The sequence below is a fragment of the Cyanistes caeruleus genome, chromosome 2 (genome assembly GCF_971803275.1).
Source record: "Cyanistes caeruleus chromosome 2, bCyaCae1.hap1.1, whole genome shotgun sequence".
Lineage (NCBI taxonomy): Eukaryota > Metazoa > Chordata > Aves > Passeriformes > Paridae > Cyanistes > Cyanistes caeruleus.
In genome coordinates this window covers 7,484,133-8,637,565 of record NC_141702.1, presented here as the reverse complement: position 1 = coordinate 8,637,565, position 1,153,433 = coordinate 7,484,133, and the positions used below count along the sequence as shown (strand labels likewise).

The window sequence follows — 1,153,433 nt, the reverse complement described above, 5'->3', positions numbered from 1 at the left end:
GAAAATTAAAGTTGCATGCACAAATCTTTCCTCCCTTAAGTGTTCTTCAGGCCTCTGAATTGCCTACAAGCAATTGCATGTGAAAAGATAATAAATCACTGCCTGTCTTTGGTGCCTTAGGAAAAAAAACTAGTACCCTTTAATAAGATGATCAAACCTGAAGGTTTGAAATTTGCGCTTGAGGTTATATATGCACGAGCTGTCTCACCACATAGACAACACAGTAAAGAGCTCTAGAATTATGTTAAGACTTGATGAATCCTTTTGACAGAACAACATTTCTTCATCCTGGCTGCTCCACATTAGAGATCACTTTCCAGATTGTGCAGCTTTTAAAACAGGCATAATAAGAAGTGAGAGAGACACAGTTAACTGAAGCAACTTAATGGAAAAAAAAAAAGCAAAACTTGAACTTATGCTCTTGTCATTATCAGCCCAATCTCCCTTCCGTATGAACCCACAATATTGTTTAAAAGAGGAAAGAGCAGCTGGAAAGGAACCAGTTTTTCATGATCCCATCTGGAGCTTCATCCTTGTGGCATACTTAAACAAGATGCTAGGTTGGTGCAGGGGCAGGACTGATAGGATGCTGACGGATTTTTGCAGACAGCCTCTAGCAAGCTCTAGTGAGGAAGGCACAGATGGAGAATAGTGATTTTTGGCAGCTAACAATTGAGCCAAACCTGAATGGATAGGAGATATGAAGTGAGTAAAAGGCATCTTCCTGACCCCAAGACTATATTCACACCAAAATTCAAATTCATTTTACAGAACAGAGAAACATTCAACTATCTGAAAACACCAAATACAAACAATTGTGTTTATTTTAAAAGTTGGAAAACATCATCCAGATTTTATGCATACTATGCATAAAGTCAGAGATAGATATGACTTTCCAACCAAAAAGCATGTGAAACCTTACTTTTCCTGTCAAATACCACGTATTTCCATAAGCAGCTCAATGGTATTTCAAGAACTTGATGCTTTCCCAGAAATAACAAACAATTCAAAAGCTAGACCTCATATGGGGGAACCAATCTATCCTCACAATAGCTTGCAATGAGTCTTTATGAATCTCCTTTTGCAGTGCAAGGGCAGTGATTGCCAGTGCAAGAGCTCATGTAAAAATGCAAGAGTAAGTGGTCAGAGAGAACAAGCATAGCTGCATACACTCTTGAAATGAGAATCCAGAGATTCTTTAGGACAACCTCTGATGTGAATACCAATTAAGCAAGTGAAAAGATCCTCCAGAGAGCATATTTTTACTTATTAATATTTTTTTAGAACCATATGAGAAATTAGAGGTCATAAATGAGACTGACCTTACCCTAAAAAGATTAATACCCAAATAGACAGGAGGATAAAAAGGAAGTATTATTAACTCTGTACTACAGAAGTGAAAAATGTCTGATTCTAAGAGATCCTGACAGCTACAGCTCTGGTTTAAATAGACATAACTTTTTAGATATTCAGCACTTCCAGACCAGTTCTTAAGTGATTTTTTTTCTCTGATATCTAAAGTCAAATACTTGAAACTAGTTTCCTGAATCCCTTATAAATACTTTAATCATGACACCATACATTTCCTCTTTAACATTTTGCTTTTGGGCTTTTTGAGATAACAGAAATCACTTTTACTTTAAAAACAAAATGCAGAAAGTAAAATCCATTTGTATAATTACAACTCTGATCTTCCCCCTTCTCCCAGACAATTCCCGCTAGAAAACTCTCTCTTAATGGGCCATTCCAGTAAACCCTTATAGCTTAAAGATTGCTATTTTTAATAGAAGCCTGTAAGTGTTGAAATAGCAAAACTTGCAGCAAAATTCCCCAAAAGCTCTGCAAACTAACAAGCTTAATGGAATATTTAATGGTCCCTTTACAGACTTAAGTAAGGGCAACAGAGGCAGTGGTGGTGGGATGTTATGCTTGTGAAAAATATTAAAAATATTTTGAGTACTCCACAGCAGCATCAATATCCAGTAGGACTATAATCTCATGGAAAGTTACATTAAGGAGTTTTTAACTGAGTACAGCAGGTGTTACATACCTTTACTATGAATGCAACCAATGCAACCTCAGGACAAGGTGGTGCTCTTGTTGCATTGAGCATCCCCACATGATAAGTAGATTAAAGCACAAAACAATTGAGGGCACCACACCTGTGTCCAACCAGACAAGAACTCCAAATCACAGATTTGTGTGCAAATACAGTTTTGAAAGCTGTTGTGAGCTTAGAAAGAAACTATAGAGTGAAAAGTTCTGGGTTCAGAAAACCAGCAGTGACTCTAAAGGACAAGAAACTAAAACAAAGAATTGAGATCAGCTGGAATTTGGAATGTTGTCTTTAAGAGAAAAAGACTGGAAGAAAATTATGGGAGATCAATAGCAGTTTAAAAGACCTTTATTATGGAGAAGACAGAAAATTTATTTCATATATTACTTCAATATATCATTATCTTGTTTTAAACCCCTATTCTATTGCTAAAAAAATGGGCTAAATTTTATTCTTGTGGAAATTATGTAAATAAGTGTGCAATTATTTACTTGATTCACTAGCTACACAGAGGTACCTGGTGGCCAAATGTGGTCCCCTATGATAATAAGGCCATCTAGACTTAGGCACATTATCACATTGTGAGGCAAATAGAAAAAAATCTTTCCCTGGTTTGCAGTTCTAGTTTGGTGACTGTTCTAAGCAAAAGGTCTCAATCTGAACACCCACAGAATACACAGCGTTAGTTTTCTTTTGCAAATGAACCACCACTAATCTAATACTCCTCATTTTACACAGTGTTCAAATAATTTTGACTCATCAAGTTTAAATCCAGTTTTAAAAAATGCATTATTTTGTGTTTGGACACTCCTTTTTTCAGACTAGGTGCCCCATAATCAAATCTAACATCATTCCACTTTTATTTTCCCAAAAAGATGCCTGCTATTACCTGAAAATATTTTCTACTTTGATTTGGACTTTGATTTGCATAAAATAGGTAATATTAACTATATCTTCCTACCCATACATAGGTGAAATTTGCATTTTGGCTATTTCCTAAGGAAGAGGGCCTTGGGGAATGTGTTGCTCTGTAGACCTGAACGTGCTGCTCCACAGTGCTGCAGACGATGAAAAGCAAATGCTGCGTTCACTGTCTCCATTCAGTCTGATCGACCATATATAAAGTAAGGTTCTGCCAAACAGTGTAGTCAAATCCATCTGTCTGCTGGGAGAAAAATCCTTAACAGTGGAATTTCACACATTTTTCAGACAGCTGCCGCTTAGTCTTTGTATCCCTGAACGTCAGGAAGGGAAACAATCACTAGGCCCCTGTTTCCAACATACCAAGTGCTTTTCATCAACACTAACATTATCCCCCTAAAGTTACAGGCATAACAAAGCCAAAGTTCCCTTCTTTGTTCAAGTGGCCTTGATTTCTTTTATCATTACCCCTCCTTCCTTCCTCTCCAAATGTCCTAGCTATTGCAACTCAAGTTACTTCATATCATAGTACCAAATATGAGCTCAAATTCTGTGCTTTCAGAGTGTTAAGAATAACTAGATTCTATTCTTACTGTCAGAACTCTGGGTGTCTGGGAGAGAAGACAGACATCTGTGCAATTATACTTTTTGTTCTCTTGAGCAAAATTGCATTCTCTATTTTTTTAACATCTTTACATAGTCATGCTACCAAGTTATCTCAGTTATGTTAGGCACACATTTCTTTTCAGTTTGCCAGTCTAGGAGGTCTCAAAGTTCAATTGACTGACTGAGTCATCTACAATATAAGTTCCTCTGTCTGAACATATCACTCTCATCTTGCATCAGCTCAGAGCCAGTCAATCTGTCGAACTTGGAGCACATTTTCTCTAAAAACAGACAATGATTTTTGACCAGATGAATCACAGCTCAAGCTCCATACTTTATTGACTAGATCTTCACTGGCTATAGAAAGAATAAAATGCACTCCCCTTCATTCCCCAGCTCAGTGTTCTTTCATTGCATGGTAATGAAACCAAGTTATTATGGTCTCAGTACTATTTTCACCCATCTACAGATATTTAAAAATACAGAGCATCCATTTTGCAGCAGACCAAAATCCAGCCAGCCCAGAACCAGGGATCAGAACTGTATGTCTAAGAAAAAATGATAAAAGCAAGTGCATGTGATGTATCCCCAAAGCAATCTGCTAGAGTTCAGAAATTTCCAACTCAAAACTTTCTAAACTGGGGATGATTTAGTTAGATTGAAGTGTCACAAGGAATTCCTCTGCAATGAATTTGTCCAGCTGTGCCTTGAATGTACATAAACTTTTAGTATCCTGTTATAGGAATTTCCACTACATCTCTACCTCCACTTGAAGACCACCTTGAGTCTGCCACTAATGTCCAAGTCTCTTGTGCTGGAACAGACAGTCACTCACTGATCTGTTCTGTGAGTTTACAACCTTACTGACCTAAGTCCCAGATTTCTATCCATTCCCTCAATTACCTTGAGCTGAAGATCAAACTTAATTATCTTCCAGCTTCCTTAGTCAGCTGTTGATGCTTTTTAACAACTGTGTTACAATTCTGTGAACTGTGTAGAGTCTTGTTTTATGATTCTAGAGGATAAAACCACAAGCCAGATTTATACAGAAACATGGCATTACTTAGACTCAGCATACATTGCCATTACATATTCTTGGTTTGTTCTCTAGTCTATTCTTAATAGTTACTAGTGGGTTTTGCTAATTAAGAGTAGAGATGATATTTCCAAAATAAACCCTGATATAATATGAAGATTTCATTTCTGAGTGGCAATGATGAGCTCAGAGTCTCTCATTCCACATGTAAAGATTAAATTATTTTTCCCACATGCATGACTTTTAAAATTTATATTTACTGGATTGTGTCTGCTATATTAATGCCCAGATACTAAGTCTTGTTACATCTCTGTACCATTTTTTTTTTTTCATTTTGTTCTCAGCCACATTATTTCTGTGCCTCAAGGATTTATAATCTTGGTTGCTTTACACCAGAACAGCACCTCAGTCATTACAGAGACCTCAAGGCCATTATTCATATTTTCTTTGAAACATCATCTATATAGCCACATCATACCATCAAAAACTCATTTCCTCTTTCTGTGAAACACTGCAGGTTCTTAATACAACCCAAACTTCTGTGTGAAGAAGCTGTGAACAAGCCTATGCAATGAGTTGAAGAAGAGAAGGCTTTAGAGAATGCTCAAACACATCAAGTTCCATAAACCATGACTGAGTTAAAAAACTGTAAACCTCACTTCTTGGAAGAGCAGAGTTGGTGATGGTTGCTCAGAAGCCAGGATACCCTTGGTCCTGCCCTCCCTGTGCCCGATTCAATCTTGCCCTTCACTAATCTGATGGAGGACAGCCTGCCCTTGTGCCAGCTAAGGAGAGCAATCAGGAGCTCCCAAAGAGCTTAATCCTCCCTGATGGCAAATCTACTTTTGAACTGCTCATGTAGTAGGTGAATTCAGGTTTGAGGAAGAGCTACAACTGATGTAATAAAACAACAGGCAGAGCCAGTGTCTCCCGAAGGGAAGGTTAGCTGTGAACTGTGCAAATTCATGTTGTTATATTGAGTGTACACACAGAACATGAAAGGCACTATCGCTTTTTTCCCCCTACTATTAAGTACACACATGTTGTCAGTTCTTAAACTCATTAACTCCAGGACATTTAAGTTCTGCCAATTTTCTTCCTGATCCCACTGAGAGTTTCTTATTTTTTATAAATTAACTCATCCTCAATTGCTTTGATCCCCTGAATTCCCAGACAGTTCATTCCCTGATGAGACCAGAGGCTTAACTTGTTTCCGCTTGAAAATGAGTATATACACACACATATGCACACACAGTGAAAGTGTAACTTGTAACTTTTCCAGTTCATTATTTACCCATATATTTAGTTTTCATCTTCCCTTTGGGGAGTAAGTTCCCTAAAGTGCAAAGTTTTAATCATAAGGCTTGTGGCTTTTTGCTCAGTGCCAAAAGCACTGTTTCTAATAACATTTTGGCTCTGCTTGTGTATCCAGAGGTTTACTGCTTTGGGGAAAGGAAAAATGATTGCCTTCCAATATCACTGCCCAGTGTAACACATATCTTTGTAAACACAGAAGAGGAGAAAGTCTACCCAGAACACAGCTATGCTCAGCTTTACCGTGCACAAGGTGAAAATATGTGCTCCTTGTTCAACATAGAATTAATAATTTTTTAATTTTTTTTTTTTTTTTACTGATAGCTTAGATATTTTCTGCTGCAGTTTAATCCATTCTTGTTTTGAAAAAATACCATCCAAAGGAATAATGCTGCTGGCATCCTCTTTTGTCCATGCTGTGCAAACTCTGCCTTCCACTTGCACTTTCACAATGCAGCATAATCTTTTGCAGGTCTTGCATCTTTTCAAAATCTTAGGTATCTTGCATCTCTGTATGATTTAGTGAGGATTCTTACTTTAAGCTTTGCATGATTTTTCATTATTTTCTATATTTTATTTCATTTTCTTTTTTTTTTTCTGCAGTATTTTGGTTTCCCTTGCAGAGAGTTCACACCGCTAGAGCCTCGTCTGTCCAACATGGAGTCAGTGGTAGCACGTTTTTCTGGGCAAATATGAATTGCTCTGTCAAGAGCCTGCTCTAGAACAGGTTTATCTGTGTGTGTCTACTTTGTCTAAAATGTCTTGTGTCTGATCTCTTTTCAAGCATATTCAATCTATCACTGATAAAATGATGAGGCTGTTTTTTCCAGACTCAGAAAAGACAAAAGATCACCTCAGCCTTTTTGTCCACTCTGACATCATCACTCATATTTCATTTTCACACAAGTGTGTTTTTCAAAATTTTATAATTACTGAAAATTACTTAAAAATGGGACTTCTCCACACTGGGCTATTTTAAGAAATAAAATTACCATATGGACGTCATTTTAAGTGTTTTTGTGGTGTATATTTGTTGTCATATTTGTTGTACATTCACTTGATTTTTTAATCATAGAATTACAGAATGGCCTGAGTTGGATGGGACCTTAAAGACCATCTAATTCTAAGCCCTCTGCTCTGGTCAGGGACACTTTTCACTAGATCAGGTATCTGAGAGTTCCATTAAAAACCTTCAGGGATGTGGCATCCACAGCTCCTCTGATATGAAAATTGGAGTTCTGCAGTAAAAACTATTTTTGCTCTCTTCTCCCTTTTGACTTCCCTATGTTTACTGTTTTGGGCATGAGAAGTTTAGATACATCATTCCTTAATTTTCTCATCTCTATTTTTTTCTTGAGGTAATGCTGAATAGAGAAAGGTAAAGGAAATACTGTGCAACTGTAGCACCCACCCTCTGGATTTCCCTGGGATAAGGCAGCCTGTCAAAAGGGAAAATATTCTGGATTATCCTGTGTTCCAGTTCTGGCAGCTTCTAAAGCTACCAGAAAGGCTGAGCAGGCTGCAGAGATACATCCACTAGAACAGCCCCAAAAGGCTCCTGCTTCTGAGACTTTCTCTTGTGGTTTCCTTGTTTTCCATACTCTTCTTGACATATGTAGCTGTCTGAATCATTTTGTGTGACCACTCCAACTCCATTGCACTCTTCTGTCTTCATCTCTGTCATCCAGGGGCTTGCAGGGGAATGGGTGAAGTGTGGTTAGAGAAACCAACCAGGCAAGGCTCCAAGCACAGGACCACCAGACAAGGCTCCAAGGAGCCACCCCAGGCCTGAAGAGCTTGCAACAACATTGATGCAACATCCCTTGGAGCTAACAAACAAACAACTTTGTCACCTTGGCTTGCCCCTCTTTTCGCCTCAAAGGTCTTTTAAATGCCCAGTTTGTGTGCTGTCCAGACTCCAGTTTCCTTCTGAAGCCAGACAGTTCCAAGAGGAAACCAAGACACACTGACAAGACCACTCTGACACTCACTTCAAACCAGGAACATGGAAGTGAACCACCTCATGGTTGTTTTTCTCTGGCAGTGGTATTGTTCTAACAGCCTCTGAGCCAGCCTTGTTCTCTGCACCCTCATAAGAGCACAAAGCACAAAATATAATGCTGGAAAAGCACTGCTCTGATGAGCTCTGACATAACCTTTTCATTCTTTTTTTTTCCTTTGAACTGAAACAGAGAGATAAGCAGACCCCAGAAAATAATGAGTATGTGTCAGAGACACAAGAAAATCAAAATGCTCAGAAGGGCACCAATATTGATGGTGGTGTCACATACAGATGGTACTGGTTCCTCTGGAGAGTGCTAGGACTGCTCAGGGAGGACAGGGACGAGCCCATATCAGCTGGGGTTTCCCCCATGACAAGGTGGTTTCCAATAGATAATTTTCTATTATTATTCTATTCTATTATTAGAAAATTCCAATTTTCTTCCTCTGAGAAGAAAAGCTCCAGGTTTTCTGCCCAGTGACTGAAGGGAAGACAAAGTCATGCTTCATCACTGCCTGAATTTCAGGTGGCACTGTGTGGTAATAGCTTATCTCTAAAGATCATGCATCTATAACTCTGTATATTGTTTCTGGATATTTGAATTTTCATTTGTCAAGCTGGTAGTGCTGTGATTTCAATGTGCAAAACTTACTGGAAATTTTCTTATTACAGAAAATAGTTATTCGGTTTTCACGCCAATATACATTTCAGAGTAATTCTGGTGCAATGCTTTTGAACAAACTGAGCTTGTTCAGATTGAAACTGAATTAGTATTAAGCTCAACTCTAGAAGCACAACCTATGAAGTTGCCAGCAAAAGAAAAATTACTTTAATATTAGAATTTACTAATATCCAGAATGTTTACCTTCTCATGTTTTCTAGTGTTATACTATTCATATGTATAGTGCAAGGTCGTATTGTCTTTAATATAAAATTCATGTTACCGTGTAGTATTAAAAAAGGGGGGAAATCAGAAAGGCAATATCCAAATAATTAATATAGCCATTGGTTTATTTTCCCTTAAGTATGCACATCTTCTCAAACCCTGAATTATTTTCAACCCATTCAACAAAGAGAAAAGTATTGAAATCTCAAAGTTCTTCTAGGATTGTATAAAGGTTTTTCTGTCCCTCTCTAATGCTAAGTGTGACTTGCCTGATCAAGTGTAGATAACTCTATCCAAATTAGTCATACCAGCTTCTTCTAATAATCAATAGAGACAATTAAGTATTGCCAAGGTAAAATTCATTTCATCCTAAAGGAGATGTCTACATTTGGTCAAATGAATTGCGCCCTAAAAATATTTATGTCTCTCTATTGATCACAGGAGACACAAACAATCTGGCACAGACATAGCCATCTATAATATATCTTAGCTATATAAAGGTAGTTGCAACAAATCGAAATTAAGGCCCTAATTTTTTAGATTGGTCTTCACCCACGGCATAAGTCACTGGATTGGGTGAGATGGACTGAATGACTTTCTTTCAATGCAAGTACAGGAATCGAAGTATGTTGCTAAATAGCTCTGATTCATTATTACAGCTACTTATTTCTCAGAGAGAATGTTCAAAATTACTAATCCATTAAAATGATTTTATATTTTTCATTTTTGCTTTTTGTTTTCAGATCAAATTCTCTATATCAGTAAAATATAGATACTACACTTCAGAAAATAATTCAAAAATTGAGCTCATTACAGGCCAGAGCCTGTTCACCTGAGGCACCAAAAGAGTATTTTCAGTGACAACCTGTGGATCAGGACTGTATGATGCACAACATACATGATAGTAGCAGACTGAGTGATCTAAGTAACACAATTTTTTTCTTATCTGAACCATACAACGCACAGCCAGCAAAATGTTTATGGGGTTTTTATGCTTTTTTTATCATGACAATATCATTAATGGTTCAAAACTAGTCAAAAAGGAATTAAAAGGTGCCCTTACAGCCTTGCTCCACAGACATTCTCTTCAGGCCATTGGAAGAGAATGAATTTGCTATCCTGAATAAATCATTAAGTTTCAGAGGCTGCAATAGAGACTGCTTATTGAGGCCTTCTCCAGCATCCTTAACTCCCTAGTAAGTGCCTTTCCTGCAAATAATTGACTTGCAAAAACACCAAGCAAGGATGTTCTTCAGCTGTGTTGTGGAATTTATACTCCTAATCCCAAAGGTTCCTAGTTGATTCTGGAAATTATTATTATTTCAGTGGAGCAGTGAGGGTGACTTCTGACAAGGCTGATGGTGAAACTGGCTTTTTGCAGTTGAATATTGGTAGCAGCCCAAGTGATTTGCAATTATTATGTAAAAGTGAAGGGTGTTCTGAAATTTGCTGTTTGTGCATGTCTGGAAGACTTCTTGAACAAGCTGAACATCTCATCATGCATGCAAAAAAAATGTTTGCTAGTAGGGTTGTTGCTCTGTGAGGCTCACCAGAAAAATTCCACTCACAACCCAAGCTAGCCTGGATAAAGGCCAGGGAAAAGACAATTGGCAAGAACCTGGGATGAGTTAATTTCCAACACAGAGAAGTCATTAATAACCACTCAGAGAAAAGATATTTTTTTTCTTCCTTTTTTAAATTTTTTTCTTCCTTTTGCATTATCTTTTCAGGCAAAAAATAATCTGGCATAGAATTTATGAAGTAAAAAGCTAAAATTTAATATTTCTGTCCTACATCTTACGCCGGCATTTATCACAAGAAAAATGTGCATGAGATAAAACTTTGGCAAGATATCATAAGTGGGGTATTCATTCCAGTGAATCCATCCAGGAAACCCAGGCAGGAGCAAAAGGAAACCAGGGCTGGGCTGAAATGGAGCCTTTGGACTATCAGGAGGGCTTGGGGATGCCCCAGGTGGGGCTGACTGGGGACCAGTAAAGGCCACTTATGCATCCAACAATCATACACACTTTTTCATTAAATAGTAGTAAGAGCAGATAATTGATAGATCATATGGTTTGGTATTGATGTAAACATTTTTTCTAATTTTAGTTTCCCTATAATTTGGAAATATCCACCTCCCACAACATTTGTGTTTTTTGCACAGGATGCTATCGATCTTTCTTGTAGCAGCATTAGTCAGACTTAAAATGGAAGATGCCTCTTCATGATGAGACAGTGAGTGAAATAAAGCAAGATATGACTGTGTGAGTGCTTACAGCCAGAGGAAACATTGTCTTTGACCTCTCTGAGAGCTGTGGTGGACATCTGAGTGCACAGGCAATGTTTCAGCATGCTCCAGGAGCCAAAAAGGAATACCTGCTAATGAGTAGTCCATTTTCTAAGCAAGTGCTGAATGGATGAAATTAAATATGCACATTAATGCATTCTAAAACTAGAAGTATTTAACAGACCCAGTGATGCAGAAGAACGCTCTACCTCTAGTCAGAACATTTCTGTATAGACTAATCTATGAGCATAAAAGTAATAATATTTGATGTACCCAGGCTATTCATGTGCTCATTTTACCTCCCCCCTTCACTACCTGTTCTCTTTATAGAGAAACTATGCAAATATTCCTAAATTTTTCAAATATGTTATTTAAACTAACTAAAATGAATTGTATTAAGAGCCCAAATTATGAAGCTCTCAATTCAGACATAGCTCTCTCTTTGCTTTCATCCTTGGCAGGAAATAAAAAATCTCAAAGTCCTTGGATTCAAAAATGACCTGATTTTGGCTTTACAGTCTGCAACTCCTCATCTCCCACCTTTGCTGCTGGATTCTTAGAAGGTGATCCCACTTTCATGGAGAACAAGAAAGGTTTCCATTCAAAGCAGATGAGGAAGGCCACAGGTCTTAGCAGTCTAATAATCAAGCTGAATCATAGATATATTTCCATCAGCAATTGGACATTCTAATGCATTTACTCAAATCACTTCCAAATAGAAAAGTGGTTAACTATAGTTTTTATGTATTTATATATATCTCTATAGAAATATATATTTATATATATTTTTATATTATTATAAATATTTATATTTATTTATATTATATATTTACTCTGCTCTGTTCTATTCTATTTTCTATTTCATGTGGATTGAAAACTGGTGTAATGGCTGGGAATTAGATTATCTCCTTTATGAGGACAGACTAAGAGAGCTGGGATTGTTGAACTCAGAAGAAAGAAGGCTTAAAACTATCTTATCAAAACACGTAAATTCCTGAAAGAAAGTGTTAAGACACTGAACCAGGCTCTTTTCAGTGGTGCCCATTGACAGGACAAATTTAAACAGGGAAGGCTCCCTTTGAACAGCAGGAAACATTTTTGTCCTGTAGGGCTGACAAAGAAGTAGCTCAGGTTGCCCAAAGAGATTGTGGAGCTTGTGGTCCTTGGAGGTATCCAAAATCCATGGACATGGTCCTGGCTGTCTCTGGGTGGCCCTTCTTGAGCAGAGAGGTTGGACCTCATGACCTCCACATGTCCCTTCTAACCTCACACCTCCTGTGGTTCTGTCTATCAGTATTGCCATCAATAACTCAGGCAGGTTGCCTCTATATTTTTCAAGTTTTCAAGACTTTCAAAACATTTTCAGTGGGAAAAGGAAAACAGAACTTCAGTAAAAAAAAAAAAAAAGAGTTTTTCTCTTTCCTCTTTACTGAAGGAACAATTATTTGCTCTTTTTCCACAGAGACTGGACAAAGGAAAAGGTAGTAAAATTAATTAAATTATCAAAAACTAAGAAATATTTAAATAAGTAATTTTTAAAAATTAAAATATTAACATTAATAAAAATAATTCCTAGTATCTAATAAGAAGGCAGGGTTTTTGTCTCACTCCCTTAAGAATTAAGGAAATTAGTTTTTGTATCACAAACCCAGTAGACTCTGAGAACAACAGATCACTCCAACCTTTTGCATATTTTCCCACAGCTCCCAAATGCCCTTCTTGCAGACCTCCTCCCTTTTTCTTAACCCCATTCTCTCTCTCTTCTAGAATAAGCAAATCTAATTATTTAGAACATTTCCTCAGAGGTGCTGTTTTCCAGCCTCTAATCATCCTTGTATGCCTCTTTTGGATTCTCTTAAATTTATCTTCATCTTCTTGAAATGGGGATAGTACCCCAGATGCTTCCTCCCCTAGCACAGGATAGTGAGCAATAATTACCTGGTTGTCTTTCCTCAGCATCACTTTCCCTATATTGCCAAAGGTGATTTTCCCTTTTATCAACACCTTCTTGATGCTGTGTTCAGTTTTCTGTCCACTTTAGCTCCACTGCTTTTTACAGTGGTGTTTCCTGGTTGGCTAGTTTTTAATTTCTATGTGTGTAATTGATTTCATTAGATATTGCACATAAGATTTTTGTTGAATCACATTTTGTCAATTTTGAACCAATTTTCCAGTAGATTGAGGTAATTTTAAATATTAATCCTCTGCTCCACCTAGCTTAAACCATTCTTACTTAACATTAAAAAATGTCATAAATATAATGATTTTCATTACATAATTAGTTGATGTTTACCAAAAACATTTAGCATATTTCTTAAAGCAGTGAATATTATATATAGAATATTTCAGCTAGACTTTGATTTTTTTCTGTTGATATCTTATGCCATAGTATTGAAATTTCTACTCCTGCCAAATGGTCCCTTTGATTGTTTGGAATTCAATGATTTCAAGAACATTAAAACATTTTATTGATTTAACCTAGAAGCAATTGAAATAATCTAAAAATCTAAAGATTCAGCATATACTAAGATGAAACACTGACAACATCTTTACCATATGGTCAAAAATTTAACCTGGGACCCAAGTAATATTTTGTACTCAAATAGAAAAGTCCAAATAGAAAAGTCCAAAGATTCATGATTGTATTCTCTATGGCTAGTGGGAGAATGTTATATATTTTATTACTAAAACAGTTACTCTGGCTTCCAATACAGTTAATTGGGAAGATAAGTATCTCTGAAGGCCTCTAAAAACAAATCCAGTCCATCTAGGTTAGCTGCCTATGTTAGACATTTGGCTCCTCTCTTTATATGATTTTCATAAAAGGAAACTAATTGAACATTTCTTCCTTAAGAAAATCATGTCTCCACTTACACTTGTGTTTAGAAAGAGCTAAAGTGATAGATCAAATTACACAATGAACGTGGCTGGTAAGAAATTGATACAATTCAGAAAAAATAAAGTGTTCACAAGCAATATTTTCACGTAGTGTATGTTATGGAGAGAGGATTTAAGACTCTCTGGAAGACCCTATGTCACATCAGCATTGCAACTGGAGCCTGTCCCACAGCAGAAAGCCCAGAGGCAGAACACAGAAACACAGAAAAAGGTTTCACACTAATGCATCTAGATGGTCCTCACTCCCAACCTAACAAATTCCCACCCTTTCATGCAGATTTACCAACTTGAGATCCACCTACCTTAGTTGGCTTTACACCATGCTCAAATCACACTTTACACATGTGCTAATAGTGTAGTAGTGGAAGGATGCATTAATAAATAGTATTTCCTTAACCATGACTTTTATCATTTTGGAGTCAAAATTACCATTTCTGAGGATAACATTCACTTGAGGTGGGTGGGAAGTACCTGTTGTGTTGAAAGACTGTACAAGAAAATTTTGTCTTCTTGCACTTCTTTTTATCTAGAATAGGAGGAAGGAAAAGGGCAGGTTGAAATACTTACTGATATTATTTGGTTTGTATTTTTGTTTCAATTTTTCTAGAAAACTCTATGGAATGACTATTTTGATCCCAGTCATCTACATCACAGGGCTGAAGACCATAATTTTAATATATAGCATGCTTTTTTTTAATTTGTTGTGCTGTGGAAATGAGCAGACTGAGAACAGCCCTGCAGAGAGGGACTTAGAGGTGCTGGTGGAGGAAAAGCTGGACATGACCTGGCAATGTGCAATCAGTCCAGAAAGACAAACTTGTCCTGGGCTGCATCAAAGGAAGTGTGGCTAGCAGGTCAAGTGTCAAGGAATGTAGTTCTCTTCTCTACATTCATGAGACCCCATCTGGAGAACTGCATCCAGCTCTGGCATCCCAAGCACAAGAATAACGTGGACCTGCTGGAGAGAGTCCAGAGCAGGGTCACTAGAATGGTCACAGGGCTGAGGCACTTCTATGGAGTCAGGCTGAGAGAGCTGGGGCTGGAGAAGAGAAGGCTCTGGGGAGACCTTCTTGCAACCCTTCAATACTTAAGAGAGCCTTATAAGAAATATGGGGACAAACTTTTTAGTAGAGCCTGACGCAATAGGAAAAAGCATAATGTTTCTAAACTGAAAAGGGATAAAGTAGATATAAAATTAGATATAAGGAAGATTTTTTCTGTTATTATGTTGGAACAGATTGCTGAGAGATGTGGTGGATGCCCCATCCCTGGAAATACTCAAGGTCAGGCTGGATGGGGCTCTGAGCAGTCTGATCTGCTTGAAGATGTTCCTTCTCATTGCAAGGGGTTTGAACTAAGTGACCTTTAAAGATCCTTTCCAGCCCAAACCATTCTATGATTCCTTTCCATTTAGGTCCTACCAGGGGCATTTTTCACACAGCATGGTTTGAGAAAAATAGAAAAATGTAGTCTTTCATACATTCTTCATACGTGGATATTATCTTGTAAAGCACAGAAAAGAATGGGTCAGGAGCAGAAGTCTGAGCACCATTTAAACCTTTAGTTACAGGCTGAGTCAGATCCATGTCCCTAAAGTATTACTTTCCTGATCAGTCTGAAAGGTGCTGAAAAATGGAACATAGCTGAGGTCATTGCTATCCACTTGCAGAGCAGTGTGATTGACACTGGCATTGTAAGCTTTCTTTAATTACAAGATTGCAGTCTCAGAGAACAAGCCCTTACCCTTAGCAAAAGGGAAATATGATTAGTTAATTCCACAGGAGAAACCAGGCTAGAATGCAAGAGAGCATGAAGAAAAGCTACAGAATTGGTCTACACAGGGAAAATAAGACATACTGAGAATGAGTAAGGTGTCAGATACATGAGAGAGAAGAAACAGACAGAGGTGGGGTTGGAACTTCAGACATCCCTATGTAAAGCTTACTTCATCCCTAAATTTTTGAAACTTGAGGTCCAAATTTACTGTCAATATAAGTCTAATGCCACTGTACTACAACCTACATTAGGACTTTTGGGCCTTATATATATGTTTTATATGAGCAGATAATTCTGTGATTGGAGATTTCCATCTAGCGTTTTCCAGTCATCCAGGAAAAACATCCCCCTTCCCCTGTTGTGGTCACTAAAGCACATTTGATTTGTGTGGTACAGGTTTGTTTTATTGCCCTCCAATGATTAGGAGCAGGGCTGCCCCTCAGGAAGCATTAAACACATTCACCTCAAACCTGATTTTTTCTTTTTCCATTCCTTGACCAACTTTTCCACTTCCCACATGTCTCCTTGTCACCACTCATGTCACTCCCAAAGAGTTTCACTTCTGTACAGCTAGTTTAACATTAAGCTAGGTCAAAGTCAGAAACACAGTCACCTACCTGCAGCCTGAAAACTACATTTCTGTACCATGCTAACAGAAAAACATCAGAAAATCTTTTGAAGACTGTTGGTGCTATTATCCCAAATTCAGCAGAACACATGTGTTCACCTAGTGCAGTGCTGCACCATGTTAAAGACTCCTTGAACATGAATGACTTCATGGCACCAGGCAGCAGCCTACAAAGCTGCCCTTTTGGGTCCTGAAAGCCTCAGTACAATTTTATACTTGTGCTAATTAGTTCAGCTTCACAGAGACCACATAGTTCTCAGCTCCCCACCTAGATCAGTCATCTTTGGGACCATATACTGCATGCACAGAAAGATGTGTTTCTGTTCAAAAAAGATGAAGATGTTGTCATGAAGGACAAACCAGAATTAAACCAGATATTTCCTTAAGAATCTTGGAATAAATGCATCCAGATAGTTATCAGTTTTATATGGCAAAGAAAGAAAAGGAAGAGAAAAAAAGAGGGAAATTACTATTTTATTCAATATCATAAGTCCCAGATCAAAATTCTGCTTGAAAATTTTAACAGATATACCTGAATACATAAACTACTAAGACACTTTAGGAATATGATTATTCACAACAGCATTAGCTCTTTTCATGTTTAAGGTTAAACATATTTAAATGGATATACATTATTTTGTGTCAAAATGAGGACAACCTGTTTCTTATACAAACCAGAATAATTGTATGGATTCAAATGTGGAATCTTCTTTGCATGGGTAAAAGTGCAAAACTGAACCCTAGTATAGATTTGAAAGATATAGGAAAATGGGCAAATGGTTTAAAAATTTGTTGTTGTTAATAAGCAAAAAAAAAAACCCAAACCAACCCTTCTAAGCCTGTGTAAGTATGGCTGAAAGTGATTTATTAGCAAGTAAGCTGTCTCTACAAGATCATTAGTTCCAGATGGCATAATACACATTAACTGCATGTAAATGTGTGTGTAGGAACTTCTCCATTAGTTATAAGGAACCAATCAGAAGGTGTTCAAAAGTAAGTAAATAAATAAAAGTCCACGAGAATGTGACTCTTAATAGCATCCAGAAAGAAATAGTCTGAAAGAATTGAAGACAGAGACATCTGCCCTCTTCAGTGGTGTTCTTGAAAATTAAAATATATATGGTTAAAATTTAAAGAGTTGGAAATAATATCGGAGATCAAATGGTCACTTTTGACCTCAAATTCTGTTTGTGAAAAAAATTTAAAAGTGCATTATTTGTCCAATTTATTGGGACTATCAGTGTTCCAGATGACTGAGGGGAGAGAACATAATTTACCCTTAATCCCAGAAAACAAATGTTTTAGTCATCAGATTTTCACATGCAAAAATACCCTGGTCCTAATTGGGAAGGTCTGATTCATGGTTTCTAATCAATAAACACAAATGAGGTTTGAGAACAAAGGCAAGGCCATAAATATCTGGCACAAACACACAGATTCCTATAAAATAGAGAAATTTACCACTTGAGAAAGCAGAAACAGAGAAGACTGAAGAAATAAGATGGCCAAGTGGGGTTTTTTGAAGCCAACAGGGAGTAAAACTCAGCTGGAAACTCAGCTACTGCCACTGGTTTCAGCAAAGATCTTGGTTTATATGTTCTACTATCCTAATTTTTGCACCAGCTACTAAGTAGGACTGCTGAGTTGCCCAACCTTGGTGTGAAAAATGAATGCACTTTTGTAATTGATGTATTTTGTAATTGATGGGTATGAAAGAAATATCCCAAACTGGCCAAAAATTATCCATTCCTATTCTATAAGGAAAAGCTTTGCAAAAAACAGCCCAACCCACAGCTTTTTAATTTTGCAGGGCTTAAGGGAGGGAGAATTACAGCATCTGGCTCAAGAACTTGTATTCCACCTTTGCTCAGCCCAAAGCACATTAAAACAGCTGAGTTATAAACCCCACAGATGGAAAAGGGGGTTGCAGCAATGATGTTCTTCTAAATGCAGCCAAGTTGCTTGGATACTCCATATAACATAAATTGCTGAAGCACTTGAGTACTTAACTAGTTACAGTATTCGAAATTGGGTTTAATTTGACAATGCTGTAGCTCAGCATTGTTTGCCTTCCAATTATATACATTGATTAGACTTTGAACATAATGAGCTCTTGCCTGAAGGGGGTCTGACAACAAAAGCAATATTTTAGGAACTGAAGGCTGTAAGGTGGTAAAGTGAAAACTTTGCTTGAATACAGTCTCAGAGCAGGCTGTTTTAATAAGTTAATATTCAAAAGTCCTGTGGTTAGGAGGTGCAAGGTTTCCTTATAACTCCTGGTTCCATATAAGTAATGCAAATGTTATTTTTATTCTACATGCACATTAAACATATAATCCCCATTCCTGTTCAAACAACCCAGGTAGTAAACACTCTAAATGTATCTTGGGTTAATATGCACAGGATGGAAATTAGGTTGCACTATAGCATACATTACAATAAAAACTGGTGAAGTGTGTAATTACTGTTACTGTGCTGTATGTTACCCTATATACAGCTCAGTGTAGCCACAGCGGTAACCATCTTAGTGTCACTGTCTTAATTATAGCAGTTTTATTGTTATTATTATTGTCAGTCTTTAAGCTTTTACTAAATCCAAAGCTCATATTCAGCAAAGCACAGAAGCATGTGTTTCTTCTTAAGCAGGTGTGTAGTTCCACAGAAGGTAGTAGAATTACAAAAACTTCAAAAATACATTTTTTTGAATGAATGGGATTAGTTACACCTCTCAGATTAATGATAGGCACACCAGTGATTGGTATTACCTCCAAAAGAAATATTAATACAATGAAGATTTTAAGCCAGAGCTTCTTGTTGACTATAGGTGATTTAATTTCCATTGACCCAGTCCTAACAAGTCATCTATGATCTCCATGTCTCCAGTGTCTTTTGAGCAAGACTGGAAAAGAAATATGCCTAATGCTGACAACTGGATAATCCAAGTCTGAAGCCCTTTAGATGTAGCATGCTTAAAAGTCTGTCTCTACTGTTTATTTTAGCTATTTCTGCTATATTTATTCTGCTAGTGCTGCTGTCCTTCTGCACATTCCTAAATAACAACTTGTATTTGTTGATTCCCAATGTTTTACTCAACTGAAATCAGGTCAATATGTCTCTGCCAAGATATGGGGTCATGGTGGCAGGATTCATATAGGAAAAGAATTAGAACTACAAATGGATATAAGCACCTGAGTCTAAAATTTCAAATACCAGAAACACTTGAGGTGTTGTCTAACACTAGGGGCTCCAAATATCCCCAGGTCTTGAGAATATTGTATTCTGCCTGTAAATAACTGAAAATTAATATGATTCATAGCACATAATACAGCTATGCAGATATCCTGCCCTAAAATTCTATAGTTTAGATAAAATAATTATTGTTTTATTGGTCGGGCAAGATATACAAGATCTCTTGCTGCTGTAAAAATCCTCCTACAATACAGCAGTCTTTTCAATTTTTGTTTAGCCTACACATTGGTGTGATGGCACTCACACCCCAGGGAGCCCCCCTACCTGGATGTTTTGTCTGGATTGGACTAGAAAGCACTTCTTAAACATTAATTTGAGTTATAACTAGGACTGATGATGAGAAAAGCAGCCTCTTGTTTGTCCTTGCCCCTCACTGCCTACAAAAACAACAAATAAGTGTGATGCCCAGAGGAAATAATTGTTTTTCTCAAAGAACAGTGCCTGAGAGAAATGTCTGCATGTTCTCCAAAAGCTGGTTTTTTGAAGGAAGGACAATAATATTGACTCTATCCTGTGAATGAATGAGGTGAAATTTTGCCTTGGACAGACAACACTTCTTTTCAACACTCTTCACTTTTCAACACTCCTTTTTAGCATTTCATAGAATCACAGATTGACTTGGGTTAGAAGGGACCTAAATGATCATTCCAGTCTCACTGCTGTGGGTAGAAATACCTTCCACTATCCCAGATTGCACAGAGCCCCATCCAACCTGGCCTTTAACATTTCCAAGGATGGGGCATCCACAACTTTTCTTGGAAGCTGTTTGGGTGACTCACCATTTTCACAATATAGAATTTCTCCCTAATATCTAGTATAAAGTTGCTCTCTTTCAGGTTGAATCCATTCCCAACTGTCCTGTCACTCCAGGCCCTTGTGAATAGTCTCTCTCCTATAGGCTCCTTCAGGTACTGAAAGGCCAAAATGAGGTCACCCTGAAGCCTTCTGAAAAATCCCAATTCTCTCAATCTTTTCTCATAGTAGATGTACTCCATCCCTCTGATCAGCTTGGTGATCTTCCTCTGGACTCACTCCAACAGGTCCATGTCCTTTCTGTGCTGGCCACCCCAGGGCTGAATGCAGCTCTGCAGGTGGGGTCTCACCAGGGAAGAATCCCCTCCTTCCCCAACTGGCCACAGTGCTTTGGATGCATGGACACATTTGGTTTTCTGGGCTGGGAGTGCTTATGCCAGAGTCATGTCCAGCCCCTCATCCACCAGCATCCCCAAGTCCTGCTGGATCAGGCTGCTCTGATCTGTTCATCCCCAGACTGTGCTGATATGGGGGGTTGCCCCAACCCAGGTACAGCTCCTTGTCCTTGGTCTTGTTGGAACCTCATGAGATTCCTGTGGTCCAACTGATCAAACTTGTCCAGGTCCCTCTGGATGGCATCTTATCCTTCAGGTGTGCCAACAGCACCCCTCAGCTAAATGTCATTGCAAATTTGCTGCATGCTCACTTGGTCCCTTCACCTGTGCCATTAATGAGGATATTAAATAACACTGGTCCCTACACAGACCCCTGAGGGACACCACTTGTCACTGATGTCCATTGGGACCCTGAGCACTTCACCACCACCCTCTGGATGTGACTGTCCAACCACTGCCCTATCCACTGAACAGTCTGCCCATCAAACATGACTTTTCTTAGGAGAGAGAAGAATGCTGTGGGGGATTGTGTCAAAAGGCTTTACAGAATTCCAGATAAATGACATCTGTAACCCTTGCCTTGTCCACTGATGGAATGACTCCATCATAGAGGCCACTAAGTCAGGCAGGACTTGCCCTTGGTAAAGCTGAGCAGATTGTATTGAATCACCATCCATTTCATTGTGTGATTTATCTCATTTTATCCTGATTCCCATTAACTTTCCTTTTATTGATGTTATCATCACACAAATGTAATGATTAAAATGAACTTTATACAGTTTGTTAATATTTAATACAACTACAGTACTATCAGCCACTTTAGAGCTGTGAAACTCCTGACTCTGTTTAATAAACACTGAAACTGCATCACATAACTTCAAAGTAGAACACATTTGTTATTATAAATATAATGGTATTGGTATAGTGTCTGTACCAAAATTTGCTGCGTAGAGAACAAAAGCTGGAAATATCAATCACAACTGCTGTCTTCTTGCAAATGTACCAGAGTAGTCCAGGAAGAGGAGGTGGGTTGTGTAGACAGTCTAGGCAGCTACTTTATTTCATTTTGCAGATATTTACTGCATGAATAATGTATAACATTCACAAAAGGAAAGTAGCAATTCAAAACCTCTACTGACTGCAAACTGGGCCTGTTTTATTGGAGAATCAAAATTATCTGGTGATTTTCTTGCAACTGGATACATAGCCATAGCATCCTCAGATCTACAGCTAAGTTTAAAGTCTCTTACAATATCCCTGGGATAGAGCAAAATTATTTTATTGGGAAAAATGTAATGAATATCCTTTCTAAGAGAAAACCAGGCAGCTGAGAGTGTTTCAAGGATTAGATGGCATGTAGCTAAAAGAAAGAGGCTGTATCTTGCAGCAGACAGTGAAAGAAATAGACCATTTCACCCAAGGAGAGAATGAGTCATTTAAAAATGTGAGTGGCAGCTCATTCCACAAGGAAAAGGAACTGAAAGTTCACTGGAATAATATGTGAATAAAAATCTGTTAGCTATTGAGAAAAACAAAATGTCATCCTCCACATAGAATTCTGCAACACCCAGAAAACTGAAAGAAGAGTGCATTATTCCAAGAAATGCTCTACACAAAACTTTGGCCTCAGCCTTCCAAATGCTGACTGTTAGAAAAGAGGAATATTTGCATATGATTGCCAGTAAAATAGCAACATTTTCATTTTACAGACAACTGTGGGAAGGACATATTTATTTCAGAGTCTGACTTCTCACAGCAGAAATGGTGGGCAAGACTCTCAGTGCTGTAATTTCACATAACTTGAACTTCAGCATTGGCTGAATATTTTTTAACTGCACTGCCTCAATGAGCTGGCAGTGTTCTCCATATTTCCAGAAAAGCCAGCTCTAGAAGAAATGAGGGGGAGTGCTACACCCATTTTTAAGCACAATATTGCCAAGTATTGTATCATCTCTGAGTTAAACATCAACACTCCAGACAGATGGATAACTCAGGCAGATAAGACTGAGATTTGCAGAAAGCACTGAGATAAATGGGGAAACACCAGAACTAGGAAGGATAAACTAGTAGAAAAGAAAGATAAGGCTTACACCTATTCTCTAGGAAGTGTTCTTGCAGAATTGAGTGACAATTTTTTCTGTGAATAGTAATTTCTCTGTATAAAGGATTATCTACTCAAGTGAACAATTTTGCACAAAAAAAGGAGGCAATTTTAAAAGTAAAAATATTATACTTACATCTGTTCTCAATTAAATGTTTCATTTTCATAATGTCATAACATTTCATTTTGACATTTTTAATGAAACTTTGTTAAGTTTTTCTTCTTAAAATGTCATTTTTTCTTGATGAAAGATCAACATTAGAAAAGGTAAAAGGAAAACTGGACAAGATCATGTGAAACCAATTGTACTGTTTGGGGTGTTTTATGTTTGTTAGTTTTTTTAATTTTATTTGCCAAAATATATTTGTATTATTTTAATGTAATTGAAATTTTGAACTCTACATTTTTATTTATGCAGCTTAAAACTTTCCTGGCTGTCTGTGGATGTTTTACTAACAAAGCAATTTGAAAAAACATTAGCTGTGAGTAGACAGTGGGACATGGCAGTCATGCATTCACTTGAAATCAGTAAGTTACAGTGTAAAATACTAAACTAGGAAACAGAAGGCCTGTTTCATGTAGATGTTTTTGCTAAACAGAAAGGCTTTTAAGAAGATACCATCATCTGGCAAAGGGTAACAGTGGGTTCTGATTCAACCATTTCTTCCAAATGAGGAAACAGAAATAAGTTCCCTATCCTACCTCTGAGAACACTAGCCACAAGATTATTTGGTCTAGTAGGCCAAAGCTGTTTCAGAACTATCCTATCTTTATTTGTAGTTTGTGGCCTCCTGATCTTGAGGTCCTAGAGTTTGCACCAGCAAAAGGGCACAGCAGGAGAATGACAGAAAGGAATCAGAGGTGAGGTAAGGCTCTGAAGAATCTACCGGTCCTTGAAATTTGAGGTATACTTTCTGACACCACAGCTGCTGTAACCTCTGTATCTTTGATTAGCACTGATTCCAGAATTTATCCAACTGAGGTGTCAAGGCTGGATTTAAAAAGCTTAAACAGTGGGATTCATCACAATTAATTTCAGACATACACTGGGGAAGTGAATTTCACCAAGTCATTCTCAGACACTTTTACAGTCAGTGTAGAGAAATAGGATCCTCCATAGGATAGTTCATTTTACCTGTTGTAGACATATCTCTTAGCTTCAGCTGACTTGCACATTGGAGCTATTTTTCCCCAGTGATTGCAGGAACAGCATGGGCTGCCTAATCTGAGCATGGGTTCAGATTTAGACCTCTAAGTTTTAGGTATCTAAACTGAAGTTAATCATGCCAAAAATGATAGGCAAGAAATTGAGGGGTGGTAGAAGTTCTGAAATCTCATGGCCTGTTCTAAACACATCTGTGAATGTGTTAATAGCAACATCTGTGAAGTTGTGCCACAGTAAGTGTAATTTTGCTTCATTCTCCTGTTATCAAGATGAGAGACCTGTCAGACAGTGCACAGAAATCAAACTACCAGATAGGAGACACAGGAGATGTTTGAGTTTGTCTGTGTCTTGTCCCATTCTTGTCCCTGAACATTTCAAATGCAGAGTACTTAGATATACATCTTCATGTGCCTGGCCTTGACCAGACAGACAAACCAGACACCCTGCACAATGTTCTTACATTCCTTGTTAAATACAGAGAGAGCATTAAGCCCTAAATACACAATTAGACAATTTGGGGTTTTTCTCACCCATATTATGTTTTTTTTTCCCCTCTGGAAGGTCAAACACAAGGCTTTTCCCAAGTTCAGAAATCCTTGCATCATCTGGTAAGTACTGATATTTAAATCTACTCAAGTTGCACTTTTCTTTTTTTTTCAATTTGCTGATATTTAATGTTACAGCTATTCAGAGGATAACTTTTTCAAGTACAGTCTTAATTTGCCTATGTAGGGATTTGTATGTACTCCAAAGCCTCACTTTAAGTCTCTCAACTTTGTAGGCTTAGTATTCTCTTCTGGAAAATGGAGTTAGCAACAATAGTAATCTTGACATACCACACCTGTAAATGAACATGTGGTATAAATGTTAAATTTCCTTATTACTCCAAGTTCTTAACAGACACCAACCCTGTCTCTGATACCATCAGACTTATTTTCAGCTTCAACAGTTTCCCTGTATTTCCAAGGCAACAGGAACTCCTGCTCAGAATTGTAGGCTTTTCAAGGTCTGTCACTCCGTGGCTCTGAGATATTAGGATTTGAAAAACCTCATACAGTGCTTAGACAGATTTTCCAGCAGGTCTAGTCTAGTAGTCAGCTCATGATTCAAGGAGAATGATTGAGGTGCCACATCTGAAAGGCAAGGTGCCAGAAATCCTTTATACAGAAATCTTTAGCAACTGAGTGCAGAGATGCACATCTGCATCTCTAACCCAACGCACTATGGTGGGTTTGGGACTCAGCGCTACGTACAGCAGCAGTCAAGTGTGACACCTGTAGTAAGAGTTAAGAGCTTCTATCCAAGCCTATCTATAATGGTGCTATGATAACATATCATTTTATACATAGAAAAAAAGCCAGCCACTCACTGAATCATATGCTCAAGAGGCATGTGAGTTACTTGGACCATGTCCTGCCTGCCAGAAGAATGGCAACCCGACACTTTCAGAAAGAGCAACTTATGCAAAACATCTTATTTGAAGGGTTCCTGTAAGGACAATGAAAGACTGGAGATCATTTGGCTTCCATTGTTTATCATTTAGTTACTAATGTGAAGTATGTCAGGGAGTTGTCACCTGGCATTTGATGCAGAAGACCAAATAAAAAGAGTGGTTACAATGGACTAAAGGGCAGTTCAAAACAAACAATTCTACTGTCAATTTACATAATGCTGGAACAGCAGGGATTGTGTATTTAATGTCTTTCTCAGAGTCCTTTAAGGTGTCTGAAGCCCACTGGATAAAATGCAATCTTTTTGGTCTTTTATTTTTGCTATAAGATCATGCTTTGAGTGGAGGAAAAAGGATACATTACACAGTCATAGGAATGTATTGCATACATATCTGGTGAGTCAGTGGATATTGATACTTGAAGAACTACAGCTATTAAACAATAGGGTCAGATTTTGGTATATGTTAGGTGGAGACCCTTACAGTTCACATGGATATAATAAGGTATTCTAGACAAATTGGCTAAAAAGGACCATTTTATGTCTAAGGAAAGCTGGAGCACTGTAGGTGGGATTGACCTCCACTGCTTTGCCATTGGGAGCTGGCAAACTTCACCATCTGATGACCAGTCCAGCTGCTCTTCTTTTCCAGCCAGTGGAGGTAAATAAGCACAACCAGTATCCTGACAGGGTGACCTGTCTCCCATGGCTGAATCCTCTCTTTAAGAACAGATTAGAATGATTGTTTCAGGTGTGAAAATCAATTATAAAAATGGAACTTTGTAGCTATGCACAAGTGCCTAATACCACAAATTTCCACACCCAAAACAAATATATACATGTAAAGATTATCTTTACTAATAAACTTCAGCATTCTTCTTTAAAATCTGAGATTCTTTTTCTAGGTGATTTCAAATTCAAATTCCAGGCATAGATTCCTTACTTAATGTTTCATTATATGAGGATGTGTTTTACACAACATTTCTCATGGAAAGAATCGCTGGAGGAGGCAATTTTACTTCTTTTCAACCTCAGGCATCATGTTATGATGCCTACAGGCAAACCATATGGACTTTGCAGATGCAATTTCAGGGTGAAATTCCAAAAATAGCCAAATAAATTAACAGCCTCATCTGAAGTGGTTGTAGATACCCAAAACTACTATTGGTATTAATTGTTATTACAGGTGCTCTATATGTTTATCTATCTCACTTTTTTATCACTGATGATCTTCAACAGACATCATCAAAATAATTAATGATTTGGGGTGTGTTGATCTTCAGGTGTGTAGATAATAACTTGAAGACACCACATTTCAAGTGATGGGTAAAAATTTTACTTTTTCCTTGGACTTCAAAAAATATTCAGAGCTGTAAGAGTTTTATTGTGACATTCACAATAACAGCTGAAGGATGTAAGTAGTTGGTTAAATGAGATTTTTTATGACCACATGTGTACAAGGCTTATAGTTTGTACCTCTTATGAGAAGCACAGGTGTGGCAGCAGTAGAATATAGGTACTTTTTAAAAAGCAGCATAATGCGACAGCAGCCATTGCAATCTGAAGTGAAAGCAACAGTAAATTAACATGTCTAGCAGCTGCTTTGTGGAATGCCAGTTATATTATTCCAGGTAAGATGAGTAAAATTTTCACTACAGAAGGTGGGGAAGAGCTTTAATTCTGTGATATATAATGGACTAGTGAAAGAAACATGAGAAAAAGTAATATTTCCTTTCTTCAAGCTGTATACATTTGAAATTCAAGCCCATTGATTATTGCTTCTGACTGTCATTTCATCATCAGTACCAAATTTTACATTCACAATTTTATTTGGGTGAAACATCACATGCAATAATTTTGAATGAATCATTTGAAAACTAAACTTTTAAAAGTATCACTTTTTTAGCCTTCAGCAGAACCAAGTCATGCCCTCCATCTTTAAGCAGAAATCTGCAATCCCTGTAAAAATTATTTTTGCCATTAAATTACCCCCTTTTTCAAGCACTGGACTTCAGTCAATATGAGCTATTTACTCAAGGGGCTATATTTTGATGTCAGATGCAAAATTCTATTTACTACTGAAAATATAGCCATGAGTATTTTACCAGATAGATTTTGCCTTTTCAGCTACAGCTCAGAAACTATAAATGAGACATGTCACTTTTTCCCCCTCCTCTCATTTAATAAAAAGTTTCAGTTTGGTTCAAAAGTGTCATTTTAATATTTCCACCCACTCTTGTTCAGTTTGGCTGCTATGGAAGAAGGAAAAGGTGTTGTGCATTCCTAAATAGGCACTGGTGAGCAGATGGACTCTAGCTAAAAAATTCTGGGTGAGAGAAATCAGAAGTGTTTCATTTCCATGTCTGCTCTTTTGGCAATGCAAACTCTGGTTCTGCTCAGACGTGCAGATTCCAAGAGGCGTGGAATGGGAGAATGGAGATCTCAGAAGTTTTTGTGAAGTTTTAGAAGAGCAGTGAAAATATGATGTGAAAATGGAAAAGTGAGGGGGAAAAAAAAAAAGCAAAATCTATAAAGAATAATTTTACAATTAGAAAATTTGACTGCACATGCAAACTCACTGCCTGCTTACTATCAGTATACTCGTAAATGGCAGAAAACCCCAAAACTATCATGATAATGAAATGCTTCTGTTCTAAAGCTGACATTGTGTTTCATCATATTTAATCAATTCTATTCCCTGTGTGTCATTTCTTCCTCCCTACACAGTGTCTGCCTTACAAGATGTTCTCAGTTGGGTAATTGGCAGCAGAGTAATAAGACTTTAATAATTATTTCTGGTAGATCACTGCCTAAAGACCAGAACAGATTCTGATTGTGCTCAGTATGTAGAAACAAAACAGAGAGGAAACCAATGACTAAACCAACTTGTTGGGTTAAGGGCTGGTGGGGTTTGTATAGAGCAGGAAGTAGATGGCAAAATTGTGCCTTTCCCAGCAAGGAAACACCACCCCAGGCCCCTGGCAAATTAAAGTCAGTCATAAACATTACCCAGAAGCAAAACACAAAGGTACTGAATGTAATTCAGAAAGTAATAAATTTTGCTCTGTCCTTATTACAGTATCTTCATCACTACACACAAAAAAAAAATATTTTTTGTATATTATCAGGTATTTTGTCTCCTGAGCTTGGCTTCATGAGGCCAAATTGCTAGTGAATGAAGAGGAAAGGAGATAACATTTTTCCTCCGCATACTCAATCATCTTTCATGGATCAGAGATGAAGGTGGTCCCCCTGTGACTTAGGCTATGGGGCCTGATTATTTCACACCTTCAGAGCATATCTGTCACATGGAACAGGTTAGAGAGAGCAGAGAAGGATTTTTTCATGATCCATCACTGAATTTGTGGAAGCCACAAGTGCCCGGCTGGGGCCACAGCTGTCTCATCAATGGTGCCCAGTTGGTAGCTCAGATCCAGCAGGACCCATGCAGACCATCCCTGCTCTACCATGAGGCCTGTAGGAATGAGTAAAAAGTATTTGCTAAACTTATGGATCAAAGCAGACAACATTATCAAGCAGTGTTTTTTTTCAGAGAATTTGAGGAGAAAAATACAGACCTAACTTTGATCACAGGAAATTAAAGTCACATGCTAGGCAATACATGTCACCTGCCTTCTCCTAGATGCATGTTCATAACCTGAGATAAACACTTCTTTCCATGCCTCCTTTATTGTTAGATAATATAGATTTCACATCTTAAAAACACTGCTATCAAGTATCTCATAACGCCTGTGCCATAGCAACCTGTTAGTGTGATTTACTTTGACAGGAGACGGGTATTTTATTGTTTGACCCCTTCTGCTCTGGCAATGTAGGTTTAGGGTTGTTGTTTTGGTTTTTTTTATGGCAGCTGTTTTATTTAATCTTACAGCAGTTGATATTGAATCTTCACATCATTTTTTCTCTTGTCAAGGCTTGCTCTTAGAGTAAATGTTATAATGAAAATCCAGGATTTCACAGAAAGGCACCCACTTAAGCAACTTTGCACTCTGATACCTCAGAAAAAATGTCTCTAAAAATTTATGCATTGCAAGAAGTTCAAGAAAATGACTTTTTCTTTAACATGTTAAATAATTATGGATTCCAATAATTAAACCCATTAAGTTTACTGAGACAAATTCATATGGGTTAGATAGGACTTAAAATTCCAGTGTTACAACTACTGAGTGACAGGCATACCAGAGGGCTCAAGACTTTCTGACTATTTGATAATGAGGTTAGCACAGCAAATTTGCAAGGGGGGAAGGAAGGCAATAACCACCATCTTGCTCCTTACCTCATAAGCATGAATTACTTCAGTGAGCTAAAAGTTGACCCATACAGGGTTGAACCAGGCAGTTGTCACCATTAGAGTTTCTAGGAAACAGTCACAGAACTTGAAACACTCATTCATCAGCAGAATTAACAGATATCTCCAGAGGAATGGAGACCAAGCCCAGTGGCAGTGCTTGACTTAAATGTATAACTGATTCTTCTTTTGTAATATTTACTTAAATTTGGTACCAGACCTTTAGGCTTTAGGTAAATCTAGGAATCTTCATTCAAGCTTACTGCTTCTTCCAAACATTGTGAACCCATAGCAAAGGCTTAGAAACTTGGCAACTTATGCAACATCCATATGAGTGCAAAAGCTGGAGTCCTAAAACAATGACTATCTCTGAAAGCATCAAGAACAGCTTATGTATGAAGGAAATCTAAAGGATCATCAGTTACACTTAAATAAGCTTTCAGAAAATGGGTAGTTTCAAAGATTTTCATAAAATATCAAGTAAATGCAGGCTGCATTGCTGAGGCAAATTATTTCCTGTGCCCCAGAGACTGCACTCAGCATCATCACAGCCAACGTGACAAAGGAAAGTTTAAAGATGGGATATGAAGGAGAACAAAGTGTTTTTGTTCATTAAGATCTTTTCCCTAGCTGAAGAGGTAGCCAGGGACTGTTTCTTTGAAATGTAGCAAGTAGATGTGAGCAGCTATCAGAAGAGCTGACCCCTTGGTACAGAACAATAGGTAGCAAGGGAAGAGATAGGCCCAGTAGGCTCCCTACAGTATTGCTTTATTACTTCTCTAAACACTTGCAACTATTTTTGAGTCTATTAGAGAAGAAATGCAAAAAACTGGTAGGATAGATTCAAAATAAGAAATTAAGAGATCTATACTGGGAGTAGAATTCTGACTTCTAATTGTATTCCTACTTTTTTCACTGTAATGGAGAAGGATTTCCTAGTTAATCTTTTTTTTTTTTTTTTTCCCAGGCCAAAACTGATGGGACTGCCACAATCCCAGACTTTTGAAGAAAACTTTATGTACTGGATCATGTTCTTCCTCATAGTGCCATTTCTTTAATGAACATGTGAAGGTGGGAAAAAAACCCAAAGCAATAAACAGCTCAGAATATTCCCCAAGCAGAATTCCCACATTCAGCATCTGCTGCACATGGATCTGTCAAGTGGAGGTTCAGCTGCTGCCTTCTTTCTGCTGGACATCTTGTCACAGTTTTAATCACATCTTGTGGTCAATCTGAATTAATTTAGGATCTCCAGCTTTCAGAGTTTCGGCTCAACAGAAAACATTAATAAATGGAATAATTAATCCCAACTCAGAGTAGATCAATCAAATCCTCAGCTTGGAAGCTATTTAAACACTACTGTGACACTTTGTCTTTTTCTCATGGGTCAGAAAATCAGCAGCCTGCTACTATGGTAATAATCAAGAAAGAAAATTAGTCAAAAAACCCTAGTCAAAGTGACAAGAGAGATGCTGCAATTTTGTTTACAAACAAAAAGTGTTGAGCTCTGCTCTGTAGTGTCTTGTGGTGAGGAAAAGCTTGGTTTTAGCTAATTAATATATTCTCTGGTTGTGAGTCAGTTGATCTTTGAGAAGATAGTTTCATAAAGAAGAAAAACAATGTGTGCCTGTTGATTAAGTCCCTTTATAGAAGGGAACAGATTGCAGGAAGGGAGGACGTGTTGCAGAGCAGAGCAAAGATCCCTGTCCCTGATTCCACACTATCCTCCCATGTCATATACAGGAACCTTCAGATGCAGACAACCAGAACAATTTACATGATCTTGGTCAAAATGTAACATGCCAGTGTTCTCCCTGACTTGTTTCATTTGCAGCTGTAAATATAGTCTGAAAGAGTCTGAATTCTTTGTCACTGGCTGGAAATTTCTCAAAGTGCCAAGGCAGTGATGATGACCTGCATTTGACCTTGCTGCAGTTGCAGCATCCTGCAAAGCTGTCTGCTTGGGCTGTTTGTTGCTTGCCTGGGGCAAAAACCTGCTGTGGTAGAGATGATATAAAGGCTGGACTTCTTCCCTTAACCACCCATTTCCTTTGGCTCTGTTACAACGATATGTCTTTTAGATGTTGGAATAATTTAATACTTTTTGTTGGTTGGTTTTTTTTTTCCCTACACTCACATTTCAGTGTAAGACACCAACTCTTTTCCTGGCAAATTAAAATATGTTAAAATTACAAAATCATTTTAAAAGCCATTTCAGGCCTCCCTGTTGGCCTAACTTGGATATCCGAAGCTAAGTTTGCTAGGTAGGCAATTAGGGATATTCTTACCTCTTTAAAGAATCATGTACACCTAAAGCACAATCAAATTCAAAATATAATACTATAGAAAACAAGATCTGTGACTGATATCATTACTACTATAACTTATTTATATTTACTTCTTAGAACAAGATATTTGACCTTGACAAGTAAATTACTTTTGTATTATTTCCAGGTTTATTATTTATTTGTTCATGGAAGATAAAGTAATAACTTTATTTAAGGATATCCTTAGCACTTGAGAGAATACTGAAGATATATCTTCATTTTAAGGATTCTGTGGCATCCTCACAACCACTGATATTTTATATTCTCTACACAAAAGGTACTTTAACAGAGCAGCTCCGCCTTTACAGCTCAAGAAAGGCAGCTGAAAATAGTTCCCCCTGGATCCCACCAGTGTCACTGCCAGTGTCCCTCAGAGGAAGTTTTTGTGAAAGAGGGGAAAGCATTTAGCCCTCTGGGGCCAGCACACGCTTCCATTGTATTATTTGTTCCTGCTGGCCCAAAGAGTGAAAAAGAAACATTTTAAGTCATAAACATCACAAAATTGGAAACCTGTGTGCCAAACTGCCTTGAAATGTATGTTTGACTGAATTTTATTGGAACCTGTAGAGCACTGGATACCAATGGGAACAGAATTTATCTTCAGATATGATGGGAACAATTTTTCTAAGTCTTCTGGAATTTCTCCTACTCTTCTTCAACTGCCATAAGGCCATTTTTTACTATATAACCATTTTAAGGATGAAAACTGGAATTCATACTGAAGACCTGCACATTTTAAAGACTTTATTTATATTTTTATTTATATTGACAAATTTTCAATCAAAACTGTTAGAATAAATTAATTTTCTCCATGAATTTGTTTAAGATCTATCTAAGAACTGGACAATTTTACAGAAAATTTTTCTGTCTACTTCAGTAATTAACGAATTTTCCTTAATCCTTCTGAAAGATTTTAGGAAACTATGAAAGCTTAACAACATCCTTAACTGATAAAGCGTCATCTAAATTGTTACACAAGCCTGTAACAATGATTACTCTGTGGTCACCATCATCATCATCATCATCATCATCATCATCATCATCATCACCATCATCATCATCATTATCATCATCATATTTTGACTAATTCTAATTAGGGAGCATGGTTTCCATTTTACAGCATGGTGGTTCTGCTGCCATGGAGAATAGGCAAGCACGTTTGCTTTGGAAATGGGGTTCCTGGGAGAGGGGCAGCCTCCTCCCCCATGAGTTTTCACTCATTCTGCAGTCAGGTGCCCTAAGAGCAGATAACCACATCATGGTTCATCACTTTTCCTGTTGAAACGGTGAGTGTCAGTCCTTAGAGGAAAAAAACAACACAGTGGGCTCAGATGGACCTGATTTATGCTTTTATTGTTCATATAGAAACTCCGTAGTCTAAATTGTAAAAATAAGAAAGGGTCTAGATCCCCATATATTAGATTCCTGTATTTATTCTATATGTCTATAAGTAACTCAGTTACTTAATCTGGTGGGTAGAAAGTCAAACTAGAATCAAGACCTTTTACTTCCCAGATGTCTTTTCCTGCTTTTGCTTTGAAAGGCATTGCTCTAACAAGTGTCCATCTTTAGACAGTGATGGAATCTCCACTTGGTTTGGGTAGATTCATCATGTATTTGGTCATTTATTATATAGACTTCACTGCCCATCATAAGAAGAAGACATTTTTAAAGAATGACTTATTGCAAGAAGAGAAGAACTTACCAGTGCTCCAGTTCTGCCTAATAATTTATCATCTTCATAGTTAAAAAAAATATTTACATATTATTTCTGGTTAGAAATGCTCTTTAAATTCTAGTTGGTGGTTTTTTTGCTAGGTTTCCTCTCCATACAGAAAATAGTTCTTTTAAACCAGCTAATGGCATACAGAGGCACAAAGATCAGACAACTTTGATTTCCACCCTTGTTCCTTAACTGCAGAGCTGTGAGAAAATACAAAAATCTGATCATTCATTGAGCAGCCTGGATTAACTTAATATAAACCATGTGTATTCAAAATGGCTGTGGCTAGCTAGATTATGGATGTACTGCCTTATGTCACATCAAAGATTCTGTAAAACCACTCTGTCATCTTGTAAATAACAAAAGATTTCTTTTTCAAAAAACTAAAACATGAACAGAGGAAAGACATTATTTCATACTCTTCCTGTCAATTTAGATAGCCTGCTTAAGTGCTGCCTTTTTAAAATAAAATATAAGGCTGCAAAAATGAGCATTTTATGCATATTATTATCATATTTATTTTTATATTCAGCTAGTCCTACAGTATAACTCAGTGTGGTAAATAGTTCATGCTAATTATTTAAAAATCCATTAAATTTTAAGTCTCATAACAGATGCAAACACCATTTCAAATGTTCTCATTGTGTTGCCTACATAATTCATGAACTCTTATTAGAATTCAGACTCAAAGATGGCATGTGGTATGTGAGCCACGCTCTCCAGATTTTCATGTATTCCTGGAAAAGTGGAATACACACCTACAGAGCCTCAATACCAGCTCCTGTTCAGCACTTATGCTGACCCACATTAAAGAGTGACAGGCCTAGCAGTGATCTGCTGCAGGGGAATTTGGAGTTGTGCTGAGAGTGTGAATAGTTCAAGCAATCCTTCCCAGAGCCAGGGCTGGGATGCCTGGAAAAATGGCCAGGAGGGACCTCAGGTTACAGTCCCCAGTACCAAATTCATTTGGGGCCTCTCTCTCTCTCTTGCTTCTCTTTAATTAGGCCTATAAATAATGGGATTTCACAGTCTTGTGGTAGCCCAGTCTGAGCAGGAAGAGGATTGTCCTGGCCCAGCCCTACTGCTGCCACAGGTGAGCTTAACCCCTTTCCACCTAAAGGTGATGCCCTTGTCCCTGCAGCGTCTGTCAGCTTTGGCTGTGGGCTCCAAATGGCATTCTGTGCTCCTCTGCTGTGTCTGCAAGAGGCTTTGCACACCCTCAGACATTTAAAAATGGTACCAGATACCTCTGCTCAAGAAACTGAATAATTTTCTACATATATGAAACTTAGCCCTTAAAATCACACATGGATATTTAAAGTTATTTTTATAGATTAAGTCACAAGCTGATTCATCCCACCTGTGATACTTACCTGGCTAAGTAAGGCAGGTAAATGTAAATTTACCTTTGTAAATGACTTCTCTCTATTCACTCTAGGACAGGTTTAGAGTAATTAGCTTTAGGCAATCGACCTTTATACTGATAAAAGTAGGCAAAAGGCCTACTGTTCCAAAAAAAGTCAACCCATCATAGGAATTTGATAAAATTCAGTGATCTATAAATAGTATCCTGAGTCCCAAAACAAAAAGTTCTTAGTGTGGTTAAATATTTTCTTTTCCTTTACACCTTTATTTTCTCTGTCTTAATATATAGAAGTTCTCCAGGTTGTTCTGATATTAAAAGTATTAACAATTGTGAAGTATTATTTAACTCCAGAAATGGGAAATTGTAAGTACTTCAGAGAGTCACTTCTCCAAGTACAACTCTACTTAAAGAACAAACCTCTGTACCCCACTCAGCTTTTCTGCAGCAAAACCCTTCATATCTGATGACCCATTGGCTTCACATTCATATTCAAAACTCCGTTTTCTGAGCTTAGTGTCTTGCAGGAGAAAGGATACATGGGGCAAAGTACAGACAGCATATTGCAATGTTCTTTATACATATTTTAAAAGCTTTCATATAATACTTTGGCTATTTCTAACTTTTATTCTATAATTCCCTCTTCAATCCTGTAATATTTTATCTATCTTATTCTCTGATCTTCCACTTTGATAGGAGTAGAAAACCTTTGGGAAAATGATCTAACATTTCTTGCTATTTTTCTTCTTTGTTTTTTTCCTTCAATATACTTGTCTTGCCATCTTATTTAATACCTTTAGTTTACAACAAGTATATCATGATTTTTTCTTTTCTTAGCAAAAAGCCACAAGACCTGATTTGTTTTCAACTTTAACTCTTCACTTTCATGCAGAAGGAGATAAAAACTTTAATAAATATTCTTAATCAAGGTAGAAGAGGAATTGGCTTAACAGAAAATCACTCTTTTTCTTTCTGCAGGTTCCATGGAAGCCCCACTATATAAATACTTTCTCCAGTCCTGTACTGCTTTCATCACATACAGTGCTGTCTTGCACAGTCCTAGTGAGCATGGGAAGCTGAAATCATATATTCATACCTTAGGAATGGAGGTTTTTGCTTAGAAGAACTACCTCTTTGTCAAACCCCAGCCCAGATTACATCCACACTGACAAAGGCATTTATTCCAGTTGTGTTTCTCCTGCATAGTTCTAAGTCCTTGATATGTTCCTGAGTATTTTAGCCACAAAATACAAAAGATATTTTCATCACTTAGGTCTCTAATGCTTGAATCTGAGTGTGAATATATACTTCTCCCCCTGCCTCTGATCCAGTTTTACAGTGCTAGAAATTCAATTATTCTTTTAAAATTAATTTGAAAATTATAATAGTTCTCATTTTCTCATTTCAAATTCTAAAATTTGCCTTATACACAATCACATTTTGTGTTCTGTGTATTTTACCTTTTATTTCATACTTTCTTTTTAACAATCTTGTTTCTAGTCTCCAAACACAAGTGTATTTTGAAGAGCTCATACAGCATATTTCTCTATGCATCATATTGCTGGGAATGATAGACATTTCTAGATAAGTTTCTCAAATAATAATTTGATATATAGTAGATTATTTCTGTTTTGCTGATGATTATGGCCTGAAACAAGTTATTGACAATAAAGTTGTAAGTTTTGAAGTATTTTTATACTTTATAACTTCTTTTCTTAGATAACTATTGAATAATTAGAGAAGTCTAGGTATTACCCATCTCCAAAAGAGGGAATGAACCACTTCAGAAAAAAACATGGTTTGGGATTCAAGACCTTATGATATCTTTTGATCCAAAGTCTTGGTGATTCATAAAGGTGACATCACATTAGTTTATTAAACATTACACAATATTTCAGGCTTATTGCATTTCTCCAAACATAATTTTTCATTTTCTGAAGGACCTAATTTTCTCTCACATGCTTTATAAGTGGGTTGATCATGAATCCTCATTTTTCCAAGGAACAATGTTCTGTCCTGTAATCTCCTCAACTGCCCTTGCCTTCCCTGGTATTAGGTCTGTGCTTCAAGTCTAGCATATAATATTTTCAAAAGTTTAAAATTTAGAATTTTTATAAATAAACTTGTTACAAAACTTCCAGGTCACTTTTTCTAAGACATAGCTGGATAACAGGTTCTTAAATAGATTATGTCTTGTTGAAACTCAAATTTTCAATCTGTGTTTAAATTAAACTCAGAAAGGTTTATATAATCCATCTTTCATATGGATTATTGAAGTACAGTAGAGTTTCTTGACCTTTACTTGTTGAACAAAGATCTGAATAAATTAAAAAGGAACAAAATATGTTTAATGCAATATTTAATAAAATGTTATCTTTTTTGCATTTTCAATGGTTATTTTTCATCTACTAATAAGGTCTTTCCTGAGGACTCAGAAAATAATTTTTCCTTCTGAGATCATATCACATTTATATTCCAGTATAAATATTTTATTATGTTTAATCTATCAAAATAAAATGTATTGCTATCATTCTTATTCATTTTGCATATTGGTTTGTCCTTTCTCTCTTTACACTTTTATTGGACTAAATGATTTACATTGCTTTCTGCTTTATTACACTGTAGAGAAGAGCATCAGTGAGTCAGAACATACACTGCAATGTGATAAAAGTATTCTCCACACATAAAGCCACTTTTGTACTAGTACTGTGATAATCTCTGTGAAGATGACAGATTTTAGTGTCTGCACTACTTGATTTACTAGGATGATTTAAACTATCAGCCAGTTATTCTTTTGGAACTTATAGTCTATGTATTTGATACCATGTCATATTTTTGTAATTAATTATAACACTATTATTGTTCTGTTATAATCACATTTATAGCTGAGTACTAGAAGTAAATATGGTGCTTCCTTATACTCAGAATGATCTGAAAGAGATTTCTCCTGAAATATGAAAAATTGTGCCTTTAACTGCAAGTATAACATCACATCACTGTGTATTTAAATAAGTTATTACTTTAAAAACATACCCAGATTCAGTGATTCTGGGATATTTTAGGGGAAGTACTTATTGATGTTCTAAGACATCATATCAAACATTAATTGCTGAGTTAATTGAAAAAAAAAAGATGACACACTGCACCTCAGCAGTGGTGGGAATGTATAGCTGAAACAAGGAGCATGACAAAGTAAATGTAAAAGATGATAAATGTTTGTAGTTAACCCTTTGCACAATGGTTGAGTTTCATACACAATATATGTGTATATATTTGGATTACTAGTAATGCAGCATACAATTTAAGTAATGTAATAGTATGGCAAACCAAATCTTAAAGATTTCTCCATTTCAGCCACAAAATTGTGAACTTCCTCATCTCTATCCTTACAGAATGGAGATATCTATCATGTCATCTGGGTAAGACTTTTTATTTTACCTATCTTTCATTTTATATTGCCTATTGCTACTGCTGCTACATTATAATCTGTAGCACACTTAGGATATCTAATATATGAAACATTATAATGTGTCATCTTTACTGTGCTACCAGTATTCATTTCTAGCTAATGCAATGTGAAGATTTTATGAAGAAAGAGTTTTATTGCAAAAATAGCAATATAAAATCTTTAGATTTTAACAACTGTTCCAGGACAATGGTCAATAAGGTGACAAGATATTCCCAGCAAACATTCAAAAAATGACTGAAAGAGAAGTGAACGTCTGCATGAACTAAGTAAACCAGTCCAAACCTCAACTTCAGGGGTTTTTCCTGTGTTACATTCCTTTATTTTTGTTTGTTCCTCTATTTTGTTTTATTAGGGTTTTTACATTATATGTCATTCCATAAAAAAAAACAACCCTATTCAATCAGATCAAAGAATATTTAAAAAAAAAAATCATGAATAGTAATATTGAAAATACTTATAGAAACAAAACATTATGATTCTTTAAATATTAAATGTTTAAATATTAATAGTGGAGTAAAGTGGACGAATTTACTGATTGTGCAAAAGTGAGAGGAGTGATTCAAATTCCAGACTCATAATTCCCCTCAGCAACCATCAACACACAGGTTTCCCAACAAGGCTATGGAGTCATGCTCCTTGCAGGCATTCAGAAACTGTCCTGGGCAATGGGCTCTGGTGGAGCAGGAGAGCTGTACCCAGGGGCTCCCCAAGGTCCCACCCAAACTCAAACACTGTCATGCTGTGATCTCTTTCTGAAACTGTTCTCTTCAAATAAAAAAAAAAAAAAAAATTACATAATGGCTACCAGTTAGGCATAAAAATAAAATACTTTTGCCTTGGAGTATATCAGTCTTATGTAGTGACTGCAAAGCTTGTGGAAGCAGATGCAATATCTAAAAAGTCCCCTTAATGCTGATCCTAAGAATGGTTATTCCCCCAGCCAAGTGGAGCTGCTTTGCTTCTGCTCTGCAGTTTCCATCAACCACCAAAATGTAGCACAGTGTCAATTCAGTACCTTCCCCATTTTAAAAGAATAGACCTTCCAAAAGGGCATACTTTGCTTAGAAAGAATTCTAACAGAAAACAAAGAAACAAACAAGAAACAACAAAAAAAAACAAACAAAAAAGTAGACCTGAGAAAATATTCTGCTTAAACTCCACATGAAATGAAACATCTTGGTTTAATATAAACTGTACTTTTCATTATCCAATTTATTTTCAGACTGAAAACATCAAAACAAACACATTTTAGTTTTTATTCAAGAACAACTTAACAGTTCTCCATTTTTATTTATTTGACCACCAAAGTATAAAAGTACATTTGACCACCTTGATTTTAGTATTACTATAATAAAAAGTTGCATATATTTTTAGAGTCAAGTTTTGCTCAGTTATTATTCAGTCATTTATTTATTTATGTGTAAAAATTCTTCACAAAAGTAAAGAAAACATACAAATGTATACACTACTTCTTTCAAATTATCTAAAATAAATTATTTTTTATTTTTATGCCAAATTAACTGTACTGGTCATCCCTCACCTGCAGTGACAGGATTGATTTTCATAAAATTGATCACATTTGATAGTATAGAAGCTGAACTGAGAGCATTACCTTTCTGTTTTGAATCCCTCACTGTTTGCAGTTGGGCTGGGATCTCTCCCTTCAGTCTCAAGGCACAATTCATCCCATCCACCACTGGTTCTCTAGAACAGGACAGACAAGACAGACAAAACACTACAACAGTGCTGATTTTTTCTTCTTTGGCTACACATGGAATCTCCTGTAACTTTTTCAGGTGCAGATATACTGAAGATGTTTAGAGATAGTGGAGATTAATCCCACTGATAAAGGTATGTGGGATGTATTCACCTGTCATGTATAAAAATATGTGGGTTTTATGGCTATAGCAAATACACTGCAGTTTCTTAAAATATCCTTTGAGGATACTAAAAATATTTGTAATCATACCAAGAATGAGTCTGTCACACACAGATAAAATCTAGTAAGAAAAAAAAAGTACCATTCTTCTGGCAGCTTTATACAACGTTATGCTTTTTTGAAAGCATCAGCAGAAGAACCTTTTTCAGCAAGTTTTTAACCCATGATGTATCTACCTATCATTTAATAATGGTTTTATTTATTTTATAAGATTAGATTTAGTTCTAACTGTTTATCCATGCCAGTCAAAGCAATCCTATTGTGGCAAGATGCATGTTATTTGTACAAGATTAGCACCTGCTGTTACATCTTTTTATTTTAAAATGGAAAAACCACATGTGCAATTTTAAAAACAGTCATGTAGCTTTTGTTTTGCCTCTCTTGGTGTAAATTTTTCTGTCTCTATCACCTTTGGAAGAAAAAAGTGTATTTTTCTTCCAAAGGAGGAAAGAAGTGCATCATTCCTGCACTCTTTTCAACTTAAAACCTTTTCTTAAAATATTTCTCTTATCTAGAGGCAAGCAGTAATTTTATAATTTTGTCAGAAGAGGTATAACGAAAAAAAGATGCTGCTGCTGAATGATGGAATACCTATAGATTAATTTCAAGCAGGAAAATTGATAAAGCAAATTTATTGACCTGTATAAACTATCAAAGCATCCATAACTTTGATGGAACTATGTGACCTTAGACCAATACAGAATGCAGCAATAGAGGGGTTTGCTCCAAGTAAGATTGTACAGACATTTTTCTCATTGTGCTTTAGCATGTGCTTGGTGCTGTTTCCTCTAGGTGAGTACCCAAAACACAGTGCTAAAATCACTTAGAACAATGGGTTTCCATCCATGCTGAAAATCAGGTCACTGCAAGGGTTTCTGCAGGTTCATTTCTTTCATGTGCTGGAGTCTAATTCCCCCGGAGAAACTTGCCTTTTCAGATACCTGCCCACCACTCAAACCATGTCCTAAAGACTTAATCTTGTACAACAATTTTAGATTGATAATGCTGAAAATGTTCCTTCAAAATGTTAAAGGACAATCGACATGGCACACTTCCAGCATTAAATTCCATACAGATGCCTTTAATTAATTCATCAATCAATGGTGGGAAAATCTGGTCCTGTTACCTTGATTCTTGGATTCTAATCAAAGGCTAATTAGCATTAAAAAGATCAACAAGCTCTCTAGAATATACACCTAGAGTCATCCTCCTGGGTGTAAGGGGAAGGAGATGCTGATAAAGCTATTTAGTTGACTGGTGCTTTAATATTACTCTCTGCTTAGAAACTTTGTTTATTCAGGTTGGGGAGGACAGGAATAATAGAGAAAATTAAGAAAGGAATAAAGAAGTTTTCTGCAGACTTCACTTATTGGGTTCTAGAAATATAGAGAGTTTTATCTGTTGTAGGGACTGAGTTTGGTTTAGATCTAACATAAAGGTTTGAGCAAATGTGAATTTCATCTGAAACCTCTTTTCTTCACCATAGTTAAAATCTATCCTCCTATTTTCTACATATTTTCCAGAAGATTCCTTTCATATCCACCTCAACAGAATGAAAAAGTTGTTTTTCATGTGGCTGTTTCATGAGTCTGCTCATGCCTGAAAATCTTTTATTGAGGATAGTTTGTATACAGGGGGCTAATTTTATGCACTTATAAACTCTGTGACTCTGTCAAGCATAGATCAGGATGAATTGGCCACTCATCAAGTGGATCTAAGTGCAGAGAGCTGCAAATGCAAAGCTCATAAGGATTTAAATATTCCACTAAAATAACTGGTAGAACTAAATTCCAGATCAACCATCAGAAAGGATCAAGACCGGTAATTAAATACAATGTACTCTTGATTCCATCTTCTAAAATCTGTATTAATTGGGTTAAAAAGAAGATGAGAAAAAGTTGTGTTTAATATATATCATGTGCAAAATACGTGAATCTACAAAATTCTAGGCATAACCTGGTTTGGGTCCCCCTAATGTAAAGCAGGCACTATATTACCGCTAAACATGTTTGCCACCTCTACAAGCAGGAATCGAATCAACCTATCTGCTGATGGCAGATGGGATAGCAAATAAATAGCAGGAGTCATCTCAATTTCCTATATTAAATATTTGGTGCAAATCAGAACATTGCCAATGATTTCAGCTTTATTTCCTACCAAGTTAAGACCTTACCATTCTTTCTCTGCATGTTGCCAAGATACAGTACATATCACAAAATCCTCAAGTAGGGAAAATACGTAAAGAAGAAAGAAAAAAAACTCTGTGAGTAGGAGAGGCTGTGGGATTGATTTACTCTGGAAATAAAATAAGCCTTTTATTTCTGAAAATATACTTTCACTGTAGCAAACATGCAATGCTAATCATATGTCACTTGTCTCTCGACTCCTAAGGAAAATAAAAGCAACAGCAATACAATAAAGGAGTCTCAGAGACAAAGACATATATTAAAAATAGTAAAATAATAATAATAAAGCCTTTCTTAATTCAAAATAAAATTTCAATGCCAAAAGACAAAATTTGTGTTGTCATGATATTGATTACACAGATGCATTTTTTATTAATGTGAAGGCGGCAAAATCCCTCAGGTAAGGTTTCTTTTTATGTTCAACATGAATTTTAAATTACATATTTGTAAAGAAATTAAATTTATCTTTTGTGACTGTTTGCAAGATGAAGTCAGTCCGTGTTTTTAATTAATCATTCATTTAACACCAGAAGGTTTGGAATTTACTTAATGGGACAGTGACTTTCTTCATATTCTCTACTCCCTTGGGCCAGAACAGGTTTAGAAGCCGTATAAGTATTTAGGTGCTTGTAAGTTAATGCCTCATACCACCTTGAGAAGCTGTGTATTTGTCAACACATAACTCTTTGGGGTTTAATACCAACAGCTGCTGCACAGTCAGTCCCTCAGTGCTCCTCCCTCTGTACCTGTATGAGGCCACGGATGAGGAATTGCAATGATTTCCCTAAACAGACCTCACAAGCACCTCCATTACAGATGGATGGCAAGCTTGTTCCTGGCCTGCTGGGAAACTCCCATCAAATTTAGCTCTTTCTCTCCTTCTTTTCCATGTACTGAAGATCTGGTACATCATCTAACTGCTGGATCACTTCAAACAATCCGTAATTCTTCGCTTCAAAGTTCAGTACTAAATAAGAACTTGTATTGTTTGGTGACCTTTTGTACAAGCATTTCAGCAGCAATTAAATGTACCTTTCCTTTTCTGCCATGAGAAGACCCAGACTGTCTGCTTGCTTTTCAAGTGAAGAGAAAAACAGTGCTGTTAAGAGCAGCGACAGCAGCCTCCTTTTTCATTAGCAGCAACAGTAAGAAAAGTCAGAGAAGGCAAAGCAGCTGCTATAGCTGATACCAATGTGCCAATATTCCAGCAGGAGTATAATTTGATTTCCAACTGTGAAGTGTCACACGCAGCACATAGCTGTAATTTTGATATTAGTGCATAAATAACACTGTGCTCAAACTCAACATTCATATTTTCACCTATTGCAAGAACAGGAAGGCAATTTGCTCCTCGCACTTTGCTGTGCCTCGGTTTATAAGTTGTAAAGGCTTTTAACTACTAAATATACCTAATCAATGAGTTTTGTTCCTCCATGTAATCATTCTTATTTGATTAAAAACAGCTAGTGGAAGCTGCAGGACTAACCCTGTTCCCTCATTCATTCTATGCCTGTCATTTTTCACCTTGGCTTGTCCACACAGCTGTGCTAATTGAAAGGCTGAACTAGAAATGATGAAAACCATCATATGCTATTTATTAAAGTACCTTTTCAAGTATTGTACTGCTGAATATTGAGTTGAAATTTGGCACTTTCTTGCAATGAGAGGAGCAAATTGAAAGGATCCATAGCCCCTGCAAGCGGACCAAGAAAAGAAAAATGTCTGATGCCATATGACAGGAGCACTGCAACACAGCAGTTTCTATCCAGCCATCACACAAAACCTGATGCACAAACTTCAAGATGTGTTGAATCACTCATTTCAAGAAAAATAAAATCAACTAAAACAAAATCCTCTCAACAAAGAAATTGAGATTTTGCCATTGACTGGTGAATATCCTCCCAGATTCTGAAGTAACTGCTATGAGAGACTGTCCCTATTCCAGTTGTTTTTCTTTGTCAACACCCTCAGCCACATTAACATAGCAGTTACTTTTATCTCCTTAGAGTTGCTTTGTCACCACTGCCTGAGGTTGTACAGAAAATGAGATGGTGCCATGCAGTGGCAAGTGCAAGGTGAGTAAGAGTAAAACACATAAGAACTCAACAGCTTTAATTTAATGTTCAGGTAAGAATTTACCTAAATATATAAACAGTGTGTCAAGGACTGAGGTGCAGAAAAGAATTCCAAATCCAATTTTAAAAATATATTTTTGAGGTACAATAAGGGAAGAGGATATGTGAATCAGCCATACTCATTTAAATTGTAGTTTTTAAGTAAGGAGCTTATCTGGACTCCATCTACAGATAGTGAAAAGCGGGAGGATTTCTAGTTTAACATCAATTCTTGGAGATGTACCGTTTTATCCCTCAAATGTGTAACCTATGTCAGTATTTAAGCATTTTTATTTAATTCAGATGATATGACAGAAAGAAATAAGTGGCAGAAATGTAAACATTTTGTCAGAGAAAGAAGAAAATGTACATTCAGGTGAGGTGAGCTGAGCTGTCCATAAATACAAGCACCAAGAGAGAAGATATAGCAGGAGGTGGGACCACACAAGTCCCTCATGCTGGGGTAGTGTGATGGATTTTAATTCAGTACTCCCTCACAAGGCTGCTGGCAAGAGAGGGATCACACATAAAAGCACATTGTCCCCAACAAACTCTGAACTTGGGTGATTACCATTCTTATGAAAGAAAAAGTGCGCAGCTGCTGCAGAAGAAATTGTCTGGGTATACAGAACAAGTAGATAATACATACAAAGACAGAACAAAGGCTGAAATGTCGTTTGGAAAGGATGCATTATGACCACAAACCCAATTGAATCACCATCATGCCCTTTACAATCACATTTTCCCCTTGCTTTGCAGCATATTGGTAATTCACAGGATTATTATGCTACAAATAACCTATTCAAAACAAAACACACTGTATCCTGTCCTTAATATAAATGTGATTCTTTTTATAAATGCAGTAGAACAAAAATACACAGGGAGATAAACAAAGATGTGGTGCATGTGGAGTCAGCTGAAGACAATAGATTTTATAATTAGGTCACAGGAAAATTTTGTCCATTCAAGAAGGAGATAAACTAAGAAAATAATAGAAATACATAAATCAAATAGTACACTTCAAAGGAATGTAATTTCAAGAGGTAATATTAGTTCTTATGACAGGTTTTGAGGTAAAGAAAATGGTGGAAAAGAACAATAGCAAGACCTACCTGAAGTAAAGCTTACTGAGATTCAAACCCTATGGGTTTTGAATAGCTCTATTATTTGAAGAAAAGAAGACATTATAAACATACAGAACAAAAAGAAATTTGAAAATTTCCACATGTGACAAAATATAATTATTATTATTTTTTTCTTTCATGCCCCACATGAATTGTTTTGACAGATGATTATTAACACTTAATAGGCAGAAACCCTAAGATTTATACCCTTTTTAGCAAGTTTAAACCTCTAGACAGGGATTCAGTAGTGATTTTTTCTTTCACTCTCCTGGGAAAGAGGAGTTAATATTATGCTATTCTCATTCCAAGTCTTGAGAACAAAATGGAAAAACAAAATTTCTTGTTCTAAGCAGTACTTCAATCAATAGTGCAGCCCAGACTAATATCATCCTCCAGCTAATGTATATAAAATGTCTTAAACACAATAGAATTACCTGGACTGCAAATCCTCTGGGTCAGGCATAATTTTAAAATATGTGTTGGTTCAACATGAAGGATGTTATTGGGTTTTATATGTTTATAATTGGGACTTCTAGATATAATTGCAATACAAATAGTAAATAGAAGAAAAGGAAGACCTTAATCTCAGTTATGATAACAACAGAAGAACAAGAAATAAAAATTGATTCACAAAAATCTTCCAGAAATATTCTTTGGAAACCAAAACAAGCCCTATGAACTCAGTGATGAGGAAAGTATATTTTAAAATGTAGCAAGGAAAGTTAAGGCTTTTGGATACTAAGATATCTTGTCTCACTTCTGCCATGAAGTGTACATTGACATTTTCTATGAGTTGAAGCCTGCCTTATAAATACACATAAATATATATAGAGGGACATGAAATATTCTATTGTTTTTTAAGCATCTGTAGGTATTTTCATCTGTGGTAGTTTTCAAATCATGGATCTAGCTGAGATATATTTCAAACAACTACAAGATGAGTAGAAAATAAATTAAAACTTGAAATTATTCTCCAGTGACTCAGACATATTTTTACTTTGATTTGCCAGTAGGATTGTTTCCTTTAGAATGAGATCTTCTTTCAGAGATATGTTTTGATCTGTTTCTTACATTTATTCTATGCTCTCAAATATAACTCCTATATGACTAGACTATAGAGCTGTTTTGCCCTCTTTTTCTTTTTTTTTAAAATATTTTGTTATTTTTGTTGTTAATCTTTCATAATTCCAATAATTTACTGGTTCAGAGTTTTTTATTTTTGTCCATAAGATGTAATTTTACTTCAGTATTTTGCAATGTGTGTGATACTTGTGTTTGTATCTATGATACCAGATTCATGAAAGGTTTTTGCTGCTATTACTGTCAGAAAAAGGCCAAAGAACATAATTGTCATATTTTCCAGCAGTACAAAGATATAATCTTAGGAAATAATGCTTTCTTCCAATTTCTTACTTTAGGGAAGGTTCAAGGGTGACTGCATATGATAGAATTGATTTGCATCAAGTGTGATAGTTACTAAAACACCGATTTGATGCTTTTGTAAATTTTGTTCTTAGAAAAATGATAAATATGACCTGCAGTTCTTTATGTGGACTGAGAACCTCGAAAACCTTTCTCCACAAAGGCACATAAGGCACATTCCTTTTTTTTTTTTTTTTGCCCTGAAGTCCTGAAAAATACCCTTAAATAATGGGAGTGCCTGTGTGACTGAAGCTAAACAACATTTTCTGGTGTGTAGGATAGGGGTTGAAATAAATCTGAAGAGAACCCAGTAGGACTGATTTTCTTCCAGCCCTGTAAACAAAATCAGTGTGTCATGCACACATCCTTTCATTCTGTGGTTCAGTTTAATTCAATAAACATAGTCAGGTGGAGAGACGAACCCCAACATCCATTGATAGACAGAGTCTTACTTTTGGTTAGGCCATCAGAGGCAGAATTTTGCATTTTTCACTTGTACTTTTTGTTCAGTAACAGCAGAGTTCTTACACAAAGCAGTGCTTGATCCATAAAACTTGGATTGAAGAGGATGCCCATAGGAAATTTTGATGCAATAAGATTGCATATTTAAGAATGTTGTAATTCTTATTAATGATCCTGAAAAGTTCAGCTAGAGAGCTGACATGCAGTCTTGCTATGCTGGAACTTTATTGTTGTTCATTTCAAATCCCATCTGTTTCCAAAATACTGCCTAATTTTGAAGTTATAACATTTATCTTCACTAAAACATAAATCAAAAAAATTCACCACTAAATCAAGTATTTGCACATATCTCTAATCCTAAACAACAAAACAATAACGATTAGTTATTTTCCCACATTAGACACTTCTGTGGGAAATACAGAAATTAATTAACTGCCAGTTCTGTGCTTGTTTTTCTCCTAGTTTGTTGTATTCATTAGTACTGTGTTTGTCTAGACAAGGTCCTTATTCTATTCCCTTATCCATGGGAAAAGGGCTGAGTAGAGTCATTATTCCCATTTTTTCACCAAGCATAGTTTGATGGAAAACCTTTTCCTCTGTATGAGTAGTAAAGCAAGGATTATGTCATCTCTTCATTTGATAAATTAGGGCACTACAAAAACAAGTAACCACAGAAGTGTGTCCTGTCAAGCCTCATCTATGCACCACTTTGAAAGCCCAGAGGCAGGAAGGTTTATGTAGCAGTTTGAGCACTGGTCAAAGACTTGGATTTAATAATATTTTGTTCCCTTTCTCATAATTCTAGCAATGTTTAAAGATTCCCAATGAGCCTGATGGACACCCTTCATGATCCCTGTAACACAAGGCCACTTGCAATGGAGAGCAGCACCAGCAGCAGTCAGAAGCAGCCCTTGAAGGTGGCTTTACCCATTTCTTCTGTCACCAGAAGTAGAAAGGCTGCCACCAGGCAACAATAAACAGTGGCGAAAGAAAATATTTCAAAATCACACACCACCCACTAACTAATATTCAGAAAATCTCTGCTATGAGTTGGAGATGAGTCAACATAATTGCTTCTCTCCCGGTGTGTGGGGAATGGTGCTTCCAAGCGGAATCAGGTCTTTTATTCTCCACAAATAAAAGGTACTAACTTTGGCCCTGGGTACTGGGCTGCTACCAGAGAGTTTTCTGTGAAAGACGATGTTAAGATTCTGATGCCTTTTCCAGGCTTTGAGGCAATGGTATCCATCCTTCTACAATGTCTCTCTGTAGACAGAGAACATCACATCAGAGAGATATCCTGTGATACTGGGATTTTACTTTGTCAACAAGCTAATTTCATTCTGAAGAATTGGTCACAACTCCATGAACTCAAAACATCCTACTTTTTGGTATCTTACCCATGTTGTGTCCAAGCCTGCAAGACTCAATGCCAGTTTTTAAGGTTTTCTTAAGGTTTTTAATGTTCTTGCCATCAATTTCCTAATTAACAACTTTTGCATCACTATTTCAATTCTGTATTTTACCTGGACTAAAAGCTAGAGAGAAAAGTTTTATTTTTAAGATTCTTTTTTTGGAGACACTTTATTGACACTGCTCTACACAAGATCACTAGATCAGATGAGAGAGATGGTTGTCTTTTCACTCCATGGGCCACTGTGAGATTTTATTTCTGTTAACCTGCTGTAGATGTGACATGGTGATCATTACAATGGAAATCATTATCTTCTACTTAGATTTTGTCAAGAAAGTGAGAAAACAGATCAAGGAGAAGTAGAAAAAAAATTTCCATCAAAAAAGTTAATTCCTCTTGCTGGACCAGTTTTTGAGTCTTAAAATTTCTTCAGCTGTCTGATGAGCCTTAAGAGAGTAAAGAGCATTGCTAGCATTTTTAGCAGCTCTGACAATATCTTATTACTGTAAATTAATGACAATTTTTTAAGGTATTTCCATTTATAAAAATCTTAGTCATGCCTCAAATATATTTTCCTTGTAGCATCTTGGAAATTACATAAAAATGCAACTAAACAATATCCTATTCTTTTTCTTGGGAGTTAGTAGAGGTTGAGACTTATTTTTCATATTATGCTTTGCAGTAGAACTAGATTAAACTGGATGCTAATTTTTATTTTATATGAATGGATTAAGATATAATATATCCATCATATATAACTGCATAATGTAGGCTGCTCAGAAGCACTTCAGTCAAATGCTGAAGTCTATGTTAGTAACCATCAAGTTTCAGTCAGGTCCAAATTCAGTTTGTAGCTTGAGATTTGATAGGAAAAAATGTGTATGTGTGGTGTGCTGTGTGTTAAGGAAGTTTTAGTACATGACCTAAAGTCTGACAAAGCTGGATCTCTTTAGTCTGAAGAAGAGAAATGTAATGGGTAATCTAATCACTTTCTACTACCAGATTATGGACTGTAGAGAAAATGGCACAAAGTTCTTCTCAGTGGTACACAGTAGATGGAAAAGAAATGAGAAGAAGATGAAAAAAGGGAAATTTAAATTAGCCACAAAGGAGACAAAAATTCACAACAGTTGTAATTGGTGTAATCAATAGTTCTTTCTAAACTGACAGAGAGCAGGGGTAAATTAGATATCAGGAAGAAATTCTTTCCTGGGGGGTTGATGATGCACAGGTCAGGTACCCAGAGAGGTTGCAGAACACCTCTCTGAGATGTTCAAGACCACACTGGATGGGGCTTTGAGCAACCCTGTCTAGTGGAAGATGTCCCTGCCCATGGCAGGAAGGTTGCTACTTTACCTTTGATGTTCCTTCCAAACCAAAACTATTCTATGATTCTATTAGTCTGTATATTTATGTAACATGCAACATATTTATAATGCCATATATGCCATAGACCACCAACTGGTTAATATAGTCATAAACATAAAATATCATCTCAATCATTTTTACCAAAACTTTAGTATTTTATGGACAACTCCATCTGACTCGACTTCGTTGTGAATAAATTATTTTTTCTCCATATACTAAGGCTTAATAATTATTCCTTTCTTGAGAATTGTGGTATCCTTTTTCAGTAAAGATACATAAATCACTTCTTTCCAGTTTTGGCTGTATTGATGTGAAAAGGTGATGTCAATTTTCTTCTCAGTAGAGTCTCTGGACAACAGAGATTTCATGGTCATTCACAATTGCAGATTTATAAATCAACTCCTTTGGCTCCCCAGATCTTACATTTAGAACAGAATCCTCTGCTGTCTCCCTGGATATTTTTTGTAGCATTCTGCTGCAGAGAAAACATTTTGTTTTGTTTTTACTTTCTGGGAGTCTTTGCATCCTTCCATTGCCTACTGCGACAAGATTAATGATTATCTGAACTTTACCTTTGATCTCTATGTGCACCTTGCTGTGTCAACATCTCTTCAAGGTGGATTTCACATGTTACATTTTCACTGTTTTGTGCTAGTCCAGTAAGTCTGACCCTGTCAGAGCTGACAGGAAACTCTGGTCATGTTCTACTGCTTTTCACCCTCTACTCTGCAAAAAATAATCTGTTCTGCATCATCAGAAAATTACTGCATTTGTGTGCAACATACTGTCTGCAGAAAAAAAACCTATGTGACCTTCTGAAAAACTATCTGGTCAATGGGATATCAAATATGTGCAAATTCAGGAGAAGAAAAATATTGTGTAAGGATCATCCATCTTTGCTTTCTGAACTTGAGTTTAATAAGTTTTAAATTTTAGGGCCAGATAAAGCATGACTAGATTTTCTCTGGTTTAATTCCTGTTCCAGAAATAATCCTAGATGCACTCATCTCTCCCTGGGTCTTTGTATTCTTTTTTTCAGCTCCCAGGCTATGGCTTGGGAGCCAAGCCCTTAACAGTTAAGTCTTGCTAAGAACTGTTATTTGAGTGAGAAGGGTCACAGGTGTGCTGGTCTCATAAATGACATGGAAAATAACTCCACACAGCAGCTGCGACTGACTCTTAGCATGCTGTGTGTGAAATTTGGGACCACTGGGCCAGACTTCTCTTCTGATTTGTACCCAAAATATTTTCTGTAATCTGCTCAGTTCCAGGTTCTTTGAGTGCATCTTGGTTCCAAACGTTGGCCGGTAGCAGTGGACTAGGTGCCAAACACTTCTTTCTTACAATCTCATTCTGAAACTTTAAAAGTAAATATAAATGTGACCAAAAGCGAGGATCCTGAATATACGCTCCAGAAAACTTCTTTGGATAGGAATATTTCATTACATTTTTCCTCTCTTGTTTAATTGTTTTGATCTCCCAAAAAAGTGCACTTTTTGAGTGCAAAATAGGAACTTAACAATTTCTCCTAGTGGAGTCGGTATTTTTGTTCTTGGTGCATTTTCTCAAGTTTGTTATTTACATAAAGCTGTTGTTTGCCTAAAGTGAGATGCTCATCACTTTAAATCCTATGTTTTATATGTTCGGCTCTTATTATTGACATTTGTTGTGTGAGTTTTTTATTGTTATTTATTTTATTTCTTCATTCCTTGGATGCTATTATAATTAAGTGACATATTGGCTTATGAACCTGTGTACCTTAAAGTTAATAAATTTTCTGTTTGTTCTTTGACAACTATTCTACTCATCTTAAGGTCTACCTCATTCTTTGTATAAAGAATTCCTAAGGTACTACTGTCATCTTTTGTCCACACTGTGTGTATTCTACCTTTCCTTGCATATCCTTGTAATTGATAAAAATCAAAATAGAAGGATATATATTTAGGGAATTTTTTTTAAATAGAAATATTCCTTCAATTTCTAAAATGTTTTCAATCCATTTTTCTTTGTAATAAAGGTGTTTAAAAAAATTACACACCCACCAGGGTAAGCTGTTATCATAAATCCTCTCCGTCCTCCTCTTTGTTTTACCATATACTTGGGGATGCAAAGAATACAATGTCTAAATATTCTGCAGTTATCATACACACATATTTCCAAGGTTTCCTGTCTTCATGATATGACAAAATGTGGTTTTGCTCTGTCAGACCTTTGACTCATAATGGCAGGTAAATATGAGCTTCTGCACAGCACTCCACCTTTCTCCAAACAGCTTTGGTGGGCAGTGTTCCCCCCACGGGCAAATCATTTTGGCACAAAGCTCAGGGTACTTGAGCATTGGTCTGCTCACTGTTAAATCTCAGCAATTGTAATTGCCCTGTGTAATCATCCTCCCTGAGAAAGGAGGCCAGGACTGGGGTAATAAAAGTTCCTGCAGAAAAGGTCTTGAGAAGTCAGATAACTGCATCTCCACCTTAAACTAATGAAGAGTGAAAAGACATAAAATAGATGTAGATTGCCATGCTGTGAGATTTACTTGTAAAATTCTCCCTGGGATCAGGAGAACCTCAACCACAATGACACTTAGACGGCTGAAACTGATTCCTTTGCTTCTCAGGCTGTGAACCTGAGCTTTCTACATGAGTAACTCTAACTTCAGGGTTAAAAATCAATCTCAGTCTCTCTTACTAGAGCTCCATGCAATTATTATATGTAAGTTTTGACCATATTCCCTGAGAGAAAAAAACATTAAGCTTCTAGAGCTTGTAGACAATATGGGATGTCATACACAGTGCAATCAGTCCAGAGCCTACTACTGGTATAGATTTCCTGAATTAGGGCAGTCAGGCTTTGATATAAAATACACAGATATGATGTGTAGTGTCCATCTTTGAAGATTTTCAAGATCTAGCTGAGTGAATGCAGATGACCCTGCTTTGAGCTAGGCAATGGACTTCTTGAGGCTCTTTCCAACCTGACTTAGTCTAGCATTGTACGACACAATGGATAACTGATGACAGTGTCCTGGGACACACGACAGTTTAATTTTTCCCCTTCATTTACAATTCCCCACAACTTTTGGGATATGCTTCATTGAAAAATGAAATAAGGATTAGAAATCTAGCTTGCAGCAGTGTTGGGAGGGTAAATATATTAAAGATTAGTAACTGCTCAAACACTGTGTTAATCGGAGCCTTATAAGCACCTCAGAGAGATCCAGAGCCCTAAATCACTAATAAAGAATTGTATTGATTTCCCTTTAATTTGTGAAATAAAGCTATTATAATAAAGCTTGGATTTTATTTGACCTTTATCCAATATGATAATTATAAACACTATTTCACAATTATTTTATTCTACCTCCCAAGGGAAAATAGCACATGTTAAATTAGTCTGGGCAAAAATGTTCCATCTTCTTTTGCTTCTTTTTCTCTGGAGTTTTGTTCTCAGGCAAATCATATCAAATTATTTTACAAAAGAAACTTAAATTGATAGAATGATTAACAGAGTAATAGTTAAATTTGGGACTGGAGCTTTAGCATATTGCATTCATATTTAGTCTAGCTTTGTCTAGGGTCAACAATAATTAAATAATTGAAATGAAAAAGTTTTCCTGATGGGAAAATCTGGGAAATGGTATGAAGAAAATTTGAGTATGATTGTTGATATCTTAGCTTTCCTTTATTACTTTTCTATAATTTACTGACTAACAAGAAAAAAAATCCCACCAAATCTTATTTATGAAGTTGGGTTTGTAAAAATCACCTAAAGTCTTTGCTGATGCTGTAGTTATCAAAAATCTTTTACACCTGTGGGTTTGAAGATGTATCCAAATCCTGGTCATAAGGGGACACTCAAACATTGACAGAAACTGGAACCTCTCTGTCCCCAGAAAAATCAACCCTTCTCCAAACCAAAAGTGCTGTCAAAGAGGGGAAAAAAGGGGAAGGGGAAAGGGAAGGGGAAGGGGAAGGGGAAGGGGAAGGGGAAGGGGAAGGGGAAGGGGAAGGGGAAGGGGAAGGGGAAGGGGAAGGGGAAGGGGAAGGGGAAGGGGAAGGGGAAGGGGAAGGGGAAGGGAAATGTGATGTTTCTCTAATAGCTTCTCTGTGCATTCAAGGATTAAAATAGGCACCAGAGATGGGGCCTCCCTTGTATGAAGAGTTTAAAATTCCTTAATTCTCAGAGAGTGCTCCAGAAATTGAACTATATCTTAAAGGCAGGAAGCAGGAATGAATTTAGCCTCAGTCTCTCTTGAAAGACACTGAAGAATTAGTCATGCAAGGGGTCAAGAAGAGCAAGAAAAATTTCCTGCCTTTGCAAGCTTAATAACATAGATAGGGCATGTATAGCTCTGAGAATGAAGACCTGGATGCAAATCCATTTTCTGAAATGGTAGTTAACTAATTTATTTGTTTAATGTTTTATGTAAAATATGCAAACAACAGCACTGGAAAATTGTTCTCCTCCTTCCCTTATTAATGAAAGAAACTTCTGCTCCTCTTTGGAAAGAGCTCACTTTCACTGCTCTGAAATGAATGCAGAGTTCAGAGATAAAAGGGAACAGCTTCTCAAGGAGGAACAGTTTTACTATTACTTCTGCTTCTTTCTAATTAAGTTATGAGTTATTGTTTGGAACTTTCATTTCAAATGGAATTTGTACCCTGTCAGAGAAAGGTAATTATTGAATGTAGGTCTTCCACATCTTCAGTGCTCCATTAACCTGAAACATTGGATGAATGGAGAGGGACAGTATCTCCACAAGAATGTTGATTGAAGGAATGATTGCTTCTAGCTTTTGAAAGAAAAAGAACAGAAAAGACCAGGAAACCCTTAAGGATGGTAAATCCTCCTTTCAAAATAAACAAATCTGCTTGCTGAGAAGATGATTACATCTCCAAGACCCTCAAAAGATTAGTAAGACTCTTCAGCTGTTTTTTTAGGTGGAGGTGTAGCTAAAAGTTAGGAGTGTACATGAACAGATGAGGATTTCTCTGGAGATCCAGCACTGTCTCAGAAGATCCCTAGCTTTCCCAGACATCTGTTTCTCCTCTGTGGAAGGGAGTGGATGCTGTCTCTGGGTGATGGGCCCTCCTGTCTGGGGGTGTTCTTTCTGCCACCCCAACACACTGATGCACACAGGGCCATGTGGGGGCTCTGCCAGCAGCACAGACCATTGACCAGGGCTCATCTGTAGTCAGCTCCACATCCCGAGGAGTCTCTCTGAACCAGAGTTGTCAGATTAGGATGAGCACAATCCATGCATGTTCACTCACATAAATCCCCATTCCATAACCTGTTATCTTAGCACCACATTGCCAAAAGCTGCCCCAACCCATGGCAGCTATAAACTCCTAAATGTCCCTTTGGACCAGATTAGATAAAATGAAAATGAAATGTGAAAGCACCAGGATAGTCAAGATACATCAGTACCAAATCTGGGAGGCAAAACTTATAGCTCTACAGAGGACCTTCTGTCAGAATTCAACAGCTCTTTGCTGTACTGGCTTTCTGACTGTAGGATAACTGGGATTTACTCATCCACTCTGGTTATCCTGGCACTCAATGAGTTTGTATGTCCCACACTGAATTAGTGACTAATTTGCTGAAAAAGTGTCAAGCAAAGTTTAAGGAACAGCCTACTTTTTACCTTTTCATATTTTTTTTATCTTTATCATTGTCTTTTTTAATGTCTTAAACTGTTCCTTGCTTCAAAGGTTAAATTTTTAAAGGCCCTTTCTCACATGACCAGATGAAATCCAAAATTGTTAATTTTATCTTTACACCAAAGTATCTAGGTCCTTAATTTTAAACACATATTCTTTTTAGGTCTCAGTTCCCTATATCTAAAAATGTAATAAATCAAACTTTCATTAGCTTACCTTCTTGTGATTTATTGCCAGTAGGCAGCTCAGCCCCATGCAGCCACCCTCTGACCCCTTCAGTGAAATGGGGACAGAATCACAAGGCCAAAAATCAGAAAACTCGTGGGTTGAGATAAAGACATTTTAATAGATAAAGGAAAACCTCCATGCACAAGCAGAGTAAAGCAATGAATTCACAGCTTCCTACAAGGCAGATGTCCAGACATTCCTAGAAAAACAGGGTTCCATTGTGCATTAATTGGGAAGACAAATGCTGATAACTCTGGACATCCTCCCTTATGCCTTCTTTCCTTGAGATTTTCTTGCTGAGCACAGTGTCACATGGCTTGGGATATACCTTTGGTCAGCTGGGGTCCTCTGGCCTGCCTGTATCCTCTCCCAAATTCCTGTGCAGTCTCTGTGAGAGCAGCAGGAGAGGCCTTGATGCCATGTAAGCACTGGTCAGCAATTGCTGGAACAGCCCTGCATTGTCAACACTGCCTTCATCACAAATCCAAAACACAGCCTCATACAAGCAGCTGTGAAAAAATTAACTCTATGCCAACCAAAACCAGCACACTTATTTAGTGAAATAAATGTGAAATGTTTATATTTGAGGCTGATTTTTTCCATGCATTTGTGCAGGGGTTTTTATAAGCATACACTCACTTGTATCTATAAGAATTTTGTGAATATATTTGAATTTTGTTACCCAATACTTTCTGTGTTAATTCAAGAAAGTACTAATAATATAGTGATGACATGACTCTACAAATAAGACTTTTTTGGGGATCTTCACCAACATATTTGTTTACCACCAGACCTAAATATCTGAGCTCTTAGTTTGTCTCACTGAGTCCTATATAACATAACATTATGTATGGCACAATTTTTCTCCACAAGTTTGATCTTGAATTTGTGAAATACTGAGTTTAACTGACCTCTTGACTCTAATGACGAAAGTGGGGATTGAAATCATTGAGCCATTTATTGGTTTAGACCTTTTCACTTCTCTAATCTCAGAGGATTACGTTCAGTCACACATGGTCAGCAGGGTACTAGCATTTCTAAGACACTCTTTTAGAGCAGTTTCAAACATCTGACTACTTCCAACCCTCTTATGAGTTTCTTTCTTGGTAGAAATCAAACCACTCAATAGGTCCTACAATAACTTTCTTTCTTTTACAGATTACTGTGTTTGTTTTTCACTGACAGTAAATTCTAATGTTATCATCCACCAGGTGATCCTGCATGATTCTTGTTAATTATACTGTGAGATGATCACAAGCTGAGAGTTGTAAAATAGATGAAGTGAAGCAATGCCTTAAGCCAAGGGTACATTCCCTGGCTTGCTCTTCATATGGATAATAACATTACAAAATTATAAAAAACTCAGCAGGAATCTCTTTGATGCCTGGTACAAAAAAGTCTAACCCGAGTGCTGATGGGGAGGAGAATGCTGATACAAAGTAGACTTGAAAGATTAAAAAAATTGCAGTGGTATGTCCAGCATATTGCCAGTAAAGTTGTTTGACCTCTAACTCAAAATAAAGGAAAAGAAAATAGATGAGCAGAGCAAAACTAAAAAAATGACAATTCAGAGGTAGAACACCTGCAGAAATTATATTTGCTGAAACTAGAAAACCTAGAAAATAAAAAACAAATAATATCAGAAAATCAGGTGTGCTGATACAGAGTAAGAAGGATTTTGTGAAGGTGAAAATACTCTTAATTACTTTTTTTCCACACTGAAAAAGCTTCTTTTTGTTAATGTATATCTACATATATTTTCACCATAAAAAATATAAACTCCAGAAAAAAAACTTCTGAAAATCCTCCACAATAAAAATAAAAATAAATTAAATAGAAGGATAATCAATAATGTGATTCTCAATAAGACAATCCAACACAAAAGTATGAGTTAGCATGGCATTTGTGTATGATCTAATAGAACTGGGAGGAGTTAGAAGGAATTAGAAGAGTTAGTTAAAGCAGTTTTTTTAATGACAAGAAGACATCCTAAACTATTTTCAGGGGGTTAAAAGGAAACCATTACTCAATCTCTTCTCACACTTCTTTAAAAAGCAAAGGAAACATCTCTCCAAAAACATATGTATGAAACATATGTATGAAAGCCACAAAGAAGCTCCTTTCAAATACATCCCAAAAAAGAACTTCAAAAGATCCAGACTAGTATGTTATGAAACACCAGTGACTGTAAAAAATAAAGTCTGTGGGTAATCTGTTCAGATGCACAAAGGACAGGTGATCACCTGTGTGATCCCTAGAGAAAATCAAGTTAAAATTGAAATCTGGTGTCATTTCAGCCCTTCCCAGTGTTAGCACTGGCACTTTGAGCATGGGTATTGATGTCCTTCCAGCACCAGGAGAAACACAGGTAACCACCACAAAACCCTCCTTGGCAAGAGGATCCCAGGTAAACGTGTGTCCCCACAAAGATCAGTGGGCAGGAGTCCCTGGGAGCACACGTTCCTCCTGTCACATCCTCAGGGGTTGCAAGGAGCAGCATGGGCCCATGCACCTGGAGCATCTGCATTTCCCTGGGAAGGGGGGGGATGGATGTAGGAACCTGAGAGAGAGAGAGGGGTGCTGGGCACAGCCCGTGAGGGGTGTCCTGGGGGGGATTCATGGAGCCACATGGATGTTCATGGCTTTGTGTGCATACAGGTGTGATTAGAACTTCTTGGGATGTGTTTCATAAGATTGCTTAGAGGTTTGTAGGTGTCCATTAACATTCTGTATCTTCAATTGTGGTTTGTCGATTGCCTTGCTGATACAGATCCTGAATACATAGTTCACTGATTGCAAGTTAATTACATGCTGTTAATAAATCAATAAACTGCTTCAATCCTATTCTTGCTTTAACTACATGAACTGAGGAGTTTTTCCCTGTGACTGGCATCACAGCATTACTTTTTTTCCTTGCAGGGATTTTTGTTGGCTTTTTTCCTTAGTGGCAAAACTGAATTGGTTTTCACACTGAACCAATTAAAAACTGTGAAAAGAGCTAGAGGGGTGACCAGTCCAGACTGATACTTTGGCTATGGTTTATCAGTTTTGTCTCAAAACTCTGCAAAAAACATCTTCACAGGTCGGGGCTGATCTCAGAGCTCAGTCAGAACAAACCTAAGCCTGTTCAAAGTGCCATCAAAACAAGACCCCCATTTGCTTTATGTTTGCCAAATAAAAAAAAAAATTAAAAATTATGGCAGCTTTCTATTATGTGAATACCAATGCAAAGAAATCAAATCAAATGCAAATCAAAGAAAATGTCTGATCTGTCTCACGTTAAAAAGGAAACCTAGAATATTTTGGGTTTTTTGCCCAGAACTAAACAGGATTAGACACCAATAAAAATTCTGACAGGGCTTATCTGGGTCTGCTGCTGCTCTGTGTTTCCAGTAGTGACTGGGGTGAAATGGACACCTCTGTGTATGTGCACCACCTAACACTGAGGTCTTGTGTTCAGCTTGTGATCTATTGAGTGGACAAAATCTTTTACTACAGAGTGGGTCCTGATTCAGTAACTTTTTTCCCTGCTTTATATACTGGAAAGCCAGACCAGAATTTTCTTGAGAAGTTAGAGGAATGGTCTTAAAAATAAGTTGAAAAAAACGATGTACAACTTACTAAGGCGTGTAAAGAGCAATGTAATTTGTACGATATGAAATAGCTCTTTCATTTTCCTCAGTGCTGCATACTGTGCTCAGTCTCAGCAAGCACACTGTGCTTCATTTTCTGAACTGCATTTCAGAAAAAGCGTGGACCAGTATCGAAAGAAGCTAAAGGAGACCAACCGGGAATTATCAGTGATCTAGAAAGAAAAACTGATGAGAAGAGTTTGAAACAATTGGAGTAGTTTAGTTTGTATAAGAGAAGACTGAGAGCACACGTAATAACATAAAAAGTAGCTGTAGAAAGTAAAAGACTAGACTGTTCAGGTCCCCTGTGGTTACAGCAAGGGTAATGGGTTTAAGTTGGTTCAATAGACATTCAGCTTCAACTGCAAGGAAAGAAAATCTATGAGTCCTGTCACTAAGTTTGGGAAAGCTGTGTTTTAAAGAGTGCAGCTGTGAGGAACAGTTGAGGACAGCTAATCTCATATTGGGGCTGCAGAATAGATGAGATGAGTTCTTTATCTTTTTTCAGTCCCAGGGTTTTTTTTTTTTGATCACACAGTTCTTCTGGATCACATACAATTCAGAAGTAATGGAAACTTTCCTGTGGCTTTCAGTGTTTCCTTTGCCAGGACTGAATCTTCTGTTCCATCTGCAACAATGTAGAGCCATAGTGCTCTACCATAGTGTTAAAAAATCAGCCATAGACATCTTCTTTCACATTCCTACCAAGGAATCCATGCTCAGATGGCCAGAGGGGCCTGTGGACATATGTTTTGCCATAAATGCAATTGTAGATTGGCAAGGCAACTGAACCGTGCCTGATGAAAGACTGAGAAAACCAGATCAGATGAAAGGGAAATTATGTCTTTAAGAGGTGGTGAAGCTCCTCCTGTGGTCTGACAGGGAACTCAAGGAAACCATGTTTAAAAAGAGAGAATTAAAAAAATGTAATGTCACTACACCCTCTTCCCAAGAGCAAAAAAATTTATTGTTGCAGATTAAGAGCACCTTGTGATATGTTGGTATGTTTTCTTCTGCCTCAGTAAATCATGGTGCTGGGATGTCTGCACTGGAGGAAGAAGGATGGAAAGTGAGGTGCACTGTTTTTGTGAACACCAAAGAGACAGGTGTCTTAACAAGGAATGGAAATAATGCTGTAAAGCTAAAGAAAAACTGAAGAAAGTTACATCAGCTAATCTTGCAGTGATTACTTTGGTCAGAGCCTTAATAGTGTTAAGGCATCTAATTGACACTGATTACAATCACAGAATTGAAAGTTTCTGGAGATAAGGTTTTAGATACCTTAAATAACCCTGAGAATATGAATCATTGGTCATCTTTTGCTACATTTCTCTTCATGTTTTTCTTTTTTCCTATGTTCATACTCAGTCAAGACTCATGTCTTCTAATTTATTTTGAGATAATATAGAATCAGCTGAGGCTGTCAGCGACCTCTGGAGATCACTCAGTCAAAGTCCCTGTGATCAGAGCAGGGTCATCTAGACCAGGACTCCCAGGGCTGTGTTCAGACAGATATTAAATATCTCCAAGGATGGAGACCCCACATCATCTCTGGGCAACCTGCTCCAGTCTCTGACCACCTGGCTCACTGCTTCCTGACAGCCTGACCCTTCACCAGCACTGTCAGTGACCCCACTGCCGACAGCCCTCTCCCAAATCACCGCGGTGTTGATGGAGCCGAGGGCTGGTGTGACTCTTATGTGCATTTAAAAGGCATTTTGACTGCCAGATGACCACGATACCAAGTGTCTGCAGCAGCCTTCCACAGCTTTGCTCTGGATCCTGTGTTTGCTATCAGTGATTTGGATGAGCTGCAGTTATGGGCACATTGCTGCTGATCTTTCTCACTGCCTTAATAAAGTCTGGACTTGTCTTTGTTTGGGATACAGCACACTCATGGTGAGCTAGAGGCTGAGGAAGATCCCTGATGACACCATAAAATACTCATCAGTTAGGATATACAACAGAATGGCAAAAGTAAATCTTTTGCTGACAACAAATGTGTTGTCATACTGAAAACAGGACAAGAAAATGACAAGGCTGCTGCATTCATCAAGGGTAAATAAAACCATTGAATAAAATCCAGAAATAAAACCTAGAAATAAAACCATTTATTATTATTTTATTTTCTAATTCATTTCTTGTGACACAGGATGATAAAAATGTTCATGCAAAAACCTTATTAGTACCCTAACAATTAATTAGAACTATGTAGCAGCAAAAAATAATCATTCACAAATAATGAATAAACTTAGTGAGCCAATAAATCAAAATAATATGCCTCTACTAATCTCTACTCTTATACTCTGGGTAGAAGTGAGTGGAAAATATGCATTTAACAACACAATCACTAAATGTAATCTTTCCATTGTAAAGTCTGTATATCTGGATGGTTTTCTGTTCCTACTCTTGGCAAAAACAAGATGAAGAAGGTGCCAAAGCTTCATGGCCATTGTCTTAAAATTAAGAATAAATAAAAATACTTTTCTAAATAAAGGTATTTATCTAAATGTAGTAATAAATTGTGCTGATAAAAATTGTCTTGTAGCTAATGTTCTGTTTCTCCAGTTATGTTAAAACCTTTGGCTAATAGACTCTTATAAAGATAAAATGTAATTCATCAAACATTATCAGAATTCAGCAGAAACATTTCTATGGAATTTCATGAGATTTTGATAGGACCCATCAATATCAGGGGTAGAATTATCTCACCATTGCTCTCAAGTACTTTCTGGCATTTTTCTAGACCAGTTCACCACTAAACTAGCAATATCCACTTCTGACTATGTATAGAATTTCTAAAAATTTCTAGAGCATATTGAGCAGAACATTTTCTTTTGTTTTGCACATCATAGGGAGAGGCCTTCTGTGTATAGGAGTTTTTCTTTTTTATATTCCTTTCTAATAAATATTATGTATTATTTTTCCACAAACAATGGATTCCATTTACAGTTTTATGTATTTTCATAAAAACCCAAGCAAATGTTCTTCATGAAAGTATACATTTTTTCAGGAACACTTTGGTTTAACTGAAACATATTTCATGTTATTAAATGTGGAAAACTTTTCAGCTAGTGCTAGTTTTCAGAGATTTCTAAAAGATTGAAGGATACTTTGCAGAACTCTTCCTGAGAGCCTAAGTGGGAATAACAGAGTTGATCTTTTATCTTCTTCTTGGCATTCTGTTGTAGGTATCATTAAGCATGACAGTTTTTAAAAAGCTTCTGTTTCAAAATGCCCATTTACAGAGTTCTGTTTAAAACCCTGTCTCTCCTGTGAGAGCACAAAGCAGTTTAAAATGCAACCTCATTTAATATAATTGCCATGTTCCAGTGCCTTACCTCTCCACTTAAGAAAACAACAATTTTAATGAGTTTGTTGTTTTTTGCTTTTTAAATACACTTTTCAGATAAAGTGTAGCAGCCAGCAATTTCTTCCTCCCTTGATAAAAACACAGTCAAAGCAAGCTCCTTCTCACACTCATACTTATTAAAGAAGACACAGAAGAGACACCTGTCCTTTCAGGTGAGTCAGATAAAGCTCTGTCATGGGTAACAGAAATAAAATTTGGGTTTCATGAAAACAAACAAGTAATTATCTTCCTTCCATTGTTTATTCAATACAGCTCACTTCACTAAGAGGACTAGTTTTCTCAGATGATGTATTCAAATATGTCATCCCCAGTCTTCCATCTCCAGACCTCTTATGCTTTGTGAGCAAGATACACTGCAGCATGGTCCCCATTCAAACAGATAAAAGCATTTTCTCTCCTCACAAAGTATCAGTGGTAGTAGTTGTAGTAATACCAGTAGCCACAAGAAAGGGGTTCAGAAGAAGTAATAGAAGTGTAGAAGGGTTGGTGGTGTTAGTAAATCACAGCTCCCCAAAATCTAATAGACAACCAATAGAACAGATCATTTTTTTGTGAGGGACAAGGAGGAATAAAAGCAGAAAATGCAGAAATGGTATTATTATATTGTAATAATATATTATTGATATGGATGTGCATTAAAACAACATAATCATAAAATAATTTTGAAATTATGAAAATAGATCATGGATTTGATGTAGAAAGATAAAAAAATATCATGGAAATCTACATTTGAACAGGGATCACAGAGAAGGATGTGGAATCCACACTTAGGTACAGAGTTTGACAAACTTCTATTCTAAACACTATTGACTTCACAAGAAACAGAAGTAGAATTATTTTTGCATAAAAAATTTACATGAAAGGAGTTAATCTATGTGAGATAGCTGACTAGAAAAACTGTAGAAACATTACAAGGTGATACTATAAACTTTTAATAAAACTTCTGATGAAGTAAAAAAGATATATCAAGGCTATTCTGGTTTAAACAAACAGCCAATTTTAGGGAAATGGGGAATTAACCATGAAACGTGTGGTAAAAGCAGTGAAAAAGCATTCTATCACAAATTTATAGAATTTTTGTGGTAGTAGTGCATTGCATAAGTGTTGGTATAACAGATTTGGGCAGAGGAGCCAGCCTAAATTTATAATTTTTTGCAAGGTACAGACCATGAATTTAAGGTGAAAAAGCTCGATGATCATAGAAACAGCACAACAGGCTGGAAGTGAACTAGAACGTCCTGGAGCAGGTTTTTGTTGTAACAGTCTACTCTAAAAACAACAGAAATTTGATCTAATGTATCCTGGATAAAGTTCTAACACTAAAAGAAGAATGAAACACCACTGAGAGTAAGTCACTGTGAAGACACCATCATGAGTTTTCTAGTTAGAAATAAACAGAAAGACGATTAACAGAGGAGGAAGAGATATGTACTGATTTACAAAAGAAGATGTCAAGTTTTAAATGGAATGCAAACCTGAGAAAAGAAATTAAGAACAGATTTAGGTGTGAACCAGTGCATAAGGTGTCTAACATCCCTTTTATACTCAATGGAAAGTATATAATTCAGACAGCAGATGAAAACTGAGATGTCTCTCTCAAGATAAGCTCAAGTTTCCCTGTGTCCAGTGAGAAGGGATGTTCCTCCAGGTATGAATCTCCTGCCGCTTCAAGAGCTCTGCGAGACGCCTTAGCTGCACCTGGGCACCACTGCCCCAGTGTGGACACCCAACATCATTTATGGTGCTCTGAGGAGCTTATCTGACCTTCAGCTGCTGTTCCAGGAAGGCCAGGAGGGATCCAGTCCTGAAGAACTGTTAACTGCCTTGTGTAGCCCAACCTAAGGCACACCTACAGATCATAGATGGTTTTTTGTATGCACTTAAATTAAGCCCCAAAGAATCCTCTAAGTATACACACAGAAATGCATAAACACATGTATCTCAAGCTGGAACTAGCTTTTACCCAGAAAGTTTAATTATGGATGCACATAAACTCACTCACAAAAGATAAGAGAAAAAGACATCGCAGAAAAAATGTAAATCTATAATGACTCTTATGTGGCCAGAACCTAGAAACTACTAATCATATGTAAGAGGATGAACCAGATTCACCAGAGATGAATATAAAATACAGAACTGACAGTCTTAAGTGCTAGAAGCTTTGTAGGAATTATGGACTCAAAATAGAAGAGACGCCATGCTGTCAGAAATGCAAAAAAAATGGTAGATAAGAAAGATTCATAAATGCTACTAGACTACTGTAAATCACTAATTTTCATGAAGCAGATTGAAGAAAAACTAATATGGGGTTTTTTTAAAGGAAGGGAAAAGACTTTGCTGTTTTATCATTTGTTTAATTAAAAATTAAATTTAAAAATGGCAAATAGGATCTGGCAGGAACTGAAGAAACTGTAGGGCATGAAAAAATATAAGCATAAAACCAATTATTTGCAGCGCACCAGAATCTCATGACACATTATCACAGCAGTACTGTGCACACTGAATACAGTCACACTGAATACAGACACGACAGAATGCAACCTTGATGGGAGCACTTGCAGTATTGAAGAAGGTGATAAAACTCTGAATTCACTTACAACAGTCTAAGTTAGAGATCCATTAGTAGTTATGTTCCCACTGAGATCTCAGGTAATGGGAAGAAATAACAATAATATATAGTTTTTATGTGGGATGATCCAAATGCCTTTGACTTCACTAGAGCTAAGCAGCAAATATGGGTTTAACTTTGAAGTCAACAGCTTCATAGGTATCTCAATAGAGGTAAATCTCACCTTCTAGATAATATATGCATTTCACAAGTAATCCATGTATTTGGTTTATGACTTTTCACCAAACTAGATTACATTCTTTAGAATGTCACCAAAAGTGCATGTACATATTCTTTCCTGACGAGATCGAATAATTATTTAGCACTATTGTTTAAATTAAAAACAAGAAAAAGATTGATCAATAGTTATCTAGAAATGTACAGTATCTGCAATAAACCAGTAGATTAAAGTCTTTAGTTTCAGTCAGATATGTTAAGAAGAAAATATCCTCTAAAAGAAATGTGATACTTTCTCACACTAACTCATGTAGAAATGCACTTAGTTCTTAACATATTCACTCTTTAATTTGGTTTGGCTTAAGTATTGGGGTTTTTTGTTGACCTTGTGCAGAGGTCTCATATCTTCTTAAATTCAACAACCTTGAGGAACCTGAGCTCCAATATAAATTGTACATATAGATACTGAGGATTTTTTCTACTATGAAAAAGCCTAAATAAACACTCAGAATCCAAACTATAACCTATCTTTGCTTGAAATTATTTTTATGTGTATACTTAAGATATACAGCATAACCCAAAGCTTGCTCCAGAACATACCATGAGCAAAAATAGAAGCTAGAACTTTCTTTAGTTTAATGTTTTGTTGAAGATAGTGGCAGGTGTGTTTACTTTTCAGTGATAGAATTCATTTTTAATCAAATTAATCTACCTTACACAGAGGTAAAGCCAGACTGACATAAATTTATGAGTTAAATTCAGATGACTATTCATGTGAGGCAAGAATTTATCAAAATGTTGTATGTTCACCAATTACAAAACTTAATTTAGTGTTTAAGCCTAAAAGTAGTTTTTGTTGTTGTTTATCCATAACATAAAGAAACCTCCTGAAGTTACTTCAGCTGATTCTGTTTACAACAGAACCAGTTTGTTCTAGATTAGCAAGTAATTTAATCAGTGTCTCCAAGCTCTTAGTGACTTAAAGGTTTTAAAATCAATATTTAATAAAGATAAGAAAGTGGACCCTGTCTGCTTTTTTGTAAAAACAACAGGCTGCTGTCCTCTATCTCCAGTAGCTGCACTCAGAAATGAACTCACAGAATCAAAGAATCACTGGGTTGGAAGAGACCTTCAAGATCATTGAGTCCAACCCAGCCCTAACACCTCAACTAAACCATGGCACCAAGTGCCATGTCCAATCTTTTTTTAAACACATCCAGGGATGGTGACTCCACCACCTCCCCAGGCACACCATTCCATATATTATCACTCTTTTTGTAAAAAAACTTCTTCCTAATATCCAACCTATATTTCCCTTGGTGCACCTTGAGACTGTGTCCTCTCATTCTGTCAGTTTCTGCCTGGAGAAAGAGCCCAATCCCCACCTGACTACAAACACCTCTCAGGAAGTTGTAGAGAGTGATGAGGTCACCCCTGAGTCTCCTTTTCTCCAGGCTAAACAACCCCAGCTCCCTCAGCCATTCCTCACAGGGCTTGTGTTCCCAGCCCCTCACCAGCCTCGTTGCCTCCTCTGGATGCCCTCAAGGGTCTCAATGTCCTTCCCAAACTGAGGGGCCAGAACTGGACACAGCTCCAGGTGTGGCCTCACCCGTGCTGAGCACAGGGGAAGAACCTCCCTGCTCCTGCTGGCCACACCATTCCTGATACAGGCCAGGGGCCATTGGCCTTCTTGGCCACCAGGGCACACTGCTGGCTCGTGTCCAGCTGCTGTCACCAGCACCCCCAGGTCCCTTTCTGCCTGGGCACTGTCCAGCCACACCATCCCCAGCCTGTAGCACTGCAGGGGGTTGTTGTGGCCAAAACGCAGGACTTGGCAGCTGGGCTTATTAAACTTCATCTTACTGGGCTTTGCCCATCCATCCAATCATTCCAGGTCTCTCTGCAGACCCTCCTAACCTCCAACAGATTGACACATACTCCCAGATTAGTATTGTCTGCAAATTTACTAATGAAAGACTCAATCCCCTCATCCATGTCATCAATAAAATACTGAACAGGACTGGCCCCAGCACAGCCCCCTGAGGGACACCACTGGTCACTGGCCCCCAGCTGGATGCAGAACCATTCACCACCACTCTCTGGGCCATCCAGCCAGTTCCTAACCCAGCACAGAGTGCTCCTGTCCAAGCCTGGGCTGCAGCTTTTCCAGGAGTGTGCTGTGGGAGACAGTGTCAAAGGCTTTGCTGAAGTCCAAACAGACACATCCACAGCCTTTCCTGCATCCACCAGGTGGGTCACCTGGTCATAAAAGGAGACCAGGTTGGTCAAACACAACCTATCCCTCCTAAACCCACGCTGGCTGGGTCTGATACCCTGGCCATCCTGTATGTGCTGTGTGATGACACTCAGTATAAACTGCTTCATTACCTTTTTGGGTACTGAGGTCAGGCTGGCCTATAATTACCAGGATTCTCCTTCCCACCTTTTTTGTGAATGGGTGTCACATTGGCCAGCTACCAGGCAGCTGGAACCTCACCAGTAAGCCAAGACTGTTGGTAAATGATGGAAAGTGGCTTCACAAGCTCCTCTGCCAGCTCCTTCATCACCCTGGGATGGATCCTATAAATTTATGAATATCCAAGTGGTTCAGTTCTCTGACTCATTTAACACTGAAGCATTATGAACTACTCTCACCTGGTTTTGCAAAACTATTTCAAGTGCCAGAAGAGATTTTTCTTCCCTGAAGCATAGCCTTCCCTCTGCCCCACCTTTTCTTCTTGCAGAGAAGAAAATAGTTGTTTTCTCTGTGAAGAAGAGATGTGTTCTTTGAGGAGCTGAAGCACCACACACACAGGCACAGAGGGGGAGAGTACACCTATTGTGCTGTTCAGATAATCCAACAAGTAACATTCTGCTTCCCCTCTTTCAGCTAACCTGGATTTTTTTTTCCCCCTTAACCTAAATCAAGCACTAGAGCAGCTTCTGCTTTGTGTATACACCCAGCAGGATAAAGTGGAAATAGAGGAAAAGAATTTTCAAAATCTGGACTACAGCAGTATTCAAACCATGCATTAGAATTAGGTATTTTTTTTCATTGTAGGGACACACAAGGAAAAGCATGCAAGAAAGTAATTTCCTCTCAAATTAAGTACAAAGAGGTCTACTTTTGAAGGGCAGTGAGTAGGGGGAGAAAAAAGACCATTTTCTTTGGTCTTTTCATCCCCAAAAAAGATGGTTTTGGGATGAATTTTTGGGGATGTTTTAAAAAATTTTTTCAAGAAACCAAAATATTTTGTTTTAATATAGAATTAATTTTAATTTTGTCTGAAATAGTACAGGTCTAAAGGAGTAATTTGCTGAGCATAAATTTAATAATCCCCTTTAATAGAGGTACAGATTATCAATGCTATCTACAATTGACTACTATCCTGTCATTGGCCACGTTCATGTCATATACAATTGAAATTTCTGAATTCACTAGTATTTAAACAGAACAGAGTTCAAATTTTGTAGCATTTTTTTTCTTCATAAGGCTAGTTTTCCATAAAAAATAATTTCATAGGAAAATATCTTCTCAAACTTGTTTAGGAATACAATACACAGGTAGATTTTAAATTGGAGTAAAAGAACTTTGCATTAGACAGAATTTTCAGCTTAATATATACCCAAACCCACTTTCCACAGGGACTAATAATTCTTCACTAATGCCCTCATGTACGTGCAGTGCTGAACCAGGTTTGGCATTTTATTACTTTTTAGGAGTTATAATCATATCTTCTTTCATATTTTTCCTGGAAATAGATTCTTTATACATTTTTTCTGTTATGAGATGAATAAAAATATATTGGCTTTATTATCTATAAAATTCTTAATATCTCTCCAGGTAATTGTAATCTGGTATATCACCATATAGACATTGATAAAAGAAAGCAAACACCTCTGCAAAACCTGCAAGATCAAGTAACTGTTGTGCCAAAGGGTGTTTCAATCTAAATAGTTTTCTGGATTCTTGTCACTTCTATAATTTGGAGGCTAAAAGTCTGGTGATCCCATCACTGTGTTCATAGAGTTGTCAATGGTTGTATGTAAATTACTTATTTATTTCATCAATGGGCAGCCTTTTGAGGACCTCTGGAAATTAGCAAAACATCATCTTAGTTTACTGTGAATTCATTTTCCCCCTTTTATTTTCTCTCTCCCTTCCCTATTCCAAGGCAATTTCACAGTATTATTTTTCCTATGATTTGGTATAATTTTGAATGTTCAATATACTATCTTGAAGTAATTTTTGTCACCTTCATCTTCTACAATTTAATAATTTTCTTTTATGTCATTCATGATATATTTAAAATAAATTTATTTAGGAGAGAGATGGAAGGAAAAGGGCTTGCTTTCTAAGTTTTGGGGACAAGTTACAAGCTGTCTTCTGCCCCCAGGCAGAGGTGATGAATGCTCTTTATCAGGAATTTAACACGATGAGTAAAGGACAGATGGTCCACAGAGTGGACATGAGCATCTTCTCTGCTGTGTTTAGTACAGAAGAAACAGCAGATGAACTGTCCCATTTATGCTTATTTAAACCTCTGCTTTCATGTACTGCTGCTGTTATTGACAAAAGCTTCTTTTCTACTTTTCCAGTTAATGGAAACATCTGCCTTCAAAGATTCAGAGTATAAAACTAAAAGAGATTTAATAGTGTATGCTTCTGCATGATGCAGACCATTATAAAGCCTGTGAATCAGTGTTGTTTTGAAGTAAAGCAGATGTCTTAGGAACACAGTCACTATTGATTTTAAAATTTCTAGTGATGGAAAATCTACAGTAGTCCTTGGTAAGTTCTTCTCATGTTCAGTTCTGTTTGTTAGATACATAGGCTTTACTTCTGATCTGAATTTGTGTTTGGTCTTCCAGGCACTGTAACTTGGTCTATGTGTTCATTGTGTGCTGAGCCAGGGCACCTTATCTCAGAGGCACAGTCTGGGCAGCACATTAAGTGTTTCCACCCTCTCCACAGTAAATAGATGGAATTCTGTGTCTCTGAAGGGAGAGTCCTAAGCAAGTGATTTCCCAGGGCTAACTGAAGTGAATCAAATACGAGGAGTTTCCAATCATCTTTTTACAAAATACTTCCAGATTTACAATGGTCATTCAGAATATGATAAATATAGTCTTTAAGTCCTTTTCTTCATAAAGGTGTTTGAGTATTCTCATTTTACATCTTTTCTGGCTGGACAGACTTTACAGCAATGAGGATGCATGTAAGTAAAGGGCATACTTCCTTTCTTCTGTGGAATTTGTGCCACTTTTTGGGTATAAATACAACAGTTGAAGAAAAGCCATTTTATAGTGTCATTTCTTATTGCATAGTGGGGCCAGAGAGAGCATCTGTCCCATTTTAGCTGAACTGCCAGTATACAGAAGAATGTAATTGTTTTGCTGAGTCTGGAAAAAAATTATATTCTTATTTTACATATTAAAAATTAAATGAGAAGACTAGAAAGTGTTAGATTCCAACACTAATTCATTACTTGGAGTCTTGGCTGCTCTGAAATCTACCTTTAAACCTAAGTAATTACTCTATATTCATAGTGCATGTTCTTACCAAAGGGTCATTGAGGAATCCAACTTCTCTCCCTCGCAAGCTACTTCAGCTAGTGACTAACCTTCAAAATAGAGAAAGGTTAGCAAGAAAAGGTTAGTTCTTCCTTACTGTGGGAACAAAACATTGATTTTTTTTTTTTCATTTTTTTCATTCATGCCATTCTCTGAAACCACATGTAGGCCTTTAATGAGCACTCTGACAGGGAAAAGCTTTTGTGAACCCTCCTTAAGGAGAAAAGGTGCACCAATAAAAAAAAAGAATTCCAAAGAAAGTCCCACCACTAAAATAGCCATCACACCCCACGAAAAATAAAACCACCTTACTTGCAGTGTTGCTTTATCAGTCTGGCAAAAAAAGTACATTTGTTTCCAGGGAAGACTATACATGTTACATATTTAACAAGACAAGAACTTGTTGATATTAGTTATGGGTGAAGAAAGTGCCAGGATTCAGAGATGTGAGGCTGGTAAGAATGAAAGTCAGACATGAGACTGCTTCATGGGTAATATAGCCCAGCTTATTGATATTTTGTCAACCTCAAAGAGATTTTAAGGTCTCCAGAGAATTTTAGTTCTTGGATATTTTGTCTGAAGTCAGATTATGTTAATCATTTTTAAATGTTGTTTTTGCTAACAATTGTGACAACCTTGATTGAAAGTTATTTTCCTACCTGGGAAAACTGGTAACAATTAGCCTGAAATATATCATATATGTTCAGGAGGTGAAAATACCTGCTGGTAAAGAAAAGTTATGAAAAATTCATATGCACAAAGCAAAAGAGAATGAATAAGTTATAGTAATAAGATCATACTTGGTATTCCATCTCTGGTAAATAAACTGCATTCATAGTTAAAGCAGTTTACTCTAAGTCTGTGGCATGCTAGTAAGAAAAAACAAAAAAAGGAGGAACTTTTTCCTCTCTGACCATTATGTCATGGTCACTATTTCATTTCCCAAAGGGGAGTGTACTAAAGTTATCACATTCATTTTTCCATATAATTAGCATGCACCTTTAACATATTTCCTCATCACTAGAAATAATTTGCTTTCTCCTAAGTCATCTTCCTTCTCTTTTTATTCCATCCATTTTTTTCCTCCTTTCACCTTTCATCCTCAGTAAATTTCTAAATACCTTCCAAAATTTTAAAGTTTATACCTTTATAATACCAAGGGACTGTGAAAGAGGGGAAAGAATAGACCTTGAGCTCTTAGAATCTTTAGCTCCTGCTTGGCTCCCAAATCCTAGCCATTTTTCAAGACAAATACTCCAGTACTCAAATACTTCTAAGAGCTTTGTAGAATGTTGTCATTAATCATGATTTCTGAAACCCTGCCTCCCAGTGTTGAAGCTCCATGACAAAGCTGTCCCAAATCCAGTGACACTGGAAGCTTGTTCCCAAGCCAGCCAAGCTTGGTCATGTGAAATGATGAATAACTGACAATTAGAATATTCTAATTCTAGTTAGAATTCAGACCCTTTGTGGTTTAGGAATGGTATTCTCCAATGCAGTGCTCCTACTAAAACCACACCATACACTGCTTGCTCCACTCTCCCTTCTTCCCCTTACCTGCAGCAGGATGGAGAAAAGAATTGAAGGTACAAAGGGCAAAAGTCATAGACTGAGAAGAAAAATTAACTGAAAACACTGAGATGATCTTCAAGGTCCCCCACCAATCCAAACCACTCCATGATTCCATGATTTCATAAATCTAAAGAGAAAAGCACACTAGGTTTTACATCTCTTAATTCCTTATAAGACTAAATAATATTAACATGGGATTGGAATTACCCACTGTAGCCGTTTTCTTTTATTTTTATCCATTTTAATTCCCTAAGCAGATCTATAACAGAGAGGACTTGCTTTTTGACTATTAACCTTTAACTGTTTAACTGGTACCCTTCTTTTTATCCCATTTATCTGATCACATAAAGGAGCAACACAGATGAGCTGCAGAGATGAGTTAGGAGTAAGTTGAACAGAATGGAAATATCCCTGGTGAAACAAAAAACTCACCTGAGAAAATGAACCAGGCTGGGTTCATTCAACCAGAATTTTGGCTGGGTAACTTGTGCATAACATCATAGCAGTAGAGCTATTTTGTCTTAAAATCTTTGCCTGAACTATATTATGTGGACCTATTTCCTTAGGTCAGCATTAGCTCAGGTATCTTTAAATCAAAATGTGTAGCGTAGCAATGCAGTATATTCAAAGTTACAAAGTGAATACAGATTTTTTTTAATAATAGAGTTACCATTGCATTACTCAAATGCTGAGACATTTTATCCCAAGTTCATTCCACATCAAACTTTTCTGGATGAAGTATAATCCCCAGAAAGTACTGGTTTGTAATAGAAATGCTGACAGGCCCTTAGCTATAGGAGCTCTACCAGCTTTGCTATTCTACCATGTCCCTAACTGAATTTTTATTCTCTAATTCAATGAGAGGATTTTGCTTCCAAATCACTTTTAAAATCCTCCAGCTGTGCTATTTCTTAGTTTATGATAGCTACATTACTTTTCAATTAAATTATTCCAATGTTCTTATATTTTCTATATTAAATTGTAGTTATATCTACACATTTCAGATATACTGGGATCTGCCCAACTTTCTTATTTTGCCTTATAAGTACCCAAGTGTAGGAGTTTTGTGACATATTTAAGGGCAGTGGTGACATAAGCTTTAAAGTTTCTGTTTTATTTTATCACTCTGTCCCCAAAAAACTTAGTAGCCCTTGCTGTGTTCTTTCAGGGGTGACAGCAGCAAATAAACTAACATTCACCTTTAAGCATGAGGCAGGAGAGACAGAGGATCTGGGTCACAGCCTGTTGTTCTCATCTTCCTATAATGGCACAAATATATGTGTTAATTTTATACATGCTACCTCTTCTAAGAACTGTGGTCATTTGAGATATAGCTGCCTGAGGAGAGGTGTCTAATGTTCTTATTCAAGTGTGATGAAGTTTTCCAGCTGTTCCCCCAGAGGCTGGTCAAGGATGCAGTCTTGTACTGTAAATTCCAGGGATGTGTGAGTGCCTGGGATCTTCCAGGATCATGTCTAAATGACACTAGATAGCCAATTTGCCTAAGCTGCCACTTATCAATATCCTGGGGCTACCTTTCACGAGTAGATTCACCTCTCTATGGAGCAAGCCCGAAGCAAGCCTGAAGCCAGATCCAGAGCACAGGGCCACACATGCTGTAGAGCCCACTGCTCACTAGCACGCCAGCAGAACTCTTTGGATTTGTTCTCTACAGTCAATCTTCAGGCTGTCCACAGGGCAGACACATGGGCAGAAGGCAAACAATATGTAGATCATGGAGTGCCTGCAGCCAATCTGCAGCAGAGTAAGAAAAAAACATTGACAAAATCCCAAAGCTTTTTTAGGCAGATGGATTTCCAGCTTGTTCACTGTCCTTCTGGCAATGTTTTCTTAAGAGAACGCTCTGATGACAATGTGCTTTGTAGAGGTAGGTTGCCACACTGAAGACTGGGAGCTGCACCACTGTCATTTTAATTTCAAATTAAGCTTGATCGTCTCCTTTGTCTTGTGATATCAGGACAGTTGGATCTCAGACCATGATGGTCATTAGCAGCATATTTTACAGGTGCATGTGGACTCAGATTTCAGGAATCTAAGCAGTTTGAGGAGATTTTTGATATCATCCCTTTAAATTTAGCTACATAATCTACATATTAATTTAATTGGAAGTATATAGGTACTATTTTGGCTTTCAGTTTATATCATAAGCTAAAATTATGGGGAATATCCTGCTTTGTAAGCAAAATATATGCCAGAGTTTAGAATTAAGGTTGTATTCTTAAATTTAATTTTGGTGGTTTAAAGCAAGATTTATCTCCTTAGTTTAAGGAAGGGAGGATTTACTCAGAGATTAAAATTCTGACTTTAAAATGTCTGTATACAGATTTCTATGGGGATGCTAGGGGCAGGATTCAGCTTCTTGAACCTAAGTGTCCATTTTTATACACCATCATGGAATATACTATATGACCTCTAGCTGTCAAAACAGATGGTTGGGGCAGTTTTGTTAACTCATGTGTCAGAGCTGCCAGATTAGTGACCTTGGGGCATCTCAACCAATAAATTACCTCTTACTTATCTACTTATCTTGGTCTAAGATAAATCTCTCTTCTGACTTTACTGATTTCATGGTGTGAAATCATATGTGAGGATGTGATGTGATTCTTGAGGGTGACTTGTGCAGGGCCATGATCCAGACTCGATGATCCTTGTGGTCCTTTCCAAAATCAAGATACTCTACAATTCTGTGATTTACTAGAGTTCAAACTTCTAGTACTTTTTGATGCTGAATTGTGGTGGATACTCAAATGTAGTTATTTCAATGTCAGACAAAATCCTGCCCCAAGGATTCACAGTGCCTTTAATATGAGATCCTTGTGTTGGGACCTAATGATCTAGATCCATTTTTAAAGCAGAGTAGAATCATCATTTCTCAAAGGTAACTCACTGACTTAGTGTAGTGGGTTTGCCTTGGTTGGATGCCAGGTGCCCACCAAGCTGCTCTATCACTCTCTCCTTATCATAATAAGGTGGGGGAAGAAATAAGAAGGGAAAAAATTGTAGGACAATATAAAGGCAGCTTAAGAAAGCATAAACAAGGGCACAATGTGAAAGCAAAGGAAAACAAAAGATTTATTCTCTATCTCCCATCAGCAGGTGATGTCAAACCACTTCTTAGGAAGCTGGGCTTCAGTGCATGGTAGTGGTTACTCAAGAAGGAAAACATCATACTGGCAAATGGCCTCCATTTTCCTCCTTTTCTCTTAGATCTGACTGGGAGCATATTCCTATGGTGTGAAATATCCCTCTGGTCAGTTTGGGTCACCTGTCCTGCCTGTGTCTCCTTCTAAGAACTTGCCCATCCCCAACCCTCTGGTGAGGAGGGACAGCCTTGATTCTGTGCCAGAACTCCTCAGCAGTATCCAGAGCACTGGTGTGCTATCAACACCTTTCTAGCCACCAATACAAACCACAGCACTGTGGGGGCTGCCACGGGGAAAATTAACTCCATCACAGCCAGATCCAGTACATCTAGCAGCCTATTTTAAGAGTGGAATATCCCCACTGAATATATCCTGAATAGCTTAGAAACAGAAGTCTTCAAAGTAGCTAAGATTAAGGTGAGCTGTTTCCTACCCTGCTTTACTTCCAAATCAGTCATTTTAAATCACAAGAAAAGGAAGTCTGTAATGAATGTGGCTCTGAATTTAACTTTATAATTACCAAGGAGTCACAATTCTCACAAATGTTGACTCATTTCAGAGATGTGGCATTACAAAAAGTCAAACCTTGGGACCTTTGAAACAGCCCCTAATCAAAGAAAATGATATATGCAGAGTGTGATGCAATCATGGTGCTGACAAAGTCTTTGGGCTCCTGCCATAATCCTCGCAGTTTCTGAGGCTCAAATCCACACAGAAAGATGATTGCACTAGTGGAAGACATTATATTATGTAGTGTAATGTTGAGCATAGCTGTAAAAAAAAAAAACATCTTAAGCTTTAGAAAATCCACATTAGATGATTTTAGATAAAAATTCATGATATGGGGTAAAGAAGAAAAGAGCTATGTCCTCGACCTGGCTTCCTGTTTTTACTAAGTCTTAGTATCCTGATCTGTTTGCTGCCTTTCTCCTTGCAAACAGACACAGAGATGGCCCCCACCATCTCCAATGTGTTTTTATAGAACTTCCATAGGTGGACTGACAGCTCCTGTACCTGCTCTTGGGCTCCCTGGATTATTCCAGACCTGAGCGATTCAGCAAAACTTTATCATGGGGAGACTTTATGGAACGTGCAGAAAGGGAGAAGATACACCTGTAATTTCACTGTGTCCTCTGTCTGAGAGAAGCATTAGTCCATAATAACAGTGAATTTTCTGATAGCATCAGTGGTCTTTTCCCTGGAGGTCTTGCACAGCTGACTATATTAAACACACTCTCACAAATACAGTAACTTTCTTCCTTCATCCATCTTGTCTTCTCTAGAGGGATTTTTTTTTCACTTTGATGCATTGCTCACCTTGTTACCACTCATCTTGTCGGCTATTTCCTCTGTGGTTTCAGACATTTTATGCATGGCTGCTTATGTCTTGTTTTCAGATTCTTTCTGCCTAGGCCTGGAATAATTTTTGTCTATTCAATACTACACTACATTCCTCATGTTTAAAAGTTTGAATTCATTTTTGCAGTATCTTCCCACCTGCTTTCCAGCATTGCCTAGGCTTAAACATTGGGGGAACAGTACTAGGAGTGAATTGGAGAGGAAGAATAAAGTGAAAATATGATAAGTGATGCAGTCATATTAAAAATACAGTGTGGGGCAGGCTTGCTTCTCCAGTACAATTAATGATGTCTGGAGCAGGCTGTATCAAAGCCCACTGAAAGAATCTGAAAAATGCAGCCTGCCTTTTTGAAATTTTGGACTCTTTGAGACCAGATTTCCAGTACTGAAGAACAATGAAATATTATAAAGTGGATATTAAGATGGTGACATTTCATAAATGGCCTCACAAGGAGGACATGGGGAACTTTAACAACTAACAGTAGTCTCCCACTCTCAGGCCCTCACATCACAAGGGAATTTGAGCTATCTGAACATCTGTGGGAGACACCCTGGAGCTGCGCAGATGGCTTGGGCGGTTCCTAGAGCACACCAGGGATAGTTTCCTTACAGGAATGCTTGAGGGGCTGGGCAGGATAATGCTGAACCTGAACCACTGCTCACAGGTGTGGGGACAACCAAAGGGACAGTGGTCATGGACAAGGACTTCAAACTGACTTGAAATTAAGAGGGAGGTGGGAGGCTGGGAAGCAACTTTGGGGTTCTGGCCTTTAGAAGAGAAAGCTTCAGCCTGGGTAGGGAATTGTTAAGCAGAATGTGCTGGAAAGGCACCATAAGTGGGGAAGATACCAAGCAGAGTCAGTGTGGCTATTTATGAATAAACTTTTCTGTTATGCAGAAGGACCGTGAATTTTACCAGAAGATTAATTTTTTTTCTTTCTTTTAATTTTTTAATTTTTTTGGGTGAACTAGTACACTGAAAGGGAGCATAAAAAAGATGGAAAAAACCCAAGAAAAAAAAGAATACACAGCGCTAAGAGGGACATAAAACCCACTCTAGCAGAGGAGTTGGATTAGTGTCTCCTCTCAGCCTTTTCTTCCACTGCATCTCTATTGGAGAGCACTGTAAGTGGAATCAGGCAGATTAATGTGGAAAGGTATCTCTGAGCAGAAGGCTGACAATCCAAGCAAGTGCAGGTAAGGTGGAAAACAGGGAGCTTTTATCATGCCAGACAAGGACATGCTCTTAGAATCATAATACAACTTTTGTTAGAAAAGACCTCTAAGATCTGAATCCAACCATTAACCCAGCACTGCCAAGTCCACCACTCCTCCTCTTAAATGCTGATATAAGTTCTAATCTATTACATATTTTCATTAATGAGAATCTGCCCATTAGCTTCAGTGGCTTTGATTTCAGATCCCTGTATGTCCAAGGGTTATCCATGCTAAGACAGGAATGAGCAATCAGTCAATGCAATTTTTTGAAATCTCATTATTGCAGCAAGATGCGTTTGCACAGACAGGTTTTGATCTCTATTTCCAGATGTCCTACCTACACCTTTTCAGTTCATTTTTTTCTTCCACATTTTGCACAGTCTTATGATAAAGCTCTTAGGAAGTCTGGAATTAAGGTATGAGTAACAACAAGAGTATCCATTATTCTATTACAAAGTTATTCTAACAGCCAATATTCTATTAGGATAAAAACTCTCTAATTCCTGCAAATTTCAAGGATTAATCAAGTTTTAGCTCATCATCTGCACCATTTGCCTTAAGCACTACAAAAGTCTTGGGTGTAATTTCCTGAACATAGACCCAAGTTAGTTAAAAGGAATTTTTGTTTCTGGTATCACATAATAATATTTAGGAAATTTGAATCTGCAGGTTTAAGATTTTCCACTGCTATGATTCACAAACAGATTGACCAGGATATACCTCTCTTCTGTAATAATTTCTGTCCTCCCATAAAGACTATGCTGCATGAAAGGTTATTGCTTAAAAAATGTTTCTAAGAGACACAGGGAAAAGCTGGAAATGTGTAATCTCTCGTTTTCATGAAGATAAATTGTGTTTTAGAATTCTTCTAATGAAGCAGCATTCATCAGTCCTCCTTTATCTATTTTTTCAGAGTGAGTTCCAGTGCACAGATAAGAAGATTGATGTCTCTGAACTTTCCACCACTTTCTGTGCCATTATAGTTGTACCTCAATGAGATGAATTAAATCAACAGGGTTACTACTGAGTCCAGAAACATTTTTACATGTTATGATATTTGTCCCTTCTGCCTTTCTATTATAGATCAGTAAAGATAAAATAAAGCTATTGTGAATCTCATTTGAACTCTAAATCTCATTTCAATGACTAGGAACTCTTAATAAGCAGAAAGAGTATGCCAAAAATTTATTATTACAATTCTTCCAAGTTCATATGTGGGTGTGATTATGCAAGTGTATATTAATATATGCATCCAACAGACAAGTTTTGTTGGTTTTTTTTTAATGTTTAGGGAATTTGCATGTTTCTTACTTTGAATACTACATTTTTCAAGGGATGTATCTTCAGCATCCTACCACAGAATCCCCAGTCAGCATCACTTGGGTACTCACCACCTCATCACACATCCTCTCTTTCCAGCTCTCTTGTTGTATGATCTCTGAGCACTGAGCTCCCAGGTTGCTGTTCAGACCAGAAAATGTCAGGATTACAGGTTTTACCTGTTAAGAGCTGGAATACACTCCCTTGTTCTGGTTCACTTCTCATTCCACACATGTTCACAAAGCAGAGAACAAAGCTGGTGGAGCAAAAAGTGCTATCCAAAGTTAGTAAAGGTAGAAGAATTTTGCAAAGGTACCTACCAAAAGTAATGTTAATGGAAAGACCTTGCAAAGAATATTGGGTTAAAAGTATTTCCTGACATACAAGAGGTTTCTAATCAGAAACTAAATTATGTGTCATACAGTAAGACATCAAGAAACCAAAAAAGAAACAAACTAATATGATTTGTCAATAAAACCCAAATCAATGTAATTACAATCATGCTTCATAGACAGGATGTTTATATAAGAAACACCTGTAGCAATTTTTTTTTTTTTTTTTCACATTAAAATGTTTTGCAGAATTTGTCAAATAGTTTTAAATAATACATATAGTTTAGAAAATCAAAATCTGGACAATGTGGGTAGGCAACCTGGGATAGACAACCAAAATGCAGGGAACAAAACATAGTGGTGTGTAGGCAAAAGCTGTGGCAAAGTCTCCCCATCACACTTAATGAAACTACTCCAAACACTCTTGGCCATACCATGAGAGTCAATCAGTTTTCCTTTCAGGTGGTGAAAATTCCAGGTGATACCACAGAAAACAGATCATAAAAGTCAGAATCAAGCCCTTGATTTTTAATATACATGTATGTCTTAAATACATACATATCTATCTATTGATCTATATCTATCTGTATACATATACATACATATGTGTCTATGTGTATATGTATATATATATGTATGCATATATATATATGTGTATGTGTGTGTGTGTGTGTGTATGTATATACATACATATGCATGCATACACACACACACACACACACATAAATGAATCTGGGCTCCAGCACAGTGTGCCAAAATCATCAGTGATATATTACAGAATGGCTTTTTATCTATGACTTCTTTTACTGGAAGCAGCAGTTTGACATGCCTATTATTCCATGGAAGCATTCACATTTCACAAAATGCTGACATATCCTTCTCATATTTTTTTAGAAGCACTTTAAATTCATTTATTTTTGCATGACAAACTCATAGTCAGGATTATTTTCCTATTCGTACAACTAAATGAGTAAGGTTATAGTATGAGCTTCTTTCAGGTGAGAGGGACAATCTTTTTTTACATCTTTAAGAATATCAAAAATCCTCTTTTTTAGTACATTTATTTGTACATAAGTCCAAATTCACAGCAAACTATTTTTTCATATTCTTATTGTGTGATAATTCAAGACAGACAGCAAAAAGTAATTGATTATATTTATATTAGCAGAGCTGTTAATGGACCAAAACTTAGCACATGCTGAAAAAATTCAGAGTCTTGTTCAAAAATACATAGATTTTATATATATATATATCTGCCCATTTATAAATCTACCAGTGAATTTGCTTGTGGCATTAATGTAATTCCATTAGGAGTATCTTAATAACTTGATCAAACTTGCTCATAGGCATAGATATTACTAATTATATTTTGGATTATTTGCCTTATAGAGAAACACAAGTCATAAAGAAGAACGTTGTAAAAATTAGAATTGCACTATGATCCTGCTTCAGGCCTTCAGTCAGAAAGAAGTATCTCCTTCATAAAGTTTGGTAAACCCAAGCTAAGCAGATGATCCTTGCCACAGAGAACTTTACATGGGAAACAATGAAGGATGGATAAATATATTTGTAGGTAACAAGATGAGTGGAAAGAAATGTTGTTTACTCTGATGTACAGCAGCTGAAAAGGTTGTAGCAGCCAAATATTTTTGTTTGTTTTTTTGTTTTTTTGTTTGGTGGGTATTCTGATAGCCTGGCTAAAAGAAGGTCTAAATGAAACATATTGTTTGTGGAGTTCTTCCAGCCTTAAAAGGCAATAAGAAGGAAAGCATTTAAGTGTTTGAAGAAAGTCTGGAGTTTTGTGTATAATACATGGCCCAGAGGTTGTCTTTAAAGAAGCAACAGCTAAGGTTACACAGTAACAGTCCCTAATTATCCAGAAATCCAGAGCAATCTTTCCTTCCCACTCCATAAACATGGTAGAAAGCACAAATAGTTGGCTTAAATTACAGGACATAAATATCAGTTTTCTGATATGATGCTATTAAAGGATGAAGAAAATGCTCAGGCAGGCTTTTAGTTCTGCACTCTGGAGGTCCTTCAAACAGGCTCAAACCAGTCTAAGGACTTGAAGTCTGGGGATTGTTTGACAGAAGTGATAGATAGACTGAAAATACAAGAGCCTTGGGAGCAAACATCACTAGCTCGTTTTTAATGCATCTCAGATGGGGGAGTTGGTGAAGGGTTAGAGGGAAAGTTGTAGCATGATCTCACCCACGTGATTGGAAAATGCTTTTGTAGCAGGGTGAGCTGAAAGCAGGGTGAGATTTTTCCCCCTAGGGTGAGGAAAATACTGTTTAAGGAGTTAACACAAATAATCCAACTGTATGTGGTTGTAATGTTTTGTTTTGGGACAAAAATGATGTATCTACTAATCAGCTTCTCATTAAATTTATTTCTAGGTACTGTCATTTGTGCTGTTTATTTTAAAAGTATTGAAACTCAGAGAAATTCTTTGCATAGACTAAGTAGTAGGTCAGACAAAGTGATCAGCATTATCCCTTCTGGCATTAAAATTAATAAATCCTGAAGCATATGAATATATATTCCATTTACAAAATGAGCCAAATATTCTAGTTTATAAGGTGCAAATGCAAATATGTGATGCATAGGGCTAAGTGTCACATATTGCAGTAAAAATTTATATCATATATCATATCCAGTACAATATATGTGAAAAACAATGTTAAAGTACATACATTTGTTGCCTAAATTTCAATTCATCCTCTCCCTGATTGCTACATTTTACCTGCAAAGCTTGTGAGATAAAAGCATGCACCTAACTAGAACAAAAGCTCGTGAAGATTACAAAAAGCAAGAGTAAAGAGTTGGGGTTTTGCCATTTACCAGTGGAAGTGGGATTCATCTCACCTTAATGTTGTGTCTCTAGTGCAAATCTCCAAACACTCAATTAGTTCTGCACACTGTCCTTGTAGTTTGAGAGAATTGGGCACTGCTAGATCATAATTTGTATCCTCCTGCTTCACATACCTAAACTAGGTCAAGACATACTAATACCTAGAAAGGCCCATTTCTCTACATTGATTATAAAATGAATCTGGCCTGGCTGGCTGAAACATAGATGTCTACACTGCAGTCATGGGTGTTCTCTTCAATGACTGAGCTGTTAAGGGAAGAAGAAAGTGAAAAGGATTTGCAGGATCTGACACAGCTTTACTACAGTTTTCTTAGTATTAGAAATCTGTGAAGATAATGAGCTTTTACTTTTCTTGCCACATTCGTTATTGTTATCTTTATAGACCTATTGGGATAATGAGCAGTGAACAGAAAGCATTTGGTAAGTGGATTCATAATCTGCAAGTAATATGCAAACTATCAAAATCTTCCTTACAGAGATAAAAATGGATCTCAGACTGTGTGGGAAAGCTACAAAGTATGTTAATGAGCATTTTTGGTCTGTGTGGATTGACCTATCAAAAGCAAGTATAAAACAAGAAGGTGCATTAGAATGGAGCATTAAAAGCTAAGACAAAAGAGTATCAGGAAGTCTCTAAAAGGAAATCTCTGAATTCACTGAGCTGCTAGTTTTAATCATGATCGTTAAACATACACAAATCTAATACTTGCAATAATTAAATTATCTTGGTATGTTTGATATATCATGGTCATAATACAAATATAACTTTAAAAATTCATCTTTAAAAATGCCAAATAACTGTGTTGTGGAATAATATTTGAAGACCATAAAGAGAAGATACACAGAAAGGCAACATATATGCAAAGAGAGAAGAAATAAAAAGACAAAGTGTAAGTACTAAAACATTATCATAATAATCCCATCATAATATATAACAAAGAATCACGAAGAAGACAGACAAGGCTTGAGAAAGTATGGTGATAAACTACATTTACTAGCAGGTAGGAAAAAAGTAAAAGCAACTACAGAGGAGCAAAAGATAAAGATAAGAGCAACAAAAAGGAAACAAACAGGTTTGAAGTACCTCTAAAATAATTTACTACTTTGCACAGCACAATAATTAGGCATCTATTTGAAATCAGTTATATAATTATAGAATCATTAAAGTTAGAAAGGAAAATAACACAATTGAGTCCAGTCATTAACCTAACTAGAAAATATACCCCTAAACCATGCCCTTAAGTGCACATTTTAAATCTCCAGGGATTTTGACACAACTTCCCAGGGCCATATGTTCCAGTGTTTGACAGCACCTCGCAGGTAAGGAAATTTTTTCTGAAATCCAGACATCGTCTGGCCCACCTTAAAACCACTTCCTCTTGTCCTAGTTGCCTGGAAGGAGAGACCAACACCCATGCTGCCAAAACATCTTTTCAAGCAGTTGTAGAGAGCAAAATCTTTCTCTAAGACTCCTTTTCTCCAGGCTGAACACCCCCAGCTCCCTCAGCTGCTCCTTGTAAGACCCTTCACCAGCTCCATGGCCCTTCACTGGACTCACTCCATCCCCTCAATGTTTTTCTCATTGTGAGAGGCCAAAGTTGGACACAGCACCTACAGTGTGCCTCAGCAGCCCAGGGTTCATCCTCTGGTCCTGCTGGTCACACTGGTTTTGATACAGCCCAGGTGCCACTGGCCTTCTTGGCCATGTGGGCACAGCTGGCTCATGTTCAGATGCTGTCACCAGCACCCCCAGGTCCTTTTCCACTGGGCACTTTCCAGCCACCCTGCCCCAGCCTGTGGCACTGCAGGGGTTGTTGTGACCCAAGGGCAGGACCCAGTATTTGGCTTTGCTGAATCTCAAACAATTGACCTTGGCCCACGGATCCAGCCAGTCCAGATCGCTCTGCAGAGCCTTCCCACCCTCCAGCAGATGAACACTCCAGCCCAACTTGGTGCAGTCTGGGAACCTACTAAGGGTGGGCTCAGTCTCCTCATCCACATCTCTGATAAAGACATTAGACACCACTGGTCCCAATACTGAGTTCAGCAGACCACTAACCACTTCCTCCAGGGTTGCAGGGGGTCTATTCTGCCTGTATTGATTTCAACCCATGAGTTTTAATTTTTTTCCAATCTTCTTTTCCATTACACTCTGTGGGAGGGAACAAGCAGCTGTGAGGTGTTTAGGAACTAATCAAGAATGTAGTCTTTAATAAGGAGCACGACCACTTCTAGCTGGGGAGATGAGACATTATACAGAAAGGGGAAAAAAAGGAAAATTAAAATCAGTTTTAAACAGATAATCATAATGTAGAGTAATAAAAATGCAACGCTTGGCGTCCCATTGTGAAAACTTGAAATGGAGAACAAATAAGCAGAGTAGTCTGCAGTTTCTATTTGATGTTTGGAAAAGTAATCAATACAAAACATTTGTCCTTAAAATGTCATCATAGATATTACTGGGAATACCTATTAGGACAATTCTATATGACCCAATTGAGTCACAGAGTGCTCTCTTATCTCGGTGTGTTCTGCTTCAGGAATATGTCAGGTTCCAAAGCTGATTCTCCACAGAAATTCATAGAAAACATAGATTTAGCACTCTACTTATTTTAAATAATCTCTGTTAATAGAAAATTCATAAATCATGTCTAAAAAGTCAAAATAATAGTGGTTAATATCAAATTCTCAAAGTAACCTAAATATCAGACCTATTCCAACATATAAAAAATATTAGGTCATTCAAGTGTTACATTATCATTGTGAAGACAGCAACCTTATTTCACTATCAGCCATAAAAGTGATTGAATGTTGTCAGTCTCAATTCTGAACAATATATATTTATAGCAGTTCCAGCAAAATGTCTGGATGCATGAGGGTCATATCACTGCCAAGTTTAAACCAATGCCAGATTAGGCAGCCTGCCCAGATTATAGTTCCTCATGTTATGCAGGTCCTGTGTTACACACAGGAAAACATTTTAGCTGATTGCAGGATTCTTCCTGGCTTGAAAATCTACAAATCTAAGATAATACTTCATCTCTTCCCTGCCAGACTAAGGTTTCAATAAAACATCCCTATACAAACATCCCAAGGTGACACAGATTGCTACATTTCAAATTCACATGACAAATTTAGGGGAAAACAACATGAGCTCTCAAGATTAAGCGTACAACTTCCAACCCATGAAATATATGCATGTGTGATCTTTTAGACAGCAAAGTTGTTTACCCAGGGGCTGTTTTAAGTATTTGAGGGACTATCCTGTCAGCACTGTTTTCAGATAAATTGTGTAAGAAATAAAAATTCCCATGCATACTCTGATCACCAATCACTTGTTGCATTAAGGCAAGAATGTTGCTTGAGTGGTTATCCTGTTAAGTGGAGAAACAAGCCAGAAACAATATTCACCAATATGGTTGTTATGACAAGGGGCTATTAATAAGATTTTACTCCAATTTCACTGACTTTTGTTTTTAAGGGGTGAGTTCTCTGGCTTAGGAAGGTTTAGTTTTTGTACAGCAGTCAGATGTTTAATGCTCATGGGTTTTTTGCTGATATCAGTGTTGAAGAGCCACCAGGGAATGCCCTTTCTCAGGTGTGCTGCCACAGCTTGAGGTTTATTGTGTCTGTCAATAAACATTAATATGACATATCAGTAGACATTGTATTCAGACAGCTTAAGGTTCTCCTGTTCTTTCCATTTTGAGTGGCAGAGGTTTAAAAAGAAGCTCTTCTCATGGAGTGTAAGTTCATAGCAATGAGAAAATGGAGTTCTGCTGTCCTTGTGTAAAGATAAAAATTCCCCAGTCCAATAACTAGGGGCTTGGAAATTCCACAAATCCAGACATAAACCCAGTAATTGACCTGGAAGTAGTAAGTACCTAACCACAAGATGATTTTTTTTAAAAAAATAGTAGCAGAAAAATTGAAATAAAATTATTCAGAAAAAATTAGTCAATTTTTTTGAGACGGATGGTTTCTGCTTTGCACTCACTTTAGATTTACTTTTTCATTTGAGTATTTGATATCTCAGGTTTGTGTTTAAAAAGTAAAGCTAAAAACTACCAGAAATTTTGGATTTTAACCAGACAAAAAAATTTATTTTTTTTTCTTCCTAAGAGTTAAAAATTGGATTGACAGCATTTATGTGTGGATTTATCTACCTGATGGTATAAGGTACGTGTTGGAATTCTTATACAATTTTGTGTAAAAAGATTATTGGATTTGGTTCATCTGCCACTTTTAAGTGTGCAAAACAGGAACAAGTCAAATAAACCAAATTTGTACAGGATTTAATATCACAGTGAACTTTAATAGAATTTGTAAGAACCAAAAGAGGACATCCCCATCTAACTTACTGTAAAAATCCAAAGAGATGTTACCAGCTAAACCCATTGTTCTTAAAACTTTAAAATCTTAATTGTTCTATTTAGTAGGGAGGTAAATTCTAAATATGGTTAATTTCTTTTTTATTACTTTTTAATCTGATGAATAACTTTTCAATTTTATAAAGCCTAATAGATGGTTGATCTAATTTAAAGCTTATAAATTATACAGTTGAATATAATGTAATTACAGTATATAAGTCTAATAGACTGGTGATCTTCTTTAGAGATTGAAAAGGGTTGTTCAGTTCAGCACTCTGTGGAAGATTAATTTTCAGTGGTTGTCTGGTCTAAAGTTTTGAATTGTTTAATACAAAGTTGCCATAGGGATCACCAGTCTTAATAGGCAGTAAAGCAGCTGACTTACCAATACCTCTCTAAAGTAGAACAAAAATTATGACATTTTAATAAAAGTTGGATATTTTTTTTAATGGTAAAAACTGCAGCTCCTATTCAAAGAAACAGATAAACAACAATAACAACACATATTCCCACTCCAGCATCCTCCAAAGTGTTCATAATTTTTTCAAAAAGGCAGGGAGAACCTACTCTATTTTCTTTTAATCATTACATTTTAAGATATTTAGAGTTTTCTTGAGTATATCATCACTTGCTATCATCAGGATTCTTGACCCTAGAGAGGAAAAATATGTAAAGTAAAAAAAGGAAACATTTTTCTACAAAGCACTATACTCTGTTGACTTACTAATGACTTCCCTTGGAAGGCAGGAGAACCACCTTTTGCATTTGAAGTAGATTGGTTTCATTACCAACTCTAAATGAAATCCTTCTTGAAATGATGCCATTAGCTACACAGCAATAAGAACTGCATACTTGCCCTTTGACCCATCAACCTGAAACAAATGGTATTCTATGAACATCTAAAATATACAAATATGTGACTGTCATTCAAAAATGTACCTTCCAAGGCTGCTTTGGTCAGATGAATGTAAGCAACTGGAAATGTGTCAAAACAAAAAAGTTAAAACATTCCTTCTTATTAATAGTTCCTCAGAACCCTTGACCAGACAAAATTAAACTAGAGGTTTGTCTTTTTCAGTCATACAAAATAAGATACCTCACCATACATGTTGATTTGCCTATTCTGTAAGAATATTTTGATAATTCTAAGGGGTTTGGGCTGATTTCCAGTTTTGATTTGGTTTGTTTGGGTTTGTTAGGGCTTTGGTTTTTTCCCATAAAATAATAGCTTAAAAAGCTCAATAAGATGGCAATGAAAAAATGCCCAAACTTCTCTGTTGTACAGCAAGAGAGTGTCATCCTTCTTTCTTTTCTAGCAAAGGATCACACATATTTAAAAGAAAAAAAAACCAACACATACTTTTGGAGAGGTTGAAAAGTGCTACTAACAGGTGTCATTATTCCAAAATTGTAAAATCTGGGTTGTAAAACTCAGTAGCTGTAATTGTCCCAGAAGGCAATATTATGAAGGTTTTCTGCCCAGGGCAGGGGGGTTGAAATTAAATGATCTTTGATCATCTCAAACCATTCTGCAATGTTATGATCCCATGGTTGCCATCCATCTGCAGTGACCAAAGCTTGTGCTTCTGACTGTGGGTCTGGATGCTAAGAAGCTGGGCACATGAAGGAGCAGTGCACTTGATACAACCCGTGGAGCAAGCCAAAAATCACTCTGTACCACTAACAGCAACAGGGGGGGAAATTAATTCAACAACAGGCTTGCAAAGGAGCTTCTAGTCTTGGTATAGTGGATAAGTTTTATAATGGTGTCTATTCCCAGCCTTTGAAATTCTTCTTAAGTTGTGAGATTTAGTTTATTCTCCTTACTTTTCCTTATTATGATTAAAAGAAACAAAAGCAGGTATCTCCCACAAAAATATCCAAAGAGAATCTTTGGATATGATTCTTTGTAATAATATTTTATATATATATATATATTATATATATATATGTAAATAATATATTTATATATATTTATATTTTGTAATCACATTTGGATGTTTCTTTTAAGAATCATCTTATATTTATTCAGCACTTTTCCTCGGTTTCCTGGCAAAAAAAATGTTGACTCCAAGGGAATACATATAATGGTGCACAAAGTACTTAAAATCTCCAATTGTCCTGCCAGTCTTGAAAATGCTGAAGTCTTCATAAACTCCCAAAAAAACCCACTTGCTGAGTTTCTGAGAGGAATGTATGGTTCACATGTCACTTACTGAACATCTATAGCACAGCAGAATATTGAAGGCTATCTCCTCAGCCGGAAGCTTACATAATTAACGTTTAAAAAGTGTTCTATAGCTATCCCCCAAATATTAAGGTGTAAAGATGGAGGAAAATCATATTCACTGAGTGCTGCCACTGTGTAGCAGTTTAGAGATTCTCTAAGCAGCTACATCAGAGTTAGTGATTTGAGCTAGTCAGGGACTACTTGGGCTGGGAACCCAATGTCAGTTTAAGTCCCAGGAAACTGACAGAGTTTGAAATACACAATGGGAAAACATGATAAATCACAAGGATTTGGATTACTTTAGATGGCACAGAATTGTATTCTCTTCTGCCCTGATTTATCCAGTGGTCCTCCAGTTTCTTTCACATGTGTGAAAGATCTCTTAGAAGACCAGGATCTCAGCTTGTAGCACCTTTTCCATGTGTCATGGGTATGTTCTGCCTCTTCTTGCTCTTCACTGTAATTATTGCTCCTCCAGTTCTCACATACCTTTTGTCTTCTATCTAAACCTCTGAAATCAATCACCTCTCCTTATAACTTTAAGGTCCCTTTAAATAGTGACCTCCTTATCATCTTCAGCATTATTGAAATCTGTTTCAGCTGGTTACCTTCCCCATGGGCAGAAGAGGTTATATGCTTGAGAGTAATGCTCCATTCAAGGACAATCAGAATCAAACAAAAAAACATATTTTTGAAAATTTGTTTCAGCTAAAAATCAACTGCCACTCAAGAGAATTACTATGCCAAATGATATCTAAAGAATCAACAAATTATTTAAAAACAGGTCACCTAATGACCCATTACAACCTCATCTCTAACTTTTCTTCTTTTCATAACATGAAACTATAGATTAAGGAGCACAAACATAGACAATGTAACATCCATCCTCCTCCTGGATCTAAATATCAGCCCACAATACTGACAGATTTTTTGCTTTACCCAAATATTTATTTTGTGACATGTAGACTTCAAAAATTAACTTTAAAACTGTTTTATCTCTTTAACTTGCTGCTTTAAATATTTATATTACAAGCCCACCACATTCATGACCACTGTAAGTTCACCAAAGGGTGAACAACTGAATTGGTATGAAGGACATTTCCTGAGGAAGTTTCCATGGACAAGTTTGAAATAGGTTCATAGAGTTATTTTATTGTTTGGTACATGTTATCTAAAATCAATTTTGAAAACTGTTTTTCTAGATTAAAAGAATATGCCTAAATATTCAAATTCAATCTGAAATAAAAACTGTTATTATGCTTGTTTCTCAAAGTAATTTTTAAAATGTTATTGAGCTTATCTAGTATTTGAAATTTTTGGCCTTGATGAATTTACAGTACTAAGCCAAAAAGTGTTTTGACTTAGGATGATCTGCCTTTATGAAGAAAAAACATTAAAGAATACCTTGTATGTCTGATAATTAATAAATGCTTTCTTCCCTATTCACACAGGAGTATCCAGTATTCCGATCAATAAAAGACCCTAGACATTTTGCTGGGTAAACAGGTCCTTATAATGAATAAGTAACCAAGTAAAACACATCAAACCTAAAATTTAGGAATACTTTTGACCAGACATACCTGTTTCTGTCTTTGCCTAAGAAAAAATACCTTCAAAATAGCTAGAATGCAGAATAAAAAAAACAGTCCAAAGAACGTCTTCATCTTCTGAACATAAACGTTTACACCAGAATTAAATTTAGCATACTTTTTTTTTTCTGTCACCCTGTATATATGGGTATGGGCATTTTACAGTGATAATGATAATAACTAATTGATTTTGTCTTACTTTCACCAGACCATGGCAGAAGTGGTGATTAGAGGAACAGAACAGTGCTCAGAGGTAAAGTATAGGCAGATATCTTTTTTTAAAAAAAATGTTATGCTGTTGAGGGGATTAATCTGAAAGACACTTTTGTTCCCTGTTTAAAAAATTATATGCAATTACCACCAACTAAATATATCTTGTGTCCTCAGAAAAAAATAAAAAAAGTTACTTTCTTCAGAAAAAAAAAAAGATTCTAAAGTGAACATCTGAGATCTCCACACCACGCAGCTCCTTGGTGGGAAAATCATCCATGAGAAAAAAAGTGGTGATAGTCTATTCATTTTTTAAAGAAGATACACATGCTTCATGCTCATTACCCCTGGGAGATGTGGAGCTGATTAAACAGCAGAGATCTGTGGCAGAATGGAGAACTTTGATCAACAAATGAAGGCAGCTGGTGAGTGCATCCATCCACATCACCACGCTGTGAGAGAAATTTGTAAAGTCAGCTCCAGGAGGAGCATAATCCTGAGCATGCAGGCCTGCTTCCAGGGTCTTTCTCTCTCTCAGAGACCATGTAGGACAAATGAAATAAATCAGGCAATATGAGATTTAACGTCAGTCTTGATTGGGTTTCTCAAGGATCTATCCTAAAGCTTTAGAGTTCCACATCAGATGTAACAATTTGGATCATAATGTCAGCCTACTTACTGATCATGCAGATATAAAAAGTTGAGAGGAACTCTAAGTATGTTTAAAGTAAAACTATAATAAAAAATTACCTTTCCAAACTGAAGAAATAGCCTGGGCTCAAAATAATGGCAGGAGAAAATATGACATTCTATTTTCAGGCAGAAAACAAGGGCAGAGGAAAGTGAATGGCTAATTAGTCAGCTGTTCTTCAAGGAACATCTGAAGGCTGTAAGGAGGAAGGACTCATCATATGACAGCAGACAGCAAATTCTTTATTAACATTTATAAACTGCAGCATATCTCTGATATACAGCAAGAGCCAGGAAGCTTAAACTCAGTGTTTCCACCCCACTTAAGCACTGAAAATGCTTCAGCCTGAGCACGAGTTGATGTCAAGCTCTGCACTTCAGTAAGTTGACCTAATCAAAGAGAAAAGCAAAAAGGAAGATCTAGAAAAAACACATAAACAGTATAACAGAAAAAAAACCCACTACTTTTGTTGCATCTACAAAAAATTCAACTGAGATATATATTAGCAAGCTGTTGAAATAAAGAGCTAACCTGTGCTTAAAGTTTATGAAGCTAAGAATGGAACAAGGAATGGGGAGAAAAATCTTGACTGGACATGAGGAAAAATATTTTAATAATAATATAAATCGCCTTAAAGATTTGTATGGTTTCCATCATTAAATATCTTTCACAGGAAGCTTAAAAGCACTTATCCAAAAGACACAGCAATAGTTTATCTTGCCTTGGGTCTCTTTTCCCTGGATGATCCCTTGAATTCCTTTTTAGCCCTGTTTTTTTAGTGATTCTATGACTTGAGAAAGCTTTCACAAAGATAATGGAATTTTATTGCTACCTGGCTTTTCAGCAGCTAAGTCTCATTAAATTTAATTCTCTTTCTGAATTCATAAAGCAAATTCTGAAGTCCCCATGGGAATTTTGCTATCTCCTAATCTTTTTTTTCTGCAAATACCCTTTTATCAAAGGATTCCTACCAATACATCCAATTTTCTCATGAGATATCTGTAACTGGTAATATTGTAGAAACAAAATATTCTGAGGCAAATTAGAATTAGGAAAGGTCTTTATGGAAGTCAGAATTCAGGTGCTGATACTGTACTGATTTCATTATCTGTCATAATTGTAAAAAGTGCACCTGACTGCAGGTAGTATAAATGATAATGTGTTCCTAAGTAGGCCTTTATTTAATTTTTTTTGGTGGTTTTTGATTGACTGCATGTTTCGTTGTGTACATCAGCATGGGAGAATACTTCTGCAATCTTGTAAAATGTACACTTTGGAGCTCATGTATGAACTGAATGTCTTTTAATGCTTGAAGCTGAAGGCAATGGAAATTATTATGCACCTGTGATGATAAAATCTGATAACAGAAGCAGTTCTTTGCTTCTTAGTTGGTTCATCAAAAGACAATAATTCTTTTTTTTTGTTACTCTTCTCCTCAGCTTTTTACTTCCACTCCAGTTTAGAATGCTAGTTCTGGAGGAAAACACAATTTTGAAATTCATTGCCATAAAGCAGGACCAAAGGGTATTTATGATTAAAAGCTTAGAGCATGCATATGGATATATCAACATTGTGACTGAAAGGCATCAATTTTCATTGTTACTCCAGGCAAGTACTCACTGGGGCAAGTCCTTTATCTCTCAGTTTAATAAATGTAGTCTTTAACCCATCGGTCACATTATGTAGCTGTGTTATAAAGGTATAGGCATTGCTGACAGCACAAGGAAACTAAGGCACACAAGATAAAGCTCTGACAAAAGCTCCTCATATGTTAATAAAGAACTCAGCACTGGGAAGGGATGTGGAAGCTGTCTTGATGGGCTGAGCCAAAGATTTGTTAGGATGAGAGAACCACCACTCATCCAAAGTTGTCAGGGCTGCACCTTCACTGACTTTACTAGCCACTTAAACCCAGCTGATGGTTAAAGCAAAGTCAAAGGTTAAGCAAATTATAATATGAATATCTATCATGTTGTCAGAACATAGTGACCTATAACTGCTATTTAAAGCTAGAATATATTTAAACACCTGAGGATTGCTTTAACTTCTGTAGGGCCTCATCTGTTTATGCAGCATCCTGTTGTGAAGTGACAAATTCTCTGGTCTTATATTTACCATCCTTTCACTGAACTGTATCAGCTGTGCCTTTACCAGCTATTACACTCTTAAGTTCAAGTGACTTGAGGAAGATCATGAATTTAACGCAGTGGAAAGATTTAGGTTTTGCAGGTCCAATAAGATCAACCAGCATTTCATCTGGTAGGTAATTGGGTAGTGGCAAACATCCAGGAGATCACACAAGACTTTTGGAACACATGAATCAGCACAGGATTCAGTTTTAGGGTTGGTCATGTGCAGAGCCAGGAGCTGGACTCGATGATCCTTGAGGTTCCCTTCCAGCTCAGGGTACTCTATGGTTTTGTGATTGTGTGTGTGTGTTTCATATTCCAGGTTGTAAGAAAATATTTATTGCCCACAGTATCTATAAAGCTATCATGTTCAGGACTTTTCTAAATTTGTTTTATATACTCAACAGACTGTAAAATCTGGTTTCAAGTTTGCTGTCTATTGTGCATATGAAGACTCTAGCATTTTATGATAAATTGATAATTGACCCAAGAGAACATCTCAATAGTTCAGTCTGCTTCAGTACATTATTCTAGGAGTACCTAAGGTCTCAGAAAACGACTGATTCATTGACTGCATGTATTCTCAGTTGATTAAGTATGCCTGGTAAATATTCATAGGATATTTTTGTTAATATACTGTATACTATATCATCTTTTCAGTTAATCACATTCAAACAAAAATAAGGCAATTGCTTTTAATTTCCTTTTTTTTCTCTAGTGGTTAATTGCCTAAAAAATTCAGTGTGTGACTAAAATACAATGCATTCATTAATAAAGTCATCTTTCTACAGTGAGACTATGAGCTATCAGATCAGATAATGATTTTCTTCACAGCTATAAAGCCATACAGAGGTCTTTTTTTTTTCCAGAGGTTTGATTAAGATGCCCCACAGGACACTGTACTCCAGAGAGAACTCTGAGGCTGAATCACCCTTTGTTGCTTCGTGACTTTTCTACAGAATATATTTTTTGTTTGTTGCCCACCTCAGTATCTAATTGCATCAATGGCTGTAATTCTCTTCTGGTAGAGAACAGATGTTAACTCTTGGTTAATTTCTCATCAGGTTTCGAAGAGTAAACAGATATCTGGTACAGAAGGAAATATGCAGAGCACAGGAGGAATTATATTCTCACTTCATGCCCTGTATGTCCAAATTTTCTAAATAAGCCAACTGTGAATGTTCAGCAAATGAAATTGCAAGGTCAGAGGGTGGAGGGGGCAATGTCCATAAACCACAGTGAGCAGAGGAGAGTGGCTGATGTGGTCCCACAGAGGTGCAAGGCGCAGAACTCTGGGTTGCCTCTAACCAAAAAATAATGAGTAAAATTGTCCAGTCAGTTTTCCACCCCACTTTGGGTCTTCCTATATTAACCATAAGTCATCATACAATTGTTATGGCACACTGTGTCAAAAGCTGTACTGACTGGTCCCAGCCACCTTTATGCCTTTCATATGCCTGGAAATTTCTTCCATGAGCCATAGATAAATTCAAACTCTATACAGGAACCATCTGAACCATCTATACAGGAACCATGTCTTCTCACAGAACAATGACAAAGGTCTGATCTTCTCACAAAACAAAAAGGAAAGGTTATTTATTGAAACAAACAGATTTAAATATGACATATTTTCCATGTGCATCCTATTTAGCTGGGGGAAAACTTTGTCACAGAATGCCAAATCCTATGTTAGTACTGGAAGGGAGGGTGAATGTTTTATGCCTTGTGCTCAAGGATGCAGAGTTTGGCCTTTTGCAAATACTGCATCAGAACAAGAAATGTGTGCACTGTTCCACTTTGTGTCCTCCTTCCTTTAGGATGGAAATCAACAAAAGAGGAGCTAAATTTTATTCCAGTGGAGCCCTTCAACAGCACTGCTCTGCCCTGAAAGAAGTTGTCCATGATACCTGTTCAGGTTCAGTCTACCATTACACACCTCTGCACTTCAATTTAAATTCAGCATTTGAACCCAGTACTAGATAAGCAATGTGCACCAGCAGGAAAACACTTTCATCCAAGTGTTTCCTTACTCAGTTAAACACGTTCAAATGGGATTTATTTTTCTTAGGATATGGGGTTTTTTTTCTCCCCTTAGAACCTTGATTTAAGATGGTCACAGTCCTCCCAGAAAACAGTTTTAAGTGAAAACTTAGGCTTAGAGAAATAAATGCTTGGGTTTATTGATAAGAAGAGGAGCTAGAACTATTATATTTAATGCTAAAAAAATGCTTTGAGAGCAGTTATAATCCTCGGTCTTGAGAGATCAATGAAATCTTAACAGAATGAAGTCTTTCTGGGGGACAGACTCTAATGCATTTTCCTGTTTCTCAGCTGACTATTGCTAGAGAAAGAATATTGGATTAGGCAAGGTATTCCTGTGTTCTTATTCTTCACTAACTGGCAGGAAGAGTTACTGTTCAGCTAACTGAACAGCAAGAGGGCTACAGCTCCTGGGAGAAGGGACGTACTGCCCTTATTGTGTGCTGATGTTATGGACATACTGATAAATTTCCCTCCCTTGCAGATCTTGAACTCATGTGAAGAATGTCACACTTATCACACTTGTTTGAAGAAAGTTTTTTTTGTGAAAGACATTAGTTAAATGTTTGCATACTTCAAAATTCATGTGCACAAAAACATGAATTCTAAAAGAGAAAATATATGTTCATAATACATATGCCAAAGGTTTTAAATCCAATAAAATGAGGTCTGTCACACCTGTGCATACATTTTCTGATTCTCAAAAGGAGATCAGCAAATTATTTTTTGCAGCGACATAAAGCTTTGATTTCTGTAGATTCTTAATGCTAAAATTATTTGACAAGGAGAAAAATCACTGTATATGTTTCAGGGCCATGTGATGAATTGTAAGAAAGTTCCTGTAGCTCTGTTGAAATCAAATCACAGTGAGAAAAAGAAAAAAGTGCTCAAATTTTTGAACAGGGAAGTGTTGCCTGTGAAATATTGGGTCATCATTTTGATTCTTCCACTAATTTTCAATGTTGCCTTGAGCAACTCACTGAAATCTCTCTGTTCAGTTTTGTCTTTTTAAAATTGAGATACTCAAATTTTGTTTTCTGTTCTATGGAGACATCTTTGATTAATTAGTTACTATCTGTAAAATCCTCTAAAATGTAAAGTGTCATGTAAGTATGATAGCTTGTTTAAAAAGGTATTTTCATGCATAAATTAAAAATTTCTCCAGTCAGTAATCTTGCTAGAGGAATAGATTAAATGCATAAATGAGGATATTCAGAGGGTGAAAAAGCAAGGCTAGATATAACTTCAAGGAGGAAACTGGAGTATAGATGGGAGGGTGGCAGAGCATCACAATATCAGGCATATTTCAATATCAGGCATATTTATGTGCATGCTGTAGATCTATTAAACTGCCTTAGGAGAATGATGTGTCAGTAAAACAATAAAATGTGATTGGACTGAATTAGGTGTCACTATACAAAAAGAAGGACAGCTGTATTATGGAAGCATATTTTGAATCTCCTAAAAAATCAGAAATATAAAGTATTGGAATACAGCATCTTACTATAATGAAAACATAATGAATAGAGGGCCAGAGAGCAAATTAAGAAAATATCGCCTCATGCCAAACCACTCACCATGATATTTTAAAAGCTATGGAAACCAGATTTATTTTTAGTAGGGTCTGTAGCCCTAGAACACAGGTAATGGTTTTAAACTAAAAGAGGTAGAATTAGACTAGAAATTAAAAATAAAAAAATTTTACAATGAGGAAGATGAAACTCTGGGATAGGTTGCCCAGATAAATGTGACAAACGCCTCATCCCTGAAAACGTTCATGGTCAGGTCAGATGGGCCTTTGAACAACCTGATCTGCAGGTGTCCCTGCCCATGGCAATGTTGGACTAGATTGCCTTTAAAGGTCCCCTTATACCCAAACTATTTTATGGTCATACAATACAAACTGCAGAAAAATGAAAGAATCATTAATTGCAGCCAAATAATCCACTAAATCATAATTATTGGATAAATACACAAACACAAGTCAAACAGGAAAGAAGAGAAATCTTGAGACTGAAAAATATAAAAATAAATAATTCACCAAAGGAAACTGGTGTCTAAATTGACAATTTCATGTGATAGAAAAACAAATACAGAAAATTTATGAATTATTGCAAAAGAAAAGGCACTCTAATGGCAGTAGATTGTTTTCTTTCTGCATTCAAGTGTACAAAACAAATTTTTACTAGATATACATTCGTTATTGCCCAATACTGTAAAAAAAACCAACTTAAATTTATTTGGAAAAAAATTTATAATTTTAAAAGTTTGGGTGGAAAGCATGACTGTAAAAATATCTTTTTTTTTCATCTAAATCAATAATTTACTTTCCATAATTTACAAATCAAAAGTTGTAAATTCCATTATGTCAGATGATTTATACCCTTCAATAGTTTAAAACTGAAGAGTAGAACTCAAAACTTTTCTAAATAACTGAAATAAAGCTTTATGGTGGATTACAGCATGTTTTTCCCAAAGCACCCAAGATACATGTATTTTCCATTATAATATTCAATGTATTATATCAATTTAGTAAAGCAACAATAAGCATTTTGTTGTTGAGAGCTTTGTGCAGCTGAGAATGATAATACTGTTTAAGAGATAACAGAGATGCTGAGTAGCTGATTAGATGATATATTTATAATGTTGAATCTCTTTTTAATCATACAATTCACTTAATATAATGATGAATACCACTAAATGACTCTTAGGAACAATGACAACTATGAAGATGCTGAAAGTGGGAACAAATTGTCATTGTTCTTCATTCTGGTACCTCCTTTACTCTCCACAACTTTGATTTCTAATTAGCATTTACCATTGAGGTAATGTTTGCACTGGCAATCTGAACACAACCAGCACACTCAGCTAAACCTTAATAATTATCTCTTCAGCTGGTCTCTCACATTGCAATATTTCTTAAGTGTCTTGTCACCTGAGAATGGATTAAGGCTATCCAGAGATCTCCCCAGATGATGACATGGTCACTCACAAGGATCAAATCCCTCTCTGCTTCAGCAGCAATGTCAGCTCTTCTTGATGAAGATCTTGTGTTTGTCCTAAACTCACTTGTTAAGTTCCCCCAAGGTCTGGAGAGTCTTCTATATGTGAAGGAATCCCATTCCATCAGAACCAGCACCAACATCTACTTCCAAAACTTCCTTGTGAAATCAAGCACTGCCTTCAATCCCTCACAAAACCCATTTTTCTGTAAAAACTATTTTGTTACGCTTGCTAGATCCCAGACAGTTTTGTGCACTTGCCACATTCCAAGACTGGAAACTGTTAAGCCATATCCACTTGAGAACCTGTTCCAATGCTTGCGAGATCCCCAGCACGGAGAGGTGAGTTCTGTGTTTGGAGATGACACAGCTGACAGATATTTGACTGAGTTGTGTTTGTGACTTTGATTTGTTTACCAGATTTTTGAAGACGGGTGATCTTTCAGGAGGACATGGCATGAAATCATTTTCATACGACCGTTATATCTGTAGGAAAATATATGTGGGATGGAAACTCACTCCAAGCAGAAAAATAACAAAAATTGTTTATGGTATCCTAAAAAAACCCAGACACCAAGCATGCAAATTAAAGAAAGCAGCAAACATAAGCCACTGATATTCTATCTCTCCCCATGTAAACAGTTGAGTATATGCCTAGAATAAAGTATGCAGGGCCTCACAGTACTAGAAAAAAATCTTGACACATTGGAGGAAATTCAAGGAAAAGCAACATAAATTATTGAGAGGCTGAAAGGATTGACTTATGGTGAAAGATTAAAAGAAATAAATATGTATAACTTGCTAAGCAATGACTGGAGGGGGAAAGGGGGAAGGGAGATGTTAACTATCTATGTGCATTTGAAGGCTATAAACACCAAGGACAGAAAGAAATTATTTAAGGTGGTCTTAGTATATAGCCAAGTCTAAATAAGATCAACTAGAAATTAATGTTGGTAAAATTAAACCAGAAATGAAAAAAAAAAATCTGAAACTATATATTCTTTTATAAAGTAGAGGAATTCTAAGAGAGATGTATTTGTTCAGAAGTGTTAGCAGTCTTCTTATTTGGTCAAGGTATGAGAAAAATACATTCAAAACCTTCTTTTTCTAGAAATAGAAATTCAAGTTTTCCAAATTCCCAGTGAGTTTTCACACAGGTGGTACTAGCTTTGTACTGGTCTTTCTCTATCCTCTTAGTTGTCTCATGAATTTTGAATGTTCTGATTCAGAACGAAAATAAATTTTAAAATATTTGTAGGGAGGTAGTGATGGTGTTTTATTTTGTTTTGCAGTTTTTAGAAAATTGACTTGTTTTTTGTCTAGGCCTGCACTAGATAATTTACCACAGGAAATGTACTTGCACTTACAAGGTGCATTGGATTTTCATGGTCAGGTTTTGATAGCAGGAGAGTAAGGTGGTGACTCCTGTGAGAAGATGCCAGAAGCAATCCCTTTTTCCAAAAGAGTCAATCCCAGAAGGCAACAAGAGAGATGTGCCACTGGCCAAGGCTGAAGCAAGTATAAATGATGGCAATGCCTCTGTGATAACTTATTTAGGAAGTCTTGCATTGGAAGGAGCCCCTGCTGGAGCAGGGGAAGGATTGCTCTCCCTGTGCGCTGGAGGTGCATGATGAACTTGTAATCCCCACCCCTGTCTCCCTGAGATGCTGGGGGAGGAGGTAGGGGTGGGGGAGAAGGTGTTTTTAAGGTCTTATTTTACTTCTCATTATCCTTCTCTGATTCTGTTAGGAATAAATTCAATTATTATCTCTTATTTCAGTCTGTTTTCCCTGTGAGAGTATTTGCTGAGTGATCTCTCTGTCCTTCACTCATGAACCCTTTGTTATATTTTCTCTGCCCTCTTCACCTGAGTAGAATGAGAGAGGAGCTTTATGGGTGCTTGGCATACAGCCAGGGTCAACCCACTATGGCCTTTTTAAAGGGCTGCAGTTGGTTGACCTTGATGAACACCAGATGCCCACCAAGCCTCTCAACCTTTCCGCTTCCCTTGTAGATAGGGGACAGAAAATAAGATGGAAAGCAGCTTGTAGGTTGAGATAAGCCAGTTTACTGAGACAAAAGAGAAAGTTTGTGTGCGCATGAGCAAACCAAATGAAAAAGTTTTATTCTCTACTTTCTATCAGCGAGAGATGTTCAGCCACTTCTCAGGAAGCAGGGCTTCAACATGTACAGTTGTTGCTTCAGAAGGCAACACTGTGAATAAGAAATGTCCCACTTCCTCCTCCTTTCCTTTTATATCTGGCTGGCATCACATGGTGTGGAATAGCTCTCTGGTTAATTTAGGTCAGCTGGCCTGGTTGTGACCCCTTACCAGAATCTTGCCCACCCCCAGCTCCTTGTTGGGGGAAAATGTTGAGAGACAGCACTGATGCTGTTCCAGCTCTGCTCATCAGCAGCCAAAACACTGGTGTGTTATCAACACCTTTCCAGCTACCAATGCAGAGCACAGCACTGTGAGGGCTGCTGTGGGGAAACAAACTCCATCTCAGCCAGACCCAATACACCAGGAAAGGCATGAAATGATCTAATAAGCTTATTTCATCTGTAATACCTATATTTATATGACAATTTTTTTTCAGGAAAACCAAGGCTTCACACTCAGACAATGATCAAAAATCTCACAAAATATTGTACAGGGATAGAATGCCAAAATAGCCTTACAATATCAAAATTTCAAGCATTTGTTTTTGTGTCTCTTCTTTGAAAAAAGCTCTTAAATCCTTTAAAATGTAGGACTACTTGTAAATCACAAAACCTCAACATGTAGTCATAGATTTGTTTAGGTTGGAAAAGACCTTTAAGATCATTGAGTCTAATGGTAACACAGCACCACTAAGTCTACCACAAATCATGTCCCTAAGCACCATATCTACACATCTTTTACACTCTTCCACTTCCTACACATCTTCTGTGATGATAATTCAACAATTTCCCTGGGCAGTCAGCTCCAACACCTGACAACCTTCTCAATAAAGAAATTTTTCTAAATAACCACAGCTAACAGCTGTGTTACTGATAAAGATTGAGGCAAAGATGGAATTAAGTACCTCAGTCTTTTCCTCAGCCTTGGTCACTACATTTCCTCCCACATCCAATATAGGATGGGGATTCTCTTTGTCCCTCTTTTTCTTGCAAATGCATTTATAAAAATATTTTTTATTGTCATTTAGAGAACTAGCCATATTAAAGTTTCATTGGGCTTTGGCCCTTCTGTCTCCCTCCATAACCTCATGACATCCCTGTAGTCCTGAGTTCCCTGCCCTTTCTTCCACAGGTCATAAACTCTCCTTTTTTCCCTGAGTACCAGCCAAAGCCCAGCCATGTTAAACCAGCCTGGTCTTATTCCCAGTCAGCTCATCTCTTGGCCTGTGGGCACAACCTGCTCCTGCACCTCTAAAAGTTCCTTCTGAAAGCACCTCCAGCCTTCCTGGATGGTTTGTCCTTCAGCGCTGCCTCTCAAGGGACTCTCTCCACCTGAGGAGACCAAAGTCTGCCCTCTGGAAGTCCAAGGTGGTGAGACCCTCTGAGGGGTTCCCCTTATGCTGTTGGAGTGTGTCCCTGAACAATTCAGCCAAATTACAGTAGGACTGCTCAGTGAAGGGGCCCTACAATGGGATGCTTTCAGATGTCCTGAGAGCTGACAGACAAGCCAAACACCAAGGAAATCTCCCTGCACTGAGGGTTGACAAAAATCTCGCCCTTTCACATGCCATACATATTTTTAAAATTCCATTTGTTGGTATGGAAGAATAAATGGAGTCATACATATATTATGAGGTAAACACTGAAGTAAGTCTTTAGGTCACTGAAAGAAAGCTCTGGGTAAAATAGCTTGGAAATTAACTTCAGGTTTTTGTTTTGTTCTGTTTTGTTTTTGGTTTGGTTTTTTGGTAGTTTTTTTGTATACAGGTGGGTTGTCTGCTGGCTTGAAAACCTGAAATAACTATTTCTAGTAATAGTGCATCATTCATCATATAATTTCTTTAGATCAGGGATTTGAGGAACTGCTGATGGAGACTTTACTTTCAAACAGTATTAATGGCCTCTATTATTTTTGCTTACTAAAGTGAATTACTGCAAAATAATAGGTGTGACCTGCCTGGGACTTTAACTGGAAACATTTAAAGGAGTTCTTTCCTGTGTTCTGTTTCCACCAGTTAGTAAATACAAGTTAATGATCCTCCTACTCATGTGCCCCAAACCTCAAAGGTAAATGAAAGGAGTCCCAGTTTTAACCTGTAAACATATACCACAGTTTTACCAGCAAAAAAATTTGTGTTGAACCTGCCAATGTAGTGAATGTCTGTGTAAGCATTAAAAGAGGAGAGAAGATGCAATTTAGCTGATACGTATGAAAGAGCTCTGAATGCCCAGGGCAATCCTGAATTGCTGGTTGCTATGGCTTAATCTAGTAAACCCCAAGCCATATATTAAACTCTGCTGCTGTAGCAGGTGTATCAATTACTACAAAGTTGTCCTTAGCATACCCAGGTGGCAGGCCAGGTGATGTGTCAGAGTGATCAGCTGTTGGTAAGTACTTGAAGCTCTTCTAACATTGGAACAACACTTAAAAAGGCATCTTCTATGAAGAACAGTCAGCTGGGAATGGGAGAATGTTGTGACAACCCTGCCTGGCATTTTGCTCACTCCTCACAAGTGGGATGGGGGAGAGAATCAGAGGTGTACAGGTGGGAAAACTCATGGGTTGAGCCATTGTCACTCAGGTGTTTAGGTATCTCTGGGAAAGCAGGGTTTTGTCATGTGTAAAGCATACTTGGGAAGACAGACATATGCCAAATGCCCAAATGCTCCCTTCCTCCTTCTTTCACAGAGCTTTTATTGCTGAGAATGATGTCATGTTGTGTGGAATATCTCTTGGGTCAGCTGGGGTCAGCTTTGCCAGCTGTGCCCCTCCCAGCTTCTTGTGCACCCCCAGCCTCCTGACTGGCCAGGCAGCATGAGAGGCACTGCTCAGCACCAGCTGAACATCCCTGGGTTATCAACACTTTCCAGCACAAACCCAAAACACAGTCCCATGCCAGCTGCTGTGAAGAAAATGAACACCGCAGAGAGAAAAGAGGGAACACAGCTCTGGTTTGCTATAGGTAAAAACTTCTTCACCACAAGGGTAGACAAGTTTAGGACAAGTTGCCCAGAGACATTATGAAGTTTTCAGGGTAGAAATCCCAGAGTGAGATGGTTTGATCCCATAGCTGACCTTACTTTGAGCAGGAAGTTGGGCTAGAGAACAACTGCAGTCCTTTCCATGCTGAATTATCCTGTGGTTTTGTAGGGGTGGCTGAATTTTGCAGCCCAACAAATGTGAGCCCAAGAGCCTAACAAGGCTCAGCATGTGCTCCCAGTAGACACACAGGGAGAAGTAAACAACACATATATAAATATACCCATGGCCAGCCACACAGATCAACAGACAGAAACACCAACAATATACAATATTCATGCAAACACAAAAAGTACCATCAGTGTCATGCTGTTCTCTTCTCTGTCTGATCAGGATAAAAGTCCATTAGTGGGAAATTTAGTGGCATATATAGACATATATACAGTGTGGATCCCTACAGGACCTGGCTTTGGACAATGTTGGTTTTGTGAATCGGTAGCCTGAAATCTTGAACATTTCCCTAGTGATTTTTGCAACTAAACTACAACATGATCAAAATCCAATAGAAAACTATGTACTTAAGGTTGGATTCAAAAATCTGCATTAGTGAGCTGGGATTTGAACATAAAAAGAGGTAGAATTTCAGCTTAAACTTTCTAGGAGAAAGAAAAAAGAAAAACAAAAACACCACCACAATAAAATAAACCCATTTTCTTATCCTGAATATTGCCTTAGGAGGAGTGAAAGATAGAGCAGGTTCAGGGTGCTTGTATCCTTTATAATTTTCCTCATTTTTAACACTTGAACCTGAATGGTGTTGAACTCTTTTTCTTACCTGAAAGTTTCTCCAGCAGACATTCACATTACTTTGTAGTCACTGCTTCAGAATTCTGATGGATTTATTTAGCTTTCAAAGCAAATTTGGATGTATTCCAGACAGTTACTGAAGAGATTCAATTCATGAAGGTATTTTCCTTTAAAGTGTATCAAGATGCATCTTTCAAAGATTGCTCGATGCAAAAGACTCTGGTGAGTAGATTCCATACTCCTTATGAATCAATGCTGCTAATTATTGTAGTTTACTTACAAGTTTTATAATAGTTGGTAATGACTTTAAAGATATTATTCTGGAGACAAACAACTGCGTGATATAACCGTACATATTTTTCATGAGTGAATTTTGAAACCGCAAAATTGCTTGTGGCTTAGCTTGAAAATGTCATTAGCAGGTAAATTTGGAAGGGATATATATGTGTGAAACATATATCAAAATATATGTGTGTGTATGTTTACATATTAAAATCCATGTTGTATTTCTGAAGGTTATAAGATGAATATTCATGCACAGCATGTTCATGTATATTTAACATATTAGCATTGTTAGGTGGAAGCTGGCCTGTCCTCCCAGGCAACTAGCACAAGAAATGGCCTCACCCTGCTCCAGGGGAGATTCAGGATGGACATCAGGAGAAATTTCATCACTGAAAGGGTTGTTAAACCTTGGAATGGATTGCCCAGGGAGGCGTTTGGGAAATGACTCGCCATGGCACTCAATGTCATGGTCTAGTTGACAAGGCAGTGATCTTACAAAGGTTGGATTCGATAATCTCACAGGTCTTTTCCAGCCTAAATGATTCTGTGATAATACATCTGTGTGTTAAGATGTTAGAATTGATTCATGAGTTTTGAACCTTTTGATTTTTCATACCATAACTGCAGTATACGCTTTCATAAAATACTACATTATCTTACAATTATGAAGTATTATTCATCCCTAAAAATCAACAGAGACCTATTTCTCAGTTTCAGTGTAGCCATTTTACATTTCATGGCAATATAATGGTCCATTTGTTGGACACAACTTCTCTTTATTCTCATTTTCCAATCCCTTTAAAGGGCCACAGATGTATAATCTAGCCTTTGTGTGACCAGGAATCAAAGCCAAGACTGTCATTACAAGAATCACCCTGCTGATCACTATCTGGGACTAAGCTATGTTGCAGGACTCTTAGGACAAAAGGGGAAGAGATATTAGAATGAGAGCTGTAGGGGAAATCTTTAAAAAATGTAATTTTTATTATTGGAATTGACTGGCAAAATTAAAAAAGAAATGTTGTATTTATTTTTATTAAATATTGATATATCACTTAGCAATAATACTGTAACAGGTAAAGGAACTTAGCAGTCAATAAGGAACATCTCATGTCTCTGAAGGCTTCCAGTCTAAAATCATACTTAAGTAAGGCAGAAGGAGTTGTATGTAATTCCCAAGTGGCTGCTGAGAGGAACACTAAAGCAGGATCACCATACTGACTGCTACAGTCGCTAATGCAACAGGAAAAATACCCTAAATTCCCATGGATTTTGAAGGCAGCTGAGAAATTGTAAAGTACCATTCATTCCATACACTGTTGATCAGGCTGAAGTGAATGTAGCAATCGTCCTAAGGCATTGACTAACAAACAAAGTCAAAAGAAATATTTCATTTCAGAGAGGTTGTTTAGGACTAAAGCTGCTTCTCCACCTTCTTTACAGAGACATTGCTAAAAAGAGACATTTCTGCATTCACTGGCATTCTCTGCAGCAGGGTCAGAGGGGAGTCAGTGGTTTGAGAGGTAAGATCCTCTCTCAGAAATAAAACATCCTGTCACTCTTATCATGGGCATGAAATGCAGAGAAAGACACAGCACTGGAAGCACAAGGCAAATATCACAACTGCTTGATCAAAAAACCTGCTTAAATAGGCTACAAAATTTAGCACCTTCCCATAGCAGGGTGTCCTGGGGTGACTTTATGATACTGGTATCCCCAATCATCTGGTTTATGTTATATATTAAGTTCTGCACCTTTAAGACTGGCTTTGAGAGCAAGAGAGGGGGAAGAAGAAGCGCACAGTGTGTAAAGGAAAAACATCACTCCCACACATCCCACTCCTGGATAAACAGATAAATATAAATATAAACAGCTTTTTCCACTTCTCTCCACGGAATTTTTTTTTCCTTTTCCCGGACCCGTTAGTGAGAAGAGGCATTTCCCTGTGGAGATCCCCATTTGGAGTTTTCCTTCCTGATTTGCCCTAAACTAGGACACAGGGAATCCTACATTGACAGAGAACACCACTTATTCTTGGTGATGATTTAAGTAAATTTATATGTATGAAAAACAAAGTCATGACCTGTCTTTTAATCTCTAATTCTAGAAAATCCTGGAAGTTTCTCTGTCATCCTCAGTCACACACTCATGCCAAATGAAACAGAGTACCATCAAAATAATCAGCTCTAAAGTTTATGAGATAGATACATGACTTCCCCCTCCTTCTAAGCATGTCACCTCCCTACCATTAATCATTTTACTTATGAGTTCACTTCTATGAGTGATAGACTGTTGTTAACGCTGAAAACCGCAGCTGATTAAATCTCAGCAGAGGCAACAAACAAATTTTAAATCTCATGGAGCCCAGAATAAGCACCCACAGTCTAAGGGCTGTTTTGGACTCCAGCTGGTAAATGTGAGGTCATGACATGGAGCACCTTAAATTTAAACACCTTCATTTTATGTCTCAGTACTTCATCCTACTTAGTAGTCACATATGACCTTCCAAAGCAACAATATTCCTTACAGATTTTGTTTAAAAGATCCCTGCCTTTGTACAGTCTAGTCTTTTCCTAGTCTAATCACACCAAGTTCACATCAGCTACTGAAACTGAGATGTCTACATCCTTCTGGTACATTTTCCTATTCCAAAATCTTAAATCCATCATTATAATTCTACTATGCTAAGAAAAACCTGTAACAAGAGTTTGTCAGCCTACTGTCAAATTTATATTTTAGGGTGGTATTGAAGAAAACTTTCTTGATTATAGTAAGATAAATTCTCCAGACAATTTATGTAAATTTTTTTAATAGAATGGAAGTTTGGAACACAGTGATTATTAAAACAGGGAAACTCATCCAGCCTCTTATTAGATTAGATAAGGAAGTCATTTTGCTTAGAGCAACAAATTTGAAATCTCTTAATTTTCTTTCCCGTTCATGTGACTCTAGCAGTTTAGATAAAACAAGCAGTTAAAGCAGATGATGAGTATCAGATCTCAAGTTAATACAAAGTAAATTGAATTTTGAAGTATCTCTTCTATTTGCAACTTTGCTGCAGGTGCCAAGGTTCACTTTGTGAACTTTCTTACTTAGCAACATTGCAGAGGCCACAAAGTCACTTAGAGGGAAACAAGTTTAAATAAATATCTTTCAGCTTGACAGATTTTCTGCCCCTAAAATCCTGAAGTATATTTCAGATTCACATATTGCTTGTAATGAAAATTTACGTTATAAGTGACCATTACCACTTTCCTTCCCCAATCTCCTGTTTTTTAAAATTGGCATAGATACTCCAGGAAGCCTCCTGGTAGAGATGCCTTTGGTTGTGCACAAATGTGGATTTGAGATCATGCCTAAGAGTTTGTGCAAAGTCACTTGGTAGGGTAGGGGATAATAAGGCTGGTTTTACATTACCCTGTGAAACCCAGTAGATTAATATATAGTGATAAATTCAAATTAGCACATGAATGTCACTTTTCAGGACTCACCAAAACCACTTTTGGAATGAGAGCAAAAAAACTAATAAAAATGCTCAAGGTACAATATTTATTGGCTAGAGGGTCATTCATGAGTGAGAAAAAGCTCTGAATTTGACTGAGGTGGGATTTGGGCATTCCTATACACACACACACACTCTGGAGATGATACAGTTCCTTTCATCTTTGTTATTCATAATTACATTCATTTTATGAATATATTTGAACTATTCTGTGGGTTTGGACTGTTTGAATCTAGTCATGTTCCGATATTTGGCTATGGGAGCTATATTCAAGCAATGAATAAACCAAAACTGGGATTACAGCAACCTGCAGAGACAGGAAGGAAGAGGGATCTCTGTCACTGTCGGACACTAAATTATTCACATGGACGAAGCTCAAAGTGTGGTGAAATAAAAAGAGAAATTTATTTGTTCTTTCAGTATTTATAGGTTTTTGACAATGACCAGGGATTGAATAGTCAGGTCACCACCTTCATAACCACACTGGCCATGAGAGACATCCATCAAAAGGCATATCTTTAATGGAATGTATAAACACCTATGTCTATAGTTACATTCCTGGGAAAGTGGCTAGAAATTATGGAAACAATATCAAAAGGCCTGATTCTCAGGACAACAGGATCTCCATCTATATTATCTCTCTAGATGTCTTATTCCTCTGCAGGAGATCTCCCTTCCATAATATTCTCTTCTTATCACCATGGTGGCAATCATATCATTACTATTCCCTTAGTAACTGAATGACCAAGTCCTGTGTCTGGGCTCTCCAAGTCATACAGCTTTGTTTATGTTTCTCTCTGGTTTTCTAGAAGAAAAAGGCATCACAATTTGCTGTCTCAAGGAAGAGTGCATCTGAGGGAAAGGCACCAGGAAAGCAGACTAGGTCTATTTTTGAGAATATTAGTAGTGGATTGGCTCTGACCAGGAAAGCCTTCCCTTGGTCTCCCACTTACTCCTCACAAATCTCCATGGGGAAGAGAATGAGAAGAGCAAATGTCAGAAAACTGCTGGGTGAAGATAGACAGTTTAATAAGTGAAATACAGATGAACTTGCAAGCAAAGCAAGATAAGTAGTTCTGTCACTTCTTCCCATCTGCAAGCAGGTGTCAGCCACTTGCTGGAAAGCAGGGCCTCAACACCCTGAACAGTTCCCAGGAAAGATAAACAAAAGCAACCCCAAAAGTTCCCTTTTGGTTATCCTTTCCTCAGCTTCTATTGATCAACATATTATATGATATAGGATATCCTATTGGTCAGTTTGGGTCAGCTGTCCCATCCATGTCCCCCCCACATCCTTTTCCCTGAGGGAAAAAAAAAGAAAACCATTACTCTGTGCAAGCACTGTTCCAGAATGGCCAAAACAAGGTCAAAATTGTTTTAGTCATGAACTCAGGGCTGCACCACCCAGGATGCCATAAAGAAAGTTAACTCCTTCCTAGTCAGATCGATCTCTTCAGTTTACAAAAGAGTTAGAAAATTAAAAATGCTATGTTTCAGCCTTGCATACAGGAGCTTGATTATGTGTGTTGCTAAATTATTCAGCTAGTTACAGTTTTTTTCAGCCAAAACTATTTCTCGAACAGTGCCTGGCTGTAGCTCAGAAGTAAACACAACCAGGGATCTGTCTCAGTAGAGAGTTTGGATGCAGTCACGGTGTTTTGGAGGGAAAGAGGTTGTAGGATTATTCATGTGGCCTTGGGGCCAGATAATGAGTCCAGTTCTGAACAATTTTGTAAAGTAAAGCTTTATTTTAAGACCTGTCCTTCCTTTCACAGTATATAAATATTTAGATACAATTTCTATTTTTAAGAAACAAGAATTTTTAATAATGAAACTAACTGAGGAGGGAGACATAAACCACTTTGACCAAAATTTACTAGCAGTGTACAGAAAGCTGCCCTTAATTACCTTTTGTCACCATTATGCATGGTATTTGCATTTACAATCTTGTTTGAAAAGGGCACTGTCACATATCTTTGCCTATCTTGTTTGATTAATTGCCTCACTGTCAAGATGTTAACCAAGGATTTTGGTTCTCTGTTTTCCTGTCACTGATCTAATACTCCACAGCTCTTTCTGTTAAGTTAGTATAATTTCCCTCCTATGCAGCAAAGCTGCATCATTAGTAAGATCCTTACATCTTTAGATGTAAGGCATATGACATATTTTCTTAGATCAGCTGGGAAAAAAACAGACTATTGTTTGGACACACAGAAGTGTATGAGCTGTAATTCCATCTCACAAGAAAAATTTTCTTCCTTAAACACGAAATTCAGATGATTTCTTTGCATTGGTATCTTTTCCTATTCTTTTGCAGGTGAGAATTAAACATAATTATCCCAGATTAAAAAACAAAACAAAACAAACCACAAAAACAAGAAAAAACAAACCAAAAGCAAACACAAAAAACAATTCCTAACAAAAAAAAAAAACAAACCCCAGCACACATTAAAAGCACCCCTAAACCCCAAACCAAACAAAAAGATTAAAAAAAAATTAAAAAAAGCCTCAAAAGTTATGAACAAACAGAAAAAAACAAGAAAAAAGTGCATCAATCCAAACAAATCAAACAAAAAATTCCCCCTTCCCCAAATATGTCAGATTTGATTTAAAGTATTAAAAGAAAAAAGACAACAAAGATTCAGTCACTGATATCGCATTAGGCTTTCCAATTGTCAATTTTTTATAGTTATTATTTATTTTTCATGTAGTAGTATCCCCATATTTTTTTAAACATTGTGCAAAGGAGAGTAAAAGAAAAAAATTTCTCTATACCAAAATCATTAAAAATCTAAATGTTCCCACAAAATATGGATACACAACTTCCTGTAAAGCTTTATGTGCTGAAAATTTGCAATTTGGTCAGGAGTTTTCTTCTGCATTGTATTCCCAGAAAGACAGAATCAATTACAAATTCTTGGTTAATCCCTTAAGTTATATGTGAAGCATGCTAAAGATCTTTAAGTTGAAACCTTGGGATCAGCAGTGATGAAAACATTACTAGACTAATAACAGTAATGGAAAAATGCCTCAGCATAGATGCTGAGGAGATAATCCTCCCTTTGTTTTTTGGGGTTTTTTTTAATCATTTAACATGGAAGGGAAAATGTGCTGGTCAGAATACAAATACTAAATGTTTGTCCTTCAATGTAGAGGATGAGAGTTTAGTCCAAACTCATTCCCATTTTCCACCTGCCCACTGCTGAAGAATTTGATCTGTTCTGTCATGGGAGATGCCAGGGAGTAAAGAGTGCACATTTGTGCAAAGACAAATCGAAGGCAGATAGATCCACCACACCAGCACAGCAGAAAGTTGCCATGGACAATGCAGGACAACCTGCAGAACTGCACAAAGCAGCACACCTGACTTACAGAGAACAGGGAAAATAACTTAATTTGCTATAGATGACACACAGATAGCAAGAAAAGGAAAAAATAAAACAGCCCACACCACTATATAAATATTCTGGCTAACCCTGGGCATGTCAGAAAACTTGTGCATCTTCTAGTAAATGAAGAGAACTGAACCCAAGATTTGACTCCCCAGCTGACAGCCTTCATAAACTTTGAAGAGTGATGAATCTGAGATGTGGGTGATATCTATGATAACGCCCACAACGAGACTGTCATTAATTTAAGTATTTTGTAATTTTTTTTTCCCTTAAAAAAAAGGACTAAGGTTTCAATCACAGTCCAAATGTTGCTACTATTTTAGTTTGCTTTATACTGCCTAGATAATTCTAAACATCACAAAATCTGCTGTTGTTTGGATCTCCTCAGTACTAAAACTATAGTCATATTTTGAAGTGAGAAATTTTTCAATGTTTCTCTTTAAAGAATTGTATATAGAACTTAATTAATATGTAGGGATAGTTTAACTGAATCAACTTGGTTTTTCAAAGACATTTGTCGAATCAAAGTTCCTGGGGACTCTGTATTCTGTTTATTTAGAAACTTAACAAAAAATATTAATGATTAATAAAATGTGAAAATAAGAGGAGAAAAAGGCAAGTTTCATATCAAAATCCTTATTTTTCTCCCACAGCTTCAACTGTGCAATCTAGTTTATCACTTTTCACATTCCTGTGACTTTTCTGTTATTTTTAGGATTTCAAGAGATGTTTAGTGACTACTTAATTCTGCAGTGATTAGAGACCACTTTACAGAACAGTATCTGTAAACAAGGTTAAATTTAGAAGTAAAATGGAAAACCATGTAAACAAACAGAAGAGCAACAATATTTTTGATAAAACAACTAAATTCTCATGGAGGCAAATAGCAATTTTCCTCAGTTGTGTACATGATACAAAAGTTAATGCATAAATATTCTCCAAAATATTATTCAATATAACATAATCATCAGATTTAGATCAACAAAGACAATTTCTCAAAAGCATATAAGACAATTAAAATCACAATCTCAAAAATATAATCACCAGCTATTTAGAGTTTCTGAATTTGAAATATCATTTGGAATATTTTTATTCTGTGGGAACTTCTTCAGCCTTTGAGTAGATAATTATTTAATCTTCTATTTAGTTAATGAATCCAGTATCACTTGCAGCTGAACTGTAAACAGCTGCCATGTATAAAGATATTACATCACAAAATCCCAAAACAACTGATGTTGGAAGGTTCCTTAGCAGATCCAATGTTAAACAGCAAGTTAAATGGGGACAGGTTAATTGGGACAATGCTCAGTCAGGTTTTGAATATCACCAGGGTTGGAGACTCAGCAACCTTTCTGGGACACCAGTTCCAGTGTCTGTCTGACTTCCCAAGAAAGAAAATGTTTTATTATGTTTACATTGCATCTCTGTATTTAAATTTGTGCCTCTGGTTGTTCAATTGGGCACCACAGATTCACTGTATTCTTTACACTCCCTGAACAGTTTTATGCATTGCTGAGACCCCCCCTGAGCCTTTTCTTTGGGCTGAATAATCACAGATCTGTCCTTGTAGATCAGATGCTCCACTACCTTAATCATCCTCCTGGGCCTCTGGTGGACTCGCTCCAGTGTGCCTATTTCTTTTGTACTGGGGTGCCCAGAACTGCACTTGTGACATCAGATAGCTCCTGCCAGGGCTCATTAGAGGGGAATGATCACCCCCCTTCACCTGCTGGCAATGCTCTTTTCTGCAGCCCAGGAGGATTCTGGTCTTCCCTAAGGCTGAGGCACATTTCTGACACATGGTCAGCTTGTGATTCCAGCAGGATAGCCCAGACCCTTCTCTGCACAGCTGATTCTCAGTCTAGCCCCAGATTTTATGGGTGTCTGGAGTTATTCTACCCAAGCTGCAGGACTTGGCATTGCCTTTCATTCACATTTCTCCTGCCTCTGGAGGTCCCGTGAACAGCAGCACACCCACCTTGTCTGCCAGCCGAGCCTCTCAGATTTGTATCATCCTCAAACTTGCTGAGAGTGCTCTGTGTGCCCCCATCCAGGCCATTTATGAAAAGCTTACACAGCCTTGGCCGTATTATCAACCCCTGAGAAGACCAAGAGTGACCATGCTCCAGTGGGACCCTGTACTGCTGACCACAACACTTAAAGCCTGGAAGTTCAGCTGATTTTCACTCCATCTCACTGTCCATTTACTAACCTTTAGTTCATAAGTTCACACATGAGAATATCATGGGAGATTGTATTCAAAGTAAGATCAAGATAAACAAAACCACTGAACTATCCTTATCCACTGAACTAGCAATTTCATTTTAGAAAGCTAACAGGTGGATCAAACATCATTTCCTTGATAAATCCAGTCTGATTGATCCCAACCACTTTGTCCCTCATGAGTTTTAAAATAATTTTCAGGATTAACTGCTTCATCAGCTTCTCAGGTGTGATGATGACCAGCCTGTAGATTTCTGGACCCTCCATCTTGACATTCATGAAGATAGGAGTGACATTTGCTTTCTCCCAGCCCTTGTGAATCTCTCCTGGTTGCATGATCTATTGAAAACTAGCAAGAATGCCCTCACAATTACATTGGCCAACTTCCCCAGCACTCGTGAGGGCATCACATCAGGTCCCACATCCTTATTTGTGTCCAGATTAAATGTTCCTTGTCCTGATCCTCCTTTACAGAGTTATCATAGTCCTTATTTATTTTTGTGGCATAATTAAATTTAGCAATCTACCATCTACATGTTTTGTGATGCTGCCCTCTCCATCCCCTGCTATCTCCTGTGTTTGCTCCACACACTAGCTAAATGTCACAGGTCAGGTTGTGTCTCTTTAGAGCAAGCATTAATACATTACATTACGTTCCTGGAAAAGCTTTGTGGCCTCAGTTGTGTTGTCTCTTGATCCAATTCCACTGAAAAGATTTAAAATACATAGTGACTATAATAGTCCAATAACATGAGACACACTGACTGGACACTCGTCTACCATTGGAAAGTCTATAAAACAGAAATGTACTGCCAGAAAATGGAGTCAGAAGGCACCATTATTGTTTTTTGATGCAATTGCAGAAGTCCAAAGAGACGCTAATTCGAATATGCTTCTGTTCTTGAATGTATAATTCTCTAAACTGCTGCATATCTGATTTCACTTTGGTAATCCTACTCCATACATAAAATGAAAGGGAAAAAAACAACAATGCAGACCACATTGTTGTCATTATCTCCTTAAAATTGTTCCAGATTTATTTCCTTTGGAGTTTTTCAGTTAAAACATGCTCCACAGGATATGTGAGAAAAGTCAAGTGAGTGGAATGAAAAAATGAAAGTATAGAAAACCTCAAGCTATATAGATCTGGGACATTGAACCATTCCAGCCGCTTCTGATTGTCATCTGTTCTGTTTGTCCATCAGAACTGACTTTAAATTTACTTTTCTGGCTCTATTTGTTTGTAAATATGACCCTCTTTCAAAACAGAGAAATGAAATCTGCACTAAATTGACATCAATACTTTCAAAGTCTGTGCTAAAAGGCATACATTTTGACCTGCAAATAAAAAAGACAAGTATTCCCCTCCAGATGTCCAAACATTGCTCCCTTAACCCCTTGTTTCCATGCTGCCTGTGTGTCTTTTCTTCCAGGCTCATTGAACAAAAGAGGAATTTCTGTTCAGTGCTAGAATAGAATTCAAGTGTATTTTTATTAGACATGTCAAAATATCCATGACATCTAATTTTTTCTTTAAAATATTTGTCTTTTTTATTACAGGCTTGTCACCAAAACTGGCAGAAATAGTCTCCCTTCCAGCACTGATAACAGTTGTGCTGGGAATCCCTTAACACCCTCAGGCAGCACAAGACTCCCAAAGCAATTTTAATACTGGTAAACTTCAGGTGAACATCCAAGCCATTAGGTATAAAGCTGACACAAACACAAACTGAAGAATGTCTAAGATTTATTATTATCATACTGTTCCTGGAATGAGATAACTGAAGGTTTATCTGAAAGGTTCTCTTCCTGCCAGACACTGAAGTGCAGCAAGCTCAACTTCAGCTGAAATCAATACTGTAGCAGAATAGCCATCAATCTGCCCCTTACCTGCTTAATCCAGGCCAAGATTTAGACAGACTACATACATACAAACCCTGCATACTAAAACAAGTGTTGGTGTCTGAAACCTGGAAAACTGGGGAGAACTTCTCTTGTGTCTGAGCACAGGAGTGTCTCTAGCAAAGAACGGTGACTTTACTTTCCCTGTGGATCTGAAGAGAAATCCTGTAATTTGCAGTGGATAATCTGAGAAAGAAGGACCTTTCAGGCATGAGAAATTCACTGTGTGCACCCAACAGGATCTCACTGGAGGCTCAAGCAAAGCGGGGTGCTCTGCCATCTCCTTTGGGTATGACTCATTTATGGTATCTCTCATTTTATGTGATCAGAGATTATAGAACTTCCTCCAGCAAAAAATATTTTTTTCTCTATTTACCTGAAAAAGTTTGAAGCATGTAGGATTGCTTAGGGTCATACCCAAAAGGAATATGTAGAAGAAGAATCAAATTTTGAGGATGGAATGGTGAATAAGAAAATAAAATTAAAAAAAAGAGAATGAGTCAATGCTCTGTGTGTATTCATACGGGTTTACCTTAACAAACCCAACTGTTGATTTCCTTTGTTCACACATCTGCTGTGATGCCTGTGAAGTTTGATTTTTGTTTTAAGAAGTTAATGTTTCATGACTGATGTTTTCAGCAGAATTCATGGCAACTGATACACAAGGATGGCCTGAGGCCTGACATATCTTTATACTGACAATCAATGCCATGCATTGCATGGTGATTAAAAGGAATAAAACTGTTTATTCTAGAGCTTATTTACATCATTAAGAAGTAGTCTTCTAAGGCTACTCATTAACATGAAGATTTGGCCATCTAATAGGTTATGGTTTATCCCCCAGTTTTATTGTTCATCACATGGTCAAAATAGCTGACAACTCACAAGACTATTTTAATAAGTACAGTCACGATTTTTATTTTTGATTCAGGGGAAATATTTTGATTAGCCTGATCAAAACATTGAGCTGTGATAGCTATCATCAGGCTATCATCATCATGCTGATGATTAAGGTTAAAATTTGCAAATTATTTTTAGGAGGATTTCTATTCCCAAGTTTCATGGTGTTTTCAAACTTTGTAGCAGTTAGCATCCTTTTAAGTAATTCTTTTTTTCCTTAAAATACTTGATGCTTCTCTCAAATCAGAATGATGAATAAGAAGAAAATTCATCACAACTAGCAGACTTTAAAGGACAGTGAAACACAGATGACAGTCTGTGTTATGTAGCTCTAATGGTTTGGCTTGAAACAACTCAGTAAGAAAATGAAAATCCATTTTGTTTCAAAATAAAATCATGGCATGTATTGCTGTGGTTCTAATCATAGTAACCATGGAACTTGTATGTGTAATTAAGGCCTGAGTGATTAGTTTTAAATCCCATCCTTGTATCACAGGTCTAAAATTAGCAGTGGATTTTTCTGGTTTATCCATCTTTTTTTTTTCCCTTAGAAAATGGCTTTAACAGTCTCCCAGCACCAGAAACTGGGACTCCCATTTGGGAGGATGCTGCAGTCTCACACCATGGGCCTCTTCTCCAACACACCTTATTTTGGAATCACTGGGGGAATCACTGCCTTTTAGCATCCCAATACCCTCTATCCTTTGCATACACCATACAGAAACCTTAAACCATATATTCAGCAAGTGTAAAATCATTTGATGCTATCATCTTCAAAGGTTTTATTTTAACCAGCCAAGGATGTTCATCCACATATCTTCTTTTTTATTAAATGTAAGAGTATTATTTTCTGTGGTGAATTCTGTCCTTAATTTCTTTATATGATGCTGCCACTCAGTTCTACAGCATTGATAATTAGTATCAGGCATGGATACTTGACAAAACTACAAAGAATCTGAATGTTAATCTTAATGTGAAAAGGATCTAAAGGAGCAACCTGCAAATGCACAACTAAAAAATTAGTAGAATGAGAATTCAAACAAATGAAAAAATGTAAGGCTTTTAACCCTCACGGTTTTAGTAAATTCAGCAACCATGATTAAGGAAATCAGACTTTGGAGAACTTCTTAAAAAAATAAATAAAAGGAGAACAGCTGAGAATGATGCAGGAATATCAATGAAGGAAATGTGTGAAAACTAGATAAGGAAAAGGCAGCATCAACACAAAGTTATTGGCAATAAACTAAATCATTAACAAAGGTTATATTCACCACCCTTCTTTCTCTTCCCCACTCTCCTCCCTCAAAGTGTAACTATTTGGCTGAGACATTGAAGATAGAATTTTTTCAAATCATACATAAATTACTGATATAAGACAGTTCAGATCATAAACAGGATGAATATATCCTCTAGTCTGAGGCCAAATAAGCCCATATCTTTTGGAGTGACACTCCTCTTCCAGTCCTGTTTCACTCATAAGTTCAGAAAGCTGCTAAGATCAAAACAAATAATTTCCACTTTGTTTTTGCATCAGTTCCTGCCTCTTATTTTACAGTAGACCTCAGATGAGAAATATTGCCTCCATGCATACAACTCTATTGATTACTAGAAATTATTTAGCATATTTAGACTTTGCAGTTAAACACCTGAATAATAGTCCTAAAGTTTTATGAGCCTGGCTTTTGGCATGTTGTCTTCAGAACACATTGATTTTGCAATCACAAAATGAAGGACTCTGATATTGGTTTGAAAAAGAACAGGGAACTTCTTAAAAAAGTGAAGAGAATCAAGTGTCAAATTACAGAGATAATCTTTATTCTCTTCAAAGCAGATGAACCAAGTTTAAATGTTTCATTCATTAACACATCAGCTAGTGATCATTAATTGAAAATTACATTTCTATGAACAAATCATTGGAACTCTTCTGGTCTCTGTGTAATGATGGTAATAATATTTACCATTTTTTACAAAGCAAAATGTATTAAATGTATGGTCAAGCCTTTAAGTACAGCATTCTGCTGCTAACACTAACACTGAGAATGCAGATTTTGCTTAAGGCCATCATTGCTTTGCCCGAGTGACAGAGGAGTTTGGTGGTTTGGGTACTTATCTGAAAGCTTGGACGTGTATCTGAAATTCATCCAACAAATTAACTTCTTAAAATGGAAACATATGTCTAGGAGTGTTTCACAAACAAGTTCTCTTGCACTGCATGCAGCATTTGCAGGACTCAGACTGGCTTGAAAGACGTAGAGACCAATGAAAGCCCCACTCATCCCTGCTGCCTTTGGTGCAAGGGCTGTAGCATCACTCCAGACTGGAGAAGACCACACTGCATCCTCCTGTTTCCAGCATTTCTCTGGATTCTAAACACATTTTAGGTCAGCTTCAGACGTCCTCGAAGCAAGCATGATTTCTTATCTTCCTAGAGAAGGAGAGTGTGGTCTTAACTTGTATTCCCTATAAGTAAAGGGTTTATTGAAAGTCTTTTATGGCTCAAGATTTTCCTGTTTGAATAATGAAAAACAACTATTTAGAAGTTAAGACAGTGACAGCAATGAGTGCCTCAGCTCAAGCAGATGACAATTTTGCTGTCAGGGGGCAGGATTTCCCAAGTAATGGTCTTTTTAACATACAAATTAGAGTTCTTAATAACAGTTAATAAACTGATTATTTTCAAAATACATAACAAATTATATTGAAGGCATATCCTTGTATACTGGATCAATGTCATTATAAATTAATTATCATTTTGCTTCCTAATCTTCCCAGATAACAAAAAAAGAATAGATAAAATAAATAAATATTATTGGAAATAATTCTTCATTACATCGGTGCATCTCCACTGGATTAAAGACAAGTATCTTGGCATTAAAATCATGTTGTGAAATACAGAATCAAGTCCTAAAAAAAAAAAAAAAAAAAAAAGAAAAATCCCAGAATTTTAATTATATTGCAGCTTTATCAGTGACCCTTCTGACAACAGACATCCTCTTTAGTTTTTGCTCAGAATTTAGATGTTGAATACCCACATAATCTTCTCAGTGATTTTTCTTTTAAGCAGTGCCATTTGACCTGAAAAAAACCTATTTTCATGTGGTACCAAGAGTAAAACGTAACACTTACTGTGCATTTCCCATTTTCTAACACAGTGCTGTTGTGGATATAATGGCCCAGAGACATGATCAAATCAAGTTTTGTGAGCTGATATAAAGCTTTTATGATAGAAAAAAAATATGGATGTCATGGGTTGGACTTCCCTGTATAATATCTAAGCTCAGGAACACTTCAGGTCTAGGTGTTATCAAAATTGTAATATTTAGAGGCAAAGGCTGTATGTGTATCTCCCATCTTGACTTCCCACAAGCTCATTTGTGGAGTGCACTGGAGAGGCAGTGATTAGCTCAACCCAGCTAACAGATATGGATGCAAGAAGGACGAGGAAATCAGGGCCCAGTGTTGAACAGACCTGCAGACCTGCAGACAGGGTGGGTCCTATGAAACTTCCTGAGCCAAATGGACAGAAAGACAGGTCCTTTCCCCACACCAATATCAGTTGGTCTAAACATAATATTTCACTTTTAAAGCACCTTACAAGCATGAATCAATGTTTTAATGAAGAACATATCAGTCTTTTCTTGGTCCTCTTTCTGTGTTCACAGCTTGGTAGGAAACCCAGTAGTTAGGAGCAGACATCTCATCCCTGCATCACTCCAGACTTAAGCTAAATCCAAATTGTAGTATTCTCTTATGCAGCTTGTAAATTCAGTCCTACAAGTCTTCTTTTATCAATATACCAAGATCAGAATGTATTGTTAGGCTGCATGTGTATTGCCATCCTCATGTCTATAATCCCTAATCAAGAACACTTAAATTTCTTAATCCATTAATACCTGAAATCGTGGTGGGTTTTTTCAAGACAAGAGAGGGGAGGAAAATTCTGTCTCAATCAAGTAATACTTTTGATATTTGCAACTGAAATACCCAAACACATGACCTTGAAAGTTAAGAATGAGGAAGGAGGAAGAGATTTAGAGTTAGAGCACATGGTCCTGCTCTGAAAAAAAAAGAAACAGCTCTGCATACAAGAAGAAAGTTTTGCAAGGGAGTTACAGCTCAACTCATCATCTATTCTCAGTGCAGTATGCAAAGGGAATTAAAGAAGAGGAGAATAGAAAATGAAGAAACAAAATTAGAAGTACCGTGACACCTTAATAACAAATTATTGCAGCTTTTCTAGGGAACAAAAACATCAATATTGTATATGAGAAAAGTTCTGAAAGTTTGATTGAGGAGACACAAACAGTACTTGGAATAACTTAGTGATAAAACTTATCACCTCATTTTGTTTGCCTCAAATCTTCTCTCCAGCAATGAATCTATCTACAGGTTGAGAGTAAAACACAGTTGCAATTACCAGCACCAAACTGTGCTCCATTGAATTTTTGTTGACAGGGCAAATATCTGTATATAGGTACAGTCTTCATGACTGGAAAGGACAAAAACATCCACATCAGTGGGGGAAAAAAAGTGTACTGTTAGAATTTCTGTGCTGAAAGGATATCTGCAGTCATGGGGGTGGTAGGGATTCAGCTTCAAAATCCAAACAGGAGGTGTTTACATGTAAGCTCCCATATTGGACTACATAAACTCAAACTGATTATTTAAACAGAGGCAACTAGTGCTATTTCAGACATTATACACTGTCATTGATACTCCCACACTCTATAGGAACCTTTCTGGATCTCAAATGGCAATAAACAATTATTTTTAGGCAGCTGAACAAGACCTAAGTTTCTCCCATGCATTGCAAATCTCTCCCAGCTTCCATTTTACTGAACAGAGAGCTCGTGCTCACCAGTGCAGCCCGTGGATTCTAGAGAGATGTTCAGCTGGTAAAATTTGTGTCTCTGCTCTAAAGCAGAGATAAAAAGCTCTTTAGCCTCCAAAGACATTACTTTCCTGAAATGGGAGCCTGTGCTCAGATTTTCTCTAGCCTCCAATCCTTGCTTCAGAAGAATAAAGAGCTCTCCTGGATTCTGTGCCATAGTGTAAGTCCTGTGTAGATGCCTCAAGCCCCCAGAGCCCAAGCAGCAGCAGGGACCCTGATCAGGTAACAGAAACCAGAGAACCCCAATAAGAGCACTGGAACCTTAGACAAACAGATTACATCTAAACATCAACATTGTGAACAGCTAAATTATTCTGGAGCTGAATCTTTATGCTTCTGGAGGTTTCTGTGGTAGACTTTCACAAACATCACTTGGGATAAAATCAGTTTCAGAATGTCTTCTCACCCTCCTCTCCAGTAATTCTGTCTTCACATTGAGAGTCAGCTTGGCTTAACCTCAACTGCAGTTAAAAACAAAAATAGACACAAAATAGTAATTGTGATATAAAAGACAATATGCCTGAAAGGTAAATGGAACCTTAAATAAAGGAAATTCATTTGCTAATGTCACTAGTCCAGGTGAATACTGAGGACTCAATCTTTTTCCTAGCATGAAAAATTTGAACTGGGCTGCTCACATGAGAGAAATTTATCTGATATCCTAAATTCAGGTTATCTGGAGAATTGCTCTGTAGGGCAGGATAAATCTTTCTAGAGAGTTGTCTTACATAAGCTGCAAAGTAATTTGCAATTTAGATCTCTTGTTGTTGTTGATAGAACTTTTGACCCATTCCTTTCTTTTTTTCCAGAAACTACCTGCAATATATATGTAGAAACAATTCTTGAATGAAATTTCCCTTTCTTTCTCCCTAGATTAAATATAGTTACTTTTGGTATTTCAAGATTTCTTCCACATATAAAGCTTCTCTAAAAATTTAATTTACTTTGGTCACAGGTTTTCTACTTTCATTTCCTATAGGAGAATATGTTCTTTCTTTTGATTTGGAAGAGGATATGTCAGTTTTAAATATTGACTGAACTTCTTAGACACTGCCATTAAGCAGACTAATACAAGAAATATGTATTCACATCAGTAAATCTCTATTACAGTGAAGACATTTTTTTAAACCAGTACATCTTCAGAATAAGCAAAGCTGTCAGCAGCGTTTTGCCAGATGCTCTGGAAGAATATCCAGCTTCCATCCTATTTCTTTATAAAAACCACAATTTCATGGGATCCAAGTTTGCTACTGGCTAAATGACTTTTTCGGACCTGGAGTATCTCAGTTGTATGCCCAGGGTGGCTGGAGGGTCAAGAATGAAGGAATGCTTCCTAAATCTGAGGAATTAAATAAAACCTCCATATTACTCCATTTTACTCCTGAGGAGAAATAATCTTCTGAGACCAGGGTACCTCAGGGTCAAATAGGTCTAATCTAATTCTTAAGAAGATCCCCACAACAGGTGGGCTCCTTCTCCTATAATCCTATTTTGCCAAGCATTAATAACCGCGCTGCAGTTGGTTTTCATTCCCCCCACACTCAGGTGTCCATTCATCATCCTGTGTGCTCCTGCCAACATCCCAGAGGCAAGAGGGAAACAGAACTGGTCAAACAGCAGAAAGCACTAAACTGTGATAGATTGAGGAGAAGAGAAAGGTGAGAAAGGAGGGACTGGCTCAGTCCTTTAATGTGATTCCAGGATCCCTGCTGCTTACAACACACATATCCTGCTGCATAATGCAAGTGGCCTCATACACCACATTAAGACCATATGAAATATCTGTTTGCAATTCACAGTCATACTTAAATCTTTGCTTAAATTATGACCTCTTAAAAAGTGAGTAATAACTCAGTAGACACCAGGAGAAATATGTCTTAATTATTTTAGCTCATCCATAACCACTCTGGATCTCTCTATGCCAGCTGCAGAGGCAATCATTTGGAAACTGCACTGTTCAATAACCTCTGCATATCGCTTTCCATTAAGATATGAAAAACCAAGCTATCTACTTACGTCAGAGCCTAGGAGTCAATGCAACTTTAAATTGATGCTTAATATTCACAAATTCTTGTATTAGCATGCAAGAACATAAACTGTTGTTTTCTTTTTTTTTTTTTTTTCCCTTCTTTTTATTTATTATTTTAGGTTTCTTCTGAATGCAAACAGTTTCCTCGCACAGGATGTAAATTATTATTACAATGAAAGCAGCCAGAAGGACAGAAGCTTGGAAATGATTTCTCCTCTGAGCAGTAGGAGATTGTTCGGGTCCTGCTGTTTTGAAAACCTTCTTCCCCCCACGCAGGCTACCCTGTGAAGAGAAAGCCGTTTGAATATTTTGGCAATCAGAGAAGGCCCCAACATAAATTATGGATACAGAAACTCAGAAGACACTCTAACAAATAGAATACTATGGAATCCATTTTTCAGCCACCATATGGTGTCAACAGAATGCCACTTTGTTTCTTTTGGGTAGCAGCTCATCATTAAAAAAATAAACAGGCTGGGGATTTTTTGGTGAGCAGGGAATCTACAGTCATTATGTAGAAAAAATAACAAATTATAAACTGGCCTATTGCTTTACCATCTTCTTTCATTAGTGAATATACATAGGTATTTTAGTTGTTTCTCTTTTCAAGCAAGCAGAGGAGAGTCTGTCATTGAAGCTCAGAGGCTTTAATTTTGTGATATATTTGGGAAAAGTTATTTAAAGTATTTTATAACATTAAACTTTTTAATTTATAAGTCGTTTTTTTAAAAGCTAAACCTTGTCTCCTTCTTAGTAACACAGTCCATGTAATTCCCTTTTACCCTGGAAGATTGCAATCAAAGATGAGACCAGTTTTGATTTTTGGTGTTCATTTATGAAAAAAAAAAAAAAAAGAAAAAAGAAAGGTATGTATATAAGACACACCAAAATCTAGCAAAGATTTTGCTTGGTTTAGCAGTTTTTCCTTCTTAATATCATCTGATGTAAACCAAACTGTTTTCTTTCATTAGTGTAAAACCTGAAAAAGAGATCAGTTTTCACCATAGTCCCACTGGACATTTTCTGCACCTTACATCATTTTCCATTCTATCTAAGCTAACCCTAAATTAAATTAGGTCAGTCTTTGTTTTTCCTCTATTGAAATTAAAGCAGCTTCTCTTGAAGGGCTACCCTGAAAAAGCTCCAGAAAAACAATCTGTCCCTCTTTTTCCCAGGTCTTCTGTACTCGCATTTTCTTTTGCCAGCTATCCTGCAGTCAGGACATGGATTGGATCTTTGAGCTTGGATTTTCAGCCTCTTAATGACAATTAGCTCTAACAGAGTGCAAGGTCACAAATAGAACCATATGATTTTGCTGCAGATTCCATTTTCTGAATGAAATAAGTCAATGGTCTGTACATGTACCAGTGTGTTATGATTGGAGTCAGTAATTGTTACACTTAATTTTGTCTTTCCTATGCCAAAGTAAACACACTTTGAGAGATCTCTTGACTCTTTCATTGGCTTTTTCAGGCTCTACTTTTCCTGCAATATTATGACATTTTAAATATTAAAACAAACAAAAACAATACATGCAAAATGGAAAGCTGCATTTACAAGGTATCAAAACAATGACCATGAGTCAATTGACAGTCATAGGATTTGTCTTTGTGCAGAGAAATACTTGTTTGTCAACAGGCCCATGTGTCTTCTTCCTCCCTCATAAATATTGCTCTCTCTCTTTCCCAGGTGAAAGCAACAAATAATAAAGTATGCACAGCACCTTCTCCCCTATTTCAAGTTAGTTTAACATATCAAAAGGTTTGTGTAATGATAAAACATCAGAATCTGTCTCTGTAGCTAAAGATCATACTCATAAAACTGGCAAAACTCAAAAATCAACTACAAGGAATTAAAGATATAAGAATGAAGGCACCAAGTTTTGTGTTAATCCATTATTGTCCTGATTTCAGGTGGGATAGGGTTAATTTTATTCTCAGTAGCTGCTATAGTTCTGTATTTTGGGATGTAGTATGAGAATAATGTTGAAAACACATTGATGTAGATTTTGCTAAACAGTGCTCACCCTTTTCAGGACTTTTCAGTTTCCCACACCCTGCCAGAGAGGAGGTGCACAAGAACCTGTGGGGGAGCAGAGCCAGGACAGCTGTCCCAGACTGGCCACAGGGATATTCCAAACCAAGGAACGTCACGCCTGGTGCGTAAACGGGGGGAGTTGGTTGGGAGCTGCCAATCACCACTCAGGGATGGGCTGGGCATTGGTCAGGGTGTGGGGAGAAACTGGGTTGAGCATCACTTGTTTCCCTTGAGTATATTTCTCTCTCACCTTTTCATTACAATGATGATGATGAAGATGATTATTATTATAATCACCATTATTATTATTATTATTATTACTATTATTATTATTATTATTATCATTATTATCATTATTATTATCATTATTATTATAATATTATATTTAAACTAATAAGCTGTTCTATGAATCCACAAGGTTTTCCTTTCTTTTCCAATCACTCTCCCCATCAGAGGCTGGGAGAGGAGTAAACAAGCAGTAATGTGGCTCTTAGTTTCTAGCTGGCCTAAACCACTACAGGTATTTTACAAGCTAGGACACAATTAAACCATTCTTCCAAGACAAAATTTTCCTGGAATATTTTGTCCAATACATTTTCCAATCCAATTGTAAAAAGCCTTTGACTATGTGTGATTTCAGGTAAGGGATCTATAATTATCCCACAGCCAGGATAATATTTTTTTATTATTTTTCTCAATGAGATATTTTTTAGAAAAATGACCTTCGGTAATTTTTCATTGCTAGAGTAGATATTCCTCTTTTTGTTGCTGTTATTTAATTTTTTTTTAATTATTTATTTAATTATGGTTTTTTCCTTTCTTTATTCTTTCAAATGTGAAAGCAAATAAGTGAAAAACAAAACCAAACATACTAGTTCTAAGCACAAGAGTTTTTTTATTCACTGCCTGAAATTCATACAATTCAGCTCTGCTTGTCTGGTCACGGTTGTCTTTCTTCCATTTATGTCTGACTAGATAAGTATAAATTAGAACTATAAATAGCTGTTGATATTTATTATTTGTATAATACCATCAGTATGAGAGAGATATTTTAAATAAAAAAATGTTATCGTATCTTTGGGTACATCGGCTGACAGCAAAAAGTGACTGAGCCCTGACAGTTTTGTTTGGATTATATGCTGGCATACAGGAAGTACAACAAGATTTCCCCTTGGGAAATTCCTTTCTGTTTGCTAGAGGTAGAGATAATGTAGGGAAATTCTGGAAAACAAGTGTGGCAATGTATGTGTATAAATATATATCCATTAGGGAATTAGAGTTGGCCAAGTTGGGAGTGCTTGGAAGACTGATATATCAGTAAACCAAATCTTTGCTAAATAAATTTATTCCTTAAGAGCACAGATGCTAATGGTTAATCCTTACACACTGTTAATCACTAACATCACACAGAGCTGTTGGCCTTTGGTACCCATATCCCAAATGAGAGATGAGTGCACACCACCACCACTGTGCACCCATGGCCACAGCCACTGACAGGTGTGGGAGCTGAGCTCAGGCTTCAGAGCCACTTGATTAGAGAAGCCAGAATTGAGTCAGACTTATCTTTTCACCCTGTGACATTGTTGCTATTGCCCCCCTCCCAAAAGGAGCAGTCTCATCTGCCTTATCTGCTCCTGACTGCTTATCTTGGCTCTTGGTTTTGCCAGTCATCTTCCCTGTATCCAGTAGGATTATCTGTTTGCTATTATTTGAGCTTTCCTTCTCCTTTGTCTAGCAAATTATCACTGTTTGAATGACTCCTGCCAGCAGCTAGATTCATCTTCCTTTGCCTTGACTGTTTCTCCTTAAATAGTTATGTAAAATGTTTGCATTTTGTACCAGCCTGTCTGTGACATCACACTGCTACAAAATGCTTATAGAATCACAGAATATTTTGGGTTGGAAGTGACCTTAAAGATCATTTAATTCCAATCCCCCTGTGCCATAGGCACAGACACCTTCCACCAGACAAGGCTGCTCATAAACTTGTTCTCATTACAGTATTTTACTGTATTTATGGTCAGGTTCAAAGGAAGTTAATGTTAAATATGTTCTGATCAGACATCTGTTTCAGGAAAAGAGATTTGATCCCTTCTCAAAGAAAGATGGGAATAAGTATTAATTTCATAATCTAACCTAAGATTTCCCTATTCAAGATGTCTGTAAAGGATCCCACCCTAATTTACTTGCTCAGTGAAAGTCCTGACTGAGGATCCTAAGTTCTGTTCTGTAATGAACAAGATTGATCTGGAACCAGTTGCTATCCATTAGCAGCAAAGAAAACCATCATGATCAGGCTTCCTAAAAAGACAACTCAGGGAATAGAATAAAGTGACATGACATGAACTCAAATCTTGTTCTTAATCATGTTCTATTATTTTTTTTTTATAGAACTGAGCAAACTTTGGAGCAGATGCAATTATTTTTCAGCAATAATAACTGTATAACAAAGCTTCAAACAGCTCAAGGCATGTTTTTAGATGATGTACAAAGCTGTAAATATTGCTGTTAGTTTACCATTTCATATCTAATAAAAATCCCTGTGCCTTATCTGGCAATTTATGATGTAAAGAGAGAAAGAAAAGGGTCTTTATGTGGCTACTACACTCTTTAAATTAATTTTTATGGTGCTCTCAGAAAGTTATTGTTATCCATTCCACCAACAGAGAAATGAATCATGGATAATGGGTAAGCACCTTTGTATTGTTTACAGGGTTTCAGACTTTAAAGTTTACATCCTGGTAAGAGTGTATTTCAATTTAATTAGGTGCTTTGAGTAATTTACCCAAGTAAGTTGTTTGGTGATAAGTCCTTAGTCCTCAATCTTCTTCTGATTAAAAGGATGATTAATCTTCAGTTGCTTAAAAAGCCTTCAGCAACAAAGGATCCAACCACAGGTTTTACTGATGTTCCCTTTTACATTTATATTCTGAGCATGGGAAGTAGGTGGAGATGAGCTGCCTGGCACTTTGTTTTGTTGGAATACATTCAGTATTCCATAATTGCAAAATTTCCTCATGTCATGCTTCAAGGGTGAGAAGTTTTATGTTATTCCCAGTTTTGATGATATGCCAGTTGGTACAGCTCAGTGAGTTTTGGAGCACTGTAAAATTGGAGTTCATGGAACAACTGGTTTTCATTTCAGTCTCTCCTTTCTCATAGTCTGTTGCTTTCTCCTTGGTTCTGAAGTTCAATCTTCATGTGAAATTGTAGCTCTTCCTTTTGTAACACCCATGCACACACCATTACATAATCACTCCATTAATTGTGGATTTAAAGCCTCTGATCCCTTTTGCTCTCCTTGGAGGAATAAACACCAGCTACTTTTCAGGCCTTTTTCCACTTTGCTTCTTAATGTTGGAATTTCTTTGGAATTTCAGCAGTTTCCCTGCTGCCCTAGAAGTATGATTTGCAGCTTGAAATAGCCAGGAAAGCTGTTGGGAAAACAGATACCATCACTCTGGACTTGTGAAATACATGGACATCTAAAAGGTTTTTCTGGAGAGTGTCAGGAGAGACACTTTCCCAAAGCTAACTTTGTGTCTGTCCTTACTTGGAACCTCTCTGTGGTGGTGTTGGTGTGTTCTCTCCAGGTTTGCAGGCACCAGTGGTGTGTTTGCACTCCTGCAATCCCACTACAGGTCACAGCAGCTGGTCAGTGCTGTACATGGCACTTTGCAGCACAAGGAATACGCCTGTTCAGTGGGATCTGATGAACTCCCATGTGCTGGCCATGCTCACTGTGTGAATGTAAATGATGCCCAGGGAGGAGGAGAGATACTTCTCCCTATCTCTTCACAATCAGTCAGATAGTAATAGTCAAAAGTTAGAGTATTTGCATTTTAAAAGTGATGGCAGGAAGAATATAGCTAAAGCCTAAGCATCATGCTCATGTCACTTTTCTTAGGGCTTTAAAAATATCTCAGAGATATTCCTTCGCTTCAGTCATAGTCAGGTTGAGTAAGTTGAAGTCATAAAAGTTAATATTTTCATGCACTGACTAGACTGGTTCTTATTTCACACACTACATTTTAGCTGAACCACATTAATTTAACCCATGTTTGTGGCTGGCCATATTTTAGACTGCCTTTGGCATGCTACTTTACCAGATTTAAGTCAGCAGTGAATCACAAGCAAATTTTTGGTCTGACATTACTTAGCTTGCCCTCAGGTTAGTGGCTTAGAGATGTGTCTTAAAGAAAGTTGCCTAAAATGCTAGCCTGAGCAATTTGAACTTCTCTCTTTTGTACACTACTGCCCTAGGCTTACAGCAGTAATTACATCGAGCAGATACACAGAAATACCTGCTGCCAACCTCACTTTCTGCATAGGTGTAAGAGTGGCAGGTCTCTGAATCTGTTCGAGATTTTGTAATTCATTATTTATTTGGGGGCATTTAACCCTGTTGCTCACTGTGTATCTTCTCCTCTCTCTCTTTAGCACGTTTTCCCTATTTCCTTGTCTCACACAAGACCTCCTTTCCCCCCCTCCCCTCCTTTTTCCTTACTTACTGTTTATTTTCCTCCACTGCTAAGCTTTCCCTTTGTGGTTTTCTGATGCCTTCCTTTTCCTTATTTTTGTCCAGGTATCACAGTTAACACACACCCAATATTTTCAGAATGAAAAACAATCCAACAAAATTTCTCTTACCCCAGTTACCTCCATTAACTACAGAAAGAGAAGTGACTATTACCCAGGCCACTAACCTGAAGGCTGTTTCAAAATAGTCTACATTTTCCCTTATCTAATCCAGAAGATAGTGCAGCTCTTGGAGAGAGACAACTGTGATTTTAGAATACAATGAGTGTAATGATGATGTAACATCTATGCTAAGCTTTGCCAAACAATCCCTCATTACATTTTCCTCTCATTTACTGTGTTTATCGTGGCATGCAGAGCATGGCAGAGGATTTGCCTGATTTAACATCAGCAAGTCCAGTGGGATCAAAACACTGTTATCCAATGTTTTGTTAGTTTCAAGCAGGTCAGGGGGAGTTAAACTACCTGAGTAGTCTCTTCCATTGCCTCAGTTTGGATTTTTTCCTGTAAAGGAAACCTACTCAGAATTATTTTTGCTAATTATTTTTGCTAATCAATTTTGCCTTTGATTAGCAAAACTTCTCAGAAAATTTCCTGCTTTCTGTACCTCAGCTGAGCACATATTTACATGGAAGTATAAAGAACCAACTTTGCATTAATCCAATACTTTCTCTCAATAAAGGAAGTAAAAATATAAAAGCCAGAATTAATTCTTCTGTATTAAGGTATACTGCAGTCACAAATTCAAGGAATCACAGGATAATTAGGCTTGGAAGAGACATTCTTGAGATTAACTCTTAGGTCAGAACAGTTTATTCTGGGCTTTATATTGAAAACCCACAAAGGTAAACTCTGTACAGCCTGTCTGGGCAACCTGCCCCACTGCAAGACAGTGATTAAGAAAGGAAAAAAAGGCAGAAAATATAAAAGAGTGATTATTTATATCAAATTTGAACTTCTTAGAGTTTATGTCTATTCTCTCACACAAGCTTGGCTCCATCTTTGTTTTTTTTCCAAACCTGCCCTCCAGCTCCAGAACAGATAGGTTCAAGATCTTCCCTCCCAAATGCAGCTCTTTTGCACTTTTCTCTTACTCGTCTTTTCCCTATTACCATTGTCACAAATATTCTTCTAGTCTTCAGAGTCTTGATTTTAAAATTTTCTTCTCTTTCATGACCAATCAACTCTTCATAGCCAACTCTTCTCATTTCAAAAATCTCTCATATGAAAGGGGAAAGAGTCTTCTAAAAACTTTTTGATTTTATACTTCTTTTTAAAAGTTTATTATGTCAAGTTTACTTTTCTCTTCACCAGTTGTTATAGTTCCTTTCCAATGATAGACAAATGATATGGTGAAAAGTTTCTCTCCTTCAAATCTTTCTCCCAATCTTGTCCTTCTCAAATTGCACAGATGAAGAAATCCAACAAGTTTTCATTTCAAGTGGACTTCTGAAAATGTTGCCACTTGTGGCAAAATTAAATCCTTGTCCTAAAGGGGTGTGTAAATATTCAGACACTTTTCAATTGTGTTAGTCCAACTTCTATGTGCTGACTATGTACTGACTTAACATTCAGTAGAAGCAATAAAAAAATAATTTTCTTCAATAATATTTTTTTCTGATCAGTTTTCTAATTGTCAGTTGTCAAGATAAAGGGTAGGTGCCCTCTTTTTTTTTTCTTTGTATAACACTTTTTTTTTTCTCTTTATAATGTTGCTTTTACAGAATCAATGGGTCTTCTACCTACTCTGGTTTACAGATAAAAAAATTCACCAGTTCTGATGCACTTTCTAGATCTTTCTAGCAGGTCCATGTCTTTATATATCATTGGCACATTCACTTATCCAAACCATATTTGTCACCAGTTTTAATCTCCCTATCTTCAGTGATTTATATTTGGCTCTCATTCAGATTTAGGTTGTGTTTCCTACTCCTCTGATAATGCTATTCAGTTTTAGTTATGCTCATCACTGGCACTGTCAGGTATTAAAAATCTCTTCCTACTATTCTTATCCCTTTATCTAGAGTATCTCTTTTGCACAGGAAACATCTAGAAGATTTCTCTTAAAGTGCTGCTTTCCAAAGGGAGTGCTGAAATACCTGGTTTTAGTCAATCCAGCCTGACAGGATCCAGTATGAAATCAAATATCTTGAATTTGTCTTGCCACTGAGAACTCATATACAACTTCCCAAAATGAGGAGAGCAAATGGATGTCCAAAATATTGTCATCCTCATTGTCAAAGGACAAAAAAACATCCCACCATAATGCAGCTTTTCAGCGTTAACATTTAAAAATAAAAGCTTTTCTGAAGCTCTCCAGGCTTCTTTCCATTCCTACCACTAATATCAGTTGGTCCACTTGTATGGTCCCAGCATCTCTGCAGTGATACACAGAGCTGTAGGCACTGGAAATCAGTTTTCTCTTCTAATAACTATTTGGTTCATTTTTTCCTGACAGTACAGTTTCACACTTAAATGAAATAGACTTTTTTATATCTGACCATCCTGACTGATAAATAAATATTTTTTTAGTCTTAGTATCATGTTTTAGAAATACTTTTATTTTGTTCTGTACTTTATGTACTTATTTATGTACTTCTGATTCTTCCAAGATACACCTCATCAGAGCCTTCTTCTTTTTTGAACATCTCTGGAAGAGTTTAATCTCTCTCCACTGAGTAAGGAAACATTTAAAGAGACCAGCTTCTAATTCTGTGGAAGCTTGGCTAGCATACAAAGCAATAGGTCAATGTCCTGGGAAGAAGCAGATGAGGATTTGAATCAATCTTAAACTGCTTTGATCCTAAGACCAAGATTTACAATGCCTTTTACCATTTGCCCCACCGTCTACAAATTCAGGCTAATTGTTGTGGTTTGGGGCCAACCTATTGCTTTAATATCAGGAAGCAGAGAAGAAGTGGGAAAGAGGATAATACTATAGGGATTTTTTTTTTTTCCCTAAAAAGGTATCCTTAAAATACCCTATAAAAGCCTAAGGCCAGTTCCCATTCTCTAAAGCGTCCCCTGAGGATTTCCCTGCTTATGGTAAATTACATTATTGTGTGGTGAGCCATAAAGGAGTAAAAGGGTGAAGAAAAGTGATTGTTGCTCATTGTTTTGTCTCTTTTCCTTGTACCTCTGGCAAGGGTCAGAAGACAGACTCTGAGATTCAAGAGAATTGTTAAATTATTGTATTGCCCATACAGTTTGTTTACTGTACCAGGTGATCTGTAGAATCAATGCTAATAAATAAAACTCTGTTTCTTGATTACTCTTTCCTATGTAAGGGTTCACTCTCAATTTAAAAGGAAATAAGGATGTGGTCATAGACAAAAGGTCAGTCTAACAATTTTATTTTAAAAAGTGCAACAAGGTTTTGCAATGAGTAGAACTGTTGCAAGAAAGTAAGGGACAATTACTCAGCTAAACAAAACAGAAACAAGAAAGAAAGTCAATTTGTTTACAAAGTAAGGGATGTGACCATCCTGTAATAAAGTCCCTTTCCAGCAATAGCCTAAAGTCATAAAGCTTAGAATTTAGGATAAAGACCTGTGATAAAATTTAGAAGCATTTATAGCAGGAAGAGGACAAATTAAATTCTAGCAATTTTAGCAAAATATTATTACATTTTGTTAAAATAGAAGATATAACTTCCTCTCCCTACAACTTAAAATGGCAAAAGAGAAATGCTAAATAATGAATGCCATTAACTCTTAATTTAAATGGAAATAAAGATGTGGGCCAATAAAGGTATTTAAAAGAAAACCAAAACCAAAATCAAAACCAAAATCAAAACAAAACCAAAAAAACCCCATGAACCCAAAAACAGTACCAAGAGTCAGCTTATTGCCTGTTTCCAGTAGATTTATGGATGTGTCCATCCTTGTTTAAATCTTAGCACAATTTATAGACTTGGATGAGATCCCATAGTGGTTTCCAAAACCACATCCCAAAACTGGACATGGTTTTGATGGACATAATTTTCTTCCATGTGGTGTTGTGCTTTGGAATTGTGACTAAGTCCTTATAACGGGCTATGGTGGAGCAGCACCTGCTGAGAGTCTTTATTTTTTTCCAAATCTGCTCCCCAGTAAGTGTGTTAGCAGCACACAATAAGGTGGGGGGGTTTGGGGAGGGGGGTGGAGGTACACAACGAGGGGAGTTGACTCAAACTGACCAAAAGGATCAGGACCATGCCATATAAAATCATCTTCACCAATAAAAACATAGGGAATAGGGTTTCAAGAGGAAGGTAGACATTTCTCAGAAAATTGGTTGGCCATTAATCTGCATGGGAAAGCCTTTTGCATCACTTGTTCCTTCCCTTCCCTTCCCTTCCCTTCCCTTCCCTTCCCTTCCCTTCCCTTCCCTTCCCTTCCCTTCCCTTCCCTTCCCTTCCCTTCCCTTCCCTTCCCTTCCCTTCCCTTCCCTTCCCTTCCCTTCCCTTCCCTTCCCTTCCCTTCCCTTCCCTTCCCTTCCCTTCCCTTCCCTTCCCTTCCCTTCCCTTCCCCACTGCAGGAGGCAGGGAGTGATCAGGTGGTTGGGTGGTGCTCAGCTGCTGCCTGGGCCACCCCAACATCCACAACACAACTCACAACATCCAGCTGGAGAACAGGCTCTGCTACAGCAGCCCTGCCAGTGGAAGGTCCCAGAGTCATCTTGTTATTCACTAAATTCATTGAACTGTTTTTAATCCTTGGCCATCTCCTGCAGATAATCTTAGAAGGGTTGTTCTGATGATTCATTGCTGAGTTATTCATGCACAAAAATTTTCAGAAAAAGCGTGGGATCAATAGAATCAATTATTACAATTAACTGGAAAAGAATCACAAGTGATCTAACACTGCAGTAGGGCATATTTTAGTTGGCTATTAGGAAAGTTTTTATCTCAGGATGGAGTTTACTGTCAATAACAATAAGGAAATCAGTCTGATTGTCAATATTGATTCAGACTTTAGTGGATGAATTTTAAGGATAAAATTTGATGCATAAAATAACCTATTAGCAGATCCTAGGCATTATTAGACAACTACTGGAATCCCCTCTATCCTGGGACAAGGTTTGTCTCCCAGAGTGGATTATTGTATTGCTGTTTCCCACATCTCTTGCATGACCTTGGATGCACCAGATACCCATTCATAAAATCGCTACTTTATGAATGTTTAATAGCATTTTGGGAAAAGATTGTGAAGTGCACAGATATTATGATGATGGAAGCTGTATAAATTCTAAAGTGATTGTTTTTCTGCTTGACTTTCACTTCTTTTTTTCTCCTGAATAATCTTGGGTTCATTTCTAAGGTATTAAATTGTTGAAGTCACTGGGAGTTTTGCTTGCACAGGGTCTAGATGACTTAGTAGGCTCTGTAAGTGATGAGGGACTGTTTGGCAATTACTTTTGAGCCATGTCATTATGCTGAATATCATCCAGACTCAAGGCTATGTCTGACTCATTAGATTTATGGAACATTTTTTTTTGCCATGGTATAACACAGCATTTACATTCAAGCCACAGCTCTTGCTGTCACTCTATTTTAACCACATTGTATCATGCTATGTTATTTTGAGAAAATGTAGTACAATTGTTGAGATATTCAAGGTCTTGGTAAGCAACTGATTCAGTAATAACCATTAAAATGTGTACTGTATAATGGAGGGACATGACATTGGTGAATTGTTTCCTTTTAAATCATTAACTGTTCATTGGAGAGACAGTTTAACTAAAGCTTTAAAAGGCTAAAGTATTGTTAAGAGCTGGTGAAGAATGACAGTCATATGGAAGAAGATCTAGCAAAATATCTGCAAGACTTAGGAGACCAGAGAATATGCCCATCTGTTCCTTGAGTTTGTCAAACTTTTTGTCCAAAACACTGGGTGCAGAAGTATTTAGAGCACGGGGAATGGTCATTTGTTCAGTTGAAAGAAGTACAAGAAAGAAAATTCTTTTATCAGCCTTTACTGAGGCCTAGGAGCACCCATCTGGAGCTCTGAGTCGAGATCTGGGCACCAGAGTGAAAAAGAGACATGGATGCATTGGAACAAATCCAGCTACTGTCCACAAATTAGTTAAGGGCTTGAAGCATCTGACATAAAAAGGGGAGCTGAAAGAGCCAGGACTCACTCAGTCTGAAGAAGAGAATGTTCAGGGAATAACTATTGACAGTTGTATAAATACCTGATGGGAGAGGAATGAAACTGGAGACAGGCCCAGTGGTGCCAAGTGGAAGGAGGTGAAGTAATAAACACAAGTCAAAGCACAAAGACTTCTGTTTAAACAGAAGAAAAACAGGGTATCTTACTATAAGAGCAGTCAAACACTGGCAACAGAGATGTTGTGGACTCTCCATCATTTAAGATACTCAAACATGACTGGACATTGTCCTGACCAGCCTGCGCTAGCTGATCCTGCTCTGGAGGAGGTGTTGAACTATGTGATCTCCCAAGGTGCCCTCCAGCCCCAGTGGTTCTGTAATTCTTTGATTATTAATGCAAAAGACTTTCTCAATGTCTGTCTTGCAGATTCCCAGCTGCATTGCGAAAGTGCCTTCCCCATCCTCTCCTGTGTATATCTATTTAATCACTACTTATAACATTAATAAAACCTAGCAAGAATCTAGTTGATTGCCAAAAGGGCTGTGAGCTATGAATTCAGTTCCTACTCTTCAAAAGAAGTTATTTGAGCAGATATCAAAAAAATTTAGCACTTTGTTATCAGCAGCATAATATGGATGCGTCCAGTGCCTAAAAGGGAATGTCCGTTTCTGGTAAGGAGAAAGTAATGCTTCTACCCTCGCTCTCCCTGCCACAGAAGAACATCAATTTATGTCAATTGTGCTGGTGCCTTTTGTATTATAGACACCTGTCTACTCTGTGCCAGAGAGACATCAAATCATTTTAATTAAATTTTCTCTAGGGGGAAGTTTAGCAGAGCAGGATGTAATTATCCAGATAGGAATTTTGTAAGAACATTGAACTTAACATCCTCTGCTTTGGTTAAAAGTGTCATTGGATGTTTAATGAAACAAAATGGTCAGGGACCTCTGTTTTACTTTTCATCTAAAACACAGTATTTCATTCTGAGTCATAAGTATAGATTTAGTGAAGAAACTGCTAACTAATGGACCACCACCGCCACTTCATTTAGCTTCTAGTCCCAGTATAGCATCTTCATGTCTCATTTGTGAGAGGTGTTTCAAAGCACCAGGTCAAGCTTCATATTTTAAGGTAGCTGAATAGGAACACAGTCATGAACACTGAAAAATTGCAGGGTATTCTTGTGAGAAAACTATGTTTGTTTTTAAATCATTTTTGCTCCTCACAGGAAATTCTTTCACACAGGGGGATGGTTGTGTCTACTGTTAGAACTTACGAATGAAAAGTAAATCTACTTCTCCTTATAGAAAAATGAGGGGTTTTTCAGAATTCATTTATATGTCTATCTATAGTTAATTTGGGTTGCAGCTTGGGTTGCAAATCAACTTACCTAAGAATATCATTTTGTTTATGCATCTGCAGTTGTCAGGTGATATATGAATTAGGCAAGTACAGGCAAAGTAATTGTGTCTCTCAATGCCAGTACAAGGTGTTCTTAGAAATCAGAAAAGCCATGTTCAGCAAGGAGTTTAGTCTAAAACAGATCAGAAATTCCTGCAAAATACTAGGAAATGTCCAGCTGCTCATGCCTTTCTTCGCATTTTTGGCAAAGTGGTTTTTTTCACTCTGAGACAGTAAATTCAATGTAAGCCTCAAAGGGCACACTCAAATCTAGCAGGCCAAAACCATATTACCAGAGCTGAGATTGCTGCGATAAATTTGTAAACATCACTTTTTGTTTTGTAGTACTGTCTTGCCATGGCAAATTAGTGGCACTACCCTTACAAAGTCAGATCAGACAAGATAGTGTCACAGCTTTGGCAGGTTGGAACCACAGAACTGAAGAAAAAATCTTCCTGTTAGATTGGAACTCAGAGCAAATTGTCAGCTGAAAGTGAATTTATGAGAAAGGAACAATTCCCATGAATTTTGGAGAAAGGAAGCAATATATGATAATCAGGTGTTCTAGCCTACAGAGTTTGGACCATTAAGCTGCATACAGTCCTGAACTGGCTCCATTCAGTCCCCAAACCAGTGCAATTATTAGGGCTTTGGGCTCCCTCTCACATTCCAAAATAAAGTATGTTTCTTTGTCAAGGCTAAAAAAGACAGACAAAACAATAATAAAGTCTACCAGACCTGGAAAGTGAAGAGAATTTGGTATCCTTTTTATTTTCATCTATTTTTTGCTAGACCTGGAAATGAGCAGAACTGAAGTTAAGGTCAGGTCAAATGTTTCACTTACCTGGAGTGGAGCCCCTTGTCAGCACTGCAATATAGAACAAAGAGCAAATCACCCCAGTTCTTTGACACCATTAAAAATATTTTTTTCAGAAAGTCAGGTGTTTGCTTGGGAAAGATGTTCCAGACCATTGATGAATCCCAGATGTAAGACAGGAAGACCTCACCTTATTCTCCTCTTACTGATACAATTTCCACATCCATAGAAATAGATCTTGACCCCTGTTAATTTCATGTTAGCCGATGCACAAAAATACATAAGGGACAGGGGTACTTTTTCTGTTTCTGATCTCTCATAAGAGAACCCGAGATCCTTAATCCTTAGTATGTTCTTTAAGTGCCTGAGTTAGATGCATTAGCAGAGTTCAAATTTTTCAGTGTAATTTGGCCACAGATCATAATAAAATCCTATTAATTCCTATATCAACATTAGAAAGGACAAAAGAAAAAAAAAATGTTTCTAATAATTCTTCTAAAATTAATTAGCTCTACCTGTACATTCAAACATTGAAGATTTAATGAAATTTCTGACAGATTCCTCCAAGCTGCTAAGCAATTTAGAAGAAGAGAAGAGAGAGAGACACATGGAAAATAAGAAACACCTTTCTGAGCAATAGACTTACAAAATATGTCTGGCAAAATGATTATCAATAAACATAAGGTATTTTAATACTGACAAAACCTCCAAAAGATGCAGCTTATATCTGATAAGTAGCAGTACTTCATCTTTTTCTTCCCTTCCCAACTAACTTTTGTGCACACAGGAAATAGCTGAACTCTTCAGTCCTTTATATTCAAATGAATGTTTCCCACCAAAATATTTATTCAAATGGGAATGGTAGTGATTTTCAGATTCTCACAGGCAGAGTGGAAACCGAAAGATAAATGACTTTCTCACATTACTTCAGTGTTATTGTTATCATATATTGTGTGATGTTCCCTCATTATCTGTTGGTACACAAATCCAAGCAATGAATAATTTCTGAACCAAAAGTAAAATAGCAAAACATTTTTCAAGATGTTTTCAGCATTTTTAGATTTAGATGAAGGGAAAAATGTGTCTAACCCTGGTTGATAACAGAGATTAAAATTCTGAGTATATATACACAGTCTTGAGGTACCTGAGCAGACAAGCAGCCAAATTCTTTCTTGAGTTCTGGTCCTTTTGTTCCGCTCAGGTTATTTAATATGGAAAGATCCTGAATTAAAACAGCCATGGATGATAAAAGCTGATAATGCTGATAAAAGGGTGGGATGGTGGGCTCTGCACTAATGATTACCTCCCTTCATACTGAAAAAACATCATTTTGCAAGAGGAGGGACACTGCAGAAAATCAGAATTACACAAACTTCTTTCCAGCTCTCACAGTCTAGGCCACCATGGCACAGATGTGTAACCAACTCTCCAAGAGAGAGAACTCACCTGTTGCAGAAAGATTTATCCCAAAGCAATTCCCAAGCTGAAATTTTCCTCTCCTTTTAGCATAGAAAATGTAGATTCATTCACATGAGGAGGGTGGGTGAAAGGAATCAGAATACCATAAGGCTAGGAGATTTCTGAATTAGTTTATAATTTCAATAATACTTTTAATTACTTACACCGTAAACAAAATGAGATACAAAATCTGAGAAAAATATATATGCAAAACAGAGGCAATGCTTATATCTCACTGTATGTGGTTACTGAAGCACAGGTAGGTTCTTCATCTTCCAGAATTTCAGAAATATACACATAGTTAGATCATTGCTAGGTTATAAATTTCATTTAATTTAGAGTTATACCTAAATTTTAGGCCTCTAGAGAGCTCCTAAAGCTACATTCTTAGAAAGTTAAAGCAGAAAGTAAATGCATTTGAGGATTCCAGAAAAGGAGACTGCCTAAATTTGAATTTAAACAAAAGGTTTACAGCAAACCTACCAATAATCCTCCTGCAGACTTCCATGCCAAGGAGACAAACATTAACCTAACAAAGTATCACACTGGGAAATGAAGCTGAAATTACATGTTTAGGGATTCCAATGTCACAGAAGAATATTGCCGGATCTTATACAGATCAGTGGCTCCTGAACTGACTTCAAAATTAATTCTTGTATTTATCATCTCTCTCCATCCTGGTCTTTAACATGTTTTGTGCTGACTGGGAAAGACACGTTCCCAATGAAATGTTTTCTGTTTGGTTTCAAAAAGAGCTGCATGCATTAAACTTTACGCATTTTTCCGTATTCTTTGGGCTTCTCTAAGCATGTTCTGCTATTTTCCCCACTAAAATATGGAAATATCAGAGATAATAATATTTAATTATTGGTTTTCCTACCTGCCTTTGGAGAAAATGATGTAACATGACATAAGTCTGCTTCTGATGAAAATTAGAGTGTAGCTGTTCTAAAGCAAAGCCATGGGGAAGATCAAACCAATTAGACTGGGAGATTAGCTCTGATGAATAACCTTAACTTCAGCTCATCCCTCAAATCTGGTGCACTGGTGAGGTCTAAGTTAGGAAGCCAATTTTCTGACTTCCTTCAGTAGAAGTTAACAGGTAAGTACTTCTGAACAGCCTTTTCATACATTTAAGATGTGAAATGCCTTCATAATTACCCCCTGTAAAGACAGCCTAAGGGACCAGCTTTCTCTGTCAACTAACAATGCATGATCAATAATGCAGTCCTGGCTGAAATCCTCAGATATCCAGCTGTGACCTGTTTTGGGTTTCTTTGGGGGTTTTTTTGTCCTTTTTTTGCCTTTATTTCACTTTACAGCTTCACCAGTTGTTACTCTGTAGAATTTTAACTTTCATCTGTGACTATTTGGGTATCTAAATATTATATATTGATAGGGGCATAGGCAATCCCCAAAAAACCATATAAAGTACTTATGACTGCAAATGTATCTTAGTCTGTAAAATAATCATTCATCTGTTTTGTCTTCATTTTTTCTCTGAAAAGCTCCAAAAATTATGGTACATCATCAAGTCCAAAATTTTAAGGGAAAAAGAAAAACCTTAAAAAGTGAATTATTTTCTGTCTTTACTGTGTAATGGTTTGCAATTTTCTTTTTAAATTTTAATTTCAGCAACATTTTTGGGACGTAAAATAATTTTAAATTACCTTCATTTTTCCTCGATATCTCTTTTCAAAACTATTGATCCCCCCAAGCCAAAAGTAGTTTGCAAAAAAGTCTTCCACAGTACTTTCAGTGCTTTCTATTGACCACTTTGAAAAGAAAAAAAAATCAGAAACAGCCTCTCCATGTATTCTGCAGTATCTATGACTAGACTGCATAAGCGCATAAAATTTAAAACTGGACCATAAAAATCATTCATTTGAAGAAGAAAAAGGTAAAATTTAGAATAATCAAGATTCTTTTATTTTGTCATGTTTCAGGATATTACGAAGTTTACAATTAAGAGTGATAAGAAGGAAAACTCTTTGTGGGCAGGGTGTTATAAAATTTACATTTCCTGAGGTTTCTGGCCTACAACTGACTTGAGCCTGGCAGGATCCAGATCCTGCTATTGACACAAATTTATATAATATTTTATAAATTTATATAAATTTTATATATTTATATAACTTCTGTTACATTCTGAAATTTCCATTTCTAACTTAAGACATCCGGAAAGGAAGCTATGCTACAAATCCCCCTATGCTGTATGTCTGTGAACAGGAAATCCACTGTATCTGCCAGCAAAGAGTACCCAAACTTCTGTCTCCCAGTGAGAGCAAGTAATAATTCAATTGATAGCAGTTAATTCTTACATCTGACAGTCTTCATGGACTTTCACTTTCCTCACAATCTTACACTTCAGACTTTATACTTCAGACTAATTCAATTTATCTTGTCCATTTTACTCAAACAACTGAAACAGATCTATGGTAAATTAATGTACTATAGATAATTTGGAATGCAGTGTGAGAATTCAATGCACACCAGCAGTACTGTATTACCTAAGGATATAAGATTTTAATTTAAAAAGTTAAAGGTCCATAAATCACACTCTATCTACACTTGTCAACATTTCTGACAACCTATTTTAACATCTAGAATTATTTCTTTCTTTATCACATAAGAGATTTTAGTTTAACTCCACTCTACCCTAGAAAAGGAATCAAGGAGCCTAAAGTGATCAGAAAAAGGAGGAGAATGTTGAAGAAATGTAAAATAATGCACAAGGTACTCACTGAAGACATTCTTAAAATATAGTAGAGGTACTCTTAAGGTGGATGAGAAATGAGCAAATAACCTTTTTGTGGTGTTTTTATTACCTAGCTTATACAGATAAGGCTAAGACATGTGAGATATAGGACTGAGAACGGACGTGTGCTGCATGGCAGAAGATAGCTGGTGACAACACCCCTGACAACCCAAGTTTAAGAAATCCTGCTTAATATTCCAAAGCTTGGGGGCAAAGTGATGACCTCATTCCAACTTGGGTCTGTAAACAGCAATTACAAGTGACTAGCAGCAGGAAAATATACGAAGAGACAAATTAACATCTATTCTGACTCCAATCTGGAAGGTAGTCAAGGTTTATTATGTTGTCCTCCTTTCTATCTCAAGGGCACATTTTAAAGCCTCCAGCACACTTTGTGTTGCCATGGCTCTCTTCCTAACAGCTGTAGAAAGCAGGTAGTTCAAAGCCACCTCACAGATGTCTCCAATGCTTGAGAGTCAAACAGACACAATGAACATAAACACAATCCAATACCCTGCCACAAAGGGTAACAAAAAAAACAGATAAAAAGGCATGGAAATTTCAGATAGAGAAACAATAATTTGTAATTTTTTTTTCTTAACTATTTAGGGCTAGAATCTCAGGAAGTGAAAAGATGAAAGAAAAGCCTTCTCAGTTATACTCTGATAATAACAGGAGTTCCAGCCTTCAGTGTCTTTTACACTTTGATTCATTTGCCACTAAAATAAGCTCATACGCAGAACTAGAAATGTAGGAAGCTTTCATGACACCCAGGAGAAGATTTCACAATAATGTTCGCATCTCATCTGCTTCTCATCCATCCTCTCTCAGCACACCCTCCCTTAGATCCTATGCATTTCCCAGCAGCCCAACATGATGACTTCTCCCATGAGCATGTGCCAGATGTAGTTGACTCAGTGAATTTCTTTTAGTTCAAGCCCCACTTGGGAGGAATGTGTTTATCCCAAGCAAGAGGTAAAAATGCCTTCAGATTATAAACCAATTTCTTTCCCTTTTGTATTAAACACTCCAACTGTGAACTGTTTAGAGTCCTGTGTCTCCCAAAGGCAACTGTTCTTGTGCAGCCCACCTGGGTTTATTTCTTGACACTGTCCCCAGCTTTGGAAAATAAACAAAGCAGCTGTATGCTTCTGTCACTTCACATTCCTGCTCTCCCCCATTTGGTGTCTTCTCTCAGAGGATTTTTCTGTAGGCATGTGCCTCTCATACAGCTCTTTCTGGAATTTTGGAAACTGGAAAGTGGGAGGAAGGACAAAAATGTCAGAAAAGTAGAGTACTACTCTAATGGATGTCTCCAACCATTAATGTCTTCAGTTAAGAAACTGCAATAAATTGGCCAATGACCAGAGATGCAAACTCAATGCAGATAATATATCAACATTTTAACAACACAAACATAAAAATGATCACCGAAGGAAATAACAATAAATTAGCCATGTTTTTAACCTACCATTTATATGAACCACTGCTCATTACAGTTTGAAAATTAAAGTATAATTACAGCAAATGCATGATGGTAAGTGCTTTTTTCACAGAGTATACCCTTTCTCATGGATTATTTTCCACTGAATTCTTTTTATGATGGGATTTATCCCACCTTATTTCAGCACTTTGGAATTGGGAAGCAAATTTTAGGCAGCTGAAGAGGAGGTACTTTCAGCAAGCAATTTTTTCCACCTATTTTTCTTATTATGAATTGGCATTCTTCCATTACACTGCTAAAATATCTTCAAAAGGGCTGAATGGAGGGAAATTAGGGTATTTAATGTGATATATATATATATATATATATAAAATGCTTCAAACTTCTCTTTAAAATTGCTACAACCATTTTTTCTTTCCTTTTGGGCAGAGGATACAAGGTAAGGAAGTTGATATCAGCCCCACTGTGGCTGGTGATCTGAATCCATGCAGTATTGTTGAAGCAGGGGTTTTTCATTAAAGTAGAAAGAAATTTTGTACTTCTTTCCTCAGCACCCAAACTCATATAAAATACAAAATTTTCCTTCATAAATTTAAAATTCTATGCAGTACTGTTTGTTTGGGGTTTTTTTCCTGATCTTCATGATTTAAATTAAAAGCTGTGAAGTTACAGTTTCAAACCATTGACTCCAATGTTAAAAACTCTTCAATATCTGGTATTTTCAGTCTTAGAAAGAACATACACAGTGTGATCAAACCCCATCATTTTTATGGATAGCGAAATAGCCTGAGCAGTTTAGCAGGTCTGTAACTTTGTTTCTACAGCTCGTGAATGTTTTATAGGGTCCTTTTCAGAATTTTCCTTAGTTTTAGTACTGTGTTCAAAACAGACATCACTGCTGACACTATTTTTGAGTTTTGCTGCAATATGTCTTCTGCATAAAGCTATGAAATTCTATATATTCTAGACACAACCTTGGTCAATGGAAAGTCTAGCCTTACATAATTCTTTCTAATGGAGATGATTTTTCTGTTGGATCCTCCCTCCTGCTTTAATTCCATGTTTATCAAGAATACTGTGTATTATTATTCTGTGCATTGTCTTCTGCTTGCACCGTTTTATTTCCATGGTCATTTTTTACTCTGAAGAGCAAAATTTCCATCTTAGTCAGGTCAGGTACTTCATGTGTCTGAAAATATGAGTACTTTGAATTTGGTGAAAATAGAAGTTTTGTGATGTTGAGTGTGTCACCCAATATCCTCTTGTGCAATAATATGGAAAAGTCAGCTGTGACAGTTTCTGTTCTAACAATATATATTTAGGATACTATCCATCATGGGTCTGTTGCAGTCTGGCTTGTCTGCTGTACCCCTGGACATTCCTGACTCCTGGTATTCTGATCTCATTTTACCTCTCTGTGTGAGTGTGTGTGTGTGTGCATTTGTGTTAACTGTTTGATTTTAATATCTGATCCCTGGGTTGAGCACAGGGTTATGGGGTTCTGGGTTTATTTTAGTTTTTGGGGGGATTTTTTTGGTTGGTTGTTTAGTTTGCTCTCAGTTTGGGGTTTTTTGTTTTTTTTTTTTTGTGGTTTTATTTTTTGTTGTTATTTTTGGTTTGTTTTTGTTTTGTGTGGGTTTTTGTTTATTTTTGTGTTTTTAATGGTTTTTGGTTGGTTTGGGGTCTTTTTGGGGGGTTGTTTGTTTCTTATTTTTTTGTTGTTTTTGGTGGTGGTTTTTCTTTGATTTCTTTGGCAGGGGGGGATGTTTTTGGGATTTTTTCCTTCTTCTTTTTGCTTCTATCTCACTTTCTAGAGGACAGAATGAAAAGAATATGAATGCTAGTGGACATTATACCCAGAATATTGTCAAACGTAATGACGTCCACCTGCTCAGATCACTGGAAGTCACTTAATCCTCATCCACCTTTGTGGAATAATGTGTCCTGCAATATGATGCAATAAATGCTACAATAATTCGTGCATCAATGACCCATGTCAGGATGAAAGTCATCTCACTGAAGAGCAGTTGAGTGCTCCCCTTTAGCCATTTATGTTCTTGCTACAGTACTTGAAGACAAAGAGAACAGCATAACAATTGATGTAATTCAGATCACCTTCCTTACATGCCTGCCTCAGAAAGGGAATGAATAATGGTCCAAGACATCTGTCTTGTCTCTAAAAAGAGCCTCACTGATCACCTTGCCCTGGGTACCCAACTTTTAAATTGCTGACTCCAGCCCTGCTAACTGAGATTCAAAGTTGCAGCCTTCAACCAAGATTTCTACTTAGCAAATGATGCACGTATTTCCTTCCTGAAAACATCTTATCTCATTCTGAAACAGACAGAAGTTTTTTGGAAGATTTTTCCTGTTAAGCTAATTAATGCAATTACCTTTTCCATCCTGACTACTGACATGAAGGCCCAGAGTCAAATACTGTGCAGTGCAGTTCTTTGAGATGTAATAACCAGTCTTTTCTCATCTATTCAGCATCAGTGAGCACCTTTACTTTGGGCTGTGCTGTCGGTGGTCAGAAACCATGTCATTAAAAAAAGTGATCTCATTCACAATCCAAAACAAAACTAAGATAAATAAGCATTCTCTTCTCTGAATTGGTCTCAGGTTGTAGTCAACCTAAAGAAATTACAATAAATTATGAGTATGCAAAAGAGTTGTTCATATTCCAAACTCAGTTAACTGTTAATCATCTCAGCAAACCTGTTGGCTTGCTTTGCATTCTGGTACAATTAGATGTGTTAAAATTCCCATAGGCATGCTGTCTTCACAGGCTAATTTATTTTTATGAACATCCCAGGGACACTGAAGACATTTTGCTGAACTTTGTTAACACAACTTGCTGTCAACCTGGCGCATTAATGAAAATAGTTCCACCTTTCCGATATGCTACCGACATTTAATTTTAAAAGCACAATTAATATATGCAATGTTATGGTGTCTCTCTCTCTTTTGTAAGCCAGTAAACACTAACTTGGGATTTATTAACTGCTAAAAGCGGTAGACGTTCAATCAATACAGTATTCTTCTGGCATGTGAATGTGGCAAAAGCATAATCAATCTTTTGGGGGAAATGTAAAACTTAAATCCCAGCCATCTGAGAGGTTTAAAATCTGAGAAAACTGTTTTGTTGTTTGAATTATCTTAGGTTTTGTTATTTCGGTTTTTTGTTGCTGTTGCTGGCTTTTTTGGGGGTTTTTTTGGTTTTTTGTTTGTTTATTTGTTTGGGGTTTTTTGTTGGTTGGTGCTTTTTCTCTTTTTTAGGTTTTCTTGTTTGGATTTGTTTGGGGTTTTTTTGTTTGTTGTCTGGTTGGTTGTGTTTTGGGTTATTTTTCTATTTAATTACGTGATTATTTAATTATTTATTAGTTTGGGGAGGTGTTCATAAAAGAAAGAATCAGCTAAGAAAGCAAATATATTGGTTACATTTGACATGGCAAAATACCATAATCACATCACAATGCCATGACCACTACAAAATACAGTGGCCATAACAAAATACCATGGCCATATTACCCAGAATGTACTCGAATTCACACCCTCCTGTCTTGTGGAAGAGACTTAACTCTGTAGCTGAAGGATGACAGAAATTCATCACAAAGTCATCATATCTAGTGGATTGTTAGCAGACAGCATTTGGGTGGCCCAACACCCTATCCTCCACGAGTCAATAGAACATAAGTACTAGCCAGTAGATTATATTGTGTCAAGCCCAATTTGGAAATCTATTTTCATCCTAAATTCATGCTGTGTTTCCAGCACCAGGATCTCCATGTTTTTCTCTTGGAAATCTAGCCTTGTCCTTGGGCCTTAAATAAGATGAGAATAATTTTTAATAAAATAAGCTAAATAAGTATGACATTTTGGTACAAGTGAAAAACACTTTTTTTCTGTGTTTTGATTACCACAGGCTGCAAATGATATTTCAAGAAAACCATTAATGGTCCATATTAAATAGAAGATGTTAACAGTTCATTTTCTGGGAGACAATATTGATTGTATATGATTATTTTTTAAATGTTTTTATCTGCAGACTGAATGACTCTCCTGAACACTGAACATTTTGTCCATAAAAGCATGAGATTAGATTTCTTCTTTTTCTAAAAATAAAGCTCAAAACACAGGAACTAACCCTAGGTCTTGAAAGTCAATATTAGTCAGTGTCTAATGGAATTTTTGGTGCGTTTTTTTTAAATTTAAACTTAAAATGTAGAACAAGAGATAATATTCCTAAAAGCTGATTAGAACTGAATATGAGAACATCTAACTTTCAAACGAAAAATATGTCCTGTTGGGTTTCCAGTGTCATGATACTTAATATTTGGCAGCATCCACATAATAATGCTGGCCAATAACAGACTCCTGCTCAAATGTCTCACTGGCTTGAAGTTTGTTGTTTACTATGAAAACAAAGCAAAGCTGGGTTTGGTTTTTTGGTTTTTTATTAATGCAAAACCAGGCTTTTGACATAACAGCCTGCTTAATCATTTGTGATAAACATCTACTTCCCTGCAGCACTTAATGATTTCATTGAGAAGTTAAAAGCTTTGGTCTAGACTATCTGATCAGAATAACTGTCCCAGATGCACCTCAGCTGCAGTATTTTATACATCCCACTCTGGGGCCTACAGAATCAACAAGAGCTTCACCCCAGTGAAGAGTTTAACAAGACACAGGCATATCAGTATTTCAGCAGTACCTATGTCTTTCCTGAGTATGTTTTACTGATGAACATTGAGTTTTGGGTGGTTTTTTTTTCCTTTTTTAAAAATAATAATTGCCTTCTAGTCTTTACATAAAATGAGTTTTGCAGGGAAATGCACTGCTGGTCTGCTGGCACAAGCTGTTGAGAACCAGACATGTCTCTTCTTCATCAGCATAATGCCATCTGCCACAGACAGGAAGGAGGAGATTAAAACTAAGGAAGGGGGAAGAAGTCTTTCCAACAGGAAAATCATTAAGTCTCTGGTGATATCCATTCAGTACTCTCTAGTTCTTGTCAGGAAAACAGTCAAACTGTTCAAAACATAATATATTCCTAGAAAAAGAAGTGCATTCATTTTCTTTCCCCTTTGTTTTACAATTGATCCATGTGGACTTTTGAAGACTAAGAAGCTCTGAGGCTAATGAAAAAAAAAGCACTTAATAACACGTTTGAGACAAGGAACACTAAGATGTTTTGTGTTTCAAATATTTGAGGGCATTAAAGAAATGTCACTCAAGGCAAGGAGAATACCAAGAAAAAGTCAAAATAAACTATGTAAAAGTCCTCTCACAGGTCTATTAAGAAAATAATAGACTGACTCTTTATTTCTGGATTGCCTATCTGAATCCAAAAAAATAAACCAACAAGCACAAGATGTGGTTTCTGTTTATATAAGGTAATGGACACCACGAAAATATGAAAATTACTTTGATCTTTTTGCATTAAAGTTACAGACTTTAACTGAAGTGGATTCTCACTGAGCTAAAGTATTGCAGAAACACCCAGACAGAATAGAACCAGTCCCTTAAATTTACATCACACAGAGAGAAATTAGACCATGAGTAAATAAAAATGTTGACTTTTTTTCTTTTCAGACTTTCTGGATTCATGCAGAGAAGCAGAAGGAAGTAAACGGACTTCCAGTCTTTCCTTACAATTTCTCATTTATAAAATCAGTGTATAAATAAGGTGGGCATTCTCACTGCTACTCTAACATGCAAAAAGACTCCTCTTGAGCTCAAGAGCAGGGCTGCTACATCCAGAAATCAGGGCTGTAAACCCAAATGGAGTAAAATATATCTTTTTTTCTAGAAGGAATATGCATCTAGAAAATTAATGCCTAGCCAAACCAGTGTTTCTTTGGGCAGCAGCTTGCTAAAGCATACCACTCTGCTATGTTCACTTCTCCATATGCACTTAACAGGGAGCCAAAGAACCTAACACAGGATGCTGGACTCCCTCTGGGGACCTAGAACATAAATGCTGTGATATACATGGAGATGCATGGCAGTAAAAGTATGGTCCCAGACAACTCTTGCACATGGCCACGTAAGTGAACTACAGCTCATTTAGGCAAAATCATGCCCCATGTCATCTCTGTGAATTAATCCTTCAGTGACCCTGACCATATAATTGATCTCTTTTTAAATACACGCCCTGTCACTACTGAGGAAGCTGCTACCCTCCGTGTGCCATACCTAACAGAACATAAAAATACAAACTGTAACAGGAGCAAGGAGAAAAAGCTAAACTGAAGAGATATCACATCATCGATACTGAGAGTGGAAAGTCATATAGTAATATACCTATCAATACTGGAATGCTCCCAGGAGCATGGTTCCTTGTCCTTTTTCAACACTATCCTATGTTTGAACAGATTTCACTTGCTGAAAGTTTGGCTTAATACTCAGCTTGAAGCTACCTCTCCTTTTCTTCTCACCATTATACTTAATTTCTATTAAGATATTTTAAATGAGACTCTACTAACACTAAACAGAAGAGATTCTACTCAGGCTGTGGTCTGCAAAGAGGCAGGAAAACACTGAGTGCAAAATACTAGATTATATAATTGACTTACTGTCCATTTATCCCATACAGGTTCTCAGACCCACTCTGTAGATTTTGTCATTTTAGTTTTGTCTCCCAGAATACACCTTTCATTCATTCTTCCTATTCTTTACATACTATCTATATGACTTCTGTCTTGTCAGCCTAAACACACTCAAATAAATGAGAAAAAAAACAGAAATTTTCTTTCTTTCTTTCTTTCTTTCTTTCTTTCTTTCTTTCTTTCTTTCTTTCTTTCTTTCTTTCTTTCTTTCTTTCTTTCTTTCTTTCTTTCTTTCTTTCTTTCTTTCTTTCTTTCTTTCTTTCTTTCTTTCCTTCTTTCCTTCTTTCCTTCTTTCCTTCTTTCCTTCTTTCCTTCTTTCCTTCTTTCCTTCTTTCCTTCTTTCTTCCCTTCTTTCTTCCCTTCTTTCTTCCCTTCTTCCCTTCTTTCCTTTTTCCCTTCTTCCCTTCTTTTCTTCTTCCTTTCCTTCTTCTTTTCTTCCTTTCTTCCTTTTCTTCCTTTTCTTCCTTTTCTTCCTTTTCTTCCTTTTCTTCCTTTTCTTCATTCTTCCTTTTTCTTTCTTCCTTTCTTTCTTTTCTTTCCTTTCCTTCCACACTTCCTTCCTTCTCTCTTTCTCTTTCCCTTTTTTCCACTAAGAGAATTTATTATTCTCTTTAAATATATTTGCCATCACATTTTCAGCACTATGACACTCAATATAAAATAGATCATTGTTCCATATTCAGCTCCAAGCGAGTTCTGATACTGACTTTTCTGTAGCCAGGATATCAGCTGTACTCCAAGTCTTTCCGTTTTCTACCCAGCACTAAGAATATGTGAGATGGATTGTTTTTCATCTATGCATAATACAACAATATTCAGTGGACATTTAAGAGCAAGCCTGCAGATTAAACCCAGGTGCATACTTACAGCAGGTTCATTAGTGATTTGTAAGGCCACAGGAAAAATTTTATCCCCTAGCCAAGGTGATATTATTCAGCATAGCTCATCTGGGGCTAATATATCTCAAAAAAAATTTATTCCTATAGCTTGACTCTTTCTCATACTCCTGTGTCACATTTCCCTCCTAAATCATTAACATCATTAACATTTCTTATTTATTGCTGAAAAGTAAGAAAACACACATAATACATAATCTCAATCTTACCTTTAAATGTCTAAATGCCTTTAAAACTGTAGCCCTAACTGATTTATGTGCATTCAAAACAGAGAATGAGCACCTTAAAAGGTTGCTTAATATTCATAGCCATGTACTTGTCAATTGTTTTTAATGAAAAAATCACAGAAAAATGCTGGGAAATGCTCTAGTGCTTATTGTGGGCAGAGTTTTCTAAATGCATGTCTTTACTTCTGAGTTACGTGTCCAGGTTCTATTTAGCATCACTAAAGAAAGACTGGCATTTAGGAACTGTGATTAACTGTTCCTAAAGCTGCCACCTACTAAGATTGAGTGGATCATGTCTTAAAACAACTGACTCTCCATTAATTTTGAGAGAAACTTGCAGCAAGTTCTAAAGTCGAAGCTATCTATGCTGTAGACATCAATATTATAAGACCTGAATCACAATGCCAATGGGGCAGGGGGAGCACTTATGTGTGTGGGGGTTTGTCATCCTATCCTTTCAGTGCAAGTTATTGCCCACATATGGGGTATGGATTCCATTTACTCTTTGAAACATATTTGTATTAACTAACTCCTTAGCCCCCATTTTCCCATGGAAAGTGGGGCAATAATTACTCTTCCAAATCAGATTGTTCTAAGGCAGCTGGTCCATAATCTGTGAAAAAAACTTCTGAGATTTCACATGGACAATTTGGAAAATGTTGCAGTATTAACTTGTATTTTCCCTTTCCTTCTGATTCAAATGTCTTTGCCAAACAGCTTTGCCAAATAGCTTAAAAAACATTTTTTAAAAGGAATCAAACTTTCATTGAAGTGAATTAATCCTGGACTTTGAGTAGCAACAATATCTACAGAATGTGTTGTTTTGGATAATTCTGAGTGTAAAGAAAGATGTATTAATGAAAGAAAACAACTTTTCATGTTTGCTGAACAACAAAATATGCAGTCGACTCTTCTTTGTGTTTGATTATAAACTTTTTGAGAAGATAAAGCCTTCTGGCAATACATCAAACCTTCCTGCTTGGTTTCAGTCTAACAACTCCAAACCGAGTACTTCTTTACAACTTCCCTCCACAGTGCTCTTTAGAATGTCCTTAGGTTTTCCTCCAGGCAATGGCACTACAGTATGTGCTGAAAGGTTTGTCAGTACAGATATTAATACACCATCAAATAGAGAAATTCTTTTTAACTCGGTGTCAAATGCAAAATTATCATCACTAATACAAGAACTTAGCAGTGTTCTGTATTTTTTTTAATCTAATGCATTTTCATTAATGTAGCTTTCTTATCAAACTTGAGGGATACTGTAACAGGCAAACTGTGATGACCTTGGACTGATTCAGCACTGAGCTTTTTAATTTGAATATATAATATTGTCTTGGAATACATATTCCAGAAAGGACAAAATGGACCCCAGCAATAATTTTTCTTTTTGCTTTACTCAACTATCTTGTAATTTGTAACTAGTATACTAATTCCAAAATTAATTCTAGCTCTCTAAATAATGTTTTATCTGCACATATTTGAAGAATGCTTCAGAGGCACAAAATATTAACCAGGGTTGAAATTACAGAATTACAGGCTGTACCAGAATATTACTCCAAAACTACTCTTCTCCCTATTAAGAGTTTTCTCTAAATCTACACAGATGAAACGTTGCTTAAATTAGTATATTTAATTTGCTTTTGCATTAAGATCTTCAAGTATTTCAAAAATAGATTTTAATCATTCCCTTCCTTGTCATGGTGAAAAGAAAATGTTGCTGTATTCATTTCTACATTAGTATTCTAAAAGAAAGAGACTTGAAGGATTTGGTCTTTTCTATATTGTGGACAAATCAGAAACTTACTGGTGACAGTCATGTCTTAGTCCAAACATGGTACAACTTCTGACATAGCTATAGAATATTTTCTTGGGTTTTTACATTACTGTGTTCATATTTATAATTGTTATTATACACAGCATTTGAGTTTAATCTTGCTTCTGATATGCAGTAATGTACCAGGTTTCTGTTGTTTTGGTTTTTTATTACTAAGAAATTATTTGTGCTTCTCTTTCTCAATACTTCATTCTCAAGCAAGCTGGACCAGCCTAGAAAAGAGATTTACAGCTTTAAGCCTGGAAAGTAGGAACAGGACAGGATCAGGCTTTAGGCTCCTTTTCTTACTGTTAGACCTGAAAAAGGTTCCCATCCTTACAGAATGTACAGCCTGTCCACTTCTGATGTTTATAAGCCTCCAAATTTCTGTTCCTGCACTAAGCTGTGTGGTTTGCAGTGGAGAGATGGCCAAGTGCTGTGCAATGCCTGCCAGCACAGCCTGGAAAGTCTCAGATCCAATTCCTTCCAAAGGCTCTGTCCCTTGATTCCAAGGGGATTTTAGGCAAACTACTCTGTCTCATTCTCCATAAGACAGAGATTGATCTTCCTATACAAAGAACTTTGTTACCTATGGTCACAAAGCCTGGCAAAAGAGTTAATAACTTTAATGGAATTATTCAAATTGATTTTATCAGAATTCTTGGTCTGAATTGTCACCACTATCACAGAAAAGTCTCCCCAGATCCACCCCTGACCTTCCCATATGAACAATTGTAAATCACCCTTCAGAGTTTGGGTATTTTGTGATGGACACAAATTGAGGGAAGTGCTGGCTGACCGACATTATTATTCATGGGAACCTGCTATAATTAAGCTTGGCAAAGAAAGTATTAGCAACCCATCTCTTTAGAAACTCAGAAATTCCTCTATTATTTTACTTCTGGTTTGAAATAGACTTTAGTAGTTAATGAGTCTGGAAAGTAAGAGTAAAATCCTCTTAACTTCTGTGGAGTTCTGTGGTAATTTAATGTAATAAATTTTTTTTTCTTTTAAAATAAATTCGAAACTTACCAAAAAAAGCACTTCATGCACAGTTTTGAGGAAAAAAATAATACTTTTAGAATTTTGAAGCTTCTCTTGGATAAGTTCTGTAGATTTCAGGTTTTCACTTGAGACTTGTAAAGTAAAAATATGATCACTGTTGCATAAAAATTTGAGACAACTTCCAGTTTGTTTGTTTGAGGTTTTTTGCCAGGTGTAATGAACCTTCCTGTAGTCAGTCACTACAAAAAGAATTTATATTGCATCTCAATGCTTTCGACTGAAATCTTATAGTGCTCTTGGGTTTAGGTAAAGAACAACTAATACGTTTCAGATACTGAGTGGGTCAGAGAATAAAAATATTCCCTTTAAAAGAGCTTCCAAGTTATTTTCTCATAATATATTTTTAAGGAGCTCCATAATGATTGTGAAAATTTTCTTGTTTAATTTTTCTTTTTTCTCTCTACAAGGATTTTTATTGTAATTCTTCTCAAGTCAAACCCCATTTTTCCAACTGATATTTATGATTTCAAATGAATTAATTTTTACAAATAAAATTAGGAAAATAAAATAATTGTTGAATAACTCTAATTTTATTCATAAGCCTAAATGACAGGACCAGAATATTATTTGTCCATTTAAAAAACTGGATGATTTCTTTGAGTTCTAATAGATTTTGTGCACTTTCAGTTGTTTTTCAACGTCAGCAAATATATCTTCTTTTCCTTTTCCATTAAGTAACAAGTAATCTTAGAAGTACTGCACAGTAGGAAGCAACCTTACAGAAAATGAAATAGGCCTCACAGCAAGTACACAGAATTATTTGGAATAAAATACAGCATGGTTTGATGAACGGAGATTTGACCTAGATTGGGCTTGAAGAACTCTTACTGTGGTAGCTGGCCTTCTAAGTAATCTTAATCAAGCCTTATTACTTCTGCTTTCCTTTTTCAGTTTTTCTTCTATTCTTGTCTTAAGGTCAGGGGCACAGACTGACTCTATGTCTCTACAGTATTTAGCACAGTAAGGCTTTAATCACAAATAGCTTGCAAAAACATCTATATTTATCTTTACAATCAAATGATTTATTCATGTTTGGTCTAGACGAATCATACAGTTACTCCTGCATGATGAACAGATATAAAATATAGGAGTTCTTCAAATTCATTATTCTCAGGATGGTCTGTAATTGTGTACTTATCACTAGCAAGAATGAATATTTTATACTTGCAAGCACTTTAAGTGCACCCCTTCACTTGCTAAAATACTGTGGTTCACGTAAACTCAGCTGATACCAAAACATGGATATTATAATGGGCATGCTGCACCAGGATCCCAATGTCCAGGGAATTTATTTAACTTCTGGTGTTAAATATTCTGCATTTGTAAATCTTACAAGGTATTTCTTCCTAATGTATAAGGAAAGAGATAAAGGATTTTGTACTGATGCAAGGAGATGCCATGGGCAGCAGTTTTAAATCCCACAGTGAGTGCACGGAGTTAGCAGAAATGTCAATAGGAGCTCCATAAAGCAGAATGCCACCAGTGTTCTCATTGAAGGATAGGAAAGGGGAAATGAGTTTTTGAAAATAGTCATAAATAATAAAAAATGGTTGGCCTATAGCATTTTTCTTAAATTAACAAGAAGAACTTGAACCCAGTATAAAGTGCCTCAAAGAAAACCTGTCCAGTCTTGAGGGATGGGGGTTTTGATCAGGATAGATCAAGTGTGTGAACAATTTTCAGATGCGTAATTTATTTCCTGTTTTGAAAGAAATTGCTTAGCTTTGAACAGTTTGTCAGGAACATTATCAAGTTTTTTAAGATTGTTCCGGGAGTTCAGCAGGAAGAAAGCAATACATTCCTAGCAGATCCCTTCCAAACTAAAATACAATTTCATAAAATATTCAGCATCTTTGTGGGCTTATATTTATACTTATAGGAACCCATTCTCCTAGGATAAGGAACTGAATCTGTTGCATATGTAATGAAGCCATAGGTAATCATGGTCATAACTGAGGGCAGAACCCATCCTTCCTTGCATGAAGCTCTTGTGGGGAACAAAAACACAAGGAGCTCTGCAGCATGCTAGAATTATTATTCAAATTTATGAGCCAGTCACCAAATGACAGCTCCCATGTAGGCTAGAAAAACATTCATGGCACCTCTAAAAGCAGGACCTTTCAGTCACAGATGCTTTGGGTTTGCTTTTGAATCCTGCCACAGCTCTTACACCCCATTCCTTTGTGGTGTCTGGGAGCACTGCACTAGTCCCACATCCCTACCCCAGCTGACCCAGGAAGGCTTAAATAGTCTGATCACTCTCTGCCCAAAGAACAGAGGGAGACTTCAAAAGAAGAGGCTAGATCACTGGGAAAACAAATTAAAAAAAAAAAAAAAAAACACAAAGAAAAAAACCAAAACCAAGCCAGAAAACCCAACAAACAAAAAAACAAAACCCCCCCAAGCAAAACAAAATAAAACAAACAAACAGAAACAAAATAAACAACAACAAAAAAAAAAACTTACAAAAAAAGCAGAAAATCTGAGAAATCTGTGAGGGGACAAAAAGGAGAGAATTCATTCCAGTCTGGTGCTTGGTAAATATGAGCAACTGCTCCTCAGACTGGAGGCAAGGAAGTCCAGCCAGATCACACTAGACTATGACCAGATGCACAGTACTGGGTGAATCACTTCCATTCTGTTTCCTTTGCTAGTCTTTTCTTTACTATTTTTCATCAGATCCAGACTTTACAACTGAAATGTCTGAGAAGTGCTATAAAAAATATTTTAATGAAGCTTTCCTCCCCAGCAATGTGCCACCAGCAATTACCTGCTGTGCTTCAGTGTTCAGGTCTTGGGCTTTATCATCTGGGTAGGAGCAGGCATCCAGCATCACCCATCACCCACCTCTGCTGGGGGATCTCCCCTTGGGGGAGCCAGTTTGCATCAAACCAGAGGCAGAGAAGCAAGAGTCATGGAGACTCTGGTGATGCTCTGGGGGGTTAAGCTTTGGTGTGAGGATAAATCCAAATGAAGGTGAGAAGATAAACACTCAGCCTGATATACCTGTAAAGGTGATGGAGGCCCTCAAAGGCTTCCAAGGTGAGCAGAGAGATTCTTGTTTGTAACAATGAATGAACAGCTCAGGTGAGAGGACCTTGAAAGATCATCTGGTCCAACTTCTTGTGGCAAAAGGACCCAATATTATCCAGCACCCCATCCAATCACATCTTCAAAACTTCAGCAATGGGGTCTCTATCCCACCCCTAGGGAGGTTGCTCCAGTTTCCAGTTTTTCACCCCACTGTCTGTGTGAGGTAGTCAGGCTTTTTTTTTTTTTTTTGTTTACTGCTTCACTATATGCTTATAATGCACATCTCTCTGGGGTGTCCAAGTCTGGATCCCACTATTATCAAGTCTTCAGAGTAAATATTTTTTCTCAGCATGGATCTGTGCTAATAAAATAGAGTTCTGGTTTCATCTAGGTCCCATAGCTGTTTCTGTAATACAAATAATCACAAATACAAGATTGAGATTCTCAGAAGGGGTTGGAAAAATAGGTTTAAGGCAGTAAAACTCATGTAAATAATGTAAAATAAGGCAGCCTGGAAATATGTGAGGAAAATGGTGAAGAATGAGGTAAGTAAAGGTGGTAGAATGTTATAAGAAGAAAAAAAAGCCCAAACAGGTATTTTTATAAGAGAATGACATTTGAAGACAGGAAGCTTTACACACGTTTCTCCCTGACAGATCCCTTCTGATGAAGAATGGAAACCAGAAAGATTTGGTATGGCTTTGCCAGTAACTTAACCAGAAAAATATCATTTTAGGAAAACAAAATTATAAACAGGAGGCATAGAATAAACCTAAAGGTATGGTCACATAGAAAAGGAGATTTGTTTTGGAAAGAAATAGTAAACTGGCATATGGAGTAACATGCAGTGAAATATTTAGTTACAGCATCCTATTTTTGAAAACTGTGCTAAATTATAAAGTAAAAACTAGAAAAAATTGACATAATAATTTATTGATAGTGTAAGAAAGTTATTTTCAGTCCACCCATGGTTGTGTGAAGGTGGGTGCATTTGCCAGCTAGTAATGAGAAACGCTAATAATTCAAAGGAAGATAGATGTGAAAGAGAGACATGAGAAGAAAACTAGAAATTCTTTAGGAAAGTTTATAGCTATTATTCATCCACACACTGAAAATTTTATAAATTGTTCTCTGTATAATGTAAACATGACCATCTGCCAGAGATAACCTGCTTTTCCTACAAATCTATGTATCAGCTTGAGATGTGAGAGAACACAACATATTTGTAAGAAAAATCTCTACCATGAGAGAAAATCTATATATGTGTGAGTGTAGGTGCATACACAGATCTAAACACGTGTTGTTGTCATGCTTCTTTTTTTAATATTTACTTTTATACAGGCATTACTCGCACAAAATTGTGTTATTGTCTTCTGAACCTTTAGAAAGTGCATTTCCTGGGAGGGCACAAGGGGATCAAGAGAGATATGTAGGAAGTAAAATTGCAGAAAGGAGACAGACGTCATTAATCCATCGATCTGGCTGCCTGGGTCTGCCTTCTCTGCATTGCTGACTCCCTGGCAGGCTCGAGCCAGGTAGCGTAGGAAGGGCTAATGCAATCTGACTCAAGATCAATACTAACATGGTCTTAGATGCACTGTTTGTGCTTGCCAGGGTACTAGTTTGGAGACGCCACTGGATTATGTTTTACACCTTTTTAGCATCTAACAAGCATTCTGGGCCTCTAACAGAAACCAAACACAATTATCAGAAGGCAGAGAAAGGCTGGAGGGCTTGGTGATGTTGTGATAACAGAGTGAACCTTTGACCTCTCAGTTAATAGTCTAAACCTTGCTTAAATTAAAGAGGGCTAAAGCCTGCACTGACTTTTACCTTTTAGAGTCTCATGGAAACAAACAATCCTGCGGGAATTCACGCATTTCTAAAATATGGTCTTCAAACTGAAAAGCAATTAGAAATGAACTGGGATTCTAAACCCTGTTCCTGTGATCAGTTTAGGCACGCAGGCACACAGCAAGTGGCGTCAGTCATGTTTGCGAGCAAACTCCACAGGGATGCTGCGACTGCAGGCTTCATCTTCCCGTCCTCAAAGAGACCTGCCCAGCTGGTGCCACAAGCTGTTGGAAGGCAGAGTGGGATGGTACTGCTGCCATCCATCCTCTGTGTGAGCTGTGGATAAAGGTCTCCTGCCCCTGAAAGCAAACCCAGGTCTCTCCAAAAGCACTGAATCCATCTGACGAACAGAACAATCTAAACCAACTTAGAATCATTTAGTGGCTCTGATATCTGTTCACTGCAGAGATTCAGAGTTACAGCTCCCATTTCAGCTACAGGATGCCACATAGGCATTATGGCAGGCAATAATTTCATATAGCATATTTATACAGAGCCATTTAAGCTCCCTCAAAGGATTTCATGTGTGAGACATAGGCAAGCATTATTTCATTCACTAGCACAATGAAGTCACCCATTCATCTGAAACGCTCTTCTGCACTTCCAGTATGTTAATCTCTAAGCAAAATTTAAAAAAAAAAAAAAAAAGAAAAATGCCGGGAAACCTTAGGAAAAAAGGACATGAAATGTAGAATCCACAAAAGACAAAGATAACAGACTTGTTTACTTCCAAGTGCTTTCTGATAGTATGGGAAAAATTCATCTCTAAAGGAAAAAAACCTTCAAAATTTATGTTCCCTCTGACAATCTGACAAGATTGTCTGCTTTGCTTATGTGCATTTCCCAGTCCTCTTTCTGATTTTTAAATTATTCAAAGCAGCTTTTATCAGTTCAGACACTTGAGAAAATCTGCCCTGTTCAGGTTTTCTCTTAAGTTTATTTGGAGATCAAATGGCCAAAGTGCATGGACAGAAGCCCTCCTTCAGATTAATCCAGAATGCCTTTATCCCCACAGAGATTCTGGTGAAATTTGCCATCCCCATTGACTCAAACAGACCAGATTTGATGTAGGAAATTAGCTGCTAACATTGTTTTTTGCTGTGGAAGAAGTCTTCATTTGCCATGCTGCTAGAAAAAGAGAACTCGATTCAGCATCAAAGAACCCCTGTCAAGGACACAGAACTATCATACCATGTGCTGTGGCAAAATGCAGGAAGGTTATTACCCAGTCTTCTGGGTTTGCCTTAATTGAATTTTTGGTAAGGAAAAAAAATCAACCACGGAAGTGATCATCTCCATAGAAATACTACAACTTCCTTCGTGCCTGACAGAACCAATTAGAGAAGCTGAACACGCCTCTATAAACCATATTTAAAAGGGGAGAAAAACAGGGAAAGTTCTGGTTTTATTTCCTGTTTTTTTGCAGTGAGGGACCCTGACCCCCCGTCCCCCATCCTCTCGGCGAAGGTCGGGCCGGGCCCAGGCGGCCTGGCTGGGATAGGGGTGAAGGGATGAAGGAATGGAGGGATGAAGGGATGAAGGGATGAAGGGATGAAGACATGAAGGAATGAAGGGAGCCGGGCCGCCTCCGCTGGGCTCTGGGCCGGGCCGGGCGGCTCCGCTAAGCCGGGCCTGGCTGGGCTGCCGTGGAACTGCTGAAAATCCACCCCCTGAGCCCGGTGCAGCCAGCGCCGGGCCGAGCCCCCTGCGGGCACCGCGGGAAACCGTGCGGCTAAACCCAGAGGCGGCTCCGCAGGAAAACAGTCCCGCGGCTGCAATTGAAGGCCACAGGGGCCGGAAAAGCGGCCAGAGCGGGCCCCGCCATCCCGGCCCAGCCCATGAGCGGCAGGAGCCGAAATAACACCGTGGGCAGCTCCACGGCCGCCGCCCGGCACAGACCATGGGCCCAAAAGCGAAAGGCTATTTCCTAATGCAAGGCCCGGGTAAGATTATCTCTTTCAGTGCTGTAAAATTCCATCTGAAAGTAGCTAAACGTGGGGGCACCGCTTCTCCCAAATCAGAGAAAAGGAAAGGTGAAGGCACGTGAAGAGAACACAGAGACACAAATGCCAGTGAAGATAGAAAATTCAAAGCCTAGATGGGAGGAGAATGAGGAGACGCCTTAGTCTTGGGCAGAAAAATCTTTTGTGAAGCTGTGGTGAAGATACAGCCCATACATCAGACTCTTTTTCCCTGTAACTCATGGAATGCATTGAGGGAATGTAGTGTTCTAACTACAGCCATGAGCAGAGGCACCAGTGCTGAAGCAAGCAGATGCTAAGTAGCTGTGATTTGATAAGAAGCTTGAATAGAGAGAGATGAGAGAAATGAGAAACCTTGCCCCAGGGACAGAAGAAAAAAACCTTTGTTCCTGGAGATGGATGAATTTTTGTTAGAACAGCTCATCCTTAAAATTGGACCCCAATAAACTGAGATGACCCAATTTGGCAGTAGTGGGAAGACTACCAAAGGTGGGAGGGACTTAACAATTGTAGATTTCTGGGCAGCTGCTATTCATGAAAATTAAAACCACGAGAGAACTGTTTCATGTGGAAAGGTCTCCATAGCATGGAAAGAGAAATACCTCTCCCTGAGTGAACTGAAGAACATTTTACAGGTGGTAAACTGACTGAAAGTAAGTTTTGTCTCTTTACGTTGTCAGGGGGGAAAGAGTTGAGGGGAGAAGTGTTCTGAATGTTTATTCTGATTTCTTACTACTTTTCTTTTGTTCTGTTGATAAAGCTTTCTTTATACCCTTTAAAGTTTTGAGCCTGTTTTGCCCTCCTCCTAATCCTAATCTCATAGCAGAAAATGAGTAGATAATGTTAGTGGGTACACTGGCATCTGGCCAGCACTCAACCCACCACATTAATTGGTGCCATGACTCAGACTGGTGAACCTAAACCACTACACCCAGGAAAAACAGAATTAGGTTCACCAGAATCACTACATGGATTAAAAAAAAAAAAAAAAATTAAAATGTTTGTCCGAAAGTACACAATTGTTTACACATATTGTTTCTTCCCCTGTTGTGACTGACTTTGAAATCAACATTTCCTAATTCTTTCCTGTCTAAAAAAGTGTTACTAGAGATGCAAAGAAACAAGCATGAAGTACTGATGAGTCTGAGGTAACATGGAGACCTATGCTGCTGATTTTCCTTGTAACAGAAGATGTGCTTGATTTAAAGAATATTAATTTTTAATGAAAATAATAAAATGTTGTACGTATTCTACGCAGTTCTGGCATTCACAGATACCAAGTTTGCCCAGCACAAGCAAGGCAGCTTTGTTTCTCTTTAGAGCTCAGGAAGACGAAGGTCAGATAAATCAGAATATGGAACATTTGGTTCCTCATTGGCCTCCCTGGTGCTTTTTCCTCTCAGTGCATTTCATTTTCTTGGCAAATGTCTGTGACATACCAGTAAGTCATTTTAACTCTTCTTCATGCCCTACTATTTCTGTTTCAAGATCATTAATAAAACAGCAGCTTGGAAGGTGGCACAACAGGCATTCTAGTATGTGAGCAGGTAGGGTGGCTGTCTGATGGGGTATTTTTCTGTACTATTAGCATAGTCAGACTTCAGCCTCATAAATAAGTAGAATATAGTCTATAGAGGGTTTCATATATATATATATATATATATATATATGTATGTATGTATGTATATATTTATATATATATATAAAGAAAAAAGCACAGTATGCTTCTCAATGACTAGCTATGTGCTATTGAATCATCTATTAGAGAAACTTTACCCTGGAAGTTCAGGTCTTATAATTTTAAAGTTTTAAAATTAAACCCCCTCCAGCTAGCCCAGCATAAACAATTAGTTGCTTCCTGTTAAACTCCATATCTGTAACAGTACATTTTGAATGTTTCATAAGGTACACTAAGGGACATCATTAGTATGTGAATTTCTTTCACAAAGATCACAATGAGGGCTTTAGGAAGAGAATGCACATATCCAGGGAAGATTGGCAGACGGAACGTCGCAAGCTGCTCGTGCTGAGTCGATTCAGAATCAAGTGAAAGCATTTGAGCCATTTAACTCTACTTCTTTTGATCCTCAAATCTCTGCCTTCACATAATCTTATGAGTACAGTTTTCTAAACCCAATTTAATATCCTATCTTGATATTCCCTACTGGGTCTTTGGATTATTTCTTTAACTGTTTTTTCTTCTTTTCTATTTTCCTTTTTTAACTTTTATGATTTTTTTTTTTTCTGTGTGTGTATGTGTGTGTGTTATTCTAATATGAAAGCATTTGACTTTTTTGCCTTTTAATCCATTTGCTTCTGCCACAGTTCAGGGGTATCCACCATACAGTTTATTTCCTCATCTATCATTATAGGCAAGTTTAATGCTGCTTCTGATCAGCTTCATTGACTGCTGCATCCAGGAGGCTTTACTTGAAATAGCATGAAATGCACACCTCTTCCTCATTGATTCCTAGCTCAGAACCCAAATCTGAAACTTGATATCTAAGAATATTTACCCCACACACAACCTTTAGTCACACAAAGAGATTCTGGGGGCCTCAACAGAAATCTCTACCTGCAGATAAATCTTGAACTTAGAGTAATCAATATTGGAATTCCAATAATGGATTAAAAATAAGATCTGATGAGGAAAAAATAAATTGAAGCCTTTTAGCAATTAGGTTGAATTAATGCCATAGCAGGACAAATAATTTGCTTTAGCTTTGCTCCTAAGTAGCAAGGATAATATTTGAAACAGCAGAAAAATTCAAATACTAAAGGTTATCCAGGTTCTCTAAATTTGCACACTTAATTGTCATGATGAAAAGCAGCTAGTGTTTCTTCAAAGGACAGAAATGTATGGTTATCATATAACGTTTTCTGTCTTATTCTGCATGGACTCAGGTAATCATGAAATCTATGTGTAATTTTTGAGAGTCACAAATCAGTAACTTCACGTCAGGAATTGTTCTACTCAAATGCTATAGCAAGTTTTTTAACAATTCATTTGCCCCAAAAGAAATAAAGTAGTTATTTATCAGTAACAATTCACACTTTTTCAAATAAATTAATATGTGGTAAAATCTGACCCACTTTATGGTGGAACTTTCCCTCGATAGAAAGTTCCAATGAGGAACGGAGCAATGCAATGCTCCATGAAGCCTCTGTCAGCTGTGTTTTTCTTCTGTGCAATTCATCACTGTTTCCCACTTTTAATGACTTTGGATTTATCTATGACATGAGTGGACCTATAATAACAATCTCAATAGTAAGTCACAGCTTTTCCTGTTTTTGGTAGAAGTTTTCTATGGTCACCCTTATTTCAAAATAAGTTTGCTTTTATATAAATTTAGCTAAATAGGAAGGGAATCAGATTTAAGTTATATCAAAATAGGTCACTTAGGATGAAATAATAGGGTCAGCACACCAACTTTAAACAAAATAATGAAGGATGTGAAAAATAGTTGATATATTAATTGACTTCCATTCAACACACAGTGTTTTATGGCAGAAGTAGCAAGTGAAGGCTATTTTTACAATGCCTGCCTTGATAGTAGGAAATCAAAAGTAGGGAGAAAGGCACTGTAGAAGGAACTGGGAAGGGAAGATTCCTAATGTGCAGCACAAGAGTCACAACACAAATTAGTGTCATTATATACATATAAATATATGGATCTATAGCTATATTCATACTACTGAATCTATCCCAAAGGGTGCAATATTAAGCAAGACTTCAGTTTAGTTACACTCAACAGGATTCCTCTCTTGCTTTTGTAGTTATGTCTAGGTTTATGATTTGCAATATCCAGTAGGAATATCAGCATGTTTTAGTACCAAGTCCTGATTATGCTAATGGAAGAATATCTAAGCTCAGGCAGGCTTGGTTTAGGTATTGATCTTATTGACCTTTATTTTCTTGAAATTTCAATTAATTCTATTTTTTTCTTAATGTTTCAGATTTTTTTTTTTTGAGTTTCTGGTTGCTGAAAGCTCATGCACCTCGAGTCAGCAAGTGCTTTACAGATTTTTTATTAATTATTTTAAATGTATCGGTTTAAAATATAACTTTGTGATACTGGATCACATTATATATATTATGTTGCACACACTATTGTAGAAAATTTTAGAAACAATAAATTGCATATTTTCATTGCTCTGTATGCATAAATAAAAATTGACATTTCCTGGGGGAGTTCTTCAGCCAGGGATCCCACTATGTTAAATGAAGCCACAGATTACCGACATTTTAGTCCATCTTAAAGCAAATACTTCAGCATCCATCATGAATCTGTGACACTAAAACATAAAATTGTCTTTTAGTCAGCAAAGAGAAAGCTTATGAAACCCAGGAATTACTGTTCTGCATTTATTATTGCTTTTTCAAGTTTCATCATTATTTTCTTTCAAAAGTGAATGTTCCTAAATTCTTAAGTTAACAAAAAATACTGATTTCAGTCTCAACTAGTACAGCATTGATAAAGTTAAGTCCCTTGTAAACCAGTTGCATGCTTTATTTTACAAAAATAAAAATTGACGATGGAAGTGTGTCTTCTTTGTTGGTTTTTTTTTGTTGGGGTTTTTAATTATGTGCAATTGTTGGACTCAGTGTGTTCAAAACTCATTATACTTCAGGAAAAAAAAAAAATATTGAGAGAAATTTCTTGTTTCATCAGTGTCCTGATGAGACTTTGGTATAGTAAGAACATTTAAAATGTCTTTTTGGAAACAATCTAATTTAAGATAATTTTATTACTGTAGAGAACAGGTAAAACTAGTTCTGAGTAGCAGAAATTAAGCAGAGAGGTAAAAAACCCAATATTGCTGCTGTCCACTTATATGTAGAAGTCTGGCCAAACCCAGGAAAATAATGACATACAACAGAATGAATGTTCTCAGTGCCAAAACTCAGTCTAAATACCGTGCACAAACTGTAGGTCTGTGTGACTCCAAGTCTTTCCAGCTCTGAAAGTAAAACTCATTTATTTGATAAGAGATTCCCATAGAACTTCTTTTTGATTTTCTGCTAGGTTCAGGAGAAAGAGAAAAGGAAAAGTGGGGGGAAAAAACACCCAATTATTGTTACTTGTCACTTGTAAAATTAATGGCTGCTTTCCCCCCAAAAAAATTTCCTAGAAGCAGAATCTCCTACTACGTAATTTATTACACTACATGCAGGGGCAGTAGCTGCTGAAAAGAAACAAATCACTGGGATATTGATAAGCAGGGTGTGAGAGGAGAAACAATGATACTAAAGAAATGAAATCTGCTTGAAAGCTGATAGCAAGAAATGAAGAACTAAAATACTGCCTTGGAAAACTGAAACATGGGACTGGAAGAAATCACCTAGATCATTGAAACTGGTTCTTTGCAGTTGTGTACATTCATTGCCTCATGCAACTTTGGCCAGCTCATCACTGTAGCTCTAAACCAAGTGATTTGTCTATGGACAGCTAATATAGACAGGGAGAAGGGAAAAGGCAGTGAGGAAGCAGCCTGAAGTAAAAAAGGTCTTGGAGTCCTGAGTTCCAAGAGCCAGAACTCCAAACACATCCTCACCCACTGAAAGAAATCACAGCAACTTACAGATAAATCCAGGCCATAAGGAAGGAAATGAAAGCAGTACAAATGTCAGACAGCCAGTGACATGAAAAGGAGATAGCAAGAGTAGTATTCATATCCATATTCCTGAAATAACCAATAATTTCCCAGGAGAAAACCCCAACAGGCTATAGGAATACAGAATACACTAATATCTTTAGCTACTGCTTAATTCACATGTATCAGTGTTTAGAGCATTTTAATAATGCCTGAAATAAAGGAAAAACTAGTGCTGATTGTCACATATGATACAGTAAACATCTATATGTTTCAATAAATAGAAATGTAAGTACAGTAAATAGATATTTTATAAAGCAAAGCATATGACAGAGTGAATCAAATTATAATTTTTATTCTATTAGCTGTGGGGAAACCTCAGTGTAAAAAGAGGAGGAAGGAGAAGAATAAGGAGAATATTCAACTTCTTTGGCAAGTGGGGTCATTTTTACAAACATAACCAAGTAAAGGGAAAATAAAAATACCTTTCCTGAAGAAATTTCATTGTAACAGTACTTAAGGCTTTTTTTTAATTTTTGCATGGAAGAAAATAATAAGGTGAAAACCAGAAATTCTCAGCAAAACAAAATTTTCCATGTGAAATATTTTATTTTCAGGTGAGATGTTTTCTCTGAGCCAGTTCATCATTAAACATCATCACCCATGACTGCAGAACTTGCTGTGGTTCAGAAAGGCTGTGGTTCAAGAGCCTTTTAGCCGAGATCTTGGCTGTAACCTGTGTCACCCTGCTCTGCTGTGAGTCAGCTGGCAGTGGAGGTTTCCTGTGTGAGATGCCTGCCTGTCTATACTGTTAGCTGTATCTCTATATATTATAGTTTTAAACTATATCATTATGTTCTATCTAAATTAAAATAAGGTATCCACAAGAGACTTACCACAAATGAAAAATTATTTATGTGTTATCAGCCAAACAAGACTATCAGCTTTAGACTGCAATTTAATCTGTTTCATAGTCTCAAGCAAATTTCTCTGAAGATATTTGAAAAAATCCTGAATTGTCTGAGCTATGACATTCTTGGATTCTTGCAACAGCTTATATGGTCTTTCAAATTCTGTAGCTTTTTATTATCCTTAAAGTTGCCATTATATTTAAAATGCCATTAAATCCAGGCAATGTTTCCAAGTTAAGCCTTTTCTCTGTCTCAATTGTCCTCCCTTTAAAAATTAAGTTAGTATCTTTCAAGTTATTAACACTGTCAATATCTTCCTTTCTGCAATAAAAGTATTTAATATTAAAAATTAGTAAAACTGTTATCGAAACTTTCTACCTCTTCACAGCTAGATTCACAATAAAAAGAAATGTGAAAAGCCAAACTGACCCATTAACACTTCAAAAGACTAGGCAGTGCCAACATGCCAATATATGTCACTCAGTCATTTCCCATTTATTAATTACAATGACAAATCCTCAACAGAGGATTAAAAAGAGGAAACTTTTGATAAACTGTTAAACAAAATCTTTTAAACGTTTTTGTTTCTTAATATTTTAATCTCTGGTTTTAATTTGAGCTAATCTAATTTCTCATTTTATTGAAAACAAAAAAATATAATTTTTTCAATGAAGCAACCCGCAGTTATGCTAAGTAAATCAGCTCTTTATGTTCAACTCTGCTGGGTGTGGCTGAGGTCAGTTGTTATTCTTCATAACATCTTGCATAGTTCTGTCTTCTGGATTTTTGACCAAAGGGGATGATGATATAGGGATTTTGACCTATAGGAGATGTGAGAAGATGGTTGCTTTCAGCTGGAGTTAGCCCAATTCATCAATTAATCCAACCCACCAATTCATCTTTCATTATTTTAAGGGGTTTTTTTTAAATTATTTTTTTAGGATTTTTTAATGTACAGCCTTCCATATAAAATATCTACAAAATGCAATCTAAACTAAAGTCCTGCTATATCAGAGAATAGGCAAATGTGAACAAAAGGCAGAAATTCAAACAAACCTAGTTCCTACCATCAGACTCACACATCCCACATTTTGAGTCAGGATGCATTTTCTGCATTACTAAAAAGCTTCCAAAAGTTAGGGTATGTCACAGCAAACCAGATTACAGTAGCAAAGATATGGATACAACTTCATCCAGAAGAGGAAAGATCACAAACCCAGCAACCCACAGATAACAGAACGTTTGTGGTATTAGCAGTAAAAACCTGAGACTTTTTTTAACCTTATTTCTTCATTCTCATTTATTGTTATGCAAATATATTTGAATGTGTGCATGTTGTTAGTTATAATACTTTCTGCAGTTTGAAGTTCTAGCATTTTCTGTTGTACATGCAACTCTCCCAGTTCATGAAAATTTTCCTGCCTTTCCAAACACATACTGACCTAGTTTTAGTGTCTGAAGGTCAGTAGTAGCAAACAGGAATTACACAGCTCAACTTACAATGCTAGGGAATGCTAAAATGTCCTTTCTCTTTCTTTCCATTTGAAGTGCCATTACGAAATGCTATTTTCAATTCTTCCATTTTGTTTTAGCTTACCACAGTGTTCTACTCACACATAGTGTGCGCTGAGACCTCCTTAGATAATGATAGCATTCAGAAAATATACCTTTTATTCAGCAGATCTACTACAGAAATATTTTCAGTATCTGTAACTCTGTGGAGGCATTCTGCATGCAGGCAGCTTTTTGTTCTTATTCATCTCTTGTTCTGCACTCTCATTATCTAAAACAATGTTAGGCAAACAGTTTATTACCTCCACATTTCTGCAGCCTTCCTCAGAGGTCTCCTCATCTCGTAACACTTATCTAACAACCAACAGACAACTTCCACATGTTACTTGAACTATTAGGAGCCAACACATTCCATTTACTTAGTTTAAGAGCTAGAATACAAAATACTTTATTTATTTGCCTGGTTTAAGGCATTTCACACAAATATCAGACTTGGCACTTAGTCAGACTCTGGGGACCGTGCCTACAAATTAAGTAGCCAAGAGAGGCCCTTAACTGGGATTTGGCTTATTGAGATGAAATGTGGCCATTGGCAATAGTCCAGATTCCTCACACTTTGCAATATTTGGTAAAAAACAAACAAACAAACAAACAAAAAACAAACCTGCAAACAAAACCCAACCAAAACACAGTTTAGCTGGCTTTTAGCACATATGGAGAGAGCTCCAAAACAGCAAGAACAAGCCGTTGCTTTGGAATAGATTTTCTGGTTCAACTAGGATTTGACTTTACTGTAAATGTAACTCCAGCAAATGTCCTTAAGGAACCTAGGGGAAAAGAAATGTTTACAGTTAAACTTATATTTCTTTACAGTCATTTTAAAATGCTGCATTTGTCAAACAGTGTATTGCTTCTTCCTCAGTAATTTGGAAGGGGTGGTAATGATTCATAAAACAAGCTGCTACTAATGCTCTGGAGGGCACAGACATGTTTTTGTATTAGTTTTGTAATTTCTTCTAGATGAGGTAGATATGGCCTTAGCTTCTATAGATATAAAATCAGATATTAAATATTAAAATTGTCAGTAATTTTGTAGCCTACTGTGGGCAGTTAAACTGTGGTGCAGGTTTTAATGATTCTCTACCTTGATTTACTTACAGATGATAATTCTGGTAGATGAAAACAAATCTGGAAAAACATTACTCCTTCAAATAAAAAAATAGAACTAGATTTCTATGTTTAACCTTTTGTAAAACTCAGAGACATTTCAAAATGGCATTAAGCTAAATATATTAAAATTTGGAGGGGGAAAGGGGAAGGGAAAGGGGAAGGAAAGGGAAGGAGGAACAAAAAGAGGAGTTTTCTACTCCATGGGATAGAATTCATCCAGCATACCTAGGCCACTCAATGTAGGAAATAAAAACTGTTTTGTTTTTTTCAGCAACACATAACAACCAATTTGTTATTTACTATTTCAAGCAGTACATTAGAATAAAGTCATTCACAAATAATTTTGTATGTTGATTTTGAGCTTTACTCCAGGACAAAAAAAAAATTTCAGTGTAAGAAATCTTTATATCATATATAAAAACATCATTCATATAGTCAAAAGTGTAAGAATATTTAGAATGTAAGTTTCCTTGAGCAAAACAAAAAATTTTCTAAGATTTTCAAAAGTGTCTTATATTTGAGAGGATACCATCTAGCAGGGAACATGATGTAGGTCCAGGTCATCTTTTACATTTTCATATAGTTCTGCCATCTGTTATAACATGAGGCACTTTTGCAATGATATAATGATACCCATAAAGGGAGTTGTTCCCTTGTAACTACATAATTGGGAAAAGTACCACAGCTAGCCAATATCATTATATTAACTCACTGTCAATGAGTGGGCAGGGTCTATTGGAGCATGAGTCTGCATTTAGATGTGATTTTGAACATAGATGAGTCAAGATAAAAGAAAAACGTTGCTATCTTTCCTAGTTCTCAGCTACCCCGTACTTCCTCAACAAGACAGTCACCCATGAAATCTGTTGGAATAAAAACCTCACATCTGGCTACCCCTTATTAAAATGCTGTAAGTGAAAACCCAGAGACACTGTGACTAATATCAACAGTGATGGCTTTTTTGTTATTTTGACATAAGCATAGTTTAGAAGGCAGGTCTAAGGGAGTAGTTATTCCTTACTTAGGGCAGAGTGATGTTCTGATTGTAACACCTTCATCCAGCTCCGGTGCAACCTGTGCAATGTGTCTGGCCTTGGCCTGTGTGCTCATCCTCCAGCTGCTGGTACAGGTGAAACTTCTAAAATAATTAGTTAGCTTCTTTCCAGTAGCTGTGGAACCTTGTTAACTGGGAATTAAAATTGCACCCAAGTATGATATGAGTGGAATTACACTTTTTGAGCGCAACTGTCAAAACAGCCCCCAAAAGAAACTACTTCATACCACCTTCTGCATCTTTTGACTTTGACCTGCAAGACTTTTGAAAAGTAGCTGCTCTAGAAACTGTGTGCTCTTCTGTTTGGACTTTTTATTATTGATCTTTTCTGCATGTTTGTTGGTCTTTTGCTTTATGTATTCTCTTTGACAGACTGTAGTGCTTTTTTTCAGTGCATTTATTTAGTTTGTTTTCTTCTGCCTTTCTGTCTGCTCTTCATCTCCAGTCTCCTGAAGATGCATAAGAGACCGATCACAGGAAAATTTGACTCAAGTTTTCCAACATGCAACAGGTGAGGAGGTTCAAAATCAGGAAAACCTTACCTACCCATTGGTATTTAGAAGAGAAACTGAGACAGTTTAAGCAGACATCTTCAGAAGAAAATCTTAAAGTATCCTCTGCTTAGATTGATAGATATGACAAGCTGATAAAATTAAACTGCATTAGTTTCTTCTGTTCAATAAATCCAATTCACACTCCCTTGACATGGGCAGACTTTAAAAAACCAAAAATACTCTTCACATGTTCTAAACATTCATTACTTCTTAAACCTGGCTTCTCTTTAAATCTTTCTTTTCCTAGTGTTTTCTATGCTTTTGTAAAGATTTCATTAAAAGAAATAAGCGTACACACATTAAAACCCCCAAACCCTTCTATTCATTTCCTTATTATAGCATTCAAGCTCTTTGTGGCACTGTGCCTAGTTTGTATTACCAAGACTAGGCTTTTGCAAATGAAACTCTTTCAATTAGTGTTTCAGGAAGCAATTAAATTGTCTAAAATATATTAATGAATACATTGAAATCTGGATGAGTACCCTTTTTCTAATACTTCCATTATTAATGCACCATCTGTTTTGTTTTGTTCCCTCACTAGTGTACTGTTTCAGTAACCTCATGTCCACAGAAGACAGTATTCTCAAAAAGCAAAGCCAAGAAATTTAAGCTGTTAAGCGGTCTTAATTATATAGTATACATTCCAAATAATTTTACAGATACAATAATCAAGGATGACTTTTTTCCTCTCTCTTTTTTGAATGTTCTGTGCGGCAAGTTCTCTGAATAACTATGGGTTTGATCTCTGTTTTCTTGCAACAATAAAGACAATTAAATATTTGGCTTCGGTATCTGGGGTTATTTCTATAGCAGTCAAAGAAGCTAACTTTTGCACAAGGACACGTACAATAATGAGGAGCAGGGGCATTTGAGCTTTCATTAGAGAAAAAGCTACAGACATCAGATGTATTTTGGGCATTATTTGTGTAGAGTACTTGAAAGAATTTGAGCTAATCGAGGTAGGGCCATGTGTATCACCATCTGTGGAGAGCATCCATAAAATATCCTGAGGTGATGACTTAAAAAGACACATGAAACATATTAATTCATTTAGGCTGCAAGAAGTATTTCTTTCTGTTTTAATGGTAGGAATCATCTCATTTGACCTCAAACCAAGCTAAAGTATCAGACAGTTTTGAATCTGTTCTAAAAGGCACAGATTGCTCCCTTACACACTGGTGGTTCTTCTCTGGGGTGAAATGAAGGGCAGGGTGAGACGATGCCCTGGATGCCCTTACAGTGAGGGGCAGAGCAGTCATCATCCTTTCACTTCAGTACTGAGCAGGTAATTTTTTAAGGATCAAAAGAAACTTTCATGCTTCTAGTCCCACTGCAGCTAATCCTGAGTATGCATTTAGCTGTGGAGATACACCGCTTCATCTTTCCTGGTTGGGTTAGGAATGCAATTTTTTATAAAATGGAAGTTTGCAAAGTCTCTCATGACAAATGTTTGTGGGCCCCTGCAGTTTCTGCAGAGAAGATAAGTCATGTCTGTTGTTCAGGATGAAGGCTCTTTCCATTAAAAGATGAGGGCAGTTAATGTTAGAGGGAATGTGGTAGGATTTCTTTGGAAAGAGCTAGACCTTAGACACGAAAGAGACAAAATTTGTGGAATTTCAGAAGATCAGCCCGAGTGTGCATTTCAAACCCAAGCTTTCAGAAAGGCCAGAGGGGATGTGCATCAGGAAGGACTGGCAGTGAGGGGTATTATTTCAATTGGCACCTCTGGTTTCTCGGGTTTAATGCCAAGTAGGGAGCTTATAATTTGCTAGTTTGTCTGCCAGCTGAAAGTCCCACCCCTTCCCAGGAATAATGAAAGAAACATGTAGATTATGTGTGAGAACATAAAATGTGCCCATTATCAGCATAAGGGTATTTTTTTATCACAGATTTGTGACTGAAACAGCACAGCCAGCTACAGAGTACAGATCTTAAGTTCTCAGGTCCTGCAGGATACACTCTATTTGTTACCATTTTTTCATTTAAAAATTAGTTTGAGTGCATCCATCCGAGCTGAATTTAGGTCCAAGCCCTCTGAGAAACCTTTGCTTTGTTGATTTGTAAGAGCTTGAAGAGAAAAAAAAAAATAAAAATGCAGTTTTGTTCACTTTAAGGAGGCTTTTTATTATCTTCACAATGTGAAGGGACCTAGCACAAAGGAGACTTAGTCCTTAAATTTTAAACATTATATAAAAATTTAAATTAGTCTCTATTCTTCAAATTGTTGTCATTATGGAAAGGTCAGAGATGATGAATTGTTTGTTGCTGCTGCAGATATAATGTACTGTACAGTTCTATTATTTGCTGTTGAAGAAAACATGATTTATTGTATAGTGTCAGAAAATATTTGCTCCAGGCCTGCAGTATATGAAATATATAGCCTGTTTCCAGCCATGTTGCTTAAGGGAACTACTTACAACCCTCTGAGGCTAAAAAGGAGATCTTTCTAGTACTCTAAATGATTATTTAGTGCTTTAGCAGGAACACTATGTCTTCAAAATAGTTTTCACAGCTACACATCAAATGGTCTAATTAATAGGAAAAAAGCAATAAACAAAACATGCAATAAGTGGCATTTCAAAAGCTACTGACCTTTGCAGTTGTTTGAGGAGACATTCTATGTGCGGCAACCAGAGCCACATGATGTGAGCCAGTCAGAAAGTTAATAAAAATCTGTGGCTTCTAATCACAGATAGAAACAAGATGAAACACTAACCTGTATAAAAAATAAATAAATAAATAAATAAATAAATAAAACCCAAAACAAAACAATTATGTAGAAACAGTTTATTCATCTTAATTTCGCTTTTATCTTTTTCCTTTCCCATATCAGAATGAAAAAGCAGGAATAAAAAAAAAATAAATTAAAACCTAAATTGTAATCTTTGATTGAAATTTTTTACTTAGTTCTAATAACTTTAAAAGTACTGCATTTAACTCAAAGTGAAAATCCAGAAGGTGAATTGAAATCATAAACTTGGAGATTTTTTTAAGAATGTGGAAGGTTTTTTTAAAGAAATTAAGTCTATCCACTTTTCCGCAAATGTGCTCAGTTCCAGAAAATCAGCCCTTTCTAGCACTGAAATGTCAAAAATTTTCTAACCTGCTTCAGTTGTTTTATGATCTGTAATACCATAATTTCACTTCATATCATTGGTATTTTAGCAATGAACATTTTGAAAAAGTGTCATAGTCCAGCCTGTGTCACAATACCTATTTTGAGCAACAGGACACAGTCATTTTTAAAATGGATAATTTTTAATGAGGGTCTTTGAAATGGGTTTTAAGTCTTTAGTCTCTACTGCTAAATTCACCTTCGCATATGAAAAACAAGAACAGAGTTATAATTACCTCAAGGCACTTGTTTTCAAAGAGTATCTGGTGCATTGTATCTGCTCAACAGGAGAGTCTCGAGGAGTGTGGGGAGGCAGTGTGAAGAGAAAGGAACACAAGAAGCTGGGAAAACCGGCATGTGCATGAACACACGCCGAGAAAGGCAAAGAGACGTCTTTCCTAGGGTGTCTTTCGAGAATTATGACATCAAATTCTGAAGCACTTTACAAAAATGTGGCAAATTCATCTCAGCTGGTAACTCTGTTAATGTCAGTGGAGTTATAGTGGGAACGAATTTGTTCCAATGAGAGCATTGCAAGGAGTACACTACTGTTAGACTGTTACATTGGTTATTAACTCGCTTTCCTTTCAGTGCTAAAGAGTATAGATGGAGCTTCATGGATCTATTTTTAAACTATGTAAAGTATTTGCTGCACGGATCAAAGAAATATGAAACCAAACTTACCATGGCACAGACTGGTGGAAAAATGGGCTAGACTGAAAGAAATTTCTTTGAAATATTATATGGACCCAGCATGAAGCCTGGTTAAAGTTGCATAGCTTTCCATTTGAAAGGTCATGTTCAGAATTGGCTTATAACTTTGTGAAAGGGTTACTTTTCATGCTGAAATTGTTCATAGTTATTCTCAGTGAGACACTTTTTTTTAAGATAATGAGCAAAAAAGTGGAAGTGATTTTTAAATTTTACTTTTGATTAATTGCCTTCAGTGCATACGAGAACAGAGATTGAGCAGCTGGTGTGTATCTGTATCAAGAGAAATGTGGTTCAAGCAGATGAGAAACCTCTCTCCCTGAGTGCAGAGAATGACTTGGGAAGCTCTAAATGGATTAGGGTCAATACTGGGACTGAAGAAGGGAAGAATGGTGACAAAACCTGTGAACTTCTTTCTAAATTTTTTGGGGTTTTCCCCCCAGGATGCTCTTGGCATCCCATTTTCAGTCCTTACGCAGTGGATTTTCACTCTTGGAAATATCTGAGCAACAGTCTGGTGTGTAGTGAGCAGGAAAAGTGGCCCCAGGCTGAATGGGGCAAAACAAGGCCCATTTACACTCTGTCTGCCCTCAAGACCAGGCTTGCACAAAATAACCCCTCATGTCTATGCACAGAGAAAGATCACCTTTGTTCTGCTTGGGTAGTTCTGTTTATGATATGTCACTGGTAAATTTTGGGCATAGCCCTGGCTGAGAGCGCTGAGCTAATACATGAAGTAGAAACTGCCCTGACATCTGCCTCCCCTGAAGACAGTGTGGGTTTCCAAGGTGGGCTCTAGATCAGGCATGTGGTGGAAAACACACAGCTACTGAGGCTCACACAGCCTGTGCCAGATGCTGAGGTGCCATTCATGCAGGGGTGCCTTTAGCTAGAATGAATTTAGGGAAAGGACCTTTTCTCCTAGGTCCATGAAGGATATCTGGTGGACAGTCTCTGGGAGAGCTGAGGCTGTCCCAGTGGCAGTCAGGATCTCAGCCATGATTTCTGTACTGACATGATGGAGGTGCTTTGTCAGCAGCTTTAGCACAAACTGAGAAAGGATAATGGTGCTCTATCACATACTGTCCTGGCCCTCCAACATTTCAGAGGTTTGTCCTCCCCTCTATGACTTCCCCTTCCCAAACCCTGGAGACACAGCATGCACCTTTGCTATTCCCATGGTTGCCCTCTCGTTCCCCATGCTGCTCCTGAAACAGCTGGAAACACCACTTGCTTGTCTCCCAGCAGAGGAACAGAAGATTATCTCTATTGCTGAGACAGATGCCTCTTTTCATGGCTCTGCTTTGGATCAACCATCCAGTCCACCTGCCAGTGCAGACACAATCTCAGGCTCACCTCTCTCCTTCCTCTCCTCTTCAGCTCTGTCCTGAATTAGCTGAAAAAGGGCCCTGATTTCTGCTCTATCCACCTGAGAGGAGACAGTCCTCCCTAGGTGCCTCCTCAGCACTGCCCATTTCTGGCACCTGGCCCCCCTCTTTGCTGTAGCCTTTTTTTGTGCAATAAGATGAAGCAGTAAACAAAGAATAAGCTTTGTCTGTTCAAACACACTAATGACCAACCCGTCAATACTACCCTATTCATTTATTAGAAACTGAGAAAATGCCTGTTACCTTTTGAGACCCGGCTATGGCAGGTGGTGGATTTGTTTGTTTAGTACATAAGAAGCTATTGATCCGAATATTTAGCCAAAAATTAGAATGCTTATTGTGAAGTGTTGCTGAGATGTGTGGTTTTACTGGGCTAATCTAAAGCAAAAATTATTAAAGTCAGGTCAATAATATGGATTGCTCCCTTCTTTAACATCTTGCTCAAAGAAATACAAATGAATTTATTTATATACATTTGTAATATAGATTTCTGCATCCATCTCCAATATACGAATATTTATTCTTGTGGGAGTTCAGCTGGTAGGTTTTTCTTTATGATATTTATTGTCATTAAAATTGTTGAATGATTTTGATACATAATTTTGTGTGTACACCCTGTAAAATAGCTTAATAAAATCAGTATTTAAGGCTCTTCCAAAGCATTGAAAAAATATTTAGAAGGAAGATATATCATGGGTTTTTGACTCACTAAGCTTAGAAAATATATTTTCATATTTCCCATCAATATTCCCCCTTTCACCATACATCAAAAATGGATTTCCTCCCCGATAGATTTCCAGTTTCCTATGTAAACATGTTTGTCTGAATTAGACCTTCACACTTTGTAAATCAAACCCTACTTTCACACTGTGTTTTTGTTTGTGACTGCAAGCAGGAGGCCTGTGCTTCCTTTCTCCAAGTGAAGTAATCTGTAGTTTGGTAATTTTATTGACTTCAATGTATGCAATTTTTTTCGAATAAGCCTATGGCAACTTGCATTTATATTAGTGCTCAGTTATAAAGCACTACAAATGCATTATGAAAACTTTGAAGGTACAGAAATGAAAGATCATTTGCAAGAAGAACATATACAAAAGGTCACATTTGATACTTAGATAGGATAGATGCTTCCCTGCATCCCAGCTGCTCCTCTTCTGAGCCATGGAGCTCTATTGATAAGACACACTTATCTTTCTTGATGGTAAAAATGTCCTGCTTTCTAGAATCAGTCAAGTACAACAAAAACCAGTGGGGTCTCCCCAGAGGCATGTCCTCATGTCTAGTTGTTCATATTTGTGTTTTTCAGCTGTCTCACACAAGCATAGCATCCTCATTCAGGCACATTCATCACTTCAGCATTAGGAGGCTTATCACTTGCTGTCATAAGGTGATCCACTGACAGATGCTCTGGCATTTTCATCACCCTCAATACTGTTTCCATTATATCTTGTATAGGTTCTCTGAAGGGAGATGACAAGCACATGTGGAGACAAATTCTTTGAAACACCAAGTAAATCCCAGTCTTTCTTTTCAAGGACTATTGAATATTTCTAGTTTATTTGAAAATGGGTTATGCTTTCTGAAGCATTTGAGTTTATTTTGGGAGGGGGTAGATTGTAGTGAAGGCTCTTATCTATATGTATCTATATGTAGCTATATGTATCTATATGTATAAAGTAATTATGGTCCTTTCAGAAAATTTTAATTCATCACGCTATATTTATTTACAGCTCACCAATCTCAAGGCACTCTTAAACATGTGCAGTAAATTTTACACATGCATCCATTTTTTATGTAATTAAAGCACATCAGAGAAAGCTGCAGGACGATGTGTTCAAAGTCCTACCAAAAACTGGAAATCCTCTTTCAGGAGACCAATTGTACTTCATATGATATTGCTAATAAATGTATCCTTTTTTTTCCTCAGAACACTGACAGCCAGTCTAGAGTGGTTTGAAGGGGCAAACTCTGCAAGATATTGCGGTATTAGAAAGGCTACTTCTGCTTATCTTCTTTGTAATAACCTTTCTTGTTCAAAACTAGCTGAAGAAAAAAAATACTTGCACTGTTATTTGCCTTTATTTTATTTTTTTAGTAGCTTGAACTATTTGCAGTGTCTTGGTTATTTTCCTCTTCTGAAAGGAGGGCATAGAAAAGCATGTTTATTGTACTTTCTGTCCTAAGTTAACCACAGGGCTTGAGGTTTAATATCTCAGCACTTCACAAGTCTCATGTTTACAACATCTGCAAGGTAGTGAAGTTGTATTGTATGATTTTTCCAAGGCTGAAAGAGTTTAGCAATTACTTGAAATTCTACAGCATACATTCTAATGTGGTCAAATCCTTCCATCATGTACAAGAGCAACATCAATTATCTCTATGGAAATAGTCACTGAAATAGTCACATATTATCTATATGCTTCTGTAGGAGTGAATCTGCTACCTGATTTGCTCATAAACCACCATAACCATCCCACATCCCCCGTGGTGTTGAAAGGGAGGTTGCTTTTATGCTCGTGCATTTGCTCTTGCCCCTCAGTGTGAGGATGTTTAGTGAACACGATCTTCAGGCAGTGTAGGACAGCAATGTCAACACCTGTGTGCTAAGCCAGCATATGAAAAAGTGCTGAAAGAACAAGGTTCATAAGCTGTGAACAGGAAAGAAGTTATTTGGGTGGTGGTGTAAGTCATGTCTTTTCTAATTAGGTTAGAGTCAAATGGTTTGCAAAAGTCCCAAGACGGCTTTTGCACCTGTAGCTGGTCACTGACATCGTGTATAGGATGTATGACAGTGGTTTTATTCAGGCTGGGTGTATGACAATAGTTTCTGCAGATGTAAGATTTTGTGGATATTGTTTCAGACTTTGAACATGGTAAAAAAAAAGTCCTGGGTTAACACCTTAAAATAATTCTTTGTCTGTTTCCTGTTAAAAAAACTGAGTGTTTTAACATATTCTGTGTATATACAAAGGTATTTTTTATCTAATTTTTTGGGCAGGAGAGGGTTGTCTGCTTTCATCTGGGTTCTGGCTTTATGGGTTTTCATACTGTTGCTGTTCAGTATTTTGAAGAATGGTGGAAATAAACACTTTCAGACAATTCATGGAGATCATAACCAAGGCTTCTGTATATTCCATCCCCATTTCTTTTCTCAGACTCCACAGGATAGGCAAGAACCCAGCTTCTGAAATTTAGATTTATCACCAAGACGCCTGATCAATATATCCTTGATCTCAGCAAGACTCTCTCACTGGGAATTGAACTAGGTGCAGATTTATTTAGAACAAAGCAGCCAGCATGTGGCTGTTCCCAGATGACTTTCTGAGCACTGCACATTTTGTGGGTGTTAGCTTATGGGCTACCCAGATCTCTTTCCCCACTGTTATTTCAGTGTATCAAGGCATAAGATCAAGGCAGTCCAGATATGTCAGATTATATATTCTCTTCTCATTGTATTGTCTTGTTTTTCTACTACCTTTTCTGGGCTAGTTGCATTTGTTCATTTGTTTGGCCTTATGTAGGTTTGGTGTAATGTTTTAATTGACCCAGCAACACACACCTATTCAAAAGACTGTTTTGTGAGTAAGAATGTTGACCTGAATAAAACCCACCAAATATTCCAGGTAAAATTTGCCCTTTTTAATTATAGCCTCTCGGGTAGACCTGTAAGGTGTATATAAATTTTTTATGTTCACAACAATGAGAAGCTTGTTCATGAATTCTATTAGTACTGTTTCTCTATTGTACTTAGGAAGAAAAAATGCAGATTCCAGTCTTTAGCATAACCAAATTATACAAATCTAGTGAGCAGTGATATAAATAACAGCACTGATGTCTTCAAGCATCAACTGATGTCTTCTAGACCTGACAGGTTCTAGTAATTGGAGAACCTGTGATTGACTTAGCAATGCCTGTGCTGCTGCATATTACTGCAGAAAGAAGATTTTTCTGTGTCTGTGGAGAGGGGTAGGAGAGTCTAACAAAAAAGTTCCAAATTTATTTTAATTTATTAATCTCAAATGGCAGAAGCACAGAAACTTTATCATTGTTCTTTTTAAGGTCCATTTATTATTACTGATTTTTCTTTCCATATTTCCCAAAATTCGAAATGAAACAAGAAAAAAGATAATCCGTTTTCTACTGATAGTTGCTTCTCTGCCCATTGTTCAATAACTGATGGGTACTTTTGGAGCTGTAGTGCTCTATGGGACCCGAAAAGTTTACACAGCACATGGATAACTGCTACGATGCTTTTGCATCCCTAGAGAACTTTTTCTGTAAACCCTTAGAATTGCTGTACAGACGTGGTTCAGAGTGTTTGTCACAAAGCAGCATTTAAAGGACTCATTTGACTTTATAATGTCTAATTTGTGCATGTTTTTATTAGAAGGAGAGGGTTTGAAATGAGCACAAGGGCAAAATAAGATATAAATTAGGACAGTGACTACTCATAATACTCCGAAATTCCCCTTACTGTTCCATATTTTTCTGACACATCATCTTTCCCAGATGCTGTGATAGTGAAGCACCAGCTATGTGTGTCAGCAACAGTGTCTTGAAATCCTGTTAAATGTTCTGAGATAGGAAACTTTTTTGTGTTTATAACTGGCAGAGCAGGGGAGGAGAGCTGTGTGACCCCCTTCTGTCTGCTGCTCCTCTGACACTAATTTCAATCTGCTGACTGATTGGCAAGTGGTAAACCTGTTAGCAAGGGCTAGCTGTGGGATCTGAGACAAGGTTGTTTAATAATGGTGAGCTCTAAAAATGTACTTTAACCTTCTGGGAGGGTTTGCCTCGAATATTCATTTCAGTCCTTTATACTGGTGGAGATTTTCAGAAACAAATTACGCACAAATATACTGGGAATGGTAAATCACAGAATGAATCACAGAATTACAGAACTGTTTGGGAAGGGACAGTCATCTAGTTCAACTCCTTTGCCATGCATACAGACAGCTTCAGTCTTACCAGGTTGCTCAAATTCTTCTCTCAAGACTGAACAACTTGTCTTCTTCCCTCAGCCTGTCTTCATAGGAGAGATACTCTGGCCCTGTGATCATCTTCATGGCCTCCTTTGAACTCTCCAACAGGTCTATCTCCTTCTTAGGCTGAGGGCTCCAGAGCTGGATGCAGCACTCCAGGTGGGGTCTCATGAGAGCAGAACAGACAAGCAGAATTACCTCCCTCAACCTGTTTGCCACAGCTTTTGATGCAGCCCAGTTGTCTTTCTGGGCTGCAAGTGGACGTTGCCATTATCATGTTGACCATCAACACCTAAATCCTTCCCCTCAGGGCTGTTCTCAATCCATTCACTGCCCACACTGTTTTTGTGCTCAGGATTGTCCTGGCCCAGATCAGGATTTTTGCTTGGCCTTGCTGAACTTCATGAATTTCCCCATGATCCCACCTTTCAGGCCTGTCCAGGCCCTTCAGGATGGATCCCCTCCATCCAGCGTGTCACCTGCACCTCACACAGCTCAGTGTCACCAGCAACCCTACCTCGGTCCCTCTCTCCATGTCACTGGATATTGACAAGGATATTGAGCAGCCAGTCCCAGTACAGACCCCTGGGGATGACAACCCTCACTGGTCCCCACTTGGACATTGAGCCACTGACCACAACTCTTTGGGTGCCACCATCCAGCCCATTCCTCAATCATCGTGTGGTCTGTAAAATCCAACTTTCTTCAGTTTAGAGAAAAGGATCTTGTGTGGGACAACATCAAATGCTTTGCATAAATTCAGGTACATGGTGTCAAGTTCTTCCCTTGTCCATCAGTGCTGTAATCCCCTCACAGAAGGCCACCATATTAGTCAGGCATGACTTGTCCTCAGTGAGGCCTTGCTGGCTGTCATCAGTCACTGCCTTATTTCACATGTGCCTTAGCAGGGTTACCAGGAGGATGTGTCCCATGACCCTGCTCCATGATCTTGAGATGGTCTGGCCTGTATTTCCAGGGTTTACTCAAGTATAGCAAAGCTTCTTTCTGAGATCAGAGTTGCAATAGGGGATGTCTACATATGCCTCCCACACCTATTTTAGTTTATCATCAAGTTTGTGATGATACACAGAGCTAAACCACAAGATTCTGTAAAAATGCAAAAAGTAATGATGCTTTGGGCTAAAGGGTAGAGAATTAATGAGTTCTTATGGTCCCACCCTATTTTGTAAAACCTGGTTTTGTAAATAATATCCCTACTGATGGATGGAAGCCTTTTATCTGGGCTTGCTGGACCTAGATAAAACATGTAAACATGTTCTTTTTAACTCCTTAATCTATTTAAAAATAAATAAATAAATAATCATGGCCTGTGCTTGCTAATGTCGACATTTCTGGTATCTTTATCTCCTGGTGTGTTCTGAGCAACCAAAAATTTTTTTCTTTTTTACAGATTCACTCCTGAATTAACATTTTCATGACACAGGAGGCTAAAACATTTTGGCCAGGCTCTCTTGCTGCTTTAGCTGATTCTCACACCATAAATTTTGGCTGGAGAAGTTCTTATAGAGACTCTTATAAGACTCAATAACTGTGTCTTCTCCCAGGAAGGGCCACTACAATGGCATGAATATGCCCAGTGCTCAGGTTTTGTATTTGTAGAGCACAATACACTACTATAATTTTTTTCCTTTCTCAGTGTTTTGGGGGAACTTTTTTTGGGTTTTTTGTAATAAACCATGTAATAGGTTAATTAACACATCACTTCATACATCCAATGCTATCTCAACAGTATAAAATTATGAACTGGAGACAAGAAGAGAGAGAAGAGAGAACTCTTCATAGGATTTTGCTGACTTATTTTTAACTTTGTAGAATGACCATCTTCCAAGCCAACAGATGCTTTAGAGAGGAGTATAATAATAAAAATCACTGTTAACATAATTCAGCTATATCTCATTATTATGAGCACTAAAAAGAAAAGGCTACCAAAAAAAGCTGGGTTATATTGATTTATGGTCGTCCTCATTCAACAGAACTCTCCTTTGAGAAAGCACTCAGGCAAAATTAAATTGCTTAAGTATTTATGCAAAAGAAGAAATACCTGAAAGAGATAAAGCAGTTGTTTTCAGTGTGTCTTTTTCTACTACAGTTTTTGAGTGATTACCCTAATTGGAATTGTTAACAGTAGAATGAGATGCCAGCTGTTGGAGAAGGGGATAATGGAAAAGGCTTTGTAAAAGAAGTCTGCAAGATCAAACCTTTTGAGGGAAATATTATAATTTATCTGATGAGTCTCCAGTTTGGCTGAACTAAAAATACAAAGAGATTAATGTTTTGGTTTGGGGTTTTTTAGCTGTTGCTGTTGTTGGGTTTGTTTCTTTCTTCCTATTATTCATTTGTAATACATTTTGACTTGCAGGAAAAACAAACCTGTTTTTTTGTGAAACAGGAGCTCCATGGGGGACACTGCAAGGAGTGACTCACAGAGTGTGATGTGTTTGTCCATCCTGAAGGTGAACATGCAAATACCTGCTCCCACAGCAGCCAGAGGAATAGCAAGGATGCCTGTCTGTGGCCCCTTTCCTGTCAGCATAGGAAAACACTATTTCAGGAAACTCTCATCGGGTGTAAACATTTTTCTCACATTTTCCTTGCCTTCTTGCTGTGAATGAGAATGCTGAATGTCCTCCCCTAAGCTTCCTGAAGGCATCATAAGTGAAGCAGTCCATTTTATTTCCTTGTTCTGTGTTTGCAGTGTGTGATACCACCAAGCCAAATGCAGGGAGAAAGAGTAGGGTGAGGAAAGCCAAGGAATACCAGTAAAAGCAAGAAGCAGTTTATAGAGCAAATAAAAAGCCAAATAAAATCTGTGCAGACACAATTAGTCTTCCTGCAGTATTGCTCATGTTCCAGCATACCCAAGAATGATACAGGGACTGCTGAAGGATGAAGAGAAGTCTGTTGGTTATTCTTTCCATGGTATCTTTCGGGAACAAGTGGCCTGATCCTGTGCCTCTTTCACTCACTTCAGTTGCATCAGCATTCTCTGTCTAACAGCAGAAGACTAAAATGTTACAGATACCACTACTGTGGCTAATGCAGTAACACTGATGACACTGTGAGGTCCAGATACATCTGAAAGTGATGAAGTCCCTTCTCTGGAATATTTTTTTCTGAAATACACTGGGACTCTGACCAGTTCTTTATGGACTACCCTTTGTACAAATATCATCATAAATATATTGAAAAACATAGGATCTTTATAAATCACACTTTGAATTAACACCTTCTTTTGGTAGCCAGTTACTGGTGAAGGTCATGCTAATTCTTGAAGAAGAAAAGAGACAAGGCATATCAAGAGATAACTGAATGCACTTTGTGGTTTATTTTTCTTTAAAATATTTGGCAGGATCATCTAACAGAATTTTAGGGGCCCTCAGGTACCTGAAAGCCATTTGGCATATATACTGCATAGTCTACATGAAAAATGTGCATTCTGGAAACAGCTAGAGACACCACAGAACATTGGACATGGTTGTAGTTGTCCATTGTCCCACACAACATCCTTGTCACTAAAGGGAGAGACAGATTGACAGATGCACCACTCTGGATAAGGAATAGGTTGGATCAACACACCCAAAAGAGTTGAAGCCTTTTTGGAAGTCCTTTTTAGTTTCTATTTATAATAATAAATATATTTTCCATTTTTATTTCTATTATTCTATTATTTCTATTATTATAAATGGAAATATTCAGGTTTAAACTTGATGTGTGCAAAAACTGTGCAATACAGTTGTATATGGAATATTTAGTTTCATTTTATAGATTTTTTTTTTACTAAATTTAGATCTGGTTTTGGCAAAAAAATTTGTAATTTGTATCTTTCACACCCATTGTGAAGGAGATTTCACTTCTAGCTTACCTTAAAGAACAAAACAAATGGCTGCCAAGAACACACATTAAATATGTGACACAGAAATCATCTTCTTACCTAATTGTATGGACTCACAGGAAAAGGTTCCAGGTATCAGAAATGCTGCCTATTCAGCTGAGGGAAAGCAGATGGTGAAATTTGCAGCACACAAAGTGTAAAAGGACTTACCAGTGGTGCCAGGTATATTAGGTTTCTTAACAAAGAATCCATTGTTTTCAAGGGTCTTAAAACATGCTTCTAACAATCCATTCTGCACAGCACAACTCAGCAAGTAGTCTGAAGCAGAGAGCATGTGTATTTTTTATTTCCCTGTATTGTGATCAGAACAAGTCATGTTGATCCATGTCCAATGCAGAGTGAGTAGGGACATGTAATGTTTTCTTATTCTATCACTCACAGATTTATGTTGTTGTTTGGTTTTTTTTCATTTTAAACTATTCAACCTCACCAGTTTGTAGTGTTTCATATATAAAGATCTGTAAAAATATTTCAGTCAGGATATTTCTCACTATGTTAAATGCCAGCTAATGGTCATGGCTGCTCTCTCAGAAGAGCCTTACAGGTTTAGGCACAAGTCATGCAGATTTTCTGTACACACCAAGTTATAGACAGGACTGCTGACAATGACTGTTGGTAAGGTTCCTCAGCAGTTTCCATCTAAAGATTTTGTTTACAGAATCTGGCCAAAAACTTTGCCAAAATTTAACTAGTTTAGATGAAGTGAATGTATTTAGTTGCCAAAACTTCACTAGTTTAAGTGAAATTAATGTATTTAGTTGCTCTGGAATCAAGCCAGAACAAGAGTAGATACAAGATATGCTTTCTCCTTATTTGCAAAGAAAGTCTGTGACCTTTTTAGTTATTAAAAACCCCCAACAAAACACTCTGCTAGTCTAGTGTTTTCAATCCAGTGCTTACTCTCTTTGCAGTGACTGTGAGACTAGAACTGCATCTTCTACCACCACAACAGAAATCCACAAGTCAGCAATCAGCCTGGGGGGAAGAAATGAGTGTTCACCACAGACGTACTGAAGCTTCCTTACAAATAACTCTGATGGCTCTGTGCACATCGAGGGAGTGAAAGATTCACTGAAATTATGGCAATTTTCCCTCTAAAGTCATCCAGAGGAAATGTGTGAAGGGTTATTATGTCTTATGAGTCTTCAATGATTCTTCAGCTGCACAAACTAGGAAACACTAAGGACAGCAGCAAAACAACAGCAAAAGTACAATAAGGAAAAGAGAGTAGACTGAGACAAAGAATCAGTCTGGGGACACTATGATTAGAGGATTCAGCCTTGATAAGAGGAAGACAGATATAGCAACAGTGGAGATAACACACAAGACCAGAGAATGTGATATAAAAGTAAAAGAAAGGATAAAGAGAGATTGAAGTTGAGTTGAGAAAAAAAAATGAAACTGGCCAGGTCAACAAGACATAAAACATGGAATAGGTATGTGGGGAGAGGTCTGGACATTGCTGGGTTGTAGTTTAAAAGCAAATAATCTCCTGAAGAAGGTGATAAATTATCATTGCAGAACTGATCACTCAAAAGTTAGGGATGCTATGATTCATTTTGCTTAACTGAAACAGAAACATACAGTAAAATGCAAAATTTCTTGAAAATAAATCAATTGGGACTATTTTTTAATGGCTTTCAAAAACTTATTCAGCGCTGGATCTCCCTGACTAGCAGTAGAATAGGAATAGCACCATCTCTTCCCCCATAGGAATATCAAGAACAGTTAACATTTTCAGAGTGCTTAAATACTACAGGGACATGTGTAAAAGATAAATGAGGAAATTGTTCATTCTGTCCCCAGAGAGTTGTTCATGTTCCATACTATTTCATTGGATCCAGAACCTTTGATGTTCCTGAAAATCTCACGTGAAGCCTGATGATATCTTTAGAAGCATAAATACCATGGAATTTTCTGGATAGATCCTTGCAGCATCTTCAGTGCAAACAGCTAAACTCATATTTGAGCTTCTTTAAGAAGGCAACCAGCCACTGCACCCCAGCACAAAGCAAAGTGAGCAGTGGGGGACTCATATGAGAATAAATGATGGTACCACAAAGGCAATATGAATTCACCCTCAGTACCACACATAAGGGGGATCTTGAAGTTTCTCATGCTGCTGTGGTGATAAACACAGGCTGAGGCACCAAAATTAAAAATCTTGTAAGATAAACATTTTAGGGGGATGTAACATAATTTCCCACTAGCATCACTGAATAAGAAATTAACAGTCTGAGAACAGAGACAAAGCTGCATATTTCATCTGCTAATGGAGGTTCTTTTTCTGCACTCATTAACACAGCTGAATGACACATAGAGGTTTTCATCATCAATCAATTGTTTGTGAATAATCTTCATACTCACTCTCCAATTTGCTGAAGAATTACTTTGAAAGAAAAGAATTGAATTACTATTATTAATGAAAGTTCAGTTACAAAAAAAAAATTTAAAAAAAAATCAATTCCTCACTGTATTTGATATAAAGAACTAGCATGAAAGCAGTATTTATCCAGAGAGTCACAAGAGTCTGAGAGTTGGATAATGTGCAACAGGTGAATAAACAAAGAAAAAGGTACAGAAGGCAACAAGAAGGGTTTGAAAGAATGTTAACAACAAATACAGATGTGACTGTGTAGTATTCAAATAACTGCAAACAACAAACCCCTTTGAGAATTCTTTGTTTTCCTCATAATTAATGGAAAGAGGGAGGAGGGAAGTGATATAAAGATTATCCAAGTCAATCCTACTTGCCATTTTCTGGTGAGAAAAAAATAATTGATTTGCATCAAGTACGGCTGAATTCATGTCATACTCTTCTTATTTTGGCATAGTTTGTGGTGCCTAGTGCCAGAAGAGATCAGCAGGCCATTGAGTCTAATCTCCAGCCTACCACATGCCAGCTAACTTCCCTCAGTTACCCTTGAACTGAGTTTGCAATCTTCCTTTCAGCAAATTATAACTTCAGGGAAGTATCCTGTCTTAATTTGAAGACATCAAGGAGCATAGACTTCATCAATTCCCCTGGTGATTTTTCTCATTAGTTATTAAGAGAGATCTACCACCTAACATCTAAACTGAAATTGTGAATTCTTTGCTTTCACCTTGTTCATTCTTCTTCCAGTTTTAAAGTTACTTTGAAGTACAAGGTACTTTCTATCTATTGAAAATATTTCTACTCTGTAATTACGTCCATCTTTGGTCATCGTTCTGATAAAATAAATAGATTGGAAAAAAATTATTTTGTATATTCTCTAATTCAAAAATAGATAGTTAGCTATTTCTGCCGTCTTTGCAATTTTTCAATATCCCTTTTAAATTAGAGGACAAGGCAGGATTCATCTCGAGCTAAATATACATGACTTGACCAATTTTTATTAATATCTAGCACTATTTGCAACATCCACAGGCATCTAAGACATAACAAACTGCAGAAAAAGGACTTTCAAAAAAATGTGTGGCCATTCTGACAGGAAATTAGAGTCCAGGTATGTTATCCCAGAGCATCACAAATGGCAATAGGCATTAAAGCTAAGGCAAAGCAATCATCCCACAAGCTCCAGATTTATTCAACTTAATTTCATAATCTCACATGCACATGTAAAACACATTTTACACGTGCACATGTATTTCACATGCATTTTTGAGCTCTTTTTAATATCAATAACAATCTGGTCAAGGTAGTCAGCAGCACTTGGAGAAAAAGTTAATTAAAAACAGGTGACATGAATCACTGCTTAGATTAATGACTATTGAATAGAGTCTCAAATGAATAGCTCAATGATATTTATTGCCACTTTAAACATCCTAGGGTATCTTTCTTGGCCTCCATCTTCCATCCCAGGCAGGCAAGAGACCATTAGCATCCTGCATCAGCTGTGTTTGGATCTCTTGGATATCCTATGGCATCTCAAGTAGTACAAGATAAGCACATTTTATCAATTGATTGAGGCCTTTTCTCAGAGTACAAAACCAGAGCTATACTCCAGTCCTGGTAAGGTTTGTACTAGGTACACCTCTGAGCACATTGCTGAAGGAAGTGCTCCTACTCACACTCTAGAAGTTACTGGAGGTCTTTGTACCACAGCATTCCACTGAGATAAAAATGCTTATTTCCTGTAGTCTTAAAAGCCTTTCAGAACGTGGATGGAAACCACCTCAACTTTCATATGGCCCAGGTTCCCTTTATAGCCAGTGGAGAGAAATTAGCACTTCTACAGCATGAGTCATCTGGGCTGTTTAGAGGTCCACCTTGAGATGAGATGAGATGAGATTAATTTTATTATAGAAGTTCCTACTTCTTCAAAGGGACAAGAAACAGAAACTAGATTATCATTTCAGATCCAAATATCTAAGCTGTAGATATCTAATATTTTATTATTAATATGACCTTTACTGTCAAATATATAGTCTTGCCTTACAGAATTACACACGTATCTGTGAAACTGTTAAGTCTGGCTTATGCTTCTCCACAGCTCTAGTTTGGTATCTAATTTCTTTCATGGCTGTATCATCTTTAAACAATGAACAATGTATTGGATGAAAAGTACCCAAATACTACCCTGGAGAGGAGTTCAGGATGCCAGTTTTCCCAGAGGACCAGGAAGAAGGAAAGAAACCTCTGTTTGTACCATGCAAAAGCAGCTGGTTTTCCTCCGTGCTACAAGCATATATGTCTGACTCTGAAGGGTGAATGTTCTAAAGTCTGACAATCATATCTGCACTCCTGAAAATTCCCAAAGAATTTACAAAAGGGAATCACCTGGAATCTTCATTTTACTTGAAAATTTTACTTTTCACTCCCAGCACTTTGCTGTGGATTGCTTAGGTTAAAAGCAGTGCTGAACAGCAGCACTGCTCTCTGACACTTGAAAGGCTGTTCTGCCTTCATCATACATCTGTAATCCTCATTAATGTCAGTGGAAGTCATGGATGCAAAACTGGACATTTTGGAAGGCACCACTGGGGCCAGTCTTCAAAGGAATGAGATGTGGGAAGACAAGTCACTCAGACAGGCATGAGGACCTTCAGGAGACAAACATTAATTGCCCATTATATGCCTATTTTCATGTTGATCTGCATTTCCTGAGCATAAACCTGTGAAATACAAGGCTGTTTTAATATCAAAGTGCTCAGAGCACTCAGCAGCTTGCAGAATTGAACCATCTGATTTTTCTGTGTCTGCTACATAGCATATGACTGAAAGCATGGTTTTGTTTGGTTTTTAGAAACCATGTGTATGGAAAATAATTGTAAAGTGTTCTTTCTTTCTCTTAAGAATAACTTGCTGTCTAAACCTGGCACACATTATTATTCTGTAGTCCAACATGCAAGCACATATGTAACATTTATAAAAACAATGTTTGAAAATATCCACCCTCACCAGAGGCTTCCCCCCAAACATCTTTAGCACACCCCAAAATGTACATAGACTGGCATCTATACATTGTGTCAGTTGTAAATCAAGCAGGTAAACATACAGTCTCACACTTTCAGGTTTGAAAAACAGCTTTTCTTTCTCTTCTGCTGTCAGTGAGGCTATTCCTGTTGCTGCCCCAGCAGCTGCTGGCATTGCTATTTGTGCTTCTGCTGTTATTGCTTCCACTATGCCCTGTGTTACTGTCCCTGTGCTGCATAAGTCAAACAATCCAAGTTATCCTTTTATTAGATAATCTAATATGCATTTTCTAACTTTTGAGAGGTTAATTTTCTTTTAGTGTTTCAAAATATCTAACACTTTCTAATCAGAGTAACACTATCCCTAGACAGACAAATATGAAAATTACATTTTGTTTTTGAGGGCAGAATTCCCAGCTCATAGTTATTTTAACTGTACCTATGTGATCACATCTGTGGTACTTAATTTTTATTTTTTTTTGAAGAAAGCTGAAGTAGAACATTGTGTAACATCATGCAAACTAAAAGTCAGGTTATCAAAAATTTAATTTTTGGAGTCAAGGTAGTATTAGCAAACCCTCGGTGTTTCCTGTTTCTTTCTCTAAATTTTTATATGACTGGAATTCAAGGAATTTGGATTAAATTTCCTCCAGGATTTCCTGACATCTGTCAGCTTGGTTGCAGCACCAGCTCCAGGAATGTGCAGGCCCTCACAGCCTGTCTTGTTCATGCACACTGCAAATTTAGAGAACAGATGCAGAGAGGGAGCCTTTGGCCTCCCTGCTCCTAAATTCTGCTCTTAAATTCTGCTCCTAAAATTCAGCATATCTGAAGTCTTAAGAACCTGTCAGACTTGCAATGTCTGCAAGATGGTCAGTTCAGTGAGAGCGTAGAGTGCAAGCCCTCTGTTTATTCCAAATGTGCATATTTATGCTTGGTAAATCCCATGCAAAAAAATTATGCCATTTGATCAGGGAATTGATTGTAAAATAATTTTGTGGTCATACCTGAAATCCACCCATTTGTATTGGTCTCTTTTTCATTTCTACCGTAGCAGAGACAATAAAGATAGGACACTGTATTGTCTTGCCCATCCATAAAGGATCTGGAGGAAATCCTAATTCATACAGGACAGAAAAGCAAAGCAGTAGATAGTAATTTTTTCTTTCATAGGAATGCCAGAGTATACTGAGCAATGCCTCTTTTCCAACTCAGAATCAATGAATTGAGCAGTTACTGACAATCTCTAGTTAAATTAACAAGCCCTGTGTGCAGGCAGGATTGCCAGCTCAGATTCAGCACAGCATGAGGGTAGCTCAATCCTACTCTAGACAGAAGTCCAAAGGTTAAAAAAAGTGTGGTTTCATCAGTTCTAGTCATAGACTTTGGAAACAAAAGACACAAAACCCAGCTTTCCCTTCCTTCTGCTGGCTTTCCCCTCTAAAATGCTGTTACCTTTACCCATGGATTTACAGGCAAGAACAGCCTGCACACTGTCAGCCTGAGTTACCGTGGCTGCTCTGTTGTCTGTCACAGTTTGTTGCTCCAGGTGGTCACTCCTGTTGCCTCCAGCTGGGTTTTGCTGTCCAAAGGGGCTGTATAGCACCTTGTGTTCAGAACAATGTTTGACATGTCAACAGCCTTTAGCAATGTCTATGATTATCTGTGGATCTGAGACCCCTGAGCAGGAAGCTCTTAGCACCCTTCAACAGAATGGTTTTTCAATTTACACAGAAGAGGTCACACCAATTTACAGTGATTCCAACACAAAAAGAGGGCTCTACCACAATAGGATGGCCACAAGGGATGAAGCACCTCCCCCATGAAGATGTGCTGAGAAAGCTGGGGTTCTTCAGTCAAGAAAAGAGGGCTCTGGGGAGATTTCATTGCAGCCTTTCAGAACCTTATAGGGGCTTATAAAAAGGAGGGAGAGGGGCTTTTTCTACAGGCAGACAGGACGAGGGTCAATGGTTTTAAATTGAAAGAAAAAAGGTTTAGATTAGATATTGGGAAGAAACTCTTCACTGTGAGGATGGTGAGGCCCTGGCACAGGTTTCCCACAGAAGATGTGGATGCCCCATCCCTGGAAGTGTTCAAGGCCAAGTTGGGTGTAGCTCGGAGCAACCTGGTCCAGTAAATGGCATCCCTGCCCTTGGCAGAGGGATTGGAGGTAAATGATCTTTCAAGCTGCCTTCCAGGCCAAACCTTGCTGATTCTAAAAGCCTTAATTGTTTGCAGATGCTATTTTTGAGGGGGAATAAGAGCATTGGGATAGATGAAGAACATTAGAAACATATTTGGTCACTAGAAGGTTAATTCAGTAGCTCCATTCCAGGAGGGCACAAAGTTTCCCATAAGTGTGTGATACCTGCCAGCCTGACAAAGTCCAGTTTATTGCAATTTACACTGGACTCCTAAGCATGGACAGAAAAGGCTTGAAAATATCTTCAAAACTGTGCACTGATTTTAAAATGTACTTGCAAGAAGTATCTGTTCCTTGCAGATCTAAACACAGAAACCACATGCTATAGTGGTAATGCTAAGATAATATTTCTCAGGCCCTCCTGTCCTGCTTCCTTCTATTCTCAAGGATTTAGTGTTAAGTGTTTGCACTATCTCAAATGCAATAATCACGGTGCTAAAACACCTCCATGAGCTGTCTCAAAGCTCTTTTTTGATAGGATTTAGTTTTCCCAGTCTCAATGGATCAGCTTCCAAATTCTCCACAAGGAATGCCAGCTCCTTGAAGCAGAGAAAAAAAGAGTAGCTGAACAATCTCCTTTTAATCTGCAGTTGGCTGAATCCTCTTTTCCTCTTGTTCTCTTCCAATTGGGCAGGGGCACCTGCTGTCAGAATCCCATAAATCAGCCAAGTCCCTAGAAAACAACCTTTACAATAGGTCTCTGTGCTCGTAAGAACTTCAGCATGGCTGCAGAGGCTATTTATACACTGCGACTCATCTCCCACTGGTTCTCAAATAGACTCTAAAGTGTCCTGCCACGTCACTTTACCACCACAGAAATCACCTCTGCAGCTAACAATAATTAATGAAACCACACAGGGTAAGATTCATCTCAGCTATTTTTGGTCATCTAAAGATTAGACTTCTCTGTTAAGGAAAAAAGCCTGTCCCTGCAGTCCTCATATTCATTTTCTAAAGAAAATTCATGTCACCTAACATCAGTAAAGACTGACATGCCCTCTGGACAAACTTATCTTTCTCCTCTGACTGTCTAAGAGACAAACTTAGATGCTAAACTTTTAAAAAGTGTAAGATAAAAGAAATTAATCATATGTGGTTTGACAATTTTTGAATTTTTGGCCCAGCTGACCAAATTTGTCAATCAACTGAACTTCCAAAAAGAAAGATAGAATTATAATGTGATTTATTTCATCTCACTTTAGATAGCTAATACTCAAAGCAGTTCAGACCCTCTTGCAGTCAGAGATAAAGAAATCCCAAGGGCTGATGGCTGATTTTCTTGTGTGTAGGAGCCAAGGTAGTAATGTTAGAACCAAGTAGTTGTGTGTAGTAACCAAGGAAAGCATTGGGCAACATAGTTACATTTCTCCCTTTTAGTTATATGAAATTGAGCAAACAAGTCCTCCCTCTTGTGACTTCCCTGCAGTGTTATCTTATGTACACTATAAATTTCCACAATGTATGTTTACAGATAAATTAATACCTTGTTAGTACTGTTACAATTTTTTTTCCCCAGTGCATTTCTCTTGATAGGAACAAGTTCACTGTTTGGCAGCAAAAAGTCTACTGCTGATCTGCTGTACTTCCTTTGTTTATACCAACCATCAGCTTGCTTTTAGCAAAAAAATGCCTTAAATACTAGAATCAGTATGTTTGTTCTTGATAGATCATGCCCAAATAGTACAGATATTAATTAGCTGAGTAATTTATGTGTGTTGAATTTATAATTTTAATTCTCCCTAGCAGCTCTATCATATGGTTGAATGTTGGGACATTCTAAGGTATGACATGACCAAAGACTGACCAATCTCCAGCTTCTAAACCTCTTTACATGTTAGAAAGCATAAATCCCAACAGAGAAAAGCAGTAGCTTCCAAATAAACGAGCAAGATGGAAAGTACAGTCATGTCATTTCTAAGTGATACATTGCTCACTGTCACCATTTCAGGAACAACAAGCCTGATTTGAAAGTGAATGTCCTCTATCCCTCCTCAGTGAAAGAAAATCAATTTGTCTGTGTCCGCTCCTAATTAATTGTTCTCAGGAGGATCTGGAACATAATCCACTTTGAGGCTTGGTTTTCTTTCCCTTCCTTCCTTACATTTTCCCAGCTTGTTCTTATTTTCCCCACTTGTTCTTAGTTGTAGGGCTACAGGACTAAGGCAATGTGCAAAACACATCAGTACTGCTATTAACCAGAAATGCCATTGTTTAGGAGTCTTAACAACTTCCAGCACATTAGGAATAAATCTCCAGCCCTTATCATCCCTGGTGTATTTTGTCCATATGTCAACTTCTTTTTGCATTTCAACTCATGGGGGATTTCTTACCATAACCAGCCACTGTTGCCAACACTGAAGCATTTGGGCTCAAATATAATGCACTTGGACTGTAAAGAAATATGCAGGAGACAGATGGCAGGAGATGAGATTTTATTACTGTGATGTTTCTCTTTTTAGATTAAATCCCAGAATACATACTGTTGAAATTACCCTGCCATTTGTGGTTAAAAAGAAAGAACAACCACTAGATGGCACATTGAAGGAGACAGTTTTTACATGGCAAAACACATGGCACTTCCAAATACTGTCCCATGAAATGCATAAAATGGGTTTAAATAAGACAAATCAAGCATTGAAATATCTTAGTGAGAGAAAGACTAGAAGAAGACCAGGCTAACATTCACAAATTATAAAGCAGCATGGAAAGGGAGATGCTGTCGCTAGCTTTGATTTTCATTCTCTCCACAAACCAGGACTACAGAAATGCACACTGCTGTTTATACAGAGTGTGTCAGCAGAGAAAGGAGGGAGAGCACAATGTGGGAACATCTGTTCTGAGAAACAGGTTGAAAATAGCCATGTAATAGCATGACAGAAACATCTGTGCAATATGCACACTACCATGAGCAGAGCATCAGGAGGGACAAGGATGCAAACAAGTCTGTGAGCAGTAGGTCAGGAAGAGGCTCACTGTTGGGCAGGAAATGCTTCACTAATCCTTTTTACTTATTGCAGCCCTATTATTATTTAAAAGGTAAGAGTACAGAAGGAGAAGGAACTTCCTGTGATATGGGCAGATGCTACAAGAAGGGCTGCATTGCATATCCGATGACCCAAGGACTGTTAAGGAAATGTGCTGAACAGTAATCATAATTAGGAGACAAGCAGCAAGCTAAATATAATATTAATCAGAGCTTCTGTGCCATGTGTTAACCAATACTGTATTTTTCTCCTTATGAGAAGAGGAGTAATGGATTATACCATATCTGTTCAAATAGTAATGCACTGCTGAAATTCTGTCTCTGATAACGTGAGGACATGGAATAGATTTGTTCCGTTTTTCCCTCAGACATTCCAAGGTACGTGTAACCCAGCAGGCTGCAAAAAATAAATGGACAAAATAAATGGACAAGTCTTCAAGCAACAAGTTTTCCCAGTACAATCTTCACTTCAGCCATCAGCAAGCAGAAACTTGACCTTCAGGCTTCAGGTATGGTTCTTCTTACCATCACAAAAATCTGATTTGCCTAAAGAAAGAAAGAAGGAAAGAATCTAGTTAACCATACTTTGAAATGGTAATGCAATAAAAAACATCCATACCTGCATTTACATATGGGTGGAGCAGGCAGTGTGAACACATTTCTGATGTGCAGAAGTACTTTTGAATTATTCCTGAATAGCACACACGTCACTCTCCATAGAAATATGCAAATACCATCTATGCAAATTCAGCACTTTTCTGCACACATCTTAAGCACAGCCCACTCATTTCTCAAGTCTTAGACAATATGAGGATCTATGTAAAATTCAGTATCATTCTGGTAGCTTTCCCAAATATGTCAAACCAGGGGGAATTCCAGAATCTGTGCTGTACATGTGAAATGACATTCAACAGGATTCCCTCCTTCACTAGTGATACTTTTCCTAATCATTTGCTATAACTGAAAATAATTCTGTAACGTATAAAGCCAGCACTTAATAATCTTATTGCTGAAAAAAGAAAATGGATCAATAAGAATAGAAAAATAACACTGTCCTGAACTGTTTCATACTGACAATTGGTGTTGGTAGGGCTACATTTGGTGAAGGGAAGATGTTTTGACATGGAAAAAGCATTGCAAACCACAATCATTTAAAGTGGTTGGTGACACTTTTATAAAAACATTATCAGCCACCACTGGAGGTACAATAAAACAATGACTATTTTAAGAATCATTTCTGACTGCATGTTCTCCAAAATTCTGTGACTTTCTCACAAAGTCTCACAAGGTTAGACTGGCCTAAAATGGTGCTGCAGCCAACAGGAAGCATTGCCAGCAATGTGTCAGGGATAGCTAGCAAAGAAGGAAAAATTTCTGTGTGCACTCACATGAGAGTGCTAATCAAAAAAAATGGCTCTGAAAAAGCTGAAAAATCTCTGGGTGTGAAAGAACTGGTGACCAGAAGTTGTGCCACCAAGATTGCTGTCATTTCTTCACACTCCCTTTCATACAGATCACAATCTTCCTCCTTCACCTCCTTCAGGACAGAAACTCTGGGCCTCCGGATTTACCATCAGTGAAAGAAAAAGGACCAAATGTCTGAAGAAATTCTAAATCAACCATTAAGAAAAACTAAAGTTTTCTGCCTAGAGACTTAGCTTTTACAAATGCTTGTCACCAACCACAGAAAATTAAATGACTATGGCTTAATCTGGTTTTGATTGCTGGGGTTTTTTTTCCTCTAATAGTCACAAATCGACCAAATTCTTCATTTAGCAAATAAAACAAACAGATCTAGATAATTCATAGATAAATGATTGGGAAGAAAAGTTGCAAATAAAAAGGTAAGCATAGCAGTAAGGTAGAGAGAAAGGAATAACAGGCAGTAACCCTCTGGTATTTTTGTGCAGCCTTACTTTTATCCATTGTGCATTGTATGCAATGCTAAGAGAAAGAAATTAAGACCTTTACAATACAGCTTGATGGGAATAAAAAAGAAGGTGAGAGAATCAGACCCATCTATGAGATGGATGAATGAAGCAATAGAAATTGTATAAATATGATCTGTTGGAGGATGGAAGCAACTGAAGGACAGACAAACACCTAAAAGGTCCAGAAGAAGGAAACAATTAAGTTAAACACAAACCACTGAAACTATTAAAAAGTGTTGTTGACTGATACTGGGTTGACTAGTTTTGCTTGCTGGAGCAGAAGATGGTTTCAGGCAACAAGGCACACCTGAGGATGAATAACCCAAAAGCCCTGAAGATGGGTAAACAACTGAAGGAAATTAATGTAGCTTTATTGAAGTCAGACAAAATCAGATGGGAAATGTGGCATTAATTTTAAGCATATGGTATAAATGATAAACCACTGGAATAAACTATTGCCTCACCATCTGCTGATACTATCAAAAATAAGATTGTATATCTTTCTGGAAAATAAATATTTTACACAACCACATGTTACTGAGCTCAAAATAGAAGCAGCTGCATGAAATCTAAAGTCTGAAAATATACGTCATCAGAAGAGTTGTACTAATGGTTTCTTTATCCTAGAAATCTGTAAAGCTTTCCCAGGATCATATTTGGATGGTGAAAGGGTGTCAAATGGCACATGAAAAACAAGTCATTGATACCAATATGCACAGCGATACAAAACAGACCATAATATTTAAATTTCCTTTATGTGTGTGTACATGCATGTTTAAATAAGATTTTAAAATTAAAGACATATTTGTGGTTCTCCATAAACTTAAAAAAAAAGAAAAGTCAGTGTTGTCGTGATCTCTGTAGCAAAATGACTGTCATAGTGCCAAATAGTGAGTGATACTGCAAAATATTAGCAGAAGATGAAAATTGAATAGCATAGTATGTCTGAAACATATTACCACATATTCTTCCTTGGACTAGGATTTCACTTCTGCTAGTTTGCATTCTTTGTTAATTAAAATGAAATAGCCACAGATGGAAGTTACTTTACACAATTGACCTGTGTTACATGAGTTGAAATCAAGACTAACCCATGGCAGATACAGAGCTGAAATCTGTTTTCCCTTCACCACCAAATGCTACAACTTCTGTAGCCACCATGACAGCAAACTGTCATCCTTCAAAAATGACACAGGCTCTTCTCACCAGTCACTAAATCTTAGGAAAGGTGTAATTCCAGAAAGCCAAAACAGTTGACAAAACCAACACAGAAACTGGAGTTATTTCCAGTCTTGTTTACTCAGCATTGCTCAAAGCCTCCACAGTCTCACCAAGCAGGAGCAATGTTATCCAAGGCATCTGCACTAGAAATGGTTCTGTCTGTGCTGGTCACCCCACCACACATAGAGAGAGCAGAAATAAACAAACACTTTAAGGATGAGATGCTTCCTGGTCTGTAGTTTTTCTCTATAATAGGGCAGATGAACGTGCCTTTTTCATTTAGGGGAAGACAAGAACAGAAAGTACAGCATGGATTTCTAATATTAGGAAGGATGTATAACCCCTCTTTCTCTGGAACAGCAGAGTTCTAAGTATTTTAGGAGTTTTCTAACCATTGTGTATAAATGGAGATAAGACATACAGCTCTCTTGGATTAAAGCATTTACAAAAATCTTTAGTATTTTAACTCCAGTAAGCAGCCTAGAAACTTTCAGCAGATTAAGTGAAGGACCATTTTAGATACCTTGGGATATCTGAGGCATCTGTAGATGTATGGAAGATCCAAGACAGTGTCTACAGGGGCTTTCCAGCTAAAGGTCAAGAATAACCCATGGAGTCCAAAATGGTTGTGATCTGAATGCTGACTTCTTGTTGCTACCTCATTTTCAATCACTTTGCTTTAAGAAACCCAAATTGACACCGTCATTCCATTTTCTGTATAGACCAAGTTGAGTTATCAATAGCAAGAGAACCAGGAACTGGAAGCAGTGACCTTTGCAGTTCCCTTCCAAATCAGGTTATTCATGGATTCTATGACTCAAGCAGGTTGTCTCTCAGTTTTGGTAGGTAAGGATGATTCCCACAGTCCATTCTGACAAAAATGTTGCATCTCATCCAAAAGTGTTTCACTATCAGCTTTCTCTTTACTTGCAAAGTTAGCTATATAAATATTATTGAATTTTTCATATTTTTTAAAAAAATTAAAATAGATTTTTTAAAAAACATAGGGAGTCCCATCTACTTTCAAAGGATATGAAAAAGCTTTTCAAGGTAAATCCTTATAGTACTCAGACATAATTCTCCATATATTTCAAATATAAAAACTTCTCTGTTTTCCCATTAAAAATTCTGACTTAGACAGAATTGTCTTATTTAATTTGGTCTAATATGCAGATGAGTATTTCACATTATACCGGTCTTTTATTTTCTTTTATCTTAAAATCTTAACATTTACAAACATATTGTATTGAACATTTATTTTATACTCAATTTAATTAATAGAAACTATTCAAAGTCATTTGAAATGCATTCCACGTTGATTGAAATAATTAGTGTAGGGCTACTCAATATTTACTTTAGATATGAATCTAGAGGGATTTGATAAAATTAATTAGCAGGAACTAATTATAGTTAGGATATGAGTTAGGGTTTAATAAATATAATTACAGAGTAAAAATGATGGATTCTTAATTAATAGATACTAGTTGCCAAACATTGAAGAGAGATTATCATATTTCTGTGCAGGACATGCTGTTAGGCACACCTTCAGTTCCTGAGGAAATAGTGACATTTGAAGTGTTTAGGGAGGGGTCTGAGGGGGAGTGAAAAACAGATAAACTAATTTGTTCCTATTTTGCAGTGAAGGTATCAGATCAATTCATGAAAGCTGCCTTCTGTACAGGGATACCTTCCTGCCTGTAGTGTGTTGGCAAGTGACACAGTGGCTACGCAGCAGAATTCTAGAGGTATTTAGGCATTTAATGATGACAGTAGGCTTGTGATGGGATTTTGGTATTACTTAGCTGTTTCTAAACATTCAGCTTAACACCTGATCTCTTCTTATATGTGCCTAACTCTAACTGCTTAGCTCACTTTGTTTTCTCTGTGTCTACCTAAAAAAAGGGGATAATCAAGTTTTCTGTCTTAACATAATGTTTTGGTTATAACTTCTTCTAAGGCAGTTAAGTAATCAACTAGTGGAGTATTAAAGGCTCTATAAATATTATGATAAATTGATGGAAGAATTGCTGTCTATTTTGAGGCAGAAAGCTGGCCATGTTTTAAATTAATTTTCTGCTTTTGGATTCTTCCTTCCTCCAGGGTTCATTGCACTCCACAGCTTTTTAACATGTGTCTACGTAACAGTCCAGACATGCAAGTGCTGTGTCAAAGGCTGGCATTTGACCTGTGTGATAGCACACCAGAGAAGGGATGGGAGTGAGTGGACACATATCTTATTATTTCAAAATGTGAAGGGCAGGTTCATAAATTGCAATTACTGACCAATGGTAGAAGAGGGGAAGAAGCTAATTATTATTTGGAGAGGAAGAAAGCTAGACTGTGATAAGTATGTTCTCTTACCCTGTTCTAAAAACTTATTTAAAAAACACTCCCCAGACTGAATCACAAATCATCCTTACTCACAAGAACTGAATTTTGTCCTTGCATAACTTCAGGACTTTCTGAGTAAGTGTGAAAACTACTCAGAAAGTCATGAAATTAGTAAAGAACATTAAAAAAAAAAAAAGTATATCTTATTATGAACAGCAATTACATCAAGAACTAAAATTTCTGTGCATTTTCTTTTTAAGAATTCATGGGGAAACTAAATTAAAGATGTAAAAATGTTGCCCTGGCACATTTTCTCCATTCATCTCACTCGAAAAATCTTCAAGTTACTCTGAAACAAGTAGACTGAACCAGGTACTTCTAAGGGGCCCTTTCCAATGATGCTGTGACTCTGTGACCAACCACTACCCAGAATGAAGAGCAGCAGCCATCCCTTTCTAGCACAGAGAAGAGCATTACATTTCCAGCAGTATTAGGTAATATTTATTTTCCAGTTTTCCCCTTCCAGGACACAACTAAATGCCCTGATTGTTAGAGACACCAGCTACTTGCTGCTCACACACACTTTGTGCCTGGGTGTTAATCTGGAAAGCCTTATGATTTACCTGCACTGGTAATTTCTTAGCTTCTAGCAAGGCTCCCACCTTCTCTTGCAAATGTTTGGGTAGAAGAGGCCTTGAATACCAGATTTTTGCCACTGTAAAAATTTTCAAGCAGTTTGGTATTATTTTGCTGACATCAGCTGCATATCCAGCTGGTGCAAAGGTACAACTTCTTCACAGCAGCTCACTGAACCAGAAGTTGATCTGTTTGCCAAGTATCCCATAGTGAGAGTCAGATGAGAAAAGCATGAGACCAAGCCAGAAAAGGGAAGTTATTGAATCATAATATCACCCACATTATTTACCAGTCAACTCACCTCAGACCTGCTATTTAATGCTTATTTAGGTAAGACTCTATTAGCTAGATTTAATTTTCTTCTCTACTCTTTTAAGTATGACTGTAAAATATGAGGATTTAAAATCCTTTCACTCCAAAAAACTCAACTTTTCTTCTAAATTTAATGTAAAATAAAAAACAACTACTCAAAACACAATAATCCCTCAACCTTTTTTTACCTGCTATAAGCATTAAACTAAGATTATTAAATTAATTTAAAATTATTTAATTATATTCTATTATTTTGTATGCCATTTGAACAACAAAAAGAATGCAAAATATGTTGTTCCTTTTATCAGTGTCTTAAGAAAATACTACTGAGCTCTAATCCCTTGTGGCCTTCCTGGAGAAGTATGGAGCTGAGGATTGGTAGCCTCTCCTCCAGCAACAGCAGTGGGAAATCCGGGAATCAGAAGAGCCTCGACCAAGGTGTCCCATTTTAAACACCAGAAATTGTCTCTTTCACAGCCACAGAATAGACAGAAACTCATAAGGCAGTAAAAATTATTTTTATGCATAAAGCTTCACTCTTTTGTATGTAGATGTTAATCTCTGAAGGGCTGCAATTTGTAGCTTCACAGGATCTAACTTTAGAAGGAACTCAAAGGGCTGTATTCATTGTTGACAGTGGCAGAAACAGATGAGAGAAAGGCAGGAATAATGAGTAAACAGAAAGGATCAAGTTGTTAACAGGAATATAGTCCAAGTTTATAGACTGATTCCTCCATTTTTCTCTTAAAAAAATAAAAATTTAAAATGTATGTGTGATCACACAGCTTTTTAAATGGATACAGAGCAGAACACATAATTTATTCACTTTTTATTCTTTGCCCCCTTAAAAGAGATGTCACAGTGGCAAGGGAGAGAGAGTGATCCTTCATATGCTTGCAGTAAAATGAATTGATATGTAAAGACAGGATGGGAATAGATGCCAAACTCTGACTGTAAACTGCAGCTCTTCCTTTGCACTCTTTTTCTTCTACAGCCTACCTAGAAAGCAACAGTAATAGACTCTTGTGCAATTTCTTTCTATCTTGCTTCTTCACTGCTAAACAATGCTGACAGACACATCACTGCAAGTTTGTCTCTTTATCCACCAGTAGTACACACCTTAAAGGAGATCTCTAAAGTCTGAAGAGTGAGTCTCCTCCACCCACTCTTCTTTCTCCTGTCATTATCACACCATAGTTTACTGCTTTTCAGAATTGCTTCCCTCCATCTCTTCCTCACAAGGTGATCTCACACAAAAGTGTATAGCAAAAAGGCACTGGCACCATGGAGAAAACTTGTCAAATGCTCCCTCCATGTTTCCTCTTTGTGGGCAAAATCTTGGCAGTGAGCAGACAGTGCTCTGCTCTGTGCATCATATGCATCACCTTGTGCAAAATTCACAGCACATTCAAGACAAATGCTGAAAAACTCAGCAGAACAGAAGGTCAGATAAACATCCAAGTAAGGGAAAATTTGGGTGACCCAATGATTAAATAATAGCCATAGGGACAAAACTTTCCATTTTTTCCTTTTGGTTCACTTATGACATGTTTATAACCACTAGCTAAGTAATTAACTGCTCCTTCCTCCTTTATCTGTAGAAATGAATTTATGTATTATTATATACAGCTGCAGCATCTCCAGAAAAACAGATCTGTCTTCACACTCACCAGAGACAATTGCAGTTTGAACCAGAATTCATTCCACGGTGTAATCTCTGTTCAGTGGTAGAGAAGATGTCCTGCTGGGACAAAGCAAGGGCCATTTGTCACAGCTTCCCTTCCACTGAGAGCCAGCCTGTTCAGCCAGCAAAGATCAGCAAGGATCTGTGAAGTCCTGCAAGTAGGAGATTAAGTCATCACTATAAAGGTTTCAGAGTGACCCCCCTCAGCTACCTCTTTGGAAATATAACTGACACTGCAGCTGGTTAAGGACATTTAAATTGCTGTTTGTTAGTGGTGTTAGTTTTGCTATTTACCAAAGGGGAGTCTTGCAACATTGCATTCCACATTTATTTTTGCTGAGCTAGTTAAAAAAATTAAGAAGTTTCTGAAGGGAGCAGCTGCCTTATCTCATTTCCTATCTGTTCTGATCATACCTCTGTTCTATTAAAACTCTATTAAAAATCTTGTTGGCCTGTTCTTCTAAGCCCATGAGACATTATTTCCCACAATCCTCTCAATATGTTTTCCACCACTAACCCACAATGATCAGCAGTTCCCAGAAATATTATGTGTACTCTTGATTAAGACATCACATCCTCCTGTCTATACCACTGTCACTTCTTTACAATTACACTGCTAAACTGGCCATATCCACATTGAGATTAAGAGCTTAGCAGGAATGGACATTTCATCTAGAAAATAAGAATGGTCAGAGTTACAATCAATAGTCTGTCCCACACTTGTCAGTACAGCAGACTAGGATGTTCAGGGTATACCAGTCCTCACAGGCAAGAAAATGATGTGACAAGGTAGATTCGCTTCCCAGATCTTAATGACTGACTACCTGCTTCTGACTGGATTTATTAAATGTAACTCTTTGTGTCAGCTTGGAGCAAAGCTTGAACTCTTCTACATTGAAGGGCAGAAAAATATGTAACAATTGCTTTCCTACTCTAACTTGAATTTTTCTTATGAGTTATTAAGACCATAAATGCAAATTTTGCTGGTAGTTTAAATCTTAATTTAACTGTTCAGAGTCTTGGACTACCACAAGCTAAGTAGAAATGTGTCCTGAGGAAAACTGATGTTTATCTTTTGTCTGTATCCTGGCTTCTTGGTGAAAATAGTTGGCACTGGATATTGTCAGAGACAGAATTTGCTGAACTTATCTATGTTTTTATTTCATAATTGAAAGGAGAGTAGTTAATCTGAAACACTGTAATGGTCCAAAGCAAGAGGAAGATTATTATAACCTTGCTCATCTGGATGTGTACCTGACTCAGTTTTCTGGTTACCACAGGATCAATCCTAGAGGTATCTAGTAATACTTCTGTTGCCTTTAGGTTTTGTTAAGGAAGAATTTTCATTTTAAAGAGGTTATGACGATATAGACCCCCATTAGGGAAATAGGCTTTGATGTGGAACATTTTCCACTTCTTTATTTTGACTGAAAGGTCAATTTTCAGAATAAAAGAAAGAAAAAATTCCACTTGTCTGCTGTGAGAGCAGCAAACTCTCCCAGCTTTTGCACATTGACAGAATTACTTTTACTTTTCAGGTTCCTAATCCTACATCCTTTCTAAAACTGCTGTTCTTAATGCTTGACTTCTTATCTCAAGGATTAAAGGCCATTGCTGTTTAGAAGATATCTTGGTTTTCCCCCTCCATTCAGTAACAAGGTGGAATAGGAAATACAACCCACCTTCCTAACCATTAACTCTCCCAGCCTTTAGGGGAAATTCTCTGGGCTTAAATGCTCTCAAAAACTTTTGGGATGGCTTTTTCAGACTCTGCTAGGCACTCTCTGAAAAATAAGTACTTTTTTAAATGACAGGAAAAAGCAAAACCATTTCTATTTGTTAGTGCTTCAGTTTCAAGCCTTACAGCCCCACTCAGTAAGAGGGGAGATCTTTGGCTTCATAGGGGAAGTCTTTGTTACTGTCTCTACATTTGTCACTTGAGAAACAAAATATGGGATATGTGGTATGATTAAATATAAAAAGTCCTCAGCTGGACCACTGAAGTCAGCCATAGGGGCTTCAGATGGAATGAACACTCATTTGTATTCCCCAGGACAGAGCTGGGCAACCAGACGTGTCACAAGAGCCTGCAAATTTAATGTAATATTCACAGCAGCTGCCTTTTCTTAACCTAAATCCTCCATTCCTATAGAAACCAGCAGTGTGAAATCTCAGATTCCTTTCTGTTGTGTGTATCTGTGTGTTTTAGTTTCAGTTCTCTGACTACAGAGAATCTTGTAAATGTGGCACAGGTGCACAGTGCAGATGATGCACAATAAGACAAGTAATAAGGTGCTTGATTCTATAGCACAGTTCCAGGGTTCCTGATTCTCATTTCCCAAATAGTGAGATTGCCACTATTGAATTTTCTCTTATATTTGAGTATTGGGCTTGTTGCCAACACAGTGCTTTATGTAGTCTTCTGTTGAAGGATTATATTTAAATTATTATGGTCTTGAATACCTACCAAAATTATTTATTCAAAAGGTTTCTGTGTCCAGTGTTTGGGGAAAATGTAAAAACATTTAGAGAGAAAGTTTGCTTACCCTGCCAGGTAAAACCCCCAGGCAAACATAATACATTAAAAAGGAAACAGTTAAACGGAGCAGCAAATTCATTTGCTAGGTCCTTCTTAGTCTTCATTTTCCAGTTATGTTCATTATCACTTAATTGTCCCATTGTTTAATATTATTCTTTTTTTATGCTTGCGAATACTTTGCTTGTTAAATAAACATGTTTTTTCCACTTTTCTCCAATGAAATATCTTCCTGAACCAGCTGGGGGAGGGGCCACTTGAATCTGCTTTCTAGAGGGACCCCTTTGGAAGTTTCCTCCCTAATTTGCCCTAAACCAGGACAGCTACTATGTCAGAACTGAAGACACTCAAAGAACTGAGAAAAATAAAATCTCAGATTTCATTCAGCATCCAAGAAGGGATGATATATTTTTCATTTTACATTGAGGATTCTACTGAATTGTGAGCAGCAATACCAACCTATAGGCAAAAAATGAGGCTCTCATTATCATACCAAACTCAGGTAACCACCAGGCTCCATTCTACTGCCTCTACACTGCCCTTTTCAAACTCTCCAGTTTATTCAAGAGACCCACAAGTGGGTTCATAGATCTGACAAGGAACCTGCTGGAGGAGATTTGCGTCCTTTTGAAGCAGCAGAAAGCTGCCAGGGGGATACAGTATAGCTTTTCAAAAAGTATTAGGCATCTATGTTTAGGAAACTGAATCAAGATCATTATATAAGCTCCCATTATCATTAATGGAGATGCAATCAATGCAATCTATAAAGACCAGGGAGCTGGAGAGACTCTATTATTTGTATTGACAAGGCCTTCATTGATTGTAAGAGGATCATGGACACCTAGTGTAACAGTAAACATCTGTGCTAGATAACAAAATTTAGATTTCTTAATCTTAAACTGAACCAAACACCCTATCAACTTCATTTAGAGATTAGGAGTAGAAATAAATGTTTCTTGAGAGTTAGAAGCAGTTTCAAATTAGGTAATAAATGAGAAAATGTCACTGTGCAGTGAAAATGTGATTATATTTTTAGAAGAATTTAATGGAAGTAGGGAAGAATATAAGAATAGTTTCACTCGGATAAATCCAAGATCTGTACAGCCCAATATCCCATCTCCCATAGTGGCCATGAGCAGATGTCAAGGGAAATGTAAAAACAGGGTAAACATGGCATTACCAGGATGCTCAGTATTGTTGTGATCAAAACTCCATTTTACGTGTATCTCTAATTAACAATATAAATGCAAGTCATAGGTACACACCTATATCACTTCCCAATAAGAATTTGAAGTTCACAGATTTTTATTATTCCTACCTCTCATTTGACAATTATGAAAGAATTTCAAAATGATATATGTTTTATAGTAGCTGATAATTTTTAGCCTGCTGACTAGACAATTTATGTGAAAAGAACACCATATTATTCACCAAAGTATGTATTTAAAAAATCCATCCCCAAATACTCCTCTATGATTTCCAAAAACTAATTGTGGTTATGGAAGAAATCTCCCTGACTTTCCAGACCTGTGCCAGTCTGCAAAATCAATCTTCCATTTTAAAATGTGCTTTTACCCTCCCTCCTCCTCTACTTCCTTTATTTTGAGAACTTTCAGAAAACAGTCTTGTCACATATTGACAGTGACGAGACGGGGAGCCGACCTGTTCAGCTCAATGGGCTGAGGACTTCAGGGACAAACTGCAATAACTGAAGCCTGATCACTTTATGGGAGGGATTGTGTGTCTGTGCCAGGGGCAGCAGGGGCTGGAATGGATGATCAGAAAGCCTCCAGTGGTGTATTCTTATTTTAGTGAAGCGTGCTCAAACACAGGGCTTTTTCTACATTTTTCCCTTCTTTGTTGGTTTGTTTATTTGGTTTTTTGTTTGTTTTCTTTGGTTTTAATTACCCCTTTTTGAACCAAAAAGCACTGAGAAAACAAAATGTCCTGCCTTGCAAAATGTATAAAGAGGCAAAATTCATACCCAAATGAATAAAAGAATAAAGATGGGAAAGCCAAACTGGCTGGTATTTAGATATTCTACAGCTATTCTAATAAAGCACAATGTTTATGGCGTTGCAGCAACAGGGCATTGAATGACCCACAACCATATTAATGAATTCTTATAACCTAGCAAATATGAGAACCTCTGGAAGGTATCCAGTGAGACTCATCCCTGAGCTTCCCTGACTCTTGCACTGTCAATTGGAAGTGGTTGGGAAAAGGAAGTTTGCACAAATCAAAACATAGCAATCTTTTGATTCTACAGAAAGTCAAATTCCAAGGTTGACCATTGGACACAGTTCTGATACAGCCTATTCATGAAGTCATTGCAAACCACACACAAATGACAGGGATACACCCAGTTGTGTCCCAGTCAATCAAGAAACAACCAAGAAAGACAGGAGTATCAGTGTGGTCCTAGCTGGTGATGCAGCACAGACCAGCTGTGATCTTCCACATGGAGTCTCTGTACTTGCTTCCAGGTATTTTCCCCTTCAGACCCGAGCAACAGGGTTGTTGCAAACTTAAAACAAACTCATAATCTCTGTATGAGTGAAAATTGGGACACTCTGGGTGTAGGCATGAACATATATTGGGTTTTTTCTTATTTATATTCTTGTCTCTTTCTGTTATAAAATGAATGCCAATGAAACAGCAACTGGGGAATGTTAATGTGGGCACTGAAACATTAACTTCTCTGAGATATTTTTGTGATCTTAATTGTAAAGTCTTAAATAACATTGACAAAGCTTTACTTTCTATTGATCCTATTGCTATACTAAACTCTTCATTATGTGAATTTGTGAATGCTCACAAGAGTCAATCATAATTATGCATGGCCCAATATAATTGAAATCAAAACAATGGATTGATTCATGCTGCAAAGTGTTTTACTTCTAGCAATCTCTATGAGGCAATCAACCAAAAATTAGATCTGTATATCAGTGAGTTTTTTTATTTAAATATTAAGCAATAGTTAGCAAACCTCCAGAGGTCCTCTTCACATAGTTTCACATCAGCAGGCTAACTGATTTTAAACTTATATCCCCAAAACTCCTAGGAATTATATTCAAAAGCATAAGGCCAGACAGTCTTTTCATTGAAACTCAAAAAAAAAACCCCAAAACAAACCAGCACATTTTATTCTACTAAACCATGTTCCTGAAAGTCTTAGTTTTAGTTCTACATAAATGGAATAAAAGACAGATTTTGTAAATGGAATGTAATGGAATGATTCTACTTTATCTGAACCACTAATATGCCATTTTGAAATAAGGGGAACAAACTACTATCAACAGTGACATGGATGTTTGAAATAAGATTTTGGTGGTTTTGGTTTATTTTTTGTTTTGGGTGTGAGTTATTTTAGCCAGTCCTGGAAATATTCTTTAAAATTTTGATCCAAAGAATTCTACTGAAAAAAGAAGTTTAAACTTCAAATTTAGCTTTACATTTTTAGCAACAGTAAAAAAAAATAAAAAATCTAGAGATTTGGAAACTTTAGTGCAATTTTTATGAAACTATGATTGCGTAGAGAAGCTGAAATGATCCCTAGTCCTGATGGCAAGTGGTAGGTAAGGTGGAATCACTGTGACCAGCTGCAGAGGTAACCATGTGCCTGATATCACACTATTACAACACCAAAAGAAAAAAGTTATTGTTGCATGTAAGTTAGGGGAGAAAATAAGGAAAGATCCTTAAAAAGTTCTCCAATTTTATTTCATCCTGGAGATGGACCCAGGTGCAGACTCTACTGACTTTCGCCAAGAATACTGAATAATTTAAGAACAAAAATTATGTACAATTCTGCAAAACTCCTGTGCCCATCAGATGGAATAAGGTGTGCTCAGAGGGATGTTTATCCCCTCCCAATGAGATAAGGATTTCTGCCATAGTGTTCCAAAGACTCTTTATACTGAGACACTCTTATTTTGTCTTTCCCAACACTTCTTTAAATTCTTCAACATTCTGATTTCGTGTGGTTCTGATTTATCTGTAGTGATTTAGTCACTACAAGGAGATACCTTGCAACCCCAGGTAGAAGAAAGCCATCAGTACAGTTGTCTTCCATGTTCATTCAGGGTATTGGTGTTCCTGATCAGATTCCACACAGCTGGCAAAGATCACTTCTCACAAACTGGCCTTCAAAGTAGGCATAATACACCTCCTAGGTGTCAAAGAGCACATTATAAGAAGAAATTATATAATGATATAATATCATTATATCATTATATCATTATATATATTATTATATATATATTTTTATATATATATATATAATTAGATAGATAGATAGATAGATAGATAGATAGATAGATAGATAGATAGATAGATAGATAGACAGATAGATAATATATAAGAAGAAAATTGGTAAGCCATGGGAAAACTTCATTTTCTCCTTCCTCTTCATCCCTCCCTATTTGATAGACCAATAAACCAGTATTTCTCCTTTTTTTCTGGTGAAATTCAGCTTGCTTTCCACCCTGGCATTCATAGTCCTGCTCCACTGGGCAAGGACAGAAATGCAGACAGAAATGTGTATCCTCACAAAGCCCTTCTCTGCCACAGGACTCCTCAAGTCCTGCCCAAGGAGATAATTTCAAGAAGGCAAATAAGTTTAATTTAGCCTCTGGGCTTTTTCTCTCCTCATTTCTCTGATGAGATGTTCAATTCACTCCATTTTGTTGTCAGATTTGTGACATAGAGACCTGTCTCTGAGCAATGAGTCTAAAGCCAATATCTCATTTCACATAAGCCACTAAGCAGTCATCACATGGTAATGCTTTCCAGTCACTATGGATGCAAGGCTGTAAGCTTTCATCTATAAATTCTTTTTTAGTTGCTCATTTCTGTCAAGCTGGTCTAATCTACTTACACCTGGCACATTAATTCTTATCTTTTCCCTGCAACATTGTAATTATATGTTATTTCCAGCAATAATTAATTCTCTCTCGGGCGGGCTTTTTATAGCTTATAAGTCAAAGTGGGCTGCACCATACTAAATAATTAATTCAGACTGTGTTTTATGTCATGACATACACACAGCCCCCAGGGGTAACAGTTAGAGAATTCTTTTGAGAAGAAAGTCCTTGGCTCCCAGAGGTTTACAGACCAGAAAACACCAATTGTACCAGTTATTTCTCTCTCACCAGCAGTAGGTGTGTTCAGTTCTTTGTACCAACAATCTATTTGTGGAAGCTATTTCCAGAAGGCCTTGCTGTAGTCTCAGCTCACAAGACCATGCAGCTGCAGAGCACGTGAGTGATTACGAACAGCACATAGAGCCCTTCAGAAAAGCCTGCAACAGTTCACACACTTACCTGCACTTGCCCATATTTCTTGGGCTTCTTAATTATACAGAAAAGGGGCATTCACATGAAAAAAAATGTGATATGAAACTGTAGCTATGAGGTATTGACAAGCCATGCACGTAGAAAACTCAATCATTAAGCAAAAGTCGATAGCTAGATACGGTATCTTACCTAGGGGAAGTGTAATCTCAAATACCTCACCACTCCAGAAATACAGAAAAGAAAAAAATTAAGGGGGGTGGAGAAAAAGGTACTTTAAAACTAGCCAGGAAGACAGATTAGGTAACAGAAGCCTGAAAGTTTCAATATGCCTAAAAGGATTTGCTGGAATCCAATGAGAAAATGTTTGAAAGACGAAAGAACTCTATTAATAGGAAAAGTATAATTACCAATCATGAACTATAAAGAATGCAAATATATTAAACAGAATTATAACACATACCTCCTTATCAGAGGAAGGATAGCAACTGCACAAGGAAGACAAGGATCAGAGGATAACATTGTATAGAAAATATGAATAGTAACAATTTAAATTACTAGTGTATAATGAAGCATCAGAAGAGAACGTGTCTGAGGAATATTTCCAGATAACTTAAAGCAATAGCTTCCAAATTTGCTCTTCCATTGTGTTCTTTTGTTGTTGGTATAAGCAGTGGCAGTAGTAATACAGAGTCCTATCTTCCCTTTTAGCTGTTTCTCAGTCCAGCTACAGTACATTAACCAGCAGCACAACATGTCCCATCATCACAGGATCATTCAATGAGTTAGACCAAGTGAAGTACTGTTAATTTACTCCTTTGGATTAAATAAAGCAAAATATTATATAATTTTACTGATAGGAAAACCCCTCTAGCATAAACTATTATATAAGTAGCAAAATGTTCAAAAACATATATATCCTACTGGAAAACCTAAATAGCTTGTGCAAAATCTTGAATCACACTGGCCATAATTTTTTTTTATTTTAGATAATATTTTGTTCTATTCATCTCTCTTATTTTCTGATTCCAGTTGTGCAGGACTGGATAGTTCAGTAGGAAATTATGATAGCAATGGGACCATAAGTCTATTTTTTTCCTGAGGGGTAATTCTATGGCATGACATATTCCTTTCTTTGTGTAGAAAACAGATATTGTTAAGGACTGAGTTAGTAATTGGCAGATGTGATTCACACAAAGACAATCAATTAAAATACAGTAAGGTCCTTCAGCAGTTGCTACCATGAGCTCTGTGTGTGGTGATTATAAGCATGCAATGATCCAAATCAAGGGTTTTCTTTGCATCTGTTTTGTAAATAGAAGAGGTTCATGTAAGGCCCATCCCAAATCTGTTTTCTTTAGATAACAGCCATGTGGCAGAGCTGGTGGCTGAAATCTGAACAATATATTTGAGAAGGGAACAAGGGTTCCAGTGCTTTTCCTTTATTTCAAAGGGGAGGCAGAGAACAAACTCTATCTTCCAGCACAGTCCAGGACCACAGCACACGAGCTGCTGTCCTCACAGACTAATACAGACTGGAAAGGAGGATAAGAGTATCTCAGACTGCTTTAGATTACCTGCACCAGATTTGGATCTCACTGGAGGAGGAAGGTGCCAGCCACAGGAAGGGAACTGTGTGGAGCCAAGAATGTGTTCTCCAATAATGAGACAAGGGCAGAAACGTTCTGTGAATGCAATCAGGTCATAATGACAGACTGTCTGCGTGCACCCTCACAAGGAAAACACCTTGAGTTTCCAGACTTCATAAGAAAACATGATATCCTGCACTTGTCAAGATATACCTTTACTAGTTCTATTTTAATAGATGAAGTTCCAGCCATCAGACACCTCTGAGCAGCACAAGCATGGTAACAGACTGACAATTAATAACACCCTTCAGCAATATGGCTGCAAGGTGGCCCAGAGCCATCCTGCAGCCCCTCAATATGAAAAGTGCTGGCAATATCTTTCTTTAAAACTGCAATACATGGGTGAGAGATAAACAGTCTGAAAAAAATAATAATTTCTGCAGCATATTGGTAAGAAAAAAAGAGCATGACACATTTTTTTTTCTGCTGTGGCTCTCAATGTTAGCTTGGAGAACAGAGCATACAGTTTTACTAGATGTTGTCTAAAGAAAATTACTGTATGATTTGGTCTTACCTATGTTGATATTTTTCTTTTTTTCCAGCTGAGTTAATAATCAAAGGGTTATGGTCAGCCAAAGAAAAGGAAAGACATTGGAATAGGAAGGAAAAAAACACATACTTTTCACCTTTTAAGTGACAGCATTCCAAAGATCTGGCAAAAAGCCAAAACTTTGTCAACTTCTTGTCTAAATATGAAAAATTCTTGACAGCTCCATTATGCATAATTTTCTACATCCCATGAGAGTCCTGGTGCTTATAAAGAGCCCACTTTCTGTCTCCTTTCCCTCACAGAAGGAAGGTAAGCGCAGTTACTTTAAAAGACTGAATAAGGAGCACGCTGAAATTCCTTTCAATTTGCAAACTGTCTCACAAGGTCATTAGTGCTGTTATAGCTGTTTGTTCGTGCTGTTATTTATACCATGGCATCTGACCACATTGCAAGCATTAAAATAAAATATCTGTCCATAAGGCAACTATAATTGTCATCTTCCTATTAACCACCTCTACTTATCACACAGGGAGAAGAAAGCTGCAGCATTCTGGCTTGGTCCTGCTCGTCTGAGGAACGGGGAGAGACTCATCTCAACTTCTGAGCAGAAATAAGTGTCTGCCATAAACAACAAGCAGAAGTGAAGTCCTTGAAAGTCCATGCTTTTAGTCAAAAATTTAAATCTGAGGACTCTGGCAGATATCAAAATGTGCTTTCTGAACTGGGCTGTGATGATGGCTACACAGTCCCTTGAGATTTGTACAGTGTACCTGGTGTACCTGATGTGAGCTCTGCTGAGAAACATTGGGATGAGCATATGCTGCTACACTGGGATTAAGAAAATTATGGGGTCCTGGACATCAAATCTTTAATTAAAATTTACAGAAAATGTTTTTTCAATTATGAACATATTTACTTAAAATTTCCCAGGCAGATCATTAAAATTAGCAAATTGCAGATTTATCAATATCTTTGAAACACAATATCCATCCTATAAATGCATGAAGGAGAAGGAAAAAGAGCCTGTTAAAAAAAAAATGTAAAAATTATGCTGATAATAATAAAGATGCTATTGTGATGCAGATATATATTGGTCAAACTAAGGTTTGTCTAGAAATGATAGCACAAGTGTTTCCTAATTTTGAGGGCTCACCTCTGAATCCCACTCTTTTTCCTGTCTTAACTCATCAGTTTCTACTATTTAGATGCAAAAGTAACCTTGTTTGAAACACATTTGTAAGATCTTGCCTTCTGATTTAAAAATAAAACTGAGAAATTTCACCTGCACTTTTAAAACAGTGGCACGGAAATGAAATGTAATTTCCTTAAATGTCAAGATTTCCAAATTTGATTGGGAATATGTTGCACATACATTTTATTTCTGTCTTACTGCAACTATCTGATTTGTTAAGCAGTATAGATCAGGAGAGCTGAAGGGTAAAAAATATAGCAATTTCCTTTTATTTTGATATCTCCAAAGCAGAAAAAACTGTGTAACACTGAATATTGCAGGTTCCTCCCATTTCAAGGACCAATTGCCTTGGTCCTTGTGTACTGCCATGCATATGCCTTTCTGAAATTAAATTCTCTCATTTTCTGTCAATGTAAGTAAAAATAATTCTGTATCAGAAAGGATGGAGAAGAGTTAAAATCATACAGACTGTCAGTATGATTCATCTGGCTAAATACGAATGCCTACCGTGCAGACATTTGCATCAGTGATGCCAGAGAATATACCCCTTTCATGCCTGATTGAGAAAAATTACCACATCTAGAGCTCAGCTAATTTTCATGTTTATGTTGGAAAGGAAGCAAAATGACAAGTAAAAAAAAATTAAAAACTCTGGAAGTGTCTATTCCTCTTATTCCTCTTCATCAACTAAAGAAGGAGTCTCGACAGCCATTTAGATGGAGATGTCTTCTTTGTAGGTGTCTAAAGTCAGATGAGATGAATCTTACCCCAAGTAGATGTCAACCTTTCCTGCATTTTCACAGTGTTAATTAAGAGCTGGAATGCAGACTTTATTCATCATACACCAAGTGGTCTGGTTTATCTGTCATCATCTGGATTAGTGGGGACTTTTCAACATGGCTATTTACTCTCAGCAATTTGTCTCCGTCACTTAAATTCTATTGTTTCATTCTGCTTCCAGGACTGGAGAACTGATTGAACAGTTTTATACATAAAGGAATAACACAGAATGTATTTCCTAAATTTTAAGAGTACATTATTATATTGAACACTATTAATTTGAAATACTTAAATCATTGTTTAAATGTTCCTTGAACAAGATATTCTGGGTATTTTTTTCTTCAATAAACTTTTCATGGCTTCAGGAACCCTGTTTTGGCTACAGTGGCACAAAACATGCATCTAGAATTAATGTGCTGTGTGAACTCCATAAGTAAAAGTGAAACCAGCTTAAAGTTTGCCCATTAGAAGGTAGTTGTGACCTCCACAATTTATAGAAACATTTATCTCGTTCCCTTCAGGAGTGGTTCTCATAAGTGGTCCTTACCTACTTTCAAAGCAAATGCTGGTAGTCAGCGTGCAGAAAGAAATGTGCTAGAGAAAAGGGTCATGGTGGATACAGGCAGCTGCACCGATTAGATCAGACTGTTTTTCTGGTGAGGAAGTGTAAATATTTAACCCTCAACACTCAATGAAGGGAAGATTCCACAGGTCTCCACAAGCATGTTTTGGCTTGGGTACTTTTCATAGCTATATTGATGGTTTTAATACTGTCTGCCCAAACCTGACTATTTTAATACATTCATTCCAGGGATTTTACCCAAGAAATCTAGATTAAAGATAGATAAGCTACCTCTATAAAGGCTCTGGTCCTGGAGCCCCTGGTAGAGTGTAGAAATTCCCTTGCTAAAGCCTGATTTTTATAACCCCACCAGCCAAAGGAGCAATACAGAGCCCAAGAGGCAGAGGTGCGCAGGTTATACACAGGGAGAAGAAATGTGTTTGGAATTGCTGCCTCAGTTAGAGGTGCCTTTCCTCAAATTGGCAATGCTGCTGCCAGTCAAACAGTATTATATGGTTGATCTATCCAGATGTGACATGCCATTGTAACAAACTTCAGCCCAGGATACAGATACTGTTTTCTGAAAATTGTAATTATAATAGTTCAAAACAAAAGGAATTTATAGAGTTTTTTCCTTCTTTTTAAAAGTTTTTAAACCCGTTTACCAAGTGTCAGAGCCCATGAAATAGAATGATGTAGGGTGCTCAAGTTAAGATGCTGGAGCAGAAATAGAGGAAAAACCTGGGTAATTTCCCATTACCTGCTAGTATCAAATACTTGAAATCTGGCTGCTCTGCTTGAATCACAATAAAGCCCCTTTCTCCCCTGTGAGAAGCAACAGAATCTTAACCAGCTTCATTATTTCCACTTCTACACTGCTTTATTTTTGATATTATTAACCTGTTCATTACTGGAATATGATATTTCGTACCCATATGTAAGCATAAGGAATAAATCTGCTGGATTTTCATTATTAGGGCTTTGAAAGTATTAATATCTTTGGACTTTGCATCCTACTGGATTTGCTTTATACTTCTCTTTCTCTGACTTTTACTATAGTTGCCTCAGTAGCTGGGAAAATACAGGCATAGAAAAGTTATTCCAAGTTAGTTGGACATTTTTTGGGGTTTTTTTGAGCCTTTTGCTCAGGCTGAAAAACAGTTTAGCACTCTGCTTTCCCACTGCAGATCTTTAGCCTCTAGAGTATCCATTTCCCTTATGGTCAACTGCCCATCTCCCTTTCTGTTATATTTCTGGAAATGCTGAAATGCCTTGAACAGTTACCCCTCTGACCATCTATGTCAATAAGAAGTTTCAGCCTCTCTGCAGGTACATTTCAGCCTCTTGCAGGAATACAGGCTGGAAAAGTGTCTATACCCTTCTTGTTTCTTTTTTAGAAACAAGTCTGCTCTCATAAGGATATGCTGACAGGAAATAATTATCTGTCCCTGAGAGTACAATGGATCTCTTCTCATCTGGCCTGTTTAAGTCTGCAGACAAAAATACAAGAGTTTGGAGTCTGGAAGTGCAGAAAATTAGTCTATTAATTTTGGGGAGACAGTTAAGAGGGACTTACAATTCCTTACACATTCACCTGTAAATGCACAAGGATCTAGACCAATGTCTCACCTAATAAAAGAGAGCCTGAGACACATGACTATAAAACCAGTCTCAGAACTGTCTTGAATTTAATAATTTTGTATAAGCTCCCCCAGTTCCTCATCTGGGATGCAAATAGGGACACATTTTCCAAATTATAATTCAGTAAGGGGACTGAAGGAAATTCCAGCTGACCAGAAGACTTCTTTGTGACTGTAGGTACTTCCAGGGTTAGACAGCTGCTGAATGATGCAAGCTGAATTTGATTCAAGCTGATGGAATATTCAGATATGTGCCAAAGTCTTCCAAAGCTGGAATAGGCATTGCAAGTCTCCCATGAGAATTTTGAATACTAAGAGAGATGATTTTCTACAGGACTAAGTATGGGAGGCAAGAGAAGTGGACTTTTGGTCTGAGAAGAAATTGTCATGATGTGCTTAAAAAACCTTCACTGGGGCTTCAAAACCTAATATATAACATATAGGTGAAGGACCAAAAGTGCTGAGTGCCATGATGTGTGTGGCAGTAGATGTTCTCTTTCCTTTCTGGGCTGGTATGTGTGTGGCCAGTCCTGCTCATATTTTGGGTGTGATGTGTGCATACATGTACCTCTCTACTTACCTCACCTGGGGACACAGAACTGTAGAAACCTTGCAACTACCAGCCCAGGAAGGAGGAATGCCCCTGGGGCCATTATCTATCTGATGAAGCTACCTCTAAGAGCCCCACCTGGGCACCCAGAATCAGCAGAGCAGCCTAAGGGTATCTCTCCATCCAGACAAGCAGTGGGAAAACAGAAAGTATACTCTAGGGCATTTCACATGGCAGCAAATGTCCATACAGGCAGAATGGGACTCAGGTGTTTGAAGGACAGTTTGAATCCCAACAGCAGCATTAGACAAAATTAATCAGAAACCTTGTCATTATGAGTATTGGTTGAGTCCTGTCTTTCAGTTCACCTGCAATATGTGTTTACTGGCCTGGTGGAAATATTCTGATCTCCTTACCAGATCACCATCATTATTCTTCCCCAGATGAATGCTAACTTAATTCTGTATTTCACACAGGAGTGGGTGTTTTTCAGAAAATATACTTCTAACCTACCCTGCACACTGGGAATTCCTTGGGAAAGCAGCAATGGCAAAATGCTTGCTCAGCACTCAGGACAAGCAAAGTTGTGTACAGTTCATTTGCTTTTATAATAATTCATTGTGCTACAACAATCTATTCTGTTTAATATTTTAACTCCTAATTTTTATTTTTTTTTATGAGACTATATGGAAAAAAAATAAATAGCAGTTGTCTTTTAAGAAATGTGACTTTCACATTCTTTCTCCACATGTGACCCAGAAAGGTGCACCAGGCCTTTCTCTGCAAATCTTGACAGTGGGAGCTGCTAATCCTTACACTGAGCACAGGAGACATCATCTGGTTTCCAGGGATTTAGCTACCATTAGCTACCAAAACCCTTTCCCTTTTCCCACCTTTTTGCCCCTGTCCCTGCCCTTGTCCTTCGGGCTCATTATTCAGGCAACTGTAAGGCCCAGGTAACACAATAATAAACACAAAGCAGGTGGTTTGCACTGAGGGCAGTGAACATGTGAAATGACAATGATCCCAGTCATCTGGTGCAGCTTTGTAACAAGGCCAATGGTGATCCACAGGAAGAGAAGATTCGCTCTCCATCATTGGTTGTTAATTTTATTCAGTGTAATGATCCTCCTCTTGCATGTAGAGCGTATGCATTGTTTTTTACTGTTGAAATGCCAACAGAAACAGTTATATATTTACTTTTTTTTTTCTTTTTCTTTCCCACAAATAAAGTAAATAAACATTTTTCTCGCATTTTTAGCCGTGAGTATGCTTTTGATCCATTTTTAGACTTCCCCTGAACCCTGTCTTTCTCAGCACTATCCATTAGCCAAAGTTTAACATTCTGGAACTTCCAGCCTGACTTGAAAGCTGTATGTTAAATTATGCAGCTGAATTCCATCAGTCAATTTCTCCTTTGCTGTCAACACATCAGCTACATTTTTTACTGTCTGAACAAGCTCATCCCATATAACAGACTGCAAAAACATCAGAGGGAAAAAAAAGAACCAACACAGGACAATACTTCCTAACTGTGCCTACATTAAAAAGAGAAAGACACAAGGATTGCTTTGTATTGCTTTTCTCTTTTGCAAAACAAAATTTAAAAAAAAATCTCTTTTGCATATCAGATAAGCCAGAAATTGCCTTATTTAACTTCTGAAAGACTGGGATCATTCAGAGCAAAATTCTGCTGTGAATAAAAAAATATGCAAAGCTGCCTGTAGCGTTGTGGTACAGGTTATCTGACCTATCAGCTTCATAAAATGAAAGCTAATGAAGTCATGGCAGAAAAAGCCAACAGTTACACAACAATTGCAGAGCCTTTGCAGAAAATGATTGTAAATTGCATGTTAGTATGTGGATGATAGTTGTGGATAGCTATGTGTTTTTATAATATGCTAAAACTATTGCTACTGCAAATTTTTTCTAGGCTCGGCCTACATGATCTACTATTCATGTAATCTTAATGGCAGCTAAAGTGGGAATAAAATCTTTATGAAAACCACTATGGTTAGCTCACTTTAAGGCAGGAATTCAATCAGCAGCCCACTGGAATTACTTATGTTTTGACTAAGGTATTTGGCTCCTTTTATTGAACATTCTGCTTTCAATGCATACATCCCATGGATATAAAATGATGGATCTTGCTGGATTTTAAACCAGCAGCACTTTATATCATTAATAAATATTCATTTTCCTGCTATCCCTCCAGTGGTATTTCATCATCAATCATGGCTGAAATCACAGCTGTGAGAGCTGTTTATGCTTTAGTGTTCTCCTCTACATGATTTGGCAGATACTTATGAAATTATTGGAGTGTGGAGGTAAAGGGGGGGTTTGGACAGGAGGGAAGACGGGGATGCTTTAAAAAAAAAAACATAATTTTTGTGTCCCTACTTATTCACAGAGAAGTACTGTTTTGTTTTGCCTTCCAAAGTACACATAAATCACTCCATTGGTCTCAACTGTCCTGTGAAAATAAAAATGATCCCAAACTGTTCAAGAATTACTCAGGGACTATTCAGTGCTCAATATGTCAGAGAAGCAAAGACAGACGCTCAGGAAAAGGAAGATTACAATCAATGAAGAAAAATCAATAGCATGTAGAAGTTATCCTGCTGCCAGCATTGTCAGGAAAAGGTTCCTCCATTCCCCAGTCTCTTTACATGTAGAAGATTATTAGAAACCAAGCGGCCAAAGTGAGTCTGTAATCATCTCCCCTTTGCTTTTATGTTCTTAGTGTAAATCAACATTTCACTTTGACTTAATAAACAAAACAACCTGCTCTCCTACCAATGTAGCATTTCATATATTTGCTTTACCTGCCACTGTAAATGAAAAGGGATGAGATTAAAAATCCTTCTTTAAGGCCTTAAAGTAAAAGTTGGAGAAAACTGAACAATGACTGGAGCTGTTGGCTGCAATATTTTCTGTTTACTTGTTTTTTATATTTTTCCATCTGTGACTTTTTCCATCCCTCTGCCCAAACCAGTGGATCCTGGCAGCTAAGCTCTGCTAGCTAATGAGATGGTCATTTCTTGATTCTTCTCTGAAAATCAATTAACCAGCCAATGAAATCACTGGATTTTATAGAACAATATTTGTGTGATCTTGGGGAAATATGCATTCTTTATTGTATCAACTGATAGAAAGAAATAATTACAGAGCTAGTGACAGTGTCTTTCTGACCCTGAGACAGAAAAAGTTTTCTTGCTTTGGAAAATTATTTAACATACAGCAAGTGAAGTAATTGAAAGCATGATAGATAAATATTTAAATGTGTTCCTAAATTTAGACCTGTACAAATAGAAAATAATATCCATGTTTAAATTATAATAGTTTATGCCTTAATATATTGTACATTTTAATAAAATATACACACACACGCTGACATACAGCAGACAGTCTACAGAAAAAAAATCACCTTCAGAAATACGTGTCAAGATTAATTCCATAACCCTTCGCTTCCCAAGACTCTCTAAATTATGGTGACAACTGTTAGCAAACACAGATGTCCAAACTCATAAACTTTGCATTCTGTGGGCTAGGACTGTTTGTGAGTGCAGGTGTTTGTTTCATCTATGAAAATGCCAACAGTATGTACAAAATAAGGGCATTTTTTTTCAGACAGCATTCAATAAAATTTTCCAAATCCCAACCTTTCACCATCATCCTCATGATCATCATCATCAAGTCTGTTTCTGAACATAGTGCATCACATGTTGGTGGGAGATAACAGATGAGACAAGTCAATCTATAATATTCATGTTTCAGGGAATGCTGCTGTATAGTCAAAAACATGTCAAAATGGACATTTTTAAGAAGTTGAATTGCCAATTTCTTAACTCTGAGGCATTTTTTAAGTGCTTGAATTTGCTTTCCCAAGGTTCAGTATTTAACTTTTTACTTTGTAGACAATATTTATGCTAGAATATTATGTGATTAGCTAAACTAGATGTTTATTATTTTGGTTTCTTGGTTACCACTGTGATTGGTTTTGGAACATCAGCACTATAGGAAGTGCCTGCAAACACCTGAGAGGATCTTGGTATGTTCTGATGAACATGAAGTCAGATTCATTTGCCTTCCTAAATGCCATGGGAATTATACAAAAGAGCCATCTTTTATTTGTCTTATCTCGAACCTAATTCTAGAATGTTTCTAGAATTAAAATTAAATTAAATTATTAAATTAAATAATTAAAATCCTGAACAACAGGATCTTCAAGCTCCAGTGGGACTGTCTGATGCCACTCTTAGAGCAAATAACAAGAGCATATGGTGAATGCTCAACCTGGAACATGAACCTGGTGTTCAGTTCAGCTTCTACAGCAATGAAAAAATCAATTCTTTCCAGGCAAGAAATCTTAAATAGTGCTAAATTTCACTTTCCCACATGATCTTTCAAGTTACATGCTAGGCAATTTGTCACTTTTGAGAGCCAAAAAGTTAATTCTTCAGAAGTGAAACTCTCCAGAAGTTCTTAAAGTAATTGACTGGCATTTGGAAGTGAGTGATCTTTCTTGCCTGCCAAAGGTATCCTTTAAGTTAATAGAGAAAATACCAAAGACAATACTTTAGGCCCAAATACTGGTGTCTGTTTTTATAAAAGAAATCTCTGAAATACAATACCATAGTAAATTCACCTTATTCCTAAATTCTCCTATATTCCTAAAAAAAAAAAATTAATAAACTGAATTCTGCCTTACATTACCAGAAACTTCATTCCAAGGTATTTCTATATAAAAATTACTGAAAGTCAAACAGTCCAATTCAGCTTAATTATGGAAGTGGCACATACCAAGCAGGCCAAGAAATGGTAAAATGAGAGATTCCATGCCATGAGGCATTGCTAACTATGCATGTCAGATTGATTTTAAGGAAATGTAGCCCAGTCCTGTCAGGAGATGCTGTCAGTTATCTTTCCTAACCCTTTTTCTACCCTCATCATATGGATATCCTTTAGTAGTCAGTGGAGAGACATAGAAATATTCTGCAGTCTTTTTTATATGTCCATTCAGGATTAAATTAATTACGTCCTCAGTTCTATTAAGAGATTTTGTCCATATCTCTCAAAAGCAGCATATGGACACTCACTCAAGCACACTTGTCAATAATGTAGGTGTTTGCATGTACTGAGATAAATCCAGTTCTTAATGCTATTTATTTCCAAACTTCACCAAACAGACTCTGGACAGAACTAAAGACTCTGTAACTATTTATAATAAAGTGTTAAGACATTTCAACTAAATTTTCATAGTGTGTGTTAAAACTTATATTTTATTAGATAAAAATAAGTATTTTCCAGTTTATTTTCTGTCTGATCAACTAATAAAGTAATGTACAAAGAAAAACTCAACGCTTCTGCTGAAACCTATGGGTCAAATGTGTATATATTAAATTTCAATGCAAAATGTATTTTTTCATTTAATTAAATGGACTGTATATTAAACTTTTGGGTCCCAGCTGTGAAAATATGAATGTATATATACATATACATATTTATACTTGTGTGTGTGTGTGTGTGTATTACTACTACTAGTACTACTACTATTATGTACTGTATGACCTACACACATAATTTTCTTATTTGAAGAAAAATAATTTTAAACGTTGGCCTGCAATGTGCAGGATTCTCAAAAGAAATTCAGGCATTTGCTCCAACTAAAATCAGCGGGAGTCAAATATTTTAAAATTATATCAGATCTGCCTGAATCCATAAATTCTTCCAAAAGACTCATAGTTTGTAAATTATTCTGCTTTATCTGGAGAAAAGGTGGTGCCTTGTCCCATATTCAAATAGATAACATTCTTCCCTTCAAATCTTATTTTCTACTTCTTTCTTCATGATTGTTCCATTTATACATTTTAGGAATCTCTTAAAATGTCTGTTCAGAAACCAGCATAGGGAAGGTGTTTTCCCTTTGATTTACTTTAGTATCTTCACACTAAAAGTATAAAACTTTTGACATGCTCTGTGTGTAATTGCTCCCTATAATCAAGTGTTGCAGCAGGAAAGTCTTTGCTCATAAGCAGCAAATGTTACACACACACAAATGCTCACACATACCCACACCTTATCTAACTGTATTGGCAGCAAAGTTAAATCAAGGAAATATCTGCAAAACATACAGAATTCAAGCCAAACTGAAGGTGTGTTTCTTTTTCTTGAAATTATGTAGCTTTTAAAACATCTCCTGGGCATTGTTCTCATGAATACAGTTCTGAAGAAATGTCTCTAAGTCACATCTTTCATGAAAACAATTGCTTTTTATTGCTTCTGCCTTAAATATAATAAAGAACTAGAATATATTGAAAAGAAGAAGTCACATAGTAAGAAAAACAATTTGCAGTATTTCTAGACTTGATTTTGTTTTTATTTTCAGAATGGACAATAACAGTTTAAAGAATTTTGCATGACACGTATGAATATCATAAATATTGACAAGTTATTTTAGTTTTAAACTAGCAGAATGATCCATAGAGAAAGTTTAAATTATTTTTGCATGAGCATTATTTAAGAAATTATTTTTAAAATCTGTTGAAACCGAGTCAGCTGTAGCTTCAACATTGTTAGTGTCAAGTTTGTTTTAAATCAGTCCCGGTATAGAAGCGCTACACGCAAGGATTTTCAAATGATGGGCTGTTTAAATTTCAGTCCAAGAATTGCCACATGACCTTCCTCTGCCACATTACAGTCTTGGATATTACTGCTCATTAGTAGTTTAAAAGTTAGGAAAACTTACTTTTTTTTCTACCATTTTTATTTTACAGCGACAAAGAAACTTCCATTCTGACACCTTTGGAGTTGATCTTGATTGAGATTAAGTACAAAGTCACTGGCGAGAACGAAGCCTTTGCTTGACATGCTCTTGTTCTTCTTTGCTCCTTAGCAGTACTGCCACATCTCAATCTAGCTGCAATTCTCAATATCATCACCCTTTGCACAACTAACAGGACTGCAATCCTCTAATAATTAATGTAGCTGAGGCAAAGCTGTTTGGGTGGTTGCTGAATACAGAAAAGACAACAGAAACCAGACACAAAAAAGGATGGCCTGAAGGTTAAGAGTGGTTTTGAGAAAAAAAAAAGAAGACTCCCTATATTGAATGACATTGTAATTTTTTTTAATCCTTTGCAGTATTTTGTCCTTCACACTAATTTCATTTCTGCCTTGCCTCGATTCATCTTTGGGAAGTTGCTTCAAACAGGCTATTACAAGACAGAAATAGTTTCACCAGCACATTACATAAGGAATATCTGTCATTCCATGCATTTAAATTATTTTCTTCTGCAGTGATGATATCTCATGGTTCCTTCTAATAATTTTACAGTTGTAGAAAAAGAAAATAAACTCATCAAGACACTAAGGTAGAATTGCTCATGGTCCTCTTGGTTACTCTACTAAGGAAGATTAGGGCACACTGATTTATGTCAGCACATTTTGTCCAATCCACCAGCTCCTTCAATATGTTAATAATGTCCCAGGTTAAATGTGCTCGAAGGTATCACTGGGTATGCACCTGAGTGAGGACCATTGTCCCAGAGCTCTTCAGGGAACTTCTCTTACTGCAAACAGCTTCACACAAGTATTTATCAACACTTTATTAAGACAGAACAAGATGGAGTCATAATACTCTCAAACTCTTTGTTTAAAAACTCAAGTAGAGTAAAAAATGTTTTTGGCAAAATCATTTGTAGCTGGTGGTGATTTCTGAATCAGAATACTAACTTAATGTAATACAGATGTTCACACACATCTCCTTAAAACTGATGAATGTACCCCCCTCAGAACTTATCTTTTAAAATCTCCTACCACTGATATATAAATGAGACATATGAAAATTAAGCTATTGTAATACTACCATAATTTTAGTCACAGTTCTCTACTTCTAGGATTCAAAGTAACCCACATGATGTCATGAAATTGTTTTATACTTTTGGCTCAAATATTTTCAGAGTGAGCTCTGCTGCAATCTCAACATCAGTGAAGGTAAAACAGCTTAGTGATCTATAGCTTTCTTAATATATTCTACTGAATATAATTTAAAGTTTTCAGGAAGAGTGAAGAACATAATTTTTGGGCCATTTTTGCAATAACTAAATAGGCTGAACATAATTTTTTTACTGCTATTACAATTAATTATCCATATCTGTTCATATTTCCACCAACGCCACCCAGTATTGTTCCCATTATGTTTCTATCACTTTCTATCTGACACTGAAAGCTCACTCTAAGATAATAAGAGGAGTGGTATTTTCCTTCTTTCTTACCATTTTATCCTACCACTGTGGAAAAATATTTATGGGGAAATATATAAAAAAATTCTGTAAAAGTAAAATAATATAGAATTGACCCTTTTCTGGATTTTCAAGAGTTTGTGTTCATTTTCAATTGGAATAACATTTTATGCTTTTTCATATGTGCAAAAAAATCATCATTCAGACATTCTTCAGAACAAAAAAATATGCATACTTGAAAAAGAGATTAGGTGGATATAAATTAAAACAAGAATAGTAAATGAATTAAAATGCATAACTTGATTAGGAATATAAATTCTAAAGAATTGCCTGAATTAATCACAATAAGTACAATAATTAAAGAAAACTAGCAACCAAACCAAACCCCAGAAGGCTGTAGGAAAGGATATAATGTAAATTAAAACTAGGAAAAACCAAAGGGGAAATTTACTCTCTATAACAAAGTTTTTGTTCTCTTCTTGTTGATAGTGACCATGAAAAATCCAGCTTCCCTAGGAAACGGATTGTTATCTCTACAAGAGCAAGAAAATATTTTGGATTGCTACAATTGTTCTTCAGAATTTCACAGACTAGGAAACACTCAAATGCTAATTAGAGATATTGGTGATCTAAACATATTAAAAGGAAAAGCATTTCTTTCATGCCAGTATCCATTTCTAATATCTATGATACCATCAGAGAACTCAAAATCTTCTACTGTACTGCACTTCTTTGTTTCCTTGCAACTGAAAGTTCTGCAGGATGGGGTTTTTATTTAATTACTGTTACTATTTATTTTATTGATTATTTTTCCATTTCTATTTTTCAAGCACCGTCCAAAAACTGGAGGGGGATGAGAGGTGGGGAAGAATTTCAAAGATACTCAACGTAGGTGATGTCAACTGATCTTTCTTTATGCCCCAATACTGTAAACCTGTTGTTCCTGTGCCTTAGCATAAATTACAGGAGGATCTTCTCAATGATCATGTTGGGCAAGATCATGTGGGGAAGACCTGCCTGTATCTCCCCAGGTCTTCCTTTTTTCCCTGTTCAAAAATGAGGATGTTCTCAGAGGGAACACTGCTGTGAGAGAGTCCTTATTTCAAAAACTCAGGTAGTATGACTGGATAAGGTAGAAAATGGAACAACCCAATTGGCAAAAAAAAAAAGAAAAAGAAAAGAAAGAAAAGATTAAACTTCAGAGGAATAAAAACATGATAAAGTTCTTTAGGGAGAAAAGCAGTATTTAGACAAGGAATATGTACTGAATAAAGAAGTGTGGGCAGTTAACAACTGAAGAGATGAAAAAAACTGGGATTTGTAAACAACAGATACAGAAAACTGCTGGATTACAAAGAACAAAGCCTGGAATGTTTGTCTTACTTGTCTGGTTTATTTGCTGCTTCTACTCTCTCTAGCCCATGTGCTTTGCTGTCTCGTAAAATCCTCTCATGCACTTAAATAAACTGTACTTTATTGTCCTGCAACAGACACTTGGGCTGATGCTATTACTCCAAATGAAATCAATGGCAGAGCTACCATCAGCTCAATGGGAAGAGAACTTATCCCACTCCCATAAAGCACAGTGAAAGAATTAGCACTGAGTCTGATCAATGCCTTTCCAAATCATAACTTAGTGCAACACTCAATAAGTCTCCTGACTTGAGCAGGCTGCTAACTGCAGGTTCTTTTTCACTCACAGGAGCAACACCTGGGCATTTTTGTAGCCTCTTACCCACATAAGGACTTACCAGTATACATTTTTATTCTCTTTACTACCTTGGAGAGTAACTGCTCAGCTGAAGAAAGGTATTTTTCACCACTAAAAGTATCCTGAGAAAATACATTGAAAATAGCTTGATCTTCATTATAAAAAGTACTGCTGTATCAACAAGACAAGATTTTTTCAATGAAGATATAATTCCAAATAAACCTTCATGAAACATGCTCAACAGTAGAAGAGAGGCCAGCCTCATGATGAGTAGTCAAAGACAAAAATGATGTTCAGTCTTAAGTAATTCCTAGCATTTTATAGTCATTTTGATTTGCAACTACTCCAAAGGAAAGATAAGGTCAACACTGAGCACGTGATCTCAATAGCAAAATAGACTCTTTTGAACCTTTAAAAAACTGACCTACTCCATAAGCAGAAAACAGTAAAAAAAATTAATATTAACAGGACTTAACTTATTTTCTTATATTTATTTACTGCCTGCATTGCTGTGTACCAAATATAGTGTGTAGACAGCCATTTGTTTGGCTAGAATTCCAAATAAATGAATATTTAATTTTATTTGAAATATTTCTTAAATAACTGAATTCTTAGTGAACCTCATAACAAAAATGCATAGAATAAGCTCTATATGACAACTATGGAGGAAAATGGGTCCCTTTAGTCCTGAAAATATATTTGTTCATCCATCCATTGTTGCACATTGAATTCAAGGGTAGCTCTGTGGTTCAGAAGCGAGTAGTATGTGTTCCCTCCTTTTTCCATTTCTGTGGTTATTTCACAATTTCAAAATGTTAGTAAGTAGCACAGAAATTTGGGAGTAAAGTTGTTTAGAGTATTATTTTTCTTAAATTTCTGAGCTCTCAGAAGTTCCTTCCACTTCCATTTCATCACCCTTCTTTCCAAATATCAAAAAATTAATCTTTGACAAGATATCTAATAACCTGTTTGGAAACAAAGAAATGGCAGACTGAACTTGTTAACATGGCAGGTGATGCTCCACTCGTGAGTTTTTTCCTGCACCTTAATTTACACACCTGTATCTTTTAGCTGTCATCAGTATGGAAACTCACACTCCTGTCTGCATACACACGCATACCAGCATGCAAAAGCATTTAGGAAATAGTATTTCTAGAGTTTCTAACTCCAGAAATCCCATTTGTTTACTGAGATACTTTAAAAAGAGTAATTGGATGTTTTAGTACTCAGTGTTAGTATTCATGTAAGAGTGCTAAGCTGTCATAGGGGCATCATTGTGTTATCTACATTGATCTTCCAACTAGAACAGGATCTTTCCAGCATTATCAAAATGTGTATTCATGAAAATGCTGGAGAACTGTGAGTTTCAGAGACCAATACATTTTTTTCCACCTGCAGATGATATAAAAAAATATAGTATTCCTAAAAGTTTTAGTAACATTCTTCTATTTTCCTTTTGGGACCACGTATAAATTTTTTTAAGTCAAATGTAATACAAATTCAGTCTGGTAAAAAAACTGACTTTTTCACCTGAAGATTTCAAATCAGAAGGTCTTTTAAACTTTCTTTTCATCAATAAATTTTTAACATATTTATTTTTTCAAGTGTGTTCACTATAGTAGCTAATATCAAAAATTTTTACAGAAGTTAATTCCACTGTTCAAGTAGTCCAGAAGAAGTCAGGTTGATAAGCTTATATAAGTTAACAGCTTATGTAAAAGTGAAGTTTAGCTTAAAACTGCAATATCATCTCTTTGCATTAGCATTACCTTGTCAAAAAGTAGTAAATCTGTATATGTATGACTTTGTAAGCACAGCATAGAGTTACAGATTTTATATTTTCTTCCTTTAACCAGTTTTATACTGACTTCAGCGCCTGAAAGCTTAAGTGTTTGGCTTTGCTGGAGTTGCTCTGAATTGCATGCAGCTGAAGTAGAAATAAAAATCAATCTTGTCCTCTCAGAAGAGGTTAAGAATTACTGGGAGCCTAAACTGAGATGTACTGTTTATCATTAGAGCCCTGTGTCCAGACTCACAAAGAAAGAATATCTAAAGTTTACCCACATGCCTTCTCACTCTGTGACGTTCTGCTGGTTAGATTATCCAGCATTATCCCACTTCCACAGCAGCATCACCGAGATCCAAGGACAGCAGAGGTGGACCCAAGATATCAGTCAGATCTCTCCTCACATCCCTTCAGCCCAAAGTGTTGTGCTGGAATCAAACCCTGAGATGCTGCAGAGCAATTCCAGCTGCAGGCTTTGCCCAGAGCACTAACGAGGCAGCTTTCATGAGGAAAAAAGGACACACAGATTGTTCACTTCAGGCAGGTGGGTGTCAGACACAAGGCTGCAGGACTTGTGTCTCTTTAGACCTGGCTCCATCCTGAATAAACTCAGCAGTTTGAAACATACCAGTGTGGGGGTTCTTTTATTTCTTTTTCCTGCTTGGAGAGCTCTTTTTCATGGCAATTCCAATGTTGAGAAGTCCAGAGCAGAGGAAAATATTCAGTGGATTTATTTACTCGTCACTACTCCTCAAAATACCTCTTCAACTCACAGATTTTTCAGAGCAGCAGTGCTGTGTCTGATCTGGAAACAATAAAAAGTTACAGTATTTTTCTCTTTTTACAGGAGATGATTCATCATAGCTGTCCAATTGTTTTTTCAGCTAGAACTGAAATTCATTATGGTTGGCTTTGGGTTTTTTTGGCTCACATCCTTTTTTAAAGGGACATCAATATATTGAATACTTAAACACTGAAGAATATTGATGTATTCAGTCCTTTTTATCTTTGTTCTACCAATACAGGTGGCTGACCAATTCCTTGTAGTCTGAAAAGGCCCCATTGTGCTCTCAGTGTCCAAAAATACCATGAAAGAAAGGATGGAAGTGTTACAATAATAAAAAAAAGATCATTGTGTAAACAGTATTTCCTTTCTGCTCCTAAGGTAAAATAGGAGCCATAACAGGATGGAGAGGAAAGACCTGGACCTTACAGGTTGTGGCTAAGCCAATCCAAGTTAGATCGTCTGTGCCACCAAACAAAAATGAAAATTATTCTCAGAAGTGTTTCTCAGCACTAACACAAAACCTGGGCAAAAAATGGAAGAACAAGTGACTTGGTTTGTATTCTCAAATGGCTCAGCAGATTCAGGCAGACACAGAGAACAATCTGAACAAAATATTCAATTTTTATCAAGAAACCAAAATGCTACTTTTGATTCAATAGCTTCATATTTTTTGCCTTGATCCAGACGCCTGCAAAACTTTTTACTCTGAGCTTCTCATTCTGTTAGAACTCTCTATGTTGTCTTATTTTATTTCAGAAGAGAAACCATGGGAATACTATCATTTTGCACAAATGAAATTCCATGTTTAAAACTACTGTGTAACTACTCTCTTGCAATAGGATAGGGAACAAAACACCAGCTGAGAACTATGGAAGGACCATAGAAAACTAAAATGACAAATTATAATTCGCAAATGTTTGGGGGGTTGGTTTTGGTTTTAATTTTGGTCTTGGGTTTTGTTTTGTTTTTCAACTGGGACACTACTGAGGGGTGTTTCCAAAAACAGTTTTTGAAAAAAAAATCTAAGTGAGTAGATATTATAAAGTATTGTTGTCTTCAGGTGGGTTTAAATATGTCATTGCCTTAGTAACAACAGTATATCCCCAGTGTCTTAGCCAAATTCCAACCTGAGAAATTGTATTCTGCCCACCTAAATTTTCTCAGCAGTTGGAATAGATATGGTATTAAGCAATATCATCCATTGCTAGAGATCTGGTAAATAACTCTTTCCTTTTCAGGTTTGGAAAGCAAAACTCAGTGCTCTTCATAGCACTACCAGCTGACTTTTAGAAATGCTGGAGCTAGAGGGGAATCACAAGCACTGATCTCATCTCAGGAAAGGTTCACATTTGCAGGACTGGGATTTTTTTTTACTTTTTTTGGGTTTGTTTTTTTTTTTTTTTGTGATAGTGACAACTGCAGGTTGTCCTACAGAGAGGAAGTGAAATGATTCTTGTTAACATGGGGCTCCTGTATATAAAACTACAGCAAAAAATACAGAGCACTTTCTGGGTCCTCTGTCCCGAGCTCGTTAAGGCCCAATGGCCAGCAAAAGAAATCAGCAATTTAAATAGCAGTCTCTGCTGGATGATCAGCTGATAGATACACAGCAAATGAGACTTGTATGAACAAAATGTTCTGCCCATGGATGAGTGTGTGCATCAGTAACCCATGATATGGAACAGTGCACTGCGCACTTGGAATTGGTTTCAATCAGATGTCGCCCTAGTGTTGCATACATATTCAATTACTATTCAGTCCTCTGTAGCTACCCACACACACACATATGCACACAAAAACACTCTGTATTTTTCATCCTTATGATCCATATAAAGGAGTTAATTTCTTTCTTTGGAAAAAGCACATTGAAATGGTAAAGATGCAAAATACAGTTCCTTTCTAGTGATTTTCATCTTTAAATGTGGGTGTCTGAAAGATGCTGCTCAGGTGGAGACACTGAAGGACTAGAAGAGGATTTGTCTGACTCCTTTTTGGGTCAAATGAGGGAATGAGTCACCAAATATATTGCATGGACATCTGCTGGATAGAACACTTACCTGGTGTAAAGGGCTGCAGTTGAATCTTCCACATGGATTTCCAGGCTCTGAATTCCCTGCTAATGTCTGTCAGTGTCTGCACTAAGAGTCTAAGACCATGTGATTTAGCACAAGGTCACAAAAACGGATGTACTTTGGTAACTTTTCAGATAATTCTTTGCTGTGGATAAAACACTGCCCTGTAACTTTGCACAGCCCCTTTCTGCCTGTCATTTACTGCCCTGGATCCACCACAATTCCTTTTACCTCTTCCAGATCCTCCCCAAAGTGAATATTTGAAGCAGTGAAGGTGTACATACTTAACCTGTTTTTTCCTTGGAAACTTTCCTCTTCCGCTAATGATGGCGTCTACCCAGAAAAGCTGGGTGGATTCCACATGAAAACCATTAATTCTGTCTAAGAATGAACAGAAATCAAATTCCCTGGCTACATGCTGCTCTGTCATACCACAGGTTTCTTCCTCACCTCCACAGAAGGCAGTAGAAGACTTGACACGTTCCTGCAGGGCTGGGATGAATTTCACCTCACATGATTACAGATACCCAGTAGATGTACGCTTAATATGTGCCAGTCATTCCAGACTACTTGATAGCAGAAAACAGTATGGAAGTAGAAATCCACCAAACACATGGCAATCCTTTAATTACAACACACGAAAAAAAGGAGTGGGATGAAAAATTTGCAGTCTCAATGTACAAAAGTACATTTTAAAGTGGAAAAACTGTCATTTTCATTCAGAATCAAACCAAAAGTTTGAAATTTTACATGACCTGAAACATCAATATGAGGTCAGTCTGGAGAAAACTGAGTAAGTTTATGATAAAATTAAAATGAAAAATACTTACTTTTACGAACATTCCAATTTGAAAGATTAAGTTAAAGAAACTATTTAAGCCGGAGAGAGTAAACCAAACAAAACTGAACATCTTATTTAGAATATTTGAGAAAGGTGAGGGTATAATGGCAAGTATTTAAATGCTGTTTAAAGTGACATTCTCTCCCTTAAAATTGCATTTAAACTTAGTTCAGTGAAGTTTAATATTTAGTTATTTAGTTATGCTTTAGTAGATAGCATTATTTCAATACTATTTAAATTTACTTTCTTCATTTTAGAAATGATTCAATGAATTCTTACACCTAGAGATGGACAAAGCGTAAGGCCTATACAATGACATCATAAGAACAGTTTAGCAGTTTAGACTTGTGTACATCTCTCTGGTATGGTAATATCTCCAATTTATGTAACATTAGTATCTCATTTCTGGTAGAAGGATGGCATATTGAGCATGCATCCAAATAAAAGAGCAATGTAACTTGAATAGTTTTAAAGACACAGAGGAAAGCTCCAGATTTGGGAGCAGAATGAGGAAAGAATATTTTTGACCCAAGATGGTATTTAACATTGAATTGACAACCTTCACCCTTTTGCAGTACACTGTTACAGATGCAATAAAACAGAGCTTCACATATAATCCCAAGGAATCTGGAGAATCAGAAAATTAATGAATAGTTTTAAAAGAAATGAAAAAAGACAGTAACATATAATACTCTGAAGCAGATGCTCTGAGTGCATGGCTTCTACGTATATGAACTGGAGCTTGCTCTCTTCCCTCGCTTTGGGTTTTAGGAAGATGAAATGTGATATCCTACTTTCTATTAGTGAGGGGGAAAGTAATTTGAAATAAAAACACAAATCCTGTGCTAACATACATGGATACATGTGAATGACAGTCACCCACACTAAACCTGACTTTCTGGCATCAGTTAAACATTTCACTGATCCCCTAAGAATATTGCTCAGGTTGAAACCTTTATATAGTCAGTTTTGATAAAAAGTTTTAACCGTGAGTTTCTGATAAACTTTTTTGCACGGCTTTATGAATTCTTGATGTGCATAACTCTTTAGTGGCTGTTCACTGTCTATTCAATCATGAAGATCCTCTCATGCTGTCAAAAGCTGAATACCAAAGTTCATGGCAGAGATTTGTTCAGCATCTGGACCATGAGTATGAGACACTGTAAGTATAAAACTATGTACCAAAAAAGCCAGATTAAAATGAAAATCTCTCTATGGCAAAAGCAGACCCATACATTAGTAATTTCAGTGCAAAAAATGCAGTAAATGAATATCAGAAATAGTAGTAATTAATTTTTAGTTATCTCATGCATATTTGAGACCACTGGAAGTGACAGAGCTCAAAGGACATATCCCAAAAACCATACCAAATAATCCTGGCAGAAACTTCTGAATTTTAGAAATAAAGCTTCAAGTTCAAAACTTCAATTCTATTTTGTAATAATTTCCCCATCCACCATGAACTTGAGTCCTGAAAGTATATGGTATAAAAAAGGATATAAAAAAAATTATTTCATTGACTCCCCTTTCACCTTTTTTATTCCACTCCTGGCTGGAGGGACTAGCTAAGAGAATGGACCAACCCTACCAAAACAAATAAGTTTCAATCATTTAAAACAGCAGCTACGTATCTGCCAGATACGAATGCTTGCAGCATGAGAGATAGAATCAGTCACACATGCTGGAAATTGTGAGGTTAAATAATATAATTGCTATATTATAATATATAGGTCTTCCCTGTGGCATGACAGCCTATGTGAAGTCTCAGCCACACAGCAGGACTAATTAAGAAGGCAGATTAAGAGTAGTGCTAGCAGAAATTGTAATAAAGACTTCGCTTTTTTTCCACTCTTTTCCCATTGCCAGTGGAAAGAAGAAAAAAATCACAGTGTGGTCCACATTAGCCCATACTTGCATGTTAAAAGGAAATTCACTCCCATTACTGCATGGCAGGTGTGCATCCATGGCTACATGTTGGGATTTGAGCACTCACCATTAATTATACAATTCTCATCCCACAGCTCTGTGGAGCTATATAAACAAGATTTCATTCACAAGATGAAACTCACCCCCATAGACAGAGCTGGAACACAGACCATACAACACAAGCATCCTACCTATACCTTCAGAATTTATACTCAATAATTGTATTATTAACCTGTCATTATGTGAATGCTCTGTAGGCATTGTTATCTGAGGTCTTGCATCTGCCTTTTTTCTGTACTGTGCTTAACCAGTGGTAGATGTATGTGCAAATGAAGGAAGGTTCTTCTCTTAAGAGTATATCTAGGATTAATTTCACCTAAGTTTCAAGGTTTCTAAAAGTTAAGGATCTAGGGTGGGATTTATTGCTTCATGTCATCTAGACAATAAAAAGTAGGTAAAACCAATTTCTTCTTAAAAGTGCCCATTTCTCTTTAGAGATGATTTATGGAACCTGGAATGACCAGCCCAAATGAACATGTTGGGTACTGGAGATGGCTGGAGCTGAGGTGGCTATGAGTATAAGGCTGTCACCACCACTAAAGACAAATACCTTCAGATATTAATCCTCCCTATTTTGGACTTCTTTCAGGATGACATGAGAAAATTACCTCACAAGTACACAATTTCTGTCCATTATTCATTGAAAGAACACAACTACAAAGCCCAGGGTAGAGAGCAAGTGTTCAAGCAGAGTTCAATTCACTTGTTTAAATAAGGGCATTGAAAGACATTTGAATCCTTCAGCAGTATCTGAGACATCTACATGGAGCTGGTAGATGGGACTTGAAGGAGACTCATGGAACAGCAACTGGAAATCAGACAGAGGATCTGAGTGTCTCAACTGCCACCAGGTACTTGTGTAAGGATCAGGCTGCTCAAGGAAGTGGAGGCACCAGCCCTGATGGTGTTTAGCAGATGCATACATATGGTATTAGGGAGAAGTTTTTGGGGTGGACTTGGCAGTGTTTGGTTTAGTGCTGGACTTAATGACCTTAAAGTTCTTTTTCAACCTAAATGATTCTATGATTCCAAGTGTATTGAGCACTCAGAGTTAAAAGACATCAGTCTCCCCACACATATACATGATATAAAGTGTCACTGACACTCCATTATTCCCACAAGTTTTATTTTACGGGAATATGCCCATTGATGGCATGTCAGAAGCACTCAGTTGAAAAGACTTTCTTAAGGTAGTACATTCAAAAGTATCATCATAAAGGCCAGAAGACAGCAAATACAGATAGGTAGTGAACTTTATTTTTTAATAGAATCTTCAAAGGCAGGACCTTGTGATTTACTTATGTCCACTCCTATCCAGGAGTTTCTAGGACTGGGAGTCAACATGCAGACAACTCAGTATGGATCACTCAGAAAGGCATGCAAAGCTGTTTGTACTCCACCCTGCATATTCATTTTTCCAGTTCCAAACCTGCAAGCTGATATTGCACAGTGCTAGGATATTTTCACTTCTAACTCCTAGCAGAAGTTTTTGCTACAGGCTCTCTTGGTTTGTTTTTTTTTTTCCAGCTGGTCTTTGGGCAGTGGATAAGTTTTGAAACTACTGCAGCCTCTAAAGGCTCTGTCACATAGCATCCAGCATTAGAATTAAAGACCAGAATAAAATCTAGAAAACATGATAGATAGTGGTAAGACACAAAAGGTATTCTAAGGAGGAGGAATGCATAGGAAAAGGTATCACTGGGTAAGTACAGTTCTACTTAATTGAAAACAACAAGGCTCTATCAGCTATTTTTCACTGAAGACCTTGACACCTGCAATTAATCTCCAGGTGTTCACTAGGTGACTCTGAGATACACGACATAAACTAAGCCACTTACACATATGGGCATAGCAGGACAAACACTCTTCCAAGAGCCTTTTGCTTTCAGCTAGTCACTCTCACCTCCCATTGATTGGTAGCTGAGGGCTTTCAGCAGCCTAAACGAGTTCAAAAGCTTTAAAATGTTTCAGGCCTCTTCCAAGGTAAAATGTCACATCTATTTATCATTAAAAAAGAAAATTTTATCTGTTGGTGAGATCAATCCCCTGACATCAGCAGAAACTCAGGAAACAGAAAAAAAAAGTCCTTGGTAAACAAGAGAGCTAAATTGTAAATACAAGGTACATTAATACGAACAAATAAATGCCAAAATAAATTTATCTCAAAACAACTGAATCACCTTAAGGAAAATATTTGGCCCAATTCTTCTTGTTACATTTCATTAAAAATTAAAATCTTTATAAAAATGTAAAATATCAATGTAAAATGTTACACTTTTATAAAAAGTTAAACAAAAAGTAGTTATATCCAGGTAGGTCAGACTTGACACACAATGCAACTTATTAACACTCTCATAAACACTGCCAGTCTTGTTAGAATCTTTGATTATGTACTTCATTATAATACTATACTAATGGTTAATCTCAGCAACTATTAACCAAATAGATATTGAAAAATGAGAAACCAGCGTATTCTGATTAAATTGGGTTCTGTTCCAGATAAATTTGTTTAAATTAATGAACAGATATACTCATTATACATAACAAAGACATTCTTAATTTAAAGACAGCCTGAATACATTCATACTCAATATTTTTTTTTTTTTTAAGAATCAGAAGATTCTTTTCCTCCAGCTGCCTGTGTCAGGCTGACCCTGGCTGGACACCAGGTGCCCACTAAAGCCACTTCATCCCTGCCCTCCTCAGCTGGGCAGGCAGAGAAAATACAACAAATAGCTCATGAGTTAAGGGCAGGGAGAGACCACACAGTGACTATTATGAGCAAAACTGACGACTTGGAGACATTAATTTAACTTATAAATAGTAGGATAGTGAGAAATACAACCAAATCTTAAAGCACCTCTCCCTTCTTTTGAGGCTCAACTTCACTCCCCATTTTCTCTACCTCCTCCACCTCAGAAGCTCAGAGGGATGGAGAATGGGGACTGTGGCTGGTTCATCACACATTGCGTTTGCTAATCCTTTCTCTTCAGGGGAAGAACTCCTCACATTCTTCCCTGGCTCCAGTCTAGGTCCATCCTGTGGGAGAAAGTCCTCTACAGATTCCTTCAGTCAGTCCAGACAGTCCTTTCCACAGGATGCAGTTCTTCACAAACTTCTCCAGCTTGGGACACTTCCACAGGGTGCAATTCTGCAGGAACAGGCTGCTCCAGAGTGGGTACCCCATAGGGTCACAGGTCCTGACAGCAAACCTGCTCCAGCACATTCTTCCCATGGGGTGACAACCTCCTTCAGGCATCTACCTGCATTGTGGTGTTTTCCAGGGGCTGCAAGTGGATCTCTGCTCCCCTGTGAGCCTCCATGGGCTGCGGGGGCACAGCTGCCTCACCATGGGCAGCACCAGGGGCAGCAGGGGAATCTCAGCTCCTGGAACTGGAGCAGCTCCCAGCCCTCAGCCTCACTCACCGGAGTGTCTGCAGGGCTGTTTCTCACACTCATTCATACTCCTCTCTCTTCTGGCTGCAATAGTTCCTGTACAATACCTGTTTCCTCTTCTTAAATCTGTCATTCCAGAGGCACCATCACTGTTGCTGAAGAGCTTGGCCTTTGCCAGTGGCAGGTCCCTGCTGGAGCCATCTGGGACTGTCTCTGTTGGACATGGGGAAGCTTCATCAGCAGTTCACAGTAGACATCCCTGTACCCCTATGCTATCAAAATTTTGCTAGGCAAAACCAATACATTGCTACATTAATATGCCTCTAACTTCATCGAAACAGAGCAATCATGGACTAATTATAAATTAACATTACTATAAATTTCTATTTATGTATTTCAGAAATATGTTTCTGGAGTGAAGATGAAGATGATAGTCATCCTTATAGAAAACAGCACAACCTATGGGAAACTTCTCTATTAGCAACTGTATTTCCAAAAGCACTGTAATACTCCTTTTCAGCTGATCATTAACAAATTATCATTAACAAATTAACAAATTCTTGCCAATATCCTTTTATCTTTGATCAAACTGCATATTTTTAGTCCTAGGAAAAATTATTTTTTTGAGATTTTCAGCATATTTCTGTGTACATTTTTAACATATAGACTAATAAGATGGTGTGAAGAAGTCAGGTAGATATGAGGACAATTCAGGTCCATTTTTAACTGAACCTGAAGAGATGGCAGACTTGGTGTCCCAGCAATGCTACCACTTTTAAGCCAGGATCAAAATATGTAAGAAAGGTAGAAATTTCAAGGTATTTTAATCTGAAAAAACGCCTTATGCTTGCCAGATTATCTCAGGTTTCTTTGCTGTCAGGTACAGAGGGTCTTAAACCCCTATAAAGTCATGTAAAGTCATTCCGGTTGTATCCATTTTTTAACGCATTCTCACTCCACCCATTTCAAAGTTACTATAAAATTAACTTAATTTTTCTAATGAATTTTCCGGAAAATGATGTGTGATATATAGCATTTTCATGCTTTAACACTGTATAATTATACTCACCAAGACTGTTTTTGTGGGAATGATGATACAATTAGTACTTTGCTTCAGGAAATAGAGAAACTGCAAAAGCTTATGTTCTTTCTTAGCACAGTTTTGCTGAGAGAAATGCAGAAGATGAACTGCTACTGCTCAATCCTGTACCAATTCAAATCCCATAGTAGCAAAGATAAATTAATGGGAAATGCAATGGGACACAGATTTTTTGTACTTCACAGGAGGACAGGAAATCTTCTTTAACAGAATTATTGTATACAACTGTTTTTGTGCCAAAACAGAATCTTGGCCTTGTTTAGCAGTGTAGCTCCAGTGGAGGACTTCCAGAAATCTTTCAAAAATCAGACATAATAAACTCAACACATTCAAGTCAAGACTGTGGCAGCAAGAGTTCCTCAAAAACACTGCAGTGCATCTCTGCCAAATGTCTGAACCTCACATCTAGGGAGGAAGGAGGGGAGAGCAGCAGCAGCAATTACGGTATGATAGTACTACCAACAAATCTTGACATGTTATGCCCAGGCTTGTGGAGGAAAGTTTTGGAAGCATGAGTTGTGGATCAAGAGGAAGGCTGGAAGGTAAACAGCAGTGTTAGTCCTGGCTTGGGCCCTCACAGTTTAAGATGATAATAAACTAGAGAGTCTGAGCAGGGCTGACAAATTACTATTTGTAATAATAGTGTCATAAGGATGTAGATGTCATGAGGATGTCACCTACAAGACGTTGGTAGGATGGGCTTGTTAAGCCTTGTGAGGAGGAGGGAAAGGCTTGGAATTTTGTTGCCCTCTGAATCCATTTCTCATTGCTAAGATCTCAAGCAAGTTACAGAAGAAAGGAAGACTCACAGAACATTAATCAGGTATTACCTTGGGTTCACAGCCTGCCCAGGGTAACTAGCCTAAGCCAAGTTTTAATCTAAATTTTCAAATCAATATTTTTAAGAAGTAGCACTTAAAGTCATATTTTTATAATAAAAAATGTAGCTTTTTATGGGTGCCACTTTTCTTCATCTTTGTCTTCTGATGGACTCCAGTTTGTTTACTTCTGAACACCAGGACCCTATGAATTTATGTATTTTGAGCTTTGAGGAAGATGTACAAAGTTCCTAGAAAATTCACTAAAATAGCTGGTAGGGGGTCACCATCCAAATTAAGTACTTTCTAAAGGTACATTTGTACTCTGCCTCTCATTCTCCTTGCAGATTTTCTATTTGCTTGCTACTAACTAAATAATCATCATCTTTTGTGTTAGGGCATTTTGGTGTTTATCACAGAAAAGGCAGTGTGATAAGCAGAGTAGACATTCTGCTCAAGCATTATGTTGATTCAAGCATCTTCAGAAACCCAGAAAATGACAGTATTCCCAGTATTCCATTTTATTACACAATAAGGAGTCAATATTTGAGACTGACACTCAAAATTTGAAGATGTTACCTGCTAACAGCACTGACAAAGCCTAGCTATTGTCCTCAAGACAAACACAAAAATGTGCCACTATTTTTCTTCAACCAGTTTAAGACCTGTCTTCATTAAATTTTAACATACAGTTGGAGAAACATGTGGCTGGTGAGAAAAGAAGAAATTTGATGTAAGGTCAATTAATCATTTAGAGAATATACATAAGATGACATCTTTTATTGAGGTGAACAAAGGTCAAATCTTCATTTCCCTTATAAGTCTTCTTTTTAGGTATATTATGAACTAACTGAATTGATACAGTGAATCAATGGCATTACCTACTTACTGGTCTATTTCCAGTTAAACATACAGAGATTCTTTCAAGAATATGACTCGTAAAATTACTATGCTTCCTTTCAAACTCCAAAATATTTCCTTGCAATGAAAAGGAAAAAAGATCATCTTTCAATAATGTAGTGGGTTTAGCACTGGCTAAAATAGCCAGTGCACCTACTAGAATTATTTACTCATTTCCTACTGTGAGATATCAATTAGAAGGAGGGTAAAGCCGGCTCAAAACTTAAAAAGTATGAGGAAAACTTTATTAACAGAACTAAAAAAAAAAAATAGTAAGATCAGAATAAAACCTTCAGAACACTTTTCCTCCTCTCCCCACAATGTCTTCTTTCCCACTGGCAACACAGAAACAAAATCTGGGATTTTCAACCAGTTACCACCTCTACAATAGTCTTTGATCAGCTCTTGTAGGGAGAAGAGTTTCTCTTGCCATACCATGGAGACTTCTCCACAGGAAACAGTTCTCTTGTGGCCTTTTTAATTTCCATGGATAGCAGCCCCCACATAAAATCTGCAATCATGAAGTCCCTCCCACCTCAAGCAGCCTTCCCACAGCTGCGGTCATGGGAAACATCAAACTTATGGGTTACTATTTTAAGGATGAGCTGTTCAAAAGCAAAAGTTCTCTATCTCTGAGATCATCTTCATCTCTGGGAATAGAGATCTTCTTTCCCTGGGAACAAAGGGTTGTCATCTCTGTCACCCCTCTCTGTTCAAGCATCTAATGGGATCACAGTTACTTCAATATCTGTTTTGCTTCATTATGGATGCCTCTGCTCACATCCACACTCCATCCCCTCATGCTTTCTCATGAATTAAAGGGGCTATTCTAGTGTATCATAGTCCATCTCTACAGCCTTACCAAAAGAATTTTCAGCCCAAGATTAAGGCATCTCCTCATTCTCCTCCCATCTGGGACTTGACTCCTTCTTTACTGACCTTGGTGTATTTACGTTGTTTCTCTACATGTCTTCACCCTGTCCTTTTCTCTCACTCGAGACAGGATCAATGTTGTGCAAGTTTCATCTGTGCAGTGGAAGAGTTAATATCTCGCCCAGGCCTGCGGGTAGTCATACACTCTCTGCCAGGCCGCGGCCAAAACTGCTTGCGATTAAAGTTCTTCGGGGTGGCACTGGGGGCTGTGCCAAGATCTCAAGGGGCCCAGCCAGAATGGTGCTGGCAGCTCTGGCGCATGGCTGGTCTCTGGCCCCTGCTTCCCTCAATTTCAGCTGTGGGCCGATGGTTTCCCCTCTCTCTCTGCCCGGCAGCTGCTGGCCCAGGCGGGCTGCGGCACAGGACCCTGGCCCGGCCCGGAGCCGCTCCCAGCACGGGTCGGCAGCGAGTCAGGCCTCAGTGTTGGCAAAATGTCAGCAGCCACAGCCCGGCCCAGCCTCGTCCTGGGCCCCGCGGCCTCCTGTCCCCCGCCCGGCACCACCGGGGTCCATCCCGGCCCAGCCTCGTCCGGGGCCCCGCGGCCTCCTGTCCCCCGCCCGGCACCACTGGGGTCCAGCCCGGCCCCGCCAGGCCGCGGCAGACAGGGGCCGCTCCGACTGAAGCCCGGTTACCTTTTGAGGCCGGAAGCAAGAGAGAGATTTGCCGGCCTTACCCGTCTTTAAAATGTGAATCTCACAGAAGAGGATCTGGCTTCTTAAAGGTTTAATCAGTTGTCAGTTCCCAGAGCCAGCCCGCTACTGGTTTTTGCTAGGCACAGAGGAAGCTCTTAGCAGCTTCTCTGAGAAAAATAATTTCCGTGGGTGACTTCTTCCCTTCTCACCGAATGTCAATTAATGCAAAATCAGCACAACCCAATAACAGTAAAAATATTTTCATCCAAATTTGCAAAGTTCTACACTGAATAACAGCAAGGAATACTGGTTTGCCAAGATTCCTCTGCCCAAAGAGTACTATGATTTTAATTAGACTTTGCTCATCCATTACAATACAAAAAAAACCCTAAAAAAACCCAAAAAACAAAAACCAAAAAATCTCACTCCCCATAACAAAGGAGAGTGTTCTTTACTAAAAGATCCATTAAGGCTCTTAAAGAGAAGGCAGCCAGTGGAGGAGGAAAAAAAATGCAGGTGCAATGCTGGTCCTCAGGGGACTGAGCAGATAAACCCACAGAAGTAGCTATTGTGTATTGGATGAAGATAAGTGAAGATAAATGTCTATATATGAACAATGGGTGTGAAAAGCAAAGTGATTTGTAGCAGGGCATCATCATGAGAATTTGATCATTTTAAGTCAAAGGGAGAAGAAAGAGTCTTGCTTAGGGTTTCTTCTTGTTTCTGGCAAGATAAAAACTAGATAAGTGAACAAAACTCACCAGCTACTAAGAGCAGGAATTGCTTTGCCTGAATTTATCTACCTGGAAGTTGAATGACCAACCTAAAGCAGCTATTTACTTCTTTTCCAGGTCAATAGTTCAGGATAGGCAGTACCAGTTACTCTTTTATCCTTGACAAAATGTTAAGGTAGGATAAATCACCTGGAGAATGTATTCACCTTTTAAGCAAACAGTCCAGGAGAGTAGCTTAGACTTCACCATTTCAGATGGTCCATATTAACTTGAGAACACAAGCAGATGGCAGAGCAGCCACAAAACACATGCAGTAACACCTACCCAAAATTCTCCTGGCCTCCAGTAATTTGTATCTCAGGGAATTCATAGAACAGGGACTGCGTTTTTGCATTTAATCGCTCACAATGCATTACTTCCCCATGAAGATGGATATGATAAACACTGCTGTGGGTTCATTCAAGGAAAAGCACCTCTTCCTCCCAGGTATTTCCAGGAAAGATATCTACCAGATTTGTCTTGTTTAGTTCTTCCTGTAATAGTAACTACTTAGAAGCCTGTGTTTAGCCTGACTGCAGCCCACTCTTTTTCACAGATCTAAAGGTATGTCATTCATTAATATAAAAGTACAGGTGTAAGATTTTTATTTTTTTTTTCTGATAAGACAAAACTGTACACCATCTCATTTTTCTCAATTAGAGTATTCTATCTCATCTTTCTGGACTGGATGTCTCAATCTCTGAATGAGCCCTTTACCCTTCTCATGGTTTGTAGGGTTTTTTTTCCTACAAATCACCTGTGTCTCTCTTCATGGCTTCCTATCAAAATAATCATAAATGAATTTTGAGCACGTTAGTTTTAGAGAGCAGTTCTGTTCACTTGTCAGAGACAACCTGGCTGTAGTGGTACTACTCTATATTAGATTATATGTTCCATAAGACATCTAATCTTCAACTCTTTTCCCCAGTTTGAGCTGTACTGGTGCCTATATTGTAATGCAACGAAAATGCACCACCTAATCCCATATAAATTATCCTTATTACTTCTACAAAGCACTGAGTTCAGCTCAAAATCAGCCAAGCAAAGACTCTTCCATGTAATTTTCTGATGATTAAAACATTCAACAATATTCAAGAACTAAACTCTTCTCCCTTCTCATCCTCTGGAGGCTCTACCTCCCAAAAGAATAACTTAATCTCAAACACAGGTTTGCCTTCTTGCTGCAAATGGGTCATGTGAAATAAATGAATGTAAGAAAGAAGAGCAGCAATGGAATCATGATTTTACAAGGCAGTGCACAGGGGGCTCAGCTGAAATAATTTCTGGTACAACAACATTTAAATTAGGCAACTATAGAAGATAGTTTGAATATGATTTATCAATCCCATTTTCTACTTAAAGGATATATGTTATTTATTCAAAGCACAGAGAAATTAAATATTTCTCCAGAACCTCCTAAATTGTCTCCTTTTCTAAGATGTGCCTTATTTACCCTCTGTTACATTGTACATGTGTGTTCATGTGCATGGATATAACACTGCAATAATAATATGCCAAAGATACGAAGCCAAACAACCCAAAACTTTATTTATAAGGTTGCTTGTACAGCTTAATTCTGATTTTTCTGTCTCTGATGTTGATTTATTGATGTTGATTTATTTGTCATAAGCTTGTTTTTAATTTTATTCAGTGTATAATGTGTATGGAAATGGATGAAAGAATGGACAGTGAAAGAAACTACTGTTCAAAGAACATTTCCAGTAGACCTAGTGTATACAGCCAAAAAGGCTTCAATCATCTGATAAAACCATGGCTTTAGATGATAAAGTACCTTGAGTTCTATTACACATCTAGTGCTCTATGTATATCTGACATACCATTAAAAAAATAGATCATATTACATATATTGTCTGGCCAGCGGGCAGACCTGGATTTTATGAATGGAGGGTCTAAAAGTAAAGACATCATTCTCCAAAACATCTTTTTTTCCCATCATGAAGGAAACAATATTGTGTGAAAATAATTTTCAAACATTCTGAGTTCTGTATATAGCTTTGAGATCTTGACACAAATAAAAGTTGCAGGTACCCTAATCTGTAATATCTTAAATAAGACTTATGAACATTCTAGCTTTCCAAGAAAAGTAGTGTGAAAAGTGCAAATTGAGGAGATTTAAATATCAAAAGATATAGGGCATTTCTAGCACTAGCCAACAGGGTTTGACTATATAGAGCATCCTGAAGTGTTATGTAGAGCTTTTTACTTGTGCATTTTCCATAGAGGCTGTCTGTTTATGATGGAAATTCAGCCAATTGCCTATAGTAAGTAATTGATGAAGCACTTGAAGAGTGGTATCTTATTATCACTCAGAGTACATTGTAAGAAACCACTTGAAAATTTTTCTCTATTATTTGTATATTTAGATTCATTGATTTTTAAGTATTTTGATTAATCCTTCTACAATACATTATGTTTTCCTGATTGCCAAGAAGTTCTGTGAAAGAAATCTGTTAAATACTGTACATTCACTAAGTAAGGGAAAGAAGGGTCATCTGTTAGCAACTGGGGAGATGCAGGATTGTTTTTCTTTCCAGCCAGAGGCATTCTGAGTTTGCTTCCTTATTACTTCCTTAATAAATAATTTAATAAATTCTGTATGTATTTAGTTGATAAATGTCTCTATGGAGAGACAGAGATATGGGCAGCTGGAAATATATAGATCCCTCTATGTAAAAGACACTATCAGATGAACTTTCCTCTGGCAGATAGTAATGTGAGCAAAGATGTGTCAAAACTTTTTACCCCAAACCTTGGGGTCTTGGTAGGGAGCTGATATACTGATCATTTCCTAGTCCATCTCCTACAGTTGTCTACAGCTTGCCTTCACCTTCTACTCCACCTTCACATTATACCTGGATTTATTGTCAGAGCAATTATTTCAAGAGTAAGATGTTTCACTGTTGTGTGTGATAGGTGATTTTTTTTCTATTAGATAAACAGTATAAGACTGCTAGGACCTACTAAAATTCAGGAAAATAAAGTCAGTTGTTCTTCTATTTCTTTGGTTTGCATATAAGTTTATGTCCCTTTTCTCACTGGAATACTTAATGTAGTAAGCAACAAGGCTACACATATTCTTTTCTGTCTTTTCATTTTCTTTCAAAGTAGTGGCACAAAGTAGTTGAATTTGCTAAGGGCTGTCTAAAAGTCCTGAAAATACTAATGTTGCCTTACTGTTTCTTTTTGAAGGTACTGATGAGTTTGTGGTCCCTAGTAAGGGAGGAAGGTTTTATTTCCATTTGTGTTTCTTCCTCATTTATTTCCCTCCTGGAATTAGATGGCCAAATACACAAAGTAATCCACTGCACTAGATCATCAGATCTCTTATAGGATGGTTCCTGTTCACAGCTTCAAAGCAGTCCTAAAATACACAGAACCAACCAAAGCTGAGAACTTATACCCCCTTTTAACTTGAGCAGAACTGCACACATGTTTGTGAGGAGGGCTGCCAAAGATGCAGCACTGGTAACTGTGTGAAGTCTTTTAAATGTTGGAGGCTCTGTGTCCAGTTATATCACATTATTATGGTCAAGATGAAAAGTAAATAGAGATGTGAACAGCCGATAACAGGCACCACAGATGAACAGACACAGGAGTTACCTAGCAACTGGAAAGAAGGTTTTGCTTGTGTTAGGCTAGAGCTTCGCCAGAGCACTCAGAGATTATGGGGCAAATTGACAAGTTGATGAATTGCTGATAAGTATCCGCAAACAAAAACCTGGAAGAGGCCAAGGAGCTGAAAAATTTCCTGAATGCTGTCTTCTCTCTAGCAGCATCAGTGCCCTCTTACTTGAGTTTTTAGTATTTATGAATTGCTGATATCTTTTACGCATAAGACTGTTTTGGTGGTAGGAACATTGATACAGTGAGGGACAAATAATTGCATCAACTACATATTAATCAATATCTCTTGACATTCTATTGAACATCTATGTGCTTATGTAATGGCTACTGGGGAGAATAGATCATTATAACACTTCCAGGGTAGTTGGATTAAAATCCAGCCTTGTCAAACTGAGGTTATAAACTGGACCACATTACCTGCAGTGCAGTGTAAGCCACTGCTTTTGATTTCCTCTTTTTTCCCAGGGGAATAGGTCTGGAAGGGATCTAGATAATTGCATCTTGGCAGTTTTATCTTGTAACCTCATCACATAATCCTGTTATCAAGTTCCCTCACAAAATGGTTTCTCGCTTCAACTACTTTTATGAGATGGCTGCTCAGGCATCGCATTTGTGGTTGGGAACACTTTAATATGCAACTTAATTTGCTCATGGCAAGTTTATACAATGTTGTTGTTGTGACAACATCAGTTTATATAGACATTTCACCTCTTAATGTCTACCATAACCCTGTGTTTAACAATCAACGCCTTTATCTTTGTTTTCCATCTGAACATGTCTTCTTTCCAAGCCTCATACATCTTGAGAGTGAACAGAGTTCACTGCCATTGCTCAGTTATTACTCAGTCATTTTTCCTCTCCTTCAAAAGTTCCTTTGTGCCTAAGCCCTTGAGACATTTCCTTGGCTCCTTGGCACAGCCCTTCTCAATTTTCTCAGTGTAGTTTTTCCACCCGGTACCTGCATCACTCAAAAGAGGAGTCACTGCCTTCTGTTGACTGACCTTGACTTACTGTTCTCTCCAAGTCATGCAACAGGGTGTAAGTGCAGGGAAAAGTGTAGTTGTAAGTGAGCAGGACATGGTCCTTACTGGTTTTATTTAGCAAGTCCCCACAGAAGATATCCTTTTGGCAGTCTATCACATAATTCTGTAGGGAGTGATATCTTGGTAAAATTTTACAATTCATTCAGTGAAAGCAACATTTTGAATGCCAATATCCCGAGTTCCATTTAAAAGTTTCTTAGTCAATCACCATAGAACGTTCTGAGATTTTCTGACACTGAAGTAAATCTGCTGATTTCCCAAAAGCCAGCAGGCCTATCTAATTTCCTTGCTGTTGCTGAAAAACAATGTATCTACAGCTAAAATTATCTTTGAATGTTAGAGCAGATTAAGGATTTCTGTTACAATTTGCTCCAATTCATGACAAAAATAAATTCTAGATAAGCTTTTGCTTACACTGATGATAAACCTGAATCTAAAATTTTCTGTGCCCAAAGACTTCACATTGAGGCACAGCAGGTTCAGCACCAGAATATGGCAACACCCAGGACTCCCCCATGTGCACAAGTAGAACAAGGTAATCTTTTCATTAATGGAATACTTGCAATTATCTAAATCTTGTCTTTTTTTTTTACATCAGCAGGTGTCCCTGGCTGTAATATTTTCTGGTGCAGTAGGATACTAAAGCTCTGAATAGAAGAAGTGGGGCAAGCTGCTAACCAGAGCAGCCCCTCAAGGCATCTGCCACCTGCTGCCTCCTCCAAGGAGCTTTTCTGATTAATTTACTAATGCATTTGCCTCCTGCATATGCATTATGACTGAAGCTAATGGGACTACTTTCCACAGACATGACAGGCAAAACTTGGCCCAGAACTACCACATTAGTTCTATTGGGGGTCATATTAGTACCAACTGGCTACCTCGTCTAAACCAATTAGCAAGATTTGGGTTTGTCTGAAGCAAGATTTTTTTAACCTCATTGACCTAAAATTCACTCATGTCATGGTAATAGGTCTGCTAGGCTTGCTCTTACTGCTGCTTTATATAGCTCTTTCCTTGAAAACCCAGAGATATTCCACAGTAATCAGGACTGCACTGTGGATATAAAATTACCTGCTTATTATTCTTACCTATTTATTAAACAAATTAGTTCACCTCTGCATGCTTAGCATGGTAGAAAAATCTTAAATTATAATAGCAGATGCATGTTAGACAACTATTAGTAAGAGTGCATTTTTTAAGGAACATGAAGGAAAAGTTTTACTCTGTAATTTTTTTTCCAGACTATAATGGCCTATTTATAGGCCACTGCTGTAAGCAAAGTATAAATGGGAAGATACGCTGTCAGAATATTTCTCTGTCTAAATAACATTATTGGGACCCAGAGGAGTAATAACACAGGAAATCAATTGGGAAATTTTGTAAAAAGTGATTCTCATAAAAATTCTTCAGAAAATGTATGAGCCTACTGTATTCCTCTCCTTTATAAACATTCAGCCTCAATAGTTATCATAGTCTCAGCTGAGGGAGCTTGGGCAATTTGCTTGGAAAGAAAACGGTCTTTTAAAGAAAGAAAGCAAAATAAGTTGGTACCGACATACCCAACCATGCTCAGAGAGAGAGGTGGCTCTTCCTCTCCCATGCTGGCAGATATTTGTGCCTCATGTCATCCTTAATAGAGAAATAATATGAGAAAGAAAGGAAAGGAAAAGGAGGCACAGAAAGGGAGAGAAAGGGGCAGAGAAAGAGAGAAAGGAGAAGAAAGACTAATATGAGAACTACTGGAACAAAAATCATGATGAAAACAAAATATTATTCTGTGGAACATGGCATAACAATATACTTTATCACCCAGTCTCACTTTGGATTTAAAATAGCATTGGAAAATACAGGAATTTAATTAGTAGTGTTCAGCACTATCTGTAGTCACAATCTCTTAGACATATAGCAGTATTCCTCCCTTTCCTGCACTTGAAGTTATTCAATACCCCTCATCACTCTCACAGTTGGCATTAACTGCACAAGAGTCTTTCTCTCTGACTTGCTCACTCTTTTTGGCATGATAAAAAATGTTAATCTAATAAAAATCAAGGCCTTCCACACCCAAGTAAAAAAAAAAAAAAAAAAAAAAAGAAAGGAAAAGAAAAGGGTTTTCCTAAGGGGAATAGCAGTGAGGCATAGAGCTACAAAAATAAAAGTTGCACAGCTGCCAAGCAAAGTATGCTGACAGGGAGAGAAGTGGAAAGGAAGAAGTGAAGAAAACAGATAAATCTGAAGATGTAAAGTCAAGTGGGTTCACCCTGATGATAGCTGATACCAGATTGCAGCAGCTTTGCCAGCATCCAGCCTATATTGATTTTGCATCAATGTATTTGGCTCCAGCTAGAATATGTTTTAATATGGCACAGCTCCTGTCAGTTGTAAATAAGAGGCAATTTTAAAACTTCTTTTCATTCATAAGTGTAAGAGAAAAAACAATTCAAACATATAGACACGTTCTGCCGTCAACTGCAGTAGACAAACGTGTTGCCAATTCTTCCACAATAATTAGTATTTTTCTACTTTTCTCATGACATTTAGCATCAATATGGGGCAGCATGTGAGAATTTCACCTTTCATTTTCATATTTTGCCAAGTGTTTTAAACCTTAATCCTGACACATAAAGCTAAAAACTCATGAAGCAATGCACACATGGGCTTTGTCATTTTACATTTTCTTCTTTTCTTAATCTTAAAGTTCTTTAAACTCACCTCATACCTACAGAGTCTAGGCTTCTGGTCTGATGTATTTTTTCTGGTGGACAATATTGAAACAATGACATTTCAGACAGAAAGAAAACTTCTCCACAATTTTATTTCTACAGGTTACAAATAAGCAATTAGAGAAATAGATGAGTGGTAGGATGTTTTATTTTTCATCTTCACATAGGGAAATTTTCATCTAAGATTACAAACATGATAATTTAAGCCATCTTTTTAACATGATCATGAGGAATGCAGAAGAATGGGAACAGTGAACACCACATAGAAAGCCTAAGACAAAGTCAAATGATTCAGCCACAGTGGGGAAACATGAAGGAGGAAAAGTAGCCTTTATATTTTCCTCTTTCTCCTAATAACCACCCTGACCCACTGCTTGCATGAGCCATGGCTCTCAGGTGGAGCAGCAGTGCTGAGCTGATGCAGCTGTGTACACCAGGGACGGCTGCTTTGGCTCATCTCCTCTCTGCTTCTTTGCAGCTCTGCAGACACCAGATGTGTTTCTGTCTCCACGGGAGGAGGGTAATCACCAGCAGCTGTTTCAAGCACAAGGAGACAGAGATTTGTTTATTGGTGCTAGTCCATAGGCGTTAGGATAACTTGTTGGATGTATTATTTTCTTCTGCCGAAGCAGAGCTGCCAGAGTGGAGAGTAAACTTAACATTTCTATAATGAGCAACAGAGTTTCTGAAGCAGAAGCCTGCATGCTGTGTGTCACACAATCTCAAGAAGCAAATGCTTTCTTTCAGGCTGTGTCAAGAATAATGTACCTCAGCTGATGGAGTCCCTGCTTGAGTCTCCTACAAAACAAAAAGGAAATAGATCTCAGCAGCAAAATTTGGTCAGTTTGCACCCTGATTTTCAAGCAAGAGCACAGGTGAAAGATGCTCTTTAGTTTGACTTAATTTTTTTTAACCAGTCCTGTTTTCCCTAATTTACCTTCTTAATAGTTGGACTTAATGATCTTGGAGGTCATTTTCAACCTTAATGATTTTATAATTCAGTACATCTGAGAGATGCTTTCACTGTGATTCTCTGACCCATTGTTTTCATTAAGTAATTTTTTTTTGGTCTTAGAGAGATGGTTTCTACCAATTTATTTCAGAAATCTCTCCAACATACTGAATAACTTTTAATTTTCAAGGCTCCATGTTATTTTCAGATATTCCTAGTCAAAAGAAATATGGGACGCAGGGACTTAAGTAGAAATCCAGCTGTCTCAGTCAGAAACCACAGATTCAGTGGGAGAACTGGAGAGATTCCTCTACTCTATCACTTAGGCTCTTTTGAAGAGCATATTCAAATGTAAAATCTGAATCCATTTCTAAATATCCCGTTAGAAAGAAGGAAGTTTTACTGGGGAAATATTTTTTTTATTGTTATCATTATTATTTTGATCTGTTAGAGGAAACAACTGAAGGATAAGATAGGAGAAACTTTGAAATGAGATGAGAAATAAGGTCTTTTAGCCTTTGACCAAAAGCAAGTTTTAAAGTCAGTTCATAATTGCACTGGTACCCAGTGGAGAAGCTTGCATATGTCAATACCAATGAGTGATTGCCAATATCTCTGATCAGCAACATTTTGCATCATTTGTAACTTGTATACTGAGTCTAAAGGGAGACTTCTAAGTAAATCATTACAGTACATTGTAAATGCAGGAACCAGTTTCTCTTAAAACGCTTTAGTAACACTTCATTAGTTATATTGAACCTGCAGACCGAAATTCTACTTGCCTATATTCATCACCTACCACGACCAGTTGTCTATATATTGTCTAAGGCACCACTATATCAAGCCAAATAGGCAAATTATACCCCATGGATCTCAGTAGAGGGATAGAAAGCCAAGCTCCTGCTGGTGTCAGCAGTTCAGACACAGCTGAATGTAGCATCTGACAGAAAGAGAAAGAAAGCAAGGAATGTCAGTAAATACCTTGGCCATTAAAGGTACCCACTCTGTCTTATCAGGCCTTTCCCACAGGCTGACCCAAAATCTCCTGCATTTGCTATTCAAAGTTATTCACTGAGGAGTTCCCTCACTACACCTAATAGCACTGGGTTATTTGTGAGCTGAGTACTTTGTTCAGATGGTGAAGGTAGATCACATGCTCTCTACTTTTGTTTTCTTTGATGAGAATCAAGTTACTGATCTTCTGATACTCAGGGTCACAGTATCCTGTTTTCTTATGCTGGAGATACTTGGAAAGTGCTTAAAATACAGATGAGCCAACTGACAGATTTTAATGTGGAGAAAAATAGCCTCTGAAAAGTCATTGAAAGGATTCTTTGCTTATAGAGAATTATTTTGACAAACATTTGCACAGAAGTTAGACCTACTGTAGGTTTCTGCATCTACTTCACTTTCTTTTCTGCAGACAGCCATGCAAAGTTGATCTCTTTGTGTCAAAAGCCTTGCAAAAGGAAGACAGCGGAAGAGTGTTACAATGTTCTACTGGAATCTGCCCTGATTCCCAGCAGTAACTTTGTGCTGGGCCTTAGAGGTGGTTTCTAGGTAGACCCAGCCCCCCTTCCTCTGTGTTTGAGTATTCCTGCATGGTAAGCCAGTTGGCTCCCTCCAGATCTCCACATATCTGGGAATCATCAGGGAGCCTTACCTGGACTTTGTCATTGTGTCCCATGAGAACATCACAACATCAAAGTCTCCTCAGCCCTGCATCCCTTGCATCTCAAACTAGACAGCAGGAAAGAATTCTGTTCTGAAAATACAGGAAATCATAAAATCACAGAACCATTTAGGTTGGAAAGGACCTTTAATGTCATTGAGTCCAACCATTAACACAGCACTGCTAAGGACACCATTAAGACATAGAATCATAGAACGATTTGGGTTGGAAGGGATCTTAAAGATCACCTTGTTCCAACCCCACTGCCATGGACAAGATTACTCAAAGTCCCATGCATGCTTGAGATACAGCATTCACAGCTTCTCTGGGAACTTGTCCATCACCTCACCATCCTCACAGGAAAGAATTTCTTCCTAATATCTATTCTAAACATACCTGTTGCTGCTGGAGATGAATAGGTCACATGAACACAGCTTGAGATGCGGTGAAAGGAAGAGAAAATTTTATTTCTTCTCCCAGAATTTATAGGTTTCTGACCACAGTCAGTGACTGGATGGCCAGGATAACAGTTTGCCAACCACACTGGCTGTGAAATGTCCATCACAAGACCTGTTATCAGAAAGAATGTACACATATCTATGTTTACCATTACTGTCCTGAGAAAGTCTTTAGAAAACTATGTCAGCAAGCTCAGAAACTGAGTTTTCAGGGTGACACCTACCCTCTTTCTGTTTGAAGCCATTCCTTAAACACCATATCTATACATTGTTTAAATACTTTCAAGGATGGTGATTCCACCACTGTCCTAGGCAGCCTGTTACAAAACTTGACAACACTTTCAGTGACAAAATTTTTCCTGACATCAAATCTAAACATAAAATATGAATGCAGCAGAACTTTAACCAGATACAGTGCTTCAGCCACAAGAAACATCTTCCAGGATCAAAGTCTAATTATCTCAAATGACAGAATGCATTATCATTTTTATAACACCAACATTATGTATTATTCTTCATACAGTAGTATGAGTAGAGCTTTCAAACCACTTTTCTTTTAATCTCCAGTCTTTTCTCTTCATCATCACATTGGCCTGTGTTTTCCTAATGCCTGCACCAACATTAGTCACAACTGGCAGGGGCCCATAGAAAGCTTTAGAGAACATTATTTTTTGCCCTCTGTGCATACATTAGTGTTGCCCTTTAAAGACGCAGCCCATTGTCCTTTTAATGAAGAATAAAACTCATTTCCAAGCATCCCAATAAGATTATCTCAAATAATAGAAATTCAATTAGCTTAGGCAGCTTGAAGTCTCACTTAGGCTCCCGGGTGGTATCATCCATCATTAAAAATACTGCTTTAAAATACTTTCAAATACCTGTGTAGCATCCAGAGACAAAGATGACTGTAAGCATGTGTATAGCATCAACCCTTACTATCAAAAGCATTTGAAGGAGGGCACAGAGATGAGGAATAGCCACACTTGGCACACTTTGCCTCACAGCTGGGGAGCACCTCAGTATGCTCCGGTTGCCTCTGCCGCCTTAACACGAGATTTTGAGCCTGCCTGCCCTAAGACAGGAATATTGAAGCAAAGAATATTGCATTTGTAAGTGAGCTACAGGACCCTTTCATCCTTCAGGTCTTGCTGTCCCCTTGCCACTCTCAGTGCCTTTTCTTCCTTTACTTCTTAATGCAGGGCTTCTATTGAGATGAGTTGTAATTACCTAGACAGCAGCCCTTATCCTGCTATGGCCTTCAGGCATCTTTCCTGGTTACCACCACTATCTCCTTTAGTTCCCACTGCTAACCTCCCTTTAGAAACTGTTTCCTGTAGCTGGTTTTAAATATTACCAACTTCTTTCATGCTCTAAATGCTCAAAAACTACTGTTCTTGCCTCCAGCTTCTGACTTTATTTTCCTCTACACTTTTGTATCCTCTTGGGGAATTTTACTGGTTCCAAAAATCATGAATTTCAATTTACCATATATTTAAGCTTTCTTTTAAACCCACTCACCTTACTAAAAAAAGCTTAAGTGTTAGACCATGTTATCACTCACTTGTGAGAGAGGATTGAGGGAAGAATTAGTTGAACTGGAAGTCAGGCTCTTAATACATGTCAAAAAAGCTCAAACTTTTTCTGTCTCACAGCCTTAGGCAAAAGGAGATTTAAAAAGGGCACAGAAAGCACCAACCTGTTTTGTCTTACATCTCTTGTTCAGGTTAGCTGTTCAATCTGAAAACGTGTTCAGTCCTGGAGAACACTCAAAACATGAGGAAACCTCTATAAAATATTATTTTCCAATGTTGATATTCCCATAATTTTCCAAGGCAATTAAATCTAAAGATATATAGAAAAATTCTATCAGACCTTTAGCTTCCCACAGGTTAGCCTGTGTTTAAATGGAAATTCTTTCTTCAATACAAAAAAGACAATTAAAAAAATCTTAATAAAGAATATATGAAAAAATTTCTCCAAATTGACTGCTCTATTTCCACTCCAGTTTGAAGAAGAAAATCTGATATAGAGATGAAACATGGATTATTTCAGGCAAAGTCATTAAAAAACAGGAAAGTTATCAGAAAATTAAGAAAAAGAACCTCTTGAAAAAAAAACTCCAACAAACAATGATGTGTGATACAGCAAAAAATGTGCAAAAATACAAGGCCATAGAGTCACACTTACTTCCTTGGAGGTATAGAGAAGTAATGAAGAAAAAGTGTTCAGATTCAGCTAGATTCAGATGGTTTGGATGATTAGACCTGTAGGGAACAAAAGTACCCCACAGGTACTTTGTGAAATAATTATTCTTGAGCCAACAGAAAAATCTGTAGGATATTGGAAGAAACAGCTCAATTGTTCAGTTCAATGACAAATGCAGTATTTGAGAGAAATAGCTCAGTTGTTCAGCGCAATGACAAAAATGTTATTTAGGGCTAATGGAGAAAAGGAAACCTTCAAAATCACAGCCAAAAAGAAAATCACAACCAAAGGGAAAAAAAAAAAAAAAAAGTAATATATAGTTTTATTACAAAAAATAATCCAAAATAAAAATAAAGGTGCTTGCTAAGTTGGTGCTGGTCAGCTCCCATCTGTATTCAGTGCCCATTGAAGAGAAAAATATTACTGTAGTTTGAGGTAACGTGGCAAATCAGAAAATTTGAAAGTCTGGCATCTTATAGAAAGTCATATTATGCATTACTATATGTATGCAGGACAGAATGCAGCACTAAAATGCCAATGGAAGTTGCATATTTATATCAGAAAGAAAATAGTCCTTTTCTTATTTTCTGTCTCTGTGATTTTATTCTCAGGTTCAAAAACAGAAAATAGCTTCTCATGGTTAAATAACATGATTTCCAATCAGATACAATTAATAACCAAAGAAACAAAATCCCTTGCAAATTAATATTTTCTTAATTCCATTTAATTTGCTATACATTGGCAATGAACCAGAGATTCTTTAGCTAGACTGTTGAAAATCATCTGATCTCTGCTGAAGTCAATGGGATGATGCCCTTTACCACTTCCACTGCAGAGCTGTCTCCCCTTCTCCCTGTACTGTGGTTGCTTACATGTGCCATAATCTTGCAAGACACAGCCAAGGGAGACTGTTTCCTGCTCCCAGCATGGTTGACACAGTGGTCTTTGCTGCCTTGTTCCTGCTGCTTACACTTGCTGTGATCCCACTGCACATGCCTTTTGCCCCTGATGAAATTCAGTTTGATTCAGTCATTTGTCTTTGGTCTCACAAGCCAATCCATTGCAGAACATTACTCTGTAAATTGATAAGGAACTCTCAAAGAACTATGACTCTTAATCATCTTCATCATCATGCCTTTAGGCCTGTGGCTGCATGTCCTGAAACACACTTGCTATTGCTTTTGTTGTTTATACTGAAATACACAGCCCTGTAGTGGTTGTTTTTTATTAATGAACCCTAATTCCTTGTTCTGGACACCTCAACATCATACTGTGATTACTTCCATTGCATGGCAAATAAATCTAGACTCTGCCACTTGTTTACTCTTGCACTCTCTCTTTATAACTCAGTGTACAGTTTTTAATTAGATCATTGCTAGTTAATGCTATCATTTGGACTGCACAGCTTTAACATGACCTTGAGATATCCACTGCCAAATTATTGTAACCACCTTGTTTTGGAGTATTTATCCACGACTTCACAAATCATTCACTCAGTCCTTAATTAGTTCATATATAATCATTCAAATGCGTTAAAGTTAGCTGTATTTTACAGGTGGGTGATGGGATGATGTGGTTTCACCAGCCAGCTTTTTTCTCATTACACCAGGCTCAGTAAAAGGCTGTCTGTGTACACATAAATATGAGATCAAATGATGCCAGAAACTAACACTCAGAAATACATAGATTTTATAGAAGCAGTAAAACTTCATTATGTGCCAAATATTACTTCTAGTTTTAGTTAGAGTAATGCTACCTTGTGAGACAAATATCTGCATGAGAGGGTTGGGTGTAGAGGCACACAATAGCTTCACTTGTAATAGACAGGTTGTTCAGGCACAGGACATAGGGTGAGTTGACATGGGAATTTCTATAGTGCTGCTGGTGAAAAACGTGATTTTTAATGCACCCCCTGGTTCCAGCATCAAGCCTTTATGTGTCCCTCAGTCCCCAGCCCCACACACCCCGTGCACTTCTACAGAAGGATCCCAGTACAGGATTCTGGGGAGGCAGAGGTCTGAGCTTTCTCTTTACCTTCTTCAACTTCCAAAGGTCTGAGATTCTTTTGTATAGTAGGAGTTCGTGTGACCTTATTTCCACGGTTATTTAATTTACTTCTAATTGAATACGATATTGCATGTGCAAGAAGTGTGCAACTAATTATCTTTCTTGGATATGATTGACTTAGTTTCTCTGTCACTGTCATGACAGAATTCTTCACTAGGAACACTGTACAACTAGAGCTCTGGTTACAGTTAATTTTTCCTCTTGATGGCCAAGGAAAACTTAAAAGACTTACATTCTCTCAAAATTAATCAAGAGTTTCTGTTGCCTTGCCAAATCAAAAGACCCTAAAAAATATTTAAGAAAAACCTTTTATTTAAATCAGTGGCTATGAGATTTATTTTTTTTTATTTTATTTTAATGCAATTTTGTGCCTCATTCATCACTTTTGATAAAGATACTAGTCTCCTATTAGGTTTTCATTCTGCTGGCATCAACTCAAATGTTCTGGCTATGTCCACACCAGTGAAAAGAGCTCATGTCCATTTTCTGACCCTGGGTTTAAAGGGTGCAGAATGTTCCTTTAACATAGATGAACTTTTTTACTTGCCAAAATAAAGGTTCACAAAGGCTGTATTGAGGATGGTCCTTGGTACAACTCTTGAGACATGATCAGATCTTGTCAGTGAGAGTAGTGACCAAAAAATCCACAGATAGCACCAGCAACTGACATGATCATGATGATCATTGGGCACTAATTCACCCCAGCCTTGTTTAATTTGTTCCTATGTAAAGAAACTCTGTAAATACATCATCTGAAGGTTACGTGATATGCAGCTGTAAATAGACAAGCTGAAAAGAAAAATGTTTCCCTGCTTAGCAAATATGAAGTACTCAGATTTATTCAAAGAAAAGTCTAAATATTTGGTTCATATATAACTCTCTTAAGCATTTAAAAAAAGCTCTTCCTAAGTAGTGTTGTCTTCCTTCAATATTCTCCATTGCTGCCAAGAAGTGGATCCATTCTAAAAAGTAACTCCAGTTGCTTACTACAGAGGTAGGGAATGATCTTCAATCTTGTTCTTAATTACTGTGGCTCAAATTGATTTGACCTGAACTCTCCCTGCTTTCAAGTAGAGCAGGATCCACAGGCAAGCTCCTTGCTTTTTGAACTAACATGCTGACTGACAAATAAGTAATTGTAAGGAGCTGATTTATTGCCCAGCCAGACACAGCTGGATGTAAAATATTAATTTTTAATGTAAGAAACAATTTCCATTTCTTTTACCCATAAAATCCAATAAATTAATCCAAGCAGTTACAAATAATTGATATTTCACAATGGATAGATCCTTTCTTTCCACTTACAAATCTACCCCTTTTAAAACCAAATGCTTTAAAGAGAAGATGGTTTTGAATTTCAAGGCTACATAAATATCTCAGGACTCTGCTGACATCAAAATAAGCCATAAAAGCAAAAAACAAGAGTATTTTATGATGCCACTAGGACCCCAAAATATAGCCTTGTCCAAGTTTTATTTTTATCTTATATAATACATGGCTCCTACTACAAATTACAAGCTGCCATCCTTCCAATTCCTTATTGTAAGTCTTTTTCACTTTCCAGTTCCCTTATTCTTCTGAAATCTTACCATAGGAAGAAATAACAATAAGGAAGGGATCCTGAATGCTCACACAACTGGCAGTAGATTGCTGATATTTTAAATTCCAAGAACTTTCTTCTTCACATGAAGAATGAAAAAAATTATTAACCGTTAAGTACAAGAAAAAAAAATGTCCATCTCAAAGGTTAATTCAGCTGTAGAGTAGATTACTCAGGAAGTCTGTGCTTTCTTCATCATTGAAGACATTTAAAACCATCTGGAAGCACCTAAGGAAACATCTGTCTACAATTTTGCTGTACTTGATTTTGATGAAGAAGTGGACCCATGTCACTCCCACAGTTATGTTTTATGACTCTACTATACAAATATTTAATCTGACTTCATTACCAGTTGACAGATGCTCAGATGAAAATTTCCCTACTCAAATCTTTCAGGAGTTTCTTCTCCCCAAACACTAACGAACACCTTAATGTTCCTGTATCAAGTAAACAAAACAGACTAAGGACAGAGCTCTACCACTGAGACACAGTGTGGCACAGCTCACCTTCAAACAGCTAAACCTCCCAACCCTGACCAGGAAGGAAGAGATTACCCCCAGTAGATACTGGGAATTATTCTTGGCTTGTGCTAACCACTCACTGCACATAGACAATGTTTGCTGGCATGCTATCAGACACCAGTTTATTCCATGTCATGGATTTCTGAATCGTAGAATCACTGAGATCAGAAAAGACATTAACCCAGCACTGCCATGTTCACCACTAAACCATGTCCCCAGGTGAGATAGCCACACAATTTTTGAACACTTCCAGGGATGGTGATTCTGCCACTTCCCTGGGCAGCCTGTTCCAAAGCCTGACCACCCTCTCAGTGCTTTCAGTTTGTTCACAGTTTAGCAGATGGGTGATCATAGACAAGCTCCCAGTTTTGTGCTTTGTTCTGTTTAACTTGCCAGTAAAGATATAGGGCTTAATTTGATTTTCCTGCCTAAAAGTAGAAGCAGAGAGTTAGAAGTATAAAAACTTGCAACCTTACTCCATTGTAAATAGACATACAAGGCTCAAACAGAAGGAGGTCAGGGAAGATTTTGTGTAAAGGCTGTGGACCATACCTATACATCTATATACTACCACACTGACAACCTGAAACAGGAAAATCAGATTTTCCTTATGTAAAAGACTTGTAAGGTTCTAGTACAGGCTTTCAAAGCTGCTCATTATTGCCCTTTTCATCATTAGCACTTATTAAAACAGAAAGCAACTGATATTTTAGAAGCTCAAAAATATTGGCTCACTTTGTGTCATAAAACCCTTTTACCATTGGCTATGATTTCACTTTTACTTTTAGAAAAGTTCAGACACAGGAGCAAAAGTTTGCTTTTGTTGGGCTAAATGAATGTAACCTAAGTAGCAGATAAATATTCCTTTTAATGATATTCCAGTATTCTGTGATTTTAATTTTCTTACGGTGGTTTGTGATACAGGAGTCAGTGAAGACTGGTAATAAGTGCAATCCCTTTCTGTTTGTACAGATGTAGGATGCCATAGCCCACAGTGTTCATATTACCTAGTCCTGCAGGACAGACAAAGGCTTATTATTAGCATTCCTATTTTCACATGAGCAAAACAGGTTATTTTCCAAGATCAAAGAGGGAGTCCACGATGAACTAGGAACGAAGTGCAAATCTTTTGAGCCTCAGCTCAGTGTCTTCAAAAAAGACCTTTTCCCCATAGAGAGAAAACTGACAAAACCTTTAAGAATATTACTAGCACATCTGAAATCTCTTTAGCCCTGACTTCATTACTCCTCTATAAGTCCCTGCAATCTTTCGGACTGATAGTGTCTAGGGAGTCTGTGGAGCAAAGACTGTATTAATGGTTATAGAAACATGCTCAATTTTTCATTTACTTGTCCGCACCTCACACCACTGCTTGGGGCTTGTTGGAAGTACAGAATCTTAATTGGTTTAAACCATCCCAGTTCCATTCATTTATGTGGTACTCTACCCCACTGAGGATCTATCTGCCACATCTTGGGTCAAAGCACTGATCCTTGATTGGTTTCCCTTGGCACCACTGACGATCAAATAAGTAGTAATAATAATACTAATACTAATACTAATACTAATACTAATACTAATAATAATACTAATACTAATACTACTAATAATAATAATAATGATACACCATAATCTGCTGATTCTGTAATAATTTCTTCATTTTCTTAATTAAATCTTTGCTGAACAGTGCCATGTGAATATCAAGTGGGTAAGCAAGGAATCATATCTGGGGATTCAAGAGTAGAAACGATGCAGTGGCGGTCTTGCTGTTATTAGCAAAGTGATCAGGATTCAGAAGTGTTGTGAGAATTCTTTTGCCACATCAACCATCAAAGAGAGACACCAGAGAGATAAAAGTTACAGAGTGTTAAACCCTGCCTGTCGCCTTCGGCATGTTTTTGTTTAGTTCAATTCATCTCAACATTTGATTTTTAATAGTCCACTTCTGTTGTTATGAGTGAAAAGTAAAAAGGACTATTAAAAAACAAGTTGTGTGCAGGCAAAACACTGTTTCTGGCACTTAACACAACCTAGAACACAATGCTATCTGCCAATTTGACTTGCTTTTATTTCATGTCCAATTACAAAATAAAGTACGAAAGAGAGAGAGGCCCAACTTTCCCTTTTCTATTTGTTTTTTCGCTTGTGTTTAAAAAATACAAGCCAAGTTTACATCATAGGCAAAAGCAGCCCCTGCAACCCTAAGGAGCAGAAAGCTATTTTTAACTTCCTTGAGGAAAATTATATAAATACTATCCACTGCAGCAAAACAGAAATTTAATAAACCCCAATATCATCACTGGAAACAAAGCTATTTAATTTAAAATCTAGGCTCTGGTCTTGAATTTAACAGAGAGGTGATATTGAAAAATAGGTAGGAAAGGTAAATAGATATAAAAACAATGTCTTTCCACCTTCTGCTTTCCCTTAGGTGTTTTCCAGCCAACAGCATTTCCCTCACCCCATCAGCCTGGATGGCAGCAGCAGCAAGTGAAGGTTAAACTTGTATATTCATTAGAGATTCTTCACAAAGGATATTTCTTACCCCTGAATGCACAGTTCTGTAACATTTTAAAACATCTGGTATTCTCTGCACCTCCCAGATTTGTAGTGCATAGGATACTTTCTGTATCTGTCATATTACTTTATTTGTGTGGAGGTTTTTTGCCTATAAAATAATTTCTTCAGCTCTTACCTGCAAGTTAGTTGTTTTATCCCATTATTCTATTCTGCATATGTCCCAGTCTTTTAAATTTCTTTTTTTTCTGGATAACAATCATTCTGACTTCCTGAACCAATCACATAAAAAACCAAAGATGATCTTTTCTGTTTATTAATACTAAGTTAGCTTTTCCTGGGTTAATCCAACTCAGTTTGGTCTACTATTGTGTCACATCTCATTTATCTGTATGGGGACCCTGACTTGTAGCACATCCTTGTGACAATAATTGCTCCATTCAGAGAGTTGCACAAATTTTTGAGTTTTAAGATTTCTATAAAACAATATATTGTTAAACTAACCTTCACAGCATCTTTGTTCTCTTGAGAGCTCCATAGTTTATTTTCTGCTCCAATAGCTTCCATTCTTCCAGTTAGTTGTCTCTTGGTGGTGCTAATTTGTTTGATCTGAAAGCTCAGTGTTATCTTTCTGATCTATTCACCCTGGAGAAGAGGAGACTTAGAGGAGACCTCCTTGCAGTTACAGCTTCCTCATGAGGGGCACCTGAAGGGGCAGATGGATGTCTTCTCTGTGGTGACTAGTGACAGGACCCAAGAGAATGTCCTGGAGCTGAGTCAGGGGAGGGTAAGTTTGGGTATTACGAAGTGGCTCTTCACCCAGAGGCTGCCTGGGCACTGAAATAGGTCCCCAGGGCAGTGCTCACAGCACCAAGTCTGATGTTCAAGAAGTATTTGGACAAAGCTTTCAGGCACATAGTGGGATTCTTAGGGTGTCCTATGCAGGGCCAGGAGCTGAACTGGATGATCTTTGTGGGTCCCTTCCAGCTCAGCATATTCTGTGATTTCTGCAAGATAACGGGAGCAGACACTCTTACTGCAGACTGCTGTGTCAAGTGGGCTTGATGATCCAGGTTCCTGGCATAATATGAAACTTTCCCATAATACTGCTGCCTCAGGGATCAAAATGAATTATCAAATAATTTTTTATTGTTATGTTATCCTAATTTCACCAAAATTTTCAAACATCTGAAAGTCAGCTTTTTAGTCTAACCTGATCACAGCCTGTGCCAGTGTTTTATTATCTTCATTGTAAACAACTTATTCCTTACATCTGTACTGAGTCTACCTTCTTTTAATTTAAATCCCTTACCCCTTGTCCTATTGCTATAGACCCTACTAAAAAGTCTGTCTCCATGTTACTTTTAGGCCCCCTTTATATATTCAAAAGCCACAATAAGGTCTCCCCTGTAAAATTTAAATTAGACATGTTAAATCAGCTGCAGTTCATTTTTCAACACTGACTTTAGGGAGCACCAAGGATGGTCTTCTATGCCTAACCTCCAAATGATTAAGCTTAGGCAAGATGGAGATGTTCTCTGACGCTCTATGGATCCATCCTTTTTCAGAAAGAAGGATGCAGCTTGTGATCTTCACTGATCACAGAGAACTGGGACTCCTAGTAGCCAAGTGCCTGTAACTGGGATGGGTAAAGGGCAGAGATTTTTGACAGCATAACCAAAGAGTTTCTAGTTTTCATCTATACTGGCAACCTACTGTAGTGCATGTGCAACACAACATAGTTCCATCCAAAAAACTTACATTGTGACAGTTCTCACTGAGAACACAAAAGAGGTCAATAGTTTCAGCAAAGTGCCATACCACAGTCTGGAGCAGTAATACAGATTTCTAAGTATTATCATTTGGTATGTATTCAGCCCTTTTTGTAAAACTTCTTTCTTTTGTAATTCCCTGAAGTGGCTCGATACATTTTGACACATGTTCTCTTTGAATAGTCTGGTGCTTTTGCTGCTGCTGTAAAGATTATTTTTATCACCATCATCAACCACAACAATTACAACAACAGCAAAGTAAAAGGTATTTGTCTGGATTACCTTTCAAATTTATGAACAAACAATTTCTCAGTGAACCATTTCAGATATCCTCCAAACACTACAACCTTTTACAAGTTCAGACTTCCAATTAAGATCATGCTAGGAATGCAATCAAGGAACTCAGCACTCAGAAGTTAATTATCTCCTCAGGCTAAGTCATAAACATACTTGTTTTGTTTTTGTCCACTTCATCTAATGATATAACATACTTGGAAGATGCAGATTTTTTCGGTTGTTATCAAGAGGGCCTATGGTGAGGCTGTGGGAGTTTTTGTCACTGCTGAAATACAGCAAAAGCTAAACAGTTTCTGTGAAATAACAGCACTGGGTACTATGTCCAAAATTACCCACAGTCTGCCACACCACATAAAACTCCAAGATTGCTACAGATCTTCTCTGCATGCTCAGACAACTTACTCATCCCCAAAATTGGCTGGATTTGAGCCATGCATATACATTTCCTCTATATATGTGCTCTAAGAGAGATGATTTAGACTGACCTCATGGAAAGCTGAGCAGGGCTGAAGATAAATAGCTGAATAATCCTTTCTGTCCCTGATCAAATGGTTGTCTTATTCACAAGGGCCAAAAACCTCTCTGACTATCAAAAAGCAATGACAATGTTTGAAACTTCCAAGTGAATCCAGCTCAAAGTTGGATTCACTGCCCTGGAGACTTCTAATTGCCAGATGGTTCTGCTAATGCCCACCTGGGAAAGCGTGTGATTTGTGTGGCTCACACAGATAATCTGATCTACTGCCAAAAGGCAGTGCCTGAAAGAAATGTATTCACTGTCAACATTTCTAGGTTTTAGATGTGTTTGTGGACTGATAACAGCCATCACTTTCCAACTCCACTGTAATTCTCGAAATTCATTAGAGATAAACTGTTACAAATGAGCTGCATTTTCAGGAGGGATATTTAGCCTTCTTCAGCTTCCATTTCCCAATAGCAGTGTTTTGTTATATGTACATTTCCAGTTCAGTGCTGCTCAGAACATGATCAGACCCACCCATCGTAGGTAAGACAAAATTTCACAAAAACCTGAAGCAGCATGAATTGAGGAGACATAATTGAGGTGTAGTCTCCAACCCAGTGACAGGAGCAAATCTAGGTCCATAGATCAGGCCAAAACTGCATTTGTTCTTCACTAGCAGTAAGAGTGAGACAGGTGCACCCTGCTAAGCTGACATCCACCCAGGAGAAACTGATCTCCATTCTTCCATCATACAGCATTAATAATTTGAGCTTTAGCTACAGCCAGTTTTGCAGACAGCCTATAAGCAGCAATATGGGCCAATCATGTGAGACAGAACACTCATGAGTTCTCTTTTATTGTTGTCTTTCAGAAATATCAAAGAATCATAGAATAATGGAACTATTTGTGTTAGAAGGGACCTTTTAAATATCATCTCATTCATTCCCCCTTCCACTGGCAAGGACATCTTTCACTAGCTCAGGTTACTCAAAGCCCCATCCAACTTGACCCTGAACACCTCCAGGACTGGGGCATTCACAACCAATATTCTGTCAGTTTTGAGGAGCAATGTCATAGAAAGTAATTAATTTCAACATTAAGACAAATAACACAGGAACTCTGCTAAATAGGAATATTAGCAGCCAAAAAAACAGACTGTCATGGTATCTGAAAAAGCTTTAGGTGAAATACAGGTTCATGACAGCTAGTAAATATTGTCCCAGTGACCAGCATCCATAAAGAAAAGAACCAATGACAAACAAATAATCACTATTTCCTGTTTTCCACCATCAATTCTGAAAGCATCATCCTGCTGCACTGCTTGCTTGCCCTTGCCAGTGCCACAGGTGATCAGTGCTCTATTTCACTCATGGGAAGTGGGTGAATCAACAACTCTTGATTGTTATTCACTGTTTTGCAAGACAGGGTTTCTATGGGGAGAAAACCATTCCTCATAAAGAAATAGTGAGAATTCACATTTCATATTCACCATTTCATATGCTCTTTGTGGTTTAGTACTTTACACAATCGCAGACTTTATCCTAAAAATCTGCCAGAAAAGATCTCACTTGTTTTTGTAACTTGATCTGACAAAGACAACCATTTAGTACCAGTAAATAAAATACAGTATCTGGGAACATGACAGAGCAGTAGACTTTACAGGAGCTCCAAAATCAACACAATCATCTGGGGAGAGCTGGAAAAGGTCTTCACTCTATTCTAAATGCTAATCCCTGTTGTCCTATTCAGTGCACAGAGCAGGACAAACACACTGCTGGTATAAACAGGCACAGCAATAAGGAGAAGTTGCTCTCACAAACACCGCCGCTGAATTTGGGATGACTTTCCTATATGTGTTCAGTTCTGCTTTCAGACTTACTTTTTGCAGCTGTCAATGATTTCCATAGATTCATCCTATTCCTGCACAGGTTGTGTTCTGGACATTTAAGAGGCATTTCCAGATCTAGAAAATTAGACTTTCTATCTTATGGTGGGAGCTGCTGTGCTGATGCAAGACTCTTTCCTGTGTGGAAGGAAGATCCTGTCTGATCCCTGTGTGAGGGAGGGCTGTGTTCACAGACACAGACCTACAACAGGCCAACAAAACCAACAGCAGCTCAGAGCTGGCAACACTAGGAAGTGTCAAGCATAGGATGCCTGAAATTTTTTTTCTAAACTGAACACAGATGTGAATCCTACCACATCTCTGTGAATTATAGCTAAAGCCAACTGTTTTCTTGAAGGAAGATAGGGAAAAATTCACAAAGAAACCGCTTTAGCTTGTCATCATGGCTTTTCAGTAAGAAACACCTGATCAGGAAGGAGAGGGCTTGATGTTGGAGGTGTTCTGAACCCACTATTTCCAAAGTCCAGGAGAGTCGTATCACTGTGGTAAATTCCAAGAGAGAGCCACTCTGACTGTCTAATAGAAGAGACACTTTGAAAGCAAAAAATTAAAATTACAAGATTACAAGCAGGCTGACAAAAAGGTTGCCTTGATAGTCTCAAGGGTATTTAAACACATCCTCAGTCAATGTTAGAAAATATCTAGAACTAAATGTTTGAATCTCAAGATTCCTGCTTGCCTGAATACCTCATGATCAATTAAACTCTTCTAACATGGCACGTTGCAACATCATATCCACAACTGCACTGAAGTCAGTGTAGTACAACTAGCATAGTAAAAATTAGTTTAAGGATGTCATATTTTCTGAATATCAAAAATCTGAGGAAAAAACTCCCAGGACCCCAAGAGCTGAAGTGAGGAATCACTTGACTCGTTTTCCTAAATGTCACTGCATATATTTAATTCAAAGAGCACTTTAGGATCCTATCTTTTTGGCTTGGTTTTTCTGATTCTATCAAGTTTTCTTAAATGAGTGAAGCTTTCTGGGTATTAATATGTGTTTTTCCAGCCTATTATGGAAGTATTTAATTTTTTTTTTCTTTCTCCCCTTTGCTGACTGCCAGAAAATACTTATTTAGATTACTAACCCAGAGGCAAAGTAGCCCAACTCTTCCTTGATAAACTACTATGAATCTCTCATGCTTCCCTTTCTTTTTCTCTTTTTTGTTTTTCTTTTTTGAGGGAATAGATTTTTCATTTATACCTGTTTTTGTGCCCCACAGCAAGTCTAAGGCAAGAACAAAGAGGCTCTTTGAGTTGAGTCACAACTCCCCCCAACTCAAACAGCTAAACTCTTTTTGTCGGTAAGATTATTGTCTATGAAGCCTCAACAAGAAGAAATAACTCCAATGTGGAACTGTGGGTTTTATTTTGGGCTGAAATATATTTATGCAATTATTTTGGCTGTCTCAGGGAAGGCTTTCTGAAGCACACTGGAACTCTGTAAAGATGCAACAGTGACTTTCATTTTTGCAGCTTTAAGCTGCCAACAAGCAGAAGAAATGTAAGCAATTGCACTGGTCTCTGAAATCTTTTATTCTTTTTCTGTACTTTCAAGAGTGACCCAAGGATGCTCCAAAAGCCTTTCACTTGCAGCATTGGAATATTTACCACCATCCAACCACTTGAATTAAAGAAGAGTTTCTCTTAGCTGGTAGAAAACCTAACTTTGCCATTATCTTTTTTCCCACAAGTCAACAAGCTCATTCCACATTGCAAAGTACTTTAACAAAGCACTGCACATCAAAACTCAAACAGCAAAAGCAAAATAATGTGTATTTTGGAAATGGTCACAGATACAGAAACACACATATGTGCCCGGCCCACTGAGGTAGCACAAATTATTTACAGTTCTTATAACACATTTTTCATAGATAGTTTTAGTCAGTGAACAGAAAGAATATATCATTACAAGAAGCTTCACTGATAATATAAAGAGCTGAGTATTGACTAAGAGTCTTATTCAGCCATCAGCACTGAGTCAATAAAGTTGTAAGTCTGCAGTGGTCAAAGAACCTGTACTGTATTATGGAAAAGCATAATCCATCTGGATTGGAAAGTGAGGATGCACATGTCAACTGTGCGACCACACCTTGGAAGATCAGGGATTTCCAAAAAGGTTATGACAATGTAAACTGGCCACAATATTTCTTGATCCAAAGAAATACCAAAACATTCCAGCTGCTCTCTTCTGTCCAAAATTCTCTCCCAAGACCTGAAAAAATACTCTGCTAATGAGAAGCTGAAAAAAAAAAAATCTAGCCTACATTTATTTAGTGACAGAGAATGTAGAGAAACAATTGGACCTCAATGTAAGAATACTGACCTAAGAAGATACCAGAAACATGCATGTCCTGTGATGTTTCATTAAAGAAAAGAAAATCGCAAGTCTGGAGGCCAAAGCAAGCAACAAGCAATGAAAAGTAAGTTGCTCATTTTTAGCAAGAGTAAAATTGAAAACTGGGGCAATTTCCCAGTGAACTTTCCATATTTAGGAGTCCTTTGAAGAAGACAAGTTATCTTTTTAGAAATTATGAATTTGGCATTAAGTTATTGGTTCCAATAAAAAGTGAAGTGTGCATGTCTGCCTCCTGTGTAATGCAGATGATCAGAAAGGTCTCTTTTCCCTTAAAATTGATTAATGCATTTCTTGGAGGCTAGATCTTAACTAGCTTGGATCTTTTAATGAAATTCCTCTGATCTCAGAACAGGATTAATGTGAAGGAAAACACATGAAGAGATTTGGATTTCCTTGCATTAGCTTGAAGCAGTCACTGCTATCTGCACTATTTTTCCAGTCACCCAATGATTATCATCGGATTTTTCAAAATCATGGCCATTTTAGGCACCCAGATCCTATTGCTTTTCAACTTGCACTTTCTGCACTGGCTACAAACCTCATCAGTGTAAAATGAACCTTTGCCAGGACCATGGCTGTTCTTTTTAAGAGTTAACTGCAGCAAATTGGTAACATAATTAGAGTTACAATTTGCCTCATTACAAACAAGCAATGAAAACTTTAATCCTCCTTCATCCCAAGAATCAAAGTGTAGAAGCTCTAAATCTTGTCTGGAATGGCAAATAAGAACAAACCTTGACAGTGCTAAATGGAGAGAGGGAACTGTTTTGGAAGACTTGTAAGACAAATTGATCATGCATGACTCTGTTTCTGCCTTAGGGGCTATGTTGATGAACACTAAAAATGCTGCTATACAAAGAAAGAAAAAAAAGAGAAAAAAAAAAAAAAAAAAAAAAAAGAGAGAGAAGTAGATATTTCCCTGCTTTAATTTATTCTAAACTTCCTGTAATTATAAGAAATTATTGTTGTCTGATATTTGTTCATCTCATTGCTAAGAAACAAATTCATTCTTTCTGAAGAGAATGATACTTTTCTAGAGGTGGTAAAAAAATTCTCAGCCTCCATTATAACAATTAAGTGTAGTGTTTATAATCTCTTTTCAAAGCTGCTAGTAGTCTGTTATAAAACCATATCTGAGGAATATATAAATGCCATTGCAGGGCTTTTGGCTCTTTCTACACAAAAGTTCACTTCTTTCTGCATAATGATTGCTTTGCAAAATATATGGGTTTTGCCCCTATGCAGTCTGCCTGGTAACTAGGATGAAGAAAAATGAACCTTCCTCCATATCCAAATTTGTTATTGAGGATGCCACTACCACCCTATGTGGTACATACTGTTAAAAGAAAAGTAGGAATGGTTAATTCAAAGATCTCCATCTATAGAGAAAACGATTGTCTGAAAGGGAAGCTGACCCTTAGGTGCCAGTTCTGTGGCCTTAGATGTTCACCTATTGCAAGACGACAGTGACAGTCTGCAAGCAACCAGGCTAAGCTGGAATTGCAGCTCACCACACATTGCCAACTGCTGGCTTTTGCATTTATTGATTTGGAGAAGTGTTGGTGTCCTCTGGAGATGCAATATCCAAGGCATTAAAGAAGCAGTCCTTCAAAGGAAGCCTCTGGAATTCGAGAGGGGTGGGATAGCTCCAGGCAAGTTTGAAAAAGAGCACCTTTTTCACATCAGATGTCTGTATCCTTCAGTTGTTCCAGAGGAGGGATGTCTATTTGAACAGCCCAACTCCTCTTCACCTTTCTGGAGGAGGTGGATGGAGCCGTAGGATCCTTTACATCCAAGAGAAAAGCCTGGAAATTTCTGTTTGTTCATAGTGGGCTCGGTTTTGGTCTGTTGGTTTGCAGGGCTTTGCTATAAAGTAGGATCCAACACTTTTCCAAGTCTCTAAAAGTCTCATACAATCAGTGAAAGCCAGGTTCTGTGCTTTGCTATGGTTTGAGGTTTTTTTACTCTGAATAAACAGGAAAGCAGGGATTATGTTTCAGATGAGTTGTAAAAAACATTTTCATAATCCAGAAGCAGAAAAAATAAACAAAAATCCACCTGCAGCACAGACAACATTTGATGACTGTGTGGTACCCAAGCCTTTGAAATCTGTGTGTGTGTGTCTTGCAATTAAAGCTGAAGCAGGCTGTCCTCCTGAGCATGAATCCCTTTTTTGCTACTGTCCCCTCTTTGGCTGACTTCTCATCTCAAGCCGAATTGAACCACATGGCTTGGGATAAAGAGTGCTTAGATAGATGTGAAAAACCATGCCTCTCAGATGTTATGAAACAGTCTTTTTTTTGCAGAGACAGAGCCAGAATAAGATCAGATTACTGTACTGTTATGATCCCCCTGTTCTTTGTTCTCTTCTCTGATGTAAACGTAAAGCCAGGCTGATGATTGTTTCAAAAGCATGGGCCCTCTGCCTCATAACAAGTCTGTTTTTCCATGCATGTGTGGCTCTGTGTCAGTGTATGATCAAGGACCTACCTTTTTCTTTCTTGGCTGCTCCAAAACAAACTGTATGTGGCATATAGAACATATTTCAAACTGTTTCTAAACTTTGATTATATGCAAAATATCTGATGGAAAGCAATGTAGATGCTTAGATATTACATACACTTAAAAAAAAAAACACCTTTTAAACAGAGATTCAGTATTTTCCCAGAAGATTAGGGAAAGCCATCATATCCTGCAAATTACTGATAATGGGACAGTGCTAAGATACCCATTCCTGGTTTGGATCCATGGTGAAGCTCACATCTGAGACAGTCCCTGCTATTCCCAGGAAAAATTTAGCTCCCTTTTTCAGTCCAACCCTTTTATGATTAATACTTACCTACTATGTTCCATCTTTTATTTTTCCCTTTGATAAATATTCCCTCCAAGGATATTCCTACTCATGATCAAACCTACTAATCCTTCTTGTTTCCTTGTCTTTGAGAGTTTTTCCTTCAATAGAGCTAGAAAACTTGAGAATTCATGAAAAAGGAATGTTAACAAAACAGGTGATGAAAAAAGAACCTAACAGGAGACAATTCTAAATACCTTTGCTCACAAGCTTGTAGTACTGTTCAGTAATTAAGATATTTAACAGCTTTTAGTCAAATCAAAGCAAGTATTTATAGGTTTCTTTCAGAGTTGACAGAAAGAAATATTTCCCCTCTTAAAATTACTCTCTTGGAGAATTGAGATTGATCAGCTTCCAGTAATGCTGATTCCTCTCCATTAGTTATAAAATGTGTCCTGCCTAGACACAACCAAACAATTTTTTGGCATCTGATATTAGAAAAGCCAAATTCTGTCCTAACTATTCTCTACTAATACCTTTGACTACACATCAAAGACAGAGACATCTACTGTAACTGTATTTTAACATGGCAAAAGGCCCATGGACCACCTGTGCCCAGCCAGGCTGCAGATGACACCTGGCCACATGCAGGTGCCTGCTCACTCCCTGCAACCAAATATCCTGGCAAATGGCCTGAGCAACAACCCCTGTTAGGATGAAAATGCAAAAGAACACAGATAAAACACACAATGGTCTCTGCAGTGTGTATGCCAAACCCCATCCTAGTAAATAAATATTGGCTGGACATTCAGCGGGGAATTTCAAAGTTGGTTTTGAAAGATAGAAGTCATCCTGAAGGAGCACACTGGCACAGAGCACAATTTTTTCACAGTAGGGAGCAATCCTGGAGCAAGATAGGAAGCAGTTTGAGTTGGCTTTGGGGCTGCCAGAAGTTGCCTCATGGTATCACTACCCTTCCCAGTCTGGGCTGAACATTCCCTGGAATGCTGCAGGGAAACGGCAGCCGGCCAGCAAGGGACAGCCAGGGCAGCATGCAGGGATGCTGGAATGAGCACCAATGACTGTGTTTGAGGGATTTTTCCCTTTGTTTTTGGATATGCTTACAAGTTTCTTTCCAGTTTATTTTACTCTTGGCTAACTTTTTAACTTCACTTCCTTTCCCTCCTTTTTTTTTTTTTTTTTTTTAATTGCGTTACTTTCTTCAGATGGAGACTGTGAAAAATTGTCACCAAGACATCTGGTTTTGCCTTTGAGCTATATCATATTTCATCTGGTTCTGATGATAAAAGGGATATTTTCAGACATAGTCATGTATATCAAAATGGGGAGAATGTTTACAAGAGAAGACAACTTCCAAATCTAGCTGAGAGATTTAATCTCACAGACAGGTATAATCAGAACCAGGGACTAGAATATGGAGAACAGGAAATTCAAAGTGGAAATAAAGGTGCCCATTCTTAATGATTCAAGTAAATAACTGTCAAATCATATGCTATTGTAGACCTCCTTCCCCTGGAAACCTTAAAAAATATCAATATTTTTTTGTGGTACATATTTTACTTCATATTCAGATTATTCTTTTTGAGATAGGAATTATGAAGCAAAATTAATTGTTCAGTGTTTGATTAATTACAGCTGCTTTTTAAGACATATGAAACATCAGAACTCACGTAAAAATAGTTTAAAATTGTTTATTGTGAAAATATTTTGGTTTTTTTCCTTATATTAATATATCTCAGTTTTACATGGTGGTCTATTTCTTTTTTATTATTTTGAAAAATACTTGTTTTATGCTACAAGTGTAAACTGAAGAGTATTTATTTGTATTTTTATTTGTAGTTTGAAAATTTCAATTTAATTTCCTTGGATTTTGCACCGCAATTTCTGTTTCTCTATTTTAAAAAAACTGTACAAAATGTATTAATTTTAGTGTGTTTATGCTCTTCCCTGTAACAAAAATAGAAATAGTTTTTGTTCTGAAGTGAGTGAAAACTAAGGGTTGAAGAAGGAAGTTTGGGATTTTGCAAAGCAAATCCTGGGTTGATTTCTCTCTCAGTTTCATTTGATCTCAAAGTAGCAAATCCTTGCACATTAGTCATTTGGAAATATAAGCTGTTGGGCACTGCTCTATGTCCGTGCTGATGCTGTTCACAATTCTAGCAAAGCATAGTAAACAGTGAGCAAGATATGAAATAAGGAGAGGATAAGGACATTAATACAGAAATTTGATGAAATAAGGAAAAAAAGCTACACCAGAATGAAATTCCAGAGCTAAAATAAATTGAAATGTTTACCTATATATTTTTAGAAGTGATTGATTTTCAGCTTATGGTTAAACATGAGTAACCAGGCAGGACAGATGCCTGATGCTCTATTTTTTTTCAGGAATAATAAGACTACTATATATAATATAAGAAGTTTAGAGAAAGGGAATTTTTTAGAGAGTATCTGTTAACCAGAAATGTTAGATGCATCTGGAAAGCACTATTAACCCAAGAAGAAATGTGTGAATATGTGCATGTGTCTGCACACAGTCATGTCACCTATTTGTTTTCCTTGTTTCCCAGTTTCCACTGGTGTGTTTTTGTGAGATTTTGTACATCTCCCTTCTTTAGGTTTGGGTTTCTGTCATGTTGGCTTTTTTTTGTCTTTCTGAATCTATATTTCCTTCTTACCTTCTCTCATTGTGTTTAAAATTATGTGATCATTAATATCAGAGATAGCATTATAGGTGTTTAATTGAAATTTTGCTTTATATCCCCAGAAAAAAAACAACCTCTGATGGAGTGAGAATGTGCATGCGAGACAGAATGCAGACAAGCTGGGGATGTGACAAGTTAGATAATTAATTAGTCTCTTTCATGTAAACAGGGGGGGTGCACATATTTTGATTTTGTGCATACATTCTCATTCACACTTTTTTCTTTTTTCTCTTTTTTTTTTTTTCTTTTTTCTTTTTTTTTTTTAATCCTAGAAAATTGAAGCCTTTAGCTTCCTCCTGGTTTCGATGATGTGTCTGGTCTGATTACATGGATCTGAACGACACGTGTTAGCACCCTGCTTATTATCCACTCTTCATCTGCAGCAGGTCTGTGTTAGACACCTGTCTCAATCTCCCCCTCACATGTCTTCTGTGCAGCACTGTCACAGGAGCAGCAGACAGACAGCAACCCAGATTTTTATGGGGTTTTTATTAAAGAAGATAAATGTAGACACAAAAAGGCACTGTATTAGGTTTTATTCTTAACCTTGTCTTTCTTTCCCCTTTAAATAAAGGTGTATATGGACTTCCTAAAATCTGAGTTTCACTTTTAGATCAGTTCCAGATACTTTGAGAATGGCAATAAGGCAACCAGCCACTGATACTGTGGTGCTCATTCCTGGATTCTAGAAGGCAAGAAAAGTGACTTGTTCACTACATTTCCCTTGTGAAAATGCCTGTTGTGACCTGTGTTTAAAAAACACTTTTTCTAAAGTTAGACCATCAGAGAGCATTTTAAGAAGCATTTTGAGGTCATGATGATAAAAGCAGGAGAAATTTATGAACATATAAAAGGACATTTTAGCTAAATGGCTGAATGAGTACTGTACTTCTCTGTCTTGTGCCATAGGTAAGATTCAATTCACCTAATTTTGGTGTCTAAAAGTAGTTTTGGAAAGAAACTAAGAATGTACAAAATATTATTCCTCTTATCTTAAAATAAGATCCTATTACCTTCATTTCTGTCTTGTTCTTTTGACAGACATTTGACTGAATTACACAGGAAAAAAAACCAAACAAAAACCCAAACTTTTTGTCCTCTCATTCCTCTCTTTTCCAGTGCTGTGTTTAAGATTTATGATGTCATTTCCAGATATAACTTGTCTCCAAAACTTGTCTACAAAACCCTTTTTGTGTATTTTTTCATTCTTCCCCAGCAAGCTTTGTAATCCTCATTGCTCTTGCTTGGAAAAAAAGCCAGTAATGAACTCCGCTGTGGTGTGAGGCACAGAAATATTTTTATTTCATTATTTTTTCCTGATACTTTCTGTTAGAATCCATCCCATTTTATTCTTCTCTTGGACTTCAATTACTAACCCTACTGGGGGAATGGCTCTGTGTATACCAGCAGCAATGACACCAAGCAGCAAAGCTGCTGGAGCCCATCTGCTCCTCTCACCACCAGAGACATGGACGTTTTTCAGAATTTTTTTGCTACCTCCCCACCTTTTTATGGCTCTCATCCAATTCTGTGTTTTCTGAGCTCTCATGAAATCTATTTCTCTATCTCTCTCTTTCTCTGTTCTTTTTCCTGACAGTAAAGTTGAGCAATTATGTATTTATTTATATATATTTCAACTCTTTTTCTCTCAGGATGGTCTGAAAAGCTGACAAAAAAGATATCATGAGACTCATCCTCTTAAAGAAAATGTATTTACCTTCACATACAGACTCTTCACAAGATTTCCAAAATTTCTCTGGTTTTCCAGGCACTTTATAATATGCTGAGCATGTAAAGGATGGGGAGATCAGGTTCTGGGGTCATATCTCCTTTCCCTTTATCCAATAACTGACAGGATGCCTGAGTGTCATGAGCAGTGAGAAGTCCTTCTGTCTGTGCAAATCATTTGTAGCAGACTTTAAAGATTTTTATTCCCAAAACTATGTTGTAAAGTACAGGAGGAGTGTGTCCATTTCAGAAAGGATATACTGAGGAACAAATCAGACTTACTGGCTTGTCCAGTATTATACAGTTTGTGGATGTGCCAAGAATTGAGTGCAGCTCCTCAGTCCTACCCTAGTTCTCCAGAGTATCACCCGGATTATTGGCTCAGCTCTCTGTCAGCTGAAGTACTGAATCACTGAACAGGAGTTATTCCTTTGTTCAGCCCTCTTTTTCCAGCGATTTATAATTGCAACAAGCTGAACTTGGATATTTTTTTTTTCCACTGTTAAAAAAACTCCTCTGTGGTAGGTTGATTTTAAATTCCATGGAGCCCACAAAACCTTCAGGCTACCACAGTTCTGAGGTATTTATAACATGGTATTGATGTTGTGAAGTACTTCACCTCCACCTCTGTCTGCCTTGAGACATCTTGTTTTCAGAGGGAAGTGAATACAAGTTCAAGGTTACAGGAGAACATTTCCCTGGCTTGTCAGCTCCTTCTCTTTCAGCTTGACTAGAGAGGTGCTTCACGCTCTCATACTTTATTCCTGTGATCAGACTGCAGGAGGCAAATGAGAGCTACGAGGGTTGTGGCTTTTGTGGTTTATTTTAACAGTGGTTGATCCTCAGGGACAAAAAAAATTAAAAGCACTCTGAAAATCTCACGAGGAAAAATGATGTGGACTGTGTCATGTTGGGTCGCTTTAGAGGTGGGTTGTAGCTATTCACCCTTTCCTCCTCTGACAGGTTTCTGCTTATGTTTGGCAACAAGTGACATTATTAGTGCTGATAGCCAGGCCTTGAACTCACTGTGTTGATTGACTGAATGTTTCTTTTTCTCAGTGTAATGAAAGAACAATCAGTGCCTCTGTGATACGCTCATGCGGCACTAACTGCTATTAGAATTTATTACCATTTGTTTGCAAGCATATATTATATGTTCTGACAAGGGGTTCTACAGGACCCTACTGAAGAATAAGGCATTCTGTAGATTCATAGGAACAGGCTAAGAACTTACAGCCTATATAAATGAGTAGGAATGGAGAAAAGGGACATGAAGTAGAAAATTGCTTTCCCTAGCAGTCATTTCAGCAGCTACCATGCAGCACCACAGTCCCTACACATTCGATCATGCCTCCTATCTCATTAGAAGACTCAAAATTTACTGTCCTTCATTCCAGGGCTTCAGCTAGGAACATAATAACGTGTAACTTTGGGCAGCAAAGGCTTTCTGAATACAGCAAATATCACAAGAACATGAAAGGAGGAGGAAAGGAATGTATAATGAATTTGCCTGATAGGTCCCCATCCCCTATTTATAAACAATGTCCCTACCAAGAATAAAAACATGTATTTCCCTGTAAGAAGAGATATTGAGATCAGGTTGCTTTTTCTATTTCCTGCAGAAAATCTAGTCCCTGAAAACTATGCCAATGAGAAAAGTAACAGGAGTATTTTGGAGAGGACAAATATCTGATGCCAGAATAACACCCAAAGAAAGAAAATAAGTTATCTAAATTGGTGCCTCTGGTTCCTTTTAGGTCTTGGTATGGTGCTGGGCAGATCTGCACCAGGCTGGTTGACATGACATGGCACCATGGGGAGCTCTGTAACTTCCTGGCACAACAGTCACAGGCCATGTGGAATACATTATGGCAAAAAAAATGGCACCTGAGCCTATGTTTAAAAGGCAGACTAAATAAATAAATATAAATTTTAAAAAATTAGTAAAACAAAAAGCACTGGATGTGCATCCACAATTTATGACATGTAGAGCTTCCCAGGGTGGAAAAAAGCATCACTAGTGGCAGCAAGGACCCAACCCCAGCCAACACCCTGGGGTGTTAGCTGACCTCACACCAGACATCACCCTCCCTGGGCAGAGCAGCACTGAAAGGCTCTCACCTGACTGATGAAATTACTCCGCTCCTGAGAGCAGAGGGGCAGTTGTACAGACAGGGCTTGAGGCTGCTTTAATCATTTATCCTGAAATATTTGCTTCATCTTTTACTCCTGTGTTTCAGTGGAGCAGCAGAAATATATTTCCTAGCAATAAAACAAGTGGTGGGTTTTGTTTGGTTTTTTAAAACAAAACAAAACAAAACAAAAAAACCCAAAAAAACCTAAAAACTCCAAAACAAAACACAGCAAAAGAAAACAAGGATACAATAATTCATACAGAAAAAGTGTTTCCTTTGCTATTCATTCTAACAAATAGTAGGAAACAAATTCCTGCCAGGGAATGCGGTCTATACCTCTAAGTTAATTAGCAGTAAATGCATATTAGCTAGTGGGAGGGGTGGAAATCAAGAACCTTGTTATTTCTGTTTCTCGGTTTCCGTGCATTTAAATTCACAATTACGCTTCTAGAGGAAGCTGCCTCTCCAGCAGAGAGGTCTGTGCTGATCAAGGGAGCTGCCTGTTTCACATACACTTAAGAAGGTATCTGTTGCCAAGGGGCCTCAGAGTTGTAACTGTTCACTGTTCTCATTTTCTCTTCTGCCAATTATCCAAACACTTTTCCCATTCACTTCATAATAATGATAATAATACCTTCATTAGATAATCTCAAGGCAATTTCTTCTATAAAGCAAATTGAGGTTATTTCACCCTATCAACAAGAAGCAGGAGAGGTCACTTAGCCTTTGGCTGAAACTAAATGACCAAGCAAAGTAGCCAGATTTCACCACTGTGAAAAACACTGGTAAAATCTGTGGCCACTACTACTGCAAGGAAGCCAGTGGCTTAAATATCTGTGGCTTCTTTTGTGTATGAAGGAACCAAGTATTATTCCAGACTGATGGACATCCTTGACTAAGTTCTCTTTGTTTGGCTAGGCCATGAGGATGGCAAACCTTTAATATAGCAGTGTTGTGAGGATATAACCTCACAAAGAGAGCTAACATCCCTTTAATATTCCCAAAGCTTGAGATTGGGATACTGTGACTGAAGATGGCTGAAGAAGCAATGAACTTCTGTTGGCAGTAGGGAAGACTTTGCCAGTAAATGTTGTATCGAATTCCAGGTAGATTTGTGAAATTGGTAGATTACTAAAATAATCTACTCTAAACTAGCAATCCCACACTGTTTGTGCCTGCTCATGACAGTGCTGTAAGATATGCAAAACAGAATTCCACCTTCTTGTAATTGGACATGAGCTCAGGAGTCAAAATTTTGTTCCAAATGTAGTCTTGCAAAATGCACAGAGAAAACAGTTATTTGTCTAAGTTTATCTCTAGTTTATCTCACTTGGTCTATTTTTATGCTAGACTAGATGTTTACAGCATTATAGGAATGACAATGTGACCTTCTCAGCTCTTTTCAAGAAACCCTTATTTCTGAAGCCGTAATGATCTGAAGGTATTGGACTATAAAATTTTGGAAAGAGAGGCTTTATTAAGGAAACTAATACAAACAGGGAAAAAACAGTCGAGTTTTGGCAGCAAAGTCTGTGCTCCTGACACCTCCTCTACTTTTTCCAACAGTTGGTTTAATAAAAGCTGTTACCTATCTCTGCAAGCCTTGGCTTGCTACAGGCTTCAGATCAAGAACCAGTCACACTATTCAGAGACATCCACCTCCCAGTGTCAGAACATGGCCCATAGTAATAAGCCAATGAGTCCTTGAGATAAAAAGCCACATTTTAATTTGTGCCTCGAATTTCTGCTGCAGATTGTTAGACATATGGAGCTCATTAAAAGCTTTCAAAGATAACAGAGCCATTGTCATTGGACTCTTGTTTCAAGTGCATATGGTTGCTTATGTTCATGACAGTAGCAAAATACACAGCTTATCTCACAGTCTCTTCCAGTACCTGAACAACTGAAATTGTTATAAACAGAGGTACTGAAGGATTCTTCCTCAGGTGTGCCCTTCCACCACTGCCCTCAAGCCAGAGATCAAGAGAAGATGGTTAAATCCACTAAGAGGTGGAGACAAGGTCTGGGAGAACAGCTGTGTTCTATGGGCAATATTGAGCCCTGACTTCACAGGGATGCATATCGTGTTGGACACCTATCAGAAAAGGGAGAAGAAGGGCAGTGAACAGGACTTGGGAGTGATGTAGGAGAGTTGTTTAAAACTTCATGAGTTCTTCTTCACCTGCCCTGAAAAAAAGCCCTGTTTTAAAAAATACCCAGTGTTCAGAAAAACATTCCAAGGCTTTGAAAAATAATCATGAAGGCAAGAATATAGTGAGCCAGTCTCAAGTCTTTAAAGTTATTATCATTAGTTTTTTAATACTTTGACCTTATGGGTGCCTAGAAGCCAAACATCATGTGCTTGAATGAGCATTCTAAGGCAAATACGGCAGATGTGACAGATGTGACAGACACTTATGAGCCTTCCTTCCTTCCTTCCTTCCTTCCTTCCTTCCTTCCTTCCTTCCTTCCTTCCTTCCTTCCTTCCTTCCTTCCTTCCTTCCTTCCTTCCTTCCTTCCTTCCTTCCTTCCTTCCTTCCTTCCTTCCTTCCTTCCTTCCTTCCTTCCTTCCTTCCTTCCTTCCTTCCTTCCTTCCTTCCTTCCTTCCTTCCTTCCTTCCTTCCTTCCTTCCTTCCTTCCTTCCTTCCTTCCTTCCTTCCTTCCTTCCTTCCTTCCTTCCTTCCTTCCTTCCTTCCTTCCTTCCTTCCTTCCTTCCTTCCTTCCTTCCTTCCTTCCTTCCTTCCTTCCTTCCTTCCTTCCTTCCTTCCTTCCTTCCTTCCTTCCTTCCTTCCTTCCTTCCTTCCTTCCTTCCTTCCTTCCTTCCTTCCTTCCTTCCTTCCTTCCTTCCTTCCTTCCTTCCTTCCTTCCTTCCTTCCTTCCTTCCTTCTTCCCCTCTCTCCCACTTCTCTCTGCCAACTGTTTTTGCTTTTATTCTATTTTTAGAAGAACTTGGCCAATAAATCTGAAAAGAACAGGGTGTGGGAAGTAAAATTAAACCAATCTAGCAGAGAGTCATAACAGGAATCAGTGGATGGGAGCTAAAGCCATATGAATTCAAATGAGGAATAAAGCACAGTGAGTGTGATTAGCCATTGGAACAAACTGTGAAGGGTACCAAATTTACACCTGTTGTTTCTTTTGTGGAAAATGCGCTTTGAAAGGTGGCTTAAACCGTTAGCTCCTGGATTCAATCATGAAATACTTGGCTAAAATGCAGCTGTAATACATAAGATGAAGGCCATTTACCCTTAAAATATGCAAAGAAGCAGCTCTTCTGTTGATCTCCCTTCTCTATTCATTCTCTTTTCTCTGGGTTGCTGAGATTTTGCTTTGATTTCACTATCCAGTGGGCACAAGAAAGAGTGATGCCGGCACAAAAAGTCAGATAGAATAAGTTCCCAACTTCGTGTTTACAGCCAAGACCCAATAATTCAAGTTTATTTCTCTACTGTGCTCTCTCTATTCCTGTGTGTCCAGAAACTCAAGCCACCAAAGAAGACAGGCAGACACGTTCATCATGTGAAATTTTACTCTGTGCCATTTTGCAAGTCATAAAATCATTATTAGATGAATGAAAACCTACTGCTATTGAAAAACTGGAGGAGAAACTGGCTGCATTACAGCAGTCTAATTAATGAACAGAAATAAATAAATGTGTTCTGTTTACATCATGCTTAGATAGCATTATGCTGCTTTCTTGTTCTGTTCTGCAAGAGGTAGTGGCAGAAATATTAAATCTCATTAAATCTAGTGATAGGGAGCAAAGAGGATAAAGGTTACTTTGCTGTATTTTAGGCATGTTTTTCACAATGATTATGACAATTCCAGTGTGAAGAGGTGGTTGATGATTTTCCCTTTTACAAGCAGCAGCAGGAGCAACTCAGTCCAGCCCATGCAAGGAGTTTCAGCCATCTCCCAGGCTGCATGTGCAACAGTGGCTCAAAACCATGTTCCCACCTGCAATAGGAGATACAGTCTGTAGAAAGTGGGGGACAACCTTTCAAGATCTCAGAAAGGAAGGCAGCAATAAATTAGAGTTAAGGATGATGCAAATTGCCTGCAATCCCAGACTGTGTGAAGAAATGTGTGCCAGTGCTTAGGATGTGCAGAGTCCAAGTACTGTCCTAGCGGCTGAGTGCCATTGATGATTCATTCACCCCATCTTCTGCCTTTCCAAACTGTTCTCTGCCTCACTGCTAGAATTCACTTGCCTTTTCTTGCCAGTTAAACTACCATGTGGTTTGATAATTCACTGACAGTTATCAGAAGATAACCTTTAAAAACCACTGAGGTACTGACCAAATTTGAAAAGCCTTGCCAAACACAGAAAAGGTCTAATGAAGAGATGTAATAAAATCAGTTGTTTTAGTTAAGTGGTTTATGGTAAATGCAGATAAAGAAATGGTTTAGTGGAAAATGCAGATAACGAAATTTTAGGTTACTTTAGCTGTTATTAACTAATAGATGCTTGACTGATACTAACCCCTGAGCTATCCAATTTCTGCTCATCCACTGAATAGTCTGATTTCTTTTTGTAGGTTTGCCTCTTCTGCCATGCCCACTCCCTTGTGGCTACAGTGGCCCTGTAATTGGACCTGACTTGGACCTGACTTCAGGAGCTCCTGAAATATCACTGGCAGGTGCCACGAGAGGTGAGCATGATCCCAGCCATCACAAGGGTATGCTGCTGAAGAAATCTTAGGCAATGACAGTGCACATGGTAGGAGCCCTGATTATGTCTTGGACATATGTAAATCACTACAGAGCAGTTTTATTAAGACTGCTTATTATAAGAAGCTTTATTAAGACAGTTTTATTAAGGAACTGATGATTAAGTAAGTCTCATCACTATCTCAAAGGCCATGATGAAGGGGTCACCCACATGCTCACAGACCAAGGTGACACCGGGAGAAATGATCAAAAACAGAGTGTAAATCATGCCATGGACAAAAATTGCTTTCATTGCTAGTTAGTATTACCACACTAGCTAGGAGTACCTTCCCAGGCTTCTGCAGGCTCCATACCACCTGCAACAGCAACCATGAAGCAACAAGGGGAAGCACCAGGACAGGAAAGGGGAGCTTCATCTAACTGTGGCTGGAAGTGAGAGCTGACTCCTGCCAGCAGAGAGACAAATGTGAGTATATTTGAACCTGAAACTCTGAGAAATGACTGCCAAACAACCTGGCTGAATGAAGAGCACCTTAATGACTGTGAGGAGGAAGCGTGACCACCAATAGATGCTCATCACACTTTTTTCCATTCGGAATGAAGCAACAGTGAAATGCTACACATCACTCACCACCCACCCAAAAATTTTGTTGGCTAGTTTAGGTTTTAACAGGGAAGGAGTTCACATGCATACTAGACAACAGGCTGGAAGTAATACTGGTATGTCAGCACAGAGCTCAGAGGGTGTATCTGAGAAGCTGCATAAGCTTTACTGTTTTAGGCATACAGATCAAACCTTCCATCTTTGCTTTGGGAGGATGGGATCCTCCTCCACACCACACACTTAACAGATTAAACATTACCATCTCATCTGCTCTCTGTGGGAAAGCACAGGGAATGAGGCTGAGCAGCCTTCCTCTCCAGTCTGTGTCCAAGGCTACCTCAAGCTCAGCACCTACAGAGCAGCTCCTGTTCATTGCTGCTTTGTGCCAGATAAGAGGTCTCACTGATATTGCTTCCTAGCATCTCCATCACCTCTGCAGTGGTGAGTCCTCATAAATCAGTTCAGAATGAAGTCTTTTACCACTTCCTTGCTACAGCACTTTCCTAATGTTGCTCCCTGGTTTGTAGTTTAGTTTAGTTTAGTTTAGTTTAGTTTAGTTTAGTTTAGTTTTGTTTTGTTTTGTTTGTTTTTATAATGTAAATAATTGTTTTCCCATGTACTCCAAACAGCCACATGAAAAGTGCACTGTTTTTCGGCTGTGGAAAAAGGTCCTCTCTACCCCTTTTTCCTCTTAACTATAGCTTGAAAAACATTTCTTCTCTGGTTTGCAGAAGTCAATTGTTCCTTTTTGGATCTTAGCACATGCACAGCTGCCTGTAAAACTTTTTTTTCTCCTTTACTTTCCAAAATATATTTTCCCCATTGGAGCTCCTAAATACTGGTTCTAGGAATCAGTTAGAGGCTTTCATTCCAAACTCCATTGTTTCTGGCCCAACCATAACTTCATTTTTACCCCGTCTCTCCTAGCAGTGCAGATCTGCAGGAAGTGACACAAGAAAGTTCTTTCAGTGGGCTGCAGATATGCCAAAGGAATATGCCATTTTCACAAGATTTCAGGCTATGAGTGTGGAAGCTTTTTGTAATTTCGTAATGACAGTCTCCAGGAGTGGAGAAGCTCAGCATCAGTGTGAAGAAAAGGATATTCTCTACTCCAGCAGCTGGACAGGCAGATCCCGTGGTTTTCGCTGGCTTCTAACTCCTACGCTAATTAACAGAAACTGGCACCCCACAGGATCTCCATAAATCCTGTCCTGAATGGATTATCCATGGCACAGATATTTTCAAATTAAGGCTTTAGACTCGGAGGGAAGACAGTCACGTAGCAGAGTATATATAGAGTAACTATTTCCAAAGCAATGGGTGGATCTGCTATCATTAACAACATGGCACGACTTTCTAACAATATGAATAATGAAATAAGCTGTCAAACAAGGTAGTGGATCCTACGTTGTCTGATGTCTCCAAATAAAGTCAAGATGTATTTCTGAAAGCTCTACCTCAGTCCAGCATGGGCTACAAGTACCTTTACAAGGCTGACAATGCCATGTACTGTACTTTGCAGGAGGTCAAACTAGATGGTCAAAATCATCTTTCACAGATTTGAAATCTCCTTTTTTCAGAGTTTGAGAAAAGAAGTTACACATTTTTTAACTCTTTTCAATATTTAATTCCAGTTAGCTTGCAGCAAAAGTACATAAAGGCACTCTGAGGAAAAAATAGAGGGAAGGGAAATTAAAGAGGTTTTTATATGGGCATTCTTTCTTTTCTGTTGTGTGAATGCTTCTAGCAGGAATCTCAGCAGTTATTCACAGACACAGAGAAAAGACTGTATATTCTGTCTGCTGCCTTCAATAAGCAATGTAATTTTAAAAGAGTAAAAAAGAAAGGAATATTTTAAAAATGCATTCTTTCCCTATTATATATTTCTGCCCAAAGCTTGTACTGACTTGCTGGGATACCTGCTGAATGTTACAGGAGAGCTGTGTGCATCAGAGAGAGACCTATTCACATCAGCAGCAACCCTCCCATTGAGTCTAGTAGGATGGGAGCTTGTCTACCCATGCCTCAGCAGAGCTGATTTTCACCTTCTCTCCTTCCCCCTGGCCCTATGAAGAAGAGAGAGAAAAGCAAATAAGGACTCATTAAAAAAAAAAAAAAAAAAATCTAACATCTAGTGTTTCAAAAAACATCAGTAGGTAAAGCTAGAATACATGATTTGCTCATGGAAAATTGTTGCTCCAGATATTAAAGTGAAAAAGACACAACTTCTTTAAAGGCACATACCTGAAATTCCCATCTCTCTCAAGTAACATTATTACACAAATCATCAAACGCTTGGAAAACAAAAATCCCACAACAAACAACAATAAAAAGTAAGGATAAAATTTAATTTGTAGGTGATCAAACATTTACATATACTTAATTCTACAGTTATATCTCTAAGGCAATGGACATGCCAAAAAAAATCTCACAAGGGTTAAATCCTTAATGAATCAAACTGAATTACTCCAGGAATTAATTTGGCTGAGATAACACTATCCACACTAGGATTTTCAAAGAGACCTGTCAAAAATTACAATGCTGAGATCTTACTTAAGAACCTAAAAAAAGCCTGAAAATTCAAAAACACGTGTTGATTCCCAGCCAGGATTTCAGCATTTAATTAAAAATAATAGTCATTTAAAGAGACTGCCTACTGCATGACAGATATTTAAAGTTATACAACTTAAAGAACCAGAACTTTAAAGAAAATGTCAACAGTAAAATTTTGCCCTAATACCTTGTTAGGAAGCATATATGTTATGCATTTTATAACTTTTGTTGTTGTTGTTTATATACATTTTTTCTTCAATAATTGTTTTCAATTAAAGTTTCTGGCCGTTAGGGGCTCTTACAATACTTATTGAAAAAGAAACAAGGAAGTTGTCCCTTTGTACTTTAGAGTAAAGAAGGAGGAGTAGATGTCAGTACCAAGAAACAGAAAAAGCTGAAAGGTGATAGAGATATTTTCCAGTTGCTTCTTCCACATTCAGCAGCTTCTGCACACTTGCCTGAAACTCATTTCAGCACTTTTAAATAATTTCATCCAGTAATCACGGAATAAATGAGGCTGGAAAAGACCTTTGAGATCAAGTCCAACCTATAGAACAACACCATCTTGTCAACCACACCATGCCACTGAGTGTCACATCCAGGCTTTCCTTAAACATCTCCAGGGATGGTGACTCCACTGCCTCCCTGGGCAGTCCATTCCAATGCCCATTCACTCCTATTGTGAAGTTCTTGTGCCCAGCTTTCTCTCAAATATTTCCCAGACACTAACATTTATCCTCACCAAACATCCTCATACTCATATATATACATATACAGTATATCCTTCCCTCTGCTCAGTGTGTCTCCACATTACTCACTGACCACCTTCTGTGCTGTTCCACAGTTGCTCCTCACCTCCCCTGGCTGCAATGGCCAACTCAGAATACATGTGAGTGTGAAGATATGTGTTCATTTGGTAAACAGCATAGTTCACTCCAGGCAATGCACAAAATTTGGCATGTCTGCTACAAGCAGAGCCAATGCTGAGCTGTGCTGACTGTACAATTAGGCATATGGCTGCTCCTTTAAAAGAAGCACTCCTGTTCCTTGCAGGACTTCATGGCTGTGACTTAAATCTGGCAGGCTGCTACAGCTCATTTTTTGCTTGCTTACCTGTTTTTAGCTTTGATTTTTCCTTTTAGTCAATGTTTCAAAAGTAGACTTCTGAACAGTTTTACCCCAAACTGTTCAAGTGCAGATATTTATTTCCTTTGGATACAACAAAGCAGACAACCCAAGAGTGAGATCTGAGTGGTGTGTATCAGGAGCTTCCTTCCTATCTGTCAGGTCACCAAGAGTGCCAAAATGATTCTCCTGCTTTTGCCAAGGCTCTTTTCCCATCCAAATAGAGAACAGGCATAAAAATTCTCAACATCTGTGGACAGGTGTATGTCACCAATGAAAGCCATGTGCTTTTTAATTAGCTTTCCTAAGTTGCTGTGTCAAAAGTGTCATTTGTAGAATTTGAAGACCAGAGCAGACCATACAGAATCATCCTACCAACAAACTTATAATACTATACATATCTTGATGGGCACCTGGCTAGTATACACCAACTACAAATGTGTCCTGTGCCTTTAACTCTGAACACTTGAATAATCTCTTTGGACAGCAATGAGTTATCAACAATGCTGGAGTAGGAAGCAGAGATGCCAATGGATTTTAGGAGTAACAGGACAGTCTAGCCCATAGAGGTGAGACTGTGCCTTCTGCCTCCTTACCCTGCATAGCCAAGAGTGTTGTATCTATTGTGGTATATCCATGTGCTCACTGGAAGGTCAGAGACACCTGTGTACATCCATCATATCAGTCTTCCTGATGCAACAGCAGTGGCAGTGTTACCAAAAGAGATTATCACTGTTCCACTCAGATGGTGATTGTCATGCAAAAGGAACGATGTGAGGGACTGCTCACTGCAGCTTGAGCTTCCATGCTTTATTATTCAACTGAGCATTTCTTAGGCAGGCAGCATTTAACTCTGTCCCTCTGGAAACCAAAGATATGAGAGTAATTCAGCCATGGAGTACACAGGTTTGGTTTAACACCAACAGTGGAACAGAGACAGTCAAGCACACTCAAGTCTCCACAGCAACAGACCATACTCAGAGTATGTGATTTTCAGATTGCTTTTCAGGTGAATTATACTTTTTGTTGTTACAATTTAAGAGCACACATTTGCATATGCATAGTGAATTGGTCAATGAGCTGATAACAATGACATTAAATGGCTTCAAAAGAAGAATAAAGCTGTTCTGTGTGAGCATCTAAGCCTCCCCTACCAGTGACACAATTTCCAACATATGATTGATGCATTAGATGAGGGAACCTTTCTATTTTAAACTCCTATTAAAAAAAAAAAAATAAAGGCAAAAGGAAAAAAGAAGAAAAATAAAAATAAAAAAAAAAAAAAAAAAGAAAAAGGAGAAAAGAAAAAAGAAAAGAAAATGAAAAAGAAAAGGAAAAGGAAAAAAAATTAAGTTTTGGGCATGTGTTCATCCCCTCCTTGCTAAAGCCACCAGGCACTGGGCTCATTTATACTAATAGCTGTTAGAACCTATCTTGCCCCAAAGAGCCTATGATCTGTAGCTTATAAAGAAGAAATCAAGTCTTTTCATATGGGATTTTCTCTGAACAACTGTTGATTTTTCTGAGAGAAATAATTTCCATCAAAAGTGTGCTAAAAATCAATCTGCAGATACATGTTAATGAGGGAATGTTGAAACAATCAAACCAATGTTGTGTCTCATTGGCTTAGGCCAGGAGTGAGCAACATGTGGCTCTGGAGCCATATGCACCTCTTGAGCTGCTCAAGTGAGGTTTCCTTGCCAGGGCTAAATCACACTGTGGGAAGAGGAGCAATGGTCCGTGCTGGCTCAGGGACCGTGGGTGTAATCAGCCTCTCCTGCTAACAGCAGCTACCAGCCAGAAGGGGCTAATGAAGCTGATATCTCTGGGTGACCTTGAAAGACTATATGCATAGCCCCACCAATTCCCAAAATAGGATTCGTGATGAGCCATTGTCATCTCCCGTCTGTGAATTGTTCTTCAATCATCTCTCCCATTGATTCACCATGTGTCCTATGGTTTACAGCCACATGAAAGCACACAGGATTAGCCACCCTTCTGCTACCCTGCAAGTAGTATTTGATATTTTAAGTGGAGAAGAGGTTTTAAAAATCCATCTGTAACAAAGATAGATAATTATGTAAAATGCAAAAGCAAGAAAATCCTCTTTTTCTTCCCACTGCCAGAGTTTCAGAGCATAATGTTTGATTATCTTATATAATTGTTAACTGAAATGTAGTTATGATTGCTTGCTAAATGCTTTTAATTTCAAAAAAAATTAAATTTTTGTGCCATCTGAAACTGCACTTTTAAATTATTGTGGAAGTTCCTTAGATCACAAGATTCTTAGCAGTGAGAGGGGAAGAACAGTACACAGGGACTTAGGCAAATCATGACATTTATCATTACAAGTGATATTACTGAAGAACTGTATTCACCCATGAGTTATTTTCTTTTCTCTTTCATTAAAACAAATCTCATCAGAGATAAAATGCAATGTGTACATAGACCTGGCTGATGGTGAATTCTTGGAAAACCAGTGAAAGGCAAGAAGTAGTGTACAAAAGTTTTCATAAGTCTTCATTTCAATACAAAATACAGTCAAACTTCAGCAACTAAAATCAGATTAAAATATCTCAATGCTGAAGCTCTTAAGGAAAAGCTCATTTTTTGAAATCAGGCTTTTTTTTCATTTTTTGCTTTTAATTTCAGAACAAAATAATTATTTTCCAATAACATTTGTAATATAGTTTAACAGTGTTGAAATGTGATATTTTGGATCTCAGGTTTTAAATAGAATTATTTTTCTGTTCGTAACATGTATTTTATGGGGTTTTCATCCAGAGGGTGGTTGAACATTGGAACAGGCTCCCCAGGGAAGTGGTCACAGCACCAAGCTGGTCTGAGCTCAGACAGAGTTTGGGCAATGCTCTCAGGTACATGTTGGGATTCCTGGAGTGACCTGGACAGGGCCAGGAGTTAGACACCATGATCCTGATGGGTGCCTTCCAACCCAACATATTCTGTGCTTCTATAATTCTGTGATTTTTTTTGAAATAATGCATAAATTCCTGCAAAAATAGTAGCAAAACATAGTCTCTTTGATAGGGAAAGAATGGCTTGACTGACCTGAAAAATTGTTTCTTTCCCCAAAATGTCACTCCATGAGGACTTTGTTACTACTGGCTTCAAAGTCTTTTCCTTAAAAAAAATCCAAATGCAAGCATCAAAAAACCTGCACAACATCAGGGATATATTTTCCAGAAAATGTGCTTGTAATTTGTCTTCTGTGCAGCAGGGAGTTGCCATTGCCATGCTGTGGTCTCAGGTGTTCATGTGATTCTGTGCAGGCAGCTACTTTTTGTGCTGTTGATCAAAATGCTTCCATTGTGATGGCCCTTATTTTATCTTCTTGAAGGAATTTTTCACACACAGGATTTAGTGAGGCCCTGATCCTCTGATGTAGAAGTGTACAGTCGAGTTGTTGAGGCCACACAGAACCCCCACCAATTTTCTGCTCTTGAATAAAGTTGTGTTACGCTTAGTGTGACCTTTCATGAGATGACATGTACACATCACAATCTGTCCAGATATTCTCAGCTATCAAATCAAAGTCATTGATTCTTCCATGATTGAATTGGAAGAATAACTCTGAAAATATTATCATGAAGTGCAAAAGGCACCAAGAATGTGGTATCAACATATTTTTTTCAAAAAAACCCTCACATATCTAAAAACATGGTTTGAAGTCATGTTGGATCCAACAAAGATTAAAATTTGCCAGAATTTCACCCAGGGAAAAAATAATATGCACTTACACTGAAAGAAGCTCTAGGACTGCAGTTTCTGGTGCCCTTCATCCAGCACTGTAATTTGTAAGTGAATCAGCCTAAAATTTGTGAGGCCATTGGAAATTTCTAGCTATATTATTACTCTAGAAATGTAATGTACTCTGTGATATATTAGTATCACTCAATAGCCTGGCTAGACCAACCTGGCCCAGGTCTCATTGATTTTAATAACACTGTGCCATTTTACATTAGCTGAGCAACTGAGCCAGAGGCTGTGATTTTTCTTTCTTCTTAAAAACAACAGAAACTGGTTATATCCTTCTATACACAGAAGTTCTTCACACAGAAAAGCTAAGCTGAGGGCTGTTAAGCATATTTGCTACAGAACAACCAAAGACCATGTGAGAAAAAAATGTGACTGTTCCTGACACATTTAGTAATGACATATTTTATCATAACAGACATGGTATCCTTTAAACATTGAAAGGCTATGATAATATTTATACTATGCTCAAGGTGCTGCAAGGGGCAATAAAACCATGATTAAAATGCAACAGAAAACATAATTAAAAAGCACTCTTTATAAAATTTTAAAAAATAAAATCAGTTATTGAAAGGGAGAGGAGAAAAAGGATCAGCTAAGGTTGGAACAGGGGATAATTATGAAGTGTCTCAGAGATCAGTATATTCAAGGGAGAGAAAAAGCAAAGCAACCTATCTTGACACTGAAGAGGTAGAAAGAAATCTCTTCTTGTGCTCTCCTGACTAAAGTGGGTAGAGGCAGAGCTTAAAAGGATAATTAAAAGCTGTGCTGCCAGGGGCACAGATGTGAAGGCTTTAAAAGACGAATGCAGCCAGACTGCCAAAGACCTTGGCAGGCACCCACCATCCCCAGGGGTGGCTCTCACCTTTCTGTCTATACAAACCCTGCTGTGTTTGTAAGGAGGGCTCAGAGCTCGTTTTCCTCAGCAGCAATGGACATGTCCAGTGCTCATACACAACTGGGTTTGCCCTGCAGTGGAGGCATGGATCTAGTGAGGCACCTCTCTGGCTCTTCCAGGTGCTCCCTCAGTACTACAGCCAAGCCTCAGGTTTCCCCTCCACCATGGGGCTGAGATACTCCCCTTCTAAAATTCGACTCCTGTAAAGTCCTTCTTTTCCCTTGCTGCAAACAGCCTTGTCCCACAGCAAACAGTTGTTAAGGCTGAGGTAAAGATCATTTTCACAGCCCCTCAGATTTATCCATGCACTCTTCACTCCCTTATTCTTCACCACTTTTTTTTTTGTAATCTCCTTCAATATTACATCCAATAACAGCTAATTAGTTCCATTTTCAAAGCCAAATTTTCTATTATCTTAAAGTGACAAAATGTCTATTTTGATCAGTTTATAAAACCAGTTTCTACCATCTACTGTGGCTGGATTTTAAGAAAAATTTCTATTCTTTTAATGTATAGGAAGAAGTCCTTATGAACAGAGCTGTTTCATTACCTTCCTTTAAATCTACACTTACAACTTTTTATTATACTTTTATGCTCACTCATCCTTTACACTTCTCATCTCATACATGGCCTATAAGCTTTGAGACAAAGACTTAACTTTTTTCTTTGTTTGTACAGCTCACAGTGCAATAACTGCTAGGTTTTTGTCTGGTCCAAGTCTAGATCTTCTAGGTATTGCTATAGCTGAAATCATAATAACAGCACCAGAACAATATAAAGGAAATCTACCTGGAGGTCAAATTTAGCCAAAATGTGTGCAACTGCATCTTCTGCCCTGTGCTCAAAGAACTGTTTGAAAAAGCCACAGTTTCTAGAAAGTAATTGCAAAACTTCCAGGGAACTCACTGTCAGAAAATTGTAGCCATTGGGGAAGTCTGTCCTTTAAGCCTATGACTATGAAACATCATCTGTGAAGTAGCAAAAAAAAGCAAAAAACTAAGCAGTGGTATTACTTGAAGAGGGAAAGAAGATTTCTTGCATTAGTCTAATAAACAAATCTCAAACAAATCACCTATGATTTGAAGCTTGGGGATACTTCCCATACTGTCTACCCCATCAAACAGTCTACAAAATCCTTCAATATCTGAATATCGAAAAGTGGTGGATCCTGAAACATGTTAAGTCTTCTAAAAACAACCCACTGGGCTACAAAACTATGATTAAATTATAATCTGGCTTAGTGAATTCAGTGTTACTGAAACTTCCCATTTTTCTCCATCAGTAAAAAATACCATAGTGAGTATTGAAATTTACAGTGGGATATGTCCTAGCCAGTGAGTAAGCAGAGTTTTTCTATACATTCATGCTAAAATATAGCTGGCCTTTGATTATATGCATGTTTTGATTGTGTGTACATGTTTATATTTTATGTATGGCTGTGGGTATGGCTTCAAACATGAGCATTTCAGGGTCAGGGCATCAACACATTATTATTTATTCCTTTAGACCCTGTGAAATCAGGTGATGCCTATAAAACAGCCCCAGTAGTTTCCTTTCTGTGAAGTCAGTAAAAAGACAAACCATTCTAGCTTTGATTTGTATTTGAGCTATTTCATACCACTCTCTCACTCATAACATCCCTGTTTATCCTCAGTACACAGTGCAGAGCGTGAAGCTGGATCCATAGATTAAACATGCTATCCATCAGCTGCCTGGAGTTGCGGATAATTATTTCAACTGCCATTTAAAAAAAAAATAAATCAGAATGGTGCCAAATTGAAAAATCTGTTCCTCACTTCTCCTGGTGCATGAGGTCCCTTGTTGGGTTATTGAAATTGCTAGGCTGTTCTCGTAGCCAAGGAAAAGAGGGAAGACAGATGGAGCCATGCATTTTTGTAAAAACTCTGAAGAACTGTCCTCGTGACAACCCCTTCTCTGTCTCCAAGGCAGTGGGTAAATCTTGTTATGTGTCCTGCTCTGTACTAAAGATATGCCAAGCAATGCCTGACAATTCTGGCATGTTTTCTGTGGGGATTTACTTGTAGTGCATCGTTAAGGAAAGACATTTTTCATATGATCTCCTCGAAACAAAGCAAAAAGAAGAATCCAAATATTTATATACATATATACATATATGTTATGTATATAAAAATGCTTTTGTCCTGAAGAAACATTAAATTAAGTATTTATTTGATAAAGTATGCTTGCATTTTAATTGTTGTGGTAATATACTCAAATTGTGCGTGGGTTAAAAATCCCAGGGAAATGCAGATCACTTTCTAATATGTCCCGGGTGTTAGAAATGCAATGCATTTAATTTCACACAGAACCAAATCTCATTCAGTAGACCTATGCAAGAAGCAAGGCTGCTTCAATGCTGCATTTTAAATCATCCAAGTATTTTCTTTTGCTTTCCCTCTGCTCAAAAGAAAAAAAGTACCCACTGTAAAGCCATTTCAGCAGTACCCTTCCAATTTTGAAGTTAGTTTATTTTACCTTTCTGATTTCTTATTAACCTATTCTCTTTCTGCTCCCCAGAAAATCTTTGTTTCCTTTGTAAATGACACTGATACTTCGAAATATTTTGTGCTTACAGATAAGTACATGTCCAGAAGACAGGAAAGACAGCCTTACACATGCATTGTCTCCAAATCTAGAAAGATATATCTCTCTCTCTCCCTCTCTTTCCTCTTTCTGTCTCATGCTCTCTCTCTCTCTCAGAGCACATTCGAGTCAATGCAAATGATGTATGGCTATATTTTCAATTCTTATAACACCTCCCTTCAAGTGCCTTACAAATAGCAGTGAATTCATAACATGATGAGAGGTAGAGAAATATAAATAACCTTACTGAAAGATGGTAAAGGTTGTTCATGATGGCCTTATTTTTAGATGTATTGAACATGCACAGCTGTCTTTAACTTCAAGAAGAAAATGGAAGATGTTCATCACTTTGGCAAAGAGGATTCAAATCCTTGGCCCCTTCTGCCTGAGATTTAAGTGTCTAATTTTCTCCAGCTCAAGTACAATACAGACTTGAAGAAGAAATCCTGAAAAAGTTATTTGCCTACATTATATAGAAGATTGGATGAGATGATCATAAAAGTGATCCAAACTTAATGTCTGTGAACTTTGAAGATAGTGGCTTAGGTAATATTTTTGCAGTAAATCTTCAGGAGGATCAGGAATAGAGCCCAGGTCCTCTGACTGACTTTTTTTTTTTTTTATGCTTTTGTCACAAATCTGTGCTTGTTCTTTTCAAGTATGTTAAAAAGTCTTGAATTAATAAAGCAGGGAATGGATAAAACAAGCAGATGTGTTACTCTGTGAACATTATCCACATTAATGTTTACAAAGTCTACGAAGTAGCATAAGACACAATTCAATAATATCCTGCCTTTAAAACGGACCATTTCTAGCAAACAGTCCTTTAGGTTTTTTACCAGTTTATTGTGCTATAACAGCACAATACCCCACTTACAGGAGGAGGAAAGAACTGATTATACAACTGCATTAGAACATATTGTCCCTGAGAATCAAATCTGCTGAATAAGTGATGTGTGATTTTCTCTTATTCTACCTGTTATTTGACAGAGAACTGAAAGAAAAGAAAAAACAACCCACCTTACTTTTTATGTTTTTGTCTCAGTGTATTTTTAATGTTTTTTCAAGATGCTACTGGGTTTTTTTCATGTAAGATTTAACTTCTAAATATACACCACTACTTAATAAAATTATTTTTTTTGAAAATCAATTGTAAAGCTGTTAAAGGAAGAACATGTTAAAGTGAAATGATTTTAAGATTTGTTTGTTATTCATGCATGACAGCACAATTAATTGAGTATCAATTGTGGGAAAAACAACTGTGCTCCTCCTTTCATCTCAAAATCTCCATGGTCACTTGGTTAGGAATGGTTTATGATTTCTCCTTTGCTTTGATTTATAAGCAAGTCATTGTTCAATTTAATTGTGTCCAATATATCACCAGAACACATTGCATCCTGGCATTTTACCATTTATAGCTTCACAGAAAAATTGATACTAATAAAAAGCCTCTGTTTCCTCCCCTCTCTCCTGCCCCACAAAGAAATATAAGAAATCAGATCATTCAATATACATCAGTGAATCAATAAGGGCAATAAATCAATGTAATTGATTGAAAGTTACAATATACTGGACTATACATATATTTATCCAAGTGAGTTCTTATCTGTTTAGGTCTGCACATAAAAAGGTCATTAAAAATCAGAAGTTTGAAGGTTTCAGTACAATTTATAACCCAGTTGGCAAAAAAGTGGCACAGTCCCAGAGTGTAGTCTAGACAATCCCCTAAGAACTATGTTGTGGCAATAAACATCCTGTAACATCATGGAAAGAAACAGAAATCAAAATAAATTAGACTTTCTCAACCAGTGAGACAACATGAGGTAAGCCTCAATTCTGTGTGCTGTTACTCTGTTGCAAGGTTTATCAGTAGATGATACCTTCTCCCAGGTAACAAAGGACAGGACAAGAGGATATGGCCTCAAGTTGCACCAGTGAAGGGTCACATTAATTGCTGGGAAAAATTTCTTCACTGAAAGTATTCAGGCGCTGGAACAGTCTGCCCAGCGAAATGGTGGAATCATCATCCCTGGAAATGTTCAAAAAACATCTGGATGGGGCACCTGGGGTCATGGTTTAGTGGTGAGGACAGTGAGGGAGTGTTAGGTTAAAAGTCGGACTTGATGACCTCAAAAGTCTTTTCCAGTCTTTACAATTCTGTGATCTGCACAAATGTAAACTGTTTTCTTGGCAGTGCTTTTGCCCAGTTGTGGACTGTCACCTTCTCTGAGAAGGAGGAGCTACAGGCACTGTGGCACTGTGGACTTGTGCATTCTCTCTCAGTTGCTGAAGGAGAAGCTTCCAGAGTGGTATAATTCCTGCTACTCCAAAAATGAAGATAACAGAAGGGGGCAAGTTTTGAGGTTGGAATTGCACCAAGGCTGTGGCAATCCTCGTTCAACCTCTCTTCCCTCCCACTTGGACATCAGACCATGTTATGAGAAATATCATCCCTCCCTCAGCTCACATGCTCAAGGCAGCTGTTTGAGGAAATGCATTGAGCGCGTGCTTGTTTGGCTTCCACTCTTTGTAGAGCAGCCCCAGAAAGTGTTGGCTCTGCTGTAGCCTACATGGCTAAGGGAGGTGAGGTTCTTCATGCTTTGCATTTCAGGGATGGTGGATAGTTACCCCAGCCCATTGCTGACTCTGAGTTCAAATAGGAAGAACATCCAGCTGTGCCTCTTTCCCTTATTCATGGGAAATTTAAGCTACTTCTGTGAATTCCTTAATATTTATAATCCCTTCATCAAAGATTTACTGGGTGGGGTTTTCCTGCTGTGGGAGGTGAAAGAAAGAGCAAAAAAATGATTCAGTACCCTCTCAGCCTCATAACCCTTCAAACTAGGATGCAGTTGAATTTCTGAACGACCTATTTATCAGTAAAGTGTCAGTAGGAATTGATGAAACCTTAAAAGCCACAGTTAAGCAGCATGCAGCATAAGGATGGAGAGCAGAAGAAGCTGTGTGCATTGTGCTATTAAGAAGAAAGCATGCTACTAGCAATAGTCATCCTTTTTAATTCAGATAACACCTGTGAGGAATATTTAAATCACATTTAGTCTGAGATTAAAAAAAGAAAAAAAATTGACTTAATAAGAAGGCACCATGAGACACCATGGTGAGAACAGACCAAAATAGACTTATGATACAAAACCCTTTTTGAAGCATCACTCTATGCAGTGGTATATTATCAACAGAGCAGATGAATAACTAGAATCCAATCTTGCTGGCTTGATTTTGCTGCATTTAAGGCTATTATTATGGCAGCAAACGTCTAATTTTTACTTCATTATTAAAATTCTTTGTAATGATTATTATGGCCCCATCAATAATAGTGTTGTCTGTATGTATGCACCCATGCATGCCCAAAGTTATATGCAATTTTCAGCACACATTATGGAGTCCTACTGCTTGCCCCTGCCTTCACAGCCCTGTGTAACTCAGTTTTTGCTTCCCACTCCTTGCTTTTGAGATTATTTGAATTTTTTCACTATTTATCCTGAATACCGTAAGGATTGTGTATCTTATACAAACCTCACAGCAACAAACTCAGTAAATCCACAGGAAAAAAAAAAAAAAAAAGGAGGTTACAGAAAAAGAGAAAAACAAGGTGAATGTAGAGAGAATTGAGTCTTGTTATCTGTGTCTTGTTTCATGTGTCATCAGGTAATGAATGTACAAACTGCTGTACTAGGTAAGCACAGGGTGTTAAAAGAATTTACTGTGTATGAACTGAGGTTTAGAGTTGTTATCAGTACTGCTCCATCTGAAACAACACTGTAATAGCAGCTACAACAGTGTATGTAGACATCAGATATACACAGATAAAAGTGCACATATATATTATAAATTGCAGAATCATCAAGGCATAGAATAGCTTGAGTTGGAAAAAACCTTAAAGATCATCTCATTCCAACCACCCTGCCATGGGCAGGAACAACTTCCACTAGACCAAGTTCCTCAGAGCCCCATCCAACCTGGCCTTGAACACTTCCAGAGATGGGGCAGCCACAGCTTCTCTGGGAAACCAGTTTTAGTGATGTCTACATACACAGAGAAATGTACACAGAAATTTACATCGGTGACATTTAAATATTTCCCCGTTCCAGAGCTCCCTGTGTAAGAAGAGTGATTTTTCTATGCATATTATTGAGTTTAATCCTGCAATTACTTTGGTTGCCTGCAGAGCTCTGAGAACTTATGAAGATTTCCTTGGCAAGCAAGCTACCAAAGAAGGAAAAAAAATTAGGTCTCATTCAGATTGAACAACCTCCATGAGCCTGGGGTGGTGAGCATCACTAGAGAAGTGGAAGGGGAAATTTCAGCTAACAGGAATGAAAAGAAACTGTGCACCAAGGAAAAGAAGATAAAAATCAGAGCAATGAGGAGAAAAACAAACATGTTGTGTCTTAATTCTGTTGCTGGGAGGCCCCCCTGTCCCTGTCCCTAACCAAGCCAGTTGTGTGTGGCAGCAGCGCTGCAGATGGAGCACACATGGCGTTATCAGCTTAAAGGAGAGAACAGCCCACGGGGCAGAACTGTTCTTACTTGGTGAAAGAAAAACTTGTGAGATAGTTATTGAAACAAACACAAAACTCCTGAGATCCTTGCAGGAAAAGCTCATTTTTCAGTGGGTCATGAAGCACAATGGCAGATTTTCTGTACCAGAGACAACTACAAACACAGTGATAGAACAGGAGAACTTTTTTCAACTGATCATAATCTTTAGGCATCACATGAGAGCTGGGGTCAATGGTTCAGCATTTCTGTTTTCCTTGTCTTCCCTGGTTCACAGTCACTATTTTTCTCAACAAGAGATGATTAAAAAAAAAAAGAAAAAAAAGGAGAGAAGAAAGGCCAATTGATGGCTTTGGAGCCATCACATGAGTAGGTATAGCTCAATGTATAGATCTCTAAATAAATTCCAGCACTGGTCAAACCATGGGCTACAGAATGTAACTTACTGAATATTTCCTTCAAGTAGCTACCTTTTAAGACCTCTGAGAAATGCCACAGACATGAACCCACAGATCATGTGCAGAAAATCATTCTTTCTTCTTGCATGACTCTATATGGCAAGGCTTACTACATTCAGTATAATTTAGATCAGTGTTTCTCTATTTTTTTTCTAAATGAAACCATCATTTATTACTTAAAAAACTACTCATATATCACCTTTTATAGTTTCTCTTAGTATTTTAGTTGACTAGTTTCTGAATCCTTGCTTGTATTTTCTGATGAGCTTTTTTATTATTGTTATTATTATTTAATTTGTGGTTTTGTTTGCTTGCTCACCTACCTGTGTAGGAATACTTTTATATGGGACAAAAATCTAAGGTTCTAGTGCCATTTTTCAGACTCCATCTCAAGTCTTACAAACAGATGACAGTATACAGAGCATGCATTGAGAAACACTGATAAAGGTCAGCTGCTTGAGAACAAGGGATTCTTTTATCTTCAGAAAGGACTCAGGGAATAATTTTATGTGTATGTAGCCTGGAATATGGGGAGGCAATCTTGTGGTGTCTTGTAATAATAAAAGGCGTCTTAAGAGGTGGCAAGTGTCCAATAGCAAGCACGATCAGTGCATGACTTGGGTCATTGTCATTGCAGTGTCATTGCAGTGTCAGATAAGGCAGAACAGGTGACTACTGCCACCAGAAATGCCCTAACAAAGTAGAAAAAGTCATCTTCTACCCAGGCCACCTCATCAGCATGTGACAGGTCCATGCAGTGTCCCCAGAGGATGTGCTTGCAGAACATGCTTCAAGGAAATCTGTCAGCTTATGTTTCTGTTCAAATACAAGGAGTAAAGAGGTGAGGCAGTTATAAGCAAAACAAAGGAGGAAGACAATCCTTGGTAAATGGAGTGATAGGAAGTGCATTCTCTAGCACTGGTTATGTTTTATTTTGAAAATATGTTTCATCCTTGACACAGTATTCTGTTTACCTGGCAAAGAGTAGATGGCCCACAAAAACCTTTTGGAGTTATCTAAGTCTTTCTTCCCAATAGGCTATTTTCTTCAAAAACTTTCTGCTTATCACTATCTAGTCTACTATAAAAGTATATATTTCTTTTTCTGAGCAATTTTATGAGTTCCAGAAATAAGAGGAAAAGATACTGCTCTGTATTTCTCCTTTTACAATTTTCAGATGCTCAACACTCAGAAGAGCTGTTTAGTGCCTCCATACCTTCAGCTCATCTGGAACAAAAGGAAATCACATCATGACACTTGTTCTTTTGCTGATAAAATAACTAATTTTTGCTGAAAATGTGCTGCATCTGGCCCTCACAACCATAGCAGTATCCAAAGGAAGGAGATCATTTTGGCTGAAAATGTCTGGGGTTTTCACCTTTTGGAGTCAAATCCACTCCCATGCTATTGCTTACAAGATTTTTTGCTAATCGTAATTTCACTGATTCCAATAACCATGGATGCCTTTGTATAATTGTGTGAGTCATTGTATGAGACACATATCTACCTGAAACATTTGTATCATGACCTTCAACATCTGATTTTATTTCAAGAAAGAGCTTTTGAAAGGTGTCATTATTTGAGATCTTATTAAATCTTTCTGGTGAATACTCACCAGAAATTTGCTGAGACTTTTGACACAAAAGACTCACACAGGAGTATCCACTTCTTTACAAAAGCTGTTCTCCCAATACTGTGAAAATGAAGCACTCAAGGTAAATAATCTTGAGAGATAAGCTGCCCTGAATTGTCTTGCATTAACCACAGAGTAAGAGAACATGCAGTTGCTATGGCTGTAACAGGGCAATGCCCTGGCTCTGAAATAAGTGTCATCCACCCAGATTCTCCAGTCCTATCACACGCTCCAGAATCCTATCAAAAACACAAGTCTTGTGTTTTTCAGGGATTTTCATGTGAGAAGAGATACACAACAATTTGTCAGCAGTTTCTGCAGTAAAATACTTGTCCCATAAAGACTGAGCAAGCACACAGCATTCAGAAAATAAATACCTTGAAGAACATGAAGTCCATATATCTGGCTTTATTATTTTCTTGTAAATTTACATCTATGGCATTTCAATCATCTTGCAGTAACTCTAGTCAGATAGAGAACATAACCAAAAATTAAGACTGCCTATTTTACAAAAACAACCCACACATTACTGTCAGTGTCAAAATAACATAACAGAATAACACCAGTAATGATCAAAATCTAAAGGCAGCTTTCCAAGCCACATTCTCCTTATGCCTGAGTTTAAGGTACTCTCTAACAATAGCCATTCTCTTCTCTGGTGTTTATCTGGTTGCCTCAGATCAAGTTTTACCCCAAGGTCAAACTGGTGCCACAGTTCAGAATGTTCTAGTTCTAATTCCCAATAGTTACATCACACACACACTTATTCAAAATATATGTACACATATAGACACAACTGCCCACCCAGATCAGAAACAGCAGTGAACCTGACTCAAAATGACAAAGGATGATTGATTGTCCTTCAACTGATGAATTTAGAAGAAAAACAGATGTAGGTACACAGATAGATATTCTGGTGTGCAATCTGCACCGTATATAACTTATTAAAAGCAAGACACCAATTTCTAGCATTTTCTAATTCAGACATTATCTCTAGTTACAAAAAGAGATTACAATTTAATTGTTCTCTTTTTGAAAAAGGGAGCTCCTCTTTTTATTTTTTTCCTTTAGCCTTGCTAAGTATAAGAGGGGACTTCTTGATTTACTAAGGTACTTTACGTTATTACAGATCTTGTTTTCATTACAAATAATACTTTCAAGCATAAATCTAGCATTTCAATTTTGTAAAACCATGGATAACAGAAAGCTCCTCCTCTTTCAAGAAGTTACTTACCATCCTTTCTTTCTTTTATTCAAATAAGTATGCAGATAATTCATAGTTTTTGTCACAGCTGCTATTCTCATTAATAACATAGACTGCTTAATAAGAAAAATCTATAATTAGTCTTTACTGCATCATAATTATTAGAATACAAACTGTCAGATTCATTCTTCATGAGTGTCACCGACTGGAAAAGAAGATTTGCAGAGATCATGGTATTGTTCAGCTATCACAGTTATAAACATGGAAAAAGGACCTGAGCAGTTTAAGTGTAGAACTTTCAAGACTCAAAAGACTTTATTATAACCACAAAATTTTCACCCTGATCAGAGTCCATGGTATTGACTTCCACCATTTAATTTATCATACTTTGCTGAAGGACTGATATAATTGAAGTTCATTGGCTCTCATATCCTGTCAGGGGCAGCTCTCAATACCTATCTATTATTATGTAAACACAAATGTAACTCTCCTAATTAGTGATGACAGTACCTGAAAAGGTTCAGGTTCAATTGTGATTAGGATCCAAAATCAAATGTTAATCCTAACTGTTTGAAACTTCAAACTGGGAGGAATGTGGTGAGATTTTTCACACTTGTGCTTCAGTCCATGGCCAAAATTAACATTAAAACAGCTTTTCTCATAGTATCTTGGCACTTCCAGATCTGACCATGGGCAAAATACTAAAAGTTAAAAGTAATTTTTGAAACAAGTTGCAGAATCTGATATAACTTTTGGCTCTAGCAAAAGAATAAAAATTTAAGGCTTTGTCTTTTTCCTTTCTTTCTTATCTCCATCTTTCTTTTTCCCTTTCTTTCATGTTTTTTCTCTTGCTCTCTGTCTCTCCAAGTTCCTTCAACCCTTTTCAATGTTTCTTAAATGCTGCTATTACCATAAAGCTCTTTTCATCAAGGTGTGGAAGCAAGTACCTGAGAATATGTAAATAATTTCATTGCCTTTAAAGTATTAGTATCCTTAAAGAAAATATATGCCCTACTGAATTGGGCTTTATTTTGGTTGTACAATGTATTCTGTTTATAGAATTAATCCTTTTTAACTATCAGTCTGGTAGGAAGTATCCCAGGTAAGCGCTAGTGTAATTTGGCTATCTATGTTACTTTTTTTCCCTAAAGATCTAGTAAGGTTTCTTGTGCCTCTGGTCTGGAAAAACTTTCTCTTTTGGTCACATCTTTGTCAGAAGAGGAGATTAAGGCCTCATTGTTACACATTACAAGAATATACTGAGATCATGTAAACACTAGTGAAAGCTTATATGAATTTTTTCCAAATGCCTTCAGGCAAAATTTACGAGGCTACTTCTAGTAGAATAATTGTGTGGTCTGAAACAGTTAGTCTGATTTTCCCTGGAGCGACAGGGGGGACATTCATATAAACTGCTCTGCCAGAGCAGTGGAGGAGTCCGTAACTTCTAGGAGGAGGGCAGCTGAGGACAGAGATTTCTACAAACCAGCACATTTGGAATTGGAAGAAGATATCTGTCCACATCCCTTATTTCACTTTTCTAAAATGACAAGACTAGGTGTTCTCACCTCAAAAGGATACAGCAAGAATACATTAAGAAGACAAAATTCTGTGACACGGTGGAAGCAACATGGGTACCCAAGATAGTGGATGATTTTAATTATATTCTCCAAAACTATTAACATGTAAGTGTACAATGTAGGGAGTCCTGATATGCTTTAAACATCTTTCATGAAAAGCATTATTTAAAAATAAAACACAAAACCACTGTAAATCTCTGCAAAAATTTTCTGACAAAATGTTTTTTATTACAGTATAGTAACTTGTGGAAAAAAGTATCAGACTGACAGTTCTGAAAATGTCTCTGTCTGTCCACAAAAAATGTACTGCACAGGGAGCAGGAATAAAAGCTTCAACAGCAATGTTCCTAAGCTCTGATCTGAAGGGACTACCATCAGCCCATTATAGTCCCTGGCTGGTGACAAGGGTGCCAATTAGTACTGCCAAGTGCAATGATGGCATTTCTGATGTGGATGCCTCACTGCTGGAAACTGGAACCATGAAACTCATTTCCAATAGCCCATTGAAGATCCATCAGATGGTAACAACTTTTAGTCACAGACTTAGACTGGCATTGTACTGACAATGCAGAAATAAAAGCCTCTACATCATATTACCAATCCCAGAGCAATCCAGCTACCCCTCCATTATTCCTAGGAAGGACAAACCTTACAGAGATTCACCGAGAAATCATAAAAAGGAATGTGACTGAAAATCTTTCTTTCTTTCTCAGATCACCATGTTCAACCCTCATTTTAATTAGCTTTAAATGCTTATAAGTACTGTGTAGGTGCAATGAAGGGTAAAGAATGGTAGAGACACATATGAAATCTTTCATTTCCATTTTAGCATTTATTTTCATGTGATTTAAAGGTATTGTAGCACCTTTCTGATGGGCAATAACATGAAAAAAAAAGGTGACTTAAATACAATTTTTAAACAAGTCATCACAGCCACCAAACCACATTATCAACATGCAATTTCCTTCCTCACAGGCTGGCCAGGGACACTAAGTCTTTAAGAAGAACAAACTATTCTAAAGATGTAAGAATAATTGGAGAGAAAAACTGTCAAGGGCCACTAGCATTTCAGTGTTGTATCATACCATTTACAGCCATGTTTTACCATATTCCTTAGCAGAAAAAGTGATTTGGCTACACTGAAAAGATTTTAATGAAGATAAATTACCTTCTGTATGAACCTATGAATGCATGTATATCTATACAAGTATGTGTATTTGTGAGTGTTTTATGGGCATGTGAGACAGAGAGAATATATCTTTTGTTTCATTCTTATATACAGACATATATAAACCTCAGAGATACTCTAAATGGGGAGTGATTTCATATGTGCTTTCCCATTAGTTTAGATGAAGGTGACCATTCATGCATTTTAACAGGAATATAACTTGGCAGAATAACACCTTGAAGCATCTTTTGTTTGTTTCAAACTTGTCCTTGTCACATAAACACACATAATGAGCAATAGTGAAAAATGCTCTGTGTGTAATTGTGGGGTTTTTTTAATTCTTCCCTGCCTACTATTAGTCAGATTTTTTTTTTCTTTTTTTTTTTTAACAGATAAGCCCTATTATGTGAAACCATTCATGATTTACAAAGGTTGTTTTTTTCCTTGGGTATAACAAATTGCAACGTGAAGAATATCTGTTTATCATTGTACACTACTTTCAGATGTCTCAAGTAAATAAATACTTAAAATGTACACATCTAAAGTAAGAAAAGATATCTAGGCCACAGAGATTTAGGAACATAAATCATAGAATTGTTTAGTTTGGAAAAGACCTTTAAGATCACTGAGCTCAACAATTAACCCAGCACTGCCAACTCTACCACTAAACCATGTTCCACATTGACATATCTTTTAAATACCTCCAGGGATTGTGACAACCACTTCCCTGGGCAGAGTCCTCCAATGCCTGACAACTTTTCCATTAAGAAATTTTTTCTAATGTGCAATTTAAATCTCCCCTGGCACCACATGAGGCTATTTCCTCTCACCCTAAAGCATGTTACTTGGGCAAAGAGAACATGCCCACCTTGCTGCAATCTCTTTTCAGTGAGATTCAGGGAGAGTGGTAATGCCTCCCCTGACACACAGAGGACAGTCACTGCCCTAACCCCACTGGCTGATACAAGCCACTTGCCATTGGCTTTCTTGGCTACCTGGGCATATGCTGGCTCATATCCAGTTGTTACTGTTGTGACCCCCAGGTCTGTTCCTGCCAGGCTCCAGGTCTGTTCCAACCACTCTTCCTCAGCCTGTAGCATTGCCTGGGGTTGTGACCCCAGTGCAGGACCTGGCACTTTACCTTTTTAAACCTCATACGGTTGGCCTTAGTCCATCAATCCAGCCTGTCCAGATCCCTCTGCAGACTCTTCTTATCCTCCAGCAGATCAACATTCTCACCCAGTTTGGTGTTGTTGGCAAACTGACTAAGGATGCTCTTGATCCCCTCAAGATATAAAACAGGACTGGCCCCAATACTGAGTCCTGGGGAACCCCACTATTGCCTGTCCTGGCTGGATGTGACTCCATTCCCCACCACTCTGGGGCCAGCCGTTCAGACAGCATTTTACCCAGGGAACAGTACATGAACAGACAGTTTCTCCAGGAAAATGCTGTGGGAAATGGTGTAAAATTGTCTTTCTCTCACCTACCAAGAGGGTGACGTTGTCAAAGAAGATCAGGTTGACCAAGCAGGACCTTTCTTTCAGGAACACAGTCTGTCTGGGCCTGGTCCCCTGGTAGCCTTGTACGTGTTGCGTGATGACGCTCAAGGCGATCTGCTCCTTGAGCTTCCCCAGCACCAAGGTCAGGCTGACAGACTCGTGTCCCTTTTTACAGATGGGCATCACACTGGCTAAACTCCAGTCAAGTGGGCCCTCCCCACTTAACCAGCACTGGTGGCAAATGAAGGAGAGCAGCCTGGCAAGCTCTTCCACCAGCTCCTCCAGTACCATGGGGTGAATCCTGTCTGGGACCACAGACTTGTTTGTGTCAGGTGGCCGCTAACTATTTCCCCCTTGGATTATGGTGCTTCATTCTGCTCCCTGTCCCTGTCTTCCAACCCAGGGGCTGAGTAGCTGAATTAAAATTGGTCTTACTGTTAAAGACTGAAGCAAAGAAGGCATTAAGTACCTCAGCCTTTTTCCCAGCCTTTGTCATACAAGCAGTTGAAAATAAAAAGTGTTCATGACAAGGAATTTGGAAACTAAAGAGGGAAGAGCACATTTTCAAACAACTCAGTCTGTCAGACAATTTCTGGAAGTCAGACAATTACCATTTAGTTGTACAATAAAGCCCACAGATGAATAAGTGTATTCATTAGAGCAATTTCACTGCTGCCCTGGCATGCAACCTGATCCTGAGACTCTCATAACTTGATAGGACAAATACTGTTAAATTACACTCCACTCAAAGCCTCTAAGCCATCAAGGCCTTTTTTTTTCTTTTTGTAACAAACAAGCAGAAGAAAAGATCAAAAAGTATTTCTACTTGCTGAAAAATGCACTGTTCCCTTTTTTTGACCAAATACATCTTTTATCAAAGAATGAATCAACTCAACAATTCAGGTTTACAATCATTCTAGGAAGCACTCTTTTCAGTATTAGCTCCTGGTTCACAATCAAACCCATGCAACAAATTTTTGAGCCTAAAAGATCTCCACTGAGGAATTTTGTTTATGTGGAGTTCAGATGCAAGACCAAGGTCTAAGACACCAACGTAAAGTCTAACAGAGAAGGTTAAAGTAAGGAAAAGAAATTGTGATCTCTGAGGACAAATCTACAGCTCTTGCCTAGGCAGAACAAGTGTCTGAATCCTAACACCATAGCAATTCAGGTTTAAGGTGTTACCTGTGATGAAATGTGTTCTAATCTGTCCTCTTGTACTCTATTATTCTATCACAGAGTGATTTTCTTTGGTTTTGTGGAATGAATCTCATTGGGCCTCAGAATTCCACCCCCAGTCAATCCAAGCTGTAAACGAAATGGGATGTTTAATATTTATACCTCTATTACTTTTCAGGGGGGTTAAGAGAATCAAAATCAGAAGATTTCAAAAAACATCTCTTGTGCAGAATTGATTGTTAAAACAGGTTGACCTTTTGAAGAAGCAGACATATTAATAATGGGCTAGATTACAGGACATATTTTCCCATTTCCTTGAGTGTCTATATGCTATAAGGCAGAGGTGTATGCACCACTAATGTTTCCCTAGTCACAGAATAATATGCAAAAACTCATCAGACCACCAACATTTTCAGAGCAGAAAAAGCAAGTGCAACTCAGAGCAACGCTTCCTTGTGCCCATGAAGATCATCAGGTCCAGAACTAGAAGTCACAGCTGGCTTCAGATGTAGCACAATCCTCTGTATTTGCTGCTGGGGACTTGCTTTAATTTTTATTGAAACTTTGACAAAAATATATAAAGCCACGTGCAGTTTGTGTCCAGATAAATAGAGATCACTTTGTGTTGTGTGCTGGCCACTGGCATCACTACAGCAGAGTGTCACACCAAAGTGCACGAGGCTCCAATCTGACAATAAATTTTCACAAATATATTTACTGTAATATCAGCATTCATCATAGCATCAGGATTTTCAGACATTTGTGATCTTCAAGAATGCATCAGCTAAATTAAGAGATACCGCTAGAATTGTCTGTGGTTATTTAAAATATTTACAATTCACTACAAGCAAGGCTTTTTAAAATTAAGCCACAACATTTTTCAGATTCGAAGATGTGACTTAAAAGGAGTTGTTCCATTTCTTACACTTTCATTTTTTAAGGATTTTACATTTTTGGAAATGGCACTATTTTTATCTGGATAAGCCAAATGCATGATTTTTTTATTTTTCCCCTCGGCAAAAGTCACAGCCTGCAAAGACCTGATTTTGAAGCAGATTTTATTTCTCTGTCTGATATTTTGTCAAACTGTTTCTTTCTTTTAGATGGGTGTTACTTTTTCTCTTGTCTAGGCATACACTTTTAGAGTGTTGTGTGTTGGGTGGACAAAAAATTAAGAGAGTAATGGCAGACCTTGAAGTACACTTAATTTGTGCAGACAAATGGGGCATGGTGACTGCAGCTTTTCTCACTTTCCCTTGCTGCAAACACACCAATATGCAAGAGAACACAGTGCAATGTTTTGGGTGCAGGATAGACAATCTGAAATGTGTCCCCATATGTACTAGAAGTACTTTGCAGATGTCTGAATCTTTTTTATTTACATGACAGATTGTAAGGACTCTGAAGAAGCTGTTGCTCTCATTTTCATGTAATCTTTGCAATCTTTCTTTTTTTTTTTTTTTTCTCTCTTTTCTATTTTACTATTTACTTTAAAAGTCATTCATTAACATAATTGGTTCTTCAACTGTACACTGGTGTGAGAAGACCCTACACCCTGCAGGCCTGCAGAACTTGTGGTTGAGGCCAACTGGGGCTAAGAATCCTGAGCAGATTGTTTCAGTGGCCTTTCTCATTGCAAAGTCTTATTTCTACTCTTGGGTTTATCCTTTAGTAGCACCTCTCTGAGCAAGAGATGTATTATTCCCATTTTGTAGAAGAGGAATTGAATCATGGGATTGCTTCCTTGCAGTTATGTAGAAAGTATGAAGCCAAAGAACTATTTCACCTCAGGGCTCCTGAAACTCTTTCCCCATGGACATATCTGCCAATCCAAATGTGAATGAGTTCCTTGATTCCAATCTCTCTCCCTTCTCCTTCTCCCACAAAAGATGAGACATACAGCAGCACCTAAAAGAATATGAGGAAAAATAGCTACAAATTTCTGGAATGGCTCAGTACTTGTGCCAGGTCCACCTTCTTAACTGTGCAGTGCTCTCTCTGTCTTGTCCACTCAGGCAAGCATTCTGTCTTTTCCTTTTTGTGTGTTCTCCCATTTTCTATTAAACAATATTGCCGTTAAGGTTGCTACCTCCAATACACCAACAGGCTCCTGCAACGAATAGATTTTTCAACTTGAAAGAAAAAGTTTCATTCAATTTAAAGTTTCACTTCATTCCCAAGTATTTCTTGACTTCTTGGGGGAAAAAAAAAGTGGCTTTTGTCTTTTTTTTTTTTTTTTCAATCATTTAATACCAAAGGCAGGCTACTCACTTCAGAAAAAAATCAGAAGAGTTTACAGGATGTGGTGTGTGTGTGTGTATTGAGGAGGGGGGATTTTTGCTTTTCAAAATACATCAGCTGTACTTTATTTGAAGTTAGCCAGCAAATTAAACCATAAGATGTTTCAATCAGTGAATGAACATCAGAGTAATGTTGCCTAGCTCTTCCATTTCTAGCTTCCCTACCCTGCTTAGCTTTCAGACCCAAATCCAAATTGCATTTTTCTCCCAGTAACCATCCCTTAGGAGGACTCCCCTAATGCCTTCCTTTTGGAGATCCTTAATGTGTAGTAAGCCCTGCTCTCTCTGCCTTCTTCCCACTTAAACCATCCTCAGCAATGCCCCAAATAAAAAGCAGAAAGAGAGCATAAGGTTAAACTCTAAATTAATAGATCAAAGGATAAGAACTCTAATTCTGAAATAAACTGACAATGGAAAAGGATTAAAATGGAGAGAGAGGATTATAGTACAATAATTGTGACAGAAGACTGTGAGTGAATTGGATGGAAAACAGGGGGTAGGTTTTATTCTGCATTTCTGAGCAAGCAAAATGAAATGAGGATCTGAAAGATAATTAAAAATCCAAGTGGACTCAAGGAGGAGAGGAGGCTGAAAACTCACAAGATACTGCAATGAATTCCCTGCTGTGCCTGCCCAAGACCCATATCAGTTTCCTTTAAAGAATATATCTACTCTTGCTTTGCATTCCAGGGAGGAACATAATAATTGGAAGAGTGCAAGATTTCAGCTAATTTCAACTTTACCACCATCTGCCACTGAATCTCCAGAGGACACCAAGACTCTGAGATATCAAGGAAGAGAAGACATGAAGAATTACTTCTAAGTTGTCTATGCAGCCACTGTTATCCCTGCAACATAACAGCCCAGTGCTGCATGTTTTGAAAGTAACATGTATTTCTCCTGGCTCCTCTGGGAGGCAGAGAAAGACTTGGGATATAAACATGAACATGGCATAATAGAAAGAGTTTATAGGCAATCTATAAAGCCAAATTGAGTGGTATGTTAATAGTGAAAAAGTTGATAATGGATTCCAAAGGAGTGGAGATGTGGGGATAGTCTTGAAAGTGGACCAATATTAATTGCTGCAAAGGTTATTTATGTGTTTACACAACGTGAGGGGAGCTCCTGCCAGCAATATCCCTAGTGGAAACCAGAATGTGCAAGTAAGACAGCTTTTAGGGAAAAGTATGAGCTGAGCATCTCTTCTATCTAAATCTTCATTTGAGGAACTGAGAACTGAGCACACATCAGGGTACCAGGACTGAGTACCTGCTGAGCAGTGTCATGGGAAATAACTAATGAAGTCTTGGCCATAATGAAGTCAGTGGAGTTTAGAAATATTTCAGTAAAGCCAGAAGCTTGATCTTTACCTCATTGATTAAATATGCCATGTTTCACTACCAGAGCATTACACAGATCTTATCATTATAATCCTACAGGAAGTGCTGGTAAAGAGAGAAGTTTTATTGTTTATTTATTTAGTTAGTCAGAGCTTTAACTGAGATTTTCACAAGCCATAATCATCCAAAGAAAAAAAAAAATTAAAATCAAATTAAATTAATTAAATAACAATGCTTTAATTAAATAAATAAATAATAAATAAAATGTATAAAATGTAAATAAAATTTAAAAATAAAATGAAAAATTTGGTATCTAAATCCCATGACTGTGTCTGAGAAAAGGAAAAATAAAACAAACCCAAACTGAATGCAACATCCTCACCTCCCCCAAACCCTTCAGTTTTAGGCTTCTTAGCAGTCATCTGCACTCTTGATGTTTACTCCCTACAAGAACTATAATCCTCTGGCATGTTTGAATATGCACCATGGGCATGATGATGTCTCAAGCAGAGTGTTGTTACTTTAGTTGACACAAGCTTTGGTAAAAAAATGTTCAATATTGTGCTTTGGTAGAAACTGTCTGTTAAATACAGGCAGACTTTCTAGTAACTTGCACAACTATAAAGGGGAAGTAATGTGTTATACTTTAATTTTGAAGCCTCATATTATTTAATCAGTAACCATAATTTTCATTCAAATAATGTGTATATAAAAAACATGATTTCCCATTTCTTATCATCTTTAATAAATGGAAAAACCGTTTGCTTGCCCCCAAAGAGTAATCAACACTGTGTTAATAAGCTCAGGCCTGGGAACACTTTTTCAATAAGAAAAACATTACACATTATAAAATCAATAATGCTGCCTGACAAATGAGGTTGTGCATAAATTTTTGACATGAAATCATACACTGAAGTCTAAATATAAATTTGGCAATGCTTTCAAAGTCTCACGCTTTATGATAGCTATTCTGGAGAGTGAGCTGTACTGAAGCTAATCACATAATTTAAAGGATACATTTGCTCTACTACAGCAATAAAAATACATTACATCATGATAAAAGCCATCCTGATTCAACCTGCAGTGAACACCGTGATGGGCTGAACCCCATGTGGGACTGACTGGCTGCTGTTTATAAACCATGTAAATAAAACATTTAGCACCATTCTAGCAGTCCTCATTTTCACAGTGCTCCATAAATATTAACTAATTAATCCTCAGCACAGCTGGGATATAGCTGAGAATTGGAGCCACATGAGGAATCGGTAGAAAATCACCAATTTGACAAATACAGTCCTTTTCTCTGTTTATAATTCACCTACTGACAAACTCTGCTTATTCTGAATTTGCCTGCCATTGAAAGTGGGCTGGGAAATGCTTAATGCAGAATCAGCTTCACTCCATGGATGCCTGACTGAAATATTCACTGCCACAAACCCCAAGAGCTTGTCAGACCTTCTCAGGGCAATACCTGGGCACTGTGCAAGGGCCAGTGCAGCCCAGGGAATATCCCCAAACTGAAGGTTGGCCACAGCTGTTCTGTTTTAAGTGTTAAGGGAATTTATCTGGGCATGTGCAAGCTGTGCTGGCAGTTGGTGATCTTTAGCCTGCTTTACTCACAGTGTGGAGGCAGACAGTGTTTCCAGAACCAGGCTGCATGCAGGTGAGCTGACATCATCTGCACCAGCAAGCAACAAAAATGTTTGCCAACCGGACCATTCAGGCTGTTCCTTAGCAAGAGCAAGAGGCTGCATTAATGTCACTTGATCTCTCATCCATCCTTCCACCTCTGCACAGTGAAGGCCTCTTAAACTCCCTACTAGGCCATTTATTCTGTCTTCCTCTATTTTTTTTTTTTGCATAGCAAGATTTTTACATCTTGCATTTATATTTAGAGTGGATTTTATCATACACAATATCATTTTTTGATGGTCCTCATTTGACAATTAATCACATTTTCCAAGCCACAGACTGAAATATTTTTCTAGCAATACTCCTCTCCAGCAAAAAAGACAAATATATTTCACAATTTCCGCCTTTAGTTCAAAAATTTTGATCCCATAGAAACTTGGGGTGCTCCACAGAAACATAAAAAAATTGTATAAATTATACAGAATTTTTGCTACAAACCTGTATCTATCTATATGCATATAGATTTTTAGTATTTTGTTCCTCTGGAAGCCTGAAGAACCTAGATTTCTGCATGTCAGGGTATCAGCCATTCCCACAGTAGGATAAAAACAAAAATCCCAGTCTAACAAATAACAATTACATTAGCCTTCACTGAAAACCCAGAACACATGCAACATCTTAAAAACTGTGCCTCTTTCTTAAATTCCTTATGGTAGAAAAGTAGATTACTAAAGAAAACGTCAAAGTTGTTAAAATGAAGATAAAATAAGAAGATGTGTCTTTAATTTTAAGCTCTTTATTACTGAAGAAAGGAACACAGTCAACCAATACAGTTCAGCATTGATTGTTTTCCTCTTTCTTTAAAGGCTGAATAATTTTATCATTATTAAAATAACTTGATGATGAATTAGTAAGAACAAGAAAGTCAAATAGCATGTTTGGGAACTGCAACCTTTTGTTGTAGAAGTAGAAATACAACATTTTCTTCACTAAAATATTTCTTAAAGGACCTGAGTCCTTCATGGATTCATAACAAAAGATAGAAATAAATGATCTGTGATCTATGATTTGCCAGAGGAGTTCTGCAAGTATCACTGCAGAGGTTTGTTACCAGACCCCCTGTGTATAGCCCAGCCCCAAAAGCAGTGTCTGTACCCATTTCCCAGGGTTTTGATTAACCTCATTAGTGAAATATAGGCCTGTGACCTGCTCAATCAGGACAGTCCCAGCAGACAGGAAACATGGAATTGTAGCACTGTCAGATAAGCACTCCCCTCGTTTTTGCCTTGTATTACCATAGCTCTGATTTAACTTCTTAAAAACCTTGCTCTGGCCTGATCCCATCAACCTCAAGGATAATGCCTTGCAGTATGGGATATTTTAAGATGTTTTCTCTCTAGATGGAGAGTGCATTGCAAGAACACACACACAAAAGAAAGACTATAGATCTGTGAAAGTTCATCTCACTGGGTAGAAGTTCTTATCATCATTATAACAGCTATAATATTGGATGGATACCGAAGAAATAATTTTACTAAAAACATTACTTTTAATTCAACCCAAAATATAGATGCTAATTTAGTTCTAAGGGGTCCTTAGACACAGGAAAAGCAAAAATTGCTTCTTTGCTTAAGTGGGCAAATCACCCATTGCTACTTTCACTCAATTGAACTTGGATAATCTCAAATACATCTGCAGTACCTGCATAAACTTCATCAGCCTCATTGCTCCGTAGCAGGTAATAGATATTTGAATCTGATAGTCATTACCATTCCCAGTCAGAAGTACTCTTTAGTGTGCCCTAAAATGCCTGATTAAAGCACTATTTCTACCTACTATTTCTCAAGTGGGCTGAATGACTGAATAAGCAGACAGGAATATAGAATGGGAAGTGGGGTGGAGAAAACAGATCCCAGTCTGGGATTTTGTTGTTAAAAGAGATAAATATTAATTATTTCCAATTAAGTTAAAAGACAAAAAAAAAAATTGGATTGTAAGACCTCTGGGACACAAGCAATTATTTTCCATCCATTTATACAACACCAGTCTGTTTTTATATCTCTTTGGCCTTTGGGCACAATTATAATACTTAGACACAATTTATACAATTTTACTCTGAGTTATGAAAGCCTGCTATCTGACACACACTGATGATCTGTACTTCATGTTGAAAAATTGCTCCATGGGGCAATTATAACAAAAATATCATAAGTTCAAAACTAGTCCATATACAGAAAAAGAAAGCTAACTCCAGTCCATAAACATTGAAAGAAAATTAGCCCCAGGGAGGGGTAGGAGATGATGAGCGTGAGAATAAATTAAGTCAGAGGAAATTCAGATATGCAAACGAGGGAAAACAAAATGTATGCACTAACCTGTGGAAAGTTCCCCCAAAAGGAGGTCTTGAAACATGTAAAAATTCAGTGTAACAGAAGACTGGGAAATTATCCTAGGGGAAACATGCTTATAATAGATGGCATAAAGCAAGAGGGAAAAGTAGAAGCTCCCTGGACTTTAGTAGCAAATGCTGCTAGAGAAGCTAAAAAGGGACTTGTTAAAGTATAGCCAAAAGATATCTCCTACAGCTCTTGCTGTTTACTGTAAGAGAAAATTGCTTGACCAGTGGCATAACCTCCAGTGGGGCTGGCAGACAAGGTGCAGGTGAGAAGAGACTGGCCCACAGTAGGTCCAGTAGATAGATTTGAACTCTGGAGTAAAAATAAAGTGCTTTTTGCTCATAAAATTATACAGAAATTATTCTATTGCTGCCAAACATCATAGCTGTTGAAATGCCTTCTTGAATTTTTTCAGATGCAAAAGAGGAAACTTTATGGATGGATTTACAAAATAAGAGTATATCAGTGTTTTTCCAGAAGAAGAGTATGTGGATTTACCCAGGAGTAGTTGTTTCATTTTAAATTCACAGCCTACCTTTGCTTGAATTAACTTACAACTGCAGACAAGTCCTAAGTAAAACATTGATGAAATGCCAAAGTAATAGAAATATCCTGTAGACAATTGATCCATCCAGGTCTAGAAATCTTCTTTTAAAGATTTCTTTAAAGTTTTTGTTTGGGCTACGCATGTGGTAGTGTATGTTAAGATCAAATATTGCAATATATTCTGATTTGCTTCACTGCCATGCTGCATAAACACCAGTTTGTGCTTCAAAGGTCGTGGCATGGCAGGTTTCAAAAGGTCTGTGAATGGTCTCAGGTGGCACAGGTAAAACCTTGGTTCGTTTGAAGAGAGGTACTAAGGGGGAGCCCAAGTACAAGTGGTGGCTACCAAATGCCAGTGGAGGCTACCAAAGAACGTGTACCTTTGGGGGCAAAAGGGAAGAAAGTGCTACTCAGGGATGGTTTTGATGGAAATCACAGTATGAAGATTCGAGAGAGTCAGTAACAAAATAAAGGAAGAAAATCTAAGACCAGTATTACCTGTAACATTCCCTCCTGAGAAAGGATGGAAAGCGGTTTGAGATACTGGGATTTCATGGAGGCTGAGAAAGGTTTTCAAGCAGGCATGTAGTAAGAAAAAAGTACATAAATGCTCTGAGTTTCTGTTTCTCAGGAATCTGTTTTAAAAAGTCATCCAGTCTGTCTAAGAAATTTTCCTCCAAGTTCCAGCTGTGTTTTTCAACAACAAACTGTTCCTGTACCTTATTTCACCCTAAATTTGCAACATATTTTTTAAAACAAATAACAATTAACTGTTGGAATGGCAACACAGGAGGGTCTTGCTTATATACTTGAGAATTAGATTAACTCACTTAACCAGACTGTGATGGATTAATTAACCACAGATTAACTACTGATTTACCTTCTGACCTTTTCAAAGATGATGTGCTCTGAGATAATCTTCAACTTTGTATGGCCAGCATTCTTTTCATGGAAAGATCAAGAGTAAAAGTAAATTCCTTTATTAAACTGGATGGTCTAGATGAAGTGAAGACACACACATAGCTAGGGAGATAGGCCACATTTTTAACTGCATTTTTTGACCTACTAACGGATATTACTTCTACTTTCTTCTTTCTCTAAAGCCTTTGACCGCTAAACATACAAAAATAGTATTACTGTAAACGCTTTCTTCTTAGCTGTTGGACTTCACAGCTGGTCTTAGATGGGATTTGTGCTCAGCTCATCAAACATTCACAGATTCAGTGGAAAAGTGAACTGTGCTCCTCATCAGTAAAATTTGCTTTGATCATTTGTAAACTTCATCAGTGATAATCTTGTACACCTTCCTAGATGCTGAAAAAGTGTAAAATTGCATGTGGTTGAGGAACAAATATTCTGAAAAATTCTACCATAGGATGACAGTGCATTTACAATTAGATGGTATCATCCATCAGTAAGAAAAGGTTACAATCCATTTAATGTGTGTCATGTGCATTTTATATCTTTCTAGTTTCTTAATGAAAGCGTTATGCACTATCAAGTCAAATAGCTTGTAGAGTATGGTACATCAATACTATTACTTTAAAAAATAGCTTGTAATCTAAAAAAATGATATCAACTTAGTTTGACAGGATCTATTTTCCATAAACTTATGTTGATTGGCATTAATTCCATCCTTCAGCTTTTTCCCTAACTTAGCCCTATATCAGATGTTCCCTTATTTCACCAAGGATCGATGTCAGCCTGACAGGACTATAATTATTTGGGTTGTCCCATTTACCATTTTTAAATATTACCACAATATTAGTTTTCTGCTGGTCTCAATTAAGTGCCCTTACTCCTGAATATGTGTATCTATCTCTCTCAATATCTGGCTTCCATCACAATGATCTGACATTCTAGCAGATAACTCAAACTCAGAAATTCACATTGAAAATGACAGCAGTAGATCAAAAGAAAGAGACGTCTCAAATTAAAAAGTCTCATCCCTGACTCAAATAAAAGAAGTCTCATCTCTCCTGAAAGAACTTCATCCTATCTCTCAATGTTCCCTTCTTCCCACAACTGGGAAAGGCTAAGGAAAGCTGTGCTCCTTGTAAGGTGGCCAGGCCATAGCCTCTGAGGAGAAGCTGACTGAAAACGACAAAAACACCAGAGACAGCCCTGAGTCAAATTGATTAATGTACTCCTGGAAGGCACCCAGTGAGGAGGAAGGCACACAAACCCAGCTAGAATAGAAAAATCTGGCTCTGTCTGATTTATGTGACAGGAGACAAAGTGCTTGGTATTTAGCAGGAAGGTAGGAAGTTGCAGCTGTGTATGACAGAGTCAAAAGTCTAGATTCTGGTGCCCTACATTTCAACCAAGGACCAGCCCCTGCTGTTCCCTATTGACAATGTGCCTCTGAAGGTCTGAAGCCAGACAATAGGAAATACCATGAATGGGGACAGAGATAGAATTTAGGCCACATTAATTTCCATCAAAAGGCTGACATGTGTATAAGAGAGAGAGAGTTAGGCCAAAGAGTGAATATAAGAATTTTTTATTTTTAAAATTCCAAAGCAAAAGTGGTCAGTCACTGGTTGTGGGACCTCTATCCTTGGAAATGTTCAATCCCTAGCTGGAAGAAGTCCTGCAAAACCAGATGTAACATTGCAGTGAGCCATGATTTGAGCAGGAGCTTGGCTTAGACAACTCCCTGGAAACACGTCAGGAAAGGCTGAGAAAATTGCGATTGTTCAGCCTGGAGAAGAGAAGGCTCCAGGAAGATCTTTTAAAATCTCTAAGTACCTGAAGGGGACTACAAAGGAGCTGGAGAGGGACTTTTTATAAGGGCATATAGTGACAGGACAAGGGGTAAGAGCTTTGAAAGGAGTAGCTTTGGGTTGGATATTAGAAATAAATTCTTCACTGTGAGGATGGTAAGGCACTGGCATTGGTTGCCAGAGAAGCTGTGGATGCCCCACACTCACACACTGGAAGTGTTCAAGGACAGGTTGGATGAGGCTTTGAGAAACCTGGTCTAGTGGGAGGTGTCCCTGTCTATGGCAGGAGGCTAGAACTACATGATCTTTAAGGTCTCTTCCAACACAAGGTATCCTATGATTCTACAATTTAAAAAATTAAATTCCTCTTCAGAACTTATTTTAGAGGCTGCATTATAAATGAAGCAGAATGCAGAAATTTGAGTAAAACTACAGAAAAATAGAAGGTTATTAACACTAAGACATCAAATTATAAGGATAGACATAGCTAATTTTTTCACTATCTGATTTTCATTCATTTCTAAGGAAAGCTGGAGGAAAGAGCCAGTAACAGCATTGGTTTGAAGCAACAAACCCATCAGATCTGTGTTAACTACTTTCGGATGCAGTAAGCACAGAAAAGGCCCAGACAAGCAGAGGGAAAAACTCATCAGCTGCACTTTGGATAGCTTGGAAAGTGAAACAGCTAGACCCATTTATAAGAATTACTTATTTTTTAAATATTTGCAAGATTTTCAAATTCCTTATGCTTTAGCTCAAAACCTAAATTCTAATTGAGCAGGCTAAATAAAATTAAAAAAGCACCTAGAGAAAATTTCTATAATTTTGTAGAAGATTCCTCCTGTGCTTCTCTCAAGAAGCTGATATAGTCCACTTTCAGAAGTGCTATACTAGACTAAACCACCACTTTAACCCCGTATCCCAGTCTTTGTAATTCTTAGCCAGTCTCAGAAAAATGCTAGTTATTAGACAGAATTTGAATGAAAATGTAAATGGCTACCTTAGATATATTATAATGTAATTTTAGGGTCCTAATGATTTTTTCTCATATACTGTCAGAAATTAGGAGCCCACCAAGCAATGCAAGCCCTTCTTAGCTGTACTCAGCCTTCTTTAAGTACATATTGCAAGATTCCAAAAAGTGAAACCATTTTTGATGCAAAACACAATTTAATGAGCATAGGACGTAATTTTTTTTTCAATTTTTTTTCACTAATTCTACCATTTTCCAGCTTTGGATTAAAATGGGACTACTTAGCTTGCTTAAGAAGTTGATCATAGAATCATAGAATCATTTATACTGAAAAATACTTTTAAATTCTTTGTGTACAACCATTAACCACTACTAAACCATGTCCATAAGCACCACATCTTCAAAACTGTACTTCAGGCAACACCAAGCTCTGTCCAGTTAAAGTTTGAGTTTTCTAAAGATTTTTCAAGATTTATATTCCCTTGGTGCAAGATGTACTGATTCAATTCACAGTAAATATCTAAAGTTAAATAGAAAATAAATTCACACAGAAGGCTGGAATCAAGCAGCATGTGTGTATGAAAGCTGGAACATTTGTTCTGACAAAACAGGTTGCTCAAAAAAAAGAAAAGAAAACAAACCAAGGAGCTATTTCCTTTTTACTCAGTCATACTTTTGGACTCTAAAGTTAATTGAAATCAGAAGGTAAATCAGAAATTATTGAATACTTCACAGCATACAGTAATTTAACAGAAACATTGCAGGCATTACCAGGCCTGACAAGTCTTGATGTTACCCAAGGTGATGATGACACAGGAACACTTTCCAGGTTCTGGACCCAGGTTTCATACCCTAGTAAATGGAGAAAAAAAATAAGAACTTAAATTCCTCCTCTTCCTGTGCCAGTTGCTGTGAATGCAAATTAGAAGCCTTGCTTCTCCACTCAGCTGTGTTTAATGCAACTGAATATTATAATTTCCATTCCCACAACTCAAAATCTAAATTTTAGACATCTCAGTATCTCTGTCCCAATGCCCAAGTCCCTTCCTCTATCCTGCCTGCAAAATATTTCTGTTAACTGATAGTATTTTGAAAGTGGTGGTGGCAGTACCAATCCAGCTGAGACAGAAGGGAAGGGATGGATTCTGCAATTTGTCACAAAATCCAGTGGTAACCAGCTGATCAGCACTTCTAACTGTTGTTTTATTTGGTCTTGAAAATAATATCAAAATATATACTTTGATGTTGCAATGTTTCTATTCTGAGTATTTTGATGTGCATCCAGTTATTCTAAGCCAATTCTGACAACATAAATTTGAGTCAGGAATGTTCAACATAACATCAAAGTTAGTAGACTTAATGCATACTGAAGTTCTTCAACTTTGCTCTCAGTAATTGGGACAAAAGAACCCAGGTAATCCTCATGTAACATCAAAGCTGCTGATCCTAGATGAATGAAACAATAGAAGCTTCATTTTTTTCCTCCCATTTGTGAAGTTTCCTGGGTGTTTTTTGTTCTCCAGTTATTTCTCTTTTGTTTAAAGAAATTGAACTAAAAATCACCTATTAGTTCTAACTTCTGTTAGTGGAATATTTTGCCTTAGCTTCATCACAACAAACATAGTAATGGGAAAGGGATTTCTTCCAAAGCAAGGATAAATGAGAAAAGCATGCTGTGAACTGGCTGGGAAAAAGATTTAGGGGTCTGGTAAGAAATCCTGAAAGTATAAGTTATCTGCAGACAGGCAGTTGGAAAGAGAAAAAGAGAAAGAAAAGAAAGATGTATCAATGTATTTGAACTTGAGAATCCAGAAAAGATTAAGACCTTACAGCATGGGGATATCAAGATTGGGGAACAGCAGTAAAAAGACATGAAAATTTTGTCAGACAAGAGATCTGCATCTGTTCATGTTCACTAAGTGTTCTCATTTTCCATCTGGCATTACTTCCATTTCTTTTTTTATTTATTTTTTTTTTCACTTTTTATTGCCCTGCAGCAGCGAATCATACATAGGTTAAACCAGGGTGAATCAAAATCTCCAGAGGAAAGGTTGAATTGAATCTGTTTTTGTGCTTCAGAAAGAACTTTCAGAATAACCTCATGGATAATGCTTAGGACATGTTAAGCAATGACAGCATGGATTGTGAGTAGAAAGTAGAATTCACCTGTCATAAATAAATCCAGAATACTAAGTACATATAATACATACCACACCCCCTTTAAAAGTAAAGTTGTCCAAAATTTCACATTAAAATTTTGTTTTCAAAGCTATATAAATATCAGGTATCATGTTGACATCATCTATGTTATTCTACATGCAGATTATTTTCATTCAAAATTAAATTAATAGTGAGAATGAGACTAGCACAAGTATATATATCTTTTATCAACACACAAACCCTCATGGAAACCCTTCTTTGAAATGTTTATCATCCTTTGAGATGAAGAAAAAGAATTTAAACAGGGAAGGACTTTATCTTGTGTCTGACATGCTTCCTGATGCTTCCATGGAAAACATGCTTGAATTTTCCCAAAGAAGATGTCAAAAGTAATTTTTTTTTAAAAAAATAAATACAGTTTTCATATAATTATAATAAAGAGAGAGATTACTGGGATTTGGGGACAGGATAGACCAGCCAAACAAGGAAGGTGAAATAAGGAGGAGAGAAGAAAATTGCTGGCCCAGAGTGATCATGCAAGGAGACCAGCACTGAATATCACTGCAGAAAAGACAGACAAGCCAGAATTTGATGAAGGAAAAATGAGCATGGAATCAGTTTGGCTGGAGGGATTAAATTCCTTTGGTTGGTGCTTAAAGCCAACAGGTTGAAGCCTGAGACTCCTAAGCAAAGAGTCTTTGCCTAGAAAACAGTGTTAAAAGCTGCATAATTGGAACAACAAAAGGAATAAATGGAAAAGTGAAAGAGGAACAGAACTTTCTAAGAACAGTTCTGGAACAGTGAGACAGTCAAGAGGCAGCAGACATAGCCTGGCATGTAGTTGCTGCTGTGCACCTGAAGGTCACAGCTCTGGCTGTCCACATCAGAAACACGGCTTGAATATGGGCTCAGGTCAGCTGTCAGTGTAACTGCACTGTGCACTGCCTACTTCCACAGCTAAAAGGGCAAAAATAATTCCTTAATGCAGTCCAGAGCCTGAATGTAAGTTAACAGATCAGTGCTGTACACAACTCAGGGTCCAGGACAGCAGAGTTAAACAGGGACACATGGAGCTTGGGAGAAAAAACAATAAAAAGCTGGTCTTGTTAATGGTTCCACTCAGAAAGAAGAGAAAGTCTTCAGAGTCCAGCCCTGCTATGAAGCAAGTTTGTGCCACCATGATGCCTTCTTGTCTCATTCCCTCCTGCTCTCAGGTACCTACATCTCATGGAAGCTCTGCCTTGCTCGAGACTAAGAATGGACAGTGCCCAGATCATGCCTGTTTGCTCTCTGCCCTGGACAGCCCGTGGCAAAGGCTTCTCAAACAAAGCACTGGTCTTCCTAAAGAGCTCAGGATATTCTTCAGTAAAATGAGATAAGTTATCAAGATACGCCATTAAAACTCCCAGTTTATTATTTTTATCCTTCTACAAGAAGATTGCCATAAAAAATAAATAAGGGCAGGAAAGATCTGCTGCAAACCACATAAAATTCTCACTCACCGTAGGCACAATAAGGTCAGTTAAACAGGCATTAATCTGCCTTGCAGGTCAGTATAATGCAAGCAATAAAGTCCACTGACAGCATCTTGTGACTGAGATGGGTCTGGCCTGAAGGATTTTGCATCTTTACCTCTCCAAAAGATAAAATATAAGCTTAAAGTGAGCACATATAGATATTTGCAGTATGCAACCACTATTACCATGGACACCCATGACCCTTATCTCTCTTGTTCATGCATATTCTGCAGACTCCCCAGGAAAGAAGTGAAGTACAAATGCTTGAGATCGTCTTCTGTTCATACCATACAAAAATATGAGTCCTCTGATACTGAGAAGCATCTCATGCACAGTCTTCAATGTGGAATATGCACTACTAATAATTTAGTAAGTGGAATTTTGATAAAAATCAAGCAGTTAAAACCAAAGCAGAATAATCTTTTTAAATCATACCCTACTATTTAATACATAAAAAAACTCTATAAATGGAATGCTTATCAAAAAATGCTAAAAACAAATGTACCATTTTTCTTTCTATTCCATAATTTCCCCTCCACAGTGCGTCAAATCAGGTAAACAAAATTTTGTCCTGGGCATTGCACATTTTTTTGTGTACACTTCCCAGTATTTTAGAGAAATACTGGAGTATTTTACACCTTATTGTGTCTCGGTTTGCATTTCCTTAACTAATCCTAGCATTCACACTTGTATTTATAATAAATCAGTTCGTATATCCCTAGTTAATATTTGCTTAGGGCTTATGTTGATTTCACAATACATGCAATTTTCTGGCTCCATCTTTATCTTCAAGGATTAGATTGAATTGAGCAGCCATGTAGTAATTTAGTTTTATCTTGTGCCTTACAGTTTTATGTTCTTGTAATAGCACTTCTCTATCTTATTTAATTAAATATATCTTATTTCACAATGACAAGTTGGTTTTTTTAGTATATTTGCTAAACAGCTGCCATTGTGGCAAGAATTTGTGGTGAGAAAACACTTAGAGACATTTAGAACAGAAAATATCAAATATAGAGGGAAGGAAAAGATTTGAATTTGGCATAAATGCACTCTCGGATTAAATTTGAATTGCTTTGGATTCACTGGCTGGAATATGGAGCTAAATAGCTGTATTTGGATTACTTTTCTTCTGCTTGTGTTTTCAGGGAGGTATTCGAGTTTGGGTGTTTTGGTTTGTTTTTTGTTTTTTGGGGTTTTTTATTTGGGTTTTTTTGTTTGTTTTGTTGTGGCTTGTTGTTTTGTATTTTTTTTTAATAGAGGAAGTGTTTCTTGAAAACAAATTTAGCTAAATCTTTGCCAAGTTACATTGAAAGATATGTGATTATTTTTTTGTCTTTAGCTTCACTTACATGAAAATAGCAGGTAAAAGCTAATTATTTTTTCACCTTCATCATTTTAGCACTACCAGGTTAATTTTGATGCTGATGCAGGCAAGGCTAATTGACAGCCTATCCATAATAAGAACGAATGGGTCTGAACACAAGGACTCAGAGTTTTTTCCATCTTCTCAGCTTAAATAGGCTAAATGGTTCTGATAAAACCAAATGTTTCACAGGCACATTAAGTCCCTGTTGCAGAGGATGTTAAATGGGTTTGATCCTAAATTGACTGGTATGTACAAAGTGGATGCATTTTACTCACAGCACTGGCAGCTTCTCCAGTAGAGAGTCTGGCACAGTACAGAGCAAGCATGTCTAGCTTAAAGTCTTTTTTTGATCTGCAGCTGTGTGTGCTTATCTCCATTCTTAACAGAAACCACCAAGTAAAACAGATATTAAATTTCTAAAAGAACGGTTTGGGTTTTCCCCATCAGCTTGTCTTCATGAAGTGCCTTTTCTTCTTGGGTGATTATTCTTAAATCATGATAAAGATGGTTCCTCTGTTACACAAAAAGCTTCTCATAGCTGGAAAAGCCCTTTTGTAACCCCTCCTCCTGCTAAACCTCATGTTGTCTTTTCCTTTTGCACTCCTCATACACCAGGTACACTCCCTCAAATCCCTGCCAATGGCTTTCAAGGATAGCATCTTTCTTCAGCACCAGGCATCCACACCTGTGTGTTCCTGTCAATTCCTTTCTATATCCCACCAGTGTAAATGAAACTCACAGATTATAGGAGTGACTTTTGCAGGTTTTGGACATTTCCTCTGATGCCAGCCAGCAGTAGGTTAACTCAGCTTCTTTTTACTATTCAATTGGCACAAAGTAGCTGCAATCTCTGACTTCACAGCACCAGCTGCACTCTGACACCACTGCCCAGGTACTGCAAAAGCCTGTCGCAGCCCAGATCAGCTGTTATGCAGAAAGGAGTCTGATCATCAAGCACATCACAGAATCACAGAATATGCTGAGTTGGATGGGACCACAAGGATCATCCTGCCCAACTCCTGACCCTGCACAGCACCATCCCCAAGCATCCCACCACATGCCTGACAGCATTGTCCAAACACTTCCTGAGCTGTGAGGCTGGTGCTGTGACCACTGCCCTGGGGATCCTATTCCAGTGCCCAACCACCCTTCGGGTCAAGAACCTTTTTCTAACATCCAACATAAACCTCCCCTGACACAACTTCAGACCTTTCCCTTGGGTCCTATAACCAGTCACCACAAAGTGATCAGTGCCTGCCCTTCATCTTCCCCTCACAAGGAAGCTGTAATTGCAATGAGGTCTCATCTCAGTCCCCTTGTCAGGCTGAAAAGACCAAGTGACCTCAGCTGCTCTTCATAAAGCTTCCCCTCAAGACCCTGCACCATCTTTGTTGCCCTCCTTTGGATGCTCTCTGTTATCCTGTGGCACCCAAAACTGTCCCAGCACTGCAGGTGAGGCTGCCCCAGCCCAGAGCAGAGCAGGACAATCCCTCCCTGGCCTGGCTGGTGATGCTGGGGCTGATGCCCCCAGGACAGGGTTGCCCCTCCTGGCTGCCAGGGCACTGCTGGCCCCTGTTCAACTGGCCAACAACCAGGAGACCCAGATCCCTCTGTTCCAACACAGGCCACTTATACTTAAACCCATTCCTGCCTGAAAGATCCCTGACTTAATGTAAAATGCTTTAGATTACTTTTTTACATCAACATTAGCACGATAGTGAATACAATTGCAGAGGTGTAAAAATATATGAAAAATATAGAAAAGGTGAGCAAGAAAAGTGTTTTACTACATGTTCTTGACATGACCCAAGGAATGCTAATTGAGACTCAGAGGCTTTGCGTTTGAAACAAATCAGTTTTTTCTACATTAAGTACATAGTTAAGTAGTAAAACTCTTTGTCATAGCAAGGCAATATTTTCTCACAATGTTTTCAGAAAAAAAGTTACAGGATCTGACTATAGGAAATATGCAAATAATTTTTGAAATTGCAAGCACGTTTTGTGCTGGGTTGTACTTTATCCAAATTTATCTTCTACCAGATACAAAGAAGAAATACAAGAAGAAATAAGAGTGTGTAGTGGAGGTAACACTTGGTTTTCATGTAAGGGGCAATGCAAATACTATAAAGTTTTATATAATTAATTTCCTTACATACAGCGCAGGCTGGGATATGCCCTAAAGAGAATGATTAAAGTGTTGGTATGGAAACATTGGAAAAGATATAAAATTTAATGCAGGGTATATGCTTTTCATAGTTTTCTACTTTAAAAGTGAGCTAGGTTGACTCTGCAATGCTTTTAAAGATATGTGTAATCCTGGGTGCTGGGTTTTTAACAGCTAAGTATTTTGTCATTGTGGAACCATGGTAAGCTTACTTGGCTCTTGCTCAGGCCTTGTTTTTAGCACTAAAATGTTTGAGAGCAGAATATGTTTTCTTTTGGGTTCCCATTCATTCAAAGCAATGCCCAGCAGCAGTACAATCACAATATTATGTCTAACAATAATCATATGCAGTCATTTCCAATCACGGTGGCTACGTGTAGAAGCAGCTACAGACTGTGGAAATGTGAGGAAATGTCAAACCGTATTAAGCTGTCTGGAAAGAAAAAGGAAGAAGTTCACAGCTTGATGAGGAAAATGAAAACCTTGCTGAACCACACTGAACACCTGAAAATATCAAAGAACAAAAGATAGATGGGAAAAAGCCTGAAAAAGTTATGAAATGTAAAAAGGAATAAAGTTCAGTGGAGTAATAAATTATATGTAATAGCAAAGAAAGTGAAAATAAACATTCTATAACTATCAAAACCTCATGGCCTGCAGGAGGCTGCCAATAGGGCTCTAATAACTGGAACCTAGAATATTGTGTTCACTTTCAAATAATTTGAGTCTGAGCTAGACCAAGAAAGGCCACAGGGGTTTGGGGTTGCAGTCTCATCCCTACAAAAGATTTCTCTGGTACATTATACAAATTCGTGAGAGTGGTTTAGACAGTCCATTATTCCAGTTCCAGTGAAGAGCTGTAGGTGTAGATGTAGGTGTGTTGTTTTTGCACGGCCAGGTTTTTGCTAGTGGAGGGGACACAGAGGTGGCTCCTGTGAGAAGCTGCTGGAAGCTTCCACCATGTCCAGCAGAGCCAGCCTCTGATGGCTCAGAAGATGGACGTGCTGCTGGCCAAGCCTGGGCTAATGGGAGAGGTTGGTCACACCCCCATGATGACATATTTAAGAAGGAAATCAAAACAAAGTGGGAGTTCAGTTTGTCTTGCCATTCAAAGAGGAAGAGGTGAGAACATGTGAGGGAAACAACAGGGAGACATCAAGGTCAGCGGAGAAGGAGGGGGAGGAGCTGCTTCAGGTGCTGGAGCTGAGGTTTCTCTGCAGGCTGTGGTGAGACCATGGTGGTGTGCCCCTGTAGCCCATGGGGATCCCTGGGGGATGCAGAGATCCACCCACAGACCATGGGGATCCCTGGGGGATGCAGAGATCCACCCACAGACCATGGGGATCCATGGGGAATGCAGAGATCTACCCACAGCCCCTGGGTATCCATGGGGATCCACGAGGGATGCAGAGATCCACCCACAGACCATGGGGATCCATGGGGAATGCAGAGATCCACCCACAGCCCCTGGGGGAAGGAGCAGGTGGATGCCTGGAGGAGGCTGTGATCCAGTGGAAGACCCAGTGTAGAGAGAGGGGCCCCTGCTTCCAGGCTGGAGCAGCCTGTCCTTGGAGGGCTGCACCCCTTGGGAAGAGAGATCCATGTCACAGCAGTTTTAGGAGGGCTGTGTGCCCATGGGAGGGACTCACGTTTGCAGCAGGTGCAGTTTGGCTGCTGCTCATGAGAGTGGACCCACGCCAGACCAGTTCATGGAGAACTGCCTCCCATGGGAGGGACCCACAGCCTCACAGGAGAAGGACTCCTCTCCCAGAGAAGCAGAAGAAAATCTTGTGTGATGAACTGACCCAAAAAACCAATGCCCTGTTTCCCTGCACTGCTGGTGGGAAGGAGGGAGGAGTTGAAAATAAAAGCTGTTTTGAAGGGCTTCATTTACTTCTCATTATCCTCCTCTGATTCTGTTAGTAATAAACTCACTTTGTACTTCTAGGTTGAGCCTGTTTTGCCCTTGGAGTATTTTCTCCCAGTCCTTATCTCAACTCATGAACCTTTCATTTAATTTTTTTTTCTCTCCTCTGCCTAGCTGTGGCAGGGGAGAGTAAGCGAGCAACTTTCACGGGTGCCTGGCATTTGGCCAGTGCTGAACAAATTATGGTTGTTTATGTCAGGTATTACTTGGTGGTCTCTGTGCAAGGAGCCTGTGCTTTGCAGCCTTAGATATTGGGAAGTCTGAGCCAGACACCCAATTTGTCAAGAAAGTGCTGTAACACAGGCAGAAGTCAGCTGTGATTACCTAGGATAGACACTTCATATTCAGGCCTTTTGAAGAAAGAAATTTCCTTCTGGGTCACAGGTGAGCTCTGTATTGCACTGCCTTGGGTATCTGCCCTTGGCCAGACACCAGTAGCCCTGATACTGGAATAGGAAGATACAAAATCTGTTCTAACTGGCATCCACACAACCTTATAGCTCAGGGCTTTGGAAGGAGGATTGGAATGGGCTCTAAAACACTTTGCTCACTGGCTCAGAACTGCTGTAGCAGACCATGTTCACTATGGTTCATGCTGACCATGGTAACCAGAGGACACCTCCAGAGCAGGATATTTATTCTAAATGCCCTCATGGTGCTTTCACCCAGGCTGGAAATGACATGCTACTTCCACCTATTTTAAGATCTTTTAAACCATTATCATCTTTATGCCATTATCAGTCTATGAGAAATTCAGGCTCCACAAAGCTAGTGTGAAGATAAGGTCAAAATGTCTCACAAAAAGAGGAGGGTCATCTATATCTATCTGAAAACCTGAAAAACATGAAACAAAAGATGAACAGAGAAAAAAAGTAGAAGTGAAACAAGACCATTTAATTTAGACAAGATTCTTAACATTTAGAAAGAGAAAACAGCTAACCATCAGGGAAAACTTCCTGCTTGTGAGAGACATTAAAGTGACTCCAAAGGAAACATCTGGGATGTTAAAAAATGACTGAACAAAAAAGTGAGAAATATATTTCATAGAACAATCCTCCAGTTGCAGGGCAATGAACTGGATGACCTAATAGCTCTTTTCCATTCCTTACATCTCTGATTCTGTGATTCTAAATATATATTCAGAATTCTACAAGAGGCAGTGAGACAGTAGAGACATTGAAGAACATAAGTGGAAAGTTAGTGACAGATGAGTTTGATTCTGCTGCAGGCCTAAATGAATTCCTCACCTCATTATTCACTGGGGGGAAGTGGGGAGAAAAATTTAAAAAAATAGGAATGTAGCATCTCTGTGACTGAGAGACATTCTCCTGGAGGGGAAAGTAAAATGTTAAAAGGCTTTGCTATTGCACTGGAGAAGATAATAAGGCAATTAGGACTGTTACATTTGACAAAGCACCAGACTCAGATGAATTGTGTCCCAGAATCCTGAAGGAAGTAACAAAGGAAATAAGAAAGCCTTCAGCAAAGGTTTCTGACAGGCCACTAAGGAGTGCAGTCATACCCAAGGACTTAAGGGGTACTAAAGTTATCCCCAGATTCAAGAAATAATCAAGGGAAGATTCAGGGGACAAGTCCTCTAAGTCTCATTTCAGTTGAAAGAAAGATATTGGAAATATTTCTAAGGGACTGTGTTGAAGTAATTTTAATGTATAATTTAATACAGGTAATGGGAAATCATGAGAAATTTGCATGACATTTTAGCATGTTATGGGAGTTGTAGACCACAGTGAATAGATTGATCTCATTCATACACCTGTCAAGGTGGAAACAAAGGGAAGAGAAACCCTATATAACCCATGTATATGAAGAGCTGGATTAAATACTTTCAATTCAGCTGGACATTGCCTTAAAGTTTGCCAAAGCAGATCCACTTTAGAAGTGCAACATTACAGAAAAATATATAAAAGCTAGAAGGGAGAGACACAGGAATGCATCCTAGTGGTTAAAGACATTTGAGGAGCTTGGCTACTGTAGTTACAACCACATTGCAATCTCGTGTAGATGGATCAAACCATAATAGCTCTAAACTAGCTAAGCTAAGTACCTGGTGCAGTCAGGCAGCACCAAGCTGGACTCAGGCTGCAAAGCCTGACTGACATCCAGGTAAATACCTCGGCATGATCCTGCTACAATCAACTGATATCACAACTGCATTACCCTGCCAGGATTAACCAGTTTAAAGCTGGCTGAGGTGAGCCTGTAAAAGCAATGGTATCTGTAGACATGTTCCTAAACTACCAGTCCCCAATATTTTCAATTTGGTGCAACCTTTGAAGCTTAAAAAAATTCCAACCCCACTTAAATCCTTTTATGTAAACTAGTAAAACAAAAGTCATGAGAACTATATTCCCAAAATTTAAATAAGGCATTGAGACACACTGAATCCTGGGTCTACCAGCTCTAGTCTGTCATTATCTGTAGGATGTGACTGTGTCCACACCTCTTCAGGAAACTGTCTTCTCTTTCTCTTCAGCCTTTAGCACAATTATTTGTCTCTCAGCTCTTTCATTTTCCTTTCCCACTTCGAGTTTTGCTTTCAAGAATCTCTTGAAGACTTAGATTTAATACCAGAATAAATCTGTAACCATGGACAAGTCATAAAAACTCAGAACTCTAAACATTCAAATCTATTATTCCTTTGTTACAGGGTGTTAAAACCTCCCATACATGGAACATAATATTATTTATAATATTATTTTTTTCTCTTGCTAGGGTTTTATGGTTTGTGGCATCAAGTAACTAGGACGAGGAATGGTAAAAAAAATCATGCTTAGCTTAAAGAGATCAACTTAAAGAACTTGATCCATAGAAGGCAACGAGGACCTGTGCCTTTCCAAAGAATAGAGAATGCCAAGTTGGGTAAAAATGGGCAAAAATAATTTCTTCTGATGTCACTTGTTATTCTAACCTGTGCCTCCACAAAATGGGATATCCTACTTCAGCAGCTTAAAAAGCTAAGATTTTTTTGTGTGAGATGTCTTCACTTTCACTTTAAAAATTGTCCTGCCACGAGGCAAAAATCTGCAAGTTAGAAATCACAGTGCTATTAAGTTTTGCATTAGGTTGTTCAGGATATTTTTCCCTCTTTGAATCTTTAAGGGATTTTTAGTTCATTTCAGCACTACCACCTTCTTCCCTTAATAAAACTCCCACATTTGTTCAGGTTGTTGTTTGTTCTTTTCTTGGTTTTCAAGTAAGTGCCAGATGTTTTAGTAGAAGGCTGACCCTTAAATCTGAAAAAAAAAACTTTATTTTATTTATATGACTGTAAACACCTGTTCCAGATGGACAAGTTATAGGATTTTTTTGGGATTTAGGTTTTGTGGCACTTTGCCCTGAACAGAGCAGAGTCTTTCTAAGAGCTGTGAGCTGTGTCTTTTCATCCAGCACACACAAAAGGCCACCACCTGAAGGTAAAACTGAAGTAAACAGGGTCCCACTGGTGTAACTAAAAGCTTAATTTGGCCCAAGCTTCCTTCATATTCACAGGGACTGGTTCTGACTGTGGATGCATATATGCCAATGTCAAGGAAAATAAAAGTAGTTGTGCAGGGAAAAGAAGAAAAGGAAAACAAAACAAAACACACAAAAAGCCCCAAAAACAAAACAAACAAAAAAACCCACACACACACCCTCCAACCCCCCCCCCAAAAAATATCCAAAAACCAGAGAGACAAAGACATAGCCTAGTGCTCTTGAGTTTTCAGCTTTATAGAGCAACCTGTGCCTTAGGATTAAAAAGAAATAATATGTAGCATGCAGAGGGATGACTAGGGGGCATGAAACCATCTGCAAATGTTTGAAAGACGTTTGCATTCCCCTTAGGCATGAAAGAAATTACTTCCTATGTTGCCAGAAAAAAATTCCAAGAAATAGTGGGTCAAAGTTAAAAAGGGAAACTTAAAATACATTTCAGGGAACTGTTGCTGGCAGTAAGGCTGTCTGTATAATTTTTAAAGCAAGAGCAAAATCCCAGACAGTAGACAATGCAATACTTAAATCTTTTTCCTGTTGTCACCAGCTAACCCTGATTTCTTATATTATCTGGGAAGAGAGTTAGGAACCTCAGAAGAAAGAATTTGGGGTTCAGTTTTCCTGGGAATGGTCTAATGTGAAATGAGCATCCTCGAAACCCTGAAAAAAAGTTCCATGTCTTTTCTTCAGCTGGTATCCTTTAGCCTCACTCTAGCATTCTTGACTGCTCAAGGAATGACATTCATCAGCACCAGGAAGGTTTTGGACATACTGGGAGAGGCCAACTAAAGAAACTCTTTGCATATAAATGATGAAAGTATAATAAATTGATACACTGAAAGCAAAGGACAGAGAAGAAAACCCTGCAAACAAAGCTAGAACTGCCAAAAGCCACAAAAGAGTGGTGGATGCCCAAGTGGTAACACTGAAGGTATTTTGCATGAGTGTCAGAAAACCATTTGTGAGTGTGGATGGTAAAGGCAGCTCGTGGCTTGAGGGACAGGAATGACAAATGAAGGTGTACAGTCAAAAAGTAAATTAACAAGATCAAAAGCTAAATAAGTTAGCAAGATCAACAGAAATAACAGGACAGAATGTCCCTGCTCAGAGAAGCAGATTGCTAGAGCTGTGCTACTGACTGCATTGGTTTGATAGAAAAGGCCAAGAGATTCCAGAAGACACTGAGAAGATTAAAAAAAAATAAAAAATAAAAAAAAAATGAAACAAATAAAACCTCCAAATGAACACAGACCAAACTAAAAAAAATATACCCAACTCCAAACAAATTAACAAACAAAACCTCACAAAACAACAATTCAAAACTTGCATGTTTTTTGCAAGTTTCATTTTGAAGACTACATTTACAGTAATCATAACCAGCTTTCTGGAGCCAGAAACACAGATGACAGTAAGCATTCCCATGTGCTTTCAGGATCTGCTTCAAAACAAGACTATGCAGAAAAATCAATCAGTAATAAAAATAAATCAAAGTAAAGGGGGGAAAAAGAGAAAAGAGGAATTACAAAAAGGGGGAGCTCATTGTAAAAACATCAGTAGTGTGCAACAACATAAATTGTTTGAAAGTGGCACTATGGAGTATTTAAAAACAAGATACTAGAAGCTCAAGATAAACAAATAAACAAAAAATCCAACTCCAAAAGGATAAGGAAAAAACTCTGCAAGGAAAACATTAGAGGAGTTTATTAGAAATAAAAGTTCTTCAGCAAAATTTGGTTTCTATGTACTTAAGAAAAATATAAAATTTTATAAGCCTTGGGAAGCTGGATTTAGAAGTGTATTAAGAGAGACAGAAAAGGTTTTGAAGAGCAGCTTATTAAAGGCAGAGACACTTACTGTATGACAGGTCAGAAGTGGAAAATTTACCAATGATCACCAGTGGGTGATCAATGTGTATCAAATACCACTCAGGAAGCACAACATCAGAAGAAATGTCTGGGAAATAACCCTAAAGCACTGATCCTGACTGGACAATGACAGATGTTTTAGGAAAAAAAAGAAATTTAAAATTAAGTTTTCTAAGTCCTCAATGTGCACTTTCTCAACTAATATCAGTTCTAAGTTATCCCTAAATTTTTCCCATAGCAGAAAAACAGGAGGTGGCAAGTCCACTAGAAGTGTTTACCCAGGATTTCAGAGTAATCAAGTGAACAACTGACTAGTAACAAGTATCCTGGAGTTTTGGAAAAACTAAAAAGAAAAACAAAAATCATGACAGGGATAAATATGAAATGCTTAGGAAATGTCAACATAATTTCTTTGTACAGAAGCTGTGCTTCAGAAGTTCTTTGTGGATGCCTGAAAGAATGTGAAAAACAATGACCCAGTCTGTACAGCACTCCTTAGCCTCCAAAAAATCACTGGCGTGATCCTTCACAGAAGTTTCTTAGAGAAACTGAGCTGTCTGGGTAAGAGGGGATGTCCTCTTATATAAAAAAAAATATGAATAATGATTAGTCCTCAAAATGGAGAAAGATTACTAGAGAATCTGTGCTATTCAGCATGTCAAAAAATGATCTGGAAAAGTAGTTAAATAAAGAGATAAAAAAGGCTGGAGATGTACAAAATTATGCAAGATACTTAAATCTAAAGCTGACTGTGAGGACTTGCAGAAGGAGCTCATGGCACTGAGTGAATAGGCAATAAAATGGAAGATGAAATTCAATGTTGATAAGAGTGTGTAGGAAAAAATAGCCCTAACTATACATACACTGTGATGGGCTGTAAATAAGCCATTACCACACAGGAAAGAGATCTTAGAGTTGCTGGGGAGAGTTCTCTGAAAACAGCAACTCAGTGCTCAGCAGCAGTCAAAAATGCAATAGAATGGCAGGAATTATTGGGAAAAGAAAAGAGAACAAAACAGAAATCATTTTTATGTTTTTATTTAAATGCACACTGTGCTTGCATCTAGAATGCTGTGCAGAGTTTCAGCCACCCAACTGAAAAAGATTACATCTGGGCATGAAAAGAAGGAGAAAAAGGCAAATAAAGGCAATTGCAAGTATGGTCTGTCTTTTCCATACAACAGACTGAGCTGACTTAGATGCTGGTAAAAAGTGAGACCATTATCAAGTGAGTGAACAGAGTTACATACAAATTACAGAGGTATCAGTGAAACAATTAAACAACACGTTTAAGCAAAAAAAATGCTTTTTTCTGCATGGCATGCAAATAAATATTGGCCTCCTTTTCATGAGATGAGGTTGAGAAGCAATTGATATAAATATATATATTTTTCTAGAAATTTGAAAAGTCCCATGGTCTGAAAGAAAACTCCACTTTAGAAACCCCTTAGCACATTTGCTGTTCAGTTGGGTGATATATTAGAGAATGAACTGCTTCACAGTGGTGTTGAGTTCCTATGGTCATCCCTGAGCAGTCACTACAGAGTAATGTTGCAAATAAGAAAAACAGCTTAATGGACCATTGATCTGTGTCTGAGTCACTCTTACATTAGAGGAGACAGAAATTACTTCCCCCAAGGCCGGTCTGCAATGTGGTGGTTAAAACACTGTGCTGGAAATTAGAAATTGTGGGTTGAGAACCCATCAAGGAGGGAAAGGTCCAGACTGCAGGTCCCAGGTACAGGACTGAGCACATCCCTCAGTGCCAGCAGGGACATCAGAAGGACTGAGCACTGTTTGGCCTCCCTTGTGGAGAAGTGGAGATTAATGACACTCCTAAATCTGGCCTACAACTAAACACAGATAGTAAAGTGGTGCCTTTCCTCCACTGTCCATAAAGTATGTTTACAACAAACCCACTGAGTCTTAGAAGAGTAGAAACTGCTGAAGGAAAGAAATCCCACGTTGCTTCCTGGGGTTTGGATACTATCTCTACCAGCAGGGTTATCTGTTATCTGGATTTTACCTTCCATATTTGGGGACAGTGCAATACATGGATAAATGAAACACACCAGTGCAGAGGCCTCTTTCTTTTGATTTAATCCAGGCAGCAGAAGTGGGCTGTTTTCCTACATGTAACTCAGCTGATAGGCAGAACGTGCATTTTCCTGCCCTGTTCTTTAACAGCAGAACAGAGGAGTGTCAGGAGGCACTGTTTTTCCTGGATCTGAATACAATTATGTTCTGTTTCCAGACCCCTTCTCACTTTTCCTCCCTGCCCTACCTCTGCCCCATTCGATGCCCTGCCTCCAAGTTAACCTTCCTCAGTGTAGGGAAGATTGTGCCCTCCTACACTACTTCAGCCAACTCCTCACCACCCAGATCTTTAGAGGGGAAGAAAAGCCAACTTGAACAAAACAGAACAAAACAAAATAAAACAAAAAAAACCATAGTAATCATCGTCATCATCACCAGCATAAAAGACAGAGAAACCTAAACAGGCTACACCTTTTTCATGATGTTGGAGCATGAAATAATCAGCATCAAAATCACAGGAGGCCACATTAATAGGAACATGAAAATGAATAGAGTTTTATCATCATACCTGTGACTCTTTACACTTAAACAGATCAGAATTTTTCTTTGCACAAAATCCTGGTCCAACTCCAGTACCAGCAAGATCAGAAAGATGTATATGTGCATTTCCTAAACCTTCTTTTTTAAAATTTCATCTGTTCTCCTTAACCTGTTGCACCTCCTGCCGAAACTGTACATGAAGCTGAACCAGAGAAAAAATCTGCATACAATTTCCCTGCAAAGCTGGCAGGGAAAGTCTTGGGATACAAATAAGCAGCATTTAAAAAATCAGCACAAAGGGAGTGTGGATTTGCCTTTGCATGCTCCTGCAAGGCTGCATGCAGGCTCAGCTACTGTTTTGCAAGAAGAGCTTTCATATACAATGTAAGATCAGAGATCACCGGGGATAAGTAACATCTCACTGCATTTTCAATACCGTGATCCCTTTGAGATACTACCTTGTAATGTCATGAATAGCCCCAGTGCTTAACAGTGTTCCCTGGCAGGTCACTTCACAAATCTATGTTCTTTTGAATAAAAAAGTGTTTCCTTACATCTCCTCCAAATGTTGGGGTTTTTTCCCCCCTTTCTAATTTCCATTTTTACTTCCTTTGCTTTGTTACCTGTGCATGACTGAAAATATTAGTTTGGCTTGACATAGTCTGTTCCATTTAGACTTTTCACTTCCTTCTCACTCTCTCTAATTCTAGGCTGCTGTAGACTTAAGAGTGTTTTTATCCTGCATTTATATCTCAGTTCATTTGTTAGCTGCATTAGAATTGGTTTCTTTAGCTTTGTTTGGAAGTATTACAAAATTCTTGTACTACAGTGACCAAACCCACAAAGTAATAGTTCAGCAGCAGGCACAACTAGAATCATATTCCACTCTAGTATTTTCTTTTTTCCTATACTATTCCTCTCTCTTCATGAAGCTGGAAACAAGCCTGTTTCCTATGGATGTAATTTAAAAACAAATAAAACTTCTATGTTGGGAAATATAGTTTTGCACAGTTATGCAAGAAATAAAAAGGCTTACATCTAGGAAAGTACATTTATATTGTGATTTTTATAATCACATCCTACATCTATGTGGTGCTTTGGAGCTAATAAAAGACCATAAAAAGTGCATAATGCCTTATTTTCTATTCTGTCGAGGCCAATGATTGACGAGGTACCACGCTTTTAATTGTGGTCTCAGGAGCAAGGAGCAGCACATTGATCTCCTGCTCCCTCTTCTGCCTGTACCCTTGGCAGCCCCAGGCTCTGTGGGGAGCCCCCAGTTCAGCCCCACTCCTGCAGCAGCCACAGCTCTGCACCACCACCCTCTAAAGGGTCCTCTCCTCCTCCATCCCTGCAGCTGGAGATAACAAATCAGGGAGTGTGGACATTGGAGTCACAGCCTTGTCTTTGAGCAGAGCTGAGGGACATCTACAGCCTAATTGTGCTGAGGGCTTTAAAAGTCACCTCTGCTGGGATATCTTCTGACATGAGAAAAATCCTCTTGTGCTTTAATCACTGCTTACTACACTAATGTTAATAACATTTTGTTGCCTTCTTCTCCCTTATCTCTCTTCTCTATTCATCTCCTTCCTCAACTCACAGATAAAATCATAAGGTCTTTCTGGGGAGATGTCACACTGCCTAGAATTACACATCTCCAAAAAAATCCTTGATTGGGATTATTGGTCAATAGCAGTGTGTGAATGACGTGAGCAATCATCAGATCTAGATAGAGTTAAGGGAAAGCGTTTCTCCCTTACACCAGAAAAGTGTCTGGGCAGTAGTTTGGATGGATTAATCATTAAAAAAAAATGCAGTTTTGGACTATACTGAAACTAACGATTAATTTAGCAAATGGTTCCAACTCAACTGAAAGCAGGCACTGTTTTCTGAAAATGTCAATATGATTCATTTTAATGTGCTCTAAATGTTTTGCTTTCTCAGGCCAGATTAGCCATAGGCTTTAGATGGTTTTCACAAGGCCAGTAAGAATTGGATAAAGAGGTTTTTATATGCTCTCCTATACTGTTAAGGCTTTCCTATACTATTTTAGCTGCCTCCCAAGCTGAATCAATGAGCTTTGCCATTTACCACCTTCATGATTAAATGCAAGTCAAAAATTGAGGGAGATTTCCCCTATCTCTCAGATTCTATTTACTGTAAAGTATTTCTTTAACAAAGCAAGGAATGGAGCAATTCTACCTTTCTCTCTTTCACTGTTCCTTTTCCCACATAGTCAATTCAGGTCAATGCAAATGTATTCTTTAGGTTTGGTTTAAGCACTGAACTAAATGCAGCTTTTGCTTCATTGTGGAACACTAGCTGTGTTTTAAAGGAATAATGTACCCACCTCAAAACTAGAACCACATCCTAAAAAGTCATTAATTCACAGGTTTTACATATATATATATATATATATATATATATATGTATAAGTTTACATATATTTTTATATATATATATATATATACATACATACATACACAGATTCAGAACAAGTGTGAGATTGTGATATTATAGCTGATAGGTCAAATGGAATGGATGACTTTTTAATTAATATTTTGAAAAGAGAGCATTAATAATAAGGGGACTGAGTCTCTGTTGAGGTCATATAAAATGTAGTGTTTTTACAGTTTTCTAAACCCTTTTACACTGACAACCACTTAAAAAGCAAAGGGAAAAAAAAAATTGTATTTTGACTTCAAAAAATCTCCAATCCTTGCCTGTAATATGCTTCATAATTTGTTTGCTGCATTACATGACAGTTGCATGTTCCAACGAAATTGCAGTTACACAGTAGGCCTCATCTCTTCTCCAAAAGCCTTGTAAACACAATACATTTCAGAAATGGTTTGCCTCTAGAGGGTCAGAGTCAGAAAGATGATTCTGTCAATGGAGTAAGTGTGAAGCTGCTTTTGACGTTAATCTGAGGGCACTAAAATGCATTTTTATTCTTCTTTTTAAAAGTGGTACATGTAAAGAGTTAGGGGTAAAAAAAACAAAAAAAAAATTAGGTCTGGCTTGCAAGAAGAGTTTTTTTCTCATTGGTGTATTAAATTTATAAACTGCAGTAGTTTAAGAGGAAAGAAATCATGTTTTTAAGTATGGTTTTCCTGTTTTGAACCAGAGACACTAGCCTGCCAGCTAAATAAAAGGTAGAGAAGAACTTTGAGTTTTACTTGAATTTATTAACTAATTAAATCCTTAGAGAGAAACACCATTGGTACATGTGGAGCAGGAAAAGGAGAAACAATAGCTACTAAACATTACATATTCAGAACAGTGGATCCTGAACTTGTACTATGCTTGGAGTTTTCTCCTAACAAACAATGTTACCTTTCTCACAAAACTTTATTTGGCTATAGCCTTAAATCATCATGTCTACAAAGACATTATTTTAACCAAGCAAACGAATGAGGTCCATGGATCAGCACACAGGTTCAGCAGAAAATATTTCCCCAAGCTTCCATCTGTGCAGTGAAGGAGGCCTTTCACAAGCAAAAAATGATTTAACATTTCCAAACTTTCTACAGATGGAGTTCTAGAAGGGCTTTCCAAGCCCTGCTAGAAAACTTGAGAAATTTAATGAAGATCATTATCATTTGGTGCTTCATAAAGTAGATATTGATATTGATAAGTATTGTATCCTTCCTACAGAATTTTAGACAGAACTGAAATAATATCTTTATTTCACTCCAACCCCTAGAGTTCTGATTTTCTCACTTAAAAAACAATAGAGTTTGACTGCTTAGGTATTCACAGTGGTTTTGATGGTGCTTGTGATTCTGGTTTTCAGGAGCTTCTGTGGTCATCTCCTATCACATATGGAGCCAGGATACATAGCATTGTCTCACTCCAGCTCACTGTTTCACTTGGAATGGTAGGACCTGGGATTTCCTGGACCACCACAATGGGAATGTAACTCTACATCCTGAGGTGGGAATCATTTTCTGGGAGGTATGCATAGATTCCTGCCTCTTCTATATTAACATTTAAATATTTTTATGTGCATAGAGAAAATTGTAATAAAATAAGGTCCCCCTTGCCACTGGAATTAGAAACTTGGGGTCTCGCAGTCCATGATAAGAGGTGCTCTCTCTGCTCCATCAGCTTCTTTCATGGCACACTAAGCCCAAGCCTCAGTATCAGCAAGTAGATGGAGATACCTGTGAACTCAATAGTTGGACTCATGCCACCATCTCATTTTACATAATCCACTGAGCTGTTCCCTCATTTTAATGTGCTCAGTCGAAACTGATGGCCCCAAGGGCAAACCCTTCAATCCATTAGCTGTCCAAGTCCCAGTGGAAGCCACTATCTTTGAAGAAATTACTTCATCCTATCTCAGCTCTGTAACTCCTACAGCAACTTCAGATCCCACTACTAGCTTGTGATCAAAATTTATCAAGTAGCAGTAATTTCAAGACAATGACAGATATCAATGATTTTTCCAAGTGCTTATTCTCGGTATCCTGCTGGGAATAACTCACTTTTTCTTCCTCTGCTTCCTCATTTTTCCCATCCCAATTAAATAACCAACCTGGTGCAAAAAGCAATTTTGTTGTTTTTTTTTTTTTCATTGACTAAATGAAAATGGGTTTAATTGGAGCATCCAGTACATGCCATAAACAGGGCAGGCACATTTGAGACAGCTGTAGCAATGGCAAATACACTGCCCTTCACTACAACAATTATTATTTAATAGCTTACTTTACCAAATGCTGTGTCAGGGGTAAATGGGAAAATGTATTGTATTGTGAGGGATTAGGGTTTGTCAGTCACAAAAATAGACTTAAATCCTGCAACGCAGCTGACAAAACAATTCACATGGCCCTGCTTCAGAGTTTGAAAGGAAGCCATTAGAGGAATTGGAATATTCCCTCGAATTCACATCCCAGCACATATCTCAGCATATTTTGCAACATTATCTCTACTTTAAATAGGGGGAAACGGTGTCTATAACAAATTGCAGAAAGCAGAGCAGAGCTTCTCAAACTGCTGTCAGCTCAAGCCAAAGAAGGACTCGTGATGGGGTTGCTTTACATGAAGCACTATGCACTGCAGCTACACAGATTTCAGGTGCAAGCTCTGGGCAAAGACAGCTTGAGCTTTTTGGCACTGTTTTCCTTAGCATTAGCAGTCCCTGGCTGGCTCATACACAACCAGCTCACACAGGTGTGGCTCCACCTACCAGGCAACCATGCCAGCCACACCAGAGTGCAGCAACAACTTCAGGGGAGGTATCACACCTGAACTCAAAACTTCTGAATCCCGAGAAATTACTGAACACTTCTGAATCCTGACCAAAAAATCCGGGTTTCTTTTGGGTTCAGACTGGACTCTGAGGGCTTTAAAGCCTTGGTATCGTCCCATGACATGGCTGTGAAATGATGGTGCTGGTTGGCTCCGCTGCCTCCAGGGATGGAGGAGGGTGATTAATATGAAGGAGAGGGTACCCATGAAACAGGCAACAGCTGCAGAGACAGAGACACGAGCTCAGCATGGAGCAGGCGTGGGAGAGGAAATGTATTTAAACTAAACTGCTGAATCTTCTGAGAGCTGTTTCTTCTTTTCCTGAAACTGCCACCACTGCTGAGCAAATTCATCAGCTGAGTGACTAATGGGAGACATCCTGAGAGGCAGAGGTACAACTGAGCCAAAACTGCTTCCCATAAAGCCCTATTCAGTGCCTGTTTGTCTCATTTATTACAGCATAAAATATCCTTCATGGGAAAGTGACTGACAATTATACTTTCTCCATATATCTTTGCACTCTACATTGTCTTGACAAAAATAGGTAGCTTCTGTCTTCAGCCTCTTTCCTTCTAAACCATCTCCTTTATTTTGTCAATTACTTAGTGAAAGAAAATGTCATTCACCTGAATTTTTCATATCACTCTTTCTAAGGGAGTCACTTCTGAGTTTTTCATGCAAATCCAAAATACAGTCCTGTATGAGCTACTATGAAGAAAATTAACTCTATCCCAGCCGATATCAGGACACATTGGAAGAGATGTCAGCATCAGCTGGAGCATAAATCCACAGCCAGAAGTTTCAGTTCCCAGAAAAAATGGGAGAATCAGAAGGAGCAGATGAGACAGTGAAGTGCCTCCTGTTGCCATAGAGATCAGGTAACAAGTGACCTCATCTCCTGATTTTGCTCCCAGAGCAGGGAGCCACAGTTTCCAGGCCTGAGAAGGGTGGACTTGTCCAGTCCATCACGATGCAGCCAGTGAAATTGGCTTAATGGTGCTTTCTTTTACTTGAAGTTTTAAACCTCTGAGAGGGCAGAGCAAGCAGACAGGTATTTTGTTCTCAGGGTAGGAAACACTCACGCTATTTGCTGTCTTACAGTATTTTTCCCTTTTCTTTCTGTTGCTGCTTCTGACCTTCTGTATTTCCACCATGCACCCTGTTTTGAACTTAAGTTGCCAATGGCTTTCTGCCTCTCTCTGATCTCCTCTTTTCAGAGTCTATCTTATCTACAACACTTGGTTTTGTACGTTTTATTTTACTTTTTGGTGAGAACAGGAGGTAAGGCGATGTACTAGACAAATCACTGCACTGAGGTTGGAAAGACAGGCATTAGCTCTGGCTCAGGTTCTGAACAACAGTAAGTTATTTCATCTCCCTGAGGTTTCCTTGTCTGTTCAGCTGGGACTGTCAGCTGCACAGAGCAGGGACACACATCTGCTGCCTGTGTCTGTAGCATCATTAGGAAAAAGGTCTCAATTGCACTTACTGTCTGTAGGCACCATGCAGTCAATCAGATATGCCATCAAATGACACCCAAACCAGGCAGGGCTTTTCCTCTGTAAAGGCTAATTATTTCTTCAGAAGAAACACACTTTTTGAACTTCAAGGAATAATGTGCTTTCTGTAAGGTTGCAACATGGCCCCTAAAAATCTTCTTCCCTATTTGCTTTTTTTCCTTTGGCCATGTCATCATCTCAGCAGAAACTTGGGGTTGTGCCTATGGAGAAAGTAAGATAGGCATCCAATCTAATAGGTCATGAATGAAACCTTCAGAAGTATAAGCTCAAAAATTTGTATTAAGCTGAAATAAAACAAAAACAAAAACAAAAAAAATTACAAATACCTGCAAGCAGTGCTGAGTGCTTTTTTGAGGGTGTGATGTTTTGCAGGTGGCCTCTGAGAGAGAGCTAATAGCAGCTATTGAAGGCACGACTGTGATTAGCCTGGCAGGACACAGGAGTCTGCAGCACACCTCACACCCAGCTACTCAGCAAAGGTTGTCAGCCAGACTTTAATTCACATGATCTCTGGTCACTTCAGGCTGCAAGGAGAGCATGTTTGCTTCCTCCTGCAAGGCCCTGTGCTAATAAATTTCCAGTCCCCTGATACTACAGAGGGAGCTGATGGGCTGGTCCCTGGTGAGTTAATATGACAGCACGTTAGTTTCAAGGAACAAAATGGAGGATAACTTGGGATTTGGGAAAGGAAAAAAAAACAACAAGCTAAAAGAAAACTTCCAATTAAATTATGTGAAAGGAAGTTAAATATTTAGATTTTTAAGGATTTCTTCAAAATACTTCCCCTGAGGATGGTAGATTCTGTACTAAAGGGCCTAGCAAATACATTAATTTAACAGGAGATTTCTTGGATTGAATGCAGCACACATTTAAATGGTCTGTGACAAGTAATTCAGGAGTTTCAGTGTACCATATGACATATTTTATTTTTTTTATTACCACTGACATGTCAACAGATTTGAGGAAAACATTTTTTTAGTAAGCACAGCTGCTATCAATTTGGATAATGATAGTCCATCACTATTTTTTGTGTGTGCAAACAAAGGGAGTGAATGATCATGCAAAACAGCGAGTCTGTATAATTCCCATTCATGAACCATTTGCAGACTGCACAGGGTCAAGACAAAATTATTATTTCAGTTTCTGGCCTCAGCAGTGCAGACACAGAAATAGAACATTTTTCTGGTGCTGGTAAATTTAATTTCTGTGAACTCTGTCCCCATGATATGGGATACAAATAATAAATAGACACCCCCAGAGTTCCTCTCGCAGGAGCAGCATATCCTGCCTGTGCAGCCATTCGCTCTCTATTTCCACTGCTCTACTTTTTACATTACTCTGCTTCTGAGTTTCTTGGTCTGTCTGCCCAAGATCAATGACGTTCCTGCACAATTGCTGCTAGTGGCTGCTCACTAAAAATGTAGCTGGATAAGCTAATTTTCTTTCTTTCCTTCTTCATTATTCTGCAGTGAAGGTTTAAGTGTAAGATTCCTCATCTATCTCGATACCTGTAGGTAGTAAATTATAAGGCTAATGGCAAGAAAATGTGAATATTTATGACACTTCCTCATTAGCACAAAACTTGGACTTGATTTCCCATGGCTCAATTGAATTACTTAAGCCTTATTTTAAAAGGCAATTGTTTATTTATGCAATTGCCTTGTGGAACTTCTGACTAGTTTAAACTCTCATAGATGAAAATATTTGAAAGAAATACTGTTTTCCTCCTCTTCCTTTTCACGTGTAGAAAACCTGCAACAATTATGTTACCTGAGGATAAGGACTTGGTCTCTTATGTTTGATTACAAGCAATTAATTTTTATCTGTATTTTCAACAAAATTTATCCAATCAAGATTTGTATGAGAATAAATTCCCGATTTTCCACAGTTGGAATACTCTCTTTGACCTTCCTGCCACACTCCTCCAAGAGGAGACTGTAGGTGGAGGAAAATCTCTCCTTTTTCAAGCTCCAGGATTTTAGAATTTCACTAAAAAAAATTAATTAAAATCATGCAGAAAACTGAATATAACTTGAGTGGAAGACAAATTCAGCTTCATCTACTATGTAACTCATGCCTCTGTGGTCTTTTTTCTTAACCAAAATGTTTCTTCCCAATTACTTTTTTTTCTTAGAGTGTTTCTTTCCACAGAACTCACAGGTGACCTATTTGACAAATACCTATTTTTAACCATTTTAAGGGAGCTCAGTCTGTTTGTCAAACAGACCCAGGAGAGAAATCTCCAATGTATTCTTCCTGCATGGGAAAAGTAGACTACAACATTTAAAATATTGGCACTTCTTCTAATAAAACATCATTCAGCCTACAACAGGTGTCTAGGGTCATAAAAATACAGAAGTGGAAGAGATCTCTTAAGTTTTGAAGCATCTTCCTGTTTAGGTGACCATGTCATAGAACCTCATTAAGAATGTAATAAATTCCATTATGAAATTATTTTGCATTTCTCATTGCTCATATGGGAAGGCTACTTCAGAACTTCACGTCTCTGGCGGTTAAAATCTATCTGTTAATATCCAGATTAAATTTATCTAGGCCCCATGAGAACTTATTTGTCTTTTAAGCAACTTTGGGGTTTAGTTTCATTTTAAGTGTAGAGGTAATCTTTATTTTTGATCAACTAGTAACTGAGTAAAATTACAGATGGAGGGTTCTTATTGTAATTTCTGGTGTCAATATACTTCTCTGAAATATTTTGAAATGTTTTTTTATTATCTATAGAATTTAATGTTATTCTATTCCCTAGAAGAAATTTAATATTTTAATGGATTTATCATACATTCATGGTCATTCAGTCATTCTATAATAATTTTCTCCTCTCAAGATCTTCCTTTCCTTTCTTAGCTCTTGCTGACGGGCCTCTCATTTTCCAAAAAAAATTCTTGACAGAATTTCCAGTAGACTTACAACTTTAATTTGCATTGTACATTTATCATCAGGCCAAATTGTCTCAAGTCCAGACAGTTCTTTCTGAGAGATTTTTATCTTCCTCGGTATAGCAACGTCTCTCTTTGGTCATCAGCCCGTTTTTAACAATCTCTGCATCTTCTCACAGTCAACATTAGCTGAAATATTAAATAAAATTACTCTGAAAACCAGTCCACAAGAAATGCCAACAGCAGTTTGTCTTGACACCTCTATGTTCTCCCTCGACACAACCTAATGTCATTTTATTTGAATGCCTCAGAAATTACTCTGATTTCTATTATTCAGTTTAACTAATAATTTTCAAGCAGTGCTTTTATCGAAACAAATTTTAACTGCCTGCAGGTTCCTTCTGCTTCCTCCCTGGCTACAATGGCAACAGAGAGAGGCTACACAATTACCTACTGATAGACATCTAATTTCTGGATGGATGAAGTTTAGTGAGATGGAGATAATCCTATTATCTGAAATTCTTTTCTCCTGTTCAGACAGAGCAGTCAGATAATATCCTCATTGTCTATAAAAGTATATGTTCTTCTTACCTATACAATTAGACCTGTTTATGAAAGTGATTTTGACATGGAATGAGAAATAGTAAACCTGCTTAATCAGTAACATGGAAAATCCCAGCCACTGGGAGCTCAAAGAAGGAAATATTATTAAGATGGGTAACTAAAATTTAGGAAATTATAATGTGTTTTATTAAACATATTTTAAATTTACTCATATTTTTTCCATTATATCTCTTGGAAAAATATTGGGAAATGTTTGCTTTGCTTGAAACCATTACCAAAATTATTATTTTATGCATAAATTACATGTATTATTGTGTATTTCTTTTTATAATTTGGGTAACTATCAGAATGGTTTACAAGTGTCAAACAAACTGGGTTTTTATACTTTCTTTTAAGCCAAACTATTACCATTATTTTGAGATTCTTTTTGTTAAATCCATATCTTTACAAACATCTCTATTATTTAATGTAGAGAAAGGGACATCATAGCTTTCAAAAGAGAACCTAGAGGAAAATATGCACTATAGACACTAAAGAAACTCTGGAAATTAGAAAATTAAAGGCACTAAAATTACATCCAACTAAGAAGATTTTACATATTACAGCCATTTAAAAGTTTTGACAATCAATTTACTGTGAGAACCAAGATATGCATTGCCTATGCCACAAGATCTATCCATATGCATGAACCTAGTCAGTGTAAAAGGAAATTTTTTTTCACTCTGCTTAGCCCAAAAGTGCAAGAAAGCAGCAGGAAACATTTTTCCTTCAAGAGACATTGCATTGTATCTATACCACACACTTCATATCTAATGAACCCAGTTATATTATCTAAGTCAAAACCACCAGCTGTGATTCCAGAGTTTAATTTTTTCATGTATTCTTGTTTTTTGAAGGATTTGATTTTTAACATCTGAAGGAAATAATTGAATAGCAGCTGTTGAATATGATGTACACAAAATAAAATTCATCATGAGCTGAAATCCACTTTATTGAAATAAAGGCAAAACTTTGGTTTTTTTTAAAAATAGGAGTTAAATTAATTTACACTGACCTTAAGATTTGTCCAGAAAAAGAGAACATATCCAGGCACATAAACTTTGATTATGTAATCAGATTAATGTGTATTTTTAATTTGGGCATGTTCAAGTAAATTGAGGAATTATTGGTTAAGCAAATGATGGACAGAGCATAAAAAAATGCCAGAAAGAGGTGGCAGGAGACTTTACATGTGTAGATAAAGAGATGCAGAACCTACAAATTGAAAGAATTAAAGCTGGAGATATAAGAAATCTGATTTATGAAGAGCCCACAACAAATTTACATGTGTGACACTTCATGCTGCTCCAGGCACAGCTCACCCACAGATGTCTTGGCAATGCAGTGCAAGACCTTCATCCTCACCCTTCAAGAACAAGACCTATGTTCTTTATAAACAGTTAGATGTTTCTAGAAGTTGAGTATTTTGTTATCTAGGGCTCCAATATAGGTAAGTTGACTGGGCTGTACCACTCAAGCTGATGCACACACCTGGATGTGCACAATTTTTATCCATTTTCTTTTGGTGTCGTAGGGAAGTTCAGCTAAAACCACTTTTATTGAAGATGGCCACAGCTTGAAATTTTTTTATTAAACACTCTTTTATTCTTTATTTTTTTATGGTGGAAATCCCAGACAGAGCCAAATTGTGTCCCTGTGGCTATCCTGGACACAGCAGCTGACTTGAGCACATCTCCAACTGTAATATTTGCTCCTGTAGAGCTCCCACAAGAAAGCAGTATCATCTCCTGCAATCAGCAGCAGTGAGGTGTTATGTTTCTGTGGCACTTTTTTAAGCAAGTATGGAAGATGTGTTTGTAGGCAAGAGACCAGAAAGCTTTCACCGATTGAAAGCACAGCTAACTTTGTCATCACCATTTATCTGCCCTAAGGCATGAGATGTGCATTCTTTTGAAGCACTGCACAACCAGTTAGCCTGTAATAAACATATTTTCTCTATTGAGAAAGTCCAGGATTGACACTTTCTTTTAAATTTGTAATGAGAAAAAAAAACAATAGAAAATTAGCAACCTAGCCCAGACTCCTTGCTTAGATCTTATGATATGAAGCTGTTGAAATTATGGCCACAGGGTTTGGAGCTGTATCCTATGTGCTGACTATACCTAACACAGATTTTCATTCTCTTGGAACATCTGTATTAGAAGCTTTTATTGGTCATCACATGTTGATATATATATATGTAAGTTCTCTAGGAGGTTTTAGGCTATTTTTGCAAACATATGGGTGTTCTTTAGAATGTTTTTTAAAGGCCGTCTAGTCATATTTATTATGACTATTAAATACAGGGAACAAAGACTCAGTTCTGCAGAGCCTGACATGTACTAGAACAAACAAAAGGAACAGAAAACAATAGAATCGCTGATTACCTATTTAGCCTTGGGAAGGTCAGCAGCATAAAAGCAAAACAACTTTCATTCCAGAAAATGTTTCCAGCTTTATTGGCTTTGGATCATGTAGCTATAGGGGTTTTTTGCTATTGATTTTTGTCTCAGTTTAGACGGTGGACTAGGAGTCAGATGGCTAACCTGCTAGGCAAAGCTATAACTGCACTATGCACAGTCCCATTCAGCATCTTTTCCTAGAGGTAAAGCTTATTGACTATAGATCTTGTTTTCTACTCCCCTGTTCTGTAAGGCTGCTGCTGACTACCACTGGTAGACTGTCAGCTATTCCTTGGGACAAGTTCCAAATTTCAATTTCTTTTACAAGTCATTTCAATATTTCTTCCTTCAACCTGGCTCTAATGCTTATACCCCAATGTAGTCTATATGGGCTTCACAGCACCTAGGGCAATACAGCTTTTATTTTTGGCAGCTAGTAAGAACTATGGACTCTCTGCCTCCCTTTCCTTCTGCATGTCATATTAGTATAAGCTGGAGTAATTAACTCTAGCTGGCATATGTTTCCAATGTTGTTTGGTTGGCACAGTGAAGGGACTTCCTGAAAAAAAGCGAATTTTTCCATAGTGTTTTCAAGTCTGCCTGTGTAAACTTTTAATTGCCTGGAACCTGTACGTTGGAGCAAGACTCTGACCAACAGGCAAGCAGATCTCACACTGTTCTAACAGATGTAGATGAGCAGAGACTGCCAAGTGAGTGTATTTGCATCTATTGTATTAACTGAAAGCATAATTTTCAGCAGAAAAGGCTATTTACAGTTTAGATGGCTTTGGGCTTAGAAATATTTTATTACCTTTTAGAAGATTTTTTTGGAAAATGCAAGCAATCACCTCTGTAAACTTTCAGGTATGTGTCTTGGGGTGGGACAGGGCATTATCATGGAAAAAAAAGTCTTGTCCCTTTTAAATGTGCCTTCCCTCTTTTCTCTCTTTTAATTCAGCATCTGAAACTAACCAAGCCAATCTTCTGCATTCCTGCCGAGCTTCATCTGACGAGGTCAGCAGTCTTGTTCTCTGTATTTTTTTTTTGCACAACAGGGGTACTCACAATACAGTACAACACCCCCAGTAAGGGTGATACTACATGGATTCTTGAAAAGAAAAGCATGTGTGCCAATTTGGCTTGAATTCTTTGAACACGTTGCTGGATTGTTAATGCATGGGAAAAGGATGGTCACAGAATCCATCTGCATTTCACAACTGCTCCTGGTGCCACATGACACTAGAGTGATTTCTTTAGTAAGTCAGAGAGCACATTACAAAGGGTAAATGCAGTGAATTGGATTAAAAGCTGCCTTGTAACGAGGAAATGGTTTGTTCTGGAAAAGAGCGGACAATTCAGGAGGACGAATGCAGTGACAGGGCTGCTGTAGCAAAGCTCTGTATTAATAACACTGATGATGCATATTAATAATAATACTTTGCACTTCTATAGCACTTTGTTTTTTCAGACTACTTTACAAACATCTAATTAATCATTATCTAATTAAGAATTATTTTGAAAGGGGCCAGGGGGCGTGTATGACAATATTTAAAATATGCCTTTGTTTGATAATGGCACAAAATAGTAGGAGGGCAGCAGCCACAAAGGCACAGAGCATACGCATTCAAAATGTTTTGGATAGATGAGGTTTATGGTCTGATAATTGGCTTATGCAGTTCAGCATAGAGAAGCATAAAGCAATGAGAGAAGGGAGGATCAAAACTATCCACAGAGACTATAGCCTAAAATGAAGCACAATGCAAACCAAGAATAGACTTGGACATGATAATGGATAATGCAGTAAATCCCTCTCTACAGTGTTTGGCAGAAGCAGAAAAGGCCTTGGGATTTATATTGTATATATAATCAGTGTCTCTTTCTGTTAAATAGGGCAGTAACGAGACTACATTAGGAATATTTTGCATTTCTGGTCTCCTTAAGCCAAATTTCCTATTAATTTACCTGTCAACACAGCTCTTTTGAAGCCACCAGAATTACAGAGGCCATATTTTGGCCTCATATTGTTAGTGTTGATCTTACTGCTAAAGAAATTCAGGCCAAATCGAGATGTCATTTAGTTATAGATCAAGCCCATGGGCAGAGAAACAAGTCAGCATCTGCAGAAGCTGATATGAGTGCCCCATTTATCTCCTAACACAGTGGACTGGGATCCCTTTGGAGGCACTAAAGGGGCTTCATCAGCTCACATCACTGAATCAAGCAAATGCAGAATTTTCTCCCCTCTGTGTGATTGTGTTGAGGGGAAAGTGTTAGAAAGGGACATGATACATGATCATACACGGAGTCAGCAAAGTATACAACCAAGCATGACACCTGATTCACAGCTACATAAATTGATATTCAAAGTCATTGCAAACCAAATGACACTTAAGTTTGCAAGATTAGATGGCTGTCGCCCTCACTTTCATCTCCCTACACCACATTCACTGAAATCCCTCCAAATATTGCAGGAACACTTGGTATTTGGAGGAGACAGCATATCTAATGAGTGTCAGCTGAATCAACTCTACTTATTATAGGAAGGACATTGCTGATAATGAAAACGTGCAGCAAAGGCCATGCAAAATGATTAAGGGTCTGAGTGCATAAGTTATGAAGGAAGATTGGCTTATAGTAGAGAAAAAGAGCCTATCTTGGAAGTATGTATGACTCCAGAGGGATCAGATAGACATCAGAAAACTGATTCGAATAGTAATTAATTTCTTTATAATACTAAAGTTTTTGTTAAACATGTGCAAGGGAAGTGGCTTTCACAAATGCAGGTAATACTTCTCTGCAGAGGTGTTGGTGCAAAAGAAACCCATAGGAAAAACAGCAATTAAACCCAATACCCAAACATGGAAACACATGGAAAGAATGGCAGTTAAGCCCAAGCATACTCAGAAGTCCCCAATGAGATGAGTGTGGTGGCTTGGTTTGATGAAGAAAAAGGATCCAGTTTTTGAGCAAAAAATGTATGATGTGTGGGAGTTTTCCTCTTACATTCTCCAACAGTCTCACACTTATGTATGTTAATTCCCACTTCTAGTCATGTATGCAATTAAAGAATTTATAACCTGGAGAAACAGTGGTGTCAGGTGGCTCTGCCAGCAGCAGAAGCATTGTGTAGATATAATTGCAGCTACCAAGGGACACTCATATGTCTCAAACTCAGTTTTCCCTCAGCAGGTTACAATTACTCTTACCCTAGCTATTTGTACTTCTGCAGGGCACTGGTGGAAATGAAGTCTTAACGTATCAGGTTACTTGCAATAAATGGTTCCAAGCACCCCAAGTTGTATTGAAAACCTTGAGAACAAAAGATCCAAGAACTGCCAAACCTACAAGTAGGGAACAGGGGAGATGAGGGCAGTGTCCAAGTCCTCAATATTAAGTGCTTCCAGAAAGTTTGAAGAAATATGGCAGCAGTCATTAGAGAAGGCAAAAAGAACCCCTTTGAAATTATTGTTTTCAGTCTTATGTGACATAAAATTCTCATGTAAATTTCTTAAAAAAAGTCTAGTAATCAATTTGACTCTGAGAATGTGAACCTATATCAAGAAGACAATGCAACCTAACTTTCGGCCTGAGATAAAGACTGTTTGATAGGAAAAGCAAAAGCAGCACGTGCAGGCAAAGCAAAACAGGAAATTAATTCACCAGTTCCCATGGGCAGGCAGGTATTCAGCCATCCCCAGGACAGCAGGGCTCCATCACTCAAAACAGTGACTTGGGAAAACAGACACCCCTTTGAATGTCCTCCTTCCTCCCCTCAGCGTTATCTGCTGGGCACGGCGCCACATGGTCTGCGACATCCCTTGGCTCAGTTGGGGTCAGCTGTCCTGGCTGTGTCCCCTCCCAGCTTCTTGTCCACCCCCAGACTACTTCTTAGCAGGGCAGCATTAGAGAAGACCCTGATGTTGTTTAAGCACAATTCAGCAATAGCTAAAACATTTGTGTATTATTAACACAGTTTTAGTCACAAATCCAAAGCATAGCACCATAAAAGCCACTGTGAAGAAAATTAACATCCAAAACCTGTTCATACCTTCACTTTTTGTGACCCACACTTCTCTTAGCTCCTCTTCCTCATTTTCTTTACAAAGTTAGTCATTAATTTTTTCTAAAAATGAAAACATAAATAAATTTATTTCCTCAATGAAATTTTATTTAGAAAAAATACAAAATGGTAGAAAAATAAAAACAATCTAATAACTTAAGATTTTTTTACTAATATATTTTAATCTGTATATTTAATCTTTAGGAGTATTTAAAACAAAAATGAATCTTAGAATCTGAATGTTAATATAAAGCTTAAACATTTGCAAATTGCAACAAAGAAGTGAGAGACAGGAAAGAATGAAAAGTCAGCAAGTTTGAATTCTTTACATTCTTCACATTCTTCTTTCATAGCAAATGGGTAGATTAAAGGAAAATTTCATGCAAACCTTTTAGAAAAAAAAACCTGCTAATGTCAAGTAAATGAATTTGGGGCTGTCAAAGAAAATTTGATAATATGGTTTCTAGATGATTCATTTGTTAATGTGCAAAGTGTGAATAGAGTCTCTAAGATATGTGTGTGTCCACAAATTTGACATGCACCTGGCATCAAAGGACATCCTGACAGAACAACTTAAAGTTCTCATCTCAAAGAATAAAATTAAATTAAATTAAAAAATACATAGCAATTACCACACTGAGAAATTCAGAGAGAGAGAAAAAATGCATTAACTTTTATGCTAGACAAGATCTTAGAAAAATATGACAACTCATACTGTCTAGAATGCAGGCAATGTCATTTATCAAATCCAGGTAAAATGATAGTGAAGGCAAGAATTCAGACTTGCATTTAACTTTGTGTTATTTTATTAGTCTTTATTCATTTTGCATTGTTATTGGACCATATCAAAAGCAAATTTAGCATTAAAATTGATTTTTGCCCAACACACAAAAAAATAGGGGTTTGTACTGAACATTCCATGTGTGAAGTCTGATATTAAAAATTATGAACTTCCAGAGAAGAGAATTTTAATGCATTTAACTGTAAAAGTGTATTTCCTGCTATGGTAGCCATACAGTGGCATAGGCATTATAAATAATAGGCATTCAGTGTTAAAATATTAAAATGCAGACCACCTTTATGTTGGAAAGGCAGAGGTCTGATATGTTTATCTGCTTAGAATCATACAAACTTATAAAGTACTTTCACCTACCAAAAACTCCATTCTTCCCCTGTCTTTTTCCTCTTTTTTTCTCTGTATTTTCAGTAAAATCAGTCAAGTTACAGAAAATAAACAGCTTAGTTAAAAAAATATGTAGGCCATTAATCTTCAGATTCATCTAAACCTCTGTGGGCTTTCTTAAATTTCCCAGGGGAATTTTTAAAACCTTCTATTTATAAGACCTCAAATTCTAACCCTGATAATTTAAGCCAGTCAGCAAAGAAAAGGCATAAATTGTTCAATCCCCCATATCCCATCCCATCTCTCCCACTTAACTGGCCTGACAGAACTGGGGAAAGAGGGCACAGGTAGTGTCAGAAGGAAGAAACAGTGGTGTTTTAAACATTACAAAATGGAAAGCACAGTGGTGGCCCTCATAGCCAGAAGACAAGTGAAAAAGAAAAGAATGGCTGCAGATGAGGTAAACACCTTCACCCTGAAACAATGAAAACAGCCTAAGCTCCAGAGGGAAAGAAAATGTAATGTAAAGAAATGTAAAGAAATGAAAAACATCAGCAGGATGTTTGGGAGTGAGTTTTGCTGGTGCCAGGAGAAACCTTGTGCCATGTCAACTCCAGCTCAGTTTTGCTGCATCTTTTCTGTGAGGAAAGAAATGCATGCACAAAAATCAGAATTCATGTGGCCTAAATGCTACTTACTGGGGGATTGAGACCAGAGAGCCAAACTGCAACCTTGGTCATCAGTTTTGAACAGTAAGGAAAAAAGAGGTGAGATGTTACAGTTTATGATCTATTAAGGATGGCATGTATCAAATGTAGAGTAATAGACTACACCTAGTTCATAAAAAAACAATTTTCTGTCTCTGTCTTTTTATATACTAGCATGTGGTCTCTTTATTTGTCTTTCATCATTTTCTGTAAATCATTCTTCTTTTAAAGTCAAATAAAAACCCTGATATAAGAACCTCACCTTGTACTGAAGCCTTGCAGCCCAGAATTCAGCTCTGAAGAAGCGCTGGATTTATGCATTTGAGTATGGTATGTTCTAAGGGGATTTTAATTTGCCTTTGTCATGTGATCCTTTTTCACTCTTCACGCATATCTTTCATTCCTAGTAACTGCATGAGGGTAAAGAATGAGAAACTGGCTTGAGGGAGAAAAAAAAAAGTGTTTTCAGATGATATCTGAAATGAAAAGGAATCAAAATGACAGATCCAGAGGTTGTCATGGAGGCCAGTATCTTCAGAGAAGAACATTTTCATATTAGCAGCGGCCAGAATCTGCAAACAAAAAGACAAAAAATCTCCCAGTTACATTTTGGATTTTCTAGAATCAAGACTTGTTTTCATAATATTCACTGAAATACATGATTAAACTGAGATTAAGACGCTCTTTCAGAAGTTTGACTCCTGTAACTGTTTTGCATGGTTGTGTTAGTGTCCCTCTGGCTTTCCTCTGAATCCAAACAACTTAGTTCCTTTGTTTATAAAATGTTACATGTGCCAAAAGATGCACTGTTTTGTTCTAATGCGACAAGTAGCAAATGACAGTGCTCTGGGGAATTCCAAAGAAAAGGAGAACGAGCAAGAAATGCTAATGTGCTTCTACATTGCCTTTCCAGATTAGAGGATCTGCCACAGATATTTCGCCTGCTATTGCACTGTAGATAATTTTGATAGAATTATACACTTAAAGAATAATTTGAGTTGGAGAGGATGTCTGGCAATCTTCTGATCTAACCTCCAGAATAAAGCAGAGGGAAATTAAAATAGGTAGAAGAGCACTTCCACCAGCTGAGGATTGAACAGCTGGTTCAATACTCTGAGGGCAGAGATTTCACAGCATCTCTGGGTATCCTACTCTAATATTTGCCTGCACTTATGTAAATCTTTTTCTCTAAATAAAATTGTCTGCAGTTGTATCTTCCATCTTGTGCTACTTGTCCTTTTACTGCACTCCCCCAAAAGAACTCCATCTTCTCTGTTGTGGAAGACAGCAATTAGATGCCCTTTAAATTTTTCTTCCCCTGGTTAAGCATTACAGTTTAATCAGCCTCAGTTCACCTGTCATAGTCCACAGTTTCCTAACCATCCTAATCACCCTTCACTAAATACTTTCCCATTTTTCGTTGACTTTTTGAGTGGGGGCCTGAAATTATCATATTCTCCCCATGTTTTGTGTGACAAGGTGACAGAAATGTAAGAAATGTCTTCCAAATAGTGGTGCCTTTACTGGGTACCTTGACTTCTGTCTCAGGAACAGATGTATAGAAATGTAGAGCTCCTGATTTAAGAAAAAGCTAAAGCTAAAATTGTATTAAAATATGTTCTTGTTATTGAGGTGAGAGGAAGCAGCCCTCCAAAATCACAGTTTTAACTGCTCATATCAAAGACATGAATGGTGAAAAATTCTGTAATTTTTGAGCCAGGAGAATAGAACAAAACTATAATTTATGTCTTAACAGTTAAATTGAGTAAAGGAGTTAAATATTGCCTAAACTAGACTATTTATATGTAAAGAAATTAAATATTGCCTAGACAGGACTATTTATGTATCTGACCATAGGTGGCATCAACAGAATGAAAGTTAAAACAATCCAGACGCAGAGATGCAGTTTTGCAGTTCAGCATGTGAGGTACAGAATTCCACTGCATTGTAAGTGATCTACAGATATTGCCTGTTTCTAACAGAGTCCTGCACACCAGGATTGCTGCACTAAACAGAGACCTAAATGGGGTAAATAAAATACCAAATGATGCAAGCAGTCTATCAAAAATCATCCTGCTGATAAACTTCTCTGAAGGTGGAGTTTCTTTTTTATCTGAGTGTCAGTAATCTGTTCAGTAATTTCTCATCACAAAAATGTGTGAGGTCAGTGCCCCACCATTTCTTAAGGGAAAATCCTAAAACCCACTTTTTTCAACTTATATCAGTATCCATATTCTGTAGACTCTTCATTTTGGTTATTTTAACCCTAGTGATTATTTTCCAATGACTTGCAGCTAAAACACACTCCCAGTCAGAGGCTCTACACATTTGTTTTACCTCAGCAGTGTATTCCTGTGGCTTGCTATGTGTGTGCATGTGTGGGCAGAGAGGAGGGCAGGCAAAATTGAACAGTTTTAACACACCATTAGAGCATCCAAGCCTGAAGACACAGTGTTTAACGCATGGAATGGGATGGTCAAGCAAAATACTATCACTTTTATCTGGAATCTGGGAATAAAGCCAACTCAGATAAAACAGGGAAAAAAAAACCAAAAACTCAGCCCTGACTAATCTGACAGCTGTGGCAAAGCATATTGATAGCAAATGTTAAGCAGGCCAAAAAATTCAAATACTGTGCTGCAAATGGAGCACACTTGAACTGTACAATGACAGTGTATGCAGGCAGCTGGATGGAGGCAGTGTGTACATGGCTGGTAGGAAGACAGGGACAACTTCATGTTCTCTGGAGAATGAGTGCAAGTGCATTACTTCTATTCCAGTTTTGATTTGTAAATTTTACTTTATATGGGTATATGAAAGGAATTCCTAGTCTCCTTAATATGGACAACAAAACCCAAAGAGCATTCCCCTAAAAGCTAGAGGGGATGTTCCAGATTTCTCAATCAACACTTCTCCTACTACTCTTTTGCAAGACAGAGTTGTGTGATTCTGGCAGTTCTGCAGAAAAGGCACTGTATTGCTAGAAGTTCTCTGACATAGAAAGTCCTGTATTGAAACACTGAAACAATTTCAGAGCTGATGCAAGGTAAACAAATAGTATTGCTGTATTATCTTGCAATGTTATGATACCAAAATTGCCATCAAGGCAGTCAACATCAGCCTCAGTGGAAAACAAAGCTTTGTGACAGTGTGAGGCTCTAAAGGAAATCTTAGATGGGGATTTGGAGAGGAGAGCCTGGGATTCAGATGCTCTGGTCACATGTGGAATGAATAAATTTTAAAGAATAAATTAAATGGGTAATTCAGCTTCAGAGTTTAGCCTATGATAACTCTAGTATTTTGATTAATACAGCATTCTGAGGGCTCATAATAACAGAAACAGTATTCATCAGGAATAAACTGCACATTTGATTTTCTAAGGTTGAAATCCCAAAAAGCACACAGATAGGCTTTATATTATTACGTGATACAGTGAGAAACCTGATATGGGTGTCATTGGTTTACCTGTAACAGATTTTAGATATACTTGTACTTCACTGACAATATATCAGTGAATCATTTCATTCTTAGACTTGTTTTATACAGAAAGTATGCCAAAACCAGAAGACTAAAAGAATAGTGTAAATCTGTGTTTGAATTTTCCCAGATTTCTTTTCCATTAAGGGTTTCATAATGTTATTTCTTTTTCAATTCTAGTCCAGCAAGCACCTTCTTGGGACCAAAACCTTTAAACTTGGAAGTACCTTTACCTAGTAGGGGGTATGTAGGCTTTAACATGCCTATTGCAAAGAAATCAATTGATCCAGCCCAGTCATCTGACAAATTCAAATTAATTACCAGTTTGTTCTACTTTCCTGCATAGGAGCTTCCATGTCTCTCTGTAGAGAACTATTCCACTTTTTCATACTTTTCACTGTCACATAGATTTCCTGCAACCCAGCCTCGTTTCTTTTCCTCTTGAGTATTTTTCATTGTTTTCCCCAACAGGATTCACAGCTGTGCCTCTGCTTGAATCTCCTTATGAAATTTCTTACCACATTTCTCCTTTTTCTATAAAGCTTGTTCTGTATCCTCCATGTCACTGGCAGTATCAGCTTTCCCTGAACTATCATCCTAAAACTCATAGCTTTGGAGCATCCCAATACCTTCCACTTTCTGAGTGAATGCATGATCCCATCTATATTTCTCATTTAATGGGCCTTCTGCCAGTTTTAAGCTGATATGGCAATTTCCTAAGGAAAGCAGTTTAAATTAACTTTTTATAGCTACGTAAATGCTGATCTAATTTATTTTGAAATACAATTTTAAGCAGAAAAACCATGCTTGATTCTTCTTTGACACTACTGAACCTTCACCTGTTTTATGGATATATTATGACTTGGAAAAGAAATAAAAAAATACATGGTGACATTTTAGGAAACTCTGCTTTGGCCTGCAGTGGCTTTGTTCTGGAGCTGCCTGGAACTGGCTGTGTCCAATACAGGGCAGCCCCTGCTCTCTTCTCACAGACTCCAGCCTTCCAGGAGGAGAAAAATTCAACTCTAAGTGTCTGAAAGCTAACAGAATATTTGAGGGAGCAGAGGGACAACAAAAGTAACTTAAACACATCAAGATCTCACCAAGGAAGATTTTATTGTGGCTTTTCAATACATAAAGGGGAGCTAAAAGGTAAATTAGATAAACTTTTTACCAGGACCTGCTGTGATAGGAAAAGCAGCAGAGGGTAGATTTATATTAGATACAAGGAAAGAGTTTTTACAAATGAAGTTGTAGAACTCTGGAACAGATTGCCCAGAGGTAGTGATGCTGGGCAAGTCCAAGTCCAGCCCACCAGATCTGTAAAATTTCAGAGGAGGCAGTGTCACTTAACACTGTCATAGCCTTTTTGAGGTGATTGCTTTTGGCAGATCCATCTTAATGCCTGAAGTTTTATCATCACTCAACAGTTTGAACAATTCATGGCTGCATTTTCATATCCTGATGGAGTCAAAGTTCTTTCACTGGAAAAAAATCCATTCTGTGGGTACATTGGACAGATAAGGCAAACAGAAGAGGACAGTTTTAAATTTCCATCTCTGTTTTTATCTTTAAATAATTTAAATTCACCTATTATATGTCCCATTTGGTTTTAACCCTCAGAGGTAGTTTGTTCTGACACACTCATGTTCTGAGCCTGATTTTTCTTGTTTTTTAACTCCAATTGCCCACCCAAGGAAATTTAAGAAAATTTGAGTTTTCTAGAGTATCCTGACTGGCCTCTAGTTGGTAGTTCTGTTTCTGTAGGTCTTGGATGTCCTTAATGCTGTGCAGATGCCTCATTAAATCTAGGACATTGCAAAAGGCACTAGACACACATATCTGGGAACCAAGCTAAGCTTTGAGTGTCCTTTTTAGGATGATTCTTTAAATGATGCAAGTTCACTGTTGAAAGTAGAAAAGAATATTGGAAACAAAATAAATTTCAATGATGCAATAATACAGTAGTTCCCAAAACACATTTTATGTCTTGCCATGTGTAACTGCATAATACTGTGGGGGTTTGAGTATACACCACCAAGTTTAACAGATGGGTGCAATCTGCATGACCCAAGGCAGGGAACTGCAGCACAGAGGTTGACATTGAACCACCTCTATCTGCATTATCAAAGAGGTGCAGATGCACATTTTCCTAAGAGATTCCTTTTAGACTTCCTGAATGTACATTAAATGGGGCCCATGGTCCCTACTGAAAGCAACTATTGCATAGTCAACAGATTGACTATAGAGGGAGTCTAGGTGGACAATTCCTTGTCCATGTGTAATGTTAGGGTGGCAAATGTCTTTATCTAAAGTTTCTGGAAAATGTAAGCTCACCCTTTTAAGGATTTATCCAGATACAAGATCCGACAGATGATTTATTCTAAGGGAAGCACTCGCTGATCATGGTTTGTTGCTTTTGTTTGCTCTGTAATATTCCAAAATGAGCATCAAAATGAGAAAAACAGAACTTGTCTTCCAGTACTTTCATAATCTAATTGAAAGTGTTCAGGGAAGGAATATGATAAATATAGAGAAGCCAAAAACCTAGGTGAGTTCCCAAGATAAGACTGAAATACAGAAATTTGAGTCCTTGATATTAAGCTCTGAAGGATGCCAAACATACTTCCAACAGAAAGCACCAAGGGATAAGAAGTTACTCAAAATTTTATATTAAAGTTTCAAGAGGTGTCATTTCACTAGCACTGGAACATTTTTCATTGACAAGTTGGTGAGAAAAACACTGACTTATTTTTCTTTACTCTACACTACCCATGAGCATATTACACTGGGCTTTAGGAAAAATAAAGCTATATGCTTGAGACTTTTTCTCGCTATTTTATTGAAACCTACATGAAAAAAAGAAAAATCTACCAAAACCATTATATTAGAATACTTTAGAAGGTTTTAGCACAGTCATTTGAATATTGTGACAACAATGGATATTTTCTGTATACATAATATTTTTCAAAAAATACATCTGAATATTTTGTTTATCTTCAGGCAGATTAGACTTTAAGTTCATTAAAAAAGTAGACAAATGTCATATCCAAGATTATTAGTTCTGAATGCAGAAAGCATTTCCTTCTGTGCCTACGGGGTACATTGTAGAAAACACAGTTTGATTTGATGAGGAAGCTTGCCATTGCTCCTTCAACCCTTAGGACAATTTCAGCTTCTTCATTGCAGTCACTGGCACTCTAAAGCTTTTATTAAATAATTCATGGCTTATGGGTGTTTCATCAGACTTTATCAAAATAAACCTAATTCTTGCTCATTTTAGTTCTATTGTGTGTCTATAGTTGGGTGCAATGTCTTATATCTGTCCCAGAATTTTCTACCTAGCAGTATGTAAGCCTGGGTAAACACCTGGAAATGAGGAATGCACTGTTTGCAGCAATTTTATATTCAAGAACCTCACTCACCATGCAAGCAACATGTGTCAATGATTTTAATTCTCAGAATTGCTTAAGATAGAAAAAATTAATAGTGTTATACAGTGTTTGGACTATAACAGGTTATCTATCAGAAGGATTGCTAACTTAAACTTTACACCATGCTTTTTTCCTACCACGTGACTAATTTAATCATAAACCTAGTCTGATTTTCTGAATAGAAACCTAATACAGCAAAATACATAAGAACAGATTTAACTGTAAGTATGCAAATGTTTCCACAGACTTCAAGTTAAGCATATATTTAAGTGGTCTGCAGTCTCAGAGCCTAAGTAAATCTTGATTCTTGATCTAAAATTTGCTTTTCATAAACATCTGTGAGCTTCAATTCATACAATTGTTAAATAATAAAAGGTTCAGCTACAAAAGTTACCAACAAAAGGAAATCCACCAATGTTTGAGATTCACCAATATGTTTGCCAATCATTTTTTCAGTATTTGTCTATGTCTGTTCAAATGTCTGGGTTTTGACTTTTCATCTATTTCAGGAATATTTTAAGCAAGCTATGCAAAAATCTGTGCTAGTTTGGCATATTGCAGGAAGGTTGAAGGCTCTTGTTCTTTTACTTTCCTGTTTTTTTAATGCCTTCATGTAGATTGTAGAAAACTTAAATCACTTGAACTTCCTTCTAGGAGTGTCTGCTTTGCAAAGAGTTCATTCAGATATAGCTTATATTTCAGGTATGTTGTTAGCAAAGATGCTTTTATTCATTTAAATGCCACTGCATTACTAGACCTGGGGAATTTCTAGCTGTTTATATTTCTTTTAACATCCATAGCTAAAGGCTTTCCATACCAACATTACCTAATGAGCTGCTCTGTGTCTTAGTTCTCTACTGTGTCTTCACTGAAGTACAAGCACCTTCAACATTAATTGGGTGAGAAATGGCATGTATGTAGAAGCTTACATCATAATCACAAAGCTTAATTTTTTTATGTTTTTAAAATAGCTGCTTATGCCTGATTTCAGATTAAAATGCTAGCATTAAAGGATTTTAGCCTTCAATGGCAGTATAATTTAATTTAAATATTCTACCAACACATAATGAAACCATTGTAAATACTCACCAGTGATTGGACCGTGTTTCCACTTCTAGGGTCATGTCTGAGGATAAAATGTCATAAAATTACCTCTTTCCTGAAAGAAGAATGAAAGGCAGAACCTTTAACCTTTTGTTAGCCAAATTAACAAATATGAAACATTTATTAGAGAACATGAAAAATCTTCCTTTTGGAAATATACAAACTGGCATAAATAACATATCTAATTCTCTTCATGTTTGATTGGAGAGCCAATAAACCAAGAAGATCTGCACAAAGCATTCCAAGCTATTATATGAATAAGTTAACCCCAGTACTGCCTACTCCTAACAATTAACCTGAGATATGATAATATAAATTTGCTGCCTTTTTCTCTTGATTTACAATGCAAATTTTTACAATACAACAATACTGTTAATAAAATTAACAAATATTAAATACTCCAGAAGGCTATCACAGGGATTGTCATATACACAGAAACCCACAAGCCTTTAGAAATGTCCCTCATATGAAAAGTGATCATTCTAGTTCTGTTATTCAGAAAGGCCAAATACGAGGGACTTATTTATTTTTCTTAAAACATACATTGATTTATTTACTTCTATCATGACTTTTCTCACTCCTGTTTTCTGACTGCTCTATTTGATTTTTTCACTAATATGACCAGGAGATTGCAGTACCCAAGATGAGGGAGATCATGAGTTATACTATGCCATGAAATTCTAGTCAGGATTGCTGTATATCCTAGTCCTCACCATAGCACTAAATGTGATATTTGACTTTGGCTACCCCTCCTCTCAACAGGAGGTCCCTCCACATTGTCTGCAGGAGCTTGCTAGCAGAGATTTCCCCTCCTGCTCTCATTTCAGCAGTTTCATCCATTTTCTACTCTTTTGTCCCCCTTAGCTTCAGTGAACAGTGAAGAAGGGTAGAGAAAAAAGCCAGCTGCAGCATTCAGATGTAGCTGTCCCAGCCCTGCCATGGCCATGGTGCTTGTCCAACCCACCCACCTGACCCTGGGTTTGTCCCAGAACTCCCTGCAGCATCCCAGCTCCAGTGACCAGAGGAAGTGCAAAAAACTGTGTTGAGCAGGGAGAGGAGGAAAAATGAATCTGGCTTTGAAATAGGAAGCAGTGAGAAGTGTTGGGAGAGCACAAAGGGGATTTTGTGACGGAAGGCTGATGAGTACATGGGGAAACCACAGTAACTTGTTCTAGGACTGGATGTGAATCACAGAGCTACAGAAATGACAGCAGGTTTATTTGTCTGGGGAATTAATTTTTAACTCATAATTACTTCAAAATATTCTATTTTTTCATTTTGATTTGAAATTTAATTTACATTTGTAATACCTAAACAAACACTCCTGAACATTGAATTCTTCATTTCTCTCCAATGAAATAATTGCATCACACTCAAGTGTTATCATTTTACACAGTTCATCTCTTCACTAGCTCATTAATAACCGGTATATCAAACAATGCAGACATGGTGTGTTTCTATATTCACAGATAGAGGTGCAGTTTAACTCATCAAATGTTTTGCCCCTCTAAAAGTGGAATATGCAGTCCAAACTAGTTACCGAGGCTCCCTTGAGAGAGTGGATCTCCATGAAGCACTTCCATAAGGTGAGTCATCTCATCTAGGATAAGATGATTTGCCCCTTGTTTTCTGTCGCTCAAGCAGTTTCTGGCACGTAAGTGCCATTCACCTCTAATGTATTAGGGCTACTTCATTTCCTTGAAAGCCTTCTTCAAGGGGTTTCATAAATGGCTTGTTGAAATTCCAAATTAGTTATAATAACTGCCTTCTTCTGCCTACAATTCTGTTCAATTACTTTTCAGAGATGCATGATTTTCTTTTATGGCAGCCATATTTCTTCAGCTTTACTTTTTTATACCAATCAAGGGGTTTTGTAAACAAAATAAATCTTCATTTATCATTTTAATACTGAAGCAAAACTGAAAGCTACAATTTCTAACACTTTTTTAAAAGGTGCTTATACTTCCTCCATCAAACTCCTCAGCTGGTGTTGATTAATTTAATGAGGGATTATGTCTATTTTGACAGCATTTTCTTTAAATTCCTTGAGCGTGTCATCCAGTCTTGACATTTTGTCACCATCCAGCACCTTTCCAGAACTTTAACCACTGCTACCACTTCCTTTTATTGACTCCAAAAGTTATTTTAGGAAACATATTTTTCTATCATACTTGGTGAGAAAGACAGTTTGAAAGAAATGTAATTATTTCTTGACACCACTACCATCTCTAAGCACATTAATTTACAATAGTGGAGTGCAGGTTGAGAAGGAGGAGGAAAGGAAGCAGGAATCCAGATCCATTCCTCTTGGGTACTTGAAGATACACTGGAACTGCAGTGCCAGCAGGTCGAGGGAGGTGACCCTGCCCCTATACTCAGCCCTAACGAGGCCTCACTGGGAGTGCTGTGTCCTGTTCTGAGCTCCTCAGTAGGAGGAGCAAGTCCAGCAATAGCCACAAAGATGAGTAAGGGACTGGAATACCTCCCTTACAAGGAAAGGCTGAGAGCTGGATCCAGTCAGCCTCATAAGAGAGGGGGAATTAATCAATACAAATTCATCAACTGAGAGGGGAAGACATCAATATATACAAATACCTGAAACAAGGGTAGCAAGTAGACTCTTCTTAGTGGTGCCAAGCATTAGGACACAGCAGTTGAAAAGCATAACAATTATTTTGTGGGTTTGTTGCTGTTTTTTCAGTTCAAAGTGAGTGGAATGACATGCAGTCTCTGCAGCTGACCAGAACATGGTTTGTGTGGCCTGTGATGCAGCACAAGTACTTGCATAGAATCATGGAGTCACAGAATTTTTCAGGTTAGAAGGGACCTTAAAGATTGTCTTGTCCCAACCCCCTGCCATGGGCAGGGACACCTTCCAGGTTGCTCTGAGCCCCATCCAACCTGGCCTTGAACACTTCCAGGGATGGGGCAGCCACAGCTCCTCACCCTGACAGCAAAGAATTTCTTCTAATATCTAATCTAAGTCTAAACTCTGTCAGTTTAAACCCATTCTCCCTTACCCTGTCATGACATGCCTTTATCAAAAGTTCCTCTCTGGCTTATCTGTAGGACCTTTTTAGGTACTGTTCTAATAATTAGGTTCTATTAGGTTTCCAATTTGGGTTGTTTTCATATGCAAAGGTTGTGGGGACAGGGTTGAGAGGTTCTGTATTGTGTAGAGTGCCAAAACTGGATGTTCAAAGCATCAAAATAGATTTTTTTTTTTTTATGAAGGGTCACAGTGTACCAGGATCTGGCAAAAAAGGGCAGCCAAACAGTCAACTTAATGGTCTAATTTCAGAATAAAAAATCTTGTTTGAGATAAATAAATAAATAAAAAAAACCCCCTACGTTTTCTTTGGTTTTTTTAATACATGTTGAGGGGGATTATGGTTTTTTTTCTTCATGTCATTACCACACATCATGAGTTTAATTCAAGACAATTAAGTAGAATCTCCCATGTTGTCATTTATTGTCATTTTCCCCACTGTATTCCCAATTCACGTTTCTACTGTTGCTATGTCATTCTTTGTTGTATTTTTCTCTCTCATTTTACCAGCAGAACAATCTTGGATTAAAAAAGGGGGAGGAGTTATACTTCCAAATGGAAATTAACAGTTCAGTGGAATGTCTCCAGTTCAGGATTTATGAGTAACAAGACCAAGTATTCATTTAGTGTTTTCATGGATAAAAGTAAAATAAAGCAAAGTGATTTCCCTTACATTTTTTCTAACAAGTGCTCAATTAACCCCATTGATTTACAGATAAATGTCCAAAAGAAACATCTCTTGTTTTATTCAAGAGTTAAACTGTCAGTCTAAAATACAATCTCTCCACAGTCAGACTAAATTAAAAGATACTACAGCAATCCCAGGAATTTAAGTAGATTTGGAGTGAAAAGAAAATACAGCATAAGTTAAGTTTCACAAAGCTTCATCAGCTCTTAGGGTTTTTTCTTTCTACTTCCTCTCGTTTTTTTAATCCTTACAATAAAGGAGATTCTCTAACTATAGAAAGAGATTTATCAGAAATGACAAAACTCTGAAAGTTGATCATAATTTCTGACAATTCTCTCCCATTCCTTCCTCTTAGACCTCTTAGCATAAAATTTCCAGACAAGTTTTTTAATGACGTAGCAGATGCTGGTTGTGCACTCCAGGTAGTGTCACAATTCAGACCCACCAAGTACTGATAGCTTTCCACCAAGAGCTATGACATTCCTTGGGTGACTTGCTGTGATTTGCAGCCTACCATTGATGTATGTGTTTTTAAAATAATGCTTCATAAATACATGAAGCATCTGATAGCTGAACCATTCCCCGTGGATGCATTATGGAAAATACTTCATGTTTAAATTATTGTGAAATATTGTCCTTTCTTATCTCTCAGATACATTATCCCCACAAATACTATAAATGCTGTAGCAAAAGGTTTATCTGTTCTAATTAGCATGTATGGAGGAATGAAAACCTGCATAATTGCATTTTGTTCCTCCTGAGCATTTAATCACTATGTGTCCACTGGAAAGAAAAAAAAATCTTTAGCCTGGAAATTATCAGAATGGTAATCAATTAACATTTTTAAAGATTAAAAATAGGGTTGGGAAGAGCTGATTAGCTAAGGCAATGTTTAGTAGGATACAGAATGCTGTACCTGCAGTTTTTGGATTCAAACCCAGTTTGTGGTTTCCGAAAAGTTTATCAGAACCACAGCTTTCAAGACCAAAAAAATACCTTTTGATCAAATATCCTGACATACATGAAAAATACCTCTTTATCCCTTCATTATGAATACCTTTGTTTGGTCCAATTGTATGCCTCAAAAATGTACAAAAACATTCAATGGATCACAAAACCCATCCTTGATAAAACTGTACTTCATTCAAGAAAAGCTACAACCTTTTAATTTTTCCTTTTTTTTAGAAGCCACTGGACTCATAATATCAGGAATTCTCTTTACATTGATAGACTTGTGCTGTACAGTCCATGAAGTAGGCCAGCTGCTTTTTCACCTCATTTTTCTGGGTCTGTTCTATGTTATAGTTTTTCATCATTCTCTTAAAAACAGATACACAACTGCTGCATGTGGTGCTCTTTCTAGCTCAAATCTACCTCACCTCTCCCAATAAGTGTTTCACTATTTATGCTCAAAGGGTCAGTCATACTACTCTTTTTGACAACAGAATGCTGTTCAGTGCTTGTGTTGACTGCTTGACATCCCTGTTCTCTTTACAGGATCACTTTTTGTCCTGACATGAGTCATTCATGGTCAATACCCTAAGAATGAGGTCTAAGTTATCTAATAAGTCATCCAAGAACATGATAGCTATGAAGTACAACTTATTTCATTGAAGTACAACTGAGCTTCAATCCATAGGCAATTAAAATCACCAGAGGTCTCCCTGGCTGGCTTGGAAGGCCCTGGGTAGTGAACTTTTTTCACCCACCCATGCTCAGAAATGCTCGCTCATTGGAGATGAACGTGGCACCCACCTGTCTCACAACTAATTTAGCTAAGTGGTGAAAGAAAGCATTCTTCTTGAGTTTAGAAACAGATACAAGCATTCATTGCTCCAATACAGCATTTTCACAGCAATGTGCAATGATTTGCCTATTTCTACTACATCATTTTGCCTAAATAGCTGTTCACCATACCATAATTTTGCATTTGATTATCTCCCATCTTAAATACAAAATAAACATAGGACTTGATAATAAATCACATTTCTACAGTATTGCTGATTGATATGATATAGACCTATATTTATCACTTGTGTTGCACACGCAAAGCTGCAGGGTCTAGAATTGGGGCCCTTCTGTGCTGGATGCCTGACACATTTAATAAAAAAATGTAATTCCCTGCCCCAGAGAGACTACTTTCTAAACATAGAGTTCGATAGAACAGGTGGAAAAAAAACAAAAGTAGACAAGGCAATAGTGAAACATTCATTTTTCATCTTGCAAAATTGGAACTGTTATACTACACAGCAATTTAAATCTATTTTCCCATGTACGAAAAAGCAATCTTTTTTTCTAGTTTCAATAACTATCTCTTTTCCTGTTAGATAAAAATGTTTATATCTATCTTATTTCATTGGATTTAATAATTTCTAAATCACTTACACTGAAATATAAAAAGGTGTTGAGCTTCTCTGTTTAAATATGAAACACAGTAATAATCACTCTTTGGTGCTATTCTAATTAGCTAGATCTCCCCACGGAGGATACCAAATGCATACTAACTCAGGACAATTAGGAAGATGCTAATAAATGCAACATCATGGTTCCTTGCAGAATGCAAAACCAGCACCAACATGTAACCAAACAGTTTACAAAGCAAATTACCTTATTTCAGAAGCTAGAACTTAAAGCTCTCATTGGGATGATTTCAGGAGACAAGGGCTCATAATGCTTATCAGTCAGTATTCAAAGAGTTACTTTTTTATCTGTTCTGTTAATATTAGACTGCAGAGGAAAAAAAAAAGTTACCAATATTAAAAAAGAGACAAAGTTGTTGAATGAGGAATTTTGTAAGTGCTGAGACTAATTCATATCTAGCAAAACACATCAAAATTCCTCAAAATGCCATGGCATTGAAATACTGTCTGTAAATGTTTGTAATGTATCTGACACAGAGTATAAGACAAACTGCTAAAAATCTGGAAATGAGAAAGAAAAACACATCAGTTGATGGGAGAGTAGGCAGTTTCATTTTTTTTCACTTGGTTTTTGCTGAAATCAGCTTTGCTTCAAACAAGTTGCAATGTTGAGGACAGCCCAAGGAGGACGACAGTGGTGACATCCTGTCCTGAGGTAGCTTAATTGTCCCTTCTGCACCTGCTTTGACACACTGTACACAGCTCAACAGGGCAATCCTGAAACATTCCCTAACCTCTACAAATATTTAAGCATCCATCACGCAGCCCACAGTAGAAATGGTCTTTCAGGCTTCAATATTACTTGGATCAGACCATAAGAAATAATTCAATTAAACCTATTTTTAAAATTGTGATAAACTATTCCATTTGTGTGTTATTCCAAAGCAGCCCTATCCTATCAAAAGATGCCCTCTAAACGCAGCATGAATCCTTTTTTAACTTGTCATATCCAAAGAGCAAGGACAACAATTCTGCTGGATTTCAAAATTAAGCCTTTGGGACCAAACACTGCTGTCTTTCTCCATGAGAAGTCCCCATGGCTTTCAGTCCATCAACATGTCCAATACCCAAGACAAGCAATTAAAAACACGAAACAGTTTAAAACTAAGGCACAAGTTATAAAAATGCAGTATACCTTTGAGAACCAGGCAAAATATTTGTTATTGTAACTTTCCCATCTTGCCAAAATATTTGTTATCTCAGAGGCAGCACTTTTCAGATCCACACTCAATGGCATCCATAAGTTAGTCCCACTGGTGTCAAGCTGGCAATAACAAGTGCAGTAGTACTCTGGGAATCCAGAATAGGACTACAATAAACATGTAGCCCCAGAACACCAAAAAAAAAACCAAGAAGAGCTTCAGGTGGTGCTAAGAAATATGTATTTATGTTACAAATATAAAGTTTGATTCCATTGTCTTCCTTCAGGTTAAAAAAAAAAAAAAAATCCTCTGAGATTTTTCATGCAATATGAAACATTTCTTAATCAGAATGGTATTCTTAACTGCAAAAATAATGTAATCCTTTTTTTTTGTTGTTATTGTCGTATAAATAATAGAGTTCTTGATTTGCTAATTCTTTCTGACACTAAGCAGTTGCCTACCAAATAATTACATTTTTTTCAGTCAGAGTGTGTGCTGGTTTTGCATTGGTTGGCATTTAGTGTGGATGGAGGAACCCCCAAGGAGGTGAACTTTCTGGGAGAGGCTGCTAGGAGCCTCCTCTGTGCCTGGTAAGGACCAGTGGCTGGCTGGCTCTGGGAACTGACAACCTGTTAAACCATTTAGAAGCTAGATTTGCCTCTGTGAAATCCACATTTTAAAGATGAGCAAGCCTGGGAAATCTCTTTCTTGCTTCCAGCCTTGAAAGGTAACTGGGCTCTGGTCAGGCTGGCCCCACTCCACTGCGGCCTGCGTGGCCTGAGCCGGGCCCCAGCAGTGGCTGGGCAGGGGACAGGAGGCTGTGGGGCCCCGGCTGAAGCTGGGCCAGTTCACAGTGAAGCTGGGCCAGTTCACAGTGAAGCTGGGCCAGTTCACAGCTGCTGACATCTCGCTGACACCAAGCCCTGTCCCCTCTGCCGGCGCGTGCCGAGCCGGGGTCCATTGGGCTCCAGGAGTGGCTCTGGGCCGGGCCAGGCCCTCTCTGCCATGGCTCCCTCCCCAGTGGCTGCCGGGCCAGAGGGGCGCAGTGCGGTCTGAAATCCATCAGTGTGACTGCTGCGGCCACTGCAGAAAACCATCACCACTGTCTGCAGGCCTGGGAGAAATATTAACCCTTTCACTGCACAGATGAGACCTGCAGACCTCAACCCTCCCCTCGGGTGAGAGAAAAGGCTAGAGTGAGGACACGTAGAAGACTACATGAAGACACTAAGGTCAGTAAAGAAAGAGTCAAATCCCAGATGGAAGGAGAATGAGGAGATGAGTATTAGGCTGAAAATTCTTTTGGTAAGTCTGTGAAGATGAACTATCATACACTGCAATATCCCCTTTAATTCATGAGGAAGGATGGGGTGATGGAATGTTCAAGCTGTAGATGTGAGCAGAGGCATCCATGATGAAGCAAAGCAGATGTTGAAGGAATTGTGATCCCATAAGAAGCTTGACCAGAGAAAGTGATGAGAATGATGAAGACTCTTTGCCCCCAGGGAGAGAAGAAGACCTCTGTTCCCAGAGATGGTCGTAGAGATAGATGAAGAGAACCTTTGCTTTTGAACAGCTCATCCTTAAAATAACACCCCATAAGTTGATATGGCCCATTAACTCGGCTGTGGGAAGGCTGTGAAAATGCGAGGAGTTTCATGATTGCAGATTTTTTCCCAGGCAGCAGCTATTTGTGGAAATGAAAGGCCACGAGAGAACTGTTTCTTGTGGAGAAGTCTCCATGGCATGGCAAGAGAAAACTCCTTTCCCTACAAGAACTGATGAAAGACTATTGTAGAAGTGGTAACTGATTGAAAATCCCGGGTTTTGTCTCTACATTGTCAGTTGGGAAAGAAAAGTTGGGCAGGGGAGGAGAAGTGTTCTGAAGGTTTTATTCTGATTCTTTTAGTTCTGTTAATAAAATTTTCTTCATACCTTTTAAGTTTTGAGCCTGTTTTGCCTTCCTCCTAATAGATATTTCACAGCAGGGAATGAATAAATAATTCTAGTCGGTGCACTGGTGATTTTAGCCAGCACTAAACCAATTACATTTGTTTGGTGCGTTGGCCAGAAAACTCAAATTGGTGAGCCTAAGCCACTACAGAGTGTTTATGGATATATGGACTTCTTAAATTAAGATTTCTAGAACTGGGGCCCATTTTAAATTAAATTGATAAAAGAGAAAATTCCTACTAACCTGATAATGTGAGGACAGCTCTGAACCATATAGAGGGTATCTTAGGAGGAGATAGGATGTGATGCAGCCCTGATTTTGCGTGCAGCATATCATCTGAGGTGTCCAAAGTAATCACTGCTATTTTTTGTTTAAAAGCAGCAGTAAAACCCTGCTTTCAGAAAGGGCCTATGAAAATTTAAGGAAGTGACTTACTTGTTTATTTGCATCACTGGCTAAAGAGCAGTTTTCCCTGCAGGCTATAAGCCCATACATTTGCGTCCTGCCTAAAATCCCATTGCTTTCAGATGGGATTTACGGATCAGCATGGATGAAGGTGTCCTTGACTGTCAGAGCAAGGTGGTCTTCCTCCTCTCGTGTCTCTGTGGGGAAGAAAAGAGATACATGCAGAAATTAAAGGTGCTATGGAAATTTCCAAAGGAAAAGAGTTGTGGAGTGGCCTCTGTTGTACGTCCTCTCCTTCATTTTGTACCAGCACCGATCAATGGACTCATTGCCTGCTGTAATTCCCTGCAGTCATTACTTCACAGGTGAGTAATTTATGGCTTTGTAAAGGGCTCTGGGATGTTTGATTATGTCAAAGGTGTTATTGAAGTTCAGATTGTAGTTGTATCCTAAATAGGATGAGATTACCACAGGGAGTTATATCATTACTTTCGCTAATTATTTACAACATGGTGCCAATCACACTGTAGGCACAGTTGCAGCAAAAGAAGAGATGGTTCTGTGTAGGTGAGCACAAACCCTATTAGGTGATAAGCTATCCAAAGCAGTGCGTGGCATTGACCTCCAGTGGCAGAGGAAATGATAGGTAGAACAAGGAAATCCAACATCAAAGACATTAACCTGAGCTTCAACAGTAAGGGTTAATTTTTGGTATGCAAATTTCTCAGTCCTCATCTGACCCAAGCTCCCTGTCTCATGGGGTTGTAGACTAAGGGATGGGACAGAGTATGCCAGAGCCACAGAATCAAAGGGTGGCTGTAGAATAATTTTAAACCTGCTGTGTAAATGTTTGCCTATGGGGACAAATATAGCAATTGTGGGGGGAAGTCTCCTGCATAAGAAGGGAGAAATTTCACAGCCTTCCAGCTAACGTGGCAAGGAAAAAGAATGAGACATGATTATTCCCCACAGGACTCAAGTTCTTATCCCTACAGAGTCTTCAGTCAGAGTAGGAAAGCTCATACCACACAGTAATAGTTTTCCAATGTGTCTGTAAGCGAGCTGGGTCCCAGAGGATTACAAGTGTGACAGCATCCTTTGATCCAGCCCCAATGACAGAGACAGGGGAAAGCAGTAAAATTTTCTTTTTAGTGGCATGCTACAATGATGTAAGAGCTCCTTTTTCCCTCAGAGGGCTCACATTAGTGTTTTCTCTGTCCTGAGAGTAAATCATGCCATTTAGCCACAGTCTATAGCAGGACTCCAACACCCCCTTTCTGAGCTCTCACGCCCTCACCGTCACCTTTCCTGCCTGATGAGAGCATCCCAAATTTGCTAAGTGAATTACAAACTCCAGTTCACTCTTTACTGTGGACTTTCCTGTCTTCTACTAGGTCTACACAATTCCACCTTTATGAAGCTTCTATTTCTCTATCCATGGGAGGGACAAAGTACAAACAAATATTCAGAGGGACGTCAGCAACAGCACTGTCACTGGGGACAGATTCACAAAGTGTCTTAGGCATCGTGACACCCACAACACTGTGGTATTTAATAGTGAGGCACTGTGCTCCAGAACTCATCAGAGCTTAAGAGATATCTTAATCTTCCCTTTCATTATTTAGTAAACAATTATTTGATATTTGATAGCTCACAATTCACAGAAAACAAATCTCTCCAGAGTCAGGGGGAAAGTAATTCTACTGTGTTTATTCTGCATATTGCCTAGCCTTTACTTTTGATTGTGAGAACATGATTTGAAGGATTACTCACTGAATCTGGAAGAATTACTGGTTTCAACATTCTGACTGAAGAAAAGGAAAGTCTTCTAGGCTACTAAAAATTAGAGGGTGCTGTTGAATACTTAAGAAAGGACTTTGGTGCCAAAATGTAACTATAAAATGTATTGGAGATTATATTAAAGTCACTGTGAGGAATCAGATGGGTAAGAATTGGAAGGAAACTTCTGTAAATATTTTTTAGTGTTAAATCTTACTTTCCTGCACACAGAGGGCAGGATACTTTTATTTCTGTCCTACAATTAGGGAACTATACTTGGGGGGGCAGTGGAGTTCCAGGTTGGAATGTGAAATGCCTAGGCAGTGTCCTTGGATGGTCAAGAAAAGAATGAAAAAGCAAACCTGACATGTGATGGATGTGTTTTTAAGACACGCAACATGTCAGCATCAATGAAATGCAGAGGCAGAGAAAAGCATTTGTTATTTTTCCAGGAAAGAACCTGCTATGTTTGTTTTTGCCATCAGACCTGAGTAGTAATTGTTACCTGACTATGAAATATCAGCTTATTTGAGAGAATGTCCATTGGTAGAAATTATAATTGGATGCACTAATAAACCAGAGGACTGGCATTCTTTTCAGAGTTTAGCCAAAGAAAAATCATACATAAAATAAGACAAGAGCAAGGAAAGCAGAGTTTAAAGGGGTCATCAGAACACAGAAAAATGAAACTGAGGAGAAATACCTGTTCTAATGGAGCAAATCCACACCAGTCAAATAATTTCTGAACAATGCCTGGGTCCACCTTCAAAGACAGTGATAAGAAAAGTATCATAATATCATAGAATGTCCTGTGCTGGAAGGGACCCATGAGGGTCATAAAAGTCTAGCTCCTGGCCCTGCACAGGACAGTTCCCAGAATCACACCACATGCCTGAGAAGTAATGTGAGGAAACCAACTTCAACAAATTAATGGACATTATTCAGAGATTCCAAAAATTGCACTTCATTATTAAACCCTATTAAATCCATGTGTCTATTTTCTTCCAAGAGCATTTGCCCCTAAATTGATCAAAGTTTCTGAGAACCAGGGATCTGAAAATGGTTATGCTTGAATGATTTCTACATTCAGGGATTCAAAAGTCATCCCAGAGGCCTCAGGAAGTAGAACTGATAAAATATGTAGAAGAACAAAGTTTCCCAGAAGGGCTGGTGACAGAGACAGCAGGTAAGGAAAATCTCAGTCAGAATTGCACTGGGAGATAAATACAGAAGCCTGTTGAACTATCAGCCCAAAACTTTGTAACTGGTGTAGAGCTGGCATTATTCTGGGTTAGCTGATCAAAAAGAAATCAAAATTGAACATCTTTAAAAAAACATTTTTGCTAGAAGGGGGCATTTTGCATCCCCTCCCATAGTCAAGACTATTGATGCATTTACTGCTTATTTGCTGGATTGAGCAGAAATAACAGCAAATTACCAGTATCTGTGAGGGAATCAAATACCAAAGATTCATCACTTCATTCATTATTCAGGCAAGGGCTGTGTCTACAGTGTTTTGCTGGCAGAAGCCATCTCAGTGTCATGACCCTGTGGGTCAGCTCTTATTTGGGAGCCAGAAGTTGTATTTACTCCCCTAGCTGAGCCTGAGAAAATGAACCCTGCCTCCCTGGAGGTCTTATCATCTGGAGCACACCCCAGCCTCTCCATGGCTGCACTACTGCATCCAAGCACACATGGAGATCATCCGTTCCCTCTGTAAAATTCTCATGGATGCGTGTATTGACACCATTTTGTCAGGAGTTAAGAAGCAGTAGGAAAAGGCTGAAAGGATCTGTAGGTCCAGTGATACATCCCAGAATCATTTGCTGCTCTGTTTAAACCAGATGGACAGCACAGACAGGTTGCATCTGCAAACATGGTAAAAACACTGACATATTCCAACCAGTGTCATAGAACTGCACTTTTAAAGGATCAATGTTTCATAGTCAAAAAACTGTTTTTATGCCAGTTTTGAAAGGCTCAGTAACAGCAAGGGAAGAGTTGGAGGTGGCTGTCATTCATTGTTATGATTCAGAGTCACAGAACATTGAATGATTATAGATTTGCAGAGAAAAATTACTGATGGGCATGCATTTTCACTCAGCCTCCCTAAAATCCTCTCTTGAAAATCTGATTTATGATGGGTCATCTTAACTTCAAGGATGTTTTCTGGACAACTGGTTCAGTTTGTTACTGAAAAGAAAGGTGGGAGCTGTACACAGCTAGATAACACAGATATCTAAAACTCAGAAGTGTTAAGTCTTACTTCGGTACCTCAGGGGAGAAATCAGCAGTTCCATTAGCCATTAGGCAGTTCATCCCAACCTAAAAGAGATCTCTAAGATAAATCAATTAAATCACCCCCTAGTAGTGTTTATTTCTCTCATTCAAAAATTTTAGAGTGGTTTGCTGAAATTTAGGAGCTTAAACCTGAGAAATCTAAAAGGAGAGAGGAACCCCATTCCTGGTTCTTTAACATGATTCCACAAGTTTCTTTCTTACAACGAGAAAGCCAGTGTTTTAAAATGAGATTTGAGATATCAATAAATTATATCTAACATGGGTAAATAGAAAATAAATGAATTGTGAACAACTTAAAATATAGGTCACTTTTCAGAAAGTTAGTTGAACAACTTTAATGTCAAGCATAGCTAGGGCTTCAGGAAATGAGGATTTGTGTTCACAAGTATTAGGAGGAAAGGTGATATTAGGGCAGCTGTAAGTTTTGTTTCAGGAGAAAAAGATGGAAAAATTCTCAACAGTAATATAGGAAAGAACCATTTATCATAAATACACTTTGATATAAAAAAAAAGTACTCTATACTCCTAACTAAACTTCATCTCTATCTAAAATACTAGAAAAACATAAAAATAAAAAGTTTCAACACATTTATACCTTAGATCCAAACTTTTTTTTTTCTTTTTTTTTTTTAGAGCTGGATAGTATTTCTAGTTTTATTTTATTTTTTAAAAGATTTTAGAAAAGATTTTAGATGGGATTCTGAAATTTTATAGAAAACAAAGTAATTCCAATGTTTAATAAGGGGTAAAAGAGATAACCTAGGAGCCATTGAAAAATTTCTCTGATGTGCCTGGAACAGTTAAATGAGGATTCTATCAACAAACAGCAGCTAAACATATAATTTATGCCACTCAACATGGTTTTGTAGAAAGTAAATCTTGTCAAACAAACACTGTTTTTCTTATGACAGGATTATAGGCCCTGCTCATAAAGGGCACAGCATTCTTCATTTTGAATGTGTTGGCACAGCATTCTTCATTTTTAAGGCATTTGACTTGGTGCCACAAAACACTTTGGTTTAAAAACAAACTTGAATTGTGCAGAACTAACATGCTGTACATTAGATAAAATTCAAATATCTCACAGTGTTCAGAAAGTGGTAATAAAGAAATCAGTGCTTCTACAGGCTTCCCCAAAATATCCATTGCTCCATTTATAGAAGGAGCAATGGACTAGAAAGAGCATGTGAACAAAACAGAGCAGGGTAGTAGGTAGCAAAGATAATGCTCTGGTGCAGAACTACCTGAAATGTCTGCTAAAATAGTTAAATTCCAAGAAAATTATTTGAAGGACACTCAAATGCAGAACAATGCATCTGGGGACCAGGAATACAGAAGAGAGTGAGACTCTCTTTTGGAAAGCAGTAGTTCAGGAATGGGCTCGTGAGTCATTGTGGATAATCATCTCAAAATAGGCTCTCAAAGCAAAAATGCTTTGACAAAATGGTAAATATGATCCTTGGTTATATAAAATGTGATTGTTAAATAGAAGTAGGAAAGTGTTACTGATGTTCTAGAACTTCCGCTACCATAAGACACCTTGGTCTGGACTCAAATCTAGAAAAACATAGAAATCACAAAGACATTTTAAAAAAATCCATCTTAAACCAGAGACAGGGAAACAAATATAAAGATGTGAGTCTTTAAGAGTTCAACTTAAATTAACAGAGAAAGCTGAAAGCTCACTTGAGGTGTTTGTACAGATCCTCACACATGAAAACACCATCCAGTAGTATGGATGTCAAACCTGCTGACAAAATCATAATTAGACATAATGACTGGAAGCTAGAGTTAGAAAATTTAACCTTGAAATAAGACACAACATAGAAAATTAAACAAGACAAAACATAGAAAATGAAATTTTACAAGGTACCAGCTCATAGTTAGTCTGAGTTGTTAAGATGGGTTTAAATAGCTTTCTGAAATAGGTGGTACAATTCAACTTTTCAGAGAAATTACATCTCCAGTGTGAGGAAGGTTTAGATTAGACAGTCGTAGGCCATCCTTCTGGCCTTGAAATCTGTCAAACCAAGAATATCATCTTCTCTACCCCCAATACTTATGTGCCATAGGATAACCAGGATTACCTATGTTACTCAGCATAATCACTGTGTGGGTAAATATGCACGTCACCAATGACTGTATTCAAATATCATACCTCAGGGTTTCAGTCAACTGTCCAATAGAACCAAGGAACATTTATTTAAGTAATGCTACACTGGTTAGATGTAATCTGTTTGCACTTGGTGGAAGGGGAAATTTGATTTTGTGTCTGTGTGTTTAACAGTGAAACCATTACCTTTCTCTGTTAAGCTCAACAGACTACAAATCACCTATTTTCTTTACTCTTCTACTTATCTTCTAGGGCATTCAGCTCCTTCTGAAAGTCATAGTGCTTTTCAATCACTAGGTAAACATCTATGCATTTATTTTTAACAGGTATAACTACTCCAAGGCACCCTTCTCTCACTTGTGGCATAATCATCCATGTTTATTACACAAGAACAGTGAAAACACAGGTGTTGTGTTTCAAAACTTATGGTTTAGTCCATCCCCAAATAGAAATAAAAGTACAATAAGTTTATTTCTCTGAAATTCTGGAAATGAGCATTTACTGTAGGATCTCAGAAAAGGAATTTTTGTATCTGTAACTACCACAGAGGACATCCAGGCTGAACTGGGCTCCAGCAGGCATCCTCGCTGCCTGCAGGCTGTGCTTACACAGGTACCTGTGCAGAACCATTGTTTTCCATGTGCTAGCACAGGTGCTTTGTGCTTGGAATACCATTAACATTAGCAGAAAAGAGATGCCACCTATCATCTCTCAGTTGGCTCTGCAAGACTAATAGGCAATCCAACTTCTTTTTAAACACTGTAGTAAGAAGACATGACTCTAAACACACACAGCAGGCAGAAGCGTTGGGTAGGAAGGTGCTGCTTTCAGCCATTCTTCAGTGAAACACCATCTGCTACAACATATGCAAGTGCAGTTACACATCCAGTTACAGGAGGTGAGAAGGGTAATTTTCAGCCTGAGAAGGATGAGTTCTGCGTGCTCATCTCCTTTCACCACGCCTTACCCATTAGCACCAGAGTCAATCCACTGGAAAAAGAAGGATCACCACCATTTTCCGTCTCCCCCTAATGGAAAAGAAGATTCAAATCCCTTGCTCTGTACATAATGGTGCAGGTAGTTTCTAGATGTAGATCAAAAAAGTTCATTTCAAAAGTCCCAAATATGTGGAAGAATTTGAGAGTAGAAAAAATTCAAAATGAGACTAGAACCATCAAAAAGAAAATTAATATATAGAATTTACACATAAAAATTTAATGAGCCCAAGCTTCCAGTTTTCTTTATTTGAATATTTTGACAGATACATTGTTAACACTAACCTTATTTTCCTAGCTGAAAAGTTACCATAAACAGAAACACAAAACTTCTAATGTATGCCAAAAAATTAAAAAAAAAATTAAAAAAAATAAAAAATAGAAGTTACGGCTTGGAGACCCTTTCTTTGTATGGAAACACTAGACTTTAATTTAATTTTAAAAGAAACTAAAAAAACCCTCATTTTCTCAACCTGACAAATCTCCTCAAAAAAATTATTTCCTCACTGATTACAGAAACAGACAATTGGTGCCCAAACAATTAAGGAAGGTTGTATTGTCAGCAAGTTGATCATAGTGTCTCTTAGCAACCATATTTTATTTACAAGTAACAATACTTCTTCAGAAGCCTGTCACATTTAATGACAAGTGTTTGTGGGGGAAGGACTGGAATATGTATGTGCAGCTCCCACCTCTGGTGATGAGCAGCTTGTGAGGAGGACAGAGCTTGTGAGGAGTACCTGCTGATAGCCAGGTACTGATGGTAGTAGAGAAACCTCTGGGGAGGTGGGGCAAGGCCTTGCTCAGAACAGGGATTTGCCCTGCCAGTTGTCTGTGCCCACTCTGGTTGGTGCTTTTGACCCTGTGAGTCCATAGGTTCCTCTCCCTTAGACTTCTCCCTCTGGGCTTCTTAAAAATTTACAAGATAGTCAAGGAATTTGGGGATCAGAACATTCTTTCTTCTTTGCCCTTGCAGCTCTCCAAGTACTTTCTCAGCAGGCAACAGGGGGACAGCTCTACATCTTCCATGCTTTCACATCACTGTCAGCAGCAACAATCAGTGCTCACATCACCTGTTAAATGTAAAATATAGCGTCTGGAAAAGTCTATTTCACTCCAAATCAGTTTTCTTTTGCACTTGTAAAACAGTGCCTACTGGTCATCTCCATGTTGAATACCAATACTTTGGGATATTTTAGAGATAATTTCTAGATAAGAGATGCAATTGTCTGAAAAAGAGAGAGAAAAACAGAACATTTTGTTCTTTACTGTGAAGACATTTTGCAGCAAAACTATACAAGGATCAGTAGAGGTACCTAAGGGCTCCTTTCAGTTTTCTTTTTCTATGATCAGCCATAGTGATAGGAAGGACTGCATAACCCAGTAAAAGTCACCTCAGCTCATGTTGATCTATTACAATATATTATCCTTATTCATGAACATCACAAGATGCTTCAGAGAAAGCTTTAAGAAAAGATAAAAATAATCTGCTTCCATAAAGATCTCAGCCTAATCCTTTGGAGTTAGAGTCAGCCTTAAATCTTTAAGCATGAGCTTATGTTTTTCCTTCCAGAAATGGTGGTAGTAAGAGCTTGTATTCTAGATGTCCTTGTTATTTATCTCTTAAAATCCTAGGAGTTCTACCCTCAAATGCTGGATTGCTTGTCTGGTCCCTTTTCTTACCCATTTTGAAATAATCACTTTACATTTCAACAAATATCATTATTCATGAGATATGGGTAACAACAAGCAGGTTGAATAATCACATCAAAGCATGTACTAGTAACACATCTGTGAACTGTATGAGATGCTTTTGTTTGAAGAACTCATGTACGATATACACATTAGAAGAACAGTCTTCACAACTCCATAGCAAGAGGTTTGTAGAAAGAGTGGAACACTGAAGACAAAGTAGAGTTCCAACAGCTCTTTTGTTCACAAAAACCTTTGCAGGCTTTCAGAGACATATTCCCCTCACAGAAGGAAGTTTGAAAGAGAAGAAGGGTGGCCTTTTTTTAATTATTCTTGTCTGAACTTGCCTTTTTTTCTTTTTTTCTTTTTTTTTTTTTTTTTATTTTCTACCCTTTCATGGGAGAATAAAAATGGAAGTGGGAATTTATGGATGAGTCCAAATCAAAAAATAATTATAAGCCTGGGAATTCAAGAACTTCCAAAATAACAAACTGCTAGTCCAAATCCACAAAAAATCTTTGTGGTTTAGGCCTGCCCTAAACAAATATTCTCATAATTTTAAGCTTTCAGCAACAGCTGGAAAAGGAAAGACATTCCATGTAAATCATAAAGACTTGTAAAACTGTCTCTGACCCCTTGGCCTGCTTGAATTAGTAAGCAGTAATTGGGAAAAAAAAAAGTGCAGCACTTAAAACAGTTCTGAGAATTCACTCTTGCTTACCAACATAGGGGAACAATTACTATGAAAATACTTCAGAATTATGTCAGATGGTGTCTTCCATTAGCCAGAAAACTGTGGCATCCTCAGTGAAGGAAATGGCAGACAGCAGCAGCAGATTTCTGAAGAGCCTTATATCCTTCTTTAGCTGCAGTCCCACCACAGAGCCTCTCATTTCTGCACTCGTTCCCCAGCCAGTGCTGGGAACACTTTGTAGCTCCACATGGTGAAATAGACATTTAAGTTCACTGTACTCCACCATCCACTGGAGGAAAGAAATGCCAAATAGTAACTGCAGATCCCACCCATAGCTAGGCAGCAGTGTCTGCAATCTGCTGTGTGCAAAGAATTCAGCTATACCTGGTCCTCATACACACCATTAAAGGGAAATAACAAACCCATTTCACCCTCTCCATCAGAGATCTAAGCAGAGACTGATTCACAGCAGAGTTTATTATCCAGCTGCCAACCACTCACCTTTGAAGGATCCTTGTGGCCACCAGTTCTCCTGCACTGGAACTGCAGTAATTATTTCAGAGCGATAGCAATACCTTGCAGGGTTTAGTGTTTTCTCTCTCGTAGTTTATTTGGCTGTTAATGGTAGTAGTATCGTCAAATAACCAAATGAAAACAAGCAACCAACAGCAAAAACAAACAAGCAAACAAACAAACAAAAAACCCACTAACATTTCAAAGCACAGATAGTGAGTGATACTGCCAATGAAATTCAAAAAACATATTAAACAAACCTGGCTGTGGAACATTTTAATAAAATTGAAAGATGAAGTTACATCAGGAAGCTTTGAAGTCTTCCAAGCATACAGCAAAATCTGTTATTTACTATTGCAGCATCAAAAGAAAGATCTACCAATCCACTGTACAGACATCAGGAAGAAAGGCTGTCATGGTCTTTGTTTGCAGTTTGCTTGTTTTTCTTAAAGTCTAAAGGAAGAATCATGACTCTCTATGATATAGCACAGCCCTCATGTTTATTCCAGGTATTTTTGCTTTGAAGATCACTAGGGAATAGGAGTTCTTACATTGACTGCAGACATACATGAGGTTAATATCTTCCTGTTTCTACAAGAAAAGGAAAGGTAGCATGACCACAAATGACAAGAAGTCTAACAAATATTTTTCTGGCATTTCATTGTACATTGACTTTTCAAAATGTCAGCTCGGATTTGAAAATAAGCAATGCTTAAATAAAAATAATTTATCCTTTTAAAGACCATTCTTCTGCAGAAGAATCTAAACTGCAGATGTCTCGGGAGTTTGAAGTTCACAGTAATTTCAGCTGAAGTCATAGCTGTTCAACCTTTGGGAGTCAGAACATTTGTGTAAGTGTCTGAATAAACCATTTGCTTCATTGACCATTGACCAACAACAAATATAGAATCTTAGAGTTGCTTAGGTTAAAAGAGGCCTTTAAGATCATCAAGTTCAACCATTAACCCCACACTGACAAGCCCATCACTGAACCATGTCTGTAAGTGCCACATGGACACATCCTTCAACACCTCCAGGGATGGTGACTCCAACACTTCCCTGGGCAGCCTGTTCCAGCGCTTGACAACACTTTCAGTAAAGAAATGTTTCTTAATATCCAATCTAAACCTCCCTTGGCACAACTTGAGGATATTTCCTCTCATCCTACACCTTGTTTCCTGGGAGGAGAGACAAACACTGACCTGGTTACAACCTCCTTTCTCAGAGCTGTAGAGAGTGATGATGTCTCCCCTTGAGACTTGTCTTAGCCTTTTCTCCAGGCTAAACACCCCCAGTTCCCTCAGTTCTCCTCATCAGACTTGTGCTCTAGACCCTTTACCAGCTCTGCTGCCCTTCTCTGGACATGCTCCAGTATCTCAGTTTCTTTATTGCAGTGAGGGGTCAAAAACTAACCACAGGATTTGAGCTACCACCTCACCAGTGCCCAGCACAAGGGACAGTCACTGCCCTGGTCCCACTGACCACACCCAGGTGCCATTGGCCTACTTGGCCACCTGGGCACACCTGGCTCATGTTCAACACCCCCAGGTCCTTTTTCACTGAGCAGCTTTCCAGCCACTCTGCCCCAGCCTGTGGCACTGCCGGGGCTGTTGTGACCCAAGAGCAGGACCCAGCACTTAGCCTGTTTGAACCTCACACCATTGGTCTCAGCCCATCCATCCAGCCTGTTCAGATCCCTTTGTTTATCCCTCTGACCTTTCAGCAGCTCAACACTCAAGCCCAGGTTGGTGTTTTCTATATATATGTTAAACATATATTTATAATTACTGTTATCACTTAGAGATATTATTAGTCATTATGATAGAGGAGCCACCACAACTGTGCTCATGCTCTCTGGACCTGCCAGAGACCTGCAGGGAAGAGAGAATGGTGCAGATAAGAAAAAAGGGAGACAGATTGCTGTTAGGATTTTTTTTCCCTGTACCAGGTTTAGACAACAAAATTGCACAAACATAGACTGGTTAGAAGGCACTCAAACTGATTATCTAGTTGATTTTTCTTCCTATAACAAGGAGCTACTCTAGCTGTCATATTCCCAAACTATCTTATCCCAGCTTGCAGAGCCTGTTCTTTAATACCTCTAAGTGATGAGCATTGTGAAATATTCTTAAGCAACCACAATGCCTACCAATTCTTACTATGAGAAAATGAATACCTTTACCATTCCTAAAATTCTAAATATAATTCTCTGTCAGCAGCTTGAGATTTATTTCTTGCCTTACTCGTCATGGCCATGGGAGGCATTCTTTTTGAAGCTTTTTTTATGTATTCATACACTGATATAATATCTCATATAGAAATATGATATTTCTATCTTGTGTGTTCTAAGGAACCAAACACCCCACCCTCTGTAGGTTCCCAGGCTTTCCTCGTAGCCTCCCAGTGTACTCCCTCCAGCTGGTTCACTTCTAAGAAACCATAATAATGTTATGAAGAAGAATTATATTGCAAATTTTATGGACTATGCTGCCGTTTATAAATCCCAGTGTGATGTTTGACCTCTATGCAGCAGTGTGGTGGGCTGATCCTTGCTGGATGCCAGGTGTCCACCAAAGCCACTCTGTCATTGCCCTCCTCAGCTGGGCAGGGGAGAGAAAATATAATAAAGGTCTCATGGGTTTAGATAAGGGCAGAGAGAAATCACTCACCAGTGACTGTCATGGGCAAAACAGAGCCCACTTGGGGAAATCAGGTTAATTTATTACCAATCAAATCAGAATAGGGCAATGAGAAATAAAACTAAATCTTAAAACACATTCCCACCACCCCTCCCTTCTTCTCAGGCTCAGCTTCCCTCCCCATTCCTCTGCCTCTTCATCCCAGCATCTCAGGACGATGGGGAATGGGGCTGTGGTCAGTTCATCACACCTCATCTCTGCTGCTCTTTCCTCCTCAGGGGGAGGACTCCTCACAGTCTTCCTCTGCTCCAGTGCAGGGTCCCTCCCAAGGAAGTTAGTTCTCTATAAACTCCTCCAGGTGAGTCCTCTCCAGGGCTACAGTTCTGCACAAGCTGCTCTGGCATGGCTCCCTCCACAGGCTGCAGTTCCTCTAGGAACAGGCTGTCCCACTGTGGGTACCCCAGAGGATCACCAGTCCTGCCAGCAGGTCAGCCTCAATATGAGCTCCTTTCTCCATGGAGCCACAAGTGCTGCCAGGAGCCTCTTCCAGCATGGGCTTCCCAGAGGGTGACAGCCACCTTTGGGCTGCAGGTGGATCTCTGCTCCCTTGTGGGCCCCCAGGGGCTGTGCCAGGGACTGCAGGGTGGCACCTGGAGCATTCCTGCCTCTCCTTCGCTGACCTGGGTGCCTGCAGAGCTATTGCTCTCACATCTTCTCAATCCTCTCTCCTGCTGCAGTTGCACAGGTCTTTTTACACTTCTTAAATACATTATCCCAGAGGTGTTGCCTTCTGACAGCTTCTCACAAAAGTCACTCCTGTAGCCCCCCCGTGTCTGCTACCCAAACCTTGCAAGGCAAAACCAATACAAACAGCATAATACTCTTAACCTACATTCCTTTTGTGACCCACTGTAATGTCCAAATACTTCTTTGCAAGACTGTTACCTATCTTATCTCTGTCCTTCTTATTGTATTTTCTAAGCTGTTTATCCCCACCTAAGAGCAGAACCATGCATTTGTTTTAATTAAATTCTGTCTTGTTTTCAACACTATTTCTCTTAATTGTTGTGATAATTCTGAATTAATTCTTATCTTTCAATCCGTTTGCTGACTTTTTCAGATACATTTCACTTGTAGGTTTAATAAGCATATTCTAGAGATCTGGTATTGGATTATAATGAAAACATTAGTATTGTACATACTAAGCCTGGGCTAGATCCTCAATTCATCATAGCAGTTTGACAGCAAAGCGCTGGCAACTGCTCTGAATGCAGCATCCCCAGACACCTTTATCCCCACTCTACAGTAACCCCAACTTGCCTGTGTTATGTGAGACCCTGAGCAAAGCCTAGCTATGCCATGTCTATACCCTTAAGGCATGTTACTTCACATAAAAAGATTTTGGATTGATCTGATATGATTAAATCCTGACACATGATTTAACACTCACTGCATACTGCCAACAAATTTACTACTTACTCATCTGGTGCTCTTTTAGGTGCCCTACAAAAGTACTGTTGGATTTCTTTATCTAGCAAGTTCCAACAAAAAGAATTGGCCCATCATTCTACAACCTTCCCTTTTGACTTTTTTTTTTTAATTTGTCTTATGTTTGCTCTTTTCCAGTCTTCCAAAACTTGATCCACCTCCACACATTCTCAAAATGTACTGAGAGACTGATGGGATTGCTTCAGCTAGGGTTTTCACAAACCTGAGCAGGATTTCATCAAGGTCAGAGAATCAGAAAATCAGAAAGGTGTACTCAAAGCAAGCCTTTCTTTCCTTCTTCCTCTTTGTCATTGATGTTAATTGTGATAAGAGTTTGAACACCATTGCCTTCATAACATGCAGCACAGAAGAGTTGTGATTCAGTCCTTTCAGCACTCTCCTGGGAGAGGCAAGGGATGACCAAACTAAGCTCCCCACAAAGCTTCTGAATTCAGCACACAGGAAATCTGCTTCAGCTCTTTCAGTTTCCAAGGAACCAAGATTGACCCAAACCAGAATCCAACAATAACCTTCAACTCACAGAAGATATTTCAAGATGTGTGAATCTTATTTTCCCTACATTTTTGCTTCCACTCAGAATCATAAAATCACAGAATGGTTTGGCTTGGAAGGAACCCTAAAGTCCATCCAGTTCCAACTCCCCTGCCATGGGCAGAGAAACCTTCCACCAGATCAGTTTGCTCAGAGCCTCATCCAACTTGGCCTTGAACATTTCCAGGGATGGGGCACCCACCACAGAATGTGAAATAACTAACAAGCTTACTTAACCGTTTAGCTCAAGTGGAAAAATTAATCAGTGCTGATGGCTTGTAACTCAGACTTTTTTAATGAAAAGCTTGTTCAGTTTCCATGCAACAGTGTTTTTTAATCTTTGAAAATATCTAAACATTACATATAAAATGATCCATTTAAAGCTAAAATATACTTTAAAAAATCAAATGTCCCAAACATTGGGACTATTAAGCTTAGGAAATTTCATGCAATTTTTGTTTGTGCATAAAGATGATTATTTTTTGAATGTAACTTTTTTTTTAAGACCTCAGCCTTACTGATTGTGGAAGAGACAACACCTCCAAACATCATGCTAAATCTGATATTCAACTATTTTGATCTAAATATTTTGTTACATTTTATTGAAAGTACAGTGACAATATTCTGATCCCACCTACAGGGAAGAATTACTTGTTCTTTGCATTCAAGTTTGACAGATATGTTCCACTGGCATATGGGGAAAATTCCCATTATCTTTAATAAAGGTAAAACACAAATATTTTAGAAGACAAAGAAACCTCATCTGCTGCAAAAAGTCACAGCAGCAGGTGGGAAGGCACAAAAGTGTTCTTTAGCTACTTCCAGCTTCAAATTTTCATAAAGATAGCAAATGGAGTGAGTTTAAATCGTTTACATCACTATTCACTGAGACAAAGGACCCACTAACACAACAGTCAAGGCCAGCCTAAAGTCAGATTGAAATTATACAACTGTGGATGAAGTCTTGTGGAAAGCAGACAAAAAACTGTAGATTTTGTAAAGAGTGGCCTGAGACACATTTGGGGAAAAAAAGATAAAGCTATAACTAAGCAAAGAAGTTTAAGGGATTAATGTGCATGGATGCATCATTAAATAAATGCCTATATTGAAATATTTTGAATCAAATCATATTAATTATAGAACTCAGGTTCCTACAATCAGAAAACAATTTAAACACTTTATCATTTCATGACTTGTTGAGTTGTCTAGAATATTTACAAAAAGAATTTCTTTCTAACTTTAAGTTCCATGGCTAGGCAGATGTTTTGCACAATTAAAGGAGTTCAGCAATCCTACTGAATGGCAGCACAGCAGCCACTCCTCTCAGTTTTATATCAATTGGTTCTCTACTCCTTCATCCAAGTCACTGAGGAATCTGTTCAACAATACAGGACCCTTGTATTGACCCTTGGAGTATACCACTCTCTTTGCTGGATTTTATTAGACAGCTTAGGTGTCTCAGTGCTCCCCACTTTAGGCTGACCCTACCTTACTTTCCTAGCTTTTTCCCATTTAATCCATACAACATGTTGTCTGCCATACAGAAGGAAAGATAAAAATAACAGAAATAGGAAAGAAAACTGAGTGGACAGGTTCAAGCACCATCATGTGATCATCCAGACATGGATCAGTGCAGTCTTTGGTATGGCCTTTGCCAACTCATTATCCTCCTGGCAAAGCCATCACCCAGGAGTTCTCCCACGTCAAAGAGGGTCCCAAAAAGTAGTTTGAAAGTCAAAATTTTGTTATATGTACTGGAAAGTAACATGAGTGTTAAACTGGGTTTATCTAAGCAAAATAATCTGTTCCATGGCATCATGGGCAGAGGATGGCCCTTAACCTAGGCTCTAGTAAAGCCTTGCCCCAAGACAATTGCTACTCTGAATCTCATGACATCTAAATCACTTCCTCATCTGATCTTTGAGCATTTGTTCAAATTTCTGTGAAAGAATGCTTAACACCACATATACATACCTGCAGAAGATTCTGTATTTTCAGTGGCAGTGTAACAAAACCACAAGAAATGTACCATAGAACCCTATTGTGCTTTGCTGCATAGGAAACATTCAATTAATTCTTCTGGAAAAAAAAGGGGTGGGAGGAACTTGTCGAATTTGCTTTCTTGCTGTCTCTTATTCTTTTGGGTTCAATACAGTCAAACAGGTTTTATAACAGGAAGAAATCTCTTCATCCCTTTCTGTTGTGCACATTCACGATGCAGAATGGTGGGGAGGTTTCTTTACACTCCACAACTGAAACTACATGAAAAGGTCATTCCATGTATAACAATACATCAGGAAGACATGTGAGTGGATGTCAAAAATTTAAAAATCACTTATGAAGAAATCTTTTATGGAATATGCACAGGTATTCACTTTGGCAGTGGACACAATATTTCCTACTTTGAATTTTCCTCATCTGATCCTCGTCCTTTCAGCTGAATCAGTAGTTCTGCAATGACATTTGTAGAGTTCCAAAGCAGGGTAAGTATCTATTCAATACCATCAAAGGAACTGATAAAGAGTAGGGAACTTCAGGACATTTTAAAAATGGTTTTACTTGCTTTTTCCTTATCTGGTTTTTAGGTTTTTGGGTTTTTTTGGTTTTTTTCCTAATTAAGATTTTATTGAGTTTTCCATAATGGAAGACTATAACAAATCAGCAGAAGTATTATGAATTTTAGCTTAGTAATTTACTGGGGCAAATTCATTTCTTTTTCTTACAGGCCAAGAATCTGTAACTTCAGGTGCAGTCAATCACATCTTTGGGAACATTAAGCAGAGGAAGCAAGAAATGAGAAGCACCAGCATAAATTAGATAAAAAACCTAAACAAAGACTGAAAAGAAGGCTAAATTCAGTTTACCAGCAAAATCTGATGTGCTACGTACACGAAAATTTGAAACTTTAGAAGAATTCATGAGTCAGCCATTCAGGGAATCATACCAGAAAGCTAATGAGTTTATTCTCACATGAGACCCCATGAAAAAGAAATTGGTCTGTGAAAGCAATTCCAGAAAGCCAAACATACCTTAAAGCATTTCCAGCCAACCCATCAGCTCTTCCCAAGAGGAATTAGGAGTGGCTGTTCCAGGGGTAAAGGCTGATTGACATGGTGGTCAAGTATCCCACCTGTGGAGAGTACTCAGTGCCTGTGGTGGCTTTGCCATCGCAGAATCTTCCCTCCAACACTTACAGAAAGCTCTGTGCAGAGTCCCACCCCAGCACTGCAAAGGCTGGACCAGCTTGGGCTGGTGCATTTCTGCACATTGAATGGTTTGACTTCATTCAAAGGAATCTGTTCTGCCTTTCCCAGCAGCCCCACTGCCACTGCATATAACGGGATAGGACAGGAGAAGCCTTTCCCAGGCCCAGCACAGGAACAGGGAGAAGCTGCTTTCTCTGGGTCCAGCTGCACAGAGATCAGATCCATCCCCTTAGCCCAAGTCCAGTACCTCTGAGTGGGAACTATCTGACTAAGGCTTGGCTCATTCCTACCAGGCAATAGGATGCACTTCAGCACCCCATGCTAGATGTCTCCTTCAATATCAGGTAATTGTACCTTTGAGAGTGCTTATTTCTTTCTATCAGCTATAAATATCTCCAGGTAAATAATTCAGATGTATCTTTCAGCACCAAACTCTTCAGTATAGCTGAGAGAAATGCATGCTATATGTCCACAAAAAAAAAAAAAAAACCACTACAATTAATGCCAGTTCGAGTGAGGGGGTTTGTCAATCCTGACAAGGACCCACTCTTAATTTGTTTCACCTTTCTCAGAAAAAAGAGAGCTCTATGAGGAAGTTTACAGAGGTTATCATCCAACATCAGGCCATGCTGGCAGGTTTCTTATATAAAGTTCTCAATTTAACATTTTTCACAAGATTTTTTTTATATATTCATGTGTGCATATATAAAAAATTAAATATCATAAAAAATTAATAATGAAAAATAAATGAAGGTTTTCCTTGATCTAAAGTTTAGAAACCTGCATTTGGGGAATATTTATTATTTTCTGGAATACATAAGAATTTATATTTGACTGAAGATGAACAATAACAGAGCAAAATCAAGGTTTTAATTAATCACTGAGTGCTTGTCATTTTGACAACTAAAGAATTGGGAAGCTGCAAAGAACCAAAGTGAAACAACATCAATCATCTGGCTACAATAAATAATTTAATAAAAAAAAATCACTGAATAACTATGAGGCCTAAGGAGGTAAAATAAAAGAGACAGAGAAGTAAAACAGGAGCATCAGACAAACTATGTACAGCTGACCCTATTTATATTAATACTACACAACAGTCAGTCTCCATCACATCTTTTGCTGTGCAGAATAAAACACCATACTCATTTACCTTGAAGATGAACATCACAGTGTTTAGAAAGAAGAATAAAACAGATTTACAATGACATTAATATATTATCATGTTTTCTATGAAGTTAATTAGTCTCATCAGCAAATAAAGAAAAAGAAAAAAATCTAATAATTTAGTTGCCATCATGCAGCATCACAGGCAGGTCCAGCACCCTGCTTGGTGCCCATCTCATAGAACCTGCAATCAACCAAAGCCAGCCACAGGGAGCACAGACAAAATTAAGAGTTAACAAGTGCCAAGCAATGAACACAGTGAGGAACAACTTTACATAACCAGCAGTGCTTCACATTAGATTGTTTTCAGAAAACTTCACCTCAATCTTCAGTAGTGGCCAGAATGACAAAGAGACTATTAAAACTTAGCAGCATAAGGCAGAGGGTAAAATGGAAAACAGCATTATGCCATCATGGAAACCCACTGTGTGGATAAGAAACCTTTCCATAAGCTATAAAGGGGCAGTGTTTAAGGGCAGTGCTGGAGCAGCTGAGCCCCTGGTCTGACACAGTGGAGCAGTTTTTTTGGATTCACATTCTGTGAGATTTATTTGGACAGAATGTGGGCCTAAAGCAAGAGTAAACTGCATGTGTTTTATTTCATATATAAGGGCTTATGGGGCATGATTGTGTCAGGATAAAAGTGAAAAAGCCAGATAATGTTCTCTTTCCTGTTTTAAAAAATATATATTCTCTCCCTCTCCCTGGACAGAACATGCTCACACAATAACATTTCCTCTCTCCTTTGCTTAGGGATCAAATAGACTCAAATCTAACTGCACACATAAAAAGTCCCATCACTTTTCCAAAACAGCACAGGACAAAGCCACTACCAACAGCACTGCAGCACTTCAAGAAGACTCCAACAAGGTAGCAGAGAGGCAGGACCAACTTTGATTGAGTGACTTTACAGAGTGCTAGGAAGATCCTGATACATTTTCCTCCATGAGGAAATTTCACAGTAAAACACTGAAGTCATCCAAAATTATGGCATGCTGCAATCCTGCAGTCAGTCAGTGGCCTTCTCCACAAGAGCTCTTCTCTAGGAGTTCAAATACTCAGGCACCAGGAAGCTTTCAGCAGGCTGCAACATCTGCTGCTCTCAATTCCTGCTCCAAGTCTGCAGCTGAATTGGCAGCAGTCTGGCTTGGCAGGTAGAAGGGGATGGTCGTGAAGGAGGAGTCCTTCCACCCCAGCTGGTTCTTCAGGGGTGTTGTCAGCAGAGCCTTCATACCTGCAGAGACCTTTCTGAAATTACTGTTATGCACCTTCTCTGTCTAATCCAGCCTATTCTTTTTATCTGGGATGTTTTTCCCCTTTGACCTATGGTCCCTTGGGATTTAAACACAGTATGGGATGCAGCGCACCTTTCGGCTTTTCTGAGGGTTAGTTAGTTTACCATGATGTGGTAAAGGGGGCTGCAGAGCCAGACTGGGGAGCAGAGCACATGGCCTGGGCTGTGCTGAGTGATGCCATGGACTGGGAGACAGTGAGTGAGCCATGGATGCCAGCACTGCAGCTGAGTGGCACAGAGCGAGCTGTCACTCCTGGCAGAGATCATAGGTAGGCACAATAAAATGCTGTGTTGAAAGATTTTCTTGGCTAATTGTTGTTTTGTTTCAGCTAATTACACCTCCTTAAATTGCAGGGTGCAGCACCCCTGCCTGCCCAGCCAGCAGCACTCAGGAATCCCTCTCTGAAGCTGAGCTTTGCTGCACACATTCACTCGTTTGGCCGCCTGCTCGCATGTCAAGCCCTGCGGTCCATTAATCATTTCAACCACTCTTCACTCTACAAAATAACATAATAGACTCCTAAAAATGAGAGATGAAGAGGGCTAGCAGTACCATCCAATCCCTTCCCCTTCCCAGGGAATATTTCCCCAGTCTATTTTTCTTACCTATTTTTTGACGTCTCAAGTTTAGGCCAACAATTCTTCTGCCTGTCCTTCCACTTTGTTAATGACGGGATGATGGATAATAGATTTTGTTTCTGTAACCTCTCCACTTTCTTCAGGGGAACTTTTTGAAATAATCCCATCAGGATTTCTTTCAATCTTAAGTTCAAGGGTTGGCAGTGGGGAAGAGCAACTCATCTCATCCGTATTCTCATGCCACGTTAAACACAAAATGCTTCAGCAGTTTAGTTTCCCCACACGGCTTTCAGCTGCCCTCTGTGCTGCATGGGAAGAACTAAGCCCTCAGGGTAAGGAGTTATTTCTTTTCCTTACCATGCTAACCCTAGGCTCTTCCAAAGCAGAGAGGCTGTTGTCACTGGAGCCCAAATATGACAAATTATGTGTAGATAATTTTCTGATATACCCATCTATCTCCCTAAGTGTGGTGAGACCACCAAAGGAAAATAGCAGGTGATGGACCTGAAAGATACAGAAAGTTAGGCCTACTTTTTTACATACATCCCTATGAAACATTATCTTAGAGGCTGGTAAGAAAAAAAATACAACCTCAGTTCCCCACCTCTTTTTTGTGCATTTATTGCTCGGTTAATAGAATGATCAAAACATTCACATGGCAGTGAGCACATTTACATACACAGAATATTATTAAAAGAGTATGGTTTTTCCTCCCTGCAGCATGCAAAAATCAGTAGCTGCTTAACAGCCATTGCTATTCCAGGAAAAACCTAGGAGAAATACTTCTTTACACTAGTGTTAATAGTGAAACAACATGCAATATTTTAGACTGGTGTTTTCAAATTAGTTTAGTTGGTTTAGGTACCTTACCCCTCTTGAGTCTCAGGACTCAAGCTGCATCTCACACATAATAGTTACCCCAAAGCAGCTACACATTTAGTACTCCATGGCAAAGGCAAACAGGCTTTGGCTTTCTCAAAGGATGGTACAGAGCAGTACCCAGCTCCTTCACCAGCTTGTCTCCACACCATTGATATACTCCAGTTTTAGGTTTTTATGAACAGGAGAACAAAGATGGAGATACTCAAGCAGAAAGCAGAGCTATGGCTGTTTTATCTTCAACACATAGAAACATTTTCACAAAAAAATCTTGAGATGTAAGGCAATATTCAACATTTACCATGAATAACTATGTCACTCTATGTCCAAGCTTTTTCCTGCATTTACAAGAGAAATTATAGAAAGTTTTCAGATCAGCTGTTGGCCTACAACTCCACAGCCTACCTACAAAACACTGTAGGACTTCTTATTCAAGACCAGTGACAGAACTTTATTAGGAAATCTTGATTTCAGGTTCTTTCAGCCCATCTGGAACTGAATGAGTCTACAGGAGGCCGCTGAGGTTCTCAACAGGGCTGTAAAACCTCCTCTCTGAGGAAATGCTGAGAGTTGGCTCAATCAGCCTGTAGAAGAGAAGGCTCCAAGTGACTTTACAACACCTTTTAGCATCTAAAGAGGCTATAAGGGAGCTGGAGAGGGACTTTTTGCAAGGGTTTGTACTGAGAGAACAGGGCAGAAATGGCTTTCAATGGAATAAGGATAGGTTTATACTGGATATTAGGAAGAAATTCTTTATAGTGAGGGTGGTGAGACACAGGAACACGTTGCCCAGAGAAGCTGTGGCTGCCCCATCCCTGGAAATGTTCAAGGACAGGTTGGATGGGGCTCCCAGGTACCTGGTCTAGTGGAAGCTGTCCCTGCCCATGACAGGGAGGTTGAACTTTATGGGATGAACTTTAACTCAATCCATTCTGTGGAAACCAACTCAAACTGTGTTATGAGTTCCCTCTGCCTCACCATTTACTCTAGTGACAAGAAGTTTGAGCCCAACAAAAATGTTTGATTTTCATAATTCTTAATTTTACTTTATGTCAGGTGATGTTTAGTAATTTTTTTTAAATACAACTAATTAATATTTTAATAAATTGCATATTGTTATATTGTAGCATTTAATTTTTAATTATAGAATGTAGATTTTATTACCATTTTTATAAAGCTGCAGTGATATAAATTATAAAAGTTAAAATTAAATATATGTCCTTAAAAACATCCCACAAAATGTTTTTTCAGCAAAGGCTTTCAATACATCATCACCTGCTAGTCTAAGTGCATTTTAACATTTAAAGACCCCTTCAAAACCCAGATAACTGAGGAAACTGCATTTCAGATAAACATCCACTCTCAGCTTTCCTGCCTGGCATAAATCTTAATATCACAGAAATGTCTTTCACTGTAAATGTATAAACAACAGACCACCACATAAATGTAAGTAAGACAAAAGAGTCAAACTTGGATGCCTTAAACTTAATATCAGCATCCACATTTAAGTAAATGGACCATAATATTCAAAGTGATAATATTCTATGTGCAACTCCTACTGCCTTCTGTCAGCAGAGAGAGAGGCAAGGACAAGAATCAAAGGGGAGAAAAAAAGACAGGTATATGAGTTTTCCAGAGAGAGGTTGGATTTATGAACACAGTTATTACAGTACAGTAAATAAGACCCTACTGTGTGATTTTCTGTCTGTACAATCTAGTTGTCCTCTTAAAATGTGCTAAATATAGAGTAAATGTACCAGCAAAAAGAAAATGAATTGATAGGCAAATAAGCACAGCAGTAGTTCGCAAGGAATGTAAAAAATAAAACTCCTCAAGAGCTCTTCAAAACATATTGCTATTTTTTTTCTCACTCTGAAGCCTGTCTGGGAACCACTTGCTCAGCTCACAAGGGATTAGAAGGGAAGAGGTGCACAGGGGATTGTGCAATTTTTGTCAGCCCGGAATCAGCACGAGCATCTCCTGACCTGTAACCAAGCAGAGGTCTGACTTCAGCCCAGTCCCACACTGGCCTTCGTCCAGCTCCAGGCTGGATTTGCCAACAGCAGCCCCAGACACGCAGATGACTTTGTCCCACATCACAGTGTGAGGTGACCTGTGTGCAAACAAGACAAACCAGCAGGAGAAGGGCTCCTGCAGCTCTGCAGGAGGGCCTGGCCAGCAGTGGCAAGGTGCCGACTTGACATACATTGATTTATTTTTATTTATCTTACCACATTTACTGAGCTCACCTACCAAAGGGGATGCAGATTTTATCAGTCAAAGAGCCTTTCCTCTCACTTTGCAGAAGGATGTTGCTACAAGAACCTGGAGTACCCATGTCACCTTTCTCTTGTCAGCTCCTGTCTGTGTCTGGTGGGGAAAGGAGTTCAAGTGTTTAGTCACTCAGCCTTCCCTGTTAGGTCTTTGGGCTGAAGCAGCCCAAGGAAACAGAATTACCTGAGTTATTCATGATCAGATGCTGCTAGAAAGAAAGCAAAGCACTCGTCTGAAAATTTTTGAAAATCCCGAACTAAAAATTTCTTCTCTCTCATCCACAAAAACCCACATCTTTTTAAAACTGCAGAGAGCATGTAATAAAAAATTTACATTCACATCTCAGTTCTTAACCTCCTCCAAGTCTGGACTCAGCCTTTCCAGATCAGAGACAGCTCCAGGTGCTAGGGATCATTGTCCACATTACTAGTACTAGTACTAGGATTAGTTGGTGCTAATGACCAACAGACTAACATGAGCCTTTCTCTAGGGAATATGTTCTCTAGGACAGTATGAAGTAACTTTAATTTCCACCACTTGAATTAAACAACCCTGAAGTTCCTCAATCTTCAGAGCCATAAGTCTGGAGCCAGATGATCTCATTTTCTGCTTTCATTAATAAAATGAAGATGCATTTCTTTTCTTATTCATGCAGTGATTCCTTGCCACCTGTATAAGCTGTTAGTACAAATGACAATGGCAACATGTCATCACAATTTAGAAAGGTAGAGATCACAGTTCTCCTGAGATGAAATTCACAGCTATGAAAGCCCTTCAGCCATCAATAACAGAGAAAGAAAACAGTGAGATTCTGTAATTATACTCAGAAAATGAAAGCGCAGCCCCTTTTGTAAATCAATGCCACATAACCTGTCAAGAGTCGTTTGCATGTAACCCTATTCTTCCCGAGCCCACAGAGGTTCCCAAGGAAAATACATCAGGGTCTCTTCTGCAGTACATTTAACATTTATGACTCTCAAAGTGTACCTGTGAAAATATAGTCCATTACCATAAGGTAAACAAAATGTAATTGCACCGGCCAATTATAACAATCATACAACACTACAGCATTTCATTTTTATCCTTATTAGAGCTATTTCCAAAAGGCTCCTGCTCACCTTCCATCCTCCAGCCCAGTCCCTATTATTGTTATTTATGAATCATACTGCAGTAGCAGAGACACAAGACGATATTCTAACTGTTTCTGCTTTTCAATTATGAATATGTGTCACTTTTGCCAATAAGAGAGGCATTTGTGTAACTAGCTCCTGGAACCAGGAATTGCTGCTCAGGCTTATAATTAACTTGGTTCTCTGAGGCACCAGAAGGAGAGCTGCAGTCCAACAGCTCTTTGAAGCAACCCAGACACAGGCAGTATGTGCAGGTCACACAATACATGAGAAAGGGCAGTGAAAGTAGGACACCCTGTTCTCAGATTGATGGGCCTTCAAGGAGCTGTGGACAATGGCAAGGATTGCTGTGCTGCCAGTAAGCTGCTCATGGAGACTCACCTTCAAACTAGAGGCATTTCTGCACCTTCTCCTTGCTGATTCTTTTTTTCTCCTTGTACTTTCCTGGGTCCCTGGTCAGTGACGAGCAAGACCAGTACTGTTATTTTCAATACACACAGGGAGAGGCCCCAGTAACTGAAGCATTTCTATAATAATGCAGTCAAAGTTGAGGGTGGGAGGGTGTATGTGCGTGTGCCAAGTCAGCGCTTGAAGAGCTTGAAGAGCGCTGACAGCTTCTACAGAGAGGAAACAGGGTGATAAGGACTTCAGAACTTCAGCACCAGGGTTCCCAAATTTCCACTTGCATAAAAGATTATGACACTATTGCCACTGACCTAAGTGTGCTGGTTTTGGCAGGCATGGTGTTAAATTTCTTCACAGTGGCTGGTATGGGGCTGTGTTTTGGATTTGTGCTGAACACAGGGTTGGTAATACAGAGTTGTTCTTTTCTCATTGCTGAGTAAGGAATACACAGAGCCAAGGCCTTTTCTCCTTTTTCACTGCCATGATGGTGTGGAGACACAGCCAGGAGAGCTGTCCCCAGCTGGCCAAAGGGATAATCCACACCATGACACCATGCTCAGTGTACAAAGTGGGGAGCAGAAGGAGGAATGGGGGGACATTTTTAGTGATGATGTTTGTCTTCCCACATTGCCATTACATGTGATGGGGCCCTGCTCTTCTGGGGATGGATGAACACCTGCTTGCCCATGGAAAGTGGGGAATAAATTCCTTGTTTTATTTTTCTTGCTTGCAGAGGTTTTGCTTTTCTTATTAAACTGTCTTTGTCTCAACTCATGAGTTTTTCCAGCTTTTACCCTTTCAGTTCTCTCCCTTATCCCACTGGTAGGGGAGTGACTACATGGTATTTGTTTGCTGGCTGGGGCTAAACCATGACACTAAGATGACAATCTCCTAACAAAGCAATGTATTGAGCATAAAAAATCCCCTCAAGTGATACCATAAAAGGGCTTTATTATTATGAGACCTGGATAAACAGAAGAACATGAACTACAACAAAGATTTGCAAAGGCACAAGTTGCAGCAGTGGAAGTTCTGGTTATGCATTTACTTTTACCCTGAGATGGTCAAACACTGTAACTGGTTCCCCAGAGAGGCTGCAAGTGCATCATCTTTGTAGGCAATCAAAACTGAGGACAGAGCCTTGATGAAAGTGCTTTAAACTGGCCCTGATTTGAGCACGTAGGTGAGAACACGGTATTTATAGTGATCCTTTCCAACCTAAATCATACTGCAGTACTTAAAGACCAGCTGTAAAAGTTTATCATGGAAAAGTTTTTCTGCATCTCTCTGATCCACCAACATGAGACCCTTACAGATAGGTCAGTGTCTCATGTCTGGTTTCCAGGAAGGTCCTTGTCCAGCTGTCCAGACTAACAACATTGCCTTTTAAAAGTCTAGTGTATTGAACATCAGTTTTTGCAGGTTTTTGAGCCATTCCTGTAATCCGTGATCTAAAGAAGGAGCAGCCCACAACAGCAATTGATGTTCTAGATAGGAAATATAAACAGATTCCGACAAATAATTCAAGGACTTTTGACAGGATTCTTAATTCTATTTTCCGTCTGGTCTGCATAACCACTAAATTATAAGCAGCAGATAACAGCATTGTCATCTTTGGTGTGAGCAGAGAGACAAGATGGGTTGGATAAAGTCAAATATCTCTTAGGGGATAGTTTCTCCTTTTGGTTAGCTCTAACAAATAACTCACCCCTCGTCACTTCAGCTTGGCCCTTCAAAGTCTAGTCCCTCCTCAGGTGCAGATGGGTGCCAGGGACCTAACTCATCTGGACAGCTGGAGTAAATCACCTCATCCTTAAGGTACCACAATGCTTCCTTTGTGGGCAATCTCACAAAATGATGCCAAAACTTTTACTTGGCATGTTTGGGAAAGAACATGGGCAGAGTGGGGTTAAAATTAATTAAAAAAAAAAAAAAAAAGACTTGATAATATAGATATAAGTAAGAAACAACAGTAAGAAATTAAACAAAGGGAAAATTAAGATGAACATCACAGAAAATTCAATAGTGAGAACTACTAGAGTGTGTCATAGTTTCCCATGGGTTTTATCTACTGCTTACAATACTTAAAACTAGATTGGACAAAGCAATATCATTCAGGGAACAGTCCTGCACTAAAAAAGAACAGGCTGCTTTGTCTGACATGTCTTTTCTATGTCTAATTTTGGTGGGTATATGATAACATTATGTATGACTCAGGATCCCTTTTCAACTAAAAACATGTCTGTCACTGACTCTTTGTCCCCCTACTCATTATCCTTTTGTTCACCTCAAGCCTTCTGAAAGCATTAACTACCCAAATCAAAGCACACAGTTTGCATTTGCAGATCTACTATCTCAATAACAATCTGTAAATATTAGTTATTTCACATACTGCTTCTCTTCATTCGATTACGAGTAAGAACAATTCCCTTAAAAACATTTAAGATCTATATTTTAGTGTAGCACTATATAAAAAAAAAGTAGGAGAGAGAAAATTACCTTTAGTGACAGGTAATTCACTGGCTACTTGCCTAGAATTCACACGCTACGTTTCATAATGCTCATTTTAAAGTCATAGTAAACTGCACATCTTTTCCTCTGAAAGTTGAATTCAAACATGAGAGATGATGAGAGGTAATCAATTTTATTGTGACATTAAAAAATAACAACAATAGTGGTTAGGAAAAAATAAACAGCCTTGAAAATATAAGTGGCTGAATATTTTAGTATATTATTTTGTAAGTTATGTAACATTGCAATGTTGGTGCAGTGTTTCTTTTCATCATCCCACTCCTCTCTCCCCCCTTCAAATGAAATAACAATTCAATAGAATTTTCTTGTGCTAGAAGAACAGCATGCTTAAGAGGAACAGATTTCCTTGACAATCACAGCTCCACAAAGGAGGCTTTCACAAGTAACTTAGAAAAAAATGGAAATTTTTCCATAGAGGGAAACAGAAACACATTTAATGGCTTCCTGAACTTTGGTTTGCATAACCACCACACCTGAGCTGAATACACAGGCAGCAGTATTGCCCACCCTTTCCTTATCCTGCACCAATGCAAAGTGCCAAGGTATGTCCTGCAGGAGCTGGATGACAGCAGAGCAGATCAGGCCAGGGTACTCCTGAACCTCCCTGCAGCTGCTCCCTGCTCTCAGTCACCCCTGGAGCTGGCACACATAAGGCAGGACAGAGCTTAAGATGTTACGGGCTCCAGAGATGGAAACAAATCCCAGCAGCTCCACAACAAGAAATTCCTAAAGAGAGAGTAAATTAACTCCTCTTCAGGTGACTAAACCAACTTTGGCATAAAGGATATTTTTATCTGTTAGTATTGAATCATTCTTATTACAAGGACAGGAAGAGAAAAATAATTTCCTTCCTGACCTGAAAACACGTGATGCTGTTCTGTCTCACTCAGAGTTTCTATGTCTCCTTCCAGCTCTTTCTTTTTTCTGTTCAACTGCCAGGCAGAGAGAGAAAGATCACTAATGAACCACAGCTTCTGTTCAGGTCATTAGCCCTACCAGAGAGAAAGTTAATGAACCCTAGTATATAAAGACAAAATCAAGTTTTCTTTAATAGTTTCCATACCAAGAGCATCATTTTCTGTTAGTGTAATCCCTGGATGATTTAGTTTGAGTCTTTTTTTTTTTTTTTTCACTCTCCAGTCTAGTTTTGGAAGAAGTGCAACAGAGAACATCTGGTCATTAAGTGCATACAGATGATATTCAGATGCTGTGGAACAAGCACCAGAGGTAGTCAGAGAGGGAGGGAAAGGTAGGCTACCTTTTACAAGAAAGGTTCTGGGGGAAGTCAGAAATAAAAAGTAACAACTTGCTGAAGCATTGTCCCACAGTTCAACAGTGACAACAAAACAGTTAAGCACCCACTGAGCCCCTCATGTTCCCTGAGAACATCTCTTTCTCTTTCTGGTCTGCCCCCACTTGTAGACAAACATTCATATACAAATGTCTTGTGCATCTTTATACTTTACCTGAGTTATTTGAAGACTTCACTGCATTTATCTCTCTCTTTGTAATGGCCCATGGGGATAAGAAAGGTCTATTTCCATTCCATGGCATTATTCATGATTTTCCAAGCAAACAATGGTCAGGCAGGATGTATTTTCCCCTAGCTCTCCAGCATCCTAAAAGAACAGTGATTCTTTTCTTCATAGCTCCATCAAAATCAATAGACTGGACTTACCCAGAAGAACTTACCTACTCCCATAAATGTTGTTTTTTTTGATGGAAATGTGCTTGAGAAGTGAAACAAATAAAAATGGTGGTGATAAGGAAATGGAAGAGTAGAGGAAGAAGCACCTATGAAAGTCCTATGAAAAATATGTGTACATTAAATCAAAGCCTAGGAATATGGGCCAACTGTACCAATGAATCCCTTCCAGTAAGCTTTATGTGACAGCTCTTGAACCCAGCAGTCCTACTGGGACACTGTGTGGACTCTTACCCATTTCATAGTTATGAATACTATGCAATTTTTTACATTTATTCATAGAGTAGTTTGAATAATTTCCATGCCACACTAAAACTGGACAAGGTGTATGAAGAAATGAGGTGCCATATAATGTAAGAAATATGGATGGACATTTTCCAATGTATTTTACTTCCATTTAAATGTTCAGGTTCTTCTGTATTCTATTCCCAGCAAACTCCTTCCTGCAAGACACTTTGGAAGTGAATAGAAGACAAAAGTAAAAGTTTTCATCCAAATTAAACTTTTTTTTTTTTCATAAATGCTGATTAGAAAGAAAATTACTCCACAACTACCCTCAGCTCCACAGCAATGTGTATATTAAGCACACTGTCCACAAATCCTAATCTCCTGTTACCTGTGTTTCACATCAACATCTACCAGTACTGAATACTGAGGAGATTGTATCCAGTTTTGTGTCAAACATGGAGCCAGATTCACTGCTCCAGCCTACATCTTTGTGTTGGAGAAATGGATGCAGCCTAGCAAAGATAAATGCTGCATCCCTCCCCCAGTTTTTCCTCATTAGGGAGTAGCTTTAAATTATGGAAAAGGAATCAGTGTGTTTCCCGACTTGTCCTGGCCCTGAAATGCAGCAGCCTCACTCATAGGCCAATGGGAATTGTGAGGAAGAAATCTGATTTCCTTTTTCCTTCATTACCCGACCATTTGCTTCTCAGCTACTTTTAATAGTAATGAGCAGAAAGATCAGCAAAGACTTGGAAAAGCCTAGCTGGTGCTCTTTGCATGCACGAATCCTTCCACTAGCATTACTTTTCCATCAGTATTTCTCTAGAGTAGATAAGCATGGTATTTTTATCCAAAGGCAATTTACTGGCATAGAAAAAGTACAGCAGACAATGCATTCCTACTCTATTATGCATGAACACCCGGTATGTGCTCAACTTTCCTCTCGATCTTATTTATCGCACTGTCATTAAACCTGTGTCGCTATTACTGTTCTCTAATACACATCACAAAAATGTGTTCTTATCAGGGCTCCTCTCTCATCTGCTGATCTAATAATACACTGCCTCAACATTTTGGTGATTTTAACACAAATAAACAAACACAAAAAGGTTCAGGCACAATATTCTCAGGGAAGTGATGTTCATGTTTCGGCATAAACAAAAACCTTTCTGTTATTTTCAAGTCAACTCAAAGGTTCAGCACTGCTGACAGAATCATTCAATAATGCTCAACCAAGGGACCTGGAACCTAATTAAAACTTGTGGTTATGGAGGCCTGGTTGGCAAATATTTGCAAATATTAATGGAGTTTTAGCAAGAAATCATTGTACCGGATTGTTTTGAGTCACAAGAAATGACTGTGGCTGTGTTTAGAGTAGATCTCAAAGAGAAGTGTCCTCCGGCTCTGTCTGACCAGGTACTCTGAAAGTGACAGGGAGTCCCCCAAGACACTGAAACTCAACTGACCAGTGAAATCAGCAGGTCAGTGCTGGTGGTTTTGGCTGAGGACAGCAAATATCCTCCAGAACAGAGCTTGATAGATACAGGAGGAACCACTCCTGATGTGCAGGCCAGATGCAAACCCTGTTTCAGAGGTAGACCAAGCTCAACAGCATTTCAGCCCATTTGGCCCCTACACCCGACAGTCCCAGGCATGTTTAATTTATCTGTATAAACAATGCTGAGCCGTGTCTGCTCCACTCTTGTCAGATAAGATGGTGCTTGTCAGGCTTGCCTGAATTTGCTTCAAAAACATTGCTTAGTGTCAGGGCTGCACAACCAGGAGAATTTTATCGGGCATCTGAAGATAAAAAGGACACGGGGTTCTGGAGAAGTGTTTAAAGAGGGCTCACCATGCTCTTTTATCATTGTATCGTTTGCCAGTGCGGAAGAGGAAGCATGTGAAAAATCATTAGAATGAGCAAGGAGGATGAATAAATTAATTAAATTATCATGAACAAGGCAGCTCATAATCCAGTTGGAGAAGGTGATTATATATCATACTCAGCTAACTAGAAAACAGAGGCAGGAAAGACTCATGGTGGTAACACAAACTCTTCTGATTAAAAAAAAATAATTGTGGGCAGAAAAATGAATTCAGAACAGCATTTTTTTAGCAGAATTTTCCTCAACTAAGCTCTATCAGATCTAATCAGTGCAGCAGATGAGGACAAGCACTGAGTTGTTATTTTACAGGAGGGTGAAGGCATTGTAAACAAGGGGAGTGATATTTTTCACCTTGTTAAGCCCCTTAACAAGCTACCTGATTATATACTGTACCTTTAGAAGGCAGAAGATAGGAACACAGTTGAGTAGGGGACAAAAATCTAGTGGAGGTTGTATTAAGTTTAATGATGTTTGCAGGTATGTGGTAAAAGTGCCAACTCTGCTTTTCAAACCTGAACTCTGGTTATAGTTACAGAAGTGACACTATTAAACTTTTGAGGCACTACATGAATCATATCTCTAGAGCAATATATTATATCAGTAAAAATGGGAATTTCAATTCAGAATGTGACTTTGCTATACCTATCAAACACCAGTATGATTTTTGTCGGCCTTCATTTTTCCAAAAGTTACATTTATTTTAGCATTCCAGTACTATTTGAAGAGTCCTGACTCAATCATTGGCATAGATGATGTTGGAACATCATGATTACTGAAACTATTAATTCATATGGCCACTAGTAACCCTACTAAAATTAATAACCATGAAAATCAGCATCAGTACCATCCTAGTAGCATCCAAATGATGGTGGCAAGTGGTCTGCAGTCTGCTATGCACTGTGTAATGAGTGAAGACCTCCTTAGGTGAATGTTAAGATAGTTAATATATATAAAATTACACATATGTAGTAATAAAGCATGTATATGTGTATGTATATATATATAATGTATTTATGTATATATGCACATATATATATATATATATATACAGACGTATAATTCAGCTTCTGCAATTGGGTCCAATTCCACTCAACAATTGTATATTTTCACAATTCTGCAACCCAAGGTCTGGAGGAGCTCAGTCAGTCTATGCATTTCATATAGTCCTTGGTATTTCTGGGAAAAGATTTCTGCCTAATTTCCCTAGATGTGGTAGTAAGAGCAAAATATGCACGTGAGGTGTTTTACATGAGATCAGTGTCATTGTAGAAAAGTAAGGTCATTCAGTCCCAATCAGGCATCGTACTAAGTAATAAAATAGATTTTAAAAATTCCTGAATCACAACAAAGTCCATATTTTCTATCGGAAGACAGAGCCAAATTCCCAAGGGGATTGCAGCCAGGAGCTTCTGTTAGATTCAGCAGGAAGTGTGTTTGTTGGGTAAGGATTTGGCTTTATAAATTAAAGATACAATAATATTTAGCTGAAAAGGTTTCACAAATCTTGAAACAATTCCAACCATAAGCTCTCTAAAATCATTAATCAAGCAATGAAAACTATGAGACTGGCTTCAAAATAAAGTTTTAAGTAGCTTTTGCAACTTGGTAAACATAGTTCTCTTCCCCCCTCAACAGTTCCTTTACAAGGAGCAGCATTATAAATATACCGTATTTTAAAAATGCATCTGAATGTCTCTTACAACCTCCCAGTTCCTCAGTCTATAAGAAAAAACATTTTAGTAATCAGCAAAATCTCATTTTATTCTGAAAAAAGCAGAGTCATCATGTTCTACTGCCTGACAGGATTAGCCCTGCTCTGCACTATGTCCCAGATTGTTCCCATGCATTTTTGGGGAGAGTATATTTCAAGTAGCACTCACTGCTTCAAAATTTAGTATTTAAATGAAGCAGATAATCCCTGACTCCTGATAATTATACCACTGTAAACTGCTTTCTCAAGTAATTGTTTTGGCTACTTCTATACAAGTAATCAAGAGACATTCAGAGTTTGAGTCCAAGCGTGGTTCTAAACCTCTCCTCCCATGATACTTGACAGGTATCTCACGCTTGGCCACGGTTTTCCCATGACAGCTGAACACTCTCACAGACAGTTCCTGGCCATGATCTGGGGAATAGCACAGGAATGATTCCTGACAGACAGATAGGGCATCGCCACACAACTTTTTCTGATGAGATTTTTCTCAGTGTGGACATGAGCCAGACTAAGCCAATAGGTCTGCAAGTCACAATTTCCATTGTGTTTTCTTTAGCACTGTCATTAAAGTCATTGAGGCAAATAAACTATCCAGCAGAACAGTCTCATTCTAAGGGAAGAAGTACAAACACTGTAGGTATTGATATAACTATGCACCAGAATGCCAGAGCACTAAACAATACCTTTAAATATCAAAAACTATTCTTATTTTTGGCATCTTTACAGCAATTAGTACAAAATTCATCTGCTTCCAAAGTATTCAAGTATTGCTTTGGATGAACTTCCATGAATATTAAAGTCACACTAGGGAGAAGCTTTGCCTAAACACCTGCAATTTTCTTCTTCTTTGCTCCTCAGTCCTTCAGTTGTCAAGAAAAATCTGGTTACCATGAGTTTGAAAATAGGAATGTTTCATAATAAAGCTTCCAGTGGTACAGAGAGTCCAAAAACTTTCTGGATAATATTCTCCTTTGTAGATAAGTCGTCTTCCTAAGTACTGTTGCTGCAATTTGCAATCATTAGTTCTCATTCTAACAACTTTGGACACATAGAAAAATTTGTTTAATTTCATCTTTGCAGCAATCATTTATGTGTGGGAAGGCTGTTTTCAGATCATCTCTTTAGCCCCTATCAGTCTTCTCAAGATAAGGCAAACCCATTTTTCCCAGCTTGAGGGCTTATTTTAAAATTTTCATTTCTTTCTTCTGGATATTCTTTAATAGATCCACATCTTGCCTGAAGAGTGGTGTCCTGTCAGAAGCTTATCAGCCCTGAGGAGATGATTACAGCTCGGACACAATATTCCCATTTACGGTGCTCAAAGTAATAGTTGCTTTACTGTAGGAAGTTAAACTTTCCTCACTGAATTATTTACATGATCATCTTATTTACAACAAATAAATATTTTTTCTTGGTTGGTTATTTTTTCCTGCCTGTTTACTTACCTTTCTGATTTTGTCCCTACTTACATTGCTTTTCCATTTGCTCTCAGTAACGGAGTATATTTTTCTTCTGTGTGATGACAGCTAAATGTTCATGTTTTAGAAGATTTCATAGTCTTTCTAAGTCACTATCCCTACCTTGCAGTGATGCAGTGATGGGATAATTATTTCAATAAAATATTTCCATATGACCGTTTATTACACTTGTTTTCCAGCAAACTATTCTGAACAGTCAGTTGAAGACTTCTTCCTTGGAAACTTTATCCCTCTCCCTCTTTGTATGCCTGTGAATCAAGGATTTAGTGTTTAATGCTTCTGGTCACCCAGGTTGCCTTTCACTTTCCTTTCCCCAAGTAGTTCTTTTTCATCAATCATTATCCAACCTATGAGAGTCTTCCTCCTTCCGCTTTCTCTGCTATTAGTATAAACTGTTGTCACCAATAAATTTGAATAAAACCTTGTCTTTTTCCGTTCCTATATTGATTGATGCATGGGTTGTTTAAGTACCCCATCAATACTAATTACTGTGCATAAGACAAGTCTATGAGTTACAAGCTCCAGTCTCAGGTTTCATTCTGGCACACAGCTTGCTTCCAGAAGCATCTGAGCCCAACAGCAGCTGGATACTGCTAGTCATCCCAAAAGAGAGTCAATAAGTGCTCTGTTCTTTGTTTTCTCTACATAAAGGTGAACTTCGAAGGCTTTGAACCATCAGACATTCTTCTCCATTTGCATGAAGCAGGTAAAAGTATCTGCAGGGAGCAGAGTATGATGTGCTGACATCAGCTGGATTCTTACTGGGGTGTTTCAGGATGAGGAGAGTACAAAGGAGTGAAAGTTTTAGAGGGACAGAAGCAGGGAATGGAAGAAGAAACAGAAAACTGGAGACAAAAGTAAAAAAAAAAAAAAATAAAAGTAAGGCAGTAAGCTCTTCCCTACAGTTTCTGTTCTTTTTGTGTGGGCACAACACTGAAATCTCAGTCCTACTGAGCCTTCCTGAGTCCCAACAGCTTTGACACTGAACCAGCCTTCTTCTGAGATTCCTAGAAACAAGTAATTTCTCTCCGTCATTCTTTTTCCACAGCCCTCATACAAATTAGGCTATGCATCTGTTAATATTTTTAAATGCTTTGGCATCCACAAACATCTGAGTCTGAATCCTCTCTCACCAGCTTGCTGCAGTCTCGAAATGCTGAGTCTGACATATGGCTGGACAGGAGTCCTCAACAAAAAGAGGCTAAAATGAATATAAATATAATTTTGTAGCAGAGAAATGCATTGTGTGTGGCGTTGAAGAAACAAGCCAAAGATCAGGTCATACATACAAAATTATCTGTGTAGCCTTACATAAATTTGCCCAAAGCTACACAGACACATAGGAAATACTGTCAAAAAGCCACTGTACATATTTTTGTGCAGAATTTTTTGCAGGAGGCTGGTTGCTAACACATGACTGCAAGTTGTTCCAGTACGTATGGCAAGAATGAGAAGGATTGTATAGTTTGTTTCTCATGTACTTAAAATGCAAGTATTTTAATTAATTGCATTATTGTGATTTCTCCAGAAGTATATAAACAATGTGAAAGAAAAAAGCAGAGGATACCTATGCCAAATGGAAAACAAGGTAATACAGGAAAGATTTAAAATGCACAGAAGGGAAATTTAATCACAGAAAAACAGAGATTAGAAATAATGGAGCTGGCAGTGAGAAGGGAGGGTAACAAAGGGAGACATTTACCAAAATATTTTTGGTAAAAATAGTTCTGTCTTTCTAATGTCAGCATCTCACATGTGCAGTCACACAGTAATGAGAGCTGAGGCTACTGTAATGCTGACCCAGCCATAGGTAGATGACTTATAATGAAATTGTATCTGCATATGGAAAGGTGTCACAGCTATCAGCTAAATCTTCAAGGTAAGACAATTTAGAAACTTAGAAGTTCAAGAAATTAGGATGGCCAAGCTGTTATTAACTGTAGAACTGACTGAAATGGAACAGAAAAATATATTTTAAATCCCATCCATCCCGCTACAATAAAATCTGCAAATGATGAAGCAAAATCCACCATACTCCCAAGGGTGGTTTTCTTTCTCTACTACTAGGCTCATTCTAGACCAAGTTGTAAATATGAGTGGCTTTTTCTGAAAATAACCACCAATAAGTTCTACAAACTGATGGATTTCTTTCCACTTGTTGCTATTAGGAGCACCAAAAAATCTAATTAACAGGTATAGACAAGAATGTTTTTATTCGAGATGTGACCACTCCAGAAAAAATGCAAGTGCCTTGTAGAGACTTCTGCAGTAGAATTTCATGCATTGAATGGGATTTGGGAAGCAGTTTGGACATATTAGCATGTACATTGTAAAACACTGGGGCAGGCTTACTCAGCCTGATCACATCCAGTACCCACACCCACACATCCAGACCTCTTCTAAGCAGCTTGCTGCTCAAAATTATTGTTCCATCTCTATAGAATCAATAAGTGTAAATGCTCCAGTTACAGGTAGCTCGTGCTGTACATACAAACCTTTGACAATTTCTCAGTTTCTTTAATTTTCAGGGAATCCTGGCAACTGAGAAATGAAGCAGGAGGCAATATAGCCTGGCTGAGAATTCCAGGTACATCCAAGTTTTGTGATTATTTGTGAAAGCTGGAAAAAGCCAAGTTCTAGATCAACAGTCATAAAGTATTCACTTTTGAAAAAAATTGACACAGAATTATGGCATGATGTGGCATATGTAGAGTTTTAAATTCCAGACCTTTCATAGCAAAGAATTCCTCATTTGCTCCAGAGGAAGAATGGTCTTGAACTAAATCTATACTAGTAAATTGGTCAGTGAGTGGCATGGAACACTCGTGGAGTTTCTCAGAATGTTAAATTGCTAGAACAGTCCCTTGGACATTGAGGCTCCTGGACAACCAGCCAAGCTCTAACAAACTGGCAGATGCGAACTGGCAGCATGCTGAGATCAGGAATCATTTCCAGCAGGTAAGGTGGATGTCACCACCCTGTTTTGGAGGCTAAGAGGGTGTAATGACACAAGCTCTACCAAAGCAAGACTGCTGGCCATCCAGGGAGGATGTGGGAACAGCCACACACACACCTGCTGGAATAGAAGTAGCTTCAGAGAGATTTTCTAACTGATATAGCTGCTAAAGCAGGAGGCAGCTCAAAACCTGCCAGTGCAGTACAGGATGATGTTTGAAGCTTATTCTTTTTTATACCCATACTTAAAAAACCATGAGGCATCCAGCCAAAGAGCAGGAAAATATTTGTCACCATAGCACAAAAATAGTGAATAAAAACCAATGAAAAGTTGATGAGTTTGTCAATAGTCCATTACCTGAGAAATTTTTGTCTAACTGATTCAGCAAACATTTACCACACATTTCCTGTGCATCTTGTTCCTATACTTTCAAGTTTCTTCCCTGTTTTATCTCCTTTCTTAACTTCAAAATAATTTTCTGCCTCTAGACTCTGTTTTTTCAACTCACTCCAATCCTCTTTCTAGAGGATATAAAAGACAAAGTGACACTAGAGTATAGTGGGAGGCAGAGCAAGGCATGACAGAAGATAAAGGGGACTAGAAGGGAAGCAGAAAGGGAAAACTCATCTTTTAACCAGTCTCAGTTTTAAGGGGGTGCCTGAAAGTGAGCAGTGAAGGGAGTTAGCAGGTGTGGTCAGGTACTCTTGATCTTAGATGTTGGGACAAGAAATAGGGATGGAATTGGAAAAATGGAAGATATAGCAATGGATAAGTGTTAGATCCCTGGCAGAAGTTTTATATGTTCAACCAGATGGATTTATATGGATCCTTGTAGGTTTTCTTGAGATCTACCAATAAACTTCACAGTCACAAGAGGCTACTTTCAAATTACTTGCTATGCAGTGATTTAGCGTCTCTACAGTTTCCTCTGACTGGAAGTGAATACTGCAACCAAAAATACTGGTTTGAATGAAGTAACAACCATTGGTCTTTTTCCTGCTCCCAGAGTTAGATAGTACATCCCTATTTGTAGTGTCTGCAATGCCTTGAAACAGTCCAGCAAAATGAAAGTAACATGAGAAGAGGAAATAAATCTAAACTACCTGCTGTGAGTTACTGGAGTGGAAAGAAAACCCTCTTCATCTGCTTTCCCCCTGAACCATGTGCATCTTCTCATTCGTGTAACAGATGACTCTGAACTCTGCTCTCACCTGACCAGAAGCACAGGCTGCTTCAGGCAGCAGGAAATTACTTTGCAGCCTTTGCTAAGCATTGGCAGATCCTTTGTCAAACACCACATGAAAAAAATGCTGTTACAATAAAAGGACATGCATTCAACAATTACCCTTAAAATATCCATTTCCCTCTCTTTCTCATTTGTTTTTTAATTCCTAAAATCGAAAATTGCAGACACTTCAAGGATTTTCTGGTTCAGTTTGCTGTTATGAGGTTTGTTCATATTGCAGGATGAAATGCAGAAGTGTGAATACACAAATGGATAACTTTTCCCTCATTAGGAAATACCAAGCTCTGTCTACACTCAGAGATGCTTCCCTGCAGAATAGGGACATCCAGAAGATTGACATCCTTTGCTACATAAGTAACTGGTAATTGGCCAAAATGAAAGCAAAATATTCTGCAGAAACCCAGTATTTAAAAATAGAAACAAAAGAAATATTCAATATGCAAATGGACTTCTGTGGAGGAGTATCAGCAAGTCTGTGAACCCTACTTCAGAGTTCATTATTCAGGAGAAAAAGTTATTTCTAAAACTGGGTCTATGAGCAATAGAATAAAGTTCAGGGATGAGTTTTTTGGTTTTTTTTTTTTTGAAACTGCTTCATTAACAGAAATGAAAAGTATGATCTTGATGTAACTGGCCCCTGAATACATTATAATCTGAGTAAAATTCTCAAGTATTCTTAAAAGATTTAGGTATCTATTTTCTATTGACTCCCAGAAAGCATGCAAGTTCTTTGGAAATTTTAGCCAGGATAATCAACAAATATCATTACTAAAACCAGTATCTGCCCAATTTTAGGACTACTGTGAAATAAGTGGAACTCATTAAGCAAATAGGGATTTTTCAAACTGCTATGTAATCTACCCTCTGGCAACACATTCATTAAGAAAGTGGTAGGGGAGGACAGTGCATTTAATGAGTAATAAGTGACTATCCATTATTCTAAATACATAAAGTTTTATTTGTACTTCAAGTTACAAAAATAAGTAGCTACACTTTTTGGGATACTTCTTGCATACCCATCCCTCCTGAAGTGTGCAGAGTGCCTTACAAACAACTGTTTCTATAGCATTTCAAGCAGTCTCATGCAGAGATACTCATGTGAACTGCAAAATAAAGAGCAGCAGTTTTGCTCTGCTAGTGCAGGGTTAATTAGTGCATGCAGAGCACTGTGATAATGCCATTAATGTCTTTGTACAGTTTTGCTTTTGGAAGTAAGATATTCTGACCTCACTTGGGTTGTCCACATATCCTGCTGAAAGAAAACAGTCAGATTGAGGTAGATAAATTGGTGTGTCATACATAAAATGTATTATATGCTGCTTTCATTACATTCAGTTGCCATAGACAGAGGCTTCGATCCTGCACTCAGTTTCACCATGGTCTAAGGGAGAAAAAAAGAAAAATCTGGAAAGCAAAATTATTGAAGTCAGTAAGAAATTATTTTACTTAATTAATACACAGCAAAGGCTGCTGAAGGTAGACATGTTGAGTTTTAATCTGTGTAAACAGATGGTTCAAAAAAGAAATTAATCAGATGATTTCTATGTCCACTAGAAAAAGGACAAGAATTAATTGACTTGAATAGCAGAAAGGGGCATAAGATATTAGGAAGAGCTCTCAAACTGAAAGAATAGTTACACACTTTAGCAGATTACTGAAGGCAGCTCTCAACTCACCATCACTGGAACAAAATAAATAAACATCCATCAGGGCTGATTAAAGAGCAGATGGCTTGGTACTGGGCTGGAATAATCCAACAAGGCTATACACATACTATCTGATATTGAACAGAATGCTTTTGAACAGGAGGAATGAAGCACTGATTTCCCTGAATCAACAGAAAAAATTCTGGCTCCAAGTCCTGACCAGCTTAACACAAATAATTGCCTAAAAGGTTCTGTGTAGTGGGTTCTTCTGTAGTTGTCACTGACAGCAAAATGCCATTGTGCCTTATTAATGAAGCTCCTTTTCCAGCACTTATGTATGGAGTTTTTATCTGTGAAACAATTAGAAAACCTAAGTGGGTTTAGATGAGGTGTTGGTAACACACACAGGTCTTGGACCCACCACTGAGGACCTGGGTTTGTCATTTGTAGAAAGGAGGCAACTTGCAAGCAAAATAAGGAGGAACAATTTTGAAAATACGTGAACAGCTGAGTTTTAACATTTCGGCAATTGGGCTTTTTTCTTTTTAATTAGCTAGCAATAATTTTTCTCCACATCACAAGCACATTTATAACTCAATCAATCTCTGTCTCACATACAGCAGAAATTCTGAAAGAACACACTTGCCAAAGGCTCTAAATACAATGTCTACATTTCTCTTGTCAAACTCATGCATGTGCATGAGAAGGATTTTGATTTTGTGTAGATTGACATTATTAGTGTACTGATGGTGGCCCATTTATTAACTAATTTAGCCATTTTTTGCACAAATCCATGTATGCTATGATTTTATGATAACGCTGTGAGGAAAAGATCTGATCCTCAGGGAAAGGAAGAGCTAATATCTATTGACTCCATGTCCATGAGCACCAGAGGGATCAGGACTTAATGCAGAACATAAATTAATCAGAAGCAGTTTTAATTCCATATAAGCATGAATAAAATATATATATATACAAAGATTTTGTTTCTTCCTTTTAGTTAGCACATGTAGACTACAAGCAATAAATCCAATTACACCCTCAGAAAAAGTTACTCCTGTAAGTATTTAGTTAATTTTAGATGGCCACTGAACTCTTGAAAGTACTACTCAGTGAGAATAAAGTAATTCCAAATAATCACTGAAGTAGTCAGCCTATATTAATATAAATGTGCTATCAATGCATAAATGCTATCTCATTTGAACAGCCAAAAGCATAAGCAAAACATGGCATGATTTCCATTAAGTCCTAAACTTTATGTTAGCAAATCTGACTTGTCAGCACTTGAATTTGAATTCCAGTATTAAATGATACACCAGCTCTAATTTCTATCTGTAAATACTTTTCCAAGAAGCAAGTTGCTGAAACTAAGAGGAAAGGCCATCTTAATGCCCATACACCAATCCCTGAGCTGAAATCAGTTCAGCCAGAACTGAATATTGGATCTTAACTTAAAATTTGGGTATAAGAAATTATAAACTTACCTTTTGCCATTAATAATTCTCCTTCCATATTTCTTACTTGTTAATGTGTTCCCATTTACTTTCCTCTTTGGACATAGCCTGTCTCACTTTCTCCTCCCTTGCTCTAATTTTCCCAATTTTCCTTTCGTCTGTTTTGTTTACATTCCCTATTTCTCCTTCATTACCTTAGTCCTTCTCATTTCAAAAGTGCAGTCCATTTTACACTTATACCATTATGTAAACCAGACCACTAAGCAGGAGAGCAGGCTAGAAATACAACATGGAAATCCCTGATAAGGCAGGCTAGAATGAATATTTGTATTACTTTTTTTCTTTTATTATAATAAGAAAAATATCTTATTGTGTTACTGAGTACAATGGACAACATTTTGCTAATATACTACACTGGTCACTAATCCGATGTGAAGGTCATATACACGTCATCTATTAGCTTTTACATAGCTTTCTGTAATAAATTGATAACCCAGCTTCTGAACCGACCTTTTACATCCTAATTCAGTTTATATTGTAATTGAAGACCATTTTGAAAAAGTGAAAAATTTAAATAAAAGAAAGGGAAAAGAGAAAGACGTGCTGATGAGAGTATTTTTTTCCTCTGTCTATTCAGGCTGATTTATTGCAAAGTATTTGCCATTGAAAATCCTATTGTTTTTTCAGGTATTGAAATTTGCTGTATCATTTTCCAGAGGTTTTAAAATTGCATTTGCAAATTTAAAAAGAGAGGCAATAACAATGAATTTCAGCTGTACCACTGTCAAAGAGACGCTGTGTATTCCAGGACAGTAAGGAATAATAACACTCTGGGAATGTATTCTCTTAATTCCCTTAATTTGGAAATCTGTCTGAAATTAAGCATATTAAAGACAGAATTTTAAGCTAGTTTTATCATGCTGCAGTTCACATGCTTTCCTTTATAATATCACCTTTCTGGATATTTTCCACTGTGAATACAATTTCCATACAGGAAAAATACCGAGTTTAAGAAATGGTTAAGGAGTCTGACAGAACAATTACCTTTGGTGAAATTATACTTTATTGGACTGTTGGTCCAATCCTGTTCAATGTTTGGTAATGAACGATGCTCATCTCTTCTCAAAAAAGCATACACAGATTTCTTCCAAAGAATAAACATTTAGGTACAATCCTCATTACCAGTGCTCTGAGAAATTACCTGCTGCTGTTGTAGTATAAAAAACATTTTTCAAAGTTTTTTTGTTCTTTACTTCAATAATTATTTCAGTTTAAATTATTCTTTTCAAGGCCTTGGTTTTGCTTTTGTATCTCAAAAGAGGTGCTGAAGAAACCAGGGCTTTGTGTGCTGAATTACTTTGAACCCACAAAAGGTCTGAGAGCACTGACAAATGATGCTTAAGTAGTGTAATAAAGATATTTACTGAATATACAACATGGCATTTAGCATGGCAAAGTTTAGAGAACAAGGTATCCAACAATTTCAAAGGCATGAAATAATGCAATATGCATTTTCAAGGCCATTATAAATAAAGCTGTAAAAAAATAATATAATGTGCAACCTTATTTGCAATTTGTGTTCAACAAAGATTCAGCTAGGCTGTGTCACCATGCTGCTTTGGCTATGTCACCTAAACAAAGAAGAGACCTTAGTCCTGATCCATTAAGAGTTCAGTAAAATACTTATGTCATATGTAAATGTGATAAATAAAGTAAATAAAATGACATATGAAGAAGTCCAGGAGTTGAACTTTGATGATCCCTGTGGGGCCCTTTCAACTCAGATTCTATGATTCTGTGGTTAGGAAGATGGGAATTAATTCTGTAACTGTGAGGTGAGCAAAGAATTGGCTACTAGGGAAGTATCTAAAGTATTGAAAGGGGGAAAAAAAAAAAAAAGGTAACAAATGGTTGTCCTTGGATCAATTTTGTTGATTTTTTGTGTAAATAACCGTGGATTAAAAAACAAAAAGTATTCTTTAGATGAAAAGCTAAAAAGCACTGTCAATACTGAAGAGGATTAGGGTATTTCACAGAAAGGACTGCATGGCCCTGAAGATGAGAGTGAGCATAATCAAGTTAAATTAAATTTAAAATAAAAAGAGTAAGGTGATTGGAGACTATGAATAAGAATTTCTGCTGTTCACTAGGAGCTTGCCAGTTAGAAGTGACAGGGAAGAGAGACACAGGTGTACAAGCTGATCACAGGATGGCTATAAGCTTTCAAGGGGTGGCAGGCATGGGGAAACTCAAATGCCACCCTACAATACATCAGTGAAGGTGTTTCCAGCTCAGATAGAAAAGAATAAATTCTACTATACTAAGCCTCAATGAGACTTCATTTGTAATAGTATATACAGTTCTGGACATTTACTTTCAAGGAAAATATGAAATGGAATAGGCATAGAGAGGGATCACTGCCATTATCCATTGAGTGGCACTGGGAGCTAATCAGATGAAAAGAATTCACCTTTCAACACAAAGGGAAGTGATTGGTGCCTCTATCTAAACCAGCTCACAAATATGGGAGATAAAGGAGCTATTTATACACAAGGAGAGTGTTTTATACAATTATAAACAGCCAGAACCTGAATTGCAATACAGTAAGAGACAAAAGAGAAGACATTCTGAAATCATCTTCCAGGTATGTAGCTACTATTAATACACAATTTGAAACACTTTAAAAAGTAAATATATGATACTGTGTCCATAAGGTCAGGGGTTTGCATTTGAAAAACAAGAAATCATTTCTAGTTCTGTATTTCCATGATTCCAAGATTTAGCCCTTTTTGAGGATTCCAATTCTCCCTATGAAGGCATGAGAATATCAAGAATAAGGTGATGTATATGATTTTTTAACTTACAAATTTAAGAAGCAGAGAGACATTCAGTATGAAAAGTGCAGCCCTCTTTCTAAATAATGTTTAAATTGTTCAAATTGTCTAAGCTGAACTGTCAGTAAGGACCATGGTCTCTGAAATGTTATGGCAGTCTTCAAGAGATTCCCTCCCCTGCAGTATCTTGCAGGATTATGGCAGCTACACTCATCCAGACCTCACTGCAATCCACTGAAGTCTTTCAGATTTCAGAAATTTTTTGAATCAGGCTGTAGATATATCTCTCTATAAATGTGTTTATTTAAAAATCAGAAAAATTAATTCAGTCAAAGTTCATAAAAGAGAGAGAGAGAAATCATAAAAGCGTGTGCTGCCTTAATTGTATTTTAACTCAAGCAAATTAAAACCAAGTATTCCAGCACGTCATTCATGGAGAAAATCTTATTCACACGGCTGCTTTATTCATGATGGAGTCTTGCACATATTCAAATTCATCATAATTTTCTTAGTCTGAAGTTCTTATTTTCATGGAATAAATTCGTAATTAACATTTCAGCAGAGGGGCACCTGTTGACACACTAGAAAAGTAATGCAGCTAAGAAGGATTTAAGAATAAATGAAGATATTTTTAAGTGGAAGTCGCTGTTTATTCCCTCCAAAACTCTGTTCACTCTATCAGAAAGTTACAGTGTATAAACACACTTAATCTCACAGCATACACACATGTAAACACATTAAAAATAAAAAGGTAAAATAGAATTTTGGCTCTTAGAAGCACTTGTGAAGTAGCAAATGAATAAATAAGTAGAAAAAAGTTTGGTAAATACAAGTAATCTGTAGTTACATTGTGTTTGGAGCTGAAAGCATAGGCAGAGGAGATTAACCTGCCTCAGTGCCTTACCTCCGGTATATTCCCTCAGTGTAAATTACTCCCTACTTTTATCATGCTGAACTTCACTTGCTTTCCTTTATAATATCATCTTTCTGGATATTTTCCACTAAGAAAAAAAATTTCTATGCAAGAAAAATTTTGAGTTTAAGAAATGGTTAGGGAGCCTCACAGAATAATTACCTTTGGTGAAATTATACTTTATTCACTATTGGTCCAAATTAAGCCAGCTAACAGAATCACAGAATCATAGAATATCAGGTGGGAAGGGTGTCACAAGGATCACCCAATCCATTCTTTCTTGGCAGGAGCACAGTAAAAACAAGCTACTTTGGTTTGAAAATAAGTTATTATTACATATTCATGTCATCTGAGTACATCCTGTAGAAGAGAAATATGTTAGCTTTTCTCCTAGAGAAATTTTAGCCACAGATCATTCATAAATATTACAGTGCAAAACACTGCCTGGATACTAGCTTATCACTGTTGGAAGCTGAAAGATTATTATCATCTTCTACCAGACCATTGCCAGAAAGGTCAAGTAGTCAAACAGTTATCTCCCCTCAGTGTTAGAAAAAGCTGGACCACAACAGATAGTACAAACTCTCAAAGGGAGGTTTCTATGCAGTCTTCAATGTAAAAATAAAGTGAGATTATAATGCCAGATTGAAGACATTACAAATAAAACAATAGTGTCTCCCCCAGCACCCCACTCTCAGCTCTCATATTCCAAATTCAGTCACAGCTTCTCTGAAAATGTTTTTAACAGTTTTGGGAACCATGGGGAAAAAAAGAAAGTAATAATTATAAACAATGCACCTCCCACCACACATATAAAAAAAAAACATTAACAAACAAACAAAAAAAACCCCAAAAAAATCCCAGCCAAGCAAAAAACCAAACAAACTTAAAATGCCAGATTATAAAAAGGAGAGGAAAAGAAGCTGAACAAAAATTACGTATTATTAATTCTGAAATAAGGATCCCTGCATAAGTGCCTGAAAATCCTCTAAAATGTATTCAGACCCTAATCAGAATCAAAAAACTGCTCTCATATTAACTAGGCTAGCTTAAACAGAGACCTACCTACAAAAACCTGCTATATTAATATGCCTCTAAGTGTTAAAAGTAATGATTTGGCAAACTTAAGAAGACAGAAGATAGAACACTAGGCTTTAAGACTGCCAGATTTATGACAGTGTTATTACTGCTGGCAGATCACTTTTCTTTTTAAACTGCACCATGTACCAGGTGGAACTGAATCATTCCAACAGTAGACTCTGCCTGGGTGTTGCACAGGTATTAGCAAATGACAGCAATTTATCAGGAAACATCCCAGGTCTCTGCTGAATCAGAGCTCTGTCTGTCACACTGTGGGACCTCCACATCCCTGTTGCTCACCTGGTGAATTGTAAGGTCTCAATCCTGGTCATTCTTCGCAAGGAAGTCACTGACATTCTTATGTCTATCTTTAGCATCTAGGTCAAACTTCAACTGGGATAATTACATTATGAAGTGCATCTTGTTGTTGCCTATTAGTAAAATTTTCTATGTTCATTAACAATCACCCATTTTAGGCTCAGTTCATTTTTTGTCTGGTTTTTCTCTCAGTCAAAATTAGGGCTTATCCTAACAAAAAGTATTAATTTATTCCCTGGGTATGAAAGGATATAAATGCATTTGTGTATTAGTGTATTTTTAGCTTATATTGTTCATTGTCATATTATTGCTGTACCTCACAACACTCAGGCTCTTGCATTCTATTTTGACAACTATGCCACTTTTTCATGCAACTCTGGAGAGGAGAGAAAAAAAAAATTTAAAAAAAAAGAAGCAAATACTAAAAAGAAAAAATAAAATGACCCAACAGTGGCAAACTCAGTGGCCTAACTCTTAATTCCGGTCTGCTGTATGTGGCATGTTCTCCATAAGAACATTTTGATGCATGAAGAGATATGCCTTGCACACACCTGCAGAGTGATGCAAGGCCAATGTATTGCAAAGACAGAAGCAATTCTGAACACCCAAATCTGTACATGTTCACTCACAGCATCTCTGCACAAAGCACAAGTCACAGATGGGAAGCTTGAGTGTATTCAGTGGATGACAACATCCATGTGCTTTGGTTGGGTGCTAATTTGAACCATCAGTGAGAATCTGCCTTTCAATCCAGAGTCAGCCCATGAATCTGTCTGTTTCCCTAACAGCTATGCCTGGCTTTCCCTTCTGTGTGCCTGAGAGGCACTGACATAATTTACGGTCGCATTCTTGCATGTATCCTGTTAGACAGGTGGTACTAATTAAATATCGGACATCACAGCTATCCATTTAGCAACAAATATAATTATGCTCTATCTGCTGGTGCATGAAAGCAGGAGTCTCTTGAAACCCAGTTGAGGCAGGCATATTTAAAGGAAATTGCAAATAACTTATCAGAGGCTCTTCCTCTCTAAAGCAGTCCTCAGTGAGATTCAAAAATTGAATAAATGAGATCTAGCTCACCAGGTGGGTTTTTGCAGGCTGTGATGTTGGTTCTTATAGTTCTAAAAAGGAAGTGATAAGCCTTCTGTATTGAATGTGAGCACTCTACAGGCAGAAGGATAGACGACTGAAAAGAGAAATCCCCACAGTGAGGGATTTGTGAGATTTGGCAGGAAATCTGCATCACAATACTGTGCTATTTCCCACAGGGAAGGAGCCCAGAGAATTTCTCAAGAGGAGGGCACTATTCTACCATTGCTACTTTAAAAGTGACAGGCAGGAAACAAATCGGGGTACGGGCACAGAAAGGTATCCTCTTTATTGTGTTTCTTGACACAGGAAAATCTGAAAGGTCTAAGACACTATTTTCAACCCCATTGCACTTAAGGTTTATATGCAGAATAAAACTGCAAATTCGGGGTATCTTGGAAAAATCCATAGGGCGAATAGAAATCACTTATTTCCAGAGCTTTCTAGCAGCTTGCCAGACTTGCAAGCTTAGCAGAAGTCTGTAGAAGCAAAAAATAAAGCCATCACAAAAGGCTGTATTTTGGGACTTACAAATGGAAGCTGAGATATTTTAACTACTCAATTAACTGGGGCTGTAGGATTTGCTTTGTGAGCATTTTATTTCTTAATCTACGCTGCCCTTCTCTAACCTCTGAATAACTTTTTACTCTCCTCCTTTTTATCTGTTACTACCTTAAAAGATGAAGCAGAAGACTGTGTGAGTTGCAGGACCACCTCTGTTGCCTCTGAAAGCCATTACATGTGGTGAAAGCAGTAGAAATTCAGAAATAAATTGCAAAGTTGGTTCAGAGCACAGTGAAGCATTTAGTTGCAACTCAGTTGGGTGTAAAAAAAAAAAAAGTCACACTCCAAAAGAGACAGAGAGCTTTCTCTGCTTGATATTATTGAATAATTTATTTGAAACACAAATCAAACTATTATAAGGAAGGTGATGGTCTTCAGACAGAGGTCATGTAGAAAAGTACAGGACCAATAACTGCCTTTTTTTCCTCTTTCATTAGCTATCAAAATACTTGGTTCTTTTAAAACAGAAGCCAGACACAATCAGTCATTTTTATATCCCTTCCATTGTAGATTATGTCTAATCAGTGTAACTGGATTTGAAAAACGCTATCACATAGAAGCTACAAGTCATGCAAAATATCTCTTAAATAATGAAGCCCAAATGAAGATGTATCACATAAGTCCATTGAAAACTCCATTTCCTTCAAATGCTTTGTGAAAAGCAAGTTTTATAGCACGCATTTGGCTTCACTAGAGAAACAGCTGCCTGACAGAGCTCAGAACTGTGCAGCCACTGTGCATCAGGCAACACACAGCTATAAAGTAAAAGATTAGCTTTCAAACACTCAGCCCATAACATTTTTAAAGGTAGTTTATGTAAGGACCCCTTAATCCCCCAAACAGTAACTAAACATGTTGCACAGCATAGCAGTCATGAAGGGAAACAGTTCTTCCCATCCTCTCAGGCTGTCTCTCCTCCTCCTCCTCCTCCTCCTCCTCCTCCTCCTCCTCCTCCTCCTCCTCCTCCTCCTCCTCCTCCTCCTCCTCCTCCTCCTCCTCCTCCTCCTCCTCCTCCTCCTCCTCCTCTCATGCTCATTGTACTCTTCTCTACACCTCAACCGATGGGGTTTTCTTCTCCAGCCTGAGCAGCCACTTTGACTCCAGAGGAGCCAAACCCTCATTTACCTTTCATGTCTAAGTGCTTTCTTCATCACGATTTTTGATAGCAACCCAAAGAGCCACAGATTGCAGAATTAGCACACCAGATTCCTTAGCAGTAGCCATAGAGAGGTTTAAAATCCTTAATCCCTTGCTTGCCTGCGGTAAACCTTTGTAATTAGCCTTGGGAAGGATCCTTATCAGTCAGCAATCTGATTTAGCTCTCATTCCCAACTTGCTGGGGTGTTTTACACCTTGTGGGAAACAATCAGTTGAAGTTGTTAAGCTTCTTTTATGCGAGGCTAAGAAGCGTTTGGATGTCTGTCTTCTCTTTGAAAAATCTGCTGTGGATCAACATGATCCTGTTCTTGTGTAAAGCACCAAGGCCTCTCTGTCAGAGCAAGAATTATACTTCTTGAACCCTTTTTTTTTTTTTTCCCCACAGAGGAGAGATAAAATCCTGCTCTTTCTTTCAATTTTTGCTTGGTGAAGAGTGTAACTTTATCATTGGTTTCCAAAACAAAAAAAAAAAAAAAACAAACAAAAAGCCCAAAATTTTTAAAATATAAATATAACAGTATGTAGGCATTATATATGCTCAGAGATATATAAATTCTGCTTCACTCTCTACAGTCTGGCATTTGAGATTAACTCTTTGTAGTATCACAAGTCAGACTTTCATGTAGTCAGAAATTTTCAAAGCCTTATAAAGGATTAATTAATGCAAATTTCTGATAAGGACATGTTAATAATTCTCAGAAAAGAACATATTAGCTCCAGTAAAAGAGAACTTTTAGGCATCCTTAAAATCTTGTAACCAGTCAGAAACACAGTAAACAGTATCTGTATGTTAAATAAACACTATCAAACAGTAAATCTTCTATCCATGACCAACTTCTACATTTTGTTGTTATTGTGTATATTCAAATGCAAGTCTTTCAAACAACTCATACTTTAGCAGAAATATGCACATATTCCCTTCTGACCAGAGGTGACAGGAAAATGCAGCATGTGTCACTTGTTCTCCTGAAAGTCTGAGGAGAATTGCAACATTCCTTGGATTTCCTGTCCTAACTGCAAACAAGAAATAAGGCACAGGTCTGTGGTTTACAGGGGATTGGCTTTCAGCAAACCACTTCCAAGCACTGCCCCACTTCAAGGCACATCTCAGCCTGTGTCATGGAGACATTCAGGTCCCACAGTTGCCTTTTACATCTTAATTTATCTTCATCTGTACATTTGTACCCTGATTGAGACACAGAGGATGACTAGGTGTGAATTGCCAGGGAGATGCCTCCCAATAAAACCTTATCAATAAAAGCTATAGAGAATGCAAGAACAGTTGAAGCATTGTCTCTGGTGTTTCAGAACATTCCTAGATGAGTTGCTGCTTTTTGTAACAGTGGCTAAATATATATAGTATTATAGTATATATAGTATTCCTAATAATACCTGTCTTCTCTTCCTCTGTCTCTGTTCTGGGATATGCTCTACCTAACCAGGATCTTTCAGTAGTTCAAGAAACCAAAGTTTACCTGCTGAGAAGATTCTTTTCTAAAATTTCCTTTGTGGACATCTACAGAAAACACAGTTATAAAGTTTTACAGCTGAAGGTGATGTAACTCTCTTTGAAGAGATCTACATTTTGTTTCAAGTTACTAGTTCTCAGAAAGAAATTTGATTTTCTTGCAGAAATAGCCATTTTAAAGATTTCTTGCTCTTTGATACTATTATGAACTTATTAATTAGTCTACTATGGAGTCAATTTTCAGCAGTTGTAAACTAGATCAAGACCTGTGGGATTAAACAACTAAATCAATATTGAGCCAGTGGGGCAGGATTTTAATGCCTGTACTTGGGCTTTTTTTCCAAAAGAAACCTTCTGAGACTTCAGTAGTCTTTTTGTGGGTTAAGGTGCTACTCAGTGAAACCAAAATGATCAATACTGGACTCTCAGTTACCATCAGCTAATACTTTATGAGACAGGAATTATTCATGTGTATCCTAAATATTTCTAAATTTTTACATAGGTAGCTGTTGCTGACATGCTTAGGAATTTCCACAGTGGATCAAAGCCAAAGACCTTCTAGGCCAATATTTAATCTTCACTGATGAGTAGCATGAGAAGTTTCAAAAATCTGCAAAATCTGGATGCACAGGCCCAGAAGAAATCTCAAGAGACCATTCATTCAAACCTTTCTGTTTGGAAAATACAGATGAGAGAATCTGTCCTTCACAAGATAAATCTAATTTTCATTGCTGGCAGAGAGAAATTTAAAAACTTCAAATGTGAGATTGAATATTCCCTACAGATACTTGGGGACATTTTTAACACCAGTGTGCTCTGGACTCCCTGGTTCTCTAGCTTTGGCAAGGCTTTCCTTGAAGACCTCCTCTTTATACTTCTTAAAATATCCATTGAATGGTTCTACTGGTCTTTATCATAATAGACATAGCTGTGATAACTTTGTTCTTTGTCTGTTAAGCATGTTCATTGATCAACATTTCTTATTTAAAATGAAAAAATACTTTATCCTGAAACTTTTTGGTTATGGTCTCCTAGCAACAGAATTTCCTCTTAAGAAGCCACTTGTCTTTCAAAGAATCTGTGCCTAGAACATATTTGACAGCATTTTTCAAAAAAAGTTTAATAAACTGATTTCTTAATATGAGTTAGATAATTTTTTTTCACAGAGATTGAAACAATATCAAGTGATACAATTTTAAATCATCATTAAAAAGAGATCTCAAAAAGTAGATTCATTGTTCATAAAAATGGCAACTAATTATTATTATCATTATTATTAATGCTTATTATGAGAGTTGCTGTCACACACCAAGATATCAATGGGCAAAGTCCTGTAAAACCTGAAAAAAAAAAGTGCTCCCTTCCTGCAGCTTTCAGATTTTCATGGTTTCTTTCCATGGTTCTGAAGCATAAGGAAAAAGAAGACTCTGATTTCAATTAAGGAAGTCTACTTTTTTATGAGGTCTCTGATCCTTACAAATAATTCTAATGTGTTTATTATGAAAAATCTAATTTATTGAACAGCTACTCAAGATCATTTCAAACAGTCATGCTAAGTACAAATGCCAGACTTGAAAACCTGAGACTACACTCTTCTGCAGACACAGCCTTACTGTTCTCCCCTCCAACTCATTTCCATTGATATTTTCTGGGGTTAACTGAACAATTTGTAAAGTGACCATTATCTCTGGTTCCCCATGATGGCAAGGTACAGACCCTACCATGGCAGAAGATCACTTTCAGTTCTCTCCTCCTGGAAATCACAAACTCTTCCTGAGTATGTCAAGACAGCAACCTTGAGAAAAGGAAAATCAGATTCAAAAGGGCTGGTTTAGAAGTGTTGTTTGAAGGGATCCAGACCTCTGCGAGGTCCAAAGATCAGAGAGGGGACACCACAGCATGGTTGTGACAGGGTGTGATTGCAGCTGCCATGGAATAAATATTCCTGTAGGAGGGAAGTGGGATCATAGAATCATTAAGATTGGAAAAGGCCTCCAGGGCCATAGATCATAACTCTAAAATATAAAACCATACAATATTGACAAAATTATTATGAATAAATTCATCTGACCATAGTTTAGATTTCTACAAAAACAAAATTGCAGTTATCCAAATGGAGAGTTATAGAAAATGGAGCAAATTTTCTATTTCTAGGATATGATTGCTGTCTTCCTATAGGGGAAAATTAAAATAAATTAGAAAAATAAGACCCTGCAATTGTTTATTTCTCACCAGTGACTCTTCAGGGATCACTGGAAGAGCTATATGAATATATATGTGGATATCTAGACACATGACATCTAAAACTGTGAGAGTTTAATCCTGCTTTCTTTTTTTGTTTTGGTAAATGAGTTTAAAATTTAATCTCTTTGTAGACTTCATGCTTTCTCTTAACTTTTTTATCACTTCTTGCCACATGAAATTATATATAAATACTTCAGATGCAAATCTTTCAATCACAAGATGGAAATGAGATGACAACCAGGAATATCAGGTGTGGTATCTTGCTATCCAAAGTAACAAAATGAGCAAGATCTGCCTTGAAACCCATCAAAACTCTAAAGCCTTGCTTCATATGGAAAAAAGTGTTCTCTAATTTCCAACCCAAAGTTATCCATAGCCCATTTATAACAATTTGACTATATGCCAACAGTCCACTTTACTTTTAAAAACCTGCCTCATTCTCATATACAGAAAATTTATCAGCTGATTTAATGACAAAATCCTCTTGGAACAGCTGAGACTTGGTGTCACCCCATCACCTTTCTCCCTTTCCACATTTTTTGTTGCTGATGGCTGCCCAGATTTCTTCCTCTTTGAAAAGTTATCCATTTGTTATGAAATACCTATCAGAAACCCATTTACACCGATACCAAGACTGAGTAGCAGCTAGACAGTACTTTATTTTTGTTATGACTGCATGCAAAAACACCTCTGTGAAAGGCTTGAGGGGTCTGTACAATTTGTTAAGCTTAAAATAACATAATGATCACTATACAAGACCATTAAATATTCATATACAGGAAAAACATTAACTGAGCCAGCAACATTAAATAACAATATGCAGGTGACAAATTACCAATCAATATATCAAAGCATTTTAAAAGCACTTTCACCACCTTCAGAAACATACTTATTCAAAAAATACTTTCAATAAATTACACTGCAAATTAATTTTCTTTTAGTAGGCTTTCAAGAGATTCTACACCATCAGAGAGTACACTAATTCATCTATATGACCTTACTACAATTATTTTTATTCACCCTGACTTTTAATATATTGCTATATTTTGTCTGGCACAGGTTTAGTGGGTAATATTTTCACACCAGGGTTACATCTTCTTGAAGGTCTGCTCTGCTGGCAGAATCCTTCAAACCTATACATTACTACCTACTGTGGAAATTAGGAATGATCCCATGAAAACCAGGGAAATTGAAGCTAGTTAAAGGTTTGTTATGTGATTCTGTTTGGGCAGAAGAATTGAGGGCTGGAGGAGAAGGAGGAAGAGGGAGGCTGTTTGTTTCTTTTCTTGAGCGATGGTTAGAGGCAAGTTTTTCAAGTCCAAGAAATGGATTTCTAGCAAGTTCCTTGTCTCCAGTCCTGACTTAGAGTCACTGGTGCAAGTGACCACCCACAGCATGACATCCTGCTGATATTTGTCATAAAATGAAGTGCTATCTTTTAGAACTGGACCAGCAGCGCTGGCCAACATGAAACTTCATCATTGCTGCTGCCAACTTTGCTGGAAAGTCTTGCCCTGGAAAAAGAAAGAGAGCAGACATGACATTCCTTTGCCTCAGGAAAGTATGAAGCATTTGGTGGAAGCACTATGGGACATGATAAGAAAAGGCAACATTGCATAGATTTCCCTGTAATATATCTAGGGAGATGAGAGAAGTGAATTCATTGCTCATATAAGCTGCTATATAAAAATCAAAGAAACTGGACTTTATTTCCTCTTTCTGAACTGAGCAATGAAGAGACAGCACTTGTGACATATCCTTCTCTCTATCTCACCTCTGCTCCCAGTCTCCACCCTGTGTGGACCCTTTTAGTGAATTGCTACCATCCTTCAGGTTTCTTATTCATCTCATACCCCTTCACTGATGTCAATTACAGCTAAGGACAGATTAGTATCTGGGCACTCTTGTGCCAGAAAATGATCTTGGTTTTACTGTCCCATTGAGTGGTCACACTAATTTGAAGTATTTAATTGACATTTAAAATGTATTTCGTATGAAATTTTACACTCCATCCAAGATTCTCCACAATGTTACTTCTAATAAGCAGGTAAAGGTTCATTGCAACAAGATAACCACTCTAAAAGTTAGGTACCATGGAAAAAATATCAAAAAACTCTCACATGTGTTCATTGATGGGAACATAGAAACATTTAATTGGGAAAAAAAAAATCTGCTTGTTTGATTTTTTTTGTTAGTATATTTGGTTGCACAATTAAAGATTTTTCTTGCTTCAGCAGTTTTCCCTGCTGATTTGTGGGGGCTCACAGAGACTTTGCTGCCTCAGCAACACCTGGGACCAGAGGTAAAGCTGTTTTAAACTACTTGGCCTATAGAAAAACAATTTGAGAATTGAAGCTGAATTGCACTAAATTTTCTCAGCTGTCTGTAACCACACAGATTGGCTGTATATGGACTACACTCTAGGCAGAGAAGAAGGAAAAAAAAACCCACAGAGAGTTCATTTTGATATGTTTTTCACTAAAGAGTGCACACAGTTGATTTTAAAATGCTGTAACAGGCTATACATTGTTAAACCTCAGGCTGAATATTTTTGTTTTTATTTTTCTTTTCTCAGCTCTCATCATACTGATTAAGGCCAGTCTGATACCTTATATTCCCACTGATTAGTACCTCCCTTCATGATTACTCCCATTTAAATTACAAGGCTGCTCAAGGACACTCATATTCTCCAGAATGAGTAAAGTAGCTCAGTTTGTCTCTGAGGCATTCAGAAGCAAAATGCAGATGTCTTCCTGTGCAGCAAAATGGGAATGACCTGTTCAGATCAGTTCAGATAACTATGCCACTCTTCACCTGGTCTCTGTAAAAGTGAGTCAGATCTGTCCTCCCCTGGGCACCCACATGAAATGTTTCATCTCTTCTGAGCATCTCCTTGACTCAAGTGTGAGGATTCAAGGGTTTCTTCCAATCCATGAAGCTATGGGCACGTCCTCCTCGTGGTGGTCATAGACCTGTACTTGCTCAGCACAGGAGGCTACAGCCCCCAAGCCATTGTCCTCAAGATTTTCCTTAAATAACAACAGGGTTTCACACCACTTATTTTATGTGTGGATATCCCTTCTTGCCTACCAAAATAGTCAACTGAAGCTCAACCTAAGAGCACGTACTTCGACTGACTACCCAACAAACCCACTTGAAAGGGAGCAAATCCCTCTCCATTGTCAATAAACACTGACACTGGTCACTTAGATGCCCGAGACTGATGATCTGTAGTGCCAACAAAGATGGTACAAATACCTACAAAAATTTTCCAAAACCTTGGCTCTGTTCCATATCCTTTTGGGAAATGTGGGATGTTGGAAAATAGCTTACGAGATTCACAGTGTGGGCTGTGCAATACAGAAAGACAAAGGCCCAAGGCCGCAGTCACTTACTCATAAACAAATTTTCCCTGAAGTTATACATGGTACAAATAATTGCCTTATGAATTTCAGTACAAATTGTACAGACCTAAATAAGGGTTTATGAGCACAAAGCTGAAAGATTAAAGTTTCACCTCCTACAGTTACTACAGCATTTCTTTGCCTGGACACTTTTAAGAGTGTATAGCATTACAACCTCACTCACCACATGTACAAAATACAAACTATCAGTTTTGTGCATCTACAGCTATAAAAAATTCAATTTTATGAAGGCAACCTATTTACCACTTTTTTTATTCACAATATAGTTTTGAAGAATTGGGGTTTTTTCTTATATGTTCACAATATCGTGATTGGTCATGGAAGGGCAGACTGTAATAGCCTATATACCAAAAAGACTGGTAAATAAACTGCCATTTGAAGAAAAAGAAGACAGATGGAAATATGTTTAAAAACAGAAAATAGCCATGGTTATTCCCAAAGAAGTTAATTCCTCTGAAATTCCCAAAAATTTGTTATTTGTATGTATATGGCTTCAAGTGAAGGCTCCACTAATGAATTCTGAGGAGACAAATTATATCAGGCCCAAGTAATTCCATGAACTTAAAATACCTAAAAGCTGGTTGAACAACAGAGAAAAATAATTAATAGCTTTGGCCTCTTCTGAACCTCTCTTTTCTGTGTGGAAACACTCCTGCAATAAACCTAAACCTCTTTCTTGAACAGTGAGGAGTAGAACTGACCTTCTTCTTGCATCACTGTTTTGTTTCTAACTTTCCTTCTAAGAAGAGTGTTTCTGTGAGTCATTCCACCACTAGAATACCTAAGAGTTATTTGCATGCATTGCCCAGGAAAGCAGAATTCTATCAAACCTCCTGCATACATTCTGAGCAGAGTAACCTCTGGCTCAGCAGAGCATGCACACTTTTAGCCCACTACATAACTGTTTTACAAGATAGTAGCTCTCTATAAAAATGTATCATCTAAAAAATATACTCTTAAATACAATATCAATAAAAGATAGCTTTCTTTCCTGAACTATAAGGAGCTCTGGTTCTTCAGTCTGTACTGAATGTTTGAGACTTGTTTGAGACTTTTAAGAACTGGCTTAATGTCCAAAAGGTAGTCACACACACAGTGTGGTATCTGGTGCAGCTCTCAGTATCATGAACAGGCCATGTCCAGCAACACTTAACCTTCATAGGATATTAAATCAGGTAAAATAAAACAAATTCATCCAGACCTTTAAAATCCATCCTCCCCTGGTCTGCATTTACTAACAAGAAACACTCATAGTTTCCTCAGGAGCTATAGGCAACCTTCAGATAGGTAAAACTTGGAGGGAGAAGATGTTGCTACACTCTTCTTCTAGAGGAAGATAGGAGGGAATAATACTTTCTCCCTGAATGTTTTATGATTATTCCCTCTAATATTTCAAAGGTAGCTTCCTTCTCACAATGCAGAATACCCATTTCTACTTCAAGGCTATATGAGAACCAGGTCCAATGTTTTTAAACAAGACTAAGTTACCTAAGCATGAAATAGATGAAACAATTTTCTTAACAGCTGAAAAACACTTGGCTAACTCAAAAATAGCTGAACCAATTTTCCAAACTTTCCAGTGCGGTACACCTTTGGACTAACACTATACCTGCTAAATTTCTCCCTTTCACATGCATTTTTCCTTTAAACCACTGGCTATCAACATAAAATACAGATTAAAGATCCAATCTTGGACATACATAGTTACATGATTAAAATTGCTAGTAGAATATTGAGCCACTGTTGGCAGGGTCAAACCCTAAGAATGTTTGTACCATTTCAACTTCATAACAGTGCTGTATCGACACTGCATCTCATAAATATTGAATAAGGTAAAGTCCACTACATCTTACAAGGCTGTAACTTTTCATGGTGTTCTCATATTACTCTCAATAACACTCTAGGGCAAACCTAGTTGGCTGAATTTTCAGAGATTGCTTTCTAAATCTGCTCGTGGCCGCTATTTCACATCAGCTGGGCATGTAAATTGGAAATGTTTTTATAGGAACAGATCATGTGACAAGTATGAACCAAAATGGGACACATTTTTGTATGCAATCATGCTCTGAAATGAACAAAAATGCTCACAAGTCAAACAATAACATTCACCTTTTTTAAATCTAAGGAAAATTTTAATCTAGAGCCTGTCAAGGTTTCTTCCAAATTGGTGCAGGTATCATTCCCAATTCATGCTCTTACCTGTGATAAGTGAACTATGTACCCCTGTACATTTCCCTCGCTCTAAAAAGCATAGTGATTTACTCTGTGCAGATCTAATACTGCAAAACACATGTAGACCCTCACACCCTTATCAACATCTCCTGGAGTTCAGTGCCTACTAGACACTTATTAAGTAATGTGGATTATTATATAAGAATTTAATTTGAAAGCCATTGTTTTCTCTGTTCTCCTCATCAGTGACACTCAGCTTCTAAGAGCAACATAAGTCATTTAGTAATCAAGTCAGTACAGCACATATGTTTTTCTCAATACAGAGGAATAACACTGGAAATCTCTAACACATGTGCAAATTAATGAGTTTCCAGTATTCGTTCTTTTGCTTGGCCAAGCACAATCCACTAAAGTGGATTACATATTCTGCTACTGTAGAATATACAATAAACTGGTCCTTATCCACATTTAAGAAAATTTCCAATTACACTGACTTCACCAGTGAATTTTTCTTCATAATCCCCATTAGCTCACACTTGTTGTTTAAAGATCAGAGACTCACAGAAAGGTTTCAGTTGGAAGAGACCTTACAGACCCACCCTCTGTCCTGGGATGTCTCCAATGCTCCCCAGGGTTCTCCATGGCAGTGGGGGGTGACCACCATCACTCCCAGCCCACACACATCTTGTCAGCTGCTCTCTCAAGAGCAGCCAGCTCCTGGGGGTTCTTGGAGGTTTACCTGGAGATTCCTGAGCTCAGGAATTCCCTCTGCATGCCACACTCCTTCCCCCCATTTTGGAACACTCTTATGCAGGTGCCTCAGCAGGGGACAAAGCTCCTTACAGAAGCCACCCCTTTTGCCCCCACTCCAACCAAAACCTTGACATTCAAACACAACACAGCATTTTAAGACAAACTCCAATATATTCATCCCCTGTTTTTTCCTGGGTCATGTCCACAGGCTTCCAGTTTCTCCTGTAATGTGCTCAGTTGACTCAACTCTTGAGCTGCAGTGTTCAAACTGGACAAAGTCCCTTGTCTAAAGTTTAATGGGCTCCAGAAGAGTCGAAGAATCAGGTTTCTGAGCTGTATTTAATCCTGCACGTTTTTTCAGAACATGCAATAATATTAAAATGCACCTTAAGCCCTCCATCCCTTTCCATGTTACACAGATCTACTCCCAAGCAGCAATTCTTCCCAGTCACACTACACTAGCCTTTGTGCAACTAATTTCTTTCTGTGTGCAGCACTTTTTCATTTCTTCAACAAGATCCATTTTTCTGTGATGTGTCCAGGTTTGGCAGTACCATTTTACCTTCTAAGCCTGTCCTGTAGCATACCAACAGTACAAGGCCATCTGAAACATTTTACAAAGATACTTTCTACTTCACCACTTATTTACGACTTATTAATGAAAATAGAATATTGGAGCCAAGACAGCCCTCTATCACAACAAAAATAATCTGAACAATAAATCTAATTCTTCTTGTGCAGGCTTAACATTAGAAAGCTGCTTTCTTCAGGTAATAAGGGATAGAAGCCAAAATTAGAGTAATTTTGCACACACAGGTGGGCTTCTCGTCACACAAAGGCCCGGTGGTTTAAAAGCATCAAGAAGCAGCATAAGCTCACCACATGGTAAGTTACTTTTTCCATTTTTCTAAGTACTCTGACAGCACAGAAACAAAACATGATAAAGTATATCCCAAAGCAGATCTTGTATGACAGTGAGTCAGTCAGTGTTATATTCATTATTGGACTGAAATTACTTGAAACAGAACGTGCTTTTGAAGAGAGCAAAAAGAATAGGAAAAGGAAATGAATGATTCAATATATTATCTCCTCAGGCTGTAATATACAAAGCTAGCAGCTTCAGCTTTACCAGCACTTTAATTTCAAGAGACAAAGGTCTCATTTCTATTATTATTCTACTCACTAAAATTTACATTTTAACCAAGAAAGACCCTCTGTTCCAATTCGTGTCAGAAGTGACCAATTTATATCCATTTAAAAAAACAAAAAAAAAGTGAGTGAGAAGTGCTAAGAATAATAGTCGAAATTCTGTCCCAGTTGAAATCAATGGACTCTGTAGTCTCAATTCCAGCAGAGTGCACACAAGAGGATTTGATATTCTGTGTTAAACAATTAGACCAAATAAATCTGCTCTTCTGCTTACAGCAGTTAATCTTCTAATGAATGCACAGAGGTAGAGCTACAGATAAATATATACATATGACGCTTATCCATTACCATGCAGTTTGTGATTATTTTAATAATTATACAGGCCTTATAAGATAAGTTCTTATTGGATATCTCATATCAATATCTTTTTCTCAAAATATATACAATGATTTAAATAAAACCTCTGGTGGTGTAAGGCAAATTTAGTAGGACATTTAGCATTAGTGGCAATATCTGAGAGAACATCTGAGCTTCATGCCTCAGTTTCCCCTATAAGTGAAATGTAGAAAGTGACATTGCACACAACATCTCTTCACAATACCATATCTTTGTAGCTTTTCTGGGCAGGAGGATGTCACAGATGAATATTGAGAACCAAATTGAAGACATTTATTTGGTGTCCAAACCCAAAGTATTCCACTGCCCTTTGGAGCATAACATTAAATTATGTTATATTTTGTTTAATATTTAATTATTAAATTAAATGTATGTCATAGAAAGCTTCCTACACCAGTGTCCTCCTTACATCACTCATATGCTGTAAGTACAGTCATTGCTATGCATCTGGAATTCTCCATATCTTCAGGAAAAGCCTTCACCTGGAAGAAGATTTGGCTTTCTAAATCCATAAATCTGCTTCTCATTCAGTTGGAGATGGGATGCAAGCAAAGGGCAAAATCTGGTATTTCAATCGTGGGATGAAAAAAACATTCCTGAAGTTAGTAGAGGGCTTCAGTGAGTCTGCAAAGCAAGCATAAACTTTTAGGGTAGTGCAAAACTGCACAATGCTTAGGGGTGCTCAAGAAGGCAGGAATCTTTCCTGAACTGAGAAGAAAGTAGTTGTAACATTATCTTCCCTATTCCTAAGTGAGCATTAGTGCACTTGGTGTAGCCATACATCCCTGATGACTCCCTTTGGCAGACCTAAAATTCAGGGAGTAAAGGTATTACTTTGGCAGGTGGATGCAGACATATATCCTGTAGTGTGGAGAGGGTCTTGCCCAAAACCAAGGCTTTGGGTGCATATTCTGGCTTATACCAAAAGCTGAGATTTAAGAAGCTGATATGAAGTTGAAACCAGCACTGAGACTACTCTATACATTGAAGTTCCTTGAAACCTAGCTCCAGGTCTATCTTCTTTAGATCACACCATTCCAGAAAAATAATTTGGTCAGTTCGGATTTTTTTTGTAATGTAATTAATCATTTGGTTCTGTGCCTCAAATACATCACAGTATGAGCATGCTATAAACACCTGTGCTGTTACTCCAGGCTTGCACTCATTTTCAATCATGCAGGATCAGAAGAGACTGGCTAAATCAACTTCAATAGAGGTATTATATTAGAGAAATCGAATAGGACAAAAAACCCTCACTGTTCATCCAAACGAAAATATAATATATCATGTTTACATTTTATGCATTTGTGATAACTGGCCTGAGTAATGGACAAGGAAAATGAGCTATGTGCAGTATATTCATATTGGAGAAGTTTGCATTATTAATAACAAGGTGCCTGTCAATACTCTGCATACAAATCTGTTTTGATTCAGGTTTCTTTCTTGGGGAGACCTTGGTATTTCTTTAAGACATTTCCTCAGTAGTGTTACAGAAATTGTTAATTATTTCAATGCTCAAAATTATATTTTTAAACTTTATACATAAGCAACATGTTTTCAGATTTACACAGGTAAAGTGACATCTGCAGAGGCTACTAACTTTATGTCTGAGGAGAGATCTATTTTTTGTGTGTGTTTATATGATTGTTAGAACAATCCAGTATGAAATAAAAGCACAAAGATGATGATGACGACAGTGATGGTTATTGTTGCCATTGTTGTGGTAGGTCAAGATTTTAATTAACTTCTGTGTAGGGCTAGGTAGAGATCAATGTCTTTGAAAGATAGGTCCACTTTTGTAACAGTACAGACAAAAAAATTCAGGTTGCTACATCTGAAAGCAATGCTCCCTGTTATACACAGCTTATGACTTAGTTATGGCCTGAATTTTCAAAAGATCCAAAAAAAGTCATGCTTCTTAATCCCATCACATTTTAATAGATTTGGCAGCCTATATCCTTGTGTGCAGGCAAGGTAATACCATGAAGGTTGGAAAAGCAAGAAGTCTACTTGCCTTCAATGTGATATAAATGTGCTATAACTAATAAGTAGGTGAAAGGCACCCACACAATCTGAAAAACTGCTTAGTTGCAAAAATGACTAAGCAGACTATTCAGCAAGGGATACTGGGATCCAACTTAGCCAGAGAAAATGTGTCTCACAGAGAAGAAAGTATTTGTTTAGAAATATAAAAATACAAAACTCAAGGTTATGAGGCCTAGAATATGGCCAGAACTGGGAAAGTCAATCATTATTCACTCTGAGTGCTGAATGCTTTAGATTTTAAATGAAGTAATTAACTAATCACAGAATCCAGAACAGCCACATGATAAAAGGATGATAACTAAAGGACTACCACGCGGTCAATTACATAAAACAAGGAAGCTCTAAATACAGCAGCTTGCAGTCAGCTGATTTGGCTTTCCTGGACACCTGGACCTCACACAGGAAATATCTCACCTCTAGTCCACAGAGCTGTGCTTGCTGCCTCCAGCCTCAAGTGCAGGCTGATATCTCATTGTCCTAGGGTGACAGCCTTAGTCTGTCTTTTGGGGTTCAGAAGGCAGCCTCACTCTGCTGACTGCCTGTCCTTTGGGGAACGTGTTCCACACTGATCCAAAGCCTTTCTGAGGACAAGGTACCTTGACCCTGGCTGACACGTTTCACAGGGAAACAAATGAAAGATGTAAGAGTTTAGGTTTAAGGTAAATATCTGCGGGTAGTAGTAGAAGTCTTCAGATACAAGAGACTGCAAGTGCTAAAACATGTATATAAATATAAATATAAAAGGAATTCTATCCTATTAACAATATGCTGTCTGCCAGTGCTGGAGTATTTCAGCTGAAATACAGAATCTCAGAACTCAGCATTTATAGCAACTCTGACTCAGATTGTTGAAAAACTTCTTTCTCTTTTTTTAATACACTAGTATAGTGTATTAAAAGTCTTGATCTAGTGCAAAACAAATGAAGAATCAATGTCTTGTCTAGTGTGACCGCCTTCTCTGTTATTTAGACTCCCTGGGTTTCCCACTCCTCCCCTTTATATCACACATTTCTGGCAAGAAATGCTTTTATTCTAACTCCAGCCAACTCATCTCATCCCATGCTACCTAATACACATTTTAAAAAGCTTTTCTGTTTTTCTAATATGCCATATGGTATTCATCATAAAAGTAATGCATGATGATGCAGGCAGGGTGGTGATCCTAGAGCCTTTCTGTGGGGGTTTGATCAAAATCAAAGCACTTTGGAGCACATTACCAGAAAGACTCTAACCACAAAAATAAAGTATTTTCCTGGGCAGACCTTAAAGAGCAAGCATCCTTCCTTCACCTTCTCCTAACCTTTCCCAGCTGAGTCCACCCAATACTGCTAAGGATAAATTTTCTATTGTACTTTAGGCCCTGTGTTACAAATGCTTCCTGTCACCAGTTTACCACCTTTCACCACTCCCTTTCCTTATATATTTATTCTCCATCTTTCTCAAAAAAGGAGGAACTGAGAGAATGAACTAGAACATAACTCAGTTGCTTTTTTCCTCTTTAGCTCTAGACAAAATGGGTAGGAAAAGCATGATGACAAGGAAAAGCAGTGCATTTCCCAGTGACTACTAGTACCCTGCACCACTAAGACATCTTTGTTCTAATAATACCAAAAGCAATTGACCATGAAAGTGCTACGCAAATCTTGTACTCAAAGAGAATTCATTGTTTTAGTGAGCAAGTTGTGCACAAAGAGACAGATTCTGTGAGTTATATTAGTGTGAGATATGAGTCCAAAGCAAAATAAGAATTAGGGAGCTATGACTTTATTTTCTTTGCTTTCCATAATCTAACTTTAGTAAATCAGCAGCAGAAAAAGAGCTATTTGAAATTATTACATTTTTCAAAAAATTAATATAAAAACATTTGTATCTTTTTTTCCCCCTTTGTATTTAACTGTCTGTACATATCTCACCAGGTCTTCTTTTGTGAAACTCCCTGTATCTATTTTGATATATTTGACTTTGATTAGTCTAAAAGAGGAAACTATGCACTGGCAGGAAATCATGCATTTTGCAAATAATACCCTACCAATATATATCTACAAAGTGCAGTGCAACTCAATTATAAAGAAGTAGATATAAAGTGCAGTAGTTATCAGATGTACTCAGCAGGTTGTTAAGAATTTTTTTAATTGAAGTTATATAGGAAATTTTAATTGGTAGAAGCATTTTAAGCAGACTTTGTGGGGGTGGGGGGGTGGCTGTAGTGCTCAGGTGCCTCTGTAGGGTCACTGGGCCCTGGAAGATTTGAACACCAGAAATCATATGACTTTTGCAATAGAAAAGTGTTTTCTAAACTCTCAGAGGACCTTTGTTCTCAATATATACTGTTTGCTCACTCACAGCAAGTGTTAGGTCCTAAGGGGAGAAAAAAGCAGGAGACATGGTGTGAGTCACATATAATGTCAGGACTAAATAAACCAATGTCTGCATCTGCCCAGGAACAAGATGGAAAGTCTTCTAGGATTAAACAGCAGTCTGAAATCAAGAGCAAGAAAACCAAGAGGAAAAATGGGTATCTACATTCCCTTTAAACAACTGTTGCCAGCTTTTATTTTCATACAAGGTGGCTCCTGGTCAGGCTGCTGCAAACCCAAAGCTGATAGTGCTTTCCAGGGCTGTAGCTGTCAAGGGAACTCTCACTGCCAGCCTTCATGGTAGCCACAAAGCAGACACAGATAAAAGGCTTTCTATGAGGATACCAGTTGAAATAATCTATATTCCTTTGTTTTATTTTCTGTTGCCCATGCTGTATTTTCCTTGCCTGTCAATGTGGCTTAAGAGGGAATACTCTCTCCAGCCAGGGAACAATATCTCTGAGGCACCCAGCCCTTGCAGTGCCCTCCAGAGTGTTCCCTCATTCAGCCAAGTCATCACCCACAAGCTTCTCTATCTAAAAAGCTGTGAATCAACCCTGCAGCACAAGCCAAATTTCCCCCTATTCACAGAGACTCTCAGAATTTCCAACAGTCAAACAGAGCAAAGATCTTCCACATTTACATTTGATATCATTTCACATTTGCAATAAAATGGCACCACCCTACTGAAGACCTGGTCCCCAGAAGATGCCTGTGTATTTATCACCGTAGACAGAAATCCAACTAGAACAACTGCAATATTTCCAAAATCTACACCCACAGACGTAGATTGCTGCCTGAAAAATTATAGGAAGACTAAAAAACTGCTCCAGACTGAGGTTAAAAAATCTGGAGGAAGCCTACAAAAAGTCATCAAGAGCAATCTTGGGAGGAAGGTGAAGTGGAAGTAAAACTCCTGCCTCAGAAATTAGGTGTCTCAGGGGTGGTAACACCTTCTCTCTCCAAAGATGGAGAGAGAAGGAAAGTAAAAGGAAGGAAAATTGTTTAAACACTTGCATCTAGGCTTATCATGACAGATGACAGTGGCAGGGTAAATAACATTTAAGGGATGACCATGGCCATGGCACCAGACAGAATAACACAAACTAATGCCTTTTCCCCACTGTGCTCAAATAGCTAAGCAGGGCAGATGCCTGAAAAGGCAGATCCCCAATTCCATCCTCACAGGGATGTTTTAGCCAGGATGCTTTTAACAGCCAAAGCATAACTGTATTTGTGTTCTCTATCAATTACTGCAGGAAACCTGACACACATCACTGTCTAAAGGGGACATGTTTAATCTCAGCAGGTTCTGAGGAATTCCAGATGGTCCCAGGAAACAAGCAGGTACTCTATGAAGCTGTTTTCTTAACTGTGATTCACAAATAATGAGGTCTGGGTCCTCTCAGAGTAGCTGCCCTTCCTGTTCAGACTCTCTCTTGGTTATTAGTTTCCTCATGTAGCAAGTAGTTCCTGGGGTGCTCTTACATACACCCCTAGATTGCAGGGCTTACCCATAACCTGGACAACCTGCCTCAATACTTGACATATTTTGCTTGCAGGTGCTGCTACTAAGTAGTTTTCACAGCAACAGAAAAGTATTTATGTGCCCAGTAGTTTGAATCTGTTTTAGGGGTTCAGTGTATGATGGGAAGAACTGTATCAGTTTTTATCCTTTGCAGTAGTCCTGGCAGGTAAAAATATCAAACTGTCATAACATTTACATCCCAGGAAAAACAGATTCTTAGTGGAAAGTGTCATATATGTGGGAGATATTATAAGGGAATACAGGCTGGAGAAGAGATTTGCCTCTGGGATATGAGTTGTCGTGCAGTAGGGTGTAAATTGACTGTGGGAACAGGTGAACAGCCCAGCTCCACCTTATTCTGAATTCAGGCATGCCAAAATCTGTCCTTGGGCAGAAGTAGAAGCTGAAGCATGAACCTGCAAATGCAGAGAAAAGTGTGAAGTTTTGCATTATAAATGATGCTTCACATTTACATATGATGCTTTGTATTTAAATATGTTGTTTTGCATTTACATATGATGTTTCCTTACCAGCACAGGGCCAGGATATCATTAAGAAATTGGTGTGCATCCTTGGATAGTTTGTGAAAGGGGTCTTAACAAGAGATGTCTGAATCCCTCAATGTCCTGTAAACAAACTGGAGTGCAAAGCAGGTATCTCTCAGCAGTGCTCTCCATTCCAGTGTCCAACCAGACAAATAGGCAGGGTCAGATCACCCTGAGTCAGCTGGGGGCACGTGTAGAAGAAACATGGTTATTACAGTAGGACCACAGCATCCTGGCAACAGAGGATAATTAGTGCACAGCACCACCAATATTAAATCGTTCCTAAAGGTGGAAGGAATCATTCCTCTTCTGATCACGGTAATTATCTTCCCTCCTGAGTGGTCTGGTACTGTCCTAGATGCCTCATGTGGCAATAACACAGATTTACCAGCCAATATATTTACATATCATGCTATTTACAATGACTTGTCATCAGCCACTTGTGACACCACCATGGCTTGTCACCACATCTCCTGTGCTACAGCTTGATGAGAGCTTGGCACAATTTACTTCCAGAAGGCAGCATCTATATGGTGAGCTAAGCTGGGGCATCAACAATACCAACAGTACAACCATCTTGACAGTGTATTACAAACAGTTCAACATAGTTGTGCCTGGAGCCATCCATCATCACCCTGAGATGAGACCCAGCACGTGGTGGCATGTGGCAGGCAGGTTTAAGGCAACAAAAAAGTGGTGAGAGCTTCCATGCAGAGCTACCCTGTGGTTCAGTGTCATGGACAGAACAGAAAGGTCTGTGGCAAGTTGACAAAGGAGCTTTGCCATCAGATTTACAGAGTTTGTGAGATAGGATTGATGACTGGATAAAACTAGTGCCTCTGTCAGAAATTATATGATCTGAAATCTGCATGTACCCCAGCTGAGGGAAACCTTATGTGTTTGACAGAAGAGTTCTGGTAAGCTTTACAATTAGTGTGGGCATAAGAAAGCACTACTTTGTGTTTTAAAATAATATTGTTTGCTGTTTACAAAACCTATGTGTGTTTATCAAGAAATTCTTTACTGATCTATCTGAAAGTACCTAAAAGTGTGTGCCCTATATTCAGGTTTTGTATGTAATAGACACAGTGTTTATTCCTTGAAATATTTGTTAAAAAGAGAAAAATTATTGTATGTGCTTTGGAGTGGCCATAAACTGAAGATGAAACACAGAACTGTCACAACACCTTTCTGACAGCCTCTCTAATAGCATTATAATAGCATAAGAAATCCCAGCCAATTCCAGGCTAAAAAACAGTAGTGTGTGAGCTGTGGAGAGGGTTAACCAAAGGCTGATAGGAAGATGTGAGACAGGAGAAAAGAAAGAAACTCAAGGATTTGCCTGACATTCTGAGGTGCCGTCCTGCAATACAGCATTTGCAAGAGACCATTTGTCTGTGCCTGCAGGAGAAAAGTATTCCTTAAAATTCAGCATCTAGGGCTGTCAGCCTCACTTTTGATGCCTGTAGCTCAATAAGAGACACCCGCCAACCTCCCGGTTCCTGCAGATGGTACCTTCATACACTGTTTTATCTCTAAAGGTCTGCCACTCACATAAGTTTAGTGACAAAGTCAAAATTCATTCAGCAAAGCAATCTTCTCCAAGTTTTCTCTCCTCCCTATCTTTCTTTCATTTCTTATTCCATAGAAATGCAGTTTCCGTTGAATCATCGCTTGCACCAGTCTTGTCTTTGGGAATTAGACATTGAAATAAAACTACATAATGACAAGTTATCCAAGAGTTCTTGCTATTCAGAGAAAATCCTTGGCAATTAGAACTTTATTAAGGTTCTTGTAATTAAATTACAAGAAATATTAATCTTTCCTACATTCCACCATGCCCACTATCTTCAGAATATTTTACCATTGGGTAAGGATGATGCATAAATTCTACTTCATTTTTAGTGTAACAGACCATCACAGGACCAGATTCTTTGATTCTCTTTTACCTCTTCTGTTAGGACCAAACAAGTTCCCACAATCCCCTCATGCCTGCAAAAATGTATTGCTTCCTTCAGTCCTAAGTCTTTCTTTTCTTTAACAAGTTTAAACAAATAAAAGAAACCACACACACATACAAAACCTGAAAACACAAACAAACCACAAAAAATCATGAAATTAACTAGATATTGAGGAATTAGAAAGTAATTAAAAAGGCTTGAGAAGTTCTCAACATTTATAGAAACAGAATAGTAATTTTTGCATTTTTTGAAAATAACAAAAACCATAAATAATTTTCTTGTTACATAAAATGTCCTAATAGCCCTGATGTTTGGTTTCTGTATTTAACACACAAAGTGCAGCAGATAACATTGTGCTAACTAACTTCCTAGACTCTGTCCCATGGCTTCCTCTTCATTTTATTGTGCACTTGACCTTACTTGTCTTGGCCATTATGCCAATAGCTTTGCCCAACATCCCCACATTGTTTTTCCCAGTTCTGTCATCACTGTTGACAAACTTTACATGTGACTCCCAGTTTTTCCTTTCTGTCCTCCAGTGTCAAGGGGAATGATGTCATAAGCTCGACAGCTGTCCCTTCCCATCTGGAATTCATAAATGGATAATATTTTATTTCCACAAAAATAGTTCAGTGCTGCCTGATTGCTTGGGTTTTTATGAAAGTCAGATGGTTTTGCCTCCACACACATTCCAGTGGCCTCTGATGATTTCCATAATGCCAGCCCTATGAAATGCCCTTGCTGCAGCACATATATACTGCAGCCATCTACCAGCTTCTTGGGGAGTTCTTACTGTGTTGGATGAAGAAGTGCTAATATCTTGGATTTATGGAGGGAGGAGTTTGCAATCTGAATTCTTTGTTTTAGTATTAAAATGGTGATGGTGGCCATGGGTTTGACAGCATTCTTTACATTGTGCTTGGCTCTCAGACTTTTGGGAAGGGCACATCTCTAAAACAAGGCAATGATTTCCCAACCTGTGCCTGGAAAAGGCCAGGTCTAACTACCCTTTTTTTTTTATCCTAAAGTATGCAGAGATTATATTTTTTATGCAAAATCACTTTTTGCTACATTTTGTTGCAGTCAATCCTGGTTGAAGGGCAGGGGGGTATGGTATCAACAGTTTGGGAATATTTCAGATTTACAATCTTTCTCTACAATGATTTACATCACTTGCAATTCCTACAGCAGAGGTAAAAACCAGGCTAAAAATCTGTGCATAAAAGCTTAACATCTTTGAGCCTACCAGAGACTCTGAAGTTGCAAGAACGGGAACAAAGTTGGCTTTTCTGACACCCTACTGCATTTCAGAGTTTTCTTTTCCTAGTGGGAACCCACAGCTCTCAAAAGCACCATGGAAAAATGGCATTGTTTGGTAAAATTATCCACAACCTCAGTAAAGAGGGCAAAATCCAACAAGCCCTGAGACTGTACCAGACCACATCAGTCTCCTGAGTGAATAGCAGCCCTTCCAAAACACACAAAAATCCAGTTGGTAGAGCAAGGTGAGAAAAATCTTATGCTGTCATTACCTTTTGCAGTCACATCTTTCAAAAACAAAGCTTCCACACAGAAAGCTGTAATGTGCTGAAGTAAAGCTGGTAGTTTTTATAAATATATATATATATAAGAATTACGAGCCAAGTGAAATCTGAAATAATACCCCAGAGAAATACAGTGAATAGCACAAATATAATTTTAAAGAGATGAGGAACTACTTGCATTTTTAAAAGCTATGTTGAATCATAGCCTGAGTTATTATGTGAATTGGGTGGAAATGTACTCTGTATTTTGGAAGGCTTTGAACGAACTTAGACACAGTTCATAAGCTGTCTCACTTAGGTGTTAAAAATTGTTCTTCCACATCTGTGCTTCTCCCAAAGGAAACAGCAAAGTCAATGGTTTTCTTGTACTTCTTTCTCCCAAATGATTGAGACAACAGAGTAGGATTTTAATGGATAAGCACTTACTCGTTTTTTTATCTCCCTAAATGAGCAGCTAAATTTGGTATAAAATGACCTATCCCTTTTCTCTGTATTTATAATACTTGTTTATAAAATGATGCCAAATCTTCTGCCCTTGAGCAACACTATTTTCATGCATGTAAAAAAAAAAATAAGTAAATCATAGGCAGCAGCAGTGGAAGATTCCACAGAGGTCGCCACCAAAATGCTATAATATTGACATAAAGGAACAATTTACATGGATATAGGCATAGTATGTTCTCCAGACCACCTGCAATTACATTTTTGTTTTCTGTTATTAGGTCTTTCTGCCAATCATCAAGGAAATTTCAACATTTCTGAAAATATCAGATTGTAACAAGCTTAAGTTACTTCTGACTTAACAGAATTAATAGCTGCAGCTGAGGACCCATCTAGATGAGATTAATAGCTTCTGCACTCAAAAGTTTCGGTGCCATTCTAGATAACCTCATTTAAAATAAAACTTTGCACCCAGTATTCCTTTGCACTCCAGGGAGTACATGGCAAGGATGTCCTGACTGGCATTTCTCACATCTTAATACCCCATTATGACTTGGAGCCCAGATTCAGCCAAGGAGAGGCCAGAAAAGGATTTCAAATTCCTGGCAAATCTTACTTTTCTCATTGATGGCTCAAGAGGATTTTCGCTCTGTCTCCATGGGGGAAGTGAGGAAGACAATACTTCACTCTTTTGAACTATCTAAAGAGATAAAGGAAAGGTTCACTTTGATTAGGATGTTATAGCTTTTTGACATTTAAATTTATTTTATTATTTGCAATAATAGTAAGGCTTTTGACTATGTCTGTGTATGTATGGCCATGTACATCCTCACAATCCACATACATAAAATGGACTTCAGCCACAGGTATTTCCAGATATTGAGGAAATGTCGCATTACTCCATAAAATAAACAGATAGGGATGCATGTAGTAAAAGCTTGTATGTTCAAAAGATACAAATTATTTTTCTACAATAACTCTCTCTGCAAACATCTGACCACTTAAACTTTTCAGTCTCTTCTTCCGAATACAGCCTGAAAGCAGCACAGGGACTCCCAAGCAGATGGCACAAGTATTCCAGAAGAGGATACTCGGCTTTTTTCAATAAATTAATAACATGCTGAGCTTTATTTTATTATCCCAAGAGAATTAAATGTTTCCATTTGAAGCAGCTGCTGCACCTTCTCTTTTTGCAGTCCTTTCTCAGTGCTGGTGTAAGCCACCCAACCAGTTAAACACCAGCTACAATTCTTTATGCTAGCGCTAAGGCAACTAATTAAACGTGATGAAAGCAATCAGTTTGTGAGTGTGAGAATGTTCCTTTTTTTTCTCTTTCTGAATATAAAGTTACCAATTCTTGGTGGTGGCGAGGCACTCAAATGTTACACTAATGTATAAATTAAACAAGACGTGAGCTGTAGATTAAAAATCTCAAGTGTCAATTCCAAGCCAATACCACAGACAAGCCAATTTTCTATCTCTGGAATAAAAGCTTACTATTTCCTCTTAAACTTTTATTACATGGTGTGAAATCAGTACTACGTAGAGGTTAAACCTTTTCACTTGAACACAGTGCCTTCAAGATCAAATTATGTTAATTTAACTCAAAAAGTTAGCCATTAAAAAGAGCAATATATCCTAATAATTTTTTAACTTAAGGACTAGTTTTTAAAGTGTATTTGAGGTGTATTATTAAGTGTGGAACTTAGTACTCTGTTCAGCATGGCTATGCATTTATGCAACTGTAAAGACATTTTTAGGAGCCCCCATTGTTTCAATCAGGAAACATTGTATAATCGTTCTTTATGAACTTGAAAATACTATGGACTTTTGCCAAAAAAAAGAAAAAAAGGTATCTCTTTTATCAGTCACTTGTTCAACTCACCATGGTTGGATATTTCTTGGTTCAAAAGATAAAAGAATTATGATTACAGTTTGTTTAAAAATTTTAGGTTTAACTTACAATGGAAAAACATTCTGTGATTCAATTCACCATAGTTCTCATATAAAACAGGGCACTCTTTCCATATGTTTAATTCTCAGTCTCAAAAAAACATCCATCGTCAGAACAAAGAAAATCCAAGCTGATTGCACTAATTGATTTCCTTGGAGCAAGTGATTGCATAGCACAGCAAGCTGCAAAGTAAAGAATCAAGAAAAAAAGAATACCAAAACCATGTGCCTTAGTTACAAAAGCTGATTTATGGAAGCAACTTTCCAAGTCTCTTGTTGCTCTGCAACATTCCAGGCGTATCAGGAAAATCCAGCAGCTGTGCTGCCTGATGATTTTTTTGCTGGTTCGACACATCCTGATGTGGGCTTGTGACTGTGATGGAACACTGGAACATCAGAAGAACATTGCTCCGGGAAATGTTGCTGAGTGGATACTGCAGTGAAAAAACAGCAGGGGGACAGATGGAATGAAAATCGTGAAAATGTTAAAAAGTGGCAGCAGTTTAGCACATTCCTCTGAAGATCAGACCACCGAGGAGCAGGTGCTACATTATAATTCATGTATGAGTTTGCTGGGGTACACGTTTAGTCTGACCTTCTCTTGGGGGTTAGGTGTCCTTCTTTTAGTTCTGGCTTGCCTGTGGAATTTTTACCCATTAGTTGCGGGGAAAACCTGACTGCGGGTATTTGGTGGGTGCTTGAGAAAAGACAAAGAGTTCTGCCAGGCCCAGGGAGGAAGGGGGCAGGAAAAGGGGAGGGTGGGGACAGCTTGGGGAGCTTCTTCAGCTTCGGAGAGGGACACTTTGCTGAGAACTGTTGCGGTGGGGAGAAGGGAATTCACCATCACCCAGACGGAACTGCTGCTTCTTCTCCTTCTCCCCTCTTTGTTGGTGGCCTCGCACCCCCTGTCCTGCCGGGACGTGTGGCAGTGCCAGGCACCGCCGTGGAGCTGCTGATCCACCTCAGCCACCGGCCCGGGATCTCAGCTCATTCCTCTGCTGATCCACCTCAGCCACCGGCCCGGGATCTCAGCTCATTCCTCTGCTGATCCACCTCAGCCACCGGCCCAGGATCTCAGCTCATTCCTGCTGATCCACCTCAGCCACCGGCCCAGGATCTCAGCTCATTCCTCTGCTGATCCACCTCAGCCACCGGCCCAGGACCTCAGCTCATTCCTGCTGATCCACCTCAGCCACCGGCCCGGGACCTCAGCTCATTCCTCTGCTGATCCACCTCAGCCACCGGCCCAGGATCTCAGCTCATTCCTCTGCTGATCCACCTCAGCCACCGGCCCAGGATCTCAGCTCATTCCTCTGCTGATCCACCTCAGCCACCGGCCCGGGATCTCAGCTCATTCCTCTGCTGATCCACCTCAGCCACCGGCCCGGGATCTCAGCTCATCCCTGCTGTTCCAGCCGACTGTTCCTCAGAGCCCCGCAGGAGCACCGGGACTGCCCGAGGGGTTTGTGAAAACAAAGCCTCTCCTCCATCCCGTCTCAGCCGAGAAAGCTGTCACGGGGTCCCTGGTTCTGTTTTCTTGTTAATGCTGTAGTTATTGTTGTTTGTTTGTCTTGTTATAAATATTAGTGAAGAACTGTTATTCCTCTCCCCAGATCTCCGCCTGAGAGCCCCTTGATTTCAGAATTATAATAATTCGGAGGGAGGCAGTCTACATTTTTCATCCCAAGGGAGGCTCCTGCCCTCCTGTTTTCTAAAACCGAGACACCCTCCATCACAGGACACAGTATGAAAACTCAGAGCCTGGAGTGCTGGTAATGCCAGTGAAGTCTGGTAAAGACCTTCCACTGGATAAGTCTCAGCCTTAATATCCATGCTCTTTTGTCTTTAGAAAATTAGAAAGACCTTTCAAAATAATTCTCTTTACTTAATCTAAGTGATTCTATGCTGTTGCCTATGGCTGTAAAATGCAGTTCTGCAGTTACAGAAAATAATAAAAGAACACTGTAGTACCATTAGAGAAAGAAAATACCCCTTTTTTGACGGACTGTGCATTTTAAAGGGACTGTGCTTTCCTAGTCCTGTAGGAATGAAGACTGGAAACAGGAACTTCTGCCAGACACTTGCAGAGCTCACTCCAAAGCAGAGTTACAGCAATACTTCTGGACTACTGAGATACTTGGACACAATTATTTAAATTATTTACTGTCAAAAATATTCTGTTACTTTACAGTTTTACTTCAGAAGAAAACAATTGCCTTCATGCCAGTTAGTTACATTTTTCTTGAGGTGTAGCTGGGAGCCTTCCACTGCCAGGCTGGAAAATTTGATGATGGCAAGAACTTCTTTGGTTATCAAAGAAATGTCAGCAACATATAGGATGTATCTTAAGCACCAAAACACAATATTACCACGTTTGATTTCACGAAATTTAATGAGTGTACCTAATTCTTGCAGGTGTCTTTTATTCTAGACCAGGTGTCTTTTAACACTAAAATCCATAATTTAAGGTTCAACTTATGTGTAAAGACTCTACTAAAAATCTCTTGTGGCACTGGGACAATAATTGAAATTACCAGAATCACGTAATTTTCATTTAGTTGTCTGTATTAATTTCATGTATATATATATATGTATGCTAAATAAAAGTAGGAGAATTTTTTTTTAATGCAACTCGTCATTTTGGACCTTCTTCAGTGCTCTGGACATGACTATTCCTACAAGACAATTAGGTTTCCCAAAGAAAATTTCAAGGATGTTTCTCATAATCCTTGATAAACAATAAATAAAAGGGTAGGTAAGAATTTTTCCTAAATTGTACACAAGCTCATCCCACCTAGCTGCAAGCACACAGTAGAGTTGGGAAGGTGGGATATTTCTTGCTGTAGACTCCCTTTATGGTCAGTACAAAGCAATTTCTCCAGAGAGCAATCTGTCTCACCTGAGATCAGATTCTTACCTGAGGTGTCAGCTGCTCTTCCTTAGCAGTCGAGAGATAAGACAGGCATGTCTACAACATGCTTAAAATTAGGTGGGAATAATCTAGGGACTAAAATCACTGTCTCTAAAATAACATAAATCAGATTTTTCAATAACCTTTTAGCTTTCTGACTGGCAGAAATGAGCATCCAAAATTAACAGATATGAGACAAAAATTCAAGCTTTTTTTTTCACTAAGTAAATGTAAATTTATAAAATTGATACAACTGAGTAAATTTCAGACACTTCTCAGAAGAGCATCTTCAAAGAAACCATTTTTTGTTTATTATTGGATGGAATCAAAGATTTAAGTTCTGTTAAGAGTGATAGAATTTACAGCCACATTCATATTAATTTAGTTTCATGTCTTTAAAAAAGAAAGAGATCAAAACACTTGAAATCCTAGTAGCTTGTCAGAAAAATGTACCATTGGCTGGGTCACATTTCCTGCTATCATTAAGCAGAATGTCATAGGCAGAACACTTTGAAACAGTAATAAACCTCTCCTGCAAAGCCTAGAAAACTGAGAAGAGAAAAAATGTTTCAGGACAAATGAGAATTCAAGATTATAATGGGCCTAATTCTCTCACATATAATTTACCAAAATACTCATCACAACATTACTAATTCAAAGGCTTTGTAAATAACTTGACATCTGAAAAAGATGAACAACAAGAGGAAAATGGCCTTTTCACTTTAATGCTCAATGAAGTAATTACGGTTGAGAATAAGAAGATGAGCTCTCACTGGTAGATAAGGAAAATAATTATGGTGAGTAAGATAGGTTGAAAGAATGCCACTGAAACAAAGGGCAGGAAATTGCAGAAACATACAAATTCAAATTTGAAGTTCGATGAGGAAGAAGATACAATTGATTCATTTGGAAAATTATTCCAGTAATGTTTTGAATATGTGTAGTTAAAATATTTTCATAAAAAAAAAATTGAGTGATTTTAGCATATCTTCAATGAAAAGAAACAACAAATACAGGAACCTGCTACACTATTGAGAGCACACTATTGTTGGGTTTTGATTCAGTAGAAATAAACAAGACCTAGAGGTAACATCAATAAGAAGCTTTTCTAATAGTTTTTCTCTTCCAGTCTAGTTTTCTAGCAGAAATTGCAATGTGGAACAAAAATGGCATCATAAAAAAAATTTACCTATTTCAAAGATTGGGATAGTGCAACAGCACTGTGGGGTTCTAAGACCTGGGAGCTCGTCCAAAATTCACTGATTCAAAAGAAATGTCTTAATTTACAACATTTGGTATAATTCAGTCTCTGCCTAGTTTAACAGCAAGATTCTGAAGTACTTGGATCGCTTTCCTGTAGATCAGTAGATCTGATTAACCATTGTTCCCCACTAAATCTGAACATTGATTAAATTTATCCACTCCCAACATGCAGACATTCTGCAGAGTCTATGGTTCCACAGAAAACAAAGCCAAAGGGAGTAATTAGGCTACCTAATCTGATTTCAGGTCTCTCTGAGAAATTTATACTTTATCTCAGTAGCCTACATATTTAATTGCAAAGGATGTTTCAGTCCTCAAAAACCTGAGAGGTATGACACTGTAGGGATCAAGGTGGACAAGGTCCACAAGAAAGAAGAAAACTGATTGTGTCAACTAAAAAGATATATCTGCAGGTGAAGAAGAAAGTGAAAAGCAAAAAGGCCCTTTCAGAATAATCTAGGACAAATTTCCTTCTCAACTACACATCTCAAAACAAATATGACTCTGAGTGTGTGAGAAAATAAGCCACTCAGACACCTGTGAGAATTCTCTGTACCAAATCAGCAACCTATCCAATACCCAGCTGCTGCTTATTTCTGTTACTTCTGAGGAGGGGAAAAAAAACAAAATTAAAAAAATACTAAAAAACTTGGCAGCAGGGGAAAAATTCCTCCTTGACTCTTACAGATAATCACATAAAGTCCAAAAGCCATTAGCTTTGATTGTAATCATTGGCTTAATACAATTCTGCACAGGCCTAGAATAAAAGCATGATCAGGAAATGCAAATCCTTCTCCCAGCTGTCATTTACCCAGGCCAAAGAACTTCTTCAAACAGCCTGAGTAAAACATATTTTTCAGAAAGCCATTTAGTTTTGCCATAGGAACACCTATTCCCTTCTACCAATCTATCAGACATGTCACGTCAGAGTCTAGATAATGAATAAATGATGTTAAATAGATCTTTAGGAAAAGGTTGTATTTTGGGGCAGTTCCAACGAAAACAACTCCTATCATAAATATCTTCCTAAGAGCTATTGCATTTTTAGATTTCAATGAGACAGATTTTTAACTGAGCTCCTGTGCATCCTTATTACTACCTCATAATGTAAGCTTTTGAGTCAAAATGTCATGAGCTTTATTCAAGTGCCTTTGAGAAAAGATATATCAGGAGTGATTGAAGACCATTTAAAAGCATTAACAAGAGTACCTCTGTATCTTCCTGTAGAGTCACATTGGCAGCTTTTTTTTGTATAAAAAGCTGCAAGAAATGTTTATAAAGGGGAGAGCTCTGTTTCTCTTTCCTCCAGTATCCTACAAAAACCTGTTAGGCTTTACTTCTAAAGCTGTCCTACTTGAGCAAATAGCCCCCTGACCACCTGGGTAAGGAAGCCTGATGAGAAGCAAGCAGGGCTGCCAGAGAGCAAAGTGGTCAGGTGGGTACAGGAGTGGGAGAAATAATCAGCATGACATCATGTAGCAGATAGCAAGAGTAAAACCTGGTTAGAGTACTGTGAAGATAGAACTTTAAGCAAATTTGTGTTTAGTAGGAATGGACAAACTTTAACCAAACTTTTGTTTTGGCAGATATATATGAAATAATATAATGGGCCTAACAACTTCCCGTACCTCAGAACAGAAGGAAATTTCAAGAACTTTAGTGCACTCAAGGAAACAGCCAAACCTTGAAAAAACCTTTTGATAGTCAAGAAAGGCAACCATGTTCAGACTAAGCAGGACATGAGCACTAACAACAGTGAAATAGCCATTTTCTGACAGCAAATCAGAAAATCTCAGTGGATATCAACAGAAAGACATTCCCCACCCTCATAAAGAATATTGGAGGAGTTAGGAACCAAGGAGACTATGAGTGGCTCTGTGTCCCTGGAGTGGGGATTTGGGACTATTTTTGCAGCTCCAGGAGGAGACAGGGACCTGAAGAGAACATAAAGGACCTACAACACTGGGTGTTGCATAGCAGAATTGGAACCACAACATCAACCCTTCTGGCATTTCACATGGACCACACCACATCACAGGGGAGCTGTGTAATTGTGAAAATTGCTTATCTCTATGGTTAAAGTGGTTTTGTATCCAAATCTAACTATAAAATGCCACCAGTTGAAGTGATGTAGTATGAGCTCAGCTCTCATTACACATTGGAGAACCCTCACAGAAAACAGATGTTAGGAGGAAGCCTCAGCGCTTGTATTTTGTCACATTTAGATCATCCCTCTCTCTATAACAAAATTTGTCCCTTCCTACAATAAATGTCTTAAATCATTACATAAATAACATAAATTACCATATACAGTGATGATTCACTTCCACTGCTTACGAAGGGAGCCTGGCATATTTAGTTCAAAGGGACATATCCACACTTTGCAGCCATCCAAAGTAATATGAGATTATTCTCAGCCCTACTATCGTTGAGATTTCTTTCCACACAGGTGTAGTTGAAATTGTCCAGTAAGCCCAATTTAATACCTGCACACATACACGGCATGAACACATAGGCATTGATTTCTTAGGAAGCCAGGTTAAAAATAGGAGGCAATAAATCAGTGCTGAACTGTGTTCATTTCTTATCCTGTGTCCCATTATTTCTTTATGGTCTCTGAGGCTGCTTGGGCTAGAAATTCACAGGACTGAAACATTATCCTGGATATTGTTGAATGTTATATTATTTAAAGATAACTCTAAAAATATTTGGAACCTGCAATCCTTTTTTTACATATGAGGAATGCTTACGTGATGGCAGCGTAGGCTGAACAGACTATACTTCATTGTAGTTTGATAAATATTTTGTTTGTATTTAATAAAAAAAGACAACTATAATTTCTGAATATATTTGAGTTCTTGTGAGTCTTCATAGATAATTGCTCATTCATAGATTCAATTCATAGTTTCAGCCACTTATTTGGGAAGTAGGAAAGCCCAATCTCAAAAAATATAATTGACACCATTTTAATAATTAGTGGGAAGTAGGTGGAATTGCACCTACTGCAAGGTTAGTCCATACTGCAAATATGCTAAAAAAAAATTTAGTGTAAATGAGGATTTAATCTGAAGTGTTTCTTTTTGTTTCTTTTTTTTTTTTTTCTTTTTCTTTTTTTCTGGAGTTCTTCAAGGACATCTTTCTTCTGGCATTTAAAACTCTTACTAATGTTAGATTTCCCAGAATAGAGAGGTTTATCTCTTCAGGAAGCTGAAAACCTATGACCTCTTCTTGAATAATTTCCCAGGTGGTAACATTTAATTTTTAATTATTTCTAAGTTTATTCTGGCATTTTCATGTCACCTGCAACAAAGCATTTTTTACTTTCTCTCTTCTTTCTAGTTTGTCACCAGCCACTTTCATTACTGGGGTTAAAATCAGCAGTTGCCAGAGCTTTACCTCACCCAACACAGACAAAGAATAATGTCTGAATAGAATTCTTCAGAGACAGGCACCTCCAGAAGGTGATTCATCTGCCCTATCTTAGATACCTCTCTTAGGGAAAGATGAATAGACTTTTGACTAGGATTCTGTCAGTGAGAAGTTTCATATAAATATCTTTCAGAAGTGTTTTTAACAGAATATTTTTTATCTAAGGAATATAAATTGCTTCTATTCCTCCCAGCTGATGTATCTGGCTGGCTATGAAAAGTGAGTTTGCTTATCTCACTCCAGCAACCACTGTATTCAAATGTTACCACTGCCACTGGATCATATTCCTCATTAGCACTCCATGGGAAAAAAAAATAAAATGAAGGAATAAACATCCTACCATCATTTAATGCTCTTTCCATGTCAACAATGAAGGAGGTTGAATGGATAATTATAGGAAGTTACTGCTGTGTGAAATATATATCTTAACTTTAGTCATCTAAAAATAAGGGATCTGCTCAAAACTATATACCCAAGTTGTATGCTCACTGAAAACCAGCCCGAGGATCATCTTTCCTGGCTTGAGGCACCTATTTTAAGATGAGTCTTCTCACTAAAGGAGTGGCCTAGACCTCTATGTCACAATATGGACTGGTTTCAAATAATTAAATTTAATTCAAAGTAGTCCCTTGCAAAACTTGCCACTCATTCTGTGGATTTATGGAGATCCAAATAACTATTACATCCTGCTAATATTAAAGTTATAGGAGCACAAGCACAGAATCAGTGAAATGGATGCTTACATCTAGGGTACCTGGCTGAGGTTAACTAGTGAGCCTCGGTCCTAGGGAGGGGGACTTGGCAGGTTTGCTGTGAGCTTGGCAGGAGACTTGCCAGCAGCACAGGTGTCTCTTCTCCAGCTTTCACATTCTCTTACTTGTTCCACTTTAGAAGCAAAATCCTTCTCTTAGAAACACACACACAAAAGATCTTCCCACTATTTCATGAACTTTTAGCTCCAATGATTTATATTGACAAACCTGGCTCCTAAAGGGCTAGAGATTGTTTAAAACGAGGAACAAAGTCTGTGTAATTGTAAGACTATCTACTGACCCCAGCAGTGAGAGCATTTATGAGAAAATAAACCACTGAGAGAGAGAAAGGAAAAAAGAGAAATTAAACAGTGGCCCCTGAGGTCAGGTCCAGTCTGTGTGTGGGCTTGCTGTGCTAATGGGCGTGTTCAGCCCTGGGGACTGAGGGTAAGTGTTCCCACAATTACACCACCCAGCACAGACTCTGCAGATGTCAGTGAATCTTCCCAAAGAGCTTGACCCAAAAAGGATAAGCAGACACAAACAGCAACCCTTCAGCTAGTTTTCACTGGGGGTCTCCCTGGGGCACTGATTCTGCTTTATTTTAAGGTCTATATTCAGAACAAATACTCTCTTGCAGGGACAGCAGGTGCTTCTCACCCAGTGCAGAGAGCAGTTCATGAAGAGACCACCTGGCCAGAGTCAGTGGCAGAGACTGGAAATTCTCAAGGGCTTTTGCTCTTCTTCCCTTGCTGTAGTTCAGGTTCACAATCAGTTTGTGCTGGACTGGAGCTGCTCAAGGGGCTCATTTTTTATGGTGTGGAGCCAAGGCCAGGAAATAGGTGGAGAATGTCTGTGACAGTTGAAAGTGGCAGGACTTAAGGGGAAAAGAGCTGTTTCCCAGCTTATTCAAACTTTGTTCACAGGGATAGAGTAAACACAGCAAACAGTTTACAGAATTTCCCAGAAAGCAAAACCACTTTATTTCACAGAGCCTAAAGGGCCATTCCTCACAATAATGTGTCTCATTTCTTTCCATATTATCTCATGTGGACCTCCTGAAAATGTCTTAACGCAGCATGAGAGTGTAACATATTACAGTGTGACACTTCTGAGTAAAATGGAATATGTAAAAATTATTTAAAATATCATCTCTGCTACCATAAAGACCTTGAAGCATCAACCTTCATTCCTGATCTGTGCATAACTGCCAACCACAACTTAAGTTTAATCAACCTCATAACTTCTTCAGTTTTCTTCCACAGAGACAACCCAGAGCATAAACATAAAGCATCTCCTCCTGCTTTTCCTCCTCAAGGGTATCTTTACATGTGAGCAGACATTACATGCTCAGCTCCATGAAAAGTACTAGAATTAGATTTCTGCAATATTTTTTATGGCTGAATCTGCCTTTGCATTCTGAAAGGTCCTGTTCTTTCTTTTTATCAGCAATAGAAGCTTTTTGTGTTGGCTGTGTAAATCTAATTTAATTCCCATCATAGTCACTGCTCCATAGTGACAATCGACATCTAACTGAAGGCAATGATTTTTAATTCATTACATGTGTTCTTTTAACTTGTGTATATGTATTGCTAACTTTCCTTTTCGACTGTTTCTCAAGAGCAAAAATTAAATCATCAGTGCTAGATGCATAAAATGGTTTTATATGGTTCTACATTTCAGATTAATTTGCAAGTCAGAAGTTTCCATTGTGCCAAACAACCCTATGTATTTATCTTGACAATGATGCAGGAAAAACTAATAACAACGATGCATACAGAAAGCTTTTCACCCAAAGATCCTGGGACACACGACAAACTTTACATGCTGATTACAGTGTACACTTGGTATTGTTCAAGCTTTTCATTTGCTTTAGAGGATATAAATGTAAATAGAAAGCTATGCACAGATAATATCAGTCATTGATATACAGTCAGGTCTGGGATAGGAATGCAAGGAAGAAAGGAATTCCTCCTCATCGACACAGAGCATGAGGAATACTGTGCAGAGAACAGTGGGGCAGCAGCTATAATTACCTGGTGTAAATCACAAGTTATTCCCTCACTTTCTTCCCAGCAGCTTTCTGAGTAAGAACCAAATAAAACCAAAGCACATGGGAAGAAAAAAGTAGTTACATGCGAACTGACTTTGGGTTTTGCCTTAGTTACTTTCAGGTAAGAGCAGAGTGAATTGTAGCTTAAAAGCTGGGGATTTTTTGCTGCCTCAGAATATTGCCATTTTGGAAGCATATTTTAAAGGCTGAGTTTGTATTTCCTGCCTTACTGAAGTCTTTGTCTCCTATGCTCAAATGGTTTTTAAGCAATTTAAGCTGAGACAAAGCCCAGAATGTTTTATAAACATAAGTACCTGAGGTCCTTCCAGATCACCATGAGCTGAAAAGTCCATATGGCTTTTTTCTGTGTGCTGACTCTGTAAGACTGAAAAGGTTTGCTGTACTTGATAATATGCTTTTTCTCTTAACAATTCTTGAACCCCTAGGAGTAATTCAACTAGGTCAAACATTTGCCCAGTATCCTGCTGTCAGTTCCCTGTCTCCCTAAATAGGAGATGTTGGCAACAAGAGCTCTTGAAAGAGATCCTGCAGGAAGACAACTGTATTTGTAGTCAGTAAAAAGCAGTAGTCAGCACATCCCAAGCAGTTACTTTGTCTGGCATTTGTACCCTTGAGAAGCCAAGGTGTTGGACCCCAGAGAAACTGGGTTGAGCCTGTCCAGTTTTTGGAAGATATCTATAAATTTTTCTGCTGCCTTCTCTCATTTCCTCTGCTGCATCCCATGGAACAGATTCTTTTTCTCCAGTGCTCAATATAAACAAATATAATCAACAGCTGGTTAAACTATGTTATACAACTTTATTAAATGTAATATGCTGTGTGTGTAGAACAAACTCACAATGGAATGGGTCACATCTCTGGGATATTTTCTTAAGTGCTGCAATTACCATGATTACGATGGGTTATGGTGAGGCAAAAGTGCCAGAAGACAGTGATGATTATGAATACCTGTTTTGTGAATACATGGCTTCCTTGTGGAAACCCATGATCTTCCTCTTGACCTTCTAAAAAGTGTCATATGGATACAGTTATTCACCCTTTAGCGAGCAGAATGACACTGCACAACATAAAAGCACAAAATCTATGATAAAATGCCCAGCTTTGCATGTAGAATTTATTCTATTTAAGCTCAGCTATTTAACAGAAAGATCTGAAAGTCTGACATGAGGTGTGTTAACCAACTGAGAACACAAGCAGCAGAAAGAGAAGCAGGAGATGGGGAATTAGAGCCTAATTTTAAAAATTCCCATATGATTGGGATTTCATTTTATTTGAGGTTCTATGATTGTTTGTTTTTGGGAAAGGAGAGACAACTAAAAAGATGGAAGAAATAGATTTGACTAACACCAGGATATTTTGTTTACTGTTGGTTAACTTTTTTGTTTCTTTTCCCCCCTACTATTTAATAGAGTTATAAATGAGGAATTGCGGAACACTCACTGACAGAATCTTTAAAAGAATCTGAAAATACTGGATCTATTGGAACAAGATAGTGTCTACAAGGGGAACCAAACATCTCAAACAGGATGGTTGGTCAATGCCTGGATGGTGATGAGGGAATTTTAAGGGTCCTTGTAATGTCACTTTCAACTGTTCAGAGTGAAACTCTCCAAACCTCTGTTCTGATACACAATTCTTGCACCCATGCAATCTGTAGTTATACTACATAAAATTATCTTTACTGTACACAAGAGACTTTCCTACCTGACTCTTTCTGCATGTGCTGAAGGGGGTTTTGAACTGCCTTTTTGAAGTGTCTTATTGATGTCAAATTTGATCAATTTTGCACCAGGAATCACCTCAAGAAGCTTCAGGAACGGTCAGATCCTCAACTCTCAAGGTTAATCAACACATCTGAGCATAAAAATTGGTCCAAGCATAGATGGAGCTGCCGGAAAAGACAGGCCCACCTGGAGACTTCCTGTGCCAGATAATCAGATGTTTTGTGGTGAACCAGGCTAGGGGTTAAGTTCACCTTGTCTTGAGTCTCTCCACTGATTCAGATCAGTCTGTTATCTAATCTGTGCAGCTGGATGAGGAGTACCTGGGACACCCAGGGAACTCATGTCTAAAGTGCACTGGGTTTGCACAGCGACAGGGCTGAACTGCGCCATGGTTGCAGAATGAATTTAAGCTTCATTTTATAACTGTCACACAATTCTTGTTTAAAATGTAGAAAAAAAATTCACCCTTTCTTCAAGGAGATATTTTATTTCAAAACATCAGGGTGAAGGATTTCCCCAGGTTTAATTTTCTCCAGTCTTTTCAGCTAAAGGCTGAAAGGGAATCCGATCTGGTTAGATTATTTTTCAGTCTCTCAAAAAATACCATTTTTCAGCAGATTTACTACTCATTGAAAAACTCTAGTCTGGAACTACTTTTCTTTGTCTTATTATCCAAAACTGCTTGTAAAGTAGATCATGAGCTGTTGGTCTGTTTCTCAAGTGTCAGGAAGTATAGTGCTTTAAATAAAGTATTCAGCTGTCATTCTCCATTTCAAGAATTTCTGATGTGGACTGTTTTCCTAACCACATCGTTTCACTGCACCACACCAAAGGAATATCTAAGGCATATAACCAAATTTTCCTCTGTATTTATATTTCAGGATATTAAGGATACTCTACCATTGCTATTAGGATTCTGACTCTACTAAAGCTCTGTACAAGTACTAGTTGTGTTTTTTGCCTTGAGCAACTGTGTATTTTCTTTATAGTTGCAGCACATTTTCACTTGCCGTATCTTTTTTTTTTATCACTTCATTTGTTAATATTTTTCTGTTCTTTCCATTTTAAGATTTTCACTATCCTAATTTTATCAAATTATAATCTCAACATTTGGCCCAAAGCATTTAAATAAATGAAATGTTCACCTCTCCTCAGCACTGAGCTCAGCATGGCTGTGACAAAAAAGGTGGATGTTCTTTGTCTGTCCTGAAGTTTCAAGCAGCAGTTACATTTTACTGAAATTTCGCTTCTTGTTCCTGATGCAGACAGAGCATCTAGGGAAGTATATAGGGAACTCTGCCACTGTCATATTCAAAACTGTTCAAAAGTTTTATACTGATGAACACCCTGGAAATCAGGTTTGTCCACTGCCTGTCTCCTGCCTCTATTCCATAGCAAAAGTCACAGCCTCCGCAAATCAGTTCTTGTCATTCCTTAAACCATTTTGATTTAAAAAATGAAAAACACCACAACAAAATTGGGTTAACCACGACCTATTCCCATTACTTAAGCTAATATGACTTTGTGTAACTGAACTGGGTGAAGAAGCACTCACACAATCAATCCTGCTAGAAAATAAGAGCTAGTCAGCAGTGATGCACAGTAATCTCCTCACAAGCAGAGCTGGGCTTAGGAAAGTACATCGGTTCCCAGCCTGAGCTATGCTCTGCAGAGCCCCATCCACAAAATTAGCCATGCTCTGCTATACATTCCTATAGAGGAGTTTCAGCTTACTTTTGTATTATTATGAAACCAGTAATCACCATGACTGTGAAAACATGAGAGTGAAATATGGGACATTGCAAAGATAAACACCTGAAATTACAGCTCTGAGAATATGGCTTTTCCCTTACTTTCCAAAAAAATGTTAAGTCTGAAACCAAACTACCTCTGTTTCAATGGGGGCATTGTTAGCTATTTTACTGCTGAACATTGTAACAAATCCATCTAACTTGTGTGCTAAAATTCCAGAGATGTTCAAAATCGTCTGTGTCCTGACATGGTTGTTAAGGGAAAACTATCAAGCTATGGGAGTCTGCATTATATTCTTGGAATGAAAAAAATGGGAAATGGGCTGAGCACAAAATAAATAGAGTTCTTCAAGAAAACAGATGATATTATAGACTTCTGCCTCCAAGTACTATTCTTCTTATGTAAGTTACTGCAACTTGAACTTAAATTCAGTTCCTTGATACAGTTAAATCAGCTCAGATGTTTTTTTTACCAGCATAACAAAACTCAGGTGTCCTACCACAGTCTTTGGGTCTGGTTGGTCAGAGAGCACACAAGGAGATGATCCCATACCAGCACTGATAATAGCTACCACTCATTTCTCAGTTTGCATCCCCAGGACTTGCACTAACATCTGATTGTGGGGAGAATAAATTCGGCTGCTTCAAAATCGATGTAATATGTTGGCTCCAATGGCAAAACAACACAGAGAAGTAGTCAGAAGTTGGACTCTGGACCCTTACGTGTGCTACCACTCCACTGTGCAGCATTCAAAAATTTTATAGAATAAAAAAGATTCAGAACTTTATATTTGCCAAGTGTAAACACATTATTTATTAGGAGAGTTCTTTGAAACTGAGTTAATAATCACTTGCCTGCTGTACAGATGGTTTTTTTTGTGCTTCTAGAGAAAATGGAAAAGACATCTTTCTGCATAAAGAAATATAATATAATCTGCTCTAATAGTGACAGCTTTTTCAATTAAAGCTGTTCATATTAGTAGAAACCCATTTTACTTGTTCATTCAGCCTGCTGGCTGAATAAAAGTAACATCTATGCCACAGTGGGAATGGTCTGAAAAATTCATTTTCTAACTAGCAAGTATACAGAGGAGTTACAGCTTATAGGTTTCAGAGACAACATGGAACATTGTGTTTTGAAGAACCCATTGGGAAAGTTAAATAGCCTAGGACCAGTGATATTTTGTCATAAACCAACCCTTAATTGTATACATACTGCCCTTGGAGGTTATGGGACAAAACAACTTGATTTTAACTGAGAATATGAGCAATCTACTGAGTAAAATCTGAGTTGTCTGAGGTGTGTTAATGCTGTTCTGAGTTACAACCTTGGAAATGAGCGACTGACTGCTCATGAATACACCATGAAACTACCTAATAGCCATTATATCTTTTCTCCTTCCTTCTCCAAATGAATGCCCCATAATAGAGAGCTCACAGCTCATTCTGTTTATAGGAAATGACTTTCACATACAGCACAAGAAGATGTTCCCCCTAAATTGCAGAAACAGATGTAGGAACAAGCTGAACAGTTACAGATCCATGTTAAACCTATATGAGTGACTACAAACAGATTCAACAATTCATCTAAAGCATTAGGAAAGCTATTTGGTTTGATTTATATAGCTATAGGACCAAATGGCTTTTCCATATGAACCTTATATAACCTAGGCCATGTCTGGGGAACAGGAGAGACATAGACATATGAAAAGACACATACGACAGAAAAGGTCATGAACTTAAAGAGAATATTTTACTTGCTAATGAGTCACTGTTACCTGATCTCTTCTTATGCTGGATTCTTGCTCATTAACAATAACTATCTTTGGATTTCCAAGCATTTCCAAGAGCAGTTTTATTACACTCTGCTTGTGCATGTACCATTCTGCCCTTATGCAACAGTATTTACAAAGAATTAATCTATTAAAATACATTCTAATTTTATAAGGGAGAATCATCCATCAGTCACTGTGCTCATTTTTGCTGCCTAGCATAAAACAATATTTTGGCAAACAAAAAAGCAAAAATAGCAAAATTAAAGTTTCTAGAATGCATAAAAGTTAGCACAACTTAAAGGTGAGAGAAGCAAGAAATATTCAAGTCCAGTCCTCCTCTTTCTCAGTAAAAGGGGTTGTGCAGCCAGAAAACGATGTCTGTATAGTCTATGGTCACAATGGTGTTATTAATTTTATTTATTTTATGTGGCACTTTTCATAGAATCACAGAATATGGTGTTGGAAGGTATCCACAAGAATCGTCCAGTCCAGCTCCTGCCTCTGCACAGGACACCCCAAGCATCCCACCCTGTGCCTGAGTCTCAGTGCCAGTCAGTATCCAGCTGACTGCTGGTAATTTTGTCCAGAAGGGTCCTGTGAGAGATGTATAGAAAGCTATACTGAAATCCAAAAAGATTCCATCAACTGGCTTTCCTTGACCAACCAGGTGGGTTACCTTGTCATAAAGCAAAATCAGGTTTGATAAGCACTATAAATCAAGTTATGTAAAGACATGTTCTAAAGTCAGAGAAAGAGGGCTTTGAAAGGACCCTTGCCATCAACTATTCCAGTGCCTTTCAACTTTTTATTTTGTGCCTCATTTCAAGTGTGTGACTTCTGGGACAGCGAGATGCTTCATGCCTCATTTGCTGCAGTAACGCTTTCACCACAAAGGAACATATCTCTGGCTGAGAATTTTGTCTTATCCAGCCCTGGTCCAAAGTCAGGATCTGCAATATCGAAATCATTCCAGACAGAGACTTGTTCTATCATTAGAATGACATGCTTTTATCTACTGTCTTACCTCAGTAACCCATGCTACATTTTAAGCTATTATTTCCTGTCATGTCTGTGGACACAGGGAACTGATTATTTCTTTCCTTTTGCTGGCAGCCCTAGAGAATACTGTTACCACATCCTACTCAGTATTCTCATCTTTTGGCTAAGCAAAAGAAATTCCTCCAATCTCACCTTAAAGGTCATGTTTTCTACATCTGTGGATTACCAGCACTCGCTCTGCTGGACTCCCTCCAGTTGGCCCATCTGTTACTGTGCACTGCTCAAAACTGGGAACAGAACAAGGTCTTATGAATGCTGAGTAAAGCAGAAGGAGTAAAACCTAGACACGTCTGCCATATACTCTAGTATGTGGCTTACTTTTCACAGCGTGAGTTTCTTCACTCACATTCAGTTAAGGATTCAGTAGCGTCTGTTTAACTTCTGCTTTGCCAAGAGTGCTCTCTTTCTTATATGTATGCAATCAATTATTCCTCAGGATAGTGTTCTGCACCTCTCCTCACTGAGGAGTTGTGTCCTATTTTTCCCTGAGACTTTTTCTTCAGCTTCTCAAGACACACATGAATCTTTTTGACTCTTGCTTTCAGCCTCTCAGATTTTTCCTCCTGAGAGCTTGCAATCCCTTTCCACATTAGTAAAGTCTGCAGATATTACAGCTCTCCTCCCTCTTCCACCTTGCAAGGTGATAAATGAAACTATTTCATACACTGCAAGCCAGGAGAATCCCTAGAGCAAGCAGTCTTTCTTTCAGTTTGAGAGTGGGCCTTTAATCCCTTCATTTATTTTTTTATCCCCAGTAGGTTTGCTCTCTCTTCATGGCAGATTTATACACCCCATTTGCTACTAAGAGCGTCCTGTTAGACAAGATCAATTTTTATTAATGTCAAGTTACGTAACATCTCCTCTCCTGGTCACTGTTCTTTTCCTAATTATACATGCAAATTATTCTTGTCTGACATAATTTGATCTTCTCAAGTTATACTGACACAGTGCTTATCATACTGTTAGATTCCTAGCTCTGTTAGTTTCACCAGTATCTTCCTGGTAATGGATGATCACCTTCCTGGCCTTTTTGATGGATAATTTACCCATCCTCTGGTTATCCTCCTCAGAGATCAAAGAACTAAAGCCTCTTCTTAGGTCTTTGATGGGAGATTTAATCAACAACTGCTCTAACTTGAATGGCCTCTAAACTGTCCTTTTCCATTTCCACACACCCTTACCTGCTGTTTCTTCATGTCTAATCTTCTTGATGGAGACTGATGGAAAAACTGCCCAAATTCCTAAATCTTTATATTAAAATCTGCTATAATCTGTGCCTAGCCACTTGTAATCCCATGTTTATGGTGTATTTCCTTTCTGAAGATTATTCAGGTCTTGAAAAGCCAAACTTCTAATGAGATTTCAATCCGTCTTGAGAAGCAACATAGTGCCTGGATATGGAAAAGCTTCTTAGACAACTTTAAAGACACTATGGGAATAGTTACATACAATTGAAAGTCTGAACAAGACCTCTCAAACAACATAAGTTCTGCAATCAGGAAAAGGAAAAACTTTGTAATATCTTTTAATAGACACAGCACTGAAGGCAGCTGCCTCAAAGAGTAGCCTGCACAACTGGCTGGGAATCACCAGCGCAGATAAATAATGTAGATTTATTACTTGGCTCATAATTCAAGTAGAATAAACTGAATTACAAAATTAATGCCTCAAAAGACTTTTCTGTACCAAACTGTTGTAAATTCAGAGCATGTACTCCAAGGAATCAAGTGCATTTATGGTTGATAGAACATGGCTTACAGCTTTGAAGGTATGAGAAGGTGAATAAACTGGAAATGCAATTCTCTGCTCTCTGAAAAAAAAACCAAAAAAAAAAAAAAAAACCAAAAAAAAAAAAAGCCATGCAGAGTAAACAGTCATAAATACAAGAAATTCATCTGTCCCCTGAGATAAAAGTAGTGATCATGGTAATAGGAGCATTATAGAAGGTGCAAAGTAGAAGATGACAGAAGAGAAATTAATCAGTCCAAAACTGTCATTGGTTTAAGAACCAAAGAGCTACTGCAACTTCTACAGATAAAGAATATGAAGCTGTTGGAAAGGCATCCTTTAAGGGCAGTTATCTGCAACTGAGATCCAAGAGAAATGCAAAGAGAGAAAGGCATTTAAAATTAAAAAATCACATTCCCGTATCAAGCAAGTTTTCATTCTTTCTGGATCCAAGTAAACACTGTTGCCAAATGTCTTGAAGTACAGGGAAAATATCCAAACGCTTAAATCAAGGCAGCCTTACATAAACTTTCCACCAATACAATTTGATATAACTTCCACAGGGACACGGCTCTGACCTATTGCAAATATATCGGCGATTGTAGTAACTTTAAAAAACATTTCAGAAGTGACAAAGAGCTTGGAGATGAAATTTCTTTTTTCAGTAGGAATTCAGGCAAATAGGAGATTGCATTTTATGCATTTTTACTTAAAAACTTCCATTCCAGAATTCCTAGCATGAAGCAGATGCCCTGAGGTCACCAGGGTTTGTCTAAGAGCAGTGATGACAACTCAGTAAGAGATTTTTCCCTTCTGGCTGCATTGGAGCCTCCCAGCTGCCTGCTCCTGAGGCTGGATTCAGCCTCCTCATGCACAGCTGCGTGCCCACAGCCTGCCTGTGTGCACGTATCCTTTTGGGGAAAGAAATGACTGGCACACAGGGGAGTCCCACCAGTAGCATCTGCTCACAAATTTGGAAAGTTTGGATAGCTCAGATTTCAAACCACGAGACAAGTTGCTCTAAGGAGAAGGTAAACTGTGCTCACACAAATTAATTCAAATATAAGAAAATTATATTTCCCTAAGGGAGTATGTTTATAACAGCTACTGTAATTAAAATTCTTTAAAGCTGAGGTGACAACAACTGACCAAGCAAAGCAAGCTGACATGCATCAGAAGCACTGTTTTTAAGAAATCCCTGCCTTCATTAGATGTCAGCAAACACTTCTGACAGTAATTTTTCAACAGCACAGGAATACAGTCAATGGCTGTTCTCAGCCTACCAGAGAATGAATCTATTTCTAGAAAGGAAAAGAGAGGGGAAAAAAAAGAAAAAAAAACCCTAAAGAAACCAAGAATCCCTGACTTCAAGGATATATGGGCTTCCCTGGGAAGTTTGCTTGAGTGAAGTCACTGCATCCACCACAGAGTGATGCTGAACAGAAGGCAAACAGGGGAGACCTCATCCTGCTCCAGAATAAGGAGCTTCCCCTGGCTGCCAACAGCATGATCAGGACGAGGCCCTGCCATAAGGAGAGGAAAAGGCTGAACTGTGCCACCAGTGAGTGAGAAGTAAAAAGTGTTTCCAGAGTCTGGCTCTGTTAACTGCAGCGGATGTGCTGCTGTTTACTGTCCCCACTTGAACCGAGTGGGTATCTGCAAAGCTCCATAATTAATGTCCCAAACTGCTGCACAAGTTTTGAGTTCAGGTAACTCACTGACTTGTGTGGGCTTTCCCCAGCTCTACAGCAGCCTGCTGAGGACAGTAACATTAAAAGCCATTTGTGTCTGTAGTCCCTTGCTACAGCACTTCAAGAAATTTTGATGAACACCTGCCCCTAGGCAAAGACTACACAAGTGCTGAAATACAGAGATAAAGCAAACACATCACAGGTTTCACAAATACATGAACTTTAGACAAAGCATCCTGTTGGGGTGTAACACACATTACTGTGCACTGAGGAAATAGAAGATCTGATTTTGGGGGGTGTTTTTTGTTTGTTTCTGGGGGAAAAAAATACAAAATGCAATGTCATAAAAATTTAAAAATTTAAAAGATATTTCAGATAATGAATAAACTTTATGTTGATGCTTTACTCATTGATTTGAAATAAATTCAAACGAGCAAAGTTTGCCACTTTTCCAACTGAACTGTCACTTTCAAATGTAAAATCAACATTTTTTTTCAGTTTTTAATTTATTTTACATTTTCAAAAATTGCTTTAGTTTTTCAGCCGAGTTTAAATTTTCAAATACCTCTGTGTGTTCCAAGAACCATTTACCACAGAATGGCACAACTTTGACAGGAGAAAATTGTCCATTTGTATTAGTTTTCCTTGTATATGCTGTTGGGGCTCTAAGAAGCACTTTGTGCAAGGAGAAGAATCTCATGCTGGTGGGGTTATAGCACAACTCAAGCAAAGAGCAGCTTGTATAAACAGCAGATGCTGACCTTTTCACTCAGTGAGAGGGGGATTCATCTCCATCTTAACTGGTCACTCTGGCTCCATTTAGAGCCAATGGAGACAAATGAGTAGTTTTAGGACAGAATTCACAAACTCTCTTTCAAACATCTAAATTAGGATGAGATGAAATGCATCTGAAACCAAGCTGCTTTCTACCCCAACCATAAAAAGAAAAAAAGCTACTTTACCATCCCTGACTATATAAAGTGAGGGTAAAATATAGGTCAGATGCACATGTCCACAGTAAGGCTGATGAATCCCACCCATCAAAGCCCAGTGAAATGACTGTGACTGTCTACTGAGTTCACTGGACACCAAAAGGGAATCAGTGCCCATTAAGGAAGCATTTAGCTGCATTTATTATTCCCAAACCATAAGTGCATTTATTTAGTTTTGGATTTTTTACCAGGTCACTAAGTCTTGCATATCGATAATTACATAGCATTGCTTCTTAATGGCATTTGCATAGATGCAATAATACTTACACAGCCAGTTGTAAGAGGTCACACACCTTTCCAACCAAAAAATCAGATCTTTTTTCCCTTGTTGACTGTGAGGAGTCTACAGGCCTGATCCAGGACCCTGATAGCTCAGAGATAATGTCCCATGTGGCTGCAAGCCAGTGCTGCAGCAGACTTTAAAAGTGTGGGTGGGGGTAAAAAAAAAATTAAAAAAAAAAAAAAATCACAAATTTTCTGTTTTGCAAAGCATTCCAGAAACAAATTCACTACTAGCACTCAAATCTTTTGTTTTTCCCCAGAGCTCTAACAACCCTCCCACTCAGAAATAATTATTAGCTGGAAGCTCATTCTGGCTTTTACCATTCCAAATGAACCTGACAAGCAATTTCCGAAGGAATTTATGTGCTGCTGTTTTTCCCTAGGCTGTGTTTTAAAAGTAAGATCCCTTTTATTGCCTTTTGAGAGAGTTTAAGCAACTTTACCAGTCCCCTTAGGGAGTATTGCTGGACACTTTGCAAACAGAACAAGAAGCAATGCTATCCTTTCTGCAGGAATTCTTATTACTTCACCCCACTCATTAGAGCAGTGAAAAAAGGGCATCTGTGAAAGTTCTTTTAGATAATCACTGACTTAGCTTAACAGATCTTATTTAAAATAATATTGGCATAGTGAGAGCAACATGAATAGTTATAAAATACATATAGAACACAATTCATTGCAAACCACCCTGTGCCACAAATTACACCTGTCCCTTCCTTTTTAGTTAATTTTACAAATACAGCTTAGAAAGCAAGCCATGTGACATAAGTGATCAGGCTTATCCAAGTTAAAGAAGTCATATCTAAATCTACCTATGATTTGAACAGATCAGAAGTAAAGCTATAGGCTCACATGTGTTCACATGAAAATTTCTATAAATATTTTCAATTAACAAAAAATAATTTCTTTTGGTCTCTTTTGAGGTATTAAAAGTCTAAATTTGTACAATGTATTGCTTCCTAAGAAAAGTTCAAGACTTAAGCATGAATGATGTTTGCATCTGCTCCATGGCCCCACCTGTATGTAATAAAGAAAAGAGTTATTGCCTGTTATTATTTATTAGTAATTGGAGAAAATAGTAATTATACTGGAAATTAGTGACTATTCCAAATATCATACCTAATCATACCTTACATATACCTTCATGCATATGTGTGTATATATAAATAGATATAGATACAAAATATATATTTCTCATATACCTGTGAAATATATTAGTTTCAGTTATCAAAAATATGCAGAAGAAGTTAACTGATAAAAGGTGTTGAGGGGATCTGCCAAAAGCCAAAAAGGAGCAGCTGAGTTAGGATGGGAATTCAGATGTGATAAGTGAAGTCCTAACCCAGAACAGTACAATAAACAATATCTCTGTTGAGAAGGCTGTATGTGTTACTCCTATTGCTAGCATAAAATTGTTCATGCAGAGCATCTAATCAGGGCTGGCCATCCCCATGTCATTAAACTCTCCAAACTTTCCAAAACATGACCACGAGGAGCCCTGAACTGTTAGCAATAACAATGGTTGGTCAGGACAAAAGTGCTGGCCAGGGACCATTTAACAGCACGGACAGCCTTCACCTCAGCCAGCCTGCTCTGCCATACAGAAGTGTTACCTCCATGCAAGACTTGCTGATGGTTTTCATTTGATCCACAGAGAATATTTTTGCTGTAGCTGCCTCCAGGAGGGTCCTTTGGCTCAATCCACAGAGGTTTTGCATCTGAGGCACACTCTCCAGTGGTGCCCTACATATCAGAGATCGTGCTTCCATGCTGAGCTAGCCACCCTATGGAGACTTCATTTGTTTCCCCAGGCAAGGAAGTATGACATATACAAATGAAGACTGTCTTCAACTGACAAGACATTTCACACTTTTCCCAAGTGCATGAGGGACACAACTTACAGAAACATAATTTAATGGGATTTTTTTAATGAGTCCTGTGATAAGTGTTTTATGGCCAAAAAAGAAAGTAAAAGCCCATTCTGCTTTGTGAGAGACCAAAGAACATGTGAGTTCCCAAATTAATTCATAGGTCTCCCTTGAAGAGAAATCCTTAATGCCCTCTATTAAATTGCATCTCTCTATTTTGAGAAAATTGATTTACTTGTTCCTTTGCTAGAAACTTGAGAATGACATCACCAATCACTTTGTGTGATACCTACATGTCAGCAACTTTGGGTTATATAGTGACAGACAACTGAGGCTCCTTCTGTAACTAGGAAGAGCTTAAAAAAATTGACTTAACAGATATTTTTTATTATTCCCAAGAATAGTGTTGATAATGGGATTTTTTAGCTAACCACACTTCGCTTGACAAATTATGAAGAGATCAATTTTTTTCCCATTAGCCTCACCCTCATCAATGGCTCAGTTGAGGTCAACTAGCCCTTCACTTGTAGTTAATGGTACACAACCTTTGTCTACTGAGTTTTCTCTATCAAAGCCTAAAAGAAGAAAAATCAATGGCCCTTATTTCAAATTCAAAGGAAAATACTTTAAATTAAAAACTCATTTCACTTAAAAGACATTATGAATATATTCGGGAGAGAATGCCTTAGTCTGATGACAACTCGATACAAAGGCCATAATCTGAGTGGTGCTGATCATTTGGAAAACCCACAGTAAAAAAATCTTAGTTCTGTGATAATATTATTGGTAATTTCAATGAGATCTAAATGTCATCTTCATATTTTATCTGGAAATTTCGGAATTCAGTGGTGGTTTGTACTGATGTAATAATATCTAGATAACATATTCCAAAACTTAAAATACTTTAAATTATGATTATGTCATTGTCTTTTTGTACTACTGTATGAGGTTCAGAGTGTGTGTTCCACCCACTTCCATTCCCTTACCATACAGAAATTCACCATGTCCACAGTACAGATTGTGGCTTTTAATAGAAATCTATAGGTGATTACTGAGTCCCATGGAGAGCCACATCCTCAGACACCCTCTTTCTACCACACACATGCAGGCCTTCCATGTAAGGCTTGTCAGCACAGATGTAAGGCATCAAAAAACCTATTTAATAATTTAATAACAAAGATCACCTTTTTGTGGGAAGCCGATCTTAATTTTACATTGTTGTTGGGGTTCAAGGGGATTTAACTACCTATCTAGGCAGAATTGTTAGCCATTAGCTGATAATAAACATCATAATTCAGGCCAGATTCATCCTTCCAAATTTCTGACACTCAGATGAGGCATGTCTCTCAGGATATCCCACTTTGGTCCACAGCAACTTAAAAGTGTAGTTTCAACCTCTGCTGGGTTGGGTCAGCCTGGTATAATTTCCATTGGCTGTAAACAAAACCTAGGATAGTCCAGTGCAGTTTGTAAAGTGTCATCAAAGTTTGGATTGGGGGAATCTGGATCTCTGTACACCAGATGTCTCTGAAAGGAGCACAGGTGCATCTTGCCTAATTTAACATTAGGTATCAGTGCTAACACAGCAGCATCACAGCCAACAGAGGAGCATGAATGTTTCCACCAGATAATTTTTACTGACCCAGGTGAACTCCCTGACTCTCTCTGTGGAGACACAGACACTGATACAAACATCCTGCTGTTCATCCTTCAGAGAATCATAGAATAATTAAGATTGGAAAAGACCTTTAAGAGCAGAAGTTCGATCATCGAGCCAGCACCACTACCATGTTCACCATTAAACATATCCTCAAGTGCCATACACACAGGGTTTTGAATACTCCCAAATTTATAACACTTCTCTGAAGTGTTCCACTTCTCAGCCCATTCCAATACTTTTCAACCCTTTCTGTGAAGAAATTTTCCCTAATATCCCATCTAAACCTCCCTCAGCACAACTAGGCCATTTCCTCAGATGAAGGAATACAAGATTTTAGATTTGTATTCCTGGAATTGCTGTGAGATTTATAAGTTCAGCCTGAGCACCTTTGCAGATCTAGCCACAGGGTGTATTCTTTTAATGTCTACATCAAGTGAATTAAAAAAAAAAACCAAAAAACTAAGACTTGGTTTTCTGGGGGCTCTTCCTCTGGATTTTCACTCAACTATGTCCATTTAAGCTCACACACCCTATCTGCAAGATTCTTTCAGACTTCAAAAAATGCTGAAACTTTAACTGGTAATTCACACAAGAAAGGCCTATAAGAGCTGCATTCAATAAGGACAATCCAGATATAAAAACCATAGCAAAAAATTTGGCAGCCAAATTAATAATTGGTATAACTCCTTAGAAATACCTAAGGATTTTTTGGACTGCAAGTCCTTTTCCACAGTTTGTCCTTTAAATTTCCTGCATGCATCATGACTAAAAAGAATATATTATATATAAGATTTAGCTAGTCATAATATCAATACACTCCTTTGGCCACAATGAATAGTATTATTTTTTTTTATGAGTGCATATCAGACAGATATTTTTTTGTATTAAATGGGGCAGCTTTTAAAATATTTTTTATTTGGGAAGAGTGTTTTATTCTGATTATAAATTTTTGTGCTAGTCATCTCTCCAATATATTCAGACATTACAGTGCTCATTATCCTGAAGAAACAAACAAAATAAAAGACAAGGATAATCATCAGGCCAGGTAACATCAACAACTTACAATGAGTGGCTGGACCCAGACTCCATTTTTATATCAGTCACAGGAAGGATTGTCCCTACTCAAAATAATTCAAGGCCCAAAGTCCCCATCCAGAAATTTATTTAGATTTTCCTTCTTCCATTGAAATCAATAACAATTACAAACCTACATCACCTTGTAGATCTGGTCTCAGGTATTTACAGTATTGTACCAGGAGTCAGACACTAATGTAAAAATGTACAGAGATTATTAGTTCCTATCTAACTGATCTTGTCTTACCCTACCTTAGTTAATATGGGTTTTTTTTTGTTTTCCTCAGATTCATCTAGCCTTGTAATACAAGATTAATTGCTTCTAGCCCAAATGTTGCCAACGACAATACCATAACTTTTTTTATAAAAGGGGGGATGGATGTATAATAGATCTGCTATTAATGGACTACAAGTACATTGAATACTTAGGGATTTGTTTAACCTCAGATGATCACTACATGAATAAAGTAAATTTTGTGGAGATAATTAATCAGCTTCAGGAAAAAGGAAGCTTGCACCTTTATTCATTATCTTACTGGAAAGAGCCATTTAAGTATGAATTGATTACCTGGAATACATTATCTTTCCTATATGCTGCCAAATATGGTTCCTTCTTCAGTTAAGTAGAATCACGACTTCTCATGTTTGGACCAGAAAGACATTGAATTTGCATTCCAATTTCATGCAAAAATCAATACAACCAAGAGACTTCCAGATCTCAAACTTCTATAATCTGTCTGTAGTTTGCAACAGAGAGATATCCAGAATTAGAACAAGAGTAAAGCAAAAGAACTTCAGTCAGGAAAATAATTCCTGATAAATTAACTGAATTCCCCCTACATCCCAGGTTCCAAGAGAAAATATTTGAAGTGAACTAGAATCCAAAAAGATACACAGATTTGGTCAAAATATTAATTTCCCTAACCTGCAGATTTAAAGTCTGTGAAATAAAGGTGTGGCCATGAGCATATGGGTGGGGTTATGGGCTATGATGGAGCAGCCTTACAGTGAAACACACCCAAGTTGTCAAGGCCTATGCTTGCTACTACCTCTTAGAACAGAGTATTTTGAAATAATTCTTATGGACCAGATCCAAATCCCACAATTTTTTTGTTTGTTTCAATGTAATAATCTCTATACTTTTACTCACCAATAATCAGGGTAGCTGCAGTGAGGAGGCACAGAGGCAGGCCTGACATACATAAGTTAAAATGAGGTACAGGTTGGTGTTCCACCTGCAGTGAAACAGAAAGTTGCAAAAAGCATGTGGGCCTCAGTCTCTGTATGAGTGGAGGCAGAATTTATCACAAGAACCACAAAGAGTGGCAGCATTTTGTTGTTCTGAAGCCAAAGAAAACTCCTGTGAAGCACAGCACTGAAGAGTAGGCCTGGCTGGGGCAGGTGGAGAGAAGAAAATGGAATAATCAGAGGACTGAGACCACTGATTCCCCCTTCTTTCCTTAATAAATCTGCATGTGTGTATTTTGTAGCCATACAGTAAAATAGTCATTTAAAAAAAAACATCTAAAATATTCAGTCATTTCATGAAATGCCTATTTCAATCCCAGATACAACTAAAATTTTCAGTTATTTCAGAAAATTACCAAATATCATAGATAGACACTGTGGGATGTGGCAAAAGCTAGTTTCTCTTGGGTCATGTAACAAGTGAAACAATACTTTTATTATGTTTATTTTTAAAGCTATATACTCATATTTGTGCCTAAAGCTACACATAGCAATACACATCACAGAGCCAATATTTATTTTCAAAATTGAGACTATTTCATAAAGTGATTTCTTTCTGTCCATTTTAAAAAAACAAATGCTTTAGAAAAAACACCCTAAACCAGATTACAGGGGAAGGAGGTTTGCTGAAGGCATTCCACCTTCAGTGACAACCTGACATTTAACCCTTGCTAGTGCTGGGATTTGCAGCCCACACTCACCTGCTAAGGAAAGGCTTCCTGTCAGCAGCTCAGGAATGAGCAGCCCAGGAGAGCAGCTGATGGTGTGCTGGACTCCATCAATGAGCACCTGGATCAGATGGAGACCATGGCCCATCCCACCTGCAAAACCTCTGAAGAGAGCTGCTATTAATACACAGTACTCACTGCCTGTCAAAATGAGGGAAAATCTATTTGCAATAGGAGTGGAAGGAGAACAGGTGTGGATCCAGCAACAGGCCCTGCAACAGGAATGCAGATTGATGAGACTTCAGGCCTTATGATTCCTTTTTCATTATTATTTATTATTAATTGTTTATGGACAAGAAATGGAGCTTCAGATGTGAGCTGAGACCCTGCTGCACACCTGGAAAAGAGAGTACATCTGCTTTAATCAGATCAATCTCATCATCTCACAAATTTGTTGAATTTAAAAATAGAATCATTAAGGTTAGGAAAGTTGTCTAAGATTATCAAGTCCAACCATTAACCCAGCACTGCCAAATCCACCACTAGATTCCTAAGTGCCACACCTAAAGGTCCTTTAAATACTCTTGGGGGAAATGATCCCACCACTTCCCTGGGCAGACTGTTCCAGTGCTTGACAAGTCTTTCAGCTAAGAAATTTTCCTTAATTTTCAGTTGAACCTCCTCTGCTGCTCTTTGAAGCCATTTCTTCTCATGCTGTCCCTTGTTCCCTGGAAGAAGAGATTGATCCCACCTGGCTTCAACCTTATTTCAGGGAGTGGTAAGAAGCAAGAAGATCTCCCCTAATCCTGATTTCTTCCATGCTGAGCCCCCCCAGATCCCTCAGCTGATCCTCAGATTTGTGATCCCGACCCATCATCAGCTTCATTGCATTTTCTGGACACCCTCCAGCAGCTCAGTAGCTCAGAGTCACTCATGTTCCAGCCTTTCCTAGAAGTTTTGAATCATAATATGTCCTCTGAAACTGAAAATAAACCCACTACTGTCCTGAAGCACCCCTGGATGTAAGCAGGATTTTGGTGCTGTGTGGGAGCCAAACAGAAGAGACTTCCACCTGAAGAACAGTTTCTCCTTCACACTCCAGTGAACAAATTGAAAAACTTATGAAGAATACAGTTTTAAAAGGAGACAACTTACCTGGAGATACTTTCAGTGTAAAGAAGTTCCCAGAAGGAGAGTCAACAAAAGGGCATGTGGTCCCATGGCTAGGGAATTTCCAGAGGACTGAGAAATGCATGACTGCTCCTTTGGTCCATATCACCACTGTTGTTTATTAATTCCCTGAGTAGTAAGAAGTGGCTACAGATGTTATTTCCCACATAACCACAGTGTGAAAGCACATGGATAATGCCAGGATTCACCTTCTGTCAGTTTATGAAACCAAGTGAAACAGGCATATGATCCAGAACACCTGTAATGCCAGTCAGTTGGCAAAAATGCTTGAAACCTCTAATTATTTCATGAAAGGACTGATTTCACAAGATGACAGTAATAAGCACAGACAACAGAGACATACATAGATTTTAAAATACTGCAGTGTATACTTATGTGTATATAGATGCACACCAAGCTAAACACACATCAGCCAGTTGTTAAAGGAATTGGTTATTTCCCAGTGCCACCAGCTGTCTCCTGCCTCTGCAATGATGACTCAGTACAAACCAATGACCCTTGTGCTATAGAGAACAGTTTGTCTTTTTGAAGTTTGATTTGTCAGCAAGGATAATACTGCCTTAGCTTTTGCACTGTCCTCCAAAGTGTTCCTATAGGGCTCTCCAACACCTGGAGAGCAATGAATCAAAATCATTCAGGTCCCAGTTCCAGTCACAGCCATGCCTGCACATCACATAAAATGACTTTTTGGTTGTTGCTGTTATTGTTGTTGTTGTTGTTCTTTAAAATGTCATTTTCTACAGCATTGAAAAAGAAGTTTCTGAAATTTTCAATCCATTTTTCCACTACTTTCCTGAACTAACTTGGCAGTCCCAGGTTTCTTATCTCATGCTTCACAAATTAAATACAATGAAAAGACAAGAGCTTTTCATTTCAGGAGGCTGATATCATTTATGCTTTCATTTATTATTTTATTTTATTTTATTTTCACTTCAGTCACAACTTCTTACATTTCATCTTGTTACATTTTAGGCTGAAAGAGGTAATCTAAGATGACTATGTGGTTCTCCCAAGCCATAGCCTGTCAGATTGCTGAATTATCAGTAACTAGTCAAGCAGCACAGAAGAAACAGATCACATATGCCAATTCCTTCCTTCTTGGTAACCATTTTCCAGTCACTGGAGGAAAGTGCACAGTCCAATCTCTCTTTTGCATGATCAAAGTTAGTTCAGCTCTATAGTTTAGCAGATGCCCTTGGGCACCAGGTGGTCCAATCAATTATATCAGAGAAACCAATAAGTTCTGTATCAATCTGGAGATTCTTTGCTCTCTAACTTGTTAAAAGAACACATACCCCCTTTTCTTTTCTCCTATTTTAATGAAATTTCAGACTGCCAACATTCTTTTAAAATACTCTCAAGGAAAATAGAGCAATTAAACTGCTTTTAAAAAGACTGTCTAGAAATCTAACATCAATAGTTGGCATCTGGAAACAAAACATGGGATAAGAAAACATGGTGAAAATATCCAAATATCATGCACATTGACATCTGTGTATTCAAGCTATTCCAACTGGAGCTATTCTAACTTACCCCAACAGGAAATCCTCCCCAGAATTGTCATGTCAACACAGATCAGAAGGGAGCACAACCTACACTGTCAAAAGCACTTAGAAACACCCTAAAGACAGTAACAATAAAATTAATGTCACATAACTATATAGAGCAGCCACAAGCCCTTGATGAATTGCTGAGGGTTTTGGTGTAGGGTTTTTTTTTTATTATTATTTTCTTTTTGAGAAATGAAACAACTGTTGACAAATATTTTAGTGATATCTATCTTTTTCACAATATAATTATAATTCACAATCACTTGGTCATTAGCCTCACAGTATTTATTAACAGTCATGACTCAAGGCAGAAGTGATGTTTTATGTTTAACAAAGTGGACAGAAAGCCCAATCATTTGAATTCCATCCCCATTTCCACAAGACTTTCTTTGTGGACTTAGCAAGCACCACATCTTCTATATTCCTCAGTTATACCATGGGTGAAATCAGGATAAGTCTTTCCCCCACTTGCCAGAAACTTGTGAAGATTAACTTATGATTAGTGAGTTGTTTTAAGGTGATTAGCTGAAAAGGAATGTATATGTAAATTATTTCCAATCTTGTTTAGGCTACTGATGCAGCATAGATAGATGAATATAGTTATTTTTCTGTGTACAGAATTGCAAAATCCAAATTCTAGCAGCTGCAAGCATTAACAGAAGTAATGACAAATGATCTGCATTTTCTTCATTAAGGTAAGGGTTGTATATTACAGTCTAATCAATAATAGAGTCATGCTACTAAAAATGAGATAGGTAATTATTTAGGGAAGCAAATAAATGGAGTCTTAGGGCTCTTTTCTACCACAATTCAACTTCCCTGTATTTTGGCTTTTAGTATATTTTAGGGGAAAAAAAAAATTCCCTATTCAGACAGAATAAAGTCTACAGCAAACTATTTCAAATCTCCCCATTCTGGAGGAAGACGGCAGCAGATTTGTATGCAGTGACAGCTTTAACAAATCACCTGATAATGGGGTGTGGAGTCTGCAAACATGTTGCTTTCTTCCTCAATGGATAGCTTTCCTAGTGCATTCAGGGATTATGCATCTACTTGTCGGCAAAAATAAGTTGCTGCTTTTCACTCCCCTCAGCTTTGCACAGGCAGCACTGTAAAAAGAATGGGAATGAATCTATTAGTACTTGTGCATCATAAATACATTTGTTTACAGAGTCCCTTGTGCTTTCAAGACAACAGAGTTGCATGATTAAATGCAAAATAACGCTGTGGAGGAAGAGAAGCCAGACACGCAACCGCCTTGAACTTTTCCTCCACTCCATGAAAACTACATAAAAAACTCCCAAGGCAGAATTCCCCACAGGTATGCATAGGTCAGAGGAGAGTTTTACAGCCAGTTTGCAGCCACTTTTCACACAGGTATAAACGACTGCATAGCATTAAGGCTGTGCTGAGCACATTGCGTTGCTGTTATATAATGTGTCCACCAGAGCTGTTATTGCTTTTGATGATGCTCAGGAAACAAAGAAATCAGCTTTGTTCAGAAAACTCAAGCAGAATGCTTGTGCCTAGCAGAAAAAAGGGAGGCAAGATAAACTCTGAGCTCTGGAATAGTTGCTTTTGAAGGACCTAATTAAATTTCTTGAGCATCATCAGCACCTAAGAATGGTGTCACTGTGCATAAGGAAAAACCAGCCCCACAGCACTGGATAGCAGGACATGCTTCACCCTCACCTGTGAGACATTCAGGCAATCCAAAGCTGGGCTGTCCAAGGGAGAGGGACAGATGCCCACTGGTGACATTTGCTGTGTCCCACCACGGCAGAGTTAGTGCTGCTTTACCTTCTCTCATAGCAGCAGTGTCATGAGAGATTCGAGGCTGGAAAAGTCCCCTGGCACATGGAAGCAAACCCTATATGGCTCCTCAGGTTGCTGATAGCTTTAAAACATTCTTTTGTGCCCTATAGAGAGACTAACCTACAGGAAAGGTATTGAAATAAAGGACCTAAATGGCAAAGGGTATTCATGCCAAAGGAAGGATTTCCCTTCCATTTAACAGGCTGTTCTGCGCTGTGATGTTAGAGGGAAATCTGGTTAGCAGCAGATGAGTGAAATTATGAGTCATATGGCTGCTTTCTCTTTCTACTCAGCCAGGCAGGATGGCACATCAGAGCCAATTTCTCTCCTCAGGTCTATGTACATGTAGACCAATATTTTCCTCAGTCCAAAGAATAGAATTTTGTTCTCCTTTATATAATTTCATATTTAAAATTAAAATGTCAGTGAAGATTAAAATCTTTGCATGGGATTTTCACCCAGAGTATAGTCACTGTGACATAAAGGCACCCACATCCTCTTCACCTCCAATGTCACCAAAAGCTCAAGAACTGTGCTTTTCACCCTAACTGTGGATGTCTTCCTCTATGAAAGATGATGCTAAAAATTCCCCAAAGTCCCTCAAATATGATCCTGGCTTTGCGAAAATGCCACAGGGCAATTCAGAGCAAGTTCTGTAAGTAATTCAGTTGCCTCATCACAGGTGCCCCAGGGACTCTGGGGGATTCTGGCAGTGTGGCAGAAATGCCACAGGACCAAAGGCTTTTAGACCAAAAGGCTTTTATGACCAATAGGACAACCCAGTGGAGAAACAGCTGCAATTCAGGTCAGATAAGCTTTCATGTAAAAACACACCTGAATCCCATAGAGGGTGATCAATCTTTGCACTGACTTCTTCACTGGATTAGGTACCCATGGTTTTATTTGGAGTGGGATGCAGTTTACTAAAAATAGATTTAAGAGCCTATTGGAATTTTCTAAAAGACAAGGGAATATTGCTGAAAAACACAGTCACCAATCCTTTGCTGCACCATTAGATGTCCATACAGCTCCAAAAATATTGGTCAGCCTGAAACTTCGTACAAAGTAACCAAATAAAGCAACATTTTTATATGGTGGGAAAGTCCTGCATTTCCTTTCTGTGGTTTTATATAACATTAAAAATAAATAATAATTAATATTATCTCTATATCTATATATAATATCTTAATGTTATCTTACTATCTTATTTTTTGTTATCCAATGTTATTTTGCTATACTTAAAAATAAAGTTGTACAAAGCCCCCAGGTACAGAAGTTCTAGGCAAAGAGGCATTCATCACTACCATATATTTCAAAGCAGATGGGCAGAAATTCACCGGTGGGACAGTTTAAAGAGAGTCTCTTGCTTATCATTTTCTCCTTCAGTCGCATGGCATTATGAAAGTTCAAAACAAGGAGCTCTGAAGAATGTAAACCTTCAGAAAGCTACACCAAAGGAGAAGGTGAAATATAATGATTTGCCATTACAGCCACAAAGTCACAAAGTAGAAAGAGAGAACAAATCTGGGTGTTTAACAGCATCAGATAAGTAGAGGAAGCAAGGGCGGGAGAAAGTACCTTTTAAATTACCCTTACCCAGATGTCATCAAATTTCTTCAGAAAACACAGAGCTGAATCTAGTTCAGTTAAGCACTGAAATTACAGTAAATGGGGTTATTAAAGTTCCTTCCTTTTGAAGACTAGTAGAAATGTTCACTGGAGCCCTGAAATCCTGCACTGATGAGAGGTTTATTAGCATATGGATGGATGCATGGATGAAAATCAGGTGAGTAAATTTGTACTTATAGAAGAAGGAGGATTATTTAGCCTAATAAAAGAAAGACAGAGTTTAGGACTGGGCTCACTGCCCTGATTTCAAGACAAATTGACTCAGACTTCCAGATTTTCCACTATGTCAAAGAAATGGAAAAGGCTATGACCTTCTAAAAATAAACGTGTTGCAGTTAATATATGGTGTTGATACCTTTCTATAGAAAAACTTCAGACAGTAGCACATTTCATGACTTATGAAATTCAGTGGAACAATTATGTCTGCAATTACATAAGTCTGTGCTATTTTGACTTTGGCCTAGTTTCATTATATTTTAGGTTTTAACCCAAATTGTCATAGGTTTTAATGACTTTAACAGATATCCTTCCAATTTAAACCAATGTCATCAAGTGCTAAATCAGGTACTTTGTGCTCATATGATTAAAAATAGATTTCACACACCCATTCAAGTATCATACCTTTACAGCTGACAAGGAGTAAAGTCAACAGCTTGTGCCTAATAGGAAAACAAGAGAATTAACTGGAAAGACACTCTTCACCCCATGCTGGATGACTGCTCACCAAAAAAGTTTGTCAACTCCTTGCTATGTAATACCTCAGTCACTACAAATGAGACAGTGAGACAAGCAGAGTTAGAAACAGAGTTTATCATATCATGAAGTTCAGCCACATGAAAACATTGCCCATGAATTAAGATTGGAAAAGAGATACACCTATGATATAGCTATGATAAAAGTCCACCAGCTGTATTTGCACCAGAATTACTGTTTTAAAAGCAAACTAAGTGGTTTCAAAGCCATCAGCTTATAGGTAGAAAAATCACTTTGTTCAGTTAAGCAAGGAACGGATGTCTCTGACTTAGTGAGATGTTGCATTTGCTCATCCCTGCTCACACCCACTGCTGACCCATGAGCTTTGACATTTTCCCAAATGGAACAGAGCAGCTCTATTTTCTGCCCACGTGAAACACCCAGTTGTCTCTGTAATCTCAACACAGTTTTCATGCCTGAATTTTTTGCAAGGAGAGCAAAGTAGAACACAACACACAAATATAAGACACAGTCCTACCTATCTAACAGCACCATCTTTGTAAATTCTTCAGAATTTAGGTGCAAAGATTGTTAGTTGGGCTCAAATCCTGCTGTAAATTCGCAGCTGGTAGGTGACTGCCAGAAAATTTCCCAATTTGCACCCAATTCTACCATTGAGAAAGGTGTCATTAGCCAAGAACAGCTTACTTATGGGAACCGTATATCAGGATCTATCTGAAATATTTTTCCTCTCTAAAGGATAAATCAGCCCAGAAATCTGCCCTAAAACTTGACATCAGAAAAAAAAAATCCCAAGGCATCTGAATTACTTCAATTCAGCTTTCTGCAATATCCAAAGAGTGACATAACTGGAACAATTTAATAAGCTACTAAGCTTTAGCATTCATTTCCTGTTCCCCTCCCCTCCAAGAGTTGTGATCCTGTCAGCTGAGAATGGACAGAGAAAGTGCTTCTGTTCTCCTTCAAAGCAAAAACAGAACTGCTTAAACCACCCTCCAGACATGTATGCAGTTTCCAAATGTTAACCTAGATCTACTTCCTGATATTTGTTTCTAACATGTTTCCAACCCATTTGAGTCAAGATTATTTTATCCAGATTTTTTTAGCCCTGTTTCAGAGTAGCAACCACAGGTTTATTCCATGTGCACAGCATCTGACGTGGCACTGTGCCTATGCATTGTCATGATTACAATCCCCAAATTTTCACCTTCCATAAAGACATAGTGCCACCAGAAACTTACACAGCCACCATGCATTAAAAACCCCCAGTACTATAACATCAGTGGGCATCAACAGAAAAAGTTTACTGCAGAAGCACTGTTTAAAGTAGCCTGATTTTTGCACACAGTTTGAGCATGATCTTAATATCATGAAGAGATGAGGATGTATATGTCACATGCCTCACTGCAGTCAGTGTGGAGCACAACAGAATTTGAAAATGACTTGATGCATTGTCTGTGGAGAGCCTGTGTTATCCAGGTGTAGTAAACCAAGCTGAAAAGTAGAAGGAAACTGAATATTCAGCTTTGCAACTGTTTGGATCTATGAAAGATTACTGTGTCTATGTTATTCAATCTCAGTGCAGTAGCACTGCAGAAAAAAAAAGTTGCAATAAATTTGGAGAAAGCCCTATAAATCTCCAAACTGTTTTTAACCTAAGACAAATGAACTCAGATTCAGTTCTCCATGTGACAATTCATAGACAAATGACAATGAGACATGATTAAAATGATGGTGCAAAACATTACTCTGGGGCATCCCAAGCTGACCCAGTAGTCTTCTGGCCAGGGAAACAGCATTTGATACTCCAAAGAGGGGGGAAGGATGTTGTTATTCCACCAGTAATGTTAGCCTTTCTGAAGTACTTCTCTGCACATATATGATGTTCTGTGTGTGTTTCTGAAATATGTTTTGCCCTCTTATTGTACCTTATATTGCAATAAAGTATTTAGTATATTAATTCTATTTTAAGTCCCCAGTTACAAGTTTGCACACACTCCTGCTGGCACTTCAACCCTTTAGGACTAGGCCCATCCTCTGTGACTTATCTCACTTTGTTGTTCACACAAGGGACAGTGCACATTTGTACTAAAGACGTGTCTCAGCAGATTATATCCCTTCTAGAGCTGTAAGAACAACCTGTATCAACCTTTAACTTGCTCAGTGCAATATCCAAAGGCAGGCAAAGAAAAAAACCCTCTCCTTTTCTCAATTGTTTCTTCCCTGAGGCAAGCAGAAGTTAGCAATGCCCTTCAAAGTATAGATGGTGCCAGGATGACACCATTCAGTGCAGGAAAGAAGTCTGATTTAGTCTGTGTAACGGGTAACAGGACCATATCTACTGAATGCACAAAGGAGCCAGTTCTAGTTCTTAGAGCACTAGTTCAGGACTTAAATGCTCTTGAATTGATTGTGCTTAAATCCTTGATATTCCATAGAATTGCTGTGGAAACCTTGGTAAGTCTCTTAGGATAAGCTCCAGCCTAGATCAGACATCTACTCTAATGCAGCTCTTCAGAACATCAGCTGCTGGCAGCAGCAAAGGGGGCTGGAATGGGAATGTGTCCCCAGCAGAGCAAATTCTAGTCAGCCCAGGAAATGGAACAGGGCTTTTGTCACAGTACAACCCCAGCTGGTAACTCAGCCCTCACAGCTGCTCACTCAGCAACAGTGAGATGGGGGGAAAGAACAGGAAGGGTGAAAGTGAGAAAACATGGGTTGAGATAAAGACAGAATAACAGGTAAGCAAAAGCCACACACATAAGCAAAGCAAAACAAGGAATTCATTCACCCTTCCCATGGACCAGCACATGTTCAGCCACCCTCAGGAGAGCAGGGCCCCTTCACGTGTCACAGTGACTTGGCAAGACAAATCCCATCACTTGGAACATCCCCCTTCCTTCTTCTTCCCCTCAGCTTTATCTGCAGAGCATGATGCCACATGGTATGAGATAACCTTTGGGTCACTTGGGGCCAGCTGCTGCTGCTGTGTCCCCTCCCAAATCCTTGTGCACCCCCAACCTCCTTGCTGGTGGAATGAGGAGCAGAAAAGGCCTTGATGCTGCATAAGCACTGATCAGCAGTAATGAAAACATGCCTGTTTTCGGCAAAATTCCAAAACATGACCCCATACCAGCTACTGTGAAGAAAATTAGCTCTATCTCAGTCACAACCAGCACAGCTTTATGTTCAGGTCAAAATCCATTTCACTGGAATTAGGTACTGAAAATTGGTCTTTCACATCTCAGTCATTCACCAGAGTTTCCCTGTTTACTGAATGCACCCAGAATGAGTGGTATCAACATTTGTCTGTGCAAAACATTGTGGTACATTTTAAAATACCAAACAAATGTTTAACCATCACCATCTGGTTGTAGATATATCAATACAAACAACCAAACATGATACAATTAAGTAAGTGTATTAATCAGTGCCAGATGATTAATTTCCACGTCATTTCCCTGCTTCCCTACTGTTCAGTTGTTCCTGTGTCTTTCAGACCCAGACTTCTCCACTCAGGGGTGCTTCCATATGTGCAGGTACCCACACACACACACACAAACACAAACACACAAGCAGGCACATCTAATTACTGCTAGGCACAGTGGGACTCCAATTCTCAAGACCTTTGATTCACCCATACTATAAATTATGAAAAATGAAAATAATGGAAAATCCAAGGACAGGAAAAAAGCCCCTCAGGACAATAGTTTTCCAGATGCTGAATGCCCAGAGCTCTAATCAGATCCCAGGGCCCACCGTGTCTGTCAGACTGCACTGCCTCTCACTTCAATTACAACAAGGCTGCATATGAAAAGTTGGATGAATATACAAAACCATTTCATCTTTCTGCAGGTCCATTGGCTGGCTCAGTCATACTTTGCTGAACACAGTAAATCCCACAAGCCACCATCCGCTAAGGAAAAATCCTGAAGTATTTCAAAGTGCAAAGAACCGAGTCACTCAAAGAAAAGCACATCTTTCAGTGGTTTCATTAGTCATATTTCTTCCCATTGCACCTTTTTTAATTCAGTGAAGGGTCCAGATTTCAAAGGAAGCATTTCTCATTATCTTATCCCAGCCTGAGAAAGAGAGGAACATAAAGCAGAAGTCAGCTGGAGAGATGCGTTCTCCTCATTATCCTCAACTGTCCTTTACTATTTTGTTTCTCATCCTCCCAGTCCTCTCCCAGCTGACACTCCTGTTTTTGCAGAAAAGTTGCCTGTGTAAGGAGAACCAAAACTGAATCCCTCCCTAAATTTCCCTATTATTACCTATTTGTAACAGGGACTGCAAAAACATAAACCTGACAGTCACAAACTGTGTGGATAAGTGTTTCTCACCTCCTCCATGGCTTCTTGAAATATGCTCCATGTGAACTGTAAGAGAAACAATAACCAGTAAATCTTTGATAATTGTTGAACACTTTCATACACTGTATGTCTGAAATAGATATAAAGCCACAGTCTCTTCCATAAACACTACCAAGAAAAATATTTTATCTAATGTTAAGTGAATTTACCAGCAACAACCAGCAATAAAATGTATCAGCAACACCCTTTCATTCTCATATTGCTGAAAAATTTCATATATGCACAAAGAAACTTCTATGGTTTACTGTGTGCACATTTGAATTTGGCTTTCAATAGGAATTAAAATTTCTGAACTCAAATGTCAGAATCATCATTTCAATAGCTGAATAGCTAATTTTCCATCCTTTCTATATAGTTAATGAGACAGGTGTCTTCACTGTCACCTTCTCAGACAACTGTGTCAAAATTATTTTTTTAATTGATTTAAATATCAGAGTTCTAAACACAGAGAAGGTACTGAGTACTTTAAAAAATTCATCCAAATCCTTTTTAAAAAGATTTCTTCATAAATCTAAATATAAATAGATTTCATTCTGGCAGCAAAACTTGATAGATGCTACAATGTAGGTGAAATTTTCCTTTTTGAGAGAAGACCTACACTGATAACCAAATTTTTCAGATTCTCTGACTTCTGCTCTAAAAATGGAAGTGTTTTATGCGGTATCATTTCCAAGAAAAGTGAACCAATTATATTTGACACATTCTGCTTTCCAGCTTGCTCTTCTTTTCTTGGAGATTCATGAAAAAGGAGATGTGTGCCACATAATGCTCTTCCCTGCTCACTGACTGCATTGTCTAATCGAACAGGTGATGGATGTTCTCAGGTGGTCAGATTGATTCCTCTGAACCACTGCACAGCAGCAGCGCCATAACTCCCCCTCAAAAAGAATGAGCGACGGAGAAGTGACACAAGTGGCACCTGAAAGTTATCTGCTCTCTCCAGTGCCACCTGATAATGAATAGAGACAACAATCAAAAAGGAAGAGAAGCCAGCTTGATAACCTCGTCTGGCACAAAGAAAATCAAGTGTAAACCAGCTTAATCATGAATCCTGCACATGCACCTCATGACAAGGAATGGAAACCCATTACCTTGGATGTAAATGTCAGCCCTGCAGACAACAGTGACAACACTCTAAGCTTCTCGTTTCCTCATCAAAGCATTTTAAATATGTTAAGATATTTCCTCAACAAGCAACTCTTGCGTATTGGATCCTCATATCACCACTACTTCAAAGCAGAGGGTTTTGAAGCATGTTCTTGGCTCTCGCTAGGAGAAATCACTCATGTAACAAGGATGCAAGGTGCATTTGCAGCAGGTGTCTACACTGCATCATATCTATTCAAATTAATTCAACACCCACTGAATTACTTTGCATATTAAGTGAACAAGGTTGTCATTTTCATTTGCCTTTAGTTTTCCCCTGCAGATGATCTAGGGCATTTTCTCTGTCCCCTTTTACAGGAGCACAATGTGGATAAGGGGCTTTGGTGCCTTCTCTAGACTTCAAGGATGAATAGAGGAGGCACTGCAAACTCTCTGCTTGAGGAAGGTTAAGCAGTGTTCCCTCTCACACCTCTCAGACAGTTACTTTCCTCTAAGCCACTCCTAAGAACATGTCAGTAGTTAATGGAAAGCAATCTTCAGCTTTTTTGGATTTGCTTCTCCTGTGTTACTTCCACAGAGGTCCACATCTCCTCCAAGGAGCCAATGCAGCCAATACAGCTTGTCTAACCACACAACACTGCAGTACCAATTACTCAGTGCTCCTGAAATTCAGAATACTTGTGTCAAGGCTTATATGAGGGTATGTACAGTCTCTAGTTGTTTCTCATACTTTCAGAGGCAGATTTTCAAAATGCTTTAGTAACAGTCTAACTCTGGAACCAAAAAATCATAGAATCGCATAATGGTTTGGGTTGGAAGTGACCTTAAAGTTCATCTAGTTCCAATCCCCCTGCCATGGGCAGGGACATCAGGGAATCTTTTGTTCCACTGAAGAAATACAAGGAAGAAAGAGATGAGATTGTTGCTTGTCTTGGTTTAATCTTGGTAGGCTCAGTACCCCTGCAGTAGGATGGGGGAGAGAATCAAAAGGGCAAAGTGAGAAACCTCACAATTGGAGATAAAATAAATTTTATAAATATAAACAAATTAACAAATGGAGAAGAAAAAAACCAAAACCAAGTTATGCAATAAACTCCAAAGTTCTCACCAGCAACCAACCAAGGCCCAGCCAATCCCCAAAAAATGTCAGCCCCAACCAACCTTCACACACACAGTTTTATTGCTGACCATATCATTGTATGGTAAAGAATGTCCCTTGTTTCAGTTAGGGCTAGTGGTCCCACCTACGTCCCTTCCCAACTCCTTGTAACAAAAACATTATCCCAGCTAAAACCAGTTCATTGCTGGATCAAATATCCTGCAGGGATCAGAGGAACTGGAACTTAAGTATATAGGGAAAAACTAGGAGGGTAAAGAGCTTAATTCTGTGAGGACAGCAAATGGATTTTAATGCCAATTGATTCCTCTTTACATGACAATGCTTCTTACATGCAATATTTTATTTGTAAATGCTGGAAGATAAATTATGGTGATATAGGTAATGGAATTTATCTAAGTTACCTAAAGATTTGGAGATACTGTTCAGACTACTTATCTCATTCCTCAATAGCCAAAGGAGAAGGGACTGACAGTGCCAGAAGTCAATTCAGACCTCACCTCTGTCAAAAGACTACTTGCTCTCCATTCTCTGAATGTCCCTGCTTCTCCTTAGTGACTGCAAGAGTAAGCTAGAAAAACTCCTAGGCTTTAGACAGCTGAACATAAGTTAACTGAAATGCCAACCACACCTTAGGAACACCATGGGAAAGAGTAATTAAAAACAGAGGTTTGGAAGGGTCTGGAGCAGAAGCCCTTCTGTGATGTTTATGCTGCAGTTGCATGGGGCATGGCATGTGGCACTGAGACACCACTGGATCCACTGTGAAAACTGATTGCCAAATGCTACAGACACACCCAGTCCCCCTGCCACTTTTCCAGGCAGCAGCATCCTTTTCCAGGATCAGTATCCTACGCATTTCACATGAGCAGTGATGGGGAGGGAAAGTATTACTTGGGGGATAAAAAAAGTAACAGGCTTTATTTTAAATGAAATATGGCAGCAGGAGTCTATGCTTCCTGAATCCCGGAAGTTGAGAATCCCTTGTGAATTTAGGAATATAAGTGTCTTTGCCAAGTGTACAAATAACCTTTGATTCTGCAAGAAAACACTTTTCATTTTAATATTTGTCTGGCCACCATACTTAGACAGCAGGAGGGATAACGTGCACATAAAAGATATATATCAGTATGTGCATATTGAACCACTCCCTATATAATGCTATTATGCAGCAATTTATTTTCAATAATATTTTAATATTTTAAATATTTTAATAAAATTATTATTAATATATATCAATGTTATTATGCAGCACTTTCAGCTTCTGAAAGTGAAAGAGTAACAGAGAAATTGAGAACTTGACTTTCAGCTGAATGGAAAAACAGACCAAATGTCACTCATTTTAGGAAAAAATATAAGAAAAAATGCACTTAATTCAAGGAAACTGTATTTGATTAATGTATTCTGAGAAGTCCATTGTTGATGTAGGTTAGGCAAGGGAGTCTATAGATTCTAGAGGAAGAGATTTGAATACACTATTAAATACAAATCAGATAACTTAAAAAATCAATTTTCTTCAAGGGAAAAAGTTCTCTCAAGCCAAAAAAAATTCAACTAATTATATCAAGAAAGTGCACGTAATGCACTGTATATGCACTAGTATAGATTTTTTGTCTGTTCACAGAAACAGGCAGGTAGAAAACTATGGGAGACGAGCACAGCCCAACTAAAAAGCGAATTTTATGGCCTTTTGCAATACATGACTTTGACCTAAACTGGGATTTGATCAATTTCCACATTGTCAACATTCTCCAAAGAAGATGAGAGTAGCTATAACTTATAAGCAGAGCCCAAAGCAGAAAATGATCCCTTATCAGATGGAACAGGGACAGCTCAAAAGTGAAACTTGATCACAGAACGAGACATCGTATGGATGCACTTAAGCCTCAATATTTGATATATTTATTTAAGATGTAACACTTCACATTTTCTTAAATGCAACAGACCAAATTATAGCACGCTTTTGTGAGTTTCAGTTTTGTTGAACCCATTCCCTCCCTTCATATGACATCATAAGGGACAAAAAGGATATTCACCCCAGAACAGCTTTCCAGCGCCCTCAATCACAACAAAATGCAATGGACAAAGCATTAGTAACTGTATGCTACTAACAAGATCTCATTGCCATTCATTATCAACACAGACCTCATTAAGGAAGTCATCTACACCTCTGTGTCATTAAAGATTTAATAAATATGACACCTGAAGATGGCAATCTGAAAAGTGCAGCAAAGGTCCTGAATTTCATAGGATCAGTTCTGCAAACTGCAGATGGCTCTGCAGCCTACATTTACCTCAGCCATAAACTCCTCATTGCATTACTCAGGATACTTAGAAAACAAATGGTCTTTTAAAATTACAACAGATGTCTCAGTTTCACAAAAATTCAGTTGATTTCAAACACCAAAAAAATTAAAGAATGAAAATTGAGTTCTGGGTCTGGGGCAAGGATGATATCCTGGTCTCTCCTTGACTATCTACCCTGCAAAATACAAATAAGAGCCTCGGATCTGTCATTTACTGGAGTTCAGACCTTAGAAATCTAAGGGAAAGGAGGCCTTAAATTTCATAAATAAAATTTTCATTTATTAAAAGGGGGGGAAATTGTGTGTAAAAACTCTTTAGCTGTCTCCCTAGTTAGTATAAAAGTGGCACTTTGAATGAATGGTGTCTGCTATGTATTCTAGGGAGCCCACATATTGATCCACCAGAGACATCTTACCATCTCTATATAATAGTATTTTAAATCCTTTTATTTTCTTCTTAGGATTCAGCCCCACAAATAAGAGAATATACCCCCAAGGACTGGACAACATCTGGTGTATATACAGGGATGAATCACAAATAGATATTAAAAAAAAAAAAAAAAAGATCTTAAATCACTTGACAAAGTAGCTATTTCAATCTTTTAAGAAGGCTACTGAAAGTTGAACTTAAATGTGATTTTAGGAGCCAAAAATTTTTCTAAACGATTTGTTTTCTTTACAAAAGAACAATTTTTTCTTCAGAAATAGAGCTGCCATGTGGATCCCCACAGCAGTGGAGCTATTTTCTTTCAAGATATGGTTGCTTCTTAACACTGTAATTAAGTTTGAATAATGCTGCCACAGTAAATCATGCACTTTACACAATTACTGTACAGAATGTAAAAGGGAAATAAAATATGATGTGAGCTTTGTTAAACTTAAAATACACTTGACAATCACTTTACTTAATTAGATACATTTGCCTCCTGAAAAGTTGCTCTACTAAAGGTGATGTTCACCTTTCCAAGGAAAATAATCCTCTCCCAGAGCCAAAGCCATATATCCCACCCCTATTTATTATTATTACAGTAACACTTTAGTATGAAGCATCACCAGCCCAGCAGCCAGGGGACATTTTTCTACTCCCAGCTCTGTCAACGATCTGCTCGGTGCTGTTGGGCTGGTTGTGCCAGCTCTGTGCCTCTGTTTCCAGATCCATTGCTTGCAAGTCTTTTCAATTTGGAAGTTATTATAATACTACGCACAGCATAATAGCTAATAATAATTACTGTAATATACATAATTATATTATGTGCCATGTAGAGAATAGTAGTTATAGTAAGAAAACCTCAATACTTTGAGGAAATTAACATTTTGTGGCTATAAACTAACCTAGATTTACAATTCCCCAGGTTTCATGAGGTTCCTTTAATAATTTTAAATAGTGTTTTCTTTTAAAGGACACGTAAGTGTTCTTTTTCTTTGTACATTCACAAGAGATTGGAATATGCACAGGGCTCAGACAACATTGTCCTTTTGTGCAGCTTGGCAGAGCTCCACTTATTTCCATGGGGTTGAGTCAATTTACATCAGATGAGAATCAAGCTTTTTTTAACTCTACCTTTTAGATACTGATTTATTTTAAGCACCCATACTGATAAAACAGAAAGACTCATCCACTGTGCTTTCATATCTGTGAAAATCATTATTCTTCAAGGAGAACTACAGAGAGCAAGTTCTGTTCTGGACTCCGACCAACACAGTAATGAAGAGTGAGGTGGTGGGTTTGAGCACAATGCTGTTGTCCATGCTCCACACAGGTGAGGAGGAAAATGTGCAGCAACTCATGTATTTTCCTCCTCCTCCAAGGCCAATTCTACTGAAAGGGCACCAGATGTACAATTAAGACAACCTGAAATTTAGGTCCAAAGCAGCAAAATTATGTGCTCGCCTTGTCTTGTAACACAATCTCCAATCTCCATCGAGATTACAGGGTGGCCTAGGGTTAGTGATCCCACCTGCACCACCCAAGGAGTATCCTGGATCAACAAGAACTTTCCTACAGTCCCTCAACAATCCTCCCTGACTGCTTCAAGTCTTCTTAAAACGGCCAAGGTCTGAGCTATTCTCAGAACTCTTAAAGTCAGTCATGGACAACTTTAATATAGGTTGATTGTAGTCAGAACATAAAGACCAATATACCAAAACTTTATCAAAAATTCTGATATTATGTGGGTTCCACATCAATTAAATCTTCCATGCCCCTAAGGTTAATTGCTCATATGTTACTTTCAATTAAAGGGTCATCTGAAAAAAAGGTCAAAACAAATTTAATTCCACTTTTCCCCTTTTTTATCCACGTGTCTCTGTGACAGATAGTTCCTTCAGGCTACAGTATCTATGTCTTCTGAGAAGCACCATTTCATGATATTATTTATTATTTAATAATCTAATAATTAACAATTGTATTTAATGTTAGTTATTTATATTATGAACACTAAAACTAATAAAGCCTTATTCCTTAAGGAATCATGTCTTGTGGTTGTACCTCCTGATGTGTAATAAATTGCATGTTCCAACTAAGATCTTTGCTTTGTTTTGGAGCAGAGAAGGTAATCTTCTATGCGGCTTCTCCTGTGTCTGGACTGTAGACAGTCCAGAGCCTTTCTTTACCTCAGACTGCAACCAAGTCTCATCTGTTTTGAAATTCACACCAGTCTGTAATCAGGCTCAACACTGGCTAGCATTTTCATGCAAACAATAGAAAATCAGGAAAAGAATGAGAAATAGATGACGTATCATGGAAAATTAGGGATCTCTTTTCCCAGGAGAGGTCTTTCCTCTCTCTGGAAAGTCAGTGAGAGAAGGAAAGGAACGATGAACCAGTCCAGTTCAGGTTAATACACAATTTTTCATACCAGAAGGTAAATCGATAAATGGTTGCCTAGATCAATTTTCTGTCATGTCTATGCAACATACTGAGGAAATGTAGCAAGGGAAGCACTTGAGGATGTGGCAGGTAGGAACAGAACTGGCATTTTGATTATTATATCTGGAGAGTTTTGAATTACTGGATTTGGGGGGGAGGATTTTTCTTTCCACAAGTGAGACTGAGCTGTGTATTCACCACACGTACACACCACTGCATTGGTTGTTTATGTTCTCTGATTAACTGTAAAAAATGTTATACCATTTAAGTGTGAAGGTCTCCACTAAAATTATAGAAATGTATTTATGGGAGACTCAATATGTACAGCAGTTGTTTATTAAGGTCATTGGTATAAAATATATGACTGATGCAATGCCTGTGTATCATTACAGTGCTGAACATACAATACACCAACGGGGCACCTTGACAGATGCATGAGCCTTTCCCAGACAGGGCTGGGGCTGATGATCAGGCAGTGGATGTGCTGCAGCCTCTTCTGCTGTACCTCCCCTGAACAGAGATTATTAGAGCAGCGTCTTGTCCATGCTAAAGTCACAAGGTGCCAGCCCACAGCATTAGGTGAAAGGTTTTGAGCGTTCAGCCTCTTAAACCTGCATTGTACACCAGCAGAGCAAAACAAATTTAACATCAGCTTGTTGACAAGCCCACTTATGTGACCATATCCCAGGTGGAAATCACAGCACCTTTTGTATTAGCCCAGGGGCAAAGCATCTGTTTGAGAGATGCCAGACCAGGGCTACTATCTGCTCCTGCTCCCCTCTTGCCCCTGTAAGAAGAGAAAACAACTGTGAGCCTGAAAACATTCCTGTATCCCGGTGGGCTCATTCTGGGTTTCCTTAGTCCTCTACTCTCTCTCCATACTCACCAATGATTTTGGTTAACAATTACGTGTGTGTTTTGATAATTATAGGTATGAATTTAAAAATCCCTTTTTATGTATTTTTCTAAAGTGGCCTGTAACACAGCTGAAAAGAAAAGACAGCTAGGTTTTATTTGTGTACTATGCAAAGCTGCTTCTTTGGACTGCTGTTTATTTCATATTATACAATCCTGAATTCTCAAATAAAAGCAGGTATTTCACACACAAAATCACTAGGTTGGACGAGATCTTAAAGATCATCAAGTCCAATCCAGCCCTAACATCTCAACTAAACCATGGCACCAAGTGCCACACCCAATCTTTTTGTAAACACATCCAGGGATGGTGACTCCACCACCTCCCCAGGCACACCATTCCAGTACTTTACCACCCTTTCTGTAAAAAACTTTTTCCTCATATCCAACCTATATTTCCCTTGGTGCACCTTGAGACTGTGTCCTCTCATTCTGTCAGTTTCTGCCTGGAGAAAGAGCCCAATCCCCACCTGACTACAAACACCTCTCAGGAAGTTGTAGAGAGTGATGAGGTCACCCCTGAGTCTCCTTTTCTCCAGGCTAAACAACCCCAGCTCCCTCAGTCATTCCTCACAGGGTTTGTGTTCCCAGCCCCTCACCAGCCTCGTTGCCTCCTCTGGACGCTCTCAAATGTCTCAATGTCCTTCCCAAACTGAGGGGCCAGAACTGGACACAGCTCCAGGTGTGGCCTCACCAGTGCTGAGCACAGGGGAAGAACCTCCCTGCTCCTGCTGGCCACACCATTCCTGATACAGGCCAGGGGCCATTGGCCTTCTTGGCCACCAGGGCACACTGCTGGCTCGTGTCCAGCTGCTGTCACCAGCACCCCCAGGTCCCTTTCTGCCTGGGCACTGTCCAGCCACACCATCCCCAGCCTGTAGCACTGCAGGGGGTTGTTGTGGCCAAAATGCAGGACTTGGCAGCTGGGCTTATTAAACTTCATCTTACTGGACTTTGCCCATCCATCCAATCATTCCAGGTCTCTCTGCAGAGCCCTCCTAACCTCCAACAGATTGACACATACTCCCAGATTAGTATTGTCTGCAAATTTACTAATGAAAGACTCAATCCCCTCATCCATGTCATCAATAAAATACTGAACAGGACTGGCCCCAGCACAGCCCCCTGAGGGACACCACTGGTCACTGGCCCCCAGCTGGATGCAGAACCATTCACCACCACTCTCTGGGCCATCCAGCCAGTCCCTAACCCAGCACAGAGTGCTCCTGTCCAAGCCTGGGCTGCAGCTTTTCCAGGAGTGTGCTGTGGGAGACAGTGTCAAAGGCTTTGCTGAAGTCCAAACAGACAACCTGCATCCACCAGGTGGGTCACCTGGTCATAAAAGACCAGGTTGGTCAAACATGACCTACCCCTCCTAAACCCATGCTGGCTGGGTCTGATACCCTGGCCATCCTGTAAATGCTATGCAATGATACTCAATATAAACTATTTCTAGGTATTTTTCTTTTCCCCAGAGCTGAAAACCAGGGAGAGTCCAAATGACTGGTCCAGGCGAGCAGTTAAAAGTAAAACCTCCTGGAAAAAAAATTTCAGCTTGCACTCTGATGCCATAATTTTGCAATCATCCTGTTTACAGACTGGGACATTCAAGTGAAATCAGACCAGTGGGCCATGACCAAAGCTAAAAATAAAATTGCAAGAAGACTGTGTAAAGCTGCAGCTCTAATCCCTAGAGAAAAAGGTAGGGCACCTTTTTCAATTTCATAAGAATTTTAAGAACCCTTCTCTCCTTCTAACACAGCTTGAGACTTAGGAAAAGTACTGCTTTTAAGAAACTGTCCCACTGGAACTCAAGCCAGATACAGGGGCAGAGCACAGCCTAACTTCCCAGGCCTGTCACCAAAGAGGATGAGTTTATTACTGCAGGCAGAGGGAGACGTTTGACAGACGGATGCCCATCCGAGCACTCCACTATTAAAGATTCTGTTTGGCAGGATTCTTTCTTTGAAAGCCATGTTTGTGAAAGCAGCTTCCCACCATCAGCATCTGCATTAACTATTAGTTTTATGAAGTACTAACTGCTTTGCAATGTCATTGACACAAAGCAAGCTTAGCCCTCTTCCTGCTTGAAGGAGAAAGAAAAAAACAACTCCTGGGGTTATTTAATTTTTTTCCAAACATATGTTGTGAAAGGCCTCACAGCAGTTTGAACTAACTCTCAGAGCTACAGCTAGAGGCATGCTGAGACCTTCTCTTTTGCACAGAAAAAGCTGAAGCCTTTTTGCTTTCATCAGGAAAAACAATGAGCATGGAGCAGGCTGAAGTACAGGTAAACTTTATCTGGTCTGGGCTGCCAGGAAGGTAGAACCAAAGAAGACCTTAATAGTATACTAGGTGTATTTACTGGTAGTAATAAATCCAGGCACAACACACAGGTAGGAGGTTAATACAGTTTTATTACCAGAGCTCTGGCATCTACACCTCTTTCCAACAGCCAGTCCAATCTCCAGCTGCTCTGTGGCTGTCAAATTAAAATCATCATAGAATAACTGAATTATTTTTGTTGGAAAGGGCCTTAAAGATCATTTCATTTCTACCCCCTGCCATGGGCAGGGACACCTTCCACTAGACCATGTTATGCCAAGCCCCATCCAGCCTGGTCTTGAACACTTCCAGGTGTTCACTTGCAGGCACAGCTTCTCTGGGAAATTGGTTCCATCACATCACCAACATCAGAGTAAATAATTTGGTCCTAATATCCAATCTAAACCTGCTCTTTTTAAGTTTAAAACAGTTACCTGCTGTGAAGCACCAATTCACACACCAAGGCAAGGTATTTCTATTTTTTATTCCAGTTTGTGCATAGTAGGGAGCTTGGTGGTAACCCAGCTGGCTCCCTGATTATCAAAACTTTACACTATTTATACATTTTAATAAAGACATAATCATTCATTGGTTACAAATTACATAACTTTTCTAGTAATTAGTACCCCAAACCCTTCTTTGCTGGTTCTATATCTTATTTCTCATATTAATTAGCCCACAGGTGTTCTTCTCTCAGTTTGAGTTGGGAGGCCATTCTGAGTAGGTGGTCAGTGAGCTGGTGGTTTCAATCTCCCACAGCTGGAGTTACCTTTCCCTCAGTTATGGCTCAGTTCTGCTGCCTTCACTCTTGGTGGCTGTTGTCCAGATGGCCCATTCATCTTGGCATTCCCTTTTTTTTCCTTAGAACAACATCCACAGTGTAATTGCTTAATTGTATCTGCCCAGCTATAGCTGCTGATATAACACCTGAAAACACCTGAAAAAAATTGCAAAGTTTGATTCAAATGTTATGGGACTCCAGTCATTTTATACCACTACCACGAAAAGTCCTTGTAAATAGTCTCTCTCCATCTTTCTTGTAGGTTTCCTTCAGGTACTGGAAGGCACCTATAAGGGAAAACCCTCTTCATGAAAGGGGGAATAATAAAAATATGTCTAGATTCCTGTCACAGAACTTCTCCTTCCCTACAGACATACCCAAAGCTCTTGGTCATTCAACTTAAATTATTTAGAGATTCCTGAGCAATGCTGTCAAAGCTGTAAATATTTGGGCCCCTCTAAGTGGATATTTATGCCTTTCCCATGTTTAAGCCTAAAAATTACTCAGATTCATATGCAGACTTGTAAAGCCTTTGTGTTACTCTTTGTCTAAAGGTAAGTTTGGAATCAGTCTAATTATTGCCCAATACACCTGTCCTCTGCCTACTTTCCCTCTCTCTCTCTCTCTCTCTCACACACATTCACATAAATACAGCACATACAGCACACAGAATGTGCAGACTAAAATGTAAACTTGCTCCCACCTTAGGGAGGGTGCTTGCTCCTTATCCCCATCTACGATGAGGCCAAGCCAGCATGGCCATTCAGTGAGACCAGATCACTTCATGTGAAGCTTCTCTAGGACATGGATGGGGTACAAGAACCACAGGAGTAGGGAAGTGAATGTAATTGGAATGAATCATCACTTTATTCAGTAGAAAAATGTGGCCACCACAGCCAGCTTCATCATTCAGTCTCTTGGTGGACTATATTTATGCTCTATTAACAAACAGACAGCATCTGTACCTAAATCCTAGGACCAGCAGGTTCTGCACAGTCTCTGGGCTCATGGCCACAGTCATATCTTCCCTAAAACTTGGGAATTTCCCCTCCATCCTCTGGCACCCCTGGAGAGAAATCTCTGCAGGTTTGACACACTCCAGAGCACCTCCAGAATCTAATCCATCTTGTTTATCCTAGACACCTATCTTACAAACTGAACCACCCACCTATATTTCAGTTGACTGTTGATGACTCACTGGACAGCTAAACTCAGCTGAAATGAATTCCATCTGAAATGTTCTGCAGGATTAGACTCTATTTTACAATTACATGGTATTGTAGGAGTTTGAAATGTTCCATCTAAATTTTTAAAAAAAAAAAGAGAAAAAAAATCAAAGAAAAACTATAAGAACTCATGCTTTTAAACTTAAGTCTCTAAATGCACCAAAGCTGTGAATTTTTTCAGTAATCCATTTTCTGCAGTGGTAGGAACATGTTGACTTCCTCTATTAAGTATTATAATTGGTAAGAAAACGAAACAGAACAGAACAAAAGGTCTTTGGCTGCTGTGTTAGCTATCACCTCCAAGAATAATTTTGATCTTGCAATTGTAATAGCCAATCTACAGCACAGAATTTATATAAGACATTTTTGGCTGGTTTATGAGAGAAAAATCTTGGCATTCTCATAAACATCCATGTATGTGTCTTAAAAGTAATGTTCATAATTTACATAAACTAAATAAGGTAAATTGGAAATTTCAGCTCTCAGGCAAAAAGTGTCTAAGAGGCAATTTCAGATTGATCTAAATGCCAGAAGGACTAAAGTCTACAAAAATATTGTCCGTTTCCTCAAAATGATAATACCTCAAACCTGAGCACACACACAACACGCTGCACAGACTCCTGTACCTGTCACCTCCTCCTGTTCAAAACCAGAGAATTTTGTGGCAATGTACTATTCTGTCTGCACTCCAAGCATCTTTTTAAGCCTAGTCAGTTTAAAAGCAGGTCCACTGTATCTTCCTGCACCTCATTTTGATTTCAGTGCTGTAAATTGTCAGGTAGACCTGTAACAAAAGGTCACACTATCGAGTGTTTGCCGTCTGGACCGAGCCGGACCTGAGCAGCTCCCAGCCATAGATTCCCTCTGGAAAGCTCTCAATTATATTGCTCTAATACAGCCTGATTCCCAGGTCTTCTTCCAAGATAATGCTCAGGTCAGTCACTCACCAATATTTTTTTGCCGTAGTGTTGCCAAATCTGGAGTATGCAAATCCTTTTTCTTTTTTTTTTTTCCCAATGTGATAATCATTCTCTTTTGTCAGGCACCCTGCCTGTGCATCTGCAGCCAGATAAAAGGAAACCAAATTGGATCAAAAAGATGATTAAACCAAATGTCACTGTTTCACACCCACCTTGACATCTCTTCAAAAGGCTGCAAATTATCACAGGTCTCGGCAGGGGAGAATTGAGCCTGGACAAATAAAGATTCACTATTCAAGTTTCTCAGGTGTTTTATCAAGTCCTGACTTGGCAAAGGAAAATTAGAGAAATTCACTAAGCACAAAAGTGTTTTGTGGGTTATTCATGGGATGTGTTATGTTGCTTTAGTAGCTCATGGCCATTATTTTAAAAATTACATTAAAAGCAAGCAAAGAAAAGAATAGAGTTTAGCCCTGAGGTTTATTCCTGTTAAGTATGCAAATGAAATTCACACAGTTCTCTAAAAGGATATTTTTTGTGCTGAAAATAATAAGTAAAAGTGTTTCAAAATGGTTCTTCTTTCATATCCCTGTGCTTATGAAAGTCCATTTACTGTAAAGGACAGTTAGTAAAGGTGTGTTTTATTTCAGACTATAAATAGCTGAACTTTGCTAGTTCTCTCAGAGGGACACCATGAGACAGTTGCTTAGATCACACACTTGACGTTAAGGAGCATAAAATCCCAAGCCCTCCAGATAAAACACTTTCTTTTTTTTTTTAAAGGTATTGGGTACTCAGGCTACGTACAGACCATGTCCTCCTTCTTTTTCTAAATATAGTTTGTCTGATTGCATGTTCATTCAATAAGAATCATGACTCAAACATATTTGAAATAGAAAATGAACAAATTTCACTGAAAGTTAAATTCTAAATACTCTCTCAAACTCCACCTATCAGAGCCACAGCCTGAAGTGCTGCAGAGCAAGAAATATCTATTAAGAAAGAAAGGGGGGGAAGAAACCTTAAATCAGAAAAGATAACAGGGGATTTCAAAAAATGTCTCAGTTCTGCCACTTATTTCCCATGTGGTCTTGGTTCATTGCCTATATTTTTACCACAAATTTCCAATAAATAAACCAAAACATAATCCCATCTGGTTTCTGAGAGCTTTAGCGTTCATAAAATATTAGCCCAATCAATCACTGAAGTTACAGGAATACCAGACATTATTAAGAGTAACATGAAAAATGAGCAGGAAAAAAACTTTTCAAGAAGTTTGGGTTTATTTTGCCTTCTCTATTTGCTAAACTCTAAAGTTATGTAAATAAACCCTTCAGATGAGTTAATAAAAATACTACCCTCATCCTGGTTTCCATTTCCGATGCCAAGGACACTTCTTATGCTCTGTAAGAAACCAGACAGGCTGGTGAGGAAGCAGTTCACTGTACCCTGAGGTCTGCTTAAAGGAGCAGATGCTGCCAGGCTGACACAGAAAAGAAGGGAGCAGAAAAGAACTGAAGGTCTTATGTTTAGGAAACAACGTCCCCTGACTAAACATTTCAAAGTAAATAAAACAGCTGACTAAACATTTCAAAGGAAATAAACCACCTGTTTTTGAAGATACGAGGCAAAAAAAACGCACACATTTTCAAGATGAGAGGCAGAATTCTTACATAGAAAATTAGCAAAATTTCCTTAGATGTCTGATGGCATTTCCCCCAAGTGGCAGGAAACAACTGGCCTGGGACAGCCAGCTGAGAGCCCCATCACAGCTGCTCAGAATGAAATTTCTCTCAGAGCTTGGCTAGGAGAATACAATTTTTTGAAAATTGAAATCATAGAGGAGTACAGGAGATATAAAGCATTTGTAGAAACTCCAATGTGCATTGTCAGTGGATAGATGTTTGTTGCTGGCACCAAGAGCACACAAAGATAGGTGTAACCAGGTGGGACCTGCCTGGCCAGTAGGTTTTCTTCTGGCAGAACAGAAATGGTGGGAACAGATATGTCAGCTAGTAAACAAGAAACACAGACTTGTGGAACATTCTGGGTTGGAAGGGACCCACATGGATCATTGAGTTCAACTCTTGTCTCCTTGAGGGCAACCTAAAAGTTAAAGCATGTATCCAAAAGCCAGGAAGTGTTGTTCAAACACTTCTTGAACACTGAAAAATTTCATCATGGAACAGGTTCTCAGGCACTGGAACAGGCTGCCAATGGGAGTGGTGGTGTCACCATCCATGGAAGTGTTCAAGAATGTGTGGATAAGGCACTTGAGGACATGGTTTAGTGGTGAACATTTAGTAGTGAACCATGATTCCAGGTGGTTCACAGTTGGATTTGGTGATCCTGGAGATCTTTCCAACCCTAACGTTTCTGTGATTCCATGAATATTGTAAGAGGTCTTTTCATGGTTTCACTTTGTAGCATGATGTGCAGACTCTGCCAGAAAGACACAAAGGTTGATGTTTTGTAAGCCTGCATGAACATGAATGCAACCACAGATCTTGGGCACAAGTGTAAGCAGAGATCGTGAACTGGGCACTGGGCACTGAGAGCAAGGCTCAAGGACACCCAGAGCTGAATCAGGCACTTCAGGTTAAGACTACAACCTGTGGGAGAGCTGCCCCCTTCCAGACCATCAGCTGCAGATGAACACTGATATCCACTCATCTCATACTGCACTAGGTACTTCTAATCATGCAATTTCTTCCTTGTGAACAAAATGCCCATTTTGGGGGAAGGGGGAAAGAAAAAATTGCTATAAGAAAAGCTCTCTGAATGGCCACTCAAAGAGTGGAATTAAAGAAATCCTGAAGAGAAAAGACAGAATTAATGTCAACTATTTTAGGAATGTTGATGACTCAGCCCAGTACTTGCAAAGCCACCTTAATTACCTGGAAATTTCTATCAGACTGCAAGTCTCCTAAATAAAAGGGGTTTAGAGACTTTTTTCAATATCCTCTCAGTAAGCCCACACATAATAATAACCTGTTTGATCCAAAGTCAAATTTGAAATACACTCAAAATAGACACCTACCTAACTATGATTTTATTTTTAAGTTTAAACCATCTTAATAACTATATTTTCTTTCCATAACACTTGAGTCTTAGTTGCAGACAAGAAGAAAATTGTACCAGATAATTTAAAAGAAGTGAGAAAGCACTAGTTCCTGTGTTAAAGAGGTTATAATCAGAATATAAAACAGAAGACAGCAGATGGGTGTTCTCTGATGGAAGGACACAGGAAAATGATAAGGCAGAAGTTATTCATTATGAACAAAGATGGAGTTAGTGAAAATAAACTCAAACCTTCATCCCCTTTTTTGATGACACCACAGAAAACACTTTTTTAAAGGGCATTTGAAAGCAGTTGATGTGATATTTTAGGATATATTTCTGTTACATTTCCATGAGTTGGAAAAGGCTTAAGTATACTTCAGAATTTACCATTTAGAGGATGGGGAATGACATGAAGGGCCAATATAAAATGATTTCAGAAATACTAGTGGTAGTAAAAAGACCAGATGTGGGATAAAGATGAAAATGACCAGCACAGACAGCTAGTTTCTAGCAGCTTTGACAAAAGGGTTTTAGTGGAAAGACTTTAAAATACAGCACACCTTTTATATGTTAATTCATAAGTGAACATGCAGCTTTTACAGTAAATAAAGTTAGGCATCATATAGGATCTCTTCTTACAACTTCATTTTTAACAATGAAATTAATATACCTTTTAGACACATGAAAAATTCTCTTATAATTAAGTTTAATATCACTGAAGTCAAGGGAATTGTCTTCATTCATTTTAGAACTAGACTTGTGCTTTATTAAAGAACACTTGCATTTTTTTTTATTCAATAAATTAGTCAGATTTTTATTTATTTAATTTTACAAAGGATGATGAGACATGGAAAAGTTAAGAAGTTATTTTTTCCCCCCAAACTACTGAGGGTAACTATAAGATTAAAACAGAATTTGGTGATTTTTTTCCCCAAAAGCTCTATTTCCATTGCAATGTCAAATTATTTTGCAGCATTGAACTCTTGAGGTAAAACCTGTGGCACTTATTGAAGGTGGCACACATAGAATGTAACTCTTCTCCTTGGTCATCTTTGTTCCTTAAAACACTTGGGGAGCCAGAAGAAAAATACATCCCAAAAGTCATGCTATCCATTCTTGGAGTTCTTCCCAGAATAAAACTGTCAGAAGGATCTTGCTGTTTCTCAGTGCTTTTAAGCAGGTGTGGAGCTCAATGCAGAGCACATCCAATAATGCAGAGCACATCCAATCCCACTGCAGTCTGTAAAGAGCTGCAAGGCTTCTGACACCTGCAAAAGCACGAGTCTGCAGAAATGGAAAGCACCTGGCTTAGAAAGTTTTAAGCCCTGTTTTTCAGAAGATTGTAATAAACTTCCCTGACAAGCCAACAAAACTGAAATCCCAGGTACCTTCAGGAGGGGGTTCCTCTCCCTAGGAAATAACAGCACAAACAGCGGCCCTGAATGAATGTTTGCAGTACAATTACACTTTCCTTACTCTTACCACAATTATTTGAGATATATTAAATCTGGGAAGACAGACAAAACTCCTAGTATACAAATGTTTACCAAAAAGGACCTCAGCCTAAATATAGAAAATATCCAAAGAGTGAGCAAAGAGGGATGCTGGGGATGGGAAACTGAGATAAAGAAGACTAATTCACTTGCCAGAGGTAACCAGGCTTAGAACTGAAATTTCCCAACTCTCACACCAATGTCTTAACCACAGAGTTAATGCTCTGCTGATCTCTATTTTATCCTTCATAACTTTTAAAAAATCCCATTCCTATTTGGCTTCATTTTCTCACTGATTTCACTGAGCACAAGGGTGAACCACTCCCGGGTAGGCAGGTAGATGAATTGTATTTGAGTTAGACTACACTAGGAAAATATGTTTGTCCTTTAACAGTGAAAGATGCATTTTTCATTCAGGCAACTCAAAACCAGTCTTTTTTATTACATACTGAACGTAGCTAAAAGTGAACATATATCCTTATACACCTGTGCTCAGAGAAAGCAAAGGCTAAGTAATGTATCCAGCCAGTTCATACCATGCTGCTTGTTAGGAGCTTCCTCAATTTCTCATTATTCCTTCTCTCATAATTTCTTCAAAATTGACAGAGGCATTTTTCCTCATTGAGAACCGAGGCCAGACTGGAAATGCAGTTATTTTAAAGACAAGTTTATGATGAGTTTTCCAAATGTAACAACACTAAAATATTACATATCCCTGAAATGCAAGGCTTTTCACAGCACATTATTAAAAGAAATTTTGTCATAAACTGACAAGCAAATGTTCTATTAAACCTGTTGGAATTCATTGTTAAAAAACAACAATGTTCAACATTTATATCCTTAAATCTCTGCACCTACATAAACCACCAAATCTTGCAACACGAGTGGATCCATTTTTCTTTCATTATTATTAATCTGTTTTACAACATGAAGCACTGAGGCTCAATTTCTCACCTTCCATTTGCCAAAAGGTGCAGTTTTATTGCATCATACAAAAGTAAAAAGACATGGATTTAACTTTAAACAGCCCTGACTTGCCAGGTATGTGCTGCTATGCCACATGTCATCTCCTCTCTTCTCCTCTGGTCCATCTCTCCACTGACCAAGTCTGCAAAACACTCAGCTCTGGGACCAGTGGGGATATTCGCTATAGAGACAGAAATTTTTGGTTCTCCTTGCATTACCAGTATCCAGTGCTTGGTAAAGTTCAGATGGTTTTGGTGAGAATAGGATGTTATCACACCACATAAAATTCGGGGGAGTCTTTAGGGAGTGCACAATTTCTGTGAAGGTGGTGCAAGACATGAATTTTAGGAAATATGTTCCCTAAGCCTGACCACAAAAAAAAAAAAAAATAAAAAGAAAAGGATTGCCAAAACCTGCTATATCATTAATTATAATTATCAATTGTCACATCATTTCATTCAGTTCTCCTTTTGATCATGCCAGGAACAGAAGGAACCACATTCTGTCAAGGCCTTCATCAAGAGAGTGGAGAATATTATTTTGTATTCAAGCAGTTCACATTTCAGGGCACACAGGCTGAACCCTTAAGAACAAAAATTATGGTGAATCACATACCATTTATGCACTCAAATTTTGGGCTGGGTTTCTTCCCAAAGCTAACACACAACATATCATTTCCCTGAACAGCTCTGGTGCTTACTTTTCTGCCCACAATACTGCTTTTCTTTTTCTTTTTCATTCTTTTTTTTCCAGGTCCTTGGTGCTAATATTTTCCAGGGTCGCTCTGTTTCTTCCCTATTGTGCTCTCTGTGTTCCACTTTGTTCCTTTACACAAACAAATCTGTGATTTGCCTAGAACCAGATGACAGTTTGTGGTTATCTGAAACCTCAGCCTGTTTCCTCCAAGGTGGTCCCCATTTTGGCAGTGAGAAATCCATTACAGGGAGGACTTGGCAGCATCGGCCTTACTGATCTTTCTGCATTACAGAAGCTATTCTTGCATCTCTTAAAGTCATCATGGGCTTCAGATGTCCCAACAGTTCCTCAAACACCACAATATATTTCAATTTAATACTTCAGGGAAGATGCTACTTGTCTACTTGGATTTGCTTTTCCAGTAAATCCCGTGAGATCACTTTTGCTACGCCTTGCAACTCAGCTGTGCATGGGAGCCAGAACCAGGCTTTCTGCAACGTTAAATCATTTGTGAGATCCCTGGCATGCTCAGCTACTGCTCCCTAAGAAGCTCAGGCTCTGTGCAAACTTCTTGTTCTGGCAATGAGAGAACTTCCATAGCCCAGGAAAGGTATGGATGTGTCCCAACAAACATTAGGTCTGGAGGAAAGTTAGCATTGAGGATCTGGAGCTTCTGGGATAACTACTATAGGTCCAGCTTGTTATTTATTCTCAGAAAGCAGAATATAAACCTCTCAGAAAATAAATGAAGATTATTTTCTAGGCTGTCCCAGTGTGTCTGGTCACATCTCCCCTCAAATTTCCATCTTGGTGCAAGATTTGTTGCTGTACTCTCTCTTATTTCCAGACAGGTTCCTTGGTTGCTCTCTAGCAGCAATAAAGCTTCCACAGCTTACAGAGTGTGCTGTTAGGAGCATGCTGTTTGAGTCCTGACTTGCTCCAGTCTTCTCATTCTTCTTTGTTTTTTTCTAGAGTAGCACCTATTTTAACCATGGCTTTAGCAGTGCCATTATTTTCACCAGACAGCTTAATAAGCACTGTAAAACCTTCTCTCGATTTTGCCATATTTTGTAAACACCATAAAAATTCTCAATCACATAACAGTTCAGTTCTTTCCTAGGCCTTAGTATGGTCTTAGCTTTTCATGAACCACACAGGACACAGAATTAATGATGTACCCAGAAGCCTTGTCAGCCAAATGATTTACCCAAACAGCACCTTTTCACACTTAGAGAGGACTTGGTGAGGAGAGCACTATCAAACCCTGACCATTTACAATAAATGGACACTCATTAGTGTCCCCTCCACCCAGGCTCTGGGCCACACTTTGGGTTTATTTTACTTTGTTTTGTTTTCCATTCTTTTTTTCCTATTATTTTTACTGAGGGGCTGGTCCTTCTAATTTCAAACTATTCCAATCCCTAACACAGTATCACCATTTTTCTTATAATTGTTACTGCCCTAGATCCTGATCTGGCATAACCACCCAAGAAGTCCCAAACCAGTATCCACCAATATAAAAAAAGGGAAGGTCCCAGACAATGATTTATCCCAAGAGCAGACAGGTTTCCAAAGCAGATAAGAGGACTTGCCTTGTCTCACAAAGGAAGCCTAGGATGACTAGGTCATACTTCACTGGCCAGTTTTTAGATACTTAAAAGTTAGATGAAATGAGCCACAGGCCTTACTGCACAGGACCCAAAATGACAGATTATGACACCACAGTGTTGGGCACTGTCCAAAGTTATTTTGGCCAACCCAGAAGAGTCATCATTTTATCCTCTGAACTTCAGAGAATTGGTTTGCCTGAGGTTTTCACTGTGCAGGAAAGTAGCTTTGTTGGCATGCTTAAGTGGGAATAGTGAGGGAGACTGGAAAATTGGAAAATTAATTAAGAGAGTGTAAAATACAATAGGAAGCCAACCTTTAAGCAACCTCAAAAACTATGGGATACTCACTCTATCCTAGAGCCACTGCCCTTAAAAACAGGTGCCTGTATTGCTCCTGCTACATTGGGAACTGCCTTTTCCCACTGAAATGGTGCATTTCCATACAATCCCTCCTGCTGGTGTTCCTCCTTTAGGGTTTGCAACAGTGACTGTTGTCTCCTTAACTCAGTTTCCCCTCAGACAGAGTGAACTGTGAGTAGGAATATTAAGAAAAATGTAGAAGGAGCAAGCAATGAAAGATTAAGGCAACAGATAGAGGAGCTGTCCAAAAAGGGATCAAAATGTCAGTGATGAGAAAAGAGGGTAGTGATGTTAACTATGAAATAATCAGAGAGAAGTCGTATTTTTTTTGCCTAGATATTTATTGCAGTACAGAAGTATAGGGTCACAAAGCAGGAGTGGGGTAAGGATTGCAAGACCTACAAAGAAGCAAGAAGGAGAGACAACAAGGAGACCCATGGGGTGTGTGGACAAGCAATAAGAAAGGCAGGGCAGCTGACAAAGCCAAAGGCGAGACAGTGGAGAAACTGCAGCCAGAGAGAGAAAGAAGTAGAAAATACTACTACACCTCATTCCTTCAAGTTGTGTACATCAACAAAACAAGTGGCAGCATCTGCTGTGCCAGCTGCAAGGATGTGGCCTGCACAAGGCCCACCAAAGTCATTATCTCCCATTCCCAACCGGGAGCCTGGTCATATGGTTGAGGTATTAGACTGGGACTCAAGACTCTCAATTTCTATCTTGCTTCAGGTCTCCTGGCAATCTGAGGAGCATCCCCACCTGTAAAACAAGGATCAAAATACACACTCTGTCTATTTAAGATGTCTTTTCTCCTTTCTTCATACAGCACTTCACATCATGGGACCACCAGCTGAAAGAATGGCCCTCAGTAAAGTTCAAGTAATAGTGATAATGTGCCTTAGATGTAATTCTTTGAAGAAAAAAGAGGGCTTAATTGTACCAAGATTTCAAAAACTATGTATGCACAAAGAGCTTTTAAAAATAATTGTGTTTATTTTTAATCTTATTTGCCAGCCTTATCTTTCAAGCAGTCAGAGATAGCACCAATATAATCTGGCAAAAGCAACAGTAATTTAATGGAAAGAGTAGATAAAATGTCCAGATGCATGTCCAGCATGTAAATCAAAGGAATTTCCTTATTGTCCTTGCCAGATTTAGTGAAGAAAGGTGCAAAATATCTCCATGAGAAAATTGTTAAGACTTGGATAGTTGGTGTGTCTCCTGCATGGCTAGGAAAATGCTAGAACACAGGACAAAAAGATTGATATTATTCTAAAGTAATATAGTGACAGGGAGACTTGGGCTCATAAACACTCTGAACTAAGAATGACGTGAGCACCATAAACAGGTCTTTGCCCAGAGAGTGCTCACAAAGCTCGTAATACATATTCTAAATCAAGATGCATATAAAAATTGCTGATAGACAATTCCATTGGGAGAAACAGATCAAGAGGTGCCTGTGGAGCCACCATAAATACAGCTGCTATGGAGTCCAGAAACAAACCATCACCAGGCACAGTTCAAGACCAAGCACATGAAATGAAAGACTTAGGGAAAGAATCCAAAAGCAAGAGCCAACATATGGGAGCTGATATTTATTTCTTGTTCTGCTGTCTGACCTTGGACAAGTTATTTTGGACTTAGATCTGAAAAGAACTGACCAGTCTGTTCCCAAACTAACAAAGCCATTAGAAACATGCCTTGCCAACACTGTTGTTTCTTGCAGGCACAGAGAAGGTGCTTCTCATCCCAGGGCAGTCTGCCAAAGTACTCTGTTATGAATGGAAAGGGTGGCATCTGCTCTCAAAGCTGTATTTGCACTGGTTGTGAATCACACCATCTCTATGGGTAGGCACCGGCTGATCACACTCAGCTCTCATCTGCATGAACAGCACTGAAATCCTGGAAGGGGACCAGGCTTCTACCAAATCCCTCTGCCAGCTTCACTTCTATCTCTCTGCACTCAGACTGTGGATCTCGTAGCTCATGGACCCTTTAGAAGGCTTGCAAGTACCCAAGCTGTGTGCAGAGAGCTGGTCGGAGCATCTTTGCTGAGTGCAACTGCTTAAGTATGCCTCTGTTTCCAAGGAATGTTGCAGGACCTGGATGTCCTTCAAGGTTCTTCCAGACATTGATACACCACATCCATCACAGCCCTCACAAAGACCCTATTTATCTCTCAAAGTCATAGAATCATAGAACCATGGAATCTAGAATCATAGAACAGGCTGGGTGGAAGGCACCTTGAAGTTCATCTTTTTCCAAACTCCCTGCCATGGGCAAGGACACCTTTCACTAGACCAGGATGCTGGCCTTGAACATTTCCAGTGATGGGGCATCCATAACTTTTCTGGGCAACCTGTGTGCCATCACTCTCACAGTACAGAATTTCTAAATACATTCTAAACCTACCCTCTTTCAGTCTGAATCCATTCTCCTTGTCCTGTCATGCTCTTGCAAATAGTTTCGCTCTATACTTCTTGTAGGCTCCCATCAAGTTCTGAAGTCCCAGGAAGGAAACACACAACTAAGCACATTTAAGCTCAGACTGTACATTTTCTGGACCAGATTCCTCCTCGGCTCATATCAATTCTACTGCGGTAGAAGGCTATTGATTTTAGTGGTGGTATTGCTGATTTACACAAGGTTGAATAAGAGGAGAGCACTGGTGACCCCTCTAAGATGGGGATAATAATCTTTACCAACAACCCAAGGGAAATGTGAAAGTTAATTAATTGGTATTGTAAATCTCTGTGAGATCCTAGCAGTCTATAAATGAATTCAAATGGTACCAGAGAGAGAGCATAAAATTTTCTTCTTTCAAAAGTTTAAAAACACAGACAAGGAGGAACTAAGTGGAGAACAGATCCAGACATTCAAATTTTGAACAGCGTGTGCATTTCAAGCCCCATTCCAGTAAAACGGTTTAAGACACATATGAGACATAAAGTGTTTTCAATCCTGAAAGCAAGATTCCCTGACATTTTCTTTAAAATAAATTGCTGTCAATACAGCCCAAAGAAGTTCATAAAAGGGCCTGTTTTAAGTTTAGTCAATTAAAGATGTGAGCAAAAGAACTTTAGACATCATTGACCCAGATATTCTATGGCATTTATATTCATAAAAGAACAGAATACGGGCACCATGAATTGCAAGAAAAATTCCCAGTACAGATGGTTATCTCGCTGGTCTGCCCTTCAGTAGTGCAGAAGTCAGAAAGGTGAGGGAGTCAAATGTAGAGGGCTATTCCCTGGTCAAGGGAGGAAAGTGTGCTCTTTAATAATAATGAGAAAGGGAAGAAGATTTTTTAAAGCTGTTGGAGAGTCAGGATGACGCTCCAACAGAGCAATATTTCCCAAAGGCTGCCTTCTTTAATGACCATCAAGTCCATTTCTGACATCTTACTAGCACACCAGTTTATTTGTACACCTAAATAAGGGTGCACACATGGTTTGCAATGGATCAATGGGATTAGCTACTCCTTCTACAGAAGTAAGGACTACAAGTGGAGCAAGGCTCTTCTTATATCATGCTACACACAAATGGCAGAAAGACCAAAAGCTTAGAACGTGCTTTTCCACAGAGAGACTGAGAATGTGCTCATTTGTGCTCTGCAGTCTCATTCTCTCCACTGACCCTAAGAAAAGTATTGAGAGATTTGTTGAAAGACTTGAGTAGCCAAATTAGGTCCCATCTTATGAGATTGTTTGCAAATACTACTCAAACAATATTAGAGGCCTAAAAAGTCTAATAAAATATGACCTGCTGCATTCCTTAGGTAGTGGTGGGGGGTTTTGTTTTGGTTTTGGTTGATTTACTTGTTTGCTTTTTATTTCTTATCACCTGCTGTCCCCAAAGTCAGCAGGAAGCGAGGTAACAGTTTCAAGTGCACCTGTATAAATTCAAAGCAATCATCACTAGGAAATCAGCAGAGTTCCTCGTCATTTAGATGACTTCATGGTTTTCATCTGACTCAAGTAAATTTAATGAAGCAAAATAAAATGTTCATCTATTAGCCACCATCATCATCAATCCAGTGACTAAGTCAGAGGAGGCTGGCTGGAGCTCAACAGTCCCATTGAGTCCCACAAAATGAATGTATATTTTTAAAGATGTTGAGAAAAGACAGATGTAGATCCAAATAAGAAAGTATGACAAGCACTGCTAACTCAATTTGCAGCATCATGGTGATAAGGCAACACTTTTGCTACTGGTTTTGAATGTTTTTCCCTCTAAAGAGTCCTGCAGCTTCTTTTACCCTGGCATTCCATTACTGCCTCTTTGTAGCTGGGCTCTGTGACTCCAACTGCACATACAAGGGCAAAATTTCCAGGGTCATCTATCCGTCCTGTAATTAATAGCTTTCTTCACTTCACAGGTCACCTGGTCACTGATCATGCTCCCTTATGTATATGCAAAACCTTTGTGGATGAAGCTTTTTAACAATTGTGTGTTGTAAAGAACTATTTCTGGATAAATGGTAGTCAGGCAGTGTTAAAAAAACATCCCAAACAGCAGCTGAAATAATCAGCATTTTTCAGCTCTCTCCTGTGCTCAGTGTGCTGTACCAGGTATAACCCAGGAGAAAAACCAAGCCAACCATGTGATAGCTGAAGATGTCTTTTGAAAATGCTTTGAAACAAATAAGCCTAGAATATTTTTATAACAACAAAAAGTGCATTATTTATCAGCACTGATCCCCTCAGCCAGAGATTGCACCTGGATCCTAACCCCCAATTCCCTATGATCTCTGTGCTTCTTCTTCCTTGAGAGTGAAATGCATTTCCAAAGCAGCATGAGGAAGATTTTCTGATGTAGATCTGTGTGACTAACTACATGGACCAGGCTGGGCTCTAGAATGTGAATCAGAATATCTTCCCGTGACTCCCTATTTGGAGATCTGAACTTCTTGTGTAAGTAGACATCTTTATGGTCTTATCTAGACAGAAAAACATCTCTTTTTAAGCACAGTGCCTAACAGGACTGAAGACCAAAAGCAAGATTTAATATAATGTACCTGTGACAAATAGTTTATTCAGTTTCCAGGGAAGTCTCATCTTCCTAATAACAGGCTAAGGAAACTGATGAGCTAAAATAAAAGTGGGATAACAGATACAAAACAGTTGCAGAGTTAGCTTAAAAGTAATATATTGTCCTAGGCTAAGAGAGGTCCTTCTGATTGAACACTACTATGGGAGTAGAGAAATTGTATCTATACAGGATGTCAAATGCTGCTCTGTCTCCTTACATGTGTGGATTTTAATCATTAGAAATCTGTGAAAGTCCAAATTCTGAAAATTTCTCTCGTGGCTCTTATTGCCTCAGTTTCCTCATCTACTTTATGCTGGCACATTACTGGTTTTTATACAGCAATAGTGTCTACAGAAACAGTCCCTAGAGGCCAACAAACTCAGCATTCTATGGTGTCTTGGTAAGATATGGAGATTTAAAGTCTGCCCCAGACATATAAAAATGTAATTGTTTATCTTCATTTTAGACCTCTTATTGAGCCTAATGCTTCTCAAGTGCTTAGAAAGCCTGCAGTGAAAGGTGGGTTGTAATTGCAAGAAGTAGCACCATGGATAATAGATTACTGTGATTGAGGTAAAATCACAAACAAATATACCATGTGGTGCATTAAAAGTAAAGAAAAAGCCAAGGATTTAGTAATCAGTTATCATCAAACTAAAGAAAAAATGTCTCTCTCACCAAGGAGTGTGGCTAGAAAGTGATGGGTGGACTTCAGTTCAAAAGTTTAATTATACAATTTCAGATTCAAAGGAAACTTCAACTCAGCTATTGCTGGGTGATACGATTACTGAAACCTTGAAGGAAGGAAATTGAGTTTGAGCTGAGTGTAGGAGCAGTAATTTACCAGGTGGAGTAGTCAGAAAACATTAACCCTCTAAATGCCATTGGCAAAGCAGGATTGATTAATGCACCAGTGTCTTATTCCTGAAGGGAGCAGTCAATTTCTAACTTATAACAAAGAAAAAGTACTTTTTCAACTTATGGAGTAAAATTCTGTCCAAAGCCTAAGGAAAATTTCTCTGTCTTGAATATCTGAACGAAGAATTACTGTCCTGATCAAGTCAGAAGTCCATCTAATCCTGGCTCCCCAATGGCAGTAAACAACATCACCAATTTTGGAAGAAGAAAAATAAATCTTTTAATAGTTTTGCTGTTATAACCTGCCCCAGTGGTTCCCCTTCTTATATAGGTCATAAATCAATTTATGCTCCACATTACCAAGTCTCTGACATTGTCAAAGTATTTTTTAACTATTATTGTTGGGATCTAAAATTCAATTTTTGCTATGATACTTATGGGTAGTCTTCTACTCCACCTTGCTAACATCAAACCTTGACATTTAAATGTCTGTCTTCACATAAGCACATGATTAAAACTGATTTCATTTTGCATTTGAATGGCAAATTTCCACCTGCAGTGCTAAAAGTCTCTACGCTGGCATTGATTTTACCCTCTATCAAAGCTAGAGCAAAGCAACAGTTGCAATAACCCAGTTCAACATCCCACCTAAGAGATTATATATCAGTTTAACTCACAAGTTTAGCACCTGATCCACTACCTCATACTTGAGCCAAGGAGTTACTTCAGAGAGAGATCCATCTAGACATGGACTAAAAAGCTTCTTATCCCCAACATTAAAAAGACAGTAGATTTAGATTAGACAAAAAGAAGAAATCTTCTATGCTGAGGGTGGTGATGCACTGGCATAGGCTGCCCAGAGAAGCTGAAAAACTTCCCTGGAAGTGTTCAAAGCCAGGCTGGATGGGGCTGTGAGCAGCCTAGTCCAGTAGAATGTGTCCCTGTCCATAGCAGGAGAATTTAACTACTTAATTTTTTCTTTTTTTAAGAGTACTCCCAACCCAAACAATTTTATGATTATATTTCTGATTATGATTTGATATTCCAGTCATTATGTGAAACTCTAGTATGCAGTATTTTATTCTTGAATACTAGCTGTCCAGCCACAGTAGGGAAGGGCAACTGGCAATAAGATGAGCCTAAATTTTTTTACTCAGTTCCTGTGTCCTGTGCAAGTGATTAAATTCTATGCTTAAGTCCAACTTTGAAATCTCTCCACGGTAGTTTGCAAAAAGGACATTTCAGAATTGATTCTGAATCACAGAATGCCAGATTGAAAGGCACCTCAATGAACATCTGATTCAACCTTTCTTGGCAAAATCATGGTCTAGACAAGATGGCCCAGCACCATGTCCAAACAAATCTTGAAAGTATCCAATGTTGGGATAAAATCCTGAATTTGATTTGCACATGACCTAGAAGAGCTCCCCTTGTCAGGAGAAGCAGCTGGAAAAGAGTCAGGACATGCTGTGGTCTCTGAGTGTGTCTGTATGTGTGTGTCCTGGTTACAGAGCTGAATCGTGCTGCTACCCAGTGCAGTCAGGGAAGTGTAAACAGCCCCTGCAATGCCCAGCCCTGGGCCACCCAGACACCAACATCTGATGCTGCTACAGGCGTTTCAGGGCTCCACCTGCCAGCCCAGAAAGACACGGGTTTCCTGTGGATTACAACGTGCCTGCCAGGCTGTGCAGTAGCTGTGGATGCTATGAGACATCTCAGAAATCACCTCATGCAAGGCCACCAGCTCTATAGGTCAAGATTCAAACACAATGCGAGAGCAAACCGTAAAGGGCAACAGGTCTGACTGACCAGCGACCAAATGCGCGCTTTCATCGGCATGAAGATTTAGCTCTCCCAAAATGGAGAGATAAGGCTCAGCTGTTCCGGTGGGAATTAACTGTATGACCCCTTGAAGATGACAGCCTGGGGCAGTGACCACACCTTTGATGCCAGAGGAACTGCCAATGCAAATAAATCCCGAACTGTTGGCGAACATGGAACTCAAGGAGAAAAGCTCTTAATCTCACTAGACAGCTGGGATAAACAGTTATAAAGGAAACATTTTCAAAAGGCTAGGCAGATTATAAAGGCACCAGGAGTCACTGAAATCTTGTTAAACATTGTTCACTGCATTACTTTAGATTTTAGTTTGAACTTGCACTGTCAGATAAATTCCATTTATCTCCTGAATGCTTTTCTCACTGTGTTTGTTGCTAAGAATTCACACCTTCACTGAAGATTTACATTTCTTCCGTGATCAAGACAAAGTCAACGTTCAGCTTCAATCATTCTAAGACACCTTTCTTTTCTTTTTTTTGTTTTTTCTCACTTTTCTGGGTCAGTGTTTTTTGGTGTGACACTGAAAACACAGGCTGTGGTGTTCAACCCTTAGCGTAGGAGAGAAGGATGTTCTTACAGGTAAGGGACTGAATGAGTCCCCAAAGAGAAAGACTCTCTCAAACGCTTCCATAGACTTCAGGCCTGACCTTGGGAAAACTACATTACTCTCCTCATGGATCTATAAAATAAGGAAATAAATGTTTTTTCTTCCCCTTCTGCTGACCTTTCCTTTTCCTACACAAAAGACCAATCACAATGGGAACAAATTTTAGCCGAGGCTCCTAATCATTCTTTCAATATAGCCTATCATGAATTATCAACATCATGGTAAATTTGGTGATTTAACCAATGCAATTGCTCCACTATAATTCAGAAACATAAAAACCTAAATGATATTTTTGGAAGAGCTGTAGAAGAATTCCCTTGAGCACTCCCACACTTCCATTTGCTATCCTATCTCACTTGTCATTAATTACAAACTAATGAATGCCATTTTCTATTCTGCATTGATACTTTACTTTCTCTTCCTGTGGGGCCATCAACCAGCTCTGAAGGACGTGTGCAAACTGACAGCATTTATCTGTGCCATCTCACAAAGCTCAGCTTTTCAGATAAAACAAGACTTTATTACAAAACAACCCCTCTTCCCAAAAACTAATTTCACTGATAATCCCTTCAGTTAGGCTCAGTCTGTACTAAAAATTAATTTTACCTGAACTCTTACTTGGATGCTGATAAGGATGACCACATGCCCTGTGACATTTACCACAGCCCTCTGAACATTTTCCTGATGTGCTAACACCATCTTTTGACCCAAACTACGCTCAAGTAAGTTTGGTTTCCTGCATAATTCACCTCCTTGGTAATACAGAGAAGATTATTTTGCTCCAAGCTCCTTTTTACAAATTATATTTGAGGCAATGGAGTGATTTTTACTAATAAATCTTGACCATTATCTCTATGCACTAAATGATTGTACACAATAATTACCTGTGATATTAAATCTATATTTTTAATTTGTTACTCTAGTTGCTTGCATGGTTTTGGCTTGGGCTCACAAGCTCATTAGCTCATTAGCTCATGGGCATAGTGAAGGCATTAGCAGGAATCAGGAATGAGGAACCACTCCTGGAAAGCTGTTTGGAGAGAGTGATCTTACTTTGGTGGTTAAAAAGTCTGATATGCAACCATGGTCTATTTTCTTCTACTTGACTGCCAAGTCACAGAACAGTGCTGGGTGCATTTAGCAGCAGGCACAACCACGTGAAAGCATCAAGGGAGGAACTGACAGTGTGTCTGAAAATGCAAAATTATCTAATTGCCCAAAAACCCACTGTAGATGGGCTGTAGACCTGCAGACTGTATGCTCTGTTAGCTGATGATAGAGTAGAAACTACTTTATACCACCTGGGAGATGGATGGGGATATGAGCTATCTCAAGTACAATCTAAAATAGACTTGGGACTGCCTGGACTATCCAGGCTTCCTTGTAAGCTGGTCAGAAGCTCCATACTTTCATGGGCTCTGTCCCTTAGAGCCGACCTTGAGAGAGACAGAAGCATCAACACCTTCTGTTCTTACACCAGAATACCTCATTGCCCATTTTGTGTAAAAGATGCCAAGTGGTTTCTGGGGCTCAGACCACAGACTGTTCCTTAATGTCAAAATGGAGAGTAAAAGTTGTAGAAAAATTAGAAAGTTTTTTTGTGGCTAAAAAAAAAAAAAAAAGAAAAAAGAAAATTAAAATATCACAGAACTTAAAAGTGATTAAAAACTCAGTGCCATTACTTCCCTTCCCACCAATAAACATACTGAAGTTATTGGTAGAAGCATTAATTAATCACACAACTTCAAAGATCTGTGTCAGTAATAAAATAAATACGGACAGTAGAGCCAGACTGTTCCTGAATATTGGATGTGTTATTACAGTAATTAAGGTGAATAGTGATTACCTGTCTTGCTTGCTGATATTTTTTTGGGCTGATACCTATAGCTACTCTAAATGACATTCTAAACATATGTTTGGAGCATCAGTCACTGATGCATTAACCTCTTTCATATGGCATGAAAAAGCCACACATTAAGATCTAATGTGCAATATTCAACTTGAGCTTCAAGGAGCAGTGATGGGAAATAAAGTGTTTGCAAACTACAGAGTGAAATTCAGTCCAACCATTTCATGGCTTTATCACTCCACCATGAGTGTAAGATCATTGTTTACCCAAATTCTGAACTATGGGTCTTCGTAAAAATACAGTATATTGACAGGAGTGAGTTAGATTCAGACAGGCTGAGTATGGTTAGTATCTGGCAGTGCAAAAGATTAGAGAAAAGAAGATAAAATGACAGCAGTTTACTTTTCCCCTATGAAAGAGGGTAAGAGGGAAATTACTGGATTTGAGTCAATTTGAATAAAAACAGACTTTATTTTCAAAATGGAGAATGGATGTTCCAATTAATTTTTCCCAATTCCTCTAGTCCAGCATATTCTGCCATTAGAATTGCCATCAAAAACTGGCAATATTTAGCATTTCATATGATTATCCCCTGCTTCAGGATATCAGCTTTACCTCCAGTCCCCTCTCCTCCTCCCAGATTACACTGTCCTCTCCCTTGTTCCCACAGTACCTGTGCTGTCATCACTAACAGCAACCAAACCTCAGCTGCTTCTCCAAGTGACTTTGTCTCCCACTTCCCATCAATGAGCATATGGGAATCCTTTATGTGCCTGGATAGACTTCCCATCCCAAATTCCTCAGTAGCATTGTTCAACATTCTTATACATCCACTTCTTTCCACTACAAAGGAGTCTGCACTCCATTCTTGCAGGAGGAGATAGATTAGATTAGATTAGACTGAATTTATGAACTGCTTTTGTATCCTTTGGGAAACAAGACATTATAAAAAGGCAGGGGTTTGTATTATCATTAAAGTGATGAACTGAATTATCATTAAAATGTAGAAATTGCCAACAGACAACCAGAGTTATCCTATTAGTAAAATCCCCATTTTATGGAAGTTGATCTTGAGCCATTTTTCAAATGTGCAGCCTCGAAAGTACAGCATTCATCGAAGAGCTTTAAAGATGACACTGCCTGGATTCCAGCACAGAAAAACCACCAAGGACCCAGCTGCCTTCTGAACTGGGAGGAGCACTTAAGTGACATCAAACTTTTATAAGACAGGGAAGCAGGATTCCAGCACATGAATGCTAAAGAGCAGAGGAGCCAGAGTAGAGTGCTGAGGAACACCACAGTTTATCCCATCAGGCTGAAACAGAGCATTATCTAACAAGAAGACTAAGCACAAAGAGAAAAGGTTTAAACCACTCAAGTTGAGTAGCAGAAAACCCTGTTTATACCTCGAGTTTCTCTGTGATCTTGAGATGCCACAATAATTTGAACCATTAGAAATAAGAAACAGAAAGCAGCCTGTATCGTGATACAGAGAGCAAAGTATTTCAGGGTCTCTTGGAGCAGCCTCTGGGGTGTGAGAGAGGACTTTGCACAGCCCAGGGGAGGAGGGTGATAGCACATGACTAGGGCATCAATAGAACCATGAATGGTTACATTATTAACAGAAGGAAGGGATAAAAGCACAGATCATACCAGGTACTCCTAAACAGATGTAAGACATGGGAGAGTAGAAGGGCTCTGTTGTTCAGGAAGAGGGTTAAAACTAAACAAGATCTTGTATAAGTAATATCTAGGAGGGTCAAACTCATCATTAAAAGACTTTATTGGAACTCAGTTTGTACATGTCTTTGGGCTCAGATCCACAGAGCAACATGGGCACCTTGTTTCTGTTGATTTAAATAGATGGCAATATGTCAAAAGACCTGACAATCTTTCTCAACGTCATTTCTCAATCCATAAATCAGGGATAGCAGCACTCTGCAGGGATTTTTAGAAGAGAAACCCATGAAGAGTTTGCTTACACCAGTAGCAATTATCATATGAGCAATGAAGGTAAGGTAAACAATCAGACACTAATAACTTGTGTCTTACTAGTTTGTAAATATTACAGACATTGAATCCCATTCATTTCTGGTACAATGTCATTAATGAGGTCACATTCTGCATTGTCTGTCTTTATCTTTCTAATGATCCCTATGGAAAATTGAGGCAGAGAAAATGAGAAGCTTCATTGTGCTTAATATCCAAAGTGACAAGCCTTTGTAAGTGGTGAAATGAGATTCTTCTACACAGGTATAGTGATGAGGCTTTAAAGAAGCCTGTTGCTGGATTAAACAGGGTAATTGCAGTACAATTAGGTACAAGCACTTAGCTCCCCTCTTCCAAATTCTCAATTATAGTAATAAAAATGCTTTTGTTTTGTCTTTTGTGCTTCATGGCTTACAAATGCTCCTGTCTTCTGCAGCTCAAGAGAAAAAAAAAAGGAGAGAGAGAGAAAGAAAGAGCTTTGACACATATCCAATGCAAGTGGTACAGTGTTCCTTATGATACATTACAGCAATGCTTAAACCCTGACAGCCCCAGTGTAACAGCACAGTTAAGTCTATCACGGTAGTTTTCTGCCTTCTGGAAAGAGCTTTGGATAAAATGCAAAGCAACACTCTTAAAAAACCTTCCAGTGGTTTTCAGAACTATTTTTTGGACTAATCTGGTAAATCATTTTCACATGCAGGGCGTTGCATGGGCAGCAAATTAGACCACAAACTGAAAACAGGATCCTTGTGATTTAGTCACCCTTGTGTTTCATGGGCATCATTCCTAACAGCAGGCAAAGGAGTCCTGATTCCTGAAAACAAATCCATTATTGGGAAATATTCTCTAAGTCACCTCTGTGAAAAAAAAGATCCTCAATGAAGAAAGCTGATGTAGCTTCTTCATTACTTGCGTTTCTTTTCTCACAGGATTTGAAGGGCACTTACATCACTTAACACTGTTTCCTGAATTGATGGCTTTAGCTTTTTAAAAAAATTAATTAGACCAACAAAAAATAATCACTGGTGAATAACAGCTATCTTTATATATGGTCATCTTTCTTTGCATTTAGATCTGCGTATTTACATAAAGGAGGAATGGGGAATTGCCAGGCCCTAACCAAATTTTACTTTGATTTTTACCTGTCAATTGCACTGCTCATCACAAGTGCACACCTCCAGTTCATACCCTCTGCTTTCTTCCATCTCCCTTTGCTGCTTTACAGGGCAGACCTATCTAAAAATCTCTTTGGTGGTCCTACTTGGTTTTATGGGGTTTTTCAACACTGCACAATATTTTTCTCATTGCACACTCCTACTGGGCTTCTTCTTTGTACCTTTCTAGTATCGAAAAAGGCACAAGATCATTCAGAACATGCCCTGTAGGACATGGGGTACAGGGGTACAAAGCATGACAGAATATTTAGGACCTGTAACAGAACAGCATTTTGCAGTTGTCCACAAGTCTCAGTATGGAAATAGAAGAGGGTAGTGTTTGCTTTCAGACCCCTAAAAAGGATGGTGGGATTTTCACATTGTCTCCTTGCCACTTTCCTGTAAGGTTAGTATTCAGGAAGCCCCAGGTAATTTTATCCCATCATTTCAATCCCTTGGATGCTTGGGAAGGCTGTAATTCATGGCAAAGCAAATGTGCATTTTGCCTCAGTCATGCCTGCCCCATGTTTTAAGCTTTACTAAGCCCACTGCTCTTAACCAGACAATCTCCACTTGTATGGCCATTCAAGAGATATTTGGATACCTGTTCAGCTGTCAAAACCAAAACAGATTCTCAGCCTTTCAAAAAGTATTATTGTCCTCAAGTGTTTTAGCAAAGGAAAAACCCTTCCCATAAATGTTATGAGTGATGCTGTGGCCAAGCAGAGCAGATGCTCAGAATCAGAAAAAGTATGCATGCCTATTGTGAGTCTGGCTACTGAAAACTCAGTCCTGAAGAGCACTTAGGTATTCAATTGATTATATTCATATGAGTAGCCTCCATGACATTAACAGGCATGAGACTTAAATAATAGGTGGATAAGTGCCCTGAGTTACAGAAAAAAAAGTAAGAAAAAACAGAAGCAAAAAGGAAAGAAAAATAATGCAAAGATTAGCTGATTTTTTTTTATTATTTTTGTTATTATTTCACTAGAAAATTTCTTTTGTATATCAGTATGCTAAAATCTGTGCATAAATATGTATGCCTGAAGTTTCATTAACACACATTAATCCCACATTTTATTACTGTGCACATTTCAGACAAGTAGGGAAAAAGATTCCTTGACCCAAAGAAAAAGTTGATTCTTCTACCATTTATGTAAAGTTACATCATATCTCATAGATATCTTGCAAGAGAACAAAAGTTTGTAATTCATTTTAAAGGCATCTCAAAAATGTTCAGTTTACTCTAAGGGAGTGGCTTCTAAGCTTCTGCTGTTTATCACCTTTCAGTGGTTTCCTACATTTGATCTTGCACTCCTTTATGGACAACCTGGAATAACTTCCTGGTCAGCCAGCACTGTAAGCTCTTTCAGCAGCCCATAACAAATCCCCACTCCCATTTAAAATGCTTGAGGACTTAATAACTGCAGCTGCAGCTTCAGAAAGGCACAGGAACTCCCCTAAGTCAGTACAATGGCACCTAGAGACTGCTTTAGCAGACCCCAAAGTAGGCAGAGAGGTTCAACTCAGTTGACTAAACAAGGTGCCAACTAAAACATCCCAGGGATTCAATACAGCACATGCACCAGAGAACAGCAAGGGATGATGCTGTTCCCACAGGTAAAGGGAGCTGGGAGCAGGGATGACAGCAGGGCAATTAGGGCAGCTTGCCAGTCACAGGCATGGCTGGCACAGGCATGGCTGCTCATCATCATACAGGTCAGCAAAGGTCAAGAAGAGACTACCAGAATGCAGATCCTAAGAGTGGGAGCTGCTGTGTTCTGTATTTCTCAGACAGCTCCTTGCAGCCACCTGAGCTGGTTGAGACCCTCACACCATAAGATGGAAGACAGGAAGAGGAGTTCAGGGTAGCCCTTGACACCTTGAGATGACACCAGACACACACACCTACGTAGCTGAACAGGCACATATGGGCATCTAAAGCCATGTAAGGGAACCTCACTGGGCTGGCACAAGACCCAAAGCAGTCTCACTGCCTTCCCATGCAGGTGAAATACTGCAGGCATTTCCAGTGTCACTGACTGCACAGACAGCAGTGTCACACTTGCAGCTGCTGGCCAACTCAGTGTCTCTGTAGACTGCACTGACCCCATTATTACCACTCTTCCAAATATCAAGTCTGTATCTATAGGTGACCTAACAGCTATAGGGGTCTGCCTACAGATGAATAAATTCAGATTCCTAATCTCCAAATCTGCCCCAGCTACTTAATACAGTTTCTTGGGAAAGAGTTGGAAAAAATGGTCTATAGGATCACTGGTTCCTGTTCCCTGTCAAACAGACAGAGGCATAAGGCTTTCACTATTACCATTCTTGTGATCCTAGCTGTTGTGAAACAGAGCCATCTGCACTTACAAAAATAAAATCAAAACTAGATTATATATTTCATATGTGTGTGGATATATGTTTGTATAAAAAGCAGTGAATTATAAAAGAACAAAGAGAAGGAAATCTTACTGTATTGGTAAGGACTTAAAGGTCCCAGGTATTTAATTTTGCAACAGTCCTTTCCAAGTGTCTACTGCAATAAATTTTTTGTGTATATGTTCAGCCCTAGCAGGCTCAGAAGTAGACATTGCCTTTTCTGGATAGAAATATAAATGTTATGGGCTAAAGATTTATATGAAAAAAAAAAGACCTTTTAAGATGTTATTATCTTCTGCAGATCATGTTCTGGCAAAATGAGAAAGATATTTCACAAGAAGAAGATATCTGGGAGGCCAAGAGAACTCAAGGAATCAGGGAGGGAAGCAGGGTGAGAAGCATCAGATACCTGAAGTAACTGCATGGAAATAGCCCCTTCTGTCTGTGTGCTTCATGTGCAGGGATGAGGACAAATCTTTTCCCTATGATTGAAAGGAAAAGAATGTTGGAGATTCTGAAGGGTTTCTATACTTTGGTAAGTCAGGTTGCATGAGCCACAGACGGAAACTTTAACACACATCTCATTAGAAACTGTTTGAAAATCACATACATCCTCTTTCTTTTTACAATGTCATGGTTTCAGGGCATTGCATTTGCAGGAAATTGAGAACCACTCAGTCTAGAAAAAAGTTTCCTCCGGCATGACATCCCATCTCTCCTCAAAAGATCATAATTTCTTTTCATGCCTCTTTCTTTCCTGACTTCTTGTCATGAATCAGAAACAGATGTGCTCACTTTTCCTTAAAAGCAAGTAAATAACCATGGCATGTTGTGATCCTACTGCAATGTCTCCTCCTGCCCACCGCCTTTGTCCCTTTAGAACTCTATTGTTACAGTTTTCAGAAGATTTGGGAAGCTTCTGTAAATTTTCTGGCCAGAGTACACCATAGACTCTTGTTCTCATAGACACACTGTCTGTGCTGTGTATTAGATCATAAATATGTATTTACATGAGGCTGATGCTGATAACAGCTATGAACCTAATAGAAAATTTTGCATTCAACAAGAGAAAAGATTTTCGTTTTTCATCAGCCTCTAAGTCTTGCTTTCAAATTCATTTCTTTCCACTGGATACAATCTAATATGGTTTGAGAGTATCATAGCAATCTTGATGCAGCACCTGTTGAAAAATACATGGCCACCTCCTGGGGTGTGGATAAAACCTCAAAATGGAGAATAAATAACTTATTATAAAGAACTGGATTTCCAGTTGTTATTCACGGTAATATAAAAGAACTCCTGCTTTATAATTTAGAAACTCCACTGGTTTCATATCTTTATAGTATTTTGAAGGCATACATCAGGTAGAAGGAAAGAATAACCATTTACTTTTCCATTAAGAAGGGTAGAAGAAGGGGAGTGGTGTACTGCTTTCTATATAAAGGTACTAGACACTGCTTAAAAACTGAAAATTAAAAACCTCAAAAATAAATAAGGACCTCATGTCTTTCACCTGTAAAATAAATATAGTAAAGAAAGCCCCTTTCTTTAAAACTTTAAGGGGGAAAAGACTATCACACTAACCCCCCAAAAACCCAAAGAAAGTTATGCTAAGACATTGATCAAAGAGTCAGAAGACATGATCATGACAACAGATTTGTTCTTCTGGCCCCAAACCAGCTGCAGAATGAGTTCCTAGGAGGGGTTATAGGTTCCTGTTGCATGCAAGATGGGACATGATCCATGGTGCCTCAGTGGCAAATCCATGTACCAGTGAGACACCTGACACTGAATTGAGTTTTTGGCCTCTTGGCCAGAATAAAATCAAATGCCATGGTATCACAGCAAGTGGAAACTAAAAAATGCAATATAGTGAACAATAGCACATAAGCAATATCAGAAGGGGATTTGAAGACACTCAGAGTAGGCTGACATTTAGATGTTGTATTTCAGTTTCAAAAAAGATGGCTATTATGTGAAAGCTATGAAATGTGACATTTTTTACCAACTAGCACTAGGCTTCTTGATATATCTGTTACATACTTTCTCTGCATGTACCTATACCTGTGTGTGAGCACAAGAAAATGTAGGCTTTCATTACAGCTTTGCACTGCATGAAGCAATCGCAGGGCTGAAGGTCTAAAATCATCTCATATTCTTTCTCTTTAGATTGTTTTTTCTGTCCCAAGAATTGGGTTGGATTTTCAAAGCTACCTGGAGAATATGGACGAATTTCAGTATTCAGCCCTCAGTCATTATCTTGATCTAAAGTACACAAAGACAACAGGAGCTGTCTGAGGATGGCGTACGCGTAGGACAAAAATAATTTGTATTTACGAGACCCAAACTCAGTCTACTGCCTACATCTGTACTTCTAAATTAAACAGTCCAGGGAGCCCAACTGGCTGTCCTGTTAAATGGTTTGAACAGTACATGGCATGCTTTTTCCAAAAAAACCTTGCAGACATAGTTTAGGACTTAGCATTGGCTACGGCCCACTCGCAGTAGGCACATCAGATGAAGCTCGCCTGTGCTAAAGAACCAGCACTATCATATCACATCCATAGCAAAATAGATGAGCCACTTCATGAAGTCATCAGGCATGACCACAGGCCCCTCTAATGCTTTTTGACACATTACACACTATGCTCCAGGCAAAAGAACCAGTAAAAATGCAGTGAAAAACAGTGATCAATTATGTATACATTTGGCAACAGTTGGGAGCACCACAATTCAGAACTTATTTATTTGCATTTTAAATAAATAAATAAGTAAATAAATTAAAGAGTACTGGAAAGGTAGCCTTGTGTCTGACCACAGATCTGGCACAGCAGTGCATACAGGCCTTACCTGTGCTGAGTCCTGATCTGTGACCTTGGGACTTGCACTTCATATTCCTGCATCTCAGCTCATCAATAAAACTGCAATGCCAAACCACCCTCAGTTCTCGGCTATTATACTCAGCTCATCAGGGCAGTGTGTGAACATCTCTTAATATCATTTTGGACAGCATGAAGCTCAATGGGTTCTCGCTCTCAATTTGGGCCTCTAGGCTTCTGGAATGCACCAAACAATAAAGTTGTATATTTTGAATAGCTTTAGTAAATCATCTATTAAAAAAATAGTTTCCGCAGAGCTTGCAGTGTGCCTCATCATGGGATGTTCTGCCAAAATTGTAGCAATTAGCTGTCTATCTTAGGTACTTCTGTGGCTCCCAGAACCATAGTACATCAGTATATCACAAACTTTAATGGATTTTTCCTCCCCATCCAGCTGTGAGGCTGAGAAGGCAGTGTTAACATCGCTCTTTTACAGCAGTCAGTGAGACCTGTGTCTGAGCAGGGGAGCCTGGCAGCTTGGGAAGAGCCCTGCATGGTCCCATTGCCCCTTGCCCCTCGTGCCCTCACCATAAAGGAAATCCCAGACTGCAGGCTGGAAGGAGCTCTGGCATATCCTATCCAGATCCCAGATGTAGGGGGATAAAAGGCCAGAATCATTGCAGAGCACATTTCTCCATCTGCCTGGAGCTAGTCAGCAAGCCCAAGTCATTTGGAGAACTAAAAGCCACTGATTTCAGAGAGGCTGATTTTAAACACACCTACAAACCCAGGCTGAGGCACAGATCACTGTTTTTAAATTACAGCTGGATCTGATCACAATGTGAGATAGCTTACCCACTTTAGCTGCAAATTGTGCCAGATTGAGTGCAATTGTCTGTGTGAGCTCTGGGATTGATACAGCCCAAGGGGCTGACCGAGGCTACACAGGACATTACTGACAGGAAAACCATTTCTCCTCTAGAAAGTCCAAGGCAGACCCTGCAACCTCTAAGCTATTTTTCCTTCTAGACATAATTTCCCTCTTGGGTAGCAGAATCAGGGAATCGGAATTTTGTAAATATCCTTTTCCCATCCTAAAGATAACTGACCAAAGAAATTGTCTTTCAGCTTCTGGAAATAAAGTGGTTACCACAATTAAGTTTCATTTCAGGAATATGTTTTATTCAGGAGACTGTCAAACTGATTTTCAAACAATACTGAGGACAAATTTTAGGAAGAAATACCTTAGAACAACTGCCTTCCTTCCAGAGAGACCAGGAACTGGAAGTAGAAAACTTTGGGTCCTTAGAGGACCTGACAGAGAAAGGAGATATGGTCACCAATTTCTTCTCACGAGACCTTGAAACCCTAGGCAAGGTCCCTTACCCATCACAAGAGATGGAGAGGGCTAGAAGGAAATGAAGATTTTAAACCTGTTAAAGTTAAATGAAAAAACCTGTAGAGTTAAATGAAACTACTGTGAAAGTAATCTGCATTTTGAAAGAGAATGAAAGATCAGTTAAAAGCCAGGTGCGTTCTTTTCAGGTGATTTTCCCAAAGAAAGTATCTGTAAATTTGCTTTCTGGCAAAGAACTGGAGCTTTCCTGGTTCTTCTGTGACATATGTCAGCACTGACATTATTTTGCTAAGCAGACACTCCGGGTGAACAAGGCAGAGGTAGAAACTGAGAAAACGGTTGGTTGAACAAAGCCATCCTTTCTTTTCCTGCTGTTAGGCAGCACTTAAAAGAAACTGAGGTGGAAGCTAGTTTTCTCTTCAGCATGAGGCTGGAGAACACACAGGATCTTTAAACGCAGTTCAGCACCTTAGCCAGTGAGCAAGTAATTAAATTATATTTGTCCAGCCTGGTTGTTAAGTTGTCCTGGGTGGCTGAACAATGGGCTTTTCTGAGCTTGGAGAAAATACATATTTTTATAATTAGGTGAAACAACAAGAAGGCAAAGAGATATAAGGAGGGATGTTTCAAATTACAAGAGGTATAGAGAGAAATCCCATATTTGTGTTACTAAGACAGCATGAAAGGACTTTAACAAGGCTTTGAAGAAAGAAAGAGGACATAAGTAAGGCAGAAAAAATTCAGAGGTGTGCACATAGGAGATGTATAAAAGACACCAAAAGTATGTTATTATTTTTTTATTTTGTTTTCTCAGTCTGTGATGGAGTTACAAAAATCTAAAACCAATAGCTGCGATATCATTTAGAGTATGGAGAACCTACAAACAACTCCTACTGCATCTGCCTCTACTCCAGGCATTCCCCAACTTCAGCTTTTCAGGCTCCAGTTTGTGCAGGGCTCATGTCATACTCTGGAGGGACATTGCTTTAAGACACAGTGATTTGACATTTATGTTCCTCATGAAGGAATATCATCTTTCAGGATATAGAGCTGCTGTACTTTTTTCTGGAAAATACATGCACACACATACAGACACACTTCACTTTGTGTGATACTTTCACAGTTACATCCATATTCCTAAAAACAGATGTATATTATCATTTCAGGCAGTGAGATACGAACATTTGAAAAATAAGTTACTGTTTTGTAACGCTTGTCACCACCGTCTTTTACTTAAGATGTGCAAAACTTCTATTGCACTGACTTAAAAATTAACATTTCCTTTTACTTTGGGGCATGAGGATTCATCATTTACATTATTGAGAAACAATTTTCACAGTAAATTGTTCTGAAAACCTTACGCTGTTTTTTGTGACATTACTAATTTTATTTTGCATCTTTTTCAGCATCCCATTGCTGCTGGTTTATGACACTGTGAGTGATCATTTGTGTGTCTGCATGTCTGTGCAAGTCGAGGCCTGTGTAAAAGGGAACAATAATCCCCTGGCACACACACTTCACACAGAAGATTTTCTATTTTTATATAGTCTTTTGTCCCACTACTTTACTTCAAGTCTCTTCGAAATAGGAACAAAGGTTGCTTCAATACATTCAGGATGCAATATGAAAAATAATTGTTTGTAATAGATGTTCTTACTCATACAAGACAATCCACTCATGGCAGAGAGGCTCTTCTCATGCACATGAGGGTGGCCTTTGGATTGAAAACAGCATAATTTCTGTCAAAAATGAAGTCAGCAGGGACAAAAAGGAAAATTCCAAGAAAATACACAAAATATGGCAAATTTAAAACACAGCTGTACTTTCCTTCTAGTGGCTAGCTCAGGTGGAGAAAGCCATAATTATCTTGTTTAATGTGGCTATGGGACCACCACAGAGTTTGGGGGTCCTGCAATTTTCCATTAGAAGAAAATTTACAGAGTTCCAGAATATACTTTAAGTTGGACATGGTCTTTGCACTCCTACATATGGTAAGAAAAAGCCAAGAAGAATGTGATATATTTCAATCCTTATGCTTCTGATTTAATTCCCGTCTTCTTCTGTATCTTTTATTTTTATTAATTTTAATTTAATTGGAAGGGCCTGGCCTCCTTTGCTCTAGGCACCACATACATTAATTAAAACACAAAAAGAAAGATTAAAAAGTAATTCAACAAAAATGCTTCTGATTAGACCAAATATCAGGGTCCAGTAGGTCATCTTAAAGCATTCCTCAAAAACACCTTCCACAGCAACTACAGCTTTTGCTCTTGGGCCTCTCCAGGACAAACACCAGTGCAAGAGGTCAAGCAGATTAAAAAATCTGAGCTGAAGAGAAGATCAGAGAATTTCTGGGAAAAAAACAAAACAGCAAACACGGTGCTCCATCCAGATGGAACTTCATTGCTAACCCCAGTTGCCTGGTCCAGGGAAGGTGAGGAGAAAATATTTTCCTGAGGAAATTGATCACTGCTGATGCTTTGAGAAGGCTGACCTAGAACAGAGGCTAGACAGAGTTAAGAATAAAGTAGGTATTTATTGAAAGTCCTTAAAGGACACACCTTGGGCGGTACAAGAGCCTGCCCAGGGCTACACCCAAGATGGACCTAAAAATGGCCACAAAATGGATGGTGAGGTCTCACATTTTTATAATTTTTGGTCCATCTGCATATCAGGGTTAATTGTTCAATCACTGCTTCAGGTTACGAAGCCCCATCCTTATTTTCTCTCTTCAGTCCACCTTTGTTTATGCTTTTGGGCCTGGAACTCGTAACATTTGTCCCTGGTATCAAGCTAGAAAAGGAATTGTTTTGTCCTCCTACTCTGTGGAGAGAACTCACTAACACTTAATATGAAGCTTAAAGCTACACACCTAGGCACCACAGAATGTGAAAAATACAAAAGCTAAAACTTAAGGCATCACTGCTGTGCTGTTGGCACCAGTTTTCCGAATTCTCCTTGGCAGAGGGTAGAATCCTGGCAGCCTGCAGGGCAGCAGTGCACGTGCTCCAGCTGTGTTGGCTCCTAAGTGAACTTGTGCATTTTGCACCAGCTCTCCTTCCCAGCTGCTCCCACAGGAGATGCCACAATCACCCTTCCTTAAGGCGGCTGATGCACTGGATGTATCAGAGAAATGATCACACTCATCTCATCAGGAAATGATTTTGTTGTCTTGGGCTTTACTCAAGGCCTCAGCTGTAATTTAGGTGCATTTTACTTTTTGGGAACCATTGTTGTAAACCCCTTTTCATACTGATTCTCTTTCTTTACTGATTGACTTCCTGGACAAAGGAAGTTGTAGTTCAAATCTTCCAAGGATTTTAGGAATAAACTGAGCTAATAGAAAAATACACAACCTCTCTTTCAAGGTAGCTACTCTTTTCACTTTTGTGGGATTGCAGACAATGCACCTATACTTTAGAAAACTCTGGACTTATACACTGGTATATCTTAATTATTTTTCAATAATTATTGCATATAGAATGTTTCTTTATTAATCAAGACAAAACAATATCTAATTACCACAGATACTGCAAAAAAGAAACTGTTCCTCACTACTCCGTTAATATTCTTTGAATGTGTTGATAAATTAGTAGGTAAAGGAGAAAATATTCGTTTGATTAAGCAAAGTTTTTGACAGGGTTGCCAACAAAATGGTACTCCTGAACTTAGGAAGTCATACAGAGGCAAAGTACCAGTGAGAATTAACCAATGGCTAAGAGACAGAAGATAAAGTAAGAATTAATGGCCAAGTTAAAAATTTAACAGCAGATGCCTTTAGATTTTACATTTGCACTGGCATTATTTAACATACCTGTTAACACCTGGAACAGGAGATGAACAGTGAAGCACCTCACTTTGCAAATGACAATATATGATTTACATAACTGAGATCTGGCTACCATTTTAGGGATTCTCAAAGAAATTTAACATACACAGGGTTTTAGCTTAATGAACACCAAAAAGTTCACCATTGAAAATGGAAAGTGATACATATCAATCTGAAGGAAATTAAGTTATACAGCATACACTGCTTTAAGTTGTGTTAGGAAAGAGATCAGTTGCAATTGTGACCATGTAACAAAGACTGAACTTTCAATTAAACAAGCAAATGCAATTAATTAACAAGAAAATTCCTAATACCAGTGTATGAAATAATGATGTGCCAGTAAAATCTTGTATCCGAACAGACCCTGTTGTCTCAAAAAAGTTATTAAAAAGTACATGTTCACAGACAGGTTGAAAATCATTAAGAGCACAGAGGTCACATAAAATCAGAATGAAAAGTCTGGGATTGTTGACTCTGCAAATTAGAAGACCAAGAAAGCCTAGACAAAAGCATATAAAATAATGGATTGTTCAAAAAGGCAGATTGCTAGCTCTGTTCTCCTTTGCCAAGGAGACATTCAATGAAAATGAAAGATAATCAATTCAAAGCTGATAGAAAGTAATAATTTTTCATCCAGTACATGATAAGACTGTGAAAGTCCCTGCAGCAAAGCAGTCATGAGATCAATAGTCCAGTAAAACCCAAAGAGGAACCAGCTTTCTTACTGACAACAAAAATATCCCTCCTTCGAAGAGCCTGACAAAGTACGCTAGAAGGACTGAATATTCCAAGGTTTAAATCAAACTCTGGTGATTATGGACATGCTTGAACACCTCTCCTGCAGCATTCCCACATGGGCAAACATTGACTCAGCTGGCTTTGGCCCTTGCCAAAGACAAAGATGGTCTGAATGGATCCTAAGTCTGATCTAACAGGGCGCTTCCATATATTCCCATCTTTTCAAAAATAGGATTAAAGGACATGCCAGCACATATATTCCTCAGTAGAATGCTAGCAAATGTGCGGTGTGGTTACTTGCCAAGGATCAGTTCTGTATTTTTGGGTGCAGTTTCCATGATATGGCTCCTAAATACTCCTTCCTGTGATGCTTCTTCCTTTACATGTCAGACTGCAGCACCCAGTGAATGCAGAAGCTTTTGTATTGTCAAATAGTTCATAGAGCGAATTTTCTCTCTTCTTCTTTGCATTGTGATAGATAGCACAACTCTCCTTCCTCTCATTTACAAAGATTTTTCTCAAATGAACTATGAATAATTAAAATCTAACTCCATTTGTTCATTTTTTTCTTAATTGAAGAAATTAAAGATGTATGTAGTGTGACTTCAAGGACTGCATATGAAAAGATATACATTATTTTATTCAAGTATAGCACTTTAAATGGCACAGCTCATATTTTTCTACTAATTCATGCCTCATTCAAGTTAAATATTTGCGCTATATGTGGCAAATTAAGCTAATAAAAGCAATTTTATTAGACACTGGTGTTTTTGTCACATCTGCAAACTCCAATTTTTCCACCCTTGTGCTCACTGAGCACTAAAAATTTCTTTCCTACATTTTCTTCTCCTTTTTTTAACCCCAACATTGAGTTATTGCATTTATATTATTAATGAGACTGTCCATAGCCAAATAACTGAAATATAGATTCATTATGGACATAAGCCCTCTTGCTGCAGGGCACAAGCACACCACTGACTCTTTGGGGTTAAGCAGAAATCTCCCCAAAGGTCTGGCTGTTACAGTTATTCATTAGGAGATTAGCTGCATCCTCCCTAGACGTATCTCATTATGATGGCTTTTGGAGTGTGGCTACTGGAACAGACTAATAATTTAGCAGGTTCTGTGCTGCTGTTCCTCTGATCCTAACATGCCACTGTCAGAAAACTTATGGGAGATCATTACTGGAGGCAAAAGAATAAGCAAAACAAACAGGATTTTTTTCCATATGGATCATTTACTAATTAATTTCATCTATGACTAATGAAAAGATGACAGACAAGTAGATCATTGGATCATTGTAAAAATTTGCTTGCATCACATCCTTAAAGACTTTTTTCTTTTTTTTGTTATAAACATGCAACTTTTAGAATTTTGCATCTCATTCTATTCCAGTGATTGTCCTTTCTACCCCATTTTTAAGCCATCAGTATATTATATCTTCAGTTAATTACACAATATAAAAAACAGAAGAATGAGAAGTTTATGGAATAATGAATTTCACAGTGATATGGTTCCAAAATCCCTCCCATCAGAATATTTGCTGCTCCTCCTCGTCTCCTGAAACATACCACTTACACAATTCCCACCATTTGTTAGAGCAAAATATCCATCTCAATTTCCCTGAGCCACTTTCAGAACATCTTTCTCAACTTTGCTTGCCTAATAGGCAGGTGAAAGTTGACTTGGGCTGTGATTAGTTCACCATTCCTGCACAGGGAATGGCCAATTGGCCACTGCCAGATGGAACAAATAAACCATGGGTTGAATGCTCCTTGACATGACTTCAGCTGGAGCAATGATTTATAAATGATATATAAACATCTACGAAAATGTTGATACAAAATTTGTAGGAATGTAGTATCTTTGAAACCTTTACTCCTCTGTCAAATAGAGCTGAAATTGGCCCCCAGGTTCAGAAGTTACAAGGAGGGAGTTCACAGATAGCATGATGGCATCAGTCTCATTTCCTTAGAAAACTTGGCTAAAAATACCAAACCTTAAAAGCAAGAAAATGAAGTGCAAAAGACATCATAAACTCTATAGTGCTCTCACAATAAAAAAAAATATGCTATCCTTGCCAAGCACAATGGAATGTGGTTTCACCACCTCATAACAGGCTGTGAAGTGCTGACTCATAGTCGAAGACAATGGTGAAATAAGAAAGTGACACTGCAGAGTTAGCAACATAACTCTATTTACTGTCCTCAGTTAGGTGTTGGAAGTTAACATCATAAATTAGTGTCTGTATGACCTGACATGGATTGTTGTTCTGATCCAGTGGTTGGCATTACAAATGGGAAATGTGGGTCCTGAACTCCTCTCCGTCTGGCCTTAAACACCTGAATTTGGTGATATTCACCTATCATGAAGTCAGGTCCCTTGCTAGAGGTGCCTAAGCTGCAAGGCTAGTCGTCCAAGCTTCTCACTGCTGATGCTGGAGAAAGACTGGCTTTTCTGAAGAGCACCTCAAATCAGATGCTGTGTAGATTCATCTTTTGAAGGAATTTTAACTCTCTCTGATCAGCAAAACAGACTTGTTATCCATCTATAACTTAAGCTCCAAACATTGGTGTCTAAAGCTAGCTAGAAACACCATCAACCTCTAAAATGCTTGCCAAAAGACAGGGGTTTATTAACATTGTCCATGTTTTCTTCTCTCTGATGGCACATAAAGCAAAATCTCCTCATTTATTTCTTCCTTAATACCAGCATTACATATTCCTTTGCACCTTGAAGGAGGTCTATTATCTGGCCACATTTTCCTTTGCTGGCTCTGTTAAAATGGAGATCAAGCAATGCTGAGATATGATTCATGAAAAGTGAGATCTTGTATGTGTCACTCAGGCTCAACCTGTATCTGTTGCAGTTTTGAGGAAACAACAAAATGTTGGGCAAATAAGTGCCCAGGCCAACTAATTTCAACTAATTATCTCTAGATCCTTCTGCACTGAAATGATTAGGGCCTGAGGCTGTGAGAGCAATAGTTTAAATAAAATACTTAGACCCAGAAGAATGCATCTCAGCAGTCTAAAACAACTGCAAAGTTCAGCATTCTAAACCCACTTTGAGTCTGAGCTAGCAGATGGGTTCAACTAAAGGGTCAAAAATAAGAACATTAATCTGTTGTGGTTGGCCTTCTAGAGTGTTTATTGATCTGAAGGTGGGTATTATAGGTGGGCTTCTATGTTTCCTTAGTCTAAAAACTAAGTCTAAAACTAAAAGTCTAAACTCCAGCACCAAATGACTGCATATTTTCAAAATTCTCTCATGCATACCCCAAAAACTTGGTCAACAAGTTACTGATATTTAGGCAAGCTATCTAACCGACAGGACTGCACCTAAGTGGTTAATTCTAGTCGCACAAGGATCAGTGGGATAATGCTCTGCCAAAGAGGGGAAATGTGGAGGCTCAGGGGTCTGCCACCAGGGTGGTCATACCTCAGTCCTGGAGGGGCAGAGGCAAAAGGGGAGAGACCCCGCCCTATAGGATACAGTAAGAAAAGGCCACCTTCTCATGGGCCTTTTGCAGCCACATGTTGGTGCCTTTTGGGTTCTGGTGTTCTGATACTGTGTGGGGATTGATACCACCCTTATTCAGCCCCCATTTCCCATCCCTTCCTAGAATGTTCTTCCTTCCCTTAACCCCCATAGGCTCTGTTTTGCCACATTGTCCCACCCCTGTTGCCCTCTTGGTTCTCCCAGTCTTTAGCCATTCCCCTGCACCACTTTCCCTTGTCCCTGTTGGACCTCAACCCTCATATCCACCCCCTTTGCCCTTCATTTAACCCTGTGCCCTTAACTTGATCCTTTGTTCTCATCCTATTTGAGGCTGTGTTCAATAAACCAGTTGTGGGACTACCAAACGAGAAGCCCTCCCTTCTCCTGTACCATCAACAATCTTTATCAGTGCTCTCCAGGCCTGAGAACACTGGTTGCTCTCTGGGGTCTCGTCACAGCACGCGCCGTAACAGGGAAGGAGGAAAGGACTGTTTTTCAGAGGCCACAATCTTTTCCCCATTTCCCTCCAGAACAACTGTCTCAGCTCCACTATTTTGAACAGCTTTTTTCCCCTCAGGCTCTTGCAATGCCCAAGCCTGCAAAGGTGCAGAACCATGACAATAATCCATCACCTCCCGTGTCCGTGGGGAGGTCATTCCTTCAATGAAGTTGCTCTCTGCAATGCATGGATCACTCCACAGCAAAAGATGGGAGAAATGCTGCACCTGTTGCATTAGATGCCGTGAATCAATGTTTAGGACAGTGGAAATAAAGATGAACTATCTCTTTTTGCCTCTGCATCATTAAACAGTTTAGTTTAGGACAAACCAGGCTGATAGCCCTCATTGAGAAAAACCTAGCACCATGCCTGTGCCTTTAGACCAAAATAATTCTAAGAAGCCATACATTCAGATCTAATCAAAGCTTTCAAAAAGTCCAGCAGGTACCACCAGGATGCAAGCAAATTTTGGCATTTCCACCTTCCATTAAAATCCTCACTTGAAAAAGAAAAACAATTTATGGAAAGGTCCCTTTATATTGCAGAGTAGTATGAATAGGTATCAAAAATATTGTGTTGCATATATATAGCTTTGCATGTGTGCAGAATATCTTGTGTGAAAGGAAGTGCTTCAATATTTGCTCAGTATTTCATCTCCCAATATAATTTCAATATGTAAAACAAATGTTACTTATACAGCACACCATTGTAAGTCATGCAGATGCAGTTCATTCCACCAGGCAGGTTTTATTAGTCACAAATCCTAGCCAGCTTGTTTCTTTTTCTTGTATGTTGTAGTGTTCATAAGACAATTGAGTCTGGGGACTGGAAAACATCCTCATATGCAAATTTGCATATAAAGCATACCTTTTAATTTATTGTTTGGATATTAGGTGCTGTGACAAGATAAGTCATATGATGTGTAATTGGCCCTGTGAGGATTTGTTGGTGTATATAATGTATACACTTCTATTAAAGTACTAGAAGAAAATTACTTTGTCAATCATTTCTAAGATAAAAAGGGCCTGGAGAAAGCATTAATTCTTCTGCTGTCACTTCTGGCACTGTAGTCATTTCTATGCACAGCTACATTTTAAAAAATATTGCTACTGTACTTTAATCTTAAATAATTCAGAAGTTTTCTGATTTCTGATTTGATGCGAAAGATGGTTAGATGTGTTCGCACAGGCATGCGCATGCACACGCACAACAGGCACCCAAGGTCTGAGTTAATAATTTATAATTAAAAATCCAAATAGAAAAAACAGATGGGAATGACATTGCTGTCCCCATTTTGTCAGAGGAGACATAAACTCCACCAACAGGTAAAATTAACCCAAAGCAATACTGACACTGCTAGCACACTTATGTTATCAATACACAAAACCATTCTGTATCTGTGTTGATGTCCTCCCTCTTTGTTGGAAATAAGAAGACCTATTCAATCATCATCAGAAATAAAAGTACTTCCTTTGCTTTGCTTATACTCCAGCCTCGTCCACACCAATGTTATCTTGTTCACAAAGATCTAAGGAAAGTGAAGGAAAGGTAAGGTCTTTCTCTTGAAGCACAGACCTGCTGTCCAAACCCTTCCATTTCCACCCATCACTGCAAGCAGCAAGGTCTCTCTTCGTGCCTCCTTGCTTCATCTCCTCTGTCAGCTTTTCTTGGATTCTACACTGTTCTTGGGGACCACAGCAAATTTAGTCACAAACTATCCACAAAACAAACACATGCACCAAAGTGGAAAAGTTCTGTCTTTGGCATACATGGAATAGACTAACCTACAGCTTGACTGGAATATCTGCTGGAGTTTTTGTAAAGGAAAAGGAAAAAAACAAATAGCTTGTCTTTAAGCAAAGCTGAAATCTGTCTTTGGCTTCACAAACTTCTATGTAGAAACACCTTACAGTTACTGAAGTTTACTAAATACTGATTCAACCATGCAATCCATCCTGGGCCACCGCTGCTTTAGCACTCAAAGCTGGTTCTCATTTAACTAGACAAACACCCAAGTCCCATTTGGACTGCTCAAAAGTTTTGAAATATCACATCTCTCCTCAGAGGCATTTCAATAATATATATGAGCCAGAAGACTCCTAGGGGTAGCACCTCTTTGGGCCAGTTTCCAACCACGTTATTTGCATGTGCATACACAATCAATTGTTGATCTATGTGTAGCCTGGGGAAGGGCTTTGCAGAAGATTCCAAGCCAGTTAGTAACCAAGTACCAACCCACTCTCTTATTTACTGGCCACCCATTTTGTGGTCCATTCACTCAGTGCGAGTAATAAGCCTTGCCAGGAGGTTGTGAGCCCATGCCAGCAATCCCAACAAAAAGCATGGGGCTTGGAGCTCCCTGGGCCCAGGTCTGCTCCAGGAGTAAAGAGCTGGTGGCCAACATATCCATCAGACTCTTTAGGCTATCTCCTGAGGGCAGCAGCTCACAAAAGCATGAGCATTTGCCTACCTCTGCTGTCCTAGGGCAAGTCTGACTAGATGGCAGAGAGGAGAGAGTCAGAGCTATCCCTGCCTTGGCATGGCCTCCTTCACTCTCTCCTGCCACATCACCTCCCTTTTGCAGCCAAATGTTATTTTTCTGTGGCTTGCTCATTTTGTATGTAACTTCTGAAGCATTTGTGAGCTCGAGTCTTTAAAAGAACTGTAAAACATCACAGCATCACATTGCCTCCTGTATTCTCTTCCATCCTGGCAGAAACCTCGAGATCTGCTCTACAGAGCCTGCCAGAAGAGGCAGGAGAGCAGCTGACAGCCCCTGGTTTTTATCCTCTAGGTGCAGATGAAGGGCAATAAATGAGGTTTGTTTGGTTGTTTTTTTCCAGCATGGTTTGCATCTAAAGGTGGAATAGGATGGTTCACTTCAAACAGCACACTTTCCCCACTACCCCATACCAGGGGGCCTACACAAAAATACATCTTGCCAACAGTCCCTGACACAGGCTAACACTGGACCTGAGCAGAATTTGGGAGTGTGATGATTTAAGCAGGCCAAAACTGTACCAGGGTCTATGATAAAAAAAATAACAAAATAAACTGCAGTATTCCATGTGCCCTAGCACTGACCTGCAGGCATAACAGGGTGTCCTTGTACAAAGGGGCTTGGAGCAACCTGGCCTGGTAGAAGGTGTCCTTGCCTGTGGTGGGGACCTGGAATAAAATTATTTTTAAGCTCCCTTCCATCCCAAACCATTCTGTGAGGCTATGATTCCACAGTTCTATGAAATACCTCACCCAGTGCTCCTCTGCTGATTCCAGGTACTGTTCACATATCTTCCCCTTTTTTTTAACCTGGATCTTTCTACTTTTCCCCACTTTCAAAGCCCAGACCCACCTCTGAGGTCCCAATCCCAACCACTATTTTCCTCCTCCTGCTGCTCTTTGTGTCCCAGCCATTCATGCTGCAGCAGATCCCTGCTAGCCTCACATTCTCACCCAGCTTGCTCACTGGATTTGAAATCTTTAGGACCCAGAATAACTCTCCAGTGACAAAAAACCCCCATATAAATAATTTTCAGAAACTAACAGTTTGGCCAAATAGAGGCAGCTCTATGCAAGGACAGCACTTCCCTGACACACAGGCAATCTATCTGCCAGACTTCAAGTCCTTGCCTGAATTAACAGCTAAAAGCAGAACAGGCAAAAACTTGCTAATAAAACAACTGTAAAATTTTTGTTTTAATATTGGCAGAAAAACATATTTTCCCTGACCCAGTTTTTAAAACTGCTGATTCATTTTTTTAAAGCTTCCTAAAATATTCAGCTAAACACAAACATTTCTGGAAAGTTTTAATCCAAGTTATTACAGCCTGGCAAACTTATAAACCACTGAAAACAGAACTGAAAAATGATAAGGACTAAGAAACTTTAATCGCAGGCTTTTCAACGGTGGTTAATCCCCAGAGGGGGTTATTACACCAATAGTAATTTTTAAAGATTATGAAATTATTTAATTTTTTATTACTTGACTTGGAGAGATTTCTGGACTAAACGTTTTTTTACGTCTAATTATGATAGAGAAATACAGCACTAGTAAAAGTTATAGCAGCACTCAAATTACTTAGACTGCTAGATTTTGCTAAGTAAAAAAGCTGCTTGGTAGAGGCAACAATGGCAGAGTCGCAAAGACCTTACTATTGTTCCTGAGCCTGGATTTTCTTCCAAAGGATAATGCAGTCACTAGTAGGCTGGTAACAAATTCACATTTCTACACTGGAATACATTATTTCATTATTTTTAAACAAGAGAGGGGAAAAAATCAGGAAAAAAAATATGTACACTAATTTTATTGCTTTTAAAGTGCCATAATGCTGTGAACATCATCTCTTAACTGGTAGAAAGATGGGCTTCCCCACACCATTACAAAAGAACACACATTTCAGACTAGAAAGCAGAGAAAGTGATAAATCTCCCTTCTGAGTACCACTCATCATTTTTTATTGTACCAGGCAAATGCATTCTGGTTTTTAAACCTTCACATTAGAAACAAGGAATAGCTGGTTTAAACTTTGTTTAAAAGCTGGCCAAGGTTATATTTGCTTATGTAAGTGTCATTAAATTCCAGTTTCCATCTGCCTTTTTTTTCCACACTATTTCCAAATCCTAAATAAAAGCATTAGTACTCTCTGCTAGTTATAACAAACCATTCTTGTCAGTTATTCTCTATCAACAAAAATCTCCACCCTTAAAACCTTGCCTGATAACTCTTTTTAAAAAGCAACAACACTACCTAAAAAAAAAAAAAAAAAAAAAACAACAAAAAAGTCCCAAAAAACCCAAGCTCCTGGCCTTTCCAAACAGGCCAATATATTTGTAACAACATCTTTACTGAGTTCATGTATCTTCTTTATTGCTCTTCATAAACAGGCTATTGGATCCTTCGGACTTCCAACGTGAAAAATGAAAGAATTTCCTCCCATTCTTGCCTCTCTTATCTAATAATTGTTTTGTTCAGAGCAGTAGGAGAGACCAATATAAATGTCTCTGCTATTTATTTGCCCTTTTCAAGCTCATTCATACTTTTCTTGAGGGCATTTTTTTTCTCCTTTTCCTTTTGAATTTGTATGTGTTTACTGCTCTGTACACACAAGCAAGTTAAATTTTTTGAGGCTTTATTTCAGAGCTTTATGTAATGCAGATAACAGAGCAAAAAATTTAATGTCAGGATTTCACTGTGTTTTGTAATGATGATACGAGGTAAAAAATTTAGGGATGTGCTCAGCCCCAAGGAATACTTGTACAACAGAACTTATGTTCCCAAACCTGTTAATCTTTTGAACATGCAACATCAGTCATCCTTCCTTCCAGACATCTCAGGCTATGTTGTTAGAGCCCTTGTTCTGAGCTCATAAAGAAAAGGATGCAGAAGACAGCTGGATACCAACATCTGAAATGTCTGTCCTGCATGATAGGGGTCACATCTCATGTTTTGTCTTGAGGTATGGCAAGTGCAACTGGAGAACAGCAAGAGTTGTCTTCAGGAAAAGCAGTGTTTTCTCATAATTTTAGGAATATAAATTGTGGTGTGGAGCCTCAAAATACAGTACAGGATACCAGTTGTACTGGGTTTGCATGGCAAAGCTTTTTTGAGTGGGAGTTTTACAGGGGTGGATTCTATGGGAAGCTGATGGAAGATTCCTCTGTGTCCAACACAGCCAGTGCTGGTCAGCTCCAGGATGGACCCACTGCTGGCCAAGGCTGAGCCCATCAGAGATGAAAGCAGCACCTCTGGGATAAGAGAGTTAAGAAGGGGGACAAAAAGCAACTGTTCAGTTGCAGAAGAGAAGTTCAGAGAGGGGAGTGAGAATGTGTGATCAACAGCCCTGCAGACACCCACATTAGTGCAGGAGGAGCAGGAGATGCTCCAGGTGTCAGAGCAGAGATTCCCTTGCAGCCCCTGATGCCGCCTGTGGTGAGGCAGCTGTGCCCCTGCAGCCCATGCAGACACACAGGGGAGCAGAGATCCACCTGCAGCCCCTGGAAAACACCACAAAAGAGCAGGGGATTGCCCAAAGGAGGCTGTGACCCCATGGGAAACCCATGCTGGAGCAGGCTTCTGGCAGGGACCTGTGGCCCCTTGGAGAGACCAAGTTTGCTGGTAGAATCTGACCCTGTGGGGAACAAATGCTGGAAGCAGCCTGTTCCTGAAGAATTGCACCCCATGGAGCAGCTCATCAAGAACTCCAGCCTTTGGAAAGGACTCAGAGGAGTTTGTAGAGGACTCTTCCTGTGGGAGGGACCCCACACTAGAGCAGGGAAAGCGTGTGAGGAGTTCTCCCTCCAAGGAGAATGAGCCACAGAGATGTGTGATGACCTGAGCACAGCCCCCATTCTCAGTCCACTCGAGCTGCTGGTGGGAGGAGGTAGAGAAAATCAGGAGTGAAGGCTCAAAAGAAGAGAGGAGTGGGAATATGCTTTAAGATTTGGGTTCATTTCTTGTTATCCTACTCTGGTTTGATTTGCAATAAATTGAAGCAATTTCCCCACAAACACTGTCTGTTTTTCCCACAACACTCCCTGCCCATAATTCACAAACCTTTTGTCATATTTACCTCTGTCCTGCCCAGCTGAGGAGGGCAGTGATGGAGTGACTTTGGTGGGCAGCCGGTGTCCATCCAGGGCCAGCCCACCACACAGGTAAAGACCCATTTCCTGTGTCTGAGCCTTCTTGCCATATAACACTGTTAACCAAAGTAGACACAATCTGCTCCTGCCTTCCTTCACCTCCCCACCTTTAGCTAAGGGAAATCATTATGGGTGCCTCTAGCAGGCAAAGGACCATGGGTCAGCTGAGCCTTATGCCTATATATATGTATATATATATATATATGAATATATGCATTAGTAATTTGGAATTAAAATTCTGTACCTGACTCTAACATTCTCCCATAACCTTTTCCTAGCTAAAACCTAGCACAGCACAAAATCTCTGCCTATGTTTTCAGATGACAGCCTGTAAGGTGTAAGACTGGTATGGGAATAAAGGTGATATGCTATTAATTATACAACAGAACCTGCATTGAGAATCTAGACAAGGAAGTGTGGAAATGATCTCTTAAGGGAAATTGTCATTTGGTGTTTTTTTCTATCCTCTTTTTTCCTCTGTAGGCTCTTATACCACGCTCACATCTGTAGCATCTAGTGGAGCATTAAGCAATGTGACTAACATCTGTCAAACGTGTGGTGTCTGCTTGTGTGAATACTTACTTGGAGTGCTCCAGAGGCTTGGCAGCTGGTTGTCTTTTGTGATCTGGAAATCAATCAAGGAGGACTCCTGCCAAATCAGAGATTTTTACACTCTTCTCTGTACTAATCGCAGCAGACACTCTCTTACTGAGGCAAAAACCAGCAAGTTGAGGGACTGAAAAACAGGAGTGCCCAGAGACACACCTTGCCTGGGATACTTGGACAAGGTACACTCCTGGTGGGAACAGCATCCTGTGCTGCCTCATGAGATGAATTGAAACTGCTTTACCTGGCCATGTTGTGAGGGTCCAGGGACATTTTATTCAGGAACTGGGAAGAATTGCCTGAAATCTTTCATTACAGAAGTTGTCCAAAACTGACAATCCTGACACTGCAGGATATGGGTGACAGCTCACGTTGCCATGGCCAGCTCTTCAGTGATCATCAGGCTGCTGGGTAAGGCAGATCAATAACTGCTTTAATAAGACAGAATAAGAAGAGGAATATAGATAACAAATAAATCTTACATGCCTTTTGTCCCAGTAGTCTGTGTTTGTGCAGCATCACACACACCCTGGCTGGAATTTGCCACAGCTCACTGTGTGGAGTGAATCCCATCCAGGGAAATAAATACCACCATTTTGGTCATTTCAGCTAATATGTAATTTTCTTCATAGAAAATCACACTATTCACAAAGGACTTTTGCATGACAGCTTCTCACTGTACTTTTCGATAAAGGCAAGGCTGAGCAAGCAGTGTAATTGCTGGAACCGGGGGGAGCTGCCTGTGGCATCACTCACAGTGAACTGGCTGAGGTTGTCCTGTGACCAGGGGCTTTGTGCAGCACAACACAGCCTGGAGACCACCCTGGATGTGCAGCACAGGCAGCATGGCACAGGCTGCTCAGGCTGTGTGGGTCACCAACAATTACAACATGCAACTGCAACTGTCTCCCAGTCAAGATTGATATATTCCATCCACCTCTTGATCCAATAGAGATTTCCTGTCCCAAATATAACTTACAGAATATACCAGAAATGTATGGATTTCTCGGGCCCTAAATACAATGGCCAGTGGAGCAGACAAGGCCTGGGCAGGATCACTAATTCCTGAAATACATCTTCTGCTCCCAGTACTGACACGAAGGAAGGGAGGTTCTGACAGAGCTCCCATGGAGGCAGGAGAGTTGGGTGGCTGGGTATAGCTGCTGCCCCAGGATGTAGCACTACTTTTTCTGCATTGTTTCCTCCTTCCTGATCTCCATTCCAGACTCACAGTGAGTCACAGAACTGCTGCCATTGCCCCAGACATGCCTTTTACCATTGACAGCATCAAGATACATAACTCCATTTTAGTCATTTAATGACCCTGCTCTCTGATGAAAAGCTATCCACAGACTTTTTATGGCAACATGACCTTGGTCAGCATTGAAGGAATGAGGACTCAGCCACCCCAGATCCCAGATTCAGAGCTACCTAAATCACTAGTAATACTACTGAGGGAGAGAGGAATCTGTGTGGGATCACATCAGAGGTCTCCTGACAGCAGTGCTGTTTCCTGTCAGTGTCAGCTGCAACTGAGCCTTGCAGGAGATCTCTCACCATTTAAGCTCATTACCCTGGGGCTCACAGCCTCCCTGAGACAAGCAAATGTAGCTTGTGGCCAACATCAAACACAACAGAGGGATCCACAAGTATGTGAAAGGATGTTTGCCTTTGTGATGCCTGAGAAATCTGTTTCAAAAACTGAACTAAACATTACATCAGATAAACGTGGTTCTATCATTTATGAAACACTTAAAGAATAGTTACTGAAGTACACTTATATAATACAATACTGTAATAAAATACCTAATAAAAAATTAGCTCGATTAGCTGAAACATTTTTCTTTCTACCGCTAGCCTAAGACATATGTAAAATTTTATTATGTTTAATGGCTGTCTGGGCTCCTGCTGTAATGACTTCAAGCAGCTCACTGAGCTATGATGTCTTTGCCACATGAAGTTTAAATGGAGGGCAAGACATTCAGAGGGAAATTTCAGAGAGAAACGCGACAAGGTGCTGGGCTTGATGGAGGCAGGGAGGTCAGGAAAGAACAGGTAGATTTGTAAGTCATTGATGCAAAGCAGATAGCTGAAGCCATGTGAGGCAGCAAGCTCACTGAGACAAGGGTTTTAAATGAGAAAAGTGAACCAAGGACAGTATCAATAATCTGCAAGTAACTGCCTGGTTTTACACATATGTCAGAGACACTGTGGGAGGCACCTCCTGGGATTCACCTTAAATGCTGTAAAGGAACTGAGCATGGAAGGAGACAGAGGGTATTTCTACAGAACTACTTTAGCTCCATTCAGAACTGTGTGCTAGGAGTAAATATGATAAGTAAAGAAGTAGACCTGTAGGCTCATATCATGAGTAGTCTCAGAGGAAGCAAACTGGACCCTTGGATGGTTGGATTAAACCAAAAGATGTGCACCAGGTGCAGTCCAGCTGCCAACAAGTTCATTTCCCTGGGTGAGAGTAGATCCAGTCCAAAGTAAAGCCTCCAAACAAATTTTAGTGTGGATGACAGGTCCTGAGCACTGCTGCAGTTGCAGTCTACTCCTGCAGTGCCCCTACTTGCTAATGTAAACATAGCCACAGTGGAATTTTTTTTCAAACTTTGCTGCAGACTTCCTGAATGGACTCACATAAATCACTTCCCTTCTCACTGTCTCTGTCCTTCATATACGGAATACTCTTAATATCACATCCTGCGCTCACTGGGACGTGGAAAGGGTAAAATTGTCAACATACATCAGGCATGCAGCCACAATGGTGACAAGCATCCCTCTACAAGGCAGGGAAAACACTCTGAAACAATATTTAACTAGCATTCAGTACATGAGATGGGAACGTTAGCCTGCACAGTGAGGATATACTCATGGACCAGACTCCTCAATTTAATGACTTGTGTTCTTCTTGGCACACTCTAAAAAATGGGTCCTGCTGGAAGAGAACATGATATAATAAAAACAAGGAGCTGAAGGGACAGTGCTGCCAGCTCTAAATGGTGGGTACCTCACCCTGCTGTCTTCACATTCTTTGGAGACACCCTAGGATGCTCCTCTGCTATGAAATTGTGTCATGTTCTGTCACTGTTTCTTTCATGCAGTCACAAAACCCAACTCACTGTACAAGGGAAGTCTCTCCACATATTTATCAAAGGTCTCCCATCTAATCTCCTTGCTTGGAGTCTGGTCAGAATTTTTTGTGGTGTTCTTGAGGTCGATTCATTCCTGCATTGAACCAAGCTGTGTTCTGTCACAGAATCCATTGAATTCAAATCAAAAACAATGGTCTGATACCACACAAACTTGAAAGATTTTGCTAAATAATTCTACACTCAGCAGAACCACTACATTTATGTTCTACAGCAATCATCAGTGCAGAGGCTACTGATTTAAATGTAAATCACCCTTTTCACAAAAGGAGTGCTATTCCCTCTTACTTCAACAGTATTTCTTCCTCAAAAACAGCCAATTGTACAAACACTTCAACAGGAGCTGTTTCTCTTGCTGTCAATAACTTTATCACAGCTGCAAACATTCACAGATAGCAAATTCCTCAAGCCCTATATTTAGAGGCCATGTCCTACCTATAGAGCTTTCTATTTAAATCAGTGAAATTCCTGAATTAACTCAAAAAGGACAGTTGGATTTTTGGAGCATTTTCTTTGACACACTTTACCAGCTTCTCTGGGAAATCAGTTACAGTGTCCAAAGATTTTCCCAGCTATTGAATTTGTGTTTGTTTGCTTGTTTCTGCTATTTGCACACAAATATCTCTCCACTACACTTGAATGATTGAAAAAGGAAGATCCACACTCTTAACACCAGTCTGTAATAGCAAAGAGCATTTTCCTGCTTTGCTGGCACATCACATTATAGAGGCTGTCCGTAATCTTAGGAGAACAGACAATGTAAAAAACCTTCCTGCTTATATCAGACCTTGTTATTAAATTTATATCCATTTCTCATAATAACCTACATTTTCCTTTATCAGAACTCTGAAAAATAACTCCTCGTACAGGACTTGAGCATGGCATTTGATACAGCCATCAGAGGAATTCTGATGTCCTGTCTCGGGGACATGGCAGGGATTAGTGGGATTGCAAGTAGATGGCTTCAATCATTCCTCACAGACAATACTCAGTGAGTCATGAAGACTTTCTACTTCCAGAGCTATCACCCATGAAGTTCTGAAAGAGTCCAGCTAATTCAGTGTTTAGGAGGGGGCCCTTAGTGTGAAATAGTTTGGATTAAAACACAGGTAACACACCAGATGCATCCAGCACAAGCTGGAATTGCTTCCACACCTCTGTGCCCAAGGTGGCACAGCTGCCTGAGCTGATGGACAGGGGGAGCTGGGCTGCAGAGGGGAGCACCAGTGACACCACTGCAGCCATACCAACCAGGCACAGTCATCCTTTCCACTGCTCTGCTGTCTCAAAGCTCCTGGAACTCACCATAAAACCATGGCTTTGTATGGAAAATGGGAAGGATCAGTCTCCAGTTGGAACAGGAGGACCCCAAACAGCCTCTCCCTGCTCTCAGCCCTACCTCACCTTCTGGTACTGCTTTCCTGAGATACAACTAAAGACACCAAAGCCAAGTGATCAGTCACCACTCCATTTACAGGTGGCCTGGAATTATTTTTCCAGTCCAAGGAAACACTCTGATCAGGTACCTTCTCCTCAGCACAAGGCTGGGAATATTTATGCAGAATATTAATATCTTCATTCAAGTTTCCAGATTATCCTCTGTTTCTTGTCTAAGGAACTTCAAAAGCACAATTAATTTTAAATAATGTAATTGAAACAAAGACTCAAATTCATCTTTACCAGGGATAAAAAAGAAATTTCACTGCAGTATGTGCATGGAAAGGGAGTTGGACTGCCCATATTCTGTGAGAGTGATCCTTTAGCATCCAGTTTTCCAGTTTGCTGACAAATTAAAACCAGGATGTAATTTCTTTTGTGAAGGAGCTCTAAGATGAATGTTTTTAAAGACTTCTTCTTTGCCTAAATCTAATTATTCATCCTTCTCACCTTTTTATACAGCATAGCTATTTCAGAAAGTTTTCCTAGGAGTGCCATATATAATGTTATACCTACCAACATGAGAAAAAAAGATTTTATTTTTTGGAATAATGTGCATCAGGGATAATATATTCATGCTTTTCAGAGTGATCACATGGATGGATTTATCTTTGTTTTGTAGACCTGGTTGGCACAGTCTAGAAGCAATGTTAGATACCAGAGACAAAATGCACAAAGTATTTTTATATTACTTTAGTAAGACCAAATAAAACATATTTTTTAAAATATTTCTAAGAAATAATATATTCAACCAAACCAGCCTTTATGGTGCTTTTTTGTTGGAGCTCTCTGGTGGCACAGAAATTATTTTTACCATAAATCTGCATAGGAGAGAAAGGAAGAAAAGGCCTCCAGCATTTATCTTGGATTTGTGTGATACTTTTAATCCTTCTGCATGGCAGAGGGAGTTCACATGCTTTCCAGTTTATCCCATGTGCCTAAAATTTGTACCCTGAGCCACTAGCTTATATTCTGGCTGTATTTTACCTTTTAGAGCTCAGCATAAGCAAGCCCTATGGAACTGGGACACACCGTATTCCTGATGCTTCATATCAACCCTGCCCAGCATCTCCAGGATAGGATAATGGTTTGTGGCCTGCTAACATAACTCTGCCACAAAAGGGATTGGAAAAAACCTAACTTCTCTACACACCTTTGCATTCACATCTACAAAAGCTTTCATCAATCTTCTGATTCCCAACTTCAGGATGAATCAGAGTAATTGAGACATCTCTTCTCCACTTTTCTTAAGGTTTTAAAGTGGGAATCCATCCTTTAATAGGGTTATGAGCCAGTTGTTCGGGTGGTGGAAAGTGATGACACTGTTGCCTCACGAGCATTTGCAAGCAGAGGGTCTGGCTTCCCAGTCTGCACAGAGCTTCAGCAAGCCTAAAAGAGTCATTATCTTTACTACCCTACTTAACACCTTGGTTAATTTAAAGATTCCAGAGTAAAATAGCTCCCATGACTCTGTAATAAAACTGCAGTCCGTTGACTACGAATGTTTGTACAGCTTAAGCCAGAAAAAGCAGCTAATTTACAATGACATCTCCTTTGCCTTATTCAGTGTCCACTGAAGGAAGCTAAACACCTCAAGCAAAATAGTTATCTCATCCTTTAATTGCTCATTCTTCACGGGTGAGATTGGGTTCTTAGTACATCCACGCTAGATGTGATCAGGTAGTCGAGGGTGGTCTCTGGACTCTGAGTTTGCAATCTAAGTAGGCCAGGTGAGAAAAGAAAATGTTACCCTCCACTGAGGGTGAACTGAGTCTGACATAAAGTGACTTACTGTGAAGAAGGATTCCTCACAGCCAGAAACTTAACTGAGATCTTTTAAGGTGCAGCTCAGCACCTTAATCACTGGATCATCTGTCTGTTATTCTCCTTACAAGCAAAGGTTTTCCATAATATAAAATTCTTCCTGCAGGTCTAAAAGGTTAAGCTATTTAAAAAATGTGATTTCTTAAACCTGGCAAGATTTGTCCACATAAAAAAATACAAAATAACAGTAATAATGCATAAGTAGTTTTTACATCTCCAAAGCAAAGCAGAAAATATTAGCTAATTCAACCTTACAAGACCCCTATGAGTTAAGTACAGGCTACACTTCTCAAATATGCTTTTTATCCCTCCCTCTCTCTTTTTCAAAACATGCAACCAAAATTATAAACAAGGTGAATAATCCTTCTGTGTGGTAACCATGGAAATCAGCTATATCAACTACTTTAAATGGCAATAAATCCAGCACATCCACAAAAAGCAGACCTACTCCACCCTCACAGAATTTTCCTACATGCATCCACCCAATGTCCTAAAAACTACTTCAATATTTTTGCTGAGCAACCTGCTGTAATATTCAGGAACTGCCCTTTGTAAGCTTGTTTTAGAGATAAGTCACTAATCATTTTAGTTAGACTGCTAAGGAAAATCCAATCCCAGTGTCTATCCATGCTTTAGGCATTCTCTGGCCAACATAGTCTTGGCCTTTACTCTGTCAGACCCTGTACCCTAACAGGGTGGCCTGTCCCGTGGCAACTCTCTCCAGATAAAATTAGCACCTCAACTGTTAATAAAGATTATGACTCAAAGAAGAGATAATATGTAAATTAATGGGACCAGAAGCACAATATTTTAAGATTTTGTTTAACCAAAGTTTTACATTTCCCCAAACAACATTGTTTTCTTCATCATTTTAAGCAGACATGGTTTCACAAGAAGTCATTGGGCAGCACCTTTAGGACACAAACAGGATTTTCAGCCTACTGCAGCTATACCACTGACTGATGCTCTACTTTTTTGATTACTTCAGCTGAAGAAATATGAAAGCCAGTCCTTACCTCTGAGTGCACTGATACAAGATTACAGGCACCTCTAATTCGTATAACCTCTACCCTTTTGTATGTCCTACCTCAAATGTTTTTTATTAACCTTGTTTTCTTTCAAAACTCAATTCCTGCAGGTGCTTTCCGGCCACATGATGACTAAGGCTGCTTAGTTTAATAACATCCGAACTTTTTATGTCCTTTTTGTCCCATGAGGCTAAGACTCCTCTTACCTGGCAGTGTAATTCTTCACATAGAATCATAAAATAGTTTTGGTTGGAATGGATCTTAAAAATCTTCTCATTCCAACTCCCTGCCATGGGCAGGGACACCCTCCATTAGACCAGGTTGCCAAAAGCCTCATCAAACCTGGACTTGAACACTTCCAGGCATGGGGCAACCACAGCTTCTGTTGGTAACCTGTGCCAGTGCCTCACATCCTCACAGTAAAGCATTTCTTCCTAAAACCTAATCTAAACCTGCCCTCTGTCAGTTTAAAGACATTCCCCCTGGTCCTACCACTCCATGCCCTTGTAAGAAGTCCCTCTGCAGATTTCTTGTCAGCTTCTTTTAGGTATTGGAAGGTTCTATAAAGTCTTCCTGAAGCCTCTCTTCTCCAGGCTGAACAATCCCAAGTCTCTCAGCCTTCCCTCACAGGGGAGGTGCTCCAGCTCTCTGATTTTCATGGTTCCTCTAGATCCACTCCAACAAGTCTGTCCTTTCTAGTGGTCAAATTGTAGTGGCCACATCCTCGTGGTCAGCTAACCTGGAGGCTCCAGCAGTTAGAGAAGGGACTTGGGCAAGCGAAACAGAAATAATTTAAATCCAAACAAGAATTTGTGACAGACAGAAATGGTTCCACTGCCATTTCGCATGCCGAAATTCATCTTTTGGTCTCCAAAAGCTTATATCAATAAATGCAGCATACCTGTCCGGTTCTGCAAACCCTCCTGGTATTTAGAAAAGCATTACAGCTGATCTCAATGAGAGCTCAGTCTGAACCTGCGCTGCGTAGGTCTGTGCTCTCTTTCAAGAAACAATTTGCATAACCGTGTTCATTTCCAAAAAAAAGGCTTTACAGGCTTTATACCCACAAGGCCATCTCTGGATGGAGAAGACAGAAAAACAGAAAACAGAGTGTTGGCCACCTGAAGAAAGAAAGGAAGATTTGGACAATACTGACATTTGGGACTGAAACCCTGGGTTTGTAGCACAGAGATTATCAGTAAAGACCTACAAAGCAATGTTCATCAGGCTCTGTGTAACTCTGAACGTCCAGTTCCAATGAGCTGGGTGCCAGACTGGGACTGTTCCACACAGAAGTGCTCAAACCTCAGTATTCACGTTTAATTCTGAAGATAAACACAGAGTGCCTTATTAACTGACCCACGAATCCTGGGAGATACAAAGACTGAATTAAAGCTACTAAATATGTACCTGCAATTCTAACAGTTGTTTGCAAACAGATTCTTAAAACGCTCTCCAGCAGCTCCCTCATGCTCCCCCATTTCCCTAAATGAAGGGAAATTGGCACATTTTAATTCTGTTCCAGTCAAGGTAGTTTTGTTGTGCCCTTTGCTCACCAATAGGACTACCAGTGACATGATAAATATTTCTCAGGTATCATTCATCTTCTCCTTCTTGTTATTAAGGTGAACTGTGTGTGCAGCATAACATTTTGTTTTAAAAGGACTTTGGATTTTCACAGGAGAATGGAGGAGATTGATACAATTGTCCATTCTTATTTTGGAGAAGGCAGGTGAAAGAAGCAGGTACCCAGGAAAATGGGAGGTGGTGAGGTTTGCAAAGGCTCTCAGTCCCTGAACACCTTATTTAGTAAGGAAAAAACACACCGTGAACCCAGCAGTGCCTGCTGCACAGGGGGGCAAGGGAGGGGAGGCTCGGGATGTCACTGGAATGATCTGAGGGGTGGGTTCATGTCCCTAATGCTGAACCTGGCAAGGGACACGCTGAGATCAGCACCTGTGGGCGATGGGCAGCGAGCAGCAGGCAGCAGGCAGGCAGGGATGGACAGTGGGCAGGGATGGACAGCGGGCAGGGATGGACAGCAGGCAGGGATGGACAGTGGGCAGGGATGGACAGCGGGCAGGGATGGACAGCAGGCAGGGATGGACAGCAGGCAGGGATGGACAGCAGGCAGGGATGGACAGCAGGCAGGGATGGGCAGGGGCAGGCAGGGATGGGCAGCAGGCAGGGATGGACAGGGGCAGGCAGGGATGGGCAGGGGCAGGGATGGACAGGGGCAGGGATGGACAGGGGCAGGGATGGACAGCAGGCAGGGATGGACAGCAGGCAGGGATGGACAGGGGCAGGCAGGGATGGACAGGGGCAGGCAGGAATGGACAGCAGGCAGGGATGGACAGGGGCAGGCAGGAATGGACAGCAGGCAGGGATGGACAGGGGCAGGGATGGACAGCAGGCAGGGATGGACAGCAGGCAGGGATGGACAGCAGGCAGGGATGGACAGGGGCAGGCAGGGATGGACAGGGGCAGGCAGGAATGGACAGCAGGCAGGGATGGACAGGGGCAGGCAGGGATGGACAGGGGCAGGGATGGACAGCAGGCAGGGATGGACAGCAGGCAGGGATGGACAGCAGGCAGGGATGGACAGGGGCAGGGATGGACAGCAGGCAGGGATGGACAGGGCCAGGGATGGACAGCAGGCAGGGATGGACAGCAGGCAGGGATGGACAGGGGCAGGCAGGAATGGACAGCAGGCAGGGATGGACAGCAGGCAGGCAGGGATGGACAGCAGGCAGGGATGGGCAGCAGGCAGGGATGGACAGTGGGCAGGCAGGGATGGACAGCAGGCAGGGATGGACAGCAGGCAGGGATGGACAGCAGGCAGGGATGGACAGGGGCAGGCAGGAATGGACAGCAGGCAGGCAGGGATGGACAGCAGGCAGGGATGGACAGCAGGCAGGGATGGACAGTGGGCAGGGACGGACAGCAGGCAGGGATGGACAGCAGGCAGGGATGGACAGGGGCAGGGATGGACAGCAGGCAGGGATGGACAGTGGGCAGGGACGGACAGACAGCGGGCACGGACAGACGGACAGAGGACATTGCCGGACATGGCCCTGCAGCAGGCAGGGACAGAGAGCAGACAGAGACAGACAGCAGACACGGACAGACAACAGACACAGACAGACAGCGGACAGGGACAGACAGCGCACACGGACGGACAGCACACACGGAGAGACAGACAGCGCACACAGACAGACAGCGCACACGGACAGACAGACAGCGCACACAGACAGACAGCAGACACGGACAGACAGCAGACACGGACAGACAGACAGCACACACGGACAGACAGACAGCACACACGGACAGACAGTGCACACGGACAGACAGCAGACACGGACAGACAGACAGCACACACGGACAGACAGACAGCGCACACGGACAGACAGACAGTGGGCACGGACAGACAGCGCACACGGACAAACAGCAGACACGGACAGACAGCGCACACGGACAGACAGACAGCGCACACGGACAGACAGACAGCGCACACGGACAGATAGCGCACACGGACAGACAGACAGCACACACGGACAGACAGACAGCACACACGGACAGACAGCGCACACGGACAGACAGCGCACACGGACAGACAGACAGTGCACACGGACAGTCAGCGCACACGGACAGACAGCGCACACGGACAGACAGACAGCGCACACGGACAGACAGACAGCGCACACAGACAGACAGACAGCAGACACGGACAGACAGACAGCAGACACGGACAGACAGACAGCGCACACGGACAGACAGACAGCGCACACGGACAGACAGACAGCAGACACGGACAGACAGACAGCGCACACGGACAGACAGACAGCGCACACGGACAGACAGCGCACACGGACAGACAGCAGACACGGACAGACAGACAGCGCACACGGACAGACAGACAGCGCACACGGACAGACAGACAGCGCACACGGACAGACAGCGCACACGGACAGACAGACAGCGCACACGGCCCCGCAGCGGGCCGGCTGCAGCAGCGCGGCGAGCGCCCTCTGGCGGCCGCATCGCGGCTCTCCCCGCCCGGGCAGCGCCGGGAGAGGGAGCGGGGGGAGAGCGGAGCCCAACAGCGCTCCGGGCTGCTCCAGCCTCTCCTTGCCATTTCACCCTCTCCTTGCCATTTCACCCTCTCCTTGCCATTTCACCCTCTCCTTGCCATTTCACCCTTTCTTTCGTTAAAACGCGAGCTTTGCACACACTCTGAAATGGCTCCAAATTGTAAAAAAAAGAACCCTTTCATTTTCACACCCCTGTAGGACTGCAGGATGCATTGAGGAAGCCAAATTAAGGCAAACAGTGCTCCTCTCGATCACTTAAAGTTTGGGCTTTTGAATTTCAAGTCTGCGAGTGAAATGGGCTCTATAAAAATTGGGTACTTATGGCGTCATTTAAATGTCACTGAATGTAGCAGAGGTTAAGCAAGCAAAGTCCAGACACAGGCAGTGATGACTGTGGCATGAAATGAGAAAGCTAAAAAAAAAAAGAGGAAATAATAAACCGTGTATTTATCACAGGCAGCAGCATAAGAGGGATCTGAAGAGGAGAGTTTGGTTTGTCTGATAGAGCATTATCTGAAATTAAAATAAATATAACTCTTTATAAAAGGGAACTGACAGTGTTTCTGCCTGTAAGGGGAGATTTTAGAAACTTAAAGATCATGTTTATGAAACAGAAAGTGTGGGCAAAATCTTTGCTATATCAGGAGCCCTGTTCCACAAAGTCTCTAATTTAAAGAGATGGGTGCTATATTGCTGTAAAACAAGAGGTATTTACAAGGTGAGAACTCTGATACTTTGCATCGTTACACATAATTAAAATAAGAAATATTTTAAAGTACATTTTAAGGTTTGACAAGTTTTTTCTGAACATGAAGTCCTGTTTTGTGCTACCTATTTTAATACCTTTATAGGTTTTGTAGAGATCCATAAATTTAAAAACAACAAAAGCCTAGTCCCTTAACTTTACTTAGATCCTGATTCTATATATAGATACATGCAGAGATGAAAAATTTCATTTCAGAACTGTGAATATTCATGTGTGTGCATCTCCCACAGCAAGTGCATCTAGAAGGAAAGTTCTTAAAAATTGAAAGACACATTAAAACCCAAGCAGAACCATAAGTTGTTGCTTGTACATAGTGAGGTTAAAAGTTAATGCACAGCTATGGACCTTTCCTAGTGGAAGCACAGCTCTTCTGATCAGAACTCCTTCATACAGAAATGCAGGATGTGTGTGGCAGAAATGCTGAATTCTCTTAAATTCAGTCATTTCCCTTTTCAGTACCTGCTTCATTCTCCCCTCTTTCAACTGAAGGCATCTGGTGTTAGACCACAATCACTGTCCCCCAAAGAAATAATTCCAGTATTGACATTTACAACTCTATATAAATACACCCCAATAAAGGCATTTGGGTGAAGTGTGGCAGGTAAATAAAGATGATGACATAATGGTGCACACACTATTTAAAGCAAACAGGGAGGAAAAAACGCTGCATGCTGGCTCTCAATAAGATTAAACATCCTTCTCTTAAGGAAGGAAGTGAACCAGAACTGATCGGAGCTGGAGTCAGTGGAGTTTGGGAGAACTGCATGACTGTGAGGAGGGTCATTCCAGTTCTTTTGGAAATCGATTACATTCCCCAGCTACCTACTGTTATATTGCACCAGGATATTATTGTACAGTCTTGCTACAGAGCCCTCCATTACAGAGCAGCTCTATTGGCATTTCAATGCTCAATGAAGGCTAGAATTGCCACAGAGGTTTCAATTAAAGAAAATTCAAAACGAAAATGGAGAAGGAAGAAAGAAGAAAAAAGGCTGGGTTGAAAGTTTCCAGCAAAGGTATTTATGGCTGTCTGTCACCTTCACTTTTTTCTTCCTGTCTCCTGAAGGGAAGTCTAAAGCATCCATTTAAACTGACGTGTTTTGCAGAATTTTTGGGAGGAACCCTAATGGCATCATTCCAGTAGTGTAGCAATAAATAAAAAAATAGATATCCTTACCCATTTGGTATAAACTCAGCACTGCCCAAGTTAGAAGGGGGTAAACTACATTTACCTGTATTCCCCCTTCGCTGCATCACTGCAGGATGCTACTAGGACATATCAAAAGTAGTTATTCCATCCATAGCAGGCTATAATCACTATTTTTCCTAACTCCTAGTCTGGTTCAAACACACCGTGGTACCCACCACAACTACACAGGACTCCATATATCCTTTTCTAAACTGAACAGCCCAGCAGAATGGGTGTTTACTGCTTACTTTGTACACATCAACATATAAAACCAGAGCACTCCCTGGACTGGCAGAGAACACAACTGCTTGAAAAATATGGCTTAAGTTTGATTCTACTAAGGTTTGATATTTTTAATGTTTTATCTTTTGTATTTATGGTCTGAACAAATTGGGTTAATTGCTTTATTGGCTGTACCAGACCCTATATTTGAGTTCAAGATTAACATTTCAGCCAGTTTCCAAGGTGATGGCCATTTAATTATTGTTTATGTAGAAATGATTAAATGCCAAAAAAATCCTAGCTAAAACTTGAAAACAAGGAGGGTCTGTAAAAAGCTAAACAAAAACCTAAAGAATTCAGGCAAACATGTGAGATCCTGTCTATAAGGGGGTTTAGTTCCCTTAAACAATTTGATGTCAAGAACACCTTGCTGTTTACAAGGAATTTACAAATCTTTAATTGCACTTTCACCATTCAGTTACATTCTTTAAAACTTTCCACAAGACCAGTCCAGAGTGAGAGGCTGTTGTGGAGGGCAACAGCCATAGCTGAGAGAGTTCTTTTCATGCACAGGTCCCTCTTTAATCCTTATTTTTACATCTTGATTGCATTTCACAATAGCAACCAGGCACTCCAGGCAGTGTTTTTAGGGCAATTACTACAATTCTTGGGTGGTCACTCTGCATTAGATTTCATGCCTTATAAAACAACATGAGGTGTGCCATAATGACTCAGAAATATACAGCCTTTCATGTCCTATTGCTTAATTAAGGAGGGTGTTTTGCAGGACAGATATTATTGCTAGTCTGTGGTTTTTAATTTTACTACACAGTAAAAGCAGCCTAATTCATACCAGGAATGGGAAAACCTGCAAATTAGTGCATTTTCTGAATTAGAAAATAAGTGAATAAAACTGCAGAAAGAAAATCTAAATGTGAACATGGCAATATTAAAGCAAATGTGCTCATTTATCCTGGGAAATATAGCTGAGTCTCATTTTGTTGATATTTAATAGCCTAACACCTCAGATTTTTTTAAATATAATGAGTCTTCAGACCCCAGACCTACAAAGAGCTCCCTGTGTGTGAACTCCTGCACAAACATGGATTTCAGCAAGGCCTCCCAGGAGAGCTGTCTGAGCATCACTTGTGGCCGTACGGAGAACAGGGTAACAAGATACTGGAAGGACTTGTTGAGACAGCAGGGTTTTGTGGCAATTATCATTTCTGTGAGGTGGTGAAATAAAAGCCAGTGATCTTCCAGTCACTTCTACATTAGCGTAAGTACTGTAACTTTTAAAGCCATGCTTAATTTTTTGAGAGGCACTGATAAGCAGATAAGTCGCAAAAGTTGACCTACTTGAATAAATATCTATAATCTGACCAACAGTGTGCTGCAATCTCTATTTCCCTCTCCCTTCTTTATAAGCCCACTGGCTTTTTTATGCTGGCTATATTTATATGGCAATCTAAAATGACCAAATGCACAGACAATACATGGAGTAAGTGCACTCACTTGCTCACCTCCCTTTCTCCCTGTGCTACAAATTAGCAAAAATGTTGATCCAAACATTTACCCCAAATTATTTTGACTCCAACAATTTTCCAGATGTAGGCAATGAAGAATACAATTTATAACAAATGCCAGTGATGTTGATGCTCTCAGGGTTCAAAGCCTGGTGTTTGAAGGCAGTGGGGCAGCACATAAGGAGTACAAGATTCTCCAGCTAAACCCAAACATTGTTTTTAACCCACTGGCCCTTGCTGAAGGCCAGTTTGCTCTATCATTTTCTACTGGCCTTGTCTGGGCAGCTCTGCCTGCCTCATTCCTTATATAAATATACCCTAGCCCACAGTACTTTTATGAACTGGAGAAGATGAGCAGCAACCACCTATTCAAGCTTTGATCAAGTTGGCCAAAAGAGATTATTGACCAAACTGGCCAGATGAGATCATTGGCCAAGTTGACTAAAACACCTTTCAACCAAGGCTCTGCATAGCTTTGTTGACTCATTCCAGGAGCCTGTTCCAAGAACTCAGCCAGAATTGTCATTTTCATCCTGCTTTCAAAGAGTTTTAGCTCACCAAACACTGCCTGCACCAAGCTGGCAATCATTAACACTGAATTATAGTCCCTAGTCTTGTGGGAGCACACTCAGACAGCAAAGAACTAATTGTTTGTCTACTGGATAAGTTCATGGGGTCATCACTACAGCTTCAGACAGAAGTCCTAAACCATCCATAACTGCCTGGTTCATGGTTTGCTGCTTTTTTTTCAACAAATTGTGCTGGTATCACTCTAACCTGCAACGGCAACTTCTGGGCATCAAAGTGTTATCTCATGGAAAATAAGGGAATTTTTCACCTCTCTGGGAGACAGGTTTCAGCCTAAGTTCTGAAGAAGTGTGTGATGTCCCTTCCAAAAGTAAAGATTATACTACTGCCAAAGGAATTATTCAGGGCTCTTCAGTCTGAGACCTGACTACCTGGAACCATGAGCCTCAAAATAACTGAATACTTTTGAAAATAACTTTGGGTTCTTGATCCACAGCAGCCATTATCTTAACAGCCTCTCTGCAGTGCAGCATGAGGAAATATTTCCTTCCATCGATTTAAAATTTATATGCAACCTACTTCAATGAAATACACTTATTTTTCTCTTCCCCTTAGGAAAAGAGTGGGGGTAAAAAATAAAATAGCTGCTCCAGTTTTATTTATGCTCTCTGTAATCATAAATATCTGTATTCAGTCTCTATTTACCTGCAAAACAATACTGCAATCTCTCATGCCAGGCCCACTTCTGCTGTCGTTGGAGTCAGTGGTCAAAATTCACATGGATCTCACAGGGAACCAGAGCAGGCTTTGTGTATAAGCTGTCCTTCTATATCTCACCATCTGCACTGAAGTAAATAAAGAATGCCATATTAACATTGCTGGAAACAGAAGGAGAGAAGGATATACCAGCATTTGCTAAATATAAAGTGATAAACAGTTTTAAAAGGTGCTACAAATAATGGACAGCTTTAAAAAAAAAGTTACAGCTGCACTATATGTGGCTTTCTTAAACAGGTCTTAAACAGGTTGAGACTCTTCTTTTAGTGATTATTCCCTTTATTAATATATTGTAGCAAATAATATGTAATATTAACAATATAGACAGCACTATAAAATAATTTAAATTATTGGCAATTTTTCACTCTTGCAAGGAGAAAGATTTCATCACAGCCCCAGCCCTGTCATGGGCTATGTGCATGCTCAAATTTGCACAGTTTCATTTAACTGAGAACCACACAAGCCCTAGGATTTATCCCCAAAGATTTTACTCAGGAGTGACAGGGTGAGAGTCTCATTCTGTAAAACATGATGATGTGGCACAGGCTTTAAATCAGTAAAGTACCCCTGTTTAGGAAAATACACCTAAGACAAGAAGCTGCAGGCATGTGCTTATGGGCTTCCACCAATCAGCCTGATTGCTGTATTTTTCCTGAGGCAGAGATAAGGTTTACAGACACAGATCCCAAATTTGGGCCAACCTAAATACTATTTAAATGCATCTCTTTCTCTTTCCTCTCCCTCTTTTTGCTGAAAGAGCTGGGTGCGCCACACATCTTATTCCTATCAGCCTTTATTGAGCTTTTTATAAATGTGTAAGAATAAAAAATAATTCAGCATCCCAGACATCTTCTTGGGTTTAAGATCTTAACAAATGAGGACACAGCTGGGCTACTTGGTCTGTGGATTTGCTAGCTGCAGGATTAAGTCCAGCTGAGCTGAAGTTTATAAACCAAGTTATTGACTTTAAAAATTCTCATACCGCTTATCAAAACACACCACATTGAAAGAACACCCTTCCCAGAATCAAATGTGGCAAAGCCTTCTCAATTATAGACAGCCTCTCCCCATACAGCCAGCCTCACCATAACCCTACTAGTCTCCTGCATCTATTTTATTCCAAGACTCACTCTCAACTTGCTGTAAAAGAAAAAAAGTAATTTCTATCTCCCATCCTAAATAAGCAGGGTCTGGGCAGCAAAAAGTTGGTTGTATACAGCCCAGCACTGAAAGTGGAAATAAATCATGCCCCAGGAGGCATCATCGTCCCCTAGTAAGGCCCAGGCTGCCATTAGGTGCTACTCACCTGAAAGGATTTGTCTCTAGTCTGATGTTAGCACAGCGCCTTTGTACATTGCTTTTCACTAAAGGTCTGATCCAGCTGCCATTAAAATCAATGAAAAGGCTCCCATTGACTTCAAAGGTGTTGAGATACACAGTATATTGCAGTGGATGAAAAATACCAAAGGAAAAGAAAACCTGTCTTTTAGTATATACTTTAAATTTTCCATGTCTGTCAATGCTGAAAACTGGTGGGGAAGGAAGGGGGGGAGAGGAAAGTTTTGACAAAAGAAGATGCTTCCCCATTCACTTCAAACTGCATCTTTCTGTCAAAAATTGTTTTCAGTAGCAAACATGTTTAAATTCTAAACTGCCAGTAAAGCCAAGGAAGAACGTTAAACCAGACCATCTTTGGAACCATACACTTACTCATCAGCCATCAGACTTTCTGTGACTTTGGAGGCTTAATAAAAAGAAAAAAGGTCGAATATTAGTGCTTTTATTGCTCGTGTCTATAGGGAGGATCCCAGAGCCTGACTCAGCCCAGCGCTCTGTGACAGAGATAAGGTGGGATAACACATAGAGGAAAGAGAGGTATTTATTTGAGTACAGAAAGCTGGGCCAGAAATCCACCTATGAAGCTTTATAGATGCATATATTTAAAACTCCTTTCAGTAGCTTTATATGCCATTACAGTTATTGGATTTTTCATCTTTGACTTAGCTACGAATTATTTAATTAGAAACTTCAGTACCTGCATAACTTTGAAAACCTTCCACTATTATTCTTATAAAAAAAATAAAAAAATAAAAAAATGCATCTAAGAGAATTTCCCAGCAGTCAAAACTTCTGTGGAAAGCAGTAGTACAACTGGGGTAGGCTAGATTATTCAAGGATTTGGATCAGGCCACACTGGTTCAGATTACATCTGGCTTTCCTTGAATGTAATGACCCAACATTTGGTTATTTTTTCATGAATACAATTTACTACTAAATTATTCCCTCTGGATTCACTGGAATCTGACAGAAAACACGTTGAAAGCACACAGATGTTTCTATTTTTTAAAAAAAATACTCATTTTAATTAATTCTCTGGTTTTAAAATATTTTATAACTCAGTATCTCCAGCAGGTTTTCCTTTTTTCCTACCCCCAGTAGACTACTTTGAAGGAACAAGCTGCTGAAACTCTACGCAGGGCATTTGTCCATTATGGAAGGGAGATCACAAAAGCATTTCACATCCCGCTGTTCAGAGAAAGAACAAGTCTATTTCTACCTCACATGGCAGGGTCGTGCACATGGTGGGTTCAAAGAAGAATGATGGAAAAATGCTCTGTATATCAGATACAATTATATGAGATGTATAATCGACTGCACAGACCTAACTTACCTAAGGGATTCCTGCTGACCCTCTCACAGAATGGCTTCACCTCAGGGATTCCCATCCACCAAAGGGTTCTGCAGGTAAATGGTCTTCCCTCTGGGGTTAACCCCTTGCACACCCTGGCAAATATAGCATCCTTCCAAGGTACCCCAACAGAGGTGCTGGGAATTTCTGCTAAAAATCTGACCTGACAGCATGTGGAATGCTGCTGGGAGGGAAACACATGCACTTGAGACACACATGAAGTTCCTCCCCTGCAACTACTGTCCCCCCATCTCTGCTCAGAAGACCACTTAGAGCTCAGGGACCTGATACATGTCTACAAGATCCACTGTCTGTGCTCAAATCGATCTCACATTTCACAGTTGCCCATGGGGCACTCTGTCCTCCTCACATGGGCACCATCAGAATGCAATGCACTGAAACACACTGGTTTGTAAAACATTTTTGTTAGTGACTACCAAAATACTCTCTTCTGGGAGCCAGCAGAAAACCCAAAGGTTTGGGTGAATTAACAGCTCAGGGCCACAGCTAATGCACTTCCCAGGACAGTAGCCCTGACAGCGGGCAGGAAGGGAATGGCTGTGTTAAAGGTAAAAACTCTGATGAGCCTGATTTGGAATCTTGATAAATAATTAATTTCACAAGGAAGAGATAACACAGTATTTTTCACTGACCCTAATGTCAAAATACTTCCTTTTCCCTGTGCTTCATGTTGGAGAAAGTATTGTGTTAGCACCTCACTTTTACCAACACCACTGTCCTGTGAAGAGCAGAAGTTGGAAGCAATTAATTTTGGGACTCCAGCCCTGGACAGGATAACCCATGTGCCTAACTCCACATGAGTAGCCAAAGACCAAGGGATTACTCCTGAAAGTTGAGTGACAAACGTGTGCTTTTCTGGTTGAGTGTTTCTGGCACGAAGGAATCCCAGCTTTGCAGGACAAAAGAATCTCTAGCACATAACAAGATATTGCTCTTTAAAAGAGTCATTGGTGCACAGGAATAGGAAAATATAAATGCCAATTCTGAGTGAGACAAATATTTTTTTCTGTGTAGCAACAAATATCTTGAAATAGCTTGTGCTGATGAGTGAACAGAGGATTAGATTTAAATTCAACATATCAATGTACATTTATAATCCTAAATTTCAAAAATTACTAGCCATTTATAGGCTGAATAACACCTTCTGCACTCATTTTAGCTAGTATAAAAATCATAAAGGTTAGCAAACTGTGTGGATCAGAATATAAACTAATCAGCATCTGGGATTAGGAAGAAATCTCCTCCAATTCATTGGTAAAGTCTTCCTCAAATACAGAACAGAGCCCATTATTGTTTGGCTGTTAATAACTCAAGTGACATTTGCCATATGCCATCAAAGGGCCTGGAGTCAATATGGATTTTATCTCTGTTAAGGTCTGCAGATTCAGCCTCAAATTGTGAGTTCACAATTCAATAGTGAGTTGAGCATTCCCATTTTAAAACAGTATTTGAAAATGGTGGGGATTACTTGGAAATCGTGTGATGCCAAGGTGCAAGGGAAGAAGTCACGGAGGAGCAAAAGAGAAAGGAAATAAGATTTTGACATAGGACAAATATCAAAGTAGGGGATCTTTTTTCCTTTGCCAACTGTGCTAAAGTTGTCTTTTTAAACTAGAATCACTGTGTAACTCCAATCAAATCACATTCAAAGCAGTTATTCTAGTATGTCCCTAGCTGCATTTCTGCAGTAATTTAAGTATGTTATTCATATGCTGAGTTTCTCAGAGAAAGGGAAATAAACTGAAGGTGGTTTTTTTCCCCACAGTTAAGAGTACATTGAAGGTATGACCTTAAAGTAAGGATAAAAATCAAGATATTCCTCGTTGTTTTTTTCTGGAATAAATTCTGATAGATTAATAAAGGTGGAATTAATTTAAGCCTCAGTTTCTTTTGCTTCAGAATCTCTAGAAAAGTCATAATTTGTGCTAGAGGGGATCTGCAAGAAAATGTCAGTGTCTCTGAAGGGGACATCTCTGCCACTAAGAATTAATAAGATGTCTTTAGAGGTGGTGATAGTCCTTTACCAGAAGTACAAGTTGACTTCACGAATTAGCGTTTTCCTGGAGCTGCCAAGAATCTCAGCTCGAAAAAACCCTCACTCTCTGATGTCCCTTGCTGAAATGTCTGCATCCCATGTCCCTGCAGTGCAGACATACTGTCTCAACTGCCTGTGCTGTCCTTATGCTGGTAGAAAGACTAGAGAGTCATAAAATCACAGTATGATTTGAGTTGGAAGGGATCTTAAAAGTCATCTAGTTCCAGCCCCTTATCACAGGAAAGGAGCACCTTCAACTAGATCAAGTTGCTCCATCCAATCTGGTCTTGAACATTTCCAAGGATGGGGCATCCACAACTGGATTGAAAAGTTGCATTTTCTTCAGAAGAGTCCAACCACCAAAAGCGTTCCTCACGTTAAGGCTACCTTCTAACATCAGAAGTCTGTACCCTGCATGGCAGGGGCCAAGGGAGGATGCCTAAAACAGGGAGCTGATGTAGGAATAGCTCCCTAGCTTTCCTTCCCTCACTCCAGTTAATTGCAGTAGTTGGATTTCTTAGGCCAGCAACAGTGCCTGTGTGTTCAGCATCTCTCTGCTGACGTTTTGCCTTCGGGAACTCAGCAGTGCCCTTTCTGAACCCACACAAACTGCTGGCATTCAGTGGTGTTGTGCATGTCCTGCATTGAGGGGCTGGCCAGTACAAATGACGAGCAGAGCTCCCTCGGGCTGTTTTGAAGCCGGCGCCTGCTATTTGCCTGTGCTGGCCCCAAGTGCAGAGGTGATGCTGGCACGTGCCTGGAAATGCTGCCAATCATGACGCCTGCCAGAGCAGCCAAACCTGCTCTATTTTCGGGAATATGAGAGGTTATTACTGTTATTTCTTAATGCTGAGTGAGGGTCTGCAAGCCTACAGCCCCGGGACTATGAGAAATAAAGGGTTCCCAGAGGTGCTTCCTTGGGCTCCAGCCAGCAAACACCTGCTCACGCACAAAACTCTCCATTCAAGCCAAAGGGACAACACCTGTCAGCCAGTCTTGCCTGCCATGACACCTGCCTGGCTTCCCCAGCAGAAGAAAACCTGCTCCAAGCTGCACCAAGTGACTGATGCGCTCCATGCTAATATTTGATTCACAAGTCATAAATCTGCTTTGTTCATGTGGATCTGGGGTAACAGTAAAACAACCACTGAAGTGGAAACTGCCACAATTTCAGCCACTGCCAATGAGTAGTAAGTTATTGTAGTTTGACTACTTTATGCATTACTGAATCAAAACTCAAATTAAAGGCAACTTTTAGAAGACACTAATATGATTTCTGAGCTTCTGGATACCTTCAAGATCTATTTTTTGAGCACTGAAATTTTTAGCTATATACAGACCTGATGCTGTAAAATAATACTGAGAGTCCTGACCTGTGATTTCCTATTAGTCACTATTGAGAGTTTTCTGCCTGGGCCTTACATCTACATGCAATCATTGCCAGAAACTAAGCAGGGTGTTCACAAAAATCACTTAGATTACTTCAGAAAATCACTAATATATTTGGGATAAAATACAGATTCCTTGTGGAAAATAATCAATCATAAAATAGTTTGGGGTAGAAGGGACCTTAAGGATCCTCTCTTTCCAATCTCCCTGTGCCATCGGCAGAGACACCCTGCACTAGATCAGGTTGCCCAAATTCCCATTCTACTTGGCCTTGAACACTTCCAGGAATGGGGCATCCGTAGTTTTTCAGGGTAACCTGTACCAGGTTCTCACCACCCTCACAGTAAAGAAATTCTTTTAATGACTACTAGATGCATTACTGTTGTCTGCTTTTTCTAATGTCTATTGTAGAAGTAAAAAGACAGATTTATATTAAACAGTCACTTTAAAACAGTGAGACTAGCAACAAACCATCTTTTTGAGACAGAAGGAAACATCTCCCAAAATATCCAGACACAGAACGAGATACAAAGTAAAATACTTTGCAGAAATATCGCTGCTTCTTTTTTTGAGGAGTATGATGGAGAACACTTGGATAGGGTGAATCTATCCAGCCAGAATGCACAGAGAATTTAATGGAAAACACAACACACAGGACTACTTGTTGGAAGCATTCATGCTTAATTTGCCTGTATGTGATCCCCTGGAATATAACCATTTCCCCAATATTCAAATACCAAGGGGTTCAAGAGGCAGAAAACTTGCATCCAAGTAAAACATGAAGGAGGATGTTCCCATCTTCTTCACTGAACAGGCTATGGGATTTATTGCATTGTATTGTGCCATTTCAAAATGGTTGTAAAAGTTTGTCCCTAGGCATAAAACCTGCTCACTTACTTTGTAGCAGTGCATCAGCTAATGAGCTCTTATTTGCCTTTCCAAATTAAATTATTCGTTACAGGTAGAAGGAATTTTGCAGTGGTGGGTTAAAAGTAAGAGAGTGAAAAAAGCACATTAAGCAACTTTTCTAGTCTGCTCTAATTCAAAGGTACTTTACTGTTCTTCTAACACAGAAGTACTAAACTCACACATCAAGTAAAAGTTGCTGGCAAACTCTCAGAAAGGTGCCCTTTTCTTTCACCGTCTTTCAGTGGCAATGCTGCCGTTTTCCCCTGCCTCCAGTGGTTATGTCATCTCTGAGGTCAGTTTTCTGCTTCTTGAACATGACTTGGCTGTTTATGAAACGTGAAATCAGCATCAACAACCCGTAGCAACTTCAAGAAAGAAGCCTTGGGCTAACAAATAATAAAAAAAAAAACCTTATTTTTGCCCACAATGAGAAAAATCTACAGAGCTACCTAAGGGCTTTCATTGCCTTCGGCACAGAAGGAATCCACATTTAGAGAGTGCAGCCTAAACATTTTCACTCTCTGAGCTCATCATTTATTTCAGTGGCAGATGTCCCTATGTGAGACAACCTCACCAGTCATCAATCCCTCTTTAGATTAAACATGAAAGGGGGTCTATCCTCCCATCAACACAGGGGAGATGTACTAATATGGCCCAAATTAATGTACTAATCATTCTCTGACAGATTAGAATTTAAAATATCCCAACTCTACCACTCCAAAATCACACAGCCTCAGTCTGATTGTTTGAAAATCAGTGTTGGTCATCAGGGAGCTCAGATTTCATCTGAATTTTTTCAGGGTATTGGGCACCAGCACACACATTATGCTGGGGCAGAGGGGAAGAGAAATGAAAGGGGCAAGTCAGGGGACCTTGGTGAAAATCCCAACACAAGGCAGTTCAGCCAAACCCTGGCTTCTCCTCAGTTATTTAGTTACAGAACAGAATTTTCGTCCATGAGAGCGTTCACGGAAAACACTATCTTTGCACATACTTGCTTGAATACACACTCGCATAGGTTTTCATTCTCAGTGTTTACTGGGGCCCTGGTTACATTCTCCAGACAATTTACTCATATAATGTGTTTTTTTCTCCCTCTGGCTACCGTGAAACAAAGCTTCAAAAGGGGTAGGCAGGAAAAAAAATTCCTCTTGCTAATGTTTTTTCTCTCCTAAATACTGAGGAATTCTACTTCCCTGGCACTGTTCTCACTATTTACATGTGTGTAGCTGTGTACATACCCCAGCTTACTAACCCATGCTCTGCACAAGGGATATAACTGAATAGGGTTATTCATAACCAAACCCTCATACAGCTCAGCTGGTGCCAGGATTTTAGTCTATGCTCACGGGGCTGTGATTAGTCCTAGAGAACATTATGAAAATCAACCTGGCTAATTATTACTCCAAATAACTGAGACAGGAATGCAATAGTTTCCAGGAAATACTATAAGAGAAGCAAGATTTGAGTGTTTGCATTTGTTTGTTTGTAAATGTTCTCATTAGCTCATCTGTAAGATTTATGCTCCATGCAAGAATTACCAGGGGAAATTCTATAGACTGTTCAAAGAAAGAAGGCAAAAAGATCATCACATCACTCTTTTTGGATACAAAAGCCTCTGAATGCAAAAATTTTGCGTAGAATATTCATCACAACATTGTTAATCATATCCTTATTGACTATACAAACCATTTATAGAATGTTTCCCAGCATTTAAAAACAGAGCTGAGAACCTGATTTCCCATATATCTCCAAGCAATATGTTTTATCCCTATTTTAAACCCCTAAATTAAAACAGCAGTTTAGTCCTTGGGAGAGTACATTTATGTATGAAACAAAAAGAACCTGTCAACAATCTTAAGACCTCCACAAAAGCAGAAATAGACTAAATGAGAAACATCTACATGATCCCAGTATGAGCAGTGTACCTTATGCACTGGAGACATCATATAACTTCCAGGACCCCTTCCAATCTGACATGAGGCAAAAGACCTAATTAGTTTAACTACTGGAATTAATTTTACTATAAATATGAAAGGAAAAACACAGCACTGAGGCACCTGTGATGAGAGGAGGATGGGGTTGCATCAGTGCAGAACAGTGGTAAAAAGCCATCCAAAGCCACCCATTCATCTCTGATGCTCCAGATGAATGCAGAAAATAAAACAATTCCCAAATAACCAAGATAACATGTAGCCAGTTTCATCCAAGGGAAAAAATAAATCCTTCCTAACAGTCTGCAAGACCTCACTAAAGCCACAAAATGAGACAGTGATTATTTGCCAGTAATTATTCTCCATTGAAACTGCAGGTGTTAGGAGGATGGTGAGAGCAGCCCTGGCAGTGCTGATCCCCAGAGCCTCACAAGGGACCGAGGAATAGGAGGAAAAACAGGTTCTCAGGGTGCGAGACAAGGAACCGCCACCAACATCCTGTCAAGGCTCCCACTCACACACACACACAAAGATGTACAGATTTTTCCACAAAGCATATGAAAGAAAGTATTTAAAAATACATATTTAACATCCTCTTAAACATCACTACCTGTGACAGCTATCACAGGGCAAAACAGTGTTATTATTTAGGTCTCTGCAGGCTAGGAAAACATTTCTTCTTTTAAGAGTGGATTTGTCTGACTTAAGTTGGCAAACACCTGGTCCTGTAATGCCTTTGTCAGGTAGATAAAGTGGCTCCTCACTTTTGGGTATCTTTTCCATGGGTCAGTACCTACCTGCAGTGACCAAGTCACTTCTCAGCCTCTTCCCTGATGAGCTAAATAAGTTGAGCTGCTTATGCCTTGTGTTGTCATGCTTCTTTTCCGAATCCTTTTTCATACCTTTCCTTTGAACTTCCCTTACTATTTCCACATTGCTTTTGAACTGCAAACACCAAAACTGGACACGGTTCCTAACTATAGCCTTACCACTGTTGTGCATGTGAGCAACAGCAAATCCTCTTATCTGCTTGATATTACTCATTTTACATCTCAGGATTGCATTGCCCTTTTAGCAACAGAATTACAGTGAGATTTCATTTTGAGGTGCTTATTCAGACAGAATCCAAAATCTTTTTCAAAGTCCTTGTTTTCCAAAAAGAGCCCCTGCCCTGCACAGCCTCTTGTCTTAATGCTTTATTACACTGCCTTGCAGTAACCTAATGTTCAGAATTTTTTCATTTTATTCTGACCTCTTCATAAACTGAAACAGGGTAAGTTTAAATTAGATATTAGAAAGGTATTCTGTACTGTGAGGGTGGTGATGCACTGGCACAGGCTGTCCAGAGAAGCTGTGGCTGCCCCATCCCTGGAACTATTCAAGGCCAGGGATGGGACTTTGCACAGCGTGATCTGATAGAAGGTTCCCTGCCCATGGCAGGGGAACTGGAACTAGATCATCTTTAAGGCCCCTTCCAATACAAACCATTCTGTGATTCTATGATTAATCACTTCAGGTCGTTCAGCAATAATAATTTGCCCCTTTATTACTTATTCTTCCATTTGTTCACCATTAACCTGTGCTATGTGTAAATGTGATTCTGTATAATTTCTTTGATAAGTGATAGAAACACTTGGCCTTTGCTCAAAACTTCATTCCTAAAGGAATCCATTAAAAATAGTTTTATATAATGTTCAGAATCTGTGAAAAGCATGAACCAAATAAAAAACAGAAGCATTATTGTAATTTTAGACTGACTTTTACAAGACATTAAGTATAAAGAAGGAAAAGCTCTCGTTATAGTCAGAGCAATGATGCCACCCTCTTCCAGGGTGATGAACTCCCTTAATGCCTGTAAGGTACTGAAGGGACAATCTGTTTGCCTCAGACATCTACCTCATATGTAAACTTTGGGGTAAATCAGGCCTTCTAAAATAGATGTCTATAGGTATGTGAGACCTTTGAGTGCATCCAGGCTCCAAGGTATGTTGGCATGCCTGGCTGTGCCTCAGCTCTATCCCCAGGAAAGCCCAACATACCAACCTTCCCCTATCAAGTTTTCTATGGGTCTGAAGGGACCTTCTCTGGTCAGTCTGGGTAGAAGGAAAACAAAGATAGTGGAGTGTAGCACTGTCTCCATCTCACTCCAGAGCCTGGATATGATTCCCTGTATTATCAGTGGCAACTAGTGCAAGTGGCCACTAAGTATTCTGAGAGGCTTCAGCAGCACCTACTTGTCTCATTTTCCTCTCTGTGAACCTGCTTTTGGTTCTTTCCACAGTCAGGTTTATGAGGTACTTAACATTTACAGGGAAAATTCAGTATTTAATTAAGCTGAATTACATCTCAGCATTTTGCTGAGATTGTTTGGGAGGCCATCTAAATATACAGAAAAATTATGTGTAAATGCTGAACCAAAATATTATAGCATATATTTTGGTCCCTCTATTAAATGACAGAACAGCAACATCTCTCCTCTGTGCCCAAGATGTCATACCACTGCTTCTTTCAGAGCTGAAATGAATTATTTACAATTAAAATTACCAGAATCACAGAATATTCTGATTTGGAATTGACAAGAATGGGGGGCATGATGCCTCTCCTAAAGGAAATGTTACTGAGTCATTTATATTTTTTTGTTCTCACTCTCTGTTCTAGTTATGCCACAGATGGCAGAAAATAGGAATCAAACCAATTTAATACAGACATTCAGTTCAAAATGGCATGTATTTTAGTTCTCCCTGTATAATTATGAGGAATAGGTGGAAACATATTGTTACTGTTTTAGACAAACAAATCAAACAACACAACTCCCTCTAAAATCACCTTGAAAGTCCAATTCCTCCCACATCCTCCCTCATAAACCAGTGTAGTGGAGTTACTCTGATAAAACTCAAGCAGCTGATGCAATGACTTCAATGGCAATGAAAATGCCTCTCCATGTGACTGAGTGGGACTAGAGGTGACTGGAAATAAAGTTGTTAAACAGAACCTTCATAAACTTTCAAAAAGTCCAACAAAAACCTGACTTCTCTGCTATCCCAAACCATTAGAGATTTTCAAATAATTCAAGACAGTGCTCTAGACTCTGCCAGTATAGTGAAATAGATCTTACTTTTATTACTCCCCATCAGAAATCACAATCACAACTCCAGCAGAACCCACTTCTGTCTTCTGGGGGAAGTTTTAGCAAATGGTTCTGTCATAGCTAAGAGAAATCAACTCAATATACTGCTTGCTCTTAGAGGATCAGACTCTTCTCATTCCCTTGACAAGTCAGGGACAAGGACGTTTTGGCTCATACACCTAAAATCACACAAATCTTTATTTCACCAATTCCAAGCAAATGACTTCATAACCTCTGCTCGCAGAGATGTGTGTGTGTCTGCAAACAGTTTGTGGTCAGGTTAAAGAGCTAAATGCCTGAGGAAATCAGGGATATGTAAAGTTGAAGAGTTAGAATATAATCCTCTTGTGAAAAAAATACATGATTATGGGGATGATCACATATCTTCCTCATCTCTTGGTACAATAATTTCAGTCCCTCAGTAAGTTATCAACCAAACAGTGATGATCTGACACTCTTCTTGTCTGAAGGTTGATTCTTTTCACAAGAATAGTTGCCTGCCTTGATGACTGCCCTGTAAATGACATGGAGATGGGCATGGTTTGGGAAGTAAGAAGGACAGAATCCTTTCCTAACCAGCTCTCAGTGACAGGACATTGCACCTGCCACCTCTGCCTTCCCACCCCGAGAGCAGCTTAGATTGCTCAGCAGAAGATAAAAGATTTGCTCAGGGGAGAAGGTATTTCATTTAACATGGTGTGCCCATAGAAGTCAATTATGTTTTTCAATAAATTGCACAGGTTAGTAGTTTTAATCCATCTTAAATTCATATTTTGGCAACTAACTCAAGCTGCACATATAAAAATTACTTTAAATGTCGTTTCCTGCTTCCTTTGGGCATTATCTTTCTGTTAAATGCTAAGGATAATTGTAACAGATATGTACATATGAATGCTAAAGCAGCAGCCAACAGACTTTATACTTCAAATAAATAAAAATAGATGATTGAAAAAAACCCTAAGATATCTTTCAAATCTCCACTTACTTTTTCCCCTAATAAACAAATAAACAAAATATCTACTGCCTTATTTTCTAGATATTCTACCAGATCTATTAACATTTTCAGACAGCAGAAAATTAATTCATTGACATTAGAATCTATGTTGTAAACCTGTAATTAAGGAGATCTTCATTAGCTGAAAGCAGAAGTGAAACCTTCCAGTTAAAGTCTGGGCAGCAGACATTCCTCTTTGGCTATGGACTACAAAAAATCTCAGGCAACAATTTCAGAGATAAAATTTCATTACCTTTGAAATGGCTTAACCTGCATTAAAAAAAAAAAAATTAGTAGCTATCTAAAGAATTATATTTTAAATCCCTTAAAATAAATAAGAATTTCACTCCCTTAAGCATGTACAAACCTAGAGGATAAGTTTTACCACAAAGTAGGAAATACTTATAGGAATCCCTTTGCAAAACTCTAGTACTCAGCTACTATGCTGGTCCCTGTGATACATGCCCACAGCTAATCGAATGGCATTGCCATCAAATATTTTTCAGATGAAAATGAAATCTCCAATAAGATGAATAGATCTGTGTGTCTTCTAATATTTTATCAGAAGATGGACTTGATGCTCTGACAATTCAAGATGCCATTAGTTTTGATATGATCAGCAAAGACAGGGGAAGTTGTATTATTCTCATTCTAATACATGCCTTGTAACATAATGATCTATTGCTAAAAGAGGAAATCTCTTCTTTCAGAGAAGCAAGCTTTACCAGACACCAAAGTCTTGCAGGGTATCAGCTGCCTAATCCAAAATTGGGATTCTTTCAAATAATCCTCAGCCTGTCAAGCACAACCCTTTAACAGATTCTATTAAAAAAAACCACAGCCCCATCCAAATAAACCCCTTACCCCAGAATACCTGTTTTTCTGGAAATAGATATTTTGTTTCATTATTAGCATTTGAAGGATTCTTATTTTCAGTGTTATTATGTGGACAAAGGTTTGCTTCCCTTAAAACCCAAGATACGTAAGAGGAGGACAGGATTTCCCGAACTCTGAGAAAGGATGTGAGCAGCAGTGGATCTTTTCCAGTGCCAGGAATAGCATGCCAAGCACTAGGGAATTTCTCCAGATCCAGGTATTAATCTTAATTTTAAAAAAACTTACAGACTGTTGCTTCACTTCACCAGGAGCAGGATGCCCCCAAATAACTTTTCAGCCACCTGACCTTCTCTAAAAAACCTGCCAGCTTTTTTCTCAGAATCAGAGCAGAGAAAAGAAGGAATTTTAAAAAATAATAATAAAATGAAGCAGTTTCTTCTTAAATACTGAAGTTACTAAAATAAAATTGGAGCAAGAAAATTAAAGTATAATGGTATATTCAATGTAATCAAATGCTTATTCTTCATGAATATGAAATTGTGATGCTAATTCTGAGTTGAAGTCGTTTAGATCTAGAGTAAAGTCACTGAGAATCAAGAAATTCTTTGACATTCATTACCTGTAACTGAATGCAGAATCTGACCCTATGTCAGCATTTGTAAATCAGGTGTTTGACAAAATTTGATGGGAAAACTAAAGTCAAGATCTGAACTCTATCTTCCTGAAGTGAAAGAATACAGAAGTACCTCCCTAAAATGAAAAATGCAGAAAATGGTCAGTATAATAGATATATAGAGCTTCATAGCTTAAAAGTGCTGTCCAAATATTAGCTAAATCCTTACCATAAACCTGTGAGGCAGATAAGATGGAAGCACTTATGCTAAAAATAAATAAAACCTAGAACTGTCTCATATAACTGTAAAATTTTATTAAAAATAAACAGGGCTGGTTGGTATCCTTAACCTCAAGGTCACAAAACAAAGTACTAGGCACTGGAGGATAGCAGCAGAAGCCAGTACTCCAAAATCACTGTGTCTAATTAAGGATTCCAAAGAATCTCTGCTTTATGCTCTCTCCTGTCTTGAAGCATTCGCTGTGAGAACATTCAAATGCCATGGGGAGACTGACACGCTACTTGTTAGGTCAACAGTCCCATCGAGACTTCTTCTCATCGGCTTCGTCAGATTCTGGGCCAACCATATATGCTGGGCAAATAATGCTCCACCAGGGCAAATAACACTGGGCAGGGCTCAGTTCGAAAGGGAGAAAATCAAGGGGGGTAAAAACCTGTGTGGAAATCAGAAGAGTGTGTCATGCGTGCATGTGCTAAATAATTCAGCTTTAAACTGTTCTGAACTTCTGACCCTCACACTCCACTGTGATGTACAGGACTGGAGGTTTCAATGTTAGTCCATGATATGTTAAAGACAAAAATGTACGAAGCCTGCCTGTTCTAGCGTGAGACCATATTCAGCTAAAAGCATTCTAATATTAATGATGATGGCTGGGTTTGGAACTGTTTTAGTCCACTGCAATAATTTTCATTTGTTTATGAGGTTGGGAAGAGAGAAAATGAAATTGCTATGTTAGTGCTGCACCCTGCTTCCTCCAGGCATTGGGCAGCATGTGTCCCTTTTCCAATAAAAACATGGATTTGCCTATTTCTGTGGGTTGTGTACTTCCCTCCCTTCCCTTTGCTGGCATTTGGCACAAATGCCTTACTTCCAACACGTTTGAGCATAGATGCATTTTTTTAACCAGCGAAGTAAGGAGAAAAGAATTTGATTAAGCTTATTTTTATGCTTACAGGAAATATAAAAGACAAAGTGTTCTATGTTTAAAACTACAGCATATGCAGCTTGTGTGCACATCAGAGAGATCCCTACAAAGCAGCACACGCAGATACAAGATTATACAGAAGAGAGAGACAGATGCAGATTTCCACGCGGAAAATCTCTAGTGACTCCAAACGCAATGGATATTAAAAAAAAAAAAAGAAAAAAAAAAGAAAAAAAATAATTTAAATCGCGTTGTTGGGTAAGAATGGTACCAACGTATTCCAACACTCCTGTGGACTTGCAGAGGCCCGGGATCACGCCCTCGGGGAGCGATGATTTCATGAAGCGGGGCAATATTTCTTTCCAAGTACCCGCTACTTTCCCGCGGGCAGCGGGAGCGCGGTGACCTTTGGAACGCGCTGTCCCCCTCACGTCCCCGCCGAGGGCAGCGCTCGGGGCTCCGGCGCCGCCCGCACCTGCGCCCGGGCGGAGGGAGGGCGGAGGGAGCGCGGAGGGAGCGCAGCGGGGCGGCGGCGGGGCCAGGGCCGGGGCCCCTCCATCCTCCCTCCTCCCTCCCTCCCGCGGGGGCGGCGCGGCGGACGGGGCGGGCCGGGCCGGGCTCCGCCGCCTCCCGCCGCCGCCGTGATTGGCCCGGCCCGCCCCTCGCCCCGGCGCCCAGGCCACCTCCCTCCCCGGCTAAAGCGGGCAGTAGGTGAGGGGAAGGCGGCCAGACGGGAGCATGGTCGCGGCTCCGCAGCAGTCTCCGCCGCCGCGCCGCGCCTCCCTGCCCGGCCTCCAGCGCGGCTCCCGGTGCCCGCAGCCGCGCGGGGCTCTGCGTTAGCGGCGGAGGCTGCGATGCACAAGCCGCCGCTGCCGCCTCCCGCCGCCGCGCATCCTCCCGCCGCCTGAGGACGCGGCCGCCTGCGCCCCCGCGGAGGGAGGTAAGCGGCGCGGCGGTGCCGAGCCCCCGCCGAGCCCCGGCCGCCCGCCGCGCCGGGCATCGCGGGGCTGGGGCTGCCCTGCGCCTGCGCTCGCTGTCCGCATTAAAAACTTCCTGCGTGCCTCCCGCTGCCTGGGGGGTGCCGTGCGGGGGCCAGTGGGCCCTCAGAATGTTGCTGTGATGGTTTGGGGTTTTTTCCGGGGTTTTTTCACCTTGGCGTGGGGGGTCTCCGCCCCCGCCGCGCACCCACAACTTCAGGCGCTCGCTCGGGGAGCGGCGGCGGCCGCTCAATTCCACCCCCCCACCCAGTCCCGGGGGCGGCGGTGTCCCCGCAGACCCCCATCTCTCCGGGGCCGGCTGTCCCGGTGGATCCTCCATCCCAGCCCCGGGCCCGCTCCCGGAGCCGCCGCGGAAGTGCCTGGCACGGATCGGCGCGCAGCCCGCAGGCAGCTCGCTTCCCTCCCCGCCTGCTTTCCCAACGCCTCGGCCAGCCCCGTCCTCTCCCTGCGCCTGGCATGCATTCTCGTCCCTCTTCTTGTTTCTCCATATCCCCACGCGTGACGCATACGAGGAACTTTACAGCACAATATTGCTTAAATATATATGCGTATGTGTGTGTATATTAAAACATTTCTCACGATTCCCATGCCGATGACATGTCCTCGCCGGTGTGAGGTTTGTTTGGCTGCTGTGCTTTTCCATTGATGCTTTCTTTTTTTTTTTTCCTTTTTTTTTTTTTTTTTTTTTTTTCTTTTCGTTTTTCTTTCTTTCCCTGAGGGTTGTTTTCCTGTAACTTATCTCCGAGCCCAAGTGCTGCCTGGTGCCGTTCGGAGCACAGAGGTGCATCCCTTGGGTGCCGGATTTCGGATGGTCTGGCTTAGGCAGGGAGAGAAAAGCTACTTTCTGTTTTGACATTGAGTGGACGTGGCGAGCTGTCCTTGTCGTGTGAGGATGCAGGTCTGTGATCCCCGGGATTTTGGGTTCAGGTCTCTGTGCCTCCCCGGAGGGTGGAGAAAGGTCTGGAGGAAGGGACTTCTGGAGATGGATGGCGGTGTTTGTCGTACACTTCATAAACTGTGTGCTCATCGTCTCCGAGGTTATTTTATTTTTCCTCCTATGGTCTCATTTATTAAACTGAAAATGTCCCTTGAACGCTGGAGACAGATTTATCTCCCCACCACAACCAAAAATGATGGAGCCCTGGTCATGTAGTTGGCTGCTTATCTTTTGTTACTGTCTATGAAAACTGCATAGAAAAAAAATACAGCGTTCTGGTAACTAGATTAAGGAGGATTTAATCACTTTTCCATCAATGAAGGAAAAAACCATGCATGTTTGCTGCAGGCTTATTACTTGTTTAAATGGAAGATTATATAAAGCATATTTCCAATAAATGAGGAAACTTTCTTTTTTCTGGTAGTCTTGAAAACAACTGAGCAATTGTGTATGTGTGTATAGACACATGTGAGTGTGTTGCACCGATTTAAACATGTTTATCAGGCTCTTCTTTTGAGGTACTTTCAACAACCCAAACTATGGTAGCTTTAAGGTGACTGCAGATAACAGTATTATTGTTCCTTATAATTAGCAATCTGCTGAAACTTTAAATCCTTCTTGAAAGACAGGATCTGTGTGAGAGAAGGGGTAGTGTTCCATAAGCTTTATTTTTTTTTTTTTATTATTGTTTGCCTCCAAACCAAAGCAATAGTATGCCTATTATTGTTGTATTTTGGCTTCAACTGCTAATGGCTTTATTTTTTTTTTCTCCCCATGTGGAGAAAATTCAAGTACAGCAATATTTTACTCTGACATTTATCTGCGTCAAACTTTAGTTATGCTCGGGAGATTGTTTAATCTTCTCAGAATAATGTTCAGGATTGTGGCTTTTTGTTTGTTTATTCTTATAACCTGTTCTTATTGTGTGTATTTCTGGAAGTTGTCTTCAGTTTAGGATGAAATATTGGAGCTATGCAAATACTTTAGTGACCCAACCAGGATGAGTCTTAGCTTGCATATGTAAACTGTGCTTTTCATTGCCTTGTTTTGCATAGCTGTTTTTTTCCCATAACATCAATGTTGATATTTCCTAATAATGCCTATGGTTTTTTAATTGAAAATGAACATTTGATGCTTGATTAACTAACTTCTTGAAAAAATGAGGGTATCACTGTGATTTATTTAAAAGCACAAAAAACATCCCATCATACCAAGTAGTTGTCTTGCAAGTAATGACCTGTAACACTTAATTTGGATAAATTTTTGTTCATGTTCATTTTACTTACAATAAAGGGTCTTAAATGAACTCTGAAATACGAACTGGGCTCTTGATCTCCAACTGCCTGACTTTCCTGCATTTGTTGTCTCCAGTAGCTTATGAAATGTGTGCACAGTGTGTCAACCTTTCCCGTAACAACAAAACCTATGAGCAAATGTTCAGTGTGAATTATATTACCGAAATAAAATATTCTATAGTTGTCATGGTTACAAATAGAGGCAGGGTTACTGGTTTTCATCTGCATGCTGGGGAGGGGGGATCTAGTTTTGTCACTTTTTAATTACGTTTCTAATGAGTGATGGTCATACATCAGATACCCAATATATCGGATACATGGCACAGTGAATTAGATTTTGTCAAAGTCTTGCTGAAACGAAGCAAAAAGTGGTGGTGTACAGGAACAAACCCTTCTTCATTTTTTTTCTCAAAGCAGAAATCTTGAGGGAAGAAAGTAACCAGCTATCTGTTTTGTCTTTGCTTCTAGATTAGCATGCTGCTAGGATTGCTGCTCTTCTTCAACCAATAATAAAAAGTATATAGTGTGTATGTTGACTGGAAATCTTCTCAATGAAAGGAGAGGAAGGCACAGACCTAGGAATTAGATGTTATTTTTGGGTTTACTGAGCACTGTATCTGGTGCTATCACTTTTAGTGCCTGTTTGCGAGGAGAATTCATTATGCCCAGGTTTGCTGTGATAGTCTCTCCGGTGATGTTGCTCTGCTCCCACGCGTCCTCCTCTGCCAGGTAGCGATCCCTGGTGTCCCTGGGAGTCGCTCAGGTTTGGACTGCGCTGGCAGCCACCAGAGTAGGGACCGTGACTATTTGCAGTTGTTGGCGCTTATCCCAGTGCCGTGTCTCTCCTTCTCTATGCTCATCTGCAATTCAGTCTTGTCCATGCCTACTTGTTTTCCTGACCTTTTAATTTAGTTCCGATACCTGATGGACCCAGTTCTTCTGAAGCACGGGGGGAAAAAAAAAAGTGTTCAAAAGAATTATTTTTTCCTTCCCTTCTTGCCTCTGTGTGCTGTGGTGGAAATTCCTGCAGTATTAGGGTGGGAAAAGTACCCCATGGTTTGTAAATGGAGAGAAATTCCAGGCTGTCCCGTCTTGTTTAACCCTTGTAACTTGCATTGTATCCTTTTTGTGCAATTTAGTTTTTAATCTTAAAACTAATTTGAAGTTTTCTGTTGCACTTTGGAGTTTTGGTCTCTCTTTAATATTTCTGTTGAGATTTTCTATCATTCCTTCTTTAGGTTTAGCATGATCTTACTTGAGATCTGGTAATGGCTTGTCCACTAAACTCCATGGATCACTTGGGTTTGCTGCCATAGGCTATGGACCCAGGGAGTCCAGACAGCTGAGGGCCTGATCCAAAGCTGCTCTGTTCGTAGAGCCTTAACTTTATATTACAGCACTGAAGTCTACATCATTTTCAGATCACTAATTCTTTGTGCCGTGGTTGAGACTTAGAGCTAGCTAAAAATCTCAGCATGGGTTAGTGACTTACTTGGTTCCTCTGCTTTTTTGCTTTTCTCTCCACATCTTCCATTTTGCACAGTGTGCAGATTCAGTAACCTTAAATATGACATGGTATCATTAGGTTCTGTGATTTATTTGTGTATCTAATCAGTTCCTTAATGTACTCACCTCTCTGCAGAAGAAAGACAGTGTGAACCCTCTATCCTAAAGCACATAAACATAAAAATTAGATAATGTTGAATATACCTGCAGGTAACTGAACTACTGCATTAACCCTTTGTCACATTTTTTAAAAAATTTCTTGTTTTATGTTGGCTTACCCAGTGTGGAGAATGGTTTCAGCATCCCCCTGTGCAGTTAACTCTTCCATGAAGTTACTTGTAGGAAGGTGGAGCTCCTGTGTGGAGGCTTAAGATGCTCTTCTCAAGAAGTAAACTGCCAACAGCAAATCCGGGTGTGAGGTTGTATGAAACATAAACAGCTTTGACATGCTTCTGTCACTTCTGTGTTTCCTTTGTTATCAGAAGTACAAAGAACTCCTCCTCAGCTATAAAGAAAGGCATTAAAAGGAAATAGATTCAAAATCTCTTCTGGGAACACCTTTCTGTCAGGTTTTTGCAAGTCAAGAGTGCTTCCCAGGGTGTGAATATGCATCGTGTACCTGGTGCGGTGAAACCAGACCTGGTACAAGCGGTGCCCAGAAGCCTTCCCGGTGCTGTTGTTATGCAGCCAGTTACCTCTGTGCTGTCTTGACCATCTGATAAATGACAGTAACTGAATTCCTAGTCACACTCTTCCATAAATAATTTTATGTTGTGGATTAGGATATGTGGAACATGGGACCATTCTGTCTAATTTTTATGTGCTGCTTTTTTTTTTTTTTTCTTTCTTTCTTTTTAATCTATGGTGCTTAGGCTTGGGTTTTCAGATATTCACAACCTGGATTTTGGCCATAATTGGCATTAACATCAGAAAAAAGCAGGGTTTATTGGTGGCTTTAAATTTCAGGTAATGTGTAGTGCTGGCTTGCAATAGTAATACGGATTCTGTGAAACAGTCTGCTAAAACTATAGACAAGGACTTATTTTAAATTGAACTCGGTGTTCCTTTTGTAGCGTTCTGTGATTTGTGTTTTTGTTTAATTCCCTGCTATCCATTACAATATGCTGTGTGGTGTTCAGTGCTGGGGTTTCTGTTCAGTTCTGGTTTTTCTTGGGTTGGTCTCCAGTTTGAGAGCTCTACATAGGTACAGTTAGTACACAGTTTGATTGGGAAGCAGATTATATCTCAAGGTGTGCGTTGAAACTCGTTCAGTGCAGCAGTTTGCAAGAAAATCTGCCACTGATAAATTTCCTCTGCAACACTGCTGTTAACTAAAATCTGTTAAGTGTGCCCTGGCAGGAGTGTTTCTTGGACTGTCAGTGCAGATGAGAGATACTGTGAAGAATCCTTCAAGTTGATACAGAGGTATGTGAAGCAACAATAGTGTTTGGTAGCAGGACTCAAATTAAAGATGTGCCTAATTCGTTGAGCTGGACTCTGTGCATGTAACTCTTCTTATTTTTGAATCTTGGAGAGAGACTTGTTATCAATCTTCACTCCTGTTGTTTTTTTTTTAAAGCCCCCCAGACAAACCCAAAAATCTCCATCCCAGAACCAAGATCTGCATAACAATGCAGACTTAAGAAATCCTGGGTTTAAAGTGTGATTTAAGGCCTTTTGCTTCAGACACTTCTTAAAGTCCATGCTGATGAGTAATTAATATTTAAATCGGATAATTCTGCTCTAAGATCTGCTTTGTCAGACCTTGTTGTAGGATTTTGGTTTTGGTCTGCAAAAGCAATGTTGGTGGATTTGCAGATCCCAGCATGCTGTAACTACTCAGAGAAAGGTTTATTTTCTCAGTCTGAGGCTTAAACATGCTTTTCCCCTTAATTAGAGGGAGAAGAATTTAAATGCTGTTAGTTTTTCCAGCCACAGGAAAACCCTAGATCAAAAGGAGAGGTGAAAGAGTTCAGGAAGTTCATTGCAGTAATCACACAACATGGAATAACTTTAAAGTGGATGCAGCTGTGTTTACCTGTGCTTTGAAATCTATAGGTATTGTAAAGTTTGGTTGATTTGTAGCTTGTTGAGCACCTGAATTCATTAAATGATTCCTAACATATTGTATGCTTCAGAAACTTCATTTTTCACTTTCTCTTGATTTTTTTTTTTATTGTCTCTTGCCTGCCAAGGGTGGAACAGTGCCAAATTGGAACACTTTATATTACAAAATGTTGTTGGATATATAAATGTCTGGAAAACACTTTGAAACTATATGAAACGCTGCAGAATGAAGTTAAGCAATATATTTTTGAGTTTATTCATTAACCCTTCATAAAGCTAGGAAAAGCAGTGACAGAGAAGATACTAATTCTGTATGAAGTCCATGTCCTAATACAAGCAGTAGAGCACAAAAATATATATGTATGTGAAATGTATAAACTGTTTCAGCTGTATTGACCTGTACACAGTGAAAAGGCTCCTTGACATGGGAATATTCCTAAGTGCATCCTTAGTATGGGATGGCTCAGCAGAGCTATTTAGCATGGTGTTTTTGCTTGGATTATCAGGGCCAGGAATTCTGATGCTAGTGGAAGTTGGCTCTTCTGGTTGAGGTGGGTTTTTTTTTTGGTTTTTTTTTTGGTTTTTTTTTTTTTTTTACTTTTGCCCTCTTATTGTGTGGCTTTCTAGTAAATCAAGTTGGAAGCTATAAGGGATAACTGACTCCATGAATGAAAGAAGGAAAAGAATAGAAGCACTTCCCCTAAAATTTTCTTGGTAGTCAGTGAAGTAGGGAGAAATTTCTGGAAGGTTGGAGTAAGTGGCTGCTTGATTATGAGTTACTGGTTATATTTTTAATGGGTTTTATTTAAAAACTGGATCATATAAATACCTGCTTCAAAGATGCAACTTGTTTCTTTCTCAACCTCTCTTCTCAACTGGGGACAGGAATAGATGCAACCAAGCTGAGCCAGGTGTTCCTCATGACAGTGGACTGCCTTGCTTTCCCCCAGACAGTGGCTTTCTCCCCACTTGTGCAAAAAACTCAAGAGAATACAACTGAAAAGCCTCTTTACTACCACAGACACTTTGCAACCCATCCTACTCAGTGTAGAGAAATACCAGATACAATAAGGATATTGCATGATGAGAGCTTAGGAAAAATGCTGTGCCTTCTTCCTGCTGAAGGGCACAAAAAGTGTGTGACTAACACTCCCAGGTCATCTCTGACAGACTTGCTAATAAAATGTGAGGCAAAATGTTAAATGTACTGCACTGCCCTCTTTATTACGCTATTTTTGGCTGATCATATGAGGAAAGTATGTATCGTTTAAACAAAAGTCACTACTCTGAGTGCCTTCCCTTCCTTTCCTTCTCTCCCCCACACTGTTTCACATTTCTAAACATTGAGCATACCAATCAATATTCCATTAAGAGGAGAATTAACTTGGGAGAAGCTTGCATGTATTTGCATGTTGTAGCTTATTTCTTGGTCTGTGGCTTTGTGTTGCCTTTCCCCAGTGTCATCTTTTCTGTGTTTTTTTATTTTTTAAGAATACTCCAAATATTTGTGCAATTACCTCTAGTAGTGAGGTTAGCCATGCCCCATCTTAATTTTGTCAATATGAGTTGCTGGTAGAGCTATCTGCAATGCCCTGCTTGCAGGCAACATCAGTCAAATGTTTGTAGTTACCTTTTTGCTTCTGTTTTACAATAGCTGGGCATCAAGGTACTAGGCTTCAGATCAAATGTTGCCCCCGGTTACACACATGTAGTTAACAGAAATCAATGTTGCATAGGCATAAATGAAAGTTGGGTTTGATCTTTGGCGACTTAACTCTTATCTCTTTTACATTGATGCTAGTCTAGATTTTCTGCAGGTTGGATTGAATGCCCATTCTCAAATTCAGAATTTGTGAGGCTTTGGCTGTCTGTGCCAACATTTTATTCCTTGTGGGCTTTATATGAGACTGAAAGTAAAAACCTCTTGCTTGCTTTTGGAGTTCTGAGCCTTAAAACTGCAAACAAACGTAATGAGATGTGATTAAAAGCTGCCTGTAGCACATAGGAGTGTGGGCTGTGGCTGTGTGGGACCTCCTGGGGAACCTCTCAGTTGATCTTGATGTGTGAATTGTCACAAGAGCTGTTGAACTGTGGACCAAATCCTGAACTAGTTAACACCTGTGGAGCTGACATATTCCAATATGTATCTGATGTTGCACAGTGCTTCTCTACCCTGAGGAACAAATCACTTGTGAAATTCAACTGTGAAGGTCTTGAGGTCGAAGAAATAGTCTGCAAACCTCAATAGATGACAGCAAATGCAAGAGAGAGGGAAGGAAATACTTGCTAGCTTCTGGTTGGTATGGTCAAGGTGCTTCAGTACCTTTTCTTCTTTCCCCTCAGTTCTGTATTATATTTAATGGGCCAAATTTATCCTTGGCCCAGATCTGTGCCATCAGATTAAGTTACATTCAGTACCCTGAAAACATTAGATAAATGTTCTACCCATTCTTTAGGTTTACTAAATCTCTGAAATAAAGTCTATTGCCTAGTATATTTTTCCTTTTTGAAAGAAAAGTGTATAGTTTTATGATTAAACTTCCGGGCAGTTAGAGTTTTGCAGCATCACAGCCTTATCTCTCCGGGAACTAAAAAGCAATGCAAAGTTGTGGCCAATATTGGAGTTACTTGGAGGAGGAAAAAAAAAGAGCATAGAAATGGTATAGGAATTAAAGAAACAATAAGGCTTGCCTGAAGTCCCTAAAATGTGAGATAGACTTTTTAAGTGGTGTTTGGACACAGAACTGCAGCCAGAGATGAACAGAATTGTGATTGCCCTAATATTCTTTATTTTGGTTTATTTGTTTTTCCTCTGTCTCAGAGAGAAATTTTGAAAGCCCGTTTGTGTGTGTATAGGGTATGTTCTTGCTAAAAAAGAAATTGAAGCAAGTTTTCCTTAAATTCACTGTTTCAATATCACACTTGAACAGTTCACAGCAGCATCCTTCAAGCCTTCTAAAACCTATTCTTAGACAAATATTGTTGCAGCAGCTAAGTTATTGAAGTATTGTATTTCAAGAATAATACAAGTAAAACAAAAACCCCAAGTTTTGTGCCATGCTGGCATCTTTATTCAAATAACTGCATTCAGCTGCAGTACTCTGATGGCAGTTAAGGTGGTGTAGGCTGGACATCAGCAATGACACCCAGTTGGGTCAGGTGGAGAAGCTTAAACACTAATTTATGATGGAAGTGCAGGTGCAGCTTGATCACAGGCATCTCCTGCTTGTGGTGGTGGTTAAGCAGGGCATCATTGGGTACTCAGCTCGAGGAGCCAGGGGTCTGGTCAGACTTCTGCTGCATGTATTCCCAGTGGAAGTCCTCATTAACCATTTTCTTCCTATTTTTAGGATGCGCTGTCAGTTATTCAACTTTAGGGAAACATGAACAGGCTCAGATTTCCTCAAGATATTTACTAAAATGGCATCACATACGACTTAGTGTAAGTCTTTTTCTGTCTAAATATTATCTTGTAAAATTTGAATCTGTCAGTTCATGGCTTTCAGTAGACCAGTCATCTCTTGAATTTGACTATAGCCACTTCAGGGCTGGCTTAAGAGGATAGTTTTGCTCTAGAAACAAAGCATGAAACCCTTATTTTTATGTAAAAAGGATTGGAAATTTAACAACAATCAGAACTGTTCAGCCTTGAGCCATCTTTTTGATTAGAAAATTGAAAGATTAAAAAACCTCAAGATTAACCACCAGGATAAGATCCAAGAAATGTCAGTGCTCGTTTTACCTAGATAATATTAATTTTAGACAAAAATTCAGGATTACTGCCTGGGCACTGTGTGTATAACTATTACATGCACAAATAGGCCATTTAATCTTGGCTTGCTATATCTAATAAAATAAATGTTTCATGGTATCTGCAGTCAACATAATGTCCAGATGTGCTTACAGGAATGGTGATCAGAAGTCTTGTACAGAAGAACACCATGTGACAGCATTGTTCTGTGAAACCCACGGCCTCTGTCTTCAGGAAAAAATGCTAAATGTAACTCCGAATCTCTGTGTGGGCTGTTGGCTAAAAAGAATTTAAAATTAAAAGTTTCTGATCTTAGTGAAGCCCAGAGCAGGCTCTAAGCATTGACCTATCTGCACTAGAGAGGGAGGGAGCTCTATACAGAGCAGGGATGCAGGATTTGGGTAATGGCATGTGTCAAATAAATGAGTACATTTTGACAGTTTTTTGCTTTTCTTTCTGAGGGCAAAAGGAGGGCTTGAATGTTAAATCATATTATTTCTTTATACCCCAGAACAACTTCATGAGCAAACTTTTGTTGCCCAGAAACATCTATAAAAAGACAGAAATGCTTCACATTCCATGTATAGATGAAAGTTGCAAATATTTTTGGCATAAAGCAACAGTTAACTGCGAATTGTACTGTGGAAACTGGAAACAAATATATAACCATCCCAATGAACGGAGAATGTGCTTCCATTTAATACAGAATATTGCACTAAGACCTTCCAGGGAACTCTGGAAAGCAGTGGATTTCTTCCATTTTCCTTCATGTGACCTCAGTGTTCTATTCTGTCTTTTTATTTAGCTGCCACTCTGAAGTTTTGCTGTTGCACACAAAAAAAAAAAAATCCGTAGAAACTTTGTGGGGTCATCTTGAGTTCTGTGTGTAACTGCAACTTTTTCTGGCTGCTTTAGGGTCAGGCTCATGCAGTCCCATCTGCCTGGTAGCTCTCCTCTTCCAGCGTGGCTGGTTTGCCAAAGCAGTCTGTTTTACATATATATAAATATATTTTCAGAGTAGCTGTACATGCACTCTGCCCCCAAGTTGCTGCATTATGTCTTCTGTCACTGCATCTGAAACCTTCAGCTCTCTTTTTTTAGATTTATCTTGTTTCAGATTAATGAAAGCACCACCCACATTTATTGAGCATCTGAAAGATAAAACACATCGTGTTAACTTCAGTTTATATTTGAGGGGGTTTTTTTCAATCTTTGATTTTTCTGTTTAGGCAATAAACTCTTCTGGAACAAGGGCTGTTATTTTTTGCCTGTACAGTTAGAGCTGCCTCCCTAGTTGTGCCTGGTGCTTTAACAGGACAAAAATGATTCATAAGCTCTGAAAATGCTGTTCTTTTCCACCCCTCCTTTCTCCAGTCAACAAAGATTCTGTTATACTGAGGCAAAGCAGAACTTAATGCCACTTTTCAGTTTCTCTTAATTGCTTATTTTTTTTTTAAGACGAAAATACATTTTAGAGAGGTAAAATGAACATTACAGAATGCTGTGATTCCTAAAACTATTTTAATAGGATTTCTAAAAAATTTTGTAATTATTCTAATCCAGAGATAGTGAGCAGTAAAACAGGCTTGTTAGTCAGTGGTGTATCTGTTTCTTCTGGAAGGCAAGTATGTGCTTTGTCTCACTCCATTAAAAATAGTAATCCCAGGAATATATTGAAGGCTCCAAACTATTTCGGAGGTGGTTGTTGATGTAGAGGTCCACAGTCACGCCCACCAGAGGGCATTTTATCACCAGTTTCTTGGGGAAAAAGTTTTTTTTCTTTAAGTCATGAATAAAGTAGTAAATATTGGACGGGAAAGCAATGTATGAAACATTGTACAGATAGCTTTTTTGTTTATATATAAATACATATGCTTATTTCCTGGCTGTATTTATATGTAAATAAGTAATGATGTCGGCTTGAATGGTTGGGTTTCCCCTCTGCTTTCTAAATACTTTCTAATTTTACTTAGGGATAATCTGGGGAGAAAGGAATTCCTTAAAGCTCTCCCACAGCTGTGTAGTCACCAGGCCACTGCCCTCCCTACCACACAAGTGCAGCAGATGCTCTGGATGATTGCAGTGTAGCCTTGCTCCCCCTTTCCAGGGCACTCGGAAGCAGAGGCTGGAATTTGCGAATATAGTTAATAGCGAAGCCCCTGGATCTAAAGGAAGCACTTGGCAGCTGGGGAAGTGTACATCTGCCAGATGGACCTGACATCTTGTGTTTGGCAGCAGTTAATGCTAAGGCATGATATGCAAAATCCAAGGATGACAGCTAGGAAATGAATTTTTATTCTAAGAACTGCGTTTTGATTTTGGTTTTTGCTTTTTTTACTCGTCTGTCTTCCATTATGAAATAAAGCTCTGCAGGAAAGAAGAAAGAAAAGAAAAAAAAAACAAAACCAAAAACCTGCTCCTGAAAATACCTTTCCTGGCCAGTTTTCAGGGTGTTTCCTCATGAAGCTGACATCTGTGCTGAAGGTTGGGCTGCCCTAGTTCAGATGGGTGACCTTCATCAACCTGATACAGCACATATAATGTGATTAATTCCCGTCGATTCCCTATGGATAAATATATTCTCTCCAGCAGAGTCCCTTTGACTTGTTTGCAGCCTCAGCAGAGGCCTGGGGTCATCTGAGACCAAGCTGCAAACCTGGGCTGGGCTCTGAACAGCCTGTGCTGGCACATGTGGACAGAGCAGTGGTAAAAGCCTTTCTCTTTGCAGGACATTCTCTGCATTTGTGTGGGATGTGCTCTGAGAGATTTGATTGGAGATTTGGAGACTTTGTGATCTTTGAGAATCTGGCCCTTATCCACAGAGGATAGTGATCTTGCTTGGGCTGAAGGGAGGCCAAGATAGAAGGAAAGAGCGTAGTTCTTCGGAGCACACCCTCTGGGCAGGTGTCTGCAGTCAGGACAGATGCACTGTCTTTTTTGTGTGCTGCAGCGGGGGGAGGCAGAAGGTTCTCTGGCTTCCCCTTATTCCAGAGGTTTCGTGGTGCTCTGGTCTGAACACTCTTTTATGCAAAATAGGGTGAAGACCCTCAACAATAGGTGGCTGAGGGGGGTTGTGGAAACAATTGCTGAGACTTTAAAATGATTGCAATGAAAAAGTGAGGTGAAGGATTAATCAAGACTAGCTCTGCCTCATCAGCAGCAGGCAGTCTCCTACTAAACTATCTCAATGTTTTTCAGCCTTCTTATTCAGATGATATATCCTTCAGCCAGGAAATATTTTTTTCTAGCGGTGTTAGTGTCTGTGCAAATAAATGACATATAAAAGAATTTTATTAATTCTCTAGGACTAAAACTTTGAGTAACGTTCTTAGCTAGATAAATTTGCTTTCTAGAACTGTCCAGATGATTTGATAAAGACCTATGTCTTCGCTACCTTGTCATCACTGAATTTAGTAGCTTAGTATTTCCAAGGGTTGTAAAAGATATCTTGTGGTTAAGAGTTGAGGTAGTTGTGGGGTTTTCTTAATATTTGAGGTCTCAAGTGTAAATTAGTGTTACAAGGATTTTGGATGTGATTCTGTATTTTGTTTCCTTGGGTTTTTATTTTGCCTGTGGTGATGAGCTGGAGCACATGCATATAAATGTGGGGGGGCCCAGCTGTAAAGACTTAAGTGAGGGAGTGCTGTCATAGTGGGTGAGTTAGTCTGCTAAGAACTTTGCTAGCATAAAGACCCCTAAACCTGTTAGGGTAAGAAAATAAAGTAGATGGCAGCACTAAGCTGTTCTGAAGGAGAGAGAACTTGAAGGTGAGAAAGATGAAAAAGCCTGTTAAATCTGCAATTATTGCAACAGTGCAGAGCTCCCTCAACATGATAGTAACTCATATTAGCAAAAGAACCTTGCAATCTGGTTTCCCTGCTGTTACGTTGGGAGTAGATACTGCTTCTTCTCATTTCATTAGTAAGGACCATATGAGGTCTCAGTGTAACTCTGAGCTAAAACAAGCTCTTATCTATGTTTCCTACAGTGACTTAAAGATTTGACCTGACTGCTGTATCTTGGTGCTGACTTGTTAGTACTATTGTTATTATATCAGAAACAATTCCTTTGCTTCCAGAGTATGTTTGAAGACATACCTAACTTCAACATACTTTCACTCAGTGCTGTAGGTCTGTGGCAGAGTTCTTTGTTCTGTTAAGTAGGACCACATAGCCAATAGTATCTTTTAACAGAAGTAGCCAATACCACACTGAAATCTTATAAAGATTCTAATTATTCTGCATTTGAATTAGTATTTTAATGTGCCTCAGCAGAAGCCTTTCATATTAAAAAGAACTATGTGTCATCTTTTGCTTACTTTGCTGCTTTTTTCAGTCTGATGTCAAACACTGATTTAAGGCACCTCTGGAGTGGGGGGAGGAAATGCTTGCCTTGGAGCCAGGTGACTGCCTTGCTTGAAATCTGCTTCTGAGCAGCAAAAGACTGTGTTTTGTGAACTCCAAAATAAAGCAAGCAGAAAAACAAGTTCACTATTTTTGTTATTGTACTTAAGCTTAGAGGCAGCCTATCCACTAATAAACTGAGGAGTTGGCAGCATGTGCTTGGGTAAGAAACTTGAATACTTTCAGGATATTCAGCTTTGAACCGAATGGGAGAAAATCCCATGTGTTTTTAATTACCAAACTAGCTGTTTCCAACATCTTTTCTGACCAGCACTCTCTTTTGGGAGCAGGAGAGCTTGCTGGTGGTGAAGGTGAGCTGCTTGGACTCTTGTCAGGCCGGGTGCTGTGACAGCTTCCTTGGGGGAGCCTGTTTTAGTGCTCAGTCACCCTCTCCATGAGGAACCTCTTCCTAGGGTCTAATCTGAACTTCCTTTTTGCTCTTCTTTTGCAAATGGCAAACTAGTTGTATGGATGGGTATTTGGTGTAGCTAATGAGAATACCCTCAAAATAATGTAATAACCAATAAATCTTCAAAAAGAAAGCAAAAAACTCAAGATTTTTTTACGAAGGGTGATTTGTAGCTTTTGCAGTGAAAGTAACTAACTTTATATGGTGGTGATTGCATGTATTGTTTGTTATTACAAGTATTATAGGAATTTGGCAGGGTGTAACAGTTAAACTGTTATTTTAGGAAACAGCGAGTAAGTTCTGCTTCTGGAGAACTGGATGTGTTTTAAGGACATAATTTTTAATATTACTGTTTTTTTACCTTCTTGAGCAGCTAAGGTGATTAACTGATATACATTAGGAATGAACTTATAATATTAATTTTATTGGTCCATTTGTGTCTCAGAAAGACGGGAAATAAAATATGTTTTTTTGTCGGAATTTGAGTTTGTGGTACTCCTTTTTAAAAAAATATTTAACTTGGTGTTTTTCAGAAAAAAATACCTACTTCAAGCAGTTCCCAAGGGCAACCATTTATAAAAGGAGAAATGATATTTTGATTTGGGCTGTTGTAATTATCTTTGTCTCACAATACCTTTTGGGGGTTATTCCAGAAGTTTAATACCTTGTGCTAAGATTTGTTTTATCCTACACTCTTAAATCTATTGATGTTCTTAATCATATGTGTCTGCTTTGGGGCAATTCTTGCTTTTTTTGGCCTTGACAACTTCTGCCTTCAAGCTCTGCAGTCTGGTTAGACATTTTTGAGACTTAGTTTTATCTTTTCTGTAACTTTTAGCTTTTATTGAATTTCCCTTTGTTATGCAACCAAGAAGAGAGAAACTGAAGTTATCATTTCTCTTTGCTAGTCATGATTTTACATTTTTATTTCATCCCTAAAGTCTGCTATCCAGTCTTCAGTCTGCCTTCAAATAAGCTTCTCTACAAAATACTGTTGTTATGGTCCTCTGAGCCTTCTGAGTCTCCAGTATTTCCCACAGATTTGGGTGCACAGAGTAAGGAAGCAATACTGTTGATTTGATAGTGGTACTTCAAAACTGCATTATTCCTCAAGCTAACACACTGAAGTTTTCTTGGTATTGTTTTCCTTGCCTCACTGAGCAGTTGTTTCAGGGTTTTCTGTGACATCTACAGAAAGGTGCCCATAGGAATTTTGCTGAAGGACTGTAAGTCTGGATCGCTGTCCTTGAGATGAAGCTACTTGATCTACTCTTGTTTATTTTAGTACAGGTTATCATGGATGCTTTTAAGGTTGGAAGTTTCCTTTTTGCCAATATCAGTGGCTCTTCTGAATGGTCTTAGAGATTAGGACATTTTGGGAAGTCTGAATTGGATCTTATTTTATCTTTTGGACCTAGGCTAATATCAAGAAATTCTCATTTTTCGTGCATATATCAAGGGTCCTGCAGTTCCACAGGTTTCCTTTCTTTACCAAGCTTTGCATCAGTGGGAGGTGGTGATTTGCTGAAGTCTGACTGTTCCCTTACTGTGCTCAGGATTAGACACTGTTTTGTCTCTTTCTGGTTTTACTTTCAGGAGCAGATCATGGAGAGGAGGGGAAAAATGAGCAGTAGGACTCTGTGTACAGCATGCCCTCTTTGTCTGACAAGCTGTGCAGTCCCAGAGGTTTCTGTCAGCTCAGGCCAGAGCAGTGTAGACAGGCTTGTGTTTGAGTCCTCCAGGTCAACGCATCTTCATGTGTTGGATTCCCCCAGCTGAGCAAGGCTCATCTCTGCTTGTTTGTCTATCCCCATCCCACCTATTTTCCTGTGCTGCCTTTATAATGAGTCAAGTTGAATTTCTTTAAAAAAACTTGATACCCAACTTCCCTCTCTGGCTTTGGCTTCTGGCTGTCATTTCTCAGGTGTCTGAACAGTTGCCTCAAGGCTTCTGCTTCTCTGTTCTTTTGTGCTGAACACAGCTGATTTATGAAGTATATCTTAAACAAAGTTGGCTGAATAGCAAGGTTTTGTTTCTCCCTCTTTTTTTTTTCCCTTCCTTCATGGGAACTTAATTACTGGGGGGTAGAAATGATTTTGGTGGTTGGTGTTTTTCTGTTTTTATTCAATTTTCATGAAAATTAGATCCAAACATAAGTACTGTGCATTTCCTTCACGCTGCAAATTCTAAAAAATATCACTTATAAACAGTGAAACAAACAAATAAAAATGTATCCGTTGCTTGTTTGCTTTGAAGTAATATTTGTATATAATCAAATGACTCCAGAAGCTGGCAGGCAGCTTTAAGAACAACATCAAATGTGATTAAAACAAATATTCAGTTGGCAACCATTGGACCTTTATCACAGTTAAGGCTTCTTGGCATCAGACTTTCAGCACTCCTGAAACACTGTGAGAATGAATAAATAACCATCTTCAGAAAATCTGAGGTGATTGCATCTGTTTGGCCCTTGTGCCATGACTTTCTGCATTTCTACAGTGTCTCATGTCAGGCTTTGCAAAGCTCTAGGAACCGGGAAGCTGAGATGCAGAGAAGAGAAGGGATTTGCCTGAGGCACTCACATCAAATGTGCTCCCAGTTCTGGTGGCAGAAATTGCGACTTGCACATTTCTCTCTAGGCTCCACTAATCTCTTGTCCTGGAGGGCAGCGCTGTTTGTTTGTGCCTGGGCAGTCTCAAAGGTGACCTGCCCTCAGGAGTGGGTTGGTGGCTTTTGGCTGCTGTGGGGAGGTGAAGTTTTGCCTGTGCTTTGAGCAGGTTCTAGTGGTGATAATAAAACCACATCTGCCCCCACTTGGTTGGCGTTGTAGGATGAAATTTATTTCTAGTGTGCCTGTCCATCCAAGTCATCCTAGAACAGGCAGAGACAAGACAATGGTATTTGATATTACTTTTTTTATTCTCCAAAAGCAAGATGGTCCTTCCCCTCAAAAAAAAAAAATTGAGAAATTGTCTTTGTCATGTGCTGCCAAAACAATGCCTGTGGCTTTCAGCACTTGAATTCTGCCACTTTATTTTGTGAAATACTTGTTCCTTATTTCAGTTGTATGCTGGGCAGAGTATGTTGTGTAGAGTGTTGTAGGCTCCTGTAGCGATGCCCCCAGTCTGCCCCAGTGTGTCTCTGTGATGGCTGACAGCCCCAGAGACCTTGCCAGGGAGCTGCTGCACACAGTAGGCAAAGAAATAGCAAAAAACTTATGGAATTGAGCCCTAGCAGGCAAAAAAGTTATTTCAAAGCTGTGACTGAGGCAGGTTTTTCTGAGATTGGCAAAAGAGGCTGTGATGAAGGTTGCCTTGGAACTGTCGTCGTGCTGACAGCGAACTCATGGTCTTTGGCTTGGGGATTACAGGATGTTAGCATAGATTAGAGCCACAGGGTCCCAAATGGTTTGGTTGTCTTAGATAATTTTTGCTAGTGTGAGTAGTTGAATTGATGCAGCTACTCCAAACTGCTCAGGTCCTTAACTGAGGTGCTTCTTGCAAGGAGTCAGCAGTGTTGTGGTAGCTGGATGAATGTGTGTGACCAACCTGCAGTACACTGCAAAGTCACACCTCTGGCACCAGTGCTGTGCAGGAGCCTGTGCATTGGTACAGCAGTGAATGGAGCCTGTGGAACTGTGTGCAGGGCCATGGTCTGTCAGAAACTGTCTCGATGAGTAGTCCTCATCCTATTGTTGCTGGATGGTTGTGGGGATTTTTCTGTATTGCCCATAGGTGGGGTTTTTGCTTAGAAAAACGGAGTCATGAAGTAGGAAAAAGTCTTTACAGCATTCTGGGTGTCTGATGCCCAGGCACCAGCAGCAGCTGTCAGGTGTCTTTTTCCCAGAAAAGCTGAGGCTGTGGGGTAGCACTGAAACTTCAGCATGAGAGTATTCTTATGGCTTAGAGCAGGGGCTCAGACCTCTGAGCAGCTGTAGGTAATCGTGCTGCAGAGGCAAGGGCTCTAAGTGGGAGTATCGGAGTAAATAGTGTGTTGGAAATCCAAAGCACTGTCCAGAAGGGAAACATCCATGAGAGGAAAGTTGGCTGTGCAGGAAGGAGATGATAGAGCTTTTCCTATTTGCACTTAAAGGAGAATTAAGAGGATAATCTGCTGTGACAGCTGCCAGGTACCTGCTGCACTGCTGCCTTAGTGATGCACCAGTCCTTGTGCAGTACCTGTGGCTGCCAGCTGCTGATAGAGGGATGCAGCTGTGGATGGCCCAAGTGAAAACCACCTTTTGGAAGAAGGGAGGGCTTGGCTTGTGGAAAATAGGAGAACAATTACAGAGAGTAAAATGGTTCCTTTCTGCATGGAATTGGTGACTTTCACTTAAATAGGTTGTAATATTGCTTATGCAATCCTGAAAAATTTCAAGAAAGTAGCAGTCAAAGACATTGTTCATAACTAATCTTGTTGCTGAGACCTGTCAAGTCTTTGTGTTACTTGAATTGTTTCATTTCCATATTTTAAAACCATCTGAGAAGGAAATGACTGTCCATCTGTCTTCCAGCTGTATGTTCATGAAGTTGAGCTGGCTTCCAGCCTGCCAAGTACCTGCCTTTCTTTAGTTACTTTCTTTAAATGCTTATCTCATAGTTCTTGACTTGATGAGGTTTCTCCCCGTAAGTCATGTACATACTTGTACAGGTGTTAGAGCAAGTTTTCAAGCTTGGAACGGTGGTTGTGGGAGAAAACATTTTAAAGTATTTCACCCTTTTGGGGGGAACGTGCTCTTTCTAAAAGACTGGATGGACCACCTTCTTTACTTGATGTAACCAAGCCAACCCTGCTGTGATCTGGCAGGACTTGCTCTACCTCAGGATGGAGAGGTCATGAGGTCCCATTTCCCTCTTTGGCTCTCGGTATTTGACTGCCACTTGAGAACTAGACTGAGAAGCTGTCACAGGGCAGCTTTTCTTGAAGTGACCTACTTCTTTCATGTGGCAGTGACGCCTCACCCAACCAGCAAAGCTGTATGTGCCAAACTGTGTGCATGCTTGGTAGCTCCAGAGTCCAGACCACAATCATTTTGTAAAATAGATGCCAAACCCTGGAGTTGGGCTGGTCCCCTATAGTTACTAGCTGCCTGGTTTATAATCTTGAAATAGTGCACCCAACATCTGATGTTAATTGTTTGTCTGTGCAAGCTTTCACCTGCATCTTAACTAAGAGGCAAAGGTTTGTGCTTTCAACATGAGAAAGGTCAGGGTTTACACTATCCTATAAAAGCTTGTGGTTACAGACTGAACTCCTTGCTAAACTAAAATCAGAAGTTCAACACTCAAAGCAGGTATCCCTTAAAAGCATGTTGGACAGTCCAAAAAAGCCTGTTACACACTTATAAAAGAAAGTGCTGAATGTTTTCAGAAACACTGTGTTACTGGCTTAGGGTGCTTCTGGCAACTTTAGTAGCTAAGCAATATTCTAAGAAGGGCAGCAGTGGGGAAACTCCCACTGATGGAGAGCTTGCTTAAACTATTTAAAAACTTAAACTGGTCAAATCTTTACTTAAGTCAGAGGAAAATATTGAAATGTGTTCTTTTACAGAAAGGGATTTTCTTTTGAACCCAGTTGGACATCTTTAGCCTGAAATGAAAATTGGCAGCACAGGTAGATACCAAATCTGTTCTGCAAAGAGCTGTTAGTCCCACTGGAAAGATTCCTGAAATAAATGAAGTGTCAGTAGTGCATCCTTCCCCACAGTGGAAGTTCAGAAACACAAAACGTGGAACAAGTTTTCTTGAGGTCTTTTACCACTTTATTACTTATGAGAAGGGACAGCCAATGATTGCTGTGTCAGTTGGTTTTGGGATGGCTTTTTTGGTTGTTATTGTTTGTTTTGTTGTTTTTTGGGCTTTTTTTTAACAGTAACTGGGGAAAGGCATAATAGCGATGGGAGTTCAGCACACTTCAGCAAAATAGTCTGCTAGGAAGTATCATAATTAAAAGCAAACTATGTTTGTCAAAATAAATGAACAAAACAGAGTTTATGGTACATTAACTTGTTTGCTTACTTGCACATAACCAAATTCTTTTGGATTAGCAATTGGTATCCCACTCATTAGTGAATGTTAATTATATTCTATTGTGATACTTATTGGCAAATTTGAGAACAGAGAAGAGAAGGAAACGAGTTACTGGGACCAGGCCCAGTAAACTGCTAAGCACTCTTTGGTTTAATTTAAAGGTATTATTTAAGCTTTCCTTCAAACATGAGAACCAGCTACCTGCAGCCCATCACAACAGCAGCAAACTTGTGTCATTGTCACAGCCCAGTTACTCTGTGATTCAGGTTTGATTTTTTGGAAGATGTCAGAGGTGCTGCTGACCCTCCTGTGCTGCCAAGCCTGGGCCAGGGTCTGGCCTTCACCTTGCCCTGTTGTGCTGCGGGTGAGCGGTGCAGCTCAGCTGCTCTCCTTTTCCACCCTTTGGAGCTGCAGCTGCTTCTCCTGTTACGCACAGCTTTTCCAGAAGGTACAAAGTGAAATTGGGGTGAGTCTTGCCAAATCCTTTGCTGACTCTGAGGCTGTGAATACCATTAGTGAAAACTGACTGTAGAAGAAATTCTCGTGTTGCTGTTGGGAGAGGTAATGGCTGTGTCTGAAGGATTTCCATGCTACTGACATGAGGAACGAGGCACTGGTTTGTGTCACACTCACAAGCCAAATCCCTGCAACAGAGGAAGGAGGCTTCTACATGTGTTTGAAGGTGGCAGAGGAGCTGTTTTGGCAAGTGCCAAATTAATTCTTGGAGAATGATTAGGTGGGATGGAGCTCTTCCCCCTCTGTATCAAGGGGGTTTCTCTCCCGATTGTTGAATTTTTTTATGAGTAATGTACAGGAAAGAAATTGTGTAATTCACTGAACTGTGTTTTAATCAGATGTTAGCGCTTTGCAGTTCCATCTGTCTTACCAGGTATCTCAGCAATTTTTTTTTTTGGGTAACAGTAAAACACGAATCATGCCGCTCTTATCTATTCTTGCTTCACCAAGCAGGACTCAAAACGAGATCAGTACAGTGATGCCAAGCTAAGAGCCTCAGAAACTTCTGAGACACTGATGAGATGATCTAACAGAAGCTCCTTAATGTTTTCAACATTCAGAATGTCAAGGATGAAGCCATTTTTACTCATACCTGAATGTTGTTCCTTCATCCTAGGTAGCAGGTAAAGAAGCTTTCTGCTCTCTTTGAGGCACTTGTTGATCGGTGTCTCCTGCCTGGCATAGATGTCTGTACTATCTGTCACCAGAGATGTATTCCTTTCTATATCCTGGTAAACTTGGCACAGTATTGGTGCTTTCTTGTATACTCTTAATTAAGTCTCACCTGAAGTATGCTTCTAATAGTCTTAAGTTTTGTCACCAAACTCTTACTTCTATTTGAAATGTAATTGGCATATACATTTAGTGGTTTTTTTTTTCAAGGAGTTTGCTTATCTAGAGAAATACACTGAGCAAAGCCAGGTTGAAGGAGTTGGTTATACTTGGTCTCCAGTGCAGCATTATCTGCATACTGCTGACAAGCTTGGAAGATTACAAATAGCTATCTTTGATGTCAAACTCCTTATTTTTCAGGGTATTACAACCTCACTCTAAAATGCTGAAGTACTTCCAATGGCTTTAGAAGAGGTGCAGGTTAATTTCAGGATCTGTGGTAAAGCAGATTGATGAGTAACTTGGTGTAGTTAGAGCATGAAGAGCAATGGGATGTCATAACTCTCTGGAAGAGTCATCTGTGTCTAATTGAACTCAGGATGATGTCATGTCTTAAGCCATTCTGTGATCACTAAAGTCTGCAGAGATTAGATTTTTTTTTTTTCCCCCCTTTGTTGTCATGGGGGAACATCTGGATCAACTCCAGGCTTCTTGGACCTTCTGGTCACCAGCTGAGAATATTTTTCAGGCATGCTGGAAACAAGGTTCATTTAGCAAGGCTTATCAGCAAAGCCAAGAGCTGTGTTAAGGTTAATATTCCTACCTAAGAGAAGGTATCTTGCATTATTTCCATATGAGTATTTATATTTTGTTGTGATTGATAGCCAGCACTTTAGCAGAGCATCTTAACTTACACAGAACCGAATGTTTGAATGCTGAGCTGTCAGGTGCATGGCCAACAGTTGAAATATAAAGATTCAAATTAGATACCTTCATACTGAATGCAGTTCAAGGACTCACAGAATAGTTTGGGTTGGAAGGGATCTTTAAAGTTGAGTTCAATATACCTTCCATGGTCAAGGATGTCTACAGCTACATCAGATTGCTTGGAGCCCTGTGCAGTCTGACCTTGAGTGTTTCCAAGGATGGGGCACCTACCACCTCTCCAGAGGGAAAGATGTGCCAGTGTTTCACCACCCTCATTGTAAAGAGCTTCTTTGTATCAAATCTAAATCAACTCTTTTAGTTTAAAATGATTTCTTCTTGTCCTACTGCAACAGGCCCTGCTGAAAAGTTTGTACCCATCTTTCTTACAGGCCTGTGACTGAATGGTCACAGTAAGTTCTCCCTGGGGCCTTCTGTTCTTCAGATGGAACAACCCACCTCTGCTTTTCCTAACAGAAGAGGTGTTCCATCCCTCCAGCCATTTTTGTGGCCTCCTTTGGACCTGCTCTAGCAGGTCCTTTCTGTGCTAAGAGCCCCAGAGCTGGATGCAGCAGTGCAGATGTGGCCTCAAGAAGGTAGAGGGGCAGAGTCACCTCACTCTCAGTTCATAAGAATTCCTGAGCTCAGGTCCTTGATATAAACTGGATGTAGGAACAGTTAAGTTCTCTCATTGTGCTGTGAAAACACTGGAAGTGCCTTGTCTTGGTCCATTCAATTACTGGAGAAGTAGAAGTGAGACTCTCCTAGGGTGTGCACTAGGGTAGCATCAGCCTTTTAGCACCACTTGGACTCAGCTGGGTTTTGATTTTTGTACCTGTCATTAAAAACTTAAACATTGAAGAAGAACATAATTGCAAGAATATTATATTAGGATTATTCTAATAAAAGCCATTGGAGCTGGGGTTCTTAAAACCCATTCACTAGGGGCACATCAGTTCCTGTCTTGATCTAGTCTCTGGGATTTTTTAAGCTGACTTTATTCTGTGTAAATTAAAACCAAAACTGAGACCAAACTGATTCTGAGGAAATTATTAGACTCTGTGGAATTGAGCATAGGGCTTCTGGTCTTCTAAAATCATTCTTTCCACTTCTGCTCCAGGAATATCAAGTCAAGACTTTACCACAGTCATTTAAATCTTGCTGAGTGCTTTGAGTTTATCAGCAGGAGTGCATGATGTGTTCTCCCCTTCCTACCCTCTACCCCCTCCCACAACTTTTTATTTCTACATTATTATGCCCTATGGGATGTAAAATAAACATGCTTGCTCCAGAAGGCTCTGTAATGCAAGGAAGAATAGAGATCTGCTCTTCCCATGGTGACAGAATGCCTAAATAAATAGTTGCCAGTATGAGCATAGAAGCTGGAGTAATGTTAGTTTAACCACTAGGAAAGGTATTCAAAGGACTATTGGTAGCAGAAGAAAATCAGCTAAAAATAAGTCTCCCCTTCCTAATGTTGCATAGTGGGTAAAAGGGAAATATTTATCAATTTCCTATACTTCCCCTTCCTCCCCCCATTCCCTTATTTGAAAATTCTCATTCAATGGCATAAGGGGATTGTCAACAACTGGATGTCCAACTGTAAGTATTTTTTTTTTCACACAGTAAAACCACTTTTATAATTGGGAAATACTGAAAATAGCTGCCTTCCTGCAGGAGGATGGAAAGTGCTGCAAAATGAGATCTCACTCGCAGTAAAATGTGTGTCTTTGTTTTAAAGACAGAAGTAAAAGGATTTGTTTTGGGTGTTAAATATGTCAGCATTGTAAAGAGCCAGCAACCCACTTTGTTTTTAAATGTTTAAATAATTGTTCCTATGCTATGCTGCTGTGAATTATGATTAATTATACAAGCCACAACTTGGTAAGAACCAACCCATGAATGAAATACTATATTCAAGGGTTTGTTTTTCTGCTTGTTTTATTTTTAATTTGTGAGGTTTTTTTATTTAAAAAGAAGCTGGCTAAGAGAGGCCAGCTGGCACTATTATAGAGTGGTAGGGGAGAGCTGTGAGCATCGAGGAGGCACAGCGTGACGGAAGGCAGCCAAAAGGATTAAGGTATCTTAGAACTTCTTTGCCGCAGGCTTAGTCTGATGGCAGAGGGAACGTGTAATTCGTGCTTTATTTTATTTGTGGCACAAGTGAGGGAAGGGGGTTGGAGATCTGATGACACAGTTTGAGGGATGGGGCCAGTGGAGCTTCTGCTGGGGCATCATGCAAATGCAGAGGGATAAAATGGGAAAGATGCTTTAGGTCATCTTTTTTCTAAAGCTGTCTTCCTGTGGGTCTGTTGGCATAAAAGGATAGTGAATGGGGCTGTCCAAATGGCAGAGGTATCAAGGGAGGATTGGGAGTAATAAAAAGAGTTCTCTGCTTCAGTATTAGTGCTGGGATGGCAAAACTCTGCAAATATTTTCAACTATTTTCACTGGACATTTAGGGACTACAGTAGTCTCCTATATTAGACAAATGTCCCATTTAAACTGTGAGGATAGCCCCCCCTTTTTTTTAATAAGCAACAACAATAAAGTAGTAGATACTGATAGCTTTGAAATCTTTTTTTTATGGAAATTTGGAGACTTTATTTTACACTGATGCCAAGTTGTGTGTGTGCATATATTTGCATGCTTATATATCCTTACATGTATTTATGGGTGTGTATATATGTATACACTGAAGGCACAGAAAATTAATGATAAATTTAAAAAGGCACAAATTCTATTTGGAGGTTTTAATACTTCTTTTGAGAATCTAGGTATGAAGTTGATGGTGTCACTTCAGTGCTTTCACTGGCAGTATCTCTTAAATACTTCCATATTCAGTTTTAAAACATAAGTACTTGTGCCTCTTATCTTCTGCGGCCACTGTTCTAGGAAAGAAAATCAACATTCTTTGTAGCTATTTTACTTTCAAGGTATTGAGCCCTTGTGCCCTAATCTCTCTTGGAGGGGATTGTAGGAAGTGAAGTGCTGACTTGCTGCCTGTATTTAAATCCTCTTTGAGAACTTTTAATCTTTTTTATTTAATATTTTCAAGTCAGTTTGCAGCACAAGACTGCTCACAGCTGCAGAGAGACTTGCATTTTGGGAAGGCAAGGACAACCTGTTTTGTGATGATTGAGATCTGGACTGTGGCATGATTAGCCAGCCCTTGGGGTAGAGGTTGGCTGGACCTTAGGAGCAGCCCTAAAATACGTTCACATTTCACCTTGTATAAAGCTGCTCATACTTCTGGAAGTACTCAGTGGATGTGCCAACAGGCTTACTGCTGGCAGTTTGGAGTTGACTAACATCATTGCCTTAGCTGGGCTGAAGTGGACTGAGCAAAAGGCCACCCTACCCTTTGGATACTATTTACAAAAGTAATTTGAGAAAACCTGAGAGCTGACAGAGCTGGGCACATCTCAGAATGGTGACAGGTAAACACTTGCAGAAGGAACACCAGTTCTTATTAGTTCTGAGTTTGGAAATCTTTGGGTTTTGCCTTACCACAGTCCAACTTTTTGGAAGGAAATGTTTCACTTCTCCCATACCTCTGGGGCATTCCTGACTCAGACCCTTGAGTGTTTTATTTAACATACTTGTTTAACTCATAGGTCTGATTGAAGTTTTTGAGTTGTAGGTTACTGTTTGTTTTTTCGATTTATGTTTGTTGTTACAGGACAAAAGTATTTTTTGTATGTGTACTTTATAGCTTCCTAATACAGTCTGATCGCTCTTTAGTACAACTTGACTGGCCAAAAACATAACAGTGGAAACTCCACTGTAAGTAAATGCTTTTGTTAATATTTTTCCCACTTTATTAAATTGCCATACTTGATGCAGGATGAGCACCTTAGGAAGAAGTAGAGGAAAATTGCAGCTGGCAAGGTTAAAGTCTAGTCTGAAGTGAGTGTTGATAAGACAGATGTGAAGAGGGAGGCCGTGTTGTCACTGTGGCAGTGTTAAATCTCTCTCCCAAAACAATTGCATGTAAAGCTCCACCTATGTGGCTAATCATGTTTGCACTGTTGAATGTTTCCATAGCACAGCAGTGCCTGCGTGCTGCTTTAGATTAGATTAGCTGCACACTGTGTTGAATAGATAGCATTTTGACTAACTGTGTGTCAAATGATACAGCCACTATGAAGTGACTGAAGCAGCATCTTCCCCCTGCCCTACCCAAACCTGCAGGCTTGTCTCCATGAGGCCATTTAAAATCATTAGCATCAACAGCTTTGTAGGGCTGACCAGAAGAGAGGATCTAAAAAGATTTCTTTTTTTCTGTCCGTTGGAAATTAAGACTGTTCTACTTATAGGAGAATATTAATTTTGAAAAGCATTGATTCCCAAAATCCACTTTGTCCCTTACAGAGGGAGAGCATCACCATTTCTGCTACACAGCAATTTTGTGATCAAGTCCTGGTTGTACAATTCTGCATAGATTAATATCTGGAAGTAGGTTTTGTTTTATTAAAGAGAATAAATGTTTTTCTTGCCTAGTTGCTTAGGTCTTAAGTAGAGGTTTTTTTATTTTTTTTTTTTGAAATCTGGATGGCAAGGGGAGTGGTGCTGTATGAGCAAGGTGCACTTTTGTTCATGCACCAGTAGCATGTGCTACATCCTGTGGGTACAGCTCTCTCGGGTGGCTGATGTGGGGATGTCACTGTGCGCACATCCATCTTCAAAGCATCTCGGCAGTTTGTGGATGCCTGTTGTACAAGAGGCAAAAATAAACACACAGTTGTGGCAGTGTGCATTGCTTGACAAGATGGGTTTGTTTCCAAAGCAGAAACCTCTCCATTCTGTTTATTTTTAGGGGGTGGGGAAAACTGATTAAAATTAGTTTGGAGGAACAGAAGCCTTTAGACCACTTTAAAGCTCTACTGACTGCTGCTCGGATGGACAACTGCCACTGGTTTTCTTCTTAGTACATTCACAGTGTCATGACTCAGGCAAGCAGATACTCAATTATTAATGACTTATCTACAAAGAAAAATAATTAAAAACAAACCCAAAGCAATAGAGCACTTAATTAAGAGTTAGTGGTGGAGTTTCCGCTGTCTCTTAATGGAAAGCTTCCAAGAACAATTTACCTTCCAGAAAGAGTACCTGCATCAGCCTGCCTCATTAAAAATGCTTCCCGCGTAAACCAGAAGTTGGATCTTACTTTTAGGCAGGCGAATAAACTTATTGATTAGACACTAATTGGAGTTCTGCAGAGCGGAAGGGAGCCCGCATATATTTCACAGACTTCATGTAGAACCTTGCATTGGTGTTGCATTGATGATCCCAAGAACAGTTTACAGGAGATCTAAGGAAATTTTGTCATAAAGATGAGCTTTAGGACATTTTACTCCTCTGTCTTTTATGGCATCTCTTGGTATCTGGTTAGCTTAGAACTCCCTTGGGCATTTCAGCAGTGTCATTATTACTGTCCTTGCTGTATGTAGTACCATATATTTTTTTGTTGTTCACCCCTTTTCCATGTCTTAAAAAAACAATCTGCAGCAAATTTCCCCCTAAATCTAAATGTCTGAAGTAGAATTAAGGTTTTCTGAAAATGCAAGTTAGCAGTACCTACTCGTAAGATGTAAATTCCTTGTAGAAGAGCTGTGTGTGCAGCATGTGCAAATGAGCCTGTTTATCTCTCCAAGAGGACACATTCAGGCTGGCTTCTGCCTTCTGCCCTGCTTCTCTGGAATTCTCTCACCCAGCGGGACTCTCAAGCTACTGCAGTTTGGAGAACACAGGCTTGCCAAGTCTTAGAGCAGCAAGACCTTCATGAATAAAAAACTGTCTGGGTCTTAGGAATTCAATGGTCAGTGTTCTTGGGGCAAAAAGAATATAATTAAATAAAATCAACTCATTTTAGTGGAATAAAATTTCTGAAGGTGTTTATATCCTCACAGTTCTGTCTTGTTTTTCTATGTTGCTGTATGCTTGCTCCTTTCATGGAGTCATAGAATTGTTTAGGTTGGAAGAGACACTTCAAGATCAGAGTTTCATCTAACCTGGCCTGGTATCTGATGTCTTTCTCCCTACCCTGTGTTTCTGTGACTTTTTTTTTTTTTTTCTCTCCATGCTTGTAATAAAAGGTCTTTATCTTTGAAGTCCTATTCTGTTCCCCTTCTATCTGTGAATGTGTGTCAGAAATTCCTGAGGATGCACAAACAGAAAGCATGCTAAGTAAGTCTCTAAATGCAATTTGGTAGCTGGAAATAAAGAGCAAAACCAGCAGGACGTGACCAGCAATGGCTTTGGAAACCAAAGGGGTGAGTGTTGTGTTAAATGAAGTCACAGTCCTTTCTCTATTATTTTTTGTTGTTTTGAAGTGCTGGCAGTTTCATTGCTGGAGGGTTTTATTTCCCCTTTAGTCCTTGGTATGCTGTGTTAGCTGGCAGTAGCTGGCTGGTGAGGTAAATGATCTCATGACATTACTGTCTGTGATGTTTTTGTTTTGTTTTCCCCCCCTCTGTGAGAGGAGGGCTTTAATTTAATTACTAGGTAAGAAGAGTCAGTGAGTGGTCACTCAAGATCTTTCAGAGGGTTTTAACCTACAACTCGTTAGTGTGACTTGGTAAAAACCCCAACTGGGCAGGCAGCCTGCTGCAATCACTGCAGTCATCTGCTTTAATTATGTTACTATGTGCCCTATATAGAAGTAAGTAGCCAAAACTGAATTGTATAAGTAAGCTGTTAACAAACTGTAAGTCACTTAATTTCTGATTTTTCAGTTAAATTAGAGATAAATAGTTGAAATCTTGGTGATGTTTGTTGTAAGGTTTGTTCTGACTCTGCTGTGCTTTCTCAGAAAATTAGAAGAAAAATAAGTTGCAAGTTTTCTGTCTTTCATGTTTGAGTTATGTGGGTAACAGAGGCTCAACAGTGGTAGGATGCCCTTTACATGAATGAGTAGAGAAAACAGTATTTATGAGACATTAGTCTCCTCCTGTTTTGCATCAGTGATGGACCCAAATTCAATGGCAGAGAGAAGAGTTGACAGAGGAAGAGTTAAGTGACATCCCTACCTGCAAGATGATTTCATCAGCAGTGGTGTCATGGTATGCATGTCCACACTGCCATTCTGAGCCCTTGTTCTCTGTGTTTACTTAAGTTGGTTTTTTTTTCTCTGAAGGCTGAGCTTACCACATTCTTTTGGCACTTGCAGGCTCTTGGTTGGCACAGTCAACAACCTGGCACCTTCAGAGGAGCCTAGTCAGAGAGCACTTCCCCCAAGCAAAGATACCTAGATACTGATTTTTGCTTTTTACTCTAGCTGTTTCTGAAATTTAGCTATTGATCTTTCAAAAACCTTTATCGTCTGAGTTTTTAATAAACTGCCTATGATGGGAAATCTGAACAGGGCTGCTCCTGCTGGCAGCTCATCCACTAAAATGTGGCCCTCCATTGAGAACAGCATGTTCTCCCTCTTGAGACAAATAAATACCTTTTGACAGGTGACTTGCTAACTGTGTATTTGTGCATTGTGTTACAGATGATTCCTGACACACCTAATTATCTTGAAATTACAGATAAGGGTCCCTTTATACTGACTTGACAAAAATGTTTTGGTTATAATTTTTATTTTTAAGAACATGGCATTTTTCAAAGATATTTTTAAGTAAACCTGTTTATTCTCTAAGTGCAGCTGTAAAACTGGTTTGAAAGAGGATTGTTATTTACCCTTAAAACTACAGGACAGATTTTGGTCCATTTAAGAACTTTGTGTGCATGATAGAAAACAGTCCAGCCGAAAGCATGTGATGTAGCTGCTTCTTTTCACATGTAGGATGTTTGTCAGTGGGGGGTTGTTTGGGCATTTTTTTTTCTGTGTGATTCTGTTACTAAATGTTAGAGGAGTCTTAAGGAAAATATCATCTGAATTTTTAACCTTGCTGAACAGTCAGCCTGCTCTGAAGCTCCTGATTAGTGCAGAATTTGATCACAAAGCATGATTGAGAGTAGCAGCTTGTCATTGTGTGTGATTAATGACAGCTCCACCTGCCATGGAGCTTCCTAAGTGGTAAAAGCAATCCAAACTGGAGTGTCCTCTTCACTCAGTCGCAATTTAGGTTGCAGATTTATTTCCTCATCTCCTCCCCCCTGCCCCCCCCAGATAGTGTGGAGCTGAAAGAAATATTCAGAAATACCTGCAAAGATCCAGGATTACAACAGGAAACAGTTGGCTGATGAGGGGAGGTAGTGGCACAGAAAGCCAGTTGCAGGTGTGTTGTTTTGGTTGAGGGTCAGTAGGATGTACAACCATGAGTGTGCTGTGCTGCTCCTGATGGAGGTACAGCTGGTGCAAGAGGCTGTGCAGAGCTAGTTAGGTGCACTCACCTTGCCCAGGCAGGGTGGCCCACTACCTAGCCTGCTCTGACTAGATTAGAGCCATTTTCCAGGCTAAGTCTCAATAAGAATTCTTGCTCCTTTTTATTTTTTATTATTTTTTAATAGCATCTGCAACACAGCACCTCTCCGTGTTAAGCTCATGTTTGGCTTCTGCTGACCAAGACCTTCACAGGAGTAGAAGCAAGCCTGTATATGCCCTTCTTGGCTTTTGAGGGCAAATCAATTTGGTACTATACCTAGAGAAATGAAGGTACCTGATGTATATTCCTCCGTAGTGAATGATTATTGCATGAATGAAGTCTTGCAGATACACCTAGTCATCCTGACTGATCTCACTAATGTTATTATGGAGCAGAGTCTTTCACATGGCTGTCATTTGCACTATAAGCACAGATTATAGGGACCTGCCTGGGGAAAGTGTGTATTTCTCTGTAATGGGAAAAGAAATTAAACTTCTGCAAGGAACAAAGCTATCATTAGTGGTAAATAATGTGCTTCAAAACTGTGTATCATTGAGGGCCTGCTCCTTTGCTCTTCTGCCTCTGGTAAACACTCTACATAAATTATGCTTACAGTTTTGTAGCTGACAGATTGGAAATAAAAATACATTTAAAAAAAATAAATGTTTTTATGACATTCTGCTCCAGCTGCAGATGGTTTGTCTTGGTAAAGCAGGTGCTGGTCACAGGGATGCACAGGGCAGTGATAATGTCCCGTGGTGGGAAGCACAGACAGGTGGGGGGAGTCTGTCCTAAGGCTGGAGGTCTGGAGGAGAATTTGAGAGGTGGCCTTGGATTTCGAGAATGACTCAAGCACATTCTAGCACTGATCACCTTTCTTAAAATAAAAGCTGTTTGCATTTGAGTCAGTGAGGGTGGGATTTGTCTCCCCTTACTTCAGACATCTAAGTTTAAGCTCTTTGCCCCAGGGTGCCTGCATGAACAGGAGAAAGAAATAGATTGCCCTGACCATGTGCCTGTTGTGAAACTGTTGGTGCTGAGCTTAAGCTGGGGTTAGTGTCTCTCTCTCTCTTGGCCACTTTGTGCTGATGAAGCTGTTCCCTATTGTTCACTTCATGAAATTAATCAAGGCTGAGTGCAAAGTCCAGTACCTGGGTCAGGGCCATCACTAGTGTCAGTGCAAACTGAATGATGTCACCTGTTGGTCCATAAAGAACTGGAGGTGACTCAGCAACATGAGCTTCCAGCCCAGAAAGTCCATTGTGTCCTGGGCTGCATCAAAAGCAGCAGGGCCAGGGAGGGGATTTTGCCCCTCTTGCCTCTCTGGAGGTCTGTGTCCAGCTCTGGGATCCTGGACAAAACAGACATGGACTTACTTGGAGTAGCTCCAGAGGAGGGCCACAAAAATGGTCAGAGGGTTGCAAGGGTTTTCCTGCAAGGGCAGGCTGAGACACTTGGGGTTGTTCAGAGCAGAGAAGGTTCTGAGAAGATCTTGTTCTTCTCATTGAAAAACATTTCAATGTTTTAAAGGATGTACAAGAAAGCTGGAGTGAGGCTTTTTACCATGGTCTGTAAAGGCAGGACAAGGCATTGCAACTTAAAGCTGAAGGAGCGCAGATTTAGATTGTATGTAAGGGAAAGAAAAAATTTGTTCAGATGGAGGTGAAAAAAAAAAAGTGGTTTAGAGAAGACCACTCTGGTGTCAGTCTGTGGTTGCACTGGATGTAGCAATGCTGCTGCATTTGGTATAAATTCAGAGTGAAACTGTCTCGGTCTGCCTCTGTGGTGCTGCTCACTTCCAGCAAGCCTTCACGGTGTTCTCGGCAGGGTAAAAGCTTGACACTTCATTTTGAACAAAACTATCAGTTTCCAGAGCTTCTGTTTTGAATGCAATATGAGAGAGTGTATATAAATACTTCCTCTGGCTCATGCCTCTGTCTGCAGTTTGAATTAACATCAGTGTTTTGTCTTCACAAAAATGCTACCACGCTATGTTGTTACGTGCCAGTATGACAACCTAATAGGATCACTGCTTCCAGCTTTCCCCTTCTCCTTATTGCAGGAAATGATATCAATTTAGCTAATGAGGAACCCAAATACAGCAACTTGCAAATATTTTTGTTTTGGCAGGCTGGTGTCTCTGCAATATATGGGCCTGTCTACCCCAGTCCTTTGGTTTCAGAAGATGATACACTAGTTATTTCCATTTCCTATCCATGCCACAATGTCTAAAAAGCAGTGTCTCTAAAGGCAACATAGAATGTAATGTCTGGAAAAGTATTTGATCTGATTTGCCTTAAAAATGTGTATTTGTGGGGAAGGAAATACTAGATGATGTTTGGATGATAGGAAGTTTTTGAGTGCTTTTTTTTGTAGGTTGGCATTGCTAAGTGTATGAGCACATCATCTCATCCTTTGAGGTGTTAAGGAGATATTTCTGTTACTAATTGAATTTGAGGTCAGCGAGGAGACTGTGGCCTGGCCCAAAATGCCAGAGACACTGGTAAAGGAGGCAGTGAGAGTGCAGCTCTAGTTCTATTCCCTTCCAAGCTGGCTGGAATCAGGATGTACATCATCTCCAGTGTGTAGAGGAACATGGCTTTGAGACATCATGGGTATTCTTTGGTCCTGACACAGTTCAGGTGATCCTGGCTGTTACCCAGGCCTGGCAGCAGTAAAATCTTGCCTCTGACAGTTCCATGCTATCCAGCTAAGAGGATATAGCTGGGAACCTGTCTTGCTACCATGTGGCGACTTGCAATGACTTGATCAAGGATCTGTGTGATTGGAGAAATTAAGTCATTTATACTTCAAAGCTAATAAAATTTTTTTAAGTGATATGAAACTGGTGGTAGTTGTGGGGGTTTATTCCTTTATGGATATTTTAGTTTGAGCAGTTGTGCAAAACAAATTATATTTATTTGATATCAAAATATATTCCTGTTATTTATTTTTGATCTATCTCTTTCCTGATACATAATTCAGTTACTGCCTTAAAGGCAGAAATAGCTTTAAGTGTACAGTTGTTTACTTCCATCAAAGCAGGATTTTACCTGCTGACCTATGAAGGACTCTTAAAGATAGCTTTGCTGTACATGAAATGCTATTCAACTTTGACAAATCCAAGCAGAGTGAATATGTATGTTGTGAAGTCACAATAATGTGAAGAAAATGTAGCAGAAGTACATGTTAAAGTTGCAAAATAAAAAAATAAAAACCCTTGGTAAAATTGCTTAGGTGATAACTAAGAAACCAGAGGCTTAAGTTGTTCAGAAACATACAAAAAATAAAGTAGCTTTAGTTTCTAGAAAGTGGATAAGTATTAACATAATAGCTCTCAGGAAAGGGACTGTAGAAAGGTGAAGTTTTGCTCAGCATGTCTGCTTCTAGCCTGTATTTCAGAGTCTGTTTTTCTTGCTTTTTTTTTCCCCCCTTCCTCCTGATGCATGCTTCTGCTCCTGTAGGTTATGTTGAGCTAGCACAGCGCTGATCCGGGGGGCTGGCAGGTGCAGGAATCGGAATTAGCGACGGCTTGGACAAGCTGTGCCTCGCCGGCAGCTGCGGGAGCCCCGTGGGGACAGGGGATGTGCAGGTGTCCCCACGCTTGGCTTGGGATGATGGGCAATGAGAAAAGAGTCCAGCATGACTCAGGAGTGTGCTGTGGGAGTATTAGGAGAGCATCTTTTTCTTGTACACTGAGACTTGAGATAGAAGCCTGGAAGCACAGTAAATCTGGAATATCACATAGCCTCTTAAAATCTTTTTCTACCTATTCTTCTTGTCCATGTACACTCAAATGAAATCTTTTTTTCAGTCCACTTGGAAGAAAGCTGGTAGTTTGGTGTATGGGAAGAGAATAAGAAAAAAGCTGAAACTCTAGTTTCTTCTATCTGGAATGTTCCATTTTGTGAAAATTGCCTCCAACTGATAAGGCTAGAGAACAAGTTCTCTGTGAATTCAGGCCATTTTGTGCCTTAAAGGCTTCTCCCTCAAGAAGCAAAACAAAAAAAAGGAATGAGAAGAAATCAAATCATCCAATTAAATATTGGAATTTTGAAAACCTAGACATAGCAATTAAACACAGGCCCCTTTCTCCTTTTATTTTTTCCGCCTATTCTAAACAAGCCCAAAGCACTTTGCAAGCTACAAATGGAGGTCATACAACACAACCTAGTCCCTGTGGTCATTAGCCAGAAAACTGAAATACAGATGTCTCTGGGGCAAAACCAAGTAGTTTTTAAGTAGGACACAACTTTAGGACAAGAAAAGAATGTCATCGAGCCGAGCTGAGATTTTCAAGGTAACTAAGAAGTTGAGCCCTTAGGTTGTAATTTTAAGGCTCTGCAGACAGCTGGCGGAGGGACCACAGCCTTAAATATGTATTTATTGTTGCATTTACCTCTGTCTTCAATGCCCTTTAGTGTCCCATCTCCCCCTTGATACATGAAGTTTAGTTTGTAGCATGCTATTTCAAAGTCATTGCTTGGAAGTGTTGTGGTGGTTCATTTAAAATGTCACGGGAAGGTTGAATGACTTTATCTTCAGCCAAAGCATAGGAAATTTTTTCTTAAGTAACTGCTGTGGTAACTGGGGAAATAAAATAATCCGGCAGAACCTGCCAAAATGGAAGCATAAACAGAGGCTTTGAAAGCCCACATTTCAAATGGAAAAAAGAGCATGTTCTCAAGCTGTGATGGTTGATAGATGTTTGCAGTATTTTGCCAATAAATGCCCTAAATCGTATTAAAAAAATAAAGAAAAATGCTGTGTTTTTTCATAACTAGCTTTTTTTAAAGACACTATTTTGCTAGATTTCCATCATCTCACTTAATTGTTTCATTAAATTACTGATATTCATTGTAGCAATTACAAGTGGGTTTATTTTTTAATTTTAGCCTACAATAATGGTATCCTACAGGTTGCGGAAAAGTACCCTAAGACATAAGTCTGGACAGTGTTGCTATGAACATAGTGTTTTTAACAGTCTTCCTCTTCTGTTAAAGATTTTTTTTTAAAAAACTATTGATGATTCCACTATCTGGGGATTTAGAATAATTTTCAGGAGTTTGTGAAGTGGTCTCTTCAGTCATTCTGTGTAAGATGTTACGGGTGGTGTGGTAAAGCTTATGAAGTCTGTGCTGCCTCTTTCCAAAATGAATGGTCAGGCAGGATTCCTCAGGACTTGCTCTGTACAGATGCTACCTGCTTAGATTTCTACCTTAGGCTGTGCTTTGTTTAGCAGCCAGACCTAATTTTTGGGAGTTGTGTTGGAACATGAAGCCAGAATCTTAGTAATGAGATGAGAGATACTGAAGTCTCCTTACAGAACTAAAGTAGCATATACTGCTCTTCCTGGAGTTGTGCGATGTTTTTTCAACAAATATGGAAGCCCTAAGCATAATGCCTGTGGGAGGGAATAATGGTATTCAATGGGAATGAGTGTATGGTCTTCCTTTATAACCATAATCTATAAATCTCTAGATGTGGTGGTGACCATAAATCTCTGGCTGGTTCTAATATTAAACAGGACTCTGCATTTTAATGGGATGAACACAGAGCTGAGACATTAGCTCATGAGTCTTAATCCACTATTGCCTGTGATAATTCATTAACTTTTCTGTCTGTCTGCCTTTGAAGCTGTGAAATGGGTATGTTCATAATCCCTTCCAGAGAAAGCTCTGGGAAGGGTTCCATGGCATTAAATCCTACCCAAGGAGCAACCCAGGGGAAGCACTTGTTCCAAGGATGCTGCAGCAAGGTCCTTGGAAGAAGAGAGAAAAGGACCAAGATCTACATGATCTTCACTGTCCCATAGAAGAGTGTGGAGGTTGTGGGTAGAGAAATACGCTGGGGATGGCATTTCCCAGCAAGGGCTAATGGGAAGCTGCCTGTAAGCTGTGGGTTGGGAACAGGATGTTTCTCTGGAGCCCTTTCCTCTAGTCATTCCACTAGAGTCCTTTGCTGACTCTTTTATTAACATGGGTTTTAGACCTTCCTTCATCTGCTCTGCTGTGTCAATTTTTCCTCCCATTTTTTTTTTTTTTACTTGCCTCAGAAACATTAAGACAAAATTAAACAGGATTTGAAAAATGACATCACCCACATAAAGCTTGTTCCCAGTTGTTTTTTTAGGGTCTGCCTCTTTTTCTGCACCTGCTGCCATCTCTGCTATTTTGATGGGCTTTACAGAGCAGGCAGTGCCAATTGTGCATTGCAGATAAAGCTGTGACAGTGGTTTGTCCCAAATGATTTTAACATGAAAATAGTAAGTGCAGAGTGCTAACTAAAATCTAAATACCCATAAGGAACACGTGGGAGTTCCTCTCAGGTGATATTTGCCACTTCTCAATTCAACCTCTTCTCCTCATCTGCAAGGTCACTGGAGAGGTCCTGCAAATCTTGTGTTTAATTTGATAATTTAACTTTGTCCAGGTGCTTGTTGTTTAGGTTTCTTGTTGCTGTGGCTGTTGAGAGTGATCCTGCTGGGTCTGTGAACACCCCATCTGTCTGACATGAAGTCTGAGTGGAAATGTAGGTAGTAAATGTACAGTAAGCCTGGCTGGTTGCCCGGTTTTCTCTACGATTGGGTGTTATGCATAAGGATATTGCAGCAAAATCACTGGAGTTCTTAAGGGCTACCAGTCTTTGACTTCAGTGTTTCAGCTGAGCATTGTTTTATGACCTTTTACTGATCTTTCTGATTCAAATAATGCTTATTTAATATATATTTATAGTGATATATGTGATGAGGGAGCGAGCAACTTCTCATCAGAAGCAGAAGCTGAAATGAATGCTTTGCAGTGAAAGGAATCATGGGTTTGGTTTGTCTAGGGTTTTTTTTTTAGGGGTTTTTTTTTTTTTTTTTAGAGATTCTGACATAGTTCTTTCAAAGGCAGACTCTTTGTAATTTAATGTCTGGACTTTTGTTCCTTTTAGAAATGGGAAAATTGTTCTTTCCTGCAGCTATTTTCAGTGAGCCAGTTCCTAGAATTTTATAGAGAAAGGATAATATTTAGGTCATAGGAAGAAGGCTGTTGGAAGTTGCCTTCAAATGTACTGTAAATATCATAGCAACAGTTAAGAAAGAAGGAAAACTGTAGCTTCTCACAATATTAAAAATCAAGTAGCTCCATTAAGCTAATAATTAAAACTATATGGAGTGCAGTATAGTGCCATGTTAGACTCTGTGACTGAACCAATTAAGTTTTTCTATGGAAGAGAAGTAACCATCCAATAAAAGAAAAGTAAAAGGGGGAATATTAAGGCTGGAAGATTTTTTAATTTAAATAGAGTAAACTAGAAAAGAAAAGTAATAGTCCTGTTGTCCTCCAAAAAGATGCTGTAGCTTTTCAGTGGACAGCCAAATCTTTGGGACTGAAGAGCTGCAGATGCCATCTGGGCATACACATATCACAATGCTGACAGATTTGCAGGGATAAATAAAAATTTAAGACTTGTGGATGTAGAAATGAGTGTAATTTTTTTTCCAATAGCTGAAAAGAGGTTTTTTTTTTAAAGACTGGGAATGGCTTGACGGAAATTGTTAAAAATTAATAGGTTTGGGGTTTTTTTAATTGTTTGTACCAAAAGTTGCGCAGTATCAAAAAAGAATGTTAGAAACTGGCCTAGATAAGCATTCAGCTGAGTACAGAAAGTCCCTCAGTGGCACCTGGTCAAATGAAGAAGTTAATCTCTCCACTCTCACAGGCTATCAAACGTTACACTTTGGCTCCTGGGTAAGTGCTCGTTAGTGACTGGGAGCTGCTGGTATTGGTTTTCAAGGGCCTGGAGAGACATTCTCCGGGGTTTTGTCTCTGTCAGCTCAGGGAACGCGCAGCCAGGCCTGAAGAGGCACTGTCATGGCTCTGTTTCCCCGTCCTTCCCAAACAAGAGGGTTGCTTGAGCTGCTGGACATCTCTGAAGCTGCTGGTGTGGAGGTGCCCAGGCAGAAGCTGCAGCCTTGGAGCTGGCTGTGCAGAGAGCACAGTGCAGGTGTCCTGGATGGATGGACACACAAGAGGTTTTCCTTAAGTTTTGCCTCAGTCCAGCCCTAGGCATGCTCCTGAGGAAGAGCAAACAGTGGGTAGGAATTTGGCCACCAGCCCAGCTTTCAGGCCTCTCATACAGAGAGAAAGATGTTTTCTGTGTCCTGCAGTTGTAGGGAACAGATACAAGCAAGGGCAGAGTGCTCGGGAAGTTGCTGTTTGGAGAAATGTAATGTGTGATGTGAGAGGTGAGAAACAGAGGGGTTTTCCTCTGCTGTAATATAGTATAGATATAATATATATAATAATATATATGATCATCACTGCTTATTAGTGTCATTAAGAGGAGTTGTTGAGACAGTGTCAAGTCTGCACTCTCACTGCAGGGAGAGAAGGAAAATGTTTAGTACCCTATGGCTTGTTTTTTTTTTTCTTGCCTGACTTGAGGCATGAGCAGTTCAGCATGGAGCTGCCTCAAAAACATCCATAGCTGGGAAGTGGATTGGGTGAATGGAACAGATGAAACAGACTTTAAGCTCTTTGAAAAGCAATTAAATTTGCCTGTTACTTGCTATTTAAATGACTGCTAGTGGTATGTAGATGGGTCAGTTTTGGCCTGAAATGCTGTTTTGTAGAGGAAGCTGCAGAGCTCTGGTTTTATGTGGTGGGGTCTTTTTGGTACCTGCTAAGAGTGCTCTAAAGGACAAGCTTATGGTACTGAAAAATGGTTGGGTTGAAGCATACTCTTAGTAAAAAGCAGATGCGTGAGGAACTCTAAAACAAAATCCTCTTTCCTTCCAATTAATTAATCAAATTGGGGGAAAAATTCAGGAAAGCCAAGATTCTCTGAAAATCAAGCTCCTGTATCATAAAGTACTCAGTTGCAGTTTACCTTTCTCTTGCCACACTCCAAACATTGATGGGACTGTAAATGGCTCTCTGTTAAATGTATGCAAACCAGACTGTACAAAGCAATGATTTAAAACAACAACTGTCTTTCATCTTTGGTGAAGACAACAAATATTATAAAATCTAAATTGTCTTGAAAATGTAGTTTATCTTTGAATCCTGACAGCATTCAACAGCTGAAATATATAAATGCACTCAATTCTAGCTTTGGAACCTAGATATAATGAGATGCTCAGAGGAAAATCTTTGGAAGGGCTTATATAAATTGTAGAAATGGGCCACTGTGTTGTCACAGATAACTACTTTTTTTCAACTTTTGATCCATTTTTATAAGCAATCATTTTATCAGACAGCACTTGGGTCTGCATTTTACCTGTCCTTTTTTTGAAAATAATTTTCAACAGTAACAAATAATCACAGTCTGGAAATGGAGTTCTGTCACTGATGCCACAGAATAACAACTAACAAACGTGGAGTGGGGAGTGAGCTGCTGGTCTCTTCACGGGTGCAGGATGCACCTACCTGAAGCTCAGGTCCAATCTTCCAGTTTATTAGTTATGGAAATTATTAATTAAGGAAGAAAGGAGAAAAAGGGAAAGGGTGTGGGTTAAAGCAGAAAATAAAGTACTTTTCTGTTGGTTTCTTATCCTAAAAAAAATGTGTACCCGATATTGGAGAGGTTGCAGAACTCGCACTTCCTGACAACTGACTTCCTTCTGATGCAACAGTAATTTCACTGAGCAATCTGCCATTTTCATTTAGTACTTGGTATAGCTCAGTGAAGAAAGATGTTATCTGACTTCATTGTCTTCCATTTAGTTAGGAAACAGCCCAGAATGTTTTTGAAAAGAAAGACATTCTTACATTAGCACGAGAACAAAATGTGTTTTGGCAAAGATACCCTGATAGGGATGGAAACCTGTGGAAATGCTGGGGGTTGCATCAGTCTTAGGAGATAGTAAATTTGATCTGGTATCTGCTCACTAATTTATAAACTGAAAATCCTGGAAGCAAAGGAATGCCCTTTTTATTTTCCCTGTTGTTGACAGCTTAAAATAAGCTGTGCTAAAATAGATGTGTTCTTAGTTTCTCTTTCAGTGTGAACATGAGCTGTAAATGCTGGAGTCTACTGCTTTTTCTTCAAAGAGCCACTGTTTTGGTGTACATCAGAAAAGCAGTTAGGAGCCATGGTCAACATTGAGTCCAGCTGTCTGTTCCATCTCCAGCTCAAATTCCTGAAGGCCATCCTTCCCCAAATGGGCAAATTAAAAGCATGGAGAAGGGAACCAGAAACCCACCACATACCTAAAGCTCCCTGTACATCTCTGTGACATGAATCTGTTTATTGCCTTACATTCTGGGTTATCTCAGCTTGCTTCTTTCCTATGCCACCGAGGCCAGCTGTCTTTGATGTGATCTGGTCTCAGTTTGCCAAATAACAATCACTTTTCAGGTAGGACAGAATTTTTATTAGCCATTTCTGCCATTTTTCCACAGTGGCATAGCCACCCATCTAGATATTGGCAGATGTCGTGACCTCATCAGTATGACAGATTTGAAATACTTTCATCTTTTCCTGAGAAATACCAATTTTGGTGATTCTTGTTTATTCATTGACTTCACTGATTTTAATACTTGATCCTTTCCAGGGGATTTGTTTTGGAGGTATTCAAATGTCCGGCTGTAGTCTCAGATTTTGCTTTCATTGCCAGACAGTAAGCTGGAAATAACTTTTAAAGTCATCACCCTTACCCCTCCTCCAGTGATCAGATCATGCCAGCATGTGTCCTGTCTGTGCTGCAAGGGTTTGTTTCTTCTTGATGAATTGTTTGTGCATTTGTATTCTTCTCCCTTCTTTCAAAATGTTTGCCTGGAGACTGATCATTGTATTTTGCAGCAAATTAATCTTAAAAAAACATTCAAAGTTCAAATGCAAAAATTATTTCAGTTAATACTTAATGCAGGATGGGCTCCCCTTCCCTGCACACTTCAGTCTTCACTTCTGCACTGGCTGAGCTATTTCTCAGAGAAGAGTAAATTGTATCCTTCTAATCAGAATCCCAGATTGGTTTGGGTTTGATGGGACCTTTAAAGATCTAGTCCAGCCCTTCTGCCATGAGCACCTCCCACTACCCCAGATTGCTCAGAATCCCATCCTACCTGGCCTTGAACTCTTCGGGGATGGGGCAGCCACAGATCTGCTGGGCAACCTGTGCCAGGGTCTCAATCAAGGTGTTACTGAGGTGCAGTGTTGTGTAATTTTTCATACATTTTGGAGTGAGGTCTGGGGCAGCAGTGCCCTTCTGGTGGGAGAAGGGGATGTTGGGGCTGGTTGGACATTGGGATTTGGCCCTGGTAACTGTTGTAACACCATTTGTTTGTTTAGTTTAACCATACAGGATAAATGCAGACTGTGGTGTTCTACTTTTGTTTTATGCTACAAAACATGAGGGCATCATGTGGGGTTATCCTGCCTCTGTGGTTGCCAAAAAGAGTGTTTTCCATTTGATATACACTTGTTAGATTTTGAGCTGGAAGACTGTAGGTTAACATTGGGTTTCTGCTTCCTTTTTCAGTGGTTAAGATGGTGCTGGAGGAAACTTCTTGTTTACGCACAGAAAGAGCCTAATATCTCTTTAAGTCATCTTGGGTTGATATTTTCAGTATAATTTAATTTTCCTGTTTTTTTCTCAGTGTGATTTTCCAGATCTGGAAGAATTTGGGGATTTTTTTTTTTTTTTTTTTTTTAATCAGTCATCTCTTTATCCCAGAATTTCATCATTTTCTCCAGTTGGTTTCCCCTGGCAGCTTTCCCTTAAGCTGATGTTATTGTATCTTTCATGCCATTGTCTGTGTTGTGAAATGTTAAGCAGCTTAGCCATGACTGTTTAATTTCTCCATTAAAGCTGATGTTTTGAGTATACTTGGCCTGCTTAGCACCTCTCCAAAGTTAGTGGACAGCCTTCTTTCACTTGGTGCAGGCTTTCACTTTCTAGGTGACAACAGATTTCTGGGTCAGGTCCCTGAATTTAGAAGGTATTTTCTTTTAGCTTCTTTCAAAAACTACCAGTTTAGTATAGTTAACTACACAGTTCTTATTTTCAGACTTTTTTTTTCTTTTCAATTTATTCCTCATGTCAGCTGCTGAGTTCTCCAAACCTGTGCATAAGAATTTGAATGTGTTGTATCATCCTGCAGAGATATCGCTTGCCTCTGATTTGTGTCTCCAGAATTCATTTCCATTGTGGGAGGTGATTGGTGTACTGCCTAAAACATGTCAATTCTGAATTGTGTTGGATATGCATCTTGCAGTCCATAAAATCTTTTATTGATATTGATCTGAAATTGCTACTGTAATCGTATTTAGTCCTCCAACATGGATTTCTCTCAGTACTTTTTATTTTGCCTTTTTAAAGTTTGGGTTTTGTTCTTGCTTTGCATGAAAAGTAATCAGATCAGATGTCAGCTGCACTACACACTTTAATATCCTGGATAAGTTGAGCTACGTTTTCATTCCAGTAGACAGCTTTTTAATCTGATCTATGGGTAGATATCTTACTAGCGGAATGAATATTCCACCAACAAGAAACCTCAGAGCAATTCTGTCAGTCTTTTGCCATCATGACTTTTTAAAGTTATTATTTTTATTTATTTACTTATTTATTTCTAAGCATGCTTATGAATTTCATGCTGATTGTTGTCAGGCCTCTCCAGGGTAAGCAGGTGTCATGGCCAAGGACCCTGTCACAGTTTGCAGCAAGATTCAGCAGCACAGTCGTTTTTCAATGTGTGGAATCCTGTAATTGTTATTTTCCTGTGTAGCATGTGAAATGCAGAAGTTGGCTGTTAATTGGCTCCCAGTCCTTCAGCAGCATTTCAGCATTAGAAATCCTAGTTAAATGTTCTTTCTGCAGGGAGGCACAGCCATTTTTCCATCTTGTTTCATCATGTCTATAATGAATTCTTATATTTAGCTATATCTTTTAACCTACTTGTCAACATCAACATAAGCTGTGGATTTTGAGAACACACTCATCTGTTTTCTGTTACTTGTATAGCTTTTGACCTTGCTGATTTCTAGTATCCCAGAGAACTGTAATTGTAGCTGGTAGAGAACCACTCATTTTGGAAATTGCTGTTGCATTTGGAATATTTTACTGCCACTCCTCTGTGCCTTTCCCAGCTGTGTGGTGCTGTGCTGCAAGTAAAAGGGGAGATGGGAGCACTCCAGCATCCAGTTTTGTCAGCCAGCCTCGCCTGAGGAGTCATTGGAAGGGATTTGACTAACCCAGGCAAGGAGAGGCTTGCAAAGTGCAGTAGAGATGAAAACACTACTTGACAGGTAACTATTACAAGTGGCAGACCACAGTAGCTGTCTTCAGCTGCTTCTGAATGTCCATAGGCACAACTGACTTGTCAGAGCCTCCTTATCTGGATAATTTCTCTAAAGGCTCAGTCCTTGAGATACTCTTGTTGCATGGTTTTTTGTAGAGCCAACTTTGTTTACCTTATTGAGTTAACCTGCCCTACTTGGGTACCTCTGTTGGATTGTCAGGTCACCTCATTCCTGAGAGTGATTGGAAGTTGGTGGGTCTGAAACACAGCAAATTGCTTGTTTTTTATGTGGTCTTTGCTCTTCTTGACTTGCCTGGCTTGGCTTAGCCTATACTGGAGAAAACTGGAACCTCTTGGTGTAGGTTCCCCTGATGTTCTGGTGTCTTCTGCCATGTCCACATGTAGATCCTCAGGAACATACCACTGGCCCAGATTATGTTAAATTCTAAATTATATCTTTCTGTACTTAGAGATGGATGCTTTCCCATTCCTGGTTGTGCTCAGTCCTCTTATACAAAAAGAAGGCAGTTTTGAGAGTGTCCATGATTGCAAAATTTTTATACTTCTATTATTATTTTTAGATCCAGCTTTGTGTCCATGGCAGGAAAATACCCATTCATGTTGCAGTTGTGAAATTTGTCTATGAAGGAAGGCAAAAAAGATACTTCACTTGCTGCCATGTAGTATAGGGTGATGATATTCAGTCCAGTACCACATGTGGGTTTCTTGGCTGTCATTCTAAATCTGTAAATACATTTAAAGCTATATATATGTCATATATATAAAAAAAGAAGAGTGTCTCCTGAATGTAGCTGGAGTATTATGTGAATGCCTTTTTCATTTATGTGATAGGGAATTGCAGTGAAAAAAAATGTGCAGGCGTGCATCTCCAGCTTTCCTTGGGATGTTGGACAGTGTTACAGATTAGTGATAACACATGTAATTGCAGGTTGAGATTCTGCTGCAGCAGATAATTTCTTGTTCGTTACATTGAGTGTTTTTTCTTTCATTAGCATGCTTTTTCATGAGTCCCTTTCTGGGGTTGGCTAAGTCTAGTTGTCCTTTTATGAAATCCCAGTTGGTGATTGCTATTAGCAACACAATAACACATTTCCACAAGCTTGCACCTGGTTTTTTAAAAAAAAAAAGGTAGCATGTGCTGCTTTATCTCCTGGGTTATGAGGTTCAGTTTGAATAGCTGATTCCTGCTCTGTGCTGAGGTACTCAGGACTTTGCCTCTGAAATAACCAGAAATGTGTTTTGTTGTGCTTGTGGGTAATAAATTAAGTAATCTGGAGAAGTTTAAAGTGCAGGTATCTTCTGTCTTTTAAACAGTAATGATGAACAGTTGTCACAAATGGAAGGCAGAAGATGTGGTGCTGCTGTAGGTGTGAGAATTTTGGTAAGAAATAAAGCTTGCTGGTTGGAGGATCCTTGTAGATGTAATCAGTTAACTGTTTGATTAGAACTTGGGTTATTAAATCAACTTTGTATATCCATGAAACAGTTATTGAGGCCCTTCCTAGCAGCTCTTCTACAGACAAAAAACGACTGTTAAAGCTGAATCAAACATTCCTTAAAATCTGTGAGAAGGGTGTTTTATGTTGGGGTAATTTGAATTAGGTTCTATGATGCTGGAAACTATAAAGTGATTTAACAACTTGGCCTGTGTTCTGCTTGTTCCCCACCACACCACTCAGTTTGAGTTATTAATTTTACTACTAGAAAAGATACTGACTTTATTTAGGATTCTTGGTAGTATCTCCATGAGCTTCTAAGATGCAAGTAAGGCAGAATTTGGGGAAACTCTTAATATTGTAAACTGATGTGGAGAGGGGAAAAAAAATGGAATGGCTTTCTAGCACAGGACCCTGGGAATTTGAACGTGTCATCTGGAGAAAACGGTTATCTCCAGAGTTTACATATCTGAGTCTGTGCTTAGTCTTCTGATTGACAATAAGTAGCATTTCCATGTTCCAGCACTGAGTAAGCATGTTTTTAGGAAGCAGAGTATATCTGTTTTGGCTGAGGAATATACAAGAGGAGTTGTACTATGTCAGTTGTTCAGGTTAAGTTCTTCTTAACCATCTCTTGGGGAAAAAAAGCCAACCACAACAATGTAATAAAACAGATGGAGAGCACTGTTTCTTCATATCTTTCTGTGACAGGCAGCATTCTTCTAACAGAATTACCTATATTAAATTATGGATGAGCTATATTGCAAAATGAACACAAACTTCTTGATTTTCCAGCCATTTTCCCTGTGTTTGTCCCAAATGGCATTCATTTGCAGATACTCGTGTCATTTCATTGTGGTAAAGCAGAACTGTACTCCCATGCAGTGAAGTCCCTCATGATGGCATTTCAGTGAAATGAGTGGGAGCAAGTCAATCCAGATCCATTCTCTGCAGCCCTCAGGCAAATACTGCAAGAAACTTTCTGGAACTTGCTGAACTTCCCAGGGGAAATAAAAAAAACAAAGCTTTTTCTTGGTGAATTAAGTTGCATATATTTTATGTGGAGGTTAGCTGGGAATTCCATCTAGGCATAAGAGACTGTAACCCTAGCTGCTGGGGAGATGCTATGTGTTCTCCCTTGGGGCAACCAGAGCCTTTGCCCTGCAGTTTGGAGATACCAAGGAAGAAAACAAGTTTGGTGCTAACAAGTTCCCAAGGGGGCTTTTGCTCAGCCCTCTTGTGTAAGAAAGGTGCTTGTTGTAAACCAATCCTCTGGGTGAAAAGCAGCTGGGCCAGTGGAGAAAGCAATGGGATCCTTGCAGAGAGCTCTTAAACACAGATATGCCCTTACGTAATTAATTCCTTTCCCTGCCCAGTATGTCTTGCAAGAAGTGGGAATATTTCACAGGAAATAGAGCAGCTATTACAACAGATGTGGGTTTTGAGGGGTTTTGTTCCTCATCCAGTATTTGTCTCATTAAACTGGTACATAAGTTTTCTGAGGAGGAGCTGGGGGTATTTAGCCTGGAGAAGAGGAGGCTTGGGAGGGACCTTACTGTTCTCTACAAGTCCCTGAAAGGAGGCTGTAGCCAGCTGGGGCTTTGTCTTCTGGTTAACAAGCAATAAGGCAAGAGGAAGTGGCCTCAAACTGCCAGGGGATGTTTAGATTGATTACTAGGAAATTTTTTTCACTGAAAGGATGGGCAGGCATTGGAACAGGCTGCCCAGAGAAGTGGTGGAATCACCATTCCTGGAAGTGTTAAAAGTGTAGATGTGCTTAGGTTTAGTGGTGGACCTGACATTGCTGGGTTAATTGTTGGACTCCACCATTTTAGAGGTTTTTTACAACCTTAATGATTGTGAGCTGCAGTTAAAAGCAGCTTGGGCTGAAGCCCACACTTGTGATTTTGGCCATCCAGATGTTTGCTGTTATAGTCCTCTTTAGGCTTTATATTCCTGAGGTTGCTTTAAATACTGTAATTTTAATTTAGCTTGATTCTGTATCTATATTAGTAAACTAAACAGGGCCAAGGCACAGGCTCAAGTGTACTTGTGCATTTGGCTGATGTTCACATGCTCTTGGGCCGGGTTTTGGATGAGGGCTTTCCCTAAATCGTGCCCAGGTGTGGGCACATCTGTGGAAACAGGCTGGACAGAAATGCATCCTGGAGGGGAGTTTAGGCAACTGGAGTGGCAGCTACAGTGTATCAGAGAATTGTCATTTTCCTGCTAAATGCATCTTACTGGTGTGATATATTTATTAAAGTGAAGAGCTTTTTTGATGTTCTGTTTAGGGGTGTATTTTTGATGCCTGGAACTCACAAGCATGTATATGTACATACAGGTGGGTGATATGAGATGGCAGAGCTGTTTCTGCCCCATGTGGGAGTGCTGTGGTGGGGAGCAGGTTTGCTTTCTTCCCTGCTGGGAGAGTTGGGAAGAGTTCTACATGCATGCTCACATCCCATACCATGCTTTGATTGCCTGGTGATTTTATCTACCTCCCGGGGCTGATTTCAAATTTCAGGTGGGATTTCAGGTCTCAGGCAATGGAAAGGTTTGAAGCACAGATGCCTTAAACACAGACAAGTGCTTTAACCACTGAGGCAATGAAGGGAAAGGGAACAATGCTTTCTAACTGCTTAAGGGGAAAAGGCAAAAAAGCTCAACTTTTTATTGCTCTTGGCAGAGGAGAAGGGAGATGAAACAGAGCAAATTCCAGTAGGGAAGAGATCACTCCTGGGAAATGGAAGTGATGGTTTTACCTACCTTCAGAGAGCCAGCTTCATCATTTCCTCTCCATAGTACTTCCTGGGCTTATGCTAGTCTCCTGGCCACCCAGCATCCCATGTTGTGCAAGCCCTGCCCTGGTGTGCCTTACACGAGGTGTGCCTCGTGGTGCCTGGCAGGGAGTGGAGCACTGCACTGCCACAAGGCGAGTGCCTCACTGCTTCTCACTTTCTGCAAACACTGAATCATCTTTTGTGATCTAATCTGTTTTAATACCTAAGAGTATTAAGTTTAATTCTCATACTGTTTTAAAGGTGGTGTGTAACTACAGATCAATGCGGTCTTTATTTTTTAATGTACTTTTCCTGATGTTTATGTTAATTTCTCCTTAATGGTCTTGAGTTCCAGTACTCTGAGCTGATTCTGTTACTTGGTTAAATCTCATTCTGGTGCTTCAGAGATGCTTTTAAAAAATACCTGTGGGTTTTTACCCCCTTTTACTGGTATGGTATTAATTTCTGGCAGAGTTCCTGAAATACAGCCTTAAGTTGATGAAATTAACTTTTCTTGATCCAAGAGATTAAATGTGGCTCTAAATTTTTAAGCAGAACCAGTTGCTGCAATTCTCCATCAAAGAAAATCTTGTGGACTTGAACGAGAAAGACTTACAGAGAGCATTCTCCTGGGGAAGCTGATTAGTTAATACTTGAGTAATATATTTTTCTTTCCTCTGCCCCTGCATCTCCAGACCTGAAACAACAGAAATGATTCCTAGATCAAAAGACCGCTTGAGTCCCTTTTATCGGACAAATATCATAAATGGTAGCTCTTAACTTTTCACTTGAGTAATGGCTCAGGGTTTCACGATTCCTTTAATAAATTTAAAGTAGGTCATAATACCCACCACTTCATCCTTAAACTGGTATAAATCTTGGTTTTCAGAATTTTAATTACAGTGGCTGCTCCCATTAGGTGGTCTTGTTTCATGGCAGGATGCTAGACAGCTCTCTTGCTCAAAGTCATTTATGTGGACTGCGGGTATGTCTGTCAAACCATAATGAGCAATGAAAGAATGAAGAATGTTAATTTAACTGATGCTGCTTTTGCTGTTAACGTAAGTACCACCAGCTGCACCTCGTAAACATTTGCTGTTTGCTTGCCGTCGCTTTGCTGTTTAGCGAGGCCCGGCGTGATTGATAGAGGCAGAATCAGACTGATGGCTGGCGTGCCGCAACTTTTCTGAAGCGCTACTTCTCTGAATGCCTTTTTGTTGCAAGAGACAGCTCCTACATTTTAATTGCTTTTCAAGCTACCAAGTGCTGCTCGTGTCAAATGCGGATAATTGTTTTATGACATGGAGGTGCTATAAATTAAGGAGAGGTCAGCGTAGATAATGCGTGCATTACCTGGTGGAGGAGTGATGGTTGGGTAGAAGTGACACGTAGGAGATGCTCACTTTGGCGTGCAGGGGTTCTCAGTGCTCACACACAGCTTCTTAAACAATAGGCCCTAATAGGAAAAGACTGGTTGCAACAATAGCAGTGCTTGAAATCACTTTATAATTAGAGAAATTACTGAATAATGCTGAAGTCCACAAATGGCTTTTTTTCCGACCCATTAAGCATTCAGGTAAACATTCAGAATAAAGCTGCAGACCTTCATTCACCTGTCAGTTGTGGTGTGCACTCAGCAAAAGCACATTTTGTTCCTCTCTGGTGGGTCGTTAAGAGGGTGATGGACCCCAGGAATTTGACACAGGGCACACGTGCTCCAGTGCAGCTCACTCAAAATCATCTTTCCTTCCTGCTCTTGCCTCACTGATTGAGGTGCTTCTGTACTACTTGGCATGAAGCTGCTTCTTACTGATGTCCTGTCCAGCTTTTTCTTCTTTGCCTTGATAGTTTCTTGAAGTGTTTTTCATCTCTAGCATAATTCTTCTCTCTCTGTCCTTATATACCCAGTTGTTTTAGAGATGATTTACAGCACCTCTGTTTTTTGTGCCAAATGTATGTCAGGGTGAAATGCTGTAAATCAAAATGACTGCAGTCTTTAGGATTTAAATTATTTAGAGTTTAAACAAAGAAACAGTCGTAGAAGTAATTGATTTCTTTTTGTTCTGTATTGCATATAACTTATTTTCATAATATATTCCAGTTAGTAATAACTGAAATGTTATGAATTGCAACTAAATGCCTTCAGTTTATACCACTTAAATTTATACCACTCTTTGCTAATTGTAATAATATGCTTTTATCTCTGCACACTACTAGGTTTTAAAGCTTTATATTCTCAAAGTAACAAATAATGTACCTTTATTAAATTTTAACAGCTTAATCCATGGCAAGCCATATTCTCTTTTTATTTTTTTATTGTACGACTACAGTCAGTGAAACTTGGTTTTGAGTAGAGATGGGAGAGATGCAGAAGAAAGTAGAACTGGTGGTTATGATGCACAGGACTGGATGGTTACGGTACAGACCACAGGCCAGGGTCTCATCCCTGCTTCTGCAATACTCCTGAGGAATGAGAACTGTAATCACCATGGATAGAAACTTGTAAAACTTGCCAAATTTGTGTATTGGATACCAGTATCCTCCTTGGGTCAAAACCTACCCCACAGCCTATATGCTTCTAGGCTTCAGAGTTAAGTTCCATTAATTTCAGAGAATTAAGTTTACATAAACTTCTGGTGTCTGTGCACTGAGATGCTGTAGTGAGATTTTTAAAAAATGCTTGCATGTAGTTTTAGAGACGTAAAGTGGTTATAGGGATTCATGCCTGCAAGGCTGTGATATTAGGCTATAACATCATTCCCACTTGGTTCCCTTTTTTCAGCCTGTGACTGAGAAATTAACTTTTCTGGGTCTTACATTCAGTGAATTGGTCCCAGTAAAGAATACTTTGAGTAACAGCTGGCTGTGTTGAAACAAAATAAGAATGTACTTCTGGACAGCCTAGGTTGAAAAAAACAGGCTTCTTGAGAAAGATTGCCAAAGAGAAGGACAAATATATTAGCAGTTGTGAAAATAACTTACTTTACTTTTTAATACACAAACATGCTTGAGTTGACTTGAGATGTGTAGTTTCAAGTTTTTATCTTTTTGCTCATAATCTGAAGAGAATTCACTGATAGAGAATAATAGAATGGTTTGGGTTGGTAGGGGCTTTAAAGATCTAACACATCCAATAAAATTTTCTTTAAACCTTAGTCTGTTTAAACCCTTATATTAAACCGAAGTTTTAATACTTTGTTTTTTAAATTAAATTTGAAATTATTACATTTTAATCTCATGTAACTGAGAAATATTTGTTTTAATAAAACTTAGTATGAATTTTATTATGCTTTCTGAAAGAAAAAAAAATTCCTTTTACTGTCTTGTAACAGTATTTCCATTTAGTGGACTGTTTAATTTATAGCCACTAAAAATAAAAGTATGTTTTGCATAACTCAAAAGATTGTTTTAATGGCCCTGACAAAAAAAAATTCCATTAAAATTTCATATCAGCTCCAAAGCAGGATGTTTCCATTTGCTATACAGTTTTTCTTTTGGTTACTTTTTTTTTCCCTAGTTCTTGACTATGTTGTGAGTAAACCAAAGAGAAGAACATGTGGGTGTAGTCAGGTCCTGTTTCCACTGTTCCAGTGTGTAACTTCAGCAGGAGACCTGTCCTCTCTCTCAGTGTAGATTCCTCACCCTTTTTCCATTGGCCAGCACAAGCTTTGAGGTGGATGGAGGGAAGCAGATCCCATTTCCTCAGTCTGTGTTGGCCCCCAGGAGCTTTTCCAGTGCTGCTTTTAGCAGCAACCCTGAAAACAGCTGATAACTTGAGCTGTGGTAGGAGGTGTCAGTGGTTAACGTTTGTTCCTCTGGCCACAGAACTCATTTGACACTCACACCTGAACAGAGCTTATGGAAGTGTAGAAGGGATAAGAGACCAAGCCAGCCATGGTTGTCCTTACCACCAAATATTTCTTTCATCTGGTTTCAAAGCAGTTGATGCTGCACTGGGGCTACAGTGGTCTGTAATCTGGTATATTGCAAACCCCCTGTAGACATACAAATATGTGCTGAGATGTATGTGTATGTATGTATTTTATTTTTTTTTCTCCAAGATGCAAAACATTGGGGCAGTAAGTCTAGCTGGGTTGTGTTCACCTTGGTTTTGTAGGCTGGAGATAAGAAAATGAGCAAGGAGATACGCCAGCCTTCCAGCTCTTTCTGTTATACTTCTCTTTATCCAGACTCCTCATGGGTTATCTGTCTGCATGGAGGCCATAAAGGTGGGATGAAATGGGTGAAACTCACAGCTTCAGTACTCCTCTAACGAGTTGGTAGCAACATTTGTTCCTCTCTGGCACTGATCTAAGTTTTGCTTGAAACAGATCTACTATGTGAAGAACAAGAGTGCTTCAGTGGATGAAATACTCCATGTTTAAAATGGAATGGGTGGAGAAAATTAACTTCTGCTGAATGAAAAAAAAAACAACCCAACGACTTCTGTTTGTCTATTAGAAATAGTGTAAGTCAAGTCAGGCTGAATTAAGCAATCAACAAGTAACACTTTTGTTTTCAACAACTTCACTTACCTCATGCTAATTTTCATCAAGATTCCAGATAATATGCTACTAACCATTATTTTCCCACCTAGTTTGCTCAGTACTGGCAGATAATAGATGATCCAATTACAAATAGATTTGACATTGCATCCATGAAAATGTGAAAATTGGAGTCCCTTGTCATTATTTAAAATGTGTGCTCACTCACTCAAATGCGGTATAAGACTCTACTTTGGAGATAAAGTAGTCCAGATAGCTGGAAAGGCTGCTCCAGTGTCACCCAGGTTAATGTAGATGTATTATGTATTTAGATAGCCTATAGGAGGATAACTTTCTAGCAAGTGATTTGAACTGAATATGCACTTGATCAGGACTCTCATTAATAACCCATGGCCACGCTTTTCTCCTGGTAAGAACTTACCCTTGCAATCACAAAGATTAATTCTGGGGCTGTCTATTGCAGTTTGGGAGAATGAGTCAAAAGAAATGGGTCATACAAACAGAGGTCTGTATAAACTGAACTATAGATTAAGATCCTGCACTGTCCCTGATATTTTGATTAAAATGATCATTTTTTCAGTCACACTTCTGGAACTTGGAACAATAGTGTTTTTCTCTGAAGGTGATGTGTGCTTGTTCACACTGCATCTCAGTGGAGGGTCTGGTGTCAAACTGTCATTTCAGTGCTTGAGATATCAGAGATAAATTGACTTCTTTCCATTAGGTTTGAGGTCATGTCCATGTTTCCATAAGAATTGCAGTAATGTCATCAGGAGTTAGTAACTGATGGATTGACACACAAAGTGGGATTTGATATGAAGGAGGGAAGAATTGGTTTAAAATGAAACAAGAAGCATTTTCTCTTATACAGGTAACTGGATTTCCCTGTTTTGATGGGTCATGAGAGACCAACATATTTGAAGTTCTTTGGAGAATAGACAACATCCATGGACTGTTACGAAATTCATTATTTTGCACATCTCTGAATCCCTGCAGCTGAGCAAAGAAATTTTGATGGACTTTCCCCTTAACAGTATGTACCCCTAGCATAGTGTTTGTGGAAGTGGTCTCAGACCAGAGAATTGTCTGGACTAGTCATTTGAAGGCAGGGAGTTGTCTTTCAAAGAGTCTCTGAATTCTGCATATGACAAATGTGGACTGTTACAGTGAGGAGCATTTGGATGGAGGTGACAGATGAGATGGAGAGCTTGCACCTGAAAAGTACATCACCAGAGAGCTGGAGCTGGGGAGAGAAGCCCTTTTTACTAATCCTGATATTGCTGTTAGGCTGTGAGTTAAAAAATGAGAATGTAAACAGCAGCATCTCTGGTGCTGGAGCATGATCATCGTACATTCTCTCTGTCATCAGCATATTCTCTATGTCAATAAATGGGAGTGTGGTTGTCTTATTCAAAGCCTTTGATGACAGGCTGCAGGACACTGCCTGAGGCTGTAAGACAAATAACAGTAGTCTTCTCCATGGGTGCTATCTGACTTGTAAAAATGAGTACCTTCCTGCCTGTGCCAGTGCTGGTTTGTTAGACGCAGGCAGGCTCTCTGTGCAGCTGCTGAACTTGGTACGTGCTTCAGTCAGAGCTGTAAACAGGAGCGTCGAGGGAAGCACTACACTTTGTCTTCACAGAAATGCAAAGTGTGAGGAAGATGGCAGTAGTTTAATGATGGAAAATGACTTGTTGTGATGCCTCAATTCAAAATTGTGTGGAGACTGTCATCCAAGCTCATTCAGGAAGCTTGCTAGTTGGAAGGTACTGGGGATACCAGTGGTGTGTCACCCACCTAGCATGCACCTAAAAATATGTGATGGCCAGGATAATATAAATCCTCTAAGAAAATGATTTTTTTTTTCCATTTATCTTGTATGGAGGCATCTGTATGACTGCAAGCAGTGCAGACTGTCCTTAGGGAAGGTTAGTGCTCAGGCTACCCACTGCTGAAAGTTTCTTGGCACCATATGTAAAAAGCCTAAACCCTATGTTTTTATATAACCTAATTCTTAAATTAAATCTAGCAGCTCAATTTTAACAGCATGGTCACCTCACACAATTGAATTAATTCTGTGATGTCATATGTGCTAAATTCAACAATTTGCATCTGGAGAGCAAATTCGCACTGCGAAGGAATTGCTTCTTTTTCCAATTATTCTCATGGAATCCAAAGTTTGATTGACTGTAACCTGTGCACTTCCCACACTTCCTCTTCTGTCTTTGTTTGCTTTCTTTTCTCTAAAGAGGATCTTTTGTAACTGATCTGTTTGTTTTGCTGTTTCTTTGACAAATTAAACCACAAGCCTTTTCTCAGTGTTGCCATTGGGAGGTGGAGAGAGGGCATTTATTGCTCCATTACTCTGGTGTGCTACTGGCAGTCAGCTTTGGAAGTTTGGTTCATTCCTTTGGAAGACTGGCCAAGATCTGTGCCTCGATGGTGTGAAGGCTTGACTCTTGTCATTTTAATAGTGAATTGGGATGTAATAAATGGGACAGCTTGTAAAGGGTTGAATAAGAGAGCTATAATTAATGCCAGTCAGCAGAGCTTCTGGAAAATAGATCCTGTCAAGCTAAGCTGGTACCTATCAAGTATTTTTAATGTGATTGCAAGTTTGATATTTATGGCTTCTACAAGGTATTTGACTTGGTGACACCATTTTGATTAAAAAACAGGAACAGTATAGAAACACAGATCTAATTTGATTTTGCAGGTGTGAGCTTGCCCAGCTTCAGCCATTTTAAATTTTGCACTCTCTCCTAAGCCAGTTGTCCTGGACTCCTTTGGAAGTCACTGGAGAGGAGAGAGGGCCATTGCTCCACCCTAAGTTGACAATAGGGGAGCATGATCTCATAGGACAAAGCTCTCGTTGCCTGTGTCAACAATCTCTATGTAGATCCATAGGAGAACTTCAGGGAGGCTGTGCTAAATATGGGTCTGACCATCTTGCAAACACTCCCAGAATGTTATGTTTAGGTCTGTCTATGCCTCTAGGAGGTAGATGAGATAGTGAATAGATTAGATGTAGAGTGAAAGAGTGATGATGGTGGCTAAGGGTGAAAAAACACACCTCACAGCCACTAGGAATTCTTGCAGACATTCATTATGCTAATCCAAGAGAAAGAATTCATTAGCTTTTCTATTTGGGAAAGTTTAAGAAAGGAAGAATTTTCAGTCTGTTTAACAAAAATATAGCACGATTCATTGTCTAGAAATAAAAGGCAAGAAAACTCAAAATAAATAATGAAAAAAACATGCAAATAGGTTTTGACAGCCAGAGTAATTAATCACTAAAATCTTTTGTCAGCACCCAGAAGGCATCACTAGAACTTTGGTAACTGTGACAGTTTGGGGTTTTTTTTTCTTCCTGAAAAAGCAACAAATTTAGTCATGTGCCTTATAATGCGCAAGAGAATCAGACTGAGGTCAAAAAAAGACTGCTATGATTATGCAGTCTGTTAAAAGTATGTTGGTCCCTGTGAAGAGGATATGGTTTTCCCTGTTCCAGTCAGGCTCTCAGAGCCTTATTTGCATAGGGATGTTGTGTTCCCCTGGCGTCTGGCGGTGTTAGTTCAGATCCTAAGAAAAGTGGCTGCTTTTGCCCTTTTGAGCACAGGCTGTTGTTTCCAAGCTGTGGTACTGTGCTCTCCCTTTCCTTCTTGTAGCATCAGACCCAACAGAATGAGCTGTCATCATCCCTCATGTCTCTGGTACATCATGAACCAAGTGCAGTTCCTGCTTGGTTTCTTGGCATTGTGCAAGGCTTCAGATAAGACGAGGAGGGACACAAAGACTCTGAAGAGCCAAGTACTTACTTTGCCACCTTCCTGACTTTTTGCAGCAGCCTGATCCTATCCTGCTGCTCTCCAGCTGCCTAATAGGATTTCTCCCACACCACAAAAGGCATGATCTGGCTGCTCTTACATCACCTGCAGTTGGTTATGTTACCTGACTCTGCAGCAGTCTCTGAGAGTCCTACAAGAAGAGTAGGGCTTTGTATTAAAAAACATCAGGAAGTGGAAAACCAACAGGTTTTGTTCTGCTTCTGTTGACTTTTGACAAATACCTGGAAAAGACATTGAACTGCAGAAAGTCAGTTCATGGTGTCAAAGAAGTTGAGGTCTTCTCAGTCTCAAATGTTTCAGTGCTTTGAATCTGAGTCTCTCCAGCTGCTTCAGTGAAGCATTGACATTGAGGAAATATGTTAGTCAAGCTGTCCTAAAACTTCAGTCTTTTAATCTCAATGCCTTCAAACTATTTCAGAAGAAGGTATCTTTGCTGGTCTTTGCTTCAACAGAGAAATAAAAGATGCTTCAACAAATGCACTTCCTTGCCTGCTGCCTTTTAACTAAAAAGTTTAGAGGACTTTAGTCTAAAGTTGCCAGTGGAGGGGAACCTCAATATGTCCCTCTCCTATCAGTTTCATGTTAGTGCCAGCAAGAGCTGGCAAGAGCCCAGAGCCTGGAGAGAGAATTGCAGGTCTGCAGGAGAACACCTGAATGCAAATCAGCTTCCTCAGTGGCCCAGCTTAATGTCACTGTGCGGAGTTAGAGATGCGTGCATGCGGGGCTGTGATCTTACTGGCCTTGTGGAGAGATGCCAGGATGGTTCCTGTGGCTGGAGTGTTGGAATAGAAGGATGTAGGCTCTTCAAGAAGTGCAGGAGGTAGAAATGAGAAAGAAGTGTTAATGGCCAACATGCTGGAGTGCATGGAGTTCTGCCTGAGGATTGATGAGAAGCTGTCTGAGAGTTTATGGGACAGGATTAAAGAGAGGGCAGGGACAAGTGATTTTTCTGCCTGGATCTTCACCGACAGGTGTTCCAGCCCCACTACCTGAGTTGCAGAAGGCAAAGGGAGTGATTGAGAAAATTAAGAACCACCTCTGTAGGAGATGATGAGTTTGAGAACATCTAAGGAAGCTGCAGGGGCACAAGTCCAGGGGAGCTGATGAAATGTGTCTGTAGGTTTCTTAGGGAACTGGTGGATGACATCACTAAACCACTATCTATCATGTCTGTAAGTTGGCTGAATATCATGAAGTTCCCACTGACTGGAAAAGAGGAAACATACTTCCCATTGAAAAAGGAAGACATGGGGAGCTGTAAACCAGTCTGTCTTATCTCAGTGCCTGGCAAGGTCATGGAGCAGATTCTCCTGGAAACTATGTTGAGGCACATGGAAAATCACAAGGTAAGTGGTGGCCGCCAGCATGACTTCACTGAGAGCAAGTCATGCCTGACAAATCTGGTGACCTTCTGTTATGGGGTTAAGAGTGTTGGTGGATAAGGAAGAACTACTGATGTAATCTACCTGGACTTATCCAAAGCATTTGATGCTGTTCCAAGTGACATTTTTGCCTCTGAACTGTGGAGGTGTGTGAATTTGGTGGCTGGACCAGTTGATGGATAAAAAGTTGGCTGGTTGGTTGGGCTCAGAGTTGGGGTCGATGCGTCAGTGTCCAGATGGAGAGCAGTGATGAGCTGCATTCCTCAGAGGTCAGTTTTGGGATTGGCTCTGTTTGACATCTTTGTTGGCAACATGGACAGTGGGACTGAGGCACCCTCAGCAGGTGTGCTGGTGACGTGCTGGATGGAAGGGATGCCATGCTGAGGGGCCTGAACTGGCTCGAGAGGTGGTGCTGTGGGATCCTCATGAAGTTCAGCAAGGCCAAGCACAAGATTCTGCACCTGGATTAGGGCAGTCACAAGCAGAAGTACAGGCTGGGTGGAGAATGGATTGTGAGCAGCCCTGTGGAGAAGGAGTTGGGAGTACTTGTGGATGAGAGGCTGGGCAGGACCCAACAATGTGCACTTGCAAAGTCACCAAGGATCTTCTTCTTAGGGCCATGAAGATGATCAGAGGGCTGGAGGATCTCTCCTATGAAGAAAGAATTGGGGTTGTTTAGCCTGGAGAAGAGAAGGTTCCAGGGAGACTTTGTAGGCCCCCTTGAGGTACTGGAAAGCAGCAGTAAGAAAGCTGGAGAGGGACTTCCTACGAGGGCATGTGGAACAGGACAAGAGGAAATGGTTTTAAACTGGAAGAGCAGATTTGGATTAAGTGTTTGAAAGAAATTTTTTACTGTGAGGATGGTGAGACACAGATTGCCCAGAGAAGCTGTGGCTGTCCCATCCCTAGAAGTGTTCAAGGCTAGGTTTGGTGGCACTCTGAGCAATCTGGTCTAGTGGAAGGTGTCCCTGCCCGTGGCAGGGAGTGCGGCAAGATAATTTTTAAGGTCCCTTCTACCCAAACAATTCTGTGATTCTGTAACCTTCATCCAATCTCCCCCAAATCCAATGGACTTCAGTGAATTGTGACATTGACTCTACTTTAGGACAATCTGCTTTTTCACTGGACTGTTATATGTTTGTCTGCAAAGAATGCTCGCTGTTAGGGTTAAGAATTTTTAACTGAACATTTATGATCCATTAGAAGTCTTTAATTTTTGAATATAGTCTTTCCAATGTGTTATTTTTGCATGGGAATATTTTACATATCTTTTTTTGAAGCCCAGACATATCAGCAGCTTTTATTGAGCTTTTAATGGGAATTAAAAAGTAAATAAACTGGGAATGAGTTAGAAGTTTTTACTTGCATCCTAATAGTGATCTCATTTTGAGTCTTAACTACAGCATACCACAGAACTTAATGTCATCTGGATAAAGCAATTCTATGTTTAACATGGTTTGGGGGAGGAATAGTGAATTACATACTCTAAGGATGGGCTCCTTAAGTGTCTGTCTGCATTTTTCTGCAACTTTGTTCAGCTGGGTTGGTGTGTATGCTTTAACTTCATTTAGAGCATCAACTAAAGGCCATTTAAAGAAAAGATGGGACTTGACAGACTATTAATGCTGGCTAGCTGATCTTCTAGGTCTGTAAACTCATTACTAACCTGTAATTTCTGTCCCTCTTTTAGTGTTTTGAAAGCATTTTTTTAAATAAATAAAGTATCTGTAAATTATCTTGGCAAATTTTGTCATAATTGCTCATTGCATTTGAGTTTGCAGAAACAGCTTTGTTTATGATGTGATATTTTTAATGGCATATTTCACTGTTTCCATTTAAACTTTGAAGTGACATCTTTGTTTTTCCCCTTTAAAGAGCAGTATAATCCAGATGTCTGTCAAAAGAGTTGTTGATGTAGCATTTTATGAGTAATCCTTATGTTTGAGGTTTTTGTTTTGTCAGAACTGTTTGCCAAGCTCTTATGAAGCTCCCCATGAATATTATTGATGTATACTTCCTTTTAAAGAAGTGATTCTCCAGGCAGGAATACAAACTAAACTGCCAGTTCTAAACCACAAGTGTTTTCTCAAAACTTATGTGATGTCACATAACTCTGAGGAGGAGTTAATTTGTCCGTGTAATGGAACAAGGGGGAATACTGGGTGAATATTATTCTCCCCTCCCCTTTTCACTTATTAACCCTTTGAAACACAGGTCAGCATTTGAGTTTGGGGGACTTCAGCTGTTTCACAGAGTGACCTCAGGGGCTACTGTGTGTCTAAATCTTTGATGAGATGTTCACAGTCCTCAGCCTGTTTACAGAGAGATGAGTGGGATTGTGAGAAACTCAGTAAAACATACCAAGTAGCCTTAGGTATCTAGCAATTATCATTTCAAACCCAGAGCTGATGGTACAGTGATGCTCTCATTTGTTGCTGCTAAAAAGTTTTCTATAAATATTTGAACATTATGCGTGTGCAGACATCCTTCTCTAGTCATTTTTTCTCAGGTAGTTCCTTAGTTTATGTGGCTGTGGCTTAAATTCTTTGGACCTTAGTGAGGACTGGCAGCATTGCCAGGCTTTTCCCCAGCATTTCAGAATCCTTATGGCTTGCAAATGCCCTGGGATCTGCAGACCTCACAGCATTTTAGCTTGCAAATTAGTAGCTGGATGGTTGCCAGTTTGGGAAAAGAGAGAGCTGTAAATTCTGTAATAAATAATATATTAGGGTAAACATAACAAGAGTATTCTGCAGACATCATGGTGCAGAGCAGTCACTCCTTTCCATAAAGTCAGGTGGGACTTCGAAAGTGGATGCATCCTTCATTTCCAGCCCTGTGTTTTATTTTTCCTATCCCACCCTGCAACTCTTGACTGCAGCTCTGCTGAACTTCAGAGCCTGTGTAGCTCCTTTTAGGATCTGCAATTACTTTATTCTCAGGCCACTTGCTTGACTTCTGGCAACAGTAGGACAACAGGTCACACCAGGCATTACAGAGTTTTTCATGCTAAACATGCTAAAGGTAACAAACGAAGCTAGCACACACAGTTATCCCCAGCCTGGCAGTGCTGACACCTTGGGTGTGTCAGTCTGTACTTCCCTCCCGTGTCCATACAGCCTCCCAGCTGTGCTGAGCTCAGCTGTTCGCAGTGACTGATTTGATTTGGCAGATACACTGCCTGTAGCACCCTTCTGCTGCCTGTAAAGCTTCCACGTAGCCTGCCTAGTAAGTGTTCATATTTGATGTTGGAGTAGTTTTTATCCCACTCCCTCTTGTTTGCTTTCCTTTTCCTTGTTTGTTTGCAAAGAGAGGGTGTTCTGTGCCTGGTATTTCATTCCTGTTCTTCAGCTCCTGCCCCAGGCTGTGGTACCTGACTTCGGAGAGGCTGTTTGCAGGGCAGAGCATCTTGTAAAGTGCATTTTTAAAGCACTTTGTGCTTCAGAGTTGATTTATAGCTTGTCTGCACAGGCAGGCTTTCAGAGAATATTTTTGTGTTAAACTTTTTCTGGGTAATTAACCTACAATAACTATGTCCACATTCTTGGCTTCATCCTTCTTCTTGTCCAAATACTTTTTTCAGCCACAGGTGAGACATGGGAAGGCACTGCATGGAGCATTGCATCCTCACTGAGGTCCATGCTGTGCAGTTCTACTGTTAAATGATCTCTTATTCAGGGAGGCTCTGGACCAACGAGTCCCTCATTGAAGTACTGAATTGCCAGATGTTGCTGCCTGCTCCTTGCCTTTCTTCAGATCTTCTGTATGGCTTCTGGATACTTCATCTGTGACAGCTAAGCTCTGAAACAGTGTATTGCTGCATAAGAAAAATGCTTTGGCTTGACATAGTATGAAATCATTGTCTCCCTCATTCTCTCTGCCTTTTGGAAGCTTCTTTTCTATTTTACTACTTAAAGATGATCTTTCTGGTAGCTGCTTGTGCTGTCACCATATCTCTTTGTTTGCTGGTGCAGCTGAACTCTTCTTTGGCCAACCCAGAACTGTAGAGGGGAGTCCAACTGATACAGCTCCTCTCTCCAGACCTGCTTCTCACTCATCAGGTCTTTCAAGCCAAAGGCACTTCTGATTATTCCATCCCTTCATGAAGATACTCATCTTGATGACAGGTGAGCTGACACCAGCTTTTCATACCATGGCCTGCAGCTGATTTAACCTGAAGAAAGAGCTCTCTACTTAAGGAAGGAAGAGATGCAGTATCTAAAGTAGATAGCTTTAATCCAGTTGCTTCAAGTCACTTAGTTTAGAAGCATAGGCACAGAGCAGAGTCCTTAACTTGTCCATTTTGCAGTAGTTAGGCTCCCAAAGGAGAGATAAGGCTGCTGCTGTAGGCTCCTGTAAGGCACCTTCAACTTCATGGTAATTAATACAGGGAATGCAGGTTTTACCTCTGTGCAGGGTACACTATGATGAGAGACAGCCTGGGTTTGCTGTTGAAAGCTCCTTGCTGTGTTTCTGCCTTTTCCAGTTTCAATATTTTATTTTAGTGGTTCAGAACTGCCAGGCAGGTGTTGCTCCCTGGTACTACCTGCACAATGGTAACTGCAGTAAAGTTTTGGTAAGCTTAAAATCCTTTCTTATAAGCAGCCAAGATTTTCTAAAGCAGGGGAAAGAAAACTCACCCAAATGCTAGTAAATCATGTAAGTTGCAGTATGATAAAGACCATTAAGTCTGTCTTTGTATTTCCCCAAGTAGTTTTTTACACTCCTGGAACTGTGTGTCCAAGAGTAAGCAAACAGGTTTTGAACTTTGGCCTGTCTTTGTGTACCGTTTTCATGGTGACAGGTAATTGCTTTTCTTGTTCCTTCTGATTCTTCTTTCTTCAGATGTCCCATATCCAGCTGTGGGTTCTCTTCTGCCTTTCTATATCAAACTGCTGTCTAGAGCCTGCAATGTGCTTTGTAAATATTCTTCATGTCTTTCATTACTGAGGTGAGAGAGAAAACCATTTCCTTCATGTAAAACTGTCATTGGCTTCTCAGTCTTTTTCCCTATCTGAAAGCCATTTTATTTTTATTAGTCTCAGATTTTTTTTTCCTGTTCTGTGAAGTTCTGGAACAAGAGTCCTGATATAGCTTTGAGAAGTAAGTGATTCCCTAAGGAGATCTTTCAGATTAGCTCTGGCCTAGTGTTGCCCTGGGAGATGATGGGGTAACTATGATATGATGAGTCACTATGCAAAACAGAAACTACTCCCTTGAGTAATTTCCCCTTTTTTTTCTTTCCATAAACTGCATCATGGAAACAGTGCTCTTTTCAACAAACTTAAAGCAAAACAAAGAAAATAGTCCCTTTTTGTTTCAGCAATTTTAGGCAGTCCATGGTATTTTACTTAGTTGTCTTCTGAAAGTCAGAAATGCTGAATTGAAAAGTCACAACAATGTATTCAAGAAGTGTTAAATAGATAAATAAGTAAACCAACTATTAGTAAAGCCTTAGCTGCAAAATGAGCCTGTAAAGAATACAGGCTCAGGAAGAGCATGGAGCTCTGTTTGATGGAGTGAACCATAGTGTTGAGGGATAATGTGGACAAGATGTTTACATTTCCACACCTTCCCCAGCCTTTCATGTGCTTCCTCGTTTATCATCTTATGTTTTCAAGAAACTAACCTGCAGCTGGCTAGTGGTTAGACAGCAGAGAGTTTTTTCTGCATGTAAACATTCTAAGTGTTACTAAATCAGAACGGTTTGGGTTGGATGTTGGTCAAGCAGCCTGTCTAGTGGAAGATGAAGTGGAAGCAGCCAGATCTACCCCTGGCAGGGGGCTTGGAACTATATGACCTTTAAAGTTCCTTCTCCCCCAAAGGTGGCCTTGAACACCTTCAGGTCCATAGAAGATCTTGACTCTGATCTTCTCCCATAGTGGGTGGTTCTTCATTTCCCCAGTCCCTGCCTGTGACTCAGGCAGTGTGGGTGGAGCACCTGTGTTTGAAGACGGATGCACAAGAGTCGTTGAGTGTCTTAACTTTCTCCATATCCCAGGTAAATAGGTTTCCCATTTCTTTCTGGAGAGGGCCAACATTTTCACAAGTCTTCCCTGTTGTCACAAAAGTACCTATAGAAGCATTTGTTGGTGCCCTTGATGTCCTTGGCCAGTTTTAGTTCTATCAGCACTTCAGCTTTCCTAACCTGATTTGGGGTGTCATTCATCTGGCCCTAATCTCATCATCGTAAATTTCTTTTTAGTGGTTTGATCTTTTTTTCTTTTTTCCCTCGTTTCTCAGGCTGATGGTGCGTTGTGCCTCTCAGCCAGTTCTCATTACAGATCATTCATTGCAGCATGAGCCATTTGGTCAGCTAGTCAAGCCAAAGTTGCTATATGCTTCATTTGCAGAAATATAGTAGGAATTTAGCAGTTTTATTAAACTCTTAATGGAGCTCATTGCCTGAGTGATCCACAAAGTGACCTTGGATAAGTCATTCAGTTTTTCTGTGTGCTTTGTACCCTTACCATCCTCACCTTCACCACACCTCTTTGGGCTGTAAATATTCAGCACTGAAATAGTTTCAGTCTTTCACAAGGGAAATTATTTGGTCAGGCTACTTAAACATAGCAAAAGTCATACAAATATTCTGAAATAATATCCTAACAGGGTAGGGGGAGAACTTCTAAGGGGATCTTTTGCATGCTAAACTTTCCATAGCTAGCAGGTTGGATTATTGAAGTGTTACTCTACCACTTCAAAATTATTATAAATACACAAAAATAAAGTTTATATAAAATGGAAAAAGGCTACAACTGAGGTAATGGGACAGAAGCCCTGATTGCATTGCAGAGTGAAGTGCACTGTAAACTTCAGATTCAGATTCTGTCAACTCAATTACATGTATGCAGCAATCTTGTCATTGTAAGAATCTTCTTGGTAGAAACTGACACGTTAGTGCTAAAAACGTGAAATCAATAGGCACAGTTACATCCACTTAAAAAAAAATTGTATTGATCTGCAGATAACGACAGCAGTTCATTCTTGCAGGATTACATGCCACTTCCTGTCATAAAGATTACTTCAATATGTATTGCATCCAAGATAGAGAATGTAGGGATAAAACTGCTTTGCTTTAATGAATAGTCATTTTATTCTGTGCATTAAAATGAGGTATATTCCTTTAAATTTATCTCCTGGGATTATTTTGATTTCATGGGCAAACTCTGTGTTACCAATGACTCTAGAACACTATTAAACTTTTAAATAGTCTTAGATTTGCCTTGTTTTTGCAAGTGCTTGAACTCATCCTCTCTTTGATAGCAACTAATTAAGCAAAATATCGTGTTCTTTCTGGTCTCCTCCACATCCTTGATTAGAGGGTTAACACCATGTTACCTTGGGTATTAGATGTTCTTTGCTAAACCCTGAGTGCCTACTAGGATCTAACTCTCTGTGCTTTGTAACAGATTTCTGTCTCCTTCTGGGATTTAAGTTCTCTGTGCTGATCATGGTGGTCTCCCATTGAGCAGTTTTTTTCTTTTTTTTTTTTCTTTTTTTTTCTGGTGCTATGATTCATTTGAAGCCTATTCTCATTACACATAGGTGATTTCATCTTTGTGTGTTAAAGTAACTCTTTTCAACTTTTTCTAGGTAATCTGGCTTCTCAGAAATCTTCTGCTAAATGCAAGGGTTTGCTGTCCTGTTTACTGACTGTTACACCTGAGGCTGATTTTGATACAGATTGTGAATATCACAGGGTAAGTGTGCAGATGTCTCTTTTTTTTTTGGTGATTTTTCTTTCATGGTCTTTTCCTTGCTTACACAAACACAATTTGGGCATTGTACTTCCTTTTAGTAGCTGCAGCAAGTCCCTATTGCAGCGCATGCAACTAAGCATCTGTGTTATAATAGAAAAATATTTAAATATAATAAATCCTAATGCTGTAGACTTGATCAGGAGTTTTTGAATTTGGTGGTGTAGCTCCAGGAGGGTGGAAAGTTTTTTGTGCATATAGGCCTAGACTCATGAGGCCATATCTTATTAAAGGGTAAAAAGCTGTAAGAGGCTTATTTGGGTGTAGTGAACTTTGAGTTTTAAGCTGATAAAAGTGCATGTATTTTTATATTACAAATGAAACATTCTTCATAATGTACATAGCTAAAATACCTGTGAAGTTTGCAAGATTGAGTTCAAATATTTGGAAAAGGGAGATTAAAGGTTAGTTTCTTGGGGGCATGGTGAGGGAGAATGACTGATTCCTTCTCCTATCCATATCCACTATGCACATTACAGTAGAAACTTAAATACTTGACTTCACTGTTGACTGACTCTTGTGGAATTTTTCACCTCCTGCCTATGGGAGGAAAGTTCAATTTTGTGAACAGAGATTTGATTTTTCTTTTTTTTTTTGCCTCTTCCTCAGTCTTAATCCCACCTGCTATTTTTCTTGCTTATTCCCTTTTCTAGCTTCTTTTTGTACTTCTCTGTTTTTTCATTATGGAGCTAATCCTGTGCCTTTATGCTGTTTCTTGTCATCTTTGCCTCCTTTGAACAGCTTTCTGGCTTCTTCCATCCAAATACATAATTTTTTTGGATAATACAGGCTGGAAGACACCTGTGTAGATATCTAGTCCAGTCTCCAGCTCAGAGCAAGGTCACTTTTAAAGCAGGTTTCTGGGGACCATATACAGTTGAGTTTTGAATATCTCCAAGAAAGCAGACTCCAAAACTTTGTTAGACCCCTGTTACCATGTTTCACCACCTTGTGAAGGATAGTCTTCATTTATAACCTGAATTTTTATTGTTACAGCTCTGTCATTCTTTTCATATCACTGCCCTTTCAAGAATAGGCTCACTGTGTTCTCTCTGGGGAACTGGAAAACACAGTGAGATCTGGGGGAGACCTCTGTTCTAGCCAGCACTATCCTCCACTGGGCTTTCTCCAGTATGTCAAAGCCTTCTTGTTCTGGAGGGATCACAATGCTGCAGGAAAGGGGAGGACTGCTTCCCTGGGCCCGCTGGCTGTGCTCTCACCAACACAGCTCAGAATGAACACATGGGATTTTTTCAAGGGTGTGTTGCTGGCTCAAATTGTACCCGCTGTCTGTCAAGACCACAAGGTCCCATATTATTTTATTTTTCATATTTTCAGTTTGCTTAATCTTTCTCAGACACTGTGATGCATTTCTTATTTCCAGCGTTTGCTCTTCCTTCACAGGATTCCTTATTGAACACCTCAGTATCCCCAGTGCACCTTCATCATAATGTTTCTGGCAACCTCTTCCCATAAATGTGCATGAGCTACGCTTCGGAAATAGTGAAACACTCTTGGAAATTGGTTTATTTCCATGAGCAGCTAGCTTAAAGCTTTCCATGTAGCTTTGATAATTTAAAATTCTTTCTCAATTCCTGTCATTAGTATATTCACAATAGGTCAGGAAATTGTGTGTATGCTTGGGTGTGTACAAGTGTGCATGAGAGAGTGTATTTAATACTTTTTTCTGTACTGCCAGTACAGAATGAGTACAGCCATGAATAGTGTATATAATAATATGTATCTGAAACTTGCTGGAAATTGAGTCTGAATTATGAACAAGACTTACTTTATATTCCTTCTTTGTTTGTCCCTGCATGTGTGTGTGTGAAGCTACAAATTGCAGATGTCAACAACTGTAATTGTAGTGGTGGTTAAATCAAATGTTCTGCTCTTTTTCTTTTTTTGGTGGCCCTCATGATGAATAATGTCTGCTTTTCCTGTATTTTAATAGAGCATATATGTTGGGAGATACTCCAGAGAAGAAACACTCAGGAATGCAGTCTCAGCCCTAGCTTGACGTGATGATCAGGTGGTTCTTGGGGAAAGGAGACGTAGTCCTGTGCTCCTGGAAGCTTTGCTGTGATTCCTTAGGGGAAGGACCAAGAGGACATCAGTAGTCCAGTGCTGAGATCATTGTTACTAGTTTGGCCAGGGTGGTTGGAGCTCCTGTACAAATCCCTGTTTACATCTGCCAAAGAGAACAAAAGAATGCATTGAGGGGGCAAGTGGAACAAAGAGTGTTAAACATACTAAGTCAGGGGGAAAAAAAATTGAGCAGAAAATAAGAGAAATGGAAAGGAAAAGAAAATGTACAGAAAGGAGGATGAAGACTTCAACTTGCAACAAAGTGTGTTGGTTTTAATTCAGAGAAGTGTTGTCCAACTCGTGAAGAAGTGTTACACTAGTGCAGCTCATATGGTGATGAGTGACAGTTTAATTCACTTTCTGTGTTGGGGAATGTCTAGTAAATCTGGCTTGTGATAAGTTGCCACATTGCCTAGTCACATCAGCATGAAATGTCTGGGATAATCTTAGGTTGAATAGTGACTGCAGAGTGATTCCATTGGGCTGTGGGATGCCCATGGGCGTTTCTGCCACGGTGGCTGTGATCTGGTTATACAACATATATGTAATGAAAGAATTAAAAAAACTAATAATTTGGAAATGAGAAGCTAAGTGTGTCCAGGCCTCTTCTTGGAAGCTTCTGTTGCATGTGAGAAATTATTTGAAAAGGCCATGATTTCCAGGATGGACTCTTCCTGTCTCCTTCTGGTAGCAAGCTGCACGTAGGAGTTGCACACTTGTCTGTCTCACTCGTTTTTGGATATTCCTAGCTCAGCTCTTCCCCTTAAAAGGCCTTTTAACTCATTTTTTCTGAAGGATATAAATAGTATTTCTGCATGTTGACTGTAGCCCTGTATATCCTGACAGTCACGTGTGGTTGCAGTTTTTGTATTCCAGTTGAAGAAGTACTTAACCCCAGTGTTTTTTGGTTCAAACTGAATTAATTTTCACCATATGCAGCACCTCTTACGATAGTGCGGGTGGTGGGGAGGAATTTGAAATGATGTTGAGAGCTGTTTTGGTGATGAAGTTATTAAAATAACTGTGGGTTTCCCTGCACAGCAGACTGATTGATTGTTTTTTGGAGTATTTCTTAGGAGGAGAGGTCAGGATGTGTGTAAACTCTAAGCAAGACCTCAAATGTGTGTTTAGGAGCTTTAACACAGTGATTGTGTTTTGGTTTTCATTTTTCACAGTTTTCAAGTGGGTGAAAGCAAAGATTTGGATTTGTTCCATTTTATCCCTTTCAGGGGAAGGAGCAAGCCAAATAAAGTAAAAAAAGTTAGTCACAGATATCTGGGGTCACACTGCTTGGGTGAATTTGTGATAAGCTTTGGGATGCAGCAGAGAAACCAAATAGCAACCTCACTTGTCTTTGGGATGGTATTCAAAGAACAATTCAGTTTGGGAATGACCTTGGAGGGATTGTCTTAAATCAGGCAAACTGCAGAGGCAGGGCAGGTTGTTGAGGGCTGTGTCCAAATCCTTTAATACCCCTGAGGATGAGGGCTCTGCAGCCTCCCCACACAGCCATTCTGCTGCTTAAGCATCTGCTCTGAATCCTTCTTCCTTATTCCTTACTGGATTTTTCCTTGATGCAGCTTGCACCTGTTGCCTCTCTTACTGCACACCCCAAGAAGATTCTGGCTCACCACGTGCTCCACACCTTTAACCATTCACTAAACCATGACAAACTGGAGACGTATAATTATAAAAAGCTCAGATCCATGCTTCCCAAGCACCTATGAATCAGGCAGTATTTTTTGAGTTTCCATCCATTTAACAGCATCTGTGTTGGGGTTTGGGGATTTATTTTGGGTTGTGGGTTGGTTTTTTTGTTGTTGTTGTTTGGTTTGTTTGTTTGGGGTTTTTGAGGGGGGATTGTTTGGGGTTTTTTGTTATTTTTTTGTTTTGTTTTGTTTTTTTCTGAAAGAGGACTCTGATTTTACTGTGCTGTTATGTCAGGGAGCAAGGATGGAGTGAGGCAACAGACAACACACATTCTTAACAGTTCTGTAGATGCCAAAACAAAAATACCTGTGTTTGTTTCTGCCTGTAGATAATACATGTCAAATAGACATGGATTTAGTCACAGGGCTTGGAGTTGGATATAGTTTCTGTTCCTGTCTCTTCCACAGCTGTCTTAGTAATAGCTGTACCTCAACTTCTATGCCTTTAAAACAGAGATTATGCACTCTTATTCACAGGAATTCTACAAGTACTACAGTAACTTAAATGCTTTCAGTTACTTAGGAGAAAACTGCTCTAAAAAAGGTTAAAATATGTATTTTCATGGTATAAACTGTGTGTCTGTACTTGCACAGGTTTATGCTAACTCCATACTCTTTGTAGGCTGTTATTCTGTAATGTGTTGTGTTACTGTACAAATTGGATGCTTTTATCCACATGATGTGTTGGAAATCAAAGGTGACACATAGAGGGGTTGTTAGGATAGCCTTTTTCACACAGAAGATTTGGAAGTAGAAACAAAGCTTAGAGACTTGATTCTTTTAAAAAGTAAGTTCTTACATAAAAGCAGTTAAGTATTCTTTCTGTCAAGTTTAATAATAATGAGCTTTTTGGTGCTGGGATGAGTGATAATTGCAAATGGCAAAAAGTCATCAGAATGTTGTTGCTCTGATTGCAGATTTTATTAATCGTAAAAGAAATTATTCACCTAGAAAGGCTCTTTTTAAAGTGCTCATTTACATAAAGATTTGCTGCCTAATTTATTTTGTTAAGAAAAATTTAAAAAACCACAAAACCCCACAACCAGGGACCTACACAAGTGTAGTCCTGTCCTTCTCATCTAGATTGCTTAGAATGTCATTTGTGTTCCTTCTTACCTGTGGCACCAATCTTAATTTTGCCTCTTCTTTCTCAGAAGTGTACATGAAGCTTCTTGGAATTATTTTATAGTTGAGTACTATGCATCTTCCCTGCATGAATTTCCTCCACATTTAAAAAGGATATTTTATCTTTTATGAATGACTTCTTGGGTAGATGAGTTGTTTGACCCTTTACATGTTTCTGATCTCATGATGTGTTGGGATTTGCAGATGTAAATTAAATTTTCATCTGTTTTTTCCCACTCCTTTTATGTTGTTTTCAGCATGAGTCTTGAGTTAATAAAAAAATGGAGCACATCCTTCACTGTAAGAATACAATTAGTCAGTGAGCCTGCCCTGTGAGCTTAAAACAGGGTACATGCTAAAGTATCTCTTTAATTGGGGTTTTGGATGGTAAACTCTTTGGGGTAATGGTGCAGCCTTTACATGTTTCTGCTAGAGAATTCATACAGAGAGCATTGCTACAGCATGAATATTCAACAGCTGCCTGCCCCTTATTCCTTATGCTGAAATATTAATACGGCAGTGATTCTTCACCTAATCGTGCCGAGATCAGGTGTGTGTGAGTAATCCTGCTGACAATATCCCAGCATCCTGCACACACCCCAGCCTTTTTGTGGGATCATGCCTTCCTGGACCATGCTGAAGACCAATTGCTCTCAGTAAATCCTCAACTGCTGTTGCTAAAATGATGATGGGCTCTGCTCCTGGCTGTGTGCCACCAGGTCACCCTTTCAGCCTGCAGAAGGACAATAACTCCAAGGGGGCAATAAAGCTGCTACTCATCATAGCAAAAGAGAGTTCAGATGTGCAGATGGAGAAGCACTTTACTATAATACCCATCATGACAAAGCTGTCTTTGAATTTTCCAGTACCAAATTGAGATCCTTCCCCTGGCATTGTTATCACTTGGGCCTTTTCAGGACTGGGTTGCAGGAGAGCTTGTGACAAATCCTCTAAGGAAGTGCAGAATTCCTGTGCCCTCCATGCTGTGGGCTATAACTTGAAAACAGGATTTCACAGGATTGATGTGGCAGACTTCTCAGTCTATTTTCTAGACTAATATTTAAAGTCTGCCCCACTAATTCTGGTCTCCAAGTTGGCTGTTGAAGCTCTAATAATATTTTAACACAAAATTATGCAGGCTGAAGTGAAGTTGGGTATGGTAGTGGAGCAGATTCTTCTGTTTCATGTGTATTTGAAAGCTGAGAAAGCTTCTGCTGAAGTCAGACAACACTGGCTTGTCAAATTGCTCACGAACTAAAAGATTGCTCTTGGATGGAATTAATTTGCAGTATCTCATTTACTATCTTAGTTTTGTCATGAATTTCCCCTACTCGGCAGCCTGAAATGCCAAGTGAAAAAGTGTTTCACTGGGAGATAATATAATATATTAAGAAAATGTTATTGATCACAGTATGCTTTTACTGGAAGATGACTTTTTCTGACCGGAACACAAGGGACTTTGCCTTGTTGTAGTAGGAAAATGTATTGTAATATGCAAACAGGATTATTGTTAAGGTCACAGCAACTTTGTTTTTACATTCCACTTCTTCTGGAAGCGAGCTTCTCCACAACTAATGCTGTCAGTTAGGCTAGAGTGAGAACAATTTCAGTTTTGAACTTTCAAGCAAGAGATTGCAGCAAGTGTTCTTCGTTTTTGAAGTTAGGAATAAATACTGTTTTCCGCATCACCAAAGGTCAGGACTATAATTCGACAGAGATTACTGTAAGCATTTCATTATGATGATGGACTGCTTTGTGGTGATTCTTTGTCATAATAAATTAATTTAGATTTCCTTATCACTCATGTGTTTTATATGTACCTTACAGAAAAAAAAAAGTTGCATATTGGGGTGTAAAGTGGCTTCCACAAGCAAGGACTATGAGGCACTTAATTTTTCTATGTAATGTGAGAAGATTAGCCAAGTAGGAGAGTCCATGTTACTCACAGACATCTTATGTGGGTCTAAGGACATAATTGCTCTGCAAAGCATGAAGGCAGAAATTTGTGATGGGATGCCCAGTACAGGCAACTTCACAACAAGGACACTTTAAAACATGTTTGCTTTAAAGAGGGCTTCCACTGCATAAACAGTAACTCAGAGCCATTAAAATCCTGCTTTCAGTGAGGTTGCTTTTTGCTGAAGGGCTCAAAATTTCCCCTCAAGGGTATGCATGTCATTAAGATGATAATTCTTAAGTTATTTTGAGCTATTTCTAAGGAAAGTCATCCAGAGAATATTCTGCAAAACTTTACTCTTCACCAAACCTTATCTCTGTGTGATATAAGTTATAGTAGTAGCCATGTTAATTTACACTGGAAACACAAACTCTCTTGAAATAAATCAGTGAGGGTTGCGCTGCAAATCCAAGAATATTGTCTTTTCTCTGTTAGTTTTCCTTTTGCCCTGCTCCACTTGCAACATATCCCTCCAGTGGTTTTCTCTGTTTTTGTTGCAATAAATCTCCACTTCAGTGAATTTGAAGATACAAACCTGACTGCAGAAATTAATCTCTGGTACAGTAGTGGGTTTCTAACCTGCTCAAGGTTTCCACATGACAAAATGATTTCTTCACTTTAAGAAACCATTTCCTACACAGGCAAAGCACTATTACTAAAATGGCTGTTATATTCTGAAATTTAATTGTATTTCTTTGCTGCTTTTTCTAATTCAGTTTGTACAATGAGAAAAATCAGAGGAACAGTCGTTAGTTGTGCAGGACCTATTTCCCTGGTCCCCTTTAGCAGACTGCTCTTCTAAAATGTGCAGGAGAGATACCACTTGTGTTATGAAAGCAAGCAGAATGGAACGGTTTAGATTTTGGCTTTTAAAAGAGGAAAAACAAACACAAGTCCCTAGATTTTCTTTTTTTACCCTTTTTAGCTGCAGGAGTTTGCTGTGGTTTATTTAGCACAAGAAACATGACTTGACATGCAAGTGTAGTAAAGGTTAATTGTTGGACTTCCCGCAAGAATTAATCCATTGTTTTTACTTAGGCTGTTTAAAAATACACAAAATACTTTCTATTTTCCTTCATGGCTTAAAGAGAAGCAGAGTTACTACCATCACTTCACTTCCCAATCCCCATGGGGCCTTGGTTTAAGGCAGCTTGGCTCTCAGGATCAGCTCAGCTTGTGCGGATGTGTGCCCTGTGGGACTCGTGCTCCTAAAGATGCTTTATGTTGCCACATGTTTCCCTGCTACTTGGCAGGAAAACGATGCTCAGCTTTTGTAATTCTCTTCATCTTCCCAAGATGTGCCAGAGCTCACCCTGCTCACAAAGCCTGTCTTGTGCAGACACGAGTCTCCAAAATGCAGTGGCGGTTCAGGACGGCTGGGAACGTGTCCCTGTCAGCTGCGTTCAGTAAGGATAGGTAGAGTTTCAACACGTGTTGTTTAAAAACAACTCTATCAACACAGCTGTTCAGCATTTCCTTGCAGCCTTTTGCGATTAGTTCTTCAGAATGCTGTTTAAAATACCATTAGAATCAGCTACATCTGGCCAGCCCCTTGGATGAACTCAGGTATTAGTCTGGTGTGCTAGAAAAGATTAATTATTTACATGTAAATACATTTGGTTTTCATGTTCCCTGTCTTCATGAACTGGAAGATGAGTGGAGGGAGAGAGGAAAAAGAGGAACCTCATGGGAGAACGATTTGTGCTGTTGAAATCATAGCTAAGTTGTTTTATTTGGTTTTTTAATGGTTCTTGGTGGGCACAGTAAATACAGGGAAGGTATCGTTCACTTTTACTGCATCTTGTGCTGAATGTGAGAATTCAGTAGTAAGCAGAAAATACAAAAGTCTATAAAATCCCTTTGTATGTTTGTAGAAGAGTTTGATATAATGACATGAAAGATATCTCTTAATCTATGCATCTAATTGTAATGCAGTAAAGAACAGCTTCTCTGCTTACGAGCATGTGTGCGAAAACATTTATGCTTAACATTTATGGGGACACAAAGAGGTGGTTCTTGAAGAGCAGAAAAGGCTTTCTAGTTTGTTTTTCCTGCTTATAGGAGTTCTGTTTTTTTTTAAAAAAAAAATCTTTAGCACAGAAGAGGTAAATTGATAAATTGGGAGAGGTGGTGATATTGTGGTGGAAAGATCATGGCCAGATTTGAATCTTCCCTTGTTCAGTCATTAACCTGCTCCTGAGCTGCTTCACAGCCCCGTGAGACGTGGCTCTCTACAGCGTGAATTTGAATAATAGAGTTGCCATTAGAGTCCAACATAAAAAAGATGATTGGCTGTGTGCTTGATTTACGGGAAGGCAGAAGTGGTGAAGTATACGGTACACCAGGGGATATTTATGCCGCTAATGCTTAAAACACAGCCCAGTGTTCTGCGCACTGTAGATGCTTTCAAATGGCAAAAACAAAGGTGCGAATGGCAGTAAATCCAGTTATTCTGATAGTTGAACAGCCCCAGATCAGGATCAGGCTGTGCAGTCTCTTCAGCATGCAGAGCAAGTCTGGTAAAGCCCCTGTTTAGTTACTGCCTGTTACAGGATTATCGGCTTTGAATCAAAGAAAATAATTTCAAATATGTTAGGATTTAGGGTATATTGTTTCATCTTCATCAGTTTCTAATGAAAGAATTATTTTTTTCAATTTATGTGCAAATAGGCTTCCAAAATCTGTTGCTGTGAACTGAGATTTTGTCAGGTTTTTTTCCTTCATCAAATTACTCGTGTTCTGCTAATAACTGTCAAATTGCACCTCAACTCAGCATTTTCTTGATTTATCTTCCCTGCAGTAGCTAACAGTAGCTCTCTGAGGTGTATCACTTGGCTGCTGTGCAAACAGGCTGCTCTTAAGGTACTGAGCTGTGCATTTACATTTTTTTGAAATGTTACAGCAATTATATTTGATTCTTAGAAGAAAAATTCATTGTTGACTCAAACTGGATGCATTTTTCAAAATGTAGAGTTTTTTTCTGAAATGTTCATAAGCTGAGCGGACATTCAGCATTCATCATTCTGCAGTGTCTAAAACAAAATACTAACTCCTGAGTTTTCAGTATGTTTTTTCCTAAAGAAAGTATTAGTCAGAACTTTCTGCTAAATATTACATCCTGCTCCATTTGCACAGATCCACCCCTTTTCCATGCTTCTCCAGGAAAATACTTCAGAAGGGAGGGAGGTCCTGGAGAAGCTGGTTTGGTGTTGGTTAGTAGCTCCCTTAAAGTAAAGATGTTTGTAGGGGTTACTTCTAACTGCTTCCTTTCTAAAGGTGTTTCTAATTAAAGAGCATTTGCTGAGCTTGAATTAATTTTGTGTGATACAGAAAATTCACCTGTATTCCCTAAAACACTGTTTCTAAACGATTTTCTGCATTTAAAGAAATTTATTTCTTTCAACCTTTTATTTGGGAAAAAGAGGTAGAGAAAAAAAACCAAACATGTAGTTGTCTACTAAGCCTTTCCATGCAAAGTGCATATTAGCCCTTCTCCATTCATGAAAGACCTCAAAATTTTATAGAAGTTGCTTGATACTAAGAAAATGTAGAGGCACACCTGTCTCTGTGTGCTGTGTGGACTTGAACCAACAAGATCATATATCCAAATTAAAGTAGCTTTGTCTAGTGTGAATGAGATGCTACTTACATTTGCAGGTAAAAGAAATCAACAACTATTAATTTGGCAGAATTATTTATTTCTTACTGATGATATTTTCGGTGTATCTAATCAGACCACTCATGAATAGAAATGAAACAATTTAAATAGAGGCAGTGTACATTGTATGATCTTGTTTTCTCAAACTGTTCCATAATGCAGTGAATAAATTTCTGTTCTACTGAAAAGACTTCTACAGAAATCATGCACAGTGCTTTCACCTCTATTATTTAATACGACTGTTTTATAACTCTTGGAAGATGGTTATTTCTGCTGCTGCTACAGGCATCTGGAAAAAAACATTCATTTTGAGGCAACAGAAGTGGAAAGCAACTTAGACAGTCTGAAAATCCAGGAAGGTGCACCAGGAACACTTAATTGAAAGGTGTGTAGAAAATGATGAAGTGGTCTTACTGCGTATTACTCCCCAAGCCCTGGAGTAAAGGTCCACATTCACAGAGGGTGCAGTAAGGACTGAAGAGAGGCCGGTCTGAATCAGCATCTGAGTCCCTTGGAGGCACAGGGAGAAATGTGTCTGTGCAGAGGCAATGCTCACAAAATGTCCTGGTAGCCCTTGAATTTTACTTTGAATTGTTGGATAAGTGTGGGACACTGTGGGAGAGAGACAAGTTATAGGTGGCCTCACCACAACTTTTGGCTGTCCCTCAGGCCTGTTGGGAACCTGGGGGGCTTTGCAGAAGTCTGTGTTCTCCTCGAGGTGTTGTACTCTGTGCAGGTTGGGCTGGTGCCAGCAATAAACTTTGCACTTGATGCTGATGGAGACCACTCTGTCATAAGGGAATCCGACCAAGATTCTGTGGTCTGCACTGTTTAAAATGCCGTTTCATCCAAAAGTCAAATTTATTTATTAAAAGTTAGTGTTTACTTGAACATCTTTGCAAGGAATTTTTTTTTTCTTTTCTGTTATTATTTGGGGGTTTTTTAACTTTTTTTTTCCTGAGGAGTTTTCTTTTGCACACTCCAGATAATTTTATATGGGAATTTTTGCTTAAACTTGGTAACTAAGAACATAAACAGGTCTTAGAGGTGAATCTACACAAGCTGGACGCAAACCAGGAGATCAGTGTGTCGTCTTATCCTTCTTACTGAAAGGATGCAGATACTAAATGCCATCATCATTTCTGTTACAGTGCCTTTAAAAGTTGCAACTCCACTGTCCAGGTAGGATTTTGGTAATCAAAATCTCTTAACTCAAAACAGGCTTTAGGTTGCCATAGCTCATTCATAGATATCAGAACAGAACTATTTGCTTCTCCTCACTAAACCTGCCCTAGGATCATTCAGTGTAAGCCATGGCATACATTTCACTTTTCCACACTTACTAACTCTCCTAATGCTTGGGAAGGGGTTGTGGACAGTGCAGGTGAATCTGGCTGCTGTTTATTATCTATCCTTGTCTTTTATTATTTTTTTTTTCCCACTTGAGGAATTTTAATCCCAGAATGAATTCCAGCACTTAGATGCTTTTAAAACCTTACTGGCAGCCATCACCTCTTAATCTTTTTACATTTCTTGTGATTAGCAGTGCTTTCTAATCCTAACGCCAGACCTAACAGCAACTGTTAACTGCACTACTTGTTTTACAGCTAAATCTAATCCTTCTAGCAGTCTGAGGCCAACATTATATTTATCACTCTGAAATTACTAACTGCAAAATGTTGTGGCAGTTCTTCAGTTGCTTTTTTTTTTTTGTGTGGTGGGTTTTTTTTTTTAATTTTTTTTTTTTTTACTTATTCATTATCATGAATTGATAAATACAGCAATTGGTATATTTCCAGAAAAATATGAAAATAGGTGCTCCCCCCCGCCCCAGTCTTTGTTCTTTTCTTCTTCTCCTGGTCCCAGAGAAGCAATTTGCTTTCTACCTGAGTTTATGATTAGTGAGATGTGTAGGTGGAATGTGTTTTAGTAGCTTTTTTCCCCTCTTCCTTTCCCTCCCCCTACACCTATTAATATATCTGTTAGTAAGCTAATGCTGTTAGGTTATGCAGACTGCTCAGTGTGCAAGGAAAGCTAAGACAGCCAGCAAATCCTCACACTGCCCTGAAACATCTCTCCCTTGTGCCAAAGGCTCTGTGTGAGTTCGTCTGTGAGGCAGCAACAGATTTTATATCCAGTGCCTTCTCAAAGAAAGGGTAAAGAAATTGCTGTTGTAGATTTACTGGTGTGAGGTTTTTTTACCTTTTCCCCACCTGGAAAGTTGTGTGGGTGTTTACAATCTCTACAGGAACTGCTCTGAATTTACATTAGGAAAGGGGGAAGGGAACATCAGGAAACTGAAAACTTCTCTTTGTTGCCGCTTGGGTTTTTTATTTTTCCCCATGGGAGAGGCCAGGGAGGTTTTGCCAGGAGCACCCCCAGGTGACCCTATTTCTTAAATCCTGCAGTCATTTTCAAGGTGGATGAAAGGGATGGCAAAGAGAGTCTAAAGAATAAAACATAGCATTTTTCCATAATCATAGTAGGTAATAGCTAATGACATCTGCTGCTGCTGCTGGGGTCTTCCATGCTCTTTTTCTTAGCTGTGATTTTCTTTCTCCAACCAAAGGAAATTTGAGTTCTATTTTTTTACTGGCATCACTGAGAACGCATTTTGGATTTTAAAGCAAGGTAGGAAGTTTTTATATATGTATATATATATATAAGCATGTCCATTTGTATTTATGTATTTAAAGAGTAATGGTCCTTGCTCTTTGAAGATCTCATGTCTGCTGGTCCTGGTGTCTGAGAGCTCACCTGTATTTTCTGTCAATGGACTAATAAAAGATGGTACTTCTCTGTGTTCTTTGCCTTGCTTACATAGTCATACCATGACTCATGTCAGCTCTAGCAGAAAGTGCTACTTTTGTATGTAAAACAGGAACAGAATTGCAAAGAAATATGTAGTTCAAAACAAGCAAAATATAACTGTGTCATTGCCCTTTTCACCTTATTAAATGTAGAGTTACTTAAATCACTTTAATCCATTACTAGTGAGGTTGTCTGTCTGCTGGAAGAGGATACAGGGTGTTCATCTCTGCTCAGACAGAGCTGCTCCACGTCTCTGTAGAGGAGAGCTATTCAATGCCTGCTCAGCTGGGATGTCTTTTCCTGCTGAACAGCCAGGAAATTTCAAGGAGCTGCGTCCTCCCCATGTATATGTGTGCCTACCCAACTGCTCTGGCTGTTTCCTGAAGAGAAGTTCTGGCTGCCCCTTCCCTGGAAGTGTTCAAGGGCAGGCTGGATGGGGCCCTAAAAACCTGGTCTAGTGAAGGTGTCCCCCATGGTAGAGGGGTTGGAACTATAGGTGATTTTTTAAGGTCCCTTCTGACCCAGACCATTCTGTGGTGCTATTTCTGGTTTCCCAAGTTTGTTTTGGGGCTCTTCATTCTTCTAACAGTTCCCTCTCCACTTTCTCTGTTTTCCTCTTTTCCCACATGCTGGAGTTCATTAAAGGTCCCTATTGAGTTTGTACAAACTTGTAAAATATTTTAGCTGTGATTAATTTAGTCTTGGCTTTCCAGTGGGATAAGTGCTTGTAATATATGATGAAATCAGGGTCCCACCCTTCTTTATTATTTCTTTGCTTCACACCTTTAAGTTCCTTCTCCCAAATAACTTTAAAATTTTGTGAAATGGGGCAAAAATATATAAACATATAAAGTGTGCAAGTCAAAATTAGGCTTTTTAGTCAAATGCCCTGGCAGGGGGGAAGCTGGGACATTGGCTGGGCTTTCCCTGGCAGGAGACACTGATCCCTATTGCTCTTCTGAGCTGCAAATGCTCATGGCTGTGGAAGGAGGGGATGAAGTGGGAGCCAGTCTGGGAGTTGGCAAAATTCATATTGTGTCTTAAGTTACAAGTGCAAGTACGGGGCTCTTGGTGTAGAGAGGAGAGATTGAGGGGGTAGCCCTAAATTTTAGTGTCCTGATGCCTTTTTATGCCATCTTCAGTGGGAAAGTGGCTTAAGGAAGGTCTAGTGTGGGTTAGTAAACTGTGATGATTAAAAATGGGGGTGAGCAATACAAGGCAAGAATGGGGTAAATGAACAATATAGGAAAAATTAAGTTGGTACCCTGCATAAAACATAAAGAAGTCGGGGTGATGTTTGCAGACTTGTGGTAGTGTTGCTGGTGGCCAGAGGGACTTTGGAGCTTGAGTGCTGCTGTTGTTCTACTCTGTTTACTTCCTTTTATAATTTCCCAAAGAGAGAGATTTCTTGAGCCCTGCCTGCATAACTCTGCACTCTCCAGTCAGTGCTCCTGTTTCCTGCACAACTTCATACCTACTTACAAAAATGAGTCTAGGTAAAAAGGAAAACATATTTATCTGACTATTTTCTATTTTAGCAAAGGCAGAATATCTGTTCCTTTCAAGTCTGCTGACTGAAAGCCATGCTGAGCTGATTTATGTAAGAAGTTGGATCTTCCACCATCTCTTTTTTTAATTCAGCTTTGAGCTCCAACTACAGAACACATGTGGTGGGAAGCAGACAATCCCATTACCCCACTCCGCCTTCACTATATCTGCTGAAAACCTTTTTTTTTCTGGTAGGTATTGTAAAAATCAATATTCCAGTTGCTGGCAAGGAAAGAGCGCTGTGCAGGTTGATACTGAGGGATCTGCAGTCTGTTGGGTATGAGATTGCTTTCTCCTTGCACTGGTTACAATCTTGGTCTTACTGCTTACACCTTTTGGGTTTATATACATAAGACAGATGCTTTTATGTTTTTATGGTAAGTTTCAAAGGAGCAGAATTGATCAAGGCTGCTATCATGAATATTAAATGTTCAGTCCCATAGAAATTGCTTGTATAAATAAACAGTGTTCCAGAAAGTGACAGTCATAATGCCTTATGTTGAATTTCATTAATTCTTTTACCTCTTTAATTTCTTCAGTAACTTTTGAGGCATGGAAACTGATAACCTTCAGGCTACTCTGTATCTCAGAAACCTCTCTACCTCAGAACAGCGCAAGCAGTGACCACTGAAGCTGAAAGGGAAGAACATAGTGATTAAAAACATAATAGAAATGTGTGGGAAATGGAAAGAATTTTGAGTTGAGAGGACACTGAGATTCAAGAATAAGAAGTTTTAACATTCACAGGGCCCTGAGTTCCATCAGGGCAGCAATAATGATAGGCATGGTAAAAACTTGAAAAATCTCTTTTTTTACCTATCCCCTCAGTGATGCCGGCTCAGGTGTTGGGCTGGAGGACAGGGGTGGCTCTGGCTGTCAGCACTGTGGTGGAAGGATGAATCGATATGCAAAGCATGTTTTTAACTGCTTGAAACCCAGGGACACACTGTACCTGACCACAGCCTATTTCAAGGTCTGTCAGCTTTGAGGAGTCCGCGAGCTGGCGGTGTCTCTTTCTGAACATACCCATGAAAATAATTGTGATTAATTTTAATTACTGCTGGCTGAGGGCAGATCCTTAGCTGTGTTGGATGGGTTTTATTACACTGTGTCAAAGAATTGTCTGAGGTAGAAAAGTCTCAAACTTCTTGCTGTTTGAAAGGTGTGCTGGGGAAAGGGTGTGTCTGCAGGAGGGTCTCTTCCCATCACTCACCGTCGCTTAGTGGTGGTGCAGCAGTTTCAGCAGCTGCCCATGGTGTGTGAGTTAGTGCAGAAAGCACTTGAAGCTGGGAGTGGGGAATGGTTGGAGGTGAAGATGACTGATGGCTGTTGCTGTTGCCTTACAGTCTCTCTTCCACATTTTGTGTTCCTCTAACCTGAGACAAACAGGATGACTGCCTCAATCTGAAAGGACTGTATTTCTGTTACAGCTTTAAAGCACGATCCTTCTGCCTCATTCTGGTGTCCTAGGCTCTGCCAGTGGTTAGAGCAGCTCTCCTCCAAAAGAATCATGTTGAAGTTGCTCAGTATACCTTCTGTAAAACCTATATTTGGGGGCACTGGTCTGTTTTCTCTGTTTCAGAGATGATCAGCTGCTGCTTTACTGAAATCTCTTTGGCTTTCCCATCGTTTGTGTGCTATTCCAGAGGCTGTTGGAGAAGGAATAGGTTTGAACCTCCTCTCAGTTTATAAGCTAGTTTCCTCTCAGGCATTAAACCAAAGTGTCTTCATTCTGGTTTAGGAAGGTTTATTATTTTATTATTTATTATTATTTGTTTATGAGGTTGGAATATGCATTTAGACACCCAAGAGACAAGAGGAGGTCTGTCAGGTAAGCAGCTGGTCTCAAACTCTGAAATCTACAGCTGGAATCATTTGCTCAGCTTTACTCCCAGCTTTCCCACTGGCTTGCTTTTTGGCATTGACCAAGTCATTTGACCATTTTTTCTTACGTTTTTGCTTTTCTATTAAAAAACATACATCTGCTGGGAAGAACGCTGAATTTGTTTGTTTAATCCTTTTCTTTTTATATTCTTGTACAACACTAACAGGAAAAAGTTTTGGTCGGGAATGTGTAGATGAGAATTGAAATTGCATGCAAAAATATCTTCCTGTCATTATAAAAAACTCAAAAGCATCCCTAATTTAGAAATGTCTGCTTGTGGAAATAGTTATTCTCAGCCACTGAAATTCAGTTTGGTACTGCTCAACTTTGAACTATGAGAGTGTGCAGATCAGCAGCACTGATTTATGTCCCTACAGAGTTTTAAGAAATATTCCTAATCCAAGAATGGTTTTTGGGAAGGTTTCCAAGGAAGGTTACTGCTTCTGATTTGAGTGGAGCTCTGTAGACAGCTGAACTTCAAGCCCTGAGCTCTATATATTCCTTAAAATGGTATAATTTTATTATATTTAAGTATTTATATAGACCTTATAAACTTGAAATGACCTTGGTCTTTTAGGTGCAGGTGAGCAGTACATTTCCCTAGGAAATTGCACAATGGTGTTGGGAGTGGAGCCCAGACCACCTGAACCTCACACCAGGGTTTGTACCCTTATAAATAATGCCAACTTTGGTGCCTGGCATGGAGGGTGTGTGTGACTAAGCTGTCATTGCAGCATTCTGTGATGGTAGATTTTCCTGCTTAAACTAATCATGGTCATGTTCACAGCACCTAATGGAGTGCCAAAAATTAGCAGACTGGGCAGCAGCTGAGTCTTGTTCCAGCCTGTGGGAATGGTAGGAATATGTCAGCTTTAAAGGTTAGCAAGGTGGGCTTGTTTGGTCTTCTTCCTTTAGTTCTGTTTTCTGTTCAGAGCTAAGATACAGTGATTGTGGCAGTCTGCCATTGTATTGTCTGTGCAGTTTCCTTTTGCCAGGATAATCATCATCTGGACCCTCTTTTAATTAAATTAGCTCAAACAATGAACCGTATGAAAACTGCGCTGGGACTTTCGGTGCAACTGCTGCATTCTTTGTGGTAGGCTCGCACACTATTGTTTGGTTTGGAGACTGATGAGGAGGGGACTTGGCTGGGATTGCAGATGTGGGGAGGCATTTCTTCATAGTTGAATTTTCTTGGGCTGAAGTATTCAAATTGGCAATTTGAACAGGAGCAGGCTTTTTAATAGGCTACCTCTGCTTTTACTGTTTCTCAGAGGAAAGAGATCTTGTAAAAAAGTTCTTCCATGTGAAGATTTTTCCTGTATTTCTAGTTGTTAAATGAAGAAATTAAGTTGGTTGTTTCTATGTAATTGCCCAGATTATAACTCATCAGTGGGAAATCTGCTGTCAATTACTGACTTCTTTTTGGTAATCTCTAATTTTTCTTAGCTCGTGTATGTTTTTGTTGCTTTTTTTTCACAGATCAGTTTACATTTTTTTTCCTTTTCCCTTCACTTCTTATGGCACCCTTTACCTATTTCCTGCATTTTTGTCCTCCCTCCATTTGTATCTTTCTGTATGGTTAAAACAGATATCAAAATACATGCTTACAGAATATACAATAAAATAGGGAATAAATGGAAAAAGGAAAAATCATAATTTACTGTCTTAAAGCATGCAATTCCATTTTACCTTTCCTTAGTCATTCCTGATGTAACAAGACTTGTTGAATGACCTGTAATTTTGCAAACATCTTTAATTTTTCTAGTCTTGTGTGGACTAAGAATTAAGTAAATGGTATTTTCCATTCCAACATACATGGAAAAGGTGTACTGTGATCTTGTACACTTGTACAAGGCGGGTGTTTGTTCTTGCACAGCCTGAGCAGCATTTAAGGTACCAGGAACCCCTTCCAAATCATCAAGAAATTTTCAGACAAAATTTTCCAGTTATCTGCCTGCCTATTTGTCAGTAAATGATGGAGAAGATATGGAAGGATCTTTCTCTGTGAGTGCATTATGCTGGAGCACCAGCTGCTGGTTTGTTTCTGTCTGTGTGCATTTTGATGTGTAAAACAGAACACAGAGGCAACATGATTTATCCTCGCTGAAGGGTTTTGCAAAAGGGTGGATTCCATTTTCTCTGTAACTCTGTTTTGATAACGACGTCAGTTACACTTCAGCCAGATATCAAAAAACAGCAATGTAATTTCAGCACAGAAAACAGAAGTCAGAGGATGACTCTTAATCATCCTTATACATCCAGAGCAAGGATAGAAGTGTTTTAAAGAAAGCATGTCAGCAAAGGATGGTGGTTTCCATCTGAAAACACTGTTGAATGTACCTCTCAGGTGACAGCTTGTTCTCTGTCATCATGACAGTGCCTCTTGATGCTACATAAGGGTGTCCAGGAGGTCATTCCTGGAAAGGAGAATGTACAGGGGAGCTAGGGGACCCAGCTTAGCTGCAAACAGCACACCTTTATTTAATGCTACATGCATGGCAGTACCATGGGTGTGTACTGGAGGTGTTGTTATATGGATATGGAGAGGACAGCTTGAGTCTGAAACATCTGGGGGTAGTGGTCAAGATTTTTTGAGGCTGCAGTGCCATTGTTTTCCAGCAGGCTGTGGGCTGTGTCTCGCACAGCAGGTGCCCAGTGCTGAGTACCAAGGAGGGCAGTGTCACCGTGCTGCCCTCACACCAGACCTCGACCACCTGAGTCTGCTGGTCCGTCCTTCCCAGACCTGCCAGTCACCCTCCTGGGCTTCCTGAGCTGCCTCCAAAGTGGCACATGGATTAACAAATGACCATGTGGGCCTTGCAAGCAGCCCTGAGTGACCCTCAGGAGATGATTATGATTTGCTCTTTTTTTCTTGAGGGCTGTTTGGATTAAGTGCCCTGCCCTACCACACAGGGCAGCTACATCATTGCTTTTGTTAGCTGAATAAAGGCTGAGGATTTGGGTCTTTGTGAGCATGCATCAGTGTCTGCTGCTGCTTTCTGCAGTGTCAGCACTGACTGTGGTGAGAAGAAGCTAGGAAAAAAATGAAACAACACCCTAAAAATCACAGCAGAAATAAAGAATCCATATTTCACTTTTAATAAGTCTCATGATTTTTTAACAGGCTGATTTCTGATTTTTTTTTTGTTGTCTTTTGCTACTTTGAACTACTCATCACTTGCCTCTTACTGAAACTGCTGGGTTCATATTAATACACTAGCTTCATATTAATAGGAAAATTATGCAGCTTTGGTACAGTTCCCTTCCAACCCTTTCTTCTGCTGTTTTCTTCTAATTAATGTGCAACAAAGTCCAGCTACATCAGGTAATTTGCCATTTGTCAGATCAGGTGAAAGTAGTTTGGTGCAAAAGGCACTTTAATGACATCTGGGTGAGCTTCTTTGCTAATTGGGTTTCAACATATGCATTATTGCCCACTTTAACTCAACAGAATAATTTAAATCTGATTCCTTCACTGTTATTTCACACTTAGAATTTGTGACATTCAACCTTCTTTTCCAGGGAATAAATATTATTTAATTACCAGAGATTGACAGAACCACTGAGGTTGGCAGGCCCTCTTATCCAGTCCAACCTGAGGCTGCCCTCAGTGTCTGCATGGCCTCATGCTCGGTTCATGGAGTGACTGAGAAAATCCAGAATTTGGTGGTCTTACTGGGAGAGTGCTATTTAATCTTAAAAAAACCAACATATCTTGCTTATTTAAAATGCTTAAAATGTTGGTTTACTTGTGTATTCTCCTTCATCCTTAATGGAAATGGATGATGTGTGCTCCCTTGACCTAGGAAACCATTCAGTCACTGCCCTTTATGCCTGTAACTAGAATATCTTGATTTTCATAGAACTGTGTATTTTCTTTCTCATCTCAAATTCCCTTTTTTACCCAGAAGAGAATTAATTTTCTACCTGTGAGCACTGCTGCTGCAGCAAGTTGGAAAACAGGATGCTAAAGGCATTTTGTTGGTACTTACTGAGTATGTTGATGTTGCAGTCACAGAGGGAACTGCAGTGTCATGCAAATACACCCAGTCTAGCTTGGTATCTTCAAATACACCAAATCAGGTTGTTCAGAAGCTTGTAATACTCTACCCACAGTCTGATGAGGTTTATAATAAGCTGGTGTATCCCGCTGCTGCTTCAGCTGATTTATGGTGCCTGTATTTACCTTGCAGCCCTGTGACCATGTCATAAAATTGCTGAGGTTGGAAAAGACCTCTGAGATCCCTGAGTCCAACTATTAACCCAGCACAGCCATGTTCATCACTGACCTATGTCCCTAAGTGACACATCTAGATGTTTATTGGATGCTTCCAGGGATGGTAATTCTGTCACTTCCCTGAACAGCCTGTTTCAATGCTTGACCACTCTTTCAGTGATGAGTTTTCTCTTAATATCCAATCTAAACCTCTCCTAGTGCAACTTGAGACCCCTTGTCCTGTCACTTTTCCTTAACTCCTGCACGTCATACTTGTTTTATGTATTCCTTTTCCTAAGAAAATGCCCTTCTTTCTTAACATTTTACACTTCAAAAGCCCTTATTTCTGAGAACGTATTTTTTGGTCAGACAGGAGTGAGGTTAATCACTGACCTGGTTCACTTGGGGGCACAGCTGTTTCTGACATGGATCTCATCCACCTCCCTGCTGCAAGGGTCCCTGTGAAGAGAGTCTTTGAGGAGAGCACTGTCTTGTATTTTAATATGCCACGTCAAAAGCACTTTGCCTGTGGGGCACATTGGGGAATGCATAACCCCCTTTTTGAATTATAACCACAGTAATGCAGTATTGTCATACAAAGGAAATTAGAAAAATAAGTAATAGGGATGGAATTATTCAGGAATTAAACTCCAGAGGGATCCTGACTTGCACAGGTGGTACTTGGTTTCCTACCCAGTGCAAGAACATGCTTCTAGCAGCCCAGTAGCCCTATGCCTGGGGAATGGTTTCTGTATGTGTTTTTAAGGGAGTAGAAATAAAAAATGCCATGATATGAAATGTCAGTGATAAGAAGTTAATGTTTCTTAGAAACTGCAGAATGTGCAGGATTTGGCAACTTCACAGGACGTGGCAGCGTCGGAGCAGGCTGGGCTTGCTTGATGTGATGGGATGCACTCCTGACGTGCCAGCCTGGGAGGGCTCAGAGCCCTTGTTCTAATTAATGTTGCTGTTGTACACAAATGTACAGAGCCACTTCTTTTTGTCTTCTGCAAAAATCCAAGCTTCTGTGCTGAGAATTGTTTTGACAGTTGGGTTTCCATTAGCAGTGGGGAGAAGAGCGAAGAGCTGCCGTCTAGACCTACTTGCAGAACTATTATGGAGAGAAGAATAATCTTACAGGAGAAGTTCCTATTTCCAGGACCTATTTGTACATTCTGACTCCTCTCCGTGTAATAGGATTACACATTTCTTATCACAGCCACAAACTGGATGTGAGCCAGCCATAAACTGTGCACAGTGTAACAATATGATTGCAGGCGATCTTTTTTTTTTTTTCCCCCTCTCTCCTTTTTCTCTCCATTCCTTCTTATTCTGGGTTAACAGGGAAAAAAAAAATCATATTAGACAGTGTACGATGAATCATAAAGCATCACTTAAAACATTCCTATAGCCCAATATATAGAAGCAAACCCACTTGACCAATGGAAACTAATTACAGACAAGAAGTGTGCCTGAGGAGGAAAAGATATTGATGTTTGAAGCGTTTCCTGAATGCATACATTTGAATCTGGGGAGAGAATTAAGGTTCTGGTGCTTTGAGGGAATCTTCATCTATTCATATGGTAAACGTGGGAGTGACACTTAAAGCTGAATGACTGTGGACTGGCACTCATTGCATTGCATTACTGTTTTCCTTAGCATGTGGGTTTGATTTACATAGTACTGTGGCAGTATTTGGTCTGTTTTTAAGTGTACCGGAATCTAATATATAGAAAAGATAAAATCTGTTTGGCCTGAGGTGTCTTAAAACTAAATAAATTCTAGAAGGGGAAATCTAAGCATGTGGTGACTACCATTTAATAGTATTAAAAAAAAAAAAAAAAAGAAAGGGTGGAGGGAAGACGCCCACCCTCTTAAAAAAAAAATAAAAAAATCATAATATACATAATTAGAAGTGGAAGTCTTTTTTGGTTCCTACTGTTAAATGTTGCTGTAGCCATCTGCAGGGAAATGTGCATTCCTGGAGTCTGGCCAGACTTCAGCATTGTTCTGTGAGGAGAAGACGACCCAGATTGCCCTTCCCCACGTCTGTACCAAGCACATTCTCTATAGCTATTTTGGGATTTTTAAACCTTGGTCTCAGAAAGTAGGATGAGTAGTAGCAGTCATTTCAAAGGTAAAGTTTCTGTTGAAGCTGGGCTGAACTATGGACAAGTGTGGCAATGTTAAATGCTATTTAGTATCTGCTCTGCATCTTGAGGCTGCAAAATAGAAATGTTTGTCACTTGCTAACCTCCATTTCTGAAATATGTTCTTGGAAGAGATGAGAGTGTCATTGTTCTCTTGCTGTTTGGATTAGCTTGCAAATTTGGGCAGGAGAAGAGCAGCTTTTAAATAGTTTTGTACCTCAGTCCTAGTTTTGGAAGGACACAGCTTTGAAGATATTTGCTGGCTTATGTCAGCTATGAGGTCTTGTGTTTGTCCTGGATCCCTCTTTTTAATGCATCTTTTCTTCCCTGAAGCAAATGTGAACTTAAGAAAGGAGTGTGTAGGAGTGAGGATTCTGTGCTGGCAGGGATGCTGACCCAAAGGCAGACGTGGATGGGAGGAACCATAGGGCTTTCTCTCCCTTTACCCATACGAATTATAGTGAAATGGTTTGTGCCAGATATTTGCATTTGATGCCTTTCTGAAGAAAGTCTGCTTGTTGAGTTGTTAGAAAAGCAGCATTTTTAACTGGGTTTTGATGACCATTTGCAAGAGGCTCAAAACCTTTTAATCAGCATAGAAATTCCTTGCTAATATCATGAGAAAAGCATAATGTTCAAGTTGGGTGGGAAAAACTCAAGTCAAAGCTTTGATCACTTAAAGGCACCAAGTGCTTCTCAAGCAAGCGTAGGTGGCATCTTGACTGGGGCAGCTGCTGTTGTGTTCTTGGCCCAAAGATTTTATTAACTTGGTTGCAGAAAAAAATTTGTCAAATTAAACTGTATTAGTCATGATTCTGATGAGGGGTTTTGGGAAGGGTGGGGAAGACGGCTAACACAACATGAACCAGTTCTCTCTGGGTGGAGCTTTTAGGATTTCCAAGTCCCCTTCTCCCACCCTGAACCTTAACAGTGTTGTGTCTTTTTGAGCTGTCTGAATTAAATCTGGAAGTTGTTGAGGTTCTAGTCAAACATTCATAAGGCTTCTTTAAAATGTTAATACGCAAGTCTCCAACTACACGTGCTGTTGGATTCTGCATGCTAACTGTGCTTATTTCAGTAATTGATTTGAAAGGTATAGATGTGAGGTGGATTGATACATTTAGTTTGTAAATTGTATGTAGAAACTGGCAAAAGTTATCTGCATTTATTTCGGTATTCAAGCACTGTTTCATTCATTTATTTTAAAAGCATGGAAAATAACAGTGGGGTTTTTTTAAAAAAAAAAACACAACCAAAATACTTTTAGCATGAAGCTTTATTGGGAATTTAATGTACAAGTTAGAAAATTAGAAGTTTCTGCAATAAATGTGACTCTCCTATTACAGGTATATTGCAACATAAATTCCCCAGCCTCTACAACAAAACTAATTTCTGAATATGTGCAAGATGGTTGATGTAGAGTGGTTAGAAGAATTACAGCCTTGTTTTTCCTAACTACTTCATTTAAATTCTTGACCTTAATTTTCTGTTAGTCTTCCATTTTCTTGCTAATCTGCTTTAGAAAAATAAACAAAGTACAAACCGTAAGTATCTTGCAACTCAAAGTGGAGAGAGATTGCAGTAGTTTTTTGTGGCTTCATCAGTGTTGAGTCCTTGACCACTGATTGATGCTAACATCTCCTGTCTTCATGGAAGTTGTCAATTTACCTATTGGATCTGCTCTCCCTGATACTGAGAACACGGGATAGAAAACAGTTTTTCATTTGGACAGTGTGTAAAGCATTTTTGTGTCCCACGTGGGACACCTTTGGGGCAGCTGGGAATGAGGAGATGAGTAGGAGAACACATCCGTGGGGTGCAAGATGGAACCATTGCACCTCTGAAGAGTTAGGATCCATGGAGGGGACTACTCTGACCCACCCAGCCTATAAAGTTCTCTTAAGGTCTGTGTCCTCTTTGCAGATGCATCCCTGTCTTGCTGACTGATGTCCTGCTGGGATCTTGTTGTGATATTATACTCATACAGTCGTAATGTGTAGCATTTTCATGGTGCGGGATTCTCTCAGAGTAGGACATGCAGACTTCTGAGGGCTCTTCCCCAGCTTTCCAGAGCTACAGTCAGTCACACTTCTCTGAATTGCAGGAAATTTGATCCATCTTTGCCAGGCCCCTATCAGCAGTTAATATTTACATCAGGGCATTGTACAGTTTCCCACTTCCATAAGAAACTGGCACGCAGAACTGATGAGGAATCACTTCTGAATGTGGGTCACCCTTTGTGTGGCATCAGGCTGTATGTGGTGCTGGCAGAGCTGAAAGGCAAGAACAAAGTTTCAGAAGTAGCCTCTACAAACTAGTTAGAGGCCCCTGGGAGATGGAAAACTGATTTTTAAAAATAAATCTCTGTCATATTTCACATGCAATGCAATACTAGTCCCTTTTTGAAATCTCTTGTGGCTGAACACTTCTATCATGTCCTTACCACCTGCTGCAGATCCAACAAGAAAACAAAAATAACCAAATCTTAAGTTGTAGCAGCTGAACCCATTTCAAATAGATCGTAAAAGCTATTGTTTACGATAAGTGTTATCTGATTGCTGGCAGAACCTGTGTTTATTGCTTTTTCCATTGTACAGAGAGATTTGTAAGTAGACAGAAGTCTATAATTATACTTAGTGGGACTGGAGAGCATATAAAGCATAAAATGAAATTGCTTGGTTTTAATCTGAAGTAGCATCACATCAAATTTTCCCTTTTTTACATGTCTTGGAACAAATATTTTGCTTTGAATAACATTGGAGTACATTTAGGGACTATCAGGAACATACTCTGTGCAGACTGTTTCCATGCACTTGATGTTTCAAAATGTTTTCAATGAAAGTCAAACACTGAGTGCTTATTTTGCTACTGGTCATGGAGAAAAGCTATAAAGTGCAGTCTGACAAGTGTCAATGACTATTCAGAGTGAATCTTTCATTTCAGAACAGTAATTGGGTCTTTTTCACTCTCTGATTAAAAAAACAACAATCAACAAGCCAAGTGCAAATGGATAGTATAGTTCATTTTTTTCCCCATGTTCTAGCAGTCCACTTTAGAGCTCATTCTTTTTTTTTTCCCACATGAGAAATGAAGAACAGAAAAGCCCAAATTATGTATGAAATCCCAAGGTGCAGCTGTAAAGTCTCAGATACATTCAGCTGTACATTTTTGGGTGTGCTTGGCTTCGTGTCTTTATTATTTATTTACAGTTTATAATATATTAACTTTTTTTGTGGGGATATGTCATGGGGTGACTTTACCTTTAAGATAGCTTTGGGAGCTGGGAGGAAGTTGAAGCTGCGAGAGGCTGATGGGAGTCTTTTCTTGTGACAATTATTGGTCATTTCTAAGAACTGACAGCAGTTTTAACCAGTGAAAAGTGGGATCAACCTGTGAACACCACCTTAAGACCTAAGCCTGGGAATTTCTTTGTCTCTTTGTTCCCTGGCTGTGAAAGGTAACAGAGCTCCGGGCCTCCCGTTCCCTGTCCAGGCCATGTGGCCCGGGCAGGGTCTGGGCTGGGCCCAGCGGCTCCCGGCTGGGAGATGGGGCCTGCGGGGCTTTCCCCGGGCTCTGGCCGGGCCAGGCCGGTTCCTGGCTCGGCTGCAGGTTTTGCTGTGACTGAATTCACCAGAGACTTCGGAGTAAAGAAAGAAAAAAGCTCTTGACCTGCGGCAAGCTGAGACAGCGACCACACTCTCCAGAGCAGCCATGAGGAATCTTCCATCGCAGACAGCTCCAGCTGCTGCTCCGGCAGAGATCACAGAACCTTCTACAAAGCCTGGGCAAGATTTTAACCTTTTCCTTACCCAGATGAGAACTGCAGATTAATCCTTTTTTTTCAGAGAAAGAAAAAGAGAGTAACCAACATGTAAAGAGACTTTATAAACTATTAGCGACAGTAAAGAAAAGAATTAAGCTTCAGAAAAGGTAGATAATAAGGAGATGCTTTATAAGCTGAAATATTTTTCTGTTAAAGTTATAGAGATGGACAAGAGTGTCCTGAAAAAACTCCTGTAATTCATGACAGAGTATATTAGGAGGAATAGTGTTCAAAGTGTGGATTTTGAGCAAAAGGTGGAGTAATTGTGATACAGTGAGGTGCTGGAACAGAAGGGGAGAAGTAATAGTTGAAGATTTGAGGCCTTGAGAGGCAAAGAGAAAACTTCTGTTTTCCAGGGAAGCTCACAGAGATAGAGGAAGAGAACTTTTGCCTTTGAATAACATCCTTAAAAATGACATCCCTAGACTCATGACCCGTAACACACCTCAGAGTGATGGGAAATGGGAGGAGTGAACTGATGACAGGATTTCCAGGCAGCTGGCATCAGAGAAATAGAAAGCTGTAACAGAAATAGTTTCCTTGTAAGAAACTCCATAGATTAGCAAAAGACTTCTGTTTCCCTACAGAGACTGATGAAAAGATTCTAGCAAAAATTGAGGGCTGTTTAAACACCAGAGTTCTGAAGTTTTTTGTCTCTGTGTTGTCATGTGACCAAGGAAATGGTTGGGTAGTGGGGGATAAAGGAGTTTTCTGGAAGTTTATTCTGGTGTTGTTACTCTTGTAGTTTTGCTAATAAACTTTCTTTACTCCTTTTAAGTTTTACCTGTTTTGCTCTTGTTCTAATCCATATCTCACAACAAGAAATAAGTAAGTTTTCTAGTAATTTCTTAGTTACTGCTTTAAAACCATGACAGGATAGAAAAATATGGATGTAATACTTACATATTTTTATTTTCTGCAGTAGTGTCACACTTCATGCCAACAGAGCAGTCAACAGCCCAGTCCTGACAGTCACAGCAGTCAAAAACTGAGAAGTGTGATCCACCATGGGTAGGGTTTAATTTAGTATTAGATGAGCCTTACTGCTGTCCTGCTCTCATTTTTGTACTGGTAGTGCTGGCCAAGTCTGGTGGCTGTGACATTTCTGCCAACTGCCTCAATCATAGAGTCATGGAATGTTTTGGATTGAAAGGAGCCTTAAAGATCCTCTAGTTCTAGCCCTCCTGCCATGCCAGGGACATGTTTCACTGGAAGTCATCCATGTTCATACCATCCAGACACAATGAACTGAATCCTTAAGAATCTGAGATACTGACTCAGTGAGATATGCCCAGTGTTGTCCAGGAGAGATGGTTTTAGTTGGGGGTAAATCCTGCATGATACAATCCCTCTAAGATGAGGAATGAGGTTACTCACCAAGAGAGGGGGTTGATCTGTGGTTTTTGTCTGTTAAAGCTGTGTCTGTACTGGGAAGGTCAGGATAACAGGCTAGGTTTGACTAGGTAGGATCTAACTTTGGTGGTGGTGTGTGCTGGACAGCCATGAGAGCAGGACCTTTACCCTCTGCAGAAGCAGGGAAGGGGAGGGTCACATCTGAAAAGACCATTTTGGGAGCACACTGAAAACACTTCTCTGCTTTTAAATCAAAAGCAATGAATGGTAGGCCCAGTGGAAGAAAATTTTGCTCATCAGAGTTTCATGACCCAAATTCCTTTGAACTCAGAATACTTCGTATATTACAAGTCTGGACCATTGTGATAGCTTGTCCTCAAATGAGAGATTTTCGTGGAAGTTAATCTAAATGTTCTCTGTCTTATAGAACGTGCCTGCAGGGCCATACTTGGTGCAATCTGAATGACAGATCTTCGAAATCCATTCCTCCAGTATTTTCCCCTTAGACTCACACATGCTTGATAGTAACACAAATTATATTGAATCATGATGCTGGGTCAAGAAAAATGTACCAGCATGTCCAAGAGCAAGAGGAGCAGGTTGGTTTGGACTCTTACCAAGCTTGACTAGCCTACTTAACGTCTTTTGAAATTGCAGCTAAAGGTAATGGTCTAGGTTAGAGGCATAGAACAGTGACATTATTTGCTCAGCTGGGTGGAATTCATATTTCACAGATGCTCGTGCATGTTCTGGTGCCATAAAAATGAAATGGTACTTGGTTGAGAGGATTTTTAAAATGTCAGACTCTTTGGGTTGTGACAGGTATGCCAAGAAATGTAAGGTCACAAGCCATCATGTAGAGTAAGTTCTGTGCAAGGTCAGGCAGCAGCTGTCTTGCACATGCAGTTCATAGGTGCCTGCAGATGTCCACTCTGTCCCTTCTTCCATGCTACTAAATTTATCCCAATAATTTGGAAGAACATAAAGACTTAAAACCAAAATACACCATTGCCCTCTGCAAAGAGGAGGAGCCCTCATGGGCATGCCAGGCCTTGGGGTCTCTGAACAGCCAGGAAATTCCATGGTGGACCTTGGGCTGGACCCTGCTGTACACTGTCCTCTAGAGAACTGAAGAGCAGGGTGCTGCCTCAGCTCTTCTCTATTTTCAGTATCAAGGACAGATTTTTTCTTCACCTTTCAGTTTAGAATAGAATTGCTGCATGATTTCATTCTTCCTTCTGCTTTGAAAGGCTAGATTAGAAAAGTAATCTTAAAATGTCTTCGTTGTATTGGCCAAAAAAATCTACCGTTAGTTTTGGTATGGTCTTTTACATCTGTATTCCTGCCTCTGATCTGTGTATGAGACCTGCCAGGGTGAAATTCAGATGTGGTTTAGAGTGTCTCACCCTGGTGGCATGGTCAACTCTGACAGTTTTCTTTGTCAACCTGTAGCAGTGGTTTCACATACTGAAGATGGGGAGTAAATGTCTGAAAAGCAAGTACAGTTGTAAAACTCAGTGACAGAGACATTAATTTCCTCTCTCTGAAAATGCACCATTTTCAAAGATAAGAGAATGCATCCATGGAAAACAAAACCTTCTCCTTCACTGTGTTTCTGTTGGGAACATCCTTGGAAACACTGGCCATCTGTGGTATATTTTGGAAACCAGAAGACTTTTTATGGAAATTGTTGTCAGTAACTGCAGGAAGCTTTTCTGTGTTGCACAGTCCAGTTTGTTTAGACTGGGTGATGCCTCTCCACTGAGACTGCTGTCAAACCAGTGGGTGACATGTGGGCAGCACTTGGGAGCTGGTCAGCAGTCACTGCAGGCCGCTAGTTTAATATCTAGGGAACAGTAAAATTGTACAAGTGTGGGATCCTTAGATAAGCTGCTTGACTAAACCTTGAATAAGACTGTTCTTTCCAAGTATTTCTGTTACATCTGTATCCTACAGCCACAACTGTCTTGAGGATGAAAACAAGAAAGGTTCAACAAATACGTGCTGTATATGTAAAAGATACATGTTTGCTATTGAAAAAAACCACACTATTATCCTTTTACTGCTGGGACAGTTGAAGTTTAGAAAAGATGGACATGTAGAAGTTGCTGCTGAACTGGTGCCACTGGTTTAGGTGTCATACCTGAACTCTCCTTGCCCAACACACTGGAGAGATTTAGGCTTCTTGCCTTGAGTATCAGGCTGCCTTCTGCTAGAAAGGTTGCTAGAAAACTATAGCATCAAATGTGGCATTAAATCCATTTCCCCCAACACATCAAAGCTTCAGGCGTTCACATCCATCTACTCCTAACCTTATTCTTTGGAACCTTTCCAAAGACAGGTTCTTTACTCCTCTGACCAAAAATCCAATCTGGCACATGATGTTCTTTTTCCTTGTTACAAAACCAGTGCCAACTGTTGAGGTGCAAAAGCTGACAGATGCTTTGGTGGGTAAGAGCAGTCAGTTCACTGGTAGAGATGCTCAGAAATTAAACTCAGATGCAGCTGTGGAGTTTGAGAGTTCACAGAACTTTAGTTAAGTGGCTCCTGTCTGGGTTGTAATAATATTGCAGCTGTAGGCTTGAGAGGCTCCTTCCTTATTCTTTGGAGCACTAAAGAAAACTGACAGGTCAAGGACAACTCATGGAAAATGTAGGATGACTTAGGTTCCTGTGCTGATGTACCAGAGCACGTGGAGAGAAGCTCTGCATGTGGCAGAGCTCCCCAGGGTTCAGGCAAGGCAAAGATCCCCTGAGCCCCAGCAGCACTCCTGGCTACACCCTGCACCACACTCCCAGGGCGCTCCAGCAGCCCTTTGGATGTTTTTCGTGATCTGCAGCAGTGTTTTCCCTTGGCCCGTATGTTTTCCCTTTTGTACAGGGCTCTGCTTCCTTGCCCGAGGAACTGTTTCAGACATCTATTTCCCTCATCCTTTCTGAGCCTTTTCTAAGCTTCCTTCCCTTCGCAAGTCTTTGATATATTCCCTTCCCTTCCTGATCTGAAGACTGGTAAGCACAGCAGGTGAGGAGTGTTAGTGCTGCATCTGCTGCTAATTGGGCTCACAGGCTCATTCAGAGAGTGCTGGCAAGTGATGTACTGAGTTAATCAGGAGCTGGGTTTGTAGAATGTTCATATTATGTAGGGTAAGTAGAGATTTGCATGTCAGCTTTTAAAATGGAAGCTTACCAAAATGAGCCTGGCTGCCACTTTCTGTTGTTGGTCTCCCCATTGGCCCCCATTTACCTGGGGTGTCTCAACACCTTGACTCTATTTATCCCCTCCAACAGCCTGGGAACGTGAGGGGTGTTGCCATCCCCACCTAGGTGATGCCTGGGAGTCCAGGGTTTAAGGAAGAAGCTAAACAGTTCATTGCATCTAGTGCTGGTTCCAGCAAATTCCTGACTGTTTTCTTCCATGAGACAGAAGCAGGTAAAGTGTTGACATAATCTTTCCTTCTGCTGCCCTTGTTAGGAGGGCAGCCATCCCTGCCAAGAGGGCTGGAGAGGCAGCTGGGGAGAGAGAGCCACATTCATCGCAAACACCACTGGCTGATGCTGTCCAAGTGCATCTGCCATTGCTGAGGAGGTCCTTTCCCCAGTCTTGGACAGCACCTTGTCTTTGCAGCCTTCCTCCTGCTTATTCCAGCCCTTGTGCCATCATGGATGGGCTTCCCCAGCTTCACCTCTTCTGCTCCTGCAGCTAATTGATTGTGGATCCTTTAATCAGTCCAATGCAAAATTACCCTTCTGCCTGTAAAAGACAACCAAAATTTGCTTTTAACATTATCCCGTTCAGTAATTTGGTTTACAGGATAGTGCCTGTGGGCTCCTGGGGCAGTGCAAGTGTGGAGGCAGCAAATGGCAGGCGGGGGAAGGCAAGAACTTCTTAGGCTGACTTTGCCTTTGAAGCCCAGGTATCCATGAACTACAGCTTCAGTGTTTTTGCCTAAGGTCATGCAAGAACGCTTGGCAGAGCAAAGAACTGAAGTGAGTCTTCCCAGATCCAGGTTACCACTCTAACCCCAGGACTGTTTTTCTTTCAGCCCTTGAAAATGGTCTGAACCTCCCATGAGATGTTTTGTGAGAGCTTTTTAGGCAAAGATTTTGCTCTTAAAAAGCAAGACTGTTTTGCTTTGTAAAGGGAAGTTCTTGTTCCTGTTTCCTTTTTGATGTAGTCCTTCTGTTCTTGGCTTGCTAACTTGATGATACCACTCCTCATGCATTAGGCAAAAGCTGTTTTCCCTGTGTTCAAAGAGCCAGGAGGAGCAGCTGCTATCATGCCTCTAATCTCTAGTTCTTCCCCCACTCCTGTGCCATGCCAGTGGGAGTTAGGACCAGGGAGCTGTGTGGAGAACACAGATCCGGAAGTGAATCTGCTGTGTCATCCCTGCGGCCAAGAAATGATGTTTGTTCATGAAGGATCCAAAATTTGTGCAGCGTGTCCAGGAATGACCAATGGCTGGCTGTGGAGCACACCCAGGCTCTTTGTCAGAGCCACCTGCGGCAGAGGAGGTGGAAGCCCTCACCACCTGGTGCCTTCCCTGTGACACAATATGGGAAATGAGATCTTAGTGCTTTCCACCTGTTGCCACAGGATGCCCATATTGGAGCTGTGGGTACAACATCTTCTGGCTTGCCTTCATGCTCTGGAAAAACTGTATGAGCAATTCATTTCACTTCCTTACAGGCAGCTTCCTTCAGTCAGGTGCTCCAACCTCCCCTTCTTCCAGAGGACCATCATCCACTTGGGTCCTTGGTGCTTAACTGCACTGATTTGATGTGTTTGGAAACAAATTAAACTTGCTCCTTTTCCTTTCTGTTCTTTACTGATGATGATATCTCATTCTTTTAAAAAATAGAGTAATTGCTTCAGCACTACCCACAGCTCAGTTGTGCAGGTGCCTGACTAAATTATCCCATGCATGCATCTAGTGTTCACTCCGGCAGCTTTCCGTAATTGACAATTAATTTGTGAATCTTTTTCCGTGCTGTTCTTTCACCTTGAGTACTGGGCGTACTGGATCTCTGCCACCTCATATTTCTTGGATAAAGTCACTGCGGCTTTTTGTCTTACAATGTCTGAGCCAGTGCAACTTGTTGAAAAAAAAAATCCCTGCAAAATATAGTGTGTGTTGGAAGATGCATTTAAAAAGGTGGAGGAGTTACTGGAGAACAGTCACTAAAACAAAGTTAAAAATCCTGATCTGTCCAGAGAAATTTCAGGAATTTTCAGGTATTTACCGAGTAACGTGATTAGGCAATGCCTTTGTCACCATTGCATTTTTCATTCTTCTGTTGTGTGAAGAAGGGATGATATAAATCATCTTCTGGGATGCCTTATGTCCATCCCATTCAGATGTATAAAATTCCAATGTGTGGTGCTTTGATTTCTAACCTTTAAAAGTTATGAGCTATGACAGAGAAAATTATAAACTCCCATTTGTTTTGTGTGCTTGTGTGGGGAAATTTTGTACCAGTCCAAGCACCATGAAGCCTACAGTGCCTTAAACTGATTTATGGAGCCTTTTCCTTGATTTGCTTGCAGCTGGTATGTGTGAAGTCAAATTCAGTTACCACACCTGCAGTAAATCAGCAATATATAAATGTTTTCTAACTTGGGAAAAAATCCATTAGTGGTTGAATTAAATCTTTAAAGGACTCTTATTTCCTGAGTGTTAGTCTACTATAACTTTTATGTGTGATTTTAACACATTCTGAAGTGTTAGGCAAACTACAAAGAGCCATGAGTATGTAGGTTGTTAATATATTTTAAGAATGGTTTGCTTCTAATGAAAAGGGTTCTGTCATGTAAATGTTGGTGTATCAGCTCTAATGAGGGGCTTACAAAGCAATCAGAAGTTGGTGATTTGGTAGGTTTTATTGTTTTCTTCACCTAAGAGACTATCTCTGCCTTTGTAATAACGTTTAGTTTTTATTAGGGACAAGCTAAAAGCCTTAGAGAATGACCAGAGAAATGACAATAGAGCATTTACTAATAACCTTCCTTTTCCATCTTCTGCATGTCCTTCTTCCCTCTGCAGTCACTGGGACCTGAACAGGGAGTGGGTGATCTACAACCTCCTGTTTGTTCCCTGTGGCAAAGGCTGAGGATGCCCTGGGCTGAATTCCCGATGGCCTGAGTGTGTGCTGCCTCAGCAGGAGGAGCCCCCATGGTGGAGGGAGTGGTAGATCAGGCCAGGCACACGGTGCCCCATCGGATCTGCCATCTAATGGGATGCTCACTTGGGCATTTCCACCGTGTTCAAATGAGCCAGAGCTTAAACGGTTCAAGCTCAGCAAGGCTTGGATGACTAACCCATGTAATTGTGCTGGCATGCTGGTGGCCATATGGATACTGCTTGCATGGACCACTGGGCAGCGGCAAAATTGGAGGCCTGTCCTACAATTTGCTCTTTTTTCCTACTGTCATTTCCTCTCTCCTTCCTTCCTTTTCTCTTTCCTTGCCTTTGCACCTCCCAGAGTATATTTCAGCCAACACAGCTGAGCAGGTACAGAGAAGTAAACAAGTTGCATCACTACACTAAATTGCTTTCTCTCCCCTTTCCTTCTCAAAAGCACAGAAGGGAATAGAAAAGGAAGATTAGTTGTGTCGGAGTTCCATCCTGGAGCTGTTCCCGTGCCATGGATTGCTCAGAGCTGAGCATGTATGCTTTGTCTGGGATAAATAACACTGAAACTCTGTCTCAATTTTCTCTGCAGTTTCTCCCTCTTGCATTCATTTTAAAATTTCATTCCTCACTCTCATTATTGCCAGGCCTGCTGTTGCGTGCCCAGGGGAGCCAGGTAAAACATTTTTATTTACTTTTGGTTTGGTCTGGTTCCACTTTTAGCTTCCTCTCTCCAAATTTTTTTGTGGGTTTTTTGTTTTCCAGTGACTTGGGGAGGAATGGGGGCAGCAAGGAAGGAGTGACATTTATACCATGTGTGAGACGCCTTCAGATGTAAATCCATCTCCGGCAGTGTTAGGCTGCTGGCTAATTCTTTCCCTATAAAGTCATCCCAGTCTGGGTTTACTGTCTCCACCACTGGTTGTAGTCTTAATCTCAAAAACATTTACATGGAATGAAGGGCACCAGGAGCTGAGGAAATTTGGCAGTTCTGGATTGGATTGCTTAGATTATTATTGGATAATGGATTATTTGGCAGTTTAGAGGTACCAGTCAAGTACCCTGATTTTGCAGTGAAAGCCTCAGGAGCGGCAGTGGTTTAAAGACTTCACCCTTTTTCTATGTATTTATCCTCCCTGCAGCCTTTTCAAGCTGCCTGTTCAGTGGTGCTGATGCTGTAGTTTGAGACATGCTGTGAACCAGATTATCAACTGGTCTGGGCTAAAAATAATCCTTCAGCATAGGGAGGAGGGGAGGGGTGCTGGGTTTTGTTTTGCTTCTTGCATCAGTTCAGCACTTTGCAAGATGACCCACAAACCTGTGTGGTTCCCACAGCTCAAACCAAGGGGTGACACAGTGGTGTGCAAGGATAGGAACAAGACAGTAGAGAGTTGGGGAGATGTAGGAACTACAGAACATAGCTTTCCCCCAGGAATTTTGACTTTCCAGCTGGGTCTTGATGCACCTTGCTGTAAAAGTTTTCAGATGTTCTCACCATGCCTCTCTATGACAATTTGTGTGCTTGCAGCAGCTGCTCCTTTGGTATCTCAGTGCTGTCGCTCTGTTGTTGGTAGGTTATTTCAAATCCACCTTTACCTGCAGTTCCTGTGGGTACTGGGGGAGAGACACATATCCCGTTTGGCTACTGTTGATCTGAGAACAGTAACCCTGCCAGAAGGCCAGAGCAATAATGTTTTAAACCACAGACACTAAATCTGCAAGAGCATATCTGTCAGAACACTCTGATATCAAAGGTAACATCCTTCTGCAGGATTACAGAAAGGACATCAACTGATACAGAATTTACACAGTGACTTCCAAATCAGTGAACTAAAACTGCTTCTGGGGTGAGGATGATGAGTATTTTCTTACCTGTGTGACATATAAGTGAGGATGAGGAGGGGTTTTCAGAAGAGGCTCAGAGATGCTCTCTACCTATTTGTAGTGGAGGAGCCATAGACAAACCCATGTGGGTTAGCAGACCACTAGACTGTCTAAAAGCTCTTAAGGGACAAAGTTCAATCAGCTTTTATTCCAAAGAGCATTATCAGTGTGTTGCACTAATCCCATGTAAAGGTACTCTAGCCTGACATAGGTACCGTGAAGTAGATTTTGGTGGCATGGATTGGCTGTGCTGGTTTAGCAAAGACATTAAGATGTTAGCCTGAAAGACTTTCTTAAATTACTCTTCTCTTCTGATTGATGGCAACGAAGTGAGGCTCGTTGCTCCAAGCAGGTTTCAGTAGTTAATATGCCATCAACTCTGTGATATTAAAATTATTGGCTAGTTATTTTTGATTCTCCTGACTTTTTAATTTGGTTTGGTTATAGAATTTATTTTATTACTTTGAGGTGTTACTTTTTTGTCTTAACTGTGACCATTGTGCCTTGAAGTTGGAAGTGTTCTGCTTGGTCAGTTGAGTATATGTGTCCCTGTGTGCACTGTGCCAGACTTGGGTCTAGGTGACAGAACAGCCTGCACTCCCATAGTACCTGTGTCAGATTTCTGCTCTTCCAGCTTCTGCAGTATTGTTTTGTTTTTAATTTTAAAGCACACGGTAGAGGCAGGAGGGAGTAATCTTAAAATATTCACAGATACTCACATGCACAGACGGGTTGTAGCAGAGATTTCCTAATCTTTCCATTTTCAAGGAAAGAGATAGAAAAAAACCCTTCAGGTCATTCAAGGCTTTGCTCAGAAAACGGCGATTTTATTGAGGCTGGAGACATCCTGCTGTTAGGGCTGCTGGGAAGAAGAGGGCCCAAGGTTCCTATTCATGCACAATAGTCCTATTTTCCCCCATTTCTTTCTTTTATATTCCCTATGCCTTTATATTGCATTACCATGCTCTTGCCCCCCGCCCCTCCCGGCTGAGCGTGCCTCTCCATCGCTGCACATTGTGTTGCTTTTCCCCTGCTGTGCCACTCTCTTGTGTGCAATGGCAGCAGCAAAGTAAAACTGACTGAAATGCTGATCTCTGAAGCCCTGGCACACAGTGCTTTAGAGATTAGGATTTTAGTGCATTATACTCAGCTGCTAGCAGAGCAGAGCACTGTGACAGGGAAACACAGCGCCAGAGCCAGGGGATCTGGCTTGGAGCTGAAGACTTGGTCCCTCCAGGCAAAGCTCTTCACACATCTCCTCCTGCAAAGCATCTTGGTGAGCATATGCATGGATGGGCTTGAGTTTATGCAGAAGATGAAGAGGGATATCCAAAGGCAAGTTGAGAGCTTTTTCATCTAACTCATATCTATTATTAAGAAATCTAAAAAAAAAAAATCTTACTAGTGAAACAGACAAGTTTTTATGGCAAGATTTTTCTCATTGTTGTATCTTCATCCTCATTCTTCCTTCTCCTTTGCTGGATTTAGCTCTTTAGTTTTTCTAGAAGCTAAGGAAGACAGGTATTTTTCCTCTTGTTCCCACAGACTTGCAAGCTCGTATTGCTGCGGTAGCAATTTGCTCTAGGTCCAGATCCCCAAGGTTCTTGGACGCTACAGGCATTTGGGGCAGTGCAGTGTTGTAGGAGGACTGACAGCAGGCTTGCTGCTTGTCCAGCTTCCAAGGAGCCTGGCTGGGTTTTGCTGGGCATTTGCCAATTGCCCCAGAGCTTGTTGGTGTGTGAGTACCCACGGCCAGTCCTGCAAGGTGGACCATGGGATCTTATTACACTTCAAAGAAGGCCATTCTAATTACTGCCCTCAGCTAGTGCCCGCTTCTCATTGCTTTTGAAAGAATCATTACTTAATGACATAAAATCATTTTAAAAACTTGGTAACCTCTAATACCTTTATCAAATACAAGATAATCACACATTTTTTGGTGTATAGTTTTTCCATTGGCTTAAGGCCACTTAGTTATATAAATATTAACACTTGCTGCTGCTAGGTTTAAATCCTATTTAAAAGTGCATCTATTCTGTATTCAGAAAGGGAAGAAATTATATCAGGTACCAGAAGAAATTCTTTCTTCTGGAGCAGTGAAATGTTTCTCCAGCATAAGCTGAGGTTTGTGGTGCTTGCAGATGCTGGTAAGCATCTGTCTCTCTGCTCTTGCTCTGTTCAGCAGCTCTTAACTGCTGCTTGCTTCAGCATCCCATTTCTCCTTCTCCTCACCACCATGCTTGGTTTCTCTATTAATTTCTTTGTCCTTTGGCACCACTTCCCCTCACGGCTTCTGATGATTTTTGTAGGCCATTTTTAGTCTGCTTTCTTACTGGTTTTATGCTTTGACCTTGACCTGACCTTCAAACTGTAATGAATTTTCTCATCTTTGAAACTGGCATCTTATTCCACCTTGATGCTTTAGCACATTCTCTTTTCTGATCTCCTAATCTCATCCATAATGTAGGTTTCCTTCCTGCATATTCTGTGACTTTAACAATCCAAGGCTCTTTTTCTGCTTTTTGCTTATTATAACTTCCCTTCACAGCCATTTTTAAGTGAGATTTTCCTGGTTTTCCTCCCCCTGTTTCTGTGAAGCCATGAGGCACAAACTACAGGTCCCCCACTGGTTTCCTGCATTTCGTGTTCTTGATAGCCACTTTTAACAACTTTACTTTCTCATCAAATGTAGCCCTGTATTTTCAGAGATTTCCAGTAACTTCTCTCAAATTCTTGGTCTGACAGGTTCATAGGGTATTCTGCCCAGCTGTAGTTCATGTTTTGCTCTCCACCACATTTTCCCAACTTTGGTTTTTTACCTTTTCATTCACTTTTCCTGATTTTGCTACCTTCCACTTACTGTCCTCTTACAACCTGTCTTCCTTTTTTTTGTGTTTTCCATATAAAAGCAGAGTCTGGTAGCTTTGAAGCATCCCACAAGTGGCCATTTGTATTTCTGTTGTCTCTGTTTCCTTGTAAACATGAGAAGTCAGCACTCGCCCTGCTGGGGTTAGGCACAGTGGGAAATAAAAAATGAGAGTCCTTGAGCTGAAGTCCTTCTTAGTGTGATTTGAAGCACACACCTGGCTCCTGTGCAGGCAGGCTGGGAGCTGCATATGCATGAGCGATCTCATACCCCATCACTGTGGCTACAGACATCCCCTCTCTAATCATTTGGAAACACTGAGCCTGCAAGCCCACGCACGAGCTGTAGTGGCTGCCTCTGGTCTGCTCTTGGTCCCCTCTAGTCACCCTGGATTCTGGCTCTGAAGAGCCTCCCCTGTTTTATCTTCTCTCTTTGAGAAGGTGCTGAAAAAGCAGCCCTGGAAAGGGAAGCTAGGCAAGGGAGAGGAAAATATCAGAGCCAGGAAAGTGGCAGAAAGGTCAACAAAAGTAGGGATGAATTACAGCCTTTCAGCTTAGCCAGGAACAGCACAAGGGAGACTGTGATAGGTGTTTCTCTAGGGGGGGAACGCAGGTCAGAGAGCTTCCAGCTACATACTATACCTTCTAAATAAATAAACCAATAAATAAGTAATGTGCATATGGCAGAATTTTGAATAAAATAGAAAATGCCTGAATTTTTCCCCAAATGGAAGTGTTGTTCAAGCTACAGGATATTACTTTTCACCAGAAGCTGTGGGTTCCAGGCAAACAGTTCCACTGTCAAGGCTGGTCTGACTGACGGTCCCTGCTGCCAGCAGACACATGACTAAAAGGGGCTGTGAGCTGTCCTGGGCACTATTTTACTAAGTTTAGTAGTATTTCCTAGCTCTTTCATACAGGGCCTGTCATGGAAATGGCTTGACACTGGTGTTCACCATCCCTTATGTGCCATGTTTTCCATGGAAAAGAGCAAGGACCCTGATGGTGGGTGCCCACTGGGGAGCCACAGTGACACCAGGTATTGGCCACAGTCCCAAGGCAGCTGTAGCTCATGGGTGCAACCAATGATGTGTGTGGAAAGCACAAAAATGGGGACTTGCATTGGAATTTTGCTTCTTTGAGTAAAAGACAGGAAAAGTCTTTGAATTCAGACTATTTTACATTTGATTAACCCTCATCAGAGATTGTATTCGTATTTTCTATCCCATCTATTATGCCTATCAGACCCATGAGACTGTGTCAGGTCCAGGGCAGTACCATTGCTATAAGAAAAGTGTTCCTGGACAGGCTGGATGGAGCTTTGAAAATCCTGATCTAGTGGAAAGTGTGCAGCAAATCTGGGTCTTCAGCAGCTCTGTTTGATGAAAAAATTGTACTGTTCTCTTAAAAATATGTCTGTACGTTTTTTGTGAGCAGCCTATTGCCCTACATTTAGAGCTGCTGTGTGTCCAGTGCTGGTCACTGACCCAGGGCTTCTTTTTGAACAGGGAAAAGGAAGAAAGGAAGGACTGAGAATCCTATTCATTTCTTTAATTGATGCTTTCAAAAAGTAGCTGGTACAATATTTGGCCAGGTAATGATTTCTCAGCACTAGCTCTGTTTCATTACTCATGCCTGGCTACCCAAGAACGGGTTTTTTGTTTGTTTTCTTCTTCCCTTGGTCTCTTAATTTAAATGCTGCTTTGGGAAGTCACTGCCCTGGGTATGGTGCAGAGCTGGTGCTTGGTCTGTGCTGGTTGCTGCAAGCCAAGAAGCTGGTGTGGTGTCTGACCTCGGGCCAGCTCAGGAGCAGCTCAGTAGTACCAGACACAGTGTGTTCCAGTGGCCTGAAATCCTGGGAGCTGGGGACTAATCTGCTGCGAGACGCTGATTCTCCCTGTGCCGTCAGGTCCTGCCTCCTGCTCTGCACTGGGGACCCGTGGCCATATGGCTGCGGCACAGCTGTGCAGCCTTGAAGCTCCTTGCTGCTTGTCTGTGCCCCAAGCCTGCTTTTTACAGGGCTCTTGCTGCACAGGAATGAGGGGAAAGCCCAGCATTTTCTTGGTGCAAGCCAAGGTTTCCATCCTCGACAAAGAGGAGGCTGTCAGTGCAGAGGCTTTGTGCTGCACAGGAGGGTGGGTGCCATGGGGCAGAGCCTGTGCTCTGTGGGATGGAACAGCCCATTGCTGTTCCCACTGTCACTTCACCTGATGGTGCAAGGCAGGATTGCTGTGCCACAGCCACAGGGAGCCCAGCAGAGCTGCTCTTTTTCCCTACCTGCTCTCACTGCCAGATTTACACAAGAGACAAGTTAAAGGCATGGCCTGAGCTGTGCAGACCCAACAGTGCCCCTGCACTGCCCCAGCTGTGCAAAGCCAGTCTGTCTGTGCCCACTTGCTTGGGCAGAGTGGTGGCAGATTTCTGGGCAAAACCTTGCTTTCCTGTCTCTAGGTATTAGCTCTGGGAAGGGCAGGATAAAAACAAGAAAAGGAAAATAAAGCCAAGTTCCAATGGTGACTTTCATGAGAGGATGGTGCCAGACTCTTCCAGAAGCTGGTGTGTATAGAAGTAAGATAGAGCATCTTGCTCTTCTCACTGGTGGGCAGCAGTGCAGAGAGGTGGGAGCTGCTGGTGATTTTTAGCACTGTGCTGTTGTGCCACTTCCTTGTGAGATTTTGCTGGTGCCAGGCTTTCTGTTTGTGCTCTGCCTTCTGCCAAACCACACGTGTGGTTAACCCCAGCTGGCAGCCTGTGGGATGGGTATGATAGGGCTTGTTCTAGGTGTCCCAGTAAACCTTTACTTTCATACTGCTTATTCACATACACTGAAACTTTTTTTTTTTTTTTTTTTCTTCATGTGGAGGAGAAGTATCCATTTGTCCTGCCATGAGCTGCTGCTTCCAGGGCAAAATCTGTGATGGACAGGCAAGATCCACAACCTTGCCTGAGTTTCTGAATCAGATTTCTCTGAGCTAAGGAAAGATCTGAATGGTGGTCAGACCCACTCCAGAGTATACTTCTCATGGATGTGGTGACACAGCCACACAAAGGAGCCTTACTTTTTAATAGCCAGTTCAGGCTCTCTAAATAGCTACTTTTATTTACTTTTAGTTTTACTTGTGTCGTATACACAAATGCCAAAAAACACCAACTCTACCAAGAAAATGACGCTGGAGTGAGGTTCTTCAGTGGTTATTTTTCTCCTGCTGCTCAAAACAACTGCTTTAAGCTTCAGGTCATTTTTAGAAACCTACAGAGCATCATCATCCTATATTTGCAGAGTAAGGCATCCTATATTTGTTAAACCACCATCGTCATGTGCTTTAGCTGTGATGGCTGTGGTGGCAGCACCGGTTGCACTGTTTGCTTACTCACATATTTGTGCTTCAGATGTGCAGGGCTTTTATTCATTGTTGAGAGGCTGAGCACTTCCAGAAGGGGCTTGCACTGTGGCTGGGGCCTTACTGCAACTGGCTGTGGTGGATAATGAGCACAAACCTATTAAATAGTGAAACATGAGATTCCCTATCAGATAACGTGGTGCTGCTAATTCGAGAGCGAGTGAGACGGTGAGGTCATGAGGAGATACCAGTGAGTAAGCAGGGAGGGAACAGTCAGCAACACTAGGGGTTTAATTCTTGTACAAAAAAAAAAATACAGGCAGAAATACATATGTTTTTGTGATTGCTTTAAATTAAAAAGTACTCAACAAAACCCAGAAAAACCAATTGCATGGCAGAAAACTCAACCAGAAAGGCTTTAAATATAGAGGGAGTTAAATCCAGGTGGTATAGATGTACTCAGATATGGTCTTAATAGCATTTTCCCTTTGTAATTCCTGAGAGTTATTCTTGTAAACTTTTTTTTTTTTTTATTTCTCTGCAAAGATTATATTACATTGGCATTGATTCACTGTATTTATTTGTCAGCTGTAAAAATGAATGAAATTCTAGATGTACAGTTTCAACCACCTGCTGTTGTTTACTAGTGAGACTACCAGTGACCCTTGCCATCTATAAATACTTAACTGTGAATTAAAAGCAGGGGACTATCCAGTAGTTTTTCTCTTCTTCATCTTTCTGAGATACTATCTTGCTTTACTTCCCTCCCCCCACCCCCCCATTATTTTCAGTCTCATCTCTACCGCTTCAAGAAAAGCCGAACATTAAAAGGAAGATTTAATTTCTAGTGAACAGTAGACTCGGCCATTTGTTAAAAGGCTCATCAAGTTGTTAGACTGTGTGAAGATTTTTCTCTGGTCTGTATGATGCTGACTTTCAGTAATGGCATTTTAAAGTGAAAACTGAGATTTAAAATATCTGAACATTATTATTAGCTCTCCTGAGCTCGTAATTCTTATTAAGGAGAAAGTTGTTTGGTTTCATTGATTAGTTACAATTGTAACTTCCAAATAGCTTTAGGCAATATTACAGCAGGACTGCTGCTTCTAATCTCCTTTTTTAGTGTGAATTTTTCTTTTCCCTCCTTTTGGAAGTTCGACATGGACCAGCAGGTTTTTTATTTTATCACAAGACATTAAAAATCCCATTGTTTTTGTTCAAGCCTAGCTCAACCTTACGAGCAACTAGGAAAGATTTTGTTCCTCTGTAGTCTCACCAAGTAAAATTCACCTGCTCCCTCCATGTCGTGAGCATCTCAGTCAACAAGACTATTACTCGCCCTTTGATAAAAGCTTGGACAACATCGCCATCCTCACATCAGAGTTTCTCAAGGCCTTATTAGCTGTTGTTAGAGATTTTGGGCTGGTTGGATGTTCAGCTTTCCCACCTGCTGTGAGGGTATGGAGCTCATCTCTAACGCTGACAGGAGGAGGCTATAAATCTGACTTTGATGCTGCAGAGCAGGGCAGTACTTAGCTGGCTGTGCTGGTTTGGGCTGGGATAGAGTTAATATTCTTCAGAATAGCTGGCATGGGGCCGTGTTACATTTGTGCTGAAAACAGTGCTGATAACACAGGGATGTTTTCATTATTGCAGGGCAGGGCTTCCACAGAGTCCCAGCCATTTCTGTGCCTCACCCCTCCAGCGAGGAGGCTGGGGGTGGGCAAGGGGCAGGGATGGGACACGGCTGGGACAGCTGATCCCAGCTGACCCCAGGGATACCCCAGCCCATGGCGTGCCGTGCTCAGCAGATAAAGCTGGGGGGAAGAAGAAGGAAGGGACATGTTCCGAGTGATGGGATTTGTCTTGTCAAGTCACTGTGACACGTGAAGGGGACCCAGCACTCCTGGGGATGGCTGAACATGTGCTGGTCCATGGGAAGGGGTTAATTAATTCCTTCTTTTACTTTGCTTGTGTGCATGGGTTTTGTTTTCCCTGTTAAACTGTCTTTATCTCAGCGTCTGAGTTTTCTCACTTTTACTCTTCTGATCTCTCCCCCACCCCACCGGGGGAGTGGCTGTGTAGGGCTGAGCTGTGTGCTGGTGTTAACCAGGCTGCTGCCCTCACACCTCTACAAGTCAGTGCTGATGCTGCTGACAGCACTGGGCTGACTAAAATCTCTGACAAAAGGACAATTTAGTGCCATTTATAAAAAAACCCCAAAGAGCCAGGTGGAGGTGGTTGCTCCCTGTGGGTCGGTGACGGGATGTGAAGGGAGATCCCAGCTCTCGCAGAGCACTGAGCACCAGGTAGCCTCTGTCAATCTCTGCCTGTAAAGCTGTTCTAGTTTCCATACAGTGTTTCTGCATTTATAGAGTTGGAGCGAATGAGAGGCTTCTCAGCCTCAGGATCATGGGCACTGATGTTGCTGCTGGATGTCCCCCCACCTTTACACAGAGCAGAGATGCTTCCAAAGCAGAAATCTGGAAAGGACTCATGCAAGAAAGGGGGGAGTTTTACAGGAGCATCTCTGTTTTTACTAAAATTGAGCCAAACCAAACATTTTCTTATTAAAAAAAAAAGCATTATTTTGCTTTATGCTTTATGTTTTATTTTTGTTAGCCACCAATTTCGTCTCTCAATCCTGTTATTCATGCAGTCCCAACAGCTACAGGATATGAAGTTTATTAACTCCTAAGGAGAGGCAGTACAAAATTTGTACTGGATCAAAATGACATGCAGCAGAACACTGGGAATACGTAAACCAAAGAAGCCATCAGGTTTGGGGTTCAGCTGCTTTTTGATCCCAGGCAGTGGGGATTTTTCTTCAGCAAAATACACATCTTGTTTTCTGGTCAATTGTTGCTACAGTCTTTTCTTCAAATCTTCCTATGGGGAAATATTTCCAGCTACAGCTTTTCTCTTTCACTGATGAGAACATCTTTTGTTATCTAGAAATAGTGATTTTTATGACAGGGTAGCTGAAGTCATTTGAGGACTTAGCTTTGCAGTCTGCTCTCATTGAGCAACCACACAACTTGATGAAATAGTGGAATTTGGAGAAACAATTTCCAACTTTCCTCATTAATTTCCTACATTAAAAAGTGAAAAAAAAAACCTCCTGCCTAACTTCTCCTGATGAGAAATTCTCCCAGATTCTACCACTTGTGTCCTGAGTACAATGAGAGGCATTCTGGTTCCCTGATGATCTTTGTAGTATCGTCAACAAGGACAAAGAGATGTGGATGTTCAGAAGGTTTCGTAGAGAAGCCTATTACTGTTTGGTAGTGTTTTAAACCAGGAAATTAATTCTAAGCTGTTTTGCCTAAGTGGCTGAGTTTTGTCATTTTACCTGCAATTTTAAAAAAATCAACGTTTATTGAAGGGAAAGAAGATAATTATATAGTAAAATTGTTGCTATTCTCTTTTTTTAAAGACAAAGAAACATCCATCAGAACAGATGTGAATATGCAGATCTGTAGTAGTTTAGAATAATTGCTGTACCCATATAAGCCAGTAGATTTTTTTTCCTTTGTAATTTCATTGTAGTTTTTCTTGTGCATTTCTAGGTTGGCCGTGCTTTTTCATTAGTGCTTTCACAGGCTAGTCCGTGTATTCTGAGCTCAAGTAATCCTTTTTTTGGAAGTAGTGTGCTTTTATTCCCCATGTTGTTATCGCAGCAGGGAGGAAGGGGAAATGTGTGATGATGGAAAAATTTTAACGTTTATGTATGCCACACATGAAGTTAGGGATCCCATGAGAATTGTTTGTGTTCTTGTATATGTGTGGATGAACATCTGTGGAATGACAGCTTAACAACTTCCTTCTGACATTATAAAGGAGCCATAATGGTACTATATACTTTTTTTTGTTTTAAGGTTTTTGTTTTTGGTTTTTTTTGTTAACACTTCCAGTTCCCTGCTGATTTCAAGCCGTGTTCGCTCTATAATCAGTTTAAAAGTTACATTGTTTTGGAGTCAATTAGACCTCAAATTTGGAATTAATGTCAGAATAGTAAGCCTTCAGTGTGCAGGTAACAAGGGTCTTCTCTGTTATTTCCTATACTAACTTGCTCAGATGACATGGTCTTTTTTCTTCCCCTTTCTCTCTCAGTGGCCTGAGAACCATTCTGCTGTAGTCAAATTGTCAGTTTTGCCTCAACAACATGAAGATGCAGAGGTGAATATACCTCACTGCTTTGTGTCTCAGATTAGACACAATTTTAAGAAAGCAGAGAGATGGTGGAAGTTTTCCATGAAGTTTTCAGGCTGTGAGGGCTGGGAATGCCAGGCTTGGAAGGGCTCTCAGCTCACTATGTCCCAGTCGCTGCTGGTGGATCTCCTTCCTGGAACAAATCATTGAAACTTCAGCTTACACCCTGGCATGGTCTCTGTCTTTATGTCAGCTATTTTTGCACCTTGTGAATGTTATCAGTGCAAAAATGTGTGTAAAAGTATCCTGAATAAAGTTCAGACTGAAACAGGAAATCAAATTTGAAAGCATCATTTTACCAAGTTTCTACATTAACTTCCCAACAGGAATAATAAAGACTAAAAGGAAAAAAACAACCCCAAAACCCAAGTAACAACTAAATGCCTCTCAATCTATTTTTGAGGGCCTGATCCAAATCCCAAAGCACAAACCTAATCAACATCCTAATGATTAGAAAGTCTAATGTACTTTCCTGGTAATCTCTGCCTCAAACCCTTAATTTCTGTCTGAGCTATAGCAGATCTTTTAGGACATTAACTTGTCTGGTTTACAAATTCTGAGTGATTAAAAGTCCACACCATCCTTATGTGTTTTTTTTTCCCAGTGATTAATTACTACATGAAACCAACTGGTATTTAATATGTATTAACTATTTCTGTTGTGGCTTTAATTTTGTGGGTTTTTTCCCATGAATCTTCTGATGGATTAGAGACCTGTGTTTAGAGATGCTTGTTAACCTCCTTCTTGATAACATTGTGTTTCTTGAGCTTGTCCTTTATAAGCCAAGTTTTCTGAGCATTTGCAGATTTTATTTAGTGAATACTTTTTTGATTTAATTTCTCTGTTTTATAGCAGAGACAGGAGTACTGGCTTTACTTATTCTTTATATTTTTCCTATATACTGAAGGATTTACTCAACTGCATAACCGCGACATTGCATAGAAATCTAATGCTCAGTTGGTAATTTATGATAACCCCTTCTTAGCAATGGAGTATTGATTTCCCCAGCCTCTTCTAAAGGAAGAAGGGGTGGCTTGAATATTAGAATTCTCCTACCATGATAGCTCTGTTTAATATTGATTATCATAACCATATAAACTCTTGAGATCTGGTTGATAGAAAGTTGCTAGAAACTTTGAAAAACACATAATAGCTTCCAAGTAAATAGTAGAATACCCAGAACTGATATTTCTGACATCAGGCAATTCAGCTCCTGCGTGCAAGAAATATGTGTTTATGCTAAAAATCCTGCCATAATTTTCTGCTTGGGGAATTGAGACTTGCTAAAAAAGTTTAATATGCAAAGCTGAAAATCTACATTTTAAAGTCCTTTTTATGCAAAGACACAAAAAAATTAGCAATTTTTAATAAGCAAATGTATAACTTAGTGAAAAAATGTGCACCAGCAGTATGAATTGTATAGGTGGCAGTCATTTGTCTCAGGAGCATGGTGTGGCAGGCATTGGGCTGCCACGGAGGAGCAGCACAGCATTCCCTGGAGCAGCACCCAGCCACCCAGTGGGGCTGTGCAGGGCAGGCACTGCAGGAACCCCACCTTTAGTTGAACCTCTGTGAGGAATGCAGGTGGGCAGAAGGCTACAGTCAGAAGACAAATTTGGCCAGGAAATGCATGGCACTGCTGCTGCCCCCAGGATAATGACCACCATCCTCACTGTGGGGTTCACAATCTCTGCTCGACAGCTCGTCTGAAAAAGAGTTGCAAAACCCAGTCCAGCAGCAAGCACTCAACAGAAGCCACCTGAGATAAATGACATCAATTTAACAAATTAACATTAATTAATTTATTTTTCCTCAGCAAATGGCATTACTGACTGCTCTGCTATATAAAGGTTTTCTGATATTCATTATGAAAGTTATATGTAATGTGCTTTAACCCAATCTAGTTTGAAAAGTGGAATGCATGGAAACAGGCAACCTGAGGAGTGCTCCTGAGCCTCCAAGTCCTGGCTAAGAGAAAGATCCATCTCATGACCTTTCTGTGCTCTCTTGTGAAACTCTTTAGCTTAAAACTGCTTTTGGAAGCTATTCCCCTCTCCTCCTGTCTTGTGGTTAGAAGTTCTCTGGTTTCTAACCTAATTTTATTTAGAGGAGGTTTATAACATGATCTCACAATGTTATTTTTTCAGTATCTGTTGTAGAGTACAGTCAGGGCCCACAATTCTAGATTATTTTCATCAGCCATGAAAGAAAATACCGGGTTATGTCTGAGAGTCCTTACCAGATTTACGCCTGCAATGAATGTTTAAAATAGAGTCTGGAACACCCAGTACTCAGTTTGTAATGAAAAACTTGAGTTTTTGTTGGAGTAGAAGCCACTGCAATTACCAGTAACGGTTTTGCTATCCTAGCCTGCTTTTTCTGACTCCTCTTGTCTCTGAAGACCAGCAGCACTCAGAAGCCATGTATAATTCTGCTCTTTAAGGCTGCATGTTTCCTTGCTGAAGTTTTGAGTTTTGAGATGTGACTTTGTGACTCCGATTATAGCATTTCCCACTGAGATTTATTGTGAGGCTTTACCCAAACATCTTACTAAAAAACAAACCCAGCTTTCTATTACAAGGAATTTTTGCTGGTCTACAAGTGAAAAGAACTTTAGTCAATCTCATCTTGCTACACCACAGACCTATTATATATAATAATACGTATTCATTTGACCCTGCAACTCCATTAAAAAAACCTCATTTTAATCCTGAAAATATGTGCATCACAATATCAAGAATATGGAATCAGTAGTCATCTTTTCTGTGCTTAACATCCCTCATTAAAGGCTGTGTTCAGTGATGAAATTTGGTGTTTCACTTTACCCCCCAGGAATTTTGGGTTTGTTTTCTGCAGAAGTTTAGTATGCAGTGGCGCAAGGAGGTTATTTAAGAATACTCCTGGTTTCAGCTGATTTCCTTAGCAAATAATTTTGTGTGCTTCACTTTGCTCTAGCAATTTCCATAGCCGCTCGGATAAAATACTAAAAAGGATCACATAAGCTTTACCCCTCCCTGTAACATTTAGCCTTTCTCTTTCATTATAACAAAATATTGCATTTTACATGCCAAGTCTTAAAACCTTCCTTCTAAAAATGGTAACTGTATTTAATAGCTAATTACTCTAATGATCCTACAGAAGTGCTCGAGACCTGTTTTAGTAGTGGTGTCAATTACAACCATCTGCATGATGAATAAAGGAACCGTGGCCCAGCTGTAGAGTTGAAACATGTTGGCATTTTCCTACGGGCAGCCATATGGTACTTAACGAAAGCGAATTGTTCACACTGCAAACAGCTCTGCTCCTGATGAATGATAACGTTTTGTTCTGGAAAATGGTTGCACAAACACCGGGAGTATTTTTAAATGCTGGAAGTGTGTCTGTAAGTGACAGGCTATAAATGGGAAGGTCTTTGGAAGGAGGAGAGAGGGTTGAGAAAGGAATTGTTTTGATTGCCTAGGGGTGTTCTAGCACAGCCTTCCTGTCTCTAATGGCAGTATCTTTTTTGTGCATACATAGCCCTGAATCTGTAAATTTTATTTATTTTGGTAAGGAAGCAGATAATTAGAAATGTAACTCTCATTTGCCATCAGCATGCCCAAGCTTGAAGCTGGTGTGAGCTTTAAAATAGCGAAGCTGAAGCTGTGAAGAATTAATAACTTTTTGCCTCACATATGTGCAGACATTTTCTTACACTCAGAAGAGGAGGCTCAGAATTGTCACCACAGTAAGTATGTGAGCACACAAGCTGGAAATAGGTCTTGGCTTCTCAGTGCTTGGTGTTAGTCAGGGTAAAAAGGGCAGATAACAAATCAGCTGTAGAAAATATCTTCCACTGCTTTTTGTTAGGAACAGAAGTAGTGTTTTTTCCCCCCACAAACGTGACTGTCAGAGAATGGCTCAATGAATTCATTGTGAGACTGATGGCTCTTTAACCCCCAAATCATTAGCCCAAGAACTGAGCTGAATCAACAATAGATTGTTCCCATTTTATGGCTGATAGGTAACCATTTGTGAAATGTGTTTGGTCTCAGTTCAGTATCTGTCTTAGAGACCTAACAGCTGCTAATGACCAGGATTGATCATTTTATTAATCTTGGAAATTGATTTTTCCCATGTGGCTTACTGCTTCTGTACATGATATGTAATCAGGAATCTTGCATCATCTGAACTCCTGTTTGATTAGTAAATGCTTAATCTGGGGATTTTTGTTTTGTCCTCTGTGATGTAGCTGTAGGTGGAGGTTGATGGCTGCTCCTGAGGTTTCATGCCCAGATCTCACCGAGGTGATACAGTACTCCTCACAGTGAGGTACCCTCTGCATTTTGCCAAGAGATGACTGATCTTAAGTGCCAGCACTCAGTATGTTTTCAGGCATCAGGGCTGCTTAAAACCTCTTGATAGGTCTTGCTGCAGTTTTGCAGGAACAACACTGTAAAAAGCCTCACAAAGGAGTGCCAAGCAGGTTCTCATTACATGCGCCCAGAGCTATTTGCAAATGCACAGCAGCAGCACAGGGGCTACAGCTCTGAAGCCCTGTGCTTTTGGTCTGGGAGCATCTGTCACTTGAGCTCAAAGCAAATCTTCCTTAGCTCTCCACAGCACAGGGTGGATCACACTGCTGAGAAACCCCCGGTAATGAAACCATCGTCTGCTAAAGCCTCCTAACGCCAAGTGTAAGAGTGAACACAAGGACAGGAAATTCCTCCAGAATCAGCTCAGATATTTTTTTCTTGCAGCCGTCTTGTAAGACTGTGTTTTTATCTCACCCTTCTTCACAAGCTGTGGTTTTATGTTGCAGGTTTATCTGCAAGCAGGCAAGGAACCCAGACATGGTGGGGTGCAAGCCCACCCTGACACCCATGAAACACACGGGGCTGTGATCTAAAAAGCATTAAGCCTCCAATTGCAGCACATTGTGCCTCATATCCTTCTGCTGTTTGATCTGTTACAGCAGCGCTGTCTAATGCAATAAATCTTCCTCACTTTTAATTAATAGTTGTTCATCTGTACTGCAATAATTTCAAGTAATATTTACATTAAAAAAAGAAAGCACAGGGTGGGGAAGGGAGCGGGGGTAGGGAAAAATATCTCCAGGCAGGAGCATAGTAAAAAAAAAGCCTCTTCATCCAATTGAGAAGTAAATATTATAGTTTGGGAGCAGTACATTGAGTGTGTGTTTTACAGAGGAAGGCATAGCACTTTCATAAGAAGCCAGCATCATGAATCAAACTCAGATGTCTCAAAGCTCTGCAGTGTTATTTAACATGTAATTCTTCAGTGCATTTCCTCAAGGGCAGGTTCAGAGGTTCCTGCAGCTCCTGTGTTGCAGTTTGCAGCCTGCCCACCTTCCTCTTCTGCCCTCTGACCCCTCCTATGGAACCTCTGTTTTTTTACACAACCTTATAATCCACTCCATCAGAGACATTCATTTGACTTAAAAAGCAGAAAAAAAAAAGAAAAAAAAGAAATGTGGACCTGTGGTATCTAAATGTAGAGATGTGTATAAACTTGAAGGCAAGGTCATGAATCTTACAACTAATACTTACCCAGCATGTAGCTCTCTAATCGTGTTACAGGTTTCCATGACGTTGGGTCCTGAAGGGAATGAGTGAAAAAGTTACAAGGCACAGATACTGGCAGTGTGGACTGCAGGGCCTGCTGGTAGCCCATGGTGCTTGCTCAAAAGGCAATCTGCAGAAAGCTGATTAAAGGGGGAATAGAGTGGTGATAATCGTGTTCAGGCAGAATGTGTTGGAGGACCCAGTTCAGGATGCTTAAAACAAGTCTCCATATTTTGTGTATTTGCTGCTGTTGTTCACTCTTATGGATTCCTGTGACTTCATGCTAAAAATGCATTGGTAAGAGCTGGGAATTTTGATTTGTAGCCAAGTGGTCATGGAGTGGAACTTGAAAATGTTAGCCTGTAAATAGTATAAGAATAAAAGCATTTAAAGTAAATAAATGGGTAGTTTCTGAATCTGAATGCTTGTGTCCCAATTCAGTTGGCCCAACAAAGGCCTCCAGTGTCATTTCAGATGCTTCAGGGTCTCCTGTGGTGTCTCCAGCTTGCCATGCCATATCAGTATGGGTTTCCTCTAGGTCTGTTGTCATATTTGCTTTGCTGGCTCTGTGAAGATATCTCATGTACCCTGGAGGGTCACAAATGGTGCTAATTGCCTGTGTTTAAGCAATGGAAGCAGCCCTTCCTGTTGGAGAACTGTGCAGCTGATCTGAGCTGTTCTTACATTCTCAGCATGGAGGAAGTCTTCGAATTTCAGATCCAGATTACTGGCAAATTTGAGAAATTCCATTTGAACCTAGAAGAAACCTTTTACTATGAGAGAGTCAAATGCTGGAACAGGTTACTCAGAATGATTCTTGAGTCTCTGTCCTTGGAGATGGCCAGAGCCTGACTGGACATGGCCCTTGGACACCTGCTGTACATGACCTGGCTCTGTGTGGCACAGGAGGGCTAAACTATCTCCAGAGGTGCATCCCAGCCTCTGCAGTTCTGTGTTGTATGTGGCTCTGTGACTCTTAAGGCTTAGTCAAATAAAGGATTTGGAATTTAACCACTACTGCCATGTGTCAAAGGTTGTTCCAGTGATGTGGCAGCATTTCAAGCTTTTCTATGCCCAGACTTAGAGAGTTTAGTTCTTGCAAAAGATGCCGTGATCTTTGGTATAATTCTCTCACAGCATCTGCTGAATGCATCAGGAATTGCAGTGATCCACCTCTTTTTCACAAATAGTTTTAAGCTGTGGATGGAGAAACTCCATCTTTCTCACTCCATAGCAATGCCATCCAACAAAGCCCCTCTTCCTTTAGCAGGGGAGGCAGACAGACAAATGTCTATGCTGGAGTATTGAAACAGCCATGTTCAGTATTTTGGCCCACAAGTTTGGTTTTAATCACTGAAAGCCCCTCTTCCCACTCACAGTTTAAAAACAAATTTTTAGCAAAATGGAAAAATTGAGCCAATGGAAGATATTTTCTTTGGACTTAGCAGTTTTTCCACATACTAAAGAAATGCCTTCTCTGATCAAGCAAGAGCTCTTCTACAGTTTCCTTTAGGAAAATATTTACAATTGTTGTTTCAGTTTGGAAACCTCTTCCATATTATAGCACTTCAGCTACATTAAATATTTAAAAAAATAATGACTGTAGAGCTGTGCCATTGGATGAAAGACAGAAACTGAAACCACTTATGAATAGAATTGGAGCAGAGCAGTGTACTTTCCAAGCAGAAATGAAACATCTAATCAGTACTTACCCTAGAATCATACTTAATTCTAATACGTGTGTACATACCCCAGAGTATTTTAAAGATAAGAACTCAATATTATATTTATTTAGTAAATTTGAGTTTGTTTTGAATGCCACAGTGCAGTACTAAGACAAACAAGCTTCCATTCACTTGTGAATTTCTGCTCCACTTTTTTTTTTTAATTTAATTTTTTTTATTTTTTATTTTTGACTTTATTTTGAAGACAGGAACAGTGTACAGTCTACTTAGATGAGAGGCCTACAACACTTACACTAGGGAGCTGCTGTGGTCCCCAAGCTCTCCAGCTCCTCTCTCTTGGTTTCCTTTTTTTGGCAGATCCCAGCATACTCTGGAAACTCTGTAGATGAGTCTCACAGTGGACACCCAGTGACTCCTGAGGTGAGATAAGACAGGACTCAAGGAAATGCCATGACACTGAGTCAGAGAGGTTTAGGTTGGCTATCAGGAAAAAGATTTTCACCCAGGAGGTGTTTGGGCACAGAACAGGTTCCTCAGAGCTGTGGCCACAGCACCAAGCCTGGCAGAATTCAAGAAGCATTTGAAAAATACTCTGGGACACAGGGAGTGACTCTTGGGGTGTCCTGTGCAGGGCCAGGAGTTGAACTCTGTGGTCTTTGTGGGTCCCTTCCACCTCAGCATATTCTGTGACTTTTTGATTAAAGGTGTTTCATGCTGGGGAGCACCACAAAGTAACATTTAGTTGAGCAGCAGAGATCACTGTAGTCAGTCAGCTGCTGATGGAATTGAAGCAGCCAAAACTCTGGACTGCCAGATTGGATGCTGTGTCCAGAGAAAGTTACAACGTTGTGCAAAAGGGTTGGAGGAGGGTGTCTCTGGTTTGACATTGTTTTTATTAGTAGTAAATATAGTTGATTATGTATTTTCTTTACTTAATCCCACATAAAATCCCCCAAGCCATGGTCATGGGTTCCTTACATTAGATGGTGTGTGCATGTGGAGTAAAGCCAGCATTCAAGCTCCCTCCAAGTATCCTGTGTGTAAAGTGTAACGCAGGAGAGATGTGCTGGGCATGGCCAGGGGTGGCATGTGAGCTAAAGCACAGCAAAGCAATTATTCCAAGGGATAAGCAGGAGCTAGAGCACACCGTGTCAAATGGTCACATCTTCTGAGTGTGGCACCAAGTATTTTGAACGAAGAGAGAGTTTTGGCTTGCTGTGCCTTGGAGTATGGGCTGCAGAGGAGTGGCATTGCAGCACTGTGGTGAGGTGGTGAGGGCTGACATGGCTGATCAAAGGTGGGACTCAGCATGCCAGGGCACCGAGGGGATAACAGTCCGAAAGGGCATGGAGAGCCCAGATGCACATGCTGATACAGTGCAGAATGGGGAGGGCAAGCAGTCTGGGAAAATAATCCCTGTAGCAGCCCTTTGAAGAGATCACCAGGCTGCTGCCTTGCAGCTCTTGACCTTGATAAGGCGTGAGATTTCCAGTGAGACAACCCCAGTGACACAGCTGGAGCTGGGGGAAGGAGACTTTGGGGAATGTTGTGACTTTCGTAAATGAGCCAAGCCGCATGCACTTTCATCCTGGGAAACATTAAAAAACTATTTAAAAATTGATGTGCATACATTAGACCTGTTCCCCAGCCTTTTTCCCCTACCTTGGGTTTCACAAGTCCTAACTGAGAAATCAGTATAAGATTACATTTAAGAGGAGGAACTAAAAACCACTTCAGGAGATCAGAAATAGCAATATCACTTTCACAGCATTCGGACAAAATACACATAAATGACACAGCATAGTGGTAGCATGAGCCTCATTTTTAATGCACTTAGGGAAGGAACCTTGAGATACACTGGTATGATACAGAGAGAGTAGACTTGTTAAAACCAAAGCTCCGTTCAGGTTTCACAAACCAAATTTGACCCTATTCTTTCACAACCTCACATAGCTTTTACTAGGAAGAGAATATACTAACAGAGTAAACACTGCCAAAAATTACTAGAATTTGTCTTCAGATTTCAAAGAAAATGAAACAGATTGAGTTTTATAGTCCAGTTGTCTGGTAAAAACTGGAAGGACGATAAAGTGGGATATGCATTGAATTTCACTTTTTAATTTGCTTTATTATTTAGCTTTCAGTCTCATATAAATGTCAGCCAGAGTAGCCATCCTAACCTCTGCATACTCCTGATGTATGTTGTAATATATGGGAATGTTCCAGATACAAAGTAAAATGCCTATGAAAAGGCATGTAAGAATAGTTTGAGGGATGGTTTAATTTTCATTTAAAGCAGGTATTTTTAGTGTCTCTCCATGGCAGAAGCAGATAGCTAACTCATACTAGAAGCATTAAATGGATGCCTGTTGTAAATGCAAATTACTTCAAGGAAAGAGCTTTTTAAAAGGTAAATTTTTCATTTTTAATTAGTTATAAAACTAAAAGCTGATATGCAAGTATTGTCACCAGAGTAATTAAACTGGACTTCAAAAAATGAGTTTAATTATAGTTGTGCAAGTTATGTACGGATGGCCTTAATTTCAGAATAAATATAGCCTGTATTGAGATAGTAAAAATCCACTTTCCAAACAAAAAAAATTGTGACAAATTTGGTTTTGGAATTTAAATGCCCACATACATTTGTATGGCATTAATAAGGATGGGAGGTTGTTTTTTTTTCAAATTTTTTTTTTTTTTAATACTGGTTCTACTGTATTAACTGAAAAACCTGTTTCAGGCATTTGCAGTTTTATTCCCTTAGGTAAAATGTTACAAGCACAGAGAAAAACTCTCAAACCTCCTTGTCATTTTTTCTCAGATTGTCACAAGTAAAAAAGGGAAAAGCAAAGGCTAGACTTTATTAAAAATTAAGAAGAAAAGAAACAAAAAAGACTTGAATGTATTGCATATCTTGCTTTGATGAAGTCCCAGACTCTTTCCTGGTGAAATTAAAGCAGATGTTATAAAATGCCTGGTACCTCTGCACCTGCCCTGGTCTCTGTGTTTTCCAGACCCCACGGGCATTTTCTGCATAGCCTCTCTTTTTGGAAGGTTTCTGCCTGTTGGTGATAATATCAAGGAGAACTTCATAACACCTGAACACAGTTGTTTTGATTTTTTAAAATTTTTTTTCCTCCCTGAGGGTCTTGAGCAGCCTTTGCTTACCACAAATCTGAAATCTCTGAAAATGAAGTTTTGTACTTCTGTATCGTAGTTTCTGGCTGTGTTTGCCCATAGCCATCCAAACATGCCTGTGAGAGAGTGATCAGGAAAGTAAAGTTAAAACTCTGGTTTAAAACACGCCATTTGCATTAGCTCCCCCTGCTTTGGATTTTGTTTGGTTTTTAATATCTTAAAATGATCTTAAAAGCCCATTAGCTGGACTGACAGTTGCGGACACCTGAGGTGGGAGGGGAGGATGGTTTCTCTCCAGCTCCTCCTGGGCCAAGCTTCTAGGAAGGTATTCAACAAATATTTTGGAAAGTCCCCTTTTTTTAGCCCCTCAAAAATCTCCAAATGGAGCCGTAATTCTCCTGCAGAACAGGAGTTAAAGCAGTGAGCTCTTTGTGTCTTAAGTCTCCCTTGGGTTGTGAGATATTTAACATGTAAGTACTGACCAGTTGGATGGCAGATAAAATGGTGTGAAAGTAAAAATAGTTCCTCAGACAGTGACATGACACAGAGGGTGATGTCCAAAGAATACAGAGAACAACCAAATTATTTGTGTCAAAGGGAAGTTTCTGTTTAAGCTGCAGGGAGCTGCCAGTGCCACCCTTGCTGCTGCCAGGATATAGAGGAGAAATGACTGTAGTTAAGGTTGGTCCTTAGCGCTTGTCTCCTCCCAACCATTCCCTAACTCGACCTCCAGTCAAGGGTGGACAAAAAAGAGAAGTATTAACTCTACAGTATGGAGAAAGAAGCTGAGAAAGAGTTGAAGGGCCTGGCTTTCAATGTGTCTTTCTAATTATTGTTGTCCAGCTGAAGGAGTCAAAAGGGGACTCTCTACAGAAGTGCAGGGTCACTGAAGCCGTTGTTGGAACAACAAGGAGCTGCAAGTTTTAAATACCTCCTCAAGCCTGGCCCAGCAAAGCATCTCCTGCCATCAGTCTTTCTGGAGAAAAAAAATCCACATATATTTATAAATCTTTCAGCGGTATTTTAACACTTTTATTCTCAGTGCTTTTAGTATATACTGCTTAAAATGGGCATGTGTGCAGCCGCATTATCCGCCGCCTGAATGACAAATGGTTTATCAAGCCCTGACAGAGCACCCGCTTCATGCTGAACGGAGCAAGGCAGCGGCAAGGACTCTGGCTTCAGAGAGATTAACTTCCAGATAGGAAAATAATAATAAACAACAGCCCATAAGCAAAGGACTAGAAAAGAGGAATCGAGACCATAAAGCGGAATCACAATGATCCGAACGGACAAAGGAAAGCGGATTTGTATATCTGAGCTTGAAATATGATAAATGAGTGGCAGATTAACGTTGCTAGGCTCCATGATCGCAGCGAGATCTGAGAGAGGGAGACGTGGGAAGGGTGCTGTAGGGGAGCAGCAGATCTGACAGCAGCCAGCGAGCAGGGAAAGAGGGGGAGACTTGGGTGGGGTGAAGAGCGTGAGTCCCCGAAGGTGAGACTGGGGAGCTGCACCCTCGTGGAGGGTTTTGTAGGAGAGGGTGGCATGGTCTGAGCTCTGACATACCTGGCATATATGTCAGGGGTTTAAGGCTGGAAGAAACTTAGTGAGAACATCCAGTTTAATAATTTCAGCACTATAGTTCAGAGCCTAAACTGTGAAAACCCCCAAGATCTTAAAAAGGAGCATTAAAAGGCTATCTGAGAGTTCATACTTTCATGGTCAGATATTGGCATTCACATCTTTTTTAACGACTCTTGATTAAATTTTTCTCCCTCATGGTGGAAAATTCTTTTGAATGATTTGAGGTAAGTCTTGTGACATAAGATCTTGTTTGGACCTGGACATCTATGTTACCTTGGGTCATTACATAACTGATTGAAAGATACTGTTCACCCAGTTACTTTGAAGAATGGCTCCCAGACTGCTCCCTTGTTTTTAGGGTCCTTTATTGGTTGGGGGGATTTGTAATTTGGGTGTAGCAGGCACTAAGCATTGGTGGTAATTCCCATGGTTATATGTGACTGCTAGTGCAATCTCTACCCTGTGCTCCTCATAGGGATACTGAGTATCTCGTGCTGTGGCTTGAGAGAAACTCAGTTGACAGAGAACCAGTGAATTGATGAAAGTTTTGATAGTAGTGTCACATATCACCTGTAAACCTTCATAAACCACCCTATTACATGCTATTACAACCTAACAAATCACCCTGTTACAGCAAAGATTTTGATGTTAGTCCGTTGTACCAATGCATTAATTAGAAATAGTTATTTTCCAGTTAGCTGGAAATACAGCTGGTGGATTCTGAGAGCTGAAGAAGCACCATGGCCCAGTGGCTGGACTTGAATCTTGTACCTCTTGTGGCACTCTGTTCATGATGTAGTTTGGGACTTGAGTAGGTCACTCACTCTCTGCCTCAATTTCTCCATCTTGTCCAGATCTACCCTGCTTTTATGATATATTCCATGCTCTAGAGCTGAACACTTTGCATCCTTACTATATTTGGAAGAAGAATGAAATGCTAGTGGAGTGGCTGTATATATTTTCAAAGAATTTGATAAAGAACTACAATTCAGATACTTTGAAGTGAACGTGCCCTGGGTTTTTGCACCTCTGCTATGAGATGGCATCACTCTTGGAGAAATGTTTGGATAATAAAATACTGTGAAATGACACTATTGCCAAATGAGATTGTGATGAATAGAGCCTTGTAGTATTAAATCTATGGGTACTTTACATTGCAATGACAATAATAGTTTGCAGTGTTGTAATAAGTTGCACTTCTTCTTTTAAAAAATAAATTTAGTTAGACCTTAATGCATCTTGGAAAACATACCCTCCACTCAAATCATATATACATCTCTTGGAATAAAATTGCTTTAAACATATGTAAATGTACATTGTATGGCATATCATAGGCAGTTGTGAAATAAATTATGTTTATCAGTGGGCCTTATGTAAAAAGACTACAAATACATGTTCCTTTTTGTAGTTCAGATTTGACACAGTCATTGCCATAAGTCTCCTGCTTTAAATAAACAAGATTACATTGCAGTTACTTAAAACTCTTTTATTAGAAAAACCCAGGTACAAAGCCCTGCAGTGTGGGGCTGGGGGTTATACAAGGTGTTCCAGAGATGTTATTCTCCTTTCCCTAATTACAGATAAGGGGTGCCATGCTTACAGCTCAGCTTCACAGGCCCTTGAAGGATTTTATGATTCTGCAGCTGCCAGTGCAGTTTGTTGAAAATCTTTCATTTTCATAACGGGAGCTGGGATGAGACTGTATTCCTAAACCGGCAGGATAAAAGTACTTTGACTTAATAGGTGCCATCCGTGTTAAAAAGATGATTTTGAAGATTATTAGCTGGCATGACTAAGATTTATGATGCAATCTGCTTTTTTCTCTTCCTTAGTACAGATAAGGGGGGTTATTATTGTTAGTAGAAATACCTATTAAAATAAACCCCATGAAGCAGTTTCAAGGATTTGATAAAAATGAATATAAAGTTGAAGCTCCCAGCTTATCTTTAACTCAAGTGATTTTCATGGGGTTATAACTCTTCTGGCATGGGATGAGGGAGCAGGAGTGTGATTTTTATCCTCACTCTACAGTAGAAGGGAAAACCAGATTTTGTATTCCATTCATTAGCACATTACTGCTCATTACTGCTCAGGTTTGCTTCTGCAAGGGAGAGTTAACAGAGATTGAAGGTAGGTGGGAGTGAGTTGGGAATTTGCATGAATAGCTCGTTTTCAGGATGCAGTCAGCACTGTTTAAATGCCAAGTTCTACAAGTAGTTTTAGGGAGAATCTTTCCTGCCAAATTCATGCTCAGAAAAGCTGGAGAAGCCTATATGGGTGGGAGAAGCTTTAAAATACTCCCCACATGATGCTTTTTGCTGTCAAACATCTGGGTTTCAGGCTTCCAGTCCTGCCTGCTGAGTCACCTCATCCCTCTCTCCTACTTGTTGCTATCCTCTTACATCTAAACACTGCCAGGGCTTGATCTGTCGGTCCTGAGGAGTCAGCAGCAGCATCAGCTGGGGATTTTGGCAACACAGTGTGTTTGTATGTCTGTATGTGTGTCCATCCCAGGCAGAATGGGAGGGAATGATACTGAATTTGCACAAGAACAGTAAGATGTGGTAATGATTCTTTCCTTGATTTGCCAGCTTTTACATTTTTTTCAAGCTTCTTTATTCTAGGTTTCAAAGGCAAATAAGCCAGTTTTCCTTCTTTTGCAGTTATTTTTTTGGGGCATGTTCATTTTGCTGTTGCTGGATTATTCACTTACAGCCTTGTATTCTGAAGTGATCTTCTGTACAGCATCTAGTGAAACCAAATTACTACTTTAACTAAAAGCTGAAATTTTTAGGTTTCCTTTTTTTTTTTGATTAAAGTATCAGTGTGAGTGACTTAGAAAACATTCAGAAAACATCATTGCTGAATATTAAAGGAACTGTAATTTTAGAAATCTTTTTCTTCAATTAATGCCTAATTTTCTTTTTAAAATTAAACCTTTTACATTTATGGGCCTTTCTGAGGATTTAGGGGATATTTGTAAAGTGCTGAGGGTTTTTTGTAAATACACATACCATTTGTGCCATCCAGATTTTAAATGCTGTTGACTTAGACAATTAAATTAGTTCTGTAGCTTCCCTTCTGTGCTGAGTAAGATATGTTTGCAGGTTGTACAGCTGAGTGTGATCTTCTGTCCCCAACAATGATGGGGAATGCTGCATCTGGAAAAATATTATTTTGGCTTTTTGCTCCTTGTAGCCTGTAAACTTAACCTGCAGTCTAGTGGCATTGGTTTGACCAATATTGTTTTTGCTTGGCAACATGTTTTTTCTTTTTCAGTGGATTTTGTTTCTATTTCATGGTGTTCTGCATACTGCTGTTTGGGATTTGCAAAAGCAAAGGAGTTATGTTCCCAAGGAACAAAAGATTTTACATTGGTAGAAGAGCTTGGGGATCATTCCTCAGCATTCAGATGCTGACTGGGAAAGGAGAGATTGTTACTGAAATCAAGTTTGAGTTTTCCATCAGTCCCATAGCAGAGTGCACTGAGCCCTCCATGAGCAGGTTTTCCAAGGCGGGGATTCCTGTCTTGGCAGAGCTCTGGGATCTTGTTAAAAGCATCAAGACCTGGCTCTGTCTGTTTTCTCAAAAGCCTTTTTGTGTCTTAGCCAGGTGGTGAGATGTTCTGGATTAAGCTTCCAGCTGTTTGGTTGACAGTTCCAGTGCCAGGTATGATCCAGTGATTTCTTGGAAGTTGGTGCAGTTTCCTCTCAGTAGTTCGAGCAGGGAGGTGTATGTGGCATCACTCAAACAGGTCACTTCAAGCAGCTCAGTGCCAAGACTTTCATTCTCACTTCTTCATATTTATTAAAAAATGACTAGAAGGAAGTTCAGAACTTTTGTATCTGAGATATGCTACATCTATTATGGTTGTCAGACAACTAAGAAAAAAGTCACTGGCTAATGAGTCTTAATTGTAACAAAACATCAAATCATTGTCACTTCTGCTGCAGTAAATGGCATTCATTAAATTAATCCACTCCATTACAGAAGTATTTTGCAGAGAATAGCATGACCCAACTGCTTCTGTTACAGTAATAAGCTGAACATATCACTGTGGCACTATTAGGTGTATTAGAAAGCGGTTTGAAGCATGGCTGCATGACCTGAAGCAACATCAGCAGGTCTCAGGTAGCATGTTTGAAAAAATAAGCTGCCTTAATTAGAGACAGGACCAAAGCAGAGCCTAGATGTGAACATTCCTGTAGCTTAGCATGGCAGGAAATCAAAAGCTGGATCGAGAACCTCTTTGGCTTCATTTGTAGAGCAGCACAAGCCAAAACAAAACTTAGACCTTGAACTGGAAATAGGGAATTTAGAAATCTGAATATAGCTTCTTTTTCCTTCACTCTTCTGATCCCATTTTGACTTTGGAGCTAAACCCACCGTGCTGTCTCTCCCCTTTTCACCCAGTATCAGAAAACAGAGAACTGCATCGTGCCTCAGTGTTGCTTTTACAATGCTGCCATCAAAAATTTCTGGCAGTAGTTGCTTTGACTTTTAGCTGCATTCAATTTCATACCATATGTGTACATACACCCAAGGATGATACAGCTCCTTTGTAGCTGGGGAATGGCCTGCTTTATTAAACATGCCCCTTGCCAACGGGGAAAATGAGCAGCCACAGTAAACACAGATGCAGGGAAGGAGGAACAGTCCGAGCCGTGTCGCAGCGCATTGTACCTGAGGAAAAGCGTCAGCCCCTAATTGGCGCTGAGCGCAGCCCACCTACTTAGCGAGAGAGGCTGCCAAGAGCAAATTACCCCAGTGCTCTGTGTGCCGTGCTGCCTTCCCATTGAATTCACTCAAATGGAAGGCTTTTGCCTTCATTTTCAAAACTCTCCATGTGTTGGCAAAACGCTGTCTTGGGGAGAGGATCTCTGTCTAGAATAAAAACCTCCTGAGGATGCGTTCCCTACTTCGCCTCCTCTAAGGGTGGTGCCACTCCAATTCTTCTCAAAATTTGAAGATGACTGCGGGGGAGGAAGGGGGGTGTATTTGTTTTGGGAAGAGGGGATTTTTTTTATTTTTTTTTTCTGGAAAAACACATTTTGGCCAAGGAAGAATGAACAAAATGACAGTCTGTCTTGGAGCTCTTAAGCTACTAAGCACAACATTCAGTGCTTATATGTTGTCACATTGCCAGCAGCGGGTATGCAGAGGCAGTGCAGAAGAGAATAAATTAATGTATGCTATCCTTAAAATGATTCTATTGAGAGTCAGTGCTTTGTTTTTCACTTACAAAACCATAATCTCTTGTTTTGGCCCTTCTTTTTCACCCAAGCACTGAGATGTGGCAGGGATGCTCCTGGAACAAACTGCACTGTGGGATTAACTCCATGAATTCCATCACAAATAGAAATGGTTGGTCGATTGGCAGGTTTTCCTGCTGGTTGCTTACATTTTCCCTTCTAAGCTAATAAAATTAATTGTCCAAAACTAAAGTCCCCTGTGAGGGGTTAGCTGTAGACAGCTGAATTGGAACAGAATGGGGTTGCTGGTTCTCTTAAAGGTTTCTGCTCAATACCTTATTTAGGAGGGAACTTCTTTTCCCCTAGTTTTTGGATGAAACTATGTTTAGAAACTTAATAAATTATAAGCTTGTCACTTCCATTTCATCACCACTACATTCCCACCTGCTTCTACACCTCAGTTTCCTCCTTTCTACATCTGAGAATAGGATAGGAGTCCTTTGTTAATGGTGTCAGCTTGCCAAATTCTTGGTGCATGGGGTCACTCTTGCTTACCTAATGATTTCACTTAGGGATTTTAAGTTGGATAAAGCAAGGTCAAAAAGGCATGAGTACACAAGTGAAGAAAGTTTTACAGACCACCTATTTGAGTCAATCTTGTTTGAGGACTGGGGAAGGTTTTGGAGGAATTTTTCCTTGGATGTGAAGCAAGGAGGGAAAGAACCTGGATGTGGTAGAAGGGAAGGTAGTGAGTAGAAATGGGAGATGTGGTGAGAATAAAGGAGAAAAGTTGATTGAAAGATAAATTAACACTGTGGGAGAAAACTGGGAAAGGCATCAGGGGGCTGCAGAGTCCTGGGTTTAAGCTGCATCTGAAGGTGGGGTGTTGTTGCTCCTTCACCCTCACAACTCTCCTCCAATCTAACTTGGGATCTCCTTCACTGAGCTTTCCTCGAGCCTTTCCTGTCACTCTGAGGACCCACTGCTGCCAGGGTAGAGAGCCCTGAGCTACCCCCAAGTCATGGCATTGGAGGGGTGGAGGGATGGGCACAGTACCTTTTAGAGGGCTTGTATGGCCAGCAGGTATGATAGTCAAATTTTCTTGGCTGCTTCAGGTAGTTCAAGATTTAAAAAAGGCAGAAAGGGAAAACTGTGTTTTGTACATTCCTGGAAAGGATTTTAATCCAGTGGTATATGGTATTTCCCTAGTTGTGACAACGGCATAGTTGTTTTTCTCATTTAAAAAAAACAAAACAAAAACACAGTGACTTCATGAATAAGGTTTGGCTTTCCCTCCACAAGGAATTCAGTCTTGGCCATTTTCCTAAGCATATTAAAATGCACAAGAAAATTGTTGTTTCTTTTTTCTTCCATATATGCATTACTGCCACAATTTGACTTTGTGCAGACTTTACTGTAACCTGTACTTTAGTTGGTCAATGTAATTTATAACAGAAAAGCTACATACTATAATGCCAGAGCTTTCGTAATATGTGTGTGTTGCCTCCACTCTGCTCTTTCATGGCAGTGCTACAAAATATTTTACCAGAATAAGTGTAAATCCTATAATCTTCAAAATTAAATGGGGGAAAAAGAACAAAACCAAACCAGCCTCCATTGGAGTGGGAAGGCAGAAGCCTGTACGTCGTGCAGTAACTGAGCACAGGGTTGCCTGAGGAAGGTAATGGCAGGCTTGCTGAATTGCAGAAACACCAGTGCCCTCTCTCATGAGCTTTGCCTGAGATGTGGGTGTTGGCTAAGTCTGCCCAAAAGCTCTGTTAGAACAGTGGTGGGGACGTGGTGTTCATTTGGCACATCCTTGGTTGTTTTTCTTATCTCCCTCCAGCGAACTCCAGTGCTCTGTAGAGCTGAGCCTGAAGTCACATAGGACATCTGAAAGAGCAGAGGATTATACCTATTCCTTGTCTTGGGCCTGGAGTTAAAAACCAGCAGTACCACCTGAAAGAGAGCTTTAGCCCCAGTGCTGAGTGTGGCCGTGCTGGGCTCATTGGCATCCAGTTTCTGGCATGGAAACTCTGAGCCCAGCAGATTTCTGTAATGCCTTGTGCTTCAGTTATATAGGGAGCCAAAGCTGGAAACCAGACCCCTCAGCAGGATGAGTCACGCTGTATTGCCTCCCCTTAGTGCTCAGCTCAAAGCATCCCTGTGTTTTGGAGGGGCTCGTGACATGACACCACAGGATTTGGGCAGTGGTACCTCATTTGGGAATTTCCAGCATTCCTGCAGTGATAAATGGCCAAATGATGTTCCCTTTGGTTTATACAACAGCAGGACGTTGGGCACCTAAATAGCTTTATTAGCAATAATGTGGCTTCCTGCAGACTCTGAGGTACATAAGCCTGGAGGGATTTTGCACATGTTTAAATTGGATAAAATATCTGACCTCTGCTCTCCCTACTTGAGTGCATCTTCTAGTTTTGGTCCATATACTTTCTATCCTCAGCTCACTGGCTGAAGAGGAAGGATAATAATATTCTTGACCTCAGATGATTTTGTCATGGTCAAACAGGTATCAATGGTGTTTGGATCTGGTGTCACTGGAACCATGTAAACAGTGAGACAGAACCCAATGGCACGGAGGAGGCAATTGTGCAATGTGCAGATTTATTTTTTGTTTATGTTTGCCTCCTACCATTACTAGGTTTCTTTAAAATTATGTGTTTTGTGTACTGTTGATCTTGCACATGTGCCTTCATTTTGCAAGAGAATTAAACAGATGCAGTGTACAGCCAGGAGCATGTCCCCCATGTGAGTGGTACTGCAGAGTCCCGTGCTGTTTGCCACGTGTGGTAGCAAAGGATGCTCTGGCACTCACTGTCACAGTATCTGAAGCTGGATTTGGTTTTCCATTCAGCCAACAGATGATGTTTCCAAAAAAGAAACTTATACAAAATGGGGAGTCTCTGGGAGATAATTACGTGGTTGTATAAATAATGAGTGAGATATTATCTGCTAGCTCTATAGTCACATCCACGGAGAGAAGAGATGAGCTTTCTTCGAGGGCAGTGGAGTTCTCTCAGCTCAATTAAATGGACGTATAGTACCAGCCTGACACTGAACATTTGTTCCCATAGGAGCCTGTTAAAGGGAAATACAGTTAGTGTTGCATACAGCCTGTGTTTAGACCTCCTGCTTAGATTATGAAAAATGTTAAAGCTAAAAAAAACCCCTCATTATTTGAGTTCCAAAAGCTGCCTGGCTCCTGCATGCTCCCTGCAGCAGGGCACACCTTTCGCACTGCCCGATTAGCTCCGTGTTATCTAGTTGCAAATGCCTGGCTTCACTGTTCCTGTACTTTATTTTAAAAGGCTTTTGCTGTATGCAATTGAATGTACTGTAATCTTCTTATCAAATACCGAAGCTCTTTAGTGATGCCATTTTGAAATGTACTTTGGCTTTTAAATTGCAAATTCTTCCCTGGCTGGAAGGTCTCTGTTTTTGGTTTAGGCAGTGGTTGAGAATATGCATGTGTGTGTGGTGTGTGTGTGTGTGTGGTGTGTGTGCGTGTGTGTGTGTGTGTGTGTTTGGCTATATATAAATGCCTGAAAACATGCTGGCCCCTTTCCTGACAATGTCCAATTGTGGGTTTCCCTCTAAAACACTGGCAGGAGAAGACAAGGGTTACAAAAGTGGTAGCTGCCCTTGTAGGTCATTTTGGGGTGCTTTTCCTATGGATTTTCTTTTGTTGTTGTATTTAGAACCTCTAAAGAGTTATCTCTGAACAAGAGCAAGGATTTTCATTATTATTTATATTATTTTAAGTGAAAGAACGAGACTGATCTAGTTTTGAGTACAGAACTGAAAATCGGAGCTGATATATTCTGGTCTCACATCTGTCAGTAACTTGTGATGTGACTTGAAACAAAATCACTTAACCTATGAGTCTCTTTCCCTACCTGTAAAATGGGGTTGAGAGTAAGAGGGATGCCATGAGCATTAAATATTTAATGTTTGTAAAGTGCTTTGAAGACAAAGAGTGCCACATAAATGCTTATCATTGTCTTAAAATACAAGGAACTGGGTAACCTTGTGTGGGAAAAATTTGCTGAAAACTGTAACTTGACGAATGAAGACCAAAGCAGGAGAAGAAAGGACATCTTGCAAAATTGAGTATTAAGAATTTTGAGCAAAATGCACTGGAGAGTCTGTCTCTAAAGAATTAGCAGAGGCAGTCTTCAGGAACATTGAGAATACCTTCAGAACATCATAGGATTCAGTAAACAAAGTTGGACTTTTCTGCTAATAAAGAAGAAAAGAAAGAAAAGTTCTAAACAAATGGCTCCATTTAGCCTGGCCACAGTAATCAAGCATGTAATGGGGCCATTATGTGAATGCTGGGAAATAAGACATCTAGTTACAGACAGGCATTATTTCGAAGTGTATGTCTAATCCATCCTCAGTGGATGTGATTACTTACCTAGAAGATCAAGGAAATGGTATGGATATGTACTTTATTCAGGGAAGCAATTGGTAGAGCACTCCATCTGTGAAGATCATTCCAAGCAGCTCGTTCACTTAGGTCAGCTTAGAAATTGTTTACAAGTGGATAGGCAAGAAGATAACAGAATATGTGGAATAAAAAGAAGGAAGGAAACTGGGAACGCACACGTCTTCAAAGTATGAAATTAAGCCAAAGCCGGCCTTTGAAATGATGTAGAAGGTCTTCTCCATGGTGTCTTTTATAAATACACTAATACATTGCAGATAGAGAAATACTCAGTCCTTTCTGTCCCTCCTCTCTACTAATACAGAGGATGAATGTGTGAACTGCTTTGGGAGAGTCTGGAAAAAAACTTTAAAATTGTCAGGGCTGCAGTTCCTCCAGATTAACCAGTTCTAGGATGGATTCTCCTCCGCAGGCTGCAGCTCCTGCCTGAATGCTGCTTCAGCATGGGTTTCTCTCCATAAGGAGAAGTCTTCCATGGGCAGTGTGGATGTCTGGGGGGAAAAAAACAATGCTGGGGATGGACTTCTTGCAAGGGCATAGTAATAGGACAAGGATAATGACTTTAAAAGAGAGTAGGTTTGGACTGGATATTAGGAACAGATTCTTTACTGTGATGGTGGTGAGGCACTGGCACAGGCTGCCCAGAGAAGCTGTGGATGCTCCATCCCTGCAAGTGGCCAGGTTGGATGGGGCTTGGAGCAACCTGGTTTAGTGGGAGGTGTCCCTGCCTATGGCAGAAGGTGTTGGAAATAGAGGATCTTTGAGGTCACTTCCAGCCTGAAGCGTTTTATGATGATTCTGTGATCGGCTTCCATCATGGTCCTCTCCATGGGCAGCAGGGTCACCCCTGCTCCAGTACTGCGAGCACCTTCTCCCCCTCCTTCCTCTTCGCCCTTGGTGTCAGCAGGGCTGTTTCTTACACTTCCCTATTCCTCATTGCCTGTGCAGTGTTCTTGCCCTTTCCTAGGAATGTTTCACAGAGGCCCCACCAGTTTGGCTGCAGGGCTCTGTGGTTCCCTGCAGTGGGGACACGGAACTGGCTGTGGGCAGCACTGGGCCCCCCCTGCCTCCCCATTTGGCACCATCCCTGCCACCTCCCAGCTCAGTGAAACTGCTAGGAAGAAAGGTGTTGACAGGTACATGAGTTGAGTGATCAATAATTTTACATTTTTTCCTCTTGTTTTGAGAGGGAAACTGTTGTGGTGCTTACGGGCAAGCTTAGGCATGTTCTATAATTTTATGTACGACACTCCTGGTCCCTGCTTGTGCCCGGCAGGCAGGCTGCTGGATGAGCCAGGAGAGCTGTGCTGTTCAGAGTCAGAGCAGAGCGATTGTAACAGCCTCCTGTGCTTTTTGGCCTAAAAATCTATAAATTTGTAAGACTAACAGGAGTGGTGTGGTGACTCATCCGTGCAGCAATCAAGGTGTCACAGCAAATCAAAAGTTTCCATCTCTTCTTTGAGACGGGGATTCGGAGAAAATGCTGACGGTAATTAAAAGAATTGCTCATCCCTGGCTGTGAAACTGCGGTGTGCCTTATGAGATATGCGTCTTATCTCCAAACTATTTATGGCTCTGTCTTGGGTAGTACGTGCTGGCACCCAGAGCTGTGGAGCAGGACGTGGCTTCCCAAAACGGGGTGTGCTGCTGGCGCCTCATGCCGCATGGGGCTGGACTTGGCATTTGATGCTTTTCCCTGGTGTTCAGAGCTCCGACTTTGTTCTCTCAAGTGCCATCATCTGTTCGGATTATTTACTGGGAGCGCAGTACCTGTGCCTGATCTTCCCGTGCCTGCTTCTGTTGATGCCTAGGAGTTGCTTGGATAATGGTAATTCAGTCTCAGCCTTTGACCACTGTTTGTGCCTTCACAGAGAGCCTGAATTTTAAGCCAGATTGATCAGTTAAGCTGCAACAGCATGATTGGATGGATGCTGCTCGTAAAATTTGTAAGGTTTTGCACGTGAGGGATAAATGCTCATAGTGGTGTCTCTGTAATATTTTCATTTATGTCTACTTGTTATGTTTTAGGTCTCTGAAAACAAACTCCGTAGTAAGTTTTGTAGCAGTAGTAAAATAATTTGCTTCAATGGCTCACTGTTAGGTGTCACAACATACTTTTGGTTATCCTTATCATGTTTATGGGGAAATGGCAACGTGAAGAAAGATTAATCAATCAGGAAAATGATCTGCTATTTCCCTTCTCTTTTCATCTATTCCATAAACCTGATGGGCTGTGAGGCAGTGTCTCTAAGCAGTGCATATAATGTATGCAGTTACTGCATGCTCAGCAGCCAAATGCAAACATTGCAGAGTAGAAACACAAGGTTTATCTAAAAATAAACAAAAAGGAAACAGAAATCTGTACTTCAGATTCTACACACAAGCTGTTCAAACAGTAAGATCTTAATAGTAGATTTAAAAGTGTCAACAGCAGTGGCCTTGTGTTTTTGCATGGTTAAAACTTGTCAGCAAATGCAGTCTTTTGAGTGATAATAACACTAAAAGGCTTACAACAGACTGTCCTTGGTGTACTGCAAAACAAAAAAACCTCACAGGAACAACAAGTATCTGTTGACCTGGGGTCAGCAGGAGAATCGCAGGTCACTCTTGTAGGCTGAGCAGCTTCTTGAGGAAGGAGCAAAATCCATGAAATCATTGCACTGCTTAACCATGCAAGTGGAAGGTCAGAAGGGAACAGACCTCTTCAGATTATATTTAGTAACTATGAAGATTTTGCTTCTAGTAGTCATTTTGCACTGCACAGTATTTCCCTCCCCCCCCACCTCTCTGGGCCTCCTCAGAAAAATTTCATCTGATCCAATCCAAAAGTAATCACATAGTCATCAGCAATTTCTCAGCAGACCAGACAAAATTATTTGAAAAGCAAAAAACAAATTATTTTGCTCTACATACGTTTATGGACAGATGAGCCAGGCCAGATCCGTTCAGGAAGATGCAGGGATGGGACAGTAGCAAGTAAATATGCAATCTTCCAAGTATTAAACTGTCCCCTGATATGCTACTGTAAATTGAAGTGAGTACTGTTGCTGTTAAGGTTGGCTTTACACATATTTTTTGCTGGTGTTGACATCTACTGGATAAATTTGCTACTGACAGGAGGAATATGCTCTGTTTCAGAGAGCTGGAGAGTACTGTCCCCTTCTCTCAGGAAACTTGCCATGCACAGCTCTGTCTTGAACAGTCATATGTCCTCACCACTGCCTTTTTTGTTGTTTTCTTTTTGTTGTCTTCTGTTCCCAAAATTGTCCTGTGAGCAAAAATTCAATTTAAAGATAGTAAATGGCAAACACATTTGGGCAACAGACTGATGGAACAGCTGCTGTCTTTCTCCCATAGACCTGGATTTTTCTGTTTTGCCCAAGGCAGTAAAGGGAAATTACTTTATTAGTTTCACGTTGGTCACTGGTGAATATCATCCTCCCTCACAAAAATAACACTTTAATTCTGCTTGATTTGAAATAATTGACCGATCAGGAATGAGGCATGTGAAGGGAGCTACCAAGACGGAATTACACCATTGGGCTGGAAGATCAATTGTTGGGGAGGAGAGCTGAGACACTGCAGCCTTATATTATACCTGCCTGTTTATTACACTTGGCCTGAGGGGAAGGCAATGCACCATTCTGATCTGTTGCCTCGGAGAAGTACGGATGTAAAATGAATGCAAAATCAGGGAAAAGCAAGTTTGGGTTTTATGTTAATACATTTTATATTGATATTGAGGACATTTCAGTAAACGGAGCTTCTAGTTTATAGAACAGCATATGTGTTTTTCCTTTCCTCTATGCCAATATACTTCCCTAAATGTGGTTTAATTTTTATTTTTTTTTAGCTTCTCAATAATACTTGTGGTGATTGACTGGTAGCAGTAGCACAAATATTTAGTAAAATTAGTCCCACTGGAAGATTACTCAGATGCTAGAGCTCTTCTTACTCCTCCTTCCTGTGTTCTTTCTGCCTGTTTTAATGATTTCATTTTAAGAAAAACGACCTGAGGCGCAGCAGAGAGAGAGAAAAAATAAAAGTCACAAGAAAAAACAATAGATAGACTTATGCTTTGGCAAATCCTGGAACAGAAGCAAGTCCAGATGTTTCCTATACAGGCATTTGGCATGTATATAACAGCCTCACTACAAGACTGCATATAGAGTTTTTGACAGCTTTGGTGGAATGAAAATGAATAATTGCTATTCAGAATAAAATGCAAAACATTCTGGCCAGTGCCTGAAAATCTAGTAGTTTTCAACTGCAATTTTTAACTAGATTCTTGGTATTCTTAAATGCATATTTAAGCAGGTGCTTGGCAAACATGATTTGATTTCTCTGTAGAATTGAAAGGTTCTACATCACCAAGCATTTCTTGAGAGGGATATGGTGAGTAGTTCATGATCTGTTTATTATTTGATCCTGCTACTTCTAAAGCAGCTAATTAAAAGCTGCAGACCTCTGGCCTAGAAAAGGTGGGCTGCTGATTTCCTGCATTCAGCAAACAATCTTCATCCAACAGCTGAAAAGATAAAAAATGAGCCACTTGGGCTAATTTTAAGTGAGAAGCAAGAAAGGATGGTAGGAGAAATGGTAACAGGAATAGCTTTCACAAGGCAGAAGAGCAAGCAGAAATGCAGTTAACTTTGATACTGGACGTGGTATTAATTCATTAGGATGGTGGCACTGTCCCTCTGGTTCTTGACGCATCGCCTTTCAAAACAAAACAAAAATAGCAAGTGGATGTAAGTGATACTTACTCTGTTGAACCAGCTGAAAATAAAGTCAATCCATTTTATGAAACGTGGTTAGGCCATGGGAGGTGATGAGCTGTGACTGCAGATGGACAGATAACATGGGCTCTGGCCAACTCCAGTGAGAAGGGAATGTTTGGATCCGAGAGCCCCAGGTGTCTGTGGCTGAGTGGCCTGGTATTTCCAGCCAGATAAAGGGGTGCCTGGTACTGATGGACTGGTACTAATGGTACCAGCACCATGAAGCAAAAAGAGAGAAGTACAAAACTACACAGAGAAACTCCTCTCCGGACTCTTCACGGTCTCTAAAAGTACAGCAAGAATACATTTGTTTCCGTAAGTGAGGAGCAAGCTTGGGAGGCTTTGTGAGTGCAGGCTAGTGGCAGTCACACATTTAGGGCACCAGAAATGGGAAAAACAGTAGTCATTCCCCACGGGTCAGAGATGTTACGTATTCTCTGGGAATTCACTTACTGGGGATTGGAATAACTGCACCTTCATACCTCAGTGTGTCACAAATCATGTTAAACCTTTGAAGGTCTTTGGATGCCTGTTGCTATGGACTGTGCTAGTCTCATGTTCAGTAAATTTAAAAGACATGTAGATGTGGCACTTTCGAAGTGGTGGACTTCACACTGCTTAATGGTTGGACCTGGTGATCTTAAAAGTCTTTTGCAACCAAAATGACTCTGATAGTATGATTTAATGTTTCTTTTCTTTTTTTCTTTTCTTTTTTTCTTTCCTGGGGCAATTTTCATGGAATAAGCTCTTTTTATATACCAGATGGTTAGGGACTGTTCTGTGTATAAGTGTACATGTACTCTTGATTTGGGGAAGTGATACATGTCTCCTTTTAACAAAATGTGTGTCAAAAAAATTCTGTGTGGTCAGAGGACATCAGGCCTGGAAGAGAAAATTTATTACTTCACTTGATGCTAGCTAAAGCTTTTTAAATGTGAACAGTGATGGGGTAGGATCACCCAAAAACATCCTCTAAGAGGGAAATTTGAAGTATGTTTTCTTTATTACAGCGTTTTGCAGCACTACAAGTGATCCAGAGATCTTGTGCTGCATTTAACCCTTACCATAGCAGAGTGTTCCCCTGTAATAGTTTTGACTGATTGATCAGTCTTTCTCAGGGCCTGGAAAATTGAGAATAGCATTAAATAAAAGGAAATTTCTCCTGCCTTGTTCAAAATGTAATTTGAAGACCTAGTCCCCTTCTCCTCCCACCCCTGCCTCACCCACCTAAGAAACCATCCCCAAAAGAGCCAAAATTCTGCTAATTAAATTTTGTGGGATTTATTTTGTGACATTTGGCAACACTGACAGTAGCTGATTCTATATTTCTGCTTTATTAACTATGAAGTCTTAGGCAAGATGAGGTATGTCAGGTCCTGGCAGCCACTTAAGGCATTTTGAGAAGATGGCCCATTTCCCCAGAAGAAATCCAGTCGTGTCCCCGTCTCCCCTCCCCACCTGTCCCCGGCAGGCACCCCTGGACCCTGGCCACCACTTGTCATCCTGCCAGCCCCTGTGCCGAGGTGTTGGCCACCAGCTCTGCTGTGCAAGCTTCCTACACAAACCCTCCACGAGCTGGCCTTTAACACAGCAGCTCTTGGCATTTGGTTTTCTTTCGTTTGCCTTTCATGCTAATGAGATAATTTAATTAGGGAAGTCAATGTTTTGGGCAGTGTTTTGCAAGCAGGAGTGTTACAGAGGGACGTTATGTTTTTCTCTCTCTGTTTTTAACGAGGCTGGGTTCCAGACACTGCCAGCTACCCTGGACCCTGCAGAGACACCTGAGGAAGTTACTATGCCTTTGTGTAAAGTTCTGGTGGATTTTCATTTACAAAAATGCTGCGTAAAAGTCCAGTCTTGTTGCTTTAGAAGGTCCTTGGAAAGACCAAGATTCTGGAGCAGGTGGGACCGAGAATTGATTTTTGGGGCTGGAGGATTGGTGAGGGTTGAATTTTGTGCTGAGTTTTTTTGTAAGGTTGTGGGAATGGTTTGCAGCAAAGCCATGGGGGAGAACCAGATCAACTGAAAGATCTTTCCAACAGAAGCCTGAAGAGAGAGAAATAGATTTAGTAGTTTTATCCTCAAGTTAGCAATTTTATCCAAATACATATCCCAAACCAGTATATTTTGACATTTTCTATCGGTTTATAATTGATGATGAGTACATCTAAGGACGTTTTAGAATAGTCCAAGAAACTTGTATGGTCAGGAGCATCTGCAGAAGGAAACCCCTGCACCTGGTGTAACCTTCATGAATTTGTGGTTTGGCAAGCAACGGGATTCAAGACGGGACTCGTCTTCACCTTCTGTTCCAGCAGTGTGAGCACTGGGACCCCTCTGAATCTTTGTGAACTTTCCTCATCTTGCCAGTGTTCATGATCTGTGAATTGAAGGATGTGTTACCTGCTCTGCTCAGATTGTAAAAAAATCAGTATCTGAAAAGCAAATTACTATATATAGGAAATTATCAGAAGATAAATTCCCTGGAAGCTTAGTAATAAAACATACACTTAGAGATTAGAGATCTTTTAGTAACCCCTCATTTAGGAGGGTTATATTCTGTCAGCTGTGAAGGAAGAAAACTGTAAGGTATGGTTTCACTTGCATTGTGACTGGATTTTTCTTCTTTATTTGGATAGTCTAGTTGATCTTTTTACTTACTTAGAGGGAAGATTTCCATATGCATCTGAAGTACTCAGAAATAAGAAGTGCACAAACTTTTCTACAATATTTTGAGATAGCAAAGCAAAGATCTCATTTTTGCTTCTTGCAAAAATGTTTTCTGCTGAGAAGACACCAATGTGTTCATGCTCAGATTTTTTTTTTAATATGTCCCAAAGCATCACCTCCTCCAGCATATATTTGGAAAATTAAATCCTATATAATCTCTTTAATCTACTGTTCCTTTATCACTTACAGGGTTAGGATTCGGGCTTTTTTTTATTATTCTTTTTTTTTTTCTTTTCTTTAAGATCTGATTGTAGCAAAGCAGCTCAAGTGTCTCTGCCTTGTCTTGGATTTTACAAGAGCTTTACAGCTGTTTATAAGACTAAATCAGGGGTTTACAGAAGTAGACCTTACTTGATAATAAAGTTGTTTCCTTGCCTCTCAAATATTTCTGGATCTTATCTTTCTACACAGCTGCTTGTAGTTCAGCTTTACAGAATCTCTTGATTGCATTCCTTCTGCATTTGTCTAACAAAGAGTTCTTTCACAGAAGTCACCCAAACAGGAAAAAAAAAAAAAGTAAAATAAAAATTGTGAAAATGGATTAGTCAGATCCATGTAGGCTTGCAACAGTGATTCTATATGTGTCTAAGAAAGTCTTTGTTGGTTATAAAACATGTTGAGCTCAAATAAAACATTTTGCTTGACACATTGCTGAAGAGTTGCTCCTGAAGCTGCCAGGACTGCTAAGCTAGTACCTTGTTTCATTTTGATTTTCTTAAAGACTTGTACATGTATGACCTGACAATTGAGTTATATCCAGAATTTATGATAATACTAATGTATTTTGATGTGATTTTGGTGCCATATGCATAAATTATGTCTTCAGCCCTGTGCCTGGGGAGAGGTTGTTGTGTCGGTAGGCTCTGATAAAACTGCATGCCGTAACATTTCCCCTGCAGCATATATGTGGAATCATTCAAGCTTAGGTACTGAGACATCTTCCTTTTTATCAGTTACAATTCTTCATGCTAGATATGATTCCAGCAAATCTCTCTCCTTCCTCTTCTTTTTTTTTTTGTGTGGATCTCATAAAATACTTAGGCATTACATGCACTTAACTGCTTTTGAAGCTCTCTAATGGGCTATTTTACCTGTACTTCCATTTATCCTGTCTGAAAACATGTAAGATTATTTAGCTGCGTATTTTAAAGTTTCAGGTTCTCTGGTTCTCCTTTTCTGCCATTTCCCTAATGACCATGTATCTACTTCCGTCACTGTCTCCCAGTGTCTCTCGCCTATCATGTTACTGTAATGTTATTATTTAAAAAGTAAATTTAGAAACAAATGCTTACCCAGGAAAAATTTAAATTAAAAAGCTTGACCTTTATTTTTGAAGTCACTTAATGAAGTTGACTAATAGTCTAAGAAATCTGATTCTCTAGCTTCAGACTGGCTGAAAGCCTGTTTTTCCTTATATTTATATCTGTGGGGACAGGCGCTTTAAGGAGACCTTGACTAGATCAGTGTGGAAAGCGGGGAAAAAGCTGCTCCAAGGCTCGAGCCCGGGCTGTCATTTAGAGGAACATGAATAGGAAGCATTTTTTCTGCAGAGCAGTGAGTGTTTTGGGCTTGGGGGAAGAAGGGCTGTGTTTAAATGTATTGAGCATAAAATGAAATGTTAACCACTTGAGTTTAATAAATCTGCAGCAATGATCTGTTTGAACCTGGTAAGAGCCCTGAGGACAGCACGCTGCTATCTCACACGCCGCTGGCCTTTTCCTTTCTTTTGTGTGTGTGTGTGTGTAAGCTGTGGAAACAAGGAACAAATGAGCTTGCATAAGAGATGTGGTGAAAAATGAGTACCAGGAGGAAGGTGGTTTTGTGCTAGGAAGTAGGAGGATTTCCAAATAGCCAAAGTGTTCAGGGTACATTTGGAGGCTGGATGTTGTCGTCTGTGTAAGTGCCCTACATTTGACTCCCAAAGATGCTCACATTTTGCCAGAAAACTTTCTCAAATATTATTGTTGAGCAAGCTGTTAGTATGTCTAAAATTCCTGGTTGTAGAAAAAGTCATGTTCTCTAGCAGGGGTACACTCACATTTTACTTTGCCTTGAGAGGGGTAGACTTAAAGTAACTTCTTATGGTCTCTCTCACCCGCTGCATTGCATGTTTTGGCCTTGTAGGGTTGGGAGAGATCCTGTCCCATTCCTCAGAAGGTTTTTGGTACTGTTTCATCAGTCTGTTAGCCTCTCCTGGTCTACCCTCCCAGACTCATCTTTCTCTGAAAGTAAATGATGGGGGAAGGGGTCAAGTGCATGTATAATCCTCATTTCTGGCTTCTGCATAATGCTTGTCTGAAACAAAGTGGTCTGTGTTCTGGCATCCTTTTTGCAGCACATGCACAGTGCAGTCTTGGGGACTTTTTGCCTTGCCATATCACTAAATCTTATTTCAGATTTGTCATGGGATTTGTATTTACCTCTGGCTGCTCGATCTCTCTTCTTTAGCTTATAGCCCTTTCCACAGCCCTCCCTTAATACCAATTTGATCTCCTTTTTTGCTTTGAATTTATCAGTTCATTCAGGAACTACTGTGGGCTAGTCTTTCTACTTTCCTCTCTTTTTAGTGGGGTGGGGGACTTTTTCCTGTGTGAGAGAGTTTTTGTGCCTTTTGGCTGCACAATAAAATCCTTCAGTTCTATGTGACAAACGGGAACACGTTTCCTTCCTAGCAGCGATTAAAGAACCCAGCTACTCCGGTGATGATGTCTTGAGTGGAGGGTGAGGGAAGGCTTGTCCCACTGACCTCACCACCTTCAGCAGACAGCATGTCAGCTGAACTGGGTGTACAGAGGCACTTTCAGCAGTGACAGCGTGCAGAATGCCTCCTCATGGACTAGCAGTCTGAGGTGCACAAATCATACATTCATTCTCTTGCTGGCTGTGTCTGCATCATGGGTTTATGGCTCTGATGTAGGATAAATAAATGTACCTAAGAGAACTCAAAGCTTAGTGGCTCTAGTACTGGCTCCTACACGTGGCAGTGTGCTAGCTGAAACATCCAACCCCACAACTGAGATTGCTAGATCTGTAATTAGCCAAGGCTTAGCTGGGACAGTGTCTAAAAAACAGGGTAAAAATCTAAAAGACAGGATAAAAAATCTTCTTTCTCTTGCCCAGTGCTGTTTAGAGAGATCTAAATCTAGGTAAGAGAAAATGCCTGTGCATGAATATTGAGGAAAACTTCCCTTAAAAAGGTAAAAGCACATTAATTAATTGTAGCTATTGATGTTGCTGTTTATAAGTATTAGGCTTTGATGTTTCTCTTTGTCTCCCCAACAGAAAGGGTTTTTTTTGTTTTATTTCATTTTGTTTACTCTTAAGGAAAAAAAAAATAAAAAATCTCACCATATCTGGAAAACTGTAGCCTAGTCAGATATTGTGGAACTAGTACTGATAGGGTTAGGGTAGTGACTGGACTTGATGATCTTAGAGATCTTTTTTAACCTTAAGGATTTTGTGATCTCTGTCTGCAGTGACTGCTGCCCTCCCTGCTGTTTGAGTGAAGTTTCCACTGGCCTCCACTCCATCTCTGTTTCTCAAGATGGTTTATGCTGCCCTGTGTCAAGTTTTTTGCAGAGGAACGTGATGATTACACTTGACTTGGGACACACTGTTGGAGAAGCTTTTCTTATGAGTACAGAATATTTTTAAAGCATTATTATTTTGATTATGATCCTCAACAACAATAGTCTAGACAAGGCATAAACTCTGGATCTAAAAATACATTTAAAAATTAGCTAGTCTGTTCACAACCCATTTCTTACCTCACCCAGCAGCTATTTATGAAAACATTTTCTATTCTTTCTAATTTTAAATAGCAAGCACTAGCAGTTGAATACTCATTTATTAGATAGTTATCCCCTCTGGTTTTTCTGTGCATCTTGTTTCTGTCAAGTATCTTTGTACCCAGCCAAAAAGGACATGTTGAAACAAGTAGTGTATATTTAATGCAGTGTATTGGGAGGGAAAAAAAAAAAAAGGACTGATGTTTAGCCCCAGCTTTTATTTTTTCATTGGAAAAACCATGAATTAGTGTAGCTGGACTGAGAAGTGAATGTGCTCATGAAGAAGGTGTTGGGTTTTAAGTAAACTTCTTAATGCATGGCTTAGTCACAGTCTTTTTTCCTGCTTGTTATTGACGTACTTGCCTGTCAGTCTCATCTGATAGTAGAATTGCTGGGGGCAGGGTGCCTGGGATTGTGTGGCAAAAACTGCTTGCTATTGACTGGAGTGCATGTGTGCCGCTGCTCTCCGCTGAATTAAATGTCAGATGTGCTCAGGAGTGTGGGTGGGTGGGGGAGATGTGGTTTGGTTCTCCCTGGTTGCCTTGTCAAGGAGTACACTAATACAGCTAATGCAGATCCTCGAGCTCGAGAGGAGAAGGGCATTCAATTGACAGCCACCATCCAAACATGCACAAAAGATAGCTTCATACAGCAGTGGAGGCTGTTGGGATTAAAAAGAAACTTTTTCAAAGGCAAGGAATAATAAAGGATATTTTGAAATTGCAGCTTGCAGTTTGCAGTCTCCTTTTTTGCCTGACTTAGCAAAATGGTTATAAAACAAATGAAAGCGGGGCTATACCTGTGAAATTTCTAGCCTTTAAAGACACTGTGTTTAGGTACTGAATTTATTCTGAGATAGTTATCACTAGAGAAATTTTTGCTTTCTTCATCTTTACTGAAAGTTTCTGTTTTCACTACAGCAGCTTTTGCAGCACTGGTGTCTCTGGGTTTTCCTGTGGTCCTTGTACAGCTGAGCTCACATGCTCCTTGGAAAATACAGAATTAGCTTTCTGAATGAAAGTATCAAGTGACCACAGAAATATAAGACAGAGGAGTCTAAGTAAATACCAGAACCATCAGCCATCAATTCATCAAGTCAAACGTTGCATCACATTCTACTAGAGAAAAAAATAGTTGGGTTAAGAGGAATGTTAATTTTGTGGTCAATACCAACAACACCATGATGTGGTCCACAGTGTAGGCTCTTGCTGGAGGTGGTCATTCCTGGAGAGGGACAATGTAACCATCAAAAATGCAGCTTCTTGGGAGATTTGGTTTGGCCTTTTGTTGAACATAATGATTGTGGTAGGGAATTTGGCAGCATCTTGTAATACACTTCCATATTATTGTATTTTTAACTAGGGAAAAGTATTCTTTGTCTCATCTAGTACCTCTCTGCTGAACCAGCTGAACCTTTCATTCTTTAGGCATAATGATTGTTTTTTTGTTTGCCTTTTTAATTTCTACCAGGTGAATAACTAACATTGTCAATAGGCACACTGTTTTATAACACTTCTAAGTTTTTTCTCTCTCTTAAGAAGTTTATTATCTTCAAGTTTCTGGGTGAGTTTAGTTCTGGTTCCCTCCACTATCCTTATAAACAGATATTCTTACCCCATCCATTTTTGTGTTTATGAATTTGTAAAACAACATTATTTCCACTGACCTGATGTCATTATTACAAAGAACTTAGTGGATTGTTTGATGCAAATAAAATAAATCAGGTGCTGCAATGACCTAGATACTCATTATTTATTTATAGGATCAAATACATTTAGAATGTATTCATACTGTTTCTTCTGTTGCAAATGCTGTAAACTTTCACTTGCTCAGAACTGTGATGGGAAAATAGCATTATTGCCACCATTCTGCACATTAGGAAACCTTGCCAGGAACACTTCAGTAACTGCTTTAGGCTATGTAACATATAATTATCAGAACTAAGATTCGATGCTGGGAGTCTTGATTCCCAACATGGTGTTAAGACATCCCTCACCTGGCAGGTACAATCTGTGGATAACAAAGACTGAGTGGTGATAAAGACTGGGTGATCACATAGAACAACTTGGCCACTGCTCACCTATGTGTATTTAGTGTTTTATGTCTAGCCAGAAGTACAGGAGGAGGCAGAACATGTTGGCCTGACTGGGAGAGCATCCTCACTGTGGGAAGGAGTCACAGAGTGAAATATTCCTGTAGGAGCTTCCAGTGAGGAAGTCTAGCAAAAAGGGAGCTGTGTGAAGCAGTATTTGGCTTTGAAAATGGAGAAGTAATGGATAGATTTAGCAGGTAGATTTTTTTTTTCTCTTTGATCTTGATGCCTTGAGAGGCTACTTAGTACAGAGGCTAGACAGTGTTAAAGGAATAAAGTAGGTATTTATTAGAAAGGCCTTCAAAGGATACACCTTGGGCAGTACAAGAGTCCAGCTGAGGCTACACCCAGGATGGATGACAGGTCATGAGTTTTCACACTTCTATAATTTTTGGACCATTTACATATTGGGATTAATTGTCCAATTACAACTTCAGGTTATGAAGTTCCATCCTCCCAGATGGTTCTCCTCAATTTGCTGTTGTTTATATTTTTGGGGCCTGAAGCTGTAATGTTCTCAGGCTGAAAAAGGATTGTTTTGTCTAACTAGATAGTAAAGAGAGCTTGGTAACACTTTATATGAAGTTCAGAGTTATATACTAATGCAGTACAGAATCTGGAAAATATGAAAGCTAAAACTTAAGGCGTTAATCTTTACCATCAATATTTGGTCATGTGTCAGGTACAAGAAAGAGGCTACAGAAAGGATCTGAAGGCTTCTGAGAAAACTGCAAGATGGGGCTGTTGGGAATGTTTTCCTGTTGTCAGAACATTGAATTATGACTTTCTTCTAACTCGGCTCTTCACAATTTGTGTGCTTTTGCTTGCTATGTTGCTGTAGAGTTTGGACAGATGGTGTTTCTTCAGGTCTGTGGGACTGGGCTCTCCACTGTGTCCTTGTGCTTGTCTAAACTCTCTCATTTGTGTTCTAGTTTAATATTCACTGTGACACTCTCTTCCTCTCAATGTTCAGCTGGGAAAAGAGGAGAAACAGTGTTCTCCTAAGGCAGAGAAGGCATGACAGGGTCTTGCCCTGGTGGTTACAGTCACTGTGCTGGGCCCTCATCCCTAACTCCTCTTTGTCGTTAATCCTCCAGGCAGGCTCTCGAGTTCCCTCTGAGACACACCTGCCCTCCACCGAGATGTCACGGCACCACAGCCGGTTTGAAAGAGATTACCGTGCTGGGTGGGATCGTCGGGACTGGAGCTCCAACGGGAACCACGTGGGCAGCACCAACTGCAGCAGCGCCAGCACCACCAGCAGCTCCCGCCCCGGGCTGCTGCCCCTGCCCATCGTCCCCTCGCGCCTCCCCACCCCGGCCACCGCCGCCTGCACCACCGGCAACAGCGATGTCATCACCAGCCTGGTGGCCAACTCCTCCCCAGCTTCCAGTACCAAAGTAAGAATTCAGCCTTTCTTCATTATTTTTTTCCTTTTTTTTTTTTCCTTTTTTTAATTTTTTTTTTTTTTTAAAACCGGGTTGACATGTTGAAGGGATGTTAGAGATGGAGCGTCATCTGTCCCTTTGTAAGGCTTGCATTCATGGGATAGCCAAGAGTAGGAAAATGAATTTATATATGGGCAGTCTGTGTCTTTTTAATTCTTTTCTGTGTTGTGCATACACCAGACTAGGTCTTGCTTGCTCCAGGACTGTCCCCATGCTTCTGAGAGGCCCAGGCAGAGCAAGTGTTTCTTTCCATTCACCACTGCCTTCGTTTGGGCTTTCTGTGGCTTTCCATGGAACTTACTGCTGCCACATTTCTTTTGGAAATGCTCTTCTTGTCTGTTGACCAAGGCAGAGCTGTGCTTGACAGCAAGTGGGTGTATTTCTCATCCTGAGGGAGTGGAAAGTAACTAAAGGTCATAATTTTGGTTGAATGGTGTTTTTTTTTCTCTTTAGTTGATAGTTTCCTAGAAGATTCTCAAAGTTTCGTTCTTAGAGCAGGTTGGAGTGAAACTGTGGAGCTGCTATAACCAGGTTCACTCATTTCTGCAAAAATGCACACTAAGGAGTGAGACAACTCCAAAGAATGGAAGTCACTAGTAAAGTGTTGGGCTTTTTTGTTTCAATATATTATTGGAGAAAAGAGGGTGTGTTCCTTTTTTAGAAAAAAAATAAAATTTAGCTCTAGTAGAACTGCAAAGTACATTTGATATTCTTGGGGAAAGTTTGTATTTCTTTTTGCATGCAGATTCAGGTAGAGCAGCTGGGAACAGAAAAACCTGGCAAATGGTAAAGGTGACCACAGCGCTGGCAAAGTGAGACAGAAGCGCTGCTGGGTTTCTTTTTATGATATTTAACATTTTCTTTCAACTTGGTTTCATTTTAATAACTGAAAGTGCCAAATACAGCAGATGTAGACAGAGGGAAAGGAGACAATGAAGTTATTTAAAGTAAGCCAAGAGCAAGCTGAAATTTTTCTGCAGTACCATTATTATATTGATTTTTTTCACACTATAGAAAAACAAGGTCAATGCTACAGAAGGAAACATTAGCCCAAAGTGTGGTTATAAAAATTTGCCATGGCATCTTAAAATTATTTTCATTTGGAAGAAGCCATTCAGATTCTGATCAAAACATTTTTAGTGTTCTCCAGATGCTATCCACTGATAGATGCATTTCAGTCATGCTTTGTCTGGAGATGATTGAAGCAATTTTGGAGCCAAAGCAGTGGTTTCATTTATCATGACCTTTGTTCCTGGGTCTACTTAGAGTCCAACAATTGTCTGGAGCTGATCAGCCCTTTTCCCAGATGTTCAAAACCATTTTGAAGCTTATCAGTGCTAGTACACCATGTGTTTATTGGGGGAGAGGAGGCAGGAACAGCAAGTTAAGTGCCTTTTGATCATATGCTAGATGTGAACTGTCTTCTAAATTACCTTATTAGACAATTTTCTGATGACTTTCATTAGTAAGAATGTTTTGGCATGAATAGATCAAAAGCAATAAATAGACAAGAATGGAGGTAACAGGAGACTTTTTATTCTGAGAACTGTTAATCAGCTGTGTAATCTCCCATAAAATAAATGTGTAAAAGCGCACAGAGTTTTTGCCCCAGCTTCTTCTGCTGTGAATCAGCTCAGCAGCTCTAACTAAAAATTCAAACTTGCATGTATTAGTAACTCTGAAGATGAGAGAGAAGTAGGGTAAACAGAGATGTAAGGGTATGGTGCTTAGTAAGCTTCCAACTAATAATGTGAAATGGTGTCACAAAAAACATCAGGTGCTCGTACACACTCCTGTTCACTCTGCCTGTCTGTGTCTCTCTGCTTCACAAAAGCAGACTTGGACTTGTGGTCAGCAGTGTAACCAGCCAAGGCTTTTCCCTAGTAGGATCCAGCTAATGGCTAGGCATAAAAAATTGAGTCCATGTATATATTGAAGAGATCACAAGTTAGAAAAGCAAATGGTTGCTTGGTTTCTCTTAAAAATAAAAACATAAAAATTAAAATATATAACAATACTTTAAAAATAAACCAAGTGTGTGCTAAGTTGCTTTGAGCTGTGGAGAGATCACAGCCTGCCTACCTTTTGCAACCATTTTTGTCAGCATGTTTATGGGGTACCAGCTCGTGGGGTGTAGGTGACATCTAGCAGCTGGATTTGTTAGTTCTGTTTTGGGAGTGAGGTATTTGATCACTGAGTGTCCTTCTGCAGGCTGAACCTCCCCCAGCATTTTGGCAAGTCATTAAACTCAGTGGCAAGGGTGTCCCCCACACAAGAGGTGACACAGTGGATAAGGTGTCATGAAGCAAGAAGATTGAGAACCTGGTTCTCCTTGTCTTATTGCCCAAGGAGATAAGTACAGCCACCAGTGCTACCCCAGGCTGAGTCCTTTGGTCCTTGATTCCTTTAGTTTCCTGCTATTGCCCACATTCAGTAGCCTCCAAATAACTGCATCTTTTGCATCCCCTCTGTTCTTAATTTGCCATTGCAAATATGGGTTCTGCAACTTAAACTTAGATACCCAAACCATATGCATCCTTTCAGCATCAGACTCACCATTCCCTTGCATGGGGATAAAACCGTTCCCTCCCTTTGTTTCCATGTCTGTATAGCCAATAATTGCTCCAGACTTTTTTGCCAAAGTGCTAAATCAATAGTTATTAAAAATACATCTACATATCATTGTCCTCAGTTATGAGTTATGGAACAGCCATAGTATTGTCAAAGACTGACATGAAGTCTGTTTGACAAGATCTGTCTTCTGGCTACCTGTATTGGCAGATACTGGTCATATTCCCATCCTTCAGCTGAAGCTTAACTGAATCCTAAAGTGACAAAATCAAAATGGAGGAAAAAAGTTCTTTTCTCTCTGATGTAACTGGACTGTATGATTTGCTGCGTGATGGAATTGTTCAGGGAATTTAAAGATAAATTGTTTTAAGGAACACTAGTCTACCTAATCTGGCTGAACCATGGTCTTTAAAATTATGTAAATGTAAGATTAAAGACTTTGCCATGACTTAGGTGAGATGAAATGAAAATGCATTGGAAAGGAGAGAAAAAAATGAAACCATCTTCAGGAGGAAGTTTAGGATATGTAAGACTAGCTGTAAGGGGGTTGGGTTTGGTCTATGTTTTCATGCTTCTGGAAGAGCTTTTAACTACTTTCTATGGAGGACTTTTATTACTAATTATTAATGTGTAGGAGAACTTTAGAACTAATTATGCTTTGCAGACCTTTGAAATTTATTCTCAAAGCGTACCTGTAACCTTCTTACCACAGATGCTTTGGTAAAAATCACACTTAGTGGATCTGCCACCTTTAAGTGGTTATGGATGTTTGGTCTGAGTTATTTAAACAGAAAAGCTGTCTTATCCCAAGCTTTATTTTTTTGCTGAACAAAATGACAATGAGACTTTGCACTGCTATAACCCATTTCATTGGAGGCTGCCAGAAAATATCAGATAAACTATTTAAACCTCATCAACCTCTAAGAAATAGTTTGATGCTGCACACCCAGTATATTGACAGGGAAAGTGAGGCACTCAGAGACAGTGATTTTTTGGGTTTTCTACTCATTCTCTGCTACTATGAGCAATGTTTCAACTCTTTTACTCAATTTGTTTTTTCTAGCCTGATTCTGTACCCATTTGGCCACAGTTGGGCCACAGACCCAGAGGCAGCACAGTTCAGAGACATGAGTCCTTTGCTGGAGATACTTCCTCAACCCCTATAGCAGTAGTCCATAGAAAAGTGGAAATCTTGCCAATAAACTCTGTGTTTGGATCAGTTTGTCAGACTCTGAGCTCAGCCATATGTGATGATTGAGCTCAGGGCTGGTTCTCTACGTGGTGGGTTTTTTTCTGCAGTGAGGTTATTTATTGGTCAAAGGAGACTATCCAAGAAATCCTTATAAGACTACAGCAGTGCTTAAGATATTGGCAACAAAACAGTCTGAAATTCATTTAAGGATGCTGCACAGCATTCCAGCTATGTTTTCTGTTCATCTCAGCAGCACCTTCATTCTTTGTTGCTTTTCCGAATTACTTTGCGAGTTACTTGTACAATTTTCTCCATCACAGCTTCAATTTAGAAGTGTTGTCATGGGCTGTAATTTGAAATTTTATTACCAAGAGATTTTTTGGTTATAGAACATTTACTTTTATCATCTCTATATTATTTTTAAATGCCTGAAAAGATTGATACATCAACAGAATCTGTGCACCACCAGGCGAGATCTAATTTTTTTTTCAACCTTAATTTTAAAAACCCTTTGTTTGGAACATAAATTGATTCTTCAGCCCCCCAACACTTAATGATTTGTTATTCTCAAGGTTAAACCTATGACAAATTTTATAAAAACACCAGTCTTCAGTTTTTATAAGATTTTCTCTAGTTGAGCTCAGGGATAGCTGTGCAGTTTTAAGTCTTTAAATAGTGTAACTGAGGCGTGATTGTGGCCTCCTGTTCTCACAGTACTCCTTTAGCATTTAAGACTTGTGTGTTTTTGCTACCAGAGTTTATCCCACTGTGGTTAGCCACGGTTATTGATGTGGGAGGGAAGACAGTGATGATCAAATGTTTGTTAACCTCTCTGGAAAGTCAGGCAAGGATTGCAGGCGAAGTAGCCACTGCTGACTTTGTGCATCAGTGCAACTAAATAGCATTAAAAAACAAGTGGGGAGGGAAGAAAATTCTTACAGTGAAGGAAAAACAAGTCAGCGTGGCTGAGGAATGCACTGTAAAAAGGAATAAAGGGAAACAGCACAGAAGTAAAATGTTATATTTTTCTTTCCTTCATGTGCCAAAAAAATGTAGTTCCCTGAACAGCAGCCTGTCAGATGCTGGTGATTTGCTGCAGGTTGCAGGATTTGTGTTGTCTGTTCTCCTTCACTCGCTTAGGAGGTGGTGATTTGCGAAGTTGGTGTACGGCTTCCACAAATATTTAAAATATTGATTAAGCAGAGGAAGAATAAACACGAATTGTTTTTCAAGTTACGCCTTATGTTGTACATGACTAATTACATGCAACAATTTGCTCTGCTACGGTAACTGAAATTTATGTACTCTTTTTATTATAAAACATAAGATGCTTGCATAAAGAGAGAGATTATAAATATTGGAATACCACAGTTGCTAGAAAACAGTTAAAATATGTGGTGATGAAATATATGGGATATGCTCTTCCAGCTTCTCTGTGGAAGTGTTCTTCCACTCCCCTAGGGTTTGTACTGAGAGCTGGCATATTTTTGTCACCATTTCAAACAGTATCCTGGTGATTATTCGATCTGGACATGACATAGCAGTCCAGCCCAAGTGCAGTCCAGCGGCAAAAGCCACGTTAAAGATCCTCCTTTTCTTTTGGCAAATTACTGTGATGGTACACAAGGCTTCAGTTGCTGGATTTCAAATTGCAACTGTGATTTTTTTTAGTTCCAGAAATACATTTTTACCTCTGGATACATTTTTAAAATAGAGTCATATCTAGGTTCATTGGTAAATGAGATGCAAGCCTGTTCCCACCTAAGCAGAGACTTCTGATGCACATGAAGCTCTGATTATGGCAGACGATGACATAAATGCTTAGGAAATCAGAGCAATGCCCAGAGTACATAACACTGATGGTTTGTAACAGAACAAAAGGGCAGGTTTACCCTGGCACCCAAATCACATTCTCCTGGTTCTTTAGGCTTGAAAATTCACTAAGCTTTGCAAAATTTACATTTTGGGCTGACACACAATTTAACTGGACTGCAGCTTCCAGGCTGAGCCTGTTGTGAGTAGTCTGCAAGCAAGGATAGACAGAGTGAATTACGTTGGCCATGGTGTGCCATCTCACCAGACCAGCCGGGCTGAAACCAGCAGGGTGCAACAAAAAAATACCATTTTAGTATCATATTTGTATCCTCAAATCAGAGAGTTACTTTAAGAGTTGCATTTGAGGAATTGAGCTTGTATAAGGAATGAGAAGAGGAAACAAATAGATTTGTTCATTGACTCTCAGGACACATTTTTCTTTCCTCTAAATACAAATTGACAAAAAATGGCTGAGTATTGAACAGAGCAATGACTTCTGCTGAAGTAATCGCATTATGCTACTACAGAAAAGTTACAACTCCTGGGAAATACTCGTACTACCAGGGCAGAAGAGAGCAAAGAGAGATTGGTGATGCTTTCCAAAACTGATGTGATGAAGGCATTGGAGCAGAGGAACCAATTCTTCCCTTTGAAGAAGGTGGAGATGTCTTAGGTGTTTTCCAGACTCCTCTCTAAAAGGATCTTCCTAATGATCTGTGTCCCTAGAGAGGGCTTAGGCTGTGCTGATGATCTGCCACTTCCTCTTACCATCTCATTTCAGTATTTTTTTCTCAGATGCATCTGTACATATTTTTAATAGTGTAGAATTTGGAACTTACAAAATGTGAGTTTAATTTGTCAACTTTTGCAGATACTTTATTGGACCAAAATCGGTTGGAAAGCCGTGGCATGCTCATTAATCTGTAAAGTAATAAAAAGCTGCTTGGATTTTTTTGCTTGCAGTGTGTTTATCATCTGTTGAAAGAGCTAAGAGGTCTGGCCAGTTTCTAGGCCCAGTTCCATTTGAAGATGAAAGGCAGCATTTTTGAAGCACTAATTGACATCGCCAGATACTTACAAGGTCACAAACATGACAGCTTTGGATAAAGAAAAAGGAGTATTTCTGGGCTTTGGCACTTTGAATAAAAAATCTCTTGACTTCCAAAAGGAATAAGTATCAGTCATAAAACCTAAATAAAATTTGTGTTGGCCAGGATTTAAGTGCTTGATTCTTTGAAATTATTTAGAGTTATTTTTATTTTCTTATTTCTTTCTCAGCATTACATCATTTTCACATTTATTAGTTGCAGATTATCCATCCAAATAAAGCAAAATATATACTTCTGTCATTCAGGAGTCATGGGTGTTTCATTATAAAATTTGTCCCAGGCTCCTGTCAGGCTAAAAGAAGCCTGGGAGCTGCCTTGCCTGTGATTTGATATGGGTTACTAGAGGGTTTATTTCTAAGGAGCAGTACTTCTAAAGGAGGGCAGGTTCTCTGAGTCATAGGTGCATATAATCCTGAGGTTGGTTGCTGTCATTTAGGAACATAATGCCATTGTCACCATCAAACACAGCCACTAAAAGAATTTTACAAGGAATCACTTGGTGGTTTTCTATTATTTTTGCTGTCAATGCTTAATAGGTAGGGCCTAGAAATTATTTTCAAGAATGCTGATCCTTTCTCAGCAAGGTAATTTCTGATTTTGGTGTTGCATGAAGAGGGTAATGTCAGAGAAATCATTGAGGGAAGGGATGGCTTGATTGTGGTATGAAGGAACCTGATGCAAACAGTTTGTTAGAGAGCTGCTGTACTGCTTGGGTGGGATGTCTGCATACTGTAATTTTTATTATAACAGGAAAACAATGGCAATTTCTAAAAAACAGTTTTAATGCATAGCAGAAGGGAAATGCATTATATGACAAATGTAATATTTTCTTGATGGCATCGGTTTCCTCAGCTTGCAACACAAATTAACCAAATTAATAAAAAGAAAGAAGGAAAAAGAAGGGAGGAAAGCTTCACTTCTTATGATTTCCATGGGCCTTTGAGTTCCTGCTTAATACAACGCTTGTCTGTGAAACTGATAGACAAAAAAATAAATTCATCCCTGGGAGTGATAAACAGGACATTTATCTCTGCACTCTGGCTCTCTGAACTGGGAATGCTCACCTTCAAACACTGGACACAGGCTGATGGGCTCTGGACATGCTGGGAAGCTCTGATCAGCCAGGGCTGACACCCCAGATTGACCTTAAAGCATCACCACTGCCCTGTCTACAGTCCTGAAAATCCTCTTGAAAAAATACCCAGGCCTTGAAGAGGAGCATGAGGATCTCGTGTGTCTGTGGCCTGAAGTGTGGGCAGGCTGGGCTGCTGTGAGTGAGGGCAGCAGTGCCAGGAGTCCTGTCACAGCAGTGATGCTCCATCCCATCCCCACAGGGCTCACGAGGTGCAGACATCTCCTGCAGAAATGGAAATACATCAACTCCCTTCCTTGGGAGTGGGCAAAACAGAGGTTCATTGTCAGTGCCTGTGAGAGCGCCATAAGGGAGACCATGGAAGGAATTCCTCACACAGTTTTTCCTGGCTCTAGTTTCACTCTGTAGAAGCAGCTCTCATGAAGATTTATAATTTCACATTACTTTGAAAAGAAGCTTGTGTGAAAGGATAAGCAAGTTATTTTGTTGGGCTTTCTCTCTGAATTTGAGGCAGGTTCAAAGTGATGGTTAGCCGCTGTAACACTCTGTTCTTGGATGAAGCGGGTACTTTTAAGGAAACAAAATGCACGTTTACTTTGGTTTGGAGAAACCAGCTATCCCAAATTCTCCTGAAAGTTGGTCTGCCTCTGCTGGTTTTGGTTTTTCTCTGCTCCTGTCAAGCTGAAACATATGTGGTTGTTACCCACTACAATTTAGCATGACCAAACTGGTTCACTTTGGAAAACAAAGCTTGTAGAAGTTCTGCAGAAAAATAAATCCTGTCTATGAACTTGTGTTCGTGTGTAAAATGGTATGCACCCACTGTATAAATAATTAATAATAACTAGTAATAAATTCTTCATATCATAGCATTATTTCTTATTGTTTATGATCCCAGATTTTTTATGGTAATCCTGAAACAAAGCACTGAGAAGTATATGAATAATATTTTTTACTACTAAGTTGTTGCATAAACATGTCCAGAAGAAGCAGCTTTCTTGGCTGTGTAATTTGAATGTTTAAGATTATATACTGCTTATATTATAATATTATATATAATTAAAGTTATCCTTTAATTCCAAAGTGTTATACGAAGCCCATGCTTTCAGAACCACTGAAGTAGCACATCAAGTGAAACATATTTCAGCTGGAAAGTGAAATACAAGAATCACTGAGGTTGGAAGGGGCCTCTGCAGGTTGTCTGGTCCAGCCCCCTTGCTCAAGCCGGTTCAGCTTGGCCCAGCTGCCCAGGACTACGTTCAGAGGACCTTGAGTATCTCCAAGGAAGGAGACTCCAGTGTCCTGTGGGCCACCTGTGCCAGTACCCTGTCATCCTCTCAGTAAAACAGTGCTTCTTGCTGTTCATAAAATCACAGGAACATTTTGGTTGGGAAAGATGTTTTTGATCATTGAATGCAACCAGTAGCCAAACACTGCCCAGGCACTGCTAAACCATGTCCCCAAGTGCCACATGTACTCATATTTTAACACCTTTAGGGGTGGTGACTCAACCACTTCTCTGGGCAGCCTGTTCTCAATGCTTGATAATCTTTCAGTTTAGAAATGTTTCCCAGTGTCCTATCTAAAACTCCCCTGGTGCAGCTTTCCTCTTGTTCTGTTCCTTGTTACGTGGGAGAAGACACTGATCCCCACCTTGCTACCAACTACCAGCTCCTCCTGTTTGTTACACATTAGTGCAGATGCAGGGTGCAAAACTGAGCAAAGTCCCAATACAGCTGCAGAATCTCCATAGGAAACCCTGCAAAATCAGCTGCACATGACCAGGAATAACCTGACCTAACATCAAAATGTGCTTTGTTTTTAGCAGGAGAGAGCCAAATGATGTGCAGAAGTCCCTTCCAACCAAAAGCATTCTGTAATATCCTGACAAAATCCTAGAATTGAATCAACTCTTCAGTATATTTCCCAAGGCAGAGGTTTTGACAGTTTGCTTTAAAACAATACCCAGAATCCTCATCGGCCAATAAATACCAGAACTTTGGATTTATTTTAGGTCTTCTGAGCCTAACTCCTATCTTGGCATAGTCATCACAGTTTTGCTTTTGAACAGCTTGTTTCCTTTAGAATTTTTGCTTCATGCTGGGATGGAGTAAAACTGAATAATTTATCTTCCTTTTCCTCAAAAGCTGAGCAATAGTTATACCCCACATGGATTTGAGACATTATTATCTTTCTAAGCTTCCATTAATTATCTTTATCATCCCTGCTTTTAAAGGTCTAGCATTTATCTTTGCAAGGTTCTTCAAGTTGGATTATAGAGGAAAATTTGAGTGTATTAATTCCATTCTTGCTTATGAAGTTTTAAACTCCTTTTCATGAACATTTTTTCTACTGCTCGCAATAATCGTATTTATAGTTTTCCTGTGACCAAAGTCTCTGACATGTGGAATTGATGCCTTTTAGGGTCATCATGCACATGAATAATTATCTCAGATGAGCTGCTTTGATTAAAACACACAGCCCTGTACAGGTTTTGAAGATATGAATCACATATGCTTTGTTTGCAAAGCTGCCATTCACCTTGTTTTCTCAGCCTACTTAGAAATACGAACTGCTGTACAATAAAGTTTAGTTCAGGAGCAGTGCAGGGTAATGTTGTTTCAAGTTTTCTTACATGTCATTTCAGCTATGATTTGTACAGCTGTTAAAAATTTTATGATAAATCCATCTTCATAGAATCATAGAATGGTTTGGGTCAGAAGGGACCCTTAAGTTCCAACCCTCCTGCCATGGGTAGGAACACCTCCCAGTAGAAGAGGTTCCTCTGAGCTCCATCCAACCTGACCTTGAACATTTCCAGGGATGGGGCATCCATGGCTTCCCTGGGCAACCTGGTCCAGTGCCTCACCACCCTTACAGTAATGAATTTCTTCCTAATCCCTAATCTAAACCTACTCTTTATAAATTTGAAGCCAATCCTCCTTGTCCATGCTTTTGTAAAATAGTCTCCCTCCATCTTTCTTGTCAGCTCTCTTCAGGTACGGGAAGGCTACAATTAAGTAATACCAAAGCCTTTTCTTCCCCAGGCTGAGCAGTCCCAATTCTCTTAGTGCTCGTTTCCATTTTCATGTTAGGTAGATAATTCCCAAGTTTTTCTGTGAGTTGCCAGTGGTTGCTTTGCAAAGGGACAGGACAGTCCAAGTCTGGTGTCAATGTTCTGTAGAGACTGGGGGATGCTCTTGGATGCAGTACACCAAGTGGGCTGACAGAGGACCCTTCTAAAATAACCAGAAGTCAAAGAGTAGAGAAAGACACCTCTAAATTTGCCCAGACAGACCCCAATTTACCATTTTACTTTGTATTCCTCTTGAGTTCCCTGTGAACTATGTTATTCTTCAGGTTGTGCTAAGAGGTTGTCCTGTAAAGTAGTGCAGTGGAGTCTTCTCAGGAGTGGAAATGGGAAGAGAAAAGTCAGGAAAGGAATTTCTGGTTATAAAGAAAGAAAAAATGGCTTACACTGAGTGTAGCCAAATGCTGGCACAGGTGCACAGAGATGTTGCTGCATACCCTGGAGCTACCAAAATTCAAGTCGTCAAAGCCCCAAGCAATCCAGTGTTGTCACTGCCCTCTCTGAGGAGGCATTATACTTGGTCACTTTCCAGAGCCCCTTCCCATGAAACCAGGGTTATTTTCTGGTGGTGAAAGCCTGCAAAGAGCTGTGGAGTCTTGGAGAAAAGTCAGTCTAGACTCTCCTAAAAGGTTTCCTTGAGAGTACAGAAAGGTGGCACCTGCCACACAGAGGTAGTTATGGAAGTCACCTTGACCATGGCTCTAAGTGTGCAAAAGCAGTCTTGCTTACCTCACCTTCTGAGCTGTTGGTAAGGGAGTAAATTTGCTCTGCAGCAAAGACCTTTTGTATTATTCTTTTGTTATGGATCAAAGAAAGTGGTTCAAAACCAGAGAGAGATAAGGCAGTCACAGCAGTTGTTGAGCAGTGTGCTTTTTGCATCCAGCTCTTTGAACTAGGACACAAAGCAAAGCTTAGGCAATGCAGCAAAGTTTGTGGACCAATTAATTTCATTCATTTATCTTTTCACCTTTCTACTTCAGTCTCAACATCTTTCTCCTCCTGTCCTGTTTTCAATCAGACACTTGATTTAAACTCTTTAGACACTTCCCACAGCATTCCCAACTGTACTGGAAGCACCATCACTTGTTGGCAACTGCCACTGAATCATGGTAAGAAATTAAACACCCTGGGCGCTTATCGCAACTATTTTGACCCTCTGTTGTTTTGGCAAATGGAAAGCCTTGGTGGAAACAAGGCTGCCTGGAAAATGAAGGGAAAAAAACCCCAAAAACCCCTAAGAATAAGGAAGGGAATCATGACAACGCTTAAAGATATGAATTTGGTTGGGTACTCTTTTTCTGTCTGTGTTCCAGCCAGCTCTGCTCACAGTACAACTGTGTTTGGCGAGGTCTCCCCGAGCAGATCAAGCAGTGCCAGGGCACAAGCCCAAGAGCTGGAACTTGACCATCTATACCATTAAATTGTTAGCACAGGCTCTGCCTTGCGCTCAGCCTGGACCAGCTAGTGCTGTCATAAACAATTCCCAGGCATGGCCTAGGGATTAGAAAGAGCCAGCAGCCATTCCCAACTGGCAGTTTGGATATAGCCACCTTGTTTTGGAGGGTAAAAGTGTATAATCCTGTGAACGTGGCCAGGCCGTATAATTTGGCCTTAGAGCTGTATAACAGGTCCTGGCTCTGTTTTGTTTTCTTGTTATTGGGACGATTTTGTGTTTGAGGCAAGTGTAATTGGTTTCACTTGATTCCACAGTTTCATACTTGACTGGGTTGTATCTGAACAATAAGGAGCACAAGCATATCTCCACTTTGTCTCTGCTTTAGGCCAGTGTACCTGTGCACTGAGATGGTGTGGTCTGACCCTACTGAAAATTGTCACAGCAACTTGAATAATTTGTGAACTCACTTTTCCATTAAAAATAGAAATGCATAGTCTAAGGGAATCTAGAAATGTATCTTCTGTGTAGTTGTGTCAGCTGGTTTTTAGAAATCTTTGTCAAGTTTTGCACATGGGCCACTAGATTGTGTTAGATATTGGACAGATGTTAACATACATCTGGTATGAGAGATCCTGACAGCCATTAAGTGTTGAAGTAGAAGCACCTCTCACTATCTGCGAAGTAGGTTTTTCATTTAGTAGCCTGTCTCTTTTCTTCTTCCTTTTCTCACCACAGCAATGAACAGAAAATAATACTGCTTTCTAGCACTGAAAGCCCGATAAACCTATGCTAGCTGGCAGGACTGGGGAAATTCCAGAAGAGTGGTTATATCCTTTTGTCCTGCCCTGTTTTCATCCTCATGCTTCCATTTCCAGCTGCCTGAGGTACAGTTATGTATGCATCTTGATTTCTTTCAAGATGAATTATGAATACCTTTTATTAATGGAAGTTGCCTGATTCCATGAGCAGAGAGCTCCAGACCGCCTTCCTGGCACATCTTACTAACGGTGCAATGAGACCTGTGGTTTTGGTTCAGCTTCAGCATTTTAGTCATCATATGAAACAAAATTAGTGTTCCCACATGTGGCTCTTTCAGACCACACACTCCTTCCAGCACAGCCACAGCATGGGCAAACAAAATTAAGGCAGCACTGTTAGTATGTGTGTCTTCTTGTGGGGAGGATTTGGCCTTGACTGTCCATCAGTGCTGACAAATTTGAAGACTTTTCAGTGCCAGATATTTTATCTGAAGTATTTCTCATAGGAAATGTCTACTGGTCCATTTGTGATGGCATCTGGATAGAAATCCACGACCATATGTTATATTTGGGATAATTCCCTTCGGGAGAAGCTACAGAAATAAAGCTTGACACACCTCACCTTTGGTGTTAGATTTTGAAGACCTCAGGGGGACTCACTTTCTTCATCCAATCAACCATAAAATCTGCCGAATCTATCATACCTTTGTAGAAGAACAGTTCATGAGTCTGTTTGATGAAGAGCTTAGGGGTTAATAGTGGGGTGTTTTGCCAGTCAGGTTCAGTCAAATGTAACAATATTAGCCCGGGGTAGTTGTTCAGTACTGTTGGAAATGAGCTTCTTTTTCTCAGCACTTTTCCCTTTGTGTTTCTGCTTCATTGTGCTCAGCGCCCTGTCTGTTTGCTTTTCCTTTGGAGGTGAGTGTTCCTGGACAGAATGAAAGGACAGAGATGCACGATGTGCAAATGTGCATTCCACTACTGAAACCTTTTACAGGAGCTGCACTGCTTGGAGAGAGGAAAAAAAGGAAGAAATGCAGTTGCAAGAAGCAAATCTAAATAAGCTCCCACTCCACTTTTTTCAATTTACTGGAGGAAATATCTTTCTTCATATCATTTGACTTCTTGATTGTTAGATCAAATTGAGCCAGTTGGAATGAGCCTCAGTGATCAGCACACAAGACCTGAAAACCTCTGTTTGGCTGCTCTCTGGTCTTTGTGCAATTGGTTTGCTTAAATTTGCTGTAATAACCTTTCAAGAGTTGTGTACGCATTTTTCACTGAGGACCCTGCTGTGCCTTGTGATTATGTTATCTGTTGCCTCCCTGAATGTTTAACGTGTTTAAAGTGTTGTGTTGTGGGAGTTGGGTTTGGGGGAAGTTTTTGTCTAGGTCTGTCCTGTGTCCCCTGTTTTCTCCAAGCTTTTACTTGCAAAATGCAAGGTTATGTTGCTTATTATGTATTACTGTCTGTATGTCAGGCGTTCTTTTTTTCCCTCCTTCCCTTTTCCTTTTCAAAGTATCTGCTTAGTAAAGTATAGAGTAAGCACGCTGGGTAGCTCTGATAACTGGGCAATCTGAATTCAGGCATGGATGTTGGATGGTGAGTCGTGGGATGGAGGCTGGTTGTGTTGGAAGGCCATGTACTCTGTTTCTGGGTAGGACAGACTGGAAATGCCCCTTCTCCGAGTGCCTCTCCCCAGCGAGCCGAGGGGAGCGCGTTGAACGGGAATGCGACTGCCTGGCCTCGTCCCCCTCTTTCTCAGGGAAAGCAGCAGATGCTGACAGTGAGCATAGTGAACTGCAAATGGGTAAAATAATGAGCTGAAGTGATAGCTTAATGGAATTATTAATGGGATTTGTGTTCAAATAGTGAATGAGGATTGATTTTTATTAACATAGGTTTTACACATGTAAACTTATGCAAAAGATTATACCCCACTCATTTCCTCTTCTCTGGTGAGTGTTTATAGAGCATGTGGTGTGCTTCAAACTTCTTTAAATATTACCCTTTCTCTCACTTTATCTACCAGTGCTTCTCAGAGTGTAAGTGTGTCTTCATCTAAATCTGCATAATAAACCTGGAGATTTAACTGAACAACGAGGAGACCTTGGAATGAAAGCAGAAGTAGGTGTTCAGTGGGAGTTTGCTGTTTGCTTGTTCATTCTCACCAGAATAAAAGGCAGGAACATGATGGAAGCTCGAAATGCTGAAGTGCAGCTCTCCACAGAATGCAAGGCCTCTGCTAGAGGGGGCTGTATTACCTACAGGGTGGTAGTGAAGATGTCATAATTAGGAGCTGACATTTAAAGAAATATCAGAAGGATTCACACAACCCCCTACTCAGCTTCCAACAATGTATCTTTTCGTGTCCCAGTCCTGCCATCTCTTTTCCCAAGGACTCCAGTTTTGATTACCTTTTTGTTTGTTTTTCTGATAAATGCTTTGTTTATCCCCTGTGTCTGGCATGTGCTTCTAGAGATTGTTTGTAAGCCCCTCGCCCTCTTTGTACGAGGATTTCTCCTAAAGAACTGTTTACCCCCATGATGCTGGCAAAGACTAATCCTCTGATTATGGCTGGATTGTGAGTATTTCTGAATGCATCTGTATTTAGGAGCAGACTTTGCCAAATACTTGTTTGGGAGTGTGTGTGCAGGAACACATATGGTTCTACTCAACATTGTTACCTGTCATCTAGTTGCTTGCTTCTTTTGTTATTTTCATCACATGTCAATCTCTTGTGATTTTTTGATGTGAGCCCTGCAGGGCAGGGACCAGACCATTCCTGGCATTTGAGAAAGTCTTTGTTTCATTTAATAGATTTTTATTGCTACGTGTCTTTTAAAAATCAAAGAAAAATGCTTTGTTGCCTTTCTGCCCCGGTACCGCAAGGTCTGTGCAAAGTTCAGTGGTGACCGTTTAAAAAAAAGCTTTTTCCCAAAGAAGCTGCCATGTTTCACTGGTCTTGTGGTAATGATAAAGCATGTTTTATGCTGCTAATGCTAAATCAGTTCATAAAAGGTAAAAACAGTCATGGTAGGTGAGACTGTCCATTCATACAGCTCAATACTCTGCCTCCAGTGGGATTGATATTGCAGGTACACTGGATGCATCCTTCCCCAGAGTGTACTGCCCACAGCTGCACCTTGGGGATTTTGTTTACCACATGTATCTTTGTCTTTCTGACACATGGTGAAACATGAAGCATAGGCTTGCCTGCAAGCAGGCAGGTAGCCCCACTGAATTCAGGATGGCTATCCTCATCCCTACTGTTTAGTATGGGTTTAGTCATTTAGATGGATTGCTGTTTCTTAGGGAGAGATATCCATGGTAGGTTCTTCCTGTGAGCAAAACAAAAAGATCTGAAGTGTGCTTGAATCTGCCTGATCCTTAAAATCTGCTTTCATAAGGGAGAGGGAGTTCCTCAGGCTCACATCAGTGCCTGGAGGTATGCACAAGGACAGGACTTGGTCATGTCTGTCCATCTTGTACTCCCTGGGCCAAATCACCAACTTATTTCCTGGGCAGAGGAGGGACAGCCTGCTGAGTGAGCCTTGACTTGCTGCTTCAGAACCATAGCTGGGCACTTTCCTAAATACTGCTATTTAACAACCAAGCTCTGTCAGCAGAGGAGGAGTTTGGATGCTAGGAAAACTTCCTTTGCCCAGAAGGTGGCTGAGCACTGGAACAGCTCCCCAGGGAAGTGGTCACAGCATCAGCCTGACAGAACTCAGGAAGTGTTTGGACAATGCTCTCAGGAACATGGTGGGTTTCTTGGGGTGTCCTGTGCTGGGCAAAGGGTTGGACTTGATCATCCTCGTGGGTTCCTTCTAATTCCAGGTATTCTATGATTCTGTGACCATAAATGTGCATGTAAATTATGTCTGATGATTCTGTCATAGGGTAAATGGATGCAAGATTGAGGTCAGATACATAGTGATGCAGGAAGACTAATCTCTGATGGCTGTGATTTCTATTCCTGGAAAAAAATGCTGACTGTGGGGTTTTTTTTATTGCAGAATCACGTTAGTCCTGGGGTAGAAAATATTGGGTAAAATATATTGTACTCATAATTCATATTAATGGAAATTCAATAATGGCAACCTGTCATTCAAAAATATTAGAAATGAGTCCAAGTGTTGTGCTATAAAAACATTAAAAAAGCATTATGAATTACAATCTATTGCACCATGTTTTGCTCGTTATAAATAATGAAGGGAAAAACTAGTCCTTGGAAGTTTTTGGATTGTCCATTTTGAGAGAAGCCAGCAATTACTTTGTAGAGCTGACTGTGCACCATTGATCTGACTTATGGATTTCATAAATGCAGTGGTCTGCTAATTTAATAAACGTGCTCAATCTGTTTTTAAACAGAATACAGAACTTTGAAAAATGATTTCCTTTCAAACTAAAATTAACTCTTATGGCTTTTAAATATTAGACTGTGATATTTGCTTCCAGATTTTCATTAAAATACCTTCTGGTTTCACATTTTTCCTGGGATGGGCTCGGTGCTTGCGGCTCATGTTTTATTATATTAAATACTCATATTTCACTTATGCTAATTTGGCATCGAGTTATGAATTGGAGTTCTTAGGCAAACCTTTATTTGGTTCTACATTGTCAGTAAAGCTTGCAGCTGCTTAAAAAGTTTGCCACTGCCAAAAGCTTAGATAAATATGTGTTCAGAAAACTAGAACTTGCTGTGTATTGGACAGAATATTGATAGACTGTATGTGATATCTCATCTAAGTAATTTGTATGTAAAGCTTCAAGTTTTTGAGAAAAAACTTGCAGCGTTTTCAATAAATTTGCAGCAAACTGAGTAAAGGGAGATTTCCTTGTCAATTTAATGTGTACTCTCAAGCATGAGCTGTGATTATTTTTGTCTCTAGTCTATTTTAGCTGTTGTAACCACAGTAAGTCATAAACCAGATCAAGCTGCTCTTGCAATCTGGCTCCTTTAGTGAATCTAAAACCTACCTGTTGGACTTCAAGGTGTAAAGAGGTCAAACAGTGTGATGGCAGTGTACATCAGCTGAGTTTGAGGATTTGGTGATACCCATTAATGTCCAGGGGATCTTATCATCTGAATTCTTGCCCCCTCCATCTGGAGACTCACCTACTGTGTTGGAGAGCTGAGTGTAACTGGGGACCAAAGTCTTCCATGTTAAACTAATTCTCAACTTTATACTGTCTAGATCCATCCTTCCTTTCCTTCTCCAGTCTATGCAAAATGTATGGTATCTTGAATTAGCATTGACAGGGAAACTGAAGGACCTTTGGTCATGTGCCAGGTTTAATTCATTTGTTATCAAGACTGAGAAGTGAATGTGACAGTGACAGCAATAATTATCTTCTTCTGTAAAGAAATGCAATACAAGCTTATGCATTTTGGTTAAAGGGGGGTTAAGGAAGAGTAAGGCAATTATACCTATCATACACTTGTGACCTATTTTTTTATCAATCTTGACAAGCTTAGAGAGTCTGATGGTACATCCTAGGCAAGGAACACCTAAATCCAAATAAAATAACTTTCACTTGGTACCGTATTTCTACTGTAGCCTGATAAATTGCTTTTTCAAAAATCAGCTCTGTTGAATTTTTTAATAAAGTTAATGGGGTAGGACAGACAGTAGTGGGTTGCTGTCTGCTTAGTGTATTCTGGATACAAAATGAAATTCCCTCAGTCTTATTTAATATTACAGGTTTGGGGTTTCAGAGGAAGAAAATGAAAATCAATGACATTTGCAACACAACACAATATTGGAGCAGCAGGATTCAGAGAAAGTAGCTAGTGACTGTCCTTGAGGACTCCCACTAATTATATTTTTTAGCTTCCACCTCCTGCAGATACAGGATTAATATTATTTACTTTTCTTTATTCTGGCTCTGTTGGATTGCTTGAGCAGCTCTTAAGAGCTGTTTGAATAGGGACACCTTTGAAATTCGTGCATAGCCAGAGATCCAGTTCTTCCTGCTATTCAGACCATTTCAGGGTGTTTCCATCCTGGAAGGTCTTTTGAAGAGCCTGAAAAGTGAGTTGGCACAAGCATGAGCATTTTGAAAAATTGACTTGAAGAAGCAGACTTCTACTTGACATAGGGCAGGGCCACGGACACGTAATATTGGATGGTGATCTCTCTGTAAATTTGGGTACTGGTATAGACTTTGCAGCCTTGCTTTGGAAAAGGCTTGTCTAAAACTAAATGGAGATACTTTGGGAGTAGTGGCTGAGAAAGTACAAGTTTGCAGCAAGTACATTTGTCTTCAAATGGGGAAATATAACGATGTCAGGTCAGCGGCAGAGCAGTGCTCCGTGCTGTGCTCTGCTGCCCAAGCTGAGCTTGTCAGTCCTTGGGAAGTTGAGAAGTCAACTTGAGAAGTTGACAGTGTCATCAAGACCAAGTCCTGAAGGCCTGGCCAAGAGGCTGTGTCTGTCAGCTGAAAGACTGAGCTTGTGGGCTGTCTCCCGGTAGGAGCGAGCAGACTTGGCAGTATTTCCCTGGGAAAAGCGACGTTCCCGCAATCTCTCTGCTGCTCATTGGGCCATTCGGCACATCTGCGTCCTCTCTCCCCATCCTGACAAAATGTCCCTTCTCTCTGCTGAGTTTTCTCCTGACTCATCAGATCTTTCAGCTGTATTTGCGCTCCTCCTAATGGAGAAAAAAAAAAAAAAGTAGAAAAAGCTGTTCCTTTTTAATGAAATTTCTTGTATGAGATCAGAAAATCTCAAATTGTTTCATTGATCTTTCTTGTTTTGTTTTATTACTTAAGCACTAAAAATGAAATAGATAAGACATAAATGAACTGGCTCATCTGTTGTTTCTTCCCAGCTCTTGGAAGGCTTTATTTTTTGTGCCTACTATACAGATTTGTCATATGTAATGCACTTTTTTTTTTTTCCTTCTCATCTATTTCCATGCCTTTTCATTTATTTCTCCATCATCCATTTCCATCTATTTTTACCTCCATCAGTGTGGGGTACCTGAAAGCTCTCTATTGCATTCCTGGGAACAGGCTAAGTCTAACAGATGAGGCATAAGGAGAAGTTGAAGGAAACACAGAGTCTGATCCTGTTTCACTTGACAGCTTCTGTTGAATCCTTGAAGCTTTGATTCACCTCAAACATCTTTATCCATCCAGATGTTAGGCATCTGTTTACAGTTGGCTTGTAGCCCCTCTTTTTATTCAGCAGAGACAACTAGCACTCTCCAAAAGATGATTTTTCTCACCCTGCAGTAGGTGGTTTGAAGGTCTCCTTTGGTATCCTTTTCTGTTCCCATTGGGTACAGAGGGACCCTATAGATCACTTTTGGCAATCTGATATTGAAATGAAGCCAGTCTTCACATTCTTTATCATTTTATCCATCTGTGGCAGCAAAAGCTATGTAAGTACTTAAAGATCTAAATGTGAAATGAATGCACGTTCTGCAAATGGTTATTGATACTGTAAGTATTAATATCAGTATTATTATCCACCTGCTGAGGGAAACAGAAAATGACATCTTGCCTATACTGAATCATTTGAGTGCCAGAAACTTTGCATAGTGTTTCACTGCAAACATTTATTTCCCCTGTTTGTTATGCTTTTCCTTTTGCTGTTCTTCATTAATGCAAATTTTTCTCATTTGTGATGCTAGTAGGAAGCACTTGGCCCATTACACATGGCTTGGTCATAAACAAGGTATTTGCTCTTTCTTATGAACAGAAAAGTGTCAGGAAATTTCATTCTGGGTTGTTGGTGACATTATCACATTGGAGTTTGTTGTTAGAAAACTATTTTCTCTGCAGATACAGCACTCAGCCTCAAGATTTTGAGGTAAAACCACACAAATAAAGCAGTTTGCCATTTCTGATCAAATTGCTCATTTTCAGTTTTGTGGGAAGACTATAAAGGAATATATTAAAGGAATAGGAGAATCAGAGGCCATGGGGAGCTGGAAAATGAATAAAAAAGAACAATGGTGTTTTGAGGCTATCGAGGAGATGGGACACTGATTTCAAACTGAGAAGGGACAAAAATAAGTCAGAACATTGGGTTGGCTTTGAAGCACTAAGGAGGGAACTCGGCTGCAACCATCTCAGCTTGTGCTTCTTTGCCAAGTGTGTGTTGTCTGATGGCCCACCATGCTGAATAATGCTTGCAGGAGGTACAGTTGTTTGTTTTAAATGTCTCCATCACTATAAAGGCAGGTAAATATTTTCCATCTCTGTTACCTGGTAGTGAAGGATCATGACTGCTGTGATGGTGAAGTGGTGAAGGAGCCAGTGGGAGATCTGAGGGGCTTATGTTTAGCTCTTGAATGTGCTCTTCACAAATTCTTGGGTAAATCATCTAGGATGTGTGAAAACCTATTGCCTCCTGATTTCACTGAAATTTAGGTGTGGACAGCTGTGGGGTTGGACTTCAGTGTTTTGTTTTGGTGACTGTAAGAGAGGGGAATGCAGCCATATCAAGGCTTGTGAGGATATGCACATTAGAGGTGACAAGGGAATTCAAGGCTTCATCCATATTTGCACCCTGAACAGTCAGACAGGACATGGGCCCAATGTCTTCAAATTTTTGAATAGTGCAAAACCAAATTGTACTAAGCAGCATGAAGGTAAATTGATTTAAATTCTACCAGATGTTATCAATTGATAATATATCACCATTGCTAGAAAAAAATTGCAGCTCAGTGAAGGGTGTTGGGAAAATAAAGAGATGTAGTCTGAAATACCACACGGTCCAGGAGAACAGTAAGACAGCAAGAAACCAAAACACTGTGATGCCTTCAGGATGATTCTGTTTGCAAGAACATGGTTCTATGCTTTTGAGACTTTGCAAAGAGTTTCTGAACTCTGGGAGGCACAGTGGCACCATTTTTAAACAGAACTACCTCATCTATTTGCCTGTTTGCCACGGATTCCCTTGGAGCAAGGACTGCAGGGTGACAATATGTAGCTTCAGCTTGGTTGTCCATTCTGGTGTTTGGTTTATGAGTAGAAACCCATCTTTATGTGTAGAGCTGGACTGCTCAGCTGCTGCAGTTGAAGCTTGGGTGCACCTTCTGTTTGCTAACCCATGAGATGGATTTTGGAGCCAGCAGTGCCTAGAACCTCATGGCTCGTGTGACCAGGACTTTGCTCTTAAAGATCTCAAAAAGGGGCATAAGAGCTTCCTAAATAATCACCTCCAAATTAGCTGTCAGTGTAATAGTATAATTAACGAGGGCCAGCAAAGACCTCGGTTGTACAAAAGGAGAAATACCAAGTAAAAGTAGTGAAAGTTCTTTGATTAAAGTCTATTCTATTAGGAAGGCAAATGCTTAAATACTCTGCCCAATTCTGACATTCATGACTGAAGAAGATGGAAAAATACTAAAACAGTTCTTAAGGAGGACCATAAAAACTATCCAGGCCTGGAGAACAAGCCATAAAATGTGTTTCAGTCTATTCAGTTTCTTAAGGGAGGTTAGAAGATCATTATTTAGGAGCTGACAAATGGAAAAATAGCTGAAGTGGAGAACATGTAAACCTTGCAAACAATACTGAATGACTCTAAGGTGCAGTGAGATGATATTGGAAAATCAAGTAGTTCCAAATGATCCTATGAGTTCCTCCAGCCTTAGGTGGTGAAGCTAGAAGAACTAAAACACTTGATAAAAACTGCACTTGTAAATTACTGAAGGACCACAGTTTTGTACCTAGGTACTGTGGTGTCTTCTGATATCCTCTTGAAAGGTTTTCATTTGAGTAGGTCTTCACTTGGAAGATATATTTTGCAGTAGTAATAAATATTTAGCTGATTCATTTGGAATGCAGTCAGTTGCAGAAATGAGGGGGAAGCAAGTTATATATGTGTATATATATGTTCTTTCTTTTTCTTTTTTGAATTTTTTTTTACCATGAAAACTCTTGATTTTAAACCTCTTACTGTTCCTTCTGAAGATTTCAGTGAATGCATTAGTGCTATGTTCTTGTAATTCTAGATTACTGAATGATGTGACCTCACAGAATCACAGAATATTCTGAGTTGGAAGGAACCCACAAGGATCACCAAGTCCAACTCTTAAGTGAATGGCCCTTACAGGCATCAATCCTGTGACTTTGTTAGCACCCTGCTCTGACCAAGTGAGCCAATGGCAGTGGTGAAAGTCTTTGCAGGGAAAATGGCTGAAAATTAAACTCCTGTAGCTGCAGCACTGTTTGGGATCTAAAATTATGCTTAGAAAAAGACGCTTGCTGTGTCAATCCTACTTAGCACTTTACCACAATTTTTTTACCAGGCCTACTGCAAATGTCAAGTCCTCAGTTGCTAAATGTCCACATTTAATTTCTTCTTTTTGTTCTACCATTTCTATTTGTATAATACTATTTTCTTCCAAGGTTTTGTTTTTTTTTCCTGCCTCCATGGTTCTTAAATATTTCCCTTAATCATAGCACTCATTTTGTCTAGGTGTCAGTAATGTAACTAAGACTAGACTCAGTAAACTGTTAACATGACAAACAATTACTCAGATCGCACTGACTGTTTGGGGATCATTCCATAATGGGGCACCAGGGAGACCATTCCTTGTGTCTGACAATAAGTTAACCCATGTAGGTCTTTCTGTAGGACCTGGGTACAAAAGGAGAGGGATGTGAAAACAGTGCATGAGAAGTTAGGCACTGCCACATCACTGAGGGCGGCAGTGACTGGCATTTAGCGATGTTGCTGAGCTGATGGTGAGTAGGGTGGAGGGTCCACACGAGGTAGCATAGTTTGGGGCTCAAAGTGCTTCATTCAGCTTTTGGATTTTGCCTGGTTAACTCTCTGTATTTGGCCTGATATTTCTCAGTTCAAACTTCTGAAAGCCTTATCAGGTGTATTGTGACTAAAAATATGGACTTTAGAGTCGTGACAAATCTCATCTAGTCTCGTAACAGTGAAATGTTTACATAGTTATAAAACACTCAAGCATCTGCCTTGCTGAGGTACATGTTACTTATCTATTTTATCACATTTTTCATCCTGTTAGCATTTGTGATTTCTAGTGTTGCCAGCTCCAGATGTTCCAATGTTGTGACAAAGTCCTCAAAGTCTTAAGATTTTTACAACATAATAAATTTAGAGTTGCTTTTGTTTCCTTTATGGCTTCTGAGACTTTGGAATATGGTCAGGTTGCATTTCACGTTATTCCTTGTAACAATCAAGGTTGGAAAACATTTATCTTATTTTTGAGTGAGAACAGAGCTGGCCTTTGGGAATCATTTGTAGCCATGTCACTTCTACTCAGCCATAAAAGAAAGTGCTCCCAAGGGGACAGGGGGAGGGAAGTAAAGTTCAAAGAACAAAATCCAAAGTTTTAACCCTAAAATTTCCTGCTGCCTAGCCCAAGGGATAACTAAATGAAAATTCGGAATACTCCTGACATCTTCAGCTATAAATCTGTATGTGCAAGACCTGTCCCTACCGTACAGTTAAACTTGTCTGGGATGTAGAAACCAAGTGGTCCTTTACCAAAATCAGCAAAGTGGCATTTCTCAGAGTGTGCCTTCAAAGAAAAAAAGGGGGTGGGGGGAATTTAAGGAAATCTGAATACAAGACTTCAGGTCAGCAGCAGCTGTCTTTTTTTGCAAACAGTGTAACGCCAGGAGATCTTAGAACTGTCAAAAATGGTGGGGAATGAGGATTTTGGATAGAGATTCCAAGTGGCAGGTTCATCATCTCTGCCCTGGGGTCAGGTATGTGCTCTCTGGAGAAGCTTTTTCCTTCAAGACCTGGCAGTGGATGCTCTGCTCATTCGTAAGAGGGAAAAGAAAAAGCCAAGGTCTGAAAAAGAGTGAAGGGATGTGTCCTGCATTTGACAAAAGGAAGGCAAGCCCAGCTACGAGCCTCATCCTGCTGCACATAGTCTGGAATATGTGTAATATCTGTAAGGCCTCAGACCTGCAGGGCAATTTTTGGGATTCAGATACTATGCACAGTGAAATAATGGTAAAAGTATTGAGTTGTTCCTCAGTCAGTCAAACTGATATAGCACATAACTTTGTAATATAACATTAAAAAAGGATTTTGCTTTAATTATACATTTAATTTTAGGGGGTTATATTGATTTTTTTGTAAATATGGTTTTGACTTTGCAAATAATGGAATAACACTTTCAGTCTTTCAAGAATATCCTTGTGATGTTTGCACTCTCGAGTCAGTGAGAGTCAGTCTCAGTTATTAAAAGTAGGACTGAAGCTTGCAAATCCAGGATGCATGTGTCCTTTGGAGGTGAAAAATCCAATTACAGCAGCATGCGTTGGGGAACCTGCAAGCCTGGGAGGTGGGTTTATCTCAATCTGAGTAACGAGGGTTTGTAAGAGAGCTGGCATCACAAGTTGCTGGGCCCTGGAGAGAAGCATTTCCCTGCAGATAGCAGCCAGGCTGCTCTTGTTAGAGGCAGAGAAGTTCTCAGTGCACCAGTCAAGCCTCAGATTGTTACAAGTACTGAAGCAGTACGAAAAAAATCCTTTAATTTATAAAAGTTTATAAAATAACCACAGTATCAGACCACTAGCTTATGAAATAGAAGACCTACTTCAGTTGCCTCCTCAGTTTGAGGAGATTCAGACTTACATTTCCAATTCTCCAGGGCTGTTTTGTAACACAGCAATGTTTCTGAACAACATTCAGTATTCCTAGAGCAAAGATACAAATCTGGGCCTCTGAGCTCCCATCCCACAGTGGGGCTGCAGAGCCACACAACCCTAAATGAAATGCAGGAGGATTTGAGACTCATTCCTTCCTCCAGCTTTCCTACTGGGCTGCAGATACTTGAGGTTCTTGTCTTTTGGGAGTTTTCATCTCAATTTGGTTTTTGTGAGACATACATATAGAGGCACATATAAATATACATACATTTGATACATGAATGATGCCTGACATGGAGTTCTGGGCTCTTCTTGGTTCGGGAAAACATGGATAAAACAAACATAGTCCAAAAATCCTGTGTCCTTCCATATAAGATGAAGCCACAGAGTAATCTCCAATTCCCAGTTCTGCACATCTTCAGCAGTGAAATTCTAAAGCTCTGGTTTCAAACTATTTCTGCTTAAAATCTGCAGCAGTATCAATAGTGCCTAGAAGGGACTGGACAGAATATTTGTAGGGTGGTCTGTGGTTCCCAGTTCAACCCTGCTGACAGAGATGCAGGTGCACGCCAGGACAGGGTAGCAGGACCTGATGCTGGGACAGGGGAGCACAACTGGGCTTTGGATGCAGGAGGGGAGAATAGGTGCTACTGAGAACGTAAAGGTTAAGAATATTTTTGCTTCTGAATTTCTGTTGCTTGGGATGAAGAGCTGTGAGCTTTGACTTTTTGCCTCATTTTTTCACATTGTTTCCATTCAAATCTTTCTTGGATTTGTTTAGAGGGGTTTTTGAGAATATTTTTGATTGATGTTAAGAAGATCTGTTTCTTTGTATTTCTGACCATGGGAACTAGGTCTTTGAGTCTTACTAAAAACTACAGTGTGGTGTTTTGAAAGTTAACTTGCAAGTTAAGCTGAATTATTCAGCCCTCTTTCCTGCTGCTGTCACCACTTCCATGATGTGAACAGATTAATCAGTGTTAGTTTTTTACTTTTTTGATTATGAGAAATTACCAGAGCTTTCTATCCATGTTTTAAAGAACAGTGTAAAAGTTAAGTCCTGACCGTTGGGTTTTTTTACCATGTCCTTTCAATTCTTAATAATTCCATCTCTATCAATAGAGGCAACTGGCAAAGCAGCTTGGTCTAGTTGGAGGTGTCCCTGTCCATGACAGAGAGATTGAAACAGAATGATCTTTAAGGTCCCTTCCAAACAAAACCATTCTATCATTCTGTGATGGGAGGGGTCCATGTACAGCACACTGTCAGGTATTAAAATTCTGGTGCAGTAGGGAAAAAAACAAACTTTTACAGAATCACTTAATACAAACATCTAAATGTACCTGTTCGGAGTACATATGGCAGCTGAACTGGTTCAGGGATATGGTCAATATTTCTTAAATGGAAGGTAGATCCTAAGTAAGTAAGAAACTTCAAGCAATCTGTGATTCACCGAGAAAATTTAATGCAGCTGAAAGCTACTAAAGTAAATGTACTGAGTAAACAGGGGTTGGGGGAAGAAGCTCAGAGGAGGCATGTCTGCCTTGATACAGAGAAATCTGTGCTTTGCAGAAACACATAATTGTTGCATCCCACTCTAGATGCCTTTGATATTACAAGGTTGAGACAGTGAGAATACTATTTATTTAGGTACCTGAATATGTCATCTGGTTATTCTGGATCCAGGGTTTAGGTATCTAACCTTCTGAGCCTTCCATCACAATGCAACACTAAATGAAAACATTAAGCTGTTTATACATAATCCTAGTAATACTGGTAAATCCAGTGGTTTCTCATACAGAAAAGACAAGGGACTAGCAAGAAGTTTGGTGCAGGACTGAGGTGGACAGAGCAGTAAAGACAGCAGTATCTTGCTGCACTGTTTATACAGCAGGCAGTCCCATATTTTCCCAAGCAGCAGGATTGACATGGTATTAGAAGGTGAGACTGAAGAGTTGGTAATACAGTTGTGTTAATAAATGGCAATGTGCCCGGACAGGTCAGAAAGGGCAATGCAACATGAGCTGGATAAGTGTGAGAAGTGGAATAAGCCTGTGAATCATTAGAAGGGATGCAGTGTACAGCTGTGATGACCCTCCAGCCTGTAAATGTAGCTCATCTCAGTTGTGGGCTGTATCATCACGTGCCTCTGAGAAGGCCTGGGCTAGTGTTGCATGTACTCAACAGATAATCTGTTGAGATTATCACTGAAATAATAAAATATATAAATAAATTTTTTAAAGAATAAAATAAACTTTTGCCTCAGATAGAAAGGATGAGACTCAGTTTCCTTAAAAACAAGTTTCTATAGATATTAGAGATGCAGTAGGCAAACCCACCAGGTCTTCAGCTTCAGGAGGGTGTAGATCTCCTGTGCTGTGTCATGCAGACTGCTGCAGATGTGCGAGTTACCTCAGGCACTTAAATCAGCATTAGACACTAAACTATAGGCAGCTGAACCTCCACCACTGGTAATTTATTTAGTACTAAATTGTGAAGCCTTTTGCAAAGGCAGCAGAAATGCAGGCAGTCAGCAGGCTGTCGGGATGAGTGAGTCACAGCGCACTGAGGCACCCGCGTGTCCCCTCCACCAGCCATCGACCGTGGCCATCGCTGTCCTTCAGGAGGGGCAACAGATTCCCCCTGTTGTGTGGGGGAACATCCTGAGCAGTGGGATTCTGAGCACTTGCAGAAAAATTGGAAAGAGGACAACTTCAGCCCAAGCCAGGGGGAACACTGCTAATAGTGAGCTTTACTGTGATGTGGAGGGAGCCCTATTGCTCATGACTGAATAATTGGGTGGGTTATCACTGAAGAACCCATATTAGGAGACAATCCCACACTGTCAGTGGGAACTGGGTAAGCTAATGGCTTTCTAGCTGGAATGAGCAAAGAAGAAATTAAATTACATAGTGGATTTCATGGAAAATGAAGGCTTTAGGTTGCTGTACATTTAAGCAGCCTTGAGTAAATCTAAACCTGTGTGTATTTTCAGACATGTTTTACTTTTCTCTTTCTAAGTCTTCAGCCAGATGTAGTTCCTTACATACATTCTTTTATTTCATTTTTATTGTACTAGTGAAACAAATATTTAAAGTAAAGAAGTAGGGGGCTGGGAGAAGACCAAAAGTTAATGTTATAGCTTTTTAATTAGAAGTCTTTTAAATTACAGCAATTTTATACTCTAGTAAGTTTTCAGGGCCATTTCGATTCTAAAATACCTGCCAACTGGGAAACCAGCAGTTCAGTTGTTTTATTTTTCCTCCATTACATCTGCAGCAGAATGTGACTTTTATAGACATTTGCTTTTCCCCCAATGTTTCCTGCTGATGCGTTAGTTTGTGCCACTGCAGTCTTCAAAACGCTGATACCATCTCACTGCTGTGTGTTCAGCACCTCTAATCGTCTTTGTTGTGTTTTAGGTAGGAAATTGATTATTCTTGTGGGTTTAAGGTGATCCATGTCTGCAGGTCTGCATGTACCAAGAGGAGGAGACATCCATTAAATATTCCCACACACCCATCTCCATTCACTCTTCTCCCTGAGCCCTGTGCTTTCATGTGGAGGGTTTCTTCCCTCCTTGCCTTGTTTGCTGGCTCCTGGAAGAGTCATCTGGAAGTGGTGACATTGCCATCAGTACAGCCCAGTGGTGTGCTAAATGAGAGGCAAGTCATGTTAATAGTCCTGCACAACCCTACGTCTCATGAATATTTTAGTTTACTGCCAGAGCTCCTGTTGTGCTGCATAGTCCATGCTGTGTGGAGCTACAGTGCTCTGGAATATAATTGGTGAACAGGGAATAAAAGAGTGTTTCACATTTGGAAATTTTCTGTGATTCTTAGAGATAAACTTGGTAAATTAATGTAATGTTGACAGGAAAACCATGGGGAATTGATTTCTGTCAGGTCAGATTCATAGAGCATCAAGTGGGGTTTGATATGGGAATAGGTCAACTCTACATTGACCTATCAAATACACATCTAAAATAAACCAAATACTTGGAAATACTAAAAATCAGACCCAGTTATTATCTCACCCTGTGTTTTGATGAAGAAAAGAATGTTCAAAAGCAAACAGGCAAAAAGCACCATCAACAATTCTCTTTTTTTAGCTTAACAGGAGTTTGTTTTCCTGAGGGTTCAGGGGTGTTTGCTTCTATTCCTTAATCTTCAGGAAGTGTAGATGAGGCAACAAGAAGTAATAATCAGAGCACAGAGCCCTGATCTAAGTAGATCAGACGCTCCAAAGAGCCTCTCGTTGCGTTCAGCAAATGCCTACAGTATCTGTCAGTGCTGGTTTGTATTAAACTGCTGCCTGACGGGGCTGGGATGGGACGTCAGGGAAGGTTACAGGACGCTCCATGATAAGTGTGAGGCCACCTGTTGTATCTGGACAAGATAAGATCTGACGTGAAAGATAGCTGGAGGTGTTCCTATTGTTTCCCTGTATTGCATTCTCTCCTTTTTTTTCTTTTTTCTTTTTTCTTTAATGCAGTTATGTTCTTGCAGAGAAATACCTACATTCTGGTTTTGTCTTACTTTGTCTTTCCCAAGTGGCTTGTGTGTGTGTGTCAGAGGAATCTCTATAGTCTTCACTTACTTTTATTTATAGCTTGCAGGATTAATGTTGTTGCTGTTGATTATTCATAAAGAGCTTTATCAAACTGTTTTCAGCTAGGTAGAATTGGAGGGGGAAAGACCTATATTTAATTATTGATGTGGCTAGTCTGGTTCATAGTAGATGTTGTTGATGTGTCTTCTAGTACACAGGCAAAACCTTGCTTGAACACTTTTTTCTCAGTTTCTGGGCTGCTTTCTGAAACAAGATGCCTTTTGCAGGTTTCTTACTTCAGGATTATGTGTGTGAACCCTGGCTGAAGGCTGACTTCAGGGATAGACTATGTTAAGAGGGTTGAAAATGTCCTCATTCAGTAAAATAATGACCCTAGAAGAAGGCCTAGCTGCCTCAAATGCCATCAGCAAGCTTGGAGCTGGTCACCAGCATTTAGGTACAGGTGGTGGGCTCAGGGCAGAGCCTTCTCCCAGGAACACAGTCAATGTTCTCCATTCCATTTGCCTGATTTTCTTTGCTTTCAAGCTTTTCTGCATAGTCACACTGGAATAAAAAAACCCACAAAAAATAAAAAAAATAAAATAAAAGTTATTCTGTGTATCTCCCTAGGACTCCTAACCCAGAGGTAAGGGTCTCTCCTGGCTGACTGATGTCCCTTCAGCCAGGGGAGAATTTTAAAGGGTCTGTGTGGCTGAGATACATTTCCAGCTGACAGCTCTGTTGCACAGGGTTGTTTTAAATGCGAGTTAACTGTCAACACTGAAGCACACGGCATGAGGAGAAAACTTAAGTAGTAAACTGGAAGTTTGGCCACGGTGCACTTTCCAGGCTTCACCTGGTGCGCTCTGGGACGCGCCACAGCCGGAGCCAGCCAGCCACAGCTGGGTGAAGCTGCCGCCGCGGCGAGGAGAAGCTGCAGCGGGGCACTGCCTTCCTCCCGCGTGTTTCGGCTCACATGGCCCAAAATGAATGAAAAAATTTGGCAACCTGATTGGCAGGTCAGCCTTGAGAGGCAGCCAGGATCTGTAGTGGTTATCAGGCAGATCCTGGGCATGGCATCACCTGCGCCACACAATAAACACAGATGTGGCAAAGACAAATAGCGGGCAGAGAGGAGGATTCGAGTGGGAAGCGAAAGCGGCTTTTGCATAGACGCGTGACTGGAAAATTTAGTAAACCAAGCAAATTGCTTACCAGAAGCTTAAATAGGATTCCTCTGGTATCCAGCAGGATTCACAATGAGTGTGTGATTTATAAACCAGCACATCCACAAAGAGAAATAGCCTCGCTGAATCTAGCCAGCCAGCACCTTAGCAATGTAGTGAAATCGCTTCAATAAATAGCGCTTTATTTTTTTTTAAATAATACTTTAACTCTTCAGATTGTTAGCAGCATATTTATCTAGCCTTGAACTTCACAAGTGTGTTTTAAAGCAAAATATTTAAACAGCATTTTCTGCGTTTGTACAGTCCTGACTTGAAAGTGATGCTGTATCTTGTGCAGGGCTTGATGAATCACCAGTGCCCAAGGCTGCACAGAGGATCCAGGTCGGGCTTTGTTTTAGGTGTTAGTGATTCATCAGTAGATTCTGGGGAAATAAACTGGAACTCTGGTCAGGTCAGGCATGAGAGCCTTCTGGTTCATCTTTTAATCCTGGAAAATAAAATAGATTTCCAACTAAGAAAAAAAAAATAAAAACAAAACAAAACAAAAAAGGAAAAAAAGTATTGCATAAAAGCAGTAGAGGGAAGATTACTCTGAACTCAGCAGAGGAGAGCAGTTATCACTTGAAGATAAGCAGTGGGTAAAGGCAGGCTTAATTTTGAATCTTTTTAGAACAGTGAACAAAGGAGTTACTTGGCCAAGATGAAAGGTCTGTTCTTAACTGTGACTTGTAAATTGTTGTACTGGATATTACTATTTAGGTACCAATTTGGTGACTATTAAGAATTTTTCCAAAGATGATGGAAGTGTTCCCAACAAGTTTTGCCAGACCAGTTCCACTCAGTATTGATGTAGACATGCCTATGGAAATCTCCATGACCAGGAGAGTCAGGTGTGGCACCCCATGACCGAAGGACCTTGGGCTTCTGCAGCTGGAGTGGGAAGGTGCCAAGAGCAGGGAGTGAGGTTTGCTCTCTGTTGGTGTGGCTGAGCTGTGGCTGCTGCCAGGGTCCTTGGGCTGAGTTGTAGAAAGCACCCTGGGTTATTCCTGTGTGCTGTGCTCTGCAGCCACTCAGGGCACAGAGTCCCCCTCTGCTCTGACACAGGTAATCCCTCCCTCCCTCCCTCCCTCCCTCCCTCCCTCCCTCCCTCCCTCCCTCCCTCCCTCCCTCCCTCCCTCCCTCCCTCCCTCCCTCCCTCCCTCCCTCCCTCCCTTCTCCATCAGCCTGATGTGTAGGGCCAGGCTGCAGCCAGAACCAAGTTAGCAGATTTAGTGTCACTATAACCACAGTGGAACCACGTCTTCAGTTTGATACAGCAGATCATTTGACGTGAGATACCAGGGAGGCAATTGTTAGCACCAGCCCTGACTGAAGTGTGGGAATGAGTCAGCTCTTGGGAATTTATTCATATTTAGTCATAGCTGTTGGAGAGAAGATGCATTTTTCTGCCTGCCTTGTTTGTTATAAACAATGCACATGTTATCCTTGTGAAACAAAAGTAATATGTCTGCCAAACAAAGTGTTGAGAGACTGAACCTCGACAAATGCAGATAAATTCAGAAATTAAGTCTCAATTTTCAACAGTGAGGAAAATTGACCAAGAGGTCAACATATAAAGAGATTTTCGCACTAAATCTCCATCACTGTTGATTTTTATATGAAGATTAGATGCTTCTTTACAAGATATGCTATAGATCAAACAACAATCAATTCAAGGAAGTTCTGTGGCTTCTATTATTCAAGAGGTCAAGTTGGGTAATTTCAAAAGGTCCCTTCTGGTCTTCTGTATGAAAAAAAACCACCATTAAAAAATCACAGTTTATATGAAATACAATTCTCCTCTTGCCTGATGCTAAATGAATTGAAAAAGCATGTTTGAAGGAATCTATCAGATTGTTCAAAACACTACTAAGAAATTGCAGCTGTGCTGGAGACTGAGGCACACTGTATTTTGTAAGGTTAAGCAAATAAAATTTGTTTCTGGTAGGCTAAATATGTATTCATAACCCACATTGTTACAATTTATCTCACCGTTGATGTCTTTGAGACCATAGTTTTAAAACAGAGATCCAAAGTTGTATGTCACTTGGTTCACCTGTGGATTGCTCTTTTGTACATCTCCTGTACATCTGACAGTGCAGTGTTGGGGAGCGTATACCCTGCAGTGCTCTGGGGTTTCTTTGTTTGCTTTGTTTGATTTACCTTGGCATCATCTCTGTTGGTGATGACAAGGTCAAAGAAATTTAGCCTCCACCAGGAGCTTGCTGTGGGGTGAGTAGTGATGCTTTCTACTGCCCTGGAGAGGGGCAGGATTCCCTTTTGCATCTTCTTGGCCATTGCCTTCACCTGATGAACTGAGCAGTTGACTGCCATCCTCATTCAACAACTTGGCTCAGTCTTTCAAGTTCTCTGGAACAAGGCTCTGTAACAGTTCAGGCAAAGGCCAGGACCTTGCATTAAAAGTCTGGTTTGCTGTGAAGAAGAAATAGGAGACACAGGGAGGATGTGTTGGACCATGCCTGTGATGCCTGGTTGTCGTTGCTGGTGGTGTGCACAACAACCTGAGCTGCAGCCAGGACTGCTGCTCCATGTCCCCAGGGCTCGGAGCCGACTGCTCCCCAGCAAGGGAGCGTCTTGTGCTGCTGCAGGTCACTCAGCGTGTGTAGTGACCAGCCTGGTCCTCCTGCCCTGTGCCCTGAAGGTGACTGGAGGATGGAGAACAGGAGAATTCCCTCTGGTTTTAGTTCCACTCTACACCGGAAAGCTGTGGCACCTCCAGAAAAGTATTGCATGGAACGGGATATGTGCAGCCGCAGCATCTCTTTATTTTTAGTGTCTGTAGTCACCTAATAGGTGATGCCACACTGCAACATTATTTTTATTATTTATTTATTTTATTCTTCAGTCCTTTTGTTCTTCTGCTCCCTTAAACACATATTTTCTAGAGACAGTTTTGTGGATGCTGAAGAAGACAATGCAGAAACGCCACCTCAGATCTGAGAGAAATGTGGGCTAAGGCTCACATTTGAGACATTTTTCTTGGAGACAAAAGATATAGTAATAGGTATAATATATATACCTATAATATATAATAGGATAGGTAATATTAAGGACTGTTATCACCAGTTAAGACACTGTGATTATTTATCTCATGCATAAGTGCAGGTTAATGATAACTCTTCTGTTGATTTTGTGGGACTAAGTGCGATATAACAGCAAAGCTGCGTTCTGTCCTCACATGTAGTTCAGAAAAAGTCTAAAATTAATTACTTTTATTAATGCTGTTGAAGGTTCATCACACCGTGGGTATAGGATAGGGTGGGGTCCATGCAGCTCTTGTGTATGTATCACATGAGGCAAGTCACAGCACCTCTGTGCATCTCCTTCTGTGCCATCCTCTCCCTGTCTTCATTTTTCCGTAATTTTTCTGAGCTAGAGACTCTCTCCTGAGGCAGGTACTCTTTCTTATGTATTCCTAGTGTGTCTAGCCCCAGCTGGGATTGTAAGATGCTGCTGTAATACAAACAAACAAATAATAATAACTAGAGATAAGAATAAAAAAGTATCCAGCTTGAAATATGGATCCCAAGGTGCTTGACAGAGAGAAAACTAAGCAAGTCTTACACAGAGGTCATTGAAGGAAAATAAATAAGCGTGCTCAGCTGCCAGATTTTCTGGCTCCCAAGAAAGCTGCAATTAATAAAATACATTAATTGAGAAGTGTGAAGAATATCTTAAAGCTTAATGCATGGAAAAGATGTCTGTATACCCTGAGAATAAACATTGCGTTGTGAAAAGGCAAAGTTTATATTGCATAGCATAACCAAGCTCAGAATGACTCCTGTAACTAAGTAAAATTTATGATGCACTGACATGAGGCACAGAACACTTTACCAGTATGTAATACATTAGTCCTGATACAGTACTTCAGTGTTTCTAATGGAGTCACAAACTTAAAAAATTTTAGGGATGGCTGCTTGTGATTTTATTTTTACCAATGCAACTCGAAAGCCTTGAAAGTCACTGTGGTAGATATTGAAGCTGTAACTGTTATTTCCACATGGACATTTTCACTTTTTCAGAACCCTCTGATAACTGTGGAGGGTTTGTTTGGTTTTTTTTTTTCCTTTCCATCAGACATTTCTTGTTGCAGTTGAACAGCTTCCCTGCATTTCCTGTGGAAAGAGAGAAGAGAGGGTTGTTGCAGCCTAACCTCTGCATTTTCCTTTCAGTCAATCACAATTTCTTTACTTTGTCACTTTGTAATCACAAAAATATATTTTTTATGTAGATCACAGTTCTGTTTATCATCAGGTTGACTGATCCCTATATATTCTTTATATATTTTTTCTAGTGTCTTCAAATGGTTCAGGATTGGGCCTTAAGACTTTTTAAATTAATTTTCATTAATTAATTAGATTTGTTATATCTTTCATTTATTTCCTCAGCTACATGAATTAAGCTTCTTGGAGTGATTTTCATAGATTCTGTTCTTTAATCCTGAAAACAGCTTTGTTCTCTCTTAACAAATGTACCATCTTAACAAGTGTACCTTAACATCAGTTAAAACATTTTTGGGAGGGGAAAGAGGAATTTTTCAGACTGAAAACAAGCATAGGCCTTGACAGACCCAGGAGAGGATCAGAAGGTCTTGTCTTGATAGTGTGGAGTTTTATGATACAGCTTCTCCTATTAGAAAAGGTATAGGGAACCTGTTATGTCATGGGGACAAGGTGTCCATCAGTGTAACTATGAATTCACTTCATTAGGGTTCGTATCTTACCATCTTCTACCAAAATTAGTAACTTAAAAAATGTGACTTGCAGCTGATTTGAGAGCAGGACTATAAGCCTTGACTCTGGATTCCTTCTTGTATTTTAAATACAGTCCATAATATTATTCTGAGTATGCTTTTTTTGTGATGGACTGGTTTTCTTTGGCTTTTATTTTGCATCTGACATTGGTGCCTCAGCCCTCTGCCTCCCGGTCGATCTGCTGCTTGACTCTTCCCTAGCACTGCCATGGTGTTTGCAAGAGTGAATTCTGCTATTACTCCAGGGCGCTTTCAAAGTCCTTCTTGTGGTCAAGTTCAATTCCATTTATTTTTGACATGTGTTTCCTACTTCAGAGACTGCAGTGCATTGCTTTATATTTCTGTCAAACTTTGTTTCATAAAAACTTCATGATTCTTCCTCATTGTCCCTCTTTCTGCTGCCAAGCACTGAAGTCCTTAATTTTTTACTTTTTTTTTTAATAGATGTGGCAATCAATAGACACAGCCTAGGGTAGAGGGTTAGGATGAAACATCTACACCCCATGGTTATCAGAGTGGTAAATAATTGCTTCAAGCCTATTTTTTATGCTTTTCTCTGTGACTCATACCGTACTGTGGTGTGAATTTTACATTATGCTTTGAGAGACTCGGGTGCATCCCATTTAATTAGACACTTAAGGTGCCAACATTAGGATGATCAGAGGAGGGTGCCCAGCAAAGGTCTGACCCATCTCATCTCTGACCAGAGAAAGAGCTTTGGGAACAACATGCCTGGGACATTTCATTCACATGCTAGGAAATTAAATCCAAGTCAAGTTTCCCACTTCCAAATACTGGAGTAGATGAAATTGCTGCATTTCTTGACCATTTATTTACCCCTGTGCTTGCAGTCCTTTTACATAAATGTCCCTCTGCCTAACATCACATAAATTCTTTTACAGATTATAGTGAATTTATCAAATGTGCCCTTGAGAATGGTGGACACTCTGTGTTGTTTAAGAGCTTGTCCTTGATGGGAGGAGGAGTGGAAGCAGTGACATTGTCATACTGCCAGGGACCATGGCAGGTGATGAGCAGAGGGAGAGATGGGGAAGCCAGCAGGAGAAAAAGAAGGCAGATTTCTGGGAGTGATTTTGCAAGGAAAAAACTAAAAAGATGGGGATACTATTCCATATACTATTTTTCTTCTGAGTGTTCTGATTCAGAAGTAGGAGTTTCTAAGGTGGAAGGAGTGCCAGAAGTGAGATATGATTATAGTTCTGAAAAAGGAGGAAGTGAAGGGCTGTCACTGAATGCTCACATAGGCAATGACACTTGGGTAGAGTCATCCAGACAGAGAAAATAAGAGTTGTTTTCCTCAAACCAGCTCTGCAACCTTGAAAAATTTGCCTGACTTATGGCATTGACACCTCCTCCTGGGAGTTGTCCATCCACCCATTTAGGACATAGGGTGACTGGGGCTGGGTGCCTCCTGCAGTGCTGTGCCAGTGCCCAGCTGGGATCACATTTGGACCCTCAGCCATGTTGAAAGCAGTAATACTTTAATACACTGCCAGCCTAGGCAGGAGGAAATTGGGAAGCACTGTGTGAAAACTTGGAGTGAAATAACTGCTTTTCTCCCAGCAAACCACCTGGGAGATGTGTTTTGTTTTGCTTTGATAGTTTCTGACACTGTGTCTTATATTGCGACTTGTCAAATTATGTCAAAATTGTGATATGCTGCCGTGTTACAAACCGTATTTATTGCTAATTTCACACTAAAATGTTATTTCATATCGCTTCGTAATCTGGTGCCATATTTACTGATTTTTGTATTCCATCTGGAACTTATCAGCCTTTCCATGATGTCTGCCAGTAACCCAAAAGTTCCTTCCTTGATCTTCTCTAATACCCAGGGATAACTTCCATCTGGTCCTAGAGATTTGTTGCTTTTAAATTCCTCTAGATTATTTTCTTTCTGTCTCCCTGGTGCTGAAATCAGCTCAGATTGTGTATGTGACATGGGCATTTTTCCTCTTTTATTTGAAAGGCATTTAGAACATACTAATTTATTTTAAGCTTTCTGGATATACTGCAGTTTTCTTCAATTTTCTCTCCCATTCCCTCCCATGATTCTAGTTCTTCCCATGATTGGAATACTTTTGTAATTCTCCATTAGGAATTAGTAAAACAGCAAAAGCAAGAAATTAATGTCCCTAGCCCATGGGGCTTTTCACAAAGTTAGATGAAATTAAAGCAAAATAATGAGTAGAGACACAACTGAGTTTTTTACATTCTTTGATTTCCCTTTCATCATTTATGTTGTAAATAATTTTCATTTCTTTTTCTTTTTTTCTTTTATTTTCATTTTTTGAGGTATGTGACTTGTTATCATTTGAGTGAATTTACATACCAAATGGATTTTCATGGTTTTTTTGCTGCTTAGGGTCATGACACGTATTTATTATTTTTGAAACACAAGTAGTTTTAATTATTTTGGTGCTACTCATGTAATTCTGAATAGCTGCTAGCAACTAAACTTCTACATTTTTGTTCGTGTTATTAATGAAGTATTGTTTTTAAATTTATGAAGGTTTACTGCTGTTCATCCATGTCAATTAAAACAATCATTTACAGCTTTGGTCATGCTCCAGGAGAGTCCATTTCACATTTATTCCAGGTCATATGCTTGTTCTCCACTTTAACCACCCACTGCCATCAGATCAAAGCTACCCTTGTAGGAGTGTCAGGAGGTTGGATTACAAAAACGTTTCCATAGCCTGAATATTAATAATTTTGATAGCCTCCACTTTTCTTTTAATTCATCTTGCCAGCGGACTCTACATCCCTTAACATAAACATTGCTGCCTTTTGATTCAATATTCAGTCCTTCCATGTCTCCACAACCCCGGGAGACAGCACAGGGCCCTGCATGTCTAACAATACGCATTTTAGCAGGATGTATCAACTCCACAGCTTGCACCAAGGGCTGATCCTTACAGCTACCTTGCATCTTGAATCAGTGGCATTTATCACTCTGGAAATCAGGAGTGCTCAGGGGGGTGGGTTACTCCTTGTCATGAGTGAGTGTGGAAGAACCAACGTCTAACTGAATTTTCTCTGGGAAACTGTGTTTTCACTGTTGATTTGAGGTTTCAGTTAATGTCCTCTCTGCAAGGAAGGTGGTGTGAGACATTAGGAGCTTCTTTGCTGCTGTGCTCCCCATGACTGAGCTGCTCAGAGCACTGCCATGGACATTCATGGTGCAGAGGTAGGAGAAGTGGTTGACTAAACGTCAGTAATTATTCCTACTGGTAATAATTAAGGATGTTATTCATACTATTTATCACCCACATTTCTGGTTTTCCTTCTGGTGACTCACTGGCTGAAGCACAGCAGATTCATCACAGGTTGAAGTATGGCTTTTTATTAATAAAAAAGGAACGAAAAATATTTTCAAATGGAAGATCAGAAGTTCGTTGCATTCCCATTTCTTCATTGGAGACACATCACATCTCTTTATTAAAAATTCTTCAGTAGAGATTATACCTTAAGCAGAGTCCAAATTAACTTAAATTAGATCGAAGTATCTTATTTCCAAAATCAGCACTTAATGCCACCTCAGAATAACTCACTGTTATTAATTTAGTTAAGAATGACAATGGAATTTCACTTTGTTTTTTCCTTTGGGTCAATATTTTCTTAATCAACTTTAGTTTAATCCAGATGAAATTTCATTGCAGAACTTCTCTCTTTTAATCAGTTTATAAACATGTAGAGGTAAGCTAACTTACAGAGACTGGAGGAACTTTTTCAAGGGAAGCACTGAAAAAAGCCTTTGAAATAGTCAATATGCTTAAACTAATAATCTTATTTTTCAATGGATCCTGCTCTTCCTCCCTCTCTGAGAAGTAATAGTCTGTGCAACCTGGGATTTGACAGAGAATAACAAAAGCTGCTATTCTGTTAAATTGCAAAGATATTTCAGTATGCCATTATAGAAACAGTGAAAAAGAAATTCAAAGTGGATGGTTTATTGGAGCTTACAAAGCTGTTAAAAAGGGCTGGGGTGGGGAGAGTGGGGGAGGAAGCAAAGAAAACCCAAACTAAGCAGAAGTACTTTGGTAAGTGCCTTCTGACCAGTGATACTGAAGCCTAAGTCTTCTTAAGGAGGTGCAGAAATGCTGGACTTGTTGATTCCTGGTAGCACCACTGGGTCTTCTGTTGTGACAGATTCTTGCTGCAGAGGATTTGCTTGGAAGGAGCCAAGCAAGGACAGCTTTTGATGAGACAGCTGCTGTTCTCTGCCCCAGGTCAGAGAGAACTTCTGCTGCAGAGTCACCTGTCAAGGTGTTGGTTGAATTCAGACCCAGCCATGCTCTTCCTCTCCCTCAGGTTTGGTTCACAAGCTTCTTTCACTCCTGGATGTGGTTTGGGAGGGTGAGCTGTCAGCAGGGTTGGGATTGTTTCGTTCCTTCAGTGGAAAACTTCCCACCTCTTTTTTTAATTAGGACATATTCAGAGTCATCCTTGTGGTTCTTCTAGGGGTAACTCAAATCAAACCCCACTCCTGTTCACAGGAGTTAAGCATGCATCTCTGAAAGTAAGATGTTTAAATTTTGCAAATTTCAACTCTTCACTCAGTATTTTAACGTCCTTTTTCCTTATGTCTCCTTGCAGTCTTAGTTCCTTGTCTTCTTAGTCTTTTGTCTTAGTTTCCCAGTTAACTCAATATTTTATGCTCAGATGGTGCCTCATATTAGAAATTGTTTATAGCATCAAATAAAAACATGCATAAAACATCTTAGCATTTGTGTAAATGTAATCAAGCAGTTATAATATGGAAAGTCTGTATCCAAATAAAAAGTGTTTGCAAATATGCATCTGAGGAGGAACTTGCATAATCCTTAGCACTGCAAACATAGTGGTTGATACCCCCTGAGATACCCAGTTTTACACCTATTTTCTAATTGTTTTAGAAATTGTTTTTCTAATTGTTGTAGAAACACAAAATGCTGATATATGGATATTTTAGGGGAGGTTTGGTCTTTGTTTCTTGAGCTTTTTTCTTGGGTTTGGGGCAACTTTTTCAGGTTTAAATTGGAGGCTTATTTTTCCTTGCTGAAAGAAAAAAGTTTATAATTCTAATTGTATATCCAGTGTATCACCTCCTTCTCAACAATTCAGTGTTAACAGGATCCTAAAGTTCTTTCTCATCACCAGGTACTTTCCAAAAGTACACCCATCTTAAAAAGTTACTATGATAATCTCCACAAAACCACTATGTTGTACATGAGGCTGTGTGGGTTTTTTCTGATAAGATGCCCTTGTTGCTTTATTTGCATATTGTAAACATGATTTCTGGATTCCCCACCTTCTGCAGAGTGTGATTTGTAATTAAGGATGCCTCATATGAAGTAATCTACAGAAAGCACCATGGTAACCAAGAGACAAACAAGTATTTTAAGGTCAGGTGTAAAAAAATACATACTACAAACCGTTCATTCCAAAATTTGGAATCCCATTTGGGATCCTCTGTAATCTCATGCTGTGGTAATGCTGTGGCATTATGGCTAAGGAGAACGTTTGGTCTTTGGCACTTATGTTCTGTCTTAGGGTGGTAGAAAGAGATCCCCACAGCTTAAAGATTTTACATCACTCCACAAACCCGATCTGGGTGACCCCAGTACAGCATGAGGAGATGCTAACACAGTGCTAATTCTGTAGCAAATAAGAATAATTAAAAGTAGTCGTATTTAAAAATACATTTGCTCACACATTTCCATCAGCTGCAGGATGGAGAAGTCTGATACAAATTCACTCTGGATTTTTTCCTTTTTCTGTGGATATTTATGTTTTTGCTTGCAGAAGGAACAGGACTTAAAAAAAAACCTTTTTGTCCTTATATCCTCTACCGTGTTTTGTTTTGGAAAAATGCAGTGTGCACATAAATGTTTGAAAAAAAAAAAATGCCCCTCAAGCTTCAGGTTTCTGCCAGACTCTCACTGATAAGCATGGCTCTGCTGGAATTTGCCTGTCCTTTTTGCAGAAGCACTTGCATAGGTAAGATAGCATCTAGTGAACCTCTGGGAAGGGTATATGCTTGTTTGGTTTCCTCGTGTATAATGCAGAACAAACAAGGAGATGGGGAAGATATCCCGTGTTTGTAGGAGCAGCATTGGGCAGAGGCTGTTTACTGCAAATGCACAGAGAAGTTTTGCCTTGCATATTTATTTAGAAATAATGCACCTTCAGTGCTACCTAAAAAGCTAAAGGTCACCATGTGTGGATTCAGTGCTGCGGGAGTGAGGTTTGAATACACATTTGTAGTCTTCATCCGTCTGGGAGTCTTCTCAGAACCTCCAGACCTCTGTGTGTGTAGAGTTAAAAGCTGGAGGTAGCTCTGAAGGATATTACTTCTGTTTCATCAGTAAGGCTGGATTTGCTGGCAGTGCTGGGAGGTGCTACCCCCTTAGCAATACACATCAGGTCATTTATATCCTGCCTGCAGTGCAAGGTGCATTTCTTCTGCTTGCATTTTCTAGTGTCAACAAACATAGCAACAAATATAATCGCAAGAAATCCAAGAGCAGGGGAAAAAATGTAGCAAACCAAATAAACTGTCCAAACCAGCTCCCACACTCAGAGTAAACAAAAGATGTACCAGTGCACACACATCTTTTACTTGAGCTGTGCCACCTGCCTGTTCCAAATATGAGCCACTGCTGAATGCTCTGCTGGGAGCTGCGCAGAGAGGTGCGGTATGTAAGACCGGTGAAATTTTGGGATGATTTAGGATGGGTTGAAGACTCTGTAAGGATTAAAGGTACACTGTTGTTTTCATGTAGTTTCATGTGGTTTGTTCAGGCTAAGACAGGACCCAGCCATTACCTGCAGAAGTGCAGTCCCAACTCAGCTGGACTGAGTGACTTGGTAGAAGTCAGAACTTCCCATTTCCCATTTGTTTGGGTAAGCACAGGGAGACCCTTGAAAGTCTTGAGTTGCTGTGGCAGGGTAGGAAGAATGACTCTGTACCTTGACTACATCTGTTCATAGTCTTAATAGAGATTTATTTATGAAAAGGTTGCATGAAGGGTTCCTGAAGAATATTTTTCACAGTAGCAACACTATCATGTACTGTGGTGAATGAAAACTGAGATTATGCTGGGCGAAACCCTGTAATTCAGCAAATCACTTAATTCTTCGACTGGGAAAGTTTTCCTTCCAACTTCAGGGTACAAAGAATTCTTTTACATGAATTCTGTAAGCTTCAGAATCCAAACAATGGCAGAAATGTTTTTTGTAATACCATCAGATTTGGGTGATTCCCTTTTCTGGCAATGCAAAAAGTAAGTTGGCTGCTATTGTCTGCTTCACCTGTCCTATTTTCTTTCTTAATTGTTATTGTTCTTACCCAGATAATCTTACTGCTTGATCAGCGTCCTCATACATGATTTGTTTTATTGCACCTACTTAGAATACTTAAAATAGCTCGGTGGCACTTGAAGAATAAATCTGGAGTTAATTTGATTACAGTGGTTATAAGATGTAGCAATTAAGTGCAATAATTTTTAAATAGTATGATTTTATAAACATTGAATGAACATAATGTAAGCCGCAGATAACTCCTGCAAATTTATAGTAAACAACTTCATTGTTTATTTTGACAAACCTTCTGGAAGCTTGAAATATTAATTTACATTTTTATAGAAGTGTTCATGCCAATAAGAAGAGCGAGCACTGTATGTATTTTAAAGAGGGCACATTTAGGACAAGAGATTGAGTGTGCTCAGGAATTTTTTTGCTAAACTACTTCAGGTTTTCTTAAGCAAGGTATAAAATTTATTTTGGGATGGCCCTGGTCTTCTTACCAGTTTGAAATTTCTTCATTATATGTTGTTCAGTAAAGGAATGAAAAATTGTTCAACACAAACCATAGACAGCCATCTCAGTGAGAGACATGAAGAATTAAGTGTACTCTTCAAAGTGTCTTTGCTGCCCTTTTTGAAATTCAGTAGTGAGATCTGGGCCCTGACAAGATGGAAAAAGTCATCAGAACAATGTGGGGCTGGGAGAATGAGCAAAATGAGAAAGCAGCTCCTGAATTAGGGAAGGCATATATTAATTATTTGGCTTATTTGCTTTGTTCACTTTGGGCTGATTTTTGTAAGCCATTGTTCTCTGAAGGGAAAGAAAATAGTCCATTCCCTTCAGGTGACAAGAAGATCCCTTGTTACTGCAGTAATTCTTCACAGTTTTTCAAGCCGTGGGCACACGTATAAATAAAAAATGAAGAGCCCTCTAAGAGCTCACATATATAAAGAGTGCAGGTAAGCAAACCTTTCTAAATAAATGGGAATTTTTTAAATAATGAGACAATAGCAGAGCTTCCTAATTCAGTGCTTCATTGGCTTTCTGTTGAGGCTGGTTCAGCTCCCTTGGGAATTTAAAGCCACTTTAACCCGCATCACTTCTAAAGGCAAACAAGTTAGCTTAAGTTTCAAATGTACACATGTGGCTCAAGCTCCTTTTGCTTCTCCAGAGGAGCACACCAAGAGAAAACAATGATTTGTTGCTGCAGCTTGGTTGTTACTTGTTCTTTTACAGCAACTCAGTTTCTTGTGGTCATCTGTGTATAACCTTAATCCTGTGTAGAAGAATTTATTGTAATTCCAAAAGATTCCATTGAATTCTCATTTTAATTCAGGCTTTGTCGATCTGTTATGGTGCTGTTTTGTTTGTATTGTGTGTCAGACCTAAGGTCTTACCCTTTCAATTTTGTGTGTATGTTATGTGTGTGCTGTCTTTGGGTGAAAAAAACAGGGGATTGACATGGAAGAATTAAACTGGAATGAGACATATCAACTAATGTAGATCTAGGATAACTCACATTGTTTCACAGGTAAAAACAATCCTTGTTACTGAAGGCTGAGTGCCATAAAATCTACATTGCATAGAATTTAGGATTTGATAACCAATATTTTAATGCACAATTTTAAAAAAATATTATAACAGCTTTCAGCTGTCAGACAAGTATGTTTTTGTCTCATGTTGCTAACTCCTGAATGTCTTTTCAGCTTAACCCATGTCCCATCCCTCTTCATCCTGAAGCAGGAAGGTAAACAGATGTCCCTCTGAATGATGGGCAGTTGTAGAAGTCTTCTAGCAAAAAGATTCTTTTCCTTCTGACTCATGCCTAATTTTTTTAATTTTTTTTTTTTTTGCTAAGTTTAAAGTGATATTTGCAGAATGTAGGGAACAAGAAACATGTATTGACTAACTACATCAAGTGAATTAAAAGTAATACATGTTCCTGATGATCTTTACATCAGAGGGCTTTCAAAGCAGCATCTCTGTATTTGAGTTGCTTTATTTTCCTCTCAAATCCACAGTGGCTTCGTCCTCTTGGTGTCTTGGCTGTAAACATAGTCTGTAAAGGCTTAAGCCAAAAGGGATCTTGGGGTTCTGTTTTCTTTCTATCATATACAACAAGCCTAAATTTAGACTTGGGTAGATCACCTTCACAATATAAATAAAAATCAGATATTTTTCCTCTTTTATTTTCTCTGGTTTTATTGCGGTGGGTCATTGAAATAAAGCCTGGAGGGACATTCTGGAATGCATTTTTCTTCCTCCTGTCTTATTTTATACATTTGAACTACTTCAGCAATTTCTCTCCTTTCGCTGGACAACTCCTCAGAGAAATTAAAGAATTATTTATTTATGATTATTAGTTTTCTTTCAGCATTTTAAAAAATGTCTTCAATGTTTGAATCACGCCAGCAGGTATTGCAAGGAAAATCTGTAGCAAAGAAGACAATATAGCAAAAATAATGACAGATTGCATCCAAAGAGAAGGGAGGAGAGCTGTTCAGCAACAATAATTAACCAAGTTTCTCCATGCTTCAGATGCCTCTAGAAACCACCTGACAAATTGATGTTTGGGGTATGCCCTGAGGATGAAAAGGTCTGAGCTGTTTTTGTTGAGACTCAGAAGAGTGGTTAGCTCCTAAGCTTATATGAGAGGCATTCATTTTTATAGACTCCTCATTAGCAATAAAAATTAATGTTAATCATTAATGTTTATCAAACACTGTCTTCTGAAAATGCTGGATATGCTTACATTTCAGGCAGGTTTCTGCTAGGCAGTTTCTCCTCTTGAAACCACTTGGAGAAATACTGTTCCATTCTTCAAGTTCATTCATTCTGGGCTTTTTGGGTATTTACAGGAAAACAGGAGCTCCCCCTGCTCAGCCTTCCTGCAACAGGCCATCAGTGGAGACACATCACAAGGAACCATCTCTCTGAGCTGTCTGGAACACAAAGCTGGCTGTTGCCAGCCTCTGAATTCACTTCATCTTGTCTCCTAATTCAATCTCACAGCATTTTCCCTTGAATGTGAAAGAAGCGGGGTTGTGCCTCATTATGAGAGAGTTTCAAGCAAAAGGTTTTGCCTTCTGGGCTCTTCTACAGTCAGTGCCTCTTGATTTGTTTGGTTGAAGGCAGCTGCCTAATCACTGTGGGAATAGAAGTAAAAGTTCAGGGCAACAAAGGACAAGGGATGCTGGTGAAGACAAAAGTGTTTCAATGTAGCCTATGCCACAGTCTTAGCCAAAAGACAAGATTAGATTTTGGTAGTTGGAGCAGAGGCTGAACTGCACCTTCCAAGAGATCTTGGTCTCATCAAAGATGTTATCAGACCCCCATCCCAGAGGACCCTGGATTTCTCCACCCTTCAGCAGCCACTGAGGAGAGGATACAAGGAATAAAAAAAAATCTGTCATTTCCTTAGAACATCCAGAAGCTGGTGTGCGGCCATCACATATTACAAGAAACCAGTGTTACTTTAAATCATCTCCTTTGTTTCACTGGTTGTTTCTCCTCCCAAGATCCAGCATTCCTGTAAGGAGTGCAGCTCTGTTTGGCATTTGTAGAGGACACATAGAGGAGCTACTCAGTGCCAAAGGCAAACATCCATTTCATAATGGACCTTCCATTTCCCACAGTTTGTCTGAACTGTCAGATGAGCAGGATTCTCTTGTGGTAGCAGCAGAAGCTCCCACTACAGCTCCTGGCCTTCAAGGGTCACATCAGAGATCCTCATTGGTTCTGATCCTTTCATTGTTAAAGGAAAAGAAAATAATTTTTCAAATCTTTCTGTTCTATTTCCTTTGAATATCCCCTTCAGATATTGCAGAATAATCTTATCTTTTTGTAGATAAGGCTGTTCCATCGAGAAGGCTGTGGGTGATGGCTTCCCTGTGTTCCTTTAAGGTCTTGATCTTGGGTTTTTGAAGTTAAATTGCCAAAAAGGACCTTCCCTAGAGAGCACATGCTGGATTTTTTTTCCCTTATACTTCCAAAAAGGTCTGCATATTCTTTTGAAACCTGTGGGTTTTGTGGTCACAGAACATCAGTTACCCTAATTAAAAGAAGATTCTTGTAATGTCTTTTTTATTTTAAACTATGCAAAAATTCTGTGATGAGATGAGCTGGAAAAAGCTTGAGAAATAATCCTAACTACGCCTGTTGTGCCAGGCTGCAGCCACATTACATCCAAGCTGGGCTTCCTCTGGCATTTAGGAGTATTAAGCCATCTAAAGGGAGTTGCTCCTGTGGTCACAGACCTCCGTTTATTTACATGGAAACTAGTCTGAAGTGTTCTGAAAGACAGGATTTTTCCTGGATGATAACCTGAAAAGGATCTTTGCTTCTTGAATCTAAACCCTTGACATTGAATGGAATCATGTTGTGATCAGGAGTTTCAGTCTCCATCAATGTCTCAGGAAGCCCTTTCAGAACTCCACTTTTCTGCTGGTGTGTTCAGTGACATGTCATGACCTTTCTCTGTAAATATAACCTCATTTTTTGTTTACCCCCCTATTAGCAGAGAGCAATTACACAACCTCACGCTGTTATCTCTCTCCTGTCAGCTTCCTTGCCATGTGCTCCTCATAAGATCCAACTTCCATAGTACCAGATTGGACCATGAACTTATCTCCAATGGAAAACAGTTTGTAGCTTTTAGATTGAGGTTATACCTGCTAAAAAACACTGCTATTTAGACCTGGTGAGCTCACCAGGAGGATATTAAATAGATTATCTAATCTGTTTGTTTCTCTTCCTCCTGTTGACATCCTGTCAGTTTTGTTGTTAGTCAGAGTTATGAAAAATGGACCTGAAAGGAGCCCACAGCATGTGAGCTACAGCATGTTAAGAAGGTAAGAAAATTGCTCAGGGTGTCCTGCACAGAGATTTCTCAAGATGAAGACAGGAGAAAAATCCACTTGTACCACTTGGAACATGCTCTATTTTAGATTACTACCCAGCCAAAAGGCAAAGTGTAACTCCTTTAGAACTGTGAGAGCAGCACTGTCCCAAAAACAAAAATGAGGGGAAGCACTTCTGAGATAATTGAGGTATTTTTCTCTTCCCTATTCCTACTCCTTTCAGTGCCACAACCAAGCAGACTCATGTCATGTCCACTGCCAAGATCCAGAATACAGCCAGGAGAGCTTGCCCAGCAGGGGAGGTATTGTGAGGTCAGAGCAGGTGTGTGTGCACACTCCTGGTACCCCCAAGAGTACAATTACAGTCCCACTTGTTTATTCTGTAGCTAAGTCAGTCCTTGAAATGACCATTGTAGGTTCAGCATTTAAAGTGAATCCAAAACCACAGCAATTAAGCCCAAGCCAGCACAAGGTGAAAGGCCTTTGAACACAGAACCAATACCATGGCAAGCATGAGAGGCTGATATCCCTGATCCATAGATTGAAGGAATTTCTGCTTCCATTTCTGATAAAATAAATCCCCACAGTTTTAGTGTAACGTAGTTGAATACGATTTGAGCTACTGGGTTTTTGCTTGTTCCTTGGAGACTGTTCCCAGGCTGGTCAAGAAAATTCAAACAGTCCTGTTCTTCCCTTTGAGCTAGAGGGACACAAGGCCATCCTGCTGCTGTTGGCTGGTGTAGGATTACACGTAATACTGCCTTGATCCTGAGCTCAGAGGGTAGTAGGTGCTACCAGAAGAATGTGGAATAGATGGGGAGGGTGTCTGTGTCTATATCCAGATATACTCTTAGGAACATACGACCTGACAGTGATCGCTTTGGTTCCATCTGTTTCTGTTCTCCACCCAAACATGCCTACTTCTACCAAAGAAATGAAACCTTAAATTACTTGTGTGGTCTGCAGCCGAGCAACCAGCAGAACATACATATATATATTGCATGAGCCAAGCCCTACTATTCCCAGGCAGCTCAGCTTCTTGCCGTCATTTCAATTACAGAGTTTTGTTTTAGTGCAAGATGAGTAAGAATCGTGAGTTTTGGCCCGAGACTGCTTCAGCAGTTATGTGTCATGCTTAATTTTACTGCACAGCAGTTTGCCAGATACACCATATTGGAGACGTGTTGATCTTTGTCGTTTCCAAAACTGACACTTCCTTTTCCAGTCCTGCCTGTTAAACTATTTCAGTTGGACAACACTGAGCTTTTGAAAAAGGCTGATGCTCCATCCCATTTTGATACTGTATTTTAATTCAAGGGCTTAGTCAAGATTAGCATGCCAGTTCAGGTTGTGATTTTTGTTTTATTAGCAAACATAGTGATATTGGGATGAAGCCATATTACAAACACACGTACACCCTTGGCTGATCTCGTGATGGAGAGGCATGCCAAAACCTGTTTTGCTACCCATCAGCTCTGTTTCTGTGTTGTTTCTAATTTTTATGTGAATATTTCTAGCTTTCCCTTTGCCACAGAATTATTCTTGATCATATCAGTACAGCTTATGCCAGGACAGCCCTCTAGTACAGGCAGTGCCATCGTCTGTTTTAAAGCCATGATGGCCACATTTTAAAGGAAAAAGTGTTGTGAAGGACTTTATTACAGAGTTTTAGGATTAGGGCCAGGGCCTAGCTGCTGGAAATTCAGTCAATAGGGCTCTTTCCCAGTTTGGCCAGAACTTGAGGATGTTTTGGTTCCTTGCTTGCTGAATTTTTAATTTCCTCTTAGGTCTCAGGTAGGTCTGGCAGAGTGTGTGATGATAGGAGGAAAGCAGGTCTTTCTATGAACTGTAGCTTGGGGTAAATGAAGCAGCTGCTGTTGGTCTTTGGCCTTGTTACCTCTGTGCATTGTTCTGTGTATCTGCCCTCTGGAATATCATATAACCATAGAATCATGGAGCAGTTTGGGTTGGAAGGGTCATTAAGAGATCACACAGTTCCAACTCCCCTGCCATGGGCAGGGACAGCTTCCACTGGACCAGGGTGCTCCAAGTCTCGTCCAGCCTGGCCATGAACACTTCCAGAGATGGAGCAGCCACAGCCTAGAGTTGTCCATCACATAGGTTCTTACAGTAACCCCTCATCTGTCTGAATGTATCTTCACCAATTATCTTAAAAATGTACTAAAGAGCAAACATACAGAGACAGCTCCTGAAGAAATCAATATGTGGAATTTTCATGTTTATGTGATTTTTTTCTTTTAAAATGAAATGAGGGCAACCTAATTTCATTTTCTTCTTATTGAGAAAAATTCCATTTTTATAGACATTCTTTCTTTCTGACATAGACACTAGCATTTATTTATGATTGTTTCATTTTGGGCTGGGTGAAATCAGTAAGTGCCATCAATTTGTGCATCCACTGGGATGTGCACATGAAGCTCTGTCTGCTTCTGTGTAGCTCTTGTTGAAATCCAAAACTGCATTTATTTTGAACACAGCCAGAGACAGAAGTTAATCCCAGCATCTTGAATGCAGCATTACCTAAAGGCTGATGATGTAGAAATAATTGAAAGTAAGTACAGCAAAGTTGTTGAGATAAATTTTGACATAAAAATGTAGGTTGGTTCATAAAAAGTTGGAGTGACAATAGGTTATAGTGACAGCTTTTCAACAACTGTATAAGCCTCCAGATGGAAGGGAATTTGGCTTAATGAATTATAGGCAGTCTGTGTAACACAAGCTCCTTTTATAGGAGCAGCTCAGAATAAAGAATAAACTTATTCATACTGGCATGTGTTAAATAACATCATTGTTAAAAACATGGGGTTGAAAAGAGACTGAGAAATGAGGGAATTAAAAAAAAAAATACTGTTAATATCTCAACCTTCTAGCTCCTGAGTAGGGCACTGACTGCTTTGTTTCAGAATGATCTGATAATGAAAGTTGTCACTGGCCAACTGCAGAGGCTCACAGTCCTCTGGTGATGAGGTGACCCTGCTGCAGAACTTCCTCCTTTGTGCATTTTTTCTGGGTCTGGGGTAGCCTGAGCTGGTTAAGGTTGTTACTTACACCTGGGGACAGATAGAGCTCCTGAGAACACTTAATTCCCAACCTGTGGCACAGACAGGCCACATGACCTTGGCAAATTACTTAATATCTGCTTTCCCATCCAGAAAATGATGATGATACTTACCTGCCTCCCAGGAGAAGCATTTGAGCTTCATTAAGGATTAGGACATGCTTTTAGTTTAGTTAGTTGTGTTGAAATGTGCTACGTAAGCAAAAGTTATTGTTAAATAATGAATGAGGAGAAATGCTGTCAAAGTAATCTAAAGGACTGAGGCAGTGCTGAGAGAGGTATCTGAATAAAATCACATGTGTTGTGATGTCAGAGCAGGGGAGTGCGACTGAAAACTAAGAATAAGCAGCAGATGTCAGTGAGTCATTAAAATAACAAACTTGTATTTCTAATTTTGTCAGCGTACCGTGTCACTTTCGAAAGGACGGATTAACCGCTGATGAGCTTGTAGGATTTTTGACACACGTGGTGGTGAGTTAAGGACATGGCTGTAGCCTTCTGCCTGCCTTGCAGGATCTGTCTGTGGCTGGCATATGAGGCAGGATTCAAATCCACAGACTGAGGATTTAGAAATGCAGGAAATTTCCGTGAAGCTGCTAATCACGGATGCATAAAATAGTTAAGTTCTTTGGACAGGGTGTGCTTTATTTTGGTGGGGAATATTTTTCTAGCAGATTTGTGACTTCAGAAATTTTCAGGTGGTCTGATTTACATCTTCCAGCTCAAGCCAGCAGCCCTGTCATTTATGTATGCATTTAGGGTGGAAGTGGAACCAATAGAAAGTATTAGGTATTTTCTTACAGCAGGAATTGTAAGGATGTGTATTTATCCCACTCCCTGTTTCATGACTGCAGAAATCTTAATTGTCCTGGCAAAGCAGATATGTATGTTTTGCCAGCACAACTGCGTGTTTTTAGTACTCTGTCTCCTCAAACTCTGTGAGGACTTGTTTTTCTCAGTAGATTTTTATACTTAGGGGCATGTGGACTGTTAACCATGCACCTCATGAAGCCTTTTTCTAACTCAGTTTCCTAATTAGCAGCCCGTCCCTGCCCCCTGTGGATAACAACACTTTCATCCTTGCACAGGTGAAAGGATGCTCTCCACAGCAGCCTTTGTTTTTTAACCCTTTGCATCTCTAAAACAGCCTAATGTTATTTTGGGGACTGGTTTTTGTATGACCCCTGAGCTGTGCCGAGACACGCTGGAGGTCCTGCCAAAGCCCCTCGTGGAGCTGCTGGAAGAGGGAGTCTGGCAGAAGGAGCCGAGCGGGTCTGACAGCCTTTGCCTGGCCCCCGGCACCGCAGCTCTCCCAGAACACAACAGAGCCTTGTCCAGTGCTGAATGACAAGCAGTTCTGTATTAAACATGAAAACACAGCTTATTAGAAGCCACAGGGTTGATTGAAAGCGTAATAAATGGCAGGCGACCAACAAAGATTGTTGCTCTGGGTAGATAATCTGATTAGTAAATATTTATTTCATTACAAAGTCTCTTTTATGGTTTGATCCGTGTTCAGTCAACAATTCTAAGTGACCTCTTCAGCATTTTAAAGGGGATCTGGAGGTTCTGCCATTTGAACCGGGGATACCATAAACAAATAAGAGAGTTTCAGTGCTATTGGAGGTAGTGGTACAAAATGCTGTAGTATTTATTTAGAGAATAAATGGCATCTGCTGTTTGATTAAGTAGTTTGTTTACTTAGAACTCCTAACTTGTTTAATCTTAAACTTTGAGAAGATAGAGAAATATTGCACTCACCTGGGGACAGCTGAAAACATTAACTCCTCAATTACTGCTGTGTGGGCATTCATTTCACTGGCGCAGCTCACTAACAAATTTCATAACCTAATGGCCTACAAATTGTTTTACCTGGGTTTTTCAAGCACTGTAGCAATTGCTTTCTGCCCAGGCATACCTGGTGTAATCAGCTACCACAAAGAAAAGGAAAATTAAAAAATTTTCATCAGCTTTGCTGTTGTATTATATATACCAAACCAAACAAATCTGAACATCTTAATAGTATCATTATATGTATATATTGCTCAGTCATTGTCCTCAGGACTCTTCAATGTAATGTTCAAGGTCTACAGATGCAATAAAAGCATTTTTACTTTGTCCAGCGTATCAGATAAAGGAATGCAGATTTAAAGGAGGAGAATGCAGTACTTTCTCCCACTGGAGGTTGTGATTTTAGCTTTAAATTCAGAAAATGCTTAAGAGAACCTTATGAAATGTAATAAAGTTCTCTTTCCCTGAGCTCACACTCTCAATCTGAAATTGTATTGAGGGAATTTGGGTTTCAATAGTGTCCTTACGGAGCAGCTATGCTTATTACTTAGATATTAGAGATGCCCTGTTGATGTACAAGCGTTTGAATTCCAAAGGGAAATAAAGTCTGTATTTTCAGCTTATTATTGTACAATATTGTAGGCACTCTGCAGTAAGCGTCTGAAAAAGACTGTTCTTTTTCCCTTCATACTTTCACCACCTAACATGATGTCTTGGCTTTCTACATCTGCTGCAAAAGAAAACATCAGCTTAAATTTCCAATTCCCTAGTAAGAGGTTATGTACATTACAACACTATTACAGCTACTGTAGTTTATGTACTTAATTCTTTGTGCTAACAGTGGTGGCCACAATCTGAGGTGGTCATGACACCTAGGTGCTCAAGGAAGGGACTAAATCCAGCCAAGAGCAGGCTGAGAACCAGGCAGCATGTCCTCTCCTCCTTTGTTCCAGCACTGGCTTTTAGCATCCTGCTGGGTTTGCCCTGTAAATACCGGGGGCACGGCAGTGAGCACAGCTGTGGGATGGCTCCCTCAAAGAAGCAGAACCAAAGCAGTGCAGCAGGCACATGGAGGAAGTTGTGATGCCTCATCCCTGACCTCATTCAAAGTCAGGGTTGGATGGGGCATGGAGCAACCTGGTCTAGTGTGAGGCGTCCCTGCCAACAGCAGGGGGGTTGGAACAACGTAATTTTTAAGGTCCCTTCCAAACCACGCTTTTATATGATTTCTATGTACTCAGAAGGAGCTGCTCCGGGTAAAAATGCCTTATCACATCCCTCACCATCTCATTTTCACTTGCATATGCTCCTGCAGCGTTGTGGGAATACCTTGCTTACAGCCTGCCTTGTGAATGTATTTCCAAATCATCCTTTTTCCCACCCATGCAGTAGAAATGGGAAACTGAAAGCTCTCTGCTTTCTCTACTCTCAGCATGAAACAGAGCATGGAGGGGATGCTCCAGGCAGGCAGCAGCTCCAAGTTAACTGTCAGGTCAACAGGGAAGGCCAGGAGCTGGTCAGTGTGCTCCCAGTGCAGCCGGGGTGATGCGCCTGCCGTTTGTAATGGACAGGGTTATTTATAAATGATACACAGAGGGATTCTGAGGGCTGCAAAGGCAGCGCCAGGGCAGCGTCAGAAAATACTTGAAGGTTTTAGTTCAGCCAAAATCCTTGGCCATGTTTTCCACAGCCCAAAATAAACTCCAAAATGAGAGGGAATGGAAGACTTCTACTGGGTCTCAGAAGAACTTTCTCCACTTCCAGTTGTGCAGCCATTAAAGGAGGGACGAGCAGTGCTGTGCAGGTATCAGGAGAGCTCCTCTTCTCTGTTTGATTTCTTTCTGACCCCAGCAAGTACAGAAATCTTGCTGCTTCAGTAAAAACTAAGGGCAGGATTTGCCCAGCTGAAATGAGGAAGCTTTGGCATTGACTTCAGTCAGGATGGTTGGAGCTGAGCACCCACATGACTTTTGGTTCATGGTTCCTATGGACAGCTTCAGCACTTTTAGACATAACCGGTCTACTTTGCATTTCATTATGTTTATTTAAGCTGTATTTTAACTAGATTTGGGAGGGGCTTAGCCCCTGAGGTTCATTTAGGAGTGGAGGAGAAAAGTCACTCTTGAGCTGTAATGCCTTTTAGGTCTTTCTGATATAGCAAGATAGAAGATATGTAATAATTTATTGCCACGTTAAATATTGATTTATTATTTTTCATGGAACATTTATTCAAAGCTTCATGCCATCAAGTTTGCAGCATCATTCTGTGTGTGTGCACATGTTCACACATCAATACTCATTAATACTGGATGTTCTGTCAATTTCCTGAAGTGACACAGAAGTGGACCATGCATTTGAAAGTGTATATTGGCATTTAAGAATTGCCTGTATCAATCAAAGATTTTTCTCCCAAAGAAAGGAAAAGCCCAGCTAAATAAACAAAAAATCCTTCTGAGATGTGCAGTCTTCGCTGCTGAAATATTGAAAGGGATTTTTTAACCTAAAGAACAGTTTTTTTGCAAAGCCTGATGTACACAACTCAGTGAGCTGGGTTTATGGCTGGAGGTCATTTTGTGAGGTTTTCCACTGTTAGTTTCATGGATTGCTTAAAAATAGGAAGGAAGGACCTCTTCAAGTTAAGGGTCCGTACCCATGGCTGCAACCTTCAGAGCCTTGAAGATGATGAGGCAAGGTGGGAGAGCCTGAGCACACCTCTCAGGCAGAGCAGATTGAGACTACTCAATAATATCACCCATTCCACCAAAGCCTCATGAGCCAATTGTGCTGCATTTCTCCAGCAAAATGCATTTAGTATGATTATGGCTGATAAACACACTGGTCAAATTCAGTTGGGAGCTAAAATGTCCATTTCCAATGGAGTTCGTTCTGGAGAGAAAAAATTCCTATGCTCTTCTCCTGTGCTTTAGTTTGCAGTTTTAGGGGGCTGAAGAGGTCAGGTTGTTGAGAGTGCATCCTGTGAATTGTGGCTCCTCTGCAGGTGGTGGTAGATGGTAGGGGGCTGTCCCCACTTCCCCACACATCAGGGCCTGGAAAATGCAGCTTGGTCTGAGAGTCACTTTTCAGTGGGATGGCAAAGAGTTTGCTGGAAAGAAATGATTGTACTAATAGCTTAATGCAGAGCAAAGTGGGTGGTCTGACTTGGGCACCAAGGGGTTGATAAGAAATTTCTGGCAGTTGTCAGCTCATCCCACCACTGGTTTCTGTATCCTCGAGCAACAGCCTGACTTCACAATAGCATTTCCTTCTACTGTCGGTACCTGGTAGCTCCAAAATGGAAAGGGCTTCCATAAAGAAATAGATCCTTGCATGGATCAGGACTCATGTCTCAATCTCCCTGTAACATTGCCATGGGATGTCTTTGCTCTCAGCTTCCTCAGCTGGAATTTGAAAAAGCCAGACTCAGACTGAAGAGAGAGGCTGTTACACTGTTTTTAACCCTCAACTGATCGCTGGAGAACTGCTTCCTGACTGGGCATATCCACTGTGGGCCAAGGGGTGATGGAAGGCTCACAAGTGATCCTCCACATGTGCCTTGTCTAAATGTAGATGATGTTGATGAAATCCTGGTCTCCAGAGGGTTTCTAAACTGGACAGGACCCCATGCTCCTGTGTGGTACCCTGTCCATAGCACTCACAGCTTCACAAATAGGAAAACCTGCTGGCCCATCTCCATGAAGGTCTTGGGGTGCTGTCATCCATGGCACACTTGGCTCATGGGTGACATCAGACCTGAATTGAGCTCCATGGTCAGTGTCAGCCACCACTTCAGTCATGTCATGCCGAGTTCTCCAATGTCTCTTTCAATTATGTCCTCTGTTCATATGTCCTTTTAAGTAGTTCCTTTCCTAACTTCCCTCTGTTAGCAATTTCACGCTCATATTTTTCATTTTTCCCCAAATCTGTCAGCTACCTGCCCGTTTTGTGTCCTGTTTACTGCTGAAGCTCCTTTGCATTATGTATTCAGTAAGAAATGCCTCTCGCTATGAAACGCCTTCTGCCTGCAAACACCCCATTTCCCTTAAGACTTCCAGCAATGATCTCTGAAAGTATCCACACCACTTCACAGAGAGCTTGTCTCTGGTGTATTCAGATGTCAAACTGTTTGTGTCTCGGCTTGGAGCAGACACTGTCTCATTTGTTTGCAAAGCCCTGCTGTGCACATGGGACATTTCTCAATAAATAATAGCACCAGATTTGTCTGCTGCATCCTATAGTAAAATTGCAAAATAACCCCAAACTTTTCACAGCTGAGGACTGTCTCTTCTTGCTTTCTTCCCTGAATTTTAAATTTTGTTTTTGCTGTCCTTCCATTAAGCTTTTGCAATTGCATTCTTCAGTGTGTGAGAGCTCACCTTGCACAAAATCAGGCTAAAAATCAACTACAGATTCCCTGTGGAGAATCTTCCTGGAAAGACTGGAATTTCTTCTGATGAAGAGGGCACTGTGGTCTCTAATGCCACTTTCTTCTTCTTCTAAGCCTGGAGACTGGGTGAGATGGAGGGTGAAGTGAGGAGCAAAAAGGAAGCTGATGCATTTTATTTGAGCTGAGGTGACCATGGATATAGGGGATCTTACACTGTCCCCACAAGGAAGGAAAGGGTTTGTCATTCCCTGACACAGAGCTGGGCCAAGCAGGGCTAAACTGAATGCCACACCACGTGGCTGTTTTCCCCCCAGCCTTCTTGCCATGCTCACCTCTGACATGTCCAAACCCCTGGCAGTAGCAGGGCACTGAGCAGTGAGGTGGAGCTTTGGCCACGTTCTGTTTGCTCCCTCCTCCCCTCCCACCTGGATCCCAGCTGTTTCTTTTCCTCTTGCTGCATTGCATGAAGCATCCTGGGGGTTTTGGCCCAATGGGAGTGAAATAAAGCAAAATGGGGGACTTTAGGTAGATGTTGTAATTAAATGAGTGGTATTGTGGAGATCATCGAGGCAGCACTAGAAGAGTGTGAGCTGCAGTGGGACCAGACAGCCCTGCTCTGTCTGTGAGTCTGCTGGTTTTGATACAACAGTGTTGGCATTTTCAGGGCAGGTGTGTATGGAAGCAAACAGGGCTCTGAGGGGACTTGAAAGAAGGGATGTTGTAAATTTACAGTAGCAGCACTGCATTGCTAGAGGTGCCCACAGGCCTATTTCACTATCCTGCTTTCCTGCCCATTGTCCCTGCTGTTCTTGAACAAGCAGGATATTTAAATACATGAAAAATTGCTGTCTCCGGGGCACACTTCCTACTTATAACAGCAACTAATCTGTGAGGTGACCAACCAACACCACCACCTGAGAGTTTTAGGTTTGTTTGTGCTCATGACTGTGTCTGCACATCACAGCTGCTTCTCTGCTCAAGAGCCACCAGAGTATTGTAATATTGAGGAATCCTGCTCTTGCCCAGAAGCTGATTGCAAAACAAACCCTTACTGTCCTGACCTGCAGCTTGTACAGTGGATAGCTTTAAAATTAGGGCTTGGCAAATAATTGATCCATCTGGTAGCCTGCCAAATTGAAAAATATCAACACCAACACCAGTTAAGTGTTCCTAGATAACTAAACACCACTGGGTCTGTTTCTTCTGATCAGCACAAGAGCTGCAAAATAAAGAGGAAAAAAGAAAAAGTACAGAGAGAATGAGGTTTTACTGTCCAAAAAAGGAGTCCAGTGCACTCAAGAAAAGGCTTAGTCCTTTGAAGAAAAGTGGGGGAGAGAAAGACAGACTTCACAGAGTGGGGGAGGTGAATGGCTGCCCTTTCACCTTGTAACTCAGCGGTTCAGTTCTGCACCCAGGGTGGCACTGACCAGGGTTGCCATCCTTTTCCTGCCTGGGTCCATCCCCCTGTGAGCAGCCAGCCTTGCACACCCACTCTGCTCCTCCTCCTGCCCCTGCCACGGGCCTGAGCACTCAGACAGCAAGGGGGACACCCCCACCATGACATTGCTCACACCTTCATATTCTCTCTCCTGATGAATAGTGAAGGTATTTCCATCCAACAGACCACAAAGTGAATTGCAGCCACATCAGAGTTCAGACTTTTTCCTGGAAAGTGGAGGTCTTGATTTGCATCTGCCTCAGAGCTGGGCTACGGCAAGGCTTGAGCCTTCTTCCCACCTCTCAGGAGGACTATGCTGTTTTCCTTTAATCTCTTCCATTTCACATCAACTCTGCTGTGCACCAAACACATAAAACACACTGTACATATACGTGGCATCATACAGCAGTAAGTAGAAATTAATACAAGTCTGCTCTTGCAGCAGATGTTCCTGCAACTCCCCAGAACAGAGCAGTCGGGCATTAAAGAAGAAAGAAAATTAAAATAGGCAGGAATAGCGACCTGGCTTGATGGCTTGATGTTATGCTGAATTTTTGGAGAAGAAAGCAGCAAGAAGCTGAGAAGCATGGTCAGAGATGGGGCCCTGCCATCAGAGTCCTTGGAGTGAGAAGACCTGACCTCAATCACAATGAACTGGGAGGCCCCAAAGGATGGGTGACAGAGAGCCTTGCCAGTATGTGACATGAGAGAAGGCCAGCAAAGTGTCTTGGGCATAAATTGTAGTTGGCACTTTAATAATCTTGAAGCCCTTGCTTTGGCAGACTGATATAATTTTTCAGAATCAGATGGACGTTAGAAAAATATATTTTCTGGACTAGAATTTAATTTAGGGACCGATCAACTCTGGCATTGTCCTTTCTCTTAAAGTAAGGTCACCTCCACGTCCTTAGGCTGTAGAATACACATCTCTCCCAAATATTCAAGTCTCTGAGACACAGTGTAATTCATAATGTTGTAAATATCTTCAAGTTTGCCAGTTCTTGTGATTTGATTGCAAGTTTTGCAGTATTATGTGATTTGGAAAAGGGAAGAAAGAATGACTGTTGTTGTGGCTCTTTTTCATTCGGCTTGAAAACCTTAGCTGTGAAACTGTGAAGCTGTGAGAAGACATGTTTGATGTTTGCTTGGTGGTTTTTTGGGGTTTTTTTCCCCACTGGCTAATATCAAAGATGTCTTAAAAGTGTCCTGAATGTGGGATTTTTTTTTCTGAAATACGTATGAAAGGCAGTTTCCTGTGCAAAGAAATACATTTCCATGCCTCAGGTTTGGTACCAGGGAGCCTGGAGGACCCATCACATCTGGCTGTGTCACAGGGTCTGAAGCCAAGTCCCCCACAAAGAGCTGTGCTGTTCTTTCATGTTCAACGTCAGGTGCCCAGTTAATGTGTAGATGAATCCAAACTGGGGCTTTCCATCTTCTTACTGCATTTAACCATTGCCATTCATCTTCCTCTTCCAGCTTCTCTTCCAACTTGTATTTCAGCTCTGTATCTTGATGAGAACAGGTTAGCCACATTTTCCATTAGTTGGGCAGGTAGGAAATAGGCTACTTTCTTTAGTCTTTTTTCCCAGGAACCGTAGCAGAGTCCTCTGCTGATCTGCATAAAGTTCCCTGTGCTCAGATGTTTGATTTATCCTAGTCCTTAAGCATTAATAATTTCTTTTTCTCTCATTTATCATCTCTGGCAAAGATAGAACTCTTCATGCAGATACAGATTGTTCTAATAATAAAAATAGCAGTAAAAATAAGTCTTAGTGCTTTTGCTGTTCTGCAAGCTGGAAAAGTATCTTGCACATAAATCAGGGAAGTCCTGAGCACAGATTTAGGCTGAGTGGAGAATGGATATGGAACGTGTTGGAGTCCAGAGGAAGTCACAAAGATGGTTCAAGGGCTGGAGCACCTCTGCTGTGGAGGCTCTCTCTGCTGAGAGAGCTAGGTTTGTTCAGCCTAGACAGAAAAAGACTCCAGGGAACCTTAGAGTGTCTTCCAGTACCTGAAAGGACCTAAAGGAAAGCTAGAGAGCTACTCTTTACAGGTGTGTAGTGATAGGACAAGGGGGAATGGCCTTAAGCTAAATGAGTGTAGGTTTATATTGGATATTGGAAAGAAATTCTTCACTGTGAGGGTCATGAGACACTTGAACAGGCTGCCCAGAGAAGCAGTGGGTGCCCCATCCCTGGAAGTGTCCAAGGTCAGATTGGATGTGGCTTTGAGCAGCTTGGGATAGTGGAACATGTCCCTGCTCATGGCAGAGAGATTGGGACGAGATGATCTTGAAGGTCTCTTCCTTCCAGCCCAAACCATTCTGTTATTCTGTGGCTCACTTGAGACTGCCCTTTATGTTTGACCTTAGGCTTTTATAGAAGTATGTCAATTTTCCCTTTCACTTAGTCATTAACCTTTAGCAAGAAAGAAAGATGAGGGGAGGTTAGAAATCCAAATAGGTGATCTCTGCTGTTCTTTTTCAGACAAGTCTGTGGTATCCTCAAGGAGATCCAGTGAGCAAGTGAAGCATCATTTCCCCTGTGCTTCCTCTCCTGAGTCTCTTTTCTCCCTGCCTAAAATGAGATTAAAAAGTAAACTCATAAATACTCTTTCTCTGCTGCCTGCATATAGTGTTTCTAAATTTCACTCTTCACATATATTTCTTTCTTCACAGCCCCTCAACTGCTATTTGGTCATTTATGCAGGAAGCCTGTCACCATTGTGACAGAGCCATCATCCTACAAAGCCATTTTAAAACAGTCTTCTTCCATGAGCAAAATAAGAGGGGTAAATGCTGATGACTTCTCCTATATCTCATATTTTATATATAGATCATGATGGACATTTTATTTATCTGTTTCTGCAAAATCAAATAATTTCCTAGTCTTAAAGACTCGTGAAAGCTGAAGAGCTCTATTAGGCATGTAAAAAAAAATAAGCAGGTTTGTTTAGGTATGTTTAGATTTACACCCTTGAAATACTATAAATATTTGCAGGTGTTTTTCAAATAACATCAGATCTAATAGATGATATTTAAAGTTACTAAACGTTAGATGTGTTATTAAACTGAACTTCTGAAAAATACGTTCTTCGTCTCTTGTAATTAATCTCATTAAAAAGTCTTTAGCTGGTATGGAGAAATAATGGATCTTTAATGTTTTGTTTGATATTGAAAGCAAGTTTAATAGTGAGACATTAAAAAGTAGTTTTAATGTGCCACTCAGCATGCATGATGATCACTTGCAATCGGTGATGCCTAATCTAAAGGCGATGAAAACTTCAGCTTGGGCCAAAAAGGTGCAGGAGAAATGTGCTGAGGGAGGATGGGATGGGTAACTTTGCACCTGGGGGCCAACATCTTCCTGCTCTGAATAGAACAGCCCCACTGAGAAGCAGCTCATCTTGAATGTCAATAGTTGGTAGTTCAAGAAGTCACATATCTCAGGCTACCAGTGTGTGGTTCTATTTTATGAAATACATACACATGTATTCCCAACTTCTCTTTTTTATGATAGTTCTCATAATTCATGAAAATGCTAAAAATCCATTATCTGAACTATTCCTGTTTCAAAAGTAGACCTCAAAGTTTATCTGCAAGCCAAGTGAGACTGGCCACTAAATGTCTCTGAAATACCTTGTAATCACTGGAGACAGTTCAGCTGGACCTTATTCAGGCAGATGGATCTTACTCTTCTGTGGACCTTATTCAGAGAGTTTCCCTGTCTGTTTTGGGAATGGGAACCACCTATGACAAATCTCCAGAGATCTACAGAATCTTGTTGGAAGAAGACTGTGAGTCAGCCAGCTCCCTAAGGATTTGGTGTTGGCAACTTAAAACCTTTCAGGTTAAAAAAAAAATAAAAAAATTGAGAGAAGCAAATGCATTGTTTAGTAAGAAACTTTCCACTGAGTAATTTAAAGATGCTTCATTGGGGTTTATTGACAAAGTAAAAGACCAACAAATTCTGCTTGCGTGTAGCAGGGTGTTGGGCACCCTCTGACAGGTGAGAAGGAAATGGTGAAGGTGTTATGTTGGGATTTGAATAAGGTCTGTGACATGGTCACATGTAACATCTTCTTCAGTAAACCAAGGATGAGTGGTTGAGCTGAGAGGGGAGCCCTAGACAATCCCAAGACATGGGCTGGCCTGGGCCAAGGCTGTCCCCTGCTTGTCTCACAAACATTCACGTGTGGATGATCACCTCAAGGGGAGGAGAGGAAGGTTTGGAGAATACAGAGGTGACTTTCTGTTGATTATTTGGTTTATCAGTGCAAAGCAATTCTGTACATAGATGAGAAAGTAGGAAGGAGAAAAAAAAAAAAAAAACAAAACCAAGCAAAAAAAACACCAAAATACACAGACATAAAAAGGGAGTTTGCTAGCTGGGAAGCAATACCTGAAATAGGATCTTTAAGTCAGCTGGTAGGAAAGTCTGGTGACAAATAGAGCTAAGTGTTGAATTGGGCTCCTTGGCAAGGTTTTGAATTGTCATCTCAGGAGACCTTTAAAAACACGTAGTGATAGGACATTGGCAAGCAGCTTTCAGCTGTAGGAAAGCAGGTTTGGATTAGATGGAGGAAGAAGCACTTTGAGGGTGGTGAGGGAATCACACAGGCTTCCCAGGGAGGTGGTGGACTTCACATCCCTGTAGATGTTTAAGGCTTAAGCCTGGATGAGGCTTTGAGCAACCTGTTCTAGTGGAAGGTGTCCCTGCCCATGGCAGGACTAGACTGGATGATCTGTAAAGTTCCTTCCAGTCCAAACCATTGTATGATTCTATGACAATGAGATGTGTACACCAGGTCAGGCTGTGTTTGTGGGTACAACCTTTGAGGTTCTGATTGAGATCCTTACAGCTTTCTGCTTGTTCCATTTTCAGATAACACCTTGCAGGCTGGGCTTTTATCAATATCAGCCTGTAGTGGGAAAGCATTGGCCCTGTGCAAGCTCAGCCCTGCACCTCCATTCCTGCTGAATTCATCTTCCTCAACTTGTAACCTATTTCTTGACAAATACTGTCTGGACATAAAAACAGAAATACACCTGACAGTTATGATGGGATATTTGTGCTTGAAGAATCACTTTGGCAACATCTGCTTTTTCTAACATTTAAATAGAAAAAGCATTATGGGCTTTCATTTTCAGTTTAGGTAGCTGGGAGTTCAGGTGGAAGAGCCTTTGTATCACCCTTGCTCTTTGCTAAAAAGACATGGGGAAATTGGCAAGAAAACAACCTGCTTAATATTAAAAAATGGGACTTAACTTGCAAATTTTCTTGGCTTTGTTATAAGCTATGTTTGGCAAGTCACACAACTCTTCACTTTACATAGCCTCTCTGATGCTCAGTCTGATCTCTCTTGGGAAGTTTTGGAGTAATTTAGAGAGACAGAACCATGTAAGTGCTAAATATTATTGTTACTCTCATTTATTCTGTGCACAGTTTTTTATTTAAGTGCTACATCTTTGTATCTTTCTTAAGAGGATTACAGGGGTATTTTCTTTCCCCTTTCCCTATAGTTCACAGACGTTCGTATAACTAGTTTATTTGTACAAACTGGAATCTCACAGATTACCCATTGCTTCTAAATAAATTGCTACATTACATCATCAACATGTTTGTGAAGAACATACAAGTGTAGAAACTGCAGATGAGATGTGTGGGGCCAGGCAGACACCTTGGTCTTGGTGGTGATACTGAATACTGTGGGCTAAGAAATATTAAGTCACTGCGACAGTGCTGAATGCAAAGGGATAACTTCCTCTTTCTTATGGCACAAAATCAATGTATAGTGTCAAGACTGTATATTGACAGCTTGATTATAAAGGACACTGAATATACTTGACCCTGGAATAGCACCAGAATGGAACAGAACAAGACATTTATACAGCACAACAAGGGTAGCATGCATTAAATCCTGCTTGCTCAGTTCTCAGTTGCATGAGATATTTTTAAATCTTGTTACCATTACGCTTTCTTTTTCATATCTTTTTGCTTTCCATTTGCTTTTCTTTAGCTCTTGGGCACTCATGCTTCCTCCACATGTGTATCTGGCAGTTCAGCTCTGTGACAAAGCTTTGTCACAACACACCACTGCTTGCTCTCCTGACACATTTTGCTTAGTTTGTGGAGAGAAGGCACAAGACTGCCATTGAAACTGGGTGAGAGCCATTTGTTACATGAGTTTTGTCCTTTAAAATTCTTGTAGCAGGAGTAAGGTTGATGCTGTGGGGAGGTGGGCAGTGTCCTCACTCAGACTGGGATTGGCAGGAGCCACAGCAGCAGAGCTGGTGGTCTCCATCACCCCACTGAGCCGTAGTTTGTCCCTCCAAGCATAACAGCAAAGGAGCAATCCCTGTGGCATGTCTCTCTGCCTTCCTACATATGTTTTTCATCTTGTTTCAAGTGTTGTGTCCTCTCTTAACACCAACTGTGAGTTAACTGGGCAAGAGTGCTGGCTGTCCTACCCACTTCCAGCTGGAGTATAAGACAGGGGACTGAAATGAAAGACCATAGTAAACATTATGATTCATTTCATCCAAAAAGGACAAAGCACTAAAAACGGTAGCAAGAAAAATCTCTGCTTTCTCTATTTTAACTTGTGGATAGCTGCAGTTACTAAAAGCATATTAGGCAGTTGCAAATGAGGGAGAAATTAGTCTGCAGGGTAATTGCTAAAAATGGTTTTGGCACTGCAAAATTTGTGAGAAGTTCCAGTTTTCACAGGAGAGTGTAACCTCCTGCTTGTGAGTCACTTCTGTGGCTTTTCTTCCTACCTCATTACTGCTCGACCCTGAGCATTGCAAAACTTGATCTCTCTTTTGCCACAGAATAAACCACAGTGACATGATCTGCCACCTCTCCTTGACGTGTTCTGCTTCCAGTTACCGTTTCCTCTGTCATTTCATTGCTGGCATAGTTCTCATAGTACTTTATCTCTGTTTCATTGTTGTTTCCCTTATTTTCCTTTGACAGTGAGCACAAATTTCAAAGAAATGAAAACTATCTCAGCTGTTTCCCCAAGCAGAGCAGCCCCACCAGCCTGGCTCTCTGATACACCCATCCCAAATGGGATTTTGTAAGCCCTTCTCTGCACATCTTTCTTCTTACCATCTTCATTTCAGGAATGACTTACTGATGGGAGAATCTCTCCCAAAGCCAAGGAGACACAAGAAGTTAGATAATTCCACTTTTTCCTTTTTATTTTTCTTCTAATTTTTTTTCCTTATTTTGAGGGGCTAACATTTAGAGATACATCATTCATGTTTCTACAGTCAGTAAGCAAAGGTCAGTCTGTGCTGTAAACAGGGCTGTGATTTTGGTACAAGTCAGGACGCTGTCCAAGCCCTAATCACAGCAGTGTATAACAAAAACAGGGGAGGTGCAGGATAAATGTCACCTGTGGTTCACCATGTGGCTGAGGATCCAGCATCACACTGCTACCCAAGGAGCTAGAGTAACATTGGTTCAGGTACTGCTGGAGGTGCTGCAGTTGTAATTGCTTCCCATTTATTGGCCAAATACCTTCTTTGGGTTTTTTTTTCCCCCCTCTTTGCAACAGTTTAGGAAGGAATAGTGAAGGAATACTGTTTTAACCGAGGTGGGTACTCATCATTCCCCTCCCAGTCTCAGGCTTTCAGGCAGGCACACATTCAGCATGGAGAAGTTGCCTTTCATGATCTCAGTGACTGTTTCTTGCAAATTTAAGCAGGATATTAGATTGCTGTTTTACATTCTTGCAGAGCTGCTAAAGCACAGTGTGGATAACGTTGAGTGCACATCCGTCAGGAGAGGAAACATTATCCCCTTTTTTTATTATTTAGAGAATATTGGTGCATACAGATGAGCTTGGCTCTGGCAAGTCACTTAGGGAGAAAAAAACCTCAAATCATTGGAATCCACTTACTATGTCATTCTCCCTCTCAGAGTAACTTTCAGTCCTAGGATCTTTGTAGGAAGCAGTTATATAAATTAGGGAACTGAAACGTGTTGTGTTTATGTGTATGTTTGTGTAATATCCATCACAAAATGCAGCTGTCTCAGAGAGGGATTTTGCAGTGCTTAAGAGGTGCATCACATCACAAACCAGATGACAGCATGCAGGGAAGAGAACCTTATGCAATTAGAAGTACAATTTGCTACAGAGAATAAATCTGGCAAACTCATCCCTGTCAAGTTGTTTATCTGTTTAGCTCAGTTGCATTAACAAAGAGAAGCCCAAAGCACTGTCTCCTTTTATGCTGGGGGTTTCAGAACACTGAGCTAGGAGATAGTCCCTAAAATTGGTATCCTATGACGTTATGATACAAGACAAGAGGTGCATGAGCAAACAGATGGAGCGAGCACAAGTGAAACCTTTACATTGAACATAATAGGCCATGGTCACACCATCTGCCTAACTCTTCTGGAGTGTTTTGTAGTCAAATTCTCATGTAAAACAGCCTAATTCTTGGGAAGATTGCCATAAAACCTTTACTGACTGCAGGGAAACGGGATTTTCACTTAAATCACAATTCTGGAATACTGTTACAAAATTGCACTTTTGAATATTTTATCCATGGCTTTGGTCTAGAAATAATCCATCAAATTGTGATGGGATGCATGCTGTTATTAGAGCTGATTTGCCTGCTCTAGTTTGTTGTTGTAATTTGTGGAGAAAGGCCATAAGTTAAATCTCTAATTCACAAGTTTTAATGTAAATCATATCCCATTACAGTACATCATAGTGATATAATACAATATGTTAGTTTGCCCTAAGTGGATGTATTTGTCTCTATTTTCTGGCTCAGATAATAGTTACCATCTGGGCGTGTGTTAATTTTTTGTTGTTGTTTCTTTTAATCATTTGTGTCGCTGCTTGTTTTAAAGCCGAAAATGACTAAAATTTGAAGCTGATTTGGGAAGTTGCCTGGAGAATATCAAAAGGAACATCAGACACTTTAAACGCTTCACATTTTTAACCTATTACCAAGAACATTTCAGTAGCCTTGAGGCAAGTTCCTCCCTTCTTTCTCAATCTCTGTTTTTGGATATCTTATAAAATCAGCAGCACTGGGGTTGAGCATGAAGGAGAAGGGCAGAATCCCAAACTTCAAACCCTTTCTTTTATCTGGACTCAACAAAGATAGTGTTGTGAAGGGCTTTGCTGTCCCCCACCCCCACGTGCAGGATGCAGAGAGATATGTCCAGCCTGACAAATCCAAGTGTTCCTATTTCTGACTGCTGTGAGCATTTGTGCTGCAGTAAGTTTTTTCTTAGGAGTCTGTGCATATAGCTGTAACATTCATTATCTGTATATTTTTATATGCATGTATTTTGTACATCCTTCAGGCTGTTTTATTCAATCTCTTGCAAATCTCTATGCCAAGCCAGTAACGACACATCATATGAAGGGATGTAGATGCCTAATTTGCACCTAAATTTTATGTTCTGGTGAAGATGTCCCTGTAAAGTAAGTGCATAAATTCCTTATAAAGCCACTGGGGAGAAACAGTTACTTTGAAGGTTCCCAAAAAAGTGATCTTTTCTACCTGACTTTGACACTTAAGTTGCTCTCAGTAGTGCTGTGATCTTTTTCCTTCTGATGAAATCTCAGGGATTTGAGGCATGATATTTTTTTTCTTGTTCTGCTCTGGTGCAAGGTGACTGTGGTGGTCAAAGATCACAAAGAACACACTGAATTAAGTTTGGCTTCTGCTGGGGAACAAAGTGTATATATTCAGTTTTCTGCTTTGGGGCATCTATGAAAATATTTTAGATGTCAATTTGGAGAGCATTAATGTAGGTTCCAAACTTGCACAGGTTTAGATAAGGATTAGATGCTTCACAGCATTACATCTGCCTTCTGACTGGTTCCTCATGCATAGGCAGGCACATGGCTGTAAAAACTTTGCATTTCAAATCATGTAACTTTTAAAACCTGAGCAAATAAACCCTGTTTATTCTGATGCACCATTTTCTGTAGGGCAGTGCCCAGAGAAGCTGTGGATCCCCATCCCTGGGAGCATTTGAGGCCAGGTTGGATGGAACTTTGAGCAACCTGGTCTAGTGGAAAGTGTTCCTGCCCATGGCAGGGGGATTGGAGCTAAATGGAAATTTGGATACAGCTTTCTAGACTGCCTTTGAGCCCTTTACCCAATTTAATTTTGCTCACCACAGACAGAGCAAGGGAGAATTTATCCCAACAGCTTTCCCAGACCAAAAAAAGTGTAAATCATATCTTCTAATTATTTCTATTCAGACATGGAAATCCAAATCACACAGTCCCTAATGATGTTACACGCAATGAAAGGAAGGGCTTTTACCCAAATACTTGACTTTATTGTATCATGATTAGAGGCAACAAATAAATGAGAGAAAACAAGGGTTTGGTTAAATGGAAAAGTCATGGCTATTTTCTCTCTTCAAACTGTTTTGATATGATAAACTGTGAAAAAAGAAATTACACAGGAGAAAACACTTGAAATTACTACTGGTATTGTCAAACAGTACCATTTGCTTGAATATCTAATGTTCAGACATCAGTATTTGTCAGAAGCAGTCTTGAGATCAAATCCTCTAAGACTGACTTGAGTTTGAGAAGCATCTTCCTTTGCTGTAGAATTTCATCATTTATAATGTGCTTCTGATGGTTTTTGGGTATAACAAGATTTATCTGGGCCAAATACACTTCCACAAGATAGATGTATGTACATCACCACCCATACAGATCAGCATCCAACTGAACAAAAGGAAAATAAATTGAAAATTAAATTGCTTGACACCTGTCCCAAATTAAATTCTTTTGTTTGTTGTACGTGCTAGAGTTAAGCGTGACTTTGCCCATGCTTTAGGCTCTGTCTTTTTTGTATTTGACTGTATAAAAGATATCAGATGGAGTGGTGCTGTGTATTCAGAAGTTCAAAGGTGGGGCACAGAAGCTTCATGTATCTGCATAACAAAGCTTCTATTAAGTGGAACCAGCCATACTCCAACAGAAAAAGTGGCCAAGGGCCTTAAAGGAAATTAAAATGAGCCATAACAATTGGAATTCACACAACAGCATAAAGGATCTTCCGAAGATAAATAATACATGCATTAAAAAGCGTTGAACAGGAATTAATGTGATAATGGAGATTATCTCTCAAAAGCAAAAACAAAATCTTAAAATAAAAATAAGAACATTGAGTGAAAAACAAAGCTCTGTGACACCATGCCTGTGAAGGCTTCACAGGGAAGGCACACCTCCAGCCTGGGCCTTCTGCCTGCACAATCTCACAGGACACCATTGCATTTTCATTATGTGTTCCTAAAATGGACTGGTACAAGCTGGGCTGGCTTAGGTTTGAATGCAACAGGAAGAAATGTTCTGATGCAACTGTGAGTTAGTGGTTTGGGTTATTCAGCTGGGGGGTTGGTTTGTTTGTTTGTTTGTTTTAATACACAAGGCACATAAGACTAAAGGGAATCATCAGGAACAGCCCAGTCCTTCTGTGTACCGGCAGTGAAGCCATAGGCAGCATGTCTCTGTTTACTCCATGGGCTGTAATGGAGCAAACACCATAAGAATCTGTTGTAACATAGAAACACATCATCAATGTTCTAGACTGTTGCAATGAGAATTTCATTAGGTGAATACATGCTGGTATTCCCATAAAGAACTTTGCACTTCAATAAAGAATGCGAGAAAAGCCATCCCTGACTGATCAAAGTCACAACCAGTACACAGAGCTCAGGTTTGCTTTTGAAACCACCCCCCACCACCCCCAGCTGGAAGATTATCCAAATGATGTCGGAAAAGCTCTGACTCAAAAAATCCTTACGGGCTTGTCCCAAGGTCATCTGAAGTCAAAGGGCATGTTTATATTGACTTGTTGAGTTTTGGATCAGATACCTTAACTCCTCACACTTGTGACATCCAGTTCCCTAATTGTGTGCACATAAAAGGAGAGAACATAAAAGCTGTCTAGTTTCTGTGCCCATGATTGTCCTCAGTGATGCTTGGTACTCCTTTTCCAGAAGAGCTTCTGCTATCTTCTCACTCTGGGCTGTTTGATGACTTAACAAGGAAAGCTCCTGCCATCAAACAAAGCTCATCCAAATACACATTTTCCTTTGATGCATCCCAGGTCTCGAACTGAATTTCTTCAAAAGCAATAAACAGAAAAAAGAGAAAACAATTATCATCTTTGCGTGTAGACATCTGAGCTTTTAAAACAAAGCTTGCTTTCATGTCTTCCAAGTGTTCAAGGCTGGAAGTAGGCTTTTGACCTGATTCTCCAGGGAAACTCCTTTAGAAAATAACTTACTCTTTGATTTCTTGTCAGGGTTTTATTTCATGGCAGTCTTCCTAGACTAATATTATAAAAAGGACAATTTCAGGAAATAGCCTTGAAGCTGTAGAGAGGATGCTAGAAGTTTCAGAAATAAAGAAGTTGCATGTCAATTGGAGAACACAGAATTAGCTGAAAAAAAACAGCATCAGCAGACATTCTGGCTGTGTGTTGTGAAGACAGTTTCTTCACACTGGTGGATATGATACACCTTTCGTTCACATTACTTGTTAGAGTGGTTGTCAAATTTATCCCCCCCAAGGACAGCAGGAGCCTACATGCTCAGGGATGGGAGTAAACACTTTACAACAATCATTTTCTCACATTGTCATATTATTTTATTTTAGTCCTGGAAATACATTTTTCATCCAGTGGATTCCCTGGTTGTAAGATGCAGTGGAAATATTTCATGACTGAAAATATTTCATCCTGCTTACTATATTTTATTTTTGAACTTCCTTGAGAAGTGGCTCAATTCTGAAGAATGATGAGCACATTAATACTTACATTGAAAACCTGGACTTGCATGAGTTTTACACTTTTTTTTTTTCATTTTCTCTTTAATGCTGCCTATCATTTACTCAGACACAAGTATTTGTAGATGGCTGACATGGAACTCAGAGCCTTAAGACCTGGCTGTGCTTCTCAAACACTACAGTTCTTCAGTCGTGCGTGAAAAAACTGAATCCTTCAGACAGGAGCTTGGGCTGTTCTTTAGGTGATGACACTGATACACAAGGAAATATTTGAGCAATGCTACTTCACAAGAAGACAATAAAAACAAATAACATAAATTCTGTTTCACATAAATGTTTAAATTGCTAAAAATTATTTGGAGGTCAAAGGAAAAGATACTATTTCCACATCAGAAGTTCATCCCTCGGTATTCCTTTGCTTTAAGACAGTTCTCCAGACTTTTTACTACTCAGACTTATCACAACTTTCCACTGTATTTTATTAGCCCAAAGCCAAACTTATCCACCATTTTTTCCAATAAAAAGCACTTGGAGATGATCCCTTTCCATGCCAGGCGATGGTGTTTGTTAGTAGTCTGTTGTTTTCCTTTTACCATTGACTGTCTCTGTAGCCTGTGACACATTTTATTTCCTCATAACAAATTCAGCCAAAACACAAGAGATTTAGTTCCTCCATGTATTTGTAGAGTTTGGAGCCACAGATGATGCCTGTGATTATCTTCTGAAAGGCAACAGGTTTTAATCCAGTGATCTAGAACAGATCTCATACTTAATGATGGACAAAGAACAGCCTGGAAATATCTTTCATTCTTAGCCTAATTCATGATGGACAATCCTCCTTGTTCCTCATCAGTATGTTCCAGTGATTAACTAATGACAAAACCTTCATCTTATTTCCTCTCTGAATTTACCCTTCTACAGCTCCCAGCTACTGTATCCCTTTAATCTTTGTCCCCTAAAGGTTAAAGGGTTAAAAGGCTTTTCCCGTTGTAAGGTAGCACTATGCTTTGATAAAGTCTCCTCTTATCATTCTTAGTGATGGAAGATATGAGAGAGAAGATGTTTTAGAGTCAGAAACCAAATAATGTAGCCTTTGAGGAAGCCTCTAAGGAAGCCATGAGCTGAATTACATGTAATTGTTTATGCGATGCAATTTCAGGGACATGACAGTCCTTTTAGTGTCATACTGTAAAGATTCTTACTATGCCCTGGAGGAAAACCTGACAGAAGTAAGCAAACAAAGTTATTAATCACAAATCTGGGTTGTTTTTTTTTTCTTTCTTCATATAAAATGTGTCCAAAAAAAAGCAATAAAACTCCTCATTTGTTCTATTATTCCCCGGGAAAGATGCAAACTGCATTACCCACGCAAATCATACCTACAATTATTAGGAGGAAAGTGGTATTAAATCCTAAAATGGAGCATAGATAATTATCATAGATAATCCAGCTAGTTCTAATGACAAGTCTATTTAAAAAGGTCTATTTTCTGACCTAGCAAAACTGAAAATGTTTGTGAGAAAACAAAGTAAATCCCAGGAAGCTTTGTAATGAGCTTTAATTCTATGACTTGATGAAGCAGGTCTGAAAGTTCTCACTTAAAGCCTTAGTATCATTTAACCTCAGTTTGTTTAAAGAATTACTTGAGACAGAAAGTTTAATGAAAATTAAGCATCTTAAATTCAAGTTAGATCCCACACAGACTCTGTCTTACCCTTGTTGGCTCACATTGTCTGGCTCGGGGGTTAATGCAAGAAGTCTTTAATAAAACTCAAGTTACAACAATGTTTTAATGCTCAACTAAAACCAGTATCAATTACAGGTAAAACTCTACAAGTGCTGTCATTTCTTCAGGTCTAAGTCCGGGTGGCAGCTTGTTTTCAGAAATGCAGTGGGATACTTTGGGGGCTGCTTAGGATCCTCCTTTTGCCTCTTCGATCTTAAATATATGATCAGTGGTGAGTTTCTCTGCTTGCAGTGATGTATTTGACTTGGGCAGTACTTTCCATTCCTAATTCACCAGGTGCTGTAATGCCTTTGAAATTTTGTTTTCAAAAACTGTACCCTTTGCAATATCATCGCAGTCCCATAAATTCTTAAGCTTGACGTTCTTAAGAGTGCTTGAAAGTTCTCTCACTTGCATTAAAAATATAGATTGTATATATCAAAGTCTCCTGGCTTTATAGATAAAGTACTTTGAAACTTTATATTATTAGCATGGCACACTTGATTGAAGTGCTAAAATAGTATCTTCAAGTGAGCTTCTTCTATTCAATCATTCCGTAGGATTCGTGTAACTTAAAATTTTAATTAATATGTTTCATAGACCTGCAAGTATTAAACTCCTCAGTTATATACTGAAGCAATCCTTTGGTTATTAAATAAACAAAATATTGATTACTTGTAACAGAATCTTCCTCCAGTCATAAGAGCAGATACCTCTCATCACCCAGTTCAAACTAGCATCAAGGTTAAACCACAAGCAAAGTTTAAAGCTTTAAATTACTTTCTGTTACAGGGTTGTTTTTTTACAAAATTTAGAGACACAAAAAAGTTTGAGAAGAATCTGTACACAAGGAGGTCATCACCTCTAGAAGAGATAATGAATTGACAGTAATCCTAAAAGCTTCACTTGATATTTCTCAAACATAGCATTCTTTTGACATCCTCTTAATTCTTGATAAGTTAGCAGAAGATACTAGTGTGTCATTTGTATCATCATTTATAAGACATTTCTTCAGAGGAAAAGCTCTGTGGTTTGCAATTACATTGTTGTGCAGGAATTAGGTGGGGTATTTTTATGGATGAATTTATGGCTTGAAATAACTGAGGTTTCTGCATTCTCAATGTACTCAATTAAAGAGTTAATTTGCTGGCATCTTCTAGGATAATCTTATTTTGGAGGGAAGAGACAAAACTGTCTTCACTAGAGTCACAGAGTCACTCTGATTATAGACATCCCTAAGGAAGGATTTTTGCTTCTCTGGCTTGGGAAAGCTTTAGCACCTTATTAAATTTCAGTTTACAGTTTCAAGTCTCACAGTGGATATTTTATATGTGACAAGAAAAATTTTACTGTGTTTAGAGTACTTGAGAGTTTCAGAGGATGTCTGTGTGAAAACACAGAGTAGTAACCAAGTTTGCTGAACTTTTACTATCCTTTCTTCCCTTTTACTGCTTACTCCCATTTCATTTTATTCACTGGAGGTTCTAATTCTTCCCAAATTGCTGTATTGGAATCTAATTCCCTCATATTGCTATGCTTTGAGAGTCTTTACGTTGATGAACAAAATTAGTCTTTTTAGCAAGTAATTGCTTAAATTACCTTAATTATATAATAATGTAAGGTCAGCAACAAAATTATATATACTTTAGCTGAATTGTTATAATGCTGATGACATTAAGTGTCAAGCTCTAACTTCTATCCTGTCTCTCCCAAAGCCAAGGTTTTGTACAATCCCAGTGCAGTTTGTTCAGTGTAATTTAGTTTGAGGTGTTTATCATAGTGGAGATGGCCAAAAAGGTATTTGAGATAATTAGTTAAGTGATTTTATAATTACTGAAACATCTGTTGGAATTAATTCTGGCAAGGCAGCCATTTTATCGAAATAAAAATATTCTCATAATGCTTTTGTCAAAATAGCTCCCTTGGAGTCATTGAAATGGCTGTGGGGACGAATTTGGGGCATTGAATTAGTCTTTGGGTGCACACTGCATAAACTGCCTGCCTTTCTGTCTTTCCAGCTTAGGAACACATAGCTAGGCTCAGGGCAGGAAATCTTTAGCTGCTTATATTAAAATTCTTCCATCTTCTTCAGCACTGGGGTTCTTCAGCAGAGTCTGAACAGTCCCTGTGCCAACCCCTCGGTCTTTTCACTTCTTAGGGCTCTAATGAGAATTCACAGATCTGTTTGTTTCAGGGTTTTGTTTTTTGTCACTCCAGACAGCTGTAAGCCTACACATTCTTTTTCAGAATCCATAAATGAAGATGAACTTCTACAAACACAGCTATTATTTAGACTGTTTTTAGAATTTAACAGCAGCTAACATTTTGAGAGCTTACGTTTTGGAAAATGACAGTGATGCTGCAGTTGAGTATCTGTGGTAGAAAAAAACAGTCTCATGACAAAAAATTGTGGGTAGAGACTAAAGCTCATAAATGTATTTCTTTAGTGACTGCAGGTGGCATGTTTGCCATTAAGTTCAGCAGTGTCAGTGGACACAATCTAGGTCGATAGCACCTAGTAATGCACAGTTGTCTCAGTGGTTCTTGGTGCAGTTTTGCCTTAACCCAACTGAAAATGTGATTTCTGCACAAAAAAAGGCAAGAGATAGTGAGTGGCAAGAAAGTACTCAAGCAAAGTGTATAAAAATAGCATTGCATTTAATGTTCTGAAATTTTCCATAAATCTATTGGCAAGATGGAGCAGGCAATGGACACTGATATTAAAGACAGGGAAGGAGAAAACAGCTCAGGAGATGTATATCAAGGTAAGAGGAGCATCTAGAGAGGTGTAAGTGGTGATGGAGAGGAGGATGGGATGGAAGTGTATAGTTTGTATTTACAGCCATTAAGATTAAAATAATTGGTGTAGTTCAATAATGCAGAGCTGGTGTTAGATTTCTCTTTTACCTTTTAGAGCAGATGAGTTTAGTAAGGACTGGTTACTTCAAAGCTAGCTTAAAGGTTTTTATGAACTTGTCATGTATCTGAAGTTTCCTCACCTCCATGAGAAAACAAGAGAATTTTTCGCTCCAGGTCATTTTCTGGAAGAGTGGAGGGATGGCAAGGCAACTGGTTGGTTGTCTGCAGGGAGCAAGACCTGCTATAAGGCAGCTTACTGTTTTAAATGGGTTGAAAAGTATTTGATGGAAGAGGTGTGAAAGGCATTCAAAGAAACATCCCAGGGTATTTCTGCTGAAGTGCTGGATATTTTCTCTGCATCGCAGTCATCACTGCTGAGCAAGACTCCCATTTTCCTCCACAATTTTCTTTTGAGGGGGTTAAAAAAAAAAGCACACAAAAAGACATTGGAAATATGGGCTTTTCTTTCCTCTTTTAAAAGATGTTAAGATTTATTTTTCCATTGATATATGTGGATGATCTTATTTCAAAGTCACTTTGAAATTTTGGAGAAAAGGAGGCTCAGAGGGACCTTATCTACAGCTCCCTAAAAGGAGGTCGTAGCCAGGTGTGGGTCAGTCTCTTCTTTCAGGTAAGAAGTGAGGATGAGAAGAAATGGCCTCAAGTTGCACCAGAGAAGGTTAAGACTAGGTATTAGGAAAAAATTTCTTCACTTAAAAGCATGGTCAGGGATTGGGGTAGGCTGCCCATGGAAGTGGTGGAATCACCATCCCTGGGAATGTTCATGGATATGGCACTTGGGGATGTGGTTTAGTGGTAAACACAGCTGGGTTAGCTCTTGGACTCGATCTTGCAGGTCTTTTCCAACCTTAGTGATTTTTAGGGGGGTGTATGATGGATGAAAATTTCATTCCAAATGAAAAGAACTTTTAAGTTTAAAAAAAAATTGAAAGAAATGTTGATTTGTATTGCAACCAACAATTTGTTTCTCACCATTTTTATTGGTATTATTTTTATAGTAGAACAACATTTTTAGTGGCAAATCTTGTGGCTTATGACATAACTAAAGCCATTTAGAAGTTTATTCTTCTGTGACTAAACTTTCATCTGTCAGAATGTGTGTAAAAATACAAACATTGACATCTGGAATGCTGAAGCTTGTGAAAAATCTCACCATTTAGCTGGAGGCAGAGCATGCATTTAAACTTGTTGGATCAAAGTTTACAGTAGGCAATCAGCATCACCTCCCTGCCTGCAAGAAGTCATTTGTTGGTGTTCAATAAAAAATAAAAACAAAAAAAAACAAACAAACAAACAAAAAAAGACAACTAAGAAAACAATAGGTACAGTTAAGACTTTGCAGCCAGTGACTATTATTTGTGTCTCTAAATCCTTTTGTTTCCAGAGAAAAGTTTGGCAGTTGGCAAAAGCAACACAGGCAGCACAACTGTTGTGTTTAATACTGTGAAATTGTTCAGGAATTAATACTTAGGTAGTTGCAAGTTTGTAAGGAACAAAAATGGAATATCTGCTGTAGAAAAGGGTAGCTTATCAGGGTCCATTTGCGTGTATAAATACAGACATGTGTGCAGAAGCACAGTGGCAAACAGCATTGGAAACAAAATCTGTCTCCTTGATGGAGTAGGGGAGCCTTCGCTAAGACTGTGGAGTATCCAATACTCATGAAAGATCAGGTAAGGTCACCTAAACTCATCCCTGTCATTCACAGCCATAAATTACCTTGTTTTAAAGAGCCTGTTACACCTTTTCTTTCCTGTTCTGATTTCCCCCACTCTGTCTTGTCCCTGGGTGAAACCCATGGGTTGCACCAAAAGAATGGCACAGTAGGGATAAAAAGCATTAAGGAATGTTTTTGCCTTAGTGCCCCCATTTCCCATGGCATAGATGTGATACAGGGATTTCACCAAATTACCTCATACTCAACTGATTTGCTGCAAGACTTGTGTCCTGTAGTGCTTATTTCTGTTCAGCAGGCAGCAGGTAGATAGTGCCTTTCCTTAGATATAAACACCAGTCATTTTGTCTGTGTAGACGGTGTTGAGTTCTTACAAATCGGGGAGCTCATCAAGCCCAGACTAATGTCAGATTTTGCCCAAGAAACATCTCACTTTCAGTGCATGAGTAGAAGAGCAGCTGGCACAACATCTGAGGAATGCTCTCAGACCTCCCTGGTTCCATTCCTAATGCTAGAGTTTGGAGAACTAAACTGGTATCCATGTGTAGTGGTTTAGATTTGATAATTTCATTTCCTGGCCAACGCACCAAATAAATGTTGTGGTTTTAAAGCAGTAACTAAAAATTACTAGAAAACTTACTTTTTTCTTGCTGTGAGATATGGATTAGAATGAGAGCAAAACAGGCTTAAAACATAAAAGGAATAAAGAAAGTTTATTAACAAAACTACAAGAAAAAACTCCCATCAGCGTCTCACAGCTTCAACTTCCTCCCAGCTCCCAAAGCTATCTTAAAGGTAAAGTCACCCCATGACACCATGGTAGATGAACATTGGCTTAGGAGTCACTTATTCACCTGGATGTACCCACGGGACCAGACAAGGAGAGAGCAGTGACAGTCACTGTGTCCTAAGCAAGGCTTTTGACAGGTCTCCCACAGTACCCTCGTACGCAAATTGGGGCTGTTATTTCCAGATTTTGGGTAGGTATATTGTAAAGTGGGTGGAAAAATTAACTGAAGTACTAGTCTTGAATGGTTGTGATCATGGCATGAAGTTGGTTCCTGGACTTCCTCAGGGGTCTCAGGGGCAGACTCTTCTCAGAGGAGCACAGCAGGAGGAGAAGAAGCAGCAGTGGCAAGCTGCAGCCAGGGAGATTGCAGTTAGATCCTTAAAACAAAATTGGGTGATCAAAGACTAGAGCAGGCTGCCTAAAGAAGGTGTGGCATCTCCATCCTTGGAGATACTCCAGATTCCACTGGGCAAAGCCCTGAGCAACCTGATCTGTCTTTGAGGTTGGCTCTGCTTTGAGCGGGAGGCTGGACCAAACAGCCATAAAGTGACCCCTACATCTTTAATTATGCTGTGATTTTATAAACCACAGGATAAAAAATACATTTAAGAATACCTCCAGTAGCCCAGTTCCTCATTTTCATGTCAAATGCTTAACACTGACTTTGGGGCAGAGCAGGATCTATTTTAAAGTTTCTTCTGCTCTTTTGTGTCCAGGGCCAAAGTGCCTGCAGATGCCTTCTTGCGATAAATAGTGCTGCTCTAATGGACTTCCCAGCAGTGCAGGGGATGGATGTTGAACCAAAGACACATGGAGTAGCATTCCAGGATAGCTTATTAAGTGCCATGTCCATAAGGCAACCTGAGTGCTTAGAGCCTTCTACTCACAAATGAGGTCTGAGATCTTTGGTTGCCCTTTCTCTCCACTGTGCACTGAATTTAGCACATAACAAGGCAGTCTGAGCGTGATGATACTGAGCCAGCTGGAGGGCAGGAGGAGATGCTGATGGGTGAGGTATCTTTCCTGCTGTCCTTCGATATAAAAAGTTAACATTTAATTGTTGCAACTGCTTTTACTGCAGGCTCTGATGTCGGACAATTACCTTATCAATTTCTAACCTTGTACCTGAACCCCGAGGGTCAGATCTATACTTGGTAGAACTGCTGCATTCACTAGATTTTTACTAGGGATTGGTTTGACCTTAGCTATGCTCTGCTGTTGTCCAGTAGCAAAGCTTAAAATTCCTGGAATTGCTCTGCAGTGCAACTGCTGCACCGAGGATTACAGTGGTTTCAGTGTATCCTCCTTTACTGAAGGCCACATTCAACTTTGCCAAAATTGTTTATTGGCAAAGCCAATTTTAAATATTCTGTATTATGTGCCTGAATTCGCCCTGACCAGTTTACATTCTTTTTGAAGCTGTGACCTTCTATTTACTGCAGAAGCTAGTTGGAGAGGGGAATGATCATAGAATCATAGAATGGGTTGGAGTGGAAGGGACCTTAAAGAACATCTAGTTTCAATCCCGCTCCTGCTGTGGGCAAGGACACCTACTAGATCAGGCTGCTCAAAGCCCCATCCAACCCAGCCTTGAACACCTCCAGGGATGGGGCAGCCACAGCTTCTCTGAGCAGCCTGTTCTAATGTCTCACCATCCTCACAGGGAAGAATTTATTCCTAACATCTAATCTAAATCTCTCTGCTTTTAGTTTAAAGCCATTCCCCCTCATCCTACCACTGTCTGCCTCTGTAAAGATGTGGCAGAGATTTTAAGGGACTGTTAGAGAGCCCCTGGAGACTGAAATTGAACAGTATTTTCATAATTATTCCACAGACTAGTCTGCATGACGTCAGTGTGATTCATGCAAGGTCATTACAATGTATCTTAGTATCTAGGTAGAAAGTGGGAACAAGATCCTGGAGGGAGAAAAATACTGTTGTATATCTGATTTTGGTATAAAGTACAAACAGAATCATAGATAAATTGTTAGGTTCTGTCTTGAGAAGTTGGGGTGAAATAAGGTGGAAGGCACATTTAGAAAACCCCACATTTTCACAGGCTATTGATATGTTGTTTGATGCAGCTTATCTGTGAAGCTACAATTTGATGATAACCAGCACAGCAGTCAAAGTGTGAAATAAATAATAAGCAAAATATAGATTGCTTGGTATAATTGAAACAACCAAACATTTATGACCTAAACTTTTGTTAATGCCTCTGCCTCTTCTAAGGGGAACAGTGAGGATTGTCACATATTTCTAAATGCAGATACTTTGCAGTGATTTCTTTTTGCTTGCTCCCTCCAAAAGTTCTCATTGCATCTCTTATTCCTCTTGAATGACTATATTGCATTTTGAACAATAAGTGGCATTTGAGTGTGTATTGGAAATGACCAGGATTGGTATTAGAAATTAAATAAAATATTAGCTTTTTTTTTTCCTTTTTGTAAATTGCTCCAATGGTAGCAAATTAACAGTAAATTGATAGAGAAAGGTAAGCACAGATCCTTTAAATCATAGTGAAGTTTTTGGCATTCAAGCTAGAAGTGTCTCAATTTAACACATCATTGGTTTGTATTATTAGAAATTTCATTGGTTTGTGGAGCGTATGATGGTTATGCTCTAAAATTGAAAGTACATAGACTCAGGACTTCCACAGTAGGCTGAGCTCTCACGCAGTTACTGATCAGTGTGCAGCAACTGCCGTGGCTTGTTAATAAGCACAGGCAAGCCACCATTAAAACCCTACTTGCCACTGTATAGAAAGATTTTTAACAGTACTTATTTTCTTGTTTATAGTTCCATATCAATCATGAAATGGGAACTGAGAGACCAGTAAATGTCATTTGCCACTTTTCGAGTGGCATGAATTTATCATCTTCATTGCATTTCATCACATTCATCTGTTTCCTTCCAAACAGGAGTAGGGGATTAGAGTGGAAATGTGTCTTGAATCATTAAAAGAAACTCTACTTAAAATAGTAAGGTAAATTAAGCTCGCAGACTTATTTCAGTTAATACTTAGACAGTGTGATCCAAACTCTTCTTGTACTGTTTTGAGCCTTGTTCCCTGAAAATTATCCTAAAAACCCCTTGTAACAGAGGAGATACTTGGTTAAATAGTAAAATATTTTTTGATGCTTGCTAAACTTTAAGAGGGTCTTTATTTACCAATTTTTATGGCTGCCTTCTCCATGGTATATTTGGTGGGCACTTAACAAGGGTTTATTATGTCTATAAAGTCCTAGCCCGATATATATTCCTTGTCATGTGCAAGCTCTGTTAAATGTGCCTTCTGTCACGATCATGAGGCTGGTTTTATTCAGATGGTGGTTTTCCCATCTGTGGGGAATGAGAATTTCTCCACTTTTGTGTGCTGCTAGGAGGTAATTATTTGGGACTTAAGATATGGTGTTTGCCTTTTCCCTCAGTGTGGTAGATTCGTCTGTTGTCAGCCTTTTGCTCTTAAGGCCTGATGTTTTTCATTGTTCCTTGCTGAATAAAAATTGCTAAAATGCTCGTGCTGATGTAGCAGAAGAAGCTGATGTGTCTGAAGCACAGGTGGTTTCAGTGGCTTGTCCCAGTGGTGCCCTGTTGGCAGGGCAAAGCAGCATGGGCTCTGCTGAGGGCATGCCTGGTGACACGGCAGCTTGGGTAGGTGATGCCTGGAGTGCTCTGTGGTCCTGCAGCACGATGGGACACAGGCATGGCATGTCACCAGAATGGGTAAGGACACTGTTGGGTCTTTATCAGGTAGTTGCAGGTTTTAGTCACAGGATGGAAGAAGAGTGTTTGCAAAACACTTGGGAAACCAAGTAGCAAAGGGGATGCCAGATTACTTCTTTCTCATATCTGAAAGCTCCCAAGAAGAACCTAGCAGGAACAGTTAGCAAGTTGGACCTGCTCTGCAGGTTGCAAATTAAATAGTCTCCTTTAATCTATTCCATGTGCTAAAATACCTCCACAGCTGAGAATGCTCAAATCCAGCCCCAGTATAGGCAGGCAGTTCATTCAGAGGTGCAAATCCTACCACAGTCATGCAGATATATTTGGTCAAGGACACTGTGATTCAAGACATGGCTCCTTTAGCACAAAGAATATCTGCACCATCTACACTCTCACTGAGACATTGCTCTGCAAAGCCCTTTTTTTAATGGAGCCAAAACTGGGATCTGAATGAGTTGTACTTGAAAGCAATTGTCTGTCTCATTTTAATTAATCAGTAGTAGTTGAATACTACTGGTTGAATAATGTATTTAATGAATAATGCTGTTGTCCATCAAATAAATTATTCAATTAATCTTTCTTTTTTGCATTAGCTAAACACTTCTATAGAAGTTTGCAAATATCCGTTGAATAATCTATTAGAATGATGCATTGCTTTTCAAATATACGATACAACAAATAATTTTATCTAGTATTCAGCCAAGTTTTTCCCTTAATTAAAATTTGCATGTATATAACAACTGTTCCTGAAGAATCACAAAGGCTTTAGGTAGTAGCAGACATGAGATGGAGAGAAGTGTTTCTGTTATTTTGGGTGATTTATGTTTTTTAGCTGCTGTGGTATTGTGTTCTAAGAGTATGTCAGGGATGGCAAGAGTTCTGAAGAACCTCTTTTTTTTCTTTTTTTCTTTCTTTGTTTCATTTTTTGTTTTTGTTCTGTTGTAATTGTTGTTGTTTGGTTGGTTTTGTTGGGTTTGTTTTGTTTTGTTTAATAGAATTACTTTTAGACTGATCTCCAAATAAATTATATACATTTTACCAGTGAAGTGCAGCCGCCCTTGCAAGAAAAGTGGTTAGCAGTCAGTTCATTGTACAAGGGTGGAGAATGAAGAAACAGAGACTGAGGAAAAGAGCCAGTTCCACCAGGGATAGATTCACATGGCAGATTCTGACATGCAGAGAGCTCTCAGTCCTATCAAACATCTCAAGGAGCCCAGCTCAGAAGGGCTGACTACTCCCATGAGGGTCCATGACTGTGGGTGGCTGGGGACCCAGCCTCCAGAACTAATATTTACACCAGTAATGTGCACAGGCACATCAGATGCCTGGACAATAACAAAAAGATTTGGTCAAAGGTCTAGTACAAGTAGGGTGATGGCTGATCACTGCTTCCTTCAGACATCAACACCAATTCTTGTGGGCAAACACAGATATTGGGGCTGGGAGGCAAAAGGGAATGTGCCCAAACTCCTTGTCCATCTTGCATCCCCTGCCTCATTTCTGCTGACATTCTAATGCACCCATGTCACATTTTTGGAGGTGACAAGCTCTCTAAGTCTGGCTTTTAAAGGCCTTTAGGTGCCTCTGGATTTTCAAGCTTCAGGTTTGGCCACCCTGACTCCATCTCTCTGGACTTGAGCAGAGATCAAGAGCTCTCTCTGCCTCAGCAATTATGGAAATCCCTGCAGTGCCTCCCTGTGTTGTTAAAGATGCCTGACTGCCCCTGAAGCTGGCCCTCAGAGGCATGGCCAGCTGGTGGTCAGCCTGGATGGTCCCAGGCTGAGGTGTCCTGTCCCTGAGGAGGGACTCAGGCAGTGGGAGGCTTTAGCTGTGGAATAGTGGAGTTGTGGTGCACAGGGTGGCCCACTGGGCATTTTACACTCAAATTCACTTAAATAAAGGATGGAAAGCCAGTCTTGTTTTGATTTAGAAGAGGATGGAAATCCTTTACTCTTGCAATTACATTTTTCCTTAGCTTCCAGTTAGTAAAATGAAAGAATAATTTAGAGGTTCAGAGGATCTCCTTGAAGTATAAAATAACCCAGTCAGTGCTGCATTTGGGGACCTTGAAGACAGTCAAGGAACTACAGCTGAGGCCATTAAGGTTTTGTCTCAGCAAAATCCAGTGGGTTTTGATGTTTTAACAACTTGGTAAAGAATGCTTTTTAAAGGGAAAAAAGGGGGGGAAATGTAATATATTCAGGAATTTAAGTCCTAGTCTTTATTGCTAACCCTTGGGAATGTCTTTACAACAGCTCACCATCTCTAGTTTTGAGTGTCTCTCAAAATGATGTAGGCTCTTGATCTAGCCAACTTGCCTGTATCTTTATATTTAAGTTGCCCTTCTTATGATTGTGGATTTAATTTAATGCAAACGGAATTGTGTCTAGGTGACATGATCAGACTGTGTTATGCAAACTCTTACATTATGACATTCCTCTCACACTAACTAAAAGCTTTGTTGCAACAAATTAATATAGAAAGGGTTATTTGTTTTGCTAGCAATAAAGGCTGTATATTTGCTGTTTAGAAGTAGTAATAAGGTTGACTTCTGCACAACCTTGGGGAAAAAGTTGTGTTATATATTTATTTTTGAAGAGTTAAAAATTAAAAATGCATCTTGTGTATGTTCAGCTGAGACGAGAGCGAAGGAGAGTACATACAAATTCCATCAAATACAATTAGCATAATCAGAGGCTGGATGAGAGCCACAAATGATTGCACAAGGGGAAAAAAAGTAGTTCCTGGGATCTTGGTACATTGCCTGAAGCTGAAAGGGACACAAAGCAGTAAGAACTATTTTTACCCAAGGGCAATTTTTGCTGATACTGCCCTTGCAAGCAGCTCTTATTTTATTATTTTTATAGATTCTTTTTCTTCCTTAAATTTGTATACTGAATTATCCATGAGGATAAATGTCAGAGTGGATTAAGATTAAATGAGGAACTAGATACTTCAAACCAAAAAACATCCCTCCTTCCTAGGCACTCCCTTTAGTTTAGTCTAGGCTTTTTTGCAGGGGGAGGAAGTTGGCTTTTTTTCCCTGTAGATACACTAGGCTGCAGCTACATAGACTGTATTTTCCTTTGAATCTTTTTACATTCAGTTTTTCTGCACAGATAATTTAACTTCCAGTATCCCATCTTCTTTGGTTTAGGCCATCATTCTCTTCATAGAGTTCCTGAATTTCTTTCTTCTGCTTGTAATATAGCTGGATGATGTTCTTTGTCATTTTTTTTTCCTTTTTCCCCTCTGGTTCTGCTGCAGTGCACACAGGGGCATAGTCAGAGTTTACAATGGCTCCTACCATCCAGAGAGTGATGAGTAATTTAGACCACTTGTTATCCAGGGCTGCCAGACTCCAGCTTCGAACAGAGCCGATGGAGAGAAGTAGGTATGACACCAAAATTAGGTACCTGTATTACACTATTTAGCTGCTGCCCCTAGATCTTACCAAGTTAGTTATAATAACCCTATTGATGTTAGTGGATGAAAGCTCAGTGTTAAAAGAATTCCCCCATGTTGTACACAGAGGCTTTGCCTACCTGCAAGACAATCTTTTCCCTCCTTGCTTCTTTTTTTTCCCAAACCGGTGCTTTTTTTTCTGTCACTTTGTATTTCATCTCTTGTTTTCTCATCATCTGCTCACCTCCTTTCCACTCCCTCTGACACATGCAAATGCTCTGGAATACATTCATGCACTCATACTTTATTAGTCTTTCTCGGATGCATACTTCTCTGGTTTTTATTTTTTGCTGGGCTTGTTTTGTTTGTCATTCTTTTTACGTTTTAATGCAAAATGTGCTTAAGGGTGTCTATTTAAAACCGCAGTTGTTTAAACACTCCAAATGGTCCCTTTGGGAGGGCAGAGGAGTGCAGGGAGTACAGACAAAGGCGACTGATGATGACTTGTATGTTGCACTCCTTCCTTTGCCCACAAAACCGTGTTTATAGCATTGATCTGACCAGTTTCTGGCTCAGAGCAACTTTCAACAGTTGCTTAGCGTTCAAAATATTTTTTTAAAAATGTTAAACCCCAGTGCTTTTTCTCACTTTGTGCATTCAGAGATCTTCCCCAAGAAAAATTCCAATGGGTAGGAGTTGGTCAGTTGAGCACTACCAAGATGTTTTTGAGAAGATTTCAAGCACATACAGCTGGAAATAGAGCTCTCTTCCCAGAGGAAATGCCTGTTTTCTGAATACAGGAAAGATTTTGGGAGGTTTTTAGATAGACCATTCTTTCCCTCTGGTACTCTTCCAGTTCAGATAATGCTACTGATGTCCCTGGGCTTACAGCTCGAGGTAAGATGCTGTGCTGGGTGTGTGACAGCTTTTCCAGACATGGAAATGTCACAAGTTTAAAGCCTCCCATTTTATGCCCTATACAGCTGTAAACAGGAATTTTATTCCACTGAGAAAGGCAGGTTTTTAGTTTGCCGGTGGAGTTAACTCTCCTGGCTAGTTCTGAAAGGGCTTGAACTCCCTCAAGCTTGGTATTGAGAAAGTGTAGATAGTCACATTTTATAGCTATTTTACTTTAAGTAATGAAATCTAAAAAAAAAAAAAAAAAAAAAAAGAAAACCAAGACCTACCTAGCTCAACCTTTGGTAAATAATTTCAGTGTACAAATTTACTCATGAAAGAGAAGGAAATTAAAATATGTCTCTAGATGACTAGTTCCAGAGGCAAATAAATAATTTTTAAATAACAGCAACAAGAGTATCTTACACTTTTCACCTCTTTAAGACTCAGAAAGCTTTTTAGTCAGCAGCTGCTGTATAAAATGTGAACAAAGAAAGCTGTTTCCACGTGTCCAGCTGGGTGCTGAATGTGACCATGATACAGTGAAACAGTGTGGGACTGGGTGAGAGGGCTCCTGCATCTCCTCAAAGCAAGAGGGGAATATTAGGCAGGCAGAAATTTAGTTACTGGAGTTGAAACTGGGCCGAGACAATGGCACTGACAACACATTCTTGGGAAATGTAACTTTGATCGTAAATATCTGTGAAGCCGGCTTGCCAACCATATTGATTTTGGCAGTGGATTATCACTGCCAGCCAGGATCTACTGCCCTCCTGCTTAAAGCAGTGCCCTAATAGGTTTTTGGAAAAGCATCCAGGGCAGTACGTAGAGAACAACTCCCAGGATACGTTCACCCCATCACAGGTTCCCTGAGTGTGTTGGGTTGGCCCCTGGAGAAGTCTTGTACTTGTTGGGTTTCACCAAGGGGTACCTTGGTGATCAGTGCCAGGACAGCAAGTCCTACATGTTTGGGAAGTGCTGGCCCCACAGAACCCAGGTACAGGTGCACTGTGGAATGTCCAACCCACTGGCATTGGAAGCTCTGTGCAGGTGCCCATCCTTATGCTGAGGCTGATCTGGCTCTGCTTCCATCGTGAGCTTTGACCAGAATGAAAAAAAAAAAGCCTGACCTGCATGACAGCTTTTTTCCTTCAAACTCTGCGTTTGGGACAGTTGCTGGCTTTACCAAATGTAACACCAGGTTTTCAACAGACAGCACATTAGGTGGTGATACTTAAAAGCTGCTGGTACTTTTGTTCTTAAATGAAATTGAGTATAGCTCTGATGAGGCTGTTGGTTAAAATAATGAGATAAAACTTGAGAAAGTGCAAAATGATACCTGCACATCATCCAAATGATCTGTGTGAAATGCACAGAGATTGTTCCCTGGTCCTCAACTGATAATTCCAAGTCCTGCTGTAATACAAATAATAACCAGATATTTATGATAGATTAGAATTTACTTTTGGATCCATTAGCATTTCTGTTAAATCTGACAAACGATTTAGAAAATCTATATGAATTCAAAGAGCCTGTTCATCATATTTGGTGACAGCTGGGTGAATACTTGACATCTTTGTGCTCTTAAGAGAACATATGCAAAGACTCAATTTAATTTGTAGGGTTGAGGGAATTTATTTCCCTAATTTTGAGCCCACTAGCACATGATGGATTTGAAAGTTCAGTTCTAACAGGAGTATAATTGGGTTCTCATTTCACTTAGGAGCGAGCGTGATAGAAAGGGTGAAGAGAGAGATAGAGACATGAGGAAAATAAAGTAAGAAAATGAAACTGAGAATACTCTTGAAAAAAATTGCAATGAGATTGAAAAAAGAAGGTAGCAATGCACAGCGTGAGAAAAAGCCTGTGCATACAAATAAGTTACTCTTTAAGGGGACAGAAGAGACAAAATAATACATTCTTAATCATAGTGCCAAATGTCTTTTGGCTGAGAAGAGCTGATGCTTTAAAATTTACTCACTGTCATAGCTGAAAACAAAGACAAAATATTAAGTGTCTAAGTTGTGGGTAGGGAGAGATGGATGTTTCTCTAAATACTTTCTTGAGCTCAGTAAGTAAAGCAGCTCATCAAATGTTCAATCTTGCAAAGACAGTCCTTCAGCATGAGTGTTTGTGCAAACAGTGAGCTGCAAGGGAAGGACACATGGCCATGGCCATGCAAACCAAATCCCATGGGTGAATATCTACCTTGCTGACCAGCAGCTGTTGTGTCATGTGTCCTGTGGTGTCAAAGGTCCTGTGGACAAAGACCATCTCACACGGCAGAGGTCAGCTACCACAACACTTAGCTTGGTCTGTTCCCTGCATTCAAGGAAATGGGGCCAGTACAAAAGTGCCAAAGTCCTGTAAGGTGGCAGGATGGGCAGGATGTCTGCTGGCAGTTTCACAGAGAACATACTTAGAGATGGAAGTGGCACTGTACCAAGTGATAGTGAAGGATTCTTCCTCTACAGTTCCTCAATACTTTCATAAGAGACAAAGATTTGTATTTCTTGATTTGGATCTGACCTGCTTACTACCCATGCTTTGCCTTCTGTTCAGTCAGACTACAGCAGCTCCTTTTCTTACCATTTTTAAAAGCTGGGTAAACCCTCTGCTTTGGCCCTTAATGTGCACAGTGGGGTCAGTGACAGTGTAGGTTTCTTGTGTCTCTGTGCTGCTGAGGACTGCTGCCATATGAGCAGCACATCCAGTCGATGTCCTTCCTCATCCCATGCAACATGTGGGGCCAGCATTCACAAGCAGCACAGCGTGCCAGCATTCTAAAATAGCTTTATTAACAGTCCTTAGGGAATACCTCTCCATATCCTTCATTTATCTTTTAAATTAATCACTTAGCAGAAAAAGAGGGAAGGAATTGAGTTTGGTTTCAGTCTAACTTAGCATTTATATTTTCCAAATGACTTCTAAATGAGCTGGTTCCTGATGTCCCAGGATATGTTGGTGTGTTCTTTTGCCTCACATCGGACACGAAGTCCCTTTGCAGCTGGTCCAGTTGAACCAGCGTGAACCCAAGGCATTTGAAGGTAAATCTCTGTTCAGTGCTGTAGGACCTTGACAGCTGCTCAAGCTTTAGCTTAGTGCACAGCAAATAAAAGTACTTCTCCTGTGATACTTGTATTTGCTTTCATTTTTAGGCAAGAACTACATTTTCAGCTGTATCACTGGCAACTTTCATTAACTCTCCTTGTTGAAAAGTAGCTTTTTCATCTTTGTGCTTTACTAACGTTGTAGAATTAAATGGGTTTTTCTGTCTTTTTGATTGTATCCTGATATTCTGTCACCTTTTGATCTCTATGTAGTGCACATAGACTGGAAACTTCTTAACGTACAGACTCCTGGGGAAGGAAGGTGTGTGGGGGTGTATTTTTTTTCTTTAGAGGGTGCCTACTGTGGCACAACCCCACTTTGGTAATGTGAAATAATAGTATTAGTATTAGTATTAGTATTAGTATTATTTCTTTAACATTAATTTTGTTTAAAGTGTATTGAGAACTCTAGGAAGAGAGGGCAGTAGTAACCTACAGACACACCCAATGGCCCAAAGTACTAATACATTTCTGACTTTATACAGCAACTTCTCCTTAATCCAATCACTGGTTAATTTAATCCTGTTTCCTTTGATTGGATCCCCTGGAACCAAGTAATTTGTATTGTGTTTTAGTCTGGTATTTCTGATCATTGTCTTTGTTAATTTGATTAGGATTGATTGAACCAGTCATTGAAAATAAATCATATAATTAATCAAATGCAGCACTGGAAAAGCAGGCCCTCAGTCAGTCTTTCAGCTTTTACCTCTTGTTTTTCTTCCCCAGTATATGGAGCTTGGACTACTTTTAGAAAAAGAAGATGAACCTTTCTATAGCATCCACATCTCAGTAATAGAAGGGGAAGGAGATAAAGATACATACATCTATATACATATGCTTATTTAATTGAAGGAATGGAATGGAATGGAATGGAATGGAATGGAATGGAATGGAATGGAATGGAATGGAATGGAATGGAATGGAATGGAATGGAAGTCATTCAGTGGGAAGGGACCTACACTTGTCATTCTGTCTAACTTCATATCTCTTCTCAAAGCATCTCAATGTCACAAATTTTGTGACCCTTTCTGAGAAAGGCATGTTTGGTGGAAGACCTTGCTTAATGACTCAACTTTCTTGCTAACTCAGTGGTTTTAAGAAACTCAAAATGTGATCTATGTTTGAATTTGGCACAGAATCATCACTAAAGAAAATACAAGATATGGCTCTGTGCTTTATTCTAATAACATCTGGATAGTCTGGTACAGTCAGTGCTTGTCTGAAGCTAACAGTCATTCCAAAAACTGTGCTATGAGTGGAAAGGAGATTTTGGATTCACAACAAAAATTATTTTGATCTGCACCTGTTGTGTGGAAAGCATTCCTCTTAGGTTTTTTTCAGAGTAGGTATGTGGTCCCATTTTGCTTCTTCTCTCAGTCTGATCAATAGCTGTGACCAAAGTTGGCCATTTTGATCCGCACTGTTAGATATTTATAGATTTGTGTTCTACCTGAAGCTTTATTACAAGAGAAGCTCAGTTTGTATTCTGGAGGCAATGGTTGTACAAGAACAGCTAGAATTCCCCTTGCTCTCCTGAAAGCCACAGCAAGTTCAGCAGGGGTCACACTGCCTCATAAGGGGTATTACCTGCAATGACCCCAGGCTGGCCTCCTGGCAGTTCATCCAGGGGGAATACAAGGGCACTGTCTGCCCTGCACCCATCCTAGCAGGAATAGCAGCTTCTGATGGACCATGACCTGCAACAGCAGAGGAGGAGAATTAGGAAGATCAGATAACGACTTGCTGTTGTAGGTGAGGTGTCCCTACCAAAGGTCATTTAATTTTAGCTTGTCCTTCCCTTCATGGCTTACAGAACCAACTTGTGTTATTTAGTGCTCACAATAACCCCTCTCTCTCTCCCTGTCACCTTGACATTTCTTGAGTGGGAGATTATTTTTAGAGGTGGTTTACTTTGTGTTAACTTCCTGGGAGCAAAGAGAGTGTGAAGTTTTATGCTTTTTGTAAAATGAATTTTCTTTAAAAGATACACAACAGGGGATTTTCAAAACAGAAAAGTCTTTAGCCAAACTTGTATCCTTGTTGGATTTCCTCTTCTTAATTAGTCCAATGGCTCAAGCTGGATGCCAAGAAGAATTTAATCTTAAAAGAATAAAAAGTACAGGAATGCAAATCAGTGAAGGAAATGTAAATAGAGCTTAGTCTTGATGGTACCCATTTATCCTTGGATGACAAAGGAGTGTTTAGCATCACAAGTTGCCATGAACAGAGTAGTACTAAAGGATCATCCAATTCGCACCCAAAGTGAGAATGAGGTGTCTGGAAAAAATGTTCAGTGATGTAGCACAGTTCTGACAGGTGTACCAGTAACACTAGACCGAGCTATACCATTATCAGTTTTGCTTTAAATCATGTGGCTGTAGACAGCGAAGTATGTCTAATAGCCATTTGGTAGATTTATATCTTGGGATGCAATGTGTTTGCCATAAATCTTTTAGAAGGATGGTGGTTGAGGCACCTGAGGCAGTCATGCTAGTCCACGAATCCATTCTGCTGAAAGAAAACAGGAGAACTGGGCAGCTTCCTATGGGTAGCATGGAGATACAGAAACAAAATGAGCAGGAATGCTTTGATGTAAAACCTACAGAGCAGAAAAATTGGAGAAAACAGTGACTGTGTTACCAGCAAAACCTTATATTAGCACTCTATTGTAAATCAGATTAAATGACTGCCTCACTGCCTGATCCTGCACTGAACTCCTTGTGTTATTAAAGCTCTGAATCTGAATGGAAACAGGGTTGTGTCTTGAGATCTCATTCCCAAAAAACATCTGCCAGTCACGTCTGGTCAGAACAGCTTGGGGAATGTTTACCTTCTTTTAGGAACCAACTGGGAGATTGATGGGTTCGAGATGGTTTTGCACAGACTTGTTTGAATCTTAAAAGGCATTTTCATCTGTCTTCACAGAGGAAAAGGTTTTAATAACAGAGAAAAATAGGTTTTAATAAGAATCATTGAGATGCGTGATTTTGGGTTAAAAGGAAATGCAGTATATTGTTTTAGTGTTTTTCACTGTGTAATACATTCGCATTTCTCCTACACAACCAAAAATTTTAACGAGACCAGAGCAATTACAGGAATACCCAGATTTTAGACATTACCTTGGATGTAGAAAAAGGGATAGATTATTAAAATGTATAGTCTCTGAGAGATACAGCGCTCAAATGCTGTTTTTCACATCTTAATTTTAGTGACTGCATAACCTACCTCCATAAGATGCTCTTAATTAAACATTTCAATAGAATTTGAATAAAGTCTAATATATCTGGGATTCCTCCTCCACTCCCTAAAATATGATGTGAAATGTATTAGTCTTAATGCACATATCCCAGAGCTAATTGTTTTATCTTGTAAATCAGTTTCTCATCTTTTTTACAGCTTTTGCTTTCAGATATAAAAAATAAATAAATTCTAGATTGAAAAGTCTTTTTTGTTTTGCAGTAGAAAAAGGGGGAGGGGGTCAGCTTTCTAAGTGCAAAAGGATTTTTAGCTCTTTTTTAATTATTTACAAATGCTGAATTAAAGGACAGCAGAGTTTAAATTATGCATTAAATTAGCATGTTACTGATGGAAGACACTCAAAGAAAGTTGAAATTTTTTAATTCTTGTGATCCAAATTCAGCCATAATTTAATAGCTCAATTGATGTTGATGAACTTAAGGCAGTGATAAATCTGGACCTATAGGCTTATTTTTCTTTTTGCTGTGAAAGGTAAGCATGCTGTTTTTACAGTACTGTCTGTCCTTTTGCTTGAGAGTTGACTGAGTATACTTTGATCCTTTTTTTAGAAAAAGAATTCTCTGTTCTCCCTTAAAGAAAGCTTCCTGAGACCTGGATCAGATTATGAAAACTAAAGTGAGCACACAAAAGTGCTTGTTAGAAAGTGAAATATATGTGCAAACTAAATGTGCCCTTGATGATAGCCTTATTGATCAAGCCAAGTTAATAAATCACTAATATCACGCAGCACTGTTCAACACTCACAGGCTTATATTGGTTTTCTTTTTTTTTCCCTTTCTTTTTATGTGCCTGCTGTGTAGGCAGAGAACATGCACTTTCCTGCCACGGACTGTGTACTACAATTGAAATACTGAGTTCAGAGGGCTTGAATATAAAATGTTGGCATCCAATACAACAAAAGGGAACTTTTATAGCAGAAACTTAATACTGGGATTGGAGCATTTTACTCCCTAAGTATTTCTCTCTTTCTAATGCTTCAGGCCCTCATACAGAATGAAATTTGCAGTCTTGTTTGGATAATTAAAAGAATTCAATGGGAAATTTGGCATGAAAATGCCATATGGAGTGGCTTCTGAACCTAGCAATAGCCAGCATTTGCATTCAAGATAAATGATTAGTTTTCAAGAAGTCTGCCTTTTAGGTTGTTCTTCAGTTGCTTTGCCAGTACATAAGGGCAACATCCTTTGTGCACCCTTGGGATTCTGGTCTGACAAGCACTTACTCCGTTGTTGCCCATATTTCCTTAAGCCCTCTGACAAAAAGCACTTATGATGAACTGGATTTATCTGCCCGTGCCATGGGATGCCTGCAGGATCTCTGAGAGCCCTCTCGCGTTGCGCAGTGCATGTTCTCTGTAGCTGCTGCGTTGTTCCAGTGCCGCGCGTTTTCTCCTCCGTCGTGAGATGATTTTGCATTCGTAGCTTTGCTCTGATTTGGGGTTGATCTGCATGCAGACCGTGTTAGCAGAGGAGGTTCTGCTCAGGCTAAAGTGGGGCTTCTGTGCTCGAACCCAGTGTCGTGCGCTGATGTCCCTGGTGTCCTGGAGCAGCAAGTGTCGCAGCCGGGACCTTGGTTCGATACCTCAGCTCCGTTCCCTGATGTTCTCGCTGAGAAACGAAGGCAGCTGGGTGAGTACCTGAGCCTCTGCTGGTGCAATTTGCCAAGACAGAATATGAAGTAGCATTTATGCAGCACTTCTTGTCATTTCATGGTCCTGCATTCATTCCTAGCTAATGACTGGAGCACTGTTGTGAGAACGGTGGTTTTACTGAGCAGTCAGCCACCAGAAAGAAATAGATACCACCTGTGGTCTATTCACAACCCTTTTCTATTCTGTCTTTCTCTCTTCCATAATCTCATTCCTTCCCTTCATGAACCTGCAGCTAATGTGGATGCCGTAGAAAAGGTTAATGAGACAGAAGCAATTGACCCTTTCCCACTATGGAGTTATCTTCCATTGCATTGTCAAAGCTTGGGAATTTGCATTGTCTTAGTTATGACAGTAGCCAAGGCTCAGTCCAGGAAAGCTGGGGATGATTTTGGTGGTGGGAGGTAGTTGGATGTGCTCATACATGTGCCTTCTTATCAGCTCACAAACTGAGTGGTGAGAAGCTCTTCTCTCCATGGAGCCAGGATCAGGGCTGGGTAAAGGTGCTGATGCTGTGCTGGTCTGGAACTCCTGCAAATGGGTGGAATGCAACTCACTAAAGAGAGAAGCAGCAATACATTTCATTAGTTCAATAAGTTCAGTGGAATTTAACAAAGTTTAACAGTGGTTAAGTAAGGTTAAGTAAGTTTGATGGTGAGGTTCACCTTATTAATTACTGCATGGAAGAAGCGCACAAATGCAAACTGTTAGAACCAAGTTAAAATGTTTTGCACAGAGACTGGAAATGCAAAATGGTAAGGAAGATCCTCCTGATGAGTCACAAGGTACAGAGTGGTAGAACTTAGCTGCAGCCAGGTCCAGTCTGAGTCTCAGACAAAGGTCTGTATCTAATGAAGGAAATGCAAAGACTGAAGATGAGCCTTCTGTTGAGTCATAAGGTTCAGAGTGGACCCACTTGCTTTCTAAACTCCTTATGGAGCCTTGGAGCAGTTAGGTCCAGTCTTAGCTTCAGACTTGGACAAGGGGTTATATCTAATGGAATTATCTATAATAAGTTGATAATTAATATTGAGTAGCTACATGAATTAGTAATGTTTCATTAGTATTAATTTAGATTCCTGACAGATCTGCCATTGGTTAAAGGTCTCACTGTCTCAAGGAGACTTCTTGAGAGTTGTCCTAGCTCAAGGAAAGATCACCACCATGCAGGCAGGCTGCCTGGCCAGAAGAGCTCAAGAAGGCTCACTTAGGCTGTCCTATTTATGGAATAAAGTGGTTGGGTTATAGTCCAATTGCATGTGATGGAAAAGGTATGCATGAGTCTCCTTGTAACCACAAATTTATTTGTTCCTTGATTAATGAGTCTTGCAAAAGCCACCAGCTATTCATGTGTTAATCGCATGATCAGTGTTCCAAGCTCGTGTGCATTGATGCTCACTTTGTCACTGTTTCCTTCATAGTTTTTCAGAGAACGAGTTGAAACTAGAGAAGTTCTTGGCATGGACATGGATCAGACCTTTACTTCCTTTGCAGCCTGTACCAAACTACCACAGTTTGATTAAGGGGTGGAGTGCATCCATCACAGGGATGTGGGTCCACGGCACTCATGGGTTTCTCCAAGCCTGTGTCATTAACCTCGAGGTGGGGAGTGTTTTTAAATCCTCTGCAAAGCAAGAGCAGGTGAAGACTTTACCCTGCTGCTGAGCCATGTGTCTCTGAACTAAGGCTGTGCCATAGTGCTCTGGAGCTCACCCTGACTGGTGGCTCCTTACTTCATGATGTTTAAGGAGTTTAAGTATTAAATTGTTCTGTCAGCTCAAGAGGGAACTTAGACTTCTTTTGTCTTTTATGCAGGATAGTAACATTTTGCCTATGAGTTAACTGTATTACTCTCTTTCTTGTGGCTCCCACATTAGTTTTGGGAAGAGAAAAACGACTCTGTATCATCGCAGAATTGCTTGGTGATGGGAACTGTAAGGTAGATGAGTTCTCTCCACCCATGAGCAAGTCCTTGAATGAGGTTTTACTGCAGGACTGTTCTTTTTGTTCCTCTTGCACGCTGGCTTGTCAGTATCTCTTAGGTTTTTAATATGCTACAGTACATCCGTCTCTTAAAACAACAATTTGATTTCTACAGTCCAGCCATACAGCCAGTGCTAGGGAGATATTGTTGTCATCACTGCATCTTTAAAAGCTCTGCTTCCATCCTTAAGAGCTACTTTGGCAATGGACTAATCTCAGAAATATACTTGGGTCCTGTCCAGCATCGTATAGGAATTTACTCCAGATGAAGATTTATCCCTGTATGGTTCAGATTTTACATGCGTGCCTACAAATAATATCTGTTTCATGCAATATTTAACAGTAGGAACTACAAATTAGACCATAAACTCTTCAGTGCAGAGACCACAAAACTTTTTAGAGCATCAGACACATTGAGACTTTAAACCCAACCAGGGCCACCAGTCATTACCAGTTTGAGTCATAGAGAACAGCTTTAAAGGGAATTCCCTCATTAAACTGAAGTTGCTTTTACCCATGACAGGTCATAAAACCTCAATCTGTGGGAGGGAATGTTTGCCTCTGTGCATGCATGTATCTTAACCATTTTAATTTTCAATGGGAAGATAAAATAGACTGGCTTGCATATTAGATACATTATCTTGGTATTAAGCTGCCATTCCCAATCTCTTTTGGAAGACTGGAACAGAGATTTGCTATGTCTCATTCATCACTTTAAATGAAGGCCTTAGTAAAACAATTTTGATTGCTAGGAATCACAAATAGTATCCCTCTTTCCAGATTAGTTCTTTTTTGCTCATGAAACTGTTAGAATAGGTCTTAACACTCTGAGCCATAGCAGGATGTATGTCAGTGGTTCCACAAGCTCTGGGGAAGTTGCTCAAATGTGTTTACAAGGACCTTCCAGGCGGTGCTTGGTGGTGTTGAGCCTGGGAAGATTGTATTGGAATTTTTGTTGCTGGATTTTTGTGGGTTTTATGTTGGGTTTTTAAGTCCACTAACATACTCTTTGATGCTGTTAGTAGTACAATATGTTTTATATTTCCATTGATGTAAAAAAGGTCTTACTACAAGTTTAGATCTTACTTCACTACAGGTTTGTAAGGCTTAGGACTTAAAGTCAGACTTAGTTGCATCTATGCCTCCTCAACACCTAAGAGTAGCCATATACAGCCTTGTTGCTGTATATACCAAATCACTAATTCCCTATCTTTAACATCACTTTTGATGGCTGTGAACTCATGAACTTTCTTGTGGATATTCTGAAAAGCCCCATGAATCTGAAGGTTTTAATATTTTAATATAATAAGGTTCAGCAGACTAGCTATACAACAATTACTGTTGCCTATGGGCCTTTATGACCGCTTGAGCTACAAAAAATTGGCAGTCTGGCAACTTGTCTGTGTTAGTCTCATGTAATTCCAGAATTGTTCAGTCTTGCTCTCTTCTGCTTGTACATCTGTATTGCAGTTAATTTCCTTAAAACTGGGAGACAACTCCCTTTTGGAGTTCAGAGTGGCAGGTGATGAAATGCAGACTTCATCTGAACATTTTTATTGGTTCTTAATGGTGGCTTCAAACTAAAGAGGGAAATAATCCTGAGATTTGATTTTGGGGTACTTTATCCATGACAAAGAGCACAAATCAAACGTTTTATGGGTGCTAGAAAGATGCTGATGATTCCTTAAGCAGTCTTTGTAGTCTGCCAGGAATTTTAGGTAATTAACTAGCCAGTGCTGCTGTTGACTAGCTAGGCTTTAACACACCTTTTAGAAACCTTTTGGTCTTTTAATGTAAATAGACTTTTGGCAGAGATATATACCCAGTAGATTTTGTAATGCATTTCCTTTTTTCATGTGTTCTATGTTTAATTCAAACAAGCATCTGACATGAAAGCTAAAGATAAAAGTGTAACATAGTACAATTAGTTTCTGTGAAGTCTGGATCACTAATGGAACACAGCTCTTCCCCCTGCACAACTAGCATAATACAGGCCATTTTTTGGTCATTTGTGTTGTACATTAAAAGCATCAAATAGAGTCTTGGGCCTGAGTGAATGGACAGAAAGTTCCTTTGTTTGATAAGGCTGGAAATAATTTCACTTTCCTGAGACGCAAATGGGTAATTGCTGCAATCAGATCAGAGACATATAACACTTGTAATGTAACCCTTCATGTATTAAGAAAAATAAAGCAGAAATTAGATCAGAGACCAGAAGTATGTTTATATTTTAAAAGGAAGTTCACTAAGCTGTTTCTCTGTTTCCACCACCATTACTGTCTGTGTTTCATGGACATGTGTTGTGATTTCATACCAACTGATCTTTGGCACTTTCTGATCAAACAAACACAAGTTCAAGAGTACAGTTTGAAAGCAACCTACTGGATTTGTGTGTTTAAATCCACCGAGCTTCTAAGAAGCAAGTTTGTGAGAATGTTTAGTAAAAGAAAATCTGGTATTTAGTGAAAGTGAAGGAGAAGCATTTATTGACAGTAAACCTTACAACCTCCTTCCTCTTTTTTAATGCTCAGAGTATGGAATTCAGATCTAGATTTGGCTGCAGACTCTACCACTTTCATATGTATGTGGTATGGTGCTCTCGGTTTTTTGGAAAACAAGTTCCAAAATAAGCAACTGGATTTTTGTAGGATTTAGGAGAGCTGTGATATGTGATAACATATTCCCTTCTTTACACATTATGGATAAAACATACAGCTTATTTTAAAATTGTAGCATGTGTGTCTTCCTGTATTATTTAAGGTAGAGGAATATTTTATTTTCTTATTTTAGAGCAACACTGTTTTAAAGCAGCTTGGGAATGTAACAAAGTTAAACAGGATGTTGCCTGTCTTGACAATGCCTCACAATGATAAGTGTGTATTTCAAATCCACTGGTAAGACCCAGTTCATACAACAAAGAAATGCAACACACAGATGCCACATGTGGAACACACAGAACATGATTCGGGTTACGAATCCTCCTTTTTGTTCCTAAAAATGTCCATTTCTCTATATTGCATTTTCTAAAGCTTTACTTGAGAATAAATATTGGTGTTTCTGGGGGAAGTATTTTAGCTGATAAATAGAAAATACTGGTGGTTCTTTTATTTATTTATTTACTTACTTACTTATTTATCTACTGCAGAGTGCTTTGGCTGCTGTTAAACAGTTCAGCTAGATCCAAAGGGGTACTGCTAACATGGGCTGGTAAACCACCAGCAGTGTTGTATCCTCCTGTGTCAAATACCTTGTACAATGTAAAAGCTAAAGGTATTCAGATTTATCATTTTCTCAGGACAATTTATAAATAGAAAGCATTTCAAAGCTGAGACTTATTTCTTCCCCTCCTGCCTTTTCTTCACCATGAATAGAGCAGAGCTCTTAAAGCTCTTGACTGTCTGCATGTCCTCTCTTTATGTCTTTTCTGATGCCTTTTTATTTCAATTGAAAAAGTTATAGAGGTAGTCAAAATGGTGGGGACAGAAGTAAATGTGAATCTAAAACCAGAATATCATTGTCCTTGGTGCAAATAGAATTGAAAAAAAACCAGAAGAATTACATTAAAAAAAAAAACCAAAAAAAAAAAACCAAAAAAAACAGCCCCCAAACTATGGAAAAGAATAAATTGATGAGTTTGGAAAAATAACAGGCATAGGAAATAATATATTAAGAATCACATTTCCCTGTCTGCATCTGAATTTAACAAAATTCAGCATTCCCTGCTGGGGGAAATATTCCTATTGTGGCTTCTGGGAGCAAAGAGAGCAGCCCAGCAAAACCTGTGTCCTCTATGAAGGTCTGCACGCACAACTCCTGACCCCAGGAGCCCACTGAGGATAAAGCTCAGGTAGAAAAGGGAGTGGGTGTCAGGAGATGTCAGAGGCTCTTGGGTGAAGTGGGGAACACTGGAGCAGGGCAGGTGTTGGTGGGGAAGAAGGGCAGGCAGGAGGAAGCAAGCACCTCAAGGTGGATTTAAAAACAGGAGGACTGACTGATTGGCTTGGGGAAGGTGTGAATGAATTTGCAGAGGGCATGAATGGGTTTGCTAATGACTTCCTTTCATGGGCTGATCGAGGTACTCAGGATGAGTGAGCAGGCTGCTGGTGTTGACAAGAGATTTCATTGGTACAATGTGACCCAGGGCATTTATGGAGCTGCTGTACCCCCATCTCTGACCTAAATTACTTCCCAGATGTGAGGCAAACAAACAATCGCTCAGACTGGTCTCATGTTCTTTATGGCTTCACTCTTCAATACTCACTCAGCAATAGGCAGCTGGTTCCATTTGCTTGGCTTAGAGGTTCTGACACCAGTAAAAACAAAAGAAAAACAAAAAACTTTTAATCTTCCAGCAATGAAATACACAGCAGACTTAAATAAATGAGACCTGTTGGAGCACCCTTGTTTTCTACAAGCCTTTTCTCCGCAAAAGCATTGTTTGGGAAGGTCCCCTCAAATTGCAGCAGGGGTCTGGTGTAGCAATTAATCCATGCGATAGTTTCTTCATCAAGAGATCTCTTTCAGATCATGTCTGCTTTGATGATTATTCAGCCCAAATCCTTTCTCTCCATTACAGTTATTTTAACCTCTCTGAAGACCTGCCAACATACCCACTTTAGCAGCCAGTGATGTTATGCTGCTTTTTTTTATTGGCATTCAATTTCAAGGGTTGACAGACAGTAAATACGAAGACTTCTCTTTACTGTTCTACAGTAATTTGTTCTGCAGTTGTAAATAAGTCTCTCTTGTTCTGCCTCCTGCTAAACAAAACTCACTATTTTTGGAATAAATTCAGCAAACAGAAGATTGTTCCATTTTATGTAGCTGCCATTGAGTAGATATTACCATATCTGGGTTGTTGTTTGTTGGGTTGGTTTTTTTCTTTTATTTTTATGGCAAATGAAGCAACTTATTTCTGAAAATACTAGTTTGTTGTGGATTTTTTTTAAGGTAGATCTATTACATTTCCAGAAGCATTTTTTTCAAATATATTGTATTTCCATATGGACATCCCATGCAAGCCTGGAGGACAATCACAAAGTCACGGAACTGTCAGGGTTGGAAGGGACCTCTGGAGATCTTACAGTCCAGCCCCCAAATGAACGATATCTAAAGATCTTAGGATATCCTCTTGGACTGTAGCAAAGCAAGCTACTAATCCAAATAGTCAAAACATTTTTATTCTGTATTTTTCTTTCTCTCTGGTAGACACCTTGCATTTCCAAGACTGAAAATCAGCCTCAAGGACTTGCAACAAGCGTCAGGTGGGGACAGACACCCATCAATCAGTCCACGCCCTGGGACACTGATGAGCCCCCATCTAAACAGATGAGGGAGAATGAAAACCCAGGTATGTCTCTAATCTTATTTGTAATTCTACCAGGGAAAATCGTTCAAAGCAAATTCAATGCACTATCTCCGTTTGCCTCTGTAAATTAGACTTCATTGTGAGCCCTTTCTTTTTTCTTTAGCAGGGGTTTTCCCTCATTGTAAAGACCCCTCAAGTTTCTCCTATGCTGGGGCTGATATGAATGTATTAAGATGCTGCAAGTTCATTAGAGTGGGGGTTTTTTTTAACCTTCTCTGCCTTCACTAGGGGGAAAGGCACTCTGTAATACTTTAAGACTTCTTTTATGTCCAGAACTACCTGAAATGATTTCCAGCTTCCAGACACATATCATACATTGTGCTACTATGCCAGACGCCTAATTACAATGTCTTTGTAGTGGCTGGAGCACCATTATTATACACACAGAGTGTTTGTCAGGGAGCCGTGAAAGCACAGTGGGAAAAGAGGTTAATTTTCTTGGAAGCGTGCGCTAAAGCTGCATAAAGTGCAAAATACATAAAACCGCAAACATGCCGCATGTCACCTGACGAGTATTTTAACGATTGTGCTCACATCGCTGCAGCAATTTTATGCACTTACTGCTCGGGAATGGCTCCAGATCCCAAGCTGCTTTAGGTATTGTGCAGCGGGGCGTGTCAGCGCCATCCATGGGTGCGGGAGGGGAAGGATGAGGGTGTCGATGTCTGTTCTCCCCCATGCCAAGCCCACCGCCATTGCCGGCCTTCCTTCATGCCACAGGTGCAGCACCCTGGGTCACCACGGTGGCAGCGGGCAGCCAGCCCGCCCTCATCACGCACTCCTACGGGATGACTCAGCCGCCCACCTTCAGCCCGGCCGCCAACGTCCAGGCCCCTGTCATCGGCGTCACACCCTCCCTCCCGCCGCACGTCACCCCCCAGCTCCCGCTGATGCCAGGCCACTACCAGCTCCAGCCTCAGCCCTCCCAGCCCCTCAGCAACATGGTGGTCAACCTCCAGAGCCAGCCCTTGTACACCAACAGCCAGCCCCTCAGCATGTCCTCCATGAGTGGCGTGGGCCCAGTGGCCCACCCAGGCCCCGGGGCGGTGGGCAATGGCCACCTGGCCTGCCCCATGCTGCCGCCGCCACCGCCAGCCCTGCCCTCGGCCGCCCTGCCCAGCAGCGCGCCCGCCACCAACGGGCAGGCGGCTGCCCCGCTGCCCCCCAACGCGGCCGCGGTGGGCGGCCCGGACAACACCAACGGGGTGCAGATGCTGCGGACGATCGGCGTGGGGAAGTACGAGTTCACGGACCCCTGGCACCCCAAAGGTAAGGCGGGTCAGCTCGGCCTCCTCGAGCGCGCAGCGGGGGCGGGCGGCGGCTGACCCTCGGCATCCCTGCCGCTCTCTGTGGGCCCGCCAGCTACAGCGGCCGCCTATGCGCTTTTCTAAAATGCAGAGTTTTTGTGAGTTGCTGACGACAAAAAGCAGCGTGTTAACAGGAGGTACGACAAGCTGTGGGCGAAATGTAGTGAAAAGCAGCTTTCAGGCCCATCAGATAAGCCAAGAGTAAAGAAGCTGTCATCCCATGCCTCTCCCTGTGAAATCCACCCCATGTTTCCATCCGACCGCTGTTCTCCTGGCTGCAGTTGTGCATCTGCCACAACAATGACCACTTTCTTCAGCCCTTGTCTTCTCCCCACTCTGGTAGGAGCTCAGACCAAACACAAGCCAAAGCTGACTGCAGCTGAACAACCCAACATGTTCAGCATTAAGGGGAAAACTTCATTACCAGCTTCATTGGGCTCAAATGCTGCAGAACACATGACTGAATAGTCATGAGCGTTCTGAGACGTTGACCTTTTCTGAAGAGTACTTGGTAAATAAGCCCCTCTGCCGGGTCACAGTGGAATGTTATTTCCAAGTATCTTACCCCAGACACTTAAAAACTACCAATGCTCTGTGTGCCGAGTTTCTAATTACATTTGCAGAGTTTTCCCTTCCTTACAAATCACAACTGGGCCACATGTACAGGTAAAGCAAAATGGAGTTTACGAAAATATTAATGCAGACCTATCAGCAAAATCAATTAAATTGATTTTGTAAAAAAACAGCACCTTCATTAAGTCTGTGATATTTTATGTATGCATTTGTATTCAGACACAATCCATGTGTTAATTATTTATTTGGCACGAGCTATTAAGTTCTGTTGTGTAGCTCTGAATTAAAGACAAGGAATCTCTATTAAAAATGATTAGTCCAATAACTCTTCCTGCTCTTTACATAAATTGTACTTTGGTATGTGTAAACCCTTACTTACCAAAGTTCCCTTGAAAAGGAGCTCAGATACAATCTCAGCAGTACTTTTGTAAAACTAGATATGTGGATTGCTTTTAAGTTTTCAACTCCAAACCCCAACTATGATGAGGGCTCTTGCTGGATGATGAGCTTCTGAATTTTTCTTTGAGCTCTCTGTAGATGGGCTTTAAATGCCACTAGTCCAGTTGGGTAGCCAAAAATTAACCAACAATTTTAAGACTATTGTTAAGTTTTTTTCCTTTAAAAAAGAAGAAAAAAAAAAACCAAAGCTCACAAAAGCAATTTGTCAGGTCACGTTTGCAAGTTACAAACCATTGATTTTGTAGAAGGAGAGAGGGGAGAGATTTATTTTCTAATCCTGGTAGACTGAGTTCTGCTGGATGTCTCTCTCCTCCATAGGAGGTATTTGTCTTCTTAGAGGCATCATCTCCACTTTCCATAGCCACCTATCCCAATTTGCTGCACTGGGTACTCAGATGCATGATCAAATTAACACAATTTAAAGGATTACTTGGTGTCACTGGAGACATGTGCAAATATACAATACAAGGGAAAACACATAAGCTTAAACCACTTTCACGGCAGTAATTTGATCACATATCTGAGCCCTAGTGACACTAACCTAGTGAGACAAATGAGCACGTCAGTGACTGCACACTTGAGGTTAAGAATACTCCTAAATGCCTCGCGTGCTTAGGGCCAGCAGCATGAGCTGTTATTTACTCTTCCTCCATCAATTAACCTTCAGCAGATCTCTGGCTAGCAGATGAAGTAAACTTCAAACCAAAGCCTAAGTAAAAAGATCGTAAAATATTTAATCAGTCTTTAATATTTGATTTACAAATTCTTAGTCAGCCTTCTTGCTTAACCAGCTGTAAACCCCGCTCTGGCCTAATAGCCCGAGCACCCCGGGGCCAAGTCAGCCCAGGAGATGTGCGTTAAGGTGCAGAGCACAGTTCATCACTGGAGGGTGCAAGGCATACCAGACCTAGATGTGCTCCTGTATTTGGAAACTCCTGTACCTAGGAGAAGGATCATAAGCAGAATATTAGAACAAGCAGTATTTCTTATCCATGGCAACTGCTGACACACTAGCTGTACTGTACCTCATAAAATTCAGGCTAGACAACTGTTTTTCCAGGGATTAAGGAGCTTCTCTGTGACCACCAGCTATTGAGTTATTCCCGTAGTGGTTAAAAGCAAACAAACAGAATAGAATGAAGCATGCATATACAAATGTCTCATAAGCAGGACCTATTTCATAGAGATAAAGTAATCCCTTCCTCTCTTTGTAATCTAAAAAGCCCTTACATCTAAAGCTGTAATTCTTCATGACACACCTGAAGTTGGACTTGCTTGTTTTGAATGAGAGAGAAACAGTCAGGGAAGGGGAGACACCTGCATGCTGAACCAGACCTTAAAATCTCACTAGAATAAGATTCTTAATATAAACTTGGTGAGTTTCAATGTGGCTTGATTTTGTAATTATGTTTTAGTTTCTGCCCTCAGGGATTTCCGTCTCGAAAGACTGAGTCTTACATGATAGATACCTTTCTCTCCAATAATGAATGGAAACTAGGAGACAGTACTAAGCTGTTCAAATATACAAGTTCAAACTAGTTCCCTACAAGTTTCATTTAAATATTCTCTCTCTTTCTTGGGCAACCTTGGCCAATATTATAATAAGGGCCACTGCTAATGGCCTTGAGATCTATCTCATTATCCTGTGGAACTCTGAATTATTATTTCACTTGACAATCCAGTCTTGTCCAGGTTTGAATAATTGCCCAGGTATCCCTTAAGTGATAGAACAGTTCTTGCTGGTTAATATGATAGGGTTTCTTATATTTTTTGATTTTCTTAAGGAGCTGATTTGAAACATCATGTTTTATTTCCCATAATTATCTTTCCTTTGGCTGTGTATGTGTTTGGGCCATTATATTCTGTGTTCATGCAGAACCCGGTTTCTTACTCAGCTGTTTCTAAATACATATAAACAAAAAAGTTACCAAAAGTTAAAGGCACTGCAAGTGTGCTGTCTTATTTGCAATAGGTCAAGAGATCTCCCATGACTGAAAGAGTCATTTCCATGGCTCTGCAAAAAATGCATTTTGATAACAAGAATCATGATATAAATCAGATACATCATTCTCCAGTGTTACAGCCAATTTTTACCTAATTCCATTTAAACTATTTGTAAGAAAAATTGTGCATGGATTAGAGAATTTTCCTGGTCAGGATGGGTTATATTCTTTAAATACAAGTTAACTTTAGCTACATGCTCTATTTACTTAGTGAATTTATAAAGTTGTTGCATTACGAGAGCGTAAATAAAGTTTCTGAGGAATTATTGCTTTTAGCAATGTATGAAGAACTGTAGAGCTGCCTTGTGGAATGCATGGGGTCTTTTACTACATACAATGAACAGTTTTGGGAAGCATCTGCTTTGGCCTATAGTTTCCCTTTGGATAGGATATATGCGAAATACTCCTAGGTGACTTCAAAAGCCATGACAACACAGACATGTAACCAAATATTTTAGGACAGAACCAGCACTTGCTTTCACTCCATGTCTTAAATCTTGCTCTATAAGCTAAAGTGCCTGAGCAATTAATAAAGCAGAATATTCAGAAACATAAAAATGTTAATTGTAAGTGTATTCAGTGAAAATCCGCTAAAGTTCTCATAGCCAAATTTTTATGTGGCTTCTGCAGAAAATGCAGAGTTGCAAAGAATATTCAAACATATTTTCAGGATCTTCAGGCTACATGATGTGGCCAGCACAAATTGTCACTTGTACCATGTGCCTGCAGGGAAGAGAGAAAATCATCTCTTCAACTTCTGACAAAATATGCTAGTGTCCCATGCCATGGCAGAGTGGCAGAGACCAGTGTCTATGTGCCTGCCAATCCAGCTGAGCAAAACAGAGAGGAATTAATCAGTCTGACAAAGAACTGGAAGAGATTGGTTTCCTTGAAGAAGCTGAGTATCTGAGATTTAGTCCTTGACTGTTTCCTGGAGCAGTATGCTTCTTGATATTCAAGACTTGTAAATCCAAAACTGAGCCCTTGGTGGATACCTCTGACATATACAGAACATAAACACTCCAGCTTGGACTCTGAGATCTGTTACACATTTGGAAATATGCTCCCTTCATAAACTTGATATATTTTGAAGCATAGTTTCTAACACAAAAAATGAGGAAAATACAGTACTTTATTGCAGTACTTCTGCAGTGTAAAATTAACCATGAGAACATCATGGGGCTTAATTTGTGGATGTTCATGGAAAATAGTGATGTTCGTTTCCATAGTATTTGTGTTCTATTATTCTTTCTTTTGCAGTCCTTAACTAGTGGGAAAAGAAAGCAGATGCTAATTAGTGTTCAGAGTGTAATGACTGTAGAAACATAACAATATCAGAAATAAAATCTGAATGTTAATCCTTGTAGCACTAATTTCTTAACACTTCATTTTCAAGCATCAGCAAATAGCATGAACTAAACAATAACAAAACTACAAACCAATACTGTTGCATCATCACTCATTGATTGTACCTTTCACACTTGACTTTATTGCATTGGAATTCTCATTAGGCCTCAGACAATATTTACTTTCCTTAATCATGAATAGTAACAAGGCAGAGTACAACATTTTGTCAATAACTATCAACTTTTTCTTCAGAAAAGGCTGAATTTTCAAAAGTATTTAGTCTTGACCTTCATTTCTGTGAGCACACCTAGTTCTGGATATGAATGCTGGGGGGTGGAGGGCATTTGAATTCTTCATGAAACCTAACATTTGTAATTCTAGTAACATTGGTTAAAGGATATTGTATGTGAAGGCTCTTGAAAGCTTCTTTTCCATTCTCTGCCTTACACCAGAATACATGGCCTGTGTAACCTTAGGAAAATCTCCCTTTTGTCTAGAAAGGTAGATAAATAGATTATTAAAATTATAGACATAAAATTATACGTAAAATTGTATGGTGTCTGTTTACATGTATATATATATTTGGATATGTATGGGGAAGGAAATCTACAGTAGGAATAACTGCATTCTCTCCAGTTGTTTGTAGGAGTTAGGTTAGCAGGGAAGTGTTAGCACCTGTGCATGCCTTTTATTGTGTTCCCCTTAGAACAGTGAGGACTTCCTGGGTTGGCCTATATGGTACCAAGGTGCAGATGAGTAGTGGTCATTTGTAAGCTCAGCTTGGTAACGATGCATAAGAGTTCACAGAATCACAGAATGCTTGAGGTTGGAAGAGACCTCTAGAGGTTGTTTGGTCCAGCCCCCTTGCCAAGCACAGCCATGTAGAACTGTTTGCCCAGGACAATATCAGATGACTTCTGGACATTGTCCATTTGGACTTCTCCATCCGCAAGGATGGAGACTGCACAAACCCTTGGGGCAAATGTCAGTGACTCCCACAGTAGAAACATGTTTCCTCATGTTCAGAGGGAGCTTTCAGTGTTTTAGTTTGTGCCCGGTTCCTCTGGTTCTGACAGTGAACACCACGAAAAAAGCCTGGCTTCAGCCTCTTTGCACCCTCCCTTCAGGTGCAATTTATATACATTTATGTAATTTCAATTTATATACATTGATGAGATCCCACTGAGCCTCCTTCTCTTTTCCAGAGTGAACAGCCCCAGCTGTCTCAACCTGTACTCCTAGGAGAGGTTCTCCAGTCCCTTTGTTATCCTCTTGGTCCTTTGCTGGACTCTGCAGTATGTCTCTCTGGATTGAGGAGCCCAGAAGTGGACATGCCACTTGAAGTAACACCTCACTAATGCTGAGGAGAGGGGCAGGGCCATCTCCAGTGACCTCATGGCAATACTTGGCATAATGCAGCTCAGAATACCACTGGCCTTCTTAGCAGCAAGAGTACACTGCTGGCTCATGTTTTAGTTTTTTCATGCACAGTTGTGAACTTAAAGCAAACAGGTCCTCTAAAATCAAATTTTTATCAATATTGGTTACCCTCTTCTTCCATTAAAATAATTCTGACAGGACTGAGAAGTTGATGAGGGATCTGAGCCATCACTTGAGTGAGAATGAAATACATTTCGCCTTTCTGTGGTCCAAGCAGGGTATTTTCCATAATTCCTGTCCTTTTAATGTCACTGTCGGTCAGGTTGTGACAGACAGATTTACTGCACTGAAGACTCAAAGAGGACTTGTAATTGTCCTAGAATATTGCCTTGCTAAACATACAGCATAAAAAAGGTGATGGAATTATCTTTTGATTGACATCTCTCCAGTATGTCAGTGACTTGAGATTTCCATGTTTCAACTAGAGGAGAATCTTCTCAGCATCACTATTATTTTATGTGGGTTATCATAAAAAAGAAATTGGGGCATTGCTGAAGAGAGTCAAAACTCCCTGAAACTGCTTTTAAAAGTCATCTGGTCCCTGCTGCTATTTTCTATACTTCTGTTTTTTGAATAAATGTCAGATTTGCAACTGTAGTTTATCTGTCTAAAATACAGAGCTGAAGAACTTTGATTTTACTGTTGCATGATACTATGTCATCATTTTCAGATCTACCTAGTTAATTAGACAGTGATACATTTGAAGTTGTCTTGAGTTCCTTCCCACCCTGTAGTTGTAAGATATGGTTTGCTTAGAATGTGGTTTCTTACTAAATATAGTTTTGTCCATGACAGTGGCCATCAAATGCATTCAACATAAGTCTGAGAGGCGGCAGAGTTCTGTTGAATTACTATTTTCTCTCCCATCCACACAACACTATATTCACAAAGTGCAAAATTTCTCGGGGGCTGGATGATAACCAAATTCTAGGATCTCTTTTGGCACAGAATATGTAAGTGCCAAATTTTTATAAATACAGACCAAATATTCAGGCAGGCTGCCTATCCATCCATATATCCATCCATCCATCCATCCATCCATCCATCCATCCATCCATCCTTCCAAATACTGTTCCAACAATCCTTTGCAGTTAGCTGAAACTGCATTTGGATGTTCTAAAAGTTTCTAATTGTCCAAAACACTTGCAGAGTTGCCATTCTCCTTTCAGAACTCATGTTTAATATCTGTTTTCAGGTTTAATATCTATCTCATGTTTAATATCTGTTATCAGGTTTCTCTGACCTTGTCTTCCCTTGGTCCTCTGTCTTCAACTCTTGACACATACTGAGGTGCAACCCTTGTCTTCATCAATCCCTTTGGGTGCAATGGGAAACATACCAATTCCCTTTCACTCTGGCCTCCTGTGCCTGGAGCCACTTTAAAGCTGCCTTTCCTGAGCATTCAGTTTGGTCCACGAGTCTGGCTTTTCCCAAAATTTCCTACTAAAATTTCTTCTTCACAGCAGTATAATTCCACTTTTGATATCATGACTTAAAATGGACAGTCAAGTTATAGCTGCTACAGTGTCAGCAGAGAATGGGGACTTCACACTCAATCCAAATTCAACAAGCTAGATCCATCCAGAGCCAGACTGTGCATTTATGTATATACGTAAATGTTCCCAAAATGGGCTATTCTGTGACCTCTGGAGATCTCCAGAGAAGCAGATTTATTAAACTGCAAATGAGTTTTGGTTTCCTTACAAGAAAGGGGAAATGCTTTTTTCCCTAATCAGCAGTCCTCCATGGAGCAGTGTCTAACTTCTGAATGAAGAAGGACAATTTCTGTCTCGTTGCATTCAGAATCATTCAGAATGAGAATTATTGAGTCCCATGTTAAATTAAAAAATCTAAACAGATTTGTGAAATGCAAACATTTCCAAATAGTGACTTTTCTTACCCTGCTGTGCCTTGAGATTGCTAATGATAAGCTCCACTGTCCCACAGCAGGGCGGGATTTGAGCCGTGGTCAATAATAACAGCAACAATAATAATAATATGGGATTACATAACACCTTGAATCTTCAAAGTGCTTCTGAGGACATAAAACTTAGGTTATTAAATTCATTCTGCACAGGAGGATTGGTTAAGCTTCTTCCATTCAGTCTAGTTAGTGTAACATGTATATACATGGTTGCTAGTTGTACCAAGTGACAGTTAAAAGGTATTTGTGTATGTTTTCCACCTTAACATTTACAAATCACTACATTAAGTTCCCAGGCTAAATATTCCTGAAAGTATCATCAGGGGATGAAATCATCACGAGGAAGGGGGTAGATAAGATTGCAGAATTGATTACTCAATGACAGAACTTCCACCATCTAGAAGTGCAAATATAAGCAGCCTGAAGTTTTGTCCTATTCAGAAAACTGAGCATTAAAGTATATCAAATGTTTTATGTACTTACTGCTGTACTGGAAAAATCTTTGGGCTGCAAAAAATCAGGAGGTTGAAGAGAGATACTTGACCAGGACTGTTTAAGTTAGAAGCATTTGCCTAGAGAAGGTGCTAAGATGCTTGTCAAGTTTGCACCATATGACTATGCAGTACTTAAAACAGAACGGAGGGTTGGCCTCAAGACTTTGTATGTTATTTTTTGCACAGTTTTTCTCATTGGCATTACTCAAATAAAAAGACAAGAATGTAGGATTAAAGAGAACATTATGTTTTTTATTAATGAACCTTCTGATATTTTAGAGAGAGACAGAATGTGTTTTGCACATCAATATGCATGTGGAATTATTTGGGTGAGGATGAGGAAAATGGTACAAAAAAAAGACAAATTTGACTAAAAGAGAAGTCTTAAGAGCACTGTGGGCTAACACTCCTGTTCAGTCTGACTGATTTATAGAATATCCAAATCCAACATAAAAGCCAACACCTCTGTGTGACCTTTTCCTTGTGAAGGAAAAAGGAATTTTCCTTACATCCCCAAGCTGTGGATCCTTTAAACCAAAGATCATTTTGCACAAAACACTACCATCCTGTGGAAAACAGGAGGAGGAGCAGTGGTAGTAGATTCCCATTGCCTGTAAACTAGGAAATACAAGATTCTGCTCTTTGCCTTTTCCAGCATGCTGTGTGAACTTCGTTGCAGATGTAGATTTTCTAGATGGCTGAATTTGCTGTTTTAAGATGTTCTGATAAATATTCTTCTATCATAGCCATACTGTGCCATGTAGGGGAGTACCCATATTTCCTCCAAGTGAAATAAGATAGGTGATTTTAAGGATTTAATTTATAAATATCCAGACTGGATGCAAAGACACTGAAATTAATATCTCAGGTTTGGAGGGAAGAAGGTATTTGGCTGTGTTGGTAGCTGTCTGTCAGCCATGAACTGAGGACCAGGAGAGTTCAAGGAACTTTCCTTGCATCTTGAATTTATGTCCCAAAAACAGATGAAGAGAATTTTATTTAAAATCTTAAATGGAAAACAGAATATGTAAAAAAGATTGTAAGTAAGTAATTAAGTAAGATTGCTTCCCTTACTTAAATTTAGAAGGTGAGAATGTCACTCAGGCACCTAAGTACAGGCAGCTAGGGCCATGTAGATCCTAGATGTGTTGCTACATCTTACATGGTTGCTGGGTAGTGGGAGAACAGAGCTCTCCTATAGTTTCTGGCTATCCCAGAATATGTCAGAGGTCACCAGGGCCCAGTGCAGTAACAGCTGTACTGGGCTCTTCTGGTTGCCCTGTTGAATCACACTTGGTTCTTTACTAACTATGTTTCCCTAGACATGACATAGGCATTTAAACAACTTGAATTCATCAATCCCATTTTAAATTTCAGGAATAGAGTCAAGAGTCTCAGCAGATGGACAGTTCAGCATGAACATAACTCTTCTGTCAGAGGAGCTGGCAATATATTAAAGTAAAAATTTTTATTTATTTTACTGTCATTGTATTAGATAATGGTGGTTCAAATCACCTAAAATTAATACACTAGTACTATTAATACATTAATATTTAATTAATTAATTAATACAATTAATACAGTACTATTGGGTGGAGTAAACAAACAAATCCAGCCCGTTTTTGTGATCAAGATGGCTTTCCTCTCCTGCCTGTGGAGAGCTACTTCTGAATGTGATATATGCAGTCATTTACCAGGCATCATTTCATTAGCACCACTAAAACAAACTTGAGCATATATTGTCAACAGTTTTGATTCAGAGTTTTTTGAACTTCTACTTACACTATTATCTCACACAATTTCCAGTGCTGTCTTATACTGTTTAAAATATTAAGGCCTGCTAAGAGGGTTAACACAGAGAGAGGCTTATATACCTCATTGAGGAGACATCACTTGCAGTAGTGCGGTGTCCCGCAGGGGGCTTAAGCTTTTCGTTCAGCAGTGACTCAGAAAAGGACAAGTGCCGTGTTCACGGTTTCCACCAGGCTCAGTCTTTTCTCAAAGGCTTCCTCACTAATTCCCAGCTCATCACGGTCCTCATCAGCCTGTGTAATGTACTCATCACACGCTCATTTTCAGCTTTTGATTTGGCCTGGCTGTCTGCTGGGGAAGGTTTCCTCTGGTAGAAGTCTCCAAGTGCATGAACAAGTGAGCTCTAAGTGTTACTAATAAAAAATCCTTTAATCCACTTTAACAATGATAAATTGGAACTGAGAACTCCTCTTACTTTACAGATACATTCAGTTCAGAATTTCACTTAAGTCAGGAAATCATTTTATGGGCAAGAGAAAAGTCCTAAACACCCTGATGTGGAGACAATGAAAATGAAAGGCCAAATGCTTATTTGTTCTTACTGTATCTGAAGCCCCTACTGATGAATGAAGCTTCTACTGACATGGCTGGTTCATACAAAATTCACTGATCTTTGCCATTATTTTTATTCTTAATTCACTGTGTAATTTTCCTTTTTATTTTCCCCACATTGTAGCTGGTATATGATGAAAGAAAATAACTAATCTGGGCCACAGAAGTTCAGATTGAGCAAAGATCTGTCTAAAATGCACTTCTCTGGATTTAGATGGATTTTCTACATTGTCTTGGTAGTAAGTACCTGACACCTGTAATCTGTACCATCATCCAACTGCTACCCTATGTTTACTTTTTCTTCTATGTTAACATAGTATGACCAGACACATTCAAAAATAGTCTCTTTATTCTTCTTTCCCAAAAGCATGGGAGTTTGTGCTAAGGACTCATCCACAATGGTGTGTGCCTCTTGTAACCCCTACAGATCTCTGTTTCAGTAGTGGCACTTAAACATTTCCCAAGCACAGCTCACTGCAGTGTTACACCAGGTTTGAAGCAGAGTCCAGGCAGCAGGAGGCCTTTTGGAGGAATGTTCACCCTACCTGCTCTTACTGTGGTGGTCCTTTCTGGGGCACCTCAGGTACCTCCTCTGTGCCATCTTCTTACATGACCTGGTCAGGCTTCGGGACACAACTCACATCCCAGTACCTGATTTCCAAGCATCCATCCATTATCTAGCAGCAAATGTAGGCTCATTGTTTCATGTCTGATTTTGAAAATCTGGCTGCAGCAGCAGGTTTCTGTGCATCACTGTACTAACATCTGGCTTTTTACTGGCTTGGCAGACTGTCCGTATCATTAAGTAGAACGAAACTATGCACTGATAGGGATGGAGATGATCCTGCATCAGTTTCCAAAAGGACAGTAGGGCTATTGGCAGATTAAATAGTTGAAGAAATTCTCCATCTCTCTTCCTTTTCAGGGAGTAAAATTGAGGGGAAAGCAGAAAACAAACTAATGTGAGTGTAATTCCCAAATTTCAATCTTCTGTATATTATGGGTCATTACCCGTTAATTTGCTAAATGGCAGTTTCCTATGAAAGAAAAGTTTTGTTTAGCTGTATAATGATGACAGATGATGTAATTAGTATCATCCCTGCATTGAGAATGATAAAAGCATTTCTTTTGTGTGTCACTGCTTTTAGACAGTATAATATCAAAAATGATAACAGTGTGAAAATTGGACCAGTCGCCTTCGTACTGTGCACATAGAGTACCTCAGTAATATGATACAAGTAATGACAGGTACTTTGCCTTGTATTCATTTTCTCCACTCTCTAGCCTTTATATGACAGTGAAATTAAAGCACAGCACTAAGCAGACCAGACGTGCCTAAATGCAGACCCATCTGATGAGCCTGTAAACGGCCAGCGTCCCTTTACTATTGCTGGTTATGATAATTAAGCAATTGCAAGCAGGGGTTTTGAGGGAGAACATTGAATCATTTTTCAGTTAAAGAAGTTGGGGGCTATTTTAATTTCAGGCCACATTTGTTGCTTGAATTAGTTTTAATTATATTCTGTATAAGTACTTGCCCCATATTCTGGTCTTGATAGTGGTAGATATTCTCATTTAAATATAAATAAATGCCAAACTTATTTAACATGGAAAAGTGACTGCTGTGACTGTGTAGTAACAATTTTCTCTTTGTTGCCATGGTTTGGATTTTTATATAAGCTTTGCAAATATAATAAACCTAATGGAGCTCTTCATCCAAGGAAATGGGTATATTCAAGAAAATAAATTACATTTTGCAAGCTAATGAGCTCTACTAATTGTGTTTATCCTTGTGAATTAATACAATTTAAGCAAATCTATCCCCCAAAATCAAGCATTTGATTGCATTTTAGCTGCGTGGAAATCAGAACATCCGGATCAAATCTGAGTTTACTGGATATCCAAGGGGTAGGGGGGAAGGTTAATTTTCATTGACTTGTGCAGCTGGTGCTAGATGGTAGTAAAGCAGGAAAAGTTAGATTTTGAAAGTTCTGAGTTTGATTTGCTTTTTTTAATCCAACTACTTCCCACACGGGCAGAATTCCCAACAAAGACTTGTGTGTAATAAATCCCATGTAACACAGCAGCAGGCATGTACAAGTCATGGTAATTAGCCCACATGCCCACAGGACAGGATAAAGGAAGGCAGCAAAAGGGAATAACAGTTGTACTTTCTGGAAGACAGCTTGTCTTGATCCACTTCCCTCTCCCTCCCTTTTCTCACACTTCCCTTTGCCAACATTGGATTTCTTTTTTTTTTTTTTTTTTTTTTTTCTCCTTCCTATAAACAGGTTTTCATTTCAGAGAGGCATTTTGGGAGATGTAGGACAGATTAGAAAACTCTCTATATATTCTGGCAGATTTTAGGTTATTCTCCCAGTTGGCTTCTTGGAAGGATGTCAGAGAGTAGAGCAAATGGTCAGTTTGAACTCCTGAAACTCTGCAAATAGCCCCAAAAACTCTCAAGCAAACTGTGTTGGTCAGCAGGAACAGGCAGGCAGGTGCTGGCCAGAAGTTCTGTGCTTGAAGAGGGTGACAGCAGCTGTCAGCAATGGTCCTTATGGAAGCAGTTTAGCTCGCCACGTGTTGGGTTGCTGCCATTTTTAACACCGTGAGCGAATGCATGCCTGAGATGAAGTCTGAGCCTGGCTGACTGTACTTCCTTGGTCCCAACTGCTTTTTTATCCTGCCAGATCATTTTCAGCACTGATGCAGGAGTCCCAGCAGTTAACAACCGTCACAGATTCCTCAGATAGAGCTGGTGTGAGATCAGAGGTCTCTTGTTTCTCTGCAGCAGGCCCCTCTTCACTTAAAACCGGGATTGGGAAGGAAAGCCAGCCTTCCTTTTTCAGCTTCTGAAAAAATAGCATCTTAAAGATTGATAGCAGACACAAAACAGGCTCAGAAGTGAAATTGTTGGTTTATTTATTGCAGATTTAGTAAGACCCATGCTGATCTTTTCTTGACTGCACTGAAAAAAGATACTTCTTCCATCTCTGGTATTCAAGTACTGAGAAGGGCTGTTACAACCTGTCTTCTAGAAGTTTTTGATTAATTGCATTTGTGTAGTGAGAAGAGCGTAGCTCCTCAGCATTGATGTAATTGTGCTGTTATAAGGATTCTTAGAGTGACTTCTTGTGGATGAGTGACAAGCTTCACTCATAAGAGTGAAGCACCAATATGTTTGTTGATAGAAAACTTGATTGTAGATCAAGATTATAGAAAGTTTGATAGTAAACACAGCAGTGGCTTAACAAAATCTGGTGGCAAGATACACTTGGTTATTGAGACTTTTCTGTACAAGATGACAGGGTCAGACAAAGTTGTCAGGGAGACCCATTCCCTCAGTCATGAGCATCAGAAAGGACCCACTTGCATTCTAAACTCCTTTTTAGAGAGGGGTTTAGGTGCTGCTGGATCCAGCCTTAGGCCCAGCCTTAGTACCAACAGTTTATGTCTTAAAGAATTATCTGTGTGCAACCAGTCCTTTATATCATGTAGCTAAGAATTCAAAGTTTAGCATGCTATTAATCACTTACCAAGAACCTCTTGTGGGAAGAAATCTTTCACTTTTGAGGAGTAACCTTGAGAGGTGTCCCCGCTCAAGGGGAGATCCTGGTGTGCAGCCTGCTGCCAGGCAGGGGAGCTCAGCAGGCCCTGGGCTTTCCACTATTTATGGAGCATGATAATTGACTCATAGTCGTATTTGCATACCAACCACACATGTTAACTTCTCCCAAATTTTCCTTGAGTCAGACCTTGATCAGCACTGTGGTTAGGTGGGTGCACTGCTCAAATTAGCCCTTGGCTGTTGCGTTGTTGTCTGTGTCCACTTCGAGCTGGATACAGCCACCATGACCAGACACATCCATGATGACCCCACTGGTGGTTTTCACTTGGAGAGAATTACAGGAAATAAAGGTCAGGGTGGGGGAAGAGGGGAAGCACAATGTCATAGGAATAAAGAAGAATAATTGGGAATGATAGTAGGAGCACACTGGAGTAATAACTTGGGGGTAAAAAAATATCAAGTAAAATAAATACTTGTGTAAGTCTTGATGCACAGAGCTATTCTGGATTCCATAGATTCCAGGCTCTTCAAGGAGGCCATAGTAACTTCAGGGATGCATGCAGATAGAAACGTAAGTATAGGGTCCCAAAGTACACATTAATGAAACCATTATCTTGTCAATGATACAGAGTGCAGAGCTATCTTTAGCAGAAGTTACTAAGATTTTTCATAAGAGAACATAGAATTTAGTGACATTTTTATTATTTGACATCACATCAATGTTGAAAAGTAAAGAGGAAGCCAGAAGAAAGATAAAGTACAAAAAGCTTTACATGAAAAATATTGTTCACCTCTCATGGAAATTATAGGCAGCTAGGAGAAAAGAATCTGGAGCTTTTTCAGTTCTTGGCATTGGAAGATTTTGATAGGAGCAGTTTAAAAGTTATCTGTTGCAGCAAAACTGCATCTCGGAAATGAGTATGGCTATGATGACATGATAGCTTTGGGCTGCTGACTTACTGCACAGACCCCTGCGTATCAGCGAGAGTTAAAATCAAAGTGGAACCTCTGTTTTGAACTTCCTTTTTCTGCAGCATTTGAGTCAGATCTTCAGCGTTTCATGTCTCGCCGCGTGGGGTTGTAGAGGTCACTTCTCGGGCCCCATTGACCCCATGCAGATTTATTGTGGAATTGTTTCAGTGAAAACAGAGCTTTGAAATGTCATGCAGGTTGCCTGGTAACTCCCACAAAGTGCTGACCACCCCAAGTCTGAGGGAAGAGATACCTGCACAGACCCGAGCTCTATTAAGGGTTATAAAGCTGGGAGAGGTTTGAATGATAGAAGGAGTTCTGGCAAGCTGCTAGCTCTCCCCATCTGGGAAAATGAGAATGTTTATTAATAAGAACCTTTGACATGAAATGCATGATACGTGCCCTCTGTGCTAGACCCATGATTAATAATATTAATTATGGGGAGTTCATTATAGTCTCATGGGGATGTGATATGTAATTCAGCCAGTGTTTCATTGTAAATTTGCATTAATGTCCACGTTAAGTACAGTAGCTATCTATAGCAATGCAGAAGGAGCTGCAGTCAGTATGTACAATAACATAACCTCCTTATTAAATGATGGTAGACTTTTACTTCAAAGAATTATAGACCTATTAACATTTCTCCTACGTTAAATCTTTGCTGTGTTTGGCAGTGCAATAGCTGTTGTAACCTACCTCCTAGTGCTATTAAAACTTTCCTTGGTGGTGGTAGAAGCGTCCAGCTCCTTGCTGTGTAGAAAAAGGAACCAGATAATTTTGAAATCCGGTTGGAAGTAGTCTTGATTGCAGTTTCATTAGCAATTAAAAGAGCATGTAGCCTAATGGTTTTTCCACCCTGGTCCAGAGAAATTATGCACAGTGGGCAGCTCTTCAGTTGGTGTAAACCATCAGCGATGTAATGAAAGCAATGAACCTTCACTGATTTGTGCTGAGAATCTTGCCTGCTCCAAATTGTTCAAACATATGCCTTCCTATGGCTATGCTTTATTGTTAACTTGCTTAATAATGAAAAAATAGTTCTTGGAATTCCTTTTCCTTAGTTTGCCTTCTAGGAATCCCTGGTGAAACTGCCACTATCTGGCCTCAGTTTCTTCTAAGCCACATGTACTCATTCATTTACCTTCATACAAATGACCTTTATATACAAACACGGTTTCTTTTTGTCCTTAGGTAGCATCTCAGAAACCAGCAGGCACTCAAAGCCACTGCCTTCCTGTAGTGGTCCTGGGAATGGCTGGGAAGACCATAGCTCTAGTGGCCCCAAGTATGTGTGCTTTTAAGCAGCTGGGGAAGCAGCTGGCAGCACTGTGGGAAGCATCATGCAGATGCCAGCAAGGCTGAAGGACAGTCTTCATTAAAGACTGTATATATGTTAAAATATATGAGTGTATAAATAAGGATCCAGTCAAACCAGAAAGAAGAGAAAGGTACAAACACAGGTATTGTTTTCTTTTGAAGGAAGCTGCAAAGATGATGAGTTAATTATTCTTATTTATTTGTTTGGATTGCAGTGGGTTTTAGAAATGCAATGCTAGAAAGGGCCTCCTGGATTGTTGTGTCCCATCTTCTGCAGTCATAGATGACCTTGTGGAAGCATTTCTTAGGAGAGTCCAAGGCACATTCCATTACCTACCAGGGGCCACAGTGTCCTTCCTCTCAGAAATCTGTCACCTGTAGTCAAAGATGGAATCTCACAGCTGTACCTTGCCAGAGGAAGACAGGAAGAAAACTCCAGATCATCACCAGCAGCTTAGATCCTCAAGAGTTTTCTGTCTGGGAACTTGTTCTGTTTTGTTGAGTTGCCCACCCAAACCAGAGAGTTGTAGATCAAACTGGCTCTGCAAGTGCCTGTCGTGGAGACTGGGTAGCAGCCCGCAGCCATTTGGCACTGAAGAATGTAAGTCCAGATCCAGCACCTGTTGGGCACTAAACACTTTTCTTAGAATCCACACAGCTGACAAGCTCTTGGGGAAAAGTCAGCAGCTGCTGGGCAGCAGTGGTTAAATATAGGAAATTGGGAATGCCACACCCAGCTGCAAAAGAAAAGAGGGAGACAGAACCAAGCACCACTGAAAATTCTTATTGGTGAGAGGGGTCCTGCAATGATCGTGAATTGGGGGCATTTACACCCTCTGTTTTCTGTCTTGTCTGTGACTGCACCTACACTCACATACTGCATCAGCCTCAGATAATGCCCAACATAGTTTGGTGCTGACTGTATTAATGAGTGTCATTTCTGAAATGTTTTGGAGGAGCATGTGAGAGCCTTGTCTCTCGCTGTGAATCACATAGAGTTGCTGAGATATGTTGTCCTTAATTTGACTTGATTCTGTGAAGCACTTTTAATAGCAAAAATGCTGTGAAAAGCTTAAATATGAAGCTATACAGATTTAGCACAGATGGAGTTTGAAAAGGACATTCAACCTCCTCTAATCTTCAACTGAGATCAGCAAGTAAAGCATAAGGAAGGACAACCTGAAATGATAATATTTTTCATTGTGATAATCTGCAGTACTTTAATTTCACTGAGGCATTTACATGGTCCCTTATTGAAGAGTCTGAGTGTTCCTTTTGCTTTAGCTGAAGGACTGTTAAAAAGAAGCAGAAAAGCAAACCTCTTTGCTTAGCCAACCTTCAAGGTGGTGCCAGATATCCTCACAGAGAAGGACAACAGTGTGAAGTCGAGGAGGCTTAGCTGCAGATTGGAAGATTATCCCTATTTTTCAGCAGGTAAGAAGAACAGGGAGAAACACTCTTGTTTTGCTTTATTCACCTGCTGGACATGTATGCAGGAGAGAGGCTCAGGACACACAAGTATCCACAGCCCGTGGCCCTGGTGTCCCTCTCCGTTCCAGGAGGACATCTGGCCAGCACACATACCTCTCCTCCCACCCCTTCTCCTTCACACTGGGCTGCAAGCAGCTCAAGCTGGCTGAGCCTGTCGTGGTGATGATATCATGCAGCTAAATTAATTCCAAAGCTGGTCATGCTTGGAATTAGTTAGACAGGAGACAAAAAAGGAAGCTGAGAAAGAGGGAAAAATGGACTAGATGTGAAACACTGTGCAAGGAGAGGAGGTAGTGGGTGTGGTCCTAAAGGTGCCTTAGGGGTCAGTTTAACACAGAGGGTCTGAGGTGACAGGAGCTCAACAAACCTGCATGGATCCCTTGTCTCCATACAGGGTTTCACTAACTGCCTCTTGGCCATTCAGCCCTCCAGAGCTGAAAATAAGTCTTCCTTTCCATTTCAAGGGAACGCTTAGATGGACGTAAAGATTCCTTATCTTAATATACAGCAACCATCTCACTTTACCTCATTCCCTGACTTGACCTTGCTGTGGAGCATAACCCAGGCCCAGGAATGAGCAGTGCTGAGCAAGCATCATGTTCACCATTCACAACCTCAGCATCTGCTGCAAGTTTGGGCCAGTGAATCACAAATGTTGGGAGGAATGGCCCACCTCCTGTTGCATGTCCAGACAGCAGTTCCCACAGTGGGCATCTGATCCTTGACTGAACCTCAAGGCACTGCCATATGCAAATAGTAGTAATCCCTGGTTTGTTGTTCCTCCAAAGGCAGATGCACCTGCCTGTGTCTGTCTGCTTGGAAGCTTAAATAAACCCAGTTGAGGTTTGTTTGCTTTTGCAAGCTTGATTCATCAGCTTGATTTTCAGAATGTGTAAAATACTTCCTCAGAATGTTTTTTTCTGTCTTTCTACTAAATTTGCCTTATAGAAGACTTCTTATAAATACATAATTTTTAGTCTTCTGATACCTTGGATGCTCCAAAATGCTAGATGAGTTGGCTTCTAACTCTGATATTTGAGGGGTTTTTCATTGTTTCCAGCATAACAATCTCAGACACCCCATGAACAATGGAAAAAAGACTTCTATTACAATTTTATGGCACATGGTGTAACTCTTGGGGATAGTCCTGCGCAAAACAGGGAGTTGGACTTAATAATCCTTCTGGGTCCCTTCCAATGCAGCATATTCTGTGATTCTGTGAACTTTATATGTTGAGCCAGGTATAAGGAAAGGAAAGAAGACTTCAGTAAACCATGGTATTTTAGGAGCTTTTATATAAAGCCACTCAGACAAACTTCTATATAATAATCCCTAGCAGGGACATCAGAATTGCAGCCTCTACCTACTTTTGCACCTTTACTGCAAGTTACCTTGTTTATTTTGTACAGCTCTGTTTTATACTGTTTTTGCATTATTTTTTGCTTACATACAAATAATTTACAGATAGTATTTATAACATGAGAAGAGAAAATAAAAAGTGGCTGCACCAAGCAGTCTGTGAATTATGAGTGCCTCTTTGGTCCTGCAGCCAAAAATAGTGCTTTTCACTAAAGTTGGTGGACTATATCCTTCCTAAATTGTGGTGCCTGATCAAAAGCATTTGCAGAGCCAGGACCCACACTGTTACACAAGACTTCAACTACTTCAGCTACAGCAGGGAAAATTATGATTAGGTCCTTGAATCTGTTTCTAAGTGCTGGTCCTAGCTTTTCCAGATACACAATTAGCTCTTGAGTGGCTTAACGACTGGTCTCAATCTATCATCAGTGGACAAAAGCATTGCTACAGGACTGGCCATCTTCTCTGTTGATTGGACAGCAAAATTTTGCACCTAGCCTGGGATAGAGATGTGTCATTTGGGATGCTAAGCTACAAGCCTGGTACTTCTGGCAGACTGCCTTGCAGATCTCAGTTTTCTCACCTTATCCATAGTTAAGGGATGCTTTATGGTTAGCTTAGATTTCAAGTTCTTTCAAAATGCAGGACTTGGGCTTCTGTACTTCTATTAGAAATTATTTGAACAGTTCAAAGGTCCCTTCAAACCTAAATTATTCTGCAATTCTATGAATCTAAATTTTTGAAGAGTTCCTTAAAAATAAAATTAGGTGGGGAAAAGCATAACTTTCAACTAGTCACAGAGCTAGTTTAAATCTCTTCTTTGAAAGTTTCCCTTTAGCTGCTCTCTGAATTGTGCAGTTTTCCCTCCAGGACCCATTTGCTTTCTCTAGGCAGATCAGGTTCTTAGAGATTAAAAAAATGATGGGAACATGGGGGGTGGGGGGTGGGTGTACTGATGCCCAGGACACAAATCTAATAGATGCTGCCTTCCTGTGTGAAAGCACATTAGACTTCCTATATGTTCCTGTAGGGAGGGTGTGTTTGATGCTGAAGTCAGTACTACATGGATCTTTTGGGTTAATTAAGCCACTAATTAATTAAGGATGTATGTGATGGGTCCCTGGTACAGACATCCAGTTGGAACTGAACAGGGTTCATCCTTCTTAAAATCATGTACTGATCGAGAGAGGGTGTCTGAGTGTAAATGGTCTCTTGGGCATGATCCCTGTCCTGTTAGGAGAATGTTATTTGGCCCAGACCAAAAACACATGACAGAAACACATGGCAGAGACAACTGAGTTCTAGTGCAGAGGAGTGTTCCCTGGCAAAATTGAAATTACTAATACCAGATGTATCTTCAGGGAACCCAAGCTTACAAACACATATTCATGAGTTCCAAGTAAAGGCACGGTCTTCACTCTTCTTTGTGGATGCTTTTGTGGGTTGTTTCATCCGTTTGTGTGGTGTTTTTCTCCCATATTCACTCTTAAAATGGTTTATTTTTTGTTCTGTTGCAAATTTTGGCCCTGTATTTCATAAGGTCCTATGATGCTTTCCATCAAATCTTCCTAATTCATTAGGAATAGGAGTGACAGCATGCTGTTCCTTCAGCCCACATACGGACATCATCAGATGGACCACATCCTCTGTAATACCATCTGCCAGTAGAGAAGCTGAACCTTTAACTTCCAATCCTGGCTCTTTGCCCAAATTAAATAATCAAGCATAGACTGACCACCATGGTTTCTGTGAATCAACTGCTGGAGGGAGGCAGGAGAGACTTAGCTTATTTTATTTTTACAGACTTTGTACTGTACAAAATTTTATATACTTTAACATCAAGTTTTTGTAGTCCTTTTCCATAAAATAAAGCCAGTTTTTATACAACTCTCACTTGTTGCATCCTTACTGGGGCATTGGTTATGGGCTGTTCATCACAGACGCTGTCCCATGGCTTTGTTTTTATGGGGCATCTAATAAACTGTCACTGTGTTTGCAGAATATATTACATTTGAGGGTGGTATGAAATAGTGGATTTTGGGGTTCGTTTCAGCCAGAGCTCTCCAACCATTCCTCCTCCATAGCTTCAAGCACAGCAGGAACAGGCAGTCAAACATTGCAATGGCATGTTATTTCATGTAAGGGTTTGGGTTTTTTTCCTGCTTTTGAAACTAAAGAACCTCTGCCAGCAGTGGGAATTGATCAAACTGTAGCATTTGTGTGCGACACCCTAATAGATGCTATAATGCTGTTAGCCTGGCTTGCAACATGGCAGCTAGACAGGCATATTAGCTGCATCCTTTTACATGCAGACCTTGCTGTTAAATCGTGTTTGGCTAATCTTCCCTTAGGGGAAATTGGATTTCAGCCCCTCTCCCAACCTCAAACCCCACTGTAAGATACAAAATTGGTTTTTAGAAGTCTCTTTTTCTCTTAGGCACTTTAATTGGCATAAGGTAGTTGCTCTTATAGAGAGACTATTGATTAGCATTTTTACTTTGCTATACGTTAAAGCACACCACTTTCAAAAGCGTTTCCTGAGCTACCAAGGCAATAAACCTCATGATAAAAGGCCAGAATGAGGACTGACTTGGCTCACTTACTCCTGCTGGTCTCATTGGGGTTTTTTGTTTGTTTGTTTTAAAACTGGCAAATGTCTGAAGCTGTTTTTCATCAGCCTTCTCAGCATTCCTTGAGTGAAACCCAAGCTGGACATTGGAGTTGGTATCAAGTGGACAGCCAGATTTGCCTCTGGGGTTGAGGGACGCAGAGTTCCAGGTAGCTTTGTCCAGTGCAGCATGTTATTCAGTGCCTACCTCAGGGGAAAAAAAATGGCACAGTCTGTGCTTAGTCCTCCCCTCCTTCCTCAGCTTTGGAGTTGCTGACAGTTCTGTGGCACCAACCCTGAGGAAGTGGGACAAAGTCATTAGAGGAAATAGATTGAGGAGATTTTTTCCCCAAGAAAATACATGTATCTTAGCATCTCATTTGATTTTTCCAGCATACTTTATTAGACTTCCTAAAAAGTCTTTAATGCATTATGATACCTTTGAAAAATGCCTCTTTTAGTCCTCAACACCTGTTTTCAGCATACGTAGACTGATGACCACTCTCAGGGCTTTGTTCCTTTGGGCTTTCTTTGTTTCCAGAAATTAAGTAAGTTAAATTTTAAATGTGAAAGTTCCTCAAGTTTAGTCTGTCTCACCTCTGTCAGACTCAGTTTTCTATTAGTTAATGAGTTACTGACAGCATGAAGTTAGGAAGTTACAGGCATTCTAGCTGCAGAACATGTCCTGAATGCCTCATTTTTTTAATTTATCTTTTGTCTCCTTCTGCCTGTCATATACTTAAAGCAAAAACAACACTTGGACTCTGTTTGCCATCACCAGTGAAAATAAAATTTAAATACATAGATGGCAACACTATGTGTTTGGAAACTCGTTTATTCCATAAAGCAAATACTCATGTTGCCAGAGCTTTGTAGCAGTAGAGTACATGAGTACTCAAGAGCAAAAAATGTTGAGTGAAAACAATTTGGCAGTCCCAGTCCAATCTCATTACATTACTTATCATCAAAATCCAGGTCTTGGAGGCAAAATAATTTTGACCTAAGACAAAGCATTTGTGTATTTACTCTGTGATTTCTTTCATAGAAGCCGTTATAGGGGTACATTGCTTTGCCTGGACCTTGTGTTTAATGGTACTTTGCATCCGTCTATGCCACTGAGACAGATTTAATTTTGGAGTGTTTCAGAAGCGCTTTTTTACCAATCAGACATTAGCTGTACAAAATCACCATGAACTACTTTGCTTTCTCAGCATGGCTCAGCTTTATCCTCAGTCAATAGACATCTTATCAATCCTTGTTCAAAGACATTTTCTTGCTTCCCCTGGGCTAGTGCTAGTGATAGATAAAAAGTCTGCAAGCTTGGGTTGTGATTTCTTAGTCCCAAGTTATTTGAGGCAAATGGATAATAAACAAATTTTAAAAGTCCACCCAGTTCATTAAAACTTGAAGCAGTCATTTGAAAGTATGGTGGGGTTTCTGAGGGCTCTCAGCTTCACAGCATGGCCCGTGATGATGCATGTGCAAACCAAAATGTAATATAAAGTACACTTCTTTCATCTTCACAAAGAGGTTTTATCATACAGCCTTAAAGACCTTTAGATCTTTTTACATCTGAAAGGAAGAGCCAACATATCTTGGAATTTCTCAGTGTAGATTCAGAACCCCTTTAGTGACTATTCCTTTGAATCTCTGGGTTAACTCTCATTTTTGTTTTCTATTAAAGTTTCTTCTTTTATTACCTTTGTACTTATGAAGGTCATTAGAGGATTATCCCTAAACTTCAGAATGTGAGCAATTTCTGACAGCTCCTGCTATTTCCCTTCCTATAGTTAACTTGACTTTTCACTTGAACCAAAAAAATAATTCTTATCATTGCTTTATCTTGATTCTAAAAATTTCCCTGAAGAACATCTTCAGTTTTCTTTAGTGTCAGTGTGACAGTCTTCCTTATACCAGACAAATTAAAGGTTTAATAAGAACAGGTTTTCCTTGTTAAAATAAAGAACATTCTATGTCTGTGAATTAAGACTATGGTTTTAGAAGTAAATTCATTGGTACTTCTATAGCAATTAGTTGTTATTAGAAAAATCACTGCATTTTTAATAGATTTGTCTATGGGTACATGGGTAAACATAAACAAAGTTTCTTTTTAAATGAAGGTAAATATAAAATGGTCTGCAATTAAAATATACTCTGTGAAAAACTAATTGTAATCTGTCCATGTGCCCAAATAGCTTTCTCTCTCTATCCAGTAAGATTTCAAGACAGCCATTAGTCTAAAATAAAACAGCCATTTCCAACTGGGAAAATTACTAAGAACTTCAGAGAAGGCTGGGCCATCTGAGGATGCTCCAGTATGAGAAGGCAAACGTGAAAGCATTTAAAAAGCAAAGAGCTTTTCTCTTGAAGGCCAACGTGCAAAGAACTGGAGGGAAATGAACATGTATCAGCACCAGTACGAGTGTTTATTGTCAGAATGCAGTGACAGGAAAAGTGCAGGTAAATGGTGAAATGTGGTATATCTGCCATCTGGTTTAGCCCATCCACTTCCTAGAAATCCAGGTATACTGTCATGGAGAGATACTGCTGCTGATGCTGCAATTATGTTAGCCATTACTTTGGATGAAAAGCTCTACAGGCAAATCGGTCTGATGTTACCAGACCTGAATTCCTGTTGTAGGGCCTGGATTATAATATTCCCCCAACCTGACAAACATTCCTGAAGCAGCAGAGGGGTGCTAGAATATTTCCTGACTTAATTTGAAGAATTTTGACTGTGGATTTCTCATCCTCATCCTCCTTGTCCTTCTTGTCCTCCTTCCCTGCCATCATTCTTATTTTGTGAAAACCCATGATGCCACCAGCTACAAACAGATTTGGAAGACATAGCTCTCAGATTACAGTTTCCATGTCGTTGTTCATCAAAGGTTGCAATAAAAGTCTCCATAAATAGACTAATGGAGGAAGAATTCTGGAAGGCCCCAGTCTGTCGGGATACCAGAGACTCAGGAATGCCAGTGGGATATAAGCTGATCACAAAGAAGTGATAGGAATTCAGCATATAGCACTGGAAATTCAGCTGAGTGAATAAATACACTGTCTTTCTGCCAAATTATTTATGGTTATTGAAACTAAGGGAGCATTTTACTGGAAAAATTACGTTATAAGGCATAGAGCTATTACAGTCCTACCTAATTGTGCAGGTGATCTCATTTATGATTATGAAAGGTAGAGAGAAAGACTACAGACACAAAGTTTTGGGGTTTTTTGTTTAGCTGAAGGAAGCAAGACATACATGGGTATATATCTCAGAAGCAGATGTGCACAAAAAATGTGTATGCATGATTTACAGGAATTATGTATGTAAACTTGATAGTACGGCATGTGGCAGAAGACTAAAGACCTAAGGAGTAGTTTGCATATGCAAAATTACCTACTGATTCTTTGGACCCAGGTTTCACACTATGATGTGACCAGATTAAGTGCCACCCCTGTGAAAGTTATATCCTTAGAGGCAACTGTAGGGTTTTACTGTTCTGTGAATCTGTGATTTCTCTCATCTCTTTAAACAAACATTCTATTTCATCAACCTGTGTTATACATAAAAAGTTAAAGGAGAGTAAAAGTAGCTAAATTGAAACAGTGCTCTGATCTGTCTGCCTTGACATCATGTCTTTTACAGTAGTTAGATCTGTTTTTTTAGAAAAAAAGTAGAAAGAAATCTGCAGGAGACTTGTAGGACCTTTCCTAGGTTTATATAGCTTATTGCTTTCATTTGAAATCTCCTTCTATTAATATTTCATAATTTCAAAGTAGAAATAAATCCTTATGGCAGAGGGATGAGAATAGTGGGATTTTCTCTTTGTTTACTTTTTATGCAAGGTAGCTGGAAAAGTAAGTAAGATTTCTCTGGGAGCAGGGAGGATTTGATTGATTTTTTTATAAAGGTTTTCTATATTTTTGTCATTTTAGCATGTTCACTTTCATGCAGAATCAGTTCATTTTGTATTGATAACTGAAAGAGATTTCTAAGACTTCTTTAACATCTGGAACTTAAACAGTCAGTGGATTTCACTATTGTTCCACTGTTTTTTAAAATTTGATTAGCCTATAGAAGCCATAGTTTACAAGGAGTTCCTGTTTCAGAGACTGTAATTTTTCTCCCAATATTATTAAATACCTGTTGAATAGAGAACAGAGGATTCTATACTGCCTCTTATGTTCCTCTGAGGAAACATGGAAGATCTCAGAAGCATTAGGAATGCCTTGCTTCTGTCAGAGTCTTGAAAATTGGAAAGTGCAACCACAAGACTCAGTCCCTATAAAGTCATCCTTGCATGCTCCCAGATCAACATGTTTTTCTTGGCTGAATGTCTGGTGGTCAAATGTTGCTCCCTGCTTCATTACACTGATATAATGGGTGAAGCATTTGGCTTGTTGAATGTTAAGGATAAAGTACAATTAATTGCAAGAGTTCCAAGAAATCTTAGTTAAGGAAGAGCAATGCAGATTCTTGTAGTTAAGTATTTGCAGAGGAAATATTTTACCATTGTACGGGCCATTAGATTTTTAGGTGACAAACAGTTTGACAGGGCTGACACTGTGCATGGCCCCAGCACACTTGGTGGCTGGAACATGTACCTTCCCACTCAGTCCCCAAGTCCTTAGGCAAGGAGGCCAAGGCCCAAAGTTGCTGAGGTTCACAGAGCAGATCTGTCACACAGCTTTGAATCACAACACTTGGTCTTGGCAATCTGCTCCTCTTTTTCTGAAATGAGAGTAGCACGTGCTCACACGCTCATTTAGATCGCCATCCCTAATGTTGATTTCCCAACAGGGTTTCAGCTTCTCACATTATTCCCACACATGCTCCATTTTTTTCCCCCAGTTAGGACAGAGTAAGTACCATCACAGTCCTGCATCACCCCCTAATAGCTCTGCAGGCATTCAGCTTGGCACCTGGGAGTTCTGCAGAGAATGTATGTTTGTGGAGGATTAAGGACTTGAAGTAGGTGGCACTAAATGATTTTACTGACCAAATGATTCAAGCTGCCTTTGCAAACTACCCATCAGGATCCTGCTGCATTTTTCTGGGGGCTGCGTTTGTTTGAGTAATCTTGAATGTGGAATGAGTGCTCATTATTCTGTCTCTGAAAATGTTTTCTGTGAGGTTTGGTACCACAGTTTCTGCTGGTCTGTGATGCTAGTGTATTATTTTGTTACCATGTGCTTATATCCTTATTCTAAAATGACAATAAATAAAAAAACTTCAGTGTAGAGAATGAGGACAAGTCAGACAAGGCTGCCTGCTAAATTACTTTCCATTCCTGTGGTGGTTTCTCTGTGATTGGATTAAAAGAAGTTGTCAGTGTATGCTCATCCTGTCCCCTGGCTAGGTATAAATAAAGGCTTGGCAGGTTCTAGTACAGCATCTTGTTTAACCTCTACAAGTACCAATATTTACTCAGAAATTTAAAACAATGCATTCAGCCTTCTTTTACTAGAGGGCAGCAGGAGTAAAAAGTGGCCAGTCATGCCCATGGCATGTCAGCTCTCCCCATGGGCTTTCCCTTTCATTATGTCTCGCTGTCTCCTTTTGTTTAACGTAAGAACTGAATTATGAACTGCTCAGGAATTCCACACCCATTGCCACAGTGCTTTGCAGAGAGCTCTCTTCAGGGTATTCAGTGATTGCTTTCTCTTAGATCCCAGAGTGGAGCTAGAAATGAAACATGTGCCATTCTGTACTTTCCAGCAGTTGGGTATTGTAATAGCCACACTCACGTATCTGTGGAGTTGTGTCTGTGCTGTCATCATGAAAACTCTTTCCTCTGGTTCCTCTAACTTTTGCTGTTACCAAGAGTCCAGTAGTTTTAATCATGTGTGTGAGTAAAATGGCATAGAAGAAAAAACTTGGAAATTCTGCATGTTTAAAAAACTCGTTTATTAAACTCAGAATAAGAATTACATTATGCAACATTTCTCTCACATTTTTTCAAATTTCTCAAAAGGGATCAAAATTGTTAAAAGGGCATGCCAAAAAGAGATAGAAATCCTTGCAAGGGTGTGTGAATTGGTTGTTTTCTATAAAGTGAGTTTTTACTTAAAAAGAAAAATTTTTACCTCTAAAATGGGCTGTATCAGGCAGCCTAGAAAGAAAATACACAACTTAAGAGAGCCACTAAATATGCAGCAGGGGAAAAAAAAAGAGAGATTATAGTACTTCTGCATGGTCTAGATATTGAAGCAGACCCTTCTGCCCATTCCTTTGTTCCCTGAATCCCTATAGAGCATTCCTTTGTTCCCTGAATCCCTATAGAGCCTTGCCTTCTCTTTTCACTGTGACACTTCTGCAATCCCTTTGAGCTGCTGTGGCTTCCTCCCAGCTTCAGTGTGTGTCATTGCTGCCCTCCAGCCCTGGCACAGCAATTCTCTCTGCTTGTGTTCATTTTCTTTTACCCTGACCATTCTCTGTCCCCCTGTCCCCAGAGAAGCTTAGGCATTAGCACACCAATGCACCGGAGTCAGGCTCTGGGCTGCAGTTAGCAGTTCTGAGCTGGGCTTTAAGGACAGGGATCACAACAGGCAGCTGGCACGGCAAGGCGTCACACGTAGGACAGGTAATAGGAAAGAACAAAAGAATTGGTACATCTAAAATCTCATCTGTTTTGAAGACCTGGATTCCTTTTGGAAACTTTTATTCATATCCCCAAGCTCCACGTACAGACCTTTAATTCATGAATGACCAAGTACAGGGGAGGTGGCAAGGAAGACCTGTCTATTGGGAAGACACTTTGCCTGAAAAATAAGAAACTTAGACTCGGTCCCCTCCCTGTGTTAGAGATTCATGTCTCCCACCTCTCAGGGGAGCAGTCAGCCTCGGTAGTCTCAGGGTAGACACTCTGGAAGTTAGATTGTTGTGTGTGGCAGTCACAGAGCTAGAAGATCAAGTAGGAAAATCCATTGTGGCCCACTAAACCATCTGTAAGGGTGGGAGAGAGCCCTCTTTGGAGCTGTTGAACTTGGTTTGTAGAAAACAGAAGGAAGCTACACCCTTAGGACCTCATCCCTCATGGCAGAAGCAAACAGGAAAGCTGCACAGCTGACAGCAGAGGAGAAAGGCACAGGCTTGAGTTTAAGTGTAGATCACAAGGAGTCTCCTGGAGCAGTGGGATGAGCAGTGGGACAAGAAGGTGGGAAATGCAGGGATGTGGGACTGTGTATGGTTATGGGTAAGCAGCAAGCCCTTCAGCCAGGGGCCCTTCCCACTGGCCATCCAGGAGCCATGCTTAAGGGTAGATCTAGGCTTCCTCATCCTGCTGGTTCCTATTAATGGTTGTGACTGTGGTGCCATTTCCCTTTTCTTACCATCACTAACGATCCGACCCCTCGGGGTATGCTGTGCTGTGTGCTGGATGTGCACCCAGTTAAGTTCCCCTGTCATAAATCAGGCTGGCAGGATGGTCTGTGAAGAGTCTGGATATAACTCTCCTGCTCTTTTATCTGAACTTCTTGGTGATATTCTCAGTATTTGTGCAAGAAAGATTTGATGGAAAGGCTAAGGCTATCATTCCTTGAAGATGAAACAGGCTCCTAGGTGACTGTCTGAGATCCTGTCAAACTGACAATTTTAAGGCTGCCAAGATTTATTTTAATTATATATATTGTATAATTAATGTAACTTGAGATACGTGTATATATTTAATAATGATAGGGTGTCTGGGGTCTTGTATAAGTTAATAGATAACCCAAAGTAATAAATAAAACAAACACATGGGGCTACTCATAAAGAGAACTGCTAAGCAGCACAATGAGGGGGCTGCAGCTTTCAGCAAGAATCAGATTTTGTGAATTCCCTGAAAAATGTTTGGTTGTAAGGATGAGTTAAAACATTCATAGTGATCTGTGATGCCCTACATGATTTGTGGTCTACAGGTATAAAGGAGACACTTCTTTTATGTGTGGGCATCACAGCTGAAATTGGGGGAAGCACCTCTGGTGAAGATTTCGGAGGCAGAAAACTGGCACACTGGAGGTTACCTCAAGCATTGCCTTCTGGAACATATCAGCTGGAAATGAGATCAAAATGTCACATCTCTATGTGATGGGGTTGTACTTCAGCTGCTTTCAGGTCCTGCCTCCTAATACGGGTCTGGTACCAAGCTTGTGGAACAACTGCAGGCAATCTGAGAACCATAAATTAGTTTGGGAAATACACCCTGATCTGCATATGTTCTGCTAAAGACTATTTGTAGTTTAAAGGTTTAAAATCTGTTAATATATAATACACAGGTGAGGTAAAAAATTAGTAAATTCACAATATCATTGCCTTTATTTCACAGTGTCAAACTTGCCGTGGCTACTCCTGAGCTCTGTTTCTAAATCGAATGCATGATATATCTGTCGAGCTTTCCTATGGGAAAACATTCACTTCAGACTTTGCTGTTGGTACTGGAGAGACTGTCCTGCTTATTTTGGCTAAGCAGAGGGGAAGAAAGTTTTACAGGTGCTGCTAGACCCCTATGAAAGCCTATGTGTTCTCCCACATTAAGACTGAATTAGGGGAGAATCAAAGGGAGTTGTCAATGTTGTAAAAACCTGGTTTTAGGAAGATTAAGACTGCAAAATTAGGGTTCAGAAAGGATGGCTACTTCACTGCTATGAGCAAAGCTCCTTCAGCTGGACCTTCTAGCCTGAAGAAAATAGATTCAACTCCAGTGCCTCAAACACAAAAAAAACCAAAGAAAACCAAAAAATAAACCAAAACAACAACAAAAAAAGAAAAACTGGAAGAGCCAATAAGCAAAACTATACTTAAAACCAAGGGAAGAGATTTACATGGGAGATAGGGTGTGGAAGGAGAACACAAGGCTGCAAAAGATCTCTGTTAAGAAGAGAAAAAATTAGGTATATCCTCTGAAATCTGCAGTGTCACCACAGGTCATGTCTTAAGCGGATTTTATTGCACACTTCATGTGTACCTTGTAGAATAAAACCATATGTATCTGATTAGATTACTTAGTGCTGGGAGTGTAAGGCAAGAACATAAATTGAATGCAATTATTTTTAAAGGAAATTATATCCCTGCTGCTTTCTGTCTGTCTGCTGTCTTCTATCTTTTTCTCTTTTATTGTCTCTTTTATCTTGGTTCTAAGATGGCTCTCACACCATATCTGTCTTGCAATCCCCTAGTTTGTATGAAGGCAATTCACAGCTCAGTGCACTGCCTGTCTCCCCTGATTGTTTATAACTGGTTTATTAACCAGGCTTTGTCTTGGATATCTGTGCTTCATCAGGAGGGAGTGGGAGAGCACAGTTGTTCATTTTGCATTAAGCATGTGTGCTGATGTGGAAACATCCACCTATACCACTCAGCAGAGATATCTGTGTTAAAATGAAACCAACTTTTATAGGAAAAAAAATTAATTTATTACCAATGGAAGGTTATTACTTGGATCATATAACCCTGTGTAAGTATATGATATTGCCTTCACCTAAGATTCCTGTATTCCTGATTAAAAATTGCCAGAGGGGAGTATATGCCTTGCAACCACTTATCTGCCCCATTTTCAATTTCACCTGCTACAATATTCCATTTGAACTCTTTCTTAGAATTTACCAGCTGAAGTGAAATATTTGACTTTCTCATTGGGCTTCAATTTTGGGGTGAGAGGGCAGTGGCTTGAGAAATTTCTTCCTTTTCCCTGCTGCCTTCCTGTTCCTTCCCCTAGAAATATGTTGCCAGAAGTGCCTTTGGCAAAATAGTGATTAGCTATAATGAAGATCTGTCTGAGACAGATTACAGCCTTTATGAGGTGGCATTTTTCAGTATGACTGTGCCTGCGCCTTCCAGGCAGTTCGCTTTCTCTGGACACAATTATATTTATTTTGTTCTATAGTTTTAAGTACCTAGACTAGGCCAGGTTGATTTATTCATATTATTTAAGTAGACATAACATGTAATATATTGGATTTCGTGTTCTATCATGATATACTGTCATCCTTACCATCTACAATAATGGAACCACAAGCGACTATCCACCTGGTTCCCCAGATTCCCAAGAAGACATTGCAGCAAGATTGAAAAACTGTTGAGAGGTGTATCTAGTCTAATGATTTTTGGATCTCCCCTGCCTCCAGACATATTTCCTGGAGTGAGATTCATCACACCTCACTTCAGGCAGTCTACAGGGTGGATGTTAATATTTGAGGTATTTTTTCAGGGCTCTTTTTTCCATCAGTGTAGATCTAGACAAGAGCATTAAGGGAATTTGTGGCAATTAGTCTGATCCACTAAATGCGAACTATGCATGGCTCCGTTGGCTCTGTTGACTACATCTCTGTCTGTTGAGAGCCCAACTTGAGATATCTATACCAAGTTAGATGGGTCACAGTCTATATGTCCTACTCAAATCTTGCCCTTTAACTCTACAGATGTCTTACCATCAGTTCAAGAGCTTTTACTCAAAAACAGTGATTTACTACCTCATTTTCTTTGTTGCTGTGAGCAACAGTATCATCTCACCTGCCCTTTCCAGGTATCATGTTCAACATGTGTGCCGCCTTCTTTGCAGTCTGGTTGAATCACAGTCTTGCTGCTTGTTCCTCCTTTTCATGATACAGGCTTTCCAGGTCATTTTCACAGCCTGAGTTCTTCTTCTGTCTCTCTTCATCTTATATCTCAGCCACTGAAGTTTCATATTCTTTGGCTTGGACTTTGCGAGCCTTGTGCCTTCGAGAGCTTTCACAAAGCTAATTGGAAGGACTGTCATCAGGTTGCCCAACTTAATAAATCTTTTATTGCCTTAACTTTATTCTGCTCCATCAAATATGTCACCTGCATTCACAATAAAGGTCCTTAGAAGTCTCTGTCTTTCCTCTCTACCAATTTTTGGTCAATGAAGAACCTACTGTGCTTGGACATCAAACATGAGATACCATCTCTTTTGCTTTCAACCCAGCACTGTCCTTTCCCATGCTTCTTCTTGCACCAGGAAACTAAACACCCCTAAAAGCACCACAGTTGTCCTGCCAGTTCATCTGGAAAACCCTCCTTCATGTTTAGCAGAGGCTCACAGGCAGCTCTAGGTTTGTACTTAAACACAAGCTGCATTCCCATAGCGGCCCATTCCTTCCCAAGTCTAATGCACACATCCTCTGGGCTCCCTGTTCCCTTGGAAAAATCCCATCATAGGCATTTTTCCTCTCGAGCCAGGCAGCCTTTCAGCCATATGCAGGGGTCCTTACCTGTGCTTCAGTTTTAACTGAAGCTCTGTAGGTCTCTATTACAGGGTTGGTGTTCACATTTCCATTGCTTGAACAAACTTTATTTTGACTTGCACTGCCCTTCTCAGTGCTCACCCATTCATTTTCTGAAGAGCATTTCCTTCCACCACACACTCACACCCACACACACTGCAAAAAATAAGGAGAAATCATTTACTTTTTCTTTTAAAACATGGCATCATGCAGGATTGACCACTTCTTCACCTCTTAAGAGTATCGCTTTGTTAACATCATTTTCAATAGAAGTCTTTATCTGTGCTTTTACAGGTCTAGCCTTTTGAACCCTCAGCAGTATGTTCTTGGACTTTATGATTTTAACCAGGTCCATTATTATCTAAATACTTGGGGAAGCAGGCAGGGGAGGGAAGAGAGAATGACAAGTGACTTCTTAAAGTGCTGTTCTCGGTAGCTCTTTACAATATACATTAGGAACAGCGGGGAGAAGAGCTTTCATGATAGATCTGAGGCTGTTAAAAAAAGAAGCTATGGTGCGTAGTCTCAAAAAAAAAGGAGGGGTTGGTTCATACCTGTCACCACTGGGCTCGGCATTTCATGTTTGCATAGGGTGATCCTGTTGTGCACAGTCTAGACAGATCGGTGTCAGGTTTGCCCCTGCTGCTTTACAGTCGTGCTGGCTATAGTTTGCTCATGAACAAAATCTCTTTAGGTGTTTTGGGATGCACACGGCATAAGATCTTTAAATGCTGCTTTCTAGAGTGTGTGTTCCTATTAATGGGCCCATAAAAGATCCCCTTATTTATTATTGTTTAATTATATGCAACCTGTTGCTCCAAAATAGCTGCACATAATTGCTAATTTTTTCTGGGCTGTCTTCTCTGTACATGTATTTAAAACATACATTCTGGGTTTAGTGAATCCCGTGTTACTGATTGTTCAAAGTGACTTTATTTTCCATTGTCTTTTCTCTAAATGTTCTTTTGATATTTAGAGTGTTAGTGATGATATTATTACATTGCTGTTAGCTATTGAATGAATGATTGCTGTTGTATTCTGAATGTGCTGATGCTGAAAATCTGTGATATAAATAAACTTCCTCTGGTAACATCATTATAATAGCACAAGCAGCAGAAATTTATGGAAAGAACAGATTAAATGCTTAGACTTAAATTCTTCAGTGTGCAACTCCGCTTAAACTGCTGTGTCTGAATTTTGGGTTGCTGAATCAGGTGGAAAAATTCAAACTGACACATCGCTTGTCTGTGCATTTTTACTATGATATATTATGTTACTAAAAGAAAAAGCTCAAAATCTACCATTGATAATCCTGGCTAAAACTTGGAACATAAATTATTAAGATCTGTAGTTTCTTTTCAAAGTGGCCTGGGACTTAATGCATATATCACAGCAAAGAAATGCAGCATCAATATGTACTTATGCATTATAACATGAGACATTTTTATGTACGTAATAAAGCATTCACTATGTAACTGTTTATCTAAGCAACCGATAGGAAGGTTGAGAAATTCACACAGTTAATTGTATTTATTTAGCTAATTAACAGCTAATAGCATTAATCATAAAACGCATGAATATTTAAAAAGTAATTTATTATTGAACATGAAAACTATTTTCAAACTTGCTTTCCAAACTGTATTTTGTTTATTTATATTGATAAAATCTCCCAAGACACCCAGTCTCTGTATTTCACGTACTCATCCTGAAAATTGAAAATGCAGGTGGCAAAGTACTACACCAGGAATTTACCAGAGATCCACACACCTCCACTAACCATCTCCAATTACACTGTGTAATCACTCCTAGGCTAGGGAAATGAGACTCCCAAAGTCAGGGGTGCTTATCTCTGGATTGCTGCAGTCACCTACACCTTGTGTGGAGCCTCAGGATTTCCCAGAAATGGGGTGAAACGTAATATTATAATTATGCAGTAAGACTAGTGCACTGGTCCCCAACCCTTGCTGCCCCTTGGCAGCAATACTGAGCCAGTAATGTTGTATAGTGGGATCATAATTTCTCCCTGTCAACCTTAAGTGTTAACTCCTTGATTCCCTGTGGCTCAGAGCAATGCTGTCCATTAACAATCTGTGGGGAATTAGTGAAAAAGCTGAACACATCACCAACATCTGTGTTTCTAATTCAGTAGGTTTGTTCTTTTCGATAACTTTTTTATTACAAGTTTAATAGTTCCCAGTGAGACTTGCTAATAAATGAATGAGTGTTCATTTCCTGCACAGGTTTTTGTCAAATTTGCCCTATTATCTCCCAAGTCCAGACTAAGAGTAATAGAGTGACAAGTCTCATAGAAAATTGAGGAGAGGAGGATGTGCCTCTCTGGGGGAAGAACAGGAAGACGTGCATAAAGGCAAAATTGAAGTCTAAAACTGAAAAATAAAGTAGCATTTTTCCTATATTTTTCAAATGTTTATTTGTAACCACATTTAAATTAATTGAAGTAAATGACTGAACTCAGTGTTTGATATGCCAAGATGAAATTATAACCATTTACAGAAAGCATTACAGCAGCACATTAGCAGTGCTGTGGGGATGGCTGTATAGGAGGCATTTTCATACGAAATTTGTGGGTTTTTAAGCTATTTATAATTGTTTCAGGAAAAAACTAGCTCCCTTCAGGGCTTTGGCCTGTAGAGTGGGTCCTTGCTTGCTTTATGGTGATGCATTCTCAAATGTGCCATGTTCCCTATGGCCATTTTAGAGTTATCATACTGTGGTACAACAGGTTTAGACCAGCTGAATTTTTTTCCAAATGTTGTTTGTCTGGTTTGGGGTTCATTTTCAATGAGCTGAGCGTTAGTTTATTGCAGAAAAGAAAGCTTTCAGTCAGTAATTGAACTCCAAACTGACTTGGACCTTAGTCCTGCAATGATTTATGCAGATACTTAATGTGTCCATAGAGCAGCCAGTGGGCATGGAGTGTGTGCTTCCTTTGGAAATGGGAGATCTGCTGATGACAGTAACTTGAAATGCTCACTTAAAGTGGTCTGCAAAGTGCACAATTAAACACATGTTTGAGTCTCATCATCCTGGGAGACTGTTTCCAAGTATTGAGAAATTACCTGGGCTTAAATCTCATATAAATGCTGTTAAAGATGAAGAAATTCAGTGTAAAAATAATGAAACTTTGTATTTGTATGCAGATGTACAATTCAGTATTGTATCATTGGATCATTTCACTCAAATTCAGAACGTAAGTTACATTTCTCTTTTACACATAAAGAAGGAAATTGCAGTTCAGCCATATTATGATCTAAGTTTATACTAATATATTGCAATTTCTGTGCTCCAAATGGTCATTTTAGCTTGCAAGTATTTGCACATTTAAACTAATGTATAAGATCATATAGATAAGGCCCATAAAATTATACATTATTGCAGTCCAATTGGATTATAAGAATTACGAGTTTCTTTTAAAAGTATGTGTGCTTTTGTAAACTTATCTGGTTACCTTGTTTAATAGAGAATAACATCCTTTTCTGTGTTTTTGTGGTGGGGGAATGAGAAGAGGAAAGGGAAACATTTTCATCTGTTCTATAGAATACTGTAAAGAGATTTTAAAGGGGAAATTTTAAATTATATAGGAAGGTTATCATTTTCTGTGAAGTCATATGGAACTGAGCACAAAGTGCTGATGACTTATTTTCATGTAAATTCTTCATCTTGATGTAATTCACATGGCATCGGCACTGATAACTAATCAGACCTTTCTGATAAAACCTAAGGCATAGAAGAATAAATGAATGCTGTACGTTTAACTCTTGACTGTAAAGCCATAGTCTAACCTTGGTTTCAACTGTATAATCCATAAAATGTACAAGAAACATGTAAAACAGGGTTACTGCAGTACTGCCAGGTGAGCACAGGATTGCTGCTGTGGGGCACGGCCCACTGGAGCCACCCCAGACTGTCTAAGCCTGCTTAGTTCCTGCCTGGAACACTGACCTCAGCCATGGGGCAGAGGTGCATTTAATACATAATTAAAGTTATGTATGCGAGTAGGCTTATGGACACCCTGCTCACTCAGAGCTGAGGAGTCTTTGTTCAGATCCCAAATGAATTTTGTTTGTGTGTGTATCAGTGTTCTCTGCTGGCCAGGGACAAAGACATATTAATACTTATTCAGTCTCTTGTAATATCCTTTGCAATCTTCAAATTAAGGTTCCTTGTAAGTATATTGTAGTGTTGTCGGTTGTTCGTGTTATTAATCCTGAAATAATAAAATGTGTATTAGATAGAATCAGGGCAGCTCAACAGTATATTGCAGGCTATAAGCTTTCATTAACAGCTACAAGAAATTTTTTGTTAACTCAATGTGTGTAGAGACAGGGAGGGAGAGAGCTGGAGGGAATGTGATTTGGGCTTGATAAAGCGAGGATAAAACAGGAGTAGGATTTGGATTCTGGACAGCTCTGGCTGCTCTTCAGCATTTTCCATCAGTTGTCTTCTGGCAATACATTGTGCTGCTTGCTCAAACATAATAATGGTCCTTTATGATGGTCTTTTAAACATGTGTTTCGTGGGCCAGGTAGGTTAATGTGCAAGGGCTTTTTACTTTAACTTTTTTGTTTGGTTGATTTTTATGTTTTTGGTTTTTTATTTGTTTGTTTTGCATTGCTCTCAGCAAATAGGTGGATGGAGAGTTCTACAGAATGCAGCAGCTTTGGGGATTTTTTCCCTTATGATTAAGGAATAGTTCATCTATAACCAGGGGAGATCTCAGTCAGCAGGAGATTGCAGTGGCCAAAAGGGATATTTAATCATCTGGTTAGAATCAGATCTGGAAAGAAAGGCCATCGTTACGGCTGCAATCTGACTGCTGAGGAGAAGCAGCCAGAAGTGAACCGCCCGCTCCTACTTCCCTCCATCTGCTCCCTCCTTTCTCCATTTTTCAAAATATTTCTTTTGTGCCACTTTAATTGTGATCAGCAGAGGCACTTGATAGAAGCTCTTTGTTCTGACAGGTGTGGTGGGTCCTGCAGTTTCAGGGAATGGTGGAGGAGCACTACAGAAAGAAGAGCGAGATGATAATATACACTTGGAAGGACAGGCATGTGTTTATTTCCCAAATGCTTTTGGCTGGAGTGGCATGTGAAAGCCCGTTTCACGTGTTGATATGCAGTGCTTGGTGCTTTTGTGTTCCTTCAAAGGCATCTGATGCTGCTGAAGCATCTTGACAACTTGGCTGTCTTTGGGATCAGAAGGTTCAGCATCTCTTGGGCCTGCTGCATCTGCTGGTTCATTTGGCAAGAGGAGCAGTGGTTCATAGTAATGTCTTCCACCTTCTGAGTTAAGCAGAAGAATATATTAATTGTAGTTATGTGTTGTCATCTGTACAATTGGGAAACAATTAGGGAAAACCTTCCTAATTTTCAGTGCAAGCTGAGTCTCGGGTGTTCAGTAATAAACCAGCAAACTGTGACTTCAACACTTGGATGTATTGGAACCTTGCATGACTGCTGAGCTAAAAATGAAGTGATTCTTCCTCTCCTTCCTTAAGTCCAATCTTAACATTCTGTTTTCACAGTTTTCTGAATTTCAGATTCCTGAAGTTTCCCCAAAGTATCATTGTTATGTGACTTTATAGAGGCTTTTGTGTGGGATTATATAGATTTGAGAAAGGGAATTAGCCGATTCTTATAAATTAATAGTGCTGCATTTCTTTAGCAATATTTCCCCTTTATCTACATGTTTTGTTTTTTCTCACCAGATTACAAAGAGAAATTGAGTAAAAGGAAACAGTTGTGGCCATTGCTAGAAAAGGAGACAGCATGATGCTAGGGAGGGAAGGTGGAAGCTCTGTATCTTGTGCTTCAGTTTGGCTCAAAGGAGGCTGCAGGGCTTATGCCAGCCCCGGGTGCAGTGCAGAGCAGCACATGAATGCCCTGGAGTGTGCAGTTAAGATGAGTTGAGCTCTGCCAGTTTAAGCAATCAATCAAACCAGTCTGCCTTCCTCATCAGTTAATGCAGTGAATGAGATTCATAATGTACCATGAAATGAGAAGCTTTTCTATGGAGGTTTAAAAACAGAAATGTGACTGCTTAGCTACACGTTATACAATTGCCTTCAGTTCCAAATCATATGCTATCAACTTCAATTAGGTTGAAAACTATTATAAGATATGACTTTTACATCTGGGCAGTGTCTGAAATCGGTGTGTTAGTCATAGGTAAATACAATCTGACCACCAAAAAGTGGAAGAAACAGTAGGAGACTACACCAAGATGCTGCAGCTAATGACAGCTCCTAATGCTGCAAGGCCTGGTTTACAAGCATTCCTGTAAATCAACTTCTCTATCATGTTTTAGGCATTGGAAATTCTGTAATCACACCACTGTGGTTAAAATTCTCATTTGCAAATGGCAATTGCACGTTGTAGGATGTCTCAGATGCCCCATCCATGGTGCTGATGTTGCTTTAGTGCTAATGGCAATATAACTTTGTCAGTATTAACAGATGCAGTGGCTTATCAAAGCCAATCATTATAGTAGCCATATGCTCACTGGGAAAGTGCTGTATCCTATTTCACAGAAAGTTAAAGAATTATTGACAATTTAAGTGACAGCATGGTATATAGGGAGATGCTATACTGAAAAAGTTGTCTGATAGCTTAGATTTTTTTTTCCTGTCGAGTTTGAATTGTCAACACTCCTTGTAATAATAAAACTCTTTGCATGGAGAGGACTATAATTTAATTTACTACTGTGAATATTGATTCCTGGATAGTACATTCTTTATCCTGTAGATGACCTAGATCCTTGGTTCCCTAAGGGTTTTGAATAATAACAGCAGCAAAATGGTCTGGATTACATAAGAGACTTGATGGAGATTAGTTACTTTCTCTGCTGACATTTTAATTTTATTCATTTAATTTCTTTCTCATATTCCATGTCTTGCTTTGTAAGCTGGAAACCATTGTCAGTGAATTGGTTTTGATGAGCACTAAGTGTTTCAAACATTCTTCCCAATCATATCAAAACTTACATTCAAAGTAAACCAGAAAAGGCCACATTCATTTTGAGACGTGATTTCATACCTCATGAATTTAAATAATCCACATAGAGATTGTTTGCTCCAAGTCTCTGTATTGAGAAGATGGTTGCCCTGTGCTCTGGACGGAATTCCCTTACAGCAGTCTTTGTGATGAGGGGTTGTATCTTCTTTAGAAACTGTGAAAATTATTCCTGCAATACAGGGAAAACTGATGGAATTCCCCTTGGAATCCACAAAATCCCATATTTCCTATTTCTGCCATTGCAAGAAAGGATAAGAGCTGCAGAAGTTATACAAGATTCTTGTAAAAAAAATAGGGAAAGGCAGGAAACAAGGGTGGTAGGAGGGAGAGAAGAGGGGTGTGGGAGGGAAGGTGGGAAGGGTCTATCAGTTGCTTTCTGAATCCCCAACTGAGGGTACAAATGGATGAAATATTCAGGTTTTTGAAGGCTCTGTAGCCATGGGGGCCAGTGATCAGTCAGGATATTGGGAGCCTAAGAGAATTACTAGGTCTCTCAAAATACCCTATCTACCCATGGGAACATGGCAGAATTCTATGTGGAAAACCCGGAACAGAGCACAACAAAGTAGCAGAGTTTCAGCATAAAACAGGGGTTACTTCAGCAGTTTTTTTAGCAGCATTTCTTTTGCCCAGTTATTTTGAGCCACTCTAAGGCGATTAGAGCGGCTCGTTACCGACACTGAGGAGCTGAGAAGGCGAGTTGTGTTCCCTTTTGAGAAAACTGTCACTATCTCTGCGTGAGCTCAGATGGAATTGAATAAAAGTCTGTTTTGTGCTCGGAGTCGCGAGTGAGCCCTCTTTTTGCTTTCAGTGTCTGGGGGTTAATACAGTCAGCTGGGGGATCTAAAGCCTGTTTGCTCCATCTTGCAGCCGCCTGCTCCGTGAGCTCTACTGCAACAGGAGATACTGTGTATGTATATTAAAGACTATTTCCTCTGTCCTCTAAGCATTTCAGTGCTGCCCACCAAAGAAGCCTTTACCTAATTTAATGACTGTTTTCTCCCTGAAACACTTTGCAGTCAAGGACCTGATTAAGTAATACTTTAGGCTTACAATATCTTCCCACCACTGTTATTAGAAAGAAGTGGGAAAATGTAATTGCCTGGACAGGATTTGTGATGGGCACATTTATTAGCATAGATTATTTCGTATCTATAATGGATACATAAAATTGCTTTTATATAAAAATAGAATTCTAAAAATGTTGTTAAGTCCCTGAAAGTTATGTTTTAGTTTTATCTAAGATGAGACAAAAAATCTGACAGTACAGCTGTGTATCTGTTATGGACACAGAGGGAGAAAATTACTGTCTGTGGGAAGCGATAAACCCTCTAAACCCATCTCTGTCTGGCACCACAACTGAAATATGAAAAAGAGGTTCTTGAAATAATTCGAAGATATTTTTGTTGAAAATTTAATTTTCAAGTTTTTATAACAGCCTTTTAGGTCAGAAGGCTGTGATCTGTGTACCATACAGAAACCTGGTTTGTGTACCAGGAAAACCAGGGTACTTGGCCACAGGTTCAGTTTCCAATTACCACAAGTATTCTTAGGAATAGTATAGACATTTAGGAAATGGTATAATGAAATCTGAAAAGAAATTCAGGATGGAACAGCCTGGTTCTTAGTCATAACCTCAGCCATTTGAAGCAGACGCAGATTTTATGTCATTCAACACAGTCGCTGCTGTTCCTTATATATCTCCCACACTTCATGTTGCACAGTATGTTCCGACTGCACAATCTTCAGGCACAGAGAAAGAAAAACTAATAGTTTTTGGATAGGTGTGGTTTCTTAATTAAGCATTGCATTTTTAAATCATCAAATATATTTAAATTTAGTCCTGGAAATACTCAGTGTTATTATTAGGACTCAAAATCTAGGTCAGCCTCTCAGAAGATTCTAGGATGAGGGCATGTCAGCATGGGCAAAAGCATTAGCCATTCAAGCTGCATGTGAATATGCAGAGCTTCATATGAATTTTTATTACATTAAAGAAAAGGGTTAAGGAAAAAGCCAGAAGGGTTTGGTGGAGAAAAAAAAAATCTGCATTTGTAAGTAACAGGATTTTGCAATTTAGCCCATGTGTTAATGGCAAAATAAGCCCTTAAAAGTATTCTTTTCTACAATATTTCATTTATGGCTACTGGTTAATAAGGCTACTCTGGTTTCAATAGTTGCCTTAATTTAAAATGCTACCTTGATTTTCACAGGAATGGCTCTTATTCCATGAATAAATTATTACTTTGTCACTGTTTTTGTCAGCACTATTAACTATGGAATATATTCTGGCTGGTCATTTTAAGTGTCTTTCTTATCAGTATTGTGCCTGGCATTCATTATCCTCTTATCTCTCCTCCATTTCTCTCAGTAGAGAGGTAATGGATTGATTACTTTCACTGCTATATTGGTCAGGATGTACAACAAATTCTCTTCAGCTCTACAGCCCATTCATCATGGATATCCTTTAATCCCCCATCCCTGAGTTTAAACGTTTAATTCTCTTCATATATATTGGATATTATTAGCAAAGACTAGAATCCAAGCAGTGCATCTTTTATAACTCCTTTACAGTAAAACATAGTTACTGAAAATGTCTTTGTGGGGGGCTGTCTGTTAATACTGCTCAGGGGGTGTTCCAGTGCCACAGAACCACTAATTCAGCAGCATTTGCATTTTCTGAAATACTGAATTCTGTGTTGCAAGTGGAGAATTACTGAAAGAAAAATCACAAAAAGGCTTTGTGGCATGGTGCTCCCCAATGTGCTGCATATTCCTATGGTTAGTAACAGAATCTCTGTTAAATGGGTGTATATTTTTAATTTTTAAATGGTATTTGAAAATAAAGACCATTTTCTTGTAAAAATTACATGCTACATTGTACATTCATGGTATATGGAAAACTCTGTTAGAGCAGCTGAGTGGGCATCACAGGGTTTCCTTGCTGTACCAAGTGGAGAACAGAGAGTACTTTCCTTGGATTTTCTAAGAAACTTTTTCTTCCTGTTTAAACTGTCATTGCAGAAGAGTCCAGAAGGCATTGACATTTTTCTTGGAAAGACGAAGTAGAAGAATGATAGGACAAACTGAAACTGAAAGTATATGTAAAGACTCTTCTAGAGACAGGAAAATAAGTTGTTCCTTCCCAAGGTGTATGAAGGACACACAGAGTCTCTGTACTGCAAGGGAGGTTCCCCAGAATGTAGCCATGTGTAAGAGGTACCTCTGTATCACTAACTTCTCATCCTCTGGGATGTACATTTGCTTTTCTTGTCACTGGCACTGTTCCTTATACTGATGCTTATCAGTTTGGTCTGCATCCAGGCACTGGCATGAGGCTGTATCAGCACCTCCTGTGCAGGAAGGGCTTAACCCACATTTTTTGAAGGCATTGGCTTAGTCCCGGGAACAGACTAATCTTCACTCCAGAACAAACTGAAGAAAGAAATGTTCTGAATCTTCCCAAAAAGTATTAGGCGAATATGTGGAAAGGCACAAGCCACTACCAATTATCTATCTCTGAGAAGCAAACCCCAAAATCACTGATACTCCTGGGACTTGGTCTCTGTTACAGTCATCCTGAGTCTCTTGCTGAGGAAAGCTTCTTGCAGTACAGTGAGGCTCACAAACAGCCTCCTCAATGCTCTTCCCTCATATCCATGCCCTAGTCTCACTCTCCTCATCAATAAATATTAAAATCTTCTCAGAATTACCTCAAATGTGTTAAGAGCAGGGGAGAAATTAAATTGATAGCCATATGGTGACCTGGAAGAGCAGCAAGCCCCTTCAAAGAGGGTGGTGGTATTCATACATTTGTTTTTAAATAGAAGAGACATGATATCAATAAATTAAAATGAAGAGTCATCTGAAATGCTGACAGTGGTCAAGTTACAACAGCCTCGATGCCTCTGAATGGGGAAGAGGCAGGGAGGAAGGAGATCTAGGCTATGATTCTAAGGACCTGTATTTGAACATGTATCTTACAGTGCTGTAACAGACTGCAGAGACTAGACCAAGCGCAACTGATCCAATGTTCAAAGATGTAAAGAGATGGAAATTTATCTTTTTTATTTAAAGCATGAATAGTAAAGCACTGAAGCATTTCCAGTGGTGTGTCTCCCCAAAATAAACCACAGAACCACTGCATATTTTCCCTCGAGAAAAGGGAAAGAGTACTTGCTTCTGATGGCAACATACTTCCTAATACAAGGTTTTGCAAGAAAAAATATATCATGTCAAGATACTTTTGAGCTGTCCTGCCTCCTCAATTAAAATAAAAAAAAACTCCTTATCATTATATCTATATTCTATCTCTGGGGAGACAGTCCAGAAGGAAGATTGTATTGCTTCAGCTGGGTACTGAAATCTCTGTAAGCAGCCCCTTACCTCTTTGACATCTCCTTTTAGATGTCTTGTCAGAATCTCTGCCTCTGACATCTCTTTTCGATGTCTTTTGTAGTTGCTTTAAATGGAACATGGCCAAAAATTAAGTTCTTATTCTTCCCTATGTCCCTTTTATTGTTATCAACAGTGCTATTATCATCTCCATCTCTCAGCAGTCGGCATGCTCATAGTTACACTTCTGAATGTTTTACTTGCCAGAATTTGTCTGGTCAGATCAACAAGGTTTTTGTCACTGCTCTAGAAGTAATTAGGAAGGACAGATTTCTCAGCAAGAGAGAGGCACACAAGCAAATCTAGACTCATGTTAGGATCCGTGAAGGTTACTGCTTAAAGGGATGAGATTTTTAGTAGGGCAGTAGACCCCAGCAGAGGGGAAAAAATATTTCTCTCTGTGCTGTTTTAATTTGTACTGAAACTATTAATAGCCCAGGCTTTTCTCATTTCCTGTATTTTTCCCAGTGTGTTGTCCCTTTCTGCTTCTGCTCCCACCAGATTGAAAGAAAGAGTTATTTGTTGTCTTAGAAATGTCATTTGTCCTGTATCACAGTATTTGATTTCCTAGCACCTTTTGCTCAGCTCCGTGGTTCACAGTGGGAATAATGTTGTGTGTCAGTGACCCCATCATATTATAGTACAACACTGAAATTCTTTCAGGTATGCAGGAGAGGGAGAGCTGCTAAGAGTTCGATGTTGCACTCTCCCACAAAGAGCACTCTCTATTTCAGGCCATCATTTATTTAACATCTGACAGCCTCCAAAAGGCAGGGAGGGTTATCCATGCACTTAAATGTATCCTGGAAGGTTGAGATTCAGCCTGTATTACCATCAGACAATATGCAGATCCACCTCATTTGACTAACTTCTGCTAGTATTTTCATAATTTCAAAAACAACCCTTGCAGAAGTCCTGCTTTCAACCTGTCCTGTCTTTGAATGCAGGCTCCAGCAGTCAGCTTGAAATTGATCATTCATTGTGTTTAGAGAAGGTTTCCCCCTGACTTTGCTTCTCTGGCCCTGGGACAGGGCCGCACCAAATTGTTTTGGTTTGGGCAGGGACTTGGAACTGAGACCAGAAGGGTTGGTATCAGGGAGCTATAGCCTCAAAAGCAAAATTCCCAGTGAGATTCTGGGTGCTTCATTCTCAGGTAGTGCTGATGCACACACTTCCTATGTTACACTAGAGGTTGTGTCCACCTGAATCCTCAGGCAACTTGAATCTTCTCCTTGGCAATGACATTTCTGCTTGTCCTGGCTGAACTCAGGTATCCTGTTTCTTTTATCTTACCAAGATCACCTGAAGCTCAGCTGCCATTCTCTGTTTCATATCTGGAGGGCACCCACCAATGTGGTATTTTCAGCTGACTAGTGCAAAATAAGGTTCTTTCCTGTTTTCTGAGAGTCAGAAGCTTCTAAATTACCATCTCTTCTAAACTTGTACCTTTGCCATGTGTCACCTCTGTGACACATCTGTCACCTCTGACACATCTCTGTCATCTGACACATCTCTGTCACCTCTGTGACTTTATTTTAATTATTGCATCAAAAACATATTCAAATAGCCGTGTCAAGTTTGTCATCAGAACCGCAGTGCTGTTCTTAAGATACTATGATCATTATTGAGAGACTAAATATTTTTCTTCTATATAGCTCCTGTGCACTGGTTTGAGAATTTTGATAATTTTGCATGTTTCTGCTTTTGACTTCTTGTGAGTTATATGAGATTTACAATTAAAACCAAATATGAATATAGACTAATTTCAGATGTTTAATACCTGAAGAAATAATAGCCCAATTTCATTGAAGATACACGATTTTCAAGAAAGTAGCTTAAAATATGAAATATTTATTTGTCGACATTTATATTAAAATACGGTACGTAATTTCTGTTTGTTTCAATTTTGATTAGAAATGCTAATTCAAATAAATTTGAGCTGAGAAAACAGTTTTGAAAACTAGCAGTTAAAAAGAGATCCGGAACCATCACTGAATAGGATATGGGAAAATTAATGCCATCCTTCTTAAAGCAGGTTGAAAATGAAAGCCTGAATGAGTATTAGCACTATTCTTTAAAAACATGCAATACAATATTCATTAAGTTTTGATCAAATGTTTTACAAATGGAGGATGATTCAGATCTTTTTTATAAACTGATTTTATTTTAGGAGCATTTTACTATTAGATGATTTGTCTTGCTAGGAAAATATTCTGCTCTTATTACATTCAGATTAGACTGAGACATAGCTGAGGAGATTTTGAGATTTTGGTTTTTGGTTTCCTAGAGCTATCCAGGATAACTCTCCTGGTTTCACAGGAACAAATGCTGTATTGAGTGTTTGCCATGGGAAGTTTGAGAAGGCTATTATCAAACTCTGAAAAAAAAGATCCTGAACTTCTGCTTTATAATAACTTTTTAATACAGTATCAGAAAGATGCAAAAGATCTGCCTGGAGACTGACATTTAGCTATTGTGCTCTTTTAAATTAAATGACAGCTCATAGTGGCGTTCCAGGGCTAGGTGTAGAATCCTGTTATTTAAACATTGTCAAAGCTTGGGTTTAATTAACTCTAATTCAGTGTAGTTTCCCAATCTTTGCATACTCCTTCTGTCTTTCTTTCAGTCCCTCTCTGTCTTTTCTTTCTGCTGGCCTTGAAAGGCTTCGGGCACCTGTCAGGGTTACAGTGGGATTTCAAATGGCTTCATGCCGGTTGCTGGGTGGAAGGGAAAATTACGTCCTGGCAGAGCAGCAGTGAAGCATTTCATTGTCAGCTGGGAGATTAGGGTTGCAGGGTAAAGCTGGAGTGCTAAGTCCTGGGCTGGCTGGTGCTCTTAGTGTTCCAAATGATGTATGGTGGTTTCTGAGGCAAACAGAGAGACCTTGCTTTGCTGATCAAAAACGTGGAGGACACATTTGGACTTTCAGAGCCAGAGTGAACAGGTAATTTGTCAACTTCACCATCAAATGAGGTGGCAGAAGTTGCCCTGTGCCTGTCCTGGAAATCACAAAATCATAGAATGGCTTGGGTTGGAAGGGACATAAAAAATTGTCTCCTTCCAACCCCCTGTCATGGCCAGGGAACCTTCCACTAAACCAGGTTGCTCAAAGCCCCATCCAACCTGGTCATGAACACTATGAGGTATCAACAACCTCCCTGGGCAACCTGTGCCAGTAAATAATTTACCAACCTCACCAAACTTCACAGGAAAAATTTCTTCTTAATACACAATCTAAATGTACCTTCTTTAATCTTAAAAGTAATTCTACTTGTCCTAAATGTTGCAAGAAGGGCTGTGGTGCCAGCACCGTCTGCAGCTCTGGGATAGTAGCACATTGAGGATCACAGCCCAGCTGTGACAGGGAAGAGTAGCAGCTCTTAAGGAAATCAGCCAGTAGCATGTGTCAGGGGATGGGAAAGCATCAAGGAATGGGGTGGCACAAACATGTATGGAGATCAAAGTCTAAAGTTGCCTTTCGTTCGGTGCTCATTCAGATTACTATTTTTCAGCAGAAGTAGCTCAGATTAAAGATAACCATTCCTGAATGCTTTTAAAGAAGTAAATGGCTTTCTATGCATACCTAGCGCCTACCTCTCCTTGAAATGCTACTTCAGTTCCTTGATCTCTATGGGTATATGAATTATTAGTCTATTTCTCCAATGTGCTCTTGGATGACAAATATTCCTAGGCCCTGAATGGCAATTTTGTAATGAAAGTTACACTAGAATAGGCCAGGAACCAAATAGTACCCATTAAGGTTTGCTTTTATGTAACCACCATTCAAAAGCAGTCATATGGCCTTTGGGTGATAACAGTTTTCCACCTCAGTTATGCCCAGTTCAACAGCTTGGTCATCTAAAATAGACCCTAAATTTCCTCCTCTTTCTATTTGAATCCTATTTCCCTCTTTGCATTCAGTTCACATTCCCTTTCTTTCAGAGATTTCAGAGTGTTTATGGCTTCAGAAGCCTCTTCAATTTCTCATGGTGACTTCCCAAACAGTGAAAAGTCACCTGCTGATTTTCCCCAGACCAGGAGACCTCTTTTTGTCTTAATCAGCTCCCAGCATGTGCATGGTGTCCTTCATGCCAGCAGCTCCTGTCCTGGGTGCTCCCTGGCCACTGGAAGAAATGTGGGCAGCCCTCAGCAATCTCTGCCTTTCGGTAGATGAGCATCAACCCAGCTGGATCAAAGGAATTGAAAAATGTGGACAGGTAATCAAAGCTCATCAGCTCCCCTTCCTTTGTACTTAGTAGAGATAGATGGACAATCCTGAGGGAAATCCAGATGTGCTGAAACAGATGTCCAAGGAAGCGAGAAGATTCCCCCACTGGAGCAGCACTGAAGGAGCCTAGAGACCAAAATTAAGGCCAAATGCCTTTTACACAGCTAAATGTAGATTTGATAAATTTCAGCCCAAAATATGTATCCCATGTAAAAATATGCTAGTGTGTTTCTCACAATTTAATTTTAATAAGCAGTATTTTGAGGAGTGCTCTCTCGTTCTCTACCTGAGGGACTGGTGAGGAAAGCAGTCACATCCTCAGCTGTCTGCTGCAATGCTTACAGAGGTGGACTGAAACAACTGTCAAAGCTGACACATCAAAGATCTTTCTAGCTTTTCACAGCCTTGAGAAAACACAGCCTACTCAGATGTTTTCCATATTTTTTTCTGGATTTTCCACTAATAGCCCCTTTCTCACTTAAAAGAAAAAGAAAAAATATTTTAATAAAGATAATGCTATTATTTTTCCATTACTTGAGGACCACTGTGATTCTTCTTATTAAAAACATTGATCCACATGGGATACCATTAAAACTGTAAAATAAGACAGAGTTAGCACTATATATTGCCAGTGCATGTATAGTGTATATGTGAAATTATAAACTTGAAAATTGATGTACAAAATACACGTGAAATTGATAAAAAGGCAAAAGGTGTGTTACTTTCCAGTCTAGTAGAGATGAATAGGCATTTACAGAACACTGTTCTCCTCTTCTTTCTTTTAAGGAACAAAAAGCAGTTTGAGATGTAGTCTTGCTTTAATGCCATTCTGATTCCTCCCACAGTAACATCAATGCCTTGTTTGTGTGTGTGTGTGTGTGGACATATACATAACGTTTCTTCAAAAGAAACTTAGTTCAGTTCTGATTAAAAATGTTTTGTCGTATTGCCACTATTTGTGCAAACCCTAATTTTTTTATAGTTCCATGAAAAAAATGCATTTCAGGTTTATTGGTGAAGTTCCCACCCAACTCATCATGGCCGATGCTTGGGGCCATGTGTGGTGCTTGGCTTTAGGTGCCAGGAGAGTGACTTAGTGCAATTGAGTTCAAGAAGACTGAAGGTCAAACTGTGCTGTGCTGTGCCATGAGGCTTTTGTTGTTACAGGTCCTAGTGCAGGCCAGTTACCCCTGTAATCCGTTGGGAATGCTGGAAGTCATTCCCAGAGGGATGAGCTGTAAGCTCCAGCACAGCCCCACCAGACCAGCCTGCATTCAGCCTTGAGCTAGCAGTGCCCACACACCACCACACTGTGTTGGGCTTGGTTCTGCCATGCCCTGGCTCCTTTGGAAACCCAATTTTGCTGCCCTACACTCCCTTACAAGGTTTGGAAGTACCCCGTGAGGTGATAGAGGCACGAGCTCCGGGGCTGAGTACCTCGAGCATCGCATCATTCCGAGTACAAACCACTTCCATCTCAGAGGAGGTGAGGGGACAGTTTGTTTTGTGAACTCAATGCTTTGATTAATCTATTCAAATATTAACATGCCTGGTGAGGTAGACCAAAATATCCTCTGGATTTATAAATATTCATATACTAACATCTGCCACATCTGCATAGTTATAACTGTGTTTTCATGGGAGGAAAACCGTCTCTTTGAGGAAGGTCCAAAGTAGCAGAGGGTTTCTCTCGTCATACCTGTCACTTAGCAAGTTGTGTAACTTTTAAAGATCTCGTACACTTGCATTATTTTAGAGTTAGCCTGGTCTACAAGGGTTTAACTCCAGAATAACTGCTGTTAATGTTCCTGGATCATTTTTACTATGTGTATGAGAGGTAGTATATGTTTCTTACAACATAAAACAGCCTCTTTGATCATTTGCAGTCTGATTTCTGCCACTGGCACAGTCCTGAAACAGCTATGCTTTGCACAGTTAATAGAGTCAGATTTCCCTTATAGTGTTGACCTCTACCTCTGGTGCTTAAAAACATGCCTTCCATTTTCTATGCCTTGGCACAAGCCTTCAGAATTCCATGTCCTTTCTTTTTCTTTTTTCTTTTTTTTTTCCTTGCTTTACAGTTTTACTTTGTTTATGGTTATTCTGCTCCAAGATGTCTTTTCACTAAGCTTACTCCTAGCTTTCTTCATCTGAATTTTGCCTCTAAGTCTTCTTGGCATTCTTCTTCCAAGAAAAAAAAAAAATAACCCAAAAATATAATCAGCAGCCTTGTCAGTAAATTCTGAACAAATCCACAGCAGCTGGCTTGCTAGTTATTAAAAAAAAAAATTACTTTTCTTTAAAGTTCATCATACTGGAAATCTTTGCTGCTTTCTAATTTTTAGGCAGAGGGAAGGCACTGTTTTGGTGCACCACCAAATAAGTGGGTGCACAGCAACCATATTATCTTTTTGATTTCAAAAAGAACTTGAAAAGATTATTCCTCGAGTAGATTCAAAATGAGTCCTTTATTCAATGTCTTTTCCTTCTAGAAGCTCTATACTGTACAGTTGTTTTTAAGGAGTTATATTAATTTTTCTCATTTATACAATGAATACTAAGGACCACAAAATAATGGTTAGGACTGTTTCTTGAGTCCATCAACTACAGAGGAAGAAAAACATAAAAATAACTAGAGTTTGTACTTCCAAACTTCCAGAGTTCTGAACTTCGACTTCTTTTACCTGAACTAGTATTAAAGATTGGTGTGAAAATTACATAAAATTTGTGTGATTAAGACAAGAATTGTATAGTCCCCTACAATAGGGGATGCCTTGCTTTTATGTGAAGCTGTCATTGCAGACTATTCCCTGGAGAACAAGCAGAGATTTGAAGCTCTGATGAATGGCTGTTTTACAGAGTAGGTTCTTGCCTTCCTGCTCTATCTTTTTAACCTTTGACATTACTTTGGTTAGTCAAAAGCAGTTTGATCCTATTATTTCAAGAGAAATCATTGTTTGTCTTTATGACAAATTACAGGTAGGTTAAATTTTCGAGAGCTGTTAAGTCCCAGGCTCAGAAGTTATTTAGGCATTTTGAAAAATTTAATCTACATTTTCTGTAGTTTTGTTGGGATTTTTTCATTTCTTCAAGTTCTAGAAGATAAGAGCAGCTGCTTCACCTTCAGTTTTATTTTACATTTACAGCATTATGAATCTTTAAAAATAAGTTGCAGCCTACCCAAATTACACTTCAGTTGAGCAATTTGGTGTCCTTAGGAATGCACTGAATTATCTTAATCACATTCTCAATGATACATTGCTACCTTTAAAAATTATTGCTAGGAGAAAATCACAAGTGTATAAGAAGGAGCTGAAGAGTAAAAGTGCAACAGTTAAAGAAAAAAAAAGAAGACTAAACAAAAGCCAAGACATAATTTAAGCTGACTAGAAAATTAACATTAAAAATCAGGAAACAAAAAAAGTGGTTTTTTGGTGGTATTGCAAGTGTGTGTCTATAACTTTAATTATTATACAGTACAGTCATGGGGACCAAAATGCTCTCAGTTGAATGGGTATTGGTTTAGAACTGGGAAATACTCAGTATCACTTAAAAAGTCTGTGTCAGTTTAACTCTATGAGACACTACACAGCCACACAGCTGAAGCAAGCTCTGATTATGGCTAAGTTGGTACTGCTTGATGGAGTATTGACAGTGTCTTCAGTGGAATAAATTGTCCTTAAAACTATTTTTTCCTGTAAAATGCCATTTCAATCAGTTTTTCCCAAACCACACTAATTAGAAAAGTCACTTAGCCATCATTAATGAGGTACATATTTCCAAAATTTATGAGAAATTATGTTGTTTCAAAATGTATTTTATATTTGTTATCCAGTTTAATGAAATTTAAATAGCAAGTTGATACGATAGTTCATTAAGATGTAAAATGGTCAAATACACTATTTTCACTTTTAGAATGTCATGCTTTTAATTATGTTGTTGCTATTTAGTACTATGAAAACATCCTATTTTCTAGGTCAATGTTTCATATTTGTGTTATGATTAAAAACAGTTTGACATTTTGAATAAAAATATACTAATTCGTTGTATTAATTAAAAATAATGACCTAGAAGAAACATTTCCAAACTAACCTAAAGACGTCAGTGCTGTGAGACATGACAGTTGTGCCATATTGTCACTATTAATGACATTTTCTACAGCAAAGTAAAAATGTACACACAAAGGAAACAAAAAGAAATTAAGAACTATTTTCATTTTTAAAACTCTGTCCATGAAATCTTCATTCCACTGAAAGGGTCACAGGTACTTGGACAGACAAAACCAGCTTTTGAAATATTGACATTTCATGTGAAACATAAAGGGCAGCTTTGGCACAGGTAGATGTTTGTTCTTCTTCAATACATGTTGGCCTTCTGCTGTCGGAGCGGGGAGGGCAAGAACACGAGAGGTGGAATCACAAAGCGCTTGAAGTTTAGCCATAGATTTTTAATGAGGTTGTTCCCAGGGCTGTTAATTTGTACACATAAACTGTTATTGCCACATACTCAAGTATAAGTACCACCATTTTTTATTATGTATGTGGGTGTGTGTGGGTGTGTGTGTATGGGGGGGGGGGTGTAAATTTATGGTTTGGAGACATGAGAAAAAATGAATGGAATTATACTAATTACCTCCCCTGAAACTGGTTCAGATACACAGCACATGCTGATTAGAGACACCAGGTTCTACTGTGTCAGAGGGCAAAATATCATTGGAGACAAAGTAAATGATCACTGACTGTTTTGTTCCTGAGGAATGCAAAATAAAAATTTTAAAGGCCACTGACAATAAATGGTGGTTATTTAATTTCCAATCCTGTATGCTCTTTTTTGGACCTTTCATCACTTTAAGGTGCTTAAGGCTGTCCTTTGTGAGGACCTCAGAGGAAGCCCTCCTCTAACTAGGTTGTAGGTCCTGGTTTTGTGTGTCACAAATCAGTGAAGTCATTTATGGATGAACATCTATCAATTCCCATGAAGAATCTTCTGTCTAAATTAAATCCTGTTATTTTCTGTTTGCCTAAGGCTGTAACATATCCCCTCTCCAGAATCCTCATGGTTTCAACAATAGTTTCCAAAGATACCTCCCAGTCATCCACCTCTCTTATATTTCACTATCTTTAATGCCCACATTCAAAAGTGGAAGCAGTTAATGCTATGTATGTGGTTTTTCAGATCAGTGCAAGTGGCTTTATGGACCCCTGTAAACCTGCAAACTACTGTTGGGCAGCTCTTGTTCTAGATATTTCGGTCATTAGCAAGAAAAGCTGCAAGTACCTTAAATTAAAATAGATCTTTGATTTCCCACTAGGACATCCAGAGAAGAAATTCACTTCAATTCTTTTGTGAAACTTTACAACTTTGTCTTCCCAGTGCGGGCTGGAGCCCTGGTGAGGCTGTCATTTGAACTGGAGCTGTGTTGCAGCCTCTTTTGTTCTCTGCTCGCCTCAGATGCCGGCTCGCTGCCTGCTGGCGTGCCGGAGCGAGCGCGATGACTTGTGGTGACAGCTGTAAAGTTGCGGATGGGAGCAGAGAGAGGAAAAAAGCCCTTGTTCAGTTAGGAGGGGTTTTATATCTCTCTGTTGCCATAACTACACAGAAGGAGAAAAACATGCTTCTTTCATGCTTGTCTAGATTCAAAATTGCCTGTTGTCATCCTTTCATAGGTTCAGCACCTTTGCGGGTTGGTTGTAGTAGCATTTTCGGATTATGAAATGATTGTGAAATTTGTATATTGTCTTCGCAGCTGAAATTTTGACTTAATCACCGTGTTTTCTGAGGTGTTCCTTTGTTTTCGTTTGTTTTTGAAATGTTTTAGCCAAGTCTTATCAACCATCTTCATTATGTGAAAGCCATTCAGCTCTCAGAATAGTCTTTATAAGCTTGCTTAATTCTTAGAGAGCCCATAAATTTTAATACTCATTAAATAAATCTGTGTTCTTGAATCTCAACAGACTTCTTAAAAGTATCTCTATTTTTTTTTTGTTTTACTTCTGAATTTGGTAAGGTAGCTACTTAAGCACATCCTGATAACTTAATTCTCTATGAATAGAAACAACATTTGCAGTTCAGTGGTTTCTTACATTATCAGCTAGTTATGGCTCCTATTCTCCTGTCATACTGTACAAGCCCCCTGCTCAGGCAACATGGATACTAGAAAGTGACTTTACTAGAATTTATACAAAAATACTTAATAATAACAGAAATACCTTCCAAGAAATTTGCTTAAAAATAAAGGTTTAAAAATCAAGGTTTTGCCCTATTACAGGGTAACATTAGGCAGAAGTGAGAAGGACATTTTACAAAATATTTCTTAAATATCTGCAATACTGTTAGACTTTGAAAACTTCACAGTGATTTAAAATGTAGGAGAAAAAAACAATTATAAAGTCTTTCACATCTTCAGAACAGATAGAATCTAGAGATTTGAAATTATGGTAAGTAGGATGATGTTCAGAGGAAATCTTGACACAAATTACGGCTTTTTTTTACGTAAAATACCATGTTCTTAAAGCTCAGGGGGCCCAAAAACTAGCTTATTTATCTTTTTTTTCCAAATCTGTAGTCATTTATGATTCTTAGGTAAGTTAACAGCCCTGTATTTAACTACTACAATAACTTCTGTAGTCGTGAATAGTCATGATTGCAGCCCCCCACACCTGCTGAAGCTACACAGCAGGGAGCCAGTTGCTGGAGTTGTTGGATTGCAGAATACCCCAGGGAGGGCCTAGATTTGACAGAGAGCTTTTTTGTTGTTTTTGTTTTGGGGTGTTTGTTTGTGGTTTTTGGGGTTTTTTTGGTTGCTTGCTTTTGCTTTTTTTTTAATTATATTGAAATTTCTGATTAGACTTACCTGTTCTGATAGTGTAATGAATCACTAAGACTTATTGTGAGGACACACCAAAAAAAAAACATAACTGGTTTTTTTATGATATGAGATATCCACTGGACCAAGAAATACTGTCACATGCATTTAAATTTAACCCAGTGCATAACACGTGCCTGGTACTAAACCATCCATGGAGTATATAGGCCTAAATACTGAGATTTAACACTTTGTTATTTATGGATGATGTATAGTATCTTCTGAAAGGGTGAGATTTCAGTACCCAAGATTTGAATGCTTTTATTTGCTTTCATTAGGCATCCTGTACAGCAGTATGTGAATGTTAGAAAATATGTGCATTACCACTGTCTAGTAAAAATGTATTTCAAAGACTTATGTTGATTACACTTCTGTACATTTTATGAAAAGCCTAAGCCGTGCCCCTGTTGAAGGTGGGCAGCACTGCTTTGTTTACAATGGGCAGAGGAGCAGCCTCATCTTTGCTAATTAATGTATGTTAAGTGCTTTTGAAGTCTTTGATTGTCAGGTATTATACCTTAGAATTGTGGTATTTTGGGGTTTGAGTTTTTTTGCTCTAATAGATGCAATTTGCTCTGGATCCATCACTGATTTGTTTTCAGAAACCTGTTGTTTTTGTTTTTTTCCTTTTGGAACACAAGTGTTTTGTTTGCTGGCTGGTGGTGCAGATGTGCCTGTGGCTGCTGTTAACACACAACTGGCACCAAAACTGGTCAGTGTTTCACGGATGCTGCTGTGTCAGGAGCCTGCTGGTGATCACACCATCAGTTTCACAGATGGGTGCTGCTTGTTCAAAGCCTGGGAATCATTTAGCTAATGCCTTGCACTACATAAAGAGATCAAAAAGATCCAAAAGCTATCTCTTAGTCTTCTGCTATAAGCAATTAGGATAATACTGAATCCATACTAGACCTGTAGTAATAAATATTTTAGCCTTCCCGTAAGTGTGGATTGATATTCAGGTCTGCTTGCTGGTAAATAAAACAATCAGAACTAAATTTCCCTTTGAATCTGGGCTATTCTGCATTTCCAGTGCTCACAGGATTTTATTTTTTTTTCCCTTCTCTTTCTGCCTGCTTCTCTCATTTCATCTCCAGAGAAAATTATTGTCTGTCTGGAAATCAAGTTACAGTGCTAACTGACATAGTGGCATGTTATATGTGGAGAGGGGACCAGACTGGCAGTTTGCTGGGATCTCCTGGGCTTTGTTTGCCTTGGCCAATATAGAACTGGCTGCAGCCAGCTTTGTATTTAATCAGGGGTGAATCCTGAAAAAAACCCCAGCAGATCCTGATATAGGAAGCTACATCTTTATCTCAACATCTCAGTGGGTATTTTTATGCTGGGTCCTTTGGTCTTGCTGCCTTTCCTTACATGGATCACAGTGTTCATTGGAAAATGAAAGAGATCAAATTGTCACCATATTCTTTTCTCATTCTTTGCATCCATATATGTAATATAAATGCAGTTCATTTTCAAACCAGGTCACACATGCTCACTGTGCGTTTGTAACCCTGTTTGATTATAAATTAGCAGGCATAGATACCATGGTAGACTTTACCTGATAAATCAAAGCAGCAAAGGCATTCTAGCCCCCAGACTCCAGACTCCTTTTTTTATTTTAATGCATAACTGTCATATCAAAATCTCTCTAAAGTTGCATCTAAAGCTTTTTTTTTTTTTCACCCTAGATATTAAGGGTGTAGTTTGTCTCTGAATATAATCAGAAAATATGTTGAAATAGTTCTGTGGCCTAATATAGGGAAATGTCAGCTCTGTAATGTGTGAAGGCAGCCTTGAGGTACCTCCTAATGTCACTTCCAGTGTTGATAATAGCCTGAAAATTAGTTTCAAAACATGATATGGTGACTTTCCTGAGTTTTTGGTATATTTAGAAAGGTTCCATTTACACATAGAGTTGCGGTTGTCTTCCTCAAGTGAGTAATCACCACATCTGACTTTGTTGACCCTTTCTCATCATAAGGTGAGAAGAATTTGCCTATGTGAACAACAAAAAATTATTTAGCACAACAGGGCATCTCATTGCCAACAATCCTTTGAGTAGAATTATCATATAAAGCCACATATGTGGTGTTCAGCAGGATTTAAAAATATTTTCCAACTCTCCAGCATCTGTTACTGTTTACTTTAGCAGCACAGGTGTCTAACAGTGTCAACGCAACGAAGATCTAGACAGGTTGGTCTGCACTACAAAGTCCTACTGCCATGGCTGTATCAGCTTGGAGTATGACAACTTCACACCTTGCATTTCACATTGCTGTGCTGACAAAACCCAGCAGAAGATGACTCCTGCTGCCTTTGTTCAGGGGCTGGTGTAGCTGTGCCAGCAGTGATACCTCTCCTTCAGCATATGCTCCATCTTCACCAGGGTGTGTAGCTGGGTAGCACAGGCTTGTCAGGGCACGGCATTGCCGTGCTTGTATTCAGTATTGAGCTTTTCTCAGTTCATTTTATCTGGCTTAAGGGCTTAGGAAAGTGAAATATGCAGGAGATAGCCAGAACCAGTTGAGCATTTTCACATGCCTTGGAGGATGGTGTCCTGTGGAAACCCCATAATAAAGAGAGTCTGTGAGAAGAGGACTGGGCACCCAGTATCATGCAGACAGTATTTTGCACCTCCATCCCAAGCCTTTAGCAGCCTTGGCTTTCTGCAGTACAGTACAGAGTGAGAGTGCTTCACCATTTGCCTGCCTCCCCCATCTTTCCCATAAAGGATCCTTGCACAGGCTGTCCCAGCTTTCTTACGCCCCCTTCTCCTTCTGCTCTTGGTAAAGAAGTTCAACTGAAATTGAGATCCAATAAGAAAAAAAAAAGGGAGGGAACTATTGATCTGCAACAGATTAGTTCTCACCTTCTGTAAAAAAAATAAATTACTGGTCCCAACTATTTAATCTCCCTTGGTAGGTAATCCCTGGGGAGAGACAGTATATCCTACCTGTCCAAGCACACGGAACTAGCTGGGTCGTTCCTGAGACAGGCCCTGTCTCTCTTTGACTGCAGAGACAGTCCAAGTAACTGGATGTATGATCTTCAGGGTCCAGGAAGGAAACTGAAGGTTGTGGGTTCTTCCCCCGTAGGTTGGCTGGGCACTGGAACAGGCTTCCTAGGGCAGTAGTCACAGCAGCAAACCTGACAGAGCTCAGTAAGTGTTCAGACAACACTCTCAGGCACATGGTGTGATCCTTGGGGCTGTCCTGTGCAGGGCTGGGAGTTGGACTCAATGATCTTTGTGAGTCCCTTCCAACTCAGGTTGTTCTATGATCTGAAACATCCTCATCTCTTACTGATTCTCATTAGGCTTCATTCATTTCCCCTTCCCCTTCCAGGCCAAAAGGGATTAAAAGACCTATTTCTTACCCTCAGTCCCAAGTAAAAAGATGTTCCCCAGAGTGTGTGTGCTTGTCTTCACGTCACAGGGAAGGTGCTACAGCTGACTTATGTATTTGTCAACTGAGAAGTAACTAACCCCTATCCTTAAGAGATGACCTTAAGGGATGTATGATGTTCATCCTGGTCTGCCAGGTCAGGGTGTCTGGAGGAGTGGAGAACAGCATCAGCCACTGCAGTGCCAAGTGTGTGTTCTTAACTTCATCAGCCTGGCCTAACGAAGCAGTTGGCCATTGAGTTTTTACCTCTCTGCAGCTGCTTCAAGCCACATACCAGCAGCACAAGGGTACATTCAGCAGGTTATTGGGTACTCTGCAGGCTTTGGGGTTCTCTGTGTGTCTGCGGATGTTGTGGTGAGGAGAAATTTGTCAAAGTGTCAAAAAATACTGCATTCTGGCTCACGTGGGAAGGGTTCACCATGGTAAACTTCTTTCTGTCACTCACAGCTCCTGTTTGACTTCTAGATCTTCTACTTCATGATTTAGTTTCTTTTATCTACTCATACTCTACCACTATAAAAATAAGCAAGTGTGGGCAGTGCTGGCACTTCATGGTTAAAATTATTGTTTTGCGTAACTAGAGCATAACCTTGGGAATTAATCTCCATACTTATTAAGGGAAGAAGGTAATTTGATTTTCCTCCTGTTAACTTTTCTTGGCTTTCCTGCATTTTCTGTCCCAGTCATGAAAGCATGAGCCTGTGTAAGCAAGCACTGGTCTCTTGCACGTTCCTCACAAGAATAATTAGTGATGTTTCATCAATTACCCTTTGCAGTTTTTAAGAGGTTAGTTTTCCCAAGTAAATTATTTTAAAAGCTGTTTGTAAAAGTGATTCTTCCATATTTTATGGCTCATTATATTTTAGCTCTTGCTGCCCCCTTTTAAAGCTTTATCTACTAGAATTTAAGTAAAGAGTACTTTATTAAAAATGGAAAGAAACCTGACAGCTTCCATTGTGCCATGGGAATGTGCATTAGAGAGGGTCTTTAAGTATCAAGTCTTCACTGTGCTTAAAGTAGAGAATAAATAAACTTTGGGAATAAGTTCCTTGTCCATTTTTATTTCTGATTATAAGTAATTTTAAAAAATATTCACCATATAATTTCTTTTCCCTTTACTTTATCTACACTATTACACAGTTGTGCTTGATCCTGTATTTGATCCAAAGCTTGTGGGCTCTTTAGTTTAATTTGTAATTTGTCCATTAATTAAGAAGGAGAAAATGTGGTGTTATGGCTGGAGCTGGGGACCAAGAATCAAAGCTTCTGAGTTCTTCCTGGCTCTGTTTGTTACCTGAGGAAAGCCACTTACACCTTCTGACCTATATTGTCTCTGGGACTCTCACTATAATTATATTAAATGCCCCCAAGCAATGATAATGGCAAGACAGAAAATACTGCTTTTCACAAGATCCACAGAGATGTTCAGTTGCCAGTTTCAGGTCAAGTCCCCTTTAGGTTCAGCCACTGTGTAGCTCATGTAATTTTGGGGTGCCACTTGTGCAATTCTTTATGAAGAAAGTATTCAACCAGTCTTTCACTGAGAATGATTTAGCATCACTAGTGAAGAAGGGGACAGAAAGGACTGGCTTGGTTTTGAAATCTCATTCCAATGTGTGTGTGCGCCTGTGGCAAGAGGGGAAAATCCTTTGCACTAGGGTAGAGCAGTGGCTGTGATTCATTGAGGAGAAGAAACATCAGTGCTCACACTGTTGAAACCTTGCACTTTAACTGACCTTGCACTTAATTTTTACCTGGATATCTTAATAAAAGAGATAGTCAAATGAGGAATAAAAACCCAAACAAGGAAAATTAAGTCCATTGGAACAAAGAAATGAGAGGAGTAAATAACTGGTAGGAAATTCCCAGCACATCCCTTTATGAAGGTTTCAGGAAATTCCATTATTTGAGGAAATGCTGAAAATTAGGAGGAGCCCAGAAGAGGAACTAGCAGGAGCCAGCTGAGGTCATTTTTCACTGCCAGGACTGCACTGTGTTGTCTCTTCTTTTACAACTCATCGGCAGGCATTATTACCTGGTGAAAAAATTTGTTTTGCAACTCATCCTGAGTCCTCATAAATCATTAATGCCTGGCTAAGCACAGTGTGAGCATTACAAATACTCTGAGAATGAGGGCCCATTCTGATATAACCTTGTGTCCAATACTAATGCCTGCTAGTTATTTAGTAATACAAAGGAACCTAAGCGAGGAAGATCGATGAATCAATGCAGTCTCCTGACTTCCTTCTCCTCTCCACCTACCTCTCCTCTTTCTAGTTAGATATGGAGATGCAAAAATTCAGGACAGTTCATAGTCATCTCTCTGTGGACAGCACTATAACAATTTAGGGGAACAGGGAAGGAATCACAGCCTCCAAATATCTGTGGGAAAAAGAGGAGCTTTGGTTTCTGTTTAGAACTTGTTCTGATTTCTGTGTTTTTATGAGCCAAATCGCACCAGTGCTCCAGACCTGTTCTTCTGGTTTGCATCCCTTAATGAATGCATGCAGCATAAAGCACATTCAAGTGTGTAAAGACCATAGATAGAAGCTGTGCCCAGGACTGAGTGTAATTAAAGGGTGCTCAGCAAGTCCAAATAATGAGCCTGTTACCTGTGGGAGCTGTTTGGGAGCTTAGATGCTCAAACCAGCTCTCACAGTACTGGAGGCAGCACTGAGAGCACAGCATCAATAGGTACAGTGGCTGAGCTTTGTGTCTTGTTTTTTAGTAATCTTGGCCACAGTCAAGTTCAAGGATGGTCTGTACAGTCCTGCTTACCCTGAACTCACTACCTAAAACCCCCAGCCCATTCAAGAGTATCTCCCCCTCCCTCTCCCCCTCCCTCTCCCCCTCCCTCTCCCCCTCCCCCTCCCCCTCCCCTTCCCCCTCCTTCTCCCTCTCCTTCTCCCTCTCCCTCTCCCTCTCCCTCTCCCTCTCCCTCTCCCTCTCCCTCTCCCTCTCCCTCTCCCTCTCCCTCTCCCTCTCCCTCTCCCTCTCCTCTCCTCTCCATGCAGTTGCTATTCATACAGTTGTGCCCTTTGAACACCATAATAATTGATCATGAGCTTTAAAAGAGGGAGATGGAATGAGGTGAGGTGGAGATTGACCCTTCGTGTAAGCGTAATCTTAGACTTGTATGACTTAGCCATGGATGGAGCCCTTGTCCTAAAAGGCCTCTGCAAGGAAGGTTGTAAAGTCACAGATACAAGAGAAATTGAACTTGAATAAGAACTTAGGAAAAGTGCAAATGGGGGTAAAGGACAGTGGTTGGGTAAATTTGAAAAGGGGAGAGAGTATGAGAAAGTTTAGAGGGAAAAGTAACAGTCTTTAAGACATGAAATGATAGAAAATTGGTGTGAGGAAAATGTCGTTGCTGTAAATGAAAGTGGGAAAATGGACCACGACAGAGAGAGAGGAGGAAAAGAAATTGTTCATATGTGAAAAGGGACAGAAAAATGCTTCCTCCATAAATACATGCAACTGATAAAGCACCTCCTGCTGTTCCTGTGAAACCAGAGACCTCAGTCACTTTGGCCCTCAATCAAGTATAACATCCCTTGTGCCCAAACCATCCTTGGTCTTCAGCTGAGACCTAAAGTGTTCATTGTGCAGTGAGACTTCAGGCATCACACCTCCAGCAAAAGCCTGAGACTCCCCTGTACAGGAGTGAACATTCAGATCCCATTTTAGGTTTTGCTCAAAATGTATCATTGTGCTTTACCTCAGCTGAATTTGTTAAAAATAGTCCCTGCTATAGCACCCACAGGGCAGAGTGGTTTATTTTCCCCTATTATAGATCTGACAAAAGCCTGCTGTTATTTCTGTGCCCTCTCTAATGATCTGCTTGCTCTCTGGAGAGCACTGACCCATTTCAGCATAGAATAATTAGCCTTTCAGACACTACTGTGTTTCCATTAAATAGACATAAATGTGCAAGGTGACATTTATTTACTTAGGCCTGAAAAATATGCACCACAGATGCTGGGGCTTGGGAGAGCTTCAATTTCTTTTCATGAAACAGTTGTATATTTGCATGCTTTTGTGTCATTAAATACTAGTGCTTGGCTGAAATGATTCCTGTTGAGTTTCCTTGGGGAAGCAGGAGAGCACAGGGATTATTTGGGTCCAGGTTTCACCATGAGACCGGTTGGCAATGCTTAGGCAGCTCTTGCTCAAGCCTCTCAGTAGCATTGAGCACAGTTAGAGTTACACACCCTTGAGGTCCCTTTTACTTCACATAAGGACTCCATGTAAGGAACTGTAGTTGATTTACAGATCTGTCTGAAGAGGAATGTGTTCAGGGTGTTACACTGAGGAAATGAGAACCTTGACCTATTGCAAACATAAAATAAACCCAAAGTCCTTTAGTATTTAAAATCAGCTCTTCTGTCATTTTGATCACTGGCTTCTGAACTGCCAGGCTATTGCCCAGGTGAAAAGTATATTATTCATCTTGATAGCCATTTTGGTCTGCAAAGTTGGAGGGAAGTCTTAGCCTTAAAAGTCCAGGCAGCATATAAAACATCTAGGTTGCCTAGTGGTTCACATCCCCACATGGAGACGTGGCATGCTATCATTTCATTCTGTTAGCACCAATAGACTCTATAAAAGGAGGCATCACTCAAGGTAGGTGCTTTATTGCAGGATGGAAACACTTTCATAGGTTATTTTAATCATTATGATTCTTTCATGATGTGTGAAAGTTGATTGTTGCTGTAAATGAAGCCATTGAAGGCTAAAAAATAAAAATGCTGTGATGGTAAAAATCCTTGGAGTGCAAAAAATAGGAATTGCTATAAAAGACAGTAATTTATTCTCTGCATGAGATTTTTTTTTTTATCATAAGGATGCTTTTAAGGTAATTCTGAAGTATATACAATTGTAGTCTATATAGCTGAGGTATATTGCAAGGTGCATTGATAATTTAGCTAATTTTTTCTGCACTGTAATTTATAAATTATTTAGAACTGCTATTTTTTTATGTTAACTGAGGCTTAACACATTTTTACTATGTTACGGATAAGTTATTTTTGCAGGTCTTGTGGTTTTATTATTTTGACCCATATCCAGTTCATATTGCATCATAATACCATTTTTACTAATATTATTCTAGTATGTTCAAAACTTATTTCCATTTGGATAGAAATTCATTAGCTCTTGATTTTGATTATAACAAATTATTTTAACATTTCTGTGATAATGCATTCTCTGTGTTTCTGATTTGCTAATGCTGAAATATTTTATTTTAATTTTTAACCTTTCCAAATTTAGGAATTGTTTTTGCTTTTTTTTTCTGTGTATATATATTTCAGTTGTTTAGACCTACTGGTTCCTGCTTTTTTCTTTTTCTTTTTTTTTTAATATGTTATGTTCGTAACTTCTGACTGTCTGTGTTGAGCCAATCTTACCAACAAAAATATCAATTATTTCCTGTTTCTCTACTTCTTTACAAAAAAAAAATGAAAAGTAAAAAGTAAAAATAAAAAACTCTTAATGGGAACCCTGGCACTGTCTGTCTTCTCTGTTCTGCAGAAATGTTGAAGGAGTTGAACCAGCAACGCAGAGCGAAAGAGTTTACAGACCTGAAAATTATTGTTGAAGGCAAAGAGTTTGAAGTCCACCAAAATGTTCTAGCTTCCTGCAGCTTGTATTTCAAGGACCTGATTAAAAGGTTTGCCTTCCTTCCAGCTGTGATCTGCTCTGTTCTTTTGTAGGGCGCATTTGTGTCGCTTTTTTTTCCTCCCCTCTCTTGCAGGTTTATGAAGATTGAATCTCCTGTCACAGAGCCAGTAGCCATTCTTTCCACCTCCTCTGAATGTATTTCCAAACTGAGACTCAGATCCATTTGTTACACATCTGACTCGTACAGTGTAATTATTTCTGATGAGTAGAGGCTGGTTTTGGCCGAAGAAAGTGTTCCACCACTGAGAGATCTAAGATTTAAACTCCACTGCTAATGGTGATTCAGTCCACAACTAAAAACTGCTGCTGTCGATATTTGCAAGGGACTCAGTCACACACGACAAAAGTCTGTGCTTCAGGCTGCAAAAAGCCATCAGCGTTCAGGTGAACGGTGCTGAGACATCGTGCAAATAAAGCATTTGGGTACTGTAATCCCTTCACCCTGAAATCTTTGTTACATGCTTTTGTGTGGCTTTTATGGGCAAAGGGATTGATATTTTTATTATCTGGGGACCTTTAAAAGAAGAAAAGACAACTGATTAATTTCTCTAGAAAAAAATTAGAAATAAGATGATTTACTGGTCAAAATGTAGCTCGGTCTGCATGTTGGACTAACAGTAGCTTTTCCATGCAAACACTTCAGCTTAGGGTAGGTACAGTATGTATATTTTCTAAACATCATGTCTCCACCTTCGCATTTTCCCCCCTCTGTTTCTAGCTGATTGATTCTAAACAGTGCATGATAATCTTTTTTTTCCATTACATTGATTTTTCAATTTGTATGCTTCATATACTTGCATAAGAATAAATTGGTACTCTCGTATTATTAGTAAGTTAGAGTAGCAAGTAGGGAGAAAAAAAAACCACGAGGATAACTTTCATTTTTCTCTCAATCATCAGCAAATTAATGCAGCTGCTGATTTTGCCTTGCAGTATTTTCCTGAGCAGACTGAGCCTGGACTGTGCTAAAAAATGGGATTAAAGAACATTTTGCTTGCTTCAAATCCTGTATTTAAATTTTGCCAACTAACACAATAGTGACTGTATTTTATTTCAGGATGGCATATTGGCTGGTATCTCCTTTCAGTGTATTGTGTCCTTTTGCACAAAGCTGCTTCTATAATTATGGATATATATTACATTTCTATGATATAACTGTACTGACTGCCTTATCAATTATTCATAAAAAATATGTTGGCCTAGGAAGCATGTCTTTTCCCCTCTGTAAATCTAATGATTTCTAGCAGTACCTATGCCAGATCTCTCCTGTCCTTTCTGTTCTGTCTGCTCATTATTATTTAATTGTTAAGGCTACTTTTTAGGGTGATAAAGAGTAGAGTCTACAGGGAAAGAAAAATCATAGAAGCAACTTACAGGAACCAAATCACTGACTGTCCAGAGACTGTCATTTGGATTTTGTTGTGAAGACACCTGCTTGTGTGCAGAAATTACCAGGCAGCATCTATTTCTAGAAGCACACTGACAAATCTTGCCGCTTTATTATTTAGTTATTAAATGAGATATACATTAGATTGAGCACTGCTCTGTTATTAACTTAGTTAAAACAATATAAAAAATGAAAATCTAGATTTTGCGAAAGAAAATGCCTAGATTTCAGCACGTATTCTCTTTCAGCTGCCCACATAAGGCTTGCATGCATTACAAGAAAAAAAATAGTGGAAGGTTTAGCCTATTTGCTAAACTCACCACTTTTTGCCTTCTTTCACATCATCAGCAGCAATAAATATTCCAGGGGTCGATTTGTGTCCACCATCAGGTCTCTCCATCCCAGTTGCCTTCCATATATAACCTCAGTTGCATACATGTAACCTTGATGGAGGCTAATGGAGTTGCACAGGTGTATCCAAGGCAAAAATACTTTATTACTGATGATGATGCTTGAATAAGAAAAAATTCAGCTTGATGTCAAGATGAGTTTGCAAAACTGTAGGGTGAGAAAAATAAATATTCACCTGTAAATTGAGCAAATGTATCTTTGTGAGACAATAAACTCAGGACTAAGGGGTGGAATTTCTCAAGACTTCTTTCTGTAGGATATTTGCAGTGTAAAGTCTTGTCCTTTTTGAAACCCCGTGGAAGTCAAGGGCTCAGATTGCAAGAGGCACTCAATTTTTTGTGGGATCATGCCCTTAATAATACAGAATCATTATAGTTCATAGACTTAGAATGTTTACAGATACAATACATCTAGAGTCCTCTATGATATTTGTTAGCAGCTCCTTTGAGACAGCACTTAAAGCTTTATGTGATTTCTATTGCACTCCTTGTGTTATAGAAATCAAAACAATAAATGGCAGTTTTTCTTAAAGAATGAAAGAGATCTCTTTATATTAAATATAATAGAAAGGCCATTTCAATCAGTGCAAGCCAGGGTTAAAACCTAGTGTCATTCCAACCAAAGGCACCAATGTGTCACCAGAAACATCAATGGCAATATGATCTATTCATGAAGGTGCTATGTACATCTATAGAAACATGCAGAAATAGAATCTTTCAGAGTATTTACTTCAGCTTATTATTTGCCACAGGCTGGTTATTATTAACCTCATATTCTGCCATTGATTCCACTGTGTTCAAGTTGGTATCTGATGGTAGAATAGCAAGTAGTGTCTCAAAAGAATAAAAGAGAAATGTTCAGAATCAAATAAGATCAATTATTTCCTTCTCAAAATAAAACCAAAGTACAGATAAAAAACATAATAGAACTGGAGTTATTGCTCATCTTGAGGAAGGCTATTTGATGAGAATTAGTCATAACAGGGAAGAAAATATGTTGTTTTCATTGCACTGATAAAAAGATGATAACCAGGTTTGATTGTCCAAAACAATTCTAAAGTTATTTACGAAACAAAATTGGTAATGAGAGTGCATTTTGAAACCCCTCTAGTTTCTCCCAAAATGGTTAATCCTGTTCATTCTGCTTCTCATCCAGAAAATTCTCCATTCCATGGGCTTTATCTTTCAAATATATGTGTCCTTTTGAGTTTGGTTTAGTCCAGTCCCAAGCCTGAGCTCAGCACCATAGCAGGCACCTCTTTTGGAAGCAGGCCACCCCTGTCAGAAGCTGCACAGCACTCAAGCCTAAGCCGGGACTTGGTGTTCATCTCCCTCCCAACAGCAACTGACTACGGAAAACAATCTCAGCCTTTTTCAGTGCAGAACCTTCGGAAAAGGATCAGGTGTATTAGGAGCAGCAGGTGTGAAATATTCCTGACACCTGTTCCACATCACTGTGCCCACAAAGAGAGAAAGGTGAGGTTCAGGGGAAGGGTGAGGATCCATACAGGACTACTGCAGTATAGGGCTTCAGGAGAATGTGGATGATAAACAGCAGCTGGATTGGGGCACTGTCCCCTAAAGGCCATCTTACATATTTTTAGTGCACTAACTACATTGACTCCAGACTGCTTGACTTTGCTACTCATGGAATCAGCCATCTCAAAACAAGGGCTTAATTTATGATACAGACAATGAAGAGAAGAACCTTGAAGGCTTCCTGAGGGATCTTTTTCTCCTAACTCAGGTTTCTATGTGTAGACAGGGTGCCTGGACCGATGAGAGGTGCTTATGTCTCGTGTTAGCTAACCAACATTTAGGTCCAAGCTTGGCATCTAAGGCAGGTTGAATCTAACCTCACCTTCTTGACTGTTACTGCATTCTGCAGAGAGGTAGACAGACCTGTCCAAGAGGCAAGTCCTCTCCCCACAAAACAGAGATCGAGTGAAAGAGGAGGCCATCCCCCTTTACTATAAAATAGAGGGTGATTTGCATAGACAGTGAACTTATGATGGGTGTTCCATTGCTTCCCTCAGAGGTCCAGCTTAAGCTGGCTGCCTGGTCTTCTCTGCAGTTGGGAGAAAAGATGGGAATGTCTGTAGGACGATACATCCCATCTCACAATAAATAGCATGATTTGCCTTCTGGAAGTGCTTATTTTTCATGACCCAGGGAGTAAGATGGGTCACCCAGCCTGAATCATAGTTGACTAAAAGGACATGAATGATTTCTTATGGAAACTAGTGTTTTTCTTAATGGCACATATTTATGCTTATATGTGTACACAGAAAAAAAAAAGAGACAGATCCAGATCCATCAAAAAATGTATCTCCAAAATGTGCCTCTTGCAGAGCGCAGATTTTCTTGTTTAAAACATCCTTGGTTTGGGAGAGGAAAGAAATTAGCTCTGTTTTTGTATCTGCCCTAGAAGAAATGGTGGAAGGTGTGTGGGGTGTGTGTGTTTGTTCTGGGAGGAAGGAGCAAATGGAAAAATCCCATGAAGAGCCATCTTTTTTATTTCCAGCTGTATTTGGGATAGACAAATGCAGCTGCTGAATAAATGGAATTTCTGATATTTCCGTAGCAAAGAAATGTTTCACCGGAACATTTTAATTTGCTGCTTTCTTATTCTTAACCCAGAGCACTGGAATCTCTACCAAATACGACATTATTAAAAGGAAGAACTTGACATGAAAGTCTGTTGCTGGCCAAAATACTTGCTTTTATAAGCAAGCTTTTACAAGTAGATTTGTCTGTGGTCAGTTGCTAAAGATACACAGATCTTGTCCTACAAGTTTTATCTTTTCAAGATTAGATTTTAATGATGCTTTCTAATCTTTAAGTCATCTTGGGTGTCTGATTCCACTGGCATAGAGTGGTAAGTTTTATGTGTAAAGAGATTCTGTCACAAGAAGCAGTATTTTGGGTGTATTGTAATCTGGCCCTGCTATATTCATCCTTCTTCTCCTACAAAGTAGACCCAGTGACTTCATGGCCAAATTGCTTTTCCACAATATCTTGCCTTTTTTCAAGTCTTAAGATTTTTGATTATTTTTTTTTTTTCTAAAGTACTCTCTGAGGGCTTGAAGGCAGGGCAGGAGAAGTAAAGCATTTAGGGTGGGTAGACCAAATTCCTCTTGCTTTACACCTACGCAGAAGGCAAAGATGTCATTCTGCATTTTACACTATTGTGTGGAAAGTGAGCATTTGGATGCACAACAGAGAAACCTGCCACTATCCATCTGAAACAGCCTGACAAAACTGCAAAAGCGTTTAGGTGTCTGGAAAACAGACTGTCTGGTTTGTGTTTACATTCTAAAAAGCCCAAAATGAGAAACAGCAGGATGAAAGAAAAATCTACTCTTACTGACCCCTTCATGTTTTCCTGCTTATTAAGAATCTTGCTTTTAACTCTGGGAGAGGAGCAAGCAGCATTTCCACATCTGCATACTTCGGCTCCATTGTAGAACAAAATGAATGTGGAAACAAACTATAACATGTAGTTGAAAGCAGAGAAATAGGGAGTTAAAAGATACCATGTTTGTTTCAGGTGCCAGGAGAGTTACATTGTGCCCAGAGAAAGAGCCCAGGGGTTTCTGTTAAACCATTTAAATCATGATAATGGGAGGTCTCTTGGGAGTGTAAAATGTCCTTCACCCTTTACTGCGAGAGGACAGGTGTAAATTGTGCTGTGGACAAGGTTTTTATCTTAAAGGAAGCAATGATAATTACCGTGTGTTGGGCACAAGATCTTGACATGGGACACAGCCCTCTGCTCTCAGTGGCCTATTTCCATGAGTGCTGTGCTCTCTCTGCCTGCCTAGGCAGCCACCCACCTGCCCCTCGGAATTCCCTGCTGGGCTTCAAATTTCTCAGCTGCCAGACCTTGGAAAACGTGTTTTCATCAGGCAAAAATGTATGGTCTTCTACATAAATGAATGGCAGCTTACAAATATTCAGTGTTGTTATGCACTGCCACAAAACCCATCGCAGGTGTCGCAGCCTGGCTGTTTCCAGCCCCGCACGCATGGCTGTGGATTAGGAGGATGAGAGGCTTGGGCTGAAGGCCACTCTGCAAGGAGGACAGAGCAATGTGCCCCACTCTGAAGAGAAGCTCTGAAAATGAGGACAGAAAGGCTCCTTTTCAAGCCTTGAGGTGCAGCACAGAAATTAAACTTCTGCCTGTAAAATTCTGCCCTGTAATGGCAGCAGTTTGCAGAGGCCAAGAACCAAGCAGATCCCTGAAGCTCACTCCTCTCCCTCATTGACAGCATCTCTGTTTACTGTAGCTGGGACTTCTTGCTTCTATAATTTCTAGACTCAACCACAAATTCTGCAAATCTTACCCAAGGAATGACAGACTAATCACCTCTCTTGCTCCAGCTGTACCCATCTACAAGCCACACAGCTGTCATGCAGAATCTCTCAAGATGCAGGTGCAAGTGGCCTACCTGTATTTACTTACATCTCACAACCCTACCTAGGCTTAACTTTGTTAAAAATTCAGGGGTGAAAGGGAACAGTTACCTAGAAAGGTGCAGTTCAAGATAAATGAATCAAAGACAACAGAGAAAAAAAAAAAAATCTTCCATGGCATAGAAACAAGAGCCTTATTCTTGAAAACTGTCATTTTTGGGGCAATTCCAAAAGCCAGTCTTGCCCTAAAATGAGGGTAATCAAATATCCAAGTCCAGCTTGCTTGTAGGTAGCTCTAGGGATCAGTAGTTCGCTTCTTTCATTTATATCATCAAGGATTAACCACTGCTGGATTGGGATAATGAATTTGAATTAATATGACCAGGTTATGATCGTATCTGCCCTCTTTTTGCTTGCACGGTGCTGAGCTTCTGTGTCTGAAATACTCAGAGCAGTTCTGCAGGGTGGATGGGCAGGAACTGATGGGGTGAGAAGAGCCACATGCCCTTTCCTGCCTATAGTGTGGCCATAGGTGAGGTGCTGTCATGCCATTAATTGATGTCTCTGGATCTATAAATACTGTAGAAAAGCACTAGCAACATCCTGTAGCTGAAGGAGAAAGAACAAGTGCCTGACAGAATTAATTCTAATTACTGTAATGCTGATTGGGATCTTTGGGCACTGCCATAATCATAGTAGTAGTAATAAATAATAATGGTGGTTATCATTATTTTATTATTGTTTTCCCTCTAGACATTGCAATGATGAGAAAGAGTCTTGGATAGACTACCTAGATAATTACTTGTATAAATTTCACCACATTCCTAAGAAATAGATTTATTAGCTGCATGCCAGCTCTGTGCTAAGCTGGTTTTTGATGGTGTAATAAATATCATTAAAAGAAATCAGATAGGAGTTGGGTAAGGGTTTGAGCTTTAAGTTTGATGAGAATAAATTTTTTATTCTGTCAACTTACTTTTAATCTTCCTTCCTATATAATCCCCCAGAACCTGCTTGCATCTTTTATTTACCTTTAACAAATAGTAGCTCTCACCCAGGTTGTTTTGCCACTGAATTAGGCTGCCAGAGATACTTGTAAACAAGGCAGATCCCACACTATTAATAAGTTGGCCCAGTTTTTTTGCTTCTCCACTAGTACCTTGCGAGATTCAGTTTATTCTCAGTCCCTAGGAAAAGTCTAGGTCATGAGACACTGTTCTTCCAAGGGCAATTGCTATTCACTTCTTCATTCACTTGCCAGTCATTTAAGCCAGCATCTTCAATCTCCTCATCTTCTTTCTTAAATCTCAGCAGGGAGCCAGATTTGTGCCTCCAACTGTGATCTCCGACACTGTAGCGTTACAAGCTGCTGCTGATCCTGCCTTTAGAAATGGTCCTGGCCGAGCATTTAGATTGTGTTCCATCAGTGAATGGCATTAAGGGTATATAGGAAACGTGGCTCTTTTGTTTGCTTTATTTTATTCTGGCCATGTTGTCCGCGAACAAAAGCGTTTGCTCTTAATCCCATTGCTCGTCTTGGTTTGTAATGATCATTTCTGTGATGGTGAATTAGCAGGAGCTGCTGGTGCGTGCCCAAGCTCACAGCCATTAATTTTCCTGATTTTCTTCTGATAGAGCAGGTGCAAACTGGCAGCATTTGACCCTAATAAGTTACACTAGTCTTGCCAGATTTTGTTTGCCTGGAACAAGGAACATTATTTGTATCAACATCCTGATAAAAAGTGAGCAAATGGATTTGTTGGTCAGGTAAATTTTCCTGACAAATTTGCAACCCTGTGTTTAAACAATGTAATTTATTTAATCTTGTGATTTTACTAGTTCTTTATTGTAATCATACAATAGAACCATTACATGTTTTCTTCTCTCATGAGACAGATGGATAGTGACTGAGGCTGAAAGATAATGTTTATCTACAAGATAGAATAACGAAGGCAGAGATTTGCAAGTTAATACATTTTGAGTTGATAAAACAATTCGAAAGGAGAAGTGATGCTGGGGTGCAATTTTTTTTTTTTTTTTAAATCCTGTTTAATAAAACATTCAGTGCCTTATGACATACGTATTGCAATGATGTTGCTCTATAAATGTCCCTTCCTGTCATCATTTACATGATTGATTACCTTGCAGCTGCATAAACTTGTATAACTCAGTAGATAACCTATTACCTCAGTATGCATATGTTTCTTGGTGCGTGTCGTGGAAATATATGTTGTATGTTTGGGCATCTATGCTTTTATATCTCATGAACTCATCATTACGATAAATCAAGATATTCAGTACAAAATACAACTTTCCATGTAGACTGCTGAGTCTGATCTGTACATAGCTGAAGTTTGGCTGTAATTTAACAAATTTTATTTTCTGCTTCTCCCAAGATGCACAGACATATTGGTTTTGAACAATTAATGACTCCGAAGATGATAAAAAAATCAAATAGTGGACAGTTAAAATGCAGCATCATTGCACTCTCTTCTTTGCCTGAAGTTTCAGTGCTTTAAGGATTAAAGTAAAATGTTAAAGTTCCACAATAAACAAGATGTTCAGTCTAAATTGTGTCGACTTGAACAGCAGTTTCTAATGAGCACACAGCTAACAGACTCTTAAGCCTCATGAGAAGCTGTCTACCCCAGTCTGGAGTCCTTTCTTTGGTAATCAAAATAATTTGACAGAGATAAAAAGAAGTAGCTTTTCTTTGGTTAAGTGCTTCATCTTACATGAAAATCTTGGATTTCCTGTTTTCTAGAGTCCTAAATACCGTCCAGGGAACAAAGCAATTTAATCTGATTTTTTTTTTTTTTTATTGTCCTGTCTGTCTTGGTAGAAAATACGTAGCTCTCTCATAATGTAAACACAATTACTTTAGGGTAAACATTTATATTCCTAATTATGAAAACAAGCCAGCCAGTTCAGCATGTTGAGCTGATAGGGCAAATCCTGGGCAGGCGTTGGGGTGAAGAGACTAAAAGGCAGCTGGGTGATGGGACAAACCATTGCTTTTGGTCCAGCCCCAAAAACACAGGCTTCAGTTTCCTTAGTCCAGGGTGGAGCTGAAGCTCCTCCCTGCTGCCAGCAATCCTGCAGCCTCCTGTCATCTCAAACATGTGCTTTTAGTGGATGCAATTCAGATCCCTGAGTTGTATGAGACCCTGAGCCATAGATAGTCAAAGACAACAATTCTTCTCTTCTTACACTGCCAGAATGAGTGTTTTCCTATTTCTTAAAGATACATTCTGAGTGAAATATGAACAAAATTGAGGTAGCTCTTTCCTGCTGACTTCTGCTGGGGGAAACAGGTAGTGGAGGTAGGCTCACAGATGGACCTTGGAGAGGCAAAAGGAAAAAGTTATACAGCAAGTCCCACTTCTCCAGAGAAATATCACAAATAACAATTCCAAATGTGTCTTTATTTTAAAAGATAATAATTTATTTCAGTGCCCTTTTGGAGCACAAAGCTTAAATATACGTCATACCTCTGAGTCTATGGCACGGTGAGTCATATGGCATCGAATGTAAATAGGTGTCACAAACTCTGTCAATCCTCCTGTTCTCAGCCAGGCAGCCTGGGCGGAAGCTGAACCAACTGTTCCTAGGCAGTAATGTACATTTACATAAAATGTTTCACATTTTTCATGTTTATTCCGTGCAGATGGCTCCATTTTGAACATCCAGAATTTGTTTTGACTTTGTGACTGTAGCTTGTAAACAGAGCGTTGGCTGGCATCTGTACCGGGTATAGGTAGCTTTTCGTATTTGATCTAAAATTGAGTGAAGCTGTAGCCAAACCGTTAGTCAGTCAAAATAATGTTGCAAGCCAGTTAAAGGCAGCATATCCAAACCATGAGGGAAGGCTGAATGAGAGGCGGTAGCGCTGTCCATAAATTGACAAATTGATGCGCTCGCGGTGTTTCACTTACACAGCTACTTTAGCCAGACTCTAAATGTGGCTTTGCAAATCAAGGCATCTCACTATTAAATGTTTTGAACAGAATCACACAGACGTTCTGTTATGGGAACGTGTTGATACAAATAATGCAGGAAAAATGCATAGATACACATCTATTTATAACTCAGGATGCAGAAAACTTCAGTTGCATCACTATTAAACATGAAAGCACTGTGGCTGATTCTTGTCCGTGTGTATTACATGTTTGGAAATGATTTTCAAGGACAAATAAGTACCAAAAAATGTAAATTTCTCTACTTTTTCTTTTGTCAGTTCCACTACAAATCTTGCAGATGAGGTATTAGGGCTATTTTTCTTGCTATCAAGTATTTAAACATTTTTGCTCTTCCCTATGTATTGGTTACAAGAAAAGGACACTGTTTCTGATTCATTATTTGAGAGTATAATCGAGCCATCTTTTGCTTTAAAGGGTTCCCTGTGCCTTTGTCTTCTCTAGTTGAAGCAATTAAGTTGAAGGATAAGTAGCCAGACTATGTTCAAAGGCATTTGCTTGATTTTGCTGGACTTAATTATTCTAGACAATGCAGAATATTTTTCAGTAACTCCCCCCTTACCCATTCAGAGTATATCTGTGCTTCCTGCTTATCTGCAGGTTCAGTTCTGCTTGCACATTGCTCAGGTCTATCACCTTGCTAGAGAAATACATGATTTGTAAATCTGAAAGAATTCCCCAACAGCTACCATAAAATTAAGCTGTTAAAGAGCTCTTGGAGCTTGTTTAAATGTAGACCTAAACAAATCTCTTTGCTGTTTAGCTCAAGATAAATCTTTTTAAAAGTCCTGTTCTAAATCACTTCCCAATTTTAATGAGTTTATATATCAGCCTTTGCCAGATTTTTACTGTAGCTTTTCTCCAAGATTATAGCCATGATAAAGTAAGGACTAAAATTGTTTATTATATATTATTCTTCAGAAGCAAAACTTTTTCCCCCAGAGGCTGTTGGGAGAGCTATTGATTTTCTGCCACAATGTGAAACGTGTGACCTTTATAATATGAGCAATGATTACAAGGCCAATAAAATGACATCATTCTGTTTAAACTTTAGAGTTCGCCGGGCAAATAGCAGAATGTGCCACATTTAATGATGTCCGTGGACGATAAGGGTGCGTTGACTGGCTTCAAGTGAGACTGAAACATGAAGGAGGCAGGCTCTCAATCCCCAAAACACCTCATGCTTGTGCTGGGATTTGGGGAACAGGAGTGTATGTACCACAAAGAACTATGATTTTTCCCAGCTCTTGAGGCAGGAAATCAGGGCTTTTCTGGTAACAGACTTCTCTAAATGTTTGCATTTACTGATGTCACCAACAAAACTCCTCCTGTTGTGACACAGGATGAGCTATTTGGGGAACAGCTCTATATGTTGCTACAGATTTTCCCAAATCCACTGCATTTGCATTTACAGGACTAAATTCTATTCTTGTAGTACAGCTTTAGCCACTTCATTGCAGTTCCTCTACAGGAGCCAAGAGAAGACTTTGTCCCAAATAGATGAATTATAACTGCACAGGGCATATGATATTCTAATATGTGTCAAAACAAGGAACACAGAAACCTTTAGTCAGGCTTTGAGGGGGATGCTACAACCTGATTCACTGAAATAATTTCATAAAAAAGTCTATGGAATTTCCCTTTTCAGGCACATCAGTCGGTTTCCCAACATTATAATCTTCTCATCCTTCAGACACCTATCTTTCATCCATTAGGACCTGCTTCAGTCAATTCCCTGCCCATTCTCCAGCCTATATCAAGTCAGATCCCTGGCATGGAAGCCGAGGTAGCTGTGATTTCCTTATGCAGGCTGAATCCAGCCTGTACTCAGTATTTGATCCAGCCAAACATGGAGCCAAAGGGCTCACTGCTTAGAAAGCACAAGGAAAACAGCACTACACATTCAAGGCATTGCAGAGGCAGGAATAAGGATAATTTCTTTCCCATTTCTGGCTCATTGTGTAATATCAATAATCTCTCTAGCTTTGTATTATACTTGCCGTAAGTGGCTCTAGTGATTGATTAAACACCTTAGCTTTTCTTTGGCATTTAATCAATTGCAGCAGCAGTTTATTGCTCAGTGTATTACAAAGAAAAAGAGATTATTACTTAATTATTGTGAAAAATAGCAGCTTGCAGTTGTTGCTAGCATGGGTATGTGTCTGCACTGACACTGGTGTCACATCATCCTTTCCTTTGTGCCTCCTGGTCTCCGCACTGGGTGCGATTGTTCTATTCCCAGCGGATCGTGCATGGTCCTTCCTGCAGCCATCGCCAGCACACTTCAATTAGTGGCATTAAATAAATAATCGCTTATGGTAGGGCTTCCCACAGTGCAAAGAGCCCAACTGTGTCATTGATGGGTACCTCCAAACCTCCCTGAAATTTTAGGTGGTGTATTTATTAACCAGCCCATGTGAAAATGAGCTCACTGTCGGGTACAAACCGCTTCTAGGAGCAGTTCAGCAGGAATTACATTGCTACCCAGAGATATTTTGACAGCCCAGAGTGCAGTACCAGATGTATGTACAACTGGAGATAAATCAGATATGGGGCATATTATTGGGGTGTGAGTATGAGAAAGGAAAAATCCCAACATTTTGTGACATCCTTTTGAGGATCTAGGAAATGGCAACTCTTCTGTTTTGCCACCAGAGGATTTCTGCCTCAGATGCAGAATTGAATCCATATACAAGAGTTCAGAAAGAATACTGTGGTGTGATAAAGCATAAGGATTTAGGGAAGCATAGGGAATACCTCTGTGCTTGTAGGGGTACAACAGGTGTCATGGTCAGTATGTGCTCTTATCTGCTTGTGGAATAGGGTCTAACCCACCTGTGTGGCCATGTAAAGGGACAGTTCAGTACTTAGAATTTTAAAAATAGCATTTAATTCTTTGGTTTGCTCCTTACTTTCTGTGATCATAGGCAAGTGATTTTGTCTCCTTGTGCCTCAGTTTCCTCCTGTGAATGGGAGTAACCATTGTTCACTGCCTTAGAGAAGACTTTGAAATTAGGGATTGCTAGCTGCTCCTCCATTGAAAATGAAACCTCTTTAAAGCTTTGATCCTGTAGAGATTCGTATGAATTAAAGCTGTGCCCTTGACTTGACCAGGGCTGGTCAGTGAAGGACCAGTGGAAAAGTATCCACTGCAAATTTTAAGCATTTCCCCAAATGACTGTAGGTGTTGTTGGGATGGGTGGCTGGGGCGTCATGCGGGAAAAATCTGAACCTCGTATGTTGTTTATTTTTCCTCCGTGATGGTAGTAGAGGTCTGACCATTGCCTTTCTAGGCAGCTGTGCGAACCCAAGAGGTTGGTAGTGCTCGCGGTAGCTTTTGCTCACGCTTCAAGCTGGCGTTGCCTGTGAGTAGTGATGCTGTGGCCAGTCTGTATCTGTCGCGCTGCATCGTGTGCCGGTTTTGTGTCACTTGTGCGATGGCTTTTGCAAGTACTCGAGCAGAACTGGAGCGAGCAGACGTTGACTGTCCAGTGACAAACAAAAAGCTCATGTTTCTTTGAGAAGGTGCTGGATGGTCCTAACCATTAAAAGAGTTTATTTTCTTACTCCAACAGATTTCCCCTCCCCTCCTTGATGTTACCAAATTTATCATCACTTTTGTCTTTCAGGTGTAACCTGTCTTTAGTGTTGCAGACACATCAGCCATGCATTAAGAACTGGGCCCTTACTTTAATTCAGTATGACTTTCTTTTTGTCCAATAATTTCACAAGCACTAATGCACACTTCAAATGCAGGAGATACTTTGATCCCCAAATTGTTCAGCACTTCATGCAGGAAAAACCATAGGCCACAGTCATGAAACTCCTAGAGGATGGCTGCTGGCTTCCTGTGGCAGAGCTGGTTGTTGTTTTCCCCCCTCCCTTCTTTGCTCTAACCATTTTGTCTGTCTAGCTTGTCTTGTATTCAGTTTTCAAAGCAATTGCCATGAAGGGCTTCCTTTTTTTAGTGCCTAAAAGGGAACAATAGATTTTTTAGAATAAGCATATATTATATTTTATATGGCCATCTGTAAACCATAGATATCATATTGATCATATCTATAATTTAATATAACATACTGAGAAGTTCAAGCTAAATAGAAACGAGTAATTTTTATTACTATTTTTTATGAAAAGGTCTTTAAATGTATCTTTAAGTGCACATGGCATCTAAAATTATTCTAGTGCTGGATTCTTGAAAAAGTAGATGACCTTTTCTCTTGAAATTGGAGATTGTTTTCTTTCCTTAACAGTTGTATTATGCACAGAAGATGAGATGTTAACCAAGGTGTTAAAATGTATTGTTTCCCTTTGAAAGCTAATCCTGTTCCTCATTTTCATTAATGTTGGATCATTCATTTTTCTTTTTCTTTTTTTCCTTTCTTTTCCTTTCCTTTTCTTTTGCAACTGTTTTTGCATGAAAATGCAAAGTAGCAATAAAGATTTTTTGTAAGATTTGCTTTAAGATTCTTCTCTTTCAGATCCAGTTAAAGTTAAGTTCAGTTATTTTAAAATTCATATTCTTCAGTTCCATAAACAAAAATAATGGAGAAATATAATGAGGTGCAAAGCGATTTCCTAGCCCTCACTAATCAATAAATGCCAATAAAATGGGGATGGTGTAATGTCCATAATTTAATTGTCTGCTGTTACCAGGTCACCACGAGACAGCAGCAGAAGCGGGGAGAAGCTGGAACTGGCCATGTCCAACCTCACTGCGGATGTCTTGGAGTTACTCCTGGAGTTTGTTTATACAGGTTCTTTGATCATAGATTCAGCCAATGCAAAAACACTACTGGAAGCTGCCAGCAAGTTCCAGTTTCATACTTTCTGTAAAGTCTGCGTTTCATTTCTAGGTAAGAATCATTGCATCTAGGGAGGTTTTAAGATCTTGTATTAAGGTTTATAAACCTGTCTTTGAACAATTCTTAAAAGATAATGAAGAAATCCCAGATGAAATAAAATAAAGTAAAGCATCATTAATTTGGTTTGTGATTTGAATTTCCGATGTTGGCATGATGGCCAGTGGAAAATGGTCTAGAGGAGTGTAGCTTGTTGCTTGAGTGGCAACAGCTTTCACATCTCATATAACCTATTTTGTTGAATCTTGTTTGATACTTGGAATCTTGATGATGTTTTGTTTCCCAGAGGATGATCTCTGCATAGATACCAGTCTGTAACACACAGGTTGCTTATAACTGTGACAGCATATTTTGGGTTCTACGCCAGGCCAGCTTGGTCAAACACCAAAAGAGTTTGGAGGGGGGCTTCAGTCGAGGAAGAATTCCTGCAAATCTGCCAAAAAAATTAAGGACTGCATTGCAATATCTGCAGTTTTCTTGCATTTGTGTGAAAGTCCTTCTTTACCTGTCCAGATTCTTTATAATGTTCCACATTGAATGTTCCTGGGGTTTGCTGCTGCATACAGAGCTATGGCCTGATGTCATCACAAAGCTCAGGAGAAGGGAAGGTTGCTGTGCCCACCCCTGGTACCTGGTGTGCCCTGTGTGCACAGGGAGCATTTGTCTCAGGGAGGGTCTACAGAGCAACTTCTTTGACAGTGCCTCAGCCCATCCCCTTATGGCCACGAGAAATCCATTCTTCCTTCCAGGAGCATCATGTCATCCTGCTCCTTCCATTTTCCCTCTGCTTTCCTGCAGAGAGGGTTTCAAAACAGTCCAAGATTTCCAGCCCAGCTAAGCTTTACTGGCCTGAACAGGAAACAGACAGACCTGGCATGGCAGAAGAGGAGACACAACTGGAGCTCAACTGAAACATGGTTCAAATTCCTGCCGGTACCAACAAGCCACTGCTTCACTGTCATAGCTGTAATATCAGTTTATAAGACAGTAATAATTTAAAAATTAACACGAATTTCTTAATACCAAAAAATTGATCTTGATGTTATATGATGTACTTCCCAGGTATAAGTACCAGATAACATTTTTTTTGACATCTGATTTCTGCTTGGGCTTCCTCAACTCTCATCTTGGTGTGGGAGGCATCATTCTCTCTGAAGCCCAAATAAATTGTAGGCTTTCCCGGGGCAGTTCTCATTTAAAATTGACATCTACTGTTGCAGAACTTGGAAGATAAGAGTTTAGAAAATGTTGCACTCAAAAAACAAGAACAACAAAAACACCTCAAATGAGTCTAGTTTAGTGCTGTGTTAATTTCCACTGATAAGCCAGCCTGCTGGCAAGGTGAGTGGTGTGACTGGGCTGGTACAATGCAGGCATCAGTAAAGAATCTCTGCCATTGTATTCTCCTTTCCAACTTTTTACATGCCCCTTATTTCAAAGTCTGTTCTTGAATGGAGGGGTAGTGGTGATGTGAAATTTATGCTTTGCAATCCCACCATGTAGACTGTGCAATTTGAATGAGGCTCTGGCTCTGGCATTGCTTGCTCCCAGCTTCCCTTCACCAGCTTTTTACCATGATTAGATCTTACAGCCTTTCCAGAAATTCAAGATGTGTTTAAGGTCTGATACCAGTGAAGATTCAGCCACAAAAACAAAATACATTTATTTCACTGAATCACTGTGAGAGTTCTCTTTTCTGATAGTTAATATTTTAATTCAGTGAACCATGTTATGGTGTGAAATAGTAGAGTTGGTTATAAGTTCAGTGATATATGGAGAGTCACTGGAACTTTGTATTCTCATTTGGAGAATTCACGGAGTGTAATTGCTTATTTTTATTTATAGCTGTGACTCGATTGCGCTACAGAGACAGCACAGCATTTGCCATCTGAAAAGTTTAGGGAAAAGCATTTTGTCTTCTCTGTGGCTGTGTTTTTATTTTTCACCTCAGCCACCTCTGCTCTATACAAAGCAAAAAATATGGTAAAAATCAGGGTGTTTTTTTTCCTGCAGGGTTCCTGTAGGGTTGACCAGTATAAACAGTGAATCTTTCCCATAAGTGGCCATGTCTCAATAGGGAGAGAAGGGAGATTCAAAGTAGTAAAACCCCCAGACTATTAAGTCTGTTCAGCATAGGACAGCACAATCTCAAAGGAAGTTCAGGTCATCCTTTTTCAGCCATGAAGATCCAGGAGGATCCTGGCTTGGTGATGTCCAAGCAGCTTTTGTGTCTCTATCCTGGGCTTCTCAGCAGCCTTGGGCAGAGGCACCCCAAATTATTTTGCACTTTCTGGTGAAAAGAAGTGGCAAAAACATGCCAGGAAAATAGTTTCATTTCAATGGGAGATTTCTTGACCAGCTTCCCTGGGATAATTTTCAGGCATGTTCTCTCTCTTTCCCACATGCTGTCTCCTCGGCTTTTGTCTAGACCATGAGAAATGAGAATAGTTCTGTGCTGACTGATGCAGAAATGGTGACAGGTTCACCCAGGCACCATATGATAACTGGGCAAATGTTTGCAAAATGGTCAGGATATTATAAGTGTTTCCTCCACACATATGGCTGAAGACTTTAGCCTATTTTTTTTCAATTTTAATTTTTATTTGTATTTTTGTATTTGTTTTACACTATCATCACAGTCATAGCTCGAGTTGAGTTTCAGGTGATTCACAAGTATCACAGTTTTGGTTCATGGTGCATGGACACCCATCATAGGAGGGATCACATTCTGAGCTTGTACTTCAGCCTGCTGCTGATAAAATGAAAGTATTCATCCTTAAGCCTAAAGAAGGTGGTGGAACCTGGTAGTTTCATGGATCAGAATAGGAAAGAGCTGGAGCTCTGAATTTTCTTAGTCTCCTGAGCAAAGAGCACAAAATCAATGTTTGGGAAGAGTATTAGAGGGAGCAGTGGGAAAAACTGAATGATGGATTAGTCATGATACCTGCATTCCTCAAGCACCTGAAAAAAGGCCTTTATGGCCCTTATGAATTCAAGAAAAAGTATTATGGGAAATTTTTTTCTTCATCCAAAGTGGAGAATTTTGATCCAGCTGGAGAGCTGCACTGCCCAGCCCTGGAGAAACTGTAATATATAGACTTCATATAAACTATGTATAAACTTAGACTATATCTGGAGATAAGAGAAATTGTCTTTGGACAATTCATTAGACAATGAAAGTATCTAAAAGTCTTCCATCTATCTCCTATCTTCACATTCTTTTTGACACTAGTAGGAATACCTGAGGAGTAAGTTTCCCATCAGAATGTACACAGGGTATCACAAGGAAGTACACGTTTTGTGCTATTTTTAGTGATATCCAAATCATCATTTAGAAAGCATCTAAGTGAAAATACAGTGCTTAATGCACACAAGCGGGGGTTTACTACCACCACTGAGCTTCCACTGTACTATTATCACAATCTCAGGAGTAATCCTTCCTGCATACCATTTGTCTCTGGTGTTATCCCAAGTCTCCCCACTCCCAGAAGTGCAGTTGGAGCAATCTGCCTGGCTGATTGTCTTCTGATGATGCTGCACAAGATCCCATTCCAAAGTCACATCTAATGCAGTAGAAAATACCAGCTGCTGATCTACATTACTATGACACATGGAGCAACAAATATGCTCTCTAGAACTCTCTCAAACCAGTGGGAACCTACTGGATTACATCTGATATCTCCAAAGTCCACTCATGAGTCTGTTATAAACTATCCTTGAGCATTGGGAATAGTTTAGCAGTCAGCACTTGTGTTCTGAATGTACACAAGGTGAAACTTCACAAAAATGTGTTGTTACAAGCACAGTGTCACTGTGGCAAAACAGCAATTATTGTAAACATGCCAGTGTCCAAAGGAACACAGCTCAGGAGCAGACAGAGCAGAACTGGTCCTTAGCTTTGTCTTTGTCTTTGTCATGCAAGCCTTGACAAGTACCCCTGGATTGCAGTCATTTGGGATGAGCTATATTATATAGCAGAAGTCTATGTCTAAGTAGTAATGTCTCTTTATAATCTCTTTATAGTCAGTGAACAGTAACAGGCATTGGTAAGGCAGGGTTCTGCTCATTCTGGAGCTGTCATCTAAAATATTGCCAGATTAATCCAGAATACTACCAGATTGCAACTTGTAATTGCTTGTTTATGGGTGTGCAGGGATATTAATGTTAATGCAGAGTTGCACCACAGACAGCTGAAGTCGAGAGACAACCAGTCTTGTTTCTATATTTTGAGTCAGAGCTGAAAAATGGGAGAATTAAGTGGTGTCTTTATGTTCATAGGATATAGATTTTCTATATCTCCTACAGCTGTTGTCCCAAGGTCTGTCTTGCTCACCAGCAGTGAATCCCTCTAGTTCACATTCCAATCCTCATCAAAAACAGATGTTGCTGTGCCCACCTTGCTGTGGTGCTCATCACATAGAAGTGAAGTGCAGAGAAATGTGTCACCAGCCTCCTAATCCCACATCTGCCTGGGACCTCTCTCCTCAGGGCCTCACAGTAGTTCCTGAACCAGACCAGGACATCACTGGATTCTGCCACCAAGGGGTTTCTCAGGGAACAGGAGGGAGTAAATCTCCAAGGGCCAGCATGGACCTGCTTGGACCAGTGTACCAGGCTGCATCAGTCACCATCAGTTAGAGCTAGAGAAGCCTGTCCAGATCAGAAGAAATCAGTTGTGAGCAGTGTTTTTTCTGCCCCACACCAGAGGCTCAGATGGAAATGGTATGGGGCTCTCTCCTGATAGAGGCCCCGTCCTCTGAAGAGGAAGACTCTTGAAAGTCTTTACCATCATGTGCTGCTTAATGAGTCAAAATTGATTATTCCCTTCATTATTAACCCTGTGAGGAGAAGGTAGAACAGTGGCAGATTGGCCTTTGACTTGAGACTTTGCCAAGAAATTATAAGAATTTTGGGCTCTGTTAGATGATTACCTCAGGCCATATGTACACCATGAAACTGTGCCAGCAGACAGAAGCAAGGAACCTGGAAGAGGTTTTTGGTCTTTTGGGGTTTTTCATGGTTTGTTTTGTTTGTTTGAGGTTTTTTTTTGTGTGTGTGTGTGTATATATTTTTCTGTTTGTTTTTTTTTGGTTTTGGTTTTGGTTTTGTAGGGCTTTTTGTGGTTTGTTTTGTGCTTTGCTTTTGTTTTTTAAGAAAAAAAAATCAGTAGCTTTGCACTTCATAACTATCGGCTTACAACCCATCTCTGGGCAGTCTTTGAGTGACAAAATCTACTGACAGCAAACAGTACTGCAGTCAGCTTGAGGAAAGGGATTCCTTGGAATCAGTACAATCAACTGATGCAAAATGAGATAACCTAGTTTTGAGACTGCTGGATCTGTAAAAAAAAATAAAGAGTTGGGAGGGGAAGAAAGCAAAACAAACCCACAAAACTCCTAATCTCATGTCAGGTTAAAAAAAGAGAGAAAAAGGTGGTTCATAATCCCATTTTATTAAAAAGCCGCATACAGATAGTGTGCAGGTTTTCAATCTGATGAAGGCAGAAGCTGGATGTAGAGAAGAATCCCTGAGCATTTCCAGCAAAAGCAATCTGATGAGAGTTTTGTTTGAAGAGATATGGGGCTATTGCACATTCCTGTCCAGTGCTCTGTCATAGTGCACTAGGATATGACACTGCCAAATGTGACAGACTTCTCTGACAGGAGCCTGCCACTGGTACTGATGCCTTTGTGATCTATTGCAGTCTCGCTCTTATTACTTTTTTTTCTTACTTAGTCCTATATATTAGAAGAATATATTCTTTTTATTAGTAGTAGCTTGGTTAACAAAAGCTGCGAAGAATCTGAGAATTCCTCTTATAAATGTCTAAAATTAGTGGGTTTTTCTTCAAAATAGCTGGAAAGGAAAAAAAGTACAGTCAAATGTATGGTGTAGCACACTTCTAACACAAAGCTACACACTGTGCTGCTGCTTCTGTTTGCTGGGAAGGAGATAATGCTGTCTCCTCTGTGCATGATTTTCTTTGAAACTCACTACACAACGTTTAACAGAAGGCGTTAGTATAATCTGTGTTTTGCATAAGGGATGTCATCACATTCAGCAGCAACAAAGTTCCTTTGAAAAAAAAAAGAGGGGGGAGGATTTTTTTTATTTTTTTATTTGAAGTAGCTTAGTAGCTGAACAGGGCAAAAATTATCATAAAGTGACTGCAGCATTCTCAGAAATGTCCTTAGTGCTGTTTGCATTTATTCTTAAGTGTCTGAACTGGCGTTTACATCTTTGCTGTTCCTTAAAGCAACATTGTAGGCGGTAGGAACAGCAGCAGTCTCTTGGCTGGGTTCCCATCCCTTGGGAGGCCCCAGATACTGTTATGTCAGTAGGTTTCCCCCGTGCTTCCTGAAGGCTTATACAAAAAGCAAACTCAGAAAGTGCATTTCTCTCCCCATTTCCAACTCACTTGTTAGGCAGACTCTGAGTTTTGTACTTTAAACCTCAGTTCCAAATTAACCCAGGCTGCTGCTTCTAGTTAACTCCCTGAAATTAATTAGGGTTGGAAGTTTGTCTATGACACTTATTTTTCTCATGATCTTTGAACAAATGTGAATCTTGCTTTTAATAATTCTCAATTGCCTTTTTTGTTCATTTTTTCCCCCTTTTTAGAAAAACAGCTGACTGCTAGCAACTGCTTAGGAATATTAGCCATGGCTGAAGCCATGCAGTGCACTGAACTATACAACATGGCCAAAGCTTATGCCCTGCAAATTTTCCCAGAGGTGGCGAACCAAGAAGAGATCCTTAATATCTCAAAAGATGACTTCATTTCCTACATGTCCAATGACAGCCTGAACACCAAAGCAGAGGAGCTGGTGTATGAAACAGTGATAAAGTGGATTAAGAAGGATGCTGCAATCAGAGCTCAGGTAAAAATAATCTCAGCAGCCTCACTGTGCTCCACTCCCATGAATGACTCTTTTAGAATAGAAACCATCTCCATGCAATTTTAAGCATATGGGTGTGTGAGAGATGGGATGGGCAGTTCAGACAAAAAAAAAAAAAGACAAAGGGAATGCAGGCTATGCACAAAATGTATGTAATTTCAAAATCTGATCCTTGCATCTGATCATTTAGAATGAAAATCTCATTTGTGATACGCATGGTACAAAGATGGGGCTTCCAGTTGTTGACTGTAGGCTCAGTCAGAGATAAATTGAGAAGAATTACAGCTTTGTGAGATGCTGCTTTAAGGGGATCCATTTCAGTAACAGCGGGAAATGAAAAATCCTTCAGAAAATCTGTATTTCTTTTGATGCCACATACTGAATGAATATAACTCCAGTTCATAAAATAAAGATTCTATATCTTTATTGGCTGCTTAGATAATCCCTGGGTTTTATATATTTATTAGAGTTAGCCTTTCCTCAACCATATGAGTTATGCTGCCTGCTCTTGTCTAAAGAAACTGAGCCTGTAATTTTGCCTGGCGCCGTTTCAAGATAATGCTAGAAGCAGTGACTGGAGGCTGGTGATTGTCCATGGGACCAGAAGTCATCCCTGGTGATCTCAAAAACCTTCTACTTGCCTTGACTCAGTTCTGTGGTCTGAACCCCAAACCTCTCCATTTGCAGGCCAGTTCTCTGCATAAGGGGAATATTATTTTCCCCTTCTTTGGAGGCCAGAGTTGTTCCTGTCACAGTTTTGGCTGTTTGAAGGTGGACAGTTGGTCATGGACCACACTGTATCTCAGGGAGGCCTTGTTGCTGATGCCATCTCACATCATGACCCTCTTGATTGAAATATGAATTCAAGCACCTAAGCATGCAGTTGGATGTTAAATGTGTCATTGGATGTGATCCAGAGCAGCTGCACATCCACAGCTCCCCCCTAAAGTGGGAGAAATAGAAATTCCTGCTCTTCCCAGGCTGCTGGATAAGGGCATTAAGGACAGTGGGGTACTGCATGCCAGGCCAAGCCTTGCTGCCTGTGCTGTTTCACCAGCTGAGCTCCTGGTCCCTGCCAGAGCCTGCAGCCCCCAGGGCCTCCCTCCTGCCCTGTGTGCCCAGGAGCTGTGGCTCAGCAGGACAGTCCTGTGCTGGGAACATGCCCCACACTCTGACCACCTCCTTCATGTGCCAGCAGTGCCATTCAGCATTGCCCATTATTACTGTCTAAAACATTCACACAGTATCATGGATTTACTGAAATGCAACGTCTTTTTGGCTCTTGCTGGCCTTGAAAAACCACTGTTTTACTGAGTGCTTCCCTGAGTGCTTGAAGTTTGATGGCTCTGTGCCACTCTAAACTGGAGGTGACCTCAGGGACTATTCCCAGGGGCCAGAGTTTGGGAGCCCTGCAGCAGGAGCCTGTTTGCCTGGTGCCATCAGAAGGTGTCACTCACCAGACAGTCTGGGTTATGTTCTCAAAACTGTGGTTTTAAATATTCCCTTCTGCATCCTGCTGAGGCAATGTTGGGAATTTGTTTTTTTAAGTGGTGGTTTTTCTTGCTGCCACCACTGCCACCCCCTCCTCTCTTCCTTTCGTGTTGCAGTTGAGTTGTTTTTCTGGGGTATTTCTATTCCCAAGTTTCCTTCCCCTCTGTCCTGGTTCTGCAGTGCTTTTGTATTTTATGATGGCAGTTTTATTTGCTTCTCCAAATTTCTCTGTGGTGCTTTGGTTTCATGCATTACTTTACAGGAGCTTTTAATTTTTAATTTGTGTTTATCCAGAGATAAGGGTTTTCAATAAATTACTATTAAAGATACCAAGAAGAAACTATTTTCCTGCCCAATCCTACCACTAAACTAGTTTATTTAAATAGTAGCTCTCACTTTTCTTAGTACTCTGTGCACTGCATGATCTATTATAAAGCTCTTAGTTAAATAGGTACTTATTTTTTAAAAGCAGGGGTTCACACTTACCATGAAAAGTACCGTCTTTACAATAATGACTTCTGCATTTTCAGAGCTTGGGAACAAATAGCTTCCATAGTGGATAGGAAGGAAGATAGACCAAAAGAATCTTTTTTCTAATGAAGATGATGATGAATAAAAGTCTGTCCATGGTGTGCAGCATGACCCACCATGCCAAGAAGTGCCCAAGCGCCTGTGAGATGCACAGGCTGCTCAGAGCTTTGGAGAACTGGGCAACCTTGGCAATATTGAACACAGGGTGAACCTTCTTGCAGGAGCTATGCATGGATATTTTTATTTTATTCACAGTTTGGAGGTAGATTCTTTGAACTGCCTTTAGAATCTTTGGGGTGGAGAACACCAGGACTGTTGGGGTGTCTTTGGGAGGGTTGATGGATGCCATGAGTTGCAGCAGTCCCAAGACATAACTCCAGCTCTACTGCACTCCTCAGGTGACCCTGTCTGGTTTTATTTCTCCCTCTCAGAAGTAGTGCTGGCAGTTAAATCCTTCAGGGCATGGATTTACAGAGCCCCTTTCTTCATAGTCTCCCCATCTCCCTTTACCTTGACAGACCAGGCTCTACTGTCACGTTTTTATTTTCAATAGCTCCAATGGCAGGTAACTAAAATGCCTCTTTGGCAGCTTCTTGCAAGTGCTGCATTGGTGATTCTCACAAACGTGGAGGTCTGGCACAAACAGGGAGAGGGTTGTGCTCTTCATCTCACCTGCATGTCCATCTTCCCTGGCAATCCTGGCAGGGGCTCTCTCAGCAGAGACATCCCCACAGAGGAGCTTCTCTCTGAACCAGCACCCTCTGCCCCCAGGTCAGCTGCAGCCCTCCAGAACTCCTTGTGCTGTAATGGCTTTGTGTCACTCTGCAGTGCCTGGGGACGGTAAATCTCACCACTTGTGTTCCCCCACTGCAGCCTCATGCCGTGCTCTTACAACTTATCCATCACTGCCTCCCCTCCTGCCCGATCCCCTGCTGAAAGCCTCTGGGAAGGAGATTTTCAACGGAGCCTCCTGTTCTCCTGGAAGGATGTTGTTTGCTGCCTACCTGCTCTCCTCTGCCATTCTAAAAGCTTTTCTTCAGATGTCTGACTGTTTCTGCACTTGTTAATTCTTTCCTACCAGGCTGGAGGGCAGTGACAGGGAAGGAAGCAGGATTTTCTTGGAAGGCAAGTGGAAAAGATGCGCTCTGGCTAATGTTTAATTGTGAACATTGTGCTCATATGAACAGTGCTCATAAAAGTGCTCTGTGGCATTACAAAGGACAGCACCTGAGCCCTGTTACAAAGAGAGAACAGCAGTGCTTTAAGGATTGCTGGTCATCTGCATAAGACAAAGAGGCAGTTCAGAGAGTGACATGTTAAACCAGGATTTGGTAAATAATTGTATTCCCCTAGTGTGTTGGAACAGTGCCCCAGCTCATATGGTAGCGTTTATAAAGCTGGTTTAGTGCTGCTGGTAGTGCAGTTTAAAACTGGTCTGGCCAGAAAAAGCAGCCTGTGAGGTGAGGTCAGGACTAGTAGGTAATTTCCTGTGGACACAGAGCACTGGTTGCAGGAGTCCTTCTGATTACTGTCACAGAGTGCAGAGCCTGCATCTGACTGACACATCTGGGAAAGCTGAATCTACTCCTTTTTCCTATTTATTTCTCTTCCTGACTGATGGATAAGATTGTAGGGTGTATCCTAATAGTTATCCCCTTGATAAGCTTATTACAACTCCAGCGAATTCATGCAAAAAAAATATTGCATAATGGAGGCTTTGCTGTCTGAGACCAGCACAGTCTGAGCTGCCTGGACGAGGAAAGATTTCTGCCAGGCCCCACACAGTCTTCACCTGACCCCATCCCCCTGCTGTCTGCATGGCCTTGGACAGGTTGTTTCACCTCTTTGCCCCCATTTCTTACCCTATAAGCTGGAGGGAAGTGATGCCTCCCATGAGGGCTGTTGGGAGGATTCAGTGGATAATGAGCCACACTGTCCACAGTACTGACGACTGCCAAAGCTGCTCAGAGCTGCAGTCATGCCCAGCATCCACATGGGATGGGAAAGATGGGAAGTTGCTGGATGTGTAGCAATTTGCTGCCTGTCCAAACCAGACATACCAAAGCTCACTGGAAACATTCCCACTTTCTCTTCCAAGTCCAAGTATTTCTCTGAAATAAAAAACATACTACCATGTTTATTAATGACAGAAAGCCTGGGAAAGCAAGAGTCCCCATTGCATGAAGCTTCTCTCTCACCCTCAAGAGGGACAAGACATGAGGAGAGGGCAAACATTTCAACAAGTTGCCCACCAAAGTGCTAGAAGAGAGGCAGATACTGCAGTGGTGGATGAAGAACAAGAGGCTCAGCTGAATGACAGTCACCTTTTGTTGCACTCTGCTAGGATATAATCATGTGCCCTTTTTCCAAACCTTTAAAATCATGGTTGTCCAGCAGCAATACAAAATGTCTCCACCATAAAGACATTAACAAGCTTTTTATGAACTTGAGTCCTCAGAGGCAGATTTATCTAAACAGCATCTTCATGGTGTCTGAGAACCAGAGATGCGTAGACAAATTTGAGGTAATTTAGAGAAGAGCAACACAAATGATTAAAAGACTGAAAGAACTGATGTGAGAAAAAAAAAGATTAAAAGATGTGAATATGCATGACTTGGCCTAATGACAGCTAAAGAGGGATAAATGTCTACAAGTGTTTGAAGCTCCAAGGAGGGGGGGTTGCCTGGAAGGATTCATGGGAATAACAAGAGTAAGGACCACTGGGATGAATTTGAGACTTGGCAAATTAGTCTAACACAAAGCAAATTAGTCTAACACTAAGCAAACACAAAGCTCACCTGTAAGCCCTGTATCTGTCAGTGAGGGTGAGGAAAAGTGATGGAAAGAAGGAGAAGAGGATTTATGTCAAAAAAGCTACAAATGCCCATGAGCTATATTTTGGCAGTGACAGAGAGTGGCAGTTTGAAGGCAAGACTCTACAGAGGAGAAAAGGTTGGTGACTGTGAGAGAGCACATGGAAGATCCCTTATTTCTCAGGCACATTTTAAAGAGCTTCCATGCAGAAGAGCAGTTTGCTTCAGGAAAATGGAGAATCTGACAGGTAACTATGACAATTCCAACTCTGCTCTGCAATGACAAGGAGGTAATGATAGAAGCTGATACCCAATACCAGCATGTACAATTACTTAGTTCATCATAATAAGAAATTAATTGATCAATCAATGTACTCAAGGGCATAAAGTTTCAGGAAAAAGTGTTAGAATAAATGTGAAAAAGGATGCTTCCAAGGGAGCCTAAGTGAATTAGGCACTAACACTCTGTAACAGTTCAATTAGGCTTCTTTGAAAAGCCCACACTACCCTGGTGCTTTGAAATCCATTTGTGGGAAGAGCAGACAAATGCAGAAAGATGCCATAATGAAAGTACAAGAAGCTTCAATTTCTCTGAAAGTGAAAAACGCAAGGGATGAGCAGTAACCCCTGTGATTTCCCAGGGATGGGCTGCTCAAAGAGCTCCAATTTGAATGAAGCTTTTGCAGACACTCAGCTCCCATACGAGCTTACAGAGGGAGAAGAAAAGGCAGCAGCACGAATGGAATCAGTGCAGGAACGTGCCCTTAGCTATATATTGGAGGAAGAAACTGCATTAAATAAAAAAGAAGATGCAGGTGACATTAGCAGTTCCTAAAATTCCCTCTCTATTAAACTTCTAAGTTTTTTTAAGGGGATACCCTTGACAGAAAATCTACAGAATTATTTGTCTGAAGTTTTAATTGCTTCAAGGAACTCCCTTGTCTCTCAGTCTAATCAGTCTCTTCATCTGTGGCTTTTCCTACACGTTTTCCTGTTTTTTACAAGATCTTTCTTTGCTGTTGCTGAAGAAACAGCCTTATAAAGACCCACAAGCAGCTCCTCACAAGTGCTCCCTTGCCTTGGGCTGCATGTGGCCCCAGCATTTAGGACCAACCTCCAGGAAAAGTATCATTTTACATTATAGTCAAGAAGCATTTTAGAGAGTTATGGCACATGGATTCACGTGCCAGTGTGTTGTAGGGATGGAGGCATCAGGAGTTTACTTGGTTCTATGAAGCACCTGAGAAGCTGCAGCTGTTTTGTTGTTGGCAGTGTGCTTTTGAGGTGCATTGTTTGCTGTGTTTGAATAGGTGCTTGCCCATAAGCAAAAGAAACACCACTTACCCCAGTACCCTCTGGGGGAACTTTGAGGGGTTATTTCATAGAGTTTAGTCAGCAAGCTAGAGAATGCATGGTAAGAGTGAGGCTTTTTTTAATCTGTAGTATCAGGCAGATTCCAAGTATGATGGATCAATGATTTATCTTCCTGTGCATTTAAAAGCCTCTCATCATATTACTGCTGGAAATACCGACTCGAGAGCTGCTTTGCAAACAGCTCGGAGAACAGGACAGCCGCTCGCTGGTGACATTACAGTGTTTAGTCAGCTGTGCTGCCATAAAGATGTCACGTTGAAACCTGATTGCAGGAAGACAGAGGGGCTGCTCTTTCCTTCTTGCTGGGCATGAGATTTATGCACATGGCATCCTGCCACTGAGCCACCAGCTGAACCCAGTGCCTGCAAACCAGATTTTCTGCTGCATGTTTATCTCATGATATTAGGAGGCTGTTGGCTGACATGTTACCAAGCCTTTGGGTTTAATCTGAAGGCAGCATTGCAATTCCAAGAAGTCAATGTGGGTGATTAGTAAGTACTCCAAGCGCAGCAGAAAGCTTAGTTGGGCTTGGATGTGACCTTGGGTGTAGGAATGTGCAGGAGTTTACTGGAATCACAGAGTGTCTTTGTAATACCCAGGGGTTAGATATACCAAAGCAAGTCCCCTCGTTACCAAGTAGCAGGGCAGCATTAGAAAAATATAGCCAAAAAAAGGCTTATTTCTGAGGATGGCAAAGCAATGCATCAATAGCTTTGGCTTCCCCAAACCAGCCTGTTCCCAGTTAGACTTGCATCTGCAAACTCAGAGATGGCAATATTTTGACTATCAGGTGGGGTAAGCTGTGGGGTAAGCCTGGTTTGGGCTGGAGATGGGAGGGACCACTTCTATCACCTTTCCAGCATGCCCACTTGCATGGCCACTGTGCCACATCCTCAGCCATCACCATTGGCACCAGTCACTCGGCAATTTGTTACCTGGCCACAACCAGGTGTTTTTTAATTAGCATGCCCTGTTCTTATGTGAAGGAGTCTATTGCAGTGGGGATTTGGTTCTACTTAGGTCTGCCCCTGATTGCTTTTTCCATCCAAGGAGGTTCTTGATCCCACACTGGGACAGTGCATGATGTGAGACGAGTCTGAACCCAGGATTCTTGTGACACAACATAAATCTCATTCATTGTGAATTAAATATATTCCTACTTCATGTTTTGAAAACTATTGCAATTATGCACAAAGGGCTGAAACAGCAGTTTATTGGAGCAAAACCGTGCCGTAATGTGGGTAATCTAGATTACCTTTGTATTTGTATTTCTAGCTGAAGCCTGTTTCTTTAGGCAGAAAGTAGAAGGGGGCCTTTGTAGGGAGAACAGTAAACTAGAGAGACAGATGAATTATGAGGCATAAGGGAAACATTATTTTGACCTCTTTGGGCATTACTTCAAAAATGTTAAAAATCTTGAGAGCTTTCCAGTGGAGCATTTTAGGAGCAGGAACTATGACTCTGTAGCAGTAGACATGCTTCCTGTAAAAGCTAACTGTATACTGTTGTGGCCCAAGTCTGTGCAGGAGTACAATGAGAGTCCTTTTGGAAAATACTTGTGAGGATTTTACTGGATTGGAGATTTGAGAATAAAAAGATTATTTTTAATGTGATAGTGAAGTGGGTTTTGTAACTGAGACTGTGAAGATGCCTGAACAAAGCCCACTTGCAAGCAAGCATTCATAATACTGATCTAATCAGTAGGAGAAGAAATGTCATAAAAAGTTTAGCAAAGTAAATGTTCTCGCTCAAACTAACAGTCAGGAATGAAAAAAAAAAAAGGCTTTTGTAGTCTCATTTGCTAAAACACTGGCCTGCCTAATGAGATGAGAGTAACTTGTATGTGAATAGATTAGGGAAAGGCTTGAAAGGGTCAGCTTCAAGGTATAGCTGGTCGTGTTGATCACATATTCCTCAGTCAACACTGACCCAATGGTAACCCTTAGGTTTCCTCACAGCAGGATCATAACCTTCTGAGCACACCCAGGACAAATGGACATAAAAAATCCTCCCAGAGGGTAGAATTAATTGCCGTCCAACTTGGATTGACATACGGCTGTCGACATCTTAGTGTGCCATGGTCTGAGGAACACACTCAATTTCTGAGGAGCTGATGGCTCACAGTTCTGGCCCAGAAGGGGACATTGATATTCTCTGCTTCCCCTGGTGCTCAATGCATCCTCAGCTCACATTGCTGTGGGGACTGTTAAGTGTGTTGACTAAATCTCTCTTAATTACAACATGAGTTTACACATGTCTGGCTGACAAGTAAATACTTGGCTTGTATGAACCCATTTAGGTGTCTGAATCTAGAGCTGAATCTCTCTCCAGAAATGTTTAGTTAATTAGGGAAAGATAAGACCTCTTAAGATTTTTCTCTCCCTGTTTTATATGAAACACACTTGTGATAGCAGACTGGTAGAAGATCCTGCTTTCTGTTCAGCCACTGAAATCAGTGAAAAATCACTGAAATATGTTCCTTGAAGCAGGACAGATAGCATCTCTTAGAAGCCTCTTCTCTCCTGTGTCCCCAGTGACTGTCCACAAAGACTTTGCTCATGTGGCAGCAGTGCCCTGGCTCCTGCAGAATTACCCTGGCTATTCACAGGGCATATGGCAGCATCACTCAGCAAGGACTTCATAGATGAGATCTTCTGCTGGTGCAAAATCTGAGCAACTCCCTTCACCCTAATGGAGCTACACTGAGGTTCACATCGCCCAAAAAAAAAACTCCTCATGGTGCTCAGAAACTTTCCTAGCATTTTAAACAATAAACATTTAGATTTTTGCATAATGGCGTCCATTCTCAAGGAGTCTGAGGTGTGGTCCTACATGTTTATGAATTGGTAACTTCTAATTTTAGGCCCAGATGGGGTATTAATATTCTCTCCTTCACCCTGGCATGTGATGCAGGCTGTAGAGTAGTCATAAGTGATTCCCAAAAAAGACCTAAGAAATATTTATACTTGTCCAGCCAGCACCTGCAGGCAAGCTGGGAGAAGAGAACATCCCCAGGGTTACAGGCACAAACCAAACTCCAGGGTCCCGAGGAGGATGAGTTTGGCAGTGTGCCCTGTGCCTGTATTCTGCTGCTTTGATAACTGGTAACGTCAGTAGGTGCAGTAGATGTTTCATAGCTGTATAAGGCACAACGGAAAGACAAGAGAGAATGGAGAGCAAATAACAGATGGTAAGGAGGTTGAAATGCTTTATGGTGCTTATTCCAGTCTTAAATGAAAAGGATAATAGTAACAGGATATTTAGTACAATCATAGCTAACAGAGCTGGGAAGTCTTCATAAGGGAGAATCCAAAAGAAAAAGGCTGCTGATTGCCTAAATCACTTGAATATTCTTAAATCAGTGAGGCTAAATGAAATTCACCCTTGACTATAGTGCTTGAAAGAGCTGGTGCGAAAAGAGGTTGCTTTATAAAAGCTTCTCCTGTCTTGTGGAGATACTGCCATGGTTTGTACTCCTTAAATCCCTTGGTGAAAAACACTACAATTCTATGTACCCTTAAAGCTCTCAGCACCAAGCCTGAGTCGTGGCTGTGTGTGGTCGTGCACACACAGACACACACACAGAGCCAGCTTTCTGTAGCTCTTTGAGCAAAGGGAAGAATAAGAGTGAAAAGTGACATTGGTTTTGATATGTGACATCAACTTTCAAGCTGATGAAAGGGAGCAACATGTTCTAATTATTATTCCCCTTCAAAATAAGCCACGAGCTCAGACAAAAGAGGAGAGAAAGGAGGGGGGAGAATCCAGGAGAGAAACAGAATCGCATTTTCTCACTTATCTAATTAAAGCGAGGTGGGCGAGCGAGAGGGAGAGCTCGCTGTGCTCAGGGAGCAACGCTGCCCCATTTATTCAGGGAAAGGTGGGAAATGGAGGCAGTAACTCCACTGGGCCCATGGGAATCATCCCATCCCTGACAGAGAGGAGCTGTTCTCCCAGTGCTAATTGGGTCAGCTTTTGGACATGGTGTTAAGTGGAACACCATGTCCCCATGTAGTGGCACACCTGTCTGTGCTGGTGTTTGGCATCACTTTGTGTTGTGGCTGCTTCCAGTGCAGGCCAGTCTCGGGACTGTTGGGTGGCTCCGGTGTTTCCCACCACACCAAGGGAAGGTGCTGGCTCCTGTGTACACTCCATATGTTTTATAACTTTATTTAAAGTGCCCTTTAGCAACTTGTACTGCTTCCTGAGCAGCCTGTAGTGGGAATTAACCTCCCCCGTGGGATTGTCTCGCTCATCCGCAGTGTGCCCTCCTCATTATTCCCCTGTCCCGATGCCACGTTTCGTCTTGGCTCCCGTGTAAGGTTAAACGCCTCCAACCTTCTTAAAAAAAGCACTTCCTGAAGTCAGAGCTTTGCCACCCACTGCCATATGTCCACTGCTTCCTCTCTTACAAGGTAATGACATTAAGATATCTGCAGCCAAGTGCCTGACATTTGTGGCTCCGGGGAAGGAGCAGCCGTTGTAACTCCTAGAAAGCACCTCAGAAATGGATTTCAGCAAGGGAGTGTCTTCTTTTTTGTTTTGAGGTTGAGGAAATGATCCCAAGCCCGACTTGGCTCTGTGCCACACTGGAGGTGATAGCAAGGATTCAGGAATGCACTGCTCACGGGGTGGTTCTTTTTTCCCCAGAAGAGAAGAACTGTCACTTTTTCATCCCTTTTGCATCACCAAACAATTTTTTTATTCCCAAACAATTGCAGAGTCCAGGCCTCAAGTCTTTAGGCTGTACCTAAAATTGTCAGCTCTAGTGTCAAGGAGAGCTGATAAGCTGGGGACTGGCAGTCAGCCTGAGACCCTTCATCTCCTTGGGACCACGGATGTGCAGGCACATCCTGCCCTGTGGGGGTTGGCACCCCACAGGTTGTTGCATTTTTGCTTTGGCAGAGCTTGCACCATGCTGATGTGGCTCTGCAGTGGGAGAGCAGTGTGAATTTGGAGGAGATATCCTTTGTTTTCCTTCTAAATTAAGCCTGCTTCTTCAGTTTGGGTGGGGAAAGGGGAAGCCCTGGAAGCATTCACAGGTGTCACTGCATCCTCCACCTGCTTGGCCAGCCCATTACCCAGTTCAGGCCATATCCCTGCCCTCCCTTCTCACTATGCCCCTGCTCCATTCCCATTCCTGCTCCTGCCTCTGCTCCTGCTCCTCTTCCTGTTGTGACTTGGCTCTCACACGCTGCAGGGACAGGCATGCTGCTGAAAAAGAAAGAAAGAGCCAAGTGGCTTCTGGAAAACCAGAGGCATCTGCAGGCCAGCAGATGCTGCTGACGCCCAGAGTTTCTTGGGGCCAGCACGGACCTCAGGAATATTTATTTGCATCCTGGCCTCAATCCCAGTTGGGATCTTTGGATGCTGCTGCTGTATGAATATTTATTGCAACAGATGATTATCTTTTCTTGCTGCTCACCCTTAGTTTGCATCTTGTTTGTGTGCCTTGCTTCTGGAGTTCCATCTTTTCCCATTGCTCTGCTTTTCACTGTATTCTCATGCAGTGATATGCCCAACTATTTATAAAAAGAATAATCTGGGGATGGACTCCTGCTTTTTCGATTGCAGTTTTCTCTCTTGGGGTTTTGTTCTCCTTTAAGCCGTCTTTGGTGACAGACATCTTCATTTGCTCAGGTGTCCTTTACCCTCTGAGGTTTAATGTGTTTGTTTAGAAGATGAAACTTACTGTCAGTATTTCTATAGCACCCTCTGGAGTCAGACTTCCCTAAAAGCTAGAGCTGCATACTTTGTTTCACCAATAAATAAACTCTACAAATTGAAAGATTTTTAGCAATTGGTTGACATCATTCAGGCTCTACCACAGTTGTTGAAATCTGCACTATTTACTGACTTCTGTTTCACATCTATAGTGTCAGAAAAGACTTGTTTGGGTGTTTTATTACAGTGCAAAAACCACACTCACGTTTCAAGGTTAATTCAGATAACTCAAATGCTCACTCCATGTCTCCACTGAACAAGGTGTTCCATTCAGCCTGAGTTCAAAATGAGCTTTTATTTCCAAAAATTCCTCTATACAGTGCTGTATGACAGGAGTTGCCACCTTTTGAAGATTATTTTTAGTCTCTGGGACCAAACCCAGCCTGGGCCAGGGAGCTCTGCATTGTCTCTGTCCCACCCATTCACTAGGCAGGGCTTGTGTGCAGCATCCATGACAAGTGCCTTTGCAGGCAGGGTGACAGGGGATGGTTTACAGGCAAGGAGGTGGAGATGCCAAGTGGCTGAACTCTGACATGAAGGCTGCATGTGTTATTATTTCTCCCCCCTCACAGTATGCTGCAGAGCTGCTGGCAGTGGTGCGGCTCCCCTTCATCCATCCCAGCTATCTGCTGAATGTTGTTGACAATGAGGAGTTGATAAAGTCTTCAGAGGCTTGCCGGGATCTGGTGAATGAAGCCAAACGTTATCACATGCTGCCACACGCCCGCCAGGAGATGCAGACACCGAGGACCCGGCCCCGGCTCTCTGCAGGTAAAGCAAAACATCCTTCAACAGCACCAGCCCCCTGGTTCCACATTGCCTGGACATGCCTTGGGACAGGGCACAGACCTTGGCTCTTTCTCTTGGCTTCTTCCCAGAACCTGGTGATATTTCAATCTCAATTTTCCATTGTTACTTTCCTTCAGAATTTAGGAGCCTCTCCCAGTGGGTGGACATGGGTGTTCAGATATATGCTCCTGAAATTGGATTTAAAAGGAGCCTAAATTTGACAATTTGTCAGAGACTGTAACATTCCCCCATTGTCCTGAAAGTGAGCCCCTTGCCCTCTTTGCCTCAGTTTCTCTAGTTGCAGAAATAGGTGAATAATTGGATTTTTTTGCCTTGGAGCCTCTTGTGGGGAGGATCTGTCTAATATTCATCAAACACCTTCACTTTCACAGCCATTTGTAAGTATAATATTTTTATATGGTGAGGCTGGTGTAAATATAGTATTTATATACTGATGAGTACCAGATCAGGCTGTTTATTTCCTCCAGAACAAATGGATCACACATAACATATTCCCTTATAAAAATCCAGCATCTGTGAAGAACTGAGTCTTCTTAAAAAGTTTCACACCTATTTTCCCTCTCTGGAAAAATGCACAGAAAAGCTCTAAGTGCCCATCTTGCCAACTGAGCCCATATCATGGTGATGTAGAAATATCCTAAATATTCCCTGAACAGAGAGTGCAGATACCACATAGGAAAACTGCATCCAAGAAGGAATCTGATGAAGCAGGTGAATTGTTTTATCATGCTGCCTGTACTTCTGCCTCCCATAAGTACAACAGAAAGCCAGACAAAACTTTCTGTCACTGCCACTGATGCTAATGTGGCACAGAGATGGCATATCAAACCATGGCATTTGCAGCTTCGGGAGACTGCCTCATCAAGGCACCTTTCAGAAGGATGAAGTGTAGAGGACTTTCAATAACAATCTACCCTAAAAAGTCTTTCATTGAGGACGACTAATGGTGTGATGTTTGAAGGGATTTTTGAAAAGTGCTTATTTTATGTATATAAAATTGTAGGTGTAATGTGATCCATTTCCAGAAGCTTGTTGATGAGGGAAAAGTGATTCTCTCAGGGTAAAGGAGGGTGATTATAGTTTTTTAGGTCAGAGTCTAATTATATAGAATCATGTTATTTTGCATATCAACAGCATTCATGGAGGCACAAAGGATCTCTAAACACCCTTTGTGGACTCGCTGCTGCATGTCACATGCCCTCTTGAGGTCATTGATTATAATCAAGTTATGTCTTGCACAGGTGATTAGATTTTCTGGTATGGCGCAAAAATAATGATCTCTTGTTACTGAGAAATATTTGTTTAAAACCGTGCAGCACTTTATCTTAATAACTTTTAAGAGAGTAACCTTGCTTGAATGACACAAATATATTTTTTGAAAATGTTAATGAAGAATGACGATAATCCATTACTCTGCAGACGTGTTTCTCTCCGCTGCTGCTCCTAATTCCTCTCGCAGGCAGTCTCGCACCTGTGCACACTTGTCTGTGGGCTGGGAACTGTAACACATCACAGCAATGGCTCCAGTCAGGAGACAGCTCCTGAAATGGTGATTCCTTCCAGCTTGTGGCCTCCTGGTCCTTCTTCTGAGCCTACCTCTCCTGGCAGCACATTGTGCAGGGGCTTCCAATTGCTGCAAAAGGGTTTTTAACACTTCAGCTAAATGCCAAGTCCAAACCATCCCCAGCACCTGACTCTTGGATGGAGTCAGGAAACATTCCAGGGTTACACTGTGACCCATCTCTGTGGGAATGAGTCTGGAGAGGAGTTTGGAATAACACAGATATCAGATATGACTCAGCTGTGGCTGTGAAGTGGGAATAAAACCTCGGAGATGGGCACTTGAAAGTTTTGCATGAAGAGGCAGTTTGGGTTGCTGAACACCTTGCATGTTACAGGTTTGGGGGAGCTATTCAAGCACAGATAAAGCTCAGTTAATAACTATATTAAGGCGGGGGTGATTTCCATCATGTTTCCTAGCACCTGGTAGACCAAGACCATGATCCATGACTTGAGCACATGTTATCTGCGTCTGGAAAATCTGCTTTTTCTGGGAAAAGATAAAAAAACAAAAAATAACCCACCAGAAAATTATATGCAGAAAGAATATCAGGATGAAGATCCATAACCTTCACTTCCTCCAAACATTAGCTTTTGACTGTGAGAAGACTTTCTTTTAAGGTTAAAGTCCAAACATGCTTTTCTTGGATAATTGCTAAGCTCCAAAGCTATCACAATCCTAGACAAAATGCCCATTTTCTTCAGTGCAAGAGAAATTTGCTACCTTCAAGACTCACTCAAAGACTATTGAAATGAATGGATATCTTTACATGAAACTGCCTTTCTATTTCTTTCCCCCCAAGTTTTGCCCAGATGGCATTCTCCCTCCCTAGTTCTCCCAAGAGTGTTCATAGTGTCATTCCTCACCCACTGCTCCCCCTACACACACATTCCTGTTTTTTCTCACCCTTCGTGGTTTGATTGCAGACTCTAAAACAGATTTATATACGATACATTAAAATTTCCTTGACTTTTGGAATGAATACTTTTGGATGGGTTCCTGCCTGGTTGAGAGATGCCACTTTTTTATAATACTATTTTTCTCACTTGAATCCTAGGAGTAGCCGAGGTAATAGTCTTAGTTGGGGGTCGCCAGATGATTGGCATGAACCAACGTGCTTTAACAGCAGTCACTTGCTTAAATCCTCAAAACAACAAGTGGTACCCATTGGCCAGCCTGCCCTTCTATGATCGAGAGTTTTTCAGTGTGGTCAGCGCTGGAGACAACATCTATCTCTCAGGTAAGCAGCAGATTCCATAGAAACAGATCCACAGAAGGGTTTGGATTCGAAAAGACCATTTAAGGCCACTTAATCCAACCCCCCTGCCATGGGCAAGGGCACCTTCCACTATCCCAGCTTGCTTCAAGCTCTGTCCAACCTGGGCTTGGACATTTCCAGGGATGGGGTAGCCACAGCTTCTCTGAGCAACCTGTGCCAGGGCCTCACCACCCTTGATGTAAGAAATTTCTCTAAATCTACCTTCTTTCAGTTTAAAACTCTTACATCTGATCCTGTCTCTACAGGCCTTGATAAAAAGCCTCTTTCCATCTTTCTTATAAGCCCCCTTTAAGTATTGAAATGTCACAATAAGGTCTACCCAGACCTTTCTCTTCTCCAGGATGAACAACCCCAAATCTCTCAGCACATCTGCATAGGAGAGGTGCTCCAGCCCTCTGACCATTTTCACACCCCTTCCCTGAACTCAGTTCAACAGGTCCATATCCTTCTTGTGCTGGGAGCCCCAGAGCTGAACACTCAAGGTGGGGTCCCATGAGAGCAGGGCAGATGGGGAGAATCACCTCCTTGACCAGCTGGTCATGCTGATTTTGATGCAGCCCAGGATACAGCTGATTTTCTGGGCAGTAAGTGCACACTGCTGGGTCATTTCCTATTTTTTGTCCACCAGTATCCACCAGTCCTCCTCTAAAGGACTGTTCTCAATCCATTCACCCCCCAGATTTACTGGGCTGAGAGAAAAGTTACAATACAGGCAGCCCAGGCAAAGTGGGACTTGTTGGAGTTCTACCCAGCTGCTCCTGAGGAGGAGAAAAGAAAAGAAAAGGAAAAAAAAAAAAAAAAGAAAAAGAGAAGTGGGAAGGATGTTGGAAGAGAGGGATTTCCCTGCTTTTATCATTCTCCATGTCTCTGTGGTGTTAATGTACTCTCAGAGCAGACAACAACAAAATTTTGCAGTTGCAACATGAAGAAAATAGGTCTGACAACCATCAAGCATGCAAAGAGGTTTCACTGCCATAGAAACACAATTTAAAATACTCTCTGTAGTTGAATCTAAATGGTAGGTTATGGAATTTGAGACAGACAGACTGAACTGCTGAATATGTGACCTACACTTAAAGTATTTGCTTACAGGAGCATTCATGTTTTGTACTTGTTGAAACCTCTCTTCTGACAGTAGTCACTAGCCCTATAATCTTCTTAGTTTTGGTGAAACTGAGACCACGCTCCTTAAAGGGCTTTAACTCCCAAAGTATCTGACAACACCATACCCCGAGCATCATAGTATCTGGATTTTTGCAGTCTGTTGGTACCTCTGCTCAGCTAGAGGGGGAAGAGCAATTCCCAGCAGACAATGCAAGGATGCTCTGATGGCAGCTGAGTGGGGGCTGGATGATTAAAAGAGGAGGCTGGGCAGGGAGGTGCGGATGTGTATGATCCGAGGATGTCGTCGGGAGCACAGATGCACCTGGCATCTGTACCAGTAAAGGGGTTACAGCTGTTGCATTTCCCTTGCCGAGCTCTCTCAGTGCATTTTCTGCAGTAAATTGCTGCCTGTGGTGTTAAGTTCCATTAATACTGCATAGAAACCCTAAGAATTGATTGGAAATTATTTTTTGATGGTTTTTTCCCCATGCTTGTTTGCCCATGCTTGAGAGCAGCTGGAGCAAAAGTCTTCTGGGGAGCCTTTTGTCAGATGCTGGCTCCTAGTTATTCTTAGCTGAGGTGCTTTCCAATATGTACAGCCATTTTAGGCTGTGCCATACCTGGCCATTCTAAAAATTAGAATCCTAATTTCAAAGCTCATTTCAGCTCTTTCCCTAGGATCTGGATGAGTGACCGGGTGGTATTTGGTAGCTGCAATAAGGAGAGCTGGAAATATAGCTAACAGTCAGTTGATATTTTGCTTTGCTCAAATGTAGAAGACTCAGGAAAAAGGGAAGTGGAACCAATAGAAGTGAGAATGGCCTGCTGCAAGCTCCAAGTACTGGACCTTGCACTGCATAGCATAGGTTTGGAGAGCAAAATACCAAGGAGGAAGTCTGGTTTCCTCATTAAACCGTGGAACCGTGTCTAGTTCATTTTCCTGGCTTGACCACTGACTCCTAGTGTGGTCCTGAATAAATCATTTCACCTCTTTGTGCTTCAAAACAGGATAGTAAGACAGCTATTAAGTGGCTAACTTGGAAGCTTCAAGCAGCAGTTAAAAAGTGACCAGTATAAATATTTCCCATGATCATCTTGAACTGTTTTACAGGAGTGGTACAGCTGGTTCTGTCTTTTATCTGCAAATGAAAATGAATAAGAAATTTGTCCCTGAAAATTAGAAATTAAGCCTACAGTGCAAGCACTGACTTTATTGTGCCCATATATGTGCTGCTTTAATCCATCACTGTATTAAGCATTTTAGGTTTCAGGCTGGCCTGTGTCTCGCAAGCCAAGATAGACTCAGCCTCCTGACACCTTCTTGCAAGTGTCACAGTAATTTAATAGACTGGAAGTTATTTATGAGCACTGAGAAGGGTCTATCCCCTTATGTATGTGTCCCTTGTAGTCTGACATCTTGATTTCTTCATGTCATCTTATTAAAAAAAACCCCAGCCTTTGGGGCGCATGAATAAATGACACAGATATGCATCATCGGAACAGATGCTCAGTATTGAGGGTGATTTATTTTAATTAGTCAAATGTCATTTGAAGAGTTTTTACTTTGTAACTGGCTTTGATTGCTGTGTGCAGAGCTGCTGCCGTTGCAGGATCTCACGTAACTCTCCCCTTTTCTCTCCCCCGCCCGCCCGTGGGTGCCAGGCGGCATGGAGTCGGGTGTCACGCTGGCTGATGTCTGGTGTTACATGTCCTTGCTCGATAACTGGAACCTCGTGTCCCGCATGACAGTCCCAAGGTGTCGACATAACAGTCTGGTGTACGATGGGAAAATTTATACCATTGGAGGGGTCGGTGTGGCAGGCAACGTTGACCATGTGGAAAGGTAAAAAAAACCCAAACAAACCCAAAACTAAAAAAAAAAAAAAACAAACCAAAAAACAAGCCAATAACAAAAAAACAAAAACCACGTGCTGTTTGCTGGAGCTTTTCCTTCATGCGATGCTAAAGGACCATTTGCCTTTTAAAGGACACTTCAAATGGACTGTATGTGTTAAAATAAGCTTTTATAACAGCTGAGAAAGTAGGAAAGTGGGCAGGATTAGATTTCATTTAAAAGCTTCAGTGGAAAGCATTGTTTCAAAACCAGAGAGGAAAGTTGCCAGCTTCTCGCTTTGCTCAGGGGAGTGAAGAGAGGAATTAAGCTTCTTTGGACATTTTTCCAGGTTATACAATGAACTAATAAGCTCCCTTTGAATTTAGTATTGATGAAAGTCTTTACAGACCACAATAGTACTTTTTTTTTTTTTCTTTTAAATCCAAAATGAAGTAACAGCAAAGTAAGTTTCTTGTATGTGTTTTCCTGGTGTGGCACCTCAGCCTTGACCTGGCTGGAAGATCCTCCCTTTGGTGGTCTTGGCCTGGGGCTGGGACCTGCCAAGTTCAGAGTAAAACAACCAATAAATGGAAACAGTTTTGAATTCCTGGCTGAACAAAGATGGGAGAGAATGGAAATTTCTCTTTTCAAGTAGACTCCAGATGTAATTTTTTTCACATGGAACTTAAAAAACAGGAAGGAACAAAAGTGCAACAAAAATACTTCACCAAGTAAAATTCCAAAACCAACTGATTTCTTGTCACCTATGGCATTCAATAAAACCATAGATTTTATATCTATGTCAATGTTTTCATTAAAAAATAGAATTCACTTTGAAATGCAGTTTATGAGAATATTCTATTCTAAAAATATCAATACAGTCTTAGCCTTCCCCAAACACTTAATTGGGAAACATATTTAGGAAATGTTTTTCCTAATTGAATGTGGCAACCAAAAATACTTTTGTCAGTTTTAAATGCTGAATTTGAATACTTCTTCAGTAACATTTTGAATCAGGCATTTTCCGGTAAAAGTTGCCTTAACAGGCAAGACAAATAGGGATAGGTCACTAGGGGGGATTTTGAGGAAAAAAAAACAAAACACATTTTTCAAAAGGTTGGGAACTGGTGTTGGTGCTCTCAGCAAATCAGGGAAATGCAGACAGCAAAGAATGAATGATAAATCGTAGCAGTGAATGCAACATGTAAACACTGCTCCCCTCTTTCACCCAGACCTTAAGGTGGGCACTGCCCACAGGACTTGCTTGGAATCAGATCTCACCCTTTTCAGCAGATTTGTTTCTGGTTTCTGAAGGTATTCATCCCATTATTTAAGTCAGTAAATTTTTAACTAGCAGAACTATTTTTGTGAACACAGGAAGGAGAGAGCCCAGGAAAGAGATGCTGTTTCATTCCATCTCTCGATAAAGATGAACAGCAAAAGAATGCTGTTGAGGAGTCTTGATAGTTGTCATTGATTAAATTATCTCTTTTCAGTTTTCCTTGGGCCTGATTTGTCTCTGCTCTGATTCTCATGGTCTCTCTTTATCAAAGCATCCCAAATGTTGGTCAGTTGAATGAACCCCAAATCATGCAAAGTCGCCCCCACTCCTTCCCTCTCATCTCAGTCACTCCAGCCCTCACCACTGATGACATTGCAGCCTGCAAAGTCACTCAGGCCCTCGGCAGCCCCTGCTTGGCTCAGTGAGAGCAGCAGTGCTGGTTTTCCATTGACCAAGCCCACCAAGAGACCTGGATGTGGGAAAGGAGCAGATTTCCTCCCTATCATTTCAGTGCACACTGTCTCAGCCACAATAAGGATGTCTTGTCAGGGGGATTTGCTAAACCCGCGATTATAATTAATCTGCTGTTGTCTGTGGAGTGGCTTGTGAGACAGAGCCATGGAAAAAGTGCAACGTGGCCTCCTTTGGGCCATGCCAGGAAATGAGAGAAGTTTGAGGATGTTTCCTTTCTTATTCTTCATATTAAAATGACAGTAGGGGGTGACAGAAGTGAAGCACAGCATGGCTGAAGCTGTGTTTTGGAAAGGATGTTTCAGGGTCTGCTGTCAGAAATGCAGGTGAGGGAAAGCTGACTCTCCTAGCAGTGCTGAACAAGGTCAGGCCTTTTCACACAAAAGCACTTCCCATTTGGACAAGCCAGGGTTCAGAAATTTAAATTGCTGTACCCATTTTTGCAGGAAGTGTGTATTTCTGAATTTGGATTGCAGCTTTGGAAAAAAACACACTACAATACAAGCAAAAATTACTTTAATTGCTGAGTTGGCTGCTGTGTTACAAGCAGTGAATGCCCACGTCTTGACTTTGCTTTTCTTCCCTCCCTTCCTCTAGAGCTACAAGAAACCAACTTCCTCCCACCATATTTCTATGTGGGTTGCACATTCCTTTTTCAAATGCTGTGTTGGTTTGGATAGGACAGTGTGATAAAATCTCTCAGTAAAGGGTAAACCTCTTTGTCATTCCAGCAGGTCATAGAAAAGCACTATATTAAAATAATGTGTCATGATCATATTCCCCATGTCAAGTGATGCCAAAATTTACATTTACCTTTAAAGTTATCACTCTTCCCCTCAGTGTGGAATTGCAGACACACACTCCTGGGTTTGGGGTAGTTTTTCACCTCCTAGGAGGCCTCTAAGATTATAGCCCTGTTATGCCCACAGATGGAGGTGCAGGGGCTTATCCAGGCCTGACACACAATGCAGTCCTGGGCTGTGCCACCAGTGTGAAGGGCAAGGCACTGAACATCCTTCCTCTCTGGACCACCTACCTCCTCCCCTGGTGCACACAGAGCTTATCTTTCCCAACCACATTTTGCTTTCTGCTTGCTCAGTCAGCCCAAGCGTGACCATGCCCAGCTTTGGCCAGGTTCTGACGTGTTTCTGCTGGCATGGTGAAGGGCATGTCTCCACTCCAAAGTGACATACCCTGACCTCACCAGTGAGCAGACCCAGAGGATGATGTCTACAGGGTATCTCACTGCAGTGCATCTTTGAAGACAGAGAACATAGCATTTTCTCCCAGTTTCTTTCTTATTCTCCACCTGTTTTTCATGGAATTCTTATAATATTTGATCCTAAATGGTTAAAATCATACCAAGATGTTTTTAAAGCATCTTGCTTTTTAAAAGCAGATGTCAGACCACCTTAGCTATACATCATGCCACCTGCCTGCACTTAATACATCTGCTGCACCATTACAAAGCATTAAAGCAAGTAGGGACCACTGGATGGTAATGATTTATGGCATCAGCTCCTATGTCCCTCTCTCCATGCTTTTAGTTCCGTCATTGACACTGAAGGGTACAGCTTTACCCAGAAATTCTGATGCCACTTAAAACACTGGGTGTTTTCTCATCAAATTCAACAGGGCTGAGATTCTTTACCTTTTATCTTCCATTTGTCTCTAAGGAGGCAGCAAAAATTCCATCTTGATGGATAATATGGGGCTATCAATCACAAACAGATGAATAGGAGTCATTCGTTACTCATCTTAAAACAATATGCATGTGCCAGAGGGGCTGAGTTATAAGTCCATTTTTGTGGCTGTGCATGGGTATATGTTCAGGGAAAGTTATGTTTTTGCAATGAGCGTTTAGGGAAATAACAGCATGGCTGCAGTTCTCCATCAAGCCCCTCTGGCAAGGTTCTGTGTGACAGGAAGCAAGTCATTAGGTGTTAGGCAAGAAGGTATTACACTTTCTGTCTTCTTCTGAGATATGAGTTGAGTTGGGAGCTGGTGAAATGAAGTGGATCCATGAACTAGGTCTTTAGATAATGGATGGGCCCTGTAATATATGCAATTTGAGAGCCGAGAAGGCTGCGTATGCTGACAGGACAATGTATGTGAATAGAAGTGTGGAAATGTGGGTGCTTTGTGGTTATTATATGTTTGAAGGACAGAAGAAGATGAATCCCCTTGACCTGACAGTGCTTCTGCAATAAGGTTGTCTAAAATTGGGAGATTACTTTTGTTAGCAGTGTGTACTTTCAAGACCGTCTAAAAAAATCAGTGTAAAAAGTGAGTTTTATACATTTTAGAAACCACTTCAGGACCTACTGTTCTACTGACATAAGATCATGTAGGATTCAGGGGTTCTCACCCAAGGAAGGTGGACATTTCTTCACCAAAAAGACTGCCAGGCACTGGGACAGGCTGCACAGGGAGCACCCCTGGAGGTATTTAGAAGTCATGTAGATGTGGCCCTGAGGGACATGGGTTAGTATTGGGCTTGGCAGTGCTGGGTTAATGGTTGGGCTCAATGATTTTAAAAGATCTTATCTTACCTGATAATGAATTTAATGAAAGAAAATGAAATATATTGCCTTGTCTTAGGATAGTTTCTTAAGCCTGTCAGAAGAAAAATAATATAGGCAAAAAATAGTAATCTATTACTGTGATTTTAAACATGTGAATCATCTGAAGAGCAGTTCAATATGACACTGTACAGCTTTAGTTTAAACAGAAGCTTTCCTGCAAATATAATTAAATAATGATTAAATAACTGAAGGATTTCTTGCAGACTGACAGAAATGGTCAGTGTATAAGCAGCTGACCATGATGTAAGGATCTTATAATGTGAATAAATGAAGATACACATATAGCTGTGTAACCTAGGAGGAGAGAAATTAAGAGACTGAGGAGAAAAAAAATACTGTTTTCAGGTACTGAAGAGATCAAAAGTCAAGAAGGCAGCGAAGCAAGTGGCACAGCTTGAAATGAAGGGTTTTCTGCTGTTAATACTGAAGTGGTAGGGAAGGAGCAAGGAAGGGAGTTGAATGAAATGAATGAAGGAATGGGGAGATCAGTCCCACAGATGAAATCCTAAGAGTGGAGAATTGTGGAATCCAGCAAGGTTTTATTTCTGCATGTGCCCTCTTCAAGCTTGAGCTCTATTTTCTGCTGGGTTCAGATCATTTCAGATCATTTGTTCTACCATGGGTAAATAAATTATATATATATATATATACACACACACACATTATATATATAGAAAACATGCATATACACATATATAAGAGATCTAAAAACATATAAGGTATTGAGTACAGCAAGTAGTGAGTGCACAAGGGTCAGATGAGATCCCTGTGCTCAGTGCAAGTGACACGTGAATGACAGGTGGGGACACGTGTCCTGCAGGACTGGGGACCAGCAGGTTGCTGGGGCAGAGGAAGGAGCATGAGGGCAAGTGTGTGAAACCACGAGTCCATAGTGTGCAAGGACTGCAGCCCAGGAGTCATGTGAAAGGAGATGTCCTTGAAGATTCAAGTTCAGCAAGTTGGATGGGCTCAGTAGGCCCACAGCCAAGGACGAGCATGGACACTCCAGGAGGGAGCGGTGGAGGAGAGGGAAGAAAAACCTTTGCTTGGCTTGAAGCCAGCTCACATTATGTCTCCATCTATGACTTCAAACAGGGGATTCGAATGCAAAGCTTGACTAATGGAAAGAGATCAAAGTGATTATTCTTTAAATCAGTTTCCTCCCTGCTGGCCCTTGAGCAGGGCTGGCGTGACAGGCAGCCAGGAGCCCCACGAGCACCAGTGGCTGTGGTGTGATGGCAGTGCCAGAGATGACACAACAGATGGAAAAGCCCCAGGGCAGGGAGGTAAAGCAGGTGTCAGTATTTTCTGTCCTGGAAGGTTACAAAGGTTCACCTTCATTCATTTTTAAACCAATTTAGTTAATCTGGTGCAAATCCTTGTGTGAAGACATTAAGAGCTGACTTGAGATAGACCAAAATGATGGAAACTTGCCTTGCAGAGATTTAAGGAGCTTAGACTACTTAGTTTATCCCACAGAAGGTGAAGAGTTGACTTTATTATTTTCTGCACGTCCATATGTGAAAGAGAGAAACTTGATAGCAGACAGCTTTATAATCCAACAGGGAAAAAGAAACAAACTTTCTGGTGGGTAGGATCTGAAGCAAAAACAGACTACAAATCAAATCTACCCATTTCGCAAGGAGGGAGTGAACTGGAGGAATAAATTCCCAGGGGATGGAGGGACTTGGTGGACAGCTATCAGGAAGCCTTGAAGGCATCAATTTGTCCTCTTGAGCCTCAGGGCTAGGGTAGATACTCACTTAAGAGAGCTGCTTCACTGGGCAGCGCATGTAGAAACCACATTAGATGCCCATGTTAGGTAGACAAGGACTTGCTTCCACCTGCCTTATGGTTCACTGATTTTTTAAACCAAATGACCTTCAAGAAAAGAGTGGGTGTTTAAGCTTCACCACATGCACCTGTATCCAGTAGTTTTCAGCCTTTGACTTTTCAGCAGATGAAGTGAAACTCACCATTTTTGGTTTTTCAGTGGCAGATGAAGGACAGTAGGAGAAAGAAAGAAAGATCAGCTCTGTCATCAAAGAACATAAACAGAGAGCAATGAAAGTGGGTTAAACATAGGGTCTGCAGGACTTGAGGCCTCACTAAGGAAATTCATCCAGAAAAAGGATAATTGTTTTTGTAATTTGAACCTTTCTCTAGTATTCCTATGGATGCCGTCCTCAGCTACTCCCAGCCCCCACCATACATGAAATACAACCCCTTCTTCCCAGAAATGTATTGGGACAATCAGAAAGTCATTGCCAAGAATGTCCTTGTCTTGGGAGCTGAAGTACAGGTACTTCTGCCAGCAACAAGGAAGGGAAGTGGCTGCTCACCACCCCCATCTCAGACCACTTCAACTGCTCACAAATGTTCCTGGTGCTAAATCAGAGTAGAAGGTGTGAGACAAAATGTATCAGTTGACAGGTGAGATTGGTCTTAAAGGAGGAACAAGAGAAGGAGCATCAGGTCAGTTCTCAGCTCTGTTGTTTTTCCCATTCTGTAACCAATTATAGCCAATTTTTTAACGAGACATCAAGAATTAAATTACCAATTACTGCAATAGCTGAGTTAGCAAAGTATGTCACAAAAGCAATGTGTGAAACTTCATACTATGTGAGATTTTTTGCATATCTGCTCGGGTGGATGTGAGTGCTGTGGGTGAATGCAAGAGATGCAGCATGTGGTGTCTTACCTGGAGGAGCTGCTTGTGCAGTCAAAATGCATCTGTAGGCTCAGGTTTGGTACAAGAATCAGCCCAGTAAAGGTGTGTCACTGTGAATGCTCCCAGCACTGTGTTGTTTAATCTTGTTATATTTCTTCCCTTTGATCACTCGTTGTAGATGAATTTAATTTCTCAGTAACTAATTTAGAGCATCATACAAGGCAGTTCTCCATGCTCATTATAGGGGACTTTCCTAATTTTTATTTTTTCAGTTAAACTTTGCTTCCCTCTTGCTTTTGCTTCAGTTTTATGAGTGTGTTAATTACTTTCTGTTATATTACTTGGAAACTCATTAGTGCATTTTTATTAAGGACATTATTTTCTGCTGTTTATGCCATTTTTATCATTCCTCCCTTTTATTTTCCCCAAGTTTGAGCAGTGAAAATTTGAGGGACATGTTACAGAGGGAGAATTCTCTTGTTGCCAAATCATAAATTGCAGATGGGTTCATGTTCTTCATTTCATGTTTGCATATTGCATATCACTACCATTAAGAGCAAAAGCCCTGAATGGGTGATGAGGGCTTCTGTTCTGGCAGTCAACAGCTCTGAAAAATCACTACACAGGAAACTCCTGTTTGACTGCATCTGTCATTACATGGAAATACAGAAACCTAAAAATCACATTATTCTCCACTGTCTCCAAGATTCATTTTAGAGCAGCTATTTGGATCCCTGCCCCATTTTTTTAAAAAATGGGATCCCTGAACTTACGATGTTGTCTAAAATGAATCTTCATCCATGGATTGTAAACTGTGCATCCCTTATGGTCAATGACTTAATTAAATCAGATACTGATGACCTTAAAACTAATTTAGCACTTTCATGCATACTCTTCAGTTTGATTCATGTCAAATACAAATGCAATGGTGAAATCTTATCCCAGCATTAACATTTGCAGCATCCTGAAATGAAGCACAGTAGCTTGGTTTGCACAATGAAAATTAAATGGAAGCAACTTACTCTGGCACAAAACAGGAGTTACTGGTCAGTTAACTAGAGTAAAAGGAGCCATCATGTTGCATTATGTTGCAGGTGAGATGTGTTCCACAAGCTGAGCAACAGAAGTATATTAACAGTTGCCTGCCCACAGTCACTATGTGATATCTCCGCACTGATTAGCAAGAATAATCTCATTGTATACTCATTAAAAGAAATTAATCAGTGGAAGACATCTCAACAAAGATGTCCTGAGTTTCTGCACCTTGGACTATAATGAGATTTGAGAGGCATATACAGAAAACAGAACCAGCTTTCTCTTGCCTTCTATCAATGTTTTAAAACCTTAGAGAAGAGCATTCATTACACCATTTACCAAGTGGCAGAATTTATAAGATGTTAAAAAAAATACATTTCCACCTCCGCTTTTGTTCTGCTTGCCAAGCTGCCTTTGTGTGCCTGTCTGTGCTTCCCAGTGCTGCTCACCTCAGCTCACTGCGCCCGCTGTCGTCCCCAGGTACGACACCATCACCAACCAGTGGGAGACCATCGCCCCCCTGCCCAAGGCCGTGCACTCGGCCGCGGCCACCGTGTGTGGGGGCAAGATCTACGTCTTCGGAGGGGTGAACGAGGCCGGCCGAGCCGCGGGGGTCTTGCAGTCCTACATCCCTCAGACCAACTCGTGGAGTTTCATAGAGTCCCCGATGATTGGTAAGCCATGCCTGGTGTCAGAGCAAATCTCTGTGCTACAGGTATCTTAATGGCTTTGCAGAAAGCAAAGGAGTTGTCTGGTGGGATGGGATATCCCTGTAATATATTGGCAGGAATGCATGGATATTATACCAGGGAAGCAATTATCTGGATTTCCGCTGAAGGCAATTGTCACTCATTAATATAAATTAGTTACCAGCTAGAAGTGATGAGTTCAAAGCAGAGAAGAAATCAGTTAGTAGGTATGAACAATTAGCCATTTTAGGTTTAAAAAATCTCCAAGTGCGGTGAAACTATACTGGCATCGTGTGTTGTCATCCCATGTGGGGTCACAGCACTGCTGAAGTAGTGGATTATCACTCATAGGTTTGTCAAAATGCTGCCTGTCCTGTGGGAAGTGACAGGCATCCTGAACTGGGATTTGTCAGTGGTGTCCATAGGCACATGTGCTTCAGAGGCTGACAGCTTCAAGGTAAGTTTATTAAAACTGTGTTTATTAGTTTATGAAGCCCTTGAGCTCACCAAACATAAAGAGCAAGATGAGAAACCAGATTTTCCAATGTACTAGCCAATGTCAGAGGTGGTGACTTCCTTCCAAAATTAGAACAGTGCTCAGAAGTTTGCAACTTAATTGCTTTCTGTGGTGATTTGCACCCTGAGTGTTTAGGCTGCTTTTGGAAATGCGGTTTAGTGCTCAGCCTGGCAAGGATGCTCCTGCAGGCAACAGCTGACCTGGGTCGTCTGCTCTGCACTGGGCTCTGCCTGTCTTCGGGCTGGCTGCACCCAAGTGGCCAAAGAAACAATTCACACACAGTCATTGCAGAGAAGATGCTTTCGGAGTGGTTTGCCTTCACCTCCTAGTTCAGAGAATCATACAGTGGTTTGGGACCTTTAAAGGTCACGTAACCCAAGCAATAAGCAAGGACGTCTTTCACTGATTCAGTTTGCTCACAGCCCTGTCCAACTTGACCTTGAAGTTTCCAGGGATGGGGCATTTACTGCCTGTCTGGGCAATCTGTTCCAGTGTTTCACTATTCATGTTGAAACCATGACTGTCTTTAAAAAATTGTCTTCTCATTACTGAGCCTTAGAGCAATAGGAGTAGCAAGCAGGGAGAAGAACAGCTGTAAGGTATTCAGGTAAGGCCTAAGCATAATCAGAAACTTAGAATAAGCTGCTTTTTCTGTTGCAGCCTGTTAGGATGATTCCAACCCTTTTGCTGGGGTTCCTGGTAGATCAGGGCACGAGGAGCTGGTGGCCACAGCCTGCCCTGCCCAGACAGCGCGGCCGCTGCCGATCGCGGCTGACACAACATGACACGCGCAGGATGCGGCATGAAGCGCCCAGCAGGAGGCTGTTAGCTGGCCAAAGGCACGTTTGTGTAAGACAGCAGCACAAACAACCCCACTGCCTGGCTTCTTCCATCACGTGGCTACAGCTATTGCTGCTCCTTTAATCCACTGACTGACAGTATGAGGTTTTCCTGGACTCACAGCATACTGAAAAAATTAATGCATTATGCAAAGTTGTATTCCTCTTCCTTACCATAATACTACAAGTGCCACAGGAGCTAAGGAATCATCCCCTGGGCTTGTTAGAGTCTAGCAAGCATCAACACCATGTGTGCTTCAAAAAAATCAGCCATCCAGAGTTGGGTTCATCACCCATTGTCCTAATAGAGTTGTACTATTAAAAAATAATAGTAAATTATTTTTATTATTATCTAACAAAAATACATTAAAGATACTCATGAAGTTAAAAGACGGTATTTATGTTTTCTTGGTGTAAGCAAAGTTCATTAGTTAAGCTGAAGGCATAAGATACATGATAAAACAAGGAGTTCCTTGTTGGGTAATGTATAACATCAGTTTACTTGCAAATAACTTAACAGAGTCTGAAAAATGGCACTCCCATGGAGAATGTCTGGGAATGTGAACTGGTTCGATACCTGATCTTCACTACAAGACAGTGGGAATTTTGGAAATATATTTTAATTTCTCCAGCTCTATAGAAACCATAGTGTTGCAGGTATTTTTAAAGTATCCCTCCAAGAAGTGGATGCAGTACAGGTACAGTACAGTCTAAAGGAAAGAGGAAGTAGAAGGAACCTTTTGCAAAATGGATCTGGGATCAGTCCTGATAACACCTGGCAGGGTGCCTCTGACAGTCTCAGAGCCTTTTTGTGTTGATTTGTGAATTCCTAAGGAGTACCTCTGAGCTAAGGCAACTGAGATGTCTGATGGTGAGTTGTTACAAAGTCACCCCAGAGATCAGCAAAACCTCTTTGATCTCAAATAGGACAACAGTTTATTTTAAAATGCCTCAAGCATGCTCAGATATGCAACAGTAACTGCAGGTATTGAAAGCAGCCAAGGTCTGTGGAGATTTTTAGACCAGTAACGCCTCAGTTCACTGTGGTATTTTATGATAGTGAGTTGAATGCAGCATGGCACGTTTGAACCCAAAAGCTCCATCTCTTTCAAAGCATCACATGCCAGCCTAACCCAAAGGCAACACTGGCATCAATCAAAGCTTGTGTTTTGTCCAGTCTGAGTGGAGGTGAAGCAGGCTGGACACTGACATCCTGCCTGTGCAGAGGAGATACAGACTGGGGACTGATAGCAAGTCCACACAGCTCAGCTCCTGCTCTTCTGCCTGGAATTCTTCTAGGAATACGCAGTGAATTCACTCCCAGTTCCCATTTATTCCTTATGCTTCAGGTGTCAGGAGGTGTTGGGACATGGATGCCTGTGAGCAGTAGGTATGACACCAGGCTCACTTACACACTGCATGCACATGCTGTGGAAGCCTTTGGGTTACACACATCAACATCTGGGGAGAAGGCTTTCCTCAATGCCCCATCCTCTGCCCTGTGTCAGTCCTTCCCACCTTGGAGTGGGCAGATGTTCCTGCAGCAGTGCAGCCCACAGCTGGATGTCACTGGGAGAATGGAGCCTTACAGAGCTTTCCCACTGCATGTTTATCATAAACCACACTGCACATCCCCTTCTCATGTTTTTAGATATAAAAACAGAAGTCCTACACGAGTAAATGAAGCAGGGCTATGTACTTGCAGCACCTGCCTTTTCTGGCCAAGCTGTCCTATATAGCTGTGCTAAAAATGTATTCCATGCCCAGCTTTTTGAGCTTTGTCTTGTTTAACAAGATGGCCACAGACATGCTGAAGTCAGGGATTCTAAGTAAGTGACCTAATTATTTGGTCACTGCTTTTTAGTTCACATTGTGCCTTCATGGCAGGGCACTAAAACACACCTTTTTTCATACTCTGAACAGTCAGTGTGGAATTAAAAGGTTTTATTAATGTTTTTGGATTGTAAGAAAACCAGTATTTAATTATCATGACTGTTAAATTTTAAAAACTGGTGAGAACCAGAGAACAGAGATCTAAGTTCTGTGAATATTTCTGGTTTCTACTCCAAGTATCTAGTTCCTCACCATACCAGTTACTCCTGCAGTGATATGTCAGACCAAAGTGGGACAATCACAGACCTAAGAATGCAAGACCTATCAGGAAAACAGCACTAGAAGCATCTGTACATCTTTACTGCACTGTCCCATGGCATATTTTGGTTTAAATGAATAATAATTATTATTTTTTGACTTTACAAGAAAAATCAGATATATGTCTTGGCACTCTCCCAAGGCCAATAGTTTGGTATCTGTAGGGGAATATGTCCAGCTTTCACCTGAAATTGCTACAGCAATGACTGTTTCATCTCATTCTTCAGTGTATTTTTCTTTCCATGGCCAGTTCTTAGTGTTTTTCACCCTACTAAGCTTGAATTTTTACCCTACCCATTTCTCCTCTGTACATGCCATGTGGTCCCTTCAGAATGACTTTTTCCACTCCTCAGTGTTTCCCTACCTATTCTCTGCCCTGCAAAAACAGTATTTTTGTGTTGCTTTTTATCCAATGTCCTCTTCACTCCTACCTCTCCTTCATCTCCATGGCTGTTCTTTTTCCAACACTTTCCAGTTCATCAGCATTGTGCACATAAGTTTGATGCTAAAGCTGCCCTGCAGTGGCAGGTGGAGCCTCCTGCTTTGGCATGGGCCATGCTCACCACACATACACAAACGTGGTGTTTGCAAGTGAGGACACTCATCTTTGGGGTCTCCAGGGAGGGTTTGCTCAAGGGTTAGTGGGGAGCCATAGGGCTGGCAGCCAGTTGTGTATCTGGAAGAGATCAGCTCCCAGGAGAGCTCTGAGCCTGCAGGGTGACATCCACTGTTCATGCAGCAGCTTCACCTGGGCCTCATGAGCTGTCTTCAGGATCAGATCACAGTCTCCTGGTTATCCTGTGTCCATGCCATTCTTGAGTTTGTCTGTGGAGTGTTCAAGGAGGGAAAGAGGCACTTACTATTAAAAGCAGGCTTGGTTTGTATTAACCAGACTCCTTTCTCTAATCTGCTCCACCAAGTACATCAGCCTCCCACCAGGCACCCATTCCTGCCAGGAGACAATTTGGTTAGAGTTCTGCCTGGACTGGTAGCACTCCCACATTTCTTCCTCCCAGTAAAAATGTTTAACTAGCTTGGTTATAGTAACCTTTTTCTCTATGAAGTGCTGCTGCCATTCATTGCAGTGCCCCTTCAATCTCTGACCAAGTGCCTTACTGGAAGGCGGTGTAAGATCTTAGAGCAATCATGGAAGGGGAAACAGGACTGTGTTACTTGGCCATGTAATGTAGGGAGAGATGTGAGAGCCACAGGCACATCCCAAGAGCAGCCTGTCCTCCCTAAGTGAGGAGCACAGCAGCAGGTTCAATCATCAACCCCATGTGAAGGACACCTCAAGGATTGTCATGGAGTGCACACTCCTTCCTCAATAGCCTGTCCCAGAACAGAGCTCCTGGCTTATCTTCCTGTAGCAACAGAAAAGGAGAGGGATGTTACCGTGTTATCCACTTGGAGTGAAGATTAGCTTTTACCTATTATTTCATTTACATTTATTCTGCCTTCTAATCTCAAGTGTGTTTGCTGACCTGGACAAATCCTATGTAAGAATTTCCAGCCTGAAATGGATTAATATATCCAACAGCCTCAACACTTAGACTTTGGAGAGAAAAGGAGGCTGCTTCTCCGTTTCCATGCTTCCTCTCCCTTCTCTTCCTTTCTCCAGCAGCCTTTTGAAATATCCAGTGGCCCCACAGAAGCCTCTGACACAGAAGCTCATGTTCACACCCAGTAGCTTTGTTCACCTCCTCTCCAGCATGCTGCACATTGACAAAAAAGCCCAACCAGAACACGCTTTTGCAAACCTAGGCTCCCCACCAGCTACCTTGTACTGGGACCATGTTAAGGACATCAAACAGTGACAGAAATTGGAGTTTCCTGAGAGTTTGCATGAGCGTACCAAGCCCTGAAAAAGACACCACCACAGAAAGAGTGTGGGTTGCACCTGGGATGAAGGTTAAAGATTGAAGGTGGTCATCCACACCTAAGTATCAGGAATGATGACTTGAGATTTCTGAAATCTTGGTATCCATGAACAATTTTGCTCCCCATGGTGACAAAACGAAAAAAAATCCCCACTGCTTCCTCTGCACCTGTTTTTGGAGGGGGGTCCCTCATGTCTTTTTGCTTCATCAGGAACAAGAGACTTTGCTGTGAACAACTCCCTTCCTGAAAGAAACAGCAAAGATTTTTCTGGTTCTGTGTCTTAGACTTATTTGATACCAATTTATAAAATCATAGTTAAAGACATAAGCAGTAAAAAGACAACAGATAGGAGATGTATTGAAAAATTGATGAGAATCAAACATGATTGCCTCTTAAAAAAGGAAGAAAAAGAATATCAGACTGTCTGCCTATTAAAAAAGAAAAAAAAAAAAAGTCACTATAAAAATACCCAAGGGGTTTCCCTCTCATTCTTTAACAAAAAGAAATGTGAAGTCAGTGATTCAGTCCCCTGAGAAGTCACTGTTTCTGCCATGAGGGAGCCCCAAATAATTTCCCTGTGAGATTTGGGAGCTGAGGGGATTTTTTTAATGCAAGAGTTTCATTCTTCTGCAAAACAGTGCTAGTCAGAGAAAAAAAAAAAAAAAAAACAACAAAACAAGAGGATGTGATAATTAAATATGGAAAATTTCTGGTGAGTGTCTTAAGAGGAAAAAATGTCACATATGCAAGTCTGATTTGGAAAGGGATGCGAGCCGGGTTGTTAGGACAGATAAGCCTTTCTGATGAATTACAGCGGCTTAGTGGCACCGCGAAGAAACTGAATACTCCTTGTTCTATTTTCTGGATGAATTAGTTTCTTCCCATCTGTTCCCAAGGATCAGTGACATTTTCCTAATACAGCCGTGGTTTTTTGACATATGCCTGTAGATACTCAGCATAGTAGGAGCTCAACTTTAACCCATCACATGGATTCTGTCGGTTTCCCTGCTGGGTGCTTCACCCTGTGGGTCCCCCTGGGCACATGCCAGTGTGGGGAGGGATGAACTGAGCCAGACCACCCCATGGCCATGCTGGGACAGAAGCAGAAAACACAAAACCATTCTTTTCATTCTAGTTTTAGCAGTTGAAACCCCAATTAAGGAGATTATCTCTCTTCTGGAGATGCTCATCAGCTTTTGCTTGACTCCTGTCAAATTAAATCTCTGTTAAATATTTAATGGAATAAGGTACTTTTACAAGAACCTCAGGGTTACAACACACCGTGCAAGAGGTAGCCAAATCCCAAAATGGAGCTACCAGATCTGGTTTAAGCCCATCCTTCTCTGTGTTCCTAAAAGGACATAGTCGTAATGCTGTAGACTTGGGAGGAATATATAAACCCCTTTGGTGTTACGTAGAGGTTTGTATCAGAGATGTAAGAGCACAGTAAAGGTGGTATCTCACCTCCTCTCCAGTTTCTGCCCACAGGCCCCCTTGGGAGGAGGTTGCAGGGGCTGGAACCAGCAGGACTGTGTCCAGTCAGATTCCCTGTTGGAGATGCAGGGGGATCAACCTTTCCTGAGCATATGAAAATGAAGATTTTGGAAACTTACAGCTACAAACGGAGAATTTTTATTTGTCACTCTGACCCCAGGATGGCCTCCCAGGAAACATGCACTTCTGCATCCCAAAGGGCTAAGCCACCTGCCTCTTAGAGAATTGGTTGTGAGGCTTATTTTAACTGAGAGCAACGTATTTTCCCATCTTTTGTTCCCAGACACTGCTGATTGATTTTGCAGAAATGTTGATTAAAAAACTGTATCTCATCAAGACAGACATCATCATGAGAAATTTCTGCCCAACTGGCTCATATTTAATAATGTGCATATGGCATGCTAGCAGCATAAGGGACAAGCCAACTAATTAGATTAGAATTATTTTATTCAATAATTTATGATTAGTTTTACTAATATTTCTAATAATGCCACAGCTAACAAGAATTTTAAAGCGTCCTCAGAAAATCTGATTGAACTTGACTCAGGATGAGAGATTTGCTTAATTTCAAACTCCCAACCTCAGTTTGTTGCTACATTACAGGACTGCTTGGAGATACACAGACATCTGAAAATAAAAATGCAGGTGAATTTATGAGACAGATAAAGATGAAAAAGAAATCAGGGCTCAGAAAATCTTCTGGAAATGCGTGGGTGACCTTCCCACAAGCAAAAGCACAATATAAAAGAGTATCAACTATTGAACATTATTAAGGGGTCTCTGTGTTGTGGGTTTCTGCTATACTTAGCTGCTGCACAGGCATGGGAAGCATCTGAGCTGAAATTTGCAGCAATTCAAAATTCAAAACAATTTGACATCTTAATTTCATATGTAACTGTGGAACTTTCATGGTGACTCCATTAGGCTTCAGGAGCAGATAATTGTTCTTTACCAGTTTAGAGGGAGACACATACTGGGGGATGGAGTGATGAACTTTAAAAGTGCCTTTGAGAACTTGGAGAGAGGAGAACAAAACCAGGAAAGGTTTCCTCATTTTTCTTTCCCTAGCCTTGGAGGTTTAGAGAAACGTGACTTATCTATAAATAAGGGGAATGTATAAATAAAAAAACAGTCTCCAAACCTGAGCCTAAAACTGATCTCAGTGTTGCTTTCCATTGACAGATAACAAATATGCTCCTGCAGTCACTCTCAATGGGTTCATCTTTATTCTTGGAGGAGCTTATGCACGAGCAACCACCATCTATGACCCAGAGAAAGGCAATATTAAAGCAGGTCCCAACATGAACCACTCCAGGCAGTTCTGCAGGTGAGAAAAAACATTAAAATTGAATTACCGGTGCCTTAACATTTTCTGTTGATAAATAAGCTACTACAAGTAAAGGGGAGAGGGGAAGGGAGGTGTGAACCATTTGGGGTTTTTTCCTCATCTCTTTTCTGTATGTGTTCAGGCACACAGCATTTCCCAAAATGTACATTCAGCAGTCTGTTACAGTTCACGTGTCTCCTCACATTCAGGCACCATGGATCACGGGGAGAGATGTGTGTTGGGCTCCTCCAGTGATTACAAGAATGTTGTTCTCAGTTTGCCATGTGCAACTAGAGGATGATAAATACCCTCTGTAGGAGAGACCACCATAATGTGGAACATTTTTGCTAACTAGCTAAAAGATCCTTGAAAGAAGAATACTGAGTAAGCACCACACACCGACATTAATTACTATTATTTATTAGGTGCTTGTGATTGCTTTTCAGGCTCGCTTCCCTGATTGTGGTCACAAGTTGAACAAATTTCACAAATTGTCTGACAAAAATAAAACTTGGCAGCCATTGCAGGTACTGGCAGCACTTAAAGGCCTTTTAAATAGTTTTACATGGCTGCTACTGAAAGACAGGCTTGTTTTGGGCTGTGCACAGCCAACCCATCACAGAGCTGATTCCCGTGCTGGGAAAGGGCTGAGCTGCTGGTTTCCCTGGAAAAGCCACAGCTGGTCACTAGGCACTGCCACAGGCTCCAGGTGAGGGTTTGTCATCCATGTCTGACACAGCAGCACCCTGAGGCTCTGAGCCAAGCAGGGTGGAGGGGCTGTGTCAGGCACTGTCCCAACAAAACACTGGCTGGCGTGGGAGGAAGAGCAGTAATGAGGCAGCAGCAGGGCCCACAGCAGACCCACATCTTCCAAATTTTCAGCCAACTGCACCTTGCTCCCCAACCCTACTGCTGGAAAACACCTCCATGTTTTAACTTGGATTTAGCCTTTCACTTCAAAGCACGTGAGAAAATGCCTTTTAAGAAATCATGCTCAGGTTTTCTATTTTTTCTGGGTTTTTTTCTCATTTTCACCCTTTTTTCCCTTCTTTTTATTAATTTAAGGGGCGCCCTCTCTTGGCTGCTGGAGCAGATACTGCTATAAGCAGAGGGATCAGAGCACCAGCTCTGTCCCAAGCCAGTTCCATCCCCGTGGCTGCTGCCCTGTTCCTCTGCTCTAAGGACACATCTTCCTAGTCTCTCCACTCTAGCAGGAGGCAAACCAGGAGGAGGAGTGCAGTGCTCAGGCAGCATATAATGATATTTTTCTCCTGAAAACCAGAAATAACAGGTACAATACCACTCAGGATTAGAGCCCTAAGTTGTAAAATGAAATATGAGGGACATAGACATTTTATACATTCCTGCATCTTCCCATCCTTCATAGAGAGGGATGAGCTGCTCTTTGAACATCTTGGGTTTGTAAAAGGTAACAAGAATCTGTAAAATATACAAGAGAAGTTGCATGGCTGATTTCAGCTGTTGGCTGAGCACCTTACCTGAAAACTTGCTAGGGTTTCTAACATGAAGGGGTGCTTTGCTCTGCACCCAGCAGAACAGAACAATCAGGGAAGGTGAACTGGTGACCCAAATATTCCCTAGTGCTTAGGCACCATAATAATTTGCTTTAAGTAGAATTTGCCACCCATCCATAAAAAGTAACTTCAAACTTTTAGATGACATTTTTTTTCTAATGCCTAGAGCAACAGTAGACGGGAAACCTACATTTATAGATGAATGGTCACAAAAAAAAAAAAAAAATATAATTTGAAGCAAAAAAGGCACCACCATTTCAAAGATTTTTGAATGTGCTTGGAAACAGTCAAGGAAAAAATATTTCAGCCTAAAGACATGTAAAGCCTGTGACAAAACCTAAATAAATCAGTGTGTATGGAAATAGGGAAGATGGGGTATCAGCAGTAACAAATAGTTTAAAAACCTGCTGCTGCTACAGGAGGCTGAGGGAACCAGCGCTGAGGGCTAATGGGAGCGAAAAGAAAGGCACTTAAAAACTTTGGGGATCAAATTAGTAATTTGGATCAGTTATAAAACCTCTGCTGATGAGACTGATGAGGTAGCAAATTAAAATACAGACTGATTGGGTGGGTGTTTCTCATCTGTAATTGGAAGGGAACATGGAGGTTTGATTCCATATTCTGCTGTGAGGGACCAAAAGCACTCACTGTTGGCAGCAGGGAAAGATGGGAACTCTGAAATTATGTTCTCAGATCCAGCAACCCAGCTGTCTTAGACACAGGTGTCTTTAGAGACTTTGTTGAGAAGCTGATTGAACCACTAATGTTGATTTTTAATAACTTTTCAAGTTGAGGATGAATCAGGGCACTGCCAAAGTGTTTCTGTATTTTGAAAAGGTGAAAAGGAGAATTTCAGTGCAGCAATTAATTTTGCAAAGTACCAGCATCAAGGTAAGTGGTCTCACTTAGCCTCATGTTGGTCCTCTGCAAAATACCAGAGTGGTTAATTTGGGATTTCATCAACAAATAACTAGATGGTAATAAAATAATGAAGATCAATCAATGCACTTCTCCAGAAAATGAGGCTTGTTAAACCACCCTGTTGTCATAGTATCATTTAAATTTGAAAAGACCTCTAAGGTCTTCAAATCCAGTCATAAACCTGACACTGCCAAGTTCACCAAAGGTGTTGGGAAAACTAGTTCTTTGTTTTGGTTTGTAATACAACATGCCTGGCTGCTAAAGACAACTGTGATGCTGTAATATGCTGCAATTTCTCCAAGGTATTTGGCTGGCATTATATGGAATTAACAAGGCCCATGGTAGAGAGATTAAATCTGCTTCACTGACAGATCTCAAAATGTAGTTGTTAATGAGAAGATATCATTGAGCAAGGCCACTGGTAGCAAGCATTTCCTCTTCTTCAATGCTATTTAATACATCTATCAACAATCCAGGTAATAGAAAATCTCTCCTGATAAAGGCTGTAGGGGACTTAACACTTACTGGGTACAGAATATTACAGAAGGAGCTATTTTATCAGTTCCCTGAATATCTCAGTTGAACTGTCTCAAGCCAGCAGTGGTATTTTAAATACAAATTAAGACATGGAGGAAGCACACTCACAGCAGCCCTGCTTCCTTAGAAAGCCAGGCTCTCAGAGGAGGACATAAAGGAGATCACTCAGAGCAGCACAACATGAGCTTGCATCACAATGCTCTGGATAAAAGGTCAGTGCAATATTGGAGATATGAAATGATCCTCAACACCAAAATGAAAACAAGCTGAAGCTGGGTAGAGCAAGTGCTGCTGCATACGGCACTGGGAGATGAGTGTGGGTCCTGGGTCCTGCATCAAATGTGAAAATATCAGCAGAAGTTCAAAGGGAAGCTGCCAAAATGACCCAGATTGCAAATCTTTGCAATGTCTTTGACATGAAACTCAAGAAGTTTATCAAAAAAAGGCTGAGAGGTGACTTGATCACTGGGAGCAAATGGAGAAGCTTTCCGTCTCACAGACAAAGGCATAGCAGGTTACAAGGGCTGGAAAGTCAGGTTGCACATCTTGGCCTTGAAGTGAAACACTTTTCCAACAGCAAGGATAATTAAATAGACAAGCAGCAAGGGAGGGGGTGAACTCACCAACACTCGCTGTTTTTAAGAGGAGATTAGATACGTTTCCGGGAGAGATGCTGCCTGGGGAAATGTCCATGGCCTGTGTATACACAAGCTCAGATTAACTAAGCACAGAGGTCCCTTCTGACCTTAGCCTGTGAATCTATAAATTCCTCATTCCACTCATTAGCATGGATCACAAAAAACATGGTTTAAAAGCAGCAACATAAACAACTTAAAAATTAACTGCATGCTATTGATCTCCTCTCACCAGGAATCACTCAATACTGAATTTGCTGGGAAAAATCTTGACCGCATCACTTTTATTTTTATCTGCTTTGTTTCTACATGTTAGTGATGAGGGAGCATGATAGCCTCGAGCAGAGGGAAAAGAAATGTGTGTGACATTCCCTGCCTGTGAAAAATTAAAGGTCCATTCAAATGGTTTTAATATCAAGTTAAATTACTTTTAATGAAAAATGAAAAATAAATGGTTCGGGTCTCCAGCTCACAATCAACAGAAGAGCAAATTGAGGATCATTTTCAGATTAAGCCCAGCCTGGTGGAAGTCAATAAGAAATTCATGCTGATGTGGAATTAACCCTTTGAAAGATGGTGCTAAATGAGAAAATAACTATAATAGGCCTGAAGCATTTTAAAATTCACTGAGAGGTTGAACACCTTCCACACAACAGGTGAGGGGAAATATTTGACATTTCCCAAACATCGGGCAAGTGTGAGCTTTTTGCCACACAACACCCTGTCTCAGTTTGGCAGCCCCTGTTTGTTTGCAGGATCTTGAGATGGTGGACAGCAGCCAACAGGAATGGAAAGCCAGGATGAGATGATGACACCTCGCTCTGCCAGACACCTCTCTCCAAAAAGACTTGCAGATATCCCTCCCCTTTAGTGTGGGAAGGCTTCCCTTTGCAGGCAGGAGTTCTCCCTTCCTGCAATGCCCTTCAAGGGTTTATTTTTCCACAAGTGAAAAGAATACCAAATGCATTCCTGTGCATGATTAAAAATTCCATATTCTGCTTGCTTAGGATGCAGGCAGCGTGCAAACAGGCTTGTGCTACAGGGAGCCTCCACGGGGCAACAGCAGCAGCATGGTGGTGCCAGCAATAATTCCAGAGAAGCTAATTTAGTACCAGCAATTCCCAACAGACACCAGAAAGGCATTTTCTTCCTCCTCCTCTGACTGCTAACCAGTAAGATTTATTAGATGGTTCTGCTGAATGGAAATCTTTAATAAAAATTTGACTCAGGCTGAACAGCACAAAACCAGGGTCAGTTTGGGGATTATTTTACACACACACACACACACACACACACACACAGAGCCCCACACCCCCCTGCCTCCCCCAACCTCTTCTTTTCAAGTAAGGCCTTGTTTTTGAACAGCAAAGCATGGTACCCCCTGTACTGACCTGACAGGCATTGCTGACCTACAGCACCAGCTACAGCCTCCCCAGGCTGGCTCCTTTCTGCCTTCCAGTGCTCATGGTAACTCCAGGCACTGGAAGGGATTGGAACACAGCTTGTTTGGATGGATATTCCCAGGTGCAGCTATTATGGAGCAGGTTTCCTCAATGGCCTCCTCAACCTACAGGCTTGTATGTTCATTTGCAGCTGGAGTGTTTGTAGTCCAGAAGGGAAAACCAAAACCTTCCAGCCTATCTGGAAGGAGACATAGGTGTGGGGCTGTGCTCCACAGACAGCAGTGAGAACTGCTGCACCAGACTAGTGGCAGTAATTTCTGTATGAGCTGATGACATGAAGGATTGTGGTGGATATTAAAGCATAACTGATATAGACAGAGCACTCAGGCCATTACTGATGTGCTGTGGACTTTGGAGTAAAACACTGCTGGTTTTCAGCAACAAGTAACGATGCCATGTGATGGTTTGGGATCATTAGCAAAGGAAAGCGCTCGCAGAGTAGGGGAGAATATAACTGGAGCTTGGCCAAAACACCCACACTAATAATCCTGCTCCAGGAAGGGGCATGATATCCTCCTAATTGACCATGACTAATCTGGACCCTCATTTATCCATCTGATTGTAAAGATGACACTTCTGGCAGCGCGACACGGCCACCCGAGCTCGAGCCGTCTGCGACATGACAACCTGGCTGCCAGCGCGGCCGCTCTCAGCGCCGGGGGCTGTCAGCACTGCCACCAAACAGGGGACAGCGCTTTGGCTCCCTGACTGCCACCACCCACAGACACAGTGCCAGCAATGCCTTTTGCTCCAGTGCCACAAACCACCATGCAGGTGTCTCAGAAAGGTCACTGGTTTAAAAGAAAGCTTAAGGGGCACTTGCAGTTCTGCATGGCCCTGCTCAGAGCCACAACCTGCAGGGGCTGGGACCCTGCAGGCTTCCCTGGTCCTAACACCAGCTCCATCCAGTTAATGAGCATCCTGGAATTACAGAATATCCTCAGTTGGAAGGGATGCACAAGGATTATCAAGTCAAACTCCTGTCCCTGCACAGGACAACCCCAAGAATCTCACCAGCATAATTCAGTTCCACCTCCAGTAAAGCCCTCCTGAAATCTTAGGGCAGGAAGGAAATTCATCCACTAATAAATACAGGTTTGTTTTTTTTTCACACCTTCTTTTAAGCAGATCCTTTGTCGACAGGATAACGCTCAATAATGTTCATGGAACTGCTCCAAATACATGTGTGCTTCTCCATGCATATCTAGGAATGAGGAGGAAGAACACCACTCCTTGGGGCCTCAGAAGATACTGAGCTTCAGGAAGTCAAAACAATACACTAATTCAGCCATTTCTTTTGCAACCCTAAGAGTTAAAAGACAGAATTTAAAAAAATTATTTGTTAACATTTTATGAGGCTGATGTGATCTTTAGGACTGAGCAGGAAATTTTAAAGCATAATAAAATTAATATTTCTTGTAGTCCCACTGGTTGATGATATGTCCAGCACGTCATTGGGAGAGAAAAGTCCTGGAGCAAGAGCACCCAGGCATTCACCTCTCAAACATACAAAAAAAATACATCCTTCGCTTCCAAATCTTAATGCCCATCAGGAGACTCATCTTCTCACTCGACTCAGCTCTTGTCAGGCAGTACTTCTGGTTCCCACAGTTCAAAAAAGCCACAAATAGACTGGAGAGAGTCCAGAGGAGGGTTGTGAAGATGATCACAGGGCTAGAGAGCCTGTCTGAGGAGGGAAGACTGAAAGAGTTGGGTCTTCTCTCCCTGGAGAAGGGATGGCTCAGGGGACCCTCACAGAGTATTCCAGCACTAAAACAGTAGCTACAAGGAGGACAGAAACTCTCTCTTGATAAGGAGCCATGGGGAGGAGACAATGGGGCCAGCTGCACAGAGGCTCCATTGTCATGTAAGAATTTTTTACAGTGAGATCAGTCATTCACTGGAACAATGTCCCCATGGATGTGGTGGAGTCCCCATCACCAAAGGTTTTGATGTGACTGGACAGGATGCAAGACAATCTCATCTGGTGTCCCTTTCCCACAGAAGGCTGGACTAGATGATTTTTCAAGGTCCCTTCCTGCCTGGGCTGTTGCTCGATTTTTTGGTTCAGTGATTCAGTTTGTCCACCAAGTCCTTTAACAAGCAACTGTCAGAGCAGGACCTCTTACTACATTTGCTCAGCCCGGGCAAGGACTGAAAGGTGGATAGGCAGGGAAGAGATGTAAAAGGTGTTTAGATTACACAAGCACACCAGTCATGGACAGTCAGGTGCCCACTAGCCCTTGGCACACCTCAGCCTCATTGGGATTTTCCTAGGAGTGTGATCCAGAGCTTCGTGGAGGTCAGCAGATGGATCAGACAACCCATGGCAGTGTCAGGGGAGAGTCACAGCATGATCCTCTGACACTGAGCATTGCTTGGGAAATGAAGGATGCCCAGGCACCTCAGGAGAATCAGTCATAGGGCAGGAGAAGCCTTTCTGGTGAACAGCAGTAATTACCTGCAGAGTGGAAAGCTGGGTCATTCATTAGCTTGCATGGTAATAATTTGCTGAAACTCAGTTTTTTGGAAGAAGTGGTTGAAGTGATCTGGATTTGGATGCCCATTACCTTCTCCCCAGGCATTCTGCTGGAGAGGTGGAGGTCTGGCTGCTCCACAGCCAGGGAAGTCACTGCCCCAAAGCCACCAGGGTTTGTGTCCCTGCAGCAAGGCTCTCTGGCACAAAGCTTCCTTCCTTCCTTCCTTCCCAGGCTCTGACAGCCTGTAATCATTTTATCTCTCAGGATTAATGGCACCAAGCAATAAACTTGCATCCTAATTATTGTAATTATTTCTTTCTTTGTATGTCAGCCTTGGTAACGATGTTTTTACAGCTGATGGAATGGAAGGGAGGGGAGAAACGAAATATTGTCACAGTGAAGAAGAAAGAGCAATGAGCATATTCGTTTCCACTCACTTCTCTTAAGGTTTTAGAACCCACTTGAGTTTTCTGTTCCCTAAGGTCCTAGAAATTAGCAGTGGTTGTCCTAATACTACAAAGTAGCAGCAATTTAGGATTAAATTCCTAATTATCTTAAGCACCTACCTGCCACTTTAGCCCCAGAGATGCCTTAATGTCTCCAAAGTTCCCTGTACATATGAGGACCCACTGTGTGCTCAGATCTGCCTATTTCTTCATGGCAGGAGCAGCTAGTGAGCTTTGCTTAACTTTGGGCATGACTCACAAGCTAAGCATTATGCCAGTCTTATCTATGGGAATTGCATATGGAGGGAGCAGAAGTTGCTCTAATCACCACTTAAAATTCATACAGTCTTCCAGAGGGTGGAATTCAGCATCCATTTCTTCCCCCCTGTATTAGCACCATGATGGGAAAGTACAGGATTGAGCTGCCTGTCCCAGGTGCTGGGCTGGAATTCTTTCCAGGGCTGTAGCCCAGGTTCCAGAGAACAAGGGCAGCACTTGCCCACTCACTGCAACCCCAAATCCAGAGCAAGGGCTGGGGAGGAGCCAAGGCCCAGATCATGCTGGGAAGGTTTCCTTGGCTGCTCAGCTGCTCTGCAGTGGCAGCAGCTTGGGCTCAGAGTAGCTCCTTCTGAACATGCCACAGAAAGATTTCACTAGAAGGAATGTGGGTGGCCAAGATGCAACACAAGAATTATTTAAGGCACCCATGTCCCTGTTTAGAGACCTAATGTGAGATGCCCAGAGGAATACCAGCACTTAAGGCCAGATTTCAGCTGTGCAGCACAGAGGAAGGGAAGGGCTGCTGGCAGCTTGGCTCCTGTTCCTGTGGTCACCTGTGGAGTTTTCCCTCTGGTCATTCTGTTCTTCCCATCCAGATCAAAAGCTCCATGCAGAGGAATTTCATCAGTGAATGAGCAGTGAGTGGTAGACCAGCCCCTTACACCAGTGGTGACTGAGGACTGAGATCCTCTCTGCATTGGTGTGAGGTGCTGCCATCTACACCAGCATGTCCACAGCAGTAAATTAAAACTAAGGCCCCTCATGGGCAGCAGACCTTGATCATCAGCACTGATGGAACCAGCCCCAGGCTTGGTGCTCCACAGTAGTATCTATTTTAATTGCCCATTATTGATAATTCTTCAGACATCTTTTTTAGGGATCTTTTGGAGTTTATTTAATTTTTCCCACTTAAAAAAATTGATAACCCATTTAATTTTTATTTCCTTTTTTGCATCAAGCATTGTGTAGGAGTACTGTTTTAATCAGTAATCAGCATTTCATTAGAGAACCAAGGCAGTAGAGCTGCTTTGTACCACAGTCCACCTCTGACCTTCTTCGATATCCCAAACCAGTAAGCTTCCATCTTCAACTTAACAATCCAGGAAAAAAAAAACCAAAAAACAAAAACCACCGGCAACCACTACCTGAGGGCCTTGTCTCTCAATTCTCTGCTCTTTTCAGCAGCCCCTCCACCATGTCAGGAGCCCTGGGGTGGGGCAATCCTTCCCCCTCCTCAGGCCAGATTTTGCAAGCTGTAATTCCCAGCCTGCCTAAAGAGTAACTTGTTCCTGTCCAGAGATGGGCTTTCCATGCCTCAGCAAATATCCTAAATTGAAACTGTGATTTAATTAGCACATTTGTCTGATTTACTGGGTCAGCTGGTCCTACCACCTCTGCCTCCTCCTGGGCATAGGGACTGAGTCTTGGTAGGAGTTCCTGCAGGGCTGTGCCTCTCTGCCACCACTCTGGCTCTTTCAGAGGTGGGCTCCTTCTCCTTCAAAGCCATCTTTCAGGATGTCGCTTGCTGTACTCAAGTCCTTATTCTTCCCCATTTCTCCCTGACGTTTGAAAAATAATTACCCATGGTTCAGTAAGTTCATTAGCAAACTCCCTCAGGACCCTGGGCTATGCATCATCCAGCCCTGCTGATTTGTGGATAGGCTCTAATCAAGTGTTTCAAGTTTCTCTCTCCTTCCTCCTCCTTTCAGATTAACAGTTATTTTGACAAGATTCTCATTATTTCCCATTTCCTGGCAGTACCCAGGGACTAGGCTTATTTGAGTCCTCACTGTTGTCATTGTGAGTTTATTTTTAACCTCAGGCTCTGCTTCTCCACAAGGACATCAGAGTCTTGTGTTCTTCAGAAGCACGTGGCATTGTCGGTGCCATTTTAGTCTCAGTTCACCCTGTGTCTTCCAGCGCTCTCTGGCTTTTGCCTTTATCACTTTTTATCTTTCCTCTTCCCATTACTTCAAAATTAGCCAGACAAAATTACTTTGCTTTTACCAAGCCTAGAGGATCACTACACTTTTCCACCTTGTTAGATCTAGGCCACCTTCTTGGTTGCAATTGATTTCTCATCTTCCCATCCCTCTTGTTCTCCCTACTATCCTTTGGCAGGTACACACTCTTCAAGTCTCCATTTTCCTTCCCAACACAATCATTCATCAGCTGCTCTCTAAATGGATCCAGCCACCAAAAAAGGCATTTTCAACCCCATCTAGATTAACATTTTTAAATCAAATTGGAAGGCAAATATGGGCTTCCTAGCAGATGAAAAGCAAACAACCCCATTTTGGGTTTCCCCCACACAGTGCAATGGCAGCATGGAGCACACAGCAGGCTTTTCTCACCCAGACACCTGTGCCATGCTCTGCCATTTCCAAATGTACACATGGGAGCCCAGCCCCATCTTCATCAGCCCAAAGAAGTGTCTTTCTGTGTGCACCACTGCTCAAGAGGACAAGGCATAAAGCGGAAGGAAGAGGAAGAGATGAAACCAAGCAGCAATTTTTCTTTTAAATACCTTCCACACCTGTGCACCTTCCCTCTTACCAGGAGCCCACGGACCATGGGATTAGCCCAGCCCCACTGTTCTTGATTTACATGAGGTATCTGAAGTCAAACACTTTCACTTTAGGAAAGCAGTAAGTTTTTTTTCTTCTTTAGATGCCAACAAAGAGCTGCCCTGTCATTCCCTCAGCTGCACAGCACCAACCATCAGATCTGTGTGCCCCAGATCCGCTTTCCCATGGACCACTCTGGGATGCACAAGGACAAAGTCAGTGGGATCTCCAAGCCCCCATTCCAGGGCATAAACATGGAAAGAGCTGAAGCAACAGAACATATTTTGAAGATTTTTACCCCACATTTTGTAGCACTTATTAACAATTAAAGGAATAACCTGAAGCAAGAGCTTATTCCAGCTGAGGTGGTGGGAACCCCAATTGCTTGGATTGGTTTTGCATGTGCAAAGTATTACAGGGACACACCACCCTGATGCTTTTGCTGCAGATCCCATGTGTGGGCTGGAGAAACATCTTACTTGGACTTTTATCTGTTGTTTACATTAGAGACAACAGTTACCTACCTAGCAGGAACACAAAAAGCATTAATTTTGGAGAGAGGGAGAGAGAAGAGAAATCCCCACACAGCTTTATACAGATAAGAACAAAAGGTGTATTCATTGTTCACCCATTGCTACAAAAGACTGGGTTTGTTTTAAGCCTAAAAAGAAAATTGCTCAGTAAGAAAACTAACTCAAACTAACATTTTTCTTATTTATTTTTTTTTAAAAAAACACAGTGCTGTGGTTCTGGATGGAAAAATCTATGCTACTGGTGGGATTGTCAGCAGTGAAGGACCTGCCCTGGGAAACATGGAAGCCTACGACCCTAAAACAAACACATGGACACTTCTACCAAATATGCCCTGCCCCGTTTTCCGACACGGCTGTGTAGCAATCAAGAAGTACATTCAGAGCGGCTGATGTTCCCCAGGAGTTGGATGGAGAACTGTTTGTACCTGCTGAAAGCAGGCAAGAGGAATACTATTACTTAAGGAACAAAAGCAGCAAAGCCAGCCAGTGAACATATTGCTCTAAAGTCTTGAATAGTGTCTACATTGAATGTAGAAAAATCATCCTCACCTTTTGGTGAACAAGGAGCAGAGAGCTCCGTGCTATGTAAGATATTGTAACTTAATAATGCAAGGGTGTCACTAGATGTTATAGTGGCACTTGTTCTGGACATCGGCTTTTGGTCAACCCAGGTGCAATAGAATTTCTCATATTTTTTAAGCTGGGGAAGAGAGGAAAAAAATAATCTGCATTTTACTTTAGAGCTCAAGCTTAATTCTTGAAATAACCATGCAGATTAGTTTTACTATTACACTTTAGGCATCAATCTATTTGAAAGGTCAAAGTGTCCTTACCACTTTGATTCCTACATTTGTTTCTAATACATGCTTTTCAATACCAATGACTGAGAGAAACCTTGAATGACAGATGGCTTACATTGATGTCAGTCTTCCATCAGATCAAACAAATATTTCAGTTCTCTAGAGAAGAGCCCAAAAGCAGGGTGAGGTGGGGACTGGAGAGAAGAAGAATAGCTGTTGGTAATAAATTCCATGTAAAATGATGAAAACAAAAGGTCTGTTGGGTTGGATGAGTTTCTGCTCCTGGTGATCCTCCAGTGGGCACATGTGGCTATGCTCACAGTGGGGGGGTGGGGGCCTTCTAAACCTCTTCCTCTGGGTTTCTGCTGCTGCACTTGGCAGTGCTTGATTCCCACAGTGCAACATGGAAATGGTTTGGATTCCAGAGGCATTCTCCTGATAAACCCACTCTTCACTTCTGGCCAGAATCACAGTAAAACGCACAGCGTTCTGTGGGTTTGCCACGTGTTCATCAAACACAGAAGATGCCTCCTGTGGCCACACACTTGGTTTTGGCTCTCAACCAAAATTCCTTACGTCGGGATACATGCCACTATCTTTTATGTAAAGTCTGAGAAGTTTTTTTTATTTTGCTTTATTTTTCAAGTTCCTTCCCTAGGTGTGGAAGCCTTATACGTCTTATTTACAGATTTTAAACACATGAGTTTAAAGCCCATGGTAGAAAAATGCATAGACTTAAGCCCAGTGTAAGAGACTTCAAATTATTACTATGTAGAGTTGTAAGTATATGCACAGCACAGGGGTTATATTTTTATATATATTAAAATATTGTCTATCCAGAGAGCATTGTGATGTGGAAATTCTTTATAAATTTATACATAAAAGGAACAAATGGGAGATGGACCGGGTGACAGAAGGGGCAGGGGAAAGAATCTTAAAATTCACCAGTAGAAAGTAACCCCAAGCTAAGGATTGTCTGGTTTCCTTCCAAGTAGAGGGAAAAAAGTTGCCATACTTGCCTTTGCAGACTCAAATCCCAAATGCCATACCAGTAATTCAAGAAGGAGGGTCCTGTACAGGGTGTGGGTGAGATCTTGCATTCAATAATTAGTTGAATTTCATACCAAATACAGTAGCCTTTTTATATGGAGGGAGGTCTGCCTACAGCTTTGGGGAAATCAATGCAGATGGTTAGCTAATCATCTTATTTTATTAATAATCATTTATAAAATAAAATTTAAAAAAAAACAAAGACATTTGTATCTTGCAGTATTTAAAGAAAATGTGCTTGAGTCAGCTGAGTCAAGCTATAGGGTGACTCAAGCCTCTCATTTTGACAGTGAGGTTCCAGCCTTTGTTATGCAGTTGTTTTATTTATTCTTTAAAGAAAAGAAAAATAATAAGCACAACAAAATTATATACTAGTATGTCATTTAAAGTATTTATGTCAAACAGGGTGCAAGTGTGAACCTAAAGATTGGAGCACAAGTTTCTAACTGCCTGGGGCAGGACTAATTTTAGTGTTGGTGTGTGTCTACCTCCAAAGGAGGTGCTACCTGTCAACAAGACTGAAACACATTCGACATTTCCAATTTAGCTTATTTCTTCATTTCTCACACTGGAACAAAACTGGCTATTTCTGTGAATAATATTAAAAACAGGGTTATCTGTAATGGTATTGTATATAGTTTATGTTTACTGTTAAGTTCTTGTTATATTATAATAAATATATTTATAGATCTAGATTCAGCATCCAGATTGGATTAATTTTGTCATGATTGATTAAGTAAAAACACAGCACAAATGGGGACTTCATGTTTCAACCCAGCCAGGGATGAAAATGTATTCATTCCATCCAACTAGTGTCTCTTGCAAATCCAAAAATTTATTGCTAATACTTAAACACTCAGCAGCTTCCCAAGTGCTTTCATTCTCCTTTCAGAAAAAATCTCTTAGAAGTAAGTTTAGATTTTATTCAGAAAGATTGTTTCTTGTTCATCTATTTTCCCAAATGTACTATTAAGTAAAGAACAGAAGGGCTCAAGATAGTTTAGGAAACTATCTTTAAAAAAAAAAAAACGTGATAAACAGGTTTTTTTTATTTTTTTAAATAAAAGCAAAAGTTTGTGCTGCACTGCTGCTGTGATGTCTAAAAGATGAAAGCTGTATTTGCCCTATGGTCATACAAATTCCTTTGTATCCAGTGTGGGAGCTGTACCTCACTGGATACATCGTTCAGAGAGCAATTCCATGCAACAGTTCATGGCTTCTTTGATGTTTCATTAGGGTGTCATCTGGTAGTTGTAAAACTGGATCTGGAACAAAGATGAGCCAAATATAACCAGTCTCAAATACCACCACAGTGGAACATTTCAGCCGGATCTGAGGAGGTAATTTCTGTTCTGCACATTAACAGGAAGAGCCTAACATTTATTGAAATTGTCTCCGGTTCTTACAGAGTATTTAAGAGCGTGAACTGCAGTTTTTAAACGTTTTAGTTTAGGCTTAGTGGCTGAGGTTGAACAGCCTGTGAAGATTACTAAAAGCCTTGCAATTCAATATTACAAAACCATGCTGCAATAATCCAGACCAAGTGGGGTGAGTTGCCAGCCTTTCATCAAGGCTCTGCACGGATCTCTTACTCAGCACTAGTCAATAATACTTGGTAGGATGAACAAGACACAGACTATTTACTTTACTTGTATGTGGAAATTATTTTAGTTCCCCTCTGGGAAGTTGGCCGAGTGCTTTTGCCAAATGAATCATGCGCACATATCTGCTCAGAGATTTTTCTTCTTAAAAGCTTTAAGAAATTCAGGGGGACAGGCTGGCTCAGCAGCCTGACAATGATTGAAACTCTTTTGCTTGCTGGTGTGCCTCTCCCCTGGCTCACCTGGGAAGGAGAGTGATCTCCAAATGGGGCTGTTCACTGTGTTCAGGTAATCACCTACCCCTGACAATATACACAAGTCATCCCCCTTTCTCCTGTTGTTTCATCTAGTGGCAAACACACTGTACTAACAAAACCTCAGCAACCCCATCTTTTAATTAACTGCAGGTAGGTGTTAAGGCTGAGCTTAGCACAGTGTAACTGCAGCAGCTAATTAAGAGCGCTGGGTACGCTCCAGCTTGCTCTTGGAGAGGTCCAGACAAGCCAAGCGCCAGCACGAGCACCCGCGTTCTGCAGCTGCAGGGATCAGCCAGGAGAGCAGCTGCTCCTCACGGCTCCACCAAGCACAAACAGGTTTAATCAGCAGAGATGGAACAGGCACAGGTGGCTTCAGGTACTCGACTACCCATCCCAGCTTCTAGTAAGAGTTTGTCTGAAAAAACAGGGAATGGATCCCAAAGCTTTTCTCTGTGGTTGCCAATGCAAGGGCATGGTCTCAGAACCACACAGCCTCCCTATTCCCACTGAGAAAAGGTGATGTACTGAAATGTAGTATCAAAACTACACACAGCATATGCAGTCAGGACTTGGCAGGCTGCAACCTGTGCCAGGTCTGTAAGAAGACACTAACTCCGTATCTACTTGGACATTTTTAACTTGTCATGCTAACACAAGCTTTTTAAATTGGATGAGACCCTTGAGCTCACCCCCTAATGCCTTTTTTCCCCATTTTAAGTCAGTTCAAAAATGCGCTGAAGCGTACTTTCAGCTGAGATAGTGATGCCTGCACATACAGGAAGGCAGCACTAAGTTCCCATCATCAGGGAGTGCTCTGGGTTGGTAACTTTAGATTGCAGAAAAGGCCAGAAAGAGAATTGTCTGGAGGGAGGCAGATGGATGCATCCCAGGGACGGTGTTCCCATCACTCATTACATTAAGCTGGACACCAATACCAGAACAGAAACACCGTTTTTCCTCCAAAAAGCCAAGCTGTTTGAGGCATGATTAAACACTCACTGAGGTTAAAATTCATGAGAGCAAGAGCTGCCATGGTGGGCTCCTCAGCTGAACCCTGGAAGCTTGGAAACAAAAACCAGAGTGGCAGACTACTGTGAAAAACAACTCTCCCTTTACTGGTCACCAGTGTTTTTTTCTTTTGATAAAAGCACTACTTTCAGGAAGTCCTGTTTAGCTATCAGATTTCTTACAGAGTAATAAATTCCAATTTCCTTTATCTAAACAAATTCTAAGTCAGTCAGCAGCAGCTTTACACACAGAATTGAGTGTTTTGGCTCAGTTATTACCTGGGAGAAGGAAGCTCCAGTGGTACCATCAAGCCATATCTGCCTCCATATTTTTCATTAGTGCTGGTCTGTACAATGAAGGTTTGAAAGGCTTCCTGCTTTTAATTTCATAATCTGTTTGTATTGAGCAGTGTTCTTTCTTCCTTTGGAGTTCATACATACCCCAGATCATACTGGCAAAATACAATAACAAACCTTTGCTGTTGTCCAGCATCAGTGACGTTTTTCTGTATTTTGGTGGCTGAAGAGTAGACACCTAAGGTCACCTGTGACACTCCTACAGAAGCATCAGTTTCTCACCTCATTAAAAACAATACATGTTAATAAAAAATAGGTCTTACAGGTAGAAATGAGTCAATCCCCCTCCACATCTTGGGAACTTAAGCAGTCTCTAATTTCTAATGCAATTAGAATTTCTGTGCTGGTGGACAGCATCCAAACAAGAATCAGGGAATTGAATAGGGAAGGGGGGACAGTATCCTGAGCCTGATGCTCCACCAGAATCCCTGTCCCTCTACCACAGAAACAATAATCAGCTCTCATAAAACAAGCCTAAACTGCCAAACCCACTGGAGTTTTGGTAGCTGTTTCCATTAAAAGAGATCATCTTTTAGTAAGTTACATATTTCCATGTCCAGTGAATGCAGTGCTCCACTACTTGTTATATTAATTTCAATTTTACCTGTTTCAATTTAGGCCCAGCTTTTCTGCAAGTTCCCTGTTTATGTACTGGAACATTTCAGGCTGAGAAAGCTGAAGCTGTTGAGCCTGGAGAAGGTTACAAGGACACCTCATAGCAACATTCCAGTAACTGGAGGGGGCCTACAGGGAATAGAAAGACTCTTCAACAGGAACTGTAGTGATAGGATGAGGGGAAATTCAAAGAAGGGAGATTTAGGTTAGATATTGGGAATAATTCTTTCCTGTGAGGGTGGTGAGACACTGGCACAGGATGCCCAGGGACGCTGTAGATGCCCCCAATGTCTGGGGGCTGGGTTGGATAAGGCCTTGAGCAACTTGGTCAAGAGGGAGGTGTCCCTGACCATGGCAGGGGACTGGGACTAAATGACCTTTAAGGTCCCTTCCAATCCCCAACATTCTCTGATTCTAGCATAAAAAACCACACACATTTTTTTCTGGGGAAACTTAAGAGTGGAAATGTGTCAGCTTGGAATGTAAGCTTGGGAATGGCTCATATTTCTGTTTACTGCTAGGCAAGAGGTATCCCCTATGGAGATCAATACATCCAGACTGCTTACTACCTGGAGAGAATATTAGACTTTCCCAACTGGATAAGGGGTTTTTAATTCCAGAGGTAACCTAACACTCAACCATCTCCACAAAGCCTAAAAGTCTCTGCCCTGCTGGCATTAATTTTTAATAGCATGGGGGTATTTCAGAGAGTGCCGATAATGTGACAGTTATCAAAGGGCAAGTGAAATGACTGGGTAATTACAGGGCATTCACCTGACATCAAGCCCAAGTAAAAATGGAAAGATGATATCTAACTAAAGTGATCATGAATCAAAGGGGTAAGAATAAATACAATGATTTTCTACAAAATTGGCTGTATCACACAAAGCTGATCTCATTCTCTGACAGGATTACACATTTGATTGATAAGGTAATAGATTTGCAACAGTGTATGACAAAATACTTCAACTTCCTCATGGTACAGTAAAATACAGACAGCAAATACTAAATGGGCTAAGAAAAGGCAGATTAATTGATGAATATCTAATCTGCTCGAGCAATTCTCAATTTGGTACTATCAAAGTGTTTCTAATGGGGGAATCCTCTTCTCCCAAAGTTCGTGAAGGAAAATGTTGACATAAATCACTAGTCACAGACCTGTGGAAAAGGAGATTAGACAAGGGAAGGATAATGAGGCTTGAACAAGTAATACTATGGTGCTGGCTCTTCTGGCTGGCTGGGACCCACAAAACTTCTTTTCATGAAGATAAGCAGGACCTCAGAGGGGTGGGAATGGGGAACGTTGACATTCAGGATGGAGAAGTGCATCATGAAAAGCTGTGAATCTGAGAAGAGTCAAACAAGAGTTCCCAGCCCAATTTCATGCTATAAAAGGCTTAAATTGATCTTTAGATGTGCAAAAAGCAGAACAGAGAATAGGAATCAGTGATTTTTGCCTCTATAAATGGCACTGGTGGGACCTATGCTGGAATATCACATCAATTTCCTCTGTGAACAGATGTTTTAGAAGATGTTGAAAAATTGACCTACTGCAGAATAAAGCCACAAAATTGACTTAAAGGCTGGAGAAAATGCAGTGAGAGCCATAAAAAGCTTGTTTTTCAGAAAAAAGAAGATGGAGAGGCTACTTGATCACAGTGCATTAGTGTCTTCATGGAGGCAGAAAACAGGTATGCATAGTCTAAAACACAAAGAGACGGCAAGAAGCAGAGCCTGGAAGTTGAAGCTGGACCAAAACAAATGAGGAATGAGGCATGTGTTTCTACCCATGAGTTTTGACTACTCCATGAAAAGCTGGGAGAGCAGGGCAGATGCACTCTGCAGACTAAATGCCTTCCCCAAAAACATTGTTAAGCCATTCAGATGTCAGCAAGCCCTGGGCATGCAGGAGATTAAATCATACGTGCCACAGCATCCAATTCAACAAAGCAGTGTTTTCTGCTGGCATTGTTCCCTGAGAATAAACCCAAATTTTTATAATAAATTGCTGAACATTTAAATCATCATTAGATGTCAGCTCATTTCCATTTCCAAAATTTATTCTCATGCATTGACAAGATTAACAGTGTAAAATTTATGCTCAGCTTGTGCTTTTGTGGCTGTCCTCTGAATCTTGTGAAAAGGAAGCTTTTTATTTTTTAAAAAAAAACTTTTTTCCTGCTGGACACACTTAGGATTTTACAGCAAGACTCTTTTTTACGATTTAATTAATTTTACAGCAGCCTAACCCCAGTATAAAGGTGAGATATTAATTTGATACTAGTTAAATCTTCAGTACTTCATGAAAATGCAGTCTTACATGCTCTTATTTGATACTTCAAATGTCTATAGAAAACAGCAATTAATAAATTGATGTTAGTAGTCACACATAACATGCAACTATCCATATTAAATTTCTTTTACCACTCCAAACCTTTTGTAATGTCACAGAGAATACCGTGGGCATCACTTCAGAACTTATGTCAGAGTAATGTTCATTAGAAATCTAAAATGGATTAGCAATCTGTCCTTCCCTATCACCAAGATCAGATGCCACTGTTGTTGCAGGCAGACTCCACACAAAAGGGATTCCACAAGGTGTAATGAAGTCAGCAGGAGAATGCCAGATCTTTACAGCAGAACTGTAGCTGTGAAGGGGGCTTTGGGGATCACATATAGGTTCTTAGCCAAAACCACTGTTTTCTTTACCTTCTACAGCAGAAAGATTCCTTCTTAGAAAACTGAGTACAAATTTAAGACATTTTCTAGGATGAATTAATCCTCTATATTGTTTCACTCCCTTTGATTAATAAATACTTCAGAGTCCTTTTGAAACTTAAGTCTTTCCTTCCTCCCAATGCAGAGTCCCAAAGTGGACAGGTCATCTTCTACAAACTCCTACTTTCACAGTCAAGCATCTCTGGGTTTTATGGCACAAATCAGATTTCACACTGATGCAAAAGGGTTTTCTGATGTCCACAACAAAACCAGGATGACAAAATGGTGTGAGCACTCCCAGCAGCCATCCAGTCCGAGGGACCTGTACATTTCTCACACATGCTCTGCCAGAAACCAGACTGCTGGAGGTCAAAAGCAAACCCAGCAAACCAGAGGAGTCCAGCACAACAGAATCAACCCCACTTCATCTGTTTGCCATCACGTCCTGGGGGCTGCATCACTGACACCCCAAATGTGCAGCTTGAACAACCTCTGCCCCCAGCCTGCCCCACGCCTGTAACTGCATGTGAGGAGCCTTTGAACACCACATCACCTTTTGCATCTTGGTCTTGAACGCAGCATTATCCCACATCAGCATTCCAGACCTGCCAATCTCAATGCAAATGGCCAGGTTTGCACTAACATCCCACTAAAAGTGATGAATACATTTAAAATCTTAGCTGCTTATCATACTTTTAAAGGGAAAGGATTTTTCCTGATATAAAAGTAAGGCTCAGTATAGCGTAACTCAAACGCAATTCTAAAATAAATGGAATTTCATAGTAGTCACAACCATCTACTGGCAGTGGGTTCAACCAAAATACACTTCATATGCAAATGATCACACTGGAAAAAAAATGACTCATCTAGAAATGGAATGAGGCTGAATTAATTAGTGTTAAAGTTTATAATCCCTCATTTTTACATAACAGTTACATGACCACAACTGAAGCATAAATGGAGGAGGTAAAAAAAATGAAGTGTTTGGCTTCATTAATCAGTTCATAAGTTTACTGATTTAGCTTGCAGAATTTATTCATATGCAGTGCTGGCTTAAAACCCCATATAGTACAAGTCCAAATCCTACCCAAGATACAGAAGAAAAGGATCTCATTTTTAAATTTATTTAAATAAATTACCTGAAGAGCTTAAGGATGAAGCAGAGAATGTGCAGCACTGCAAATTTAAGGAAATATGGGAAATTGGATTTCAAAACTACATTCAAGGCAGAAATCAACAGCAGAAGGAAGCAACATTAAGCAGTGAACACTTGACAAATTTGAGTGTTGCACAAGCATAAGGCTTTAGGAACACCCACCCTAACTATTTCTTACTAAATGATGCTTTTGAAGTACCACTCCAACTTCACTAAGTATCTTTACAAAAATCCTTTTGTCAGTTCCCAAATATTTTGTCTCTTTTGACTGGTTATTTTTACAGCCACTGTCAGAAACCAGACGTGAATCTATTCTCTGTTAACATGGCCATTCCCACTCCTGAAAGACAAAGAGAGACACAAGACCTCACACTCTACTCCCTTTATTCAGACTGCAAACCCAGGTGTGGTGCTGGTACCTGCAAGGACATCCAGGTCAAAGCATACCTGCCCATGCTGAGCCCAGGCTCTCACCGATCAACTTTATTATTATACAGCAGGTATTAAACTTTGTATCTAATTGTGCTTTCAAAGCTGCATGTAAAAGTGCAATTGGAGTCAGACATGAAGTTACTACTACTCCCTTCCTCAACTACTCTTTTGCCCAGGTGCCCTACAGTTTAAGGTACACAGAAAAGAAAAGAGGGAAATGTCCAGGGTTGCTTCATGTCCTAAACCTCAAGAGTTCTTTTAAAAAATAAAAAAATAAACAACACAAAGTTGTAAGAACAACTTTGCTAAATATAATAAATAGAAAGGGAAGGGTCTTTCCTCAAAAAAACCCTCTAATTAGAAGCCTTTTCTCTAATGGACAAACACTGAAAGCAGAAGTTGGACCAAACTGCTCAAAATTACTTAACAGCAAGATCCCAAAGTGTCACATCTAAACTGCAAAACCAAGGAGGTCCAGGAAAGAGAAGACTGTTATCAGCCAGGAGGCAGCATTTCTTTTAAATACATTTTTGAAGGAGCTAAAGCTGTGTTTTCTTGTCATCTTTATTCAAGTATTTCACAGCAGTTATATTACAAATTACAGTAAAATGTTCAAAATTTCCAGAAGTTCGAAAAAATTAAATAACTTACTTCAAACTAACGTAAAATGAAGTCAAAATGCAAAACATCAATTTAAACACAATTCTGAATAAAACTATAGAATCCAAAATATACCATAGCTGATGAAGGAAGTCTACTTAATCCACAAAGTAGACACACGTTAATGAAACCAAACAGGACGCCCCAATGTCTAAATAACCCAATGTACAAGATACAAAAGATGCAAGTACAAGCCCAAATTCAAGCTTATGTTGTGATTACAAAAAAAAAAAACAAAACAAAATACTATCAGCTGCAGGACCTGCCATTCAGGAGACTGAAGGTAAAACCAGCGCTGACTCACCAAATTAATCCAAAAAAAAAAAAAAAACAATCAAAAAAACCAGGAAGACAAGATATTACAAAAACCCAGTAATCCTATAAATACATTGGCATATGAGGAAATCAAGTAACAATACAGAGGACACAAAACAAAACAAAACAAAAAATCACAGGTGAGATTCAAGCTTGCAAATACAATTAACTCCAGAGCCATCACCCAAGAGCAAATCTATCACTCCAAAACAGCCCCCCCCCAGGCCCCCAGGGAAACCTCCTCCTCCTGGCTGGCCACATTCCATAGAGTCCAGCACAAGGACTCACACAAGGAGTTTATTTGCAATTTTCACAACAAGAAACAAGGAAGAGAGGTCAATTTGTACAAACTCTTGCCAGTGCTGTGTGGCAAAAAAAATTAAAAACATACAAAGAGTAAACAAGTTTAGACCACATGGATAGATTAACAGCTGTTTTAACTCTATAACCACCAGACATCTGTAAAGGAAAACAAAAACTGAAGTGTGGTTATTTGGGCTAAGAAGGCGAGTATATCATTTTAGGTAAGCTGTCCACTAGAACATCTGATATTAGCTACATTTCTCTAAAACAACATGGCAGCTCCTCAATTAGTAAAGTTGCCTCTTAATGATTCTTCCCAATCAACAACTGACAGTAAAAATTTTCCTTTAGAAACCTGACCTTTTAGAACCTTTTTTAATGCTAGGTATTAGCTTAAACTTGCTTTTTACACTCACTGGTGACTAAAATTCTCAACTGTTTTAGTTTATATAAATTTATTATCTTAAAAATGAATACAGTTTTATCTTCCACAAGTGCTGCTGTTACTTGAACAAAAACTTCTTTGAGTAAGTGAAACTGGAATAAATATTTTTAAAAAATTCTGCAGCAAGAACCTGAGACTTGCAAAAAACCCTTTTATCAGAAACTTGCTACAAAAAATCTGCTACATTTCATTTAATCAAATCTTAAAGTTTGTAACAATTTCCATCAAAATACAAAATGCTGTTAATGTACCAGACACATAAATATCTCAAACAGGTATGATGCTAATAAATACTAAATGAAACATGGAAAAAAATCCCATAATCAAATCTGAGATCAAAGAATCTCATTTAAAATGTGTTTTCTGCTTGTTTTTGTTGTCTTTAATCGCACTTTCCCACCTAAAAAATACAGTGTTTCTGCATGGGTTGCATTTAGGTGTAACTAGATGTACATGAATGCTTAAAACCTTTTGCTGCCATTACCTATGAAGAAAAACAGTGGCAACCAGGGGAGAAAAAGATCTAAGATAGACTGATGTTTAACCATAATGGACAAAAAGCACTTTGGATTACTGCAGTAGCCCAAGGCCCATATTTTCTCTCTCTGCAGCACTACCCTGGGATGAGCCGTAGAGGTGGAGACAAGTCCCTAAGCCTGGGTTTGTACATGGGAGCAGCGTGATTGCAGTCCTCCATAAACACTGTTGGTAACTAAAATACAAAAAGCTGAGGTAGCTCAGGATCTCTGCAGTAGTCTGTTTTCACTATTTAAAACTAATCACACTGCGTTGCATATTTCTGGACAGACACTTCTGCAGCTACATAGGGACAGTCACAATGAATGGTTCAGGATGGGAACACCAGCCAACTGCTCTAGAACACTTTCCACATGGGTGTGAAATAAACCAGCCCAGGTAATGTTCTAATACCGAGCTTGTGATAAAACATAAAAATTGCCTAGACTATTCTCTCCAGTTGCCAGAAAGGAAAGGTGTTGAACTACACAATTCAGTCCAAGAGAACTCTTAGAAAAGATGGTTTCAAAAGGCTTTCCTCCAATCCTTCCCACAGTAACAATTCTTTGCACAGAACAACTTGTGAAATCTAAGAGAAGCTTTATTTTCAGCTGAGGCTAGGCTCCAGGACTTTGACCAACTATAATGTCTTCTTGCCTGCACTGCACAGTCCGAGCTATATTACAAACACAGACCTTCCCAACGAAACCTGCCAGCATTAACCTTGCCTTCCTTAGAGAACTCTCACTGGAAAACAAGGACATGGTGGGAAAATGCTTCATTTTTAGCAACACAGAAGAGTTTCACTGTGTAACTTGTTTCTAAAACAAAATATATACCAATGAAAAAGGAATTTCACCATTTTGGTAAAGTGTGTGGCTTTTTCAGTGTGTCTTAGTTTAGTTCTGTAGAGTAAGACAGGCATTATAGAACCATAATACTGGTTGCCATCCAATGAAGAGAATATAATTCATCCTTTAGGAGATCTTCATTCTGCAGACAGCTTTCTAACATTGCCATTTGCTATAATCCAAACAAATTGTTTAGCCTTATCTTTCTCAATTGACTAAAAGGCACATTAAAGGCAGTTCTAGAGAGCCTCATCTTCAAATTTCTGTACATCCAGTTACTCAAGATTCCTACCACAATGCATCACTGCCTTCTTTAGGACAGATTTTTTTTTGTCCATAACCCCAGAGAAGAGAAAAATTTGAAAAAAAAAAATAAAAAAAAAGGTTGCCTGTTTAAAAATATTCAACTTAGATCTGCTCTTTCCAGTCCTCTTGTATGTGTTGGTCTTCACTTTGCCTGAAGTTTCCCCAAAGATAATGCATGTAGAGTGAACAAGAGCAGGAATGAGAACAGTTTCTGTAGCACCAAAAATCTCCAAGCTGTGGCATTGTATTCTTTATTTATATCAGATACAATTATGTGAAGTTCCGTTTGGTTCTTGTAGGCTGGTTGGTTTCAGGTACCTGAGACAATAGCACCAAATTCAACAGAAACAAAGAGAGAGAGCACTTAAGACCAAGGCTCTGCACATACTTGGTGCAAATGGAAACTGAATGGCTCAGAGGACTGCTCTCCCATGAGCAGTTTGAGAGGATAAACCCACCCATCTTGACGAGTTCACAGGAATGTTTCAAACACATGAACTGTTCTTTCCATCTCCTGAAAAAGACACAGACCATTAACTATTCATAAATATAGAGAGACAGAAAGAGAGTTCGTTTATATAGTAGTACTTACTGTGATACTTTTTTTAATCTGAACAAATAAATATATGAAAACAGACGTTTCTGTTTATTAGCTGCTATCTGCTAGCAAAATATTATAAAAGAGGGAACTCATTAAAGAAGTATTAATGCAGAAAACCACTCTATCATGATAGTCCATGAGAGAAATCAAGGCTTATTACGGTTACTTGTATAATTAATGTGCTCAATATATATTAGAAAAGCATTGCAGTGGTACACTGCATGAGTTCAAGTCTTAACTGCACACTTATGCTGTTGGTGACCCAGCTGTAACCACATGTCTGCACAGTTTAGATAATCAAAGTAAAGATTGGTCTCTACACACTCCTGCTGGACAAATGCCTTTTTAATCTACCTAACATCTTGCACAGACTCTCAACACATTTTTAGGTGAATATGGCAGAGAATAGCATGAAAACGATTTGAAAAGTATTCTGCAGGAACTCTACAGAACCTCCCCACTATGGCTTTTCCAGGTTGTGTTGTAAATTATTCATAGAGAAAAATATTTAGTGCTCAGTGATTCAACTGGAAAGTAGCAATTGTTGTCCTTTTCTCAGCAGGGCTGGTTATCAGTTGAATCAGCAAGCTGATCCAAACCCCTCTGCAGTTAGAATAGTGGTGATGGAGGGGAATGCACACACAGAGCTGGCATCAGCCTGTGCCAATGGTGAAATGACCAATTTGCTGTTGATGTACAGGAGGCCTTGGAGGGCAAACACTTCAGTGACAAAGGATGACAGCAAGGCAGACACCTGGATTCCACCATGCTGCACTGCATTTGTTCTGCAGAAAGCATCCTTAGAAACAACTGCCAGTTTCTAAGTTACTACACCAAGCTTTTTTCTTTTTATATATACCTTCTTCAAAGTCTATTAAAGGTTTTGCCTGCTAGTAGAACACTGAATTGACAGATTAACAGTTTCTGAAAAGCCTATCTCACAATATTCAGGTAAGAATAAAAGAAGCTGTACAACATCACCTCTATAAGTTGTGATTTGTCATAGTCTCTACGATGTCTGTAGATGCATTGACTGAGGAGTGAATACAATCTCTCCAGTTGGTCAACAGTCAGGTTGTCACTTTTCTTAACTACCAAATCAAGCAGTTTCTGTTGAAACAACAAAAGGTGAAGTTGAGTGTTTCTAGAATAATTTTTAAATTTTTTTTAAGGACAAATCAGAAATGCAATGTCTTTCTGAAGCCCTCCTTTGAAGGGATACATACAAATGAAATGAACCACACCTGGGTATCAGCAGGGCCACTGCTTCAATATTTATACAAGAAGGACTTGATGTCTCTTCACTTTTCCAATTATACCCACACTTTTCCTCTTAAGATTCTTTTACTCAGTATAGCCGGGGCAATGTTTGTTCTTTTGGAATGCTACTTCATCCCATTTTATCTTGGTCAGTCATCATAACAAAGCAAACCCTAAAAACTTCGATGGCTAAAGATACATTTTTAGGAACTTACACTGGCAGAGAAAAAATGTACCACCACATGAAAACATTGGTACTTCCACAAATGTTGATAAATGGAACAAAAAAAGAGAAGGGGGTAGAAGGAGGACACAACACATGTAAAATTTCTAATAACAAAGGTGAAAGTATTTTACATAGTAGCAAAGAGTGACATTTAAGATTTTTTTTTTCTCCTGTCATAACAATTCTATGGTTTTCAAAGAGCTTATCATCTGTACTCCACAGAAAATGGGATCTAAATTTCATAGGTCACAGTGGGTCAAACTACTTTTCACAACAGAAGAAAGCAAACTTTCTTGTAACTTTGCTTAAAAAAAACTGAAAGAAAATTAACTAGCAGTCTATAATGCCAAAACATCAACACAAATTCCTATTTGCTTTCCAATCCACTATGTTTTCTCCACCAAGTATGCCTACACAGGAAAAGATGATGTTAACTCCCAATTACCAAGCACCCAACAGTGTCTTGGTACCTGGCACAGCCAATTAACACATGAGTACCTGCAAAAATGGCAATTAAAAGAGTGGACTTCTGTGTCATTACTGGATTATAAGGGTAGTAATGATGGAACAGTAAGGATTCAGTAGTTTTATTAACTTTTCATCCAAAAAATGCTGATTGAAAAATCATTTCTAAAAGTTACTACCATCAGAATACTTGTTTGCAGTCCAAACTGAAGGAAATGTTGCTTCAGAATACAGAAAGGAAGCTTTTTTTTCAGTCTGTTAATAGTTCAATTTATTTTTTCAGTTCTGTTACCTTTAATCTGTCATGGTCAACAACCACAGAGGGTAAGGGATCTGAAGGTTCCTCTGGAACCTGCTCCAAACTTGTGGGCTTTGACTGCTCCACAGCGACTTTTCGCGTTTTCTTGCTTTTGAACAAACCTGTAATTTGAAAAAAAATTATCAGCACTGTCAGTCCCACAAAATGCAGCCTATTTCTTCACTTCAGTTTGATTTTGCTTGTTTAGTTTGTTGGGTTGTTTTGAATCAAGCAAGATTGTAGCAGTGCACATTATTCATCAGCTTTGCTGAACTCTGAATGTTTACAGGTGCAGAAACCCACAGTTCAGAAGACACACACAAAACTGGCAATCTTTAAAACCCAACTCCAAAGCGACAACTTTGAATGGAAACTGAATTCTACTAAGAGTTCTCATCGTATCTTTCTATTCGACAACAACAAATTAAATGGCTTCAAAGCAAGTTCACACATTAGGCAAATGCTGAAATTCTTTCTGCTCAAGTGAAACAAATCTTAATTTTTCTCTAAAGCATCCCAAGTCTTCATCATCACAGTATTCCAACATCTGCTCTACTCCAAACCTCATGCTTACATGTTTCTGTTTTCTTCCACCTCTGTATTCAAGCTATTGACCAATCCTATTGCAAAGAATGAAGTATTTTCCTATTTCTTTATACTCTCTCTACATTCATTCACTATTTTTCTCCTCAACTATTTAAAATGCCTTTTCTTCTGAGGACCCCTGCTATTATAACCATCCTAAAGCGTACAAAATTCACCAATCAAATTCAGAAATGTAAAGGCTCTTAACACATCATGCGCTTCTTGTGATATTCCTAAGACCTTTCTTGTATTATTCTCCTTACCCTTAGAGAAAATATGTATATACAAACATCCAACATGTACACAGTAATCTTCTCATAATTCAGATCTCTCATTAAAGCTCATTTACTTTGTAAATCTCAGCGCTAACTTTTGAAGTAAAGATTTCATTCTTTTAGATAATTCTGAAAGCTCATTAAAAAGGCAATCATGCATAAGGCTTCTATTTCTGTTCCCTGAGGAAACGATCTCTCTTGTCTTCAAAGGACATGGCCCCTTCTTTTATACACCACCAGAATTTTCCTCCTCTTCTTATCTTTTTCCTGCACTGTTATTGTGTTCACTGTGACTCCAAAGCCAGATACCTTCTCCAACAGATAAACAATAATCTGGCTTTTGCTATGAGTTAAACTACTTCAACTTTTGCTATGAGCAAATTTTTAAAGGAATACATTCTTTATTTTTATGCTCTTCTACCCAATGTCAACAATCATATTATCATATTCTCTAACAAAATAAGCCAATATCTATCATGTAGATCAAAATATAAATCAGACAGAATATACAGACCAAAATATGTACTGTATTTCTTGCCATTTATAATATTTTTAAATATTTAATTATTGTTTTAATGTTACCTCAGTATTTCCGACAAAGCTGACAAATATGAATGGAGTAGTGTTAGTATGGAGATAAGCTTTCTTGCCTAAGATAAAAATGCAGCAAGTCAAGACTGCACTTCTAATTTTTCTATGTGGAATTAAATGCTGTAAGCACACTATGAGTTTCAAATAAATAGTAATTAAAAAATATTACTATATAATAATAATTGTAACAGAAGGTATTACAGCGAAAAATACACACGTTAACTTGGACACTGAGATAAAGGCAAAAACAAGACAAACAAACTATACCTTCTTTATCTGCTTCAGCATCTTTAGTTTCAATGTCTGTGCTCTGTAGCATTTTCTCGTTATTGCTGCAATGTGGTAACTCAGCTTTCACCGGACCAGTTCCTTGACTTTCACTGGAAGCTTCCATTTTCTCCTTTGGCTGATCTTCAGATAAAGATTTTTGCTTGTTACTAGACCCATCACTGTTGTCACAGGGTGAAGCAGCATCAAGTGATTCTACTTTACCATTATGACAGGCTGGAACAGGTACACCTTCGGAGCTGTGTACAGATGTCTCTCCATTCACACAGTCCCCTTTCAATGTAGAGTCCTTCCTTAATTCTTTTTCAGCACCCAGGATAACACTGTCAGTTATTAACAGGGATTCATTTGAGCTCTCTTCTTCTGTTGATGCAAAATTGTTTTCCTTTCCTGATGTCCCATTGTTAAGCCTCTGCTCTGCATCTATATCCATAATATCACAAGAGGATTCATCATTTGTCATAGAGAGGTCTCCTGTTTCCTCTCCATTCTCCTCAATGCAGTCAGTGCTGATCTCTAGCTCTCCATTTTCCAGCAATTTACTGTCCTCACCATGATTTTCATCATCAGCAAACTTTGCATCATCTTCATCTTTCTTTAAATTATTGACTTTCCTCTTCTTAATAATGCCTTTGCCCCACTGTGAGCGCCGTCTGGATTTTCTCCTTATTCGAACTGAAAACAAACAACACAAACACTTTTAGATGCACAGGCACCCCTCCATAAAGAGACCAGGATGTAACAATATGGTTCAGTGAAGCAATCTTCATTCTTCAAGGAAAAATAAGATGTCTGTCAATTTGAATGTGAACAAATTAGAGGTAACAAGGAATTTTAGAAGTATAAGGAGTGGACACTCAGTCATCCACTCAATTCCTAAACTATAGAAACAAGAAATTCGTACTTAAAACAGCTAAGCAATGATGTAGTAATTTGGGTAACTCATATGGATAATGGAGACTCTAAAGACAGTTATTCTCATTTTCCCTTTTTAGCTCCTCAGTGATTTGAAATGATTATACAATAGAACAAATGAAAGTGCAATCCATGGATTTATAGGACAATTCAGTTGGAAGGGATATGAGGAAGCCTCTAATCCAACCTATTACTCCAACCAGAGACAGATGTGAGGGCCATATTGTGCCACTCAACCTGAAGCAACATAGGCATGTGATCCTTTTTTCATTATTTCTCCAGGAAATTTTACTTTCTCTTATTTCTTAGTTTTATTTTCTGTGCCTTTGAAAAATTACATAATAAACTATTTTTCAGAAAGGTCATTTTCTTTTATTAACCTATCTGTAGTGAGATACAACTAAGGTACCGATCTAAAGGCTTTGGGGCATATTTGTAATTTAATGGGCAAATGCAGAAGGAAGACCATTCAAACCTAATGCTACTGTCAACATCCTTTTCAAAAGCACTAACTAGACACAGTTGAGAAGACCGAGGAAAACACTGGGAAAAAGTGAAGCTTCTACGTTCAAATCCAAGCAATGATAAAGACTGTCCTAGATTCGCAAAATCGCTTAAGCTGTGGGCAACTACTATAAATGAAAATCACAGCCAACAGTAACCAGAGACTGAAAAATTTCCTTCCACTTCGAAGTGAACTCTTATGCTGAGCACCTCCATAATGTTCTTTATATCTGGAAGTTGCTTTGATTTATGGGGTATTAAGTTCTACACCTGTGTCTGCCAACCACACACTGAGCTACAAACATCTTGCTTTGAAGATACAAGCATTATACAGGTCCAAGTGTTGAGAATGAATTCACAGCCACTCAGAAGCACAGTTGTACCCAGAACTTTTCCCCATGAGTGCTGTATGTAAGCAGGTAGTTTAGCAACTACATTAGAAGTAAATCTTAACCTTTTAGCTGTAAAGGTATCTAAAGATACAATCACACTGCAATAAAAACAGTCTCACTTGGAATGTGTATTTATTGTTACAAATAATCTTTATGGAGAACTGCAAGATTTTGGTGGGGGGGGAAATCCTTTTTCTCCAGCTCTATTCAAGATCTGATAGTGACTTCTATCACCAATGTCACTCTTATTCATGATAAACTACAACCTACTCACATAACTTTTCAGGAGTTCATGTATTTTTTTCCCTAAATTGTGCAAGAGATTTTCATTAATCACTGAAGCAGCAAATCTGAAACTAAACAGTGAAAAGTAAACTTACAAAAATAAAAATAATCCTCTATTACGCAATGGATTGAGCCTCAGTGCAACTCCAAAGATGGGTGAATAGAAGTCTTTTGACTTCTATTCTGAATGTATAAATAAATAAGTTGAAATTTTTAAGGATACACTGATTTTTGGCTGCTTAGGCAGACTTTGCTGTAATTCAGATGTTGTGAAGTATATTTGACATCTTTTGTATCAGTGAACTGTACTTCAAATATTTACTGGTGTATCTGTCCACACTGAGTTCCACCTGGGATAAGAACCCACAATTTGCCTAAACACACAAGTACGTTCCTAAAATTCTTAGGTATGAGAGAAATCACTTTAAAGCAAATTAAATTAATCCTTGTATTACCCATCTCATTAAATTTCAAGTCTTTCCCAAGTGAGAGTCAGCAAGTCCAGCTCACTCAGTGTCCCATGCAGTATTTTTGAACAAGCATTATGTGTGTTGTTTTTTACTGCTGTTTTTAATTAGGACAAAGCAACAACAAAAAGTGAGACAGAAATGTCTTTTGGAATGACAGAGGAAATTCTGGTTCCAGATCCTTAGCAACCAAAACATTGTTACATAGATTTTTCTTTTACACAGAGTGAAAACGTTAGGCAAGTTTACTAAATGAGTGAAAAGTTGGGCAAGGAATACAGCATTTAAAAACAAAACCCACCACCAGACTTTCTGTCCTGCTTAATTCCCCCAGTTAAGGGAGTGGTACAAGTAGAAGTGCTTAATGGACCAGAAACCATGTGACAAACTGTAGACACTAACACCAGATTTCATAACCTATGTAGGTCCCCTTTATATTTCCTGGAAATAAAAAGACACTACTGCAAGAGTATAATGGATCTGAGAAGCTGCCATATGGGGCAGGAAACTGACTCCTACAGGACAGTTGATTATGACTTTAAAAGGATGAAGGAGCTACCACAGGGTAAAACTGATGCAAAGGGCCAGTGGGGAGGAACTAATGGGTTAACAGATTGCTGCTAAAAAATAAACTTAACCTGGAATCCCATCTTCACTTCCGTAATGTTTGTATTTTAGAAGATTGTAAACTATCAAGAGCAGAATGCCAAAATTTTTATTTTCTAGTCAGTATGATTCATGCCACACTATCAGCTTCCTGTAGATAACAAAATGGGACAGCTATGTACAGAAGAAAAATTTTGAGTGAACTTTGTTTAAAAAATTAACATAGTACACACAATTGCAACTTAATACCTTAACACTTTTCAATTACTCCTTTCAAAACTACTCATCAGAAATCTCCCAATTGATACCCAGTCTTTTGGCAGTATTTGTGCCAGAGGCAGTGGAAATACTATTGTCAGAAGAATCCTGCTTTATAAAACTGAGTTTCTCTAACTCCAACTATTATAATAGCAATTATTCACACATGAATACATTCACTTGCCTTCTAAATTGGCCAACTATTCACTCTATAATACTCACATAACCTCTGCAGATTTGCCAAAGAGATCTTAATTTCAGTTCTAGCTTCTGTCTGTTTTGCTTTTTTGTAAATTACTAATAAGCATTTTTAATAACAATATATACCTGTCTGACCACACGTCACACCTAACACTTCACTCAGGTTCACGTGAAGTTGGTATCAAAACTAAACTTCCCCTGCTCTTTTTTTCCTAAGATGCACAATCTACAGAGACAGCATCTTTTTGAAGTGCTATGTAATACAATGCAATTAATCACTGAATGAAAATTTACATTTTGTTAAGCAGTAGTTGAAGTTCATCAATTCTTCCATTCCTATGTTAAGACAATTTCAGAGTAATCTGAAAGAACCATAAACAAAGCAGACAGCATTTACCATAGGCATCATTAAAAATAAACTTTGTACTGTCTTACTTCAGAAGAGCTAGTCCTCTAGACGACATTAAATAAAATGAAACCTGTAGCAGACTTTCAGAAATTCTGAATTCTTACCAACTGACAGGTGCTGCTTGAAGATTCTCCAGTCAGATACACTAAGTAATAACAACATCATCTGGTGACGTAAGTACCAGCCCTGTCCAGAGCAGAGCACTGTTCTCAGCTATTAAATAACAGTGATAGTAAAAAAACCTAGAAACATCCTAAACAATATGAACCAAAAAATTCAACTCCTTCCCACTCTCCCAAAGCATTTCTGCAAGACCTAGAGGTAACCATGACCTTTCTGTTCACTATGGTCTCAGGAAAAGAGATCTCAAAAAAATGGGTGAATGGTACAGAAGCTGTGGAGCTGAGGTATGCACTGTTCCTGTGCCCCAAATCCAGCAGTACAGTGACAGAACTGTAGACTACAGAGAATTAACAGTGGAAAAGAAAGCAGACATAATTAGATGATTCAAAGACTGTCAATTATTAACAAGCAAGTCTGCTTCCCTTAATGTGGAAGAACCCTAATAAGATGCAGCAGAGATCTTTTTCTTGAAATTTCTGTAGTTTGACTACCGCAGTACCATGAGTGCAGCACAGTATTCAAGGCTAACAAGTTCACTTTATGCTGCAGAAAAGACCCCTTCCATGCTTCCACACTGCCTAAAACCCATCAGAGCATGTGAATCCTTTGTCAGCAAATGATAAAACTGACATCCATCAAACAGTAAATTCTCTGTTGTTACTGTATTTCATGAAGAATTCCTGGGGATTAAAACCCAAAGAAGATTCTTATGGCAAGGAAGATCACCACGGATCTAGATTTTTACTCTGCAGTATCAAGAACCACTTAAAGCAATTCACGTGTTTCAAGTTTTTCTTCCATGATCAAAACCCTCAACACCTTTCTGATGTCTTGTGTGTAAAGTAACTCAAAACCTTGAGAAATCACTTACAACCAGCAGCTTACACTCTCTTAAACAGCATCCAGGATATCTATGTACCTGCCACAGTAATTTAGCTGCTTCCAGTAGCTCCACATTCCTTACCAAGAGGCACTAAATAGTCCACTTGAAAGTCTCTGGAGTTTCTACTCACTAAGTCCCAAACTGCAGTCAGAGATAAGCAGCAAGAAAGAACAGATCACAGCTCCACAATGGCTTAAAAAGCAAGTGAGGTGCCAGCTTCCACTAACAAAGCCATTTCTCCCTCCAAAGCCAGCTATAGCATTTCCACTGCCTCATTTGTGCAGCACTACTGTTCCTGCAGTAAAACAGATAAGGAGACTAAATCCATCTGAAATGTTAGGTTGTTGGGGTTTTTTCTGGGTTGGTTTTCAACATCTTTGGTTGAGCTTTCCAACTCATGAATGACAGTGCTTGTACAGGGAACACAGTGGGAATATGCCACTGGTGACAAGGCAAGACAGCCTCTTTAGTAGTGACCTGCAGTTTGACCACCTTAAAGTGACTGTGGAACTAATCCCTAAAAGATGTAGTTTTCTTCACCTAGATGGAGGGCACTCAAAGCACAAAACTGACAAACACATGAAAAGAACTGCATGCAACAACTTCACATATTTATGATCTTTATCATCTTATATAACAGCTTATGTTTTGTAAAGAAATACTTGAAGAATTCATGCATTTCTACTCAAAAGGAGGAGTCAAGTTCCATAAGGAGTTGAAATAGGTACAAAAGCAGTCATGGCTGCAGCATTCCAAGTATTTTCCTTCCCAGTCAACTTCTCTCCCCTACCGTCCCAAATAATGCTCTCTACTCAAGCTCTTCCCAATTTTTCTCATGGAACTATCCCAGTGTCTCCTGTTCCTCCCCACCCCAGCTGAACAGGACATAGGACACACTCCCTCTGAGGTGTGCATACCATGCCTGGTCAATACCATGTTTTACCTGCTCAGCTACCATTTTCAATCTATCTCCTTTTCCTGCAGTAGACACGTGCATTTGTCCAGCTACCAATTTTCACAAAACCTGCAGGAATCTAATCTTTCAGCTCTCAACTTCTGTCAAATCTGTCTGAACTCTGCTAAATGATTCAGAAGTTATTAGGGGAGCAGAGATGGACAGAGCACAGGTATGATTTTTCTTGGGAAACCAAGAAAAAAATATAATTTACATGAAACCAGAGTAATTATGTTAGTAAAAATACATAGCAAGACAGTCACATTGGAAAATTAAAGAGGCAAATGAAGTCAGAAGAGAAGAGACAATCAGATTATTGTCATCTGTGGAGATAATTTTTACACTTTCCACCTCTACAGATCTGCTTATTTCCCCTCTGCTGATTAGCTCTGTACAATAGCAACTATTGCAGCTATACACATCCTTGGTACCTTCAGTTGGCTCTTAAGGACTACTGAATGACACATTCCTGCTGCAAGAGAGCCATGAACAAACAAGAAAGATTCAGGTCTACTGGATGGTTTCTCTGTCAAGGAGGCAAAATATGAAGTTAAAAAATGAAGTTAATAATCCCCAAAAAAAACCACTTTGGTGGACAGAAACACTAAGTCTTAAAACAATTTAAAGCAATCATTGCCACAGTTTTCAAAAGGGAAGAAGGAAGGGATCTATGTGGTCAGAAAACTGTTTTTATTACATCACTTGTGCATACCACTTAGAGGAGAAAAAACAGCCAAACTACTTCAGAAGATCTTTTTACCATGTTTGTAAGAAAGGGGATGATAATGCTTTCAAGGAAACCTTAAGAGAGGCTGAGCCATCTCGCATTACTGAGTTATAAAGAAAGAACAAGAGAATATAAAAATGTCACTGATCAGGTAAATTGTAGAACCCACTTAGCCTTCTGTCAGAGAAAAAAGACACTTGATTAATTCAATAGGCAGGTATTTAATAGTGATGAAAGAAAATTTCTTTGTCACTAGATATCACTGAGTTCAAAAGTTTGATGGGATCCCAAAAAAGAACAGGCAGTCAAGATTTATTAGAACTCCCACAAATTCACTACATTGCATTTTAAATTAGAAGAATTTAAAAGCCTATGGGGTTTAAAAGAACTGCTAACTAACCTGGAATCATCAGCTACATTGGTATTTCTTTCAAAAACAGGCATGAAAAAAAAAATATTTCTGAAATGATTGCAACTTTTTTTTAAAGCATCTGGCTGAAGGCAGTGTCATGCACAAGAGATCAAACCACTCCCATCCAGAATGCCAACTCCTACGCTACCCAGAACAAAATGACAGAGATAAAAAGAGACAGTTGTCCCAGCTCTGAGTAAAGACATCCTCACATTCCAGAAAATCTTTTTTAATGGTGCTTATCAAGTGACAGTACTTGCCTCTATCTCAAGTGACAATTAATCCAAGTCAAATCTGGAAAGCAGTGGGAGAAAACTAAATGGTAGCCAATACAGGATAACTGACAAAACAGCAGCTACTAGGATTTTCATGTTAGCATCTGAATGCCTGTTAATTTGCCAATATCCAATTTTTTAATCCGAACTCAGAACCAGAGCAAAAGAAGAAAATAGTTTGAATTATCAAAACCATATGGGCATCTGATCTGCCATGTCCTTTGATAAGGCATTGCTGCAGACCCAGAAGCCTAAAGTACAGCGATCACTGACACCACTGTAACAGCAAGGTCAAAGAAGAGACACTAAAGAGATGAAAATCAGACAAAGACTGAGAATAAAACAATTTCTGAGAAAGACAGTAAATGAAAGACCTTTTCTTTCTATGAATCTTTTTTAAAAAGTACTCCAGACAAAACAAAAGCCTTTCCATGATAAAGCAGAAACAAAGTGTTCCATAGGACAGCAAAGATCACCATTTAAGGGTGAAAAAGAGCAAACCAAAAACCAAAAAAAACAACACAAAAAGGCAAAGAAAATATTATTTATTTAGAAACAACATTTTCTGCCATAGTTTTTTAGATCCTTGCTTGGTATCTCTACAGCTCTTTCTAGAGAGACCACTAATCACTTAAATTACTGGGAAAAGTTAGCAGTGTGTTTACTTCATATTTCATAAAACTTCATATAAAACTTGTATTTTTAATAGTTTGCATAACACAAAGGATTTAAATTTTCTTTATTTGCTCCAAATGCCATTTTCACAGCTATGCTATTTATCATATGGCATAAAAAACATCTTCTCTATGAAGAAAACATAAAATCTGCAGTCTATCACTACAATATATTATCATTAAATGCTGAAAAAAAACAGTAAGAATGCAAAGCCAAATCTTCCCCACAGAGTTTATTTATATGTAACACTAACAGAAACAAGTGCAAGACAGTAAAATAGTATGTTCCATGCCCCATCTACTGGCAAAATGGAGCGGTTGGATACAATTTTATTATAGAGGATCCCAATGATTAAAGAGATGCTAATGCTTTCTGAGCTAACATATATCTAAACCATTTAATTTAGCACACACACCAAACTGCACACTGCTGGTAGTTTCCTTTTCCACACAGCTCCATACAAAGGTAAAATAAGACTCTTCTCAGCAGTGCCCAGTGACAACAGGCAATGGGCACAGGCTAAAATACAAGACACTCAAAATTAATAAAAATAATTTATTGTTTGTATCCAAGCACTACAAGAGGTTCCCCAGGCATGACACAGGACCCCCATTCTTGGAGATGTTCAAAACACAACTGGACAAAGCCTTGAGCAAACAGCTCTGAGGGGAGCTAGACTAGAACATCTCCAGAGGTTCCCTCCAATCACTGTAATTTTGTGATTCTATAATCATAAAACTATTTCTATTAGACTTCTGGTATCGGTCCCATTCCAAGCTCCCACCATAATACTTGCACTTTTATCAAAATACACAGTCATGGAAATGTGGAAATAATGGAAATATTTTAAATTGTGGCAGAACTTCCTCAAATACATTTTCAGCAACCTCTAGTAATTCAATACTTTTAAAACTCATCTATACTGAGAGACACAATCCACACAGCTGTACCTTCAACAAGGGAAATGGGAGCTGCAGATAAAATGTAACTCAGGAAATGTGTATCACCATGCCTTCAAACAGAAAAACTACTTACATGCCACATTTCCAACAGCCCATCTGGTCTAATCAAATTAACAAAATATCTAAAATACAGCAGAAAAAATAAATGAATCACAGATAATACGCAACTAAACACTAAATTAAGCTTTATATAAAATATATAACCTCAGAAAACAAACCAACACATAATAATCTAACTGTCACTCTCTACTGTACTAGCCCTGAGCAGGACCTTAAATTTGGCAAGGACACTGCACTGTCTGCAGTGCTCTCTGTTTTTAGACAAGAAACTTGACAATAATTTATTTTACAGTTCTCAGGTTTGTCATCTGAATTAACCTTTTTGCAGCTCTTTTCTAAAATACCGTAAAACAAAGCTCCTAAAAAATAACTAATAACTGATCAGGAAAGTAATGTTATGATTGGTGATTTTTTTCCTTAGATTCCCCTAAAACATTAATTCAATTTCAATCAGTAGAAAACAAGCAATTATTTTCAGAATTATTGAGAAGAAACCATTATTATGGTTTTATCCTATTTAATTAAACTACTTTAATAATTTTTCTTGTTACTCTGATCGTGCAATTCTTAAAAAATACTATTTCATGTCAATAAAAAATTCCTCTCTCCCTCTAAAATAATCACTCTTCAGAAATCCCTTCTCCAAACTTACTTCTTCCATTTAAACAATCACAATCCAGTTTCATTTTCTGCTATTTGAGCTCCCCACAATCTGCTCAGTTCTGCTCTCACCCTTCTCTAGCTTATCCTCCAAGTACCCTTTTAAGACCATTTCTCTTCCTCATTTCTAGTCTCTGCTGAACTGACCACATCAATCTTCAAGAGTGCCCATGTACTACTTGAATCCCTTTCTACAGATTTCTGATTGCTCATCAATTCCTGGTTCTCTCTCTTGATTACTAGATGCATCACATCCCTCCTGGACTCGTTACCTTTCCCAGACTCAGCCTTAAAAGGCAGATTTTCATTTCATCATAGACCCAAACACCACTAAGCCTCAAATTTTCTTGCCTTCCAAGCTAGATCACAAAAATACCAACAGGATCAGTGCCTTAACAGTAACTTTGCTGTTTGCACAGAGACACTGGCAATTTCCCGCAGCTGATGGCTCAAGTTTTCAAACAACTGCTGCTGCCTCCACAACAGAGGGGAAGCGAGAGAGGTACCGGAGATGCTTTGGATGCGAGTCACCAGCAAGGGCTGCTCTCCCCCTTCCCAAGGGATGTCCAGCTTGCAGGTCTATAAACCCCACCTTCTGCTGCTCAGCATGCACAGCCAGCAAAGTTCTCTGTAGAGCAGCCAGAGGGAGAATCTCCATCCTGGACTTCACAGGAAATTTAAAAAAATTAATTGGGAATCCCTTCCCTACACTCTGTTTTGCACGAGCTGCCAAATGAATGAAGAACAGCTTGGATCCACATCATCAATTTATTATATAACAATTTATTCTAACCATAATTCTGTACGATTGACTTTAATTCCTTTAACGGAAGAAATTACAGCTTCGGGAAATAAAATCATACACCTCTAATTAATTAAACCATTTGACATCAACACTATCATTCATATACAAACAATGTTCATCTCTGGGCAGTTATTACCATGCCTAGAAAACAATTTCTCATCAAGGAAAAGCACCATGAAGGAAAGCACAAAGACCAAAATGGAAATTTGTCCACTTCAGTCTGCCATCAATCAGCAATAATTAGTAATGCTACCAATAATATATTAATAATGGACTCCACATCTTCAGCAGGAAATCCAGGTTCAACTATCAGTATATCCCCCATATTCACTTTCTCTCATAGTCTTTCTTTATTTTCCTTACCATGAAAATATCTGCTATGTTCTAATAGCTCTTCTAATCAACTTACCTCTTGGAAATAATTAGCAGTGCCTCTGATTACCCAATCCCACCTCACAATCCTACAGATTTTGATCACCTAACTGGATTAATTCAGTAGGCCCCAGGAAGTGTATCTTAAAATCCTCCAGTAATGGTTAGTGACTGTTGAAAACCATTGCCATAAAGGAAAATACAGTTAAATTTGCAATCTCTTTTCTAGCTTTCAGCATGACACTGAATGTATTGAAGGCAGGAATTCCATGTAGTGCAAGTGAGAGTATTAAGCACTGTAGAGGTTATTTACCTGCTAATACACAGAGTAAACAAACCTGAAAACTCATCAAACCACTGAAAAATGTTCTTATTGGATCTGAATTGTCTTATACTGAAAACAGTCTTTTACAACAAAAAATGCAAAATACTCATACTGCGTTAGAAAAATAATTATTCATTATCACAAAACCAGAAATCCTGCTTCTTTACAACTTCTTGGGGAGAGATTTTATGGACTGCTAGAAAGAGTACTTCTTAGTTCTATGTATTTCATGCCTATAATTACTTCTGGAAATAATCAGTAAGCAGCACTAGAGACACATATCAAATGTCTGCCATTGAAAGGACCTCTAATTTTGCAAAATTATAACCCAAGGTACTTACAAGCACATTTATTTGTGGAGTTGGGCCACACGGCCATGGCAGGCTTTTGTTTGTTCCGAAATGCCTCTTCAACTCTGGCTTCTGTTTTCCGTACAGTGGAACCATGAGGAGTCACCTGCTCTGTTGGCACTGATAAGCCTGCATGCAAAAGACAACCATACCTATTTAAATAAACCAGCTGCAGGAATCTACTGAATCAAAGAAGAAACTTGGAACACCATACTGCAGTAGGAATATATCCATTAAAATTTAGCTGGACATTCAAAATAAAGATCTGAATCAAGAATATTTGGTTTCTTCTGACAAAAGAACTTACTGGTTGCATGGTCTTAAACTGTCTGCTCTGATAGATTAGAAAAATGTGACTGTCTTTCATTATCTTCGGGTCTCCAAAGATTGACCCTTCTATTCATATTTCCTCTACAAGTAAATTCTTACTGCCCATTTCAATCTTTTCCTTATTTTAAACAGATAGTTTTAAAATAAGTAGCAACTCATAATGGCATTGTATGCCATATCAAAAAGAGTTTCTGAATAAGAAACTTGTATTGTCACAGTGATCTATGTGAAGTAAAATGGATCCATCTCGGAGTCAGTATGAGCTCTTAAATTAAAAAAATGCAATTCCGCTTCTAACAGAAAGTGTGGTTTGCTTCCTGTAACGTAACTCCATCTCACAGCTTCTACTGCTTCACAGGTTTCTTAATTAAATTCTAAAAAAGCAAACCTTCATATTAGTTAAGTACATTTTAAGGACATAAATGAATATCTGAAGTTTTGTATTTGTGAACCCAAATTTCCTATCCATCCACTAAAATGGTCTTCAAAATGTTATACCATGTCTCCAGTAGAAACCAGAACCAAGTGATCAAGCACTGACAAGAAGCTCCAGAACTGATGGATGCAGAAATTAAAAGGTTCACACAGAATCTTTCATCTCACAATTAATAATTACAGCATAGATTTCTAGGTGTTATAAAACTTCAAAATTTAAACTGCATATCTAACATATTTAATTACTCAAATCAACTATCACTTCTACCTTTTTATTTGCTGGTCTCCACAAGTAGATGCAAATTTCAGTGGTCTAGGATATACTGATCTTAATTTACCAACTTAAAATTTGCTGTCACTAGGCTTAACATCTTTCAACAGCAATACCTCATTTCAGTAACAGAGGAACAAGAAATTCTAGTTTGACTTCTACATACTGATTTTATTGTACAGTTTATGTGCACTACTTTTGAGGCTGGTCACCAGTCAGAGTTCTAAGGAAAAATGGAAGATGCATGGGAAAAAAAAATGAAACAAAACAAAATCAAACAAAAATACCCCAAACAACCACACACATAAAAAAACAAAAACAAAAAAGCAATCACCAAGAATGTTATGGAAAAAAAAAGCCATGTAGAAAATACCTTCCATTTTACAACCACATAAGATTGCCAAGTAACTTGTTTCAAAGTTTTGGTAGATAATAACATTTGGCAGATAGTAATGTAACAAAATTATGAAGAAAATGGATGTGGAGCTTTTTAGCTTTTTTCATCCCTTGCTCAAACTGCTCTGAAACAGGGTACATATCAAAGTCTAGACAAGCAGATGCACTGTGATTGTGCTGATCCACTGTCTTGCTGAGGATATTCTTTACATCAAAATAACAGCAGAACTGATCAGCATTCACATCCCTTCCATCCATTACAGTGACCAGTCCAAGACTACACTCCTGAAGTGTTACCATCCAGGTGTTCTGCACAATCTTTGACACAACTCCTGATCCCTTGTGCTCGCCTTCCAACAAGAGGCTTCCTCAGACCTCAAGAGCTTGATAGATTTTCCCCTGTTCATAAACAGTTAATCTAACACAACTTCTTCCATGAATTCCAAGTCTTTTGGACTTGCTTAGGTTAGCATTCCTTGCTAACTCAGTCAGTGATCTTCGCCTTGCACATTCTACAGCTGGACTAACTGCAGAGCTCAGGTGTCACTGAAAGCACTAAGTGTGGTCCAGAAGCACAAGCATCTTCAAGTGTCACCTGCAGATATTTGTGACACTGGAACTGTTTCCATGCCAATGTACTGAATCCACTTTGAATCCTGCCCATTCCAATCTTTGAGTTGTTTTCTCCCACAAACTGGTGCTGCTCCTCATGGACCTGTACCTGAAGGCCCTCTTACCAGCATCTCATAATGGTACCTGTTTTTTCTGAGTTAACAAGTTCACTGCATGATACCATCAGCCTTAATTATGACTTAAGACACTGCCCTTCTTTCAACAAACTCTGCAGGCTTTGTCCCCAGAAATATCTATTACTGGGCCACTGCCACAAAAAGGAGGGTAGCATTCCAGTTCTTGCAAACTTGCAAGAAAGGACTCCAAGCCATGGAGTCATTCTCTGTAACAAAGAGCTCTTACAAACATTTACTTTAACCTCGGAAGCAATAACCTTTAACGGTCATGGGGACTTGGATAATTAACTGAGCACAGCTCACAGCATGGCCAGAATTGTGAATATTTTTGTAGTTCTAACAGAAAAGTACAGAGGAGAAATGAAGGCATTATATTAGCTCTGTTTTACAGCCACGGAGAATTACAATTGGTTCATTTATCCACAATTCAAGACACACATTGGAAGCTTGCACAAATTAGACAAAAACATGCATGACTGAATAGGAAAATACAAAGAATTGTATCTGTTTTAACCTGAAGACCAGAAAGCCTATAGATACTTGCATAGTTCAAAGAAATTTATTAATAAAGGGTCTTCAATCTACCAACAGAAGTATTTCAAGAATCAGCAGCTGAAAGGTAAGACCAGCCAATTCAACCTAGAAATAAAATAATGGAGCTTTACACCAAAGAAGGAAACAACTTGCCAAGGTAAAGCTGGAATTATTGAAATCAGTAATCCCTAAATCAGCATGAGATTTTGTTCTAATATTACAGTTCAGTGATTTTCAACCTTCTTCAACTTTCAAAACTTTAAAACTTTTCCATGGAGATAGACTCTTTTTATGTAAACAAAGCCCTGTTGCCACACCGAATATGTTTGGACTTCTGATAACTTTCCCTGGTCACTTTTGAAGTTGTACACAGACTTGCAAGGGCTGTTTCTTAATCAAAAAAGATCAATGTGTTATCTCCAAAACTACACTTGTACACGTGCCAGGGTGAACTAAAAATCTAGTTTAAAGGCTGTTATCCCTTATCATAATTCTTATTATACCATATTACAGGCACTTTGAGAACAGTACTCTGGCTCCACTACATCCACATCAGAAGTTAGTACAGCAACCTTAACATTTAACTTGTTTACCAGGTTCTATAGTACTGTCTGCAATAGTAGGCAATACATCGTTCTTCTGGAAAGGATGAGGTGTCTAATCAGATCAGCTCACAAAATAGGAAAAGTAGAGGTGTTTCAAGCTCAGGGTTTTCAAGCTCCTTTAACCTGCACTGTCTGAATTTGACATACATTCTTTATTTCATATTAGATTGAAATTTTTGTATGGAGATCTGTGAATTTTATCCCATATATATACAGAAGCTTTTCATGTTGCCCTTGTCCCTAGCCAGGTTGAATTCTATCAGAGCTTTAGCTTTCCTAACTCAATCCATGGCTGCTCAGTTTCTCTGTAGCTTTCCCAGGCTACCTTTCTCCATTTCCACTCTCTGCAGGCCTCCCTTCTGTGTTTATCTACCATCAACTTGCTCATCCACACAGGCCTCCTAATGTGTTTACCCAACTTCCTCTTTGTTGGGAAACATCACTCCTGAGTTTGGAGGAGGCAATCCTTGAGTATTAACCAGGTGTCCTGGGCCTCTCTTCCCTCCAGGGCTTTAGCCCATGGAACTCTATCAAGTAGATCCCTGAACAGGCTGAAGCCTGCTCCCCTGAAGTCCAAGGAACAGAACTTTGGTGTGCACCCTTTCTTGCTGCCATAAGGATCTCAAACCCCTCCACTTCATGATCAGTGAAGCCCAGCTGCTCTTGAGGTTCACATTCTCCACCAGCCCCTCCTTGTCAGTGAGAAACAAGTCCAGCACAGCATCTCTTCTTGGTGGCTCCTCTATGACTTGGAGAAGGAAGTTGTCCTCTACTCATTCTAGAAACCTCCTGAATCATTTCTACCCTTTGTGTTGTCCCTTCAATATATACTGGGATGGTTGAAGCCCCCCACAAGGTCCAGGGCTCGTGAACATGAGCCCATTCCTATCTGTCTATAGAGGGCCTCTATATGTGTTGAGTTATGATAACTGAAGTTAAACATACCTCTTTTCCTTCTTGCTTCCTTGATTTCTTCACACATCTTATTAAATTCTGGATCCAGTTCAGCAGCAATGATAGCATGAGCAGTGTCCTTCAAAGTACAAGCTCTATGTCTAATTATTTTATCTAGAAAACAGGACAGCACACTTTTTAATCACAATTAAAAAAATCCTTAGCATTTCTACTGTATTTGTAGCATTTGCATTGTATATTACAACATTGATACAAACAGATGTAACTGGGAAAAATTACAGATGTATGAAAATGCAGATGAACCAATACCACAGCACACTCAAAAATCACAACCCAGTTATTGAAGAGATATAGGAATTTTCAGAAGTTTGAATTGTTAGTTTAATCCATGATGGCATCTATAAACAAATGCAAACAGTGAACACACCTAAATCAACTTGCCGTAAGATGTAGCCAGTTTCCACAGGCAGATCTACAGAGCATAATGGAGTAGACTGCAAAGAGTCCCAAAGTAACAGGAGACTTGCCCAGGAATTAATTTACCCACTAGGGTCAAGGAATATTCAGTTATACTGCCTGCAAAATCACACTGGACATCATCTGCATCTCTAAGGTAGACCTGGCTCACTTACGTTCTTTCCCTGTTGCTTTTTTCTTTAACCTGAAATTATTGCTTAATTACTATTTAACAACTGATCAAAACTGTGCTAAAACACATTATTTTATTCCTTACATTGAATAGCTGTTTCTCACTTTAATTTGTTAAAAAAACCAAAAAAAACTGGCAAGAAACAAGCCTCGAGTCTGCTACATTTTCAAGAGTATGTGGAAACAGAACAAATTGCCCATGCTGGAAGCCTAAATTCAACTCAGGAAAAAACAGACCAGTTCCCCTACCTTTGAAACACACAAAACAAATTATTCCACCACTGAAATTTGAAAAGTAATCGTAACTTAATAACTAAGCCCATATGTGGAGAAAATTGACGTCTAGAACGTAACTTTTCAACGAAACCTACAACACTCATTGCTTGACTCCAGTACAAACATAATTAATTTGTCAATCCACCCATACTGATTTACTTTTTCCAGCTTTGCAGGTACTTCAACAGTAACCATCAACATTAATGTCCAGAACATATTCTACAACCAGATTTAATGTTTTAATAATCTTTAAAGACAACAGTTAAGAATATCACAAAATATTTATTTTGCAATATTTGTAATTCTAGAAACAAAAGATTTTACAGATGGAAAAAAACTGCTGAGTGAGAAAGACTATCCAGTATCCAGCTCAGAAGAGCCCAACATTTTCTGGGAAAAACTACTGTCCATTAAATCTACTCAAAGTTGGAAGGTTTTGCCCACATACTTGTGAAGCATTATGTTGTATGATCCCAAAAAAACCCACATTGAATTCATTCCAGATATAATTTTGATATATTAAACTTCAAAGTTTTGGTAGATAATAAATTGCAAAAGAGGAAGAGAAGGGAGGGGATAGAAAGAAAAAGGAATTAAATTGGGTTGTTTGACTGAACTGATACTTTCCTCTGATCCTGTGCTGGGCAAGACTTTCCCTCAGTGCTTCAGTGAGGCAAAGACTCATGTCCTACATCGAATGGTTATGTTCCCATGCATTCAAGAACATTTCCCAATCAAACTGACACAAGAAAACCCCAACCTGATCTTTCTACAGAACCTGTCTTTTTTGAAATTGTATAGAAAAGTACCACGAAAAAAATCCCCAAGCAGCCAGTTTTTGCAATCCAATCTGCCAATAAAATTAGCCAGTCTGGTCCTGCCTTTCCAACTTAGCCAACAGGACAAAAGCAGGTACACTATGAGTCTTCTGCAAATTCAAGCATGAAGCAGAGGCAAACATGTATGTCCAGCTTTAAAGAATGTGAGCATTTATAGGTAAATATTAATTTAATGAATGTATCTGCATGCATGGAATGTTTCCTCTGAACAGCTATAATGTGATGTTTCAGGTGTGCTCACACAACAGCCCAAGAAATCCTGCATGCCAGAAGAGCAATACATGCTCTGTGGTTAACAGCAGAGGACAGAACAATTTTTCATTACCTCCTATCCAAAACTGAGCCTAGAAAGAGCCAGATCAATTTTTCCCAGCTGAATTCTGACAGCAAGGAAAATCAAAATATCCCTAAACAGGTGCTCTTCAGATATACTCTGAATGCCAAGTGCCCATCAAGGGCTTTAATTAGCTCACATCAACTGCACATTAGAAGTCCTCAAAAGTGTGTTATCAAGAACACAAAATAAATAGACAGTTTTAGCTGAAAGAAAATACTGCATCATAAACTGAAGTATGTGCTGGTTTTGTATTAACTGACATTTGGTGAGAAGGGAATTAAGTCACCCACAGAAATTATTTTTCTGCAAGGGGCCGCTAAGACCTTCCTCTGTACCTAGCAAAAACCAATAGCTGGCTAGCTCTGAGAAATGACCACCTATTGAACCATTTAGGAGCTGAGTCCACCTCTGTGAGATTCACCTTTTAAAGACAGGTAAGCCTGGGAAATCGCTCTCTTGGCTTCTGGCTTTTGAAGAGGTACCTGGGTGCCAGTTGAACCAGCCCTGCACGGCCAGGCCGGCTCCACGGGGCACAGCCGAGATTTTCTGCCCCCTGAGTTGAGGTGAGCGGGCTGCCAAGCCCCTCACCAGGGAGTACAACAGGCCCTGTGTCCTGGTGGAGCCCACTGGTCCTTTTTCCAGTGCACCACCAGGCCATGCTGGCTGGAAGTTCTATCAGCACTGGGAGCAGCCCTGAGGACAGGAGCCACCGGGGGCCAGGAGTGGCTGTTGCCAGCCCGTTCTGGGAGCGGCCACGTGGCCGGGAATGAGAGGCCAAAATAATCGGCACGACCGGGACAACGGTGCACGGTCATTGCTGCCTCAGCATAGCTCACAATGAACTCTGTTTAGCCACTTTTATCCAGCTGTGTTGCAGACAAAATGGCAGCAGCAGCTTTTCTTGTTTTCGGGGCTCTGTGTGAAGAAAAGTGCTGAGTGGAGCTGGCAGGTGGCACCCGTGACCCCCGTGAGCAGCAGCCAGAGGCACGGCGAGCAATCTCCCCAACACACAGCCTGGGTGAGATCAACCTTCCAGCACTGCAGAACTGCATTTAAACTGTTTCAATTGATAAAGCTTCAGAACAAATGAACCTATGAACACCAATTCTCTCCCAAATCAGGAAAAGGAAAGGGTGAAGACACGTAAGGAAAACAACATGGGACACTGAGGTCAGTAAAGGAGCCAAATTCTAGCTGGGAGGGGATTGAGGAGATGCCTTGGTCTTGGCTGAAATTCTCTTAGTAAGGCTATGGTGAAGATATATTTTTGATATATCAGACTTGGTGTTTTCCCTGTAATTCATGAAGAGCATGGGGGGATGCAGCATCTACCCGCAGCCCATGAGAAAAGGGCACTCTTGCTGGAGCATGTGGATGCTGAAAAGCTGTAATCTAATGAGAAGCTTGAAAAGAGTGAGATGAGAAACTTTGCGCCCCAGGGATAAAAGAAAAGCCTATATTCCTAGAGATAAAAGAAGAGAACTTTTGGGGTTTTATGCTAGAACAGCTCATCCTTAAAACAGTACCCCATAACTTGATACAGCCTATGAAAGCAGCTGTGGGAAAGCTGCAAGGCATGGGAGGGACTTCCACACTGCAAACAAATTTTCCTCTCCTTGATTTGCTGTGACACTGAAGCCACAAGAGAACTGTTTAGTTTGGAGAAATCTCCATGGCATGGCAAGAGAAACTCCTCTCCTGACAAGAACTGATGAAAGTCTATTGTAGAAGTGGTAGCTGCCTGAAAATCCCAGGCTTTGTCTCTATATTGCACATGGGAAAGAAAAGAAGTTGTGGGGAGGAGAAGTGTTCTGAAGGTTTTATTCTGATTCTTATTATTTTTTTAGTTCTGTTAATAAAATTTTCTTTATACCTTTTAAGTTTTGAGTCTGCTTTGCCTTCCTCCTAATTCATATCTCACAGCAGGAAATGAGTAAATAATTCTAGTAGGTGCACTAGCCATTTTAGCCAACTCTAAACCCACCACAAGAAATAAAGTTAATCATTTACAAATACAAACTGGTTCAAAAAGCAATGTGAAACAAGTCTGACCAGACTATACTGTATCTCTATGTACATGTACATGAGACACTTGCAAAATGCATCAGAAGAACAAAAATTTGAATAGAAAAATACAGAAGAATCAGGCTTTAACCTGCTAAAGAAATTTCACAACTATTAATGAAAAACTTTTTAACACAATGTTATTTGTATATGGATCCAGATCTCCAACAACCACATATATTAAATAGAACTCTACATTAAAAGGGTGCTTTGTGTTGACGCTTTGTTGATGACTCTTGAAGCTGCCAGCTGAAAGGCTTTCTTTTGGCAATGTACATTGTAAGACAGCCCTAGCTAAGAGCACATAAGATGTTCATTCCTTAGTTTGGAGCATAAACAGCTTTAACATGCATTTCAGTCTACAAATTCCTTTTTAACTGAAAGCATCCCATCACACTTTATCAAGACAATACTTTCTAATCTCTCCTAATCAGCTGCAACTGACTTTCTTTCCTGGTGATTTATCCTGTTTTATTTCTATTCCCAAATATGTAGATTTTAATTTCTGTGTATGAACTTTATGTTCTAAGCTAACATGGAAATACAGCTGACCACTTCCAGATTGTCTGAGGAGTCTCTACAGAGACTCCAATTACGGTGGGGTTTTGTTGCATATATAAAGTCTAGATAGCAAAAAGGAGCTATCAGATTTGAAAGGGAACTACAAAACAATTTATTAGAAAACAGCTCTGAATTATGCAGTTTTCCTGCTCTTCTAATGTTCCCCATGCACTCCATGCCCTAGAATACTAAAAGCACAGACCCTTAGGACTTGCTTATCCTAATTATCACAAAGCACGCACCTTATCTAAATGTCTGAATAGCAACAGAGTATGGGATTAAGTACCAGGCTTTCAGGTCTAGGTAGGCCAAAAAGAAGTAGGTTCTTACCTCCAGGATCTTTGTCTGGATTGTACTCCAATGCATTGCTGCAGATCAGGTCAATGTCTGTTAGAAAATCCTTGGCTGTTAAGTAGTTGTGTTTATCAATTTTGGTTATTATTGTTGATAGGTCCATTGGCTCTTTGATAACCTCAAGGTAATCTGAAACCTATAAACAAACAGCACACAGAAATGACACAGGACCATAGGCATTCTTACTGAACACTGACAATCACATCTTTATACTTGGATTCATTCCACATGCTTAGCTCTAAGACATTAACTAAACATTTTGATTTCTAAGCACTTTTATGTTAAAAATGGAAGTTTTATCAGGCTAAAAACACAGGATTTGCAAATCTGCTTTTCCTTCAGGAGCTCACCAATTTATCTTTCAAAATTAATTAAACAGTATTTTTGAAGCAATACGCTTCAATGTAAATGTATTTTTTCATTTTAGACTGATTTAGTTACAGATTTTTATGGTGCTGTAACTGTCATGGACTAAAAAGGCAAACCTATCAGTCTAACTTGAAGCCCTAGGAAAAATTAGGGAAGCTCTATTTTGTTCACTTTGTAGGTAAAGTTCCCATTAAATTTAACAGGCAAATTATCAGCTTTTAAATACCTTCTATTAAATAGTTTCCTCAATCCTTATTAAACAAAGAAAAGTCAGGTTTTATTGATTGCAGATGTTAGATTGGCTGTACAGAAGAACAATCTAAAGAAAAAGCCTTGTGTCACAGTTTACTATGAGCTTAGATTGAAACTAGAGATTCAGCAACCAGTGGGTCCCATTAAAAAGTGTTTAACATAATCCATGATACAATAAGGGTCTCAGCCTTAACAGTCAAATGCTTCATCATGGCTGCTGTAACAAAGTTCATCCAAAAAAATCTATGAATTTGTTATTTACTTCACAGAAAAAAAAAATAATTTAATGTTTCATTGTGATTTAGATTAGACTTAATTAAAAACACTGGCAGCCTTTAAAACTAAAGACTCTAAAGTACTGCATTTTTTTCTTTTGAAATTGTCCATATATGATGGCCACTGCCAAAGCACTTCAGAGTTAAATACATATTCAGATCAAGCCAAAATGGCTCTATAAGAATTTATTTTTTTTTTAATACAGTGCCTGCAGACATATATTGCAACATAAACTAATATTAATGCATTACTTCAGTGGACAGCAATGTGTCACCTAATTCCTTAAATATGGACATTGAAATTCATATTGACAAAATAACGTAAGTTCTCTTTTTGTCTCCCTTTACAGAAACATGATAATATCTGGTTCAGCGACTGGAAAGCTAAGCCACAGGCTTCCTTTTCTTGTTAGCACAGCATCAGAAAATCTTCACTGGAAGCTGTAAATACTGCTGCTGATTTAGTCAGGAAAATCCTTGACTTATCACACAGCAACATTCTCTGCAATGCAAGTAGGAGTGAAACAAACCTAACACATTTTCTAAGGAAGTCAAGCAGACAAGCTGTTGTAGAAAAAGAAAGGCTAGTCCTGTGCTTAAATGCAGCAGGTGGGACAAAAAGGATTACATTTGATTTCTGGTGCTGTGATATTTTAGCAGGGTTCTGGCAAGTCTTCAAATAACAAATTCACATTTTTATTCTCTTCGCCTACAAAACATGGACAGTTACTTACTTGTTCTTTCTCTGTGTGTTCTTATTCATGTAAGTTTAGACCACAAATTCTTGACAGAAAGGAACTACCTTCACTACAAATGTGAAGAGTTTCTACAATAATGGACCTCCCAGTTTCACATGAAAAATCAAACCAAGTTACTGCTCAGACCATGCTCACACTGTAGGTTGCCACATTAAACAGCTCGCCAGGCTTTCAAAAACAACTATGGAACACTACGGAAAGCTCAAATTAAGACAGGACTGCATCAGCCTATAAAACATGTGTGTTCCATCCTGCAAGGAATTTACACTCCAAATCTGCTTTTTACAATGCTGGCCTTCTGATGTCCCATATTCATCTTTTAACATCTTCCAAAAGAGATGCTTCTCTCTTCAGAAGCAATTAGGGATTTTTTTTTTTCACTTAGTAAGCCTGCAAAGCTTGCAGCGGGCCAGCATCTGATCTCAAAGTCAGACCAGACACAATCCTATTCATACAGCAGCACCTGAAAATAGATCTGCAGATCAAACTGTCTCTTCAGTTAGGTGTGTACAGTCCATAATCGACCATTTAATGCCTTATAATGTGCAAACATCTGTGATTAATGACATCCACAAACATTACTGCTGAAATTATGCAACAATACTATTAATGCTGAATGCATTACAGAACACAGATCACTTTCCCAATATTATCATGTTTATGATTACAATGCTGTAAAAGCTTTTAATAAAAAATTATATTTATGGTTTCAAGTACGGTTTCAGAAGCACTGCCAAGTGCTGATATTTTAAAATGCTCATTTAATTTATGAAATGGACAAGAATGCACAAGGTTTTTCCAAGGGTCACTTGCAACAGAACGTGTTCCAAATTCTTGCATCATGGATGATGAGGCTGTGCCTGTACCACCAGCTAAAAATCAGTATCTTAGATTGGACAGATGATGGATGAAACATCTATTTTTCTAATTAATTTAACCATTTCTTTTTTTTTAATTTTCATTTTTCTAGTATTTTCAACTTCATTGTTTGCACATTACGGAAACAAGACCTCTTCAATATCCACCGGTTTGCTGAAGATGTTAAAGCGTTTGTCTGTGGCCAGCCTCTTGGTGACATCCCTGAGAAACAAGCGCAGCTCCCGCAGGGTGTTCTCCTCCTGGTCCTCCATCCGCTGCTTCTCCGCTTCCGACAGCTCCCGCGCAGGACACGGCAGTGCAAGAGGAAGAACTTCCAGGGCACGAAGAGCTAGGGAAAAGAACAAGAAATCAGACAATGGAAACATTAATAGTGCAGTGGCTCCCTGGATTATGCCACTCCAAATTTCATTATATGTACTTAATATGCATCATGGATCTAGTCATCACTGCATCCTTGACCCCACAGCTCTCCATCTTAAACAACTGTTAACTGTAACTACGAAATTTATTCTGGGCACTGATTAATGCTGTTACATGGTAATTAAACTAACTGTTAATTACCCACACCTTTCTAAAAAGGAAAGTAACACAAAATAAAACATTAGGATCACATTATTATTGGTTTTACTGTAACTTAGTTTACCAGCCTGTTTCCTTCTTGGTGGGGGCATTGCTGCCTCATCAAGAATTAAGCCTTTGAAAAATCGCAATCTGTCTTCTTCACTTGGTCTTTGAATATAAAAAACCTCTTCATACTGGATTCTGAAAATACATTTCAGCTAAGGAAAAAAAGAAAAAAGTCGTAAGAAAAATGAGCCCCTGTTGAAAGAGACATGAACAGTGACTATATTTAATACTAGGCACAAAGTTATCAAAATCAGCCACAGGATAGGAGATAGTAAACTCTATCTAAAGCTGTGTTCCCAGGAAAGGGAAAATACACACTTGTAATTCTCACTGAATTTTCTACACTAATGAAACTTGCAGTATCCCATGATCCTAAAAATGGTCAACCCTGCAGTAAAAGGAGAGTAAAGGGCAGGAGGAAAAAAAATCGCAGAAAATGTTAAGGAGAAAAACCAGGAACCCCTCCCCCTATCTGGAGCTTCAGAAAACTTAAAGCTCAAGGTCAGGCCTTTAGACTAAATCTGCCTTTAATTATAATGGAGTAGTTTGTCAAAAAGAACAATTGACAAAATGAACAATTTTTTCTTCTCAGCAGAGTAGCACAGGGCTTTTGAAAAGCAGTAATACAGACATACATCCCACATCAAGGAAAATTACTAATATTCAAGAATTATTACATTTTCTGTTTGACATAATTTAAGTAAGAAAGCCACTACAAAGTAAAATTATTTTACATGATTAAAACATTCAGAAGAGCACAGAACCCCCTAACAATGCCTCCTTCCACGATAAACTCACCTCTTCAGGCAAATCACTAAACATGGACTCAGAGGTAGACAGCAGAAATATAGGTGAGAAAGATGGTATATCTTGCAGCAAAGTTAGGAAAGTAGCTCTCACAGTTTCACTGACAGCTTCCCACCAATCACCAATATGAGGCATGTAAACTATACTTGGTACTGTTCGTCGAGCTTCACGAAAGATCTAATTAAAAGAAAAAGTCGTATTTCAACTAAAGAACTAATTGTTACCATCAGCTGTGAGTAACAAAGTTCTTGCACATTAGAGAATGATTCATATTTGTGTCATTTTACAGACAAATGTTCCAGCAGAATAGAATTATCTAAAGACTTTCTAAACAAGTGTTTGTGACTCTTAGTTACAGCATTCAATTATTTGATGTCAATATGCCAGGGAGACTACAAAGCAACTACTTTGTTTTAAAAATATGTATGTTTTAAAAATTTGCTATGACTGAACAATCAAGATGAAAATTAAACTGTTTTGCAATTCATGCAATATTCACAAGTTATTTGGAAATGTAAAACACTTAAAACTAAGCAAATGAACTTAGTACCACAGCACACCAATCCATACACAAGTGAATAAAATTAACACCAGTCACTGAATATCCAGATAAAACTTACTTAGCACTAGGTATGTGATGAGGGGGCAAGCTAAAAATGTAATTACATTCACTAGTCACTGGAGAGATTCCCATCACCCTCTAGAGACCTGTTTATTTTAAACAGAAAAATAGAAGGAGCCTACAAAAACCTGGACTTTAAGTTACATTCCAGCTGGCTGCCTTTATACTGATGAAACCAGAATTACATAATTGACTCATTACAAGGGAATCTGAAATATCACCTGTGCACATGACTCTTCAGGTGTTTTGGCACTGACTGAATAAAGAGCTGGCAGGTCGAGCCTGTGTACGGAGAATTTTTCCAGGGTGTGCAATAGTGCTGGAGCAAGGTGCGAAGTCTGACCTGAACCTCTTTCCCCGGAGAGCAGTAATCTCGGTCTGTAAGAGGTTGGCTGGTGATAAGCTGACCTGCAACACAACAGTCACAACAGTCAATTAACATACCAGTGTTAACAATGGATGGATATATAGGGGATATTTAAGAATCCAGAAGACGTTCAGTAACAGGTAATAGCTTCCTACAACACCCTAAAAAGATCAACTAACTCGACTATTCCTCAATACTACCTCATGAGCCAGTAACTCAAGATTTCTCTTATCTTTGGTTTCACAGCTGTTTAATTCAAATTCATCTGTGTGAAGCTGTGCACATATTAAATTCATGGCAATTTTCTTTATAACCTGTTTATTTAAAACTAATTCCTTGATCACATAAAAAGATTTACTGAACATCCAGTAAAGACAGCAATTTAATCACTCTAGCTCAGTCCTAACTACTAGTGTATCTCTTCAGTAGCCTCAGGAATCCCAGGTCAATCCTTTCATCCCTTAAGTGCTGCCCAAGATTTTCAAGAACCAATGAACATTTCAATAGTTTACTCATTTAAGAAAAAGGACCTGAAGTAGTGTTGAATAACATCACTAAGCAACGTGTATTCTAGCTTACTTTTACACTTCTCATCAGTAGGCTTATGGACAGAAGGAATTTTTCAAAGAAAAATTGCAAAGGTTTTTTGTAAAGGTTTTTTTGTTGTTGGGAAGGAACTCTAAGCCATCCATAGAAGGGGTTTAGGGATTTTGTGTTTGTTTCTTTCTCTCAGGTGTTTTTTCCCAATTTTATGGACAAATGACACACAAAGAAAAACACATTAAGTTTTTCCATTAAAAATATTTTCCATTTTTAGAAAACCAATTATAAAACAAGAAAGTTTTTAATTAATTTGCATTTTATTTCATTATGGCATTTCTATCTGTCCATCAGTGGACTCAGGCAGTGGAACAAGACTTGCTGATATCACTTCATATTAAACATTTTGGGACAACAATGAACAGTGCTGACCTTTGGCTTTCAGTTCTGGGGATGATGGTTACACACACATGTAACAATCAAAAATGTTCAGGAAACAGACTGAGAGATGCTTACATACTTTGCAAAAATAAACACAGTATTGAGATTCTTTTATTTAAAGACACACATCCATACAAATATATACTGTTATTTTGGGTTTGGCTTCCCCCTTCCCAACCTTGCAACAGAAGCTTAAATTTGGCATTAGAATACTTAGCTATGTTCCTCCAACTCTTTGAACTTTAATCCTTATTTTTAAGCTTAGTTATATGTAAATTCTGTTCTGACATTATTATTTAGCACATATTTTTTATCAGTTTTCCACAAGATGGCTCTACTAAACAGTGCCACTAATGAACAATTTTTCTAACTTCATTTTCTTTATTCAGCTAACTCCCTGCAGAAACTACCACATAAAGTAGCCTAAATCTATTCTCAACACAAAACCATGTCAATTATTGTTAATTACTGTAGCTAGTCAAATTTATACAGGAAACACTCATCCAAATTTCACACATTTTCTAAATTCCTGTTTTCCTGAAACTTTCCATAAAAAACAATGAAAAAAGCACATTAGAAATGCTGAATGTGATGCTTCCAAAGAGCTGCTTACACCAAAGCTCAGTTGTACTTTGGACAAGAAAAAGGACACAACTCTTCCAAAAGATTCCTACATACATCTCTTCTCAGTTCTTAATCATTCAAATCAAAGTAGCTTGTTAAAATTGGAAATTGCTATTAGCATCTTTACACCTAATCTACATTTGTCTATTGAAAAACATTTCTAATTCTAGTGTGAAGGATGTGGCCTTTCCAAAGAACACCCCCACATCTAAAACTCTTGTGTACAAAACTCTTACATGTTTCCATTACAGAACACTACTGCCACCCCAAAGCAAAAGAACAACTTTTTTAGCTCTCCTGATGTAAGAATCTCCTGGGTTTATCTATCTAATTATATGTATTTAGAGAAACACTCACATTGTAAAATGAAGGTAGGGTTTATGTATAGCAGCTGATGACTGTTTCTTTGGTGATCCTGAGTGACAGCTCGTCTCAAAAATTGATGAAGCATTCTCATCTTCACTATCATCTAATATTAGACTTGGTACATCTGTTCCAAGAGATGTATTAATTAGAACTTTATCACTTCTAAGTACAAGTAAAACAAACAAGACAAGATATTACAATTTTCTTTGTGTCAATTATAATAAATCTTCAAATGTAGAAGAAATTAGTTAAAACTGTCTAAGTATCAGCCTTCAGAATAATAAGTACTTATTACTTCAAAAACCAAAACAAATTAAATACTGTAGAAGTCTAATCATAATTACAATTTATTTTTTTAAACAATCAAGCTAAACAACTTCTCAAATACAAAAAAGTTTAACTTGTTATGAAATGCTTCCTTCGGGTTTATTTCACAGCTAGAGGTTTTTCTAGGATGAAGCTATAAAATTTATCATCCTCAGACTACATAGAATTTTGTAATTATTTACTTGTTCCAAGTGTCCAAATTCTCACAGGTCCCCTTCTTTCAAAATTATTCTCAGCATGACTACCTAGACAGTGTATGTTTATGAAGAATTGTTTTCCACCCTCTGATAATCTGCTGAAGAATATCAAATTACTTTTTATCAAAATCAGTTCAATGCATTCCATATTCATATACTATACCTTTACCTATTTTAATTCCTTTGCTAATATAGCAGCACAGTGAACTGAAGCACTTTCTATACAGACCTTGAAAAAGAGAAAGCTCAAAGACTGATTATATTCACAAGACACTGCAAGAGATGAACAACTACAAAAATACTAATATGGTACTAAAAAAGAACAACCAGATAACAACTGAAAATCAGGTAAATTAGCTCCCAGAGCTGCAGCAGGATTGACCTGGTGTGACTTGATAATAGGAAAGAACTGCTGCAATATTTTTATATGCCCCAGGAAAGAAGCTGAGCTCTTTTGCCCAATGCAGGGCCACTCCTTCTCTTTTCCATAGGGAAGGAAGTCTGCAATGATGGGATGAAAATGGCCACAACCAGTCAGCTGTACAGCAGGAGCACTGCAGAGGCCAGCTCTGCTGATGGTCAGCATTCCTGAGTGCAGCCCAGAGCCACTGTAGCACATTGCTGCTCAGGACAACCCCCAGACATGCCAAGAGCAGCTCAAGTTGGCCATAGCCACTTCAGAAAAGGGATTGCTGTGAAATGAAAGTGTGAAATACAGAGAGATCCAAGTGCTACTCTCAAATATCCAATCCACTGCATGACTTGTTGGATTTACGTGAGGCAATGGCACAGGTCCTGCCACACTGATCAGACAACCACCATTGGACAAACAAATGCCTTCAAAGCACTGATAAGCATCGGATGGAGATACCATCTAAGCCACAGGAAAAAATGGCCCAGGGCTCCAGGAAAAAATGTTAGAAGACATCAATGGTTCCCTTAGCTGACTGTGTGATATAAGAAAACAGATTCAGAGTAGGCTGAGCAGTAATGTGGCTGCTGCCACAGGATGAGGATGTGCCACATCTCTTGTCAAGTTGTGATGCAGTCACACACCTGACAATCATTCCTGGGGAGCAAAGAAGAAAATGGCTTGCAGACCCCAAGCAGTGGCCAAAAGCTAATCCACAGCAAGACAACATGGCACAGAAGCTGCTGGATATTCAGCTAAAGCTAAGGATGGAGACCTCCAAATCAACTGGACATCGGCCTTCTGTCTCTGGGCTCACTAAAACAATCCCTAAAACAGACAGAATTTCCAGTACACCAAATGTAGGTAAGTCATATGCTCATGCACTGGACTCGGCTTTCTTCTCCCTAAGTACACAATTATTTTAAAAGACCTTTTCATCCCAAGCATCATCCTCTGCTCAAGCATCTGACTCACTGAATTACAAGAAAGAGAAATTTATTGTGAAATGCAGAAAACCTGATGTGCAGATTGTAAGCATACCTGTAAGCATGTTCCATATACTTGACTTAGAATTTAAAAAAAATTTGAAGCCCCATTGCATAATCTACATTTATGTGTAATTATTGAACCTGAAAGTGGATCTTTCTGGTTTTAACAAAGATTAAAGCTTGTCATTCAACATTTTCTTGAATTTAAGGAGGTAAGAAAAAAATAAAGGAAATGCTAAAAGGAAATTCAATTCATGCATCTTCAAAATCAATTATCTGCAAACATTTAAAAGTACCCATAGCAGCAAATTATCTAGTATAACTACTATTTAAATCAACTTAAGCTTCCAAACTCAATTTCTCAGCAGTAATGAGCAATAATAAATAGCAATATAAAAAGTATAACCAAAGAAAATATTTTGAACTTAAACCAATTCTTCAACAAGAATGACAGTCTCTAAATTGGGTTCTACTAATAGGTTAGCAGTATACAGACTCTAGCATCATAAATAACTTTCAGTTGAGGGAGCCCAATAGGATCTAACTGCAGCTGAAAGCCAGCTCATTTCCCCCTACCCACCACCACATGCTCCCAGGGCCCATCTCTGGCCAACTCCAACACTTGTTAAAACCTCCAGCTACCCGACAGTCAGCAGAAAACACATAAATACATCATTTTTGGATGAGTTTTCTCGCTAAAACAGTTCAGCAAAGGATCTGAGGTACTCATGCAAGTGGAAAGGACGGAGCAAAAATGCACAGCTGGGCTGGAGAACTTCAGCAGCCAGCACAAGAATCAGCTTAAGATGCCTGGGCTGCAGGCTGAAGGCATGCTCTGGAACAGGAATGAGGAAAGTCACAGCTTTGCTTTATGTCTGGGTTGTTTTCAAGTTAATCATACACAACCCCACAAGTACTGTTTTACAGAGTTGGGGGGTGATAATTATCCGAGATAAGAACAGTGGACTACATCAGAATAAATATGTCTCAAACCCAAGTTATCTTGTGCAGCATTTAGCTTGCAAGAAATGACATGAGTAACTATTACAGCATGTCTCAGAGAAAAGCTGGGTAGAAAAATCCCAGAACCTATTGACTCATTGCCAGTCAAAACAGTCCTTCCTTGCTTCCTTGATATACCCACATTGCTCCCATTGCAGCAGGTTTCTAGCATTCACTAACCCCTTAGTGAGTTGATTTTACTCATTAACTTGGCAAAAGAAGTTCACTTGACAAAACAGCCAATAGCTCTCCACTTGCTAAGCTGACAGAACCAGCTTGGAGGGGCGGAAGTGGACGGGCCCAGTTCAAGGAGAAGGTAGCCTCTGGACTTTCTTCTTAATCAGCACATGACCATTACATAGGTTCAGGTACCTCAGCGAAACACCTGCTGAGCTATGAGTCCCCCAAAGCTTCTGCATCACCAGCAAGCAAAAAACAAAAGCTAACCACTCCAGACAGGAGTACCAGTTTCAGCTCCTGTTACATTCAGCAACATTGTCTCACTTTCTTTTGTTTGTTTGTTTGTTTTGTTGGGGGTTTTTGTTTGTTTTGGTTTTTGTTTGTTTGTTGTTTTTTTTTTGTTCTGACCTTTAATTATGCCCCATAATTTCTTGTATTTAAATTGTAAATTACTTGTGAGTTCTTTTTATAGATGGCCCTCACACCTATGGGACCTTGCTCTGTTTAGGTCAGGTCATTAGATTCTACAACGACTTGGAATTAGCAAAAACCATTATGCAACATCCAAGCAAATAGTATTTACATCCTAACAATACTGAAGGAAATACACACCAGACTTAAGGTTAGGTGGAGGAGCTGAAACACTTGCAAGCTAAAACAGCATTTGCAAAAAACCCCAAACCACATACCTTCACTTTTGTCACCCTGGCTGAATTCAGCATGAGGGAACACTTTGTGTAAGACCTCGAGGAGTTTAGTGAAGGTCCGTTCCAAGAGCGGCCGGATGACGGGGGACAGCGCGTGTCCCGAAGACGTCACGGCACGCTGGGAGGCAGGCACGATGTTCTGCATTGCATGGTAGAAATCCTGCGCGCTGAGAACGACTGAGGAAACGTCCAGCTGGAGCTTCTGACTGCTCATGTAGATCTGGGGGTAGCGGCGTCTCAGGGCAATCAAGGCAGCCTCAGTGCAAAGTGCTTTTATGTCAGCCCCACAGTACCCTAGTGCACACAGAAACACAAACACTTCCATGAAACAGCACTGCTGTGCCACACCCGGCTCAAACATGCATCCAGCTCAAAACAAATCAGGATACTTAATTGTCAAGGTCCATAAAGCATCTGCCAAAAGGTATCAGGTCATAATCTGATGACAGTGTTGTATATGAAGAAATGACATGTTTATAAGATATACTAAGAAATTAATTCCACAAAGAGGTTTAGATTACTTACATTTTCACTATATCATTTCATATATAGTGTATTTTCAGTCCTGGGTTATAGGTCTGTTATTGTTTTCTTTTCCCTTAATATTATCTAATGTATGTGTGCAATTTTAACAGGCTAGTCCCTCTCCTCCTCTTTTCCTTTAGTATCTCCACATGAATACATTCTTTAATAGCAAAGTAATTTTGTTACAATGAACACCCCCAACTTTAAACTTTCACAGTCTGAAAAAATGAGCAGTATAAAGAAAATTATTTCATGAGTAGACTATGGAAAAGATGGAATCTCATTAAAAAAGCATACTCTGAATTCTTGGAAAAATTGTTAACTTTTACTACGAAGAAAAATGTTTTAGACTTTTAAGCGTTTCATAACTTTACTAACATAACCAAAGGTAGAGTTAAAATGCATTAAAATTTTAATTTAGCCTATCTTCTTACGTATCTACAGGTGGCTACCTATAATTGCTTAATCATCATTAGTGAAAAACATAGATCTGATAATTATGAAATACAGAGAGACTTAATACCTCTGAGTCTTTTTCAGTACTAATAGTTCGCAGGTTTTCCCCAGAGCTAGAAATCAGATTTCAAGTTTTTCCAACTCTCTCAGCAAGAGACATTAATATGCCTCCATATTTTGAGGCACCATAGCTCCATCTTTCAAAAACTGTAAAACAATATTCTAGTGAGAAAAGACATTTGGAGAATTCGAGTCACTATAGGAAAATGTGTTGCACTGAGGTACTGCCATATAAAAAGTTCATGGGTTTGTAATGAAGTGTTTATAGAAGGCAATTAATCAAATCTTTAGTTAAAACTATTCTCATTCAACTGTTTCTTAGCAGGCTTCCTCCTCCTCACCAAGACTTACATTACTTGCATTTTTTCTACTCTATTTTTGTATTAAGACCAAGCAAGGCAGGTTTAGATTGGATGTTAGGAAGAAATTCTTTACTATAAGGCACTTGAAGTGGCTGTCCAGAGAATCTGTGGCCAACCCATCCTTGGATGTGTCCGAGGCCAGGCTGGATGCAGCTCTGAGCAACCTGGGCTAGGTGTCCCTGCCCATGAGAGGGGGTTGGAATGAGATGAGGTTTCAAGTCCCTTCCAATCCAAACCATTTTATGATTCTATGATTTGGCAGCAGCAACTCACAAAATTGAGACCTGCCTTGCTTCCCTGTCTTTAGTCTCCGATGTTCTTTCAGTGCTCCCTGGCATGTATATTTTTATAAGATCCATACAGCAGTAAGAAACAAAGCTGATTCCATACACACATTTTAAAACTAAAAAAGAAGCAATTAATACGGAAGACTGTAGACACTTCTACATCCCTGTCTTTCAGATATATTAATTTGGGGGATAATAATAAAAAATACCTACTTTTCAGCTATAAAGATGACTTAAATTGGATGAGACTTCAAACTGCACCTATCTTATACATGCAGGAAAATAATTTAAAAAAAAAAAAAAGGCAAAACAGAAATAAACCCATATGGAAAAATCACCATAAATATTGGATGATTCCTGCAATTTTCAAACCAAAAGCTTTCAATTTTCAAACCAAGCTTTGCAATTTCATAAAAAGATCAGTAGCTACAGTTGTGTACAACTGGTGAGTCCACACTATCACTGTTACCTAAAATGTATGTGGCAATTCACAGTCCCAAGTTACCTTGAAATAAATACACATTACATTTGAAATATGTTCAGATATATCCACTATATTAATCAATAGACAACTAATTGTTTTCAGCACTAAAGTTATGTTGTTTAGGGTTTTTTTAACTTTCATTTAACAAGAAATCTAAACTCCAACCACATGAAACTATTAGACAGTAGATACAGGTGCATCAGAGAAACCAAGCCAGGATTCTAAACTCTGCATTGTACTTTAGGTATTAGGTATCATGTTCCCATTTAAATTGGTCCACTTCTCATCCAAAAACCACACTAGATTAAACACAAAATGAGTGACAAAAATCACTAAGCCAAAGCTTAATTCAAAGAGGTGCTAAAGATATGCAGCACCCTGAATGCCTGTCGCCTTAGAAGCTAGTTTAGTATCTTTGTGGAAAGATTCAGCTGCCCAGGAGTTAGATCCTTCCCAACTTTTCTATTAACAAATGATGTAATATCGCTTTCTAACAGTCATTTTAATCACCGCTTGTATATCTCCAAAGAATTGCAAAATTAGAAAATAATAGCCTGTAGCCTATTTCTAAAATTAAATTCTCAGGTGATCAGATACACAATTAGTCTCCATTTCTCCTTCTCATTTCTCAGGAGCAATTACATTTGAAGACTAATAATTGGTGTCTCTTTTTGAGGGACTCTCTTGTGCATACTGTACATCCATTTCAGTGACAAGAAAACTGCAAAAATCCTGTACCTGGTGAAACATTAAAGAGCTTTTTATTGCTAAGAAGCAAACACACACTGATTAAGCAGAAGAAAAACATGAGTGAAGTATTGTCAAAACAAAATAAAATGTATCATGTCAACAGTAAATAACCTGATGCAGTTTTTACCCAAATTGACACTGTAATATAAACTCAGGGTTCAGTGCATTTGCTTCCATTTTTGAAGCACCTCAGAAAAGATGGTCAGTTTTCCAGGCAAAATGTACTGGCACACCCTAACATAGAATAAAATGTCATGTAGCCCATTTTCTTATACCCAGCACCACCAAACTCTGCTTAACACTTCTGAAGTACAACTTTCGAAAAGCAGAAGAGCAAACAAGTGCATTCTTATGTAAGTATACAAAGAATGCACTTTGATCAACAAAATTTTCCAGCCATCACTACTGTGAAAAAATTGTGTCCTCTTTAAAATTTCTTCTGCCTAAAACCCACCCTAAAAGCCTGCAACGAAGTACTCCTGAATGGGGTGGTGCATTTTGGTGAATAATTTTGACCACTTCTTCCACTTTATGTTGTGCAACTCCCTACAAAACTCCCAAAATGACTGCAGGGAAAGATAGTTAGCAAACAACTCAGCATGATGACAGAGATGAAAAATAACTGCTAGGCTTATTTTAAAGAATTGTGAAAAACAGGAATGGTAATGCCAAAATCTCCCTCACCATCATTACATGAGGATGGGAAAGAAAAATCTAACATGGTATCATTTTGCCACAAAACATTCCTGCAATAACAAGCACAGAATATTTTTAACAAGCATCTTCAGCCTAATAGTTTGCTTTTTGTAATTCTATGTAATAACATTATTTAAATAACCCTTAATACATTGTAAAAAGATTTATCTGCAAAATAGCAGATGGAGGAATTCACACTTTTTCAGTTGCTAGTATGTTTTGTTTCCTGCAAGACTGAGTTAGTTCATATGTAAGTCTCTCTACCTACAGAAAGTTACTATTCCAAACAAGGTAATAAGCACATGAGATAAGAAAGGATCTATAAAGTTAAGGGTCTCCGGGACCCATCTCCAGCAAACAGAAGACATATAGTAATTATATGTGTTTACTGAAAGTACTAACAAGACATAAGTGTCTGATCTTCTGAGCAATGCTGTGCTCTCTCCAAACTGCTTCACTTCAGCTCACACAAACTGCATGACGCTATTCAGAGGAGTGGAGTCTTTAATTCTCACGTACACAGAAATCCGCTGAAAGGTTGTAATCCATAACACCTGGGACAAAAATCAACCCTCAGGAAATAACCTATTTTTTGCAAGTCCTAGGGCTTTTCTCTTACAATTTCCTTCTAATTATGACCCTGGATCGTAAGAAGTTCTGAGTCGCACATACACCTGCTTCCCAAAAGTCATTTGCTTTGGGAGTATTTCAGCAATTTTCTTCATCAGGATCCAAAAGCTTGGAGTTACGTGTTGCCAAGTCTGCTGAACTGGAGAGAGGTATCAACCATGCTGTGCCAAAAGCCTGTAAAGTCTAGGCAGCCTTTACTTGGGGAAGAGGGATTGCTGCTTTTGTGGGGGGAAGGTTGTTTTCTTTCTAAAGAAAACCTGCTCACAAGTGAAGTAGCAGACTGGTATAAATTGTATCACAGAGATATATGCATGCCAGTGAATCCCAATGGTAATAGCCACAAAGAATCTGGAAGAGTCTGTTTTTATTGCTGCAGATCTCACTTACAGAAACAATGAGGCACTCTCAAGGTGAAGAAGACACACTATTCTTACTTCAGCTATTTTGAAAAGACTTTGTAATACTTGAAAGATTTTCATCTTGGATGTATGGAAACACTTAAAATCCATGATACAGACTGGAGACAATCAAGTGTACAGTAGCTGAAGAGCAGGAAAGCCAAGGAAAACAGAAAAGGGTGTTTCTTTTTGTTAGCTGACTTCCACAGAACTGACAGGCTTTATGGAGCACAAAGAATGTCTTCCAGTCAAATGTACAAATGGCTTTCCCTGTTGTCTGAAATTTTAAAATATTGTGTTCTCAATGAAAAAATATGGTGAATTTTTAAAGAAACATCTGTGGTTTTCTTCCCACCTAATCCCCTCTTTCCCACTAAGCAGCACCACATGTTTGCATACTTCAAGCAGAATTTACATGAAACAGGCCTGTCATGTGCTGTCTTATACCCGGCAAAGCTTAAACTGGAGTTTGCTGGATAGTTATGTTTTCTCCTCACCAGAAGATGTTGAGGTCTTTGTGCATCAAAAGCGGAGGGATGCTGCTTCGATGAGAGATGTCCCTGTGGATGAAGAGGATAATTCGGATGTACTGTAGCTGACTGAATGGACTGATGTTCAATTTAAAGTTCTTAGATTCCCTGATGATGGATTCCAAAGCACAGGTACCTGAGACTGCTCTTTTTCTGAGAGCTTCAGTGCTTGTCCAAGTAGATGATTGACAGAGGATGTATCTTTGCATGACAAGTTGTTGGGAAGATATTGTGGTATGTGCTTTAGGGTCATTTCCTCTGTTAAACTAACTATAAAAAATATTTGGGTTTATTTCCGATTAAACAGCAGGCTTATCTTGAACAACCAACCTCCATTGAGTACAGCAGGTCTTTGTGAGCTCCAAAGGTATATTTAATGTATTCATGCTGAGGTGCTTTTTTTCTCCCCTACCTATGTCTACACTTTGAGGTTGTTCTGTGCTAGCAATCTGGAAAAAAAAATTCATCTTTAGAAAGGCTGGTTAGTTTGTTGGATTTGTGTCAGAGGAGAGCATGCCAGTCAGTACAAAACAAACAAAAAAGAAAAATCCCACACACAAGTACTGGTTTTTTTCCTCACTAAGTAGACAGAAAAGAACCCAAGTCTGCCTCTTTTATAATTTATCAATTTAATTGGAAGTCTACCTAAAGATTCCAATTCCAACTTCATTTTTGCTTCTCTTTAAGAGTATGCATCCTGTATAAGGACAGTGATGTCACAGAAAGGAAACATGGTTGTATTTTCAGATGACTACTAGATAGTCATTTTGTGTTTTAGTAAGACAGAAGCATATCTGTTACTACAAAAAGAGAGTTGTTCAAAGTACAGAAGTTTAAAAAGGTAGAGACAAGAAAATCTTGATACATTTAACATACCTTCAACATCTTAAATAGAAAATAAAGGCTCTACAGTAAAAGTATTAGCAACATAATACTCACCAACACATTTTTCAGCCAGTTCTCCTAAGAAAGGATCTGACAATTTGGGGTTCCAATCCCTGGTATGAATTTGTAAAATGTGCTTTCGTGCCTGATTTAAAGGAAAAAAAGAAAACAAGGTCAAAAAACTAGCAAGTCAAGTCCATATCATAGAGAGAAATATTCTTTAGTCATGTGAATCTATAGTTATTTTACCTGCTTTTGTCATGTAACTGAGACATATAAAATAGAACTTAGCACTCCAAAGTCTCTTAAGAATAAAGCTTTTCCCTTCTTTCATATTTCATACATAAGCAGTACTTTTTTCACTAGTTACATACTTTAAGTTGTTAGATCAACATTATTATACATGAACTTATCGAAACTCATATTCTATTAGGAACTAGCATAATTTTATCATTTCATTTTTAATTACTGTACCTATGAGTAACAGGTTCTACTGGCAAAGGCCTCACCAATTTATGTACTTCTGAGTAGCACAGCACACATGAATCCCAAAACAATTCCAGCTAAAATTTCTATAGAATCTAAATACATCTATCCACATACAAAATGCATTTAATTTAAAGTATAAATTCATGAAGTATTATGGCTGAGTTTATGTGAGTTTAGAAAAAGGAACTGAAATGCTTCTGTTGCCAACATTGTAATGCCTGGCTGTGCATCTACATTTTAAAGTTATTTTCTCTTACCATAAGTTTCACGCCCCCAAATAGGTAGAGTTCATTACACAAATCCATAGTTTTGAGATAAGCAATTCAGCTTTTTGTGAATAATTTACTTCTGTTTAGTTTTAGCTATATCCTGAAGAACTGAAGCTCAATACAACTTTATATATATACAATCTGTTTGTACTAAAAATGTCTTCCTAAAGTTAAACATTCTTAGAACAAGAATGAATATTTTTATTTCATAAGCTTGGTTGTTAGTCATCCAAATGTTTCATATACTAAAGATGTTTATTAATAAACCTCCTTTCCAAGTTTTACCTTCTTGTCAGGCAAGTTGAAAAGAAATTCCCTGTCAAAGCGACCAGGTCTCCTGAGTGCAGGATCTATAGAATCCAGTCTGTTCGTAGCACCAATTACAACTATTTCACCTCTATTATCCAGTCCATCCATGAGGGCAAGAAGAGTAGACACTATAGAGCTACAAGAGAGTTTTCAGAATAAAGATGTAAGGAACACTGCAAGAACTTTCACATTTTCAAATGCAAAATTAATACATTCAAAAGAAAAAAGCTAAGCTACAAACAGATGAATAACATTTCAAGTCTCTTATGTTCCACTGGCCTCCTGGTCTGCTGGCCCCAAATTTCTCTCAGCAGAGTGGAGGGAGATGGACACATAAACACCACCACCTATAGAATGACAGGTACAAGTGTACTGCCATACTGAGCACAGCAAAACTGAGATCAAAATCAGCCACAAAAAAAATTCAGCCAACAGCAAACTGTTTTAAAAAATGTTCTAAAAAATGACACAACATCAACAAATGACATGTTTATACATCACACCATTAAGAATCAAAATCACAGGTGAGTTCAGTTTATTGATAGAACTTTACAATTCATCACATTAGAATAACATTTTTTCAACTGGTTATTCTGTTGGGCTGGTAACAGACAATCTGTTTACAGCACAAAACAGTAAATCAAGGAATGGCTGTGGAAATCTTGCAGTTAATAATGTGGCTGAAAGGTAATTGTCACTGCAATTCAGTTCCCAGAAAATTACAGTTTGCCTGAAGGACTGAAAAGATGACTTTCAACCCCAAAAAACCAATCTGTCCTTTCTAGTGTAAATGGGCTTCAGAAAAAGCAAAAACCTTTCCTGTGAAATGAGAAAAAATTACATTTAAGAGTTTACCAAGATAATGTATCCTTTAGCAAGATAAGAGCAGCATAATAGAAATATTACCTGTGAATCTGATCTTGTCTGCTAGAACGAACTGGAGCCAAACCATCTATTTCATCAAAAAAGATTATAGAGGGTCTCATCAAGTATGCCTGGTATGCAATCAACAGAACAAAAATTAAACTCACTGTTAATTCCTAAGTTCTCCATCAACATTGAAAAGTGGTTTCACTAGAAAGCATTAACATGCTAAACTAACACATATATTGAGACATCTTTGTTAGAAAGTGTAAAGTCTGAAATGAAAACTGAATTTCCAACTCCAGCAGTGTTTCAAAGCAAAGCAGAGTGCAGTCTACTTCAAGTAAGCAAGATGGCACCAGTGTACCAGTTTTACTGTGTGCTGGACCGGATAAAGACAAACACACACTTTACACTCCGTTACAGAAAACATGATCTTAACTGCTCATAATCTGTTTCTTTGGACATCTCTGACAGCTACTTTTATTTGAGCATTTTACTGCTTTATGTGACTATGTCCTGTCTAATCTCTTCTAAGCCAAAAAAAACATTAAAATAGACACACAACCACGACAATCATGCACTCCCCTCTGAAGCATTTATCTTGAACATGCCAGTAAAACTCAAACACACTGACTGATATTTCTTTCCTCAAGTTTTACTCAAACTACTTTGCTTCATTAACAGACAAATCAAGAGACTTCTTTCTCTAATTTTCCAGAGCAAGCAATGCTGACTAGTTAGCATTCCTCCATTCTTTTCATCTAAATATGTCATTTGGTAAAATCCTCCTTAATAAATGAAAATGTACAGTTATTTAGTTTCAATTGCAAATACCTTTGGCTACCTGAACCACGAAACACAACATACAGAGAAATTATATGAAAAAAATGTATTTTCTTCTAACCTGATCAAAAAGGAGTCGAAGCTGACGTTCAGATTCACCAACCCACTTACTGAGACAGTCTGCTCCTTTCCTCATAAAGAAAGCCACCTTTTTGTCTCCTTGACTGCATTCATTAGCTAGAGCTCTAGCTACCAAGGTTTTACCTGTTCCAGGAGGACCATAGAATAAACAGCCCCTGAAGATAAATGGATCAACACAGTCACAAACTTATTTTACGTCTCCTAAAAACTCCAAGTCAAATTTTATAATGAAGACAGGGAGCCTGGAGAAGAATGACTTAAGATCTCATAGTATTATTATTTTGTAGTAGTAGTATTGTATCATTAACATGTTGTAGTATTAATGACTTCATAAAATCTAAGTTTGTTTTATGTTTTCAAATCAGTAAAACTTTGATTTGTAAAGAACATTAATCAAAGGCATACTAAGTATCCAAAGGATTCTTTTACATTAAATATCACCTCCTCAAGTATTAGATTTTAGGTAATACCTTAACCAATGTTTGTTACTTCTTATAAATGAAGTAATTAAGTGACAAAAATACTCCAAATTTTTCTATTGACTTAGACATCATGTACCCATTTAAATCACATACCAAGATGCCTCATTAATTAATATTAAAATCCCAGTCTAATAATATTGAGAGAAACATCAGCATTTTGCTTGATCTAGTAAAATATTTAATAACATAATGGGAAAGAAAGGCAAGGTACTACTAAATAAAACACATGAGAGTTCTTTCTTTAACCAAATCACAAAGTTTACCTTCCTACCACAAGAAAAATACAGCAGGTTTTTTTAACTCTTCGTCCCACCTATTACATATTCTGATAGACAAGTAGGGTAGCAAACATGTAAATCTATTTGAACTATAAAACACCTCAGGAAAAGAATCAACCTCCTATGCATTTTCAATTCCACAGAGCTTAATAAAAAAATGAAACAGTAAGAGTAAATACACCTACCTTGGTGGCTGAATTTTGAATTTTTCAAATATTTCTGGATAGAGAAGAGGAAACACTACCATTTCCTTAAGTGCAAGGATATGATGGCTCAATCCCCCTATACTATCAAAACACACCTTAGGGGAAAAAAAACCAAAACATATTAAGTTTATGTTGTAGCAGCTTTCCACAAAAGCACCTTTACTTATAATATGTTTAAAAATGCATTAGAAGAAAAACTGATTGCATTGCTCAACAGGATTTCCCTGAATTTTGAAAGTGTGAAAAAACAGTTGAGAAAGTCAACTCTTGGCTGCTCATATGAGACTTATGTGGTTTGCAAGTTAACTGTTGCAGGGCTGCCTGGACATCTATGGAGATCCAGCCTAAGTCCCACAAAAAATGCTTTGTATTCCAAAGGAATAAGTAGGCAAAAGCTTTGATAACAATAAAATAAAATATAAAAAACACCAGTGAGCTTTTTATGAATTTACTCCATCATCAGTAAGAGGCAGTGGAGAATTCTGCTTACGTATAATTGAGGGAAGGCAGATGAAAAGCTCTAACAAAACCTACCGATTTATCAACAATCATAGGGTCAACATCAGCCAAACTCGCCCCAACTTTCACACGTTCTCGAAGTATTCCACTAGCTAAGTCTTCTGCTCTGAAGTTTAAAGGCAGGCACCTGTTCAACAACAAACACCAAATAAATACTGTTCTGTTTTCATTGGAGGTGAGGAAACAAGAGATTAAATGCCTCCTACTACATAAAGAGATAACCTTCCCAGATTGGTAAATAAAACTAGTATTTTTTGTGACAATTATGGTTATATATCTGGAAGCTCCTTAACATAAAGTTAGTTTTATGCATCCATACACATATTTCAATCTGAAGAACTAGGCCAGACAGATTATTTTGATTAAACACAGAAAAAAAAGTATTTCCTTCCTCTAAGGCCCTACAAAGATATTATATCAGGCCAACTGCATAGTTAAAGGGAGGAAGAAAGGTACTAGTAAGATACAGGTGAAACTCAGAACTACACTTCTGGTCACTGTACATTGCTTGAATTCCTTGCGATGGAAAAGTGAATGACGTGGCAGACAGAAGAGATGGACAAAAGATGAGGAATCTCTTTTTCCCTGCAGAATTCTCCTTCACCTAGTCATCAGTGAATAAACTTACTTATAGATCTTCCACTTTTAGATTACTGCTAAATACATCTAAGGTCAAAAAACTGTGCATTGGGTGTGTAGAATGCATGAACTCTTACACAAGAGGAAGAGGGAAGAGCTGGGAGTACAACTGAATTAACTAGGACCAAATTACACCAATGATGTTTTAACCAACAGGAGGTGTTTTTTGTAACCCAACTGAATCAAACAGCTACTCTTGTATTTCTATCTTTTTATCACTATTATTATGAATTATCTACTCATAAGACTCCAAAACTTGTATTAATATATAACTAGCACACCTCCTAAACCGCATCTGCAGGTAATTACAGACAAAATCAGAAGTCTGCAGAGCTCATAAAACATTATAAACTAGTTCTGCTTGTTTTCTGATAAATAATAAAATCAAATCATTCTTAAGACCAAGGATGCTTAGATACCTATTTCTTGCTCTGGCTATGCTTTTAGATTTTCTTCTTTCAAAACGTTCTTCATCTGAAGATGTTGTATCACTGCTGTGAATGGCATGCTTCTTTCTCCTATTGAAGAGGCAAAACAAACAGAAAACTCAGTCTTTTTTTTGCAGTAGAATGGCATGTTTTCTATAAAAATGAAACTGAAATGGCAAGTACAGCACTGTTCAGGTTTGAGAGGCATGCAAATTCTAGATTCATCAAGTATCAAAATAATCTGAGAGGGGAACAACAGCTTTTACTGCCGCAGTGATTATCCTGTTTCAACATGAACATTACTAGGACAGCAGAGCCCCATAACATGTGCATAACAGTCCATGATACCTTATCGATGTGATTTGAATGTTAATAATAATATCAATATATTATTAATATAATAGTCAATAAGCTGCAATTGTGGTTTGGAAAATTACCAACCACTTTAGCCACCTTTAACATAAAAGATATACCAATGTCTCCTTAATAGTTTGATGCTTTCCTTTAAATATTCTTGGAAAAATTCTATACTTCACGAAGTATATAATCTCTTTTTATGAGGTTATTAATTCTGAATTGCAGAACAGGCTCTCAAAACACCTGTACTTCTGATCTGAATTCAAGTAAAATTACTATCCAAAGTCTGAATGTACCATTTCTTATTTTAGTATGACAGTATTTCACAAAACTGAGCACTTTAGAAATGTCAGAGAATGTACATTAAATCTTCTGTACAAAAAGGTGTTGAATTTGATATCAGTCTGAAATATTCAGCACTTTTTTGCATGAAGAAGTTGGTTATTAGTAAAAAGTCTTGGATTTTAAGTGAATATAGTGAGCTGCATTATTTTCATGAACTTGTTAGTGCACTGAATTAACTTATTTTTGTCAATGGATAACATGGTCTATCAGTTTTTCTGTTCAATGACCAAAAATGAGATACATTTCAAAATATATCAAAGACAGTATCAAGCAATTGGGAAGACTTCTTATGACAGTGTCCTGACAAGAAGGGATAAAATATGTAACATGCAGGCTAAAAGTAAAGGGATAATAACTTTCACACTCTTCACGTATGAATAGTAAGTACAAGTACAAACCCAGAGATTATCCAAAAAATTTTCATATGCTCTTCAAGGAAAAAAATAACCAACAACTCTTATCTGCATTACAAAGAAACTTTAGAATCCTAAGATTCAGCTATTGCTTTATTTACTTCATATATTTTCACTACAGCATTAAAATATCATATATATTTTCACTGAGCAACAAGACAAGAGTTTCAGCTATGACTAGTATTCATTTACTTGGATTCTGTTCATGGACAGATTTGTCTTTTTGAAGCTTGAGTAAGTTTATTTTTTTAAAGAATGTTTTAAGCTGTAATCTCATCTGTTTTGTTACATAAAGCCTACCGACAGTTTCCAAGACAACTTGGTACATTCCAGACTTCTTTGACACAAAACATAAGAGTCAAAAATTATGCTTGCTAAATATTTTATTAAATTGTTGATAATTCTTGGATGAAATCTGAACTGAAAGAAAACAAAAACATTAACCTGCTTTGCTGAGTTTTGCAGAACAGAAAGGGGATATTTATTAAACTGATGCACTGGATTTAAATATTAAATATACAGCCTTATAGAGAAACCTACAGTGTGCCATGCAGAATTCTTTCCAGTACTTGTAGCACACCTGTTTCCATTCTGTTTAGCACAAAGCTTCTAGTGGTTCTAGACAGTGCCATGACACTCCTGCCTGGATGCTGATCAGGGTCTGAACTTAGGATACAATTCAAGACCCACTCACATGCATGAATGAACTGTGCAACTCACTCAAGAATGGATTGAAAATCAAAACCTATCAGAATGTACTAAAGGAAAGCAAACATCCACACACTGAGAGACTGACATTTACCTGATATGGCTTCTTCTTGCAGGAGATCTGTGAATATCAAACAGCGCATTTTCTCTCTTTTTTTGATGAGCTGGAACTGTAACATCAATTACAAAAGAATAATAAACTAATCTAAATGCAGTACAGAAGTGCTGCATTATCAATTTTCATCAATAAGGTTATCACTCGTTTCTCAGGGGGCTTTGTCACTATCTCTGTACTTGGCTTGATGCAGGCACAGAAATTCCATCCTCACCCTCCTCAAATTATCAGAGCTGTGTCTGAGTTTATCTGCAGAACATTATACTCCATACAGAAACCTCTTCATAGCTGATAATATGGGATGTCTTGAAATTTCTCTGAACAAATAAACCACAGCAGTTCTCAATAAAAGAAATTGTATTCTATGATCCCCTGACTTGCAGAAATGGTTCAAAGCCGCATCAGGGAAAACTCAGACTTGACAGGAAGAAATATCACTTTACTGAGAGAGTGGTCCAACACTGCAACAGACTTCCTAAAGAAGTGGTTGATGCCCCAAGCCTGTCATAAGAGGCATTTGGGCAGTGACCTGAATAACATGCTTTTTGTCAGACCTGAAGCGGCCAGGCTGTTGAACTTTATGAACACTGTAGATTCCTTCCAACTGAAATACTTCAGATTTCTCATTTGTGATAACTGCTGCTATGCCATTTATCCACAGTTATGAATTGGGCTTACCACTCAAAAAGAGAAACAGGCATAACAGTAGCTATTTTTTCTATGTAATCACCTAATTTATTAGATTGCTACTTGCCAAGAATTTCTTGACCTAAACCCCATTTACACCCCACCCTGAGCACAGCACAGGGCAGCACCTGCAGAGCTCAATGAGGCAGCAATACTGCCATCACTGACAAACTGACAGACTGGTTCTCAGCAGTCCCATCCACGTGGTGACCCACAACAGGTCAGGATGGAAATCACACAGCGCTGTGCACCCCTGTTACTCTGTCAGGACTCAGAAGTAGCTGTGCAACTATTCCCTCCCCACATCCAGGGCTGGTATTCCTGCACGTCAAGCACTGTCTGGCTCCTCACCTATTGGAGGGGCCTGGTATCTCTCAACAGTTTTTCTCTGTCTGAGATTATATGGCCGATCATTTTCTTCTCCCTCAGCTTCTTCTACTTCTATATCTCCATCTTCTTCCTGAGACTCTGTTGGAGGGTAAAAATATTTTCAGAACACTTCCACCTCACATCAGAGCTAAATTCACCCTAAAAAATTAACATTTTAATGGTCACTGAGAATTACTTCCCATTTATTAATTAACACTAAATGGCAAATCACTGGAAATTTGAAGACCATGATAAATCTAAAGCACATTGTCCAGTTTCCTTCTAGTTTTTTACACAAGATTCTGGAAAGGCAAAAGAAGGAAGAATAAATGCATTCAAAACAGCTTTAGTTGTAAAATACTTCAAATATCACTTCTACACACTGTATTTTTTCTTCAATAAGTATCCTTCTAATTAAGGATAATGCCTTTCTTCTCTTTTCCCATAGGAGCCTCAATAAATCAAATATTTGACACAGCATGAAAATAAGTACAACTTTATGATTCACAGTATCATTTTTACACAATGCAAAGAACACAGAAATACACTTTATATACTTTATGTATAAAGGTACAACCTAGGCCCATCTGTTAACAGGATCAGAATTTCCATCCGTGGATATCTGAACTAGGACTGCATTCTTATTCATTGGGACAAACCATACCTTCCACAGCAGTTTTAATTAAAAACTGAGATGCAGTATGCTGAAACCTGTACAGGTGACCTTAAGTTTAAGTCTGATTTTTAAGGAGGCCAAGCATGATGCTCATCAGGCCATCAAAGTTAGGCACAATCCCTTCTTTCTGGGTAATTTTTGAACCCATTGACCAGTTTCATTCAAATTTTTAAAGAAAAGTAGAATGTCAAATACAGCTGTGCACCTACAAGCCTTCTAAAATGTCAATGGACAGAAAGCAGACTTTAATTAATACCTGCCCCCAAAGGAAGGATGCAGGCCTAACTATTACAAATTCTTTCTGGTAATTGCCAGTCGGCACGTGAGAAACATCAAGTCAGTTAGAACACACATAGTTGTAGACTACATTCATTACATCCTGACTTCCACCACAGGATTGTTACAGGGAATGTAAGGAAAGCTCCAATTACTTAGTGTTACAAAGAACAGAAGGAAGGAAATGCACTATACAAACATTTAGAAACCAGTCTTTGTTCTGCTTTCTATAGTCCCATATATTGCTATCTTATGGGAAAGAGAACTTTATTTTTTAAGTATTTCGGACAAGTCCCCACAATTTTTTACCACCCGTACCTTCTTCTTCCCCTTCTGTGGACACTTCATGGTGGTTCTGAATCCCATAGCTATTTCTCCTCAGTGATTTTCTCCTTCTTTTCACTCGAGAATACATATCCATGTTTTCCTGGAATAAAATTCACATGCACTCCCATCAGTACTGTCCTATGTCACTCAGTATTAGTCCCAGTGGATTAAGTAATGCTCCACAATCTTTAGCCCTCAAGTGTTTTTCCAGCAGACCTCTCCATAGGTATACTACAAAAGCAGTCTCATTTAATAGATGCTAAAGTAAATCTCTCAGACAGTATCTAATCCATCTAATGCAGAGTAACATCAATATCAAGTTTTCATGAAAAAAGCAGATGACAGTCGCTGGTCCTGCTTCCAGGCTACCAGAGTATGCTTCAAACCAAAGAACCACCACAACACATCATGAGAGCATGACAGTGAATTATCAATAAAGAAAACAATGTAAAGCATATCCACTAATTTAGTTCTGAATTTTAGATTATCATGGTTTAGTTTATCATGTTTTTTACTGTTACCCACTGAAGAAAATCACAAACCTTTAGACAGAGCTACAGACAAATGTATGGTGTTTGCAAAAACAGACAAGCTTTGCTGTGATACGACTTTTCCAAGATCTCAGAAACTCTGCACTTACAAATTCTGTATCTGTCCACATCCGCAGCCGTTCTACTTCCCCAGATCGCCTGTTCCTCCTGATGTTAATATTATCCATTTCCTGTAGGACAGCTTCAGCAGTACTAAAATATATGCAACAGTTAACACACACAAAAAATCAGTCTTAAAACAGTAACATGCAGAACATTAGACATAGCATTCAACATCTTAAGTTGTCTATCAATTAGCTACAACCTAACCATACTAAAACTGAAAGGCTATAAACTAAGAAGTATGTAAAAGAAGAAATGCTGATGCTATGAAAGTTTGGGGTTCAAATTAGACAGTAGTATTTTAACAAACTTTTTAAAAGAATTTGACTCAGTATAAATTGTAGCATATAAATTTGCAACTGCTGAGACATTAGATTAGGCATCATGTAAGATTAAATTTGCAAAAGGAAGTAAAGCTCTTCACCTATAATAATTACAATAATGGGAATGCAATTAATGTCTCCACCCCATAAGCTTTACTCTGTTTTACCCTGGCCCAAAAAGACACTAGAACATAAAGGATTTTCTTTTTGTTAAACTAGTAACATCTAGAATCTCATAATTCAGTGTTTGAATACTCAATACCATTTCTCATCTACTATTTAGTCAGCATTTTCATTATCTGGAGTGTTTGTAAACAGCTGTCAAAACAGCAGCGGTATATAAGTGATAACCCTGGCCAAGACGCTTCACTGCTCAAGCAAAAGAACAGCACAGTATTAGCCAGGTCAACTCAATTATTTGGCCACCTGTCCTGAAGACCATGTTATTACTCTCCATGGCAATTAGAGTAGCTTTCAACAGGAATTCCACTATATTTGTATAATATTTGTAAGACAGAAACCTTCAATTCCTTTTTTTCATGCTGTTTAAAAGTAAATCTAAAGGGCGAAAGACTGCCTAGAAGACAGTGGAAGTTCTGGTGACATAAGTCAGTAAAGTCACGTTTTTATTATGAGAGTTCCTCTCCATTTTAAACAATTCTTCCAAAATATCTGTCATGTGTGACAGAACTGTTTAAAGTAAAATCATCTGCAGTTTGCTACCAAAGAAAATAGGGTTGGAAGGGACCTGGAAAAGCCCACATGCTCTGCCAGGTGAGAGCACACTGCAGAATGCCTAAATCATTCCTGACAGACTTTTGTCTAACCTGCTCTTAAAAACCTCCAATGATTATGGGACACACTTTTATCAGTATAAGCTCATATACAGACTTCAATACCATGATTTTATCAAATTACAACCTTCATGGTAGACTTTTTCCTACTGTTGATAAGGCGAGAGAGATTCAACTGCAACTAGAAAAATAAATGTAACTCAATATAAGTTTGCAAAGTGATACTAAGTAGTTACTGAGTAAGTTCAAATAGAAAATTAAATTAATAAAAGATTAAACAGAATACATTTAAAAATAAAGATCATACTTGACAATTGAATGTTTATGTTTAAATCATTTTCCAGCACTGGAGAAAGCAGTCTCTCACAGATATGACAGCTAAAACCTGTTTTACAGGTGGGAAGATCAGGACATATTAAGTAACCTGCCCAGGGCTACAAAGAAATAGTATTTCAAAAAAACCATTTCTGGCTCCCATTCCTATGCTCAGACCAGACCATGCCTCCCTGTCTGACCTACTTTGTCTGCACAGTAAATGTCAAAAAGTGACACCCACCCTATGTGAATTTTTAACAAATGGTAAAAAACAAAAACAAAAGAAAGCTACAAACTTCTGATATATTATGATCAAAATCATACAAGCAAAATCTAGAAAGCTTCCAAATACTACTGCTAATCACCAATTTACATGACATTTAAAGTATCACTACATAAACAGGTTACCAAGAAACAAACTAGGGTGTGGATTTACAGCACATTAGGCACTCTGCAGTAACTGCCAACATACAGCTTCATCCAGGTGTAAATACAGAGTAACTTACTCCTCAATGAAAGCCTGGGAAGTTACTCTGCATTTAGAACACAGATACCATGGCAGTCACAGCACAGATGCAGCTGTAACTCAAACCACAGTCTAGCTTGTCTCAATGCATCCCCACAGTAAAACACAGACATGGCACTGGAACACAGGGGTTTCTAATTTTAAAAATCATTAAGGTGCTTTGTGAATACAACTGTAGTATCCCCACATACCTGTTTACTAGCTGATCAAACAATAAACTCTGATTCAAAGTTTCAAATCTGTTTTTCCTGGACCGACAACTTTTTCTGACTTCTATATCTCCGTTTATGCAAGCATGGTCCCCATCTCCCTTTTTTTCCCCTCGAAGGGGGTGGCTTTTGAGAGCTAAGAGAAATTTGTATTACTACTTCAAAATGCAGGAAACAACATTTTCACAAACAAGAATTAATAAGAGAATACTTAGCAAGGACAATAAACCGAAAGTTATTAAGCAGAATATGAACTGAAGAACTGTATTTAATTCCTATCAAAGTTATTTTAAAAGTTATTTTTGCATATTCAAGCTTATTTCGTTAGATAATAGTCTTATTTTATTATTAAAATTTGGCATTCAATTAAGCATTCAATATTTTTAAGTTAACATCAATACTCACTACCATAAAAAAGCATACTTGGCCCAAAGCTTCAATTCCTAATCTTTCAAATATAGTATCAAAAGGTCAGATACAACATATTGACTTCACAAGCAGATCTATACCAGTTACTCTGTACAGTGCCAAACAAAGAGATCCCACTGCTAATTGTCCCTCAGGCATCACAATAAATAATAAAATACTAAATATGCTTAATGAAATAACACTTACATAGAGTCAAAATTAAACAAGACAGAACTGATGAAAAAGGGACATAAAAGACAAAGTGGTTCTAGCTGAGAGAAGCAATGAAATGGCAAGTTTGTAAGGTACAAGCTTTTAGGAAGACTGTTCAAGGTAGCAGGAGCTGCAGACAAGGCAGGTCTCTCTAAAGCAATAGAGTTAAGTAATGTTAAGAACCACAGAAGGCCAAATTTCAGATGAGCAAAGAGACTGAGTAAATTAAAGAGACCAACTGAGAGAGGAAGGCCAAAATTAGTTCATAACAGTAATTTGGGAATTAAGGAAAACATCGAGATCATGGCCAAGAGGTCTGAATTGAGAAGAGAAACGGATTTTCATCTAAAAATATTCCCCATATCCACAGAGAGTATCCAAGAAGGCAACAGGAAAAAACTGAGCATTAACTTTTCTGGTCAAAACGGTCAAAGGAATCAGTAAAGTTATCAAAAACATATGCCACTGAAAATCACTGACATAAAACTGTTTTGCTACAATTCACTTACATAAGCTACGTCCATTTGGTAGTGTAGCACCAGGCTGAGAAGTTAACCTAGGAGACAATCAGACACACAAATAACATTACCTTTTTTTAGCCAAGCAAAAGGCATAGAGTGAAAACAGAATTTGACTGTAAAATGCTCCATGATACTCTGATTTCAAACCCTTTGCAAGGCATACCCTTGGAAGAGTCTGCTTCATGCCCAAGACCTTAGTAAGGACAAAACTGCTCAATACCGATTATATGAATCCCCCCACAACTAAGCATCTCTTTGATCAAACTCACTAATCTTTCTTCATGCCTTTGTCCTGTTAATTCTCTCTTTAAATTTCAGAACAGAACCTTGGTATAGCTCTTCAAAGGCAACCTTGGATTTCAATACCTTGGATAAACCAGTAAAAGTAACAGAAATTTTAGGAAACTTTTAATGACTCAAGATCACAGAGCTTTGGATTTTGGCAGAAACAACATAAAACTTCAGATGCAAACACATGTTGCAGTGGGTTCTAAATGAGCAACAATATGATTTTAAGTACCCTGGCCAAATTTCATTTGACACAATGGTCTAAATTCTCCCAGCTGCATTCAGTATTTATTTTTGTACATGGACATTACTAGGAGATCCAGTACAAGTCTACTGTTATAAACAAAAGAAACAGAAGGTGCAACGAGTTCCCAATGACCATGGTACATTAATATGCTAGTTTTAATTAATTCTGTTTTAAAAGAGAAAAATTAACATAAGAAGAGGTCTACTTTGAGATTTACAAAGCCATTAAGCAAACTTCATCCTAGCAGTCGACAGCCCAGTAGTGATTTAGAGTCACTCTTACATACAAATCATTGCAAGAACGATTTTGACATGTACATAAATATGAAATACATATCTACAGAAGAATCAGTATTAACTGAAAGTTCATGGATCAGGAACATACTGTGTACACTGTCATGTGAGGAACCTTATGAACACAAGGATGCTTTGTAAAATACTATTAGAGTTATAAAATAAAATTAATTACTTCTGCTTCAAGTTATAAAAATGTGGCAGGACTGAGGCTATATTCAGTAAAATTTACTTAGTAGGCTGAACAACAATACAAATAAACTTGACCATTACCCATTCTCCAAAGACAGTAACTCATATTCCCTAATTAAAATGTCATGTCTTCTTAGAGCTTGAGTACATAAAGATACCAATTACATTACTAAATTTGGATGCATCAAAAATTTAAAATTCATACTGCATATCAAATAAAATTACTTTATATTTTCTGCACAAATATGCATAGAAAGGAAACAGAAATGAGAGGACTGATGCAACCCACATTCCTGGGGTCTTAAACTGAAAAAAACTGTGTGAAAATAACATGCTTCAGAAGTACACTCCTGAGCTGCAGCTGACTGCAGAAACAGCATAAGTGGGATAACAGCACAGAAAAAATTGGTTGGAGTTCCTTCTTCTCTTGGCACCAATTACCTGGACTGTCCAGCTGAGATGCTCCATTCCTCTCGCTGCCCAGTACTGCGTGATTTTGATTTGTCTTTGCACACAGGATCAGCATGTTTTGAGGTACGTTTGGCAGGAGGAGATATGTGGCTATCACTCAAACTAGCATCACTACCTTCATCTTTCTGAAAAGAAAAAAAAGCATCAGATCATACTTAATTGGCTCATTTGCAGATATCCTTACAGAGAAAGAGTAAAGTTCTGCTCAGTAAGTAAGGAAGGAAAGTCTCTGTTAAACTCTTAGTGATCAACCTGTGTGAAATATTAAAAGTGTTTATTCTGAAAACATTAACAGAAGCTATGAAAATATTTAATTTCAAATATTAGACTTCCATAATAGTTTTCCTGTATTTCTAAACAAGTACTGCTTCTATAACCCACTGTATTTTTTATGTATCATGCATGACACTGCTATTCTCACTTACTTGCAAAAGAGCTAGTAACACCATAAAGAGAGAAAAGGGTTGTGGAAAATTAAGATACTTCAAAGCACAGTAATTATTTATTCCACTGAGGATGTCTTTTTCTTTAAAACACTTGAACAAACACTCTTCCTTCTTGTAAGAGTTTTCCAGTACCTTGTTCTACCCCTCAAACTGTCCAGCACACAGACAGATGTCCAACACTGTTCATTAACAGCATTATGCACAGTAACCATAACCTTTTAAGCACCTAAAGAGTACCAAAAGGGGATTTTTAGCATTGCATTTATCACAGGTTAACAGAGACAAAAACTCAGAGATAGTACCAAGGGATTACTTCAAAGCTGTACACAAGAAATGGACAGACACCCAACTTCAGAGGATCTACTTCTATTTCAGTGAACTACCACAACAAACCATAAAACCAGGATGCTATTAGCTACAAATTTTACCTCATCAAAACAGTCTTGATGTCACCCAGTGGGCAAACCTCACGAAGTTCAAGAAGTCCAAGTGCAATGTCCTGCACCTGGGTCCAGGCAATCCCAAGCATAAATACAGGCTGGGTGGAAAATGGATGGATGGAGAGCAGCCCAGAGAAGAAAGATTTGGATGTGTTGCTTGACAAGAAGGTCCTCACAATATGCTCTTGCAGCCCAGAAAGCCAAATGTCCTGGGTTGCATCAGCAGGAAAAAGGCAACAGGTCAAGGGAGGGGACTCCTCCCCACTCCTGAGATCCCACCTGGAGTCCTGTATCCAGCTCTGGGGCCCACAACCTATGAAGGACATGGGCCTGTTGAAGTGAGTCCAGAGAAGGTCATGAAGATAATCCAAGGACTGAAGCAGCTATGCTGTGAAGACAGGCTGAGAGAATTGGGGTTGTTCATCTTTGAGAAGGCTCCAGGGAGATCTTATGGAACCTGCAAGTAACTAAAGGGGCTCTAAGAAAGCTGGAAAGGGACATTTTAACAAGGGCGTGTATTGACAAGAGAAGGGGGAAAGTTTTAAACTGACAGATGGCAAATTCAGGTTTGATATTAAAAAGAAATTCTTCACTGTGAGGGTAGTGAGACACTGGCACAGGCTGCCCAAAGAAGCTGTGGCTGCCCCATCCCTAGAAGTGTTCAAGGGAACATAACAGGTTGGACAGGGTTTTGAGAAACTTGGGATAGTGGAAGGTATCCCTGCCCACAGCAAAGTTTTCGAACTAGATTATCTTTAAGGTTACTTCCAACCCAAACCATTCTATGATTCTATGAATAAAAAACTAAATATCCTTTATTGCAAGAATAGAGAACCGATTTTCAAATATTAATGTCCAGGAATTGTCAGTAAGAACTGGAACTATGACAAAGAAATAATTTTACTTAAACACAAGGAGATGTTTAAGGACAGAAGTCCCATTTGTTCACCGGGTTTATTAACAACAACCTGATTTGTACTCCAGATACTTCAACATCATGTGTCATGTACTCAAGAAAATTAAAATAAGAAAAGGCTTTTTTTTTAAGAAAGGAAGAGAGACTATCACAGCACAGTATTTAGAAAGTGAAATCGAAATGTATGGGTGCAGTTTGACAATACAGCTCAGCACCACTGTGACACAAGGAGAGCCCATGCACTCCCTTGCCTGACTACACAGCATTGCTCCAACCTCCTTGGATTTTCTTCCAATGTCTATCTGATCCACCCATAAACCAGACCAGCTCACTAAAGCTTCAAAAGCTCACTTTCCTTCTGTTACATTAACTTCCTACCTTGTCAGTGATCTTAATTATCTCACTGAGGGATCAGGCAATTACAAAAAATAATAACTACCACCACTCCTAAATACAAAACACCTGCACCCTTCATAGCACTGTAAAATAAATGGGCAGCACCCGGCTGTTTTCCGTAACACTCTGAAACTACAAAATACCAACTTTTTACAAAATTTTAATAGCCTGAATATTCTGAACACTCTAAGTATTTGTGCATATACTTTTGCTTTATTCAGCCATCAGTTTACCTGTGGACTTAAATACAACCCTGCTTAGGTCAATTTTAGTAACTACTTTCCGAAACTACACAAGCTCCCCTGTGAAGGATGGAAGCAGAGTTTCAAGGTAAGCCACAGAACCAGTTTGAAACCGGCTAAGCAAGACAGAGAAAATGAAACCAGGAAAGATGAAGCAGCATGTAACAAAGCTTTACAAGGAGTAACATTAAAGCTATTTGCCAGCAGTGAAATTAGTAATGCACAGGTTCCTGTATTCCATCTCCACCCCTTTCCATGCAAAAAGCCAAACTCCTCTGAGTCTCCTATCATCACCTTTCTCTGAATTTCCTCCAGTGCCTTGCCTCTGGTCCCAAGTCTCAAGTTCAGCTTATCCTGTCAGCTGCAAGTTAAAACAAAATACCAGCAATGGAGACAAATTCTACTACTTTACGTTTCCTCTGGTACAAATATTCACAAAATTCATAAAAGTTACACAAAAAGAGTATCTTTGAGATCTCTAATGCTGTCAAACGAATGTATACTGGCAAATAGCTTCAGAAACTGGAAGAGCAGGCTGTCAGTGTGACCACATGTGCAATCAGTTCCTTGCAGCTGCCTAAGGAACCAGACTAACAATTAAGGGCTTTATTTAATTAGGTTATTCTTTGTTCAGGCTATTATTTTCAGCTAAGCTTCACTTGTCTGCATATTAACTCCATGCACAAATTCAGCAAGTACAAAGCAAGTTAAATTTTAAGATACTCAAGTCCAAACACTAACCTGTTAAGACTACATGCTGCATAAGACACACTAACACAGAAAATGTTTTACCATGAATATTCACAAAGCTTCTAGAAAGTTAAAATTACTGAAATTTTAAATATATTACAAAGAATCCAAGCTCCATTTTCCAGTTAACAGACAATCTTAAAAATTCAAGCTCTAGGGAATCAAGTAAGACTACCATCCAGAACCTTCACTACCTACAGTAAAACACAGAGATAGAGTTTTCGTAACACTCAAGAGATTATCCGAACTGGGATACGCTAGAACAAGAAAGGAAATTAATTTCAATTTGGGAAGCCTTTACAGAGAGCAGTCTATCCACTGCTTCCTCCCATTTATAGCTAAACAGGTCTAATGATTCCACAGCACTCAACTTGCTCCCTCAAGGAACTGGGTCTCAAACCATTTATACCTTTAATGATTAAAAATAGCACTTCAGTTCCAACCCAGAAACTTATTACTTCAGAGTAGATATCATGAAAATGTTCTGGGACTAGAAAGATATGATACAAGCATCAAACTTAAAAATTAAGAAATTAATAATGCAATTGAAGAAGTAGAAACCAATGCACTGAACTCAAAGCTCCTAATGAAACACTGGCACTGAAGCAAATGCACTCACATGCTGAGAGAATGCAGAGAATATGAATTAATAAAATCTTAATCATGTCAGAAATTGCCTTCAAGCATACCAAAGCAACAAAGAAAAAGCAAGCACAGAAGAATCAAAAAAATTATTTTACATAGTGTCAGAAGGTACAAAGAAAGAAGCAAAATTTAGTGCAACTGCACTGATCCAACAGAAAAGACAGACCCAGCAAAGTCCAGCTGTGGTCCAGAACAACCAGAACCACCTTCTACAGAAAGCACTCTTGCTAATAAGGCGTAAGGAAATAACTGGCATTAACAGGATACCATCCATGGTCTAGACTGGCAAAACACAGTCTTCATTATCCTTGGATTCAAGAGTAAAATGGAATGTGAGCTGAATGAATACCACAAATCAGCTGTTGAGCTAAGATTCAATTTAGGCAGAGGCAGTGAGGCAAACTGGTAACACACCTTCACTGAAGGCACTTGAACAATGATACTGATATATCTAGAAACAAAAGCTAAAATTAATAATAAAGCAAGAAAACACATTTTTACACAGAAAGTTGTGTATTATCTCTGTGCTTTCTCTGCTTTGTATGAAAAGGAGAAACACTGTTTAATACCCATCTATGAGCAAGCTACAAATACACTAGTATACATTATTACCTGTAGTCTCTTCTCTATCCATCCCTAAATTTCAAAACACTAATTTTATTCTAACAGAGCTTTATTTAAAACATGTAGAGTACTTAAGTTTTGGAAAACACAAACTAGAAATCAATTAATGAAACTGACCTTTTCCTTCTCAATTTATCCTCTTAGAACAGTGACTACACCATTACAGTCTTTCAGCAGGACTGAAGAACACACATTGCAGGGGAGTACTCACTGACAATGCCTTCAGGTGTATCACAGGAACCAGTTAAAGTATGACATTTGATTAATTCCCAAGTTAAAATACAAAGATTACTTATAGCATCTTTGAAGTGGAGAGGGTACAGGGATTTTGTTTCTTCTGTTCTTTAAGTTGAATCTCCTGGCCAACAGAATAACCGAAGAACTCTTCACTATACTGCTGGTCTGAACATCCCAAAATAATCCTAATCCAGTAGTCTTGGACACAGAGGATGAATACAAACCATCTCTACCACTGGCATCTCCAAGCATGTGAACACAAGTTCACTGAGTTCTCAAGAGATTTTATAACATTCAAACCACAACCACACCTTGCAATTTCTGAAGAAGACTCCGTCTGGTTTGCCACAGGTTTGTCTGTACTCAGACACAGGCATGCAGACATGAATATCTGAGCTATCCACCATGGTCAGACTTGCTGTCCTCGCCATACGGTTTGTGGGGCACACCCTGCTGAGTGTCTGCCGCACCCTGAACACTCGCACCACTGCTCACTGCTCCTCACTCAGGCAACTTTTCAACCCACTCTCTTGAATGCTGCAGCAGCTGTTTTTTCTATAGCCTCCTCCCATGTCTAAGACTTAAAATTAATGCACTGCTATTCAATCTTCAGCTAAACAATCCTATTTCCCTGTATTTTGTTAAATGCACAAATAGCTTTTCTTTATAACACAATAAACAAGCACAAAAGACCCTGAAAGTTACTTTCTCTTAAAATAGAGAAATAAACATTTTCAAAAAATCTGTTTCAGCCACAGGTTTTCAAAAATGTCTTCTAACTTTAGTTAAATCCTAGCTTCTAATATACATAAATGTAACTTTTTCCACTTCATTTGACTCTCTGAAAAGACAATCATTTCAGATAGGTCTCAATCTTGATAATTTTTACTGACTACGGAGAAACTAAATCCAGGTCCCCTGGTTATTTCTAACTTTCTATTCTCTCATTTAAAATACATTTTTTGATTAACAACACATCTTCTTGCACGTCCCAGAATATTAATCTGGATTCTTATTTAAAAAACACATGTGAAAACAACTGGTCTGCCTTTTCTCCTACCAGTCCATGCAAACTTCTTGTAATAGGCTGTCCATTAAAAGACCTAAAAGACTCATGGTTATCTAGTACATTTAATAAACTTTTGTATTCTACAGTATAAAAAGATAAAATTGCCTTTACAAAGTAAAACAGTTATTCATGAAAAAAATGTGACTGTGTCCCAATACCCCAATTAGTTAAGCCTATGTCTCATCCTTGCCCTCATATAACTGTTCAGTTAACAACTTGCCTTTGCTGAAATGGCAACACATTTCAAACACCAATAAAATACACCAAAAACATTGTCTAGCTGTCTGTCTAGTGACTCTGGAAAAACCAATTGTTCCTTTGTTTCTGCAAAGGCAAAAAATGTGGATTAAAACATTAACTCCTAAAAATTTAATTGCATTAAAGATCTGTGTTAAGATCTATTGATGAGACTCAGGTAAGAGCTAGGTTTTACTAGCATTAGGCTAATACATTTTTGGGCTAGGCATTCTAAACAATTTTTAAAAATCAGAAGGCTTCACAATCTCTTTAAGATATTTTAAATTTTATTTGGTTCCAAATTCTACTTACCAGATCAACAAATTTTCTTATTACTGTGATCATGTCATCTGACCAGAACCTAATAAATTCCTTCAAATCCTATTTCCTTTTCTTTTTTTTTTTTTTTTAATTCACCACTTTTTCTTATAGCTTCTTCAACAAAAAGAGGGGGTAAAAATAAAAAAAATTTAAAAAAAATATTAAAACCCCCCTTATGCTTGGTACAAATGTTCAGTAGCTGAAACGCTCTCATGATCATGCTCAAACCAGGCACCACACCTTGACTTATGCATCCACACTCTGTCCTAATTTCAGGATGACACACCACACTCTACCCACTCCCTCCAGCACCAACACATCCTCACTAGCTCCTCTCTTCCCCACCTCAACCCACATTTTCCTGACAAATGCCTTCAACCCCTCATGTAGGGGACAACTGGCTGACTGCTTAGTAGGAAGAGGTAAGACCTGATACACTTGTCTGGGAAAAGAAGGTAACATGACTGAACATGAGATTGAGCATAATACAGCAGACTGTATTTGTGATGGTATACAACATACTGCTGAAGACTGAATGTCTATCTTTGTGTCCTAAAAATCTAGTGTAAAAGCACTTTTACTTCAAAGCTAGATTGGATGGGGCTCTGAGCAACTCCTGTGGATGGAGTCCCTGCCTATGGCAGGGGGTTGGGAAGAGATGATTTTCAACATCCCTTCCAAACTCTAACCATTCTACCTCAGCCTTCAATTAAGAGAATCTGAGAGATAAATGTATTGGGATTAGAGTAAATTAACTACATTAGTGAGAATTCCAAGTTTCATGAAGGCCCTGATGCATTAACCTTGCTGACAGCTTGAAAGAAGAAGTCAGTTTAAAAGAACACATCTCCTGGTTGCAGTTCTCTAATTTCCACTTGTTTGCACACAGACATTTATCAAACATTGGCTCTCCACAGGTGTTAAGGAAAAATAATGTTCATGCTTAAGTGCTTGATGATCTTGGAATAAACAACTATTAACGATGTATTTCATTAGTGGTAATGATAGTAAAGAATGCCTCAATTGCAGGATGATCTGAATCCTTTTAACATTCAGCTCCTGTATTTTTTTTCAGTGAACAATGTTCATGTCAATAATAGCCATTAAGAACAAAAAGAATACTATCATCTAGACTTTTTCAGAAGAATAAATTCTTCCCCATTCATTCAGATTAAAACAAACAAACAAACATATTTCTTGCACTGGAAAATCTGCTTTATTATTTTAGCAGATTTCCATTTTATTTCCCAGAACTCTTCAACCCTAGAATTCAGGTAATTTATTAAATGTGAAAGCTTTTGAGAAAAGTTAAAAGTTTACAAGTTACAAATAAAAGCACTGTTAACTGGGGATTTTCACACCTGCAACTATCCCCTCTGTCTGTTACAAAAAAAGACACCTGTTTGTATCCACAGTGAATGAGTGCCTGTCAACAGCTTCAGTGTGGCACACAAAAAACTCTTGCAATCTACAGGTTACTTGGTTCATGAATGAAAGGAAGAGTGACCTACAGAGCAGCCTCTGCCAAACTGTGACAGAGGCCATAACTAGTGAGCTGAGGTTTATCCTCCCATCATCAGCAACCCGCTCCAAGCATTTCCACCACAACTCCTCCTCCTCTCTTCTCTGGGCCTTCACCAAAATTAGGATGATACTATGATATTTCATCTGATAATCAAATCAGAAGGATGGAGGGGAGGCAAGGGGAAGCCAGAGGATGTGGAGAAGAGGATTGGTTTCAGCTGGACCAGAAACGCGATCCTGATCCAGCTGATCAAATGGCCTGGCAAGCATTAATATTGGCAAGTCTGTTGTTTTCACAACTGCAGAGTTCACAGCCAGAGCTCACAGCTCACAGCACATGTGAAATCACACACCTGCAGAAGAGCAAGTCCACTGAGAAGAGTTCTCTACTTGCTGTATGGGGTCCACACCTCACTTAGAAGTTTTTCTAGTAGATCCACTTAAGGGAAGTTTCTAAAACCACTGATCCTCTTTATTTAATACTGAAGCACTAGAAGCAATGTGTTTTTAGTCAGCACTATATTAACCAGTTCTGTGAGTTTCTAAACTCTGTTAACAATGACTTTTAAAACAGAAATTATATTTATTTAATAAATTGAGAATCAAGAATTATTATAATTCTGATGTGGAAAAGATGAAAACATTCAAATGTTTTTTCCTACCCTCAGTCCTCAAAAATCCATCTTGTTTATGTTTAATAGCCACATCCTAAACAAAGCGTATAGGACATGGTCTCCTTTAATACTACTATAAACCTAAATAAAAAAACAGAATGATCTAAATGAGGATAGCAAAGAGAAGAGAGGGAGAAGCTGTGAACCAGACTCTTCCCCAAGGCTTGGACACGACCAGGAAACAGACTCAGTGAACTAAGCAAAGAAGTGTCTGTAGCAAGGGAAACTAGGAAGGTGGCCCTCTGTATGGATAAAAAATAGGATTTTAAAACACTTCTGCACCCCTAGCTACAATGCACTTGAAGACAGTATTTTCAAAAAAGAAAGAAATTGTGTAAAATTGTGATAGAAATCTTAAGATTAATGTACTGAATTTTATCTCATAATAAAAATGAAATTTGAAGCCTTAATGACAATCAGAGAAATAATAAAGGATAGTTACTAAGTACTTGGAATGAGGGATTGCTGAAGCACAGCAACAAATTTCACTGCAAGTAATCTCTTCCACATGTAGAAAATGAACAGCTTCTTCATTTCAGGTTATTTAAATAGCTTGGCTCAACTATTTATCCATTTAAAATGAAGGAACTGACTGGAGGCTAGAGAAAAGCAAAATGCCCTCTTCCCAAGTTATGAAAGCAACTGAACCAAAGCATCTGCTCCAAGTACAACTGGATACAAACGTTCTATCAAAGCTTTATGTTAGTTAGGCCATCAACAGACATTACTAGAAGCATAAAGGTAAAACCACAAAATTCAGTACAGGCTACAAGAACTATGGAACTTGGAGAGGCTTCTAAGTTCTGTATTTCTAATAGGAGAATTAAAGCTGCCTCTTTCCTAGTTCAAGCTAGGAGTTGAAGCTATTATAGCATACATGTACACAGTGCAAAATGAAAACGCTTACAGAAGATTACACATTAATCTTACAACTGGTTGAAAAGTTGCCTGTTTTAGTAAATACCAAGCAAAAAGAAACTAAATTTATTCAGAAAAAGAATCCAAGCACGTATAAATGCAAACCAACACTCGAACAATTTAAAGCGAAATTAATGGTTAAAATACACCATGAAAATCCCATCAAAGGTAATGAAGACAATATTTCAAGAGTGAAATCAGACTGAAATATTGTTTAGAAAAACCAGCAAAGCATGAAGTGTACACAAAAAAAGGAGAAAAACATATTGTCAGCTTCCTTTGCAATAAATGGGTCCATGAGTGGTATTACTCACAGAAAAAGTAATCCATTACAGCTAAAATATCTAATAAATAATCAGCAATCTTTCAGTGGGTCAGAGCTACAAAACAGAACACAAAATTCACAGCAATGAAAGCTTCAGCTCACTGATGCCTACTTGCTGCATGCTTCAGTTTAAGATGGGTTTTATAAACTTTTACAAAGAAATCATTCAAAGCGTCATTAGATTGGAATTAAAACTTTTCCACAGCATAGCAAACATTCAACAATTTAGGGCAGGATGTGCAAAACCATACCACATGCAACTGAAACTGCAGGGGGATGGAGGTGACCAGAATATAATTACCTGAGCTAATGATCTTGCATAACCCCAAGCTGCATACAACTCTTGCAAAATTGTCCTGGGCTGTCTCACAGCCATGGGTCAAACCTTCTGTATAAAGTTCAGACAGAGACAGTAGTTGGAGAAGCAGCTTTTATTAATATTACTCTGGGACAAGCCCAATATTCAGAGGAAGCAATGCAGCACATGAAACATCAACACCATTTCCTGAGTACTCTTCAGAGGTCTTATCCATTCACTGGATTAGCCCTTAGATTGCTTCCTCTGAAGGTCCTAGAACAGCGTGACAGCAAGGACAGCCAGCTTCCAACAGGATGCACCCCTGCCTCCCAAAACAAACCACGGACACTTCAGGTGTCCTGACTTCTGAGAGTGGCCCGGACTGATCTGGCAGGATATGTAAGAATCCAAACTCAGGACAGCCCTTCAGAACCACAAAAGGATCACAAATGCCAGCTGTATGGTATTTTGACAGAACCTTGAACTAAGACTGCTTCCAACAATTGCTCCATTTCCCACTGGTCACAGCTGTATTAACACCATACAGCCAAGGAATGGCCTGCACAACTCATTTTAGAACACTGATTTTCCCCTGCTAAATCCCAAAAGAGCAGCAGACCACTAAACCAAAAAGAACCCAAGATTTTATTACACACTGAAAAGATGAGCTTTCCTGGGAATCTTTCTTTAAATTAAATAGTTTGGAATAATTTCACAAGGCTTTATATTTCAGGATGTATTTCAAAGAACTGTAAAAGCATTAGCCTCAGCACCTCCATTGATGCTACTGCAAACTCGAACACAAAGGCAATGCAGTTCTTTAAAACACAGATATTGGATAGAAGCTTTTTTCTTTAAGACTGTTACGTGCAGGTGGCCAGCAAGTGTCATTTATCCAGCAAAAGGAGGAAAACCTAACTTTTTCTATAGCTTGATTCTAAACACCAGAGCACCCAGAACACCTTGAGATACTTTGCACAGACAATAAAAAAAATATGCAAATCAGAGTTCTTCATAAAGGAAAACTTGATTTTTAGAAAGCTCTATTGATTATCTTTAAAACCTGTAATTTAAGAGAAATCATAATAAGTATTTCATTTTCTATGCTTTCAACCTATTTCTGTTTTCAACACCTGACCATTAAAGGCTTTTCAAAGAGTAAAATGTAGCAACAAGTGCATTATGACCCAGAAATCAGAAAACACTTCTACTGCTACAGACTGAGAAACTACAGTGAGAGACACTGAAACATGCTGGCATCACAGGTCACAGAAATGCTGTTTGGCTCTCTACCTTTCCACACTCCAGCACCCGATGTCACTCCTGCAGCCCCCAATTGCTCCCATTAGCAATTAAGTACAATGGAGAGCTCTAAGTTGCACCGCGCAAGGTTGGCAGCACTACTTTTAGCCAGGATCATGTGTTACAATTATCACCGTGCCCTCAAGTAGCTTTTAAGGCACTGCTAATGCTTTCTTGGCTAATTAAATTAAGCTAACCTTGTATACATTTCTGAAATGCCTAACTAGTACACTGACATGATTTAAGAGTGTTTATTACACAATAAATTCTTGATCAACACTTTTGATTTGTGCTTTGAGAGGACTAAGAAAAATCCTTTCAGCTGCCAAAGTGTTACCAGCAATCACAACTCAGTGTCTGAAAACATCAGACATAACTAGATATAAACTGCAAATTTAACCACTTATAGTCACAGGTTCCTCAATTTTTTCATAGTGTGAATGAAATCCACTGAACCCATATGCCCTGTGTTAAAATTCTATGTCTCTGTAGAAGATTTTGATGAGCTTTTCTTGACAGAATGCTTTAACATAAAGCTAGAACAATTCCCAAATTTTTAAGCACAGAAGAAAAAAAAAATCTGTATTTTTATACACATATGTGTAATTTGTATAACAACAGAATATATATTTATGTAAGCATAGCTTCAAGATCTACTAGTGTGTAAATCAATACTGGAAACAGGAAGAAAACAAAGCCCAGTTTTTCCCTTCTGTACCCTCTCTATGCACTCTGCTATGACATCATCTCAGACAATAAACTTCTTGGCTCCTTGATCCATTTAGTGAGGGATTTTGTTCATTTTAATCTGGCTTCTGGTCAGCAGACAGACACACACGTATTCATCTCCATCACTGACTGCGTGGTTGCCAATCAATAATTCAAACCAGTTTGCTTTTCAAAGCCTGATGTCATTGCTTTCTCCAAGCTGAGCAAGTACTACTGAGGGAATACACTGAACATGATAAAGGCATTTAGACTATTACAGTCCATTTCCACAAAATGAGTGTTGCGTACTGATTCAGATCAAACAAAAAAAGACACTATTTGCATATAACTCAGCGTAATATTGAAGCAGAAGATGAGAAACTTAAGTTCCTGGGAAAGGAGAGAGTCAAGCCTATCTTTATAAATATATGCAAAAACCTCTAACAAATGGAAAAAACAAACAAAAAAACCCACAAAAAATGTCTATCAGAAAAAGCCATATGGAAAAAGGAAGAAGGAAATAGGAAATAGATACAGAAGAGGAAGAAGGCAAGTCCCATCCTCTCACTTGGTCTACTCAGCATCTTTCAGGAGGCCATTAGGTTACTAACTCTGTTTTTGTTGCTAATAAGGAACAGACAGATGATCCTTTAAAAGATATTCTGAAAGGTGGCTACAAACATTCCCACTGAAGAGCATTTCTCAGGGAGTCCCGGTGAAAGCTCCATGCAAGAAAATTAAGTCACACACTGCAAACAGGAAGCAACTCATCTCTGCCAGAGCTTCAAACTCTAGCTGCCCATTAACCCGATTAACTGCTGGTAGTATGGCTGATTTTCTGATGTGACACCCAAAAGATTTAGAAAGGACAAACTGTTCCAGTCAACTGCAAAAACAAAAACAAAACAACAAAAAACATACAACTTTATGAAGACGATCCCAGCACGCTTTCTGAACACAGCCTCACTATCTGTCTCCCGACAGTCGCTTCCAAAAGCAAAGGCTTTGTCTCCCTACTGCTATACTTATTCATGTCCTAATCACTGAGATCCTTCTCTGGCACTACTTCAAGAAGATTCAGAAGCTCAGAAAGACGCTGTATTGCTGACAGTACTTACATCTGAAGAATATAAAGAGTTATAAAAAAACAACTTTAAAATACAGTGAGATATACATATTTTATAAAACACACTGGATGGGGGAAGAAAGAAAAAAAACCCTCTTGAATAACTTCTGCTCATATTTGGCAATTACATCTTAAATGGAAAGAAAAAATCCACCTCAAACATATGAGATGTGTTGTGAAGTGAAACAAGTTCATTCCCATACACCAAAATTTACATTTAACTTTAGAAGAAATGCTCCTTTAGAAATGTGGTAAATATCTTGAGAAGTATTTACAATATTTTACACAATCTCCTTTCCTTACACCATGACAATAACATAAATTGAACATTTTAATGATTTGTAGTAAAAAAAACACTGTTCATGAATTAGAAATACTTGGAAAGAAGCCCAAGATACTTTTCTTAGCAGGAGTAAACTCCCTGAGAAGTAAGCCAGTAAGGGTTACTTCAAACTTTGCTTCACAAACCACAAGACCCATGATATGAATAAACAGAAACTGCACACTGGAACAAGCAGAACAGCTTTTTACAACCATGGTGCTGCATCCCCAGGAGTCCACTGAAATTAAACAAGGAAGAAATAGGGAACAAGGAAAAGTAAGATGGGGGAAGGGAAGAACTGTGAAGTATGAAAGAACTGAAAGAGAGGCATAGAAGGTACAGGATATCTCACCAGTGATTTGTATTTGGCTTAGTATTTTATGGATGGATGGATGGGGTAAAAGGTTTTGTGAGAATTCCAGGTGACATCCTTCTGATTTGCCTCAGTCTGCTGCTGCTGTTTTCTTACTCAGCTGATTAACTTTCTCCTTTGCACGGCAGGGACGTGGTCAGTTGGTGTGGGACTGTCAAACACACAGACCCTCAAATTTCACTTCCTTATTTGCATTGCTTTTATAATACACACGCAAATCAGGCAGCAATCAATAGTAGTTAAAATCTTTAAAGCAATACGTGAAGTTTCATCAACCAAAGAAAAAGTCCTGCCTACAATTCCTCCTGTGGGAGGCATTTCTTCACAGAAAGGATCATTAAACATTGGGAACGGGCTTCCCAGGGAGGCGGTGGAGACACCGGCCCTGGAGCTGTTTAAGGGAAGCCTGGATGTGGCACTCGGTGCCATGGTCTGGTTGACAAGGCGGTGATCGGTGATAGGTCGGACTCGATGATCTCAGAGGTCTTTGGCAACCTCATTGATTCTGTGATTCTTCGATAATTAAAAACAAAAAATGCAGGTTTTGACAACAGAGCTGTTTAGAGACAACGAAGAAAGGAGACCCTCGAATTCTTTCTTGCAGTTAGTATTTACCAAATGTTAATTCTCTAAATTGGGCCGTAGAATTTCACTTGCAGTTAGCTCGTCTAACCAAAGGTACCACAGCGAGTTCGGCTGGGAAAGCACTCAACTTAAACTTGACGGCAAAAATCACACCCTCCGTGCAAAAAAACCGGGGCGGGGGGCTTTCCCGAACACCAACTTCCTCCCGTCGCAGCCGCCAGCCGAATCGAGGTCATTTAGGGGAAAGGAGGAGGGGGAAAAAACAAAATACACACACACACATGCACACACAAACCAAACCCGGGCCGAGGTTTATTGCGAAGTTGCTGCGGGCGCAGCTCCCAACTTTTGTCTGGCGGCGGCAGCGCCGGGCGCGGCCGCAGGGGGAGCCCCGCGCCGCCGGACCCCGCCGGCCCCCCGCCCGCCGCCGGCCCCGCCGGGCACCGGCACCGCGGCCGCTCCACCGCCCGTGTCCCCGCCGCCCCCGCCCCTGTCAGCGGCCCCCGCCGCCCCGGCGCTGGCCCCACAGGGACTGCGGTTCTCCGCAGCCGCCCCCCGCGTCCCTGCCGGCTCCGCGGTGCCTCCTCGCCGCGGGCTGCCCGCCGGCCCCACCGTCCCTCCGACAGCCGACAGCCGTCTCGGCACCCGCCCCCCGCCGGCTCCCGTGCCCACGGCCCCCCCGCACCCGGCACCAGCGGCGCTGTCCCCAGCGATTCCCCGGCCTCGCTGCCTCCCTCCCTCCGGTCCCCCGTGGACCCCTGGTCCTCACCCGCGCTGCCGCCGCCTCCTCCAGCCCGGCCGCATCTGCCTTGGTGCCCCTCTTAGAAGAGCGGGTGCGGGACGAGATGAAATGGCTGCCGGCCCCAGCCGCCGCGGCCGCCGCTTTGCCCAGGGGGCGCAGAGAGCTCTTCCTGGTGTTCACCATGGCCCCGGCGAGGGGGGACACGGGGGTGCCGCCGCCGCCGCCGCCGCCGCCGGCGCGGAGGGAGGAGGGAGGGAGGGCGGACAGGCGGGGGCTCGGGCAGGGAGGGGAAGGGGAGGGAGAGGGGGAAAGGGGGGAGGAGGGAGGAAGGAAGAAAAGCCCTCCGGGGAAGCCGCTCTGCCAGGCAGAGACGCAGCCGGAGCCGCGCCGGCTCCTCCCGCCGCTGTCGCCGCCGCCTCTCAGGCTCAGCCCGGCTCTAACTGGCCGCCATTACTGTCCCTGCTCCCTTTCTCTGCTCGCTCCGCGCCGCCCCCGCCAGCCGCCGCCGGGGGGCGCTGCGGCCCCGGTGCGGCCGTTCTATCCCGGCGCCGCGCGCTCTATGGGCCCGGCCCGGCCCGGCTCGGCCCGGGGGAGGCGGCGGCGGCCGCGGGTCCCTGGGGAGCTGCTCCGGCTCCGCAGCGAGGACCGAGCGCATTCACAGCCTCACGGCCCCGCCGCGGCCTGGAGAGCCGCCGGGCGGGCCTGGCCCGGCGTGACCCCGTAGGGCGGGGGAGCCGCCGCCGCCGCCCCCTGAGGGTTGAGCTGAGGGCTGAGGAGTTCAAGGGCAGGGGGAGCGGCTCTGCGGGGCCGCGGGAGTGAAGGGCAGCGCTGGCACCCGGGAGGAGGCTTAGCCGCCCGTCCTGGGGGGCTGGAGCCGTCGGCTCTGCTCGCCCACGGAGGCTCTTGCTAGGACCTGACCGGACAGCTTGGGCGAACAGATCTCTCAAGGATGAGATCTCCATAATTTCCTGTGGAAAAGTCTTCTCACAGTCTGGTGAGCCTCACTATTAAGAAATCCCCTTGATATCCAGGCTATCGGGAGTGCGCCCGTGCTTCTCCCATCGCGCCGGTCACAGGGAACGTCCCCTGTGTTTTGTCTCAAAACACTTCGTGTTCTTTGCTCGGTCCTTGGAAAGCTCATCTCTCCCCACTTCCCTCCTTATCACAGATGCATGTCAGAGGGACGAAGAATACAACGCATTACCCTACACAGGATGCCTAAATGCTTTTCAGATTACTCACGAACTATAACCTTTCAGCCTATTCACGAACCCAATCACTTCTGGCCGATATAAGGATCATTCTCTCACCACTTGTTGCCCTATACAGAACTTACCGCAGTGCCTGCCCATAAGCCCTGAAACCAAAAGCCTTGTGAAAGAAACGTAGCTGAGGAACACAAGCATACAGCTGTAGGTGACAAAGTCTCAGCCTTTAAATTTTCACACTGACTGGTTTGGCACTGCTGGGCAAGTCATTTCAGTGCCTCTTGCTTCTTTAACCAAAAAGAATACTATCATGAAATTACTGAGCACACAGTTCTGACTGTTAGCCTTAGGCAAGCTTTATCAAAGTACTTTTATTTTCTAAAAACGAAAAGCGTGATAATCTTTTAGTTAGAACAATAATTTTTAAAAACTGTTATTCTGTTTTACCTGCATACTCCCACGTTTCTTTTCAATATTACAGTCTGTAAAAGGATGGTAGAATGTGTACTTAAAAATAGAAAACATGCAACAATGACATCAGGTTATATAATAAGAAAATCAGCTTTTTAAGTATCCAAGCAAAAAAAAAAAAAAAAATCTTACTGTGAATAGCAGCAAATTTTTAGTTTTATGAGATACTCCAAAATACAGTGCATTTCAGGGGTAGGAACTGTAATGTCTCATCTGACATTCTCTATTTAGAGCTTGTAATCTGTATTTGTAACAGTACTTCATCTCCTGTCCCAGAATCTCCAGTGTCTTTTAAAAGTAGAGTAGTTCTGCTCTGTGAGATTGGTTTTGGTAGGTTGTATATCCTTTGTTTCTTCATTTATTTGTTTAAAGGTTATGAAGGGATGTAGTCATTTCATACACTTGTAGGCTAAAGGAGTTTTTTAATTAAAAACCTACAAGGGGTTTTGTGAATGGTATTTGGAAATCACATCCTTTAAGCCTTCAAAAGTAGGAATAAAAGGAAACCGCAAGAGACTGCCCCATACTAAACACCAGGAGATATGTTCAGTAACAGTATCACATCATATATAATGATATATGATAATAAGTTATAATTTCTGTCCTGTAGTACTAAAAGGCCATGAAATTCAGATATGGTTTTCAAATTCTCTTGGTCTGGAAACAAATGTTGATCTTCAAGTTTTTGTACTCGTCACAAAAATATCCCCATTTTGGGAAAACCAACAGATGAGTGGCCCAAAAAAGGGCCCAGGCTGCAGCAGTTACAGTCAATGTCATAACTCAGGATTGCAGTCATTGGCAGGGGTGTTTGGGGAAGCTTGCATAACATCTGCTTGCAACATGCCTGATTCAAACCAGCACTCCTCTCATGAATACTTACGACTTTTAAAAAGTAAAATGAATTTAGTCAATATAAAAGCAAATTTATTTTCCTGGGTGCCTGTCCAGACCTGCTTGAAATAACAGAAATTCCCCAACTCAAAAGTTATTTATATTTGCTATATATGTGTACCACAGTTGTGCTTTTTTTTTTTTTTTTTTTTTTTTTGTGTGTGTGTGTGTATGTCTGTTTGTGTGTGTGTTCTGATCTCATTCCTGTGAGCCATACCCAGAGAGCACTCTTTATGATGCCAGAGGGACTACTGTGGAGAGATTGATGTAGCTAAAAATCCCTGATCTCTGCTCTGAACATTTGTAGTGCTTCATTTTCATTATGTTAGCATGATAGGAAACACGGAAAGACATGCTTCATTTTGAGTGTTTACTCCCTGTGTTGTTTTTCACAGATGGTTTTATTTACAGGTTTCTTAGTTGTCTTGCTCGTCCTAGAAGGTGTGGCTGGTTATTTTGACTCAAATAGCTTATGGCTTTATAGCTTCCATGTCAGCCTCATCACCATTTTTAGTGCTAACAATATAAATAAATCAATCATAAGTTACAAGATTTGCTTGGTAGCTTTGATTGGATTTTTTTTTTTTAATGCAGAGAACACGTTAACATAGGATTAATATTTTATATCACACATACTTAGAGATTTAACTGCGGTTTTACAATGAAAGATGAATTACTCTAGAAAGGGATTTAGAGTAATTTCACTAATCCAAAAACTTACTTGTTCCCATTTTTTCTATCTGTTGTTGGTTCAAGTGTCATATGAAGACAGAACAGCATTAAAAATCTATTTAAACTTCCTTCAGCACACTACGTGTGGGAAATGGGGAAAAAAAAGTAAGAACTCTGAGTAGTGACAATGAAAAAATTAAGGGGGGAAGGACTGAAGGCACATTCCACTAAGTATTACATTAAAAAAAAACAAAAAACAACTAAATTGTAGAACTCATTCAGTTTCGACATTTGTAGTTTAGTCTTAGAGACAGATGTCTAAATGCTTCTCCAAATAAATGCCATTGGGAAGGACCATATTTCAAATAGAACAAGTTTATAATGAATGCTGAAGCTTACAGCAGTATTCAATGTCCTTTTATCTCCAGTTGTTCAGAAAAGAGATTAAGGTATCTGAAAAATGTATTAAGAAGAGGCCACACCATCTGCCAAGGCAGGTACACCACTGGGAAATTGGAAAAATATGAAAAATGACTTGAGCAAAAGAGCCTCTTTCCATTAAAAAACAGTTGGGGAATAAACTCATTTTGGGACATAATAATGTAAAAAGATGTTTAAAAATTACCCAGGATGGAAAACCTTGTTTGCTACATGAATTATTTTTAATGACACAAGAAATATTCGGAGATGAAGATTTTGTTGTCTCATGTCCCTGTTTTACCAGGAAATCAGGAATTACAACAAAAGCAAAAGTCCTTCATCCCTTACTCAGAACTTTTGCAAAGAGTTTCTTCCTAGTAAGGACCAAAGGCTGGCTCTAGTCAGCGAGTTACCATTTGCTTCAATCATAGGCAATTTACCAGAGATTACTTTGCAGTATCTCTGAATAGCAGTAACATTCCAAAGAATGGAAATCAAATCATCTTTTCAGGCCTCTATTTATAAGCTCATATGTGCGCCTCTCAATCATGCTGTCAGCTCCTCCTGGTTTCAGTTGAATCTTGAAATAAAAAAAGATTCACAAGAGATCTTGCTTTTGTAAATGCACCCTAAGCCTTTTCCTGAGGGGCATGTTAGGAAATTAAGATTATGTGGTTATTCTTTGAGAACTGTCCATTATGAAGACAGGCCCATGGGATATAAGTTTGGAAACTTCAAACAAGCAGTGTTCACTACTCAGGATTGGTACAACCTTGAACACAGAATGTAATACAATCACTCCAAATTGCAGGCATTTTGCTATGTTATTAAAGAAGGCTCATTATTCGAAGACTACCATTGTTATTTAAAAATGGATTATAGTTATGATTTCAAATTAAATAGTTAATGTCCAGTGCCATTATCACCATACCTATCTAAAGATTGTTTTCCACACTAGATAACATCAGTGCAACTTGAAGCGGGATCAGAGAGTAGGTTTCTTAGATAACATTAAAAGGGAGTGGTAAAACTCACCTCCTAATATTTCAAAATTATCTTCCCATCACATCTGGCCATTAGCTTCCATAACATTTTGCCTGTTGAGCTAAGGTCACAGTAGATAGTTTTTCTAATAATAATAATTGTGTGAAACTCATAGGCTGATGATATTGCAGCCAGGCATCTGCAGGGTCTGTTTTTCACTATCATTCAGGCTGTAAATTACTTCCATCTTGGACAAAAGTGGCAAATCATCTCACTTTGGTGCTTATGATCATTAATCATATGAAAGTAGCACCACCAGCCTGTTACTATGCTGGGTGATGTATAGCTTTGTAGTAAAAACCAGACTCTGTCCTAAAATGCTCACAATAAAAATAGGCATTTATGAACACATGTGTAGATAAGCTTCAGCACCATTCAAATGCATAATGGCTTGATTAGGATCACATGGCAAGTCTATCAAAAACATTATTGGTTCATAAATCTCCCTAGTCCTCATATACAATCTTAGCTTTTAAAGTGTGTTTTTTTGTTACAGGTCCAAGAATCAGCTCATAAAATACACTACCATGTCATCAATGTAGTTTCACTAAAAAGTGTCTTTGAGAATTCATGATACATTACTTCCAAACGTGTGTTATCTGGTACAAACAGTTGCTCAGGCTGCCTTGAATTTTTCATGGGCTTATGCATTTCTCACTAATTTTAAAATTGAAGCTATATTCAATTTTCTTGTGCATTTACAGTCCAAGAGTCCAGCAACACGTGGATACTCCTTTCAATGCATGGGGATAATACCCTTGTCATGAATGCTGATTCACCCATGAAACAATGACTTGCTTTTCCAGTGCTTAGCTGACTTCCTAGAAACATTGGTTCCTTAAGCTACTCCCCCATGTGTGGCAGCATAGAAGGTTTAACATTCCTTCAAGGACCATTCATCCTATGCAGAGGAACATGCTGTCTTAGTGGAATTGCCATTAACCAGATAACCAGACCCTGTTCTCATATTTATTTTGCAGTCCCAGTTCTCTCACAGTGTGTTCCTGCTCTGTGTGCACACACTTTAAAAAGGCTTCAGGCAACAGCTTCTCTCTCAAGTGAAGGTCAATCAATACAGCTGATGTTTAATTATAGGTAGCTGACAGTGTCCTCTGGCATAGGCTAACCTTGTTAAATATAAGGTTTAAAAATATCCCTTAAAAATTAATTTTCTGCTTGTTTTTAGATGCCCTGTGTATGCTGATTCTCCTGTGACCTTGACAGGACTGGCAGTGACAGCTAAAACACTGCTTTACTTTGTCAACACTGAGATTCACTTCTACATTATAAAACAAGTTCGAGGGTTGTCACTATCTTCTACACCAGTGCATCTGATCTCTCCTGACAAAGGGGCATGAGATGGTTGTATTCATCTCGTGAATACCCTGTTAGAGGTATTTCAGCAGACACAGGCTGCTGAAACACAGGCTGTTCGCTTCTATTCACCACACGGTAAGAAAAGGACCGGTTTTGATTTGCTTCCGTTCATCTAGTGTACTGCCAGAGAATAAGCTGTACTAAATGCACAGAGTCTAAAAGGTTTTTGGTGATGTCTTCATTGTAACAACACTGTAACTTGAAAATTTCCAGCTTTAAATAAAATATTTTTTACATTATACAAGAGCTGCAGATCTTTCTTAATATTTTTGTTACTCCTATGCTTTGTCAACAGTTTGACTTCTGAGGGAGGACAGCACTGCTTAGAAGAGCTTTTAAGAAAACACTGAATTCCCTAGGACACTGATTCCTATTGTACTAGGTCAGCATGTCTCCAGCTGTACTCTGATTTCCAGTAATAGACCTAGTCTTCCAAATCAGTAAGTGATTGCAGCCAAGACGCCTGCACCATTACATCAGGTAAGTCCAAACCTCATCTCCTTCTATGCTTACCTCTGGGTGTGTCAAATTGTTGCTGAAAGGGCCCCCAGGAAAGGGTTAAGCATATTAATGAAATTGAGTACTTAATGAAACAGAGACAGTGTATTTAAAATATTGAAAGAAAATTTAAAACAGTCCAGCACTGCAAAACAACTTCCTGATGTTTTAGCTTAGGGTTTTGTCAATTCCTTTACTTCTACAGGGTCATGATATTAATGGTTTAAGTTCTAAATATATAAAAACTATTTAATAGAATCAGTAACGCTTAAAACAAACAAGTACCTTCTATGCGAAAATGTCGAATTATTTTAAACCTTAAACAAAACCAGGGAGAATAGAATCTCAGGAATCTGTGGTTTGAAATATAAGACTTCATGTATTTTAACCAAAACAAAAGGCAAATTTCTTACTATCTTCCCTGAAGATTCCTAAATAGAAGCGCTAATTAGATGTCATCCAGTTAAAACTTATCAATTAATCCAAACTGCCTTCAGAAGGATCATTGCATTGTGACGTGCATTATAAGGGGAAATTATAGCTGTCAAGTGTCAGATTTACTTCTGTTACTCACTCATCACTGAACTTTGAGACTAAGCATATTATTTTAATAGTTCTGAACAATGTGATTTTAATTGTTGCGATTAAGGGATTGCAGAAACGTGTCCCACGTGAAGACGACACTCAATAAAGTATTACCTCTGCTTTTAGAATTACCTTTGATCGCACTTGTAAATTCGCAGTAGATTTCCCATTAATTAGTGTGAATTAGATAGTTGTGGCTGTTCAGGTTAGGTTAATACTAAATGCTTTACAATGCATCGCTAATTATTGGGGGGGGGGGGGGGGAGGGAAAAACCCAACCCTTATTAAACAGCCCACAAGTGCAAGGGTTCACTCTGCTCCTAGGGGCTGGCAGCTTCTCCGCCGTGTTGGTCTTGGATGCTTGGGTAGCTCCTGGCACCACCACGGGACCTCCTCGTCCCGCAGAGAGAAGCTTCTCCAAGGCCCAACACAGCGCAGGGAACTCGGCTCATGCCTTCTCCCCTCCCCGACGATCCCATCCCTTTTTCCCGTCTGATCCACCCTCGGGAGCTCTGCTTCCCAGACGCCGCGCCGCTCTTTTGTCCTCGGTGCGAGGCCTCGGCTGAGCTCCTTTTCACATATGTCAACACTCGCCCATAATGAGCCCGCCGCACAATGAGCCATTCCCGCTCTCCAAAGGGCTCAGCGTGCGGGGGGGCGCGGGTGCCCAAACACAGACACCATTCCCCACTGTTGTAAATGCCGCGGCTTGACAGACGGACACATAGACCGTGTTCTTTGTTCTGCAATCGGGACAGAGCTGCCTTCGCAGGCTCAGGCCAGGCAGGGCTGTTTATCTCTGCTATGCTGCGCCAGGTCCTGCCCGGGCACCGCCGCAGCGGCGCGGGGGGTCCGGCTCTTAAAGGTGGGCCGTGCAGAGCCACAAGTACCCCAGCCCTCGCCTCTCCCCAGAGGACAGTGTAGGAGAGAGCAAGGCAGGAGAGCGTAACCCCGGGGCAGCCGCCGTCCCCGGGCACAGCGGGTGCGGATCCTTACGGACACCCCTCGCTCCCCCCGCGGTACCGGGGCGGGGCTCTGGCCGCCCCGCCCGGCGCTGCCGCGCCTGCGCCGCTCAAGGCGGGACAGCGAGGAGTTCCGCGGCGGGCGGCCGGGCTGTGCGCTGCGGGACGGGCGGGTGAGTTCACTGCGGGACAGGCCGGCCAGGGGCACTGCGTTCTGCAGAACCGGCGCTCCCTCGCCTCCTGCCGGCGCTCGGACTTTGTCCGCGGCCGTCCCTGGGGCGGGCGGGCTGAGCCTCCCCGCCGCCTTCGCCCTGGGCTTCGCCCCGCTCCGAGTCGGCCGCGTCCCGCAGCAGGAGCGACCCTCGGGGGAGGCCTGGCCTGGACCTTTCTGAGGCTCCCTGGGCGTTCCGCCTCCGCGTCGGTACCGCGGTATTGCTTCATCGCCTAAAAATACCTCCTGGCCGGCCGCCGGGGCGGGGGCCGCGCTCGGCGGGCGGGTTTGGCAGCGGCCGGAGGCGCGGAGCGTGTGCCCGGCCTTGTTCGTGGGGTGCGGGTGAGTTCAGGTGTCGCAGCCGCGGGGTTGTCCCAAAATAGATTCTTTGACCTGCTGTGCATGAGACTAATCCACTCACAGAGCCAAGGTACTTGATTTATTTGCAGTTCTGAGCAGAAAGAAGGGCTGGGTGGTAAATCCACAAGGCCATCACAACGACTATCAAAACTTCTCACTCTTTATACATTTTAGCAAACATAGACATTGATGTTTACTGGCTACAAGTTTACATAGTTACCTTTTTAATGACTATTTTGTCTTTTATTGGTTAAATTATTCCCTTGGTTTTCATGGTAAGTAGCCTGCATGCTCAGTCTTTCTCTTCTTTTAGGCAGGTGGTTTTCTTGAGTTGGTGGTCTGTGAGTTGCTGGTCGGGATTTTGCCCTTCCAGAATTACCTTTTACTCACCTGGAAGTGATTTCAGCACAGCTGCTGAGCTAGCTTTATTTGTTTCTTCCTTATTATGGAAGTTCTGCCCAATGTCCTTGTGGCCTGTAAATTGTGCATTCTTTGTGTCCACCATCAGTGGTACATCCTTCTTCCCAAGCTTTGCTAACCTCCCCTTAGGTCTGAGATCGTTGAATCATATCAAGTCCTAAACCTTAAGGCAGTTCTACAGACAAGTAATTTATCTTTCTAACACATGGACATCAAGGTTGGGGACAGGTTTCTTTCCGAGTGCACAGCTCCTTTAGCCAGCTGGAGAGGAAGCATGAATGCTGTAGTTTGTACCTGAGCACATCAGTCACATTCAGGCCATTAGGTTTGATGTTCATCTCGCTATTAATTTGTACTTGCCATTTCTCTGCAGCCTCCTGTTTCTCTGTGGCACGGTGCAGTGCAATTTTCAGCTGTAATTTCTGTGCTGTGCTACAGGCAGCTCTCAACTGGAGAGTTTGTTCTGCCAAAGTTGGTAAGGGGTTAGCAGGCTTTCAGGGGAGGGGATTGCATGTACTTCTGTGTGTATTTCTGCCCTTCACAGCAAGAAAAGCCTCACAAATAATTTATGTTTTGTTTTTCTTTGTTAAAATAACTGGAAGTGTGGGCTCAAAAGTATTGACCATAAAATTATTTGCCAAAACAACTATGCCTATTGAGGGCTGCCTGTTTGGAAGCCCTGGCTGTGAAAGGCTGCCCCTAGGTCAGTGGCTCATTTTCGTGGGGCTGGAAAGTCGCTGGGGCTGTGTGGCAATGGCCAGGAGTATCCTAACCCAAATTAATAGATGTAACTGTGGTAGGCTGCTGACATTTGCAGCTTCTTCCCAAGTTTTAAATTTAGTTTCTGGAGGTGGTAGTTCAGTTCTGAGGTACTTTTTGCCACTGACGCAAAAATTACGTACCAAAATTCTTAACATTTTAAACAGCAGCTAGGGATGTCTGTCAGAAGTTGGTGAGAGGAGGTGGTTTGTGCTGGCTGGGTTGACATGCTGAGCTAAAGTGCTTGCTGTGCGTTCTGATCACTATGTCCTAATGGCTTTTGGCCATAATAAACATCAATATGCTGTATAGGATGATTCTTCACCTAGAGAGATTAACACAAACATTTCTTCCAAGTGTAATTGCTGTTGTACTTTAGAAGGAACAGCAGCTTTCACAACTGACCAGTTTTGAATACTATTCATGCACATTTGAGGCCAGCCTAATGTAGCCAAAGAGCTAATTTGAAGAGCTGCTTCATTGTGTCTGTTTCTTTTTAACAGCTCTGATGACAAGTCACAGAGGATCAACAAAAGCAGATGGCAGGAGGTGGCTCTTGTTGCTTTGGGGAGTAGCCTTCTGGAGTGAAAGATTAGAAGATAAGCACATTAACGCAAACCACAAAGAGTTACTTTGGGTTAAACATAAAAAAACCTCTATGTGCCAGAGTGTGTGAAAACTGAATTTGAGAGAAGTTTGAAAAAACTGCACTTTTTTAAGCATTCTAGTTTCACTCTGCTCACTTGATACTGAGAGTTCTCTTTTTTCCCCAAGTGCAGTACAGAGTTCAAAGACCAGCAAACAGATATGCATATAACATCATCATGTACCAGCATAGGCTTGCCTGCTGGATGTAGGGCTCTGGCAGAACATTTGTGGGGAAAAAAAAAAAAAGACTACACCTCATCTTGTATGAAATGTCAAAGGGGTGCAAACTATGTTTTGACTTAATGTGTAACAGCACCACTTAAATTTAAAGTTGACCGTTGTAGGGTTTTTTTCGAGGCTTATATATTTTTCTACAGAATGTAACTCACATGGATTTTAACTTTAAAGGTGAAAGAATACCAGTATTAAAGTCCCAAGGAGCATGAATTAGTACTGCATGTGATGGGTTTTTTTTTTTTTTATTAGTGCTGTAGTGAATGTTGTTTTCCCCTAAACTCCATATCTTGTTAAATCTCAAAATCACTTAAAATTCACAATAGTAATGCTGTGCACACTGCTTTGTTCAGGAGTGTGATAGCTGTCACTGCTTAGTTTGATACTCTCTAAAAACCACACTCAATGTCATAACTTCGTCCTGAACCTTCCGGGAGCAGACCGTCATCTCTGTAACCAGTGGTTGCCAGGGATAATTCTCTGAACACAGTTGCAACTTAAAAATGTCTGTTTTCCTGTGAGTTTTTTCAGTTGTAGAGTGATTTTATTTTTAAAGTTGTTTTTGGGAGTTTCTGGCTTTTAGTGAGTTTCTGTGACTTTTTTTCAGAGCATTCAAAAGTGACTGTAGTGAGATCAGTGTGGGATTCTTAATTTCTTTAGACTCAGCAGACTAATCCTGTATCATATTTAGTACTTACAAATCCAGGATTTTCATGCCAGCTGACAGTAGGCCAGAAATGATAATTCACAGTTTCTGAGTTGCTGCAGCAATGTCTTGAGGTGAGGTAGGAAGGGCAACCTGACAAATCTCGCTCCTTTAAGTAATGCACGGTTAAGGTGAAGGTCACTCAAATGCCTGCAGTGGCAGTGCAGTTTTTCTGCAACCATCTCATAATGCTGTGTAAAATCAGGGAAGTTAAAACTGTGCCACTCAGGAAAGGAATGGGATATTTTTTTCCTCTCTTTGCAGAAGTATGGACATGTATTTTCACATCACACTGTTATTATTGTGAAATGTATTTTGTACATTTATGAAAAAGTAACCTTGCTTGTGAACATCTGGAACAGATGTGTGGTTCATGTGTCGTTAAATTAGAAACTGCAGGAAAACAAAGAACCATCTGGAGACTTGGTGGGGAAGTTGAGGTGTCTGATTAAATGTATTATCAACACAACAAAAAATATAAGGAGTGCTTCAGCTACAAAAGGAGGCAAAGTGTGATAAGCGTTTTGTTTTGGTTTGGTTTTAAAGCATTTTCTTTTTGCAATTAGGGGAAGCACCAGAATGAAAAACATGGACAATATCAAAACTGTAAAGAAAGAATGGTAGGTGCCAGCTCTTCCCATTTTTTTTGTATTCCTTTCCCACCACTGTTTATGTCCTGTCATTACTTTTCAAACTTTATGTTAAATTCTAAACCATAATATTTTTACTATATTCATCTGCTTCACATATACTGAAAAGATTCCTGTTGTTTTGCTGAAAGGTTTTTCATATACCTGAAATGTTTCCTAGATGCAAGAAGCTGTGTAAATATTTTTATTTAAAATAGCAAGGCAGCCTTTCAAACTGTGAACTCACTATGCAGCCCTGCATCTGATATGGAGGTGTTTGCTTTTCCAGTTCTGTTCCTGAGGTAAAGCATTGTGAATACCTACATTAATGCTTCAAGTTTCTTTTGTTCTATTAGAAAACTAAAATGGGGACAGTCTAGTTTTGAAATTTATTCTTTAAAGTTGTTGAGGTTTTCTTTTGTTTAAGATGTTAATCTTCAGGGATTCTTAGTGTTGCATAGGTGCTCTGCAAACAATTCCATTTTATGCAAATATATCTAATTACCATTTCAGTAAGTATTGCTGTTCTTGAATTCAGTGCAGAGTTTTATGTAAAATTGGATATTATTTTCAGGAGCTGGGGTTTTTATTTTCTGAATTGCTTAAAATAGACTTTTCTGAATCTCCCATAGGAATAACTTCTGCAATGTTTATGAAAAGCTGCATAATCTTTTTATTATTCAAAGAACCTATACTAAGATAATAATTCAGGTTGCATATTTCTGCATTTTGATTGGTGAAAATCTGACAGAAACAGCTAGATGTCACATATACAATGTTCTATAAAAAGGTGTGGTTGATGCATCTTTTTTAATACCCTGGCACTCTCCACAGTGTTGAAGGATTCTTCTATCGTATTTCTTCAGTGTGCTCCAGTGGTGTTGAGTCACTTGAGTTTCCCTAATGCACTTTCCAAATCATTAATGGTGGTTCTGCAACTGTGCTAGGAATGGGGAGGTTCAAGTTGGGCTTGAAATCTTAGGGCAATTTGATTGTGTTTTTTTTAAACTTACAGCAAAGGAATCCAAGCTTGAATCATGGAATTGCTTTAAGGAAAGCCCTTCATTGGTGTGCAGCTAGATATATGATGGTTAGAAGTATGAATCATCTAACTTGGATTCCTTGCTCTGATACCAAGTTTAGAAGCTTTGCATAGATTAGTTCATCTTTTCTGATGATGTTCTTTAGCTTGGGCTTTTGAAGTGCAAATAGTAGCAATTAGAGATTTGGTAAGAAGTTCATAGAAAAGGCACAATGTGAAGTTGACTCGATGTTTTGTACTCAATAAACTGGGTAATCCAGGTGCAGGGGAGTATGCCTTCTATATTTCTTGGTACTGAGCTTCTGAGATACCTACTTGTCTGCTAATGTGTCCTCTGAGGAATCACTTTTGCTTCTGTCTTTGTTCTGTAGGGTGTGTAAATCAGGAACCGATGATCAGATTTTGAACGGTACAGAACAAAACTGTGACTACTTTGTAGATAACCTATTTGAAGAAGCTCAGAAGGTTGGTGCTATGTGTGTGCCCCCAACTAAAGTCAAGAACCAGGTAGGCAGTGAAGAAAAAAACACTCATGTTTGTTATAACAGCACTCCAGGAATATTTTGGAAAGCAGATACCAGAAGTCCAGCAGTCTTTTGCAGTACATCAGTAAAAAAATGCACACAGAATTGACTGCTGGGCTTTTGGCTCTTACTGCTTTATAGTCGGTTTAGAGTCATTCTAGAATTGATGCTGGCATTGGCTAATGCATTTCTGCTTTATTAGTAAGGAGAGTGAGGTGAGCAGGAGTTCAAGGAATGACAAATACTGTTACATAAGAAGTTATTTAAGGAGCTGCAGCCTTTTCATGCAGAGGCATAGCCCAAATATTTTTCATTTGGTGTTATTCATATAATTATGGTTGTAGTGGGATGTTCGGTGTGGGTTTGTGTCTCAATGATTCTGTCCTTTTCGTGTTTTTCTATTACTCATCAAAGACAGGTAAGGGGAGGGAGAAAAGGCCATGTAGAACAAAGATGACAAGAAGAAATTTGGAGTGGGCATTACTAGAAATTATGTTCCTGGATCCTTAATTGACCCTGGAAGAAATTAAGTGTCAGGAGCAATATCTTAAATTGCACTCCTGAAATAGTGTTCCTTGGCATTACTTGTGTCAATGCTTAAATGGGAAGTTGGTGTGGAATAATTAGTCCATGTTGAATTTGCATACTGGCTCACTGTAGAGGAGCCTTCCCATAATTAGAACTCTTTCCATATGCATTGGTGCCATGAGACACAAGAGTTTTTAATGAAATCTAATCTTGCTGAGTGCTGTCTACTTCTTCTGACAGATTACCCAACTGAAAGACAAGGAATTCTATTCAGCAGTTTGTACGTGCTGTTTGTTTATGTAGCAATCACCTAACAAGTCAAAAAAAAAAAAAAGTAACCTAAAAACCCGAAACTTGTCAGGTACTATCAAGCCTCATTCAAATTAATTTTCAGCTGAGGTGAATTCTGCATTTGTGGCTGAGTATCTGTCAAGACAATGTTATTACAGGGATCAGACCTCAATAACCAAATGCTTCCTTTAATGGCATGATGCATTAATATGAAAATACAATCCCAAATATCCGTCTTACAGTTGGAGAGATTTCTGTAAACATTGCAAAGGCTACAAGTTGGAGTAGTGGATGATTTCTGGCAAAGTTAAGGAATTTATTTTTTCATTCCCTTAACCACCAAGGTTTTGAATACACAGGAATTCCACGGTAACATAAGTGTATGATTGTCTGAAAGTAAGTTTTCTGATACTTGCTTCATTTCCTGAGTGAAAGGCTTTTGCATGCATCATCTCAATGCCTTTACTTTGAGAAAATCCTCCTGAATGATCAGAACGAGGCTTTACCCTAATAAATCCCCAGCTGGGCTATTCTGGCCGTTGGTGTTCCAACACCATGCATGTATGCTCTCAAATTAGCTCTTGAAGAGTTGCAGCTGGCTGGGATAGTCCAGCTCTTTTTTTTTTTTTTTTTTCTTTCCTCTGCTGAATTGAAGGAGTGTTCTTGACCTAGGAATCCAGAATGATTGGAGGAAGGTTTGTTTCTATCCCAGATTGACACAATGTACTTAGAAATGTCACCCCTTGCAGTTGCTGTGCCTGTTGGCATGGGGCCAAGGCAGATTACAGTGAGCCTGCTCTCAGTATTTTTAGTCCATGAAGTGGATGATTTATAATCACAGGGTATATGGGTATACCAACCTTCTTTTTCACCACTGTTGTAATGAGAATTGTTCTTACTCTGTAGGTTGATGTAATCATTAAACTTTGGAAAAATGGGTTTACGGTAAATGATGGTGAACTTCGGAGCTACACTGATGTTGCAAACCAGCAGTTCTTGGAGTCGGTTAAAAAGGGGTAAGCGAGTTTTGGGTTCTTAACCAGGCTGAGCTAATATGCTTTGGGTAGCACTTAGCTTATGCTCTAAATTTTTTATGTGGCTTTGCTGCACTGCAGCATCCCTGTAGGAGCGCAGGCCCTGCCGGTCCTTTTCCTGCAGCGCTAATGGCTGTTGGAACATCAACAGGTTCAACATAGCTCTCAGTGGCAGTAGTTGTACAGTTGCTGATGAATACATAAAAGCTAGTGTTGGTAGGGGGCACAGCAGGTACACAGTGAAATAAAGAATAAATCAGTGCCCAATAAGAGCTACAGATCAAATGGTATTTTGACTAATGAACTCCATGCACACGGGGTTGAGCATTTCTGGTTTTACGATTCTTGTTTTCTTTTTGTTGATGAAAAGCCTTAAATGGGCACAGATGTTCTATGTAGCATCAAGCAACTATGATCAGTCTTAAATTTCTGACATTTTTCCAAGTACAAACTTGGTATATATACGTGTATATGTAACAATCATATGTAAATTCCTGTGTTAATAGCTGTCTTATATTTTTCCCTATATTAAAGGTTAATGTGCTGTCCTGATTTCTGCTATTGTTTGCAGCTGTTGCTTTAAAAAAGGAGTTTGACCATACTAACCAGTGTTATTTTGAGCCTTTAATTTGTAGTCTGTTTTCTCACCCCATACAAATGGAGAGAATATAATTTTATGGATAAGGTTATTTAATACCTCCTTATCAAGCATGTGAAATTACTAAGTCATTATATTTTTATTTTCCATATTTTGCTAGGCCATCAAAAATACTAATTATACACTATTTCTCCTGCATGGCTGTCGACTGTTAGTTGTAATAGCAAGTAACGGCACTGTTTCAAGCCCTTTGTGTGCATTCATCAAAAGTTAGCAACTTTTATTACACTAATGCCTGTGAAGATGCTAATTATGAGATGGTTTCTGCATAACCATTGATGGTAGAGAAGCATTTAGTACAGCCCCTGTGCCAGCTGAGCCCCACCACCCAAAATTGTACTATCTGCATCAGAGCTCAGAGACAAAGGCATTGTTGTGTTCTGCTTAATGTGATTAAATCATTACTGGGGTGGTGTTACTGCACTAAAGAGTGGAGCTATTAATGATATAATTTTTAAAAGCTGAGATCTGTGTTTGTCAATAAATACATTGTGTCTAAAATCAGTTCTTCTTCTTTAAAAGCCTTTTTGTTTTACTATGCGGATAAAGTAATTGAACTCTTTGCAGCAGTGTATAGCGACACTGAACCTTCCTACACATTATGTGTTTAGAGTGGTAACTGCTGAGTAAATTTGAACACCATTCAACAACTTGCATAATAGGGTTTTTTTTATTATATACTTTCTAGTTAATTTGCAGTTCAGGAGCTTGAAGTTATTTGTATGCCATGCACTTAACTCTTAGTAAATACTTGTGAAGTTGTGTTTTTAAAAGCATCATCCTTGAAAGGCCAAGTGTTGATCAGGTATTAATCATTGGTCTATTTTGTATACTGAAAACAGTATAGTACTTTTTTTTGACATTTTGTTTTTTTTTTCTTAAGGGAACTGCCTTTTGAGCTGCAAAAGGCTTTTGATAAGGAGGAAGTAGAAGTGAAAGTGGAAGATAAAAAAGATAAGGTGTATTTGTCGTCAAAAAAGCCAATGTTTCATCCCTTTTCTGGACATGGTTACAGATTAGGAAGGTGAGTAGGCTGATGTGATCTGTGATTGAGTAGCTGAAGGGTGACACTACCTATGGTGAAGTATCAAAATTCAGGTGGGAGGTAATCTCTGGAGTTTTCTAATCTAAGCTCCTTCTCAAAGCAGGGTCATCTGTGGGGACAGGTGAGGTTATTCTGGCTTTTATCCAATTTGGTCTTGAAATACCATAAGAGCAGAGGCTGTGCAGCCTTCTTGAGTGCTGGGCTGTCCTTACGGGAAAGAATTTTTTCCTTATGTCCAATCTGAATGCCTCTCATTGGAATTTGTCTACCATAACAAGCATGACCCCCTCTTGCAGACCCTGGCAGGCTGCTTTTAGGTGCCCTACAACCACCACCATCTCTTCCACAGGCTGAACAAGCTGCTTTCCTCCAGCATCTGCTGACAGTGTGAGTGCTCCATCCTGCAGGCATCTTGGTGTCTCTCCATGGAGCTTGGGGGATAATTGGCTGCCACAATCCACTGGACATGTTGCTGTGTTGGTACAGCCGGGAAGCTCTTGGCTTTCTTTGTTCAAGGTCTCAATATTAGCAGAACTGTTTCCAGCTGAAATACTGTCGCTCTTCTATTCTGTGATTTTAGAGAAAATAATCTCTTTTTAAGCTGTATGAGCAATAGTTTGAGAAGAGGGGGGGAGTATGATAATCCTATAAAGAGAACTGAAGAAATAAGAGGTTATTTTGCATTCTCTTAAAATTCAGTAATTAACCATGCATTTATTGCAGTAAGGCATTTTAGCCTTATACAGTGATCCACATCTCATTTGTAGTTGGGGAGTGTCAGCCCCTCGTGCCAGTGCTAAAACTGGACTTGATTTACCACCAAACAATTACTGTGCTTTGGAAGGCTGTTGTAGAGCAACAGGCCAGGAGTTCATTTATTTGATCCCTGTAACTTTTTCTTACTTCACCAATGTCAAACCACATTATCTGCTTGACATATCCCTGTCATGCAAGATTTGTGTGCAAATGAAAGTAGGCTTTGGCCTAGGGAACAGAGCATGTTCAGTGACAAGGGGCCTACAGGAGGCATCACAGGCGGCACTGCTGAGTGACCTGCAGGCTGGGGTTCCTAAGCTGTGGTGCAGCCTTAGGTGAACAGCTTGTTTCATTAAAGTGGGAAGGGTTTGGCTGCTAAGGCCCAGAGCTTGTGCTGAGGGAGAGCCTGACCTGGGCAGGAACAGCTGAGGCAGGGAAAGAAGATAATGTGCAGAGCAAAACAGTGATAAAGGGAGAGTGGTTCCAGGCTGACTCAGAGAAGCAAGTATCTGTTTTATGAGTTTCATCTGTTTCTGTGGTACAGTCCGTTCAGTTGCTCCATGCTTGAGTAGACACAATGGGGAAAACCTTGTGTTGAGAAATCAGTGAGACTTGCTTTTAGTGGCATGGAAATCCTGAGCAAACAGGGGTCAAGAACTTAACCTTATTTTATCTACAAGTAGACTGTTCGAAACAAAACCAAAATGATCTTCAGTGTGCTGGGTTTCTGTTGCTAACCAGTGCTAAATGCTAGGTTGTTCAGTCCCTTGTTGTGCTCTGCCATGCCTACAGCAAGTAATGATCTTGCTTCCCAGTAGGCAAGTTAGGTTTCAGAAACATGCTAATCTGTGAATTTCGGTTGACTGGTCTTGTACACTGAAACATTCTACAACTTGCTCAGCATTTTTTATTTTTTCCTGCTCTTGCTTGTCTCTTCTGTGCTATGCTATCAACGCCTTTTCCTTAAAGACAAGTAAATATTTTTGCTGATGTTGGGAACATGAGCCATAAGTGTTCTACTCCATTAAGTGGTGCTCACTTCCTGCTGTTAATAAATGTCCATTTCATGAATATACCACACTTGCAGCAGAAAAGCTTTGTGGGGTAGCAACAGAGCTGGCTGAGACCTGGAACAAGTTTTAAGCTATAGAACTTTTCCACAGTTACATTTGTGTGATTAGTCAGAAATGAGAGAGACAAAAGACTGAAGAGTTTACTTCAGCTCATAGCCTAGCTAAACCTCTGCTTAGCAGATAAACCTATAAAATTAATACTGTATACTCTCAGTGTTCCCAAGTGGAGGGATTTTGTGGATGGATGAACCATTTTGTAATGTCTGTTGACTAGTTCTCAAAAGTTTTGTTGAAGGATCTAGAAATAACATATATGTTGATACAGCTCAGACAGGCTAGATCCTCTGCCTTTTTGTTCTACAGGAGAAGTAAGTAAGACATATCAAAATTTTCCAATGTACCTTATGAACCTGTGTAACTAATTGATATACTCTGTTTTATCTATCACTGTCCAGCTGAATTTCATCATTTGGGATTATGACTAGATTTGCAATCCCACTTTTCTGTTGAGCTAATCTGTGCATCTTTGAGACAGCCTCAGAAACATGGTAATTAAACTATTGACTGAAATCCCTTGTAGCAAAGCAAGCTTGCTCTGTAACCTCATTAGGGTAAAGCATTGTGTGTCAAGCTGCTTAAGCATCAGTCAGTGTAAGGCATGATACCTAACTGCTGGGCTTTTTTTCATCAGAAATTTGACAGGATGCTCTTAATGTCTCTTTGATTTATAGTTTACATCTTCTGTTGGTAATCTTATAAAGGGAATAAGCTGTGAAAGGAGTTACAATGCTTCAATTGCAGGGTAATAAGACTTAGATTCTTGGGTTTTGGCTTTAGTCAAAGCTCCCACCACTAGATGGCTTTATCTGTCAGCTCTGCAAGAGAAAAGTTTTTACTTTTACTATAGAAGTGCTTTAAATCTTGGTGAATACAGATGTTCTAACTTTCTCTTAAAGCTTCACTTAATGTGTTGGCTTCAGTCTTGCAGACGCTTGCTGTTGAAAGAATCACCTCCAGTGCCTGCTCCATATGGAGGTGTGATTGAGGGAAGTTGGTTTGGGAATGACACCAAAATCTGTGTCCATTCAATACAGCTGTGACTGATGTAGCCCAGCCCATCCTGAGCCAAATGCCATGGCTGAGCACCTCTGCTGTCCTGGAGGCAGCTCACTCACATGAGTTCTGCAGTGTCTGAACCAGCAACTAAACAGGGAGACAGCAAGAGCTGGGCATTACTGGACTGAAGTATGACTTGAAATTTAATTTTTATTTTTTTTCCCTCTGCTTGCAAAACTGTTTAACATTATGTTGCTGGTACTCAAGGTTTTATTACTGATCTGGAGGGCAATTAAGTTTTATTTCATACTGAGGTCAAACATGAGCAGAAGCTGTTTGTGAGATAGTGAGGCAGGTGGGTGTTAGTACATCACCTGTACTAGTAATGCCAGAATATTTTACAGCTGTGCTCTTTTAATTTGTTGGTGCCAAGTTCTTGTGCCCCAGCTGATTTCTGTGTAATGCAAAACAGTTCTGTACCTCTTACCGTCTCCAGTTACAGTAAAAATCTCTTATTGCTCACTTGGAAATGAGATTTCTTGATTCTTATTCTTTCTGTGAGTTTCTGTGGAAGATACAAAAATTGCCTCTACTGGCTCGTATCCTAGAAGTTAGGGCAGAACTTGGCAATAAGAATTTTTGAAATACCTCTGACTAAACTTGTGCTTAAGACTCCAGCTTTATTAGCCTGAACATATTAAGTCATTAGCTAATGATAAATTAGCTGTGACTTTTCTGCCTTATGAATAAACTAATACAGAAAGTACAAGAAAACGGGGTTTGTCTGCAAAGCGGATGTGCAGTATAGTTAAGACTGTTACTCTATGGATATCAGTTACCCACGTCTCTATCAAGAAACTGTAACTCACCAATTTTCTGTGCAAAGACAGCTTTTCTGCAAACTGCCATGTGGTGCTTATGTAGTCTGTGACCACAGCTGAGCTCAGAGGAGAAATGGTAACTCCTTAAATCACTGCTATTGTTATGCAAGCAATCATCTGGTTATACTCACAGGAGCTGAGAATGTGCCCATTGGATCAGGCCCAATGAGGACTTAAGCTGTACATGCTGAACAAGCTTAGTCATGAAAGAAGCACTAAGCTCTAAACATTTCTGAAGAACAAAATTTTTTGCCAGCAGTTTTTTTATTGTTTGTTTTTTAAGACCATGTGCTTGGACTGAGGTCCATGTATTCTGTCAAGTCATTTTATGAATCTTTGCCCCTGTGGTTGGGTCAGCTGTTGAAAATGCCTTAGGAAAGAAAAAAAAAAAAAATCCAACTGCTGTGTGCATCAGTCTGGATTTTTCACGTTAAGTCAATTTTTCTGATAGATGAGTAATTCTTCTAAGCTGAGATAGATGATGCTGGAGTCTAAATCAAGGCTAACAACATTCAGTTAAATTGAATTACTGTAATCACATTACACTGAAAATTAACTTTGAGTATGCAAATTCAATTCTCAACCCCCTTAAAGTTTCACCTGTGTGATAAGAGTACAAAAATGCATGAAGAATCTTCAGACAGTTTTGTCTCTTGTATATTAATCCTCTGATATTTAAAGTTCCTTTTCATCTTACAGAAATGTTAAACTTGACAAGCAAACTTAAATTCTTTAGTATGTTTTAGTCTAAGTGAAAATAACAGCATGTGTGTAGGAAAAAAATAAAGAAAAAAGCTGATATTTATGTCAGTGCTCCTATATTTATTAAAATAAAAAGTCATCAGTGCATTCTGCTATGGGGCAGAAAGCTCCAGAAGCAGAGGTCTGGAGGGAAGTTTGAGTTTGCATGTATACACAGAAGCTATAACCACATATGGCTTTTCTTTTCAGTGCTACTCCAAAGATAATTTCTAAAGTGAGAGATGACCATCCAGGACCTGATGACAAAAGACACCTGCCTTTAGTGCCCTTGAATAATTTGGAGCCTATCACCAATGTCCAGATCTGGTTAGCTGATGGGGAAAGGATAATTCAGAAATTCAATGTTTCTCACAGGTATGTTTTTTTTTTACCACTGTCATACGTATTTGCATCTGAACTATTTGTCTTAATGCCTGTACATTTAAGTCCTTAATTTCTATGACTGATCTACCTTCTCAGTTCACTTAGCATTGGACTGCCCTTCATTTGTGTCTGGAAAACCTTTGAAATTTTGAGAAATCTTTTAGCTGACAAGAGAAGAGCATAAGAGAAATGTGAACTGTTGAAAGTCAGCTCATAACTGAGTGTAAAGGAAAATCTGAGGAAACTGTAGTTCTTTGTAGGTTAGTGAAAGTTAAGATATACATATTTCTCATTACTAGAAGAAATAGCTTTTAACATGATAGATCTCTCACAAAACATCTACATGTGGAACAAATGGCTTAGTAAAAAGCCTGCTAGTCATTAGGCATATGCAGCACCACAGGTGGGAGCTGGAAAAACGGACTTAGAGTTAAGTCAGAGAAACCTCTGGGGAGGGTTGGAGTTGTGCACTGGGCAGGAATTTTCATCCCCTGCATGTCAACATGGACAGAATAGAATGCACGTTATGTTTAATTTTTAATTAATAAAATTTCTGGTTCCCAAAGAGGCTTAGAAATGAGGATAATGTCAGAAGGTGTCAGCACAGCACCTGTATGCAGGAGCTTTGAGAAAGTGGGATTAACACTTTACCATTAAATTGTAGAGCTACTGTCTTTAGAAACCTTTCTCAAATCCGAATTTGAGAAATGACTGCAGTGCTATAGTCATGTCATGTGGAAAGGATACGTTGCCTGTGCTTCTCTGAAGCAATTTAAAGGTATCACAGATTTAATACAACTCAGGCTGCTGTCAAGATAAACTGTGTATGTCTGTGGCTGGTCAGAAGGGAAATTCAGCTGTTGGAGGTTAATAACTGTAGTGTTTTCTTTGACTTATATTAATTTATTGCTGTTAGTGGCCTGAGATATGAACTGAAACACTGTTGTGATGTACTGCTGAAGGGTAGATTGCTATTTTAATTATAAAAACTTAATTGAAGGGCTTCATATCTCAATTATTCCAAGTCCCACACACTTAAGTCTATTTAGCTTTTTGTCTTCATAGTAAATAGCAGTTTGAGCAGCTGCTAAGTGCTTTTGAGAGGAAAAAACCATCTGAGATAAGCAGAACAGCTTTAGTGGTGTAATGCTCTTTTTGAAGTACTATGCAACAAGTATTCTATAACATTGCCTCTTGCCACAAGACCAGCACGTTTGTGCTGTACACAGTGCTTGTGTATAACCTGATAAAAACTAGAGGAAAATCCTTTTAGAGTATGTATCCTTAAGCATGATGATGGCATACACAACACTCCTTTCAGTGCACATGACAGTCAGCTACTTGTTAACTAAGGTATAGATTAATGGTATGTAGCACATATGCAGCATATTACCCAGTGTCTGTGTAAATTTGATGACTTTTAGCTTTTTGCAGTTAGATTGTGTAGGTGCCACAGTAACTGCTGCCTTAGATATGAGTTGATTACTGGTGAAAGATTGGAGCAGAAGCACACGAAGCATTGTAGTGTTGCAGTGTGGGGAATTGAGACATGAGGGTGCAGCAACTAGGAGAGCAGAGCTGTAGGAATAGCAGACAGAGCTGTGTCCTGGATTGAGTTGTGTCCCTTCTTTGGCACTTACTACGTTTGTGTGACTCTGGAGCATGAGGTATGGTGCCTGGAAAGGAACTTGTTCACCCTGAAGCAGGGAGCTGGTGCCTAATTGCCTGAGTTGCTCTTGAAACCAATGCAATTTGATATAATATGTGTAGACACCTGTAAATGTCCAACCAAAAATTTAGTCCTGCTTGAGTTTTTTCAGGCTTTTGGCTTACAAGACCAAGTAGTGCCTTTGTGTTGAGGCTTGTGTGCACAGGAATTAGTTTTTGTTTTGATGGCTGTGTCTGTCCTGGTGAGTGTGGCTAATCTGTGCTGCTAAACTGTTAGAATGGCATTGCCCCAAGCCCCAGCCAGCACTTCCTCAGTCAATACTTAGCCATCCGTGGTCTAGAGGTTTGCTCAGGTCCCTGACTGTTCCCAGGAGACAGGAAATCTCTTGGGAGACCCTGTGTGTGCATGGTGGAGAGAAAGGATGGATGAATTTAGGAATCTGCCGGGAGCCAATCTGCCAGTTGGCCTCAGGACCAGAGGATAGACATTGACACTGTGTTAATTTTATTCATACCTTCCCATCTTCATTTTCTAATGAAATTAGTCGATCCTGATTCTTCCACAGCAAAACTTCTGTCTTGCTCAGTTGTTGCAAGGCTCTTCACAGACAGATTTAATTTGTAATGAATTCACTGTGCCCCTGCTTTGGGAGGATGGGACTATACTTAGACCTAGTCAATGTATCAGCTGTCCAAATAGTTTTTGCAAACCCTTTTTCTTTATTTTTATTATGGTTCCACTACATGAACCACACACTGGAGGCATCTTTAGTCTAGCTCTTGGCTACAGAACCCTCAGGTAAGAGCTCCACCAGCTGGTTAGGAAATGGTAGGTTTGTGTAACTACCATCTGAGCCAGAATGGTACGTTTGAGTGCTCAGAAGAAGATACTCATCCTTGTCCCCTTGGGAGTACTCACAGAGCATTGCAGGCCTTGGTCCTTGCCTCCCAAGTGGATCAGGCATTTCAGGATACCTCATCTATATTGGATGGCTGTATCAGGACAGCTCATCTATATTGCTCCAGTACTCTGCTGTCAGGCATTTCATGAAGTGGTGTTTCATTCCTGTCCCATGGTGGCTGCGTGTATTAAGCACGTGTGTGGGGATTGCAGTGCCGAAACTAACGCTGAGTTTTCTTTCTCTCTACTCAGAATCAGCCACGTCAGAGACTTCATAACAAAGTATCAAGGATCTGAGGAAAGTGTTCCCTTCACACTGACGACCTCCCTGCCTTTTCGAGAGCTGCAGGATGAGACGCTCACACTTGAGGAAGCAAAGTTGCAAAATGCTGTTGTTGTTCAGAGACTTCGGAAAACAACTGAACCATTCACACTCTTAGTGATAAAAGCACCTGACAATGACTACAAAACTGCTGCTACACCTAATGGACAACTCAAGAATGAGCAAAAAAATGCTATCAATAGTACAAGATCAAATTAGCTTTCAACTGACCAAAAATTATCTGCAGGGTGAACTAGGCAAAACCAAAAATGTAACCAGCAATATGTGGATGCCCTCACATCCTCATGCACTGTGCTCTTAGAGAGCAGAAAGGGTGCTGTGCTGTCATCTGCTGTAATAGAGGTATTTTCAGCTAAATTGGGTGGTCAGAGCCTGGCTGTGTAATGTAGCAGGTAACTACAGCAGATCACCCTTAGAATTTGCTTAGGTAAAAAGCTTCTTAGTTCTTTAATAAGTGGGTCTAGGTGGAACAGTTCTCTGAGACTTAACTACTGATAGCACCTTTTAAGGAAAAATAGTATTTATTTTTGCACTTTGGACTGAAGTAAAATGTTTCACTTATATTGTAGTGGAAACTGCTGCAGTTTGCATTCTTCTCACAGTAACTTTTCAACAACCAGTACTGCAGGCGAGCTCACATTTGAACTGTAACTTGAAATCTTCAGGATGCAACTTTTATCACGAGATCTGCATTGTAATAATGTTCTGTCAAGTCTGCACATGGTGGTAGGTGCATGTGTGAGAAGATACAAATGAGGTAGTCTAGTGCATACTGCATATGAAGTGCCTCAAAGTAAGCTCTGAAGGAATGGTTCTTATCAATGGTTGAAGTGGTTTCTGCTTCTTTTGGGCTGCTACGAGTGTCTTGCAGATCAGGTGATGTTAAACTACCTAGCTCATTAGCGTAGGGACCCACTTGTGGCTTCATCACACAGAAACTTCAGCTTTTTTTGGCTATCAGCAAGCAGGAGTAGTAGTTTAGAGGGACACAGTTGTTTTTGTACTATTCATCTGCCTCTGTCCTGAACTGCTCAGCTGACGGAGACACTAATTGCATGTGGTCAAGTTTCAAAGATGATGTTGAAAATCCTTACTTGAAAACTGAAGTTTTTCTCTCCACTTTACTCCATTTCCATCCAAAACCTTTTATTTTGCTATTCATGTACTCATGGCATAAAGTTTGTAGCCAACTATTCTGTCTTTTGCTAAAAGAGAAAAAAACCATAAAGACTTAATATTTTGTACTGTGTTTACTAAGCGTGTGGGTTTGTGAATGGAGCTAAAGTCTCCGAATAAGACATATTCCAGGGTCTTCAGTAAGTCCTGAGTCCTCTGTGCTACCTGTGCCAAAGGATGGTTGTTGGGGTTGTACTTCTTTTGTGTTTTCTTGGTTTTGTTCTAAATAGAAAATTATTTAATTGGAACAACTTGTATTCTAAAAAGTAGTGAGACTTCAGACTAGGGTTGTGCTCTCCTTCATTCCCAGGGATATAAGTTTAGCATATCTCATGGTGTGTTTGAAATGAAATTCAACTGGGCAAATATCTATTCAGTGTCCTCAGAAAGCAAATCTCTATCAACTATGCCTTTAAACACTTTCCAGTGCTATAAACCTCCAGTGCTACTGTGCCATTCAGGTTCATGTAGCAAGTGGTACACTTAAATTTTCTTTGCTCTTGCTCTGACTCCCATATAAAAAACAAAAATAAATGTGCAGACAAATCCATTAGTAAAATTGAAAAGACAAACCACCTACAGATACAGCTCCAACCCTAAGTTCCCAGAGCTTCCTGATCAGGGAATTTTATTAATTAGTGCTTTCAAATTTGTCTTAATCTAAAACTTAGTAGTAAAAAGTACACGTGGTTGATGGTGAGTTCAGTTGTTCTATCTAAAAGGTGCATGAAATGTCAAAAGTAACAGTGTGCTACTATTCATGCATTTGCAGCACAGAGATTTGAAGAAATTAATAGTGTAAGATTGAAATTAAAGGGGGGAGTGTGAAATTTTGAAGTAGGTAAATCCATTTTCCTTGCTATCCTTTGGAAGGAGCGGTAAGTATTTTGTATGTCAGCATTGATTCATGTCTGCTACCAGCATTTTAAGAGATTGGACAGCTTTACTAAAACCAACTGTCTGACTGTAGCTATGGTGTACTTGAGTGTGCATTTGCAGTTTGAAAGTGTCAAGATATTAATTAGAAAATGAGGGAAAATCTTTGAGAAGTGTCAAGTGATGCTGGCTGCATTAATCCCATGCTAGATTAGAAGGTGCCTTTAAAAATAGGCAACAAACTGATTGAATAACTTATTTCCTAATTTGGAGAAAAAATTTGGAATGAGAAGACTTTCCTAAATCCAGTTGGTTTTGGTCAAGTTTGTAAAGACTGATTAGTTACCTAATTGTCTGTAGACATCAATTGTGCATTGGTCAAATAACAGTATAACTGGCTTGATCAGTGCTAGAATTTGTGAAACACACAAGTACCATCAGTTATTCATTGTTTCTTCACAAGCCTTTGCTATTTTGTGTAAAGACTGTGCCTAAAGATACTTTACAGCAAAACTGAAACAGCCAAGAGAATAAGGGAAGGAAATATTTTATGTAGTTTCCCTTTTGAGAGGTAAAAAGGATTAAATGTGTTATGAAGACAGTGTATAAAGACAACACAACTGAAATGTTGATTTTGAATGTGAGACGCATACCTTGTGTTTAGCTTGGTACTGGGCAATCCATCTCTTTTGAAGTTCCTCTGGCATCAGCCTCTAGAGACCCCCTTCAGAGAGTTTTCAGTAAGGTGTGTTAAGGCCACAATCTCAGTTTTCTGTTAGAAAATGTATTGAAAATTCTTTAATGCCTTGTTCTTTTGGAATTTTGCAAATTTGCTATAATTATTCTTACCAAGTGAGGCTGCACGGGATTTAGATGTCAATACTCCATGGCATGGTTTACAGCACCAGCCCAGGACCCACCAGGTGACCCTGTCAGTAGCAGAGCCCTTCAAATCCGTCACGCCAAAAAGCCCTGGGTGTAGAGATTGATTAGTCATCATCTCCCCAAGACAAGCAGGTCACAAGTCCTGTTGGCTTCGTTAAACCCTCTTCTCTTAGGCTACCTCACTGTTGAAAGGATTCCTACTCTAAATTGCAATTTGTATTTGCTCTGATGCAGAGCATGCGTGCAGGAGCACTTTCCCAGGGGGCAGGGTGGTGGTGAACTCGTGTATCCCAGATAAGAGCGTTGGCTCGGAGGCAGCAGAATCACAGAATCAATGAGCTTGCCGGAGACCTCTGAGATCATCGACTCCGACCTATGACCTTGTCAACCAGACCGTGGCACTGAGTGCCACATCCAGGCTTCCCTTAAACACCTCTCTGGGCCGGTGTCTGCACCGCCTCCCTGAGCAGCCCCTTGCAATGGCTAAGCACCCCGATGGAAGAGTCAGCAGCCGCTCTCCCCGCGGCGTGTCCCGGCTCGCCAGTGTTGTGTGCTCTCCGTCCAGCTGCCAGCGTTGCCGTCCGGCATGGTTTTACATCCCTGCCTATCGGGAAACCGCGCATCTCTCTCTTCACGGGGCAGAGGTGGCGTTTTGGGGCTGGATGGAAACAGCCGCGGTCCCCTCCAGCCCCGTGCCTCGAGCCCCGCACGCTGTGGGGCTGTGGCCGCCGCGAGTGCCCCGCTGCTCTCCCCACGGAGGGTGCGCTGTGTGGGGACTCGGCGGGGCGCGGGCTCCCCTGTCCCCGGCCCTCAGGGCAGCGCCGGCGCCTTCGCCCCTCCAGGGCGCTGGGAGAGGGCGGCGAGGACACCGCCCGCTGTCTCCGGCCCCGCTCCGCCGCCCCGCCCCGGGCGCGCAGGTGTCGCACGGGGTGGGATGGCCGCGGTGCCATGGCGGGGGCTGCGAGGGACACCCCGGCGGGCGAGCAGAAGGTAGGGGCCTGCGAGGGGCAGGGCGGCTGTCGGGGGGCTCGGGGCTCCCCTCGGACACAGCCCAGAGCGGGGTCCCGCCGCGGGTGCCCGGTGGGGCTGGGGCAGCCCGGGTTTGTGCGGGGCTCCGTGCGCGGCCCCAGCGAGGACCTGGAATAGCTCCTCAAGGCTTCCCGCCGCCCCTCCGCGCTGGCCGGGCAGCGCCGCAGCTCCGGGGGGTTTTCCCTGGAATGCACTGCGCGGGATTTGCTCGCTGGCCGCCGCCGTGCCAGAGAAAAGCCGCTTCGCTTCCCACCTCCTGTCCCCTCCAGGGCTGCCTCCCGGACCGAGGCAGGAGGGGTTCGCTCCCCCGGAGCCTCAGACACTCCCGATTTCCAGGAGTGCGTTCTGGTGCTGAGGGCATCTCACGCTGCCCCCTCAGACTCGGTGCTGGTCGCGGGAGGAGTGGGAGGCAGGTGAGGGTGAGAGAGGACTCCTCAACTCCATGGCTCTTGAGGGAACATCAGGTGAAACCGGGAATGGACAGCTTCCAAACACAGCGGGTGAGGAAGCTTCCACAGCATGTTGGGGGACATTCAGCCCATGGAGTTCTTCAGACACCCGGAACGTCCTATTCGGGCTTGAGTTTTTGTGTTTGGAAGGCATCTGTGTGAATTCATGGCATAAGTCTGCATATGTTGCACAGATAACACCGTCTTTGTCTCACGGAATTCCCCAGAGTTACATTGCCAGCAGCTGGAGGAATATCCTGAGAAAGCACCACGGTATCCCACCTTACTAATACGCCCTTTCCTAGGTGTCTGCACACAAACCCTGCTCCTGGTTTCTTCCACTCAAGGGCGGGCTGATGTCACTAAAAAACCCGAAGCCAGTCCTCAGGATGCTCGGTGTGAGGGACCTGGGATGCCACCCGTGACGGCCGCACTCGTGCTTTCAAGAGCTAGTTGTTTGGTCACTCACAGAACAGAAACATTACCAGTGTTAATTCCACATTGAGAGAAAAGCTGACTCAAAAGCTGCTCCTCACTAGCTACATTTCATTGTTTCTCAGATAAACCTAGACTAGCATTTATCTTTGAGTCACAGGTTCCACTCTCTGTTCTTACTGCTTTTAAATTACTTGTTGGTTCAGTTCTGGACTCCACTGATAACGAATAGCTTAGGACAAAATGCGTCTGCTCCTTATGCCTCTAACAGTTGCTGAGTTGTTTTGAATGAGCTGAAACACTTTCTGTAGAACTACGATGTTCTACTATAAATATTGTATTCAATTTCTGTTCTGTTGGGGAAGAGAAAATTTACAAGTATGGTTTTAACTTACAAGAGAATTAAAAATAAAGGAACTACAGTGTAGGAGAAGCAATAATTTTCCATAACAATGTTTAAGCTTTCTATTTAAGGAGCAAAATCAAATCTCTCAGTTATTATGCTTTCTTGGTTTGCCTTGAAGCACAATTAAATTTGATATGATGAGAGTGTATGCAAGTGCAAATTTTTCAGGTTAATCTGAGAACAAAAAATATTGTAACTTTGTTTGACCTTCCTCTTACCTCTCATGCCATCATCATCTCACTGAAGCTTTCTCCTAAAGCTTGTAGAAGCAATTTGATGTTGAAGTTCAACTACACCGCAGGGGTCTCCAAATGAAATTTTGATTGTAATTTTATGTTTCATTCCTTATTTGACCACTGCCTACACATTCCTGCCTCTATTGATTTGTGGAGTACTTTCAGCTTGCTGATGAACCTGCACAGGTGATGACACTTTTGCTGGGTTTCACAGGAACCAAGTGTTTTGTGTTTTTTGAGGAAGTAATGCAGCAGGGACACCCAGCCCTTGGAGGAAAGCTCTGTGAGCTGCTGATAGCCAGTGCTCTGCTGTTGGCCACGCAGCCCTGCTCAGTGTTATCCTTCTCAAGACAGTTTCTGTCAGCATTTATGAGCAATGTCATGCAAACCCAACCAAGGCTGGGGGACTTGCTCCTGTAGATCCTGTAACAGACAGCTGTTGCCCTGTGCATCTTCTGTGCTCTTAATTGTAGGAAGTTAGAGAGAAGAAAATGCTTCAGCTTTTCTGGTGCAGAGTCCTATCTTCTTTTTACCACTTTCCATTGCGTACTGAGGCAGAAAATGCGGTTGTTACCATATGATTTCAACGTGGAGAGGCAAAAATCTACTGTGGGCTGCTTCCTTTTGAAGGACACACCAGAATGTAGAGTCTGAAGGATTGCTTCTCGTCAGCTAGAAGCTCAGGGACACTCAATGAAATTGCCATGCAGCAGATCTGCAGTGACACTGCAGATTTCCTTTCACACTACGTCTCATTTCCATGCAGAACTGCTGTGGTGTTTATGGCTTAATGTACAAACAAGTTCCAAAAGCAATTAGGCAAAATAAAAGGAAAACAGCTATGGAACAGTGAGCAGGATTTAACCTACCTTCCAGGGAACTCATGAGCCTCAGGTTCTCTGTGTTTCTGTGGGTGACCAGACAGGACACCTCTGTATGGCCATGTCTATATGACAGCTTGTTTTATTCTGAAAATAACATTCATAGCCAAAATTTAATTAAAACTTAACTACTGCTGTGACCAAAGTATTAACTTTGCTTCAAGGTGATCTGGGAGCATGGTTCAGAGAGTAGTTGAGCAGCATTCTAGGTGTGTGCGGAATTGCAGTGAGACTTCATAAAAAATGTACTAAGATTGTCAATTTTCTAGCCATGAAACTGCTGTAAAGACAGGAGTACCACCTGCAGCCTTTAAGTTTAGATCTTGATTGACCATTTCATGTACCACAGCTTTAATTAGATTAGTTCTTAAGAACCTGACATTCTTCTTGTTCTAAAAACATTTTGGAATCATGCATATTATACACTTTTTCTGTTTTACCACTGCCTTAGCTATTGAAAGGACAAGGAGCAATGATTTCAAACTAAAAGCAGCAAGTAAGAATGAAATTCTTTACTATGAAGGTGTTGTGGCCCTGGCACAGGTTGCCCAGAGAAGCTGAGGCTGCCCCATCCTTGGAAGTGTTCAGAGCCAGGTTGGGTGGGGCTCAGAGCAACCTGGGATAGTGGAAGGTGTCCATGCCTATAGCAGAGGGGGTGAATTAGATGACCTTCAGAAGTCCTCTCCAACCCAAGCCACTCTGTGAGTCTATGGAAATTACTAGTGAAAGTAAGTGTGAAAGCAGCATTATGGATGTAAAAGTTTTTTTCCAGCTTTGAAGTTGCAATAGGATAGAGTATTTGCATAGTAGTGCTTTATATCTCTTGATTTCAGCTAAAAGTCATCTTGCCAATGCTTGGAGGGAAAGCATCAAGGGAAAGCAAACTTTTAATGTAATTTAATGACTAAAAAAATAAAACTTAAAAAAGGGAATGACTAAAAAAAGTGAGACAAAGTTTTAAAGCACATAGCTTGTGGAGCAAAGCTCAAGGGGATGGCAGTAGGTCAAGCTAGCAAAATTCTGTGGACCCACAAGTCTAGTAAAGCTCATATTTAGTAGGACTTACGTATGGAAAATGGAGAGTTACTTTGGACATCAAATATGTGTATAGTCTGTTTTGTTTGCAATCTCTTATCAATTTAAATAGTATAATTGTTACGATGAAGTCTGTCTTGTGACTGTTTATCACTCTTTTTTTCTTTTCCTGCAACAAAGAAAATTGCCAATGCAGCATAAGTGAGGCCTGCTGTGGTGATAACAGTTTGCAGCTCATGCCCTGATGGTGTCCACTTTCCTTGGGTGTAGTAATGGGATCCCACCCTGTCTTTTTCTGGGAAAACACAAAAAGGAAGGAGTCCTGATACTTGTACTTGTTTGTTCACACCCATTCTGATAAAACCTTTCAAAGGGAAATGTTTAGATGATGAAAGGCACTGCCTAGAAGTCTAAAACTTCTCAAAACTGTTACAGAGTAAAGATGATGGGTTAGTAAATTAAAAAATGTTCAGAAATTAGGTAATGTGTCAAAATATCATTGTGGTGGATTTCATTTCTGTATCTCTATTTTCATCCTGACCTAATATAAGAATTAAGGGCTTGTGTAGTCAGTTCAGAGAGACGAAAAAGATCCAGGATTAGTATTACTGCTCCTCTTCATGTTTCCTGGCTTCTGCTGACAGCAAATTTTAAAGGGGGACTAAAGCCTAAAATTTAAAAATTTGATTTGATGTGTTGTCCCTCTGAAAGGAATACAGATTAACAAAGAGTCATTTTCTTTCTTAATTTTGAATTTTATGGTGTAACATTGAATCTTATATTTATTTGAAAGGCTTTCCAGTATCCCGCAACTCCTACTATTGGAAAAAAAAAAAAACCCACAAAAAAACCATATTCCTCATTAGAACCTCTACTTGTGCAATTTTTATATTTTAACTACTGGTATGCAACCTTATTTTCAACATTTATTTTATTCTTCCTTGGCTACTATATTTGAGAAAATTCTTGCATGCTTACGGTACTTTTCAAACATCAAATGACAAATGAGACAGCACAGTTTTTGCAAAAAATTTTAAATACACTTGGAGTGATTTTCTAAAAAAAACTTGGGTCCAAAATCACTTATCACATGATGCTAATTTTCACAAAGATATAGAAAAGTCAAGTCAAAAGGAAGATGTGCAAAGTCAAGTGTCTTTGCCAGTGTCACACGAGGATTTTGTGACAAAGGAAGGAACAAAGCATGAATGTTTGGGATCTGTTTAGTCTGTGGAACTTTCTGTGAATGTTGCTTAATTACTGTGGTATGAGAGTATGTATCAATTATTATTATGAAAGGTTAATAAGATAAATATTTATTTTAAAGTAAAAATTTTTAACCTTTAAAAATATGAATTGAGCATTTAAAGACAAAACTAAGCTCAAATAATAGTGTAGTGCTTCTCTACTGCTTCTTGCTTGTTGGTAGACTTGTTTCCTTTTAATAGCTTGTGAGAGGAAGGCAGGTAGGCCTGAGGGTCTTCACAAGTCACTTTTAGGAACACTGTAATCTGTTTTCAGGGGCTGAATTAGAGAACAAATCCATTAAAAATCAAAGTAACAAGCACCCAAATGCTTGTTGATGATAGGGATTGCAGGCGTACGGATTTATTAGTGGAATAGCTATGAAGCAAATACATTAAAGTGGTGTTAACTATAGACTTTAACCTTATCACTTGTGTGGCTTTTAACTTGTGCACCTTGGTTTACTCATGGTTTGTTCTGCTTCCTCTCACACAGGGGTACAGGCTCTCGGTGTGCAGCAAACTGTGCTATGCCATAGGAGGTGCCCCAAACCAAGTGGCAGGGAGTGCTGCTTCTTTCTTCCTGCAGATCTACCTGCTGGACATAGCCCATGTGAGTAGCACAAGAAACATTTGCAGACTGTAGACTTAACTCTGATATTGCCAGCTATGCCCCTGGAATGATAGAAGGGGAATTAATTAATAAATATTTTAAATCGTCTCATTGTCATTGCCTCTAGCTGTTCAGCATCCTGGAAACTGCATAGATTTGTCCAGAATTAATTTTTTTTCCCCCCACTAGTTCTCTTTCTGTCTTGAGATGGCTGTTCACTTTTACTTTGGGATTGTTACTAGAACTTTGGGTGCTGTAGAGCTCACACACTTGCAGACACAAGAAAAATCTGTTCTCAGTGTCAGGAGTCAAAGAGTGTAAGATACAAGACATCTGAAAACATTAATATCAACATGTTGAGGCTGTGAAGTTTAGTTCATGTGGTTTAGTTAAAAATCACTCCAGTTTCCCCCAGTAGCCAACATAATTTCACACAGTTTTTAAGTGGTTTGTCAAAGGTAATTTAATGGCAAATAAAGCTGAGTTATGCTTCCTGAAAGTCCTTTACTTCCAGTCCATGGCTCTCTGGTGCAGAAGCAGACCTGGTGAAACAAAGCACTAGGACTCATCCTATTCATCTGACTTTCAGCTGCTCCAGCTAGATTTCAGGACATCAGAGACACAAAAAAAAAATAATCAATCCATAAGAAATTTTTACTGTTTTGGATTGTTTTGTATATATGCATGGTAACTAGGACAAGGAGGCCAAATTGTAGGGACTGTGAGAACAGCTCTGAAACTACAGGTGGCACTTCAGCACTGATGACTGTTCCTATTTACTGGAAGAAACAGGAGGTTCTGGGTCAGAAATCATTACCCACTTGCTGTCTAAAGACAGGATATTATGACTGGAGGTATCCAGCAGTTTGGGTTTATGTTTTTCCTATAAAAGTCTGGTATTAAAAGCTGACTTGTGACTTAATAAAATTTTCAGCACAGTAAGGTGTGCATGTACAGCTGAGATCATCTTGAGTGTCTTGTTGAGATCAAAATCACAAGATGTAGAAAAGGAGCCAGTTTTGGACAGCAGTGTCAAAGATGTGAAGTGGATGGTGTGGAATCTGAGGAGCTGGAGGTAGAAAAGGGAGCTTGGGGGTACAGCAGGCAGGTGGAGCAGCTCTGACTGAAGCTGTTGCCCACTGACATCAAGAATGGCAGTACAAGCCTTTGGAGATGGTGAAGCTCAAACTGAATGAGAAAGACTCCAACAGCATTTTCCCAGGGTGCTTAGAACTATGACGATTCCCCCATTCTTTGCTTCTCACAGAGATTGAAAATTCTCAAGGCAAGGGACTGTTCCTTTGTGTGTTTTTGTACAGTGTCCAGAAAGCTGAGGTCCCATACGTGTATCTTTGGGCACTACCTAAATAAGTAATATCAAAATAATGATTTTATTAACAAGCTTCTACTGAAACCAAATAATTTTGCTTAATGTTTGTAGTAATATACTTACACTTTCATTAAGGGGCTTAATTATTTGTTCCCTGATGGTTTAATTTTTTCTCTGAAGTAGTCCTGCAGGGACAGGATTTATTTCAAGGTCTGATAAATAGCTCTGAAATCCTGTGTTCTTTCCCATAAATTTTCAGGAGAGAATTTAATTATTTAGTCACTACCTGGATTTATTTCTTGCCCACTTAGAGATCAGAACTGTTTTAGCTTCTTGAGAGAATATGAAAGTCACCAATTGTAATGTTTCATACATAATCTGTATCCTTTCTAAGAAAATTGTATTTTTATTCATTTTCTGTAACTTATAGGTTTTCAATTTTAATTCCTTGTTCCACCTAAATTACCTGTATAGACTACAGCCATAAGTGGAAATCCAAACCACACAAAAGATCCTTGAGTCAAATTGCTAGAGAACACAAAAATTCTCAGATAAAAGGATCCTGGTCTTTATTCCTTTCAAATTTAGCATATTTTAAATTGTATTTTATTAACACTGAGAAGTTTCTGGCATTGGTGCTGACAGACACTATCTAGATTTAGGAAATAAAATGCAGCCAACAGGAGTGTAAACCCATACCAATGATGAAGACAGGGTGACTACAGTCTCCACACCTAACATGAAAGAGATTTTGCTTTTTCCTCAAAGCTTTCCTCCACCTCTGTGCCTCCTATATCCACTTCCTTTCAGTCTGTTCAAGTTATCCAAACAAAATACGAACGTGGAACTCACCTAATCTGTAGGTTTTTGTTCTTGTCCCCCTCATAACCACAATATTTCAACCCCTCTATATTTCTGACTGCTATTTAGTGCTTATTTTGGCTGCTCTGTCCCTTGAGGAGCAGCGGTGACCTGCAGGCAGTCCTAGTGCAGCCCCCATGGCAAGTCAGCCTCAGGGCTGGTGGGATGCTTGCCACCCTTTGGTGGCTGTGGGAGGGCACAAGCCAGCAAAGGTGGATCAGCAAGCAGGTGGGACACAGTCCAGTGCTCATCCCAGCCTCATCCCACCACGCTGCAATGGAATGCAGAGCCATTGTTGTTAACTGCTGGACACTGCCATTCCCAATCCCTCTCTGCCCACAAACTTTCGAGGGTGGAGTATATGTCTTGGAGCTGGTGGTGACAGGAACATTGGCTGCCACTGCAGTTTCACCTAATTTGGGCTAAAATGTAATGGGTGTGATGTCAGAAGTCCATAGCACCTGCCTTCTGTGCTGGTCATCCAGGACATTCAGAGATCACTGCTTCCTTCTTCCACCTCTGAGAGGACACCTAAGCAGATTCTGCAGGCAGGAGACCTGCACCAGCTGTGTTCCTGGTGATGCTGCCTGGGAGATGATATCCTTTGCAGGAAAGCAGGGGATACCTGCTCAAGCTTGGTGTTGTATCAGCTGTGTTTTCCAGGCCTTTGGAGCACTGCTATGTTGGAGCACAGGGATGAAGGGCTCTTGTCTGCTCTCACTGTGTTTAAGCCACAGAGGCTCTTTCAGAAGCTTCTCTCAATAATTGATGTGAAGAACATTCACCTTTATATAGGTTTCAATGACCTTTTCTTTTTCAGGACTATAATTGCAGTGACATGAACTGAGCACATGGAAGAGAACCCACCTTTTTTAACCATTATGTGATGGGAATTCCTAAGCTCTGTACACATACATGTGAAAAAATAACTCTTTTGCCTGGGATAAACTATTTCTATATAGGTACTAAAAGTATGGTCCACCTGGGTTAATTTCAGAGGTTTTTCTACTTGGCCATTTTATTCTTGTGTAATCCATGAACATTTTTCAAGTGAGATGTGATGGACACGTGCTGGCAACTTTGATTTGAACAGATGTGCCTTACGCAATTCAGTTGTCACCCCTGAGTCCCGAGTGGATAAAGTCTGTTGTGCAACAGCCTCTTCCTCAGCCACATGCCACCAGTTGGCAGCCTTGTTGCTAATCTCAGGAGAGGAAGAAACATTACTGCATGTAAACAGCCCCCTCTACCATTTTGTAGATGAGGTCAAGATAAAGATATGGGGAGATGGAGATGTGGGGGGAAAACAAGTGGGTAATTACAGAGGAACTCTGTCAGATTGTATGACTAAAACAAGGACTTTGCTATTTGTCTGATTAATTTTCCTCATCCTAAACACACTCTGGATCTTTCCTTCCTTACATTTTTCCCTTCTGATCCCTTGATTCACAGTGCCAATCTCTGTCTCATTTGTTTGCTGTGGGTAACCAATGGGAATTTCTATGACAGCAGCAGACATGTTTTGTAAATGAACTATCACTATTCTTTAAAACACTGAGGTGTTTTTTTCTGGAAGGTTGCTTTATGCTGTTTCATTGTATTGTGAAACAATGGCTCTTGTTTACTGTATTCTGTCTACTTTCAGATTACTCCGTTTCATGCCTCTTTGGTGCTGTTCATTGGCAAAGCCTCAGGTGCAGTTACTGATCCTGTTGCTGGCTTTTTTATTAGCAAAAGTAGATGGACAAAAATTGGCCGGCTCATGCCTTGGTAAGTATAAATGTGTACGTATATTTACATATATATGTGAATATTGGCTGTTGTGATTATACAGCCACCTCACTGAATTAGTCTCAGGGATTGTATTCATTCCACATATGTAAAATAAAGACTAAAATTTGCCATGTCATCTTTTACTTGTTCACCCATGAAAACACAGAAGAGATTTTCTACCACTGGTGTCTCAAACGAATAAAGCCAAGAGAGAGTATTTTTAGCAAAACTGGAAGCTGACATCTAAAACTTTTTAAAATCTGTGATTGAATTTTGATCTTTGTCTAGATTTCTTTAGTTTGACTTCACTCTTCCACAAAGTTATACTTATGTTCCTAGAGTGCCCTCACATCTCACATCAGCCTTCTAGGAGCTCCTTTAACTCCCCAGGCCTTTCAGTTCAGGGAAGGATGCATGAACAGATGTAGAGCAGAAGTGTGTGTGGATGTGGAATAGATGTGACACCACGGGCTCAGCAGCCAGCACTGCCATGGCACTGTGGGAGGCTGCTCTTACCACACTTACCAGAGCCCTGCGTCTCCTACACCCTTTAGTCAGAATAGTTCAATAAAAATCACCATGACCCTTACAATGAGTGAGATGCTGTAAGGTTTTGATGTTTTTGTGAAGGAAGTGTGTGATGTTTCACGTGATATCTTACCTACGTGCACACGCTCTCCATGTGCTCCAAGGAGAGAACAATGAATGTTGCCCATATAGGAACGAGACTGACAGGTGTGAAGCAAGAAAAATTGGAAAAGATTTGGGTCATTGAGCCATGCTAGAGGAACTCAAGCACATCTATGCCACAGGGCATGTGTTTGTTGTATTTTAATGTTTTGGAAGCCAAGGGGAGATTGACTACTTTGTGTAATAGGGACTTTTTCATAATTTTATCTCATACATTATATGGATGTCTTGTAAGATATTTTAAATTAATTGAGAATTTCTAATTGATATAACCCAAAAACTTGATTTGCAACAAAAATCTTAGAGTAAATGTGTCCTGAGCAATGAAGTTGAAATTTCAGGGAAAATGAGCAGTTTTTTAGCTGATTCTCTTGCTCTTGTGCAGTTCAACAGCTACAGAAACTTGTCCATGGTCAGCTTTTATCTGACTAGAGAAGGCAAGTACACATTGGAAGAAGGCTGAGATGTGCTGCTCTTGGCCCAGTAGGAACAGGGCCTTCAGGTTGAAGTTAAGCATTTTGTCAAGTCTCATGGGAAAAGAGGAGCTTGATGCTGTTTCTCTTTTCAGGATTTGGTTGGAGGCCAGGTAAATGGTGTGGTTTTAATGACTACTGAATTAACCAAGTAAGAAAGCTCTCCAAAAGGAAAACAGTGAAATTTTTATACAGATGCCATTAGAAGTATTTTGATGCTTTTTTCTTTTTTTAAGTTCTCTGAAAATACAGCAATTTCATGTGTTTATTGTTAGTGTTACATTGGTGTAAGAATGATTCCTGTCCCAGCACAAGCATGAGCTTATTAGCCTTTTTCACTGTAAACCAGCTCCAGCACATCTTGCACTTCTTACAGGAAAAGTGCTTATCTAACCCTACCTTTCATCAAACAGCTGCTTTCTTTACAGGAATATTTTGTCTGGTTTTATTTGGTAACACCAATATTTTCATGGGAATTCTGTTCCTAGACATTTGAGAGGCCATTTTTTCACAAAGCAAAAAATGGGGCTTCTCTTAGCTTAAAAATACTTTAGTATTTTGAATGTTTTCTGACTTCTTAATATTCTAGAATGAAGTAATGGCATTTTTTCAGTCAGAAAAGCTTGCCAGCAAAGTAGGAACATTAGTAAGGGAAGTGAATGTTTAACTATCGCTTAATACTGTCCTCAATATAACACAAAGTCATCAATCACTTATTTAATGGCTTTAAAAGGCAGAAGCAGACACTGACTTGAAATTCTGGTCGAACATTTTGTCAGAAGAGATAATAGCTGGCAATCAGATATTCAGCAACTCCAGCAAGGCTTTGAAAACTCCCTGGCATTAGAGAGAAAAGGAAAATGTGGGAAAAGGCAGAACAATACCAAGAGGGTTGCTGCTAAAAAGTTTCACGAAAAAGTGACTGTGAAGGTATTTAGTGTGGTGACTCTGCCTGGACACCATCTGGAAGAGCTCATGCTTTTGGAGAGGAAGGCAGATGCCCTGAGATGTGTTAGGATTTTCCCCTTATGTTTTCCATTGCTGTGGGTGAACTGTGGGCTGGGGACCAGAGGGACAGAGAATACCAGAACCTGGCACTTTCCCGGTAAATGTTCAGCTCCCAGTGATGCTGTCCATCCCAAAGAGCAGTGTGGGAAAGCCATTGTTTTACTAAACTATTTACCCACATTATTCTTTTGTATTCCAGGTTTTCAGTTCACGATTGCAAAACAATCAGCTGACCCCCAATGTCAGTAGTGCTGTTGTGAAGGGATTAATCTGTTTTCCCTTTTATGTGTTTGGAAAATTTTTGTTAGGATCTTGGTCATCTAAATACATTGTTCAGTGCCTGATTTACAAGAATACAGGACAGGCCTGATGCTGCAGCTCAGACTTTTAGGAAATAATTACAGCTAACCAATTCATTATCACGGAGTTTGACAAATTTGACAAGTTCAGACAAGTATTTGTCTGAAAATAGGTTTTAGACTAATGTCATTAACCATTGCTGGTTAATGGCAATGTCTGGAATATAAGTTTCTGTGCTTCTTTTTTTTAAGCCACCTTCCACTCTAAAGAGGATCCTTTTGTTTTTGAAGTGATTAGGAATTAAATGGAGGAAATGCTCATATACCCAACTAGACACAGAGTGTAGGAGCTTTCACAACAAGGCTGTCCATTGTCTCTTAGGCTTTTTTCAGTATTTTTAAGTGTATCAATGTATTTGCACTTGCTTAAAGTAGCAGCGAAGAGACTAAGTTCAGGGGAAAACCAAAGGCACTAAAATTAGAAGAGAGAATCTCAATAGTTAGTAAACTCATGTAAAATTTTCTGGAGTATGCAAAGACATGATGACAGAGCTTAGTTTTCAGTGATTCTTTCTAATAAATGTATAATCTGAGACATTTGCCAAGGAATGGCAATATAGGTGTGCTATTACAGTGCATGTGAAAGGAAATTATGTCTCTTCTGAATGGGATATAAGCTTAAGTGTAGCTCTTTTCTTTCAGATTTGCTGTTTTTTCTTCCACATGATGAAAGTATTAATCTGTGTATTTATATATTTTGTATTAATATTAATATAGTAGTATAAACAATATATAACATATTTATATATTTATATATAATGAATATATTAATATATTTTATATTAATCTGTGGATTCAATGCACACTGACTTTTGATATTTAAAACATACATTGCTGCAGTTAGAAAAACTGCATGTAAAATAAATTGTGTTATATTGATTATTAGCAGGAAAACTTAATGTGCTTTGCTATCATTATTTTGGGATTATTGATGTGTGTTAATTTTCTTCTCAGGGTGCTGGCATGTACACCCTTCACTATAGTCTCCTATTTTTTAATGTGGTACCCTCCTCCATTTGTATCAGGAAGAGTTGCTTGGTATCTGACTTTCCACTGCCTTTTCCAAGCACTGACCACAGTAAGTAGATTACAGGTCTTGATGTTCTCAGCAGTAACTTGCTTGTTGTCTGTCTATATTAAAGCATTCATATTTAATAAACTTGTTTTCACATTTTACTTCAACTTCTAGTGAGGTTAAGGGACAGGCAGACGTCCTTTTATCAAACTCTGCTGGCTGATGGTTTCTGGCAATGCTTTTTCTGGTAAATGAACTGCTAATTCATCCAGGTTACCTCCAGTGCTCTCAACTCCTTCTTGTACAGATGTTCAGTTTCTTAATTCTAGTTAGAAATCCAACTTCTCATGACTTCTGTTCTCAGGAGCAGATTAGGAATTCTGTATTCCTATGTTAAGCTTGAATATTTCCCTAAGTCCTTTGTTTCCCCAGTAGAAAGATGGTCCAGAAGACATCCATAATGATTTTTAAGAATTCTTTCCTCTTTCTTTTGAAAGAGGAACACAGTTTTCATGGCAGAGATTTGAAAGCCTACACACTTGCCATTTTTGATGGAGGAGAGCAGAAATGCATTTTGTACAAACACTGTGTGATGCAGAGTGCAAGATTTAATTTGGCTACAGATCTCTGTTGTGGTGGGAACACCACAGAGAACGTGGTTGTTCAGGCAGGTTTATGTCCCAGTTCCACTTTGCAGTGATCTTAATTTATGCATAACTCAAATTAAGGATTGTATGGCACAACGGTGCTGAAAGAGAGGGTTGTTTTCACTATTATCTCCTGGATTTACATAGTTAGACTGATATTTGAAATATTTTGTGTATTTTTGTAGTCTTCTGGCTTGAATAAAGTGGAAAACTGTATTTCTTCTTTATGGCTTTGATTCCTATTGGTTAGCTCAAGCTAGGAACACAATAGTGTCCTAGTGCAAAGAAAGCAAAATTCTTTTGGGTCTCTCTGTGAAGGATGTTTTCCCAAGGAAACTGAAGGAGTGCAACATCAAGGTAAACCCTCTGGGTATTTTATTATTTATTATTTGTATTCTGAAATGTACTGTTTTCCTTTTATGTGTTTTACAAACCGGAAAGAAAAGGCAGGCCTTTGTGCTAAAAAATCGGTTTAGGGTTCTCAGTGTTCTGAATTGATGTACTAAATTAATTCCAATGTCCCATTAAACCATTTTCTTGGATATCAAAGACATACAGCAGCTTTACCCTGACATTTCCTAAGTCATGTTCTTTCTTTCCATAGTTATTCCAAGTACCATATTCTGCCCTCACCATGTTTCTCAGCACAGACCAGAAGGACAGAGATTCTGCAACAGCATATCGTGAGTGTGATCTGGGTTGTCTCTTGGGGATTTGGTCTGAGTTTTATTGAAAATCCTTCTTAATCTATAGGAAGTTCCTAGTGATTTGTATTCCTAAACTGGACTTTTATAAGAATGTTTTAATATGTGATGAAAACTAATTTGTCTTCAAAGGAATTGCATTTTTCTAGTTAAATAGGAGATGTTAATATTTAATTGTCTCAAATTGTCTGATTAGCTATAAACTCTTTTTTGTTTATTGCTAGCCAGAGGAAACAATAAAAAATCACTCTTAACCAAGTCAGGGTAAGGAATATTGATTTAATTTAAAGGTGATTTGTAAGGGAAAAACCAAGAAACATTCAATTAAAGAAAGTATGAAAGTAATTTTGAGGAGTTTTTTGTTTTGCTTTTATTTGGGGTTTGTTGTTTTGTTTTGTTGCTGTCTTTTTTTTAGTTGATATTTCCTCAGATTTTGTGTTTTGTGTTATGAATTCAAGTCCCAACCCTATTTTCTCAGAAAAAAAATTGAGAACTCATAGAACCAAGACAGTTAACCTCACCAAAAAGGAAAGTAATTTTGTGTGCATGTTCGCACCAACTGAAATCTCTTTTTTCATTTCATCTGTGACTTTTTAATTAATTCTTACATACACCTGGAAGTTTAAAGGCAGATCTTGTTCAGATCCTCTGAGTGTATTAGTTAAAAGAATGAGGCTTTCCAGACCGTATCTCTGGCTCTTCAACAACCAAAACCAGACAAAATTTTAGCTTTGAAGCAAATCAATCAGACCAAAAAAAGTGCAGTGAAAATATTTTCAAGATTTCCTGTATAGATCATAAACTGAATGCAAGAACAGTTTCCTCCCCTCTTGCCCTCTTCAGCTCTGTTCTCATGCCTTCTTCACTGTGTAACTGCATTAAGCAAGGTAAAGAGAAAAAAGTCAAATATTACATGAAAGACTTTTCTATGTCTTAACTTGTCCTTACAGTGTTCCTTTAGAATAACTTGTAGGTTTTTTTGTGGCATCTGTTTTCTCTTCCTAGCAAGATCCCTTTTCTCTTCCATTAGTCCTTCTAACCCTCAACATACTTGATTATGTTGAAACCCAGAGAGGCACAGTGAAATAGCAAAAAGTACTAAAAATGTAATGTCAAAATTCTAGATACGAAATCCCCTGAGCAGCCCAATCCCTCTCCAGAGACACGGAACATTGTAATTTGCATTATCATCAACTATCTTTAAGAAAAAGTCTGGACTGGCAGTCACAGGACAGGACTAAACAGCAGGAGATTCCAGTTGTGTTGTATTCTTTGGCACTGATTGTATTCTGAGTCATCTGGCCTAAATTCTAGCTAAACCCATGTACCTAGTGTTTTCTATTGTCTGGTTTTATGTCTTCAGAGGCTGTGATCCAAATAAATGTGCTTTCTGGTCTGCTATGCTGGGCTTCATCAGCATGTGAAACTTATAAAAGCTGTTGAACTTCATGGCTGGAAGGTGTCACACATTTATAGTGTCATTTTATTGTTCAGAAAGAGTTTAACTTTTGATTGTACAGCTGTTCTCCTAAACCAAATTAAGGTGGTGGAATGAACCATAGTTTTGACTTTTCAGATGTTGGTATTTTTGTCTAAGTTGATATATTTGTTTGGAGAAAAATTTTGTTTTAATTGTAATGCTTATGTGAGAACCTTGTTTTTAATATTTTTCTTTTTTGTTTTACTTAAACACTTTTGCCTCTCTTTGGGCTTCATAGAGAGTTCTTGTTGATAGACTGTCTTGGATGCAGTCTGTTGTTCAGGCATTTCTTCAACTGTTAAAGAAAAACAGCTGTGTAATATGAAGTGTGCTCTTAAAAATAAGGTTGGGATCAGAGGATCCATTACCCTCTGCTGGAGACAAGCAGAACTGCTTATTACAAATTTTATTCTGCTGTTGCTATTAATGCAGAGTAGAAATACTGGATTCCAAAGCTGCTTTAACATAATTCCTACTTATATTCTGGCCAAAATGTAACCTACTTCAAGGTACAATCTGCTGGCAGATCAGCTTTATCAACTGATGTGGAAAGTAATACATCATAAATTCTGAGCACACAAGAACTTTGAAGGATACCTGTTCCTCAGCTCTTGCTACTACTTAGAAAATGAAGTTTCACAGTGGTTGTCTTTCTGGTGCCTCTAATGACACTTCTGAGTTTTATTCTATGCAAGTGCTTGATAAAATGCAGATGAGGAGCCTAGACAAAGGTTATGAATGTGTAGGTGGTGTTTTGAATGAAAGGTGTGATTTGAGTGTGTTGCCTTTGCACTGAGTTTGGAAGCTCTGCAGCGCCCAACTGAGACCAGTTTGTGTCCAAACACTTCAGGCCAGATTTGGGTTAGATTTCCACCATCTGCCAGGATTTTTGTGTGCATGGACTGAATTACAGCATTGCTGGTAAGATTGGATGTGAAGTTTGGGGAAGGGGCTTTTTTTACTTCCCTTACTGTTACACGGTGCCTCAAATTTTCCACTCAAAGGCATTCTCAGTTTGGGAACAAAGTAGCAGTGGTTTAAAAGGTCCAGGTCTCCTAGGGAGCCTCTCTTCCCTTTTCCTTACTGGATCTTGCATAGCTGCACATGGCCTGCATTGCTGTGCTGTCTGAACCCCTCACAATCTGTGTGCGTTGCCCTCCCTTTGGATGGTGAAGAATTTATTTTCGTTTACAGGGACGCACAAAAAGTCTGAGGTCACCTAGGAAGGCTGTTACAGATCAGGAGACTTGAATAAACATGAACCTAGGAGCTTTTGAAACACCTGTCACTTCCCAGAGGGAGCATGATAACCACCAGGACACAACCTGCTCTGGAAGCATCCCTTCAGAATCCTCCATGGTGCTTCTCAGAAAGGAACATATGACCCTGGGAGTCACTGAAAGAGAAACAATAGGAAAAAAGCCTGACATTTGGGTCAATGAGAAGTTCATTCCCAAATGAGGAGACTTTGTCCCCATCCTCAATCTGTTCATTCAGCCCTAAAGTATCTTTATGCAAAATGTGTAATGAGTCTCTGGAGCTAGGACAGGAATTCAGTTTATCTCCTGGCCATGGGGATGATGGATATGGCCATATTGCAAAGAAACAGGCACAGGAGGCTTAAAATCCCTCAGAGCGAGGAGGGTCTAGAACCCAAATTTTTCACCATTTTCCTTAACAGAGTTGCAACACCTGGTCAGGTCAATTTCATGAGAGGATGCCCACAGGTAGTTTCCTAAACGGAGGCTTTGATTGTTTTTTTTTAGATGATTCCTTCTTCTGGTGATAATTAATGATCTGAATCGTTGTCTTAGGTTGAAGTAGGTAGATCTGCATGACTTTGGCCTTAGGCAAGTAACAACAGCACCTGCTTTTTCCAAGACCTTTGTAGCTGCACTATTTCTATAAACCTGAGGCAAGTATCACTTTATTTTACAGCTGGAGGACTCAGATGTCTGATTAGATAAGATAACTTGTTTCACAAGTTGCTGTCAAGTTTGATACTCAGTCTGACGTCATGACTCCAAGTCCTGCTTTGGAAAAAATGGCATTTAAAAATTTGTTCCACTCTGGTCCTCAAGATGAAAGATCTCCGCGTTATCCCCTTGTGTCTCTTAATCTCAGCATTCCCATCTCTCATGCAGCTTGTATAGAAAAGGCTCTTTCATGGATGATGCTTCTCAAAGCTCATCAGAAAATAAATGACAAAACTCTCTTTCCTTGAAACTGTCATGACTGACCTTTCAGTTCAGTTCTTGGCATTGCTCATTCCTGTAAGAGGAAATGGTTTGATTACATTTATCTTCAGTGAGACAGATGAGCAAGATTCTCATCCTCAGTGCACATTTGTGCTTCTATTCTTTAGGAATGACCATGGAAGTTCTTGGGACCTTGATTGGAGCTGCACTTCAGGGGCAGATTGTGGCCAGTGCTCATGTCTCTCCTCACTGCACTGTGAATCCCTCAGTAAACACCACTGACTCCTGGCATGACACTCCCAGCATTCCAGACCCCTCAGATCCCCTGTCTCATCAGGTAAGTGTCTATGGGAGCACACTAAAATATCCTACAGAGGACAGTGGGGATGTTTCTCTAATACCATATCATATCCAGCTGGATGAGCATGAACACAACTTCCTTGAAATCTGTGATGTGATTTGAGCTGGGGCAATGACCTTGTTGCAGACAATGATTTCCATTTTTGCTGTCTTTGCAACCCCTCCTCAGTGTGACACCAGAATTTCTTTGAGGAGCTTTGCAGGTGGTGCCAAACCCATAAAGCAGCTGGAAGGGACATGGCCACACTTTGTTTTCACCAGGGGCTGATTTACAGTTTATATAAGCTTAATAAGAAAAGCAGTTTACCTCTCTGGAAATATTCCATCTGGTCCTAGGGTCCCTAGCACAAGAAATACATGGACCTGTTAGAGCAGAGCCAGAGGAGACAAAAATGGTCAGAAGGTTGGAGGACTTCTCCTGTGAATACAGACTGAGAGAGCTGGATTTGTTCAGCTTGGAGGAGAGAAAGTTCCAGGGAGAATTTATTGCAGCCTTTCAGTACAAAAAAAGGGGGTTTTAAGAAAGATGGAAGAAACTTTTAACTAAGGCTTGTAGTGACAGGACAAGGAGGAATGGTTTTAAACTGAAATAGGGTACATTAGGGAGGTACTGAAAGAGGTTAGATATTAGGAAGACTTTTTTTTTTTTTTTATTTTTTTTTTTACAATGAGAGTGACAAGGCCCTGGTACAGGTTGCCCAGAGGAACTGTGGATGCCCCATCCCTGGAAGTGTTCAAGGCCAGGTTGTATGTGGCTCAGAGCGACCTGGGATAGTGGAAGATATCCCTGCCCATGTCAAGGGGTTAGAAAGAGATGATCTTTGAAAGTCCCACCCAATCCAAATCATTCTATGATTCCATGAAAAAATGTTGGCTACAGCAGGATCTTTCAGTTCAGCAACACTGATTTCCAAAGGAGTTACCACTGAAGATCTCCTGTACAGACCAATGGCAATTTTGTTAATGAAACTCTAAGTCCTATTTGGAATCTGTACTTTTGTGAGGATACGAAGCACTGTTGAAAGTAAATGGTTGGTAACAGCCCATTAGTGGGGGCAGATCTCAGTGGTTAACATGTGGAATGAACCTAGGGATCCATGCTTGTTTATTTAAATTCCCATGACAGGCTTTTCCTGTAATTTTGCATACATAATTTGATCTCCTTGTACTTGAGTTTTATATTTTTTGAGAAACAAAGTTTTATATCTGGGAGGAAAACCTAAAACCTGATCCAAACCTCAGTTAGCACAATTTGATAGTCTTCCATTGATTGCAGTGGTCTTGAAAGAGACTCTGACTTAAACAATTACATTGTGTAGTGTTTTTTCCTATGTCACTTGTGAAATCAGCAGATTGTTGGTTCCAAGTTACCAACTGCTGCATTCATCCTTTCTTTTTATACTTTCATCTGTTGCTCTGTCAGTGCAAGTACCAACCTGTATATATAATATCCATGAAGAAGATTCTGTGACCTGAATCTAATCTCAAATGCTTGATGTAAATGAGAAAATACATATTTGTGCTCTTCCTAATGCAGTGGAGTAGCTCCTATTATCATGCTCCAGCAGCAGTAAAATCACAAACTAAAGGCATGTTTTTATCTATGTTTTGGATTTGCACACTGGCTTCAGCACTGGTGGTCTAGGAAAGGGATGAAACCTTGCCTCCCCCCATTCCTATCCTTTGCCTCTGTGCCACCTGATCCTTGTTTTTGTTGGCACAGGCTGATAGAGCTGATCTGGGCAATAGTCAGAGGACAGCTGGGCTGCTTCTCTAAGTGGCCACGCCATTTTATGGCTGAATAAGGTGTTTTTGAAGATGCTTGTTTGGTAACTTGTGGTGTGTGTTTCAACAAGACACAGAACATCATCCTGCCTTCCTTTTTAGCTTCTGGGACAATGATTTGATTTAGAACACTACTGTGTTTATTACACCTCTGTGAATTGTTGGGGTGAGTATCTTGAAAAGTCATGGCACAAACAATTTCATTGCACAGCAGATTCCCTATCTGAATCTACTTCAGACTAAATTCCCCAATTTCTATTTTGAAATCTCTGAAATGGCTTTCAAGGGAAAAAAATTACACAATCTTGATTTATTTCCTGTCTGTCTAACCACATGTACTTTCCTGTCCTTTCTGAGGTAGGAGGGAGATTGAGAAAGGAACTTCACAATGAGGTGAATGTCAAGTAGTTTTTTATTTTGAAAAACTAACAGAAATCTATAGCCTACAGTAGCCAGAGTTTGTAGATGGAGGCATTATCTTTCATTAAACTAGATACTGAAACTGGGAAATGATGGGAAAGCTTTCAGACACAAACATTTTTCAGATCTGAAGAAGTTGCAGAGTGACTGGAAACCTGCCCTTTGTTCACACCACACACAGCAGAATATGCACCTAATTAATTGCACAGTAAAGAGGAGATCTTGAATTGGATCTTGATGGATCTTGAATTTTGGTTGTATGGCTGATAGGCATTAAGTTACAAGTTGAGGCAAGACTAGATTAATTGAATTTGAAGTACCTCCATCAGGAAATATTTAGAAGAGGGCAAACCTTGACTTTCTTTTAATGCCTTTCAGGAGTCTGACTCTTTCTGTCACAAGGACTAATTCTTAGCTGCTCAAGAGCACATATAGTTTTAAAAAGCACTTAGTGAACAACTTGATATTATTTTTCTCCTTATTGAAAGAAAGGAAGAGGAAGAAATGGTTATTTTTAAGCTCTCCTGGAGCTGTTACTATAAGCTTACGAATGGATCTTTATTACTGGAAACCAAACATGAATATTGATAGAGTTGTAGATGGTCTAACAAGTTTTGTTCAGGGTTAGAGAATCTTACTTGGCCTGCCATGAGTATCCTTGATGGTTTAAGCTCAAATTACATTTAATGATGGCCTATGAAACACAACATTTAATTCAAATGCTTCAAGCAAATTAACAAATACATAAAAACAAAATAGAGAATTAATAAAGGAGTCCTGTTGCCATCTTTGTTTTTCATCCCCTTCTCTCCTGGCTCAGCTACATTTCAGGCTGAAATTGCCTTGTTTAAATGAATTCAGGTCTCCACTGCTGCACTCTGTATTCTCTGCAAGCCATAACCAACAGTGTGAAAGTACTCTGTTACTTAATTTCTAGCTCTGAAGAATAGTGCTGCATTCCTATATCTCACCATGTTATTTTCTGAAATGTAAACATCTTAACAAAAGCAGCTTTCTTGAAAATTTTCTATTCTTACATGGTTCATCTGGATAAATTTGCACCTATACTAATGTCTTCATATTTTGAAGTACATTCTTGTAATTGCATTTTTTTTACCAACTTCTTCTTAGACTTACAATAACTTCATCTACAACATATAACCAATAAATTGGAATTCAGTTATCCTATCAAGTAATCATTGTTTCACAAAGCTCTATAAGCTATCTTTGATAACACATTATCAGGTTAATTATTACATTATACTAAAGCATTTTTTTAAAAATTGCTTAAACTAAGCAATTTAAACTTAAACTATTTTTTAATAGTTTTAATAGCTTTTAGTTTTAATAGTTTTTTAAATAGCTTTCAACTAAGTTATTTTTTTAAAGCTTTAATCCAAAGTCAGTGTAATCAGAGTTAGCAGCAGTAAGTGTGATCTGGTGGTGTGGGAAGTATCCTTGGAGGCTTTTCTCCCCTGGCTAAATGGAAGCAAAGATTTCTGAATTTGCTTGGATATTTCACTAAATAAGTGGGAAAACCAGCATGCAAGGTACCATACACAAAACACTGGCATGTAAGTATGATTTCTAAAATCCATAATTTCCATTATTATCATCATGTTTACATCAGTACTGAGGGCTCTCCTATCCACCATGAAATTCCAGATTGTGGTCTGTGTAGCCAGATCAACTGGACTTACTGAAAATGAGAATGCCTCTGTGGATGATGCATGGTTTTGATTAGGTGACTGTGTATGTCTGTAGTTAGTCTCAACATAAGCAAATTTTTAAAATATTCAGGTTGCCAACACAGTAACCCTTTTGTTCACTGCTTCATTTTTTTTTCTTTTTTCTTTTTTTTTTTTTTAAGAAATATATACTTATATGCCCTGAATTTGTCCTAAGGCAGGTGTGGTTTATAAAGGAACTGCAGAAGTGAACATTTTTCAGCAAGGTAGCAGACAGGCATTTGGCTGTATGCAGATGAGTATTTCTTCATTTTCAGGTGGCTTACCAAAAAGGGACTGAAATTTTCATAATGACTTGTCATTCTCCTGTCACAATTTCAAATGTCTTTTTTTCCTTTTGAAAGGCAAAAGTTTACATGATTGCAGCAGGGGTCATAGCAGGTGTGTATCTTCTTGGAATTGTCATTCTTTTTCTTGGAGTAAAGGAAAGGGATGGTAAGTTATATTTAAATATGCCTCAGTTTAATGATAGTTATTTCACATTCCTGTACTGAAAAGATTTTTATTTTATGTATTCTGCTTCTCTTAGATCCTTATGCCTTAAAATCAGACAGAGCAATTCCTTTTTGTAAGGGGCTTGCACTCACCATGAAGCATGGTCCATATGTGAAGCTTACAGCTTCATTTCTTCTCATCTCGACAGCAGTTCAGGTAACTTCAGACCCTCTCAGTCTGTGTGCTGGCCTCATTCCACTCCCAGCGTGGGAGAGTCTGAAATGCAAATAACCTTTGGCTGGTGACTGGAGGGGTGATCTGGGGGGTGTTGCCTTCCCCTGTAAATCAGTAGGGAACCAGAGTCCTCCTTTCGTGCCTGGGATCCTGTGTGGCTGGAGATGGTTCTTACAAAACAGAAACAAAGCAAAAGTCCTGACCATTTAAAGATTCTTTTCTTTTTTCTTTTTTCTTTTTTCTTTTTCTTTTTTTTTTTTTTTTTTTCATAAAAGGTGAAGAACTAGTCCTAGTGACCCAGTCTGGGTCATTCTGTGTTACCCATGCACAGTCTCCTGTGGTTTCAGTTGCTTAGAGAATGCTTTTTCTCTTCTATCTATTCCTCTCTCTGTGCTTTAAACTGTTGCCCCTTTCCTTTGCATAGGTGACTGCTCTCAGATAGTGGCTGAACTGGGTCTTGTGGAGTCTTTTGTGATGGAAGGCATTAGGTCAGAATAAGAAGATATTCAGAGGCAGGAGGCCTCACCTGTTTCAGAGTTAGGTAGAGCTCATTTTGAAATGAGGACCTGCAATTGGATGTGGCTGTCACGAAAAGATGTGGTGCATCCTCCCATAGAGAGGAGCTGTAGAAAAATCCCTCAGTAAGAAACCCTCACTCCCCATAAGTACAGCAGGCTTTTTAATCCTGACTTTTAAGACATATTCAATTCAGTAAATATATTATTTCACTCTGAACTTGTATATATCACTCAAAGTTTGCTTTATTTTGAAAATAAAATAATTATCACATTTTTGCCAAGAGACTCTTAGTCACATGAACCAATGATCAAGGTTTGATCATTGACCAGGACAGAAGGCAAGAATAAGACATGTCAGAGAGCAGTGCTGTGCTCACCAGCAGTCCTGGTGAATTAAGTTCCTTGCAAGGGCTGCTTAAAAGTTTGTTTGCCAAAGAAGTGCTGAACTTTTTTGTTGGCCTGGATTTGGGCACAGCGTCTGTTAGTCCTTGCTGGAATACCCAAGGGTGAGAAACAATAACAGAAGTTATTTCTGCTCATGTCTGGGAGCTGAAGTACTGTGTGCAACTGCAGAGATAGGGAGAATATGAAAGATAGAAGGTTCCTTATTGTCCACATCCTTCCAGCATCCACCCAGTCAGCAGGGATATAGAGCACATCTGGTTGCTGGCAGGCAACTACTTGCTGACAACACCCAGAGAGGAAAAGATATTCTGTCAGTCCACAGCTCTCTGTTTGGCTGTTTGTGCTGACTGAGGGGAAGGTCTGAGGGGAGGCAGAAGCTGGAAGCTGTTACTCCAGTTGAGCCAGCATGAGCAACACTCTCTGCTTTTATTTGAGGGAGGGACACTGATTTTGTGGAATTTAGATAGTGGATTACTGATCAGCAAAAGGAGTGGGCAGGTAAAGATGCAGTGGCTGTAATTCCAGAGTGTGATATCCCATGTCTAAAATTAGGGCAGCATGAACAGGGTCACAAACTAGGGAAGGGTTTTGTGGCAACAGAGACAGGATGCAACTTTTTGGATATCCTAATTTATATACAGGTGGTTGGCCACCTGTAATCTACAAGCACACAAAGGAGCAAGAATTGATCATGCTGCTGTGGCATGAGTATTAAATCCTCTTCTATCACTCTTCTTCTGCAGAGCTGGCCCTCCATCATATCCTGGTGTTCAGAATCCCAAATGAGTTCTGCAGAAGCATGGTGGTGGCAGTGGCTTCACCTGTCATCTACCACAGTGCAGTTAGATCCTCCCATCTGATGAGGATTCAGATGTAGGGAGATGTGACCCAGAGCTACACTCCATACCTGAGGGTGCATACAAAACCATCTGCTTTACCACAGGAAGTTGGCAGGAGTGTTATTACAGCTGAAATGTAACTTGTTTTGGATTCAGAGCTTCTAGAGAAAGATTTATAGCCTTGCTGGGGAAGAGAAAAGCCAGTTTCTTGCAGTAGCCTGCAGCTGTGACAACACAAGGCAATTGGGACTTAGGGAATAAAGCCTTGAGACAGAATACTTTCATAGGGGCATTTCTGTTTTGGTCAATTTTATGGCCTATTAGGTGTGGCTTAGCTCTTGCTTGCCCCAGTATTATTGGCATGTTATTCCAGTGATAACAGGACAATAACTGCTTCTTTAAATTGCTGCAAACAAGGGAAGAATGAGACTCCCAAACCCTACATTTAACAAATCAGTCACCAACTATATTTAACTAATATGGAGTGTGATGTAATTTTTGTCTTTTTTTTTTTTTTTTTTAATTTGCTTTGTCTTTTGGTGGTCACCAAATGTCTTAAACTCAACAGCTGGAGCAGGGGAACTTTGTCCTGTTCTGCACACACGCTGCTGGCCTCCGCAATCACTTCCAGTATTTGGTGGTGACCATCTTGGTGAGTTGTGCTTCTCTCCCAAATGTTACCTGGTTCTTGCTGGGCTTTGACACAAAATTACAGAAGACAAGAAGAGTGTTGTGTCTCAGCAGAGCTGTTAGGAGCCTATACTATTTTTTGTATTGTTTGTTTGAAATAAAGCTGTTGCTCCCTACTGTACTTCTAAAAAAATAGTGGTTTGGAGCTTTTAAGTCATTCCTTGTTGTTTTTACCTGTAAGCCACAGCTTCAATAAAAGACAGAAGCTGCTTCTAGAAAGGAGGTCTGGATTTTTACCTCCTTTGTCCCTTTCCCCAACCCCATGTGCTGAAAATTAAACAACTTAAATTTGCATATTCATACACACAACTCCTCTGGGCTAGGCAGCTTGCAAGGATAAATATTTAAAATATACAGAAATATGAAGATTCCTCTCTAGAGCAATTGGCAGTGTGATAAAAAGATCCTTTCACAGAATCCTTTTTCTTGACATGCAGAGGTAGAATTCTGCTTGCTTAGGTGATACTTACCCTTTCCCACATTATAAGACAAATCTTTTCAAAAACCATTAAAACCAAGATGTTGGAGAGCAAAAGAGGAGTGCTGGGTATCTTAAGTCTCTGCAAGTGATGGTCATCAATTAGAGAGACAAGAGACAGTGGAGTTAAAGTAAAGACTGAAATATAACTGTAACAATTAAATGACATTTAAATAAAGGTCAAGTGTAAGGCTGCCATTAGTAGCAGTACTTCAGTGCATGGGCACTACATTGCTTGTGGTTGTTGCTGCTGTGGGAGAGTATTTCAGTGTCTGAAACAGTAATGTCAACTGCAAACAACTCTTTACAGATTGTTCCTAAGAAGGGACACACAGTATGGATTATGTACTCTTAAGCATATCTTAGGATAGGTTTACCTTGCACTTCAGCTTTCTTCCTGTACCATGGGGTAGAGCTGAACTCACTCATCATTTGTCAGGTTCAGACAGTGTGGCAAAAGGCAGTAGCACAAGGTGTGACTGCAGTATGTTTGAACTTTTATAACTGAGCACAGCTTTGACTGCTGTGGCTAGCATTAGAAAAGGAAATTTTAAGACACTATCTTCTGAGGTTTGTCTGTGGAAAACCCTCTGACGGATAGCTTAACAGTGAATTTTAAAAAGTCACTCAAAGGATGAGGAGAAACAAGAATCTGCATGTTCACCTTCTATTCAGGTTTTTATGTTCTAGACAAAAAGATGTCTGTGAGCTCTACAGCTGAAGTCAGTGGAAGTAAGCACAGTACAGATATGGGGTTTTGTCTCTTGTAGGTATCAGCAGTTGTGAGTGTTCCCTTCTGGCAGAAGTTTCTGCAGAGATTTGGCAAGAAGTGTGCAGCATGTGGGATTTCGGTAAGCAAATCCTCTGAGAAAAAAAATTCTGCTTGTGCTCATTTCATTTGACAATTGGAGCCACTTCAGCAGCTCTTTCAAGTGCTTATAACCTCAATCTATGTGAAATTTGCTGAGTTCCAGAGTTTGTTTTAAATCATTATACCAAATTTCAGACAGATTCCAAGTTTCCAAGGAAAACTTTTGAGAAATGGATGCCGGAGGGAGGTCCCAGCTTATTTAAGAATTTGCATGAGTTTTCCTTATTTGAAGCTCTCAGAACTGAGCTTCAATGTAGTTTTGTAAATTCAGATCTGAGTTGCCTCATGTTGACAAGTTATCTGTTGTGCAAGGTTTGTTTTGTCTTTGTTATATGGTGCTGAGGTGTCTGCATTGGTAATTCAGTCCCATGGAAAGAAAGAAAGAAAATTCTGTCACATCCCCCCTCAAGGAGCATCCACATCCCTCTGAATAGGGAGGGACAGTTATTAGTGAAGTAAAGAAAAAGGTGACCTACCTGAGAAAAGAAGCCTGGTTTAACTCTGACACAGCTCTGCAAAGCCAGCTCAGTGAGCCTGCCCTTGTCACTGATGGATTATTTTAAGTCCCTTACTTAGTGCAGACAGCAGCAATTTTCTGTCATCATCCTCGGTGAGTTATTGTATAGGCCTGTTCCTCCCCATTTTCCCCCTGTTTACCTTCAATTACTTATGAAAGAGGAAAGAAAAATTGCCTTGTGTACAACAAAGCAGGAGGACTTGAAAAATCCAGCCCAAAGCTATATGTCAAAATCTGAACAAAGCTGAAAAATTTAGGTCTGGTGACAGCTATTGAATAGAGTTGCACAGTTATAATTTTTGGAATTAAAAGCTGTGTTGTAATGACTTCCAGAGAATCAGAAATAACTTTAAAACCCAAGTTCCAAATAAGCTGAATTGTTATGTGTTTTGAAGTAGGCATCTGGAATTTGAGCCCCATCTTTATTTCTTTTTACCACTTGAGCAAAGAGAACTGTCAAAAGCAGTATTGGCCCATTGACTAGACCTGGGAATGCAGATTTCCTCCTTAGGAAATCTGCTCCTCTGTCTACTTGGCCACAAAAAATGCTTTCTTCAACCAACTTGGCTCTATAAATTTAGTTTTACATGACTGGAAAGCCTGTCAGCACCTCTGTAAACATGGTTTAACTTAATTTTACAGTTGAGTTGCTTGATTGTTATGGTCTAAGTGGGGGATGGACTGAAAAAAAGCCACCTCTCTGTTTCACCTTGCAGACATTTCTCAGGGGACTCCGTGTGAGCTCAGTGATGGATTTTGTGTCTGACAATGCATCACAGGAGCTTCCTACCCTACCACCTTGTGTGATCTGTACAACTAATCTGTATTCTCCCACCATGAAATAAAAGCACATCATTTAAGGCTCCTCAGTTTGTCATTGGGGAATGTTCTACTGGAAGGGAATGAGACAGGGAAGAAAACAATTATTTTTTTTTTTTCTCTATAACCTCTCTCAGTTTTCAGGGGGAATATGTGATTGGAAATTCAGTTTCCTGAAAAAAAAAGTCACAGCACTCCAGACTAATTTTTCCTGTTAAGGTGATTCTGTGTTGAAGAGAGCCTTCAAAGAGCTTAGGGGTTGGTTGGTAGATAAGCAACAAGAATCTTGGCTTTCTTCCACCAGAAGAGGTGATCAAGTCTAACTGATTAAGTATCTCAAGTTCCTAGAAGTCTAAATTTCTGGAATTATCAGGAATTATCCTGCTCCCAAGCAGGATCCTTGATCACACTCTTCCCACAACCAGGTTGGTGCACAGACTAGAAATTTTTCTCTTCTGTTTATTTCCTTCAGTTTCCACGTGCTGTGTTCATTTAGGTGTCTGCTCTGCCCTCACCAGGCAAACACTGAACTTACACTCCCTAAGTCTCAGCTGGTGACTGGAAGTGAAGTTGTCATGAGAAATTTCAAGAGGTGTGGTATCTTCTTGGCTCATAGTTTTGACAAGGTGTCTAGAAACAAAGATGGCTCTCTCCCACAGCACTAGCTTCCATCCTAGCCAATAATATCTTTTGGCTGTGGGTTTTGCAGGATTTCATAAAAATAAGAGCACCTCCTCACAGATACGCAATTGTTTATTTGCCATCTCTGAGCACTGTGCAGCATGGAGAGATGTCTTTGGATGAGTCCTGGCTCTGCAGCCCCGTTTCCACTCTCCCATCCTGTTTCCACTCATCCTCCCTGCACTTTTTCCTGATTTGCCCTTCATAATGTGCTGCTGCAGAGATCAGTACCACCTTCAGCACCCCAGCAGCGTCACCTTACACAGCAGGGAATGGATGGGAGGCACGGGATAGCTGTAGGATGTTGTTCATAACTCAGAGGGCAGCAGCCCTGTGACAAGGGAGCAGATGCCAATAACAGAGTATTTGCTTTACAAGTAAGAAAGAAGGAGCTGCATTAGCTGTTTATTGCAGTGGGAGCGCTGCCCCATGACTGCGCTGCCACTGCACGAGCAAGACTTTAGAGCATTGTAACCTCAGCCCTGCTGGTCCTGCTTCTCTTTCTCTAGGAAATTACAGTTACAATGATTATTATTATCGATCTAGAATTTTGTTTAAGTGCTTTGGTTTCTGAGTGGGTGCCTCATGTGGAGCATAAGGCAGTCATAAAATTGCTTATAGACAACATAAAATCTGATATTGCTGGAGTGCTCTCTTGTGGTGAAATAACGATTTTGCCACAACACTGGGCTAATGCAAGGATTATCTGCCTTAGCTGGGAACTTGCAGGCAGGAAAGGTTATTTTCTGCCTCCTTAGCTTGGGAGCAAATGCTTTAGATGGGAAATGCATTTAAAACATAAACATAATGGATTAGACTCCAGGACTCCCAGAATCACTTATCATACAGAACTGTAAATAGCAGTGCTTAGGGGAATCACTCTCTGTGAAAGCTCTTCTCATACCCTCAGCTCCCAAGCTGCACGTATAGAGGATTGAAACACTTAATGTTAAACTAATCCCCCATCATTAAAAAGCCCTGTAGATAAGCCCCTGGTTCTGGATTCTACATGTGCTGCTGTGCCTGTGGTTCACAGGCGTGGGAGATGGAGCATGTGACGGGTATAGGACAGCTGGGCAGAAGGCATTCAATCAGCATTTTAAAAAGTGGATTTTCAGTCCTGTAAGCCCATTGCTTCAAGCTGAAGTTGAAGAAATCTAGTGACTATGACTACTGCCAGAAAAAAAAAATCTCAAGCATACCAAATTAATTTGGTTTTGTGGGTAACCTCTGTGGCTTGTCATACAATGAGTGGATCCAGCTGTGGGGAGCGGAGTAAACTACTCTGACTTTTGGGTTTAGTTATTGCTGAGTATGTATATGCTTTAAAGTGATGATTGGAAAAGAAAGCAAATTCTCCCTCATTCAAGACTGAAGGTGATCCATGAAATGTTATATTTACACTTTAAAATAACCACTGAAGCCCTACCACTCCACTTGAAATGCAGTGTGAGGATGTTTTCAGGTATTGTCTCTAATAGTAAATTAAATAGTTCCACTGGACTAGAATAGAAATGGACATTTGGTTATCTCTGTTATTTAACTGGCAGAAAAATCTTTGCCCAAGCTGATTAGCAATCTCCTGAGAATTATCAGTGTTCATGGATAAGGGAAGAGCAACTGGCAGTGTCTAGCTGCACTTGTGCAAAATATTTGACACTGTCCTGGATGACATCCTTGTCTGTAAGCCGGAGAGGCATGGGTTCGGTGGATGGACCACTCAGTGGATAAGGAATGGGCTGGATGGTGGCCATCCACAACCAGAGTTGTGGTCAGTGGCTCAATGTCCAAGTGGGGACCAGTGAGGGTTGTCATCCCCAGGGGTCTGTACTGGGACTGGCTGCTCAATATCCTTGTCAATATCCAGTGACATGGAGAGAGGGACCGAGGTAGGGGTGCTGGTGACACTGAGCTGTGTGAGGTGCAGGTGACACGCTGGATGGAGGGGATCCATCCTGAAGGGCCTGGACAGGCCTGAGAGGTGGGATCATGGGGAAATTCATGAAGTTCAGCAAGGCCAAGCAAAAATCCTGATCTGGGCCAGGACAATCCTGAGCACAAAAACAGTGTGGGCAGTGAATGGATTGAGAACAGCCCTGAGGGGAAAGAAATGGGGGTGTTGGTAGACAAGATGTTCAAGATGACCCAGTAATATGCACTTGCAACCTACGAAACCAAACACTTCAAAAACAGAATGGACAGCAGCTGAGGAAGGTGATTCTGCCCCTCTGCTCCAACTCTCACGAGACCTCTCCTGCCATACTGCATCCAGTCTGGGAGCCACCACCTCAGAAGGTTGTGGACCTGCTGGAGTGAGTCCAAAGGTGGACTACAAAAATGATCAGAGGGTTAGAGCACCTCTCCTATGAAGACAGGCTGAGAGAGCTAGGGTTATTTACCCTGGAGAATAGAAGGCTCTGGGAAGACCTTAGAGGTCCTTACAGTGCCTAAAGCAGCTTCAAGAGAGCTGGGGATGGACTTCCTACAGGGGCGTGGAGTGATAGGATAAAGGGGAATGGCTTTAACCTGACAGAGTGTAGATTTAGATTGGATACTAGGAAGAAATTCTTTACTCTGAGGCTGGAGAGGCTCTGGCACAGGTTGCCCAGAAAAGCTATGTGTGCTCCATCCCTGGAAGTGTTCAAGGCCAGGGCTTGAACACTTGGATGGGGATTAGAGCAGCCTGGTCTAGTGGAAGGTGTCACTTCCCATGGCAGGGGGACTGGGATGAGATAATCTTTAAAGGTTTCATCCAAACCAAACCATTCTATTATTTTATCTAGCACAGTTTGGGAATCAACCACTTTAGGGCTCTTCAGAAAAAGTATTTATATGTCCATAGGTCTTTTGGAAACCATGACTGTTTAGGATCATAAATGTGGCCAGGGTTTGTGAATTGGCTTCAAGACTGGTAAATAGGCTCTTGGGTCTGTTTAATTTACTATTTCATTTGTAGCTGTAATACTGCTAGCAGAGACAACACTATCACTTGTCCTACTTTTCTCCAATTATTCTGGGTAGTTAAGTACAGATTAGCTCAGGGCTTTTTGGAAATTCAGTTTGACCAAAATACTGAAGTGTGAGACATTGCTGTTAACTGTTCTGTAACATAGTTTTGTATTTTGAAGGGAATAATGTGTATAGCATTGAAGGGTGCATGCTGTAACTTAAATATAATGCTTTTCTTCTTCAGTGGATGATTCCTTTTGCAGTCATGCTAGTGACCATTCCAAACCTGATCCTGGCTTACTTTGTGTCCTTCATCTCTGGTCTGAGCATTGCAGCGTCTCTTCTGTTGCCATGGTAGGAGAATCTTACATTTGAGGTGGGGAATTAATGTATTTCTGCATTACATGTATATACTACTGCATGGAATTTGCCTCTGAAAGAGGCAGAATATGGCAAAAGTCACTTCTTCCAAGAACCTTTTATTGGTTTTATAGTGGATGCTATTTGCAATGATGTGACCTTGATTGCCCGGTAACAAAGTACATCTACCATAACTGTAGCTGCTTTTTGTACATGACAGTATGTAAATGAATTAATAATCTAAGTAGCTGTACAACGCGTGATAACATTGCTTCAGGAATTATGAAGGTAGGTAAATCAATTAATGCTGAGCAATTAAGAATGTAGCAGAGGACACATAAGGCAAACTGTATCTAATCTTAATTTTTATAAGGGCGTGTAGTTACAGAACGAGCAGTAATGACTTTAAACTGAAAGATGATAGATTTAGATTAAGTTTTAGAGTTTCTTCACTGGGAGGATGGTGAAGCTCTGGCACAGGGTGCTCAGAGAAGCTGTGGCTGCCCCACCCCTTGAAGTGTCCAAGCCCAGGTTGGATGGGGCTTGGGGCAACCTGGGATAGTGGAAGATGTCCCTGACCACGGCAGGGGGCTGGAATTAGATGATCTTTGAAAGTCTCTTCCAACCCAAATCATTCATGATTCTGCTTGAGTAGTCCTCTGTTATAGATCAAATACACAAGGTTAAGATTAAAATAAACCAAGAATTCAAGGTCTTTTGGACTTGAAGACTGAAAATAAGTGGGGAAAACAACTCAAGAATGGCAGAACATTTCCTCTTCAGATTAAATAATTGTTATTGAGGTTACATTAACCAGAAAGCAAGACCATTGCTGAGAGCACTGTTTTTCATACTTTGTACAATGCCCTGAAAACTCCAAGAGATCGTGGAATACGTAGTTTGAAATTAGTTGTCAGACTATGTAAGCTTTTCTGCACAGAGGGTGAGAAGACCTTTCTTTTTCCAACAGTAAATAATTACATATTGTCCTGGGGTGACTGGAAATAAAATGTCAGTTCACAATTAACATTTGAGTAGCTTCCATTCTAATTGCCTGTTACCTAATTCAGTTTCTCTGAAATAGAGAAAGGTTTAACTGGTTTTTGAAAATGTTGTTACTTTGTCAAAAGAGTTAATTCAGAGTGCAACTATTCAGACACTGAGTCCCTTGAAATCTTAAGAAATGGGGGGCTTGTTTGTCTTTTTTTAATATCACAACTTCTGATTGGAATGATAGGCAGACTAGGAAATTCTGTCACCTCTTAAGTGTTTGATGGCTTTTCAGTGATTTTCTACATTGTAATCTGTGGCTATGCTTTTCTTACACATTTTTTGCCTTCCTTCCAGGAGTAGAATCTTTTGAACTGGATTCTTTCATGTGCATGGCTACATCAATCAGCTTAAAAAAGAAGGAGGGCTGTGCTCTATTTCATTAACTTTGGACTTTGAGAAGAAATTTTGGCTTGAGTTTTTCTTTTATCTTTCTCACTTCTAGGTCAATGCTGCCTGATGTTGTTGATAACTTTCGTCTGCAGAATCCCCATGGGAAAGGACATGAAACCATTTTCTATTCCTCTTACGTTTTTTTTACCAAGATGTCAGCAGGAATTGGCTTAGGAATTTCTGCAGCAGCACTGGAGTAAGTAACACGGCGTTTCCACTTAGTGGATCTACTCTGAAAGCATTCTGAGGTTACAACACTTTTACCCTGTGGAGTTAATTGCCTTCATGCCCTGAGCCTGAAAGTGCCAGCAGCTCCAGATGGCTGACCACTAAAGACAGGATTGGTGCCATCTAGGCCAGAAAATTAAGCATTAAGTTACTTGCCCTGACATGGTACTGTTCAGAAAAACATGACTTCCCTTTAGATTTTCCTCTTTTCAATTACTCATGTAAATTTTAGTGGCTTATGTGAAAAAAGTATTAAAGATGAAACTGCAGCAGATCAAAGTCCCCAACAGGTGATACAGGTGCTTTGTGCATTCCCTGTTGCACCTGAACTGGACTATCTTTTGTTAGACTTTACATGGATTTGAGTGCTTTCAGGGGAGCCAGAGAGTTCAGCACGAAAGGATCACCAATTCTGCATGGTTTTAAGGAACTGGATACTGATCAGAGTCAGGAACAGCTTTTTCACAGCTCTCTCTGTCTAGGTCTGTCACCTAGACCATGTCATTTTGGGAGAAGGTTTATGGTCTCTTTCCACATTGTCTTGTCTGTTCTGACCAGACAGGTTGAAAAGGTGGCCAGGCATCTCCTGCCCTGCCTTTGTGCAAGACTTGGCAGAAAGGGCCCTTGCCTGTCCCTGCTGCAGCACACAATAAATACTTAGAAGGGAAATCTTAGCCCTTGGCTCCAGATTTCAGTAACCAGAATGTTTTGCTTTGGGGCCTTGAGCTGAAATTGCTAAATAACAGGCAATGCTTAGGAATTTTGGGCTTAGGAATTTTAGATACTCATTGCTAAAACCTTCAAACAATTTGCTGTTCCCCAATTAGCCCCTTTTCAATTGCATTCCAGTTGAGTCCCAGCAATTTGCCAAGACACATATTTGTGGGAGAACACAGTAGACAGTGATGCCAGATGAGCTGTAGCTTTCATTAGGTGGATGTTCGGAGGAAAAACCCATTCCACAAATTTGGAATAGGAATTTCAGTAACTCAGCAGTTATGGGACTGCATGGAAGCCCTGAATCAATGAAGTGTAAGTGTGTACCTAACTCTGAGCACTTGAGTAAATTTGTCTATCTTGAGATGAGTGCTTAAGTGTGTGTTTAAATTAAAGTCAATTATTGCTGTTGAAATTGGTCAAATTACTTGCATGCTTTTAAAGCAGAGCTTGAATACTTTGCTGAATATTAATAGGAAACACATAACATTAATTTCACAGAATCACAGAATGGCTAGGGCTGGAAGGGACCACAATAGCTCATCTGGTTTCAACTTTCCTTGCTCAAAAAGGATCATCCCAGGGCACAGGGCACAGGATTGTGTCCAGATGGTTCTGGAATATCTCCAGTGAGGGAGACTCCACAGTCTCTCTGGGCAATCTGTTCAGTGCTCAGTCAGTGCACAGGAAAGAAGTTCTGCCTCATGTTCAGGAGGAACTTGCTGGGCATCAGTTTATTTCCTTACATGGCATTCCACAATCCTTTCTTTAAAAGTATGCAAGTAATTTGACCAATTTCAGCAATAATTAACTTCAATATTATATATAATAACAAGAAAATACAGAGGTAACACAGTTATCTGAAGTCTAGCACAAAAAGGAGGTTTGAAAAACACAATTTGAAATGTAGTGGGGAGAAGGAAAAAAAAAAGATGTATAGGGAAAATGGGAGAAAAGTCTTGAAGATTTGGGGTGAGGAGAAAGAAGCCTTCAGGTGAACAATAGCCTTTTAGCTTTGAACAAACACATACCCCACTTGTTTCCATTTGTTTAGGTTTACTGGATACAAGCCAGGGATATGCAGACAGTCAGATGATGTGATCCTCACGCTGAAACTCCTCATTGGAGCAGTCCCTGCCATCCTCATCCTTTTAGGTTTATTTATACTCCTTTTCTACCCGATCACTGAAGAAAGTCGGAAAGAAACAAAGCTTGCCCTTGAAGAGTTAAGGTAAGTTTGGACTGGCAGTAAAACAGCAGCAACACCCCCACAGCAGCTCTTAATCTGGGAAAATTATTTTAAGGAATCACTATATTCCTTACAAAAAAATGAAACAACATGCTCTTAGTCAAATTATTAATGGAATGGTACCATGACATGTTCCAGTATCTCTTTTTTGTAGTTCAGTACAACCTGCTTAGTGGACCATTTATCAGAAATTTCAGCTGCTCTATTTTACATTTTCTCTGGAGTGCCTCACAAAGCACTATTGTGGTACATTGTTTCAGGCTAGAAATGAGGAATATTCTACATAGATTTAATTCATGGGGAAAATGTGAATAGTTACAATTTACTTTTCTATAGAAGAAAATGGTATTGTTGACTGCATTCTTGGTGTTTATGTGATACAATAAACATCCAAACAATTTAGAAGCGTAGGCACAAAATATTGTAGGAGAAGAAAAGTCAGCTTTGAGCTATTCTTGCCCTCTCTACTCTTTTCACTCTCCCTTCCTCCCTTTTTCTTCTTCTCGAAGGAAAATCTTGTCTAGCTCAAATTCATCTACCTCTGTCAGCTCTTGAGGACATACTTAAGGACAGTCCTAGCAGACTGATGGAGAAAATAACAAAAAAATAGATTGTTCCTTTGTCTTAATTTTGTTATCCCAATTTACTGGAACTGGAAACTGATTTCCAAAGCTAAGGGGTCAATTCCAGGACCTAAGCATGGGTACCTGGGACCAGTTCATGCCCTAAAATATCCAAGACCTGTGCAAGATCTGCCTGGAGTTGGCAGATATGACAGAGGCCTCTGGGAAGACTGGAGGGGATGGGTAAGCACTCTGAAATGGGACTGATCCCTCTGTTCAGGGGCTTCAGTCATTGTCCAGAATAACCACACCTTGCTGGAGGTTCTCAGCTGTTTGAAACTGCCAAACTCAACTTGATTAGTCAGCAGTGAAAGCCAGAAGTGTGTTCATGCATCATTTGTTCTGCTTTTACCAGGAGGAGCCATCAAAGCACAGAGAACTTGGACAGCCACAGAAAGGACACCTCGGTCTGAAAGCTCTGAATGCAGTGGCTTTCCAAATACAGACTCACATCCCACCAACCAACTCTGAGAGTTTTCCAGGTCATTTCTCTGCTCACATTTTATCAAAAAGGACAAAGGATGATTCTGATATAGCCAGTAACGAAATTGAGAGGGCACACCATTGTGCAAATATACATCTAACTCAATGCACTGTGCTAAAAAAGACATTACACATGTTCAGAAATGTAAGCTATTGAAGGCTTGGGGGTTTTTTGTTTGTTTTTTTTCAGTGATTAATGAGAAGCTGTGATCTTGTTCATGGGATATTTTATGCATTTGTAACTTAAGGAGGAAAAAAAGTATAAATGTGAACAGAGAATTTTTGAAGGTTCTGAACTGGAAAATACTCAGAAGGGTCACTGAGACCAATTCATGATGCACCATCCAAATATTAACTCACAATATACATCACCCTTGGGGGCTGGGGGGGATTTTGATCACAATCTCTACCTATAACTTGCACACTATTGTGTTTGGAAAGCACTTGGGAACCTGAAGTATACTTTATGAAGTTAGGATTTACTTTGTTTTGAAATTAGGCAAATCACTGATGCAGACATATTTTGAGGATTTTTTTCCCCTTTTTTTTTTGAAAGATTTTGAGGTAATCTAATTTACAGGATCCTTCCTATAGGATCCTATAGTAAATAGAACCCTGCATTTCCCATTACTGATGTTTCTTACTTCTGAAACCTGTAAACTGATTTCTGTCAGAGAATATTTTCAAAATCAACATCTCCCCTGAGGATATGAAAAATCAATAGTCCCTTCCAAACATTATGTAATTCAAATTTCTTCAAATTTTGGCCTTTAAGTAATCACCATGCCCATTTCTCACATGGTGTAGGTTCTCTGCCTCACAAAACACCACAGCACAGGTATTAATCTCACCTTGTAACTATTTTGCAATAATGAGGCTACACCTGCCTTTTAAATGGTGATTATTTTTTCATTCAGGGATGTTATCATGCTTTAGTTACATCAACTGGAACCTCATTTCTACTATAGATTTACACTGTTGAGCACAGTTTTTAAATGAAAGACACACCTAATCTCAGGCACCTTCTGGCACTGAAGTTCAGACCTGTTTATTCCTAGCTTCTGGTTGGTCAGTGCAGCTACAGAGACCTCCAGAGACTGGCTCCAAGCTTAAGCTAAAATGACTGGACTCTGAAGGTGTATCTAAATGTGGAAGGGAGAGTGAGGAATCCAAGAGGTTTGTTCAGCTTGAGGAAGTCAGCACAATGCAAGACAAGATGTGAATTTCTTCCCACTGCCTTCACCCTGTGACTCTGTGAGTGCCTTTTTGCTGTACCAGAAGTGCCTTTGGAGGACGGGCTTGCTGCTGTTCCAGAGCACCTGGAGGAAGTGGCCACCTGTAATTTGCTCAGGGCTACCTGGGAAGTGCTGGGACTGGAAATTAGGAAAGATTTTGCTGAAGGACACTGGCAGGTAAAATCAGTGCAACCATGGAGCATCTCGTTAAGTCTGATACTGAAACCTTGTCAGGCAAGTTTGAAGTCAAAGGCCATATAACTGTCCTAATTCCTCAAAATGCTTAATCATGAGGGAGCTTCTAAGGATATATTTTGAGCTTGTGTGGGTAAGAGTTAACTGCATTTAAGATTCCTGCTGACTTGCCATCTAAGACTGGGGTTTTTTGTTTTCTTCCTTGTTTCAGTTTTTGGACAAACCAAGATATGTATGCCTGGGGCATATGTGTTTACAACAATAAAAACCATAAGCCTGTTTACAATTTTGAGTCTGATGGAATTTGAAATAGGAGATTTACTGCACTTTGAAGTAGGTAGGTTATGTAGCAATATCACATAGCTCCAAAACATCAGAGAGAACAGTTTGGGGCATTCGATTTATTCTGTAACATTTGTGTATTTCTGAATAGTCATCTTTAAAAATAACCAGAAGGCCCAGTAAAGGCTGTTAATGTTTTTTAATGGGTTGTGTTTTCAACTACTATAAATCTGTAGCTACAAGGCAGTGATTCCATGTCAGTTTATATAAACTGAATACTTAGCCCAGTGATAAAAGGGCTGCAGAAACTGCTGGCTGGGGTTGAGTGGAGCCATTTGAATGTGGCTTAAGATATTATTTCTAGATCAGTTGTGCAGTTGCCTCTAAAATTGCATAACACCCTGTCTGAATTCAGACTCTTGGAAAGTAAACTTGTTTGATTGTAAACTGTTCTTCTCCAGAGAGACAATGTCAACTCTATCTTACTGAATCTTACTTATCTTACAGTCCTCACTTTGCATATGGTACCAGCAATGGGAACTACCAAAGAAAAGATAAAGCTTCTGTAGATTAAATGAAGCAGACTATTTTTATATTTTGAAAATATCATAATTTTATTTCATTATCAGAAATATAATGTTGTTGTAATTTTGTTGAGAAAATGGGTGTATTTTTGTAAATCAAAAGAATGGCGAATTAATTGCAGGGTAAGATTATTTCTGTAACTTTCTTTTCTTAGGGCTCAATGTTGGTGCAGTGAAATGAAAGAGGTTTATATGTCTCTTGTCAGTTTTAAATGATGTGTATGCCTTATGCATGTTCAGAACATGTGACTGAAAGAAGCAAATGCTTATGTTGACAAGCATTCAGATTAAATGCTAATCTAATGTAACCTCTTGCCTTCCCATTGATTGGCAGTAGAAGGAGCCAGGTTTAATTCCCAGGGGTTCTCCTTCAGGTAATATCCAAATACAGTAATAAGAATATGGGAGATTGAATTAACCCAGCTGGGTGATAAGGGGCAGCACTTCCCCACCTGCACACAGGCAATTCCAACAAATATGGGAAGAAAAGAGAAGGATGACATAGTTATGTGTCGCTGGGTATTGCTCTGTAAGCCAAACCACGTCCAATTCCTTGTCCTTGCTGAAGTGTACTGAGGGCAGCCCAAATCTTCCATGCTGGGCTGTTACTGGCAGTCAGTAGCTGACTGGTCACCAGTCATAGAATCATAGAATCACTACAGTTGGAAAAGACCTTTAAGATTATCAAGTCTAACCATCAACCCAGTCTTCTCTTCCAGTTTCATTGCTTTTCCTGCCTCACAACAATGCTGATACCTTCCAAGGTTACCCCAGCTCCCTGAGAGTTCCTGCTGGTGATCAGGTAGCCCCATATCCGAGCTGCTGCTCCCACCTGGCACTGATGGAGGGGGTTGCTGTCAGCCACCAGCTGTGCTTCTGTGTTCCCCTCCTGCCTCACTGTCCCCTGCCTGCCCCTGAGCTCGCTGACTGACCTTGGCTTAGCTGGATTAGATCCCTTCTGCCCAGTCTCCCACTTTAACAGGTGGACACCACCTCAGACATCTGTCCCTGGGGAGTCCCTGAAGGCTGGGACCTTCTGTGTCAGGTCACTGGGTTTTCAGGAAGGGCTCTGAAGATTTGAGTACTAATTCCTTAAATTACTCCTGAACCTTATAAGAATTTCTGCTTGATTCAGTTCCTGCTGTATCCTCTCATCTTTATTCACCTTCAGCATTCCAAGCAAAGTAGTTGAAGAAGAAAATGTTTTAAACTGCTTTTGAGTTCAGTTTGTTTCCAAGTATCACTTGTTCATTTACTTCTCTGCTTGCCTTTCTGGGCTGTAGACAGAAAACACAGAATTAAATCAGTCTCCTTGAGTGGAGGAGTTTCCACCAGGAAAACTCAGATCCTTTCAGACCTGGTATCTGTTGTCCAGCTGTAAGATGAAAAAGAAAGGGAAGGTTAGCTCAAAGTCCCATCCAATAGATTACAGCAGTTTAGTGGTAAATCATATACATCATATGATTTTCATATCATAGTTATGTAAAAACAGTCTCAAAGTGTTAAAACAGCCTTTTCCCTAAGAAATCTTATGGACTGCTAGGAAGCTCAGTTGGACTCATACAATGGGTGAGTGCAGGTGGGAATTTTGTTTTTGTGCAACTTCACTGTAAGTTTTTTTTTTTAACTTTCTGCAATTCCACAGTTCAGATACTCAGCAAGAGTGCTGAGTATTATGGTTACAAGAACATGTATATCCTGAAGGCTTAAAGTATGAAATCAGACTGCTTTTGCTTCACAAACACCAAACCTGCTGCACAATCCAGATGCTAACTCACTGAGAAGCTTCATTCAAAAGATGAAGCAGCAGCATCTGTCTGTTCCCGAGGCAGAGGAGGACACTTTTTGCTATGTAGCTCCTGAGAATTTACAGTCTCTGAAGACACAAACTGGAGTGACAGAGCTGAACAAAGACAGGGCACTTTTTAGCTGTGGCACTTTCCAGAGGGGTTGGGTCCTCAGTACCACTTTAGAGACATTACAGAGCAGCAGCCTCCAACCCCATCTGGAGAGCAGCAGAACTGCTGGATGGTAGGGAAATGTGTGTGTTTGCTGTGGAAGTGTGGAAGCAGAAAAAAATCTTATTTCCTGTTCTGTTTCTTACTCCAGATGATCTTAGATGAGGCTATGAATTTAAGCTACAACATTCAGATATCTGTGCTCACTTTTGCTGTGCTCTGCTGTAGATGGTGAGGAAGGATTGCTCAGCTCTCATGGAGCTGATGATGGTCGTTTGCTCAGCTTCACTGATAAAGCTCCACTTTGGAGACCCAACACCCATCCCCTACCAACCTGGTTCTGCTGATGTATGTGGAATCATCTACATTCAGCAAAGGATCAAAAGAATTTCCTTTGCACCCTAGAATTTTCCATAATGGAATTTAATCTGTTTTACCTAGAAGATGTTTTTCCCTGCCTAGGGCTTGTCACCATGATGATGTAGCAGGTTTACATTGGCATTGTACAATTGTACATTTGTTTACATTGGCCAAGAAGTTTCTGTTCAAACTGGCTGCAGCCCATGAGGACTTAACTTCCCTTGTGTTTCCAAAATAAACTCATTCTTTGGTCACCTTCAAAGTCATGGAATAGAATCTGCACATTTCCACATCTAGCAGGTTTAACAGTTCCCACAGTTGCTGGCCCTGTTGGCTCGTGAGTCTCAGCACAGAAGTACCTGCTGATATCAGTGTGGGATGAAGCAAAACTGCAGCCCCCCAGACTCCTGGCAAAGTCTCAGCTGTGCTGAGCTGGCCAAGCAGAGAGAATGGGTGTCTCCAGAATTCCCAAAGGGACTTGCAGGCATGAAAGAAAAGCCGTAAGAGAAGGTTCCTTAAAACCCTGCAGTCTTCTCTTAAGGATTCTTGGATTAGGCTTGGTACTTTTTCAACTATTTGGGTCTTCTTTTAACATTCAGCTTTGGGGCAGATCGTCCCATAAATTTAGAAATGATGTTTTGATTTTAAATCAAGCAGCCTTGAATGGAAATACTTGGGTGTGTTGGCTGAAAACATAAGCTCAACATAAGCTGTCAATGTGTTCTCAGAGCCCAGAAAGCCAAATGTGCATCAATGTGCTTTCATTGTGCATCAGTGTGCCAAATGTGTCCTGGGCTTCATCAGAAGCAGCGTGGGCAGAAGGTGAGAGATGAGTCCTGTGAGATCCCACCTGGAGTCCTGTGTCCAGCTCTGGGGCCCCCAATATGTGAAGGACACAGACCTGTTGGAGTGAGTCCAGGGGAGGCCCTGAAAATGCTCCGAGGGCCAGAGCAGCTCTGCTGAGGAGACAGGATGAGATAATTGGGGTTGTTCAGTCTGGAGAAGAATCAGGAGAGGCCTTAGAGCCCCTTCCAGTGCCTACAAGAGAGCTGGGGAGGGACTTTTTACAAGAGACTGTGGTAATAGACAAGGGGGAAATGGCTTTAAACTGAAAGAGAGCAGGTTCACTTAATGCTTTGGGAAGGAATTTTCTGTGAGGGTGGTGACTCACTGGCACAAATTGCTCCTACAAACCATGGATCCCTGGAAGTGTTCAAAGCCAGGCTGAATGGGACTGGAGCAACCTGGTCTAGTAAAAGGTGTCCTTGCCCACAGCAGGGGTTGGAACTAGATGATCCTTAAGGTCCCTTCCAACCCACATTATTCCGTGATTCCATGAAATAAGCAAGTCTCTTAACATAAGAATTTTATTCTTCCAAAATTCCTAGGATTATATTTTAAATGCAGTATTTGTCCACATGCACAGAGCACATGGAACGTTCATCTATGAAGAACCAGTGTAATCTGACCAAACTATTAACAGCTTTTAGCAGGTGTCTTGCACTTGCTGTGTCTGCTCCAGTAACCCCACACGGCACTACCCTGTGCTGTAACTTACCTGCACAGGTAAGTCCTTAGTGCTCACCTGGGGAGCTGTAAGAGCTCCACAAGTCTGTTTGGTGCAACCTGAGACCAAGCACACTTCTGGTGGGAGATACTATCTTCTTTCAATCTAACACAAATAGTAACAATTCCAAAATAAGCAGCTAATTTTTATACACTGTTTAACAATGTTAAACTACAGAAGCAGAATTTGAGGTATGAGAAACTCAAGGTCAAGGTGTTCTGCAGAGCACTGACCCTCTCCTCCCATGGATTATTTGGATGTTGGAACCAGGAACAGGCATGAAAAAGGACCGTCAGGCTGCTGTGAGGAAACATGGACCATCTCCAGCATCCAGCCTGCTTTGAGCCCACACCCAGTGCTGAGGTTTCAGTGACTTTCTGTTAGGGACAGGTGTAATCATGGTCCTCCTTCTGATTAAACAGTGACCATTACTGAGAAGAGATGATTGTTATGTAAAAGATTGAGCCCACAACTGTCAAATTCACCTGTTTTCCTCCTCCCCTGTTCATCAAAAGCTGTAACTTGTCATTTCACCACCCAGCGCTGAGTGCTCTCTGAAGCTTATACTAGCGTTGTATCTTTAATATTGTCTTTTTGTGGATAGATTTCTTTTGACAGTGGCTAAATTTCCAAATAGGCAATAAAAAAAAAGAGATTATCTTAGTCCTGAGACAGCAGCTTCAATTCTATAATCTAGTTGCTTGATGCCTTCTCATACAGTAAGTGCCACTGTGAAAGCCTGATAAACTGCTTAATGTTATCATGCTGTGATTTTATGGGGAGCAATCTTGGATTAGTCTTTTCTTCAGTACTGAAATCCATGTTACATAAACTTGGGCTTACATAAACTTTTTCTAAATTTCCACTTTGCATTTTCTCTCTCTCTCACTACAAAAGCCTGTAGAACATTTTCTTCTGTCAGACTTTAACTAGATGTTTTCATCACAAAAGATGAGACACATGGCAACCACTTCCCCAAATCCACAGAGATGGAAGCAGAGAGGTGTTATGGGCACGTACAGGAGGGGAAAAGGACCTTGCTTCCACACAATATGGATATTTCATGGGATCCTACTTTGTCCCAAACTCCATGACCTTACATGGGTGCTTAGACCAGTGCAAACCCAGGTGCACTTCTGCAGGCACTGCTCCTAAATAGCACCAGTGTAATATTTCAGGCTTCAGCAGAAGAGAGGAAAATGGGGCAATGCAGCATTTTCAAAGATTTCTTTATTATCCAAGTTTACTATTATCTAAAAACACCAATGTATTAAAGACCAAGATGGAAACGTGAGCTCAGAAACTTTTAAGAATGCACATATTCAACCTCATTTGTACTGCAAGAGGTATAGTTAAAAAACACTGCTCAGTATAAAAAAAAGTTAATGTTTCCAAGGATCAAATAAATAATTTACAATGCAACAAAAAAACTATAGAAATTGTACAGATTTGAGACTGTTGTTGATAATTTGCAGTTCCATACAGTAAACATAAAAGCCTCCCATCACCAGACAGGCATTGCAAAACCACTGTCAAAAACTACATTTTATTGCTGGGCTCTTCTGAAGGGCTGATGCTGTCCAAGGTCTTGGAGGAGCAGTCCCTCAGGACTTCCAGAGAACTGGTGATATCCAGGCTTTCAGAAGTGGATCTACACCCCTGTGTGGAACTGATGATGTCCAGAGTTTTGGAGGAGCGGGCACTGTAGCCTTTTGCAGTGGCATCTCTGATGAGGATCTCCTGTGCGGATGTAAACTTTAACGGGATGAAGCCCTCGCTGTCTGCTGTGAGAACAATCCAAGAGGAACCTGTGAAGATAAGCACATGGCTGTTGGTAAATTTTTGTGTAATTAGGGTATGTTTAAGGTAAAAAACAAATTCCTTCTAAAATTAAATGCTTCTGTATATTTACAGCTTTCTAGAAAGAAAAAGTATGAAAAGATACAGGTTGTACAATCTCAAAAGCAAAAGATACTTGGCAACTATGATGGATTTTGCCACTAGGAGATGAGACAATAAATGCATGCTTCAAATGAGGAGAAGGAATGAAATTCTGAACAGAATTCATAAGCACCCACATTTGGTTTTAATTAGGTATTAATAAGCTACTTCAGAGTGCTAAAGCTGTGCAGATATTACAAAAAACAAACATTTAGTAAATTAAATGAGAAATTAATGCAATAAAGACAATTTAGAAATTGCTTGTATTATGTAATTTCACTATACTTAATTCCAAGAAATACAAGGAAGGAACACTTTACAATACTGTACAAGGCAAACATCTCTGGTCCATTTGCTATTTGACTTCATCACTAGCTTTTTTCTTTACAATTTGAATCTGAAACCCTGACTTTTACCAATATAGATAAAGCAGAAAAATTTTCTATTTTTATCCATTAAGCTGATGAAGCAAGAAAATAGAGCTCATGAGGGGTAAGGGAATTCAGAGAAGCGTTCCCAGCTGTTTGTAAATGTACATTATGTAACTTTGCGTCACAAGTAAGGTCACAAGAAGATTGTAGCTTAAAAGCACACAACCCTCTAATCTTTTGGCTTAATTTGGACCAAACTTGAAAATCAATACAACTCAGGATTTGAAAATACCATTCCTACTTCACATCTGTATATTTCAAACATATTCCATCAACAATTCCTTAGGAGAAATAAAACTTTGACAAGGCAAGAACAGCAGCCCTAGGCTTTGGGATGGTTGCCCAGTGATATGCAATCAGGCAGAGAGCCTGCAGGGGCAAGCAGATGGAATATAGCACAGGGAATAGCTGTAGTAGTGAAAAATCATATCCCAAGGTGTGTTTTCTACCTCTGCCCAAGGTGAGACACTCAGAAATGACACATACACAGACACATGGGTTGGGATGGGCATGGCATGAACTGGTAACAGCAGGAGAGAACACAGCAGCAGTAACAGAGGCAGTTTTCTTCACAGCAAAACCTGATGCAAAATGCACTGCTGAAGTGCAGAGCTGCTTCTGTGCTACAGGATTTCCTAAAGAAAGACTAAACGCTGGAGCAACAGATTCAAATATAGAACACTCTAGTGTTCTGTAGTACTCCCAAAACCACCAGTCAACCATAACCCCCCTGTTACACAGACTTCTCTCTGTAGAGCAGCTGAAAACAAGTAAAATACTGTCTGAAAGCAATTTCCCTGTATAACTCATTACTTGATAAGGGGAATCAATATGTAAGTTTTCTATTCTTCTTTTTTTCTTTTAATAATGCAGAGATTCTTCTCAGTAAAAGAAGATTCACAGAAGAATTTTATTTTCACATTATTAAAAGAAAATAAAAAGCAAAATTTTATTAATCGTTCGTTATTTATTCCTTGGGTTCTTCTCTGGATGGAATATGCCTATTGCTATTGCTCACTAATCAATGACACAGAATCACAGATGGTTTGGGTAAGAAGGGACTTTAAAGCTCATCCAGTTCCACTCCCCTGCCATGGGCAGAGACACCTTCCACTAGACCAGGCTGCTCCAAGCTCAATCCAGCCTGGCTGTGGGACATTTCCAGGGATGGGGCAGCCACAGCATCTCTGGCAACGTATTTGAAGTGTTTGTACTCTTGGATAATCCCAACATACCGTGCTGCATTTCCACAAGGGAAAGGTTGAATATCTGCTGGACGATGTTTAGGCGGAGTCTACCACCACAGAGAAGAACTGCCCGACTTTCATCTGCGTCACTTTTGGAAAGCTGCTTCTGAAAATGCAAGACACAGTCATTAGCTACTGTGATGTATAGTTAAAATGTCATTAATCAAAATAGGATCACAGACATGTCTTCAGTGGCATCATTTACAGAAAGTCAAGTGTTACACACATTCAGGCCCATTTGTAAGATTTATCCTTTTGAGTCTCAGCTGTCAAAGTGCTGATGAGTGAGTGACAGCAGCAAGGAACAGTGCTTATCCAGCATGTGTCAGAACAGGAGAGAAAACCATGCACTGCTGCTGAAGAAACCATGAGCTTCATCCACAGCACAATCCTCATCCCCATCCTTCCATCTGTGAGGGACATTTCTCCAGGCAGCTTGTAAAGCTACAGGTTTTCTACCCCCACCTTCCCCCACCCATCCCTGATCTAAAACTTCACAAGTGAGAACACCTAGTCATGAATGCTGGCATGAGGAACAGACCCAAAAGTCAGAAGGGCTTATTTTTCCCATCCCTGACCATTACTGCTCCAAGCCTTAAATCCAAAAAGCATCTTCGAAGAGTATGCCCAGTTGGGCAGATCAAAGCATTTTTTAATTTTAATTCTGTTATTACACTTATTAAATGTTTACAATAGGAAACAGTGAAGAGAGTGAGGGAATATGATCTAGAACTTGAGTTCAACGCTACAAAAGTTGATAATTTTTTGCAATAATAAAGCTTAAAAGTAAGACCTAATTGAATAGAAAATGTCAGTTTAAACTACTTTGAATATTGACTAAGGTTTATTAATCTGAATTCTAGAAATGACCTAGTAGATCCCTGACAGGTTTTGATAATCAGGTAATTAACCCTTTCTAGATTTGCAAGAGCAAAACTTTCAGCCAGAAAATATGTTTTTCACATGAAATTTCACTTTAAATCCATTTTAAAGCTATGTTAATGGAATTATCTGTTGTGTCCCTAAAGGTCTCTTTCCTCCTTGGATGGCACTCTCAATGCTAATTAGCAACATTTCTGTTTCAAAGCCAAGGCAATTTGCTTTTGTTTCAGTCTCCATTATTTTAGTTTTCCTCACGGAGAGCAGGAGATTGATACCAATTCCCACACGTGGAAATTTTCACTTGTCTAAATTTCTATACAGAAAGCTTTAGAAGTTGACTAAGAAAAGCATTCCCTTCCTAGATCTCTATAAAGGGCTTTAGTTCTGCAGCTGGGCTGTGATATGTGGGTCCTCTGGAGTCCCAACAGCTGCACTGCAGAGCTGAGGGGTTTGGCCCAGTGTGAGGTGGGGACAGGGAGCTGCACGTTCCTGGATATCCCTTTATTACTTTAAAAACACTGGAAGCTTGCAGAATAATGGAATTTATAACCATATAAAACTACCTGAGGAATAGGATGGAAATCTAATCCTACTGACTGTTACTCCAGCATTACAAAGAACATACAGCCATAAACAGGTTTCACCATTAAGGCTTCCAATATTAAAATTACCTGGCAGGTGATGTTAATAAATGAGGGTTCCTGAGAAGATGGATACACTGGAAGATTTCTCTTCCCAGATTTTAGCAGCTCTGTTAATTCAGAAAGATGGTGCTGCAATTCTGTGAAGTTACCAGACAATTTTTCCACATTTTTCAAGAAGTTACTTGCCTCCTTCTCACTGAACAAGTTATTCTTGTAGGAATTGGGTATTTTGGAAGCTGCCTCAGGCTGCCTTTTTGGGGATGTTGGCTTGTTTGAAGCATTAGACAGTGCCAAGCTCCGATTAACTGGCTCAGCATCCAAAGTCTCGACAGCTGGAGGAAAACTCATGGAAATCTTTTTGTCTTTGAAGTCACTGATGTTCAACATCAAGTTTTTTTCATAAACAGGACTCTTGATTTCTTCAATGAGTTTCCTTCGGCTTGTAGGGGACTGAAGGGCAGAGCGATCTGGTATCAGGAGCCCATGGCTGAGAGGGTGGGCATCTCTAGAGGGATCATGAGTAATGTTGGAAAGGTTCAAACTGGAGCTGCCATCAGCTGACACAGACTTTGAAGGACCCATTTCAATTAGCAGTTCTTTAATCATCAATCGGATCATGTATTTGTCTGATCTTGAAGAAGGAAGAAAAGCAGGGTCAGTGAATTTTTGTCTTCCAACTAGTATCAGTAACAATTTATTGGTCAAGAAGCACAAACCCTTTGGCTTCTCACTTTTCTCCAGCTGAATTTGTTGGATATTGGGTAAATTGGATGAAGTCAGTGAATAGACTAAAATAACATTACAAGTATTGGAGGCAACAGATACAGTTTGATTTTTGGAGTCAAAAGCCATTATATCAGGAACAAGAATGCCTGGGATGCTCACTTTTTTGGTAGAGGTAACCTTTCTCTCAAAAGTCACCAAGATGAGGTGTGAGGAATCTTGGCCACTTCCCGTCAGGTAGTCCTTGGGCCTCAGCTGAAGGAGAGGGCTGGAATCAGCACCCTGCTTGTTAGAAAGTACGTGGGTTAGATCCACAGGAGATGTAACTACAGACAAGGGCTTCTCAGAGTCCAGTGACTTCTTCCCTCCATCCAAGGAATACTCTTCCTCCCCACACAAGCTGGACTGTGAGGGGAAGGATTCAGTTTCAATGCTCGATGGAACTTCAAAGGCAACACCAGCATTTAAGCCACAGATTTTGTCCAGAGGGAGCTCGGTGGCAACAGCGACTTGTAAATTCTGTGTAGCTTCCACAGCACAGATGTAGCCTCCCACATCAAAGATTGGGCAAAAAGAGCAAGCGCTGAGTGTTTTCTGAGCATCATCCCAAATGTAAGAATGGAGGGCACTGCCCACCCCCACGACCAAGCGGTTGCCTTCCTTGGTCCAACAGGCGCAGTGGATGAGCCCACTGCCCTTGATGTCCGCGTTAATTCTGGAGTTGTTGAGGTGGACAGAAGGCAAGACAGAGGCGTCCCGGGTGGTCAGCACGGCCAAGACCTCCTTGCTGGGATGCCACACGCAGCCCTGGGGGAGCACGGGATACGGCTCGCTGATGTCGCAGATCTGGGAAACCAGGAGCTTGTTCCTGTCGGTGCCGTTGAAGCAGAGCTGCCAGATGGTGATGTGCTTTTTGTGCTGCACCGCGAGCAGGGCCGGGGCCTCGGCGGGACACGGGCCCCAGTACAGCCCATGCACGTGTTCAAACTGACCGACCACGCTCGAGTCACCGAATTTGGGCTCCCCGTTCTGCAGGTGCAGCGCAGTCAGGATCACCTGCTTGCCATCCGTCCAGGCCAGCCCGTGCACGGGGTGAATGGCCTGGTGCAAGGCGTTGAGGCCAGTTCGCAGAAGCTTCGCCTTTCCCAGCTCCATGACTTTTAAAGCAGAACATCTACATAGAATAGAATGAGAAGGAAAAATAAATTATTGTAGAAGACAGAGGACAGTACCTGCATGATTATTTAGCTTATGACCCTGCTGGTGCTGGACTCTTCCTTCCAGTGAAGTCAATATACACGTAATGTTCACTTATGCTTAATTCCCAGCCCAGTGATTTTCTTGTTTATGATGTTTCCACCATGAAATGCAATTTTAAGAGAAAGAAACTTTGCTGATTCTATAGGCTTACCGTCAGATTTCTGCTGCATTTTCATCACAAGACCAGCCCTTTCATTCTAATCAATAAGCTGCTGTTCTCAGAAATTTTCTAATTACTTCAATATCAACAATTCTCAAAATATTGCTGCTCACTCTCAACTTCCTGGAGCATTTGTGGTCAGATGAAGTAATCCCTTACAAGTATAACCAAGCATTAATGTATTATCTACAAATCTGATCCTGTATTAAGTGTATGAGAATGAGGTATTTGGATGGTTATCCCAGAAAACTCTCTAAGAAAGCAAATGCAATTTTGAAGAAAGTTAGGATGAAAGTAGATTTTTCTGAGGAAATGAAAGAAAAAAAGAATTTAAAAGAAGACATACAGAAGGCACCAACACTTTGGAAAACTTCAGGATTTTACATGAATTTCTAATTTTTGAGCTGTGAACATCCCTACTCTGTGAACAAAAGACATTTAAAAGGAATTGATGGTTTCCTAATTTAAGATCTCCACACAATTAGCTCAGATGTGAAGCCATGGCACAGGATGCAGTTTTAATAGGAAACATGAAGAAAAAGGAATTTTTTTGACAGCATTAACTGGCACCACTCAGTATTTTAATTATTTGTGGATGACCCTAAACTGGTAGAAAGAGACTGCAAGAATGGATTTCAGAGATTAAAATTGTATAGAAGGTTATATTATTATGACCAAAGTAGCTTCTTCTCAACCTAATAACAAGTGCAAAATAATACACTTAGTTAAAAAAAAACAAAACCTAAAAACAGAAACACCAACTTGGATACCTCTCCAGGAATAATTCCCTAGGCAGAGGTATAGCAAAAAAAGGATCTGGCTTACAAATCAAAAACTGAATATTTCAGTAATGTGAGATATGTTGCCAAGTAAGAATAATTCATTCTGGAATGTTTTAAGAGGGATGGAGATACACAAGGGAGGTTATAACCACACTTCCTCATTGCTAACAGCACCTACACTGAACCTACTTGTGAATTTATGGATGATGGAAATGCTTAATGAAGTTAAGGGATCAGAGAAACACAGGAAGTAGGTTCTCTGTCTTGAGAAGACTGTGAGTGGGAACTTGAGAACATCCATCCACTGTTCTCCAGGTATACTCTGGACAGTACATGATAATAATCAGCTTAGTTTCAACAAAGATTTAGGTCAGCTATTAAGGAAGAATTCTGACTATGTGTGATAGCTAAGCATTGAAGCAGGTTACCTTGGAGAGGAGGGGAAGGCACTCCATGAATTTCATAATCTGTAAGAGCCAATTAAGGAAATGTCTGTCAGGGATAAGTTTAAGTACACTGAATCCTGCCTCACAGCAGAGAACTCAAGATACTTCCAATACAACTTCTCCACTATCTACCTGGCCTCTCCTCTATAACCAACCTCAGTCCTGTTAAACAGCCACCAGTTCCAGGAAAATTAACACTGGATGTTCGCTGTGCTTAGAACCACACACACTGCTGGGCAATACTTACTGATGGCAGGGAGATGAGAGATAATGTGCCTCCTAAGACACTAAAAGATGCTAAAGCCTCCTGGCTGTCTGGAGAGGTTCTTGTGTCACAAGGGGCGTTTGCACTATCCCACCGGCCCTGGTAAAGCAAAAAAAGCAAGAGATCCACTGGCAATGCATTCTTGTGCCCGAACCCGCGCCGCCTCCTGCAGCACCCGGCCCAGCCGCAGCTCCCCGGGCAGGTGTCACATCACAGGCCGGGTGCTCGGCGAAACGCGGCGCCCGTCCCAACCCCGGGGCAGAGAGAGGAGCCGCTGCAGGGACCCCCCTGCACCGAGCGGCCAGGGCAGCAGCGGGCCGGGGAGCCCGCACAAACCGCCCGCCTGCGCCGCCGCTCCCCGCGCGGGCCCGCCCGCACCGCTATTCCCCGCCTCCCGCAGCCCGCCCGCCGCCTCTCCGCCCCGCCGCCCGCAGCCTCGCTCACCCGCCCTGCCGGCGGCCCGACCCGGCTCCGCTGAGGCGGTCCCGGGGCCCGGCAGCCCCGGCGGCGCTGGGCTGTGGCGGGCACCGCCTTCCCGCAGGGCCTGGCCCGCCTCCCCTCCCGGCCCAGCACCGCCCGGCCGCGGGGGGCGCCGGTGCCGCTCCGCCCGGCCGGCCGCTCTGCAGCGGCGGCGCTCGATGGCCCAGCAGGCGGGGCCTGCACGGCTCGGGCGCCCTGCGCCGATCCCGCCGGCGCTCCCCACAGCTACCGTGAGGGACCGCAGGCGCTGGGAGAAAATGGAGACTCACAAATCAGGGGCTGTCCCCAGCTGGGAGGCCCCCACGAGGATCATCGAGTCCAGCTCTTGTGCGCAGCACACGCCAAGAGTCACACCGTGTGCCTGAGAACACAACTACAGCTCAGGCTTGGTGCTGGGACCACTGCCCTACGGAGCCTGTTCCCGTGGCCAGCCACCCTCTCAGGTGATATCCACCCTTTCCCGATATCCAGCGGAAACCTCCCCTGACACAGCTCCATGGCATTCCCCCGGCTCCTGTCACTGGCTGCCGAGGGGAATCAGTGGCTGCCCCTCTGCTGCCCCTCAGGAGGATGTTGAAGAGAATAATGACATGTCCCCTCAGTCTCCTCCTCCAGGTTGGACAAACCAAATGACCTCAACTCCTCCTCATAAGGCTTCCCCTCCATACTCTTGCCATCCTTGTGGCCCTCCTTTGGATGTCCTTTTTATATCGTAGCCCTCAAATCTACACATGGGACTTGAGGCGCGGCCACACCAGTGCAGAACAGAGAGGGACAATCCCCTCCTGTGACCAGCTGTCACTGCTGTGCCTGATGGTTGGCATCAAGGAAAGCATCACCAGCCAGTCTAAGGAGGTGATTGCCCTGCTTCTGTCACTTCCATCGCCCCACCGTGTGACACTTCCACACAGGACCCCCAGCCTGCTCACACCCCATGTGGCTCTTGGAGAGGCCTGAGGAAGTGGCACAGAAGAGCAGAGGTGCCTTCACGGGAGGATATCAGGTCTCTGGTGTGATGTATCACATCCCCGGAGGTGGTCACATTGAAATGAAGAAAGCATCTAAACTCAATGCAGAACTACTCCAATACAATTTATCTGGTCCTGATTTATTGCATTAAGCATAGCTCATTATAAGTCTCCATGGCCTTTTAAAAGTTAATCATATTGTGTGACTGTGCCACTTTGTCACTCCTCAGCACTGCAGAGTAGTGTGATCATTGTACCATTTTTGAAACCCACATTCTTGATAGGATGTTGAAACACTGGAAAAGGTGCCATGAAAAGAACTGCCAAAGGTGTGGGAAAAAAATGCTTAAAATAATTGCAAGGTCAAATATGTAAGCAGCTCACTTAGCAAAATAAGAACACTAGGTGGTGACTTGGCCATATCGCATGAGTGCCTGTACAGAGGGGAAAAAAAAGCACAAAGAAGTTCTGAAGTCAGTGAAGGAGGGTTTTAACAAGAGCCATGGACAGATTCAAATATGTAAGACATGTCTCAGAGTCTGACTGACCACTGGAACAAGCTGCCAACAGAGCATCTTCACATTAAAACTTGGTGATTTCCAAGGACATACCATTTTAAATACTAAGTCAGTATGGCTTGGGTTGGAAGGGACCTTAAAGATGATCTCGTTCCACCACCCTGCAGCAGGTAGGGAGACCTTCCACTAGACCTGGTTGCTCAGAGCCCCATCCCACCTGGCCTTGAAACCCTTTTGGGAAAAGACATTCCCACCTCCTTCCTCCCCACCACTGGTTTACCTGAGCAGCTCACCCAAGCCAATTTCCCAAAAAGTTCTGTTACACAAATGTTTAATCTGTTCTTACCTTCATAATAGCTGTTTTTGTCAGTGGTGAGTCTGGACAAGCAAGATTGTCACTTGGTGTCTGGGACCTGAGCCACCAACTGGCTTTATTAGGCAAAAACAGTTTTGTGACTATAATTTTAGTCTTGCAAAGAATTCTGTTGAACAGAAATGATTTCACTTTTTTTTTAATACAAAACTTAAATTGACCATCCATATTAATAGACAGAAATAAACATTTAAACCACAGAGAGACCACAATTTAAGATTTTCATGGTAAATGTCTATTTCTGTTTCCTATGCATATAATTATACAATTAAGTATTTTTAAAGACTTATTTTCATCATGTAACTTGTGTGTTAGCATGTAAACTGCTAATAGAGTTCAAGAAATAAACTGAAAATATCACAAAAAACTTGGAGTTAGTTGAAAATCTGTAAAATATTTTCATTGAAATGGAATTGACTCACTACCAGAGTGCCAGAAAGGTGTGCAGGTAGTTATTATTACACCAGTTGTTTATTTCCATGCCCAACAGTGTGTGTCTTATTTGTGTAACCACAGCTTGGTTATTTTGACATGTAGAACAGCATGAAAAAGGCTGGAGGCTGCTTGGCCAGCAGCCACAAGCCATGGCTGGTCACACAGCCACAATGTGCATAGGCATAGTGGTTATTCTTCATCAGCTGTGCTGCAAATAAACATCTCTTGTTTTCTTTCCTTCTTTATTTTCCAGACTTTCCAAGCTGTTCACTGCTGATATGTATGATGTGTCTGTGACTTTGGGGATTTTAATGATGCAGAATCTCTCAGGAGATGTCTATAAGGTAGAAAGTGGGTCAATGAAATTATGCAAGGAAAAGTGTTTAAAAGGCTGAAATTATGGAAATCGTTTCCTGTGGTCATGCTGCTTTAAAGCACACATCTTGGCTTTTAAAAACATGTGATTGCATTGAGGCAGGCTTATCCTTAAACACTGAGCAGACTCATTAATCTGTTCTCAGGCCCTGCATGGAGAGCAGATTTGCCTTCTCATAACTTAATTTGTTGTATCATTTGTGTGTCTGCATTTCAAATTAGTTGAAACACAACGTTAATAAGAATATAGGAGAGTCTGAGAGAGAAGAGTTATGAATACCGTCTAGAGGGAGGGAATTGGCAGGGAAGGAAGGTGAAATGGGTGTGATGAGATATGTAGAGTTACTTTTTAATTCTGTAGATCTTTTCTTTCTTACTGAACTTGTACACATTTTAAGTACATGATGTTACAAGGGAAAAGAGTAATCTGAAGATACTTTTTCTTGGCTTCATAAGCATAATTTAATAAAAATATATATTTAATCTAGTCTGTGGACACTACTGAATGAGCAAATTGATCTCATAATTTTTTTTATTAATGGGAAAACTTAATGAGGCACTACCATGTCTCTAAAATATGATGTGGTAAAGCCTAAGATCGGTAGCTAAAAGATACAGATGTTTTATGTGGTTTTTATTATCAGATTAAAAATGTTTCTTCTTCATTCTGGGAGCTGATTAGTAATGAAAATAATATAAGATGAGCAATTTTGCAGAAAATTGCCTTGTCCTAAGTCGATATCATGTTGTCAGAAGTCAGACAGTGTTGGGGGTTGTGTGAACGGGATCCTTGTGTCTGCTCGGCTTGGCTGAGCACAGCCAGATGGGGTCACAGTATTTCCACAACACAGGTAAAAATGAAATTTATGCTCTGTAGCTTAGTCTTCCAGGGGATTCCTTGTGGGTCTAGGCTTTGAGGAATGGAGAGGATCAGTGCAAATTTTGGGGATTAGAACAGTGACAGAGTAGGAATTGCTGCATTTCTCTGCAGCTGTAGCTACCACACCTCTCCTAAAGTAGCTACCATTTCAGGTCTCCAGAAGCCTGCCCTAGCAGGTTGTACTGCAGAGGTACAACACTTTGCTGGTTGTAGAGACAAAGGACACTCAGAATGTTGTTTATATTAGTTTTCAAATAGTTGGCTGTTTTCTACACCGGGAAGAAGGCATGGGAAATGTACAAAACTCAGACAGGAATGTTTATCACCCCCTGCAGTGGTTCACGCTGTGTCAGCTTATTTTTTCTGTGTGCAAAAACCTGCACCAGTGCTTTTCCATGTCTGAAACAGGCCTTCAGCTGAGTTCTACCCACTCTGCTGCAGTTCAGGAAAGACACTGCATGCTGGCATAGGGCAGAGAAACGAGATTCAGGGCGGATGTCTGTGAGAGAAATAGAAGAGTGGTGTTCCATAGAGAAAAGGAGACTCAAGGGAGACCTAATGGACAGAACAGTTTTCAAGTATTTAATAGACAGCTGCCCCAAACAAGGATCTAAACTGTGAATAGTCACAACAGACCTTCCAGACATGGAATAAAGACACTGGAATAAAGTTGTACATCAACCAAATATTCTTGTCCTGCTGTGGAAGTGATACAAAGTAAAAATCAGTCTCCTGACTTCTCCGTTTGGTGTATACCATAAATAACACACACAACCAGAATAGCATAATGTATATTGAAAATAAGATAGCCTCTTAAGAGTCTTTCCATTTTAAAATTAATTTGTGTAAACCAGCCATGTTGTAAAGAAGGATTTTTGATAGGACAGTGTTCCTTTGGAATAATCTTTGCAAGGACATTCCCAGGCATATGTCTTCAGAGCAAATGGTATCTTCTTTTAAACTGCACATCCTTGTAACTGTGGTTAATCCAGAACCAAGATGATATACAAATCATGTAATTAGAGATATTTAACTTTATCTTGTGAAAGGTGTTGTTCAAATCTTAATCTTTCTGGTAGGCATCTGGATTCCCTTTTCCTTGTGCCATATATATAGACATCTTTTCTCATTCTTTGTAAATGTTGCTGTGAGAACCCTTCCTTGCCTGTAAACAATTCAGTCCTAGATATTTCTGTCTCCTACAGATATATTTTCTATTTTTCTTTTATGTAACTAATCTGCAAAGCACTTCTCTGATCTTTGCTGCTGTTTAGGTTAATCCTGCATTTCTGGCCCACTGTTGTCATTTGCAGTTTTCTTTTATGCCATTAAGAGGTACAAGTGTTTTGAGATACCAGTGTATCAATGAAGATCAGTGTAACTACATTTTGTGCTGGTAACAATATCATTGATATCTAAATAAAATGTTAATGAGAAAGGGTAGACATGGAAATGGAGATGACAGCTATGTACGAAATACATGAGCATAAGAATATTTACAAACTGAATGAAATCATTACATGAGTATAAGAATATTTACAAACTAAATGAAATCGTGACTTGTTGGAAGTTCAAGGGAAATTTTGACAGTAATTTGCAGTGGAGCCAGTATTCTGACTTTTCTTCATTTGACTTAGGTGAACTAAGTTTCTGAGGGAAAGATAGCAAGGGAAGCAATTAGCATTACAGAAATTAAATGGTCTTATGCTCTCTGAGGTAGGAAACATGTAACAAATGCAGTGAGCCATACTGAAAATGCTCTGAAGTGTGACAATTAAAAATAAACTTATTGATATGTAGAGAGACACAGAATTCACTAACAGATAAAAGAAATGAACTATAATAGCAGTGGTCATATTGGTTTTTGTTGGTGTGCCTTCTATGCTGGCACAAGTGTGCAGCTGAGCTGTGGGTTGGATTGAGAAATGGATCCACATTAAAAGTGTTTTGGTTGGAATTTTTAGCCCCATAAATGTTTGGGTCTGTGTGTTTCCATCCAGTGACTGCAGAATGCATGAAGAGGGGTCCAATGGAGAATGAAGAGTCTTGTCACATCACCAGTATTGCTTTGGAAAACTTTGTCTCCAGCTAAATTTGTGTAAGGGCATCAGAGCTTTTCTTACACAGCAAAAGTTTATTTTTTAACAGCTGAAATTAGTAAATTATTGTGAATTTTATACTATTTTTATAAAATAATGCTTGAGAACTGTGTCTTTCTATACTGTCTTTTATATTTTTAAAATGTATTAAGCGTGTTTGATTGGAAGGAAGCGACTGCTGTCTCTGAAGTGGACTAAAGGTTTGCATTTGTCCAGCATTTCAGTTTGTCTGTTGTGTCACCCTGTGGTGTTTGGATGCTCTCCTGGCTGTGTGCTGCCTTGGCTGCTAAGATGTCTTGGTACCTGCACAAGAGGGGTGGATCTTTCTCACTTTGGAGACTCAAATGAGGGGTACATCAATGTCATTAGCTGAGGGGGAATGGCAGCTCTCTCCTTGTCCATTGTATAATAATACTGTCAGGAACTAATGAACCTCAGCAAAGTGAGTTTGCATTTAACATCAAGATTGTGAAATTGCCTCAGTCACTGAAAAAAAATGAAACCATAACATTGACTAGTTAACATATATATAAATATATAAAAGTATTATTAACATTACAGATAAGTTGATTTCAGTTGCATGTGACAGTGGAGAATAAAGAAGTACTTGCATGTGTGAAATTCCATAACTCCTGGGATTTACCTTGCCTAACTTCACATGCTTAAAAGTCAGGTCAGCTCTACAGGATGGGTTAGTGCTACCAGGTACTGTATGTTGGGTTCTTTAAGAATAAGCTAGATAAACATCTGACAGGAGTTACTGCAGAATAACTGGCACTGTTTTGGGTTAGAGAGATGGACTTCTCAGCTACATTTTGAGTGGGAAAATAGTGCAGGGCTTGTGGTTTTCTGTTAAGGAAGGAAAACCTGAAAGTAAATATAGCTAAAAATAAGTTCATTAGCCAAGCTTGGAAATAGGAAATACAGAGGAAAATGAGAATCAGGGGAAAGGAAGTTAGGCTTGATGATACTGTTGATACTGTTTCAGTGACTGAAAAGATATTAAAGAAACTCACATAGGTATAGAAAATACTATTTTAGAGTAATAGAGGGGAAAATGGAAGAACTAGTTGAGTGTAATTCAGGGCCTACTTTATGCACTTCCTGCTGTGATCTCTCACTTTTTAGCTATTATAAAGAATGACAAAATAATATTTCATTGTACAAAGTCATCATCATAAATTGGCCAGCAGAATTTCAGATTACTTTGATTTTGCTGGATTTCATTTGTATATTGTTTTATTATTGTTCTCATGATACCGTTTACAAAATCAAAAAAGAAAAAGCCTATGTGGAATACAGAACTTCTGTTAGCATTTTCTCAAGTGGGCCAATACATAAAAAACAAACATTAAAAGAAAGGAGGCTGTTGCATGCTTAGCAGGCAACTTATGGAAAGCGTAAGGTAAGTTTTAACTTTGAAGCAGATTGTACTTTTAAGTAAAGCTGTAGCAACTCCTAAAAATACACTGGGATGCATATAAATGTGCTGGGTAAAGATGCAGAGTAATTAAAATGGAAATTTAGACTTTGTGGTATGTTGTTTATCCCCCACAGGGGAAATGTTTTGGAGGAACTGGTACCCCATTTAGACTTCTGAGTGCCACTGGTTTGGCATACTAAGTGTCGTCATTTTGCTTCCACTTCTAATTTAATTCCTAGTCTTTCTGGTTTTCCTCTGGTTTAATTACAGAATACAGACTTCCCTGCTGGGTGGCTCTGGACACGAGCTTAGCGGCAGTAGTCTCCTTATTCTTCCAGAGGACACTGCCTTTTCTGGTGACTTTCTAGTCTGGTGACTGTCCTTTCTGCTGGTGAAAGAAGGAGCTATAAAAGAGGATTGGCGCTTCATGGCATTTAGATGATCTGAACAATTCCCCTTTCCTAAACTGATTGATTTTGGCCCTGTAAAATAGCATTTGGGGAGAATGATGAATGCTTCTCTGTCTACGCTTTTCTCCTTTTCACAGCCCCCTCTCTGCTCAACTTGTTTAGTGCAAACTCCTTCTCCACATGCCTTTATCACTGTTCTTGCAAATATCTTCCGTACAGCTTGTGCTTAATAGAACAGTCATCTTTTATCTCTCTTCTTCACTGATTCTCCATCTGTTCTCCATCCAAACCAAAGCTGAAAATTTATCCTCTGCTTCGCATAAATCTCTTCAGCACTTCTTGCAGTGCTTTTGTTACTTTCAATTTTAACTTTACAGCCCTGTGATAGACAGTAGATAAAATAGCTCTGCACTGCACTGCTCTCTTTAATCATTACCTGAAAACAAATATTTATTTGTTCAATTGTTGTCCATTTTTGACTGTATCTATATGATTTAAATACTTGTTTTCAAGCATATGTACATAATAGCATATTCATAAATGTGGGAGCAGTTCTATTCTTTAACATTATACAATTTTAATTGATGTATAGCATTTTTTCCTAAGCCTTCCTATAAAATTTTAAGTGTCTATCTGGATAAACTGTAGTCCCTGTTTGTTACCAGACTATTTGTGCTGGGTGATGATGGCACCTTTAGGTAGATTGGCTCCTACTTAATTTTTGAATCATACAGGAGGGAAAACAATGTCACCAAAATGTAACAAATTTAGAAATTCATTAAGAATCACAGAACTAAAGTTTTTAATTTTACAGCTAGTTACTCCCTGAAACCAATTGTTTTGTCATCTGAATATTTGTCCTTTTTTAGTTCCACCAAATAGAACCAAACCAAACTTTGATAGCTGTTTAAAGAATCTCCTTTAATTTCCCATCTCCTCAACACTCAGATTGTTTTATAGAAGAGTAATGCATGAAAAACTAAAATGATCATATGACACAGTGACAAAGAAATGTCTGGTTGTAAGTTCTGAGAGATCTTTAATGCCTGGATACTTGCTGATCTCTGCTACTTCAGGTTTTCATCTTCCCAGAGTTCCCCTGTAACACTTTCTGTGTTTTGATTCAAGTGGACCAAACTATGAGATTATCACCCATAGAAGATAATATTTGTGAGAAAAATTTCATTGTAGTTTCTTCCTTTATTTGAGCCTAAGTAGTCCTCCAAAATATATCCTCCCTTTATTCTAGTTAGTTATAATTAAGTTTTATTTTGCTTGGATGTAACATAAGCATTGTACGTACCCAACACTTTTGAGACACAAGGATGTTAATCAAAGGTATTTGCAGGATTAGAAACATCTGCTGCTTTGAAATGTGCTATGTCCTTTGGAAATCTGATCATGTCTTCCCTCACCATGCTATGTCTATGAACCTCTGTATTAGTTATTTGATTTCAGTGATTTGTGCTGATTTCAGTGAAGGAAAGCATCACTTAAATAAAATTCTTAAAGCAGTAGTAATACAAAAACCCATTTAACCACAATTCTAATGCAAATAAGCACAAACTCCAATTAACCAAATAAATATAAAGTAAATGATGTGTTTAATACTTAAAAAGTCATATTTATTTGTTGTTTATTTTTTTTTACAATCATGAATGCTTCTTGAGGCTGCTTAAAGAGATCTTTGCAAACAAGGTAGTACAAATACCCTCTGCTGTATTGCATGCCTGTGGTTGTAGATGATTTAGAATGATGATTCCTTTGTCCCTGGGAGGATATTTGCATGAAGAAAACATTTAATTCAATGAAATGAAAGTGTTTACTTTTTTCAAGAACTGAAATTGTTCCTTATGAGATTCCTGGCTGCATCACTGTAATGGTACTAAATGCCAAACCTCTGAACCCATTAAGGTCCTTCAGAGCATAGATCTACTGTCTCGACCCAGAGTTTGTATGGAGTGAAGTGCTGTAACTGGATTTTAGTATCTATGCCCTATGAATGAGCTTGCCACTGTTCCCAGGACGGGAAAAAAAGACTCCCCAGGAGTATTAACAAGACCCAAAATGCACAGTAGGAAAAATAACTCCTAATAGTAGCTTAAGTATCTTTCCTAGTCTGTTTCCCTGGCTGTACAGGGTGAAGCAGGCACACCTTTCCATGGTTCCAGCAGTACAAAATGCCCTTGCACACATGGCTGCTCACTCTGCTTTATTCTTCTCTTTGCATTTTAATGAGGAAAAAATAGGGAGTTCATTAAGATCTTCCCTTTTGCCTATTTCTGTCACATAATCATGATAGTTTAGCTTCCATGGATCTGCCTGCCTGACTCTTGCCTGTATCTGTATTGTCTCTTGTCTCTGAGGTTGAGGTTCACCTGGCTAAATGTAAATGTTTGTGTTCAAACCAGTCCTCCTGCTTGTGTTTGAAGTCAGTGGAAAGGAACAGGCACTTATTTATTTATTTAATAGGGACAGATCACCACAATCAGTTTTAGAAATCTCTGTTAGGGCATGAGTAATCTGCTATAGAAGTGCTTTCCTTTTTTTGACTGATCGTGCAGGAGTGTAGATGAAAGGTTCAGTGTATACACCTGCATTTAGCCAAATGAAATTTACATTCAACGTCTTTGATCCTCAATTTATCTTGCCAGATTTTTTTCTTTTTCTTCTGTGTGCATGTATAAATTTACATGCTGTGTAAGACACTGACAGGAGACAGTGATGCAGCCTTTTTAGTAATTGAGCATTTTCATATAAAAATTAGACATTTCTGAAATTGTTGCAGGTTTCCATGGGACCCAGCTGGAACAGAAGAGAGCCTGAAGCAATTTTCCTTTTTTTTCCCCCTATCCTGGTTTTCCTTAATGAATAAAAAGGCTCTTCAGTTGTATTTTCTTCAAGTTTTATGGAGACTGTACACCTGCACCAGCTAGATTTGTTGTTACTGCATGATTTTTAGCATTATACTGTTCCTCCAAGAACATCCTGACCTCAATCAAAGTAGACAGTAGTCTCTCTGCTCCCTTCCATGACAGCCATTAATAACAACAGCAGCAGTGAACTTCGCTGAAGGTCCAGTCCTTCAGAAGAAGTTGTGAGGGTCCAGCGGATCCGAGGATGTAGCTATAGTGTAACCATGCCACAGATTTTACAGTTTCAGTACATGGAAAGTCGTGTAGACAGCTTTCTAGTCTCTCTGTATCTGAGACCACAGAATGTCTCTGTATTGTAGGAGAAAAGAAGGTCATTGGAGTTCTTGGTTCAGAAATTATGTCACTCTGCTTGGTGGTCGCATTGGGATGCTTTTTTTGTGGGAGTGACCTCCACAGACTTCTGAACTGTCAGTTCCATCCCTTATGATTATCTCTTGTGTAGCTTTGAATATTAATGGCACAAAGCCGTCCTTGTCTGCAGTGAGCACAATCCAAGAAGAGCCTACAAAAATTAAGCAAAAAAAGAAAATGAGTGCACTGATCTGGTTATGTAAATGTAGAAGCACGTTTTTAAAAGTCAGTGAGCACGTAGGCAGAGCAGGCTTTCTTTTTGTGCACTAAAGCCTTATTACACTAATGACATTAAGGTCTGACAATCCATGCTCAACACACCTTTGTGCAAATGCAGTGAGGGGCTAAATTAAAGGTCTTGCAAGGTTTGAGGCATTTCATCCCTTGTTTAAATTAAGTTCAAACACAAGGTGCATCTTTGCTAGTTCTAATAAACTGTACGTATTTTCATCTTTTGAAAACTCTACCAGCCTTTCCATGCTGACTTTTGTTCTAATGACATCTGCTCATCCTTTTCACTCATCTGCTCTACCCAAATGACAAAGAGATTATAAAAACTGGAAAAGTTGCCAACAAAAATGATTGTGCTTGTTCTAGTAGGGAGTAGGGGTCTCCAGATCATTACTGTCAAAACAAGATTTTTCCATATGTTTTCAAATTCATATAGCAAATAGAAGAAAGTTACACCTTGAAAATTATTTACAAATATGATTTAAAAAAGCTGCTATGGTAAAATTTTGTGTCTTTTAATTATTTATTGAATCTTCTTCTAAAGAGAATGAACAAAATATGGATGACATTTTAAATATTTTTTTTCTGAAAATAAAAAAGAGACAAGATTTAAAAACTAAAAGACTTCAAAACCATTTAGGTTCTCTTTCTGAATTGCATAGAAGTTGAAAATAAACCTCCCCCCACTTTGTTTTTACTCTTCTTAGCAAATTGGCTTAAAATTTTTATTTTATTTAATGATTCATCTGGCTTTCTTTTTGGCTGGATATTGCAGTTCTCATAGAAAAGAGCAAATTCTCTTTTTTCTTTTTTTTTCTTTTTCCCAAGTTTGTCACTTTATGGGAAAAAAAATCTGTGACACCTTAAAAGTGTTGTGGAAGCCCTTATATGACACACTCTCCTTAGAGCATGTGATTCTGTCATTATTGAGCAGGGGCATTAGCTCGGATATGAGGGAAAGAAAGCCCCAATTGTTTCTGTGTTGGGATTTTAGATTTTGGGTATAAAACTGTTTTAGAAATTGAATGTGAAAAAAGGAACTCTGGAAAATCTAAATGAACCATTCTTATTTTTTGTCAGTCATAACAAAGCATGCTCTTGGAGAAGGTAAATCTCCCCTTCTTTAACTACTATCAAAGTACTTTTCCAGGCTGGTTATATGTTCTCATGTCACCTGTTACATCATAAGAAGATTGTCCTTCCAAACCATGAATCTTTAATCTTCTGCTCTTAATACTTTCTTTCTAAATCTGAACAGATTTCAGATTCTGTGAGCAGTGGGCCTGAAAGCAGAAGTTCTATGGTCCAAATGGATATTCCATTGTTCATCAAATTGATGAAGCATACTGTTGTGTCAGACTCTTGAGACTTACTTTTGTCTATTGAAATACCGGGAATTCTCAGTGTCATTGGTAACACTTGCTTGAAGCATATCCCATGGAATATTTCAATGGAAAAGCCATGTGCAGAGTGTAGTCCCTTTCACAGTGAACAATTATTATGATGGTGTACCAAAAAGAGAGACTCCTGTGTGCTGCTACCAGGGCACTCCATGACAGACTATGTTTAGCACAGGTAATGGTATTACAGTTCTGGGCTTAAAGTGCAAACAATGAGGCCGAGCTCATTGCTCTTTTAACTCTGATGATCTTAACAGCATTGCTGTGGACATGAATTTGACTTACAGTTGTGAAGCTTTTCCCTCCAATCTATTAATGCTTAAGTGTTTACTCATAGTAAAAATGCCTGGCTGTCATTATAATGCAAGCATGCTAGTCATTATATACCCTTTAATCATATAGTATTAAAGGACGGGAGTGATATTTTTAAATTTCACATTTAATATTTATGTCTTGTGTCCAAAGAAACTTTTAGGAATATAAGCAAGTACCATCTAGAACTGAATAAAGAGCTACACAACTGCTTCTGTTCCAAACATCATAATTTTGCAGGATTTTGGTGAATTTTAGAAAGACTGTTGTTTCAGTTTTTCTTTTTGCTGTAAGCATACAGACTCAATATCAGAAATCCGAGCAGAAAGAGGGACACGTTAGGATGAATCTATGACATTATCTTTTTGATATCTCTGAAGTCTAATACATGAAATTGAGGAGAGGTGTTCTGCTAATTAAATATTCAGCTGCTCTATAGAGCTGAATAGAGGTTTTCTCAGTCCCTTTGTTTATTATGGACATTTATTTCTAAAATCAAGAGCTGGAAATACAGGCCAAAAATGAGCTCCTCCTCACCCTGCAGCACTGCATCATGTTGCTGCAGAAGCCTGCTGGGAAATAGCTCAGATCTCAGCAGCAAGTAGGATTTTTTCATATATGTTTCCAGTGCACTGCATACTCAAGGAAGATTCCTGACAAAAATGTGGAACCTGCATATCCTTGTCTTCTGGAACTACCTCGGAAAGGATCATAGTAGTCTATGATGAGAAAAGCCATCAGAAGCATTATAGAGAAATGGCTAAGAAGTGGCAGAGTGTGTGTTGCTGAAAAGGTGTCACAGGAACAGACAGGGAGAAGGCGATTCAGAGGCCAGTCTGGGGCCAGAGTTCCCTTTGTGGCATCTGTCTTTATGAGTTAATCAGTGGTAGGTGGTAAAAATGGAAGATTGGCAAATAGGAACATTGAGCTTCATTTTTTATCTTACATTAAAATAATCCCAAATGTGACTATATATATATATATTCTGAGAGTGAATTTTTCTCCAACCTATACTCTACTCTTAGGGCCAAGACGTGCTAGTAAGAATGGGTGAAGCAAAATGCCAAAAGGTTTTAGGAACGTAATTCTACTTCCAGGTATCACAGTGTACTGATTATTTTCTCAACCTTCCTTTGCAGAGGCACCTAACATATTACTCTGCTAATAGGTAGCTTTGCAGTTAATTAGCATTTAAATTATTTCAAGAGACTCTGCTGTATTTCAGACATGGGAAAACACACACTTCCAAAAAAGGTAGTTAGCTCAGTTTACTAAAGTCTGGGGTAATTATTCTATCACAAACGCCTCTTTTATGCTAAATATCTCAGGTGAAACCAGATAGCAGAAATAAAAAGAACATACCGTGTTTCATTTCAATAACAGGCAGATCAAACAGCTGCTGGACTAAACTCAAATGGATCTTGCCATCACAGAGGAGAACATCTTTTGTTTCTTCAGTAACTGATCCATTTGAAAAGCTTTTCTTCATATGCATGTATGTAAAAGAAAAGATCTTGTTAATGGCTTAGACATTGAGCCCGAGTTCTTATAACCATTCCTCTGCTCTTACTCCTTTTAGTTCTTTAGTCATTTTGCTTATTTTTGGTCTGTCTTTCCTACAGTTTATAGATGACATCATCATGCAGTACCATTCTAAGCACAATTTCATAGTCCCATATGAGGAGGATGAAAATGTCTCTTTGGTTTTTGCTGTGTGAGCTTCTGCAGCTCAAAGCTGCCTCAGCCCTGTGTGTGTATTGTCCTGGGGTGGGCATGTGTGTGTCTGTTGGGCCTCCCTGCCTGAAGGCAGTGTAGTGGAAGGGAATGTATCATTCCTGGAATAATGTTGTTCCAGATGCTGTCAGAGTAAATGAGTACTCTGCTCAGTTTCAGCTCTGTGTGTAGGTGGGTTTGAGAGCTGTTGGGCAGCTATTCCACCCTGCTAAAATAACCTCAGGGTTATTTTGGCACAGGGAGTGTTGCAGAGAGACTGGACACAGCCACAGTCTCTCTGAAAAGCTGTTACAGCAGGGTAGCTTGGGAATCCTGTGATCTTGCTTTGAGAGAGAGGGAATGTATGTATTTTAAGCCTTGGAATTTGCTCTGATATTCACTGGAAGAACACACTTGAATATAAAGGTGGCTTGTTTGTGCTTCATGAAATTTGGGTGTCCCTGAGAATAAACATCTTTGTGTTTCATCTTTCTGGTTACTTCAAGGTACAAGGACAAAAAATAGCTGAGCTACTATGTTCATGGTGTAGATATATATTTAAATTTACATTTTCCTATCTGCTATCATTTAAAAGTCCTTTTAATATTGAAAATTTTCCAATGACTCAATGTCATTATGAAATAGATGTGAATGGGACATTTTCTTCTAAATATTGCTAAATAATGTTGCTATACTTTGTCCTGTAAATTTCATTTTGTTCTTTACATGCTTTCTCCCTGTGTAGTTCCATGTGTTATGTTTTGCTTAGTTTATTTTTCTTTGGCATCTTTATGTTTGCAATACCACCAGATTTTACATATTTGTTATGAATAAACAGTCTATTTACCCAATTTCACAGACCCCTCTGTTTCATATATTCAAAAGGGATCCAAGGTTTCAGAATGGGCTGACAGGATCTCATCCATCCTAACTCCTGTTCTAGTCCTATTCTGTCTGTGTCTACTTCACACCCTTGAATTTTTTCTTGCTAATGTAAAACTTAACAGTTGAATGAATTCACAACTGCATCTTCTATTTGTCTGCACAGTAATCTGACCTTTGACTAAATAAATGTCTCTTGTAATGCTTGTCTTCATTTCTAATTGTTGTGTCTTTTGACAGTTGCTCTCTGTGAACGTGTGCATTTTTGCTGTGTAACAACCTCTCTAAATCAATCCCTTTCACTTTTCTGTACACAGTATCTGTGCTGTCATGCAACCACATTGAATACTGTAAATCAGAATGTCTGCTAACTGTAGCAAATGTCTTTTCCCCCAATCTGCTATAAATTGCTCATGCAGATAGTCTGTGGCTGATTTGTTATTTATTTATTTATTTATTTATTGTGATTGATTTTTATACATAAGAACCATAAAAAAATATCTTTCCATTGAAAACACGAACTTTCCAACTTTCAAGGGTCTTCTCAGCTTTTTTTCCACAGTCCAAACAACCAGAAATTTGTTGGTGCATAATTAATAAAGGACATATCTAAGGAATGTGTCAAGGAAGTATTTCTTAGTCATAAGAAAGTTTTCTTTCAAGGAAGACTTTCAAGAAAACTTTCAAGGAAGTTTTCTTAGTCATAAACCTATCGCAACGTTTTGTTACAGCTGTGACTATATAAAAGAAATTCTTTGTAACTTTTAGGTATTTCCAAGTAATGTAATATTATATTCTCTTAAACCTAAACACACCCAAAACTCAGTAGGCTGAATGTTCAGCAGTGAGCGTGTACTTTGCACAGGCATTGCAAAGTTGCTCTTTGCCTGTGCAGGTATTTGTGCAAAGCTTTGTCATTGCTGCAGATTGTGGACTAGCACATCTAACAATTATTTCATTTTCCTGAGTTCAGGTTGACATAGCAGAGTTTATTTAAACTGGAACTTCAGTTCATGAATTATAGAAAAAAATGGACTGTAAATGAGACAGGCTCATCGCCTAGTCCCAAGTGGTCCATTTTCCACATAGATATGCTTCAATTCAAGAGTTATCAGAAAATAATCTAGCTCTGTCTCTCTTGACTTAAAATAAGTTAAATGGAAACATATACTCAAGACAACTTTCTTCTAGTTTGTTTTCTATATAGCATTGTATATTATTATTGGAACAGCCATTGGGAATGAAAGACATTTTTGTATACACAAAACTACACAACACCTACGTTTTATCCTAAACAGTTTTTCAAGTACAGACCTGAAAGATCAAGACTTGGTTGTTTGTCTTTTGTCACTGCCAGTGTCATATGTGCTATTTTCTCTGTCTTTGTCATATACTTCTATTTATAATGATAAACATAATCATTTTACACACTTATTTTTAACTTTTTACAAATTCTGTCAGGTCAAGAATCTTTCTCTGTTATAATCTTCTAATTATTTAGCCTTTTTGTTTAATGCTCAGTTTAAGTGATGATAATGTGCCTTCTCTTGGAGGAATGTGTTCACACACATGTCACAGATTAACTGATTTAAACCTCTACCTTCTTGTGAGGCAGGTAACTCTTAGTAACCCCTTTCTATAGATGATCATATCATTATACAGGGAGCTTAAGAGATTTAGTCAAGGTCATGGAAGTAATTTGTGACAGAGGTAGAGGTACAACTAAAAGCTTGCCTTGGTACTTCCCACTTTCATGCCTTAACCCAAAGATAATTTTCTAGCCAAATCTAGATTTAATCCACCTCTTCCCAAAATCCATGTCTGTTTTTGCTATATTGTTATTTATCTCCAATAGGAATTAGAGAACCTGAAATTCCCAGATTAAAATCCCTTGTGTTAGTTGCTTTATTCTAGAATAGAGTTTATTAGTAGACAAAGAACATGTTAATCACAGAAGAAGCAAGTATATTTCCACATACGTTAGTGTATATTTTCAGATTAAGTTTCTTTAGCCAACTTTCTGTAGTAAGTCCAACTCTTCTTCAACAAAAACCCAGAAAAAATAAATGATCAGTTCAATAATTGTTTTCCTTCACCTGTGTCAGCCTGCCCAGATGAGATTTTATAGCCTATAAAGGGTGTTCTGGGCAGCAGCCAGCCTATCACAGCAGTGCCAAACTCTTTCAAAACTCACATTTTGGATTGCAAATAGGTACGAAAAAAAAATAATTTACTAAGGCAAAAGGATTCCTGGATGAGATGTTACACACCTCACAGATGTCTGCACAATAAATGAATATGCCTTCTCTCCCTATTTTGGACCCCACTGAGCAGTCAGCTGGAGCTGGTTCTACCTCTTGACCTTTTCTTAATTTGTCTTGTATTTCCTAAACCACTGCCTATGCTCCTCTGCATGCTAAGATCACCGCAATGAACTTAAATTCAACAATAGATGAAACAATGAAGTAAATGAGAATGTGCTACCAATCAGAGCTGATTTTATTGACATTGGGTTAGCAATCAGTTGAAGTCTCAATGTATCTTTCTTGCCCATGGATGCCTAGGAATGTGAAATGATTTTCAGATGAGACCTGCCAGCTGTGTTGCCAGTGCTCTATACCTGCTGAAGGATG

At 39.4% G+C, this 1,153,433-nt stretch overlaps 6 protein-coding genes and 8 long non-coding RNA genes across 36 annotated transcripts in view; 5 read left to right on the top strand and 9 right to left on the bottom strand.

Moving 5' to 3' along the window:
• Positions 1–122,638: 122,638 nt before the first annotated feature.
• Positions 122,639–124,547, bottom strand: LOC147654591 (uncharacterized). The gene is made up of 2 exons (XR_015282498.1): positions 124,423–124,547; positions 122,639–123,610 (listed from the first exon to the last, which is right to left on the bottom strand). It is a non-coding gene; the product is annotated as an uncharacterized LOC147654591 (long non-coding RNA).
• A 33,431-nt stretch (positions 124,548–157,978) lies between these two features.
• On the top strand, positions 157,979–190,600 carry LOC147654590 (uncharacterized). Of its 2 annotated transcripts, XR_015282707.1 has the most exons (4): positions 157,979–163,861; positions 173,896–173,961; positions 186,581–187,601; positions 189,025–190,600. It is a non-coding gene; the product is annotated as an uncharacterized LOC147654590 (long non-coding RNA). The 2 variants fall into 2 exon arrangements; XR_015282708.1 differs by lacking the exon at positions 173,896–173,961.
• A 7,530-nt stretch (positions 190,601–198,130) lies between these two features.
• On the bottom strand, positions 198,131–216,303 carry LOC111927450 (uncharacterized). Its single transcript, XR_002863586.2, has 5 exons — positions 216,219–216,303; positions 213,376–213,518; positions 206,798–206,963; positions 199,222–199,242; positions 198,131–199,093 (listed from the first exon to the last, which is right to left on the bottom strand). It is a non-coding gene; the product is annotated as an uncharacterized LOC111927450 (long non-coding RNA).
• A 133,444-nt stretch (positions 216,304–349,747) lies between these two features.
• Positions 349,748–376,850, bottom strand: LOC147654589 (uncharacterized). The gene is made up of 6 exons (XR_015282706.1): positions 375,383–376,850; positions 374,435–374,554; positions 368,076–368,145; positions 360,338–360,647; positions 358,234–358,308; positions 349,748–351,369 (listed from the first exon to the last, which is right to left on the bottom strand). It is a non-coding gene; the product is annotated as an uncharacterized LOC147654589 (long non-coding RNA).
• Positions 376,851–478,340: 101,490 nt separating this feature from the next.
• Positions 478,341–485,475, bottom strand: LOC111927517 (uncharacterized). 2 transcript variants are annotated; one of them, XR_015282497.1, is made up of 6 exons: positions 484,617–485,475; positions 483,891–484,033; positions 481,339–481,482; positions 480,217–480,455; positions 479,418–479,502; positions 478,341–479,004 (listed from the first exon to the last, which is right to left on the bottom strand). It is a non-coding gene; the product is annotated as an uncharacterized LOC111927517 (long non-coding RNA). The 2 variants fall into 2 exon arrangements; XR_002863598.2 differs by lacking the exons at positions 478,341–479,004; positions 479,418–479,502; positions 480,217–480,455; positions 481,339–481,482 and adding an exon at positions 482,265–483,449.
• Positions 485,476–581,769: 96,294 nt separating this feature from the next.
• On the top strand, positions 581,770–970,846 carry KLHL29 (kelch like family member 29). Of its 11 annotated transcripts, XM_086875688.1 has the most exons (16): positions 591,189–591,238; positions 591,332–591,423; positions 647,741–647,847; positions 730,782–731,084; positions 825,947–826,060; positions 833,272–833,413; positions 834,152–834,700; positions 899,342–899,480; positions 914,338–914,537; positions 921,165–921,424; positions 933,948–934,146; positions 936,804–936,986; positions 939,792–939,972; positions 948,488–948,681; positions 956,761–956,905; positions 968,508–970,846. In XM_086875688.1, the coding sequence occupies exons 4-16, from the start codon at positions 730,827–730,829 to the stop codon at positions 968,689–968,691; spliced, it is 2,748 nt and encodes a 915-aa protein (XP_086731814.1). In that variant the 5' UTR covers positions 591,189–591,238; positions 591,332–591,423; positions 647,741–647,847; positions 730,782–730,826; the 3' UTR covers positions 968,692–970,846. The 11 variants fall into 11 exon arrangements, 10 of the variants coding, with proteins under 10 accessions (XP_086731817.1, XP_086731813.1, XP_086731819.1 ...); XR_015282702.1 differs by lacking the exons at positions 591,189–591,238; positions 591,332–591,423; positions 825,947–826,060; positions 968,508–970,846 and adding exons at positions 581,848–582,118; positions 957,971–958,196; positions 961,289–961,778; XM_086875687.1 differs by lacking the exons at positions 591,189–591,238; positions 591,332–591,423 and adding an exon at positions 581,848–582,118.
• LOC147654588 (uncharacterized) lies at positions 824,776–834,266 on the bottom strand. The gene is made up of 3 exons (XR_015282703.1): positions 833,993–834,266; positions 832,325–832,366; positions 824,776–826,636 (listed from the first exon to the last, which is right to left on the bottom strand). It is a non-coding gene; the product is annotated as an uncharacterized LOC147654588 (long non-coding RNA).
• LOC147654587 (uncharacterized) lies at positions 890,436–893,685 on the bottom strand. The gene is made up of 2 exons (XR_015282704.1): positions 893,359–893,685; positions 890,436–892,962 (listed from the first exon to the last, which is right to left on the bottom strand). It is a non-coding gene; the product is annotated as an uncharacterized LOC147654587 (long non-coding RNA).
• A 7,994-nt stretch (positions 970,847–978,840) lies between the features above and the next one.
• Positions 978,841–1,055,031, bottom strand: ATAD2B (ATPase family AAA domain containing 2B). Of its 3 annotated transcripts, XM_086875685.1 has the most exons (29): positions 1,054,402–1,054,930; positions 1,039,125–1,039,279; positions 1,037,652–1,037,698; positions 1,036,504–1,036,657; positions 1,034,342–1,034,444; positions 1,033,693–1,033,801; positions 1,032,405–1,032,521; positions 1,031,346–1,031,421; positions 1,029,420–1,029,518; positions 1,028,377–1,028,488; positions 1,027,822–1,027,937; positions 1,026,857–1,027,031; positions 1,025,992–1,026,080; positions 1,025,062–1,025,221; positions 1,024,073–1,024,163; positions 1,017,938–1,018,249; positions 1,014,133–1,014,265; positions 1,012,025–1,012,211; positions 1,011,173–1,011,358; positions 1,010,391–1,010,526; positions 1,009,879–1,010,075; positions 1,007,191–1,007,350; positions 1,002,166–1,002,288; positions 997,892–998,029; positions 986,259–986,954; positions 984,535–984,662; positions 983,273–983,401; positions 982,149–982,204; positions 978,841–982,008 (listed from the first exon to the last, which is right to left on the bottom strand). In XM_086875685.1, the coding sequence occupies exons 1-28, from the start codon at positions 1,054,555–1,054,557 to the stop codon at positions 982,163–982,165; spliced, it is 4,326 nt and encodes a 1,441-aa protein (XP_086731811.1). In that variant the 5' UTR covers positions 1,054,558–1,054,930; the 3' UTR covers positions 978,841–982,008; positions 982,149–982,162. The 3 variants fall into 3 exon arrangements, with proteins under 3 accessions (XP_086731811.1, XP_086731810.1, XP_086731812.1); XM_086875684.1 differs by having other exon boundaries at positions 978,841–982,204; positions 1,054,402–1,055,031; XM_086875686.1 differs by having other exon boundaries at positions 978,841–982,204; positions 1,009,894–1,010,075; positions 1,054,402–1,054,921.
• On the top strand, positions 1,054,957–1,080,632 carry UBXN2A (UBX domain protein 2A). Of its 6 annotated transcripts, XM_023924324.2 has the most exons (9): positions 1,054,957–1,055,368; positions 1,060,270–1,060,535; positions 1,060,756–1,060,940; positions 1,066,410–1,066,463; positions 1,067,886–1,068,021; positions 1,069,764–1,069,873; positions 1,071,433–1,071,573; positions 1,076,312–1,076,476; positions 1,079,307–1,080,632. In XM_023924324.2, exons 4-9 carry the CDS (start codon positions 1,066,423–1,066,425, stop codon positions 1,079,593–1,079,595), a joined length of 882 nt encoding a protein of 293 aa, XP_023780092.2. In that variant the 5' UTR covers positions 1,054,957–1,055,368; positions 1,060,270–1,060,535; positions 1,060,756–1,060,940; positions 1,066,410–1,066,422; the 3' UTR covers positions 1,079,596–1,080,632. The 6 variants fall into 6 exon arrangements, with proteins under 6 accessions (XP_023780092.2, XP_023780093.2, XP_086731827.1 ...); XM_023924325.2 differs by lacking the exon at positions 1,060,270–1,060,535 and having other exon boundaries at positions 1,054,963–1,055,368; XM_086875701.1 differs by lacking the exons at positions 1,054,957–1,055,368; positions 1,060,270–1,060,535; positions 1,060,756–1,060,940 and adding an exon at positions 1,061,853–1,062,678.
• On the top strand, positions 1,072,036–1,074,043 carry LOC147654586 (uncharacterized). The gene is made up of 2 exons (XR_015282705.1): positions 1,072,036–1,072,110; positions 1,073,879–1,074,043. It is a non-coding gene; the product is annotated as an uncharacterized LOC147654586 (long non-coding RNA).
• Positions 1,080,633–1,083,046: 2,414 nt separating the features above from the next.
• On the top strand, positions 1,083,047–1,121,768 carry MFSD2B (MFSD2 lysolipid transporter B, sphingolipid). Of its 2 annotated transcripts, none has more exons than XM_023924323.2 (14): positions 1,083,047–1,083,324; positions 1,088,546–1,088,662; positions 1,092,499–1,092,623; positions 1,096,111–1,096,234; positions 1,097,423–1,097,501; positions 1,101,368–1,101,537; positions 1,105,858–1,105,948; positions 1,106,043–1,106,164; positions 1,108,513–1,108,596; positions 1,109,883–1,109,963; positions 1,115,194–1,115,303; positions 1,116,805–1,116,948; positions 1,118,752–1,118,928; positions 1,119,925–1,121,768. In XM_023924323.2, exons 1-14 carry the CDS (start codon positions 1,083,283–1,083,285, stop codon positions 1,119,980–1,119,982), a joined length of 1,524 nt encoding a protein of 507 aa, XP_023780091.1. In that variant the 5' UTR covers positions 1,083,047–1,083,282; the 3' UTR covers positions 1,119,983–1,121,768. The 2 variants fall into 2 exon arrangements, with proteins under 2 accessions (XP_023780091.1, XP_086731824.1); XM_086875698.1 differs by having other exon boundaries at positions 1,083,054–1,083,324; positions 1,105,858–1,105,894.
• A 5,677-nt stretch (positions 1,121,769–1,127,445) lies between these two features.
• On the bottom strand, positions 1,127,446–1,136,044 carry LOC111927444 (WD repeat and coiled-coil-containing protein). 3 transcript variants are annotated; one of them, XM_086875683.1, is made up of 5 exons: positions 1,135,764–1,136,044; positions 1,134,997–1,135,113; positions 1,131,406–1,133,275; positions 1,129,841–1,129,958; positions 1,127,446–1,128,041 (listed from the first exon to the last, which is right to left on the bottom strand). In XM_086875683.1, exons 3-5 carry the CDS (start codon positions 1,133,254–1,133,256, stop codon positions 1,127,773–1,127,775), a joined length of 2,238 nt encoding a protein of 745 aa, XP_086731809.1. In that variant the 5' UTR covers positions 1,133,257–1,133,275; positions 1,134,997–1,135,113; positions 1,135,764–1,136,044; the 3' UTR covers positions 1,127,446–1,127,772. The 3 variants fall into 3 exon arrangements, with proteins under 3 accessions (XP_086731809.1, XP_086731808.1, XP_023780089.2); XM_086875682.1 differs by lacking the exon at positions 1,135,764–1,136,044 and adding an exon at positions 1,135,459–1,135,636; XM_023924321.2 differs by lacking the exon at positions 1,135,764–1,136,044 and having other exon boundaries at positions 1,134,997–1,135,424.
• A 9,085-nt stretch (positions 1,136,045–1,145,129) lies between these two features.
• The window catches only part of WDCP (WD repeat and coiled coil containing), a 16,279-nt gene continuing 7,975 nt past the window's right edge, over positions 1,145,130–1,153,433 (bottom strand). The window contains 3 exon segments of the mRNA XM_023924320.2: positions 1,145,130–1,146,275; positions 1,146,277–1,146,413; positions 1,149,568–1,149,688. Coding sequence (XP_023780088.2) covers positions 1,146,252–1,146,275; positions 1,146,277–1,146,413; positions 1,149,568–1,149,688 — 282 coding nt within the window. The 3' untranslated portion in view covers positions 1,145,130–1,146,251.

Excerpts from the sequence above, each read along its gene's own strand:
- KLHL29 (XM_086875687.1), top strand. The coding sequence starts at position 730,827 with ATGTCACGGCACCACAGCCGGTTTGAAAGAGATTACCGTGCTGGGTGG. Across the intron at positions 921,425-933,947 it reads ATGCTGCAATCAGAGCTCAG|TATGCTGCAGAGCTGCTGGC; the intron begins GTAAAAATAATC and ends CCCCCCTCACAG. Across the intron at positions 956,906-968,507 it reads CACTCCAGGCAGTTCTGCAG|TGCTGTGGTTCTGGATGGAA; the intron begins GTGAGAAAAAAC and ends AAAAAAACACAG.
- ATAD2B (XM_086875684.1), bottom strand. The coding sequence starts at position 1,054,557 with ATGGTGAACACCAGGAAGAGCTCTCTGCGCCCCCTGGGCAAAGCGGCG. Across the intron at positions 1,032,522-1,033,692 it reads CACAGAAGGGGAAGAAGAAG|AGTCTCAGGAAGAAGATGGA; the intron begins GTACGGGTGGTA and ends ACCCTCCAACAG. Across the intron at positions 1,010,076-1,010,390 it reads ACCAAGAAGGAAACAGGCTG|CTCTTCGTGCCCTGGAAGTT; the intron begins GTAAACTAAGTT and ends TCTTTTCCCTAG.
- UBXN2A (XM_023924324.2), top strand. The coding sequence starts at position 1,066,423 with ATGAAAAACATGGACAATATCAAAACTGTAAAGAAAGAATG. Across the intron at positions 1,066,464-1,067,885 it reads AAAACTGTAAAGAAAGAATG|GGTGTGTAAATCAGGAACCG; the intron begins GTAGGTGCCAGC and ends TTTGTTCTGTAG. Across the intron at positions 1,071,574-1,076,311 it reads CATGGTTACAGATTAGGAAG|TGCTACTCCAAAGATAATTT; the intron begins GTGAGTAGGCTG and ends TTTTCTTTTCAG.
- MFSD2B (XM_023924323.2), top strand. The coding sequence starts at position 1,083,283 with ATGGCGGGGGCTGCGAGGGACACCCCGGCGGGCGAGCAGAAG. Across the intron at positions 1,083,325-1,088,545 it reads CCCCGGCGGGCGAGCAGAAG|GGGTACAGGCTCTCGGTGTG; the intron begins GTAGGGGCCTGC and ends CCTCTCACACAG. Across the intron at positions 1,097,502-1,101,367 it reads AGATTCTGCAACAGCATATC|GAATGACCATGGAAGTTCTT; the intron begins GTGAGTGTGATC and ends TCTATTCTTTAG.
- LOC111927444 (XM_086875683.1), bottom strand. The coding sequence starts at position 1,133,256 with ATGGAGCTGGGAAAGGCGAAGCTTCTGCGAACTGGCCTCAACGCCTTG. Across the intron at positions 1,129,959-1,131,405 it reads TTATTAACATCACCTGCCAG|AAGCAGCTTTCCAAAAGTGA; the intron begins GTAATTTTAATA and ends TTGCATTTTCAG. Across the intron at positions 1,128,042-1,129,840 it reads CCTTGTGGAAATGCAGCACG|GTTCCTCTTGGATTGTTCTC; the intron begins GTATGTTGGGAT and ends TTATCTTCACAG.